Below are 1,005,024 nucleotides of genomic sequence, written 5' to 3'. Positions count from 1 at the left end.
TGGAAGTGTGCATGTTTTTCCAATTCCGCCGGTTTTTGCCATTTTCTATGGGCGAGACAGCGGATTTGCAAGCGGTATTCAAAAAAAAATTGACCCAAAATCGCGCTGGCGAAATTTTTTGAGCCAATTTGACGTTGCGCATGCGCACATTCGCGAGTTCGCAGCTCGCGGCTGGAGGAGCTGTTTAACCTTTCCACACTTTCGCAGATATCTCTCTTTCTAAGTCAGTTTTTGAGATTTTTTAAACGCAAGTCATCTCCAAATTGACTTCCACACCTTCCACAGTGATTTGGGATTTTTGGGGGTACAGGGGAAAATTTGGCTAAACTTTAGTCGAGCTTTTAGCTGGCGTGGTTTTAAGTCGCGCTCTGACCATATTGCATCTTAATGAATCTCACACTAGGCGCTATTTTCCGCCCGCCGTTCTTTGAATGCCAATTTCAGACTTAAATAATCGCCGCTTCGCAAAATCACGCCGAAACGCCAATTCGCCGTACTATGAATCAGGCCCACAGCTTTGATTTTGTATGAGGGTTTTAGATTTGGTTTTTATTTGCCCCCATATTCTGGTTCTGGATGTTTTGTCGTTGAAAATTTACCTTCTGTACGTGAATTCCCAGAGTTGGTTCGTGAAAAACTTTTTAAAGAAATTGATGCTGGTAGGATGGCTGGCCCTTTTTCTTCTCCCCCTTTTCCAGATTTCCGCATTTCCCCATTGGGGCTTATCCCAAAGAAGGAGGTCGGCGAGTTTCGCCTTATCCATCACTTGTCCTACCCTGACGGGCTGTCTCTTAATGATGACATTGACCCTTCTCTTTGTTCTGTATCCTATTCCACATTTGAAGATGCATTGAAGAAGATTAGGGGTGTTGGGGCCTCTGCTTTGTTAGCCAAGTCTGATGTGAAGTCTGCGTTTAGACTCTTGCCTATAAACCCTTCTGCGTTCAACTCCTTAGGAATTTTTTTTTGTGATCAGTTTTTCTACGACAAATGTTTGCCTATGGGGTGTTCGCTGTCCTGCTCTTATTTTGAGCTCTTTTCTTGTTTTATTGAATGGGTAGTATCCAGTAGGGCGTCTTCTGGTGATGTTTTACATTACCTTGATGATTTCTTGTTCATTGGGGGTGCTGATTCTCTGGATTGTCTGAGAATCTTTACTGAATTCAAATTTATTTGTTATGAGTTTGGGATCCCCTTGGCTAATGAGAAGACTGTATTCCCTACCACCAGGCTTGAATTTTTGGGTATTGAAATAGACACTGTATTGATGGAATTTCGCCTCCCAGCTGCCAAGATCTCAAAGATAAAATTTTTGTTGCAATTCATTTTGTGTAAGAAAAAAGTTCAGTTGAGGACTATTCAGTCTCTTCTGGGACTTTTAAATTTTGCCTGTCGTGTGCTGCCTATGGGCAGGGTTTTTTGTAAACGTTTGTATAGAGCCATTTCTGGTTTTTCATCCCCTTTTCATTTTGTGAGAATTTCTTCTGCTATATCTGAGGATTTGCGGATGTGGTTAAGGTTTTTGGATGACTTTAATGGATCTTCTGTTTGGCAGGATGATTTTTGTTCTGCTTCTGCTCTTAATTTATTCACAGATGCCTCTGCAGCACACGGTTTTGGGGCTTATTGGGATGGCAATTGGTCTGCTGCTTCTTGGCATCCTGATTGGATTAGTAGGGGTTTGACTTCTAGTATAGTGCTTTTGGAGTTGTTTCCTGTGCTTGTTGCATTGGAATTGTGGGGACAGCAATTTAGGAATAAGAGGATTATTTTACATTCTGACAACCAAGGAGTTGTATTTGCTGTCAACTGTTTGTCCTCTCGTTCCTTACCTGTCATTTCTCTATTACGTTTCTTAGTTTTGCAGTGTCTTCGATTGAATGTTTGGTTAAAAGCGAAGTATATCCCAGGTTTTTCGAATGATATAGCTGATTCTTTATCCCGCCTGCAGTTCCACAGGTTTCGGATGTTGGCGCCCCAGGCTGCTCCAATTGGCCTGTCTTGCCCCAGCCACTTGTGGACCCTTGTTTGACTGACGTTGCATCGGCTATTCGGAATTCATTGGCTCCTTCTACTTGGTCGTCTTATCTGTCCTCGTGGGGGTTATGGTCCTCTTTCTGGTTATCGAGAGGGAGGGCTGTACTTCCTGTGGATGAGGGGTCTGTTATGTTGTTTTTGAATGACTTATGTAGTAAAAATTTTTCTTTTGCTTATGTAAATAAAACTTTGGCTGGAATTTCATTTTTTGCACGTTTGAGTGGTTATCCATCATGTGCTAGTTATTTTTCTGTGAAAGTTGTTTTGCGTGGTTATCGTAAGGCTCATGTTGTTTCTGATAAGAGGTTTGCCATATCATTGTCCATTTTGAAAAGTCTTTGTGGTGCTACATCTTCAGTTTGTTTTTCAAATTTTGAATCTTTATTGTTTCAGACTGCTTTTTGTGTCTGTTATTTTGGAGCCTTTAGAGTATCCGAGTTATTTGCTTCGTCTTCTACAGCATGTAATGGTTTGCTGTTTCAAGATGTATCTTTGGTTGACGGGTCCTTGAGGATTTGCTTGAGGCAATGTAAAACTGACCAATCTGGACAAGGTTTTTTGATTTCCTTGAATAAACAGGTTGATACTACCATTTGTGTTGTGTTGCTGGTGGAACAGTATTTGAAAGTTAGGCCTCTGTTTTTTGGTCAATTTTTCATTCACCAAAATGGTCTTCCTGTTACTGTCTTTCAATTTAGTGCTATTCTTAAAAAATGTTTGGCTAACTTGCATTTGGACCATTTGCCAATCACGTCTCATTCGTTTAGAATTGGGGCTGCCACTTCTGCTTCTGTTGCAGGTTTTTCCAGTGGCTCTATTCAAAATATTGGCAGGTGGAGATCAAATGCTTTCAGATCTTATGTTAGACCTAACCTTTCATTTTGAAATTGCAGGTAGTGCTAAAATTGTATGGATTTTCGGGCATTCCTATATTTTTTGGGCCCACAGAAGAGCTGTTTTAAGGACTTATGGCAGTAATCTAGGATTTCCTTCTACATAAGTGAAAATATATTGGTGTGGTGTTCGTGGTCTTCTATGGACTGATATGCGTTCTATGTTTTCTGCTCTTTGCATGAAGTGGCCCGTTCCTGATATTATTATTCTACATGCAGGTGGTAATGATTTGGGGAATCGCAAGAATATTGATATTATTTTGCAAGTCAGGTCTGATTTCGTGTATTTTAATTCTATTTTTCCTTCCTGTAGGTTGGTGTTTTCAGAGATGGTTTCGCGTTTGCTTTGGTTCTCTGAAGGTAAATTGTTTTTGGAGAGAAATCGCAAACGTGTAAATCGATCCGTGGCTAAATTTATGCCCTCTGTAGGTGGACTGTCTTATAGACACTCTGACCTGGAGGGGGTATTAGGCGGTTTTTATAGAAGTGATTTGGTTCATTTTTCAGATGTGGCGAATTATATTTTTAATGTAGGCCTACAATCTTGCATTGAGTTGGCCTTAGGCCTTGTGGTGGTGCCATCCCCTTAATGGGTTTGGCGTGTGGGATGTTTAATTTTATTTTGTGGTATAGGCTGTGCTTTTTGGCTAGCCTACAGTATATATATGTATTATTTGTTTATTTTTCAGTGGTGGTTAGTTTGGGCTTTAGGGCCAAGCTATACCTTTGTTTAAATCCCACATAGTATTTTAAAAATATTTAATAAAGGCCGTGGCCGTTTGTACCAATGCAAGTCTGTAGTGTCATAATTTTATATATTTAAAGCTAATGTATGGGTTATTTTAATTATTCATTCCTTATTGAAAGAGTTCTGCTTACGGCACCAAAAAGATGAAGGACAGGTCATAAAATGTACCTGTCATTCATTTGTGGGGACGTAGCATGACAGTTGGTATAAAAAAAAAAAAAAAAAAGATTTAATTACATGTTATTAAAGACAGTCTATTGGTTGATAAGACAGAATATATGATTGGTCATTTAACTCTATTATTGATTGGACAATGACAATGTAATATTACTGGTTACTTTTTTATTACCTGTTGTTGGTTGGTCCAAAAGTGACAGAATTTTCACCTTGAGCCGTTTGGACTCCCCTATATAAAGAGGAAATCTAACGGTTAAAATTCATTCAGCAGCGGGAGCAACAGACAATAGCTTCAGGACTTTTTGTCCCTCCCGCCCGCCCTGTTTTTCTGTTTTTGTCACGGCTTAGTGGTTGTGGGATGTTTAATTTTATTTTGTGGTATAGGCTGTGCTTTTTGGCTAGCCTACAGTATATATATGTATTATTTGTTTATTTTTCAGTGGTGGTTAGTTTGGGCTTTAGGGCCAAGCTATACCTTTGTTTAAATCCCACATAGTATTTTAAAAATATTTAATAAAGGCCGTGGCCGTTTGTACCAATGCAAGTCTGTAGTGTCATAATTTTATATATTTAAAGCTAATGTATGGGTTATTTTAATTATTCATTCCTTATTGAAAGAGTTCTGCTTACGGCACCATAACTCTGTACAGAGCTTCCTATTCATTCATAAACTGAAGCATAGGAAGCACAGTTTACTATGCCCCAGCTATGAATGAAAAAACACAACATAGAGTAAGTGATCGCTACCGATCACTGACAATGTCATTTCAGACAAGGAAGGGACTGGGAAGGGGCTGGTAAATTAGAAGTTTACTGGCCCCTTCTTGTTCTCCATCCTGACAGACCCACGCAAGAGCAGATGGGAGAGGAGGGAAGCTGGCAGAGCTTGAGGATGGAGGTGGGGGGGGGGGCAGGAGAGAGCACAGCAGGGCCAGGAGAGATGAAAATATCAGGGCAGCAGGACTTGATTAGGAGGGGCAACATATAGAGAAACCAATCCCCCTCCATTTCCCTCCTGCAGCTATTGTTGAGAGGCATGTTGAGTATTTTACAGATCTCACTTTTTTGTCACAAAGTTTTGAAAATTAAAAAAATAAAACAAAATACATTTTGCTTACCTTTCTTCATTTTCCACAACAAATGAGAACTGCAAATACCTTGGGGTGTCTATTTTCCGAAAAGGGGTAATTTGGGGGGTTTTGTGCTTATCTTGGAATTTCATGGCCTCTGAAACTGTGATAGGTAGTGTGGAGTGAAATCAACAATTTACGCCCATAGAAAGCCTGAAGGCAGTGATTGGTTTTTGGGGTCCTGTACACAGCTAGACTACCAAAAAAGTCTCACATATGGGGTATCCCCATACTCAGGAGAAGCAGCAGAATATATTTTGGGGTGTAATTTCACATATACCCATAGCATGTTTGAGCAATAAATCATTTAAGTGACAACTTTGTGTAAAAGAAAAAAAAAATTAAAAAAATGTTTTTGTCATTTTCCTAAAACTTGTGGCAAAATATAAAATATTCCATAGACTTAAAACAGAGTTCCACCCTAAAAAAAAAAATTTCACCATCCGCTAGCTTACACAAACCTGAAAAATAATTGGATAATGAAAATTTTTTTTTGTTTCACTTACCTTGTTTTTAATGAAAATATACTTACCTTCCTTCCTCTTCCTCCCTGAGCGTCATCGATCCCAGGAGTCAATGCGCCTGCACCGGCCCTGCTCGTCACTTCCGGTGCAGGCGCGTCATTCCCTGCTGAACAGCTATTGGGCATGCCCAGAAGCTGTGCAGGGATGATGTGCCTGCACCGGAAGTGGCGAGCAGGGCATTCTGGGACTCCAACGTCCGGCTCCGGCTTCAGTTGCCCACACCTGAGATGGCAGCGCTGTACAAGACATTTTCAAGGTAAGTATTTCTTCTAAAAGGTAAGTGAAACAGGGGACAGTTCAGAGGCTATCGTTGCTTAAATGCACTAGCCCTGACTGTCCCGGGGGTATTTTTAGGTAAAGTTTTTTTTTTTTTTTTTGCCCGGAACTCTGCTTTAACATGCCTCTCAGCAAATATCTTGGAGTGCCTACTTTCCAAAATGGGGTAATTTGGGGAGGTTTTATGCTCTCTTGACATTTCAGGGCCTCCGAAACTGTGATAGGTAGTGAAGAAGTAAAGTGCAATTTACTCCCTTAGAAAGCCTGAAGGCGGTGATTGGTTTTCGGGGGCTGTACACGGCTAGGGTCCCAAAAAGTCTCACACATGGGGTATCCTTGTACTCAGGAGAAGCAGCAGAATGTATTTTGGGGTGTAATTCCACATAATTCCATGGCATGTGTGAGAAAAATATCATTCAGTGACAACTTTGTGTAAAAAAAAAAAAAAAAATGTGTTTTTTTAAATTTTTCCCGAAACTTGTAGCAAAATATAAAATATTCCATGGACTCAGCATGCCTCTCTGAAAATAGCATGGGGTGTCTACTTTCCAAAAATGGGTCTATTGGGGGGGGGTTTGAAATCTCCTGACATTTTATGCCAAATATTAGAAGTTTATGCCACACATCACCCACTCTTCTAACCACTTGAACACCAAGCCCTTTTTGACACTTTTGTTTACATGAAAAAAAAAAAAAATTTTGCTAGAAAATGACTTTGAACCCCCAAACATTTATATATTTTTTTAAAACAGAGGCCCTACAGATTAAAATTGTGGGTGTTGAAATTTTTTTTTTTGCACGCAGTATTTGCACAGCGATTTTTCCAAACGCAATTTTTTTAATTTTTAATGCACAAAAATGCACTATATTGCTCAAATGTTTGGTAAAATATAAATTATGATCTTATGCCGAGTACATAACATATGAAAACATAAAATTGTTCACGCCCGTGCAGCAGCAACAAACTAAGTACATTTTTAAAAGTCTTTCAAAGCCTTTACCGGTTACCACTTTAGATTTACAGAGGAGTTTGCGGTGATACCTCACATGCATGGTGCAACTGCTGTTTACATATGTCACAAGACTGATGCTTGCGTTTCCCTTTGTACGCAAGCACGGGGGGACAGAAGTGTTCTAATTTTTTTTTTTAGCATTTTTTTGCCTTTTTATTTTATTTTTACACGGTCCCTTTAATTTTTTTATTTTTTAATCATTTTTATTGTTATCACAGGGAATATAAACATCCCCTATGATAGCAATAGGTAATGACAGGTACTCTTTTTTGAAAAATTTGGGGTCTATTAGACTCTAGATCTCTGTGCCCCTAAAGCATCTGACCACATCAAGATTGGTGTGATAAGATGCTTTCCCAATTTCCCAATGGCGCTGTTTACAGTGCCTTGCGAAAGTATTCGGCCCCCTTGAACTTTTCGACCTTTTGCCACATTTCAGGCTTCAAACCTAAAGATATAAAACTGTAATTTTTTGTGAAGAATCAACAACAAGTGGGACACAATCATGAAGTGGAACGAAATATATTGGATATATCAAACTTTTTTAACAAATAAAAAACTGAAAAATTGGGCGTGCAAAATTATTCAGCCCCTTTACTTTCAATGCAGCAAACTCTCTCCAGAAGTTCAGTGAGGATCTCTAAATGATCCAATGTTGACCTAAATGACTAATGATGATAAATAAAATACACCTGTGTGTAATCAAGTCTCCGTATAAATGCACCCTCACTGTGATAGTCTCAGAGGTCCGTTTAAAGCGCAGAGAGCATCATGAAGAACAAGGAACACACTAGGCAGGTCCAAGATGCGGTTGTGGAGAAGTTTAAAGCCGGATTTGGATACAAAAAGATTTCCCAAGCTTTAAACATCCCAAGCAGCACTCTGCAAGCGATAATATTGAAATGGAAGGATTATCAGACCACTGCAAATCTACGAAGACCTGGCCGTCCCTCTAAACTTTCAGTGATGCAGCCAAGAGGCCCATGATCACTCTGGATGAACTGCAGAGATCTACAGCTGAGGTGGGAGACTCTGTCCATAGGACAACAATCAGTCGTATACTGCACAAATCTGGCCTTTATGGAAGAGTGGCAAGAAGACAGATATCCATAAAAAGTGTAGTTTAAAGTTTGCCACAAGCCACCTGGGAGACACACCAAACATGTGGAAGAAGGTGCTCTGGTCAGATGAAACCAAAATCGAACTTTTTGGCAACAATGCAAAACGTTATGTTTGGCATAAAGCAACACAGCTCATCACCCTGAACACAACATCCCCACTCTCAAACATGGTGGTGGCAGCATCATGGTTTGGGCCTGCTTTTCTTCAGCAGGGACAGGGAAGATGGTTAAAATTGATGGGAAGATGGATGGAGCCAAATACAGGACCATTCTGGAAGAAAGCCTAATGGAGTCTGCAAAAGACCTGAGACTGGGACGAAGATTTGTCTTCCAACAAGACAATAATCCAAAACACAAAATCTACAATGGAATGGTTCACAAATAAACATATCCAAGTGTTAGAATGGCCAAGTCTTGGAGTCAGGAGCTTTGTGTGATAGGCGGCTCCCCTTGTCACAGGGCTCTGCCTCCACCCACATGACATCATCAGTCAGCTTCTTCAGGCAGCGTTCAGTGGTGGATGGATGTACTGCAGCAACGGTCGACGGAAGGCCTGGCTGGCTGGCTTCTCAGGTACCAGAAGAACTAGAAGAAATCTTTTTAAAATTAAAAGTTGACCAGTGTATTAGCTGTCTTTTTCACTTAGTTGCTGACTGCAGTGCTGCTGCTCCCATAATGTTAAAGAAAGGTCAAGTAATCCTGTACATTCTGCATACTGATGGGTTCTCATACCTGGAATCAGGGGCGTAGCAAGGGAATGGCGAGACCGGCGCCCGCCAGGGGCGCAGGCCAGGAGGGTGCAAAAATCATTTGGCAGGGTTAGTGATTTTTGCGCCCTCCGCTCAGCCTGCGCCTCCAGGCAGCATGCAGCTCCATCCAGGGCTGAAACACAGTGAGCGGGCAGCCCAGGAGACTGAGATGGCGGGGAAGGAGAGCGGTGAGGGCGGGTCAAGCAGCGATAGCCTCGGCGGCCGGCGGAAGAAGATCTCCGAAGATGCGGGCATAGAAACATATAGAAACATAGAATGTGTCGGCAGATAAGAACCATTTGGCCCATCTAGTCTGCCCAATATATCTGAATCCTATGAATAGTCCCTGGCCCTATCTTATATGAAGGATAGCCTTATGCCTATCCCATGCATGCTTAAACTCCTTCACTGTATTTGCAGCTACCACTTCTGCAGGAAGGTTATTCCATGCATCCACTACTCTCTCAGTAAAGTAATACTTCCTCATATTACTTTTAAACCTTTGCCCCTCTAATTTAAAACTGTGTCCTCTTGTGGTAGTTTTTCTTCTTTTAAATATGCTCTCCTCCTTTACCGAGTTGATACCCTTTATGTATTTAAAAGTTTCTATCATATCCCCTCTGTCTCTTCTTTCTTCCAAGCTATACATGTTAAGGTCCTTTAACCTTTCCTGGTAAGTTTTTTCCTGCAATCCATGTACTAGTTTAGTAGCTCTTCTCTGAACTCTCTCTAGAGTATCTATATCCTTCTGGAGATATGGCCTCAGGAACTGCGCACAATACTCCAAGTGAGGTCTCACCAGTGTTCTGTACAGCGGCATAAGCACTTCTCTCTTTCTACTGCTTATACCTCTCCCTATACATCCAAGCATTCTGCTGGCATTTCGTGCTGCTCTATTACATTGTCTTCCCACCTTTAAGTCTTCTGAAATAATTACTCCTAAATCCCTTTCCTCAGATACTGAGGTCAGGACTGTGTCAAATATTCTATATTCTGCCCTTGGGTTTTTACGCCCCAGGTGCATTATCTTGCACTTATCCACATTAAATTTCAGTTGCCAGAGTTCTGACCATTCTTCTAGTTTTCCTAAATCCTTTTCCATTTGGCATTTCCCTCCAGGAACATCAACCCTGTTACATATCTTTGTGTCATCAGCAAAAAGACAAACCTTACCATCGAGGCCTTTTGCAATATCACTTATGAAGATATTAAACAAAATTGGTCCCAGTACAGATCCCTGAGGTACCCCACTGGTAACATGACCTTGTTCTGAATGTTCTCCATTGACTACAACCCTCTGTTGTCTGTCACTCAGCCACTGCCTAATCCACTCAACAATATGGGAGTCCATGCTCAATGACTGCAGTTTATTGATAAGTCTTCTATGTGGGACAGTGTCAAAAGCCTTACTAAAATCTAGATATGTAATGTCTACTGCACCTCCACCGTCTATTATTTTAGTCACCCAGTCAAAAAAATCTATAAGATTTGTTTGACATGATCTCCCTGAAGTAAACCCATGTTGTTTTTCATCTTGCAATCCATGGGATTTAAGATGTTCCACAATCCTATCCTTTAATAGGGTTTCCATTAATTTGCCTACTATTGATGTCAGACTCACTGGTCTATAGTTGCTTGATTCCTCCCTACTACCTTTCTTGTGAATGGGCACGACATTTGCCAATTTCCAATCTTCCGGGACGACTCCTGTTACTAATGATTGGTTAAATAAATCTGTTAATGGTTTTGCCAGCTCACCACTAACCTCTTTTAATAATTTTGGGTGTATCTCATCAGGACCCTGTGACTTATTTGTCTTCACTTTAGACAGCAATCTTAGAACGTCTTCCTCTGTAAAGACACATGCATCAAACGATTCATTAGTCATCCTTTCAAGTGGAGGTCCTTCTCCTTCTTTTTCTTCTGTAAAAACTGAACAGAAGTATTCATTAAGGCAGTCGGCTAGCCCTTTATTCTCTTCTACATACCTTCTGTCCTTTGTTTTTAATTTAGTTATTCCTTGTTTTAATTTCCTTTTTTCATTTATATATCTGAAGAATGTCTTATCCCCCTTTTTCATAGACTGAGCTAGTTTTTCTTCTGCCTGCGCTTTAGAAGTTCTTATAACTTGCTTGGCCTCTTTCTGCCTAATCTTGTAGATTTCCTTATCTTCATTGCTCTGGGTTTTTTTTATAATTACAAAATGCTAGCTTTTTATTTTTAATGATTTGGGCCACTTCTGCTGAGTACCACAGTGGTCTCTTCCTTTTTTTGCTTTTACTGACAAGTCTAATGCAATTTTCTGTTGCCTTCAATAATGCACCTTTTAAGTAGTCCCATTTCTCCTGGACTCCATGTAATCCGTTCCAGTCTGATAAGGACTCATTTATGACTAATTTCATTTTTGAAAAGACTGTTTTTCTAAAATCTAAAACTTTTGTTTTTGTGTGGTGTGACTCTTTCACAGTTCTTATATTAAACCACACTGACTGGTGATCACTAGATCCCAAGGTTTCGCCTACAATGACATCATATACCGAATCCCCATTTGTGAATACCAAATCCAAAATGGCCTCCCTCCGGGTTGGCTCCTCAACCACTTGTTGCAGAGACAACCCCAGTAGGGAATTTAGAATATCTGTACTCCTGGTAGAACTTGCTATTTTGGTTTTCCAGTTTATATCTGGAAGATTGAAATCTCCCATAATGATAACTTCTCCTTTCATTGTCATTTTAGCTATTTCTTCAACTAGTAGATCATCTAGTTCTTTAACTTGACCAGGTGGTCTATATATCACACCTACACGAGTTACTGCATGATTAGCAAACTGCAACATAACCCAAACTGACTCTATGTTGGCCTCACCAACTCCTTTCTTGCCTTCTCTGTCTCTTCTGTATAAAGAGTACCCTGGTATGGTTATGTCCCAGTCATTTCTTTCATTAAACCATGTCTCCGTAACAGCCACTAAATCTACATTCTCAGATGCCATTATTGACCCAAGTTCATTGATTTTTTTACCTAAACTGCGAGCATTTGTAGACAGGACTCTGAGCTTATAATTTCTTAACCTCTGTGCTTCTGACCTGTTCTGGCATTGTTTCGGGGGGCAATTGGACTCTTGTATTTCCACTCTTTTGCCCCCCCTTCCTAGTTTAAATACTCTTTTGCAAATTCTTGGAGTTGTTCACTAAGTACATTTGTTCCTTTGAGAGAAAAATGCAAACCATCTTTTTTGTACAGTTCCTTTCTATTCCAAGTAGAGCTATCATGAGAAACAAAGCCAAATTCTTGCTCTTGACACCATTTACTAAGCCATATGTTGAACTCCTTTATGCGCCTCTGCCTATCATTCTGAACATTATGCACAGGCAGAACTTCAGAAAATGAAATGGTGGATGCAAAATCCTGTACGTCATTACCAAGTGTGATAAAATATTTTTTCACCTCTGACACTTCATTGCAAGCCAGGTCATTTGTCCCTAGATGGACAAGAACATCCACGTCCCCTTCCTGCTTTGCTTGCTTAACAATATTAATAATACGTCTTCTATCTCGTCTAGCAGTAGCACCAGGGAGACATCTCACAAAACCATTTTCTTTAAGCTCCACACTTCTTATGATTGAATCACCCAGCAACAGCTGCTTCCTTTGAGACTTCACTTTATCTTTTTTGTCCTTGGCTGCAGTCTTGCATACATTACACCTAGGAGTCGATGGTTTCTCACCCTCTGTGCTTGAGTCCATATCCATGTTGTCCTTACATTCTGAGAGTGCTGCAAATGAATTTTGGAGAACCACTGACTGTGGGACATGCCTTCTATCCACCACTCTAAGTCTTCCAGAACCTACAGTAACCCATCTGCCATTTCTGGGGGTCCTCTGTGGCAGTGGCATTGCAGCAGTCCCAGCTGGAGTTTGTTTAACAGATAATTTAAATATCTCTGATTTCAAAAATGCAATTTCCTGCTGCAGTAAGGAGAATTGTCTACAGATCTGACAGCATCCGAATCTCCAAAGAGTGGAACATGAAATAAATGCACAACAATTCCTGCACTGAACCAAGTCTGCCATTTTAAAGAGGAGAAAAAAAAATTGTAAATTTAAGTCAAACAAATCTTACTTTTTTTTTTCGTTTTTCCACCTTCCAGCCTACCTCCTGACTATCTCCTGCAATATCTCTTCACTGTACTTAAAATGTTGTACTTGAATGGAGTACTTGCAGCTAATGAATTAGGCCAGCTAATGAGTATGTCTATATATATATACACTCACTCCTTCACAGCTCCTCCCCCAGCAACAAATGTAACACCTTAATGAGCTGGTCTCATTAGCAAATGCACAATAGCAAACACCTGACCAAATTCCTTTCCTCTTCTCAAGCAATGGTCAGCAAAAAAAAAAACAGATGAGTCAGTTGCAAACTCCAAGCCAATCTCTTTCAGTATCTCTTCAATCTCTTCAGTCTCCTGCAATATCTCTTCACTGTACTTAAAATGTTGTACTTGAATGGAGTACTTGCAGCTAATGAATTAGGCCAGCTAATAAGTATGTCTATATATATATATATATATACACTCACTCCTTCACAGCTCCTCCCCCAGCAACAAATGTAACACCTTAATGAGCTGGTCTCATTAGCAAATGCACAATAGCAAACACCTGACCAAATTCCTTTCCTCTTCTCAAGCAATGGTCAGCAAAAAAAAAAACAGATGAGTCAGTTGCAAACTCCAAGCCAATCTCTTTCAGTATCTCTTCAGTCTCCTGCAATATCTCTTCACTGTACTTAAAATGTTGTACTTGAATGGAGTACTTGCAGCTAATGAATTAGGCCAGCTAATGAGTATGTCTCTATATATTCACTCACTCCTTCACAGCTCCTCCCCCAGCAACAAATGTAACACCTTAATGAGCTGGTCTCATTAGCAAATGCACAATAGCAAACACCTGACCAAATTCCTTTCCTCTTCTCAAGCAATGGTCAGAAAAAAAAAAAAAAACAGATGAGTCAGCTGCAAACTCCAAGCCAATCTCTTTCAGTATCTCTTCAATCTCTTCAGTCTTCTGCAATATCTCTTCACTGTACTTAAAATGTTGTACTTGAATGGAGTATTTGCAGCTAATGAATTAGGCCAGCTAATGAGTATGTCTATATATATATACACTCACTCCTTCACAGCTCCTCCCCCAGCAACAAATGTAACACCTTAATGAGCTGGTCTCATTAGCAAATGCACAATAGCAAACACCTGACCAAATTCCTTTCCTCTTCTCAAGCAATGGTCAGCAAAAAAAAAAAAAACAGATGAGTCAGTTGCAAGCTCCAAGCCAATCTCTTTCAGTATCTCTTCAATCTCTTCAGTCTCCTGCAATATCTCTTCACTGTACTTAAAATGTTGTACTTGAATGGAGTACTTGCAGCTAATGAATTAGGCCAGCTAATGAGTATGTCTATATATATATATACACTCACTCCTTCACAGCTCCTCCCCCAGCAACAAATGTAACACCTTAATGAGCTGGTCTCATTAGCAAATGCACAATAGCAAACACCTGACCAAATTCCTTTCCTCTTCTCAAGCAATGGTCAGCAAAAAAAAAAAACAGATGAGTCAGTTGCAAATTCCAAGCCAATCTCTTTCAGTATCTCTTCAATCTCTTCAGTCTCCTGCAATATCTCTTCATTGTACTTAAAATGTTGTACTTGAATGGAGTACTTGCAGCTAATGAATTAGGCCAGCTAATGAGTATGTCTATATATATATATACACTCACTCCTTCACAGCTCCTCCCCCAGCAACAAATGTAACACCTTAATGAGCTGGTCTCATTATTAAATGCACAATAGCAAACACCTGACCAAATTCCTTTCCTCTTCTCAAGCAATGGTCAGCAAAAAACAAAACAGATGAGTCAGTTGCAAACTCCAAGCCAATCTCTTTCAGTATCTCTTCAATTTCTTCAGTCTCCTGCAATATCTCTTCACTGTACTTAAAATGTTGTACTTGAATGGAGTACTTGCAGCTAATGAATTAGGCCAGCTAATGAGTATGTCTATATATATATATACACTCACTCCTTCACAGCTCCTCCCCCAGCAACAAATGTAACACCTTAATGAGCTGGTCTCATTAGCAAATGCACAATAGCAAACACCTGACCAAATTCCTTTCCTCTTCTCAAGCAATGGTCAGCAAAAAAAAAAAAAACAGATGAGTCAGTTGCAAACTCCAAGCCAATCTCTTTCAGTATCTCTTCAATCTCTTCAGTCTCCTGCAATATCTCTTCACTGTACTTAAAATGTTGTACTTGAATGGAGTACTTGCAGCTAATGAATTAGGCCAGCTAATGAGTATGTCTATATATATATATATATATATACACTCACTCCTTCACAGCTCCTCCCCCAGCAACAAATGTAACACCTTAATGAGCTGGTCTCATTAGCAAATGCACAATAGCAAACACCTGACCAAATTCCTTTCCTCTTCTCAAGCAATGGTCAGCAAAAAAATAAAACAGATGAGTCAGTTGCAAACTCCAAGCCAATCTCTTTCAGTATCTCTTCAGTCTCCTGCAATATCTCTTCACTGTACTTAAAATGTTGTACTTGAATGGAGTACTTGCAGCTAATGAATTAGGCCAGCTAATGAGTATGTCTCTATATATTCACTCACTCCTTCACAGCTCCTCCCCCAGCAACAAATGTAACACCTTAATGAGCTGGTCTCATTAGCAAATGCACAATAGCAAACACCTGACCAAATTCCTTTCCTCTTCTCAAGCAATGGTCAGAAAAAAAAAAAAAAAACAGATGAGTCAGTTGCAAACTCCAAGCCAATCTCTTTCAGTATCTCTTCAATCTCTTCAGTCTTCTGCAATATCTCTTCACTGTACTTAAAATGTTGTACTTGAATGGAGTATTTGCAGCTAATGAATTAGGCCAGCTAATGAGTATGTCTATATATATATACACTCACTCCTTCACAGCTCCTCCCCCAGCAACAAATGTAACACCTTAATGAGCTGGTCTCATTAGCAAATGCACAATAGCAAACACCTGACCAAATTCCTTTCCTCTTCTCAAGCAATGGTCAGCAAAAAAAAAAAAAAACAGATGAGTCAGTTGCAAGCTCCAAGCCAATCTCTTTCAGTATCTCTTCAATCTCTTCAGTCTCCTGCAATATCTCTTCACTGTACTTAAAATGTTGTACTTGAATGGAGTACTTGCAGCTAATGAATTAGGCCAGCTAATGAGTATGTCTATATATATATATACACTCACTCCTTCACAGCTCCTCCCCCAGCAACAAATGTAACACCTTAATGAGCTGGTCTCATTAGCAAATGCACAATAGCAAACACCTGACCAAATTCCTTTCCTCTTCTCAAGCAATGGTCAGCAAAAAAAAAAACAGATGAGTCAGTTGCAAATTCCAAGCCAATCTCTTTCAGTATCTCTTCAATCTCTTCAGTCTCCTGCAATATCTCTTCATTGTACTTAAAATGTTGTACTTGAATGGAGTACTTGCAGCTAATGAATTAGGCCAGCTAATGAGTATGTCTATATATATATATATACACTCACTCCTTCACAGCTCCTCCCCCAGCAACAAATGTAACACCTTAATGAGCTGGTCTCATTATTAAATGCACAATAGCAAACACCTGACCAAATTCCTTTCCTCTTCTCAAGCAATGGTCAGCAAAAAACAAAACAGATGAGTCAGTTGCAAACTCCAAGCCAATCTCTTTCAGTATCTCTTCAATTTCTTCAGTCTCCTGCAATATCTCTTCACTGTACTTAAAATGTTGTACTTGAATGGAGTACTTGCAGCTAACGAATTAGGCCAGCTAATGAGTATGTCTATATATATACACTCACTCCTTCACAGCTCCTCCCCCAGCAACAAATGTAACACCTTAATGAGCTGGTCTCATTAGCAAATGCACAATAGCAAACACCTGACCAAATTCCTTTCCTCTTCTCAAGCAATGGTCAGCAAAAAAAAAAACAGATGAGTCAGTTGCAAACTCCAAGCCAATCTCTTTCAGTATCTCTTCAATCTCTTCAGTCTCCTGCAATATCTCTTCACTGTACTTAAAATGTTGTACTTGAATGGAGTACTTGCAGCTAATGAATTAGGCCAGCTAATGAGTATGTCTATATATATACACTCACTCCTTCACAGCTCCTCCCCCAGCAACAAATGTAACATCTTAATGAGCTGGTCTTATTAGCAAATACACAATAGCAAACACCTGACCAAATTCCTTTCCTCTTCTCAAGCAATGGTCAGCAAAAAAAAAAACAGATGAGTCAGTTGCAAACTCCAAGCCAATCTCTTTCAGTATCTCTTCAATCTCTTCAGTATCCTACAATATCTCTTCACTGTACTTAAAATGTTGTACTTGAATGGAGTACTTGCAGCTAATGAATTTGGCCAGCTAATGAGTATGTCTATATATATACACTCACTCCTTCACAGCTCCTCCCCCAGCAACAAATGTAACACCTTAATGAGCTGGTCTCATTAGCAAATGCACAATAGCAAACGCCTGACCAAATCCCTTTCCTCTTCTCAAGCAATGGTCAGCAAAAAACAAAACAGATGAGTCAGTTGCAAACTCCAAGCCAATCTCTTTCAGTATCTCTTCAATCTCTTCAGTCTCCTGCAATATCTCTTCACTGTACTTAAAATGTTGTACTTGAATGGAGTACTTGCAGCTAATGAATTAGGCCAGCTAATGAGTATGTCTATATATATACACTCACTCCTTCACAGCTCCTCCCCCAGCAACAAATGTAACACCTTAATGAGCTGGTCTTATTAGCAAATACACAATAGCAAACACCTGACCAAATTCCTTTCCTCTTCTTAAGCAATGGTCAGCAAAAAAAAAAACAGATGAGTCAGTTGCAAACTCCAAGCCAATCTCTTTCAGTATCTCTTCAATCTCTTCAGTATCCTACAATATCTCTTCACTGTACTTAAAATGTTGTACTTGAATGGAGTACTTGCAGCTAATGAATTTGGCCAGCTAATGAGTATGTCTATATATATACACTCACTCCTTCACAGCTCCTCCCCCAGCAACAAATGTAACACCTTAATGAGCTGGTCTCATTAGCAAATGCACAATAGCAAACGCCTGACCAAATCCCTTCCTCTTCTCAAGCAATGGTCAGCAAAAAACAAAACAGATGAGTCAGTTGCAAACTCCAAGCCAATCTCTTTCAGTATCTCTTCAATCTCTTCAGTCTCCTGCAATATCTCTTCACTGTACTTAAAATGTTGTACTTGAATGGAGTACTTGCAGCTAATGAATTAGGCCAGCTAATGAGTATGTCTCTATATATTCACTCACTCCTTCACAGCTCCTCCCCCAGCAACAAATGTAACACCTTAATGAGCTGGTCTCATTAGCAAATGCACAATAGCAAACACCTGACCAAATTCCTTTCCTCTTCTCAAGCAATGGTCAGAAAAAAAAAAAAAAACAGATGAGTCAGTTGCAAACTCCAAGCCAATCTCTTTCAGTATCTCTTCAATCTCTTCAGTCTTCTGCAATATCTCTTCACTGTACTTAAAATGTTGTACTTGAATGGAGTATTTGCAGCTAATGAATTAGGCCAGCTAATGAGTATGTCTATATATATATACACTCACTCCTTCACAGCTCCTCCCCCAGCAACAAATGTAACACCTTAATGAGCTGGTCTCATTAGCAAATGCACAATAGCAAACACCTGACCAAATTCCTTTCCTCTTCTCAAGCAATGGTCAGCAAAAAAAAAAAAAACAGATGAGTCAGTTGCAAGCTCCAAGCCAATCTCTTTCAGTATCTCTTCAATCTCTTCAGTCTCCTGCAATATCTCTTCACTGTACTTAAAATGTTGTACTTGAATGGAGTACTTGCAGCTAATGAATTAGGCCAGCTAATGAGTATGTCTATATATATATATACACTCACTCCTTCACAGCTCCTCCCCCAGCAACAAATGTAACACCTTAATGAGCTGGTCTCATTAGCAAATGCACAATAGCAAACACCTGACCAAATTCCTTTCCTCTTCTCAAGCAATGGTCAGCAAAAAAAAAAAAAAAAAACAGATGAGTCAGTTGCAAACTCCAAGCCAATCTCTTTCAGTATCTCTTCAATCTCTTCAGTCTCATGCAATATCTCTTCACTGTACTTAAAATGTTGTACTTGAATGGAGTACTTGCAGCTAATGAATTAGGCCAGCTAATGAGTATGTCTATATATATACACTCACTATATATATACACTCACTCCTTCACAGCTCCTCCCCCAGCAACAAATGTAACACCTTAATGAGCTGGTCTCATTAGCAAATGCACAATAGCAAACACCTGACCAAATTCCTTTCCTCTTCTCAAGCAATGGTCAGCAAAAAAAAAAAAACAGATGAGTCAGTTGCAAACTCCAAGCCAATCTCTTTCAGTATCTCTTCAATCTCTTCAGTCTCCTGCAATATCTCTTCACTGTACTTAAAATGTTGTACTTGAATGGAGTACTTGCAGCTAATGAATTAGGCCAGCTAATGAGTATGTCTATATATATATACACTCACTCCTTCACAGCTCCTCCCCCAGCAACAAATGTAACACCTTAATGAGCTGGTCTCATTAGCAAATGCACAATAGCAAACACCTGACCAAATTCCTTTCCTCTTCTCAAGCAATGGTCAGCAAAAAAAAAAAAACAGATGAGTCAGTTGCAAACCCCAAGCCAATCTCCTTTAGTATCTCTTCAATCTCTTCAGTCTCCTGCAATATCTCTTCACTGTACTTAAAATGTTGTACTTGAATGGAGTACTTGCAGCTAATGAATTAGGCCAGCTAATGAGTATGTCTATATATTGTGGGGATTTGCTCTGGTAGGTAGGATTTGCGGGTGCAGTATAGAAGCAAAACAGATGGTTCTTCAAAGTAAATCAGGAGTGTTTTATTTACACTTCAGGAACACAAAAGTAACAGTCTTTCTTGGTGTTAACTCACACCCAACAAAAAGGAAAACTGACAGTCTTAAAGGCAGGTTTAAGCACAGCAACCAGTCCATTCACCTGTGTCTCTTTGGTGCTGTTCACACACAGCAATGGGTCAGTTCATCTGCTTGTAAGCTTTCCAGCCTCAACACTCACTTCCACAGCCTTCTGGTGCCTGGAGACAAATCTCAAACACCTGTTAGGCTGTCTGCCTTATAAACCCCAGGCAAGACCTGGCCTGGAGCGTGGGGAGCAGCCACCCACCCATACCTTAACTGCTCCCAATAAGAGCCGGCCCGGATTCGGCTTTGCAGCCACACTAAAATAGAAAAATGTCAAACAGCACTAGCTGCTGCTGACACAGAATTACCGGCTCTTATCTCACCGAGGCCAGGAACCTCGGTGACACGTATCTTCCGTCGACCACGGATCCATGTGCCCTGCCACATACCTCCCTCCTTTGTTCAACCCTCAGGGGGTGAACACATGTCATACAGTGTGCGCGAGACAGGGCATCCGCATTTCCCTGTAGGCGGCCTGCCCTGTGTTCCACTGAGAACTTGAAGTTCTGAAGGGACAGGAACCATCTGGTGACCCGAGCATTTCTCTCCTTGGCCTGGCTCATCCATTGGAGAGGGGAATGGTCGGTCACCAGACGAAATTTCCTCCCCAACAGATAATAGCGAAGAGACTCGAGTGCCCATTTGATAGCCAGGCACTCTCTCTCCACTATACTGTATCGGGTCTCTGCTGGGGTGAGCTTCCGGCTGAGGTACACGACAGGATGCTCCTCCCCATTGACCTCCTGTGATAGTACAGCCCCTAGACCTACTTCCGAGGCATCGGTCTGTACTATAAATCCCTTCTTGAAGTCTGGGGTGACCAAGACTGGGGACCCACATAGTGCCGACTTCAAAGCGGAAAAGGCCTCTTCCGCCTTATCATTCCAGTGAACCATGACGGACTTTCGTCCTTTTAGTAGCCCTGTCAGTGGAGCAGCTAAGGTGGCAAAATGGGGAATGAACCTCATATAATATCCCAGCATTCCCAGGAATGATCTGACCTGCTTAGTGGTGACTGGTAGGGGCCAACTACGTATGGCTTCTATTTTGTTTATTTAGGGTTTGATGACTCCTCGCCCAACCACATACCCCAGGTATTTAGTCTCTTCTAATCCTATTGAACACTTTTTTGGATTAGCGGTCAGCCCGGCCTTCCTAAGGGCATCCACTACCGCCTGCACTTTGGGCAGATGACTTTCCCAATCCCGGCTGTGGATGACGACATCGTCCAGGTAAGCCGAGGCGTACTGACGATGAGGTCGCAACACTATGTCCATTAGTCTTTGGAAGGTGGCAGGGGCGCCATGCAGGCCAAAGGGTAACACCTTATAATGATATAGGCCCTGAGGAGTAACAAAAGCCGTTTTTTCCTTGGCAGACTCCGTTAAGGGTACTTGCCAGTACCCTTTGGTGAGGTATAGCACTGAAAAATATCGGGCTTGGCCTAATTTCTCAATCAGCTCGTCTACTCGGGGCATAGGGTACGCGTCAAACTTGGAGACCTCGTTTAGCTTACGAAAATCGTTGCAGAACCGCAACGTCCCGTCTGGTTTGGGTACTAAGACTATAGGACTGGCCCACTCACTTTTAGACTCTTCAATAACATCGAGTTTTAACATGAGTTGTACTTCTTCCTCAATAGCATGTCGCCGAGCCTCGGGTACCCGATATGGCTTTACCCGGACCTTGACCCGGGGCTCAGTGACGATATCATGTAGGATTAGAGACGTACGTCCAGGGAGGTCAGAGAACACATCTGTGTTCCGACTAATGAACTCCCTGACTTCCTGGACCTGTTTGGAGGACAGGCTATCTGCAGCTTTTACCGAGGTTACTGCTTCACAGGCTTCAAGAGGAGGGGCTGGATCCTTTTCACCTAGAAACCCTGGCTGGGGGCTGTCGTTCTCGGACAAGTCCCTATCTTTCCACGGCTTTAGTAAATTTACGTGGTACACCTGCTCCGGCTTCCGCCGCCCTGGCTGGTGTACTTTGTAATTTACTTCTCCTATCTTTTCGAGCACCTCATAGGGACCTTGCCACCTAGCTAGGAACTTGCTATCTACTGTTGGTACTAGTACCACTACCCGATCACCCGGGTTAAAGTTCCGGACCCTAGCCTGTCGATTGTAGATCCTACTCTGGGCTCATTGGGCTGCCTCCATGTGTTCCCGGACCAAGGGCATCACCTTTTCCATCCGTTCCTGCATCTGGGTGACATAGTCAACAACACTTTTGTAGGGGGTGGGTTGTTGTTCCCAGGCCTCTTTGGCTATATCCAACAACCCGCGAGGATGCCTACCATATAACAGTTTGAAGGGCGAGAACCCCGTGGAAGCCTGAGGTACTTCTCGCACTGCAAACATCAGATAGGGTAGAAGCAGGTCCCAGTCCTTACCATCCCTGGAAACTACTCTTTTTAACATGTTTTTTAATGTTTGGTTAAATCTCTCGACCAGGCCATCCGTCTGGGGATGGTAGACGGATGTACGTAATTGTTTTATGTGGAGCAGCTTACAGAGTTCTCTCATAACCTTGGACATAAACGGTGTCCCTTGGTCAGTCAGGAGCTCTTTAGGCAGTCCCACCCGGGAAAACATTTCCATTAACTCCTTAGCTATAAGTTTGGCGGATGTATGTCGCAGGGGTATCGCCTCCGGGTAGCGAGTGGCGTAGTCAAGGATGACTAGAATATGTTGGTGACCCCTGGCAGATTTTGGAACAGGGCCGATTAGATCCATAGCGATTCGTTCAAATGGGACCTCAATTATCGGGAGAGGTATCAGGGGACTACGGAAATGGGGCTGGGGGCTAGTTATCTGACAGACCGGACATGACTTACAATACTCTTCCACTTCTCTGAACACACCGGGCCAATAAAACCTCTGTAGTATGCGGTCCTGTGTTTTCTGCCACCCCAAGTGTCCCCCAAGAACATGTTGGTGGGCAAGCTCCATAACAAGCTTGCGGTACGCTGTGGGCACCACCAACTGTTCAACCAGTTCACCCCGGATTTGATTCACTCGATATAACATTTCCTGTTGAACAATAAAACGTGGAAACATCAATTCAGCCCCAGGGTTTTTTGGTTTACCATTAATGATTACAACATTTTCCCAGGCCCTGCTTAGGGACGTATCCCGGTGTTGTGCGGTCCCAAAATTTTCCCCGGAGACATTGAGGTCTGCCAACTCAGGGCCGGATGGCAAGTCCTCCACGTCTCCCACCATTACATTTAGTGGGGTGGTGTCCCCCTCTATCACAGAAGCTGTGGTCACCCCTACCGAGGGCCCTTCGGACTCAGGCTCCCAGGGCTCTGGCCTCACACTGGAACCAGGCCATTCTGCTAGGGTTGTCCCTGTCTCAGGCTTGTCAGACCCTTTAACCGTAGGCCACAGTGCCGGAAAACCTGGAAAGTCCCTTCCGATTATTAGTTCATGTGGCAACTTGGTAGCGACAGCCACCTCATGGGTCCATTTGCCAGCCGCTGTAGACAAAGTTACCAGCGCTGTGGTATAGTCCTTTAAGTCTCCATGAATACATACAACCCCGACTCTGCGGCCGGTATATTCAGCAGGCCGTATTAACGCCGTTCTCACCAGGGACACCAAACTTCCTGAGTCCAGCAGAGCCACCGCCAAAGTGTCTCCCACTTCCACCTGACACAGATGGTTACTGTCTATCACCTCACCAGTGCCTGTGGCGCATAGCTTTCGTGCATACAACGAGTGGCTGTGTCCATAGTTAGTCTCCATAGGCTCGTCCTGTTGGGGACACTCAGCCCTCACGTGACCTGGCTCCTGACACCGCCAGCAGACTATTGGGGCCGGGCGTACAGGGAGTACGTCTTGAGTGTGTCTCATTGCCACCAAGCGTTGGGTCTGTGGCGGAGATTTCCGGGGTTTGACTGGCCCCCTCCCCCCTGTACATCCCTGCAAGTTCTTGGTGGCCTCATAGCGCTCCACCAGGTCAACCATATCCAGAGCATTGTCAGGAGAAGCCTGGCCGATCCAGTGCTGGAGGGGATAAGGCAAGGCCCTCCAAAACATGTCAGCCAATAAGCGGTCCAGCATATCAGTGGGCTTTAACAGATCAGGCTGCAGCCATTTTTGCAGTCTGTGCAGTAAATCGTAATATTGTGGCCTGGCCGGTTCGGCCGCTTTGTAGCCCCACTGATGCACTCGCTGAGCGCGGACTAAGACATTTACGCCCAGTCTCGCCAGGATCTCACCTTTTACGGTCGGGTAGTTGGCAGCTTGGTCATCTGTCAAATCGAAAAACACCTGCTGGGGTCCGGATGCCAGGAACGGAGCGACCACCTCAGCCCACTGGTCACGGGGTAGCTTCTCCCGGACCGCCACTTTTTCAAATATGGCAAGGTACGTCTCGACGTCATCCGTGGGAGCCATCTTGGGTATCGCTGCACGGACCGCTTTCCGGGCATCATGCACTCCCCGAGACACCCCAGACTTTTCCAACGCCAACACATGTTGCAGCAGCCGTTGATTAGTCTCCTGCTGTGCATGCATAGCCTCCATCTTTTCCGTGGCTGCAGCTTAGCAGGCTTAATATACGACATGTACAGTCACATTCAGCAGAACAAAAATATTTTGGCATTTTACGCCAGCCTCACTGCGCATGCCCGCATCCGAGCACCAAATGTGGGGATTTGCTCTGGTAGGTAGGATTTGCGGGTGCAGTATAGAGGCAAAACAGATGGTTCTTCAAAGTAAATCAGGAGTGTTTTATTTACACTTCAGGAACACAAAAGTAACAGTCTTTCTTGGTGTTAACTCACACCCAACAAAAAGGAAAACTGACAGTCTTAAAGGCAGGTTTAAGCACAGCAACCAGTCCATTCACCTGTGTCTCTTTGGTGCTGTTCAAACACAGCAATGGGTCAGTTCATCTGCTTGTAAGCTTTCCAGCCTCAACACTCACTTCCACAGCCTTCTGGTGCCTGCAGACAAATCTCAAACACCTGTTAGGCTGTCTGCCTTATAAACCCCAGGCAAGACCTGGCCTGGAGCGTGGGGAGCAGCCACCCACCCATACCTTAACTGCTCCCAATAAGAGCCGGCCCGGATTCGGCTTTGCAGCCACACTAAAATAGAAAAATGTCAAACAGCACTAGCTGCTGCTGACACAGAATTACCGGCTCTTATCTCACCGAGGCCAGGAACCTCAGTGACACGTATCTTCCGTCGACCACGGATCCATGTGCCCTGCCACAATATATACACTCACTCCTTCACAGCTCCTCCCCCAGCAACAAATGTAACACCTTAATGAGCTGGTCTCATTAGCAAATGCACAATAGCAAACACCTGACCAAATTCCTTTCCTCTTCTCAAGCAATGGTCAGCAAAAAAAACAGATGAGTCAGTTGCAAACTCCAAGCCAATCTCTTTCAGTATTTCTTCAATCTCTTCAGTCTCCTGCAATATCTCTTTACTGTACTTAAAATGTTGTACTTGAATGGAGTACTTGCAGCTAATGAATTAGGCCAGCTAATGAGTATGTCTATATATATATACACTCACTCCTTCACAGCTCCTCCCCCAGCAACAAATGTAACACCTTAATGAGCTGGTCTCATTAGCAAATGCACAATAGCAAACACCTGACCAAATTCCTTTCCTCTTCTCAAGCAATGGTCAGCAAAAAAAAAAAAACAGATGAGTCAGTTGCAAACTCCAAGCCAATCTCTTTCAGTATCTCTTCAATCTCTTCAGTCTCCTGCAATATCTCTTCACTGTACTTAAAATGTTGTACTTGAATGGAGTACTTGCAGCTAATGAATTAGGCCAGCTAATGAGTATGTCTATATATATATATACACTCACTCCTTCGCAGCTCCTCCCCCAGCAACAAATGTAACACCTTAATGAGCTGGTCTCATTAGCAAATGCACAATAGCAAACACCTGACCAAATTCCTTTCCTCTTCTCAAGCAATGGTCAGCAAAAAAAAAACAGATGAGTCAGTTGCAAACTCCAAGCCAATCTCCTTTAGTATCTCTTCAATCTCTTCAGTCTCCTGCAATATCTCCTCACTGTACTTAAAATGTTGTACTTGAATGGAGTACTTGCAGCTAATGAATTAGGCCAGCTAATGAGTATGTCTATATATATACACTCACTCCTTCACAACTCCTCCCCCAGCAACAATTGTAACACCTTAATGAGCTGGTCTCATTAGCAAATGCACAATAGCAAACACCTGACCAAATTCCTTTCCTCTTCTCAAGCAATGGTCAGCAAAAAAAACAGATGAGTCAGTTGCAAACTCCAAGCCAATCTCTTTCAGTATCTCTTCAATCTCTTCAGTCTCCTGCAATATCTCTTTACTGTACTTAAAATGTTGTACTTGAATGGAGTACTTGCAGCTAATGAATTAGGCCAGCTAATGAGCATGTCTATATATATATATACACACTCACTCCTTCACAACTCCTCCCCCAGCAACAAATGTAACACCTTAATGAGCTGGTCTCATTAGCAAATGCACAATAGCAAACACCTGACCAAATTCCTTTCCTCTTCTCAAGCAATGGTCAGCAAAAAAAACAGATGAGTCAGTTGCAAACTCCAAGCCAATCTCTTTCAGTATCTCTTCAATCTCTTCAGTCTCCTGCAATATCTCTTTACTGTACTTAAAATGTTGTACTTGAATGGAGTACTTGCAGCTAATGAATTAGGCCAGCTAATGAGTATGTCTATATATATATATACACACTCACTCCTTCACAACTCCTCCCCCAGCAACAAATGTAACACCTTAATGAGCTGGTCTCATTAGCAAATGCACAATAGCAAACACCTGACCAAATTCCTTTCCTCTTCTCAAGCAATGGTCAGCAAAAAAAAAAACAGATGAGTCAGTTGCAAACTCCAAGCCAATCTCCTTTAGTATCTCTTCAATCTCTTCAGTCTCCTGCAATATCTCTTCACTGTACTTAAAATGTTGTACTTGAATGGAGTACTTGCAGCTAATGAATTAGGCCAGCTAATGAGTATGTCTATACAGGGACCGCTCCACATCACAGATTCGCTGAAGGAGCAGAGAACCTCCATGACCAAGAGAACGGCTCCTGCCTGCTGCTGGTCATCCTGCTGAAAGGTAATGTACAGGGACTGGTAAATGGGGGCACAAGAGGGAGTGCAGACAGGGCTAGGGATCTGTCACCCCCCTCTCTCTCTCTCTCTCTCTCTCTCTCACACCCCCCTCTCTCTCTATCTCTGTCAAACCCCCCCCCCTCTCTGTCCAAACCCCCCCCTCTCATCCCTCTCTTTCTTGTTGTTCACACTTGACACAATGTTTGCCCACTAGAGAGCTCTACACTGGGCCAACAAGGGAGACCTCAGAAACGTTCAATTCCCTTTAATACATTATTTAAGTTACATTTTTTTACTTTTTCATGGGGGGGGGTGCCGATACAGCTCCTCGCCAAGGGCGCTGGAGACCCTAGATACGCCCAGTGATGGTAGTAACTGCGTTTAAGTAAATGGCGTTACTTAACGCAGTTACTTTTGAGGGTAACTGATTACCCGTCCCCTCTCTGTAACGCCGTTGCCGCTACTTTCAGCTGCGTTACCGCAGTTACATCTATCGCCACTAGATGGCGGTAGATGTAATTGTAATTCCCCCTCTCCTCTATGACCGCTTTCCGCGGAACTGGAGAGAGAAGAGGAGGAGGAGACTCGGACGAGAGACTGTGAGAGAGGCAGAGAGCACAGCGCTATCTAAGAAAAAGAGTGTGGCAGTGAAGGAGTTGCCCGGATCCGCCCTGCCCCGCCCCGTTGCTCATGGTTGAGGCCGGACGGGGCAGTGATCAGTGTGTCCCAGAGGCAATGTGCTGTATGCCGTGTGCTGTGTGTGGAGAGACGGCCAGCCAGGGGCAGGTTTAATGGCCTATCATTTCACCCTGAAGACTGAGGACATCTTGTGGCAGAAAGTACTTACTACTGGGGACAGAGGAGATTGGTGCCTTTGATATACATCTGCACAGCGGAGGACCCACATTCGCCTGGACAGTGGAGGATGGAGCCAGACGGACCCGGACAGTGTGCCAGTGCCTGCCAGGCCACACCACCACCAGCAGCCAGCCCAGCACAGCAGGTATGAAAAAAAACCTCACAGTCAGTCACAGACTCAGTCACAGACAGTCAGGACTCAGACCCCCACAACCGCCACCACCACCACCAGTGTACCACATCATCAGTGTGCCACACCACCACCAGTGTGTCACACCGCCACCACCAGTGTGCCACACCACCAGTGTTCCACACCACCACCACCGGTGTGCCACACCACCACCACCAGTGTGCCACACCACCAGTGTGCCACACTGCCACCAGCAGTGTGCCACACCGTCACCACCAGTGTGCCCCACCACCACCAGTGTGCCACACCGCCACCACCACCACCAGTGTGCCACACCACCAGTGTTCCACACTGCCACCACCAGTGTGCCACACCGCCACCACCAGTGTGCCACACTGCCACCACCAGTGTGCCACACCACCACCACCAACAGCCAGCCACTCCAAGTAGCAGGTACCAAAAAACAAAAAAAAAATACAGTTACTCAAACAATCAGGAGGATTCAGGACTCAGACCCCCACAGTGTGCCACACCGCCACCACTATTAAAGATCTTATAGAACGTAATTGCATTATAGAATAGTAAAAAAAAAGTCGCATTTACTTTGCTGAGTAACTAATTACTTTTTCAATGTGGTAACTGAATCACTAACTCAATTACTTTTTGGGAGAAGTAATTTGTAACTGTAACTAATTACTTTTATAAAGTAAGATGACCAACACTGGATACGCCTCTGGCTACTTCCTCACAGCTCAAAAGCCCTTTAGGGTCCTTTCACACGGACCGCCTTCGTAGGCGGATCCATGCTGCTCAGCGGGGGATTGTGAACACAGATCCCCGCTGAGCAGGAAGGTGACAGCTCCCTCTCCACTCTGTGAGTGGAGAGGGAGGTGTCAGAGCCCCATGCATCTCTATGGGGGAATCGGATGAGAGCGGACCGCCTGTCCGCTCTCATCCGATCTGATCTGATCCGATCCGCTGAACGATGGAACATAGGATTTCCATCCGTCCAGATTTCACGGACAGGATCAGATGCGGATGGCAGCGGGTGTCAGCGGACATGTCTCCACTGACATCCGCTGCCCCATAGGGAGGAATGGGGCATCCGATCAGATCCGCCAAAAAAAAACCGACAGGCGGATCTGATCGGAGCAGTCATGTGAAAGGACCATTACACTGCTCCCTGTAGTCTTCACTGACTGAGGTAGCCACTTGCAATGCTGCTGCAACACTTGACACTTTACACTTCAGGGCCCAACTGCTGACACCCCCTTTACTCTTTAGGGTTATCACTGGCACCCCCTTTACTATAATTTCTGCACCGGCTAGCTAGCTCCTGGATCCCTCTGACCTTCTCCGGAGTGGTCCCCTCTGCTAGGCAGACCCCCAGGGGCAGTTTGCAGCACTCACGACTCAGAATGCTTTCCTGAAACTCGACCCAATGCTCCGCTGGTCCTCAGCACACTTGGATCCTCACTACAGCTCAGCTCAGCCCTGTGTCCACTCAGGGCAGCCGCCTGAGACACCAGATTCTTCCTGACAGAAGGAGAGACAGCTGTCACCTCCCTCCTGGGACTCTGCTTCCCACCAAAGACACTGCGTCATGTGCTCCCCTCAGACTTATACTCTCTCCCAGAATGCTGTGCGGCAGAATCTGCCGTCCTGGGATAGATACAAGCCTGGGAGTGCCATTGGCTGGGTTTCCTCCACTGCCCAATGAGAGCCCTCATTAAGCACAGTAAGGAGACTCCCCAGTCTCAACAGCCACACCTGGGAACCATGACAACCTAGCTGAAAAACATGATAAGCAGACAAGGCCCCACTATATTTTACCTAGCACCTACCTTAAAAGGGTGCTACATCTGACATTTATGTTTTACAAATAAGGGTTTAATACAGGGTGCTTTCATGACAGCATTTTTCTAAATATGCTGGGCTTTCCAAAAAGAAAATCTAGCTAGGACCTGTTAATACTATAGTGCTACCCCTGCAGGGGCTGTTGGTTTACATGTTCCTGTATCCCCACTTAGAGCTTACACAGCCAGTCATACAGCATTTTTTCCTATAACTCTGGCTCAATAAAACCAATAAAACAGTATAGGGGTAGCTTTTGTATTTTTATTGCTGAACAGAACTGGTATAGGTATAAGGGGGTATAGGATACCCCAAAGGAACTGAAGTAAATGAGGGGTCTTCTCACTACCCTGGCACAGGACTTCCACAAATTCTCTACTTGCTAGGTGAAAGCTAATGCTTGCTTCTATGTAAGCTGAAGGTTGCGTACAGTCTCTGGGGCATAGAACATAGGTCAGTATTCACAGGCCTCAGGATTATCTGTTGCCACCTTCCGATATACCGAGTGTTTCTTAGTGAGATAGACAGACTTATGATACCACCAGCCTCTAGCCCTTCTTCATTTTATCCTTCACCCGGTTGTCCACCAGAGTGCTTCTGGCAGGGGCCTCCTCAAGGAGGACAACCCAGGATACCAAGAGCCCCCTGCCCTGATGTTTCAGGCTATTTTTTGGGCTCTCCCACTACATTTCGTTCAAACCCATCCAGGGATTGGCTGGGTCCCCATAAATATTCAAGATGCTCTTCCATTCTACTTCCCACTGTAATTCTAGAACCTTCCAGAATGCAGGAAGCAATAGACAAGCAATTTGTGTAGCACTGAACAGGCTAAAGTAATCAGCCCCTGTCCCACAGATTGCACATGAGCTTCATAGCTCTGCCCCCTTGTGTAGGGCTATAAATACAAGGGAAGGCATTCTCTCGGCTCTCCCCCTTCCACATGGAAAAAGATAAGAAGGGATGCTGCAAGATGTAACTCTGCCAGGAACACATGGCCTCCCTTTGGGGTTCCTAGTAGGGCTACTGAAAGTCGGATAAGAACTCTGATAAAAGGACTCTCTTTTAGAGATATGATATGAGTAGCCTTTGTTAGCATCAGGGCTTTTTTTCTCTGAGAAAAGGTGCAGGAACTCACCCCCCTCATCTAGGTCATGCCTGTCTTCACCCCATACCTACCCCTACAACCGCCCCTAGGACCACCCCTACACACCTCCTAGCACCGCTCCCTTTTGAGAACAGGGAAGCAAGTATCATTTGGGGGGGTGGGCTATACAAGGTCATTTGTATGGAATTTGTTAATAAAAAGCAATTCAGTAAAATGTACAAAACATTAGAAATATCCAGTGCTTACCGAAGTAAGCTCAGATGCACTTCCAGATACTCCCATATCCAACAAGAGACAGTCCCCAATGATCAGCAAGAGACAGGCCCCATATACAGCAGGAGACAATCCTCATATACAGCAGGAGACAGTCCCCATATACAGCAAGAGACAATTCCCCATATACAGCAAGAGACAGGCCCCATATACGACATGAGACAGGCCCATGTACAGCAGGAGACAGCCCATGTACAGCAAAAGAGACAGGCCCATGTACAGCAAGAGACAGGCACGTATACAGCAAGAGACAGGCACTTATACAGCAAGAGACAGGCACTTATACAGCAAGAGACAGCCCCCATATACAGCAAGAGACAGGCCCATATACAGCAAGAGGCAGGCCACTATACAGGCAGCATTATTAGACAGCCAGATAGCCCCTATATTCATCCAGCAGCAACACTAAATTTTGAAAATTGATTTTGACAGGTACCTATTCCCACTTTCGTTCCGGTCGCCTTGGGTGATCAGAAGCGTAAGTTCTCCTTCCCAAAGTCTTCTGGGACACATGACAGGCCCTAGAAGACTTTTGGACCATTTACAGAGCGCAGCATAGCTCGCGCATGCGCAGTGGGCACGTGAAGCCGCAAGCTGTCACAGCCAGGTGCCTATAGTAAAGATGCGAATGCGGCTGGGGTGGGTTCACCACTGGATCGTGGGACAGGTGAATGGCTGTTTATTAAAAGTCAGCAGCTACACTTTTTGTAACTGCTGACTTTTAATGAACAAAAAAACTACTAAAACTCCAATTTTAGTCTTGTGCTGGTGCAGGTCAGAGCTAGCTACCAGTAACTAGATCTGCAATAATATCCCCTTCTCCTGCTGACTAGTGTGTGGCAATTTTTACCCCAAACCACTTCTCATACCCAAAAACTCTTCCAAAATCACCAATGCATGCTGTCCAGGGATAAAGAGGTGTGTCGTACTGCAATTCATCCTGCATGAGGGTGCTTTTTCAATAATGCAAGGGCCATCTTGCTTGCTCTTTCTGCTCCAAAGAGGTATGTGTGGTGGAAATGCAGGGATTGCAAGCATGGCTGCTGTTAGAAATCACGGGGCCCTGTACAGCGTTACTGGTAGGGCCCCCCTTGAATATATCAAAACAACATTTTCACTAAAAATATACTAAAATCAATCCTAGAGGACACAAAGATAACAGAGAAGCTGTGTGATTTAGTCCTTTTTTTAAATTGGTATTTACATTTTTGAAACAAACATTTTAAAATGTAAAAAAAATAAAATGTTTAAATTTTTTAATTATTTTACTTTTTTTTTTTTTTACAATTTGTTATTTTTTACATGACAGGGAAGCCGGCAGATTCCTCAGGGGGCCTTGTGTCTGTGTCTCTCCCTGCAGCAGCTGAAAGTTGGCGGGAGGGAGAGAAACCGGTTTTCAGCAGCTGCAAAGAGCCACACAGGGCATCCTGTAATTGCCCTTCCGTCCAACCACATTGATTACCCCCTGTGTGCCTGGGCCCCATACAGGAGGTCCCCGCTATCAGCGGCCCTGTTTCCAATCAGCCTTTAACAAGGTCTTATGTGTCTTTCTCTGACATAAAGCCATAACCAACCTACAGCCATATAGCTGTTAACCAGAACCATAGTGCCAGCATGTATGGTTCTGGTTGACATGGCTTACTCTCAGGTTTCCTAACCCTGGGAAGTTCAGCTGGATGGAGCAGCAGGAAAGTGACAGACTGCTGTCACTGCTGAAAAGTAAATATAAACTGCTGAGAAGAGGACATGTGACCATATTACTTTGCCCTACAGGGGCAAAGTAAAGGGTCACTTTAAATCACTAAATATTAAGATAAACCTGGAATGGATGGGAGGGCACTATTTTTATTAGCAGAATGCAAAAGCTTTATGACCACCATCTAACAAGCATTTCCTAAGATACATGCACTTTTATTTGGAAGAAAAAAAAAAAAAAAGCTTCAACGATTATTTACTCAGGTGCAGAATTTCTTCTAAAAGGCATTTTTCCATATGCAGTAGTTGAAGCATGCCAATAACTCAAGCTCATAAAACAAAGAAAAGATACTGTCCCAGACACAACTGTGTATGTATGTTCTTCCCACACAGCTGTAAATTCCCTAGATCGACATTTGTTTTCTCTATTTTATTAAGATCAACAGAACTTAGTAAAAGGGGGAGGCAACATGAAAATTGTTGAGTGCTGCACATTTTGTAATCGAAAGAAACCTTTGTCAAACAAGCTGTGAAAATATTACAGTAGTAAAATATATGATAAACTGTTATAGAGGGAAGGAAAAGAAAATATTGAGCAATGCAGATCACCATAATTAAAAACACATGTTCATATATTTAGTGAAAGTGTAAAGTTCAGAGTTCTGTGATGCACCTCCCAGGCATAAAACTATGAGGACATGCATAAGAAATACCTGAAAGTTAGTAGCCATGTCATGTATATTATATTATTCTTTTTCTGGAATATAATTGTGATTTATCACATTTCTGTATATATTCACATGAAATAGTATTTTTTGTATTTATTTATTTATTTGAATTTGCATTGCATTTTATTATATACAGTAGGTATAATAATTTTTATGTTAGGAAGCACACAATATTTTGTATGTATATCATGTACAGTATATTAAGGGGGCAGTCAACCCAAAATAGTTTGGACTATGGATTATATCTGGCTGAACCTCTCACTGGCCAACTGATATTTCTTGGAAACTGCAGTTTTTATTGTAAAGTACAATTAAAGTGTAATCTTTAAGAGACAAAGGCCAGAAATATTATACAGACTCCATAGTCAGCATTGAAGCACTTGAAGGAGGATGCATATTTGAAAGGGACATACAACATTAAAAAATAAATAAATCATTTTATATGTATGCATGTCACAGAAAAAAGGAAGAAATGTTGTACAGACTACATAGACAGCATTTCAGCTGTTGGTGTATGACACATTTCAAAAATGACACAATGCAGGCAGCTGTTGACACAACAATATATACTTTTTTACACTATAAAAAAAAAAAAAAAAAAAGGAAGGAATATTGTGACCACACCTTATTGACTAAACCACATCCTCGTGATTTATATTTCAATATTTTTATTGAATTAATAAGACAATGTTAAATAAGGCACAAATTTTAAACATTAGTACAAACAAATGTAAAATTGAATACAAGTACAGAAATGTGTGTCCCTCAAAACATTCATAAAAATAGGATCTCCTAACATTAACCAGGGAAATCTCAACATTAAAAAATCTCGGTAGAAGTATCAGTAGGGATAACAAGACAGTATATAAGAATATGAATTATTATCGATATGGACAAAGCGTACATGTCTAATCCACGAGGGATAGCCTATATGATATCTTATCGAACCATTTCGTTATGTGGTACTGGTAATGGTTATGTTACAGGGAAAAAAAAATAGGGGGTGGGGAAAGGGAAAAAAAAGGGACCAGGAAAAGGAACCCCACTGTACTTCCTATGAGTATCATCAGTGTAGAACTATATGTTCAATCAGAGTATGTTGCAATTATTGAGGAAATCAGACAAAGCAAAAAAGTTATAAAAAAGAGGAAGAAGGAAAGAAAAGGGGAGTAGATCAAGGAAAAGCAAAGGAAAGGAAAGAAAAAAAAGAGGGGAAAAAAGGAAAGGAAGGAATTCATTAGGTTACAGATAAGTATATCGTATCCATGGATCCGATGTCGCATCAGATTTCTTAATCGAGTTGCAGAGAATACAGGTCTATCATCAACAAGTCTAAACATGATCCAGTTAAGTTTAGGCTTCATGTATTCAAGGGGAACCGTCAATTGCTTCTAGTATTTAGCAATAGTTATTCTTGCTGCTAAAAATATAAAGTATATGATCTACGAATATTAACCCCTGCCACTGAATGTATCAAATTAAAAAAGCAAATCCAGAATCTGGTGACTACCAGGCACTGCCGGCAAACATGATACATATTGTACCCATCTGGCCACAACGCCTAAAGCAAATGGGGGGTGCAGATGGATGCATCTTCGCAACTCTGGTCGGGACTAAATACCAACGTAGGAGCGTTTTCGAATTTGCTTCAATCAATGTTGTATAAATGGATATTTTGGATAATGCATAGGCAATATCTTGTCAGTCAGATAATTCAAAAGTGGTATTCAAATCCCAGTCCCATTGATACATGTAAGGGAGTTTAGTAGTCCGATCAGTATGAGTGGCATATACCATAGATATCCGACCCCGTAGGAGGCCTTTCGTTTGACAAGATAGTTCAAAATCTGTAAGTGTAAAGGGGTAAAATCTAGATCGTATAAAAGAGATAAGCTGATTATATCAGAATATTTCACTAGAGGGCATTTGTAAGGGGTCTTTAAAATATTGTAAAGAGTGTGGTTGGTCGCCATTGAGGTAGTCCCCTATTCTAAAAAGCCCCTCATTAGGCCACCGTAGAAATGGCATTGGAGTTAATCCGGGAGAGAATTCAGGATTGCAAAACAAGGGGGCCAGTGGGGTATGTGAAAATGACAGGGGTTTACGATGTTTTACTCCATCCCAAACCGCTAGGGAATGGGACAGGGTAGGACAAAAAAAAAAGGGGAAAGACAGCTAGGAAGCCACATTAGAGAAACAATGGCAAAAGGGTGGCAAGCGAGAGCTTCAATAGAGAACCAAAGGGGTGTGGATCCCTTGGATGTTGTATAGGAAACCTGAGTTATTTGAGCAGCTTGATAATGAGCCCTGTAAATTAAGGAGGCCAAGCCCACAACTTGGTTTCGAGACATAGAACGTCAATTTATACATTCTGGGTTTTTTATTGCCCCAAATAAAGCGAAAAACATCAGATTGTAAACGCTTTAGATCTCCCTTTGGGACAGCAATCAGTGGGGTTCTAAAATAATAAAGTATTCTGGGTAGAAATGTCATTTTAATAGAATTGATTCTGCCACACCAAGATAAATGATAGTCTACCCACTGTCTAAGATCTTCCTGAAGTCCACGAAAAAGGCATTTAAGTGCTCGTTCCACTAGCTACACGGCACTTTCAGAAGCATCGAGGCACCGGCTGTACCCCCGAACCTTCCGGGCACCCCCCTATGTCAGGGGCTTCGGTCAGGCGGAATCTTGAGTGGTCTCTGACCCCGGACCTCCGGCGGCCTACATACGCCATGATGGCGGCGTCCTCACCTCCACCCGGACCCCGCGGCGGGAACGCAGAATCGGAGGACATAGCGGACCCTCCAGCTACCCCACAGCTATCCAGGGACCACCTTAACCCTCCCATGAGTACCTCACCTGCCCCCCCCCCCTGCTCCACGGCCTCTACGGAATCCTATATAGGCCGCACCTTGGAAGACCTTCTCCTCTCTCCTATGGCGGACATTTCCTCCAGCCCAGGCCTCACACCTGGTCTACAACTAGAAGACCCTAATTGCCCCTCTAATTTACAAGGAATGATGGCTATGTTCTCTAAAATGCTGGCTAGGGGCCTCTCCCACACGGCTGCCCAGATAACATCCACTATTCAGGGGGATCTGCAGAACTTTGGGTCCTGCATAGAAGCCATAGAACAGAAAGCTGATCATACTATCGCCAGGACCAACCAGAACACGACTAGAATTCAGGACATTCAGGACCAACTTGAGATGGCGCTATCTAAGATTGATGATTTGGAGAATAGGTCCCGTCGTTACAACTTTAGGATCCGGGGGCTTCCGAAATCCATCACGGATGTCACGGCTGCAGTGCAGTCCTTTATCTCCGGTTTGCTTCCTGGCATATCAGCACACCGTCTGGAATTGGACCGTGCCCACAGGTCTCTGCAGCCCCCTCGCAAGGATGGCCTTCCCAGAGACATTATTGTCAAGCCCCACTACTATTCAGTGAAAGAGGAAATTATGAAACTCTCCAGGTCTACCCCTCAACTCACCGTCATGGGACATACGGTTCAAATATTTGCGGACATTTCTCCGTTTACTATACAACGGAGGCGATCCCTCAAGCCACTTCTCACGGTCCTCACACGAACGTTAAATACTGGTGGTCGTTCCCCTTCCGCCTTAGCTTCTCATTTCATCAAAAGACCTACAGCTTTTCTTCCATGGCGGAGGGCGAGAAATTGCTCTTCCATTTGGGCATTCTCTCTCAAGACACACCGCTCCCTGCCTCACAGAGATCTTCGTCCTCCAAGCGCCCCACGCCATCCAGCCCCCTGGTTCCCCTGTGGCAAAAGCAGCAACACAAGCGGTCAAAGGAATCTAGACCTCCCTGAGACTCCCTCATCGTGGTCCCATGTGCCTTACTCTTTTTTCTTCCCCCACTGGGAAGGTCTGCTCTTCTTACCATGCCACCCCCATTTTTGGCTGGCTGGTCCCACTAACTTTTTTTTCTTTGGGGTTTTTGGACTCAGACTCTGACGTTGCCGTTTTTCTACCTTTTACTATTTTTATATGTACTCTTGGTGCCCTTTTGAGCTTAATATATGCTTTGTGCCTTTTATTCACATGGAGGGCATGGTGGGGGGCTCCTTTCCCCACTGTGTTGGCTCCGTTTTTTTTTTCTTTTCTTTCTTGAGCCTTTGCCGGAGTGGCTGACATGCCACTCCACTTGCCCCAGCGGTTGCACGAGATGCTCTTCTTCTGGTCCTTTAACCAGGCTCCCGGTGTGTTTATCCGGTCTCACCCCCGGGCACTGTTTGCCCGGTCGCGATTCCGGATGTGACTTGTTGTCACGGTTTAGTAATTTTGTTGATGTAGATGCAAGAGTATGGTTTTTACTATGGTCTTCACTAACAGGTGTTTTTCTCCTTGTGCTTTCCCCTTCCCTCCTCCCTCTTCCCGTTTTCCTTCTCTCCTCCTTCTCTTCTGCCTCCTCTCTCTCCCCTTTTGCCCTAGGTCGGCAAACTACCGAGATCCTTCGGCTCTGGCTCCATCCTCTGGGGTTTCCTCTGGCCTCTCCTACAGCAAGCCCCTCATCCGAGTGGCCCACCAACTTTTTCCATGGCCTCCTCTGACCTTCGAACTCCACCGCTAAGGCTGGCTTCTCATAACGTCCAGGGCCTTAATTCCCCGCTCAAGAGGCGTAAGTTATTTCAATATTACCACACCTTACACTATGACATTTTGTTCCTACAAGAAACCCACTTTCCTCCCTCATACAACCCCTCCTTTGTGCACGCTAAATACCCACTGTTCTATTTGGCGAACTCTGACTCTAAAACTAGGGGGGTGGCCATATTTTTTTTGGCCAGAGTGAAGTTCTCCCCCACCAAGACAGTCTGCGACCCTAATGGGCGCTATCTTCTCCTGATTGGCGACATCGCAGGTCAGACATTTACATTCTTATCCTATTATGCTCCCAACAAGGGACAAGCTAAATTTTTCTGCACTTTGGCCGACCTGGTCTCTCAACATGCAGTGGGATCCTTGGGGATGACTCCAATTTAGCGTTTGACCGCAGCCTGGATAAATCCAGGCCTCTGTCTTCCCCTTACAAGCAGCCCCCCAGGCAGAGCTTTAGGGTCGCCAAGACAATTTCCTCCATGGGCCTAGTCGACATTTGGCGGGAGCTACACCCAACCTCTAAGGACTACACCCACTATTCTGCCCCTCATCTGACCTATGCACGGATTGACCATATCTTCGTCCCTGCTCCCTTTATCCCCAACGCCCTTAAATCTGAGATTCGCGATACCCCTTTATCTGACCATTCCATAGTGTCTGTCTCATTCCTTATACTGTCTCGCTCTAGTTCGCCTAGTTCTCTAGTTCATTCTACTGGAGACTCAACAAATCACTCCTCTCCAACCCAGTACATTGCACTATGATCGATAAAGGGATTAGAGAAAACTTCCTGCTGAACGATGTGGATGATATCTCCCTGGTCTCTCTTTGGGCGGCCCATAAGGCCGTTACCCACGGACATATCATTCAATTGGCATCCAAAATTAAGCGTGAAAGGCGGCTTGATGTGCTTAACCTCGAAAGCTCCTTCCAGTTGTTACGCAAAAGTCATAAACGGAACCCCATGGCGGACTCTTTAAGTCGTCTCTTACTACGGCTGCAGAGAAGCATCTGTGCTGGACTGGAGCCCGCTTCTATGCGGAACGGGACAAAATTGCCTCCCGCTTGGCCTCCAAGTTGACCCCTAGGACCCGATCCTGGGCCTTCCCTAAGATTAGACTTCCTACTGGTGTTTTGTCTCAAAATCCAGCCCCAGTTATGGCAGCTTTTCAGAATTTCTTTTCTAGGTTGTACGAAAAGAGTTCGGACGCCCAAGGGGCGACCGAACATTTCCTCGAAGCGATCCCCCTCCCTACGCTCTCCTCAACCCATAGGAAGAGCCTAGAGGACCCGATTTCTGAAGCCGAAGTCCTCGAAACTTGAAAACTTCTTCGACTCCGGGCCCTGACTGTTTTTCGCCGATATATTACAAAACGTTTTCTGACACCTTGGCCCCTCACTTAACGAAATGATTTAACTCCCTTACTTCCGGCGATCCCCTACACCCGGAACTTAATGCAGCTCTCATCTCGGTAATCCCCAAACCCTCTAAAGATCCCTGCGATGTCTCCAATTATAGACCTATTTCCCTTAGCAACGACATTAATATTCTTACTAAGCTCCTCACGAACAGACTGAATGCTTTTATCTCGCAATATGTCCATAAGGACCAGGCAGGGTTTATTCGTGGCAGACAGGGCACAGATCAAATCCGTCGAGCTGTTGATCTGTTTACGGTCCTAGTCTCAGCTTGGGACGGTGGGCCTCCACAGAAAGGATTTCTCCTTTCTCTTGACATCCAAAAGGCCTTTGACACGGTAGCTTGGCTGTACATTTTCGGGGTGCTTGAGAAGTGGGGTTTTGGACCCCGCTTCATAAACATTCTATAATCCCTGTACTCTACTCCCTCTGCCAGGGTGCGTCTTCATGGCTGCTACTCTGAACCATTCCCTATAACCAGAGGCACCCGCCAAGGCTGTCCTCTCTCGCCACTGTTATTTGTGATTGCGATTGAATCGTTAGCAATTGCCCTTCGGCACAATAGCGAAGTTTCTGGGGTGCGCTGTGGGGACAGGGAAAATAAATGCGCATTGTTTGCGGACGACATACTACTCTTTGTAACTAATCCTGTGATCTCTATACCAGCTATACTTGATCAACTTAAAGTTTTCGGCGCTGCTTTGGGCCTTCAGGTCAATTTGTCGAAATCTTGGGCCATGAATGTCTCCCTCGATTCATCGCAAATAGCGATCGCACAAGCTACCTTCCCCTTCTCCTGGAAAGCGGATTCTATCCCGTACTTGGGCACTCAACTTACACCCTCTATAACTTCTCTCTACTTTGCTAATTAACCCCCCTTATTTAAAAAACTTAAAGCCGATCTTTCTAACTGGTCCACACACTCACTGTCGGTGTTGGTTGGGTAGAATTCATGCTGTAAAAATGAGACTGCTCCCCAGGATACTGTATCTTTTCCGTTCGCTCCCGATCCCGGTTAACTTTGCGCATCTGGTGAAGCTCCAAAGGGCCGTCACCAAATTTATATGGGGTTCTAAGGATCATAGGTTCGCCAAATCTGTACTTTATCGCTCGAGGGAGAAGGGGGGACAAGCCCTCCCTAATCTCCGCTGGTACTACCAAGCAGCCCAGCTTGCCCAGTTCTCAGCTATTTACAGACATACTGCCAAACCTGACTGGGTCCACATAGAAAGACAAGCAACGCCTCACCACACGCTGGATTTTCTGGCCTGGCGGCCCCCTAAAACTAGACCCCCGATCCTTTCCCCTACCTTGTCGCATTCATTCTTCATCCACGACACCCTATCTAAACACCCCAATCTCGTATCTCCCATGAAACCTCTTATGCACCTTTTTCACAACCCGGACTTTCCCCCTGGTCTCAATATTAGAACCTTTGGCTGGTGGCTCAACAAGGGTCTTTTTCGCATTGGTCATTTCTTTAATTCTATGGGCCCTCTGTCCTTCCCACACTGTGTCAGCTCCCTTAAAATGCCTTTGACAGAGAGATTCCGCCACACGCAGATTTCCCATTTTCTTCACTCAATTTGGCTTACGAAGTCTGACCCTCCCCGGGTCACCTCCTACGAGCGGTGGTGTTCTGAAGCTGGTGACCCTAAAGGGAGTATCTCCCTGATTTACAGTGCCCTCTCTGACGCTAATGACAAACTGCAATATATGCTGGATTGGGAGAGGGACCTTGGAATGGAGCTGGAGCTGGACGATTGGAGTACCCGGTTTCACCGCGCCTTTAAAGGTATTGTTAATGTTTCATTGATTGAAGCCAATGTTAAGTTGCTCACTCGCTGGTATTTGGTTCCTACCCGTTTAGCTTGTATGTACCCATTGTAAGATTCTGGTACCTCCGGTACCCTTAATAACCACTTTCCTCTGTAATGCGTCCCACCTTTCTCTTCAGGTGGTACGCATATACCTTTAAGAACGATGATGTCACTGCTGAGCGCCGCAGAGCTGCTATTTCAACCGCCGGCGGTCTCACTCACATTGTTCGTTCAACCTGCCTTGTTACCCACATGCTTTCAAGCCTGTCTCTCGATCGGAACCTCCAGCCATTCCCTTTACCTGGAGCAGACCGGAACCTCGCTACTGATCCCTGTATCTCGCTACCGGATCATTCCTCATCTACTGGACCTCTCTAAACTACTGACATTACAAGTGATAAGTACCCCGCAGGGGAACCCTCCATAACCTTATTGCACTATCTACCTATGCACATTAAGGACTGTTACTACCTATCTATACTATCCTATCATCTGCACTGTTACATAGATTGCTATCTCTTCAGCCTACTACCATCTATCATCTGCACTGCTGCATAGATTGCTAGCTCTCCTGTCTACTACTATCTATCCTTGCACTGGGTTAGTCTATCCTGTATTTGTCATCTGCTGTCCTCACCACCTGTTAGCATACTCGATACTAACCTATCTGCATTCCTAAATACCATCTTGAACTCTCCTATACAAAACCTATCAAGTGATTACCATCCTTGTCACTGTTCACACCTGTCCCTTCAGCACATCACCTTCATACTATCATATACATCCTATCACTCCAGGAACATCTCATTGAGTGTGTATATATCTGTATGTTGAAGCTGACAGGCCCACGGTGATGAGTCCTGGAGAGTTGGATCTGGTATTCAACACATCTCTACATGATTACTGAGTGGAGATTTTGCAGCTGCAAATCCAGCCTATAATAAAAACGCAGGAGCGTTACAGATTGAACGAACCTTAAAAATGGATTCAGCAGAATTACCCACTCAAGTGACACAATTAACACAACAAGTAAAAGCGTTAATACTTGCTCTGACTGACGTACAAGAAAAGAATCAGACTCTGACACAGCAGGTAACCCAGCTCTCACGGCTTACTGCTATTCAGCCTCCTGAACCTAAAATAAACCCTCCTCTAGTGTTTACAGGTGATCGGAAAAAATTTTGTGAATTCAAAAACGCATGTCAAATGCTTTTTTTGTTAAAACCTCGTACATACCCCACTGATCAAATAAAAGTCTGTACCGTTATTTCATACCTGACGGGTGATCCACGGGCCTGGGCAGACTCTCTCTTTGAGAGTAATGATCAGATTCTCAACACCTATTCCTTATTCCTAGCGGAACTCGCTAGTTTATACGATGACCCCAATAGGCAGAGTACTGCTGATATTCAGTTGAGGGCCTTAAAACAAGGAAGGAGACCTGTAGAAGACTTTGTATCTGAGTTCAAAAGATGGACCCTTGATTCAAGGTGGAATGACACATCTTTGCGAACTCAATTCAGACTCGGGTTATCGGAAGCTGTTAAAGACGAGCTCGCCCGAGCGGATTTACCTGGCACCTTGGAGGCCTTGATACAACTTAGTATCACCATCGACAGACGACTGCGAGAAAGAAGGGCTGAAAAGATGGGAATGCCATTGTCTAGTCCTTCTCAGATTTCGGCCGTTGACCCTACTCCCATGGATGTAGGAACCATACGCCCACCTTTAACGACTACTGAACGAGCTAGAAGAACATCCAGAAATCTCTGCATGTACTGCGCATCCTCGGATCATTTGATAAACACCTGTCCCCTTGTCCGCAAAAAAGAGGGTGAGTGTTCACATGTCTTGCTGGGAGGATTAACGACTTCCTTCTCTAACCCCTATCTTTTTGTTCATTTAATATTACAGTGGGACCAAACTAGGATCACCACCAAGGCCATGGTCGACACTGGATCTTGTGGAAACTATATTGATACACGCTTTGTTACCTTAAATAAAATACCTATTATTTCAAAATCTAAGCCTGTTTCTGTTAGTTTCATTAATGGTATTCCACTGTCTTCTGGTCCAATCACCAACCAGACTCAGGCACTCCTTGCCACTACCAACGAATCACATGTGGAGACCATCACCTTTGACATACTATCCTCACCCCATTTTCCTATTATTTTGGGACTTCCCTGGTTACACACACACCAACCAATCATAGATTGGAAAAAACGGACTTTGGTTTTCCCTTCTCACTATTGTGAGAATACGTGTAACCTCCCATCTTATGGGAAGATTCTGTCTGTGGTGTCTGATGAAATTGCACCACTATGCTATCAGGATCTGTCCGAAGTGTTCCTTGAGAAAAATGCTCAAGTGTTGCCTCCCCATAGGGATTACGATTGCACTATCGATCTACTCCCTAACAGCAAATTGCCTTTCGGTCATGTTTATCCCCTTTCACAGGATGAACTTTCTCATCTCAAGGAATACTTGGATGAGAATTTGACAAAAGGGTTCATTAGACCCTCTACTTCTTCCACAGCTGCAGGACTTTTCTTTGTCCGCAATAAGGATTCCAGTCTCAGGCCTATTATCGATTATAGGCAATTAAACACGATTATGATAAAGGATCGCTATCCTTTGCCGCTCATCCCTGAACTTATTGAACAGGTGCGTGGGGCTACTTATTTCACCAAATTAGACCTGAAAGGGGCATACAACCTAATCCGAATCCGTGACGGGGATGAGTGGAAAACAGCATTCAGAACCAGATACGGACTATTCAAATACCTTGTGATGCCATTCGGGCTATGTAATTCTCCCGCAGCTTTCCAAAGATTCATAAACGACATCTTTAGAGACTTACTTGATGTCTGTGTTGTAGTATACCTAGACGATATACTTATTTATTCTCGATCTATGCCTGAACACATAAAACATGTAAGACTTGTGTTGTCCAGACTGCTCTCACACAGACTATATGTGAAATTAAAAAAATGTCTATTTCATAAAGAAGAAATATTATTTCTAGGATACTTCATATCCAAAACTGGAATTAAGATGGATATGAGTAAGATATCCTGTATTCAAGACTGGCCTATACCAACAACTCGTAAGGCCCTACAGCGATTCCTTGGATTCTCGAACTTCTATAGGAAGTTCATCAAGAACTTTTCCGCTATTGTTAGACCTCTCACACAACTGACAAGTATAAAAAAACCATTCAAATGGTCAGAAGAAGCAAATCAAGCTTTCTGCTTGTTGAAATCAAGCTTTACTTCTGCTCCCATACTACACCATCCAGACCCATCCCTCCAATATATTCTAGAGGTAGATGCGTCAAATATGGCAGTAGGAGCAGTTCTCTCCCAACGACCAACAAACACTTCATCACTCCACCCAGTTGCTTTCTTTTCAAAATCACTAAGCAGCCCAGAGGTGAATTACCCAGTGGGTGAAAAGGAGTTGCTTGCCATAAAACTGGCACTGGAGAATTGGCGACATCTGCTCGAAGGTACCCAGTTACCAATACTCATATATACAGATCATAAAAACCTTCAATACCTCCAGACTAACAAGACTCTCTCCCACCGGCAGGTACGATGGTCATTATTCTTTTTAAGATTTAATTTCCTAGTGACCTACACGCCTGCAGACAAAAATAAAAAAGCGGATGCGCTATCACGATTAACCGAAGATAACTGCGCCGAAATCCCTTCCATTCCCATAATACCCTATGAACGCATTATTGGTGTTGTCCGTTCCTTGAAGGAAGAGATTTTGCACAGTATAAGAATGGATTCACCTCCACCACAACTAAGTACTGATGCAGAAGGCTTCCTCTATTACAATGACAAACTCTATATACCCCCTACTATGGGCACCAAGATTTTGGAGTTATCGCATGATGTGCCCATGGCAGGACATATGGGTATAACGAAAACCTTTAATTTGCTCACCAGGCAGTTTTGGTGGCCTGATATGAAGACGTCTGTACAAAAATTTGTTTCTTCATGTGACATCTGTGCAAGGTCCAAAATTGACACTACAAAACCATCTGGACTACTTTGTAGTCTACCAATACCCCAGGTTCCATGGGAAGTTGTATCCTTAGATTTCATAGTAGAACTACCACCCTCTAAAGGATTTAATACCATCCTAGTGTCAGTGGACCACTTGACAAAGATGGCACATTTCATTGCTATCCGTAGACTACCTTCATCTAAACAAACAGCAGAACTACTGATGAAACATGTGTTTAAGTTGCATGGAATTCCAAAAACTCTTTTGTCCGACCGTGGTTCACAATTCATCTCAAAATTTTGGCAAGCACTTTGTCAAATTTTACGCATTGAGCGAAAGCTCACTTCTCCCTACCATCCTCAGACCAACGGACAGACTGAAAGAGTCAACCAGTGCATTGAGCAATATCTACGTTGCTACACATCATACTTGCAGGATGATTGGGTGGATCTCCTTCCTCTAGCAGAATTTGCTTACAACAACGCAACCCACAGTACCACGAAGCAAAGTCCGTTCTACTTGAACTATGGGTTTCATCCCACTCTTCTTCCACCACGCATCCTGCCATCGAGTAACCCAGTAGCCTCGGATTACCTTACCCAAATAAAAGACTCTTTGGGTTTACTCAATACCACTATATCACACGCTCACAGTCAACAAAAAAAGTACTACGACCTTCGTAGAAGACCTTCTCCTCAGTATGCTATTGGGGACCTTGTTTGGCTATCGACAAAGAACTTAAGATTAAAAATCCCTAGCAAGAAGCTTGGACCTTTATTTTTGGGACCCTTCCCAATTAAAAAACTTATCGCAAAAGCTGCAGTACAGCTCACCCTACCAGCAGATCTCAAGATCCATCCCATCTTCCATGTGTCGCTACTGAAGCCCCATGTTCCTAACCAAGGAATAAGGCCTACCATCTTGCCTCCATCTCCAATACAAGTTGAAGGCGGAGAAGAGTATGAGATCAAGGAAATTTTGGATTCTCGCATCCATAGAGGAAGACTACAGTATCTCATAAGATGGAAGAACTATGGACCCCAAGACGACACCTGGCTAGATACCTCTGATATTCATGCGCCTAGACTTATACGGAACTTTCACTCGAAACACCCAGAGAAACCTGTCCTATAGGCCTTCCGGAGCCTTAAGGGGGGGGGGGGGTACTGTAAGATTCTGGTACCTCCGGTACCCTTAATCACCACTTTCCTCTGTAATGCGCCCCACCTTTCTCTTCAGGTGGTACGCATATACCTTTAAGAATGATGATGTCACTGCTGAGCGCCGCAGAGCAGCTATTTCAACCGCCGGCGGTCTCACTCACATTGTTCGTTCAACCTGCCTTGTTACCCACATGCTTTCAAGCCTGTCTCTCGATCGGAACCTCCAGCCATTCCCTTTACCTGGAGCAGACTGGAACCTCGCTACTGATCCCTGTATCTCGCTACCGGATCATTCCTCATCTACTGGACCTCTCTAAACTACTGACATTACAAGTGATAAGTACCCCGCAGGGGAACCCTCCATAACCTTATTGCACTATCTACCTATGCACATTAAGGACTGTTACTACCTATCTATACTATCCTATCATCTGCACTGTTACATAGATTGCTAGCTCTTCAGCCTACTACCATCTATCATCTGCACTGCTGCATAGATTGCTAGCTCTCCTGTCTACTACTATCTATCCTTGCACTGGGTTAGTCTATCCTGTATTTGTCATCTGCTGTCCTCACCACCTGTTAGCATACTCGATACTAACCTATCTGCATTCCTAAATACCATCTTGAACTCTCCTATACAAAACCTATCAAGTGATTACCATCCTTGTCACTGTTCACACCTGTCCCTTCAGCACATCACCTTCATACTATCGTATACATCCTATCACTCCAGGAACATCTCATTGAGTGTGTATATATCTGTATGTTGAAGCTGACAGGCCCACGGTGATGAGTCCTGGAGAGTTGGATCTGGTATTCAACACATCTCTACATGACTACTGAGTGGAGATTTTGCAGCTGCAAATCCAGCCTATAATAAAAACGCAGGAGCGTTACACCCATATGCCTCTGCTTTATGTTTTCGAGGTTGTGGAATGACAGGAGACTTCCTTCTTACCTGGTGGTCTTGTCCGAGGATCCGCTCCTTCTGGTCGTCTATTTTTCGTATCGCCCGGAAGGTTCTTGATCATCTGATAGTGATAGACCAGTCTCCCCAATTAGCCCTGCTCAATGGTAGAGTATCTGGTATTTCTAAATTATCCCAAAAACTCTTTCATTTTATCCTTCTGGGGGCTAAACTTAGCATAGCCAGGGCATGGAAGAAACCGCGCGTTTCGGTTAGAGAGGCCAAACTGAAAATATCATGGATCATGTCCCAAGAGAAACTATCTAGCATCCTCTCTGACCGCGTAGCCCAGTTTGAATCCACATGGGAGCCATGGGCTAAATATGTTCACATTACTATCTGACGTTAGCTATTACACTTCTGACCTAGGACTCTCTATCTTTTCTCTTTCTTTCCCTTCCCTTCCTTTCCTTCTATTGCTACTCCTACCCTTTATTTTGTTATGGTATCAGCCATGTATTCCAGACGGGGGCTCCATCACTGGCTTCCCGCTCAGGGGACGAATGTGTCGCCACCTTTTAGGGGCTTGTCCTCTGTTGTGGTTGGCCGGCTGGGGGTTGCTCTGTCTGGACTGGTTCCTCTTCCCTTCCCCCCAATTTTGCTTACATCCTCTCAGGTTGCGGCGAGTTGCCGCTTCAAGAATTCCCCATTCCCTTAACTCCCCATTTTGCATATGTTGGTTCTCGCAATGTTGTTCTTTTTCACCCATGTCTCGCATGGCAGCCAGTTGTACAATTGCTCTCTTTTCCTGTTTTACCAGACTGTACCTTTGCATTGCTACGGATATTTTATTGTTATTGTTTTTCTTCCTATCTGAAAATTCAATAAAAATTATTGAAAGTAAAAACCGCAGCGATGACCAAATACCACCAAAAGAAAGCTCAATTTTATTTGGGTACAGCATCGCACTACCGCACAATTTTCAGTTAAAGTAACGCAGTGCCGTATCGCAAAAATGTGGCCTGGTCATTAAGGGGGGTAAAACCTTCCTGTCCATATGTGGTTAGAAAAAAGTAAAAGTTGTACCTTTAAACTTGCTTTAAGCCCCAACAATTAACCCATTGTCTTTGCTCACTTAAGGACTGTTCAATATACTATTGATAATGCTTTGTATCTGTTTGAAAAATTCAAATATAGAAAAGATCTGTTGATCCTGCCAGAAATCCAGTGAGCTTCTGTGGACTCTCCCTGTTGCTGTGATCTCAAGCAGTGTTATCATCCTTGCCTAGTTTTTCTCTGAGAACAACAGAACATCTTCCCCATGTGTTATGCCCCATACACACGTGCAGATTATCTGCAGACTTTTGTCTGCAGACTTACCTTTTCTATGTAGTGCAAGGGCCTGCCGGATTGCATACAAATTGAAAGTGTTTAGGTTTGACCTCATATTATATGGTTTTGGTAAGTCTGCAGATAATCTGCAGGTGTGTATGGGGCATAATAGAAATGAGAATAGAGGGATGTGTTCTGTTTTCTGTAGTTGAATTTAAGAGAACAGGCTATGGAGACAATGCAGCTCCTCAATAGTTACTTTACGGTGAAAAAGGAAGCGGTGTCACCGTACCGCAGAACGTGAGTTATTGGTAGGATCACCATGTAAAAATAAAGGGAGAAAAAAAACTAAAATTAGGAGAAATAATGCAGCCACCCAATTAGAGGACTGAGAATCTTCAATATATCAGGTTTTGTTCTTTGGTTTAGATACACTTTGTTTGTAGTTGGCCTGCGGTTATTCCCTGGCTGCAGCTGGAAGTTATTATCATGTAATGACCTTCTCCTCCTCCAGCTTGTTTGCTGCGCACAACAAAAACAAGTTTGGATGTAACAACGTGGCAGAAAAACCGCTCAGAGTTCGGTTTAATGTTTTACTGCAAAATCTATATGGTCATAATTCATAATCAACTTGTTTATGAGTTTATGCTAATCCCCTGTCTGAACTGATCCTGTACACTTTCTTACACTGCGAAAAATAAATTGTAAAAGAGTTCTCATGGAATCCTTTAGTCATCTCAGAAAATGGTGAATGTGGCTGAATCTGCGCTGTGCTAAAAACTAACATGTAAAATAAAGCTGCTAACACAAAGAATAGGATCTCTTGCTCACAAATCTCAAATGTAAAACAATAGTGCAGTGCAAATATGAAAATATACATATAAAAGTGCAGTCATATGAAACCATGCAACCAAACAAATATAAGAAATGCAAAGTCCATATGTGTGAAGGAAAAGTCTGCAGTATATTCAATGGTGATGAAGAAAATTAATAATGCTATTAATCATGATAATCATGTTCAAACGGTACGCAGTCTATCACCAGCTTCATGTGAATTCAAGGCTTACCAGAATGAATGGCTACCATTATAGTAGCATAAACTCCTGGGTGAAAAGCAATCAAAACGGTGCTCAAGTGACCAATCACCAACGACAAGTGGATTCTAAACTCACCAGAACAACAGGCTACCATTACAGCAGTATATACGCCTGGGTATGTATGGAGTCCAACAGGGATCAGTTTGGTAATTCACTGCCAATGATACTTGCTCTGCCCCACACCGCTGTGGGGTGACATCATTATTGGGGCTATGCACTTTCTGTCGGGCAGGAGATCACTTTAGCCAGCAGTGCTAATGTTGAACAGAACCAAGTAAAAGACATTCTTGCGGTCAACAGTGGGACATAGCTCCGGACCCGCAAGACTAGGTTTACATTTTGAGACTGTTCCGCATATGGGTCCTGGGTCCAGTCCTGCAAGAGGAGTTCTCTGTCTAGGGACTTTTTCCCCAAGGGCAGGCTACTGGAAACATTGCTTGGAGGTTATCAAGATCTCAGCTGGAACTAACGCTGGGGGGCCTATTTCTAAAGTCTGATCTGGAGGATTATGATCTGGAGAGCTCACTGAAGAGTACCCTGTGGAAGTTGGGGGGGGGGGAGAGGGTCCAGCTGTCCTGTGGTATTGTGAGTCTGTGTCTCCCTTACTGAAGAGTACCTAGTGGAAGTTGGGGGGGGAGGGTCCAGCTATCCTGTGGTATTGTGAGTCTGTGCCTCCCTTACTGAAGAGTACCCTGTGGAAGTTGGGGGGGGGGGAGGGTCCAGCTGTCCTGTGGTATTGTTAGTCTGTGCCTCCCTTACTGAAGAGTACCCAGTGGAAGTTGGGGGGGGGGGGAGAGGGTCCAGCTGTCCTGTGGTATTGTGAGTCTGTGCCTCCCTTACTGAAAAGTACCCAGTGGAAGTTTTGTGGGGGGGGGGGGGGGGAATGGGTCCAGATGTCCTGTGATATTGTCAGTCTGCGCCTCCCTTACTGAAGAGTACCCTGTGGAAGTTGGGGGGGGGGAGGGTCCAGCTGTCCAGTGATATTGTGAGTCTGTGCCTCCCTTACTGAAAAGTACCCAGTGGAAGTTGGGGGGGGGAGGAATGGGTCCAGCTGTCCTGTGGTATTGTGAGTCTGTGCCTCCCTTACTGAAGAGTACCCTGTGGAAGGTGTTGGAGGGGGGGGGAGGGAGAGGGTCCAGCTTTCCAGTGGTATTGTGAGTCTTTGCCTCCTTGTCTGAATAGTACCCGGGGGAAGTTGGGGGGGGAGGGTCCAGCTGTCCTGTGGTATTGTTAGTCTGTGCCCCCCTTACTGAATAGTACTCAGTGGAAGTTGGGGGGGGGGGTCCAGCTGTCCTGTGGTATTATGAGTCTGTTCTTCCCTTACAGAAGAGTACCCGGTGGAAGGTGGGTGGAAGAGGGTCCAGCTGTCCTGTGGTATTGTGAGTCTGTGCCTCTCCTACTGAAGAGCACCCAGTGGATATGTAACCTAGGTTTTTGCCCCAGTGACTGTGTGTAGTTCTCAGCTCTTCAAAAGGAGTACCTAGGCACTTCTCAGCCTGTGGAGAATTCTGTGGAAATTTTTTGTTGTCAGATCAGTGCGGAGAGTCTTCAAAGATGTAAGTTCAGTTTTTTGGGTTATCCCATGCTCCCGTTATTCCATCCAAGTTTAATTCAGCAATGAAAACATAAGAAGACACCCCTAGATTGTTTATTTGAGCCAGCAAGGAGGAAAATGCTGTATGCCTGGCTGCGTGTGCACTAAATTTGGGGAAAGAGAGTCATAGCCAGGGGCTACTTTAAGGGTGCGCTATAAAAGTACTGGTAACCTTGTAATTTTCTATACATAGCTTGTGCAGAGAGTAGAGCTGTGGGAGGGGCCTAGCAGGCTCCACCCACTACAGGCTGCCTTGAAAAAACTATAGGAGGAGGTGAAGACAAGACCATTCACCCTGCACAGGGAAGGAGAGCAGCAGTGACCAGTCTTTATTACAGGAAGCTCCTGCACAGAGGCAACGTTTCACACTGGATTACTACATAGATATGGAAGAAAGTTTAGGTCAGGACTCTGTGCAGGCCAGTCAAGTTCCTACACCACATAACTCGCTCATCCATGTCTTTGTGCACCTTGCTAAGGAGGTCGCTGTACTAGCTATGCGCCAGAACACACCAGTCGCAACCATTGGCTGAGAGTGCTGCTTATCAGGGGCCAATTGGCTGCTGGTTGTCCAGCATGCTTGTTCGACAGAAATCGGTTGCGAGATCGCTTCTGTCGGACAAGGACCTATACACATGGACCGAATGTTGGCCGGTTTCTACTGTACCTGCTGATTTTTTACGCTATTCGTACGGGGCTTTAGAGGTTGATTTACTTTGGCTCGGTTCACACTAGTGTGACTCCATAGGTGCGTGATTTTAAACGTGTGACTTTAATGCGACGTTCGGCAACTTTACACTCTCTGGCACTCAAGTTGGAAGAAATTTGCATCAAAGTAGTGCAGGAACCATTTTAAAGTCTCTGCAACTTTAAGTCACGTAGATTGGAATGAATGGGTGCCATTTAAATCAATGGGCTGCGATGTGTCATGCAACTTTGTGCCCAAAGGCGTGTTCACTAGTGTGAACAGAGCCTTAAGCCTCGTACACATGCATCGAAATTCGGCAGGGAATTTTCGTCCGACGACCGATCTGCCGATTTTCGGCTTGTTAGTATGATGCTTCCGACAACCGACTCCGACTTTTTGGCCGAAAAAAATCTGGTGTACAGGCTATAAAATTTTTGTTGGCCGTCAAAACACGGCCGATTTTCATGCTCTCAGTACAGATTTTGACAGGCAAGTCTGGGCATGCTCAGAGAAGAAAGAATACAAAGAAAGCAAACCAACACATGACATCACTTCTGAAGTAGAATTTTGTCGGTCGACAAAAGTCCAGTGCAGTCTAGGCACATTCCAACCAACAAAACACCACTCTGGACAAAAGACGGACGACCGGTCGGCCGATAATCGTTGCGTGTGTACAAGGCTTAAAACTAGAGAATTCAAAATCTGGTACAGCTGTGCATAGAAACTAATCAGCTTCCAGTTTTTTTTCTGGCAAAGCTTAACTGAACAAGATGAAGTAAGAAGCTGATTGGCTACCATGAACAACTGCACCAGATTTTGCACTCTCCAGTTTTAGTAAATTAACCCCTTGGTGCTCTTAATTGAGACAAGTACACACTAGAGGGATATCTTATGTTCATATTCCATGTCAGAGGTTTACCTCTACTTTAAGGCTCCATTCACACTTGTGATGCGACTTTGGACATCATATTTTTCAATGAGTACCGTTCATATCTATGTGACCTAAAAGTAGTTCATGCACTACTTTGGTCTGACTTTTATGTGACCTAAGGGCCATTTCTGTATATATATATATATATATATATATATATACACACACACACACCAGTGTTGGGGGTAACTTGTTACAAAGTAACTGATTACATTTTACTTTTTGGTAACGAAGTAATGTAACTAGTTACAATACTAATATTGGTAACTACACTACTTTACTAGGCTATAGGAAGTAACTACACTACTTTACTAGGCTATAGGAAGTAACTACACTACTTTACTAGGCTATAGGAAGTAACTACACTACTTTACTAGGCTATAGGAACACGCTTTGCTGCGTTACCCAAGCCATGCGATACAATCGTTATTTCGAAGAATAGAGAGGGATGAAGTTTATGACTTTTTGTTGCACTTAATGTTTTATTCTGTTTTTTTCAGGTTTTGTTCTCATGTTTCCCAAAGCCTGTGTTTATACAATAAACTCTATGCAGAAAGAGTGTCATGTATCTTCTTCTACACGGTCAATTAAGAAAGAGTACAGTAAAGTAATAAGTAGTGAAGTTACTTTTCAAATGCAGTAACTAGTAAAGTAATCACGTTACAATCACGGGGGGGGGGGGGGGGGAGGTCTCAGAAGTAGAGTCAGTCAGGAGGGAGCAGAGGACTGAACGCAGTTGTAGGGTCAGCAGTGACAGTAGGTCCACAACGTCAATCGGTAGGTCTGTGCGGGAGAACCTCATACCAAACAGGAATAAACATAACCAATCACGTTTAACTTCCGTAAAACTAAGAGGGGTATATGCTAATGCCAGGAGCCTAGCTAATAAAATGGATGAGTTGGAAATGTTAGTTCATGAGGAGGACATAGACCTTGTGGGAATAGCGGAGACTTGGTTCGACCCCTCACATGACTGGCTGGCAAATATCCAAGGGTATTCGGTGTACCGGAAGGACATGGTAGGAAAAAGAGGGGGAGGGGTATGTCTCTACATCAAGAACAATGTAAGGGTGATAGAGAGGAGTGACATTACGGAAGGGATGAGTATGGAGTTAGAATCCGTGTGGGTAGAACTCCTTAGGGAAGGAGAAAAGGGAAAAGTAATTGCGGGGGTTTGCTATAGGCCACCTAAACAAGGGGAGGAGGTAGAGCTGGAATTTTTAGCACTTTTGGGTAAAGTGGTGTAACGCTCCTGCATTTTTATAGTAAGCTGGATTTGCAGCTGCAGAATCTCCACTCAGTAGTCATGTAGAGATGTGTTGAAATACCAGATCCAACTCTCCAGACTCATCACTGTGGGCCTGTCTGATACGGATCAGCGGCGAGGTTCCGGCGTCAGTTCAGCAAAGGAAATGTCAGTAGCTCCGACTTCACAGGAGAAGGTGCGGTGAACATGTGGTTTGAACGAGCGATGAGTGAGAGAAAGCCGGCGATTGAAATAGCCGCTCATAGCGGCGCTCGGCAATGATGTCATCCGGTCTTAAAGGTATATGCGTCTCTTGTTACACAAGATGGGACGCAATTAGCAAAGGAGAAATATGGAACAAGGGTACCAGAGGTACCAGAACATTACAGTACCCCCCCCCCTTAAGGCCGGCTCCGGAAGGCCTCTAGAACTGGTTTTTCTGGATATTTCGAGTGGAAATTGCGAATCAGTCTAAGGGCATGTATATCGGAGGTATCCAGCCAGGTGTCATCTTGGGGCCCATAGTTCTTCCATCGTACAAGATACTGGAGTCTTCTTCTATTGAAACGGGAATCCAAAATTTCTTTTATCTCAAATTCTTCTCCACCTTCCACTTGTACAGGAGGTGGAGGTGAGATAGTAGGCCTTATTCCTTGGTTAGGAACATGGGGCTTCAGTAGAGACACATGAAAGATAGGATGTATCTTGAGGTCTGCTGGTAATGTGAGTTGTACTGCAGCTTTTCCAATAAGCTTCTCTATTGGGAAAGGTCCCAGAAATAGAGGTCCAAGTTTTTTACTAGGGATTTTTAATCTCAGATTTTTTGTAGAAAGCCAAACAAGATCCCCAATGGCATATTGGGGAGAGGGTTTCCTACGGAGGTCGTAGTACCTCTTTTGTTGGCTATGAGCATGTGATATGGTATTGTTGAGTAATCCCAGAGAATCCTTTATCTGGGCAAGATAATCAGATGCCACTGGATTACTTGATGGCAAGATACGTGGTGGAAGGAGTGTGGGATGAAACCCGTAATTTAGATAAAATGGACTTTGTTTAGTAGTGCTATGAGTCGCGCTGTTATAGGCGAATTCCGCCAGCGGGAGGAGATCTGCCCAATCGTCCTGTAGATACGAAGTATAGCAACGCAGATACTGTTCAATGCACTGGTTAACTCTCTCTGTCTGTCCGTTGGTCTGAGGGTGGTATGGAGAAGTAAGTTTACGCTCTATTCGTAGTATCTGACATAGAGCTAGCCAAAACTTTGAGATGAATTGTGAACCACGGTCAGACAGCAGTGTTTTTGGAATACCATGTAACTTAAAGACATGTTTCACAAGTAATTCCGCTGTTTGTTTGGACGAAGGTAGTCTTCGGATAGGAGTAAAATGTGCCATCTTGGTCAGATGGTCCACTGATACCAAGATGGTGTTGAATCCTTTGGAAGGTGGTAGTTCCACTATGAAGTCTAAGGATACCACTTCCCACGGAACCTGGGGTATCGGTAAACTACAAAGTAACCCCGATGGTTTCGTGTTGTCGATTTTAGACCTTGCACAGATATCACAAGATGAAACAAACTTTTTTACGGTTGTCTTCATGTCTGGCCACCAAAACTGCCTAGTAAGTAGATTTAAAGTTTTAGTCATACCCATATGTCCTGCCATAGGTACATCATGCGACAATTCCAAGATCTTGGTTCGCATAGTAGGGGGTATGTATAATTTATCGTTGTAATAGAGGAAGCCTTCTGCGTCAGTAGTTAGTTGTGGTGGAGGTGAGTCCAGTCCTATGCTGTGCAAAATCTCTTCCTTCAGGGAGCGAATTACACCGATAATACGTTCAAGTGGTATTATAGGAACTGAGGGAACCTCGGTAGAATCTTTCTCGGCTAGTCGTGAAAGTGCATCCGCTTTTTTATTTTTGTCTGCGGGCGTATAAGTCACTAAAAAATTAAACCTCAGAAAGAATAACGACCACCGAACCTGCCGGTGGGAAAGAGTTCTATTAGTCTGAAGGTATTGAAGGTTTTTGTGATCAGTATATATCAGGATTGGCAATTGAGTGCCCTCAAGTAGATGTCGCCAATTCTCTAATGCCAGTTTTATGGCTAGTAACTCCTTCTCACCTACTGGGTAGTTCACCTCGGGGCTGCTTAATGACTTTGAGAAGAAAGCAACTGGGTGAAGAGGTGAGGTGTTTGTTGGTCGTTGTGAGAGAACTGCTCCTACTGCCATATTTGACGCATCTACCTCCAAGATGTATTGAAGGGATGGGTCTGGATGGCATAGTATGGGGGCGGTAGTGAAGCTTGATTTCAGCAGACAGAATGCTCCATCTGCTTCTTTTGACCAATTAAATGGTTTCTTCGTGCTTGTGAGTTGTGTGAGAGGTTTCACAATCGCAGAGAAGTTCTTAATGAATTTCCTATAGTAGTTAGAGAATCCTAGGAACCTTTGCAATGCTTTGCGAGTGGTTGGCACAGGCCAATCTAGAATGCAGGATATTTTGCTCATGTCCATCTTGATTCCATTTTTTTATATAATATATCCTAGGAATAGTACTTCCTCTTTATGAAACAAACATTTTTTTGATTTAACATATAAGTTATGTGCAAGTAGTCTTGACAACACAAGTCTCACATGTTTTATGTGCTCAGGTAAGGAATGAGAATAGATAAGTATATCGTCCAAATATACTACAACACAAACGTCAAGCAAGTCTCTGAATATCTCATTTATAAACCGTTGGAAGGCTGCGGGAGCATTACATAGCCCAAATGGTATTACAAGGTACTCAAACAGTCCGTATCTGGTTCTGAATGCCGTCTTCCATTCATCCCCTTTACAGGTTCGAATTAAATTGTATGCCCCTTTTAGGTCCAATTTTGAAAAGAGAGAAGCTCCACGCACCTGTTCGATAAGTTCAGGAATAAGAGGTAAAGGATAACGATCCTTTATTGTTATGGCATTTAATTGTCTGAAATCAATGATAGGCCTAAGGCTAGAATCCTTATTGCGGACAAAGAAGAGTCCAGCAGCAGTGGAGGAAGTAGAAGGTCGGATGAATCCTTTTGTCAAGTTCTCATCCAGATACTCCTTAAGATGAGAGAGTTCATCCTGTGAGAGAGGATAAACATGTCCGAAGGGCAACTTGCTATTAGGGAGTAGATCGATACAACAATCATAGTCCCTATGAGGAGGTAGCATTTGAGCGTTTTTTTCAAGGAAAACCTCTGATAAGTCCTGATAACACTTGGGTATAATGTCATCCGGCACTACAGACAGGATCCTATCATATGTGGGGAGATTACATGTCGTTTCACAATAGTGAGAAGAGAACGCTAGCGTTCTTGTTTTCCAATCGATGATTGGTTGATGTATGTGTAACCAGGGAAGTCCCAAAATGATTGGGAAATGTGGTGATGTTAACACATCAAAGGTGGTGGTCTCCACATGAGACTCGTCAGCAGTTACAAGAAGTGCCTGTGTCTGACTGGTGATAGGACCAGAGGATAGGGGGGTACCGTTAATAAAACTAATGGAGACAGGTTTGGGTTTTGAAACAATAGGTATTTTATTAAGGGAGACAAAACAAATGTCAATGTAGTTTCCACAAGATCCTGTGTCGATCATAGCCTTGGTGGTGATCCTAGTTTGGTCCCACTGTAATGTTAAATGAACAAAAAGATAAGGATTAGAAAAGGAAGTTGTGAGTCCGCCTAGCAAGACATTTGAACACTCACCCTCTTTTCTGCGGACAAGGGGACAGCCGCTTATCAAATGATTCGGGGATGCGCAGTACATGCAGAGATGTTCGGTCTTCCTTCTGGCACGTTCAGAAAGGGTCAGAGGTGGGCGTATCATTCCTACCTCCATAGGAGTAGGGTCAGCAGGCAACATCCGAGAAGGACTGGAAAATGGTGAGCCCATCTTCTCAGCCTTTCTTTCTCGTAGTCGTCTGTCAATATTGATACTGGTCTGTATCAGTCCCTCCAGAGTGCCAGGTAAATCCGCTCGGGCGAGCTCGTCTTTAACGGCCTCAGATAGGCCGAGTCTAAACTGCGTTCTCAAAGATGTGTCGTTCCACCCTGAATCAGGGGACCATCTTTTAAAATTCGCCACAAAATCTTCAACAGGTCTCCTTCCTTGTTTCAAGGCCCGTAACTGGGTATCAGCGGTACTCTGCTTATTGGGGTCTTCATATAAACTAGCGAGTTGTGCTAGGAATAGAGGGTAAGAATTAAGGAGTGGATCATCCTTTTCAAAGAGAGCATCTGCCCAGGCCCGGGGTTCACCCGTTAAATAGGAGATGATGGTACAAACTTTAATTTGGTCAGTGGTGTAGGTTAGAGGTTTTAACAAAAAAAGCAAACGACATGCGTTTTTAAATTCACGAAATTTGCTCCGATCACCAGAAAACACTAGAGGAGGGTTTATCTTAGGCTCACGGGGCTGAGCAGCAGAAAGCTGTGTGAGACGGCCAACCTGCTGTCTCAAGGTCTGATTTTCGTTTTGTACCTCTGTAAGCGCAAGGATCAATGCATCTACTTGCTGTTTTAATTGTAGTACATGAGTGGGTAATTCTGCTGAATCCATATTTTTTTTTTAAGGCTCGTTCAATCCGTAACGTTCATGCGTTTTTGTTAATGGATGGATTTTCAGCTGCAGAATTATCACACTCAGTAGCCTTGTAGAGATACTGTTGAATAAACCTATCCAACTCTCAGGACTTCATCACGGTGTACAGCCTGTTATGCAATATACATATACTCAATCAGATGTTTTAGTGGAGGGATAGAACATATGAGAATGTATAGATGAGAGACAGGTTGTATGGTGATTACTAGGAGTAATATTAGGAGAGTTGCAGGTGATGGTAAAGCAGATAGGTTCTGATGTCTAGTATAGTGCAGATGGTAAGAGGACACAGATGGAGTATACTTAGACAGAGTAACCTAGTGCAAGGATAGTTGAAGGTAGTCCCAAGAGCTAACAGTCTATGCAGATGGTATGGAATAGATAGATAGATAGTCCTGGTAATTGCAGTAGATGACAGTAGGAGATTGGTTAGTAAGGAATCCCCTGTGGGGTACTTATCACTTAGATAGGTTAGTAGTAACAATGTCCATAGATAGAGAGGTGATCCCGTAGCGAGATACGGATCAGCGGCGAGGTTCCGGCGTCAGTTCAGCAAAGGAAATGTCAATAGCTCCGACTTCACAGGAGAAGGTGCGGTGAACATGTGGTTTGAACGAGCGATGAGTGAGAGAAAGCCGGCGATTGAAATAGCCGCTCATAGCGGCGCTCGGCAATGATGTCATCCGGTCTTAAAGGTATATGCGTCTCTTGTTACACAAGATGGGACGCAATTAGCAAAGGAGAAATATGGAACAAGGGTACCAGAGGTACCAGAACATTACACTCAGCTTAGAAAAAAAGCTGTTTAGTCGAAGGGATTGCATGAGGACTCGGGGGCATACAATGCAATTAGAGGAGAAGTGTTTTAACCTCAGGCAACGTGGGGGGTTCTTTACTGTTAGGGCTACAAGATTGTGGAATTCTCTACCACAAGAGGTGGTTTCTGCGGGTAGTATGGTGGCTTTCAAAAGACAATTGGACGTGCATCTCAAGGATCAGAACATTCAGGGGTATGTGAGATGATTACAGCCACACGCACCTACACAGGTTGAACTGGATGGACTATTGTCTTTATTCAACCTCACCTACTATGTAACTATATGTAACTATGTAACAATTTATAGAAGTAACTAGTAACTAGTTAAATTTTTTGAGTAACTACCCCAACACTGATATACACACACACACACACACATACACACATATATTTTGTTGCTTTTCACTATTGTACCGTCCTTGCAGCTTGTATTTATATAGGGAGCAAGGTTCTGTTACATTTTATGCTTTTTTAAATTTTTTTACTAGAAATAAGTGTGTGTTCCCAAAGAGAACAAGAACGAAAGGGGAACATTCAAATACTGAGGCACCTCACCTGCAACTAGTTGCTGATAGGGTTGAGCGGACACCTAGATGTCCGTGTTCGACGGGTTCGGCCGAACTTTAAAAAAAAGTCCGGGTCCGTGTCCCGGACTTTTACCGAACTTTTCCCGGACACCGAACCCCATTGAAGTCAATGGGGACCCGAACTTTAAGGCACTAAAATGGCTCTAAAACACCAAAGGAAAGGGCTAGAGTGCTGCAAATGGCAGCAAAACGTAATTAAGAGCATGGCAAGTGCTCTGCAAACAAATGTGGATAGGGAAATAACTTAAAACAACAAAAAAAAACAGAAAAATAAAACAATGTTCTTCTTCATCTCTGAAGGACGAGGCCCATATGGAGTAGGAGGGAGGTTGAGGTGGTGGTGGATGTGGCGGTGACATAGGCATGCGCACAGGGTGTGCCGGGTGTGCCTGGGCACACCCTAATCACCTAGGGCACATAGCATTGCCAGTGAGGAGATGTGAAAGATTTCCCTCGGACCTGCTCTGCTCTATTTCTCTTTGCCTACAGGTACATGGCCCCGATACATTACTCTCCCTGCTGGCAAACACATGCATGTGTATTTCAACTTTGGGGTGCACACCTTAATGCAATAGGCTGCGCACACCTATGGGCGGTGTAGGTGGAAGCGGCGGTGGAGGAGGACCAGGGCCGGATTAAGAGCATCATGGGCTTGGTGCTGAGGATTTTGAAGGGCCTTAAGGGCCGTGCCTTGCCATGCACCCAGAGGAGGAAGGGTGCAGCCATGCATGCCTAATTCAACATGGGATGCTGTCTCTGAAGCCCATAAACACATCCATGCATCGGCAACTGTCCCTCCTTGTCCGGCCTTCGCGCTGTGTGGGGAGGTTCTGAGGGTGCTGCCTGGGGAAGCGAGCATAGAAGCCAGACTTCTGTGTTTACAAGTGACAGAAGAGCGGTAACAGTGAATATGGCCAACCCGGGGCCTATATAAAAGGTAGGGGCCTGGAGCTGCAGCTGGAGACCCAGAAGTTGAAGGGGGCAGACCCCTCATTCACTACATGTAGGTGTGTGCACACATACTGCTCCACCATGTTGGTAAAATGCTGCCTCCTGCTAAGACGTTCCATCTGAGCTGCTGGTGCTGCTGTTTGTTGTGGCGTGCTGACAAAGCTTTTCCACATTTCGGCCATGCTAACCCTGCCTTCTGAGGTGCTGGCGGTGCCCTGGTTGCGTTGGCGACCTCCTCCTCCTCCTCCTCTGCCTTGTGCTTCCACTGCGGCCCCGCTGTCAGATGGGAATGCCAGCAGCAAGGCGTCTACCAGCGTGCGCTTGTACTCGCGCATCTTGCGATCGCGCTCCAGTGAGTGAATTAAGGACGGTACGTTGTCCTTGTAACGGGGATCCAGCAGCGTGGCCACCCAGTAATCAGCACAAGTTAGAATGTGGGCAACTCGGCGGTCATTGTGGAGACACTGCAGCATGTAATCGCTCATGTGTGCCAGGCTGCCCAGAGGCAACGAAAGGCTGTCCTCTGTGGGAGGTGTATCGTCCGTGTCCTCTGTATCCCCCCAGCCACGCACCAGTGATGGCCATGAGCTGGCCTGGGTGCCACCCTGCTGTGAACATGGTTCCATCTCCTCCTCCAGCTCCTCCTCCTCCTCATCCTCCTCATCCTCCAGAACTGTGCCCCTGCTGGACAATTGTGTCCCTGGCATTTGTGTGTGCAGGAACCCACCCTCGGAGCCCCTTGCGAATGACTGCCCTGAAAGCCTTGGAAATGTTACCTCTTCATCCTCCTCCTCCTCCTCATCCTGTGCCACATCCTCTTCCATCATCGCCCGAATTGTTTTTTCAAGGAGGCATAGAATTGGGATAGTTAAGCTGAGAACGGCGTCATTGCCACTGGCCATGTTGGTGGAGTACTCAAAACAGCGCAACAAGACACACAGGTCTCGCATGGAGGCCCAGTTATTGGTGGTGAAGTGGTGCTGTTCCACAGAGCGACTCACGCGTGCGTGCTGCAGCTGAAACTCCACTATGGCCTGCTGCTGCTCGCACAGTCTTTCCAGCATGTGCAAGGTGGAGTTCCACCTTGTGGGCACGTCACATATGAGGCGGTGAGCGGGAAGGCCGAAGTTACGCTGCAGCGCTGCCAGGCGAGCAGCAGCAGGGTGAGAACGCCGAAAGTGCGCACAAACGGCCCGCACTTTCTGCAGCAGCTCTGACATATCGGGGTAGTTTTTAAGGAACCTCTGCACCACCAAATTCAGCACATGCGCCAGGCAAGGGATGTGCGTCAAACCGGCTAGGCCCAGAGCTGCTATGAGATTTCGCCCATTATCGCACACCACCAGGCCGGGCTTGAGGCTCGCTGGCAGCAACCACTCATTTGTCTGCTGTTCCATGCTCCTCCACAACTCCTGCGCGGTGTGTGGTTTGTCCCCCAAACAGGCAAGTTGTAAAACTGCCTGCTGTCGTTTACCCCTGGCCGTGCTGAAGTTGGTGGTGAAGGTGTTACGCTGTCCGGATGAGGAGGCGGTAGAGGATGAGGAAGCGGAGTAGGAGGAGTTAGGAACAGGAGGCAAACTGAAGCGCCCTGCAATCCTCGGTGGTGGAAGGACATGCGCCAAATTGCTATCCGCCTCAGGCCCATCCGCCACTGCATTTACCCAGTGTGCCGTTAGGGAGATATAACGCCCCTGACCGTGCTTACTGGTCCACGTATCGGTAGTTAGGTGGACCTTGGCACAGATGGCGTTGCGCAGTGCACACCTGATTTTTTCCCCCACTTGGTTGTGCAGGGAAGGGATGGCTTGCCTGGAAAAGTAGTGGTGGCTGGGCACGACGTACTGTGGGACAGCCACCGACATAAGGTTTTTAAAACTGTGCGTCTCCACCAGACGGAATGACAGCATTTCAAAGGCCAATAATTTTGAAATGCTGGCATTCAGGGCCAGGGATCGTGGGTGGGTAGGGGGGTACTTCCTCTTCCTCTCAAGTGTTTGGGAGATGGAAAGCTGAACGCTTCCACGGGACATTGTGGAGATGGTTGTTGGTGACCCAGGTGGTGGTGTTGCTGACAGATCGTCTGATTGCGGGGTGGCAGGTGCCGGTATCACTACAGATGTGGCTGGAGCGGCCGAGACTGCAGCAGAAGAGGAAGCAGGATGAGCCAGAGACGTTTCTTGGTTTTGAAGGTGTGTACTCCACTGCAGCTCGTGCTTTGCACTTAGATGCCTGATCATGCAGGTTGTGCTCAGGTTGAGAAGGTTTATGCCTCGCTTCAAGCTCTGATTGCACAGGGTGCAATCCACTCGTGTCCTGTCATCAGCACATTTTCTAAAGAACTTCCACGCTAGAGAACTCCTTTGAGCTGACTTTGGTGCGCTCGTTCCCTTGCTGCGTTGGGCAGTAGCGGGCGTAGTGTCTAGGGCACGGCCGCTCCGCTTCTGCACCCTGCTCCCTCTTCTGCTGTGCTGGTGGCTCTGTGCGACCACCGCCTCTTCCTCCAAACTACTCAGGTCACCTGCATGACGTTCATTCCATGTGGGGTCGAGGACCTCATCGTCCTCCACATCATCTTCCACCCAGTCTTCACCCCTGCCCTCCTTGTCGGTCTCCACAATGCTGAACGCCGCAGCAGTTGGCACCTGCATTTCGTCATCATCGGAGACGTGCTGCGATGATCCTTGCATGTACTCATCTTGAGAAATAAGTGGTTGGGCATCGCTGCACTCAATCTCTTCCACTTCTGGGGCAGGGCTAGGTGGATGGCCCTGGGAAACCCTGCTGACAGAGTCATCAAAAAGAAGAAGAGACTGCTGTATGGCTTGGGGCTCAGACTGCTTGCCTGATTTGCAAGGGGGCGAGGTGAAAGACGGTTGGACATCGGCTGCAGGTGCCAACTGTGACCTTTCTGCAGTAGACTGGGTGGGAGACAATGTGAAGGAACTGGAGGCACTGTCAGCAGCAAACCAATCTACTATCGCCTCCACTTGTTCTGGCCTCATCACTTCTAGGGGCGTATGATGCCCTACCAAATACTGATGCAGGTTCTGTCGCCTACTCACACTTGAGGAAGGTGTTTCACTTGTGCGTGTAGCTGGCACAGATCGACCACGTCCTCTCCTTGCAACAGGAGCTCTACCAGCAGCACCACGACCCAGGCCACGGCCCTTATTTGACGGTCTCCTCATATTTCTGTAATTTAAGATCTTGCCCTAGAAAGGTTTTTATTGAATAGCGGAATAGGAAATATGATCCAAAAAAGTGTATGTATCTCGCACGTACAAAACCACACTAGGCCCCAATTACTATTGTTTCTACCCCTAAAAGGATGGATGAGGAGTAGGAGGAGTATGGAACAGACAGCACCCTCAAATCTTCAGAAGTATGAGATGAACCTCAAAAACTTGGAAAGGTGGATCTCACACGTACCGACACAGACTATCCCCCAATTCAATTGATCCTCAAAGGTTTTTATTGAATAGCGGAATAGGAAATATGATCAAAAAAAGTGTATGTATCTCGCACGTACACCACCACACTAGGCTCCAATTACTATTGTTTGTACCCCTAAAAGGATGGTTGAGCAGTAGGAGGAGGAGTATGGAACAGGCAGCACCCTCAAATCTTCAGAAGTATGAGATGAACCCCAAAAACTTGGAAAGGTGGATCTCACACGTACCGACACAGACTATCACGCAATTTAATTGATCCCCAAAGGTTTTAATTGAATAGCGGAATAGAAAATATGATCAAAAAGAAAGTGTATGTATCTCACACGCACACCACCACACTAGGCCCCAATTACTATTGTTTGTACCCCTAAAAGGATGGTTGAGCAGTAGGAGGAGGAGTATGGAACAGGCAGCACCCTCAAATCTTCAGAAGTATGAGATGAACCCCAAAAACTTGGAAAGGTGGATCTCACACGTACCGACACAGACTATCACGCAATTTAATTGATCCCCAAAGGATTTAATTGAATAGCGGAATAGAAAATATGATCAAAAAGAAAGTGTATGTATCTCACACGTACACCACCACACTAGGCCCCAATTACTATTGTTTGTACCCCTAAAAGGATGGTTGAGCAGTAGGAGGAGGAGTATGGAACAGGCAGCACCCTCAAATCTTCAGAAGTATGAGATGAACCCCAAAAACTTGGAAAGGTGGATCTCACACGTACCGACACAGACTATCACGCAATTTAATTGATCCCCAAAGGTTTTAATTGAATAGCGAAATAGAAAATATGATCAAAAAGAAAGTGTATGTATCTCACACGTACACCACCACACTAGGCCCCAATTACTATTGTTTGTACCCCTAAAAGGATGGTTGAGCAGTAGGAGGAGGAGTATGGAACAGGCAGCACCCTCAAATCTTCAGAAGTATGAGATGAACCCCAAAAACTTGGAAAGGTGGATCTCACACGTACCGACACAGACTATCACGCAATTTAATTGATCCCCAAAGGTTTTAATTGAATAGCGGAATAGAAAATATGATCAAAAAGAAAGTGTATGTATCTCACACGTACACCACCACACTAGGCCCCAATTACTATTGTTTGTACCCCTAAAAGGATGGTTGAGCAGTAGGAGGAGGAGTATGGAACAGGCAGCACCCTCAAATCTTCAGAAGTATGAGATGAACCCCAAAAACTTGGAAAGGTGGATCTCACACGTACCGACACAGACTATCACGCAATTTAATTGATCCCCAAAGGATTTAATTGAATAGCGGAATAGAAAATATGATCAAAAAGAAAGTGTATGTATGTATCTCACACGTACACCACCACACTAGGCCCCAATTACTATTGTTTGTACCCCTAAAAGGATGGTTGAGCAGTAGGAGGAGGAGTATGGAACAGGCAGCACCCTCAAATCTTCAGAAGTATGAGATGAACCCCAAAAACTTGGAAAGGTGGATCTCACACGTACCGACACAGACTATCACGCAATTTAATTGATCCCCAAAGGTTTTAATTGAATAGCGGAATAGAAAATATGATCAAAAAGAAAGTGTATGTATCTCACACGTACACCACCACACTAGGCCCCAATTACTATTGTTTGTACCCCTAAAAGGATGGTTGAGCAGTAGGAGGAGGAGTATGGAACAGGCAGCACCCTCAAATCTTCAGAAGTATGAGATGAACCCCAAAAACTTGGAAAGGTGGATCTCACACGTACCGACACAGACTATCACGCAATTTAATTGATCCCCAAAGGATTTAATTGAATAGCAGAATAGAAAATATGATCAAAAAGAAAGTATATGTATCTCACACGTACACTACCACACTAGGCCCCAATTACTATTGTTTGTACCCCTAAAAGGATGGTTGAGCAGTAGGAGGAGGAGTATGGAACAGGCAGCACCCTCAAATCTTCAGAAGTATGAGATTGTGTTCACTGTACCCCACAAAGATTGTGTTCACTGCACCCCACAAAGATTGTGTTCACTGCACCTCAAAAAGGATTTTGTTCACTGCACCCCACAAAGATTGTGTTCACTGCACCCTAAAAGGATTTTGTTCACTGCACCCCAAAAAGATTGTGTTCGCTGCACCCCAAAAAGGATGTTGTTCACTGCACCCCAAAAAGGATTTTGTTCACTGCACCCCAAAAAGATTGTGTTCACTGCAACCCACAAAGATTGTGTTCACTGCACCCCACAAAGGATTTTGTTCACTGCACCCCAAAAAGATTGTGTTCACTGTACCCCCCAAAGATTGTGTTCACTGCACCCCACAAAGGATTTTGTTCACTGCACCCCAAAAAGATTGTGTTCACTGTACCCCCCAAAGATTGTGTTCACTGCACCCCACAAAGATTCTGTTCACTGTACCCCACAAAGATTGTGTTCACTGCACCCCACAAAGGATTTTGTTCACTGCACCCCAAAAAGATTGTGTTCACTGCACCCCAAAAAGGATTTTGTTCACTGCACCCCAAAAAGGATGTTGTTCACTGCACCCCAAAAAGGATTTTGTTCACTCCACCCCAAAAAGATTGTGTTCACTGCACCCCACAAAGATTGTGTTCACTGCACCCCAAAAAGGATTTTGTTCACTGCACCCCAAAAAGATTGTGTTCACTGCACCCCACAAAGATTGTGTTCACTGCACCCCACAAAGGATTTTGTTCACTGCACCCCAAAAAGATTGTGTTCACTGCACCCCACAAAGATTGTGTTCACTGCACCCCACAAAGGATTTTGTTCACTGCACCCCAAAAAGATTGTGTTCACTGTACCCCCCAAAGATTGTGTTCACTGCACCCCACAAAGATTCTGTTCACTGTACCCCACAAAGATTGTGTTCACTGCACCCTAAAAGGATTTTGTTCACTGCACCCCAAAAAGGATGTTGTTCACTGCACCCCAAAAAGGATTTTGTTCACTGCACCCCAAAAAGGATGTTGTTCACTGCACCCCAAAAAGGATTTTGTTCACTGCACCCCAAAAAGGATGTTGTTCACTGCACCCCAAAAAGGATTTTGTTCACTGCACCCCAAAAAGATTGTGTTCACTGCACCCCACAAAGATTGTGTTCACTGCACCCCACAAAGGATTTTGTTCACTGCACCCCAAAAAGATTGTGTTCACTGCACCCCAAAAAGGATGTTGTTCACTGCACCCCAAAAAGGATTTTGTTCACTGCACCCCAAAAAGATTTTGTTCACTGCACCCCAAAAAGGACGTTGTTCACTGCACCCCAAAAAGATTGTGTTCACTGCAGCCCAAAAAGATTGTGTTCACTGCAGCTCACACACAGAAAAATGGATGTGGATCACTGACACCTGCCTATCTCCTATCCCACACCACACAGCAATATCGATTGTAGTTTGTAGAACACAGTTTCCCTAAAATTAAGCAGCAGCAGCCTCTCCCTAACAGGATTGAGAAGAGATCGTAGATCAGGATTGAGTGCAGAGTCACCCCACCCCCCACACAGCAATATCGATTGTACTTTGTAGAAGACACTGACCCTATAATTCAGCAGACTCTATCCCTAAAATGCCTACAACTCGCCCTGCCTAAACACTCCGACCTGTCCCTCAATTCTATCCGGACACAAATGGTTTTTTACTGCCTGTCTTTCCCTAATCAGCAGCCAGCACGTTGATGTGTGCTCTGTCCCTGATCTAAGCAGCAGAATGAAGACGCTGCGGCTGCCTGGAACTTATAAAGACTTGGTCACATGCTTCAGACGGCCAATCACAGCTACTGAGACATTTGCAGGCATGGCTGGGATGGCTTAAGGCACACCAGTTAAACGATTGTTGATTGGCTGTTGAAAGCCCGCCATGAAAAGAGCGCCAAAGCATGCAAAACCCGGAAATAAAACGACCGAACACGGATTTTTACCCGAACATACAGTAAAGTGTCCGTGTCCGTGTTCGGGTACAAAAAATCCAATTATTCGGTACGAACACGAATAATACAGTCCGTGTTCGCTCAACACTAGTTGCTGATAATTGGATAATTATGATATGTGAACTCTATATAATTTTTCCTTCAGTTTGAATCTTTATGGTTTTGACAAAGCACACATAGTCGTGTGAAACGCATCATCCTTTTGTCCCCTGCATTTTGCCTGTGACATCCTGTGCTCATGTTTTTTACATTTCTTCAATAAATCAATAAATCATTTGACTATGGTGTCTGCAGCAGTGTCAGGACGTGCACCCCAACAGGAGTTCGTTTACTTTCAGCCCTATAGACCCACCTGGAGCAGCAATATTTGGCACGGCACTCCGTTACTTTAACTGACAATTGCGCAGTCGTGCGACACTGTGCTTTTTTTCCCCACAAATAGAGCTTTCTTTTGGTATTTGATCACCTCTGCAATTTTTATGTTTTGCACTATCAACATAAAAAGAGCGACAATTCTAAAAAAAAATTTATATATATATTTTTTACTTTCTGCTATATAACATTCCCAATAAATAAAACATTAAAAAATCTAAATGTTTCATCAGTTTTAGGCCAAAATGTATTCTGCTACATATTTTTATTAAAAAAATCCCAATAAGTGTATATTGATTGGTATGCACAAAAGTTATCGCATCTACAAACTAGGGGAAAGATTTATGTCAGGGAAAAACAAAAAGAAGGGTATGGGACTTTGGTTGAGGTCAAATGGACATGAGCGTTTATTCAATAAATACATGTGTTATAAAAACAATGTTACATAAGCAACAGCCAGAGATGACACACACAATAGAAAAAACCATACATAATAAATACAATATTTCTAGGACCAAAAATGGATCACTCAAGAATGTAATGAATACAATATGACATTAATTGTAGTGTGCTCACCATCTTTTACATATATATAACAATTTACTGAAACATCTGAGTAGTTATAGGCTCGACGCGTTTCATGGACCTCCGTCCATTCATCAGGAGCTTGAATGTAGGTTATATGTCTAAAAATAAGAATATGGGTTATTGTGAATATACTGATAAAAATATTAACTATATTGGGGGATAAGTTGGAATGAACACTACCTTAAGCAGTGTCATAGCTCCACGAGCAATCCAGAGAGATTGTAGCATGTAGAGAGGAGAGGCCAAAGCCGATGCAGGGAATGCCTAACCCGGGGCTGAGGCATGAATCACATCCAGCACAAAGGGGCCACAGAGAGGAAAGGACCCCAGACAGGGTAGAAGACAGATTGAGAAGTTCCAAGGATGTCACTCTAGGAGGTGATGGTAAGGGCATATGGGGACCAAAAGCAGTCTGGAAGTGTATATTGAAGTTAAATTAATATACTGAGAAAATCTATTTTGAAATACATATAAATAAAAAATGTGTATATAATCAGACGTATAGGCCCAGGGGCAGTGCCTACAGAGAGACCACCAAGAAAAATGTATCCGAAGGAGATAACCAATGAAGTGCATGGAGAAAATATATGTGAAGCCTAGAATGGGTCGGAAAAAGAAAAAGTAGGCTAGGAGTGGGAGAAGAAGGAGAAGAATAAAAGGGGGGGCACCCCCTAAAAGGGGGGGGTCCTGGAATGGGGGTAAGGATAGGTCCATCAAAGGTATATTAATTTAACTTCAATATAAACTTCCAGACTGCTTTTGGTCCCCATATGCCCTTACCATCACCTCCTAGAGTGAAATCCTTGGAACTTCTCAATCTGTCTTCTACTCTGTCTGGGGTCCTCTCCTCTCTGTGGCCCGTTGTGCTGGATGTGGTCCATGCCTCAGCCCCGGGTTAGGCATTCCCTGGATCGGCTTTGGCCTCTCCTCTCTACACTGGATTGCTCGTGGAGCTATGACACTGCTTAAGGTAATGTTCATTCCAACTTATCCCCCATTATAGTTCATATTTTTATCAGTATATTCACAATAACCCATATTCTTATTTTTAGACATATAACCTACATTCAAGCTCCTGATGAATGGACGGATGTCCATGAAACGCGTCGAGCCTATAACTACTCAGATGTTTCAGTAAATTGTTATATATGTAAAAGATTGTGAGCACACTACAATTAATTTGTATATTGTATTCATTATATTCTTGAGTGATCCATTTTTGGTCCTAGAAATATTGTATTTATTTTGGATTTATTATATATGGTTTATCTATTGTGTTTGTCATCTCTGGCTGTTGCTTATGTAACATTGTTTTTATAACACATGTATTTATTGAATAAACTCTCATGTCCATTTGACCTCAACCAAAGTCTCATACCCTTCTTTTTGTTTTTCCATATATACTAAGGGATGGAGGCAACTGGACATTATGTGGTTAACCATATACATTGTTCTCTCGAAAGATTTATGTCATTTTTATTTTTTTTTACTAGTAATGGTGGCGATCAGCGATTTTTAGCGGGACTGCGACATTGCGGCCAACAGATCAGACACCTAACTGACACTTTTGATACTTTTGAGGGGACCAGTGACATTACTACAGTAATCAGTGCTAAAAAATATGCACTGTTGCTGTACTAATGACACTGGCAGGGAAGGGGTTAACACAAGGGGCGATCAAAGGCTTAAATGTGTGCCTAGGGGATGCTTCCTAACTGTGTGGGGGATGTACTTACTGGATGAACACAGAGACCGGTGTTCCTAAATAGGAAGAACACAGGATCCCTGTGTTCATTACTAAATGAACAGCGGTCTGCCGTGTTTACTTCAGCAGACCGCCGTTCTGTCTCTGGCGGCGCGTGCGCGTGCCCCCACTAACTGCTACATGAAACTTGCTAGTCGGCAAGTGGGTAAAAAGAGAGATCAGAAATGGCAACTTTCTTCTGTGCCCCAATTAGGGGGATTCACTATCTCTAATTATCTAGGTCAGGGGTCAGCAACCTTTTTCCACTTAAGGGACAGGTTCATGTATGTGAATGCATGGAGGGCCACATTCACCTGCTAATACATGAAGAAAATAATAATCCTAACATAATAACAGTACAGGTTTACCTCACCTTAAGGTGCTACACTAATACAAAGCCAGTTAACCTTGAGGGAGCATGCTGGTTCACTCCGTCGAGGCTCTGGCATCACTGCATGGTCTCCCACCCCTTCCCTGCAGCGATTAGTTTGTTCAACTTATACTCACCCTCTCCATTGCTGTCATGGAGTTCCAGCATGTCTCCTCTGGACCCCTGTACATTACGCAGCCCACCCTCCACATCACACAGCCCCCTTACACACACACCCTGCATATTACACAGCCCCCCTCATCTCTGCCCTTTCCTAACTTGTCCCATGCAGAGAGGGAGACAGAGCAGAGCAGGAAGCTGAATGAAAACACGGGAGAGACACACAGCAGCGCTGATAAGACAGCAGGAGCTGGCTTTTCATATTAACAAGCTTGTGATTGGTTGCTAGGACCACCTAGAAACCAATCACCTGGAAAGTTAAGTCTGGAAGCTCCCGCTGTCTTATCAGCGCTGCTGTGTGTCTCTCCCGTGTTCTCATTCAGCTTCCTGCTCCCTGCTCTGCTCTTACTTAATATGTGAATTCATCCCAGGCACTGACTGGCAAGACATTTAGCGGTGGCGGGCAAATTGAAGCAGGACGGGAATAGAGGGGAACTGTCTAAGAATGGATTTCCCTCATATGTGGAAATACACTGCTCAAAAAAATTAAAGGAACACTTTTTAATCATAGTCTAACACAGTGGCGGCTGGTGCTCCATGGGCCGGGGGGGGCGCAGATGGACCACACCATACCCCCTCCCCCAGGCCACACCATACCCCCCCCCCCCCCGGTTGCTGGCTCACTCACCCTCTCACCCTGGACATGAGGAGGGCAATCTCGGCAGGGAGCAGCAGCGGCGGCTTCCCCATCGGTCTCCTGCATCTCCTCCCTCCTACTCCTCTGCCAATGGCATGGCTTCTCCTTACGGCCAATCGGGAAACGGGTCTCAGGACCTGCTTCCTGATTGGCCAGAAGAAGAATATTCATTCGCTATTGTCACACAACTGGGTGGGCTCAGGGCACAGTGCTCTGCGCCCTGAGCCCACCCTTTTTTGAAGCCTATTAGAGCCTCTGGCTCTAATCACGTGCTTTAAAAAAAAAAACCCCCATTGGAATCCATGCGTCCAGCACCCTGCATGTAGATTAGGGGGGCGGACAAATGGATGGGGGGGCGGCGCCCCTGCACCCCCAATGGACAGGCTGCCCCTGGTCTAACATCAAGTCAGTTAAAATCCTGGGATATTGATCTGATCAATTAAGTAGTAAGAGGGGGTTGTTAATCAGTTTCAGCTACTTTGGTGTAAATTAAATTAACAACAGGTGCACTAGATGGGCAACAATGAGACAACCTCCAAAAGAGGAATGGTTTTACAGGTGGGGGCCACTGACAAGTTTTTTCCCTACTCATCTTTTCTGACAGTTTTTTTACTAGTTTTGCATTTGGCTGGGGTCAGTGTCACTACTGGTAGCATGGGGCGATACCTGGACCCTTTAGAAGTTGTACAGGCAGTCCAACTCCTCCATCATGGCATATCAATATGTGCCATTGCCAGAAGGTTGCTGTGTCTCCCAGCACAGTCTCAAGAGCATGAAGGAGATTCCAGGAGACAGGCAGTTACTCTAGGAGAACTGGACAGGGCCGTAGAAGGTCCTTAACCCATCAGCAAGATTGTATCTGCTCCTTTGTGTAAGGAGGAACAGGATGAGCACTGCCAGAGCCCTACAAAATGACCTCCAGCAGGCCACTCGTGTGGATGTCTCTGATCAATCAGAAACAAACTTCATGGGGGTGGCCTGAGGGATCGATGTCCTTTAGTAGGCCCTGTGCTCACTGCCCGGTGTTCTATCAAAATACCGCTACCTATCAGAAAATGCAACGGAAGTGACATTGCCAACAAAATTGTCTATTGCACACACGCTATGTGTTCCGTGGCCGCTATGCGTTTCAATAGGTTTCCTAATCTGACAGAATAGGAAGGCGGCAGCGGACATCTTCTTACACCCAAGCAAGTCTTCAATTTCACACTTATTTTAGCAGGTAACTCGAGTGAAATAGTCTATTTCATTATATAATCAATTTGGCGCTGAGCAGTGTGGGGTGTACCAACATGGCCATCGCCACCTTCTGCCTGCAGGCTTGTTGCTGCATTTACTATAATAAAAAAAAAGTAATACTGTGTTTCAGTATATAAGGTGAGTGTACTTCTAAAATAAGTGTGAAATTGAAGACTTTGCTGGGTGTAAGAAGATGTCCGCTACTGCCTTCGTGTTCTGTCAGATTAGGAAACCTATTGGAATGCATAGCGGCCATGTTGGAATGCATATATTTTCTGACGGATAGCGGTATTCTGACAGGACACTGGCACCACGGAGCTTGATTGCCATTTGCCATTGAACACCAGAATTGACAGGTCCGTCACTGGCACCCTGTGCTTTTCACATATGAGAGCAGGTTCACCCTGAGCAAATGTGACAGACGTAAAAGGGTCTGGAGAAGCCATGGAGAACGTTATGCTGCTTGTAACATCGTTCAGCATGACCAGTTTGATGGTGGGTCAGTGATGGTCTGGGGAGGCATATCCATGGAGGGACACACAAACCTCTACAGGCTGGACAATGGCACCCTGACTGCTATTAGGTATCAGAATGAAATTCTTGGACCCATTGTCAGACCCTACGCTGGTGCAGTGGGTCCTGGGTTCCTCCTGGTGCACGGCAATGCCCGGCATCATATACTGTAGTGAGAGTATGCCGCCAGCTCCTGAAGGATGAAGGAATTGATACCCATGAATGGCCCCACGCTCACCTGACCTAAATCCAATAGAACACCTCTTGGATATTATCATATGTTTCAGTCCATCAGACGCCACCAGGTTGCACCTCAGTCTGTTCAGGAGCTCAGGGATGCCCTGGTCCAGATCTGGGAGGAAATACCCCAGGACACCATCCATCGCCTCATAAGGAGCATGCCCCGACATTGTCAGGCATGCATACAAGCATGTGAGGGGCCATACTAAGTACTGAGTACCAGCCTGCTGAATCATTTTTTCACTTTGATTTTCAAGTGTCTTTGAATTCAGCCCTCTGTAGGTTGATCATTTCCATCAAACGATGTGGCATTCTTCCATTCCTAACACATTTCCCAGTCCGTATTGGAAATCCAGCATGATATTTTTCCCCATTGAAATCTAATGTGTTTTCAAAGTGTTCCTTTAATTTTTTTTGAGCAGTGTATATTCTCTGTTGAATCCACAGACAGTAAGTGGATGGAAATCTCTCTAAGACAGAGATGGGCAAAAAAAAAAAAAAAAAAACCTATTGCCCAAAAAAGTTGTTGCTTTAGATATACTTTACAGTAGAACTACAGGCAGAGCGTATTTTTTGTTAATTTTGGATAGAGCAATGGAGGGTTATAACCCCTGTCAGATTATTTTTTTTGCCATCTGTGTCCCCTTAGGGAACTATACCTTCACTTCCTGTCCCATAGACAAACCGGAAGTGAGAAGAACTCCATGCAAAATAAAGAAATTCCTTGGGGACACCCAGGTCACCATTGGAAGATTTCCTATTACTTTTCTGGGGACAACCCAAAATGTGGGATTTTCTTTTACTTTCAGTTTCAATGATAATGGTAAACAGACCAAATAGAGAGGGTTATTCACCTTAATGGGGGCACAGACAGCAATAAAAACCTGACAGGGGTTCTAATTTCTCTCCACTCTATCCAAAACTTACAAAAAAAGTTGTGGCTTTAGTTATACTTTAAGTCAGTCATGTCCAACCTGCGGCCCGCGGGCCTCATGTGGCCTGGAACCACAGGCAATGCGGCCCACTACCCCCTGACAATTTATTTATTTTTTGCTGGGGAGGAAGGAAGTCAAATCAGGGGCACGGCCACAGTGGCTTCCAACTAACTGTAGGCAGAGGCTGCCTCGGAGGGGAGGGGAGGGGGGGACGAGCGCCACTGGATTAGAAACAGAGCGGGGATCTCCTGCTTACCCAGCGGCCGCTGTCATACGAATCCCCAACATTATTTATGATAATGAATGTTCATGTTACTGACGCTTTTTTGTTTAATCCATGACTATAGTATATATATATTTCTTTACACAACAAACTTCTGAAGAAGCGGCTCTAATACCGCAAAACATGTAAAGTCTCTCGGATGGACATGGATCTTCTTTGCTACCAGCCTACCGGATTCTCTGGTTTTATGAAATATCCACTTCTCCATGATCCATCCTTTGTAATGTTTCTTATTTTTTGCACTAATGTATTCTCTGTATAGACCTTGGGACTCCTTTGTGAGTGTTTTTAAATGTCTATTGTAATTAAATTATACATTTCTATTTCTTTTATATGATTGTCTTTGTAAACTGATATTTACGGCACCATTAAAATCCCACTAGCCCCCAATTTTCTATTCCTTGGAGGTGGTTTGGCGTTATCACCGCCTGGTCTCGGGGTTATCCCGAATCTGCTTAGTGGAGACCCCCTGGAATTTTGTTTCTAAGTAGAAAAGGTATGTGCATTAGCGTGTGTAAATTGTTGCAAAATGTTTTTAATAACTAGTTGTGTTTTGTCATAATATGTCATGTCTTTGTTCATACATGTTTGAATAAGGACATGACATTTTCTGGCTGCTTAAGTCATATGTGCTAGAGGTGCAACTAATCCCAAGCAGATAACTGTAAATATCCCAGCATGAGCAGGGTTTCTGACTCCTACCATCATGACCACTTCAAATCACTGGTTGTGTTAAATTAGTGCGGGGGGGGGGGGGGGGGGCGGCGTTTTATTACTTATATACCTTAACTATAGTATATATTTTATATGCCGCCCGGGGAAATTTCTCTACACTCAATGTGGCCCAAAGAAGCCAGAAGGTTGGACACCCATAATTTAAATCTAATCCCTCTTGGCTGAATACTCATACTGTGGATACTGAACTGATACTGTCACACACTGTAAACGCCGTGAAGCGGTAAAATCCAGACACATATTGTGAAAAGGCATGACCTATGTAAGCACAGACTTTACAAGGAAGTTGTACCACTTCTTGTACAACCACTGGAACCACAGGCAATGCGGCCCACTACCCCCTGACATTCCAGTTCATGGGGAGTGAAAAAAAGAAGAACTTATTATTTGTACAAACAGAGCATAGACAATGATTTACTGTTTTTTTTTCTTTTTTATAACATGTGGTCGTGCATCCACACACTGCCAGGAAGCTCCAATGCTTTGGAATGTGCTTGTCCAGTATGGCTCTTCTAGACAGCTAAAGGCCCGTACACACGTACCGATCGTCGGCATACAAACGTCGGTGGACGAAGGATCTGCCGATTGTACGCGTGTTAGTATGGTGCCTCCGACAGATGTCTGCGCACAATCCGCGGACAAAAGTCTTTCTTGCAAACATGAAAATTTTTGTATGCCGACACCAGAACGGACGATTGTTCGACTGTCAGTACACAATTCGGCCGACAGACCGCAGATTTGCAAGACTGGGCATGCTCAGAAAATAGAAAACACAGGGAAAGTTAACCATTACATGACATCACTTCTGCAGTCGGCGGACAAAATTCTTGTGCTGTCCTTGTGCTGTCTTTGCACTTTTCAGCAGACACCGACATCCCGGGGAGAAAAGAGGAACATTTGTAAGCCGACCATCGGTACGTGTGTACGGGGCTTTACTGAAGATCTCACTCTGGAGTACACATCCCAGAACAAGAAGTAGAGCCCTGATCAGCCCTGATCGGGGGGGGGGAATCCAAGGATCAATGTAAATGTAGCACTACCCATGCAGCAGCAGCAGGTGAATATTAATATCTCCCACCCTGCACAGTGAGACACACTAATTTTCCACACACGCTGGAGTCAAAGATCAGTACTTGCAGCTTTGTGTTTGTATTTTATTAGGGGGGTGGAACTTGGATGGGGATAGGCATATTATGGGATGCCCACTTGATTAACAAGGAATTCTTCAGGGACATAACTATATACAGTGCCTTAAAAAAGTATTCATACCCCTTGAAATGTTCCACATTGTGTCATGTTACAATGAAAAACGTAAACTTATTTTATTGGGATTTTATGTGATAGACCAACACAAAGTGGCACATAATTGTGAAGTGGAAGGAAAATGATAAATGGTTTTCAAATTTTTTTACAAATACTGTAAAAATCTGAAAAGTGTGGCATGCATTTGTATTCAGCCCCCAAGTCAATACTTTGTAGAACCACCTTTTCCCTGCAATTACAGCTGCAAGTCCTTTTGGGGATGTCTCTACCAGGGTTGCACATCTAGAGAGTGCCATTTTTTTCTTTGCAAAATAGCGCAAGCTCTGTCAGATTGGATGGAGAGCGTCGGTGAAAGGCAATTTTCAAGTCTTGCCACAGATTTTCGATTGGATTTAGGTCTGGACTTTGACTGGGCCATTCTAACACATGAATATTCTTTGATCTAAACCATTCTATTGTAGCTCTGGCTGTATGTTTAGGGTCGTTGTCCTGCCGGAAGGTGAATCTCCACCCCAGTCTCAAGTCTTTTGCAGACTTTAATAGGTTTTCTTCTAATGGGCCATACACACTATAAGATTTTCCGAAGACTTTTTCCTTTAGACTTACCAAAACCATATAATATGAGGTCAAACCTAAACACTTTCAATTTGTATGCAATCTGGCAGGCCCTTGCACTACATAGAAAAGGTAAATCTGAAGGAAATCTAACCACAAAAGTTGGATAGTGTGTATCCAGCTTAAGATTGCCCTGTATTTGGCTCCATCCATCTTCTCATCAGCTCTGACCAGCTTTCCTGTCCCTGCAGAACAAAAGAATCCCCAACACCATGATGCTGCCACCACGTCTCACGGTGGGGATGGTGTGTTCTGGGTTGTGTGCAGTTCGTTTTCTGCCATATATAGCATTTTGCTTTTTTCGACCAAAAACCTTTTCAGTTTGCTCTCATTTGACCAGAACCCCTTCTTCCACATGTTTGCTGTGTCCCCCAAGTGGCTTCTTGCAAACTTCTATGGGACTTCCTAAAGGGCCATACACACTATAAGATTTTCTGAAGACTTTTTCCTTCAGATTTACCTTTTCTATGTAGTGCAAGGGCCTGCCAGATTGCATACAAATTGAAAGTGTTTAGGTCTGACCTCATATTATATGGTTTTGGTAAATCTAAAGGAAAAAGTCTTCAGAAAATCTTATAGTGTGTATGGCCCATAAGGCTTTCTTTCAACAATGGCTTTCTTCTTGCCATTCTTCCATAAAGACCAGATTTTTGGAGTGCACGACTAATAGTTGTCCTGTGGACAGATTCTCCCACCTGAGCTGTGGATCTATGCAGCTCCTCCAGAGTTACCATGGGCCTCTCCACTGATTAATGCTCTTCTTGCCTGGCCTGTCAGTTTAGGTGGATGGTCATGTCTTGGTAGGTTTGCAGGCAGTGGCGGCTGGTGCTCAAAATTTTTGGGGGGGCGCAAAAAGAAAAAATGTAATAGGTATTGCTTTGCGGCAAAAAACGCGGTAAAAAAAGTGTGACTTTAAGGTCACACAAGTGTGAAAGGGGCCTTCAGTAATGAAGGAACAGTGCCTTGAAAAAGTATTCATAGTCACCCCTTGAAATAAGTCCCCGTTCACACTAAGGCGACCTGTGAGGCAACCTGGTCACCTCACAGGTCGCCGTAGGTCGCCTCCCATAGGGAAGCTGCGGACCCGTTCTAATAGGAGCGACACAAGTCGCTCCGACTTAGAAAAAGGGTCTGGAGCTTCTTTGGGGCGACCCGGAGCGACCGTCATAGACTTCAATGTTATGAAGTCCGTGGCGGCCGCTCCGAGGTCGCGGCGCGCTGCTCGCACCGCGACCTCGGAGGTCACGGTGCGAAGTAGCGTCGCTTGTATGTGAACGGGGCCTAATCCACATTTTGTCATGTTATTTACAACTAAAAATATAAATGTATTTTGTGTTATAGACTGGCACAAAATTGTGAAGTGGAAGGAAAATGGAAGAAAAATGACAATGCAGATCTCTAGAGGGGGTCAGTGATTAGATAATCTGCAGACCATAAATCTAGATGGGACAGATAGATAGAAGAGAACTATATTGTGCCTATCTATTTATATGTTCGGCAGATTATCCCCATCACTTACCCCTCTACAGATCTGCAGAACATTCCTCTGTCCCATCTAGATTTATGGTCTGCAGATTATATAATCACACAGACTCTTCTACAGATAGGCACAATATAGTGCTCTTCTATCTGTAGGAGGGTCTGTGTGATTAGATAATCTGCAGACCATAAATCTAGATGGGACAGAGGAATGTTCTGCAGATCTGTAGAGGGGATATTCTGCCAAAATATAAATGGAAGAATTATATTCTGCAGATCTCTAGAGGAGTAATTTGATGGGTAATCTGCAGAACAGAGATATAGATTGGTCTGAGCAATGTTCTGCAGATTTAAAAAAAAAATGGTTCAGTTGTGGTATAGGCTGCAGAACATATATTTAGGTGGGACAGAGCAATGCTCATGCAGGGGTCATTGATGAAGAGAGTGTAATACACAGAGTGCTGGGCTAGGAGAGCGTAATACACAGAGCGCTGGGTTAGGAGAGCGTAATACACAGAACGCTAGGTTAGGAGAGCGTAATACACAGAACGCTAGGTTAGGAGAGCGTAATACACAGAGTGCTGGGTTAGGAGAGCGTAATACACAGAGTGCTGGGCTAGGAGAGCGTAATACACAGAGCGCTGGGTTAGGAGAGCGTAATACACAGAACGCTAGGTTAGGAGAGCGTAATACACAGAGTGCTGGGTTAGGAGAGCGTAATACACAGAACGCTGGGCTAGGAGAGCGTAATACACAGAACGCTGGGTTAGGAGAGCATAATACACAGAGCGCTGGGTTAGGAGAGCGTAATACACAGAACGCTAGGTTAGGAGAGCGTAATACACAGAGTGCTGGGTTAGGAGAGCGTAATACACAGAACGCTGGGCTAGGAGAGCGTAATACACAGAACGCTGGGTTAGGAGAGCGTAATACACAGAACGCTGGGTTAGGAGAGCGTAATACACAGAACGCTAGGTTAGGAGAGCGTAATACACAGAGTGCTGGGTTAGGAGAGCGTAATACACAGAACGCTGGGCTAGGAGAGCGTAATACACAGAACGCTGGGTTAGGAGAGCGTAATACACAGAACGCTAGGTTAGGAGAGCGTAATACACAGAGTGCTGGGTTAGGAGAGCGTAATACACAGAACGCTGGGTTAGGAGAGCATAATACACAGAGCGCTGGGTTAGGAGAGCGTAATACACAGAACGCTAGGTTAGGAGAGCGTAATACACAGAGTGCTGGGTTAGGAGAGCGTAATACACAGAACGCTGGGCTAGGAGAGCGTAATACACAGAACGCTGGGTTAGGAGAGCATAATACACAGAGCGCTGGGTTAGGAGAGCGTAATACACAGAACGCTAGGTTAGGAGAGCGTAATACACAGAGTGCTGGGTTAGGAGAGCGTAATACACAGAACGCTGGGCTAGGAGAGCGTAATACACAGAACGCTGGGTTAGGAGAGCGTAATACACAGAACGCTGGGTTAGGAGAGCGTAATACACAGAACGCTAGGTTAGGAGAGCGTAATACACAGAGTGCTGGGTTAGGAGAGCGTAATACACAGAACGCTGGGCTAGGAGAGCGTAATACACAGAACGCTGGGTTAGGAGAGCGTAATACACAGAACGCTAGGTTAGGAGAGCGTAATACACAGAGTGCTGGGTTAGGAGAGCGTAATACACAGAACGCTGGGTTAGGAGAGCATAATACACAGAGCGCTGGGTTAGGAGAGCGTAATACACAGAACGCTAGGTTAGGAGAGCGTAATACACAGAACGCTGGGTTAGGAGAGCGTAATACACAGAGCGCTGGGTTAGGAGAGCGTAATACACAGAACGCTGGGTTAGGAGAGCATAATACACAGAGCGCTGGGTTAGGAGAGCGTAATACACAGAACGCTAGGTTAGGAGAGCGTAATACACAGAGTGCTGGGTTAGGAGAGCGTAATACACAGAGCGCTGGGTTAGGAGAGCATAATACACAGAGTGCTGGGTTAGGAGAGCGTAATACACAGAGCGCTGGGTTCAATACAGGATAATACACAGGAGGGCTATGCAAAGAGTGCACTTCTGCCCCCACATCCAAAGCTTAATCTGCACCCTTCTCTCACACATCTCTGTAGTCTTCAACCACTTCCTAACCCTCCCTCAACAGCTAAACTCTGCATTCTGCTGCTCTAGCTTTGAGCCCTGCTTTCCCACTGCCCTCACCTTTGCACAAACAGACACCCCCCTTCCCCCCTTACCTCGGAAGCAGCCAGTCTCAGCCTCCCACTGGAATATCTAGCTACCAATATAGAGCTGATACAAGGACTCACTGCCCCCTCAGCCAGCGACCCCCTCCTGAGCACACAGTTCAAGCTAATGACAGACAGCACTTTTACCATTCAGTTCTACAGTATAGACTAGAGCATCTGAGTCTGAGATAAGACAGCGCTGGCTGCAGAAGTCCCCCAGGCATAATAATGACCACCTTATCAGTATAATGATGACCTCCATGTAGTGTAATGACCCTCCCTGAGCAGTGTGTTGATGATGATGATGAGGTCGGATTACCTGTAGTACTGTATGTTGCCCCGTAGTCAGATCGCAGCACTCTCCTCTCAGCAGCCGGCAGGCACTGTGTACATAGCAATCAGTAGCACAGCAGTAAAGTTTTCAGGCTGGCTGAGCAGCTCGCAGGTGACAGCGACTAAGTCAGGAGTCAGGAAGATCCCCGGAGGACGGGGACAGGCTGTGCTGGGCTATGCGGTGTCTGCACTTCCTCATGTTGCTTTGCATGTTCAGTACTTCAACCACATCCTCCGAGCCTGGCTTCCCCTATCTCCTCCACTCCGGAGAACTGCACACTTCACTCCCAATCAATGGAGACTGCTGGGGGGAGACAACTTGCGGTACAGGATGGGCGATCAGAGGATAGGCCGGTGACGGTGCGTGACTGACGCACGCGACGTCAGCATCGGATGTCCTGGTTGATGATTGGTCCAGGCTGGAGACTGGACCAATCACAGCCAGGAAATAACGAAAGTGGGGGTGTCCTAGCGCTGTGCCCTGCGCCCAGGTTGCGCCCCCAGAAGGCAGCCAATCGGCGCTTCTTCTGGGTCGTAACCCCACCCCCCCCCACGGCCTCCACATAGGCCGGCGAACAAGATTTTTTTTTTTTTTAAACTTTATTGCTCTTTTTGAAAAATTTTTTTTTTCCTTTTTTTAGGGGGGCGGCGCCCTGGCGCCCTCTATGCACAGGCCGCCACTGTTTGCAGGTGTGCCATAATACTCTTCCATTTTCGGATGATGGATTGAACAGTGCTCTGTGAGATGTTCAAAGCTTGGGAATTTTTTTTATAATCTAAAGGGCCATACACACTAAAAGATTTTCTGAAGACTTTTTCTTTCAGATTTACCTTTTCTTTGTAGTGCAAGGGCCTGCCAGATTGCATACAAATTGAAAGTGTTTAGGTTTGACCTCATATTATATGGTTTTGGTAAATCCCTGCTTCAAACATCTCCACAACTTTTTCCCTTTTCCCTGACCTGTCTGGTGTGTTCCTTGGCCTTTGTGATGCTTTTTGTTCACTAAGGTTCTCTAACAAACCTCTGAGGGCTTCACAGAACAGCTGTATTTATACTGAGATTAAATTACACACAGGCGGACTCTACTAATTAGGTGACTTCTGAAGGCAATTGGTTCCACTAGATTTTAGTTAGGGGTATCAGAGTGAAGGGGGCTGAATACAAATGCACGCCACAATTTCCAAATGTTTATTTGTAACAAAAATGTGAAAACCATTTATTATTTTCCTTCCACTTCACAATTATGTGCCAGTTTGTGTTGGTCAAACACCTAAAATCACAATAAAATACATTTATGTTCTTGGTTGTAACATGACAACGTGGAAAATATCAAGGGGTATGAATACTTTTTCAAGGCGCTGTATATTATACAGCTCTGTATACTGTATGTAGCTGATGGTTCATATTTCATATTCTCATTTACATCTGTGTGACGTGTAGATTTTCCGTGTGTGATTTTTGCTGCGTTTTCCATGGGATGGCATAGGAAGACCATTCACTTGAATTATCTTCCCTAAGGCTCCATTCACATTTGGCGTTTTGGGATCTTGGACAGAATTGCTGCGATTCTGCTCTCTAACTCACATCGCACTTCAATTAGAGATTCAGGTGCCATTTGTTTTCAATGGCACCTAAACACGGTGTGGTTTTGCCACAATGAATGGTGCTGCAATTGCGGGAAATGACAACGTGTGAAGCTTGTCGCCTAGAAGAAGTTCATGCTCCTTTCTGGGTCATAGGCATTGTGTGTTGGTATTGCAGTGAGATTTGCGGTCGCAGGCAGTGTTTATGACTGATGTGAATGTGCAATGTATATGTAAAGCGCTGCGTAAATTGACAGAGCTATATAAGAACCTGAAATAATAATAATTATACGGGATTAATATCGCACCAACAGTTTGTGCAGCACTTTACAATGTAAAGGGAGACAGTACAGGTAAAATGAGATAGAAGAGAGTGAGAGAGCCAAGCTCACAAGAGCTGACACTCTAATGGGGGAAGTTTGGTGCAGTGATAGAATGAAGACGTTCCTGTGAGAAGGATGATGGTTCGGGGTGGGGATGGAGAATGGGGATCACACTGTGCGGATACAGAGGATAGGAGGGAGGGGGGCAGTCTATGGGGTCACGTGCTCCTCATCCTCCTCTGTAACACGCTGTCTCCCCCCCAGACTGGCTCTGGCCCTTTAAGTCAAGGGGCAGGTCCTGGAGGAAGTGACGGCTCCGAGAGCCACCGCCTGGGGGAGAACATCCCGAGTCCGCCGAGTCCGGCCCGGAGACAGGAGAGAGAGGAGAGGAGCGGAGGGTGACCGACCGGCCGGAGAGCGGAGGAGAGTCCTGGAGTGAGTTCACCCCTCCCCCCCCTTCACCTCCATCCATCACACTTCTTCTACTCATCCATCCATCTCCTTTATTTACTTCTCTCTTCACCTTCCATCTATTCCCTCTATGAATCATCACCCTCCATGTATCCCTGATACTGCTGATCACCCTCCATGTATCCCTGACACTACTGATCACCCTCCATGTATCCCTGATACTACTGATCACCCTCCATGTATCCCTGACACTACTGATCACCCTCCATGTATCCCAGATACTACTGATCACCCTCCATGCATCCCTGACACTACTGATCACCCTCCATGTATCCCTGACACTACTGATCACCCTCCATGTATCCCTGATACTACTGATCACCCTCCATGTATCCCTGATACTACTGATCACCCTCCATGTATCCCTGACACTACTGATCACCCTCCATGTATCCCTGACACTACTGATCACCCTCCATGTATCCCTGATACTACTGATCACCCTCCATGTATCCCTGACACTACTGATCACCCTCCATGTATCCCTGACACTACTGATCACCCTCCATGTATCCCTGACACTACTGATCACCCTCCATGTATCCCTGACACTACTGATCACCCTCCATGTATCCCTGACACTACTGATCACCCTCCATGTATCCCTGATACTACTGATCACCCTCCATGTAGTCCCTGATACTAGTGATCACCCTCCATGTAGTCCCTGATACTAGTGATCACCCTCCATGTAGTCCCTGATACTAGTGATCACCCTCTATATAGTCCCTGATACTACTGATCACCCTCCATGTAGTCCCTGATACTACTGATCACCCTCCATGTAGTCCCTGATACTAGTGATCACCCTCCATGTAGTCCCTGATACTAGTGATCACCCTCCATGTAGTCCCTGATACTAGTGATCACCCTCTATATAGTCCCTGATACTAGTGATCACCCTCCATGTAGTCTCTGATACTACCGATCACCCTCCATGTAGTCCCTGATACAGATAATTCCCCACTCTTGTGTGTTGTCTATGGTGAAGCTGTATTCCAGATGTGTGTGTTATGACATATGTAGATTGGATGGATGTTCCCTAGCTGTGGGCTTCCTGTGGAAGGTGGAAGTCCCTGGGGTCACGGCTGCTCCAGTGCTGGTTACTGATTTCCAGCCCTCAGCTGAGTGCCTGTGCCAAGCTAGAGCCCCCCTGTGGTTATGGGACCCAGAAGATAGCAGAGATTCTCCGCTTCCACAGGGATCTAACAGCTACAATATATACTTACTCTTCTCCACACTGGATCTATGCAATCAAATTCATACCGGGAGCTCTTCTGTAAATGGCATTTATCAAGGCTTTGTTTTCCCTATTCCGAGTAACTACCCACCTCCAGAGCACTGTCCCTTGTCTCTACCCCCTACCCACCTCCAGAGCACTGTCCCTTGTCTCCACCTCCAGAGCACTGTCCCTTGTCTCCACCTCCAGAGCACTGTCCCTTGTCTCCACCTCCAGAGCACTGTCCCTTGTCTCCACCTCCAGAGCACTGTCCCTTGTCTCCACCTCCAGAGCACTGTCCCTTGTCTCCACCTCCAGAGCACTGTCCCTTGTCTCCACCTCCAGAGCACTGTCCCTTGTCTCCACCTCCAGAGCACTGTCCCTTGTCTCCACCTCCAGAGCACTGTCCCTTGTCTCCACCCCCTACCCACCTCCAGAGCACTGTCCCTTGTCTCCACCCCCTACCCACCTCCAGAGCACTGTCCCTTGTCTCCACCCCCTACCCACCTCCAGTGCACTGTCCCTTGTCTCCACCCCCTACCCACCACAGAGCAATGTTCCTTGTATCCACCCTCTACCCACCACAAAGCACTGTCCCTTGTCCCCACCCCCTACCCACCTCCATTGCACTGTCCCTTGTCTCCACCCCCTACCCACCTCCAGAGCACTGTCCCTTGTCTCCACTTCCTACCCACCTCAGAGCACTGTCCCTTGTCTCCACTCCCCACCCACCTCAGAGCACTGTCCCTTGTCCCCACCCCCTACCCATCACAGAGCACTGTCCCTTGTCTCCACCCCTACTCACCTCAGAGCACTGTCCCTTGGTCCCACTCCCAATCCACCTCCCAGTACTGCCATTTTCAGAGAATACAGAACCAAGTATCGTTTTGTTGTGATTCGTAATTTGTTAATGAAAACGTGAAAAGCAGTAAAATAGATCCCCTGCAGCAAGCAACAACAGAACCCACCAGCAACAATAGATCTTCTAGCAGCCTGCATCAGGAGACCCTTCCCTCAACAATAGATCTCTCCAAACAATGACCCCCCTCGCAACAAAGTACCTCACCAGCAACAAAAGAACCCCCATGAAACAATAATCCCCGCCAGCAACGATAGATCCCCAAGTAGCCACCATCAATGCATGCCAGCCCAGTACATACAGTCAGTGCCAGAATTACATTCCCTTGCATTCCCCCTGAGATCTGCCCGGCCTTTCCTTTTATACTGTGGCTGTCCCTGTACTTCCATCTCTTCTCTTTGGGGTCATTATCATGTGGCAATGCTGTCCTGCAGCCCTGTGTCTGAAGGGAGGGGATCATGCTCTGCTTCAGAATGTCACAGTACATGTTGGCATTCATGGTTCCCTCAATGAACTGTTGCTCCCCAGTGCTGGCAGCACTCATGCAGCCACAGACCATGACACTCCCACCACCATGCTTTACTGTAGGCAAGACACACTTGTCTTTGTACTCCTCACCTGGTTGTCACCACACACGCTTAACACCATCTGGACCAAAGAAGTTTATCTTGGTCTCATCAGACCACCGGACATGGTTCCAGTAATCCATGCCCTTAGTCTGCTTGTCTTCAGCTAACGGTTTGCGTGCTTTTTTGTGCATCATCTTTAGAAGAGGCTTCCTTCTTGGATGACAGCCGGGCAGACTAATTTGATGCAGGGTGTGGCGTATGGTCTGAACACTGACAGGCTGACCCCCCCACCCCCCCCCACCCCTTCAACCTCTGCAGCAATGCTGGCAGCAGTCATACGTCTATTTCCCAAAGACATCCTCTGGATATGACGCTGAGCACATGCACTCAACTTCCTTGGTTGAACATGGTGAGACTTGTTCTCAGTGGAATCTGTCCTGTTAAATCGCTGTATGGTCTTGGCCACTGTGCTGCAGCTCAATTTCCGGGTCTTCGCAATCTTCTCATAGCCTAGGCCATCTTTATGTAGAGCAACAATTCATTTTTTTTTTTTCAGACCCTGCCATGTTGAACTTCCAGTGACCAGTATGAGAGAGTGAGAGTGATAACACCAAATTTAACACACCTGCTCCCCATTCACATCTGACACCTTGTAACACTAACGAGTCACATGACACCGGGGAGGGAAAATGGCCAATTTGACCCAATTTGGACTTTTACAGTTGGGGTCCTTTCACATGAGCGCTCCGATCAGATCCGCCTATCAGTTTTTTAGGCGGATCTGATCGGAGGCTTCATGCATCCCTATGGGGCAGTGGATGTCAGCGGAGACATGTCCGCTGACACCCGCTGCCATCCGCATCTGATCCTGTCCGTGAAATCCGGACAGATGGAAACCATATTTTCCATCCGTCCTGGGGATCGGATGGGAGCGGACAGGCGGTCCGTTCTCATCCGATTCCCCCGTAGAGATGCATGGGGCTCTGACACCTCCCTCTCCGCGCAGAGAGCGGAGAGGGAGCTGTCACCTCCCTGCTCAGTGGGGATCTGTGTTTACGATCCCCTGCTGAGCAGCACGGATCTGCCTACGGAGGCGGACTGTGTGAAAGAGCCCGAATGGGATTTATTTTTTTCCTTTTTGAGGGAGGAAAGAGGGAGGGGATATCAGTGTACAAGCGTATATGTAGTATTTTTATAAGAATTTTTTTTTTTTCCTGTATAATGATGTTTTATATGCAAAAGAAAACTTGAATAAAATGTTAATGTGTGCGTGTGTGTGTGTGTGTGTGTGTGTATATATATATATATATATATATATATATATATATATCGGACGATAATCTCATCGTGTGTACCAGGCTTCAATGACTATTGTGGGGAGACAATGACCAATCACACACCTGGAGCTATTTTGGTATGTGAAGTGAAGGTGATCATGTGACTCAGTAATGAGCACAGTGTGACTGGTAGAGTTTAGAGCTGACCCTTATTTGTATGCACGTCTTTCATCTCCCGGGATCTCACAGGTTCAGACACTATAGACTCTCAGCCCGCATTCCGTGGCTCTTTCTCCTCGCTGTGTTTACTGTCAGCACTGATCCTGACTCTGTATGTCTTATCTCTACTTTCACTGTGCCGGAATTCTCTCCACCCTGGGGTGAACTTCCATTTCTCATTTCCTTTTTTTTTTCTTTCCCTCCTAGGTTTTCCTGTTTACATTACACCTCCTGCCCCGGTACTCTCTGCCTGGTGATGTTTCTTCTGGTGCTGCCCAGAAAGTTGTGGCTACTCCTTCCTATGCTGTGGTGCTGCCAGCCGAGCCTCAGTGAGCTGAAAGTCCGCGTTCGCCTTGAAGACGGGCAAGTGACAGAAGAGAGCCTGCAGGCGGATAGCGATAGAGACTGTATTGCTTTGGAGTTCCGGAAAGCGGATGGAACGTTTATTACTTACTTGGCTGACTTCAAACAGGTGAGCCTAGAGGGTTACAACACGGGTGGGAGCTCTGCACCTACAGGTTGTGCAGGCATGCAATTCATTGGTCGTGTTCTACAATAAGCCCCAGTTCACACACATGCGGATCAGGTGCGATCCAAAAAAGCAGAGATTCGCATGTCCTCTAAAAAAACATTATATCCAATAAAGGCTCTTCACATATATGTGGTGCAAATTTGATCCGGTTCAAGAAAAGGATCCTGTGCAAGTTTAGTGTGGTCCGGCACGAATTTCTGCTCCTTAGACTTCTATGGGACTGGATTGAATTTCCAATCCAGTGTTCAAACTGTGATTTTCCCCCCTAAATTTTATTGAAAATAAAATCACAGATGTGAGCGTCGCAATGCAAATTTGCACCGCATATTGCTTTAAATCTGAACCGCATCAGTGTAACCGGGGCTAAAAGATTCATAGAAATTATAAAATGTACTTAAATCCCGGTACACACAAAGAGAATATATATATATTTTTTTTTTCCATGCTAGTCTCATCTTGAAAATATAATAGGTAACTAGAGTTACGAATATTCCTGCAAGGCAGAATACAATTTTGGAGTGATGTATTCTTCTTTTTCCAAGCATGCGCGGTCTAGGTCACTCCTAAATTTTTATTTTTATATATATATATGTATATATTTTTTTTTTTTACGGAGGAATACTGTCGTTATTGAATGAAAATTGTTCATTCTGTTATCCTAGGAGAAAAATTTTCGAGTTTGTCCATTCAGATAATTTTGTCGTGATCACCTCTCCAAAACTGTGTGCTAACAATCAGATTATCGGACGATCATTTTAAAAGCGGTATTTTCCGTCTGATTTTCTGATCGTGTATACTAGGCATTTAATTATTGCTGATTAGACAGGCGTTTCACAAAATTTTCCTTTCCCATTGTAATTCCCATGTGCCCAACACATTGCTTAAATTGTTCACGCTTACCCGTTACCATTTCCAACACTAAGCTGTGTAGCAGTTGTGTGTGTTTGTGTTGGTTTTTTTTCTTGGGTTGGAACATTTGGGACTGTGTTTGTTGAAATTGTTAAAACCTGTTGTGGTTTTTTTTTTTCTTTTTTTTTCTTTTTTTTTTTTTTTTTTCTTTTTCTCCCAGTGGAATAAGAAAAAAGAAACTGTCATTTGTATAAATTGTTGTTGGGTATTTTTTTTTTTTTAGGCTTTTCCTTTTATTTTCTCCTAGGGATCCGGAGAGGAATCCGGATTTGTGGAGACAAACCAAACCCCATCAAAGCTTTTATTCATTTATGAAAATCTTAAGGCTCTGGTCACACTTGTGCGACTTGTCATGCGACTTTGGATACATAAATTCACAAAAGTAGCAGCCTATTGATTTCAATGGAACCCCATTCAAATGCTATGAGAATATATAATATATATATATAATGTATAATATATAAAAGTCGCAGCATTTTTGAAAAGGTTCCCACGCTACTTTGATGCGACTTTCTTGCCACTTGAGTACCAAAGTTGCATTTGAAATCCAGGACTTTGGAGTCGCGCTAGTGTGAACAAAGCTTTACTCTAAAGCGTAAAAACAAAAACCCCATTTCTGTAACTGCTTATAAAATGTTAGCTGGATTTTAGCTTCAATTAAGCAAGTCAATTTAGCCCCCGTTCATCCTGAATGTGGCTTTGAAATTGTGCTACTTCACTTGAAGTAGTACAATTTCAAAGCCGCAGGTCAGTGCGATTTCAGGTGCGACTTGCTTGACATCTGTGCAACTTCATACATGGATGTCTATGCAAGTCCTACCTGAATTTGCAAAAAATAGTGCAGAAGTCTTCTTTTTTTTTTTTTTTTTTTTTTTTTTTCAAATCGGTGCAGCACTGCAAAGTTGAAATGGCACTGATTGAAAAGTTCCATTGCTGACAATAGGGTGAGAACAGGTCAAATCGCATGAAAAGTCGCACTGGTGTGACTGCGGGCTTCAGGTTGGGTCCGCATATATTCATAAACATTCCTAATTAAATCACATGCGATGTTTGTGCGGTGCAATTTGAGCTTTTCATTTGCATGGCTCAAATCGCACCGCATTCGCATCAAAAAGGTGTAGAACCCTTTTTACTGGCACTGGAATCGGATCGCATGGGTGTTCACATCTATGTGATCCGATTCTGTCAATTGCACTGAGTTTTGTTAACCATTTTGTGATGTCAACTTAACATTGACTCTCTAACACTACCCTCCCCTAGAGCTGCACGATTCTGGATAAAATAAGAATCCCGATTTTTTTTTTTTTTTTTTTGAATAAAGATCATGATTCTCAGCGTAACATCATCTTTTACATTATATAGGGCTAACTTAACTGAACTGTTTTGTTTTTTTGTTTTTCCTCAAAAAACTGCTTTTGAAAGACTTCTGCACCAATACAGTGAGACATAAAAAATTGCAACGATTGTCATTTTAATCTTGAGGTTTCTGCTAAAAAGAAAAAAAAATTGATATATAATGTTTGGGGGTTCTGAGTTAATTTTCTTGCAAAAAATATAAATTTTAACTTGCAAGCAACAAGTGTCACAAAAAAGCTTAGTCCTTAAGAGGTTAAACTGCCTTCCTGTACAGACGGAAGTTCATTCATTTGATCTAAGAGTGAAATGATACATTGTAAAACATTGTGTTTATAGTTATCTAGCAGCCTTAACAATGATGATAAACATTTAGAGGCTTTTTTTTTTTTTTTTTTTTTTTATGAGTAAGCGGAGAACAGCTCTGTAAGGGCCCTTGCACACGGGCGATCCGATCAGATCTGCCTGTCAGTTTTTTAGGCGGATCTGATCGGATCCTCCATGCAGCTCTATGGGGCAGCGGATGTCAGCAGAGACGCCTCCGCTGACACCCGCTGCCATCCGTGTCCGATCCTGTCTGTGAAACCTGGACGGATGGAAACCCTATTTTTCCATCCGTTCAGTGATCGGATGAGAGCGGACAGGCGGTCTGCTCTCATCCGATCCCCCATAGAGGGCAGCGGGGGCTGAGACACCTCCCTCTCCGCACTGCAAGCGGAGACAGAGCTGTCATCCGCCGGCTCAGCGGGGATCGGCGGATCGATCCCCGCTGAGCAACACGGATCCGCCTACGGAGGCGGACCGTGTGAAAGAGGCCTAAGGGCCGGCGGATGACAGCTCCGTCTCCCCTTGCAGTGCGGAGAGGGAGGTGTCTCAGCCCCCGCTGCTCTCTATGGGGAATCGGATGAGAGCGGACCGCCTGTCCGCTCTCATCCGATCCGATCCCCAGGACGGATGGAAAATAGGGTTTCCATCCGTCTGGATTTTACGGACAGGATGGGATGCGGATGGCAGCGGGTGTCAGCGAACATGTCTCTGCTGACATCCGCTGCTCCATAGGGCTGAATGGGGCATCCTATCAGATCTGCCTAAAAAACTGACAGGCGGATCTGATCGGACCGCCCGTGTGAAAGAGCCCTAACAATCGAGGACATGCTGTTTTAAGATCCTGAGGGAGGACGAATCGAGATCACATGTTCTTTTTTTGTTTTTAACGAATAATCGTGCAGCTCTATCCTCCTCCCAGACTGACAGTGCTGCTGTTCAAAGGTGTCTCCTCCATCCGGAGAGGACGTATCCTAAGGCGGGAAGTGTTTTACTGGTGAAAACAAAAAGGGCGGGATATATATATATATATATATATATATATATATTTGAAAAGCTGCAATATATTAAAGTATAGTTTCACCTTCAGGAAGATTTTTCAAAAAATTCCCCATGGCAGTTCTATATCCAATGAATAGTATGTCTATTGCAAAGAGTAAAGGCCCTTCCATTACAGATACAGGTGTTTTTTGGGGGGGGGGGGGGGAACACTAGCCCCTTTTTCCCATCTATGTGCTGTTTGCAGGATGGGCTGAACATCACAATCCGGCAGCTGCAGGACGCCAGGACGTTCAAACTTTGCACATGTGCGCACAGCGTCCTCTTCCCTACTTCAGCTGAGCTCTGCAGGAACTGCACTGGGCCATGCAAACTGCGTGCATGTTCGGTCTCCTTCTCACATGATTACAAAAATAAAATAAAAGTGTATCTAATATTTTCCATCTCACCAAGAATTTTGGATTATCTAGGTGTTTTTCCATCCAGTACAGCTTTGTATAGTATGCATAGTGTTCCCTTTTGTCTGCTGGCGGACACATTGTGCTTATTACAGAAGTGTCCCATTATAGAGACTGCTTTTTATTCTTCACACGTTAGATTGCAGTTGAATAATAATCATAATTGTCTTTTAGCCCACGTTCACATTGGGCTGATTTGACATGCCAAATCGGAGCCTATTGCCGGCAATGGCAACGTCTGAATCTGTGCGACGCCCCACGATTCCCAAAAAAGTAGTTTCTGTACTACTATTGGCGACTTCAGGAGGCGATTTCAATAAACATCTGTGCAGGAACCCGCACAGATGTCTGTCAAATCACCCCCGAAGTCAGACTGAAATTCTGGTTTGAAATGACCCGCATGATTTCAAACCCGCCCTCAGTGTGAACCTAGGCTTAAAGTGTTACTAAACCTAAAAACTTTTTCAATTTCCCTGTGCCCCCCCTACCCTGTGTGAAGGGGAAGAGAGGGGAGAAGAGATATATTCTCCCCTTACTTCCTCTTTACACTTTATTCAAGAAGTAGCAGGAGCCATTGGCTCTTGCTGCTGTCAATCAAATGCAGTGAAGAGGAAGTAGGCTAAGTCTTGCAATGTAAGTCTATGGAGCGTGGCTCCAAATACGCACAGGTTGGGAGCGCGCAGACCACGCTTCTCCCCGTAGCAAGCGGCTAGCTATGGTGGATGGAAGAAGAGGAGGAGCCAAGATTATATTTAATAAAGCGGAGTTCCACCCAAAAGGGTGGAACCCAAAGGCTTTCTCTCCGCCCCACCCCGCCTACCCCTCCGCTGCCACATTTGGCACTTCTCGAGGGGGAGCAGATACTTGTCAAAACCAGGTACTTGCTCCTACTTCCGGGTAAGATTGCCGCAATCGTGGCAAACTTCGAAATTTCTGGCCCCTCCTCCTTCCCCCCCCCCCCCCGCTGCCTTCTTGGAGACACACACAGGTCCCAGAAGACCGCGGGACCATTAAGTAAGTGCAGCGCAGTAGGAAACAGGCTGTGAAGGCGCAAGTGAAGATCCTGATGCCGGCACCCGGAGCCGATGGATGGATCAGCTTGGGGTGCCGACTTCGCAAGATCCCTGGACAGGTAAGTGTCCTAATATTAAAAGTCAGCAGCTACAGTATTTGCTTTATTTATTTATTTTTTTGACAGACTGGAGCTCCTCTTTAATAACTGTGTGTTTTCAGGGCCCTCCTCTTCCATCAGTGATCTTTTATTTATGGACCCCCTAAACATTGATTTGAAAATGCACTGTCTGTTCTTTGCACCTTTTATGGAGGCAGTTTCTGGCTCCTACTTGTTGCATGGTATAGTCAGGGAAGGTTCTGTTCTACAACAGCAGATCTATCAGACATACAATATAATAAGGCGGTGCACAGGGCAGTGACGGTGTGCAGAGTTCGGTAAATCACATCAACCAGTCACATTTCACGTATCAAAGTTCAGAGAGGCAATAATTCTCTCTGGCTGCTGTGGATTGTTACTGAAGTGAAATAAGCTGATTGCTACATTTGTAAAGCAAATTGTGGGGGAAATTATTGTGCAATTTTATTATCAGTTTGGCGGAAGATGAATTTCGGCTGTCTCTTACACACAACAAAAAAAACCTGTCAGCTTTGGTCACAGCTGTTGTACTAACTATCCAATATTAGTACAGCGATCTCCCCTGCTTACCTTTGGTGTTCTGACAGTGGGGCGGCCTTCCCACCAGAACGCTCCAGTCAGCGCTTTGCGTTTTTGTTTCCATGGACTTCGATGGAAATGCATAAAAAAAATGCAGGGTTTGCACTTTTGATGCATTTTGGCTTCAACCACAAGACAGACCCCTCCAAAAAAAAAACATTACCTGGTGCGTTTTTTCACGTGCGTTTAACGCATAAACTGCAACCTGCTTGGGTGTGCACTGCATAGGTGTGAACCAAACCTTAGCCCTTAGCCCAGACTTGTATTTGACAGTTTAAATCAGATGACAGGTTGTACCACTTGCCCTTGCCCCACCCTATTAGATTGTTAGCTCTTATGGGCAGGGCCCTCTTGAATTGTAAGTCTACTGTCTGCCTTTATATTGTTAGGCGTTGTGCAAACTGTTGTCGCTATAAATCCTGTATAATACCTACTAGCGCTCCCGCTAAAAAACTCATAAATAGCCCTGTGATAGATCTGCAAAAGGATTTTTCTTAGAGATCAGGAGTGGATATGTCATGCTGTCATTACCAATCATAACCAGTTCAAGGATGGCAACATAACACTGGGAGTGATAACTAGTGATGCACCGAAAATTGGATTTACAGCATGGTGCCAAAAACGCCTGGGATTTTGCCGCAATTTTACCGTTCTTATGGTGTGCTTTTCATGGATCATGTAACTCAAAAAATGCATCAAAAATGCAACACGGTTGAATTTTTGCTGCATTTTCAATGCATTTCAATAGGGAGGTGCATTTGGTGCAGTGTTTTAACTAACCAAAAATACAGAAAGCAGGATTTTTAAGTGTTTCAGAAGGTGCCGATAATGGCCAACAATACATTTTAAATTCGTGATATTAATTAAAAAGTCTAATATAATTTATATAATTGTATTTTTTAAAAAACCTGTCAATTTCCAATTTTTCGGCCAGGGAAAATGCAGAATTTTCGGGTTTTGGCACCAGCGTTTTTATTTGGGTCCACCACTATAACATCATCAGGCGGGTGTTTGTTGTTTGTTCCTTATCCAATGACAGGTGGTAAGGTTCTTAGGGGTACATTCACACCAGCGATTCTTGCTATGGCTAAGTGTGACTGATGACTCTGATCACTATAATGACAGATCGCTGGCGGGCGCAGCTATTTGCGGCTCTCTTTAAAGCCATTGATTACCAACGGTGATCGCTGGCTGAGTGGTCAGCCATGGATACCTATGGCTGCCGGCGACCTGTAGCATTCTAGTCTAGCATCTCTAGACTCCAGGTGCTGCAGTCAGGCCGCCCCATTAGTCGATAAGGATGCAGCAGCTGCATGGACACAGTCGCTCGTACCAATGTGACAGACGTGTAGGTGCAGATAAGTGGATCTGAACGCACCCTGTCTATGTTCAGGTCTGTGTACCCCCACGCATGTCATGTTGGGGATGAGCGGCTGTGTCTAGAGATGCCGAAGACAACTGGCTTGTTCACAATAAGGCCCAGTTTCAGTGCCCATGTAAACTAAGCCCAACAGTGGGATTTTAACTCCACTTTTGTTGAGAAAAAAACATTCCCCTCTGGATGATCTCTGTACATTGCAGGGATTTTAACACACTTTGTTGCAGATTCCTACCTTTTTGTTGTTCTGAAGAAATCATTGTTTGTTCCTCTGTGCTGAGTGGGTCAAATGAGAGTGGTTTCATAATGGTCTGTAAGCAGTGGCAGCTGCAGGGCTCTAATGAGGAAATCTGCAGGGCCTGCATCCCTTTAGACGTGTTTCTATTGGGAGTATCTCACCAAAAATGACATTTTTGTTGCAGGGGATGCCAGAAATCTGACTTGTATCTTAGTGCAGACTTCTGGGAAAATTGGTGAGCCAATCACACAAGCAGGAAATGATGTTTCTGGGGTGTGGTCAGTATACATTCTGTGTACAGAACAGCTCCAGGTAGCCATATTGCATTGCATTTCCAGAAAATTACAACAGCTGCAGATTGAAAATGAAATGTAATTTTTAATAACCTTTCATTACAATATGGTTTGTGTCGCAGTTGTATACGCTATATTGTTTTTCTTTATTTGCTGATTTCCCCCCCCCCCCCCCCCAACGAAAGTGGGGTTTAGCCTTTAAAGCGGAGCTCCACCAAAAAGGGGAAGCGCCACTTGTTTGCACGCTTCACTGCCACATTTGGCAATTTTTTGGGGGGGGAGTGGGTACCTGTTCCCACTTCGGCGATCTGAGCCGGAAGTTTGGGCCATTCTCCTTTCACCACAGTCTTCTGGGACATATCACAGGTCTCAGAAGATTACAGAACCATTCACAACTCGCAGCACGGCTCAGACTGGCTGTGAAGCCACAAGGCTTCACTTCCCGTTTCCCTTACTTGCTATGTCGGCGCCTGCACCCGAAGCCAATTGCAGAATCGACTCAGGTGAGTAAATCACTGGGTCCCTGGCAGGGGAGGGCTGGCAGCCTTAGGCCTAGGGGACAAGTCCAGTCAAGTGGCCCATTGAATCATCAAATCGGCTCACCATCCATGCCCACCTGGTTTTATAATTGAGATTGATGTTATGAAGTAAGACAAACATGATGCAATGTGGTAACTTAATTTAATGTTATTAGCGACAAAGGAGGTTTAACAAAAATACATGACATCACGCCAGGCGGGGCCTAGGAAGCTCCTGTCAGGCAGAGATCACTCTGCCTGACAGGGAAGGGACTGTTAGTATTGTGCCAGCCGGGTGCAGGAGCGTACTCTGCACATTCATACCGCTCCACTGCAGCTCTGCAAATATAACATTGTGTAGTGGCAACCAGCAGCTGTTTACAGTGTCTGGCCCCTACATTAACCCAGCCCTGAGTGCAGCCTTTTTACCCAGCATCAGAGCGGCCCAGGGGGCAATAGCCACCCTGCCCCCCTTCCCAGTCCTCCCCTGGTCCCTGGACAGGTAAGTGTCCTTATATTAAAAGTGAGCTGCTGACTTAATTTTTTGGGGGGAGCCTGGAGCTCCACTTTATACTGCGTAAGGGGTTTTTTTTACTGTTAAGAGTGGTAAGGATCTGGAACTCACTTCCGCAATCAGTGGCTGCAGCGGGACTGATGTCTTTATTCAACGTATGTAATCATGCAGTTGATCCAGAGAAAAGCACATTTTACAAAGTGTGGTCCATATTTTAAGATCCAAAAAGTGCTTTCCAGTGCTCAAGTGGTATGCTTGGAAGCTGATTAATGTCGACTCCTTACTAGCACCAATAGGCCTTGCTGCCCCCTTAGAACCATGGCTATCATATGTACTGCAAAACAACAAGAAAGAGAGGGTGCACCGACCTAGCGCATTACCTAAATAAATGTATTGAAAAAATATATCGAGCAACAAATGTTCTATGCACAAACAAATGACATAAGTAAGCTCATCCTGAAAAGCAAGAGGAGTGCTACCAGATCTCCTGCAATAAACCAGTGTGGGAGGACCAGGGAGCCTCCGTGGTGGCTGATGCGTTTCAAGGGAGAACCTGCTTGATCAGAGTCAAAGGGCTCTGATCAAGAAGGTTCTCCAGTGAAAGGCGCTTATTGGTCTTCCACACTGGTTTATTGCAGATCTGGAAGTGATCCTCTTGCTTTTTATGACCGGCTTACTTTTGCCATATTTTAAGATGCTGTCACCAGTGCATAGTATAAGGAAAAGGCAGCATCTCACTTCTGAGTCTCTGCTTCTTTTAAAATTCAAGATACTATTGTATTTCCTCTAGAAGCTGCACATTGACATCACAGATTGCTACTAATTCTGTGAACTCCCAGCGCTGGATATACCCTCCTTTGATCCTATTGATTGTCTGTCTGACGCTTACTTGTTTTTAGCCCCCTACAATCATCACCTAAAATGTATCTGCATGGAACTTAAAGCAGTATTAAACCCAAAAGGCAAGTTGTAGCTTACTAGTTCTTAGATGTGATGGCTACATTAGTTTTCTTTTTTAGACTTTCTTCTAGTTTAATCTGGAGATCCAGCCAAGTAAGCCGTAAGGATGTTTTTCAAAAGAACAATCTCTCTTCCAGATAGTATATATTTACAGGGATGAGACAAACCATTTAAACACAGATACTTACAACGATCAGCTTTTATTTATGTAAAACCTTTATCCAAAAAGGAAGGAAAAAAAAGGTTTGTTGTAACTGATTATAAAGTGTGAGCTGGAGTTTGGATTCAGTTTGTTAGTATATTTAAATTTGCTAGTACATCAGGTTGACAATCCTGCAATCCAAAAGTGCCCCTTGTGCTCCTTCATCCAGAGTGGGGGCACTCTCTACAAAGGAGGTGTGGTAATGGCCGAGTAACTAGGTGAAAACGGAGCCTAAAAAAAAAAAAAAACGAATGCAGCTGCCACATCTAATGATTGGTAAGCTGCAATATATTACATTATTGGTTTTGGTATATTACAACTTAATGCAGTTGCCCAATCAAATAGTGAATGTGTGTGTGCTTATACATCATAGAGGCATCTTTTAAGGACTGTATACCACTACATACATGTGTGACCTTTGCAAACCTGGAAATAATACTTTAACCACTTAAGCCCCGGAAGATTTTACCCCTTTCCTGACCAGGGGGTATTTTGCGATTCGGCACTGCGTGACTTTAACGGACAATTGCGCGGTCGTGCGACGCTGTACCTAAACAAATTTGACGTCCTTTTTTTCCCACAAACAGAGCTTTCTTTTGGTGGTATTTGATCACCTGTGCGATTTTTTGATCACGCGCTATAAACAAAAAAAGAGCGTCAATTTTGCAAAAATAACAATATTTTTCACATTTTTTTTTATATGAAATTCCCCCCAAAAAAAAGTAAAAATCAAAATTTTTTAAAATTTTCGGCCAATTTGTTTTATGCTACATATGTTTGGTAAAAAAAATCGCAAAAAGCGTATTTTGATTGGTTTGCGCAAAAGTTATCGCGTTTACTAACAAAGGGAAAGATTTTTGTCATTTTTGGTGTTTTTTTTTTTTTTTTAACGCGTAATGGCGGCGATCTGCGATTTTTTTTTTTTTTTTTGCGGTACTGCGACATTGGGGCGGACAGATCGGACCCTTGACTGACATTTGTGACACTTTTGGGGTTACCAGTGACATTTCTACAGTAATCAGTGCTATACATATGCACTGTTACTGTAAAAATACACTGGTTGTGAAGGGGTTAACTTTATTTGGAAGGGAGGGGCTGTGTGTATCCCTAGGGGCGTGCTTTCTACTGTGATTGGCTGTGGCTTGAGCTGTAAGGACACTGATCAACGGATCTACATACTAGATCCGTTTGATCAGTGTCTTTACAGCGAGGAGAATGACAGGCAGCTTGTTTACACAAGCTGCCTGACATTCTCCCTCTCCCCCGCCGATCGCCGAGTGACCGGCGGACATCGGGTCCGCTGGTCACACGCGCGGGGGGGGTCCGTGACCACGCGGGAGCGCGCCTCCTGGGGCGCGCGCTTGCTCCCTAGACCCTCACACGCTAGTGACGTAGCCCTACGTCACTTTGCCTGTGAGGGGCTGACTGCCGACGTAGATCGGCGTTAGGCAGTCGGCAAGTGGTTAATACCAGACTCCATATCCCTTCTAATCCATAAAAAAAAAAATCCTGTTTTACAATAATTGGATTTGTGAGAAGTGATGTAGATGGTGAAAGTACGCTGTCCAGGCAAGGCATTCATTTTTACATCTGCTGTATTGTAGCTGCAACATGTTGTAACGTTTTAGCCAGTTAAACAAGAGTAAAGTGAGATCAAACTAAGTGAGTGAAGTGAAATTTATAACTGTGCCTAAAGCCCCTTTCACACATAGCGTCCGTTCAGTTCATCAGTTCAGTCACGTTTTTTGTCTTCAGTCAACGTCCGTTTTCATCTCAGTTCATATCCATTTTTCATCCGTTTTTCATCTGTTGTCATCCGTTTTTCGTCCGATCCGTTTTTTTGACGGATGAAAAATAGGGCATTCATATGTTCAAAAAAACGGACATTGACGGAAGTGGATGAAAACGGATGTTAACTGATGATCATCCGTTTTTACATAGAGATGAATTGATGTCCGTTTTTCATCCGTCAATGGATAGATGAAAATGGACAAACGGACAGCGTGTGTGAAAGGGGCCTTAAGGCCCGTACACACGTACCGATCGTCGGCATACAAACGTCGGTGGACGAAGGATCTGCCGATTGTACGCGTGTTAGTATGGTGCCTCCGACAGATGTCTGCGCACAATCCGCGGACAAAAGTCTTTCTTGCAAACATGAAAATATTTGTATGCCGACACCAGAACGGACGATTGTTCGCCTGTCAGTACACAATTCTGCCGACACACAGCTACAAATCCCAACACGCATGATCAAACCAAATGAGTTCCCGGAAGAATTTTCTCTAGTAAACTCAACATTTTATTCAGAAAGAACTTTCGGCTCGCGGAAGTCCAAGAAATATGTGAAATGCGGAGCACATGCTCATCTTGATAAATGTGAGAAGAAGGAAGATGCTGCTCATAATGCCATACTTTTCTAATAAAAAGGCATGTGTTCTGTTATGATGAAGATAATGTTTGTCTATTCTATCTGTTCTATCAAATTTTAGAATTAAATAATTTGAACTCTTCACCATTATTTTTGTATTTTCACACCAAAGATCTAACTATTGATATGACCCTTTATTCTTGTATGAATTAATGTCTAAAACATATTTTTCAGGTTATGCACAATATTAAACATGTTAACAAATTCAGATAGGCCATTTTTTATTTTCAATTTTCTTTATTTTTTGGATCTCAGCAAAAAAAAAACAAAGCAAACATCAATACTTTCCGTATAACTAAACATAAAAAAGGTCCATTTGGACAAAATTAAACTAGAAACTGGCAAACAGGGGTAAAATAAATAATAGGGGGTTACAAAAATTAAAGTTGCTGGTAACTGTAATCAGGTTGCCATGAGGGCAGGTTTGGATCCTGCTGGCCATATTGCCACTGGCCATGTGGCATTTGGCGAGGTGGTGGGTGTTGTGGAGGTGGAGGTGGAGGTGGAGGGCACGGGTGCTCCTGGCATGCATGGCTGTGCTCAGTAAGTATGCCGTTTTCAGCCTTTTGCAGCACATCAAGAATAATTTTTCTGGCATACTGACACTGCCTGAGGTCCACCTTATCTAAAATTTTTGCCGTCATGTTGCCGAAGGACTCATTGGCCTCCGGTTTCCGACGTAGGGCTATGGTGGCCTCCTGGATAAACTCGTCGGTGATGTCATCCACGTGCTTCCTCTTTTGCCTCCGTTTGGCAGGAGGAGGTGGTGGTGGAAATAGTTCCACAGGCTCCTCAGGCTCCGCAGGCTCCCCAGGCTCCTGGCTGCAACCTGGCTCCTCCTCAGTGACACTTCCCTGTTGATGAAATGAACAATTGATTAGAATGTTATAGTGTATATAAAAAGTCATGTTTGTTATATTATTGTGAACAAATAGCAGACTTTACATACAGTGGCATATCTAGGGTCTCCAGTGCCCTTGTTGAGGAGCTGTATTTGGCAACAACCCCCCCCCCCCCAAGATCAATGTAAAACTGTAACCCACCCCCCCAAAAAAAAATTAAAGGGCATTAAAAGTTTCTAATTTGCCCCTTGTTTGCCCAGTGTAGAGCTCTCTAGTGGGCAATCATTGTCTCAGGTGTGAAAAAGAAAGAGAGGGTTGAGAGATAGAGAGAGGGAGAGAAAGAGGGGGTGTGAGAGAGAGAGGAGGGGGTTGCAGAGAGAGAGGGGCCTGAACTTGCAGAGGACTTGATGTAGGGCATTGAGGGTGAAGCAGTGCAGGGAAACATGAATAAGGAAGCCACCTGCCTTGCTGACCCAGAGTGAGAGACCAGAGACATGGAAGCAAGGATGGATGGATCATTTGCAGGAGCTGTTAGTTTTGTATTAAAAAAGGTTGAGCCAGAGGAATGCTGAGGCTACAGCAGTGTTTGTTAGGACCAGAGGTGTGCTGGGGATGCAGCAGTGTTTGTAAGACCAGAGGTGTGCTGGGGATGCAGTGAGAGGCAGTCTCAGTCTCCTGGTCTTTTGGCTCAGCTGCTCTCAATGTTTTACACCTGCATGAAGCTGCTCTCAATGTTTTACACCTGCATGAAGCAGCTCTCAATGTTTTACACCTGCATGAAGCTGCTCTCAATGTTTTACACCTGCATGAATCCGCCTGCAAACTGGGGGTTCTGGGGTGTGCAGGCTGAGTGGATTGTTAAAATAAACAATAAAACAATGCCAATGTTTTTGTGACCCACCCCCCTTGGCCTGCGCCCCTGGCGGTTGCCTGTCATGCCAACCCCTTGCTATGCCCGTTTACCTAAAGGGTCAATTATGGTTTAGCTTATAATTTTGTTACATGATTACATTTTAACAGACAATATATTGTGAAATGCCATACCTGAGTAAAACTCTCCTCCAGGAAATCCTCATCCTGGCTTGGATCTACAGACACTGAGCCCTCTGCCGAAGTCGAAGGCAGCGTAGAAATTGACGGCCTGGATTCCATGGTGTCTGCCAGGAACCGCATGTTATCAAAGTACCACAGCCGTGGTACATATACATTCCGTGCCCCTGCTCCAGACTGGGTGGAATCTTCTATTTTTTTTAACTCCCGCCTGTAGGCAGTGCGAATACTGTTTATTTTTTTGCGGATATAATCAAAATTTGCCCCAGGACAGACGGGCTTGTAGAAGGCCACCAAATGTTCCATGGCCTGTTTTCTGAGTTTTCTATTTTTATAATCTGCGGACTTGACTTGCCACAAACAGGGCAGTTGCCTGAATTCATCAATGAAACTGATGAGAGAGTTGTGGGTGGTGAAATTGTCCACCATATTGCAGGACAGTATATGCCTGCAAGACACAAAACAACACAAAACATATTAAAAGAGCATGTATTTTGGCACATAATAAAGATATTCCTAATAAAAGCTGTATAGGGCCCAAAACACACACTTTCTATTAAAAGAGTCGTACCTTTGTTTGTGGGGAAAAGTCGTGATTCGCCGCTCGATCGTGCTCCAACTCTCGATATGTCCGCTAGCGAATCGTCGGCCGAACGATCTGGCGTCCTTTAAATACAGCGCAGGCGTCAACTCCTCCTCCAGTGGCGGGCTTCTGCAGGGGTGTGTACGTGCCGAAGATCAGGCCTACATGCGACACTCACACCTGAAGCAGAGGAACAATCTTGTAATCAAGAATAATGTCTCAACAATCTGGGAGCTCAATTAGTGGGGGCCGAAGTGATTGGGCCACCAGAAAATCAAGGGCTACACCCATGTCAAAGCCAGAAATGGTGGAGATGGTCTCCATTTTAGAAAAAATGGATTATGATGGCAAGTTGGCAAATTACGAGCGGCCCAATGCCAGGAAAGATGGCATCATGGACAAGGTGGTGGCCTGTTTGGTCAAAAAATTCGGTGTCGAGCGATCGAAAGATCAGATTCGGAAACGGTGGTCTGACCTGAAACACCGTGAGCAGGATCAGCTTTCCCAAATCCATTGGATTTTGAAAAAAAGTAAGTTTTATTTTTTCTTTATTTTTTTAATCATGCAATATGTTTTTTATAATTTTGTGTATGTTGTATTAACATGTCTAGATTATAATGTCTATGTAAAAAGTTAGATTACTCATTTTAGTTGTCATGTCGTGATTTGATCGATCTATTGTTGATGTTTTAGTATATGACATTAAAAGTCAGGAAGCCATAGTTAAAAATATATGTATTGTGTTGCAACGAACGTTCTTTCCTGCACGAATCTTCTCAGCAAACATTCCTATTAATCACAGATTATTATTCAAACCTTTAAATAGGAGAAAAACGTAAACTCCGTGCCAAACTATGGGAAAGGAGGAGGAGAGGTCTGGCAGCTCCATCGGCAGTTGCCGAACAAGATGAGGACATGGGCACAGAAGGTGGCACAGATTCCACTAAAGGTAATTGGTTCCTATGCACTGTCAAACATTAATGTACCATATTTTTCGTAGATAACCATGTACATGTCTTCATATTTGTTACTAAAAGAGCTATCAAGCAGGGCACCATGTCCTAACAAATGTACCTCTTGTGACTTTTATGATACGGCCAATGTTTTGTATTATGTAGATGAAGACATTATTCCTGAACTTATTCTGGTGGAGCCAACAAGTGATGAGACACCAGAGCAACATGAAGGTTTGTAGGCACAGATTTTTGTGTAGTGGGATCATAGAAATATGTGTATTTGCAATGATTGTTTAACCTTATATTCTTGTATTCCCTTACAAATTTACATTGCAGATGTTGCATCATGCCAGGATGTGGCATCCCCAGCCATGTCAGAACCCCGATCTCCTGGCAACTTGGCAAGCAGCATGGAAGCCACTTCCGAAAATGTGGAGGATCCAGGACCAAGTGTCCAAGAGCCAATTGTGTGCCCACGTAGGTTTTTTCATAATGATTTTTATCAGTGTTTTTTTAGCCTCCAATTGTCAACACTAGTTCCCTATGGGAGCCTCTTTATTTGAATGGAAGTGGCACCGTAAGTCGGATCAGGATGCTCTGACTTGCGGGGCCACTTGCGCTGTGAAGATTTTTTAGGGGGAAGTACACAGACAAATTGAAGAACCCACCGTGGGTGTCCACCCCAAGTTTACAACCAGGCCTTTTGTGTGTGGTATTGAGTTTGAGGGTATGCCCACAACAAAAAGACAGCGTGGGTTACCCCCAAAACCCCTACCAGACCCTTATCCAAGCATGCAGCTTGTCAGGCCAGGAAAGAGAACGAGCAAGCGGACCAAACACCCCCTGGACCACAGCAGGACACATGCCCTCAACATGGGGGGGTTTTGTTGCTTTGGGCCAGGGGGCCTCTGCACCGCACACACAAAAGCACCTTGCTCCCATGTAGAGGAGGACAAGGGCCTCATCCCCACAACCCTGTCTGGTGGTTTTGGGGGGTCATGCGGCCAGGGGGTTCCTAGGACTTTGGAAGCAACCTTTAACAAAGGGTGGCCCCCAGATCCCAGACCCCAATCCCTATGTGAATGGGTATGGGGTACATAGTACCCCTACACATTAACCACATAAATGGAAGTGTATGTGAATAACGACAGGAGACGTTTATGAAATGTTCTTAAATATCTTCATCCGGTCTTCTCCACTCTGCTCTTTGGATCTTCTCCTCTCCACTCTTCTGCTGTCCAATCTTCTGCTCTTATGTTGTCTGCTCTTTTGCCCTAGGCTCTTCTTCTTCCTCCTGTCCTCCTCCGATGCTGTTGCCGTGCATTCTGCCCTTCTCTGGTCTCTGCATCTTAATATATATACATTACGACCATGCCCTCACAATGACGTCATCATGCGTTCACACCCCTAATAAATCTATAGTAAGCTCAGGAGACCGGCAGAATCATCAGCAACAGCATCGGAGGAGGACAGGAGGAAGAAGAAGAGCCTAGGGCAAAAGAGCATAAGAACAGGGTAGGTATTAACTCGAGAGGAATTTAAGATTACCTGGACACCAAATGTTTCTCTATTATTATGACCTCATGTAGGTGATTCACATTGACTCATTTTTTTTTATTTTTTACAGACCATGTTTTACATAGTTGCACATTAGCCAAATTGACCCGTGAGGCTCTCCAATGCTGCGCAGACCTGGAACAAATAAAGGAGACTGCAACGGCATTACAAATCAAAATGCGCAATTTTGTGGACCTGATTGGCAAATTTTAAGCCACAATTTTACTACGTTTTTAATGTTTGTATTGGGATGTTCCTGATGTTACAAATTTTTTATAATGTTTTATGGCATTTTAATTACACTCAGATGTTAAAGAGTGTACCCAAGTTTGGGAAAAGCACTTTACAACACCCTAACCCTAACCCTAACCCTAACCCTAACCCTGTGAATGTTTGATACTAAAACGTTTTTACATTCAACAATGTGTGTTCAATTCTTTATTAGACTTTCGTTGGGGGGTCGAGGTCTAAAGCTGTGTAAAGAAGCACTAAATGTATGATGGCTGTCCTATTCCCATATTTACATGTTAATGAAAGCATTTTGGACACTGCCATATGCGAGTTGCTGGAGGTGTCAAATGTTAAAGATACCCCCAGTTTTAACGCATATCACAGTGCGATCTGACATTTCACACAGGATCGGATCACACAAGTTTGAACGATTGTGCGATCCTATCCTGATGCGGCTGAATAAATGCATCATGTGCGACTTTTGTGCGAGTGCAGTGCGAATTGAGCCATACAAACTGTATAGCTGATTTTCGCATGAACATCTGATCGCATGTAATAAAGGAGCAGTGCGCTACGATATTACATGCCATCAGATGTGCAGTGTGAATTGAGACATACACTTTGTATGGCTACATTCGCACTGAACACGCATACAAGTCGCACATGACCCTTTATTTCTGATGTATCTGGATTGGATCGCACAGTGCTTAACACTTGTGGAATACAATCCTGTGCAAAAAGTAAGTGGCGGGTCACCCTTATGCAATGCTGGAAGGCTGCAAAGTCGCAGACTTCCCGCATCGCATAAGTGTGACTCAACACTCAAGGTACTAGCAGTCCTAGGATAGTGTAGGGAGATCAGTGTAATCTATAGTGTATTGCTTGTTCGTTGCTCTAGTTCACTTTCCATTACCTATATATATAACACTTTGAGATGAACAATGATCAAGTTTCACATAACACTGACATATCCTAACATTGGTGGGCAGTGAGAAGGATGTCATAAATGAACACAACATAACAGGTGTAGGTACTTTGTTAATACCCTAATGTATTATATGAAATATATAGTATGGGCAACTTCTGGACAATGAACACCAATGTAAGGTGACATTAGATGAACCTTGGGTGTGACCTAGTTCTCAATGTGACAGGGTTTGTGTACATTTTGTGGGGTGCAGAAGGCCCTTGTATTTACACCACTGGCTAAAAAATAACACATGGCCATCATCACTTTGGATCAGCTGGTGAGAGACTACAGTCAAGAAACACACTGATGAATGTATTAACCCTTCCAAAGTCACACATATATAACACATGATTAACCCAAATAATTGTGTTTGGCATATGTGCCCAAATGATTATAATCCACAATACAGAATCATTGCAATTTTTGTTTAATGTGTTGAAAAATAATATATCTCTGACATTTATCTTGTGTGTCCAATCTTTAACAAGATTAATGGGTGTGTGACAGTGATTGCTGCCAGGACACAGCTCCTCTCCCCACGAAATAGTCCAGATATTCCTGGCGGATCTGACGGGCCCTGTGTGATGCCAATGCTGACCGTCCAACTTCCATTGACGGCATGGACTCCACTTGGTTAGAAGGTTGGGCCTCTCCACTTGTACCTGGCATAGCAGGGTCAGTATCCAGTTGCTGCAATACATAATTTTGTGCATTCCTGCGTAGGAAGTTGTGCAAAATGCAGCAACACAAGACCACATTATCCACTTTGTACAGTGCCAGGTTTATGGACGTCAGGAATATCCGGAACCGGTTGGCCATTATCCCGAAGGCATTCTCCACAACTCTGCGAGCTCTGGACAACCGGTAGTTGTAAATCCTTTGGTCTGGGGTGAGGTTCCTCTGAGGGTAGGGCTTCATGAGATGCTCCCCAAGCGCAAAAGCCTCATCTGCGATAAACACAAAGCTCATACCCTCAACAGTTTGCTCCCTGGATGGCAGGTTCAGAGTGCCGTTCTTTAGACGACGAGCGAACTCCGTCTGATCAATAACTCCCCCATCCGAAATTGCGGCCATTTTTGCCAATATCCAAAAAAATAAACTCATAGTTTGCATTAACTATAGCTAGCATGACTATACTAAAAAAACCTTTATAATTATAAAAAAATGTGCCGGAATTCGGAGGGGGGACAATGCGAACGTGCTTCCCATCAATAGCACCCCCACAATTGGGAAAATTCCACTTCTCCAGAAATTGATCAGAAATCTCCAGCCATTGCTCTGCGTTTGAAGGAAACTGTGGGGAAAAAATAAAAAAAATAAAATTAGTGCTTGAGCACATCACATTATTAATTACACACACAGTTGTCTGTTAAATGCTTATGCAACTTGCTAAAAAAATATACAACAGGAAGGCAAAGGTTTGGATATGGGGATGTAACATCTACATACATTTATTTTCAACCTCCTATTGTTCTTATATTGTAAAGGGCCATACACACTAGAAGATTCTCTGAAGACTTTTTCGTGCAGATTTACCTTTTCTATGTAGTGCAAGGGCCTACCAGATTGCATAGGATTTGAAAGTGTTTGTTGGACCTTATATTATTTGGTTTTGGTAAATCGGAAGGATAAATTGTTCTGACAATCTTCTAGTGTGTATGGCCCATTATACTCACCAGCTAGAGCTGAGATTTACAAACTACGGCCATCCAGCTGTTGCAGAACTACACATCCCATGAGGCCTTGTAATTCTCTGACATTCACAGACATGACTAGGCATGATGGAAATTGAAGTTCGTGAACAACTGGTGGGCCATAGTTTGAAGACCTCTGAACTTGAGCTTTGGTATATGCTGACTTTGAGATTTAGCATGTGGGTGGGGCATGGGTAAGTAAAACTGGGCATTTATACATCAATAAGGGCTTGTGGTCAGTGAAGGTTTTAACATCATTACATAAACATACAGAATCATAGGTGGGAATGGATGGACTGATGTATTTTAGATAAATCATTAACTAGGTACTAAAACATTGGCCAAGGAATAATTGTTTGAGGGAAAGCAATAAAATTAGATAAATTCGACATACTGTTAACAGGCAATGCGTTTAGGGACACATAGGAGAGAATGGTGGGGTGGTTAGTGGGTAATTTTACAAATGGTTAAAGATAATCTACATCTTTACTACTATGTGCATGCGGACAGAGGGTAGTTTACAAATAATGGCCTGTGTCAATTGCTGTACATCCAAAAACATCATAATTCGGGTGAAACTAGTAATACATGTAATGTAATGTAAAAAATCAAACATACCTTGATATAGTCCTTCTGCAAGACCTTGATGATGGCAGAGCAGGTCTCAGGGATGATGACTCCAAGTGCTTGGGGGGAGATGCCTGTGGTGAACTTCAGATCCTGCAGGCTTCTCCCTGTTGCAAGATACCTCAACGTCGCAATTAACCTTTGCTCAGGAGTAATTGCAAGCCGCATACAAGTATCCTGCTTCAGAATATAGGGGGACACCAGGGCAAGAAGACGGTAAAAGATGGGATCCGTCATCCTCAAATAATTCCTGAAGTCATCAGGATTATTTTCCTGGAGCTCCCTCAGCAAGGACATATGAGAAAATTGATCACGGTTAAGCAACCAATTTTTCGTCCAGGAGGTCCGCTTCTTCTTCCTATTGCTCGTACGTCGTCTCAGAGCCAAAACTCCAACACTAACGACAGCAACGGACGAATTCACGGTCGCCATAATAAATTCTCGAACGATGTCTCGGAAAATAGCGAAATGTCGTCAACCAAACAAATGCTACCGAAATCAGCGCGAGATGCCCAGAAGGGTCACGGCCAAACACTCACTTCCTCTTTTGTAGCGGCGAACGTGCGTGGAACGTAGTGACGTCATTTTCTGTCGGAAGACAAATGTCCTGGGCAAGTTTAGAGCACTTTTCAACAGACAAACAACAAACACACCAGCCGCGAACATTTGTAGGACGTTCCGTCGGCCGACGATCGGTACGTGTGTACGGGGCTTCAGGCTCCATTCACACCTGAGCGTATCAATTTCAGGCTTTTTTTAGGCATTTTTTGCAGGTGTTTGGAGGCAGGCATTGACATCCAACAAAAAAAATGCCTGTAATCTGCCAAAACAGAAGCTCATGTACTTTTTTGAGCGTCAGGTGACTAAACGTTCAGATGTCAACAGGGGCCATTGAAATTAATAGGATTTTAATTGTTGGGCGTTTTGAGACTTCAGAGATGAGCATTCATCAGAGATGAAATACGCTCAGGTGTGAACAGGGCCTTTAAGATAATGCATTGAATTGGATAAATAGACCCATGAAGCATAAAAAATATATCTAAAGGCAAAACTTATTTTATACCACAAATAAAAGGAAAGGTTTTAAATAAATATTTTATTATTAATATTATTACTTATTGGTTGGCATACAGGCTTCAATTAATGATTGAGTTATTTTCTAATCAATCTCTTCCAATGAGTTGACAACCCATTTGATTTTGATATGGAAGTGGATTTCAATGAGTAGTTTTACCCTGCAATCATAAATTATCAATCACAGCTGTTTCCACCATATAATCTCATTATTTGCTTGAAATAAGATTGTATTCATGAACATAGTATTTCAGTGCTGCCGATCAATACAAACAGTCCAATATGTTTCTGCCTTGGCTGAAGAACTCAGCTTGAATCATTCCTAAATCAATCAGAAGGGGAGTTATTATTATTTGCTTGTTTTGTAGATTTGGTCGTTTTGATTGGATAATGAAAAGGAAGTGTGAAGCCACCGTTGGGCTCCTTTTGCACTGACAGGCTGATCAGGTTCGCTTGTCAGTTTTTCAAGTGGACCTGATCTGACCATCCATACCTCTCCTATGGAGAGGGAGATGTCAGGGGGCATGTGACTGCTTACATCCGCCGGCATCAGATCCTGTCTGCGAAATACAGACAGATGGGGATCGGATGACAGTCAGATAGACAGGCCGTCTGTTTCCATTCAACTGCCCCATAGAGGACAGTGGTCTGTGTCTGTGCAGGCAGGCAGATCCACTTGATGTAGTCCACCCTATGTGAAAGGGGCCTTAGGTTTGTGTTTTGAAAATATTGAGAAAGCTGATACAATCAGTGACGTTTCTCTTTTAGGCCCCTTTCTTACGGGCGATCCAATTCGATCCATCTGTCAGTTTTTAAGGCGAACCTGATCGGATTCTTCCCTATAGGGCAGCGGGTGTCAGCAGAGACATCTCCGCTGACACCCACTGCTATCCGATCTGATCCTGTCCGTGAAATCTGGATGGTTGGAAACCCTATTTTCCATCTGTCTGGAGGATCGGATCGGATGAGAATGGACAGGCGGTCCGTTCTCATCCGATCTCCCCATGGAGGACAGTGGGGATCTGACAGATCTGTCTCTGCACACATTGGAGAATATTTACTACCACTTTAACTCTAAATCAGAATGCCAGACAACACTTTTTAAGCCATTACAACAACATATATTTTTTTTATAAAGGCTTTATATAAATGAATACAAGATAACTATAGTAAGCACCCCAGTCAGTGGTAAACTATTTGTCTCAACCCTCTAACTGCCACTTTGCAGAAGAACTTGGTCGGTTAAAAGTTGTTGAAAAACAAGGTATGGCAACCCCATTAACACTTGTCATACCTACGTAATGCATTATAAGGGTTGTGGGGCAGGTAGACCACTGCCCCTTTATTAGGTTTAAATAGTAATTCTACCAGTCACTGTCCTGGGAAGAGGATCAGAGGGATGCCTTCTGTTTGGTGTTCTTTCAGGCTGCCTGCACATTGGCGTAAGCAGTTTTCTCACATAAGGCTGTAATCCTCTTCACAGGAGCACACATGTAAGGCCTCTTTCACACGGGCGTATGTCCGTATATCACCACATCTGTTTGCGGGTGATATACAGACATAATGCATGTCAATGGGATTATGGATGTCGGCTGATGACCATTCGCTGACATCCGATTTGCGTCCTTTCAGTTCTATTCCGTTTTTTGGAACAGAACCCTATTTTTCTTCAGTTTAAAGAACGGAAAGGACGCAAAATCGGATGTCAGCGGTGTCATCCGCTGACATCCGCAATCCCATAGACATACATTATGTCCGTATATCATCCGCAAACGGATGGGATGATATGCAGACATATGGACTGGATGACACAAGTGTCATCTGTGTCCGTAAAAAAAAAAAAAAAAGTGCCGGAGCGGATCGAAATACGTTCCGCTCCGTGTGAAAGAGGCCTAAGGGTGGCTCTAGTAGAACCCTGCAAATCAAGGAGTCACCCTTACAATGTAAACAAGAGGCCAGCGATGAAAGAATCTGCAAGGATAGACCAGCAGAGGCATCCCACAATGTACATTAGGTTTTAACATCAGCACCTTCCATACTATATAAAATACCAGAGCTTAATACTACTTTAGGTTGCACCTTCTAGCCATAGATGGGCCCAAACTTGTTAGGCAGTTAAGGTTTCCTTCCAGTTTATTGTTTGATTACTGCACAAGAAAAAAAAAAGTTCTTTTGTGGATTATTTCATGCTCCAATAATGTCTGCTGTTTATAAATGGTTGTTTTGTTCTATCACGTACAATAGCAGTGGGTTGGTTTCACACTGTGATGTTCCTGAGCTCAGTACCTCTACTGTGTCCTTGTCCTGTGATCAGATTCCAGTCTTCTATGAGCTGACTGGGGCACCTGCCCAATGCACTCTATTATGTCCCTATGTTTGTATAGGTGAACAGACCTCCCTTCTCTCCAAACCCTCTTTCCGATTTCTGCACTTTCGTTTTGATAAAACGTTTTGGGCTCTGAGCTTTCATTTGAAGGAACATAGTTCTATCCTGAAATGACAAGCAATAAATATAGTGATTGCAGTACAAAGTGTCTTGTTGGCTTTCTGCACTGATTTGTTTTATTACTTTGTTATCTACCTGTCCTACAAAGGTTGTATGTCTATTACATAAGGTCTGGTTGGCAGCATGCAGTAGCTGGTTATTTGTTACATAATCTGCATTGTGAGTAGAATTTATCACATTATTTTAGAATTATAAGTTACCTTTTACTTTTCCTTTTATCTTTTGGTTTTGTTGCCCTGGGATGCCGAATTTTATTTTGATGCTGTGTATGTTACGCTCAAAAAGTTCTATCTCCCATATACAGCAGGTCTGGTATATCATTGTTTGGGCTAAATCTAGCCTCTTAGGAGATACTTTGGTATCTTATATATTATATACACTCACCGCTACTTTATTAGGTACACCTGTTCAATTACTATGTAACACAAATTGCTAATCAGCCAATCACATGGCAGCAACTCAATGCATTTAGGCATCTAGACGTCGTGAAGATGATTTGCTGAAGTTCAAAAAGAGCATCAGAATGGGGAAGAAAGGGGATTTAAGTGGCTTTGAACGTGGCATGGTTGTTGGTGCCATACAAGCTGGTCTGAGTATTTCAAAACTGCTGATCTACTGGGATATTCTTGGCACACTTTGGGCCCTTTTAGTACTTACTGAGCATCATTTAACCACTTGCCGACCGCCGCACGACTATTTACTGCGGCGGTCAGCCCCGTACAGGCAAAGTGACGTAGGACTACGTCGCTAGCCTGTGAGCCTCTAGGGGGCGAGCGCGCACCGCCGGAGGCGCGCTCCCGCCCCCGTCCGTTCCCTAAGAAGTCCGCGCGTGTGACCGGCGGACCCGATGTCCGCCGGCCACTCGTGATCTCCCGGTGGAGAGGGAGAAAGGCTAGCGGCTGATGTAAACAAAGCCGCTTGTCATTCTCCCTGATGTAAGAACAGAGATCATACGATCCAGCTATGTAGGATCGTATGTCTCTGTGCTTACATCACTAGCCACACCCCTTTACAGTTAGAATCACGCCCCTAGGGACACACTTAAGCCCTGCATCACCAAAGATAACCCCTTCCCTGCCAGTGTAATTTTTACAGTAACAGTGCATATGTATAGCACTGATTACTGTAGTAATGTCACTGGTAACCCCAAAAGTGTCAAAAATGTCAGTCAAGGGTCTGATCTGTCTGCAAAAAAAATTGCAGATCACCGCCATTACTTGTAAAAAAAACAAAAAAATTTACAGAAATCTTTCCCTTAGTTATTAGTAAACGCAATAACTTTCGTGCAAACCAATCAAAATGTGCTTATTGCGATTTTTTTTTTTTTAAACATATGTAGCAGAAAACAAATTGGCCTAAAATGTTAATAAATGTTGATTTTTTTTTTAAATTTTTTTTTTTTTTTTGTTTTGGGAATTTCATATAAAAAAAAAATGTGACAATATAATTTTTTTCAAAATTGTCGCTCTTTTTTGTTTATAGCGCAAAAAGTAAAAATCGCACAGGTGATAAAATACCACCAAAAGAAAGCTCTATTTGTGGGAAAAAAAGACGTCCATTTCATTTGAGTACAGCTTTGCACAACCGCACAATTGTCCGTTAAAGTCACGCAGTGCCGAATCGCAAAATAGGGCCTGGTCAGGAAGGGGGTAAAATCTTCCGGGGCTTAAGTGGTTAAACGACACAGCCTACCTGAGTATTGTTGCTGACCATGTCCATCCCTTTATGACTACAGTGTACCCATCTTCTGATGGCTCCTTCCAGCAGGATAATGCACCATGTCACAAAGCTCAAATCATCTCACCACTGGTTTCTTGAACATGAAAAAGAGGTCACTGTACTCCAATGGCCTCCACACTCACCAGATCTCAATCCAATAGAGCACCTTTGGGATGTGGTGGAATGGGAGATTTGCATCATGGATGTGCAGCCGACAAATCTGCAGCAACTGTGTGATGCTATCATGTCAATATGGACCAAAATCTCTGAGGAATGTTTTCAACACCTTGTTGAATCTATGACCGGAAGAATTAAAGAAGTATAGCCAAAGCTGTCTTCATTACAAAAACATAATAAAAGACCAAAATGGGTAAAAAAACAGTGCTTTGGTTATGTTTCGCTCAACCAAAGCTCTGTTTTAGCCCCGTTTCACACTGGGGCGACCTGTGAGGCGACCTGGTCGCCTCACAGGTCGCCGTAGGTCGCCTTCCATAGGGAAGCTGCGGACCCGTTCTAATAGGAGCGACACCAGTCGCTCCGACTTAGAAAAAGGGTCCGGAGCTTCTTTGGGGCGACCCGGAGGCGACCGCCATAGACTTAAATGTTATGAAGTCCGTGGCGGCCGCTCCGAGGTCGCGGCGCGCTGCTCGCACCGCGACCTCGGAGGTCGCCCCTGGAAGTAGCGTCGCTCGTATGTGAAAGGGCACTTAGTGATCCATTTTGGTCTTTTATCATGTTTTGGTTTTGCTGGCAGTTCTCTCTCTCTGGCGTATCACAGATTATTAGAGTATTTGTATTGTCATATTGTACAACATTATTACAAATACTCTAATAATCTGCAATACACCAGAGTGAAAACTGCCAGCAAAACCATGGCTTGGTCAGTGTTGGTGGTCGGCAGATAAATTTTGATGCGTTTCTGAACAAATGTTTCCTTCTTCAGGCAAAAATAAGGGTATATTGGGTCTAAAATGTAACCATGAGGCCTCATACATACTGGATATTTTTACAGCGGCTGTTTTTGGCGTCAGACATTTTTTTTTTTCTACAGCCAGTTAACTCCCCAGCATGTTATCCTATGTCCATGCACACACAGCTTGTTATCAGCAGTTTCAGGGGCGTTTTCTGGCTGGGAAAAAACCCCCAGAACTAGTAGGTTTTAAAAGGCGTTTTTCAGCTGTAAAAACGCTCTAACTCTGATAAAAGCTTAACGCCAAAAAACACGGCTATTCTGCGTTTATTGTTTTTGACCCATTTTGTAGGAGTATACTTTTGCAAAAAAAAAAAAAAAAGTTAAAAAACGCTACTGCAAAAAAGCTGAAAAACTCCTTCTACAGCTACAGCTTTCAACTGGCATTATGATAATGTCCAGTGTACATGAGGCCTGACAGTAAATCCTATAGAAATGTCCCATGTAGAAAAAAATGAACAAATACACAAGGCTGATATCAAATGGCATTTACGTTGTATGGTAGAGAGAGAGAGAGAAAAAAATCAAAGACTCATTTCAAAGGGCTGTCTACTATTGCCCCCCAGGTGTCGCGCTGGGAGGGGCACCCAATAGCATACCCACTAGTGGCGAGCAAATAGGGAAAGTCTATGTTGAAAAATTGCATATGATCCAATTAAGGGCTTTAGTTACAGACTCTCCAGTAGGAAGTCCATCACTGTAGGGTACACTTTAGAGACGGGAAACCTGCTCTACACTACAGTAAGCATGATTAATCGTTAAAAAAAATCACAATCTCGACTCCACCCCCCCCCCCCCCCCCCACAATCTTTTTTTGTTTTTTTGTTTTTTTTTTATTTAAATCAGGAAAAAGTTTTATTGGGAGAAACACACAGCACCACAGTAATCATCAAAACAGTATACAGGTACCGTAACACAGAAAGAAATCACCATCCCCACATAAAGCAACGTGCCTAACAAGTGCGACATATACCTGTTCAGAGTAATTATCCCATCACCAGAAATGCCATACATGGTAATAAATCTCCCCTGCCCGCCCCCAATGCAGCAAACATTTTACAGCAAGCCCAACCTTCATACATACGTTTCCCCTCACAATCCTAATCCAGCATTTCCATGATTCATGTAACAGCGCAGAGCAGTTCTGTGCTCACAGCTGTCAAAAAAGAAAAAACAGTCGGCAAAGTTTATCACAACATTGCTCAGCGCCGATAGATAAAGAGAAACATTGTAACAATTGGTTCTTTTAGATTAAATGAATGAACTTCCATTTTTGTAAATGAAGTCAGCTTAACCAATTAGTGCCTGTTCACACTTCAGCAATGTCAGACATCGCATGTGATTCGCACCGCAGTGCTATGCAAATCACATGCGATGTCTGTGCGATCCAAATTCAGACATACAGATTGTATGGCTGAATTTGCATCGCATTCAGACCAAAGTCGTGCAGGACCCTTTATTTGGTCCGCACCAGAATCTGAATGCGTTTTCACACCTGTGCAATGCGATTCTTGTCCAAATTGACGGTTCGCAATACCATATACAAACTAATCTGGGGGTGTCATTACCTTATATTGACACTCCCAGCAGTTTGCATATGGCAGTGTGAACTGCCTGCAAGTCGGGTGCGATGTGGGAACCCGCAGTGGATTTGCAGGGTTCCACTGGCTTTTGTTTTTATTAAAAGTCAGCAGCTACAAAAAGTGTAGCTGCTGACTTTTAATAAACACATAATGGGCCCTTTCACATGGGCGTTCCGCATGTCCGTATATCATCCTATTTTTTTGCGGATGATATACGGACATAATGTATGTCAATGGCATTGCGGATGACCACCTTCCAGTTCTGTTCCATTTTTTGGAACGGAACAGAACCCTATTTTAAAAAACGGAACGGATGCAAAATCGGATGTCAGCGGTGTCATCCGCTGACATCCGCAATGCCCATAGACATACATTATGTCCGTATATCATCCGCAAACGGATGGGATGATATGCGGACATACGGAGCGGATGACACAAGTGTTATCCGCTCCGTGAAAAAAAAAAAAATGCCGGAGCGGACCGCTCCGTGTGAAAGAGCCCAATCACATGTCTCACGGTTGCGCGATGTGCGGCCAAGAGGAGCCTCGGTTCTCTCCGTCTTCTCCCCGCAGCGCCGGCATCTCCAGTGTGGGCAACCAGGTGGCTTGAGCGGAAGTGGGAGCAGCGGGTACCTGTCAAATCTAGGTACCTGCTCCCACCCCCCCCCCAAAAAAAATGACATGCCAAATGTGGCATGTCAGGGGGTCGGGACCACTTTTGAGTGGAACTTTGCTTTAAGGACTAAGCTTTTTTCTGACACCTGTTGCTTACAAGTTAAAATTAGTATTTTTTGCTAGAAAATTACTTAGAACCCCCAATATATATTTATTTCTTTTTTAGCAGAGACCCTAGAGAATAAAATGGCGTTTGTTTTGTATTTTATGTCACACTATATTTGCGCAGAAGTCTTTCAAATGCAAATTTTGGGTAAAAAATACACTTCAATGAATAAAAAAAAGAGTAAAGTTAGCCCAGTTTTTTTGTATAATGTGAAAGATGATGTTACACCGAGAATGGTGAGAAAACCCTGATCTTTATTGTAAGCAAAAAAATTGTGATTCTCATTTTATCCAGAATTGTGGCAACTTGTCTACAAGTAGCAGATTTTCAGAGTATTGGTGGATGGGCTCCGACTCAGGAGGCTGCAGGTGGTATTGCTGCTAAAAAAAAAAAAAAAACCTTTAAATCAAATCTTTGACTTGCCTACTATAATTTACCATGTTGATTCACCGAAGCCAGCTCATGAAATTCTAGTACTTACTTACAGACAGGTGTGAGGAAGCAGGTACCTTTTCTTATGCTCTCCCACCCTGAACATTAGTCTGAACATCCAATCCAATATATATTTTAAATTGCACAGATTACATTTTTTGCTTGGGCTAAAAGAGATATCGGGAAGTGCGGCAGTGATGATTGGAGCTCTGGTGGTCGGGCCTTGCTACAAGACAATTTCAGGGGTTGGGGGGCAATTTTTTTGCAACTGCAAAAGGAAGCCGTTTTAAAGTCCAACTTTGGGATTTACGAAAAAAAAAAATGAAATGCAGGTTAAGTCTGACGGTAGAGTAATAAGGTGTAATGCTTGCCTTATACTTTGCTCTGGCAGGCTTCCTCCCTCTTTGCAATCAATCTCCCAAAGCCTCTTCTCTAGCTGGCAGTAGATATAAAAACCTGGTGATGAGCCTCTCAGCATTCTTTCTCACTATAAATATAGTTATTGGAACAATTTCTATTCGAGCATAGCAGTGATCAGCCTCACCAGAAGAGCTTCACCATATACGGGAATCTGTAAATAACTGTAGAAAGCAAGTTTATATAGAAAACCATCTTTCAGCCCTCGTGATGGCAGCCAAGGTAAAGCACCTGTCCCTGGGACAGCAGAAGTGACAGATGTCTATGTGGTGCACCTAGTCCACATTGCAAATTGCAGAAGGGATAGATGGCTTACAGAGTTAAAACAGCCCTCAGTCAGACCGATATCCCAGCCTGTGTTTGTCTGTCTTTTGTTTGGCTAGTCGCGGGTCGAAGTCCTGGTCACCAGGGGATGTTTCTCAGTTGCTTTGGTGATGTGTAAGCAGTCTACCTTTTTATATTAACTAGTCTAGATCACTGTAGGGCCAAAAATTGAGTACACCTATTTTAAAAGCATATACCGGTATGTTGCCTTAAAAATCCAACCAAGTAAACCTTTTGTAAATCAAAAAATATATAAAACCCCTAACCCCACCCTTGTCTCTAGTGCTCCTGCCTCTACAAATATATCCCTGCCATCTACCGCCAAAATCCAGTGTTGTTAATACTTAGGCATCCTTAGCCCCCATATGACCACGCAAGGCCCTGCATTTAGTTGAAGTGGTTGTAAAGACTCCAGGTTTTTTACCTTCATGTTTTCTATGCATGAAGGTACAGAACCATCAGCAGCGCCCACAGCACCCCCATAATACTTGAGTCCCATCTCGTTCTAGTAGTGTGCATGAGAGCCTCGGCTCTTTCAGGTCTCTCCCTCCTCATTGGCAAAAACAGCAGAGAGAGCCATTGGTGGGAGAGGGGGCCGAGCCATGCTCAGTGTGTGAATGGACACACAGAGCAGCAGCAATTTTGTTTTGAATTTTTTCATTTTCTGAACATTTGTTAAATTTCCTGTTAGACCCCGTTCACACTGGGGCGACGCTACTTGCCGGGGGCGACCTCACAGGTCGCGGTGCACAGCTTGCACCGCGACCTCGGAGCGGCCGGCACAGACTTCATATCATTGAAGTCAATGTAAGTCGCCCCAAAGAAGCTCCGGACCCTTTTTCTAAGTCGGAGCGACTTGTGTCGCTCCTATTAGAACGGGTCCACAGCTTCTCTATGGCAGGCGACCTGTCAGGCGACCAGGTCGCCCGACAGGTCGCCCCAGTGTGAACGGAGTCTTAGTTGAGTCAAATTAATGGAAAAACTTGAAAAGGTGGGATTTTGTTCATATACAGTGGGTACGGAAAGTATTGAGACCCCCTTAAATTTTTCACTCTTTGTTATATTGCAGCCATTTGCTAAAATCATTTAAGTTCATTCTTCTTCCTCATGAATGTACACATAGCACCCCTTACTGACAGAAAAACACAGAATTGTTGACATTGTTGCAGATTTATTAAAAAAGAAAAACTGAAATATCACATGGTCCTAAGTATTCAGACCCTTTGCTGTGACACTCATATATTTAACTCAGGCGCTTTCCATTTCTTCTGATCATCCTTGAGATGGTTCTACACCTTCATTTGAGTCCAGCTGTGTTTGATTATACTGATTGGACTTGATTAGGAAAGCCACACACCTGTCTATATAAGACCTTCCAGATCACAATGCATGTCAGAGCAAATGAGAATCATGAGGTCAAAGGAACTGCCTGAAGAGCTCAGAGACAGAATTGTGGCAAGGCACAGATCTGGCCAAGGTTACAAAAAGATTTCTGCTGCACTTAAGGTTCCTAAGAGCACAGTGGCCTCCATAATCCTCAAATGGAAGACGTTTGGGACGACCAGAACCCTTCCTAGAGCTGGCCGTCCGGCCAAACTGAGCTATCAGGGGAGAAGAGCCTTGGTGAGAGAGGTAAAGAAGAACCCAAAGATCACTGTGGCTGAGCTCCAGAGATGCAGTCAGGAGATGGGAGAAAGTTGTAGAAAGTCAACCATCACTGCAGCCCTCCACCAGTCGGGGCTTTATGGCAGAGTGGCCCGACAGAAGCCTCTCCTCAGTGTAAGACACATGAAAGCCCGCATGGAGTTTGCTAAAAAACACCTGAAGGACTCCAAGATGGTGAGAAATAAGATTCTCTGGTCTGATGAGACCAAAATAGAACTTTTTGGCCTTAATTCTAAGCGGTATGTGTGGAGAAAACCAGGCACTGCTCATCACCTGTCCAATACAGTCCCAACAGTGAAGCATGGTGGTGGCAGCATCATGCTGTGGGGGTGTTTTTCAGCTGCAGGGACAGGACGACTGGTTGCAATCGAGGGAAAGATGAATGCGGCCAAGTACAGGGATATCCTGGACAAAAACCTTCTCCAGAGTGCTCTGGACCTCAGACTGGGCCGAAGGTTTACCTTCCAACAAGACAATGACCCTAAGCACACAGCTAAAATAACGAAGGAGTGGCTTCACAACAACTCCGTGACTGTTCTTGAATGGCCCAGCCAGAGCCCTGACTTAAACCCAATTGAGCATCTCTGGAGAGACCTAAAAATGGCTGTCCACCAACGTTTACCATCCAACCTGACAGAACTGGAGAGGATCTGCAAGGAGGAATGGCAGAGGATCCCCAAATCCAGGTGTGAAAGACTTGTTGCATCTTTCCCAAAAAGACTCCTGGATGTATTAGATCAAAAGGGGGCATCTACTAAATACTGAGCAAAGGGTCTGAATACTTAGGACCATGTGATATTTCAGTTTTTCTTTTTTAATAAATCTGCAACAATGTCAACAATTCTGTGTTTTTCTGTCAGTATGGGGTGCTATGTGTACATTCATGAGGAAGAAGAATGAACTTAAATGATTTTAGCAAATGGCTGCAATATAACAAAGAGTGAAAAATTTAAGGGGGTCTGAATACTTTCCGTACCCACTGTATATTGTAATGAAATTTGTTTTATACATCCTGGAATTCGATTCAAATTGCAGGTGTGGATAGATTTATAATGGATTTTGAATGAAATGAGTTTACTCAGTGTCAAGAAAGCATGTTCTATTGGATGATCTCGCTATAAAAGTTTGAATGAAAATCTAACTGTTTCATATGCTATCTACGCTTGCTGGGGTAACCCTCATGCCTGACCCTACCACAGCCCTCCTGAATAAATGCCCACCTGATCTAACTATGACACAATTTAAACTTTTGGTAAAGGTTACAACTGCCTCAAAACAATCGCCAAGGCCTGGATAATACCCGATCTTTGTTTTCTGGAGACGAAACATAGAATATCACAATTTATGATCCATAGCAAAATCAAGGCCACATTACCCGATCACACACCTAGACACTAGCAGCCATGGGTAGTGAATTACCTGCCATTAGACTTCAACCCATCGCTACTGGAACCTTGATTGTACCCCCCTAGAACTACCAACTGATATTCAAAAATTGGCTGTTGCTTAGTCACTGCACCTACCGGACCCCTGGTTTCCCTCTTCTTCCCCTACTTTTTCTTTTGCTTTCTTCTTTTCTTGACTATTTATTCGAACTGTGTAAGTTAGATAGGCTGCCTTATATTCCTGGTACAGTGTAGCTCTTAAGCGTGATTGTTCCAAGTCAGGGTTGTCCATTTGCAATTGTTCTGTTTTATGATTTTGCTCCAATTTGTATATTTCTTTGTACTATTGTTGATCTTACACACATTGTGCACTATTTATTGCATTTTGATTGCATGGCAGCATATACAAAACTAAAAATTGTACAATGATGTATTTGGCTCTCAATAAAAAATATTGAACAAGAAAATCTGTGTACAGCCATCTCTAGACAAAAGTTGTTGCATGCTCCTGCATACCCAGTGGTTGCTTAGCACAGGTTAGAGGGATGTTTTGTTTTATATTGTTTTATATGTGCGCTTTGAACTATCTTGAGTAGTGTGTTTTTTTTTTTTTGTATTGTGTGGGATGGGGGGGGGGGGATTGAATAGCATTTGTTAGCCTGAATAAACATTGCTTCCATTACAATGTCTATAGGTTGTTGGTTTAAGATTACTGTCTGGAATGTATGGCCTGATGAACTGTCAACTCTGTCATAAAGAATACATGATTGTGATTAAAATCAACAAGCCCCTTCTGCCTAATCTCTTCCAACAAAACATGAAAACTGCAGTCGTTCATGTTGCTAGTACTATAGGAAACTATTTATTTGGGTTTTTTTTCTTTGTGTCTGGTTTTTAGAGTCCTTTGTTTGTCTGGATCGCCCTCTGTGATTTGTAGTGTGACCTCATTTCTCAGCATTTCTGACTGTTCCCAATGAGGAAATAAAGTCCCTCTTTATGTGTGGATTGTCCAATATGCCCCCCACCAAAATGTTTCTTCTGATGTCGTCGTCTTTTCCATTCCCACATCATCCCACGTTATAACCTATTACACTACAGGGACGTTTCCTTTTGATAACCAGGAAAAAGATAATGTCTATGATGACCGTAGCATCGTGTTCCTTCTCCTCCTCCCCTTTTTTTTATTTATTTTTTTTTTTATTTATTTTCCCCCAGTACAGATGATAGGATGAAAGCTTTTTTTTTTTTTTTTTTTTTTTTTTTTTAATTTAAATTTATAATACATGAAGTGGTGCAATAGCATGATCTGATAACCTGCATGTCCTTATGTAATTTGGAGTGACGTGGTATCATTGGTTGTATCATTGTGCTGCTGTCATTAGAAAACACATGGAAGTGAATGTAGAAGATGATTTAGTTCATGCATGTATTCCGTCAACAGTCATGGGATTTTACACCCCATTAACCCCCATCATACCATAAAAACATACCTAAAATATACAATAAACACCCAAAGATTGTAGAAAAGTTTAGGCCGCTGCCCCTTTATTGGGTTTAAAACCATTTTAATTATAAAATGAACTTCAACCTTTAATACCAAATAGAACCGCTGTTAACCATTACCAGACCAACATGCTTAGTCAGCAATATCTTCTACCAATCAAATTACAGTTTACCAACCACTGTCCACAGACAAAGTTGGCGACATTACCCAAAAAGATGGACCTTCAATATCAAACAGAACTGTTGTTACCCAATAACAGACCAACATGCTTATGGCACTTTTCCACTGCAAGTACCGGCTCGGCTCGGCTCTACTCGGCCCGGTTTGCTTTTCCACTGCTGGTACCGCATGGTACGGTGTTGGAACGGTTCGGTAAGGTACGGTATGGTTTGCTTTTCCACTAAAGTAGTACTAAAGTTAAGTGGATGGGAAAACAATGGGGTGGGTGGGATTCTCTGACCAATCAGTGGCTAGTAGTGACTGCATGCAAAGGATTGTGGGATATGGTACCTCTTGGAACCACAATCGAGGTGGTACTGTTTTTGAGAGCCGTACCGTTCGGTTCCATGCAGTGCAAAAGCGCCGCCATACCGTACCATACTGAACCGTTCCTACACTATACCATGCGGTACCAGCAGTGGAAAAGCACAAAAGCGAGCCGAACCGTTCGGTTCCATGCAGTGGAAAAGTGCCATTAGTCACCTAAGACTCAAGCAGCAATATCTTATACCAACCAAATAACCATTTACCAACCACTGTCTGTCCATCCACAAAATGGGCAACATTACCCAAAAGCCAGGTTACCAACATGGCCCCACCCTACCACCGCAGCCTAAAAAATCACTCTTTACAATCCAGCATTGAAAATGCCCTTACCAATATCTGAGAAAATGTTCCAAAAAACACACCTCCCAAATTTCTGAAATTCTAAAGAGGGACACCCTTTTACACAGGAAGTAGCAAAGGACATGTCCCCTTTTTTTTTTTTTTATAACGGCTGTTCAAAATAACAAATGCAGTAATCTAGAGGATGGATAAAAAGTGTAGTGCAGCATAACACGTTTTTGGCAGTAAAATAGTACATTTTGTATAGAGATTAACTGAAGCTGCATGAAGGACAGAGGGATTTGCTCCCAAAGGAGGGACGGTTGGGCTCTATGGCAAACACTGCTAGACCTCTAATGAAACTCCAGTCCACAATAGCGAAAAATGAAGTCACTGATAATGAGTATACAGGAAATCAGCATATCAATCAATTTACATTCTATGGTAACTTCACCACATAACGACCAGCCGCCGCAGATGTACTGAGGCAGGCTGGCTTTCCCAGGCAAAGTCCCGTACATGTACGGTGCTCGCCTGGGAGGAGCTAGGGGGCGAGCACGCGCCGCTGGCAGTGTGCTCCCGCCCCTGCTCGTCAGCTGGGGAGCCAGTGCATGTGACAGGCAGCTCCGATGGCCCCCGGCCACTCGCGATCTCCAACCACTGACAGAGAAGGACGGACGACTGTTGTAAACACAGCCATCCGCCCTTCTCCCTGAGATGATCAGAGACCATGCGATCCTGCTATATAGGATCGCATGTCTCTATGGTCATCTCACCAGCCCCCCCCCCCCCCCCCCAGTTAGAATCACTCCTCTAGGCTTACATTTAACCCATTGATCACCCATAGTATTAACCCCTTCCCTGCCAATGGCATTATTACAGTAACAGTGCATATTTATAGCACTGATTACTGTAGTAATGTCACTGGTACCCCCAAAAGTGTCAAAAATGTCAGTTAAGTGTCCGATCTGTCCACAGCAATCTTGCAGTCATGCAAAAAATCACAGATCGCCGCCATTGCTAGTAAAATAAAAAAAAAACAATAAAAATAACAACTCTTTCCCGGAGTTAGTAAACGCAATAACTTCTGCGCAAACCAATCAAAATACGCTTATTGCAATATTTATTTATTTTTTTTACCAACAATATGTGGCAGAAAACAAATTGGCCTAAAATGTTAAAATTTAGATTTTTTTTTTTTTTTTTCAAAATTGTCGCTATTTTTTTGTTTATAGCGCAAGAAATAAAACGTGCACAGGTGATCAAATACCACCAAAAGAAAGCTCTATTTGTGGGGAAAAAAGAAAATCAATTTCGATAGGGTACAGCTTTAAATAACTTTGATCTATAGGTAAGCCTATAATAAGGCTTTCCTATAGGTACTGTAAATATCTCCTAAAACTTGCACCATTTAGGAGATATTTACATTGCATGCAGCCGATGATGTCATCGGCGCATGCGCTCTGAAGAAACGGCCGCCGGTGCCATTTCTTCAGAGCCCTGTGCCGTAACCGGCCGCTCACTCCCGTGCACATGCGTGGGAGTAATGTCACATGGCTCTGGCCTGAATAACCTGGAGTCCACAGACCCAGAAGGAAGACGGGTGAAGATGGATGCGGACAACGTGGGCTTCGTTTGCAGGCGAGTGTCACCTAATGTGCTAGTAGGCATTTACTTTGCAGGGAAGAAAAAAACTGAAGAAATACGGAAGAGTTTACTTCCTCTTTAACAATGAAGCCCAGGCCTAGAAAACCATTAATTGTAGCCGAAACCATTCCAATTTTATTTAAAAGTTCTAATATTTTGAATCCACCTAAATCATTCCCTTCCATGTGAACAACCAGGATATCCAACACAGCTCACACTTACCAATAGGGAATATGAGTATCCAACTATTCAAAATGTATATCCCATATACCAGTGATGGTGACCCTTGGCACCCCAGATGTTTTGGAACTACATTTCCCATGATGCTCATGCACTCTGCATCCAATGTTTCCCATCACTGCCATATACCCTGCAAGAGAGCTGGAATTTTAACAGGAGGAGAAATAAAATCCTCTGAATAGTTGACATGCATATGCTTTCTGGTGCAAACTATTTAATTAAAAAAAAAAAATATTATAAAAGTTGGAGAAATGCGTAATGAATATAAAGAGCGGGATGGCCATAAAGAGCAGGGCGCCCATCTACATCCTGATGCTGTCCCTATGTAGCAGTTGCATTTCCTGCACCATCAGCATCCTTTAGACAAATTTAAATTATGATTCTGATCAAGGAGAGCTATTCACATGCTACAGAAAAAGAAAGGAAAGCCTTCCAAATAGTTAAAATTGCTGAATCAGCTCTTTTGGGCAATGCGAATGGCCTAAGGGCATTAACTGATAATTGCCTATCTTTTGCCTTTCTGTTCCAATTCTACAAATGCTTCTGTCCAGAATAAACTGAGTGGGAAAGCAGTTCTAAACTGTTTTATATGCATAACAGATTGATTCTAAACAGTAGTGAAGTTACATGACATGTTAAATGCAAATTGTGACCCAATAGCAACATATAACCATAGCTTCTAAAGTCCTTTTCGGAACTCCTTACCAAAAGTGAGAATTATATGCAAAGTCTTTGTGTCTCAAACTCCTCCTAACAGTTTTGATAGAGTGTGGAAACAAACACTTTGATATATATAAAGGCCAAAGGAGTTCTGAAGAGTCCTCCAAAGGTAAAGCAACCAGTGGCATAGAATAGATAATGCAGGTTGTTTCAGCAAGGGAACTAAATATCATACCGGATATAACTGCAAGCAATAAAAGGGTGTTAGGGAAATTGTAGGCCTTTGCTCACTGCTGGGGTAACTGGTGTACTGGAAACTAGGCAAAACAAAGCATCTGATGTTAAATGCTTTGTTACCCTAAACATTTCTCAGTTTAACCAGTTTCCGACTGCGCACAGTATATTTACTGCGGCAGTCAGCCCCGGCCAGGCAGAGTGACGTAGGCCTACGTCGCTCGCCTGTCACCGGGTTTTGAGCCAATAGCGGGCGAGCGCGCGCCCGCTGAGGTGCGCGCCAGCCTCGGCTCGTTCACGGAGGAGTGCGGGCGTGTGACATCGGGTCCGCCGGTCACACTACAATCGTCGGTAGAACGGGAGAAAGGCGGAGCAGCTTATGTAAACAAGCCGCCTGTCATTCTCCCTGTGTAAAAATGGGAGATCAGACGGTTCTACTATGTAGAACCGTTGATCTCTGTTTTTACACTTGTAGCCATGTCCCACTACAGTTAGAATCACGCCCCTAGGACACACTTAACCCCTCCCTGTCCAATACAGTTAACCCCTTCCCTGCCAGTGTCATTTTTGCAGTAACAGTGCATATGTATAGCACTGATTACTGCAGTAATGTCACTGGTACCCCAAAAAATGTTTGTCAAGGGTCCGATCTGTCCGCTGCAATGTTGCAGTACCACAAAAAAAAACGCAGATCGCCGCCATTACTCGTTAAAAAGCTCTGTTTGTGGGAAAAAAAGGACGTGACATTCGTTTAGGTACAGCGTCGCACGACCACGCAATTGTCCGTTAAAGTCACGCAGTAAAAAATCGCAAAAAAAACACTGGTCAGGAAGGGGGTAAAATCTTCCGGGGCTTGAGTGGTTAACCTAAATATAAAAAGAAAAGCAAGAAGTACCAGATATCTTCGTGAATTGCATAAAAATGCTATTCTAACATTCATCAATAAGGCTCTGGCGGCTAAATTGCTTGATCCAAAGTGCCATAGCCAATATTCCTAGCGATACGGTGTAAGTACAGTATTCTGGTCCAAACACTTCTGCAGCACTGTAGTAGAATTGCACTGTGATTTACTAAAGGAAAAGCCGAACACTGTACTGAATTGTGAGGAGGAGGAGCATTGGCGAACACAGATCTCTGTGACTGATCATATAGGTACACCAAAAGCCTTCCAATGCTTCACTATTGAATCTTCATGCTGCTTATCCAGAAAATAAATTTGAGATGAAGCAAGAAGAAAATGACGAGTGAGTTACCAGCTCCCGACCAAAAGCAGAACATAGATTTAATGTCAGATTTGACTAAAAGGGACATCTGGGCAAAATGGTCTAATCACAAAGAGCTTGATATACTGTAGATTTAGGTATATCAATGAGCAAAGGCTATCAACAAGTAGATCAAAAAAGAACAATAAACCTTAGGAACTGACAAATGGTTTAACTCATTGGACTCTTCAGGAATCACAGCTAGAGGTGATAACTTTAAATAAACAATTGGAGGAACTAAATGAGGAAGGATCCTCCCCTTTTTATAAATTTGTTTTAAAATTCTAAAACACTATCATGCCTACATGTAATTTTCGGTGACACATTGTATGTGTACTGCTCCTTAACCTTTCCTAATAAAACCAAGTAGGGGGGAAAAAAAAAAAAAATTATATATATATATATATATAATATTACAGTATCTCACAAAAGTGACTACACTCCTCACATTTTTGTAAATATTTTATATCTTTTCATGTGACAATTACACTTTACTACAATGTAAAGTAGTGAGTGTACAGCTTGTATAACAGTGTAAATTTGCCATCCCCCTCAAAATAACTCAACACACAGCCATTAATGTCTAAACCACTGGCAAAAAAAAGTGAGTACACCCCTAAGTCAAAATGTCCAAATTGGGCTCAATTCTCTCCCCGGTGTCATGTGACTCGTTAGTGTTACAAGGTCTCAAGTGTTTTGAATTTGGTGTGATCGCTCTCACTCTCTCATACTGGTCATTAGAAGTTCAACATGGCACCTCATGGCAAAGAACTCTGAGGATCTGAAAAAAAGATTTGTTACTCTACATGAAGATGGCCTAGCCTATAAGAAGATTGCCAAGCCATCAAAACAGAGCTGCAGCACAGTGGCCAAGACCATGCAGCGGTTTAATAGGACAGGTTTCACTCAGAACAGGCCTCGCCATGGTCGACCAAAGAAGTTGAGTGCACAAGCTCAGCGTCATATCCAGAGGTTGTCTTTGGGAAATAGACGTACAAGTGCTGCCAGCGTTGCTGCAGAGGTTGAAGGGGTGGGGGGTCAGCCTATCAATGCTCAGACCATACGCCACACACTGCATCAAATTGGGCTGCATGGCTGTTGTTTCAGAAGGAAGCCTCTTCTAAAGATGATGCACAAGAAAGCCCGCAAACCGTTTGCTGAAGACAAGCAAACTAAAGACATGGATTACTAGAACCATGACTTGGTCTGATGAGACCAAGATAAACTTACAGTATTTGATTCAGAAGATGTCAAGCGTGTGTGGCGGCAACCAGGCTAGGAGTACAAAGACAATTGTGTCTTGCCTACAGTCAAGCATGGTGGTGGGAGTGTCATGGTCTGGGGCTGCATGAGTGCTGCCGGGACTGGGGAGCTACAGTTCATGGAGGAAACCATGAATGCCAACATGTACTGTGACATACTGAAGCAGAGCATGATCCCCTCCTTTCTTATACTGGGCTTCAGGTCACTATTCCAAAATAACGACCCCCCCAAACACACCTCCAAGACGACCACTGCCTTACTAAAGAAGCTGAGGGTAATGGACTGGCCAAGCATGTCTCCAGACCTAAAATCTATTGAACTTCCGTGGGGCATCCTCAAACGGAAGGTGGAGGATCGCAAGGTCTCTAACATCCACCAGCCCCCTAATGTCATCATGGAGGAGTGGAAGAGGACTCCAGTGGCAACCTATGAAGTTCTGGTGAACTCCATGCCCAAGAGGGTTAAGGCAGAGCTGCCAAATAATGGTGGCCACACAAAATATTGGCACTTTGGGCCCAGTTTGGGCATTTTTACTTAGGGGTGTACTCACTTTTGTTGCCAGCGGTTTAGACATTAATGGCTGTGTGTTGAGTTATTTTGAGGGGACAGCAAATTTACCGTTCTACAAGCTGTACACTCACTACTTTACATTGTAGCAAAGTATAATTTCTTCAGTGTTGTCACATGATGGTTGTACTCACTTTTCAAAGATACTGTGTGTGTGTGTATGTGTGTGTGTATATGTATGTGTGTGTGTGTGTGTGTGTGTGTGTGTGTGTATATATATATATATATATATATATAAACACAACATCCGGCAACTCATTCACAGATTTAAAACTGACAAGGCTTAAACACCTAAATTCTTGTAAAGGAAGTAAAAAAAAAACCCCTCAGAAATGCCAATGATGATAAATCGACTGATGAGCCTGTTTGGCATACATGCAATCGCACAATCTCCCCTATCATTGATATAATAACAATGACTGCCTTGAATCCTGACATGCTGTATACTGGACAGGAGCACTAACCATTCTAGCACATTACCTGCAATAACTGCAGCAAATGAAAATATTTCACAGATCAGAAGTGTCATAAGTGAAATATAAATGAAAGCACTAGAGACAGGAGAGTGATGAGGAAGGGATGGAAAAAGGCTGACAGAGCACACTGAGCAGGGAAGACATCCTGACACAGAGGAGACTTAAGCAGGCAGAAAAGAGTGAAATCTGTGTACATTCCTGGCCCTCAGAGCCTTCACTCACCCCTAGCCTGTGATGATGATGATGATGATGATGATGAGGGTCCTGTTGAAGAGGTATTGATCATGATGTCAGGTCATTGTAGCAGCTTCAGACCCACTGCCTTACCTACTCCTGGTAGCAGGAAGAGTTTCTCTGTGGGATCATGAAGAAGAGTAGGGCCTCCTTGTCATGCGTATTCTTTCACGGTAGCTTCTGCTCTGTAGGCCTGTGCGCTGACACTTCCAGTTAGCGGTCCTCTTCTTCTGGTCCCTGCAAAGTCCCAATGGCCACCCGTTCCCAGTGGTGATGTGATGCTCCTATGGTCTGGCCTCAGGTCCTGGTCTGCCTACAGGTGGATGAAAAGTTCCCTGGCTGACCTCAGGTAACCTATTACCATCAGTATACAGGGCAGCCCTGCACTTCAGGAATGAGAGGTACAATGCAGGCCCAGGGCCCATGGATATAAGTGATGATACAGCTGTCACTAGTAAAAACTGAGTGGGGAAAAGTAAAAAGGAAAAAAAACAAAAAATTAAATGACTGAGGCAAGTCTTCTTCCAGGGGAATTAGTCCTTTAACCACCTCCAATACAGAGCACTTTTCACCCCCTTCCTTCCCAGACTAATTTTCAGCTTTCAGTGCTTTCGCATTTTGAATGACAATTACTCAGTCATGGTTCACTATACCCAAATTAAATTTTAATCTTTTTGTTTACACAAATAGAGCTTTCTTTTGGTGGTATTTATTCACCACTGGGTTTTAAATTTTTTTGCGAAACAAAAAGAGCAACATTTTGAAAAAAAAGCCAACATTTTCTACTTTCTGTTTTAAAAGAAATCCAATAAAATCAAATTCCGTCATAAATTTAGGCCAGAATGTATTCTGCTACATGTCTTTGGTATAAAAAAAAAAGCAAATCCTAATAAGTGCACGATAATAGGTTTGTGTGAAAGTTATAGAGTCTCCAAGCTAGGCTACGTATCATTGACCATTGATCAATCCTGATGCACTGACTACCGATTTAATTTCTTGAGGCCCTAAAATGTCAGGACAGTACAAATACCCCCCCCCCCCCCCCAAATGACCCCTTTTTGTAAAGATGACAGTCCAAAGTATTTAGTGAGAGGCATAGTAAGTTTTTTTTATTTTTTTGAAGTTGCACCTTTTTGCCCACAATAATTTGGGTAATAAAGAACTTTTTTCCCCACAAAATTGTCATATTAACAAGGTATTTCTTACACATAGCATAGATAAACTTGCAATTTCACCTCAAAATATATTCTGTTACTCCTCTGAGTATGGCAATACCACATATGAGAGACTTTCCACAGCCTGGCCACATACAGAGGTCAAACATCCAAGTAGCACCATCAGGTGTTCTAAAGGCATAAATTACACATTTCATTTCCTGAGTACCTATCACATTTTTGAAGGCAGATGTATGCAGATGATTCCTAGGACAGATTTGTGACAGATGTTGATCATTGTGATGTGGCAGATGTTCCCTGGGACGGATTTGGCAGATGTTCCCTGGGACGGATGTGGCAGATGTTCCCTGGGACAGATTATTTTACTGGGACAAATGTGTGACAGGTGTTTTTTCATTGTATCGGGGACACTAGCTGGGTGATCAGTGTGTAAAAAGCAGTAAAATTGCTGTAAACTGATCCCTGGCTGGCAGCACAGATCCGCTCTCCTCCTCACTGACAGGCTCTGTGTGAGAAAAAGCAGAGCCAATCACAATAACAACGGCTGTGTTTACATTACATGATGGCTGTGATTGGACACAGCCATCATGTGATCAGGAGGGCCAATCGCAGAGCCCTCCTGCCGAGTGGTGTTGCTCTGTGTCTGGGGGACACAGGCACACAGGGATCGCGGAGTGGCCAGGTGGGAGGAGGTTTAAGTAGTTCATGAAGTAGAATATCCGTTCTGGGCTGAGAGCAGGTCAAAAGATCCAGAGGAGAGGCTGAGAAGAACCAAGAGGGGAGTCCAGCTGACAGACCTGGGGTAAATGCTGACTCTGCCCAGTGACAAGAGAGGATAGAAATAAAATGTTACACTCATTCACAAGATGTATCCCGCCAAGAGTTGTCACCAATCCAGTGCTCAGCTGCAGAGGTAAATCTTCCTAGCAACAGCATGCAGCTTGTCACCTGAAATACAAAACAGAAAAACCTGCAAGGCAGCCATAGAGAGACATGTACTTCACAATCATCATAGCTCTCTATTAAAGAGGAACTACAGTCTGCTCACATATAAAAACATCTTTGCCATTCTGAAGCTTCCCTCCAACCAATTTGCATATTATTTTATATATACTGTGATTCTGTACTTGCCAAATATGCTGCAGAAATCTCCCTCCACAAAGCCTGGCTGCAGCCATTTTAACTGTGGGCAGCTGAAACTGCTGACCACTTCCTGGATTTACACAGATGTATACACTGCTCAAAAAAAATTTAAGGAACACTTTGAAAACACATCAGATCTCAATGGGAAAAAATCTTATCCTGGATATCAATACGGATATGGACTGGGTAATGAGTTAGGAATGAAAAGATGCCACATTGTTTGATTGTAATGAAAATGATCACCCTACAGAGGGTTGAATTCAAAGACACCCAAAAAATCAAAGTGAAAAATGATGCAGCAGACTAGTCCATTTTGCTGAAAATTTCATTGCAGAAGCTCAATATGGTCCTCCGTAGTAGTTTGTATGGCCTGCAAAATGCTTGTATGCATGCCTGACAATAAGGAGGCATGCTCCTAATGAGACGACGGATGGTGTCCTGGAGTATTTTCAACCAGATCTGGATCAGGACATCACTGAGCTACTGAACAGACTCAGGTGCAACCTGGCAGCGTTTGATGGACCGAAATGTAATGTCTCAGAGGTGTTCTATTGGATTTAGGTCAGGCCGCATACTCTCGCCACATGAGACCGGGCATTGTCATGCACCAGGAGGGACCCAGGTCCCACTTCACCAGCGTAGGGTCTGACAATGGGTCCAAAGATTTAATCCCGATACCTAATAGTAGTCAGGGTGCCATTGTCTAGCTTGTAGAGGTCTGTGCATCCCTCCATGGTTATGCCTCCCCAGACCATCACTGTCCCACCGCCAAATTGGTCATGCTGAATGATTTTACAGGCAGCAAATTGTTCTCCATGGCTTCTCCAGACCCTTCACATCTGTCACATGTGCTCAGGGTAAACCTGCTCTCCTCTGTGAAATGCACTGGGTGCCAGTGGTGGACCTACCAATTCTGGTGTTCAATGGCAAATGCTAATCAAGCTCCATGGTGCTGGGCAGTGAGCACAGGGCCCACTAGAAGACGTCGGGCCCTCAGTCCACCCTCATGAAGTCTGTTACTGATTGTTTGGTCAAAGGCATTCACACCAGTGGCCTGCTGGAGGTCATTTTGTAGGGCTCTGGTAGTGCTGATCCTGTTCCTCCTTGCAAAAAGGTGCAGATACCAGTCCTTCTAATGGGTCAAGGGCCTTCTACGGGCCCTGTCCAGCTCTCCTAGAGTAAGTGCCTGTCCCCTGGAATTTCCTCCCATGCTCTTGAGACTGTGCTGGGAGACAAAGCAAACCTGGCAATGGCACTTCTTGATGTGCCATCCTGGAGGAGTTGGACTGCCTGTGCAACCTCTATAGCAGGGGTACTGAATTAAAATTCATGGAGGTCCGCTTAGTAAAATCTTTTTCCAGCGGAGGTCCGAATCATGTTTGTGATTTGATTCAGATCCTTTACATTACAGCACCCTCTCCTAGGCGTTCCCATCTCTGCAGCTGGGGAATGCAGGTGAAACTGCACATGTTCCCGGCCCACAGAGGAACACGCCACACTTCAGCACAGCTTGGTGCTGCGCAATTTAAAAAAAGGGCCAGGGACTCGTTTTCCTGCATTTCTCATGGGTAGTGCAGCCCATTAAAATGAATGGGCTGACCTACCTGTGACACTGAGCCCCATATCACAATCCCATCCTTGCATCCGTTCCACATTGTCCACTGCACATCACAGTTCCCTCCCCCCTTTGTGTTATCATACCCCCTTAACATCAACACCCTTCTTATCCCCTCATTACAGTACCCAACTCCCCTACATTACTATCCTCAGCCCCCCATCACAGTACTCAGCCTACCAAATACAGTACTCAGCTCCCCCACATTGTCCTCAGCTCCCCATTAACGTATTCAGTCCCCCCCCCCCTGACATTATAGTACTCAGCCTTAACCCCCATTCCCCCCACATCAAAGTCCTCAGTCCCCCACACATATCAGACTCCTCAGCCCCCCACACATATCACAGTCCTCAGCCCCCCACACATATCACAGTCCTCAGCCCCCCACACATATCACAGTCCTCAGCCCCCCACACATATCACAGTCCTCAGCCCCCCACACATATCACAGTCCTCAGCCCCCCACACACATTAGAGTAGATAGCCCCCATACACATTAGAGTACATAGCCCCCCATACACATTAGAGTACATAGCCCCCACACACATTAGAGTACATAGCCCCCATACACATTAGAGTACATAGCCCCCATACACATTAGAGTACATAGCCCCCATACACATTAGATTACATAGCCCCCATACACATTAGATTACATAGCCCCCATACACATTAGAGTACATAGCCCCCATACACATTAGAGTACATAGCCCCCATACACATTAGAGTACATAGCCCCCATACACATTAGAGTACATAGCCCCCATACACATTAGAGTACATAGCCCCCATACACATTAGATTACATAGCCCCCATACACATTAGATTACATAGCCCCCATACACATTAGATTACATAGCCCCCATACACATTAGAGTACATAGCCCCCATACACATTAGAGTACATAGCCCCCATACACATTAGAGTACATAGCCCCCATACACATTAGATTACATAGCCCCCATACACATTAGATTACATAGCCCCCATACACATTAGAGTACATAGCCCCCATACACATTAGAGTACATAGCCCCCACACACATTAGAGTACATAGCCCCCATACACATTAGAGTACATAGCCCCCATACACATTAGAGTACATAGCCCCCATACACATTAGAGTACATAGCCCCCATACACATTAGATTACATAGCCCCCATACACATTAGATTACATAGCCCCCATACACATTAGAGTACATAGCCCCCATACACATTAGATTACATAGCCCCCATACACATTAGAGTACATAGCCCCCATACACATTAGAGTACATAGCCCCCATACACATTAGATTACATAGCCCCGATACACATTAGAGTACTCTTCTTTGCTGTACTCAGTGTCTCTCCCCCTTCCTACATTACGTCTCCCCTACCTTACACAGCCAGGAGAACTCGAGGCATAGCAGGTCTGGAGGAAGGAAGCTGCAAGATGGTGATTGGTTGCTTAGACTGCCATTCATCTTGGCAACCAATCACTGACTGTTCACCTCGGGCAGTTACCGCCCTCCCTTCAGAACTGTCCCGCCCTCCCTACAGAACTCACGCTGTCGGCCCTGCAAGTCTGCAAAGAAATCACAGCTGAAAGGAGAGCAGGCTGATAAATGGCATGACAGCTGCGGTCCTGGAGGGGGAAGGATGGGGGCCGGGAACGGACCGCGGGCCGCCATTTAGTGATGCCTGCTCTATAGGGTCCAGGTATCGCCTCCTGCTACCAATAGTGACACTGACCCTGGCCAAATGCAAAACTAATGAAAACGGTCAGAAAAGAGGAGTAGGGGAAAAAAAAATTTCAGTGGCCTCCACTTGTAAAACCATTTCAGTTTTGGAGGTTTTCTCACTGTTGCCCATCTAGCGCACCTGTTAATTTCATTAACACCAAAGCAGCTAAAACTGATTAACAACCCCCTTTACTACTTAACTGACCAGATCAATATCCCAGGAGTTTGACTTGATATACTCTGATTAAAAAAGTGTTCCTTCCATTTTTGTGAGCAGTGTGCATGTATATATAATATATACAGGCGCGCACACACACACATATATATATATATATATATATATATATATATATATATATATATATATATATATATATATATATTATGAGAGAGTTGCTGAAATAAGGCTTACAATGAAAACAAATGTGGTGTAGGCTGATGAAGAGATGTGAATGCTTTGGAAGGCCTGAGGCGGATCTAGCCCCATGTTATTTTCATGTTTAGAGCAAATGACAATGTGTAAAGCCCATCTCCAAAACTACAGCTTTGCCCCTCCAGATCTTCCATGCCACTGTGTCTTCCATCACAGCCACCATCAAAATACTGGTGATGGAGGAAACCTCACCTCTCCATTGTTTAACACAACGAATGTCCTTTATCGGGGTTTGGTGGTTACATGCTTTCCCATACTCTAAAGCACTAAGCATTTTTTAATGGTGGCCACAGATTGGAGAGAGTTGTGAAATAAGTGGTTGTGGGCTGGAAGGGGGGTATTTTCTGTTGGGATTAATTAAATCTCCTGCATATACATCGGAGTTAAGCCATCCTGGGCTGGTTGGTCAAGATGACTGAAGACCAGGAGAAGATGTTTGCACCAGCAAGAAAGTTCAGACGTAGCACTGGTAAGTTTTTTTTTTTTTTTTTTTTTTTTTTTACCCTAAAAATGCTTACATATTCAGTATATTTTAGGTGTGACAAGTATTTACCACTCACACTGATTACAGTACTACCCCTAACACCAATGCCTTCCTCTTTCTCTCCAGAAGGACATTGCCATCTTTGAAGCATCATCCAGGATTGTCCTCTATTTTTTAGACGAAGATGATGGCTCATAGATCTCACACTTATGAAAATCCTGCAGATTGTGCACTATATTTATTCCATACATATAAGTTTGTATACAGGTAGTCTTTTAAAAATCAGACCCTTGCTTCCACTTCACTTGTACACAGTCTGGCTGATAACTAGGACAGGGGAGACCTAGGGATCCATTTATAAAGCAGTGGTATGGCCTAACCATTCCTATGGAAAAACAAGAAACTTGTCTGGTCCTTTTTAAAAAGGCTTTCTCTGTGACCTTATGCAGCGAAAATTCCAAAGGATACTATAAACTCCACACCACACTCTACATATAATAAATGATGAACAAAATATAGATTTAGTATGATGGAATCACTATGATGTCCCATGGAGGGCCCTATCCATTATAAATCCTCTCCTAGAAATGCTTTCCATTTTCTTGCACCACATTGATACCTCATTCTCCACAGTTCTCTGTTCTAGGCACAGTCACTTGAGTAGAATTTAGGGACTGGTTGTGACAAAAGTACTGTACAGCATTTTTTGGAAATGTTATACTATTATATTTTGTGACACATACTTTCTCAACTAGGGTTCCTCTAGGGCAGGGGTCTTAAAACTATGGCCCTCCAGTTGTTCAGGAACTACAATTCCCATCATGCCTAGTCATGTCTGTGAATGTCAGAGTTTTACCATGCCTCATGGGACATGTAGTTCCCCAACAGCTGGAGGGCCGTAGTTTGAGGATTCCTGCTCTAGGGGTTTCTAGGGGTTCCTTGAGCAAAGTTTACCCACTGTCCACCAAAAAAAGGAGCATCCTTTCCACTGATTACCAATGTAATAGGCTCTTTTTTCCTACTGACTCGACATAAGGGAGTATTTCAGTGACCACATGTTTGAGAGATTGCTACAATTTCACTGTCTGCCTTTTTTTTGCCCATTGTTATTATGTTTATTACTATGATTATCCAGGCACTGGGCAAGGGGTGGGTGTGTATGTGTTTTTTATTTTTTTTTTTTCTCCCAGGCAAGCAGCGGAGTTTAGGGTCGACAGTTGACTCTCTTGTAAAAGCAATCCGAGCGGCTAACTAGCTGCTCGATCGCTTTTACAAGCAGCAGAAGGGGAAGTCCCACCAGGAAGTCCAATTGACCAGTCTCAGCTTCTTTCGGCTGGTCATACAGGCGGACAAAGGCCTCTATCCGCCTAGAAAACAGGAAGCAATAAGCATACATCACTTCCGGTTTCCACTGTCCCATTTTTAAAAATGGAAAGCTTGTGATCACACCAATCTTAGTGTGAATCTCGGCGTTATCAAATGCTTTTAAGGGCAGAGGAGGGATCTGGGGTCTTATTGACCCTGGATTTCTCCACAGAGACTATCTGTCACTGCCTATTGCTGTTACAAGGGGTGTTTACATTCCTTGTGACCCCAATAAAAGTGATTAAAAAAAAAAGTAAAGCGACCGGTGCAAAATAATAAGTAATAATAAAATCCCCCCTCATGCTCATGTGCAAAGGTGAATGCGCGTGTCTATCGTGCACGCAGATAGTAATTGTCCCACATGTGCGGTATCGCCACAAATGTCAGATCGTGGGCAGTAATTTTAGCATTAAAGCGGAGTTCCACCCAAAAGTTGAACTTCCGCTTTTGGTATTCTAACCCCCTGACATGCCACATTTGGCATGTCATTTTTTTTGGGGGGGAGCGGGTACCTAGTTTTGACAGGTACCCGCTCCCACTTCTGCTCGGAGCGCCGCGGCGCCCTGAACGGAAGTTCTCCTCTCCCCCTCCCTCCCTGCAATCTTCTGGGACATGTCGGAGGTCCCAGAAGATTGCAGGCCAATCAAGACGCGCAGCGCGACTCGCGCATGCGCAGTGGGTACCCGGCTGTGAAGCCGCAAACTGTCACAGCCGGGTGCCCACAGCAGTGATGCCGAGGGAGAGGATCGAGGCTTCGGGCGGCCGCATCGCTGGACCGTTGGACAGGTGAGTGAAATGGCTGGAACTCCGCTTTAACATTTGAAAAAGTGTATTTTTCCCCAAAAAATTGTGTTTTGAAAAACCGCTGTGCAAATACCGTGTAACATATAAAAAATTGCAACACCCACCAATTAATTCTCTTGGGGCCTCTGCTTTAAAAAAAAAAAAAATATATCATATTTTTGAGTGTTTTTTTGTTTTTTTTTTTTTAAAACCTTTTTCTAGCCCCTTTTGTTTGAAGAGCCCCAGACATTCCTAAAAGCACCTCTGCCAAAAAAAAACATCAACCCTTTAATATTTTCCATCCTGAGAAAAAATCTATCAGGACAAGTAGATTGGGACCCTGATTAAGCCTCTTGGACAAGTTGTTTTCTTTTTAAAAAAAATGTGTGCTACATTTCTAATCTATAGAGCGAGTAATTTAAATTATATCCCCAAGATGAAAAAGGCATTTCAAAGGTTCCTCTGCTTTTTTTGTTTGTTTTTTTAACCCAGGGTTGTTGACATGTCGGGGATTTATTCATACAGATTTTAAAAGTTACAGATGGGCCTGCCTAAGTCCACGTTCACACTGGGGCGACCTGTGAGGCGACCTGGTCGCCTCACAGGTCGCCGTAGGTCGCCTTCCATAGAGAAGCTGCGGACCCGTTCTAATAGGAGCGACACAAGTGGGTCCGGAGCTTCTTTGGGGCGACTGTCATAGACTTCAATGTTATGAAGTCCGTGCCGGCCGCTCCAAGGTCGCGGCGCGCTGCTCGCACCGCGACCTCGGAGGTCGCCCCGAGAAGTCGGATCGCCCCAGTGTGAACGGGGCCTTAGAGGAAAGCATTTGTGTTGTTGCCAGCGTAGCAGTGACCAGGAGTTGGCAACAGGATGGGTTGTGGCATGCAGGAGCTGATAATACTCTTGAGAAAATTCTTTCATACCAAAATACCGTAACATGCTAGTGGCAAATCACAAACAGGAAATTACAAACAGAAAATCCCATATTGTGCTAGTGGCAAATAACAAACAGAATTGGAATCAGAGGATCGTCAAGAGCATCAGGATGTGGACGATGGAGGCCCTGTATGAACACATGGGTTTATACATGCATTGTGTGTGCTTCTAATGTTTGTGTGTAATTTGATCAGGTCTGTTCTTTTTCCTGCAAATTCTATTGATCGTGAATAGGATTAAGGTGTGGTTAATTGGGTGTGTCGACTTTGAGCCACACTACTAAAAACACATAGCTGTGGGTTTTCACGGTTAAAAAAGAGGTAAACATAAGGTTTTTATATTCTTAAGAAGACTGACTAAACCTTCCCAGCTAGGCAAACATACAAATCCCATTTTACTTGCGTGCATCTATTTCGATTTATGTTGAACCTGTGTATCGCTTTCCTCTGTGTTTAGTCTGGGAATTACTGACATGTTAGCACTGTACTGGCTTTATTTTCCCTGCAGCTTGTCTGTTTCTGACTTTTGGTTACTACACGGAGTGGGCAAAACAACAGACACCCCCACTTTAAGAACAGAATTTTTCTGGCACTTTTGTTTACAAATTTAAATCAGTATTTTTTGCTAGAAAATTACTTATAACCCTCAAAACATTATATACTTTTTTTTTTTTTTTTATGTATTTATTTATTTTTTATTTATTTTTTTAACAGAGACCCTGGAGAAAAAAATGGCAATCGTTGCAATTTTTTGTCACACGGCACTTGGGCTGCAGTTTTGCAAACGCATTTTTTGGGATAAAGTTCATGTTAATGAATTAAAAAACAAACAATATTTACCCCAATATTTTTATAAAATGTGAAAGCCAAAACGCCGAGTAAATACATACCTAACATGTCACACTTTGAAAACTGCGCACGCACGTGGAATGAAGACCAACTATGGGACTTTAAAAATCTCCATAGGCAACGCCTTAAACGCAAGTTTAGAGGAGGTCTAGCACTAAAATTATTGCTTTCGCTCTTAACGTTCGGGGCAATACGTCACATGAGTGCGCAACATATGTAAGCGCACGCTTCTACTCATGAGCATGTAGGGATGGGGGCGCTTGGAGAAAAAGAATTCTTATTTATTATACTTTTTATTTTTACACTGTCCCTTTTTTTATTTATTTATTTTTTTAATCACTTTTATTCCTATTGCAATGAATGTAAACATTCAATGTAATAGAAATAAGGATGACAGGTTCTTTTTATGGAGAGAACTTGGGTTAAAAAGACCCCAAATCTGTCCTTTTTTTTAAAAGCAAAAGATAAAAAAAAAAACTTCTAGCCTAGACCGAAAGTGATCGGGTCACTCCAGTTAACCAAGGCCATAGAGATGATCAAAGAGGAGAGGGGGGGTGGGGAGAGAGTCCCCTCCCGCCATTTTGGAAAGGGCTGCAGCGGCTCATGAGCTGTTCAGACCTCGGTTTCATAAGAAAGCCAGCCGCAGGCTGTAAAAATGTTTTTAAAAAAATGATACGGAGGTTATGGCTGATGTCTTCAGTCATAATTGCGGTAAACCACTTTGAAAACGGCAACTTTCTAGTCCATGAACACATCCCCTCCTAAATTGGAGCTGCATGGTACAGAGGTCCCTTCTGTAACAGACGTGCCCGTTCAGTCTTTTGTCCACATTTTAACAATGGACACTGGTGGACCTGTGATGGCCTTATAGGTATAGTGTTTGATTTTGCACTTTTATTTTCCATCACAACTGCGCACTTACTCTGGTCAAAGAAATGGCACCTTACAAGTCCTAGATGGATGCGCTCAGTATAAAAGGTTAAAAAAAAGAAGGGACCACCATAGTGCAGAATCTTCCAAAACATCATTTTTATAGCAATAACCCTTACATGGTGGTAGTAGTAAAACAACAGCATTAAATAAAACAAAGAACACCGGCAAGCATGATGACGTCACGTGTGCGGAGGCCGTAGCTGGCCAGATCTTAAATGTGGTGGCTACATTCGTTTTCTGTGTTCAGGTGTTGTTGTTTTTATACATTATAGTCCTGCAAGTAATACACTTCCTGTATCTTCATGTATACACTTATGCACCCCATAGATGAGTCCCCCCATTTTTTTTTTTTTTTTTCGCTTAACCAGCGGGCTGAACGAAAAAAAAAAAACTGACTTGATACAATAGCTCAACGGGGAAGATTCACACACATTAGTTGTGGATGCGGGAATCTTACCCTCTGAGGTATTGTATTCTGATGTGGGGAAGCTTGCATGCCATCAGAATACACTGATGAGCTATAGCCTGCGGCACTGATTGAGTGGTGAAAACCTGAGAGAGCTTGTACAGAAGTTGATCGGCAGACCTCCCTTGCCATACATGGATCAATTAATGTATGGCCAGCTTTACATTTCCACTGTATCTGTAGAAGGATCCATGGTTGTCACATAAGCTGGACTTCAACAATGATTGCACTTTTTCCTCTCCATTACATGGTGGATTGATGCGACTAGTCGTTTACACAATGAGCTGCTTCCAGGACAGCTCAAAGGAATTGACAAAGACCCTGCATTTCTGGCAAGATCAAACCAATAATATGCTTGCCTTTTGGAGTAGAGTTGGCCAGTCAATGGTTTTGCCAGAACTCTGATCATCTTCTTCAGCTAATATTAAATGTCCTGTGCTGGTAGGCTTAGTATTTGATAGGGATGCACCGAATATTCGGCGGCCGAACATTATTCGGCCGAAAATAGAAAAAATAGCACTTTCGGTGTTCGGCCGAATAAGTCAAAAGGCCGAATAATTTTGTGCCGAACAATAGGGCTGAACGGTAGTCGATATGATATCGACTATCGTTCTGTGGCCGTAGGCGATATTCATATCGCCGAGGTCACGATATTTACAGGGGGAAGGGACTCGGAGGAGGACAGGAGGACTCACAGACTTCCGTGTTAGGCAGGGGAAGCCGGGACACTTCAGCGGTGAGCATACATACATTACTCACTCGTGCACTGCAGCCCGCCCCACACATTCAGTGAGTCTTAGTCTCCTCCCTAGTTTTTTCAATGGCACATTCAGGAAGCCAATCACGCCGTGATTAGCTGCACAGCGAACCAATCACGCGTGCCTGCACACCTGATTGGTTCCGCTGTGCCGCTACTCACGGCGTGATTGGCTTCCTGAATGTGCCATTGAAAAAACTAGGGAGGAGAGTAAGACTCACTGAATGTGTGGGGCGGGCTGCAGTGCACGAGTGAGTAATGTATGTATGCGGCTGTGCTCCTTTCCAGGCTCCTACTAGTCCACCTCCAGCCTCCTACTACCACCACTATGAGAGACTGTCTGTCATAATCTGATCGAGTCCACACTGACACTGACTGACTGTCACTGAGTAATTGATGTTACCACATTAACCCTGACCTGCCCAGTGCCCTGTATCTGCAATTAAAATTTACAAGGCTGCCTGCATGCTTCCTGATTTCCATTCCCAGCATCCTTCCCAATCCCTACAGTGTCACTAACATTAACCCTATGGTACAAGGCTGCAGTGTGCACTGAATCCCATTCCCTACAGTAACATTTAGGGAGAGCGACATGAGAGGACAAGAGAGAGAGAGAGAGAGACATGAGAGGACAAGAGAGAGAGAGACATGAGAGGACAAGAGAGAGGACAAAAAAATGGCAAAATAAATGGAAAAAATGCGAAAACACTGCGTTCGGTATTCGGCCTTCGGCCAAACATTTCATTATTATTCGGCTTCGGCCAAGAATTTCATTTCGGTGCATCCCTAGTATTTGAGTGGCTGCTCTGGGAGCCAGTAGTAGCTCTTTCTACATGATGCAAGCTGCTTTTGGGGATCAAGATCCCTGTGGAAGTGGACTTGGGCTTGGTGTAGATAGGACTATGTGGAATGTGAAAGACTTCTGGTCTAAATCAATGGTCTCCTAACTGTTGTCCAGGGGCCAGATGAGGCCCTTTGCTTGCCTTTATCAGGCCCTTGAGACCCTATTCCTCCCGCTTATACAAGGCACTATTCCTTCTACACCAACAATGGAGCTTAATTCCTGTCACTGACACCAACAAAAACAGCAACTTATATATGCGTATTGCGGTTGGCAAGTGATTAAAAAAGTAGTTCCACATTTGCTGAGAAGTCACATACAATATATGTCCTGCCAACTATTTGTATTGGAACTTATCCATAATTAGAATGTGCATTTGTTTACATTATTCTACCTCTGTGTCTGTCTAGGTCTGGAAAAACAAAATGAAAAAGGACTGCATATTTTTTTGTTATTCCGGACCTAAACGTGACAGATCAGAGGTAGTCTGATGGAAGTCCATAAGGCCATCACGGCTTCACCAACGTGTGCTGTCTAAATGCAGATGTAAATGGGACGCCAACCTATAAGGCCATCACAGGTCCACCAGTGTCCATTGTTAAAATGTGGACAAAAGAATGAATGGGTACGTCTGTTACAGAAGGGACCTCTGTACCATGCAGCTCCAATTTAGCAGGGGATGTGTTCATGGACTAGAAAGCTGCTTTAACAACCTGCCTATTATCAGAACATTTGAAAAGGGGACAGTTTTTGTCCATTTTCTGCAAATAAGGAGAACTAAGAATATAATAAGTTTGCTGTATAGCGTAAAGCAGGGTTCTTCAAACTATGGCCCTCCAGTTGTTGAGGAACTACAATTCCCATCATGCCTAGTCATGTCTGTGAATGTCAGAGTTTTACAATGCCTCATGGGATGTGTAGTTCCGCAACGGCTAGAGGGCCGTAGTTTGAGGATCCCTGGCGTAAAGGGAATCTAAACTCAAAAACAGATATTTTATTTATTGTAGCTGAGTAACATTTTCTAATAAAAATTCTTAATCCTGCGCTCAGCGAAATAAACTTTGAACAAGATTGCTGCTCCACAGTATCGATCCAAATACAAGATGCGTAACCAATATGTAATAAACCTGGGTGCGCTATCACTTTTAAATGAATATACATAAATACATATACAGGCTTCAATCCTAAATTCAAATAATCAAAGTGCAGAAGTTCATGAAGTGCAATACAAATTAAATAAAAAATGGCAATCATTTCATCAATATACACTGGAAATTCATGCCATAAACAAAAGTAAAAGTCAAAATCCAGATCTACGTGAAAAAGTCCCTGGAAATGACCATCTTCAGGAAAAGGTACACACAAAGGTATCGCGCAGGAAAGTATGCCTCAAAATCATTCCACCCAAAGGATTAATAGGCGGCTTACCAGAATGGGGGATCCCGTATAGAGATAATTTAAAGTGGATGTAAACCTGATTCATGAAATTTGACCTAGGCACATATATCTGCAGTGTTTTCTTATATCTCTCCAAAGCCCTTAAATCCAGTGGCGTTCTCCTTCTCCGTTCTTCTGTTATCAGCATGATTACTTCTGACAAGTTCTCTGTCAACTGAGAAAACCAGGCTGAGTTTTGTGTCAGGTGGGTGCTATAAATTAGCAGAGAGCTGGTCTATTCTCAGCACATTCTTTTCTTCCTCTGCCTATGTGGAGAGGGGATGTGTGCCTTTCCTCCAATCAGCTATCACACAGTGTATGCCAAGACTACACTCCCAGTGATGCAGAGTAAGAGAAAATTTCTAACACAATATGCATTTTCTAAAGAATTTAGCAAACTGAAGACAGCAGATATGCATGTAAAACTTATGTAGGGAGATTGTTTCATCCCTGTGTATCATCTGAGACACGCACGGACCACACTGCAGGCAGCTGTGCCTTCGCAAAAATCATGCTACATCCCAGAGTCTTGTTTTTAACCTAATAAATATGACCTTATAAGGAATAATGCACTATTAGTCCTTCTTTTTCTACTCTATCTATCCACCTGTGACCCTGGAGACGCTGTTCATTCTTTGGTCCATGGATCCATCCCTTACCAGCATACATGTTTATTGACCCTTTTGGGTCTGATAAGAAGCCAATCCAACCCTTTTTTTTTTTTGCACATTGGTGATGCATGCAGCACTCAAACGATCAAGTTGTCACCGGTTGAGCTTATTATCTTATATGGACTTTACGTTTATTTTATTTTTATTTATATTTAAATTCTATTGCACGTTTAGCTACATATGTGGGCACATATTGGCAATGTTAAGTGTTTGATTTTGCACTTCTATTTTCCATCACAACTGCGCACTTACTCTGGTCAAAGAAATGGCACCTTACAAGTCCTAGATGGATGCGCTCAGTATAAAAGGTTAAAAAAAGAAGGGACCACCATAGTGCAGAATCTTCCAAAACCACATTTATATAGCAATAACTCATACATGGTGGTAGTAGTAAAACAACCGCATTAAATAAAACAAATGACACCAGCAAGCATGATGACGTCACGTGTGCGGAGGCCGTAGCTGGCCAGATCTTAAATGTGGTGGCTGCATTTGTTTTCTGTGTTCAGTTGTTGTTTTTTCACATTATAGTCCTGCAAGTAACACACTTCCTGTACCTTCATGTATACACTTATGCACCCCATAGATGAGTCCCCCCATTTGTTTTGGCCAGCTTTACATTTCCACTGTATCTATAGAAGGATCCATGGTTGTCACATAAGCTGGACTTCAACAATGATTGCACTTTTTCCTCTCCATTACATGGTGGATTGATGAGACTAGTCGTTTACACAATGAGCTGCTTCCAGGACAGCTCAAAGCAATTGACAAAGACACTGCATTTCTGGCAAGATCAAACCAATCATATGCTTGCCTTTTTGAGTAGAGTTGGCCAGTCAATGGTTTTGCCAGAACTCTGATCATCTTCCAGCTAATATTAAATGTCCTGTGCTGGTAGGCTTAGTATTTGAATGACTGCTCTGGGAGCTAGTAGTAGCTCTTTCTACATGATGCAAGCTGCTTTTGGGGATCAAGATCCCTGTGGAAGTGGACTTGGGCTTGGTGTAGATAGGACTATGTGGAATGTGAAAGACTTCTGGTCTAAATCAATGGTCTCCTAACTGTTTTCCAGGGGCCAGATGAGGCCCTTTGCTTGCCTTTATCAGGCCCTTGAGACCCTATTCCTCCCGCTTATACAAGGCAAAAAAAATGGGGCACTATTCCTCCCAATGACACCCATGATGGGGCACAATGTCTTCCCTAATACCAACATTGGGGCACTATTCCTCCCACTAATACCAATGATGGGGCATTCTTTACTCCCATTGACACCAGGGCATGTTCTACTCACACTGGCCACAGTCCAGGCCCCCTCAAAGTCTTAAGGACAGTAAACTGGCGCTTTGTTCAGGAAGTGTGGAGACCATTGGGCTAACTGATACAGCTGGGTAACTTGTGAGGAAAATTTCTGCAGGTGCCACTTTGATCACTGATGTGCAGATGGATGCTGGGATGTTTATGACCAAAACAGTGTGTAATGCTCCTCATTCAGGATGTTGGGTTCCAGAATTGATTGTGTTCACTGTCACGTTGGTGAACTGAAAAGGGCCTGTCATGTAGAAGTGTGTTTATACAGAAGCAGAGTGGAGTATGGCCTGTGGCCTGTTCTATGACGTGTCTATGCAGCACCATTGTATTTATTGTTAGTTGATTTGCAGCACTTATCATTTTGCTCTGTAAAGGTTGGATAATGTAAAACATGTGGTGATTTAGTGGAGCTGTCTTCATTATTACCTCCAATAAGCCATCATTAATTTCACATTGAGCTGATAAAGTGTGGTGTATAGTGTTCTGGCAGCAAAACTTTGGAAATGTACAGTATGATTCTAATGAGGCTTCACGCCCTGGGTCGTAAAAAATGCTGTCTACTGATAGTTATGCCTCCCACAATACTAATCTTCTCCCTAATGCTTATCTCTGCTGTGTATACTCGCCTTCTGTCCTGGCACCAGAACAAAGTACTACCTTGTAAAAAGTGGTACATAGGACAACTTACTAGAAGTCCTCATGCACACAGGGCATTAAAAAAAAAAAACGACCTGCAAAGCCAGTACCGAAAAAGCAGCTGGAAAAAAGTACAGGACACACTTTTAATATCTTTTTGCATTGGTGTTAATGCGTGTTTAGCAGAGTTTCTTTACCTCTTTCCTTTTCCACTCCCAAATACAATTACTACAGAGCACAAGTCACAAGACATGTCAAAATCAATGGTTCCTTGTGAGAGCCGTCTTAACTGATCCGACTTTCAGCCCATTGATTTGAATTTAAGTCGAATCATCATGATCTAACTTGTGGCATGCAACTTGTGCTCTGAAGATCACAAGTTGAAGGGGAATCCCATGCCAAAATTTAAAAAAACACGGTGTGGGGTCCCTCCCCCCACCCCAATGCACCTTGTCCCCATTCACCCCCCCCCCCCCAAAATAAAAGCAGTTTAGTGTAAATAAAAACAAGAGGTTTTTTTTTTTTTGACAAGTTCTTTGTTATTCAAATGTTTTGCCATCGTAGCCTCAATGTGTCTTCTTCCTCTGGTCTATTCTCCCTCTGGTGGTTTCTTTTCCATCCGCTTTCTTCCTCCTTTTGGTCTTCTTCCTCTTGGTCGTCGTCTTTTTTTTTTTTTTTTCCCCCTTGGTCGTCGTCTTCTTCCCCTTGGTCTTCTCTGTGGCTGCTGTCATCTCCGCCGCCAACCCAGTCCTCCTCCGACACTGGCTCCCGTGGTTGTGCCAGATCCGTTCTCTGCCGGTTCTTATATAGCCATGGGGTGTGGCCATCTGATGAGATCACCATGAGACTCCGCCCCTTATTTATGATGTACCCCCATATTCATTCCCATGGGGGGGCAGATCTCGTGCTCCCCTTTGTTAAAAGGGGCTTCCAGATTCCGATAAGCCCCCTGCCTGCAAGCCCCCACAACCACCACCCAGGGTTGTTGGGAAGAGGCCCTTGTCCCCATCACCACTAATGAGTATTCTTCACACTGGCTACCAATGTAAACCAAAGAAAGTTAAAGCTGTGTGCTGAAAGCACAAAACAGACACTCACAATAAATTGTCCAACCCAAAAGAAATCACATAATGTGATGGTGGGTAGATCCACAGCTGACATCAACTGACCAGCCAGAGAGGGGAACCAGGTGTCGGATAGATCTTAATGGGGAAGTAGCACAAGAAAACGAAAATCTGCAGCTTTGGGAGAAATCGGATCCAAGGGAGATCCAAAAGCTTGCAAGAAAACAAAGGTGCCAAGGCGCTAGGACAGTAAAAAAGTGTCAGACTGTATTGTACACAGAATATCCAAACCATACATTTAGCCAAATGGAGAGCAACACCGAGGTAAAGGGTGGTAATCCATAAAACAGCAACACCTAGCAAGAGAGGGATCAATACGCTGGATGATGGTGAGTTGGGAATGCCCCTTTCTCAAAACAGCCCTGAAATGTGCATGCCCCCCACTTCCTCCTTACCATAGGTTGCTGTCTTAATTGTTTGAGGAAGGCCGGTACAGATGCTGTTTGTAGTCCTATTCTGAAGGTCCTTGCTCACTATCCTCCAGCTCAACGATCCCTCTCTTGGTCTGTGTTGCTGTGCTATGGATTACCACCCTCTCCCGCGATGCTACTCTCCGTTTTGCCTAAATATAAGCTTGGGTGTTTTGTGTCCTATAAATTCTGACACTATTTACTGATCTAGTGCCTTGGCATCCTTGTTTTCTGGATACCAATGTAAGTTCCTTTCCCCACTGACCCCCAATGAAGTGTGTTTTTGCAGGGGTTCCATGGGACCTGAAAAATATTTTAAAGGTCGCTATGTGTGATAAAGTTTGAGAAAGGCTGGGCTAGTAACAAACCGATTATTTTACTTTCTGCTCTGTCCCTGAATTCTTTGGCTGGTCTATTTTTCATATCATGAAGATAACATTTGATAGGATCCCATGGGATTTTGTGCATGTTCTGCAATGATGCCTCCCCTGTCGCAGACTTAAAGTGGTTGTTAAACCAATACTATAAAATAATCGAAATCCCCTCTGTAATAAAACAGTAATTAAAATCACTCACTAAACTACCCTTCCATAGCCCTGTGATCCTTAACTTGACACACTCCAGACCTGGGGGACCTCACCAGGGTCCTAAACTGCAAACGCATTTTGAGTTGAAGGACTTGTACAGTTAGGCCTGAAGAAGGGGTAGGCTTCGAAATGTGCTAGCTGTTTAGGACCCCGGTGAGGTCCTCCAGGTCTTAAGAGTGTGCTGAGTTAAGGATCACAGGGCTACAGAAGGGTAGCTTGATGAGCAATTTTAACTACTTGTTGACCGCCCTATAGCAGTTTTACTGCTACATGGTGGCAGCTGTGCTCTGGATGACATGTACATTTACGTGATCAAGCACTTCTAAAACAAGGCATAATTTAGTGCTGACAGGGAGGAAAGTGATGGATTCTGTGTTCCTGCAAAGCAGGGACCCAAACTTCTCTCTTCCCCCTATTAAAAGCACTACACACAGTAAATGGCAAACACTGGCTAGGCACACAGTTAACCCTTTGATTGCCCTAGATGTTTAATCCCTTCCCAGCCAGCGTCATTAGTACCGTGACAGTGCATGTTTTTAGCACTGATCACTATATTGGCGTCACTGGTTCCCGCAGTCAGTATCAGTGTCCGATTGTCCACCGCACTATCACAGTCCTGCTATAAGTCGCTGATCGCCACCATTACTAGTATAAAAAAAATCAACTATATATCCCAGTGTTTGTAGATGCTATAATGCATAAACCAATCAATATACGCTTATTGGGATTTTTTTTTTTTTTTTTTTTTAAAAAAACATAGCAGAATACATATTCGCATGCATTTTTGAAGAAATTTGATTTTCTTTCAATTTTTTTATTGGCCAGGTTTTATAGCACAAAGTAAAAAAATTTGTGTTTTGTTTTTTTTTTTGTTTTTATAGCGCAAAATAAAAGAACTCTGAGGTGATCAAATACCACCAAAATAAATCTATATTTGTGGGGAAAAAAATTACAAATTTTATTTGGGTACAGCTTTTTATGCCCTACGCAATTGTCAGTTAAATGAATGCAGTGCCATATCGCAAAAAGTGGCCTGGTGATGAAAGGGGGTAAATCTTCCGGAGATCAAGTGGTTAATTCACATGTTTGTGAGTATAACCCACTTATGCTGGTTTTAAATTTGATAAAACACTGTGGAATAATGCACTAGGCTGGTGCGCCATTTTTTATTTGATTTTTTTGTAGTACACACATGCGAATGAGGCCGAAGAGTCAACCTATGTAGGGTATACTTTTACTTTATTTGTAAAACACATATTAGATGTATATAGTGTAGTTAAAAACAGATTTAAACTTCCAAAACTCCCAAAAAAAAATCAAAACCATTGTAGTATCCCTTTTTTCAAGTAAGGTCTGCTAGAAGTGAAGAATATGGCTACACTCTCCTGTAACCCCAAGGCAGTTCTTGACAGCATAGAAGTAACAAATAATTAACAGGTACCACTGGTCCAGCAACATTCTAATAACAATGTAGAGTTTCATGTTGGGCCTGAATTATTTTCTTCACAATAACGACAAATGTAATACACAGTGTGGGAGGTATAGTAGGTAGGCATGGAATCTTTCCCTTGCATTGTGTGAATGCTGCCAGTGATGACGAGGCAAATCTACAATGATTGATTTTATAACCTCCCTCATCGCAGCCAATTTATTGAGTATTTCACAGCAGTATGATTTATGATTTATGTGTGACTTACAAAGTTAAGATTTACTTTTACTTGCTTGGCATGAGGTTCTAGAAGTTTATATGTGTTGCTGTGGTAAAAACTCCCGTTAGCGCACCATGTCACCTAATGTTCACTATAGGTTTCTGGGCTTCTTGCTGGTGACAATAGTGGACCATGCCTGCATAGTGTGGTTTTGAAACCACCATAGGGTGACAGCAAAAGGGCACAATTCAGGGACGGGAACAGAACATTGTCACCCTATAAGAGCCTGAGCAAGGACCTTCAAGATGGAATCACCAGGTATTTTAATAAAAGCTGCAGATTTAGAAATATTGAAATTTTACTAGTGGTGCACCGTAAAGAAAATTCCAGTGCCGCAACCGAAAATTCAGGATGCACTTGGTCCAAACCAAAATTGACAGTTTTTTTTAAAAATGTATATATTTTTATAAATTGTATTCTAGTCAACTTTTTAGTTTAATCTCATGAATTTAAATGATTATGAATTTATTGTCGGCCATTATCGGTACCTTTCGAAGCGGCGTTGCTTGCTTTATTTTTGGTGCATATTTGGTCAGTAAAGAAAAAAAACCCCACCCCATTGAAATGCATTGAAAACGCAGCAAGAACGCATTAAACATGCACTTTTGATGCATTTTTTAAGTCACATGGCGTTTTAGGCAGCCAATATCAGCACTTTTTTTTTCTTTCTACACAATGCAGGAAACCCTATTTCTCTTTCGTTCATTGACGGAGACAGCGCCATATCTTCTTTGATTCTTGGGTTACAGGACAGGAGTAGAACACTAGGCAGAAAATAATTGGCTACGCCTATAGGGCAGTCCTAGGGGGTATAATCCCACCTCTTGCTATAGGACTTCAGTTTTTTTCTGCCTAGTCGGGATTAAGGACCTAGTTCCTTGCTGGGATCTCTGATCCTAGTATTTTTTTCCTTTTTTAAACTGTATTTTTTTTCTTTTATTATGATGATGATTTTCGGTGCATCACTAAAATTTACTTTTGAAGTTACATCAAAATGTTAGAGAATATATGAGATTTCAGCGATTAGCTTTAAATATTCTTTAGAGATGTCTTTATCAACAATCTGACATTTGCGGGTTATGTTACCTCTTAAAGGGTAAGTTCAGCTTAAAAAGAAATTGAACAAACATCCCATACCCTATGACCTCCAGCCCCTCCCACACGCACCCCTTCATCCCTGGTTCCATGCAGTTAACCTCTGTGGGTGATGGTTTCGCTGTTCACGCAGTCTGATGCAACGGTTCTGGGGTAACTACAGCGGGATGGGGTGGGAAGGGCGTAGTTCACGTTCTTCAGAAGAAATGAAAAGGTGAACTAACCCTTCAACAAAACTTTTTCACGTCCAGATTTTTTTAGGGGTTGGAAGTTGTCGTGCATTACCCTAAATATTTAACATGCCAATATAACTTTTGTTATATTTAGGGCTGCACTGATACGGATACCAGTATCTGTGCCGATACTGAGCATTTTCATGAGTATGTGCTCTGATACCTTTGCAGTGTGATGTGAGCCCATACAAAATGAATGGGTTCAAATTGCACTGCAACGAATCGCATGCAATTTAAATAGGAATGTGGTGCAATTCCTGTCTGAATTGCATGTGGTTCCCCTGCCGCTACTGTGTGAACTCAGGCTTGTCATAGTGACTCCTGCTTGGGTTTACAAAGGAGTGCTGTGGGAAACTGCATGCAATTCAGACAGGAATCGTACCACATTCCTGTTCAAATCGCATGTGATTCTTTGCAGTGCGATTTAAGCCCATTCATTTTGTATGGGCTTAAATCGCACCACAAAAGTATCGGTACTTGCTATTGGCGAGTACCTAAAGAAAAAAATACCTGTTGATACTTTCCAAAATCATGTGAGCTGATACCTTCCTGTGACTGTTCTCAGTTTAGCATTGTTCACAGCTGTCTTTTTATGAACTACAGGACAACTCCATTTGGGAAGAGGAGGGGGGAGGTGTTTTGTAGCCCTGCCCTAGGGTAATAACGCTCCTTCTTCATAGATGCTGTACAGTTACATGGTTTCTGGCAGGATTTCTATTTGAAAACCAAGAGGAAAAAGTCTGAAAAGGAGAAAACCAATGTAGCAACTACATCTAAGGACCAGTAAGGTGCAGCATGTTCTTGGGTTTAGATCAAATTTAAACATTGAGACTTTTTCAAGTCGGGTTTTTTTTCTTCTCCTATTTCTGAACATAGCGTGGGTGGACTATGATGCTGGATTTCATTGTTTAAGTGTATGATGTGGCAGGAACCTTTCCTAGGAATTTGTTCTAGTGACTCACTTTGAACTTTGCCTGAAAATCTGATGTGGTTTCTTTTTTCTGATTTCTCCTCCTCACTCTGTGTACTCAGTGGTGATTTTCTTCCCCCCCCCCCCCCCCTGTATTTCCCTCTGACCCATACTTTGTATAAATCTTCTTCCACTCAGTTTTTCCAGATCTGCAATTTTCATTTTGTCATTTTTCCTGGACAGTAGACTTTCCCTTCCCCTCTTTGTTCATTTTATCTAGCTGATCCCTGCTAAACTCATTATATGAATGGCTTTTGTGTCTGCTCCCTTGTAGAGGTTGAAAAATAAAAAACGATTTAATATCTTGTTTGTTCCCTCTTGAAGTGATTTGTAGACAATGGCAGCTGACCCTTGGAGTGACCAATAATAGGCTTTAGGTTAGTAAGGGCTCCTCTGGAAGTTTATCTGCTCATGTATGCCATATTTCAATTCATATTACAACCCGGGAAATGTATTTTGCAAGTAAAGCGGAAAAACACTGCATGTGAGCACCACAAACAAAAAAAACACTATTAATATATTTATATTAATAGTGTGTGTGTGTGTGTGTATGAAATATATATATATATATATATATATATATATATATATATATATATATATATTCAAAGCAAACTCCCCGATTCATGTCTAGTTTTTACTTTTGGTTCTACTTTAACTGTAATCTTAGAAACACTTTCTGCTATTTTTTTACACAAAAACAAATAAACTAACACCAAATGTGATGTTGGGTATTGCTGGTTGTTTCATTCTGTTCCTTCCTTCCTTCCTTCTTTCCTCTTTTTTTTTTTTTTTTTTTCCACATGGGAATTTTCTCTTCATTTTAGTTTTTGGGTCTGCTTTGGGTTTATTATACAAGCCAGAACATATCAATTTGTTAATCCAGTTGTCTTTTTGTTCCGTCTTTTCACAATCAAGCCCCTGTAATGAAGGTGTGTGGTGACCCCAGACCATCTGATTTCATTTACTGAAGTCTGAGCCACAGTACAAGTTTCCACTTCTCTGTCTTCAGCAAAGAAAAGCTGATTGGTTACTTATGTCCGTTTTATATTTCTATATCATGTTATTGAACCATCTTGTATGTTCAGTGAGGTGAAATTGCTGGAAGTGTGATTGTAGTGCTACGGTGCTATAGAGTTTGTGTGTATAATAAAAAAAAAACATATATATATATATATATATATATATATATATATTATCTATCTCTCTTTCTCCTCTCTATCTATCTATCTATCTATCTATCTATATATATATATATATATATATATATATATATATATATATATATATATATATTTTATCTAAAGGAGGGGGCACAAGAAGGGGGCAGGACCTTAAATATGCTTCTGAGAACACACCATACAAGTCATGTACAAAAATAGGGGCATAAAAACCTACAGTTTATGCCATACAGTGCAAAATTCATATCATGAAGGCATAAGAGTTCATGTGTATATTCAATAGAAGCTTGGTGTGGTTGATGCGTTGCGTGGGGACCCCCGCTTCCTCAGCACCATGCAAACATGTACAATATATATTTTAATATATATAATATTAACTTTGAGGATATGTTGCTCTTGTTTGCGCCATCCGATCAAAACAAAATGCCAAGAAAAAAGGTCTCCAGGCGAGAGTTTTGCCTGCCTAGCCCATGGAAGAAGCCCACCACAGATGAGCCTGAAATGATGTAATATCTAAAGGTGTAAAGGAGGTGTCCCAATGGAAGGGCCATTGATCATCATGATCTTATGTATGTGGAGAACGGGTAATAAATGTACTCAAACTGCTTGCTGCACCTCAATTGACCAAAAAGACCATCCCAGGTACTCCAGTGAATGAATTGATAACCTCCTACAGCACACGCTGAGAGCATGTAGACTAATATATATATATATATATAGAGACTAATCTATATATTTACTCATAAGTTTACATACCCTGGCCGAATTTATGATTTCTTGGCCATTTTTCAGAGAATATGAATGATAACACAAAAATGTAAGGTCCTTCTTTATAGTGAGCTTGTTTGCATAGTATGGACAAGGTACTGGTTTGATTTGAGTTCTTTTTGCTGTGGTGCAATTGATGAGAATGTATGGTATATACTAAAAAAAAAGAAAAATGATTTTGCTAATGCTCAAAGTCATTCTAAAGCTGAAACAACAGGAAATCTCCCCAAAGTGAGGTGTAATCCACTCTTGGATGTCAGCCAGAACACCTGTTCTGGTACATTTTGGGTTTTGCTTCACTTTTTATCCTGGTAACATAGTGTGATGTGAGGAAAAAATGCATTTTGATGATCTGCCAGGTATTGGATCACTAGTTACCGCCACCTGAGCTCTTTTACTGATCTATTGCATACGCTGACATTTGTTGTGTTGTCTAGAAAATATCTTCTTTAACCACTTGCCGACCGCCGCACGACTATCTACGTCGGCGGTCAGCCCCTCACAGGCAAACTAACGTAGGGCTACGTTGCTTGCTTGTGAGGGTCTAGGGAGCGAGCGCGCGCCCCCCGGGGCGCGCTCCCGCTCCCGCGTGGTCACGGACCCCCCCGCGCGTGTGACCAGCGGACCCGATGTCCGCCGGTCACTCGGCGATCGGCGGGGGAGAGGGAGAATGTCAGGCAGCTTGTGTAAACAAACTGCCTGTCATTCTCTTCGCTGCAAAGACACTGATAAAACGGATCTGGTATGTAGATCCGTTGATCAGTGTCTTTACAGCTAGAGCCACAGCCAATCACAGTAGAAACCACGCCCCTAGGGACACACACAGCCCCTCCCTTCCAAATAAAGTTAACCCCTTCACTACCAGTGTATTTTTACAGTAACAGTGCATATATATAGCACTGATTACTGTAGAAATGTCACTGGTAACCCCAAAAGTGTCAAAAATGTCAGTCAAGGGTCCGATCTGTCCGCCGCAATGTCGCAGTACCGCAAAAAAAATCGCAGATCGCCGCCATTACGCGTTAAAAAAAAAAACAACAAAAATGACAAAAATCTTTCCCTTTGTTAGTAAACGCGATAACTTTTGCGCAAACCAATCAAAATACGCTTTTTGCGATTTTTTTTACCAAACATAGGTAGCATAAAATAAATTGGCCGAAAATTTTTAAAAATTTTGATTTTTACATTTTTTTTTGGGGGAATTTCATATAAAAAAATGTGAAAAATATTGCTATTTTTGCAAAATTGACGCTCTTTTTTTGTTTATAGCGCGTGATCAAAAAATCGCACAGGTGATCAAATACCACCAAAAGAAAGCTCTGTTTGTGGGAAAAAAAGGACGTCAAATTCGTTTAGGTACAGCGTCGCACGACCGCGCAATTGTGCGTTAAATTCACGCAGTGCCGAATCGCAAAATACCCCCTGGTCGGAATGGGGGTAAAATCTTCCGGGGCTTAAGTGGTTAAAATAGCATATATTACTTTCAAGAACCATAGACCTGTTTTTGTAATGTGGTATTGTATTTTTTTTATTTTTTTTTGGATTGGAAAATTGGATCAAGTCTCAATACTTTTTTCCCCTTCTTCAGGATGTGAAGATTTTCCGGATCTTGATATTGGGAGAGCTGGAGAGAGGACAGAGCCAGTTTCAGGGTCTGTGTTTTATCACCCAACTACAAAGCAATGAAATTATCCCCAGCGAATCTATGGCCAAGCTGAGACAGGTAATACAACACGAAAAACTAAAAAGATAAATGTCCTTGTGATTTCATTTGACGCACCAAATTTCCTATCTCATAAGCACAGCCTACTGTATATCATTCCCAAAATGAACTAGAGCTGTACAGGAAGAGTATGGTACTTACTCTGTTCAGCTAAAACAGTCCAAACTTTTGACCTTTCTGGGCCACATTGGAAGAAGAGTAATTGTCTTGGGCCACACATAAAAAGCACTAACCATAAGGAAAGCTGATAAGCAGAAGTCTGGCAGATTACAAGGTAATGATCATTGATCTAAAACAAAAAAAGGGTGCTTCTCAAGGCTCCAGCTGGGTCCTCTCCTGTACTACACTTGCTTGAAAGGACAAAGCTTATCCCAGCTCCAATGATACAAGAGACCAAAAATGGTCCCATGCGCCACACATCACTTCAAGACCAGCCTCAGCCCGAGCTCCAACCAAGCCATGCCTCCAACACATTTCACTCCACCCCCAGAGCTTAAAGGGGTTGTAAACCCTTATTTTTTAAAAAAATAACAAACATGCCTATACTTACCAGCTCTGTGCAACCGTTCTCAGTTTCAGGTGCGAATAGGTCCGAATTTTTGCCTGAATTCGGACCTGAAACTGAGCCAAAAATACACAGGATCCTTTTCCAGTGCGGCCCGCTGCCGACCCAGAGCTGTGTAAACCAGCTTCATTGAGAGCCGGTCACACTCTCATGTCATGCGAATTGGATGCGGGGAAAACCCACATCCAATTTGCATAAGTGTGAACCCCCGCTTAATGAAGCGACCAGTGTAAAGGCGCCGTTAGAGGCATTTTGCCTTTTTTGTCCATGAAAATGTTTGCTTTTCAGGGTTGTTTTTTTAATCCAACATTAGCATTAGAGTTAAAAATGCCGAATGGTACTGATTCACTTGGGGAAGTATCTTACTAAAAAAAAAAAAAAAGTATTTTGCACTCTGCTGTTCATAAGGAAGTAGAGAATCCCATGTCTGCATACCTAAGAACAAAAGGTTAAGGTTGACCTCGAGGCAAACGGCTACATACAATTTTTTTCATGTACACTTAAGCTGCAAAGCGCCGTTCTGTGGCTGTTCAAGGCCCAACACTTAATGAACTTGATATTCATATATTATTAGATGTTGAACAACATCTGACCCTCACCTTTCACCACTGTCAGAGCACAGTTAATGTTAAACATGTATATTGAGTTTTTAGTTGTCAAAGCTATTTATGGTAAAACTATAAATACATCAAACAAGCAAAATAATCAACAGCTTCCTGACAGCCCTATAGCAGATTTACTGCTACAGGGTGGCCGCTTTGGGCAGAATTGCGTATATACATGACTCTGCACTTCCGGGTAGGGGTTAGTCACAGCAGAACCAATCAGCGGATGCTGGCGAACTGATTTCTCACTGCACCCGTTGATTGCCAAGGAGAAGGCTGGATAGAGCTCTGCATATGTAAACAATACAGAGCTCCATCCTGACAGAGGGGGGGGGGGGGAGGGGTGACTGATTTTTAGATTCAGATTTTTTTGTGATCTTTTTTATCAGAAATTCAAAAAAAATTAAATTGTTTTCAAAATTGTCGTTTTTTTTTTTTATTTACAACGCCAAAAAGAAAAAAAAAAAACCTGCAGTGGTGATCAAATCTCACCAAAAGAAAGCCATATTTGTGGGGAAAAAAATACTTTATTTTGGGTACAGCGTTGCATGACCAGGCACTTGTCAGTTAAAGTAACACAGTGCCGTATCGCAAAAAAAAAAGGCCTGGTATTGAAAGGGGGGCAAATCTACCGAAGGTCAAGTGGTTAATCAAATCCATATACTAAACGGCGTATAACCTGATCAATTAATTTTTGTTTTTTGGATCGAGTGGAAAAGTTGTGAAATCCTGGGGAAATCTGTTTTGTCCTGATAACCATTGTTACTGGAACAAAGTGGTGACAAGTCCAAAACGTTACATTTTGTTGCTAGAACAGTAATGATGGAAAAATCTTAGTGGGTACACTTGTTCCTGTGTTAACTGTCTGGAAGGATTTCCCTTCATTTAGGAGAGATTTCCTCTCACTTCCTGTTCCCTAGACAGAAATGAAAGGGGATTTTTCACTTATGGGACAGTGACTACAAACAAACCTGTCAGGTTTAACCCTATCCTACTCTATCCAAAACAGTAGACTTTTTTTTTTTATTGAACTGTACACCTAAATTGTAAATATTCAATGAACAGCTAAATTGGATTAAAATTAATCCTAATTTACGAGCAAGAATAAAAGCATAATCAACAATTAAAGCATCTAAACAGCTGTACATGTACATACATACACGTGTGTGTGTGTGTGTGTGTGTGTATACCCAAGCCTGATTCCAAAAAAGTTGGGACCCTGTACACATTGTAAATAAAAACAGAATGCAATGATGTGGAAGTTTCAAATTTCAAAATTGTATTCAGAATATAACATTGATCACATATCAAATGTTTAAACTGAGAAAATGTATAATTTTAAGGTAAAAATAGGTTGATTTTAAATTTCATGGCATCAACACATCTCAACAAAGTTGGGACAAGGCCATATTTACCACTGTGGCATTCCCTCTTCTTTTTATAACAGTCTGCAAACGTCTGGGGACTGAGGAGACAAGTTACTCAAGTTTAGGAATAGGAATGTTGCCCCAGTTGAGCAACTAATACAGGCTTCTAGTTGCTCAACTGTCTTAGGTCTTCTTTGTCGCATCTTCCTCTTTATGATGCGCCAAATGTTTTCTATGGGTGAAAGATCTGGACTGCAGGCTGGCCATTTCAGTACCCGGATCCTTCTTCTACGCAGCCATGATGTTGTAATTGATGCAGTATGTGGTCTGGCATTGTCATGTTAGAAAATGCAAGGTCTTCCCTGAAAGAGACGACGCCTGGATGGGAGCATATGTTGTTCTAGAACTTGGATATACCTTTCAGCATTGATGGTGCCTTTCCAGATGTGTAAGAAGCCCATGCCACACGCACTCATGCAACCCCATACCATCAGAGATGCAGGCTTTTGAACTGAGTGCTGAAAACAACTTGAGTTGTCCTTATCCTCTTTAGTCCGGATGACATGGCGTCCCAGTTTTCCAAAAAGCGCTTCAAATTTTGATTCGTCTGACCACAGAACAATTTTCCACTTTGCCACAGTCCATTTTAAATGAGCCTTGCCCCAGAGAAAACGCCTGCGCTTCTGGATCATGTTTAGATATGGCTTCTTTTTTGGCCTATAGAATTTTAGCTGGCAACGGCCAATGGCACAGTGGATTGTGTTCATCGACAATGTTTTCTAGAAGTATTCCTGAGCCCATGTTGTGATTTCCATTACAGTAGCATTCCTGTATGTGATGCAGTGGCGGCTAAGGGCCCGAATATCATGGGCATCCAGTATGGTTTTCTGGCCTTGACCCTTACGCAGAGAGATTGTTCCAGATTCTTCAAATCTTTGGATGATATTATGCACTGTAGATGATGATAACTTCAAACTCTTTGCAATGTTTCTCTGAGAAACTCCTTTCTGATATTGCTCCACTATTTTTTCACCGCAGCATTGAGGGAATTGTTGATCCTCTGCCCATCTTGACTTCTGAGAGACACTGCCACTCTGAGAGGCTCTTTTTATACTGCATGTTGCCAATTGACCTAATAAGTTGCAAATTGGTCCTCCAGCTGTTCCTTATATGTACATTTAACTTTTCCGGCCTCTTATTACTACCTGTCCCAACTTTTTTTGGAATGTGAAGCTCTCATGAAATCCAAAATGAGCCAATATTTGGCATGACATTTCAAAATGACTCACTACTTACAACATTTGATATGTTATCTATATTCTATTGTGAATTAAATATAAGTTTATGTGATTTGTAAATTAGTCCATTCCTTTTTTACTCACAAGTTGTACAGTGTCCCAACAATTTTGGAATTGGGGGGTGTGTGTGTGTGTATATATGTGTGTGTATATATATATATATATAAAAGGGATGGACCGATTTTATCAAGGCCGATATATCGGGGGCCGATATGCACTTTCCCCGATATATCGGTATCGGCCCCGGAACTGGCCGATATTTTTGTGAGGTCATTCTACACTCGGAGTGTATCACAGCCATACACCCACACACAGCAGCCCGGTGCCAGCCAGCCACCCACATCCACAGGCCCTGTACCAGCCAGCCACCCACATCCATAGGCCCTGTACCAGCCAGCCACCCACAGCCCCTGTACCAGCCACCCACCACAGGGTGCCAGCCACCCACAGGCCCTGTACCAGTCAGCCACAGGCACTGTACCAGCCAGCTGCCCACAGGCCCTGCACCAGCTAGCCACCCACAGACCCTGTGCCAGCCACCCACCCACCACAGGGTGCCAGCCAGCCACCCACCCACCACAGGGTGCCAGCCAGCCACCACAGGGTGCCAGCCATTAAGCATTAAACAGAAATGAACATGTTCAGTACCAGATCTGTGTCAAAAATTGTCTTTATTTTGCAAAACTTTAAATGTACAAAATATCGGCCCATAATGTCCGATACGTTATACAAAATATCGGTATTGGCCCTGAAAAAAAACATATCGGTCTATATATATATATATATATATATATATATATATAGATAGATAGATCTATACAGTATCTCACAAAAACTAGTACACCCCTCACATTTTTGTAAATATTTTATTACCGTATTTATCGGCGTTTAACACACACTTTTTCCTCCTAAAAATGGAAGAAAAGCAACCGTCCGATATAAAAAAAAAAAGGCCAGGAAGTCGGGAGGTAGAAGGGGGCGGGCCGGGCCGAGGAGAAGGAAAGTCGAGCTGTCATCGGAAGTCCCACCTCCTATGCCGACGTCTTATCATAGGCGCCGGGACTTCCGATGACAGCGATAGCTTGTCCTCCCTTCTCCTCGGCCCGGCCCGCCCCTTCTATCTCTTGGTGCTGCTTTCTGGCCTTTTTTAAAATTGATTTGGATAGTGTCACTGACGCTGGCGAGGCTGCATTGATGGACACTGCGCTGGCGAGGCTGCATTGATGGACACTGCGCTGGCGAGGCTGCATTGATGGACACTGCGCTGGCGAGGCTGCATTGATGGACACTGCGCTGGCGAGGCTGCATTGATGGACACTGCGCTGGCGATGCTGCATTGATGGCCACTTCGCGGGCGAGGCTGCATTCATGGACACTGCGCTGGCGAGGCTGCATTCATGGACACTGCGCTGGCGAGGCTGCATTCATGGACACTGAGCTGGCGAGGCTGCATTCGTGGCACTGCGCTGATGAGGCTGCATTCATGGGCACTGGTGAGACTGCATTTGATTTAAAAAAAAAAAATGTTCTGAGTTCAAAGCGGTTTATTTTAAATTTGAGCTTTTTTCCTGAAATTTTTCTCCTAAAATTTAGGTGCGTGTTATACACTGATAAATACGGTATATCTTTTCATGTGACAACATTTAAGAAATGCACTTTGCTACAATGTAAAGTAGCGAGTGTACAGCTTGTATAACGGTGTACATTTGCTGTCCCCTCAAAAATAACTCCAGACACAGCCATTAATGTCTAAACCGCTGGCAACAAAAGTGAGGGCCCATTTACCTATTTTCCCTCCCCAGTGTCATATGACCCGTTAGTGTTACAAGGTCTCAGGTATGAATGGGGAGCAGGTGTGTTAAATTTGGTGTTATCGCTCTCTCTCTTACTGGTCACTGGAAATTCAACATGGCACCTCAAAGCAAAGAACTCTTTGAGGATCTGAAAAAAAGAAATGTCGCTCTACTTAAAGATGGCCTAGGCTATAGGAAGATTGCCGAAGACCCTGAAACTGCACGGTAGCCAAGACCATACAACGGTTTAACAGGACAGGTTCCACTCAGGACAGGCCTCGTCATGGTCGACCAAAGAAGTTGAGTGCACATGCTCAGCATCATATCCAGAGGTTGTCTTTTGGAAATAGACATATAAGTGCTGCCAGCATTGTTGCAGAGGTTGAAGGGGTGTGGGGTCAGCCTGTCAGTGCCCAGACCATACGCCACACACTGCATCAAGTTGGTTTGCATGGATGTCGTCCAAGAAGGAAGCCTCATCAAAAGATGATACACAAAGCTCAAAAACTGTTTGCTGAGGACAAGCAGACTAAGGACATGGATTACTGCAACCGTGTCCTGTGGTCTTAGGAGACCAAGATAAACTCATTTGGTTCAGATGGTGTCAAACGTGTGTGGTGGCAACCAGGTGAGGAGTACAAACACAAGTGTGTCTTGCCTACAGTCAAGCATGGTGGTGGGAGTGTCATGGTCTTGGGCAGCATGAGTGCTGCCGCCACTGGGGAGCTACAGTTCATTGAGGGAACCATGAATGCCAACATGTACTGTGACATACTGAAGCAGAGCATGATCCCCCTCCCTTTGGAGACTGGGCCGCAAGGCAGTATTCCAACATATCGACCCCAAACACACCTCCAAGACGACCACTGCCTTGCTAAAGAAACTGGGGGTAAAGGTGATGGACTGGCCAAACATGTTTTCAGACCTAAACCCTATTGAGCATCTGTGGGGCATACTCAAATGGAAGGTGAAGGAGCACCAGGTCTCTTCCACCAGCTCTGTGATGTTTTCATGGAGGAGTGGAAGAGGGTTCCAGTGGCAACCTGTGAAGGTCTAATGAACTCTATGCCCAAGAGGGTTAAGGCAGTGCTGGAAAATAATGGCGGCCACACAAAATATTAACACTTTGGGCCAAATTTGGACATTTTTACTTAGAGGTGTACTCACTTTTGTTGCCAACGGTTTAGACAATAATGGCTGTGTGTTGAGTTATTTTGAGGGGAAAGCAAGTTTACACTGTTATACAAGCTGTACACTCACTAATTTACATTGTGGCAAAGTGTCATTTCTTCAGTGTTGTCCCATGAAAAGATATAATAAAATATCTACATAAATGTGAGGGGTGTTCTCACTTTTGTGAGATACTGTATATGTGTTTATACTATACTCAATCAAAGTGGGTTTAGGCCTTTTTTTTTTTTTTTTTTCCTGGATGAGATTGACGTGTCCCTGTCAGTTTCTTGGCGTTCAACCTCACATACCCCAAAAGGGTGCAGGAGTAATAAAATAAAAAACATCATGGCACATAGAAAAAGCCTGCATACAAAGGTAACCTTCTGTGGGATAGCCGTTCTCCAATTACAATCTGCATGACACCAGGGTAGTGAAAGCCATTCATTTATGTTTAGCAAAGATAAAACGGTTAATGCAGAGCTGTCTGAGAACTGCGGTGCTTCACATGGAATACACAAGAGTCCTCCAATATTGGAACATTCTTAAGCTGAATAAAGAATTACAGGCATTTCCTGTGTTGGCTAAAAGAGAAATACTTACTGTGCTATTGTTACTCAGAAATAGAGTGTTGTTCTTTAGTAAATTTCAAGTCTTAAGACAATATGTCCTAGCAATGATCTAGTTATTTAACATATAGGGGTCTACTTACTAATTTGTTCACCAGAGATTCACCCTCAATTCACACTTTTAGGAACTAGTTCTTATATTTAACATTGAACGTTTTAGAACAATAGAGTTGTCATGAAAGGCTAACGAAATCGTCATTTTGTTTTGCTACCATGTTATTATTTTATTCATTTTATGCGTTTTCTGTTGAAAACTTGTTCTATGAAACCTTTGGTTTAAAAAAGTTTTTTGTTTTCAGTTATAATAATGTTGTTTAAAATGGCCAAAGATTTATTGTGTTTTTTGTCAATGTAAGGGCTGGTTCACACTAGGCTGCATTGGAGCCCCACACAGCCGAGCTGATTTCAAAAAGTGACAGCTAGTACAGGAAACTTCTCCCCATGCTGTTTTGGGGGGGTGGTGGGGGAGAGCGGCTGCAGTGTTGGGAACATGGTAAATGTTCCACCCTAAAAATAGGTGAATCATGTAACATGTTCCTAAAGGCGAAGTTATCCTTTAAAACAGGGCTTGACAAATTTTCCTGAAATCTAGGAGCCAGCTAAAAAAGTTAGGAGCCAGTTTTTTTTTTTAAACTAACAACCAAGCTTTATTTAATAAAACGGATACTAAATTTACACATAAATACGACTAGAACCCCACTCTCCTCTAGCGCAATTGGATGAAAACAGACTGTCTGTCTCTTTCCATCCGATGCCATCTGATCCGATCCACGGGATGGATAGAAAATAGAACCACCATCCGTCTGCTTTTGGCGGACAGGATCAGATGGCGGCAGATTACTGCTCCATAGAGGAGAATGAAGGGTCCGATCAGGTCTGCCTGAAAAACTGACAGGCGGACCTGATCAGACAGCCCGTGTGAAAGGGGCCTTCGGCTGTGGCATGGCGATGAGAAAAAAAAAAAAAAAAGATTAATATATATAACATTTTTTTATAATAATAATTGGAAAAAATATATATATATTTTTTTAATAATTAAAAAAAAAAAAGAAAAAAATATTATTTAGTTTTTACATTAAAAAAAAAATTTAAATTAATAATAACCACACTCCCTGTCAAAGGTAACAAACTGGACAGGGAGATGGTAATGCATTGTGAACAAACAGTGGAAACAGTAATTACAACAGTCATTACTCCCGGTCACCACAAGAGGGCGCCAGTTCCCCATTGGAAGCCTCATCTCAAGTAGGCCGAAAAGCCGGGGCCTCAATTTTCGGACGGCCCGGAAGTCCGTGCACTCCGTGCGCGGAAGTCCATACAAAAATGACAGGACACCCTCTGCAGGGCACCCCCAGGCGCCAGGTCGCTAATTCTAGTCGCAAATGCGACCTGGCGCCCGGGTTTTGTCGAGGCCTGCTTTAAAAGACAATAGATGTGTGGTGTAAATGGCAATTGGAACACAAAGTAACATATAATATTCTAAAAATCTGAAGAAACTGTTGTTCTTGTCATCAAGAGCAACCAATAAAAACCCCTTTTGCAGTATAAAAACCTTATGGACATTTGTAGGTACCTGAGCATCAAAATCAATTCTGAAAATCACTTCAAAGCTAAAATCTGGGCTTAACAAGTGTTTAAAGTATTTGGATAGAGTGAGAGAGGGTTATAACCCCTGTCAGATTTTTTTTTTTTTTTTTTTTTGCCATCTGTGTCCCATTGGGGAGATTGTCCTTCACTTCCTATCCCTTAGCGAAAACAGGAAGTGAGTGGAAATCACTCCAAAGTGAGGGAATTCCTGGTTATCGGGGGCACTAGAACAAGTGTCCCCATTGGAAGATTTCCCCCCTAGTCCTGTTCTAGTGACACCCCAAATGCGGGATTTTATTTCACTTTCAGTGGTAATGGTAAACACAACAAATAAAGAGGCTGAATCTCCCGAACAGGGACATAGACCACAGTAAATGATTGGTGTTCTAATCTCTCTATCCAAACATTTAAAAAAAAGTTCTGCCTTTAAATATACTTTAAACAGAAGTGGCTGTGAATTCCTACTTGAATATTCGGTCTGTTTCCAACAGATCTGTGCTTAATCAACTCTTGTAGTTTGCCTTTTGTGCAATATTTTCGTTATAAAGACCTGTCGCTCCCGTTTCTCTCTCCTTGTGCAGGGTGACTGGTCTTGTACCCACCCCCTCCTGTAGTTGTCTACAGCCAGCATGTAATGGATTGGGCTTCCTGGGTCCCTCCCACAGCTCTGCTGTCTGTACAGGCCATATACAGCACAAAGATATATCTGGGTTTACAAAAGCATTTGGTGCTCAGAGTGGATTTATATCCTTTGCAGCTTTAGAAAAATGTATTTAAATTCTCTTTTTGCCTGGGTTCAACTTTAAATTGTGAAGCCCAAAGTGTGAAATTTTAAATTTAGGAAATTACCTGTTTATTAATTCTCAGCTGCTAGGTTATGTTTAAGATTTTCACAAATCTGTAGAAAAGCAGTTCAGGGATTAATACGTTTTGAGGCTTTTTGTTAATAAAATCATCATGCAATATATTGAAAAAACCTTTAAAATTGCCTTATGATTGAATTGAACTTAACGTGTCATTAAACCCACTTCATAAAAAAAAAAAACGATCAACAAATGATGTATTACATGGTGTTCAGTCATTATGAGGAGATTTATTTTCTGTATTCTGCAAAAAACCTGGTTGAATCTGCTGCTCAGTATGTCCCCCTTCTGTTCATGTACCCAATTGAGTTGGATTTTGCAGCTGTGGTGGCAACTCTGCACATGCTCAGTTTCTAGTGCTATGCTGAGCATTTCCTTCCTGTAACATCTGAGCTGCCCATGTGACTATGGAGTCACACATGTGAGTGTATACGCAGTGGTAAATGAGCGCTCACTCCCTCGCTGCTCCTCTATGCCCACCAACCAGCTAAACACAATTGAGGTGGGATATTGCTTATAGGCTAATGGTGGCTTCACCTCCCTCTTATTCTAAAACACAGGCTTGAAGGGCGTGACCCAGCCTGTGGCTGGCATAAATCTGCCCACACCATGTTCTTTCCACAAAATAATAAATATTTGATTTCAAATATATATTTGTATGCCAACTTAAAACCATTTATTGATATTATTTATTTTTTCTTTATATTCCAAAGGCTTTTTTTTAATTTTTATTCTGAACATGTGACCAGCAGCAGAGGACTAGAAGCTCCTCCTGCTTATGTTTCCCTGCAGACAGCCTGGGAAAGATCTGGATCATGTATTAGCTGTATATCAATTAGGAAAAAGGTACTTGAAAGTTATTTAATGAAAATTTTTACAGTGCCATCAGCCACATACAGAAATAGAAGGGACAATGTATATTAAACAGCGTGTGTTTAGTTTAACTTTAAAGGTTAATGCAGGGCTTGACAAATTTGCTTGAAATCTAGGAGCCAGCTAAAAAAGTTAGAAGCCAGTTCTTTTTCACGCATGCCGAATGGCCAGCTTCTGTAGGTCTGGCTGCCATGCACACGGCCCAATGGCGGCCAGTTTTTAATGAATCGGTTGATGTTGCCCAGCATTTGACCCGTGTATACTTGGTTTACTACTTCTGAGAGATATTAAAGTAACACTCCAGCCGCCATGACCTCTTCAGTGATTTTAAGTGGTCATGGTGGTAGGAGTTGGAAGCACTGCACATGCTTGGATATTTATAATTTTGTGCTGGGGGTTAGTTGCACCCCTAGCACATGTGACTTACTGCTGGCTGGTACTGCTGGTGGGTACTGCTGGCTGGTACTGCTGGTGGGTACTGCTGGCTGGTACTGCTGGCGGGTACTGCTGGCTGGTACTTCTGTGGGTACTGCTCGCTGGAAATTCTGGCTCCTGAGACTCATGACAGACAACAGAGCGTAAGGTGAGGCACTGGAGGAAGCATACAGATCCGATGCTTCCTGTATCTGCTTCCTGTATCTCTTCTCTCACAGGTGGAGTGCATTCAATATCACTCCGCCTGTGACGGGACAGAGCCGGAACTACACAGGAAGCATCAGCTCCATTCTGTTACAGCTGACAGAAACCATTCTGCCGCCAGACATCCCAAGTCTCTTAGAAGGTTCAGGAGTCTCCCGCATGCAGGCGTGGCACTTGCGGTTGTCAGGAAGCCGCCGCCTGCATGCGGTAGACTCTTGCACCTCGCAGGAGACTGCACATCACAGGAGATTTAGGATGTCTGGCGATAAGACACCTGCCGCAGGGTAACCCAGGCGCCAGGCCACTAATTCTAGTCACCAATGCGACCTGGCGCCTGGAGTTTGTCGAGCCCTGGGTTAATGAAACTTACAAAGTGTTTCCTCAGTTTTTCTATGATTCAGCAGTTCTGGTACAGAGTTCACCAGTGTTCTTCCACAATGTTTACCTAAAGACAGTGCATCAACTTTTTCTCACTTCATGCACATGTACAGTATAAGCCTTCGACTTCTATAGGGCCTGGACACTGATCTCTCTCCTGGTGCCATAGAGCTTTATTGGGTTCTACTGTACATGCATAGGAAGCAATACACACAACCACACTAAGCAGGAAAACACACCGTTCTCTAGCTATGCAGGAAACTTGTTGTTCTCTCCTCCAATGCTCAGACTTGTCCTGATACGCCCCCACTTCACAGCCATTCACTGGGAAGCTCAGGGTGCTGCTGCTTCTCCTCCTCCACAGCTGTTATTCAGCTGAGAGCAAAGGGAATGTGATCACTTTTAAGAAAAAAGGTATTTATAATGTGTTTTTTTTTTTTTTTTTTATATCTATACAAAAATGTTTTTGACTTTCATTTCAATTTTAAACTGAATGGGTTGTTTATACAAGGTGATCATTTACAATCACTTTAATGACCGGATTGATGATCTCCTCTAGTATCCAGGGATCCTTGCACTTACCAACAGTTGACTTCCGGCACAGAGTCTCCCATCACTAATAACTTATTTGCAGTTTTCACCAGTAGATAGGTCATATGATGGGAATGCTGCAGATTAGAGGAGATCAGCAGGCCTGCCACTAAATGACAGGTCCACTCTGGGGGAGTGTAGATGCTTGGGATAAGCCAAAGTGATGCCAATATCTAGTGCATGCGCAGTAGTGGCAAAAAGGTAATAGCACTGTATCACTACTATGAATGCATGGTAGAATCAAGGTGTAAATGTAGACCAAATGGCATCCAGGACAATGCCAAGCAGGAAGCACATCCAGATGAGTTTGCTATGAGACATGGACCTGTCAGTTCACACCACCTTCCTGCTGTGCTACTTCTCCTCTTACTGTCCAGACTGGGGAAGAAACCAGATCTGTAAGGCCCCTTTCACGTTCGTGCGACCTTAAAAGTCGTGCAACTTTGACTGGACTTAAAGCAATGCCCATGTAATCTTGAGATCTATGGACCTGAAGTCGCATCAAAGTTGGACCAAAGTAGTATAGGGACTACTTTGAAGTCGCTGTGACTTGAAGTGGCACATATATGAACGGTACTCATTGGAAATCATGGAGTACGACTTGTCATGCGACTTTGCAGTCCCAAGTCGCAGGACAAGTCATACAAGTGTGAAAAGGGCCTAAGTGTTACATAAAAGCAGCAGAGAAAAGTCAGGTCTTATGCCATGTCAGGCAGGACTAGGCTGTGTGGCAAAGCTGTGTAAATTAGAGGATAAAACAAATATACATGTCTATTGACAGGTAAAATGCCTCCTTTTTATATGTACTGTGTCATCTATATGTATTTAGCCCTTTGCCTGGAGTTCAGCTTTAAAATAAGTCAGTTACCATATTTTTGTCCTCGCTGGTTTACTTTGGTTCAGTGTTGCAAATCGCTCATTGGAACTGATGTTTGTTTCACAGAAAAATCCCAACACGGTCCGTCAGGCAGAGGAGATGAGAGGGACTGAGATTTTGCAGATGGAGGTAGCAGTAAACTTTACAAAAGGTATCCAGCTGAGCTCCCATCTTCACAACATCTGCTCTGAAGCCAGGGAGGCAATCTACACGCGGCAAGAAGATGTGAGAGCATGGCTAAAGAAAGGTAAGCCAGAATTGGGCATGTTGTATATAATTGATCCTCTTCTTTTCCCCAGCTTGGTTTGTTCCAAGGATTTGATCAAATAAAATGTCACCCTTGTAATTAATTTAAAGGTTCAAAACCAGCAATTTTTTCAAAACTGTACAATGGCTGTAGTACATGTGTAGTATGGTATACTTGCACCCTACAGATGCCAGAAATGGAGCCGGATACTGACATGTAACTCCATTGGGCATGCACAGGAATAACATCCTCTGTGCCCAATGGGCAAGGCAAAAAAGTGCCAGTGGCCATTTTTCGGTTGTTTGGCATTGAAAATAGCGGGGGCCATGACAGTGGAGCCCTCTTCGCAGTGATTCCGGCAGTGGGAGCCCCTCCTCATCCCCTGGTGCTGACTCCTGGATCTTTTCATTTCCTAATCGCCATTCGTATATTGCAGATTCTCCTGGTAGCTACGGTGCCTGGTTTCTGTGGGGTGGTGAGTCTGGTGGGGTCCTCTCCCTCTATACTGTGGATTGGTGCTCTGTGGCTGGCAGCCGGGATGGGCTGCCAGAGTGGTAGGGATTGTTCCTTAGCAGTGTTTTACACTTTTTTGTGGTATCCCCTGGTGACTCATGAAGTCTTTGGAGCACATCTCTCCACCTGATCCCCTCTCTGAGGCTGCATGGCCCTCCGTGTCCCATTCATCCATGAATGCACTGACTCTGGTACTTGGTGTCCCAGGTAAGACTGACTGAATGGGCTAGACTTTTGCGCTGTGACCTGGAGGGGGAGTAGCTCCCCCCTGCCTTTGCTAAGCTGGCAGACCAGCAAGTCCAGGGACTGCAGTTTATCTGTGATGTCTCTTTGGATGTGGCTCGGCTCTCTTTTTCGGCAGTGGTCTGGAAGATCCAAGAGAACTTGTTCTGACCAGTCAAGAGCGGGCTTCTCCAGACCCACGGACAAGGCTCCTTCAGCATGGAGGTGCGCCCTCACCCGTATCTGGGGCGGGGAGACGTCTTCCCTGGTTCCCGGACCCGTGGACTCCCCTGGTTGTATACAAGTCAGGTGGGTCCACAAGGTCATTCGGTCTGGCTACAAGATCGAGTTTCGTTCTTACCCTCCGGTAAGGTTCTTCCTTTCAACATGCGACTTTTCCCTGGTCCACTTACAGGCTCTTTTTGGGGCGGTGCAAGACCTTTTACTTTAAAGGGTGATGGTCCTGGTTCCCTCTTCTGAAAATTTTCAGGAGTTTTATTCAAACCTGTTTACAGTCCCCAGGAAGAAAGGCAAGGTGCGTCAAATTCTGGACCTCAAGGCGCTGAACTGCTTTGTGCGGGTACAGAAGTTCAGAATGGAGTCCGTTCCCTGGATCAGGGGGATTTTCTTGCCTCCATCGACATCAAGGACGCTTACCTTCTATGTTGGTCTCCAGCACTTCCTCCACTTTGCCATGGGAGAAGAGCATTATCAGTTTGGGGCGTTACCCTTTGGTCTCGCTTCTCGAGTCTTCACGAAAGTGTTGGTCCCAGTGCTAGCATTATTACGCAATGGGGGATCGTGGTATTGGGCTTCTTGGCCGGCCTCTTTCTCTGAGCATTCTCTGAGCAGAGTCTCCTACTGCTCTGGTGGAAAACCTGGAAATCCCCATACGAGCTTGAGGATGTTTGGCTGGATTCTGGATTTTCAGAAGTCTGCTCTGCTCTGGTTTCGTCCACAAAGCTGAACTATCTGGATATGATTCTGGACTCGGCCTTAGCCAGAGTGCTCCTTCCTCTGGACAAAGTCCAGAAACTGATGGTTGTAATTTGTCTCCTGCTGTCCAGCAGATGGTAATCCCTCTGGACTTGCATGCGGGTGCTGGGCCTAATGGTGTCTACCTTTTTTGAGGCGGTTCAGTTTGCACAGTTCCATAAGAGGTACCTGCAGAGGGAGATTCTGGCCAAATGGGAAAAGAATCCGCAGTCTCTGGACAATCCAGATCCGGCTGACCAGGGGAACGAAAGAGTCTCCGATATGGTGGCTTCATTCTCCCGCGCTTTGGCTTGGCAAATCCTTGCTCCCCTTGTATTAGACAGTGGTTACCCTGGATGCCAGCCTGTCCGGCTGGGGGGGCGTTCTCGGCATAAATTCTGCTCAGGGGATCTGGACAATAGAGTCCAGACTACCGATCATGGTCTTGGAACTCTGAGCGATCAGACTGTGCCTGGAACATTGGACCGATCGTCTTCAAGGATGTCCAGTGTGCATTCAATTGGACAATGCCACGGCCTTATGTCAATCACAGTAGGGCACAAGAAGTGTCCTGGCAGCTCTGGAGGTAACCGGGATTCTAAGGTGGGCAGAAAAGTTTGTTCCAGCCCTCTCCGCCGTACAAATTCCCGGGGTGGAAAACTGGCAAGCGGATTACCTCAGTCAGCAGGCGTTGAACCAAGGGGAGTGATCCCTTCATCCGGAGACGTTTCATCAGTTGTCTCCGGGTGGCATCCTAGAGGTGGATCTGTTGGCGTCCTGGCTCAACAGAAAGGTGCAGAGCTTTGTGGCTCGGTCACGGAATCCTCTGGCGGACGCCACAGACGCGCTGGTGGCCCAGTGGGGTCAGTATTGTCTGATTTACGCCTCCCCCCCCCCCTCTCAAGCTTCTGCCAAGACTTCTACACAGGATAGAGGCAGAAGGGATTCCGGTCATCTTGGTGGCCCTGGACTGGCCTCGCCGGGCTTGGTAGGCCGATCTGGTGCGGCTGGACATCAACATTTCTTGGAAACTTCCTCTCAGGGAGGATCTGTTGTCCCAAGGACCATTCTTCCATCCTGCTTAACAGTCACTGGCTTTGACAGCTTGGCTGTTGAACGCCAGGTGCTGATGGATAAAAGTTTGCCTGAGTTGGTGATTCCAACGTGGTTAAAAGCTGAGATATCTACTTCTAGAAAGATCTACCATTGTACATAGAAGACGTACATTGCGTGGTGTGAGTCTCTTATGGTTCATCCATGCCTTGACCTTGCTTCAACGGGGGGTTGAGCAGAAACTGGCCTTAAGTTCTATCAAGGGCCAGGTGTCAGCTTTAGCGGTCTTCTTTCAATGGTCCTTGGCCACGCACTCCCTGGTGCGTATTTTTCTTCAGGGAGTTCGGCACTTGGCTCCTCCTGTGCGGTCTCTGTTACCGCCTTCGTACCTCAATTTGGTGCTCTGTCCTCCAGACACCTCCTTTTTTGAGAATTTTCAGGAGATTCCCCGCTTACGCTGTCCCAGAAGGTGGCCTTTTTGGTGGGGCTTCTTCTCTTTGCGCACAGGGTGTTGGAATTGGTGGCGATATCCTGTCGTTCACCTTACTTGGTGGTGGTTCTTTGCCCCGTCCATTGTTCCTTCCAAAGGTTGTCTCTGATTTTTTTTTTTTTTTTCAATGAAGACATTGTGTTGCCTTCCCTGTGTCCCAGGCCAAACCATCCAAAGGAAATTGCCTTGCGTGCCTTGAATGTGGTCTGGGAAATGAGGGTGTACCTGGCAGCTACAGAGTCTTTTAGGAGGTCATTCCCTATTTGTGCTCAAGGATGGACCTCGGAAATGGTTGTCCGCTTCCTCTGTGACTATTTCCAGATGGATCAGATAGATGCTGATCCAGGCCTATTCCATCAGGGGTCAGGTTCCTCCTTTCCTTGTCAAAGCGCACTCTACTCGGTCACTCACTGCCTCCTGGGCCTTCCGTCATCATGCGTCAGTGACACAGGTTTGCAAGGCGGCCACCTGATTGTCGGTGTACACTTTTACAAAGTTCTATTAAGTGGATGTGTTGGCATCTGCGGACGCTTCCTTTGGCCGCAAGGTTTTGCAGGCTGCTGTTTAGAGGACCTGGTCCTCTTTGAGGGTGTATTGTTCAGCTCCTGTTTACCTGGTTGGCTATAGTTAGCCTTGGGAATTTCTTTTTGCTGTTCCCTCCCCTCATGTTTAACACTGCTTTTGGGACGTCCCAATGGTAATGAAGATCAGGAGCTGTGTCCGTCAATGAACGAAAGAGAGAGAGAAAATGGGATTTTTGACTTGGCGTAAAATACATTTCTCATTGACGGACACATCACCCACCCCTCTGTGGAGTTGTAATTCTTCTGACACTGCTTTTAGTACCTAATAGCAGAGAGAGGGAGTATACCCCCTGGGACTGCCCATAGGCATAGCCAGACTTTTTTTTCTGCCTAGTGTCCTACTCCTTTAGGGGGCAGTATAACCCAATGGTTAAGAAGATCAGTAGCTGTGTCCATCAATGAACATCAAAGAAATGGATTTTACGGTAAGTCAAAAATCCCATTTCATTGACAGACACAGCTTCTCATCTTCTTGACCGTTGGGTTATGCTGCCCCCTACATGAGTAGGACACTAGGCAGGAAAAAGCTTGACTATGCCTATGGGGCAGTCCCAGGGGGTATACTCCCACTCTCCGCTATAGGCATTCCATTTTTTTTCTGCCTAGTCAGGAGTAAGGACCTAGTTCCTTGCTGGGATTTCTGGTCATGGCAATTTTTTCCTTTTTAAATTAAATTTTTTTCCTAGCTTTGTTATTTTGTTCCTGTGAGAATCTACGATCAACTGCCGAACTGGGTGATGGACTGGATAATCTAGATCCAGAGGGTCCCCCCAGTCGAGCCAGCAAGCGCGCGCAGGCCTCAGCGAGCACTAGGTCGGCTGCGACATAGCCTCACTGGACGGGGGGCTGGCCTGCAAGTTAAACGCCTCACGAGGGCGGATATGACCTGGCCTTGGCATGAGTGGCAGCGATCCTTCTGGCCGACAGCCCATCCCCCCCCTCCATTCCGATGGAGCTGTGGTTTGTCAGGAGCGATGCCCACCCTGTTCCTGGTATGGTAAGTAGCTGTCCCCGTATAACCCTGGAGGTTTTTGGGGTGGATGTAGGAACCTCCCTGGGATGGTCGAACTCTCAGGGTTCCCCCTCCTTACCATGCAGCACCCCCCTTCTCTTTCCGGGGTCCTATGCGGATTGTTACCCCCATCTTCCCACACCCCCCCCTCCCTTTCCCCCTCCCATGGGGTGACCATAACTTTTAGGTCAGTCTGGGGTGTTGATTTTGCCATGGGGGTTGGGGAGGGAGGCATGCCACCGGTGACCGGACAATCAACCTTTAAGGGGGGGCTGTGCCCCGGGAGCTGCGTGGTGTCACCATTTTATTGTAGCCTTATGGCACTGCTGATCGGCAGTAGCCTCGGCAGTAATTTTCTTGAAGTTTCTCATTGAAATTAGTGGTGGCCATGTTTTTGGAGCTGTATGGGCGGTGATTCAGCGGTAGGAGCCCCACCTCATGCCCTAATGCTGACTCCTGGATCTTTCTCTTCCCGATCGCCACATGGTGTGTATTTACTTTGGGGCTGTAAGTGCCTGATCGGTGGTGGTGAGTCTTTTGTAGGGTTCTCTCTCCCTGCTATGCAGCGGTAGTGCTCTGTGCTGGGCCCTGTGGTGCTGCCAGCGCGGTGGGGGTATCCCTAGCAGTGTTAAACACTACTTTCTCTAGCGCTCATTGACAGACGTAGTCCTCGGTGATACACCACCTTCGGGTTATGTTGCCTCCACAGGAGCAGGACTAGACAGGAAATTAAAAAGCTCTGGCCACACCCCAGGGGCAGTCCCAGAGGGTATATCCTCTCTCTCTCTCTGCCTCAGCAAATCAGTTATTTTCTGTCTAGTTAGGAGTAAGGACCTAGACACCTTGCTGGGATCTTAGGTCCTGGCAAGAATTTTTTCTTAAAGGATTTTTTTAGACAGCTTTTTTCTCCAGTGTTCCTGTGAGATCTTCAAGCAAGAAAGCTGAACTGGGCGACGGGCTGGATGTTGAGATCCGGTGGTCACCCCAGTTCAGCCTACGAGCGCGTGCAGGCCATAGCTCCGCGCTGGGTCGGCCGCGACAAAGTCCCATTAAAGGACTGTCCACGCGAGTTAAACGTCTCGCTGAAACGCCAAAGACCATGAGTCACGGCGTCCGTATCGGTCGACAGCCCTCCCGCCCCGGTGGAGAGGGGTACTGTCAGGAGTTGGTGCCCGCCTGGTTCCGGTATGGTGAGTAGTATGTTCCCCCTTTCCCCCTGACGGGTTTTGTGGTGAACGCGGGCCCCTCTCTGTATGGTAAGATAGAGTCCCTTTCTATCCTACAACATGACACAGATCCTCCTACTTTGAGTGTGATTTTATGTGTGCAAAAAGCCAGGAGGCTTGGTTTGGGAGCTGACAATCTAATTGTATACATGTTTTAAAGATGTAATCTGTGGCATTCTGGGAATCTTATGGGTTAAGAATAAGCTACCTACCAGTCAGAAGCCACGGACATGTAGACTGCCTTCCTAATCAGATCTCCAGCTATTAGCAGGCCTCCCGAACGGCCATGCGGTCCGCCAGGGCCGGTACCGCCAACCACGCCATATCCCCATGCAGTGAGAGTGTTGTGTGCCCTGCAGCACACCGCTATTCAGTACGGGCCGCCGCCATTTTTTTTGCTGGATCGCACGAGCCGCCATTTTGGCGTAGCCTCGTGTCTCCAGCATGGGGGCGGCCATGTTTGAGGTGATCCAAACACCTCGTGGAGCTTGGGGGAGGCGCCGGAAGGCGTACAGAGGGGCGGAGCCGCCTCCTTTCTTCCTGGGCAGCCAGCCAAAAGACTTCCTGTTTGTTAAGACAGCGCTGTAACCTGTTGCAGTTAAACTCTGAGCATCAAGTGGTGAGCCTGGGGGTCTATCTCTCTCTCTCTCGATCGATAGGGATCCCTAGCAGGTAACACTAAGGGGCTTTTGTGGCGCTGGGGGTCGAAAAAAAAAAAAAAAAAAAAAAAAAGAAAAGTTTTATTTTTGAATTATATTATCCAGGAAGTAACTGGAGTTATCATGGACCCTGCCACACATATTCCCCCACCTGTTTCCCTTGAGGGGGCCACGGGACCCGCCGGTGCACAGAGTATAGAGTCATTTACAGCAATTTTGGAGTCTATGGTGGCTCGGGTGGAGGCGGCCTGTCAGGGACGGGGGTCAAGGAAGCGACCCCCGCCTACCCCTATACCATCTGACACCTCTGACTCAGATTCAGAGGGGGTCACGGCAGTTGCAGGTTCCTCTGCAAGGGCTGTTATCCCAGGTAAAGCCCCCTCAGACAGTGAGGAGGACGCTTCTTCTCCTGCTATTATTCAGGAAGAAGCATTGGTGGACGCACTAGTTGTGGCAGTGCAGGAAACCTTAAAACTTGAGGCTTTACCGGCAGAGGCAACTGAAACAGAGATTCCTTTTGGTACTAATAAGCCCATCAAGACGATGAAGGCTTTTCCTGTACCTAAATGTTTCGGATTCCAGTGGAGGACACTTCGTCCTTTAAGGATCCGGTGGATCGAAAGATGGAAGCAGAGTCCCGCACCATCTTCTCTCTGATAGGGTCAGCTTTTAGACCAGTAATTGTTATTGGTCTAGTTTCCCAGACACTTACGGAATGGGCGAAAATGGTACGCCAAGATCTTAGGGGAAAAGATATTCCCCAGGAGACATCTGATTTGATGGAACAGATTATACAAGGGCTACAGTTTATCTGTGACGCAGCCTTGGACACTACTCCCTTATTAGGGCATGCATCTAAGACAGCGGTGATCCTCAGACGTGTGCTATGGTTAAAATGCTGGTCAGCTGACCTAGGTTCCAAGAAGACCTTGACAAATCTCCCCTTTCAGGGGAATCGTCTATTTGGGGCCAACCTAGATGAAATCATTAAGGATGCCACTGGGGGCAAGAGCACTTTTTTGCCACAGGCTGCTAAAGCTAAGGGACCTCGCAACAAGCGAGGACCTTTCTTTACCGCCCATAAAGGGCGCCCGGCTGGTACTAGCGGGAAAGGCAAGACTCCTCCAGGAGGGTTCAAGAAGGGCTGGTCGGACAAGCAAAGGACCAACCCAGCCAAACCCGAAGCAGAGTACACAGCCTGAAGGTGCGCCCCCACCCGGTTTCAGGGTGGGGGGACGTTTTCACCGGTATTCAGGACATTAGATCGAGCATCAACCACTACTACCGGTGCGATTCTTCCCTTCCAACATTTAAGTACTACAGGAAGCGGTAATTACCGTTCCCGGAATAGATCTTTTCCTTTACCTTTTCCTAAGATTAGTCCCGATACCTCACAGGAATCCGATCTGGTTGACCAGATAGGCCAAGTAGCCTCTAGTCGGGTGACTTCGGTCCCTGAGGTTCAACCAGAAAAGATCACCTTTCCTGATAACTATCAGGTATCTGATAAATGTGTGGGAACAGAAAACGACCAGACTTTCTCGGATGGTCGGTGCCAGATACCTCTAGGGACGCCTGGTTCAGATCCAATCAGCGCCAGTGGTCCTAGAAATTCTAGGCTGGCCTCCTCAAGCCGGCCTGGCCGACTTGGACATGTTAGTCGTAGACGTTCCGTGGGAACTTCGTCTCAGGGAGTGTCTGTGGTCTCAAGGACCAATTTACCATCATGCTTTACAGTCGCTGGGTTTAATGGCCTGGCCATTGAGACCCAAGTACTGAAGGACAGAGGTTTGTCAGCTTCAGTCATTCCTACCCTTATTAAAGCAAGGAAAGCGACTTCCAGCAAAGTCTATTATCACACATGGAAAACTTATATTGCGTGGTGCGAATCTTTAGGATTTCCTCCACGTACCTATTCGGTGTCTCGAATATTGGCCTTTTTGCAACAGGGGGTTGAGCAGAAGCTAGCCTTGAGCACCATCAAGGGTCAAGTTTCAGCATTAGCAATCTTCTTTCAGAAGCCTTTAGCTACCAAATCCTTGGTGCGGAATTTCATCCAGGGGGTGCGGCACCTGGCTCCTCCAGTCCGCGCGCCCTTACCGCCTTGGGATCTTAATTTGGTTTTGTCGGTTCTACAGAAACCTCCCTTTGAAAACATCAGGGAGATTCCCTTGCTTACTTTATCCCAGAAGGTGGCCTTCTTGGTGGCTATTACTTCTGCTCGCAGGGTGTCAGAACTGGCTGCATTATCATACCAGTCCCCATACCTAGTGATTCATAGGGATAAGGTAGTACTTCATCCTAAGCCATCTTTTCTTCCCAAGGTGGTTTCAGATTTTCATCTGAATGAAGATATTGTACTACCTTCCTTGTGTCCTCAGCCCAAGCATCATCGGGAACATGCGTTGCATTCCTTAGATGTGGTTCGGGCAATCAGGGTATACCTGAAAGCTACGGAATCATTCAGTAAGACGGATTCACTTTTTGTGATCACGGATGGCCCCAGAAAGGGTTTGCCTGCATCTGCCGCGACCATTGCCAAATGGATTAGACAAACGGTGGTACAGGCTTATTCTATTAAGGGTCAGAGTCCTCCGTTCCCTGTTAGGGCGCACTCCACTCGAGCGCTCAGTACTTCCTGGGCCTTTCGCCATCAGGCGTCAGTGGTCCAGGTATGTAAGGCGGCCACCTGGTCGTCAGTACATACCTTTACAAAATTCTATAAAATTGATGTGACGGCATCGGCGGATGCCTCATTTGGCCGCAAGGTTTTGCAGGCCGCAATTTGAGGAGACCGGTGGTCTACCTCGAGGGTTTTTTTCTGTTTGAAAAAAAAAAAAATTGTTTTCTCTTTTTTTGTTGAGTCTCATCATTAAGGATGAGCATTGTAAACTTCTAGTTGGCACCGGTTGGGCCTTCTAGATTGGGATTTGATTTCCATTTTCCCACCCCTCAGTTGTGATACTGCTCTGGGACGTCCCGAAGGTGGTGTATCACCGAGGACTACGTCTGTCAATGAGCGCTAGAGAAAAATGGATTTTTGTAAAATCTTACCGTAAAATCCTTTTCTCTTAGCTCATTGACGGACGTAGTCCCCGCCCCTCTGTTTTTTTGAGTTGGGTTAAAATCTCTAAAGACTGCTTTTTCACATAACTGATTTGCTGAGGCAGAGAGAGAGAGGATATACCCTCTGGGACTGCCCCTGGGGTGTGGCCAGAGCTTTTTAATTTTCTGTCTAGTCCTGCTCCTGTGGAGGCAACATAACCCGAAGGTGGTGTATCACCGAGGACTACGTCTGTCAATGAGCTAAGAGAAAAGGATTTTACGGTAAGATTTTACAAAAATCCATTTTTTTTTTTTTTTTTTTGTGGGTCCCCCTCTTCACTGATGGAGTCCCTAGAGCACATTTTCCCACCTGATCCTCTCGCAGAGGCTGCCGGGCCCTCTGGGTCCCAACAATCCCTGACTGCACTGACGGCGGCCCTGGATTCCTTGGTGTCTAAGGTTGATTCTGTCCTGGGAAAGCAGGCTAGCAAAAAGCATCCCCCGGCTTCACCTTCTTCATCTGTTTCATCGGATCCTGAATCTGATTCGGCCGCCACGGATGCGTTTCACCCTACTGGGTCTGCGTCCACGGACCCTGCATGCGCAGATAGTGAGGATGATTCCTCTGCTCCTCTGGCCGCGCTTGAAAAGGCGCTGGTGGATGCGCTGGTTGTGTCAGTTTGTGAACCTTTAAAGATTGAGGATGCGGCTGATGCTGCGTCGGAGTCGCTGGTCCCTTTTGGCACACACAAGCCCTCCAAGGCGGCGAGGGTGTTCCCCTTTCCTGCTTACTTTGATAATATTGTCACTAAACAGTGGGATTGTCCAAAACGCACTTTTCCAATCCCTAAGCGTTTTTCTATACGGTATCCGTATAAGGATTCCCTGCTTAAAAAGTGGACGGTCCCACCTGTAGTGGACTCACCGGTTTCCAGGTTAAATAAAGCCACCTTAATTCCAATTGAGGAGCCCCCAGTCTTTTAAGGATCCGACTGATAGGAGGTCAGAGGTTCTGGCCCGCCATATGTTCGTTGTGGCTGGTTCAGCTTTTAGGCCCATGTTTACTATTGCCCTGGTGTTGCAAACTCTGACCAAGTGGGCTAAACTTTTACTCCGGGAACCTGGAGGGGGGGGGACAGCTTGCTTTTGCTTTTTGTGGAGCTGGCGGATCAGTTGGTCCAGGGGCTACAGTTTGTCTGTGATGCCTCTTTGGATGCGACTTTGTTGATTTCTAGACTGTCTGTCTGTCACAGCAGTGGTCCTTCGGCGTATTATCTGGCTGAAATGCTGGTCTGTGGACCAGACTTCTAAGAAGGCCTTATCTGATCTCCCATTTGTGGGGGGGTCGCCTGTTTGGATCTTCCTTGGATGACATAATTAAGGGCCTCACAGTTGGGAAAGAGTACTCCTTCTTCCACAGGCTTCCAAGGGCAAGGAGCCCTGTCATAGATGGGGACCATTCTTCTCATCTCAGAGGCTTTTTCGTCCCTCGGGGTCTCAAGACAAGGGATCTAAGCCCTTCAGGGCATCCACCGGAGGTTCCAAGCGGACCTGGTCTGGCGAGCGATGAGCGGGCTCTTCCAGACCTGCGGACAAGTCTTTCTCTGCATGAAGGTGCGCCCTCACCCGTGTCTGGGGTGGGGGGTTATCTTTGCTGGTTTCCGGATCCTTAGACCTCCCTGGTACAGGACAAGTGGGTCCACAAAGTAATTTGGTCTGGTTTCAAGATCAAGTTTCGGTCTTATCCTCCGAAAAGGTTCTTCCCTTCCAACCTGCGCTTGTCCCCAGATCGCTTACGGAGTCTCTTTGGGGCAGTGCAAGACTTGTTACTTCAAGGAGTGATTTGTCCTGGTTCGGACTTCAGAACGTTTTCAGGGATTTTATCTCAAACCTGTTGATGTTTCCCCAGGAAGAAAGGCAAGGTACGTCCAAATTCTGGACCTCAAGGCGCTAAACTGCTTTGTGCGGGTGCAAAAGTTCAGAATGGAGTCCGCTCGCATGGTGGTGGGTTCCCTGGATCAGGGGGATTTTCTTGCCTCTATCGACATCAAAAACGCTTATCTTCACATTCCAATATGTGCCAGTCATTACTCTACTCTTTCAACCATGAAAAATAGGGTTTCCCTCCGTCTGGATTTCATGGACCGGATCGGATAGCAGCGAGTGTCAGCTGAGATGTCACTGCTGACATCGGCTGCTCCTTAGGGGTGCATGAAACATGTGATCGGGTCCGCCTCTCTCCGCAGTCCACATTCCAGGTGTGGAAAATTGGCAAGCGGATTACCTAAGTCGTCAGGTGTTGGATCAAGGGGAATGGTCCCTTCCTCCAGAGGTGTTCCACCTTCTTGTGCCCACTGGGGGACTCCAGAGGTGGCTCTGTTTGCTGCTCGCCTCAACAGGAAAGTCCAGCGGTTTGTGGCCAGGTCTCGGGATCCTCTGGCCGATGCCACAGATGCTCTGGTGGCTCCTTGGATCCAGTATCACCTGATTTATGCCTTCCCTCCGCTCTTCCTCCTGCCGAGGTGTCTTCGCTGGGTGGCGGTGGAAGGCATTCCGGTCGTTCTGGTGGCACCAGACTGGCCTCGGCGGTCTTGGTACGCAGACCTGGTAAGAATGGTCGCGGATCCTCCATGGCGACTTCCTCTATGGGAAGATCTGCTGTCTCAGGGACCGATCTTCCATCCTGCTTTACGGTCGCTGGCTTTAACGGCTTTGCTGTTGAAAGCAAGGTATTGAGGGATAGAGGTCTTTCTGATTCCTACCCTTTGAAGGCCAGAAAGTCGACATCTAGGAAGAGCTATCATCATACGTGGAAATCGTACATTTCGTTGTGTGAATCGCTGCAGCTGCACCCTCGCTTGTTTTCTATAGCTAGTGTTTTGGCTTTTTGCAAAAAGGGGTTGAGCAGCACTGGGCGTTGGGCACTATCAAAGGTCAGGTGTCGGCCTTGGCTATTTACTTCCAATGTCCGTTGGCTACTAATAGCTTGATTCACACTTTGATTCAAGGGGTGCGTCATCTGGCTCCTCCGAGGAGATCCCCGTTGCCTCCAAGATCTCAATCTGGTTTTGTCTTTTCTTCAAAATCCTCCTTCAGAGAATATTAGGGAAATTCCTTGTGGCAGAAGATTGCCTTTCTAGTGGCTATTACTTCTGCTCGCAGAGTATCGGAGTTGGCGGCGCTGGCCTGTCCGCTTTATTTGGTGGTCCACAGGGATAAAGTGGTCCTCTGACCTAATTTGTCTTTTCTCCCTAAGGTGGTGTAGGATTTTCATCTTAATGAAGACATCATGTTGGCTTCCTTATGTCCCAAGCCTGAGCATCCCAAGGAAATTAATTTTGCATTCTTTTAGATGTGGTTCGGGCGATAAGAGTTTATACTGAGTCCTTTAGAAAATCGGACTCTCTTTGTCCTTACCGACGGTCCTCGAAAAGGTTTGGCTGCGGCTGCTGCGACCATATACAGATGGATTAGGCAGACAGTTGTTCAGGCTTATTCGATCAACGGTCAGGTTCCTCCTTTCCCTGTGAAGGCGCATTCTACTAGAGCACTGAGTGCCTCTTGGGCTTTATGCCATCAGGCCTCTGTTGTACAAGTTTGTAAGGCAGCAATTTGATCGTCTGTGCACATCTTTACCAAGTTCTACAAGGTGGATTTTCTGGCATCTTCGGATGCCTCTTTTGGCCACAAGGTTTTGCAGGCTGCTGTTTCGTAAGAGAATGTTTTTTTTTGTTTCTCTCAGGGGTCTTTTATTGAGTGAGCTTCTGTTGTTTGGTTGAGCTTCATGTTACCCAGTTGACTAAGTTTAGCCTTTGGAGTTTACCTTACTTCTGGTTGCGTTCTTCCCACCCCTCATGCCTACACTGCTTTGGGACGTCCCATTCAGCTGATGGAGATGAGGCTGTGTCTGTCAATGGACGATAGAAAAAATAAGATTTTTGTAAGCTCTTACTGTAAAATCTTTTTCTCTAAAGTCCATTGACAAACGCAGCACCCGCCCCTCTGATTTGGGGATGTTTTTTTCTTCACTGCTTGCAACTAAACTGGTTTGCTGAGCTGAGTGTGTGTGGGTTATGCCTGTGGGGACAGCCCTGTGGGGCGTGTACATGTAAATGTTTTCCTGCCTAGACTACTCCTGCAGGGGGCAGCATAACCCATTCAGCTGATGAAGATGAGGCTGTGTCTGTCAATGAACTTCAGAGAAAAAGATTTTAACGGTAAGATCTTACAAAAATCCTATTTTTTTTTTTTTTTTTTGTTTACACAAGAAAGGTGAAGGCTACAGGAAGATCAGCAAAGCTTTACTTATCAGTCAGAATACTGTAGCAAAAGTAATAACAACAATTTAACAAAGTTGGAACTGCAACCATCTCCCAGAGACGTCCAGGCCATTCATGGAAGTTAACACCTCGACAGAAGCGTCTTCTGATGAGAAGGGTTGAAGAAAATCTCCATGCAATTTCACTGCAGTTAGCTAAAGAAGTTGAAAGCCAAACTTGGGTGATTGTTTCCCATATCACAACATGGTGTACACTGCAGAGGAATGGTATGCATGGGTGTTGTCCATGAAGGAAGCCTCTCCTAAAGCCCATGCACAGAAAAGCCCATCTAGAATTTGCCAGGGCTCATACTGGGATTCTGTTTTCTGGGGTGATGAGACCAAGATACATATTTTTGGAACTGATGGCATCAAAACTGTATGGCGTTGCAAAGGTGAGGAGTACAAAGAAAAATGGATGGTGCCTACAGTGAAACATGGTAGCAGTGTCCTTCTGTGGGGCTGCATGAGTGCTGCTGGTGTCAGGGAGCTACATTTCATTGATAGTATCATGAATTCACAGATGTACAGCTTTATATTAAAAGAGAAAATGCTACCATCAGTCAGTGCCCTTTGTCGTTGTCCACTTTTCCAAAACACACATGTAAAGCCACTGTTGCATTTCTGAAGAACAGGATGAAAGTGATTCAGTGGCCAAGTACTGTATGTCTCCAGATCTGAACCCAATAGAACACCTATGGGGAATTCTGAAGAGACAAGTTGAGCATCACTCTCCATCCAGCATCCAGGCTTTAAAAGAGGTCATTCTTGAACAATGGGGAAAAAAATAGATGTTGAGATATGTCGCCAACTTGTTCATTCCATGCCTAGAAGACTTGGTGCTGTCCTTACAAATCATGGAGGTCATACAAAATACTAGATGTAGTAGTTTTTGTTGTGGGGTGTATTCATTTTTGCATCAACTAATTTGAGTAAAACTGCAAATTTTGTAATCTAAGTTATATAGATCCCCCTATTATATTGTTTTTGTAAGTCTAAAATCTACAAGGATTGGATAGTCAGTAGGGCTGAAACAACTAATCAACTAAATCGATAATAATCAATAATTACAATCGTTGTCAACGATTGTCATTATCGATTAGTTGCTCCGTCGATTAGTTGTGCTGCTTTCTGAACTTTCCCGCCTGTCAGCAAGCTCTGTCTCCTCTGTGAAGCCGCCGCCTGCATTCACTGTCTCTCTCACAGCTCTGCACTTCCGTGACCTCCCTCCTCCCCCCTCCCTCCTCCTTTCCTCTCTGCCTTTCCTCCCCGCCCTCTTGCTGATGTCAGTGAGGGAGTGAGTCAGATCGAGGTGAGGGAGAAAAGAGCACAGAAACAGTAGAACGTGAGTGCCGAGCTTAGAGCTACAGTGTCCTGTCCATGCAATGCAGCCCGCCAAAAAATATAATAAAAGCTTCTCCAGATAAGAGTTAATATTCCTATAAAGTGCAATAATCTAATAGAAAAATAAGTGATTAAAAACGTCCATATAGCACATATAGGGGGTCTTTCTATGCTCCCTATTTCACATCTATGGCTGACAGGGATGTTTTTATTCACCTATTTTTCTATTATAATATTGCACCTTATAAGGAATATTAACTCTTTTATCTAGATAAGCATTTATTATATTATTTACAGTATATAGCAGCTTAATTTAAAAAAAAAAAAAGTTTTGGTATAAGGCTCGGTTCACACTTCTGCGATGCGGGAAGGCTGCGAATATGCAGCGTGTTCCCGAATCGCATCCGCACATCTGGCAGTTCACACTGCCATATGCGATATGCAGGGGGTGTCAATTAAATGTTAACGACACCCCCGGTTTGATCGCACATCGCAGTGCGATCTGACAGTTCGCACAGGATCGGATCGCACAAGTGTGAACCACTGTGCGATCCGATCCTGATGCGGCTGAAAAAAAGGGTCCTGTGCATCTTTTGTGTGGGTGCAGTGTGAATCGGCGCACCCGCAGTAGTGTGAACCAGCACTTAGTGCCGGTTCATACTTGTGCGGTTTGCGAGATCGCATGTAATTCGGAGCGCACTGCTCCTTCATTACATGCGATCTCATGTGCGGATGCAAGTTCAGCCATACACTTTGTATGGCTGAATTCGCAGCGCATCCGCAGAAAACTCGCACATGAGGCATTTTTTGAGCAGCCTCAGAATCGGATCGCACAGTGGTTCACACTTGTGCGATCTGATTCTGTGCAAACTTGCAGATCGCACTGCGATATGCGATCAAACTGGGGGTGTCGTTAACATTTAATTGACACCCCCTGCGTATCGCATATGGCAGTGTGAACTGCCTCTTGTGCGGATGCGATGCGGGAACACGCTGCATATTTGCAGCCTTCCCGCATCGCACAAATGTGAACCGAGCCTTATACCAAAAAAATTTTTTTTTTCTTTAAATTAAGCTCCTATATACTGTAAATAATATAATAAACGCTTATCTAGATAAAGAGTTAATATTATTTACAGTATATAGCAGCTTAATAAAAAAAAAAAGAAAATAAAGTTTTTTGGTATAAGGCTCGGTTCACATTGGTGTGATGCGGGAAGGCTGCAAAATATGCAGCGTGTTTCCGCATCGCATCCGCACAAGAGGCAGTTCACACTGCCATATGCGATACGCAGGGGGTGTCAATTAAATGTTAACAACACCCCCAGTTTGATCGCTCATCGCAGTGTGATCTGCAAGTTTGCACAGAATCGGATCGCACAAGTGTGAACCACTGTGCGATCCGATTCTGAGGCGGCTCAAAAAATGCCTCCTGTGCGAGTTTGCTGCGGATGCGCTGCAAATTCAGCCATACAAAGTGTATGGCTGAACTTGCATCCGCACATGAGATCGCATGTAATGAAGGAGCAGTGCGCTCCGAATTACATGCGATCTTGCAAACTTCACAAGTGTGAACCGGCACTAAGTGCTGGTTCACACTACTGCGGGTGCGCTGATTCACACTGCACCCACACAAAAGATGCACAGGACCCTTTTTTTCAGCCGCATCAGGATCGGATCGCACAGTGGTTCACACTTGTGCGATCCGATCCTGTGCGAACTGTCAGATCGCACTGTGATATGCAATCAAACTGGGGGTGTCGTTAACATTTAATGGACACCCCGGCGTATCGCATATGGCAGTGTGAACTGCCTCTTGTGCGGATGCGATGCGGGAACAGGCTGCATATTTGCAGCCTTCCCACATCGCAGAAGTGTGAACCAGCACTTACACTCTGTTTGCTCATTATTATTTTAAATAAATGAAAAAAAAAAGGCATATTGAGTTTTTTTATGATTTTATCCGATTAATCGAAAAAATAATCGGCAACTAATCGATTATTAAAATAATCGTTAGTTGCAGCCCTAATAGTCAGATTGCACCATGTATGGTGACCCTAAATCTTTTGGCTGGGAAAACCTGTCTGCTTTTTTGTTTAGCATTTGCATCACTAAAATTTTGAGGTTATAGGACAACAAAATGTTTCAGGAGGTAAAGTATTGCACCCATAATTTTGGTCTGGTACTGTTTGTAATATGATTGATTTTTATTCATGTTTTTTAAGCTTGTGTGTCTTTAATATTTAACCGTTTAACTGGAATAACAACTTGCATTTATCAATTTTATCTGTGCTTAGTAAAAGGGATTTGGTCACCTCTTAAGGCCATGTCATCTCTTTTTACATGTGGGTATCTGGGCATTTGTTCCAAGGTCTTATGTCCAGCGTGGCCATCAAGTGAATGAGTAGGCTGAAATGAGTGGAATTATTCTTCAAAGGACTGCCGAGGCCCACACCTATTTAATTCCAGAAAAATATTATAGCACCTTGATGATGAACAGTATATAATAATTGCAGTTTACAACAGATTATCTCAGAAAAGTGCTTTAAAGCAAAGACTGAAGAGATCAGTAAATGTTCAGCTATAGAATTATGTAGTGAGACCAATTCATCAACTAGAAAAGCTGAGCACTCATTCAATTTAAAGAATATTATTCCGTGAGGGTCAAAACGGTTAAAAAAATCACTGATTTGGCATACCTACCTTTATACTATTAAAATCCTTTATAGCTAGAGATGTCTGTAGAATGAATGGCTGGAACAGAGAAAGCAGAGTGTTTGGAGTGGAAGTGATGCCATCTACTGGCTAACTGACAGACTGGAAATGCAAACTTTCAGAAAACATTGGGTTTCTCATAAGCCGTAAAGCCTACCAAAATGGAGAACCTAAACATACACAAAACTACAAAGATCTACAATTGCCCTAGTCCTGACATACAGTTTGAACGAGAATTTGCTGTGATACATTTTTAGGATATGCAGATTGCGATCAGGATTTAGGAGCCGTACAATAGGGTTAAGTGTTGTTTCTTTTTTTTTATTTTTGGCTTTTTTTGTGCATTCCTTTTTAAAGAGTATTTCTATTTGTGTAACCAAATTGGGTTGACACTTTTAAATTTGTTACATTCCCCATTCACATATCCTAAATTACAAAAAAAAATGTTTTTAGGTGCTCTATTGTGATCCATCCAGCAAGGACAAATCCTACTATTTTGTCTTTGTTTATAAGGGGGCTGGACAGCTGCATTTACCATAAATTACTTTTCCAATTATAACTAGATTTGAATACGGTCTATTCTAACAAAGGGCTAAAAGTGTGGAGGCTTTGTTTCTTGTATTGTTTGTTAAAAAAAGACATACTTGGGACAGACTCACTTGTTCAAAAAACTTTGCAGTCAGCCATGGCACCTCCAGCAGAGAAACATCTAAAAGGTAAAAAAAATAAAAATAAAATGTAGGCATGCTGTGCAAATTAGAACACAAAACAAACATATAGTAGAATTTCTGAGATTCTAAGTAATGTTGACTGCTGATTTTTACTTGTAAACAAAAAGTGTCAGAAAAGGCCTGGTCTTCAAGTGGCAATACTTGAAGACCAGCACTGGATCGCAAATCCGCGAGTCTGGAGTCTGGTGGGGGGGGGAGCACTGGAGAATAGGATAGTGAGAGCTGGTCTGGTTTTACAACAGGTCCATTATCTATTCTTTTCCTATTTTTAAAGTTTGTGCATAGTAAAATATTATAGCAAATACCCTACAGAAAAATAGTTAGGCCAGCCAGTTAGGAGTGTGTCTATGGAAATGTTTGACAGTTCTTCCAGAAGCACCTTTGTGAGGTCAGGCAGTGATTTTGGACGAAAAGGCCTGGCTCACAGTCTCCGCTCTAATTCATCCAAAAGGTGTTCTATGGGGTTGAGGTCAGGACTCAGTGCAGGCCAGTCAAGGTTCCTCCACCCCAAACTCGCTCATCCATGTCTTTTAGGGCCTTGCTTTGTGCGCTGGTGCACAGTCATGTTGGAAAAGGAAGGGGGCTATCCCCAAACTGTTCCCACAAAGTTGGAACTTTGAAAATTGAAATTGTCCAAAATGTCTTGGTATGCTGACACCTTAAGAGTTCTCTTCACTGGATCTAAGGGGCAAAGCCCAACACCTGAAAAACAACCCCACACTATAACCCCCCCCCCCCTCCACCAAATGATTTGGACCAGTGCACAAAGCAAGGTCCATAAAGACATAGATGAGCAAGTTTTGGGTGGAGGAACTTGACTGGCCTGCACAGAGTTCCGACCTCAACCCAATAGAACACCTTTGGGATGAATTAGAGCTGAGATTGCGAGATAGGCTTTCTTGTCTACATCAGTGCCTGACCTCACAAATGCACTTCTGGAAGAATGGTCAAAAATATCCATAGACACTCCTAAACCTTGTGGACAGCCTTCTCAGAAGAGTTGAAGCTGTTAAAGCTGCAAAGGGTGAGCCAACTAAATATTGAACCCTACGGCCTAAGACTGGGAGGCCATTAAAGTTAATGTGCATCTAAAGGCAGACTTTCTGATTTTGATTAATGTATGGGCAGGGATGTTGTACAGAACTCAGTCTACCAATCAACATCTGTACAACTGCCCTGTCTGGTTTACCCTGCTCAACCAGCACAACAGGCTATAGCTGGCAAAGCTGATCAGTGTATTGTGACAGGGGGGCAATCTCTCCGCTGTCAGAATACAACCCTTCAGCAGGAGTCACCCTCATCCACATGGAATGTGTGTATGGGAGAATCAGGTCATTTTTTTTTTGTTGTTTGTTCAACCCACTGGCATTCTGCCACTGATGATTTCAACAAAAATTTCCAGTGGCAGGGTTACTACTGTGTTTCCCAGGAAAATAAGACCTACTGTGATTTTTGGGGAGGGCTGCAATATAAGCCCTACCCCAAAAATAAGCCCTAGTTTAAAGTGTTTGTAAAATCCTAGAATCCACTCTATTACTGTTTTATATAATGTCCAATGTGTGTGTTTCTGTAATATAATTGTGCCAAATACCTTCGATACAGTGGCGCTCAGCTGACCTCCTGCTGCTCTCCTCCCAGCTATCAGTGGGGGATCTCAGACCCTCCGTCTGCAGTGCTCGGAGCATGAAAGAGTGTGTCGGTCACTGAAGCACCGAGCGGCGCTGTAACAAAGGTATTTGGCACAATTATAATACAGGAACACACACATTGGTCATAATATAGTACTAATAATGGAGTGGGATCTAGGATTTTACAAACCTTTTCACTCGGTTCACACTGGGGATTTCTGACAGACAGGGAGGGAGAGGGGGAGAGAAGACCACACATTACATGATAAGACCTACCCCGAAAATAAGCCTTTCTGTGTCTTTTGTTGCCAAAATTAATATGACTGGTTTTATTTTCAGGGAAACACGGTAATGGCAGAATCCCCTATTTGGCAGTCGTTGATCTATTTTTTTTTTTTCTTTCTTGTAAGGTGTCGACGGATCAATGTTTGAAATTCTTCCTCAGTCAAACTCCCTTCCAGTTTTGCACCCCTGCAAGCTTTGCTCTCATGATTGGAAACCCTGCATCTGCTCATATCGTCTAAGCTTGGAATGGATACCATGCAGCCTGAAATATTGCAGAAGCCGGGATTCATCTGGCAAGACCACTTCTTACAAGTGTGGCATCCGCAGCTGCCAAAAAGGCTACAGCTTCCACTTCTATGTGCCGCAGAAACAGCTATGCCTGTGGGACGAAGAGACATAGCAATGTCCTTTTTGTAGCTTTTATCTATACCATTGTGCCCATAAATGAAAGAGGACCACAACTTCTTGAGATCCAACAAGTGCATTTCCCTAAAGTTACTTCTGTACTGTGAAACTTTAGGATCTGATAAGAAGTAGACTCTGCACATTCACCTTACTTTTGTTGAGAAGAAACAGGCTTATCTATTTTTAATTGCACAATGACTGAACCTTCTCAGCACTCTTAATGTGCCTTATCACAAATATGAATTTTCTTAAACTCCAATAAGTATCTTATTAAATGTAGGTACCGACCTCAAGTAGGACTTTACTGAAACAACCAGTATTAAAAGAATAAAAACTGTGAATATCTGGGAATAAACCATTTTCTTGTTAACAGGACCAGTACTTCATGCCACAATGCCTTTTTCTGGTCTCTGTGGCAACAAGGGGTTAAATACTTCCTGTGCCTTCATTTAATATGACGTATTTTGATATAGTTCAGATATTTTTTTCTATGAAGATGCCTTTTTTTATAAAAGGAAGGTGAAAAGAAACCTTTTGAACAAAATATTTATCATTTGTAAAATAAATGAAATGATTTTTAAAGTACTTTGTGTGCCATCAGCTTGCTTTAAAGTTTATTTTTCTCCTTTATTTTCTATACATTGTATGTCTTTGGAATGCTAGACATTATGTGTAAAAAAAAAATAATAATAAAATACACTGCCTGGCCAAAAAAGAGTCGCCAACTGGAATTAACTAAGCAAATAACTAAACTAAGCATGCAGTAACTATCCTGTTGGATAGTTACTGTATGTGCCCAAAGAATGAGGTCAGCTGACTTCCTGAATATACTGAATGACCAGGTTATTCCATCAATAGATTTTTTTTTCTTCCCTGAGGGCACAGGCATATTCCAAGATGACAATGCCAGGATTCATTGGGCTCTAATTGTGAAAGAGTGGTTTAGGGCGCATGAGACATCATTTTCACACATGGATTGGCCACCACAGAGTCCAGAACTTAACCCCATTGAGAATCTTTGGGATGTGCTGGAGAAGACTTTGCGCAGTGGTCCGACTCTCCCATCAGTACAAGATCTTAGTGAAAAATTAATGCAACACTGGACGGAAATAAATCTTGGGACATTGCAGAAGTTTATCGACACAATACTACAGTGAATGCATGCCATAATCAAAGCCAACAAAATATTAGAGTGTGTGACCTTTTTTTTTGGTGGCAACTTTTCTTTTGGCCAGGCAGTGTATATATGCCATTTCTAGACCTCAACGGACGACTTACATAAAGTACTATAACATAAATATTAATATATTAAAAAGAAAACTAACCAATAACACAACAATAGCTATGTCCCCATTCTAATGTTGTATTAAGCATAAAAACCAAAATGTATAATATGGCAGCTCACCAATTCTTAGATGTGGCTACCTAAAAGGAGAAACATCTTAGGATTTTTTTTATTTTCATTTGTTGATTCGAGCAATACATCTGGTATTTTTTAACTTCCATTAACAGACCGAGCTGTCCAGCAAATGTGGCAGTTAGAGAGTTGAAACAAAGAATTTAACATTGACAGGGGTGTTGACTATAGTCAGCTTTTATTCATTTATGTGAAACCTTTGTCCCAAATGAAAAAAGAACGGTTTGCTGTGACTGCTTAAAAAGTGATAGCTTGAGCTTAAATTTAAAGTGGTTCTTTACCCTTAAAACAAATGAAAAGTGAGCGGCTTAATTTGTTGGTAAAGTCCATCTAAATCTGATAATCTAAACAGGGTATACATTAGTAGATTTTCAAATGAAATTTAGTACAAAATTTGTCGGTACATTCGAATTGTGATCATTTCTAGATTTAATTTACTTTTAACATTCAATTTTGGAATGAATGGACTTTGCCAAACGAAAACCACATACATTGTTAGAAATATTGTACATTCGAGAAACATTTTCTATCCTGAACCTTTACATTTTTCCCTCCACTGTGCTCAAAAACGAACGATGATTTGACCCCTCTAATGATTAGAAAGATGAATAAATATTCTTACAACAAAAAATGTTGAATGACATTCTGCTAGTGTATACCCAGCTTACCTTACCACACCCCCCCCCCCCCTCTCCCTGGGCTGATAATGCAGCTTCCCGAAGGCATCTCCCCCAACCACAGTGGAGACACCCTTAAGCCTTGTACACACGATGAGATTATCGGACAAATGATCGTTTTTGCATTCTAGTCTACATATCAAAAACAAATAGGTTACTAAAGTACAAAAATTCTCTTACGACAGAAAAAAAATTCAGAAGTGATATACGCTATATTGTCAAAAGTAATGGGACGCCTGCCTTTACACGCACATGAACTTCAATGGCATCCCAGTCTCTATTCTAATTCATCCCAAAGGTGTTCTATCGGGTTCAGGTCAGTACTCTGTGCAGGCCAGTTAAGTTCCTCTACCCCAAACTCGCTCATATATGTCTTTATGGACCTTGCTTTAAGCACTGATGTGCACTCCTGTTAAAACAGGAAGGGTCCATCCCCAAACTGTTCCCACAAAGTTGGGAGCATGATATTGTCCAAAATGTCTTGGTATGCTGACTCCTTAAGAGTTCCCTTCACTGGAACTAAGGGACCAAGCCCAACCCCTGAAAAACAACCCCACACCCTAATCCCCCCCCCCCCTCCTGCACAGAATTCTGACCCTAAACCACTAAAACACCTTTGGGATGAATTGGAGCGGAGCCTGCAAGCCAGACCTTCTCTCCAACCTCCTGACCTCACAAATGTGCTTCTGGAAAAATGGTCAAACATTCTCATAGACACACTCCTAAACCTTGTGGACAGGCTTCCCAGAAGAGATGAAGCTGTTAATGCTGCAAAGGGTGGGCCAACTCAATATTGAACCCTACAGACTAATACTGGGATGCCATTAAAGTTCATGTGTGTGTAAAGGCAGGCATTTTTTGATAATATAGTGTATTTGTATTGTATTTTCTGACGAAAGCTGTATACTAATGATCAGATTATCGTACAATCGCTTCAAAAGCGGTATTTTTTGTACTGTATTCTAATCATGTGTACTAGGCTTAAGACTGAAAGTGTGTTACTAGCTGGTTCTCCAGGTAAAAATAAAGAGGAAGGTGGGAGGGGGGGAACCTTACGAAAGTAAATGCAGCCACCATATCGAAGGACTGGTAAGCTGCAATACATTACATTTTTGTTTTTAGGGTTTTTTTTTATGAATTTTTGTTTATTTTGTATCCTTAGATACTATAGGACAATTTATTTTACAAAACCTAAAATGCCAAGGTATAACCACCCTCGATAAACCCCACCATATCCTCTCTCCTGAGTGCAGTTTTGATTAAACTGTCAATACAAATTTCCCCGAACAATCAGTATATTTTGTCCAGATAAAAGGGGGCATGTGCACAAATATGAGCGAACAAAGATATAAGCCAATACAGCCAAAAATGTTAATGCATCATAATTACATGGCAAACAAAGAAACAAATACTTTACAAGTCTTAAAAGACCTACATTTAAGCAAATCCTTTTTTCTCTTATGTCCTCCGACAGTCGCCGCCGCCTCTAAGTCATCACTGTTGGGTATTGACTTCCGCTCCGCAGGAGTAGCTAGGCATATAGACTTAGTCAAAAGACAAAAGGCATTAGCATATACACACCCATGGGGGCTGTCCCATCTGGTCAATACCCCCCTGCAGTGACCACTCCCAACTCAGTTTTTAATCTGCCTAGCGTCAGGAGTAGTCAGGCTTCCCTGTGCTGGGGCTTCAGTCTCAGCCTTCCTAATCTTTTATTTGATTTTCTTTGAAAATATCAGTTTTTTCTTACTTTAATAGCTGTTTATTTTGTCAGCTTCTAGTTGTTAGTCGTTTTCTTCGGATGAAGATGGATCATGCGGTGCTGGGATTCGGACTGACCGCCCTGGTTCTCCAGGGCAGAAGGGTCAGATGGACCCCCAGCCCGCCATCGAGCGTTCAGCTTATGGTTCGCCCTGGCATTATGAACGACCCATCCCTGCTCGCTGCAGGGATGCAGCCGTGAGGTGGCTACCTCACAGGACACATCTGCGATGCTGCAGTGTCATGTCCCTGGCTTACGGCACTCCCTGTCAGATGAGGACAGCGGTTTTCCGTTCATAGAGGCATCCCACGCCATCTGGTACAGGTAAGTGCTACTGTGTGGGGCCTCTGTCTGGGGTGGCAGTCTGTGTTGCTGTGTGTTCCCCATGTCTGTGCCTGTGTGACTCCCTGATGCGGCCCCTGCGGGTATCGCTTGTGCAGATACTGTATGTGTGGGGGTCCCCTTCCCTGTGTCACTTCGGTGCATTGTTGGGGGTGCAGACGTTGTGTGGCGACCGCAGCGGAGTGAATTTGCGCGTTCCGCCATCTTTGATTTGGGCAGGCATGTTAAGCTTCTCTGTGGGCGATACTGCATGCTGTTTTGGCGCCATCCGCCGCCATTTTGTGGGAGAAGGACGATCGGTCCGACCGCATGTTCGGCGGCCATTTTGGTGAAGCCTCCAATGCAATCCTATGGGGCAGCCATTTTCCCTAAGTCTGGCAGTCTATAAGTTCAGCCTACTTCAGCAGCACTTCCTTTTCCTCTGCAGCAGGACATCGGTGGCAACACTCTGCGGGCTCTGCAGGTTATCGCTCTCAATATTCCTCTGTGTTATCGCTTCTGGCTCAGTTTTCTCTTCTCCTTTTGGGGGTCTTGTCACTGTTAGCTGTAGCGGTGGGCTGCGCACTCCGCAGCGATCTTAAAGGGGCAGTACACATTTTCTTGCACTGTTTTTTTCTGTAACCTTGAGCAATGGATTCTCAGGACAGCAAATTCTCCCCAGCTCTGGTGGGGGCTCCCAGTTCTCCTGTGGCCCCGCTGAGACCTGATTTGGCCGCTGTAGTAGCAACCTTAGTGTCTAATATGGAAATGCTGATGGCTGAACGTGCTGCAAAAAAGAGGGCCAGATTGTCTCTCTCCTCTGATTCAGATGGTGATATGGCTGCTGCTGTGAGCGTGCCCTTTTCAGGGTCCAGCTCATCCTTGGACCCGCTGGGGTCTGAGGGGGAGGCAGAGGTGGGGAGGGGGTTGATACCTCCTCCCCGAGGTCGCCTGTAGAACGAGCGACCATGGATGAGTTAATTGTTTCTGCTAAGGAAACTTTACATTTGGAGGATGAGCCCAGTCCTCCGGGTGTTGTGTCCTCGTTTGGGACCCACAGGACCCGCAAGTCGGCGCAGGTTTTTCCCTGTCCCGCTGAGTTTCATTTCACTGTTAATGAAATGTGGCGCACGTTAAAACGTCCATTCCTGGTACCTAGTCGGTTCAAATTGCTTTATCCTTTCGCACCGGCTACGGAATCACGATGTTGTGTGCCTCCACAGGTGGATCACACAGTGGCCGTGTTGAACAAGGCTACCTTGGTTCCCTCTGAGGATACTCCGGTGTTCCGGGACCCTACGGACCGGCGTTTGGAGTCTCTAGCCCGCCATTCCTACACGGTGGTGGGTTCATTGCTCAAACCTGTTTTCGCATCAGTTTTGATGGCTCAGGCGGTGGCTGATTGGACCAAGATGCTTGGGAGCAACCTCGTGTCTGATGGTGTTCCGCCTGCCCAGCTGGAAATGGTGGATCAGATCCACCAAGGAGTCATGTATCTGTGTGATGCGGCCTTGAATGAGGCCCCATTAGTGGCACGCCTCTCTAGTGTCGCGGTGCTTAACCGGCGACTGATATGGCTAAAGAGCTGGTCGCTGACCAGTCCTCACGGAAAACAGTTGCTGATTTTCCCTATGCTGGTTCTCGCCTGTTTGGCGAGGCATTGGATACCCTGGTGAAGGGCGTCACGGGGGGCAAGAGCACCATGCTGCCCCAGAACCCGAAGAACAAGTCCTTTCGAGGCAAGCGGGGTTCGGCGTCTCGATCCGGTCAGGGGTCCTTTCGTGCCTTTCGGAACCAATCCAAGGGGAAGCCCTGGGCGGGTAAGCAGAAGTCGGGCAATGCCGGCTCGGCGGGTCAGTCCGCCTCTGCCTGAAGGGGTGTCCTCACCCATTTCAGGGGTGGGGGGACGTTTGCGCGGTTTCCTCCAACCTTGGCTGATCCGGATATCGGACAGGTGGGTTCAGGAAATCATTCGATCAGGGTACAAGATTGAATTCCTTTCCAGGCCGGCAGACAGATTTTTTCCCGCAAATCTTCACTTGCCTCCGGGGCGTCTGCAGGACCTGCACCAAGCGGTGCAGGACCTTCTGGCTCAGGTGGTGATTGTCCCGGTGCCTCATCGGGACAGGTTTCGGGGGTTTTATTCGAATCTGTTCACTGTGCCCAGAAAGGAGGGCAAAGTGCGTCCTATTCTGGACCTGAAAGCGCTGAACCGCTTCGTGCGTGTTTGGAAGTTCCGTATGGAGTCTCTCCATTCGGTGGTGGCATCCTTGAGCCCAGGAGAATTCCTGGCCTCGATAGATCTGAAGGATGCGTACCTGTACATCCCCATTTTCGAGGGTCATCAGCGGTACCTTTGGTTTGCTATCGCAGAGGACCACAACCAGTTTGTGGCGTTACTTTTCGGTCTCGCTTCGGCACCCAGGGCTTTTACCAAAGTGCTGGCACCGGTTCTGGGCCTGCTGAGGACGCAGGGCATTGCGGTCTTGGGTTACCTGGACGACCTGCTTCTGAGAGCATGTGCCAGCCAGGACCTGGTGCGCAATCTGTCCACCACGGTACAGACGCTCCAGGAGTTCGGGTGGACCATCAACGTTCGAAAATCGACGTCTCCATCGGTTCGTCTTCCCTATCTGGGGATGATTCTGGACTCTGCTCGGGCAAAGGTTTTCTTGCCGGAAGAACAAGCCCCGGATCTTGCAGGACGAGATAAGGTCCCTCAGGGACAACCCGTCCTCGTCACTCAGGACCTGTATGAGGTCTCTGGGATTGATGGTGGCAGCCTTCGAGGCGATACCCTTTGCTCAGTTTCACACGCGGGCTCTCCAACGGAGGTCCTGGCCAGGTGGGACAGACTGCCTCAGTCCCTGGATCTGAGTGTCTCCTTGAGTCGTCAGACCAGATTGGCTCTTCTGTGGTGGCTCCAGTCCCCGTCGGTGGCGGAAGGCAAGTCCTTCCGTCCGTTAGTGTGGACAGTGATCACCACGGATGCCAGCCTGTCGGGCTGGGGTGGTGTCCTGGGAAACCTGTCTGCCCAGGGCACTTGGTCGGAGGAGGAGTCCTCTCTCCCGATCAATGTGTTGGAATTGCGAGCGATAAAACTCTGCCTCTTCCAGTGGTCGGACCGTCTTCAGGGCCATCCTGTCCGGGTACAAACGTACAATGCTACCGCGGTGGCTTACATCAACCACCAAGGGGGTACCAGGAGTGCTCGTGTGGCCCAGGAGGTGACCGACATTCTATTGTGGGCCGAGACTCATGTCCCGGCGATCTCAGCTGTTCACCTTCCGGGTGTGGAAAATTGGCAGGCCGACTATCTGAGCTGCCAGACCCTGGACCAGGGAGAATGGTCCCTGCACCCGGAGGTCTTCCAAATGCTGTGTGCGAGGTGGGAATCCCCGGACGTGGATCTGTTCGCATCTCGACTAAACCAAAAGGTGGAAAGGTTCGTGGCAAGAACACGCGATCCTCTGGCAGTCGCCTCGGATGCGTTGGTGGCTCCTTGGCATCAGTATCGTCTGATGTATGCCTTTCCTCCGATTCAGTTGCTATCCAGGTTCCTCCGCAGGCTAGCCTCGGAACCGCACCTGGTGATTCTGGTGGCTCCGGACTGGCCACGCCGGTCCTGGTACGCTGATGTTGTTCATCTGGCAGTGGCGGCTGCCCATGCGGGAGGATCTCCTGTCTCAGGGTCCGATCCTGCTTTACAGTCGCTGGCTTTAACGGCCTGGCTGTTGAGACCCAGGTCCTGAGGGACAGGGGTCTCTCCTCTGAGGTCATCCCTACTCTTGTCAAGGCTAGGAAGACCTCCTCTGGAAAGATCTATTACCGTACCTGGAAGGCTTACCCTCACTCGTACTCGGTGTTGAGAGTGTTGGCTTTTCTCCAGGCGGAAGTGGACCAGTGCCTGGCGCTGGCCACGATCAAGGGCCAGGTGTCCGCCCTGGCTATTCTTTTCCAACGCCCTGTGGCGTCTGATTCTCTGGTTCGCACCTTCATTCAAGGTGTGCGACATTTGGCTCCTCCCAGGAAGGAGCCCTTACCTCCGTGGGACTTGAACTTGGTTCTGTCCGTGTTACAACGTGCTCCCTTTGAAAACATTCGGGATATCTCATTGCCTCTGCTGTCTAGGAAGGTTGCCTTTTTGGTGGCGATCACTTCGGCTCGCAGAGTGTCGAAACTGGCAGCGTTATCTTGCCGTTCTCCATACTTGGTGATTCACCGGGATAAGGTGGTTTTGCGTCCGCAGCCCTCCTTTCTTCCTAAGGTGGTCTCTGAGTTCCACATTAATGAGGACATTGTTCTGCCTTCGCTTTGTACGAAGCCTAAGCATCCTAAGGAGGTTGCTCTGCACTCCTTGGATGTTGTCAGGGTGATCAGGGTTTACCTGTCTACGGAATCTTTTCGTAAAACGGATTCCCTCTTTGTCCTTCCTAAAGGGACCTTGGAAGGGCATGGCTGCATCCGCAGCTACTATTGCCAAATGGATCAGACAGACCATTGAATAGGCTTACGCCTTGAAGGAACGGGTTCCACCCTTCCCTGTTAAGGCGCACTCCACCAGATCTGTGAGTGCGTCCTGGGCCAATTGGCATAGGGCCTCGGTGGCCCAGGTGTGCAAGGCTGCGACTTGGTCGTCGGTGCACACTTTTTCAAAATTCTACAAAGTAGACGTTCTGGCAAAAGCTGATGCCTCCTTTGGCCGCAAGGTTCTCAGTGCGGCAGTGCCATGATGGACCCTTGAGTTTTTTTCTGGGTCCCTGGCTGTTGGCATTTGCTTTCCTGGGCTGTTGCTCCTGTTGAGCATTGTTTTTTTTTCCTGTTGCCCAGTTGTTTCTCTTACGGTGCATGTAAGATTCCTTTCTCTGATGTGGGTACTGCGTTGCCTTTTCTACGGTTGCGTCTCCCATCCCTCATGTCTATACTGCTTTGGGACATCCCAACAGTGATGACTTAGAGGCGGCGGCGACTGTCGGAGGACGTAAGAGAAAACTGAATTTTTGTAAAATCTTACCTGTAAAATTCCTTTCTCTGAGTCCTCCGACAGTCGCCGCCCCCACCCCTCTTTTGGGGTTCTTGTTACCTACTGCTATGCTACCAAACTGAGTGGGGAGTGGTCACTGCAGGGGGGTATTGACCAGATGGGACAGCCCCCAAGGGTGTGTATACGCTAATGCCTTTTGTCTTTTGACTAAGTCTATATGCCTAGCTACTCCTGCGGAGCGGAAGTCAATACCCAACAGTGATGACTTAGAGGCGTCGGCGACTGTCGGAGGACTCAGAGAAAGGAATTTTACAGGTAAGATTTTACAAAAATTCCGTTATTTCAGCAGATCATGGCACTCAAAAGTGGGGTTGGCAATTTTACCATGCCAAAAATAATCTTTTGTGGCTAGGTGGAAAGGTGGTCTTTATTGTTGCTCTACATATTTAAAGCAGTGGAAGAAGTCATATCTACAACTGTCCTGCAAAGTCTAAACCTGCTTAACAGTCATGTCTGCTCTCTGTTTTCTTTCATATAGTCCCCTATTATTGTGAACTGCAGATCCTGCAATATGTTCAACTTTAATTATTCCCCAAACCATAAGCTAATGGCCCTCTGCTATAGCCAGGCTTTGTCATCCAAAGTAGATCTTAGATGTCTTATATTTTTTATTATGAATTCAGTCAGCACCTGTCAAAAAATATAAAAAATTATCAACAAAGTATAGCATTGTTACCTTATCCGTAACAAAATGTATTTTATTCAAACAATTAGTATAACAAGATCCTAGCGTGGAGCATTTACCAGGGTTCAAAAATGATAGCATGCACTTACTAGTCCATCTGTGTATGACATCCTGCTAATAGGTATCCAATGAACAAGTCTGATCACAATGTATTTTATATTTTTAGTTTGCTTGATGCCTTTTCCCACATACAGTTTAATTTTACTTAAAGAGTAAGTACACCGTTATCATACACAATTGTTCTGATGACCTTAATACCTAATTGATTTAAAGAGTAACTCCACTTTTGTTGAAAAACAAAACATTCCCCTCTGGGTGATCTACTATACTGTATGTACATTGCAAGGATTTTAACAACTTTGTTGCAGATTGCTACCTTTTTGTTGTTCTCAAGAAATCATGGTTTGTGTCCATGTGCTAAGTGAATGTGCTTGGAAGGGATTTCATATGATCAATCAGCTGGGCCCAAAATTGTAGGTTCTTCATCCCTTTACATGTGATTTCCCTTTGGGAGTAGCTCACCAAAAATGTAATTTTTCTCTTTTGTTTATTGACGGACACAGCTTTCCAGTATTCAGAACCATAGAGTTATATTGCCCCCTACAGGAGTAGGACACTAGGCAGAAAAAAGACTTGGCTACACCTATGGGCAGTCTTAGGTGGTATACTCCCCCCTCACTGCTATAGGCTTTCAGTTTTTTTCCTAGTCAGGAGTAAGGACCTATTTCTCTCCTGGGATCTCTGGTCCTGGCAACTTTTTTCTTCCAAATGGCTTTTTTTTTCTTCTGTTTTTTTTTCCTGCGAGGTCTACAATCAACTGCTGGACTGGGCAATGGGCTGGATAACCTAGATCCAGGGGTCATCCCAGTCTGGCCAGCGAGCGCACGCAGACCACAGCTCCGCGCTAGGTTGGCTGCGACATAGCCCCACTGGACGGGGGCTGACCTGCGAGTTAAAACGCCTCGCGAGGTCGCATATGACCAGGTCTCGGCCTAAGTGCCAGCGTTCCTGTTGGCCGACAGCCCCCGGTTTCCATGGAAAGGAGGTTCTGTCTGGAGCCGTGCCCGTCTGGTTCCTGGTATGGTGAGTAGCTATCCCCCTGGAGGGTTTTGGGGTGGACGCGGTCAGCTCCCTGGGACAGCTGGTCCCTGTGGGTCATCTGCCCCCCCTACATCTGCATTAGCATGGTAGGTTGGGGTAGTGACTGGGGCAGGTGTGCTTTACTCTACCAGTGGGGGGGGTGTGCAGGGGGGGCTAGGCTTCTCAGCTGGGGGGGCACTGGCTGCTCTGGGGGCCCTGTGCCTGATCCCCCCCCCCCTTTCCTTGCTATTACACTCAGGGCTAAAGGGATCCCTCCTTGGTCCCTAAGAGCCTAGTGGGGCTGCGTGCGGTGGCCATTTTGGCATGGCCCATGAGTTTCAATTGCGGGCGGCCACGTTTGTGTAGTCCAGCGGCCATTTCTTTTTCATTCATTGACGGACACAATTCCATATCATCTTGACCCTTAGGTTTATGCTGCCCCATACAGGAGTAGGACACTAGGCAGAAAAAAGTTTGACCACGCCTATAGGGCAGTCCCAGGGGGTATACTCCCACTTCCTGCTATAGGTCTTCAGTTTTTTTCTGCCTAGTCAGGAGTAAGGACCTAGTTCCTTGCTGGGATCTCCGGTCCTAGCATTTTTTTCCTTTTTAAACTGAATTTTTTCTTCTTTTATTATTTTCTGTTCCTGTGAGAACTACAATCAATTCGGTTCATGTGAGAACCACAATCCACTACCAGACTGGATATCCTAGATTGTTATGGTCTTCCCAGTTTGGCCAGTGAGCGCAACCCGATCTTAGCTCCACGCTAGGTTGGCCACGACATAGCCCCACTGGACGGGGGCTGGCCGGCGAGTTAAATGCCTCGTGAGGACGCATAGCCCTGGTCTGGTCCACAGCACCCCCATTCTAAGATGGTGCGGTGGTCTGCCTGGAGTGGTGCCCACCCGGTTTCATGGTGTGGTAAGTAGTGTCTCCCCTCTCCCTTTGTGGTCTTTTGGGATGGATGTGGGCCCCTCCCTGGGATGGTCGGACCCCCGGGTTCCCCTCCATCCCCCCAGTCCCTCTAAAAAGTAATGGTGGGTCTTTTGTGCCAGGATCTGGAGGGGATACAGCTTCCTCCTGCCTTTGCGGAGCAAACAGTGGGTAGGCTGGTGCTCAGGATGGTTACTAGAGATCAGTGTGACCAACATGTGATAAAATTGTCATAACTTAGTTGACAATGGTGCAAATGTGCATAGGACATAATGTGAGAGTATGGAAGTCTATCAAGGATAAAGAGGCAGTCCGCAGCAGAGGGCATGCTCCACAACACAGGGAAGTCACCCCTTTGAGGAGCCCCTCCTTTAAGAAGTGGACTGTTCCACCCGTGGTGGACCCCCCACAGGGGGGAAGAGTACTTTTCTTCCACAATCTGGGAAGGGTAAAGAACCTTATTGCAGATGTGGCCCATCTTTTTTTTGGCTCACAAGAAGTTTTTTTTTGTCCATCAGGGTCCACTGACAAGGGCTCAAAATCTTTCAAATTCTCCTTGGGAGGTTCCAAGAGGCCCTGGTCTCGCGAGCCGAGAGCGGGATTCTCTAGACCCGTGGTCAAGGCACTATACTGCTATGTGCGGGTGCAAAAGTTCTGAATAGAGTCCATTCGCACAATGGCGGCATTTCTACATCAGGGGGATTTTCTTGCCTCTATCGCTAGTTTACCTGCATATTCCAATATGTGCCTAAAAATTTAGGCAGGTGAAATGCTGTAAAGTAAGAATGCTTTTGAAAATCTAAATTTAATTTTTTTTTATCAATTTGCAAAATGAGCGAACAGAAGAAAAATCTAAATCAAATCAATATTTGGTGTGACCACTCTGTCCTCAAACCAGCATCAATTCTTCTACGTACACTTGCACACAGTTGTAAAGGTAGGTTGTTCCAAACATCTTGGAGACCCAATCACAGAAGTTATGCGGCTGTTGGCTGCCTCAGATCCTTCTTTCTCTTTGTGTAATCCTAGACGGAATTATTGGCTGGACATGCCTTCAGACAGCAGCATTCAGGGCATGTAGACAATACAAAATTTGGTGCCCCTATCCTTTATAAATTGTTAGATTGGAAGGATTGGGAAGATAAGGATTTCGGGCACAAGAATGAATAAAATTTACTTTTTATTTGAATTCAAAGATAAAAACACCACATAAAGTGAACATATACTGCTTTTTTAAAAGAAAGAAAAGGGCCTATACAGGGCCTTAGTGTAATGTGTAACGGTTCACAGTTCGTAAGATCACAGTTTATATACAGAAGTCAATATAAGGTACATAAGATACTTCACATCAAGGAGTGCCCGCGGATGGATACCCAAATAAATAAGGTGCCGTCCAGCCGGGTCAAGTGATGTTTAGTCATACATTCGCCATATTTGGTTAGCGTTAGCTCGACATGTTTCGCTTTACTTGAGAAAGCTTCGTCCGGAGCTATTACTAAGGCATTCAATATATTCTGTATAATGTGTGATGTAACACACGTTTGGAAATTTCTTAGAGTATAACGAGGTAGCTCACCGCCTATAATCAATATCAATCATCAGCCAGGTATACATACACCACATGGCTGTGAAGCCGTAAGATGTAAGCATAGAGGAGCATAAGCTTGTGTTGAACTCCTGCAGCCACGTCAAGAACACCCCCCCGGATGGGGAACCACCGGCATGACGGACTCGATGTTGGGATCAGGGCTCTGTGTGGCCCAACCATCACTTCCAGGACTCCTCCTCCTTCTTCTGAAGACTGTTCCTATGGACATTGACTGTATGTTTGGGGTTGTTGTTCTTCAACAGAATAAACTTGGAGCCAATCACATACCTCCCTGGTTGTATCGCATGATGGATAAATATCTGCCTCTATTTCTCAGCATTGAGGACACCAATGATTGGGCAACATTGAGAACTGTAGATGCAAAGAGCAATGAAAGAAGCCAAATGCAGCAGATGAAAGAAACATCATGCTTACTTCCCTTTGACATCAGAAGATGTCCAGCAGTAACATCAACACAGAACTGGCGTAAACTAGTGGGACCCAGTTACACCCTTTTACTGTCTATCAGAAATGCCAGGGGTTGTCAGATGTTGTACATAAACATATTGCCCTCTTTCTGCATTTAGACTGCTTTCCTACTGCTCTTGAAGTTCGCTTCTGCCAGCAGCCCACAACGAGAATTGGACACTGTGGGGCTGATTGTAAAATCTGGTGCAACTCTGCATAGAAACCAATCAGCTTCCAGGTTTTATTGATAAAGCTTAACCGAACAAGCTGAAGTTAGAAGCTAATTGGCTACCATGCACAGCTGCACCAGTATTTACAAACTCCAGTTTTAGTAAATCAATACTTGTGTTCTGACCTGGCAAGTATGTGCATGGCTAATTTGGCTAAGAGCAGTGGTTTTGCAAGAAACTTACCTCACGTCCTTATATCCAAATTTCGCCATACAAAACAGAATTACCCAAGATATTTAAAAGTATAAGGTGTGCCAAATCCTCTTCTTCACAAGATAAATGCTCCAGCTTCAAGCAAAATAATTTTTTTCCAGCCTGGTGCTAAGTGCTAATAGCAGTGTGAGGACAATATAATATAATTCCGTACTGGGCTGGGACTAAGGCAGGGTATACACCCTGAATTTCTTTCATTCAACCAACGGGTTGAATGGAAAAAAAAAAAAAAACAGATCCCTGCATCCACACAAGCAATTTTGACACAGGGATCTCTCCTGCTGCGCTATTGTATTCTGACAGCAGGAACTCCTCAGCACCCCGCCCTCCCTGCCAGATTTCATAGATCAACACTGCAGGTTTTCCAATAGGACCAACTTCTGTTGAATAAACAGGGGCCTGGGCTGGAGAAACAAGAGAGGCCAACATCATCTCAGTATCCTATCAGGTATGTGACACATTCATATTTTCTGCACGGAATGTAAATAGTTATTATCAGAGGCAATTCAAGATGAAGAGAGCAGGCAGGCTTTGTCTATAAATCCAAAAATTACCGTATATACTCGAGTATAAGCCGACCCGAATATAAGCCGAGGCCCCTAATTTTAGCACAAAAAAATGGGAAAAATTATTGACTGGAGTATAAGCCTAGGGTGGGAAATGCAGCAGCTACCGGGCCCAACTGGACCACCACGAGACCCAAAACGGGCTGCGGGCATGGTACAGGAGAATGCAGTGCTGCGGGCATGGTACAGGAGAATGCAGGGCTGAGGGCAAGGTACAGGAGAACGCAGGGCTGTGGGCATGGTACAGGAGAATGCAGGGCTGTGGGCATAGTACAAGAGAATGCGGGGCTGCGGGCATACTACAGGAGATGCAGTGCTGCGGGCATGGTAGAGGTCTACCATGCCCGCAGCACTGCATCTCTTGTAGTATGCCCGCAGCCCCGCATCATGGCAGGTAGTGCGGCTGTGGAGGAGTCTCACTTACCTGTTCCTAAAGGCGCCTTAGATTTAAAAATGGCACCAACACGTCATTGCGTCAACGTGTCACGCGTTTCTGCTATTCCCGGGAATAGCCAAATGTTTACAGCCTTTTCCAAGCGGCGCATGTGCGGTGACATGTTCGTGCCAGGCTGTGCCATTTTTATGACTCGAGTATAAGCCGAGGGGGACATTTTCAGCAAAAAAAAATGTGCTGAAAAACTCGGCTTATACTCCAGTATATATGGTACATTTTATTCTCCCTGTGAAAAAGGAGTAAAATGTTTTGTGTTTTTCTTCACAAGATAAATGCTCCAGCTTCAAGCAAAATAATTTTTTTCCAGCCTGGTGCTAAGTGCTAATAGCAGTGTGAGGACAATATAATATAATTCCGTACTGGGCTGGGACTAAGGCAGGGTATACACCCTGAATTTCTTTCATTCAACCAACGGGTTGAATGAAAAAAAAAAAAGACAGATCCCTGCATCCACACAAGCAATTTTGACACAGGGATCTCTCCTGCTGCGCTATTGTATTCTGACAGCAGGAACTCCTCAGCACCCCGCCCTCCCTGCCAGATTTCATAGATCAACACTGCAGGTTTTCCAATAGGACCAACTTCTGTTGAATAAACAGGGGCCTGGGCTGGAGAAACAAGAGAGGCCAACCTCATCATCTCAGTATCCTATCAGGTATGTGACACATTCATATTTTCTGCACGGAATGTAAATAGTTATTATCAGAGGCAATTCAAGATGAAGAGAGCAGGCAGGCTTCGTCTATAAATCCAAAAATTACCGTATATACTCGAGTATAAGCCGACCCGAATATAAGCCGAGGCCCCTAATTTTAGCACAAAAAAATGGGAAAAATTATTGACTGGAGTATAAGCCTAGGGTGGGAAATGCAGCAGCTACCGGGCCCAACTGGACCACCACGAGACCCAAAACGGGCTGTGGGCATGGTACAGGAGAATGCAGTGCTGCGGGCATGGTACAGGAGAATGCAGGGCTGAGGGCAAGGTACAGGAGAACGCAGGGCTGTGGGCATGGTACAGGAGAATGCAGGGCTGTGGGCATAGTACAAGAGAATGCGGGGCTGCGGGCATACTACAGGAGTTGCAGTGCTGCGGGCATGGTAGAGGTCTACCATGCCCGCAGCACTGCATCTCTTGTAGTATGCCCGCAGCCCCGCATCATGGCAGGTAGTGCGGCTGTGGAGGAGTCTCACTTACCTGTTCCTAAAGGCGCCTTAGATTTAAAAATGGCTCCAACACGTCATTGCGTCAACGTGTCACGCGTTTCTGCTATTCCCGGGAATAGCCAAATGTTTACAGCCTTTTCCAAGCGGCGCATGTGCGGTGACATGTTCGTGCCAGGCTGTGCCATTTTTATGACATTTTGATGAGTATAAGCCGAGGGGGACATTTTCAGCAAAAAAAAATGTGCTGAAAAACTCGGCTTATACTCCAGTATATATGGTACATTTTATTCTCCCTGTGAAAAAGGAGTAAAATGTTTTGCGAAATTATCCACACATTTCAAGGCCATTCCTGGCACAAGTTGCAAGGAAGGCAACGAAAACAAGAGAAGGGCGCACCGAACTAGTGCAATTCCGTTAAAACATGTAGTAAAGGATAAAAAAAGGTATCATACTCACAAACGCATGTAGAAAATATACGCATGTCAAATCACTATACAGACAGGTAACCTCCAGGACATGGATTTTTCCAATGCTGCAGGAGGGCTGGATGGTGTCCGTATTGGTTAGGCTGACGCATTTCAAAGGAGAACCCTCTTCCAAAAATCCAAAGATACAAATGACCCACTACACATATATAGCTACAGACCAGGCCTATATTATTAGTCGGTCCCACCCTCAGACATCATTAATGGTGTATATTATTAAGATTGCAAAGCAACAATCATCAAACACTACTTGTACCAGGGTGCATTATGCAATATGCCCTCACCATAATAGTTGACAGTTCCATGTACATGTACCATATTATATTAGTTTGCATAAGAATTGTCTATTAAAAAAGCATACACCTGATTGCATTAGGACAAAAAAGGTTCCCATCAGTGTACCCACTGTTTTTTTCCTGGGCAGTGCCTCAATTCTCCTAGAAAAAGGTGGGTTCATGAGAGAGAGTCCCATTACTGCCACCAGTGTAAACTTAGTGGCAGTGGATTCGCTTCAGCTGCTATCTCGGGCAGTGCCAATTGTTGGAACACACGCTATGCCCGCGAAGCCGGCAGTGCAGGCGAGCGTGCGCTCCACCGGTCAGTGGAGCCGGCATAGCGTGTAACGTAAGTTCGACTCGAACATTGGCTGTTCGCTTGTTCGTCGAATGATGAACAAATGGGCTTCTTCGCGGGAACTTCAAGTTCCTGCATTGTCATGGACTCTGACTTCTGAATTCCAATAAATAAATCACTGGCTGGCAGGGGGAATTGAACTCACAGCTCTTATCATTACAAGCTTGGTATTCTACCACCTATGCCACCATTTTATCTCCTCTACTGTGTGTAGGGTGAGATAGGAGTTTGTTAGGTAGGGAAAGTGTATTCACCTTAACTGTACTTGAGGGAGACGTAGCTGGTAGAATACCAGACTTGCAATGGTTGTGAGATCAAATCTCTTTGCCAACAGGTGATTTATAAGTGAAATATTATATTTTATAATTAATAATACATTGCTAGCAGGGATAGAGATTTTTGCTTTTTAGTTTGTTGAGATCAAAGTAATTTATATGTATATATATAATATATATATCTATATATATGTGTATGTAGGCACTTCAGTTTATATCAGTTTATGTCAGTATTGCTGAAAAAAACGGTGTGCCCCCCCCCCCCCCCCAGTCCATACCAGGCCCCTCGGGTCTGGTATGGATTTTAAGGGGACCCCGCGCGAAAATTAAAAATAAAAACGGTGTGGGGTCCCCCCTACAATCCATACCAGGCCCTTATCCGAGCACACAGCCTGGCTGGCCAGGATGAGGGTGGGGGCGAGCCAGCGCCCCCCCCCCCCTCCTGAACCATACCAGGCCACATGCCCTCAACATGGGGGGTGGGTACTTTAGGGCAGGGGGGCTCTGCCCCCCCCACCCCAAAGCACTTTGCCCCCATGTTGATGGGGACAGGGGTCTCTTCCCCACAACCCTGGGCTGAGAGAGACAACACAGCTAAAGCACTCAACCTACTTCATGTAGCCAATAAGTCCCAACTACCATGTGTCTTTTAGGGGACAGACACGGAAAAGGCGTTCAACAGTGTAAACTGGGAATTCATGTTTTCTGTTCTTAGACACGTCGGACTGGGGAAGATCATGTTACAATGGATTTCCTCTATATATTCCACTCCAACAGCCCTCCGACAGCCCAAGTCAAAGCCAAAGGGTTCCTTTCTGATCCTTTTCCCATTGCGAACGGGATGAGACAGGGTTGCTTCCCCCCCCCCCTCCTTTTTGCCCTTTACCTAGAACCATTCCTCTGTAAAATCCGACAATACCCAGACATCAAAGGAATACCGGTCAGGAAAGCCCAATATAAAATGTGTCCCTGGTTGTGGGTCGGGCTTTCCCAAAGCTGTCTAAGTTCTGAGGCCTTCTGGTAGGGACGGGGCTGCATTGGTCTTGCCAGGGACCTGGATTCAGAAAAGCCTGTGGTGTATGTGCCCCTGGAGTGGCAGTCCAGGGGTGCCATAATTCACGGTGGATGGCAACACTATGAGTATGGCACCAAGGACACTGCACTTCCTACACACATTTTTCACACCTGCCTCTAGGGCTGGGCCTTTTGGTCAGGAGTCAGGACCAGAGGAATTTTTTATTCCTGGCCGAAGGGCCTGCCATAGTATTGCAACGTGGCACTAACCTTGCACTTCTCCATTATCCCTTTCCCCATTTTTATGTGTTGTGTGTCTCACGTTTTGTGTTTTTTATTGTGGCGGTACACTTTATTTTGCACAGCGTGATTAGTAGGGTGTAGGTCCTTGGGCCTGTCCCTGAAAGTCTTGGGAGGGGGTGGATATGGCCTTCTGGCTTGGTTCGCCCTCTCTCACGGGGTCTCTCTTCGGGAGAGCCCCACCTAGTACTTGGGGTGGTCTGTTTCAGCAGATCTCCTAAAGAACGGGGCTGCCTGGTTTCGGCCAGGTTAGCCAGTGTAAGTACCCCAGTCCCTGTCAGGAACCTTGCGCCCCGGGGGATCAGGGTCAAGGACCGTGTGTATACCCTGTGCACTTTTTGTGTTTCACTTTTTTAGTGTGCACTTTTTTATGCACCCACCGGGTGTTAGTCTGAGTGTGTTCACACACCACGGGCTTAAAAAAAACAAAACAGCTGGTGGTCCTGGTTGTTGTGGCATGCCGACAAAGCTTTTCCACATTTCATACATGCTAACCCTGCCTTATGAGGTGCTGGTGGTGCCCTGGCTGCATTGGCGACCTCCTCCTCTGCCTTCGCCTTGTGCTTCCACTGTGCCCCCGTTGTCAGGTGGGAATGCCACCAGCATTGCTTCTCGACCTTTTGGCTAAGATCAAGTGTAGTATCTGTTGTTATTAGTTATCTGGGTGCCACCCTGCTATGAACATGGTTCCTCCTCCTTCATCTCCTCCTCCTCCTCATCCTCCACCTCGTCATCCTCCAGAACTGTGCCCTTGCTGGACAATTGTGTACCTGGCGTTTGTGGGTGCAGGAACCCACCCTCGGAGCCACTTGTGAATGACTGCCCTGAAAGCCTTGGAAATGATCACTGCTCCGGATGCGGAGGCAGTAGAGGATGAGGAAGCGGAGTAGGAGGAGTTAGCAACAGGAGGCAAACTGAAGCGCCAAACAAATTTAAAGGGTGTATCTCACAGTAACATAATCAGCAAATGCTGTAAAATTATTAATTTTCCCCTAAATGGGTGTTTATTGAATAGCAGAATAGAACAACAGTATCCAAAGGGTGTATCTCGCACGTACAGATACAGACTAAGCTGCAATTTAATATCTTTCTGTCCCCTAAATGGGTGTTTATTGAATAGCAGAACAGAACAACAGTATCCAAAGGGTGTATCTCACAGTAACATATGCAGACTAGGCTGCAATTTAATATTTTTTCCCTATATGGGCGTTTATTGAATAGCGGAATAGAACAACAGTATACAAAGGGTGTATCTCACACATACAGATACAGACTAAGCCGCAATTTAATATCTTTCTTTCCCCTACATGGGTGTTTATTGAATAGCAGAATAGAACAACAGTATCTAAAAGGGTGTATCTCACACGTACAGATGCAGACTAGGCCGCAATTTAATAATTTTTCCCTAAATGGGTGTTTATTGAATAGCGGAATAGAACAACAGTATACAACGAGTGTATCTCACACGTACAGATACAGACTAGGCCGCAATTTAATTTTTTTTCCCTAAATGGGTGTTTATTGAATAGCGTAATAGAACAACAGTATGCAGTGGGTGTATCTCACAGTAACATATGCAGACTAGGCCGCAATTAACTTTTTTTTCCCCTAAATGGGTTTTTATTGCAATGTGCAATACAACAGTATGCAATGGGTGTATCTCACTGTAACATATGCAGACTAGGCCGCAATTAACCTTTTATCCCCTAAATGGGTTTTTACTGCAAAGCGGGATACAACAGTATGCAATGGGTGTATCTCACTCTGTGCAGCCCATGCAGACTCTTTTCCCCAGTGGAGGAGAACACCAATGCCCCCCCTTAATAAAACGTCATCCCTAAGCTGCTGAGAGGGAATCATGTATAGTGTGGGTAGAGTTGGAAAGGAGGCCCAGCCCCCCCCCCCCCATGAAGAAATTAAAAGTCAGCAGCGACAAATACTGTAGCTGCTGACTTTTAATATTAGGGCACTTACCTGTTGGCACCCCAGCCGATGTTTCCATCGGCTCTCGGGTGCTACTGCCGTCATTGCCTGTAAGGGATACCGGCAGTGAAGCCTTGCGACTTCACAGCCAGTTCACTACTGCACATGTGCGAAGCGCGCATGAATGGCCCAGCGGCGGGGGAAGGAGGAGGGGGGCTGAACTGCCAGGGGACTTTGCGGCAGCCAGGTCTCCCGGGAGTGTGGATGGGTACCTGTCAAAAGCAGGTACCCGTTCTCCCCTCTGAAGGGTGCCAAATGTGGCACTGGAGGGATGAGAAGGCAGATAACCAGAGTTTCCACTTGCATTAAACATATAAAGCATAATACAAACTCAAATAGACAAAAACGCATCCAGCCCTGACCGCTGAGCCAGGGCTGATATTAGTAACAAACCCTGGTCGTGTCCTGCAGCAGAGTTGGAATAGAGTGGTGTTATAGATGTTTGCGATGTGTGTCATGCTTCTTCAGGAGCTTGTTTTACATTTTCTAGATAAATGAAAATAAATCAACAAATATGTACACATCAGAAAAACATTTTAGATATATACTTTACACTTAATATAGGGTGTCTTGGCAGCTGTGGTAGTCTGTATCTGGGTGACAGAGGAGGAGGACAATGAAAGCTTGGTTAGCCACTCCATCACCTTCTCCACATGCTTTGGCTTTATAAAACAACCAGCACCCGAAAAAAGGACAAACATGACCTTTCTGTAGATGATGCACCATGCCTAAGACTACTACTTTGGCCTATGGGCACCAGACATGATGCCGATATTGTGGGGCATATTTCCTACTTTTTTGCAGCTATTGCAAACGCTGCATGGGGGGGGGGGATAGTGGTGTTTGGGTGCACTGTAAACTGTGGTGCTTTGGTGGACTATTTTCAAGACACCAACAGATTCAGATTGCTGACTCCGTTAAAAAAATAAATAAATAAATAAATAAATAAAACCCAAAAAATATAGCTCCATGTCACGTTCTCTCAAGGTTGAGTCTGAAGGAATGGGTCGTCAGCTGCAGATACCACTCAGAAGTATGTGTAGAGATGGTATTAAGTCAATTGGCTTAGAATCTCTTAACTCATTACAGTGACAAACTCACCAGTCTCTGTACACCCATGATACACACATACAGTGGACGCACAGCAGAGATGCAATAGCGTGGGTAAGCAGGTGGCAATGGACTGACTCTACACAGTACTAGTAGCAGTGCACATAGAAGAAGCAAGCAAGTAGGCAAGGATATGTACTGTCCTCACTTGATTGTAGGAACATGCATAAGAGTAAGTAGGAAGCCAACAGTTAATAAACTTGTAACTTGCAGTAATGGAAATAGCTAGAGAACAATCAGACTCCCCTATGGGGTACTTATCAGATCAGTAACAACTACAGGAACTGAGGGAGTGTAGACATCTGCGGTCAGAGGAAGTAGCAGGCAAGGCAGGGTTCCGATCTGGTGATGAGAGGAAGAGTTGTAGCGTCTCCAGAGGGCTCTGGTATTGCAAGAGGGAACAAGGAAGCAGGTAAGGGTTCAGGTGAGTATGTGGTTGCACGAACAACGGTATCCCCCATACCACTGTTTTAAATAGCCGCTCGGAACGGCGCTGGGAAATGACGTCACACGTGACGTTCAGTGCCAGCACGTATGCGTTCCACTGGACCAAGTGGTGGAACGCAAGCGGGAAGTACGGTATTCTTACAATACTCCCCCCCCCCCCCCCATAAGGCCGGCTCCGGAAGGCCTATGATCTTGGTTTTGCAGGATGAGTGGCATGGAATCTTTGAATGCACCTAGGTGCATGAACATCTGGAGCATCCACCCAGGTGTCATCTTGGGGACCATAGTTCTTCCACCTTAGCAAATATTGTAGTTTCCCTCTATAAATTCGGGAGGTGTGGCTGTACCTCTGAGACCCTGATTTGGAACATGGGGCTTTAGTAATGACACATGGAATACGGGATGTATCTTTAAGTCTGTTGGTAAGGTAAGACGAACTGCAGATGTACCAATGAGCCTCTCGATAGGAAAGGGTCCTATATATAAAAGGTCCAAGTTTTCTACTCGGGATTCGTAACCGTAAATTTTTGGTGGATAACCAAACAAGGTCACCGGTGGTATAATGGGGAGCAGGTCTCCTTCGGAGATCGTAGTAGCGTTTTTGCTGGTTATGAGCCTGGGTAATGACGGAATTAGGGCGATCTAGAGAACTTTTGATTTGCGATAGGTAATCAGTGGCTACTGGATTACTAGAGGGTAGGCTACGAGGAGGAAGAAGTGTTGGGTGAAACCCATGATTGAGGAAGAAAGGGCTTTGCTTGGTGGTACTATGAACTGCATTGTTGTAGGCAAATTCTGCCAGAAGAAGTAAACCTGCCCAGTCATCCTGTAAATATGAGGTATAGCAACGTAGGTATTGTTAAATACTCTGATTAACCCGTTCAGTCTGTCCATTCGTTTGCAGATGATATGGTGAAGTCAATCTACAGTCAATGCGAAGGATACCACACAAGGATTGCCAGAACCGTGAAATGAATTGGGTCCCTCTCTCTGAAATGAGAGTCTTAGGAATACCGTGTAGTTTAACTACCTCAATACTGGGCACTTAAACCCCCTTCCTTCCCAGGCCAATTTTCAGCTTTTAGCGCTGTTGCATTTTGAATGACAATTGCGCGGTCATGCAACACTGTACCTAAACCAAATTTATGCCGTTTTTTCCCCACAAATAGAGCTTTCTTTTGGTGGTATTTGATCACCGCCAGGTTTTTTCTTTTTTGGTGCACAAATAAAAAAAGACCGAAAAGTTTGAAAAAAAAAAAAGTTTTTTTGTTTAGGTTATAAAATTTTGTCAATAGATACATTTTTTCCTGCACTGATGAGCACTGATGACGCCGCACTGACAAGCACTGATGAGGAGACACTGATGGGGTGGCACTGATATGCAGCACTGATGGGCACTGATAGGTAGCACTGATATGCAGCACTGATGGGCACTGATATGTGGCACTGATAGATAGCACTGATATGCAGCATTGGTGGGCACTGATAGGCAGCGCTGATGGGCACTGATAGGCAGCACTGATGGGCACTGATGGGTGGCACTGACGGGCACTGATGGGCACTGATAGGCGGCACTGATGGGTGGCACTGATCGGCACTGATGGGGGGCACTGATGGGCACTGATAGGCAGCACTGGTGGGCAATAATGGGCACTGGTGGGCAGCACTGATAGATGGCAATAACGGGCACTGGTGGGCAGCACTGATAGATGGCATTGGTGGGCAGCACTGATAGGGGGGCACCACTGGAAGGCTCTCTGAGCCCTGTTTGCCATCCCTGGTGGCCATGGTGGGCATCCCTGGTGGTCATGGGTGGGCATCCCCTCCCCCCAGGGCTGCACTGGTAATCAATCATCTGATTACCAGCACAGACCCCCCCCCTGTGATCAGTGAGTAATTAGAAATACTCACTGATCACCCCGGCTGCAGAATCGATCCTCTGATCTTCTCCTCACTGACAGGATCTGTCAGGAGGAGAAGAGATCGAAGCCGTTACAACGGCTGTATTGACATTACATGACGGCTGTGATTGGTCACAGCCCTCATGTGATCAGGAGGGCCAATCACAGGGCCCTCCTGCCGAGTCTTGATGCTCTGTGTCCTAGGGACACAGGCACATCGAGATCGCGCCGCTGCGCGTGCCCGCTGCGGCGTGCCCGCTGCGGCGTGATCTCTCTCCTTCTGAAGGACGTTCCGGAACGTCCATTCAGAAGGACGAGACTCCCACCCGGCCGTATATCTACAATGGCCCGGGTGGGAGGTGGTTAAATACATGGCTTACAAGCAACTCAGCTGTCTCCTTGGAAGAGGGTAGTTTCTGAACAGGAATGAAATGGGCCATTTTGGTAAGATGGTCCACGGTTACCAAAATGGGGATATACCCCTTGGAAGGGGGTAGTTCAACTATGAAATAAAGGGACAATACCTCCCATGGACCCGAAGGTATAGGTAAGCTGCAGAGTAATCCGAACGGTTTTGCAGTATCAGACTTGGATCTGGCACAAGTCTCACAGGACGAGACAAATTGCTGAACAGATGTTCGCATGGCAGGCCACCAAAATTGTCTAGCAAGAAGGTTTAAAGTCTTGGTCATACCCATATGTCCTGCCATGGGTACATCATGTGCTAGCTGCAAAATTCTAGTACGAACAGGGGGGGGGGGGGTATATAAAGTTTAGTGCCGAAGTAAAGGAACCCCTCTGCATCAGGTTTCACTTGAGGAGGTGGTGAGTCAGATTTTAAACTGTCTAAGATTTCATCCTTGAAGGATCTAATAACCCCAACTATACGGTCTGGAGGTAGAATAGGTCGGGGAAAGGAATCTGTGAAGTTATTTTCAGCTAGACGGGATAATGCATCCGCTTTTTTGTTTTTTGAGGCTGGTTTGTAGGTTACTAAAAAATTAAAGCGCAGGAAGAATAGGAATTTAATAGTGGGTCATCACATTCAAGGAAGGAATCTGCCCAGGCCCGTGGTTCACCAGACATATAGGAAATAGTAGTACAGATCTTAATACGGTTTGTGCTATAGGTACGGGGCTTTAGGCCATACATTAATCGACATGCGTTTATAAATTCACGGAATTTCTTGCGATCTCCAATAAACACTTGTGGAGGATTTATTTAGTTGCTGCCGTAAAGCCTGGTTCTCTCTCTGTACTTCAGAAACTGTCTGCACTAGTGTATCCATCTTCTGAGAGAGATGCATAATATGAATGGCCATATCTGCTGGATCCATTATCTGGGCTCGTGCAAACTGTCACGTTCTCTCAAGGTTGAGTCTGAAGGAATGGGTCGTCAGCTGCAGATACCACTCAGAAGTATGTGTAGAGATGATATTAAGTCAATTGCCTTAGAATCTCTTAACTCATCACAGTGGCAGACTCACCAGTCTCTGCACACCCATGATACACACATACAGTGGACGCACAACAGAGATGCAATAGCGTGGGTAAGCAGCTGGCAATGGACTGACTCTACACAGTACTAGTAGCAGTGCACATAGAAGAAACAAGCAAGTAGGCAAGGATATGTACTGTCCTCACTTGATTGTAGGAACATGCATAAGAGTAAGCAGGAAGCCAACAGTTAATGAACTTGTAACTTGCAGTAATGGAAATAGCTGGAGAACAATCAGACTCCCCTATGGGGTACTTATCAGATCAGTAACAACTACAGGAACTGAGGGAGTGTAGACATCTGCGGTCAGAGGAAGTAGCAGGCAAGGCAGGGTTACGATCTGGTGAGGAGAGGAAGAGGTGCAGCATCTCCAGAGGGCTCCGGTATTGCAAGAGGGAACAAGGAAGCAGGTAAGGGTTCAGGTGAGTATGTGGTTGCACGAACAATGGTATCCCCCATACCGCTGTTTTAAATAGCTGTTCGGAACGGCGCTGGGAAATGACATCACGCGTGATGTTCAGCATCAGCATGCGACGTATGCGTTCCACTGGACCAAGTGGTGGAACGCAAGTGGGAAGTACGGTATTCTTACACTCCAGCACAAGAAAATTTGACAGAAAGTCAAATAAATAAATGTAACTCCAAACACCTATCCAATTGCACTACAAGCAAAAATATAACTTTTACTATTCAGAAAAGAAAATAAAACTATTAAAACAAAAAAAAAGCAAAGAAATTACCCAAAATACCAAGGAAGGGGTGGACAAAAATAACACATCAATGAAACCTGCCGTCAATAAGAACAAAAAAAGTTGTCCTAAAAATGACTGTTGGGTATCAGTTGCAAATACTGTAGATATCACTAAATAAAGTATATAATACTGTATAAATCCAAAAGCAGCAGTTGCTCACTACACTGCACTAATCAACTCTCTCTTCCTAAGAGCACTGTCAGCTGTCCTTCACTCACTGATTCTATTTACACTTAGTAATTTTCTGTAAAATGCAATATGGCTACCTGGAGGTGTTCTGTACAGTACACAGATGGTGTACAGAACAACCCCAGACATGTCATTTCCTGCTTGTGTGATATCTATTTTCCCAGAAGTCTGCACTAAGATACAAATCGGATTTTGAGCCTCCCCTGCAACAAAAATGTAATTTTTGCTGTGATACTCTCAAGGGGAAATCACACCTAAAGGGATAAAGACCCTGCAACTTCCTTCATTAGAGCCCTGCAGGTTCAGCAGCTGATTGGTAATTATAAAACCACTTCTATACAGATTCGCACATTGACACAGACAGCTATTTCTTCCCAATAACAAAAGGTAGTAATCTGCAACAAAGTTTGTTAAATCCTTGTAATATACATAGATCATCCAGAGGGGAATGTTTTCTTCTCAACAAAAGTGAAGTTAGACTTTAAAGCAGAATTAAACCCAATATCTTTAGTTTCTCTTTAATTTAAGCACTTAAAGTGATAGTAAAGCCTTGTTTTTTTTTTTTTTTCTTTAAAATAACAAACATGTTCTACACACCTGCTCTGTGCAGTGGTTTTGCACAGGACAGCCCAGATCCTCCTCTTCTCTGGTCCCTCGCCAGGCTCGTACCCCAAATAATAATATTGCTCCCAAAAAACGAAAACTCTACATGTTTTGCTTAGTAAATAGGCTTCATCGGGAGTGAAAAATAAATCCACCAAAGTAAAAGTGTCAAAAGATAAAGAAAGAAAATGGAGGGGACCAAACTATCCCCCCATGGTTGGAGTCAAAATGGGGGCCTCCCCCTTCTTCCCTCTATTTATAGGGTTTTCCCATGTTATTTCCGCATTTGCGTCATCATGCACGTCCCGTCATGATGTAATATGACGTCATGACGTTACCGCGGAATCACATCATGAAATATACATCCAGACGCAATTTTGGTGGGGAATGTCACCATCTAGTGGAAAGGTAACCAGAAAGCGGTCTCCCAATCTGGGGAAACCTAAAAAATTCACCCAAATCCCCAAGAGACCTCTTTAAAAGTCCATATAAGAAGGCATAGAGACAATTGAGTAAGGACATAATAATATTCCTATATCTATCTCTAAATACCCCTTCTTTCTATTCCCAGTCCTCTCTAACCATTTTTAACAGTCCAGAACATTATAGGCATATATTCAATTCAAAGGGGAACTCAGAATGCACACTGCAAAACCTGATAATTTCTTGATAAAGGATGGATAAGTAAAACCTTCATTTAAGCCTGATGGCGCACGTGAGTTTAACTGGAAAATTCATAGGCTAGAGAAAAACTTGACGAGAGAGCTAGTGAGAGAGAGAGATTTCCTATGAGGCAGGTTTGAACCGCTTTTCTAGCTTTCAGATTCAGACCAGGCAGGTAATATTTGCCGCTTCAAATGTCAGACAGCCATTAAGCTTTGTGAGCAGTAAGCATACAGATACTAGCTCCAGTGGATAGCTTTACTACAAGAGAAGATATTTAGGATAGATATGAGCCAGAGAGATGGAGCCTTACAACTTTTAAATTGACTTGATGTGTAAGAGGAGCAAGCATAACTAGTGGTGTGCAGCTACCTAGATTTTTATAGACCATCTTGTCTGGACAGGCACAATTCGAGACTCCATAGGAGAGAGTATTTGTCTTCTCTTTTTTCATTATCTTCTCTTTTGGCTTTATTATTCATCATTGTTCACACTCAATCATCAGCACACTATTGGCCAATCAATAATCCCACCCTCCCTTTTTGTAAATATATACAGTCCAGACAATGTTTTATATGAATGAATAAAAGTTATATTTTAAACACCTATGGTTTATGGTGCGTAAGGGAACACACCCTTCGTTCAGTGTAGCTTCAGTTTGTTGCCAGTCTAGTATTTTTTGCTAAACTTCAGGTTATATTCTGTGTTGGCCTTAATGAGGTTATCCTTTCAGCTCCGACTGATGATGTCACTTATGCATACACAGTTAACTCTGCATTCAGAGCACACTGCCTGTGCCGTGAATGCAGAGAGCCACATGTCATGATGGTGAGTTCCATGTGCATGCAAGAGAGTGACGTCATAGCAGCCCAGCCATTCATGCGGTCAGAGAGTACAAACCCGGAAGGAAGATTGAGCAAAGATAGAAGTTTCAAGAGCGGTGACAACTCAGGCACTGGAAAGCTTTGTTTCACAGGTAGTAGGTCTGTCATAAATATGCGGTGCATACTAGCACATTATGACAGATATCATAAAAATAGAGGAGAATGTGAGCTTAAAAACAAGACAGCTTTTGCCAAAAAAAAGTCTTTGCTGAGCAATTAGAAAGATGTAACTTTGTAGAATGCTAGAGTTTTAGAAAGGTAGATCTCGTCTGAAAAAAGTTAAGCCATAAACATAGATAGAACTAATGATAGTAGTCTGCTGACCTCTTAGAGGCAGGGGTCACAGGTGAAAGACCTATTCAAATAGTGTGCACAACTGGATGAAAAAAGAAAGTCCTGTAATAAGCTTACAAAAACAGCTGGAAAGCTTTCAGTGATTTTGTTGGTCTGAAGAGGCTTGATCTGTTTTCCTCTCCTTAGAGGATTTCTGCCAATCCTTCTCCCAACATTGATGAATAAAAAAGGTAGCTTCTCTTGCCAACTAGGTAAGTGTGGTGGTTCAATGCCAAGAGTCAGCAATAACCGTGTAGAGAAAAAAAATCCCTGATCACCCAACCCCCCCCCCCTCCCCCCAAAAGTAGTACAGTGTCTTCATGGTGAATACATTTATTTTTTTTTTTGCGTACTGTCACTAGTCAGAATTTCTGACCACCCTCACACCGGTCATATGATGACGCTGCACTGCAGTGGTGACAGTATGTATAAAAATAAAAAATAATTTTTAAAAAAGTACATTTTATCTCATTTCTTCATTTACAAAATTGTGTCGCGATAATCTTCTAAAACAATATATGATTAAAGTGATAAATATAAATAACTTTTGTGAAGAAATAACTAAATTATCTTGCATAACATGCCTCCATTGAACATCCTTTGTCATGCCAGAAAAAAAGTGTATATATTAATAAACAAAATACAATGCTAGAATTTAAGTCCTTGATATTTGGGTGAAATCTGAATGTTAAGTGATCAAAATAGTCTTTAAATTGGTGTTTGCTCTTCATGTAATCCTCTTCCTTATGTAGGATTGCATGAAGAGCAAACACCAATTTAAAGAATATAGAGGGCTTTAATTCTAGCATTGCACTATTTTGTTTATTAATATATACACTTAGTTATTTCTTCATATAAATAACAGTAGTTATTTATATGAATCACTTCAATTATATATTGTTTTATAAGATTTTGTGTTTTATTAGGATTGCACATGTGTATGGGAATGTGTTAGGTGTCAGCAGCTCTCATTCGTTTTGAACAGGTATATATAGATGCTCGCAAGGTTTTGTGTGCATTTGATATTCAAAAAATGACAACATCAGAAAACTCTGCATGCTTCTTAAGGTATTTAAATCTAAATACCTTGGACTGTCTACTTTATGAAAAGAAGTACTTTTGGGGGTATTTGTAATGTTACTTTCCTGTCATTATAGGGCCTCATGAAATGAAATAGGCTGTCAGTACACCAGGATTGATACATTTTCAAATATGTATACCATAGTTTGTACTATGGTATAACTTTCACACAAACCAGTGGTGAACAAATACCACCAAAAGAAATTATATAAATGTAATTTGTGTACAGTGTTGCATGACCGTGGAATTCACAGTTAAAGTGTTTTGCTCTGGCCATGAAGGGGGTAAAACCTTTCGGAGCTCAAGTGGTTAAACTGCATGGGTTGCTTTACAAGGTGAGGGTTTGCATATATTTTAATTTTGGATAATATACTGCAAATAATAAAGTGTCCTCTAGATGGCAGTGTTTGATGTAAGTGTCACAGAGCATCCAGCACAGGTGACAGGTAAAGCAAAGATTAGACAGGTGTCTGCCTTACAAATGGGCTAGAAAGGTGTGCCAACTGCCAGCTGCTCCCATCCCTTTTTCCTGCTCTCCTGGCCCATCACGCTATGCAAATAAATGTTTTGCATGGGCTGATAGCCAAGGGCGCAGGATGTTGCCTTGTGCAGGAGAGGTGTGGTGGTTTTTCTAAACTGGAATTCTGTGTGCCCTCCTAGTGCCAGCATCTGCCCCCCTGCCTCCAGCACCTCCATGCCATCCACAGCAGGCAGCAGGGTACACAGCACAGATCCCTCAGCAGGATGGTGAATGTGGACTATTGTCACCCAGGTATGCTGCATTGTCAGGACAGTGATTGAACTTGCTGGGATAGTGGCATCATTTGGATACTCTGTCATGTGTGTACTCGTCTCTGTTATCATAGGCTCCACTTTAAGCTCGTGCTGGGAAAACGACATATCAGATCACCTGTTGGCATGAAGCATCACTGTCCATTGCACACATCGCTGTGATCTGTACAAGCCATGTGATGATGACACAAAATAACATCAGTTTACTATATTAGGATAGTTTGTTAAAGTAGATCTAAACCCTGATTAGCATTTGCTTTGCTAAAGCATACACTCCTATGGTTTTTCTTTTAGAAAATATTGTTTTTGCCCTCTTTTTCATCCTTTTTTTTCTCCAATGCATCCTCTTTCTGTCTGCATTCCTTGACTACAGCAGGGGCTGCAAAGTGTTGCTCAGGTTGGGCTTCCTAATGATTGCAATTACAGAACATGCCTGCACAGTGTCCATTGGCATGGTCATAATAGTCCTCCCAGAAGTGAATGTGGCAGTGTGACAACGCTTAAGAGCTATTAGGAGACAGGGATGAAGTGTTGTCACTCCATAACAAGTGCCTGAACAAGAACCAGGCATTGTGTTTAACTCTGTGTGATCTTTAACAACACATTTATTTTTTAATTGCTCCCTTTTGGTCTGTTAAATATACCTTTGAAATAGTTTCATTATATCTGTTAGACAAGAGCAATAAATCCATAAATAAAAAGCTGTTCATTTAGCCAGAAATTTTGTGAGCTTTCTGCCTCTGGATTGATCTGTTAGCAGTGTTCCCTGCTATCCCTGCGGACTACAAAACACCTCCACCTGTTTTGGAGAAGAGATGGATGTGTTATGTATTTCTCACACAGTGTTATGTAGTGCTAACACACTCACTGTCCTGGGGTGACAAGGCTGCTCAGTAAAGTTGTTACCCTAGAAAATGAAGTGTGTTAATGGTGGGATTCGCAGGCTAAAATAAAGAATAAAAAAAGAAAAGAAAACTAGTGCAGCCACCACACCTAAGGACTAATAAACTGCAATATTATCATTTCTTTCCATTGGGATAGATATGCATTAGAAAAACATTACATTTTAAAATATTAAAAATGATTTCTGAAATTACAATGACATGTTAAACATTATATGTAGATTTTTTTTTTGGGTTAAGATATAATTTAACATTTGAAGATTTCAATTCTGTAGTCACAAATATTTTTTCAATCTGTGATATTGATGATGATTGGTTATGCAGAATGTGTATGTGTAATATGCATATCAATGTGCAGATATATTAACATACTACCAATATATAATATATATACAGTGCCTTGAAAAAGTATTCATACCCCTTGACATTGTCCACATTTTGTCATGTTACAACCAAAAAAGTAAATGTATTTTATTAGGATTTTATGTGATAGACCGACACAAAGTGGCACATAATTGTGTAGTGGAAGGGAAATGATAAATGGTTTTCAAATTGTTTTACAAATAAATATCTGAAAACTGTGGCGTGCATTTGTATTTGACCCCCTTTACTCTGATACCCCTAATTAAAATCTAGTGGAACCAATTGCCTTCAGAAGTCACCTAATTAGTAAATAGAGTCCACCTGTGTGTGTAATTTACTCTCAGTAGAAATACAGCTGTTCTGTGAAGCCCTCAGAGGTTTGTTAGAGAACCTTAGTGAGCCAAAAACATCATGAAGGCCAAGGAACACACCAGACAGGTCAGGAATAAAGTTGTGGAGAAGTATAAAGTAGGGTTAGGCTATAAGAAAAAATGCTAAGCTTTGAACATCTCACGGAGCACTGTTCAATCCACTATCGGAAAATGGAAAGAGTATGGCACAACTGCAAACTTACCAAGACATGGCAGTCCACCTAAACTGACAGGCTGGGCAATGAGAGCATTATTCAAAGAAGCAGCCAAGAGGTCCATGGTAACTCTGGAGGAGCTGCAGAGATCCACAGCTCAGGTGGGAAAATCTGTCCAGAGGACAACTATTGGTTGTGCACTCCACAAATCTGACCATTATGGAAGAGTGACAAGAAGAAAGCCATTGTTGAAAGAAAGCCATTAGAAGTCCCATTCGGAGTTTGCGAGAAGCAGGGCTGGACTGGCCTACAAGGATATTGGGAAATTTTTCTGTAGGCCAGCTAGTCCCTCTACCTTGGGGCTGCTTGAAGAGCAGTAGCACCTGTAAAAAAAATGGCTGCGGCCGGCCTGACATGTCAACTGCGCGATGACACCGGGCGGCGCAATTTTTAAATTTAAGGCGCCACACAGTAACTAAGACACCTAAGTAAGGCACATAAGTAAGACACCTCTGCAGCCCCTGCATCTCCTGTACCATGCTTGCAGCCTATGCATCCCCTGTACCATGTCCGCAGCCCCTGAATCTCCTTTACTATTACAGTAGGGTTGCCACCTCATCCCTTTAAACCAGGCCACACTAATATATAATGCAGAAAAGGCACTAAGTGAGTTTAATTACCACCTTAATCAGCCACAGAACCTGTGTAATTAATGTGTGTCCTGAATTAAAGGGATTAGGTGGCAACCCTCCCTATGTACCATGCCCGCACCCTCTGCATCTCCTGTACCATGCCCACATCCCCTGCATCTCCTGTACCATGTCTGCAGCCTCTGCAGCTCCTGTACAATATCCACAGCCTCTGCATCTCCTGTACCATGCCTGCAACCTCTGACATATCCTGTACCATGCCTGCAGCCTCTGACATCTCCTGTACCATGTCCGCAGCCTCTGACATCTCCTGAACCATGTCCGCAGCCTCTGCATCTCCTGTACCATGTCCACAGCCTCTGCATCTCCTGTACCATGTATGCAACATCTGCATCTCCTGTACCATGCCCACAGCCTCTGCATCTCCTGTACCATGCCTGCAGCCTCTGACATCTCCAGTACCATGTCCGCAGCCTCTGCATCTCCTGTACCATGCCCGCTGCCTCTGCATCTCCTGTACTATGTCCGCACAGCCTATGACATCTTCTGTACCATGTCCGCAGTCCCTGCATCTCCTGTACCATGCTCGCAGCCTCTGACATCTCCTGCACCATATCTGCAGTCCCTTCATCTCCTGTAGCCTGTCAGCAGCCTCTACATCTCCTGTACCATGTCCGCAGCCTCTGACATCTCTTGTACCATGCTCGCAGCCCCGCATCTCCTGTACCATTCCCGCAGCCTCTGCATCTCCTGTACCATGCTGGCACAGTCTCTGACATCTCCTGTACCATGATAAAAAGTTGGTAAAAAGGCGCTGGTGATCTTGGATGTTTAAATAACTATATCAGACCTAGTTCTGTTTGTCTGATGTAAAAAATTGTATAAATTATTATATTAACATTAGATACAAAATCGCATAAAATGGTAAAGATGCTGATGGCACATATATATGCTGTGTTCTGTACACATAAAATGACCAATAAAAAATATCTGTAGTACCAATATCGATTTAAAGTGCAGGTGACACACAAATGTGTTGTGCAAAATTAAATTAAGTGCTTAATAGTGCCAAAAATTATATATATATACCATATACTTCTTGATATGGACTAAATACAATGAATATATAGAAAATTTAATAAATTATTTGAGTGCATATAAAGTGCTTAAATAGTGGGCTATAGTCCATGCTAGAAAAACAGTTCATGCAAAGAAAATTGTTGCTTGAATATCAAGTGCTCCAGCACTTGGAGCACTTGATATCCAAGCAACAATGTTCTTTGCATGAACTGCCCTTTTGTACCATGCCCGCAGCCCCTGCATCTCCTGTACCATGCCCACAGCCCCTTCATCTCCTGTACCATGTCTGCTTCTCCTCCCTCAACAATAAACCCCCTCCCTACTTCTCTACCCTCAACAATAAAACCCCCTTCCTGCTTCTCCACCCTGAAAAATAACCCCCCCCCCCCCACTGCTTTTCCACCTTCAGCAACTAGCCCCCTCCCTGCTTCTCCACCCACAACAATAATACCCACCCACCCTCAGCTGTAACTTCCCTCCCCACTTCTCCACCCTCAACAATAACCCCCTCCCTGATTCTCCCTCCTCAAGAATAACCCCCCTCCCTGCCTCTCCACCCTGAGCAATAACCCCCCTCCCCGCTTCTCCACCCTCAACAATAACCCCCTCCCTGCCTCTCCACCCTCAGCAATAACTCCCCTTCTGGCTTTTCCCTCCTCAACCATAACCCCCCTCCCCGCTTCTTTACCCTCAACAATAACCCCCTTCCTGCCTCTCCGCCCTCAACATTAAACTCCCCTCCCTGCTTCTCTATTCTCAACAATAATCCCCCTCCTTCCTTCACTAGCCTCAACAATAAACCCACTCCCTGCTTCTCCACCCACAACAATAACCCCCCTCCCACCTCTCCACCCTCAGCTGTAACCTCCCCGCTTTTCAACCCTCAGCAATAACCCTCCTCCCGCCTCTCCACCCTCAACAATAACCATCCTCCCTGCTTTTCCACTCTCAGCACAAACCCCCTTCCTGCTTCCCCACCCTCAACAGCTACCTCCCTCGCACCTCTCCACCCTCAACAATAACCCCCTTTCCTGCTTCTCCATACTTTTCTGAAGAAACAGCAGTGGGTAGACTGTTCATGAGTAGCAACGTAGTATGGAGGGGAGGGGGGCTGTGTAAGGGTGAGGGTAGTATGGGGGAGGGGTCCTGTGTAATAATGGGGGTAGTATGGGGGAGGGGGTCCTTTGTTGTGATAGGGGTAGTATGGGGGGGAAAGAGGTCCTGTGTAATTATGGGGGTATTATGGGGAATGGGGGTCCCGTGTATTGATGGGGATAGTATGGGGAAAGGGAGTCCTGTGTAATGATGGGGGTAGTATGGGGAAGGGAGACCTGTGTAATGATTGGGGGGGCAAAATTGTATGGGGGGGCCCAAGAAAATGTTTGCCCAGGGTCCAATCAATATTAAAGACAGCCCTGCGTTTACCACTGACTGAGGTGCTTACATTGTTCAGTGCAAAACTTCTGCTGTAACTGCTTGTGTAATTGCAGTTTGAGCTGGGGTTTGGCTTCAATTTGTTAGTGTATTTAAATCTACTAGTGCATTTAACACTCACCTCCTCCTTGACTGACAAAGCTGCTGTCCAAAGGTGCCCCTGTGCTCCTTCATCCAGAGTGGAGGCCCTCTAATACAGATGGTGTGTTGCTGGCCAGATCAACAGGAAAAATCGCACAGATCAGAGAGGGTGAAAAAACGAAAAAAGGAAACTAATGCAGCCACCATATTTTATGATTGGTAAGCTGCAATACATTATATTTTTGGTTTTGGGTTTACCACCACTCTAAAACAGTTGGGAAAGTCTACCTTAAAAGGTGTGCATTTATTACCATCTAAGTGGGTTTTTTTTTGGAAGTCACTAATGCTTTTATAATGAATATCCTTATTTGTTTGATAGAAGAGTATGTAAATTATGTAAATATCAACATAGAAAGCTTGTTTATTTTTCTAGGAAGGAGAACTCAAAAAAAGCTGTCAGAAGTAGATTATACAGGTCCTTTTCAAAAAATTAGCATATTGTGATAAAGTTCATTATTTTCTGTAATGTACTGATAAACATTAGACTTTCATATATTTTAGATTCATTACACAAAACTGAAGTAGTGCAAGCCTTTTATTGTTTTAATATTGATGATTTTGGCATCCAGCTCATGAAAACCCAAAATTCCTATCTCAAAAAATTAGCATATCATGAAAAGGTTCTCTAAACGAGCTATTAACCTAATCATCTGAATCAACGAATTACTGTAACTCTAAACACCTGCAAAAGATTCCTGAGGCTTTTAAAAACTCCCAGCCTGGTTCATTACTCAAAACCGCAATCATGGGTAAGACTGCCGACCTGACTGCTGTCCAGAAGGCCATCATTGACACCCTCAAGCAAGAGGGTAAGACACAGAAAGAAATTTCTGAACGAATAGGCTGTTCCCAGAGTGCTGTATCAAGGCACCTCAGTGGGAAGTCTGTGGGAAGGAAAAAGTGTGGCAGAAAACAGTGCACAACGAGAAGAGGTGACCGGACCCTGAGGAAGATTGTGGAGAAGGACCGATTCCAGACCTTGGGGGACCTGCGGAAGCAGTGGACAGAGTCTGGAGTAGAAACATCTAGAGCCACCGTGTACAGGCGTGTGCAGGAAATGGGCTACAGGTGCCGCATTCCCCAGGTCAAGCCACTTTTGAACCAGAAACAGCGGCAGAAGCGCTTGACCTGGGCTACAGAGAAGCAGCAGTGGACTGTTGCTCAGTGGTCCAAAGTACTTTTTTCGGATGAAAGCAAATTTTGCATGTCATTCAGGAATCAAGGTGCCAGAGTCTGGAGGAAGACTGGGGAGAGGGAAGTGCCAAAATGCCTGAAGTCCAGTGTCAAGTACCCACAGTCAGTGATGGTCTGGGGTGCCATGTCAGCTGCTGGTGTTGGTCCACTGTGTTTTATCAAGGGCAGGGTCAATGCAGCTAGCTATCAGGAGATTTTGGAGCACTTCATGCTTCCATCTGCTGAAAAGCTTTATGGAGATGAAGATTTCATTTTTCAGCACGACCTGGCACCTGCTCACAGTGCCAAAACCACTGGTAAATGGTTTACTGACCATGGTATTACTGTGCTCAATTGGCCTGCCAACTCTCCTGACCTGAACCCCATAGAGAATCTGTGGGATGTTGTGAAGAGAAAGTTGAGAGACGCAAGACCTAACACTCTGGATGAGTTCAAGGCCGCTATCGAAGCATCCTGGGCCTCCATAACACCTCAGCAGTGCCACAGGCTGATTGCCTCCATGCCACGCCGCATTGAAGCAGTCATTTCTGCAAAAGGATTCCCGACCAAGTATTGAGTGCATAACTGAACATAATTATTTGAAGGTTGACTTTTTTTGTATTAAAAACACTTTTCTTTTATTGGTCGGATGAAATATGCAAATTTTTTGAGATAGGAATTTTGGGTTTTCATGAGCTGTATGCCAAAATCATCAATATTAAAACAATAAAAGGCTTGCACTACTTCAGTTGTGTATAATGAATCTAAAATATATGAAAGTCTAATGTTTATCAGTACAATACAGAAAATAATGAACTTTATCAAAATATTGGCGCTTTTCCACTGCATGGAACCGTACCGGTTAGGCACGCTTTTGTGCTTTTCCACTGCTGGTACCGCATGGTATAGGGTCGGAACGGTTCGGTACGGTATAGGTTTGCTTTTCCACTGCATGGAACCGAACGGTACGGTACGGTACGGCTCTGAAAAAACAGTACCTACTCGATTGTGGTTCCAACAGGTACCAAACTGGTACCATATCCCACAATCCTTTGCATGCAGTCACTACTAGCCACTGATTGGTCAGAGAATCCCACCCACCCCGTTGTTATCCCACCCACTTAACTTTTGTACTACTTTAGTGGAAAAGCAAACCTATACCGTACCGAACCGTTCCGACACTATACCATGCGGTACCAGCAGTGGAAAAGCAAACCGGGCCAAGCAGGGCCGAGTAGAGCTGAGCCGGTACGAGCCGGTACTTGCAGTGGAAAAGTGCCATATGCTATTTTTTTTAAAAGGACCTGTATATACCACATGTTGAAAAATCTAGAACGTACTGTACTGTATGTGTGTTTTTTTCAATATGGTTGCATTAACTTAGAATGTGGGGGGGGGGGGGGAGCAAGTTTATGCAATACATTACAGTAGATCTTATATAACTGAACTTAATCATTATATTACATTACAGAGGTGCCGGTTTGGTGTAAAAGTAATTGATTTAGTTGCTTTATGAAAGAATTCTGTTTTTTTATGATGCAGTCCTTTTGCAAATGATTTTGCTCTGGTGCAATGGACAATTTTTAGTTAATATCTGCAGTCCACGTAATAGATTTTTGTCTTTTGGAAAACCAAACTTTTGGATCATCATCTGCACACACTTGTGCTACTTTATTACTGCAACAGGCTCTTGTGTGTTCCTCAGATTGGTAAAATTGGTCTTTAAATGGCCAGAAAAAATTTAGAGCTAGTACGTGAACCTCTTCTCAGTTGCGTATCTACAACTTTTGCTGGACCTCCCACTTAAAAGAACAGATCCAGCCAATGGAACACCACTAGGAATGGTGTCGGGGGTTATCAAATTAAGGAAGTGAAGCCAAGATCCCAGGAGGATTTCTTCTACATGAGCTTTGAAGTTTGTACCAACCAACCTAATGACTGATTGAACTTGCAGCAGTGGCCTAACTGGAACCTTCAGGGCCCCAGTGCAAGAAACAATGAAAGGCCGCTTTCCCTCCAAGACCGGTGGCGGAATGACAGGCCTGGTCACTAGTTCAACCTTTGTGACCCTGGCAGTTCTTCCACTGGTACCAGTAGTTTTTTTTTTTTTTTACTGGTGTTATTTTATTTTTTTACCATTTTTTTTTTTTTTACAATATATTTTTATTTTTTTTACTTTTTTTAGGAGCCCCATTGGGGGGCTTTAGTGAGATATCAGGGGTCTAAACACATCTCTGATATTACACCTTTGAGAAAGAGAAAGGAGATTGAGGACACAGCCCTCAATCTCTATCTCTGCAGCCTCAGCAGAGTAGAATGAATGGATAGAAATAGCTCTGTATAGTGCTTCCCCTCCATTCACAAACTGGAACATAGTAAACACAGTTTACTGTTTCAGTTATGAATGGACAGAGTCAGTGATCTCTGAATCTTCATTCAGAAAAGTAAGGGGCTGGTAAATTACACATTTACCAGCCCCTTCCCTGAGCTATCCTGACAGAGAGATCCCTCACAGCAGCTGGCGAGAGAGGGGAGGGGAACCCAGCAGAGCTGCGGGTGACAGGGGGGAGGAGGCCTGCAGGGGGGATAAATAGTGAATTGGGGGCAGCAGAAAAAAGCTGGACAGGAGGGAAACAGCAGCATGTAGAGGAACCCAATCTCTATTTTCATCCTACAGCCATTGAATGCCCGCTTCTCCTCCTCTCCCTTTCACAGGCATTCCGCCGCTCCTCCTATCCAGGTGTACAGAGGGGGCACACGGGCCCCCTGCATCATGGGGTTGGGGTTTGCAATTGCAACCCCTGTGACCCCTGTAGTTACGCCCCTGACATGCAGTATTCATACATAACTGTTGTCTGAATGTTCAGCATAATTGAAATCTAAACAAAAGATGTTAGAGGTGAACAAGATCCTCCAAGCTGATACTAAACCACAAGAGACATACGACGTAAATATTTGTGATTCTAGGAATGATCTGATATTTGATCACACTGCACAATGTAGACACAATCTGTGAAATTTACAAAGAAGTCCACAGATATTACCTAGAAATCGTAGTAGTGTGACAAATGCCACCACTTTTGATAAATCTGTACCTGTTGGTAAGGTATTGAATCTGTCACAGCATTGTCCCAGACACCTTTGTCTGTGACACAATACTTACATACAGTATCTCACAAAAGTGAGTACACCCCTCACATTTTTGTAAATATTTTATTATATCTTTTCATGTGACAACACTAAAGAAATGACACTTGTATAACAGTGCAAATTTGCTGTCCCCTCAAAAAGTGTCATTGACACTTTTTGAGGGGACAGCAAATTTGCACTGTTATACAAGTGTCATTTCTTCAGTGTTGTCACATGAAAAGATATAGTAAAATATTTACAAAAATGTGAGGGGTGTACTCACTTTTGTGAGATACTGTATGTAACACAATTTATTCCAACAAGAAAAGGAACTTTTTTATCTCCACTTCCCTTTTTACTGACTTGGTGGTATTTCCTATCGTATTTATCACAACAATAGTGAAAGAGTAGCAAAAAAAAAAAAAAAAGTACATGAATGTGTAGCACATGTTGGTATTTAAATAAAAAAGGTTTCACAGGTTTCATAAATTCAGCTCAAGGCTTCTGACTACAGCCACACTGCTAAAAATTTGTCGCAAATGCCTTTTGGAATCGATTCCAGTGTCACTCCCTATTGCTTTTTTATCATTATCAATTTATTTCTATAAATTACTGTCAAACACTAATGCCCCGTACACACGTGCAGATTATCTGAAGACTTTTGTCTGTAGACTTACCAAAACCATATAATATGAGGTCAAACCTAAACACTTTCAATTTGTATGCAATCCGGCAGGCCCTTGCACTACATAGAAAAGGTAAATCTGAAGACAAAAGTCTTCAGATAATCTGCACGTGTGTACGGGGCATTAGGCTCCATTCACACTTGTGCAACTTGTCATGCAACTTTGGACATCAGAGCTGCATGACAAGTCATTCCCCATGTTTTCCAATAATAAACATTCATATATGCGCAACTTAAAGTTGCAGAAGCTTCAATGTAGTTTGTGTACTACTTTGGTCTGATTTCATGCAACTTGAGGGCCATTGACTTTAATCTTAACCCTCAGAAGTTGCATGAAAGTTGTACCTGAATGTTATGCAATGCAACTTGGGCACAACAGTTGTCCATTATCACTGGTTGTCAAGTTGCACCCATCCAAAGCTGCGTCAAAGTTGCACTCCAAAGTCGGTGCAAATTTGGAGTCGTACAAGTGTGAATGGAGCCTTAAAGTAGAGCATTTATATTTTGGATAGAGTAGGGGAGGGTTATACCCCTATCAATTTTTTCTCATCATCTGTGTCCCATTATGGAGATTTCCTTTTAATTCGTGGGCAAAACAGGAAGTGCAAGGAAATTCCTTTCAAACCAAGGGAAATCTCTGGTTATCATCAGGGTCGCCAGAACTAGTGTACCCATTGGAAGATTTCCCCTTTAGTCCTGTTGTGGAGACAACCCAAAATTTGGGTTGTCTTCTTTTACTTTCACTTTCAGTGATAATGGTAAACAGGAGAAAAAGAGAGAGTGAATCTCCCAAACAGGGGCACAGACAGCAATAACAACCTGACAGGGGCTCTAATCTCTCTCCACACTATTTAAAACTTAAAAAAAAAAAAGGTTTTGCCTTTATCAGGGATTCTCAACACCGGGTCTACCACAAATAGAGCTTTATTTTGGGTGTATTTGATCACCTCTATGGTTTTTAGATTTTGCGCTATAAACAAAAAAGTGCAACAATTTTGAAAAAACACAATATGTTTTACTTTCTGCTTTAACCACTTAAGCCCTGGAAGATTTTACCCCTTCCTGAGCAGGGTTTTTTTTGTGATTTTTTACTGCGTGACTTTAATGGACAATTGCGCGGTCGTGCGACGCTGTACCTAAATGAATTTCACGTCCTTTTTTTCCCACAAACAGAGCTTTCTTTTGGTGGTATTTGATCACCTGTGCAAATTTTTGATCATGCGCTATAAAAGAAAAAAGAGCGTAAATTTTGCAAAAGTAACAATATTTTTCACATTTTTTTATATGAAATTCCCCAAAAAAAATGTAAAAATCAAAATTGTTTAACATTTTCGGCCAATTTGTTTTATGCTACATATGTTTGGTAAAAAAAAATCGCAAAAAGCGTATTTTGATTAGTTTGTGCAAAAGTTATCGCGTTTACTAACAAAGGGAAAGATTTTTGTAATTTTTGGTGTTTTTTTTTTTTTTAAAGAGTAATGGCGGCGATCTGCGATTTTTTTGCGGGACTGCGACATTGCGGCGGACAGATCGGATCCTTGACTGACATTTTTTACACTTTTGGGGTTACCAGTGACATTACTGCAGTAATCAGTGCTATACATATGCACTGTTACTGTAAAAATGACACTGGCAGGACAGGGGTTAACTGTATTGGAGAGGGAGGGGTTAAGTGTGTCCTAGGGGCGTGTTTGTAACTGTGATGGGACATGGCTACTAGTTTAAAAACAGAGATCAACGGTCCTACATAGTAGAACCGTCTGATCTCCATTTTTACACAGGGCAGAAGGACAGGCGGCTTGTTTACATTAGCCGCCTGCCTTTCTCCCTTCCCGGCGAACGATCGCGAGTGACCGGCAGACATCGGGTCCGCCGGTCACACGCACTGACTTGTTAGGGAATGAGCCGGGGCGGGCGCGTGCCTCAGCGGGCGCGCGCTCGCCTGCTATTGGCTCACAAGCCAGTGACAGGCTAGGGACGTACCGGTACGTCACTTTGCCTGGCCGGGGCTGACCGCTGCAGTATATGTACTTGCGGCGGTCGGCAAGTGGTTAAAACATTCCCAATGAAAAATTTTTAAAAATCTAATTTTTTTGATCAGTTTAGGCAAATTTGTATTCTGCTACATATTTTTGGTAAAAAAAACCCCCCAAAAAGTGTAAATTGCTTATCCTCTAATCGCATTGTACGGCCTCGTATCCTCATGCATTAGTTGCGACTTAACTGTTTTTTTCTATGCTGAGATCACCATTGAGGTATTTGTAAATCGCTATCATGTCCCCTCTCAGACGTCTCCTTTCCAGGGAGAATAAATCAAGTGCTTGTAAGCACTCTTCATAATTAAGGTCCTCCAATTCCCTAATTAGTTTAGTTGTTCTTCTCTGGACTCTCTTCACCCCAACACATCCCACCTGAGGACTGGCGACCAGAACTGGACAGAATACTTCAGATGTGGTCAGACCATGGTTTTATAAAGTGGTAGGAATATAGTTTTATCTCTGGAATACGTCCCCTTCTTTATGCATGCTAATATTATGCCGGCTTTGGCAGCTGCAGCTTGACATTGCATGCTATTGCTAAGTCTATCTTTTACTAAGACTCCCAGATCTTTTCTCCATTATTGATTCCCCCAGAGGTTCCCCCCCCCCCCCCCGACAAAGTGTATTGGGCGTTTATCTTTTTAGTCCCCAAGTTCAAGTGCAGTTATTGCGTTTACAAACTACGGGATAGATTTTTGGACTTTTTATTTCATTTTTTTGTTTTTATTACTAATGGCAGTGATCAGCGGGACTGTGACATTGTAGCGGACAGATCGGATCCCTAACTGACATTTTTGACCAGTGACAATACAGTAATCAGTGCTAAATAATATGCACTGTTACTGTATAAATGACACTGGCAGGGAAGGGGTTAATACTGGGGGTGATCAAAGGATTAAATGTATGCCTATTTGTGCTTACTAACTGTGGGGGGGGGGCTCTGTGACAGGCACAGAGAGATTGGTGTTTAAGCTTAGCTGAAATACATGATCTCTCTGTACCTGTGTGACAGAAGAGCCACCTGTATGTGTAAACAGACTTCTGTCAGTTTCTGTGAAGATTGTGGGAGGCCGGCGGCGATCGTGCCCGCTCCTCCTGCGGTCTGGCTCCCGCTGTGTCTAATCACGGTGTGAGCGCGGCTCCGACGGCACGCACACGCTGCCGAGACCGCTTGCACATAATCACATAGCTATACGTGATTATGCGCAGCCGAGCCGCCAGTAAATCTGCCTGGGGCGGTCGGCAAGTGGTTAAAAAGGTGTCCCTTTGGCCATAGCAGAGTAGTTTTAGGCCCCACTTCCACTTGTGATTAATTTGCGTTCAAGTTGCAAGAATCAGAGACTTCCAGCACCAGAATGACAGGTGCTTGTAAATAGCTGTGGCTGTAGGCTGGTTTTCTACAGTGAGGGTTTTTGATTAGCAAGATAGTTAGCCTGCCCTAAGGGGGAAGGCCGGGTCCCGGGGCTCTTGAGCCACCGCCACACTTGGGATAATAAGAAGGGGCTTCTGCGCCATGTAGTCCCATGGAGACCTGAACACTGAAGTATCTGCCAAGCTGTTGGAGGACACCAATCATGAACGTATAACTTCTAAAATACACCTGGGCAGTTACAGCTAGTTAGAGATGGATTGGCATTTCAGTTGTTTAGGAATTACTACTAGAAGAGTTTCAGTAAAAGCCTTTAAAATATTTTAAGCCTGATCTGGAGTTATTCAAGGGGTGCATGGTAACATAAGGCACATCAGAAAAGCAGGGTATGTAAAGCACACAGGGGGTATGTAGTAAGGCCACTTGACTTAGCAGGAGAGTTGGAGCTGGAAAGCAGCTGCCACGGGTAACAAAGAACTGGTGGAGTGTCTATAAGCAGTCGGTCAATAAGCCAGGTACCTGCATGGGTGACAAGGCCTCCGGTAAGGAGGGGGGTCGGTGACCTGGCTCCCTCCCTAGCAGTCAGTTCCCCAAAGGAACTGGGACCAAACCTACAGTACGGCGACCTCATGTATCTGGCCACATGGTACGAAAGAGAGAGAAGGACTGAAGAAAGAGCAAACACGAGGCCAACGCTATGTGCTCGGTGGGACCCTATTCTGTCACTAGGAGAGAGGTGGAAGAGGTACGCTGGACTGATGGAGAAGGCATAGGCTCAGCAGTGTCCCTCCTAAATGCAACATACACAAGGATGGTGTGCAGTGACACGAGACAGTATACGTCAAAGAGGTACATATAACTACTGTACACAGTGTGTAGCTCATCTCTAAGCCTTAATGTTGACTATTACATGAATGCGGCCCCACCTGGTCAAAGGCATTGATCAGCATTCACACGCAAGAAAGGTACCATCACATGCAAAGCAAATAGACCCTGCCCACATGGACAGCCAATAAAAAGCAAGCACTGGGTGATGGCAACTGCAGCTGTCCATGACCGTTCAGATACAGTATATTACCAAAAGTAAAGGGACGCCTACCTTTACACACACATGAACTTTAATAGCATCCCAGTCTTAGTCCATGGGGTTCAGTATTGAGTTGGTCCACCCTTACAGCTATAACAGCTTCAACTCTTCTGGGAAAGCTGTCCACAAAGTTTAGGAGTGTGTCTATGGGAATGTTTGACCATTCTTCCAGAAGCACATTTGTGAGGTCAGGCACTCATGTGGAAAAGAAGGCCTGGTTTACAGTCTCAGCACTAATTCATCCTAAAGGAATTTTATTGGGTTGAGGTCAGGACTCTGAGCAGGCCAGTCAAGTTCCTCCACCCCAAGCTCATCTATGTCTTTATTGACTTTGTTTTTGCACTGGTGTGCAGTCAGGTTGGAACAGGAAGGGGCCATCCTCAAACTGTTCCCACAAAGTTGGGAGCACGAAATTGTCCAAAATGTCTTAGTATGCTGACGCCTTAAGCATTCCCCTCACTGGAACTAAGGGGCCAAACCTAACCCCTGAAAAACAACCCTACACCATAATCCCACCTCCACCAAATGATTTGGACCAGTGCACCAAGCAAGGTTCATAAAGAACAACCCAAATTAAATTCTCATGCTCCTGATGATCTCCGCAATACCATAATATGTGTATGTTAGTTGTTGTATGTACCTGTAGTACAGCCCAAAAAAACATTTTGCTTTTTTCTGTCCTACATAAAACACTGACACTAACTCATACTAATTAAAAAAGAAATAATTCTGCCAAAAAAATACTGCCTCTGACCCTTAAACCTTGATCTTGACTAAAACACTAACCCTGGCACTAACCTAGTTTAAACCCTAATCTAGGAATTTTTTTGTATATTATTTTTTAATTATTATTAATATTTCCTTTTTTTTATGCAACCTTTTTTTCCCCTGCAAGGAGATAGAGAGAGAGATAGAGAGAGATAGAGAGAGAGAGAGTGAGAGAGAGAGAGAGAGAGAGAGATATACCATGTATCTCTCTCCTCCATTCACAGAGAAAGAAAACATGGGGATGGGATTCGCAGTGACCGATCACTGTGATAGCAAATCAGAGGCTATTACAGCGATCAGGTGACCTGGAATCAGGAATTCCGTGTCCTTAACGTAAGAACTGGGCCCGGGGCTTACTGTGGGACCTCAGTCTCTGTGCTAGGAGGGTGCTGTGCAGCACACTTCCAGGACAAAGGGAGATACGCAGATAGATGGCCACACAGAAAAAAAGCCCAGTATAGTGGGGCTGCATAATTGTGTTGCGTTGGCTTAAAGAGGTTAAGGGACACTGCATTTTTATTAAGGATAAAAGGTTAATGTATGTGACCCATTGTCAGCTGACGTCACTCAGCCAGTCCAGACTCTGGAGAGATCCCGAATTTAATGCCAGGATCCACCTAGATGCAGACTGGCAGCAAGTTTAGCGTCTCCACCACTTCAACAGTCTGGTGCTACAGAGAGCACTGGAGGGGCAGAGCAGAGAGCCAGTGACTGACAGTCACCGTCTCTCTACTCAGTGAAGACCGAGAACAATGTGATCAGTAGTCTTTGATCGTTCGGTGTAGAGGCAGAGGGGGACCGATGCTGCATCCACCTAGGCAAGTGTGGCTTGTTTGTTTTTTTTTAATCCTGAACTTCTCTGTCAGGGAGGGAAAGGCTGTGTGACTTTAAATAGCATTAGTTAAGAAATTATGCCCTTGGTAAGAATAAAAGTCAGTGTTGAAAAATGAAATACTAAGGGGTCTATTTACCAATGATTTGGCCCAAGATCTGGATACGACACTACCTGCCTGGAGTTTGCATGTTGTCCCTGTGCTTGCATGGGTTTCCTCTGGGTACTCCAGTTTCCTCCCGCACTCCAAAGATATGCTCATAGGTAATTGGCTCCTGTCTAAATTGGTCCGTGTATGCATGAATGTGAGTAAGAGACCTTAGATTGTAAGCTCCTTGAGGGCAAGGACTGATGTGAATGTACAATACACTAAGATTCTCTAACAAACCTCTGAGGGCTTCACAGAACAGCTGTATTTATACTGAGATTAAATTACACACAGGTGGACTCTATTTACCAATAAGGTGACTTCTGAAGGCAATTGGTTCCACTAGATTTTAGTTAGGAGTATCAGAGTAAAGGGGGGGTAATAGAAATGCACGTGTAGCCCTGCTCCCAGGGGAGTGGCTTAATGCAGGTGTATCCTCTTCACTTCTTTCACCTTGAGACTGCTCCGACCCAACTGACACTATTTGTTCTGTCATATTAAATGATTAAGACTTCAAGTATTGCAGTGAAAGAACAAATTTACTGCTTTCAGTTCTGAAGTAAAACAAGAGCATACAAACAGAATCAGAGATAATGCCAATGAGGTTGATCCTGAGTTCCCAACCAAGGATTTAAATAGAGTTCAGCAATCAGGATATGGAACACAGACCACACATATATATGTGAATAAGCACATATATATGCTAGAGGACTGTGTTCAGCAACAATAATGACACACTGAATATTTTCGTTTATATAGAGAGTGAACGCAAATTAAGATTGACTACAATAGAATAAACAGTAAAACAATACTAAACTAAACAAAGGGAGCAAGAGAAAGGGAAAGGAAGGACCATAAAAACCTTGCTCACCTGGCGCTCAAACTAATCAAACCTAAAAACTAAGCTGCTGCTATACAATAAACAATATGCAGAAAGGTGTATACATTAAGTATTAAAGCATATAGCTCTAAACTATGACACACTAGCAGCGCTATATAGTCCACAGAACGAACTTCAAATAAATATATGTTGTGACAGTGGAAAAAAACACAATAATATCCAAATAAAGTTGAACAGTGAACAAATGGTCCCATAAAATTCAACCTATATGTGAATCAAACAAATAATGCATGAAAAATAAAGTCCCTTTGTAACGGATCCAGTCCAGCCATTCCGCAGAGAACTTGGATATTTCTTCCCTTGAGATAGCTATCAGTTCTTCTATTTCTTCAATTCTATTTAGTCTGCGGAACCATTCTTTGAGTGAGGGTATATCAGATGTGCGCCAGTGGAACGGAACACAAAGTTTGGCAGCATTCATCATGTGTCGCGCCAATACTGTTTGAGGGTAGTTGGAGGTTCTAGGGGAGTAGTTAAGAAGAAATTTTTCCGGGGTGAATGGAATTTCACTGGATGTGACTTTTTTTATGGTTTCCTGCACTTTTTCCCAGAAGGGTTGCAATATTGGGCATGCCCACCATATGTGAAGATGGTACCCGGAGACTCAGTGCATCTCCAACAGGTGTTGTCAACTGTTGGGGCAAATCTGTGGATTTTGTCTGGCGTCCTGTACCAACGGGTAAGGATTTTATATCCATTTTCTTGTGCAGTGACATTAATCGAGGTGCGATGGGGTGAGCGACAGATCGTTTCCCAGTCTTTTTCGGAAAGGGATAATTGTAGGTCTTTCGACCAAGCAAGGGCAAAAGTGGCAGAGGATGCAGATGGGGCATCAAGAATGTGACCATATAATTCTGAAATTATATGTCTTTGAGGAAGGGTGCGTTCACATATGGTTTCCAATGGTGACCGGGGTCTCGACCATAATGTTGGGGTGCCTTTGGAGGAGAGGAAGTGGCGTACTTGAAAGAATATCCACAGTGGTATGCCTGGGGGGGGGGGTAATGAGGAGTTAAGTCTTTCCCATGAGATGGGTGCTCCATCTTTGTTAAAATGTTTGGCTAGAACTTCCTGGTGCTGCCATAGGGAGCGCAAAAAGCCGGTAGACATGCCTGGCGGAAAGGCAGGATTTAACCTAAGGGAGGTCAATGGACCACAACGGGGATCAATTTTCATCTTCTTACGCCAAGCATCATGAATGAGTAGCGGGGGCCCAATAAAAGGGTGTATTTTGAGAGGTGGAGGTATGTCTGACAGAGGAAGCCACGGTAGAAGATGTAGCGGAGTAGTTGTCCAGACATTTTCCATCTAAACCACCTCTTTTTGGTCGGCACGGAGGGTCCAATCAACTATTCTGGTGAGAAGACAAGCTTTATAATAACTGGTCACATCTGGCAGGTTGAGACCTCCTCTATGTTTAGGGGCTGTAAGGCGGGAAAATTTAATCCTCGGTGGTTTATCTTGCCAGATAAAAGTCCGCCATGAAGTGCGTAGAGAAGAAAAAAAGGCTGAGGGTATATGTATGGGAATTGTTTGGAAAAGGTATAATAGTTTGGGGAGAATGGTCATTTTAAGAATAGCAGCCCTTCCGAACCATGATACCTGAATGTTTCTCCATAATTTCAAATCTGTATTGATAGATGACAAAAGGGGTTGAAAGTTGGAAGCATACAGATGTGACAGGTCGCGAGGGATATGTATGCCTAAGTATGGGAGTGTTGTGTTTGCCCAAAGAAAAGGGAAATTAGATTGACACCGACTAACCTCAGCAGAAGGAAGGGAGATGTTTAGGGCCATTGATTTTGAATGGTTAACTTTAAGGTTGGATAGAGAACCATAGTATTCCAGGTCTTTCATTAGGTTCGGGATAGAACTGTGCGGTTGTGACAGAAAAAGGAGCATGTCGTCCGCAAACGCAGCTACTTTATGGGTGGTATTACTTATCTGTATACCATGAATGTTAGGGTTTTGGCGAAGCATGTTCAGAAAGGGTTCGAGGGACAAAACAAAAAGGATGGGGGAAAGTGGGCATCCCTGTCTTGTGCCGTTGGATAGGCGGAAGGCGTCCGACAGGTGGCCATTGACCCTGACCCTAGCAGTTTGATCTGTGTAAAGCACCTGAATGTTTGATAGCATCCTAGTTCGGAATCCAATGGACTCCAGGGTCTTCATTAAGTAGTCCCAGGCCACCCTGTCGAATGCCTTCTCTGCATCCAAGGAGAGAAAGAACCCAGGGGCTTGTTTTGTGGTCAACCAGTGGTGAATGTTGAGGGCCTTTGTGGTATTATCTCTCGCCTCCCTACCAGGAATAAATCCAACCTGGTCTAAGGAGACGAGAGACGGCAGAAAGGGGAGTATCCTATTAGCCAAAATTTTGGCATATAGCTTGGCGTCAACATTTAGAAGGGAGATTGGTCTATAGCTTGTAACCAGGGAAGGATCTTTTCCTGACTTCGGGATAACAGAAATATGTGCCTCCAGGAGTGAGGGTGGGTGGTTAGGGGATGTGGCTAAGCTCCCAAACGCACGGAGAAAATGTGGTGTGAGAGTATCAGCAAAGGAACGGTAGTACTGAAGTGTAAGCCCATCCGGGCCCGGGCATTTCCCCGGCTTCATTTCTTTAAGAGCGCGGTGCAGTTCTTCTCCAGTTATGGGGGACAGACGAATACAAATCCTTCATCAGCTCTCCTTAATTTGAATCCATAGATTTTAATATTACTATGGAGCCGGTTTCCCTGGAGGAATAAGAGCAGGGAAATTATGCTCATATTCACCATTAGATTCACTCCCTCCTGATCTCCTTTCCTGATCCTCATACCCACAAACCCCTCCAATCCCCCTCACCCCCCCCCCCCTTTTATACCTACATTTTTTTTTTTTTTTTTTCTCTCACCTCTCCCACCTTCCCAACATTTTCTTCTCTATTTTTCTCTCTTTTCTATTCCTCTATACCTACCTTTTCCTATCTCTTTGACAAGCTGTATTTCTGCACTCCCACAGATGGTTACCAAGAAGCCAGCTCCCTTGTTTCAGACACATGAAGGAAGCAGACTCATGAACCATTGCGGCAACCCCTCTGTCCGCAATAAAACTTGCCCATCAAACTTACTTACTGTACAACAAACGAGATCACCCACCCTATCAGATGGACACTAATCCCCAATAATTTTTTCTCAACACATCTCTCTGCCAGAATATTTGAAGCTTCATCCCTTTCTTTAATAGAGTGCTTCAACCTTATAAGTTTTTTGTTTTGATTATGTCTTCTTGTGTCTGTAACCACGTGATCTCATAAGTTTTTTGTGCTATTATGTATCTTGATATTATGTGGGTTCATTATCTTCCAATTTACTGTATTGTGTACATTTCTTGTTACATCTTGCTTTTAACAAAATAAAAATTTGTTTATGGAAAAAAAAAAAAGAAAAATAAAGTCCATTATAAGTAAAGTGATGATAACAAAAGTATAAGTGGAGAGTCCAATAATAAATCTTTCAAGTGATTGTGGTGTTCCCTCCACCTGGTGAAATGCCTCCTTACCCGGCGGAAAAGAAGGTAAGTGCCTGATTGAAACAATTCCTGTGAAAGTGATGTCGATATCCTAATATCCACCTACCACACGTGCACGGTCACACAGGTGATAAAATTGATGCAAGCCTCTTACCAGATAATAGAGAAAAGACAGCCTATATGGCAACTGAATATGGAAATAGAAGACGAGTCAGAAGAAATGGAAAGTGCCACAGGCGATAATACTGTGGGAAAAAGCACTGTTCCTATGGGTTTCAGAGAAATCAAAGGGACAACTAAAAAAGAATCGGATAACCAAGAAGCTTCAACCTCAAAAAATACTACAGAGGTGAAAACTTCTAATTATCCCCAAAAATTCAAACCTTTAAAGGAGAATTCATCCAGTAATAAAGGTAAGAAGAAAGTAGAGAAAAAAGGGGACAACTCACGTCAGGTGGGTAAAGAACCACATAGGAGAGAACAAGATTATGGACATTATTCCAGAGAAAGACAATCAAGACGCTCTCGATCTAGATCCCCCAGACAGGTCCCAATGGATTATATGGGAAATTATTCAGATTCTCCACATACCCCAAGGTTTTATCCCCAATATTCTCATAATAGGTTTGAACCTTTGAGAAACGAAAGGTACGAAGTAAGAGAAGACATTTTCGAAACTCCACAAAGTGAAAAACCAATTAAAGCTAACAAGAAGAATTTTTTAGGACAAGGCCACAAGAAAGGCAAAAAAAGAAAATAAATAAAAGAGGAAATAGAGGTGGCTCCAAACGGAGTAAAAGCGATAAAAATATACAGGGAATATTCAATTTGAGTGGCATCGAACTAACTAAGTCTGAACAACACACTTTAAGCAAAGGGCTAAAATACGCCCCCCAAAAAAGCCCTAAACAAATTCGAAACCTTTGTGGATATCCACAAGTTTGTGAGGAAATTGAATGTGAAGAGACATTTTTTGTCAAAAGCTGGCGAAAGAAATTACGTTTCATACCAGCCATCCTCTTCAATTCCCTCAGGATTAAGGAATGCTTCTTTATTCAACCCCCCAGGCTTACATAGTCAACAAGTGACTATTTTTAGAGACCTGGTATTTAAGGAATTAGAAGCAAAACAGGTGGAGAATAAATCACAAACGGATTTGAACAAAGGCATAAAGGAGTTGTGTGAAAACAAAGAGCTTATAGTCAGGCCAGCGGATAAAGGGGGAGGAATCGTTCTTTTGCACAAGAATGATTATCTAAAAGAAATGGACAACCTTTTATCCGACAACCAAACTTACGAAGTATTAAAAAAAGATCCCACCGCGAAATTCAAAAAGAAACTCCAAAAACTCGTTGAAGAAGGTCACAATAAAGGTATTTTAAAGAAGGAGAGAGAATTTTTGGTCCTCCTGTGTCCAAGAATCCCCACTATTTATTACCTCCCAAAAATTCACAAAAGCTTAACCCAACCTCCGGGAAGACCTATAGTGAGTGGGATCGCCGCAGTCACTTCAAGAATTGGTAAATATGTGGACTATTTTTTACAGCCATTTGTACAGGAAACTCCCGCGTACTTGAAAGACACATCCCAGTGTATCAAAGAAATAACAGAATTAGAAAAACCAGGGGAAGTACTGCTAGTTACAGCAGATGTAACTTCCCTCTATACTGTGATACCGCATGACATGGGATACGAAGCGGTGAGTATGTTTTTAGATGCCAATCATGAAATTCCTTTTAATCAAAAAAGATTTATTCTTGACTTACTTGTCTTCGGGATGGAGCACAACTATTTTTATTATAATCAGAAACTTTACCTTCAAAGAACGGGCGTTGCAATGGGGGCTAAGTTTGCTCCAACCTTAGCCAACTTATTTATGGCCTTATGGGAAGATCGCAATATTTTTTCTAACAAAATGAAAGAACTAGTGATATGGAGAAGATATATTGATGACACGTTACTGGTCTGGCAGGGGGATGAAGAATCCCTTGAAAAGTTCATGGAAAACGTCAACTGTAATAGTTGGGGAATCAGATTCTCATATCAATACAGCAAGAGTTCTATCAACTTTTTAGATCTAACCATTTTTAGAAAAGGCACAAGTTTTGCTACCCGTTCTTATTTTAAACCGACAGACAAAAACGGCTTCATTGCCCTAGACAGCTGCCACCATCCCACATGGCTGAATTCAGTTCCTAAAGGACAATTTAGAAGAGTAAGAAGAAATTGTACAGAAAACAATGATTTCCAGGAACAAGCACTGATATTAAAAGAAAGATTTGTGGAAAAAGGGTACGATCCACAGGAGTTGGATCAGGAAATACAAAAAATTAGCCTCATTAAGCAATCTGCGTTGACAGAACCAGTTAAGAAAAAGAATCCAGAAAAGACTCGGTCTTACTCTGAATTTGCTTTTGTCACACAATTTTCTACTAGCTACAAATGGCTCAATCATGTATTTCGTAAATATTGGGGGGTGCTACAGAGTGACAAGGTACCTGTAATACCCGAGCAACCGAAAATCATCTTTAAAAAAGCGGCCAATATTAAAAACTTAGTAGCCCAAAATCCAGTCGAAAAACCGACAATAACGAGAATCTTTCCAGACATGAAAGGGTTTTACCCATGTGGTAACTGTAGGATTTGCAAAGAAGCCAACACGGTGAGAACAAAGAAATTTTCGTCTATTGTTACCGGCAAAGAATATCCTATCAAAGAGTTCATATCCTGTCATACTAAAGGAGTCATCTATTTGTTACAGTGTGAGTGTAACAAACAATACGTAGGAAGAACCATATGTACAGCCAGTGTATGGATAGGAGAACACTTGACGAATATCTACAAAGCCTTTCCAGGACATAGTGTACCTCAACACTATGCCAAATGCCACCATAAAAATCCTAAAAAAATGAAAATTATCGTTATAGAGAAATATACTCCACATTGGAGGGGGAGTAATTTAAAAAGAACCATCTCTAGAAGAGAAACCATCTGGATTTTCGAATTAAAGTGTTTTCAACCTAGAGGACACAATATTGAATGGGACATTAATTCCCACATCAACAACAGCTAATAATATATTTCCCAGAATCCTGATATATTAATACCTACCCCTACATAATTTTATGCAATTTTAACAATATTTTAAAAATATTTTTAATACATTTTTAATAAGAAGTTTTAACCTTTTTAATGATCACATAATAACATTTTTAGTCCGTTAGGATAATCATGGAAAATTAAATTTTATTTTTAACCTTTAATTTACAAATTTTTATGCATTTTAGATAAATATGTTATGTGTGACAAAAATATATTGTTAATATGTAAAAGATTGTCAAAGTTTGAGCGAAAGAAATCAAAAATCAGCAAAATATGTAGAAGGTTTAGTGTATTGTAAACAGGAAGTAGTAAAGAATCCCCCTTCCGGTGTCATGTTCACCAAAATTCTAAACCTATTGGTTTATATGAACATAGCACATTTAAATACTGCAATATCAATCACCTTCATATATCACTGATCCTGCGAATAACACTAAAGTCGCAAATCGGTAGTGGTAAAAGTGATTTTTCCATAATACGAAGTGAATTGTCAATAGAAAGGATACTTCCGGTCTCGGAACATCCTCTGCAGACACCGGAAGAAGGAGGATACTTCTAACCTGTATAAAAAGGCGGAAATGATGGCACGCACCTATCTCCCATCTCAGTCGAAGCCCTATTGGAGGAAACGCGTCAGTAGGGAGGCGTGCCGTCATTGCGTCACTCTGAGTCCGTGCTGCAGCCGGACCCGAGGCGAAATAGAGATCCTCTGCCTGTAATTCAAATCATTTCCTGCTCGCAAATACTCAACGAATTGTAAGTGCAATCTTGTTTTTCAATAAAACCACACCAAAGGTAATGCACTATTAGTCCTCTTTATGCCTTATATGTATACTGGAATATTGTGGGAAGCATTTATGCTCACCTTAAGGGACCAAGAGGCTACCTTTGTTTGAGTAATGGGAACAAGTGTGAGCCATCCATTCACATCATAAAGGGATAAATAGAGTGCCTACAACGTCATCTACCAATTTAGAGGCTGTCTTTTCTCTATTATCTGGTAAGAGGCTTGCATCAATTTTATCACCTGTGTGACCGTGCACGTGTGGTAGGTGGATATTAGGATATCGACATCACTTTCACAGGAATTGTTTCAATCAGGCACTTACCTTCTTCTCCGCCGGGTAAGGAGGCATTTCACCAGGTGGAGGGAACACCACAATCACTTGAAAGATTTATTATTGGACTCTCCACTTATACTTTTGTTATCATCACTTTACTTATAATGGACTTTATTTTTCATGCATTATTTGTTTGATTCACATATAGGTTGAATTTTATGGGGCCATTTGTTCACTGTTCAACTTTATTTGGATATTATTGTGGTTTTTTCCACTGTCACAACATTTATACGTTTACTGTGTATAATATATTTTGGATATATTTAGATGTCTTTGGGACTTTATGCATGAACTTTTTCTCCCTTGCATATATTTATTTGAAGTTCGTTCTGTGGACTATATAGCGCTGCTAGTGTGTCATAGTTTAGAGCTATATGCTTTAATGCTTAATGTATACACCTTTCTGCATAGTATAAGAATACTAGCTCATTTATCAGAGTGCACTCTGTGTACTAACGGGGGCCCCCTTTATATTGGATTTCCAAAGTCTAATGGAGAGTGAGGCATCACTAGTCTTCACCGGCAAGGAATCCTCAATGAATCCAAGGAAAGTAATTGTAATCCAAATAAAGGCGATGATGAACTGTAATCCCCAAAGTAGTCAATAATTTTAATCCACAGAGATGAATGTAAAATAGTTCTGGATGCTTCTTTACAGGCTAACAACCTAGGACTGGACAGAGGGCTTAAGGCCTAATTCACCCACCTCGCACTATATGAAACTGCAGTGTCTAGAGGTATCTCTATAACTCAGTATGGTCTTCTTTTTCAAACAGTTTGGCAGTCCTGCCCTGACTCAGTCTAGGTCTGTGATTGATGTAGACGTAGATACTGGATGTCTCTCACCCAATCCGAGAACTCCGCTTTCCGCTGCAACAAGGCCGCGCTCTGCTCAGCGACTCCCTCGGCCTGTCAAACGACCTTCCGCTTGGTCAAACTACCGAGTCTCCTCTGCGCACACACAGACACCGCTCGCCTCACCTCAGGTGTCCGCCACTAGGCCTCCGGCCTGCTTCTCTGCGAACCACAGCAGCTCTTCTCCTTCTTTACAGTGCGCTTTCCTCGAGGCAAGAGAGCGAAATTGGATCCCGTCCCCCTTTATAAAGACACCCCCAGCAGGCTCTGTGAGTCACATTGCTCCCTGAGAGAAGTCTCCTTACATAGCAGTCTATGGTCCTGGCTCCACCTGACACTATATCTCCTATAATTCAAAGTCACTGTCTTTGTAGAACTTTAATAACAAACAACAGTTTAAACAACACCAGCCGTGCGACCAGGCTACACACGCCACACTTTTCAGATATTTTTTTTTAAAAACTTTTGAAAACCATTTATCATTTTCCTTCTACTTCACAATTACTGTATTATCGACGTATAACACGCGCCGGCGTATAACACGCAGCTAAATTTTAGGGCAGAAATTTCCTGAAAAAAGCTGAAATTTAAAATAAACAGCTTTGAACTCAGACCATTTAAATTAAATGTAGTCTTACCAGTGCCCACGAATGCAGCCTCATCAGCGCAGTGTCCTTAAATGCAGCCTCGCCAGTGCAGTGCCCATACATGCAGCCACGAGTGCAGTACCCATACATGCAGCCTTGCCAGTGCCCATACATGCAGCCTCGCCAGCGCCAGTGCCCATACATGCAGCCTCGCCAGCGTCAGTGCCCATACATGCAGCCTCGCCAGCACCAGTGCCCATACATGCAGCCTCGCCAGCGCAGTGCCCATACATACAGCCTCGCCAGCGCCAGTGCCCATAATTGCAACCTCACCAGCGCCAGTGCCCATAATTTCAGCCTCGCCAGCGCCAGTGCCCATAATTGCAGCCTCCCCAGCGCCACTGCCCATACATGCAGCCTCGCCAGTGCCCATAATTGCAGCCTCGCCAGCGCCAGTGCCCACAATTGCAGCCTCGCCAGCGCCAGTGCCACTATACAAATGACTTTTAAAAATGTCCAGAAAGCAGCGCCAAGAAGTAGAAGGGGGCGGGCGGTGCCGAGGAGAAGGAAGGACGCGCTGTCATCGGAAGTCCCGGCGCCTATGATTGACGTCGGCATAGGAGGCGGGACTTCCGATGACAGCGCGTCCTTCCTTCTCCTCGGCGCCGCCCGCCCCCTTCTACCTCTCGGCGCTGCTTTCTGGACATTTTTTTTTATATCGGCGTATAACAAGCACTGCTACTTTTTCCTCCATTTTTAGGAGGAAAAAGTGTGTGCCACTATGTGTGCCATGGTATGTGCCACTTTGTGTTGGTCTATCACATAAAATCCCAATAAAACACATCTACAGTTTTGGCTGTAACATGACAAAATGTGGATAACGTCAAGGGGTAGGAATACTTTTTCAAGACACTGTATATGTAAAGCACTGTGTAAATTGATGGCGGTATATAAGGGCCTGAAATAAATAAATGTGGCCCTGGAGATCCCAGAAGAGTTGAGCCAGTAGTTTCTGTAGAAAGGGGGTAGATACCCCTGAAGAGAGTAGGCAAAAGAGGGAGAGAGTGCTCTAAATGTTTGGTGTACTGTATTCTAATGCTTGCCTACACCCCATAAAAAGTCAATGAACATAAACTCAAAATATATATACTAACTGCCTGGTTGTTGTGCTGTGAGACTGTGGGAGCTGCTGAGTGACAGTTTTAAACACAGCCATGAATAAGTAATGGTACAAAAACATCCTCTGACTCCAACTTCTCCTAACCATCCAAGAACAGTTTGGGGATGAACAATGCCTTTTCCAGCATGATGGAGCACCTTGGCATAAGGCAAAGGTGATAACTAAGTGGCTTGGGGCTTGGGTCCATGGCCAGGAAGCTCCCTAGACCTTAATCCCATTGAGAACTTGTGGTCAATCCTCAAGAGGAGTTTGAACAGAAAACCCACCACAAATTCTGACAAACTTCAAGCATTGATTATGCAAGAATGGGATGCCATCAGTCAGGATGTAGACCAGAAGCTGATTGACAGCATGCCAAGGCAAATTGCAGAGGTCTTGAAAAAGAAGGGGTAACACTGCAAATATTTTATATCAAAAAACACTTATGAAATGCTTGTAATTATACTTCAGTAAACCATAGTAACATCTGAGAAAAAGATCTAAAAACACTGAAGCAGCAGACTTTGAAAAAATTGTGAAAAATAATATTTGTGTCATTCTCAAAACTTTTGGCTACGGTTGTACATTGACTATAGTGATAAATGAGCAGAGGGGAATGTTTTGGACAAAAATGCTTGTAAAAACAAATGTTCATAAAAATGCTCATAAACTCTTGCAATATGAGCCACGATAAGCATTTTTTATGATGCTTTTTCTGCCAGAGGTTCTGGCATTTTTAATGCCTCTAGTGTGCATGGACCCTTAAAGTGGTGCTTTTTGATGCCCAATGCACAAAAGGGCTTATATTATATAGCTTTGCTCTTTAGCTACTTGAATCTCAGCCATAGAGAATAGATGAGTATGTCTGTACGATATACTATATGTCTGCTGTAAGATATATTGTATGTCGTCTCTATATGTACATATTGCACATTTACTGTAGTGCATTAGCATGTAAAGGGCAGATGCCTTGTGTGACATCCAGGTGTTACATACTGTTGGCCTATTCACCGTCCAGCTTTTAGACAAACATATAATTCTGTTTGACTAAGAAAGGTATGTCTGAAAAGCTTGGCTCCACTCCAATTCTCACCGTAATAGCTCTGCATATGCTTTGCAGTTTAAACTGCATGGACAGATGTAAAGGTGACAAAATGACATATTCAAAGATAAAGAAGACCAAACATTTCATGTGACTATGTAATTACTTTTAGCATCATTTGATAAAACTGACAAAAAAGGGATGTATTTATTTGATAAACTGAGCCAAAAGTAGAAGTGTCCATAGAAAACACTCAACTTTCAGTTTTATTTTTCTAGTAGGATGCTACGTGGCATCTAGTTGTTAGGGGCAATGGTCCTACTTTAGCTCCAGTGAGACAGCGTTAAATCGGGCATGTTCAGCACAGTATCTCTGGAGGCATATTTTGAAGGGGACAGGGCCCTACATAAGTTGTTGGTTCACCTTATGATTTACTACTGACCCCTGACCTCTGGATCACTTACTACTAACCGGGAAGGACTGGGCCAGGGGGCAGAGAAGGAGAAGAGAAGTAAAAAGTCCCTGCCACTAACCTACTGAGTGTGGGTTGAAGACAAGGACAGAGCGCCGCCCCCCCCAACATGGATGGTGCTGTTTCTGAGCAGAGGCTGGTTTATTGCCCCACTGGAGACTCTCTCCCCCCAGCCAGCCCCAATCAAATCTTCCCAGCTCCCCCCAACTGCCCCCTGCTGACCAGGTCTGGAACCATGATTCAGCCGGTGAGTAGAAAGCACTGGGAGCGGAGCTTCAGCCTGGAATGAGGGTCAGGAGGAGGACAGGAAGAGGGAGAGTGGAAGTGGGGCCAAGGCGCTGCACCATGGGCCTCTGGTTTGTACTTGCCCCTTGGGCTGAAAGTTGCCAGTCTGCCCCTGCTACTGAGCTCTGAACTCTGCATCATTTACTACTGACCTCTGACCTCTGCATCATTTATTACTCACGTCTGAGTCCTTACTGATCACTGAACCCTGCATCACCTTCTACTGAAACCTGAGCTCTGAATCACCTACTACTGACCCATTAACTCTGCATCCATTACTACTGACCCCTGAGCCATTACTGACCTCTGAACCCTGCATCACCTTCTACTGACACCTGAGCTCTGAATCACCTACTACTGACCCATTAACTCTGCATCCGTTACTACTGACCCCTGAGCCATTACTGACCTCTGAACCCTGCATCACCTTCTACTGACACCTGAACTCTGAATCACCTACTACTGACCCATTAACTCTGCATCCCTTACTACTGACTTCTGAGTCATTACTGAACTCTGAACTCTATGTCACTTTCTACTGACCCCTGACCTCTGTGTCACTTTATACTGACCTCTGTGTCACTTACTACTGATACCTGAACTGTGTCACTTACTACTGATCCCTGAACTCTTTGCCACTTACTACTGACAAAGGTCAATGGTAAATGGCATAGCATTCAGAGGACGGTAGTAAGTACTACTGACTTACTATTGATCCCTGAACTCTGCATCCCTTACTAATGACCCCTGACCTCTAGGTCATTATTTTCCCCTGACCTCAGGGTCACTACTGACCCCTGAACTCTGCATCACTTACTTCTGACCTCTGAACCCTGCATTACTTACTCCTGACCCCTGAACTTTACACTACTTACTCCTGACCCTTGAACTCTGCATTACTTACTCCTGATCCCTTAACTTTGTTTTGCTTACTATTGACCTCTGAAATCTGCACCACTTACTACTAACCCCTGAGCTCTGTATCATTTACTACTGACCTCTGAAAGCTTTGTTGTTTATCACTGACCTCTACATCACTACTGACCTCTGAACTCTGAGTCACTTACTGCTGGCTCCTGAAATCTGTGTCATTTACTACTGACCTCTGCATCACTTACTACTGACAACTGAACTCTGCATCACTTACCACTGACCCCAGAGCTCTGCATCCCGTACCACTGACCCCTGAGCCATTACTGAACTCTGAACTCTATGTCACTTTCCACTGACCCCTGGCCTTTGTGTCACTTACTATTGACCCCTAAACTGCTTTACATACTACTGACTTCTGAACTCTATGTCACTTACTACTGATCTCTGAGTCATTACTGACCCCTGAACCCTGTGTCACTACTGACCCTTGAACTCTTTGTCACTTAATACTGACCCCTGACCTTTGTGTAACTTACTAGTGATCCCTGAACTCCGCATCCCTTACTAATGACCCCTGACCTCTGAGTCATTACTGAACCCTGACCTCTGAGTCTTTACTAAACCCTAAAATCTGCACCACTCATTACTGACCTCTGCATCACTTGCTACTGACCTCTAAATTACTAATGTCTTCTGAAGTCTGCATACCTTACTACTGACCACTGAAATCTGCCTCATATATTCCTGGCCCCTGAACTCTGCATAACTTACTCCTGATCCCTTATCTCTGTGTTATTTACTACTGACATCTGAATGCTGTGTCATTTACTACTGACGTCTAAACTGTGCATAGCTTACCCCTGAACTCTACACCAGTTACCACTGACCTCTGTGTCACTTACTACTGACCCCTAAACTCTGTGTCACTTACTACTGACCCCTAAATTCTGTGTCACTTACTCATAGCCCCTGGACTCTCTGTCACTTACCACTGACCCCTGAACTCTACATCACATACACCTGCCCCCTGAACTTTGCATCACTTACTACTGACCCCTAAATTCTGCATCACCTACTACTGACCCCTGAACTCTGTGTCACTTACTCCTGACCCCTAAATTCTGCATCACTTACTACTGACCCCTGAACTCTGTGTCACTTACTCTTGACCCCTGAGCTCTGCATTACTTACTCCTGACCCCTGAACTTTGCATTACATAGTGCTGACCCCCTGCAAATTTATATTTTTTCTTTGTAAATGTCACGTTTGCATACAGGCAGATAAATTCTGCTTTTATAGGCATGCAGCATATTTTTTTATACCTCTAACCTTTATGTCCTATGTTAGCTGAGATCACCGTTGAGGTATTTGTAAATGGCTATCATGTCCCCTCTCAGGCGTCTTTTTTCTAGTGAGAATAAATCAAGTGCTTGTAAACGCTCCTCATAATTTAGGTCCTCCATTCCCCTAACTAGCTTAGTTGCCCTTCTTTGGACTCTTTCCAGTTCCAGCACATCCTTTCTGAGGATCGGTGACCAAAACTGGACAGAGTACTCCAGATGTGGACAGACCAGTGTTTTATAAAGTGGTAGGATTATAGTTTTATCTCTGGTATATATCCCCTTCCTTATGCCTGCTAATATTCTGCCTGCTTTGGCAGCTGCAGTTTGACATTGCATGCTATTGCTGAAGCCCCGTACACACATGCAGATTGTCGGCCGAACGATCGGCCGTCTTTTGTCCCCGGGCTGTCGTGTCTGCTGAAAAATGCAAAAGACTGCACACGAATTTTGTCCGCCAACAACAGCCGACTGCAGAAGTGATGTCATGTGATGGTTAACTTTCCCTGTGTTTTTTCTTTTCTGAGCATGCCCAGTCTTGCAAATCTGCTGTCTGTCGGCCGAAATCTGTACTGACTGGCGAACAATCGGCCGTTCTGGTGTCGGCATACAAAAATTTTAATGCTTGCACGACAGATTCTGTTCGGCCGAAAGTGCGCTGTCGGCTGTCGGAAGCATCATACTAACAAGCCGAAAATCGGCCGATCAGTCGTCGGCCGAATCTTTTCGGCCGACAATCTGCACGTGTGTACGGGCCTTTAGTCTATCTTCTACCAAGACTCCCAGATCTTTCACCATTCTTGATTCCCCCAGAACAGGGCCGTAGATGCATTTTTGTTCTGGGGGGGTTCAGCAGTAGGTACTAAGTAAAAGTCTTTTTAAAAAAAAAACAAATTGCGCCAAATTAAATAAACCTGGAAAAGGGAAAAAACTATGTGTTGCTCATAGTAAGCAATCACATTCTTAATTCTATTTTCTCAGATCCTCTTGAAAATTGAGCCCGATTTCAGTTTTGCCTTCTTCCAGTTCTTATGAACATTGCCCAGTTTGGCTAGCTATTGTCCAGCCTAAAGCTGGGTACTGGCTGAAGGAAAAAAACTGACAGATCACTGTACTAAAACTCGCTGTGTTAGTACAGCGATCTCCCCAGCTGTGCTATTGTGTCCCCCCCTCACCAGAACACAGTGTACAGTGCCCTCAGCCATTGGACTGCCCACATGGTGGTGCACTGTAATAGACAATCTTACTGGGCAGGTGCAAGGGGCACCATCTTGTGGAAGGAAGCACTCACTGATTTTTTTGTTAATCTGGCATACCAGACAAGAGAAGCGGCACTGTACATTGTTCATACATACAGAACATACCTCACAACTTCCGTCCTTCTGAGAATGGGGGAAATGACAGGGAGGAAGTGACTTGCGGCACGCTACGCATGTCGCCACAAAAAAATGGGTGTGGCAAAACATTAGAGTGGGAGGGTCTAAGAGACATGGTTAAACAAAACCTGAGCTTCCTTGTACCTATAAAATACATTGAGGCCGGGGCTGTTGTGTTAGCATGTTAGGCCCTGACTTTTCACATGTAGCAATTTGGGATCTTTACTAGGCAGATGCAAAGGGCACCATCTTGTGGAAGCAAGCAGCAAAGCACACACTGATTTTTTGTTAAACAGGCATACAGGACAAGAGAAGTGGTACTTTGCAGACACCGCAGAGTCCTCAGCAGGACTACAATGTGGCAGACTAGCAGCATAAATTTAAATAGGGATTAAAAACCTTCAGGGCAGCATTCAAATGTAGTACCACAGCAGTCTATACAGCTAAGGGTAAATCTCAGAATGTTCCCACTGTTTTGTGAATGTGCAGATAGCACACACATGGGGAGAGAGAGCCTGTTCTTTTTTTCTCAGAGCCAATCTTTGTCATAAAATAGATAACACAAGAGCAAAAAAAAAATCCATCCTGCCCACTGTGCTTACATTCAGAATGGCAGGATTGGCTTTTGTAAGAGATCATCAACCTTACACCTTTTTTTTACTCACTAATGTTGAGACTTAGGTATGCATTGCAAGCATGAAATAAGAGGAGGATAAGAAGAGATATTATGAAAGAGTTTATAAAAACAGAAGAAAAAAACTGAACTCCAACTGTTCTAGCAGTCCTGAACTTGATCCATGGTTGAAGTTCAGATCTAGAACACAGCACACAGAGAGAGACACACCTGGTGGTTGTTGGTGACCTGCCCTCCTGGACAGTGGCGGCTGGTGCTCAAAATTTCATTTTGGGGGGGGGGGGCGCAAACAGAAAAATGTAATAGGCATTGCTTTGCGGCAAGAAACGCTGTAAAAAATTGCGTGACTTTGAGGTCACAAAAGTGTGAAAGGGGCCTTCAGTAATTAGGGTATAGCGTGCCCCCCTTTCAATGCAGAGATGCCAGCATGCCCCCTTTCAATGCAGAGATACCAGCATGCCCCCTTTCAATGCAGAGATGACAACATGCCCTCTTTCAATGCAGAAATGCCCCCTTTCAATGCAGAGATGCCAGCATGCCCCCTTTCAATGCAGCGCTATCAGCATGCCCCCTTTCAATGCAGAGATACCAGCATGCCCCCTTTCGATGCAGAGATGCCAGCATGCCCTCTTTCAATGCAGAGATGCCAGCATGCCCCCTTTCAATGCAGAGATGCCAGCATGCCCCCCTTCAATGCAGAGATGCCAGCATGCCCCCTTTCAATGCAGAGATGCCAGCATGCCCCCTTTCAATGCAGAGATACAAGCATGCCCCCTTTCAATGCAGAGATGCCATTGTGCCCCCTTTCAATGCAGAGATGCCAGCATGCCCCCTTTCAATGCAGAGTGACCAGCGTAAGCAAATTTCCAGTTTGCAAGGCTTACACAAAAAATCATTAGCTCAGTCGGTGGCTGTGAAACTTCGGTTAGAGAGAAAAATTGTCCTCTATGCTTTTACACAACACTAAAGCCCAGTTATGTCCACCATGCCTATTACAAACATGGCAAAAAGCAAGGCCAACTCCTGGCTCTTTCTCTTTGGGAGCTCTTTCTTTAAAGTTATTTTCCTTTTATCCATTCTGGTGCAAGAAAGCTTTACCATACTTCGAGGGCCATTGCCATGGCATTCCATTAGCATTATTCTGCTCTATATAAACTTTCTACTCCTTTAACTCTCTCCCAGCAGCAAAGTAAGCAGCGACAAATACATGAATATCTTACGGCTTCTGGACTACCATCAATCCTGTAAGAAGCTTTGGAATCCCTGAATGCACCGATTTCCACAGATGAATTCCTGGTAGCGGTCAAATTTCAATGCAGAGATGTCAGCATGCCCCCTTTCAAGGCAGAGTGACCAGCGTAAGCGTGTCCCCCTCCCCCCCCCGCAAGACCAGTGCACTTACCCCAGCCTTGCTGACAGTGTTCAGTCTCTGCTCCGGTGACTCTGGGCAGCCTCACAGCCTCAGTGGTCAGCGCTCAGCGCTCAGTGGTCAGCGCTCAGTGTCCAGTGGCAGGACATGTATTCTGCTACATATTTTTGGTAAAAAAAAATCCCAATAAGTGTATATTGATTGGTTTGGGAAAAAGTTATCTAGTCTACAAACTAGGGGAAAGATTTATGTCATTTTTATTTATTTATTTATTTTACTAGTAATGGTGGTGATCAGCAATATTTATCGGGACTCCGATATTGCGGCAGACAGATCGGACACCTAACTGACACTTTTGACACTTTTGGGGGGACCAGTGGCATTACTACAGTAATCAGTGCTAAAAAATATGCACTGTTACTGTACTAATGACACTGGCAGGGAAGGGGTTAACACCAGGGGCAATCAAAGGGTTAAAACTGTGGATAGAAAGGTTAAGAGTGGTGAAAGAGTAGGATAATAACTGTTCTATTGTTGGAAATTAGATATTTCGTTATGCATAATTGTGTAACGTATGAATCTCTGCATGTACCACTTGGTTTATTTCAATATACCAGATTGTTGAAGTGAATATTAAAGTGATATTTGAAAAAAAAATGTGTGCCTAGGGGATGCTCTCTAACTGTGTGGGGGATGGGCCCACTGGATAAACACAGAGACCTGTGTTCGTAAATATGAGGAACACAGGATCCCTGTGTTCATCACTGACAGAACAGCGGTCTGCCGTGTTTACATCAACAGACCGCTGTTCTGTCTCCATGGGGAGTGATTGTGGGTGCCCGGCAGACACTGCGGCCGGTGGACCCGCTGATTGGCTTCCCCTCTAACACGCGCCCAAAACTAACTGCTACACGAAGCGACATATATGTAGGTCGTTTTGCGTAACAGAGCCGACCTGCTGCAGTATAACTACAGGGGCAGGTCGGCAAGTGGTTAAAGAAGTCGTTTGCAAGGTATCCTGAAGTCGCACTGTGCTGGGTGGCTTCAAAGTCGGGCGACTTTGAAGCCGCCCCAGTGTGAGCCGAGCCTTAGACTTCAGGTGAACATAATGGGATAGAAATAACAAGATATAAATACAAACATATAAGAACATCACTGCGTTGGCAGTGGCTCTACAGGCAATTTAGGCATAACAGACATAACCTGATTTTGGTTGCATGTTAACAAATACTGTACAGAATTATAAATAATTTCCACATATATCATTCTAATATTAATTTGTAGCATTGACATCATAATATGTGAATGAATGAGCCGTGGGACTAGAAATTACATAGTTACATAGTTGGTAAGGTTTAATAAAGACTCCAGTCCATCCATTTTAACTAGAACGTGTGCATGTTTGTCACTACCATTTTCCATAGCCCTGTACATTACGCTCGCTAAGAAATACATCTCAACTTTTTTTAAATGTATCCACTCCTCGCTGATACACCAACTGTGGAAGGGAGTTCCACATCCTTATCGCTCTAACAGTAAAGAACCCCTTACACAGTTTAAAACGGAGTTCCACCCAAAAGTGGAACTTTAACTTTAAGCACTCCTCACCCCCTTACATGCAAGATTTGGCATGTAATATATTTTGGGGGGGGGGGAAGGGATACCTACATTTGACAGGTAGCCGCTCCAAACTTTCGCTCGGGCCACCTAGGCGGCTTGAGCGGAAGTTCTCCTCTCCCCCCTCCCTCCCCGCAATCTTCTGGGACACGTCACAGGTCCCAGAAGATTGCCTGGCCATTGAGGAAGTGCAGCGCGACACGCACATGCGCAGTGCCCACCTGGCTATGAAGCCACAAGCTGTCACAGCCGAGTGCCCACACTTGTGATGCCGGCACCGGGGAGAGGCAAAAGTGAGAAGCGAGGCTGCATCGCTGGATCGTGGGACAGGTGAGTATGTGTTTATTAAAAGTCAGCACCTACACTTTTTGTAGCTGCTGACTTTGAATAAACCTAATAACAACTGGAACTCAACTTTACAATTAAACTACTTCTTGTCCAACTTCATTGTGTGGCCATGTGTCTTCTTTAGATACCTTGGGTTAAATACTGTAGTCACCATATAAAGATTTGTATTTTGCTTTTATATCCCTTCTCAAAGAGATTGTAAAGTCTCATTTTGTTTTTTTTTTTAATAACGGACAGACACGGATCTGCCATTCGTGCCTTTCTCTCCTGATTGGATAAGTAACTCTGACAGCTGCGGGAGCCAATGGCGCCACAGCTGTGTCTCAACCAATCAGGATTGAGATGGCCGAGGGACTCGTGGACATCGCTGGATAGAGGTAGAGCTCAGGTAAGTATTAGGGAGTGCTGGGGAGGCTGCTTCACACAGATGGTTTTTAATCTTAATGCATAGAATGCATTAAGATAAAAAAAAACTTCCGACTTTACATCTCCTTTATGTGCCTCTTTTCCAGGGAGAATAGGTTCATTACTTATAGGTGTTCCTCTATACTGAGGTGCTCCAGCCCCCTTATTAGCTTTATTGTACTTCTCTGGACTCTCTCCAGTTCAAAGGCATTCTTTCTGAGGATTGGCAACCAGAAATAGATGGCATACTAAAGATGTGGCCGAAACACAATTTTGAACAGTGGTAAATAAATTGAATAAAGAGCTTCTTTGATCTTAATTTGGTTCCAACTGTATGATGGGGGTCTGAGCCCTTGTGGCATTAGGCAATACTGGGCTGAGGCCCTAGGTGTGTATAGAGTGGGCTTAAGCTTCAAAGGTTCCTCAGACCCACAGAAAACTAGTTGAGGATCAAGAGACGTAGTTGAAGTACTGATGAACAGGCACATCACCAAAAATACTTTAGTCTGCAGAATTGTAATTGCAACAAATCTATTAAGCTTTGAAAAAAAGAAAAAGAAAAAGGATGATAAGATGACTTGTACTAGTACTGCCAATTACTGTTACTAAATCTAGGTGATTATTCATTTGTCTAATATCATTGTCTTGTCATGGCAGCCTCTTGCTATGACAGGTTTTTCATGTGAGACAAGAAGTGATCATAGGCTATACCAGTTTCAGATGAATAGGGATACTTCTCAGGAAGTGATCCAGCATCATCCAATCACATGCTATTGATAGTGGTCCTTTAAAGTGAATCTATCACAGCATTGTAGGTGCATGGGTAAACAAAACCTGGGCTTCCTTGCACCCCTTTAAAATTCAAATAAACCTAAGCACAATCCGTTCAAAAATACCTATTCCATTACATATGATTTTGTGCACTGAAAATAGACAAAGAGCTAATATTTTTTTTCAATGCCTACCTTAAAGAAGAACTTAAAATATTCCGTGACTGCTTAGCAACCAGCAACTGTTGAGATAATAAACACTTTTTTCAGATGTATTTATATAATGAAGTGCAGGAGTCTGTAATGTACAATATAGCGTATATAGTGCAGGAGTTTGTATTGTACAATATAGTGTATATAGTGCAGGATCTGTAATATACAATATAGTGTATATAGTGCAGGAGCGTGTAATGTACAATATAGTGTATATAGTGCAGAAGTCTGTAATATACAATATAGTGTATATAGTGCAGGATCTGTAATATACAATATAGTGTATATAGTGCAGGAGTCTGTAATGTACAATATAGCGTGTAGTGTGCAGAAGTCTTTAATATACAATATAGTGTATATAGTGCAGGAGTGTGTAATGTACAATATAGTGTATATAGTGCAGGAGTGTGTAATATACAATATAGTGTATATAGTGCAGAAGTCTGTAATATACAATATAGTGTATATAGTGCAGAAGTCTGTAATATACAATATAGTGTATATAGTGCAGGAGTGTGTAATGTACAATATAGTGTATATAGTGCAGGAGTGTGTAATATACAATATAGTGTATATAGTGCAGAAGTCTGTAATATACAATATAGTGTATATAGTGCAGAAGTCTGTAATATACAATATAGTGTATATAGTGCAGGAGTGTGTAATGTACAATATAGTGTATATAGTGCAGGAGTGTGTAATGTGGAATATAGTGTATATATATATATGCACAATCTCCTTATCAGTACAAATCCACCCTCCCCCAATCCCCCCTCCTAGAACAAATCCTCCCCTCCCCCTAGGACAAACTCTTCACACACCCCCAATTTCCTCCTAGCTCAAATCTTCCTTCCTCCTAAGCCCTTCCCAGCACAATTCCCCCCAATTCCTCCTCCCAGGAAAACTTCTCCCCTCCCTTCTAGCACAAATCCCTAGCCCATTATTCTCTCTCCACATCTAGCACAAATCCTATCCCTCAAATCCCCCCTCCCAGCAATATGCCCCCCTCCAAATCCCATCCAGCACAAATCCTCCTCCTCCCAATCGCCCTCTCATTATAACTCCCCCCCAATCCCCCTACAGAAATCGTCCACCCATTTGTAGCACCCCCACTCCCAGCACATCTTCCTCCAAATCTTTCTTCTAGTACAAATGCTCCCCACAAATCCCAACCCCACCTTCTACCAAAAGTAATCTCCCTTCCCGAATTGCCCTATACTCAACCCCCTCCATATCCCTCCTCTCAGCATAAATCCTTGGTACCTGGCTCCCCCTCCCTACCCAGGTCACAGTGATATCCTCCACCTCAAAACTTACAGACCTCAGATCAGCACAGGTCAATGCCTGGGGAAGTCCCCCCTCTTGGGCTCCTTCTCCTCCTCCTACTGCTGTGCATAATCATGTCAGAGCAAAGAGAGAGTCTAGAGGAAAGTTCCCTTTGTGCTGTCCCTGTATATTATTGTGACAGGCAGCCGAAAATTCTCTCTGCCTCTCAGCAGGGCTGCTGTTAAAAAATTTACAACCTGACCCCCCCCCCCCCCCCCCCGAAGATATCAACATTATATTTTCGCAAAAAATATACTAAAATTATATGAGGACTTGGGGCTCATTTGAATGGACACTGTGGCCAGTACAGTGTAAATAAGCCATTTATTTATGTGCAGGAAGCCTATTTTATACTAAGGACTCCGTCAGACAGGTACTCTGGCTGTTTGAATGAGTGTTTTGTTCATGTGACTGTAACTTCCTGTTACCCTATGGGTCCCAATTTGACAGGCGTGTGGGTACAGGTTTAGGCTCACAACACAGACAGTGTGCATTCAAGGCCACTCACCCACACCTGTATACCTGGTAAATTATTACCTGTGGCTGTGTTTGTACAGCCCCTGCATCCCCATAGGGTAACAGGCAGCTCCAGCCACATGAAGAAACAACTCATTTACTCGGTCAGAGTACCTGTCTGAATGAGTCCTTAGGGCTCTTGTTCACATGTGAGGTTGGAGTGCAGTAAAACCCCACAGTTGCCCTGCACTTTTACCGCCACTTTTACTTGCTCTCCATCCTAAACCCGATCCTCCTGTGCCCCGCAGCAGCTGCAGCCAGCTGGACTTGGGAGGGGAAGGAGGAGAGACGGCAGAGCTGCAGGGGAATCGAAGCTCTAGATCAAAACAAGGGGATTAGTGGATCCCATTGCTGACACTTTTTCAGGCACTGAGCTCCAGGCTTCAGGCTGGACAGAGGGATTTGAATGCAATCCTGAGATAGTTCCACCCATTTCCGGATGCTTGGGAGGTATAAGTTAACAGTTTTTTTTTTTTCATAATTGAAATTCTTAAAGTGTATCTGAAGCCAAAACTAGTTTTGGATAGAATAGGGAAATGGTAAAACTCCTGTCAGGTTTTTATTGGTCTGTGTGCCCACTTTGGTGACAGGGCTTCTCTATTTGTCCTGCTGATCTTTGTCAGGAAGATAGAAAGTACTAGGAAATTCCAAATATTATAGTTGTCTCTCAAACAGAAAGTGAGGGCAAATCTTCCAATGGAAAGAGTGAAACAGCTGTCCCTACTGAAAGAATTCCCCTTACTTTCTGTTTTGGAGACTAAAACATTTAGAATTGTTTTGGGATATTTATTTGGTATTAAATAGTAATAGCCATCTCCTGATTTTTTTGGTTTGTTTATTTATCAAAGAAAAATGGGCCTAACATAGTCAAAAAAATGTATATATTTTTTAGTTTAGCTGTATACTGTATGTCTTGCCATGATCACCAAACAAATCCTTGAAATGAATTCTACTACTCCTGATGTTTGCAGTGATACAAAATGTGTGTACTATGTAGTGTTATTTGTTGTTTGTAGGGAAAATAAACAATAGTGTGCATTTGCTACTTTTTTTTTTTATTCTACCTAAACACACTGAGAGCCGGTTCACACTTCCGCGTTTGCGGCGATCGCATGTAATTCGGAGCGCACTGCTCCTAATTACATGCGATCTGATATGCGGATGCAAGTTCAGCCATACACTTTGTATGGCTGAATTCGCACTGTATCCGCACCAAACACGCACATGAGGCTTTTTTTGAGCCGCAGTAGAATCGGATCGCACAGTGTTTCAAACTGGGGGTGTCGTTAACTTTTTATTGACACCCCTGCGTATTGCATATGGCAGTGTGAACTGCCAGATGTGCGGATGCGATGCGGGAACACGCTGCATATTCGCAGCGTTCCCGCATCGCACAAGTGTGAACTGAGCCTGACACTGACACTTGTCGGCAGTGACCTTTGACCTTGACACATGACCTTCACCTAGATCGAGCCCTGAAATAGCCATTTTCGTTTTATTTATTTATTTTTACACACTATTTTTCTTTACGCTCTTCTGACTAGGACAGCTCGGCTTCCCTACTCTATCCAAGACAAAACAAAACATTTGATTAATGATACCATGCCAGAAACGGATGTATACAGGTTAGATAAATAGCTCTGGATTTAGGCAGAACATATACTATAGTGGCCCCCAGGGCAAAAAGAATATATTTGGGTACCTCAAGCAAAAACATTTTTAAACTAAAAATAACTGTTATCTCTGTAGTTTGTACAGAAATGGTGATGCTTTTATTAACAAAACCAATGATATTATTTTTGTTAAAGCTTAAATTATAGGTAGATATACAGTAAAGGCAAAAATAATGCAGCTCTGTATTCTTTAATACATCAATAAATGTCTATTTTCATTCAAATAAGGTTTTATTATTACTTAAATGGGTATAAAGTAGGGATCGACTGATTATCGGCAAAGCCGATATATGGGGGGCCAATATGCACTTCCCCCGATATATCGGAATCGGCCCCTGAGGTTACCGATATAGCCGATATTTCGGGAAATTGCTTGTACCGGAAGTGATGCCTGCAGCTAGAGGCATCAACCCGGTACCGGCGTCCATAGCCGACGGTCAGCTGTCTTGTAATAACAACCGATGCAGCTGAGAAGCCGCTCCGCTGTCATTACAAGGAGCGGGAGGGGACGTCCCCCCCACCTCCCTCCTGCCGCCTTCCGCGGGTCGCCCGAGTCTACCGTCCCACCAGGAGACCCAGGCCGCAGAACACCTGATCAAAGCTGCATTCGGCTCTGATTGGGTCTTCATGTAGAAACCCGGAAGTGATGTCATGACATCACTTCCAGGTACTTGGCGCCAGATATAAAAAAAATAACAACATTCAAAACAGCCAAACTTGGTGTTTTGAATGCTTTTAAGTGCAGAGGAGGGGTTTGGGGTCTTTTAGACCCCCAGATCCCTCCACAACAGTACCTGTCAAGTGCTAAAAATGAAAAAATAAAAAAAAAATTTAATGTACGAAAATATCGGGCAATATCGGCTGATACGGATATTTAATGGCCAAAATATCAGTATCGGTATTGGCAATGAAAAATATATATCGGTTGATCACTAGTATAAAGTAACAACCTCAATGATGACAAATGTATCTGGAATATAGCACACGAAGAAGGAATAAGTGTTATGGATGTTATGTTTGTTTATATGGAACTCTTTGATGCATCTCTGTTGTACTTGCTTCCTGTGCTGTGTTTCCTATTCCTGCTGGGTGTTATTCAGTAAAAATGGCCTCTGTGCAGTAATGGCTTGTGTTGCCTTTACTTACATTACATGAAACGTGGCATCAGTAGTACATTTCTTGCTGGCCTGCTAGTCTTGATGTGAGAGTTCTTAGAATTGATTGTACCTCCTCTAGCAATTGCAGTCCTGTCCTGGAAGTCGAGGATTTGAAGCAAGGAAAACAGCATCATGGCAGCTAACAGCATTCCCCTGCCTGAGGTGATGAGGGTGGGTGGAGATATCAGCAGTAACTGGGACAATTTCAGAGCTGAGTTAGGGGACTACTCCCTAGCCGTGGGGTAAATCAGAAGCCTGCAGTGGTGCAAGCAGCCATACTAAGGAGGGTGATGGGCAGTGAACGCCTCCATGTTTACAAACAAACTTAAACCTCACAGAGGAGCAAAAGAGCGACACCAAAGCCATTCTGGATGCATTAGAAGCTTTCTTCAGGCCTTCTAAAAATGTCATATATGAAAGATATATATGCTGCAAGTAAGAAGACTGTGAATCAATAAAGTTTGTCGCACGGCTAAGAGAAAAAGCTGCCGGCTGTGACTATGGCTCTCTGAGAGATAAACTTATCGGGGGATAAAATAGTTTTGAGTGTCAGAACTATAGGCCAACTGAGCCAATAGGTGATGACATTCTTATAGTTGGCTGCGTTAATACAGACGAGGAGGCTAAGCATGACCATGTTGAAAAGTTGATAGTGCTACTGGATCATTGTAGGCAGGTGAAGCAGAGGCTTAGCGTAAAGAAATTGCAGTTCAAGGTGAAAGAAGCCTATTTCCATAGACATAAGGCATGGATAGTAGTCTGGCACAAAGACTGATGTCAAGGAGATTAAAGACCTCCTTACAAATAGGCTTCTTGAACCCTCTGTCATACAAGGTTATACAGAAAAGTTAAGGCTTAAGAGACAAGTATCAACGGCATGATATGACACATTTGCCGGAATTGAATATTGGGGAGCTAATCTGTATAAAATCACTACTCGGACAGGCCATTGGAGAATGGGTACTTGTCTGCAAAAGGTTGCACCACGCTCCTATCTTGTGGACATTAAAGGAACTCTCTATCACCGCAATCGAGTGGATTTAGGAGTGGCAGAGCAGCCTGAATCACAATATCCCATTGATAGATCAAACTCGCCCAGTATCACAAGGACACACTTATCTATTGACAGTGAGAAATGTACAGAGGCGATGCCCCATACCAATGGTAATAACAGTTCTGAGCAAGCAAGTATACCTGACAGCTGTCAAATGCAGAGCATGCCAGTAATTTCAGAGAGGGCTAAAGAAATCTCTGTACAATAGCCAGTCTTTACCCTTAGTGGTAGATGTTCAAAACCACCTTTCAGACCTAACCTATGGAATGTTTTATTTCTGTGTCTTATCTGAATTTCACAATGCTCATTTATTAACACTAAAAGGGGGAGATGTTATGAATGTTATGTTTGTTTATATGCAACTCTATGATGCATCTCTGTTGTACATGCTTCCTGTGTTGAGTTTCCTGTTCTTGCTGGGTATTATTCAATGAACATGGTTTCTATGCCGTAATGGCTTGTGTTGTCTTTACCTACATCACATAAAACAATAAGCTTCTAACTTCAGGTTGTTTTAAACAAGCTTTGACAAAAAACAAAAATCCCGGAAGCTGATTGGCTTCTATGCACAGCTGCATCAGATTTTTAACACACCAGTAAATCAACCCAAGTATCTATCTATCTATCTATCTATCTATCTATCTATCTATCTATCTATCTATCTATCTATCTATCTATCTATCTATCTATCTATCTATCTATCTATCTATCTATCTATCTATCACATCCTTTTCAACCAGAGTGCCTTCAGGTTTCTTCAGGGGTGCCTTGGCAAAATGCCATAAAATTGCCCAAAAATTGTATGCAAGTCAGTGGGTGGATCAAACCTCCCTTTTAGTTACACAAAGCCACGGGTTTTCATTGTGCACCATTACAACCTTCTAGCCGCCGGTGTCCTAACAATCAATGACGTCATTGATTAATAAGGAGGACGTCAGGCCCCTGCACAGCATCCTTGTTTTCCCCTCTCCGTCAGCGCCGGGGTCACATTAGCTGAGTGGATGGGGGGGGGGGGGGGAGATTGGGGAGCTGAGAAAGAAGAAAAACACTAAAATACCAGTCAGTACCAGTGTGCGAAGATGTATTTGCTTTGGGAGAATAAATCATGTGTGGATGTTGCTGATTTATGTAAAAACTATTCTAAAGGGTGCCTTGACTGAAAAAAGGTTGAGAAACATCTATCTATCTATCTATCTATCTATCTATCTATCTATCTATCTATCTATCTATCTATCTATCTATCTATCTATCTATCTATCTATCTATCTATCTATCTATCTATCTATCTATCTATCTATCTATCTATCTATCTATCTATCTATCTATCTATCTATCTCCCAGTTAGTTCTCAGTCCAGCACATCCCTGTTTGAGTTGCAGATTTTATAAAGGGTCTATAATGGCAGTGATCTGTAGCATTCTCATTTAACCTGTTTCCAGTCTCTGACTACAGCATGGGTGCTCAACCTGTGCTCCCTCCAGCTGTTGCACTACTACAAGTCCTATGAAGCATTGCATTCTGCTGGCAGTTACAAGAATTATTCCCAAAGGCAGATTCATGATAGGACTTTCTAGTTCCGCAACAGCTGGAGGGCCACAGGTTGAGCACCATGACCTACAGTATAACTCCAACCATACTTTTGGTGGTGTCAAGGACCACAATTGAGATACCCTATGTTTCGCAAGTTGACTACCACTGTAGCACACACTTGTTCTGAAGATGACTGTAGCAAAACATTGTTGACCCAACTGTATCTCTAAGGTTTTAGTAGTGACCTATGTGCACTTATTTTTCTGTTTCAGTCTTTTTATTCAGTTTTTAAAGAACAATAAAAACATTATAATGTAACAAAAGCGAGTGCACAATGGCACTGAAATCACAATCAGTAAACAAAAAGATGGCGACAATAGCATATTTTAAAGATAAGGAGTTTAGACAGAAACCCATGGAAAGTCTATCAGTAGGTACCAGGAACTGCGCCAATGTGGTACACCATGGAGAGTCCCATATAGCAATACATGTTTGGCTATATTCCAAGAATATGCCAAACAGCCGATGGGCCTTAAATCAGTCCCACATTGTAGGTTCTTCGGAGGGGTCAAGCAAGACTACACCCGCCCACCCTACCACCAGGGCAGGCGATGATTATGATGATGTAACTATGGTGCCTAACACTAGACTTATTTATCTTTCCCTGAGAACATCTAAAAATTTTAAAAATCAAGTGTATGAGTATCATATCCTTTAAGATAAATTTTCATATATAAAACCTAGACAATAAGCCATAAGTTGGGACAAAGGGTTAGATTAGAGGACCAATATTGCACCAGAGTAAAGAGATAGAAAAAGTTGTGCACTTATTTTTAACTAGAAATGTGCATGTGCACGTGTAAAGTGTGTATGATTTTGATTGGATACATTGGACTTTTACATATTTTGTAATAGTTTGATGTCTTTTAACAAGGCTGGCTCTTTGTTTCTGCTTGTACTTTATTTCATTTTAGAATGTGGAAAAAAAGTTTAAATGCCCTGAAAGCAGCACATTGTTATCTTATTCAAATTTGCAGTGACTGACTGCCTAAGGCCTATGCAAATTCTCTGCTTTATCTGTTTGGTTTACCTGTGTGCTAAGGGTTAAAGAGCTCCCAGGAAGGGGGTGGAGGGGGGTCAGTGTCATTTGTATAAAATATTCCTTTTCTCCAACTGACTTCTGTCTCACCTGGGAAAGAGAAATTGTGCCCTGAATGAAGACGCAGCTACAGGTCTCATCTGGAGCTGCCAAGTTTAGGTAAATCTTGGAGGTTGTAAAGGTGAGGAAGTAGATGTGAAGGAGGCTGTGATGGAAATAGGGGATCATGTGTTTGTGGGAAAAATTGAGTGTGAGTGGGTGAATTTGCAAGGAAGGTAGATTGAGTTCCTTTTAATATTGACAGCCAATATTAAAAACCCATTGCATGAATGTAGTGAGTATTATGTATTACATTAAAAGCTACTCTTCATTGGCTGATTGCAATAAGGGCTCTCATAACTGACAGCTATTTTTAAGGGTCTGCTATTAGTATTCATAGTATTTAAAACAATATGTATTTACTAACTGGTCAGAATATGACAGGTCATTGGTACTGCCAATACTATTTGGAACAGATGATGCTTAGAAGACAAGATTCAAATTTTATAGGAAAAAAAAAAGGTTTCCTCTGTGTTATTTTCTACACCGAAGCAAACATTGGAGAGCCTGCAGTCTGCAGAGAAGGGAACAAACTCAAACAAATTTAAAGAAATTCTAAAGGTTCCGCCACTCCCTACATGATGAATATGATAATATCATATGTACTCTTGAATTTGAAAGTCGAATGCATTTTATTATAATACCATGGTTTTGTTTAGAAATAAATTATATGCATTATTAAAATCAGTTTTTTTCCCTTTGACTTCTCTCAGATATTAACATGAGCCGTGAACCTGATTCCACAGAGGAACAACAAAACGGAGAGGCACACTTACAGAATGGTGAGTGTCTGAGACAATAGCTAGTAGAGAGATTACTAAATCAAGTTTTGGCTACCTATAGTCACTGAATGGGTTTTTTGTACCTGCTTTGAACTTTATATATAGTTTTTTGTCAACATTTTTGACAAATTGTTTTTTTTCCAGGGTATATTATGAAAGATAAAATCAAATGTTGGCTTTGGTGTACTTGTAGAGAAGATCAAGCTAGATTTAGTAGTTATTTCAAAGCTCCTGAATTAAATAACCACTTGTTGGCAATCAGCACATCTGCATCATTTTGGTCTCTGTTCCGAAAGAGCTGATTGCCAACAAACAGTTACATCAGTAACATTACAATTAAAACCTCTTTTCGATTGTGTTGGTAGATAAATAGAAGCAGCTAGGATTTCATACCTAAAATACAAACACATTCTTTGTGCTTTGTTGAATGAATGAAAGAAAAGGAAAAAACAGAGATATTCAAAATAATAAAGTCTCAGCTTGTGTTAAATTGCAGTAATAGACATTTTTTTGTACAACTTAGGGTTCGAAGAAAAAGATATTATTTATTCACATTACCCAAGAAATAATATATGGGAAAATATGACAGTAAGTATAAGCAAATACATTTTGGTACCTTAATTAAAACATTTAAAATTGATAGCTTTGATTGCAATATGCCCAGATGGAAGTGGATCTGTAGCTTTCAGTACCAGTAGACCGGCACTACCATATTTTAGCACAGTATTGTGAGAATATAGTGTAGTGGCTCCAGGCAGAGGGAGAGAACTATGATACAAAAGGGTTACCAAATTTTAGGAATAAGTGTACAATAAGTTTAGGTTAATGTTAAGGTCTGGCATTAAGAAGGTAGTTTAAATGGTAGAGTTAAGGTTAGGGTTAGACTTTAGTTGGATGAACTTTTGAGGGTTAAGAGTTAAGGGGTCACTTTAGGGGTGATATAAGTAATAGGAAGCAATAATTGCTTATACTTGGGTACCAGGTTAAGTGTAGTGGAGGTAATCGATCATGGCAATAGTATAGGAGTTAAGTATTAAAAGAGGCAGTATAGAGGCTTTCATTACCGACCTTCCTCTTGAAACTTTTACTTTTCTGGCTGTCATGCTGATCCAATAGTTTTATTGCTTTTTGAATCATTGGGGTTGATAACCTAAAGGAAAATAGGCTGTTTACTTTAATTTTCACTTCACAAGGGAATTTTTCCTTAGTTTAGTGAATGAGGTGAATCTATGCTGACCTCCATCATCCAACCACGTGCAAACAAAGTGAATTTTCACCACATTCACTAAGAAAAGTCCTTTGCAAAGTGAGTATTACCTTGCAAAGTCAACACCATTGACTCCATTGACTCCAAACAAATGTTCAGAATGATAGTTCATTGAGGTTCTGGAATGTAACAGGAGGCAGCAATGGTAGTATTGATATTTCTTTTGGTTACAATTTTTTCTTTAAAGCCCAGCTGAACTTTCAATTTAAATTGGCTAAATACATTACAGCTTTATTAAAACACCCCAGAATGGGATGTACATGCAGCATGCTGCTCTTTTCGGCTTTCTTCCCAGCACCCCCTCTAATATCCCTTCCTATCACCCTCTCCCCATGCCCCCTTCATTTTCAAGTCACCCCAGGTGAATTGTAATTATCCTATAATAATGATTGGAAAACTGACCCAAAATAGCAAAAAATAAAATAAAATAAGATTTTTTAATGTAGCTGTATATTTATTTTCACTTCCATGACTGACCACCAACTACCATGACCGACCACCCAAAAAAAAATATTCTCCCACTCCTGACATGTATGGGGGATACTACATATATGTTTTTTGGTTTGTACCTGTAGTAGCGCCGAGAAACAATAGTGTGCATTTTGCTTTTTCTTTTTTTTTTTTACACCAACACTGACACCAATACTGACACTAGCACTGGCATTAAAATTAAACTACATCAAGCCATGATTCAACTATTTTATCTCTAATAAAGCAGGGAGAGCAGGGAGCATGGGCTTTGCTGATTACAGAGGAGAAAGGTCTACAAACATAAGAACATTTTCCAATGCAATTATAAATGGCTAGATTAGACAGCTTCCAACCTCTCTAGACACCTTTAGGGACAATTTTACATGCTGTCAATCCATGTGTTTTAATACTGAAAGTCCTCCACCAAACATTTCCAGCTCCAGGCTCCAGTGCTAAAAACTCATGTGATGCTACAAATGTTTAGTTTGCTATATGTGTGTTATCCAAAATATCATTTAGCATATAATATTTTAAAGCGGTATTAAACCCAAAATCAAACATTTATTACATTGCAGTTTACCTATTCTTAGTTATGGTGGCTGCATTAGTTTTCTTTTTTTAGTCTTTCTTTCCCTTATTTTCACCTGTGATCTGGCCAGTAGGTCTGTTGTTTTTTAAAAGAACAAGCTGTCATGCAGATGTTGCAGTTACAGGGGTGAGACAAACCATTTACCCCTGACAGGGGTGCTAACAATGATCAGCTATTATTTATTTATGTAAAACCATTATCCAAAAAGGAAAAAAAAACGGTTTGCTGTAACTGCTTATTAAGTGTTAGCCTAAAAAAGAAAACTAATACAGCCACCAGATCAAAGGATTGGTAAGCTGTAATTTATTACAATTTTTGGTTTTGGATTTATTACAGCTTATTTTTGATAAAAGTAGTTGCTTTTAAGTAGTCGTTATTAAAAAAATACACACACACAGCATAATATATTTGCAAATCATATTATTTCCATTCTTCTGGTGCTATCTTTATATAATGTGATCTATTGCTCTCTTTTGTCATTTTTTTATTTTATTTTTTTTGCGTCTGTTAGCTACAGTATCTGGCCACTTTAAGCTGGATATGCTGATGTACAAATATTCTGTTTTGACTATAAGTGTGATACTGAGTTTTCCGGCTTCTGCTTGCCATAGGCTCTGCTTGTTCATAGTGAGGAACAACTGTTGGCTTTATATACATATAGATCAGTTTTTCCTGAATTTCTTCTCTTTTCTTCTGCATTTAAAACCCTGAAAGAATGCCTATCTTATACATTATACAGTTGTATAAAGACCCTGAAATAATTTCTGTTTAACAAAAGAAAAGCACAGGATACGCTGTGACAACTCAAAGTCCTTGAAGCATATTTTCAATATGTCTAATCAGATTATTTATGGTAAAAAAATATATATTCTAGGCTGTGTTCAATGCAATACATTTTATTAGCAGTACATTATTTTATTTAATTAGTAATCTTTACCTGGTCCGTTATACATTTTAGGCTGAACATTTTGTATTACCGTATATACTCGAGTATAAGTCGACCCGAATATAAGCCGAGGCCCTTAATTTTACCACAAAAAAGTGGGAAAACTTATTGACTCGAGTATAAGCCTAGGGTGGATAATGCAGCAGCTACTGGACCCAACTGGACCACCACGAGACACAAAACAGGGGCTGCGGGCATGGTAAAGGAGATGGTGCAGGTCATGGTATAGGCATGGCACAGGTCATGGTAAGGGCATGGCACAGGTCATGGTACAGGTCATGGTACAGGCATGGCACAGGTGATGGTATAGGCATGGCACAGGTCATGGTACAGGCATGGCACAGGTCATGGTACAGGAGATGGTATAGGCATAGCACAGGTGTTGGTATAGGCATGGCACAGTATGTACAGGCATGGCACAGTATGTACAGGCATGGCACAGGAGATGCAGTGCTGCGGGCATGGTACAGGAGAATGTCCTGTACCATGCCCGCAGCACTGCATGAGGAAATGCAGGGGTGGGGAGGAGTCTCACTTACCTTTCGTTGAGGCGCCTTCGATTTAAAAATTGCGCCGCCCGGCGCCAATACGTCACCGCGAATGCGCCGCCGATGCTCGGGAAAGCCCGTACACGTTCGGCTATTCCCGGGCATGCGGCAAATGCGCAGTGACACAACGGTGCCGGGCAGCGCCATTTTTAAAAAGACAGTGACTCGAGTATAAGCTGAGGGGGGCATTTTCAGCATGAAAAAACATGCTGAAAATCTCGGCTTATACTCGAGTATATATGGTATTTTATTTAAATATATTTGACTTTTGCAACAAAGTTCTGACATCTGCTGTTTTGTAGTGAAGCTTAACGGACTATTCATTTTTTTGCTATTGCTATGTTTGTTCTGAAATAGTTATGTTTTAGATGTCTCTATTATATTGGATACCAAAAGAAGGGTTTGTCCTTAAAACTGTTTTCCGCGTTTTTAACAACACTCTTCAATGTCATTTTTTTTTACGACTTTTACATTTTTACTTGATTGCTTTTCTATATCTTTATTTTAGTATTTTATAAATAGAGGTTTGTAGAAACATCTACTAGTGGTTAACTGTACATCAGGGAATGTGATTAGTATCCTAGACTAACAGGCAGCCAAGATAAGTTATTCTAGCCTAAAACTGGCCATACATCAATCAAAATTCAGGGACTGGCTGAATTTCGATCAGTGTGTGGCCATCACTGCTTGACAGAGGTTGATAATTTGAATGAGTTCGCTCAAAGGGACATGTTGGAAAATTGTTATTGATCAGCGACTGCTGCTGTTAATCGGTGTATTCTGACAGCAGCGGGTGCCACTTTCAGAATACAGTGTCCCAGAGGGGAGGATTCCTCCCTCCACCTCTATTGTGTGGATGGGGGAATCTGTTAATTTTTTTCCGTTCAGTCTGAAGGCTGATACCAGGTTTACCACACGTTGATAAGACTATTTTCATTACAATAAGCTGATAATATCCTATCTCCTTTATAAATTGGCCCTTAAAGCTGGGTACACACAATCAAAATATTATAGAAAAAATATCACTTTCGAAGCGATCGTTCTATAATCTGATCATTAGTACACAACTTTCATCCGAAATTTTCCAAAGAGGCAAACACGAAAATTTTTCTCGTACGATACCAGACTGTACTATTTTCGTTTAATCAGTACAGTTTATATCCAAAAATACAATAGAAATACATTACATCCCTTTTCTTTCATATGAGAATTTTCATACTTTAGTAACCTATTCGTTTTTGATAGGGACTGGCATGCAAAAAAAAAAAAAACAGATGATTATTCGTCCGATAATCTCATCGTGTGTACTAGGCTTAAGTATTAAATAAAATTTTAACTAGAATTAGCAGAACCACAGAGCTGCAGTGGTGTGACAAAACGCATTAGTGGCATGGCCGTATTACATCATCGCACAGGAGCGGACCTGAAGTGAGATATCCTGTACATGTAACCAATGCTAATGTATCCCTTAAAGGGGCAATGTGGATATTAAAGAGGAAGTAAACTTCCATCTTTAAGTTTTACCTATAGGTAAGCCTATATTAAGGCTTACCTATAGGTAGTGTAAATATCTCCTAAACTTGCACCGTTTAGGATATTTTTACTGTCCTAGCAGCCAGTTATGTCACTGGCACATGCACTCTGAAGGAATGGCTGCCTGTGCCGTTTCTTCAGAGCAGTGTGCCATGACTGGCAGCTCCTGCGCGTATGCGTGGGAGTGATGTCATCGCGGCTCCGGCCAGTCACAGAGCCGGAGCCGCGAACACGGAAGGAAGACCAGGTATAGATGGACGCCGCCTCCAGCGATAACATTGCAACGCTGGAACGCTTCATTTTCAGGTAAATTTATCATAATGTGCTAATATGCGATGCATACTAGCAAATTATGCCTTTGCCTTGCAGGTAAGGCAACAAAATAAAAAGTGCAGCGGTTTATAACTGCTTTAAGGAGGTGATTGCTCTGTGTGCATCGGGATGCAGTGACCTTTTTTTGTGAGTGTGTTTTTGCTTTGGTTTTTAAAAATGATAATTGATTTCACTATATAGTGCATAATAAGAGCTAATTTAGATCTCTGAGCTAACACTGCTGGAGAAGCTAGTGGAGGTAAAAATTGTGGAGGAGAGTGTTATTCATGGTACTGGAGGAGCAAGTGACAACATAAGAAGATTGGTATACCTGGTGCAACAGGGAAAAGTGGCCCCATTTAAAGTTTGATCTTACTGCAAAGTGGGTCAACCCTTCTGATAAGCAGTTTGTTTGAATAGTGGAGAAGCATAGCACCAGTGGTGAACATTATTATTGGTGGCACAGTCACAGTCAAGATTATTATTGGTGGCACAGTCACAGTCAAGATTATTATTGGTGGCACAGTAACAAGTATGATTATTATTGGTGGCACAGTCACAGTCAAGATTATTATTGGTGGCACAGTCTTAGTCAAGATTATTATTGGTGGCACAGTCACAGTCAAGATTATTATTGGTGGCACAGTAACAGTCACAATTATTATTGGTGGCACAGTCACAGTCAAGATTATTACTTGGGGCACAGTGACAGTCAAGATTATTATTGGTGGCACAGTAACAGTCACAATTATTATTGGTGGCACAGTCACAGTCAAGATTATTACTGGTGGCACAGTGACAGTCAAGATTATTATTGGTGGCACAGTAACAGTCACGATTATTATTGGTGGCACAGTCACAGTCAAGATTATTATTTGTGGCACAGTTTAATAGTAAGTAAATAGACTGAAGACACGTGATTCTTGGGACTTTTATTGATTATTAAAAGCAACACAGACATTTGGAATTAAATGTTTATTTATGCAGTTATAATTTATGTAATTATGAAACAAACGTATGTGTTTAGAAAAAGTAGGTGGAGGAAAGTGGCTGCGCTATTTATTTTTGGGATATTTGCTCAATGTGGAAACACATAACAGTTATATAGCTGCAACACGTGTGCATTTATCTTTATTTGCTCAAATTAAAGGAGTTGTAAAGTCAGAAGGTTTTTTATCTTAATGCATTCTATGCATTAGGATAAAAACCTTCTGTGTGTAGCAGCCCCTCTCATAATACTTACCTGAGCCCCCTCTCGATCCAGCGATGTCCACCACTGTCTCAGCCTTCTGAGACTTCCTCCTCATTGGCTAAAACACAGCCACGTGATTGGCTCCGGCTGCTGTCAATCAACATCAGTTAGCCAATGAGGAGAGAGAGGGGGCGAGGCCGAACTTCAGCTCCGTGTCTAAATGGACACAGGGAGTTGTGACTCAGCTCGGGTGCCTCCATAGCAAGTTGCTTGCTGTGGGGACAGTCAAAGGGAGGAAGGGGCCAGGAAAGCCAAAGAGGGACTCGAGAAGAGGAGGAACCAGGCCACTCTGTGCAAAATCAACTGCACAGAGGAGGTAAGTATACCATGTTTGTTTGTTTTTTTTATTGAAAAAAAAACAAGACTTTACAATCACTTTAAGTTTGGTAAGGGGCGCAGGACCCTGTGTTTTATTTCTAGAAATGCTAGTTGCCTGGCTGTCTGCGCTGGCATCAGTACTTTCTGAGACACTGACCCTGGACAAGGATGCTGATCAGGAAAGTAAGAGTGAAAAGCAGAATGCATTTTTCGCATACTTGTGGGCTATACCATGAAGTTATTGCCCGTTCTATGCATTAACCACTTTACCACTAGAGGATTTTGCTGTCTTACGTCTGGGCCACTTTTTGCGATTCGGCACTGTGCGACTTTAATGGACGATTGCGCGGTCGTGCGACGCTGTACCCAAACGAAACTTACGTCCTTTTTTTCCCACAAACAGAGCTTTCTTTTGGTTGTATTTGATCACCTGTGCGATTTTTACTTTTTGCGCTATAAACAAAAAAAGAGCGTTTATTTTGAAAAAATAACAATATTTTTCACATTTTTTATATGAAATTCCCCCCCAAAAAAATGAAAATTTAATTTTTTTTACATTTTTGGCCAATTTGTTTTATGCTACATATGTTTGGTAAAAAAAATCACAATAAGCGTATTTTGATTGGTTTGCGCAAAAGTTATCGCGTTTACTAACAAAGGGAAAGATTTCTGTCATTTTTGGTGGGTTTTTTTTTAACGAGTAATGGCGGCGATCTGCGATTTTTTTTGCGGGACTGCGACATTGCGGCGGACAGATCGGACCCTTGACTGACATTTTTTACACTTTTGGGGGTACCAGTGACATTACTGCAGTAATCAGTGCTATATATATGCACTGTTACTGTAAAAATGACACTGGCAGGGAAGGGGTTAATTTTATTGGAGAGGGAGGGGTTAATGTATGCCTGGTGCTTACTGACGTGTGGGGGGGAGGTGACTGTGTGACACAAGGACAGATCAAGGGTTCAACTATGCTGAACCCTGCAATCTGACCCTGCCTGTCACTTCAGAGATCCGCCCGCTTGTGTTTACACAGACGGGCGGATCTCCACACTCGATTCCCCGACGATCGGGGAAGAACCGCTGCTCCTCCCCTGGCCCGACTCCCGCTGTGACTGAATACAGTGGGAGCGAGCCTCCGGCAGCGCGCGCGCACCGCCGAAAAAGGGGAGTGTCTGACGACGTAGGTCTACGTCGTCAGACGATAACGAACCACTTTGCCGCAGTAGGCTCAACGTTAGCAGACGGCAAGTGGTTAAAGTTATTGTGAAGTCTCATTTTTTTTTTTAAATAACAAACATTTTATACTCACCTCCTCTGTGCAGTTGGTTTTGCACAGAGCAACCTGGATCCTCCTCTTCTCGGGCTCCTCGTTGCTGCTCCTGGCCCCTCCCTCCTATCGAGTGCCCCCACAGCAAGCAGCTTGCCATGGGGGCACCTGAGCTGAGCTGCAGCTTCGGGTGTCCATTCAGACAAGGAGCTGCCGTTCGTCCCTGCCCCTCTCTCTCCTGATTTGCTCCATAACTTTAATTGACGGCCGCGGGAGCCAAAGGCACAGTAGCTGTATCTTAGCCAATCAGGAGGGAGAGTCCCAGGATGGCCGAGGGACTCGTGGACATCGCTGGACAGAGATGGGGCACAGGTAAGTATCAGTGGTTGCTGGGGGGGGGGGGCTACTACACACAGAAGGCTTTTAGTTTAAACATAGAATGCATTAACATAAAAAACCTGGCTTTACAACTCCTTTAAGGTAAAAAAAAAAAACCTTCTGTGTAACAGAATCCCCCCAGCCCCCCTTCCTCCCTCCCCCGTAGTTATCTGAGCCCATTCCCGATCCTGCACTGTGCATGAGAGCAAAGGCTCTCCCAGCTTGGTCCCTCCTCTCTTGGCAGATTGATAGCAGGGGGGCTATTTGCACATTTGGCATTGTTTATTGTTGTAAGAATTGTGTTCTTGCAAGTGCCATAAACCAGCCATTCAGTTACATTCATGATTACAGCCAGCGGCGGCCAGTCCATAAGGGATGCAGGGGCGCCGCCCCCCTAATCTTCATGTGCCGGCCCCTAATCTCCATGTGGGGGCGCCAGATGCATAGATTTCTACAAATCTTTTTTTTTAAGCACACAAGGCTCTAATTGGCTTCAAAAAGATTGGGCTCAGGACGCAGAGCACTGCGCTCCAAGCCAACCCACTTGTGACACAGGCGAATCAACATTCACTGTTGTCTTCCTGCTTCTCCTCCCTGCCAATCTTAAGACCTGATTGGCCAGGAGCAGAAGACGGGGAGGCCGCCTGCGGCCTAGATGGGGTGAGTGCAGACCTGGCGGGGGGAGGGGGGTTTGTTTGCCACTCCCCCCCAAAAAAAAATTGAGCACAAGCCGCCACTGATGGCAGCTAAAAGAACCCATAAGTTGAACCTGTTTTTGCTACAAATACCAAATCGTGTGCATGTGATATTCCTGTTGTTTTTTGTTTATTTGTTTTTTAGTTCTTGTGCACATGATTGTTTCGTTTCACCAACAGAAATATTATCCTTCATTGAACCTACAATTAATCCTACTGTGCTAAATATATAGCTGTACACTACACAGGCAATGTAGTACCATGGTTAGCATTTTAGCAGTTTACTATTAAAGAAACATATCCCAATGTTTATGAAAAATGTAGCAATTTTATTTTGCTCTGTAGACTATTGTTTGCGTTATGTTTACCAGCACTATTTGATTATGAAAACCACATGTTTCCAATGTGTATTTTGGCTGCATAACATTACAATCACCTGCTTCCCACTGTTTACGCTTCCCGTGAAAATGAGTATTATGTTTTTTGCAGTGCCACGATATTTTATCTTTCTTCATATGAGCCTATTTTATCTATTTTTGTAAAAAAAATAAAAACTTGGTTGGAATTTGACTTATTAGTAATAATATTAATAATAATAATTATTGTCTGAAAATAGGAATAGTGAATAACTTTTATAAACAACCTTGAGAATATCTGACCTGTTTATATTGCTCTTTTAATACTAGAAAGTGTATTTTTCCCATAAATAACTATATAAATGGGAATAAGAACGTTTTATCCCTCTCCATGTGAAAGAACAACATTTGTTTGACTTAATTCAACTTACAGCACAGAAAGAGCACTGATGATACGTATGTGAGAATAAGCATAATGCAGAAATAAGTGAAATGATTCATTCCATATACAGTATATATTGGCTGACACCGACACCATTAGGCTGGCCATTAACCACTTCTGGACTAGAAGGCTTTACCCCCTTAATGACCCGGCCATTTTTTGCAATTTAACTGGTTTATCTGTGTGACTTTAACTGGTAATTGCGCAGTCATGCAATGCTGTACCCAAACAAAATTGATGTCCTTTCTTTTGTTGGTATATGATCACCTCTGCGTTTTTTTTTTTTTTTGCAATATAAACGAAAAAAAAAAAAGTTTGAGAAAAAATTACATTTTCTACTCTTTCTTATAAAAAATATTCAATAAACTCCTCTTTTGTCATACATTTAGGCCAAAATGTATTTGGCTACATGTCTTTGATTAAAAAAAAAATCTCAATAACATATATTTATTGGTTTGTGCAAAAGTAATAACATCTACGCCGCTTTTACAGTACTCTCTGACTGCCTATCTCAATTCTTGAAGGGCTAAAATGGCAGGGCAGTACAAAACCCACCCAAATTACACCTTTTCGGAAAGTAGACACCCCAAGGAATTTCCTGAGAGGCATATTGAGCCCATTGAATATTCAAATTTTTTGTCACAGGTGTTTGTGTAAAAAAAACTTTTTTATTTTTTGTCATTTTTCAAAGTTGTCTTTGAAATTATATATTGCTCACGCATGCCATAAGTATGTGTGGAGTTATACCCCAAAATACATTCTGGTGCTTCTCCTGAGTATGGGGATACCGCTTTTTGTCACAAAATGTTGAAAATTAAAAAAAAAAAAAATTCCTTTTCTTTCTTTCCTTTTCTTTCTTCATTTTCCAAACAAATGAGAGCTGCAGAATACTCACCATACCTCTTAGCAAATACCTTGGGGTGTCTACTTTCCGAAAAGGGGTCATTTGGGGGGATTTTGTACTATCTTGGCATTTCAAAGCCTCCAAAACTGTGATAGGTAGTGAGGAGTGAAATTAAAAATGTATGCCCTTAGAAAGCCTGAAGGCAATGATTGGTTTTCTGGGTCCTGTACAGCTAGACTGCCAAAAAGTCTCACACATGTGGTATCCCCGTATTCAGGAGTAGGGATGATCGAACCATCAGTTCGACCCGAACATTGACTGTTCGAAATTCGGCCGAATTCCGAACTTTTTGCTGAAAAAGTTCTGAATTCCGCAACCAGAACCGACCAAAATGCAACGGGACAGGAACTGGGCTTTAAAAGCCCGTGATTGGACCAGAACCATCAGTAAAAGCCAATTGAGGGGGCAGGAGGATGCTAGGAATGTGATTGGAGTGACTAGGGGGTCCAGAGGCCAATCAGTAGTGAATACGCCCCCCAGTATATAAGATAGCCCCGCCAAATCGTTAGCATTGTAATACAGGGATGTGGAAGAGAGTGGAAGCAGTTCTGTTACTCCTGCTTCAAAAGTGTCATTTAGCAATTATTAGTGTGAGGAAAGGGATATCTAGTGTAGTTAGGGTACTATTTTCCACTATAGTTAGATTCAAAATTCTAGTTTCTGTAGGGAAAGTGTTAAGTGCCAGGGTGACCGTAGTGTAGTGTAGGGTGAACTGACTCTGACTGCTATGCCAGGGTGACCAAACCCTTCCATGTCAGGGTGACCGCAATAGAAAAAAGATAGTTTGTATTAGAATTTTACACCTGGCCGTTTTTGTTGCAGGCGTTTATTGGGCTTTTTTGTGGATGTTTTTGGAGGCAGGCATGACATCTGAACTTCTGTGTAGGGGTATATATACACACACACATATATGTATATATACACATACACACATATAGGTGTGAAAGTAGCAGAACCCTATGGCTGCGCTAATGAAATTATTTGCAGGCATAGGGTTTCGCTCCTATCACACCTATATGTGTGTATGTGTATAAATACATATGTGTGTGTGTATATATACCCCTATACAGAAGTTCAGATGTTATGCCTGCCTCCAAAGACGCCCAAAAAATGCCCAAAAAAAACGCCTGCAACAAAAACGCCCAGGTGTGCGACGCTGTACCTAAACGAATTTGACGTCCTTTTTTTCCCACAAACAGAGCTTTCTTTTGGTGGTATTTGATCACCTGTGTGATTTTTTGATCATGCGCTATAAACAAAAAAAGAGCGTCAATTTTGCAAAAATAACAATATTTTTCACATTTTTTTATATGAAATTCCCCAAAAAAATGTAAAAATCAACATTTTTTAACAAAAATTTTAACAATTTGTTTTATGCTACATATGTTTGGTAAAAAAAAAATCGCAAAAAGCGTTTTTTGATTGGTTTGCGCAAAAGTTATTGCGTTTACTAACTAAAGGGAAAGATTTTTTTCATTTTTGTTGTTTTTTTTTTAACGAGTAATGGCGGTGATCTGCGATTTTTTTTGCGGGACTGCGACATTGCGGCGGACAGATCGGGCCCTTGACTGACATTTTTGACACTTTTGGGGTTACCAGTAACATTACTACAGTAATCAGTGCTATACATATGCACTGTTACTGTAAAAATGACACTGGCAGTGAAGGGGTTAACTTTTTTTGAGAGGGAGGGGTTAAGTGTGTCCCTAGGGGCGTGATGCTAACTGTGATTGGATGTGGCTACTGGTGTAAGAACAGAGATCAACGGTCCTACATAGCAGAACCGTGTGATCTCCATTCTTACACAGGGGAGAATGACAGGCGGCTTTGTTTACATTAGCCGCCTGCCTTTCTCCCGGTGTAACGGACGATCACGAGTGCCCGGCGGACATCGGGTCCGCCGGGCACACGCGCATGGAGGGGGGGGTCCGTGACTGAGCTGGAGCTCCCTAGAGCCTCACAGGCTAGCAACGTAGCCCTATGTTGCTTTGCCTGTGAGGGGCTGACCGCCGCCGTAAATAGTCGTGCGGCGGTCGGCAAGTGGTTAATATTCTTGAATATCTATATGCAGTGGCAAATATAACTATCCAGCTATATAGTTGGATATTTAATCCACTCTGAGACAGATATATGTATTATTGGAGGTTTAAATGTGGTACATATCAGACTCGGAGATCAATATTTTTAAAAGACCTAAAACACAGTTTTGCAAATTTTCAGACCAGATGGGTATACAATATTTATGATAGACTCCCTTATTAATAGGCAGGTAGCTTGATACATGATCCCTGTGCCTGCTGTCACTTATGCTGGACATACACAAACTACATTTTTTTTAGAAAATTTTTAAAAACATTAATTTGATTTTTCTAACCATTAATGGGGTCTATTCGGTGTTCGTTGTCAACCACAGTGACAGGAAAATTTGAAGGAGCATATATATAGAAAACTTGTCAATCAAACAAATAGTGTATGTGGTTTTTGCTCAGAAGTTATATTCATTTTAAAATGTATTGTTAAAGTAAGTGGAATTTTCAAACACTCGTCCATTCAACGAATATACAAATAATTTTTGAACAAATATAGATGCAAATATTTCTGTCCAAAAATCCAATACATGTATGGGCAGCAGAAGACATTTAGTAGCAGCAGCATGCTTTCTTTTTTTTTTTTTTTTTTTATCACCTGTCATGATGGGAGTTAAAAAAAAAAAAAAAATAGCCCTTTATAGTAGAAAAACAGCAAATATCGCTACTGTAATATATAATTATAATTTCTACTGTGAAACAGTGAAAGTATTATATCTTGTGTTTGTATATAAAAAAAAATAGGCCCAGAAGTCGGATATGCAGGATATTTTAACTGGGAGTCAGACATGAAGGTATATGAAGGGTGGAGGGGGGGGGAAATAACATTTATATATTAAAGTAGTACTAAAAGCTGAGACTTTTTTTTTTTCATGGATATAATAATTTTAAATATAATGCACAATACTAGTAAACTTTTACTTTAAATGCTGTAATGCCTTATATCACCTCTAGTCTATTGGCCTCCACCTTCTCTGGGTTCAGATGCTCATCTTCCCAGCACAGAGCCCTTAAAGTGATTGTAAACGTTGGATTTTTTTTTCTTTTTAACAACAATCTTGTCATACTTACCCTCTCTGTGTAATGATTTTTCACAGAGCAGCACTGATTCTCCTCTTCTGCGCCCCCCCCCCCCCCCTTCCCACTGCACTTCTGGCCTAGCAAAGTATAGTACTGTATAGAGTGTCCCTATAGCAAGGTTAAAAAAACCTCTGCCTTTAGAATTACTTGGGTCCTTCTCTTGCCCAGGACTACATTTCCCATGAGGCATTGCTCCTCACACATTCACAAGTTCTCTGTCATCTACATACATGTATGGATGGTGTAATGAGCTGTATGTGCGTTGCACTGTATTTTCTGATATGTAAACAAATAATGCATTCTGTATGCAGGACAACTAATCGGCTGACCGATTAATCGATTACGAAAATAGTTGACAACTATTTTCATAATCGATTAGTTGACGATTAATCGATTAATTGTTTCAGCCCTAATTGACAACTTTGTGAAAATATATATATATATATATATATATATATATATATCATTTAGTGACAAATTTGTGTAAAAAAAAATAAATACAAAAAATTGTAATTTTCCTGAAAATTGTGTCAAAATATCAAATATTCCATGGACTCAACATACCTCTCATAGCTTGGAGTGTCTACTTTCCAAAAAGGGGTCATTTGGGGGTGTTTGAACCGTCCTGGCATTTTATGCCCAATATTAGTAGCTTATGCCACACATCACCCACTCTTCTAACCACGTGGAGACCAAGCCTTTTCTGACACTTTTTGTTTACATGAAAAAAACATTTTTTGTACTGGAAAATTACTTTGAACCCCTAAACATTATTTTTTTTTTTTTAAAAGCAGAGGTCCTACAGAACAAAATGGTGGGTGTTACAGTTTTTTTTGATTTGCAAAAAAGCAATATTTTGATAAACAAAACACTTTTTTTAATTTAATGCACAAATACACTATATATTGTTTGGTAAAATATAAAAGATGATTTTATGCCGAGTACCTAGATACCAAACACGACATGCTTTAAAATTGCGCACTCCCGCTGTGCAGCGGCAACAAACTATGTACATTTTTAAAAGCATTTAAAAGCCTTTACAGGTTCCCATTTTAGATTTACAGAGGAGGTCTACTGCAGTGTTGCCAACCTACCAGATTGAAATTTACTGACAAGACACTTAAAATTTATTGGCACAGCCATGTTTTTACTGGCATTTTACAAAAGTTACAAAACTACAGTTAAAATTGCAAATTTCAGTATTTAAGCTGCAAACAAGTACAATATGCAAACAGCAATGTGATTTAAAATGAATGTTAAGAAAAAAAACATATTGCTGTTATTTTCGATATAATAAGGGCGGATTATTTAGCCCATCACTTTTTGTCACCTGTCCAACTGGAGAGATTTCCCTATAATTTGTGTTCCATAGCCACCACAGAAAGTGAGGGAAAATCCCAGGTAGGTGCTAGGATCACTAGAAATGATGTCCCCGAGTCTAAAGACCTCCTGTCTCCATCACACCATCCCTTCATCACCTCCTGTCTCGATCCCTCCACCACTTCCTGTCTCCATCACACCATCCCTCCATCACCTCCTGTCTCCATCCCTTCAGTCTCTATCCTCCATCACCTCCTGCCTCCATCTCTCCATCACCTCCTGCCTCCAACACCTCCTGTCTCCATCCCTTTATCACCTCCTGCCTCCATCCATTTATCACCTCCAGTCTCCATCCCTCCATCCCCTCCAGTCTCCATCCCTCCATCACCTCCAGTCTCCATCCCTCCATCACCTCCTATCTCCATCCATCCACCCCCCGCCGCCTCCATCCACTCCTGCTTCCATTACTTTATCAACTCCAGTCTCGATCCCCTCTTATCTCCATCACCTCCTGCCTCCATCTCTCTATCACCTCCTGTCTCCACCCCTCCATCACCTCCTGCCTCCATCCCTCCAGTCTCCATCCCCTCCTGCCTCCATCCCTTTATCACCTCCAGTCTCCATCCCTCCATCACCTCCTGCCTCCATCACCTCCTGTCTCCATCCCTCCATCACCTCCTGTCTCCATCTATCCATCACCTCCTGTCTCGATCCCTCCACCACTTCCTGTCTCCATCACACCATCCCTCCATCACCTCCTGTCTCCATCCCTTCAATCTCTATCCCCCATCACCTCCTGCCTCCATCTCTCCATCACCTCCTGCCTCCAACACCTCCTGTCTCCATCACCTCCTGTCTCCATCACCTTCTGCCTCCATCCCTTTATCACCTCCTGCCTCCATCCATTTATCACCTCCAGTCTCCATCCCCTCCAGTCTCCATCCCTCCATCACCTCCAGTCTCCATCCCTCCATCACCTCCTATCTTCATCCCTCCATCCCCTCCTGCCTCCATCCACTCCTGCTTCCATCCCTTTATCAACTCCAGTCTCCATCCCCTCTTATCTCCATCCCTTTATCCCCTCCAGTCTCCATCCCTCCATCACCTCCTGCCTCCATCACCTCCTGTCCCCATCCCTCCATCACCTCCTGCCTCCATCCCTCCAGTCTCCATCCCCTCCTGCCTCCATCCCTTTATCCCCTCCAGTCTCCATCCCTCCATCACCTCCTTCCTCCATCACCTCCTGTCTCCATCCCTCCATCACCTCCTGTCTCCATCTATCCATCACCTCCTGCCTCCAAACATTTATCAACTCCTGTCTCTATCCCTCCATCCCCTCCTGTCTCCATTCCTCCCGTTTTCATCACCTCCTGCCTCTATCCCTCTAGTCTCTATCACAGTGGCGGCTGGTGAAGTTTTAAGATGGGGGGGCGCAAGACCCCGCCCTTCTATTTTGGCCCCTCCCATTTCTCAGAAGCCACACCCCTTATAGACCCCACCCATTTTGTCCCCTGTATTTTGCTTGCGTGAACCAATTCTCCCAATATATCACATATTAAGGGGTCCATCAGTACTAGTATATCCCATAATAGGGAGCAGGGGCCCTATTATGGGATACACTGACAGAGTGGCACAAACCCCACAGTACAGGCCCCTTGTACAAACCCCACAGTACAGACCCCCTAGCACAGACCACACAGTACATGCCCCCTTTCAATGTAGTGACCAGTGTGCATGCCCCCTTTCAATGTAGTGACCAGCGTACATGCCCCCTTTCAATGTAGTGACCAGCGTACATGCCCCCTTTCAATGCAGTGACCAGCGTACATGCCCCCTTTCAATGTAGTGACCAGCGTACATGCCCCCTTTCAATGCAGTGACCAGCATACATGCCCCCTTTCAATGCAGTGACCAGTATACATGCCCCCTTTCAATGCAGTGACCAGCGTACATGCCCCCTTTCAATGCAGTGACCAGCGTACATGCCCCCTTTCAATGTAGTGACCAGTATACAGGCCCCCTTTCAATGTAGTGACCAGTATACATGCCCCCTTTCAATGCAGTGACCAGCGTACATGCCCCCTTTCAATGCAGTGACCAGCATACATGCCCCCTTTCAATGTAGTGACCAGTATACATGCCCCCTTTCAATGTAGTGACCAGCGTACATGCCCCCTTTCAATGTAGTGACCAGTATACAGGCCCCCTTTCAATGTAGTGACCAGCGTACATGCCCCCATTCAATGTAGTGACCAGCGTACATGCCCCCTTTCAATGTAGTGACCAGCGTACATGCCCCCTTTCAATACAGTGACCAGCGTACATGCCCCCTTTCAATGTAGTGACCAGCGTACATGCCCCCTTTCAATGTAGTGACCAGTATACAGGCCCCCTTTCAATGTAGTGACCAGCGTACATGCCCCCTTTCAATGTAGTGACCAGCGTACATGCCCCCTTTCAATGTAGTGACCAGCATACATGCCCCCTTTCAATACAGTGACCAGCGTACATGCCCCCTTTAAATGTAGTGACCAGCGTACATGCCCCCTTTCAATGTAGTGACCAGTATACAGGCCCCCTTTCAATGTAGTGACCAGCGTACATGCCCCCTTTCAATGTAGTGACCAGCGTACATGCCCCCTTTCAATGTAGTGACCAGCGTACATGCCCCCTTTCAATGTAGTGACCAGTATACATGCCCCCTTTCAATGTAGTGACCAGCATACATGCCCCCTTTCAATGTAGTGACCAGCGTGCATGCCCCCTTTCAATGTAGTGACCAGCGTACATGCCCCCTTTCAATGTAGTGACCAGTATACATGCCCCCTTTCAATGTAGTGACCAGCGTACATGCCCCCTTTCAATGTAGTGACCAGCGTACATGCCCCCTTTCAATGTAGTGACCAGCGTACATGCCCCCTTTCAATGTAGTGACCAGCGTACATGCCCCCTTTCAATGTAGTGACCAGCGTACATGCCCCCTTTCAATGTAGTGACCAGCGTACATGCCCCCTTTCAATGTAGTGACCAGCGTACATGCCCCCTTTCAATGCAGTGACCAGCATACATGCCCCCTTTCAATGCAGTGACCAGCATACATGCCCCCTTTCAATGTAGTGACCAGCGTACATGCCCCCTTTCAATGCAGTGACCAGCGTACATGCCCCCTTTCAATGTAGTGACCAGTATACAGGCCCCCTTTCAATGTAGTGACCAGCGTACATGCCCCCTTTAAATGTAGTGACCAGCGTACATGCCCCCTTTCAATGTAGTGACCAGTATACAGGCCCCCTTTCAATGTAGTGACCAGCGTACATGCCCCCTTTAAATGTAGTGACCAGCGTACATGCCCCCTTTCAATGTAGTGACCAGTATACATGCCCCCTTTCAATGTAGTGACCAGCGTACATGCCCCCTTTCAATACAGTGACCAGCGTACATGCCCCCTGCAGAGGTATGGCAGTGGGAGAGATGGGATCAGGCAAAGGGATGGCGGTGGGAGGGATGGTCATGGGATGAGGCAGAGCAGAGGGGGATGGCGGTGGAAAGGCTGGATGGATGGATGGATGGATGGTCATGGCCCATGATGACCATCCATACAGCCTTTCCACCGCCATCCCCCTCTGCTCTGCCTCATCCCATGACCATCCATCCATCCAGCCTTTCCACCGCCATCCCCCTCTGCTCTGCCTCATCCCATGACTCATGGGATGAGGCAGAGCATAGGGGGATGGCGGTGGAAAAGCTGGATGGATGGTCATGGACGACTGACAGGACAGGAGGACTCACCGGTGGTGATGTCTTCTTCCAGCAGATGACCTCCGGTGGTCTGGTCTCCTCTCCGGTGCCGCCGTCACTCCCGTCCGGTGTCCACCCGACTCCATCGCCCGCGGTCCGGTCCACTGCTGCGAGTGACGTCAGCGGGGTCAGCGTTGGATGTCCTGGATGCTGTGATTGGTCCAGGCTGGAGGCTGGACCAATCACAGCCAGGAATCCACGAAGTGGGGGTTTCCAAGGAATCTGCCTTGCGCCCAGGTTACGCCCCCCACGCCCCCCAGAAGGCAGCCAATCGGCGCCTCTTCTGGGTGGTAACCCCACCCCCCCACCCCCTCCACATCGGCTGGCGGCGGCGGCGGCGAACGCAATTTTTTTTTTTTTTTCAAACTTTATTGCTCGTTTTGCAATCTTTTTTTTTTTTTTTATCTTTTTTTTTTTTCTTCCTTTTTTCAGGGGGGGCGGCGCCCTAGCGCCCCCTATGCACCGGCCGCCACTGCTCTATCACCTCCTGCCTCCATCCTTCCTGTCTCCATCTTTCCATCACCTCTAGCCTCCAGCTCTCCATCACCCCTTGCCTCTATCACCTTCTGCCTCCATGCCTCCTGCCTCCATCCTCTTCTGTCTCCATCCCTCCATCACCTCCTTCCTCCATTCCCTCCTGTCTCTATCCCCTCCTGTCTTCATCCCCTCCTGCCTCCATCCCTCCTGCCACCATCCCTCTATTCTCTCTCACCTCCTGCCTCCATCCCTCCTATCTCCATTCCTCCTGTCTCCATCTCTCCATCACCTCTAGCCTCCATCCCTCCATCATCTCCTGCCTCCATCCCTCTAGTCTCTATCACCTCCTGTCTCCATCTCTCTATCCCTCCATCCCCTCCTGCCACCATCCCTCCATCCCCTCCTGCATCCATCGCTCCACCCCCTCCTGTCTCCATCCCTCCGCCCCCTCCTGTCCCCATCCCTCCATCAACTCCTGCCTCCATCCCTCCATCACCTCTTGCCTTCATCCCTCCGTCACCTCCTGCCTCCATCACCTCCAGTCTCTATTACCTCCTGCCTCCATCCCTCTAGTCTCCATCTCTCCATCACCTCCAGTCTCCATCACCTCCTGTCTCAATTACCTTCTGTCTCCTTCTGTCCTTTGGTGCTCCTTCATTCCTTCATCTACTTCATCCAAAACTCTATCCCCTCCTCCATTTACTACCTCATACCTTCATCACTTTCTCCCGCCATCTCTCCATAACTCCATGATGCCATCCTTCTATCTGAAAAGGTGATTGCAAGCAAAACTGCATGTACATATGTGGGAAGGTAAGGAAGTCTGAGAACGCAGGCTTTTGCCTTGCTTATGTGCCCTCCCTGGTTTGGTCTGTTCGTGTTGTGGATGCCTAGGCAGCTGCTAGGCTGGTGCATGACCCTTTCCCTAACTCTCTGTGGAATCTGGATGGCCTGGGTACTCCACAGGACAACAATGAGGGCTCACCCATTTCGGCTGCTCAGGTCCGGTTTTTTTTAAAGGCTGATGGGCCTGGTGGGATGCGCCATTACATCACTCATCTTGCCTCACCAGTAACGCGCCGCATAACCTCTGGCAGATTCGCCCCCTGAGCTCGAGCAGCTCCATCCATCAGCACCAGTCAAATACAGGATCGGATCATCTCTGGCAGCCCTGGAACTGTGTCTTTTTTATTATTAATATTATTTATTTTGCTTTTTTATTCTATATTTTACCACTTCCCTTTCATTTTTTTTTTTTTTTATCATTTTTATTGTTATCACAGGGAATTTAAATACCCCCTATGATAGCAAAGAGTAGTGACAGGTACTCTTTTTTAAAAATATTGGGGTCTATTAGACTCTAGATCTCTCCTCTGCCTTAAAGCATCTGACCATACCAAGATTGCTATCATAAGATGCTTTCCTTGTTGAGCATATATTATAAGGTTCTTTTTTTTTCATGCAACCTGTGGGCTGAACGAAAAAAGAGACCCTAACAGATTCCGCCATTCACATGGATTGATGTGGATGAAGAAATCTCTGCCAGAAAGTGTGTGGTATGCCAACATTAGACCTCGCAGCATCCACCCAATTCTAATTACGGGCATACATGCAATCCCAAGAAAAGTGTTAAAAATATATGGCGAAGCATAGAGGAGATCCACTCTCTGTGTCCACCCCATCCCCTATGCAGGGCTGCTGTTAGAAATTACGGGGCGCCCTACAGCCTATCTGATAGGGCCCCCAAAAAAAAAATATCAAATTGAATTTCTGCTAAAATGCCATGGTCACAATGTGGTTTTGTTATACCTTTTTAAAATTGCTGAATGGTAATTTTACATTGCGAGACCATGCTGCAACTGTGAGTCAAGTGTTTGGCTTGCAGTTGCAGATCAGCCCTTTTAACTAAAAAGGGGGGGGGGGGGGTTAGGCTGGGTTCACAATGGTGCGGATTGGACGTGGGTTTTTTTTGTATCCAATTTGTATGTCAGGAGAGTGTGATTGGCTCTTAATGGAGCCAGTTCACAAAGCTCAGAGGCAGCTGCAGAGCGGTTTGCAGAAGAGTCCTGTGCGTTTTCTGGTCTGTTTCAGGTCTGAATTGAGCCAAGAATTTGGGCCTGATTCATTCCTGAAATGGAGAACAGGGACGCACTAGATCCCCTATTGTGAGCAGCTCCACACAACAGTGTGAACCCAGCGTGATAGGTGGTGCTACCTGTCCAACTTTGCAGCATGCGTTAAAAATGCTGCGACAAAACAAAAACATTTCAGCCACAGCATGTGTACAGCCCTATCTGCCTGCATTGTTAGGATTCGGATGCACAGCCAGGGGTGGCAGTAAATCCATTGCTCAGCCGCCCATGTAAAAGAGTCCTTAGGCTGCATTAACACTTTGCGTTTCCTGAACATGTGAAAAAGTGCATGGGAAACTCACATACTGCTTGTGCGGCCATTAATTGTTAATGGCACTGCAAAAAAAAGTTAGCAGACCCACGTTTTGTCATGTGGCAAACTTGCAAAGCTGCATGCCTGAAAATGTTCTAGCCCTTCTATGGTGTGTTTGTCAAATGTAGGGCAGCCAATTCAAGTGAATGGGCTTCCCTATGTGTAAAAAAAACAAGCTAAAAAAAAAAAAAAATGTGAGCAGGAATATGCATTCCTGCAATGCTTAGTGTGAATGGGACCTCGGGGTGGCTTATAGAAATGGCTTGGTGAAGATGTGCATCAGCTGGAATTCTGAACTTTATTCACCCCCTTCCCCACTCACCCCGTTTCAGCAGAAGCACTACAACATTCAAACTCTGCAGCCACTGCAGGTTAAAGTGCTCACAGAGCATGGTGAGGTCAGGAGAGCAGAGCTCGGGATTCAGGGAGGAGGAGGAGCAGGCAAAAAACTTCTTACCTTAATCTTTCTTCTTTGCAGAAGAACACTACCGATCACAGAGGGAGGGGAGGAGGAGTTTCAGGACCCAGCAGTGTAATGATTTCAAGGCAAAAGAAGAGAGAGATGGTCTACAGCTGTCCCTGCTGCTCCAAAATCGGGATGCAGCCCGAGAACAAAGGCAGCATGGGACAGCTTGTTAAATAAAGTGACTGGAGAATGGAGGGAGAAAGCTAGCAGCAGTGCCCGGGATTTCACAGGAGTCACAAGACAGTACAGCCAGCTCTCCTCTCCTGCAGGTGCCCGGGCCCCATTTTGGACTGATGAGGCCCGGGCCCCCTACAGGAGGGCTGGCTGTACTGCCTTATCAGCGGCCCTGCCCCTATGCTTCGCCATATATGCTATTTTTTTTACTGCAGTGGTGAAATCATCTCCTACAGCACTGCAACCATTGATTTACGTATATGCTGAGAGCAAACACTGTTGCTGTCAGAATAAACAAATTTTTCTTTTTTTTTTTTTTTGGAACTTTTTTTACAACTGTAAAAAAACTTTAAACGTTCTAGGCTAGGGCCTCTCAAAAAAAAGCCATCTAACGTCTTTCCACACCCTGTGTGAAAGTGTGCCCTAGACTGTGCAATGCTGTACCCTATACTAATACTCTACTAGTGTGTGATAGTGACGGAAACAGTCCCCAATGCAGTGACCAGGTTGGCCAGAACAGGAGGGACAAAAAAAGCGAGTGTCACGCCTATATCAGTGTTTTCTACAGACACGACATCTTCTTTGGGGTGCTCTTTGGGTAGGGGTACTAGGGAGGACATCCAGAAAATGCCTCCCATGCAGCCGGCTCACTGCATCCGGATTGTGAATTTGGGCCACAGCACCTTCTGGATACAGAAGGGCTGTGATGATCTCTTCCTGGAATTTTGGGAAGGATCCACTTCTTCCTGATGCTTTGTATAGCACATACGTAAGCGTTCAGCAGAGCCAATTGGAGTAAGTATACAGACACTTTTTTGTACCAGCGTCTGGCCTTAACGGCAATTGAGTACGGCGCCATCACCTGGTCGTTGAAGTCCACCCTTCCCATGTTAAGGTGTGAACACAGAGGGGCTTCTCAACAACACCAGTCGCCATTGCAATTTCGTATCTGCGTGAATGGAGGACAGTACGAAACATTCCGTGTGTCCTTCTACTTCACTGCAAGCAATTTATTACACTTCAAGCAGGCTCTCTCCATCTAAGTCAGGAATCTACAAGCTGTTGGGGGAAACTTAGTATGAAAATTTAATCAGGGACTCACACAGACAGCTTGTTGGGGCGTATACAAGGCTGCAAACTTCTGGTTGAAGTGATTTATGAGGGGCCAAATTTTGTGGAGCCAGTCATATCCAGAGTGACCCCGAGGACGACAGAGTTCATTGTCACTGAAGTGCATGAATCGCAAGATTTGCTTGTATCTAGTCCTGGAAATGGCAGCAGAGAATACGGTCTTTTGATGAATTGGGTCAGTGGACCAATATGACCGCAGCTGACTCTTTTTAGTAATGCCCATGAGGAGGGATAGGCCCAGAAAGGTTTTAAATTCAGAAACAGTGATACGATTCCATGCAAATTCTATAGCAAGTGTCAAATTTGGATTTGCGGCAATGAAATGATCGGTATATAAATTGCTTTGGTCCACAATAGATCTTCCATGAAAAACAGCTCATAAAAACAAAGAGGATTAAAATTGGCTGTTTCCACCTGAATTCTGGATTGGCCAGTGAGTTGGGGGAAGTACGGGCGCTGAAGAAGTGGTGGGCTCCCAATTAGGATTTGCAAGTGCATCAGGAAGGACACTATGGGCTCTACGGGCCTGTCTTCGAATTATTGGTGGCTGCGGGACACTACTTGTGCTAGCCACCGCACCAGCTTGAACTACACTTAGGGACTCACCACATCACTAAATGTTACTGCAGTGCTGGTTTGTCTATGACCGGGATGTACTAGGCCGCTGGTGCTTGCCAGTTCACCAGAAGGTTGAGCGGCACTAGTACCGCTACCATACGAGAATCCTGTGATTGTTGCACCTCAGCAACAGAAGAACAGGGTCAGGTATGCCTGACCTTAGCAGGGACCACTACTCCATTGTCAAAGCTATCTGTCAGGGTGCCATTGCTCTCTACAGGTTTGAATACTGAGCCTGATTCTGACAGTGAGGCTTCCCCTTCACTCTCATCTGTCATGCTCAGCATTGTGTAGGCCTCTCCACTAGTGTACCTCTGTTTAGACATTTTGGCTATTAAATTTATAGGTACCTAGTGTGACTCATAGGTAAAAAAGCACCTGGTTGTCAAGGACTGTTTGAACTGCTACCAAAAAATGTAACTGCTAGTGCCAGCAGCATATTTGTGGATCTCCATCTAACCTGGCCACTTTGGTCAGGTGATCTTCCATCTGTAAACTCCTGGAATAGTGCACTTAGAGAGTCATTAGTTGGAAACTCTGAAAAGGCAAGAAAAGAGCCATTAGAAGAGAGTCATTAGTTGGAAACTCTGAAAAGGCAAGAAAAGAGCCCAAGATAGATAGATCTGACAGGATAATTTAAATGTGTTTATTTACTCACATCAAGTTAAGTGTAACCAGCATCACAAAATAGCAATCTCGATCCAGGGTTTGCCTGATTGACTTCCTTAGTTAATATCATATTGTATGCTAGCATTTAAACATATACACCTTTAGATCACCATTAACAATTAGAATGGAGCAAACTGCAGTTACCTAAAATGCTTCTTATCCAGTCACATAAAATATATAAAAATGAGCTAAACTACAACAATTATATCCAATTGAAACAGGACAAACACACATAACACAACATGATGGACAACTGGATTAAGACCAATTCAAACGCTATTGGTTCTTTGGGGATTTCCCTTTAGCACCAACAGATATCAGAGACAAGTTTGCCCATTAGTGTAATTTGCAGTCAAGTTTTAGAATGTCTGTAGGCTTTCTCCAAAGACCACATATATTTCCTTACCAATCCTTCTTGGGGAAATTGATCTTCTAAGATGGTTCTTCTCTGCCGAATTGCTATTTTGTACCCATCCCTAGAGTGCATTGTTCCCCTTTGTATAGAGGAAGATATGCACATTCAAGCTTCAGAAAAAATTATTTTCTTGCACCATTAAATGCACAGTGATGTTCTTTTGCCCTAATATACACTTCCTTATACTGTGTTTTTTTGAAGAACTAAAAACCTTAAAAGCCTTGTCTATTTCTAGCTGAGAAGCCTTTAGATTTTTTTTTAATATGTTTTACAGTATCAGGACTGTTAGGCATATAGGGTTAATTCTGCAGTTCTGGCTGGGCTGCAGCAAAAGCTGAGGGTAGAAAATCTACTCCAAGATGCGGAGGAGAACAGGGCTGTAATAAAAAAACTCAAAATGATTTACAGCAGCTTTATAGTGATACCTTCTATCCATTTTTTTATAGTGAATCACTGAACATCTGAGATGTTCTTGCACCGATGGGCTTGCCCTGATATTCATTTTACTCTTACCCCTACCTGCCCTTTCTCTCCATAGTTTAGGTTCTACAGGCTTTAAATCAAGATAAGATGGACCAAACTAATATCCCAATATTTCCTCACCTCTCCCTTTCTTCTTTTCTTCTCCTTCTTTTCTTTTCCTGCTTTTCCCCATTCTCTTAGTTAACCATTAAACTCTTCAGACTCCAGGACACATCCATAATGAGTTTATTGCGTTTTATAGTTCCTTTTCTCCTTATCCCATGTGTGGGGTGCAGCTGGCCTTTGGGCCTATATCTACTATGTTAATTCTTGCATTTTGTGTATGTTATTCATATGTCTCATTTTAAATAAGGGTTTCGACAGAATACACGTGATACACTGGAGTTGTTATTTGATGCTTTGGAATCTTACGCATTTTACTGTTTCTTTGTTAAAACTCAATAAACATATATTCAACCTAAAATAATTTACAGCAGCTATACTAGAGCACCCGAATTGTGCACACACTCTCTGGTGGGAGATCAATACATTCTGCACAATGCATCCTTCTATTCTACCCCCCCCCCCCCCCAAGGTAAACTACTTCCTATGCCCCCTTGACCACCTTAGTATTCTTGATAGTTAGGCTCCTTTAACAGGGAAAGGACTCTGATTAGATTAGCTCAGGATCTGTCCGCTGATCCCCTGAAGATCAGAGCAGAGTGGGCAGGTGACTGCTCTATTGACCAGCAGGTGTAAATTAACTCCACTGTCAGTCAGTTTACATCTGACTGCCCTCTGATACAATCCCCCTAGATGGAGGGGGACAGATCCTCTTCTGTTTTTTTTTTTAGTGAGCTGTGCGCTGTGTTTTTTAGTGAGCTGGATCAGATTGGAGGTAAGCGGGGGGGTAAATGGACAAATGTTCTTTTACAACCCCCCGGTATATAGGGGTGAACGGAGGGTCTGATCAGATCTGGCTGAAAAACTGACAGGTGGACCTGATCAGACTCTTCGTGTGAAAGCAGCCTAAGGACCCTTTTACACAGGGCAAATCTGCTTTAGGATCTGTCCACTGGTCTCCTCCTGAGCAGAGCAGAGCGAGCAGAGGACAGGTCCGTGTCACTCAGTTTATGCAGAGTGGACATCAACTGAGCCTGCTCTATGGGTGGTTGGATTGTAAAGGGACTGGCAGTGCCCTCTTAAGAGCATTAAAGGGCCCTGGGCAATGCAGTGCAAATAAAAGTAAAAATGCAAATTGTCGATAAGGCAATATTTAATGGTACAGCTGTGCCAGGCTAATGACAGCTTCCAAGTTCGGCGGCTGGGTCTGGTGAACACACAGATGGGAGTCAGACTCGGCTGTCCTGTGTGTGCCTGTTTCTGTGGAGGTGGACAGGCATTCCTGCAGTTGTGGGCTCCCCCTCCATGGCCCAGGTGGCCTGACAGCAGGGCAGGGCCGGCAGGCGCTTGCCACCTGCTAAGTTCGGCAGTGGGATGCACACAGGAATCAGGACTAATGCTTGGATAGGGCTGGGTTGCTGGGCAAGTGGGCCCCCGGGCAAGTGGGGCCCCCGGGCAACTGCCCAGCATGCCCATTCAGTAAGATGGCCATGGGGACTGGCTGTCAGTTTACACCTGACTACCTCCGATCCATCTACACAGAAGAGGACAGATCCTCTTCTGTTTGCTTTTAGTGAATCAGAGGTAGGCAGGTGTAAATAGACACAAGTCCATTTACTGGCAGGCAAAGAGAGATGATGGGGCGCCCAAACAACCAGTGAATAGAGAGGCCTGTATAAAAACTTAACAGCTCCTTTGGGGACTTCTGGGTTCAGAGTCTGGTCAATAGGAAGGCTGGAATAAGGGAGCACTTCTGGTTATGGCTGTAACAAATTGATCAGTCAAGTAAAAGCAAAAAGCATGGTTGTATATCGTAGAAGAAACTTAAATAAGGCTCTACTCTGAAATAGAAAGTCCAATTCCAAACAGTTTATTAGATTAAAACCAATAACCAATAAAAGATTAAATGGTCACTGATAGGATTTCGGGCTGAGCCTGTGTACTTGCCCCACTGCTGATATCCTACTCGCTGGGTCTCTGGCCAGACGACATGGCAAGCAATCGTCCGTGCTGTCACTTGAATGGGTGAGCAGTAGCCATCCATTCGCGCGTGCTCCCAATCGTTAGCGGGGAAGCCGATGCGGGTGTATCTCTCCCCGCTGAGAGAGAAGGACAGTCGGCTGATGTAAACACTGCTGACTGTCCTTCTCCCTGCATTGATCACAGAGCTCATGTGATCCTGCTATATAGGATCGCATGTCTCTATGATCATTTCACAAGTCCAACCCTGCCACAGTTAGAATAACTCCCCTAGGGTCCATTTAACCCCTTGATCACCTATACTGTTAACCCCTTTCCTGTCAGTGTCATTATTACAGTAACAGTGCATATTTTTAGCACTGATTACTGTAGTAATGTCACTGGTACCCCCAAAAGTGTCAAAAATGTCAGTTAGAGGTCCGATCTGTCCACGGCAATGTCACAGTCCCGCAAAAAAATGCAGATCGCCGCCATTACTAGTAAAAAAAAAAAAAACAATAAAAATGGCATAAATCTTTCCCGTAGTTAGTGGACGCAATAACTTTTGCGCAAACCAGTCAAAATACGCTTATTGCGATTTTTTTTACCAAAAATGTGTAGCAGAAAACAAATTGGCCTAAAATGTTAAAAAATTCTGATTTTTACATTTTCTTTTCTGAGAATGTCATATAGCAGAATGTGAAAAATATTATTTTTTTTCAAAATTGTCGCTCTTTTTTTGTTTATAGCGCAAAAAATATAAATCGCAGAGGTGATCAAATACCACCAAATGAAAGCTCTATTTGTGGGAAAAAAACTATGTAAATTTCATTTAGGTACAGCGTTGCACAACTGCGCAATTGTCCGTTAAAGTAACGCAGTGCCGAATCGCAAAATAGGGCCTGGTCATTAAGGGGGCAAATCTTCCGGTCCAGAACTGGTAAGTTTCTTCTACGGTATACAACTATGCTTTTTGCTTTTACTTTACTATGACTGATCAATTTGTTACAGCCATAATCAGAAGTGTTCCCTTATTTCCAGCCTTCCTACAAGTCCATTTACATCCACCAGTCCACTAGGAATGCAAGGTCCATCCGATCAGGTCTGCCTGAAGAACTGACAGGTGGACCTGATCGGTTTGCCTGTTTAAAGGGGCCTTATTTTCCAGGCCCCCCTTACCTGCTGGGCCATAGGTTCCTGTATAGCTTGTCTTGCCAATAATCCATCTCTGCATTGATGTACTTAGTAATACTCACTGTTTTCTCAAAACGAAAATGTAACACCAATAATATTTTTCTCCCACTTCACAGTCTGTAACCTATTGTATGTGCTAGGGCTGAGCGCTACTAAATCCAATATTGTCTGTACATTTATTAGAGGATCCTGCTGGATAAACTCACCCCTTATAGTGAACAGAAGGGCAGCAGTAGCATTGCCTCCTGCTTATTTTTCCTGGAAACCTTCAAAACTGTATTTGAAATGTTCTATATTAAGAAGCTCTTATACATAAGACAATAAAATTCAGTGAAATCCCAGTTTCGTACTTAAAAGGAAACAATCCTTTTCTAATTACTGTGTGTCACCTATGGGACCTCTTGAAATAGTCCATAAAATTTTCAATCATTTATTAAAAAAAAAAAAAAAGTATAAAGAAAAATCAATAATATTATATTATCTCACTCTTGGAGTGAGCTGGATAAGAAAACAAGCACCCAAAAGTGGAACTTCCGCTTACATGCTTCCTCCTCCTCTTCAGTGCCACATTTGGCACCTTTCATGGGGGAGGGGGGGAACGGGTACCTGTTTTTGACAGGTACCCTTCCCCACTTCCGGGAGACAGCACCGTGGCGCTGTCCCTCAGAAATTCGGCCCCCTACTTTTTTCAATACCGCCGGGCCGAAAGGCTTCACTGCCGGGTTCCTATACCCTAAATGGTGGCGGCACCCGAGAGCTGATACAAAAATCGGCTTTGAGTGCCGACATCGCGGGAACCTGGACAGGTAAGTTCCAATATTTAAAAGTCAGCAGCTACAGTATTTGTAGCTGCTGACTTTTAATTTTTTTAATGGGGGGTGGAACTCCTCTTTAATGACCACTCTGTAGAATTTAGTAGGCTTCTCACCATGTTTAAAGAAATTTAAAACCAGAAAAAAATAGAAACACTTGTGAGCAGAAGGAGAAAAGGTGAGTGTTAGCAAGTGTCAGTGTGAGCTAGGTCAATACTAATTATTATTATGAGGGGTGTGGCTTGGCACATGGATCTGTAGGACGTGTTCCTCTACAGTTCCCAGTCCAAGCAGATTCCACGGGCCTTTACTCTTCTGCCCCGGACCCCCCGCACCACATAAATGGACAGGAATCAACCCAAGGACCCTAAGAAGACTAGAAGGGGCCACCCCGGTACCGATCTGGGCCATTTCTTCACCCGATCCTCAGTGTCAGGCAGACAGCAGTTGACATCCAAGATAGCGCCGGCGCCTTCCTCTCCGGCCCGCTCTGACTCAGCAGCCACACTACTGGTGAGCACCCCTGCCGTTCCCCATCTTCAGGGGGCACAACAGGGCTCACTTGCAGATCCCAGAGCCTATCCCAGACCTCACTATGCTCCGGGGATAGATGGGACATAGAATCACACATGTGGTCCCTCCAGGCCTACATGAAGTCTCTACCCTCAAAAGATGATTTTGAACACTATGTTAAACGCATAGAAAAGACATATAAGAAAGAGATCAGTGAGCTTAAAAAAGACCTGGGGGTCTGCATGGAGAATATTGAGATTACCACTGATGGTCTTTGTAATGCCATCCAATCACATGAGGAGACTCTAAATTCTCATAAAGATAAAAGTCATATTACAACAACTCATGTACCAACAAGATGACATTGAGAATAGGAATCGCCACAATAACATTAGGATCTGAGGTATTCCAGAATCCATTGAGCACAAACATCTTACTGCGGCTGTTACAGCCATTTTTAACCAACTAATACAGCAACCCAAAGAGGCTCCCATTGAATTAGATCGACTGCATAGGACCTCAGGCCCGAGGAATCCAGACTCCTCCTTTGTATGTGACACCCTGTGCAGGGTGTCCTTCTACAAAATCAAGGAAAATATCATACGTGCAGCTAGCACCCAAGTCACCACTATGCTAAATGACATCCCTGTCATGCTCTTGCCGGATCTTTCACGCCAAACACTGGCAATGCAATGAGCTTTGAAACTGTTTACAAAGATATTACAGGAACGACACATTAAATACCAGCGGAGGTTCCCCTTTCAATTGCGGGTCCACCATAAAGGGAAGACTGCAATATTCTGCACACTAGGCAACCTGTCAAATTTCCTTGGTGCAGTGGAGTTACCCCAAGTGTACCTGCCAGATTGGCTCTTCACACTGACGACCCCGAGTTTACCACTACTACCTCAGTGGCAATGCCAAGGCAAAAAGAATTGTTCCAGATCCTCCTCTCAGAGATCTCCGAATGATGGACTACCCCATACCCCACTTTCTTGTTTAACCATATTCCTTTGTTGGGACAGGAACCCTCCTTGCCCTTAACTGGGGCTTGTGCCCCTTTAATGTTACCCTCTGGGGTCTCTACACCCGGTTTTTGATGCTGATATAATTATTTTCTTTATTATTGCCAAATGACAGTTCATACTTATTGTTAAGTTTATTGCTTACCCTTCTACCAGTGTAGGCTATGATTTTTAGGTCAGTTACTTGACCACCAGCATTGCTCATTAGTCAACCATTGTATTATCATTCTTACTACAGAGATTTTATTTTCCTTCTTTCTGATGATCTGATTTTTTTAAAAGGTTTTTCCTCTTTTTTTTTTTTACCAGGGTGACCTTTATCTATAGCCTATTGTGGTTTAAGGAGTTGTCCCTACCTTGTTTGCTGTTCTCTGTTTGAACTCCCGTGGATGGCCTGGAATGGGGGCTGTCCTATGTGCCTTTCACGACACCCCACCTAGGCCCCTCAGTGCTTTCTTATGCACTGTTTTATATGTAGACAGTTTAGTAACCTCTGGATAGACACATTTTTTTGGTATTGCACTACTGCCACCTAGTGGTCTAACTTTTTTTATTTTAGGGTGGATCACCTCCTCCATGACTGTGCTATCTTAATTCCCCAGTGCATGGAGAGGGTGGCTCTACCTCATTGTCTTCTTATTGCTTCTCCCTTTCTCTTTCTACTTCTATACTTGATCCCCATCTCTCATTTTTCTTCTCTCTTCTTTATACACTCCTAACTTGAGTACCTCTATAAATAAACGTTGTGTAGCTTGGACTAACAACATATATTACCCTTTGCTCCTTTTTTATTCTCATGATGATATCTGTCCCAATAACACTATCCTCCTTTAATTGTAGTGGCTTCAATACACCAGAAAAGGGGAGTCAGATACTCAGACTAAAATTTTGCTCTTACAGGAAACCCACTTCTGCAGTGGCAATGTCCCTGCTATCCATAATCAATACTACTGCTCCTGGTTTCATAGTACAAACCCACAGGCTAATGCCCCATACACACGTGCAGATTATCTGCAGACTTTTGTCTGCAGACTTACCTTTTCTATGTAGTGCAAGAGCCTGCAGGATTGCATACAAATTGAAAGTGTTTAGGTTTGACCTCATATTATATGGTTTTGGTAAGTCTGCAGACAAAAGTCTGCAGATAATCTGCACGTGTGTATGGGGCATAAGTCTAGAAGGGTGTCTGTAGCATTTCACAAATTCTTTGACCTGGAGGTCTTGGATACATTGATTGATCCATTGGTCATTTCATTTTTTTAAATTGGAAAATTAAATCCTCTTTTTTTACAGTAGCGAACGTTTATGGCCCTAATAAAGACCAAGGCAGTTTTCCATTTACAGTCCTCGACAGATTGACTTTTTTTGGTGACCCCTGTATCATCTTGGGTGGCGACTTCAATATTGCTTTGACCCCATCCGCAGGCACATTGTCCAGTAAGTCCTCTGTTCCACACTCCCCCCTAACAAAAATCAAAACACTTTTACACTTTACTCAACTAGTGGATGCCTTGCAGACACTACACTCCACAGAGAGAGACTATAGCTGTTATTTAGTTGCCCATACCTCTTACAGCAGCACTGGTATTTTTTTTATATACCAATCCTTTTTGGTTTTGCCTATCCAGTCTTCTTTGGGTAATCTGTTATGGTCGAATCATGCCCTGGTACACCTAAGTCTTGCTCGTTTGCCCATACCCCATAAGGGCTTCTCTTGGCAACTGAATGATAACTTCTTCAAGGATTCTCCCTGCACCCCTGACATCAAACAAGCCATTCAGAACTTTATCCTGGGCCATTGACCCAATGGGAGGCTTTGAAATGCGTGATACGCGGGATTTTCATTAATCACGGTTCCTGCCTAAAGAAAGCCTGCAGCTTAGAAATTAATAAGCTACTTTCTACCATAGTCGCTCTTTTAACCACACACAAACAAAGTCTAAACCCTTTTACTTATGTATATCTCTTAACACAAGACGTGACTTACTTCAGTTTCTTCACCCACGCCCACCCCTATCGCCCCATCCAACTCATTCATGGCCCACAGAACAATCAGATTTGTAACACCCAAGGCATCTCAGTAGCCTTGCGGCAGTACTATTCCCAATTATATAACCTACCTTCACCCCCCAACGGCACCTCAGACTCTGTCTCCACCATCAGAAATGGCGACCTATATTTCGGAAACAGCGTTACCAACTCTTGAGACACAAGAGGTTTAGATCTAGATAAGCCCCTCTCTGAACTGGAGTTTCTAGGTGCCATTAAAAACTTAAAATTAGGTAAATGCCCCGGCCCATATGGCTTCACACCTATATTCTATAAGACCTTTGCTCCACTTTTCGCTCCCTTACTGAGTTCAGCTTTCAATTCGGTCGACGACTCCCACTTCCCCTCTACAGACCAATTATCCGCCAATATCTCCATCATCCCAAAACCAGGGAAAGATCCCTCCCAATGTGGGAGCGCCCACTCACAAGGGGGTGCACAGTGATTTTAGGATCCGTGACACTCTGGTCACTCACTATCTTGGGGAACACCTGCCACCTACAGGTGGTTTTGAGCACAGCAAGTATTTGTTATTTGCACAAGGACTTGTATTTTTGGACACTAATTTTTTATCAATATATTTTTTTCACTCATCTATTTTTCACATTATTATAAGATTAATATATGTTGTAATTTATTATTATTTATTTTCCACTGTGGTTGGCATATTGATGTATATCGCACAGTTTTTGCACTACGCACTTTTATAAGGATTTTATTGGATTTATTGAGAGTTTATCAGTTTTCATTATATCATATATGATACTAAATTATTCACCGGTCACTTTGCACATTTTATATTGATTAATATTTTATATACCAGACTTTTTATTGAGGAGGATTATCAGGGATTCATCTAACTGTATTTATATATGCATCAGTTTATTTATTCAGGATATTCATTATTTTATATAGATTTTTATTCTGCGCAACACTTTTTTATATAATTCTAAGCCCTTCCATGGTTTTGCAAACGAGATTTCCGAAAACCTACCTCAGTTTCCCCTCTAACCCACGCTGCATTACATCTATGGTATGAACGAAGACTAGGTGCCCTATTGTCCTCTGATCCATCACTCCTCACCGCCTTGTTTGACAACCCTTCCTTCCCACAGGGTATGGGATCTCCATCAGTGGGTCCTTTTTCCCAAAATACTTGGCCTGTGGCACGCACTTTCATACATCCTCATGATGGGAGGCCTGCTGTCCCTGTGGGTGGGAGTGACTGGCTTACTTTGCTTCACCTGTCTTCTTTTTGTACCAGCTTATTTACCTCTTCTCAAGCTCACAGACCCTTAACTGAATATGAATGGCTATGCTCTCTCTCTGAGACACCCAGAAATTTACTCTCCTCAATTTATAAATCACTACACGTTTTATTACACACTCAGCTACCTACATACACCAGGTAGTGGTCCGCGGATTTGGGTAAAGAACTTACAATTACCAACTGGCAGACATCTTTCCAATTTATCCACAAATTTATTTCCTGTTATGCACAGGAAAATAATTTCAAACTCCTTTCCAGATGGTACAGGGACCCCACTCCTTACATAATATATTCCTGGCGGTACCACCCACCTGTTGGAGATGTGACACTGCTGAGGGCACTTACATCCATATCTGGTGGGAATGCAGTGGAATATGACCTTTTTTGTCTCAAGTCTTTTCCATTTTATAATAAATTATATGATGAATCTTTGACACCTTCTCCAGAGATTGCACTACTGTCCATGCTCTCAGATTCAGTGGCTTTTCAGAAGCAGAGGCTGCTACGTTTCCTTCTTTCAGCAGCAAGGCAGATGATCATAATGTTCTGGAAGACCAAAACCACCCCTCCCTCATCCTTGTGGGTTTCTGCTGTTAATGATATTATGCGTATGGAAGAAATGCTAGCATGAGACAATGGTACCTTTGAGAAATATACACTCTTGTGGTTTATCTAGCTTGACTTTTCTAATTCTGATGTTTTGAAGACCATGTTATCCTCAGGATAGAATATTCCAATACGCTAACGTAGCTCATTACCAACGAGGCTCAAAGGTTGACTCAAGTTTTCCTCCTCTATTTCTATGACTTTCCTTTTCCTTACCCCCTATCTTTTTTCTTTCTCCCTTCTTTTCTCTCCTTCCTCTCTGTTGTTTCCATATATGCACAAATATCTTATACACTCTACACCTTGAGTGATAATGTTTAAACCAGTGTTTCTCAACCTTTTTTCAGTCGAGGCACACCCCCAAATTGTGGACAGTCTCGAGGCACCCTTTAAAATTATGGACAGTCTTGAGGCCTCCCATCCTAAAATGTAAAAACTATTCTAATAGTTTTACATAATGCAGCAACATACACACACGTACGACGCCCAATATTAGAGGTACAAGTTGGTACTGACTAGTATTCCAATGTTTCTCTTTTCCCCAATTTTTTCTCTTTCGCTCAGCTAATGTAACCCCAAAACTTATGTAGAGAAGCAGGGGAGGGTCAAACAAGCATGCTACGCAGGCAACTGACATCCTCCTTATCAACTGATGATGTCATTAGTCGTTCGCAGGTCGACAGCTAAAGGGTCATAATGGTGCACAATGAAAACCTGTGACTTTAAGTAAATAAAAGGCAAGCTTCATCCACCCGCTGACTTGTATACAATTTTTGGGAGATTTTTCGGGCATTTTGCTGAGGCACCCCTGAAGAAACCTCAAGGCACACCAGGGTGCCTGGGCACCAGTGGCGGCCCGTGCATAGCGGGCGCCAGGGCGCCGCCCCCCTACCCCTAAAAAAAAAGAAAAAAAAAAGAAAAAAAAAATGACAGCGAACAAATAAAGTTTAAAAAAAAAAAATTGGGTTCGCCGGCCTTTGTAAGGGAAGTGGTGGCTAGGGGGGGGGGGGTGGGGTTACGTCCCAGAAGAGGCGCCGATCGGCAGCCTTCTGGGGGCGTAACCCAATCGCAAGTCCTTGCGATTGGACACCCCCACTTTCGGATATCCTGGCTGTGATTGGTCCAGTCTCCAGCCTGGACCAATCATCATCCAGGACATCCGATCCCTGACGTCACAATGGGGGCGGTGCCGGTGCGTGAGTCAGTCACTCACCGTCACCGCCGCTCGGAGGACGAGGGAGAAGCCGCTCTCCTTCCCGCCGCCGCCGCTGCAGAGAGGACAGACTGGATCGAGGAGGGAAGAACCCGCCGCCGCCGCCGCCGCCAAGCAAGTGCATTAAATTGAAGGGAGCACGCACGCTGCACTCTGCATTGATTGGGGGACAATGCTGTGGGCACTCCACATTTATTGGGGTACATTGCTGTGGCACTCTGCATTTATTGGGGTACATTGCTGTGGCACTCTGCATTTATTGGGGTACAATGCTGTGGGCACTCTGCATTGATTGGGGGACAATGCTGTGGGCACTCTGCATTTATTGGGGGACAATGCTGTGGGCACTCTGCATTTATTGGGGGACAATGCTGTGGGCACTCTGCATTTATTGGGGTACAATGCTGTGGCGCTCTGCATTTATTGGGATACAATGCTGTGGCACTCTGCAATCATTGGGGTACAATGCTGTGGGCACTCTGCATTTATTGGGGTACAATGCTGTGGCGCTCTGCAATCATTGGGGTACAATGCTGTGGCACTCTGCAATCATTGGGGTACAATTCTGTGGCACTCTGCAATCATTGGGGTACAATTCTGTGGCGCTCTGCATTTATTGGGGTACAATGCTGAGGCGCTCTGTATTTATTGGGGTACAATGCTGTGGCGCTCTGCATTTATTGGGGTACAATGCTGTGGCGCTCTGCAATCATTGGGGTACAATGCTGTGGCACTCTGCAATCATTGGGGTACAATGCTGTGGGCACTCTGCAATCATTGGGGTACAATGCTGTGGGCACTCTGCATTTATTGGGGTACAATGCTGTGGCACTCTGCAATCATTGGGGTACAATGCTGTGGCACTCTGCAATCATTGGGGTACAATTCTGTGGCACTCTGCAATCATTGGGGTACAATTCTGTGGCGCTCTGCATTTATTGGGGTACAATGCTGAGGCGCTCTGTATTTATTGGGGTACAATGCTGTGGCGCTCTGCATTTATTGGGGTACAATGCTGTGGGCATTCTGCAATCATTGGGGTACAATGCTGTGGGCACTCTGCATTTATTGGGGTACAATGCTGTGGGCACTCTGCAATCATTGGGGTACAATGCTGTGGCACTCTGCAATCATTGGGGTACAATTCTGTGGCACTCTGTAATCATTGGGGTACAATTCTGTGGCACTCTGCAATCATTGGGGTACAATGCTGAGGGAACTCTGCAATCATTGGGGTACAATGCTGTGGGCACTCTGCATTTATTGGGGTACAATGCTGTGGCACTCTGCAATCATTGGGGGACAATGCTGTGGGCACTCTGCAATCATTGGGGACAATGCTGTGGCGCTCTGAATTGAAAGGGGCATGCACGCTGAGCTCTGCATTGTGGGGGCACAGCACAGTGTTTATTGCATTGAAGGGGGCACAGCACAGTGTTTATTGCATTGAAGGGGGCACAGCACAGTGTTCATTGCATTGAAGGGGGCACAGCACAGTGTTCATTGCATTGAAGGGGGCACAGCTTCAAAGTCACGCAATTTTTTTACTGCGTTTTTTGGCGCGAAGCAATACCTATTACATTTTTCTTTTTGCGCCCCCCCAAAAATTTTGAGCACCAGCCGCCACTGCTGGGCACCCTGGTTGAAAAAGGCTGGTTTAAACTACAGCACCCCCCGATGTCTTCTTCAGTTATGCATATGTTACACCTAATGTTTGTGTTATGCTTTATGTATATTATGGGGAGTGCCCCCTTTATTGTTCTTCCTGTTTATAAAAATATATTTGTCTCTAATTATTATTATGATGTGTTTTATAGTCCATACGCACATTCCAAAAATCGTACGAAAAATACTGCTTTCTGATCATTCATACAGAGGTTTTGATAGCCGATCCCGACAGTTCATCTGATATTATATGATTGTTCAAGCATGAAAATTTACCTCGTATGATACCAGATCGTATGATTTTCGTTTAGTCAGTACAGTTGTTGTCTGAAAATACAATACAAATACAATACAACACATTACATTCGTCGTATGAGAATTTTCGTAACTTTAGTTATCTGTTCAAATTCTACTTGCAACTTGCAAGCAAAAAATGTAGGACAATCTGTTGTCCGATTTTCAGATTGTGTGTACAGGCCTTTACTGGGTCATGAATCACTGTGTGATTTAAAAGGCAAAGATATCAGGGGCAGAGCTGGATTAACCACTTTACCACCGGAGGATTTTGCTGTCTTACGTCCAGGCCACTATTTGCGATTCGGCGCTGTGCGACTTTAACTGACAATTGCGCAGTCGTGCAATGCCGTACCCAAACGAAATTTAGGTCCTTTTTTTTTTACAACAAATAGAGCTTTATTTTGGTGGTATTTGATCACCTGTGCGATTTTTACTTTTTGCGCTATAAACAAAAAAAGAGCGTTTATTCTGAAAAAATAACAATATTTTTAACATTTTTTTATATGAAATTCCTCCCAAAAAATATGTAAAAATCAAATTTTTTTTAAATTTTTGGCCAATTTGTTTTCTGCTACATATGTTTGGTAAAAATTTTGATATGGCATATTTTGATTGGTTTGCGCAAAAGTTATTGCGTTTACTAACTAAGGGAAAGATTTCTGTCATTTTTGGTGTTTTTTTTTTAACGAGTAATGGCGGCGATCTGCGATTTTTTTTGCGGGACTGCGACATTGCGGCGGACAGATCGGACCCTTGACTGACATTTTTTACACTTTTGGGGGTACCAGTGACATTACTGCAGTAATCAGTGCTATATATATGCACTGTTACTGACACTGGCAGGGAAGGGGTTAATTTTATTGGAGAGGGAGGGGTTAATGTATGCCTGGTGCTTACTAACGTGTGGGGGGGGAGGTGACTGAGTGAGCCAGGGACAGATCGGATGTTCAGCTATGCTGAACACTCCGATCTGTCACTCCCTGTCACTTAGGAGATCCGCCCGCTCTGTTTACACAGGCGGGCGGATCTCCAAACTAGATTCCCCAACGATCGGGGAAGAGCGGCGGCGATTGCCGCCGCTCCTTCCCTGGCCCGACTCCCGCTGTGAATGAAAACAGTGGGAGCGCGCCTCCGGCAGCGCGCGAGCGCCGCCTACAGGGGGAGGAGTCCAGCGACGTAGGTCTACGTCGCTGGACGATAACGAGCCACTGTGCCGCAGTAGCAGCACAGTGGCCGGAGGTAAAGTGGTTAAAGTTTTTGGAGTTAAAAATTGTAGTTTAAAAGTAAATTTAGCCAGAAGTCGGAATGCTGACTTGTTGGACCACTTATGTTAAAAATAGACTTAAGGGCCATACACACTATAAGATTTTCTATGTAGTGCAAGGGCCTGCCAGATTGCATACAAATTGAAAGTGTTTAGGTTTGACCTCATATTATATGGTTTTGGTAAATCTAAAGGAAAAAGTCTTCAGAAAATCTTATAGTGTGTATGGCCCATTAAGCTGGTCATACATGGATAAAAAGTTGATCAAGAAATCAAGTCGGCACACCAATTGTTCAATTTTTGTACAATTAGTTTGCTCACTGCTGCAGTGGATTTCTGTTTCAGGATTGAAACGGAACGAACAAAAGCGTTGGAATTTTTCAAACAATTTTCTAAATGTTTGTAGGTCATTAAAAAAAAAAAAAATGTTACATGCATATGAGTAGTAGGGGTAGTAGTAGAAATTGATTGGAAAAAAATGATGTTTAATGTTAAAAAAGATCAGAAAAATTTTGAAATTCGCTGAGAAATTTCAGATACAATAATTTGGGCTATCGAATGTTAGATCAAATGTACATTTTGAATTTTGCTTTTTGAATTTACGTTTGATTTTTTACTCATCTATGGCCAGCCTTAGTTTAGACCAAATTGTGTCCTAATATGACATATCTGAGGTCGTAGACCTTTACACTTTGTAGGACATCAAGTGACAGGTATTCAGTCACATCTTTATGTCTGTGCAAGTTCTTTGTGATTTGGCATTTGTTACTGCCTCTACTGTGCAACATGGTGGCCCTGAAAACACTCAAACCTGAAAATCCTCACCCGTCTCCTGCAATGCACTGCTGGATTCCTTTGCATCCTATAGCCAGGCAATAGTTACATGGGCGCATGCCTAGCCATCCTCAAAGACCAATTTTAAAAAAGGTCCTCATTTGCATATGTCTAGTAGGGACTGTAGTGGTGCAAAAGGGAGGCAGCCAAAACTCTAAGGGCCCATTCACACGAAGGCCCCTTTCACACTAGCGGACTGTTCAGATCCACCTGTCAGTTTTTTCAGGCGGATCTGAACGGATGCCCCATGCATCTCTATGGGGCATCTGATGTCAGCGGAGGCATGTCCGCTGACATCCGATCCAGTCCGTCAAATCTGGACGGATGGAAACCCTATTTTCCATCCGTCCAGCGGATCGGATCGGATCGGATGAGAACGGACAAGCGGTCCGTTCTCATCCAATTCCCCCATAGAGAACATCGGGGACCTGACAGCTCTGTCTTTACACACAGCGCTGAGATAAACGGAGTCCGCCGATGGACTCCCTTGTGTTAAAGGGGCCTTAAAGTGATTGTAAAGTCTCGTTTTAAAAAAATAATAAATAAATAACAAACATGTTATACTTATCTCCTCTGTGCAGTTGGTTTTACACAGGGTAGCCCAGATCCTCCTCCTTCCCTCCTTGTCCCTCGTTGCTGCTCCTGGCCCCTCCCTCCTGTTTAGTGCCCCCACGGCAAGCAGCTTGCTATGGGGGCACCTGAGCCAAGCTGCAGCTTTGTGTGTCTATGCAGACATAGAGCTGCTGTTTGGCCCTGTCCCCTCTCTCTCCTGATTGGCTAACTGACTTTGATTGACAGCTGGGGGAGCCAATGGCTCCGCGGCTGTGTCTCAGCTAATCAGGAGAGAGAGTCTCGGACAAATGAGGGACTTGTGCACATCGATGGACAGAGATGGGGCTCAGGTAAGTATTAGGGGGTGCCGGGGTGGCTGCTTCACACAGAAGGCTTAATATCTTAATGCATAGAATGCATTAGGATAAAAAACCTTCTGACTTTACAACTCCTTTAGGCGATGTGTTGTTGCAGTACATTAACGCACATGTAACACACATGTAATACACGTGTTAATGAGTGTTTTTTTTTTTTTTTCAGGGCATGCATTTTTGTGCAATGCGTTAGAGAATCCTATTCATTATAAAAGGGCTACCAATGAACCACAACAGATGAAAGAAATGCACATGAGCCTTCTAACAATGCAGCCACACTACAACTCACATTGGGGTTGATTTACTAAAAAATAATAGGCAGTGCACTTTGCAAAAATGCAGTTGCATTTTACAAGTGCAGTTGCTTCAGAACTTAGTAAATGAAGTAAAGCTTCACTTTGCAAAGTATACCCAATCACGTGCAAGGAAAAAAAAAAAAACAATTTTTTTTATTTACTAAGCTCTGGAGCAACTGCACTTGCAGTGTGCAACTGCACTTTGCAAAGCACACTGTCTATTCGCCTTTAGTAAATCAACCCCATTATGTGCATCGTGGTGCAGTGTATCCTGCAACATTCTCTACTGTACTTTTAATATGTCATTCACAATGAATGGCATCACATCTTGCATAGAGAAAGTGCTATGCCATCTGTGGTCATGGCATTGTTAGCAATGATTAGCCAGATTCAACTGGACTCATTCTGTGTGTTGTTTTGTGTTCATTTTGGTGTTATTTTACTAAAGGCAAATAGGCGGTTTGCATTACAAGGGTATTTTCCCCCAACTTTAGTGACTGAGAAGAAAATTCACTTTGTAAAAATGTCTTCCCAATGCTCAGGTATTTTCATTTCTTGCTACACTGGATAGCATATACCAGGTTACTTTGCTTGTGTTTGGAGGTTGAGTCTTTTGGATGTACAAGCTCTTGTCTCACTGTGTTACTGGGCTTGAAAAACACAGGGGTTCAATGTTTGTTAAAAAATAACTACCTTGGCTACAGTGGAAACACTGGTGTTCCTTTTACACAGCCATTTTTTTTGTTTATAAAAAGTGTTCTTGTAACTGACACACTGTAGGTGTCGAAAAAAATGTCCAATAAAGAAAATACTTAAGCCGAGTACGCACAGGCTGAATGTCGGTCAACATCAGATTGTTAGTACAGTGACTCCGACCTGAGCTGTCAGTTTTTTTTACGTTTAAACAAAAAACCTGGTAGTGTGTACTAGGCTTTAGGCTAGTTTGAGTTCTGTTCAGTTGTCAATGATCTTTCCATAGTTTCAGATGTTCCCTTACTGTCTCAAAAGCCTTTACAGATGGAATTCAAATAGAAAGGGATTTGGCATCATAGGACATATTGTCTCATATTCCTCTAAATTTAGGTTGCAGACAAATTATTTAAAATTCCATATGGGGAATGCCATTTAAGAGCAATAGGATTGTGGCTAAATACTTAGTGATGTTATAGGTGACAAAGTTAGTGATACCTGAATCACTAAACAGGGGAAATACACACCTGCTCCCATCATGATTCACATACTGAGTCATCCAAAATTTCAAAGGAAAAAAATAAACAAATCCATGGTTGAAACAGATCTTGGACAAAGATAGGAAAAAGTCTTCCCATTTTATTAGATTATACACTGCTAAATATACTCTAGTTGTCCTAAGGGAAACTTTTCAGTACACATGCAAAGTTTCGGCTCAGTAGAATGCCACCCTGTAGATGCTCAATAACCTCTGAAGGCAACACAAAGCATTCAGTGACTGCATTATGCACCCACAAAGACAGCAAAATGGGGAAAATGTGCAAGAAACAGGCAGTGGTAGCTGATCTACTCTACTGAGGTTATTTGTGGAGGCAACGACGTTGTCAGTAGGGAGAAATAGAGCATACATTATGTTATTCCAATTATCTTTATATTAGAGGACTTTATGACCTTAACGCAGAAAAATAAGAACCATACCATAAGTACCATATGCAAAAAGGATCCCAAACAAAATTGACACTTATGGCAAGTGCCATTATCCTGTTTCTCCATGGAAAAGAGATGCTGAGGTATATAGTACATTTGGTGCAGATAACGTAATTGTATCATTTTATACCTAGAATAAATAACTGTACCTACATATGTGGCAAGAACATCTAACCACAACTCTTCTATCAAATCAGAGACTATATCAAACCACCTCTCACGAGCCGGATGACATTGCCAGCTTAATATGCTCCAGTTGTAACAGAAGAGCTTCCAATCTAGTATCTAGTATTAGTGGGAGTCACCTTCTCAGAACCGTACTAAGCCATTTCAGCATGTTTAAGTTAAGCATACTGAAAATACCATGAACCAGGTACACCCCATTATGACTTTTATTGTAAAAAGGGCTTAAGCTTACCATCCTCATAGATATGATGGAAATATTTGATACCAAACTGAGCCTACCGATGACTCCCTTCCAACCTATAAAACTCCCACATATTAAGGTTATTCCAAAGAGGGGCATTTGAAAATAATGATAAAGCCATATCAGAAATATGTTGTGCACATATGGTACAAATCTTTTTGGATACCGACAAGATTGCCATACCTCCTTTTGAGGGAACCTCTCCTTGATAAGAAAAAATTAGGAGAGCCTCATAGGATGTAGCCACTGCCACTTCCGCCACGGAGGTGGCATTGTTTATTTGAGGAAACATTCTCCAATGTGCATACATCAAACGTAAGTCAGTTAAGGCCAAATCCCCCATGAACAGAAAGTTGTAGTATTTCAAGTATTTTAAGTGATAGCCTGGGAGATTTAGAACCCCATAAAAAGGAAGTAGGGAGGTAATATACTTAAAAATCTTTTTTGGAATATAAACGGGAGCCTATAGAGAGAATATATAGAAACTTCGGCAGACAAATCATTTTGAACAAATTTATTCTCCCTAACAAAGTTAGTGGAAGGTCTGTCCATTTATGTATGTACAGTATAATTGGCTTTAGATTATTATCCAGAAACAAGGCTTGTAAAAGCTGTATAATAACCCCCAAGATATTTAAATTTATCCGAGATCTCAAGGGAGCACCAAAGGGCTGACACCATTGTCTGCTGCATGTCAGAATGAAATACTATAGATTTAGCCCAGTTTATTCTAAACCCTTAATAGTTCCCAAATTCCTGAATAAGTGAGAAGGCCATAGACAACGATGAATAAGAATCATTCCAGTGCAATAACATGTCGTCCACGTACAATGATATGCTCTCTTCCAACCCCCCTATACATAGGCCTTGCACACCTTTATCCTCTCCCGACTTTGCAGCCAGTTGCTCAATGGCCAGTATGAATAAGAGAGGTGATAAAGGGCAATTTTATTTAGTTCCCCTATGGATTGCAAAGGCTTCTGATATGAGCCTATTAATCCTAATACGAGCCCTAGGCTTGCAATATAAAAGCTTCACCTATGCAATAAACCTAGATCCAAAGCCAAACGTGGGCAATAATGGGAATAGATACACCCATTCTAACTAATCAAATGCCTTTTTTGTAACTAACGATACAATCACCCTACTGGCCCATTATCTTGAGTTATTGTAGATAAAAGGATAACCACCTAAGATTAATATGAGCGCACCTTTCTGGCATCCTGGCATGAAACCAGACTGGTCACTAGCTTTGTAATCACCTTTTGTAACTGCCTCGCTAACACTTTCGCCAATATTTTAACATAGATGTTGATCATGGAAATGGGGCGATAGATTCACATTCCAGGGGATCCTTCCCCGGTTTATGGAGTAGCACTATAAGAGCCTCCCACATAGACATTGGGGGTAGTTTTCATTTCACTCACCTCTAGCTCCTTTTGCTATAGGTATTATGGAAAAATTAATCTTCAAAGTTATTAATTGAGACTCTAAAATCTTATTTATTTTCTCATTACTTTCTATTACACCAGAATATTGATAGTCTGCCAGTGTAAACACACAGCAGGTATTTCTAAACTCATAGGACTTGCACACACAGATAACCACAAGGTCGGAAAAATGGGCTGTTGAACTGGTGTTTTACCAAATTGCCTACCTTGAGCTCCAATGGTGACTGGATGGGGTTGTTCACATGCAGCAGCCACAATTATATTCCATGTTAAGTTTGGCAGCCAGTACTGCCACCAAACATGACTCATTTAAGTGAACGGGGCCACAAACATTGGGCTTGCAGTTGTGGCATGGTATTCTAATTTAAAATTCCTGTTTGACAGCAAAAAAAAAGAGGGGTTCAGGAGGCAGTAGCAATCTTAAAGGATCTAAATTACTGCACATTAAAATCAGCTAGAGATGTGAAGGATGGCTGGATTCATACATGTCCAGTGCAAATTTCCAAAGCAGCTGTTCAACGGTTTAGCTGCGATTTAGATCTGGTTGAGATGCAAATTTTTGAAGCCAGCGGTGACCGGCGTCTTTAACATTAGCTGGTTGTTAAGGAGCGGCCAGGAAACCAGCCGCTGCGTCCTTAACAATGGATGACTAATCCGCTGTCAGAGAGGTTCCCCGGTGACAGCTGAATGTTAAAAAAAAAAACATTGCTGGCAATAAAAAAATTGTTTAAAAAAATTACGTTTTCGGGTCTGGTATGAATATTAAGCAGAACCCATGCCAAACTTTAAAGAAAAGACGGCATGGGCCCCCCCTAAATTCATATCGGACTCTTTGGTCTGGTACGGATTTTGAGGGAAACCCCCACACCAAAATGAAAAACAAAAATGGGGCGGGGTCCCCCCACAAATCCATACCAGACCCTTATCTGAGCATGCAGCCTGGCAGGCCAGGAAAGGGGGCAACAAGTGAGCACGTCAGGTATAGGCAAAAGTAGGAGCATCACGGTCCGCTCTGAGCACCAATACTGGACATTGGACATTTTAACTGTAAGTTGCTATATATTTAAATAAAACGCTTATCAAAAATACTATACCAGAAGAGGTTCTTTGTCTATCTACCCTTACTTGGAGCATCCAGTAAAATTGTGAAGAAACACAAGGGTAAACGCAGTAGTAGCTGCACTGTTGCAGCTGTAAGGAAACCACAGAGCCTTCTATTACACCAACCCCCCCCCCCCCCCCGGGATGATTGCAGGATCATTGGGGATCCCATCTCTAATGCTGTAACCTTACCTTTACTTACTGATTATCTCACCGCTCACCACCTGATGTTTAAATCACTCACCTGATATCAGCACGGGATTTCACACCACCGCCACGTTATTGCTATTTCATGCTGCTATTTATGTTTCATGCTGCTATTTTTTGATTTATGAGTTGTATGGACATTTTTTATTAAGTTTACCTTTTTTGTATTTATTTATTTGATCAAATGTTGTTGTCACACAGCCACCTTACACATTCAGTCACCTTTCACAATTGAGCGTTGGTGTTTTTATCACCGTTATCCATCCATTTATTTGCTATTTTTGATGTCACTGACTTATTATTCTTAACCTCCTAGGCGGTAATCCCGAGCGTGACTCGGGGTTGAATTTTCATATCAAGAGCGGTAACCCCGAGTCACGCTCGGGGTAGAGTTGCAGAGTGCCAGCGGAGCCCCCCTTGGCTCCCAGAGGCATTTCACTTACCTTGTCCCGGCGATCCAGCGATGTCCTTCGCTCCGATCGCCGGGTGACCGTCGTCTGACTTCCTGGTTCCGTTCCCTGCGAGCAGAGGCGGCGCACGGGAGCGGAACTGGGCGGGAAATTTGAAAAGTGAAACAAAATAAAAGAGGTGATACACTGTAATCTGATAGGATTACACTGTATCACCTCAGATAATCACACATCTGACAGTACAGTGCCCCTCTCTTCAGTAAACTTGTGATTTGTGCCCAAAAAAAATATATATATTATGGCATCAAAAAAGCGCCAGTCTAAACCGCTTTTGGACCAGCTGAGTGACAGCGGCAGCGACCCGGAGGTGCTCGCGGAAGTGAGCGATAGCGAGTCATGCGGTGATTTGTCGTCCGACACTGACACTGACACGGATCTGGCAAGTGAGAACGGCGATGACCCTGACCTCAGCGATGTGCGCACTTGGTGCGCTATTGATTGCGATGCGGACCAGGTAGCGCCCCCAAGATTCCCCTTCACCGGATCACCTGGGATGAAGGTAGATGTCGAGCGTGACAATCCTCTGGCCTACCTGCAATTATTCCTCACTGAGGAGGTCATTGAATTAATTGTCGCCGAGACGAATCGCTACCAACAGCAGCAATCCAGAACGCTGCAAGCCAGGCTTTCCCGAAGCAGAAGGTGGGAACCGGTAACGAAAGAGGACATGTGGCTGTTTTTGGGACTCCTCTTTCTTCAGGGGTTGGTGGGGAAACCGTTCCCCACGGTACTGGACCACCAACAGGTTACTGGCCACACCGTTCTTTGGGACCGTGATGTCTGAGTATCGCTTCTCCCTGATTATGAAGTATTTCCACTTCACAAACAATGAGGAATTTGATGAGGCCACGCATCCTGCACCCAAACTGAAAAAGATCTGGGAGGTATGGCAACTTATTGTGGGAAATTTCCAGCGGACCTACGTGCCAGAAAGGGACATCAGCGTGGATGAGAGTTTGATGGCCTACAAGGGTCGCCTAAGTTGGATTCAGTACATCGCATCAAAAAGAGCGCGGTTTGGCATCAAAACATATATGCTCTGCGAGTCATCCACGGGGTACATATGGAATTCCATAATTTACACCGGCAAAGGCACTAAATTCAACCCTAGGTACAGCGACTATGGGATTGCCACATCATCCGTCCTGACACTTCTGGACCCCTTGCTGAACCAGGGATATTGTTTGACGACGGACAACTTCTATACCTCCCCGGAACTATATGATGCTTTGCTACAAAATAGAACCGACGCATATGGTACCGTTCGGCCTAACCGTCGAGACATGCCATCTTTTTTTGCCAAAAAAAAACTAAAAACCGGAGAGATGGTTGCCTGGCAGAAGGGAAAGATGATGGCAATGAGATGGAGAGACAAGAAGGATGTGTGTCTTCTGAGCACTGTTCACACTACCTCCACTGCCACGGTCCATACAAAACGTGGGACTGATGTGCTGAAACCACAGGTCGTAATTGACTATAACAAAACAATGGGAGGTGTGGACAGAGCCGATCAGGCCATGACCTTCTATCCCGCTGTACGAAAACAGCAAAAAAAATACTATAAAAAAATATTTAGACACCTTCTGGAACAATGTCTATGGAACGCTTACATCCTGCACAAAGCCAACAGTGAAAACCCTCTTGCTCATTCCGAGTTTGTCTGGAAGGTGGCTGAGCAGATTTTTGCAAAGTACCAGACACCATCAGGAGTTGAAAATAGACCTGGACGTCGCGCTGTTGACGTGGTCAACCCACAGCGTCTGACCGGCCGTCACTTTGCAGACTATATTCCGCCAACTGCAAAAAAGGCAGCACCAACCAGGATGTGTGTTGTTTGCTGCTCGAAACGCGATAGAAATGGAAAGAAAGTCCGAAAGGAAACTAGGTTCCATTGTCCAGACTGTGACGTTGGACTTTGTGTAGTTCCTTGTTTCAAGATTTATCACACGCAGCATTTGTATTGAATTTTCTTTCTTTGACAAATTTCCTTATTTACTGCATTATTGAATAAAATTACATTATTTATGAGATTATAATTCATGATTTTGTGTTTCAAAATTTATCACATCTGGGATGTCTACTAGAGTCTTGCTTTGCTCAGGTTTAAGTCAGTAATTACTAAGAATTGTAGGCCTATAATACATAACACCAAATTTCCATGAAAATAATTGTACCGCTTTTGGTATGAACTTCCAGACATAATCATACCGCCAGGGAGGTTAATGATTGGGACTGAAGCCTCAGTTATTTATTGCACCTTTGTTGCACCTGCAGCACTTTGTTAGTGGTATTCCGTTCACAGCACAACAGTCACTTTTCATTTACGGACTTTATATTATTGATTTCTGCATAGCCAATTTCCTTTGTTGCACTAATAGTACCATATTGTCACTGTGCTTAGAGCATAAGAGTCTACGTACTGATTACAGTTTTATCATCTGATTTTGCATAGCCATATCAAATTTTTTTTGCACTATTAGCACCTTATACTGTCACTGTCCTTAGAGCTTAAGAGCCACGGTTTATCCACTTATGAATTACAGTTTTATCATCTGATTTATTATACCAAGGATAAGTGCGGTTTCATTACTGTAAAACAAGTGAGCATCCCCCTCTCCTGAACCATATCAGGCCACATGCCCCCAACATAGGGGGGCTGCTTTGGGGCAGAGGCGGGCTCTGCCCCTCCACCCCAAAGCACATTGTCCCCATGTTGATGGGGACAAGGGTCTCTTCCCAACAACCCTGGCCAGGGGTTTTGCAACACTGAACTTTAAAGACATTTTTATATTTTTTTTACACAAATAGAGCTATAATTTTGTGGTATTTAATCACCACTGGGTTTTTCTAATTTTGCTCAATAAATAAAAAAAAGAGTGAACATTTAAAAAAAAAATGTTTTTCTTAATTTCTGTTATAAAAGTTTGCAAATAAATAACCTTTCTTCATAAATGTATGTCAAATGTATTCTACTACATTTCCTCTGTGAAAATAACCCAAATCAGTATTTATTATTAAGTCGATAGGAAGGTTATAGTGTACACAAACTATGGCATATACTGTGTCTGAAAATTTATTAATTCTGATGCACTGACGGCCTCTCATTTCATGAGGCATAAATGCCAGTACAGTACAAATATCCCCCAAATTACCCCTTTTTGGAAAGTAAACAGTCCAAGGTATTTAGTAAGAGGCATGAAAATTTTTTAGATGTTGTAATTTTTTGTCACAATTTTTTTCGAATATGAAGATATTCTGAAGTATATATACAGTATCTCACAAAAGTAAGTACACCCCTCACATTTTTTGAAAATATTTTATTATATCTTTTCATGTCACAACACTGAAGAAATTACACTTTTCTACAATGAAAAGTAGTGAGTGTACAGCTTGTATAACAGTGTAAATTTGCTGTCCCCTCAAAATAACTCAACACAAAGCCATTCATGTCTAAAAAGCTGGCAACAAAAGTGAGTACACCCCTAATTGATAATGTCCAAATTGGGCCCAAAGTGTCAATATTTTGTGTGGCCACCATTATTTTTCCAGCACTGCCTTAACCCTCTTGGGCATGGAGTTCACCAGAGCTTCACAGGTTGTCACTGGAGTCCTCTTCCACTCCTCCATGACGACATCACGGAGCTGGTGGATGTTAGAGATCTTGCACTCCATCACCTTCAGTTTGAGGATGCCCCAAAGGGGCTCAATAGGGTTTAGGTCTGGAGACATGCTTGGCCAGTTCATCGCCTTTACCCCAGCTTCTTTAGCAAGGCAGTGGTCATCTTGGAGGTGTGTTAAGGGACACTATCATGTTGAAATACTGCCCTGCGGCCCAGGGAAGGGGTCAGGCTCTGCTTCAGTATGTCACAGTACACGTTTCCATTCATGGTTCCCTCAATGGAACTGTAGCTCCCCAGTGCCGGCTGCACGACTGCAACTTGACTGTAGGCAAGACACACTTGTTTTTGTACACCTCACCTGGTTGACACCACACACGCTTGACACCATCTGAACCAAATACGTTTATCTTGGCCTCATCAGACCACAGGACATAGCTCCAGTAATCCATGTCCTTAGTCTGCTTGTCTTCAGCAAACTGTTTGTGGGCTTTCTTGTGCATCATCTCAAGAAGAGGCTTTCTTTTGGGACAACAGTCATGCAGACCAATTTACTGCAGTGTGCAACGTATGGTCTGAGCACTGACAGGCTGACCCCCTAACCCTTCAACCTCTGCAGCAATGCTGGCAGCGCTCATACGACTATTTCCCAAAGACAACCTCTGTTAAACCACTGTATGGTCTTGGCCACTGTGCTGCAGCTTAGTTTCAGGATCTTGGCAATCTTCTTATAGCCTACACTACATGTGTCAAACTAACGACCCTCAGGCTGTTGCGGAACTACAAGTCCCATGAGGCATTGCAAGGCTGACACTTACAAGCATGACTCCCACAGGCAGAGGTATGATGGGACTTGCAGTTCTGCAACAGCCAAGGGGCCACCAGTTTGACACCCCTGGCCTGCGCCATCTTTATGTAGAGCAACAATTCTTTTTTCAGCTCCTCAGAGAGTTCTTTGCCATGAGGTGCCATGTTGAACTTCCATGACCAGTATGAGAGAGTGAGAGCGATAACACCAAATTTAACAACATCTGCTCCCCATTCACACACACACCTGAGACCTTGTAACAATAACGAGTCACATGACACAGAGGAGGAAAAATAGCTAATTGGGCCCTATTTGGACATTTTCACTTAGGAGTGTACTCACTTTTGTTGCCAGCGGTTTAGACATTAATGGCTGTGTGTTGAGTTATTTTGAGGGGACAGCAAATTTACACTGTTATACAAGCTGTACACTCACCACATTACATTGTGTAATTTCTTCGGTGTTGTCACATGAAAAGATAGAATAAAATATTTACAAAAATGTGGGGGTGTACTCACTTTGTGTATATATATATATATATATATATATATATATATATACATATACATATACTGTATATATATAATTTATCTTTTTTACATACTGTCACCAGTGCAGCACAGCGTTATCATATAACTGGTGTGGTGGTGATCAGGGATACTGACTGGTGACAGTATTAAAATAAAACATTTTAATTATTTTTCTTTTTTTATTAGATTTTTTTCCTTTTATTTACTTTTTTTTAAACACACTGTGACCAGAGCAATACAGTGTTACCATAGTAACAATCTACTCTGGGGAAGTTATGAGGATTTTTTTTTTTTTTTTTACATATTATGATTACTTGTATCAACGAATTTCATTGGTATTACAACCATTTTTACTGAATGAAACTGATTCATTCAGAGTCTTTTATTGTGGTTAGTTGGGATATGCCAGAGCTAATCACATGGTACAGATAGACTGTGATTGGCCCTGTCTGTACCATGTGATCACTGTGACCAATCACAGGTAGCAACACAATTGTATGCAATGGATTGCATGAAAAGTGTGTATTATATAGTCCTGTGCCCAGCGCTCTGTGTATTATGTAGTCCTGTAGCCAGTGCTCTGTGTATTATGTAGTCCTGTACCCAGCGCTCTGTGTATTATGTAGTCCTGTGCCCAGTGCTCTGTGTATTATGTAGTCATATGGCCAGTGCTCTGTGCATTTTGTAGTCCTATGCCCAGTGCTCTGTGTAGTATGTAGTCCTGTACCCAGTGCTCTGTGTAATATGCAGCCCTGTGCCCAGAGCTCAGTGTATTATGTAGTCATGTACCCAGCGCTCTGTGTATTATGCAGTCCTGTACCCAGCGCTCTGTGTATTATGCTGTCCTGTGCCCAGTGCGCTGTGTATTATGTAGTCCTGTGCCCAGCGCACTGTGTATTATGCAGTCCTGTGCCCAGCGCTCTGTGTAATATGCAGTCCTGTGCCATTTGCCAATAAAAAAAAAAAATGTGTCCGGATTTAATTTTAATAATCTGGTCACGGCTGTGTCCGATAAAGGTGTTAAACTATACCTAAAGACATTTTTCTTTTATTTTGGACAGAGTAGTAGGGAATAGATAGAAACCTATTGTAATTTTTATTTCATTTATGCTTGGGGAAATTTGACTCTACTTCCAAATTTGTAGACACAAAAGAAAGTGAGAGAAAAATTCTCCAAAGTGGGGGAAAACCCTTCTTAAAGCAGAGCTCCATCCAAAAAGGGAAGCTCCGCTTGTCTGCCTCCTCCCCTTCCCCTCCGCTGCCACATTTGGCATCTGCTGGGGTGGAGGGGGGAGCAGGTATCTGATTTTGACAAGTACCCGCTCTCACTGAAGTTCGGCGCCCCACTCCTCTTCCCCCGCAGCCAGCCCATTCACATAATGCAGTGCGCTTCACGCATGCACAGTATGCAACTGGCTGTAAAGCTGTAAGGCTTCCCTGCCAGGTGTCCCTTATTTAAGATGGCGGTGGCAGCTGATTGAAAAATCGGCTCCGGTGAAGAAACTGCTGGATTTATGGACAGGTAAGTGCACTAATATTAAAAAAGTCAGCAGCTACAGTATTTGTAGATGCTGACTTTAAATATTTTTCTAAAGGAGCCTGGAGCTCCTCTTCAAATAGTTATCACCAGAGGAAGTGACTTCATTAACAACTGTCAGTAGGATAATTGAGAAAGTGAATTTCACAAATCCGGACACAGCAAAAATATTCTGACAGAACTTCCAAACCCTCATCACTCAAACCAAAAATGTGAAAAATCAGCCTTGGATACACTTTAACTATTAATATTTCTTAAAAAATAAACATTAAAGAAGTTGTAAAGTCAGGAAAGTTTTTTATCTTAATGCATTCTGTGCATTAAGATAAAAGGCCTTCTGGGTATAGCAGCTTCCCCAGCACCCCTAATGCTCATCTGTCCAAGGATATCCATGAGAGCCTTGGCCGTTCTGGGACTCTCTCTCCTGATTGGCTGAGATACAGCCACAGTGCCATTGGCTCCTGCAGCTGTCAATCAAAGTTAGTGAGCCAATCAGAAAAAAGGGGACAGGGCCGAACAGCAGCTCTGTGTCTGAATGGATACGTGGAGCTGCAGCTTGGCTCGGGTGCCCCCATGGCAAGCTGCTTGCTGTGGGGACACTTGATAGGAGGAAGGGGCCAGGAGCAGAAACAAGGGACCCGAGAAAAGGAGGGTCTAGGCTGCTGTGTGAAAAACCAACTGCAAAGAGGAGGTAAGTATAACTTGTTTGTTTTTTTTTTAAACAAAAAAACAAGACTTTACAATCACTTGAATATTACAATAAAGTCAGAAAAGGCATGACCAAGCATTTTTTCTGATACTGAAATGATGAGTTGCATATAAAGACCCAGGGGATTTGGGCTCTACAAGGTCTGGCACCTTTGTTGTCTTGTTTACTTATCTACCTTAGGTTATGAGCTTTAAAAATAACACAAATTCATAAGTGAGGAAATGTTGTTCTTCCTTTGAACCTGTAAAGAACCCGTGATGTAACAGATCTTCTTTTTAATGTTATTGTGGCTAGAAGTTAGAGGCATGTGTTATTTTTCCTTTTGCAATTGTTTGTAAAAGATTTTGCCTGAAGTTATTCCAGCTCATCATAAATCCGCTTAAAGCAGATTTTTTACTTTAAAAAGGTTTGAGATTAGGGAATAGTTTTTTTTTTTGTTTTGAGTTGACATGAAGTGTGTTTAAGTGTTCCAATTTATTATTATAAGATTTTGGGATGTATGAGTAAGCACACACATTACTACAAGTTCATCAACTGTAAATCTGCGGTAGCCACGTAGAAAATGTTCTTTCAGTATTATATTAAATTGAACACAAGCCACATAATGGACTCAAATACAGAATTAACAGTGTTATTGCCTGACCCAAACTTACCTTTCAGAAGTGAACATAGGAAGCTGAATGGTTGATGAAGGAAAAATAATTTCAGTTTTCTTTTCTCTAATGTTTATGAATCCATTCCAGGGTCTATGCATGTATGGAGTTCCTGGTGGTATCTTAAGAAATATCCAGACTAGTGGCGTACCCAGAGAATTTGGCCCGGGCAGATCCTATATCAGGCACCCCCCCCCCTCCCCCCAACTTTGAAATGTAAAAACACACACAAAATTTGTAATGTTTTCAAGAATATTACTTTAATCACAATGCCCCATTTTACACTCTTTGTGCCTCCCCTGCTAGTCCTACCTTCGGCATAAACAGATAGCTAATACTATTAGCAATGTGTTTAGGTTTGAGTAAGAGATTGGAGACATGCTACAGGAGATGGTCAGAGACTGCGGGACGTGATACAGGAGATAGTCAGAGACCGCAGACATGATACAGGAGACGGTCAGAAACTGTGGACATCATACAGGAGATGGTCAGAGACTGCGGACATCATACAGGAGATAGTCAGAGACTGCTACATGATACAGAAGATGGTCAGAGACTGTGGACATGATACAGGAGGTGGTCAGAGACTGTGGACATGATACAGGAGATGGTCAGAGACTGCGGACATGATACAAGAGATGGTCAGAGACTGCAGACATGATACAGGAGATAGTCAGAGACTGCAGACATGATACAGAAGATGGTCAGAGACTGCGGACATGATACAAGTGATGGTCAGAGACTGCAGACATGATACAGGAGTTGGTCAGACACTGTGGACATGATACAGTAGATGGTCAGACACTGCAGTCATGATATTGGGGAGGTTCAGAGACTGCAAACATGATACAGGAGGTGGTCAGGGACTGCGGACATGATACAAGAGATGGTCAGAGAATGCGAACATGAAACAAGAGATGGTCAGAGACTGCAGACATGATACAGGAGATGGTTTGAAACTGAGGACATGATAGAAGAGATAGTCAGAGAATGTGAACGTGATACAAGAGATGGTCAGAGACTGCAGACATGATACAAGAGATGGTCAGAGACTGCGGACACGATACAAGAGATGGTCAGAGACTGTGGACAGGATACAAGAGATGATCAGAGACTGCAGACATGATACAAGAGATGGCCAGAGACTGCGGACATGATACAGGAGATGGTCAGAGACTGCAAACATGACACAGGAGATGGTCAGAGACCACAGACAAAGCACAGAGCACTGGGGGGGGGGGACTGTAGATCACTAAGGGGGAGGCAGGGAGCACAGGGGGGTGGAGAGCACTGGGGGAGCCAGAGAGCACGGGGGGAGCTTAAGAGCACTGAAAGGCATGGGCGGGACTGGAGACCATAGGGGGGATAGGAGAGCATGGGGGGATCTGGAAAGCATTGCAGGGAGGTTGTAGAGCAAGGGGGTGGAGAGCACTGGGGGGTAAGGAGCACTGGGGGGGGGCAGGTAGAACCAGGGGGATGGAGAGCACAGGGGAGGGGGATGGAGAATACAGGGGGGAGGGGGATGGAGAGCACTGGGGCAGCCAAAGATCACTGGGGAGCCAGAGAGCACTGGGGGGGGGACTGAGAGCATTAGGGGGGAGAGGAGAGCATTGGGGGGGGGGGGTCTGGAAAGCATTGCAGGGGGGTTGGAGAGTGCAGGGGGTGGAGAGCACTGGGGGGGTAGGGAGCACTGAGGGGGCAGATAGAACCAGGGTCATGGAGAGCACAGGGGAGGGGGACAGAGAGCACAGGGGGTAGGGGTGGAGAGCACCGGGGGAGCCAGAGAGCATGGGGGGAGCTTAAGAGCACTGAAGGAGCTGAAGAGCACGGGGGGGGTGGTCTGGAAAGCATTGCAGGGGGGTTGGAGAGCGCGGGGGTGGAGAGCACTGGGGGGTAGAGAGCACTGGGGGGGGCAGGTAGAACCAGGGGAACAGAGAGCACGGGGGAAGGGGGATGAAGAGTACAGGGGGCTGAACAGCACTGGGGGAGCCAAAGATCACTGGGGAGCCAGAGAGCATTGGGGGGGGGGACTGGAGAGCACGGGGGGGTACTGGAGAGCACTGGGGGGGTACTGGAGAGCACTGGGGGGGTACTGGAGATCACTGAGGGGGGCAGGGAGCACAGGGGGGTGGAGAGCACTGGGGGAGTCAGAGAACATGGGGGGAGCTGAAGAGCACTGAGGGGAGCTGAAGAGCACTGGGGGGGGGAGAAGAGCACTGGGGGGCTGGAGAGGGGGGGCTGAGGAGCACCGGGGGGGCTGGAGAGGACTGGGGGGCCAGCAAAAGAAATTGGATAGGAGGATTGATGGGGCAGCTCCATATAGAAGAATTGATCTCTCCATATTCCTCCTGCAGTCGCTAAGACACAATACAAGAGATGGTCAGAGACTGCGGATAGGATACAAGAGATGATCAGAGACTGCGGACATGATACAAGAGATGGCCAGAGACTGCGGACGTGATACAGGAGATGGTCATAGACCGCGTAAATGATACAGGAGGTGGTCAGAGACCGCAGACATGATACAGGAGATGGTCAGAGACAGCAAACATGATACAGGAGATGGTCAGAGACCACAAACATGATACAGGAGATGGTCAGAGACCGCAGACAAGATACAAGAGATGATCAGAGACTGGAGACATGATAAAAGAGATGGTCAAAGACTGTGGACATGATACAAGAGATGGCCAGAGACTGCGGACGTGATACAAGAGATGGTCAGAGACTGCAGACATGATACAGGCGATGGTTAGAGACTGCGGATATGATGCAAAAGATGGTCAGAGGCTGCAGACATAATAGAAGAGCACTAGAAGGGCACGGGGGGGAGGAGAGCATAGGGGGGACAGGAGAGCATTGGGGGGGGTCTGGAAAGCATTGCAGGGGGGTTGGAGAGTGCGGGGGGTGGAGAGCACTGGGGGGAGTAGGGAGCACTGGGGGGGTAGGTAGAACAAGGGAGATGGAGAGCACGGGGGAGCCAAAGATCACTGGGGAGCCAGAGAGCATGGAGGGGGGAACTAGAGATCACTAAGGGGGGGCAGGGAGCACAGGGGGGTGGAGAGCCCTGAGGGAGCCAGAGAGCATGGGGGGGGAGCTTAAGAGCACTGAGGGGAACTGAAAAGCACTGGGGGGCTGGAGAGGACTGGGGGGGGCAGCAAAAGAAATTGGATAGGAGGAGTGGTGGGGCAGCTGCATATAGAGGAATTGATGTTTCCATATTCCTCCTGCAGCCGCTGAATGCCTGATTCTTATCATCTCCTTTCTGCAGGCATTCAGCGGCTGCAGGAGGAATATGGAAAGATCAATTCCTCTATATGCAGCTGCTCCACAGCTCCTCCTATCCAGGCAAACAGGGAGGCTGCTCTGGCACTCATTTTCTCCCCCCCCCCCCCCCCCCCCCCATGAGCAGCACGGACTGAAGGAGCAGCTATTGCAGCCGATTTTACATGGACATGCGGGCTGATATGAATGATACAAGAGATGGTCAGAGACTGCGGACATGATACAAGAGATGGTCAGAGACTGGGGACATGATACAAGAGATGGTCAGAGACTGCAGACACGATAGAAGATAGAAGAGCACTAGGAGGGCCGGAGAGCACAGGAGGAGCAGAGAGCACTGGAGGAGCTGAAGAGCACGGGGGGGGGGGACTGGAGAGCATAGGGGGAGATAGGAGAGCATGTGGGTCTGGAAAGCATGGCAAGGGGGTTGGAGAGCACGGAGGTGGAGAGTACTGGGGGGGCAGGTAGAACCAGGGGGACGGAGAGCACAGGGGAGGGGGGACGGAGAGCACAGGGGGGGAGGGGGGTGGAGAGCACTGAGGGAGCCAAAGATCACTGGGGAGCCAGAGAGCATGGGGGGGGGAACTGGAGAGCACTGGGGAGGGGGGGAGGAGAGCACTGAGGGGAACTGGAGAGCACGGGGGGGACTGGAGAGCACTGGGGGGAACTGGAGATCACTTAGGGGAAGGGCCAGGGAGCACAGGGGGGTGGACGGCACTGGGGGAGCCAGAGAACATTGGGGGGGAGCTAAAGAGAACTGAAGGAGCTGAAGAGCACTAGAGGGGGGCTGAGGAGCACTGGGGGGAGCTGAAGAGCACTAGAGGGGGGCTGAAGAGCACTGGGGGGCTGGAGAGGGGGGCTGAAGAACACTGGGGGGGCTGGAGAAGGCTGGGGGGCCAGCAAAAGAAATTGGATAGGAGGAGGGGTGGGGCAGCTACATATAGAGGAATTGATCTCTCCATATTCCTCCTGCAGCCACTGAATGCCTGATTCTCCTCCTCTCCTTTCTGCAGGCATTCAGCGGCTGCAGGAGGAATATGGAAAGATCAATTCCTCTATCTGCAGCTGCTCCACAGCTCCTCCTATCCAGGCACACAGGGAGGCTGCTCGGGCACTCACTTTCTCCCCCCTCCCGTGAGCAGCGAGGACAGAAAGAGCAGCTACTGCAGCTGCTTTCACATGGACATGGCCCCCCCCCCCCCCCGTACACCCGTTGGTATGCAATGCAACTGATCCAGACTTGATTTGGTTACCGCCACTTAATATAAAGATGTAGCTCAGGGGTTCCATTATTTTTTTCAGTCACTTTGTTTACATTATTTTACAGACTATAGTGAATTACTTACTCATGAGTTAGAATATAAATTTCTTCCCATTTTGTTTTATTTCAAACACCTGGCTATGGTTTTCAGTGACAACAGGTGTTTGCCATAAATGCAGATTAACAGACAGTCCTCCTTTATGTTAACTCTTGTGGAGCGGACATAATAGGCCTTATTTGAATTTCAAACATTTGGATGACTGGTCATAAAAACTGTGGGCCTCAGTTAGGAAAATATGTCCCTTCTCACCAAGCAGCAATATGAAAATGAGCAGGTTATGCAAATAGGCTAAGCACAGTTCTCATAGTAAAGCACTATACACACACCATAAACAGTCACATCATGTAGGATATATATATGATATGTATATATATATATATATATATATATATATATATATATATATATATATTTATTTTTTACATTATTTCATTTTTATTAACGTTTCTTTTAACATACATTTTTCTCAGGACATACAGACTTGGAAGAATTTTTCCCCTATTTATTTGCATGTATTGTTATTATAGCACACCTAAGTCTCAAGTCAGCAAAAATGGCAGCTCTTTCATTAGACAGACATTCATTTTTTTTAATGGTGTATGATCACAGACCTTTGAAAAAGATAAACTGGTTTTCAATGGTACAGAACAGCCTGAACCCAAACAGGTGTTATACAAACATAGGCCTAGTTGGGAAATTACAATGAATATTATCTGTAAATGAGGAAACATACTCTGTAAAGAGAAAATGATGAGATAGTTTAGGACAGTGGTTCTTAACCTGGGTTCGATCGAACCCCAGGGGTTCGGTGGGTCAGTCTCGAGGGTTCGGCACACCCTCCGCTAGTACCACTTCGCTGTCAGGGACTATTTCTCCAGTTTCGGGCATGTCCTTCAGCTCCCGCTCCGCGCCGTCATCATGGAAATACATAACATCCAGTGGTGTAGCGTGGGGGGTGCAGGGGGGGGGGGGGGGGCGGCCGCACCGGGCGCAACATCTGGGGGGGCGCATCCGCTCCGCAGTGTCACGTCACTCACTCTGTCATGATATGCTGGACGCCGCTGCCCGCTGAGTCTGCTCGCACTCGCAGCTCTCTCTGCCCCTGGCTCACTCTCACTGCTGGCTGTGCAGCTCGGCTCCTGGCCAAATAAGATCCAGCCGGAGCCGGCGTCGTCCACTCTGAAGTGGGTTGGGCGGGGGAGACAGGCGAAGCGTGCGATGCGGAGAGGGACTGTCTGGGGGAGGGACTAACCCGTGCAGCGGCCGCTCCCAGCACAGCGCGGGAGAGAACCACCAGGCCAGGCAGCCGCAGCAGCAGAAGAAGCTGGCAGGTGAGAGGCCAGAGAGCCAGTGGTGACAGTGGTGCTGCAGCCTGCAGGAGGAAAACCTAGCCTGTGATCGGGAGTCGGGACACAGGTAAAAAAAAGGTAGGACTGGAGTAGTACTGGCTGTACTAGTCTTGTGACTGACTGTGTAAGAACACTGAGAAGACTATGTAAAGGGGATCTATTTTATGGGGAACCTGGCCTGCTGTAAGAGGGGAGATCTAAATGGGGGACGGGACCTCACCTCACCCTGGCCTGCTGTAAGGGGGGATCTATATGGGGGACCTCGGACCTCACCTCACCCTGGCCTGCTGTATGGGGGGATCTATATGGGGGACGGGACCTCACCTCACCCTGGACTGATGTAAGGGGGGAGATCTACAGGCCAGGGTGAGGTGAGGTAAGGTCCCGTCCCCCATATAGATTTCCCCCCTTACAGCAGGCCAGGGTGAGGTGAGGTCCCGTCCCCCATATAGATCCCCCCTTACAGCAGGCCAGGGTGAGGTGAGGTCCGAGGTCCCCCATATAGATCCCCCTTACAGCAGGCCAGGGTGAGGTGAGGTCCGAGGTCCCCCATATAGATCCCCCCTTACAGCAGGCCAGGGTGAGGAGAGGTCCCCTATATAGATCCCCCTTACAGAAGGCCAGGGTGAGGAGAGGTCCCGTCCCCATATAGAGGCCTACTGTAAAGGGGGTGATCTATATGGGGGACAGGACCTCACTTCACCCTGGCCTGCTGTAAGGGGGGATGCTGGACATAAAAACAAAGAAAAGTAACAGACTTTGTTGCGAAAATGACATGAGAGTGGCACTTGCCAAGATAAAGCCGCGCATTTCTGAACTGGTCTCTGAAAGACAACAGCAGAAGTCACACTAATTTGCAGTAAATATTCATTATTATGTTTTTGTTTTTGTGTGAAAATCATGTTTTAATGGTTTTGTTCTTTGTTCTTAATGGTTTTGTTCATTTTGTGCACCTATGTATAAATATATACCTAAAATAATATATACCTATGTTTTGAATTTGAAAAAATCATATTTTATTTTTCCAATTAAGAAGGGTTCGGTGAATGCGCATATGAAACTGGTGGGGTTCAGTACCTCCAAAAAGGTTAAGAACCACGGGTTTAGGAGCTCATTTCACATTTTAGCCTTAATTTGGCAATGACCTTCCTATTAACTATACAAAAGTGATGGACATTTTGTTTGTTATGTTTAATAGGTAAAGCGTCCCTTTGGTGTTTTTTTATTTTATACAGTATATAGTTTAAATGCAGCAATAACTTAAAAGCTATTTAACTACTTCCATACCAGGCCTATTTTGGCCTATCCTCTCCTACATGTAAAAAATCATAATTTCTTTGCTAGAAAATTACTCAGAACCCCCCAAACATTGTATATGTTTTTTTTAGTAGAGACCCTAGGGAATACAATGACGGTCATTGCAACTTTTTATGTCACACGGTAATTGTACAGTAATTTTTCAGAAGAGTACACTTTAAAAATTCTTATAGGTTACCAGTTTAGAGGTACAGAGGAGGTCTTAGTCTAGAATTGTTGCTATCGCTGTGACATTTGTGGCGATAAACCAAATGTGTGGTTTGAACACCGTTTACATATGTGGGTGCGATGTAAGTATGCGTTCCCTTCTGCGGGGGCGCTTTAAAAAAATTTTTTATTGTTTATTTATTTTTTTATTTTTACACTTTCCTTTCTATTTTTATTTTATTTTTTAAATCACTTTTATCCCTATCACAAGGATTATTGCTTGTAATAGGAATAGGGCATGACAGGTCCTCTTCATGGAGAGATGTGAGGTATATATATATATATATATATATATATATATATATAATTATTATTATTTTATTTTTTTTACTTTGACCAGTAATACATTTTGAAACAACTAAAGGCAGTCCCTTGGTTACGAACAAGATAGGTTCTGTAGGTTTGTTCTTAAGTTGAATTTGTTTGTAAGTTGAAACAAGAACATTTTTTAAGTGTAGCAAAAAAATATATATTTTTAACCACTTTAGCCCCAGCCCTATTTCGGACACTTTTTGTTCACAAGTTAAAACCAGTATTTTTTCCTAGAAAACTACTTAGAACCCCCAAACATTATATATATTTTTTTAGCAAAGACTCTGGAGAATAAAATGTCGGTCATTGCAAAATTTTTTGTCACGCGGTATTTGCGCAGCGGTCTTTAAAACGCCATTTTTTTGGAAAAAATTTGAAAAATCACATTTCACTGCATTTAAAAAATACTAAACAGTAAAGTTAGCCCATTTTTTTTGTATATTGTGAAAGATGATGTCACGCCGAGTAAATAGATACCAAACATGTTACGGTTTAAAATTGCGCCCCCCCGTGGGATGGCGACAAACTACGGTCAATAGAGATCTCAATCTGCGACGCTTTAAATTTATTTAACGGTTACCAGTTTAGAGTTAGAGTGTAGCTCTTTTTTTTTAATTATTGCCCACGCTCTGGCGATCGCGGCGATACCTCACATGTGTGGTTTGAACAGCGATTTCATTTGCGGCTCGACTTGCGTATACGTTTTTTTTTGTGCGCGAGCTAACGGTGACGGGGACGGCTAAATTTTTTTTTTTTTTTTTTTCCTATTTATTTTTTCTTTTTTTTTAAACTTTATTACAGGTTTTTAAAAAAAAAAAAATCTGATCACTTTTATTGCTGTCACAAGCAATGTAAACATCCCTGGTGACAGCAATATGTCGTGACAGGTACTCTTTATGGAGGGATCGAGGGTCTAAAAGACCCTAGACCCCTCCACTACACTTCCCTGTATGCAAAACGCCGAAAACGGCATTTTTGCATACAGCCGTTTTTCAAATCTGCCGCCTTTTGCAGCACAGTAACCCGGACGTGACGTCATGGACGCCGCCTCCGGGTTACGTCATCGGAGACCCGATCGATGCCGTTTCCGGCATTCATCGGGACTCCATCCAGCCGGCGGACATGCCGGCTGGGTGCTCGGGGCTCCCGGTGGGACGGTAGCCCCGAGCAAAGCCGCGGAAGGCGGCGGGAGGGGGGGGACGTCCCCTCCCGCCCCCCCGGGTAACGATCGAGCGGCTCCCGAGCCGCATCGATCGTTACCGACGGAAAGCCGACCGTCGGCTTCAAACAACGGTACCGGGATGATGCCTCTAGCTAGAGGCATCATCCCGGTATAACCACTCAAAGTCTGATCACGTAGAGGTTACGTGACTGGTAGTAAAGTGGTTAAGTTTTGGATAGCATAGGGAAGGGTTAGCACCCCTATAATGTTTGTTTTGCTGTCGATTCCTCTGTTCGGAAGATTTCACCACTTTCTATCCCTGTGAAAATCGGATTTTGAAAATTTTGAGTTGTCGTGGAAACAAGCATTGGCTTCAGTGGAGACACCTTCTCCTGTGATAACTCATAAAGGAGTGAATTTTCCTTCCTAGTTTGGATTTCCTCTTACTTTCTGTTGTCTCCCTCCGTTTGTAAGTATGAGTCATATGTAAGTCAGATGTTTGTAACTCAGGGACTGCCTGTAGTGTTACTATAGCTCTAAAACAGGGGTCCCAAATTTTCTATACTAAGGGCCGTTTACTGTCCTTCAGACTTTCGGAGGCCGGACTGTGGCCATTGTAGAAAAAGTACCAGCATCAGTTGGAGTAAACAATGGCCTATTGTTGGTGTCTTTGGTAGGCATTATGCCCAATCATTGGTGTCATCGGGCCCCATTGTTGATGTCATTGGGAGGAATAGTGTCCCACAGTTTGTGTCATTGGAAGGAATTGTGCCCCATCATTGGTGTCATTAGGAGGAATTGTGCCCTATTGTTGATTTCATTGAGAGGTATGGACCCCCATTATTGGGACCCATTGTTGGTATCATTGGGAGGAACTCTGCCCCGCATGTGTCCCCCGGGCCACAGTTTGGGGGCCACTTCTCTAAAGTAATCTTTTTTTTTGTCCTTTTTATCTTGGCACAATAATTATATTTCTAATAAGCGTCAGGTTATATACTTGCGAAATAATGCTTTTTGCATGTGCTATTTTACCACTTACTGTATGCTACATAAAGAAAAAATCAAACAAGATGAACAAAATCTTTTATTTACAAATAGGTTATCTTTTTTTAATCAGCAAAAATAGTAGCTAATGAAAGCAAGAAAAAAAAAGGCATTAATTAGGACTAGTCAGTGATAACAACAAGGAAGTAGTCAGGGAAAGTTTTTTTATGTAAGGTTTTCTTCAGCAACTCCTGGGAAAATACGTTATAATTAGCTGCTCCTGACAGTTGTACCTAATTACAATATATAAACTTTGTGTACATTTTAACAAGCGCAGAGGCTGAGATATCTGTGTATAGCAATCATTGGTAATGGCAGATCTGCTACAAGAATCTGGATCTTGACTGTCAAGCTTATACCTATTGGGGAAAAACTCTAGAATGTACCAGGTCCTCAACTAGTTAAACTGGTAAATTGAAGGGCCCATTCAAATGTGTTTTCATGCACTGAAGTGTGCTGCTACACACTATGTTAGGCAGTCCATTTAAAATAATTGAGTTACACGCACCTCGATGCATGAAAAAATAGATGCAGCCTGCATTTGTTCAGAGAAACGCAATGCAATGCATAGGACATAGTGTGTTGTGCTGTACTGCAGCCCACATGTGTATTAGAGGCACTTTGGGGTGCCTTTCACAAAGAAGGACCCTGCAGTACAGCAGCACACATAACGAGCATTCCCACACATTGTGGTAACTCATGTACCGTCCACAGATGGCTGGCACATTTCTCCTCCATGCCACAAGCCGTAGAAGATCAGTGATGCGCCCATCAGACAGTTCTTGGGGAGCAAGATTTTGTAACAGAATCCATACCCTCTAAATTGAATTTTAGTATATTATTTTTTGAGGGATTCCCTAATGCCCGCAGGCAGCTGCTTCTGCGAAAATATCTTTGCCTCTGGGTCTCCATCACACTGGATAATGAAATGAGTGTCTGTTTTCTTGCGTTGCAAAGAGTAACAGTAGTAACTGCTACAGAGAAAGGTTGTGCCACTCCTCTGCCCCCTTTGCACTACCCTGGACTTCAAGCATGAAAAATCTCTCTGATGTTATTTAAAGTTATTTTTTTAGTGTTGGATAGAGTGGAGAGGGAGTAGAACCTCTGTCAAATTTTTATTGCTACCTCTGCCTCCATTAGAAAGATTCACCCTCTCTAGCACCAATATCAGACAGCACTACCACAAACATGAAAGTTTGACCTAACGTTCAAGTGAATGAGGAAGGAACACTAAGATCGGAGCAATTCAGCTGGCAGTCATTTGCAGGACCTATAACATTGATATCAACATCTGATCTGGCCAAGAACACCCAGAGCTGTCATCCCAAGTCTATGAAAAGCTTAGATGCTGATCCTAAATTTCCTCATCTTTTGGTTGTCCTCGGATATGGTACATGAAACCTGACCATAGTTATGAATGTACCATGATTTATAATAAAAAGTGTTGTCCCAAGTATGCATTCTCCCTCATTAGGCTACTACAGTGCACCTGGAAATTATTCTCAGCGCTTTACTTCTTCCACATTTTGTTATGTTATAGCCTTATTCCAAAATGGATTAAATTCATTATTTTCCTCAAAGTTCTATAAAAATACCCCATAATGACAACGTAAGAGAAGTTTGTTTGAAATCTTTGCAAAGTTATTAAAAATAAAAAAGGAACAAAAAAAAATCACATGTACATACAGTATTTCACAAAAGTGAGTACACCCCTGACATTTTTGTAAATATTTTATTATATCTTTTCATCTGACAACACTGAAGAAATAACACTTTGCTACAATGTAAAGTAGTGAGTGTACAGCTTGTATAACAGTGTAAATTTGCTGTCCCCTCAAAATAACTCAACACACAGCCATTAATGTCTAAACCACTGTCAACAAAAGTGAGTATACCCCTGAGTGAAAATGTCCAAATTGGGCCCAATAAGCCATTTTCCTTCCCCGATGTCATGTGACTTGTTAGTGTTACAAGGTGTCAAGTGTGAATGGGGAACAGGTGGGTTAAATTTGGTGTTATCGCTCTCACTCTCTCATACTGGTCATTGAAAGTTCAACATGGCCCCTCTTAGCAAAGAACTCTGTGAGGATGTGAAAAAAAAAAAAAAAGATTGTTGCTCTACATAAAGATGGCCTAGGCTATAGGAAGATTGCCAAGACCCTGAAACTAAGCTGCAGCATGGTGGCCAAGACCATACAGCGATTTAACAGGACAGGTTCCACTCAGAACAGGGCTCACCATGGTCGACCAAAGGAGTTGAGTGCATGTGCTCAGCATCATATCCAGAGGTTTTCTTTGGGAAATAAATGTATGAGTGCTGTTAGCATTGCTGCAGAGGTTGAAGGGGTGGGGGGATCAGCATGTCAGTGCCCAGACCATACGCCGCACACTGCATCAAATTGGTCTGCATGGCTGTCATCCCAGAAGGAAGCCTCTTCTAAAGATAATGCACAAGAGAGTCCACAAATAGTTTGCTGAGGACAAGCAGACTAAGGACATGGATTACTGGAACCATGTCCTGTAGTCTGATCAGACCAAGATAAACTTATTTGGTTCAGATGGTGTCAAGCGTGTGTGGCGGCAACCAGGTGAGGAGTACAAAGACAAGTGTGTCTTGCCTACAGTCAAGCATGGTGGTGGGAGTGTCATTGTCTGGGGCTGCATAAGTGCTGCCGCCACTGGGGAGCTGCAGTTCATTGAGGTAACCATGAATGCAAACATGTACTATGACTTACTGAAGCAGAGCATGATCTTCTCCTTTCAGAGACTGGGCCTCAGGGCAGTATTCCAACTTGATAATGACCCCAAACACACCTCCAAGAGGACTACTGCCTTGCTAAAGAAGCTGAGGGTAAAGGTGATGAACTGTTCAAGCATGTCTCCAGACCTAAACCCTACTGAGCATCTGTGGGGCATCCTTAAATGGAAGGTGGAGGAGCACAATGTCTCTAACATCCATTAGTTCTGTGATGTCGTCATGGAGGAGTGGAAGAGGACTCCAGTGGCAACCATTTTCACTTAGGGGTGTACTCACTTTTGTTGCCAGCGGTGTAGACATTAATGGCTGTGTGTTGAGTTATATTGAGGGGACAGCAAATTTCCACTGTTATGCAAGCTGTACACTCACTACTTTACATTGTAGCACAGTGTCATTTCTTCAGTGTTGTCACATGAAAAGATATAAAAAAAAAAATATTTACAAAAATGTGAGGGGTGTACTCACTTTTGTGAGATACTGTAAGTACTCACAGCCTTTGCCATGACACTCAAAATTGAGCTCAGGTGCATTCTGTTTCCACTGATCACCCTTGAGATGTTTCTACAACTTGATTGGAGTCCACTTGTGGTAAATTTGGTTGAAGGGACATAATTTGGAAAGACACACACCTGTCCATATAAGGTCCCACAGTTAACCGTGTATGTCAGAGCACAAACCAAGCCATGAAGTCCATGGAATTGTCTGTAGACCTCTGAGACAGGATTGTATCAAGGCACAGATCTGGGGAAGGGTACAGAAATATTTCTGCAGCATTGAAGGTCCCAATGAGCACAGTGGCCTCCCTCCGTCATCTGTAAATGGAAAATGTTTGGAACTACCAGGACTCTTCCTAGAGCGGGTCGCCCAGCCAAACTGAGCGATCGGGGGAGAAGGGCTTTAGTCAGCGAGGTAACTAAGAACCCAGTGGTCACTGACAGAGCTCCAGCATTTCTCTGTGGAGACAGGAGAACCTTCCAGAAGAACAACCATCTCTACAGCACTCCACCAATCAGGCCCGTAGGGTAGAGTGGCCAGACAAAAGCCACTCCTCAGTAAAAGGCACATAACAGCCCGCTTGGAGTTTGCCAAAAGGCACCTGAAAGACTCTCAGACCATGAGAAACAAAATTTGCTAGTCTGACGAAACAAAGGTTGAACTCTTTGGCCTGAATGGCAAGCGCCATGTCTGGAGGAAACCAGGCACTGTTCATCACCTGGTCAATACAATCCCTACAGTGAAGCATGGTGGGGGTGTTTTTCAGCAGAAGGAACTGGGAGACCAGTCAGGATTGAGGGAAAGATGAATTAAGCAATGTACAGAGACATCCTTAATAAAAACCTGCTCCAGAGAGCTCTGGATCTCAGACTGGGCTGAAAGGTTAATCTTCCAACAGGAAACAACTCCCAGCAGTGGATGCAGAATATTCTACACATACACCCCACATTAACTGAGCTTGAGCGGCACACCAAGATACCATGGGTCACATCAGTGTTTTCGAATGCTTGTGATTTTTAAAATGACACCCTTGACATCCGGGTACACCCGAAGTGATGTCAGGTCATCACTTCTGGGTTATACATAAAGAAGAGAATGTTTTCACACATACTACCTGGTAGTGAACAAGCAGGTAGCAGTCGTGTGAAGCGCGTCTACTGTCCTACCCTGCTGTACCTTGTACCACTTATGTGAATAATGGAACTTTTCTTCATTGGATTCCGTGGTGGTGTGCGACCATTTTTTTCTTTTATGCTTCTCCTGGAGGCGAGCTGAGGTTCAGCACCCACCTTGAATCGTGGACTTTGACTAGCCTGAGCGGTGTTATCTCTCTCCATTGATCACTTCTAGGTTACCATAGCTGAGAACCGATCAGGACCAATCCTGGCTTTGCTCAGCTCTCTGACCAGGAGGCGGAAGCACCAACTGGTCGCTTGGGTCTCCTGATGGGATGGCAGAGCCCAAGAAAGCTTCGGAAAGCGGTGGGGGGGGGGGCATCCCCTCCCACTGCTTGTAAAAGCAATCCAGCAGCTAATTAGCCACTAGGATTGTTTTTAGAAGAGAACTGACAACCCACTCTAAAAAACGGTACCAGGATGATGCCTGCAGCTTCAGGCACCATCCCGTTATAACCACTTGAAGTCCAGCGATGTATGGATATGTCACTGGTCCAGAAGTGGTTAAGAGAACCTCAGTGTGGCAAGTATTTTTTAATCTATAGTGATCTGTAGTACCTGCCTATTTGGAATGTTACAAATCAGTTAGATCTATGTTTGATAAATATGCTGATGGAATGTTTTGCCAAAGGATTCTTATTTCTGTCCATCCAGTTCTAAGCACAGCCCTACCTTTGCTTTCCTTTACAGATCCCCTCCCCAACCTTCACCTCTCTGAGCTTGGCTATATAGTGGACAGCAAAATATTTATATCAAGTCAAATTCATGTAGTTATATTGCTTGCTTGCATTTAAAAATACATATGATGATGTATTCATGATTAAAGAGCTGCATTTTCACCAGGGGTATGTGCATTTATGTGCACTTTTGGCACACACTTTCTGTTTTAAACACTTTATCTTGTTATGTGTTGTACAACTTGAGGGGGGTAATTCAAGTATAGAAATTTGTTTCTTGATGTGAGATGTGAAGTGGCCATTTAGTAATATATTATAAAACAAAATTATGCAGCGCTAGCATTAATATTATTAGTTAGGTGAAAAAATAATAAATATACAATTAAATAAAATCAAATATTCTATGCTTAAAGTGCTCAAGTGCTATGAATTATCAAATATATCAAAGTGAACAATAAACAATAAATTGCGGACCAGACGGAACGTCACTTCCGGTCAGGAACTTCCTGCTCGTAGAACGCACGCCGAGAGCGGCGAAACACGAGTTGTATTGTACATGCCTTATCATTATTTATGCTTGTAAGTATTCACTTGACTTTTTTGGAGAAATAAACTAGTCCATACTTACTTCACCATGTACGGCCTTCTTTTCATTTAATGGTGGAAGCGGAAGCGGACCCATACAATATCGGAGGTCATATTGGAGGAGTTCCCTAAAGATCCTGGGCTATTGTGCAATATCATACAAAGGTCTTTATCAGTGGCGTCGGCAGGGGGGGGCTGACAGGGGCTATAGCCCCGAGTGTTCCTCAGAAAAGCCCCGGGTCTCCTTTTCATGTTATATAACTATTAACCCCCGAGCCTCCTCCACCCTGTGCTGGCTGCTGGGCGGCCCTCACCTGGCTGGCTGTACTTGTTCTTCCTGGCCTGCTGCAAGCCGCGGACACACTGGTTGCTACTGGGCCTGCCGCTTGGCGTCTAGCGACCAGTGATGTCACGTGACGTCAGCAGCGTCAGGTGACAGCAGGAGCACAGCAGCCATAGCGCGCGTCGGCCCCGAGAATTCCACCTCTGCGCCTAGAAGTCAGACTCCACCCACCGGCCACCTCCCTCTTCTGCAGGAACTGGTGGCGTTTGCAGTCAGACAGGACATGTGCTGATGTGATCACCAGGACCAGGTAGGCGGCAGGCCAAAGCTTCTATGAGCTGTTTACTAACAGTTTTTATCTACTCTGTACCTTGCTATTGAAATATTTGAATGCCCATGAGTGTAGGTGTCAATGGGGGGGGGGGGGGTCAGTGTAGGAGTGTCAGTGTGGGGGGTCAGTGTAGGTGTCAGTGTGGGGGTCAGTGTAGGAGTGTCAGTGTGGGGGGGGGTCAGTGTAGGAGTGTCAGTGTGGGGGGTCAGTGTAGGTGTCAGTGTGGGGGGGGGGGTCAGTGTAGGAGTGTCAGTGTGGGGGGTCAGTGTAGGTGTCAGTGTGGGCGGGGGGTCAGTGTAGGAGTGTCAGTGTGGGGGGTCAGTGTAGGAGTGTCAGTGTGGGGGGTCAGTGTAGGTGTCAGTGTGGGGGGGGGGGGTCAGTGTAGGAGTGTCAGTGTGGGGGGTCAGTGTAGGTGTCAGTGTGGGGGGGGGTCAGTGTAGGAGTGTCAGTGTGGGGGGTCAGTGTAGGTGTCAGTGTGAGTGTGAAGGGGGGGGGGGGGGTCAGTGTAGGAGTGTCAGTGTGGGGGGGGGTCAGTGTAGGAGTGTCAGTGTGGAGGGGTCAGTGTAGGTGTCAGTGTGGGGGGGGGGTCAGTGTAGGAGTGTCAGTGTGGAGGGGTCAGTGTAGGTGTCAGTGTGGGGGGGGGGGTCAGTGTAGGTGTCACTGTCAGTGTGGAGGGGTCAGTGTAGGTGTCAGTGTGGGGGGGGGCAGTGTAGCAGTGTCAGTGTCAGTGTGGAGGGGTCAGTGTAGGAGTGTCAGTGTGAAAGGGTCAGTGTAGGTGTCAGTGTGGGGAAGGGGGTCAGTGTAGGTGTCACTGTCAGTGTGGAGGGGTCAGTGTAGGTGTCAGTGTGGGGGGGGGGGTCAGTGTAGGAGTGTCAGTGTGGAGGGGTCAGTGTAGGTGTCAGTGTGGGGAAGGGGGTCAGTGTAGGTGTCACTGTCAGTGTGGAGGGGTCAGTGTAGGTGTCAATGTGGGGGGGCAGTGTAGGTGTCAGTGTGGGGGGGGGGTCAGTGTAGGTGTCAGTGTGGGGAAGGGGGTCAGTGTAGGTGTCAGTGTGGGGGGGTTCAGTGTCAGTGTGGAGGGGTCATTGTAGGTGTCAGTGTGGAGGGGTCAGTGCAGGTGTCAGTGTGGGGGGTCAGTGTCAGTGCGTGGGGGTCAGTGTAGGTGTCAGTGTGGGGGGGGGGTCAGTGTAGGAGTGTCAGTGTGGAGGGGTCAGTGTAGGTGTCAGTGTGGGGGGGGGGTCAGTGTAGGAGTGTCAGTGTGGGGGGGTCAGTGTCAGTGCGTGGGGGTCAGTGTAGGTGTCAGTGTGGGGGGGGGGTCAGTGTAGGAGTGTCAGTGTGGAGGGGTCAGTGTAGGTGTCAGTGTGGGGGGGGGTCAGTGTAGGAGTGTCAGTGTCAGTGTGGGGGGGTCAGTGTCAGTGCGTGGGGGTCAGTGTAGGTGTCAGTGTGGGGGGGGGTCAGTGTAGGAGTGTCAGTGTGGAGGGGTCAGTGTAGGTGTCAGTGTGGGGGGAGGGGTCAGTGTAGGAGTGTCAGTGTCAGTGTGGAGGGGTCAGTGTTAGGTGTCAATGTTGGGGGGTCAGTGTAGGTGTCAGTGTGGGGGGGGGGTCAGTGTTGGAGTGTCAGTGTGGAGGGGTCAGTGTAGGTGTCAGTGTGGGGAAGGGGGTCAGTGTAGGAGTGTCAGTGTGGGGGGGTCAGTGTCAGTGTGTGTGTGGGGGGGGGGGTCAGTGTAGGTGTCAGCGTCAGTGTGGAGGGGTCAGTGTAGGTGTCAGTGTGGGGGGTCAGTGTAGGAGTTTCAGTGTGGAGGGGTCAGTGTAGGTGTCAGTGTCAGTGTGGAGGGATCAGTGTAGGTGTCAGTGTCAGTGTGGAGGGGTCAGTGTAGGTGTCAGTGTCAGTGTGGAGGAGTCAGTGTAGGTGTCAGTGTCAGTGTGGAGGGGTCAGTGTAGGTGTCAGTGTCAGTGTGGAGGGGTCAGTGTAGGTGTCAGTGTCAGTGTGGAGGGGTCAGTGTAGGTGTCAGTGTCAGTGTGGAGGGGTCAGTGTAGGTGTCAGTGTGGGGAAGGGGGTCAGTGTAGGAGTGTCAGTGTGGGGGGGGGGGTCAGTGTAGGAGTGTCAGTGTCAGTGTGGAGGGATCAGTGTAGGTGTCAGTGTAGGAGGGGTCAGTGTAGGGGGGTCAGTGTCAGTGTGGAGGGGTCAGTGTAGGTGTCAGTGTGGGGAAGGGGGTCAGTGTAGGAGTGTCAGTGTGGGGGGGGGGGTCAGTGTAGGAGTGTCAGTGTCAGTATGGAGGGATCAGTGTAGGTGTCAGTGTGGGGAAGGGGGTCAGTGTAGGAGGGGTCAGTGTAGGGGGGTCAGTGTCAGTGTGGAGGGGTCAGTGTAGGTGTCAATGAAGGGGGATCAGTGTCAGTATGGGGGGGGTCAGTGTAGGTGTCAATGAAGGGGGATCAGTGTCAGTATGGGGGGGGTCAGTGTAGGTGTCAATGAAGGGGGATCAGTGTAGGGGAGTCAGTGTAGGTGTCAATGTGGGGGGGTCAATGTAGGGGGGTCAGTATAGGGGTGGTCATTTTGGGAGTCAATGTGTAGGGTGGTCAGTGAAGGGGTCAGTCTAGAGGAAGTCAGTGTAGGGGGGGCCAGTCTAGGGGTCAGTGAAGGTTTCGGGATCTAAGGGTCAGGGTAGGTGTTCTCTCCTCACCCCCTGTTCTCCTCTCCTCACCTCACCCCGTTCTCCTCTCCTCACCTCACCCCCTGTTCTCCTCTCCTCTCCTCCTGACCCCCTGTTCCCCTCTCCTCCTGACCCCCTGTTCTCCTCATCTCCTGACCCCCTGTTCTCCTCTCCCCTCCTCCTGACCACCTGTTTTCCCCTCCTCCTGACCACCTGTTCTCCTCTCCTCCTGACCCCCTGTTCTCCACTCCTCTCCTCCTGACCCCCTGTTCTCCTCACCTCACCCCCTGTTCTCCTCACCTCACCCCCTGTTCTCCTCTCCTCCTGACCCCCTGTTCTCCTCTCCTCCTGACCCCCTGTTCTCCTCATCTCCTGACCCCCTGTTCTCCTCTCCCCTCCTCCTGACCACCTGTTTTCCCCTCCTCCTGACCACCTGTTTTCCCCTCCTCCTGACCACCTGTTTTCCCCTCCTCCTGACCACCTGTTCTCCTCTCCTCCTGACCCCCTGTTCTCCACTCCTCTCCTCCTGACCCCCTGTTCTCCTCACCTCACCCCCTGTTCTCCTCTCCTCTTCTGACCCCCTATTCTCCTCTCCTGACCCCCTGTTCGCCTCTCCTCTCTTCCTAACCCCCTGTTCTTCTCACCTCACCCCCTGTTCTCCTCTCCTCTCCTGACCCCCTGTTCCCCTGTTCTCCTCTCCTCCTGATCCCCTCTCCTCTCCTGACCCCCTGTTCTCCTCTCCTGAACCCCTGTTCTCCACTCCTCTCCTGACCCCCTGTTCTCCTCTCCTCCTGACCCCCTGTTCTCCTCTCCTCCTGACCCCCTGTTCTCCTCTCCTCCTGATTCCCTGTTCTCCTCTCCTCTCCTCCTGACCCCCTGTTCACCTCTCCTCTACTCCTGACCCCCTGTTCTACTCTCCTCTCCTCCCCTCACCCCCTGTTCTCTCCTCTGTTCTCTCCTCTCCTCTGTTCTCCTCCCCTCTTTTCTCCTCTCCTCCTGACCCCCTGTTCTCCTCTCCTCTATTCTCCTCGCCTCCTGACCCCCTGTTCTCCTCTCCTCTGTTCTCCTTGTCTCCTGACCCCCTGTTCTCCTCTACTCTGTTCTCCTCTTCTCCTGACCCCTGTTCTCCTCTCCTCTCCTGACCCCCTGTTCTCCTCTTCTCTCCTGACCCCCTGTTCTCCTCTCCTCTCCTGACCCCCTGTTCTCCTCTCCTGACCCCCTGTTCTCCTCTCCTGACCCCCTGTTCTCCTCTCCTCCTGACCCCCTGTTCTCCTCTCCTCCTGACCCCATGTTCTCCTCTCCTCCTGGCCCCCTGTTCTCCTCTCCTCTCCTCCTGACCCCCTGTTCTCCTCGCCTCACCTCACCCCCTGTTCTCCTCTCCTCACCTCACCTCACCTCCTGTTCTCCTCTCCTCACCCCCTGTTCTCCTCTCCTCTCCTCACCCCCTGTTCTCCTCTTCTCTGTTCTCTCCTCTCCTCCTGACCCCCTGTTCTCCTCTCATCTGTTCTCTCCTCTCCTCTGTTCTCTCCTCTTGACCCCCTGTTCTCCTCTTCTCCTGACCCCCTGTTCTGCTCTCCTCCTGACCCCCTGTTCTCCTCTCCTCCTGACCCTCTGTTCTCTCTCCTCCTGACCTTCTGTTCTCCTCTCCTCTCCTGACCCCCTGTTCTCTCCTCTCCTGACCCCCTGTTCTCCTCTCCCCCTGACCCCCCGTTCTCCTCTTCTCCTGAACCCCTGTTCTCCTCTCCTCCTGAACCCCCTGTTCCCCTCTCCTCCTGACCCCCTGTTCTCCTCTCCTCCTGACCCCCTGTTCTCCTCTCCTCCTGACCCCCTGTTCTCTCCTCTCCCCTCTGTTCTCCTCTCCTCTCCTGACCCCCTGTTCTCCTCTGTTCTCTCCTCTCCTCCTGACCCCCTGTTCTCCTCTCCTCTCCTCCTGACCCCTGTTCTCCTCTCCTCTTCTCTCCTCCTGACCCCCTGTGCTCCTCTCCTCCTGACCCCCTGTGCTCCTCTCCTAACCCCCATTACTCCTCTCCATAGCACCCCATGTCTGACTCTTGACTGAGGGGGGCATTGGGTGGAGCTTGGGCGGTACTTTTAAATATGGGAGGAGCTTTGGCGGGACTTTTAAATGTGGGAGGGGTTATCAAATTTACCTTCGGGCTGAAGCCCCTGGTCTTTTTCCCACCTAGCAACGCCCCTGGTCTTTATACATTGGCAATTTGGTGAGTGGGGAACCGAGAGGGGCACCTTATCACTTTGAAAGCACCTTTATTTATCTTGGCACTTCGGCACCTTATCTGGATCACAATACAAGGACTTTTATATGCACCTGATATTTATTGTTTATTGTTCACTTGGATATTTTTGATAATTCATAGCACTTGAGCACTTTAAGCATAGAATATTTGAGTCTATTTAATTGTATATTTATTATTTTTTCACCTAACTAATAATATTAATGCTAGCGCTGCATAATTTTGTTTTATAATATCTTCCCTAAGATTTTCTTAGTGTTTGCAGCAGCTGCACACACCTACACTTTTAATTTTAATTTTTACACACATAAATAAACACGTTGTGTAGCGCGGGTTTAAATTTGCTATTCACATTTAGTAATATATGAGATTTCTATTTGAAATGCTTTTCTATGCATTTAAATGCATGAACCTAAGTGCAGGAAAACATACAAGTGCGAACAGGTCTTTAGGCTAGGGCACTATCAGCAATTTTAATCTCTTACTACTCAGAGGTTTAATACCTTGTTGGCAAGTCACCTCCTTTGTAGCACACTGAAATCAATATGCTGTTAAAGAGATGATTGTCAACTAAATTAGTGGGTACATCTCTTAACAGCAAGAGTTTAAAACTGCTCAGGTTGTCCTAGCCTCCAATCATCAGCGTAACTCTGGCCTAGAATAATGAAAAATCTCTTATACTCTTTCCATTCATGCCATGCTTAAAGTAGTAGTAAAGTTTTTTTTTTTTTTATTAAGAAACATGTTATACTTACCTGCTCTGTGCAGTGGTTTTGCACAGAGCAGCTCCGATCCTTTTTTTTTTCGGGTCCAACGGTGGCGCTCCTGGCTCTTCCCCCTTGAACAGTGCCTCCAGAGAAAGCTGCTTGCCCTGGGGCACCGCTAAATGCTTGCTCCCGAGCAGAGATGTATAGTAACGAAGTAGAACTACTTCACTACTGTACTTAAGTACTAAAAGGCGGTATCTGTACTTTGCTAGAGTATCATTTTTTTCTCCTACTTCCACTTTTACTTCAGTACATATTTTAGATGAGTTTAATACTTTTACTCCGATATTTTTTTTTATGTGCTGCATCGTTACTCGCTACAATTATAAAAATGTTACGAATCATTCCATTCCAAACCCGCACTGCCGCTAACTTTTTTTACTCGAGTCTCACTGTCTCTGAGACTCACAAGTCACGACCAATCCCCGACCCGATGCGATGGCTCAGGGGCAGAGCCTCGTCGCCTCTGCCCTCCCTCGGCTCGGCCCGAGTCCCGCCTCCCGCTCGGCTCTCAAGTGAAGTGGTGGTGGCGAGAGAGGAGAGACACCTGCCTGAGGAGTGATCTCTCTGGGCCCTGGCTGGGGGAGGGACTGTGAGTTACTAGAGTCTAGACTACTAGACTGTCTCTGGGCACTGTGCAGCGCGGCCGCCCAGTGCGGGAGAACTGGATGGAGGTAGGAATATATTCTTCTTTCAGCAGGGGGGACTGGACTGGGGACTGTGGAGAGAGAGGCTGGAGGACTCGAGACAGCCTAAGGTAGGAGAAGTAAGAACTGTCTTGAAGTCAAGTCACTCACTAAGGGGATCGGATCTATTCAAATGGGGGGAGGGACCTGCCCTGGCCTGCCCTACTCTAAGGGGGATCTATAATAAGAGGGGGACCCTGGCCTGCTCTAAGAGGGCTCTATAATGGGAGGGGGACCCTGGCCTGCTTTAAGGGGAATCTATAATGGGAGGGGGACACTGGCCTGCTCTAAGGGGAATCTATAATGGGAGGGGGACCCTGGCCTGCTCTAAAGGGGAATCTATAATGGGAGGGGGACCCTGGCCTGCTCTAAGGGGAATCTAAAATGGGAGGGGGGCCCTGGCCTTTTGATTACATTCTTTAATAACTACATAACACAAGAAGCTGTGCAGGGATGACGCTGCGGCACCTGAAGTGACGGCGGGGCCAGTGCAGTGCATCGTGGGACCGAAGTAGACGGAAGAGGACACAGAAGAGGATCGCGCTGGCTTCAAGCTGCCCACACCTGAGATGGCAGCGTGTAACGCTCCTGCGTTTTCTGTATAATGTGGATTTGCAGCTGCAGAAATATTCCACTTCAGTAGTCATGTAGAGAAACGCTGAGATACCAATCCCAACTCCCAAGACTCATGATATGTGGATAGTCTCAATTCAGCATACAAATATACACACTCAATAAGATGTTCCTGGAGTGATCTATGTATACAGTAGTATAGCAGTGATAGGCTGAAGAGACAGGTTTGAGTAGAGACGATAGGTGACAGACACTTGAGAGGAATGTTCTTGAGAATGAGATAGTAACAGGTGGGATGCAGATAGGTTAGCAATCATGTATGGTAGTAGATGATAGGATAGCAGATGACATACAGGAGAGACTAACCCAGTGCAAGAGCAGATGATAGTAGGCTCAAGAGCTAGCAATCTAGATAGTGCAGATGTAGTAACAGTCCGTAGTATGCAGAGCTAGATAGTGTAAGCTTTAGTATGAAGGTTATGGAGGATTCCCCTGTGGGGTACTTATCACTAGTAGCAAGTAGGAGAGGTTCGGTAAGAGCGGATGATCCGGTAGCAGGATACAGGGATCAGCAGCGAGGTTCCGACAGCGAGGTATGCTTGCAAGCATATGAGCTTCAAGACAGGTAAGCATCAAGGCACATTGAACAAACACATATGAGTGAAAGCTGGTGGTTTAAATAGCTGTTCAGTCCGGCGCCTCCTGATGATGTCAGCACTCTTAAAGGGAAACACACCTATATGTGCTTCATCTACCTAGGTAGATGGAACGCACCTGGAAATGATGTGATAGAAAGGCACTGAGAGTGCCAGAATCTTACACAGCGCTGGACAATACATTTTCAAGGTAAGTATTTCTTCTAAAAGGTAAGTGCAACCCGGGACAGATCAGAGGCTAGCCATTGTGGAATGCACTAGCCCTGACTGTCCCGGGGGTATTTTTATTTTAAAAAACATTCCCAGGGTGGAACTCCGCTTTAAGTGTGGTGCTTAACCGCTTGCCGACTGCGCACAGTATATTTACTGCGGCAGTCGGCCCCGGCCAGGCAGAGTGACGTAGGTCTACGTCGCTCGCCTGTCACTCCTTCCAGAGCCAATAGCGGGCGGGCGGGCGCGCGCCCGCCGAGGCGCGCGCCCGCCTCGGCTCGTTCACGGAGGAGTGCGGGAGTGTGACTGGCGGACCCGATGTCCGCCGGTCACACTACGATCGCCGCTACAGCGGGAGAAAGACAGAGCGGCTTGTGTAAACAAGCCACCTGTCAGTTCTCGCTGTGTAAAAGTGAAGATCAAACAGTTCTACTATGTAGAACTGTTGATCTTTGTTTTTACACTAGTAGACCTGTCCCTACACAGTTAGAATCACGCCCCTAGGACACACTTAACCCCTCCCTGTCCAATACTGTTAACCCCTTCCCTGCCAGTGTCATTTTTGCAGTAACAGTGCATATATATAGCACTGATTACTGCAGTAATGTCACTGGTACCCCCAAAAGTGTCAAAAATGTCAGTCAAGGGTCCGATCTGTCCGCCGCAATGTCGCAGTACCGCAAAAAAAATCGCAGATCGCCGCCATTACTCGTTAAAAAAAAAAACACCAAAAATGACAAAAATCTTTCCCTTTGTTAGTAAACGCGATAACTTTTGCGCAAACCAATCAAAATACGCTTTTTGCGATTTTTTTTACCAAACATAGGTAGCGTAAAACAAATTGGCCGAAAATTTTAAAAAATTTTGATTTTTACATTTTTTTTTGGGGGAATTTCATATAAAAAAAAGTGAAAAATATTGTTGTTTTTGCAAAAATTACGCTATTTTTTTGTTTATAGCGCGTGATCAAAAAATCGCACAGGTGATCAAATACCACCAAAAGAAAGCTCTGTTTGTGGGAAAAAAAGGACGTGAAATTCGTTTAGGTACAGCGTCGCACGTCCGCGCGATTGTCCGTTAAAGTCACGCAGTAAAAAATCGCAAAATTACCCCTGGTCTTTTAGCAGGAAAATCCTCCGGTGGTAAAGTGGTTAAAGAGCACTTCAACTTCTACTCAAGTCACTTTTTGATAGAGCACTTGTACTTTTACTCAAGTCTGGGTCTCTAGTACTTTATACATCTCTGCTCCCGAGCTGCTGCTTTATGCGTCCATAAGACGCCTCCCCCCGCTCTCTCCTTATTGGCTCACTGGCTGTGGTTGACAGAAGTAGTTGGGTTGGAGTTGGAGGTAACGCTGTATAGTGTTCTAAATAATGAGAAACTGCTTGTATGGCATGGTCGTGCGGAATGTTGGAATACAGGCTGTCCCCATTGGAAGATTTGCTCTCTATTACTTTTCTGGGGACAATCCAAAATGTGGGATTTTCTTTTACTTTCACTTTCAATGATAGTGGTAAGCAGGACAAATAGAGAGGGTGAATCTCCTTAAGGGGGGCAGAGAAAGCAATAAAAAACAACAGGCATTCTAATTCACCTCCCCTCTATCCAAAACAACAAAAAAAAGTTTTTAGTTATATTTTAGGTCTTAGCCTAATTTGTGTGTAGGCAGCTGCAGTCTGCTTTCTCCACTGTAGGCGGCGCTCAAAACTGCAGCAGCATTGGGTGAGCAGGGGGAGAGGAAGTCAAGAGGAACATGGTTTCTCCAAGGTTTCCTGGGTCACTGGATCAGCTATCTGGTGCTGAGGGAAAAATGGGCGTTGCTAGCTTTCGGGGCATCCATGCTCCTTCATTAAGAGGAGTTCCAGCCATTTCACTCACCTGTCCAACGGTCCAGCGATGCGGCCGCCCGAAGCCTCGATCCTCTCCCTCGGCGCCGGCATCACTGCTGTGGGCACCCGGCTGTGACAGTTTGCGGCTTCACAGCCGGGTACGCACTGCGCATGCGCGAGTTGCGCTACGCGCCGTGATTGGCCGGCAATCTTCTGGGACCTTTGACAGGTCCCAGAAGATTGCAGGGAGGGAGGGGGAGAGGAGAACTTCCGCTCAGGGCGCCGCGGCGCTCCGAGCGGAAGTGGGAGCGGGTACCTGTCAAAACTAGGTACCCGCTCCCCCCCCCCCCCCCCAAAAAAAATGACATGCCAAATGTGGCATGTCAGGGGGTTAGGACCACCTAAAGCAGAAGTTCCACTTTTGGGTGGAACTCCACTTTAGGCGGTCCTAATGAAGGAGCACGGATGCTCCGAAAGCTAGCAACTCCCATTTTCCCTCCGCCTCACAGGAAGTGATGTCGGGCTGACCGGAAGTAGGAAGTGGAGCCCCACTGAGAGTCCTCCACCACCACAGCACCATCAGACAGGCTGCCAGACAACAGCCTCCACGCACTACCGGCACCCCGCACCCCTCCTTTCTTCAACTGTATACAGGACAAGAAGATGGATGATCCCATTCACCTACCGTACCTGCCTTTACTTACCTAAGAGTAAGCTACTTGTTTTTTGTATTAATAAACCTTATGCTTCACTAAGCTGGCGCTGCTTTCTTTCTGTTTATTCTCCTCAGAGCCTCTCCTTGCTCCAGCTGGCAGCTGCTTTTTGTGGGCCCCCTCCCCCATCCACCTCATCCTTTTTTATATTTTTCTACCCATTTTTTACTTTCTATATTTTTACCTCTTTACCTCATGGTATGCCACCCACTAACATCAGAGAGCGCCATGTAATCATTGACAGTACAGCTGATGAACCTGGACCAATGATTATGTTTACTCTAAACACACTACACAACCTTGTTATGGCGCCAAATATCCCACAGAACTATCAATATTTTTATTAGCCTTTAAAACACTTTTAAAATATCTATTTTTTTTTTTAACATTTAAAAGTGTGTGTCTCTTTGATTTAGTTTTACATCTTTACCATTGCTCATGTTTTCTCTCCCTGGCCAATTATGGCACTTCACTTGCCATTAAAAGGTACCCTCACTGGCAGGCAGGTGGGTGGAAGTAGCCTAGAAGTCAAGAAACCCAGATCCCTGAAACTAAATCTGAGAGGTACACATAGGCAGCTAACAGATGTACCAGCAGGCACCTTCTGGTTGTTGCTCATATGTAGAATGTTTACCGTTAACAATTTAAAAGACTTGTGGGGACCTTCTTTCACTTACCCGTCCCGCACTCACCCTGGACCCCTTCCATATTTTAACCCTGACCAGCCTGCGTTCACCCTCTCCCTACCCCATTCTTTTTTTCTATTATATCTTTTTCTCTCTTCATCTTTTCTTTATACCCAAATCTCCAACACCCCAACCCTTCTTCATTCACCCCCAGCCCCTCCACACCATCAGCCCTAATTTCTGTTTTGCTCAGACCCAAAATAAATGAAAATACTGAATATCAGGGAGTGGATGCAATGCTGACAAGTATCTTAGGCTTTAAAAGTTGTAGATATTGCTAGTCAATAATAAATAGAAATGTAAGCACTAAACTGAACATGCTATGTGAGATTATATAACACCATGATGTCAAAGATAATATGTGTCACATGAGCTTTATTATACACCCGCCATTGTAACATTGTTGTGTTGCCCTGTAACTGACCTTTAACTATAAGGCCTCATGCACACTGGACATTTTTACAGCTGCTGTTTTTGGCATCATATGTTTTTTTTCTACAGCCAGTAAACTCCCCGACATGTTATCCTATGTGTTCCTGCACACATAGGCTGTTATCAGCTGTTTTTGGCAGGGGCAGTTTCTGGCTGGAAAAAAACCCCAGTACTAGTGGGTTTTAGGAGGCGTTTTTCAGCTGTAAAAACGCTCTAACTCTGATAAACGCTTAAAAATGCTAAAAAATGTAAAAAAAAAAAACGCTGAAAACGTGGCTATTCTGCGTTTATCTACGTTTTTGAGCCATACGCTTTTGTGGGAGTATAGTTTTGCTAAAACAAAGCTAAAAAAGGCTACAGCTGAAAAAGCTGAAAACTCCTTCTACAGCTACAGCTATCTACTGACATTTGATAACATCCAGTGTGCATGAGCCGTAAAGCAAATTTGAAAAATTAAAGCTCCAGAGGGAGTGACAGTGGCAGGAAAATCCTGATTCCTGCAGCTGTTTTTACCATTTTGTGTGCATCTAGCAGTGATCACCGCAGGTAATTGGTGGCTCTGTGGACAGCCACAGACAGTTGTAGCCACCGTCGAACTGTCATTGAGGTGTAAATGGCTCGGCAGTCACAGCTAGCTGCTCGCAGGTGAAAAAACAACTGCATAAATCAGCAGATTCATGCTACTGTCATTTGCACCAGGGCTAGCCGCCTGTGCAAATGTAGCCTAGGTTTAAAAATAAGAAATGTTGCTGCAGATAAAAAGTGCACATTTTACTCTTAGAGCCCATTCAGACTAGCGCGACTTGTCAGGCGACTTGTCAGCCTGACAAGTCGCGGTCGGTCACGGTCCATTGAGTAATACAGGACCCATTCTAATAGGAGCGACACAAGTCGCTCCGACTTAGAAAAAGGGTCCTGTACTACTTTGGGGCGACCTGGGAGCGACTTGCATAGACTTCCATTATGTGAAGTCCCTGCAAGTCGCGCCAAAGTCACGTTGCACGTGACTTAACAGGTCGCCCCCCGAAGTCGGATCGCCTCAGTGTGAACTGGCTCTTATGATTCTGGTACAATGCATTGCAAAGTTATTTACAAATCAAATAGTGTTTGTTTTTTTCAAATGTAAAATATGTAAATATATGTTAAGGGCCGGTTCACACTTGTGCGATGCGGGAGGGCTGTGAATTCTCAGCCTGTTCCCGCATCGCATCCGCACAAGAGGCAGTTCACACTGCCATGTGCGATACGCTGGGGGTGTCAATAAAATGTTAACGACTCCCCCAGTTTGATCGCATATCGCAGTGCGATCTGACAGTTCGCACAGAATCGGATCGCACAAGTGTGAACCACTGTGCGATCCGATCGTGATGCGGCTGAAAAAATGCCTCCCGCGCGTCTTTGGTGCGGATGCAGTGCGAATTTCAGCCATACAAAGTGTATGGCTGAATTCGCATCCGCACAGGAGTTCGCATGTAATGAAGGAGCAGTGCGCTCTGAATTACATGCGATCTCCGCAGCCGCACAAATGTGAACCGGGGCTTAATGTGTAAAAATGGTAATGACCAAAACAAATGAAAACAAAACAAGTCTATATATGAATGGTTAGTAAAATAGAAGAAAAAAAATCAGCAGGAAAATCAGGAAAATAATAATTGAAATGAGGAGACTAAGGGTTAATTAGGAATGATTAGAGTAAACTAAGGGTTAATAAGACGATAAACAGAGATACAGTTTATTAACCACTTGCCTATTGGACACTTTTACCCCCTACCTGCCCAGGCCAATTATCAGCTTTTATTGCTGTCGCACATTGAATGACAATTGCGCGGTCAAGCAACACTGTACCCATATTAAAATTGTTATCATTTCTTTTCACACAAATAGAGCTTTCTTTTGATGGTATTTAAACACCACAGTTTTTTTATTATTAATATAGACAGGTGTGCTGTCATTTTACCGCCCCTGACTGCCCTCCTTAACATGCAAAGACAGCCAGCTTGTACACATACCGTGGTCATGATGCTTTGCCTTTTGGTGTAGCAAAAATGTTACCTCCTGTTGCATTCAAAGGGTAATACCGTCACTAAAAGTGACCCATTCAAATTAATAGAACCATGCTACAACCACAAGCCAAATGCTAGGCTCACCTGTAGCATGGCAATCCCATTGAAAATCCCCATTTGGCTGTCATAAAAAAAATCATGCATTCAGGAGACAGCAGTATTGCAGATGCACCTGTACCTCTTTCTGAAAAGCAATACACTGCAGATCATTTTTCAGAGAGCAAGGCAAGTATAAACTCAGGCTTATTTATAGAAGTAGGAGAAACATATTGAACATTCATAACAGAGCAACAAACCAAAAAGATACACTTTGTTTCTTTTCACGTGATTTTACTGACAGATTACATGTCCATTCCTGGTCTTGATTTTTTACATCCTCCATATTGGCAGTTGTCTAATTGCAGTAACTTATGTTCATTCCAGGAATATTGCCAACCTCATCTTGGCATTGGTGCAAAATGTGAACCCATATTCCAAGGAATTTCCTCTTTACAAGTAACACCTACCATCTCCACAAATGACTTACTCAATATAGCAAACATACACTATATTATCAAAAGTATTGGGACACCTGCCTTTACACACACATTAACTTAAGCCCCGTACACACGTACCAATTGTCGGCCGCAAATATTCGGCCACCGAACGATCGGCCGATTATCGGCTTGTTAGTATGAAGCTTTCGACAGCCGACAGCGCATTTTTGGCCGAACGGAATCTGTCCTGCAGGCATTAAAATTTTTGTACGCCGACAACAGAACGGCCAATTGTGCGTCAGTCAGTACAGATTTCGGCGGACAATCAGCAGATTTGCAAGACTGGGCATGCTCAGAGAAGAAAAAAGACACGGAAAGTTAACCATCACATGACATCACTTCTGCAGTCGGCTGTTGTTGGCCGACAAAATTCGTGTGCAGTCTTTTGCACTTTTCAGCGGACAGGACAGCCCTGGACAAAAGACGGCCGATCGTTCGGCCGACGATCGGTACGTGTGTACGGGGCTTTAGTCTAATAATGGGTCATACACACTATAAGATTTTCTGAAGACTTTTTCCTTCAGATTTACCTTTTCTATGTAGTGCAAGGGCCTGCCAGATTGCATACAAATTGAAAGTGTTTAGGTTTGACCTCATATTATCTGGTTTTGGTAAATCTGAAGGAAAAAGTCTTCAGAAAATCTTATAGTGTGTATGGCCCGTTAGTCCGTAGGGTTCAATATTGAGTTGGCCCACCCTTTCCAGAAATAGCAGCTTCGACACTTCTAGTTATGTACTGCTGTGCAGTCATGTTAAAACAGGAAGGGGCCAAACCCAAACTATTCCCACAAAGTTGGGAGCATGAAATTGTCCAAAATATCTTGGTATACTGACACCTTAAGAGTTCCCTTTACTGGAACTAAGAGGCCAAGCCCAACCCCTGAAAAACAATCCCACATCTTATGGGCCATACACACTATAAGATTTTCTGAAGACTTTTTCCTTTAGACTTACCAAAACCATATAATATGAGGTCAAACCTAAACACTTTCAATTTGTATGCAATCTGGCAGGCCCTTGTACATAGAAAAGGTAAATATGAAGGAAATCTACCAACAAAAGTTGGATAGTGTGTATCCAGCTTAAAGCCCCTTTCTGTTCCAACATGACTGCTGACCAGTGCACAAAGAAAGGTTCATAAAGACATGGGTGAGTGAGTTTGGGGTGAAGGAAATTGACTGGCCTGCACAGAGTCCTGATCTCAACCTGACTGAACATCTTTGGGATGAATTTGAGTGGAGACTGCGAGCCAGGCCTTTTCGTCCAACATCAGTGCCTGACCTCACAAATGCCTTTCTGGAAGAATGGTCAAACATTCCTATAGGAAAAGATTTATGTGATTCCGCGCTTAGGATGGGGGGTATATATGTAAAAAATGACACCGCACCTGGCTGCTGCCCACTTCAAAAAATGCAACCCTAGAAGGGGAGCATTTAAATAGATAGGGGAAAAGGAAGGAAGTGATTGGCGGGTATGTAGGAGAAAAGGGAAGGAGCCTCCAATAGTGTAATATTGTTTTTTTAAAAAAGCTTTATTATTGTAAAAGACATGTACTCACATAGTACAAAAACACAATGTATGCCCGTCTGGCATAGGAGCCGCAACCTCCTCTCTCGTGGTGCACGCTTAGGGATAGCGTGTGTGCGTACCAAGCCTCGGGTTCGGTAGACGGAAATGACGTGGTCACGCTCTCGAACGGTTTCGTCTCACTGATGTCATCAGGCTTCTCCAGATGACGTCAGTGAGACGAAACCGTTCGAGAGCGTGACCACGTCATTTCCGTCTACCGAACCCAAGGCTTGGAACGCACATCCGGCGGTTGGCACACACGCTATCCCTAAGCGTGCACCGCGAGAGAGGAGGTTGCGGCTCCTATGCCAGACGGGCATACATTGTGTTTTTATACTATGTGAGTACATGTCTTTTACAATAATAAAGCTTTTTTAAAAAAACAATATTACACTATTGGAGGCTCCTTCCCTTTTCTCCTACATACCCGGGTACTGTACTGGATTTTAATACACCTACTGAGCTGACTTCTGAATACCACAAAGGAGAGAAATCGAGGTCTGGGGACATCCTGATTGCCAGTGTGTGGGAGCGATCCCCTAAAAATCGACCCGCTGTTTACCCCTGTAGGGGTAAGGGAATCTGGTAAGCGCAGGACCCCAGGCTCAGGGGAACACTTTTTCCTTCTGCCCACTCACCATACTTTGGGCATAGAGAAAAGAGCACTTTAACCACCATATACGGACTACACTTATTTAGGACTTTATCTGGATCTAAAATCACAGAGACAGCACATGTGTTTGGATTTATTTGTTTGATAATTTATACGGACACTTTTTTTACCTTTTATACTGCCGTTTTTTGCACAGCTATATATAAGAAGGAATTTTTCACCCTTGCACCTTTGCACTTATTTATTCATTGGCAGCTATATATATATATATTATTATTTTTGCACTCATATTTATCAGTACTTTTATGATTATATTTATTGATTGTTATTTCATGGTTGCTAATTTATTATTGGATATTATTTAATTGATATTTATCACCTATCACTTCACTCCTGATATTCACTACTGCACTTTTTTGCACATTGCACATATTATATGTATCTGCTGATCTAATTTATTAGGTTTTTACTTTATGTTTGGATTTTGCATATAGACCTACTCTGATTTTACACAGTTTTGCCATTTGGTACATGATTTTAGTATATTATACACAGGTCTTAATATAAATGATATTGTATAGACTTCCATATAATACCCTACTCAGGAGTGTAGCAACCATTAATTACATTCCCAAAATACCCCACTAGGCAGCGCCAATCACTTCCTTCCTTTTCCCCTAAACATTCCTATAGACACACTCCTAAACCTTGTGGACAGCCTTCCCAGAAGAGTTGAAGTTGTTATAGCTGCAAAGGGTGGGCCAACTCAATATTGAACACTACGGACAAACACTGGGATGCCATTAGGGTTCATGTGCATGTAAAGGCAGGCGCCCCAATACTTTTGGTAATATAGTGAAAAAGATAATCTCTTAGTTACAAATGGATCTTTTAGTGGCTATTACCTCTGCTATTGCTTTTGCTGAGCCATCAGTTCTTTTCATTAACAAACACCTAAAATCTGCATTGCTGTTAGGCCTCATGCACACTGGACATGTTTTCTGTTGCTGCATCTGGTGTTTTTTTTCCCCTGCCTCTAAACGCCCCTGCATGTTAGCCTATGTGTATAAGCACACATAGGCATTTAGAGGAGTTCAGACGCAGAAAAAAAACAATTGGCGCACCTAAACACGTGTTAATAGTAGCCGCGTTTAGCACTTGAGCGGTAATTCATTTCAATGGCCAGAATACATTTTTATTTTGGTCAGTGAAATTAATTAATGCCCAAGCTCTTGACACACCTAAAGGTGCCTAAATGTGTTACATGTGCTTACAAGCATCAGGCATTTTTTTTTTTTTCTGCCAAAATGCTGTTGCCTGGAGGAATTGAGTCTAGGAGAGTTAGAAAAACATGAGGCCCTAACATATGCAGATTTGCAGAACAAATTAGGAGTTTCTGACTGATTAGACTTTCTCGAGAATTCAGCTCATTTCATCACGTTAGGTAGATAAATACCTTCCCTATTTTGTATTCCTTCTTGCTCGTCAGCAAAAATCAAAACAGCATTAAATGCAGATGAAAACCTCTGGTGTCCACTGGAGAACATCACAGTTCAGGAAGAGAATAATTGCCTTAAAGTGGTTGTAAACTTCAGACATGGGGGAGTTTTCAAGATGGCGCTGTAAGAGGACACATGGTCCGGAGCTCTGCAGGCCTGTGATTTTAATCCGGCTCTCCTGTCTATCCTGCGCCGTGTAGGTGTACCCTGCTAGCTGCTTGATGCCTGGAGGAACCCCCGTTCCACACCGTAAGTGGAAAAAGCTCCGGTTGTCGCCACTTCCTGAGGCCGTAAAGCCTGATCCAGTTCTCCACTTGGCGTCTGCGCTTCACTCTGTCTCTACCATGGCCTCACAGACTGATGCTGAGGGGATGGATGAACCCACACACCTAGGCTTCCAGCAGATAATAGCCACCATTGCCACATTCCAGACAGCCCTTACAAACTAAATTGAAGCTGTGCAGCTGGATGTGGGACTTGTGAGGCAGGACATTGATAAAATAAGATCCCGGGTGTCAGAGGTGGAGCAGAGAACAGATCAGCTTGAGGACATTGTTACAGTGCACTCTGCTGCTTTCATTTCACTAAATTCCAGAATTTAGTGCCCTGGAGTATAAAGTGGATGACTCTGAAAACAGAAATCAGAGGAATAATCTGCGGATAGTGGGGTTGCCTGAGGGGGTGGAGAGGAAAGACCCCACTACGTTTGTGGAGGAACTACTGCGCTCAGTTCTCCCTGATGCCCAATTCTCCCCGTATTATACAGTGGAGAGGGCCCACCGAATCCCACCTACTCCGGGCCCCCTGGGATCCCCCCCGCGCACCCTGATATTCGGGTTTCTGAGCTTAAGGGACCTGGACGAAGTCCTCAGGTCTGCAAAGAAAGTTGGTGAAGTAAAGTACCAGAATGCAGGATTGATGTTCTTTCCTGACTATTCTATGGAGACACAGAAGCTCCGAAGATCATTTTACCAAATTAAAATTGCGTGCTGTAGGTATAGCATGCTATTTCTTCCTAAACTGAGGGTGCAAGATGGCGAAGTGGTCCAATTCTTCACATCACCTAAAGAGGCTGCCTTGTGGCTGGATACCTTACCACCCCATCATTAATCTCAGATGGATCTACCTGCACTGAGGAACGTTATACTCTTTTTAACTAATTATTTCAGCCCTGTTGGCTATGCTGTGCATTGATGCATATAGTTCTAAGATTTGCACGCCATATTGGAGGACAGGAGGAAAACTGCCTGCAGTATATTTTGTTGACTTTGCTTAATTCCTGGAGACCACGGGCCCCTCCTGACGCCGCACCTGGAACTGCATCTGCTATGTCCCTGCTCAGGATGCTGCACTTTATTTGTAACCCTGGATCTGGCATGGGCTCCATGCAGTTGTTGGCTGGAGGAGTGTCACTACCCGATCCTTATCGTTATATCGTTATACTGTGGGATAATACTGGGACTGTGCATGGTGCTGTTGGCGTGATGCACCTGTAGGGCTGAAGAATATGCCAACATGAAGGGGATATTTTCCTATTAAACTGCCAAGTTGTTGCTTAAGTTTGTGCCCCAGGGCCTCCCCTGGAGAAAAACATTTTGTCAATTGCGAGCATCTCCGTTGAGACCTGCTGGGTCATGGTTGATATTCAGGGACTTGCCCTCACGGATGTATTCTGTTCAGGTTCTGTTTGCTGTTTGGGGAAAAATGCATTACTTATTGTTGTGGGCAATGCGGGGAGGGGGATGGGGAATCTGCAGTTGCAGGTTTTAAGGGACGGTATGAAGTATGGCGAGGGGAATCTTCCTCATAGGGGGCTTTTTGCCCCTATCTATGACATGGTACACCTTGTTGCTGGTGATGGTGGTTGCTCTGGGGGGGGGGGGGGCTTTAGTGGGAGTGCCTACTCTGCAACTAGACCCAGTAGAAGAATTAATGTCGCAAGCTGACTTTAAAAACACTATTGGGGCTATATGGGATCCTAATAGGCAGGTAGGTGCCCAGAATCCAGAAACTGTGGGACCGATGGAAGAAGGATATTCCCTCCCTTGACAGAGAGGAATGGAAGGCTTTACTGGAGGATAGCCCAAAACTAGTAATCTCTTCCCGCAATAAGTTAATTCAAACCAAATTTTTACACCGAGTTTATTTCACCCCGGTTAAGCTGGGATCTGTGTACCCGGAAAGGAACACCCACTGCCCCTGATGCTACACTCAGGTGGGGACCTACATTCATATGTTCTGGGAATGCCCGGTGATACAAAAGTTCTGGTCCTCAATTTTTGAAACACTTAACCTAAAACTTGATTTGTGCATACCCACATCCCCGGAGCTGGCTCTACTGGGAATACATGGTGATGCCCAGAGACCCCACCATACGAAAATCCTGATATCAACCATGTTATATATACTATGCTAAGAAGGCTAAAAATGTGGTCCTCTTCTGCTCCACCTTTTGGTTTGGCCTGGGAGGCTATGGTTAATGCTGTATTGCCACTTTAAAGGCTGACTTATATAAGTCGTGGGTGCCCCTGGAAAATTTGAGAAGGTGTGGCAGCCCCGGATTTCACAGTAAAATTGTGACGGTCTTCCCTTTTACCACATTCTCTATTGTATAGCTCTGTTATGCTTTTTGTTAGGGTCATGGGGTGACAGAATCCAGGAGATTCAGGCCTTGGACAACTCTTGCTGTATAAGTCCCCTTTGGAGATCTATAATACTTGCACTGGGGTTCACATCCTGCCAGATAACCACTGGAACCAAGCTCTATGTTTCTACTATTTTACTTATTTAACATTGTATATCCATGTTATAATCATGTTTATTCAGGTTGCATTCTGTTTTCTAAATTTCTCAGTAACCTTAAATAAAGCAAAATCTCTCTATAGTGTATACTTTTGTCTGTTACTTGGTTCCTCTACTATACCCATGAGTCACTTCTGACAAATTTCCCTGACACCAAGAGAAAAAAGGTGACAGGGGAGGAACCTCCAGCTGATTGACAGCCTCAGCTCTGTTCCTGTGTGCTGTGTGAAGGAGGTGTGTGCCGTCCTTCCAATCAGCTTTCAGAGCTCTCCTCACTGAGCTCTGCAAAGTGTATCTTCAGCTTCCCCCCCCCCCCCTTTTTTTACAAACTCCCAGACAAGCTTAAAAATTCTGCACTTTGGACAGATGTAGAGAAGAGAAGACTGCATATAAATATGTACAACTTATGTAGGCGGATTTGTTTTATCTCTGTGTATTACCTGAGGGTTTAGAACCACTTTAATATCAGTAATTGCAAGGTGCCCAAACAGATCTACCATAACTCGAAACTGACTTTAAGTTTCTTAAATTAGTGAGTTAAAGTGTAGTAAATATTAAGTATGTGTCTTTAACAAATTGGAGAATTCCATAATTAGATGGGCATTGGAGATGGATAGGTTAGCATGATCTGTATGTGCTCTTAACAAATGATTGTTGGCATTTTGGTAACAGGTTGCATGGTAGACTGCAATCCATATTATTAATAACGTGACCTTCAAATCCTATCTGTGCAGTGTATCTTCCAGACAATTCGCTTTTATTATATTAGCAGCTTCTAAAAATGCAAATTTGCAATGCTAGATACTCAGTCTCCCTCTGTTTATAATACTTTATATTGAAATACATTCCTAAAGGTTTTACTGTAAAATATTAAATACAATGCTTCAAAACTTGGGCTTTGCATTCACCATTCAGTCCTATGGAGAGTTTTTAGTGCGACAAAACAGAGTATGAACTTTCCATAGGACTGAAGGGGGGATGCACAGCACACGTAGGATTTCGGCATTTAGAGAAGCACTTGGGACATAACTGACAGTCGGTAGAATGTGTCAGAAGAATGATTCTTCTTCTGTTAGTTGAAATCCTCCTCTGTCTATGCCCTTCCCACTCTTGTTGCCATAGACTTCTGGTGCAACAGGGGTTAATAGAACTAAGGGCCTCTCACAGACCTTCATCAAGAGAGCCTAACTATGCCTGCCCTTTGTGCAAAGCTTCTTCCCAGCTGTACTGCAGCTTCTGTGAGTGAAGCAGGATCAATGAATGGAGGACAGGGGGATGATTGAGAGGTTCACCCCCTCCATTCATAGATCATGTTTTATTTATAGAATCTATAGTATGGCTTCATTGAATGGAGGGGCTGGGAGGAAAGGGTGGGCATAGTCAGGCCCTCTTGATGAAGGACAAGGAACAAATCCTACTGACTGTAAGTCCCTTGTGCTGATTTTTCTGTTTTTTTTGGGATGGGTTTTTTTTAGCGGCACTTGTAACTTACTGAACAAATATGTTAAACAGTTTTTCTTTAAATCAAAAGAAAAAAAGTGATTTCATAATAAACTAATCTTCTTACATCCTACATGTACATTTGTATGAACTAGTTCCATATACATAAGATTTTGCCTGTGCTTCCATTTTAGGTGGTGAGAGAAGCAGCCTGGATTTTAGCAGACAGGTACGTACAACATCAACTAAGCAAAGAAAGGAAATCTGAATAAACTCTAGACCAGAGCCAGTTGACTATCCTTTAGACCTTAGTAGGTCAGACAGTGGCAATAAGGAGTAAAAAAGGTCTAGCACTTGTGGTTAGCAGGAGGAAGAAAAATACCTCATGGTAGCTGTCATTGGTGATATAATGCCCCCTCGTTGGTGTCATTGAAGAATAATTCCCCATTATTGGTGTCAGTGGGAGGCATAGTGCCCTATCTTAGGTGTCAGTGGGAGAAATACTGCTCCATAATTGGATAAAATATTGCCCCAAGGGCTAGTTAAAGGTAATCAAAGGATCTTGTCTTAAAAATGTGTCCTGCAGGCTGCAGTTTGGGGACCACTGCCCTAGGCTTAGAGGTAGTTAAGAGGTTTTTCTCACCATGAGCCGCGGATTCCATAGGTTGATTGAAAATGTATAAACACCAAGCACCAGCATTATCACATAGAGTGAATCATATGCTCCTCCAAACCCAGAGGTATTGTTTGTTCTCTTTCGCCCCAGCAGCTGAATGGAGCAGCAGGGGAGCCATAGGGGAATGTATACAACTGCAGAGGGGTGGTATTAAGGTACAGGTTTGCTTTAACCACTTCAGCTCTGGAAGGTTTACTCCCCTTCATGACCAGGCCAATTTTTGTGATACAACACTGCGTTATTTTAACTGACAATTGCACGGTCGTACGGCACGGTACCCAAATAAAATTGATGTCCTTTTTTCCACACAAAGAGAGCTATTATTTGGATGTACTTGATCACCTCTGCAGTTTTTATTTTATTTTATAAATCTATAACAACACCCAGGAGATATATGTGGAGCATGGCAGAACTGTAATTCAGCAGCCAAAGGGATATAATATGTTGCATTAACCATCAGACTAGGGGTTTACTTTTCCCATGCTCACTGGACTCTGGCTTTAAGAATAAACTTGCTACCAGGCAGCAGTGTTTTGCAAAGCAGATTTCTACAGCCCTGTAGTAGAATTGCACTGTGATGTACTAAAAGAAAAGCAAAACACTGTACTGAATTGAGAGGAGGAGGAGCATTGGAGAATGCAGATCTCTGTGGCTGATCATGCAGCTACACCAAAAGCCTTCCAATGCTTCACTATTGAATCTCCATGCTGCTTATCAAGAAATTACATTTGAGATGAAGCAAGATGTGAATGACCAATGAGTTGCAAGCTCCTGACCAAAAGCAGAGAATAAACAAAAAGATTTAATGTCAGATTTGACTAAAAGGGGAATCTGGACCAAATGGTCTAATCACTCTAATCACAAAAAGAGCTTGATTTTCTGTAGATTTTGGTAAATCAATGAGAATAGGGAATCAATAATTTGATCAATAAAGAACCCTTAGGAAATGACAAATGATTAAACTTATTGGACTCTTCAGGAATCACAGCTATATAAATAAATAATAAATAAATAAACAAATGGAGGAACTATATGAAGCAGGATCTGCTCATCATAATTTTTTTTTAAACATTATAAAACACTATCATGTCTACATGTCATTTTCTGTGACACATTGTGTACTTTATGTGCACTGCTCTTTAACTTTTCGGCTCCTTTCACACAGGCGGTGCGCCCGACGGAGTTCGTTCTGCTCAGCGGGGGTCAATCCGCTGATCCCCACTGAGCAGGTGGATGACACCTCCGTTTCCACTCTGTGTGCAGAGATGGAGCTGTCAGAGCCCTGCTCTCCTCTAAGGGAGATCGGATGATAACGGACCGCCTGTCTGTTTTCATCTGATCCTATCCGATCCGATCCTCCAGATGGATGGAAAATAGGGTTTTCATCCATCTGGATTTCATGGACAGGATTGGATTGGATAGCAGCGGGTGTCAGCGAAGAAGTCTCCAGTGACGTCCGCTGCTCCATAGGGCTGCATGGGACATTGAAAAACTGACAGGTGGACCGGATTGGAAAGCCCTTGTGAAAGGGACCTTCCTAATTAAAAAGTGGGAAAAAAATATGAATATATATAAAACACATCGACTCATTCACAGATTTAATACTGACAAGCGAGGGTGCCATCTAGTGGCTATTGAATGAAACAACGTTCAGGTACGTTGTTTTGCGCAAAGTGCCACTTTGCCGCAGTATATACATGGCAGCAGGTCCTTAAGTCGTTAAACAGCCTAATTCTTGTAGTCAAAGTAAATAAAACCCTCAGAAAAGCCAATGATGATAAACTGACTGATCAGCCTGTTAGGCAGACATGCAACCACACAATCTCCCCTAACAATCATTGATATAATAACAGGACAGGAGCACTAACCATTCTAGTACAGTATCTGCAATAACTGCAGCAAATGAAAACACAATGAAAACATTTCACAGATCAGAAGTGTGATAAGTGAAATATAAATGAAAGCACTAGAGACAGGAGAATGAAGAGGAAAGGATGGATAAAGGCTGACAGAGCACACTGAGCAGGGAAGACACGCTGACACAGAGGAGACTGAAGCAGGCAGAAAAGAGTGAAATCTGTGTACATTCACGGCCCTCAGAGCCTTCACTCACCCCTAGAAAAGAGGAGAGAAGACCGGGCGCCGATCTAAGTGTAGCAATGCAAAATTTAAATAACAATTAAAAGAATTTTACTCACAAGAGTAGGATAAAAACAGGCATCTCTAAGTAGTGGAGGATCTGGGCAGTGTTCATCCGGGGGGGGGGGGGGTCCTTCCGGAATCCTGACGGAGCTGGTGCTGTGGAGGATGAGCTGCAATCTCCTGTGGAATGGCAGGGGATGTGCTGATCACTCGGTGGTAGAGCAGCGTGGGTCCGCAGGTAGAAGGGCCATGATGTCACTTCCTGGAGACACAGTGTAATAGAACGGCGACGCATTGCGGAGCATGCGCTCCTTCTTCAGGCCGTGATGCTTCTATGGTCCGGCCTCAGGTCCTGGTTCGCCTACAGGTGGATGAAAAGTTCCCTGGCTGACCTCAGGTAACCTATCACCATCAGTATACAGGGCAGCCCTGCACTTCAGGAATGAGAGGTACAATACAGACCCAGGGCCCACAGATATAAGCAATGATACCGCTGTCACTAGTAAAAACTGAGGGGGGAAATATAAAAATAAAAATGATTTAAATGACTGAGGCAAGCCCTTTTCCCAGGGAATTAGTCCTTTAAAGTAGTTCATGAAGTAGAATATCCGTTCTGGGCTGAGAGAAGGTCAAAATATCCAGAAGGAAGGCTGAGGATTATCCCAAGGTGAGTCCAGCTGACAGACCTGAGGTAAATGCTGACTCCGCCCAGTGACAGGAGAGGACAGAAATAAAAGGTTACACTCATTGGCTAGATGTTTCCCACCAAAAAAGTTGTCACCAATCCTGTGCTCAGCAGCTGAGGTAAATCTTCCTAGCAGCAGCAGGCAGCTTGTCAAATGAAACAAGGCCATTTTTTGCGATACGGCACTGCGTTGCTTTAACTGACAATTGCGCGGTCGTGCGACGCTGTACCCAAATAAATTGACGTCCTTTTTTCCCATGGTGGTATTTGATCACCTCTGCTGTTTTTATTTTTTGCGCTATAAACAAAAAAAGACCGAAAATTTGGAAAAAAAAAAAAAAACAATATTTTTTATTTTCTGTTATAAAACATTCCCAATAAAAAAATAAAAAAAACAAAAAACAAATTTCTTTATCAGTTTTGTCCAATTTGTATTCTGCTACATATTTTTGGTAAAAAAAAAAATACCTAAAGGCGTATATTAGTTGGTTTGCGCAAAAGTTATAGCGTTTACAAACTATAGGATAGATTTATGGACTTTTTTTTTTATTATATTTATTAGTAATGGCGGCAGTCAGCGATTTTTAGCGGGACTGCGACATTGCGGTGGACAAATCTGACACCCCATGACAGTTTTTGGGGACCAGTGACACCAATACAGTGATCATTGCTAAATAATATGCACTGTTGCTGTCTAAATTACACTGGCAGGGAAGGGGTTAACATCAGGGGCGATCAAGGGGTTAACTGTGCTCCTAGGAGGTGCTTCCTAACTGTGGGGGGAGTGGACTGACTGCAGTAAGAGAGAGATCGGTGTTCCTTATTACTAGGAACACACAATCTCTCCCTTCCTGTCTGACAGAACAGCCGTCTGCCTTGTTTACATAGGCAGACGGCTGTTCTGTCAGTCTCCTTGACAATCGCGGCGTCTGGCGGCGATCACGGCCGCCTGTCACACGGACTGGCTCCTGCTGTTTCTAATAACAGCGGGAGAGCGGCTCCAGCGGCGCACTCGCGCCCCCTAGAGTCTTTAAGCAAAATCATGTACATGTTTGTAATTTTGCGGTATATGCACGGTGGGCAGTCCTTAGGTGGTCAAGAGTAAAATTTATATATAAAACAAATGGGTGTTTGGAGTGACAATCCCATGGGGCCACTTCTTTGTTTTATTCTTTCATGGCCTTGACATTCTGCTACATGTTTTCAGTAAAATAAATCCCAAAGGGCGTATATTGATTGGTTTGCATCTACAAACTTTGAGATATTTTTATGGATGTATGTATATTGTATTTATTTCTTTTTTTTTACTAGTAATGGCGGCGATCAGCGACTTTGAGTGGGACTGCGACATTGCGGACAAATCGGACACTAAGCGACACTTTTTGGGGACCAGTCACACTAATACATTGTTCAGTGCTAAAAAAACATGCACTGTCACTGTACTAATGACACTGGCAGGGAAGGGGTTAACACCAGGGGCAACCAAAAGGGTTAAATGGGTCCCTAGGTAGTGCTTTCTAACTGTGTGGGGGGTGCTTATACTGTGCTTATACTGTGGGAAGACAGAGATCCTGCGTTCCTGCTTAGTAGAAACACAAGATCTCTGTCTTCCCTTGTCACTTGTTTACATTGGCAGACCACCGTTCAGCTTCTCTTGGGAATGATTGGCGGGTCCCGGGTGACATCAAGTCCACTGGACCCGCTGATTGGACACAGCCGGAAATAACAGGTATGTGATTTTGCCTGTGGAAGCCGCCGCCCCTCAGTATATGTAGGTGAGATGGCCGGAAACTGGTTAAAGTGTATAATTAAAATACTATTTTATTCAATTGTGCCTGGGAAAATGCCCAAGTGATTTTTTTTCCCCTGGACATAGTTATTTTATTTTAATGTAATCTCCTTTGTATTTACATAATTTAAGCGTCCAGACAATGTAGATGTTTTTTTTTTTTTTAGATTGAGGTTTCAGTAAACTGATTATCTTTGGAGAGATTTGTATTTTTCTTTGGAAACTCCAGCAAGCCTGAACAGGCTGTTTGAGCGTAGAGTTTTTGTAGCTTCATCTCTGTCATGCAAATGAGGCTGAGAACAGAGAACTGTAGAAGCACATATAGGCTGTCACCTCTTTCAGCTCCACAACGTGTGCAGCTCCTTCGTATGTGTAATTTGTGTTTTGGGAGCAAAAAATGAAAGGCAAAAAAAAAACAAGTAATAGAAAAAAAATGTGTAACATTTGTATAAAAAGCAAGTACAGAAGCAGAGCATTTGTTTATAATAATGCTTATAAGGTAAACTATTGTATGTATATTTTATACAACTTACTTATTAACTGCTCAAGGCATTTTATGTGGCACACCTCCTTTCCTGTCCTGCCTTTTGGCTAAGAACAAGTGTAGTATCTGTTCTTATCAGTTGTTAGGGAAAGAACCCTGATCCCCTTGGCCAGCTTGGGGGTCGGTTAATACTTCTCTGATATAATTAGGTGGAAACAGTGGGGCGGTAGGAGGACCTTTTTCCTCCTGGGTTGAGTCTGGCCTTGTGCACAAGGCTTGTCCCCAGTTGTAGACAAGGCTCTCCCTAAGCTCTCTAAGTTCTGATACCTTGGGGGGCATGTCCAAGATGGCGAAGTGAGCAGTCGTGCTTTCCTGAGGTCTGCTAAAGTGAATCAATTCCTTTTCTCCTTACCTAGATTGCCCTTATCCTGCGCTGGGTGAATCGATCCCCTATGCCTAACAAATCATCCAGGAAGTCTAGGGGGGAAAGAAACGTAGTTTTCCCCCAGTGTGTGCCCGATCCAACCTGTCCTGTGCCGTGTATGGCGGGAAGCCCTGGGGGGGCGTTCCAGTATGGCTACCCAGACAGATCATGTGGATGACACTGCCGCTCCTTCTCTCCCAGGCATTCCTGAAGTTATGGCGGCGATAACGGCCTGCTAGTCTGTCCTGATGGGGAAAATAGTGCAGCTGGACACTGGCCTAATTAGACAGGACCTAGACAAGATCCGTACCAGGTTCACCAATGCCTAGCAACGTCTGCCACGTGGAGGACATCTCACAGGTGCATACCACAGCGATTTGAACTTTGCAAACCAAGGTGAGAGCCTTAGAATATATGGGGTTGAAGATGCCGAAAACCACAGTAGGAGGAATAACTTGTGCATAGTGGGCCTGACAGAGGGGGCTGAGGGCAAGAATCCCACTGTTTTTGTAGAGGATCTGCTGCGCTCTATACTACCTTTGGCTCTGCTCTTCCCTTATTTTACCATAGAGAGGGTTCACAGGGTGCTGCCACAACCAAGCCCAGAGGGCTCCCCCCCCCCCACACATTAATCTTCAGGTTGCTGAATTTCAGAGACCGAGATGAGATTCTACGGGCTTCACGGGCTAAGAGGAAATGCTCCTATAACAGAATAATAATTTGCTCCTCTGCCCAGATTACACTATGGAGATGCAGAAACAACGCAGATCATTTGATTTGATGCAGTCAAGGCAGCCATGCGGGCTAAAGGGATCAAATACAGTATCCTGTTCCCAGCGAAGTTGCGGGTAGTGGATGGGGAAACCACCAGATTCTTCACTAATCCCCTGGATGCTGCTTCTTGGCTGGAATCGCTGCCACCTTTGTGATGAGTGTGCTCCCTATTTATCCCCTCTCACTGACAGGAATGTTTATTCTGTTTTGAATAGAACCACTATTGGTAGAATCCGAGATAAGAGAGGGGTTCCCCTGGTTGGGCCTGACAAAATTAATCATCGATTTCTACAGTATTATAGCTCATTGTACTCTACTAGGGTAGACTATGAGGAATCAGACCTTAAATGTATTTGGATGCGGTGACCTTCCCTACTCTATCACAGGAGACCAGCAATAGGCTCGACCGGAAAAATTTGTTGGAGGAGGTGCAGATAGCTATAGCCCAACTGCAGCCAGGGAATGTTTCCGGTGTTGACGGGATTCTGGTTGAATTCTACTCCACCTATCAAGATCTACTGGCCCCCAGACTCTCCCCAGGGGTCTCTGCCTGCGTCTATGTAAGAGGCAGTGATTGTGTTGGTGCCCAAGCCTGGTAAGGCCCCTGAAAAATGTGCGTCCTACAGACCGATTTACTTACTTATTGTAGACGCAAAGATTCTAGCAAATATCCCTGCTAATCAGTTGTCAGTTGTGACTGGGTTTTTGCCTGGTAAGGGCAACAACATCAATCTAAAAACCTTTCTTAATTTGTCCACAACACATGACAACGGGGGCACTAGAGTCATTGACTCTTTGGAGGCCGAAAAGGCATTCAACTCCATTGAGTGGGGGTACCTCTGGGAGATATTAGGCATATATGGGTTTCGTCCCCCAGTTCCTAAGTTGGCTGCGTATGCTATATGATCCCACCGCTTGTATTCACACTAATGGCAAGATCTCCACGAGGTTTCCCCTTCAGCGGGGTACGCGCCAGGGGTGTCCCCTTTCTCCCTCCCTCTTAGCTCTAGCTTTGGAGCCACTGGCAATCTTCATACGGGCTTCCCAGCAGTTTGAGGGGCTGCGGGTTGGTCACCTGGAGGAAAAGGTGTTGCTTTATGCAGACGATACTCTCTTACATCTCCATGATGCAAACTCCTCCTTGTGGGCCGCCCAGGCACTCTTTGACGAGTTTGGGCGCTTCTCTGGGGTCCGTATTACCTGGTCCAAAGCTATACTTTTCCCCTTGGATCCCTTGTCACAAGTCACAGCTATGAACCCTCAGTTGGTATGGGTTGATAATTTTAAGTACTTGAGCATCCATGTCCAGCGTGACCTTGGTAAGTTCTATGACCCTAATGTTCATCCTGTGCTTGTACAATTGTGTGGCAAGTGTTTGTCATGGGAGTCCCTCCAATTAAACCTACTGGGGCATATTCATCTTATTAAAAATGGTCTTCCTCGCCCAAATATAATTATATTTTTCGTAATTTCCCCGTGTGGATTCTAGGTTCCTTCTTCCGAGACCTGGAACGCTGTATTGGTACCTTCATATGGGCTGGATCCTCCCCTCGGCTGGCAAAGTCTACTCTGTGTCTCCCTCTAAGAAGTGGAGTGTTGGCATTGCCTGGCTTTCTAGTATACTATTGGGGAGCAATACTGGTTTCTGTCTGTTGGTGGTTCGTCTGCTCTCAGGCAAATGCCGCTGTATGCCTGGAGGCAGCCCTCTTTGGCTCTCTCAATGAGCTCGGGAACCTATTATATAGGGTACTGATTAGTCTAGACTCCCCTAAGATGGAGAGGCTGTGGGAGGCTTGGAGGGCAGACGTTCCCTCACTGGACGGAGAAGATTGGGAGGACTGCATTGAAGACAGCTCCATGTTAGTTATCTCTTCCAGGGATAAACTTATACAAACTAAAGTCCTGCATAGGATTTATTATACTCCCCAAGGATTGAACAGAATATATCCACAGAGGGATTCTGCTTGTAGCCGATGTCACTCGGATACTGGTACATACTTCCACATGTTCTGGACTTGTCCCAGGTTGGCACGGTATTGGGCTCAAGTCTTTGAAGTCATAAATGGTCGCCTCCAGCTATCCCTGGTGCATTCTCCAAGGCTAGCACTACTAGGCATACAGGAAGATGATCCGATACCTTGATACACTAAGCTTTTGATTGCATATCTCTTGTATTATGCCAAGAAAGCTATTTTGCCTAAATGGAATACAGGTTCCCCCCCAAATGTTATCTTCTGGGAAAACTCTATTAATAGTGCCTTACCATTGTATAAATTGACATACTTGAACAGAAACTGCCCCAAAAAGTTTGACAGAATCTGGCAACCCTGGACAGCTTGTTGGGTTTGTTGTTCCTTACTAAGCTGTACCACTCATGTTTCTTGTTTGACAATTTAGGATGCATTACATATCCATTATGCGCTTACTGTTGCCTTAAACTGTACTGATGAAGTATTTGTATCATAGATATGAAAACACTAAACTGTTTTTATCTTGGTTGTCTGTTTACTTATTCTTAATACCTTCCTGTAATTGAATATGTCTGTACCACATTCTTTTTTTTTCTACAATAAAATAATATTCTGACCCTGAAATTCCTATACCTTCCTGTGGAATGGAGAGGCACTGGTCTGGCCAAAGGCTGTACTCCGAAAGAAGCCCGTGGTGCATGTGCCCCTGGGGTGGCAGTCCAGGGGTGCCATATACTTACTGTGTATTGGCTTCACTTTGAGTTTATTGGCACCAACGTCACTGCATCATACACATTTCTTTTGCACCTGCCTCTAGGGCCAGGTTTTTTGGCCGGGACCAGAGGAATTTTTTATTCCTGGCCAGAAGGCCTACCATGGTATTGCACTATAGCACTAATGCACTTCACCACCTCCCTTTCCTCACTTTTATGTGCATTTGTCAAATTCATTTTTTTTTTCCTTTGTTGGCGGTACACTTTATTTCTGGTTTGATTATTAGGGTGTAGGTCCTCGGTTTTGAGGGTGTAGAGCCGCCGTTTTTGGCACAGGACTCTGAAGGAGCGGCACAAGTATGCCGTTCCTTCAGAGTTCATGCGCCGGTGATGTCACCGGCTGCATCTACAGTAAATATCACCTAAAGAGTGCACGTTTATGAGATATTTACAGTACCTATAGGTAAAATTCACGCATGGTAGTTTACTTCTATTTTAACAGACACCTAGCGTATGTAGGTGATTTTGTTGCTTTTTTATGTGCATTTTTAGGCATGAGGTGCCATACAGGAGCTTCTATTAGGCAAGATTAAGCGTTTTGGGCCCCATAGACTTTTATTATGGGAATGCCTGAATAATGCACACAACATTGAAGTCAGTGGAGCAATTGAAAAACATGGGACTTATGCCTAGTACACACGGTTCTTCGAGCACTGGTAGTGACTGTGTTCACGGATCAATGGAAGCAGCCCTCTCCGCAAACTTCTCTCTCTTCCAGATCACTGTAGCTCCAGCCATTATGTTTCATCAGTGTGACGTCTTTAGGTGCCTCTGATGACATCAAACTGACACCCTGCATTGACTTTATTTGAAATTTCCCCATACATACCTTTTGTATTGCAGCTTGGATTGAGAGCTAGTGTGCAAATTCTTTATCATTGAACTGTATATATTAAATACAATATACATATCAATAAATAATATATGTAGTATGGCTGAATAAATAGCTAGATCGCTTATACCTTCAAATATTTCCTCTAAGTGTGATGTCTCTTTGACTATTTCACAAATGCAAGCCTATTTATTTTGGTATATTGACCTTCAACTTTAGGTACCAGCAGGGCTTTTTTTCTCAGAAAATAGGTACAGGAACTTCAACCCCTCTCCCCCTCCCCCCAAACGCATGCCCTCCAAACTGCATCAAATAGTGGGTGTGGTCAAATTTCACTAATGGTGGGAGGGTCTTAGAGGGGCTCTAGTACCTCCCTCCACAAAAGGTTCTGCCTCTCTTTCAGGGAGATCATCCAGTGGGGGCATCTGATCTGAACTGCACCCTGGGCATCTCCCATGTCCCCATCCTGCACTCTGTGGGAGCCGCTCAGGAGATTAGATCTGTGGGAGCCGTAGGGAGACAAGCTGTCAATTATAAACACAGAAGCTGGACTTCTGTGTTTACAAGTGATAGTGGGGAGCAGAGAGCAGAGAGCCTGAGCCAGAAGTGGTGGAACTGAGTTCCCCCAAGTTCCAGCTGAAAAAAAGCCCTGGGTACCAGGCAGCTTCAGGTCACAGGGTCATGATTAATTGCTGTACCTTTTGCTGGAGGTTGCTGTGGTTCTTCTTGAATTCTTGCACATATATTGATAAAGATTTTCTGTATTAAAGTGTTTATGAAATTAGTTGTGCACAGTCCTGTTGTCTAACTGCCTTGGCTAACTAGGATCCACATTTCCAACAAGTCTGGAATGAGGTGTTGCAGGTTTTAGTACAGGGCAGTAAAAGTATAGAAGAGGGCCATTGTCTACACTCTTGCTTCTTTTTTAGACAATTGTCTTCATGCTACATATCTACCACCCAGGGGCGTAACTACAGGGGTTGCAGGGGTTGCGGTTGCTACCGGGCCCCATGGTCAAGGGGGCCTGTGTGGCTCCCCTGCACACCTGGATAGGAGGGGCGGCGGGGGCAGCATGTAGAGAAATCACTGTCCTCCTTTTTCCTCCTGTAGCTGCAGGAGAAAATGGAGGAGATTGGTTCCTCTGTATGCTGCCCCCGCCACTCCTCCTATCCAGTTCACTTGTGTTCTGCTGTCTCTGGGCCCCTGTGTGCTCCCCTGGTCCCCCCACTGTGCTCCCCCCAGGCTTGAAGGGAAGGGCCCCGGCCAGGGGTCCGGGGGGCCCTTCATGGTTTCTTGCACCGGGGCCCTGAAGGTTCTAGTTACGCCTCTGCTACCACCTTTTCATTTTCCAGCTGAAAGCATTTTTCTATTTACTGCTGCAATGCCCTCAAAGCACACCAATGTGGCTCAAAACAGTTCTAATATAACCATCAGAAAATGTTACTGTGTCTAGTTATTTGCAGAAAACATGGACAGAAAGATAGATAGATAGATAGATAGATAGATAGATAGATAGATAGATAGATAGATAGATAGATAGATAGATAGATAGATAGATAGATAGATAGATAGATAGATAGATAGATAGATAGATAGATAGATAGATAGATAGATAGATAGATAGATAGATAGATAGATTCTTAAAACGCGAGTGGATATCTCTACCTGCTATGTATTGCAATGTTTGTCCACACTGTGGCTTTCATTTTACAGGGCCATCCATGAAATGCAGGCCGAGGCAGACACAGCAGACACAACTTTGTAACTAAACGAGAGCCATACAAATGTTTTTAATAGTTGTTATGATCAGGCTCTCCTAATGTTTTTTTTGTTTCAATCCAGAAGGCTGCGAAGCACAAAGCCCATTTGTAACACACATTACTGTGCAGACCTAGACACAAATAGACCCCACCACCGATTATTTGAAATTAGGGACTACCCCAGAAACCGAGGACATCTAGTCACCCTACTTTTATTATCAGTGGTGGGGGACTGTCTAGTGTTGGAAACAGCAAGTGTCATACTGACTGAATCCTGTTTACAGGTCTGTGATCAATATTCTTGTGACAGTATGATCACATGAATACAGGTACACATGACACTGTGCCAGATAGAAGACTTGGCTGCAGTTTCTAAAAACACAGACCTGGGAATTCAATAAAACCTTAACAACACTACATGCAACTAATTCAGGCAATCATTTGTGGCTGTTTCGGTAACATTACCACCACGGGTGACAAATTCAGGTAGTTATTACTACTGCCACTTTAAGAACCTGTCGCTATGGCAATGACAGATTCTTAAAGAATTACCACCAGTTCACAGATAAGGGAACTGGCAGTAATTAAGACCAGCTCTGAGCTGGCATACGAAGGAACACCAGTGCTCAGAGTGGGGCATGTCTGTGCTGGGAAGCTGTCATGAATTTGACAGCTTTCCACATACGGCTCTATCCCTGGCCCCATTTAACTTTAGTCAAACAAATACAAAGAGATTTCCAAGCTCAAACTTACCAACCAGCCAGCGATCAACTGAATCAACCTGTATAACAATATGCGTTAGGAATAGGGATTTAGTCTGCACACATTTGCAAATACATGCGTAAATTACAGGCCCCGTCAAGGCACCCTGTTTTCTGTAGTCCTTAACTCTAACTTCAGTGAGTCTCCACAATGAGAGCACATGCATTTGAATGGATAGGCAGAGGGCAGCTGGACCTGGAAGGAGTCCACCCCTTCCTAAAGGTACAGGGGCACACTGAACAGCCAGCACAAAGCACTATGGCAGCAAAGAGATTCCCCAACCAAAAGTGAAATGTATACAAAGGGAGTGGGGATAATGGGGATGTGATTACCAAAATATGGCAATGTTTATATTTCAGAAACCACTTAGCCACTGGGTATGGAGAGTCTGATGGAGAATTGAGTGACTAGTTCCCTATTAAGTTTGTCTTTTTTTTTTTATTGCCCTGGATGGTTACTGCACAGAATAGTGCCTATTGATCCGTTCACTGCCATAAGCTGTCAGTCAACTGCAACACATACCTGATGAAAAACAAGTCTATCAATTCACCATCAGACTCTGCTCACTGCACTCCAAAACTCCTTGCCCATGTACCTGTCATTGTGACGGGGTTGGGGAGGAAGGCGCATCCCAGCATGGACACTCTGATCTCAGTGCCAGACTCCGAAAGATTCATGTACCCGTTTCTGACAGGTGCACAAGCTCCGACAATATTGATGTAGCAACCTGATAGAACAGAATGTCAAAAGCAGGGGTCTTCAAACTATGGTCCTCCAGTTGTCCTGGAACTACAATTCCCATCATGCCTACTCATGTCTGTGAATGTCAGAGTTTTACAATGCCTCATGGGACTTGCAGTTCTGCAACAGCTGGAGGGCTGTAGTTTGAGGATCCCTGGTCAAAAGGGTGTTAAAAATTATAAATATTTGACCATTTTTTTATATGTATGTATACTTGCTGTTAATTTTGTTGTGTTTGGATTTATATTTTCTATCAACTGTATTTTGATTTGAGTGTCAATGATATGTTTGATACTAATCAATTCTCAATATTTTGAAGAGTTTAACGTGATTGTAAACTGTATTTTTTTTATAGCAACCTGGTCTATACTTACCTGCTCTATGCCATGGAATTGCACAGAGTGGCCCCAAACCCCCTCTTCCTGGGTCACATGCCGGCACTCCTGGCCCCTCCTCTTCTAGGGGTGCCACCATAGGAAGCCTTTTCCTATGCCTGCCCTCTGCTCCCTCGTCACAGGATTTCACTGACAACAGAAAGAGCCAATGGCTCCCACTGTCTCAGCAAAACCGGTGAGAGCTAAAAAAAACAGCTACAGATAGGCACAGCGCTGGATCGAGTAAGGGCTCAAGTAAGTATAAGGGTGGGGATGTTGAGGGGGCACACTGTTACCTAAACATTTTTTACCTTATTGCAAGGAATGCACTAAAGTAGAAAATGTTTAGGCTAATTAGAACCCCTTTAAGTAAGGCTTCGTTCATAGGAGAGTACTTAAAGTGGAAGTAAACACTCCTATCGTTTTCAGCCAAGGAAGCTGCCATCTTAGTCTCTGTTTAATGTACAACTGCCATGATGCTTCACGTGTGATTAGTTATGACACCAGCCATTGGATGGGTTGACAGTTTGGTTGAAAGCACAAACAATGCTGGAAATTTAACTGTTTAAATGGATGTAACTGTTAAATGGATGGGTTTACTTCCGCTTTAAAGGGGAACTAAAGGCACTTTACTTATCACCTCTCCAACGGTCCCGGCCCCTCATCTGCATCTTCTCGCCAGGTGCCAGTCTTTGGGCACCTCCATTGGCCAACGTGGGATGATGTAACCATTCATCCCAGCACACAGGGACCATGAGGTTGACTTACTAAAACTGGAGAGTGCAAAATCTGGGGCAGCTGTGCATGGCAGCCAATCAGCTTCTAACTTCAGCTTGTTAAATTAACATGTTCCCAACCGCCCGCCGCTGTCCCTCCTGCGCGAACCAACGTAGCTCTACGTTGGCCGCGTGAAGGAGCGCTCCCACCCCCACTAGGCAGCAGGGATGCCAATGCACGGAACCAGCACACCTATTGCCGCCGGCCACCTGCGATCGCTCCCCACTGAGAGAGAAGGATGGTCAGTTATTGTAAACACAGCTGACAGTTCTTCTCTCTGAAATAATCACAGAGGGCCTGTGATCCTGCTATATAGGATCACAGGTCTGTATGATCATTTCACAAGCCCCTCCCCCCACAGTTAGTAAACACTCCCCCTAGACTCACACTTAACCCTTTGATCACCCTTAGGTTAACCTCTTCCCTGCCAGTGTCATTATTACAGTAACAGTGCATATTTTTATCACTGATTACTGTAGTAATATCACTGGTCCCCCCCAAAAATGTAAAAAATGTCAGTTAGGGGTCTAATCTGTTCGCCGCAATGTCGTAGTCCCAGTAAAAAACGCAGATCGCCGCCATTACTAGCAAAAAAATAAATAAAAATGACATAAATCTTTTTGACTAGTTTGTAGACGCGATAAATTTTGCGCAAACCAATCAAAATACGCTTAGTGCGATTTTTTTTTACCAAAAATATGTAGCAGAATACAAATTGGCCTAAAAGGATGAAAAAATCAGATTTTTACATTTTTTTGGGAATGTTATATAGCAGAATATGAAAAATATTGTTTTTTTTTTTTTCAGAAATGTTTATAGCGCAAAAAACAAAAATCGCAGAGGTGATCGAATACCACCAAAAGAAAGCTCTATTTGTGAGAAAAAAAGGACATCAATTTTATTTCAGTAAAGAATAGCACGACCACGCAATTGTCTGTTAAAATAACGCAGTGCCGAATTGCAAAAGAATGGCCTGGTCATTAAGGGGGCAAATCCTTCCGGTCCAGAAGTGGTTAAGCTTTGACAAAAAATTGGAAACAGATTGGTTTCTATGCAGAGCTGCACCAGACTTTTTAGTAAATCAACCCCCATGCCAGTGATGTGTGCAGTTTACATGCCGCAGAAAAACGCAAGCAGGCAGGTAGGTGTATTTTTATCACAGACGAGACATTGCATTAATAGCATGCTTGCTTGCAGTCTGATGTTAAATGCCTTCAGTTCTAAGTACATCTGTGCATAGGGTTTGCCTGCACAGGATGCATAGGTGTATAGTGCATCCATGGCTATCAAACTCATGTCTATTGGGATGCAGCAGATGCATGGACACGGCCACCGGTCCCAATGCAGGCCCCTTCTACACATGTACGCTTAAGTATGTTTGTGTGAATGAGGTGTAAAGCAAACAATGTGCCTTTAATTCCTTTTTTTTTTATATTTGCAGTACATTTCTGTTACAATTTATATTTTTTGCCATGAAATCTGTACCTGATTTAAGTACTGTATATGAAAGACTTATTAGATGCCCGATGTCATTATTTTTATTATGGCAATATTAGTATATGAACAAATACAGGATTTTGCAGTGTTGTCAAACATGGCAATATCTTCTGCATTTGCTTGCCTTGGCCCTCTTTGTTTCCTGATATCTTCACTACCAGGAAATGTTGTAGGTGAGGAGCGGTCCCTGGAGGGAATTCAGTTCTCCAAGTTGGTTCCTGTCTCATTTCCTTGGGGAAATAGGTGGGGGAGCCAAAGATGTGGGTGGGGAAGCTGCAAGAACCTGGTTATTAGAAAACACTTGTGTCTGTTAGTAAACTTAGGTGAAAACAGGGCTTAACTCCTTCGGTGCTTTTAGGAACCATGTGCATACTTCCATTATCTTCATAACATCATTATATACAAGTGAAAAAATATTCATATTGTAAATTTATTGTGGATTTATGCATGCGCAAAATATTAAAAAGACTTAAGAACTTTACCCCTACCCCAATAAACATACTGCATATGCCACGGGATGGAAATAAAAATGGCAGTTATGCCAAAAGTGCTTTGTCTTTTCTAACAAATTATACATAAATCTATTTAATCGCCGATAGCTCTGTATATTTCATCTAAGGCAATCCAGAAAATACCATTATACAGCTTTAAAGCTGAACTCCAGGTACATATAAAACAGACATAATAATGCTGCTCTGCATTTAATAATACATCCTTACATTTACTTTTTTTAGTGTAAGTACTTGACTTGGTATCAGTCTCTTGCAGTCCTTGTACAGCAGAGCTCAGATTGGAAAGCTGATAGGAAGAGAGAGCAAAGTGACAGAGCTCATTAGAGTGCTGCTCCTGCTTTAACTGTCCAGCCATAGATATGGGAAAGGGCAAGACATCTATGTGCAGTGGAAAAAAATGGAGGCTCCTTGCCATGCTGGGCAGGATTGGGCTGTGTGGCGGAGCTATGCAGCTTTCTTTATTAAAATGACACAAGTACAAATGTTTTGGCAGGTAAAACAGCTCCCTATGTATTTCAAATGTGTATGTAGCTGTTTGCCTTGAATACAGTCTTAAGCACTTGAGGGTCTTTTTAAATGGTGCAGGGGAAACAGCTATTTGTCTCATTGCCACTTTAAAATGGCACCCAGATTCAGCACCTCCCGAGAGCCCCTGTTGGCATAAGTGCTGAAACCACCAATCCAATACCAAGCTTTGGAGCTAAAACAATCAGCTCCTGGTGTCCTGATGCTTGTACAGATTGCTCCATAGGAATGCACTGTAGAAAAAAATGCAAACACAATGTTTCCAGTGCAGCGACACCACGGAACTTCCAGTCAGTATGTAGGCTCAGGCAGAGATGTTGTAGCTTTGTTCAGCATCTCCTTATAGAAGTTGACCACTACTATAATGATCTATTCCTGGCAGCTAGCAAAAGATCAGTATTAGACCTCCTTCACAGGGGTGTACTTAAGTGCCCATGTGATGACCCTGTTTGCAAGCATGGGACGCAGTAGCTGGCAGTGCCATTAATGTCTATTGTAATGCAGCCGCAGCACAGACACAAGCGCTGCTCCAAATAGCCATGCGGGTGTACGGCCCCTAATGCACATTATCTGTATATGGGGCCATTTGGGCACCTGCACCCACACGGCTGTCGAATTGGGAGTAGGCACTGTATCCTAATTGACATGAATGGGATGGCCTGCATGGGATGAACAGAACACCTGTGCATTCACGTGCGGGGAAACACAGCCCTTGCATATGTATGCTGTAGTACGCCTCTGTGAATGAGGCATTAGAAATACGTGCAGCTTGGGAAGGGGTAGAAAGGGGGGGGGGGGTCAGTGGTATCCATTGATCAGATCCAGGCACCTCATGAAGAATAAAAAGTGTAAAAAAATAAATAAAAATAATTCCCTCCAACATAGGGTCACAACAATGATGTCAGAAGATATGAATGGCATTTACGTTTAAATACTCAGGTAAAGGAACACAATGAAATCGGAATATTTAGCAATTGCAAACCTGCGAAAAAATGGCCATCATGTTAATTTGTACTGCTGTCAATTCAACTGTATCTTATTGCAATATTACGCAAACAGTTTACTCAATCTGTTTTTCTTTCCCTTTGTGTTTCGCAATTTGGCATCAAAATTAAAATAAAGCTCTCCTAAAGTAAAACGCATAGGTTTACTTTGAGCTTTTTCATTCAGCTACATTACGTAAAAGTCACACTGTTGTGATATCATTTCAATTAGCAGACTTTGTTAATTATATTTTGCAATAAAAATAAGGGTACAAAAAAGGTGTAAGTGCACAGGGTAATATACAAAACAATACAAAAATTCCCCATCACACTTTCAAGCTACTGAGCAAAATCCAAACTAAAATTTTAAAAGGTTTTTGTTGCATACATCTACAAATACATGCAAAGCCATAGTGCTGTATCAAGGCACCACTGAAAGAGTTCCCAAATATGGGACACAGTGCCGGGACAAGGTAATCCACTGCCCAGGGCAAAGTTGCCAACCTGCACCCCCCCCCCTTCCTTTAGGGTTAGGGTCAAGGCGCCCCCGTCTCTGCAATAAACTATTGCGCCCAGGGAAGCCGTCCCTCCTGCCCACCACTTGCCCTGATGGAACATACAGTATATAGCAATGCACACACTAAGAGCAGACCTGGAGACCTTTCCTCCTTTAGATAGTTTTTAGCTGGCTAGCTTGAAACATTGCTGGCAGGCAAAAGAGAATCAGACGTGGAACTATATTCTTTCATCTTAAAGTGGTAGTAAACTCTGTTACACCACTTGAGAAATCCCCCTGAGGAAGACACGTGACACTGTGTCGACACGCGTAGGGGAGGGGCAAGTATGGTGAAGGCATCCGTATCCTTACATGGAGAGAGGAGTCCGAGTATTTACAGCGGTTGTGCAACTTTGGGGAAATTTTAATTCAACACTGTCTGATGTAGCCTGGTGCGCTGGAAGCACCAGTAGCATGTGAGTACCCAATTTTCTGGATGTGTTTTAATAACGGTCATGTGACAACGATATAAACACTATTGGAGCTTTTTTCCACATATATGTTGCCTTATTACAATCCACTGACTGGGAGATTACCATATGGAAGAGCAGTGGAACCAGGAGATCTAGATCTATCTGATTGAGCCCAGGGGAGGTTTACAAGGGCAGTTTGACCTAAATAATCGTGGGGGTCACACTCTTTGAGGTGAGGATACACCCAGGAGGGGGGGGGGAGCACGAGTGAGGTGGCACATAATTTTATTTTGGAGCACAACAGTGTCTTTGGAGCACATGTTTTTCGATTGCATTCATGGACTGTGATATGTTGAAGGAATCACATCGCAGGGGAAATATATGAACTGTGGACATTATTTTATACTTAGCATTACATGTTATTTTGTTTTGAAATTATTTATTTTATGTATTGACATTTTATTATTATTTATACTTTGTGTATGAATTGACACAATGTTTGTTAGATTGCATAAGATAGAAAAGGGATTGTAGCGCGGCACTTATATTGAATTGGTTGAACTTTGCACATAATTATGGTAACGTGATCAGTGTCAGCAGCTTGGGTTCTCTATTTTAATTTTTGGTGAACACACACAGTAGCTTGCGAGGTTCTCTGAATTTATTTTGTTACACCACTTATAACTACAGGTAAGCCTAAAATAAGGCTTACCTGTAGGTACTGTGAATATCGCCTAAACTTACACTGTTTAGGAGATATTCAGAGTGCATGCAGGTGATGACATCACTGGCCCAAGTGCTTTGAAGGTCCGGCATACACTGTCAGACCTTGAGAGCCCTTGCTGGAAATGACAGCTCCCGGTGATGTCATTGCGCCCCTGGCCACCAGTGTAGCTGGAAGCCTTGAACCTGGAAGGAAGACTGGGGGGAAGATGTCAGCCATCTCATCGGTGACGGCATGGCGTTGGAGGGCTTTGTTCTATGGAGAGTTTCTCATAATGTGGTAGTATGCGATGCAAACTAGCACATTATAACATTGCCTTGCAGGGATTTTTTTTTTTCACCAGCTGTGGTTTATTACCACTTTAAGGCTGTAGTTCCAATATAACCTAAAGCAAGAATATTCTGAATTTGGAAATCATGTTTATCTCTTTACAAGAAATATATGATGCTAGATACTGTATTATTTTTTTCATTTCATACATTTTATTGAGGAACAGTGGAATATATCCAAGTTGTGCTATTACATACATTTCAAATGTTATTGATATTTTGTTAGATGGTAGAAAATCATTTACTGCCAGTTCCTGCATTTTATTTCCAAAACAGTGACCCACTGAGCTGTAATTTTAGCCACCAGCATTTTCTCCAAAATCAATTATTGTGAAGTTGACTGTTAAATTTGTTTTGTTCATATCACACCTATCATATTTAAACCTGTGTATATACTTTACAGATTAAAACAGAAGATTTCAGTGAAGCACTCCAGCCTGGAATACCTCATCGACCATGTCATCTGTCTCAAGGATCTATAATGGGCGGAGGACAGATGAGTGGGGTATGACACTACTGTAATTTTAGCAATCTAATAGGTATAAATACATTGGGGTTGCTTTACTAAAGGCAAACAGACTGTGCGCTTTGCAAGTTTATCCCCAGAGCTTAGTGAATGTGGTGAAGCTCTGCCGATTTCCATAATTCAATCATGTGCAAGCAAAAATTATATATTTTTTTCCTTGCGCCTGATTAGGTAATCTTTACAAAGTGAAAATTTAGCAAATTCACTAAGCTTTGGGGAGTCTATTTAGTAAATCAACCCCATTGTTTTGGTATAAAATTCTAGGTTAAGCCTTCTGTCAAACACAGACCAATCATGTCATGTTAACCCCTTCTCAGTGTCATTAGTACAGTGACAGTGCATACTTTTTAGCACTATTCACTGTATTATTGTCACTGATCCCCAAAAAGTGTCAAAAGTGTCAGTTAGGTGTCTGATTTGTCCGCCACAATATCCCTGTCCCGCTATAAGTCACTGATCTCCGTCTTTACTAGTAAAAAATAAATAAATAAATAAAAATATCCCATGGTTTGTAGATGCTATAAAATGGTTAATGGTTTTCAACATTTTTTACAAATAAATATCTGAAAAGTGTGGCATGCATTTGTATTAAGCCCCTTTACCCTGATACCCCCAACTAAAATCTAGTGGAACCAATTGCCTTCAGAGGTCACCTAGTTAGTAAATAGAGTCCACCTGTGTGTAATTTAATCTCAGGATAAATACAGCTGTTCTGTGAAGCCCTCAGAGGTTTGTTAAGGAACCTTAGTGAACAAAAAGTATCATGAAGGCCAAGGAACACACCAGAAAGGCCAGGGACAAAGTTGTGGAGAAGATCAAAGGTAAGGTTATAAAAATAATATCCCAAGCATTGAACATCTCACGGAGCACTGTTCAATCCATCATCTGAAAATGGAAAGAGTATGGCACAACTGCAAACCTACCAAGAGATGGCCATCCACCTAAACTGACAGGCTGGGCAAGGAGAGCAGCCAAGAGGCCCATTGTAACTCTGGAGGAGCTGTAGAGATCCATAGCTCAGGTGGGAGAATCTGTCCACAGGACAAATATTAGTCGTGCACTCCACAAATCTGACCTTTATGGAAGAGTGGCAAGAAGAAAGTCATTGTTGAAAGAAAGCCATAAAAGTCCTGTTTGCAGTTTGCGAGAAGCCATGTGGGGGACACAGCAAACATGTGGAAGAAGGTGCTCTGGTCAGATGAGACCCAAATTTAACTTTTTAGCCTAAAAGCAAAACGCTATGTGTGGCGGAAAAATAACACTGCACATCGCCCTGAACACACCGCACAGTGAAACATGGTGCTGGCAGCATCAAGTTGTGGAGATGCTTTTCTTTAGCAGGGACAGGGAAGCTGGTCAGAGTTGATGGAAAAGATGGATAGAGCCAAATACAGGGCAATCTTAGAAGAAAACATGTTAGAGTCTGCAAAAGACTTGACATTGGGATGGAGGTTCACCTTCCATCAGGACAATGACTTTAATCATACAGCCAAAGCAAAAATATAATTGTTTAGATCAAAGCATAATTATGTGATAGAATGGTCCAGTAAGAGTCCTGACCTAAATCCAATTGAGAATCTGTGGCAAGACTTAAAAATTGCTGTTCACAGACGCTTTCATCCAATCTGACAGAGCTTGAGCTGTTTTGCCAAGAAGAATGGGCAAAAATGTTACTCTCTAGATGTGCAAAACTAGTGGAGACATACCCCAAAAGACTTGCAGCTGTGATTGCAGTGAAAGGTGGTTCTACAAAGTATTGACTCGGGGGGGCTGAATACAAATGCACGCCTCACTTTTCAGATATTTATTTGTAAAAAACATTGAAAATAATTTATCATTTTCCTTCTACTTCACAATTATGTGCCACTTTGTGTTGGTCTATCACATAAAATCCCAATAAAATACATTTACGTTTTTGGTTGTAACATGACAAACATGACTTTTATACAGGGCATATTTAAAAACCAGTGAATGTGATGGTTACCTAATACTCGATTGTGGTGAATCTTTTAATGCATTTTAAAAAAAAATCACCACTTTCACTGCTTTATAAATATTATAATAAATGTATTCATCATAAATATTATTGTATCTTGAATGTGTCACAGGGATCGTTAAATTTTAAAGCGTGCTTGGCAATCTCAGCAGGGGATGAACAGCATTTTCCAAATAGGCAGTTAATTTTTCTGAATAATATAAACAATGTTAAAGTTATTAATACTTAGAGAGATGACAACAGTTATAAGGATAAATCCATGCATGACTGGCCTGGGTTTTAAAATAGGGCCATTCATTTTACAGACAATTTTGTATATAAAAAATAAAGATCTCAGTTATATCAAGTGTATTCCAAACATTTCAAGACATCTATTAAAAGTTCATTTAAAGTTCTAAGAAGTTGAGCACCATAATCCAGCATGGACAGAATTTTAAAACAGTTATGTTATGATTTTTCAATATTACCGTAAGTACTTATACTTACACTTATATAGTTACACTTATATACTAATATTCTATCAATCACACCAATTATTTTAAAAGTATTCATGGAAATAAAATGTAAAAATCTTAATTACTCTAAAAAGTACAATCCCAAACATGAAAAAAATGTTTAAAATGTTAAGTTAGCTTGATACAAAATTAAACCAGTAAGGAAAATGTTTATGTTAAAAAGGATCAGTTGGTTATGTACTCCAGCCCTCCAGCAAGGTATAACAAAAGGCTTGCGTAAACCCTATGTGAAAAATAGATTTGTCCAGTTTCGCTGCTTCTCTAGTTAACTTCTTTAATTTTTCTTTTTTATATACTGTATTTCTATTTCTTACTCACAATTTTACTTTCACAATTTCCCATTTCAGTACATGATTATCATTTTCCAATCTCTACAGAAACAATAGATTTTAAATAATAGAGTTCAGGGCTAATTATCTCCCCATGATAACTCACCTTTCTGCCCTAATATCATGATTTGTTTCATGGAACATTATTTGTTTCATGGATGGCCAGAATAATAGCGTCCAAGGTGAACATATTTTGAATATATTATATGTTTTCAGAGTGTTACCTATTTTAGCCCCAGCCCATTACCTACGGATTATGCAACGGCGGTTGTCTGGTTACATGTGAGAATCTGTAAAACCAAGACTTCCTAAACTTACTCTGATGCATTCTAAATGTGAGAGAGGCCTAGGACTACCTAACTTCCAGAATGCTACTTCGCAGCTCAGTTAGCGCAACTCATAGGAAATATCCCATGGGTGGGTTTGGAGGCTTCAGACTGTGATCCCTTTACTCTTGATAATATCTTATGCCTTAAACCTTCTGACTGTAGTGCTGTGTCCAATCCAGTTCTATTACATTCTCTAGCCTTATGGGATGAGCTTCAGCATTCCCTCAGGTTGTCCTCTCACCACATCCCACTTCTCTCCTTTCTTAGAAATCCATCATTCTACCTGGCATTCACTGCTCCAAAGTCATTTCATGTATGTGTAAAATTTAATTTAGCTAAGCTACGTCATTTGGCCACATCCACTTCTGTAAAATCTTTTGCTATTCTACGTAAACAAAACAAATTGCCCAGCTCTGAAATGTAATGATATCTCCAAATCAAATTGCTCTGGATCAGGTGATGGTGTTTGAACACATGTGTGATTCTGCCCCCATGTCCTAGGGCCAAACTCAAAATGATATTAACATCCATTGACCTACCCTACCAAAAGTGCACCTTCCTACACAAAACGCTCAGAGGCTGATCTTGGTACCTTCTTAGAGGAAGAGAATCGGAAAGATATCTGATCGCTGACCAAATTGTTTTCAAGAAATGTGCTAGCACAGGATGCCAGGTATAAAGTATTGACCAGCTGGTACCTGGTCCCAAAACACATAGTTAAATAAGTATCTAATTATTCTCTGGCATGCTTCCATGGGTGTTCAGATCTGGGGACCCATCTACACATATGGTGTACATAGTAGTTCAGAAATACTGGTCTGAAATGTACGCAATGTTGTCTTATTTTGGATTACCATATTGCCTGATCCTCTTATTGCTCTACTAAATAAGTGTCCAGAGGAGCTCACTACATCTCAATTTAAATAGCTACTTCAGGTTACTATGGCCTCTAAGCAAATGATAGTTAGGGCCTGGTAAACTATATGCATAGTTAGGACCAAAAAAAAATATTGTGCAGGCCATGATACATGCCAAAGCAGAAGCTACTCTACAGGATAGGGTTTTCAAAAAACATGAAAATATTGCAACTTTGATTGGAAGACAGTTAGACCCAAATAAGATGTGGTCCATTTTTTACTTGCACATAGTGACCCCTTAGAAACTCCTACAACTTCCCCTCTTTCCGTGCCTTCCTTCTTCTCCATTTCTACACCTACTCTCTACTATTTCCTATCTCAATGGTTTTGATTAGCTTGTGACATCTATTATGCCCTGCTGGTCCTGAGGATATGTTGCACTACAAACTGCTTGGGACCATTAGAACCTTTTTATCTTGCAGATGATATTGTCACTTGTGTCGTTTTGATATCTCATTAAATCTGTTCATGTGTCATATTTCTTTGATGCATGTCATTGAGTGCATGTTTTTGTACTGACAGTTTTTATTAATATATATATATATATATAGAATGAGAAAGATAATCCAGCCTGGGTAGTATCATATCAAGCATATCATATGTTATCCATTGTATCATGATGATTACTATAGCACCATAGCACTGAAAATAACAGCCTCATATATTTATGATAGGGCTAGTTCACACCACATGCATTCCAGTGCTTTTTTTTCTGCATTAAAAATGCATAGAAAGTAGGTTACCAGTGCTTGCAATTCCAGTGCTTTCCAGTTCCAGGGAAAAAAGTAGATAATGCTGCATTTTTCCTGCACAGAACTGTACTGGGATGCAGTAAAACGCATCAAAATGCACCAGAACACACATACACACATCAAAAACACATTAAAAAAAGCACCAGACCCCAGTACAGTGAAAAAAAATGAAAAAAAGCACCTGGAATGCATCCAGAAGCTCATCAAAAACGCGCATGCAGAAACTCTTCTGGAACAGATCTGGAGGACGTTTTTGTGGTGTGAACTAGCCCTTAATTTGTATCTTGAGTTTGATGTTCTTTGTTTAGCTTCCATTTTCTAAGCAAAACAGCCTGAATATTTTGTTGTATTTATGTCTTCTTGCAGGATATGGCTTCTATACACTCTCTCCAGCAGCTAGTTCTGGTCCCCAGCCACCTACAGTCAGCTTCACAGTTCCTTCTTTCACAAGCACAGCCTGTCCAGCAAGGTAACATGCAAGACTAGAATTATTAAACACTTTTTTCCTTCCAAAACTGGGCATGAAATACATTATCATATCTAATAAAAAATACAACAAGGTACAAATCACACCATGAAATAATATATGGATGCGGAAGTAGAACACCTCTGACATTTATTTTATTGGATTTTGTTATGCTAATGTTATCATGATATCAAGAGGTGATAGAGTTTTGTGACCATCTGTAGTAAACCAACTGCACCCTTATATCCTAGGACTTTGACAAAGGACGAGCAGACTTTTACAACTATATATATATATATAAATATATATATATATATATATATATATATAGTGAAATCGCAACCCCTAATGTGCAAACACCAGCAGCGCAAGTGAAAAAAATATTAATTAAATATATAAATCAATCTAGTTCATTAATTAATTAGTAGAATCACACTCCTATCACTAGGAGTTTTTATTTAATAATCAAAAGATGTAAATAAATAAATAAATAAAAAAACATATTTGTGATAATAATATTGTCCAAAAATTGTGATGAATTCAAACAAAGTCCAAAAACTAGTAAAATAAGCGAGGTCCTTGTGCATGAAGATTGATGAATCACCACAGATCACCACCAGCGCTGTGCATGATAGCCTCCACTCCACAACCCAAAGGTGTCTGGATTGGAGAAACTGCTGATTTTAAGGTCAACACCAGGACTGCAGGAAGTGGTGACGTCCATGTTTCAGTGAAGGGGCCAAGTTGTTTGCGGAGGGATCATCAGAGGAAGAGATAAGGAGATGATCTAATCCATCTAAAGGATCCATATTACATTCTCTATACCAGCTGTTTGGCCCAACCATGAGAATGGGGGGCATCTATATTTGGTGAGTGTCCACCTGATGGGAGTGGAGGCTATCATGCAGAGCGGTGGTGGGGATCTGTGGTGATTTATCAATCTTCATGCACAGGGACCTCGCTTATTTTACTAGTTTTTGGACTTTGTTTAAATTCATCACACATATCTTTTTTGATTGATTTATTTACATTTTTTTGATTATTAATTTAAAACTCCTAGTGATAGGAGTGTGATTCTACTAATTAATTAATGAACTAGATTGATTTATATATTTAATTAATATTTTTTTCACTTGCGCTGCTGGTGTTTGCACTAAAAAGTTACTGTGGCTATGTGGAATGCCCGCATATAGCCACAGTAACTTTTTAGTTGGCCTAGGTCAGTGATCACTTCCATCGGGATCATTTATTGCTTATATAATCTGCTGGATGGAGTTATCTTGCTGATTTTGCTCATTTTATTTATTGAATGGACTTGTCATATATTAACACTAATTTATTTTCACTCCTGGTATGCACTGTTTTCACTTGCACTGAGTGATTTTGCACTATATTGAATTTTCAGATTGAAGTTCTTATATGGATTATTGTAGTGGATTTATTATTTGATATATTATTATTGTTACTACTGTTAAAATATTGTCAAGCACTTTATCAAGCACCTGCCATTTTATTTCAATAACTTTTTGGGCATTGGTATTTACATAGCAGGCACTTTATTAGCACCTAAAACCTTTTAGAACTTATTCACTTTAGTGCTGTACCCCCATTTGTTATTATTAATACCTACTTTTTAGTGAAAAAGTTTTTGGTATAGCAGCTTAGTGATTTTTTATTCCAATCATCGATTGCGCTGATTTTTCACTTTGCACAGATTGATTTATATAATATTTTTTTCACTTGCGCTGTCGGTGTTTGCACATTCGGGGTTGTGATTTCACTATATATATCAACATTTATCAAAAAACCTTTACCACTAATAACTCTACTCCTATGGCACCACTTCTACCCTGTACTGGTTTACCTCTGTCACTTTGGAGTCTGTCACAGAAGCGAGTGATTTTTTTTTTTTGCACTAGTGATTACTAGTAAAGGCAAATAATGAATAAGAAAGCTCATTAAATGCTGCTGGACATTGGGACCCTACTTGTATGAGTCTTGCTATTGATTAAAATTTGATTTTTTTTTAAAAGGCTAATTAATCCTAATAAAAAGTTAGTATACATCAGAACTGAGTGCTTTGACAGTAGAACTATAAGCAAAACTTTTTTTTTTTCATTTTGGATAGAGTAAGGGAAGGTTATAACCCCTGACAGAATTTTTTTCGCCATCTTTGTCCGATTGCCAAGATTCCCCTTCACTTCCTATCCCATAGCCAAGCAGGAAGTGAGAGGAATTTGTGCATTCTACAAATTAAGGGAATTCTTTGGAGACCCCCAAGTCACCAGAATTAGTGTCCCCATTGGAAGATTTCCCCTCTGTTACTTTTCTGGAGACAACCCAATATTTGGGATTTTTTTTACTTTCAATGATAATGATAAATAGGGCAAATAGAGAGGGTGAATCTTCCTAATGGGCGCACAGACAGCAATAATAAATGACAAGGGTTTTAATCCCTCTCCACTCTATCCAAAACTTAAAAAAAATTATTTTCCTTTAGTTATACTTTAATAATTATTCATAATACTTCAATAACAAAATTATCTTTATATGATCAATGGTTAATGTTCATCTCAAGGCTCTTGTCTGAGAATCTAAACAAATCCCAACTTTAGCTACTGTGATGCTCAAGTCTTATAAAGTGAACAAAAAAAGCATAATTTACCTTCTTTAGCTGAGCCAAATCTTCCCTAATTTGTATCTCACATGTTCCCCCTCCCAGACACTGCAGCTCACAGTGGGAGGGTTTCAGCAGCAAAGTCAGTTCTGCCAATCCAGAAAGCAGTGATCAGGACTAGGTGTGGCCAGGCGCTGGATGACAAGCTACAGGGTTCTGAATCAGCAGGGGTCCTCCTGGCCAGTTTTGGGTGCCTGACAGTCCCAACAAACTGATTTCCTATTTGTAAGGAGCAGAAATGGGAGCTGGCTGGAAGGAGACTTGTGACTTTGCCCTCCTTCTGGGAGTCAAAGGGAGTTCAGGATAGTTCAGATCTCAGGGTTATGGAGGGTCTCAACATTGATACTACTGAAGCCTGCCTTTGCAAGCCTGGGGTATGCACTCACTCTCCCAATCTCCTCCTTGGCTCTTATTATCCATTATTGGAGCTGTGCACTGCCATCATCCTGAAAACTTTGTCTGCTATCTGCGAGGCTCAATGCTTCCCAGTGATCACTTTTCTTTTATTGATGCCGAGTTTGAAATTGCTTGTTGTGAGTTTGCATTTATTTGTATTGCATTCTGGTCGGAGTGTGCATTAATTCTGATTTTGTTTTGTTATGGCTATAGTAGAGTAAGGAATTAGGTTCAAAATAGGGGCCAGCAACTGGTCAATCACGATCTACCCATCAGTCAGGATCATGTTTTGGCATGGAAGGTTTTGGGAGAATTTAGAGGGCCCTGGTCTCTCTATGGTTGAGAATCACTGGTCTAGGGGATTTACCTAACCGATCCTCCACTTCTGCATTCTCCTGGCATTGCTAGACCTGTCCCCACAACCTGTTCTTCCCTGCACTCCAAGGTCCTTTGACATCATTAGGACTGATGCAAGTTCTATGACCCTGTGTTTCACATGAGGATGCCAGGGGACAGCGTGCTACTGAAGCATCTTCTGCCAGGGGAGCAAAGGATCAGGTAAATAAAACGCTTTTAAGGTCCCCTAGACGGAAATAGGCATTTACCCTTGCAGCAGAAGAGGTGTTTTAGTTTTAGAGGAGTGGAGCTTTAAGTCCTGCAGCACATATTTTTTATGGGAGGCCATAGTGCCACTTTAAGTAAAGATCTTAATTACCACTGATGATGAAGATGAGAGAAACTAAAATGCTTCAAACAAACAACTGCTGTCAAGTTGTTACTCCATGAGGAGAGTTCAATACTGGTTCTAATTTAGATCTAGGAAGTCATTGTTTCTAAAGTCCATCCAAGCTTTATCCTGTGTAGAGTCCGGAGGAATGGGGGTGAATAGTGTTGCCCCCAAAACACCTTGGCAGTATTGATATGACTTTTTTTCACCAGTAGTTAAAATTATCTTGGACTCGTTCATCTGAATTTGGTCTGGCATTCCTTACCGTATTTCTTTGGTTCCATCCAGACCTTTTAATGTGTGAACAACAAAGAAAGGTTGTTTAAGACTCAATAGGATTTTACCCCTATTTTCTACTTTTGAATATAACCAGGCTTCAATTTAAAATACATTTGAATGCGGGGTCAGTTTGAAATCGAAGACACTATTTGACAGCCGCACTCTCCCTTTGAAGGATTGAGCTGTCAGCGTGACAGCCATCTCTTTCAGGAAGCCTGTGTGCCTCTGATGAGCAGAGTATAATGAACAGCTGCCAAGGTGCCAGGGGAGCTCCACTGATTACACAATAAGAGCCAAGTTCTCTCTATGTAATAGACAGGAGTGAGCTGTCATTGTGACAGCCCAGTTCTGCTCTAGATTTGCCTGTGAATAAACCACTACTAGAGACATTAGTGTTAAATTGTTATGTGCAAAGCATAAAAATATATACAATACGTTTTCAGACGCTTATCAGAGATAACCCTAGTTAGATTCCAGTAACTTATTCATCCACTTTGGATGTACCCGCTACATCTGTTTCAGGTAGGGGGTGTACCTTGGCATTATCACTTTGGGTGACAGAAGACCTTGTCCAGGCATTGTTTGCATTATAACCCCATCAAAATGCACTTTAGAATTTTTTTGGGGTGTACTAAGGACCAGACTTTATATATTTGGCCAGTTACTAAGTAAGGATTATCGAACTCTTGAAAAGTTCGGTTCAGCCAGAACATCCGAACTTCCCGAAAGTTCGGCCCGGATTTCAGAACCCCATTGAAATCAACGGGACCCGAACTTCGGTAATCAAAAAACACCATTTTGAAGCCCCAAAACCCAATAAATGACCCTAAAAAGTGCCTAGGGTTCTGGGTCATGCCCCATTAACTATTAATCACACAAAAAAAATTTCTTAAAATTTTCTAAAAATTGTCATTTTTGATAAAAAAGCCAATTATTGAAAAAATAAAAAAAGAGAGAGATTTTTTGATTTTGACTTTGGATTTAGTATCTGGGGGGTCTAAAAGGTGTGCATGTGAAGTTTCAGCTCTGTAGCATGTTCAGAACCATGAAAAAAAAAAGATAAATTTTCAGTAGAACAGGGATGTGGGTCGGGACCCTCCTTTAACTTTAACACCTATATGATCTTTTTTCTGGTTCTGGACATGCTACAGAGCTGAAACTTCACAGGTACACCCTTTAGACCCCCCAGACACAAAATCACACAAAAAAAGTTCTTAAAAATTGTCATTTTTGATAAAAAAAAGCCAATTATTGGAAAAAAAAAATAGATTTTTTGATTTTTGGATTTCAGATCTGGGGGGTCTAAAAAGTGTACATGTGAAGTTTCAGCTCTGTAGCATGTCCAGAACCACAAAAAAAAAGATTGTTTGTATTAGAAAACTTTCTGACAGGGGGTTGGCTTCGCTGCTGTAACACCTTGCCGGTTTAATAGAAGGCATGTGTACCTGTGTACCTGTGAAGTTTCAGCTCTGTAGCATGTCCAGAACCATAAAAAAAAGGATTGTTTGTATTAGAAAACTTTCTGACAGGGGGTTGGCTCCGCTCCTGTAACACCTTGCCGGTTTCAAAGCAGGCATTTTTTTGGGTTTTTTGCAGTCAGGAAAAACATCTGAACTTGTGTATAGTGGTACTGTGCACAAGTTCTGATGTTTTGCCTGCCTCCAAAACCCCCCAAAAAATGCCAGCAAAAATACACCTGGGCATTTTTTTTTTGGGTTCTTTTGAGGCAGGCAAAACATCTGAACATGTGTATAGGGGGTATATATAGACATATATGTCTGAATATATACCCCTAGACATATATAGGTGTGATAGTAGCAGAAATATATTACTGTAAATGATTTCATTAGCGCAAGCATTTATTTCTGCTACTATCACACCTATATATGTCTAGGGGTATATATTCAGACATATATGTCTATATATACCCCCTATACACATGTTCAGATGTCATGTCTGACATCAAACATGTCCTCAAAAAAGCACTGGCAGTGGCAGCCCCTGCAGCATAAAAAATGCTAGGCTGGTGAGAAGCCATATTCCAGTTCCGAAGCTATTCAGAGAAATGATCATTTCTCTATAGCGGTCACCCTGCTATGGAGGGGTTTTGTCACCCTGCCATAGCAGTCACTGCCAGTTAACCCTACACTACACTACGGTCCCCTGACACTTAACACTTTCCCTACAGAAACTAAATTTTTGAAGCTAACTAAAGTGTAAAGGAGCACTCTAACTACACTAGATATCCCTTTCCTCACACTAATAAATGCTAAATGACACTTTTAAAGTAAAATTAACAGAACTACTTCCACTCTCTTCCATGTCCAGTATAACAATGCTAGGAATATGGCGGGGGCGATCTTATATACTGGGGGGGCGTATTCACTAATGATTGGACTAGGGACCCCCTAGTCACTCCAATCACATTCCTAGCATTCTCCTGCCCCCTCAATTGGCTTTTGCTAATGGTTCTGGTGGAATCATGGGCTTTTAAAGCCCATTTCCTGAAGCATTGCATTTTGGGCGGTTCTGGTTGCCGAATTCCGAACTTTTTGGGCAAAAAGTTCTAAATTCGGCCGAACCTCGAACACCCAATGTTCGGGCCGAACCGATGGTGGACCCGAACCGTTTGATCATCCCTATTACTAAGGACCTGACTTTATATGTTTTGCCAGATGTATTAGTGACCATCTGTTAACTGCCATTTACATATTCTGCCTATTCATAGAAGTACAGCCATATGAAAGTTTGAGACCCCTGTCATAAAATATTTCACTTTTCTTTCACAACTCCTTCAGTCTTCACAGTTGCTGCTAAAATCGTCAATACCATCACTTGGCTGCTTGGCCCGTGCACTTTTAGAGGGGAGCAGGTCGCATGTGCCCCCTCAATCAGAAATGTTGAGTATTCCTGCTGGTTGTGGAGGAGTAAAGGTCTACAAGGTAGAGCACGTAAGGCAGGGGTGTCAAACTGAATTTCATCACGAGCCACATCAGCATTAAGTCTGCCCTCAAAGGACCGGTTGTATGTGTAAGACTGGATGTCCAGAGCACCCCAACCCCTCTTACATCAGATGTCAAGAGCCCCCCATCATCAGAAGTCAAGAGTCTCCCCACCCTAGCTTACATTACATTGCACCCCCTTAAAGCAGAGTTCCACCCATTTTTAATAGGTTGGAATACATAGATCTTTGTAATCCCCTTTAAAACGGCTTTTTTAACTTGAGCTGCTGCTGGGAAGAAACTGGGGGCAAAGCTGGAAAGCAGAAAGTGCAGGGGCTAGAGGACGACCAGAGGAGGGCTGGAATTAGTTGTCAGAGTCTGCTGAATGCTGAGACCAGGGGAAGAGTAGACAAGGGGGTGCTGTGGCTGCACAGAGAGGTGCAGGATCTGGTGGAGGAGTTCAGTCCTACTCTCTGCTGCTGACTGCTGAGACAAGGTGGAGGTAGAGATGAGGGGGGTGCTGCAGCTGGAGGAGAGGTGCGAGGCCACATAAAATGGCCTGGCAGGCCACATGCAGCCCGGTGGCCTTGTGTTTGATACATGTACAATCTAGAGTGAGCATTACCTGTAATAGGCAGAAACAAATATAGTGAACGTTGCTATCACAAGAAAAGGTACACAGGGTTCATTAAATATTTATTTAAACTAGCCAAACATTTAACAAGCATACAAGAATACATAAATTGTTTGAATCAAAGAAATACTGTGTTGTTTAGAAGGGAAAAAAGACAAAACTTGTTCACTAATTATACGATTGTCTAACTAGGATTACCAAGATTAGATGCAAACAGAAATTGTGCACTTGCAGTCGACAAAGATAACCAATCAAAATTTAGTTTAATATAGTCGAGTTCAAATTTCAAATTGTTTGCTGCTGTGCTTGATAACCTGGCTGATTACCCTTTAAAATATGATTACTTCTGTTAAAAGTGACGAGGAGTATGTCATTAAATACAGTTACCACTGCACCAAGGTAGTTGAAGTGTCAGAATTACAATGATTGTTCCAATGAAATCACAGAAATAGCAAAAATGGGGATTCCGGGATCTCGCTTTCAACATAACTGTCCCAACACATTTACTCTTAAATATATCCAGGGGCACTAAGCAACCATAACCCATCGCCTCTGCCTTTTTCCCTCCCTGGGCTTGCATAGGCTGGGAGCATGCTGCTTTCTACATTGTACAGTGCAGAATGCAGATCACAGACAGACTCAGCGCAGGGCCATCTTACCGAATGGGCATGCTAGGAAGTTGCCCGGGGGCCCTACTTGCCCGGGGGGCCCCACCTGCCCAGCGTCCCAGCCCCAGTCAAGCATTGGTCCCGATTCCTGTGTGCATTTCGCCCCCAAACTTAGCAGGTGGCAAGTGCCTGTCGGCCCTGCGCTGCTGTCAGACCACTTGGGCCATGGAGGGGGAGCCCACAAATGCAGGAATGCCTGTCTGCCTCCATGGGAATGGGCACACACAGAACAGTCGAGTCTGACTCCCGTCCATGTGTGTGTTCACTGGACCCAGCCACCGAACTTGGAAGCTGTCAGCCTGCCACTGCTGTACCAATAAATGTCGCCTTATCGATAATTTACATTTTTATTCTCGTGGGTGATTGTGTAGGCAGGGCCCCAGTGCACTGCATTGCCCGGGGCCCTTTAATGCTGTTAAGATGGCACTGACTCAGCGTAAATAAAGCAGCTCTATTAAGGAAGTTCTCAAGGACTGCACCTGCCCCACATCCCCATGAAGCACAAATAATGGAACTTTTGAGATGCAAATGTCAGGAATAGACAACACTCACAATATATATAATAAGCAATATTTATTGAGTATAAATATTGAAAGAAGAATATAAAAAAGGAGCAATACTGTCTCAAAACCTGCATAACCTTTATCAGACACCGTATAACATCCAATGATAGTTTATAGGTAAATACACTATATTACCAAAAGTATTGGGACCCTGCCTTTACACGCACATGAACTTTAACAGCTTCCTGATGGCCTACTGCATATATAATGTACGTGAATTTGCGCACAAGGTCTAGGGCGTGTGTGCGCGCCACCGGCAATCTGATCCTGCTGTGATGTAAGAAGGAACATTGCAGACTCTGGTGTGAAGGGAAACAGTGATAAGCAGTTCCCAGCATCCCCCTTTAACCACTTAAGGACCGCCCCACGTACATTTACTGTGGCAGGACGGCCTTTAAGCACAAAATCACGTACCTGTACATGATTCTCATTGTGGGTGCTGGGGCTTGTGCGCGCCGCCGCCAAAGCCATGCTCCCCCTGTGATTGGACACAGCGGGAGCCAATCAGCGGGTCCGGCAGCCACGATGGCCGCTGGGACCACGCCAATCATTCAGAGGAGAGGCAGAACGGTGGTCTGCCTATGTAAACAAGGCAGATCGCCATTCTGTGATGTAGAAAAATTGAGATCTTGTGTTTCTGCTAAGCAGAAACATGGATCTGTGCTTTCCTCCAGTCACAGCATTCCCCCTACAGTTAGAAAGCACTCCCTAGGAGCACACTTAATCCTTTGATCGACCCTGATGTTAACCCCTTCCCTGCTAGTGTCATTTATACAGTGACAGTTAGCACTAATCACTGTATTGGTGTCACTGGTCCCCTATAAGTGTCATGGGTAGAGTCAGATTTGTCCACCACAATGTCGCAGTCCCGCTAAAAAGTGCTTATTGCCACCTATACTAGTAAAAAAAATAAAAATTCCATAAATCTATCGCATAGTTTGTAGACGCAATAACTTTTGCACAGACCAATCAATATACGCTTATTGGGATTTTTTTACCAACAATATGTAGCAGAATACATATTGGCCTAAACTGATGAAGAAATTCGATTTTTAACAAATTTTTTTTGGATGTTTTATAGTATAAAGAAAAAAATACAGTTTTTTTTTTTTTTTTTTTTTTTTCAAATTTGTTGGCATTTTTTGTTTATAGTGCAAAAAATAAAAACCACAGAGGTGATCAAATGCCACCAAAAGAAAGCTATATTTGTGGGAAAAAAAAGATATCAATTGTATTTGGGTACAGCGTCGCACGACCACGCAATTGTCAAGTAAAGCAACGCAGTGAAGTATCACAAAAAATGGACTGGTCAGGAAGGGGGTAATGCCTTCTGGGGCTAAAGTGGTTAAGGGTATACCAGTCTTAGTCCATAGGGTTCAATATTGAGTTGGCCCACCTTTTGCAGCTATAACATCCTCAACTCTTCTGGGAAGGCTGTCCACAAGGTTTAGGAGTGTGTCTATGGGGATGTTTGACCATTCTTCCAGAAGCGCATTTGTGAGGTCAGGCACTGATGTTGGAAGGCCTGGCTCACAGTCTCTGCTCTCTAATTCATCCCAGAGGTGTTCTATCAGGTTGAGGTCAGGACTCTGTGCAGGCCAGTCAGGTTCTTCCACCCCAACCTCGCTCTTTGTGGTAACAGTTTGGGAACAGTTTGAGCTTTGTGGGAACAGTTTGGGGTTGGCCCTCCTCATTGCTTGCCAAGTGCCTCTAAAAAGCAATCCAACTGCAGATCACTTTTCAGAGGCAAGGAAGTGACAGCCCCATGTGCAAATTTAGACTTAGGCTAGGTTCACACCTGTCTGGCTGCGGTGGCTGCGGTCTGCAGTCAGGAGTCCAGTGCAGTTTTATTCACCAGTTCAGGTTTGCACCTAAACCAGGCCCAAAATCGCAAAGAACCCTTTTCAGAAATGGACCGTGGCCGCCCCAGACATGTGTGAACTGGCTCCATTGAATGCTGGTCCGAGTCACATTTTATGTGAATCGAATGTGGTTAAAAATGCATCCAATTCGCATATATGTGAACCGAGCCTTAAGCTGGATACACACTATACAATTGTCTTTAGATTTTTTCCTTTAGATTTACTAAAATCATATAATATGAGGTCAAACCTAAACACGTTCAATTTGTATGCAATCAGGCAGGCCCTTGCACTACATAGTTAAAGGTAATGGGCCATACACACTATAAGATTTTCTGAAGACTTTTTCCTTCAGACTTACCAAAACCATATAATATGAGGTCAGACCTAAACACTTTCAATTTGTATGCAATCTGGAAGGCCCTTGCACTACACAGAAAAGGTAAATCTGAAGGAAAAAGTCTTCAGAAAATCTTATAGTGTGTATGGCCCTTTAATCTAAAGCAAATCAAACAACAAAGTTGTATAGTGTGTATCCAGCTTCAAGCTGGATACACACTATACAACTTTTGTTGTTCAATTTCCTTTAGATTTACCTTCAACTATGCAGTCCTGAATAACTGCATACAAATTGAAAGTGTTTAGGTTTGACCTCATATTATATGGTTTTGGTAAGTCTAAAGGAAAAGGTCTTCAGAAAATCTTATAGTGTGTATGGCCCATAAAGGAAAAAATCTAAAGAAAAGTGTATAGTGTGTATCCAGCTTAACAGTGGCTTGAGCCTGTGAAATCTCAGATTTCTAAAATATTTTATGCTCCTGCCTATTTGAGTGGCTTAATGCTTGTCCTAAATACTAAAAAATGGTTAAAAAAGTATAGGCATACCCTGCAATAGATGGTTTTATAATTGGTCAAACACCTTGTCCACGCCTAAAGGGGTTACTGGGGCTATAGTCCTTATTACATAACTGGACTTGATCAGTTGGTTATAGTGAAAAAATTTCTGGGTTCAGTACATATGTGGACTCACACTTCTAAAGACACATGCTGCCTCTGCTAGAAAAAAATATATATATATTTTTTTTTTTTATTTAGTGTATCTAAAGCCAAAACTTTTTTTTGTGTTGGATAGATTGAGGAACGACTAACAACCTAGTCCAGTCTCTATTGCTGTTGGTCCCCTCACTGGGGAGATAGTTGTTCAATTATATTAACAAAACACTCAAGAAATCCCAATGAAATTGAGCAGCCATCATGAGAATCACCATAGTAACAGCAGTCACTTTCAAAATGTGCCTTTTCAAACAACAAAGCCTTTTCAGCACATACAAACACTGTTGTATGTCTAAACAATATGCCTATAAATCCTGATGACACCATGATCCGCTATAAGGAAAGTTCACATTCTCTGTAAAAACTTTTTCTGATCTTACAATAAACAGCAACAATTCCTCCATCAAATGTCAAAGAGTAAAACACAACACAAAGGATATAAGCGCATCATGGTAAAAAAAAAAAAAAAACACTATAGAGATTAACACTATAAAACATCAAATAGGAGTAGAACTAAAGGCGATTTTTAAAAATGTTAGATAGAGTGAGGGAAGGTTTTACCTCTGTAAGGTTTTTTGCCATACTGTACATATGTGTTCCATCAGGGAGATTTCCCCTGAACTTCCTATCTTAGGGTCACCAGAACTAATGTCTCCATTGGAAGATTTCCCTCTATGTCTGTTCTGGTGACAACTTCAAAATTTGGGATTTACTTTCACTTTCCCTCTTGGTGATAACAGTAAACAGGACAAATTTGGCACTTTTCCACTGCAAGTACCGGCTAGTACCGGCTCGGCTCTACTCGGCCCTGCTTGGCCCTGCTTGGGCCGGTTTGCTTTTCCACTGCTGGTACTGCATGGTATAGGGTCAGAACGGTTCGGTACGGTATAGGTTTGCTTTTCCACTAAAGTAGTACTAAAGGCACTTTTCCACTGCAAGTACCGGCTCGGCTCTACTCGGCCCTGCTTGGCCCGGTTTGCTTTTCCACTGCTGGTACCACATGGTACGGTGTTGGAACGGTTCGGTACGGTACGGTATGGTTTGATTTTCCACTAAAGTAGTACTAAAGGTAAGTGGGTGGGATAACAACGGGGTGGGTGGGATTCTCTGACCAATCAGTGGCTAGTGGTGACTGCATGCAAAGGATTGTGGGATATGGTACCAGTTTGGTACCTGTTGGAACCACAATCGAGTAGGTACTGTTTTTTCAGAGCCGTACCGTACCGTACCGTTCGGTTCCATGCAGTGGAAAAGCGCCGCCGTACCGTACCGTACCGAACCGTTCCTACACTATACCATGCGGTACCAGCAGTGGAAAAGCACAAAAGCGAGCCGAACCGTTCGGTTCCATGCAGTGGAAAAGCGCCATAAGTTAAGTGGGTGGGATAACAACGGGGTGGGTGGGATTCTCTGACCAATCAGTGGCTAGTAGTGACTGCATGCAAAGGATTGTGGGATATGGTACCAGTTTGGTACCTGTTGGAACCACAATCGAGTAGGTACTGTTTTTTCAGAGCCGTACCGTACCGTACTGTTCGGTTCCATGCAGTGGAAAAGCAAACCTATACCGTACCGTACCGAACCGTTCCGACCCTATACCATGCGGTACCAGCAGTGGAAAAGCACAAAAGGTTGCCGAACCAGTACGGTTCCATGCAGTGGAAAAGCGCCAATAGAGAGGGTGAATCTCTCTAACACGAGCACAGATAGCAATAAAACCTGACAGCTATTCTAATGCCTCTCGGTTTTATCCAAAACTAAAAAAAATAGTTGTTCCTTTAGGTATACTTTACCACTTCCCACCCATATGATGGCTAGAGTGAAGGCTTATTTTGCCGGGAGTCGGCCATATCAGGTCCCCTGTGATTGCACTGCCCGCACACCCCGTTTGGCACATGGGCTACCACCTCTGTGATAGGGGTAAAGGGCCAATCACAGCGGCCCTTTACCACGTGATCAGCTGTGTCCAATGACAGCTGATCACAGCTGATCACAAAGTAAACAAAAGCCCATTATCTTCTTTCCATAAGGAGGGGATTATCAGTGTCCTGATTATCAGTGCAGTCCCAACAGTGCCCGCCAGTGCTGCCTATTAGTGCCTACCAATGCTGCCAATCAGTGCCCACCAGTGCTGCCAATCAGTGCCCATCAGTGCTGCCAATCAGTGCCCATCAATGCCTCCTTATCAGTGTCACCTATCAGTGCTGCCTATCCGTACCCATCAGTGCTACCTCATCAGTGCCTCTTAATCAGTACCCACCAGTGCCACCTCATCAGTGCCCATCAGTGCCTCCTAATCAGTAACCACCAGTGCCACCTCATCAGTGCCCATCAGTTCCACCTATCAGTGCCCATCAGTGCAACCTATCAATGCCCATCAGTGCAGCCTCATCAGTGTCCATCAGTGCTACCAATCAGTGCCCATAATTGCCTCCTCATCAGTGTCACCTATCAGTGTTGCCTATCAGTGCCCATCAGTGCAGCCAATCAGTGTCCATCAGTGCTGCCAATCAGTGCCCATCAGTGCCTCCTCATCTGTGTCACCTATCAGTGCTGCCTATGGGTGCCGCTTACCAGTACCGCCTATCAGTGCCCATCAGTACCACCTATCAGTCCTACCCTCATCAGTGCCACCAGTGCCTCCTCATCAGTGCCAATCAATTCCACATATCAGTGCCCATCAGTGCAACCTATCAGTGCTGTCTCATCAGTACACATCAGTACAGCCTATCAGTGCACTTCAGTGAAGGAGAAAAATCACCTGTATGCAACATTTTATAATGTAGCAAGGTGGGTCTGCCATGGTTACCGGTTAACTTTCCAGCCCATGTGAGCTGCAGCCCTGGGTGTGAGAACTGACACATTGACAACTCCGGCATCTTTGTTTGGTTGTTTTATTGTAGTTTTAGGGGAATGGAGAAGGAAATGAGTGGGATACACCTTTGGCTCGACTATGTACAATTCTGGGACTTTTATAGAAAAATGCCCGTTAGCGCTGTCTTGACGCCAGCCGACGCTAGCCAATGCTTACTAACTCTTTGAACACACTGTATCTCTGAAAGCTGTGCTGGAACCCCAACTTAAGTCTAGCAGATCCAGGACTGTAGAACATTGAATATCTGACACTGCTTGCACTGCAAAGTCACTGACTACTCCCTCCAGCCTTGCCCTGGCTTGAGGTAGCTTGCTGTGTATTCCTGTATGGCTGCAACTCTCAATTGATGCACTCACACTGTGCATTAACTCTTCAGGGCCCAAACTGCAGACGCCCCCTTTACTGCTTCAGGGTCCTCAACCTAGGTACCCCTTTATCACTTCAGGGTCCTCTGACTAGGTACCCCCTTTAAAGCTAGCTGACTCTTGATTTCTAGAACCTTCTCCGGAGTGGTCCCCACTGACTCTAGGCACACCCCCAGGGGCAATCCTCAATGCTCACGACCTGTGTAGGCTTTCCCTACGTCACTTTGCCTGTAAGCTGCTGACTGCCGCAGTAAATAGTTGGTCGGCAAGTGGTTAAAGAAAGACCTTTTTTCCCCTTTATTAAAAAAATGCCTAAACAAACTGTGCATCTTTGACCAAAGTTGAATAATGACCTTGCTATAGGTGTAGGCCATTTACATAAATCCTGAAGGCTGTCTAAAAAAACTCCCTGGGATTGCATCTCCTCGTTCTGGGTTGTTGCTAGGATGTTGCTAAGAAACTCCCAGCTGTTACTGTTCACCCCCACCATCACAGGAGCAAACAATCAAATGGTGAGCTCAGAGCTACTGCGTCAGGGGAGAGAAAGCACATGTGTTGTGGTGGAATCAGAGAAAGAGCTCCCTCTTGTTATGGTGGAGGTTTATAATTGGAGCTAGGAGTCTCTAAGCAACGTCCTGGCAACAAAGCAGAATGGAATGATGCAATCTCTGGGAGTTTTTCAGTCAGATTCCAGGAGGTTGTAAATGGAAGTGCATTATCCAACTTTAGTCATAGCTGTAAAGTTTATTTTGATCTACAGGCACCCCTTACTGAATGGTAAAGGTATATTATGCCTTTAAAGTTATGGCTTACTGCTTCTGTGTTCCATAGCTTTCTGTTTGTGAGGGCGTCTTCATGTATTAGTCGACTTTGTAAAATTCTATTCGTTAAGGAATATTTATTGATGTTTATTGTGAAATACGCAACAATTTCCTCGGGGTTAAACATCCCTGTTGGCAGATTTGGGAGTTTCCTGGATTTAGGTGCCAAGTTGTGTGGCTGGGTTTGTACACTAATATCCCAATGTGTTGTGAGACCATGCTGTTTACAATTCAAAGTGTTCACAGCGTGTTCAGTTCTTAAAGCAGAGTCCCACCCAAAAGTGGAAGGTCCACTTATCTGTCTCCTCGCCCCCTCTGGTGCCGCATTTGGCACTATTCGGGGGGGTACCTGTTTTTGACAGCTACCCGTCATCGGTAGGGGGCTCCCATCTTAATTGTGGGCATGTGAAGCCCACATGTCACTACTTCCTCCAAGCGGTGCTGCTGGTTACCCAGAGAGAGAGAGAGACACACAGACAGAGGGGAGGAGAGAGAGAGACAGAGGGAGGGAGAGAGGGACAGGGACCTCACCTTGCACTCCCTTGCACACAGTACACTTTAGCCTCCTCCACCAGCCGCTGCCTCTTCTGTGTTATGTAAACACAACGTCCGTGCTTAGCAACGCCTACCACGCGTCATTTGGAAATAACGCAATGTTTCCTTCCCACGGGCTCCAAGGAATGATGACTCACATCTCCCATGAGCCCGTGCGGGCACAGGAAGTTACGTATCTCGCCGCGGCGCCGAAGGGGGCAGTGAATTGATTAACCCTTGCCACAGAGTAAGTGGAGGAAGAAAAAAAATAGCCGCCAATACTGTAATAATTTGGGGAATATTGTTTGAAAAACGGGTGGGACTCCACTTTAATAGAAGGAACAAAGTCGCTCTGTGATCATTTCAGAGAGAACAACTGTCAGCTATGTTTACAACAGCTGACCGTCCTTCTCTCTCAGCGGACAGCGATCGTGGGTGCCTGGCGGCAGTCGTGGCCGCCGGCCCCGTAGATCGGCATCTCCGCTGCCTAGCGGGGGAAGGAGCCGCCGCCGGAGGCACGCGTTTGCCCCCCCCCACAGCGCTCCCACAAACCGACATACCCATACTTCGATTCGTGCAGCCGAGCCAGCCTGCCGCAGTACATATGCAGCAGGCGATTGGAAAGCGGTTAACCACTCCCATACCGCTGGATGTCATATGACGTCTTGGGCTTTCAGTGGAGATATGTGGATGATGTGTGCAGCTGCAGGCATCATTAAGATATCTTTATTTCTGCCGGCGATTTCCTGCACAGTAAAAACAATCATAGTGGCAGTTCAGCTGCTCCCCTCTCCCTCCGGTGCGTCTGCAAGCTCGCCCGTGCGATCCGCGAGTATGAGTCAGTCGGCAGTGGCCGTTTACCATAGAACTGACTGAGGACCAGATGGTCCCTTGTCAACTGCCATTTTTTCAGCTGGGAAGCTGAGATCGTTTTCTTTTTTTTTTTGTCAGAGGCTTTCCAGCCTAAAGGTGAGATCTGGGGACTTATAGACCCCAGATCTCTCTGTTAAGAGGACCTGTAATGCCCTTTTATTATTACAAGGGATGTTTACATTCCTTGTAATAGGAATAAAAGTGATAAAAAAAATGAAAGGGAAAGTGTAAAAATTAAAATAAAATAAACAATTAAAAAGAGAACGCAGAAGAGCAGAAGAGAACGCATATGTAGGTCACGTCCACATATGTAAACGACACACGAACCACACATGTCAAGTATCACTGTGAACATTAGAGCAAGAGCAATAGTTCTGTTTCAAGACCTTCTCTGTAACTCTAAAGTGGTAACCTGTAAAAAATGTTAAAGCATTGCCTATAGAGATTTTTAAATTCCAAAATTTAGCGCCATTCCACAACTGTGCGCAATTTTAAAGCGTGACATATTACGTATCTATATACTTGGCATAACATCATCTTTCACAATATACAAAAAAATTGGGCTAACTTTACTGGGTTTTTTTTAATTCACGAAAGTGTTTTTTTTTTTTTTCCAAAAAACCCGTTTGAAAGATTGCTGCGCAAATACCGTGTGACATAAAAAGTTGTAATGACCGCCATTTTATTCCCTAGGGTCTCTGCAAAAAAAAAAATGATGCATAATGTTTGAAGGTTCTCAGTAATTTTCTAGCAAGAACATGATGATTTTTACATGTAGGAAAGGAATGCCAGAATTGGCCCGGTATGGAAGCGGTTAAAAACACAGATTAGTACAGTTGTGTGTTTTATTTTAAATGCAGGTGGTGTATCTTAATGTGGCTTGGTTTCAGCCTTTTTCAGTCCTTGTTCATCAGAGCTCAGACTGGGAGAAAAAGAAGCAGCACAAGTAGCCAATCAGTTTATCTGGGTTAAATCAGGGTGACCGAGATGAGCTTATCACTATTCTGCTTCTCTTCAAAATCCATATACAGCCAGAGGAGAGGTCCATAGTTGTCTGGGTTTAGAGGCAATGGGTTGAATGATGTTGGCCATGAGTCAGCCTGGAAGACTGAGGACATCTAGTGGCATAAAATAAGAATAGTGAGGAACAGCTTGAGTTAGTTGGGGCTTGAGTTAGTAATTAGAGGCGAGAACCCCAGTGGGGAGTTTGGGCAATTAGCTGTGGAAAACAATAGGAGGCTGCTGGCTCCCAAAGCTAATAGCAGAGTGATCAGCCCTGGACTCAGACAGGCTGCATGCGCAATCACATGGGAGCAGTCGTGATGAGCTACAGGAGCCATCGCCTCTCATTGCTTTCAATAGGGCTGCCTCCCCCAGCTAATCACCAGGAACCCCTTCTTCTTACATATAATTGTAGTTGGGTGAGTGTACCCTTGAAAGTAAAGAAAAAACATTGATGTAACTGTTTCTCAAAATAGTTACATTTAAAGCATGCTGTGAATTATAACTATCACAGTTGCTTGTGCTCTCAACTGAACTCTCAAGGCATTATGTGGCTGGTGCCATAACTGACCACATGTGCAGAACTATGTCAACTGCAGGTCAAACTGAGGCTAAAATGGTAGCTTTCTTGTCTGTAAAAGATAGGAGGGTTTAGTTCCACTTTAGGGTATTGAAGAAAAAATGTTTTTTAAATTGTTAAAAAAAAATTTAAATTGTTTAATTTTTAATTTTTAAATTGTTTAACCGCTTGCCGGCCACCCCAAGCAAATATACTGCGTCAGGGAGGTTCGGCGGCGCAAAATCACATTGATCTACATGATTTTGTGCACGCGGTCTCAGCGGTGTACGCACTCCGCCAGAGCCGCGCTCCCACTGTGTTTAGACACATCGGAAGGCGGGCCGCAGGAGGAGCGGTAGCGATTGCCGCCAGCCTCCCGGAATCGTCAGAGAAACTGACAGAAGATCCGCCTGCTTATGTAAACAAAGCAGGCAAGTCTTCTGTCACACTGTCACACAGGCAGGGAGAGATCAGGAGTTTCAGCTAAGCTGAAACCCCGATCTCTGTGTGCCTGTGACAGAACCCCCCCACACACACACACAGTGAGTAAGCACCAACAAGCATACATTAACCCCTTTGATCACCCCTAGTGTTAACCCCTTTCCTGCCAGTGTCATTTACACAGTAACAGTGCATATTATTTCGCACTGATTATTATTATTGTAGCACCCTACAGGTAGGTGCTAGGTAAAAGTATAGTGGGCCTTGTCTGCCTAACAGCATGGCCATGATTTCTATGGTTAGGGTGTCATGGTTTCCAGGTGTGCCTGCTGAAGGGGAAGTCTCCCCACTGGCTCCTGTGAGAGGCTTCTCATAGGGTAGTGGAAGAAGCCCAATCAGGGGACACATCCCAACTTGTAACTACCCCAGCAGATTATGCTGCAAAGGATTCTGGGAGTGGGTATAAGTTTGGGGGAAGCGCGTGACCCAGCGTTTTTGGCGAGAGCAGAGTCCCAGGAGAGAGAGAACGACTGTCTCTCCTAATGTCTGATGAAGAGGATATCTCGGGGTGTCGCTCGAGAATACAGAGAGTGCTGAGTTGTGCTGAGGGGATCTGGTGTGCCAAGAACTAGCAGAGAGCGAGAGAGGTTCAGTCCCAGGAAAGCCTACACAGGTCGAGAGTACTGAGGATTGCCCCTGGGGGTCTGCCTGGAGAGTTAGAGGAGACCACCCCAGAGGAGGTTCTGGGATCCAGTGTCAGCTAGCTGTAAAGGGGGTACCTAGTTTGAGGACCCTGAAGTAGCAAAGGGGGTACATAGTGAGCGGACCCTGAAGAGCTAAAAGTGTAAAGGGGGCGCCTGTGGTTTGGGCCCTGAATTGTGCGGAGTGCCAGTTGAGAGTTGCAGCTATACAGTAATTCACAGTAAGCTACCTCAAGCCAGTGCCAGGCTGGAGAGGGTGGTCAGTGACTTTGCAGTGCGGCAGTGTCAGTAGTTCTATGCTTCACAGTCCTGAGTCTTCTGGACCTAGAGTCGAGGATTCAGCACTTCTGTCAATATACACAGGGCCAGATTAACATAGGGGCTATTGGAGCTGCAGCTCCAGGCCCCTACCTTAATATAGGCCCCGGGTTTGCCATATTTAGTGTTACCGCTCTTCTGTCACTTGTAAACACAGAAGTCTGGCTTCTATGCTCGCTTCCCCAGGCAGCTCCCTCAGAACCTCCCCACACAGCACGATGGATGTGTTTATGGGCTTCAGAGACAGCATCCAATGTTGAATTAGGCATGCATGGCTGCACCCTTCCTCCTCTGGGTGCATGCCAAGGCACGGCCCTTAAGGCCCTTCAAAATCCTCAGCACCAAGCCCATGATGCTCTTAATCCGGCCCTGAATATACAGTGTGTTCTAAGCGTCAGTGAGCGTTGGTTAGCATCGGCTGGCATCAAGGCAGCGTTAACAGACATTTTCTGGATAAAGTCCCAAATTGTATCTAGTTAAGCCTAAAGGAGTATCCCACTCATTCCCTTCTCCCATCCCCTTTATCTACAATAAAACCACAAAAACCAAGGAGACGGAGTTGTCAATGTCTCAGTTCTCACACCCAGGGTCGCAGATCACATGGGCTGGAGAGGTAACCGGTAACAATGGCAGACCACATCAGGCCCAATGCCTGGAAAACCTGCTACATTATTATTAGTGTCACTGGTCCCCAAAAAGTGTAAAAAATGTCAGTTAGGGGTCCGATCTGTCCGCCGCAATGTCGCAGTCCCGCTAACAATCACTGATCGCCGCCATTACTAAAAGTAAAATAAAAAGTCCAAAAATCTTTTCCATAGTTTGTAAACGCTATAACTTTTGCGAAAAACCAATTAAAATACGTTTTTTGGGATTTTTTTTTTACCAAAAATATGTAGCAGAACACAAATTAGCCTAAACTGATAAAAAAAATTAGATTTTTTAATTTTTTTTATTAGGAATGTTTTATAGCAGAAAGTAAAAAATATTGTGTTTTTTTCAAAATTGTCGCTTTTTTTTTATTTATAGCGCAAAATCTAAAAACTGCAGAGGTAATCAAATACCACCAAATGAAAGGTCTATTTGTGGGGAAAAAAATACATCATCCGTATTTGGGTACAGCGTTGCACAACCGCGCAATTTTTCGTTTAAGTAATGCAGTGCCGAATCACAAAAAATGGCCTGGTCATTAAGTGGGTAAAACCCTTCGGAGCTGAAGTGGTTAAGTGATTTTTTTTTTGTTCTGGTCTTAAGATGTTTTACATGCTTTTTGCTAAAAGTTAAAAATGTTTTATAGATGCACAGAACAGATAGCGGAAGATAAAAACAATGGTTTTATGTAAGTCTATCCTCTTAATTTGTTAATAAATACATAAAAAATAAAATTAACATTGCCCCAAACTATGTTTACTATCAATTTTCTTTGCAAATGTGATGGAAACAATGATAGAAAACAAGGACAATGTTTGTAGGTTATACATGTTTATGTAACACCTATGACTAATGACAGTGATAATCAAGCACAACCAAGAGGAAGGAACAATCAAAAATAATAGGTATGCAAATTAAATCAATCTTTACTTTATAATCAAATTTAAAACACAATCCCAGCAATAAACAATGTATAAACAAAACCTGTTGCGTAGATTCACTTTTAGGGCTAGTTCACACTAGTGCGATGGCAGACATCGAATGTGATTCGCACCACATTTCTGTGCAGATCACATGCGATGTCTGTGCAATGCGAATTCTGACATACAACTGTATGGCTGCATTTGCATCACATTCGGACCAAATTCGTGCAGGACCCTTTTTTGTTCACACTGGAATCGGATTGTTCAATGGCTGTTCACACCCATGCGATCCGATTCTGCAAATCTTGCATTTTGCAAACTGATTTCGGTTTGTCGTTAACTTAAAGCGGAGTTCCACCCAAAAGTGGAACTTCTGCTTTAGGTAGTTCTAACCCCCTGACATGCCATATTTTGGCATGTCATTTTTGGGGGGGGGAGCAGGTACCTAGTTTTGACAGGTACCCGTTCCCAGTTCCGCTCGGAGCGCCGCGGCACCCTGAGCGGAAGTTCTCCTCTCCCCCTCCCTCCCTTCAATATTCTGGGACATGTCAGAGGTCCCAGAAGATTGCCGGCCAATCACGACGCGTAGCGCAACTTGCACATGCGCAGTGCGTACCCAGCTGTGAAACCGCAAACTGTCACAGCCGGGTGCCCACACCAGTGATGCCGGCGCCGCAGAGCAGAGAGGGAGAAGAGCGAGGCTTCGGGCGGTCGCATCGCTGGACCGTTGGACAGGTGAGTGTGTGTTTAGGCTGGAACTCCGCTTTAACATACACTTAGTACATGCAATCAGTTTGAATGAAAAGGTTGCAATTTTGATGAGGTGCGTATTTGCAGTGAATTCGCTATGAATTTGCACCACATCAAGTGTGAACCGGGCTTTAGAAAAGAAAAACAGTTAAAGCCCATCTCATCCTAAATCTTTTTTTTTTTTTTTGAAGGGTGTGGGTAGTGGAGATTAGAACCGTTGCTAGGGTTCCATTATCATCTTTGTCCAGTTGGGAGATTTTCCCCTCACTTCCTGTTCTGTCACATCCTGACAAACAAGGTGTCGCCAGAAGAGTAAGGGTAGATTTAGACATGCGTCTAAACCCCCCGCCTCTGAAGCCCAATCCACGTTCAGATCGCGCTCTAGAGGATCCTGACATGAGGACACAATCCGACACCCCCTCACCTCCTGTTTTAACCCCATTTTAGCTGCCAAATGTGCAGCATCTGCGTGCATTGCACGTGATTGTGGGGTGTTTGCGCTTCTCCATTTACTTAAATGTGTAGCGCCCAACAGGCTTGCCGCCCACTGATTGCTACAAGTGGGGTGAACTTTGTCCATCTGCTGCCTTTTGCAGCTCACGGGGGGGTTCAAAAATGTGGGTTAATAGTGCATTTTTATAGGAGGGTATAGGGAGAGGGGTTAGAGGTGGGGAAAAAAAGACTGTTTAACTTGTATAATTGAAGGAACTTTGCTTCTTTTTGAAGGTTTTGTAGAATTGATTGAAATTAATAAAAATCATAATAAAAAAACTAAGATATATATAGAAATATATAGATATAGAAAAAGGGCAACTGCAAGTCTAAACAAAGACTAGGAGAGCAATAAGGGATGTATTAAAAAAAAAAAATTGCAAAGCCATCTGTCCTGCAAAACTGTATGTACATTTGTTCTGTGGAAATGGAGCCAAATCGAACATTCTCAGACAGTTTTTCTCTGCAATTTGAATATTAATTATTGATTTAAAAAAACAGTATGAATGTGGAAAAGACAGCATTATGGCCACTCGATTGACCAAAGAGCATACTTGTTTTCTATGATACTCAGCGCTACCTAGTGGCCACAATGCTGTATTTTCTTCGTGCTCATTGGTTTTTCTTTAATGCTCAACGCTAAAATGAATCATTTAGCCTGAGAATATTTGATTTTGTTCAGCATTTGCACAGGACTAATGTATACGCAGTTTCACAGGATAAATTAGCTATGCAAATATTTTCTAAATACACCTCTCTCTGTTCCTTTGTGAGAAGTTTGTCCTTACCCCTCCCTGGGAGGGACACCAATAATATCTTGACAGACAGACAGCAATAATACCTTCACAGTTTTAACCTTTCCACATTCTATTCAGAACCTAAAATGTTTGGCACTAAATTAAACTTTAAGAAAAAAACAACCCAAAAGTTCAGAATAACTAAAGTAAAATGTTTTCTTATTTCGATTACTGAGGTGTTAGAACCCTTTAGGCCCCGTTCACATAGGGGCGATCCGACTTCGGGAGGCGACCTCCGAGGTCGCGGTGCGAGCAACGCGCCGCGACCTCGGAGCGGCCGCCACGGACTTCATAACATTGAAGTCTATGGCGGTCGCCTCCGGGTCGCCCCAAAGAAGCTCCGGACCCTTTTTCTAAGTCGGAGCGACTTGTGTCGCTCCTATTAGAACGGGTCCATAGCTTCTGTATGGGAGGCGACCTACGGCGACCTGTGAGGCGACCAGGTCGCCTCACAGGTCGCCTTAGTGTGAACGGGGCTTTAGTGTGGGTTCACACTATGGCGATCCGACTTCCTGGGCGACCTGTGAAGCCGCGTGCACCGGACTTGCACGGACTTCACATAATGGAAGTCAATGCAAGTCGCTCCGATGTCGCCCCGAAGTAGTACAGGAACTATTTTCTAAGTCGGAGCGACTTTGGTCGCTCCTATTAGAACGGTTCCCGTAACACAGAATAGACCGCAACTTGTCAGGCTGACCAGTCGCCTGACAAGTCGCGTTAGTGTGAACCGGGACTTATATTCTAGGTAAACATGAACTGTTATTAAGAAAATGTTCATACAAGGTCATACAAAGTATAACTAAAAAATCTCACTGGTGTATACATAAATTTAAAGAAAAATGGGTTTGTTCATCCCCTGTTAAGGTCAATAGTAACTAAGCAAGAACCCTTTATATTCTCTGAATGTTATTTTCTGCCACCTGCGCCATAAATGTGTGTCCTTTGGAAAACAGTGGTCTTAGCTCATCTGTACCTGTGCGCAGTGCCGGGACAAGGTCATCCCCAGTGCCCAGGGCGAAGATGGCAAACTGTGCCCCCCCCTTTCCCTTAGGGTTAGCATCAGGGCGCCCCTATCCCTGCAATAAACCATTGCGCCCAGGGCAGCCGCTCCCTTCTGCCCACCCCTTGTACCGGCCCTGCCCCTGCGCTACTACACTTAAAGTATATCTTTGTAAGTCAAAACTTTGTAGTACAGCAGTAAAGTATTAGAACTCATATTAGTTGTTTATTGTCTTTGTCCTAATTGGGGAGAAACGTTCTCTCTCTTTGCCCTGGTGGGCACTGTCACTGAGACTGAAATTAAAGTAAAGTTCAAAAGTTTGAGCTGTCACTAGAACAAGAATAGAGATCAAACCTTCCAATGGGGTCATTTGCTCAGAGGACAACTGTCTCAGACAGGGGTGTCCAACCTGCGGCCCATGGGCTGCATGTGGCCCAAGATGGCTATGAATTCAGTTCAACACAAAGTCTTAAACTTACTTAGCCACTTCTGGACCGGAACGATTTACCCCCCTTAATGACCAGGCCATTTTTTGCGATTCGGTATTTGTTATTTTAACTGACAATTGGGCTGTCGTGCGACGTTGTGCCCAAATAAAATGTAATTTTTTCCCACAAATAGAGCTTTCTTTTGGTGGTATTTGATTACTTGTGCAATTTTTATTTTTTGCACTATAAACAAAAAAAGAGTGACAATTCTTAAAAAAAAAAAAAAAAAAAAACATATTTTTTACTTTCTGCTATAACATTCCCAATAATTTTTTTTTTTAAAAAATCAAATTTTTTCATCATTTTAGGCCTATATGTATTCTGCTACATATTTTTGGTAAATGGTAAAAAAAAAATCCTAATAAGTGTACATTGATTGGTTTGAGCAAAAGTTATAGCGTCTACAAACTAGGGGAAAGATTTATGTCATTTTTAATTATTATTTTTTTTTTTACTCGTAATGGCGGCGATCAGTAATTTTTAGCGGGACTGCCCTATTGCGACAAACAGATCAGACACTTAACTGACATTTTTGACACTTTTGGGGGGACCAGTGACATGATTACTACAGTAATCAGTGCTAAAAATATGCACTGTTACTGTAATAAATCACAATGGCAGGGAAGGGGTTAACCCAGGGCGATCAAAGGGTTAAATGTGTGCCTAGATTATGCTTTCTAACTGTGTGGGGGTTGTATTTACTGGATGAAAACAGAGACCTGTGTTCCTAATTAGAAGAAACACAGGATCCCCGTGCCTATAATTGACAGAACAGCAGTATGCCGTGTGTACGCCGTTCTGTCTTTCTGGGGAGCGATCGCGGGTGCCCGGCGGACATTGCTGTGGTGAGCGGGCCCCCGCTTGTGGTCCCTCGAAGCGAGGTACAGGTACATAGTTTCGTGGGACAGAGTTGGTTAAAATTGTTGATTTTTTGGTGATTTTTTTGTAAATATGTGTTTATACTTAGCAAACACGTAGTTAAAGAAAAATTTAACAGTGTCTCTTTACTGGACTTTTATTATAAGTTTTATCTTCCCAAAGAAAAATCTCCCACTCTTCACAATCACACCTTGTTCATGTCATCAGTTTTTGGCAGCAACTATATTTGTGAGCAGCTATTTTCAAGGATGAAGTTTACATAGGGCAAAATTAGAATCAAAATATCTGATGAGCACCTTAAGAATTCATTGAGAATTGCTAGTCTGTCCATCAAGCTAGATATTAATGCGTTCGTTTATCAAAAACAGTGTCAAGTATCACACTAGTTTTAGTTTTAGGTTGCCCTCTTTTACTTCTATAATAAAAAATATAATAAAAAAAAATGAAGTTTTATTACTCAGATAGGTACAGCGAGGATCGAAAGTTTGGGCACCCCAGGTAAAAATTTGCATTAAAGTGCATAAAGAAGTCAAGGAAAGATGAAAAAAATCTCCAAAAGGCATCAAATTACAGATTAGACATTCTTATAATATGACAACAAAAGTTAGATTTTATTTCCATCATTTACACTTTCAAAATAACATAAAACAAAAAAATGGTGTCTGCAAAAGTTTGGGCACCCTGCAGAGTTAATATCTTGTACTGCCCCCTTTGGCAAGTATCACAGCTTGTAAACGCTTTTTGTCGCCAGCCAAGAGTCTTTCAATTCTTGTTTGAGGTATCTTTGCCCATACTTCCTTACAAAAGTCTTCCAGTTCTTTGAGATTTCTGGACTGTCTGTCACGCACTGCTCTTTTAAGGTCTATCCATAGATTTTCAATTATGTTGAGGTCAGGAGATTGTGAAGGCCATGGCAAAACCTTCAGTTTACGCCTCTTGATGTAATCCACCGTGGATTTCGAGGTGTGTTTAGGATCATTATGCATTTGTAGAAGCTATCCTCTCTTTAACTTCAGCTTTTTCACAGATGGCATCAAGTTACAATCCAAAATTTGCTGAAATTTTATAGAATCCATTTTTCCTTCTACTCGTGAGATGTTCCCTGTGCCACTGGCTGCAATACAACCCCAAAGCATGATTGATCCACCCCCATGCTTAACAGTTGGACAGAGGTTATTTTTATTAAATTCTGTACCCCTTCTTCTCCAAACGTACCTTTGCTCATTCCGGCCAAAAAGTTAAATTTTAACCTCGTCGGTCCACAGAACTTGTTTCCAAAATGCATCAGGCTTGTCTATATGTTCATTTGCAAAGTTCAAACGCTGATTTTTGTGGTGAGGACGTAGAAGAGGTTTTCTTCTGATGACTCTTCCATGAAGACCATATTTGTACAAGTATCTCTTTATAGTGGAATAGTGTACCACAACTCCAGTGTCTGCCAGATCTTTCTGGAGGGATCGTGCAGTCAAACGTGGGTTTTGAATTGTTTTTCTCACAATCGTGCGAGCTGTTCTGTCTGATATTTTTCTTGGTCTTCCAGATCTTGCTTTAACTTCCACTGTTCCTGATGACTGCCATTTCTTAATTACATTCCGAACAGATGATATTGACATCTGAAAACGCTTTGCTATCTTCTTATAGCCTTCTCCAGCTTTGTGAGCATCAACTATTTTCAGTTTCAGTTTTCTAGACAACTGCTTAGAAGATCCCATGGTGCTGATTGTTGGGGCAAGGTCAGATGAGTCTGGGCATTTAAAACCTTTGAGATTGACATCACCTGGTCTTCCCAGACGATGATTGAGAACAATCTATGACACTGGCAGGTCTCAGCCTTGCAAAGGGGGCAGTGCATGCTATAAATTCTGCAGGGTGCCCAAACTTTTGCAGACACCATTTTTTTGTTTTCTGTAATTTTGAAAGTGTCAATGATGGAAATAAAATCTAACTTTTGTTGACATATTATAAGAATGTCTAATCTGTAATGTGATGCCTATTGGAGATTTTTCCATCTTTACTTGGCTTTTTTATGCACATTGATACAAATTTTTACCTGGGGTGCCCAAACTTTCGATCCTCACTGTATATTATCTATATCAGTGATTGATAATTACTCAACTTTTTCTGCCAATCAGCTATCCTTATTGTTAGTGTATTTTATGTGCGGTCCAAGACAATTCAGCTAGCTAGCAGCACCACAGGGGGAAGACAGGGGGCACCAGGAAGCAGGGGGAATCGGCACAACACAGGGTGATTAGGATGTGCCCAGGCGCATCTGGCACACCCTGTGTGCACACCAATGACTGGCAGGGATTAGTGTATGTATTGGGTCTGCTCTTATAGAGGCCTAGAGTTACTGGCCATTCCCTATCATTTCCAAGCAAAGCTGCTGCTACAGGGTTTGTGCTAAGAAACTTGTCCTCTTCTTGATTTCTGATATTTTCTGATATATTTATCCTGAACCCTTATATCCCTAAATCCTCTCCTGGTCAAGTTTTTGCAACTAAAATACACAGAAGACATCCCCTAGACTGAGCCTGCATTGTCATTGTGCATGGAACTGTGTCTGTGGCAGGCAGCCTCTGTACCGTGCATCTTCTAAGCAGCCCCTCCGGGGGTGAACTCTACATAAACTTTAAGGCCTGATTCATATTATTGCGGGTGGGTGTGGGAATCGCAGCAATTCCCGCACCTGCAACCTTTCGCAGACAAAACATGCTGCTGTTTAAAAATGCACTGGGCTGCCATTCATTCTTAATGGCACCCCCCACACACCTAAAAACGCAGTGCGTTTGCGGGTGGGAGACCTGCAGGGAAATCGCATACAGCACAAGCACCATGCGATTACACTGCAGCTGCATTTTGAAGATGGTGCAGGCATCTTTTTTTTCTGCGGGAAATGCAGATTAGTGGGCTGTTAGGCCCAAGCAAACACGGGCCGCAAACATGCAATAGTTTGAACCAGGCCTAAAACCTACCACAAAATTAAAGAAAACCCTGCAAGTCCCATACAATTTACACTTGCGATTGGAGGCCTCCCAATCGCTACACCTTAAGCTGCATAGGCAGTGGAGAGGGATGAGCATATGCCTCAGCTGCAATGCTTCACATTACAATATAGCAAAAGCCAAAAAACATCCACCCTGCCTTGCTCAGCGGGCAGTACCACCTGCCAAACAAGTTCCATTCACCAAAAATGGGGCTGCACTGAAATCATCTAAAATGCACGTGATTACGGCATGGTGATTAGGGTTTCTAGGAGTTAAAAAAAGTGGGGATCCACCATGGATCTCTCTTCAGAGGTTACCACAAGTGTAAATGAGCCCTAAACGGGGGGGGGCAACACTTTAGGGGCCCTTAATATTTTCACAGTGCCCAGCAAAATTTGGACTTTACCCTTTTTCTCAGGCATAGCACAGTACAATGCACAGTAATAGGTTACCATGTGCACTGCAACGCAGGTCAGGTGCCTAAGTATATTCAGGTGCCATTTCTGCAGTCTATTCCAGTCCAATAAGACTAGTAGTATAGTAAAACGACAAATAATAAAGAACGGCCAGTACCAGAGATTTTGTGCCTTTATATACTAGCAATTTAGCATAACTCCGCAACCCTGTGGATTGAAAATGAAGGGCATCCATCCACCAGGAGCAAGTGAAGTCTTATGATGTTTTTTTTGTGTATTTATATTTATTAAGCTCTGTTGAGTAACTTGACAATTGCTTTTCTTCTGTATTTATTACTTCACATATTAGACCTATAGCTAAATTGACAGGTAGCTGAAAACTTTATTCATATAAAATGTGTATTACTTTTTCATGCTTATTGGGTAGAACCCTGATCAGCGACATTCCATTCTTTTCAATAATTTCAGAACCTAAGAAACAGCAAATATCAACCTGTACTACATAGAAAGACGGTGTTACAGTGCCACCATCTGGTGAACAACATCATAAACTAATTTGCTTTAAAAAAAAATATCCGAAATGCACATACACTATGCCAAGTTAAATAAATGGCAACATATAACTTGGTAGCAGATATAATTGCAGTGTGGTCAGTGGCGTAGCGTGGGTTGTCAGCACCCGGGGCAAGGCAAGTAATTTGCGCCCCCTAACCCGTGGGATTTTAGCACTCGAGTCTCTTCCACTAGATTAGTTAAGGAAACCCTTACCCCCTAAGCACATGTATTGATGTAATTAAAGTAAAATGCATCTAAATACAATAATTAAAGGAGTAGTGGTGCGCTTCAGGGATCAGCTCTCATGGATCTCTATTTGGGTTGGTGGCAGTGGTGTGTACAAATCTTGATTTGAAGGTGCTCAGCGTGATAAATATAACATTTATATTCCAAAATAATTAGGTGATGAAAGTGCAGGTGTGTCAATCAAATCAATAAATATCAAGGTTTTTCTTAAAATAAATAAATATATGAGTACGGTGTGTATCAATAGATGAATAAATAAATAAATAAATATCAGAATGCTACTTCTTTACCAGTGACATCAATAAATAAATTATATAAATCCAGTGTTGGTCTTCAATCTGATTCATAAACAGTAAAACAAATTTATATTGTGCTCCAAATAAAGTGCTACATGCGATTTTCTATTAAAACGGTGCTAGAAAAGATATCTGTGAATAGTTCGATTGCAATCCTTCAAATACCAATATTTAACTGAGATAGTCCAAAAGAAAAAAATATTATAGATATATATAGAGAACATCCAAAAAAGCTTGTGTGAATACGTTCCTCGCTTATATCCGTGCTTCACTCATGCAATTAAGTGACTATGATCTCCTTCACCTTGTGTGTCACCTCTGAGTGCTCTAGCCTCTCACCTTATAGGCAAGATCAATATGCCTTTGGTATCTATCCAAGCTCAACGATAGACTCAATTTCTCTCAATCCGGATCCTTTCTTACTTAATGGAGCTGCTTTCTTGGATTCCTATAAGTGTTTGTCTTGATCGTTTTTCTAGTACTATCCTCCTTGTCCGATCTTTAGTGTGCCTCAGAGACAAAGACTATTCATGGTGCAGTATATCCAACTCATTTATTAAAATATAAAGATTTACACTTACAATTTAGGCATGATACTTCAGCATGTAAACAAAAAACCAGCCGCCGCTGTGGAGATCGGGCTCCGTTGTAACGTCACTTCCGGCTCCTCCTACGCGTTACGTCACGAGGTCACGTGACTTCCTCAGGACCTTCAAATCAAGATTTGTACACACCACTGCCACCAACCCAAATAGAGATCCATGAGAGCTGATCCCTGAAGCGCACCACTACTCCTTTAATTATATCATTTACTGCTTTAGTATCAGTCCCAGTGGCGCTGCAGCAGGGATTCTCTTGCCACCTCAGATAGCGCAGGGATCACACACACCCCCTGATAGATTGCATCTAAATACAAGTTTGAATGACCAGCATGCCCCCTTTCAATGCAGAGAGACCAGCGTGCTCCCTTTCAATGCAGAGAGACCAGCGTGCCCCCTTTTAATGCAGAGAGACCAGCGTGCCTCCTTTCAATGCAGAGAGACCAGCGTGCCCCACTGCACCCTTGCAATGCAGAGAATCCAGCGTGCCCCCTTTCAATGCAGAGAGTCCAGCGTGCCCCCTTTCAATGCAGAGAGTCCAGCGTGCCCCCTTTCAATGCAGAGATGCCAGCATGCCCCCTTTCAATGCAGAGATGCCAGCATGCCCCCTTTCAATGCAGAGATACAAGCATGCCCCCTTTCAATGCAGAGATGCCATTGTGCCCCCTTTCAATGCAGAGATGCCAGCATGCCCCCTTTCAATGCAGAGTGACCAGCGTAAGCAAATTTCCAGTTTGCAAGGCTTACACAAAAAATCATTAGCTCAGTCGGTGGCTGTGAAACTTCGGTTAGAGAGAAAAATTGTCCTCTATGCTTTTACACAACACTAAAGCCCAGTTATGTCCACCATGCCTATTACAAACATGGCAAAAAGCAAGGCCAACTCCTGGCTCTTTCTCTTTGGGAGCTCTTTCTTAAAAGTTATTTTCCTTTTATCCATTCTGGTGCAAGAAAGCTTTACCATACTTCGAGGGGCCATTGCCATGGCATTCCATTAGCATTATTCTGCTCTATATAAACTTTCTACTCCTTTAACTCTCTCCCAGCAGCAAAGTAAGCAGCGACAAATACATGAATATTTTACGGCTTCTGGACTACCATCAATCCTGTAAGAAGTGTTGGAATCCCTGAATGCACCGATTTTCACAGATGAATTCCTGGTAGCGGTCAAATTTCAATGCAGAATGACCAGCGTGCCCCCTTTGAATGCAGAGATACCAGCGTGCCCCCTTTGAATGCAGAGAGACCAGCATGCTCCCTTTAAATGCAGAGAGACCAGCGTGCCCCCTTTAAATGCAGAGAGACCAGCATGCCCCCATTCAATGCAGAGAGACCAGCGTGCCCCCTTTCAATGCAGAGTGAGCAGCATGCCCCCTTTCAATGCAGAGAATCCAGCGTGCCCCCTTTCAATGCAGACAGACCAGCGTGCCCCCTTTCAATGCAGACAGACCAGCGTGCCCCCATTCAATGCAGAGAGAGTAGGGTGCCCCCATTCAATGCAGAATGTCCAGCGTGCCCCCACTCAATGCAGCGAGACCAGCATGCCCCCATTCAATGAAGAATGACCAGCGTGCCCCCTTTCAATGCAGAATGACCAGCGTGCCCCCTTTCAATGCAGACAGACCAGCGTGCCCGCATTCAATGCAGAGAGACCAGCGTGCTCCTTTCCAAAGCAGACAGACCAGCGTGCCCCCATTCAATGCAGAGAGACCAGCGTGCCCCCTTTCAATGCAGAATGACCAGCGTGCCCCCTTTCAATGCAGGGAGACAAGCGTGCCCCCATTCAATGCAGAATGACCAGCGTGCCCCCTTTCAATGCAGAATGACCAGCGTGCCCCCTTTCAATGCAGAATGACCAGCGTTCCCTCTTTCAATGTAGAATGACCAGCGTGCCCCCTTTCAATGCAGAATGAACAGCGTGCCCCCTTTCAATGCAGAATGACCAGCGTGCCCCCTTTCAATGCAGAATGACCAGCGTGCCCTCTTTCAATGCAGAATGACCAGCATGCCCCCTTTCAATGCAGAGTGTCCAGCGTGCCCCCTTCAATGCAGAGAGACTTAGGGAGGACTCGAGGCTTCTCCTCGAATCCTCCCGCCTCCTCCTTGGCCAATGGCATGCGTTCGCCTTTCGGCCAATCAGGAAGCAGGTCTCGGACCCGCTTCCTGATTGGCCAGGAGGAGGATGCCTGTGACAATAGCAAATTTTCATTCGCTATTGTCACACAATGGGTGGGCTTGGGGTGCTCTGCTCTGCGCCCTTTTTGAAGCCTATTAGAGCCTCTGACTCTAATCAGGTGATTTAAAAAAAAAAACCCACTCTGTGACAGCGCCAGGCTGCTGACTCACTTGCAACGCCACCCCACCATACACCAATGGACAGGTAAAGCACAGTCCAGCCCCGCTCTGACCCGCCATTTTCAGCCATAGGGCGGCCGCGCTGGACATCTCCCAGACTAAAGATGGAGGTAGCCGCAGACAGTGTGTGAACTGTGTATGTCAGAGTCAGACAGACAGAGTAACACCGCCGATGCGCCCCCCCCAGATGTTGCGCCCGGTGCGGCCGGCCCCCCCCCTGCACCCCCCACGCTACGCCACTGAGTGTGGTGGTTAAAGAGACCCTGTCAACAGACCATTCACTGGGCACAAAACAAATAAAAAAAAAAATCCCATATGAATAAATACAAATCAACAAATATATCAATTTAAATTAAATTAACTTTATCTAAATGTACGTATAGCTACATTTCAAGTGTAATAATGCAATCCCAAAAAAGCAAAAACTTCAACTTCTTTGTGTTAATAGTGCTGTCCTCGCAATAGCCTGTAGCACCCAAAATTGTTCAATGTCCTTCTATGTGAATTCAGCGAGTTGATAAAAAAAAATGACACTTAGCTGAAAACTTTCCCCCGCCACCTTGCTAACCCCTTTTCTTGATTGACTCACCAGATTCTTTGACCTTAAATAAATAAAAAGGTCATATTGCACTTTCCCACATTGAGAGACAAAACCATGTTCTGTTCTTATTCTTGATCTTTCCAATCCATTATACACTCAGCATCATAGGTTGAAAAGAGAGGAGTTCCCTTAGGGCCAGTTCCTACCACAAAAGAGTCCTCCAGATTCGTTCCAGATGCTTTTCTGCATGCGCTTTTTATTGCGTTTATGATGCATTTTTTATGCATTTCCGGATGCATTCCAGATGCTTAATTTCTTTTTTTTTTTTCCTGTTTTTTTTCACTGTACAGTACTGGGGTTTGGTGCTTTTTTGATGCTTTGCCGCATTCCAGTACAGTTCTGTGCAGGAAAAAAATCAGCATGTTATACTTTTTTTTTTTCTGGAACTGAGAAGCAGTGGAATGCACTGCGCTGGTGTGGACTATGCCATTGGAATTCATATAATTTACTTTCCATGCTTTTTTGATACAGGAAAAAAAAGCACTGCACTGCATGTGGTGTGAATCAGCCCTTATTGCGTGAAATCTTTTTATTACATGTAAAACAAATTGAAATCACACATACAATATGGAATGATTCATCCAGCACCAGCATGAAAGGGCACAGTCTGCTCACTCTTCCATTCTTTCAAGAGTTCAGTGCATTCCTCCCAAACATGATGACATCACTGGCTCCACCCTTTGCGCTTTATCACTACAGATTTCCTCAGGAGCCTGTGAAGTTTTTGTTTTTTAGGGACCTAAAAACACCTGCACAAAAGAAAGAGGCATGCATAGATTTTTTTTTATTGGAGGTAATTTATTTGTGAATACTGTATGTTTGCGTTGGATCAGGGGCGTAACTACAGGGGATGCAGGGGTTGCAATCGCTACCGGGCCCATTGCTCCAGGGGGCCCGGTAGCAAACCAGTGGGTGAACTTCCAGGATCGCAAAGGTCACACTTGCGACCGGACCCTGGCATTGCACCACTGTGGGGAGGCCCCAAGATTGCAGGAAGGGGGCCCACAAGATTGCAGGAAGGGGGCCCACTGCAGAACCTGTGAAAGAATCCTGCTGCGGGACCGTAATAAAAGGCCATGCAACGAGTGTAAAGAGCCCCAGGATTAGTGGGAAGAGCCCTGGGCTTGAAGGTAAGGGCCCCGGCCAGGGGTCTGGGGGGCCCTTCATGGTTTCTTGCATCAGGGCCCTGAAGGTTCTAGTTACGCCTCTGCGTTGGATCATAGGTATCTGCTTTCTGCATAGTATATTAATGACAAGAGATTGTTATAATGAAAGTTAGTTAATGTAATAATAGTTAAACAAAAGCCATTTTTATAACTTATAAGCATATTATATACTATATATACTTATAACTATGAACAATCACTATAACTTGTCTCCACCCAAACATCAGACATGCTGCAAACATATGTATGAGTTTTGGCCTAAAATTGGATGCAAGTTATTTTTGGACCAGGGACTGATGGGGATGGTGCATGAGGCTAGGTTTCCACTAGTGCGGCTACGAAGTCGTGCTACTTCTAGCACGACTTCGTAGCAAAAGTAAACCGCGGCTTCAGTTAGACTTGTCCCTCATATATAGAGGGAAGTCGCGCTCAAAAGTAGTGCACGATTTACTTTTGAGGTCGCGGCAACTGAAGCCGCGGCAGTGGAAACGTGCCCCATTGAAAACAATGGGTTTTGACTTGCTGTGCGACTTGACATGTGTCAAGTCGCACCGCAAGTCGCACTAGTGGAAACCGAGCCTGATGGTAGAGGTAATGCACATAATAAAAATACTCCAAGGGAAGGTTTGTTTTCATTTCAATCACAACAATTGTATTACATTTATTTTAATGACCCTAATTAAACTCCAAGTCTTTGCATTCAGTGACAGCACTAAATAGTTAGGACAATGCAGGGTTGCCTGCTGCAAAGGTGTTCCAATGTAGAAAGAAAAAACTATAGAGGGAAAACTATTTCCTCTACTGTATGTATTGCAGAGATGTAGAGCTGTACTGTGTGTGTTTGTGTTTGTTTGTTTTTTTGTTTTGTTTTTTGACTTTGCCCTGACATACACTTTAGTGCCGGTTCACACTAGGGCGACCTGTGAGGCGACCTGGTCGCCTCACAGGTCGCCGCAGGTCGCCTCCAATAGGGAAGCTACGGACCCGTTCTAATAGGAGCGACACAAGTCGCTCCGACCTAGAAAAAGGGTCCGGAGCTTCTTTGGGGCGACCAGGAGGCGACCGCCATAGACTTCAATGTTATGAAGTCTGTGGCGGCCGCTCCGAGGTCGCGGCGCGCTGCTCGCACCGCGACCTCGGAGGTCGCCACCCGAAGTAGCGTCGCGGTAGTGTGAACTGGCGCTTAAAGTGATTGTTAAGTCTTTTTTTTTTTCATTGAAATAAAAAGATGTTATACTTACCTACTCTGTGCAATGGTATGGCACAAAACGGTCCCTACCTCCTCTTCAGGATTGCTCTGCCTGCGCTCTCCTCCCTTCTGTAGATGCCCCCTTAGCAAGCTGTGTGCTGAAGAGGCACCCGTTCGGGAAAGTTTCTGATCCAGGCTATGAGTGTCTATAGACACACACATAGTGCTGATAAGCTCCACCCCTCACTTCTCACAGAGGTGTGATTTACTATGTGATTTACTATGACTCCCGCTGCTGTCTGTGTCTCCTGTGAGACCAGGAAGAGGGAAGAACGGTGTTGCAGCGGGGGCAATGTTGGATTGTGAAAGGAGTCAGGTGAGTGTTTGTAGATGGGGTGGAGAGTAAGTTGTGGAGAGATTTTTATCTTAATACAGAGAATGCATAAGGGAAAAAAAGAAAAAAAAAAAGGGTTTGAATTTAGAACAACTTTATTTATGGTGTACTAAGGTAAGATTTTCTGTTCTAATTTTAGGTCTTCTTCAACAAAATCTTATTGCTTTGCCTCATCAACAAGGCGGTACATTGCAGTCTCAAGCTGGAATGGGCCTAGTTAACCAGGTATGGCACCATTCTTGCATGGATTAGTTACATTTCTAGATTTTAAAAAAATTGATAAATATCATTAATCAATTTGTACTTTTGACATAGGCAGTTGGACGGCCCAGCCTTTCAGGGTCTTCTGTAGAACCGCATTTAGAATTAGGACAGCACTTGCATCCTCCAAAACACATATCTGTTGCTCCAGATGAACCCAGTGATTTAGAAGAACTGGAAAAGTTTGCTAAAACATTCAAGCAGAGGCGAATAAAACTAGGCTTTACACAGGTAAGGCTATACTTCTTCCTGTTGCTTACAATGTGTTAGTGGAATTATGTATAGGTTACAGGATAAAAAATACTGTGCATGAATATTAAATCTGCAAATCTTTTTATTCTGCATGGCAAACACACAATGATTTCTTGAAATTTTACTACTGTGCAATGTTTTAGAGCCAACTCAGAGCCTGTGCTTATTGTATATAGTGTGGTTATAATGCACACTTATATTTGTTGACTGCAAATACAGTTTTTTTTTTCTTGTAAGAAAGCCTAAGCTAAATATACATTGTATGGATCTACAGATCTTAGCTGTACCCCAGTGAACACATTTAAAGCAGGCCCACAGTTATAAAAAAAAAAAAAAAAAAGTATAAAGCAACATTGGCACCAAGGAGTAGACATCATAAGGCAACATTAACTACATAAAAAAAAAAAAAAAAGCATATCTGTGCTCAGACACATTTATGTAAATAAACAGATATTACATAATCAATAGTAGCAGCCAGTAAGCAAAGTCCATTTGATTTTGAACCTCATTAATTAGAAGCAGTTTTCCATCCAGAGTGAAAAGTTAGTGATCTTTAACCTTTCTGAGCCACTGCGGCTTTCAGAAGGTAATGCGTATAAACCACCTCCCAACACCTCGTGCCCTGGCATCCCATGTGGCAATAACTAGGCCTCTAAATATTCCATATAGGCACCAAGCATTGCATTGAGGAAATCAAAGTGGGGGGCCTGTCTGCCTGACTATGCTCCAATTCATGTCTCCAACATTGCTTGACTGCAATATTTCAGCTACACAATAATAATCACACGTTGAAAGAAAAATGTTACTCTTGTCCAGAAGGGATACTCACTGTATCCCTGTCACATGGTCCAGGTACATAGTCTCTCCTAAAGAAGGGGATCAGTTTTCAGGCAGAGTCTTAAATGGACTTTGCATTGACATGTCTCTGCTAAGTTCTTTTGGAGGAGATCAGAGCATGTAGGCAGGTTGCCCTACAGAATGTTCAATAAACAAGTAATTTTCTAGACTGTCTTCCTCAATTAGCTTTCTCTGTGGGTCCAATGCAAAGCCTAGACGACTTCCCTACAGCATTATCTCAGTGCTGCCTGCCACTGGTTCTTAAGAGTGCTTAACTGGCTGGCAGTTCCCTGGTCTAATCTGGAGGGACAGCAGTCTTCTCTACTGGCCAGGTTCAAATGCTGTGCCAGTGAAAGTGGGCAGGCCGATAAAGGGAGCAGGCCAGGGGTGTCACAGTGAGTGAGGTGCCTGTACTCAGAAGGAGGAGAGTTCTTAGTGAGCACCCGCCTCTCTTATGCCCACACTGAGCTGCTATTGTAGGAAGAAGTGAGCAGAATTCTCCTCCAGCAGCTATTAAGGCCCCTGCTCCTTCTGACACTCCTCTCAGTGAGATAGGGGCAAAATGCAATGGACTCAACCATCCAGCACGCTCTCCCACCCTCTACAATAAAACATTGAGCCCAGGGCACGTGTTCCTTCTGCCCCTTCCCCCTTGACCTGGCTTTGGTGTATGGCTCCAAAACTTTGCTAAATTATGAAAACATGATAGTTCAGATTTTAGGAACACCTCATTGTATTATATACAGGTTAGGTGATCTGGAACTGCCAAAAATCAGCAGCTTAGTATGACACAAAAAGAATCCTCATTGACAATATGTATTTTAATGATAGAACTCATTCATTAGATATCACGATGTAACCAATAGCTGGACCGCAGATTAGAGAATGTGTAATTATGAGTTTATGTATTACAAATATTAACACACTGTACGTATAAATGTATTTATTTGGTAACAGGGTGATGTTGGCCTGGCTATGGGGAAGTTGTATGGAAATGATTTTAGCCAAACGACAATATCTCGATTTGAAGCTCTAAACCTGAGTTTTAAAAACATGTGTAAGCTGAAACCTCTTTTGGAGAAATGGCTAAGTGATGCAGGTAATACTGATATGATTATGTACGAATGAAATGATGCGCACTACGTCATTATGTAAGATAAATCTTATGTTTGAAAAGGACAGATGCCAAATAGGGACAGATATAGTCATCTTTTTTTTGGCCTTTTAGAATCTGCCCCATCTGATTCCGCTATGACACAAAACAGCACATATCCACAATTAAGTGAGATGTTTGGGCGGAAAAGGAAAAAAAGGACAAGTATAGAGACTAACATACGCCTGACTTTGGAGAAACGGTTTCAAGATGTAAGTAATATTATATGAGGCTCTTATTATTTTCTACTACTACTCTCTGCACAATTACTGTCAGTTACCTATACAGACATTGTACATTTCCTCTTCTAGAACCCAAAACCAAGTTCAGAGGAAATCAGCATGATAGCTGAACAGTTGGCTATGGAGAAGGAAGTGGTACGAGTTTGGTTCTGCAATCGTCGCCAGAAGGAAAAAAGAATTAACTGTCCAATTAACTTGCCTCTGAAGTCTCCTATCTATAATTCAAGAATGGTAAGACCTAAAACTCTCTAGAATAGGGAACCTACTATATTTACTAAACCGTAGCATTCAAAGTTGGCTATTTTAGGTCTAGTCTTGTTCTTGCTATTAAAACCTACATCTTCAGTAAAAAAAAAAGAAAAAAAAAAGAAGAAGAAATATAAGGAAATCAACTAAATGAACACTGTAAGACTAAGCATGAACAAATACAAACAATTATGATAAATTGCAATTCTGAATTTTTCTTTTGGAAGAAATTGTCATCAAATTAAGAGATTGTTTACACAGGGTTTTGCTGGCCTCAGAACTGCCTTTCTTTCCATATAAATCAATGGGAATGCAAAAACAGCTTGACACAGCTTAATACAGCTTAGCCACATGCACACTAGCACTTACGCCCACGTACATATGTGGATGCCTGGGCAGGAAGCTTGAAGCCCAGCAGCCAGAAAGGGAAAGGTGCCGATAGCCAATGCCTCTCCATCCATTCACTGTGAGTGCAGTCTCCCCCCCCCCCCCCTCCTTCCCTTCTCTCTCCTGCCTCCCAGTGAGTACTCTAATGTAAGGGGAACGCTGATATAAGGGGTGCTCTGTGGACTCTGATGTAAGGGGAGCTTTGGTGAGCAGAGAGCATATATTGATTGCTTTGCGCAAGTTATAGTGTCTACAAACTATGGGATAGATTTACAAACTTTTTACTAGTTTTTACTAGTAATGGAACCAATTTTTAGCGGGACTATGACATTGGTGTGGACAAATCTGACACTAAGTGACACTTTTTGGGGACCAGGGACATTACAGCAATCAGTGGTACAAAAAAATGAACTGTCAATGTATAAATGACACTGGCAGGCAAGGGGTCAACATCAGGGGCAATCAAAGGGTTAACTGTGTTCCCTGGGTGTGCTTTCGTACTGCGTAGGGGATGGACTAACTGGAAGAAGAGAGACATCTCTGTTCCTGATTAGGAACACAAGATCTCTCTCTCCCTCTGTGACAGAACACTGGTCTGCCTTGTTTACATATGCAGACCGCCAATAGGTCTCTCCTATCGATCAGCGGATCCCATCGCAGCCTCTGGCCCCCTGATTGGCTCCCGCTGTGTCCAATCACAGGGAGAAAATGGCTCCGGCGGCGTGCTCGCAAGCCCCAGAGCCCACAATGAGAATCACGTACAAGTACATGATTTTGTGCTTAAGGGCCGCTCTGTCGCATTAAAAGTACATGGGGCGGTCCATAAGAGGTTAAAGGGGAATGCTGGGAACTCTCATGTAAGAGGGGTCTCTGGTTACCAGAGATCCCCTTATATCACAGTTCCCCTTTACACCAGAGTCTGCAACATTCCTTCTTACATCAGAGTTCCCTCCTTACATCAGAGTTCTCAGTGTTCCCCCTTTAATTAGAGTCCCCAGAGTTCTCCCTTACATTTGAGTCTGCAGAGTGGCCCCTTACAGTGTAAGGGAACTCTGCAACTTCAGATGTAAGGGGAAACTTTGTGGATTCAGATGTAAGGGGAAACTCTGTGAATTCATATGTAAAGGGAAATTCTGACGATTCAGATGTAAAGAGAAACTCTGAGGATTCAGATGTAAAGGGAAACTGCAGATTCAGATGTAAAGGGGAACACTGCAGATTCAGATGAAAAGAGGAACTCTGCGGACTCTAAAGTAAGGGGGGACTCTTGTGACTAAATCCATATGATTAGACATGTTATTTAATCCCAGAATATTGGGGATGCACCGATATGTCGGTCGCTGAAAATTATCGGTTAAAAATAGGGTTATCGGCGTGTTGCCGATAAAAAAAAAAAAAGTGTCAATAATGGCATGCTGTGTCCTATTGACTTCAATGCAAAATCGTGTGCTGTTGACTTCAATGCAAAATTGCGTCCCGTTGACTTCAATGCAAAAACGCCAGCCACATAACAAAATTTAAAAAAGAAAACTATCTGTTTAAATTTTGGTTTTTGGCCAAGTACATCCTGAGTTTTCATTTTATATATATCAAAATATATAAAAAGTGTGTACTTCAAAAAAATTTAAAATTGCTGTACGCCGCTGAAGTGTTTGGGTTTGACTTGAAGAAAAGGTGATAACTCTACCCATGACGGCAGGAAAGGGGCCTGCTGTGGGACTGTAATAAAGGGCCCCGCAATGGGAGTAAAGGGCCCCAGGATCAATGAGAAGGGCCCTGGGCTTGGACGGAAGAGGGGAGTCAGGGGGAGCCCTGCCTGGATTCTTGCACCAGGGCCCTGAAGGTTCTAGTTACGCCTCTGAAAATGCAGATTTATGAAAATAGTGCCTTTCAATAGTTAAATATTTATTTCATGCTATTAGATGCTGATTCCATAACAGTAGTCAATATTTGTTTGTAAATTGAAAATTTTGACAAGAAAATTGATGTGTATAAGTAGTACAGTAAAAATAATTCATCTATCAATCAAACTATACCATGCTAAAAACGTACCTAGGAAGCAAGAGGCTGTCTTCACATATCAATAATGAGCACATCAATGCTACAACATGGCATTGCGATCAGTAGATAATAATATGTATTACTAATACTGCCCATAAAGTCAGGTGGGAGAGGGTAATTGTAGAACTCGGGTGAATAAAAAATAGAACACAACATAGGAGATGTTTTGTACATGCTGGATGAAAATGATATATATATATATATATATATATATATATATATATATATATATATACTGTATATATATATATATATATATATATATATATATATATACACACACACACACACACACACACACTCTGTATAGTGTGCTGTTGCCATAATGATGTTGTTTTTCTGTGTCAGGTATCAACGTCTGGTTCTTTGGGGTCCTTAGCTATCGCTCCGCACAGCACAATGACCAGCACAGGTAAGATAACATTAGCAGAGGCAAAATTAACACATACACTGCAGATATCGAGCCTATTAAAGTGTAACTACTTTTTTTATTTTTTCATTTTAGATAGCGTAAAGGAGGGTTATAACCCCTGTTGGGGTTTTTATTTTTTTGCCATCTATGTCCCATTGGGGAGATGTTCCTTCACTTCCTGTCCCATAGCCAAAACAGGAAATGAGAGAAAATCCCTCCAAAGTGAGGGAGTCCCAGTGTGTCACCAGAACTAGTGTCCCTATTAATTTTAGTGTTCTGATGTTAACTTAAATTTGGGATTTTCTTTTACTTTTAATTTCAATGATAACGGTAAACAGGAGAGGATGAATGTCCTTAATGGGGGCACAAACAACCATAAAATCTGACAGGTGTTCCACTTCCTCTTTACTCTCTCTAAAACTATAAAAAAAAAATGTTTTGGCTCTTGTTACACTTTAACAAACCATGCAGAATATTTCAAGTTTTAAAATCCAATAGGTACTTAATTTACATGTTTGATATCTGAAACAGTAAATAAATATTATTTATGGATTTGCGTGCGTTGTTTTTTTTTTATTTACAGGAGTGAAAATGTTTATTTTTGTCAATAGCAGCATAAAACCTTTTACATGCACCGATACTGCTAATGCTATTATGGGCTGCAATTGCATTACTTTTCCCTGCACCTTTGGTGCTCCAAAGTGCATCTCTGCTAGCAGTCTTCTGTTCCTCTGTGTATGACTTGGCTTGGCTGAAAACTCTCCTGGCTCTCCACCCGGCATCGGCAGACTACCCGCTTCTGGACCTGACCCCGGCTTGTTCCTGCTCCCACTTCCTCACTCTTGCTGTGTGTTTATTGTTTTTTGCTCCAATAAACTGCTTTATTTTACCTGCATCCCTGTGTGGTCGGGTTTCCTGGCACCCTGACAGTACACAAGGGCCATGAATCCTGACGATGCAAGTGCTCCTATGCTCCCCATGCTGGTTACCAGGCTCGATTAACAAGATCACCTTTTGGGTCAGTTCGCTTAGGCGTTGCAGATGTTGCTTGCACGCACAGCGCACAACACTCCTGGTGCTGCAAGGCCAGTGATTCCTCCTGTTGTTGCACCTCCTGCTGCTCCTGTTCCCGCTCCTTCAGTTGCAGCTGGAGCCACTGTTACCAGAAGGATGACTGGTTCAGCCCCCCTCCCGCAGCACTATGGAGGTGAACCGAGTCTGTGTCATTGCTTCCTAAACCAAGTGGGCATTTATAATGAGATGGTTCCTCAGGCGATTCCTTCTGACAGGTACAAGGTGGGCTTCCTAATCTCATTGCTTCGGCATGGGCGAATCCCTTATGGGAGAAGGGTAATCCTGTGATACTCAATTAACCGAGTTTTGTTGCCTCCTTTTGTAGGGTGTTCGATGTGCCTGCTTGCTTTGCCTCTGCTGCTAAGCTGCTCCTATCCATTCAACAGGGTATACGAACCGTTGCCGAGTATGCCATCCAATTTCGTACCCTGGCAGCAGAGGTGGGCTGGAATAATGAGGCCCTGGTGGCTGTCTTCTCCCCTGGTTTCTCCGATGCATTGAAGGACAAGATTGCGGCCAAGGATCTCCATGACGAGCTCGAGACTCTCATTTCCTTCCTGATTTTGATCGATACCAGGTTCAGGGAGAGACTATCGTTTAAGGAGCGCCTGCGGAATTCTTCTACCAGATTGGCTCCTACATTTTCTTTCCCACCCATTCCTCCCTCACATTCCACGCCTCCTGGGGATGGTGCGTCTGGCTGTGAACCCATGCAGCTGGGGTTCACTCGCCTTTCCGAGGTTGAGTGGGCCTTTAGGAGGAGGGAGGGCCGGTGCCTGTAATGCGGTCTTGGTGGGCATTTCCTGAAATCTTGTCTGACCCGTCTGGGAAATGCTAGCACCTAATGTCCTGTTGGGGGCAGAACCTAGGTGGATTTTTCTCGTCCCCAGTTTCCTGTAAAGATAAACCGCTAATCACAGTTGTCCTCTCCTGGGCAGCGTGTTTGGTGGTTACTTGGGGGTTTGTAGACTCCGGTGCTGGCAGTTATTTTATTGACAGTACATTTGCTACTGCGAATTCCATACCCTTCCAGCCTCATGTTTCTCCACTAATTGTCAAGGTGATTGATGGCACACCCCTGCAACCAGCACAGGTTACCCGGTTGATATGGCGACAGGGGCTGATCACAGGGAGTCGACCTGTTTCCAGGTTATTTCGGCCCCACACTACTCCGTTGTTTTGAGGTACCCTTGGCTTCAGAAACACAATCCGACCTTTGATTGGCAGTCAGTCGAAATCCTCTCTTGGTCTCCACAGTGTGGCATTGTTTGTATCCTTGGGCTTGTTTAGGTACTTTGTACCTCCTCGGATTCAGTGTTGCCTACTGAATATTGTGAGAATCAAGATATATTTGATAAGATGTGTGCTGGTACTCTTCCTCCTCATCGTCCATACGATTGTGCCATAGAATTGCAACCTGGTGCCATTCCCCCTCGTGGCAGGGTTTATCCTCTCTCAGTTGCGGAGAATAAGGCCATGGAGGAGTACGGTGCGAATGCGCTTGCCCGGGGGCACATTCGCAAGTCAACTTCTCCAGCGGGTGCCGTTTTTTTCTTTGTAAAGAAAAAGGGGGGTGAGTTGAGACCTTGGATTGATTATAGGGGTCTCAATCACATCATGGTCACGAATGCATACCCTATAATGCCCTTTGGCTTGTGCAATGCGCAAGCTGTCTTCCAGGAGTTCATCAGTGATGTCTTTCGTAATATGTTGCAGCAATGTGTGGTAGTCTATTTGGAAGACATCTTGATTTACTCTGACTCAACTGAATCACACTACTTGGATGTCAGACGGGTGCTGCAATGGTTACGTGAGAATGAGCTTTTCCGTAAGCTTGAGAAGTGTGAATTCCACCTGTCTCAGGTTGCCATCTTGGGCTACATCATTTCTGCTAAAGGGTTCTCCATGGACCCTTAAAAGGTTTCGAAGCTCTACAATGGCCTCGTCCCAGTGGTCTCCGTTCCATTCAGCGCTTTCTTGGGTTTGCCAACTACTATTGGAAATGGATCAGGAACTTTTCCTCTTTGGCCAAACCTATCTCAGATCTGACCAACAAGGGCAGCTATTCCCACAATTGGACGTCTACTGCCATCCAAGCTTTCAAGGCCCTTAAGTCTGCTTTTGCTTCGGCTCCCATTCTGTCTCATCCCAATCCTGGTTTGCCCTTTGTCCTAGAAGTGAATGCGTCTGAGAGGGGTGTAGGCGCCCTCCTGTCCCAGTATAGGACACCTGATGGACCCTTACTTTCTTGTGGGTTCTACTCCAAAAAGCTGTCTCCAGCTGAATGCAATTACGAGATTGGAGACAAAGAGCTCTTGGCCATTATCCTGTCCTGGCTCTCAAACAGGGGAGACACTTGTTCAAAGGTTCTATGGTTCTAGTTCTCATTCTCACTGATCATAAGACTCTGACGCATCTCTCAGAGGCCAAGAGGCTCACACTCCGTCAGGCCAGATGTGCCTTATTCTTGTCTTGTTGTGGTCTCCTATTTGCCCGGGTCCAAGAATGTTAAGGCAGATGCCTTGTCTCACCAGTATTCTGAGTTGTCCAGGGAGGACTCCGCGCTGACACCGGTCATTTCTTCAGATCATATCCTGGCTGCCATCCACACCAACTTAATCTCTCCTCTTGGGGAACATATCTTGGCTGCCCAACCTGTTGCTCCCACTGAGAGACCTGCTGGCAAATGTTTTATACCTGAGGGGTTGTGCTTCAGACTGTTACGCACGTACCACAATTCCAAGAATGTCGGTCATTCTGGTAAGAATCAGATGTCATGGGCTGTTTCCTGTCAGTTCTGGTGGCCATCTCTCCACACTGATTATGCTGTGTATGTGGCTGCTTGTTCGGTCTGTGCCCAGAACAAATCTCCTCAGCACCTTCCCTTGGGCCTACTGCATCCCATTCCCAATGGGGAGCGTCCCTAGTCTTATCTGGCCATGGATTTTACTGTGGAACTTCCCGCATCTCAAGGTTACTCCTCTGATGTAAGGGGGCCTCTGATGTAAGGGGGGCTTTGGTGAGCAGAGAGCGTATATTGATTGCTTTGCGCAAGTTATAGTGTCTACAAACTATGGGATAGATTTACAAACTTTTTACTAGTTTTTACTAGTAATGGCACCAATTTTTAGCGGGACTATGACATTGCGGAGGACAAATCTGACACTTGGTGACACTTTTTGGGGACCAGGGACACCATTACAGTAATCAGTGGTAAAAAAAAATGAACTGTCAATGTATAAATGACACTGGCAGACAAGGGGTTAACATCGGGGGCAATCAAAGAGTTAACTGTGTTCCCTGGGTGTGCTTTCTTACTGCGTAGGGGATGGACTAACTGGAGGAAGAGAGACATCTGTGTTCCTGATTAGGAACACAAGATCTCTCTCTCTCTGTGACACAACACTGCTCTGCCTTCCTGTCGGCAGCCATATTGGACATGTGCAGACTGCTGCCTCTTAAAGATTCTGATTGGATCATCACTTGTCTGCTGCCTGGGCATCACCCAGTGATGATGCTGCACACCTGACTATATCTATTACCTGATGGGTTGCAGTACTTGCCCTTGTATTTGTGCTCCAAGGTGCATCTCTGCTAGAAGTCTTCTGTTCTCCGTGTTCCTCTGTGTATGACCTGGCTTGGCTGACCACTCTCCTGGCTCTCGACCCGGCATCAGCAGATGACCCGGCATCAGCAGACAACCCGGCATTGGGAGATTACCCACTTCTGGACTTGACCCCGGGTTGCAGTTCTAGAATGGGTAGACATTTTGGTGTATTTACCTAATTGCGTCTCTAATTGAGTCTTGGAATCAGGGGGAGCTATTAAAGGGTATAGATGAATTCTCAATATGTGCACTTACAATGTTTAATGGGTTCTTGTATTACAGTAACTTCATCTTGTTCTCCTGGGAGTTCCAGCAGACCATCCTCGCCAAGTTCGGGGCTTCATTCATGTAGTCCTGGAATCTCTCTAAACAGTTCAAAACCCAATGTGAATACCTCCAGCTACAGCTCAACTGGGTGAGGTTCTTTTTTTTGCCTATGACATATATACAGTCAGACTTACAGTGGTACATTTTATTTGGCATAGACAGATTTGTCTTGTCTTGTATGTATAATAAATTGTAAGCGTACCTTCTTTGGGAGTATAATAAGCAATTAAAAGCTGAGTTCTATGGAGAAACTAAATTTGAACTTTAACTTAAAAACTGATTTATAATGCGGAAGAGAAATGCCCAGCTCACTGTTGAAATTTGATAATGCCGAAGCTGACTGCACTCCCGCGCATTCGCAGGAGTGGCAGGACCCTGGCTGGCAATTGAACTGTAAAAATTGTGAGTAAAATCAGCGCAATCCAAAAAAAAATTACTAATAAATTAATCAGACCCCAATGGCAGCATGCATTCAGTGTTGTCCATAAACCACAGGCATCAAATGAATAATCAAAAAAATGCAGCGCCAAAGGAAACTACACAGTGTAGTGACAATAAGCAAGTGTAAGGCTCCATTCACACCTGGGTGTTTTCCGTTCCAAAAACACTCAAAAGAAAAGTTTCCAAAACGCCCAAAAGTAAAACCCCATTCATTTAAATAGCCCCTGTGCACATCTGAGCGTTTTAACGGCTGAAGCAAAACGCCCAACGCTCAAAAAAGTACATGAGCTTCTTTTTGGGCAGATTACAGGCGTTTTCCATTGGTCTCTAGTCAATCTAAAAACGCCTGCACAAAAAACGCCTGTAAAACGCCTGTAAAACGCCTGCAAAAACGCCCATAAAAACGCCTGAATAAAACGCCTGAAAAACACCTGAAACAAAAACGCCCAGGTGTGAATGGAGCCTAACAAGTGATTAAATAAATAAATATATAATATGTGACAGCGATTGTATCACAAACAATCATAAGACAAAATACTATAAAAATGTGCACCATAAAACCAATATATAAAAAACAAAATTATTATTGGTGTACCAAGTCCATAGTGAAAAATAAATAATATTTTCCTTTTGTGCCATGCAGATACAATATAAAGTGCTGGTGCTCCAATTCACACACAAGTGCCTCCGTGTGCTGATTAAGTGCTCAATAGCAGCTGACCCTTATGTTTCAATGAGCCAGATAAGCTGTTTGCACTACAATGGTGCTAAGGATATGTCAGGATCACCTCCTCCTCCTCCTCCTTTCAGACCATTTATATGTGAAGGTATAAAAAGAAAGGGCTCCTAGTGCTCTCTGAATAGTATTTTATTAGGTAAAAAACTGTAAATAAAAACACTTTGCAGTGCGGCCTTGACAGGCTTAAACGGATACCGGATACTAGATGTGGCGTGTGTACCCAGGCTCTGCCCCCCATACGAGTTGCGTCACTCAATCGACTTTGTCAGGAGGGGTGGGCTAGCAATTGAGACCCAGAATCTGGCCTCCGAAATATGTCAGCGGCCAGCGGGGAGTCCTGGGACTCTGCATTGCTGGATTCAATGTGAGTTTAGTTACACTTTAGGATGGAACTTAACCCTAGCAACTTCATATAATTTTCCTTTTGCACCCCCTTTAACAGAATTCGATTTTTTTTTTTCAGGGGGGTGGAATATCTTTTTTTTTTTTTTTGAGGATCCCTCCCTGAATATTCTTATTTCTGGCCTAAACCAAACAATTGTTTTCTATGTGCCCTTGTGTTGAGCCTGCGTTAATAACATATTATAAAATACAGTCAAGTCCATAAATATTGGGACATCGACACAATTCTAATACACCACCACAATGAATTTGAAAAGAAACAAACAAGATGTGCTTTAACTGAAGACTTTCAGCTTTAATTTGAGGGTATTTACATCCAAATCAGGTGAACGGTGTAGGAATTACAACAGTTTGTATATGTGCCTCCCACTTTTTAAGGGACCAAAAGTAATGGGACAGATTAACAATCATAAATCAAACTTTCACTTTTTAATACTTGGTTGCAAATCAGTCTGAAGTCTGGAATGCATAGACATCACCAGACGCTGGGTTTCATCCCTGGTGATGCTTTGCCAGGCCTCTACTGCAACTGTCTTCAGTTCCTGCTTGTTCTTGGGGCATTTTCCCTTCAGTTTTGTCTTCAGGAAGTGAAATGCATGCTCAATCGGATTTAGGTCAGGTGATTGACTTGGCCATTGCATAAAATTCCACTTCTTTCCCTTAAACTCTTTGGTTGCTTTCGCAGTATGCTTCGGGTCATTGTCCATCTGCACTGTGAAGCGCCGTCCAATGAGTTCTGAAGCATTTGGCTGAATATGAGCAGATAATATTGCCCAAAACACTTCAGAATTAATCCTGCTGTTTTTGTCAGCAGTCACATCATCAATCAATAAATACAAGAGAACCAGTTCCATTGGCAGCCATACATGCCCACGCCATGACACTACCACCACCATGCTTCACTGATGAGGTGGTATGCTTTGGATCATGAGCAGTTCCTTTCCTTCTCAATACTCTTCTCTTCCCATCACTCTGGTACAAGTTGATCTTGGTCTCATCTGTCCATAGGATGTTGTTCCAGAACTGTGAAGGCTTTTTTAGCTGGCTGTTTGGCAAACTCTAATCTGGCCTTCCTGTTTTTGAGGCTCACCCATGGTTTACATCTTGTGGTGAACCCTCTGTATTCACTCTGGTGAAGTCTTCTCTTGATTGTTGACTTTGGCACACATATATCTACCTCCTGGAGAGTGTTCTTGATCTGGCCAACTGTTGTGAAAGGTGTTTTCTTCACCAGGGAAAGAATTCTTTGGTCTTCCACCACAGTTGCTTTCCATGGTCTTTCGGGTGTTTTGGTGTTGCTAAGCTCACCGGTGCGTTCTTTCTTTTTAAGGATGTTCCAAACAGTTGATTTGGCCACACCTAATGTTTTTGCGATCTCTCTGATGGGTTTGTTTTGTTTTTTCAGCCTAATGATGGCTTGCTTCACTGATAGTGACAGCTCTTTGGATCTCATATTGAGAGTTGACAGCAACAGATTCCAAATGCAAATAGCACACTTGAAATTAACTCTGGACCTTTTATCTGCTCTTTGTAAATGGGATAATGAGGGAATAAGACACACCTGGACATGGAACAGTTGAGCAGCCAATTGTCCCATTACTTTTGTTCCCTTAAAAAGTGGGAGGCATATATACAAACTGTTGTAATTCCTATACCTTTCACCGGATTTGGATGTAAATACCCTCAAATTAAAGCTGGAAGTTTGCAGTTAAAGCACATCTTGTTTGTTTTATTTCAAATCCATTGTGGTGGTGTATAGAGCCAAAATGATTAGAATTGTGTCAATGTCCTAATATTTATGGACCTGACTGTATATTAATATATACAGTATCTCACAAAAGTGAGTAACCCCTCACATTTTTGTAAATATTTTTTTATATCTTTTCATGTGAACACTGAAGAAATTACACTTTGCTACAATGTAAAGTAGTGAGTGTACAGCTTGTATAACAGTGTACATTTTCTGTCCCCTCAAAATAACTTAACACCCAGCCATTATTGTTTAAACCATTGGCAAGAAAAATGAGTATACCCCTAAGTGAAAATGTCCAAATTGGGCCCAATTAGCCAGTTTCCCTCCCCGGTGTCCTGTGACTTGTTAGTGTTAAAAGGACTCAGGTGTGAATAGGGAGCAGGTGTGTTTAATTTGGTATTTTCGCTCTCACTCTCTCATACTGGTCACTGGAAGTTCAACATGGCACCTCACGGCAAATAACTCTCTGAGGATCTGAAAAAATAATTGTTGTTCTACATAAAGATGGCCTAGGCTATAAGAAGATTGCCAAGACCCTGAAACTGAGCTGCAGCACAGTGGCCAAGACCATACAGTGGTTTAACAGGACAGGTCCACTCAGAACAGGCCTCGCCATGGTCGACCAAAGAAGTTGAGTGCACGTGCTCAGCGGCATATGAGTGCTGCTAGCATTGCTGCAGAGGTTGAAGGGGTAGGGGGGTTAGCCTGTCAGAGCTTAGACCATAAGCTGCACACTGCATCAAATTGGTCTGCATGGCAGTTATTCCAGAAGGAAGCCTCTAAAGATGATGCACAAGAAAGCATGCAAACAGTTTGCTGAAGACAAGCAGGCTAAGAACATGAATTAAAGGAACCATGTCCTGTGGTCTGATGAGACCAAGATAAGCTTATTTGGTTCAGATGGTGTCAAGGGTGTATGGCGGCAACCAGGTGAGGAGTACAAAGACAAGTGTGTCTTGCCTACAGTCAAACATGGTGGTGGGAGTTTCATGGCCTGGGGCGGCATGAGTGCTGCCGGCACTGGGGAGCTACAGTTCATTGAGGGAACCATGAATGCCAACATGTACTGTGACATATTGAAGCAGAGCATGATCCCCTCCCTTTTCAGACTGGGCCACAGGGCAGTCTTCTAACATGATAACGACCCCAAAAACACCTCCAAGATGACCGCTGCCTTGCTAAAGAAGCTGAGGGTAAAGGTGATGGACTGGCCAAGCATGTCTCCAGACCTAAACACTATTGAGCATCTGTGGGGCATCCTCAAACGGAAGGTGGAGGAGTGCAATTTCTTTAACATCCACCAGCTACATGATGTCGTCATGGAGGAGTGGAAGAGGACTCCAGTGGCAACCTGTGAAGCTCTGGTGAACTCCATGCCCAAGAGGGTTAAGGCAGTGCCGGAAAATAATGGTGGTCACACAAAATATTGACACTTTATGCCCAATTTGGACATTTTAACTTAGGAGTGTACTCACTTTTGTTGCCAGTGGTTTACACATAAATGGCTGTGTGTTGAGTTATTTTGAGGGGACAGAAAATTTACACTGTTATACAAGCTGTACACTCACTACTTTACTTTACATTGTAGCAAAGTGTCATTTCTTTAGTGTTGTCACATTAAAAATGATATGATAAAATATTTACAAAAAGGTGAGGGGTGTACTCATTTTTGTGAGATACTGTACATAAAACATATTACTAAACCAAGTTGATATAGAAACCCCTTATAATTACATGTAGAACACAGTTCAGTTATATAAGGAGAAGGTACATATAATTATTTATTTCTCTTTAATTGAATCTGTTGTATTACCGAGTAATAATTTAATGACTTTCTTTATGTAGACCATGGTATCGATGGAATCCTCCAACATACCTTCATTGAAGAATTTATTTTGTCTTTAATAAAAAAGAAGATAAGTTAACCAAAATAATGAAAGTGCTTCAATTAATGCAGAATGATGGAGATGACCCACAAACTGAAATCTGAAGATCATGTTGGGAAGCTTTTAAAAAATTTTCTTTTAAAACGGCTTTTTGTCTCAGGATTCCACAGACTGTACTGTGTTTCTTAACAAGCTAGAGCCATCAATGTAACATATTTTAATCATGTTTAAAATGTTGATATTTTTTTTTCACTTAGTACTGCCAAACCTTATTCACATGATGTGATCCAGAAGTCCAAAGTGAAACTATCTTAACTGCTAAATTATTTAAATGTGTAAATATTTTTCTTAGTATTTTTACTTGATGTGTGACTTTAACTATTGCATTGTAATTCTAAGGAGATTTTTTTTTTTTTTTTTTTTTTTTTTATATAAATGCTGCATATGTTGATGTAGATTTGTCTAATATTTTACACATGGTACTTACCATTGTTGATGTATATACAGTATGAAGATGTGACGTACAAAGCGAATGCTACTTAAATAAAAAAAAAAGTCTAATATGCATTATCTCTGTTTATTATTTAGCTTAAGTTTACAGATTTTATGATATTTTTAAACTTTGAAAAAGGGCTACCTCTAGGTGAGCAAGCCATCTATGCATTGCTATTTAGGGACCACGCTTGCTGAATTTCAGAGGTGCCTTGACACGGTAATATGGCTTCTACATGTATTGGAAAATAAAAACAACAAAAACCTCTGGTTTTAGCCTGAGTAGCTGAAACATTTATTTTTGCTGGCTAGCTTTAACCCCTTCCTACCAATGTAACACATAACTGTATATGTGGCCCCACCACACTGGGCTTTTTCTGTGGGCTGCATATATGCAAATATCCCTTTGTGCTGGGAGAGAGCTGCACAACGTGCCCCAAGCACAAAGACCAAGGTCTCATACTAAGGATTTCACGGAGACCAAGGTCTCATACTAAGGATTTCACGGAGACCAAGGTCTCATACTAAGGATTTCACGGAGACCAAGGTCTCATACTAACGATCGGGACCTGTAACTCCCGATTCTGGGTCGCTGTGATATCCTCTGATTGGCTACCAAAGTGATCAATCACTTTGAAGCCCACCCCTGTGTTTCTCTCTCTGTCTCTTTCCTTGCAGAAGAAAAAAAAAAGTGTATGTAAAAAATAAAAAAAAACAAATAAATAATAAAAAAATAAAATAAGAAATAAAGAAAAAATATCTAGATCAAGGTTTAATCTAGGTTAGTGCCAGGGTTAGTGTTTAGGTCAAGTAAGTGTTAAATGTCAAGGCCACGGTCAAAGGTCATGGTCAGCATATTTTGGGCAGGACTTTTTTTTTTTAATTTTACTTTTTTTTTTTAAATCAGCATCAGTGTGTTAAAATAGGAAAAAAAAAGCAAAATGCGCACTATTGCTTCTGGGATGCAAAAACAACAAATAATATACACATATGTGGTAAAGCTGTGAGCATCAGGAGCAGGAGAACTTACTTTGGGTTGTTCTTTGGTGGTAGGTTATGGTACTAACAAGAAATATACAGCTAAATTTAAAAAATATATTTATTTTTATACTATTTTGTTCCAGTTTTCTTTTGATAATAAACAAAAATCAGGAGATATCCATTAACATTTACTACCAAATAAAAGCCCACTTTGTCCTGAAAAAACAAGGTATAATCCACCTGGATGCACAAAGTAGTTGCAATTATATAACAACAAAGAGAAAACACTGCGCTTGGGCTGCCCATACATGTTCAATTTTCTTGTACAATTTTCTGTTAGATTTACCACACACCACATAATATGAGGTCAAAGCTAAACAACACTTGTAATGTAAACAAGTGTAAATGAAGATATGAGGGTGACTCAAACTACTCTGCTTCACACCCAAGGTGATTGTAGGTCAAAATACGCTTACCAGACAGCCCGGACCACCAGATTATAAGTGGTCAAATGAGCCTTGATAGCAGAGTTCACTAGGGATAGGATGTCACTTGCAGCAGGCGTTAACCAATGATCAATGGGATAGAACAAAGAAAACTTCCATAGTGCATTAAAAGACTTCCAATTTATTGATATAAAACATAATGCACTAACAAGATCCCAGTAGCAACGAGCAATTCAAAATCAAGCATGTCCATAGACGAGCTGTGTTCCTGTGGGCTTCGTTTCCAGCTTCCAGCTCACAAAGGCAATCAGCCAGTCAGAGCGAGCAGAGCATAATGACGTAACCGCCGTGGACCCTCTATGCGTTTCATCATAGATAATGTTGCTTGGTCCGAGCTCTGCTTGCTCCGATTGGCTGATTGCCTTTGTGAGCTGGAAGCTTGAAAAGAAGCCCGCAGGAACACCGCTCGTCTATGGCCATGCTTGATTTGGAATTGCTCGTTGCTACTGGGATCTTGTTAGTGCATTACCTATGTTTTATATCAATAAATCGGAAGTCTTTTAATGCACTATGGAAGTTTTCTTTGTTCTATCCCATTGATCATTGGTTAACGCCTGCTGTAAGTGACATCCTATCCCTAGTGAACTCTGCTATCAAGGCTCATTTGACTACTTATAATCTGGTGGTCCAGGCTGTCTGGTAAGCGTAGTTGCAATTATATTTTACTAAAACATGTCAAAGTTGCAAAATTGTGCCTAGGCATTAAGATTTGTTTTACCTAGGGCTGTTTTTTTCAACTTGGGGGAACGCAGTTCCGGCACCTCCAGCACTGAATGTACTGTACAAAACGGCATGGGGTTGGAAAGTCTATTGATGCTGGTTACTAGGGGATTTACTGTTGCTGGAGGGGATATATTGTTGCCAGGGAGGTCTATTGTTGCTGGGTGATCAGTTGGTGGGAGGGATCTACTGTTAATGAAGAAGTATTTTTATACTGGCTGCTTGGAGATCTGTTGTCGCTGCTGGGGGTCTATTGTTGATGGGTGGATCTATTGTTGCTGGGGGGGTATTTTATTGTGGGGGGGCATTGTGGCTGGGGAGTCTATTGTTTTTGGGGAACTATTGCTGCTGAGGGCGTCTGTGGTTGCTGAGGGGGCATCTATTGTTGCTGGCTGCAGAGATCTATTTTAATGCTTTTCTTTTTATCATTATCATACTCCATATAAATTACTTACCACAACAAAATAATACTTGGTTCTTTATTCTAAAAGGGACGGTCCTGGAAGGTGGTTAGGAGGTGGAACCAAATGACAGTGATTGAAGGTGGGTAGGGGGAGGAGACAAGGGGTGACTTGGAGGGGGGAGTTCCTGCACCTATTTTCTGAGGAAAAAAGCTCTGGGTTTACCCTTAGGAGTGAAGGGATGAAAGTGTGCTGGTGGGAGCCTTCTGTGAAATTATAGTTTAGTTTGAAAACTTTTATTGTGCTGACACTTATGACTATAGATATTGTGACAGGAAGTCAGGTAAATCTGTGGATATAGTCACAGACAGGAGATACATTTCCACCTGGTTTAGAAAATTCACCAATTACTATAGGGTGTCGGCTGCAGAGGTAGCCAGGACGGCTTAAGGAAGTTGAAAGGCCTTCAGCTGTTCGGAGTGAGGAAGTTAAGGCCTCTATAATTTGTCCAAAGGAAGTCTATTGATTGCTGCCTCCTGATGCTGTGTGAGCTGGGGAGAGGAGGACAGTCAGATGTGTGCCTCCCGACGCTGTGTAAGCCTGGGAGAAGGATTGCTGCCTCCTGACACCGTGTGGGTAGAGGAGGACAGTCAGATGTGTGCCTCCCGACGCTGTGTAAGCATGGGAGAAGACCTCCTGAAGCGATGTGCGCTGAGGAGGGTAAAAAGGGTGAAGACTACTCAAGGTGAGGTCTGGGATTGTTTCTATGTGGAAGAAATAAATGAACTGTTTGCTATGTGAAGAGACAAGCAAAGGAATGGTTGCTATGTGAAGAGATAAACAAAGGAATGTGTTCTATGTAAAGAGAAAAGCAAAGGGACATGTTCAATGTGAAGAGGAAAAGGGACATGTTCAATGGACCTTTGTTGTGTGAAGAGAAAATAAATGGACTATTGAGTGTCTGCTGTAGGATCAGCAAAGTTTGCCCAACAGTAGGTTGGAGACAGACTCCGTAGGTAGGTTCCTGTGTGTGAGAAGGTAGCCACCCACAGTGGCAAGGATTTATTTTGTGTTTTATTTTTATTTTGATGTTTTGAGGCTTGCACTTGTGTGAAGTAAATTGCAAGAATAGACCAAACTGTTGTTTGCAACCACTTCTCGGCTATCTCACTGTGTAAACGCACCCCCCCAAGGGGTCATCCATACCCGCCACCGAGCTAATCTCCCACAATATGTACATAAATCATAAAGAAGTGGTGCTACAAGGCTGGATTTCTGGAGCAAACTATGGTGTTAAAAAAGTAATCTATAAACGAAAGTAAGAAGCCAGAAGACAGACTTTGTTATTTTTAGGTGGAGTAGGGATGGGATAGAAAAATATGGAAGGATCTGTTCACTCCTATGTGTTTTTATTTGTTGTCGGTGCAGTGTGCTTTAGGTGCTAGCTCAATTCAGAAGGTAGCATGCGTTTACCTAGAGACCATATCAAATATGCAGCAAGAAGGACTTTTTCAATGCACAGCACCTACAATGGACCTCAAATATACAGATCTAAGCAGGGCCTAAATAAAAATTTCTTCTTCTCAGTTGGTGAGATGTCCCCTCACTTCCAGTCCCATTGACAAAGGGAGATTTGGAGATTTCCCCAACAGGGACACAATAAGAAAAACTTTTAAGCTGGGTTTTAATCCACCTACCAGGTTATTATTTTATATGGGTATGTATATTCTAGCCTTACTGTTTTGTATACCAGGTATTTACTTTGTCTGAATCAAAATTGCTTGATTTGTAAAAGAATAAACTTGATGGACAAGTGTTTTTTGTTTCATCCTAGCTAAACATGTATCTTCGTAAATTACAATGAAAACAAGCCATAAAGGTATCATGTTATTAATTATATGTGATTTTTTTAATTAATAAAAAGGTTTTATCAAAAAGAAAAAAAAAACTGAAAATACAACAGTGTAGATATGAAATTTCTCCAAAATAACATCTGCAATTAACATGAATAGTAACAGATGACATCTTACAGGTCACTTACATAAAATAGTAGTGCAGGCAGCTATAACGAAAGAAGAACAATATCTCTGCTACTACTATAAGTTCAACTAGAAGGCACACTGACCTAAGCAGTAACAGACTACATTAGGTAACCCTAAATAAATCAGACTTAACCTATTAATAATCTATCCATCACCAACTCCAAAGGGAGTCGACCTGGTATGTCCAACCATGGGCCCCACAGGTTATCAAACTTATGGGGCCTGCCCCTATGCTGATATATAAATAATTATCCATTCTAAAAGTGTCTCCCATACATTGTAACCATTCTTTATGAGAAGGGGGGACTTTGAATGCCTATGCAACACTCTACACGCTTAGAAAAGAGCTCTAGCAACCGCGCCCCTCATGAGAGTCTGCAATTAAAGGTCACCCAAGATGCCCAAAAGGCAGGGCTTAGGGTCTAAAGGTATGGAGGTTTGGAATACCAAATTTATACTCCTCCATTCAGTATCGATGAAGTTTTGGGCATCTCCGGATTAAATTAATCAGGTCGCCATTATCCCTTAGGCCCTTAGTTTTTAGAGTCCAAAATTCCCATTTTATGTAGTCTGCCAGGGGTAAAATGAGCTTACAGTTGCATAAGTCTCTGAGACACATTCAGGGAGCATTGTGGTATTGCCTGCAAGACCTCTTCCTATTGGTCATCAACTAAAGGGCCCACATCCCTCTCCCAATGAAGTCAGGAAATTATTTAATAGCATTATATAGCATCTGGATATAAATCCCTTGGTAGAGACAGTTTCAGTCATCATATTAAACACAGAGGTTGAGGATTGCTGCCAGTCTACCGCCAGTTTGCCCAAATCGCCACCCAGTTACTGAGTGGCCATTCCACCCAAAAGATTCCCTCTCAAACCAAAGCTGACATCGACCCCTCTACTGGCGTATTCAGGATACTCAAAACCCTTCCGGGTGTATACAGGTGGGATCTTACAGGGACTGGGGGCTGTACTGGCCAACAGCAGAACAGGTGCAAGCCTACATAGACTGTGGCCCCCCCAAGAGGTATCCCCAGAACTATAGCTTCTTCAAACTCGATATGAAGGAAGGTCTTTCTATAGCCGCACATCTATGGATCTACATCCAATGGATCGATAGTTTGTGGCAATCTCAGCCTTGACTCCAACCAGGCCACACCCCCAACACATTTCACTCTACCCCTCGGAGATTAATCATGGGGATCTTCATCCATAAGAAACAGAAGGATGAAAGCCTTACCCACTTTGCAGTAGCACGCCAGAACTTGTAGAAGCACCTAGAGAGGAAAGATTTAACATGAATATATTCTTGTTACTGAACCTGGACTTTGTATGTTTTCTGCCACCGCATCACGCTGCACCTTCCCACACAATACCATTACATAGAGCAGGTAAAGTATAAGATATTTATTATTTTAATTTACAAAACAATATGCTTTATAAACACTTTAATGTGGTTGTAAAGGCTGCAGCTTTATTTTTTTAAACTTATTGCATTTTCTGCATTAATGTAAAAAACCTTCTATGGCAGGCCCCAAAATACTTGGAAGGTATGGTCTAATAAGCGCTAATACCAAAGTGAAAAATACTTACCTGAGCCTGATCTCGATCCAGTGCTGTGCCCTGGAGCAGCGGCGCGGCTCTCTCTCTCTCTCCCTTCTCACTGGACTCAGTGAGAGAAAATTCAGAATCAAATTCGGTGACTAGAGAGCAGGGGGGGGAAGCAAAGCCGAGCTGAGCCACACTTTGTGTGTCAATGGACCCAGAGAGAGCAGCTCGGGTTCGAGCTTGCACGTGTGGAACCATTGGAAGTGGCTTCCTATGGTGGCACATGGACAAGAGGAAGAGCCCAGCGCATCACCCGGTGACCCGAGAAGAGGAGGGTCAGGGTTGCTCTGTGCAAAACCAATGCACAGAGCAGGTAAATTTGTTACAATTACTTTAAAGCGGTTTTTAACCACTTCCATACCGCGTCATGTAAAATGACGTCGGCAAAGTGGTTGTGAGGATCCGGGCCGCCGTCATATGACGTCTCCCGGATTTCCCCTCTACTGCGCGCCCCCGGGGGCGCGCAGCGCGGCGATCGGGGGTGAGGCTCGTCCCTTGGACATAGCCCATCCCTGATCAAGGTAAACAGCCAATAGAAATTGGCTGTTTACCACGTGATCGGCTGTGTCAATCACAGCCGATCACATGAGCGGCTCCAGCACGAGCCGCTCGTTCTCTCTGCAATGCGCGCCCCCGGGGGCGCGAAGAGCAGCGATCGGGGACGAGGCTCGTCCCTTGGACAGAGTCGATCCCCGATCTAGGTAAAGAGCCAATGAAATTGGCTCTTTACCACGTGACCGGCTGTGTCCAATCACAGCCGGTCACAAATGTCAACAGAGAACACGGTAACTAGCTGTCACCGTGTTCTCCTCCTCACACACTGATCCTGTGTGAGGAAGAGAGTGTGGTAACAGCTAGTTACCAATCATAGTGCACCCCAAACACACTGATTGCCCCCCCCCCCAATAAAGAGCACCTGTCACTAGCCCATCAAAGTACCCGAGTACCTGTCACCAGCCCATCAGGTACTCAGATGACAAGTACTCGGGTACTCTGATGGGCTGGTGACAGGTATTTGGGTACTCTGATGACAGGTACTCGGGTACTCTGATGACGGGTACGCAGGTACTCTGATGACGGGTACTCGGGTACTCTGATGACGGGTACTCGGGTACTCTGATGACGGGTACTCGGGTACTCTGATGACAGGTACTCGGGTACTCTGATGACAGGTACTCGGGTACTCTGATGACAGGTACTCGGGAACTCTGATGACGGGTACTCGGGTACTCTGATGACAGGTACTCAGGTACTCTGATGACGGGTACTCGGGTACTTTGATGACAGGTACTCGGGTACTCTGATGACGGGTACTCAGGTACTCTGATGACAGGTACTCGGGTACTCTGATGACAGGTACTCGGGTACTTTGAGTACCTGTCAACGGAGTACCCATCATCAGAGTACCTGAGTACCTGTCACCTACCCATCAGAGTACCCGAGTACCTTCCACCTGCTCATCAGAGTACCTGACGCCTGAAGTACCCGAGTACTTGCCGCCTGCTCATCAGTACCCATCACTACTCATCAGTACTCATCAGTACCTATCACGTATCAGTACTGATCATCAGTACCCATCAGTACAGTATCACCTATCAGTATAAGTACTACTCATCAGTACTTATCATCTGCCTGTCACCTGCCCATCAGAGTATCCGAGTACCTGTCACCTGCCTATCGGAGTACTCGAGTACCTGCCACTTGCTCATCAGTACCAGAGTACCTGTCACCTGCCCAACAAAGTACCCGAGTACCTATCACCCTTCATACAGCCACCATGTCCAAGTCCAAAAAGGTTTATATACGTCCTCCGTTTAAACCTAAATACCGGTGTTATGGCAGCAGATAGCTGCCATAACCCTGGTATTTTTTTAAACGGTGGACGGTTGGCTTTCCGATAAGGGTGGTCCCAGCGGCGGATTCGCCGTGGGATCACCCTTCCGGGATGGCGGAAGAGGCGCGCCCCCCCCCCCCCCCCCCTCCCGCCACGTTCCTGTCCTTTTCCCCGCTTACTGGACCCGCCGGCAGCGGGGAAAACGATCCGGTCCCAGATCCTCACAGACAGGATGTCGAGTGAGGGCAAGCTTGCCTTCACTTGACTCTATGGTCTTGGAGGACCGGAGCTACGGAAAATGTTGTTGCCTAGCAACCGGTTTAAAGGTCCTTTTTTTTTTTTTCATTTTATATAATAATTTTTTTTTTTTTTTTTCTTTTTTCTATCTTTTAGTGTACTTGTGAGATCTGAGGACTTTTTGACCCCAGATCTCACAAAAAAGAGGTCCTGTCGTGCCTATTTCTATTACGAGGAATGTTTACATTCCTTTTAATAGAAGTAAAAATGATCAATTTTTTTTTTTTTTAAACGGTGTAAAAATAAAAAATAATAAATAAAATAAATAGTAAAAAAAAAAAAAATTAAAGCGCCCTGTCCCCGTGAGCTCGCGCGCAGAAGCGAACGCATACAGAAACCCCGCCCACATGTAAACGGTGTTCAAACCACACATGTGAGGTATTGCCGCGATCGTTAGAGCAAGGGGAATAATTTGAGCCCTAGACCTCCTCTGTAACTCAAAGATGGCAACCTGTAGAAATTTTTAAATTGTCGCCTATGGGGATTTTTAAGTACCAAAGTTTGTCGCCATTCCGTGAGCGTGCGCAATTTTGAAACATGACATGTTGGCTATCTATTTACTCGGCGTAACATTATCTTTCACATTATGGAAAAAAATTGGGCTAACTTTACTGGTTTCTTATTTTTTAATTAAAAAAAGTGAATTTTTTCCAAAAAAATTGCGTTTGGAAGACCGCTGCGCAAATACGGTGTGATAAAAAATATTGCAATAATCTCCATTTTATTCTCTAGGGTCTCTGCTAAAAAAAATATATAATGTTTGGGGGTTCTAAGCAGTTTTCTAGCAAAACAACTGATTTTAGCTTGTAAACACCAAATGTCAAAAATAGGCCTAGGCAAGTGGCTAGGATGCATGATGGTGCGCCTTGGATGTTGGGCCCCTCTATATGGCTAGGCTGTGAAAAAGTCTCACACATGTGGTATTGCCATACTCAGGAGGAGTGGCAGAATGAATTTTGGGGTGTCATTTTTGCTGTGTACATGCTATGTGTTAGGAATATCCTATAAATTGACAACTTTGTGTAAAAAAAAAAAGTTTTCATTTTTTTCCCACATATTCCAAAAACCTGTGGAAAAAAATGATATGTTCAAACGACCCATAATGCCTCATAGAATATACGTTGGAGTGTTTGCTTTCCAAAATGGGGTCATTTTGTGGACTTTTCCATTGTATTGGTGCTCTAGGGCCTTGAAAAGTGTGATAGGTAGTAAGAAAGTTTTATGTGTATTTATGCTCCTAGAACGCCTGAAGGTGCTTCTTGGACGTGGAGTCTCTTTTTGTGGCCAGGCTGTGTAAAAGTCTCACACATGTGGTATCGCCATACTCGGAAGGAGTAGCAGAATGTATTTTTGGGTGTAATTTTTGCTGTGTACATGCTATGTGTTAGAAATAGCTTATAAATTGACAACTTTGTGGGAAAAAAAAGAAAAAAATTTTTTTTTTCTTCATTTTCCCAAGAATTGTGGGAAAAAATTACAACTTCAAAAAACCCACCATGCCTCTTACTAAATACCTTGGACTGTCTACTTTACAAAAAGGGGTCATTTGGGCGGTATTTGTACTGTCCTGACATTTCAGGGCCTCAAGAAAGGAGATAGGCCGTCAGTACATCTGGTGTGATCAATTTTCAGTAATTGGTACCATAGCTTCTAGACTCAATAACTTTTACACAGACTAAACACCAATTTGGGTTAATTTTACCAGAGACATGTAGCAGTATACATTTTGGCCCAAATGTATGAAGAAAAATACATTTTTTGCAAAATTTTATAATTGAAACTAAAAAAAAGTGTTTTTTTTTCCAAAATTTTTGCTCTTTTTTTGCATATATCACGAAAAAAAAAAAAACCCCAGTTGTGATCAAATACCACCAAAAGAAAGCTCTATTTGTGTGAAAAAAATGATAAAAATTTTGTTTGGTTACAGTGTAGCATGACTGAGCAATTGTCATTCAAAGTGTGAGAGTGCTGAAAGCTGAAAATTGGTCTGGGCAGGAAGGGTGTCTAACTGCTCTGTATGGAAGTGGTTAAGGTAATTTTTTAAAGTAAAATAACAAACATGGTCTTGCACAGCAACCCCGAATGTCCTCTTCAGGGGTCCCCAGCTATCGATCTTGGCTCCTGCTCTTCTGTATCTGTTGCCATAGCAGACTTGCGTGTTTGATCCCAAGGTAATGACTCCTCATGTTCTCAGTCAAGCTTGTAAGAACAGAGAGGGCGGAGAGAAGACAGATGGATGGGCACAGCGCTGAATTGATACAAGACCCAGGTAAGTATTTGGGGGAAAGAGGGGGGCGGTGCACAGCAAGTGTAAAAATGTTTTTTTACTTTAATGCAGGGATTGCATAATGGTAGAAAAAAGTTTTACCCTTAGAACCACTTCAATGCTACCCATAGATGTGAAGGTAGCCTAAGGATAGGCTCACACCTGTGCCTTTTTAACCCCATTTTCAGAAACACAGGAATACATGACAATCAGTTTACCATGTTTTCCTATGGGTCCCGTTCACCTTTATGCAGTTTCCTACAGTTGGTTTTGAGAGGAGGTCTTTTTTTAAGCAAGAACATTCCAAAAAATCTCCAAGGACACCTTTTTTGCTGTGTGTCCAGAAAGCCATTGTAGCCAAAAAATGTTCTTCAATTATGGTTGGGGCATTCATCTCAAAAGGGTGTTGTTCTACAAGAAGCATATCGTTAACCTAATAATTTATTTACTACGGGCTTACAGTGTATATAGCACTGACAATTTATGCAGTGCCTTACATACTGTATGTAACATTTTTTTTTTTAAATACAGCATATACTGTATATAGGAATATATCTCACCATAAGGACAGAAACACAGCCAAGAAGGTCTTGTTTAGGAGGCCAAAGAATAGGGGGGCACCAGAGCACAGTACTGGGGGGTCAGGAGGGTAAAGTATAGGGGGCAGCAGGGCACAGTACTGGGGGGTCAAGAGAGGGCACAGTACAGGGGGCAGCAGGACACAGTACTGGGGGTCAGGAGGGTAAAGTATAGGTGGCAGCAGGGCACAGTACTGGGGGATCAAGAGAGGGCACAGTACAGGGGGCAGCAGGACACAGTACTGGGGGGTCAGGAGGGAAAAGTATAGGGAGCAGCAGGCCACAGTACTGGGGGGTCAGGAGGGAACAGTACAGGGGGCAGCAGGGCACAGTACTGCAGCGTCAGAAGGGAAATGTATAGGGGGCAGTAGGACACAGTACTGGTGGGTTAGGAGAGCAAAGTACTGGGGGCAGCATTCTCTGGTACAGAAGTGGTTTCTTCCACATGCAGAGTGGCACAAGGAGGTTGCTATGACAGATCTACCTGCTCTGGTGCGTTGATTCCCACTAGCCTTCCTCTCCAGCCCTTCTCACATGATGTCACACACAAATGCCTGGGATGTAAGGGAGAGGAGGGCTGGCGGGGATCAGTGCAGTACACTCCCTGTGCCACTCTGCAGGTGGGAGAGAAGCACTTTAGGCTGAGGGTTAGCAAGGCAGGGAAGCGAATGTGATCTACCTGTCACTTGCCCGTGATCGAAGGGGAGATCACAATTGATGGCTTGCAGACCTCCACTCTATACACGCATGTTATGCTGCAGAAGCTCAGCAGAGATTTAGCTTAGCATAGATATACCTTCAAAAAATCCCTGAAACCCCCCCAGTTTACCTCTGCAGACGTCCCTCAAAACAAAAACACAACCCCTTCCTCATGGGGTCTCTGAATACAAGATGAAGAAGGACGTGGGAAAAATTAACTCTTTCACTGCCAAGCCCTGTGCTACACCTTTAAACTCAACCATTTTTTGCACTTTTTCCATTGTTTTTTTATTTTTCACTTCCAGCTTACAGAGTTGGTTAAAGATGCCCGGGAAGCACATGACATAGAACAAAAGGGTGCTACAGATTTTTTAGGCCCCACAACAGTTACGCAAATGTTTATCCCAAAATGATATTTTGGCAAAAATACAATAATATGAATATTAGCATAGCAGGCACAAATACAGCAAAACTTACAACATTCCCACTAAGTATAAAATCTAAAACTGTATTGAGTTGAGTTAATGAATAATGAACACTTTAACCACTTGCCGACCGCTCACATGGATACTACTGCGGCAAAGTGGCAAGTTAACCCCTTCACTCCCCTGTCACAGTGTTCACTATATACAGTGATTACCGATCACTGTATTAGTGTCACTGGTGACGCTAGTTAGGCTAGTTAGCGTCAGGGTCCCACCACACCACCGTTATTTAGCATCAGTTAGAGTCAAGTACACTAACACACATACACACACACATACACACACCACCATTACTAGTATAGTGTTTGAACAGATCAATAGCTGATCTGATCAGAACTATACTAGCGCTCCCATAGTTTAGTGTTCCCAAAATGCGGTGTTTGCACAATCAGCACTGATTCCTGCCAGCACCTGCGTTTAGCCTCTCCGCCCAGCCCACCCTACCCAGGCAAGGGCAGTAATCAATAGATTACTGTCACTTCCAAAAAACACAAATCACACAAAACCGCTGCGTTAGCAGTCAGGCCTGATCTCTGCTAGCACTAGCAGTTTTTTTTTTGTAGCGACCAAATAGTCCTTGACAACCAGGTGCTTTTTTACCTGTTAGTCACACTACTGTACCGGTAAATTTAGTTGATAAAATGTCCAAACGGTGGTACAGTAGTGCAGAGGCCTACAGTATACTGACCATGTCAGATGAGAGCGATGGGGAAGCCTCACTGGCAGAATCAGGGTCAGTATATGAACCTGTAGACCGCAGCGGCTCCCTGACAGACAGCTCTGACTACAGATGGGTCCCTGGTAAGGTCAGGCGTACCCGACTCAATTTTGGAGTTGCTGAGATGCAAGAACGGGATGTTTCTCATATGCAGCAGAGTGCCAGTATTAGTGCCGCTCACACTTCTCGTGATCTGGCAAGCACGAGCGGCCCAGTACACCCTGGACCTAGTACAACCAGCACTGCAGTAAGACTTGGTGATGTGGCGAGTCCCATAAGAGCAGTTGAAGCTGGTGCGGTGGCTAGCATGAGTAGTGGCCCGCAGCCACCGCATATTCAAAGACAGGCCCGTATACCTCGAGCCACACCAGAGAGGCAGCGGGAGATTAGGGAAGTTAACAAGTGGCTGAGGAGCTGGTGTAGTAAGGAGGGTTTCGGGTTCCTGGAGAACTGGGCCGACTTCTCAGTCAGCCACCAGCTCTTTGGTAGGGACGGATTGCACCAAAATGGGGAGGGTGCAGCCATACTGGGTGAGAAGATGGCCATAAAGTTAGAGGGGCTTTTAAACTAGGTGATGGGGGGGTACAGATGTAGAATTAGCCAGTGGAAAGCAAGATTCAGAGGGCACAAATGGGGACATTAGCGGTAGGGTGTTCAGAGCTCCTAAACCAAGGGTGGGTATGGGGAAAAATCTTAAGAGCAGCCTAAAAACATCAAATGAGGATATATGCAACCGGTCAAAATTAAGAGGTTTATATACCAATGAATAAAGGTGAAGGGAGCGCTGGTAATAGTGAAAAATAAAGCTGCAACTAAACCTGATTACCCAGTGGGGATAAATATGTGTATAAATTAATAAATTGATAGTGCGCTAAATAAATAAAGTATATAAACTTTAGATAATGTGTGTAAATAGGTGTATACCAATCAACAAAAATAAGATGGGATCTTTAACAACAAAAAGTCCACAGAAAAGTCCATAAAAGTCCTTTAGTACAATAATCACACCAGTGCTTGAGTGAAGATCCCAATTCACAACAGGTGAACTTATAAAAAGAAATGCTTTGTTTTAGAACGTGCAGGTGTTCCCCTTACCAGACGGGTGAAAATAAGGTGCAATAAACTTTTCCAAAAAACATAGGTGCAGTGATGTAGATATACCAGCTCTGTTCATCTGTTCACCACAAGATGTAAACCATTGGTGAGCCTCAAAAACAGGAAGGCCAGATTAAAGTTTGCCAAACAACATCTAAAAAAGCCTTCACAGTTCTGGAACAACATCCTATGGACAGATGAGACAAAGATCAACTTGTACCAGAGTGATGGGAAGAGAAGAGTATTGAGAAGGAAAGGAACTGCTCATGATCCAAAGCATACCACATCATCAGTGAAGCATGGTGGTGGTATTGTCATGGCGTGGGCATGTATGGCTGCCAATGGAACTGGTTCTCTTGTATTTATTGATGATATGACTGCTGACAAAAACAGCAGGATGAATTCTGAAGTGTTTCGGGCAATATTATCTGCTCATATTCAGCCAAATGCTTCAGAACTCATTGGACAGCGCTTCACAGTGCAGATGGACAATGACCCGAAGCATACTGCAAAAGCAACCAAAGAGTTTTTTAAGGGAAAGAAGTGGAATGTTATGCAATGGCCAAGTCAATCACCTGACCTATATCTATATATATACATATGAGTGAAGATCCCAATTCACAACAGGTGAACTTATAAAAAGAAATGCTTTGTTTTAGAACGTGCAGGTGTTCCCCTTACCAGACGGGTGAAAATAAGGTGCAATAAACTTTTCCAAAAAACATAGGTGCAGTGATGTAGATATACCAGCTCTGCCCACCTCGTGAATGGTCAAGAGTAAATGGCCTCTTACCAGATGGAATTAAAATGACGGTGTATAGGTAACCCCTGGGTATCTCTCTCACCATCAGCAGCATGTATTATGGACGTTCCCCCAAATGTATGGCTTCCTGTTGTCCCGTGGAAGTAAAGCTCTGTCCCGGTGGTCACAGGTATTCCCCAAAATAAAGAAGGGGGGACCAATAGTGCATTATCCTTATAACTTTATTGTATAAAATCAAGATTGCACTTACATTTAGGGAGAAACAATAAGTTAAGCTGGAACCCTGGTGGTCCGTAGCCGCCTGCAGCGCGGTCCGCGGATTGGTTAGTGACGGCGCGCCTCCTCTCTGATGCGTTTCCTACGAGCAGACTTCTACCGAGATAGGAGGGATTATATACCAATGCCAGAAGCCTGGCCAATAAGATGGGAGAGCTGGAGCTACTGATGTTTGAGGAGGACTTAGATTTTGTGGGGATAACAGAGGCTTGGTTTGACAGCTCTCATGACAGGATGGCGACCATTCAGGGGTACTCCCTTTATCGCAGAGATAGAGAAGGTAAAAAAGGGGGAGGGGTATGTCTGTATATTAAGAACAGTGTACATGTAAGTATGAGGGATGATATTAATAATGGAGCTATGGATGAGGCAGAATCCCTATGGGTAGAACTTCAAAGGGAAGGCACTGAGGGGAAGGTAATATTGGGCGTATGCTATAGGCCCCCCAACCAGAGGGAGGAGGGGGAGGCGGACCTCCTTTTACAGATAGGATTGGCAGCAAGGATGGGAAATGTCATTACAATTGGGGACTTTAATTATCCAGATATAGACTGGGCAGAAGGAACCATGCATTCAGCCAAGGCTCGGCAGTTCCTAAATGTTTTGCAGGACAATTTCATGGGTCAGATGGTGAATGCAGAGACAAGAAACAATGCGGTACTTGACCTACTGATTATCAACAATACAGACCTGCTTACGGATATAGAAATACGGGGCAACTTAGGAAACAGTGACCATAGGTCAATTAGTTTCAGTATTAATCATAGTAATAGGAAACATAAGGGTAATATAAGAACACTGAATTTCAAATGAGCCAATTTCCCAAAACTGAGCTCTCTGCTAGAAAATATCAAATGGGATAGAACCCTGGGAACAAAGAGCATGCTCAACAAAGGGATTGGCCAGTGCATTCCAAAGGGAAATACATTTAAAAGAGCAAAACTAAACCCTGGGTGGCTAAACTCCAACATAAAAATTCATATTAATGCTAAAGAAAAGGCCTTCAAAAAATACAAGACTGAGGGGTCATTGGCAGCATTCAAGTATTACAAAGAGTGTAAAAAAAAATGCAAAGACGAAATCAAGGCGGCTAAAATAGAATACGAGAGACATATAGCGGAAGAGAGTAAAAAGAACCCCAAACAATTCTTTAAGTATATAAACAGTAAGAAAGCGAGGCCAGAACACATTGTCCCCATAAAAGATGACAAAGGAAATATGGCCACAGAGGACAGAGAAAAGGCGGAAGTGTTAAATCATTTCTTCTCTTCAGTCTTCACAAAAGAATTGGGGGGCTACACTAACCCAGCTTGTAAGGCCAAACAAAATAATACACCTCAGGAAGTACCGCCATGGCTAACAGAAGATAGACTTAGAACCAAACTAGAGAAACTTAACATAAATAAATCACCGGGACCGGATGGCTTGCACCCGAGGGTTCTTAAAGAGCTCAGCCAGGTGATTGCCAGACCATTATTCTTGATCTTTAACCATTTCAATACAGGGCACTTGCACCCCCTTCCTGCCCAGGCCAATTTTCAGCTTTTAGCGCTGTTGCATTTTGAATGACAATTGTGCGGTCATGCAACACTGTACCTAAACCAAATTTATGTCATTCCCCCCCCCCCACAAATAGAGCTTTCTTTTGAAGGTATTTGATCACCGCAAGGTTTTTTCTTTTTTGCTAAACAAATAAAAAAAAGGCCGAAAAGTTTGAAAAAAAAAAAGTTTTTCTGTTTATGTTATACAATTTTGTAAATAAATATGTTTTTCCTGCACTGATGAGCACTGATGAGCACTGATGAGACTGCACTGACAGGCACTGATGAGGAGGCACTGATGGGGTGGCACTGATGGGGTGGCACTGATGGGTGGCACTGATAGGCGGCACTGATAGGCGGCACTGATAGGCGGCACTGATAGGTAGCACTGATATGCAGCATTGGTGGGCACTGATATGTGGCATTGATGGGCACTGATAGGTGGCACTGATGGGCACTGATAGGTGGCACTGATGGGCACTAATGGGCACTGATACGCGGCACTGATGGGCACTGATAGGCGGCACGATCCGCACTGATGGGCGGCACTGATGGCCACTAATGGGCACTGATAGGCGGCACTGGTGGGCAATAATGGGCACTGGTGGGCGGCACCGATAGATGGCAATGATGGGCACTGGTGGGCAACACTGATGGGGAGGGCACTGGCCGGCAGCACTGATGGGGAGGGCAATGGGGGGCTCCCTGAGCCCTGATTGCCATCCCTGGTGGCCATAGTGGGCATCCCTGGGGTCATGGGTGGGCATCCCTGGGGTCATGGGTGGGCATCCCTGGTGGTTCTAGTGGCACCCCCCCGAGAGTCTGCACTGGTAATCAATGATCTGATTACCAGTGCCGACCCCCCCCTGTCAGAGGAGCCGCTGATCGGCGCTCCTTTACTCGTGCCTGTCAGGCACGTAATGAGGAAAGCCGATCAACGGCTCTCCCTGTTTACTATGTGACCAGCCGTGATTGGACACGGCTGGTCACATGGTAAAGAGCCTACGTCACCGATCGTCGCTCTGCGCACCCCCGGGGGGCGTGCAGAGCGCATTATCCTGCCGCCGTCATATGACGTCCGGTAAGGATAATACAACCACATTCCCGCCGTCATTCTGCTATAGGGCGGGCGGGATGTGGTTAAGGATAGTTTACAAACGGGTATGGTGCCAGCTGATTGGAAAAAAGCCAACGTGGTACCAATATTTAAAAAAGGGCAGAGATATATCCCGGGGAACTATATGCCGGTCAGCCTAACATCAGTAGTCTGCAAGATTTTGGAGGGGGTATTAAGGGACCACATACAAGACTTTAGTAATGAAAATGGTATTATAAGTAGTAATCAGCATGGATTCATGAAAACCGTTCTTGCCAAACCAATCTATTAACCTTCTATGATGAAGTGAGCTGCCACCTAGATAAAGGTAAGCCTGTGGATGTGATGTATCTGGACTTTGCAAAGGCCTTTGACACCGTTCCCCACAAACGCTTACTGTTCAAACTAAGGAAGGTAGGTATGGATCATAAGGTGAGTACCTGGATAAAGAACTGGCTCCAGGGGAGAGTGCAAAGGGTGTTGATTAATGGGGAGTACTCAGATTGGGCGGGTGTGGAAAGTGGGGTCCCCCAGGGTTCTGTCCTGGGACCAATCCTGTTTAATTTATTCATAAATGATCTAGAGGAGGGGATATCTAGTACAATCTCAGTATTTGCGGATGATACTAAACTAAGCATGGCAATATCTTCTATGCAGGATGTGGAAACCTTACAAGCAGACCTGAACAAAATAATGGGGTGGGCAACTACATGGCAGATGAGGTTTAATGTTGAGAAATGTAAAGTAATGCACTTGGGTGCCAGAAACCAGAAAGCAAACTACTCACTAGGGGGGAACCTCTGGGTGAGTCTAGGATGGAAAAGGACCTGGGGGTACTGGTAGACAACAGGCTTGGCAGTGGCATGCAATGCCAAGCCGCTGCAAGCAAAGCCAACAGAATACTGGGATGCATAAAAAAGGGGATTCACTCCAGAAATGAAGAGATTATTCTCCCTCTCTACAAGACTCTGGTCTGGCCACATCTGGAGTATGCTGTCCAGTTCTGGGTACCGGTCCTCAGGAAGGATGTGCTGGAACTGGAGAGAGTCCAGAGAAGGGCAACAAAAGTAAATAGGGGAATGGAGGACATCAGCTATGAGGAAAGACTACAAGCACTGAACTTATTCTCTCTGGAGAAGAGACGATTGAAGGGGGATATGATATCAATGTACAAATACTGTACTGGCGACCCTAGCATAAGGAACAAACTATTCAGAGAAAGGGAATACAATACGACACGTGGCCACTCACTAAAACTAGTGGAAAGGCGGTTTAACCTTAAAATACATAGGGGGTTCTTCACTGTAAGAGCAGTAAGGATGTGGAATTCTCTTCCACAAGCAGTCGTATCAGCAGGGAGCATCGATAGTTTCAAAAAACTATTAGATGGGCACCTTAACCACTTAAGCCCCAGCCCTATTTCGGACACTTTTTGTTTACAAGTTTAAATCAGTATTTTTTCCTAGAAAACTACTTAGAATCCCCAAACATTATATATATTTTTTTAGCAAAGACTCTGGAGAATAAAATGTCGGTCATTGTAATATTTTTTATCACGCGGTATTTGCGCAGCGGTCTTTAAAGCGCCATTTTTTTGGAAAATTTTTGAAAAATCACATTTCACTAATTTTAAAAAATACTAAACAGTAAAGTTAGCCCATTTTTTTTGTATATTGTGAAAGAACATGTCACGCCGAGTAAATAGATACCCAACATGTTACGGTTTAAAATTGCGCCCCCCCGTGGGATCGCGACAAACTACGGTCAATAGAGATCTCAATCTGCGACGCTTTAAATTTATTTAACGGTTACCAGTTTTGAGTTAGAGTGTAGCTCTTTTTTTTAAATTATTGCTCACGCTCTGGCGATCGCGGCGATACCTCACATGTGTGGTTTGAACAGCGATTTCATTTGCGGCTCGACTTCCGTATACGTTTTTTTTTGTGCGCGAGCTAACGGTGACGGGGGCGGCTAAATTTTATTTTTTTTTCCCATTTATTTTATTTATTTTTTTAACTTTATTAAAGTTTTTAAAAAAAAAAAAAATCTGATCACTTTTATTGCTGTCACAAGCAATGTAAACATCCCTTGTGACACCAATATGTAGTGACAGGTACACTTTATGGAGGGATCGAGGGTCTAAAAGACCCTCGACCCCTCCACTACACTTCCCTGTATGCAAAACGCCGAAGACGGCATTTTTGCATACAGCCGTTTTTCAAATTTGCCGCCTTTTGCAGCACAGTAACCCGGAAGTGACGTCATGGACGCCGCCTCTGGGTTACGTCATCGGAGACCCGATCGATGCCGTTTCCGGCATTCATCGGGACTCCATCCAGCCGGCGGACGTGCCGGCTGGGTGCTCGGGGCTCCCGGTGGAACGGGAGCCCCGGGCAAAGCCACGGAAGGCGGCGGGAGGGGGGGGGACGTCCCCTCCCGCCCCCCGGGTACCGATCGAGCGGATCCCGAGCCGCATCGGTCGGTACCGACGGAAAGCCAACCGTCGGCTCTAAACCACGGTACCGGGATGGTGCCTCTAGCTAGAGGCATCATCCCGGTACACTACCGCAAAGTTTACCGACGTAGACCTACGTTAGTATGCGGTAAGTGGTTAAAGATCACAACATACAGGGGTATACAATGTACGGTTAACAGCAAACACACACACATCAAAGGTTGAACTGGATGGACGGATGTCTTTTTTCAACCTCACTAACTATGTAACTATGTATAGCCCATAGTGTCCTTCCTGAAGCGCTGGCATATCCTAATTGGCAGCCCACAGATTCTACAGCGCCCAAACTTCCCCCATTCACTGCCCAACCCAGAATTTGAGTGGAAACAGCTGGTTTTAATCCCCTTAATTAATTTTTTTTAGCTGTTTTTCACTGAAGATCTTTACAGATCTATTGTGGATCAATCAAATTTATATGCACATCAATTCATCGTCGCCAAACCAAATTCACCCCTTGCCAGACCATTCGCCTGGAATCCTAACGTTTTCCGATTTTAAGACCTTTCTGGGCCTATCCTTTAACATGGGCATTACAAAAAAGAATGAATTGCGGTTATATTGGTCCACTGACCCAATTCATCAAATGCAGGTGTTTTCTGCTGCTATGTCCAGGTCTTGATATGAACAAATATTTCAGTTCATGCATTTCAACGACAATGAACTCTGTTGTCCTCGGGGAGACCCTGAATATGATCGGCTCCACAAAATTCGGCCCCTTGTAGACCACTTCAATCAGCGGTTTGCAGCCTTGTTTACCCCCGAACAAGATGTCTGCGTTGACGAGTCCCTGATAAAGTTTACTGGCCGCCTTGCTATGAAACAGTCTCTCCCCAGCAAGCGTGCCAGATACGGGGTCAAACTGTACAAGCTATATAGGGTCACAGGCTATACAGTTTGTTTCCGTGTCTACGAGGGAAAAGATAGCACTAAGGGAGCAGCGGTATGGTAGTTTGGGACTTGGTGTCACCCTTATTCGGAAAGGGGTACCACTTGTACGTGGTCAATTTTTATTCAAGCATGCCACTTTTTAGACACCTCTTTCAATTACAAATTGGCGCTTGTGGCACCGTGCAATCTAATCGCCGGGGCTTCCCCCAACGGCTAGTAAATACCCCACTGAGTCCGGAGGAGAGAACCTGCTTGAGGTGCGATGTATTGCTTGCAGTGAAGTGGAGGGACAAATGGAATGTTTTCGTTCTGTCCTCCATTTACCCAGGCACGGCAGTCTAAATTACTACGGTCACCGGTGTTGTTGTTGAGAAGCCCCTCTGTGTCCACGACTATAACCGTAAAATGGGAGGGGTGGACTTCAACGACCAGATGATGGGACCGTACTTAATTACCCAATAAGGCCAGAAGCTGGTACAAAAAAGTGTATCTGTATACCTATTTCAAATGGCTATTTACAACGCTTTTGTCTTATACAAAGCGTCTGCCGGAACATTATCCTTCTTTCACTACCAGGAAGAGATAATCAGAGCCCTTCTGTATTCAGCTGGTGCTCCTGCCCAACTTCCCCAACCAGATGCAGTGAGCCGGCTGCATGAGAGGCATTTTCCGGAAAAAAAAGATGCTGTGTCTGCAACAAGCACGGATTTAGGCGTGACACCCGTAATTATTGTCCCGACTGTCCTGACCGACCTGGTCTTTTCCACAGTGACTGTTTCCATCGCTACCACACAACAGTGGATTATTAGTGTAGGGTACAGCACGGCACAGTTTAGGGCACATTTACACAGGGTCTCAAAAGATGTTAGATGGCTATCCTCATTTTGAGAGACCCTAACCTGGAACCTGGAACTTAACCACTTAAGCCCCGGAAGATTTTACCCCCTTCCTGACCAGGGGGTATTTTGCGATTCGGCACTGCGTGACTTTAACGGACAATTGCGCGGTCGTGCGACGCTGTACCTAAACAAATTTGACGTCCTTTTTTTCCCACAAACAGAGCTTTCTTTTGGTGGTATTTGATCACCTGTGCGATTTTTTGATCACGCGCTATAAACAAAAAAAGAGCGTCAATTTTGCAAAAATAACAATATTTTTCACATTTTTTTATATGAAATTCCCCCAAAAAAAAAAGTAAAAATCTAAATTTTTTTAAATTTTCGGCCAATTTGTTTTATGCTACATATGTTTGGTAAAAAAAAATCGCAAAAAGCGTATTTTGATTGGTTTGCGCAAAAGTTATCGCGTTTACTAACAAAGGGAAAGATTTTTGTCATTTTTGTTGTTTTTTTTTTTAACGCGTAATGGCGGCGATCTGCGATTTTTTTTGCGGTACTGCGACATTGGGGCGGACAGATCGGACCCTTGACTGACATTTGTGACACTTTTGGGGTTACCAGTGACATTTCTACAGTAATCAGTGCTATATATATGCACTGTTACTGTAAAAATACACTGGTTGTGAAGGGGTTAACTTTATTTGGAAGGGAGGGGCTGTGTGTATCCCTAGGGGCGTGCTTTCTACTGTGATTGGCTGTGGCTTGAGCTGTAAGGACACTGATCAACGGATCTACATACTAGATCCGTTTTATCAGTGTCTTTACAGCGAGGAGAATGACAGGCAGCTTGTTTACACAAGCTGCCTGACATTCTCCCTCTCCCCCGCCGATCGCCGAGTGACCGGCGGACATCGGGTCCGCTGGTCACACGCGCGGGGGGGTCCGTGACCACGCGGGAGCGGGAGCGCGCCTCCGGGGGCGCGCGCTCGCTCCTTAGACCCTCACAAGCTAGTGACGTAGCCCTACGTCACTTTGCCTGTGAGGGGCTGACTGCCGACGTAGATCGGCGTTAGGCAGTCGGCAAGTGGTTAAATGTTCAAGAAGAAAAACGTGTAAAAAAAAATACATAAAAACATAAAATTAAAATTACAAAAAAAACATAAAATAAAAAAGCCAAAAATAGTTATTTTTATGTTCTTCTACTCTTCCTACTGTACTTTTACTGTACTTTGTTTGTTTTTCATTCTTTTGTTAACCTGTTTCTCTTGCAGGTACCCGTTGGCTGCCACACTGATTTTATATATTCTGACACAAACAGCGTTTGCGCTCAGCATATATGGATATCTCTGATGGCAGCGCTGTGGTAGGTTGATTTCACCACTGCAGTTAAAATATCTTTAGGTATATGTGGAATATTGTCATGTATACCCACCATTTTGCAAAGTAGACACTGCAAGCTATTTGCTGAGAGGCATGGCAAGTATATTGCAGCTCTCATTTATTTTGGAAAATGAAGAAAAAAAGGAAAATGCATTTTTTTTCCTCTTTTTTCAATTTCCAAAACTTTGTGACAAAAAGTGAGATCTGCAAAACATTCAAAATGCCTCTCAGCAAATAGCATGGAGTGTCTACTTTGCAAAATGGGGTCATTTTGGGGGGGGGGGGGCTTGTGCTATCTTGGCATTTCATGGCCTTCAAAACTGTGATAGGTAGTAAGGAGTGAAATCAAAAATTTACGCACTTGGAAAGCCTAAAGGTGGCGATTGGTTTTAGGGGTCCTGTACGTGGCTAGACTGCAAAAAAGTCTCACACATGGGGTATCCCCATACTCAGGACAAGCAGCAGAATGTATTTTGGGGTATCACATATTCCCATGGCATGTGTGAGCAATATATCATTTAGTGACAACTTTGTGTAAAAAAAAATAATAATAATAATTTTCCCAGAACTTGTGGCAAAATATAAAATATTCCATGGACTCACTATGCCTCTCAGCAAATAGCTTGGAGTATCTACTTTGCAAAATGGGGTCATTAGGGGGGGTTTTGTGCTATCTTGAAACTTTAGGGCCTCGAAACTGTGACAGGTTGTGCAGAGGTGAAATGCACAATTTACGCCATTGGAAAACCTGAAAGTGGTGGTTGGATTTTGGGGTCCCGTACACAGCTAGGCTCCCAAAAAGTCTCACACATGTGGTATCCCTGTACTCAGGAGAAGCAGCAGAATGTGTTTTGGGGTGTTGTTCCACATATACCCATGTCATGTGTGAGCTATTTATGTTTTAGTGACAACTTTGTGTTAAAAAAAATTTAAAAATAAAAATGTAATTTTTCCAAAACTTGTGGCAAAATTTAAAATATTCCATGGACTCACCATGCCTCTCAGCAAATAGCTTGGGGTGTCTACTTTCCAAAATGGGGTCATTTGGGGGGGTTTTGTTCTATCTTGACATTTCAGGGCCTCCGAAACCGTGATAGGCAGTGAGAAAGTGCAATGAGAAATTTACGCCCTTTGAAATTCTGAAGGTGGTGATTGGCTATAGGGGTTCCGTACACAGCTAGGCTCCCAAAAAGTCTCACACATGTGGTATCCCTGTACTCAGGAGAAGCAGCAGAATATATTTTAGGGTGTAATTACACATATTACACACAAAAATATTTTTTTTTATAGTAATTTTTTAAAACACCTGTGACAAAAAAATAAAATATTTAATGAGCTCAACACGCCTCTCACTACATTCCTTAGGATGTCTACTTTCCAAAAAGTGGTAATTTGGGTTTTTTTTTTTTTACTGCCCTGGCATTTTAGCACTTCAAGAATTGAGATAGGCAGTCAGAAATTAAAGCTGCGTAAATTCCAGTATTTACACCATAGTTTGTAGACGCTGTAACTTATGCGCAAACCAATAAAAATACACTCATTGAGAATTTTTTTGTTAAAGACATGTAGCTAAATACATTTTGGCCTAAATATATGACAAAAATTGAATATATTGGATATTTTTTAACTGTCAAAGTAGAAAATGACAATTTTTGACAAAAAATAAAAAGCGCAGAGGTGATCAAATATCACCAAAAGAAAGCTCTGTCTGTGGGAAAAAAGGACGTACATTTTGTTTGGGTACAGCATTGCATGACCGCGCAATTGTCAGTTAAAGTCGCGCAGTGGCCTGGTCATTAAGCATGAAAAAAGTGGCCTGGTCATTAAGCATGAAAATCCTCTGGTCCTAAAGTGGTTAAATTGCACATTTTTTGCAAAATGGTGAAAATCAGAGGTGCACACAACTGTAAATAAGCAAAGCTGCTAAAAAATTTGGAGGTTTTAATTTTTTACTTAAAGCTTTCAGGAAATTTTTTAGGACCCATACATTTTCTACAGCACATGACCTGTGGATCAAAAAGCATAATGCTACTGATTTCTTTAGGCCCCGCAGTAGTTGCACAAATGTTTGTCAAATCTTTATTTTCACCAAATATACACTAAAATCATTATTATTGGACACAACGGCCCCTTTAACACTGATGAACCGAACTGGTCCGCCTGTCAGTTTTTCAGGCAGACACCATTGGACCATCCATTGCCCTCTATGGAGTGGTAAATGTCAACAGACATGTGTCAGTTGACACCCGCTGACATCTGATCTGATCCTGTCTGCTAAAAAGAGACGGATGGGGATCCCCATTCGTTTGGAAGATTGGATCGGTTGACAGCCCATAGAGGACAGCGGGCTGTGTCTATGTTCACATGTTCACTTTGCATCAGCAGAGCAGACACAGACCTGTCACCTGCCTACTCAGTGGGGATCAGCAGAGAGATCCCCTGCTGAGCAGGTGGATTCGCTGGCGGACTAAGCCAGGGTGAAAAGGGCCAAACACATCATAGCTTACAAAATTCCTGCTAATTTCCTACTATGGTCTTTTCTCATGGGGTGTACTAAAGTGAATGCCCATAGAGGGCAGCATTTACCTACACAGGGATGCACATGTTTTACATGCGTCCCTGTACAGTCAGTCCCATTGGTTTCATTTGGGATGCAACGGCAGTACAGTCACAGCTGCTGCTTCCAATCTGACAGCTGTACAAGTGCGAGGGCATGGCCCTGAAAGCAGATATGAGTTTGGGTATGTGCCATGCACCCACTCTGATATCAGATTGGGAGCAGCAGCTGTGTCTGTGCAGCCGCTGCATCCCAATTGACACCAATGGGACTGCCTGCAGGGGGATGTAAGGAACACCTGTGCATCCCTGTGTGGGTAAACATGGCCTCTCACAGGATAACGCTGTAGTACACCCCATGTAAATGAGGCTTTACTATGTGTATTTATTTATTTATTTAAATTTTTTTTATATTATTTATTAATTTTTATTTTTTACAATTTTTTTACAGCCCTGTTAGGGGGCTTTGATGAGATATCAGGGGTCTTAACGCACCCCTGATGTCTCTTTTTTGAGACATAGAAAGGGACTCAGGGCAGAAAGAGTCCTCATTCCCTTTCTCTGCAGCCTCGGCTCCACTGTAGTTGAATAGAAGACTCCTATTCATTCATACTCTTAGGCATAGTAAAAGTAAACACAGTTTACTATACTTCAGTGATGAATTAACACAGGGAGCGATTAGTATCGATCACTCTCTGTGTTCATTCAGTAAAGGGCTACTGAACATGACATATTTAGCAGCCCTCACCCTTCATCCTAACACCGATTTGCCAACCCAGTAGCAGCTGGTGGGAGGGGGAGGAGGGGAAGCCAGCAAGCACTGAGGAATGGGGGACATGGTAGGGATCAGTGTCACTGGGGGTTAAAGTACGGGATGGGGAGGGAGTTGAACAACAGTAGGGACCATTTTTTACAATCCTCCTGCAGCTCCCCTGCAGCAGCTGAAGCACATACGATGGCAGAAGGGGAGAAGAAGGGAGCAGGGGAGCCAGAGGTAGATTGGTGCTGCAGCGGTGAGTACAGAGCCGGGACAGCAGAGAAGAGGGATGGGGCCAAGTCCTGAAAATTGTGACTGTCCTAGCAAATCTTGGACAGTTGGCAACTATGTTTTTGCATCCAGAGATTTCAAGGGAACCACAATAAAAATGCATGTACATGTTTTTGGTGGGGTTTTGTGTTAAAGCGGTTTGTATACCCCGCTTTCTTATTTTTGCCCTGATTTCTTATTTTCACCTACAGGTAAGCCTATGATAAGCCTTACCTGTAGGTAAAATGAATATCTCCTAAACCTGCATGGTTTGGGAGATATTCACCCTACATTCAGCTGCTGATGTCAGCGGCCCATGTGCTCTGAAGGTCCAGGGGCCACTGACAGTGCCGTAGCTGGCGAAACCGGCAGAAAGGATGGGAGAAGATGTCAGCCCTTTCAGCTGTGACTGGGTGCTGCTGAGAGGGTATGATGGGAGGGTGCTTGTGGAACCCAGCTTCCCTTGAGAGGTGGTGAAACCCTTGTTTCAGCTCCCCATGCCCCTCCTATGTGTAAGTCACCCTGTCTCTTTTAGGGGCACAGGGTGACCGAGAAAACGATGGACAGCTACCTAATGGACACTGAGAATATGGTTTGGATTACTTCAAATGAACATTGTATGAACTTTGCCATATAACCTGTTGTAGACCGATGTCATGCTGTCTGCAATTCCTGATTAATCAAAGCATTGCTTAGATGTGGATACCATAATTAATTGTTAATTGGAACACCTATTGTCTCTGCTAGTAGTGTGTGCACGCCACCTAGGCTGGTTTAAGTGACTAGTTACTTAGCTTAAGTTAATTAAATCACTGTCAGCTATTAGTTGCTGGAGGGGAAGTAGTATGCTGTTTGTGTTGGTTATTCCTTAGTTATGTCAATTATATTTCTGTATACAATTTAATCTGCATACAATAATGTAATCAGGCACCTGACCTGGTAGGGTATACTGTATATTCTGTGTGAGTTTGTTCAATAAAGGAGTTCCAGATCTCATAAAAGCTATTGTCCGCTAGTCTTGTATGTTATGCAGCTATAATATTTGATATCTGTGTTCAGACGGGAGGAAGTGGTATACTGATGGAAGCACTCAAGCGGAGTCTGGGTCGGTTTCTTCACATTGGTGGCAAGTGGTGGAATGCTTCCTGCAGTCTGGGACATTTAAACGTCTACTAGGATCCTGTCATGGTCTTACCTTCTTGCTGTTCTCCTTCGTTTGACATATGCTGGCGGCCATCTTGGTTTCTGGGTTTCTTGTAGCCTCCCACCCTGTGGCTCCTCCTTCCCACTGGGAGGAGCTGGATGCCTAGCTCATATATATAGGAGGTCCGTGGCTTCAGTTCCCTGCTTGGTCCTCCTGTGTTCACATGCTCCTAAGACTGCTGCTGCTGCTGGTTCCTGATTCTGGCTTCGTCTGACTACCCTGCTGGTTCCTGATCCTGGCTTCGTCTGACTACCCTGCTGGTTCCTGATCCTGGCTTCGTCTGACTACCCTGCTGGTTCCTGACCTCTGGCTTCGCAAGGACTCTGCTTCGGTTTCGCCATCCGTTTGGACTTTTGCTTTACAGCTTGATTTTCAATAAAGCCTTCTTATTTTCACTTATCTGTTGTTGTACGTCTGGTTCATGGTTCCGTGACATTAGGACCAAGCCATGAATTCTGACGGTACAGGGCCATCCTCGCTACCCACGCTGGTTGCCAGACTTGATCAGCAGGATCACCTGTTGGATCGGTTCGCCGTGGCGTTGCAAACCCTGCTTGAACGCACGGTCCCACAGGCCATGAATTCTGACGGTACAGGGCCATCCTCGCTACCCACGCTGGTTGCCAGACTTGATCAGCAGGATCACCTGTTGGGTCAGTTCGCCGTGGCGTTGCAAACCCTGCTTGAACGCACGGCTCATTTCGCTCCCGTTGCCGATGGGTCGGTTGTCGCTCCTGGGCCCGCTCCTACTGCCGCTCCGGTTGTTGCGCCAGAGTCTACACCGACACCTGTTGTTGCGCCTGCGGTGTTTCGGGGTATGTCCGGTTCTGCCCCCCTTCCACAGCGCTTTGGGGGAGAGCCAACTCAGTGCCGAGGTTTCCTTAACCAGGTGGGCATTTATTTCGAGTTGCTGCCACATGCCTTTCCTACTGAGAGATCAAAGGTGGGCTTCTTAATCTCGCTGCTCTCGGACAAGGCCTTGGCCTGGGCCAGCCCTTTATGGGAGAACAACAATCCGGTGGTTGCCAAGTTTTCCGGTTTTGTTGCTTCTCTTCGGAAGGTATTCGATGTGCCGGCTCGTGCTGCCTCTGCTGCGAAGCTCCTTATGTCCATCAGACAGGGTTCACGATCCGTAGCTGAATACGCCATTGAGTTTCGTACCCTGGCAGCAGAGGTGGGCTGGAATAATGAGGCTCTGGTCGCTGCTTTCTCTCATGGTCTCTCGGATGCCTTGAAGGATGAGGTTGCAGCTAAGGACCTACCAGTGGAGCTCGAGTCTCTTATTTCTTTCCTGATTTTGATTGACACCAGACTCAGGGAGAGACCTTCCTTTAAGGAGAGTCTGCGGAGGCCTCCTAACAGATTGGCGCCTACCTTTGCTGTCCCACCCGTGCCTCCCTCTCCTCCCACGCCTCCTGGGGATGACTTGTCTGGGGGTGAACCCATGCAGCTGGGGTTTGCTCGCCTGTCCGAGGGGGAGAGGGTACTCCGGAGACGCGAGGGCCGATGCATGTACTGTGGTCTCGGTGGGCATTTTCGGTTGGCATGTCCGAACCGTCCGGGAAACGCTCGCACCTGAGATCCTGTCGGGGGCAGATCTTGGGTGGAGTCTCCTCGTCCCCGGTTTCCCGTGTTGACAAACCACTGATCACTGTTGTCCTCTCCTGGGTCGGGGGCTCGGTGACGACCCAGGCGTTGGTGGACTCTGGTGCTGGTGGTTTGTTCATTGATAGTGTGTTCGCTGCCGCCAATTCCATTCCTCTGCAGGCTCGAGGTTCTCCTCTGGCTCTTGAGGCGATAGACGGCAGACCCCTTCTGCCGCCACACGTGACTCATGAGACCCTTCCAGTGGGGTTAGCCATTGGTGCCGTCCACAGAGAGTCGGTCTGCTTCCAGGTTATTTCGTCTCCACACTACTCGGTGGTCTTGGGGTACCCCTGGCTCCAGAAGCATAATCCGATTTTCGATTGGAGATCGGCCGAGATCCTCTCGTGGTCACCGCAGTGTGGGGCTAGTTGCATCCATGGGCCTGTCAAGTTGCTGTGTACTTCCTCGGACTCTCTGTTGCCTCCTGAATACGAGGAGTACCGGGATGTATTCGATAAGGTGCGCGCGGTTGCCCTACCTCCGCACCGCCCATACGATTGTGCCATCGAGTTACAATCTGGTGCCGTTCCTCCTCGTGGCAAAGTCTATCCACTGTCGGTAGCGGAGAATGAGGCCATGGAGGAGTACGTGAGGGAGGCGCTTTCACGCGGACACATTCGCAAATCCTCGTCCCCGGCAGGGGCTGGATTTTTCTTTGTAAAAAAGAAGGGCGGTGAGTTGAGGCCTTGCATCGATTACAGGGGTCTCAATCGCATCACGATCAAGAACGCTTACCCGATACCCTTGATTTCCGAGCTGTTCGATCGCCTTAAAGGGGCCACGGTCTTTACCAAACTCGACCTGAGGGCGGCATATAACCTCGTAAGGATCAAGGCGGGCGATGAGTGGAAGACCGCGTTTAACACCAGGACCGGTCATTATGAATCCTTGGTTATGCCCTTTGGGCTGTGCAATGCGCCCGCAGTCTTTCAGGAATTCATCAACGATGTTTTCCGTGACCTGTTGCAGCAGTGTGTGGTGGTCTATTTGGATGACATCTTGGTATATTCTGAGTCCATGGAGACCCACATTCTGGATGTCAGACGAGTGTTGCAACGGTTACGAGAGAACAAGCTGTTCGGTAAGCTTGAGAAATGCGAATTTCACCGATCCCAGGTAACCTTCTTAGGTTACATCATTTCCGCTGAGGGGTTCTCCATGGATCCTGAGAAGGTTTCGGCTGTCTTACAGTGGCCCCAGCCCAGTGGTCTTCGCTCCCTGCAGCGCTTCTTGGGCTTCGCCAATTATTATCGGAAGTTCATCAGGGACTTTTCCATGCTAGCCAAGCCTCTCACGGATCTGACCAGGAAGGGCAGTAATTCCCAGGTCTGGCCGCCCGAGGCCATCCGAGCTTTTGAGGCTCTAAAGTCCGCCTTTGTGTCGGCTCCGATTCTGTCGCATCCCAACCCTGGGTTGCCCTTTGTCCTCGAGGTGGACGCGTCTGGGAGTAGGCGCCCTTCTGTCTCAGCGTAGAACACCAGAGGGTCCTCTGCTTCCTTGTGGGTTTTACTCCCGGAAACTGTCTTCCGCGGAGTGCAACTACCAGATTGGTGACAGGGAGTTATTGGCCATCGTGCAGGCTCTTAAAGAATGGAGGCACTTGCTCGAGGGTTCGGTGGTTCCGGTCCTCATCCTGACGGACCACAAGAATCTGACCTACCTTTCTGAGGCCAGGAGATTGACACCACGTCAGGCCAGATGGGCTCTGTTCTTGTCACGTTTTAATTACGTGGTCTCCTACCTACCCGGTTCCAAGAACATCAGGGCAGATGCCTTATCACGGCAGTACTCCGACCTGTCCAGGGAGGAGTCGGTTCCGACTTCGGTCATACCTCCGAATCAGATCCTGGCCGCCATTCGCACCAGCCTGACCTCTCCCCTGGGTGAGCAGATTTTGGCGGCTCAATCTGGTGCTCCCTCTGGGAGACCCAACGGCAGATGTTTTGTGCCTGAGGAGTTGCGCACTCGGTTGTTGCGAACCTACCATAACTCCAAGACCGCGGGGCATCCTGGAAAGAATCAGCTGTCCTGGGCTGTTTCACGTCTGTTCTGGTGGCCTTCCCTACGTTCCGACATCGCCGCATATGTAGCGGCATGCTCCGTTTGTGCCCAGAGTAAGTCCCCTCGGCACCTTCCGTTGGGCCTTCTGCAACCCTTAGCCACCGGGGAGCGCCCATGGTCACACCTGGGGATGGATTTCATTGTGGACCTCCCTGCATCCCGAGGCCATACGGTCATTCTCATGATTGTGGATCGGTTTTCCAAAATGTGCTACTGTGTTCCTCTCAAGAAGTTACCATCTGCACAGGAGTTGGCCACGATTTTTGCCAGGGAGGTCTTCCGGTTGCACGGTTTGCCCAAGGAGATTGTGTCGGATCGGGGGAGTCAGTTTGTGTCCAGGTTCTGGCGCGCCTTTTGCTCCCAGTTGGGGATTCATCTCTCCTTCTCCTCGGCCTACCACCCTCAGTCCAATGGGGCCGCAGAACGATCCAATCAGGCCTTGGAGCAATTCCTTCGTTGCTATGTCTCCGATCACCAAGACAATTGGGTTGACCTCCTGCCTTGGGCTGAGTTTGCCAGGAACACGGCGGTGAACTCTTCCTCTGGGACGTCTCCCTTCATGGCCAACTATGGGTTCCAACCTGCCGTGTTACCGGAGGTATTCTCTCCCCAGGATATTCCGGCTGTGGAGGATCACCTTTCCGTCCTACGTGCTTCTTGGGTACAGATCCAGAAGTCTCTTGAGGTCTCTGCACAGCGCCAGAGACTCCAGGCTGATCGCAGACGAGCGCCTGCTCCTTCCTACCAGGTCGGAGACCGTGTATGGTTGTCCACCCGCAACCTCAACCTTCGAGTGCCCACTCCCAAGCTGGCGCCTCGCTTTGTTGGTCCCTTCCCTGCTTCGCAGGGTAAACCCGGTAGCCTATGCCCTTGCGCTTCCTTCTGGCATGCGGATCTCCAACGTGTTTCATGTCTCCCTGTTGAAGCCACTGGTGTGTAATCGTTTCACTTCCTCGGTTCCTCGGCCTCGTCCGGTCCAAGTGGGCAATCATGAGGAGTATGAGGTGAGCAATATCCTGGACTCACGCCTGGTCCGCGGTCGGGTGCAGTTTTTGGTTCATTGGCGTGGTTATGGTCCAGAGGAGCGTTCCTGGGTTCCCTCCGCAGATGTCCATGCTCCTGCCTTGCTCCGAGCCTTCCACGCACGCTTCCCTCAGAAACCGTTCTTTACTCCGCGGAGGAGGGGCCCTTGAGGGGGAGGTACTGTCATGGTCTTACCTTCTTGCTGTTCTCCTTCGTTTGACATGTGCTGGCGGCCATCTTGGTTTCTGGGTTTCTTGTAGCCTCCCACCCTGCGGCTCCTCCTTCCCACTGGGAGGAGCTGGATGCCTAGCTCATATATATAGGATGTCCGTGGCTTCAGTTCCCTGCTTGGTCCTCCTGTGTTCACATGCTCCTAAGACTGCTGCTGCTGCTGGTTCCTGATTCTGGCTTCGTCTGACTACCCTGCTGATTCCTGATCCTGGCTTCGTCTGACTACCCTGCTGGTTCCTGATCCTGGCTTCGTCTGACTACCCTGCTGGTTCCTGACCTCTGGCTTTGCAAGGACTCTGCTTCGGTTTCGCCATCCGTTTGGACTTTTGCTTTACAGCTTGATTTTCAATAAAGCCTTCTTATTTTCACTTATCTGTTGTTGTACGTCTGGTTCATGGTTCCGTGACAGATCCGAGGTCTGGATAGCAGAAGAGGAGAGGTACAGATACCAGCCCACATGAAAGAAGAATTTGGAAGGAGGTTGCGAGAAATGTGGATACAGCACAGGGGACCAGTGTCAAAGCAGGTCCTGCTGGGATGATATGATGCTAACTGCTGGAAAACTCTGGAAGGAAATGCTAGCCAGTGAGCAGCGCCACCAGGGAAAAATTCTCCCCTCCATCCAGGAAAGGTACTGGTCACAGTATGGATTGCAAGGATGTTTTTGGTAAAAAAAAAAATGCACAAGGAGCAGACAGTTGAGTTAAGCAGGCTGGTCTGGGTAGAGATGTGGTTGGAAGAGAGCTATATGGCATGTATCCCAAGCACGCCCTTGGATATTGGATGACAGACCAGGGGAAGACTTTGGCTATGGCGGCCTGGGAATGTTGTACAAGAAGCTGTCAGGGGACCCTATCCCTTTGGGAGTGATTTGGAGTGGTGGATGGAGGAAATTATGGATTACAGAGAAGAGAACCTGAACATCTCAGAAGTGCTCTGGGAAATGGAAGATATAGAGTTTCTGGCCATTCTGGAATGGGAACTGGAGATTGCCTACAGACGGCTGCTAGACCCTGATCAGCGCCAGTCCTGGGTTCCCTTTGCCTGGGACTATCCAGAAATACCAGCCGACAGTCCGGAAATCCTGGCTGAAGAGTCGGCAATGTGGCACAGTAACAGTGTATTTCGCTGACCTGCACCCGCTGCTATGGAAGCGGAGCTCTTATGGCCAATGCAGCAAGTGTGCTGACTGACCTTGGCAAACCTGTTTCTGCACAGGATGAGCTTAGATGGAGGAATGAGTCTGTCCAGCAGCTGGATAAAGGTACAGCAGATGGAGCAGCCAGTTCATCTTCCCAGCTCCAGTTCAAGGGCTCGGGAGAAGAGGAAGCTGTCCTCATTCCCCAGCCGCAGATCACAGAAAAGAGGGATTTAATTGATTTTTCATCAGAGTATGTTATGGATGATGAATCACCCGCCAATATGTTGGCACTGGTCCCGAGTGCCACCAGCCTGTACCCTAGACTTTTAACAATTCCAGAGACTGGGGATTTAATAGACATTTCTGCTGAGGAAGAACAACCTGGTGAGCCTCCAGCAGAAGAACTGGCATCAGGGCCAAACATCACTGAGCTCTGCCCAACACCAACAGCAGGTTCAGCCTCCCTGAGAAGAGGCAGCCGGCCTTTCTCCTACACCACTGGCAGGGACATGAGATTTCCTGCCAGCAGCATCTGTGGAGTTACAAGAAACTTCTCAAGCCCTGACAACTGGACAGAGGGTCCAAGACCTCTGCCCCAAACCTGCGGCATTTCCAGAGGCCCAGGGTAAGAAGGTGGCAGTCACTCCTCATCATCTGATCAGGAATCAGGGGGGGGGGAGGGAGAGGAGATGGTCCTCTTTCCTCCCCAACAGTCAGCCAGACCGGAGGAAACTGTCTTCCCTCCCCAGCCAGGGTCTGTGCACCTGGGAGACAGTACCAGAGAAAGGTTGTCCCAACAGCCAGGTGAGGGTAAGGAAGATGAAGCAGCCTACTCCCCTTCCCAGCAGCAGAGGGTGCCCCAGAATGATGACACCAACCCTGGCAACAGAGCAGAGTGCTGTTGGCCTCTGCCCTACACTAACAAAGGACAGATTTCCTGGGGGAGTGGACGGGACTACAGTCCTCACCTGTATATCCCAGGGATGCTGGGCAGTTGGCCCAGATCCCCAACAGCATGACAGAGTGAGCCCAGCCACCCTGTCTTCTTCCCAGCGGCTGACAGGACTTCAGGGAGAAGGGCCCGTCCGCACGTCTCCCCAGCGGCGGGTATGTTCTATGAGAAAGGCAGAGGTTGGCTGGGTGACTAATGATCTTTTGGAGACAATTTGTTTGGGGTACTGTGTGGTACAGGCTTTGGGGGACTGGAACTACAGACTAACTTCAAAGTCAACCCGTCTGGGGTCTTCTCCTGTGTTAGTCTCCTGTTAAAAGGTAAGAGATGTAGTCACTTTGGTTGGGGGGCCGTGCAGCCCAGTTTACCTTGGAGAGGTAGTATAACCCTTTTTTCAGCTTCCCATGCCCCTCTTATGTGTAAGTCATCCTGTGTCTATTAGGGGCACAGAGTGACTGGGAAAATGATGGACAGCTACTTAATGGACACTAAGAATGTGGTTTTGATTAATTCAAATGGGACATTGTATGACCTTTGCCATATAGCCTGTTGTAGACCATTGCCATGCTGTCTGCAATTCCTTATTAACCACTTGCCTACAGTGCACTTTCACCCCTTCCTGCCCAGACCGATTTTCAGCTTTCAGCGCTCTCACACTTTGACTGAGAATTACTCAGTCATGCAACACTGTACCCATACAAAAATTGTGTCCTTTTTTTCACACAAATAGAGCTTTCTTTTGATGGTATTTGATCAATACTGGGTTTTTTATTTTTTGTGCTATAAATAAAAAAAGACTGAAAATATCGTGAAAAAACACATTTTTCTTTGTTTCTGTCATAAAATTTTGCAAATTAGTCATTTTTCTTCACAAATTTTGGCCAAAATTTATACTGCTACTTATCTTTGATAAAAATAACCTAAGTAAGTGTATATTATTTGGTCTTTGTGAAAGTTATAGAGTCCACAAGCTATGGTGCGAATCATTGAAAATTGATCACACTTGCTCACACCTGATGTACTGAAGGCCTATCTCATTTCTTGAGACACTAAAAAGTCAGGAAAGTACAAATACCCCCCAAATGACCCCTTTTTGGAAAGTAGACATTCCAAGGTATTTAATAAGGGGCATGGTGAGTTTTTTGAAGTTGTAATTTTTTCCCACAACTCTTTGCAAAATGAAGATTTTTTTTTTTTTTTTTTTTACAAATTGCCATATTAACAGGTTATTTCTCTCACACAGCACATGTATACTTGCAACTACACCCCAAAACACATTCTACTACTCCTCCTGAGTATGGCGATACCACATGTGTGAGACTTTTTCACAGCCTGGCCACATACAGAGGCCTAACATTCAAGTAGCCCCGTCCGGCATTCTAGGAGCACAAATTACACATATAATTTCCTGACAACCTATCGCACTTTTGAAGGCCCTGGAGCACCAAGACAATGGAAACCCCCATAAAATGACCCCATTTTGGAAAGCAAACAGCCCAACGTATAATTTTTGAGGCATAATGAGTCTTTTGAATATGTCATTTTTTTCCACAAGTTTTTGGAAAATGTGGAAAGAAAATGAAAACACATTTTTTTTACACAAAGCTGTCCATTTATGCAATATTTCTAACACATAGCATGTACATAGCAAAAATTGCACCCCAAAATACATTCTGCTATTCCTCCTGAGTATGGCGATACCACATGTGTAACACTTTTTCACAGCCTGGCCACACACATAGGCCTAACATCCAAGTAGCGCTTTACACAAAGTTGTCCATTTATCCACTTTAAGACTGGGCCTATTTTTGACACTTGGTGTTTACAAGCTAAAATCATTTTTTTTGCTAGAAAATTACTTGGAACCCCCAAACATTATATATTTTTTTTTAGCAGAGACCCTAGAGAATAAAATGGAGATCGTTGCAATATTTTTTATCACACCATATTTGCGCAGAAGTCTTCCAGATGCGATTTTTTTGAAAAAAAATCACTTTTTTGAACTAAAAAATAAGAAAACAGTAAATTTAGCACAATTTTTTTCCATAATGTGAAAGATAATGTTACGCCGAGTAATTAGATACCCAACATGTCATGCTTCAAAATTGTGCATGCTCACAGAATGGCGCCAAACATTGGTACTTAAAAATCCCCATAGGCAACATTTTAAAAATTTCTGCAGGTTACTAGCTTAGAGTTACAGAGGAGGTCTAGGGCTCAAATTATTGCTCTCGCTCTAACGATCGCGGCGATACCTCACATGTATGGTTTGAACACCGTTTACATATGTGGGCGGGACTTGCGTATGCGTTTGCTTCTGCGCGCGAGCTAACGGGGACAGGGCGGTTTAATTTTTTTTTTTTTTTTTTCCTATTTATTTTATTTATTATTTTTTTATTTTTACACAGTTTAAAAAAAAAAATGTTTTGATCATTTTTATTCCTATTACAAGGAATGTAAACATCCCTTGTAATAGAAATAGGCATGACAGGTCCTCTTTATTGTGAGATCTGGGGTCAAAAAGACCTCACACCTCACAACTACACTAAAAAAGAAAAGAAAAAAAAAAAAATTGTTGAAAGAGGAAAAAAAAAAAGAAAAAAAAAAGCGGCCCTTTAAACCGGTTGCTAGGCAACGTCTTTTGACGTAGCTCCGGTCCTCCAAGACCATAGAGTTGAGTGAGGGCCATCTTGCCCTCACTCGACTTCCTGTCTCTGAGGATCCGGGACCGGATAGTTTTCCCCGCTGCCGGCGGGTCCGGTAAGCTGGGAAAACGTCTGGGACGCGGCAGGAGGGGGGGGGGGCACCTCTTCCCCTGCACCGTAAGGGTAATTCCGCGGCGAATCCGCCACTGGGACCACCCTTATCTGAAAGCCGACCGCCCGCCGTTTCAAAAAATACCGGGGTTATGGGGGCTATCTCTTGCCATAACCCCAGTATTTAGCTTTTAATGGCCGACGCATATAGTCGTTAGGCGGTCAGTAAGTGATTGCATGCATATGGAAAACAGGTGACGATGACTGATGGGGTGACAGGTGACGATGACTGATGGGGTGACAGGTGACGATGACTGATGGGGTGACAGGTGACGATGACTGATGGGGTGACAGGTGACGATGATTGATGAGGTGACAAGTGACGATGATTGATGGGGTGACAGATGACAATCACTGACGGGGTGACATGTGACGATGATTGATGGGGTGACAAGTGACGATCACTGATGGGGTGTCAAGTGACGATGATTGATAGGGTGACAGATGACGATGACTGATGGGGTGACAGGTGACGATGACTGATGGGGTGACAGGTGACGGTGATTGATGGGGTGACAGGTGACGGGCGATGGTCACTGATGGGTGACAGGTGACGGGCGATGGTGCACGGCGGTACTGATGGCAGTCTCTGGTGACCGGTGAATTTTAGGCTACGTTCACATGTGAGCGTAGCGATCATGGGCAGAATCACTGCGATTCTGCCCGTGATCCAGAAATCATTGCAAATTGCGGGACGCCTGTGCGTTGCCCGTGATTTGCAATAGCACCCCAAACGCTGTGCGATGTTGCTGCGATTTCCGCCTGCCGAATCGCGGTAACATCACGCAAACAACGCATGACGCCCCAAAGAAACTCTTGTACCTTTTTTGGGCGTCATGCGTTGTTTGCGCGATGTTACCGCGATTCGGCAGGCGGAAATGGTGGCAACATCGCACAGCGTTTGGGGTGCTATTGCAAAAAACGGGCAACGCACAGGCGTCCCGCAATTTGCAATGATTTCCGGATTGCGGGCAGAATCGCGGTGATTCTGCCCGCGATCGCTGCGCTCACATGTGAATGTTATGGGTGTCAATTTCTGGGCACTGATGAGGTGACTGTTGGGTGACAGGTGACATTGAGGGGGGCTGAGGACTGTGTGGGGGGACCTTTATTAGTGTGATTTTACTTTTGCAGGTACACAGAGCAGTAACTCACTGTTTCTAGTTCTTCTCCCCTCATACTGGAAACTGTAGGAGGGGAGAAGAGCTAGTAACACTGAGTTACTGCTCTTTGTTTACATTTTCTGATCGGCTGTGAATGGATTCACAGCCGATCACATAGTAAACAGTCACTATCAGTGACTGTTTACTACTGCCGGTGACAGCTGTGTTCCTACGGAACACAGTGCCACCGACATGACCGCGCTGCGCGCTCCCGATCGCGCATGCGCGGTCATCTCCCGGCCGCCTCCATTGTGATCGGCTGTGTCATTGGAACACAGCCGATCACGTGGGAAACAGCCACGCCCGCCCAGTGGCTGTTTCCCCCCTGCCGGTGACGGGGGTGTCCCGGGGACACCCCGACACCGGCAGTGCACGGCGGCGCGCCCGCGATCGCGTGCCTGCCGTGCATTTCCTGGGTCACGTCATATGACGTCCGCCCAGGATAATAGCCGCACCGTCCCGCCGTCATATGACGGCGGGCGGGCGGCAAGTGGTTAATCAAAGCATTGCTTAGATGTGGATGCCATAATTAATTGTTATTTGGAACACCTATTGTCTCTGCTAGTAGTGTGTGCACTCCACCTGGGCAGGTTTAAGTGACTAGTTAATTAGCTTAAGTTAACTAAATCACTGTCAGCTATTAGTTGCATCTGCATATGATAATGTAATCAGGCACCTGACATGGTGGGGTATATATTCTGTGTGAGTTTATTCAATAAAGGAGTTCCAGATCTCATACAAGCGATTGTCGGCTATGCAGTGATAATATCTGATATCTATGTTCAGACTGCAGGAAGTGATATACTGACGGAAGCACTCAAGCGGAGTCTGGGTCGGTTTGGTCACAGAGGGCTTCGTTGTAAGGTGAGTATTTCATAATGTGCTAGTACCTGGACACGGAACTGAGTCTGCCCCTGCAGTTTCCTCGATGGTAGAGGCCACAACGCCACTGGCAGTTACAAACCCATCGGACAGCCGAATCATCCTTCATCTGCGTCTGCCTGCCCTGACTGTGACCTAAGTGCGGAGCACGCTACCTCCATCCCTGTTATCTTGGATGAGCACGGGTGATATCTGGTAAGACCAACACTTCCTTTAATACACATCCAACTTTGGATCATCAGTTAAACATGGTCGCTACACCTCATCCCCGAAACCTTTAGCAGCTCCAGCCAATGGTCTGACCGGGACTTCTCTCATGCAGACTTTAGACGTCTGAGCTGTCCGGGTACTGCCTACTTGTGGATCAGCCAACCAGTGAACTAGTATCTCTGGCGATAAGCCATTATTTGGGACTATAATACAGCCCTCCCTCTACTTACACGGGAGATCCTTTTTAGGAGACAAACATTCACCCAGACTGCTGTTTTAGCAAAGTGGCTGGTTAAGCCCGGATCCCCCCAACATATCCCACCTTTTTTGGTACTTGCTGATTAAGCAAAACGGCTGGTTAAGCCACGATCCCTCCAAGCACCACCATTCCGTGCACTGCCCCGTTGGGCTAGGTTTCCTTGGAGGCTCTCAGCCAGGAAATGAGACTTACATCATAGGGAGCAGGCCCGTGTTGTCTGTTACTACATGAGACAATGATGCTTTATTTTGTCCAATTTTTGTGATGCACTGATGATACTTTTTGACATGACGTCATATTAATACTTATAGTATTTTTTTCAGGTGCCTCCCCACACTTTCTTGGCATCCCCATGTACTTTCCCTCTACGGGCTCACCATAGTTCCCTCCTGGCCACAGCACTGTTGCTCGGGCTTCCAGAGTGATTTTCAGGTCGTGTTTCCTCGACTAATCACACTAAGCCCGCTAACAACAGTGCATACTGGGACTGGGTGGGTGGGGACCTCAATGTGTTTTATTGCTGTCTGTACCATTCTGACCCCCAAGGGGTCCACGGAGTCAAACAGTTCACCTGATGAGCTTCCACACCTCTTTTATTGATTAGATTTACCTGTTTATATTTTTCATGTGTGTTTATCTTCACCATTAAAGCCTTTTTGTCTGCACCTATATCCCTGTGAGCCCCTCATTGCAACCATTCACGGAGGGAAAATCTTGTCCCTCCACCTCCTAACCTTTTTTGTCCTCATATCTTAGGTTGCGCTGGGTTCCCGGTCCCATCTGACCGTGTGGTACGTACCCAAGTGCTTTCTCGCCGACATACTCAGTCTGGCTTGAGAGTACCACCTTAGCTACTCAGTTTTTTATCAATATTTTTTCTACTATACACATTATGCCTTTATCTTGCAGGTTTTTTTCAACGGGTTTACAACCACTTTAAACAACCAGTCTCCTCCTACAAAAAAAAAAGGAAGCATGAAAATGTATCACAAAAGCTGCAAAAACGCATCAAAAAAACACTGTCCTGGGCCTCTGCCACATACTAAACCTTAGCGGTTTAAGCCTCGTACACACGCAACGATTGTTGGCCGTGAATTTTCGGCCAACGTCCGATCGGCCGATTGTCGGCTTGTTAGTATGATGTTTCCGACAACCGACTGCGACTTTTCAGCCGAATAAAATCTGGTGTGCATGCTATAAAATTTTTGTTGGCCGTCACCACAACGGCGATTTTTCCTCAGTCAGTACAAAAATCTGATGCGCAAGACTGGGCATGCTCAGAGAAAAAAAAACACACGGAAAGTAAACCATCACATGACATCACTTCTGAAGTTGGTTTTTGTTGGCCAACAAAAGTACAGTGCAAGTCTAGAGCACATTTCAACCAACACAACAACACTGGACAAAAGACGGCCGATAATCATTGCGTGTGTACGAGGCTTTAGTGTACGGCAGCTGTCTATTCTGGCTACAGTGAGCTGGCAGTAGGGGGCGGTGTGATGTGTGTTACAGTGCATCACAGTTCTTTTTTTGACTCAACTTTATTTGTAATTTGTGTACAAAGTGACACTTCATTGATGTCACTGTACAGCAGACATGTGATCCTGTTCTGTGTGCTGCAACAATGTGCAGCATGTCTGCATTTTACCATAGCTCACTTTACTGAACTTCTAGGGTGTCTTGCAGTGGAATGGGACACAATTGTTTTCTGTGTGTCGTAGCAGTGACTGACATTCTCCCAGTGTGGAAAAACGCCGGTCACCACACATATACAGGAAATGTCCCTAAGGCTTTATAAAGGAGCCTTTTGTGTTACAATGTGTCTCCATGTCAGGAAGTAGATATGTTTATCATAGGGTTGCCACCTCATCTCTTTAAACCAGGACACACATTACACAGGTTCTGTGGCTGATTAAGATGGTATTTAAACTCACTCGGTGCCTTATGTGCATTATATTAGCCTCAGAGCCTGTGTAATAATTATGTGTTGGATTAAAGGGATGAGGTGGCATCCCTAGTTTAACAGCTTTTATGTAACAATAGCAGTCCAAACTTCCCCTCAGACTCATGTGCACCAAAACCCCCCTCCTCAATATCAGCACCTACATTTATTTGTAACCAACAAGAAGCAAGCGAGCACAACACAAAATGGAGCCAAAGCTGTAGCCCTCAGCGAGCTCACATATTCCACACTCTGCTGGCTGCTGCTAAAGTATCGCGAGACTTGCCCTAGCCTCTCTCGCTCACTACGCACGCGCCGGAAAACCCCAGCCGCCCCTGCTGACGTAAACATTGTGCGCAGGCGCCGCTCGCTGCGGTTGTCCACCTGAAGTTTTCCCGAGCCCAGGAGCAAAGAGCGCACGCGCCGCCAACTCTCGCGTCCCCCGGCCGCTCGTAAGCTGCGCGAGATTTACCTACGCCTGCGCAGTGAGCAGGATGAGTCTTGGAGAGGTGCTGGTACTTAGTACCCTTGAGTACCGGCAGAGGAAAGCCCTTGTTTTGATGGCTTTAAAAGTTTCCTGCCGCAGCCTGTAATTAGTACTGGAGCTTATGAGCCGCGGCCTGGAGCGGAGATCCCCCCGCGGGGCCGGCGCACCGTGTCCGAGCTCTCACGTCTAGCTGGAGATAAAGTACCATGCGAGTGAAGTGAGGTGAGGACTATCCCAGAGGAGCCCAATGAGCGGAACACAGTCTGCGGCCTCGGACAGGTGAGTGAGGACACACTGTGCATGCTTCTCTATGACTCCTGTGTGTGTCTATGGGGGGAGACTACTCATGTCCATCCACTCCAAACGTTTACACAGCTCTGCATGTCAGGAGAGGAGACCTGACTTTTTACACAGAGCTTTACTTCACTTTTATTCCAGAACTCACCACATATATGGCACACTTACCTAGAAAGCATTCCTTTCCAGCACTGCGCTGTCCGTGCTCCTCCTGGTCACGGGGCCTCCATCTTCCTTCCCTTCCGCGATGATGTCACTTCCAGGCATGTGACATCATCGTACCATAAATGTATGCTGATCTGCACATGTGTGGCGTAGTGTACATTACTGCTGACCGGCGGGGAGAAGCAATTATTCTGTCATAAATAATCTGTCTGTCAGCAGTTTTCTTTTTAGTTCAGTAAAAAAAAAGGGCTTGTTTACACTTCACCACACATTAACCTTCTTAGCGGTATTCCCGAGTGTGGCTCGGGGTTAAATTTCAGTGCCAAAAGTGGTAACCCTGACCCACACTCGGGGTACCGCTAGGGAGATCGCTGGATCCTGTAAGAGAGGGTTCTTACCTTGTCCCCGGGATCCAGCGATGTATCCCGGCGGTGTGCAGCGGCCGGATCTTCCTCCCTCCCGAGGGTCTGTGCCCTGACTTCCGTCTCCTGCGACGTGACGTTTGCAGGGGGTGGAACCGGCTGCAAATTCAAACAGTAAAACACACCAAACACACTGATACATTGCAAAATAAAATAAATTCACATTAGTTTGCCCCCCAGTGCCCTTTCCTGCAGTTTTAGGGCTCTTTCACACGGTCCGCCTCCGCAGGCGGATCCGTGTTGCTCAGCGGGGATCGATCCGTGATCCCCGCTGAGCCGGCGGATGACAGCTCCGTCTCCGCTTGCAGAGAGGAGAGGGAGGTGTCACAGCCCCCGCTGCTCTCTATGGGGGATCGGATGAGAGCGGACCGCCTGTCCGCTCTCATCAGATCCGATCCGATTACTGAACGGATGGAAAAATAGGGTTTCCATCCGTCCAGATTTCACGGACAGGATGGGATGCGGATGGCAGCGGGTGTCAGCGGCGGTGTCTCCGCTGACATCCGCTGCCCCATAGAGCTGCATGGAGGATCCGATCAGATCCGCCTAAAAAACGGACAGGCGGATCTGATCGGCGGATCGCCCGTGTGAAAGAGCCCTTACTGTACATATATATATATATATATATATATATATATATATATATATATATATATATATATATATATATATATATATATATATATATATATACACACACACACACATACTTTACCTTATAGTTAATTATATTATAATTTTGTGTTTCAAATTTTATCATACCCGAGATGTTATAAAGAAGAAAGCACAGTAAAAAAATCATATGTAAATAGTTGGTTTGGGCTGCTCATTCTTAAGAATTACATGCAAAATAATGGTACCGCTTTCAGCACCTAAAATCGGAAAGAATCATACCGCCAGGGAGGTTAACTGCTTCAGCTCCGGAGGATTTTATGTAGATCACCGTGTGGAGATCTTGCCAGGAAGTGGGAATAGGTACCTGTCAAAACTAGGTACCCCCCCCCCAAAAAAAGTGCCAAATGTGGCAGAGGATGGGGGGTGGTGCGAACAAGTGGAGCCTCCCCTTTTGGGAGGAGGTCTGCTTTGCAGCTTTATTAAAGCTTAGCAAATGCCTTGTGTGTGTTGATTTTCTATTTTTTAAAGGGTCCAGTAGAACCCCACCTCATTAGTATTCCCACTCAGCAGATCCCCTGCCTCTGCCTATTTGTACCCTCATTAAGCAGACCCTTGCTCAATAGCACTCCAGCTCTGCCAATGCTCCACTCAGTAAAATCCCCAGCTCTGCTGATTCCCCCCCAGTAGTAACCCCTAGCTCTGCTGATCCTCCTCTCTCTCTGGTCCCCACTCGTCTTCTTCTATAGTGCTCCTGTGTTGCACATCTGTCTGCTTGTTGCTGCTCTCCGGTCCAAACTCAGCTCACCTTCCTGCTGCTCCACACCAGATGTGTCATCTGCACCAGACACTCCCAGAATATATACACGTGAACTGGAAATGACTGCTGATGACGTTTTTCTGTTTACTAGTTGGTTTCCAGTGCATTCTGGGATATCTTATACCTGCAATATCGCCAAAACAAGGCAAAGCTAACGCTGAATAAAAGCTCCACGAAAGCTTCAGGTGCTGTAAGCAAGATTTGTCATAGACTTTGGAGACGCATTGAAGCACCAAGAAAGCAACATGGGATACAGTGCCTTGCGAAAGTATTCGGCCCCCTTGAACTTTGCGACCTTTTGCCACATTTTAGGCTTCAAACATAAAGATATAAAACTGTCATTTTTTGTGAAGAATCAACAACAAGTGGGACACAATCATGAAGTGGAACAAAATTTATTGGATATTTCAAACTTTTTTAACATATAAAAAACTGAAAAATTGGGCGTGCATAATTCAGCCCCTTTACTTTCAGTGCAGCAAACTCTCTCCAGAAGTTCAGTGTGTTCCTTGTTCTTCATGATGCTCTCTGCGCTTTAAACGGACCTCTGAGACTATCACAGTGCAGGTACATTTATACGGAGACTTGATTACACACAGGTGGATTCTATTTATCATCATTAGTCATTTAGGTCAATATTGGATCATTCAGAGATCCTCACTGAACTTCTGGAGAGAGTTTGCTGCACTGAAAGTAAAGGGGCTGAATAATTTTGCACGCCCAATTTTTCAGTTTTTTATTTGTTAACAAAGTTTGAAATATCCAATAAATTTCGTTCCACTTCATGATTTTGTTCCACTTGTTGATTCTTCACAAAAAATTACAGTTTTATATCTTTGTTTGAAGCCTGAAATGTGGCAAAAGGTTGCAAAGTTTAAGGGGGCCGAATACTTTCGCAAGGCACTGTATAATTTTTGAAGCAAAGCAAGCACAATGTGTAAACAGGACTGTAGAGTAACCATTCTATTTAGTTAAAAAGTGCTTTGATTGGGATTCAAAACGCTTTAAAAAAACAGCGTTTCCAATGCCACGTTTAGAAGCAAAAAAAGCAAACCTCTATCCCCTACTTTCCTCCTCACTGGATTTGAGCAGCAAGAGCCAATGGCTTCTGCTGCTGCCTCCATGTCTTGTGAGGAGAAAGAAAAGCGCTGCTGCTCTAGGGCACCGTGCTGCATCAAGATGGGGTTCAGGCAAGTAATGGGGGGGTCCATGCAAGTACTAGGTGAGTCTTCCCATGGGAGTGGGGGAGAACCTGGTACAGACAATGAGATTATTAGACAAATGATCAATCGTTTTTATTTAATTTAATTTATTTAATTTAATTTATTTTTGCATGCTAATTACCATATCGAAAATTAAGAGGTTACTAAAGTTATGAAAATTCCCATACGCCAAAATAAAAATTTGGAAGTGATGTCATGCATTGTATTTTTGGATGAAAACTGTACTGATTAGAGAAAATTGTTCGATCTGGTATTGTTTCAGAAAAATGTTCATGTTTGTTCCTAATTTTGGATGAACTGTCGTGATTGGCTCTCGAAAGCTGTGCACTAATGACCATATTATCGCTTTTGAAAGTGGATATTTTTTTTCGTCTGACTGTGTACTAGGCTTAATGGCACATGCCCTCCTCCCTCAAGACTTTCAGGGCAAGTCTGAGGACCTATACCCTATTTCCTGTCCCGTAGCCAAAACAGGAAGTGGGGGACAATCCCTCCAAGGTGAGGGAATACTGGGGTTTCACCAGAACTGGTGTCCCCATTGAAAAATTCCCCCTCTATTAGCCTAGGTTCACGCTAGAATGCAGTGCAGGAAACCTACGACCCATGCGGGCTTCCTGCACTGAATTAAAATTGCAAATCGTACCACACTGAATTGCATGTGAATTGAACAGCAATGCAGGGTGGTTCCTGTGAAATTCATATGTGCTTCATAGTGTGAACTGAGGTTTACTTTTCTGATGTCAACCCAAAATTTGGGATTTTCTTTTACTTTCAATGATAAAGGTACACAGAACAATTAAAAAGGGTTAATCTAGGTACATACCACAACAAAACCTGACAGAGATGATGCCTCTCCAATATATATTTTTTTCTTTTAGTGTGACTCTCATAATCTTGGAACTCACATACTGTATTACATAGTATTTGAGGTTGAATAAAGACAATAGCCCATCCAGTTCAACCTGTGTAGGTGTGTATGGCCATAATCATTTCTCATACCCCTTAATGTTCTGATCCTTGAGATGTACGTCCAAGAGTCTTTTGAAAGTAGTCATACTTCCCGCAGAAACCACCTCTTGTGATAGAGAATTCCACAATCTTGTTGCCCTAACAGTAAAGAACCCCCCACGTTGCCTGAGGTTAAAACGCTTCTCCTCTAATCGCATTATAAGTTCTCGCGTCCTCATGCAATCCTTGCGACTGAATAGCTTTTTTTCTATGCTGAGATCACCATTGAGGTATTTGTAAATTGCTATCATGTGCCCTCTCAGGCGTCTCTTCTCTAGGGAGAATAAATTAAGCGATTTTAGATGCTCTTCATAATTAAGGTCCTCCAATCCCCTAATTAGTTTAGTTGCCCTTCTCTGGACTCTCTCCAGCTCCAACACATCCCTCCTGAGGACTGGCGACCAGAACTGGAAAGAATACTCCAGATGTGGTCGGACCAGAGTTTTACAAAGTGGTAGAATTATAGTTTTATCTCTGCAAAATATCCCCTTTATGCATGCTAATATCCTGGTAGCTTTGGCAGCTGCCGCTTGACTATTGCTTAGTCTATGCTCTACCAAGACTCCAAGATCTTTCTCCATTTTTGATTCCCCCCCCTAAAGTGTATTGTGCTTTTATGATTTTAGTCCCCAAGTGCAAAACCTTACACTTCTCCACATTAAACCTCATTTGCCATGCCGATGCCCACTCTGTTATTTTGTTCAGGTCATTCTGTAGGATATCTGCTTCATGCTGTGCAGTTATTGCCCTGCCCAATTTTGTGTCCTCTGCAAAAACTGATATAGAACTACTGATCCCGTCCTCAATGCTGTTTATGGATAAATTGAACAATGTTAGTCCCAGGACTGAGCCTTGGGGGACCCCACTTACCACCCCAGACCAGTCTGAGTATTGCACTTCACTTTGGCTATATCCATCCCCCTGAACATGTAGGAACAAAATTGTCTACATTCATTTCACTACAGGTGCTGTATATGCAGGGGCTCCCAAACATAAACAAAAAAAAAAAAATCACTGGCGCATTCAGAAGTGGGGGCTTTGAGCAGACAAAATAATTGACGTGCATAAACATACTTAAATGCTAGATGCTTTTAACACTTGAGTGTTAATGGATTCCATTGGCCAGAATGTGAGTTTATTCTGACCACTGGAATGAATGAACGCTCAAGCGCTTGACAAGCCTAAACGCGTGTGGAATATGCGGCTTTAGGCACGTTTTTTAAACCCATTTTTCCTGCCAGAAGTAAAACGCATTCAGAAGAGAAAATCGAATGCCTCCTGTGCATTAGCCTTTACTGATGTTATTCTTTCTAGAAATTGCAAAATTTATAGGTTTACATTGTAGAGCAGGGGCATTGAATTAAAATTCACCAGGGTCCGGTCATTAAAATTTTCTTCTAGCAGACTTCAGAATATCATGTTGGTACCCGTGGCGTCTTCTCGCATGTGCCAAACAGCATGCTGCCGCAGCGCCATGCGGCTTGGTTCTGCGCGATTTTGGAAAAGAAAGGTCAAGGACTTCTTTGTTTCTCGTGAGTAGTTCAGCCCAATAAAATGGGCTGAGCTACCCACGATGTGTGCCCCTATTTACATCATCCCCCCCCCCACATTACTGTCCTCGGTCCCCCAATCCCACCCCACAATACAGTCCTCAGCCACCCCGCATTACTGTGCTTATTGCCCCCCCCCCCCACATTACAGTCCTCAGTCCCCCACTTTAATGTCCTCAGCTCCCTCCACATTACAATCATCAGTACCCCGGCATTACAGTCCTCAGCCCCCCACTTTAGTGAAGGCGGGGGAAGAAAAGGCTGCTAAATAGCGGTACCATGGCGGTCCGAATGGAAACGTGATGCGGTCCGCATTTGGCCCGCGGTCCGCCATTTAGTGATACCTGTTGTAGAGGGATAATAATGCATAGTTATTGTTTTTTTTTTTTTTTTTTTTTTTTTAATACGTACGGTAATATGTAATTGGTGTCTGCAGTGCTACCAATTATTAATTATTACCAATTGTTTGCTTTTTTTTTTTTTCCTGGGCAGTATATGGGGTGGTTATATCAGTTTGTTACAGGTATAGTATGTAAAGTGTATGGGCATTATTAGGTTTGGTTTCTGCATGACTTAAAATTAGTGCTGCACTCACAGCTGGTTTTGATGTTTTATTGTGAGTTTTCAGCTTCTATGTAGTAATATCTCACTGGCTGTTTTATATAAGATAGATGATCTCCATTTCTCACTATCTATTATATTCAGGACCCCATCTGTAACAAAATTTTCGATAGGGACTTGGGGCCCTTTCACACAGGCTTTTTGATCAGCTCTGTTTGTCAGTTTTTTAGGCAGAACTGATCAGACCCTCCATTCACCCCTATGGAGCGGCGGATGTGAGCGGTGACATCTCTGCTGACACCTGCCGCTATCTGATCTGATTATGTCCACCATATCCAGATGGATGGTGACCCTTTTCCATCCGTCTGAAGGATCGAATGGGATTGGATGAAAACAGGTGGTCAATTTTCATCCAATCTCTCCATAGAGGAGAGCGGGACTCTGACGGGTCCGTGTGGTCTTCTGCTGCTGTCGCCCATCTACTTCAGTGGTTCGATGTGTTGTACGTTCAGAGATGGTATTCTGCATACCTTGGTTGTAATGAGTGGTTATTTGAGTTACTGTTGCCATTCTATTACAGCAAGGCCGATATATTGAGGGCCGATATGCACTTTCCCTAATATATCCGATATCGCCGATTTTTTTATTTTTGTGACATCATTCTGCCTTCTTAGGCCGCCTCTCTCACCTTGGACAGCCTCGTCCGGAGTTGGGACTAGACTCGTGGGAGTGTATCGCAGCCATACACCCACACACAGCAGCCTGGTGCCAGCCACCCACATCCACAGGCCCTATGCCAGCCAGTCACCCATCCACCACAGGGGGCCAGCCACCCACAAACAGGGTGCTTGCCAGCCAGCCGCCCATGACAGGGTGCCAGCAAGCCAGCCATTAAGCATTAAACTAAAATTAACATGTTCAGTACCAGATTTGTGTCAAAAACTGTCTTTTTTATTTTTTAAAACTTTAAATGTACAAGATATCGGCCGATACGTTGTGACCAAAATATTGGTATCGGCCCTGGAAAAAAACATATCGGTCTATCCTTACTTACTATCCTCTCGAACCAGTCTGCCCATTCTCCTATGACAACAACCAGGCATTTTCGTCCAAGCAACTGCTGCTAACTGGATATTTTCTCTTTTTCGGACTAGTCTCTGTAAACCCTAGAGATTGTTGTGCGTGATAATCCCAGCTGATCATCAGTTTTTTTGAAATACTCGACCAGCCCTTCTGGCACAAACAACCATGCCACGTTCAAAGTCACTTAAATCCCCTTTATGCCCCATTCTAATGCTCGGTTTGAACTTCAGCAAGTCGTCTTCACCACATCTAGATGCCTAAATGCAATGAGTTTCTGCCAGGTGATTTGGCTGATTGACAGTTGTTTGTGTTACCAAGCAGTTGAAAAGGTGCACCTAATAAGGCTATCTTTGCTATCTCGTCTTATCTTTGCTATCTCGTCTTATCTTTGCTATCTCGTCTTATCTTTGCTATCCATACTGTGTGTGTGTGTGTGTATATGTATGTATGTATGTATGTATGTGTGTGTGTGTATGTATATGTGTGTGTGTGTATATATATATATATATATATATATATATATATATATATATATATATATATATATAATATATATATATATAATATATAATATATATATATATATATATATATATATATATATATATATATACAGACATGGGAGTAAGTCACAGACAAGTCTTAACCTTAAAGTCCCAAGTTACTGTGGCGAAAAGCAAGCAAGTCGAGTCCCTGCTAGAAGTCAAGCAAGTCATTTATTTTGGTCAAGTCACAAATCAAATCAAAATACTGTCTACCCCAATTTTCACCTTTTAAATCAGTTTAAAGTCCATGGTCACAAAAGGTTTTGTTTTAGTTTCAACATTAACAAAACTGCTTAGTGCTTTTTTCTTGGCATATTAAAGAAACACTTTGAATGCCCAAACAGCTCAAAATCCTTCATCCGGTCATGTTTCAACACCACAGTCACTAAAACATGTTAAGTATTTCCATTCCTAAACAGCCAGTGTCCTAAAAATCAGAAAACACTGAGGTGTTTTAAGTGACTGTGGTGTCAGAAACATAACAGGCACATTTTGCTTTAACACATCTTGAGAAAATGCAAATAATTTAATAACTTAAAGTAAAGTCATTTCGAGTCATATGTCTCAAGTCAAAGTCAAGTCTCAAGTCATGAATACCAAGCCAAAGTCAAGTCGAGTCTTTTATTAATTTTAGTCAAGCAAGTCTCAAGTCCTCAAACTGGTGACTTAAGTCTGACTTCAGCCAAGTCACGTGACTTGAGTCCCCCACCTGTGTGTTTGTGTATGTATGTATGTGTGTATAATATATATATGGTGTGTGTGTGTGTATAATAAATATATTTAAATGTGATAGAATATAATAGAAAAAGCTCTCGCGCTTCAAGTGAATAAACAAACTGTATATTAATGTGATCCAATAAATAATCACACAAAATATATCTGTATATGCTGCGGCTTAACAAATTAAACCAAAATATCATAAAGTGAAAATATATCTCAACTAGCCGCACAAAACACCCATAAATATGTGAGTGAATAAATAAATGAATCAATAAGAGGTGACAATAAATAAACAGGGATTGATCAAATCGTGCACAAAAGCAGAAAGTGCAAAAAAGAGTCCACATTCAATCCACTGTAATCAAATAGTGACTGGTGATAAGATAGTAAGAGTCTCGTGCTGAATATTGGGTCACAGTCGGATGTGATGAAACGTGAAAAAACCTAAAATTAGCCCTCAATAGAACAAAAAAAGCAGATAATTGCTACGATAGGGGGTTAATTTATACTGTGAAACAAGTGAAGAATAGAATTGAACAAGTAATGAAAGTAATATACACTGCTCGAAAAAATGAAAGGAACACTTATTAATCAAAGTATAACATCAAGTCAGTTTAAACTCTTGGGATATTGATCTGGTCAGGTAAGTAGCAGAGGGGGTTGTTAATCAGTTTCTTATAGTGTTAATGAAATTAACAGGTGCACTAGAGGGACAACAATGAGATGACCCCCAAAATAGGAATGGTTTTACGGGTGGAGACCAATAAAAAAAAAAAAAAAAATTTTCCTTACTCTTTTCTGACTTTTTTTTTTTTTTTACTAGTTTTGCATTTGGCTAGGGTTAGTGTCACTACTGGTAGCATGAGGCGATACCTGGACCCTATAGAGGTTGCACAGGCAGTCCAACTCCTCCAGGATGGCACATCAATAAGTGCCATTGCCAAAAGGTTGCTGTGTCTCCCAGCACAGTCTCCTAAGCATGGAGGAGATTCCAGGAGACAGGCAGTTACTCTAGGAGAGCTGGACAGGGCCATAGCAGGTTTTTAACCAATCACCAGGACCGGTATTTGCTCCTTTGGAGGAACAGGATGAGCAATGCCAGAGCCCTACAAAATGACCTCCAGCAGGACACTGGTGTGAATATCTCTGACCAAACAATCAGACTTCATGAAGGTGGCCTGAGGGCCTGACATCCTCTACAGGGCCCTGTGTTCGTTGCCTGTCACCATGGAGCTTGATTAGCATTTGCCATTGAACACCAGAATTGGCAGGTCCGTCACTGGCACCCTGTGCTTTTCACAGATGAGAGCAGGTTCACCCTGAGCACATGTGACAGATGTGAAAGGGTCTGGAAAAGCCGTGGAGAATGTTATGCTGCCTGTAACATCATTCAGCATGACCGGTTTGGTGGTGGGTCAGTGATGGTCTGGGGATGCATATCCATGGAGGAACGCACAGACCTCTACAGGCTGGACAATGGCACCCTGACTGCCATTAGATATCAGGATGAAATCCTTGGACCCATTGCCAGACCCTACGCTGGTGCAGTGGGTCCTAGGTTCCTCCTGGTGCATGACGATGCCCGGCCTCATGTGGTGAGAGTATGCAGCCAGCCATTTCATGGAGGATGAAGGAATTGATACCATTGAATGGCCACCATGCTCGCCTGGATATGTTGCCACTGGTAAAACAGACATCTGCAGGGGTACACACATTATACAGCTACAAACAGAGCATATGTCTATCTAGATTGGGGTTTTCCACATGTTTAAGCTTTTCTATGCTAAGCATTATCTAAGCAACCAGACAGCGTATAGCTCAGATATGGTTAAAAACCGCTGCTTTTTGCTAGGCAGTTTTTCTATTGAGTTTTCACAGAGCTGAATCACAAAACTGAGCCATTGGGGTATTCCCCTGACTCAAGGGATACACAGTATCAGTAGAACGATAAAAACAATAACATTTCTACGACCACAACAGAAGTTCCGCTTTGTTTCACTCAAAACATGCACAATCTCTCAAGGGAGGAATGTATGGGACCCAAAGTTTAGAATATTTGAAACAAAGTATTGAATGACATAAAGAAAATGTTACATAATACTGTATATGAAAAATTTAAAAAAAAAATAAATAGTTGTAACTATTTTCACAATCGATTAGTTGGCCTGCATGCAGAATGCATTATTTGTTTACATATCTGGAAATACAGTGAAGCATACAGTTTAGTAAACTGTCCATACATGTCAGAAGACACAGTGCAGCACACATAAAGCTCAGTACACTATCCATACATGTCAGTAAGTGCCTGAGAACATGTGAATGTGTGAGGAGCAATGCCTCATGGGACATGTAGTCCTGGGCAAGAAATGAGTGTTCCTAAAGGCAGAAGTTTTTTTTTTTTTTGTTTACCTTGCTGTAAGGGCACTCTATACAATACTTTGCAGCTTGCTATTGGGGCACACTGGTGCGATGGGTCCTGGGTTCCTCCTGGTGCATGACAATGCCTGGCCTCGTGTGGCAAGAGTATGCAGCCAGTTCCTGGAGGATGAAGGAATTGATACCATTGAATGGCCCCCACGCTCGCCTGACCTAAATCCAATAGAAAACCTCTGGGACATTGTGTTTCGGTCCATCCGCCGCTGCCAGGTAGCACCTCAGTCTGTTCAGGAGCTCAGTGATGCCCTGATCCAGATCTGGGAGGAAATCCCCCAGGAAACCATCCGTTGTCTCATTAGGAGCATGCCCTGATGTTGTCAGGCATGCATACAAGCTTTTGGGGGCAATACAAAATACTGCGTACCATTTTGAGTTGCTGCATGCAATGAAATTTCAGCAACATTAACTAGCCTGCTGCATAGTTTTTTCACTTTTGATTTTCAGGGTGTCTTTGAATTCAGCCCTGTGTGTGTATACAATCCCCCCCCCCCCCCCCCCATTGTGAGGTTTTTAGCTTCTATGTAGAAATAGCTCCCTGACGTGCATATGAAATTATTTCTATCTTCATGTCTATCTAGTAGTAGGGATGCACTGATACCAGTTTAAGACTAGTAAGAATACTTTCTATCAAATACTCACTGATACCTATTTTTAGTGTCACGTGAAAGTATTTTTAGGGCTCTCGCTCACACCATACATGCATGAAATCTGTGTGGTTTTCCCGTCAGACATCCGTTTTACCATGGTTTTCATGTGCAATTTCAGTGAGTTTGTATAGCCTGTTTGCAGTGTGATTTGAAAAAAAGACTGTTTTGATTTCAGTCTGACTCAGGTGCGAATTCTAATCTTTTTGACCCCAGATCTCACATTAAAGAGGACCTGTCCTGCTTATTTCTATTACAAGGGATGTTTACATATAAAAGTGATAAAAAAAAAGTTTTTTTTTTTTTTAAAGAGACAATGTAAAATGAAAGCGCCCCATCCTTCCGAGCTTGTGCGCAGAAGCGAAAGCATACGCAAGCCACGCCCACATATGTAAACTATGTTCAAACCACACATGTGAGGTATCGCCTCGATCATTAAGTGAGAGCAATAATTCTAGCCCTTGACCTCCTCTGTAACTCTAAACTGGTAACCTGTAGAAATTTTAGTGTGTTTTACTATGGAGCTTTTTTAAGTACAAAATTTTGTCGCCATTTCACAAGCGTGCGCAATTTTGAAGCATGACATGTTAGGAATCAATTTTTTTCGGCGTAACATTCTTTCACAATATAGAAAAAAAATTGGGCTAACTTTACTGTTTTCTTATTTTTTAATTAAAAAAATTACATTTTGTAAGACTGCCGCGCAAATACTGTGTGACATAAAGTATTGCAACGCTCTCCATTTTATTCTCTAGTGTCTCTGCTAAAAAAAAAAAAAATTAATGTTTTGGGGGTTCTAAATAATTTTCTAGCAAAAAGTACAAATTTTAACTTGTAAACAACAATTGTCAGAGAAAGGCCTGGTCCTTAACCACTTTACAACCGCCCACATCAGATATACTGCGGCAGGCAGCGGCTCCTGGGCAAAGCGACCTAGGTATACGTCGCTCGCTCTCAGGAGGCTAGGGGGTGAGCGCACGCTGGCGCACTCCCGCCCCCGCTCGTCAGCGGGGAAGCAGATGCGTGTGTCAGGCGGCTGCCATAGCCACCTGACACCTGCGAACGTTCCCTGCTGAGAGAGAAGAACAGTCAGCTGTTGTAAACACAGCTGACTGTTCTTTTCCCTGCAATGATCATAGAGCCCATGTGATCCTTCTATATAGGATCACATGTCTCTATGTTCAGTTTTGAAGCCCCGCCCCCCCACAGTTAGAACCACTCCACTAGGCCCACATTTAACCCCTTGATCACCCATAATGTTAACCCCTTCCCTGCCAGTGTCATTACAGTAACAGTGCATATTTTTAGCACTGATTCCTGTAGTAATGTCACTGGTCCCCCCAAAAGTGTCAAATATCAGTCAGGGGTCTGATCTGTCCGCCCTGTCCGCTGCAGTGTCGCAGTCCTGCAAAAAATCGCAGATTGCCGCCATTACTAGTAAAAAAACAAACATTCATTATATGAAGTCCGTGCAAGTCGTTCGAAGTCGTGATGCACGCGACTTCACAGGTCGCCCCCAAAGTCGTGCTGCTTCAGTGTGAACCAGCACTTAATAGTTTTATATTTATCAATTACCTAAATTAAAAATAAATTAACAGAAGAGAAATCCAAATAGAAATCAATATTTGGTGTGGACACCCCTTTTGCCTTCAAAACAGCATCAATTCTTCTAGGTACACTTGCACACAGTTTTGAAGGGACTCAGCAGGTAGGTTGTCCCAAACATCTTGGAGAACTAAACACAGATATCAGTGGATTTAGGCTGCCTCAATTCCTTCTCTCTTTATGTAATCCCAGACAGACTTGATGAAGTTGAGATCAGAGCTCTGTTGGAGCCGAATCCTCACTTCCAGGACTCCTTGTTCTTCTTTACACTCTGAGGCACTCTCACATTAAACTTTCCAACAATGTGTCCCCTCCAGGATCTCAAATAAATGCTCCCCTCAGACAGTGTATAGACAGACTCCTAATGTAGTAATCTAGATTAAATTTTTTTTAAGCGTAAAATATTGCACTTGTGTGTTTAAAAAGCCGATATGCATATCGAAAACCACAGATCGAATCCGACTAACCACTCTACATCGCTCTGCGTGATGATGTCACGTAGACCCCGTCCTACGCGTTTTTTCATAGTGACATTTGGTGCAGCTCAACATAGCAACCAATCAGCTTCCAAGTTTTTTTTTTTTTTTGAAAGCTTAATCGAGTAAGCTAAAATGAGCTGATTTGTCTACAATGCATAGCTACATCAGATATTTCACCCTCCAGTTTTAGTAAATCAACTCAATTGTTGGAAAAAATCATGCTAGAGTGCCTCGGACATCATGCCGGATATCTATTACTCCAGTGATTGTTGTTTAAAAAGCACTGTTTGATCAGCTTTTGAGGGTCTACTTTATCTGGTAAGAAGCCTTTAATATGTACAGTACCATTGGTGCCTTTTTGAAGGAATATTTCTTTACAGGGCATTATTTTGGGGACTTTCTCTTGCTTTGGAGTCTATTTATTTTTAATCTCTATAATCTTTATTGGGACTTGCTGAACCGTTTTTTTTATCATTTTCACCTACACCGGACTGATTTTTCTCGAATTTGAGTGGCATGTGGTGGTTGGTTTTTTTTTTTTTTTTGCTCGAGACAGCAGTGGGTGACGTCACAGGAAACGACTCCATCTCCCGTACGCGGCGTTACATCCTACGGGAAGTCCCGCTGCTGTCTCGAGCGTCTCTTGGGCTGGCTGTATGCATGCAGAGCCCACGGTGCTGCTTCACCCAATGGATGTACAACTGTGCTTTTATGCCTTCTAGCTTGTAAGTGAGATTCTTTATTAAAATGTTACTTTAGTATACAGTGTGCACTTAAGAGGCTTCGTTTATTTCTCTCATACACTGCATATGGAGTCTTTACCTCAAGTGACCGGAGTATAGAAGGCAAGCTGTTCCCTGGGCTCATTGGAGGAGTTTGGTATACTGCTTTATTTGACCCGCTGGTGAAACGGGTCAAATTTTGAGGTGAGCGCACTTGTGTGCTTCCTGGTGAAGGGATTCACTGATTGGATTCTGTGTGATCTGCCTCTTCCAGCACCTTAAACGGATCTATATACCTCTGATGATTCTTTGGGACTTTTTAATTATTATTTATGGACATTTTTATCATGTTATTGTCATATCAATGTTCTAAGTATCTGCCATTTACATATATTTTTTGATTTGCGCTGTACCATTTTTTGCAACAATTGCTTAGAACCCCCAAACATTATACAGCAGGTAAAATAAGTATTGAACACTGGGGGCCCCTTGTCAGTGCAAATTAATATCAGCTGGTTCAGTCTCAACTGCAGGTCCATAAAGAGGTGTCTCATTACCAAGGTGTCACACAAACCTCTCATGATGGGTAAAAGCAAAGAGCTCTCTCAAGACCTTCACAAGCTTATTTCATGCCAATAGCGCCTTTTATAAATATCTTTACTTAGAAAAATGGTTACTTGTTTAATACTTATTTTACCTTCTGTGTGTATGTACAGTATCTCACAAGTGAGTACACCCCTCACATTTTTGTAAATATTTTATTATATCTTTTTTTTTATGTGACAACACTGAAGAAATGACACTTTGCTACAATGTAAAGTAGTGAGTGTACAGATTGTATAACTGTAAATTTGCTGTCCCCTCAAAATAACTCAACACAGCCATTATTGTCGAAACTACTGGCAACAAAAGTGAGCGCACCCCTAAGTGAAAATGTTCAAATTGGGCCCAAAGTGCCAATATTTTCCAGCACTGGCTTAACACTCTTGGGCATGGAGATCACCAGAGCTTGAAAAGTTGCTCTTCCACTCCTCCATGACATCACGGAGCTGGTGGATGTTGGAGACCTTGCACTCCTCCAGCTTCCGTTTGAGGATGCCCCACAGATGCTCAATAGGGTTCAGGTCTGGAGACAAGCTTGGCCAGTCCATCACCTTTTGTGTTTGGGGTCGTTATGTTGAAATACTGCCCTGCGGCCCAGTCTCTGAAGAGAGGGGTCATGCTACCTATATTCAAAATGTAGAATCAAATATTCATTTTCACAATGACGTTCAATTACTTCTAGCTTTCTACTATTAATCTGAACAATCTTGAAGCCTGTAAACTTACTGTGTGAAGAATCTCACACTTTTACTTTGAATTGGAGTATGTTTTTTTACATTTTTTTTAAAATTCATTAAAGTGTATTTCTTTATATTCACGCAAAAACCGTGTGAAGTAAAAAGGTCAATGACAGCCATTTTATTCTTTAGGCTCTCTGCTAATCATACACACTTACTCACACACACACACACACACACACACACACACACACACACACACACTAATTACACCCCTCACATTTTCGTACATATTTTATTATATCTTTTCATGTGACAACAATGAAGAAATAACACTTTGCTACAATGTAAAGTAGTGAGTGTACAGCTTGTATAACAGTGTAAATTTGCTGTCCCCTCAAAATAACTCAACACACAGCCATTAATGTCTAAACCGCTGGCAACAAAGACCCTAAAACTGAGCTGCAGCACGGTGGCCAAGACCATACAGTGGTTTAACAGGACAGGTTCTACTCAGAACAGGCCTCGCCATGGTCGACCAAAAAAGTCGAGTGCACGTGCTCAGCATCATATCCAGAGGATGTTTTTGGGAAACAGACGTATGAGTGCTGCCTGCTTTGCTGCAGAGGTTGAAGGGGTGGGGGGAGGGTCAGCCTGTCAGTGCTCAGAATACCCTGCACACTGCATCAAATTGGTCTGCATGGCTGTCATCCCAAAAGGAAGCCTCTTCTAATGATGCACAAGAAAGCCTGCAAACAGTTTGCTGAAGACAAGCAGACTAAGGACATGGATTACTGGAACCATGTCCTGTGGTCTAATGAGACCAAGATAAACTTATTTGGTTCAGATGGTGTCAAGCGTGTGGGGCGGCAACCAGGTGAGGAGTACAAAGACAAGCATGTCTTGCCTACAGTCAAGCATGGTGGGGGGGGGGGGGGTAGTGTAAATGGTCTGGGGCTGCCGGCACTGGGGAGCTACAGTTCCTTGAGGGAACCATGAATCATTAGTGGCTCCCAAACTGGATTCATGTTATACCCCACTTAGACCAATTGGAGTTTAAACCAGTATCTGAATGCAATAACTAAAAGCATTTTTGGATTTATATTGGATAGAGTGGTTGGAACCACTTTTAGGTTTTCACTGATGAAAAATAAATAGCATAGTTGTTTGAACTTTCCATTACTCGCCCCAAAATGAAAATAAGATTTGGCGTTGGATATAGTTTATGCCAGTTACAGGTTGAATATTCTAAAACTAATACCATTTTTTTAATTCTACATTAGTTGTTTGTGAGGAAGTGTGTAAATTACTTTAGAGAACTACATACAGGGCCACTTCTTTTTGTAAGTTTCTGCTTACTTCCTTATAATGAAAGTAGACTTCTTCATAAAGCAATCTTTCTTAACCACCTCCTTCCCAAGCCTATCCTATTAGTCCCCACATCTCTCCTCTGGTCTCCCATGCAGCCAATCCGACGCATATTCGTCTGATCGACTACTTTCCTGCCCGCCGGTGGCCAGCTAAACAAAGGGGCGGTACCGGAAGTGACAAACTACTCGTTGCTTCCAGTTTCTAGGGTTACAGAGAGAGAACGATGCAAGTTCCTATCTCTCTCTCTCTCTACAGGGCAGCCATTGCTGCCGGCCGCACTGCTCCCGGGCACCGCAATGGGACCAGAGAGGCAGGAGGGGGTGGGACCCCCCTTCCGCCACCTGCAGAAGTGATCGAGTGGCTAGTTAGCCACTCGGATCACTTCTGCATTAAACTGAATCACTGGCTGAAAAGAATGGTACCAGGATGTTGCCTGTAGGTGCAGGCATCATCCTGGTATAACCACTGAAACCTAAGGATGTAGAAGAATGTCCTTGGGTGGAAAGTGGTTAAAGTAGAACTATAGTACAATATAAAGTAAAATTACAATACAGTTCAATACAGAAGGAATTAAAGGGCCCTGCTCATGGAGCTTTCCAACCAAAGGAAATCCCTGCCAATTAAGAGAATTGCTTGGGGACCCCAGGTCACCAGAACTAGTGTTCCCACTGGAAGATTTGTCCACAGTTACTTTTTCTGAGGAGAACCCTAAATTTTAGGATTTTTTTTTTTTTTTTACTGTCAATTTCAGTGATAATGGTAAACAAGACAAATAGAGCGTGAATCACCTTAAAGGGTACAGATGGCAATAGCTGACCCGGTGTTCTATTCCTCCTCCACTCTATCCAAAACTTAAAAAAAATTAAAAAAAAGTGTGCCTTTAGTTGCACGTTAAATGCATGCCAGCTATCGCGTACGATTTGTTCTAGCATATACTTTTGTATGTGGTTTCTTGCTAGTTCCTCAGATATCTTCCTGATCTTTGTTATAGAAGTAGTTACTAGGTAAAAACCTTCATCCTTCAACCTTCATCATTTTTAAATGTATTTTCCTAATATAACCAGCTTTGCCGTAGTCTATTGGTGTCAAGCCATTCATTAACCATTCTCCTAAAATTAGAAAAAATTGAACTAGGAACAAACTGAGCCTAATTCTTTGCATACTCTTGAAAAAGCTGGGTGCTCAAATCCTAGGAGAATGTGCTGAAGCCTTTTGCAGGGGTACATTCCCATAAGATTTCGAGTGCTTGCTTTTTCTGCTGTGCTGCAGCTCCCCTTAGACCCCCCCCCTTACATGATCCTAATAGGATCCAGCGATGTGCACGAGCCGTTGTCGCTCTCATTGGACAGATTGATAGCAGGACTTGACTGCTGTCAATCAAAAGCTGTGACACGAGCAGGGCGCTGGGCTGAGTGAGTCCAGCTGTCTGTGTCAATGGATGCAGCAGTGGCACTCGGGAACCAGCCCGCATGAGTGCCCTCATGGAAAGCGGTTTTCGGTGGGGGCACCTAATGAAGAGGATGGGCCTGGAGCGCTGGTGGGGGACTCCAAAAGAAGAGGATTGGAGCTGATCTGTGCAAAACTATTGCGTGTGTGTTTTTGTTTTTTTTATTTTTATTTATTTTTTTTATTTTTATTTTTTTACGTTTACAACCACTTTGACTGCATTAGTATGTAGCCATGTAACTTGCAATAACTTTGATTAATTTTGCATACCTAAATGATTAATATCTTACATTGTTTGGAAGAACTGTTAAGGCTTTTAATTGGTACACTGTTTTAATACTTTTTTGCTTGTGTTCAAATGGTAATTTTTAATATTGTGTATTAATGCACCTAAGCACTACAAGCACATTTAATTCCTGACGAAGTCCCAATAGTGGCAAAAACCTGTTTTTAAATCCTTCCTTTTTTTTTCTTTTAATTTTCGTTTGAAGATATGAATTTTCAGTTAGAAGAAAATGTCAAAAAGTAAAATGTAATAAAAAAAAAATATCAGAAAAAGGGAACCTATGGAGATTTGCAAGAATAAAGTTAAAGGTTGCAAAGGAGAGAGAGAAAAATTAAATGGAACCAGGGAAGCTTGAAAGAGAAAGAATGTGGAAATATGAAAATAAAAGACCAAAACTAGCTAGGTTCTATAAAGGAGGAAGCTGATGAAAAGGGAATTGAAATGTGCTATCTTGTGCTAAATAGGAGTGAGGTGCACATAGGAAAAATAAGACGCCTGATAAAAATGGAAAAAATAATTAAAAAAAAAAAGTTCCCTTTGGTGGGCTGGATATGCAAATTGTTAACAATTGTAATATGAAAACCTATTACGCCTTGTATGAAATTATTTGAAACTCCAATTACATCTGATTATAAAAATCTAATTTATTTAAAAATATTTGTAGGACATTTAACAATCCCATCAAGCATAATTTTTTATTTAGAGCTTTTATAAACCATTTAAATGTCCTGCCTTTTAAGCTTAAAAAATTTTCAAACGTCATGTGCTGCACCAGCAGTGTCATTATACCAGTTTCTTCCAAATTAGTTAAACTCTTTCCATTGGTATCAATGCATCTACCAGCTAAATATGGACAAAAGGAGAGACTAACTAAAATTTGTTACCTTTTTAAAAGCAAGACTAGGCTTGAGCAGATTCTGGGTTGACTGACAAATACTGAGTGGTTAACATTTTGTTCAAATAAAGCCATAATGTAAAGTAAATAGGCCTTCATGTTTTAAGTCCATAATGTTCTGTAAACTAACCAGAAAATGTTTTCATTTATAACCAATTTAAGACCGGGCCTATTTTTGACACTTGGTGTTTACAACCTAAAATCTATTTTTTTTTTTGCTAGAAAACTACTTCCCCAAACATAATATATTTTAGCAGAGACTCTAGAGAATAAAATGGAGATTGTTGCAATATTTTTTACCACACCGTATTTGTGCAGTGGTCTTCCAAACACAATTTTGGAAAAAATTCACTTTTTGATTTAAAAAATAAGAAAACAGTAAAGTTAGCCCAATTTTTTTTTTTGCATAATGGGTATCTATTTACTTGGCGTAACATTATCTTTCACAACATGTCATGTTTCAAAATTGCGCACGCTCGCTGAATGGAGACAAACATTGGTACTTAAAAATCCCCATAGGCGACACTTTAAACATTTTTACAGGTTACCATCTTAGAATTATAGAGGAGGTCTACGGCACAAATTATTGCTCTCATTCTAATGATCGCGGTGATGCCTCACATGTGTGGTTTGAACACTGTTTACGTATATGGGCGGGACTTGCATATGCGTTCGCTTCTGCGCGCAAGCTAACGGGGACAGGACGCTTTGGATTTTTTTTTTCTCCTATTTATTTTATTATTTTTACACAGTTTTTTTAAAAAAAAATTTTGATAATTTTTATTTACATTACAAGGAATGTAAACATCCCTTGTAATAGAAATAGGCATGCCAGTACCAATTTATTGTGAGATCTGGGGTCAAAAAGACCTCAGACCTCACAACTACCCAAAAAAAAAAGAGAAATTGCTGAAGAAAAATTGGCCCTTTTTAAACCGGTTGCTAGGCAACGACGTTTGATGTCACTCTGGTCCTTCAAGACCATAGAGTCAAGTCGGGGCCATCTTGCCCTCACTCCATTTCCTTTCTGCCGGTGGGTCCGGTAAGCGGGGAAACCGGCCGAGACGCGGCGGGAGGGGGGCACCTCTTCCGCCGCACCATAAGGGTGATCCCGCAGCGAATCCGCCGCTGGGGCCACCCTTATCTGAAAGCCGTCCGCCCGGCATTTAAAAAAATACCTGGGTTATGGCAGCTATCTGCTGCCATAATCCCGGTATTTAGCGTCAAACAAGCGACGTATGTAGTCGTTGGGTGGTCGGTAAGTTGGGACAATGTGTAAAAACTACATAAAAACAGAATGCAATGGTTTGCAAATCTCTCAAACCCATATTTTATTCACAATAAGAAAAATAATACCTATCAGATGTTTAAACTGAGAAAATGTTCCATTTTAAGAAAAAAAATGTCATTTTGAATTTGGTGGCAGCAACATGTCTCAAAGTTGGGGCAGGGCAACGCAAGTGGTACGAACAAGGAAAAGCTGGAACAACATTTTGTAGGTTAATTGGCAACAGGTCAGTAACATGATTGGGTATAAAAAGGGGCATCTTAGAGAATCTTCGGCCAGCCAGGGGACGTACTGGCTGGTGGCTCGATTGTCCCGTTGGGACGCAAGACCCGGGCAGAGCACTGGGAGGGGGGTGTCACCTCCCGCTGCTTGTAATTACAGCTGAGCGGCCGATTAGCCGCATCGGTTGTTACCACAAGAAAGCCGTCCGTCGGCTTTAAAAAACGGTGTCGGGGTGATGCCTGTAGCTGCAGGCATCACTCCGGTACATCCACTTGAAGTAATATCAGCCAGATCTGCAAGTCTGCGACGGATACTGATACTTTAAGAAACTGAATATCAGCCCCACCGATAATCGGTCAATCCCTAAAAAAAAAAAAAAAAAAAAAAAAAAAAAAAAAAAAATGTTTTGCCTTTACAACCACTTTAATTACGTCCTCATCAACAGCAGTGGTTGCCGACCTTTCGGACCTCATAGACAATTAAGCTCACAATTTTAAAATTACGTTGACCACTAACATGAATTTTACATGCCTCATGCACACAATGCTCCGACTGTCCCCTGCACTCTGCATCACATTGCTGCCTTACACAGACTCCTCATTGGATCTTCCCTCCTAATTCAGCCATGTGTTGGAGCTCCTGTGCATCCCCTGTCCCTCCATAGTCTGTGATCAGCATTGCCATTTGAAGTGCCCTCATTCACCTTCCACTTTCTGCACTACTTCTGGCATCTCCCTCCTAAGTTCACTAGAGAACATCTACAAAGTAGGTATCCATGCGTGCTGGCAGTATTGAATGCCAGTGTGCATTGAGAACACCACTGAACACCACAGACAACATTAGACTCTATACACCTGCAATAATGTTGATTTGCAGCAGAACCCCAGTGGACCCAAAATTTTTTTTTCGTATACCATCAGTCAGGCCTCGACAAATCCCGGGCGCCAGGTCGCATTTGCGACTAGAATTAGCGACCTGGCGCCTGGGGTGCCCTGCAGGATGTGTCCTGTCCCTTTTGCGCCCCCCACCTCCTCTTCGAGTTCACTGACTTCCGCGGCGTCCAAAAATTTAGTCCCCGGCTTTTCGGCCTTCTTCTGTGAGATGAGAAGCTAGGGGAACTGGCGCCCTCTTGTGGTGGCCGGGAGTAATGCATGTTCTCAATGCCAAAGAGGAGAAGAGAGGGAATTTTTTTAAGGCTTCATCTCTCTGTCCAGTTACCTTTGCTTAAAGGTAAGTGGACAGGGAGTGTGGTTATTATTATTTTATTTTTTAAATGTAAAAAAAATAAATAATAATTTTTTCTTTTTTTTTTAATTATTAAAAAAAATAAAAAAATGTTTTTTTTTTTTTTTCAATTCTTATTATATATATATATATATATATATATATATATATATATATATATATATATATATATATATATATATATATATATATATATATATATATATATATATATATATATATATATATATCTTTTTTTTTTTTTTTTTTCCTCATCGCCGTGCCACAGCCGAAGGCCCCTTTCACACGGGCTGTCTGATCAGGTCCGCCTGTCAGTTTTTCAGGCAGACCTGATCGGACCGTTCAGTCTCCTCTATGGAGCAGTAATCTGCCGCCATCTGACCCTGCCCGCCAAAAACAGACGGATGGTGGTTCTATTTTCTATCCATCCCGTGGATCGGATCAGATGGCATCGGATGGAAAGAGACAGACAGTCTGTTTCCATCCAATTGCACTATAGAGGAGAGTGGGGTTCTAGTCCTATTTATGTGTAAATTTAGTATCCGTTTTATTAAATAAAGCTTGGTTGTTAGTTTAAAAAAAAAACAAAAAAAAAACTGGCTCCTAACTTTTTTAGCTGGCTCCTAGATTTCAGGCAAATTTGTCAAGCCCTGCCATCAGTGGTCCATGGATCACTGGTTGGCGACTGCTGATCTACAGTACATAGCATAGCCAAAGATTAAGGGAATCTGGGGAAGTCCCTGTGCGCAGGGGGCAAGACTCAAAACATAGAATTGGATTACTGTAATCTTCAGGCCCTCAGACCGCTCTGCATTACTATAGGCATGATTTGACACATCTTGAAACAAATAATACAACAATGAAGTCTACATGCCTCTTTCAAAACTCCAGCAACTGGTTTCTTAAGTCCCCAGACATTTATATAATGCTGTTAAAAGAGGAGGTGCTACACCGTGGTGAACATGGCCCTGTCCCAACTTTTTTTATAACTTATTGCTGCCATCGGTTTCAAGGTGACCTTATTTACGTTTCTTAAAATGGTAAATTTTTCTCAGTTTAAAGTATAGGTTCACATTTTGTTACATGTGATACCCATATTCAGGGAGTAACCTGCTATGAATGCACCTGCCCCCGAGTCTCTGTTTTGACAGCAAGTGAGGGATCTTTGCGGATGTCAGCTTGTACTTCTCAATGAACTACCAGGGCGCTGTTGATCGATCTAGGTAGTTGATTGAGCTTCCTATCAGCATCTACCATGTCACAGCTACACAGACAGTCTGCAGGACTGTGGCATTACACCCACGATCTGCTGATTGTGAGTGCAGTGCTTTACGGGTATGGAAAAAGAAAAACTGCGCTAAATATCAAAACCCTGATAGCTGCAACTTAAATGTGACAAACATATGTATAACAAATAATAAGAAAAAGCTGCGCTTTACGGGTCCCTAACAAAAAAAAATAATGCATATTTTTTTTTATCTGCAAAAAATTTGCATTTTTTTTTTTTTTTGTAAAAGGGAACTTAGCCTTTAATCACTTCGCCTCTTACACTTGTTCTACCCGTGGACCAGAGCAATCTGCCATTGCCCTGTTTATTCTGCAATAACTTTTATCAAGATACCAAGGTATGTTTACATATGTTGTTTTTTTAAAGAACAAACAGGACGTTCTTTTCATGATATTGTCTTGCAACAATAATTTTTTTTCACAATCCTTAGTCAACATAACAAAAAAAAAACTAAACAAAATGCACTTATTAATTTTAGGCTAAAACCGAGAATATGTTTTTGCATCTAAAAATTGTGCATTTTATTTGGTTATTTGTCCAGTTTAACATTACACTAAAATTGTTTGTTGCACATAAACTAAAGTAGGTTTTCTTTGTGTGTTTTTTTTCTTTTTCAGATTTGTGCTTAAAAGAAAATGTGTAAATATGTTATGCTTAAAATATTAAACCTTAAACAAAAAGGTGTAAATATTAATAGTTAAAAAAAAAACAAAAAAACAACCAGAATCATATAAAGGTAACACACTTACTTTGTATCTTTCTCTCTGTGTCTGAGCAAATGTCCTTTATAAACACTGATTCAGACTGATTTTTTGGCAGCTGCCACTGCTGACACCTCTGGGTATACAGTGATATGTTGTTTTTGAATAATCAAAGCTGATAATTGCTGTATACTAGGAGGGAGGGGGGACAGAGATTGGATGTACTGCACATGTCCTGTGTACAATGATGGAGTTTTTTTCGGAGCATGTGTAGCTCATGTAGAGTCTGAAATTAGTGAAATATTTGATATATTTTTATATTGTGAATGCAATCTGGCATTGAGATTTGTAAATCCTTGCATTCTGTTTTGTCACATTTTACAGTGTCCTAACTTTTTTGTAATTGGGGTTGTATGATTGCGCTAAACTGTTAAAAGTTAGCTTATGTTGTTTGCATTCTTAGATCATTTCTTTTGCACCAAGAATTGGTATGTTTTCATGTACCCATATGATCCATACCAGAACTTGGTGACTTTTATTGGATTAGGCAATTCTCATCGTATGTCTGGATAACAGACATCTCCAGCCAATTGGGAACTAGCGGTTGGCTGGATTAAAATGTTTGACTGACATCTCAATAGACCAACGCAAGTGGGGTTTAGTGGATCTCTTCTGTCTCCTGTATCTGTAGATTTGAACATGTGCTCTTAAATTGGCCTTACATTATACAATTTTCTTATTAAAGAGGTTGTAAACCCTCTTGTATAACTTTTACCTATAGGTAAGCCTATATTAAGGCTTACCTATAGGTGCTATAAATATCTCCCAAACTTGCACCGTTTAGGAGATATTTACAGCGCAAACTGCCGATGACGTCATCGGCGCAGGCGCTCTGAGGGAACGGCCACCCTTGCCGTTCCTTCAGAGCTCAGTGCCGTGAACGGCGGCTCCCGCGCGCATGCGCGGGAGTGATGTAATCGCGCCTCCGGCCAATCAGATGGCCGGAGGACGCGAACCCGGAAGCGGGACGGCAGGACATGTCGCCGTGCTGTCGCTGAGGTGGTGGCACGGCGGGGGCTTCGTTTTAAGGTAAGTACTACATAATGAGCTAGTATGCGATGCATACTAGCTCATTATGCCTTTCTCTTTACAGGGCTTTTTTTTCTCGGTTTTTTTTTTTTTTTTACTTTACTTCCTCTTTAAATTTCCTTTAGATTTACCTTCAACTATTTGATGCAGGGGCATGGCTGATTTGATTGCATACAAATGAAAAGTGTTTAGGTTTGACCTCGTATTAGGGCTGCAACTAACGATTATTTTCATAATTAGTCGGCCAATTATGGTTTTCGATTATTTGCATAATAACCTTAAAGTGTGGTATTTCCACTCCTGGGCATACATGCACCCCTTTGTTCTCCCTCACCCCCTTTTTTTTTTTTTTTCCTTCTTTATTACTACTGTTCTCCCCCACATGATATGATCCTACATTCTACATACCAGATACAGTAAAAGCCACCTTAAATAAAATACCTTTTTAATCCAAGACGTCGGATTGATAAAGCTTCTGCTATACTGTTACCAGACTGATTCTTGCTGGATGCTTCTCCTGATTGCCCCATCAACTGGTGACCTTGGAGGCCTTGTACATTGGAGCCAGCCCCCTGATGATTTCCATCCCACTGTTGGAGGCGCACCCACCAACAACCCAACCCCTAGTTGAAAGGGGGACACTCTGTTTTTCATGTTGTAATGTTCTGGTACCTCTGGTACCCTTATTTCCACATTTCTCTCTTAACATTGCGTCCCATCTTGCTATCCAAATGGGACGCATACACCTTTAAGGGCAATGACATCATCGCCGAGCGCCGCTATGAGCGGCTATTTCAATCGCCGGCTTTCTCTCACTCATTGCTCGTTCAAACCGCATGTTCACCGCACCTTCTCTTGTGAAGCTGGAGCTGCTGGCTATTCCCTTTGCCTGAACTGAACCGGAACCTCGCTGCCGATCCGTATCTCGCTACTGGATCACCTCTCACTACTGAACTTTGTTACTACTACCTCTAGTGATAAGTACCCCACAGGGGATTCCTTACTAACCTGCACTTCTACTGTCATCTACTGCATATACCAGGACTATCTCTATCTAAGCTATTTCCTATCATCTGCATAGACTGTTCGCTCTTGGGACTACCATCAACTATCCTTGCACTAGGTTACTCTGTCTTGTATACTCCATCTGCTGTCCCCTACCATCTGCACTATACTTGACATTAGAACCTATCTGCTTACTACCATCACCTAAACACTCTCCTAATACTACTCCTAGGTGCTCACCATACTATAGCCTGTCTCTCACCTATATACTCTCACATATTCTATCCCTCCATTAACTTCAGATTGAGTGCAAGCATATTGCATAAACAGGCTGTGCACAGTGATGAAGTCCTGAGAGTTGGATATGTTTGTTCAACAGAATCTCTACACGACTACTGAGTGTGACAATTCTGCAGCTGCAAATCCATCAACTAACAAAAACGCATGAGCGTTATACATGTTCAGAATGCTTAGTACGTACCTGTGGCTATCATTTGAATAATGGAGCTTTGTGCCATTTGTTGTGACCAACGTTTGTTGTAAATCCTGTACCCTATGTTACCTTTGTTATCTTATTGTATGAAAATTGATGCTTTCAGCTTATTAATAAAATAAAGATTACAAAAAAAGCGTGGTATATAATATATTTAAAGTTAAAAAAAAATAAAAAAAAACAATTTATTCTTAAATATCTATATGCAGTGATTAATATAAGTAACCAGCTATTTGGTTAGGGAGCAAAATCTCTAGTCCACTCGGAGAAGAACAGACAGAAGAGATATACTGTATATACCAGGGCTCAACAAACCCCAGGCACCAGGTTGCATTGGTGACTAGAATTAGCAGCCTGGGGCCTGGGCTACACTGCGGTGGGTGTCTTGTCGCCAGACATCCAAAGTCTCCCGCGAGGTGCGGGTGTCTCCCGAAGTCCCGGCTGCCTGATTCAGCTGTGACAGAACGGAGCCGATGATGCTTCCTGTATAGTTTCGGCTCCGTCCTGTCACAGGCGGAGTGACCTCAAATGCACTGCGCCTGGGAGGAGAGATACAGGAAGCATCGGCTCTGCATGCTTCCTCCAGCACCGCACCCCTCACTCTCTGCCAGCATTTCTCACCAGCAGTACCAGTCAGCAGTAAGTCACATGTGCTAGGGGTGCAACTAGCCCTCAGCACATAATTGTAAATATCCCAGCATGTGCAGTGTTTCTGACTCCTACCACCATGATCACTTCAAATCACTGGAGTGATCATGGTGGTTGGAATTTTCCTTTATTACCTCTCAGAAGAAGTAAACCAAGTACAAACGGGTCGAATGCTGGGCAACATCAGCCTGTTAATTAAAAACTAGTCGCCATTGGACCCGTGTGTATGGCAGCCGGTCCGACAAAAGCCGGCTAGTCGGCATTAACGAAAAAAATCTGGCTCCTAACTTTTTTAGCTGGCTCCTAGATTTCAAGCTAATTTGTCAAGCCCTGGTATAAACTATTGAGGTTCATTTGGGTAAATATCATCAGACTCAGGGATCCAATCTTACTAAAAAAAAAAAAAACTTTTCAGATTTTCAGACAGAACTGTGATAGATTATGTATGACAGACTCCCTTGTCGTAGGCAGGTGGCTTGATAAAAGCTCCCTGTGCCTGCTATTGCTTATGCTGCCCAAACAAAAACAATGTCTTCCTTCAAAAAAAATGTTCGATTGATTTTCTAATCATTAGTGGGGTCAAATTGATGTTCGTTTTTGACCACAGTGACAGGAAAATAGAAGGAGCAGAAGAGAACTTCTTGGTCAAAGGAATTTTCAGACTGTGTATGTGGTTTTTGTTAAATTACATTTTAGAACTGAATGTTAAAAGGAAGTGAAATTTTCAAACGACATTCTTTCATTCAGGGAATGTACAAATATTTTTCGTATGAATATTCTCGTCCAAAAATCGATACGCGTATGGCAAGCATAAAGCTCGGTTCACACCTATACAGTTTGTTTTTGATCCCTTTCTGCTGTGCATTTTGCATTTTTGCACACGCAATTTTGCTGCGATTTGCATTTTATTATTTTTTTTTTTTTGGGTTAAATTGTGGTTGGGCAGATTAAAAAGCACAATCGCTGCAAAAACGTACCACATGCTTTTCTGCAGCTTCTCCATTGAAATCTGTTGAACCAAAAAAGCACCGTTTTTCATTGAAAAAGTCCTTGGCCCTTTCCAAATACATAGCGGCTGACAAAAAGCATAGATGTGAACGTGTCCCATAGGAAATCATGTTAATTGAACTGTAGTGCGTTTCCTGCAAAAAGCACCAACACATCGGTGTGAACCAGGTCTAAGACGTTTTTTGTATTACCTGTCATAATGGGGTTAAAAAAATTAAGCAAAATTACCCCATTATAGTACACAAAAAGCAGATAATCGCTACTATAAGGAGTTCATTTATCATGTGAAAGTAATAATATATAATATATATCTATATATTAAATACACCCAGAAGTAGGATATATGGGCATTTTAGCTAGGAGTCAGACATGAAGCTCTATGAAGGGTGGAAAGGAGATCTAAAGTTTACTTTTAAATGCAATTGTAATGACTTAAATTACATCAATTGTATTTGGGTACAGCGTTGCACGACCGCGCAATTGTCCGTTAAAGTAACGCAGTGCTGCATCGCAAAAAATGGCCTGGTCATTAAGGGGGTAAAACCTTCCGGGGCTGAAGTGGTTAAACAACAAACATGTTATACTTCCCTGCTCTGTGTCATGGTTTTGCGCAGAGCAGCCCTGATTCTCCTCTTCTGGGGTCCCCCACCGACACTTTGGTGTGCGCCAATAGCAAGATGCAATGAATAGTATAGAGTGCCCCTATAGCAAGGTAAAAAAAAACTTCTCTTTAGTAGGGATCGACCGATATCATTTTTTTTAGTGCCAATACCGATATTTTGGTCATCGGATATCGGTAAAGTTTGGCTATTTTGAATGCTGTAATTTTTTTGAATCTGGTGCCAAATACCCGGAAGTGATGTCATGACATCACTTCCGGGTTTTACATGGAGACCCCATCAGAGCCGAATGCGACTTTGATTGGGTCTTCTCTTCGGCGGCCGTGGAGGTAGGATGCCCGGGTCTCCCGGTGGGACAGGAGACCCAGGCGAGCTGCGGGAGGTGGGGGGGACGTCCCCTCCTACTCCTTCTAATGACAGCCGAGTGGCTTCTCAGCCACATCGATTGTCATTACAAGACAGCTGACTGTTGGCTATGGACGCTGGTAGCGGGGTGATGCCTATAGCTGCAGGCATCACTCTGGTACAGCACTTTCCTGCAATATCGGTAACCTCAGAAGCCGATTCTGATCGGGGAAAGTGCATATCGGCCCCCGATATATCGGCATTGCCGATAATCGGTCGATCTCTACTGTTTAGAAACACACACTTCCTGCTTAGGACTACATGTCCCATGATGCATTGCTCCTCACACATTCACAAGTTCTCAGGCCCTTACTGACATGTATGGATGGTGTACTAAGCTATATGTGTGCTTCATTGTATTTCCTGATATGTAAAGAAATAATGCATTTTGTATGTAGGCCAACTAATCTATTATGATAATAGTTGTCCACTATTTTCATAATCGATTAGTTGTCGATTAGTTCTTTTGGCCCTACCTCAAATTGATATGGTTTGGTAAATCTAAAGAAAAATTGTATAATGTGTGGCCAGCCTAAAGTGGGGTACACACTGAGAAAATCTGGCAAACGATCGTTTGATTTTTTCCTCCCTTGTTTCACAGCAAATCGCAACTGATGAACGAAAATTCATAAGAAAATCCTTATACAACAAAGGCTTTTTTTAATTGTTTCGGATCATGCAGTCTTTAGCGCTTTTTCTTGTATGAAGACGGTACACCTTAATCGAAAATTGTCATTCTGTTCCTGTACCGTACGGGAAAGATTTTGGCTTTTTTTTTTTTTTTTTCCTTTGGGGATTTTCGTACGAAAAGTTGGAAAAGGCAGTCGATAGCTGTGTACACACTATACGAAAATCGTACGAACGTTCCTCGGATGAATATGTTCGCCCGATTTTCTTATGGTGTGTACAGATTTCATTTTTAGCTTGTTCAGTTGGATTTTTTTGTATGCCACTGTCTTTATCTGTGGCTGGCTTCTTGATTTATTAAAAGCATTTGCAGCAGATAAATCTTGTCCTTTCTTTCTGATCTCCTGATCTAAGCTGGTGTTCTTCAAACTTTGTGCACTTAAAGCGGTTGTAAACCCAAAATCGCGAAGAAAAAAAAAAACAAAAACCTGCAAGACAAAGCCATAATGAGCTAGTATGCATCACATACTAGCTCATTATGTATTACTTACCTTAGAACGAAGCCTCGACACGGACCCCCGGACATCGCTGCGGGCGCTGCCATGATCCCTCGCCATCTCTTCCGGGTTCGGCAGCTCCGGCGCGGTGACTGGCCGGAGCCGCGATGACGTCACTCCCGCGCATGCGCGCGGGAGTGATTTTCCGGCAGGCTCCCGGCAAGGAAAACTGAAGGTCCCCCGGACCTTCAGAACGCATGCGCCGCTCGCGTGAGCGGCTGCATGCACTGGAAATATCTCCTAAACGGTGCCGGTTTAGGAGATATTAATTGTACCTACAGGTAAGCCTTATTATAGGCTTACCTGTAGGTAAAAGTGTCAAAAAGCGGGATAGTACCGCTTTAAGTGTAACATACTTCCCTGACACCACCCAAAACCTGCTTACAAACTATGAAATAACTCGTTCACAATATCCGTAACAAGACACATTCTGTTTATACATAATTCTTTCTGAGACTGGAATTTGTACATTTTTGTCATGTGCACAACATGGGTGATGAGATATCTTACAGTTTTGGAAAGCTGGAAGTGATTTTCTGGTCTATGAAGGATGAATTGTAATAAATTGTTTGGTTATGCAGAGATGTTATCTGGCTTGGTGTGTATTCTGTAAAGAATATTGATATGGCATTTATTTCACACTTCTTGGTTCTAAGTAACACTCTACCTAAATTGATCCATACATAAGTATGTAAGGTCTGCTTATTGCCTAGCCCTCCCACTCTCCAATTAAATGAACACAAAAATCTTAAAAGAGAAGTATAGCCAAAGCTTTTTTTGCCATACTTCTATGTAATGCAGGAGAAGCAGGTTGTTCTGCACTCCTGTGACCCGTTTTTAGCCGACAGCGGGCTAAACTCCACTGTCGTCTGATGTCGCGTAGCCAAATGATCGGGATCCACCCAGATGCCTGGAGTGGCAGCTGGCTCAGCCTCTCAACAATCTGCAGAGAGACTGAGCCAGCCCCTCCCACCCCCTCCACAGCTTGGCAATCCAGTGAGCGCTGAAGGGGCTGAGCAGAAAACTGGTGACTGACGGTCACGGCTCTGCTCAGAGCAGATGCGGAGAACTGAGCGATCAGCAGTGTTTGCTTAGTTCTCGGTGTAGAGGCAGCAGGGCACAGATGCAGCTGACATTGGTGCTGCAGCCTTCTAGGCAAATATTATTTTATTATTTTTTCTTTCCCATTCCTGCACTTCTTATAAACAAATGAAACTTTAGAGAAAAAAAATCACAACTTCCATCCTGGTTTTGGGCGGCGTTGTTTTTTCGCCTTCTACCAATATATCATGAAAAATTTGGTTATTTCAATGTTGTGAGAATCTAGTCATGCACAGTTTTGGAGCGTCTTCTCATGGTTCTTGGCTTTCCCAGGATCATGCGATTTAGGCCAAGTGATGTCATCCCCTCCTTTTTAGAGCACCAAAACCTAGGGTTGTAAAGTGTGTGTGTGTGTGTGTGTGTGTGTGTTGTGTTTTTTTTTTTCTCATAATGTTACATTTTTCAATTGTTTAATTTAAAAAAAATAGTATATGAGGGAAGGTGCAAGGCACCTTGCAGTTTCATGCTTTAAAAGCTGACACTGCAGTGCTGGGTTGAATTCTGGTTAAACACTCTGCTTGTAAAAATTTGTGTCCTTATCAAAACATTTGGCCACGGCTGTAAGTTCACCCCATATTTGTTTTTACGCTTGGCTCTTCGGTTTTTAGAGAAAACCATATGTTGGTAAATTTTGGATAATCTAGCCGGTATTCACTTTTTGTGCGAAATATGCTTACATGACTGTTTTAGGGACATTCGATTCTAAGTTCCTTTGGGGCAGGTGCTGGTTGTAACGGGTACTCTGTAAAACACTATGCAATATATTACTGCTATGTAGGAAGAAGAAAATAGAATATATGAATACATATTTTTGAGAGGTAGTTATATAATTCCCAGCACAGTTATTTTTGTGCCAGACAAACCGTGCATAAAGCCACTTTTTGCTTTTTAGACAGCATTTTATACTAATAGGCTGCTGTATTTTTTTTTTTTTGTAGAATATTTTAACAGTATACAATAGATTATCCAAGAATAGGAAATGCAAAATCAGACAGCAAGCACTGGGTTTTTGTTTTCTTCTTGTACAAAAATAGAGAGATGCCCTATCTGGCACTTGGCCAGTGTACTTTGTAGTTCTAATCTATCTTGGGAAGTAGCCAGAGCAGGTTTTTCTGCTATTAGCAGTGCATATCGTTAGTAAATGCCATTTTCTAGGCCTTGCAAAATGCTTCTCCTGTATTTGCTTGTAGACGCAGGAAATGAAAACTTCCTGCTTTTTAGAGTGCTACAGGGCCTGTAAACCTAAACTACAAATTGCTGCATGTAAATGACTGCAAAAATATTGAAATAAAGATTTTGGAAGAGTGATCTTTTTTTACAAATAGCTGACTCTTGTCCAGTGATTGCAAAGTAGACAGCCTCCTAAGATCAAATAGAGTGAAAAATCTGGTGCAGCTGTGCATGGTAGCCAATCGGCTTCTAACTTCAGCTTGTTCATTTAAGCTTTGACAAAAAAAGATTGAAGGCCCGTACACACGTACCGATTGTCGGCCATAAATATTCGGCCAACTGTCGGCTTGTTAGTATGATGCTTCCGACTACCGACTGCGACTTTTCGGCCAAACAAAATCTGGTGTGCATGCTATAACATTTTTGTTGGCCAACACCAGAACGGCCGACTGTTCGTCAGTCAGTACAGATTTCGGCTGACAAAAGCCAGATGAGCAAGACTGGGCATGCTCAGAGAAGAAAAAACACACGGAAAGTTAACCATCACATGACATCACTTCTGAAGTTGGTTGTTGTTGGCCGACAAAATTCGTGTGCAGTCTTGAGCATTTTTCAACCAACACGACAGCACCGGACAAAAGACGGCCGATCGTTCGGCCGACAATCGGTACGTGTGTACGGGGCTTGAAGCTGATTGTTTTCTATGCAGAGCTGCACCAGCTTTTGCACTCTCCAATATTAGTAAATCGGCTCCACAAGGCTGTGTGCCTTGTTTCTTCTTTAGTTGTGATTATCATCACTTATCAAAAAAGAGAAGAGCACAAGGATGCTTGTTTTCAGATAACCTAGTTTGAAACCTCTGGTAGCTTACAGAGAGGTTTCCCATGCATATATAGCATTTTCGCTTCCAAAAAAAAAGGAAGCTTGTGGTTTTTAGATTAACTAACTGGTACTTTTGTAATTCTAGTCCTTTAGTGACCATATTTGCATAAAAATCTAACCATTTATTTTCCCAGTCATGTTATTGGTATCTAATTCACTTTGGGGAAGGAGGGGTTGGTTATTGTAATATATTGTAGTAATAATCTGGTGATTTGACTGGTTTTACAGTGTATACAATCCTTCCTTTACAAAATCAACATGACAAAGGATTGGCAGAGGTAGCACTGTTTTTTTTTTATTTTTTTTTATTTAAACTGTTAACTACACCACCCAATAAATGGAACAATCGCTGTAATGAATATCGTTGCACCGATACTGGTGCCAATACACAGCATTTGCCCAAGTGATATTAAAGCTTGTTTAAAAAAAGAAAATAAAAAATAACAAACATGTTATACTTGCCTGCTGTGTGCAGTGGTTTTGCACAGAGTAGCCCCAATCCTCTTCTTTTCGGTTCCCTCGTCGGCGCTCCAGCCCCCCCCCCCCCAAGCAGTGCCCCCTAGAGAGGCTATTTCCCCTGGGGGCACCCCTACATGCTAGCTTCCTAGCTGCTGCTCTATAGGTCCAAAAGACAGAGCCCCTGGATCAACATCCCCCCCCCCCTCCACTCTCTCCTCATTGGCTGTGATTGACAGCAGTGGGAGCCAGTGGGTGCCTGCTGCTGTCTCAGCCCTCGAGGAGAGGGAGTCTTGGGACAGCTGAGTGTCCTGTGCACATCGCTGGATCATGATGGGGCTCAGGTGAGTATTAGGGAGAGCTGTAGGGGGAGACGCACACAGGTTTTTTTACCTTCATGTATAGAATACAAGAAGGTAAAAAACCTTCAGCCTTTACAACCACTTTTAGTTTTGGTTATTGAGGTCTGATAACAGGCAGTTGACAGTAGGTGGTAAAGAATTGGCTGACTTGTTGATTAGCACCTATGTAAGCAGCAATGGGGTTCATCTGTTAGCCTGTGCTCCTTGTGCTTGCATGTGTTTTTCTCTGGGTACTCCTAGCTCCTCCCACACTCCTAATGCATGCTGGTCCTAATGTGTGTGTGTGTGTGTGTGTGTGTGTTTTTTTTTTTTTTATGTGTGAAGTCTAAAACACCAACTGCAGCCTCCTATGGCACAACCTGATAACACTTTTGTTCTGTTGAGTGGCTAGTGCAGCTCTGGTAGACATTTCAGTCATGGGGCCACAGTAGAGTAAGGTTCCAAGGTCCAGGAAGTACACGCAAGTGGTCCGGGATGGGGGAGGATGTACAAAATTGCTATACATTCTCTTTAGTTGTTTAGCTCCCCAATGATGTTTTGAGGTTCTTAATGACCAAAGAGCTCTGCAAACCTAATTTGTCTATAGAGTCATTTGCTGAAATTGTCATGGCAAGAGATAAGCAGTATGATTGCGAACAGAGTTGGTGTAGCCTTTAAAGAGGAAGTAAACCCTCTGCAAGTTGTACCTATAGGTAAGCCTATGATGAGGCTTACCTATAGGTACTGTAAATATCTCCTAAACATGTACCGTTTAGGAGATATTTACCTTACATGCAGCCAGTGACGTCACTGGCGCATGCGCTCTAAAGGAACGGCTGCTCGTGCCGTTCCTTCAGAGCCCCATGCCGTGACTGTTGGCTCCCGCGCGTGACGTCACCGCGGCTCCGGCTAATTAGATGGCCGGATGCCGCGATCCCAGACAGGCGACTGGACATGTCGCCCGTCATAGAGATAAGCGGGCGGCACGGCGGGGGCTCGTTCTAAGGTATTCATAAGTATTTCATAATGAGCTAGTATGCGATGCATACTAGCTCATTATGTGTTTCTCTTGCAGGGTGAAAAAAAAAAAAAATGTGGGTTTACAACCTCTTTAACCAGAAGTCTTTAAAATTCCAGTGAAGTCATTATCGATAAAGTTCCTTATAAAAATGCCTCTACCTCCCCCCCATCTCCAATTATATCCCTATGTTGTCATCCGTACAGTTCATATCCCTAATTTTATTTAGAAATATATATCCAGTCTTTAAAATATTAGCGCTTCCAATTAAAAAAAGCAGAAAACCTTATTATAAAAATGTCCAAAAAAAAGAATGGCTTGCTTCGTATTGCCAAAAGTTTGAATCTGATTACAAATGGTTGACATTGTTGATGTACAGAAACCCATAGCAGCTGTTTACAAAACTCTTCTTTTTATATTCGCGTCTCGGCCACTTTAATATCATCTCCATTTCATGCATCCCCCCCACCTATTCATATTTTTTTTTTTTACTTCCATAACTCCACTGTCCCTACCCCACAGCCAATGGAAAGTGTCCGCATCACCCAGGTAATGTGGGCACCTGAAGACTAATCCTCCTCCTGCAGGTAAGAAGATTGAAGACTTAGGTGAGTATTTTGGGCTTTTAGCTTTAATTTTTTTTTTTTCTTTGTTTTTTTGTCTTTTTCCTTTTTAAGTTAACCCAGCGTTTAGGTGGGAAAGAGACTAGAGTTCAGCTTTAAGAAATGAAAAGCTGCTGTCGGGTATGAAAAGCGGCCAAACCAGCTGCTGACAAGACCTGTGCTTGTAATCACACTGGAAGGAATAGAATTTCACATTTAGTGCGTTTACATTGTTTTCACTCTCCAGCCTTAAAGTGCTACCAAAGCTTTATAAATTTACAATAAAAAATGTTATACTTTGTGCTCTGTACTTGCCTGCTACAGATATTCTGACTGCTATTTTCTACCTGTTAGAAGAGTAATTCTTTTTTAAAAAAGTATAACCAATATCTGATAGTGAGGAAGGAGGGGGGTAGTGGTAAAATGATGAATAATAGGAAGGTCTGCTTTAAAGTGTTCACTTTTACAGAAAAAAAAATGTCAATGTGACCTAAAAAACTAAAATAAAAAAAGCCAGCGCTAACAACAATGTGTTTAAAAGAGCTGCTAGCAGTAGAAGTGGATGTACAAATAACCTCTGTGTAGTAATACAATAATAATTGCAGCACTTCAAGCTATAAAAAGTTCCCTTCCCTTACTACCAAATGTGGTGATGTTTTGCCCACTGATGCCAGGAAAGATTTTATTCCTGATGGCCCCTCGAAAGTCTGAAGGACAAACTGTTTTGTAGTCCCCTGCACTATATAATTGAACCATATACAGTGTTACATTTTAGATTGAAGAGCTGCAATTATTATTATTGTGTAAATGTGACCTAACACCAGACATTTCTCCCCCCCCCCCAGTTATCGCTGTACTTGCCACCAGCGATCCTCAGCTGTCAGGGCTCCCGCAGTCACTCCACCAGCTCTCTCTTCTGTCGTCACGACAGAAGACTGGATGGATTCTGATTGGTCAGTGCTAGAGGTGCACCAAATGGAAATGTTGTCACTGCAAATGCAGGATGCACATGGCCAAAAACCGAAAATTACATTTTTTAAAAAATATTTATAATTGTATTATATTCAACTTTTTAAATAATACCATGAATTTAGGGGTGTTTAAATTTGACGGTCAGTATTTTTTTTTTTTTTTTAGCGCAAGAAAAGTGTGTCCCTTCAAAATCTATGTTTGTCTTCACACACTGATCTGTTCTTTCATTTTGGTGGTAAAAAATCCTGCTTACTGCATTTTTGTTCATTTAAAAAAAAAAAAAAAACACAAAAAACACAAAAAACGCACCTCCCTGTTGAAATGCAGCTGGAACGCACCAATAATGCACCTGTTACATTTTTGATGTGGTTTTTGAATTACATCACCACAACTTTGCTGCAAAATCACATGCAGTGTCTGTGCCATTATCGGCACCTTTTTCTCTTCTCTGCAAAATACCAATAACACCATTTTAATGTTTCAGAGGCCGCCATTTTGGTGCATTTCAGTTTTTCTGTAAATATGAACACTTTAGGCATGCAGTTTTGAAAACGAAAAAGGTTGGACCCTAGAGTTGCTGAACAATATTACTTTTAAAAAGGTTGAGGTAAACGGTGTTATGTTTATTGGTTATAGTTTGAGAGCACTTTGAGCGCCAGAGTCCATAGTTAGTTTTGCTTTGTTCATGTACTGCAACTCATGCTTGAAATCATATGAGGAAGCATTCAAAGAAAGAGAATGTTATCTATTAAAGTACATATTTCCTACAATGTTGTCAGCTCTGGTATGTGTGCGTGCGTCTAGCAATGCCAGACAACAGTTTAAAATTCTTATACTAATATTTGAAGAACTGGTATGTACAGAAGGTGGACAAAATAACAGGGACACCATATGGAACAGAAGTTTAACTTTTAAGTCCCTAAGCACAACAGCAAAAGGGTGAGCCCCAGAATATTGATTGACCATATTGGCTTATTGCTTTGAAAGGTCTACAACTAAAGTTCCACAGACGTTAATCATGTGACACTGATATTGCAGGTGCATTTGTCTGAGAAACTACTAAGGACTCTATTTGAAGTAGAGCCATCTTGGATATTGACCGCTTATGCTGAAAATGGGCAAATATGCATCAGAGGAGGAAGCTTTCTTTTCTCAAAAAGGACGCCAGTATGGCAGCAGCAACAATAGTTCCTGAAATGTTTTTTGTACATTTTGACTTTTACAATTTGCTGTCCTAGTCAAACAGCCAGTGGGAGTGGGCAAATAGCTCTTTGACCCCCTTTGACTAACTCTGGGAGGTCCTATGCACAGTTTTAGTCTCCAGTACAATGTACATTATTTTAGTTGTCTCAAGTTTTATCTGGATGTGGCGGGAATATTGGACTCCTAACGACCAGGCCATTTTTGGTCCTTCAGTATTGTTTTTTTTTTTTTAAGCAGAGACCCTAGAGAATAAAATGGGGATCATTTTCAAATTTTTATGTCACGCAATATTTGTGCAGCAGTTTTTCAAATGCAATTATTGTTTTTTTTTTTCGGAAAAAATACCCTTTAATGAATTTTAATGCAAAAAAAACACAATAAATAAACACAATTTTTTTTTTTTTTTTAGTGAAATATAAAAGCTTTTGCGCCAAGTAAATAGATACCGCACATGTCATGCTTTTAAAACTGCATACTTGTGGAATGGCAACAAACTACAATATTAAAAAATCTTCCTAGATGACGCTTTACATTTTTTTACATGTTTCCTTTTTAGAGCTATGGAGGCAGTCTAGTGCTAGATTTATTTTTCTTGCTCGAACATTCGCAGCGATACCTCATGTGTGATGTGAACACCGTTTTACGTATGCTCGTGCAACTTGCGTATACATTTTCTTCTGCATGCAAGCACTTTCGTTCGTTCGTTTCTTTCCATCCCTTGTAATAGAAATAAGGGATGACCAATCCTCTTTATGGAGAGATCTATAGAAGACCCCAAATCTCTCCGCCCTAGACCGGAAGTGACGTCATGTCGTCACGCCGAATTATCAGAGACAATCTGGTCTGTTCACCTCTGTTATGCCCCGTACACACTATCAGATTATCTGAAGACTTTTGTCTTCAGATTTACCTACCTTTTCTATGTAGTGCAAGGGCCTGCCGGATTGCATACAAATTGAAAGTGTTTAGGTTTGACCTCATATTATATGGTTTTGGTAAGTCTGTAGACAAAAGTCTTCAGATAATCTGATAGTGTGTACAGGGCTTTACCGACTGCGTACCCGTCAGATTGTTTTCTGGGCTTGCTGCTTTTACAACAAGACCTCCTGCTGCTTCTGAAAATGACCGCTTTCATAAGAAAGAGAATTGCCATTGTTCTATTAGATTACCGCTACCTATCAGCTACTTATTGCCCATGCGCTATGCGTTCCAAACACGTCATGATCTGACGGGTAGCTGTTATCTGATAGAATACCCTGCTACATCTTGAATTTCAGAGTAGTTTTAGCACTAAAGTGAGCGTATATAAATATAGTATATTGACTTCTGTGATGTTTTGGATGTTAAATTTTGAAAGCATACAAGTTTAGCGCTGAGCAGTGCGGGGTGTACCAACATGACCTCTGCCACCTTCCTACTGCTGGCGCATTCAGCTTCATTCAAAATGTAACATCAAAACAGCATCACAGATGTCAATGTACTATGTTTATATACACTCACTTTATTGCTGAAATTACTCTGAAATAGCAAGACGTAGCTGGGTGTAGTAAGGTGTCCACATGATGTTCTATCAGATTACCGCTACTTTGAAACTAGGGCTGCAACTAACGATTATTTTCACAATCAGTTGGCCGACTTTTATTATTATTTCGATTAATCGGATAATAACCTTAAAAAAAAAAAAGTGTGGTTGGTATAACATTTAGTTAATATGTAAAGTTTTTTTTTTTTTTTTTTAAAAAAAGGCAATTTATTTTTAAAGATCTATATGCAGTGGTAAATATAAATAACCAACTATACGGTTAGGGAGCAAAATCTCTAATCCACTCTCAGAATAACAGACAGAAGATGTGTGTGTGTGTGTGTGTGTGTATGTATGTATATGTATATGTATATATATATATATATATATATATATATATATATATATATATATATATATATATAATTAGAAGTTGAATCTGACTATTTAAAGAAAAAAAAAATGTAAGACGGTTTGGCCGTTTTTCAGACAGAACTATATTGTAAGCTCTTCTGAGCAGGGCCTTCTTAATCCTCTTGTATTTTATTGTATTGTAAATGTACTGTCACCCTCTAATATTGTAAAGCGCTGCATAAACTGCTGGTGCTATAGAAATCCTTAATAATAATATATTATGTATGACGGACTCCTTTGTCATAGGCAGGTGGATTGATAAAAGCTTCCTGCGCCTGCTGTCACTTATGCTGGCCATACAAAAACCATGTCTTCCTTCAAAAAAAATTTTAATTTTAAGAATGTTCATTTGATTTTCTAATCATTACTGGGGTCAAATCGATGTTCGTTTTCAACCACAGTGACGGGAAAATTCGAAGGAGAAGAACCGAAAACTTGGTCAAAGGGATTTTCAGACTGTCACTGTGGTTCAGAAATTACATTCATTTTAAAATGAGTTAAAATTAAGTTACATTTTCAAATGACATGCTTTCATTCAGCGAATGTACAAATATTTTTCGTACGTGTATGGCCAGTATTAGGCTTGGTTCACACCTATGCAGCTTGCTTTTTATTTGTTTCTGCATTGCTTTTTGCTGTGTGTTTTGCGCACGCAATTTTGCTTAGATTTACGTTTTGCATTTTTTCATGCTTTTTTTTTTTTTGGCCAATTTGTTGTTGGGTGGAATAAAAAAAACTCAACAAACCTGTTATTCTTACCATCTCTGTTTAATGGTTTTGCACAAAGCAGTCCTGATCCTCCTTTTCTGGGGTCCCCTACCGACGCTTCTGGCTCCTCCTGCCTTCAGAGTGCCCCAATAGCAAGCTGAAAAGTATAGTATAGAGTGCCCCTATAGCAAGGTAAAAAAAATTCTGCCTTTAGAACCACATACTTCCTGCTCAGGACTACATGTCCCATGAGGCATTGCTCCTAACACATTCACAAGTTCTAAGACACTTACTGTGACATGTATGGATGGTGGTACTGTGTGCTTCAAGCCTCATGCACACAGGGCGTTAGAAAAAAATGAGCTGCAGAGCCACCGTTAACGCCAGCAAAAAAGCAGCTGTAAAAACGTGCTTTTAGTAGCACGTTTAGCGACGTTAGCTTTTAGTAGCGGTTTTTCTTTCTCTATTTAAAACCAATGGTTGCCTATGAGCTGTCTTTGATACGGCTTTCAGCCCATTGATTTAAATAGAAGTTGCATCCAAGTAGGATCAGGATGATCCGACTTGTGGTGCGACTTGCGCTCTGAGGATCTTAAGAGGGAACTCCACGCCAAAATGGGGAAAAACCCTTAGAGTCTGGTATGCAAAAAAGAACTGTGGGGTCCCTCCAAAATCCATACCGGACCCTTATCCAAGCATGCAGCCCGGAAGGTCAGGAAAGGGACGAGCGAGCGGCATGGGGGGGGGGGGGGTGGATGTATTCTTTGGAACAGGGGGGGCTCTGTACCCCCCCACCCCAAAGCACCTTGTCCCCATGTTGATGAGGACAAGGGCCTCTTCCCGACAACCCTGGGCTATGTTTGTTGGGGTCTGTGGGCAGGGGGCTTATCGGAATCTGGAGGCCTCCTGTAACAAGGGGGGCCCCCAGATCCTGGATCCCCTTCCTATGTGAATGAGTATAGGGTACATTGTACCCCTACCCATTCACCCCAAAAAAAGCAGTGCAGTGTAAATGACTAAACCGTTTTTGAAAAGTCCTCTAATAAAAATCTTCCTCTGGACTTCTCCCCTCCGGTCATCTTCCGAGGATGTCTCGAGTGATAATGCCGGCTCCGCTCTTTGCAGCTTCTTATATAGCCATGGGAGCATGGCCACCCGGTGATGTCACCTGGAGACCCCGCCTCTTGTGTCGTTACGACACAAGGGGCGGGGTCCCCGGGTGGCCACGCCCCATGGCTCTATAAGAAGCGGCAAAGAGCAGGGCCGGCATAAACAAGGGAGAAGATTGCAGGAAGATTTTTAATAAAGGACTTATCAAAACCGTGTCTTTTCATTATTTACACACTACCTTTTTTTGGGCAGTACCCCATACTCATTCACATAGGGAGGGGGGTCCGGGATCCGGGGGGGACCCCCTTGTTACAGGGGGCGTCCAGATTCCGATAAGCTCTTGCCCGCAGACCCCCACAACCATCGCCCAGGGTTGTCGGGAAGAGGCCCTTGTCCTCATCAACATGGGAACAAGGTGCTTTGGGGTGGGGGGTTGCAGAGCCCCCCCTGCTCCAAACCACCCCACGCCTTTTTTTTTTTTTTTTGCGTCGGGCTCCCCTCAAAATCCATACCAGACGCGAAGCGCCTGGTTTGGAACCCCCATAACGTTTTTTTGTATTTTTTTTTTTTTCCCCATTTTTCGCTTGGAGTTCCCCCTCAAGATCCTCAGAGTGCAAGTCGCACCACAAGTCTGATCATCCTGATCTGACTTGGATGCAACTTCGATTTAAATCAATGGGCTTCCATAGGGAACCATTGTTTTTCACATAAAAAAAAAAAAGGGGGCTAACGTGGCTTAACGCTGTATAAGTAACGTTAAGCAGCCTTTAGCAACATCAGATGTTTTTAAGGCTCGAACGCTGGTCCCCAGAATGCACTGGCCCTGGGTTTTATTTGCAGCTAAACACGTCTATGCTACTTACAGCTGCAAAACATGTGTGTGCCTGAGGCCTCACTGTGTCTTCTGATATTTAAACAAATCATGCATTCTGTATGCAGGCTGACCAACTAATCGATTATGAAAATAGTTGACAACTTTTTTCATAATCGATTAGTTTCGGCCCTAGTTGAAACACAGAGCGCATGAACAGTAAGTGTTTTTTGTCGGAACATCACTTCCGTTACACAATCTGATGGGTAGCGGTAATCTGACAGAACACCGGCAAAGGGAAAAAAAAATACCGGGTTTATGGCTGATAGCTTCAGCCATAAACCTGGTGTGTGTGTGTGTGTGTGTGTGTGTGTGTGTGTGTGTGTGTGTGTGTGTGTGTGTGTGTGTGTATATGTATAGATATATAGATATACAGATATATAGATATACAGATATAGATATACATATTTATAGATAGATAGATATAGATTTAATAATATACACACACGAATTGTGAGTACGTATCTCCAAGTACACAGTATCAGCAAGAGGTTAAAGCAGTGTTTACCAAAAACCAAAAATGTATTAAATTGCAGCTCCCCAATGAGAACCTAAATTAAGTATGCACAAAAGTAGGAGAATAACGGAATTATTCGGGGTCTAACACTAGTCCAAATACCAAAGGATAGATTTGAAGTGGATGTAGTAGCGCAGTGTTAAAATTAACCACAAGATGTCACTCTGTCAGCAGATGGAACAAGTGAATTATAGGGGATGCATTGTTTTTGTGAGCTGATTGGTTTCTCCCATCTTGTTTGTCACTTTCACACTTTCCCATCGTCTGAGTACTTTTATAGCTATCCAGATGTTTTCATTTAGTGCAGAATGTGCTTTCTGCTAAATGTGTCATAGTTTAATTGCAGCATTACATAGTTTGTGTTGTAGAAAAACACAGTAGTGTTACATCTGCTCAGTTATATTACTTTAGTAGAAAAAAAACACTGATTTATGTAAATATTCACAGAATGTTCTATAACCTTCTCATTCTGGCTGTCACTTCTCTACAGCTGCAGGCCTGTAGTAGCAAACATTGTCTGATGGTGACAGAGGCTTGGCACACTGTTGAGCCTGTCACTGTGATGTGTGGCCCCTTATGCTTGTGTTTGTGATTTCTTATGCATCTTACTCCTAAATCAGCTTAAGGTGAGCTTGTACTTCTCCCAATGTGGGTAAATTAAAAGGTTCTCATTACTGGAGGTATTATCAGCAGCATTTACTTTAATCTGTAATGTTCCCTAACACCCTAATTTGTTTCTAGGGAACCCAAAGTCAGTGTAAGATTCTATTTTTATGTTTAGCGTGGTCAGCTTTTAGTAGGAAAGCAGAGAGACTGGCTGGAACACCAGGTATTTCACACAAAGGAAACAATACAAAGAAAACCAGGATATTTTCTCATACAAGTACATGGTACAGCAGGCACATATCAGGAATATGAAATGTTGGGTTTACAAACACTTTAATGTTTTTTTACTCTAAGGCTCGGTTCACACATCTGCGATGGCAGACATCGCATGTGATTTGGAGCGCACTGCTCTGAAAGTCACATGCATTTTCTGTGCAATGCGAATTCAGCCATACAGATAGTATTGCTGAATTTGCATCTGATTCGGGCACAAACACGCACAGGACCCTTTTTTGAGTCCGCAGCAGAATCTGATCGCATGGCGGTTCACACCTACGTGATCCGATTCATGTCCGAATGTTAGATCGCACTACGATATGTGAACTGATCTGGGGGTGTCGTTCACTTTGAATTGACGATTTCCAGGGATTGGCATATGGCAGTGTTCTGGCAATGCGATGCCGAAACCCGCTGTAGATTTGCAGGGCTCCCGCATCGCATAAGTGTGAACCAGGACTAAAGGAATTGTAAAGGAAGAAGGTATGTGTTTTTTTTTTTTTTTTTTTTTTTATCCTAAGGCATTCAATGCAATAGGAGGAAAAAAAAAAAACCTGTGTGCAGCAGCCCCCCTCAGCTCTCCCATACTTACCTGAGTCCATCTTTATCCAGTGATGTTGCAGGGGTTTCTCAGTTGCCTGGGACTCCCCTCCTCATTGGCTGAGACAGCAGCACGGCGTGATTGGCTCCCGCTGGTGTCAAAGTCAGTCAGCTAATCAGGAGAGAGACGAGGGGGCCGGGTCCCTGCTCCGTGTCTGAATGGACACAGGGAGCTGTGATTCAGTTCGGGTGCCCCCATAGCAAACTCAACAGGAGGGAGGGGGCAGGAGCACAGATGAGGGTCCCGAGAAGAGGAGGATCTGGGCCACTCTGCAAAACCACCTGCACAGAGCAGGTAAGTATAACATGTTGTTAAAAAAAAAAAAAAAGACTTAACAATCAATTTATTGCATACACTGCATTAACCCTTTTGCTTCCAGAGCCATTTTTTTGCACACGTGTATAAGAACAAAAAATCATTTTAGGCCTGAAAAAAAAAAACGGAAACATATATTTTCTGAAAGCAGACACCTTCGAGAACTGTGGTAGTTCCAATTTTTTTTGTCAATTGATATTACTGCAGAGGTCTAGTAAACACAACATTTCAGTAAAACGAATTTTAGGGCAAACAAACGCAATAAACAACTCAAATGTGTGGTAAAATATAAAAGACGTGGTTGCACTGAGTAAGTAGATACCAAATATGTCAAAACCGAAATTTGTGTGCGTCTGTTAATTTGCTATAGGCGACGGTTAAAAAGCCCCTTTTTAGGTTATCAATTTAGTGTTACGGAGGAAGTCTTGTGCTAGAAGCCATACTCAGGCATGCGTGGCAATATGTAACGTGTATCGCAATTGACGTTTTCACGTGGAGGTCCCTGGACGCGTGCATTTACGTTCACATATGTGGAGGGGGGGGGGGGGTGCAAATAGTTTTATGGGGAGGATTTAGTGCTTGGGTGTGTTTTTTGGCAAAAAGAAAAAGTAAAACCTCTTTATTTTTTTCATCACAGAGGACAAAGTCTCCTATTGATGCAAAGACCCTGCATGTCTCCTCTTGGCTCCACTGAATGTATTGCAATGCAGACCGTGGTGGGTGCGTCTGGTACCAGGTGTATGTGAAGTTAATAATCGGCTCACCCAATCCTTACCTGAGCCCGATCTCAATCCAGCAATGTGCACAAGATCTCTGCTTTCTGCCTCCTCACAGGGCAGATTGATAGCAGTGGGCAACATTGGCTCCACTTTTGTCAGTCGAATTCTGTGAGGAGGTGACTGGACTGAGCAGTGCTGTCTGTGTGTATAGATGAAGACAATGCGGCCCCGGATTAAGCCTGCACAAGTGTCTTTGTAGAAAGAGGGTTTCTATGGGTGCACTCGGTGAAGAGGTGAAGCCTGGAGCACCGGCAAGGGACCTCAGAATAGGAGGATCGGGCTGCTCTGTAAAAAATAAAATGATTTACATTCTCTTTAATGCATTAGGCCCATTTTATTTGTGGATGTCATTTATTATATATTAAAATGTTTTGTTTGCTTTTTTTGCAGGTTTCATGCAAGAAAACCAACCAGGTAATTAAAAAGTGTTATTGGTTAATGTGTTTTTCTTTTGAAAAATGTTGATTCGTGATTTTATCTCTGGAATTTGATGCTATTATATGAAAAGTTGAAGGTAAAATCAGAAGGGACAGTGAGCCCTCCCTAGCTTGTTTTAGGCACCATTTTTTTCCTCATTTTTTTTGCTGAAAGAAATAGGATGCTTACAGTTGCAATAATTTGAGCCACGAGCATGCATGCATAAATTCCTATATTCCTCTGTATGGCACATGCCTGTTCCAGATCATTGACTCAATGTATTGGAAGCTCTTATTTGTCATTGCTTTTTTTTTAAACACTATTCCAGTGTGTCTCAACAATTGCTCCAAGCACAATATCATCGTATGGAACCTGCAAATTCTGGTCTAGGACACATAAGAGCCAGATGCAAGGGGAGAACAGAACAAACCAGACTTGTCATCTCTGTGACGTGATTCACTTTGGTTGGGGGGCTTGTGGAACCCCAATTGCTTTTGGGAGGTTGGGAGACTCCTTGTCCAGCATCCCCGGTGCCTCTTATGTGTAAGTCGCCCTGTGTCTATAAGGGGCACAGGGTGACCAAAAACCCCAGTCAGGCCGCTCTGCACTAATCACACTCTTGCTAGTGGGGGTGGGGGTTTGTTGTTGTTGAATACCTGCATTCCATTGTTATATTGTTATGGGATGGGTATGTTGAGTGGATTGACTAAGGGGGGAGGGGTTGTCCCTGAAGTGTTCATCTCCATGTGCTTTGTGTTTGAATAAACAGTTTGATTCTGGATGACTCTAAAGCTTGTACTGTCGAGTTCTTGGGGTAACTATAGCCAGAATCACAGATCCCGTGTTCCAGAGCTTAGGAAGCAGGTTACTGGCGGAGATACCCAGTCGGTGGTGTCTGGATTTTGTCACAATCTCAATGACCTCAAATACGCTCAATGGCTACATTTTTTTCCTAGAAATGAGCTCCTAAAGGAAAACGCCACCGAGAAGGAATTCTTCAGTGTTGGATAGAGTTGTGAGGGTTTAGAAGCCCTGTTAGGTTATTATTGCTGCCTATTGCTCCTTTAGGGAGCATCTCCCTCTCTCTTTGCTTTGGGACTGAAAGGGAGAGAAAAATCAAACACAGGGCTTAACAAATCCCAGGTGCCAGGTCGCTATAGTGACTAGAAATTGTATCCTAGCACCTGGATTCTGAATTTGGCAAATTCAGCGTAGCAGCCAGTTCAGAGTCTAGAGTATCTGGGTTTCCTTGTAGACACAGTACAGGCAAAGGTGTTTTTGCCACCAAGAAAGGTCGTAGCCCCTAAAGATTCTGGTTCGGATCGTAAGAGGGGAAAAAGTATCCTACCGTATGTCTTTGTATGAGGTTGCTAGGGAAAATGGTGTCCTAATTCGAAACAGTTCCTTATGCTAAATTCCATGCCAAACAGTTACCTAACCACATTGCCAGCCTGGAGCAAAAAGATCCAGGCCATAGATTGTTGCATGTCTCTAGTATCGAGGTTACGTCAGAGTCTAGGTTGGTGGTTGGTAGCCAGGAATTTGGAAAGTGGGAAATCTTTTCTTCCAGTCGTCTGGAAGGCGGTGACTACAGATGCTAGTCTCTCCAGCTGGGGAGCCGTTCTGGAGGAAGCCACTGTCCAAGGAAAATGATCCTGGTTAGAACGGAGCTGGTACCAGACTCTGAATGTTCAGGGTTGCCCACGTAAGGGTACAATCCGACAATGCCATGTCTGTGGCCTATATCAACCATCAGGGGGGCACCAAGAGTCAGTAAGCCCAGAGGGAGGTGGGTCACATTCTATCCTGGGCGGAGAAATTTGTTCCATGCCTGCAGTTTTCATTCCAGGAATAGAGAACTAGTAGGCAGACTTTGAGTCAGCAGAAGATGTTTACTGGGGAAATGGTCCTTGCATCCTGAGATCTTTTGCAATATTTTTTTTTCTTATGTATGTAGTAGCAAAAAGTAAAAAACCCACCAAAAGAAATCTTTTTGTGTGGAAAAAAATGATAAAAATTGAATATGGGTACAGTGTTACATGGCCACTCAATTGTCATTGAAATTGGGACAGCGCTGGAAGCTGTAACTTGGCCTGGCTGGAAGGGGGTGAAAGTAACTAGTAGGCAAAAAAAAACTGGCTTCTAACTTTTTTTAGCTGGCTACTAGATTCAAAGCAAATTTGTTAAGCCCTGATGTAACATTTTCAATTGTCACCAGAACAGGAATAGGAGAGCCATGTTAGTGACTGACCTAAGAGTGGATTTTTCATCACTTTAGACAAATGTGTCACTTCCTATTGTGTTTTCACGGCATGAAGTGAAGAGAATGCTCCCTAATAGTTGGCAAAAAAAACCCTCTCAAAAAACCTAATGGGGTTTTAACCCTTTCCTACAGTACCTAAATAAGGTAGTGTTAGGAAGCATTTGTATGGCTCTGTTAGTCAAGACAATGGGTGTTAGGATTATACTTGCAAAGATATTATTCATGTGCTGTAAGTTCATATAGTAATGCAAAGTGGATTCTTTTCAGGCAGGGGAGCATTTTGAGCAGCGACACATCAGCAGACAAGAAACAAAAGTTTGAGAAAAGTGTCAGCTCAACCCATGATGTTTTATCACATGACTTTGATCCTACAGGTAGGACCTCTCTTTTCACTACCATTTACTTTTAAAGCAATTCTGCCTCTGCTAAAATCTGACAGTGTAATATGATGATAAAAGCATGTTAAAAAATATAATTTCTCTATTGTTCTTTGACGGATGCAGTCTCTGTTCTTCATAACAGTAGGGTTATACTGCTTCCTACAGGAGTAGGACACTAGGCAGAAAAAAAGTTCTGGCTACGCCTATGGGCAGTCCCAGGAGGTATACTCCTCCTCTCTGCTATAGGATGTCAGTTTTAATCTGCCTAGTCAGGAGTAAGGACCTAGTTACTTGCTGGGATCTGTGGTCCTGGCAAAACGTTTTTTTTTTTTTTTTTCTCGAGATTTTTTTCCTGTGAGATATACAAGCATTTAAGCCAGATCTGGGTGATGGGCTGCATATATAGATCCAGTGGTCACCCTAGCCGGCCAGCGCGCGCAGACCCCAGCTCCGCGCTAAGTCGGCCGCGACATAGTCCCACCAGACAGGTGCAAGTTAAACATCTAGCCAGGTCGCACACAACCGGGTCTAGGCCCGAGTCGCAGCATTCCTATTGGCCGACAGCTCCCCCACTTCTGTGGAGAGGGTTTCTGTCAGGAGATGGCGCCCGCCTGTTCCAGGTATGGTGAGTAATTGTTCACCCCCTCTCCCCCTTTTGGGGTGGACGCGGGCCCCTTCCTAGGACAGTTGGACACCAGCATCCCCCTCTGTCCGTTCACACACCCTTCCTTGCCTGTCCCCCCCTCCTCCCCTCACCTACTTGGTATATGGGACGCATTTAGCTAACCCTGGGAGCTGGGACTGGGCATCATGCCGATGATGGGGGGGGGTGCACCACCTATGACCCGGACGATTGATCGTGCAGCGGAGACTCACCTGTTACTACCAACATCTCCTCCCCCCCCCCCCCCTGCCTTTGTGCAGCTGGCAGACCAGTTGATTCAGGGGCTGCAATTTCTTTGCAATGCCTCGCTGGATGTGGCTCCACTATTGGCGCGACTGTTGGTGTCGACAGTGGTCGTTCGGCGTATACTTTGGCTAAAATGCTGGTCTGCGGATCAGACTTCCAAGAAGGCCTTGTCTGATCTACCTTTGCAAGGTGATCGCCTGTTTGGGGCTACCCTTTTTTGACATTATCAAAGGTCTCGTTGTAGACAGGGTCCCTCCTTTTCAGCACACACAAAGTTTTTTTCGTCCCTCAGGCTCAAGTGATAAGGGATCAAAGGCCTTCAAGGCCCCCTCGGGTGGCTCCAAGCGACCCTGGTCTGGATAGGTTTTCTCCAGACCTGCGGATAAGACCCCTTCTGCCTGAAGGTGTGCCCTTACCCGCATCTGGGTTGGGGAGACATCTTTGCCAGTTCCCGGATCTGTGGCTATCCTGGATACAAGACAAGTGGGTGCACGAGGTCATACAGTCGGGTTACAAGAGTTTTTTGATCCGTCCCTCTGGTAAGGTTCTTCCCTTCCAATGTGTAACTGTCCCCAGATCACTTACAGGCTCTCTTTGGGTCGGTGCAGGACCTGTTACAACAAGGAGTAATAGTTGTGGTTCCAAATTCGGAACGTTTTCAGGGCTTTTTCATCAAACCTGTTTACGGTCCCCAAGAAAGAAGGCAAGGTGCGTCCAATTCTGGACCTAAAAGCACTGAATTGCTTTGTGCGAGTTCAAAAATTCAAGATTGAATCCGTTCGCACGGTGGTGGCTTCGCTACATTAGGGGGATTTCCTGGCCTCCATAGACATCAGAATGCCTACCTTCAAATCCCAATATGTGCAGGACATCAACGGTTTCTGCGTTTTGCCGTGGGAGAGGATCAGTTTGTGGCGTTTACCCTTTGGTCTCGCCTCTGCTCCTCCTTGTGTCCTAAACCCAAACATCCTAAGGAATTTGCACTGCATACTTTGGATGTGGTTCGGGCAATCAGGGTGTACTTGGCGACTACTAAGTCTTTTCAAAAGTCAAATTCGCTCTTTGTACTTACAGATTGACCAAAGAAAGGGCTGCCTGCGTCTGCTGCGACTATTTCCAGATGGATTAGACAGACAGTTGTGCAGGCTTTTTCAATTAAGGGTCAGGTTCCACCTTTCCCTGTTAGGGCGCATTCCATTTGGGCGCTTAGTGCTTCCTGGGCCTTTCGCCATCAGGCATCTGTGGTTCAGGTTTGCAAGGGGGCTACCTGGTTGTCTGTTCATACCTTCACAAAGTTTTTTACAAGGTGGATGTGCTGGCATCTGCAGATGCCATCTTTTGGCCACTGTTTTGCAGGCTGCTGTTTGAGGATGTTTTTTAGTGTCCCTTGAGGGTGTTTTAATGTTTTTTCAGGCGGGTCTCATCTTGTTGCTCTGAGTCCTATGTTGCCTGGTTGGCTATGTTTAGCCTTGGGGACTTGTGTTTTTATTCTGCTGTTCCCACCCCTCATTTTATTGCACTGCTTGCGGACGTCCCTACTGATATGCATCAGAAACTGCGTCTGTCAATGAACGACAGAGAAAACTGGATTTTTGACTTACCGTAAAAAACATTTCTCTTAAGTTCATTGACAGACGCAGAACCCGCCCCTCTAATTTGAGTTGGGTTGGTATTACTTCTCTGACACTGCTTTGATACAAAACTGACATCTTATGCAGGAAGAGAGAGGGTGTACCCTCCGGGACTGCCCATAGCCGTAGCCAGAACTTTTTTTTCTGCCCAGTGTCCTATTCCTGTAGGGGCAGTATAACCCTACTGATATGCATCAGGAACTTGAACTTAAGAGAAAAGGATTTTACGGTAAGTCAAAAATCCAGTTTTTCCATGCTAATCTTGTGTATATCCAGAGTTACTTATACTGTGTGCTGCTATATTTTAAAATCTGCTGAAAAATGTTAGATTCATATTACTGAAGGATGTTCTAAAGGGTGCCCTACAGAAAAGTGTTGACTTCTCCCAAGTACCAATACCTGGTTTAATGATCATGCTTGATTGGCCAGCAAACTCGCCTGACCTAAACCCCATAGAGAATCTGTGGGGTGTTGTCAAGAGGAAGATGAGACACCAGACCCAACAATGCAGACGAGCTGAAGGCCACTATTTAAAGAAACCTGGGCTTCCATAACACCTCAGCAGTACCACAGGCTGATCGCCTCCTTGCCGCACCAGCCATGCCACCTCCAGGCCAACGTTTCTGTATTAAAAATGTTGTTTTTTTTTTTTTTTTTTGGTCTTGTGAAATCTAATTTTTCGAGATACTGAATTTTGGGTTTTCACTAGCTGTAAGCCCTGATCGTCAAAATTAAAAAAAACAAATACTTGGAATAGATCACTCAAAAAAAGAATTCACTTTTTGAATAAAATTACTGAAATAAACTTTTTGATGACCTTCTAATTTTAAAAGATGCGCCTGTACAGTGGCAGGGCAAGGTATTTCAGTGCCCAGGGCGAGGATGCCAAAATGTGTGCCCCCCCCCCCCCCCCAGAGCAGGGGGCGGAGCTTGTAGAAGCATTTGCAAAACATACGGTGATGGTTGCTGAGTTCACCAGTATTACTATTTTTACATTTGTCATTGGTTCGTGATCATCACAAGGCACACAGCTAATTAGATTGCTTTGATGACATGACGGATTGGTTCTCAGACAATAAATCACCTGGCTGCCCAAGGGTGATTTCTAAAGATTGTAAATGGTGCTCTAGAACTAGCTGAAGCTGATCTTGGATCTGCTTGAAAACCTCCTATATGCGGGCTGCAGCACTGATCTTTGTAGTCTGACAGTGAAGTCCTGCTGTCAGTTCAAAAGCACATAGGGGGGATTCCTCCATCCACCTTGTTTGAGTGGATGCAGGGATCTGGTTAGTCTGCTGGAGGAAAAAAAATGATAGCGTGTACTAGAGTTGCACTGATACTGGTATGGTTGCTGATACTAAGCATTTGCATGAGTACTTGTATTTGTGCAAATGCTCCGATACCTAAAATCAATACTTTGTGGTGCGATTTTAGCTCATACAAAATGATTGGGCTCAAAACGCAACGGAAAGAATCACATGCGATTTTAATAGGAATATGGTGCGATTCCTGGCTGAATCATGTGCTGTTTCCCACACAGCTCCTGTGTGAACCCAGGCCTGTCAGTGAATTCAGCCTGGGTTCACACAGGAGTGGTGGGCGAAACCGCATGTGCTTTGGACAGGAGTCGCACCCCATTCCTGTTCAAACCACATGAGATTCTTTGCAGTGCAATTTGAGTCTTTTCATTATGTATGGGCTCAAATCGCACCACAAAGGTATCGGCGACTGTTATTAGCGAGTACTTGAGCACAAGTATCGGTACTCCTAATTGCTGGTACAAAATGGGTATTGGTGCAACCCTAGTGTGTGGCCAGCTTTAGACAATGTGTCTGGGTGTTTAATGGACTCCAAGGCCAAAGCTCCTGGGCAAACAAATCTGCATAGATGAGAATAAACCTAACAGAGAAACCATTTGTCATTGTTAGTACTCATGCACAAGAAGACTATAGGTGAGCATAGACTATACAATCTGTTTGTTTTATCTCTGCACAACCTCCTTTAGATTTACCAAAACTTTGTAATATGTGAACAAACCTAAACAATTAATTTAAGTAGTTCTCAATCAGGCAGGCCTTTGTACTACATAGTGGGTAGTAGAGCCAAATGATATTGTACAATCCAGATTGTATAATGTATGGTAAGCTGGAGGCTGGCCATAGATAGATAGATAGATAGATAGATAGATTTTTTTTTTTTATCAGTCAGTGTCTGATCGAAAAAAACTGAGTGGATCCCCCCAGCCACACAACTAAGGTGGACAAGGAAATCCTTTCTACTGAGACATCTAGGTCAGCGCTGCAGATGGAAGAAAAACATTTCTGCTGGTTTGGGAGAAGTTGCTCATAAAATTAACATCTCTTTAGCAAGAATGGCCATAGATGGATTGGAATTCACCCGGTCCTTGTAGGAGGAGTTACATTTCCATCCATCTATGGTCATAGCTCCTATGTAAAATCACTGTTTTCTTATATCTGTGGAGCTCACTAAGCCTCCGTGTACAAGGGTTCTTTGTGGCCCATTCACATACAGCGCAGACGTGTGTCCTGTGCAGGGCTCTCTTTTATCAGCCGGGGATGCTCGGCACTGTGTGCATCCCTGTGCTAGCATCCATTTCACTTCTATGGGAACCCACACCTGCGTGTCATATTAGGATACAGAGGCTGTGTCCATGCAGTCTCATGTCCCAATAGATGTGAATGGGGTGCTGGCATGGGAATGTGCATACCACCTATGTACCCTCGTGCTGATAAGACCGCCCTGCATGGGAGACATTGTTTGCACCCCTTGTGAATGGGCGCTTAGTAAAAATAGAATCTGAAAGAAAAGTTGTCTCCACAGCTATGACAGTGATATGAAGCCTGAAATTGTTACCTGTCAGCTGAGTAGTTAGTGGCAGACTCAGCAGCAGAGACAGAGGAGAGAGCACCACTCAGCTTGGCTGTGCAGTTGGAGAGGAGGGGGTCCGAGGGGAAGGGCACTGAAGGAGGGGTCGCTACACAGAGGAGGAGTGGGCTCTGACATCGTCCAGAGCAGGGGGAGACCTCAAACAGGAGGCTGAGGTGATGATGGCCCACAGGCATCAGGACATTGAAAGAGAAAGCAGGAGTGATAGAAATGACTGGAGAGGGGAGGGAGAAGCCGCTGTTCTGGAGCAGGAAAGTTGTATGCATCTATTCTAGAGTCAATCAGGAAAGCACCGATAGCCGATACCTGCCCAACCTCACTTGCCCTGCCTGCTCTACTCTACTGTCCCTCTGGGAATAGTACAGTGCACTGTGCAGGCAGGGGGACGGGTGCTACTATCTAGCCTACATGCAGGAACAAAGCCGCTCTCTGCTTGTTACATCCAGCAGCATATTCTGTGCTGGGCATTGTTGTACCTGGAAAACTGCGGTCTCTTCCTACATTAAATCATTCCGCCCAGGGCAGCTTCCCCTCTTGCCCTACCCCCCCCCCCCCCCACACACACACACTCTGAACGGTCCGCTAGTGTGAAAGGGGCCAAAAGTGTTGCTAAACAAACAACATTAAAATCTGTCTATATGCAGTAAAGCATGTTTGTTATACTCCCTGTGGAACCCAAGGGGTTAATCCACTGCATTATATAAAAAGACTGTTTGATACTGTCTTCACTCCCCATCTTCCAGTGTCCCCAGTCCATCACCTGATAGAACAGAGCCTTTGGAGTCACTCTGCACATCATGCTCAGCTTGATGTGTATTGCTAGAGCATTTTTTTTTTTTTCTTGTAAGGGGGCATGTGATCAGCACAGGGCCAATCAGCACTGTCAAGACAGAGTCAGGAGTCATGCAGCCTCATAGGACAGTCAGAGAGGAGAATGAAAACTCCTATAAGCTTTAACCAGTGCTCCGCCAGATAAGTCAGAAGACTGCTATATACTGCTCATGGGAAAAGGTATTAAAAGGGAGCTCCACCCAAAAGGGGAAGCTCCGCTTTAAGGTCTCCTGTTTGTGAAACTGAGCTTTTGGGGAAGCATTTTGCTGTGGTCTCTGAGGCAGGAATGTTTTTACATATAGATTTTCTTCAATAAAGCTGCTGTATTTCCTATTTAAATAGCATGCGGTCACCTACGTCATGTTGTCTGCTGTACCAACACTCGGAATATGTCACTGTGTGTGGGAGCATTGGTCCAGATCTCCAATGTGTTGTTGGCACAGGGCATCTTCATATAGTTGTAATCAAGAACACAGAATATACCTGACTACATAACAGAAAAAAATGTTAAGTAGGAATAAACCTATGTAGGTCCTCTCATGGCATCACAAAAGCTACTGGTGCGGGTAATTGAATGCTTAGAGAAAAATCTTACTACTACTGCATCCATTTTAGCCTTTTATATCCTTAACCATTTGCCGACCGCAATATGTATATATACGTTGCCATTTGCAATTGGTTCATCAGGATTGTGGCTGAAGATGGCTTTCTCTTGAAAGTTTTCTAAGTGGCTCATGAGCTGCTGGAACACTTCCAGAAGCGGCAGGAGGGGACGTCCCCCCCGCCTCCTGCTGCTCGACTGTGTTTCTTGATTTTACCGCTTCTGACAGCTCGCCCGAGAAATGGATCGAACAGTGCCGCTTGTTGGTCATGAGTAGATCATCTCTATGGCTTTCTTTTTTTCTTTTTTTTTTTTTTAAACGTAAAGAAGAGATTTGGGGACTTTTTGACCCCAGATCTCTTCATAAAGCGGACCGGTCATCCTTATTTCTATTACATGGGATGTTTACATTCCTTATAGTAGGAATAAAAGTAAAAAAAATAAAAATCAAAGTGTCCCATCCTCAGTGCTCGGGTACAGAAACAAATGCATATGTAAGTCGCGCAGGCATATGTAAATGGTGTTCACACCACACGTGCGGTATCGCCGCAAATGTTTGAGCGAGTGCAATTATTCTAGCACTAGACGACCTCTGTAACTCTAAACCGGTAACCTGTAAAGATGTCTAAAGCGTCGCCCATGAAGATTTCTAAGTACTGTAGTTTTTTCGTCAGTCCACCAGTTTACGCAGTTATATAGTGTGACATGTTGGGTATCTCTTTACTTGGTGTAACATCCTTTTTCCTATTTTTTTTTTAAAAAATTATCTATAGTTTTTTTTTTTTTTTAATTCATTAAAATGTATTTTTTCCAAAAAAAGTTTGTTTGACAAACCGCTGCGCAAATGCCGTGTGACATAAAAAATTTCAACAATCGCCATTTTTGTATTTATTAAAAAAAAATGTGTGTACACACCCACACTGCATCAGGAAAGTATTCACAGCTTCACTTTTTCCACATTTTATGTTACAGCCTTATTCCAAAATGGATTAAATTTATTATTTTCCTCAAAGTTCTGCAAACAGTACCCCATAATGACAGCGTGAAAGAAGTTTGTTTGAAATCTTTGCAAATTTATTAAAAATAAAAAATCACATGTGCATAATTAAAAATAGGGCTCAGATGCACAGCGAACCAATCACGCGTGCTTGCACACCTGATTGGTTCCGCTGTGCCGCTACTCACGGCGTGATTGGCTTCCTGAATGTGCCATTGAAAAAACTAGGGAGGAGAGTAAGACTCACTGAATGTGTGGGGCGGGCTGCAGTGCACGAGTGAGTAATGTATGTATGCGGCTATGCTCCTTTCCAGGCTCCTACTAGTCAACCTCCAGCCTCCTACTACCACCACTATGAGAGACTGTCACTATAATCTGATCGAGTCCACACTGACACTGACTGACTGTCACTGAGTAATTGATGTTACCACATTAACCCTGACCTGCCCAGTGCCCTGTATCTGCAATTAAAATTTACAAGGCTGCCTGCATGCTTCCTGATTTCCATTCCCAGCATCCTTCCCAATCCCTACAGTGTCACTAACATTAACCCTATGGTACAAGGCTGCAGTGTGCACTGAATCCCATTCCCTACAGTAACATTTAGGGAGAGAGAGAGAGACATGAGAGGACAAGAGAGAGAGAGTGAGAGGACAAGAGAGAGAGACACGAGAGGACAAGAGAGAGGACAAAAAATTGGCAAAATAAATGGAAAAAATGCGAAACACCGCGTTCGGTATTTGGCCTTCGGCCAAACATTTCATTATTATTCGGCTTCGGCCAAGAATTTCATTTCGGTGCATCCCTACTTTGAAGGCTCAGCTGAGCTGGTCAAAAGACTTGAATGCCACACGGTAATAATTAAAAATAAATTTTATTAAGTATCAATAAAAAGGCATGAAACAATGCCTAAAGACACAAATATGTATATGATAGACACATATGTTAAGATTCGGAACACTACGTAGGTAACAAGATGGTACAAGTCTCAAAGTTGGATATGGTCCCTGTGATGCCAACGCGTTTCGCTTGACTTCGCTTCTTCAGGGCTTAGGGCAGAGACCAGAGAACCAGCTAGTGTTCCAAGTTAACGCAGATCAATGATCCGGACACGATATGTAGGGAGTTATGATATATCTGAGTAGACATGGACCATATATCCAAATTATACTGTGAGACGTATTGGTACATCTACTATGTAGTAGGCGGTACACTCATTTTTATTTCATTATCAAGGTAATTCATGTAGGTCCCAAAGCATACTTCGTATCTGATGATTCGGACACCACTATGGAAGGATATCAATATTATTTCCTTCACATTAGTGCTAAATAGTTTGGGCAGGCAATCCTGTATGGATGGTACACGATGTACCCAGGTGTCCAAGTCTTCCGTATTATTGTATAGACTAAGGACGCTATATACGACAGTCCTGGGTGTCCATGTCTATATGTAGGGGACTTGTTGCCCCTTTGTACATCCTCTCGTAGCGTAGCCTGCCTATTGAAGGTCCCAATGAGCACAGTGGCCTCCATTATCTGTAAATGGAAGAAGTTTGGAACCACCAGGACTCTTCCTAGAGCGGGCCGCCTAGGCAAACTGAGGGATCAGGGGGGGAAAGGGCCTTAGTCATGGAGGTGACCAAGAACCCGATGGTCACTCTGACAGAGCTCCAGTGTTTCTCTGTGGAGAGAGGAGAACCTTCCAGAAGAACAACATTTCTGCAGCATTCCAGGAATCAGGCCTGTATGGTAGAGTGGCCAGATGGAAGCAAGGCACATGACAGCCTGCCTGGAGTTTGCCAAAAGGCACCTGAAGGACTCTGACCATGAGAAACAAAATTCTCTAGTCTGATTAAACAAAGATTGAACTCTTTGGCCTGCTCATCACCTGGTAAATATCTCTACAGTGAAGCATGGTGGTAGCAGCATCATGCTGTGGGGATGTTATTTTTTTTTCAGCGGCAGGAACTGGGAGACTGGTCAGGATCGAGGGAAAGATGTATGCAGCAATGTACAGAGACATCCTTAATAAAAACCTGCTCCAGAGCACTCCGCACCTCAGACTGGGGCGAAGGTTCATCTTCCAACAGGACAATGACTCTAAGCACACAGCCAAGATAACAAAGAAGTGGCTACAGGACAACTCTGTGTGTTCTTGAGTGGCCTAGACTTGAACTCGATTGAAAATCTCTGGAGGGATCTGAAAATGGCTGAAAACTAAACCGAAACTTGAGAGGTCCTGCAAAGAATGGGAGAAACTGCCCAAAAATAGGTGTGTCAAGCTTGTAGCATCATACTCAAAAAGACTTAAGGCTGTATTCAGTGCCAAAGGTGCTTCAAAAGATTACAGGCAGTCCCCGAGTTACAAACAAGATAGGGTCTGTAGGTTTGTTCTTAAGTCGAATTTGTTTGTAAGTTGGAACAGGTTCATTTTTTAAGTTTTTAGCTCCAACCAAAATAATAATTTTTAAGTTTTTTAAATAGCTTAGGGAAGGGCTAACACCCCTGTACCATTTGTTTTGCTGTCTATTCCCCTGTTCAGAAGATGTCCCCTCACTTTCTGTCCCTATGACAATTGGATTTTGAAAATTTTGGGTTGTTGGGAAAACAGGAATGGTGATAAAGCTTCAGTGGAGACACCTTTTTCCCATGAGAACTCTTACAGGAGTGAATTTCCCTTCCTAGTGCTAGATTTCTCCTCACTTCCTGTTTCTCTCCGTTTGTAAGTAGGGAGTCGTTTGTAAGTCAGATGTTTGTAACCCGGGGACCGCCTGTATTGAGCAAAGGCTGTGAGATTTTTTTCTAGTTTTTATTAAACATTAAAAAAAGAAAAAAAAAATGTGCTAAGATTTCAATCAAACTTCTTTCACGTTGTCATTATGGGGCATTGTTTGTAGAATTTTGAGGAAAATTATGAATTTTAATACATTTTGGAATAAGGCTGTAACATAACAAAATGTGGAAAAAGTGAAGCACTGTGAATACTTTCCAGATGCACTGTATATTAAAGTGCCAGAAAAAGCTTGGTCTTTAAGTGATTAATGTGCATTATTAATGGTAAGCAGGGTTTATGCAGCACTTTACAATGTAGAGGGGGACAGTAAGATTACAATACAGCAGTAATATCGTAACATACTGTACGTATGGAGTGCATTGCCAGCCCTGCACTCCAACACACATATATAGTAAAAGGCCCACACCTACACTATAGCACACCGCAATATGTATAGTGTGTTACTCTCGCGCTATCAAAATGTATATATTAGAATGAATCAATGGTAAGGCTGTTGCTAGCACGCCTATAGCCTATCCATAGCCATTGAACAAGATAAGTAAATAGTGCTGCACTGCCAATTCAATTGTGCAGTATCCTGTATGTATTATGCATGGTGATCCAACAGAAGAAAACATTTAAATATCTGTACAAATTTCACAAAGCCGCCCTGCTTTTCTAAAGGAATGAGATTTTCAGCTCATCTACAAGATCTTTGCTGCTGCATCATATTAAAATTCAAGTGAATGAATAACTTGCAGATCGGCAAACCTAACATTGTTTTGAATAAAAAGTATATACTGCTTATGACTGTTTGTTTGTCTGATCTGTATTAAATACATTCTACTTATTTTGCTGCTTGGTTTGGCAATCTCTGTTCCCTATTACTACGCTCCCTTCACTATTTACCATACGATTTGTAGATTTAATTCTCTTAAACTCTTGCAGTTTCAGGGTTGCATAGGACAAACCTACAGAAACAATTGAGATTCTTGCTTTTAGATTATTACAGTATTTGTGTCCTATAGTAATCTTCCAGGTTGGCAATTTGAGAGATGTTTTGGTTCCTCTTCGGGGGGGGGAAAAAAAAATCTGAAATGGCTCTAGGCCCCACTTTGTAACAATTTTGCACCATCTCCTTCACTGTTAAGAGAAGCTGTGGTATTTTTGGTTTGATTTTTGAGGACCTAGGTCTCTTGTGTAAAACAGTCAACCACAACTGTAACCAAGGCTCTTGGGTCACTCAGAGAGATTAGCTTTCCAACCCCTCCAAATTCTTCAATAATTCATTGAACAGTAAAGCCCCTGGTGTTTTTAGGGTTCTATTAATGCTTTCTTAATGAATGCATTTTACCCTTCTTTAGGCATTGGCGATGTAAAAGGAGCCTTTAGTTGAATTAATGGTGGATTGGGCATTACTTGATGTAAATGCCAAGAATCTCTGGTAAAAATGTAGTAGTAACCTTTTCTTTTATCAATCTAAAACAAAGGCATGCTAGAGGAAGCCAGCCTTCTAGTAAATGTTAAGAATAGTTCTCTTGAATACCGGCAAAAATTACAATGAAGCCACTTGCTGAGTGGGCGAAGACTGAAATTGTTTCTACCACAGTGGCAGCAGATATTTTTCAGTCTTTATTCATCAGGTCATAAGAGATGAAGGCAGGTTGGAATTTTTATCTTGTCACAGAATATTTTTTGACTCGGGACGCCAAGGGAGTTGGAAAGTTCTCCATCTACTTTATCACTACTTATTTCTTGAGCAATAGGCAAGCACTGTGGAGCAGAAAGGGATGGAATAACCTGATCATGGTTATATAATTTTTCTGCTGTCCAGCACTGATACATTCCTCTTATCCTAAGAGAACCCCTGCTCAACCTTTTGAAGCGCAAGGGCTACTTAAATGATTTGGTAACTGTTCGTGTGCCACAATGAACTAATGCGGTTTTACTGCCCCCCAAATCTGAAATGAAAGCAAGAGCTTTCTGTCCTGAGTCCCCTATAAGGCTTCTTTCACACTGATGCACAAAGTTTTACATGCACCATGGGTGCTGCGCTGTGTCATAGACTTCTACTACACCTTGCTAGTGTGGTAAACTTTCTAAAAGCACGCCAAAAGTCCTGCATTCAGGAGTTTTGGTGCACTTTCAGAAAGCGCACCAAACCCGCAGGATTGAATAGAAGTCTGTGACTCAGTGAAGCTAACCCGCATGTAAGCCACTGGTGCACTAAGCTGCACCTGAGAATCAGTGTGAAAGCAGCCTAATAACCCTTTTTGGAAAGTGCTAATATGCTCATTGCAAAACTATGTGGTGAATGATGATTTTCTCTTCCTGCTTCAGTTGGCATCGCTAAGCTGCTAGAGAGGTTCCAGGTGAAGTGCACTTGGTATCACTCTGCCTGGGACGGGTGCTGGCAGTACAGAGGGCATTGGCTTTTGTGGCTCCTGCTCCCTCCATGAACATTTGCTTCCTCTGCATCAATGCAGATGCTCTGGGATGATGGGTCGGCAGCCTTTGATCTGGGCTTGCTGACCCGTCATCCCAGAGCATGTTGCGTGCCACAGGTTAGGACCCCTGTCCTAAGCGCATTTATTATCGGCCTAGATCCTAAAATAAATGTAAATTGAATAACATTTATTTGGTAAAGCGCTGTAATATATAAACCATTGCAATTGTTAGTAAACACTCGTTTTCTCTTTATTTTCATCCTTTTTTTCCTTCATCTCGGTGCTGCCGATCTTCTGCAACCTCATTGCAACAATTTCCTGTCTTAGTGAATTCTCATTACTGTATGCTAATTAACTTAGTCTGCACACCCTACGTTTGCTCCATAAGTGTAGAAGATGTTACAGGATTTGTTAAAACAGTGACCATTAGCAACTCGGATGAGGATAAAAGTAAAATGCTTGTCATCACAGGAAGAAAGGGGTCCCATACAGAAGGGTTATCGGTGAACAGATGGAGTAGGAACGCTGGCAGGAGAGACACCTGTAGTAACTGGAAAGATAGCAAGAAGACACCAATCATAGTGCAGCGGATAAGGGAAGAAAAACCACACAAAGCAATTCTCTCGGATAGTGAAAAGATCTCTTTGTATGTAGTCCTATAAAGGTTTTGTCCCGGGTCAGTCTGCCACTGTCGTTTCTGAATCCAGGGGTTAACACCGCCACTGGGAAGTGGTGGTATAGTGGCCTTGGGCATGAACTGGGAAGCAGCACGCTGAGATCGGTGAAGTGTACCCAAAACCAAAAGTGACTAAACCAGCTTTCTTGAGAAGGGCAGGAAACCCCTCAAAACATGTAGCCACGCCCACAGCTGGCACTTCTGGTTTCATTATTTTTGATGACAAGCATTTTACATTCATCCTTATGTGAGTTGCTAATTCTTTTTGTTTAGAGGAGATTTACTAATAGGGGTGCAAACAGAATGTGGGCAAACAGAGCCGATGCAGACAGGCATGGTGCTGGATCAAAATCAGGCTTGGGTATGTATAGGGGAGTGAGAGGACAATACAGGGACATTTTTTACCCTAATGCAGGGAAATGCATTAAAGTGAAATTAAAGGTAGAACCTCTCTGTGTAATGGTTTTGCTTAGATCAGCCCAATTTTCCTTCTCTCAAGTCTCCCAGTGGCACTACTGGCTCCTCCCGTTTTCTGAGCGCCCCATAGCAAGCCACTTGATATGGGGGGCACTCGTATGCTTGTTCCGAGCCCCGGTCTGTGTGTCCATAAAACACACACACCAAGGCCCCCCCCCCACACTCTCTTCTGACTGGCTTTGATTAACCACTTGACCACCGGCCACTGTGCTGCTACTGCGGCACAGTGGCTCGTTCCCGTCCAGCGACGTAGACCTACGTCGCTGGACTCCTCCCCCTGTAGGCGGCGCTCGCGCGCCGCCGGAGGCGCGCTCCCGCTGTTTTCATTCACAGCGGGAGTCGGGCCAGGGGAGGAGCAGCGGCGATCGCCGCTGCTCTTACCCGATCGTCGGGGATCGAGTCTGGAGATCCGCCCGCTGTGTGTAAACACAGCGGGCGGATCTCCATAGTGACAGGGAGTGACAGATCGGAGTGTTCAGCATAGCTGGACATCCGATCTGTCCTTCTGTCACACAGTCACCTCCCCCCCAACACGTCAGTAAGCATTAGGCATACATTAACCCCTCCCTCTCCAATAAAATTAACCCCTTCACTGCCAGTGTCATTTTTACAGTAACAGTGCATATATATAGCACTGATTACTGCAGTAATGTCACTGGTACCCCCAAAAGTTTTAAAAATGTCAGTCAGGGGTCCGATCTGTCCGCCGCAATGTCGCAGTCCCGCAAAAAAAATCGCAGATCACCGCCATTACGCGTTAAAAAAAAAAAAAACACCAAAAATGACAGAAATCTTTCCCTTAGTTTGTAAACGCAATAACTTTTGCGCAAACCAATCAAAATACGCTTATTGCGATTTTTTTTTTACCAAACATAGGTAGCAGAAAACAAATTGGCCAAAAATTTTTTAAAAAAATTGATTTTTACATATTTTTTGGGGGGAATTTCATATAAAAAAATGTTAAAAATATTGTTATTTTTTCAAAATAAACGCTCTTTTTTTGTTTATAGCGCAAAAAGTAAAAATCGCACAGGTGATCAAATACCACCAAAAGAAAGCTCTGTTTGTGGGAAAAAAAGGACGTAAATTTCGTTTGGGTACGGCATCGCGCGACCGCGCAATTGTCAGTTAAAGTCGCACAGCGCCGAATCGCAAAAAGTGGCCTGGACGGAAGACAGCAAAATCCTCCGGTGGTAAAGTGGTTAACAGCCGTGGGAGCCAAAAGCGCCTGCTGCTTTCTCTCAGCCAGTGAGGAGGCAGAGAACTGGGAGAGCAGCCGGTCTTTTTTGCACATTGTTGGATCAAGCTCAGGTAATTATTAACGGAGGCTGAGGGGACGCTGCATACTGAAGGTTTTTTACCTTCATGCAAAGAACATGATAAACATCCCCCCCGGGGTGATCTATGTACATTGCAAGGATTTTAACAAACTTTGTTTTTTTTGGATTACTACCTTTTTGTTATGCAGAAGAAATCCCTGTGTGTTTCCCTGTATCCATGTGGGAAAGTGAGTCTAATGGCAGTGGTTTAATTATCAATCAGCTGCGGCACCTGCAAAGCTCTGAGGAAAGCTGCTGGGCCTGCATCCCTTTTAGACCTGTTCCTATTGACAGTATCTCACCAAAAATGACATTTTCGTTGCAGGGGATACTTGAAATCGGACTTATCTTAGTGCAGACTTCTGGGAAAATCAGTGAACCAATCACACAAGCAAGACATGGTGTTTCTGGGGTATGTTCCGTACACCATCTGTGTATAGAAGGACTCCAGGTAGCCATATTGCATTGCATTTTCATAAAATTACAGCAGACTAAAAAGGAAAGGTCATTTTTAATAACTTTCAATTACAATATGACTTGTCTCATTTGTATACGCTATATTATTTTTCTTTGCTATTTTTTTTTTTTCCCACGAAAGTAGTTACCATTTTTAAGGTAAAAAAAAAAAAAAATACAGTCTTTACATTTATTTTAAAGGGTAACCCCACTTTTATGGGGGGGGGGGGGGAGAGAGAAATCGCAAAAAAAAAGCGTGTGTGTATATATATTTTACACAATTGCGACAAGTCATATGAGCTGATTGATATTTATGAAACCACTCCCATTAGATTCACTTACCACTTGGACACAGCCAAAAGCACAGGGATTGCTTCAGAATAACAAATAGTAGGAATCTGCAACAAGGTTTGTTGCAATGTAAATGGATCACCCTGAGGGGAATGCTTTTTTTCCTCAACAAAAGTGGAGTTACTCTTTAACACACTTTGTTGCAGATTCCTACCTGTTTCTGCTCTGAAGGAATAGCTCTTTGTTATACTCAGTCCTGTGCACAGTGATTCTGAATGGGAGTGACCATTTCATTGCAAGCATTGCAAAAATTACATTTCTCTTACGTCCTCCGACAGTCGCCGCCATCTTCATATTCGTCACAATGGGGTATTAGACTTTGCTCCGTAGGAGTAGCTAGGCAACAGAATATGTCAATATTAAAGCTTTTAACATATCCCCACCCCAGGGGGTGGTCCCCTCAGTCTATACCCTCCTGCTTCCTGTTTCATACCTCAGTTTCAATGTCTAGCTTGTCAGGAGTAGCTGGATGTCTCTATGCTGGGGCATTTTGTCTCAGCCTTTCTCTTCTTTTTTTTTTTTGATTTTTGTTTGAGTTTTTTCTCTCTCTTTACTTAGCTGTTATTTTTGTCAGCATTAGTTCTTCTGATGAAGAGGATCATGCGGGCTGGGTCTCGGGCTGATCCCCCTGGTCGCAGGTTGTGGGTCAGTGGCTTCCCAGCCTGCCTTCGAGCGTTCAGTCAGGTAATGCTCCTGGCACAATGAACGACCCATCCCTGTTCGGTGCAGGGATGCTATGGTGAGGTGGCTACCTCACTGGACGCTGTGCGGTTTCTCAACCCTAGTTTTTTTTTCTGCGTCCTGGCTGCGACTCTCCCTGTCACATGTGCAGTGGCTTGTTCGCCTGTGCAGGTTCCCCACGCCATCTAGGAGGTAAGTGTATCTGTGTGGGGACCTGTCTGTTTGGGGGGTGTCAGTCTGGGACTGTGTAACCCTGCCTCTGTTCACACTGTTAAGCTCCCTATCTCTCTGGCTGCATTCTGTGGGCTGCAGGGGGGGGGGGGGCTGTGCTGCACTATCTGTGTCAGACTGTGAATGTGTGACAGGCTGTGTGCTGTGGGGCATGATTGTATCCTGTTTGGGCACATTACAGCGACTGCTGTGGCGGTCTGCCATGTTTTACTGTACTGTAGTGTTTTTCAGCTGTCCTCACTGTGGTGGAGGAGCGGCGTTTTCGGCGCCAAACGGCGCCATTTTGTCAGCGCTCGCTCCGGCCGAATGTTAACACTGCAGGCGGCCATTTTCTTGTAGCCTTCCATAGGCTTTGATAGAGCGCCCTGAGTTACATCACTCCTTTTCCCTGGGCGCACCGATCGAGGCAGCAGCAGCAGTGGTCTCATCAGATTTTTAACCTCTCTATCCCTATATCCTTGCCTGAGTTGAGCTTTTATCCCTGTGGGGGTCTTCTGGTGCTAGTGTGTGTGTGCGGTGGGCTGCGCTCGCCGCGCTTGTTAAAGGGGCAGTTAACCCTTTATTCTCCAGCATATTGTTTGGGGGCAATGGATTCTCAGGGAAGCAAATCTCCTACCACTTGGTGGGAGGCCAAGGGACTGCTGTTTCCCCCCCAGGGGGGGATTTGGCTAAGGTTGTGGCTAAACTTGCTGCTCAGGTGCAAATGCTTGTGGCTGCTCAATTCACAATACGGCCCAGAGTTTCAATTCCCTCTGGTTCAGAGGGTGATGTTGATGGGGCTACTATGGCTGGGGTCTCCTTCTCGGGGTCCCGTTCCTCCCTGGATCTTGTGGAGGCTGAGGTTGAAGGGGTTGATAATTCTCCCCCTGACTCGCCTGAAGAGCTTACACTCATGGATGACTTGTTGGCTTCTATCAAACAAACACTGCGTTTGCAGGATGAACCATGTCCTCCCGCTGCCCTGGCAGCTTATGGGACGCAGAAAAGACGCAAGACATCGCAGGTCTTTCCCTGCACTGATGATTTTCAGCGCGCTGTTAAGGAACTATGGCGCAATATACGCAAGCCTTTTGCTGTGCCAAGTAGGTTCAAGCTGCGTTATCCTTTCACGCCCGCTACTGATGAGCGGTGGTGTGTACCGCCTCCGGTGGATCACGCGATAGCGGTTTTGAATAAGTCCACTGCGATTCCTGCAGGGGATGCCACGGACAGGAGGCTGGAACTCTTGCCCGTCATACTTATTCTATTACGGGTTCTATGCTAAAAGCTCTATTTGCTTCTCTTATGGCATCCCAGGCTGTCGCAAGTTGGACGCAGGTGCTTAGACGCGTCCTGGTGGCTGATTCGGCCTCACCGGCGACATTGGATATGGTGGATCAAATCCATCAGGGTGTCATGTATTTGTATGATGCGGACTTGGATATAGTACCGTTGGCTGCACGTGTACACAGTGTGGCGGTTGTCTCGCCGCCTGGTTTGGTTGAAGTGTTGGTCTGTGGACCAATCTTCGCGCAAGACCTTAGCCAATCTGCCCTATGATGGATCTCGCCTTTTTGGCGAATCCTTGGATACACTGATAAAGGGGATCACGGGTGGTAAGAGCACGCTCTTGCCCCAATCCCACAAGGCTAAGGACGGCTCCTGGTAAGAAGCATGCTTCTTTTCGGCCCTCTCAGGGGTCCTTTCGTGCCTTTCGGTCGCATTATAAGGGCAAGCCATTCAAAAGTCAAGGCTCCCAAAAGAAGCCGTGGACAGGTAAGCAGAAGTCCGGCCAGTCCGGATCCGCTGCCCATAACAATGCGGCCTGAAGGGGGCCCTCACCCAGTTCTGGGGTGGGGGAATGCTTGCTCGGTTTTCTTCAACCCTGGCTTGCCCGTGTTCGGGACATGTGGGTTCAGGAAATCGTTCGGTCTGGCTACAAAATCGAGTGTCTCTCTCGGCCGGAGAGCAGATTTTTTTCCCTCAAATCTTCAACTGGCTCCGGAGCGTTTGCGTCATCGGGACAGATTTCGGGGGTTCTATTCCAATCTGTTCACCGTGCCCAGGAAGGAGGGCAAGGTACGTCCAATTCTGGACTTAAAGGCTCTGAACCGCTTTGTGCGGGTTCGCAAGTTCCGCATGGAATCCCTGCGGTCGGTGGTGGCTGCCCTGGTTCAGGGGGAATTCATGGCTTCCATCGACTTTGAGGATGCGTACCTTCACATCCCGATTTTCGAGGGTCACCAGAGGTACCTTCGATTCGCCATTGCGGAGGATCACTACCAATTCGTGGCGTTGCCTTTTGGTCTCGCTTCGGCTCCACGGGTTTTCACCAAGGTGCTTGCACCGGTTCTGGCTTTGTTGAGAGTCCAGGGCATCTCTGTCCTGGGGTATCTGGACGATATTCTGGTTCGGTCTGCGACCAGCCAGGGTCTGGAGAAGGACCTGTCCATCACGTTGCAGACTCTACAGGAGTTTGGTTGGACGATGAATTTTCCAAACATCAATCACCAAGGGGGCACCAGGGGTGCCCGAGCGGCTCGGGAAGTGGCCGACATTCTGTCTTGGGCCGAGACACACGTCCCGGCGATATCGGCGGTTCACGTTCCGGGGGTGGAGAACTGGCAGGCGGATTATCTGAGCCGCCAGACCCTGGACCAGGGGGAATGGTCCCTCCACCCGGATGTCTTCCAGATGTTGTGCGCGAAGTGGGGTCTTCCGGAGGTAGACCTGTTCGCGTCTCGTCTGAACAACAAGGTGAAAAGGTTCATGGCAAGGACACGCGATCCTCGGGCAGACGCGTCAGACGCGTTGGTAGCTCCGTGGCATCAGTACCGACTGATGTATGCGTTTCCACCGATTCAATTGCTGTCCATGTTCCTTCGCAGGTTGAACTCGGAACCAAACACAGTGATTCTTGTGGCACCGGACTGGCCTCGCCGGTCCTGGTACGCTGACCTCGTGAATCTGGCGGTCGACGCTCCGTGGCATCTGCCTCTTCGAGAAGATCTCCGGTCTCGAGGGCCGATATTCCATCCTGCTTTATAGTCGCTGGCTTTGACGGCCTGGCTGTTGAAACCGAGGTCCTGAAGGATAGGGGTCTCTCCCCTGAGGTCATTCACACTTTGATCAACGCAAGGAAATTTTCCTCGGGGAAGGTCCATTACCGTACCTGGAAGGCCTATTTTGCCTGGTGTGAGTCCAGGGGGTTTTCACCTCGCACGTACTCGGTGTCTAGGGTGTTGTCCTTCCTTCGAACGGGTGTTGCCCAGCGTTTGGCGCTGGCTACGATCAAGGGTCAGGTGTCTGCGATGGCCGTTCTTTTTCAACGTCCTATGGCATCTTACTCCTTGGTTGGCATTTTTGTTCAAGGGGCATCTGGTCCCTCCTAGGAGGGTACCTCTGCCTCCTTGGGACTGGAATCTTGTTCTGTCCGTGTTACAACATGGTCCGTTTGAACGGATCAGGTAGATCTCGTTGTCTATGTTGTCCAAGAAGGTCACCTTTTTTGGTGGCGATCACTTCGGCTCGCAGAGTGTCGGAGCTGGCAGCTTGTCCTGCAAGTCTCCGTATCTGGTCATTCACTTAGATAAGGTGGTCTTGCGACCTAACCCTTCTTTTTTTCCGAAGAGGGTTTCGGAATTTCACCTCAATGAGGACATTGTCTTGCCTTCGTCTTGCGCGAAGTCTAAACATCTGAAGGAGGTGGAGTTGCACTCCTTGGATGTTGTTCGGGCGATTAGGGTTTCCCTAAAATCGTCTGAATCATTTCGCAAGTCGGATTCTTTGTTTGTCCTTCCGGGGGTCCTCGGAAGGGCATAGCGGCGTCGGCTTCTGTCGTCGCCAATTGGTTCAGACAGACCATTGAACAGGCTTATGCTTTGCAGGGAAAAGCTTCCCCTATGCCTGTGAAGGCGCACTCTACCAGATCTCTGAGTACGTCTTGGGCCTGTCGTCATGGGGCTTCTGTGGCCCAGGTGTGTAGGGCGGCGACTTGGTCGACCGTGCACACCTTCACACGATTCTACAGAGTGGATGTTCAAGCATCGGCAGATGCTTCCTTTGGCCGCAAGGTTCTTAGTGCGGCGGTTCCTTAGGGTCCCTTGTTTTGGACCTTTGGCTGTTTGGGATTTCTTTTTATCCCTGGGTTATTTGTTTTTTCCTGGGTTATTGCTCCCGTTGAGCAAGTTTTTTCTCATGTTGCCCAGCTGGTTTCCTTCCTTTGGTAAGGTTCCTTTCTTTGATGTGGAGACTGCGTTGCCTTTAGGCGCGGCTGCGTTTCCCACCCCTCATTTTTGCACTGCTTTGGGACGTCCCCATTGTGACGAATATGAAGATGGCGGCGACTGTCGGAGGACGTAAGAGAAAACGGAATTTTTGGAAAATCTTACCTGTAAAATTCCTTTCTCTGAGTCCTCCGACAGTCGCCGCCCCCGCCCCTCTTTTGGGGTTTAGGTACTCTACTGCTATTCTACTGAAACTGAGGTATGAAACGGGAAGCAGGAGGGTATAGACTGAGGGGACCACCCCCTGGGGTGGGGATATGTTAAAAGCTTTAATATTGACATATTCTGTTGCCTAGCTACTCCTACGGAGAAAAGTCTAATACCCCATTGTGACGAATATGAAGATGGCGGCGACTGTCGGAGGACTCAGAGAAAGGAATTTTACAGGTAAGATTTTACAAAAATTCCGTTTTTTGTTGTAGAGGATGCCTAAGGACAAGTTCACTTTTGCAGCGGTGCCATTAAATTTTAACCCTTTAATGGCTCCCCCATGCAGCTGCAAACACGCTTGCCAAAATGCAAAATTCCACAGCACCATGTGTTTTTACATGCAGCACGATTTCTCAAAAGGCTCAGGAACGTCTTTGGCTTCTCGTGACACACAAAATCGTACACGTACTCTGATGATATGAACGGAGCCCAAAAACTAACTTGAATCCTAGTCCAGAGTTATTCACACAAGCAAGAAATTACAGTTCTGGGTTATGTTCTGCAAAGAGGACCCATGACACTAAAAAGGGCTGTGCACCAAAAAAAAAAAAAAATTGGTTCTCCTTCTCATTACACTACTTCTGTTTTTTTTCAGTATTTCAAAAACCACATTGAAAGTACCAATCTCTATCCCAATCTCATATACGACGGGTACAATTCTCCCGTGTCCCCTGATGTCCTTAGTCTCATAATGCCTTGTGCCCTTTCTCTGCCCTCCCTGCGTGCACTCTGCACCTTTTGAGAAAGGTGCATGGCAGCCCTAGGGTTCTCAGTTCGAATACCAACCATAACACTACTTGCGCAGAGTTTACATTTTTTCTCTGTGCCTGCGTGGGCTTCCTCCATGTACTCCGATTTCCTCCCACACTCCAAAGACATGCTGGTAGGTTAATTGTGTCTGTTTTAGACTGGCCCTAGTATGTTTACGTATAATGGGAGTTGGGGACCTTAGATTGTAAGCTCCTTGAGGGCAGGGAGTAGAGCTTTCTTTTAATAGTATCACCTTGTGCTAGAAATCACCTAGTGCGATAAAAAAAAAAAAAAAATACCGTACACTTTGAAAAAAATGGATTTTTGTAAAATCTTACCGTAAAATCCTTTTCTCTTAGCTCATTGACAGACGTAGTCCTCGGTGATACAGCACCTTCGGGTTATGTTGCCTCCACAGGAGTAGGACTAGACAGGAAATAAAATGCTCTGGCCACACCCTAGGGGCAGTCCCAGAGGGTATATCCTCTCTCTCTGCCTCAGCAAATCAGTTATGTCATAAAAGCAGTCTTTAGAGAATTTAACCCAACCCAACTCAAAAAAACAGAGGGGCGGGTACTACGTCTGTCAATGAGCTAAGAGAAAAGGATTTTACGGTAAGATTTTACAAAAATCCATTTTTCTCTATCGCTCATTGACAGACGTAGTCCTCGGTGATACAGCACCTTCGGGAAGTCCCAGAGCAGTATCACAAATGGGGGGTGGGAAAATGGAAATCAAATCCAAATCTAGAAGGCCCAACCGGTGCCAACTAGAAGTTTACAATGCTCATCCTTAATGATGAGACTCAACAAAAAAATTTTCAAACAGAAAAAAACCCTCAAGGTAGACCACCGGTCTCCTCAAATTGCGGCCTGCAAAACCTTGCGGCCAAATGAGGCATCCGCCGATGCCATCACATCAATTTTATAAAATTTTGTGAAGGTATGTACCGACGAGCAGGTGGCCGCTTTACATACCTGGACCACTGACGCCTGATGGCGAAAGGCCCAGGAAGTACTGAGCGCTCGAGTGAAGTGCGCCCTAACAGGGAACGGAGGATTCCGACCCTTAATAGAATAAGCCTGTACCACCGTCTGACTGATCCATGTAGATATGGTCGCGGCAGACACAGGCAACCCCCTTCAAGGGCTTCCGTGATCACAAAAAGTGAGTCCGTCTTACGAAAACCACTTTAGGAAGGAAGGATGGATTCGGAAGAAGAACCACCTTATCCCTATGAACCACCAGATCTGGGGAACGACAGGATAATGCGGCCAGTTCTGACACCCTGCGTAGAGAAGTAATGGCCACCAAGAAGACCACCTTCTGGGAATGTAAGCAAGGGAATCTCCCTAATATCTTCAAAGAGAAGTTTCTGAAGAACCGACCACACTAAATTAAGATACCAGGCGGTAAGGGTGCGCGCACTGGCGGAGCCAGATGTCGCACCCCCTGGATGAAATTCCACACCAAGGAATGATTAGCCAAAGGTTTCTTGAAAGAAGATTGCTAACGCCGAAAACCTGACCCTTGATCGTGCTCAAGGATAGTTTCTGCTCAACCCCTTGTTGCAGACAGACCAAAATTCGGGTCACCGAATAGGTCTGTGGGGGAAATCCAATAGATTCACACCATGCAATATAAGACTTCCATGTGCTGGAAGTCGCTTTCCTTGCTTTAACTGGAGGTAGGAATAACTGAAGCTGACACTCCCTTGTCCTTCAGTACCTGGGTCTCAATGGCCAGGCCATTAAGCCAGCGACTGTAAAGCAAGATGGAAGATCGGTCCCTGAGACCGCAAATCCTCCCTGAGAGGAAGTCTCCAAGGAGCGTCCGCGACTAGCCTCGCCAAGTCGGCGTACCAGGCTTGACGAGGTCAATCCAGAATTTCCAGAATAACTGGAATTCCCTCCACCTCTATCCTGCGAAGAAGTTCCCGCAGCAACTTGAGAGGATGGAAGGCATGCCATAGCTGATACTGCCCCCACGGGGCGATCAGCGTTTCTGCTGCGTCCGCTAGAGGATCGTGGCGCGAGCTACAAACCTCCGCACCTTCCTGTTAGGCCAAGGTGCCAACAGATCCACATCCGGGATGTCCCAATGAAGGGACAGCTAGGGAAAAAACCTCTGGATGAAGAGGCCATATGCGATTGGATACGAATCGGGCTGCTCTAGAGCTGCTCGATCCAGTAAATCAGACAAAATCTGATCGCTCTCAGTTCCGATACCCTTATTGGTAATCTGGATACTATCGGAAGAAAATGACTTCCCCTGGTTGAGCATCGGAGACTTCCTGGTCCGCTCGCTCAACCGGATCCGATTGTCCAGGGAATCGGAATTCTGATTCCATTAAAAAAGAATCTTTCAGGAGAATTCGGGTATGAGACTGGGTATACGGTACTGCCTCTAAGAAGGCCACCATCAGTCCCAGCCAATTGACGGACAGCAACATCCGAATCGTTGACTGAACCTTCTGGAGTTTCCCAGCAAGGAGAAACTCTCTTGCCCAGGATGTATCCAACCTTAGGCCCAGATAGTTCAGTCTCCTGGTGGGAACCAGGGATGATCTTTGGGAAAGCGAAAAAACGCTGATGTCCTGCGATGATGGGGATATAAAGATAGGCATCCTATATGTCTATGGACGCCAGGAAATCTCTTTTATGCAGGGAGGCCACCACTGTACGGATGGACTCTATTTCTTCCCAAGTCCAGATTTGGACGCACCTTGCCCTCTTTCCTGGGCATTGTATAGGTTCGAATAGAACCCCTGAAACCGTTCAATGTTAGAAGGGCAGAATCGCACCGGTGGAAGTGATCGAAACTCGATCCTGTGTCCTCCAGAAACCGGTGAAGACATCCCCCCACCCCAGAGATGGGTAGGGGCGCATCAGGCTATATTCTTCAGGCTTGGCTGAGCCGGACTCTTTGTTTACCCGACCAGCGCCCTTTGAAACCCCTCTAAAGGGGCTTTGGAGGGTTTCGCCTTATCGCCCGCCCTCGTGGAACGAACAACTCTATATGAGCAGAAAAGGAAGGTCCTCGTTAGTTACGAGGTCTTTTTATCCTAACAGTCTGTGGCAAGACAGCAGGTGGTACCGTCTATCCTGTAAAGAGGAATTCCTCAAACGGATAGCACCTAGCCATGCGTTTGGAAATAACAGGGGTTCGTTTCAAAACGACCCCATTTGGGTAAAGGAAAATCCTTCGCCCTTTTGGTAGGCTAACAAGTACCAAAAAGGAATCTCAGTCTCAGCTACCTCTGCTGGTGTAACCTCAAGACAATGGGTTTCCCGGACGGACACAACTAGTGCATCCACCACTCTTGTGCTATGGCGGAGGCAGAAACGTGCTCCTCACTGCTGAGGAGATATTACCTGAGACAACAGCCCCCTAAGAGGGACCCACAACTGCATTGACCAGTTCCGAATCCGTATCTGATAAACAATAGGGGTAGGCGGGGGTCGCTACTTGACCCCCGTCCCTGACAGGCCACCTCCACCCGGGATACCAAAGACTCCAAAATTGCCGATAATGCATTAAAAACAAGTGGGGTACTGGAGGGTCCTGCGGCCACCTTGAGGGGATCAGGTGGGGATACCTATGCGGCAGGGTCAATGATTATACAAGACACTTGCCAGCGACAAAAAATGACAAAGTAAAAAGAAAAAAAACCTTTTTTTTTTTTTTTTTTCCTTTTTTTTTTGTGTCCCCCAGTCGCAAAAGCGCCCCTCAGTGTTACCTGCCTTTTTGGACCCCACAGAGAGACAGACAGACCCCAAGGCTCATCCCTGATGCACAGAAGTTTTCATCAGCTTGCTCAGTGCTTGTCTTGTTACAGACAGGAAGTCTTTGGCCCTATTTCCTGGGTAAAAGAGGCGGCTCCGCCCCTTAACACGCCTGCCGGCTCCTCCCCCTGGCTCCATGAGGTGTTTGAGTCACCTCAAACATGGCCGCCCCCATGCTGGAGACACGAGGCTACACCAAAATGGCGGCCTCGTGCGATCTACCAGACAATGGCGGCGGCCTGCACAGAATAGCGGCATGTCTGCAGAAGGATCTCGGCCTCACAACCCTTCACCCTCATGGTGGTCAGCGTGGTCGGAGGTACCGGACCCTAGCGGGCCTCATGCGGTCCGCTGCTTAGCTGGAGGAATGATCTGGAATGCAGTATACATGTATAGACCTCGCCCTGTGGCTACTGACAGGTAGGATACCTTATACTATCACAGTAAAGTTCTAGTACTGCCACTGACTACAATCATTTACACATCTTTACAATTAGATTGTCAGCTCCCAAACCAAGCCTCCTGGCTTCTTGTACACAAAAATCACACTCAATTAGGGGGATCTGTGACATGTTGTAGGATAGAGGGGAACCCATCCTTACCATTACAGAGAGGGGCCCGCGTTCACCACAAGACCCGTCAGGGGGAAAGGGGGAACACACTACTCACCATACCGGAACCAGGCGGGCGCCAACTCCTGACAGTACCCCTCTCCACCGAGGTAGGAGGGCTGTCGACCAATACGGGCGCCGTGACTCATGGTCTTTGGCGTTTCAGCGAGACGTTTAACTCGCAGGGTCAGTCCCCGTCCAGTGGGACTATGTCGCGGCCGACCCAGCGCGGAGCTATGGCCTGCACGCGCTCGTAGGCTGAACTGGGGTGACCACTGGATCTCAACATCCAGCCCGTCGCCCAGTTCAGCTTTCTTGCTTGAAGATCTCACAGGAACACTGGAGAAAAAAAGCTGTCTAAAAAATCTTTTCTAAGAAAAAAATCCTGCCAGGACCGAAGATCCCAGCAAGGTATCTAGGTCCTTACTCCTGACTAGACAGAAAAAAACTGATTTGCTAAAGCAGAGAGAGAGAGGATATACCCTCTGGGACTGCCCCTAGGGTGTGGCCAGAGCATTTTATTTCCTGTCTAGTCCTACTCCTGTGGAGGCAACATAACCCGAAGGTGCTGTATCACCGAGGACTACGTCTGTCAATGAGCGATAGAGAAATACAAATTTGGTAAAAAAGATCCCAGTAAGTGTATATTGATTGGTTTGCACAAACGTTTATAGCGCCTACAAACTATGGTATATATACTGGAATATGATTATTATTTTTTTTATACTGGTAATGGCGGCAATCAGCGACTTATAGCGGGACTGCGATATTGCGGCGGACAATCAACACGAACTGACACTTTGAGAGAGCCAGTGCCCTAATACAGTGATCAGTGCTAAAAATATGCACTGTCACTGTACTAATGACACTGGCTTGGTAGGGGTTAAACATCTAGGGCAATCAAAGGGTTAACTGTTCAACTAGCCAGTGTATTTGTGTGCTATTTGGTGCTTTTACTAAGGGAAGTGATGGATTTTATTCCCTGGTTTGTAGGGAGAGACAATCCATCACTCCCCCCGTCAGAGTGCAGCTCTGCCTTGTTTACATAGGGCAGAGCTCCATTCTATATCTCTGCCTGACGATCGGTGGGTGTCGGTGGGCATCAATTGCCCAGCACCCACGGATCAACTTTTGCTGTGAGGGCTGTCCTTAAGTGGTTAAAAGCATGCGAATGCATTAAGGTAAAAAAAAAAAGGTCTTTCCTTTGCAGCCATGTTAAGATTAGGTGGAGTTGGTGTTCCTTGTTTTCCACTAATGGGCCATACACACTATACAATTTTCTTTAGATTTTTTTCCTTTACATTTACCAAAACCATATAATATGAGGTCAGATCTAAACCTTTTTAATTTGTATGCAATCAGGCAGGCCCTTGCACTACATAGTTGAAGGTAAATCTAAAGGAAATCTAACCAGATCAGTGATGGAGGAGAGATCCTTGCATTATCCATCTCACACTGGCACTATAGCCGAAAGAAAGCTAATATTACAAGTTCACTTTAAAGCGACCACCCAAAGATATAACTGCGGTAACCAGGTTGGGGCTTTACTATTGATCGGTGTATCTGTAAAGACTGAGAAAATTAAATGTTCAGACAAAGATGATTCCCCACTGGCAACAGATTTACCTTGTCATTGTTCAACAAATAACTGCTTTGGGTAGACTAATCCTTTTAATGCTTTTAAACTGTGACCAAGGATACGTTTTCTCAAATATATTTGAAGATAAATGACTCATCAGAGAGGCCTTGCAGATATTTGTCTTTTTTGAGCCTTTATGTGCTATTTTATGTTGCCTGCTGTTTGTGAGCATGTGTGTTTATGAGCTTTGTTTTAACTGAGCGTTCAGATGCATTAACTCAAGAGCTGTGCAATGTCTAAGGCTCCATGTACACGGGACATTGTAAATGGCCGTTTAGGAGCAGTTGGGTGTTTTTTTTTAGAAGCCCCTGAACCCATCTACATTTTATCTTATCTGTCCATGTACACAGGGTCGTTTACAGTCATTTGCAGGCAGTTAAGTTCAGGGACGTTTTTTGGAACGCAATTATTTGCGTTCGAACGTGTGTTTCCCCGGCGTTTCAAACGCAGAAACGTGGCCGAATGTGACCGAACGTGATGAATGTACGTTCAGCCACGTTATACGTTTTTTTTTCTTCCATTCAAAATCAATGGTTCCCTATGGGAGCCTATTGATTTGAATGGAAGTCGCACAGCAAGTCGGATCAGGATGATCCGACTTGCGGCGCGACTTGCACTGTGAGAATCTTGAGGGGGAACTCCACGCCAAAAATGGGGAAAAAAACTGCGTGGGGGTCCCCCCCAGGTTCCAAACCAGGCCCTTTGGGTCTGGTATGGAATTTGAGGTTAGCCCCAAGCCGAAAAAACGGTGTGGGGTCCCCCCCCCAAAATCCATACCAGACCCTTATCCGAGCATGCAGCCCGGTAGGGCAGGAAGGGGGAGGGGGACGAGCAGTGGCCCCACCCCCTGGACCATACCAGGCCACATGCCCTCAACATGGGGGGGGGTGTTGGTGCTTTGGGGCAGGGGGAGCTCTGCACCCCCACCCCATGCACCTTGCCCCCATGTTGATGAGGACAAGGGCCTCATCCCCACAACCCTGGCCGGTGGTTGTGGGGGTCTGCGGGCAGGGGGCTCATTGGAATCTGGAAGCCCCCTTTAACAAGGGGTCCTCCCAGATCCCCGGACCCCCTCCCTATGTGAATAGGTTTGGGGTACACTGTACCCCTACCCATTCACCCCATAAAAGGCAGTGTATTTAAAAAACGACAGATGTTTTGGAAAGTTAATTAAAAATCTTCATCCGGTCTTCTCTGCTCTGGTCTTCTCCCTCTCCTGGTCTTCTGCTCTTTTGCTCTTATGCTGTCCGCTCTTCTGCTCTTTCGCTGTCCACTCTTCTGCACTTTTGCCCTCTGTTCTTCTCTTGTTCTTCCTCCGGTCCTCCTCCGACGATGTCTCTGGTGATTATGCCGGTCTCCGGTCTCTGCAGCTTGTTATATAGCCATATAACAAGCTGCAGAGACCGGAGACCGGCATAATCACCGGAGACATCGTCGGAGGAGGACCGGAGGAAGAAGAAAAGAGCCCGAGGGCAAAAGAGCAGAAGACCAGGAGAGGGAGAAGACCAGAGCATAGAAGACCGGATGAAGATTTTTAATAAACTTTCCAAAACGTCTCCTGTCGTTCTTTACATACACTGCCTTTTATGGGGTGAATGGGTAGGGGTACAGTGTACCCCAGACCCATTCACATAGGGAGGGGGTCCGGGATCTGGGGGGCCCCCTTGTTAAAGGGGGCTTCCAGATTCCGAAGAGCCCCCTGCCCGCAGACCCCCACAACCACCGGCCAGGGTTGTGGGGATGAGGCCCTTGTCCTCATCAACATGGGGGCAAGGTGCTTTGGGGTGGGGGGTGCAGAGCTCCCCCTGCCCCAAAGCACCAACACCCCCCCCATGTTGAGGGCATGTGGCCTGGTATGGTCCAGGGGGGGGGTGTGGGGCCGCTCGCTCGTCCCCTCCCCCTTCCTGCCCTACCGGGCTGCATGCTCGGATAAGGGTCTGGTATGGATTTTGGGGGGGACCCCACGCCGTTTTTTCGGCTTGGGGCTAACCTCAAATTCCATACCAGACCCGAAGGGCCTAGTTTGGAACCTTTGGGGGGACCCCCACGCAGTTTTTTTCCCATTTTTGGCGTGGAGTTCCCCCTCAAGATTCTCACAGTGCAAGTCGCGACTTCCATTCAAATCAATAGGCTCCCATAGGGAACCATTGATTTTGAATGGAGGCTGAAAAAACGCTGCTAAAAGCAACGTGGCCAAACGTGCAATAACGCAAATGGAAAAAGCTACTGAAAGCACGTTTAACAGCTGCTTTTTCCCGGCGTCAGAACTAGCTTTGCAGCACGTTTTTTTTCTAACATCCCGTGTACATGGAGCCTTAGGCTGGCCATACATGGATCGAAATTCAGCTGGCTCAGCAGAGACCGGCCGAATTTCAGTCCATGTTTGGGCAGTCTGCTTGTTCCAAAGTCAGTCCATTGATCGACTTGGGTACAATCAGGCAGTTGCCACCGGAACAGTTGTCCCCTTTGGAAGATTTTTGCTCTCTTCCTGCTCTGGTGACAACTCAGTATTTCAGATTTCCCTTTATTTTTATTTCCTGTGACAGTGGTCACCAGGAGGAATAAAGAAGAGTGAATCTCCCTCGTGGGGACAAAGACCTGGAACGTGACAGGGGTTTTCACCCCCTAATAACTCTATAGGGAAAAAATAATAGTTGTAACACGGGCCTCCTATATTTAAAGCTACACTCCAGGCAGACATACTGTAAACAAACTCATGATTTACAGCGGTATAAAACCCAAAACCAAAAATGTAATATATTGCACAATCTCACACTTTATAAGCAGTTCTCGTTTGGGATAAAGATTCTACATGAATAAATAAAAACTGATCATTTTAAAATTGTGGTTAGGGCTCAAGGTTTTTTTTTTTTCCCTTGTGCATTCTATGCATGAAGGTAAAAAAAAAAAAACACCTGTGTGCAGCAACCCTACCCAATACTTACCTGAGCCCCATCTCAAGCAAATGTGTGTGAGAGCCTCTGCTCTCATAAGTCTCTCCCTCCTCATTGGCTGAGACCGCAGTAGCAGCCATTGGCTCCCACTACTGTCATTCACAGCCAGTGAGCCAATGAGAAGAGAGCGGGGCTGAGCCATGCTCTTTATGAATGGAAATATGGAGCAGCGGCTATTGGGGCACTAGGCTGGAGGGAGGGGCCAGGGAGGAGGATTGGGGCTGCGATGTGCAGGTAAGTATGACATGTTTGTTTTTTTTTTAATAACAATTAAAAAAAAACCCTTTAATATCACTTTAAGCACCCCTGCCAGTGTTAAATAATTTGTCTCTACCCTGTAACTGTGAGAGAAAGTGTTCTTTTGAAAAAACACTGGATCACCACATGAAAATAGAAGAGAGCCTAAAAAAAAAAAAAAAAAAACAGTTACAGCCATCCCATCTAAGAATTTTTTTAGCTACAATATAACAATTGATAGCTTTTGGGTTTAATACACTTTTAGCCTCCATTCACCCCTGAGAGTATTGTTTACAGTCGGTTTTTTAGGCTTTTTTTGGGCGTTTTTTCTGGCTTTTTTTAGGCGTTTTTTGCAGGGGTTTGCAGGCAGGCATTGACCTCTAATAAAAACGCTTGTGATCTGCCAAAACAGAAGCTCATGTACTTTTTTGAGCTTTAGGCGACAAAACGCTCATATGTGAACGGGCCATTGAAATGAATGTTTGTTTTTTTGCATGTTGGTCGTTTTGAGACTTTAGAGATGAGCGTTTTACGAGCTGAAAAAAAAACGCTCAGGTGTGAACAGAGCCTTAATTAAGCAATGCACTTATCATTTTTTTTTTTTTTTTTTTTTTTTCCCACTGTTACATCCTTTTTTTTTTTTTTTTTTTTGGAAAGATTGTCACATTGTGTAGTTGTATTTTATTACTACTAACATTTTTTTCACTGGTTTAGATGTTTGTCTTGTGATCTTGCTAAAATGATTGTGCCATCTGTGACGTGCTATTTAATGGTACCTAATTTATGTTGTGATTGCTGTTACCATTTTGTTTACATTTTACCTGTGTTGTCTCCACATCTTCATCTTTCATTCTCTCTCCCGCTATCGTGCAGAGAATTCGTCCAGGAAGACAAAATCTGCTTGGGATGAGAGTAGGCACGAGACCTATGGTAAGATCTAGGTGGCAGTGTGGAACTTTGCCACCTGAACATGCATTGCTGTGTCTATACCTGTGTGCATTTGCATGGCATCCTTTGTCTTGGAGTAAGGGACTGTGCGGCTTTGAGTTCTCCTGCTGTCGCTTTAAAGCATGCTCTTTTTTTAATATGCTTTTCTGTGGCAATCACTTTGATAGCTTTACAAACTGTGCATGTGCACTGAAATTATCTGAAACCTAATTGATTTTAAAGTGATTGTAAACTCTTCCATATACTTTGTAAAGTGACTAGCCTCAAATGGTATACAGAGATTAAACAAATCCTCCTACATAGGCTGTACCTGTTTATCTGCAGTCTTCTCTTCTTTACAGCTGTTTAAAATCCAGAATTTATAAACTTGCCTGAGCGGTCAGAAAACAATAGAGCAGAGAGCTGAAGTTACACTTTACAGACCTCAGTGAGGAGAGCTGGTTGGAGGGAAGGGACACACCCCCCTCCACACAACTCACCTGGACAGAACTGAGACTGTCAATCTGCTGGAGATCCCTCCCCTGTCACCATTTTTCCTCTTCATGTCAAGAAAACTTTTCAGAAGTGATTCATTCTAATAGCAGAGGAACAAAGCAGCAGACAGAAATGACACATAGAGCCAGCTCACACCATAGAAACGCAGTCCAGGTGCGTCCCAGATGCATTTCTGTATGTGCGTTTTTGATGCAATCCAGTGCGTTTTGGATGCTGTCAAGTGCATTTTTCCTTTTTTTTTTTAAAATAACCTTAAATAAGGACGTGTTCCAATGCGTTTTGGTGTATTTAGGTGCGTTTTGATGCGTTTTACAGCGGTTCAGTGCAGAAAAATGCAGCATGTTATACTTTTTTTTTCTGGAACTGCAAGCACTGGTGTGAACTATGCCATTGGAAACCATTGAAACTACTTTCCATGCAGAAAAAAAGGCACTGGACCGCATGTGGTGTGAACTGGCCCTAAAGTGCTTTAACCACTTAAGCCCCGGAAGATTTTACCCCCTTCTTGACCAGGGGGTATTTTGCGATTCGGCACTGCGTGACTTTAACGGACAATTGCGCGGTTGTGCGACGCTGTACCTAAATGAATTTGACGTCCTTTTTTTTCCCACAAACAGAGCTTTCTTTTGGCGGTATTTGATCACCTGTGCGATTTTTATTTATTTATTTTTTTTTTGATCATGCGCTATAAACAAAAAGAGCGACAATTTTGCAAAAATAACAATATTTTTCAAATTTTTTTTATATGAAATTCCCAAAAAAAAAATGTAAAAATTTAACATTTTTGGCCAGTTTGTTTTATGCTACATATATTTGGTAAAAAAAAAAATTGCAAAAAGTGTATTTTGATTGGTTTGCGCAAAAGTTTTATCGCGTTTGCTAACAAAGGGAAAGATTTTTGTCATTTTTTGTTTTTTTTTTAACGCGTAATGGCGGCGATCTGCGATTTTTGCGGGACTGCGACATTGGGGCGGACAGATCGGACCCTTGACTGACATTTTTGACACTTTTGGGGTTACCAGTGACATTACTGCAGTAATCAGTGCTATATATATGCACTGTTACTGTAAAATGACACTGGTAGTGAAGGGGTTAACTTTTTTTGAGAGGGAGGTGTGTCCCTAGGGGCGTGATTTTTACTGTGATTGGCTGTGGCTTGAGCTGTAGGAACAGTAATCAACGGTCCTACATAGTAGAACCGTATGATCACTGTTTCTACACAGGGGAGAATGACAGGCGGCTTGTTTACATCAGCCGCCTGCCTTTCTCCCTCTCCACCCGACGATCGCAAGTGACCGGCGGACATCGGGTCCGCCGGTCACACGCGCGGGGGAGTCCGTGACGGAGCGGGAGTGCGCCCGCTCCCCAGAGCCTCACAGGCTAGTGACGTACCCATACGTCACTTTGCCTGTGAGGGGCTGACCGCCGCAGTATATGTACTTGCGGCGGTCGGCTAGTGGTTAATTGAGACAAGTACACACTATAGAGGGGTATGCTTTGTTCATATTTCATATCTGAGGTTTATATCCACTTTAAAAAAAAATATATATATATATATATATATATATATATATATATATATATATATATATAAGGGATGCACCGAAATGAAAATTCTGGGCCGAAACCGAAAATGCAGGATGCCCTTGACCGAAAATGACTTTTTCCCCCCAAATGATTTTAAAATAGATAGAACAGGGGCATACGACAGAAACAGGCAGCGATGTACACCTGTAGCTAGTATGTAGTATATGTACTGTGATGGGTTGGCAAGTGGTTAATTTAATTACCAATTATATTTGTATTATGCAGCATGAGGGGGTTAATGTATTGCCACTGCTGGTCACTGATGCATTAGTGACCGACCAGTGGTACTTAATTAACCCCTTTGTGCTGCATTAGTGCAACTAGTATCAGTGTTAATTAACACTGGTTGCACTAATGCAGCACAAAGGGGTTAACTGCCACTGGTCAGTCAATAATGCATCAGTGACCAGCAGTGGCAATACATTAACCACCTCATGCTGCATAATACTAATATCATTGGTAGAGTATCATCAGTATAGTATCGCAGGGCTGCTCCACTCTATTTAAACCAGCTGTGCAAGATCAAGTCAGTAAAAGTGACAGAAGACAGCAGCATATTTCCAATAAAAATTGCCTTACAGTTAACTGCTCAAGATTAGTGGAGTTCAGTAAACAGGTAATGGGTTTGTGAAACTTCTAACCTGAACCAACAGTAAATCCTCCAAAAATAAAATAAAAACCCATGCAGCATACACACAGCTCAAACTAGCTGAATGGAGGCTGAAATGGTTAGAAGCCATGTGTTCCTGCAGAGTCTTTCTTATCAGTGTTATCAGGCAATGTACAGCTCAGGGAGATAAAACCATAAGCAGTGAGGGGAGAGGAGGCTGATTGGTAACCTGCACAATGCCTGAATACACAGCTATCTGGAACACACTGCAGTCCACCAGCATTCCAATGTGACATTGCTCTAATTCTAGTCATACCTTCTTCTTGCCGTGCAGCTATCTGCTGGGGCTCTCAGTCAAATGTGGCGGGCTGGAGAGGGGCGGGGGAGGAGTGTTTTACTGCATGCTGACTGGCTGTGGATGGAAGGGAGGAGAAGCTGCACATTTCAGCCTGCCCATCCCCGACATCAGAGCTCCGATCTGACAGCTCTGCTCTCTCACTGACTCACTGACTCTCACTGTGCTGGAAGGAGTCACACTGCAGAATGTAGTGCTATAATGTCAGCACACCGCCCCTGAATCCGGGGATAGCAGTGATAGTGGACCTGGCCGGCCAATATCAGCGGCCATACATTTTCGGCATCCTTAACCCCTTATCGGCCGAAATTGGATACTCACATTTTTGGCCGAAATTATCGGTGGCCGAAATTTCGGTGCACCTCTAATAAATATATATAGTATAGTATATTTTTTTTTTTTTTGTTCCGAATCCTGAAACCCTGGCTAAAAGCCTGTATATTACCTTGAAAATCCTAATCTTAAAGTGTGATGAAAGGCAAAGCCTTTTAGTTTGTTTTTTAAGTTTTGAATATAGTCGAGTGGATTAGAACACCTGTCAGTTTTTAATTAGAAATTGAATCAAATTAACCCCAGCACAATCACCAAATCTCACTAGCAAATATCTAGGTGTATCTATGCTGCTGCTACACTGTTATGTATTCCTGCACCTCAAATATATATTAGCTATATAAATGCAGCACAGCTTATGCAAACTTGCAATTCACTTCCACCTTATATCTAAGTGACAACATAATATAATCCTTAAATACTTAAAAAGGTGGTCAGAAAAAAAAAGTTCCTGCATGCTTGCTGGCAGTTGTATCACTTATCAAAAATAAAGTGAACAAAATACAGTGCATATATACATACAGTATGTGTTATACATCTCGTACGTAAGTGAAAAACCAACCTTTAAAGTCTCACATAAATGAATAGAATAGAATCCTCGTTATCTTTCGTGTTTTATTGTGCAATATGACATGGAAGATAACGAGGAATTCATTAATCAGTTTTTATTGCTGTCTGTGCCCCCTTTGGGGAGATTCACCCTCTTTGTCCTGTTTAAGGTTATCAAAAGTAAAAGTAAAAGAAAATCCCAAATTTGGGCTGGCATCAGAACCCTAATAGAGGGAAAATCTTCCAATGGGGACACCAGTTCTGGGGATCCTTGTGACGAATTGGCATTTCCTCTCCCAATTCTTGTTTTTGCTATGGGATAGGAATTGCAGGAAAATCTCCCTAATGGCAAAAAAAAAAAAAAAAAAACTGACGGTTATAACCTACCTCTACTCTTTCCAAAAAAAAATAGTTTAGTTACGCTTTAGCTGTCTTACACTGATCAGCCATAACATCACGACCACCCACCTAATATTGGGTATGTCCACTTTTTGCCGCCAAAACATCCCTGACCCATCGAGGCATGAACTCCAAGTTACATCCACATAAATGGCGGGATCCAAAGTTTCCCAGCAGAACATTCCCCAATGCATCACACTGCCTCCTCCAGCTTGCATTCTTGCCTTCTTCTCATATTGCATACTTGTGCCATCTCTTCCCCAGGTAAGCAGTGCAAATGTACCCAGCCATTCGTATTATGTAAAAGAAAATGAGATTCATCAGACCAGGCCAGCTTCTTCAATTGCTCCGTTGTCCGGTTCTAATGCTCACGTGCCCATTGTAGGTGCTTTTGGCTGTGGACCTGGGTCAGCATGAGAACCTTGACTGGTCTGTGGCTACACAGCCCCTATGCATAACAAGCTGCGGTTACTGTCAGAACTGTGTTCTTTCAGAACCAGCATTACCGTTTTCAGCTATTTGAGCTACAGTAGCGCTTCTATTGAATCGGACTACACAGGCCAGCCAACAAACCTCCTCCACGCCCCTACGTGCGTCAATGAGCCTTGGCTACCCATGACTCTGTTGATGATTTTCCTTCCTCGTACTACTTTTGGTAGGTTCTGACCACTGCAGAATGGGAACATCCCACAAGAGCTGCAGTTTTGGCCTTCCTCAGTACACTCAAATCCTAACGCTTTCCCAATTTTTCTGCTTTCAACACATCCGCTTCATGGATAACATGTTCACTTGCTGCCTAATATATCCCCCCCCCCCCCCCCCACACTTTTCAGGTACCATTGTAATGAGATATACATTGTAAGTTACTTTACCTGTCAGTGGTCCTAATGGTATGGCCGATTTGGTGCATATTTATTTTGATTTGTTAAAGTTTACTTGATTTTTTTGTAGCAATATGTTTGTTTTACACATGATTGTCCAGGTTTAATGTTGATAAATGTAAAGTTGTGCGCTTGGGGGAAAAGAATATGCATGCATCATACATAGTGGGGGGGGGGGGGGGGTACAACTGGGGGGATGAATGCTGGAGAAGGATCTGGAGGTTCTGGTAGATCATAGGCTCAATAATAGCTTGCGATGCCAAGCTGCGGTTTCCAAAGCAAGGATAAAGTCCTTTCTTGTGTAAGGAGAGGCATGGACTCCAGAGAGAGAGAGAGAGAGAGAGAGAATTTTCCCCCTGTACAAATCATTAGTAAGACCTCATCTGGAATATGAAGTTCAGTTTTGGGCACCAGTTCTCAAAAGGGATATTGGGGAACTTGAGAGAGTGCAGAGAAGAGCAACCAAACTGATAAGTGACATGGAGGTGCTCAACTAGAAGGAAAGATTAGAGGAACTGCGTTCTCTCTTGAGAAGAGGAGATAAAGGGAGGATATGATCAACATGTATAAATACATAAGGGGTCCATATAGTAAACTTGGTGAAGAGTTATTCTATTTAAGGTCTTCACAGAGGACAAGAAGGCACTCTTTACTAAAGTCTGGAGGAAAAAAGATTTAATCTTCAAATACGCAGTTGTCTTTCCTAAATGTACATAATATAACTGATACTAACATTTTATAGGTAAAGTTGATCCAGGGAATATCCAATTGCCTCTATAGAGATCATGAAGTATTTATTTTTTCTTCTGTTGTAGTAAATTTGAACATACTTTGCTGGGGTTTTTCGCCTTTCTCTAGATCAGCTGTCGGTATAGGATTGTGTATATGGAATTCTATGATCTTTTTTTTTTCTTTTCTCTCTTTTATTGGTTGAACTAGATGAACTTGTGTCTTTTTTTCAACCTGACTAACTATGTAACTATGTCCTTCAATCATTTAGTAACTGTTGCGTGGAGTCAGAGGTTTCAGTCAGTTTACCTTAAGGCCTCATGCACACTGGACGTTTTTGGAGCTGCTGTTAGCGTCAGACGTTTTTTTTTTGCAGCTGCAGAACGCCCATCCATGTTATTCTATGGCCTCATGCACACATGGAGCTTTTAGGAGCTCCAAGTGGCATAGGCGTTTTACAGCTCCAAAAAAAAAAACAGGAACTGTGCGTTCTGGAGCTGCAACGTCAAGCTGTAAAAACGTCTGACGCTTCTAAAGGCTGAATAACGTGGTTTAACGTGTGTTAAGCCACGTTATACGTTTTTTTTTCTTCCATTCAAAATCAATGGTTCCCTATGGGAGCCTATTGATTTGAATGGAAATCGCACCGCAAGTCGGATTAGGATGATCCGACTTGCGGCACGACTTGCGCTGTGAGAATCTTGAGGGGGAACTCCACGCCAAAATGGGGGAAAAAAACGGCGTGGGGTTCCCCCCAGGTTCCAAACCAGGCCCTTCGGGTCTGGTATGGAATTTGAGGGTAGCCCCACGCGGAAAAAACGGCGTGGGGTCCCCCCCGAAATCCATACCAGACCCTTATCCGAGCATGCAGCCCGGCATGCCAGGAAAGGGGAGGGGATGAGCGAGCGGCCCCACCCCCCCTGGATCATACCAGGCCACACGTCCTCAACATGGGGGGTATGGGTGCTTTGGGGCAGGGGGGGCTCTGCACCCCCCACCTCAAAGCACCTTGCCCCCATGTTGATGAGGACAAGGGCCTCATCTCCACAACCCTGGCTGGTGATTGTGGGGGTCTGCGGGCAGGGGGCTAATCGGAATCTGGAAGCCCCCTTTAAAAAGGGGGCCCCCCAGATCCCGGACCCCCTCCCTATGTGAATGGGTATGGGGTACATTGTACCCCTACCCATTCACCCCATAAAAGACAGTGTGTGTAAATAACGACAGGAGACGTTTTAGAAAGTTTATTAAAAATCTTCATCCCGTCTTCTCCCTCTCCGGTCTTCTGCTCTTTAGCTGTCCTCACTTCTTGTCTTCTCCTCTCTTCTGCTGTCCGCTCTTGTCTTGTCTTCTCCTCTCCTGTCTTCTGGTCTTCTGCTCTTTTGCTGTCGGCTCTTCTTCTTCCTCTGGTCCTCCTCCAACGACGTCTCCGGCGATTATGCCGGTCTCTGCAGCTTATTATATAGCCATTAGGGGCGTGGCCGCCAGATGACGTCATCTGTGATATAAGGGGGGGGTCTCCCAATGACGTCATCTGGCGGCCACGCCCCTAATGGCTATATAATAAGCTGCAGAGACCAGAGACCGGCATAATCGCCGGAGACGACGTCGTCGGAGGACCGGAGGAAGAAGAGGAGCCGACAGCAAAAGAGCAGAAGACAGGAGAGGAGAAGACAAGACAAGAGCGGACAGCAGAAGAGAGGAGAAGACAAGAAGTGAGGACAGCAAAAGAGCAGAAGACCGGAGAGGGAGAAGACGGGATGACGATTTTTAATAAACTTTCTAAAACGTCTCCTGTCGTTATTTACACACACTGTCTTTTTTATGGGGTGAATTCACATAGGGAGGGGGTCCGGGATCTGGGGGGGCCCCCTTGTTAAAGGGGGCTTCCAGATTCCAAAGAGCCCCCTGCCCGCAGACCCCCACAACCACCGGCCAGGGTTGTGGGGATGAGGCCCTTGTCCTCATCAACATGGGGGCAAGGTGCTTTGAGGTGGGGGGTGCAGAGCCCCCCCTGCCCCAAAGCACCCATACCCCCCCATGTTGAGGGCGTGTGGCCTGGTATGATCCAGGGGGGTGGGGCCGCTCGCTGGTCCCCTCCCCTTTCCTGGCATGCCGGGCTGCATGCTCGGATAAGGGTCTGGTATGGATTTCGGGGGGGACCCCACGCCATTTTTTCTGCGTGGGGCTACCCTCAAATTCCATACCAGACCCGAAGTGCCTGGTTTGGAACCTGGGGGGGAACCCCACGCCGTTTTTTCCCCATTTTGGCGTGGAGTTCCCCCTCAAGATTCTCACAGTGCAGGTCGCGCCGCAAGTCGGATCACCCTGATCCGACCTGCAGTGCGACTTCCATTCAAATCAATAGGCTCCCATAGGGAACCATTGATTTTGAATGGAGGCAGAAAAAACGCTGCTAACAGCTACTGTGGCCAAATGTGCAATAACGCTAGTGGAAAAAGCTACTGAAAGCACGTTTTTACAGCTGCTGTTTCCCGGCGTCAAGTAAACAGCTTTGGAGCACGTTTTTATGACGCCCTGTGTGCATGGAGCATAAAGGGAAAGTCCACCCTAAAACTAAAATCCCTGCATCTATAGACATCCACAATCTAACACTAACCTATCTAGCCCTGTAAAGAAGAAATCAGTATACAGGTCCTTCTCAAAAAATTAGCATATTTTGATAAAGTTCATTATTTTCTGTAATGTACTGATAAACATTAGACTTTCATATATTTTAGATTCATTACACACAACTGAAGTAGTGCAAGCCTTTTATTGTTTTAATATTGATGATTTTGGCATACAGCTCATGAAAAACCAAAATTCCTATCTCAAAAAATTAGCATATCATGAAAAGGTTCTCTAAACGAGCTATTAACCTAATCATCTGAATCAACTAATTTACTCTAAACACCTGCAAAAGATTCCTGAGGCTTTTAAAAACTCCCAGCCTGGTTCATTACTCAAAACCGCAATCATGGGTAAGACTGCCGACCTGACTGCTGTCCAGAAGGCCATCATTGACACCCTGAAGCAAGAGGGTAAGACACAGAAAAAATTTCTGAACGAATAGGCTGTTCCCAGAGTGCTGTATCAAGGCACCTCAGTGGGAAGTCTGTGGGAAGGAAAAAGTGTGGCAGAAAACGCTGCACAACGAGAAGAGGTGACCGGACCCTGAGGAAGATTGTGGAGAAGGACCGATTCCAGACCTTGGGGGGACCTGCGGAAGCAGTGGACTGAGTCTGGAGTAGAAACATCTAGAGACACCGTGTACAGGCGTGTGCAGGAAATGGGCTACAGGTGCCACATTCTCCAGGTCAAGCCACTTTTGAACCAGAAACAGCGGCAGAAGCGCCTGACCTGGGCTACAGAGAAGCAGCACTGGACTGTTGCTCAGTGGTCCAAAGTACTTTTTGGATGAAAGCAAATTTTGCATGCCATTCGGAAATCAAGGTGCCAGAGTCTGGAGGAAGACTGGGGAGAGGGAAATGCCAAAATGCCTGAAGTCCAGTGTCAAGTACCCACAGTCATCTTCAGTCAGCTGCTGGTGTTGGTCCACTGTGTTTTATCAAGGGCAGGGTCAATGCAGCTAGCTATCAGGAGATTTTGGAGCACTTCATGCTTCCATCTGCTGAAAAGCTTTATGGAGATGATTTCATTTTTCAGCACGACCTGGCACCTGCTCACAGTGCCAAAACCACTGGTAAATGGTTTACTGACCATGGTATTACTGTGCTCAATTGGCCTGCCAACTCTCCTGACCTGAACCCCATAGAGAATCTGTGGGATGTTGTGAAGAGAAAGTTGAGAGACGCAAGACCCAACACTTTGGATAAGCTCAAGGCCGCTATCGAAGCATCCTGGGCCTCCATAACACCTCAGCAGTGCCACAGGCTGATTGCCTCCATGCCACGCCGAATTGAAGCAGTCATTTCTGCAAAAGGATTCCCAACCAAGTATTGAGTGCATAACTGAACATCATTTTTTGAAGGTTGACTTTTTTTGTATTAAAAACACTTTTCTTTTATTGGTCGGATGAAATATGCTAATTTTTTGAGATAGGAATTTTGAGTTTTCATGAGCTGTATGCCAAAATCATCAATATTAAAACAATAAAAGGCTTGCACTACTTCAGTTGTGTGTAATGAATCTAAAATATATGAAAGTCTAATGTTTATCAGTACATTACAGAAAATAATGAACTTTATCACAATATGCTAATTTTTTGAGAAGGACCTGTACATACCTTTTTTTGAAGCCGATCTGATCTGATTTTCACCGGATAGGTTAGTGTTTAGATTGTGGATATCTGTAGATGCAGGGAATTTAAGTGTTAAGGTGGATTTCTACCTTGAACTTTTAGAGTTGTGTTCAATTTTTGTACACTTGTTACTAACCTAGGTAATTGACACTGAACATACTAATGAATCTTATTAAAATAAGTTCCACCTCAGGTCAAGAGTATCAGTAGATCAGAGATATAGTTATCTACATGCAAAATGTTTTTTGAATAATTGCAGTGTAAATAAGCATGTGTTTGCATAAAGGCTCATTTATACACGCCATGGCATAAATGATTCCCCTTGTTGTGTTTGGCAGTGCTGCCTTGAGTAATTGGGGCTGTGCCACAACCACCTTGCAACCATGAGCATTAAACGTGGTTGCAGGATGGGGGTGTGGGGATGGAGTCTGCTCGACGCATGCGTAGATGAAGTTTGTACAAGATAGAAATTGTTGACCAAGTGATCATGTGATACAATGAATCACTGTTTGCTTCGTTTATAGAGACTCTGCTCCTAGACAGACATACTCAAAAACAGACTCACTTGTTAGTTCAAACCTAGGTAATTAATTTGCCTTTTCAATTTTCCATTACTTCATTAATGTTACCATTTCTGCATGGTGCTGTGTATCCTTTGGGGGAAAAGCCTCACAAATGATACAACTTCCCTAGTGGATATGTCCTGTCTGAAATACTTTGTGACCATTTTCAACAGCTGAAAGAACAGTGTGTCTTCGACAGTGTTTACAGCTGTAAACTTCTGTGCAGAGTCATAGCTAAATGGTCAAAAAACAAGTTTATTATTTGGAAATGCACATTTTGCATGTTCTGTGTAAAGAACTTTATTAAAACGTTATTTGCCTTAAAAATTGCAGCACAACCTTACTCCAGTTGAGAGAAATCACCAGCCTTTTCTCTGCTTATGGTGTGCTGATATGCCTGTAAAAGTGATAAGTATACGAAGAGAAAAACAAAAAAGTAACTTGGCTAGAGAAATGTTTCCACATGTTTTGGGTTTTTTTTTTCCTCAGTTAACTCTTTCCCAGTGAAACAGCCTGTACCCAAGGCAATGGTTAACTTGATGACTAGCCAGAAATGTGTGTTAGTTTTAGTAACACTGTTACAAATAACATTTTTAATCTTATAATTAACTTTTAACGCATTCATGACTATGCTATAGCTGAATGACGGCTACAGCACGGCCGTACTTTGCCGGGAGGCCGTCATGACGTCCTCCCGTGCTCACACTGCCTGCGTGCCACCCCTGTGGTTTGCATCAGCAATGGTCTGTGATTGCTGCATCCTTCAGATGCAGCTGATCACAGGTCGGGGTAAAGAGGCAATCACAGTGACTCACAGGTCGGGGTAAAGAGGCAATCACAACGGCTCACAGGTCAGGGTAAAGAGGCAATCACAGTGGCTCACAGGTCGGGGTAAAGAGCCAACCAAAGCTGATCACAGATGTAAACGGGATTTGCCGGTTATCGGGAATCCTTCCTTCATGCTGACAGGGCGTGAAGAGAGGAGAGCCGAAAACTGGCAAATCCACACAGGGGACATCTGCACTGATTATCAGTCTCCTAATTATCAGTGCAGCCCCAACCGTACTCACCAGTGCAGCCTCAACAGTGCACATCAGTGAAATTTTATAGCGAAAACAAAGAAAATGTATTTTTTATTTTTTTTTAACCTCCCTGGCGGTATGATTCTTTCGAATTTTAGGTGCTGAAAGCGGTACCATTATTTTGCTTGTAATTCTTGAGAATGAGCAGCCCAAACCAACTATTTATATATGATTTCTTTTTACCGTGTGTTCTTCTTTATAACATCCCGAGTATGATAAAGTTTGAAACACAAAATCCTAAATTATAATACAGGGAGTGCAGAATTATTAGGCAAATGAGTATTTTGACCACATCATCCTCTTTATGCATGTTGTCTTACTCCAAGCTGTATAGGCTCGCAAGCCTACTACCAATTAAGCATATTAGGTGATGTGCATCTCTGTAATGAGAAGGGGTGTGGTCTAATGACATCAACACCCTATATCAGGTGTGCATAATTATTAGGCAACTTCCTTTCCTTGGGCAAAATGGGTCAAAAGAAGGACTTGACAGGCTCAGAAAAGTCAAAAATAGTGAGATATCTTGCAGAGGGATGCAGCACTCTTAAAATTGCAAAGCTTCTGAAGCGTGATCATCGAACAATCAAGTATTTCATTCAAAATAGTCAACAGGGTCGCAAGAAGCGTGTGGAAAAACCAAGGCGCAAAATAACAGCCCATGAACTGAGAAAAGTCAAGCGTGCAGCTGCCAAGATGCCACTTGCCACCAGTTTGGCCATATTTCAGAGCTGCAACATCACTGGAGTGCCCAAAAGCACAAGGTGTGCAATACTCAGAGACATGGCCAAGGTAAGAGGCTGAAAGACGACCACCACTGAACAAGACACACAAGCTGAAACGTCAAGACTGGGCCAAGAAATATCTCAAGACTGATTTTTCAAAGGTTTTATGGACTGATGAAATGAGAGTGAGTCTTGGTGGGCCAGATGGATGGGCCCGTGGCTGTATTGGTAAAGGGCAGAGAGCTCCAGTCCGACTCAGACGCCAGCAAGGTGGAGGTGGAGTACTGGTTTGGGCTGGTATCATCAAAGATGAGCTTGTGGGGCCTTATCGGGTTGAGGATGGAGTCAAGCTCAACTCCCAGTCCTACTGCCAGTTTCTGGAAGACACCTTCTTCAAGCAGTGGTACAGGAAGAAGTCTGCATCCTTCAAGAAAAACATGATTTTCATGCAGGACAATGCTCCATCACACGCGTCCAAGTACTCCACAGCGTGGCTGGCAAGAAAGGGTATAAAAGAAAAGCTAATGACATGGCCTCCTTGTTTACCTGATCTGAACCCCATTGAGAACCTGTGGTCCATCATCAAATGTGAGATTTACAAGGAGGGAAAACAGTAAACCTCTCTGAACAGTGTCTGGGAGGCTGTGGTTGCTGCTGCACGCAATGTTGATGGTGAACAGATCAAAACACTGACAGAATCCATGGATGGCAGGCTTTTGAGTGTCCTTGCAAAGAAAGGTGGCTATATTGGTCACTGATTTGTTTTTGTTTACTTTTTGAATGTCACAAATGTATATTTGTGAATGTTGAGATGTTCTATTGGTTTCACTGGTAAAAATAAATAATTGAAATGGGTATACTGTATATTTGATTTTTGTTAAGTTGCCTAATAATTATGCACAGTAATAGTCACCTGCACACACAGATATCCCCCTAAAATAGCTAAAACTAAAAACAAACTAAAAACTTCTTCCAAAAATAGTCAGCTTCGATATTAATGAGTTTTTTGGGTTCATTGAGAACATGGTTGTTGTTCAATAATAAAATTCTCAAAAATACTAATTTGCCTAATAATTCTGCACTCCCTGTATAATAACTAAAATAATAATATAATAACACTTTTTTTTTCCCCAAAAACTAACACTTTTTATTCAATAAATTATAGTAAATCATGTAATCAAAAACACTGCCATTTTTTTTTTTTTTGTCAAACAAGGATGCAATATATATTTTTTTTTTTCCCAAAAAGGATGCAATATTACTCGTCATACTGCTTCAATAAACGTCCCGGGTGTGGAAAATTTTGAAACGGTACACCGCAAAGTCCAACATTACAGTCTGGACAGTAGTACAGCGTTTCCTTTCTGATTTGCCGTCCGGTGTCGTCGCGCTTGGAACAGCAAACCACACACATCCTTGTGGGTGCAGCCTTCTTCTCCGTCGGTGGAATGTGGTCCATAAAATGACCACCGGTCAGTCGTTCGGGGTTCACAACACCAGCAGCACGGCGTCCGGATCTAATTACTGTTGGTGTCTGGTGCCTGAGAAATATGAGCTCAGCAATTTTCCACACAAAGTCCGCATGGATCACAGGCTTGTCACTTTTTTCTTTTTTAGGAGAATGAAGGCATTCCACAAACACTGCTCCAGGAGGTGCCTGAATATTTTTTTATAATATTTTTTCTGCTGTTTCCGCATTGCCGGATAGAAAGTCATGGCCTGGTCAGGTCTGTCCACACCTCCCATGGTGTTGTTATAATCCAGGACCAGTTGCGGTTTCAGAACATCTTTTCCCCCTTTTGTATGGACCATGACAGTGGCGGTGTTATGGATGGTACTCATCAGGCAGACATCTTTTTTGTCATGCCATCTAAGTGCCAACATTTTTCCTTTCTGCCAGGCAACTAATTCTCCGGGCTTCAGCTTTTTGTTGGCAAAGCTGGGGGGCATGTCACGCCGGCTTGCTCTGACGGTCCCATACGCATCTGTCTTATGTTGTAGGAGGAACTCAAACAGTTCTGGGGACGTATCAATCAGCGTCAGAACAGAAGCAGTTGCCATCCCATAGCTGCTGAACCTTTGGTTGAACTTGGGTTCCTCTCCCGGTATATAGGACCGAGTTCCAAATATATCCAGAGCTGGATTCACACAGCATAAATGATTTTATTCCAAAGCGTGCTCGCTTGGACGCAATATATTGTATCCAGCTAAGTCTCCCTTTATATGCCATTAGACTTTCGTCTATGCAAATGTCTCTTTCTGGGACATAGGACTTCAAAATTAATTGGTAAATGTCCCAGATCTTTTTGAGCTTCGGAGCCGGATGAGAAGTCTCATCAAAATCGTCATTGTTGGTAAAATGCAAATACCTCATAATAAGGGAAAATTTGTACTCCGACATAATGGTGCCAAAAAAAGGAGTGGCCAATAATTTTTGTGGTCCAATACCACTTCTGCAGGTGTTTCCCCACCGCTCCCTGCAGAATAATTAGGGCCAGGAATTTCCAGATATCCGCACTGGTAACGGGTTCCCACATCCTGCTCCTTGAAAACCGCCGATGTGCTGCGGCTTGTTGCTCCTGGTACCGATTGGTCTCCACAATAATTTTTTCGATAACCTCATCGGTCAAAAAAAGTTGCAGGTATGCCAAGGGGTTGTCATCCTCAACATCCACTTTGATACCAGGCGCTCTGGTAAACGGGAACCTTGGGGGCGCTACGTGCTCCGTACCGTAGTCGATCACGCACCAAGTACGCACATCGCTCGGCACAGTCAGAGCATCATCACTGAACTCACTTTCAGCGTCGGATGACGAGCTTCCCCTTGAATCGCTGTCACTCCACTCTGCATGCAATTCAGGATCGCTGTCACTCTCGCCCAGCAGGTCATATACCGATTTTGATGTTGCGGCGCACTTGTTTGAGGCCATGGTCGCTCTGCAATGTCCAGATACAGTGTATAGGAATAATGCAGGAAGTGCAATGGAGAAAGCACTGGGGGGCAATCAAAGGTCAATTTATTTTATTTAGGGAATGTAATCCAATAGGATTACAGTGTATCAGTGTGTTTGTGTGTTATACATTTTGAATTTGCCGCCGGTTCCACCCCCCCTGCGGACGTCACGTCGCAGGAGACGGAAGTCGGGGCTCACAGACGATCGGGAGGAAGCTCTGCCGCCGCATACCGCCCGCATTCTTCGCTAGATCCCGGAGAAAAGGTAAGTAAAACCTCTAACGGGATCCAGCGATCTTCCTAGCGGTACCCCGAGTGTGGCTCGGGGTTACCGCTTTTGGCTCTAAAATGTAACCCCGAGTCACGCTCGGGAATAGCGCTAGGAAGGTTAATGTTTGGTCTTTTTACATTTGTTTAACAAAAAAAAAAAAAACCCCAATGTTAAACAATTAGTTTGTGTGCAGTGTTGCATGACTGCACAATTGTCATTAAAAGTGCGACAGCACTGAAAGCTGAAAATTGGCCAGGCGGGAAGGGGGTGAAAGTGCCCAGTAGGCAAGGTGATTTAAATACATAGCCCTTGTCATAGGTAGAATAATGTGCAAAAATAAATACGGTATTATGGAGTTTTATCTGCCATTCGCAATACCTGAAATGCACCTGCAAGTTCAAGTGCATTTCAGATGATGGATTATTTTGGTTTCACTTGTTTGGATGGTGGTACGTTGTAGTATGTACTACTTTAGTAATACCTGCATAGATATAGTCTTGAATAGAGCAGGGAAAGATAATTTCGAGACACAGCTGGAAGTGACAGAATATCTCTCCTAATTGAGGTGAGATCCCCTATTAGGTGTTTCTGTCGGAAGATATATTCTCACGTCCCATTCAGATGGATATGGTAACATTTTGTACTTTCGTTCACTTTCTGCCCTGTACCCAGTGAGGACACAGATTATGGCGGCAGAGATCCGAAACAAAGAACCAGCTCAGGAGAAGACTGCATTGGGACTCCTGGGCTGGTGAGTGTTTATTACGTCAGTAGCTACAGTAGTTGTAGCCCTTGACTTTTAGACCCGGTTCACACTACTCCGACTTGTCAGGCAACTATTCTGTGCAATTGAACCGTTCTAATCAGAGCGACTCAAGTTGGTTTGACTTAGAAAAAGGTTCCTGCACTACTTCTGGGCGAAGTCGGAAGCGACTTGCATTGACTTCTATTATGAGAAGTCGTTTGCAAGCCACGATTAAGTCGTGCTGCACGGGCGACTTTGAGTCGCCCCGTGTGAACCGACTCTTAGAGGTGAAAATGTTTTTGTTTCACACGTGTAAAAAAAAAAAAAAAAGATACAATAGTCAAGGATCATAAAATCGGAAAAAGAGGCTATTGCCAAAAACATATCACATATATAATATATAATCTAAACTATGAGGTTACATCACGGTGAAGGGACCAGGCTCATACATACCTGGCGTTTTTTCCAGCTGCTCCTAGCTGCTCTGGCATTTTAATTTTTTTATTTGTTTATTTTTTTTCCTTTCTCTCCCCCTGCCTGTAAACCCACCCGCATGGTAGCCTGTGTGTCCATGCACATTTTAGCAGCATTTAGTCCTAGCTTCTAAGAGCGTTAAAAAAAAAAAAAATGTCCTGTGTGCAAGAGGCCTTTAGGCTCCTTTCACACGAACGATCCAATCAGATCCGCCTGTCAGTTTTTTAGGCAGGTCTAATCCGAGCCTCTATGCATCCCTATGGGGCAGTGGATGTCAGCAGAGACATGTCCACTGACACCCGCTGCCATCCGCATCCGATCCTGTCCATGATATCCGGACGAATGGAAACCCTATTTTCCATTAGTCCAGGGGATCGGATCAGAAGTGATCGGATGAGAGCGGACAGGCGGACAGTGGTTGGCACGTTATCAATATACTAAAAAAAAAAAAAAAAAAAAAATGTTCTTTTAGTTAATACTTTAATTTCCAGTAAGGGTCTTCTATTGCTGATCAGCTTCTACTTTTGTCTTGTGTTTTTGTGTTTTTTGAGATCTCTCTGCCCAATTTGCAATTCTCATCCTGCCCTCCTTGAAAGCCTCCTTCCCATTGGGAACTTTAATCTCTGGCATAAAGTCTCTGGGAAATATAAAAAAAATATTAAAAAAACATGGATTTAAAATGGAACTATACTCTTCTCCACTCCAGCAGTGCAGTGACCACAAGCACATCCACTGGAAATCGTTCTGGCAGGGCATGTAAACGTATAGGCACAACTGTGTGTGTGTGTGTGTGTGTGTATGTATGTATGTATGTATGTATGTATGTATGTATCTATCTGCAAGTCCTAAGTTTTTTTTTTTTTTTTTTTTTTTTTTTTTTCTTTTGCAGGTAAGGTTTTTCTGTTTTCAGAAATTGGGCAGACATGTTTATTTATATGAGCCAATTTATGAATTTAAAGTGATTGTAAAGTCAGAAGGTTTTTTATCTTCATGCATTTTATACATTAAGATAAAAAAGCCTTCTGTGTGCAGCAGCCTCCCCCAATACTCTTACCTGAGCCCCCTCTCTATCCAGCGATGTCCAGGAATGCCTCAGCCGCCCAGGACTCTCTCTCCTGATTGGCTGAGGCACCGCAGAGGCACCATGTGCTCCCACTGCTGTCAATCAAACTCAGCCAAGCATGAGAGAGAGGGGACGGGGCCGAACAGCAGCCCTGTGTCTGAATGGATACACAGAGCTGTGAATTGGCTCGGGTGCCCCTATAGCAAGCTGCTTGCTGTGGGGGGAACTCAACAGGAGGGAGGGTCCAGGAGCACCGATGAGGGGCCTGAGAAGAGAAGGATCGGGGCTGCTCTGTGCAAAAGCAGCTGCTCAGAGGAGGTAAGTATAACATGTTTTTTTATTTTAATAGAAAAAAAGTCTTTACAATCACTTTAAATTGCTGTGTAAATCCTAGAGGGCATATTCGAAATGTTTCTTACGCCAAATTAGTCCCGGGCAGAGGAAAGAGCACTTTGCAGTGGTTGGTTAGTAAAGCCTGGAGCGTTGATGTCATCCATAGGCTTTCTACAGCCCATCCATACTCTGTCCCCTTCCCTGCAGCCACCACTGACTGACACAGGGAAGCCAGATCATGTGATCGGACTGCAGTGGGCTGAAAATAGGTAACTATATGCATCTTTCTTACAACGGTAAGTCAGCATAGGTGTTAAAAAAAAAGTATGCTGCCCCTCCATCCTTAAGATTTATTAGTGTTTGCCTGGAATTCTACTTTAAAGTACCGTATATACTCGAGTATAAGCCGACTTTTTCAGCATGTTTTTTTTTATGCTGAAAAAGCCCCCCTCGGCTTATACTTGAGTCACGGTCTCACTTACCTTTTCCCCGGTCAGTGCGCATGCGCCACCACCGCTCGGGAAAGCCCATACACGTCCGGCTATTCCCGGACAGTGGGCACATGCGCAGTGACATGTTGGCGCCGGGCGGCACCATTTTTAAATGTAAGGCGGATATTCTCCTGTACCATGCCTGCAGCACTGCATCTCCTGTACCATCTCCTGTGCCATGCCTATACAATCTCCTGTACCATGCCCACAGCCCTGCATCTCCTGCTTTCTTAACTGAGACACACTATAGAGGGCTATGCTTTGTTCATATTTCATGTCTGAGGTTTACAACCCCTTTAGTTCTAGCTTAATACCTGGTTTAGGAACTGGCAAAGGGTTTTCTGATAAGTGATCAGGCGACTCTAGAAAAATATTGCTGAATGTAATTGCCACACTTATAGGCCTTTTGCATTTTCACTCTTGTAAAGCTGGGTATCGAGTCCTCAACAGTGTGTCTTGGCACAGACATTGGAAATTAAAACAATGGAGGTGTTTTTCGGCCAGGCTTCCAAGTGCTGCATGCAGTATGGCAGTTACATTAGGCAATATTTTTCAGAACTACACGATATGCGAGGGTTCTTCAAAAAGTTTCTGCCCTTTTTTTTTTAGCTCTATTAAATATAAAAAGTGCGGAAACTTTTTGAAGAACCCTTGTATTTTAACCTACCAGGGATCTTTGACTACATAGTAAATTTCCTTTAAAAGTTTAACTTGGCCTTTATGTCCCATCATTCAGCATCTCCAACTGGCTGCACTCAAGTGATTTACCTGTAGGGGTTTTAAAAATGTAAAATATAGGCATAAGCAACTACAAGATACCAGACTTGAGAAATTCTTAGACTGACTGTACACCACGGGTTTTTACCGTGTTTTCGGTGCGGTTTTTAAAGGACTTGCGACCTAGAAAACAGCACCAAAAACGTATCGGGCATTTTTGGTGTGGTTTTTGAGTCGCATGTCCTTTAAAAACTGCACCTAAAACGCGGTAAATCGCGGCAAGATTGCATATGCGTTTTTTGCAGCCGATCAGTGTGAAAGCAGCCTATCAGTTACCTAGGGTAAGTGGGGTTTGAGTAACCCTTATGTGGCATAAGTGTGAGAAGTTGATAAACAAATATGCAGGAGGTAATTTGTCTGCATAAAAATGACATTACTAGAAGAAAGTGCTCTCTTCTCTGCTTTGTCACTGCTGTATTTTTAAAAAAAATAGTTTCTTCACACCGAAAAGGCCTCTTATATGGGCATGCACTAGGAATTTCTTTACTAAAAACAGTGCTTCTCTTTTAATAGTCTTTACTCTGTTTCCAGACCTTGCTGAGATCATACTGTAGATTATCATTCTAATTTTCACATTAAAGAAATACATTACGTTATCTAGTTTGAGCATTTTTGTGACTGTTGCCCAGGTAAAGGCCCTCATCCAAGCTGGGTGTTTGTGGATGGGTTTCCAGCAGGCTGGAACGTCTCCTGTGATTGGTCCTTGATCTTTCTTTTTTTTTTATAGCCAGAAATTTCAAGATATGTCTGTCTTTAAAGACATTACCATGCTATCTATCTATCTATCTATCTATCTATCTATCTATCTATCTATCTATCTATCTATCTATCTATCTATCTATCTATCTATCTATCTATCTATCTATCTATCTATCTATCTATCTATCTATCTATCTATCTATCTATCTATCTATCTATCTATCTACCTTGCGAAAGTATTCGGCCCCCTTGAACTTTGCGACCTTTTGCCACATTTCAGGCTTCAAACATAAAGATCTAAAACTGTAATTTTTTGTGAAGAATCAACAAGTGGGACACAATCATGAAGTGGAACGAAATTTATTGGATATTTCAAACTTTTTTAACAAATAAACTGAAAAATTGGGCGTGCAAAATTATTCAGCCCCCTTAAGTTAATACTTTGTAGCGCCACCTTTTGCTGCGATTACAGCTGTAAGTCACTTGGGGTATGTCTCTATCAGTTTTGCACATCGAGAGACTGAAATTTTTGCCCATTCCTCCTTGAAAAACAGCTTGAGCTCAGTGAGGTTGGATGGAGAGCGTTTGTGAACAGCAGTTTTCAGTTCTTTCCACAGATTCTCGATTGGATTCAGGTCTGGACTTTGACTTGGCCATTCTAATACCTGGATATGTTTATTTGTGAACCATTCCATTGTAGATTTTGCTTTATGTTTTGGATCATTGTCTTGTTGGAAGACAAATCTCCGTCCCAGTCTCAGGTCTTTTGCAGACTCCATCAGGTTTTCTTCCAGAATGGTCCTGTATTTGGCTCCATCCATCTTCCCATCAATTTTAACCATCTTCCCTGTCCCTGCTGAAGAAAAGCGGGCCCAAACCATGATGCTGCCACCACCATGTTTGACAGTGGGGATGGTGTGTTCAGGGTGATGAGCTGTGTTGCTTTTAGGCCAAACATAACGTTTTGCATTGTTGCCAAAAAGTTTTGATTTTGGTTTCATCTGACCAGAGCACCTTCTTCCAAATGTTTGGTGCGTCTCCCATGTGGCTTGTGGCAAACTTTAAACTACACTTTTTATGGATATCTTTAAGAAATGGCTTTCTTCTTGCCACTCTTCCATAAAGGCCAGATTTGTGCAGTATACGACTGATTGTTGTCCTATGGACAGAGTCTCCCACCTCAGCTGTAGATCTCTGCAGTTCATCCAGAGTGATCATGGGCCTCTTGGCTGCATCTCTGATTAGTCTTCTCCTTGTATGAGCTGAAAGTTTAGAGGGACGGCCAGGTCTTCGTAGATTTGCAGTGGTGTGATACTCCTTCCATTTCAATATTATCGCTTGCACAGTGCTCCTTGGGATGTTTAAAGCTTGGGAAATCTTTTTGTATCCAAATCCGGCTTTAAACTTCTCCAACAGTATCTCGGACCTGCCTGGTGTGTTCCTTGTTCTTCATGATGCTCTCTGCGCTTTAAACGGACCTCTGAGACTATCACAGTACAGGTGCATTTATATGGAGACTTTATTACACACAGGTGGATTCTATTTATCATCATTAGTCATTTAGGTCAACATTGGATCATTCAGATATCCTCACTGAACTTCTGAAGAGAGTTTGCTGCACTGAAAGTAAAGGGGCTGAATAATTTAGCACGCCCAATTTTTCAGTTTTTTATTTGTTAACAACGTTTGAAATATCCAATAAATTTCCCACTTGTCCCACTTGTTGTTGATTCTTCACAAAAAATTACAGTTTTATATCTTTGTTTGAAGCCTTAAATGTGGCAAAAGGTCGCAAAGTTCAAAGGGGCCGAATACTTTCGCAAGGCACTCTCCTGTATAATGTTTGTATAGTGAAATAATTGTTCCCTTTGTGTCAAATTAAACCTACGTTTTTTTTTTCTGTATTAGTATTTTAAAACATCAATTGAATATAATCTTGTATCCTGTTTCCTGTTAATGCCTAATAATTATTTTTCAACTTTAACATTTTAACAGTCCATACACACTAGGGACAGAAAAAAAATGGCAGAACCCCTGGCAATAAAGCGCCATAAAAAATGCCCATTGTGATGGGTTTTTTTTTCTGCCTGAAAATGCTCCTCTGAAAATATACCTCAATGCCGAGATATGAATGGACTCATAGGCACATAGAGTTGCCTCTATAGACTGAAAAAAAATAAAAGCCTGTATTAACAGCATTTTTTTACGCCCAGTGTGTATGAACCCGTATAGTGCTAATTTATTTTCCATATTTTACCATTTTAAGTATATTGAATATATTTGTTGTCCCCTCTGTAATCTTTTTTTTTTTTTTTTGGTTTCTGCTCCTCAGGTTTAGTACAGCGGTGTGTGATAATTCAACGGGATGAGAATGGCTTTGGGTTAACCGTTAGTGGAGATAACCCGGTCTTTGTTCAGTCTGTTAAAGAAGGTAAGTGTCCACTTTATTGACCCTGAAAGGCACTGCTTCCACTGACAGTTACCAAATGTTCCAGGATTCTTTGCTTGCTTACCATTAGGAACAGGCAGCAAAATTAGCAGCTTGAATAGCATTAAGGTAGAACATGTTCAGTTAGTATTTATTTTTTTTGAACTGCTATAGATATTTTTGAGTTGGTGTTTATCAGAGCAAAATAAAAAACCGGAAAACATCTATGCAGTACCATTTTTTTTTTTTTTTTCATGCTTTATGCCTTTAAAAACTCTTTTAATTACAGAAAAATTCCTGTTGATCTGTAATACATGAAATCCGCTCCTAACACTTGTGGGCCGACAACATGCATAATTTTGTTGACTGCTTGGTGATGGCCCTGCTTAGTTTTGCGTTGCTAAACCACTCAAAACATTTCCCCTCTCCCATCTCTACAAAATCTCCCAAAATAAGAACTAGGAGAGCTTATTACTCCCCTTGAGAGAACACTGAAAGTGTGGACAAGACACAGGCCAGCTCTACATTACTGATTTTATCAACAGATTTTTCTTTATCATCCTTTCCGGTATGCAGGAATTGAGAGTTATATTGCTGTCTTCAGGAGTTTTAGGAGCCCAGTACAACCCTGTGTCCAACTAACATTTTTGCTGGTGTCCTACGCAGTTCTTCAGCTCTGCCAAAAAATAACTCTAACCCCGCTGGCCTGAAGATTGCAGGGCTAACTCAGAATGGAATCTTCGGGCATGGGGGCCCTGTATTGTGGATCTTTACAGACCTCTATCTTCTGTGTTAGTTACATAGTTAGTGAGGTTGAAAAAAGCTATCAGTCTATCCAGTTCAACCTATGGTGTGTGTGTCTACTGTTAACCACACATTGTATACCCCTGTATGTGTTAGCCACAGGGTACGCTCAAGGTCCAGAGCTGTGTCCCAACCTATGACCAATTCTATGTCTCACTGGAAGCTACCGCTATTTTAAAATTCCTGTCTAGATTTTCTCGGTTTCTGCAACACCATGGATCCTATTCACCACACCCTTTGAGTATAACAGATCACTCCTACTTACCCTTTTGGGAAATTGTTGGATTGTGGGGGAGTTCATCCACATAGTTCCGCTTCCCAACTTGTGTTAGTACCCCCAGCTATTACTTCTGATTACTTCCACAGCAGTACAGTTTCACCAGACCAGTGCTGCCAGTCAGTATCCCTAATCACTGCCCCACCAATCAGTGTCTCTAATCGCTTCCATCCAGTCAGGATCCCCAATTGCAGCGAACCACTCGGTGTCCCCAATTACTGCCACACTGGTCTTGGTGTCCCTGATCGTGAGCCACGCCAGTCTCAATGTGATCACATCAGTGTACGTCTTTAAAAAATACCCTGGAGCATTTGCTTTCCAAAATGTGGTCACTTTGTGGGCGTTTCCTCTTTCCTGGTTCTCCAGGGCCCTCAGAAATGTGGTAGGTAATCAGGAAATTAGATGCACAATTTAGAACAGGACAGGGATATGCAAACTGTGGCCCTCCAGATGTTGCAGAACTTCAAGTCCCATGAGGCATAGAAAGACTCTGACAGCCACAAGCATGACACCCAGAGGCATGCTAGGACTTGTAGTTTTGCAACAGCTAGAGGGCCGCAGTTTGCATATCCCTGCCCTAGCACATCTGAAAGGACTGTTTGGATTCCGGACCCCTCTTTGTGGCTATACGGTAAAAAAGCCTCACATGTGGTATCGTCGCATTTCCTGCATTTTCCAAAAACTTGTAGCAAAAAATGACATTTTCAAAAGGCTCACTATGCATTTCAGAAATTACCTTGGAGTGTTTGCTTTCCAAATTGGGGTCATTTTGTAGAGGTTTTCACTTTCCTGGTATTCCAGGGCCTCCAAAAATGTGATAGGTAATCCAGAAACTAGATGCTGAATTTATGCTTCTTGAAAGCCCAAAGGTGCTCCTTGGATTTCAGGGTCTTTGGATCTAGGCTGTGAAGAATTCTCACATGTTAAGGGGACAATAAGTTGATTTTAAATTTCATGGCATCAACACGTCTCAAAAAAGTTGGGACAAGGCCATGTTTACCACTGTGTGGCATCCCCTCTTCTTTTTACAACCGTCTGCAAACGTCTGGGGATTGAGGAGACAAGTTGCTCAAGTTTAGGAATAGGAATGTTGTCCCATTCTTGTCTAATACAGGCTTCTAGTTGCTCAACTGTCTTAGGTTTTCTTTGTCGCATCTTCCTCTTTATCATGCGCCAAATGTTTTCTATGGGTGAAAGATCTCGACTGCAGGCTGCCCTTTCAGTACCTGGATCCATCTTCTATGCAGCCATGATGTTGTAATTGATGCAGTATGTGGTCTGGCATTGTCATGTTGGAAAATGCAAGGTCTTCCTTGAAAGAGTCGACGTCTGGATGGGAGCATATGTTGTTCTAGAACTTGGATTTACCTTTCAGCATTGATGGTGCCTTTCCAGATGTGTAAGCTGCCCATGCCACACGCACTCATGCAACCCCATACCATCAGAGATGCAGGCTCCTGAACTGAACGCTGATAACAACTTGGGTTGCCCTTGTCCTCTTTAGCCTGGGTGACATGGCATCCCAGTTTTCCAAAAAGAACTTCAAATTTTGATTAGTTTGACCACAGAACAGTTTTCCACTTTGGCACAGTCCATTTTAAATGAGTCTTGGCCCAGAGAAAATGCCTGCGCTTCCGGATCATGTTTAGATATGGCTTCTTTTTTTGCCTATAGAGTTTTAGCTGGCAACGGCGAATGGCACGGTAGATTGTGTTCACCGACAATGTTTTCTGGATGTATTCCTGAGCCCATGTTGTGATTTTCATTACAGTAGCATTCCTGTATGTGATGCAGTGCCATCTAAGGGCCCGAAGATCACGGGCATCCAGTATAGTTTTCCGGCCTTGACCAGATTCTCTGAATCTTTGGATGATGATATGCACTGTAGATGATGATAACTTCAAACTCTTTGCAATTTTTCTCTGAGAAACTCCTTTCTGATATTTCTCCACTATTTTTGCCGCAACATTGGGGGAATTGGTGATCCTCTGCCCATCTTGACTTCTGAGAGACACTGCCACTCTGAGAGGCTCTTTTTATACTCCATCATGTTGCCAATTGACCCAATAAGTTGCAAATTGGTCCTCCAGTAAGGACCTAGTTTCTTGCTGGGATCTCTGGCCCTGGTAAAACATTTTTTTTCCTTTTTAAATGGAATTTTTTCCTATCTTTGTTTTTGTTCCTGTGAGACTCTACAATCAATTGCTGGACTGGATAATCTAGATCCAGAGGGTTCCCACCAGTCTGCCCAGCGAGTGCGCACAGGTCCCAGCTATGCACTCGATCGGCCGTGACATAGCCCCACTGGACGGAGGCTGGCCTGCAAGTTAAACCTCTCGCTAAGGCACAAACGCCCTGCTATTAAAAGTGCTTAACCAGTGCATAAATGTGATTCCAAAGGGGTAAGTATCAATTTGGATGAATAAGCCTGAGTTGCTGTTGATGTAGATTTTAAAGGTGCTAGTAGTGCATAAATAAATAAAGGTAGAATAGTTGATGTAAGGTGCTTGATGTGCTAACAGTGAAACAATTTAATAAATTGATGCAGGCAGTGTCAAATGACATGGGTACACCTGAAGAATTATATTAAATTCTGAAGTGCCAGCAGTGCATATACAATAAATAATAAATGCAAAATTTTATGAATACACACATGATGCTTGATAAGATATTAAGTAATTGATAAAGGCACGGTGCTCAATACGACATACAAAAGCAAATAAATACAGTAAATAAGGCTGAGTTAAATATCAGTGCACTATTATAGTGATTTAATAATCAATAAGTTCATAAAAAATCCTCATAAAAATCAAAAAAGCAAAGTTCATGGGTGACTTGTAGTGCAAATTATACAGGTATTTCTTGGGTGCAGTAAAGTGCAGATGCTCTGTGCTCAGCTTGCAAACGTTCAAGTGATGATTCTTGTTTCCACCGTGGAGGGTAGTAAGAAAACACACTCACCAGAAAGAATAGGTCTTATATACTAAGACCGGGTAACGCTTGTTTGGCCACCTGGACCAGGATAGGTTCCGCTGAGGGATGTAGTGCCCCAATCCTCAGGACTGTCCGCTCCTAGTTCACCTCCATCTGTATGTCCGACCTTTTAATTTTATAACCTTTTATAGCCTTTATCCTTTAGAGTTATCTCTATTAGTTGTCCGCTGAATTTTTTATTTCACTTCAGAAAGATTTATAAGCGGACAACTAATAGAGATAACTCTAAAGGTTAAAGGCTATAAATGGTTATATATATGGTCGCAATCTTGCCCGAGCCTGGACCGGCTCTGTGACCTTAGCCGACAGCGGGCTTCAGCTGTCTGCTTAAAAGCAGACACAGGAGTGCAGAACCAACTGCACTCCTGTGATTCACAGGAGAAGTACAGCCAAATGAGCTTTGGCTGTATTTCTCCTTTAAAGAGGAAGTCTCATTAGCGTTGAAAAATTAAACTCTGATCTATGGATTGATTTAGACATATTTGTGCTTGATGAAAGGAATGCTGACTGATTATATAAATAAACCATTCTTTACTCTCCAGTCCAACTGTTGACCATGCTATGCTAGCTCTCGTTCTTCTGCACTAATTGAAATGGGAAAAATGCTATGTTCTCTTTGTGCCATGGGGGCAGGATAAATAAACATATAGGGTGAGAATTTTTCCTTAACTGTACATCATAGCCATTGTAGAGCAGACCGCATGCTGCCCATAATAGATTAATCTGGTTTTACAGGTGCATACACAGTCGATTAGCACACCCTGCGATTTCCAGTAGCAGAATTCTGACCGGTTCACTGGGTATCTGCTGCACTTTTCATGGGTACTAGATTAATGGGAGTCCATAGTTCCACTTAAGTCCCAGAGCCTTTTTTCTCCAAACCCTGAGAGTTTTTTTTCAGGAATGTCTGCCCTAATATGATTCAATATGGGTATTCGTTTGGTGGGTGATCTTTTGGGGGGGGGGGGGGGGAGCAGAAGGGTTGTGGAGAGCATCGGGTGGTATTCTCTTTTCAGACTTAATAGCACACTCGCGTGTCTGCCTAAAGAACAGCGTATTTTGCCTGTAGTTGCAGGAAGGCGTGCGATTTTACATGCATATCCCCATTAAACCCTGGTTCAGATTGATGCTACTTTCAAGTGAAGTAGCACAATTTCAAGTAGCATGATTTCAAAGAATCAGGCCAGTGCGATTTCAGGCGCTACATCTGTGCGCCTTCATGCACAGATGTCTAATAAAGTCGTACCTGAAATTGGCAATGGTAGTGCAGGAACTACTTTTGCAAATTGGTGCAGCGCTGCAAAGTCGGCGTTGCACCGATTGGAGCGGTGCCAATGCCGGCAATAGGCTGCGATTTAGACCTTTCCAATGTGAACGAGGGCTAAGCTGGCTACACACTGTACAATTTTTATACAATTCTCTTGTACAACTTTCCTTTAGATTTACAAAAACCATATGAGGTCAAACCAGAACACTTTCAAATTGTATGCAATCAGGCAGGCCCTTGTACTGCATAGTTGAAGGAAATGGAACATCAAAATTTGTATGTGTATCCAGCTTGAAATAATCGCCAATTTGCAGAGTTTTACAATACAGCAAGGGATAACTCATGGCTGAAAACGCTGCTTGAAGTTTTAGTGCAGCAGAGGCAGTGTTGTCAACAAACTGCAGTAAATTAGAAACTCATTCAATATTTTGCACAATCAAAAAGTTGTCATTTTTTAGCATGTTAGCATAGCTAATTGATTAAAAAAATAAAATATGTGTTAGAGATGTACTGCATGTGTTTTTTTTTTTTCTCTTTTTCATTTTGCCTAATTAAGCGGCTTCACCGTTTAGGCGACAACCAGGTTTTTGGTGCATACATTCTCAAATGCAGGTGAAGCCACACTGCCATTATAAGGCACCGTTACAAAGTGTGGTTTCTGACTCAAAACGATCTGACCTTCCAACCCGAGGCCCATATATAGCAATATCCAAATAAAAAAAAAAGGCAGCCACTTTACCACAATATAGAATTTGCATGGGAATGGGGTACATGGGCAGGGCAGTACAAAATCCTAAACTACGCCAACATTACCAGCACTTCCGCTAGTTGGCAAAAATACACCTAATAACATTTTTCATGTTTAGTTAAAAACAGGGATTTGTGCTGCATACAGACAGGTGTCAGACAGAACAGGAAACAAGGGAAGTTTCCGCAATTGAAATGTTGACAGTGATAAAAATCAAACAGCGTTTCTAACCTTTTCCTAAACTGGAAAATAAATATTCTGGAGATGCGGTTTTAATACCAGGATGTGGCTCATCATGGACAATATTTTATTTGCCTACAAGTTACAAACTATTGGGGTGGGATTTGGATATTATTTGTTATAGAACAAGATGACTATGGGTGTAAGTTACACGTAAAAGGCCATAGTACTGTGTATTACGACAGGAAATATTAAGGTGCATGTTTGCTTTTACTGCTATTAATGTGCTTCTCTTTATATTAGATGGGGCTGCTATGCGTGCCGGAGTACAGACAGGAGACCGCATCATCAAGGTACTGCAGCTAAAAAATTTATTTCTGCCAATATGTATAGATTTGTATCCTTATGACGATAATGATTATTCTTTTTTTCTGCATTAAAGTGACGTTGGTTGTGAAGAAAAAAACTTTTTTATGTATTTTAAAAGAACAAAAAAAAAACGCCTTCTATTGCTCTCAACCACCTCCAAATCTCGATTTCTCTTTCATTCATCGACGGACACAGCACTCCATAAATCATAACTACTGGGTTATATTGCCTCCTCCAGGAGTAGGACTAGGCAGAACAAAAATACACCTGACAATGCCCATGGGCTTGATCTATAAACCCCCTCTCTGTTCTTGGTAATCAGTTTTAATCTGTAGTCAGGAGTGAGGACCTAGGCTCCTGACTGAAATCTATGGTCCTAGCAATTATTTCCCCTTCCTTAAATCTTTTTTTTTTGTTTTTTTTCCTCTCAGGAGATCTACAATCAACTGCTGGGCTGGGTGACTCGCTGGATAATCAAGATCCAGTGGCCCCCCCAGCCCAGCCAGCGAGCGCGCGCAGACCGCACCTACGTGCTAGGTCAGCTGCGTCATAGCTTCACGGACAGAGGCTGGCCTGTGAGTTAAGCGTCTCGCAGTGTCTCATACGACCCGGCTTGGGTCTGAGTCACAGATGTCCCTTGGCTGACAGTTCCCCTTCTTCGGTTGCGAAGATTCTGTCTGGAGCGTTACCCGCACCATGGAAGGATATGTACAGCCCCCCCCCCCCCCCTTTTGGCGGCTTTTTTGGGTGGACGCAGGTAACCTCAAGGGACACCCCCCCCCCCCCTCAATCTTAAATCCCCTCAGTGATCTGGGCTTCCCCCACTCCCTTTTGCCCCTGTCTGGACCTGGAGTCTGGTTGGGGTCCCAGGGCAGAGAATGCAGCTGAGACCCTTGCCCCCCACTATTCCCACTCTGTAAGGGTCCTGGGATAGTGTGTGTCCCACCCTGGTAGTCTGGAGGGGTCCCAGTGTTGGAAAATAGTGCAGAGTGCGCAGCAGAGTCTCCACTAACGTGTGTCCTACCTTCGGAGGGGGGTCCCTTTTGCAGAGGGTGCAGCATTGCAGAGGGCGCAGGAAAGATCCTGGAAGCATGTTTCAGTGTTTGTAGCTGATCTTGGCCATTTTCCCTTTAGTCTGGCTGGTCTCTGGTGGGTGGCCAGGTTTGTGTAGCCCGATGTCACGGGGGCCATTTTCCCTTAGTCCAGGAGACGCTGGGATGACCAAAGCCTCGGGAGATGCCGAAGCTTCTTCTCTTCTTCCTCAGTTTCCTCTTCCTGTGTCCGGGACCTATGAACAGGGATGGTGTCCATGATGATGCTGGGTTCTAATTCTCGGCGCTCCTCCGGTCGGTAGGTTGAGTCCTTGGGGGTCCCTAATTATCTCTCTCTCTCTGCTAATGGGTGCCCTGAGCCTTAAGGGGATCCCTTAGTGGTGCCAAAAGATAGTTTTTGTACTGCAAGGTCTTCCTTTCCTTATGGAGCCTCAGGGTCACATTTCCTTACTGACCCCCTCATGGATGGCAGGTCCCTCGAAACCCCCAGCTTCCTATGGTTGCACTGACGGCGGTCCTGCAGTCATTAATGTCCTGGGTGGAAGTGGGGTGTGGGCAAAGGCCCAGAAGGAAGCATCCCCTTCTTAGTCTGTCTCATCTGATTTTGAGCCTTTTGCTGCCGTAGATGCGGCCCATCCAGGGGGACTTAATATCACCCCCCAGATCCATCTGATAGTGAGGATGATTCCTCCATGGTCACAGTAGTGAATGAAAAAGCGCTGGTAGACGCACTTATCACTGTAGTGCGTGAGACTTTAAAAATGGAGGATGTGGCTGATGTAGCCACAGATGTGGCTGTGTCGTTTGGTACGCATAAGTCACCTCGTGCTCCAAAGATGTTTCCTTTATGTGCCTTATTTTGAAAGCTATTCCTGTAAGGAATGGGAACAACCAAAATTACCCTTTATAGTCCCCAAACGTTTTGCTGTACGTTGCCCTTTTGAGGAGTCACTTTTAAAAAAGTGGACCAGTCCACCAGTGTTGGACCCTCCTGTTTGTCCCCTACCATGATCCAAGTAGAGGAATCCCCATCCTTTAAGGACCCAGCTGACAGGAAAGCGGAGGCTGTGGCATGCAGCATGTTTACTATGGCTGGTTCGGCATTGCGGCCAGTCTTTGCCTCATCCCTAGTGTCTCAGACCCTAACCGAATGGGCCAAGCTTTTGTACCAAGGCATGCGGGGTGAGCAGGTACCGGCTGCTTATGTTGATTTAGCAGACCATCAAAGCTCTGATGAAGGGGGGACACCCCGAAACGTGTAAGCGGGTCTTTGGAGGTCCACATCCCACCACGGCCTACATCAGCAGAGGAAGCCCAGTGGAGAGTCTTGGTGGTCCTTGATTGCACATGTTTGCCCGTGTTCCAACTTGTTTTGTGAGTACAATGTGTATGCTATTTTATGCGCTAGGCTGGTGCGCCCTTTGTCCGTTCCTTTTTTGATCCTTCCTGGTTCCTAGGGCCACGGTAAGGCCAGGATCATACTCGGCTGAGGCTTCTTACGCAATTCCTGCAAGGAATCAAGGGTGAGGATCTTCCAATCAGTCTGGAGGCCATTAACGTCCCTTGGGGGCTTCCTCTCAGAGAAGACCAGATGTCCCAAGGGCTAATCTACCATACTGCTTTACAGTCGCTGGTTTTAATGGCTTGGCTATTGAAAGCTGGTACTGAGGTGTAGAGGTTTGTCTGAATCAGTGATCCCTACTATGGTGAAGGCAAAGAAGTCGCCTTCCAGCAAGATATACCATTGTATGTGGAAAGCGTACAGTTCTTGGTGTGAGTCGACTGGTGCTCATCTTCAATCCTTTTCTGTGGCTCGGATCTTAACCTTCAACAGGGTGTGGTTCAGAAGTTGGCCTTGAGTATCTTCATGGGCCAGGTGTCTGCCTTGGCAATCTTCTTTCAGCGACCTCTAGCCACACACTCTTTAGTTCATTCAGGGGGTTTGACATGTGACTCCACCTTTACGGTCTCTTTTGTCGCCATGGGATTTACATTTAGTGTTTTTGGTTCTCCAGAAACCTCAATTTTAAAAATATTTGGGAGATTACCTTGCCTACGTTATCCTAGAAGGGGACATTCTTGGTGGCTATTTCCTTGGCCCGCAGGGTATCGGAATTGGCGGCATTATCCTGTCGCAGTCCCTTCTTAGTGGCCCATAGGGATAAAGTGGTTCTTCGTCGCTGTCCATCATTCCTGCCCAAAGTTGTCCCTGACTTCCATTTGAATGAGGGCATTGTGTTGCCTTCCTTGTGTCCTAAGCTAGCTCATCCCAAGGAATTTGCTTTGCATACCTTGGATGTGGTTCGTGCTTTTCGGGTGTATCTGGCAGCTACTGAGTCCTTTCGGAGGTCAGACTCGCTTTTTGTGGCTATGGACGGACCAAGAAAATGGCTGGCTGCTTCGGCTACCATCTCCAGATGGATCAGACAGACAGTGTCACAGGCCTAGTCCATTAAAGGTAAGGTTCCACCTTTCCTTTTCACGTCGCATTCTACTTGGGCGCTTAGTGCTTCTTGGGCCTTCTGCCATCAGGCTTCAATGTCGCAAGGCGGCCACTTGGTCATTGGTGCATACCTTCACAAAATTCTATAAGGTAGAATACAGTACTTTGGCTTCTGCAGATGCTTCTTTTGGCCGCAAAATTTTGCAGGCTGCTGTTTAAGAGGGGGTGTTCCTTCTTGAGGTGTGTTTTTCTTTAAACTTGAATTTTTTTCAGACGGGGCTTCTGTGTCCTGGTTAAGGGCTCTTATGTTTAGCTTTGGGTTATTTTCCCCACCCATCATTTTCCTTTTGCACTGCTTTCGGGCATCCCAGTAGTTATGATTTATGGAGCGCTGTGTCCATCGATGAACGAAAGAGAAAATGGGATTTTTGTACTTTCATCGACAGACACAGCATCCATCCCTCTATGGTGTTCTGATACTACTAAACTGATTACCTAGAGCAGAGAGGGGGGGTTATATACCAAGCTGAGGATGGCCCATGGGCGTAGCCAGGTGTTTTGTTCTGCCTAGTCCTACTCCTGGAGGAGGCAATATAACCCAGTAGTTATGATTTATGGAGCACTGTGTCCGTCGATGAATAAAAGAGAAATGGATTTTACAGTAAGTAGAAAAATCCCATTATTTTTTCGTTACTTTGATCCTACTTCCTGATAGAGGGTGGGTATGTCCATTTCCATGGTCCCACTGTATGTAGGAATGTAGGCACCATCGCTTGCTTCCAAAATGGACTGGGGATCTTTAGTGTGCATTGAGCAGTGCACTGCCCATCCCAAACAAATGGTAGGGAGAATGAAAAAAATAGCTTGGGAGTTTACCTACTTAACTTCAAGGAGGCAAAAAACACACTAAGAAACATTTTCATTATGAATATATTACAGGGCTAATAAGTAGTGAATGTGTGTGGATTCTTTTTAGTGAATAAGGATATTTAGTGTCATGGTAATGTTCACTGTTTCATGGTTAACATTTTTGTGCCATTATGCCTTTCTCTGTAAGTAAGAGATGCATCTCACCTCCATCTGTTGTATTTTTTTCAGGTTAATGGAACACTGGTCACACACTCTAACCATCTGGAAGTGGTAAAGCTTATAAAGTGTGAGTACCTTGATTTTCATTAATTTAAATCATTGTCGCAACCAAGGTAGTTTCTACAATGGGGGAACATGGACTGTTACACTTTTCCATGCTATATACGCAAGTAGGTAAAGAGAGGCCATTAAGAAGGTATTAACCACTTGCCGACCGCCGCCCGACTATATACGGCGGCAGTCAGCCCCTCCCAGGCAAAGTGAAGTACCGGTACATCACTAGCCTGGGAGCCAATAGGGGGCGAGCGCGCGCTGCCGGAGGCGCGCTCCCGTCCCCGCTCGTTCACTAGGAAGCCCGCGTGTGTGACCGGCGGACCCGATGTCCGCCGGTCACTCGTGATCGTCGGGTGGAGAGGGAGAAATGTAAACAAAGCCGCCTGTCATTCTTCCTTGTGTAAAAGCACAGATCATACGGTCCTGCTATGTAGGACCGTTGATCTGTGCTGTTACACACACAGCCACATCCAATCAGCTAGAAGCACACCCCTAGGGACTCACTTAACCCCTCCCTCTCCAATAAAGTTAACCCCTTCCCTCCCAGTGTAATTTTTACAGTAACAGTGCATATGTACCCCCAAAAGTGTCAAAAATGGCAGTCAAGGGTCCGATCTGTCCGCCGCAATGTCGCAGTCCCACAAAAAAAATCGCAGATCGCCGCCATTACTCGTTAAAAAAAAAATAAAAATGACAAAAATCTTTCTCTTAGTAAACGCAATAACTTTTGCGCAAACCAATCAAAATACGCTTTTTGCGTTTTTTTTTTTTTTTTTTACCAAACATATGTAGCAGAAAACAAATTGGCCTAAAATGTAAAAAAATTTAGATTTTTACATTTTTTTGGGGGGGAATTTCATATAAAAAAAATGTGAAAAATATTGTTATTTTTGCAAAATTGCCGCTTTTTTTTGTTAATAGCGCATGATCAAAAAATCGCACAGGTGATCAAATACCACCAAAAGAAAGCTGTTTGTGGGGAAAAAAAGGACGTCAATTTAATTTGGCTACAGCGTCGCACGACCGCGCAATTGTCCGTTAAAATCACGCAGTGCCGAATCGCAAAATAGGCCCTGGTCAGGAAGGGGGTAAAATCTTCCGGGGCTTAAGTGGTCAAATTGTTAGTCCACCCTAAAACTAAAATCCCTGCATCTATAGACCTCCATGATCTAACACTAACCTATCTAGCCCTGTAAAGAAGAAATCCATATACATACCTTTTCTCCAGCTGCAGAGGACACAGCCGACAACGACTGTGAAATTAATGGGGAGTGACATCATCCATAGACTTACTATGGGGCTTCCGTTGTTGGATGTGTCCTCCACAGTGAAGCCGCAGCTGACAGCTCTGCGTGGGATCGGATTGGATCGGCTTTAAAAAAAAGGTATGTATGCTAATTTCTTTTTTAGAGGGGTATATAGGTTAGTGTTAGATTGTGGAGGTCTATAAATGGAGGGATTTTAGTGTTAGGGAGGACTTCTACTTTAACCACTTGCCACCCAGGCCAATTCTGACACGTCTCTCCTACTTCATTATTTTTTTGCTAGAAAATTATTATTATTATATATGTTAAACAAAAGAACAAACGTCCTCCCTGCGCTACGTAAATTATGCCAAACTGATGCAGCTGTTCATCACCATGTGACCAATTTAGGAAAAAACAGAATACAGCGCAAAACAGTGAAATGGTATGTGTTCACTCTATATAAACCTTTAGTGCTCCAAAGCACTTGTGTGTTTTTTTTTTTTTTTTTTTCTAAAGCAATCCTAGGGAATAAAATGGTGGTCGTTGCAACATTTTATCTCGCACAGTATTTGCACAGCAATTTTCAAATGCTTTTATTTTTTTTTTGAAAAAAAAAAAAAAAGCTGTTTCATGCTGTTTCATCAAAAAACACTAAAGTTAGCCCTATTTTTTTGCATAATGTGAAAGATGTTACACCAAGTAAACAGATACCTAACCGGCCACGCTTTAAAATTGCGCACACTCGTGGAATGGCGCCAAACTTTGGTATTTAAAAATCTCCATAAGCAACACGTTAAAAACTTTTTTAGAGTTAGAGAAGGTCTAGCGCTAGAATTATTGCTCTTGCTCTAACGTTTGTGGTGATACCACACACGTGTGGTTTAAATGCCGTTTACATATGTTGGCGCGACCTATGTATGCGTTCGCTTCTGTGAGTGAGCATGCGGGGACGGGGGCGCTTTAAACTTTTAAAGTGTTTTTTTTTTTTTTTTTATTGGTTATTCTACTTTTTATTTTCCTACTGTATTTTGATTCTTTCATTTTACATTTTTATTCCTATAACAAGTAATGTAAACATTCCTTGTAATAGGAATAGGATACGACCGGTCCTCTTTACGGCAAGATCTGGGGTCTATAAGTCCCTAGCTCTCACCTCTAGGATGGAAAGCCTGAGATTAATATTAAAAAAAAACAAACAATCTCGGCTTTCTTGCCGGGGCAACGGCAGTGTTTATAACGGCAGAGGCCGGGCGTGATGTTATGACCTCTGAAAGGTCATAGGGACTGCTGGGGACCATCTGGTCTGCGGTATTCTCTATGGTGAACTTCCAGCATAGGCAGATTCCTTCTCAAGCTTGCCGATCTCACAGGCAAGCCGCTAGAAGCATCAGGGATGGGGGGAGGGGTGTCTGTCTTCTGCCTGTAAAAACAAGCAAGCGTCTGAACAGCTGCTATGATTGTTTTTACGGTGCAGGGAATCGCCTGCTATAAAAGAAGATATCTGAATGATGCCTGTAACTGCAGGTATTCAGATATCCCCACTCAAAATCTGCAACGTCATATGACGTTGTGCGAGCAGGAAGTGGTTAGGGAAACGTGTCAGGTATACAGTATAAAAAAAGTGGCTGTAAAGCCTTACATATAGCCAGTGAAGTGACGAGCCTCATGTGATGCACAGAGATTAAAATGATCCTCCTACAGAAGTTGTGCCTGTTTATCTGCAGCCATCTATTCTCCAGAGCCAAAGTACACAGATCAAAGGCTATTTCGAAGCTCCAGTAGGCAGGGATCTAATGTCACGTACTGCACAGCATCGAGTTGAGAGTAATCTGAGATTTAGGTGGAGGGAATGAACACACCCCCTCTAAACAGTCCCATAAGGAAACCTACACAGCTGAGGCTGTCAGTTGCTTACTGTGTGTTGCGGGTGATTCAGGGTGTTGCATTGAGGCTAGCACACACTATAGAAGGACATGCTTTGTTCATTTCGGAGAGGACTGCACTTAGGCACAGTTCCTTTTTGCTGAGAGACCAACAGTCTATGTTGCCATTGTGGACTTGCAGCCTAGACCTTTGCACACTGCTAGATGACAGGCTGTGCTGTCACTGCCATCTTCCAAGTCTCAAACTGATTAAACTTGATATGTTTTCAAAATAATTAAAAAATCATATAGACAAGCAAACTAGAGGTTTTGACAGGTCGAGACTCTAGCACGGTGAAAATGGTAATTTAAAGGGCACAGAGTGTGCACATTGGCTCCCTGCAGAACTACAGAGCATAGATGTGCAGTGGAGTAAACTGCTTTTGCAGCTTTCTCCAGGTTTTGGTATACCTGGATGGGGCTCTGTAGTTTGGCGATTCCATAGTGTCTTGGGCGGGACAGAATCTCCAACCATGTGTCCATGTTTTTTGAATGACCAGCAGGGTGTGTGCTCATGTGCACACAGCGCTTATAATGGAGGTGAAGGAATACCTCAGAGCTCCCAGTTGGAAACGGCTCCACGCAAGAAAGACAGGTCGTCTCTGAGTCAGAGGCTGCAGGTGGCAGCCAGAGACCGTGGGTGTCTGCAAGAGCCAGGTGACTGCGGAGGACTAAGGTCAGAGTGAAGGGGTCCACTTCGGAGAATTCATGGTCTGGGGACCAGCATAAAGAGGAAAGGTATTGCAACTGAAAAGCTGAGTGAGAGTTTAAGAGCCAGATGGGCTAGCATTTTTTGTTATATATTCACTGGAGAAGAACCCCTGTGTGAAAAACCCTATATGTTATGGACTTTCCTTAATTTTTTTTATAAAAATGGGCTTCCATGCCCTAAAAAAACCAAACTGCTGACTGACATGAATGCCTTGAAAAACAAATCTACCACTAGAGCTAACGGCCCCTGTGTTACAAGGTGAATTGATTAACCTCCCTGGCAGTCTGATTATGTCCACATTTCTGTGCTAAAAGCAGTACATTATTTTGCATGGAAATCTGTTGTTTTATATTTAAAATCTCCACTTCCCCTGCGATTCCCCTGCTGTCCTCCCAGCCCAGTCTTCCGGTTCCCTTGCCTGTGAGCGTTGTGATGCAGGGGGGTGAAACCGGCGGCAATTTAAAAAATGTAAATACACTAAATGACATGATACAAAGTTGTGATCTTAACGGATTACACTGTATCATGCCATTTCACCATGATTTCACCTGGTGACTTTCCCAGTGCCCTGCCGGTTCTTTTCCAGTTCTTTGTGCCTGAGAACGACCATGGCGTCCAAAAAGCGTTCTTTTTGCCAAAAGCGCTTTTAGCTGTCGCGGTTTTCCAGTTCGTCTAAAAGCGCTTTTGCGCAAGAACGCTTTTTGGATGCCATGGTCGATCAAAATTTTCCATGCACAAAGCACTGGAAAAGCACAGGCAGGGCACTGGAAAGGTCACCAGGTGCGATCACAGCTTTGTATCATGTCATTTTTTGTATTTACACTTCCACCCCCATGCGTCGCAATGCTTGCAGGGAGGGAACCGGAAGGCAAGTGCCGGCAATCAGTCGCGCACAAAGCGGGGAGAGAGTGTGAGGAGGACGAAGGGGGAGCGCAGGGAAGGTGAATAACATTGCGGGGTAATCCGAGTGTGGCTCGGGGTTACCGCTTTTGGTACTAAAAGTTAATCCCGAGCCACACTTGGGAATACAGCTAAGGAGGTTAAAACGGGAGCAGCCAGAATCTAAAGCCGATGTGCATGGCAACCACTCAGCGTCTATCTCCAGTTTGTTCAGTTGAACAATAAAAAATAAAGATAAATGCTGATTGGTTGTAATGCACTGCTGCTCCAGATTCTGTCTGCTCCAATGTTAATTAATTCCCCCCATGGAGTTTGTCCAGGTAACTGTATCATGCTGACACCACTAAATTTGGTTTGAGCATCTACAATGCTGTGAAAAAGTATTTGCCCCTTTTTTCTTTTTTGCATATTTTTCACACTTTTAAATGATTCAGATCAAACTAATTTTAATATTACACAAAGATAACCAGAGTAAATCCAAAATGCAGTTTTTAAATTATTTAATTTATTAGGGAACTCCCTGACTCCCCACCCTCCCCTTGCTAAATAATAAATTAACTGTGATTAATCTGTGGAATCAATAAATCACTTAAATAGAAGCTGTATCACAAAATGAAACATGCTAAAAGATCTCAAAAAGCAACAAATCAAGAAAAGATGAGAATCACCGTAGTTGACATGCATCGGTCTGGAAAGGGATACAAAGCCATTTCTAAAGCCTTGGGACTCCAGCGAATCATTGTTAATTTTGGCAGCAAATTTCAATTTATTTTTAGTCTTAGGACTAAAATGGCATTTTAGTTTTAGTGCCATTTTAATCTTCTGCAAGTGTTTCAGTTTGTCCAGTACATTTTAGTCGACTAAAACATCTTACATTTTAGTCGACTAAAACATCTTACATTTTAGTCGACTAAAACTCATTTTAGTCATCTAAATGGTCATGGTCAGAGAGGAGGCCTGTAATGCTGCTGCCTGCAGTCAGTGCAGTGAGTGCACACAGTGCTGCTCAGAGTGCTGGATGGGGGTCTCAGGTTTAAGGGTGGTCTCTGGTCTGACTCTGAACTGAAGTTGTTGAACAGGATGGGCCGAGCGGGCCTCAGCGGCCTATATGCACGCACACAGTCCTGGATGGATGGCGGAATCGGATGCCAGTGGTGACTGGTGAGTGGTCTGAAGGGACTCAGGGAGGCTCTGGATGTGGTGGTAGCTGGGTGCCAGTGCCATGTGATGAGTCGGGCCTGGCGCGTCTGGCTGTAGTGCTGCAGTGCTCTGGTGAGGTCAGGTGACTGGTCTCGAGTCGACTCTCTTGTAGTAGTCCACTCCTCACGTCGGACGTCACGGGGCACGCCACGCCAGACGCCACACAGGCGGAGCTCCGTGAAAACCGGAAGTTGAGTAAACGTCCCTGCCTCACATTCTCGTTTAGTTTTCGTTTGTTAACGAACATGGATTTGATTTTCGTCATAGTTGTCGTCATTTGACGAAAATGTGCTATACTTTGCGTCTCGTTTTCGTCAGTTGAAAAATGCTGGTGACGAAAGCGGTGACAAACGTTTTCGTTGACTAAATTAACACTGCTGTAAACTCCATTGGCTGTAATGTTATTGCACAGATTACCTGAATATATTACCAACATTAAATATTAGGGAAAAATATAAGAAAAGTCTTTTTCTTAATTGTTTAGTTTTCAGCAGCTTAGTACATGCTCCTTACTTAGCGTATGCGGTGGTACAATACATCTTTAAACTTTAATGTGCTATTACATGCTTTGGATGAAATTGTGTTGCCGATATAGAAATGGCCAGCAGAGGAGTGTTAATTTTGATGATGTCAATTATTTATTTAGTTTTAGTTCTAGTCTTATGACTAAAATGCCATTTTAGTTTTAGTCGTATTTTAGTCATTTGAATTGTTTTAGTTTTAGTCGCATTTTAGTCGAATAAAATTGTGTTAATTTAGTCGACGAAATTAACACTGCAGCGAACCATGGTGAGAGCCATTATCCACAAAGGGAGAAAACTTGGAATGGTGGCGAACCTTCTCAGGAGTGGCCGGCTTACCAAAAATAACTGCAAGAGCACAACAAAGACTCATCCAGGCGGTCATAATAGAACCCAGAACAACATCTAAAGGACTTCAGGTCTCACTTGGATAGTTAAGGTCAGTGTTCATTATTCAACAATAAGAAAGAGACTGGACAAAAATATCATCTATGGGAGAGTCCCAGGGTGAAAGGCACTGCTGACCAAAAAGAATACAAAGGCTCGTCTCACATTTGCCAAAACACATCTGGACTATCCCCAAGACTTTCGGGCCAATATTCTGTGTACTGAGGAGACAAAAGTTGAGCTTTTTGGAAGGTGTGCATCCAATTACATCTGGTGTAAAACTTAACACAGCATTTCATAAAAAGAACATCATACCAACAGTCAAACATGGTGGTAGTGTGATGGTCTGGGGCTGCTTTGCAGCTTCAGGAACTTGGACGACTTGCTATAATTGATGGAGCCATGAAAAAAAATTCTGAAAGATAATGTCCAGCTATTAGTTCGTGACCTCAAGCTCAAGCACAATTTGGTTATGCAGCAGGACAATGATCCAAAACACACCAGCAAGTCCACCTCTGAATGGTTAAAAAAAATAAAAAATTAAGGTTTTAGAGTGGCCTAGCCGAAGTCCAGACTTAAATCCGATTAGGCTCATGCCACAGCATCTCAAACAGGCCGTTCATGCTCAAAAACCCTCCAATGTGGCTAAATTAAACAAATCTGCAAAGAGTGTGCCAAAATTCCTGAAGAGTGTGAAAGTCTTACTGCCAGTTATTGTATACGCTTGATAGCAGTTGTTGCCACCAAGGGTGGCACAACCATTTATTAGGTTTAGGGGGCAACTACTTTTTCACATAGGGTCAGGTAGGTTTGGACAGCAAATTAAATTATTTAAAAAATGCTTTATAGTTTACTTGTGTTATCTTTGTAAAATATTACAATTTGTTTGATGATCTTAATCATTTAAGTGTGACAAATATGCAAAAAAATAATAAAAATTCAGGAAGGGGCAAATACTTTTCACTTTTGTTCATCAACGGATGCAGAGCTCCATAAAACATAACTAGTGGGTTATATTCCTTCTTCCAGGAGTAGGTCTAGGCAGAACAAAAAACACCTGGCTACGCCCTCTGGCCGTCCTCAGCTGGGATCCACCCCCCTCCCCCCTCTTCTCTAGGTAATCAGTTTTAATCTGTCCAGTCAGGGGTAAGGACCTAGACTCCCGGCTGGGATCTCTGGTCCTAGCAATTTTCTCCTTCCTTACAACTTTTTTTTGTTTTTTCTTTCGAAAGATCTACAATCAACTGCCGGGCTGGGCAACAGGCTGGATAATCTAGATCCAGTGGTCCCCCCTAGCCCAGCTAGCGAGCACGTGCAGACCGCAGCTACGCGCTAGGTTTGCCTGTGACATAGCCTCACGCACAGAGGCTGGCCCGCGAGTTAAACGTCTCACAGGGTCACATGCGACTTGGCTTGGATCTGAGCTGCAGCGGTTCCTTGGCCGACCGCTCCCCTTACATCGGTGGCGAAGAGTTCTGTCTGGAGTGTTACCTGCACCATGGAAGGGTGTGACAGTCCCCCCCCTCTCCCCTTTTTGGTGGTTTTCTTTTCGGTGGATGCAGGTAACCACCAGGGACGGTCGGACCTGCCTACAGGTTCCTTCCTCCCAGCCTTAAATCCCTCTCTGTGCTGGGCTCCCCCCACTACCACCCCCCCCCCCGTCTGGATCTAGAGTCTGGTGGAAGGTCCCAGGACAGTGAATGCAGCAGACACCCCTGAGGTCTCCCCCCCACTATCCTCACTCTGTAAGGGTCCTGGGATAGGTTGTGTCCCGCCCTGGTAGTCTTGAGGGGTCCCAATGTAGGAGACCCCTAGGTGCATGCCCTGCTGTTTAAAGTGTGCGTATAGTGCAGGGGGGTCCCAGTGTAGAGACCGGAGCAGAGTGCACAGCAGAGTCTCCCCTAAGCATGTGTCCTACCTTCAGTGGGGGTCCCCTTGTAGAGGGTGCAGGAAAGATCCTGGTAGCATGCTTCAGTGTTTGTAGCTGATGGTGGCCAATTTTTCCTTAGTCTCGCTAGTCTCCAGTTGGCGGCTGTGTTTGTGTAGCCGGATGATTTCACGGGGCCATTTTCCCTTAGTCTGGGAGATGCTGGAGACAACTGAAGCCCGGGACATATGAACAGGGATAGCGTCCATGATGATGCTGGGTTTGAATTCTCGCGCTCTTCCAGTCGGTAGGGTGAGTCTTTGGGGATCCCTGTTGGCTCTCTCTCTCTCTCTGCTGCTCTCTCCCTGAGCCTTGAGGAGATCCTTTAAGTGGTGCCAAAAGACATTTTTCTCTTTTGGTCATTGACAGACACAGCTCCATATCTTCTTTGACCCTTGGGTTATGCTGCTCTCCTTAGGAGTTGGACACTAGGCAGAAAAGAGTTGTTAGACTACGCCCAAAGGGCAGTCCCAAGGGGTATACTCCCACTTCCTGCTCTAGCTCTTCAGTTTTTTTTTCTGCCTAGTCAGGAGTAAGGACCTAGGTTCCTGCCTGGATCTTTGGTCCTGGCATGAAGGAGGATGTTCACGCTTCACAAGAGGGGGAGGGAAGTGGATGTGGTTGTTGCTTACCGGGCTGTCTGTGTTGCACACGGGGGGTGGTTTGACCAGGTTCCCCTGGGGTTTAGTGACTGGGGCAGTGATGTCCTCCCTGTGGCGATTATTGGGCTGGAGGGAGCTGATGTTTCATCATCCGCTGGTCCGCGCCTCATGTGGCCTGGATGGGGCCGAAAATTTAGGTCGAGGCTTTGCGGCCTACTTACAGCTGTCCGGGGTCCTGGCCAAGCTGTCCGGAGTCCTGGCCAAGCTGTCCGGGGTCCTGGCAAAGCTGTCCGAGGGACCGAGCAAGCTGTCGTTACTGCTGATCAAGCTAATGGAGCTTCTGGCGGACAAGCGATTCACATAGCCAGATTGGGCCAAAAATTTAGGCCGTGGCTTTGCGGCCTACTCGCAGCTGACGGAACTAGCTGTCCGAGTGCATGACCAAGCTGTCCGGGCTCCTATTCAAGCTGTCTGAACTGCTGATCAAGCTAACAGCTTCTGGCGGACACACGGCTGGATCGGGCCCCAAATTTAGGCTGCGGCTTTTGCGGCCTACTCGCAGCTGGCTGGCCAAGCTGCTGTCCGAGCTGTTGACCAGGTTATCTGAGCTGCTGACCGGGTTGATAGAGCTGCAGATGGACATCCACCTTGGGGGGGCATATGGTCAACCTGGCGCCTCCCTTGAACCGGGGGGTGCCGTGGGGGCGCTTAATTTTTTAGTGAAGTGTTGCAGCCATTATTGTGTGGGTGAGGGTACTCTGCCTGCGTGTCTGCGTCAGGGCAGGCCCCCCTCCCTCAAGGGGGCTATGTCCTATTACACCCTCTATGGAGGGTGACCCTTTTTTTTTTGGCAGGTCTAATAGGCGGTCCTTTTTGTGCACCTTTGGTCGGCGTCTCCATGTGGGACCGTGGTCGGCGACCTCCCCTGCTGGTTATGTTCTCAGGGTGAGCTTAGTATAAAGCGACTCTACTGGGTCTGCGTCCACGCACTTCGGGTGCTCTGACGGTGAGGATGATTCCTCTTTTACTGCACAGGCCCATGCAGAGGCGCTGGCCGATAAACTGATTGTATCGGTGCAGGTAATTTAAATATTTGGCTGCAGCCCCGGCTGCGTCAGAGGCGCCGGTCCCCTTGGGGCATGCAGTTTCTCAAAAGCGACAAAGGTATTCCCCTTTTCCTGCCTACAGTGACAAAATTGTCGCGAATCAGTGGACTTTTTCTAAACGCAACATGGCGTTGCCTGAGCGTTTCGCTAGACAGTATCCCTTGGGGAGTCTGTTTGGTTCGTGGGCAGTCCCACCTGTGGGGGACTCTCAGGATTCCAGGCTGAATAAATCCACCATCATTCCGGTGGAGGAGTCTCCGGTATTTAATATAGCATTGGTGTCCCTGGCTTTCCCAAATGGGCACAGCTTTTGAGCTGGGATGTGGAAGGGGGAACAGCCTCCACGTGCCCTTGCGGAGCTGGCACGCTTTTTGTTCCAGTGGTTGCAGTTCGTCTGTGATGCCTCTCTGGATGTGGCTCCCTTAGTCCCTGGGCTGTCCGTGACAGCATTATCCTTCAGCGCATGATATGGCTAATATACTTGTCTGTGGATGAGGCTGTCTAGAAGGCATTGTGTGATCTTCCATTTGGGCGAATTGCCTGTTCAGAGTCTCCCTGGAAGGATCTGGTATGCTGAGAGCGGGTCCTTCCAGACCTGCCGACAAGATCTCTTCTGCCTGAAGGGGCGCCATCACCCATGACCTCTGGCCGTCGCCACGGACGCACTGGGGGGTTGCTTCGGGGCTGGTGTTGTCTGAAATACAGCTTTCCTCCTGGAACTTCTGCCAAAACTCCTGCATAGGCTCGAGGCAGAAGGAATTACGGCCATCCTATTGGCTCCAGACTGGCTTTGCCAGTCTTGGTATGCAGATCAGTTGCGGTTGGTCGTCGATGTTCCTTGGTAACTGCCTCTTAGAGGAGATCTGTTGGCTCAAGGGCCAATCTTCCATCTTGCTTTATAGTCCCTGGCCTTAAAGGCTTGGCTTTTGAAGCCAGGTGCTGAAGGCTAGAGGAAAATCTGAATCTGTGATTCCCACTCTGCTGCAAGCTAGCAAATCTACTTTTAGATAGTTTCACCATTGCCTTTGAGGAGCATACTTTGCGGATGTGAATCCCCTATGGCTGACTCCCGCTCTTTTTCGGTGATTCAGAGTTGGTTTCCTCCAACGAGGTGTTGAGCAGCACCTGGCCTCGGGTACCGTCAAGGGCCAGGTTTTGGTCATTGCCGGTTTGCTTTCTTCATCCTTTGGCTTCTCTTTCTGTGATTCGCTCCTTTGTTCAGTTGGTTCACCACTTGGCTCCCCCAGTACGGTATCTGCTGCCCTTGTGGGATCTCAACTTGGAGCTGTCAGTTTTCAGTAGCCCCCGTTTGAAAATATATGCAAGATTCCTCTGCGTACATTGTCCCAGAAGGGAACCTTCTTGGTGGCTTTTTCTTTGCTGGCAGCTGTCTTGTTGTTCACCTTACTTGGGAGTTCACCGAAATAGAGTGGTGCTTCGTCTTTGCCAGTTTCCTTCCTAAGGTCGTCTCTGGTTTCCGTTTAAAATAAAAGCATTGTGTTGCTTTCATTGTGTTCTAGACTTAAGCATCCTAAAGAGATTGCCTGAACCACATCCAAAGAATGTAAGGCAATCAGGGTGTACCTGGTGGTGACTGAGTCGTTCCAAAAAATTGGATTCCCTGTTTGTCCTTACGGCTGGTTCCCGTAAGGGGCTCGCCGCGTCTGCTGTGACTATTTCCAATGGATCAGGCAGACGGTGGTGTAGGCCTATTGTATTAAAGGTCAGGATCCTCCGTTTTCCTGCATTCTACGAGGGTGCTTAGTGCCTTTTGGGCATTTCGTCATCTGGCGTCGGTGGTCCAGGTTTTCAGGCGGCCACATGGTCATCCGCGCACACTTTCACAAAGTTTTATAGGGTAGATATGTTGGCGTGTGTTGGTGCCACCTTTGGCCTTGTTGTGGAATTTTTCCTCAGGTACAAAATACCTGTTACCTGTTAGTCAGTGATACCAAATCAGACAATATATAGCTATATATATAATGAGATCAGACAAGACTCAAGATGGCTGAATCATAGTGACCTGATTTATTACAACATGCTGGAGTTTAAATATACTCCAATATGGGTTTGTCATTACTATCTGACGTACAAGAAATGGGTTGTTATTAACATCTTTTATCCAATCAAAGTTAACAACTAATTATAGTAAGCATTATGTCAATCTAGATCGTGATTCTCTGTCATAAAGGGAAATTTCTTGGTGACACACAATAAAAGTTCCAAAGGGGCTTTTTAGAAGATATTATTGGCTTTGTGGTCAGCTGTCCAGACAGAGTTGATATTCTGAGAGATAGGGAATTTCCACTGTTTCGATCATCTGATATATTCTTAGCCTTTGCAAGCTCAGTGACACATGTAAAGAAATCAAAGTAAAATGAGATTAACTCGAAAGACATTTTGTTTAAGATAACCATTCTAAATGCCAGTCAATGCATCCTGTAAAGGCCAATAAGGTAAACATTGAATGCGAGATAGGTATGCCACGACATCTCTCCCCTCTTGAGAATTTATTGATCAGGCTAACTAACTACCTATTCCGCTTATCAGATCCCTCCAAGGGAGCAGCCCCTTACGCTTGGAACACTGGCCCAGAGGGCAAACCTCAGTGGGGGGTGTCCGAGTCTTGGTAAGGTTCTGAGGCGGAGATTACTTCATACATGGGGGTTTGAGGTGACAGATTTCTCATTACAGCATACTCAGCATCATCAATCCCTTCTTATTTCCGTATAGAGTTGAAATAGGTTGTCTCCTTGGCCTTGGTAATCTTATCAACCAAACACATAATTATTTTAATTCAACAGATAACTAGAGATCATAATTATCATAAACATCAATATGAATACACCACTTTCATTATTTTAGGAGATAAAGCAAAACCTCCAAAAGACTGTGTTCATTAAGATGGGCGGACACTATTGGAAATAAAGAGGCTATAGTACCTGTTCCTGTGACACACTGAGAAAGTCAACTATGGGCCTTATTGCCACAGAAACAATAGATTCCCAACCCTGAATGTGACCACCCTGGGGTGAAAATGGGTATTAATAACTTTTCTGCATAATACCCCAGTTTCTGTCTGAACAACAGAAACCTGAGGGCTTCCCCTAGGTGAGAAATGTCCATATTGTCATTCAATATGGCTCATATTTTATGTTTAACAGTTTCATTTCTGTAATGCATGCAAGTTTCATGTCATGGGCTGTTCAGTCAGCTGTAGGCAGGATATGTTTATCAGTGCTTGTGAACAGTCCACCCTCCCCACATCAGTTTTATTTCCATAGAACTCTATACACACTGTAGGATTCTTGAAACCTGCGACTTTTGGGGGAATTAACATGTCCTTTTGTGCACTGGTAATGTTTCTATAGGATTTTGAAAACTCTGTCTGATTTAGATCCTCTAATGCAAGTGGGTTTACTAGCACTGGCATAGTCTGGGACTCTGGGTGTAATTGTGGACATATCTAGCACCCTGACTTCCTGGCTACCTGGTATTTAAACTTAACAGTACATTGGGCCTTAGGTTGTCTGTCTCTTTTATACCCAACATTCCCATACATATTAAAAATTAAAAGAAAATCATTGTACCACCTTTTTTCAATGACTGGCGTGAATCCATGTATCCCTTCTACCTTGAGGGATGTTGGTGTAACCAATTGCACTCTTAGTAGCCTTACTTTATGACTTAGTATCCTCATTTGGATCTGGTAGGAATGAAAACACACTATTATGCATTTTTTGTCAATTGCTTTTAAAGCGCTGCAACACATCTAGTGAGATCTGAGTGTGCAGCTTGCAATTGCTGTGATAAATAGAGACCTGCTTCAGGTACCCACACCTCTCTTGGGAGTGTTCCTGACAAAGGAAAAAACATAAAACAATCTACTTGTTTCTGCTATTATTTTACTCAACTTGTGTTTTTTTTTTTTTTTTCATACAACCTTTTGTACCTTTCCGCTACTCTGTGAGTGATATGGAGTGTGAAAGGCTTTCTCAATATTTAGTGCGGATAGGATCTCTTGTAGAACCCTTCCTTTAAAGTGAGTACCCCTGTCACTTTCCATAGGTTTTGGGATTCTATACCTGCACATTAACCTAGGGCAAAGGCCTTTTTCCTGTGGTTTGTACTTTACCCCTAGAGACTGGCCAGGCCTCAGGCCATCCTGAAAAATGTCTATACAAACTAAAACATGTGCATAGGGACCAGACTGTGGGAAATCAATGTAATCTATTTGAACTCCTTGGAAAGGACAGTCTGACTTAGGCGGTGCTTTTATGGGGTGCTTACAGCTCTACCAACATTGTACCTAGCACAGGTAAGACAAGAAGCAGTATATTTTGCAGCTACTCCAGGAAAACCTGGTGCTAACCAGTGTTGTATTACCAAGGTGGTCATTAGAGTCTTTGAGATATGACACGATCCGTGAGCTGCAGGTGCCACCCTCGGGTATAGGGCCGGAGATCAGACAGAAATGCTCCTCCATCCTCCAGCAACCAGTTACATCCTGTGTTGCACCTTTCTTCTGCCACTTCTCACGCTCCTGTGAGGGGGCTTTTTCTGCAATGATATCAAGATTGCCATACTTACAGGAGTTGGTTGCTTTCCTACGAGTGTCAGTACCCGGATAGGGACCTGTTCCAGTGCAGCCTCCTTCGCTGCTCTGTCGGCCCTTGCGTTTCCTGCAGCTTCTTCTGTGTCCTCTCTTGCATGTGCCTTGGTTTTTTAATAAATGGCCACCTTGGTGAAACACTGGAAGACTAAGAACAGTCTCTATTATATCTGCATGCTTTTTCTTGGCTTATCAGCTGAGGTCAAAAAGCTACAAGCTTTCAAGAATATGACCAAAATCATGTCAATGTGAATGTTAACTCTTTAAAATTCACAGGCCTTTGCCAAAACCATCAGCTGCTTGTGCTTAGAATTTTAGATTTAATGCCTCTGCATTCCTTTTGTTTATTTATTGCTGTTACTACTGCATACCCAGTTACAGGCTTACCCTCCTCTGTTTATAAACATGATACATCTACATAAAGGGTCTCATCAGGGCTCCAGAGAGGAGCCTTTTTGGCAGGGCTCAACAATTCAGATTCTGCCATCATCAGCTCAAAAACAGTCATGGGGGATATTTAACAAACATTTTTTCCCCTCCCCCTCTAATGCCTGCTCCTGTACTGGAAGTAAACTGGCTTAAAAACATTGCACCTGTTTTATCCAGCAGCTCTTTTGCAGGCTGTGGCCCGCACACAGCTGAGGATCCTTTTATCACTGGGTCAAGCTGGCAAGAGACATATGCTACATACTGGATTAATGGGCACTTCATCTGAAACTGAACATTGAAATTTTAACTCAACACAAACATTACTTTTTTTTTTTTTTTAAATGACTTCCCCTTTTCCTTTGAAGCCAGGCAGGAAACCACTCTCACCCCTGCTACTGTTATTCCTACTGTAAACCTTTCGGACGCTTCTGATGGGGACATGCTGACACAGGTTAGCTGAATACCTTATCTACTGTCCATCTTCTGGGGTAGAGGGGGTGGTTGCAATTCTTTGCTCTAATGTCCTGTCTTTACACTATTTGTAGTAGGTCACTTTTTATACACCCATAATGACAGCAAGTAATGTACTTTTATCTTTCAAACAAAAAAACCTCTAAGAACTTTGTCCCGAATTTCAAAAAATCTTATCAGAGGTTCCTCTTTGGTTACGGAGGGTGCCCCTGAAATACCACTTAATATACCATAATAATATAAAACGTTATTCTATTTTAAAACTTTTGGCTCAGTGCCAATAGGGTTCAATGGTCATGTTAATTGCAGTAACCCTTAATGTCTAAACAAAGATTCCTAGTTTAAAGGGCAACCTATTATTTTTCATCTTAGTTTAATTTAATACAAAATAACCCCAAAAATATCATATGCCGTTCATTTATCATATAAAGAAACAACCTTTTTTTTTTTCCTCTTTCTCCGAACTCACGGAGAAGGAACCTCTTCGGCTACTTCCTCTTTTTATATTAAAGACACAGCTTCATACAATCTGTCTCAAAATAAACAACAGGCTTTTGAATTCAAGGGCAACGATCATCCTTACATTCTTCTTATGAATACAAGATTTGCTGTGTTTTCTCATGAAACAATTCAACACACACCAACTCATTTATAATATATCAATACTCATTCAACTTCATACTCTCCTGCTTCCATATTTCTGCAACTGATTTTAGGTTTGTTCTTGCCAAATCTGTTTCATACACTTTACAAAAATCTGCCATATCCTATCTTATCTTATTCTACAACTAGGATTATTAGCTGTCCAACTACAGAACACTTTAATTGGCTGTGTAGCCCAAAGACTATGCTCCCAGAGCATTTAATCTTCGAATGCAAACTCCCTGGTCTGTCCCATTTATCTGGTAACCCTGTTACCCATACACTCTAAGGCCATGGTCCTAATGACCTTTCCCATCGACCCCTGGTCGGTATCTACAGAAACCCAGTTTCCCATTTCACTGTTATCCAAGAAATAGAATAACTACCTATAACTCCCAAGTACCCTGACCTGGACTTCGGCCCTTGCTCAGCCGATACACAATGTCAGGTTAACTCCCAAGTACCCTGACCTGGACTTCGGCCCTTGCTCAGCCGATACACAATGTCAGGTTAACCCCCAAGTACCCTGACCTGGACTTCGGCCCTTGCCAGCCGATACACAATGTCAGGTTAACTCCCAAGTACCCTGACCTGGACTTCGGCCCTTGCCAGCCGATACACAATGTCAGGCTAACTTCTAACTCCCAAGTTCCCTGACCTGGACTTCGGCCTCAAACAGCCGATACACAATGTCAGGATAACTCCCAAGTTCCCTGACCTGGACTTCGGCCCTTGCACAGCCGATACACAATGTCAGGATAACTTCTAACTTAAAATCAGCCTATTACCATATGCATATGTTTACATATATACTATAACATAGAGATAGAAACCTTTACATGTATATGAAATGTCAGGCTAAAACAGTCATATACATTCAATGCTTGCTACGTCTCAAATGGACACTCCGAAATGAGACCGCTTTACCAGAACACAACTGGGGGTCACGTTCCTGCGTGTCCAAGACACCCACAGTGGTGAGGGTTGACCCAACCTCACCTTTCGCAACAAACAACAAATGTTATTAGCAATATATACACCGACTAAGGGTTTAGGTTCTTTAAGAGGGTATTACGTCAAAAATAAAACAGAGTTACCTGGACGTCATTGGATGGACTGAAAAACATTGTAAGCAGACAATGGGCTTACCTGGCCAGATATTTTCAGTGTATCCAATGCAGTTCAGATGTCTCACTCCGTCCGCAGATGACGTCACCTCTCCTGGGCTCAAGCTCGCCAAATTGTTGTGGAATTTTTCCTCAGGTACAAAATACCTGTTACCTGTTAGTCAGTGATACCAAATCAGACAATATATAGCTATATATTTATATATAATGAGATCAGACAAGACTCAAGATGGCTGAATCATAGTGACCTGATTTATTACAACATTGCTGGAGTTTAAATATACTCAAATATGGGTTTGTCATTACAATCTGACGTACAAGAAATGGGTTGTTATTAACATCTTTTATCCAATCAAAGTTAACAACTAATTATAGTAAGCATTATGTCAATCTAGATCGTGATTCTCTGTCATAAAGGGAAATTTCTTGGTGACACACAATAAAAGTTCCAAAGGGGCTTTTTAGAAGATATTATTGGCTTTGTGGTCAGCTGACCAGACAGTTGATATTCTGAGAGATAGGGAATTTCCACTGTTTCGATCACCTGATATATTCTTAGACTTTGCAAGCTCAGTGACACATGTAAAGAAATCAAAGTAAAATGAGATTAACTCGAAAGACATTTTGTTTAAGATAACCATTCTAAATGCCAGTCAATGCATCCTGTAAAGGCCAATAAGGTAAACATTGACTGCGAGATAGGTATGCCACGACAGCCTCAAGGTTTTGCAGGCCGCTGTTGGAGAGGATTAGTCCTCTTTGAGGGTGTACGTTTTTGCCAGTTGAGCTCAAGTTGTTTTCTTGTTGAGCTCTTGTTTTACGTTGTTGGCTATGTTTTAGCCTTTGGGAAGTATGTTTATTGCTGTGTTCTTCCCACCCCTCATATTGACGCTGCTTTGGGACATCCCAAGGGTCAAAGACGAAATGGAGCTGTGTGTGTCAAAAATCCTTTTCTCTGATGTTTGACGGACACAGCACCCGCCCCTCAAATGAAATGGAGTTTGGTCTTCTGACACTGTTACAGAACTGAAGAGCTAGAGCAGGAAGTGGGAATATACCCCCTGGGATGGCCCTATGGGTGTAGTCAAACTCTTTTCCACCTAGTGTCCTACTTCTAAGGAGAGCAGCATAACCCAAGGGTCAAAGAAGATATGGAGCTGTGTCCGTCAATGAACATCAGAGAAAAGGATTTTACGATAAGACAAAAATCCAGTTTTTCTACTGCAGGGTCTTCCTTTCCTTATGGAGCCTCAGGGTCACATCTCTCCCATTGACCCCTTCATGGAGGTGGCAGGTCTCTCGGTTCCCCATTTTCCCATGGTTGCACTGACGGCGGTCCTGCAGTCCTCAGTGTCCCGCTTGTGGACAAAGGCCCAGGAGGAAGTGTCTCCTGCTCAGTCTGTCTCCTCTGATTCTAAGCTGGATGCGGCCTTGGACGGGGCCCGTCCAGGGGGACTTAAAATCACACACTCTGTCCAGGGAATTGATTTACCTAGGTCTGATTCTATTTTCAACCAGGGTGGCCCTTCCTCTGCACAATCTTAAGAGATCACAGGCCGTGATTCACCGGCTGCTGTCACACAGATAGTTCTCTCTCTCCCATTTTGCATTCAGGTTCTGAGTCTGGTGGTATCCACCTTCAAGACTGTTCTGTTTGCACAATCTATGCAGCTCCTTTAGCAGGTTCGGCTCCACAGGAGGATACAAAAATTAGTGACGAGGTCACAGGGTCCTCTGACTGACTCCGCAGGCGTCCAAGGGCCATGGTAAGGCCAGTATCATCCTTGGCTAAGATTTCTTCTGAAATTCCTGCTAGGAATTGAGAGCAAGGATCTTCCAAACATCCTGGTGACTGTAAACGTCCCTTGGGGGCTTCATCAGAGAAGACCAGTTGTCCCAAGGGCTGATCTTCCATCCTGCTTTACAGTCGCTGGTTTTAATGGCTTAGCTATTAAAAGCCAGGTACCGAGGGATAGAGGTCTGTCTGGATCAGTGATCCCCACTATGGAGAAGGCGAGCAGGTCATTTTCCAGCAAGGTATACCATCGTACATGAAAAGCATAAGTTTCTTGGCGTGAGTCGATTGGCGCTCATCCTCTATCCTTTTCTGTGGCTCGAATCTTAACCTTTCTTCAACAGGCGTTGATCAGAAGTTGGTACCATCAAGGGCCAGGTGTCTGCCTTGGCAATCTTCTTTCAGCGACCCTTAGCCACGCACTCTTTGGTTTGTACCTTCATTTAGGGGGTTCGACATGTGGCTTCACCTGTACGGTCTCTTTTGCAGCCGTGGGATTTAAATTTAGTACTTTCGGTTCTCCAGAAACCTCCATTTGAGAATATTCGGGAGAGTCCCTTGCCTAAGTTATCCCAGAAGGTGACCATCTTGGTGGCTATTACCTTGGCCCACAGGGTATCCAAATTGGCGGCATTATCCTGTCGCAGTCCCTATTTAGTGGTCCATAGGGATAAAGTGGTTCTTTGCCCCTGTCCATCATTCCTGCCCATGGTTGTCTCTGAATTCCTTTTGAATGAGGGCATTGTGTTGCCTTCCTTGTGTCCCGAGCCAGGTCATCCCAAGGAATTTGCCTTGCATACCTTGGATGTGGTTTGTGCGATTCGGGTGTATCTGGCAGCTACTGAGTCTTTTCAAAGGTCAGACTCGTTTTTTGTGGCTACGGACGGACCAAGAAAAGGATTGGCCGCTTCTTCAGCTACCATCTCCAGATGGATCAGACAGACGTTGACTCAGGCCTATTCCATTAAATGTCAGGTTCCACCTTTCCCTGTCATTGCGCATTCTACTCGGGCGCTGAGTGCTTCTTGGGGCCTTCCGTCATCAGGCTTTAATATGGCAAGTTTGCAAGATGGCCACTTGGTCGTCGGCGCATACCTTCACAAAATTCTAGAAGGTAGATACAGTACTATGGCAGATGCTTCTTTTGGCTGCAAAATTTTGCAGGCTGCTTTTTAAGAGGGGGTGTTTTTCATAATTTTTTTCAGATGGGGCTCCTGTGGCTCGGTTAAGGCTCCTGTGTCCTGGTTAAGGGCTCTTTTGTTTAGCCTTGGGTTATTTTCCCCACACCTCATTTTTTTTGGCACTGCTTTGGACGTTCCACTAGTTATGATTTATGGCTTGTTGTGCCTGTCGAAGAATGAAAGAGAAAATTTGATTTTTGTACTTTTCTCTGAGTTAATCGACGGATACAGCACCCACCCCTCTATAGACTTCAGATACTTCTTGCTACTAAACCGATTACTAAACTGATTACCTAGAGTAGAGCGGGGGGGGGGGGGGTTATATCAGCTGAGGACGACCCATGGGTGTAGCCAGGTGTTTTTTGTTTTGCCTAGTCCTACTCCTGGAGGAGGCAAAATCACCCACTAGTTATGATCTATGGAGCACTGTGTCCGTCAAACTCAGGAATAGATTTTTCACTGCACTGTATGTGTCATTAACCTCTGGTCATCAAAAAGTAAAAGTTAATTTGATCCTTCAGTGCTGATTATCTGGCCTTATCTAAAAAGCAGGCAGGCTTCAATAAGCATGTAACGTCCAAGTAGTGCTCATAAGTTAGTTTTTGTTCTGATAATTATAAAAGTATAATGTACTCCCTACATGTAAGGTTATGGAAACTCCCCACAAAGTTTTCTCACCCTTTACCCCCCCCCCCCGCCCCCCTTTGCCCCGACAAAAGAAAAAAAAAAACACTAATTTAGTGCTGAACACATTGCAATCAAGATCATACATTTTAATTTTCATTATTATAACTCTCCAGAACTGATTTTTTGAAAAGCAGTTGTCATGCTTGCTGGAAACGATTGCATGTAAGCACTTGAATCTTGTATTACAGTGCTAGACTGTGTGCGTGTCATCTCCAGCTTTTGTTTAATAACAATATGGTCTTAGTTTCCTCTGGGCAGGGCTGCTTGATACAGGTGTGGATTACAAATCTGCTTTTGTCATTTTACTGTACATACAGATATGTTCATAATTTTTATTTTTTTTCATGATTCTTGGTAATGTGTTCTGCTGTAGGCATATTAACATAGAACTACACCCACCCGTGGTTATTAGTGCAACCTTATCCTTTCCCACAGCATTCTGGCTTTCTATGCAGCTGTGAGTGCACTGATTCTTTTGATAAATTCAAAGAAAAGCCTTCCATGGTTACTGATGGTAACAAACCTAATTTCAAATTTCTCAGCAGTTTATTTTAGAGCCTGTTTACACCATAGAAATGCAGTGTGCAAATGTTTGATACACTTTTCTGCATGCATGCTTTTGATGCATTTTTTATGCATTCCTGTTTGTTTGATGCGTTTTGTTGCAGTCTAGTGCATTCTTTCCCCCCTCTTTTTTTCTTAAACTTAAATAAGGATATGTGCGTTCCAGATCGTTTTTGATGCGTTTTACAGCGTTCCAGTGCAGGAAAAATGCAGCATGTTAAACTTTTTTTTTTTTTTTTTTCCTGGAAATGCAAGCACTGGTGTGAACTATGTTATTGAAAATCATATAACCTACTTTCCATGTGATTTTGATGCAGAAAAAAACACACTGGACTGCATGTGGTGTGAACTGACCCTTAGTGAAGAAAACAAGATCAGTTTTTCTTCATTCATTGAGAGATACAAGAAACCTGCTTGATTTACTGCTGCCTACATGAAGATTGGACATTGGCAAGCAAAGCTGTAGGCCAGCTCAGGGTGTAACACCTCTTACTGCCAACATACCTCCATTTTTAGCTAGTGTCCCTAGGAGGATGGATCTCTATATTTTCAGGTCCGCTGTTTTAAAGACAAACTTATTTTTCTGCCATTTTCTTTTCTTCTTTAATCAAGGCTCTACTCTGCACTGCTGCTGGTGTTTTCCCACCTTGAGGTGGTCGTCCTCAGCCTGACTTTTTAGACCATACTGCATTGGACCTTGGGCAATTGTCCCTGATTTTTTCTCATTACTTGGCCTATCTGGGGTTGATCTTTGATACTTTCGAGGGAAGTTCATGTTCTTCAATCTAGAAGTTGCATGAACTTTTTTTTTTTTTGTATTAGTTATGGCGCTTTTCCACTGCATGGAACCGTACCGGTTCGGCATGCTTTTGTGCTTTTCCACTGCGGTACCGCATGGTATAGGGTCGGAACGGTTCGGTACGGTACGGTATAGGTTTGCTTTTCCACTGCATGGAACCGAACGGTACGGCTCTGAAAAAACAGTACCTACTCGATTGGGGTTCCAACAGGTACCAAACTGGTACCATATCCCACAATCCTTTGCATGCAGTCACTACTAGCCACTGATTGGTCAGAGAATTCCACCCACCCCGTTGTTATCCCACCCACTTAACTTTAGTGGAAAAGCAAACCTATACCGTACCGTACTGAACCGTTCCGACACTATACCATGCGGTACCGCAGTGGAAAAGCAAGCAGGGCCGAGTAGAGCCCAGCCGGTACTTGCAGTGGAAAAGTGCCATTATACTAAACACACATGGTTTAATTTACATTGCCCCTTCTATTTCTGTATGTGGATGATGGCACTGTATTTATTTATAATTAAAAAAAAAATAAAAAATCTAAGTACCTTTTCCTAATCAAGTATTCTAACAGGTGAAGGCTACAAAATCCGCAAAGCTTTACTTTTCTTGTGTAAAGATATTTACTTTCTCAGAAAAGGAATGTCACAAGACCTATGTGGTGCCATTGCTGACAGCATGAAATGGGGAAGGGGTTTTCTTTCGCTCTGGACACAGCTGCAGCAAGGGCCCGGGGCTGAGTCTGCATTCCTTGATGTTGCAGGTGACAAGTAACGGTGAAGGCTGGGCGGCTTAGATGTCGCACCTCGACCCTGTTTTGCATATTTTCGCCCCCCCCCCCCCCAACTAGGCTGTTCCGTCTCCTTTTGGGATGTGGAGGGAACTTAAAATATAATTATTTTTTCTCCTTTTGCTTCTCCTTTTATATCTTCCAATGCACGTGGTGGGCCCTGTCCAAAGGGCCTCGGTCCAGAAACGCCATATGAAATGTACTTTTAACGTGAAGGGACTTAATATAGCATAAAAAAGATCAAGACTTCTCACAGGTATGGCCAAGATGGGGAGTAATATTGCATTTACACAAGAAACCCATTTTAAAAAAGAGAGGGTGCCCAAATTGATAAGTAATTCTCAATTGTTTATCACTGCTCCTCACCTTTATCAAAGGCTAAAGTCACCATACTTATTGATCATACATTTTCCTGGAAAATGTTTTCCCTCTTTTTTGATGGTAATAGAAGATATATTTTGGTTAAAGGTTTTATAGGTGATACCCAGGTGAGGCTACTAAATGTATACCTCCCATATACAGATCAATTACAAATTCTTAAACAACTGGCCTCCGTAGTGCTGGAACACATTGAGGGAGTTTTGATCTTAGGAGGAGATTTTAACTTTACATATGACCCTGAGATCGATGTTTCTAGAGGGGCCTCACATCTTGCCTTCTCCTATCTTATTAACCGGGACCGGAAGGTTTTACCCCCTTAATGATCAGGCCATTTTTTGCGATACGGCACTGCATTACTTCAACTGACGATTGCGTGGTTGTGCAACGCTGTACCCAAATAAAATTGATGTCCTTTTCCCCCACAAATGGAGCTTTCTTTTGGGGGTATTTGATCATCTCTGAGATTTTTTTTTTTTTTTTTTTTGCGCTATAAAAAAAAAAGAGCGACTATTCTGAAAAAAGTGTATTTTTTACTTTCTGCAATAAAACATGCCCAATAAAAAATGTATTCATCATTTTAGGCCAATATGTATTCTGCCACATACTTTTGGTAAAAAAAAAAAAGAAAATCCCAATAAGTATACATTGATTGGTTTGCGCAAAAGTTATCGCGTCTACAAACTAGGAGAGAGATTTGTCATTTTTATTTTTTTTACTAGTAATGGTGGTGATCAGCGATTTTTAGCAGGACTGCGACATTGTGGCAGACAGATCAGACACCTAACTGACATTTTTGACACGTTGGGGGGGGGGGGACCAGTGACATTATTACAGTAATCAGTGCTAAAAATATGCACTGTTTTAATGAAACCGGCAGGGAAGGGGTTAACACCAGGGTCGATCAAAGGGTTAAATGTGTCCCTAGAGGGTGCTTTCTAACTGTGGGGGGGATGGGCTTTCTGAACGAACACAGAGATCTGTATTTCTAAATAAGAGGAACACAGGATCCCTGTGTTTATTACTGACTGAACAGTGGTCTGCCGTGTTTACAATGACAGACCGCCGTTCTGTCTCCACGGGGAGTGATCACAGGAGCCCGGCGGACATCGCGGCCGCCGAACCCCCTGGTTGGCTCCACTTGTAGCCAATCGGCACATTCGCGCGCCCCCACTAGCGGTTCTGCAAAACTGTTGCTGTCGAAGTATGGTGGCTGGTCGGCAAGTGGTTAAACTAAAAAGGAACTACTTGGGTTACAAATGGTGGATGCATGGCGCTTTATGCATCCATCAGCCTGAGGCTACAATTTTTACTCGTCTGTGCACGGAACATATTCTCGTCTGGACTATTGCTTTATCCTGCATGAAGACCTAATGCGATTCGAGTCTTCTGAGATTGATTCGATCGTATTCTCTGATCATGCTCCTGTACATCTAAAGCTGCATCTGGGTATGGTATCACATATTTCATCCTGAAGGCTTAATGAGTCCCTCTTGCAGGATAACACAACGTAAGAGGTTACCTCTGAATTGGCTGCCTATTTTACAGCCAATGATTCCCCAGAGGTGAGCCCCACAATATTATGGGAAGCTCATAAATGTGTAGGGAGGGGGCTATTGTTGAAACATGGTGCTAGAATTAAGAAGGATCGCGTTCAGCTTTGCTCTACGCTTTACACACAAATCAAGGCACTTGAACAAGCTCACAAAAAATCGTTGGCCATATCAAGATCTAAACAACTGCAAGTGCTCTTGGAACAATTAAACCTGCTCCTAAACCAGAATATCACTTGTAAATTAATGAGGTACAAACGCTCCATCTTTGTTATATAGCAATAGACCAGGTGCCCTAATGGCTAGGTCCTTGAGAGGTTCCCAGGAGAGGTACTTTATCTATTTAGCGTAACGCACTCAAAATCACTGTTTTCCTTCAGTTTCTGTTTCTCATACAGACACTCCCGATCTTTGTCCTTCAAGTTTTTTTTTTTTTTTGCTCATCTGAGGGCCTTGATGATGTCCTATATATGGGGAAAAGAGTATCCGCGTTTAGGCTACTCTTTTGTATCTCTACCTAAGGCAAAGGGGGATATAGGTCTCCCAGATATCGACATGTATTTTAAAGCCTCCCATTTTACCAGAGTAATAACTTGGAGTGTACACTCATCATCAAAACAGTAGGTTCCAGCCAAACAGGAAGGTACTCCTATTCCTCGCTCCTATTTTGGCTTGGGTTCCTTCAGTTGCATGGAAGAATATTAAAATGCATTCGACAATTGGGCCAGCCTTGAGGGTTATACGTATCACATTTTAAGTCGACTAGGATATCTCCTGACCCCTCACCTCCTCTCCCTGTATTAGGGCACCCAGATTTCCCAGTTAGCAGGGATAGTAAACAACTAAGATGTCTCTTAGCTGCAGAAAAGGGCAGAATTCAACATGTCATATTAAATCAACATTGGATGGACCTTACAGAGATCCAAATGCTGCTCTCCCCTCCACTGGACTCTCTAGCGGCATTTCAAGTTAAATGTTTTCTTATATCTTTATTACCTCTTGAAAACTACGTGAGGCTATTATCTCCTTTTGAGTCTGTGTTGCAATATCCCACCTACTCCGCATTTGCTATCGGCAGTTTACAGATTCTTTACCGCACCTTTAGAGGACTTCGTTCCACTCTAGTGGAAGTGGGAAGCTGAGTTGCATCTCACCTTCACCAAACTCCAGATAAGGAGAGCTATTTCACTTGCCCGTCAGGCGTCCCTGGCCAACATAGTTACAAGCTTCTGACCAGTTACCGGTGCTGCTACATAAACAGTCCCCCTAGTTTTCCTCACTTGTTGGCAGTGTCAGCAAGGCGTGGGATCGTTGATATACAGCTGCAAGAAAAAGTATGTGAACCCTTTGGAATGATATGGATTTCTGCACGAATTGGTCATTTAAAATGTGATCTTATCATCATCTAAGTCACAACAATAGACAATCCCAGTCTGCTTAAACTAATAACACACAAAGAATGAAATGTTGCCATGTTTTTATTGAACACACCTTGTAAACATTCACAGTGCAGGTGGAAAAAGTATGTGAACCCTTGGATTTAATAACTGGTTGCACCTCCTTTGGCAGCAATAACATCAACCAAACGTTTCCTGTAGTTGCAGATCAGACGTGCACAACGATCAGGAGTAATTCTTGACCATTACTCTTTACAGAACAGTTTCAGCTCAGCAATATTCTTGGGATGTCTGGTGTGAATCGCTTTCTTGAGGTCATGCCACAGCATCTCAATCGGGTTGAGGTCAGGACTCTGACTGGGCCACTTCAGAAGGCATATTTTCTTCTGTTTAAACCATTATGTTGTTGATTTACTAATATGCTTTGGGCCATTGTCCTGTTGCAACACCCATCTTCTGTTGAGCTTCAGCAGGTAGACAAATGGCCTTAAGTTCTCCTGCAAAATGTCTTGATAAACTTGGGAATTCATTTTTCCTTTGATGATAGCAATCCGTCCAGGCCCGGACGCAGCAAAACAGCCCCAAACCATGATGCCCCCACCACCATACTTCACAGTTGGGATAAGGTTTTCATGTTGGTGTGCTGTGCCTCTTTTTCGCCACACATAGTGTTGTGTTTCTTCCAAACAACTCAACTTTGGTTTCATCTGTCAACAGAATATTTTGCCAGTACTGCTGTGGAACATCCAGGTGCTCTTGTGCAAACTGTAAATGTGCAGCAATGTTTTGTTTGGACAGCAGTGGCTTCCTCTGTGGTATCCTCCCATGAAATCCATTCTTGTTTAGTGTTTTACGTATTGTAGATTCGCTGACAGGGATGTTAGCATTTGCCAGTGACTTTTGTAAGTCTTCTTCACCTCATTGAGCAGTGCTCTTGCAGTCATCTTTACAGGGCGGCCACTCCTAGGGAGAGTAGCAACAGTGCTGAACTTTCTCCATTTATAGACAATTTGTCTTACCATGGACTGATGAACAGCAAGGCTTTTGGAGATACTTTTATAACCCTTTCCAGCTTTATGCAAGTCAACAATTCTTAACCACTTAAGCCCCGGAAGATTTTACCCCCTTCCTGACCAGGGGGTATTTTACGACTCGGCACTGCTTGACTTTAACTGACAATTGCGCGGTCATGCAATGTGGTACCCAAACAAAATTTACGTCCTTTTTTTCCCACAAACAGAGCTTTCTTTTGGTGGTATTTGATCACCTCTGCGCTTTTTATTTTTTGCGATTATTAATAAAAAAAGAGCGAAAATTTTGCAAAAAAATGACATTTTCAACTTTGTCTTTTAAAAAATATCCAATATACTCAATTTATGTATTTTTTTTTTGGCCAAAATATATTTAACTACATGTCTTTGACAAAAAAAAATTCAATGAGCGTATTTTTATTGGTTTGCGCAAAAGTTAGAGCGTCTACAAACTATGGTGTAAATACTGAAATTTACGCAGCTTTAATTTCTGACTGCCTATCTCATTTCATGAAGTGCTAAAATGGCGGGGCAGTACAAAACCCCCCCCCCCAAACTACCACTTTTTGGAAAGTAGACATCCTAAGGAATGTTCTGAGAGGCATGTTGAGCTCATTGAATATTTCATTTTTTTGTCACAGGTGTTTGAAAAATGACTAAAATTTTTTTTTTTTTTTTTTTTACACAAAGTCGTCATTGAAATGATATATTGCTCACACATGCCATGGGTATATGTGTAATTACACCCCAAAATATATTCTGCTGCTTCTCCTGAGTACAGGGATACCACATATGTGGGACTTTTTGGGAGCCTAGCTGTGTACGGGTCCCCAAAATCAAATCACCACCATCAGAATTTCAAAGGGCATACATTTTTCATTGCATTTTCTCACTACCTCTAACGGTTTAGGAGGCCCTGAAATGTCAAGATACCACAAACCCCCCCCCCCCAAATGACCCCATTTTGGAAAGTAGACACCCCAAGCTGTTTGCTGAGAGGCATGGTGAGTCCATGGAATATTTTATATTTTACCACAAGTTTTGGGAAAATTACTATTTTTTTTTTTTTAATTTATTTTTTTTACACAACGTTGTCACTAAAAGATAAAATTCTCACACATGACATGGGTATAAGTGGAATGACACCCCAAAATACATTCTGCCACTTCTCCTGAGTATGGGGATGCCCCATGTGTGAGACTTTTTGGGAGCCTAGCTGTGTACAGGACCACGAAAACCAATCAACACTCTCAGGTTTTCTAATGGCGTAAATTGTGCATGTCACCTCTGCACTACCTGTCACAGTTTCGGAGGCCCTAAAATTCCAAGATAGCACAAACCCCCCCCAAATGACCCCATTTTGGAAAGTAGACACCCCAAGCTATTTGCTGAGAGGCATGGTGAGTCCATGGAATATTTTATATTTTGCCACAAGTTCTGGGAAATATATATATATTTTTTTTTTTCCACAAAGTTGTCAGTAAATGAAATATTGCTCACACATGCCATGGGTATATGTGAAATGACACCCCAAAATACATTCTGCTGCTTCTCCTGAGTACAGGGATACCCCATGTGTGAGACTTTTTTGCAGTCTAGCCGAGTACAGGTCCCCGAAAACCAGTCCCCGCTTTCAGGCTTTCCAAGGGCGTAAATTGTTGATTTCACTCCTGACTACCTATCACAGTTTCGGAGGCCCTAAAATTCCAAGATAGCACAAAACCCCCCCAAATGACCCCATTTTGGAAAGTAGGCACCCCAAGCTATTTGCCGAGAGGCATGGTGAGTCCATGGAATATTTTATATTTTGCCACAAGTTCCGGGAATATATATATATATATATATATATATATATATATATATAATATATAATATATATTTTTTTTTTTTTACACAAAGTTGTCAGTAAATGATATATTGCTCACACATGCCATGGGTATATGTGAACTGACACCCCAAAATACATTCTGCTGCTTCTCCTGAGTACAGGGATACCCCATGTGTGAGACTTTTTTTTTCAGTCTAGCCGAGTACAGGACCCCGAAAACCAATCATCGCCTTCAGGCTTTCCAAGGGCGTAAATTGTTGATTTCACTCCTGACTACCTATCACAGTTTTGGAGGCCATGAAATGCCAAGACAGCACAACCCCCCCCCCCCCCCCAAATGACCCCTTTTCGGAAAGTAGACACCCTGAGCTATTTGCAGAGAGGCATGTTGAGTGTTTTGCAGATCTCACTTTTTGTCACACAGTTTTGGAAATTGAAAAAAGAGGGAAAAAAATGCATTTTCCTGTTTTTTCTTCATTTTCCAAAAAAAATGAGAGCTGCAAAATACTCACCATGCCTCTTAGCAAATAGATTGGAGTGTCTACTTTGCAAAATGGGGTCATTTGGGGGGGGTTTGTGCCATCTTGGCTTTTTATGGACTTCAAAAGTGTGATAGGTAGTAAGGAGTGAGATCGACAATTTACACCCTTAGAAAGCCAAAAGGTGCGCATTGGTTTTCCGGGTCCTGTACGCGGCTAGACTGGCAAAAAGTCTCACACATGGGGTATCATTGTACTCAGGAGAAGCAGCAGAATGTATTTTGGGGTGTCATTTCACATATACCCATGGCCTGTGTGAGCAATATATCATTTACTGACAACTTTGTGTAAAAAAATTAAAAAAAAAAATTTTTCCCCGAAACTTGTGGCAAAATATAAACTATTCCATGGACTCACCATGCTTCTCAGCCAGTAGATTGGAGTGTCTACTTTGCAAAATGGGGTCATTTGGGGGGGTTTTGTGCTATCTTGAAATTTCAGGGCCTCTGAAATTGTGACAGGTAGTCAGGGGTAAAATCAGCAATTTACGCCATTAGAAAACCTGAAGATGTGGACTGGTTGTCGGGGTCGCGTACACAGCTAGGCTCCCAAAAAGTCTCACACATGTGGTATCCCTGTACTCAGAAGCAAAAGAATGTATTTTGGGGTGTCATTTCACATATTCCCATGGCATGCAGGAGCAATATATCATTTAGTGACAACTTTCTGTAAAAAAACAAAAAATAAAAAAATAATAATAATTTTCCCGAAACTTGTGGCAAAATATAAAATACTCCATAGACTCACCATGCCTCTCAGAAAAAAGCTTTGGGTGTCTACTTTTCAAAAAGGGGTCATTTGGGGGGTGTTTGAACAGTCCCAGCATTTTATGCTCAATCTTAGCCACACATCACCCACTCTTCTAACCACTTGAAAACCAAGCCTTTTCTGTGCCTTTTTGTTTACATGAAAAAATATTTTTTTTTTTACTAGAAAATTACTTTGAACCCCCAAACATTATATATTTTTTTAAAGCAGAGGCCCTATAGAATAAAATGGTGGATGTTGCAAATTTTTTTGAAACACGGTATTTGCGCACAGATTTTCCAAACGCAATTTTTGCGAAAAAAATACATTTTTTTTAATTTATTGCACAAATACACTATATAATTCCAATTATTTTGATAAAATTTAAAAGATGATCTTATGCCGAGTTCATAGACACCTAACATGACAGTCTTTAAAAATTGCGCATGCCTGTGCAGCGGCAAAAACATACGTACATTTTTAAAAACCTTTAAAAGTCTCTACAGGTTACCACTTTAGACTTACAGAGGAGGTCTACTGCAAGAATTACTGCACTCGATCTGGCGATCGCGGCGATACCTCACATGCATGCTGCAATTGCGGTTTACATATGACACTAGACCACCGCTTGCGTGCGCCATTGCGCGCAAGCACCGGGGGAAAGGGGGGGCTCAATTTTTTTTTTTTCTTTTGCTTTTTTATGTTATTTTGACACCTTTCCTTTAATTTTTTTTTTTTTTTAAATCATTTTTATTGTTATCATAGTGAATTTAAATATCCCCTATGATAGCAATCTGTGGTGACAGGTACTCTTTTTTTTAAAAAATTGGGGTCTTTTAGACTCTAGATCTCTCCTCTGACCTTAACGCATCTGACCACACCAAAATTGGTGTGATAAAATACTTTCCCAATTTCCCAATGGCCCTGTTTATTTCTGGCGAAACAGAAGTCATAAAATGCTCGTAGCCTCCGGCATCTTGGGCCATAGAGATGATTGGAGCCATTCTCATCTCCAATTAGCTCTATGGTTAGATAACTGAACCACCGGCTGCACTCTCGGGTTAACCGGTGGGACAGGAGAGCCCGAGAAAAACCACGGAAGGCTGCGGAAGGCGGCGGTGGGGGGGGGGAGGCCCCTCCCACTGCATGTAAAAGCAGTCTAGCGGCTAATTACCTGCTAGGATTGCTTTTACATGTAAGCCGACCGCTGGCTGTAAAAAACGATACCAAGATGATGCCTAAATCGACAGGCATCATCCTGGTATAACCACTCAACGTCCAGCAATGCACCAGTACATTGCTGGTCCTTGTTTGGCATATAGGTTTTTTTTTTTTTTTTTCATGCAGCCTGTGGGCTGAACGAAAAAAAAGAGAACCTATCAGAAATCAGCACAGGATTAATGCGTAGTATTACTCATCATTAACCGCCCAAACAACCACCCACTGAATTTAATGATGGGTATACACGACACTATCCACGTATACCAAAATAGGATTTTAACTGCAGTGCTGAAATCAGAAAATCACCACAGCTGCTATCAGCAAAGGTATCCATATATGCTGAGCGCAAACACTGTTTGTGTCAGAATATATAAAATCAATGCGTGGTAGCCGACGAGTACCTGCAAGAGAAACAGGTCACAAAAGAATGAAAAAACAAACAAAGGACAATAAAAAAAAAGTACAGTAGGAAGAGTAGAAGGACATATAAAATTACTGATACAACAACAGTTTTTGGATCCTTTTATTTTTCTTTCTAACTGTTTCTTGATTTGGGAGGGACTGCGATCTTCTGCGATCTTCTCTTCCAGCTTGGGTCTCTCAAAATGTCGATGGACATCCAACATCCTTCGAGACCCTGTGTTTGTGTGCCCTACACTGTGTCGTGCTGTACCCTACGCTAATACTCCACTAGTGTATGGTAGCGCTCGAAACATTCCCCGATGCAGAGACCAGGTTGGTCAGGACATTTGGGACAATAATAGCGGGTGTCACGCCTAAATCCGCGCCTGCTACAGACACTACATCTTCTTTGGGGCCATCTTTGGGTAGGGGTACTCGGGAGGACATGTGAAAAATGCCTCTCATGCAGCCGGCTCACTGCATCTGGAAGGGGAAGTTGGGCAGGCATGCCTCCTGGGTACAGGTAGGCAAGGATGATCTCTTCCTGGAATTCCCGGAAAGATCCAGTTCGTCCTGACGCCCTGTATAGGACAAAGGCGTTCAGCATCGCCAATTGAAATAAATAAACAGACACTTTTTTGTACCAGCGTCTGGCTTTACGGGCAACTAAATACGGCGCCAAAAGCTGGTCGTTAAGGTCCACCCCTCCCATATTAAGGTTATATTCGTGGACACAGAGGGGTTTCTCCATAACGCCAGTTGCCGTAGGGATTTGGACTGTCGTGTCTGGGTGAAGGGAGGACAGAACATAAACATCCCGTGTACCCTTCCACTTCACCGCAAGCAATTTGTCCGTTTTCAAGCAGGCTCTCGCCCCCCGACTAAGACGGGAATCTACAAGCCGTTGGGGGAAGCCCCGGCGATTAGGTCGCACGGTGCCACATGCGCCAATTTGTAATTCGAGCAGGTGACTAAATAGTGGCACGCTTGTGTAAAAGTTGTCCACGTACAAATGGTACCCCTTTCCGGATAAGGGTGACACCAAGTCCCAAACAATCTTACCGCTGCTCCCTATGTAGTCTGGGCAGTTGGGGGGCTCCACACAGCTATCTTTTCCCTCATAGACCCGGAAACTAACTGTATAGCCTGTGGCCCTGTCACAGAGCTTGTACAGTTTGACCCCGTACTTGGCACGCTTGCTGGGGAGGTACTGTTTCATAGCAAGGCGGCCAGTAAATTTAATCAGGGACTCGTCAACGCAGACAACTTGTTCAGGGGTAAACAAGGCTGCAACCGCTGATTGAAGTGGTCTATGAGGGGCCGAATTTTGTGGAGCCGATCGTATGCAGGGTCTCCCCGAGGACGACAGATTTCATTGCCGCGGAAATGCATAAATCGCAGAATTTGCTCATTTCTCGCCCTGGACATGGATTCAGAGTACATGCACATATGGTGAAGTGGGCTAGTGGACCAATATAGCCGCACTTCACTCTGTTTAGTTATGCCCATGTTGAGGGAAAGGCCCAGAAAGATCTTAAATTCGGAAACCGTTATAGGATTCCAGCCGAATCGTCTGGCAAGGTGCGAATTTGGGTTGGCGGCGATAAATTGTTGAGCATATAAATTTGATTGGTCCACAATAGAGCTGAAAAGATCTTCCGTGAAGAACAGCTCAAAAAAGTTCAGGGGCGTAAAACCAGCTGTCTCCACGTGGATTCCAGGTTGGGCGGTGAATGGGGGAAGTACTGGCGCTGTAGAATCAGTGGGTTGCCAATTAGGAAATGCCAGCGCATCAGGGAGGGCACTATGGGCTCTACGGGCCTGTCTTCGAATACGCGGTGGCTGCGGGCCACTACTCGTGCTAGCCACCGCACCAGCTTCAACTGCACTTAGGGGACTCGCCACGTCACCAGGTGATACTGCAGTGCTGGTTGTACTAGGTCCAGGGTGTACTAGGCCGCTGGCGCTTGCCAGGTCGCCAGAAAAATGAGCGGCACTAGTAACCACACTCTGCTCCATACGAGCACCCTGCGATTCCTGCATCTCAACAACTTCAGAATGGGGTCGGGTACGCCTGGGTCTAACAGGGACCCATCTGTCGTCGGAGCTATCTGTCAGGGAGCCGCTGCCGTCATCTGGTTCGTATACTGACCCTGATTCTGCCGGTGAGGCTTCCCCATCGCTCTCACCTGGCATGGTCATTATACTGTAAATAGCTTCATCACTGTACGAACGTTTAGACATTTTGGTAACTAAATTTACCCGTACAGTGATGCGACTCACAGGTAATAAAAGCACCTGGTTGTCGAAGACTATTTCAAGCGCTACCAAAAAAACTGCTAATGCTAGCAGGGATCAGGCCTGACTCTGCTAACACAGCGGTTTTGTGTCTTGTGTTTTTTTGCAAGTGACAGTAATCTATTGATTACTACACTTGCCTGGGTGAAAGGGTTAAACGCAGGTGCTGGCAGGAATCCGTACTGATCGTGCAAACACCGCGTTTTGGGAACCTTAAACTATGGGGGCGCTAGTATAGTTCTGATCAGATATTGATCTGTTCAAACACTATACTAGAAATGGAAGTGTATGTGCGTGCGTGTGTGTGTGGCAATCAAGGGGTTATTTCTAAACTATGCGCCGGGGATCTGGGGGGGTGGCGGGGACCCTAAACCTCCTTTGGGAAAGAAACTAGCTAGCTAGAGCAACCTCAAGTCACAATGACACTAATACAAAATACAGTAAAAACAGTATATTATGTGTGTATTAGTGCTAATGTGACAGAGGGTGTAGGGGTTAACGGGATGTGATCAGGGGGGATCAGGGGTTTAAATCTTTATTGGAAGGGGCTGGCGGGTATCCTACGGATAAAAGAAACGGTGGCAAGCGCTAAACCTGGTCACATGTCACACTTATACGGGTATATAGAAAATGCTATATACTGTATACAGTGTGTTGTGGCAGGGGATGTAGGGGTGATCAGGGGGGGATCAGGGGATTAAATCTTTATTGGGCGGGTGGGGGGGACCCTAAACCTCCTTGGGACACAAACTTAGTCGCCTGCGCTAATTCTGATCACACTAATACAAAAATACAAAAACACAGTATATTACGTTTGTATTAGTGCTGATGTGACAGAGGGTGTAGGGGTTAACTAGCGGTGATCAGGGGGGGATCAGGTGGGATCAGGGGCTTAAATCTTTATTAGGGGGGGTGGCGGGTAATTCAAGTGGAAAAGGGGGGGTCACAAGCGCTAGACCTGACCACAAATCACACTTATACGGGTATATAGCAAAATGCTATATACTGTATACGGTGTGTGTTATGACAGGGGGTGTAGGGGTGATCAGGGGGGGGGTCAGGGGCTTAAATCTTTATTGGGCGGGTGGCGGGGACCCTAAACCTTCTTGGGACAGAAACTTAGTCGCCTGCGCTAATTCTGATCACAATGACACTAATACAAAAATACTGTATATTGCGTTTGTATTAGTGCTGATGTGACAGAGGGTGTAGGGGTTAACGGCGGTGATCAGGGGGGGGTCAGCGGCGATCAGTGGGTTAAATCTTTATTAGGGGGGGTGGGGGGTAATTTGAGTGGAAAAGGGGGGGTCGCAAGTGCTACACCTGTTCACAAATCACACTTATACAGGTATATAGGTAACTGCTATATGCTGTATATAGTGTGTGTTGTGTCAGGTGCTGTAGGGGTTAATTGGGGGGGCGATCGGGGGTGAAATGTGCCTATCTAACTGTGTGTGGGTGTGCTTGGTGCAATACTCACAGTAAAATGTGCTCTCCTCTCACGCTGGATCCAAAAAGACCGTTGGGAGGGGAGGGCACATCTCCTCTAAGCCTGTGTTTACATTTCACAGGCTTAGAGTGACATTTGATTGGGTAGGACCGATCAACAGGTCCAGACCAAAAATGATTGGCCTGGACCTGATGACTGATCGGTTCTGAACCCAATCGAGTCATCGGCGGCGGCGGCGCGCGGGAGCGCGCACAGGGCCGGCAAAAAGTGCTGACGTAGGCCTACGTCAGTTTGCCTGGCCGGGGCTGAGCGCCGACGTAGATCGTCGTGCGCCGGTCGGGAAGTGGTTAATCGTAGGTCTTCTGAGAGCTCTTTTGTGTGATGCGTCATTCACATCAGGCAATGCTTTTTGTGAAAAGCAAACCCAGAACTGGTGTGTTTTTTTTATAGGGCAGGGCAGCTGTAACCAACACCTCCAATCTCATCTCATTGATTGGACTCCAGTTGGCTGACAAAGTATATTGCTGAACTGAAACAGTTCTGTAAAGAGGAATGGTCAAGAATTAATCCTGACCATTGTCCACGTCTGATCTGCAACTACAGGAAACATTTGGTTGAAGTTTTTGCTGCCAAAGGAGGTTCAACCAGTTATTAAATCCAAGGGTTCACATACTTTTTCCACCTGCACTGTGAATGTTTACATGGTGGGCAATAAAAACATGGCAACATTTCATTCTTGGTGTGCTATTAGTTTAAGCAGACTGTGATTGTCTATTGTTGTGCCTTAGATGATGATCAGATCACATTTTATGACCAATTTGTGCAGAAATCCATATCATTCCAAACGATTCACATACTTTTTCTTGCAGCTGTATAGCATACATTCTGGGAATGCCCGCTACTTTGCCAATTCTGGGAGGAGATACGTAAAACAATCCATCAACTTACAACAGTGGATCTAGGGAGTAACCCGATTGGCTATTTGTTGCATGTTAATGAGGTTCCACTGAGTAAACGCAGCTGACCGTTCTTCTCTGGAATGATCAGAGGGCCTGTGATCCTTCTATAGAGGATCACAGGTCTCTGTGATGATTTCAAAAGCCCATCCCCCTACAGTTAGAAACACCCCCTAGGCTCACATTTAACCCCTTGATCACCCACTGTTAACCCCTTCTCTGCCAGTGTTATTATTACAGTAACAGTGCATATTTTTAGCACTGATTACTGTAGTAATGTCACTCGTCCCCCCAAAAGTGTCAAAAATGTCAGTTAGGGATCCGATTTGTCCGCCGTAATTTTGCAGTCCTGCTAAAAATTGCAGCTTGCTGCCATTACTAGTAAAAAAAAAAAAAAAACAATAAAAATGTCATAAATCTTTCCCCTAGTTTGTAGACGCGATAACTTTTGTGCAAACCAATCACCATACGCTTATTGCGATATTTTTGGGGAGCAAAAAAATGTAGCAGAAAACAAATTGGCCTAAAATGATGACCAAATTGGATTTTTACATTTGGGGGCGGGGGGGATGTTATATAGCAGAATGTGAAAAATACTGTTTTTTTTTTTTTTTCTTCAGAATTCTCTCCTTTTTTTTGTTTATAGCGCAAAAAATTTAAATTGCAGAGGTGATCAAATACCACCAAAAGAAAGCTCTTATTTCTGGGTAAAAAAGGACATCAATTTTATTTGGGTACAGCGTCACACGAGCACACAATTTTCTGTTAAATTTACGCAGTGCCGAATCGCAAAAAATGGCCTGGTCATTAAAGGGGGCAAATCCTTCCGGTCCACAACTGGTTCAAGCTGATTTCTTTGGGTGGTAGTTGGCCTGTCAGGGAATTATACCAATTTGCATTGGGGGAACAGAATTAAGACTTCCTGTTGATTCACAAAAGGCTTCAGTATATGTTAAAGTTGGTAATTCACGCCTCCTCTAAAGCTGCTTCTATTTTTTTCTACTTGATTAGGAAGGTTACACTGTCAATTTGGTGCCCAGGAGTTGGCTTTTTATTAGAACATGGATCAATAAATCAATACTCTTAGGGGTTTTACTAGAGAATGTCCTTTTTATTATATGAATTGAAGGTAACGAGCTAAAAATGGTAACTGTAAACTTCTGCTATTGATGCAACCTTTTGTTTGGGTTCAATTATCGTCTATTCTAGCTTGCAGGCTGTTAAAAAAGAACTCTAGATTTAACTAAACTGCAGCATAGATTGTGTTGACATGCAGTAAACATGTGCAATATACTGTATATTGCATTATAAATGTGCGGTATCTGCTAGATGTCATAGCTTCTCCCTAGGGAGAAAGGGAGTTATGCAAGTTCTGGAAGTCTTGATGTCTCTTGTATTTAATGTTTTCCTTTTGGTGCTGAAGTTCATATTCTTTCCACTACTAGCCCTGCAAGCTCCCTTGCTTGGGAAAGGTGCCTTTTGGGTATGTCATTTTGAAGGTGAGCTCTTTGGTAAATCCCTTGAGGCAGTTACATAGGGGAGGGGGTTCCTTCCCCCACTATCCATATTCACACTTCCCTATTGAATTGTCCTTCTCTTCTATTTGTACAGTCTGTTCGCCTCTTCCATGCTTCTTGATCTACTTGCAGGTTCACCTCTTGTAGCAAGCCTTTCACCAAGCCTAGTGAGCCTGCTTTATTGCTGTCATCTGTGTTCCTTTCTACTATACGTTTCTACTTGCTTTCTTGCTATCCACTTCACAAAAAGCAGACCTCCTTGCAGATTCAGTCACTAAAGATGATGATCTCTTTCCCTGTTTGAGAAGAAGTACAAGCACTTTCTAAATGCTAAACAGGGACACTTGTCTGTTTTTAGGGATGTATGTCCCATCATGCCTTTAAATATTCTTTCCTATTACAGCAGTAGCAGGGCTCCTGCATGGTCTCCTGTAGCTCAAAAACGACTGCAGTAGCTAGGCTTCTGCCTTGTCTCCAGTATACATGCCATTATATCTCTCATATGAGAGTTTTTTTTTTAACTTCAATAGCAAACACAGCATGATGGGTTATACTCCCGATTTGTTCACACCAACGTAGTACACATTGAGCTGCTAATTTATTGGAGCCTTAAACTCACCCTAAACATTGTTATCCCAGTTTACCTTGCAGACCATTTCCTACAATTCTCCTGAGCAAAATTATTTAAACCATATGCCTTAATGCTGATGCACACACATCTCTTCTTCGAATGATTTCACATCCTTCTAAGGCTTCTCCCTGCCTGAGCCCCTTCTCCCAAAGATTTTGGGGTTCTTGTGCTTTTTACAGCATCTAGCATCTGTTCCTCACAAAATGCATGGCCATCCTTTTTCTCCATTCACATTTAAAAAAAATGTTTTCTCTTTTGTTCACTGACAGACACAGCTTCAAGTCTTCAGAGCATTGGACTTATGCTCTCTAGTATTAGGACTTGGCGGAAACCTTTTTGGTTAGGCCCCTGGGGCAGTCTCAGAGGGTATACAGTCACTTCCTGCTGTAGGACTCCAGTTTTTTTCTGCCTAGTCAGGAATAAGGACCTGGCTCTCTGCTGGGATCTGCGGTCCTGGCATTTTTTCCTATTTAAATGGAATTTTTAACTTTTTTTTATTTTTTTCCTGTGTGAACTGCAATAAACAGCCGACTGGGTGATGCACTGGATAGCCTAGATCCTTACGGTCTTCCCAGTCTGGCCTACGAGCACAACCCAACTATTTGCTCCGCACTAGGTTGGCCGCGGCGTAGCACCACTGGACGGGGGCTGACCGGGGAGTGAAACATCTTGCAAAGTCACACAGCCCTGGTCATGACAACAGTCATGACCAAAGCCACAGTGTACCTCAGGCTGCAGCACCCCCATTCCTAGATGGTGTGGTGGACTGCTGGGAGTGGCGCCCGCCTGGTGACCGTGATATGGTGAGTAGTGTTTTACCCCCTCCTTTTCTGCGGAATTGCTGGGGTGGTCGCCCCCCCCCCCCGGGGGGGATGGTATGCTTCCCCCTTCTCCTGGGTTTCCCCCTTAAGTGTGTGCCCTCATCTGTTCTGTGTCCCCCCCACCCCCTTTTGTGGCACGGGTGAAATTGGGTAGGGGAGCTGCATTGTGCTAGGTTGGAGGAGAGGTGGGTGATGCCGCTGTCAGCCCCCTGGAGGGGGTGTCCGTACCTAGGTGCTGCGGGGGGGTCCCCTCCTGGGGTCTGGGAACTTTTCTCTGGGGTCCAGGGTCCCATGCAACGCCGCATGGTGCCGCCATTTTGCAGTGGTCACTATATTCCCTGCTTTGGTGGCCATGTTTGTGTAGTCCAGCGGCCATGTTTTTTTGGTTCCCCATAGAGTTCCAATATCGGCCATTTTACTGTAGTCTGATTTAGTGCTGAGGCTGCGGTGGCCTCTAGTGTCAGGTCAGGTTTTCCTCTTCCTGCTGTGTGGCAGACTGTTTTGGGCCTCTCCAGCTCGGGTGGTGAGTCTCTGGGGGTATTTAACCTTCCGGATGCACTGATTCTTGTGGTGCAAGGGGGGAAGAGGCCTCCAGTGTTTTTTTTTTTTTTTTGTTTTTATCCTTTATGGTCCTGGAGCCTATGGCGCAGGTTTCACCACCCGATCCACACCTGGAAGCTGCGGGACCCTCTGGGTCTCAGTCTGCCCTGGCGGCCATGACGGCAGACCTGCAGTCGCTAGTAGCCAAAGTGGATATGGCCCTGCAAAGGAGACCGGGAAAGAAGCACCCTCCTGCCTTCACCTTTAGCCTCTGCTTCCTCAGATTCTGAGGTGGGTTTGGCCGCCACGGACAGTTCAGCCCACTGGGTCTGCGTCCACGCACACTGAGTGTTCTAATAGTGAGAATGAGTCGTCCTTCTCTGCAGCTGCGCATGAAAAAGTGCTGGTGGAAGCCCTGATTGTGTCAGTGCGTGAAACTTTACATTTGGAGGACTTAGCTACTGCTGAGTCGGCGACGCCGGTGCAAGTTGGCACCCGCAAATCTTTCAAGGTGATTAAGGGGTTTCGCTTTCCTGCCTATTTTGATGAGATTGCCAGTAGTCAGTGGGGTTCCCCGGAAAGCATGGTTGGTATACCTAAGCCTTTTGCCAGAAGATATCCCTTTGAGGAATCTCTTCTGAAGAAACTAATGTTTCCACCGTCGGTGGATTCTCATGTTTCTAGGCTAAATAAGGCAACACTTTTGCCGGTGGAAGATTCCCTGTCTTTTAAGGACCCCGTGGACAAAAGAGCTAAGGCTCCGGTACCACCTCACCATGACTGGGTCAAATTGAAGACCGGTGTTAGCTATCACCTTGGTAGCTATCACCTTGGTATCCCATACCTAATGTAATTAGCTAAGATTTTGCGCCAGAATCTGGAGGGGAGTCAACACCCTTCTGAGCTGGTGAAACTGGCGAATCAGTTGATCCAAGGGTTACAGTATATTTGTGATGCATCTCTGGATGTGGCCCCCTTGGCCGGCAGGGTTCGCGAGCATGATCTGGTTGAAGTACTGGTGAGCTGACCAGGCTTCTAAAAAGGTGCTGAGTGATCTTCCTTTTTTTAGGTGACCATCTGTTTGGTGCCTCTATAGAAGGAATCATTAAGAGTCTAACAGGGGGTAAGAGTACATTACTTAGAGGGTGCTAAGGGCAACAAAACGTGCCCTAAGCGAGGTCCCTTCTTTTCGGCTCACAAGCTCTCTTTCGTCCGGCTGGCTCGCAGGAAAAGGGCTCGAGATCCACCCCTAACTTTGCAGGAGGCTCCAAGAGACCCTTTAATGGTAAGTCCAAAGCTGGCACTTCTGGTTCTGCAGACAAGCCTTCCCCAGCCCGCGTCTGGGGTGGGGGGGATGTCTTTGCTTCTTTTGAGTCTGTGGACCTTGCTCATTCAGGACAAACGGGTCCTTGCCTCCAGCAAGGTTCTTTCCTTTCACCTTACGCCTGTCTCTAGAGCAGCTACAGGGCCTCTACGGGGCAGTGCAGGACCTGTTGGCACAAGGAGTTAATGTGCCGGTTCCGGAACGTTTCCAAGGTTTTTATTCAAATCTGCATACAGTTCCCAGGAAGGAAGGCAAGGTTCGTCCGATCTTGGATCTCAAGGCTCTGAACCACTTTGTACGTGTTCAGAAATTTCGGATAGAGTCCATCCGCACTGTAGTAGCTTTCCTGCATGAAGGAGATCTGCTGGCCTCTATGAATCTCAAGGAGGCTTACCTTCATATTCCAATATTTGTCGGGCATCAGTGTGTTCTTCGTTTTGCTGTGGGCGAGGAGCACTTTCAATTCGTGCCGTTACCCTTTGGTCTCGATTCAGCTCCTCGAGTTTTCACAAAGGTTTTGGCCCCAGTGTTGGCCTTTTTACGGCCAGGGTTCGTACAGTCATGAAAAACCTGGAAGAGTTATGGAATTTTACAATGGCAATTTCCAGGCCTGGATAAATTTTGAAAAATACTTTTGAAAGTAATGAAATGAAAGTTTTGGAAAAGTCATGGAAATTTGAGAGAAAGGCACCACTCCAGTATAGCAGATGTAAATAATTTTATTGACACATATTAAGAAATTACATGGAGGTGTAAGCGTCTATCTTCATAGCTCGCCGTCCTTCCGGGTCCGCATTGTTTCAGTCCCTGAGGCTGACCAGCAGCCCGGAGATGACACTAGGGGAGAACCAATCAGAGGACTCAGTCAGATCGAGGCAGCGGTGAAGCGTATACCTCACTGGAGGGCCCGCACAAACTTGACGCGGGGTGGGGGGGGGTCGTTAACCAGTTTCGGAGCATACGTGAAATGCTCCTTGTTTAGCCGCCGACAGCCTAGAGGAGTTAAGCGGACGGGGTGAGCGGAGCAGTGTCCGGTACACACAACGCTATATGCATGCCTTATTTGTAATGGGAGTTGTTTTTATAAGGGGTAGGGGAGTGTACTATTTGTGATATAATAAAATCATTTAAAACGATACTGCACTATCGGCACCCTTTATTTGTTTTCATTCCCCTCCTATATATTGGTCACATGATATGGCTGAGAACTGACGGATGTATATCCACTATCCATGTGAATGTCATCTTGTGTGGGAGATTCCAGCCATTTACAGGAATAGAGGACAAGGATTTTGAAGTGGAGAGGAGAGAAAAGCAGATATAATTAAGCGATATAATTAAATGCAGAATCCTGGTAACATTCGGTGTCCATTGTCACGGGGAGAGTACAGACGGTGTGGTGAAGGTGTTTTGCAGTCCATTAGGAGCAATCACTTTGAGCACTGGGAATTCTTGGCTTAACCGTTTATTGTGCAACGATTACCCCAAGGACACACTAAAAGTTTTTTATACCAAATATTGTATATTGGTGTGGACAGATACTATCAGGATTTATGCACTGAAATTATCTTCTCAGGTTGCAAAAAGAGATTATGCAGTTTGTTTTGGGACTTTAAACACTGCTGAATGTTATTAATACTGAGGTGTATCTTTGAGCACAATAGTGTTGATTACATTTTATTACATGTTTGAATTTGCACAGCAGCTGTTCAATTTTTGAAACCGTATTAATAGGTATTTTTATGACTTATTAATTTTGAGAGTTGGTCATAATTTGCGAAACATATATTGGAATTTAAGCGCTGGGTGAGTGGTTGCCGGATTTTCAGTCTAGCAACCACCTCACATATATTCGAATATAGTTGATAATATTGGTTAAATTACAATAGTTAACTTTTGTGCGATCCATCACGTGACGTTCTCTGCGTAGGCTAACCTTTTTTACAGTCTATGGGGGTAACGGCTTCAGTTTCAGTTACTGTACACTACAAAGATTGTCATTTTAGTAAAAAATATGCTGGGTGTAACATGGATGGATGATGGATTTTCTTCTTATTTAACATGTATACATAGACATTTCATGAAACATTAGGTCATGAATATTTACTTGAAGTCATGGAAAAGACATGGAATTTTATTAGTAAAAATGTGTATGAACCCTGTACGGCAGAAGGGGATTGCGGTACTAGGTTACCTGGATTTGCTTTTGCGTGCAGTCTTCCTTGGCTCTAGAAGTTGACTTGGATGTTACGGTGCAAACTCTACAGGAGTTTTGGTGGACACTGAATTTTCAGAAATGTGATAGCTAATTGACGCAGAAAACTGCGTAGGTAACCCTCGTGGACTGTAAACAACAGACCAGGATAGTAGATAAAAATATTTTTTTATTACATATGCATGATAAAAAATATATGAAGTACAATACAAAAAAACAATTACAATCACAAATTCCCTGTGTGGGGCTATAAGATCAAAGTAGTACCCATTCAATATTATACAAGATAGTCCCAGTTGTGCCACAGCATAACAGGTCATGTAGGCAGACTGAGATGGGTAGATAGCCTATACATCTGACATGTTTCGAACTAATAATTGTCAAGTCCTTGGTCAGAGATGTTATATTTCAAAGGATACTGATTGTATTCTGGAATATAAGTATCAACTATTAGTAATCATACAATAATGTCTATAGAACATTTGTATTCTATAGCAAAATAACTTAATAGTCTAATAAATACATTATATAGCAAACTATTGTTGTACTCACCAAATTGATCACCACTGAGCACTTGGATAATTAGAAGAAATTGAATGAAAATTGGGTTGGATTGGGATCTTCGTGTGTGCAGGACAAATCAACGCTCCTCCAGAAGTGGGGGCTGGATCACAAGAACCCCAGGAGATGAGTGCACACCCCTATAGCCAACCGCCAGGTGACATATCTACAAACCAATACATGTAATAAAGTGCAGGCTAATAGATTGGAGGTACAGACTTACACTCTGCAATAAAAAGTACTTTGGGGGGAATCCCTAAGTATAAATATACAAGGGAGTTCTAGACCCATAGACAGTTGGCTATTTTTTTCCAAAGGCCGTTGGCGGCAAAGTCCTTGGTTCACACTTTTGTGCAGGGAGTTCGTCATCTGGCTCCTTCGGTGCGATCCCTGGTAACTCCATGGGATCTCAATTTGGTTCTGTCGGTGCTTCAAACGCCTCCCTTTTGAATATATTGGAGAAATTCCTCTGCTCACTTTGTCGCAGAGGGTGGCTTTTTTAGTAGCTATTCCACACGTTGTGTGTCGGAGATTGCTGCATTGTCCTGTCGGCCACCTTACTTGGTGATTCATAGAGACAAAGTTGTTTTGCGAACCTGTCAGGCGTTCCTTCCTAAGGGCTCTTTCACACGGGCGATCCGATCAGATCCGCCTGTCAGTTTTTTAGGCGGATCTGATCGGATCCTCCATGCAGCTCTATGGGGCAGCGGGTGTCAGCGGAGATGCCTCCGCTGACACCCGCTGCCATCCGTATCCGATCCTGTCCGTGAAATCTGGATGGATGGAAACCCTATTTTTCCATCCGTTCAGTAAACTGATCGGATCTGATGAGAGCGGACAGACGGTCCGCTCTCATCCGATCCCCCATAGAGGGCACCGGGGGCTGAGACACCTCCCTCTCCGCTCTGCAAGCGGAGACGGAGCTGTCATCCGCCTGCTCAGCGGGGATCGCGGATCGATCCCCGCTGAGCAACACGGATCCGCCTACGGAGGCGGACCGTGTGAAAGAGCCCTTAGGGTGTCTCGGGGTTTCATTTGAATGAAGACATTGTGCTACCATCCCTATGTCCTAAGCCTAACCATCCTAAGAAAATTGCCTTGCATTCTTTAGAGGTGGTTAGGGCGATTCGGGTGTACCTGGCGCATTCTATGAGGGCACTTAGTGCCTCCCTGGGCCTTCCGTCATCAGGCGTCAGTGGTTCAGGTGTGCAAGGTGGCTACGTGGTCGTCTGTACACACATTCATAAAATGTTATAAGGTGGATATACTTGCATCGGATGCGACAATTGGGCGCAAAGTTTTGCAGGCTGCGGTTGTGGAGGCTTCTGCTTCTTGAGGGTGAAAATGTTTCCTGGTGGTGAGCTCCAGTTGTTCCTAGTTGAGCTCCTGTTACCTGATTGGTTATGTTTAGCCTTGTTGGGAATTCTGCGTTTTTTTTTCCCCACCCCTCATGTTTGCACTGCTTTGGGACATCCAAATGGTCTGAAGACTTGAAGCTGTGTCTGTCAGTGAATGAAAGAGAACTGGATTTTTGTCTTACCATAAAATCATTTTCTCTGAGGTTTACTGACAGACACAGCACCCGCCCCTGCCCCTCTGTTGGGGTTATTTATTCTTCTGACACTACTTGTTACAAACTGGAGTCCTACAGCAGGAAGTGATGGTATACCCCCTGGGACTGCCCCAGGGGCTTAACCAAAAAGGTTTCTGCCTAGTCCTACTCCTAGAGAGAGAGAGCATAAGCCCAATGGTCTGAAGACTTGAAGCTGTGTCTGTCAGTGAACCTCAGAGAAAAGGATTTTACAGTAAGACAAAAATCCAGTTTTTTGACCATCTTAGATTATAATCTATAATGATCAGGGCCCTCTGATGCCCTCGGATTCCTCCTGTATTAAATTGTATAGTAATTGTGCTGTCTGCCCTTGTTGTAATCTGCTTTGTAAACTGTTAGCTCTATAAATCTTGTAATCTGCTGATTCGTGGGTCTGACCTGGCATGTCTTTACTGCACATTTGCACACATGGCCCCCTCTACAAAATTACTTTGCTGGAACCACTAGTGGGATCACGCAAGCGTGAAAATCCCTATGGCATATCTGCACCATGAATAGTGATGAGGGAAGTGGGTATTGAGGCAGAACTGGAGTTTTGATAGGATGACGTGACATTCCTTCCTAATGCAAATTTAAAATAGAACTAAAGGCAAAACTTTTTTTGTTTTTTTTGTTTTGGGTAGAGTGGAGGTGGATCACACCTCCTGTCAGTTTTTATTGTGATCTGTGCCTCGGTTAGAGAGACTCATCCTCTCGATTTGTCCTGTTTTCCGTCATCATTGAAAGTAAAAGAAAATCCCAAATTTTGGGTTGTCCTCAGTAAGTTATTAGAGGGGAAATCTTTTCAATAGGGTAATTTGTTCTGATGACCTGGGGGGCCCCAAGGAATTCCCTTTATTTGCAGGAATTTCCTCACTTCCGTTTTGGCTATGGGACAGGAAGTGAAGGGAAATCTCTCCAATGAGACACAGATGGCGAAAAATATCTGACAGAGGTTAGAACTCTCCCTTACTCTATCCAAGAAAAAAAAAATGACCTATAGTTCTACTTTAACAGTATTTTGTTATTTTTTTTTTTTAATTTGTGTTAATGTAGAGCAAGAGACGAGCGCTTTGTTTGCATTCCCAAGTTCTATAAGAAGCCAGTGAATGATTCTACTTATCACAAACCACCCATAAGATCAGGATTTTGGGCTGGTCCCTTTTAAAAACCTCAGTTTCCTATCCATCATGCTAAATATTGGCATGACCACTTAGGAACCAGCATTTCCAGAAGGTTGCCAGGAGTGTCTACAGTTGTGAATGTTTTTCTTTTATATTTAGATTTGCTACAAAAAGTGTGTATTTGCAATGTAGAGAATGGATATTTCATGGGGGAATATAAAAGCTAAACCTCTCCGCAGCTGCACTGAGAACCGAAGGATCTGGCAGAGGTGGTCTTGTGTTTTGACATGTGTCTTGTGTTTTGACATATGTGCCTTATGTTTGACACGTGCTGTAGACCATTATAAAGTTACAGTAAAATCTGAGGCTATGATCTGGAAGCTGTAACTTTCTGCAGAACACAAGCAAGACATTGCAGTGGTATATAGCTAAATATATTAGCATTTCACTGCTACTTTTTATCCAGTCTGGAGTGTTTTTTCAATTTTTTCCAATATTAATATACATAATTTTAGGCAACTGTTATCACCTTTACTTAAAAAAGTAGTCGTGTTGGTTAATGAAGATTGTTTTTATTTTCTTGTTTCAGCTGGCTCATATGTGGCCCTTACAGTTCAAGGTCGACCTCCGGGGTCTCCTCATATCCCCCTCTCAGAGGGTGATCCATTCTCTCCAGCACCTTTACCTCCTTACTCGCCAATCGGTCATGGGCACCTTGAAAGAATTACTAGCCCTGTACTCATGGGGGTAAGTACTTCAGGTTTTTATTAGTTTAGCTACAAGAAAGCTAAAATGTCAGATATTTTTCTTTGTCTAACTGAATATATTTTATTTGTAACCTTTTGAAAAAAATACTTTTTTCTTTCTCTTCCGTTGAGGGATTGAGTCTTTATGGTTATACTGCTGCCTACAGGAGGACTGGACACTGGCAAACAGAAAAAAAGGACTGTATGCCAGCACAGGATAACCTCCCTACTATCATCATACCTTAACTTTTCTGCTAGTATAGGATTTTTTTTTTTTTTCCCCCCCCTCTGATTTTGTTAAGTAAAAAAGCTCTTCATTGCTGCTGTAGCTTTGTCTCTTTGATTGCAGCTATCTAAAAGGGTTATCCTCAGCCTGGCTTTTGGAGTACCCCCATCCTGGACTGGACATTGAAGGGATAGCCTGGAAGTGACCCTCAGACACTAGGTTCCACGTGTAACATTTTGCAGACTAAATTCTTGTAAAAGTTTACTGCAGAGTGCTTTTTAGGTCCGGAGCCACTGGCATTGGCTTGTCTCTGTGAAGATAGGACAGCTGTTTTAAAGACTATTCTGTGTTATTTCTAGTATTTTTTTCTTTTTCAATCAAGGCTCTTCTCCACAGTGCTGCTGGTGTTTCCACCAACCTGCAGCTATTTTGTGCAGTCGTCCTCAGCCTGGCTTTAGACCAGAAGAGGTTAACGCTCTGGAACGGAGAGCTGATTTCATTGGCTGGGTTGAGTGACATGCCCTTTCCTGTCAGTATAGCATCAACGAAGCATCTCCCCACTGCTTTTTCTACTTGCAAGGAACTGCGTGGAGTTTTTACTACATTCCTGCTGCCCGCCTTCAGTGACTTTGGTCAGCTCCAGTCATCGGACCCTCACCTGCTACATGCTTTCCTGGTTTTGTAAGTACCCAAGGCCTTGCCTCTTACGTTAAGCCTATACATTTCCTTACTGCCATGTGGTCACGACATGTCTGATTCTAGACATGAGTTCAGTCCCACGGTATAGGGCTCACTTTTTACTAACAACTCCTGGGCTTCTTGCAGTGTGTCCAGTAATGCTGCCAACGTCTGCAGCCTGGAGTTATGTTGCCCTCTGCATTTGGCATCTATCCCATCCTTGCCCTGCTTTTCCACTCCATCAGGTGCTACCTGCATAATCTGCCCTATCATGCAAGGCCTTTACAAGGGTCATGCAAAACTTTATGGTCAAATCACTTGGAAATTTTGCCGACTGCGATTGCACTCCCACACCTTCCCTGTAAATTGTATATTTGAAAAAAAGAGCAAGGGAATAAAAGCCAGACTGAGCTCAGTCTCAATGTGAAACAAATGTGCAGTGTATCCCTAGATACACCTAAAGGGCCTAGAAAAGTATTCTGACACATGTAACAATATAGAAAATGACATTATTACACACTAGTAATCGAGAAAATACAAAACCCACCATCCAACTAATAAAATCAAATCCTAATTGGCTAATTAATAAAAACACAACCATGGCAGCTGCAAAGAAATTGTGTAAGCATTACCCCCTCCCCAAAAAAGGGGGAATAAAAAAAAAAAAAGAAAAAAATATGATATCATGTGTTTGAGTGTGTGTTTGCCCCAGTGGGAGGCACAGTCCTACATAAACTGGATTAAAAACATAAACAAATCATCTTCCCGATAAAAATATATAACTTATAATTTGATGTCCTTTAGGATCCCTAAAAGGGATCACTTGGTAGAATATAATCCAGGACTAGTATATAGGTAAATATTATTCGAAGTCTATTAAAGGATCTTTTCATGGATTGTAACTGAATCCATTCCACATAAAGGCAATATTATTAGGTCACTCCATATAGCCAGTGGTATTTAAATTCCTTTGGGCTGTAGCCCAAACTGTAGTTTTTTGTCTATGGCTAATGGTGGCTTTCAAGCTATTGGCTGCAGAAGCTCTTGTCTAATTCTAAGTTGCTCCAGTCCTAATTAGCTATAAAGGAGATTGGTTTGGCTCCTATTGATAGTGGGCACCACCCTGGAACTAGAGGATCAGCCTGTTTTTTCTACCAGTTCTCAGCCTTGGGTCAAATTTCTCTTTGCGCCTGCTTTTCCAACAATTTTTCTACGGAGATTGTTAGCATCCTGATAAGTTTATTTGCTTCTCCCAATTATTTTAAGCCTTGTATCTGTTCAGTGAGGATTTTGTACCAAAGTGACTAATTCCCACTAAGAATCCAGCCAGGTCCTACCTTAACAAGATGCTTAGTATTTCAATAGGGTATATGACTGTGTTCAAGTACCCAACAAAAAAGTGGCTAAGCCTGATTCCCAGTATTTGTGGAACGGCTCGCAGCAGGGGGTCAGGGGCATCCCTGTTCACCATTTAAGGGGCTAATCGGGTCTGAATTTTTACCTGAATTTGGACTTGAAACAGAACCAAAGGCACACAGGACCCTTCTGCAGTGTGCTCCGCGGCCACCCCGGACATGTATCCTGACTCCATTGAGAGCTGGTCACCCACATCCAATTCCCAGAAGTGTAAACCCAGCCTAAAAGCCTTTTCTAAAGTGCAGTTCTCTGACGTATCCTGCTCTTCACCTGATCCTGGCTGTGATTTTATTGCATCAATGGTCAGAATTCCTTAGAAGAAATCTTACTACTGCTGCAGCCGATCCCTTAGTTATTAAATCTATTGAGCAGCCTGGCTGTTGCATTAAACTTCAGCTATGGTTTACTGGAATTCCCTTCTCTAGTTTCCTACATGTGTGTCTCTCATGTTAGTATTTATGCATAGGCACTTAAGTGCTGGAGTGGGGAATCTTTGCAAGAAGCACTTGATCCGCAGGGCCTTCAAGGCAAAATGTCTCTTTGGATCAGATCTTTATATTACCATGCACGCTCCTGGTGGCAAGACTCTTCAATATTCCTCTACCGATAAGCTTAAGGGACAGACAAAGTCCTCTCCCTCTCCTATTGTTAAAAGTTGCCCATTTTGTTTCTCTATTGCCTCGACCTCTACATCGAGGCACACCAACTTTGTTGCTTCCAGTCCACCCACAATCCTCCTACTGCCCTTTCTTGGAATTTAGGTGGTCCCCACTTTCCAGAGTAGAGGGAGGTTTGTTAAACTTTGGGGCCACTTAAGCAGTTTTCATCCCGGATGCTGGGGGTAGTATTCCAGTGCTACAAATGGGAGTTTCACTCCCTGCCCCTCTCGTTTCTCACATCTAACCATCATTGCACAGATCTCAATCAAGCCCACTTGTATCTTCTGTTTTAAGGTGTCCTTTCCCTATTTTCTCTGGCAGAACAGATTCAGGGTTGTGGTTCCAACCTGTTCACTGTTGCCAAATAAGTGTTATTTGCTCCATCTTGGATCTCAAAGTTCTATATTTCTTCATTTGGGTCCCAAAATCTATCATCGACTCCCTTATTCAGGGAGGCTTTCTAGCTTCTGTGTGTTTTTAGAAATGCTTGCTTTTACCTTCCAATCTTTCCAGCTCATCAGTGATTCCTATGCTTTGCTGTGAGGACCTTTCATTACCAATTTATGCCTCCCTGCCTTGGCCTCTCTTCTGCTCTTTGGTTATTCACTAAGGTGCTTGCCCCAGTATTAGATCTGCAGCACCCTCATCTCTGTTGTGGAACACGTAGACTTCCTGTTGAGGGAATAGTTGGCTCTGGCACTGACGGATGTGTCTTTGACTGTCCAGTCGTCATAACTGTTCAGATTGATTGGGAACCTTCAGAAATCATTACTGTAACACACATCATTTGGAGTAACTGGGTCTAGTCCTGTATCCCTTCCACAAGAGAAACTTTAGTCTCTCCAGTCTCCGATTCCAACTCTTTAGTCCAGGAATCATCTGACTCTCCACTTTTGCATGGGAGCCCTAGGCTTAATAGTACCTTTTGAGGCAGTTCCATTTGCTCAGTTTCTCGCTTGACCTTTGCAATGCAACATTCTGTCATCCTGGGACAAGTCAATCTGGTCTCTGGACAGATGGATTTGTTTACCAACCAAATATCCGGTTATTCCTTGCTTGATGGCTCAAGAATTTGGCTCTGGCGTTGGAAGTCCTTCCTTCCTTTCTTTTGGAGGATCCTCTTGACGGATGCCATTCTGTCAGGCTGGGGACAAGTCTTGGGCATTTAACCTCCAGTCCTTACCAGCATCATGGAACTTCAGATGACTTGACTGTGTCTGCAGCATTAGTGGCAGTATAACCTGAAGGTTTAGGACTTCTGTGTCCCTCATTTGACTATAGAATAGGTTTTACAGTGAGCATACAAATATTTTCTTTGGCCATTGTATTATACATTTAGCTAAAAATTATATGTTCCTTACACAAGTACAGTGAACCTCAAAGAACACAAGTTAAATTTGTGTGTCTGGGCAAAAAGAAAGGAAACATATTCAGGACATCTCTGCAAATCATGGACATTTCGCTAGAAGTATACTTTGAAAAAGGCTCTTGGGAGATGTAGTCCTGGCGAAGTGTCTACGTCTATAGCAACTTACCTCACAAATGCTGCCACTGTAGGAATTTTACAAGCCTGGTGATGTCACAGGGAGTAATGAAAGCAGTTTTTCATTGCAGGAACATGGTAAAAAGAAAAATACTGGGGCATGCACTAGAGGGGAAGGTATGAAGGTACATGCGGGTAATTTCCAGACCATGCATTTAATTTTACTTACAAAAAATGAGATCTGGATGAGGGAACAAAGATGCAGAACATTGGGGCATGGAAATATTTGTTTAGCAAGTCGCATATTTTCACATATTTTTATCCCTCAAATTTTTATACATGTTTGGAGGTTCCCGAAAAAAGGCATATATTCTTTTAGTTCCTTCCTGTCCCAGATAGCCTATTACACATTTGGAATGCCCAGGAAGGATGAGTCTATGTGCACACAACATACTTGGCTTCTCAGTTAGCTGCCCCTACAACCATGACTGTAATAGGTAGTTTGCAGCGATGCCAAGTTTTTTTGTTTTTTTTAGGTTTTTGTATGTTTCAGAAGTTGACAAAATAATGTATTTTATGTAAACCTTTTTTAAATAAAGTCATGAATCCGTAAAATAATGTTAAAAAAAATGTTTATTTATTTTAAGAAGTCCCCCCAATACCAAATGGTAAACAGTAAAGTTGTAATCTGTCATTTGTAATGTTCTCAGATCTATCACATTGTGTCAGTGACCGTAAAGCAGGAGTTAAACTAGTTATATAGCATATAAGCAACAAAATAGTGCAGCGCTTCTCTAAGTGCCTGAACCAAATCAACAGTATAATGTACTCCCCAAAACCCCAAGTCGTGCTAAACCATATAATCCATCTGAAAAACATGCATTTAAAATGTGCATTTTTATACACGCATGAATGGGCACAACATACATCAACTCGTGCACACCCAGTTCTCGTGCAAAACAAGTTCAACAAAACTTCCAATATATTAACTGTGTGTCACACTGGAACTCTGTGAAACAGCAGTTGTGATTCCATCCACATCAAACGTAACACCGCGTCACCCAGGTGCACTTTTTGACATGGCCTCACCTGTTTTGGCTGACCTGCAGGGCTTCAGCGATACCAGCTTGTTTCAGCCTGGTAACTGTGGACTCATGACCACAAAAACGCATGTGTGTATGTATATAAATGCGAGTGGAATATTTAAAGGTGTGTTTTAATAAACCGTAAGCACTGGGAAGTCTTTTTATGTTCCCTTGTAATTGTATAAGCTCTCAAACGACATTAGGAGGAGCATCCAATACAAGAGGGAGACTGTGGTGGGGGCTAGTTTTTTAGAGCTGTATGTGACCTTCTGTTTAATACGGAGGTCCACATAAATAGGTGAGGGTTCTTCATTTAAAAGTGCACCTGGATGACGCGGTGTGTTAAGATTAAGGCTGCAACTAATGATTATTTTCGTAATCAATTAGTTGCCTGATAATTCTTTTTGATCGACTAATCTGATAAAAGCCATCAGAAAAAGTGTGGTGTATAATTCAATCAATATGCAAAGTTTAAAACAATATTATTCTTGAATGTCTCTATGCAGTGGTAAATATCAATTGCTATATGGTTGGGGAACAAAATAACGAATCTACGAGAATAACAGACAGAAAGGATGTATGTATTATTAGAGGTTAAATCTGGTACATATTATCAGACTCTGAGGTCAAAATTTTTTTTTGAAAGAAAAAAAAAAAAAAAAATTGTGAAAAGACCTAAAACGCCGTTTGACAGATTTTCAGACAAGATTGTAATATAATATTATGCATGACAAACTCCCTTTTCATAGGCAGATAGCTTTATTCAAGCTACCTGCGCTGGCTCTCACTTATGCTGGCCATACCCAAACATATTTTTTCCTTTGAACAATTTTTGTTTTAATAACATTTGTTCGATTTTTCTAATCATCAGTGGGGTCAACTTTGTGTTTTTCAGCCATAGTGACTGGAAAATTTGAAAGCATAATAAAAATTTATCTTGATCTAATGATTTTTCGGATACTGTGGTTTTCATTCTGAAGTTACATGCTTTTAAAATGTGGAATAGTGTAAGGAGTACGGCACCTCCCTTTATGTAAAACACTGTATTATGTAGAGCTGCCTTCAATTTAAGTAGTGATACTTAATGAGGCACTGCTACTGGTATATGAGCACATAAAGGTACATACAAATACAGGGTAAGCACTTCTTAAAATCTCTAATAGGTGACTCCACCTTCTGTGATGGGGTGGATGTGATTTGTCAATCAAGAGTGACAACAAATAAATAGCAACAACTGTTAAAAGTACAGTGCCTGTGACAGACCGTGCTATTTTCTCAATGCGTGCTGAATGTAAATAAGTGCAATAAAAAAACAAGTAAACCAGTTTAAATAAATTGTCATGCACAAACCAGGTGCCAAAAAGGTCACAACTTGCAATGGTATTGCATGTATATGAAGTGTATAAAAACTGGACATACAAAATCAGACCGTGACATAAAAGTGCTCAGTGCAATATCGAAAATATCCTAAAAAGAAATACATTCCTTATAATTGGTACAAAGTCGCAAAACACATATTAAAAAATGTGTAACACATAGTGTCCATAAAGGTAGTGCTAGATATAGTGTTATCCTTCTTCCTTTGGTGCAATTCAGTTGTGCAATAAAATTTGTGATCCTCCACCTAGTAAGTAGTGGCCACTCACCAGAAGCACTCAGGCCTCTGGGACCTAAAGTGTCTGTAGAACTCCTCTGTCTTTGGGAACCACTTCCTTCTAGGTATTGGTCAGGGTCACATCTATCCAATGTAAATCTCAAGAAAACGCGGATGAATATCTCATGGTGTAGTAAGTTTTATTATAAAATAAATGCAGAGATAAAAGTAATAAGCTCACATTAGAAGGTGCCTCGAATGGCACCAAAAAACAAGCAGATTTCCAGGAACCGCCGCTCTGTATGTAGCGTGCGTTCCACTATGCGTGTCACCCCGCTCCGACCAGCCACAAACCGGAAGTGATGTCATACTGGAACCTCAATGCATTTCACCAGGAAGAGGCGTCATCAGAAAGTATCCAACACACAACAGTGGCGACTATATGAAGACCAAATGGTGCTCTGATTGGCTAATCGAGATGAATCATTTTTGCTAATTCCCAAATAGACTGGATGGTGCTCTGATTGGTTAATCAGAATACATCATTAATGCTAATTCCCATATATAATTTCAGTTCCAAACATGCCCGGTTTATTGCGGATCGGTCGCGCGTTGGTATACACATAAATAGCAACAATAAAATATGTGCAAATAAACAAACTGACATTTTGTTTTCCTCCTAAGTATTCACTAAAAGTCAATAATACTCATAAAGTGTTTAAAAGATCAGAGGAGGCAATTATCGGGGTACATAATATCTGATATACACGTTCCTCTGGGGTCCTTTCACACTATTGGACACCAGTATGCTAATCATCTAAATATATAACTTAATTTAAACAAAATTTTCTTTTTATTATATCTTAATATATATCTATACTACATATGTCATTTTATATCATATATTTGCAATCACCAGCCCTTCTCACGCCATCCACATTTGTTTGTCTTTTTATTCCTCCTTTATGAAACCATTAGTTTCTCTATCGCTCATTGACAGACGTAGTCTTCTTGATTCTCAAGAGCTGGGTTATGTTGTCTCCGCAGGAGTAGGACTAGGCAGAATGACAAAACGTTCTGGCTCCACCCTAGGGGCAGTCCCTGAGGGTATATCCTCCCTCTCTCTGCTACAGGGAATCAGTTTTTTTTTTTTGTCTAGTCAGGAGTAAGGACCTAAGTTCCTTGCTGGGATCTTTTGGTCCTGGCAAGACTTTTTTTCTTTAAGAAAAAGACATTTTTTAGGTAGTTTTCTCCAGTGTTTTTTTCCTGTGAGATCTTCAAGCAAAAATGCCGGACTGGGCGACACTTGTGGTCACCCCAGCCGGCCTACGAGCGCGTGCAGACCATGGCATTGCGCTTGGTCGGCCGCGACATATTCAAGTAAGTATGCGGGGCCGGGCGACGGGCTGGATGTTGAAATCCAGTGGTCACCCCGGTTTCTGCCTAAAAGCGCGTGCAGACCAGTGCGCTGAGTCGGCCGCGACGGAGTCCCAGTAAAGGGACTGACTTTGCGAGTTAAAAGTCTCGCTTGGACGCCAGGTACCAGAGAGTCGAGGCGTCCACAAACCCCCACCCCGGTGGAGAGGGTATTGTGAAGAGAGGGTGCCTGTCGGTTCGGTATGGTGAGTAAACGTTCCCTTTTTTCCTCATTATGAGGCAGTATATATTATGGGCCCCTCCATATATGGTCAGTATATATCTGATACTTACAAGTCCCCCTTGTAATACAGCAGGTGTTTGTGGGAAGTGGACTTGGTTCAAGAGCTAACACTCTACCCAGCAGACTGTAACATTACAGCAAGACATAGGAGGTATAATCCTACCTTATGTGCAGTGTATTTCTGTAGATCCATATGTCACCTCTTAGCAGAGTGCAGGTGGATGTGCTGGGAAGACGATATCGGCGGTCCGCCGCCATTTTGCCGTAGACCGAATGCCTGTATGTCCTCAGGTCACGCCGGCCGCCATGTTTTTGGAGTCTTATGTCTCTTCTATGGGGGCGGCCATGTTTTGTGAGCCCAGCTACCTCGTGGAGGGCTGGGAACGCCGGAAGGCGTACACAGGGGGCGGAGCCACGCCTTCTGCCCGGGAAAAAGCAAACGGCTCCTTCCAGTCTGTGTAAGACAGACGCTGACTGCAGTTTGTTGGAAACTGCACTGCATCGGTTGGTGAGCCTTGGGGGTCCCTCTCTCTCTCTCTGGGATCGAGAAGCAGGTACTCTGAGGGGCGCTATTGCGCTAGGGGGAGACACACAAAAAAAAAAAAAAAAGAAAGAAAAGTTTTTTTGTTTTTGCTGGCAAAGGTGTCCTGTATTAACATGGACCCTGCCACTCATGTATCTCCTCCGGATTCCCTCGAGGGGTCTGCGGGATCCTCCAGCACCCCATTGACAATTGAATCTTTGTCAGCTATTATGGAAACTTTTGTGTCCCGGGTGGAAGTGGCTTGTCAGGGACAGGGCGCAAGAAAGCGACCCCCGCCTAACCCCTTATTATCTGAAACTTCGGATTCAGACTCTGAGCCTATTTCTGCAGTTGCAGGTACTTCATCTGGTATTGGTGTCTCGGGTCCTGTCTCTTCAGACAGTGAGGAGGATGTTTCGGCATCCGCCATAGCCCGAGAGGAAGCGTTGGTAAACGCACTCATTGTATCTGTTCAAGAGACCTTAAGGTTACAGGGTATTCCATCAGAAATAGCTGAAACTGAGATCCCTTTTGGGACTAAAAAACGCATCAAAGTGGCGAAGGTTTTTCCATTGCCCAAATGTTTTGGCAATCCAATCGAAGAAGAATGGCGTCTGCCAAAACGCACCTTTAATATTTCTAAACGCATTGACAGGCGTTATCCGTTTGAGGAAACCCTGATTAAGAAATGGACAGAACCACCTGTGGTGGATTCACCTATTGCTAGATTGAATAAAGCCACGGTTATTCCTTTAGAAGACGCTCCGTCTTTTAAAGATCCAGTGGATCGCAAGATAGAAGCTATGTCTCGCACCATGTTTTCCTTGATTGGATCAGCTTTCAGACCTATAATAGCTATTGGTCTGGTTTCGCAGGCTGTAACTGAATGGACCAAGTGGTTACGCCGGGACTTAGAAGAAGTCCCTCAGGCGGTATCAGATTTGTTGGAACAAATGATACAGGGGCTACAGTTTGTATGTGATGCGGCGTTAGACGCCACTCCATTAATGGCGCGAGCATCAGTCTCAGCAGTGGTTCTCAGGCGTACACTGTGGCTAAAAGGTTGGTTAGCCGACCAAGGTTCCAAAAAAGCATTGGCTAATATCCCCTTTTTAGGAGAGCGTCTATTTGGAGCCAACTTAGATGAGATCATTAAGGATCTCACCGGTGGAAAAAGCACCTTTTTACCACAAAATTTTAAAGGTAGAGGAACTCGTCAAAGACGAGGGCCTTCTTTTTCTGCTCACAAGAGGTTTTTTTCGTCCAGCGGGTGAAAAAACTAAGTCCACCAAAGCTCCTACAGGAGGCGTCAGGGGTCGTTGGTCGGGCAAGCAAAAGCCCGCCCCCTCCAGACCTGAAGATAAACCATCCAAAGCCTGAAGGTGCGCCCCCACCCGTAACTGGGGTGGGGGGACGTCTTCGCCGGTTCCCGGATCCATGGCTTTCCAGAATCCCGGACAAATGGGTTTGCGAAGTCATAAGGTCAGGGTACAAGATCGAGTTTCGATCTCTCCCACCGGCGCGATTCTTCCCTTCCAATATCCGTCTATCCGCAGATCGTTTAGAAGATCTGCGGAGAGCAGTCACAGATTTACTACAACAAGGAGTGGTAGTCCACGTTCCTTGGACAGAACGGTTTCAAGGGTTTTATTCAAACCTGTTTACAATACCCAGGAAAGAGGGCAAAGTGCGTCCAATTCTGGACTTAAGAGCACTCAATTCTTTCGTCAACATAAGAAGATTCAGAATGGAGTCCATTCGCACGGTAGCAGCCTTCCTGCATCCAGGGGATGTCCTAGCGTCCATAGACATCAAGGACGCCTATCTTCACATTCCCATTTTCGCAGGACATCAGCGTTTTCTACGCTTTTCCGTAGAGGAGAACCACTATCAGTTTGTGGCGTTACCTTTCGGTCTCGCCACGGCTCCGCGGGTCTTCACAAAGGTGTTGGCCCCAATGTTGGCACTTCTGCGCCAAAGAGGTATATCGATTCTAGGTTACCTAGACGATCTTCTGCTTCATGCAGAGTCTCCTCAGACCTTGCTACAAAACATAGAAATTACTATGATTTCTTTACAGGAATTCGGGTGGCTGGTGAACCAGCAAAAGTCATTTCTGGTTCCCACCCAGAGGCTCGAATATCTGGGTCTAATTCTAGACACAGTCAGGACGAGAGTTTTCCTTCCGGTAGGGAAACTTCGAAAGATTCAATCAGCAGTCCAGTTGTTACTGTCCAACAGCTGGTCTTCCCTTCGGACGTGCATGAGGGTTCTGGGGTTGATGGTGGCTTCATTCGAAGCAGTCCCATTTGCCCAGTCCCATACCCGAATTCTTCAGCAAGAGATTCTTCTCAGATGGAATCGGAATCCGGAATCCCTGGACAATCAGATACGATTGAGCAAACAGACCAGAGAGTCTCTGGTTTGGTGGCTTCGGTCTCCAATGCTCAGCCAGGGAAAGTCATTTCTGCCAATATATTGGACGATAGTGACCACGGATGCCAGTCTATCCGGATGGGGAGGAATTCTTGGTCAGTTATCTGTCCAGGGACTTTGGTCCCCGGAAGAATCCAGGTTACCGATAAATGTATTGGAACTGAGAGCGATCAGACTTTGTCTGATTCACTGGACCGAGCAGCTCCAGGGCAGCCCGGTTCGGATCCAGTCGGACAATGCCACGGCCGTGGCTTATGTCAATCATCAGGGGGGCACCAAGAGTGTCCGAGCGGCCAAAGAAGTGGCCTGCATTCTTCGCTGGGCGGAACGATTTGTTCCAGCAATCTCTGCGGTGTTCATTCCGGGGGTGGAGAATTGGCAGGCAGATTATCTCAGCCGTCAGACCCTGGATCAGGGGGAATGGTCCCTCCATCCAGACGTTTTCCACCAGTTGTGCCTACGGTGGGGCACCCCGGATGTGGATCTGTTGGCATCACGATTCAACAGGAAAGTTCAGAGATTCGTGACTCGCTCCCGCGATCCTCTAGCAGAAACCGCAGACGCACTGATCGCCCCGTGGGGGCAATACCAGCTAATATATGCCTTCCCTCCTCTCGCGTTACTGCCAAGACTTCTTCGCAGGGTAGAGGAGGAAGGAATCCCAGTAATCCTGGTAGCTCCGGACTGGCCTCGTCGAGCTTGGTACGCCGACATGGTCAGACTGGTGGCGGACGTCCCATGGAGACTTCCTCTCAGGGAGGATCTACTGTCTCAGGGACCGATCTTCCATCCTGCTTTACGATCGCTGGCTTTAACGGCCTGGCTATTGAGACCCAGGTGCTGAAGGACAAAGGTTTGTCAGCTTCAGTTATTCCTACTCTAGTTGAAGCAAGGAAAGCGACTTCCAGAAAGATTTATCATCGCACATGGAAGTCCTACATTGCATGGTGTGAACCTTTGGGGTTCCGTCCTCGGTCTTATTCGATTAGTCGAATATTGGCTTTTCTGCAACAAGGGGTTGAGCAGAAACTGGCCTTGAGTACTATCAAGGGTCAGGTCTCAGCATTAGCCATCTTCTTTCAGAAGCCTTTGGCTACTCATTCCTTGGTGCGGAATTTCATCCAGGGGGTGCGACATCTGGCTCCGCCAGTGCACGCGCCGTTACCCCCCTGGGATCTTAATTTAGTGTTGTCGGTTCTTCAGAAACCTCCCTTTGAAGATATTAGGGAGATTCCTCTACCCACGTTGTCCCAGAAGGTGGCCTTCTTGGTGGCTATTACTTCTGCACGCAGGATGTCAGAACTGGCCGCATTATCTTGTCGTTCACCATATCTGGTGGTTCATAGAGATAAGGTGGTTCTTCTTCCGAATCCATCCTTCCTACCAAAAGTGGTTTCAGAATTTCATCTGAATGAAGAAGTTGTATTACCTTCCCTGTGTCCTAAGCCCAGTCATCCTCGGGAATTTGCTTTGCACTCCTTGGATGTGGTCCGGGCGATCAGGGTATACTTGAAAACGACAGACTCGTTTCGCAAGACGGATTCACTTTTTGTGATCCCAGATGGACCCAAAAAGGGGTTGCCTGCATCTGCCGCGACCATTTCCAGATGGATCAGACAGACGGTAGTGCAGGCTTATTCTATTAAGGGTCGGGAGCCCCCGTTCCCTGTTAAGGCGCACTCCACTCGGGCACTTAGTGCGTCATGGGCCTTTCGCCATCAGGCGTCAGTGGTCCAGGTGTGCAAGGCGGCTACCTGGTCGTCGGTGCATACCTTCTCTAAACATTATAAAGTTGATGTAATGGCATCGTCTGATGCCTCATTTGGCCGCAAGGTTTTGCAGGCCGCAATTTGAGGAGACCAGTGGTCTACCTCGAGGGTTTTTTTCCGTTGGAAAATTTTTTTCTTTAGCCTCATTCTTTGTTTATAATGAGCCTTTAAAACTTCTAGTTTGGCACCGGTTGGGCCTTCTAGATTGGATTTGATTTTGTCAATCCCACCCCTCATTTGTGGCACTGCTTCTGGATGTCCCAGCTCTTGAGAATCAAGAAGACTACGTCTGTCAATGAGCGATAGAGAAAAATGGATTTTTGTAAGAACTTACCGTAAAATCCTTTTCTCTTAAGCTCATTGACAGACGTAGTACCCGCCCCTCTATCATTGAGTTGGGTTGGGTTAAATTCTCTGTACTGCTTTAAACAGAACTGATTCCCTGTAGCAGAGAGAGGGAGGATATACCCTCAGGGACTGCCCCTAGGGTGGAGCCAGAACGTTTTGTCATTCTGCCTAGTCCTACTCCTGCGGAGACAACATAACCCAGCTCTTGAGAATCAAGAAGACTACGTCTGTCAATGAGCTTAAGAGAAAAGGATTTTACGGTAAGTTCTTACAAAAATCCATTTTTTTTTAATTCCCACCAGAGGACGTTTTGTTATTTACAGCGTCCAAAAAAGGAACTATGCTGGAGGGTTCTAATTAGAATCCCATTACTATTTAATTGTGGATACCCAACACCACTTTTCCCTTTTTACTGCCTCTCCCTATGTTTTAAGATACTTCACCATGTAGGAAACTAGTAGTTTTCCCAATTATGTCCACCAGAGGGTGTTTGTTATACACCGCACATTGTTAAATATATACGGAGGGTATTTTAGTTTGTTTTTTATTTTAAACGTGGACATCCGATATTATGTACCCTGATAATTGCCTCCTTTTGATCTTTTAAACACTTTATATGAGTATCAATATAGAAGAAATGGCTGCACTCCAGGTATCATCACAATTCTGGTTTATTAACCGAACATCCCAATAGGGCAAACAGGTAGACGCGTTTCACACAGTAGCAAGTGTGCTTAATCATTACAAAGAAAGGTCAGCAACACATCTCTATTTATACACAAATGTCTAAATTAACAGGTGATACAATAAAGAGGCGGACCATTCTCTAAAGTGCAGGTGATGCACGTGCACCAAGAATACATCCAAATATCGGTAAACAAAATCTTAACACATATATTCAAATAATCTTGTGTAAATAATCACAATATGTGAAATGTGACAATATAATGAATCAATATTACAAAAAATATGTATTATCCTTGAAAATAAAGGTAAATGTAAAAGAAGACTAAAACATGTGAAGGAAAGATTGTACGATTTTTTTCACCTCCATACACCATACAATCAAATAAAAACAAGATAAGTTATACACATACAAAACAAAAAGGGATATGTGCCATATATAAATTGTAAAATATTCTGACACCCCTATATATCCACAGGGCCAACCATACCCACTAAAAAAAAAAAAAAAAAGTAAAGATCGAAAATCTATGGGGTGATTGGAAATTGCCTCCTTTTGATCTTTTAAATACTTTATATGAGTATTATTGAGTTTTGATGAGGAGGAAACTATATCCTGCATATCCAGGAGGCACTACAAGGGCACCTACCGTGGCCCTGAGGGCCTACAAGCGTGATTGGTCTCAATATCATATGATATATGAGACCCATTACATCTGGTAAGTCACCCATCTTTTAACACACCACAGGATAACGGAAACCAGCACCTGCACTTTTTTAAAAGTCACAAAATTGAGGAAAGTATCACTGAGCACCTTCACTTATTAATCCATTTGGAAGAAATCTTTTTTGCACTGAAGGAAACCTAATTGGAACTTTCACTGTCACCTGTTGATTTTATTATCACGTGATGAACTTTTAATATTTTTACTTTTATTGTTATATGCAATTTATGTCACAATATTGATTTATATGTCACATTTATTTCAATCTAATTATTTATACAATATTGATTAATCATTGGGATCACCTTATTTATTTTACACTGCTTGCACAGTATCTTGCACATCTTATTTGACGTTTATTTATAAACATTAGCACGCGCTGTAGATGGCCCTAAAATTAGGACTATTTTTTTTACACAACCCGTTTTTTTACTACTGCTGCTGCTTCCTTTTTAACCTTTATATTTTACCATTTATTACAATCTAAACGCCAGGCGCGGGGAGTACACTTCCTTAAGTGTTACTTCACATTCATTATTGAGTTTTAGTGAATACTTAGGAGGAAAGCAAAATGTCAGTTTGTTTATTTGCACATATTTAATTGTTGCTATTTAAATGTATACCACCGCGCGACCGGTCAGCAATAAACAGGGCATGATTGGAACTGAAATTATATTTGGGAATTAGCATTAATGATGTATTCCGATTAACCAATCAGAGCACCATCCGGTCTATTTGGGAATTAGCAAAAATGATTTATCCCAATTAGCCAATCAGAGCACCATCTGGTCTTAATATAGCCGCCGCTGTTGTGTGCTGGATACTTTCTGATGGCGCCACTTCCTGGTGAAATGCATTGAGGTTCCAGTACGACATTATATCCGGTTTGCGGCTGTTCGGAGTGGGGTGACACGCACAGTGGAACGCACGTTACATACAGAGCGGCGGTTCCTGAATATCTGCTAGTTTTTTGGCTTTCAGCAAGTGCCATTCGAAGGCACCTTATGATGTGAGTTCATTACTTTTATCTCTGCATTTATTTTATAATAAAACTTACTACACCATGAGATATTCATCCGCATTTTCTTGAGTTTTACATTGGATAGATGTGACCCTGACCAATACCTAGAAGGAAGTGGTTCCCAAAGACAGAGGAGTTCTACAGGCACTTTAGGTCCCAGAGGTCTGAGTGCTTCTGGTGAGTGGCCACTACTTACCTTTATGGACACTATTTGTTATATATATTTTTTTAAAAAAAAATTAATATGTGTTTTGTGACTTTGCACTATAAGGAATGTATTTCTTTTTAGGATCTTTTCGATATTGCACTGAGCACTTTTATGTCACAGTCTGATTTTGTATGTCCAGTTTTTATATACTTCATATACAGCACCATTGCAAGCTGTGACCTTTTTTTGCACCTGGTTTGTGCATGACACAATTTATTTATTTAAACCGGTTTACTTATTTATAGAAAATAGCACGGTCTGTCACAGGCATTGTATTTTTAACATTTGTTGCTATTTATTTGTTGTCACTCTTGATTGACAAACCACATCCACCCCATCACAGAAGGTGGAGTCACCTATTAGAGATTTTAAGAAGTGCTTACCCTTATTTGTATGTACCTTTTATGTATGTGCTCAAATACCAGTAGCAGTGCCTCATTACACACCCCAACATGCTTTTAAAAATTGAATGTTAAAAGCAAGTGGAGTTTTTAAACGACACTTGTCCAGCATTCATCAAAAAAAAAAAAAAGTACAAATATTTTTGGCAAAAATTGAGAGCTGTATGACCAGCATAAGAACTTTAGTAGCAGCAGTATGCGTTTTTTTTAAAATCACTTGTCATGATGGGGTTAAAAAAAATGCTCTTTAAAAAAACAAAACCTCGCATAATCATGATTATAAGGGGTTAATTTTTACTCTGAAACTGTGAAAGTAATATACACCGTAAATTTTATTTAGATTTATATATGTATGTGTGTGTATATATGTATATGTGTGTGTGTGTGTGTGTGTGTGTGTATATATATATATATATATATATATATATATATATATATATATATATATATATATACACAGTGGGTACGGAAAGTATTCAGACCCCCTTACATTTTTCACTCTTTGTTATATTGCAGCCATTTGCTAAAATCATTTAAGTTCATTCTTCTTCCTCATGAATGTACACATAGCACCCCATACTGACAGAAAAACACAGAATTGTTGACATTGTTGCAGATTTATTAAAAAAGAAAAACTGAAATATCACATTGTCCTAAGTATTCAGACCCTTTGCTGTGACACTCATATATTTAACTCAGGTGCTTTCCATTTCTTCTGATCATCCTTGAGATGGTTCTACACCTTCATTTGAGTCCAGCTGTGTTTGATTATACTGATTGAACTTGATTAGGAAAGCCACACACCTGTCTATATAAGACCTTCCAGATCACAATGCATGTCAGAGCAAATGAGAATCATGAGGTCAAAGGAACTGCCTGAAGAGCTCAGAGACAGAATTGTGGCAAGGCACAGATCTGGCCAAGGTTACAAAAAGATTTCTGCTGCACTTAAGGTTCCTAAGAGCACAGTGGTCTCCATAATCCTCAAATGGAAGACATTTGGGACGACCAGAACCCTTCCTAGAGCTGGCCGTCCGGCCAAACTGAGCTATCGGGGGAGAAGAGCCTTGGTGAGAGAGGTAAAGAAGAACCCAAAGATCACTGTGGCTGAGCTCCAGAGATGCAGTCAGGAGATGGGAGAAAGTTGTAGAAAGTCAACCATCACTGCAGCCCTCCACCAGTTGGGGCTTTATGGCAGAGTGGCCCGACGGAAGCCTCTCCTCAGTGTAAGACACATGAAAGCCCGCATGGAGTTTGCTAAAAAACACCTGAAGGACTCCAAGATGGTGAGAAATAAGATTCTCTGGTCTGATGAGACCAAAATAGAACTTTTTGGCCTTAATTCTAAGCGGTATGTGTGGAGAAAACCAGGCACTGCTCATCACCTGTCCAATACAGTCCCAACAGTGAAGCATGGTGGTGGCAGTATCATGCTGTGGGGGTGTTTTTCAGCTGCAGGGACAGGACGACTGGTTGCAATGGAGGGAAAGATGAATGCGGCCAAGTACAGGGATATCCTGGACAAAAACCTTCTCCAGAGTGCTCTGGACCTCAGACTGGGCCGAAGGTTTACCTTCCAACAAGACAATGACCCTAAGCACACAGCTAAAATAACGAAGGAGTGGCTTCACAACAACTCCGTGACTGTTCTTGAATGGCCCAGCCAGAGCCCTGACTTAAACCCAATTGAGCATCTCTGGAGAGACCTAAAAATGGCTGTCCACCAACGTTTACCATCCAACCTGACAGAACTGGAGAGGATCTGCAAGGAGGAATTTGGATCCCCAAATCCAGGTGTGAAAGACTTGTTGCATCTTTCCCAAAAAGACTCCTGGCTGTATTAGATCAAAAGGGGGCTTCTACTAAATACTGAGCAAAGGGTCTGAATACTTAGGACCATGTGATATTTCAGTTTTTCTTTTTTAATAAATCTGCAACAATGTCAACAATTCTGTGTTTTTCTGTCAGTATGGGGTGCTATGTGTACATTCATGCGGAAGAAGAACGAACCTAAATGATTTTAGCAAATTGCTGCAATATAACAAAGAGTGAAAAATTTAAGGGGGTCTGAATACTTTCCGTACCCACTGTATATGTGTGTGTGTATATGTATGTGTGTATATGTGTGTATATGTATATGTATATATATATATATATAATGTGTATATAAAATATACGTATCTTACAAAAGTGAGTACATCCCTCACATTTTTGTAAATCTTTTATTATATCTTTTCATGTAACACTGAAGAAATGACACTTTGCTACAATGAAAAGTAGTGAGTGTACAGCTTGAATAACAGTGTAAATTTGCTGTCCCCTCAGAATAACTCAACACACAGCCATTAGTGTCTATACCGCTGGCAACAAATGGGAGTACACCTCTAGGTGGGAATGTTTAAATTGGGCCCAAAGTGTCAATATTTTGTGTGGCTACCATTATTTTACAGCACTGCCTTAACTCTCTTGGGCATGGGGTTCACCAGAGCTTCACAGGTTGCCACTGGAGTCCTTTTCTACTCCAACATGATGACATCACAGAGCTGGTGGATGTTAGAGACCTTGCGCACCTCTACCTTCCGTTTGAGGATGCCCCACAGATGCTCAAAAGGGTTTAGGTCTGGAGACATGGTTGGCCAGTCCATCGCCTTTACCCTCAGCTTCTTTAGCAAGGCAGTGGTCATCTTGGAGGTTTGTTTGGGGTCGTTATGTTGGAATACTGCCCTGCGGCCCAGTCTCTGAAGGGAGGGGATCATGCTCTGCTTCAGTATGTCACAGAGGTGGATGTTAGAGACTGTGCTCCTCCACCTTCCGTTTGGGGATGCCCCACAGATGCCACGTAGAGGAGATCATGCTCTGCTTCAGTATGTCACAGCACATGGTTCCCTCAATGAACTGTAGCTCCCCAGTGTTGGCAGCACCCATGCAGCCCCAGACCATGACACTCCCACCGCCTTGCTTGACTGTAGGCAAGACACTTGTCTTTGTACTCTTCACCTGGTTGCCCCCACACATGCTTGACACTATCTGAACCAAATAGGTTTACCTTGGTCTCATCAGACCACAGGACATGGTTCCAATAATCCATGTCCTTAGTAAACTTGTCTTCAGCAAGCTGTTTGCAGGATTTCTTGTGCATCATCTTTAGATGAGGCTTCCTTCCTGGACAACAGCCATGCAGAGCAATTTGATGCAGTGTGCTGCGTATGGTCTGAGCACTGACAGGCTGACCTTGCACCCTTTTAACCTCTGCAGCAATGCTGGCAACACTCATACGTCTTATTTCCCAAAGAAAACCTCTGGATATCCCGCTGAGCACATGCACTGACTCAACTTCTATGGTGGACCATGGCAAGGCCTGTCCTTAGTGAAACCTGTCCTGTTAAACCCTTTTATGGTCTTGGCCATCGTGCTTCAGCACAGTTTCAGGGTCTTGACAATCTTCTTATAGCCTAGGCCAGCGATGGCGAACCTTGGCACCCAAGATGTTTTGGAACTACATTTCCCATGATGCTGAACTACACTGCAGAGTGCGTGAGCATCATGGGAAATGTAGTTCCAAAACATCTGGGGTGCCAAGGTTCGCCATCACTGGCCTAAGCCATCTTTATGTGGAGCCACAATTCTTTTTTTCAGATCCTCAGAGAGTTCTTTGCCATGAGGTGCCATGTTAAACTTCCAGTGACCAGTATGAGAGAGTGAGAGCAATAACCCCAAATTTAACACACCTGCTCCCCATTCACACCTGAGACCTCTTAACACTAATGAGTCACATGACACCAGGAAGGGAAAATGGCTAACTGGGCCCAGTTTGAACATTTACACTTAGGGGTGTACTCACATTTGTTGCCAGCGGTTTAGACATTAATGGCTGTGTTGTTATTTTGAGGGGACAGCAAATTTACATTGTTATACAAGCTGTACACACACTATTTTACGTTTTAGCAAAGTGTCATTTCTTCAGTGTTGTCACATGAAAGGATATAATAAAATATTTACAAAAAATGTGAGGGGAATACTCACTTTTGTGAGATACTGTGTGTGTGTGTATATTTGTGTGTGTATATATATATATATATATATACACACACACACACACACACACACACACACCGCGCGCACACACACACTCTCTCACAAAATTGAGTACACCCCTCACATTTTCGAAAATATTTTATGTTTTCATGTGACAACATTGGAGAAATTACTGTTTGCTACAATATAAAGTAGTGAGTGTACAGCTTGTATAACAGTGTAAATTTGCTGTCCCCTCAGAATAACTCAGCACACAGCCATTCATTTCTAAACCACTGGCAATAAAGGGGAGTACACCCCTAAATGAAAATGTCCAAATTGGGCCCAAAGTGTCAATATTTTGTGTGGCCACTATTATTTTCCAGCACTGTCTTAACTCTCTTGGGCATGGAGTTCACCAGAGCTTCACAGGTTACCACTGGAGTCCTCTTCCACTCCTCCATGACGACATCACGGAGCTGGTGGATGTTAGAGCCCTTCACCTTCTGTTTCAGGATGTCCCACAGAAGCTCAATAGGGTTTAGGTGTGGAGACATGCTTGGCCAGTCCACCACCTTTACCCTCAGCTTCTTTAGCAAGGCCTTGGTTGTCTTGGAGGTGTGGTTGGGGTCGTTATCATGATGGAATACTGCCTAAGCCCTGTCCCTGAAGGGGATCATACTCTGCTTCAGTATGTCATAGTAGATGTTGGCATTCATGGTTCGCTCAAGTGAACTGTAGCTCCCCAGTGCCAGCAGCACATGCAGACCATGACACTCCTACCACCATTGCCTACAGCAAGACACACTTGTCTTTGTACTCCTCACCTGGTTGCCCCCACACACGCTTGACACTATCTGAACCAATGTAAAAAATAAGGTAGCGCCAAATGCTGTACAGAATTTTATAGATAATAAGTCCATCATCCTATTAAGAACACAGGTAATGACTGAACCTAAATGATAGGTATCAATAATAAAAGTCTATAGTGGAAATGGTAAGGAGACCTCCAACTCCAGTGAGGGGAGGTGAAAAACACACAGCAGTCACCCTGTGGAAGTTCAATCAGCTTACTGGACATACATGACCCTCAAGCAGAGTGGTCATATAAAGCAGTAGTGACAGGTACTCAAAAGCAGCAATAGTGGGCAAGCAGAAGAATCCCAACTTATATTGCAGATGGATTACCTCAGAGTAAATAAGAAAGCCCAATGGTGTAGTACGTCTCAACAATCATAAAGGTTTATTAATACAAATTCACTCACATGATTACAGAGAGAGGCCGGCATGTATAAAATCCAAGAAACCGCTGTGTGGGCGTGCTAGCGTCCGAAGGAGGTAACGCCTTACGTGTTTCGTCAACAAAATTGCCGTCATCAGAGGTGTGATTCGTCAGACGCACACTATAAATAGGACTACCTCCGCACCCACTGCGTTCCGGAAGAGGCGATGACACTCTCATCCGCCGGATATGAACAACCGCATATCCGGCAACAAGAACATACATTCTAAGCCATTAGTCACAATTCCGGAAGAGCAGCGCACCCTTGTGATCAAAAATGACCACACAGAAAAGCAACTACATAATTTATTCAATACTGTGATCAGGAAGACAGATCGTATAAAAACAAAAATGAATAACGATGATAAAAATCCATACAAAATAATGTACAACTAAACACAATTATCAAAGCAACCAAACACTTGCAAAAATATACACAAATAAATAATTATGTATGCATATAAGTGATATATAGTTGAATGAGCTCAAATAAATAATTATGTATTCATATAAATTATATATAGTTGAATGAGCTCAACAATACAGTTATAATCCAAAAAAAGGGGAGAATAAATAGGCAGGAAAAATACTTATGTTAATCTGGGTTAACTATTGTTAATGACACAATTAACGTCCCATTCAATGTTCAGACCCCATGGAGTGTAGGATTTTAAGTCATAAATCCAGCGGGTCTCTAATCTTGAGATCTCCTGCCAGATATGGCTACCCCCTCCAATGAGGCGGACACCGATCAATGCCCCAAATTATGGTTCCCTTAGGGTCTTTATTATGATGTTGAGCGTAATGTTTAGAAATGCTATGTTTTGGGAAACCCTTCCTGATGTTAGCCAGATGTTAGTTAACCCTAACCGTTAATGTCCTAATAGTGCGGCCCACGCCACTATTGGATAAGGGTATTGATTTCTGAAGTATCATAACCCCTGTTTAGAAACCTATCCCTCAACATAAGACACTGATTAAAATGGTCATCTGAGGTTGTGTAATTACGCCTCAGTTGCAGGAATTGACTCTTAGGTACTGATTTGAGCCAAGAAGGGTGATGACTGCTTCCCTGCCCTATGAAGCTATTGCGATCGGTTGGTTTTGAAGAAGGTGCTGGTGACCAGAGCACCATCCCTAACTTCAACCGTCAAGTCCAGAAAGCTAATCGTTGTAGAACTAACCTCATGTTGCAATACAATTCTCAAGGAATTAGTATTGGGATCACAAATATATTGATCAAGAGATCCTCTATCACCATAGCAGGAGGACATCATCTTTGTACCTCCGCCAAATAACCAGCTCGGGTCTACGGTCACCATAGATGATGTCCTCCTCCCATTTGGCCATAAACAGGTTGGCCATGCTTGGGGCAAATTTGGCACCCATAGAAACCCCCCTATTTTGCAAAAAATACAAGCCATTAAATAAAAAATAGTTATGCTTGATAGCATACAGCAACAATGACAAAATGAATTGTCTTCGTGCTGTCAGCAATGTAGCATCCCGGTTTAAAAAGGACTCCGCTGCACTGTAGCCATGCTCATGTGATATGATGGTGTATAATGAAGATACATCCACAGTGGCTAACTGATAACCTTCTTTCCAGTCAATATTTCCTAAGATGTTCAAGACCTGGGTAGAATCCTTCAAATAAGAGAGTGTTTTCACTACTATCGGTTGCAAATAGTTATCTATATATCTCCCAATCCTAGAACTAAGAGTCTATTCCACTAATTATAGGATGACCCGGAGGTTGAATAAGGTCTTTATACATTTTTGGGAGATAATAAATAACCGGAATACGGGGTGCAACTGGTACCAAAAAGATTTTTCTTTTTTGTTTATGATGTGATTCTGAAAACCTTGGTTTATCAGTCTGGATAGCTCCTTTTTGTATTTCGTAGTAGGGTTACACGGAAGAGGGATATACGTGTCCTGATTGTTTAATAACCTGTTCATTTCTGTAACATATGCATTTCTATCAAGAACAACAATGCCCCCACCCCCCCACCTTGTCAGCAGGTCTGACAATAATATCTTTTCTCTTCGTAAGAGATTCCATCCCCTGTTTAAATTTATATTCATTACCATCCTTTCAAATTTCTCATGGCTTCAATATCCTTAAGCACTAGGTCTTTGAAGACACTAATGGAAGGGGCCAAGGGACAAGGGGGGTTGAACAAAGAGGCCTTTGACAAACCTGAATGTCTACTCCCGTTTCCCGTCAGTTTTTGATCCCTAATGGGGTTGGACATTACATACCGTTTTAATATGCATCTTCCGAATATACCTATGCACATCCATAAATAAGCCAAACCTATCAATTGGCTTAGTAGGGGCGTGGTTAAGAACAAATTTTTCATTGTCTGATGTAGTAGCAGAACTTGAATTGAAGATCCCAGCATCTCTTATGTCCTTTTTTCTTTTTCTGTCTCCTCCTCCCCCCCTCTTGAACCTCTCTTGGATCTAGGTTTTGTGCATTGGTGTTCCTGTCCCTGTGAAAATCCAAGGGTCTACCCTGTTGGGATTATATCCCTGACCTGACCACCCCTGTTGCCTCCAAGAGTTATGACCTCCCCTAGATGGAGTGTCATAGGGATGATTGGTGATATATCTATCATCCTGATCATATGACTCATCCAATTATATGGATATCCCAATTATCCCTAGAAAGAGGTTCAAACCTATTGTAGGATGCTTCCCTATTTCTCCAAAGGGAAATTAGGACCAGGATACCCAGTCTGATAGGAATTCTGGTTATAATTAGTAACCCCATATCCCCTAGGGGCGTTGGTTGGACCAAAATATGGCTTCCGTCCTTTGCCTCTTTGGGGTGGTTTATGATACTGATTTCTGCCTTGAACAGGTACCCAATTATTTCTTGATAGTGTGGAAAGCTGTCTTTGAGGGGCAGCACAGGGGATAGGGCTTGCAGTTGCTGGATTATTAAGCTAGTTGCTTGAACTATGTGGAGTCTCCCGTTGGAGACGTGAACTAGTCATCTGGAACTGCCGAACTGTTGTGATCAATGGTTAGGTTTTTGGGATGAAGCTGCATACCAGATGTTTTTTTTGTTTTATTTTGTTAGTGTATCTCCACTATATGCTGATGACCTACTTCTATTCCTCAAAGACCCAGGTCCCTCCTTACAAGTAGCGCTATCCATTCTGAATGAGTTTGCTATGTATTCTGGACTTAAGAAGACTGGGGGAAATCATCCATATTGCCCTTAGATTACAATGCAAAATCGATGGCTGACTCCAACCTCCCACCACAGTCGGTTACCTCCCTCACTTATCTGGGTATCCAGATTACTGCTAGGGTTCAAGACTATATCACTTTAAATCTTATCCCACTGATAACACAACTTCACCAAAATATACAGGCTTGAAAAAACCTTGTCATTGTTGGGGAGTATCAGTTTTCTCAAAATGAAGGTATTGCCAGTCATATTGTACTTCCTGCGACGCTCCCCAACTTGGGTACCCAAATCATTCTTCAGGAAGCTAGATGGCATTATTGAATCTTTCTTCTGGTCTCCTGTAACACCTCGCATAGGACATAGGGTTCTGCAAGAGCCCTGGTGCCAGGGCGGATTGGCATTGCCGGATTGGCAGAAATATTACCTGGCGGGAAAGATGGTATTTACAAGACGCTGGCTAAGGTCAGATGTTGGGGTACTGGAAGCGGTACAGCTCGGGTTATATGAGAGATTGAGGCTGGCATTATACAGAGGCCTAAGGTCTGATCTTCCCTTAACCCTGACTGTGAATGCTGCCATTGGAGCATGGGCAATGGTGACCAAACTGGCATGCCCGAGCTTTAATGGCATGTCGCCACCCCCCCTGGATGAATCCTAATCTGTCACACTTTTACTCTATGCCCTGACCCTGTGATCTGGGCGACCAGAGGCATTAAGACCTTGGGAAACATTACTAGGGAAGGGGAGCTCTTCACATTTGACCAACTAAAGGCAAGACATGACTTACCCAACTCCCACCTGTTTAGATTTTTACAACTAAGACATGCTTTTAATAGCCAATTCTGTGAGATGAAGGTGGAGATCCTGCCATTGAATCTTGAGGGCTTGGCCAAAACTCTCTCGGTTGTTTATAAAGAATGAATCAAAAGGACCCCGACTGCTTTGACGAAATGTAGGGAAAGGTGGGCAGCAGAGGTGCCAGCTGTTCAGGGAGGAGACTGGAGCGACCTTTGGGAAAAACCTTTTAGTCACCTAGTAGCATTCAGGGACAGGCTAATTAGATTCAAATTTCTCCACAGAAATTATTATACCCCAACTAGATCAGCAAAAATCTATCCTACCTCTTTGGCGGAGTGCTGGCATTGTTCTACTTCTCCTGCCAATGCAGACCATGTTTCTCTGTCGCTCATTGACAGACGCAGTCCTGTTTGATTAATATCAAATTGGGTTATACTGCCCTCTACAGGAGTAGGACACTAGGGAGAAGAAAACGTTCTGGCCACACCCTAGGGGCAGTCCCAGAGGGTATATCCTCTCACTTCCTGCTACAGGATGTCAGTTTTTTTTCTGTCTAGTCAGGAGTAAGTACCTAAGTTCCTTGCTGGGATCTTTGGTCCTGGCAAGATTTTTTAGATCCTTTTTTAGTTAGCTTTTTTCTCCAGTTTCCTGTGAGATCTTCAAGCAAATTATTCCGGATCTGGGCGACGGGCTGAATGTTGAGATCCAGTGGTCACCCCAGCCGGCCTACAAGCGCATGCAGACTCCAGCTCCGCGCTGGATCGGCCGCGACACACTCAAACAATTATGCTGGAGCTGGGCGACGGGCTGGATGTTGAGATTCAGTGGTCACCCCAGCCGGCTTACAAGCGCGTGCAGGCCCTAGCTCCGCGCTGGGTCGGCCTGCGACATAGTCCCTCTGGACGAGGACTGGCCCTGCGAGTTAAACATCTCGCCAGGACGCCTACGACCAGTCGGAAACTGAGTCATGGCGTCTGCATTGGTCGACAGCCCCCCCCACTTCGGTGGAGAGGGGTTCTGTTAGGAGTGGGTGCCCGTCGGTTCCGGCATGGTGAGTAGATGTTCCCCCTCCCCCCCTGTCGGGTTTTTGGGATGGATACGGGCCCCTCTGTGGATGGTCGGACCCTTTGATCTTAAGGTTCCCCCTCTATCCTATGACATGTTTCACAGATCTCCCTCTTGATAGTGTGATTTGGTGAATAGGAGATACACTCCAGGAGGCTTGGTTTGGGAGCTGACTATCTAATAGTCCCTATAAAGAACTGGCGATGGAAGAGGCATGACTGGGGTCAAGGATGGAGACAGGGGCTGGCGTTACTAGTAGTCATGTAAAAGAGGTGATATAATACAACGCACCTACCCAATGCATAGTGAACGTGAAAATCTTAATTTAAAAGAATTTTCAAAAAATAAAAAATAAAGTGCTCCTTTAACTTTTTTTGAGCAGTGTGTATGTATATACATTATACAGCTACGGTGTCTCCCAAACCTGAGTAAACCCCTCACATTTTTGTAAATATTTTAATATATCTTTTTTCATGTAACAACACTGGAGATATTACACTTTGCTACAATGTAAAGTAGTGAGTGTACAGCTTATATAACAGTGTAAATTTGCTGTTCCCTCAAAATAACTCAACTCACAGCCAATAATGACTAAACCACTGGTAACAAAAGGTAAGTAGGAGTACACCCAAATGAACATGTCCAAATTGGGCCCAATCAGCCATTTTCCCTCTCCAGTGTCATGTGACTCATTAGTGTTACAAGGTCTCAGGTGTGAATGGGGGAGCAGGTGTTTTAAATTTGGTGTTATTGCTCTCAATCTCTCATTCTGGTCACTGGAAGTTCAACATGGCACCTCATGGCAAAGAACTCTCTGAGGATATGAAAAAAAGAATAGTTTCTTTACATAAAGATGGCCTAGGCTAAAACAAGATTGCCAATACACTGAAACTGAGCTGCAGCACGGTGGCCAAGACCATACTGCTGTTTAACAGGACAGGTTCCACTCAGAACAGGTCTCGCCATGGTCGACCAAAGAAGTTGAGTGCACGTGCTCAGCGTCCTATCCAGAGGTTGTCTTTGGGAAATAGACGTATGAGTGTTGCCAGCATTGCTGCAGAGGTTGAAGGGGTCGGGGGGGTCAGCCTGTCAGTGCTCAGACCATATGCTGCACACTGCATCAAATTGGTCTGCATGGCTGTCATGCCAGAAGGAAGCCTCTTCTAAAGATGATGCACAAGAAAGCCCGCAAACAGTTTGCTGAAGACACACAGACTAAGGACATAGATTACTGGACCCATGTCCTGTGGTCTGATGAGACCAAGCTAAACTTATTTGGGCCAGATGGTGTCAAGAGTGTGTGGCGGCATCCAGGTGAAGAGTACAAATACAAGTGTGTCTTGCCTAAAGCCCAAGCATGGGGGGGGGGGGGGGGATGAAGTGTCATGATCTGGTGCTGCATAAGTGCTGCCGGCACTGCTGGGGAGCTACAGTTGATTGAGGGAACAATGAATGCCAACATGTGCTATGACATACTGAAGCAGAGCATGATCTCCTCTCTACGTAGCATCTGAGGGGCATCCCCAAACGGAAGGGGGAGGAGCGCAGTCTCTAACATCCACCAGCTCTGTGATGTCATGAAGGAGTGGAAGAGGAAACCTTTGAAGTTCTGGTGAACTTCATGCCCAAGAGGATTAGGCCAGTGCTGGAAAATAATGGTGGCCACACAAAATATTGATACTTTGGGCCCAATTTGGAAATTTCCACTTAGGGGTGTACTCACTTTTGTTGCCAGCGATTTAGACATTAATGGCTGTGTTGAGTTATTTTGAGGGGACAACAAATTTACACTGTTATACAGGCTGTACACTCAATACTTTACATTGTTGCAAAGTGTAATATCTTCAGTGTTGTCACATGAAAATTTATAATAAAATATTTACAAAAATGTGAGGTGTGTGTAATTTTTTATATATATATATATATATATATATACCCAGAAGTCAGTCAGATATACAGGGTATTTTAACTAGGAGTCAGACATGAAGGGTATAATGGATATAATAATTTTAAATATAATGCACAATACTGGTAAACTTTTCCTTTAAATGTAATTGCAATGCCTTATATTGCCTCCAGTCTATCAGCCTCCACTCTCTCTGGGTTTGGATGCTGATCTTTCTGCACAGAGCCCTTAAAGTGATTGTAAATAAAATCATTTTTGTTTTTTTTTAACCACAAACTTGTCCTACTTACCTGCTCTGTGCAATGGTTCTGCACAGAGCTGCCCGGATTCTCCCCTTCTGCGCCCCCCCCCCCCCCCCAAGCACTTCTGGATATTTCTGCCTTCAGAATGCCCCTATAGCAAGCTGCTAAGTATAGCATAGAGTGCCCTTATAGCAAGGTAAAGAAACTTTAGAATCACTCACTACTTACTCTTGCCCAGGACTACATGACCCATGAGGCATTGCTCCTCACACATTCACATGTTCTTACTAACTTGTATGGGTGGTGTACTGAGCTGCAGGTCTGCTGCACTGTATTTTCTGATATGTAAACAAATAGTGCAGTCCAACTGATCTGCTAACCAACTTATCGATTATGAAAATAGTTGATATGGATGGAATCACAACACTGTTGATATAGAGTTTTTTTTTTTGGAATACACTACTGTTTGACAGAGTTCCTATGTGATTCATGATTAAGATGTTGAGACTTTGTTCTACTTTTTGTCTACATACTGCATGGGTACAGGAGTTGATTTATGTTGTGCCCACAATATAGTTATGCGTGCTTGGATGCACCTTTTAAATGCATGTTTTTGAGATGTATTATTTTGTTTAGCGCAATGATTTTTTTTTTTTTTTTATATTGTATTGTTTTGGTTCAGGCACTTAAAGGAGCGCTGCACTATTTGGTTTATTATTTGTATTTTAGTGATTGCATATTAGTGTTCTCTTCAATGATTTATTATTTACTTTTAAAGAAACGAGAAGTGCAGGAACATTTACTGATAGATTTAGTTAGTCAGGTCCATAAATATTGGGACATCGACACAATTCTAATCTTTTTGGTTCTATACACCACAATGGATTTGAAATGAAACAAACAACATGTGCTTTAACTGCAGACGTTCAGCTTTAATTTGAGGGTATTTACATCCAAATCAGGTGAACGGTGTAGGAATTACAACAGTTTGTATATGTGCCTTCCACTTTTTTAGGGACCAAAAGTAATGGGACAGATTAACAATCATAAATCAAACTTTCATTTTTAATACTTGGTTGCAAATCCTTTGCGGTCAATTACAGCCTGAAGTCTGGAACGCATAGACATCACCAGATGCTGGGTTTCATCCCTGGTGATGCTCTGCCAGGCCTCTACTGCAACTGTCTTCAGTTCCTGCTTGTTCTTGGGGTATTTTGCCTTCATTTTTCTCTTCAGCAAGTGAAATGCATGCTCAATCAGATTCAGGTCAGGTGATTGACTTGGCCATTGCATAACATTCCACTTCTTTCTCTTAAACTCTTTGGTTGCTTTTGCAGTATGCTTCGGGTCATTGTCCATCTGCCCTGTGAAGCGCCATCCAATGAGTTCTGAAGCATTTGGCTGAATATTAGCAGATAATATTGCCCGAAACACTTCAGAATTCATCCTGCTGCTTTTGTGAGTAGTCACATTATCAATAAATACAACCAGTTCCATTGGCAGCCATACATGCCCACGCCATGACACTACCACCACCATGCTTCAACTGATGAGGTGGTATGCTTTGGCTCATGAGCAGTTCCTTTCCTTCTCCATACTCTTCTCTTCCCATCACTCTGGTACAAGTTGATCTTGGTCTCATCTGTCCATAGGATGTTGTTTCAGAACTGTGAAGGCTTTTTTAGATGTTGTTTGGCAAACTCTAATCTGGCCTTCCTGTTTTTGAGGCTCACCAATGGTTTACATCTTGTGGTGAACCCTCTGTATTCACTCTGGTGAAGTCTTCTCTTGATTGTTGACTTTGACACACATACACCTACCTCCTTGAGAGTGTTCTTGATTTGGCCAACTGTTGTGAAGGGTGTTTGCTTCACCAGGGAAAGAATTTTTCGGTCATCCACCACAGTTGTTTTCTGTGGTCTTCCAGGTCTTTTGGTGTTGCTGAGCTCACTGGTGCATTCTTTCTTTTTAAGAATGTTCCACACAGTTGATTTGGCAACACCTAATGTTTTTGCTATCTGTCTGAAGGGTTTGTGTTGTTTTTTCACCCTTATGATGACTTGCGTCACTGATAGTGACCGCTCTTTGGATCTCATATTGAGAGTTGACAGCAACAGATTCCAAATGCAAATAGCACACTTGAAATTAACTCTGGACCTTTTATCTGCTCCTTGTAAATGGGATATTGAGGGAATAACACACACCTGGCCATGGAACAGCTGAGCAGCCAATTGTCCCATTACTTTTGGTCCCTTAAAAACTGGGAGGCACATATACAAACTGTTGTAATCCCTACACCTTTCACCTGATTTGGATGTAAATACCCTTAAATTAAAGCTGAAAGTCTGCAGTTAAAGCACATCCTGTTTGTTTCATTTCAAATCCATTGTGGTGGTGTATAGAGCCAAAAAGATTAGAATTGTGTCAATGTCCCAATATTTATGGACCTGACTGTATATAGGTAAATTATAGCACGTCAGTCATTATAACTCTTTCATTTTTCTTTATAAGGAGGAAAACAATATTGTGCACAACCAGAAATTAATGATACTAAAGAAAATGTTACAACAGGAAAAAGAACAATTACAGGTCAGTATAGACATTAAAATATAAACATGCTTTGCCCATGCAGGCAGAACAACCAGTTTCATTTAATGTTACCCTTCCCAGGAGTACATGCTAACGTTTCCTTCACTTCATTCAGCTGCTGGAAGTGTAGAGAAATTATCCAGTGCTTGAGGTAGGTGATTCACTTCCTTTCCTCTCATGTGACAACCCTGGATCCTGATAATTGGCTCATGATTGACCCTGACCTATAGGTGCAGGGAGACAACAGTGATCCCTGTGTAAGTCCCAAGACATTTTAGTCAGAACTTACAAAGTACTGACTGTCAGCCTAAGCCATGTGTTTGTTCTAGGCCAACTACCACTTCTTCAATTTTTCTCACTCTCTATGGCTGAACCATAGTGATAGTGAAGAAAAATCCAGTATGTGCTGCTATGGAAGGGCAGACTGAAGTGAACCTGTTGCTTTGACCTCCATGGACTTTGTCCACATGGGCTTCAGCTTGTATAAGTGTGTACAGCGAGCATTTGGCAGACTTAATGGGAGTGCTGTCGCTTTAAACAAGCAGCTATCAGGCTTTAGCAGGCTTTCAACAAGTTTTAGGTGGTGTTAAAGTTTACTGAAGCCTGCTAGCAACTTGATTAAATGTCAGTCAGTAGTCCCATTAAGATCTGTGTTTTATGAGTCTTAAACTGAAACTTTGGGTCTGGTTTCACATATATGCGGTGCAGGACACTGCATGTGATTTGGATAGGAATTGCACCACATTCCTATTCAAATCACATGCGATGCTTTGCAGTGTGATTTGAGCCCATTCATTGTGTAGGCTCAATTCGTACAGCACTGCACAAAAAAGGTGCCGGCATCTTTTTTTTTTTTTTTTTTTTTTTGGCTCTTTGGAATCGGATCACATGGGTGTTCACACCCATGCCATTGGATTCTTGCAATCACACTGTGTTTTACAATCTGTTTTGGGTTGTCATTATTTAACATTGACACCGGTGGCAGAGCGCATGAACGGAGTGCAATTTCAGTGCAGTGTGGGAAACGCTCAGGGCTCGCTGCACAAATATGTGAACCGAGCCTTACAGGCTAAAGCTCATGAGTAAGGCCTTCAAATTTTTTTGCATCTTGCATTTTTTTAATTATGCCTTTATATATCTTCAATAATCCCGCTTTTTCATTTTAAATAAGTCATGCAAAATAATTTCTGAACATAAAAATACTGTTGCTCCATGTTTCGTAACTGATATAATTATGAATATTAGCTATCCTAAATTTTTATAAATCGGAGAACATTCCCTGATCTGAGCGGTCAGTGTGCATAATGTAGGACAGTAGGGCAAAGTTTTAATGGTGACATTTTCCTGATTTTTTTGTGCTTTCCTACTTTAAATAAAAAAGGTATTGTGTGTGTGTGTGTGTATGTGTGTGTGTGTGTGTGTGTGTGTGTGTGTTTTTTTTTTTTTTAAAACTCTTCTGTTAGAGAAAAATGAATTTTGTATTTTATCTGTTTTTTCTACTCCTGTAGTCTTCCCAGGAGGAGTACAACAACTCCCCATCCACACGGCTTTACAAGGAGATCCAAGACACAAAGAAACACATACAGCAGCTTCAGGAGCAGCTGGATAAAACCAAGTCTCCAATGCAGGTGAGCGATAGAGGGAGTGATCATGGTAATTTATGATTATGCTGATATTCACAGTTACATAGTTACATAGTTACATAGTTGGTGAGGTTGAATAAAGACAAAAGTCCATCCAGTTCAACCTGTGTAGATGTGTGTGGCTGTAATCATCTTGCATACCCCTGAATGTTCTGATCCTTGAGATGTACGTCTAAGAGTCTTTTGAAAGCCACCATACTACCCGCAGAAACCACCTCATGTGGTAGAGAATTCCACAATCTTGTAGCCCTAACAGTAAAGAACCCCCCACGTTGCCTGAGGTTAAAACGCTTCTCCTCTAATCGCATTGTATGCCCCCGAGTTCTCATGCAATCCCTTCGACTGAACAGCTTTTTTTCTAAGCCTAGATCCCCATTTAGATATTTAAAAATTGCTATCATGTCCCCCCTCAGGCGTCTCTTCTCCAGGGAGAATAAATCAAGCGATTGCAGACGCTCCTCATAATCAAGGTCCTCCAATCCCCTAATTAGTTTAGTTGCCCTTCTCTGGACTCTCTCCAGCTCCAACACATCCCTTCTGAGGACTGGTGACCAGAACTGGACCGAATACTCCAGATGAGGTCGGACCAGAGTTTTATAAAGTGGAAGGATTATAGTTTTATCTCTGGAATACATCCCTTTCTTTATGCATGCTAATATTCTGCTAGCCTTGGCAGCTGCCGCTTGACATTGCATGCTGTTGCCTAGTCTATCATCAACCAAGACTCCCAGATCCTTCTCCATTTTTGATTCTCCCAAGGGTTCCCCTCCTAACGTGTATTGTGCTTTTATGTTTCTAGTCCCCAAGTGTAAAACCTTACATTTCTCCACGTTAAACCTCATTTGCCATGTCTTTGCCCACTCCCTTATTTTGTCCAGGTCATTCTGTAGGATATCTGCTTCATGCTGTGCTGTTATTGTCCTGCCTAATTTTGTGTCATCTGCAAAAACTGATATTGAACTACTGATCCCGTCCTCAATGCTGTTTATGAATAAATTGAACAAGGTTGGTCCTAGGACTGAGCCTTGGGGGACCCAGCTTACTACCTCAGACCAGTCTGAGTATGTGCTGTTTATTACCACCCTTTGGATACGCCCTTAACAGTGGTTACATTATTTTTTTTTTTTCTCTTTCGTTAATTGACTGACACAGCAACTTATCTTCATTAGTCAAATGGGTTATGCTGCGCTTCCTAGGAGTAGGACACTAGGCGGAAAAGGGTTAACAAAGTTAACAGAACTTTAACTTACGCCCATGGGGCAGGCCCAGGTGGTAAACTCCCACTTCCTGCTCTAAGATTGTTTTTTTCTGTCTAGTCAGGAGTAAGGACCTAGTTCCTTGCTGGGATCTCTGATCCTGGCATTTTTTACTTTTAAACTGAATTTCTCTTACGTCCTCTGACAGTCGCCGCCGCCTCTTCATATTCGTCACTAATGGGGTTATTGACCTTTGCTCCGTAGGAGTAGCTAGGCAACAGAATATATTAATATCAAAGCTTTTAGCATATCCCACCCCCAGGGGGTGGTCCCCACAGTCAATACCTCCTTGCTTCCTGCTTACCAACTCAGTTTCACATGCCTAGCTCAGGAGTACGCAGGCTGTTCCTGTGCTGGGGCTCTTAGTCTCAGCCACTTTTCTCTTTTTTGATTTTATTTGAAGTTTTTTCTCTTTCTTTTACTTAGCTGTTTATTTCCAGCATTAGTTAGCTCTTCTGATGAAGATGATCGTGCGGCGCTGGGTCTCAGTCTGGCCACCCTGGATCCCAGGGCTCAGGGCCAGGGGCTTCCCAGGCTGCCATCGAGCGTTCAGCTTAGGTTTTGCCCTGGCACATTGAACGACCCATCCCTGTTGACGCCATTGCGGTTTCGCACCGCAACTCCACTGCGTCATGCTTGCGACACTCCCTGTCCTCAGTACTGCGGTTTGGTCGCTGGAGCAGGCTCCCCACGCCATCCGGACTGGTAAGTGTATCTCTATGTGGGGACCTGTCTTTTTTGGGTGTCAGTCTGGGACTGTGTGACCCTGCATGTCTGTGTGGCTGCTGTGCTCCCTGTCAGCTCCTGTGTGCACTTGCTGCCTGTGTGTGGGCTGTGAGGGGGGGGGGGCTCTCCCGCTCTGCTGGGTGTCATATGAAGCAGTAAGATTTTAGACATGCTGTGCGGCGATCCGCCATTTTTTCTGGGGCAAAAATTATGGTGGCAGGTCCTGTGAGGTACTGCACACGTTTTTGGCGCCAAACACCGCCATTTTGAGCGGCGATCGATCCCACATGTCAGCGCCAAGTTCTCTTTGCCCAGGGTTTTGTCATCAGCCAGCGGCCATGTTTGTGTAGCCTTGCAGAGGCTTCATAGGGGCGGTCAGTCTTGCATCACTTCCTTTTCCTCTGGGACAGCGATCGGTGCAGCAGCCTGTGTGAGCTCTCCGGGTTTTATATCTCCTTTTTTCCTGTATTCCTTGCCCAGTTTCTTATCCCTGTGGGGGTCAGTGTGTTCAGTGGGTGCGGGGGGCAGCGCTCGCCGCGATCCTAAAGGGGCAGTACCCTTTATTAATTTTTTGCTGGGGCATGGATTCTCAGGATTGCAAGTTTCCTCCCACCCTGGTGGGGGGCCAAGGGGCTGCTGCTTCCCCCGAGGGGGCTGATCTGGCCACTATTGTGGCAAACTTGGCTGCTCAGGTGCAGATGCTGGTGGCTGATCGATCCACAAAACGGCCCAGGGTGTCTATTTCCTCTGATTCAGAGGGCGACGGGGCTGCTATGGCTGGAGTGCCCTTCTCAGGGTCTCACTCATCCCTGGACCTTGTGGGGTCTGACGGGGAGGCTGAGGTGGAAGGGGTTGATAATTCTCCCACTGGCTCGTCTGAAGAGCTTGCACTCATGGATGAGTTGGTTGCTTCTATCAAGCAAACGCTGCATTTGCAGGATGAACCATTTCGTCCTGCTTTGTTGTCCTCTTATGGGACGCAGAGGAAACGCAAAACATCGCTGGTTTTTCCTTGCTCTACGGAATTTCAGCGCGCGGTGGATGAGCAATGGCGCAATTTAAAAAAGCCTTTTGCTGTGCCGAGTATGTTCAAGCTGCGTTATCCCTTTACACCGGCTACTGATGAGCATTGGTGTGTACCGCCTCAGGTGGATCACGCGGTGGCGATTTTGAATAAATCAACTGCGATACCTGCTGAGGATACCACGGTGTTCCGGGACCCTACGGACAGGAGATTGGAATCTCTGGCCCGTCATGCCTATACGGTTGCTGGTTCTATGCTGAAGCCTATTTTTGCTTCCATTATGGCAGCCCAGGTTATTGCGGATTGGACGCAGGTGCTCAGGCGCACTCTGGTGGCTGATTCTGCCCCGCCGACAACTTTGGCTATGGTGGATCAGATTCATCAGGGTGTCATGTATTTGTGTGATGCGGACTTGGATTTAGTCCCTTTGGCGGCGCGCCTTTCTAGTGTGGCGGTCTTGAACCGTCGCCTGATATAGTTGAAATGTTGGTCGGTTGACCAATCTTCTCGCAAGACTCTGGCAAATTTGCCCTACGCGGGATCCCGCCTTTTTGGCGAATCTTTGGATACTCTGATAAAGGATATTTCTGGGGGTAAGAGCACTCTCTTGCCCCAATCTCACAAGAATAAGTTTGTTCGTGGTAAGAAGAATGCTTCGTTTAGGCCCTCTCAGGGGTCCTTTCGTGCCTTTCGGTCGCACTATAAGGGCAAGCCCTTCAAAGGCCAAGGCTCCCAGAAGAAGCCGTGGGCGGGTAAGCAGAAGTCCGGCCAGTCCGGATCCGCTGCCCATAACAATGCGGCCTGAAGGGGCGCCCTCACCCGTTTCTGGGGTGGGGGGACGTTTGCTCGGTTTTCTTCAACCCTGGCTGGACCGCGTTCGGGACAGGTGGGTTCAGGAAATCGTTCGATCTGGATACAAGATCGAGTTTCTCTCTCGGCCGGCGGGCAGATTTTTCCCCTCAAACCTTCAGCTGACTCCGGAGCGCTTGCAGGATCTGCACCTGGCGGTGCGGGACCTGCGGGCCCAGAGAGTGGTGGTTCCTGTGCCTCATCGGGACAGATTTCGGGGGTTCTATTCCAATCTGTTCACTGTGCCCAGAAAGGAGGGCAAAGTACTTCCGATTCTGGACTTGAAAGCTCTGAACCGCTTTGTGCGGGTTTGCAAGTTTCGAATGGAATCCCTGCGCTCGGTGGTGGCTGCCCTGGTTCCGGGGGAATTCATGGCCTCCATCGACTTGAAGGATGCGTACCTACACATCCCCATTTTCGAGGGTCACCAGAGGTACCTTCGATTTTGCCATTGCGGAGGATCATTATCAATTCGTGGCGTTGCCCTTCGGTCTCGCTTCGGCTCCTCGGGTTTTCACCAAGGTGCTTGCGCCGGTTCTGGCTTTACTGAGGGCCCAGGGCATTTCTGTCCTGGGGTATCTGGACGATATCCTGATTCGGTCCGCGACCAATCAGGGTCTGGTGAACGACCTGTCCATCACGATGCAGACTCTGCAGGAATTCGGCTGGACGATAAATTTTCCAAAAAACGACGTTGTGTCCGTCGGTTCATCTTCCCTACCTGGGGATGATTCTGGACTCTGTTCAGGCGAAGGTCTTCCTGCCGGAAGGCAAGCTTCGGACACTTCAGTGCGAAGTCAGGTCCCTCAGGGACGATCAGTGCTCGTCCCTCCGGACGTGTATGAGGTGTCTGGGATTGATGGTTTCGGCCTTCGAGGCAATTCCCTTTGCCCAGTTTCACACACGAGAGCTTCAGGCGGAGGTCCTGGCCGTGTGGGACGGGTGTCCGCTATCTCTGGATCTGCGGATTTCGTTGAGCCGCCACACCCGAAGGGGTCTTTTGTGGTGGCTCCAGTCCCCGGCGGTGTCGGGGGGCAAGTCCTTTCGTCCCTTGTCGTGGACGGTGATCACCACGGAGGCCAGCCTGTTGGGCTGGGGTGGTGTTCTGGGCGTTTTGTCCGCCCAGGGAAATTGGTCGGAGGAGGAAGCTTCCCTTCCGATCAACGTTCTGGAATTGCGAGCGATAAATCTCTGTCTTCTGCTTTGGACGGACAGGCTTCAGGGCCGTCCGGTTCGGTTGCAGACGGACAATGCCACAGCGGTGGCCTACATCAACCACCAAGGGGGCACCAGGAGTGCCCGGACGGCTCGGGAAGTAGCCGACATTCTGTCTTGGGCCGAGACGCACGTCCCGGCGATCTCTGCAGTTCACATTCCGGGGGTGGAAAACTGGCAGGCGGATTATCTGAGCCGCCAGACCCTGGACCAGGGGGAATGGTCCCTTCACCCGGATGTCTTCCAGATGTTGTACGCGAAGTGGGGGTCCCCAGATGTGGACCTGTTCGCGTCTCGTCTAAATCACAAGGTGGAAAGGTTCGTGGCAAGGACGTGCGATCCTCGGGCAGACGCCTCGGACGCGTTAGTGACGCCCTGGCATCAGTATCGTCTGATGTATGCCTTTCCACCGATTCAGCTGCTGTCCAGGTTCCTTCGCAGGTTGGCCTCGGACCCGAAATCGGTGATTCTGGTGGCACCGGACTGGCCTCGCCGGTCTTGGTACGCAGACCTCGTGAATCTGGCGGTCGACGCTCTGTGGCGTCTGCCTCTTCGAGCAGACCTTTTGTCTCAAGGACCGATATTCCATCCTGCTTTACAGTCGCTGGCTTTAACGGCCTGGCTGTTGAAAGCCAGGTCTTGAAGGATAGGGGTCTCTCCCCTGAGGTCATTCCCACTTTGATCAAGGCCAGGAAGGCCTCTTCAGGGAAGATTTACTAAGGTACTTGGAAGGCGTATTTTGCCTGGTGTGAGTCCAGGGGGTATTCCCCTCGCTCATACTCGGTATCGAGAGTGTTGGCTTTCCTTCAAACGGGCGGGGACCAGCGTTTGGCGTTGGCCACGATTAAGGGTCAGATTTCTGCGCTGGCCGTTTTTTCAACGTCCTGTGGCGTCTAACTCTTTGGTTAGCACCTTTTGTTTAAGGGGTACGACATTTGGTCCCTCCTAGGAGGGAGCCTTTGCCTCCATGGGATTTGAACCTTGTTCTGTCCGTGTTGCAACATGCTCCTTTTGAAAATATCAGGGAGATCTCGTTGTCTTTGTTGTCCAAGAAGGTTGCCTTCTTAGTGGCGATTACTTCGGCTCGCAGGGTGTCCGAGCTGGCGGCCTTGTCCTGCAAGTCTCCGTATTTGGTGCTTCACTTGGATAAGGTGGTCTTGCGACCTAACCCATCTTTTCTTCCGAAGAGAATTTCTGAATTTCACCTCAATGAGGACATTGTCTTGCCTTCGCTTTACGCAAAGCCTAAGCATCCGAAGGAGGTGGCTTTACATTCCTTGGATGTTGGGCGATCAGGGTTTACCTGTCATCGACAACATCCTTTCGCAAGTCGGATTCTCTCTTTGTCCTTCCTGAGGGACCTCGGAAGGGCATGGCGGCGTCGGCTTCTACCATCGCCAAATGGATCAGACAGACCATTGAGCAGGCCTATGCTTTGAGGGGAAAGGTTCCTCCCATGCCTGTGAAGGCGCACTCTACCAGATCTCTGAGTACGTCTTGGGCCTGTCATCATCAGGCTTCTGTGGCCCAGGTGTGTAAGGCGGCGACTTGGTCGTCCGTTCACACCTTCTCCAAATTTTACAAAGTGGATGTTCAGGCATCGGCAGATGCTTCTTTTGGCCGCAAAGTCCTTAGTGCGGCGGTGCTTTAGGGTCCCTTATTTGGGCCCTTGGCTGTTGGGGTGTTTTTTACCCCTGAGTTACTTGTTTTTTCCTGGGTTGTTGCTCCTGTTGAGCACGTTTTCCTGTTGCCCAGTTGGTTCTCTTACTTTGGTAAGGTTCCTTTCTCTGATGTGGGTATTGCGTTGCTTTAGGCGCGGCTGCTGTTTTCCCACCCCTCATGTCTACACTGCTTTGGGACGTCCCCATTAGTGACGAATATGAAGAGGCGGCGACTGTCGGAGGACGTAAGAGAAAACTGAATTTTTGTAAAATCTTACCTGTAAAATTCCTTTCTCTGAGTCCTCCGACAGTCGCCGCCCCTCTTTTGGGGGTTTGTTTATGTACTCTACTGCTATTCTACTGAAACTGAGTTGGTAAGCAGGAAGCAAGGAGGTATTGACTGAGGGGACCACCCCCTGGGGGTGGGATATACTAAAAGCTTTGATATTAATATATTCTGTTGCCTAGCTACTCCTACGGAGCAAAGGTCAATAACCCCATTAGTGACGAATATGAAGAGGCGGCGACTGTCGGAGGACTCAGAGAAAGGAATTTTACAGGTAAGATATTTTACAAAAATTCTGTTTTTTTTCTTTTATTATTTTCTGTTTCTGTGGGAACTACAATCAATTTGGTTCCTGTGAGAACTACAACCATTCTAACCAGCGAGTGCATGCTGGCCTCAGCTCCGCGCTAGGTCGGCCGCGACATAGTTCCACTGCACAGGGACTGTTGCAAGTGAAACACCTTGCGAGGACGTACACGATGGTCGTGGCTTGAGTCGCAGCGTACCTCTAGCCCTCAACACCCCATTCCAGGATGAGGAGGTGGTTTGCCCGGAGTGGTGCCCACTTGGTTCCATGGTGTGGTAAGTAGTGTTCCCCCCCTCTCCCTTTGTGATACCTCGGGGTGGACATGGGCCTTCCCTTGGGATGTTCGGACCTCCGGGTTCCCTTCCATTCCCCCCAACCCCTCTAACAGTCGCGGTGGTCTTTTTGCCCCAACCTACCCCCATGTCCTCCCACCCCCTTTTCTGGGTGAGGTAGAAGCTTGCTTTGCCACTTGCTCTCCAGTAAGGGGGGGTTGATGTGGTTGTTGCTGACCCGGCTGTCTGGATTGCACACGAGGGCCTTTGAGACAGTTCCCGGCACCCTTCGGGTTTGTGACATGGACAGGGATGTCTTTTGGTCTCTCTGCCGTGGTGATAGGCTGGGGGGGGCGTATGTCTCATCATCGGCTGGATCGGGCCGTAAATTTAGTCTGGGGCTTTGCGGCCTACTTGCGGCGGCCCGGGCTGACAGTGCTGCCGATGGAGCGCCTCATGGCCAGATCGGGCTGAAAATCGAGGCCGCGGCTTTGCAGCCTACTGGCGGCTGACAGAGCTGGCTGTCCGTGTGACTGACCAAGCTCTCTGAGCGACTGACCGGGCTGTCTGAGCTCCTAACAGAGCTGTTCAAGCTGTGGATCAATCCAACAGAGCTGACGTAGGACTCGCGTCTGGATCAGGCCCTAAATTTAGGCCGCGGCTTTGCGGCCTAATTGCGGCTGGCTGTCTGAACTGTTGACAGGCTGTTCGAGCTTCTGACCTGGGTGATAGAGCAGTGGATTAGCTTCTGCCTCCCCCCTCTCAGGGGTTTGGACATATGGACTACCTGGCGCCCCCTTGATCCGCGGGGGCTGCATTTTTTTTTTCTTTAAGAAAAGTGAAGCATCCATTATTGTGTGGGGGTACTCTGGCAGCACGTCTGCGTCACAGCGGGTCCCCTCCTTCCCCTTTTTAGGGGGCTATGTCCTTTATGGTGGGTGCAAAAAGGTAAATCAGCGCAATTAAATATAAAGTGGTATAGTGTTAAGACCCAATAATTTGGGACACATAAAGAAAATACAGCAGCTATATAGAACCTCCTTCACTAACGGGAGAAATGAACTATAGACAAATATTTATACAGCGCTATAAAAACAAAGTGACAATGTGCATCATATAAATCAATAAACTCGCTTACAGTGCAATATATATTCCTCTTAGGTGCAATATATAATGTCCATAAAGTGCATTCAAAGTAAAGAGCATAAGAGTCCACTAAAATATAAATATAACCGTGGTTTAAAATTCAATAAAGAGCTTGATAGATGTTTCCATATAAAAGTGCAAGTGACACCACCACCGTTTAGCCACCAGATGGCCTCTCACCTCACTGAAGCATTAAACCAGCATTGAATCCTCAATAAAAAATGCCACTTCCTGGATCGATCTCACTGAAGCATTAAACCAGCATTGAATCCTCAATAAAAAATGCCACTTCCTGGATCGATCTCTCACCATCCCATGGACATGATATGTGAATAAAGATAATGAGGCATCTAAGTGTACACTGCTATTATCCTTTAATTGATTCACATTCAGAGTAGAATTGCACTCACATGAATCAGCACAATGGGCTTGTGCGGACCGTACACGCCAAAAACAGTAGCTGTCGGGAGCCATGCTGGTGGGTCGCCGCTCGACTTCCACCCCCTACTGAGGAAGTCGTTATGCGAAAGCATAAGACGCCACGCATATAGGGGACGGAGACCTGGACGGACGAGCGGCGACCCACCAACACGGCTCCCGACAGCTACTGTTTTTGGCGTGTACTGTCCACACAACCCCATTGTGCTGATTCATGTGAGTGCAATTCTACTTTGAATGCGGACTCTCAGGTTTCAAGGCTGACTAATTCGGTCTTCTTTCCTGTGGAGGAGTCTCTGTTTTAAAAGATCCTTTTGACGGGAGAGCCGAGACTTTGGTCCGTCGTATGTCTCCTGTGGCCGCTTCAGTCCTTCAGCCGGTGTTCACCAGTGCATGGTGTCCCTGACTTTCCCGAGTGGGCAAGCTTTTGCACCAGGATCTGGAGGGGGAACAGATATCTCCTGCTTTTACGGAGCTGGTTGACTAGTTGGTCCAGGAGTTGTAGTTAGTCTGTGATGCCTCCTCTGGATGCCGCTCCCTTAATCTCTCGGCTGTCTGTGACATCAATGATCCTTCGACGCACAATATGGCTAAAATGCTGATCTGCGGACCAGACTTTCCAGATGGCCTTATGTGACCTTCCCTTGGTGGAATTGTCTGTTCGGAACCTCCCTGAAAGGATCTTCTCCGGAGGTTCCATGAGAGCCTGGTCTGCTGTGCCGTCTGGGCCTTCCAGACCTGCAGGCAAACACCCCTTCGGCCTGAAGGGGCGCTCTCACCTGTATCTAGGGTGGGTCCACAAGCTGTTTCGGTCCGGCTACAAGATCGAGTTTTCGGTGTTCTCCTCCAGAGAAGTTCTTTCCTTTCAACCAGCCTTCTTTCCCAGACTGCCTGCAAGGTCTTTTCGTGGTGGTGCAAGCCTTGCTACTATGAAGGGTGATTGTCTCAGAGTCGGAACGTTTGTTTCATGTTTGCAGGTCCCAGGAGCCTACGCCCATGCCACTCTAAATGCTCCCGATCTTGTCTGATCTCAGAAGCTAAGCAGGGACGGGACTGGTTAGTACTTGGATGGGAGACCGCCTGGGAATACCAGGTGCTGTAGACCTAAAGAAAAGTGAGGTTCGTCCAATTTTGGACCTCAAGCTTTGAACTGCCTTGTGCGGGTACAGATGTTTTAAATGGAGTCTATTCGTTCAATAGTGGCATCCCTACATCAGGGGGATTTTCTTTCCTCTATTGCTATTAAGGATGTTTACCTTCATGTTCCGAGATATGTTGGTCTTCCGCTTTTCCTCCACTTCCCGTGGGCGATGAGTACTATCAAGATGACTCGCCTCAACCCCTCGGGTTTTTCGTTAGTGTTGGCGCTGGTGTTGGCATTGTGGTGCCAGTGGGGGATTACGATACTGGAGTATTTGAATGATCATGTTCTGCGAGCAGAGTCTCTGACTGCTCTGAAGGACAACCGGGTGATTACTGTGGGGACTTTGCATGAGTTTGGTTGGAAAATAAAATTCCAGGTATTGGCTCTGGTTCATTCCACCTAGTTGGGACTATCTGGGTCTGTTCTGAACTCGGCCTCAGCCAAGGTGTTCCTCCCATGGGACGAGTTCCAAACTCTGTCCATGCGAGACATCTGCAAGGGAGATTCTTGTCATGTGGGGCAAGAATCCACAGTGTCTAGACACTCTGATCCTGTTGAGCTGGGATACGAGAGGGTCCTTGACATGGTGGCTTCACTCTCCGGCGCTTTCGATAGGTAAATCTTTCTTCTCCTGTACGGGAGAGTGGTTACTACGCATGCCAGCCTGTCCGAGTGGGGTGGCGTTTTTTGGCACGCTTTGGTCTCAGGGGGTCTGGACTCTGGAAGAATCTAGACTACCGATCGATGTACTGGTCACTTCTTCTGGAGGTATTTCATCAGTTGTCTCCGGTGGGGTACTCCCGAGGTGGTCCTGTTGGCCTCTCGTTTCAACAGGAAGGTCCTTAGGTTTGTGACACAGTCTTGGGATCCTCTGGCCAATGCCACAAACGCACTGGTGGCTCTTTTGGGACCATCATCGTTTTGATATACGTCTTTTCTCTTCTAGAACTTCTGCCAAGTCTCCAGCGTAGACTCGAGGCAGAAGGGATTACGGCCATCCTGGTGGCTCCAGACTGGCCTAGGCGGTTTTGGTACGTAGATCTGGTACGGTTGGTCGCTGATGCTCCCTGGAGACTTCCTTTTTAGAGGATATCTGTTGGCTCAAGGACCAATCTTCCATCTTGCCTTACGGTCACTGGCTTTTACGGCTTGGCTTTCGGAAGCCAGGTGTTGAAAGCTAGAGGGTGGTCTGAATCAGTGTTTCCACACGCTGCTGTAAGCTAGTAAATCTACTTCTAGGTAGTTTTATTATTGGGTACCACTGAGGGCCAGGTTCAGCCTTGGTGGTTTCTTTCATCGTCCTTTTGGTTACGTTTTTTTTCTGTGGTTCCCGCCTTTGTTCGAGGGGTTCGCCACTTGGCTTTCCTAGTGCTTTTCCATTGCCCTCGTGGGATCTTATCTTGGTGCTGTCGGTTCTTCAGGAACCGCTGTTGGAAAATATTCACGAGACTCCTCTGCTCACATGTCCCAGAAGGTGGTCTTCTGGGTGACTTTTTCTTCTGCACGTAGGGTGTGGGGGCTGGCAGCTTGTCTTGTCGTTCACCTTACTTGGTGGTTCACGGAGATAAAGTGGTGCCCCGGCCCTGCCAGTCGTTACTTCCAGAAGTCGTCTCTGGTTTTCATTTAACTAAGACATGTTGCCTTGTGTCCTAGCCTAAGTACCCTAAAGAGCTTGCCGTACACTCTTTAGATGTGGCTTGGGCAATCAGGATGTACCTGGCGAAGACTGATTCGATTCCCTATTTGTTCTTACGGATGGATTCCGTTTGGGGCTTAATGCATCTGCTGCCACCATTTCCAGATGGATAGGCAGACGGTGGTGCAGGCCTATTACATTAAGGGTCAGGATCCTCCTTCCCTGTTATGGTGCATTTTATATGGGCGCTTAGTGCCTCTTGGGACTTTCTTCATCAGTGGTTAGTGGTGCAGGTTTGCAAGGCGGCCACTTGGTCGTTCGCGCACATTTTCACAAAATGTTTATAAGGTGGATGTGTTGGCATCTGTGGATGCCTTCTTTTGGCTGGAAGGGTTTGCAGGCCGCTGTTGGAGAGGATTAGTTCTCTTTGAGGTTGCGTTTTTTTTTTTGTCAGATCAGCTCCTGGGTTACCTTTTTGGCTTTGCTTAGCCTGTTGGGAATTGTTATTGCTGTGTTCGTTTCCAGCCCCTCGTGTTATTACTGATTTGGGACGTCCTATTCGACTAATGCAGATATGTCACTGTGTCCATCATTGAACGAAAGAGAGAACTGGATTTTTTCTTACCGTAAAATCCTTTTCTCTGATGTTCATTGACGGACACAGCACCCACCCCTCTGTGGAGTTGGGTTATTTGTATTCTTTTGACACTGCTTGTTACAAAACTGAATCCTACAGCAGGAAATGGGAGTTTACCACCTGAGACTGCCCCATGGGCGTAGCTAAAAGTTCTGCTAACTTTAACCCTTTTCCGCCTAGTGTCCTACTCCTAGGAAGCACGGCATAACCCTTTCGACTAAGGAAGATATTTTGTCCATCAATGAACATCAGAGAAAAGGTTTTTTACTGTAAGACAAAAATCCATTTTTTTTTTTTTTATTAGGACCCTAACTCAGTGTTGTCATTTTAACTTTCAATGTGTTAATAAAAAAAAGTGTGTAGAAAAGAAAATTAATTAGGGGTCTAGTTATATTTATCAGTGTTCTTTTCTGTCTGCAAACTGCGGGACATTGCTTTAAACCCTTGATGCTACACCTGCATTTTGCTTTAAACCCTTGATGCTACACCTGCATTTTACATTATATTTTAAACAAGCAGGATGCATGATAGCGATGTCCTGCGTCACGGTCTTTGCATACCCCAGCAGTGAATACTTGCCGAGGGAGAACAGCGCCGTGTGACCGGAGTAGGTCAATATGCTGCCTTTCCTTGAACCATAGCAGCAAAATCTGTGTCAACAGTTGAAGTATGAAACATTGTGTGTATTAGGGTTCTTTAGGGCAGCTGAATTTTTGCACTGCTGGAATATGCTGTAATCTTCCCTGTAATCCTGCATCAGTGCAATAAAGACCTATTCCTTTTAATCCAAAGAAAATTAAACAATCTACAACCATTCGCAGTGATTTTTAGCAAGTTTGAAATGGTGTGGGGCAATTTCCAGTTATTGCACTCAGTATCGCCCCCATGTATGGGCACCCATTTATAAGTTTGTATATACTGCTCAGCATTGTATGACATGTACTTTTTAGAATTATGCTTAATCCTCAGAAAATAGTAATTTGCTTGACCAGTTTAAGATTACAAACACAAGGCCGTTTCAGTCTGAGACTTCTATCACAAGGCCATTTCAGTGTGATTGAATTTCCCATCACTGAGAACTTGGTTTTACCAGCACGCTACATGCTGCGCAGTAATAAGAGTTGATTTTTTTTTTTCCATAGAAATGCTTTAACAAAGCATGTTGCTGAAGCCACAACATTTATTTAGGGACTGGGATAGTGTGTGCATGTACTTATGTATGTTTTGACAAATGGATGAAAATGACTTGTCATGAATGGGGTTTACTTGACACCCAGTCTATGGCTGTTTATAAGATAAAGGTATTAGATAGCAGTATAGGCCTCATGCACACTGTGCTGTTAATTTACTAAAGCCGGAGAGTGCAAAATCAGACTCACTTCTGCAAAGAAACCAGAAATAGAAATCCGCTCCCAGGTTTTATTGCCAAAGCTTATTTGAATAAGCTGAGGTTAGAAGCTGATGGCTACCATGCACAGCTGCACCAGATTCTGAGTGCATCAGTTTTAGTAAATCTTCCCCTATATGCTCTTGAAGTATAGCAGCATCAAAATGCAGTAAAAAGCCACAGTTTGCATGGATATTAATACATGTTTCTAGGGTTGGCAATAAAACATTTTATTGCACAGCATTCTGGCCATTCGAATGAATTAACAGGGGAACGTGCCTAACGTTAAGTAGCTTTTGAGCGTTTTTATGCTTTAAAGCTCCTCTCCTGGATGTGCAAGTGATTTTTCTCTCTTGTCCACTGATGGACGTAGCTGCTGCTTTAAATCATAGACGAATGGGTAATAAGCCTCTCCCACTAGGAGTGACCAGGTAGAGCCAAAGGCTTTGACGTGCCCAGGGGGGCAGGGTCCCTGGGTTATTACCCCTGGCCTCACCGTTGCATCTTCAGTTTTAGCTGCCTGGTCTTAGGAGTGGCCAAACAGCTCCCTGCTGGGACCTTTTTGTCCTAGCTCTGTTTTAAACATCCTAAAGGGACCACCACCCTCCACTATGAGCGGTCACCTGGAACCTTCCTCTCCTTCTCCCTCCCCTGGGCTCCGGACCCCCAGGACACTTTTAGTGGGGGGTCCCCTATGCAAGTCGCCTCAGGTGCTATAACGGGTTATGGATGGTGGGGGGGCCTCGGAGGGGGGTACATGGTTGCGCCTCATACCGCTACCTTTTGAGGAGGGGGGATTTCATCCGCCGGGATGACCCCCACCAGGGCCCCCAGGCCTGTTACTACGGTAGGCCTGATCTGCGGGAAGCTGCCATTTTGCCATGGCCTGCAGCCTTAACAGGCCTCAGCGGCCTGCCTGGGTATCCCTATCACTTTAATGCCGGTGGTCATTTTGCTGGAGCCGGAGACAAAACAGCACAGGAGCTTTTGGCTCTTGTGGGCGGGGGAGTTTCCTTCTACCTTCTTTTCCATGTTGCTGATGGACTTTGCTGTGTTCTCCATGTTTTAACTACTCTAGAGGAGTTTAATTACCCTGGCCTTCACCTTTTCATCTTTAGAGGGGTTTCAGGCCTTGAGCCCCCGTTCACACTGGGGCGACCTGTCAGGCGACCTGGTCGCCTGACAGGTCGCCGTAGGTCGCCTTCCACAGAGAAGCTGTGGACCCGTTCTAATAGGAGCGACACAAGTCGCTCCGACTTAGAAAAAGGGTCCGGAGCTTCTTTGGGGCGACCCGGAGCGACCTGCATAGACTTCAATGTTATGAAGTCCGTGCCGGCAGCTCCGAGGTGGCGGTGCGAGCAGCGTGCCGCAACCTCTGAGGTCACCCCGGGAAGTAGCGTCGCCCCAGTGTGAACGGGGCCTTAGGGGGCTTAGGATTATCCCCAGGAGTAACGCTGCGTGCATCGCGATCGCCTCTTAAAGGTGCAGTGCACGCCGATAGCGGCGGACTTGCTGGGACCTGTGGTGCCTTTGTAACCTCACTTCGCCTCAGGGGCGTTAATATTTGGCGATTGGGCGTGGATTGCTCCCTCTTAGGCCATTGCTCCTTTTTTAGGAGAAGCTTCTGTTTAACCCCTTGCGGTGCAGGTTTTCGGTGTTTCCCCATTTCCATATTTGCTCTTTACATTCTTACTGCGCAATCCTACTGTTTGGCCATATGTCTACCATGGATTCCTCAAGTTTGTCTGCGACCCACGTTATATCGTTGGGGCCCGCTTCTGATGCTCATGATGTGACTTTATTGTCTGTGATGCAAGAAATGTCCAGCAAAATGGACAAAGTTATTGCGGCAGCATTTACTAAGAAACGCCCTCGGCCCTTGCCTGTCATCTCAGACCTCAGATTCTGGGGCTGATATGGTCGCCGGCAACGCAGACCCCCCCTTTTGGAGGATACGTCCCCGCATTCAGACTTTTCTGACGCGGAAGAGGACATTTCCACACCGGCCTTAGCACAGGAAAAGGCGCTGGTAGATGCTTTAATATCCTCAGTGAGGGACACCCTAAAAATCACGGATGCAATTTCTAAATCACAAGGAGCCTTGGTATCCTTTGGATCCCTCAGTTCAAAGAAATTGGCCAAGGTTTTCCCTTGTCCCGGGGGTCTTGTCCGCCTTGATGGAGGAACAGTGGCGGCAACCTAATCGCATGCTTGCAATTCCCAAACGTTTGGCTAGACACTACCCGTTTGAGGAAGAGATCTTACTTAAAATGGATGTCCCCTCCCCCCTCAGGTGGACCCCCAGATATGCAGTATTCAATAGGCCACGGTTTTACCGGTGACAGAATCCTCATCTTTCCCTGATCCAGTTGACAGACGTATCAAGGTATTATCCCGACACCTGTATACGATAGTGGGATCTATTCTCAGGCCTGCCCTGACTACCATTCTAGTCTCTGACTATGTTTGAATGGGTAAGAGGCACTGACGGTAACCCCATTACTGTCATCTGCCCTGGAACTCGCTGACCAATTATCGCAGACTCTGCAATTTGTATGCGATGCTAACCTGGACGTTCTTCCGCTCGTGGCCAGAGCGTCCGTGGTAAGTGTGCTCATCAGACGTGCGATCTGGCTAAAGTCCTGGTCGCCCGACCAAGCTTCTAAAAAGCTTTTGGCGGATCTTCCCTTTCAAAGTGATCGCCTTTTTGGTTCCTCCTTGGATGACTTGATCAAGTCGGTCACTGGGGGAAAGAGCACACTCCTTCCTCACTCGAGAGGTGGGTCCACAAGGTAATTCAGTTCGGGTACAAGATAGTTTCGTTCCCGTCTGCCAGACAGATTTCTCTTATGTCCTCTGACAGTCGCCGCCCACTCATTCAGTCTGCACGTCTGGGTATTGGCCTTCTCCACAGGAGTAAGCTAGGAAGAAGATTTTGTTAGAAATAATCACAAAAACTTTGTATAGACACACCTACAGGGGGCTGTCCTTCTGGTCAATACTCCCAGCTAGCCTCATTCCCAATTCAGTTTTCTGCTGCCTAGCTTAGGTGTAGGCTGGGTTTCCCTGGCTGTGACTTCGGTCTCAGCTTTTTTCTTCTTTTTTATGTTTTCTCTCTAAAAAAGTGTTTTTTTTTTCTTTTAAAAGATAGCTTTTTATTTTCTCCTTCGCTTAGTCAGACTTTAGAAGACTACAGCGTTTGCAGAGCTTGGCCTCGCACTGGTTATCCTAGAACCTTACGGACTCTCAGCCTGCCATCGAGTGTTAGCAGGTTATTGGTACGCCCAGGCCTCGCAAACGCAATGTCCCTGGCATCAGGGATGAGCCTGCAAAGTTACTATCTTCGCTGGGATGTCTCAACTGCGGTACGCCCACGCGTTGCTAGCGTCCCCTTCGGCCGACGGCACCCCCCCTCCGGGTGGGAGGTTTCCCGTCGCAGAGCGGTGCCCACGTTTCACTGGACCGGTTAGTACCATGACTACCCCTCTGTCTTTGAAACATGTTTGTCGGGGTGTGTATGTGGGCACTCTGTTTGGGGATGACAGTTCAGGTAAGGGTTCTGGGATATCCCCCCCCCATGGCTGTAGGTGCGGCTCCTGTGTGTTCCTTCCCGGTCCCTGCGGGGGCGCTGTCGCGGTTTGGCCGTGGTGTGGGGGTCTCCTACGTCCCTGGGGTGCTTGTGGTGCTCTGTGGGGGCCAGTGCATGGTGTTTTGGGGCTGCAAATAGCGCTATTCCGCGCGGCCGCCATTTTGGGTGTGGGCAGGCTGTTCGGCCTCAGTGTGGGCAGCAGCCATTTTCTGTCATCCTTTTGGCGCCGACCGGGCGCCATCTTTAGTGTGGGCTTGATGTCCTTTGTGGGCAGCGGCCATTTTCCCAGGACTTTTCTCCCATAGACTTCTATTGGCAACCATTTTCTTGTGGCTCAGGGCTGGCTTTACCTCTAGGGGCGTGAGGTCACTTCCTCCTTCTTCCCTTCAGATCTTCAGCAGCGTGGGCAAGTATAACACACTGGGGGGGGGGGGGCGGCATTTTACTGTTTTCTCTGGCCTGGATTCCTGCTAGCACTCATTTTTATAGCTTCCTGTAGCAATGGACTAGGTCTCCATTTGCGGTGGGGGCCGCGGGAATCACCGTTTTTAAAGGACCAGCGTCACTTAAATTGTGTATTGCTATTATGGAGTCCCAGGATAGCAAATTCCCCACAGACCTGGTGGGTGGTTCAGGTACCCCTGAATCCACTTCTATGGCCTCTGTCTGCTGCACTTGCGACTTTAGCGTCAAAAGTGGATTTACTGATGTCTGACCAGGTTTCTAAAAAACTGCCAATGCCCTCTGTCTTCTGATTCAGAGCCAGATTTGGTTGCCACGGACAACGTCCCCACTGAGGGGGCCCCGGTCCTCTCAGTCGGATGTGGAGGAGGAGGATTCGTCCTCTGGGTCGGCGCGGGACCGCGCTGCAGTGGACGCGCTTATCAGCTCTGTTAACGACACGTTAAATTTGGATGATGAGCCCCCCCTGTCGGGTAAGAAGGTTTCCTTTGGGACCCACAAAGCCCAAAAATCGGGTCAGGTTTTTCCTTGTCCCGGGGAGTTTTATGAGACCGTGAATGACCAATAGCGCCGTATCAAACATAATTTTGTGCTGCCCAAGAGGTTTTAGTACCGTTATCCCTTTGCGGATCCGGTGGACTCTCGCTGGACTGTGGCTCCTAAGATGGACCACACTGTGTCCAGATTAAATAAAGCCACTTTAATGCCCGTAGAGGATTCCCCGGTGTTTAAAGACAGGCGGGTGGAGACGCTTTCCCGCCACATCTATCTGGTTGCGGGTTTCTTGCTGAAGCCCGTATTCGCTTCGGTAATGGTATCCCAGGCTATTGTAGAATGCGCCTAGGTTAGGCGCACTTTAATTGCTGACTCCGCCTCTCCTGCTGCCCTGGAGATGGTGGATCAAATGGGCCAGGCCGTGCTGTACTTATGTGACGCGGCCTTGGATGAGACCCCTTTAGTCGCACGGCTGTCGGCGGTTGTGATCCGCCGCATCACTTGGTTAAAAAGCTGGTCGGCCGACCTGCTTCCAAAAAGACAGTGACTGAGATCCCTTATGCAGGGAGTCGTCTTTTCGGGGACTCTCTGGATGAACTGACCAAAGGGCTCACTGGGGGCAAGAGCACTCTTTTGCCCCAGGTGGCTAGGGGTAAATCGTCCCGCTCCAAGCGGGGTCCCTCCTTTAAACCTAACCAGGGGTCCTTTCGTGCCTTCAGGGCACAGGACAAAGGGAAGTTCTTCAAGGCCTCTAGTGGCCAAAAGAAGCCTTGGGCGGTTAAGTCCAAAGCCGGCCATATTGGCACAGCAACTCAGTCCGCCTCGTCCTGAAGGGATGCCCTCACCCGTCTCAGGGGTGGGGGGACGTCTGCGTTGTTTTCCCGAGCCCTGGCTGTCCAAGATTCAGGACAGGTGGTTCAAGAACTCATTCGTTCGGGGTACAAGATCGAATTTTGGTCTCGCCCCGCAGACAGGTTCCTTCCCTCAAATCTTCATTTGACTCCCGATCGGTTCCCGGATCTCCGCCGGGCGGTTCCGGATCTCCTTGCCCAAGGGGTAGTGGTCCCAATTCCACAGCGGGACAGGTTTCAGGGTTTTTACTCCAACGCAGTGCCCAGAAAGGAGGGCAAGGTGCGTCCCATCCTGGACTTGAAGTTTCTAAACCACTTTGTCCGGGTTCAGAGGTTTCGGATGGAGTCTCTCTGGTCGGTGGTGGTATCCCTGAGTCCAGGGGATTTCTTGGCTTCCATCGACCTCAAGGATGCGTATCTACACATCCCTATCTACGAGGGTCATCAGAGGTACCTCCGCTTCGCAATCGCGGAGGAGCATAATCAGTTTGGGGCGTTGCCTTTCGGCCTCGCTTCGGCTCCAAGGGTTTTTACCAAAGTGTTGGCTCCTGTTCTAGCCCTGTTAAGGTTGCAGGGGATTGCCATCCTCGGTTACCTGGACGATCTCCTATGAAGGTCGAGTTCCAGTGCCACTCTGTTGCGCGATCTGTCGATCACGGTTCACACGCTCCAGGATTTCGGGTGGACCATCAATTTTCAGAGGTCGACTTTGTCTCCTTTACCTGGGGATGATTCTGGACTCCGCTCAGGCGAAGGTCTTTCTTCCGGAGGACAAGCTCCGGATCCTGCAGAACGATGTCCGGTCCCTCAGGGACAACGAGTGCTCCTCGCTTCAAACCTGCATGCGGTCCCTAGACTTGATGGTGTCGGCTTTCGAGGCGATCCCATTTGCGCAGTTTCACACGCGATCTCTTCAAGCTGAGATTCTGGTCAAGTGGGACAGACATCCTCAGTCCATGCAAAGGAGGATTTCTTTGAGCCCCCAAGTGAGATTGGATCTCCTGTGGTGGCTCCAGTCTCCGGTTCTGACGGAAGGCAAGTCCTTCCGACCGTTGCTGTGGACTGTGGTCACCACGGATGCCAGCCTGTCGGGCTGGGGTGGCGTTCTGGGCAAGTTGTGTGCCCAGGGCACTTGGTCGGAGGGGGAATCCTCCCTGCCGATAAATGTCTTGGAACTGTGGGCAATCAGGCTCTGTTTGCTCCGTGGGTTGGATCGACTTCGGGGCTGCCCAGAGTGTGTACAGACGGACAACGCAACTGCGGTGGCTTACATCAATCACCAAGGGGGCACCAGGAGTGCCCAGGTCGGTCAAAGAAGTGGCCGAGATTCTGTCCTGGGCCGATATGCAGGTCCCTGCGATTTCGGCAGTTCACATTCCAGGCGTGGAGAACTGGCAGGCGGACTATCTGAGTCGCCAGACCCTGGACCAAGGGGAATGGTCCCTCCACCCGGAGGTTTTTTCAGATGCTGTGTGCGCGGTGGGGATCCCCGGATGTGGATCTGTTCACGTCTCGTCTCAACAACAAGGTGGAAAGGTTCATGGCACGAACGCGCGACCCTCTGGCGGATGCCTCCATCGGTACCGACTGATTTATGCCTTTCCCCCCCGATTCATTTGTTGTCCAGATTCCTCCACAGGTTGGTCTTGGAACCGAGATTGGGGATTCTGGTGGCCCCAGACTGGCCGCGTCGGTCTTGGTACGCAGACATCGTGCAAATGGTCGTCAAGCCCCCCTGGCGGCTTCCGCTAAGACGATCTTCTGTCTCAAGGGCCGATCTTCCATCCTTCTTTGCGGTCGCTGGCTTTGATGGCGTGGCTGTTGAAAGCCAAGTCTTGAGAGAGAGAGGTCCTACTCTGGTAAGATTTATCATCGCACCTGGAAGGCTTATTTCACCTGGTTAGTTGCAGGGGTTCCATCCCTGTTCTTTTTCGGTGGTGAGGGGGTTGGCTTTCCTGAAAACCGGTGTGGACCAGCACCTGGCGTTGACCACGATTAAGAGCCAGTTGTCCGCGCTGGTCATTCTGTTTCAGCGTCCCTTGGCGTCAAATTCCTTGATCCGCACTTTTATTCAAGGGGTGCGTCATTTGGCTTCCCCGAGGAGGGCACCCTTGCCCCTTTGGGACCTGAATTTGTTTCTGTCCATTTTACAACGTCGTCCCTTTGAGAACATCCGGGAGGTTCCTCTGCCTGTGCTGTCACGGAAAGTTGCCTTTCTGGTGGCGATCACATCTGCTCGCAGGGTTTCGGAGTTGGCGGCTCTGTCCTGCCGCTCCCCCTACCTGGTTGTTCATAGGGATAAAGTGGTCTTGCGACCTCATCAGTCCTTCTTCCCAAAGGTGGTTTCAGACTTCCCCCTGAATGAGGACATTGTGTTGCCTTCGCTGTGTGTGAAGCCTAAGCATCCTAAGGAGTTTGCTCTGCATTCCTTGGATGTGGTGATCAGGGTCTACCTGTCGTCTACTGAATCATTCCGGAAGTCGCATTGTCTTTTTGTCCTTCCCGAGGGACCTTGGAAGGGTACGGCTACGTCTGCGCAACCATTTCAAAATGGATCAGACAGACGATTGTGCAGGCCTATTCAATTAGGGATCAGGTTCCACCTTTCCCTGTCACAGCGCACTCTACCAGAGCGATTAGTGCGTCTTGGGCCTTCCACCTTTAGGCGTCGGTGACTCAGGTGTGCAAAGCGGCGACCTGGTCGTCCGTGCATAGCTTTACAAGGTTTTACAAACTTGATGTATTGGCATCTGCGGATGCCTCTTTTGGCCGCAAAGTTTTGAGTGTGGCAGTGCCTTAGGGGAGACGGGGTAGTTTTTTGCCTGTCTCCTCCTGTTGGGGCTTCTTTCTTGTTTTGTTTTCCTGGGTTTGCTCCTGTTGAGCTTTTTTGTTGCCTAGTTTTCTCTGGATCAGAAAAGATTCTTTTCTCTGACCTGGGTGCTGCGTTGCCTCTTTGACATTTGCATTTTTCCCACCCCTCACATCTACACTGCTTTGGGACGTGCAGACTGAATGAGTGGGCGGCGACTGTCAGAGGACGTAAGAGAAAATAGAATTTTTGTAAGAACTTACCATAAAATTATTTTCTCTGAGTCCTCTGACAGTCGCTCCCCCCCGCCCTTCTTTTGGGGTTCATGGATCTCTGTACTGCTTGCTACCAAACTGAATTGGGAATGAGGCTAGCTGGGGGTATTGACCAGAAGGACAGCCCCCTGTAGGTGTGTCCATACAAAGGTTTTGTGATTATTTCTAACAAAATCTTCTGCCTAGCTTACTCCTGTGGAGAAGGCTAATACCCAGACATGCAAACTGAATGAGTGGGCGGCGACTGTCAGAGGACGGTAAGTTCTTACAAAAATTCCTTTTTCTCTTACGTCCTCCGACAGTCGCCGCCTCTTCATATTCGTCACATATGGGGTATTAGACTTTGCTCCGAAGGAGTAGCTAGGCAACAGAATATGTTAACATTAAAGCTTTTAACATATCCCACCCTCAAGGGGTGGTCCCCTCAGTCAATACCCTCCTACTTCCTGCAACCATATCTCAGTTTTAATGTCTAGCTTGTCAGGAGTGGCTGGCTTTCTCTGTGCTAGGGCTTTCTGCCCCAGACTCTTTCTTCTTTTTTGAATTTTTGTTTGAGTTTTCTCTCAAACTTTACTTAGCTGTTCTTTTTGTCAGCGTTAGTTAGTTCTTCGGATGAAGAGGATCATGCGGGCTGGGTCTCGGGCTGATCCCCCTGGTCGCAGGTCGTGGGTCAGTGGCTTCCCAGCCTGCCATCGAGCGTTCAGCCAGGTAACGCTCCTGGCACAGTGAACGACCCATCCCTGTTCGGTGCAGGGATGATTGGTGAGGTGGCTACCTCACTGGACGCTGTGCGGTTTCTTAACCCCCATTCTGTGCGTCTTGTATGCGACTCTCCCTGCCTCATGTGCAGCGGCTTGTTCGCCTGTGCGGGTCCCCCACGCCATGTGAGGTAAGTGTATTTATGTGGGGACCTGTCTGTCTGGGGGGGGTGTCAGTCTGGGACTGTGTAACCTGCCTCTATTCACACTGTTTGTCTCCCTATCTCTCGGCTGCACTCGTCTCTAAGGACGTGCATGAGATGTCTGGGATTGATGGTCTCGGCTTTCGAGGCGATTCCCTTCGCCCAGTTTCACACGCGGGGTCTCCAAGCGGAGATCCTGTCCATGTGGGACGGGCGACCTCAGTCTCTGGATCTTCCAATCTCGTTGAGTCATCGCACCAGAAGAGCCCTTCTGTGGTGGCTCCAGTCCCCGATGGTGTCCGGGGGCAAGTCGTTTCGTCCTGTCTCGTGGACGGTAATCACCACGGATGCCAGCCTGTCGGGCTGGGGTGGTGTTCTGGGCGTTCTGTTCGCCCAGGGGACTTGGTCGGAGGGGGAGTCCTCCCTTCCGATCAACATTCTGGAATTGCGTGCGATCAATCTCTGTCTTCATCGCTGGACGGACCGGCTGCGGGGCTGCCCGGTTCGGGTGCAGACGGACAATGCCACGGCGGTGGCCTACATCAACCACCAGGGGGGCACCAGGAGTGCCCGAGCGGCTCGAGAAGTGGCCGACATTCTGACTTGGGCCGAGACTCATGTCCCGGCGATAACGGCGGTTCACATTCCGGGGGTGGAGAACTGGCAGGCGGACTATCTGAGTCGCCAGACCCTGGATCAGGGGGAGTGGTCTCCCCACCCGACTGTCTTCCAGATGTTGTGTGCGAAGTGGGGTCTTCCAGATGTGGACCTGTTCGCGTCTCGTCTCAACAACAAGGTGAGAAGGTTCGTGGCAAGGACGCGCGACCCTCGGGCAGACGCGTCGGACGCGTTAGTGGCCCCGTGGCATCAGTACAGGCTGATGTACGCGTTTCCACCGATTCAGTTGCTGTCCAGGTTCCTTCGCAGGTTACACTCGGAACGCAGCACGGTGATTCTTGTGGCACCGGACTGGCCTCGCCGGTCCTGGTACGCAGACCTCGTGAATCTGGCGGTCGACGCCCCGTGGCGTCTGCCTCTTCGAGACGATCTCCTGTCTCAAGGACCGATATACCATCCTGCTTTACAGTCGCTGGCTTTGACGGCCTGGCTGTTGAGACCGAGGTCCTGAGGGAGAAGGGTCTCTCCCCAGAGGTCGTTCATACCTTGATCAACGCGAGGAAGTCTTCCTCAGGGAAGGTTTATTACCGTACTTGGAAGGCCTATTTTGCTTGGTGTGAGTCCAGGGGATTTTCTCCCCGCACTTACTCGGTTTCCCGAGTGCTGTCCTTCCTTCAAACGGGTGTCGATCAGCGTTTGGCGCTGGCTACGATCAAGGGTCAGGTGTCTGCGCTGGCCGTTCTGTTTCAACGTCCCGTGGCTTCCAACTCCTTGGTTGGCACTTTTGTTCAGGGTGTGCGGCATCTGGTTCCTCCTAGGAGGGATCCTTTGCCCCCTTGGGACTTGAATCTCGTTCTGTCTGTGTTGCAACGTGCTCCTTTTGAACAGATCAGGGAGATCTCGTTGTCTATGTTGTCCAAAAAGGTCGCCTTTTTGGTGGCGATCACTTCGGCTCGCAGAGTGTCGGAGCTGGCAGCTTTGTCCTGCAAGTCTCCGTATCTGGTTGTTCATTTGGATAAGGTGGTCTTGCGACCTAATCCTTCTTTTCTTCCGAAAAGAGTTTCGGAATTCCATCTTAATGAGGATATTGTCTTGCCTTCGTTGTGCACGAAGCCTAAACATCCAAAGGAGGTGAGATTACACTCTCTGGATGTTGTTCGGGCGATAAGGGTTTACCTTAAATCGACTGAGTCTTTTCGAAAGACGGATTCCTTGTTTGTTCTTCCAGAGGGTCCTCGGAAGGGCATGGCGGCGTCGGCCTCTACCATCGCCAAATGGATCAGGCAGACAATTGAACAGGCCTATGCCTTGCAGGGGAAGGTTCCCCCTGTGCCTGTGAAGGCGCACTCTACTAGATCTCTGAGTACGTCTTGGGCCTGTCGTCATGGGGCTTCTGTAGCCCAGGTGTGTAAGGCGGCGACTTGGTCGACCGTACACACTTTTACAAAATTCTACAAAGTAGATGTTCAGGCATCGGCGGATGCTTCCTTTGGCCGCAAGGTTCTTAGTGCGGCTATTCCCTAGGGTCCCTTGTTGGGGACCTTTGGCTGTTGGGATAAGTTTTTTTATCCCATGGTTATTTGTCTTTTCCTGGGTTGTTGCTCCTGTTGAGCACTTGTTTTTTCCTGTTGCCCAGCTGGTTTCCTTCCTTTGGTAAGGTTCCTTTCTTTGATGCGAAGACTGCGTTGCCTTTTCGGCGCGGATGCGTTTCCCACCCCTCATGTTTGCACTGCTTTGGGACGTCCCCATATGTGACGAATATGAAGAGGCGGCGACTGTCGGAGGACGCAAGAGAAAACGGAATTTTTGTAAAATCTTACCTGTAAAATTCCTTTCTCTGAGTCCTCCGACAGTCGCCGCCCCCGCCCCTCTTTTGGGGTTTGGTTGTATACTCTACTGCTATTCCACTAAAACTGAGATATGGTTGCAGGAAGTAGGAGGTTATTGACTGAGGGGACCACCCCTTGAGGGTGGGATATGTTAAAAGCTTTAATGTTAACATATTCTGTTGCCTAGCTACTCCTTCGGAGCAAAGTCTAATACCCCATATGTGACGAATATGAAGAGGCGGCGACTGTCGGAGGACTCAGAGAAAGGAATTTTACAGGTAAGATTTTACAAGAATTCCGTTTTTCTCCCTCCAATCTTCAGCTGTCCCCAGACTGCCTTGCGGGGCTGCAGAAAGCGATTCAGGATATGCTGTCACAAGGCGTGATTGTACCAGTTCCTCATCAGGAACGCTTTCGAGGATTCTATTTGAACCTGTTTACCGTTCCACGGAAGGAGGGCAAATTGCATCCGATCTTGGATCTCAAAACTCTGATCCGCTTTGTGTGCATCCAGAAATTTTCGTATGGAGTCCCTGCGGTCAGTGGTGGCGTTCTTGCATCAGGGGCACCTGCTGGCCTTGATCAATATCAAGGATGCCTATCTCCATGTCCCTATTTACCAGGGTCATCAACAATTCCTCCGCTTCGTGGTGGGCAAGGACCATTTTAGATTTGTGGTGTTACCATTTGGTCTCGCCTCTGCTCCCAGGGTTTTCACCAAGGGGTTAGCCCCTATCCTGGCTCTGCTACGACAGAGAGGAGTAGCGATTCTGGGGTACCTGGACGATCTTCTCCGAGCGGTCTCGTCTGTGATATTGGAATGGGATTTGGAGGTGACCATTCACACTCTGAAGCAGTTTGGTTGGAATCTCAACCTTTAGAAATCTGCCCTGGTTCCAACAACCAGACTGGACGGAGTATCTAGGGATGATCCCAGATTCAGCTTTGGCAAAGGTATTTTATTTCTACCTCCTGTGAAGTTACAGAAGTTAAGGGAAGTGATTCTGTTGCTGTTGGCTTACGACCTGGTGTCTCTCAGGTCATCTATGCAGGTGCTGTTGGTGTCCTTCTTCAAGGCCGTACCATATCCTCAGGCCCACACGAGACTTTTGCAACAGGAGATTCTTGTCAAATGGGGCAAGGATCCTTTTATCCGTGTAAAAAAGTGTCTAGAAAGCGCTAGTACCAAATCAAGTCAAGCTGCCAGCACAACAGAATTGATAAACAAATTATAAAATAACAAGTGGAAGAAAAAAGTGCAGCGCTAATGAGTGTACATAATATACAAGTGTACAATTGAACATATAAAATATATAGGATATTGTGAAATAAAGTCCAATACTGAAATAGGGCTTAAATAAAAGTCCCAAAGAAGTGATCCATCATGTTGGTATACATATATAAATCCAAACGTGATGAAAAGAATCCCAACACCAAGTGAACAGTAAAAGTGGGCTCTCACCAGATCAAATGGGTCTGAATTGCCATATAGCAAACAGACCTGTTCAGGCTTTACAAGGTGATCCTGATTCCTCCTACGATCATTACCATGGAAGTAGTTTTCAGCTCATAAGGTGGTAGGCAGAGGGATGGAAGTCTCAAGACCAGATGACATAAAAACCAGAAAAAGGAGTGCACATAGCGTAATGTTGCGAAAAACCTTTAATGAAATAAAAGGAATCGCACTTACAAGAATCGCATGGTAACAGGCAATGTATTAAAATTAAGTTCTACTGCGAGCTCGTGACGCATATCGTCCGCACAGACATCATCAGAGGATATTGCTCGTCACAAGCAATATCCTCTGATGATGTCTGTGCGGACGATACGCGTCAGGAGCTCGCAGTAGAACTTCATTTTAATACATTGCCTGTTACCATGCGATTTAATACATTGCCTGGCCAGCGAGCGCATGCAGACCTTAGCTCTGCGTTAGGTCAGCCGCGACATAGTCCCACTGGACAGAGACTGGTCCCGCGAGTTAAACGTCTAGGCCTAGGTCTCAGCGTTCCTATTGGCCAACAGCCCCCCCCACTTCTGCGGAGAGGAGCCCTGTCAGGAGATGGCACCCGCCTGTGTTCCCAGTACCCCCCCCCCCATTCCCTGGCGTATTTTGGTGTGGACATGGGCCCCTTTCTGGGATGGTCGAAAGCTTACACTCCTGGGTTCCCCTCTGTCCTGCTGTGCAACCCCCCTCCCCTTCCCAGGTGGGGGGGGGGGGGGGCACATATCGTTCGGTTCCTCCAGGGCTTCCTACTGCAGGATGGTGTAGGAGGGCTGGTGGGGGGGGGGGTGTCTCCCTGTGGGCCTTGTTGACGCACTGGCCCCCATTTTCTTGCAGCCTTTATCTGCTATTATGACGGTGGCCATCTTGCTACACCTGTTTTTGGCCATTTTGATTCTCTGCTGGAGAAGCTAGGTGGGAGTGCCTGGAGGGGTTTCCTGTGGGGTGGAGCCCCTCCCTCCACCCTAGGCAGTTTCCTTTGCTCACTCCCTTATGGGAGATCTTGCTTGTTACACGTGCAGCCCTGGGAATGCATGTTGGGACAGTGGGTTCTGGGGTGTCTCTCTCTCTCTCTCTCATTCGGGTTTTCAGGGCTTGCCTGACCTTTGGGGGGGGGGGGCGTTGTAGCGTGGTGGGACTGTTTTTTGCACCCTGCATGGACCCTGCAGACCATATGTCCCCACCTGACCCCCTCACGGGGGCCACAGGGCCTTCCGGATCTCCACTGTCTATCAATGCATTTTCGGCGGTTCTGGAAGCGTTTGGGTCCCAGGTGGAGGTGACCTTGAGAGAGCGAGGTGCGCTGAAACGTTTCTCTACCTACCCCTGCCTCATCTGATGTCTCGGATTCTGAGTCTGACTCAGCCGTCGCAGACATTGGCCTCTTTGCTGGGTCTGTTACCTCCCGCCCTGTCTCCTCGGATAATGAGGATGACATTTCTACCTCCCCTGCCGCGCATGATACAGGAGCTGGTGGGTGCACGGGTTGTTTCACTGCTATTTGTAGGACGCGCCGGGGGTGCAGGTGTCATCTGGCATTCACATGCCATCCTGAGCGGCTTAATTTGCTAGCATGCTCATGAAGGATGGGACCGTCTGCGACGTTTCCCTGGGGTGCCTACGCAGCTGCTAGACATTGCCCTTTTGAGAAGTCTCTGTTAAAGTGGACTGTACTGCCTAATGTGGACCCAACAGTCTCCAGGCTGCGTAGGACTACCGTTGTTGCAGTGGAGGAATTCCTGTCCTTAAGGACCTGGGAGATAGGATGGCACGGACTGTGGCCCGCAATCTGTACTCCCTGGCGGGGTCTGCACTGGGAACCGTGTTTGATTGCCCTTGCCACGCAGACTCTGCCTGATGGGTGGAGTTCCAACGCCGTGACTTGGTGAGGAGCAAGTTCCTCCTGCCCTGGGGGAGCTGTTGGACCAGCTGGTGCAGGAGCTGAACTTTGTGTGCGATGCCGGGCTCCTTTGTTGGCTCACCTGTCGGTTTTCGGCGGTGGTTGTCCAGCGTATACTTGACTGAAGTGTTGGTCTGCGGATCAAACTTCTACGACGGCCTTAACGGATCTCCCTTTTCAGGGGGATCGCCTGTTTGGCGCTGCCCTGGATGACATTATATGAGGGTCTCCCAAGGGGAAGAGTGCTTTTCTTCCACAGGTTGACAAGGGTAAGGGCCTTCGTCGCGGACGGGGTCCCTCCCTTTCGGCTCCCAAACAGTTTCTTCGTCCCTCAGGGACAGTTGATGTGGCAAAGTCCTTTGAGACTTCCTCGGGTGGTTCCAAACAACCCTGATCTGGCGAACATGAGATCGTTTTTTTTCAGACCAGCGGACAAGGCCTACTCGGCCTGAAGGTGCGTCCTCACCCATGCATGGGGTAGGGGGACGTCTTTGCCGGTTCTTGAATCTGCGGCTGGCCTGGATCCCAGGCAGCTGGGTTCAGGAGGTCATGCCATCCAGTTGCTAGATCGAGTTTCGATCCGCTTTTTCCGGTAAGATTTTCCCTTCCAATGTACGGCTGTCCCCGGATCGCTTGCAGGCGCTCTTTGTGGCAGTTCAGGCTATTGTTCAACAAGGCTTGACCTACTGGCCCTTGATGGTTCCGTGCTGTTCAAAAAAAATCAAGGGGGTATTGATTCGCGCGATGGTGGTTTCCCTACATCAGGGGGATTTCTGGCCTCCATAGACATCAAAGATGCCTACCTTCACATCCCGTTATTTGCAGGACACCAACGGGTTCTCCGTTTTATGCCATGGGGAAGGATCTCTATCAGTTTGTGGCATTACTCTTGGTCTCGCTTCTGCTCCTCGGGTCTTCACAACGGCGTTGGCTCTGGTTCTGGCACTGTTGCGGCAGCAGGGTGTATTGGTCTTGGGGTTCCTGGCCGATCTGCTTCTCCATGTGGAGTCCCCTACGGTGCTGACGATGAATTTGGAAGTCACCATGTGAACTCTGAAGTTCGGGTGGGTTCTGAACCTTCCAAAGTCATCCCTGGTCTCTTCCATGTGACTGGACTATCTGGGCCTGACTTTGGACTCGTCCTCAGTCAGGGTGCTTCTCCCTCCAGGGAAACAACTCTTGGAACTTCAGACTGCATTCAACTGTTACTGTCCAGCACATGGTTGTCCTTTCGGACCTGCATGCAAGTGCTGGGATTGATGGTGTCGTCTTTCAAGACGGTCCCTTTCGCTCAAGGATCCCCCAGAAGGCAATCCTTCTCAGATGGGACTGGAATCCAAACCCTCTGGACATTCGGTTACGGCTGAGTCGGTTGACCAGAGAGTCTTGATCTGGAATCCATCCTCCCCTTTTTACTGTACAATTGTCAATGCGGATGCAAGCCTGTCCGGGTGGGGAGGAGTCTTCGGCAGGTTCTCTGCTTAGGGTGTATGGTCCCTGGAGGATCCCAGTTACTGATCAATGTCCTGGAGCTGAGAGCAATCCGGCCTTGCCTAGTTCACTGGACCGGGCAACTGCAGTTGTCCAGCGCGCATTCAATCGGACTATGCCATGACCGTGGCTTATGTGATTCACTACGGAAGCACTAAGGGTGTCCTTGCGGTCTTGGAGGTAACGGGCATTCTTCGTTGGGCTGAGTGCCTTTTTTTCATCTCTCTCCGCTGTTCCCTTCCAGGTGTGAAAAATTGGCAGGCGGATTGCCTCAGAATGCCTTGAATGAGGACATTGTATTACCGTTTTTGTGTCCTAAGCCCAAATATCCTGTGGACTGTGCATTGCATAGTCTGGATATAGTTCAGGCACTCAAGGTGTACTTGGCGACTGAGTCTTTTCGTGAATCAGGTTCGTTCTCTGTACTCACGGATGCCCCTGGAACAGGGCTGCCTGCGTGTGCTGTTTCCAGATGGATGGGACAGACAGTGGTGCATGCTTATTCAATTAAGGGTCAGGTCCTACCTTTCCCTTTTTTGGCGCCTTCTACTCAGGCGCCTAGTGTTTCCTGGGCTTTTCGTCATACAGGCGTCTGTGCTTCAGGTTGCAAGATGGTTACCTGGTCATCTGTTCACACCTTTACCAAATTTTATAAGGTGGATGTGCTGGCATCTGCAGATGCCTCTTTTGGCCGCAGAGGTTTGCTGGCTGCTGTCTGGAGGGCTTTTGGCCTTCCTTGAGGGTGTTTTCTGTTTGTTTCAGGTGGGCCTCATCTTTTGTTCTGATGAGTCCTATGATGCCTGGTTGGCTATGTTTAGCCTTGGGGACTTGTTGTTTTCTGCTGTTCCCACCCCTCATTTTATGGCATGGCTTTGGGATGTCCCTACTGATATGGATCAGAGGACTGCGTCCGTCAATGAACGATAGAGAAAACTGGGTTTTTGACTTACTGTAAAATCATTTTCTCAAGTTAATTGACGGACGCAGTACCCGCCCTTCTTTTTTTGAGTTGGGTTGGTGTTACTTTTCTGACACTGCTTTGATACAAAACTGGCATCCTATGCAGAAAGAGACGGGGTGTACCCTCCGGGACTGCCCATAGGCATAGCCAGAACTTTTTTTCTGCCTAGTGTCCTAGTATAACCCTACAGATATGGATCAGATGACTGCATCCATCAATGAACTTAAGAGAAAAGGATTTTACGATAAGTAAAAAATAAATTATTTTTTTTGTCAGGTAAAGTAACGCAGTGCCATATCGCAAAAAATGGCCTGGTCGTGAAGGGGGGAAAAAAACCTTCCAAAGCTGAAGTGGTTAATCAGTTTAATCAGTTTCCACCCGGCCTAAAAATAAATGACGCTACAGGGCGATCTGTCATCGGCACACAGCCAGTGACCAGTGTACCAGCTCGCTGGCGGTACTATGTGACTGCTGTGACGAAATTTCAGCAGGTCACATGACAGTTGTAAACAATGGATGGCTTCCTTTCATGCCATCAATTGTGTACAATTGTGGTGTTGGCTGTGACTGATCATTGTGATCACATGGTACAGACAGCGCCAATCACAGCCCATCTGTACTATGTAAATAGCGCTGGCCAATCACAGCTAATCACAACAACAATAATAATAATAATAAACAATAATTGCTTTCTGTGGCATTGCTATTGCTTCCTGTGGCCACTAGAGGCAGAGGAGAGCACCAGGTGGAGAGGAGAGGGGGAACCGCTGAGGGAGACTCGGACAGAAGCCAGTGACTTAAGGGGGACTGCAGACGCAACGTTACAGACACCATGCGGCGGGAACAGTACTGGAGGCGTGCGGGGACTGACTGACTGACCAGACAGGAGACAGCAGAAACGTTAGTGTGCGAGGTTTGTATACCAATGCCAGAAGCCTGGCCAACAAGATGGGAGAGCTGGAGCTACTGATGTTTGAGGAGGACTTAGATTTTGTGGGGATAACAGAGACTTGGTTCGACAGCTCTCATGATTGGATGGCGACCATTCAGGGGTATTCCTTTTATCGCAGGGATAGAGAAGGTAAAAAAGGGGGAGGGGTCTGTCTGTATATTAAGAACAGTGTACAGGTAAATATGAGGGATGATATTTATAATGGAGCTATGGACGAGGCAGAATCCCTATGGGTAGAACTTAAAGAGGAAGGTAATATTGGGCGTATGCTATAGGCCCCCCAACCATAGGGAGGAGGGGGAGGTGGATCTCCTTTTACAGATAGGATTGGCAGCAAGGATGGGAAATGTCATTATAATGGGGGACTTTAATTATCCAGATATAGACTGGGCAGAAGGAACCGTGCATTCAGCCAAGGCTCGGCAGTTCCTAAATGTTTTGCAGGACAATTTTATGGGTCAGTTGGTGAACGCACCGACAAGAAACAATGCGGTACTTGACCTACTGATTACCAACAATACAGACCTGCTCATGGATATAAAAATATGGGGCAACTTAGGAAACAGTGACCATAGGTCAATTAGATTCAGTATTTATCATAGTAATGGGAACCACAAGGGTAATATAAGGACACTGAATTTAAAAAGAGCCAATTTCCCAAAACTGCGCTCTCTGCTAGAAAATATCAAATGGGATAGAACCCTGGGAACAAAGAACAAGGAGGAAAAATGGGAGTGCTTCAAGAGCATACTAAACAAAGGGATTGGCCAGTGCATTCCAAAGGGAAATACATTTAAAAGAGCAAAACTAAACCCTGGGTGGCTAAACTCCAACATAAAAATGCATATTAACCTTCCTAGCTGTATTCCCGAGCGTGACTCTGGGTTAGATTTTAGAGCCAAAAGCAGTAACCCCGACCCAGACTCGGGGTACCGCTAGGAAGATCGCTGGATCCTGGTAGAGGTTTTACTTACCTTTTCTCCGGGATCCAGCGAAGAATGCGGGCGGTATGCGGCGGCGGAGCTTCCTCCCGATCTTCTCCAAGCCCCGGCTTCCGTCTCCGGCGACGTGACGTCCGCCGGGGGATGGAACCGGCGGCAAATTCAAATGTAAAACACACCAAACACACTGATACCATTCAAAATAAAAAAAATGCACATTACATTGCCCCCCAGTGCCCTTTCCTGCGGTTTTACTGTACTTTTTATGTAAATATGTGTGTGTGTGTGTCTGTGTGTGTGTGTGTGTATATGTATATATATATATATATATATATATATATATATATATATATACATATATACATATATACATACAGTATATGTGTGTATGTAATTCTTGTGAATGAGCAGCCCAAACCAACTGTATACAATATATATGTATATATATATATATATATATATATATATATATATATATATACACACACACACACACACTATATATATATATATATATATATATATATATATATATATATATATATATATAATGTATACAGTTGGTTTGCGCTGCTCATTCACAAGAATTACATGCAAAATAATGGTACTGCTTTCAGCACCTAAAATCCAAAGGAATCATACCGCCAGGGAGGTTAATACTAAAGAAAAAGCCTTCAAAAAATACGAAACTGAGGGGTCATTGGCAGCATTCAAGCATTACAAAGAGTGTAATAAGATATGTAAAGACGAAATCAAGGTGGCTAAAATAGAACACGAGAGACATATAGCGGAAGAGAGTAAAAAGAACCCCAAGAAATTCATTAAGTATATAAACAGTAAGAAAGCAAGGCCAGAACACATTGGCCCCATAAAAAATGACAAGGGAAATATGGCCACAGAGGACAGAGAAAAGGCGGAAGTGTTAAATCATTTCTTCTCTTCAGTCTTCACAAAAGAATCAGGGGACTACACCAACCCAGCTTGTAAGGCTAAACTAAATAATACACCTGAGGAAGTACCACCATGGCTAACCGAAGATACTTAGAACTAAACTAGAGAAACTTAACATAAATAAATCACCGGGACCGGATGCCTTTCACCCGAGGGTTCTTAAAGAGCTCAGCCAGGTGATTGCTAGACCATTATTCTTGATCTTTAAGGATAGTCTACAGACAGGTATGGTGCCAGCTGATTGGAAAAAAGCCAACCTGGTACCAATATTTAAAAAAGGGCCGAGATATATCCCAGGTAACTATAGGCCGGTCAGCCTAAAATCAGTAGTCTGCAAGATTTTGGAGGGGATGTTAAGGGACCATATACAAGACTTTAGTAATGAAAACAGTATTATTAGTAGTAATCAGCATGGATTCATGAAAAATCGTTCTTGCCAAACCAATCTATTAACCTTCTACGATGAAGTGAGCTGCCACCTAGATAAAGGTAAGCCTATGGATGTGGTGTATCTGGACTTTGCAAAGGCCTTTGACACTGTTCCCCACCAACGCTTACTGTACAAACTAAGGAATGTAGGTATGGACCATAGGGTGAGTACCTGGATAGAGAACTGTCTCCAGGGGAGAGTCCAGAGGGTGGTGATTAATGGGGAGCACTCGGATTTGGCGGGTGTGGAAAGTGGGGTCCCCCAAGGTTCTGTCCTGGGACCAATCTTGTTTAATTTATTCATAAATGATCTAGAGGAGGGGATATCTAGCACAATCTCGGTATTTGCGGATGATACTAAACTAAGCATGCCAATATCTTCTATGCAGGATGTGGAAATCTTACAAGCGGACCTGAACAAAATAATGGGGTGGGCAACTACATGGCAGATGAGGTTTAATGTTGAAAAATGTAAAGTAATGCACTTGGGCGTCAGAAACACGAAAGCAAGCTACTCACTGGGGGGGGGAAACCTCTGGGTGAATCTTTGATGGAAAAGGACCTGGGGGTCCTAGTGGACAACAGGCGTGGCATGCAATGCCAAGCCGCTGCAAGCAAAGCCAACAGAATACTGGGATGTATAAAAAAGGGGATTCACTCCAGAAATAGAGATTATTCTCCCACTCTACAAGACTCTGGTCCGGCCACATCTGGAGTATGCTGTCCAGTTCTGGGCACCGGTCCTCAGGAAGGATGTGCTGGAACTGGAGAGTGTCCAGAGAAGGGCAGCAAAAATAATTAGGGGTATGGAGGGCATCGGCTATGAGGAAAGACTACAAGCATTGAACTTATTCTCTCTGGAGAAGAGGCGCTTGAGGGGGGATATGATATCAATGTACAAATACTGTACTGGTGAGGACCCTAGCATAAGGAACAAACTTTTTAGAGAAAGGGAATACAATAAGACACGGGGCCACTCACTAAAACTAGAGGAAAAACGGTTTAACCTTAAAATATGTAGGGGGTTCTTCACTGTCAGAGCAGTAAGGATGTGGAATTCGCTTCCACAAGCAGTCGTATAAGCAGGGAGCATCAATAGTTTAAAAAACTATTAGATGGGCACCTTAAAGACCACAACATACAGGGGTATACAATGTACTAACACACACACATATTGTTGCCTTATTAGTTTATGTGTAATCTCCATTAGACTGTTGCCCGATGAGTTTATGTATAAATCTCCATTTTGTAATTGTAAATATTAATGTAAATATAAATGTACACATTTTTGATTTCAAAACTCATATTTGCTTTATGATGGGTAGATTTGTAAGTTGTGTAACACAGACAAACAGTCAGTAGTATGAATACAGTTTAACAAGTCCATTTGAAAGGCCAGCCTGCTATTCACATTTAAACACATAAAATGAATCCCATTCAACAAGTCTGTTCGCCAGGAGGGGGCCTGTTGATATGCCAAATAGTATCAACCTGTAAGCCAGACTTCCTGGGGCCAGTGAAACAAGGTGAATAGATCACGTCACGTCCGCCCTTATTTCAATCCTCCATATCAAAGAACTCTCATTAAGATATGCAATGAGGATTGACTATCGGTTGAAGGGTTGGACAATGGGCCCCGGAGATGAACCTTGTATCTTAATTTTCAATTTCAAAGTAAATTAACAGGTTCTCCCCCCAACAGAGAGGAGGGTTAGCAAGGGGCTGAATTATGCTAAGCTAGGCGAGGAGGAAGTTGTCCAATCCTGAATGAGATACGCCCAGAGGGAGGAACAGGGCAGGGTAGCTGAACCAATCAGAATAGCCCTATACAAGTCTATGCGATATGGTTCTATATTAGTGTAGGTGAGGGGAGAGGGACTTCCTCTCTTGCATGGCAGACCAGGATGAAACACTTAAGGGAAGGGTAATTATGAACGTTTAAGGTATACATTGCTTGTCCTCTTTGTGTCAGTCGTATTGTGTTGGTATATGAGTATATACACTCTATAGTTGTTCAATTAAAATAGGAATATATAGTCAAAGAACTCTCATTTTTAACCCAAATATTGTCTGAGGTAAATTAAATCTCATATCTTCCGGGTAACACACATCATAGGTTGAACTGGATGCACTGATGTCTTTTTTCAACCTCAAACTATGTAACAACTGAATCAGTTTCATTCAGTAAAATGATTGCTTATAGCAGTTAAGTTCTTTTCTATAAGCAATCATAATGTGTTAAAAAAAAAATCCTAAACGCTTCCCCAGAGTAGCACAATGTTACAATGCTAACATTTTATCACACTGTGACCAGTGAACAATATCAGGTGGTTAAAGGCCCCCCTTTACACCATGATTACACGTGTGTTGTATTGGGGACAGTGCACCCAAAACCAGGCAACACCCCCCCCCCCCTCTTTATTTTTATTTATTTTTTAAAGCATGCACCACACTTCAGCACAAAGATGTTTTCTAATTGTGCATTTTGTTCACTGCTACATATTTTTGTGCATTTGGCAAGATGCCTTAGGATGCTATTCAGAATGAATCAGTTTTGCCGATTGTGCATTGCTACAATGTGTAGGTGTGAAGCTGGCCTGTTGTGTGTGGGTATGTATCTTTTTCCTATTTAGGTATTGTTGCATTATATCTGTCAACTTTTTTTTTTTTCCCTTAACAGATAAATGAACTTGATGCAGATTCCTATGACCAAGAACGTTCTGATTATATCATTGGGGATGGATCATGTCCAAGCAGTAATGTTATGGATGTACGTATAGTTACTAATTTGTGTTTATATCCATGTTTCTAGGTCAGATATAAATTTTATGGCATTGCATATATCACTGCCTGTTTACCATTTAGAGCTTGTACTTTCACAGAACATTTCCTCCATCTGATTAGTGCTTAAAGTGGTTGTGCATTTTTAGGTAGTGAAAGCAGTGGCTTTGTTGAGCGTTCCTGTGGTGTTATTAGTTAAAGTGATTGTAAAGTCTCGTTTTTTTTTTTTTTCCCTATAAAAATAACAAACATGTTATACTTGCCTGCCCTGTGCAGCTGGGTTTTCACAGAGGAGCCTGGATCCTCCTCTTCTCAGGGTCCTTCCTTGGTGCTCCTGGCCCCTCCCTCCTCTTGAGTGCCCCCACAGCAAGCAGATTGCTATGGGGGCACCTGAGCCGAGTCACAGCTCCCTGTGTCCATTTAGATGCGGAGCCCGGCCCCGCCCTGCTATCTCTCTCTCCCTGCTGTCTCAGCCAATCATTAGGGAGAGTCTCGGATGGCTGGACAGAGAAGGGACCTCAGGTAAGTTTTAGGGGGTGCTGGGGAGGCTGCTGCACACAGAATGCTTTTTATCTTAATGCATTGAATGCACTAACATGAAAAACCTTCTGCTTTTACAACTCCTTTAAGAATAAATGGACAAAGTCAACAGGACAGAGGAGCTTTATTCCTCAATTATGGTAATACTCTTATTTCATACTGGCTGCATTTTAAAAGAATCATTTATTAAGAAACATATGGGGGCTACCCTTGCCAATTCCCTTCTGAAGATGCTACTTGTCTTGCTAATACTCTGACCCAACTGTATTAGGTAATGTGTGAGTCACTGTCCTGGAACAAGTATTGATATCTATAAAATTAGACCTCTTATCTGCATATTTGTTCCAGATAAAGGACACAAAGTACTGAAGCAAGAAGGTAAACATTACATCTAGGATACTAGCCTTTGTAGAAAATTACTTGGCAGTGATTACCTTGTGTCTCTGTCAGGAAAGGGTTTATCTTTATCACACAGGAATTGGTTCACATACCATGGGTTATATGCTGTATATTGCTGCAGTGTATTCATATAATCCCACTTTATGAAGTTACTGTATTTTTGCTAGTGTCCCTATGTAATTGGAGAAGAATTTTTTTTTTTTTAACCAGAATTATTTTCCCCTTTTGACTGACACGTCATGAATTATTAGCAGTCTTTGGTTTGGTTACCCTTGATCATACCTTGGGAACCACGTTTCATTTTGACACTGGATCCTGTGTTCAGCACTTACTTTGATGTGGTGCAATGAGTTTAGTTAGCCACAGGATGCTCTACAGGTCCATACGTGGTCCATTCCTATGTCACTAACACCCTGAAGACCCCTTCGAGGGTGTGCCCACCGTGATGGGCAGAGCCTAGACGAGGACAGGGTAAGATGGGGTTTCCCAGCTATTTGGACAAGGTATGACAGAACATCCTTGTACCCTTATACATGCTGGTTCCTGGCTTACCTGTCCGTATGGCTGCTAGCAGTTCACTTCTGTCGGCCATTTTCCATTGACAAACCTAAGCTGATCATTTGCCACCCCACCTGTTGCTGAATTAAGCATAGACACCGATATTGGAACTCGGTTAGTGCCTGGGTTGACTCAATACCCTCATATTGGAAAGTCAACGTTGATTCTGTGAGTAGCCAGCAAGAGAAGACCCACACTTGGCAAAGGAGGATTACAGGCGCTTGAAAACAGGAGAACGCATTAAATACACCAGCAAAGAGTCTGCTGCAGGCCTTAAGGAAATTCCCAAGTTTACCCTCAAGTTGATAGTGGTCCCCTATTTCGGAGCTATGTCTTAACACAGACACTGCTCAGGGTTTCCTTACAGGTGTGCAACATGTGACTTGTCTTAGTAAAAATTAACTTCCACTATGTATGTTTATGGGCCAAAACCATTATAACCTGACAAACTTGCTTTGCCAAAAAAACAAGACAGATGCAGACATTCTTGCAGAGAAGGCTTAAGACTTTACACCACCACAATGTAGAAGTTACTTTGCAGGCCTCTCGCCATATGCAGTCTACTGTGGACTTATTGATCGAGGCAGTCAGTACTAGTCTTTGGATGGAAATGCTTCGCACCGCACAGCCCCCCACATGTTCAAAATGTGCCTTTTGTAGAAAGTCCTTTGATACTCAGAATCAGGCAAGTTGGGTATTCTACAACAATTGGCCAAACTCAGAAATTAATTCCCCCCCCTTCTGAACACTTCCAAGCCTTAAATCTGATACAGAATTTATTTAAAAAATGGTCTGTCCCCACTGTGGACTTGGCCATTTTTGCACATTCTTGTCCAAGTCTGCAGTTGGCACCATAATCCAGTGTCTCAGAATTCCTTCAGACTCTGTCTCTTAATGAAATACAAGAAAACTATTTTACAGTATGTCAAAAATCCTGTTTTAATGGATTGGTTCCTGTGCCCTGGGAAGCACAGTGGTATCTGAGGCATAAGCTATGTTATCTCATCAGCTATTAAATATGAACGTTGCAGTCAAAGAGCTCTCTCTGGTGGCTAATCTACAAATATATACATTTATCACTATGTTAAAAACAAGAGTGAAAAATATGCTTGTACTAAGAATACACAATCATTTCATTTGAAGCATTTCATAATGTAAGATTCTTCAAATATGTACTATCAGTAAGTCTAATATGATATTTTGTAAATGCTTAATTAGACCCAAATTTTGTCTCCACAGAGTCCATGCAGCAGAGAAAAGAATTCCGTAGAAGAAAGCCCAGAAAAAAGTGAATATCAGGACACGGTATGTGTGAAGACTTTATAATCTAAAACAGTAGTGACTAGATATTGTAATATGTGAGCCACATTAAATAATTTACAAATAATGTTTATAAATGCATAAAATGTAAATGAATGAATAAGTCCCCCCTTGCATACAGAGGTGCCTAGCAGAGTTCCAGTCTTACAGCCAGGAGTGCCTAGCAGAGTCCTCCATTACCTCAGACAGCAGAGCAGAGGAGGAAGGCCGCTCCTCCTGTAAATACTAGATGCAGGTCCATCGTATCTGTGGTTGCTAGAGCGATCCAAGCAACCAACCACGGCATAGGGGAGAAGCTGCACTGGGGACTTGGCACTGGGCGAGAATCACTGCTGGCGAGCAGTGGATGCATCGTCTCTTTAATATTATATGCAGACTAGTGACCACTAACAGCCAGCCTGAATTTCTGCAATCTAAAATTTATGCTTGAAAATTAAAAGTTAATAGTCACCTTCCTGCTTTTATACAATGCAATATGGTAATCCCTAGCCAGGATTCTTCCTGGATGCCGCCTATTGACTGGAGGATGAATTCCAGGGAATTTTGGAAACCCATTTTATTTATATATTTTGTTTAGAACCAAATAATAAAAACCTGACTGCTTCCCTTACAACGGAACTGGGCCCAATTCTAACACCGGTTTATTCAGTTGTTTTCTAGCTCTGTTTCAGGCAGGCAACAAGTGGCCTACTTGACTAAGGCAGATTTTTCTGCAACTGTGTCACAATTTCTCGGGCAGCTAACCGATTTTTTTTATGGCTATCACTGCCTAGGCCTCAAAAATGCTAGACTCCTTCTCCAGCTCCCGTATCTCCACCTGAGTCGGAATCTGATATGCCTGCCCTGGAAGAGACATACATAGAAGGGAATAAATAGGACCCAGAGATGGTGCTAGAGGAAGCTTCAGAAGAAAGCCTTTGCATAGTCGCACTTGAATCTCCTCCATTTAGCCAGGCACTTTTGGTTACAAGAAAAAAAGTTAAAAAATGCTCTATTACGGTGGTAGACTCTGCCATCTGTGTCTTCAACTCACTGTACAAATTGGATATGTTCCTTCTTTCAAAGATTGCCTTTTCTCTGGTGTTCATTGATTGACACAGCACCCACCCCTCTGTCGAGTTGGGTTATGTATTCTTCTGACATTGCCTGTTACAAAACTGAAGTTCTATAGCAGGAAGTGGGAGTATACCCCCTAAAACTACCGTATAGGCGTAGTCAATTTTTTTCCGCCTACTATCCTACTTCTGTAGGGGGCAGCATAACTCAGCGGTCAAGAAGATATGGAGCAGTGTCCATCAATGTACATCAGAGAAAAGGATTTTACGGTAAGACAAAAATCCAGTTATTTGCACACGTGATTATGAATGTATTGATATTTGCTAAATATTTTTTATTTGATTTTTTTTTTTTTTGGGAGTCATGCTCGAATATTAATACAGCGGTTATTTAATAAAGTACCCATGACTATTAGAGGCCTGGGCATCTTGTTGGTGCAGAGGACTTGGTTGTCGAAGGCATCTCATCTCCCAATAAACATCTTAGCATTTAAGGCAAGGTGCCTGTCCCTTATACATAACCTATAAGAGGGCCATCTGATCTGGATTCTGCCAGAATGCCTCTAGTAGCATGAATGCCTCTAGTAGTAGCAGAAGCCATATGAGGACCTCCTGGCCTTCAGGTTCAGAAATAAACTGCGCATGTTTGTACTGAAGTTCAGGGTATTCTAGCAGAAGCAGTGGATGCTCTTGATGGCTCTGTGTTATCACTATGCCTTGATCTTCTTCCCCTGTAGCTGCTTCCTCATTTTCTCTGCAGGATTGCATTGAAGGGCTTTCCAGTGATCCTCATTGCTCTGGACTATTCCAAGTGGTTGTGGTAGTCTTTCCATTGTTTCTAAGGAGAAGGCATCATGGTTGATCCTAAGAATTTATGGAGAGTATCACAGTGGCTCTGTCCCCACACAACTCTAGCTTTGTCTTCATAACATACAATGCAGGAGGGTGGTTCTGGATTTCAACCCTTTGCTAGGACAAAGTGTTCAAATCTACTTTACAGCTAATAATGAAGAACTGCATACACAGTATAGACAGGGTTAATTATGTTAAACATTACTCCATAGCCCCATCCTAAAAATCACATCGCAGGGAGAGAGCATTTAAGGATTTTTCAGTAAGCAGATTGCTTAAAAGGTAACCGGTGATTTTTAAATTTTTTTAAAAGTTGTGCTATGTTAATGGAAACCTGTAACAAACACACAGTGGGTGTTATCCTAGTTTATCTGCAAAAGTGGAAGTATTCTTTAACCTCTTCAGCTCCTGAAGATTTACCCCCCTTCATAACCAGGCCATTTTTTGCGAAACGACACTGCGTTACTTTACCTGACAGTTGCACGGACGCGCAATGCAGTACACAGTTTGATGTGCTTTTTACCCACAAATAGAGCTTTCTTTTGCTGTTATTTGGATCACCTTTGCTGTCCTTATTTTTTGCTCTATAAACAAAAAAAGACAGACAATTTTGAAACACAAAAAAATATATATATTTTTTTACTTTCTGCTATAAAACAAATCCAATAAAAAAAATGTAAAAAATCTAATTTCTTCTTCAATTTTGGCCAATATGTTTTATGCTACATATTTTTGGTAAAAAAAAGTCCCAGCTAGTGTATATTGAATGGTTTGTGCAAAAGTTATAGCGTCTAAAATCTATGGGATATGGCGCTGATCGGTGACTTGTAGCAGGACTGCAGCATTGTGGTGGACAAATAGGACAATAAATGGCAAGTTTGACACTTTTTTTTGGTACCAGTGACCCTAATACAGTGATCAGTGCTAAATAATATGCACTTCAACTGTACTAATGACAATGGCAGTAATGGGGTTCACATCAGGGGCAATTAAAGTGTTAAATGTTTTCCCTGGGGCTACTTTCCAACTGTTGGGGGGTGCTTGTACTGTAAGAAGACAGAGATCAGTGTTCCTGCCTAGCAGAAATGCAAGATCTCTATCTTCTCCTGTCACAGAATGGTGATCTGCCTTGTTTACATAGGCAGACCGCTGTTCTGTCTGCCTCGGGAACGATCGGCAGGTCCCGGCGGACATTGGGTCCACCTGACCCGCTGATTGGCTCCTGCTGTGTCCAATTGCAGCGGGAGCTGATCGGCGGCTGCGCACGCCCCAGACCCAGGAAACAAAATTACATACAGTCACGTAATTTTATCGCTGATTGGGTGCCCTGCCACAGTATATATGCATGGGGTTGTTCGTAAGCAGTTAAAGCAAGGAAGTTCACTTCCCGCAAGATCTATCAGACATGGAAGGCATGCAAGTCTTAGGGGCTTAAAGTATCACTAAATCAACATCATAAAAGATATCAATAAATGCTGTATTACATGCTGCTCACACTCACTATATTCGTTTTCTGTATTCTGCAAAAAAAACTGGTTGAACCCGCTGTAATCTATTTTCGCCTTCTGTTCATGTCCCCAATTCAGCTAGGGATTATGCAGCTGTGGTGGCAACTCTGCACATGCTCATTTTTCAGTAAGTTTTTTATGCTGAGCATTTCCTCCTTGTCACATCTGAGCAGCCCACGTGAATATAGAGTCACACGTGGGTGCATAAACTGTGGCAAATGACAGCCCACTCACTCCCTCCTCCTCCATGTCCACTAATCAGCTTAACGCAATGGGGACAGTATATTTTATGTCGAATAATGGTAGCTTTACCTTCCTGTTGTTCTAAAACACAAGCTGGAGGGGTGTGACACAGCATGTGACTGATAGAAATCCGCCCACACCATGTTATTTCCACAAAATAAAGATGGGATTTCAAATAAATATTCGCATGCTGGCGTGTGCCAACCACAAGTGTGGATGGTCGCATTCTGAGGAGGTTCTGACAGGCCCTCAAGTTAATCCAGTAACATCCGAGCCAATCTTAGCCCCTCAATCCTCCATATACCTGTGCAGGAGACCAAGCGAGAAGACCTGCCGATACCATGCGAAGTGGATGCCTTTTTTAAGCCTGTAGGCCGCGGTCTCCAATAAAATGGCGGCGGCCTGGAGACGAGACCACCACATGCAGCGGCATACGATTCTCATTAGGGATTCAGCACAGCGCCCAACACCAGGTGAGCCCCTCAGGCAGTGGGGGGGGGGGGGGTCTTCTGGATGCTCCCTGTGAAGTCCAAGCCCTGCACAGGCCTCTCCACCAAGGCCTGCCCAGGTCTTCAACATGGAGGTGAGGTCTGCAAACCAACTACAGGCCTCAGACATGGCACCACACGCAGACCCCTTCTCAAACCTCCCCACACAAGGGCAGGCCTTCTCAACCACATTCCCTTAAAGAGATGCTCATCTCCTTAAGATCCTCACTGCAGTCTAACATTCTGGCATGTGTCCATCAATTCAAGGCTAAAACACTTCAACTAGGAGAGAGTGGAATATTCACTGGGAGAATATACTGCCCCCTTTAATATTATGGTGGATGCTTATGCTGCTGGTTCAGATGCAATTGCATGGCTGAAAGATAAAGTGGCAGACCTGGAAGATAGGTCCAGGAGGAATAACCTCAAAATATGTGGCATTCCTGAGATCGTCACAGCATCTCAACTCCCACAATATGTACAACAGTTATTCTCTGCTTTAGCTCCAACTCTGTCATTCCTTGATCTCTCCATAGATAGGATTTATAGACTGCCTAAACCCTCGATCATCTCAGCGGATGCTCCCAGAGATGTCCTACTATGAGTGCACTTCTACCAGGCAAAATGGGGAATTATGACAGCCTTTTGCCAGATTGACAGTCTCCTGGAGCACTATTCTGCCTTATAACTGCTCCCAGATCTGTCACGCCATACCCTGCAAAGACGAAGAAACCTGGCCACAATAACGAAGGCCCTAAATAACCATACGATCACTCATAAATGGAGTCGCCCTACCAACCTATCAATCGCCCACAATAGAGTATCCTCCAACGTGTCTACTATAGAAGACGGCCTATCCCTTTTCTGCCAGTGGGGTATAATTCCTGACTCCCTGCCACAGTCCTCTCTCCAAGTTCGCCTGGAACCTTTGGAACAAGAGTAGCAAACGGTCTCACGTAAGAGGTCTTCCAAGAAGTCATCTTCTTCTTCTGGAGGCTTGGGACACAATCTAAAAGTGTCTACCTAACCTTGGGGCCTAGATATGGCTTCCTTGCCATTTTTCAGCATCTCCGCGAATTCTTTACAACTAATACAGATTCAGTATCTGATCCCTTTCCACTCTGGAAGTTCTACAAAGCCTTTATTAGAGGCATTTGCATTCAACAAGGAGCCAGGCGTAAAAAGGCCTACACCTTGAAACTCAATAACCTGCTGTCAGAAATCCACTCATTAGAATCTAAGAACAAAATGGACCCGTCTTCCTGTATCTCTAACGCCATCTTAAAATTGAGAGGAGAGCTGAGATCCTACCTCATTGACCAGTACGACAAACACTTGAGACGTGTCACGCATCAAACTCAATCATTATGCAGGAGCCAGTAAGATAGGGAAATATTTGACAAACAACCCTAAATCCATCCAGGCAAGATCTTGGATATCACACCTCATTCACCCCACTCTCAATCACTGCATTACCAACCCAAAGGAGATAGCAGATGAGTTTGCCAATTATTACGGTGCTTTATTCAATCCCTGGGATGACCCGAACACCCCTCAACCCATCCCCCCCCCCCCCCAGATATTCAAGAAATGTTAACCTCTGTTGACCTCCCTGACCTTTCGGAAGCCCAGCTCAGGGATCAGAAATAGCAAAAAGAATGAAGTCATTTCCCAACAGCAGGTAACCCGGTCCTGATGGTCTGCCTAAGGAATATTATAAGATCTTTGGTCCCACCTTAACACACCACCTACGAGGATGTCTTTAACATGGCCGTCAATAAATCTTTATTTCCCTCTGAGAGCTCTTGTGGTCACCTTACCGAAACCTGGGAAGGATCCTGTTTCCCTGGCTAACTTTCGTCCAATTTCGTTGCTAAACTCTGATACCATAATGTATACAAAACTTCTGGCTAAGTGCCTGATGCAGGTACTTCCTAAACTCATAAAAAAATATCAAACAGATTTATATCCGGAAGACAAGCATCAGATGCAACCAGGAGAGTCATCAACATCATACATCATGCAGAAAAGACTTAGACGCCTTCTCTGCTGCTAGCAATTGACGCAGAGAAGGTATTCGACAGAGTAAACTGGTTATATATGAAAATGGTATTGCAGAAATTTGGCTTCCAAGGTCCAATTCTAACAGCTATTCTTGCTCTATTCTCTAGTCCATCTGCTCAGATTATTGCTTATTCTATTATCCAAACAATTTGAAATTTCCAAAGGTACTTGACAAGGATGCCCATTGTCACCTACTAGCTTCAATCTAATGATTGAGCCCTTAGCGTAGACAATAAGGTCTAATCCAGCTTTAACTGGCTTTAAGCTCCAGAACACCACACATAAAATAAATCTGTTTGCCAATGACATCATCCTCTTCCTAACTAACCCCCAGTCATCGCTCCCAACTGCTTTCCAAATCTGAACTCAGTTTGGTAAAATTTCCTATTACAAGGTGAACGCCTCAAAGTCCCCAGAAAGGACATTAAATTTTCCCTCCAAAAAATCATACCCTTCTCCTGGAGCACTGAGGGGATTCAGTACCTGGGTATTTCCCTTACTGCCTCCTCTCACTCACTAGCCTCGGCTAACTTCAAACCTCTCCTCTCCAAGATTACTAAGGATCTAGACCAGCTGACCCGTCATGACATATCTTGGTATGGCAAACTTGCTGCTATTAGGATGTTCATCCTTCCACAAATCCTGTATATCTTTAGATCCATGCCCATCCCCATAACAATTATTATTATTTAGCACCTTGTCGAGTAGCCTTAAGAAATTCCTATGGAAAGGCAAAAAATCTAGATGTTCCCACTCCATTCTTTTGAAGCACAGGTGCAAGCGTACCAGACTTAAAAGACTACTATTGGGAAGCACACCTGGACCAAATTAAGCACTGGTTCTCAGATGAGATTGCTCTATGGGTAAGCTTGGAAGAAGCCCTGATCCCAGGCAGAGACCTAAAAACCCTTAAACCCGTACACCCTGGTAGAATTGTCCATCACATACCTACTATCCACCAAAATGCAATTCTCCTGCATAAGAGTGCTGCACTTGTTGATGAAACCCCACATACCCAAATTTGAGTTACACCCTAAAGCATGTTCTACTTTTCACCAAATCTTAAACCCAAACCCAAAGGTATCTTCTTGTTTTACAACTTGCTGCAGGACAAAATCTATTTTAGTAAATCAGACCCTATGCTCAAGTGGGGAAATGGACCTCATAGAATCCTTCTCACCTGAATAATAGGCAGCCTTCAGCTCGGTAGCTCTGGCTTTTAACTGCTCAGGGCATCGATAATAGTCTATGAAAATGACCAATCGCTGGTACTACACCCCTTATAGAATTGCAAAAATGTCCACCTCCAATCACCACTTTGCTGGCGTAATTGTAGGATAGTTGGAAACCTCCTTCACTCCCTATGGTCCTGCCCCAACCGTACTAATTTCTGGAACCAGGTATTCCAAATAATCTCCACACACTGATGCACCAGAATCATATCTTAACCCAATCCCGCCCTAGCAATCTTAAATCTAGGCATAGATATCTTCCCATCCTGGCAAAGGACAGTTGTCTCTCATATACTACTAGCAGCACAATTATCACTTTGATTGCATGTTAGCACTAATAGGTATGACAAGTGAAGTGAAAAAAAGCTTGGAGTATATAAAAAAAAATAGAAATTATCCCTCACCAAGTTAAGTTTACCCTAGCGGAAAAGATCCATAATGATATTTTGGATATCGGATAGCTCATCCATATATGTTGGTGTACTGTACTGCATTGTATATACTACGGTATACTAAGGTTATATTTACGTAGCTATGTTTCACTACTACTGCTACTCCTAGCAAAGTCGTTAAGAATTGGAATGGGTAGTTTTTTATAGTAGAGTAGGAGGGTGTACTCCCCAGGCACAGTTTGCTCCCATTTGGGGTGTCTGGGAACACAGACAAATCCTCTGACCTACTATCAGTGGTGGGATTCAAAAATTTTAGTAACCAGTTCCGACTTTCCCAGCAGAATGACCAGCGTGCCCCCTTTCAATGCACAGAGACCAGCGTGCCCCCCTTTCAATGCACAGTGACCAGCGTGCCCCCTTTCAATGCACAGTGACCAGCGTGCCCCCCTTTCAATGCACAGTGACCAGCGTGCCCCCCTTTCAATGCACAGTGACCAGCGTGCCCCCCTTTCAATGCACAGTGACCAGCGTGCCCCCCTTTCAATGCACAGTGACCAGCGTGCCCCCCTTTTGACGCACAGTGACCAGCGTGCCCCCCTTTTGACGCACAGTGACCAGCGTGCCCCCCTTTTGACGCACAGTGACCAGCGTGCCCCCCTTTTGACGCACAGTGACCAGCGTGCCCCCCTTTTGACGCACAGTGACCAGCGTGCCCCCCTTTTGACGCACAGTGACCAGCGTGCCCCCCTTTTGACGCACAGTGACCAGCGTGCCCCCCTTTTGACGCACAGTGACCAGCGTGCCCCCCTTTTGACGCACAGTGACCAGCGTGCCCCCCTTTTGACGCACAGTGACCAGCGTGCCCCCCTTTTGACGCACAGTGACCAGCGTGCCCCCCTTTTGACGCACAGTGACCAGCGTGCCCCCCTTTTGACGCACAGTGACCAGCGTGCCCCCCTTTTGACGCACAGTGACCAGCGTGCCCCCCTTTTGACGCACAGTGACCAGCGTGCCCCCCTTTTGACGCACAGTGACCAGCGTGCCCCCCTTTTGACGCACAGTGACCAGCGTGCCCCCCTTTTGACGCACAGTGACCAGCGTGCCCCCCTTTTGACGCACAGTGACCAGCGTGCCCCCCTTTTGACGCACAGTGACCAGCGTGCCCCCCTTTTGACGCACAGTGACCAGCGTGCCCCCCTTTTGACGCACAGTGACCAGCGTGCCCCCCTTTTGACGCACAGTGACCAGCGTGCCCCCCTTTTGACGCACAGTGACCAGCGTGCCCCCCTTTCGACGCACAGAGACAACGTGCCCCCTTTCGATGCAGAGACCAGCGTGCGGCGTCATGGCGTGCCCCCTTCAATGCAGAGAGAGACGACCATGCTGCGTGCCACCTTCAATGCAGAGATCATCATTCATGCCCCTTTCAATGCAGAGACCACCATGCTACGTGCCCCCTTTCAATGCAGAGACCAGGCCAGCGTGCTTCGTGCGTGCCCCCTTCAATGCAGACATCATCGTGCCCCCTTCAAAGCAGAGTGAACAGCGAGCCAACTTTCCAAGCCCCCAGACCAGGCCACTGTGCTGCGTGCGTGCCCCTTCCAATGAAGACATCGTGCCCCCTTCAATGCAGAGTGAACAGCGTGCCAACTTGCCAAGCCCCCAGACAAGGCCAGAGTGCTGCATGCGTGCCCCCTTCAATGCAGACATCGTGCCCCCTTCATTGCAGTGTGAACAACTTGCCAAGCCCCAAGACCAGACCAGGCCAGGCTGCTGCGTGCATGCCCCCTTCAATGCAGACATCATCGTGCCCCCTTCAATGTGCTGCGTGCTTGCGCCCCCTTCAATGCAGACCTCATTGTGCGTGCCCCCTTCAATGCAGACATCATCGTGCCCCCTTCAATGCAGAGTGAACAGCGTGCCAACTTGCCAAGCCCCCAGACCAGTGACTGTCACTTACCTGACTTGTAGACTTGTATAGGCAGCGGCTTCTGCTCTTCAGTCCCCGCGTCTCCTCGAGTCCTCCCGCGTCCCGACTCCCGCCTCCTCTTGGCCAATGGCATTGGCTGAGGAGGGGGATCCGTGTGACAATAGCGAGTTTTCATTCGCTATTGTCACACAATGGGTGGGCTCAGGGTGCACACTGCTCTGCGCCCCGGGTCCACCCTTTCCTTTTTTACTAGAGCCAATAGGCGGGGAGTCGGGGACTGTCTGGGAGGCGGCGGCCTGCAGGAGAAATGGGTGACGTCACTGGTTGCTAGACGCTAAGCGGCTCTAGCCTAGCAACCAGTGACTGTGTGTGGGCTCCGGCCGCCTCCCTGCAGAGAGACAGTGCCGACAAGGGAGGGAGCAGCAGAGGCAGAGCGGTCATCCACTCAAACGGTTCTGCGAACTTGAAAAAAAGGTAGTAACCGTTTCTGTGGAACCGGTGCGAACCGGCTGAATCCCACCACTGCCTACTATGTACCTAAAAATAGACCGCATTCAAAATTATTATACTACCCTCCCTTGATACCGCTTCCCTATGTTTTTTGTAATCACTGATTTGAGTTCCTTTCTTTTATGTCTGATCTTTATACACTGGTTAACATATGTTCTAATTATAATTTCTAAATTCTAATAAAATTATATACACACACAGTGGGTACGGAAAGTATTCAGACCCCCTTAAATTTTTCACTCTTAGTTATATTGCAGCCATTTGCTAAAATCATTTAAGTTCATTCTTCTTCCTCATGAATGTACACATAGCACCCCATACTGACAGAAAAACACAGAATTGTTGACATTGTTGCAGATTTATTAAAAAGAAAAACTGAAATATCACATGGTCCTAAGTATTCAGACCCTTTGCTCAGTATTTAGTAGAAGCTCCCTTTTGATCTAATACAGCCAGGAGTCTTTTTGGGAAAGATGCAACAAGTCTTTCACACCTGGATTTGGGGATCCTCTGCCATTCCTCCTTGCAGATCCTCTCCAGTTCTATCAGGTTGGATGGTAAACGTTGGTGGGCAGCCATTTTTAGGTCTCTCCAGAGATGCTCAATTGGGTTTAAGTCAGGGCTCTGGCTGGGCCATTCAAGAACAGTCACGGAGTTGTTGTGAAGCCACTCCTTCGTTATTTTAGCTGTGTGCTTAGGGTCATTGTCTTGTTGGAAGGTAAACCTTCGGCCCAGTCTGAGGTCCAGAGCACTCTGGAGAAGGTTTTTGTCCAGGATATCCCTGTACTTGGCCGCATTCATCTTTCCCTCGATTGCAACCAGTCGTCCTGTCCCTGCAGCTGAAAAACACCCCCAAAGCATGATGCTGCCACCACCATGCTTCACTGTTGGGACTGTATTGGACAGGTGATGAGCAGTGCCTTGTTTTCTCCACACATACCGCTTAGAATTAAGGCCAAAAAGTTCTATTTTGGTCTCATCAGACCAGAGAATCTTATTTCTCACCATCTTGGAGTCCTTCAGGTGTTTTTTTAGCAAACTCCATGCGGGCTTTCATGTGTCTTACACTGAGGAGAGGCTTCCGTCGGGCCACTCTGCCATAAAGCCCCGACTGGTGGAGGGCTGCAGTGATGGTTGACTTTCTACAACTTTCTCCCATCTCCTGGCTGCATCTCTGGAGCTTTGGGTTCTTCTTTACCTCTCTCACCAAGGCTCTTCTCCCCCGATAGCTCAGTTTGGCCGGACGGCCAGCTCTAGGAAGGGTTCTGGTCGTCCCAAACGTCTTCCATTTGAGTATTATGGAGGCCACTGTGCTCTTAGGAAATCTTTTTGTAACCTTGGCCAGATCTGTGCCTTGCCACAATTCTGTCTCTGAGCTCTTCAGGCAGTTCCTTTGACCTCATGATTCTCATTTGCTCTGACATGCATTGTGATCTGGAAGGTCTTATATAGACAGGTGTGTGGCTTTCCTAATCAAGTCCAATCAGTATAATCAAACACAGCTGGACTCAAATGAAGGTGTAGAACCATCTCAAGGATGAACAGAAGAAATGGAAAGCACCTGAGTTAAATATGAGTGTCACAGCAAAGGGTCTGAATACTAAGGACCATGTGATATTTTTCTTTTTTAATAAATCTGCAACAATGTCAACAATTCTGTGTTTTTCTGTCAGTATGGGGTGCTATGTGTACATTCATGAGGAAGAAGAATGAACTTAAATGATTTTAGCAAATGGCTGCAATATAACAAAGAGTGAAAAATTTAATAGCCCTTACACAGCCTGGAGGTGTGTTTGGGGTCATTGTCCTGTTGAAAAATAGATGGTCCAACTAAACGCAAACCGGATGTAATAGCATGTTGCTGCAAGATTCTGTGGTAGCCATGCTGGTTCAGTATGCCTTCAATTTTGAATAAATCCCCAACAGTGTCACCAGCAAAGCACCATCACACCTCCTCCTCCATGCTTCACGGTGGGAACCAGGCATGTAGAGTCCATCCATTCACCTTTTCTGCGTCGCACAAAGACACGGTGGTTGGAACCAAAAATCTCAAATTTGGACTCATCAGACCAAAGCACAGATTTCCACTGGTCTAATGTCCATTCCTTGTGTTTTTTAGCCCAAACAAGTCTCTTCTGCTTGTTGCCTTTCTTTAGCAGTGGTTTCCTAGCAGATATTCTACCATGAAGGCCTGATTCACACAGTCTCCTCTTAACAGTTGTTCTAGAGATGTGTCTGCTGCTAAAACTCCGTGTGCCATTGACCTGGTCTCTAATCTGAGCTGCTGTTAACCTGCGATTTCTGAGGCTGGTGACTCGGATGAACTTACCCTCCGCAGCAGAGGTGACTCTTGGTCTTCATTTCCTGGGGCGGTCCGCATGTGAGCCAGTTTCTATGTAGCGCTTGATGGTTGTTGTGACTGCACTTGGGGACACTTTCAAAGTTTTCCCAATTTTTCGGACTGACTGACCTTCATTTCTTAGGCCCCTTTCACACATATGGTCCGTTCAGTTTATCAGTTCAGTCACGTCAAAATGTATCAGCTTTCCATCCGCTTTTCATCCGTTTTTCATCAGTTGTCATCCGTTTTTCATTCGCTTTTCGTCAGTTGTTATCCGTTTTTCATCCATTTTTCGTCAGTTATCTGTTTTTCATCCATTGTCATCCGTTTTTCATCCGTTGTCATCCGTTTTTCATCCGTTGTCATCCGTTTTTCATCCGAATCAGTTTTTTTGACGGATGAAAAATGGGGCATTCATACGTTCAAAAAAACGGACATTGACGGAAGCGGATGAAAACGGATGTTAACTGATGATCATCAGTTGTCGTCCGTTTTTTACATAGAGATACATTGATGTCCGTTTTTCATCCGTCAACGGATGGATGAAAAACTGACAAACAGACAGCATGTGTGAAAGGGGCCTTAAAGTAATGATGGCCACTCGTTTTCCTGTACTTAGCTGCTTTTTTCTTGCCATAATACAAATTCTAACAGTCTATTCAGTAGGACTATCAGCTGTGTATCCACCTGACTTCTGCACAACACAACTGATGGCCCCAACCCCATTTATAAGGCAAGAAATCACACTTATTAAACCTGACAGGGCACACCTGTGAAGTGAAAACCATTTCATGTGACTACCTCTTGAAGTGTGACTCTACAATGTTCATAGTAATGAAAATAAAGAAAACTCTTTGAATGAGAAGGTATGTCCAAACTTTTGGTCTGTACTGTATGTGTGTATATATATATATATATATATATATATATATATATATATATATACATACACATATACATGCATGCTAATTTAAAACAGTTTGATCATTATTTTTACTCTGTTTTTGAACTTGTGACCAGCAGCAGAGGACTAGAAGCTCATCCTGCTTATGTTTCCCTGTAGATAGGCTGGGAAAGATCTGGGTAATGTGTCAGCTATATATGTACTTGTTTTTTTTTTTTTTTTTTATTAAAATAATTAGTGCTGTATATGTACTTGTTTTTTTTTTAATTAAAATAATTAGTGCCATCATCCATATACAGAAATGGAAGGGACAATGTAAATAGTGTGTTTAGTATCACTTTAAACCCCAGGAGCAACTCTGTGAAACAAATCTCTTTTCTTTAAGACCTTTGTCTTTCGCTTTGGTTCTTCAGAGGAAAATTTCCCATTATACTTGGATGTGGTTTCGATTGAGTGAGTCTCTCAGCCACTACTTCTTTCCAGAAAGACAGATTCTGTTTTTTCATGCTGGTGCATCCCTGGAAGGACACCCTGGCTTCTTATTCCTTCATTACTGGGTGGCTCCTTCAGACCATCCAGGGTTATGGTCTCAAGGATCAAATTCATCCATTTCGTGTGAAGACTTCTAGATCTGTAAACTTTTATCAGGCTTTTCAACCCTAGGCAACTGTTTCCCAGATTTGTAAGGCTTCTACCTGGACTTCTGTTCACACTTTCTCCAAGTTCTTCAAGGCCTCATCTGATAGGGCTCACATCATAAGGTCCTTTGGCAGCTATTTGATCTGCAGGCAGTCCCCATTTTTTCACTGTAAAACATCCTACTATTGGAATTCCCAAAAGATATGGGAAGCCAGTGGGCCTTTTCAATCCACCAGCATCTGTCTATAACCAGTCCCTGGTCTGACTTTTAGGGCTGAGAGTATAACTCACTCCTAACTGCTTTGATGAGTGTCAGAACTGGAAAATACTAGTGTGTCCATGTGTGATTGTTATTGCATGCAAGGACTCTACAAAGACTGCCAGCATATTTAAAACAATGCCTAGAATACTGCAAATCTTGCCCATCATATAGTTTTGTTGCGACGGACTTTACATATTTTTTTAACATTGTGTGTAATTGCATGTATTCATGACTTGTAATTTTTGTTTTGTAGGATTCACAATCTAGCAGCATGGGAAGTCCATCGACTCGGATTTCACACAGCATTATTGGAGCGGAAGATGAGGAATTTGATGCTGAACCAGAACAGGTAAATGTGTAGTACCAAGAATATAGACAACTGGGCAATGGAAAACTGTGGTCTTCGTTAGAGGTTCTATGGCCTAAACATTTTTTTACCTGAATGCAAGAAGATGAGGTTTGTGGCCGCAGGTTAGTAAATACCGGTTTGTTTAAATTTAGAAACAAAAAGAGAGAATTTACAATCATTTTAATGCATTTCAGGCTTACAAGTGCTTTTTTCAGAGGACAGAGCAGGTGACAACTTTTGGTGATTATGTATCTTCAGTTCAGAGCTTAAAAAAAAAAGTTTATATTTTGCTTTAATTTCTGGTTAATCAGGGGAAATGTATGAGTGTGTGTGTATGTTTGTGTAGAATATAATAGTATATATAATATATATATATGTGTGTGTGTATATATATTGTAACATGGGGGACCATTAGCTCAGTGGCAGATGCGTTTTTTCAGTGACTCACTGCAGGCAGGTATTATATTTTAAGGGCCTGGTAGCCCATTTTTATTAAAAGGCAAAAATAAATAGTCCGTAACTAGGTTTTCCCACACAGGGGGTTCTTCTCCAGTAAGTACAGAACTGAAAATACCAGCCCACCTTGCTCTCTCGCTCTCGTGCAGTTTTTCCTCAGCAGTGCCTCTGCACTTTATGCTGGTCCCCAGACCATGGACTCTCTGAAGCTGACAGCTTCACTATGTCCTTGGTCCTCAGACCAACTCCTGTCTCTTCAGACATGCACACAATGTGCTCTGGCTCCACTTGCAGCCACTGACTCCCAGAGAGTATTAGAGTCCACCTGACTCCCCAACTGGGAGCCCTGAGGTCTTCCTAGATCTTCCTAGATCTTCATTATAAGGGCTGTGTGCACCTGAGCACACACCCTGCTGGTCATCCACAAAACATGGACACAGGCTTGGAGATTCCGTCCCTCCCAAGACACTATGAAATCTCCAAACTACAGAGCCCCATCCAGGAATACCAAAACCTGGAGAAAGCTGCAAAAGCAGTTTTCTCCACTGCACATCTATGCTCTGTAGTCCTGCTCAGAGCCAATGTGCGCATTCTGTGTCTTTTAAATTACCACTTTCCCCATGAGAGTCTTGACCTGTCACTATATATATATATATATATATATATATATATATATATATATATATATATATATATATATATATATATAGTGAGTATCGACAGTTTGGGCACCCCAGGTTAAAAATTTGTATTAATGTGCATAAAGAAGCCAAGGAAAGATGGAAAAATCTCCAAAAGGCATCAACTTACAGATTAGACATTCTTATAATATGTCAACAAAAGTTATATTTTATTTCTATCATTTACACTTTCAAAATAACAGAAAACAAAAAAATGGCAACTGCAAAAGTTTGGGCACCCTGGAGAGTTAATATCTTGTACTGCCCCCTTTGGCAAGTATCACAGCTTGTAAACGCTTTTTGTAGCCAGCCAAGAGTCTTTCAATTCTTGTTTGAGGTATCTTTGCCCATTCTTCCTTACAAAATTCTTCCAGTTCTTTGAGATTTCTGGGCTGTCTGTCACGCTATCCATAGATTTTCAATTATATTGAGGTCGGAAGATTGTGAAGGCCATGGCAAAACCTTCAGTTCGAGGTGTGTTTAGGATCATTATCCATTTGTAGAAGCCATCCTCTTTTTAACTTCCGCTTTTTCACAGATGGCATCAAGTTACCATCCAAAGTTTGCTGAAATTTTATTGAATCCATTTTTCCTTCTACTCGTGAGATGTTCCCTGTGCCACTGGCTGCAATACAACCCCAAAGCATGACTGATCCACCTCCATGCGTAACAGTTGGACAGAGGTTCTTTTCATTAAATTCTGTGCCCCTTCTTCTCCAAACGTACCTTTGCTCATTCCGGCCGAAAAAAGTTAAATTTTAACCTCATCGGTCCACAGAACTTGTTTCCAAAATGCATCAGGCTTGTCTATATGTTCATTTGCAAAGTTCAAACGCTGATTTTTGTGGTGAGGACGTAGAAGAGGTTTTCTTCTGATGATTCTTCCATGAAGACCATATTTGTACAAGTATCTCTTTATAGTGAAATAGTGTACCACAACTCCAGTGTCTGCCAGATCTTTCTGGAGGGATTGTGCAGTCAAACGTGGGTTTTGAATAGTTTTTCTCACAATCCTGCGCGCTGTTTTTCTCTTACGTCCTCCGACAGTCGCCGCCTCTCCAGATTCGTCACAATGGGGTAATTGACCTTTGCTCCGTAGGAGTAGCTAGGCAACAGAATATGTCAATATTAAAGCTTTTAGCATATCCCACCCCCAGGGGGTGGTCCCCTCAGTCAATACCCTCCTGCTTCCTGTATCCATACCTCAGTTTCATTGTCTAGCTATCAGGAGTAGCAGGCTGTTTCTGTGCTGGGGCTTTTTGTCTCAGCCTTTATCTTCTTTTTGATTTTATTTGAGTGTTTTTCTCTATCTTTACTTAGCTGTTTATTTTTTCAGCATTAGTTCTTCTGATGAAGAGGATCGTGCGGGCTGGGTCTCGGGCTGGCCCCCCTGGTCGCAGGTTGTGGGCCAGTGGCTTCCCAGCCTGCCATCGAGCGTTCAGTCAGGTTTTTTCCTGGCATGTGTGAACGACCCATCCCTGTTCGCTGCAGGGATGCTGCGGTGAGGTGGCTACCTCACTGGACGCCATGCGGTTTTGCACCGCAGTTCTGCTGCATCCTGGCTGCGACTCTCCCTGTCCTCTGTGCAGCGGCTTGATCGCTTGTGCGGGCTCCCCACACCATTCAGAAGGTAAGTGTACTCTGTGTGGGGACCTGTCTGTTTAGTGGGTGTCAGTCTGGGACTGTGTAACCCTGCATTCTGTACACACTATTGGGCTCCCTGTCTGTTTTGCTGCCTCTGTGGGCTGCAAGGAGGGGGGCCATCCTACACTGTGCTGTGTTGCAAGTGGTGTATTTTCTCTGTGTGACAGGCTGTATGCCGTGGGGCATGGTGTGACACATGTTATGCATACTTGCGGCGGCCGCTGCTGCGGTCCGCCATTTTTTTATTATTAGCTTATGCTGGCCATTCCTGTGTGAGGAGAGCGGCGCTTTTGGCGGCGATCGCTCAGACCGCATGTCAGCGCTGCATGCTCTGCCTTTGCAGTCCCCCACCGGCGGCCATGTTTGTGGAGCCTTCCATAGGCTTTATAGGAGCGGTCTGTATTACATCACTTCCTTTGCCCTGAGACCAGCGATCGATGCAGCAGCCTGAGGGATCTCTCCAGGTTTATCTTCCTTATTCCTGTATTCATTGCCTAAGTTTGTTGTACTTCTCCCTGTGGGGGTCGGTGTGCTGTGTGTGTGCGGTGGGCTGCGCTGCCGCGCTCTTAAAGGGACAGTACCCCTTTTTTCCTGCAAACTTTTGGGGCATGGATTCTCAGGAAAGCAAATTTCCTCCCACTTTAGTGGGGGGCCAAGGGTCTGCTGCTTCCCCCGAAGGGGGCGATTTGGCTACCATTGTGGCTAACCTAGCTGCTCAGGTGCAGATGCTTGTGGCTGCTCAATCCACAAAACGGCCCAGAGTTTCAATTTCCTCTGATTCAGAGGGCGATGGTGATGGGGCTGCTATGGCTGGGGTCCCCTTATCGGGGTCCCGTTCATCCCTGGACCTTGATGGGTCGGAAGGGGAGGCAGAGGTTGAAGGGGTTGATGATTCTCCCCCTGGCTCGTCTGAAGAGCTTGCAATCATGGATGAATTGGTTGCTTCTATCAAACAAACACTGCATTTGCAGGATGAACCATGTCCTCCTGCCGTCCTGGCCTCTTATGGGACGCAGCGGAGACGCAAATCATCGCAGGTTTTTCCTTGCACTGAGGATTTTCAGCGCGCTGTTAGTGAACAATGGCGCAATATAAAGAAGCCTTTTGCTGTGCCAAGTAGGTTCAAGCTGCGTTATCCCTTCACACCCGCCACTGATGAACGTTGGTGTGTGCCGCCTCCGGTGGATCACCCGGTGGCGGTTTTGAATAAATCTACTGCGATTCCGGCGGAGGATACCCCGGTGTTCCGGGATCCCACGGACAGGAGACTATAGTCTCTTGCCCGCCATACTTACTCGGTTACCGGTTCCATGCTAAAAGCTATTTTTGCTTCCCTTATGGCAGCTCAGGCTGTCGCGGATTGGACTCAGGTGCTCAGGCGTGTCCTGGTGGCTGATTCTGCCCCTCCGACAACGTTGGCTATGGTAGATCAAATTCATCAGGGTGTCATGTATTTGTGTGATGCGGACTTAGATTTAGTCCCTTTGGCTGCACGTGTGCACAGCGTGGCGGTCTTGACACGCCGCTTGATTTGGCTGAAATGTTGGTCTGTGGACCAATCTTCTCGCAAAACTCTGGCTAATCTACCTTATACGGGATCTCGCCTTTTTGGCGACTCCTTGGATACGCTGATAAAGGGGATCACTGGGGGTAAGAGCACGCTCTTGCCCCAGTCCCACAAGGCTAAGGTTGCTCAAGGTAAGAAGCATGCTTCGTTTAGGCCCGCTCAGGGGTCCTTTCGTGCCTTTCGGTCGCACTATAAGGGCAAACCCTTCAAAGGCCAAGGCTCCCAAAATAAGCCATGGACAGGTAAGCAAAAGTCCAGCCTGTCCGGATCCGCTGCCCATAACAATGCGGCCTGAAGGGGCGCCCTCACCCAGTTCTGGGGTGGGGGGACGTTTGCTTGGTTTTCTTCAACCCTGGCTGGCTCGCGTTCGGGACAGGTGGGTTCAGGAGATCGTTCGGTCCAGTTACAAGATCGAGTTTCTCTCTCTCGGCCGGCGAGCAGATTTTTTCCCTCAAATCTTCAACTGTCTCCGGAGCCTTTGCGGGATCTGCACCTGGCGGTGCGGGACCTGCGGGCTCAGGGAGTGGTGGTTCCGGTGCCTCATCGGGACAGATTTGGGGGGTTTTACTCCAATCTGTTCACTGTGCCCAGAAAGGAGGGCAAAGTACGTCCGATTCTGGACTTGAAAGCTCTGAACCACTTTGTGCGGGTTCGCAAGTTCCGCATTGAATCCCTGCGCTCGGTGGTGGCTGCTCTAGTTCCGGGAGAATTCATGGCCTCCATCGATTTGAAGGATGCGTACCTTCACATCCCCATTTTCGAGGGTCACCAGAGGTACCTTCGATTCGCCATAGCGGAGGATCATTACCAATTCGTGGCGCTTCGTTTTGGTCTCGCTTCGGCTCTGCGGTTGTTCACCAAGGTGCTTGCACCGGTTCTGGCCTTATTGAGGGCCCAGGGCATCTCGGTCCTGGGGTATCTGGACGACATTCTGGTTCGGTCTGCGACCAGTCAGGGTCTGGGGAAAGACCTGTCCGTCACGATGCAAACTCTGCAGGAGTTTGGTTGGACGATAAACTTTCCAAAATCGACGCTGTGTCCGTCGGTTCGTCTTCCCTACCTGGGAATGATTCTGGACTCTGTTCAGGCGAAGGTCTTCCTGCCGGAAGACAAGCTCAGGACACTTCAGGAAGAAGTCAGGTCCCTCAGGGACGTTCCGTGCTCGTCCCTCCGGACGAGCATGCGGTGTCTGGGATTGATGGTCTCGGCCTTCGAGGCGATTCCCTTTGCACAGTTTCACACGAGGGGTCTCCAAGCGGAGATCCTGTCCAGGTGGGACGGGCGACCTCAATCTCTGGATCTTCAGATCTCGTTGAGTCCTCGCACCAGAAGGGATCTTGTGTGGTGGCTACAATCCCCGGCGGTGTCGGGGGGCAAGTCTTTTCGCCCTCTTTCGTGGACGGTGATCGCCACTGATGCCAGCCTGTCGGGCTGGGGTGGTGTCCTGGGCGTTCTGTCCGCCCAGGGTACTTGGTCGGAGGGGGAATCCTCCCTTCCGATCAACATTCTGGAATTGCGGGCGATAAATCTCTGCCTTCGGCGTTGGACGGACAGGCTTCAGGGCCGTCCGGTTCGGGTGCAGACGGACAATGCCACAGCGGTGGCCTACATCAACCACCAAGGGGGCACCGGGAGGTGGCCGACATTCTATCTTGGGCCGAGACGCACGTCCCGGCGATATCGGCAGTTCACATTCCGGGGGTGGAGAACTGGCAGGCGGATTATCTGAGTCGCCAGACCCTGGACCAGGGGGAATGGTCACTGCACCCGGATGTCTTCCAGATGTTGTGCGCGAAGTGGGGTCTTCCGGATGTGGACCTGTTCGCGTCTCGTTTGAACAACAAGGTGGGAAGGTTCGTGGCAAGGACGCACGATCCTTGGGCAGACGCGTTGGTGGCTCCGTGGCATCAATATTGCCTGATGTATGCATTCCCACCGATTCAGCTGCTATCCAGGTTCCTTCGCAGGTTGTCCTCGGAACCGCTCACGGTGATTCTGGTGGCGCCAGACTGGCCTCGCTGGTCTTGGTACGCAGACCTCGTGAATCTGGCGGTCGACGCTCCATGGCGTCTGCCTCTTCAAGAAGATCTTCTGTCTCAAGGACCGGTATTCCATCCTGCTTTACAGTCGCTGGCTTTGACGGCCTGGCTGTTGAAACCGAGGTCCTGAGGGATAGGGGTCTCTCCCCTGAGGTCATTCACACTTTGATCAACGCTAGAAAGACCTCCTCGGGGAAGGTTTACTACCGTACTTGGAAGGCCTATTTTGCCTGGTGTGAGTCCAGGGGGTTTTCCCCTCGCTCATACTCGGTGTCTAGAGTGTTGTCTTTCCTTCAAACGGGTGTGGACCAGCGTTTGGCGTTGGCCACGATTAAGGGTCAGATTTCTGCGCTGGCCGTTCTTTTTCAACGTCCTGTGGCGTCTAACTCCTTGGTTAGCACGTTTGTTCAAGGGGTGCGACACCTGGTCCCTCCTAGGAGGGAGCCTTTGCCTCCATGGGACTTGAACCTCGTTCTGTCCGTGTTGCAACATGCTCCTTTTGAAAAGATCAGGGAGATCTCGTTGCCCATGTTGTCTAAGAAGGTCGCTTTTTTGGTGGCGATCACTTCGGCTCGCAGAGTGTCGGAGCTGGCGGCCTTGTCCTGCAGGTCTCCGTATTTGGTGATTCACTTGGATAAGGTGGTCTTGCGACCTAACCCTTCTTTTCTTCCGAAGAGGATCTCGGAATTTCACCTCAATGAGGACATTGTCTTGCCTTCACTTTGCGCGAAGCCCAAACATCCTAAGGAGGTGGATTTACACTCGGATGTTGTTCGGGCGATCAGGGTTTACCTGTCATCGACAAAATCCTTTCGCAAGACGGATTCTCTTTGTCCTTCCAGAGGGGCCTCGGAAGGGCATGGCGGCGTCGGCTTCTACCATCGCCAAATGGATCAGACAGACTATTGAGCAGGCATATGCTTTGAAGGGAAAAGTTCCCCCTATGCCTGTGAAGGCGCACTCTACCAGATCGCTGAGTGCGTCTTGGGCCTGTCATCATCGGGCCTCGGTGGCCCAGGTGTGTAAGGCGGCGACTTGGTCGTCCGTTCACACTTTCTCAAAGTTCTACAAAGTGGATGTTCAGGCATCGGCAGATGCTTCCTTTGGCCGCAAGGTTCTTAGTGCGGCAGTACCTCAGGGTCCCTTGTTTTTGGGCCCTTGGCTGTTTGGGATGTTTTTATCCCTGGGTTATTTGTTTTTCCTGGGTTGTTGCTCCTGTTGAGCAAAGTTTTTTTTCATGCTGCCCAGCTGGTTTCCTTCCTTTGGTAAGGTTCCTTTCTCTGATGTGGGTCCGGCGTTGCCTTAGGCGCGGCTGCGTTTCCCACCCCTCATGTATGCACTGCTTTGGGACGTCCCCATTGTGACGAATATGGAGAGGCGGCGACTGTCGGAGGACGTAAGAGAAAACTGAATTTTTGTAAAATCTTACCTGTAAAATTCCTTTCTCTGAGTCCTCCGACAGTCGCCGCCCCCACCCCTCTTTTGGGGTTTGCTTATGTACTCTACTGCTATTCTACTGAAACTGAGGTATGGATACAGGAAGCAGGAGGGTATCGACTGAGGGGACCACCCCCTGGGGGTGGGATATGCTAAAAGCTTTAATATTGACATATTCTGTTGCCTAGCTACTCCTACGGAGCAAAGGTCAATTACCCCATTGTGACGAATATGGAGAGGCGGCGACTGTCGGAGGACTCAGAGAAAGGAATTTTACAGGTAAGATTTTACAAAAATTCAGTTTTTCTGATATTTTTCTTGGTCTTCCAGATCTTGCTTTAACTTCCACTGTTCCTGATGACTGCCATTTCTTACATTCCGAACAGAGGATATTGACATCTGAAAACACTTTAATATCTTCTTATAGCCTTCTCCAGCTTTGTGAGCATCAACTATTTTCAGTTTCAGTTTTCTAGACAACTGCTTAGAAGATCCCATGGTTCTGATTGTTGGGGCAAGGTCAGATGAGTCTGGGCATTTAAAACCTTTGAGATTGACATCACCGGGTCTTCCCAGACGATGATTGCGAACAATCCATGACACTGGCAGGTCTCAGCCTTGCAAAGGGGGCAGTGCATGCTATAAATTCTGCAGGGTGCCCAAACTTTTGCAGACGCCATTTTTTTGTTTTGTGTAATTTTGAAAGTGTCAATGATGGAAATAAAATCTAACTTTTGTTGACATATTATAAGAGTTTCACTTGACGCCCCTTCTAGATTGTAATCTCTAACGAGCAGGGCCCCCTAAATCCTCCTGTATTGAATTGTATTGTAACTGTATTCCCTCATATTGTAAAGCGCTGCGCAAACTGTCGGTGCTATATAAATCCTGTATAATAATAATGTCTAATCTGTAATTTGATGCCTTTTGGAGATTTTTCCATCTTTCCTTGGCTTCTTTATGCACATTAATACAAATTTTTACCTGGGGTGCCAAAACTTTCGATCCCCACTGTATGTATGTATGTATGTATGTATGTGTATATATATATATATATATATATATATATATATATATTGCACACACACAAAGTGTATAAATATGTATGTATAAATTCACATTTTACAGTTTCCAGCAAACTGCTATGCTAAACAGTTCTGAGAGCTCATAGGGTCTCATTATAAATGTTTTCATGCAAGAGTCACCACCGTTTCGCACAGGTTTCACATATTAGAATCCTATTAGAAAATGTGTGAATCTTGAGGGAAAACATTTTAAATAGACCCTATGTTGTGCCTGTTCCCAAATAACAGGAAATCAGATTACACTTATATAGTTGGAGAAAGCATACGACCTTACTAGGGAATTTCATTTAGTAAGAAACCGTCAAAAAGTTCTGACTTTATTATAAAGCTCAGCATGCTCTGTCATAAAAGCACTTGGTAATGTTTTTTTCTAGAAATAAAGATATAATTTATATAAAGGTAACTTTTTAAAGTGTGTTAAGATCGAAGGGTTGCAGTAACATGTGTAGCAACATGTTTGACTGCAACACAAGTAATGCACATTAGTGTATTGCAACATCCCAACATTGTAAGGCAAAGCAGCTCCAGTGCACATGCAGAAAATGGTGCCTGTCCATTTTTTTTTACGTTTTTGTGCATTGCAATTTGATTCATGTTAATGAACTTAATGCAGTGTGCAAAAAACACACATTAATGCAAATCATGAGGATGTCAAGGTCAGAATGGGCCCTTAATGGTATTATAAAGTTTCTTATTTTCTTTCAGCAGGTGAACGATCAGTGTAGTTGCTTCCTAAGTTTGGATATGTTGAAGACTCATCCTGCTCACCTTGCGGTCTTTATGTTCCATGTGGTTTCACAGTTTGACCCTGCTCCATTGGTATGTTAAAAAAAAATATTTATAATTGTGATTAATTTCTTTGTTTGTGAATGTCACGCCATAGTGATATGCTATGCTCTTCTCTTATTGCCCAGCTCTGCTACTTGTATGGAGACCTTTATAAGCAAACAAACCCAAAGGAGACACGCAGAGTATTCCTGGAAATCTACCAGTTCTTCCTAGAGAGAACAGCTGTGAGACATTTTTTCTTTAATTTCTCTGTATTTTATGTCTTTTTTGTGATATGTCCTGATCATTTATTGGTGTGCAAGCTATGAAATGTCTCTTAAAAGAACAAAGGGGTAAAAAAAAAAAAAAAAAAAATTGGAAGTTTTGAACAAATCCAGCTTGTTACGGTATTCACAATCACTGGAATTTAAAGACAGATAAGTAATGGTTTGGATTGCTTCATATTTTCCAGCAATATCTCCATATAGAAATATTAAGATTTATTCCCATTTGCCATTAAATCTGTAATTCCTAAATGCTGTGTATATTAGATATCTTTCAATGCCAGACAGGTATTCCTTTTGTTGTGTATTGGGAGGGAATGTGGATTGCCCTTTTGCATTGCTAAGTGCTAATAACCTCCCATTGTTCTGTGTCTGGCTATTGTGTACATTGATTGCCCCCCTGGGGGCTTCTGTCTCATTGCACATAGCAGTCCTTCTGGTCAAGCTATTGGACCAATCCCTGCTGACTCATTTTCAAGTCCTCATTTGCATGGCTAAAGAGGACCTGAAGGAGGACCACAGGTACTTTACAATTGACCAATAGGAAAGCGGTTGTAGGGGGCGGGATGTTCCAAATTCTGTATATAAGTCTTGTTCAATAAAGTTGTTCTTGAGTTCCTTCACCCTCAATCTAGAGTTCTGTCTCTTATTGGGGGAATCTGCTGCAAGGGATTGCTATGTCCTCCATACTCCCTTGGATAATCACTGAGCTCTTGTAAGAGCTTGTTCGTGCTGCACTCTCTGGGGAAAGAGCGGTTCACCCACAGGAACCTGGAGCCTTGTCGTAGGTCCAGGGTGGGTAGGAGATGCCAAGACCCTAACCAAGCTGCGGCGGTTCGTGGAGTCTGAAGTGCTTACGGTGTCTGGTGGAGTGCTTGGAGCCCTCAGGAAGCACTAGGAGCATCTGTCAACGGAGGTACCCGCTCAGGGGTGCCCTGTTCCGTTACACAGCTTTTTAAGGGGTTTTAACTGGAAACCTCCATCTTGCACTCTTTTCAAGGTGTCCCCTCAGACTGCATGTTTTGTGTGTTAGAACCTACCAGGCAAGCTCTGGGTTCTGATCAACTGGGTAACAGCTTGCCCAGTCAAATAAACTGCTGTTGTGTGAAGGCACCAGTATATGTGGCCTTACTCTACAGAGCAGTGTACGCATTATTGAAAGAAGGTTTTCATTGCTGCTTGCACATGGGGTGCACCATACTATAGTTTTTAAGTATAACTAAAGGCGAAAGGTTTTTTTTTTTTTTTTTAAGCTTTGGATTGAGGGGAAATAGATTATAACTCTCGTCAGGCTTTTATTGCAGTCTGCGTGCCCATTAGCGGTTCAAGTGGTTAGTTCATTAATCTTCCCCTCTATTCATCCTGGTTACCATTATGGCCAAGCAGCATCTTTTGAGCATGTTTGGAGAGCTAAAAAAAAAAGCACCTCAAAAACGCTCCTTTCAAATGAAATGAATGAGAAAGCACTTCAAAATGGTTCTTAAAGCAGTTCTTGAGTCAAGTGTCTTTAAGAAAAAAAGTGCATGATAACTGCTTAAAAGCGCCTAAAAAACTCAGCAAAGGTGCTCAGTGTTTTTATGGGCAGTTTTTAAGCGCCTCAGTGTGAAAGGGCTCTAATTGTTGTTTTTCTATCATGGTTGAGATTACGACACCTGAAACAACCCAGTTTGCTTAATTTTTTTAACCAGGTTTGTGCAATAAGCTTGTGTGGTTGAACCTAAAAAGTGCTTGTTATCTGTATATGATCCGAACTAAGCTGGTCATACAGAGCTAAATTTTTCTTTCATTCATGCCACAGGCTGAGCAAAAGAAAATTGATCAGTTCCCTTATCCACAGTAACAGTGAGACAGGAGGAACCTTTACTGCCAGCTATTCTATTCAGGCATCTCCCTGAATACAGTGGTGCTGCTGAACAGTGACTGCATCTATAATGATGCAGGTATTGTTTGGCTGATGTTTTCTTTCCAGTTCTGACAATATTTGAACCCACTTGTTGAACTTGGTGGTACTTGCTGGGCATTTTGTTCTATTGCACCGTCTATGGGGCCTTTAACATGCATCCTTTGCCTGTATTGACTGAACTAGCTTACAGTATCTTTTGTAACCAGCTTCAGTCTTTCATCTTTAGGCTAAAGGGAGTACCCAAAGCTCCCCCCTTTTATTGTATGTGGATGATTTCCAATGTGACTGCAAAGAGACATACGTGGGAAAACACGCAAATTAAACTTCATGTTTGGCTGTATCCTAGCATTACAATGCAGGAAATTACAGTTTTAGAATTGTTATGTTTTGGTGTTTTCAATTATTTTAAAGTAAATATTTCAAACTTGAGAATATGTGAAATGTAGAAGCAGGCACCGAAAGTTACATGGATTTACTTGGAACTTTTCATAAACCTTGTGTTCTGAAATTTAGTGGTTCTCCTTATACACGAGCGTCTGCTGGCATTCCTATAATTACATGGTACAATGACAGCGAAGTTGATGCTAGCACTTTGACTTGGAGCTGGAGTGGATGATTGCAGGTAGCGTACTGCCAGATTAAGTTAACTATGCAGGAGCACATAAGAAGCCAGGCAATCAAATAATCACACATACAGAAATCTAGTAGCTGTTTTTATGAGCTTATATTAGTTATATGGACTTTCTAATGTGTTCAGTTTACTATAGAAAAGGAAAGGTCCTCATGGCAAGTTTACATCTTTAAAGGAGGAAAATACTGTATGTGGTGTTGTCCCTTGTACACTTTCTTTTTTAAATATGTGATTTTCAGATTTTTGTGTATTTAATTTTTTTGTTGTAGAATCTTCGGGTTTCCGTCCCAGAAGATCTTGCACTGGAGTTGGGTAAGTGTCAGTGATTCTGTTAACTCTTCCATAAATTACTTCAGTGGCTTTGATCTCTGGAAGCACACTGCTTAAAGCATGCTAAAAGTTTTTTCTTCACCAATGTAGAAGAAGTTTTTGTCCGTACAGTTAGCTTCTTATGTCACCTAGTGAAGCAAAGGAGATGGTGTTTTGGTTTTTACACAGGCACTTGATCTATATTTATCCCACAACTGAGTATCTTTATAACCTTAAGAGATCCCTTAGAACTAACCTACGCTATTTGCATGATTACGGCTTTAAGCTAGGTTCACATATGTGCAGGTGCAGAATGCATGTAAATCTCACACCTTCCTGCACCCACAGGGAAAAATCGCTGCTTTAAGGCAGACACGTGTGAGTACCATTAATTCCTAATGGCACCCCCACACATCTGAAAATACAGTGCATTTTTGGGCACCGGAAACTGCATGGCGCTTTTACTTAGTTGTGATTTTAAAAGGTGCAAAGGACCTTTTTCCTGCCTTTCCTGTAGGTACAGCAGCCCATTCAAATTAATGAGCTGCTATGCCAGCGCAAACACGGCAAGAACCAACATGTGTATACCTAGATTTACAGTGACCAAGTCACTAAATTTTAAGAACTCGCCAGCTACTAATACAGTAGCTAACAATTTTTTGGTGGACACAGAACAAAAATAATCAAGTTTTTATTGTCTGATGTCCTGTAGAGGTACAGAATTTACCCTACTTTCATGTACCAAATACGAGTATAATGCTTCATTCACATGGCCATAAAAAAACACATATACAAGTGTTTTTTATTTACGGATCTGAATGCAGCTGCACTATTTTCAGTGGAGCCAGTCACACAGTTGTGTAAACGTCAGCTGCTTTCAGATCCATAACGCAGAATCTGCCTCTAGGAACATGCGCTATACCCGCTCACATGTATAAACGCATATGTATGTGTATATATATATATATATATATATATATGTGTGTGTGTAAATATATATATATATATAAATATGTGTGTGTGTGTATGTGTATGTGCATTTGTAATCACGTAAATTTAGTCTACACAGAAGGGCAAAATAATTTATCATATTAAATTATGTATGCATATGCTTCAATACATTTTTAAACGCATCTGTACGCATGTATTTTACTTATTTACACAGGAACATTTTCCCTGGGAAATACGTGTAATAATATCAGTAAAAAATTTTACGGCTGTGTGAATGGGACCTAAAACTGAGTAAAGGGAAATCATTTAATAGGAAAATAGTTGGGCCATGATTCCCAACATGCTTTTTGAAAATGCTAGTCCCCTGAGAGAGTTTCCTCTTCTTTTAATACTGTTTGAGTCACAGACACCCACATACTGGTTGAGTCACTGCTATGGCCACTTGGAGTGAGCGAGAGAAAATATTGAAGATGGCATGGGGTATAGCAATAGACATAAGCATGATAGAAATGAATTCTAAATGCATATCAAGATGGTATATAACACCTACCAAGGTACACACATATCAACTGGAGAAATCATCTTGTTGGAGAGGTTGTGGGGAAAGTGGAACAATGACCCGTATATGGTGGGAATGCCCAAAAATACCGAAATTTTGGCAGGAAATTTATACAACAGATACAGAAAAATACAGAAATGAGTATGCCTAAAGACCCAGGAACTTATTTAGGAGGAAGCAACTTCCACCTTTGTTTTAGCTATAGATAAGCCTATAATAAGGCTTATCTATAGATAGTGTAAACATGCACTGTTTAGGAGATACTTACAGATCTAGCAGCCAGTTGCGTCATTGGCGCATGCGCTCTGAAGGAATGGCTGCCTGTGCCTTTTCTACAGAGCAATGTGCCCGTCATCGTGGCCCCGGCCAGTCACAGAGCCAGAGCCGCGAACCCAGGAGGAAGACTGGGTATAGATGTACGCTGTCTCCAGCGATCACATGGCTGGAACGCTTTGTTTTCAGGTAAGTTTACCATAATGAGCTAGTATGTGATGCATACTAGCACATTATGCCTTTGCCTTGCAGGTAACAAAAAAAAATGCAGCGGTTTAAAACCGCTTTTAGTTCACAACACTAAACGTACAGCAAAGCAATATAAGAAATCAGTGATACCTCACCTAATGCAGCAAGATATTTGATTCTTCAGAAAGCCTAATGATAAGAGACTGGGTTAAAAGGAAAGAGGAAAAGAAAACAAATATATCATATGTGAAAGGAGAAAGAGTGATGATGGGGGGAGGGGGGTAGAGGATAAGGGAAGATAATGAATAAAGTATTTTGTTTGTATAATTGGAAAATTAATAGAAATTGTATTAATAAAAAAAAGTCACTGCTTTGGGACCGTTAAAAAGCTGGTGAAGTAAAATTTCCCAATCTGCATATTTATCTCAGGTCTCTCTGCATGACTAACAACTAGCAGTTTATAAGGCGGTCCACAATAGCCACCTATATCTTTCAACACATTTCCTTTCAAAGGAATAAACATAAGCAGGAATGGGCTCTTGGTATGGTTACCATGGGAGGGCAGCTGAATATGATGCACTGCTCTGGTGTTTAAACTGAGCACAAAAGAAATTTAAACATCTTCTGTCAGGGCTATAAAGATGGATTGGGGGCACCTGAAGCAGAGGACAGCAATAAAAAAGGGAAAGCTTTATTACCTGCTGATTAATGGATTTGTGAGATCCTTGGTCACATCCCCACATTCTGATGAACATACAGTATAAGACAGACTAAGGATTTATAGAGAAGATGATTGGAAATGAGAGCTTAATTAGTCTGAGAATAAAAATACGAGGTGCAGAATGCATCACTCTTATTTCAGTGCTCATACCTGTTGTAAAACAAAACAGTATCTTTCATGTAATAAAATATATATAATATGAATAATTGGTGGACATAAAAAAGCTTGGAGTACATTACGTTTCAAAATGGTACTGTTCACTAAAAAGATAGTCTGTTCACGTATAATAATAGAGGGCAGGAGGGGGACTATATCTGAAATATCTGTGCACTGAATTGTATGTTTCCTTTCACAGAAAAAAGGCGACCAGAATTAATACCCGAAGATTTGCTTCGACAGTATGTCCACACTGTGCAGGATAAAGTGTTCCCAGAAGTACAGAAACTCTTAGAAGACTTCAGGTAACATTCATTTTTTGTGTGTTGACCAGACGCAATAAAAAATATAATGTGGAAATAACAAAACTCAGCTCTAAATTCACTTTGTCTGACAGACAGAAACGTAGCATGGGACTGACCTTAGCAGAGAGTGAACTTGCAAAACTTGATGCCGAACGCTCCAGAGAACGCCAGACACTTGAAAAAGAAAGACTCTGCGCTGAACCAATTTTGCAGAAAATTGATGACATTTTGTAAGTTTATCTCTGTTTTGAGTTTAAGTAAACCATTGATTTTCTTAAAGGTTTGACTAAAGTTGAATAATACCCTTACTATAGATGTAAGCCATTTACATACCTCCTAACGTTTGGCTGGAATAATCACAGGAGGTTGCTAAGTGAGACCTAGTCATTACTTCTCACCTTCACAATCGCAGGAGCAAGCTTTTTCTCTGATTCAAACCCCCTAACTTGCTCTCTTTCTCTCCTCGTGCAGTAGCTCTAAGCTCAGCATTTGCTAGCTCACTCCTGTGATATTGGAGGTGAGCAGTAAGGACTAGGCCTCACTTAGGAACGTGTTAGCAATTTCTTGGCAGTATTCCATTCAGAAAACAACCATCAAAGGAATATACAAAATGTTAGAATTTATTGGACATACAGAAGTAAAAAAACAATGGCAAAGATGAGGAACCCCTCCTCACAAAACCACTTGGGGTATATCTCCTCAACCTCACTGGGCACCCTTGAAACTCCCCCCCCCCCCCCCTCCTGTACACCCAAAACAGCCCTCCCCACTCTGGTCATCCCGGGAACAATCCCACTCTACTTGAAGCCCCCCCTTGTAACCCACTACAGTAAAAACAGGGCTCCCCTCGATGGTTTGGTGGTCTGGTTTGTGTCAATGATCTGTGTGTGGATGATCTAATTGTGACTGATTTGGCTGAAAGCCTGTGTTCAATGTGATATCTGCCTGCTGGTTCACTTTGCCTGTGGAGTCAATTGTGTCCAATTCACTCTGTTACACACTGACACAAAGTAGCATTAAAAAGACTACAATGTAGCAGCGGTGTACTCCAAAGGTGATGTTTGCAGGACTATAGACTGATATGTGTGATGAACGAAATCAGAACTATTAATGCATGGACGTGTAACAATGCAGGTTGGAATATTGTGAGGAAAAGAGAAAATATTTCCCCAAAGACTCCCTTTTGTTACTAAGGGACCTGTCATTACTATGTTGGTCTGTGATTTAATAGACTTTTATCTCGCGTGCATCCTGTAAACTCCTGTTGGGTCCAGCCTGCTATATACTAAAAGCTGGTGTCCACAGAACACTCAGCAGCTGAATTGACCTCTGCCGGAGGTGGTGCTCATGAGAGATCTATAATCAACCAACCTTCTGCATGTGTGTCTATTGTGTATGACTCAAAGTTGTTAACTCGACAGTTCGAGTGGCATATAAATTAAAGAGTTTGTGTACATCACATTTTTTTTTTTTTTTTAAAGTACACCTGAAAGACAAACACATAATGAGCTAGTATGCATTGCATACTAGCACATTATGAAATACCGAAGAACGAGGTGCCGACCGCTCACCTCTCTCGTGGGTGACATGTTCTATCACCCTTCTTCTGGGTTCGCGGCATTCGGCCATCTGATTGGCTGGACCCGCGATTACGTCACTCCCACGCGTACGGTCACGGCACGGGGCTCTGAAGGCACGGCACCAGGGGCCGTTCCTTCAGAGCGCATGCGCCAGTGATGTCACTGGCTGCATTTAAGGTAAATATCTCCTAAACGGTGCATGTTTAGGAGATATTTACAGTACCTATAGGTAATCATAGCTTATCATAGGCTTACCTATAGGTACAACTTGCAGAGGAGGGTTTACTTCCTCTTTAATGTCCTCAAGATGATCACTCCTACTCAAGGTAAATCAACATATCATTCTAGCCCATTGGTCTCAAAAAATCATATCTCTCAAATGGCTCCTACGCCATCCTGTTTGGTCCAGCCTGCTATGCAATTGTAGCTTCTGCTGTTAGAGACACTCAGTGGCTGATTGACCTCAACTAGGGGGGTGGTGCTTGTGAGGGATTGAAGTGTGTCGGCTTTCTGCATGTGTATGTGCAACCTTGGTTCTATACTGCATGTGCAAATGAACTAGATGGAACACCGTTTTTGTATTGGCCAAGTCCAGGTATACAGAAAGTTTAGATCCGGCCGTCTCTAGTCAATCAAGACAATAGTATAGTATTTCTTCCTGTAACACTCTGTGACCAGCCAACATTAAGCAGGAATGATGTCTATCTTGACGTAACACCGCAAGGTGAACATCCTGTCAGATATTAGGCACTGCTCATGCAAAAAAATAGATATTAGTTGCCCGCTCACCACTCCAGTCTATCGATCACGACTCCAGCTGAGCCTCCATAATGATAGAAATGTCCAGTCTTTGGTGCTAGATACTTTTGAAGTTAAAGTTTATATATCCTTCAGAGTGCCTGCTCTCCTGTACTGTATGCTGCTGGTTGCAATGCATGGACCTTCTCTTTGATGTATGCCTTCATGGATTTCACGAATACCGTCAATTTGGCCAGCGTAGCCGGTACAGACACAAACTGTGGACCACGAGACGGGGGGGGGGGGCATGTATACCCCTCTTCCTATGCGTTTCGCCCCTCTGACTGACTGGGGCTTTGTGAAAGGAGAGTTGTTTATTTGCCTATGTTGGGGACTCTCCTTTTACATAGCACTCATATAAAGTTCTCTAACCCCCTTAACACAACCTCAATATACAGTACCCCTCTGCCTGTGGTTGTTACACATACCCTGTCCTCTATCCCCACAGCAGTTTCCCCACCATTACAGCACCATATATACTGCTTGCTCCCCACAGAAATTAAATATATTCCCTTGCTTTCTACTGCAACCATACTGTATTCTAACCCCTCCCAGTAATACCTAGCTCTAGTGAGCATCTTGGTGGTATGATGTTTGATTACCCCAGTACTATCACTGACCGAGCATAGTAGTGGTCATCAATCACAAAGCTTCCCTTCACAGGCATATCTATCAAGTGGGCAACTGCTGGTTTCAGGGAGAGGAATCTGGCTTACCCTACACTTCTGTCATGAAAGAGGAAGCTAACCATGGGGGACTCATGTTTTTTTAATCAATCGGTTTACCTGGGTTTTGTCCAGCCTTGTAGTTTGTTCATTCAGCTACAGTGTATATACCTGGAAGTAAAAGAATTAATGATCTGGTCTAGCATATCCATGTGTCAGGGCTTAGGCAGGAAGGCCCCCTGGCTTAGAGGAGGTCTGGTGGATCAGATGACAAGGACAAACACATGATTCATGTAAGGCAATCTCTTTCCTGCCTTACCTACATCACTGCCTTAATATACGAAGAAAGGGGTCCGGAGGAATGAGCTTCTCTCTTCCTCCATGGTTCTTCCTCGCATTGCTTGCACATAATGTTCAGTTGCCTTGCAAAAACGTATCAAGACTGGTTCCCCCCCCCAGATACGGTCCAGTGCATTTTTATTCTGCATCAAAAACGAATGCACAGTGTTTTCCATGTATTCCAATGGCTCTAGTTCACACCAGTGCAGTCAAAAGTAGAACATGCTGCTTTTTTTTCTGTATAAAAGGCTGCTGGAACACAGCAAAATGCATAAAAAATGCACTGGAAAGCACATCTTTAATTGAGACGATGAAAAAAAAAGAGTAAAAAATACACTGGAATGCATCAAAAATACAAACACAGAAATGCACTAGAATGAATCATGTGAACCTTGAAAGTGGGAAATTACGGGTAGGACATCCTATTTGCCAGGGGACTTTTTCTAGTGGCCACAACAACCTTGTTACTGGAATTTGTCCAGCCTTTTAATTATTATTAAAATGGCTTCTGTTGTAAGATGTTTTTTTTTTGTGTGTGTATTTAGCTACAGAGCAAATGTTAAAAGAAACAGACAAATAGCTTGGCAGTCCCATATTATTCTCTTAATCTGCATGAATTTGCTTTCACTTCCTGTTTTGGCTAGGGGACAGGAAGTGAAGGGAAATCTCCCCATTGGGCGAAAAAAAAAAAACTGCCAGGGGTTATAGCCCTCCCTTATTAAAATACTGTAGTTCTACTTTAGGTGAACCTTTTCATTTGCTTTAAATAGGCAAAACGGGGTTCACTTTAAGTATGTTTATGTAGAATCCAATAGAGTTTGATTTATGTTTAGTGGCTAGTTGGCTGCTATTGGTATGTAGAAACAAGTTCTTAACATTTCGGAAGTCTGCATCAAATCAAAAATGTTAAAACTAGTTATTTGCTGTGTGGCAGTCCATTTTTCTTCTTAACACCTCTTCATTTCGTATTACAGACTCTCATCACAGCCACCAGAGGAAGAAAAATGGTAAGAACTGACATCTGCACAAAATAAATTCTAAAATGATTTGCTTTATTATCAGTAGCACTTGAGAACTCTTCTGCTTGTTAGTCTGTAGTTGCAAAACCTCACCCTCCTCATTTGTTGTCTTTTACTTTTTTAATCACGAAAGAAGAAATTGTATAAGCTAATCTTTGGTCTATTTAGGAACCAGAAATAAAAAAACATGTTGGCTTAGGAAACCTCAATTATTTAATCTCATTAAACAAACTGCACCCTGAGCAAAACAAAGGGAACAGAACTACAGCTGCAAGAAAAAGTATGTGAACCCTTTGGAATGATATGTATTTCTGCACAAATTGATCATAAAATGTGATCTGATCATCATCTAAGTCAAAACAATAGACAATCACAGTCTGCTTAAACTAATAACACACAAAGAATGAAATGCTGCCATATTTTTATTGAACACACCATGTAAACATTCACAGTGCAGGTGGAAAAAGTATGTGAACCCTTGGATTTAATAACTGGTTGAACCTCCTTTGGCAGCAATAACTTCAACCAAACATTTCCTGTAGTTGCAGATCAGACGTGCACAACGATCAGGAGTAATGCTTGACCATTCCTCTTTACAGAACTGTTTCAGTTCAGCAATAATCTTGGGATGTCTGGTGTGAATCGCTTTCTTGAGGTCACGCCACAGCATTTCAATCGGGTTGAGGTCAGGACTCTGACTGGGCCACTTCAGAAGGCGTATTTTCTTCTGTTTAAGCCATTCTGTTGTTGATTTACTTGTTTGGGCCATTGTCCTGTTCCAACACCCATCTTCTATTGAGCTTCAGCTGGTAGACAGATGGCCTTAAGTTGTCCTGCAAAATGTCTTGATAAACTTGGTAATTAATTTTTCCTTTGATGATCGCAATCCGTTCAGGCCCTGACACAGCAAAGCAGCCCCAAACCACGATGCCCCCACCACCATACTTCACAGTTGGGATGATGTTTTGATGTTGGTGTGCTGTGCCTCTTTTTCGCCACACAGTGTTGTGTGTTTCTTCCAAACAATTCAACTTTGGTTTCATCTGTCCACAGAATATTTTGCAAGTACTGCTGTGGAACATTCAGGTGCTCTTGTGCAAACTGTAAACGTGCAGCAATGTTTTGTTTGGACAGCAGTGGCTTCCTCTGTGGTATCCTCCCATGAAATCCATTCTTGTTTAGTGTTTTACGTATTGTAGATTCGCTAACAGGGATGTTAGAATCTGCCAGTAACTTTTGTAAGTCTTTAGCTGACACTCTAGGATTCTTCTTCACCTCATTGAGCAGTCTGCGCTGTGCTCTTGCAGTCATCTTTACAGGACGGCCACTCCTAGGGAGAGTAGCAGCAGTGCTGAACTTTCTCCATTTATAGACAATTTGTCTTACCGTGGACTGATGAACAGCAAGGCTTTTGGAGATACTTTTATAACCCTTTCCAGCTTTATGCAAGTCAACAATTCTTAATCGTAGGTCTTCTGAGAGCTCTTTTGTGCGAGGCATCATTCACATCAAGCAATGCTTCTTGTGAAAAGCAAACCCAGAACTGGTGTGTGTTTTTTTTTTTTTTTTTTATAGGGCAGGGCAGCTGTAACCAACACCTCCAATCTCATCTCATTGATTGGACTCCAGTTGGCTGACATCTCACTCCAATTAGCTCTTGGAGATGTCATTAGTCTAGGGGTTCACATACTTTTTCCACCTACACTGTGAATGTTTATATGGTGTGTTCAATAAAAACATGGCAACATTTCATTCTTTGTGTGTTATTAGTTTAAGCAGACTGTTATTGTCTATTGTTGTGACTTAGATGATGATCAGATGACATTTTATGACCAATTTGTGCAGAAATCCATTCCAAAGGGTTCACATACTTTTTCTTAGCAGCTGGACATAGAAATGTTTGCTGCCCACAAGGGTAATTACTCTCACAATTCAGGAATATTTATATTGCTACCATTAGGCTAGGTCTTCTGCCAGGCTTCCCAATGGCTCTCAGACGACAATAAAAAAATATTTCTCTATCATTCATTGACGAATGCAGTCCTCTGATGCATACCAGTAGGGTTATACTGCCTTCTACAGGAGTAGGACACTAGGTATAAAAAAAGTTCTGGCTACGCCTATGGGCAGTCCCAGGGGGGTATACCCTCTCTCTTCCTGCATAGGATGTCAGTTTTAATCTGCCTAGTCAGGAGTAAGGACCTAGTTCACTGCTGGGATCTCTGGTCCTGGTGGAAATTTTTTTTTTTTTTTTTTCTATGTAGATAATTTTTTAGCTAGCTTTCTCTGGATTTTTTCCTGTGAGTTCTACGAGCAACTATGCCGCATCTGGGCTACGGGCTGGATGTATAGATCCATTGGTCACCCCAGCCGGCCAGCGAGCATGCACACACCTTAGCTCCGCGCTGGGTCGGCCGCGACATAGTCCCAATGGACAGTGACTGGCCCCGTGAGTTAGGAGTCTCGCCAGGTCGCACACGACTGGGTCTAGGCCTGAGTCCCAGCCTACCTATTTGGCTGCCAGCCCCCCTCCCCACTTCGACGGAGAGGGTTCTGTCAGGAGGTGGTGCCCGTCTGTGTTCCTGGTAAATGTTCCCCCCTTTTTCCCCCCTGGCGGATTTTGGGTGTGGACGCGGGCCTCTCCTTTAGGACGGTCCAACCCTCAATCCCGGGTTCCCCTCTGTCCTGTTATGCACACCCTAGTCTATCCTTCCCCACCCCCACCACACGGGGGGCTGTTTTGGGCCTGCTCCCGGGGGCTAGGACCACATTCTCAGGTTGAATAGGGCCGAACAATCATGCCGGGGGGGGGGGGGTGGTCGCAGTCTGTACTTACAGGGCCCACTGCAGCTCGATTACATTGTGGCGTCTTGGGATGCTCCGCTCGCCGTGCGGGGCCGCCATTTTCTTGTAGTCACGTGTGCTGCGGAGATCGGCGCCATCTTGATACACGCAGTTCAGCCATTTTGCGGTGGATTTTTCTGCTAGGAATCTGTATGGTAGTTCCTGGAGGTGTTGTTCTGTGGGTGGAGCCCCTCCCTTTACCCTGGGCAGTTTCCGAGCTCATTTCCTTTTGGAGAGCTACTGCTGACACGTGCAGACGTTCTGGGCCTACTGCTGCATTTTGGGACAGTTCTGGGGGTCTCTTTCTCTCTGCTGGGGGTTTTCAGCGTGTTGCCTGACATTCGGGGTGAGCTGTAGCACATTGGGACTTGACTTGAATTCTGTCATTTTCTCAACTTTTGCTGATGGGTTCCCCTGGTGCAACATGGACCCTGCAGAACATGTGTCCCCATCTGACCCCATCTCAGAGGCAGCAGGGCCCTCCAGATCTCAGCTGTCTACCGATGCAATTTTGCTGATTCTGGAAGCATTAGTGTCCTGGGTGGAGGTGGCCTTTAAAGGGCGAGGTGCTAAGAAACGCCCTCCGCCCACCCCTGCCTCATCTGATGTCTCAGATTCTGAGTCTGACTTAGCCACCGCAGATGCGGGTCTGCTACCTCGTGCCCTGTCTCCTCTGATAGTGAGGATGACATCTCTACCTCCACTTCCGCGCAAGATAAGGCGCTGGTAGACGCACTGGTTGTTTCTGTGCGTGAGACCCTGAAATTGGAGGACACGGCTGCATCTGTGGCGCAGGTTATGTTTGGCACTAAGCAGGCAAAAATTTTTTGGGGGAGCATACCCATGTATTTCTAAAGCTGCTGCAGCTATGAACCAAAAGACATGTATATTAAAAAAGAATAGCGCGCAAATGCAAAAGAAATTACTACCAAATCTGAAGACAATCCATAAATAAAAATGGGGGTGTTTGGCACTCACAAGCCATCCAGGGCTGAAAAGATTTTTCCCTTTCCCGCCTAGTTTGCCAACATGCTCACGAAAGAATGGGACCGTCCAAGACGTTCCCCTGGGGTGTCTAAGCGGATTGCTAGACGCTACTCCTTTGAGGAGTCTCTGGTAGTGGACTGTGCCACCTAAGGTCTCCAGACTGAATATTGCTACCGTTATTCCAGTGGAGGAATTCCCGTACTTTAAGGACCCAGAGGATAGCAAGGTGGAGGCTGTGGCCCGCAATATGTACTCCCTGGCAGGGACTGCACTGAGGCAAGTGTTTACGATTGCCCTTGTCACGCAGACATTGACTGAATGGTCGAAGTTACTATGCTGCGACTTGGAGGGAAAACAAGTCCCTCGTGCCTTTGGGGAGCTGTTGGACCAGCTGGTGCAGGGGCTGCAATTTGTTTGCGATGCCACGCTAGACACTGCTCCCTTATTGGGCCAACTGTCAGTTTCGGCAGTGGTTATCTGGCGTATACTTTGGCTGAAGTGTTGATCTGCGGATCAAACTTCTAAGAAGGCTTTGACGGATCTCCCATTTCAAGTAGATTGCCTGTTTGGCGCTGCCCTGGATGACATCATTAAGGGTCTCACAGGGGGGAAGAGTTCCTTTTTTCCACAGATTAACAAGGGTAAGGACCCTCGTCGCAGATGGGGTCCCTCCTTTTCGGCTCATAAAATGTTTGACTGACCTCAGGGTCAGTCAATAAGGCAAAGACTCCCTCGGGTGATCGACCCTGGTCGTCTGGCAAACAAAAGTCTGGTTTCTCCAGACCTGCGGACAAAGCCTCCTCGGCCTGAAGGTGTGTCCTCACCCGTATCTGTGGTGGACATCTTCGCTGGTTCTTGGACCTGTGGCTGGCCCGGATCCCAGACAGGTGGGTTCAAGAGGTCATACGGTCAGGTTACAAGATTGAGTGTCGATCTGTCCCTCCGGTAAGGTTTTTCCCCTCCAATGTACGGCTGTCCCCGTATCGCTTGCTGGCACTCTATGGGGCAGTACAGGACCTGGTACAAGGGGTGATGATTCCGGTTCCGCGTGCGGAACGATTTCAGGGTTTTTATTCTAACCTGTTCACGGTTCCCAGGAAGGAAGGCAAGTTGCATCCAATCCTGAACCTAAAGGCACTGAATGGTTCCGTGCAAATTCAGAAATGCAAGATGGAATCGGTTTGCACTGTGGTGGCTTCCCTACATCAGGGGGATTTCCTGGCCTCCATTGACATCAAAGATGCCTACCTTCACATCCCAATCTGTGCGGGTCACCAACGGTTTCTCTGTTTTGACATGGGAGAGGATCACTATCAGTTCGTGGCATTACCCTTTGGTCTCTCCTCCGCTCCTCGAGTTTTCACGAAGGTGTTGGCTCTGATTCTGGCGCTGCTACAGCAGCGGGGGATATCGGTCCTGGGTTACCTAGACGATCTGCTTCTCCGTGCCGAGTCCCCTACGGTGCTGACAACTAATTTGGAAATCACCATGAGAACTCTGCAGGAGTTCAGGTGGATTCTGAACCTTCAGAAGTTGTCCCTGATCCCTTCCATGAGACTGGACTATCTGGGCCTGACTTTGGACTCAGCCAGGGTGTGTTTTCTTCCGGCTAACCGCTTGAAACTTCAGACTGCGGCTGAGCTGTTGCTGTCCAGCAAATGGTCGTCCCTTCGAAACCTGCATGCGAGTTCTGGGACTGATAGTGGCGTCTTTTGAAGATCCTCCAGGGACCAGGGAGTCCCTAAACTGGTGGCTTTGGTCCCTGATGCTCAAGCAAGGAAAATCCTTCCTCCCAATATACTGAACAATTGTCACCACGGATGCAAGCCTGTCCAGGTGGGAAGGAGTCCTCAGCAGGTTCTCTGCTCAGGGAGTCTGGTCCCTGGAGGAATCCAGGTTACCGATCAATGTCTTGGAGCTCAGAGCAATCCAGCTTTGCCTAGTCCACTGGACCAAGCACCTGAGGGGTTGTCCAGTGCGCATTTAATCGGATAATGCCATGGCCGTGGCCTATATTAATCACCAAGGGGGCACCAAGAGTGTCCTTGCAGCCTTGGAAGTGGCAGGCATTCTTCATGGAGCAGGGAGCCTTGTTCCAGCTCTCTCGGTGTTCACATTCCAAGGAGTGGAAAATTGGCAGGCAGATTACCTCAATCGACAGGCCTTGGATGCATGGGAATGGTCCCTACATCCGGAGGTGTTCCAGCAGTTGTCTTGATTGGGGCACTCCAGACGTGAATCTGTTGGCGTCTCAAATCAACAGAAAAGTGCAGAGGTTTGTGGCCCGCTCCCAGGACCCTCTGGCAGACGCCACATACGCGCCGGTGGCCCCATTGGGTCAGTATAAACTGATGTATGCCTTTCCTCCTCTCAAGTTACTGACAAGACTTCTTCGCAGGATTGAGGCAGAAGGGAATTCCGGTCATTCTTGTTGCTCCGGACTGGCCTCCCCGAGCTTGGTACGCCGACCTGGTTAGGCTAGTCGCAGATGCTCCTTGGAGACTTCCTCTCAGGGAGTTTCTACTGTCTCAAGGGCCAATCTTCCATCCTGCTTTATGGTTGCTGGCTTTGACGGCTTGGCTGTTGAAAGCCAGGTGCTGAAGGACAGGGGATTGTCTTCTTCCATGATTTCCACTTTGCTTAAAGTGAGGAAAGCGACTTCTAGGAAGATTTATCATCTTACGGAAGATTTATCTTATGGAAGATTTATCATCTTACGTGGAAGTCGTGTATTGCGTGGTGTGAGTCTATTGGGGTTCCTCCTCGCTCTTACTCGGATCTTGGCTTTCCTTCAACGGGGAGTTGATCAAAAGTTGGCCTTGAGTACCATCAAGGGTCAGGTCTTGGCTTTGGCAATTTTCTTCCAAAGGCCATTGGCCACCCATTCCCTGGTGCGTAACTTCATCCAGGGGGTGCGACACTTGGTACTTCCGGTGCAACCTCAGTTACCACCTTGGGACGTTAATTTGGTGCTGTCGGTTTTCCAGAAACCTTTCAAAAGTATTCGGGAGATTTCTTGCTTACCTTATCCCAGAAGGTGGTCTTGGTGGTTATAACTTCTGCGTGCAGAGTGTCGGAACTGGCGGCTTTGTCCTGTCCTCTCTATGGTGGTTCATAGAGACAAAGTGGTACTTCGTCCAGATCCGTCCTTCCTTCCGAAGGTGGTTTCTAGTTTCACTTAAACAAAGACATTGTATTGCCATCTTTGTGTCCTAAGCGCAAACATCCTAAGGAATATGCTCTGCATACTCTGGATGTAGTTTGGGCAATCAAGGTGTACTTGACGACTACGGAGTCTTTTCGTAAGTCAGATTCGCTCTTTGTACTCACGGATGGCCCAAAGAAAGGGCTGCCTGCCTCTGCTGTGACTATTTCCAGATGGATCAGACAGACGGTGGTGCAGGCTCATTCAATTAATGGTCAGATTCCACCTTTCCCTGTTAAGGCGCATTCTACTCGGGTGCGTATTGCTTCCTGGGCTTTTCGCCATTAGGCATCTGTGCTTCAGGTTTGCAAGGCAGCTACCTGGTCGTCTGTTCACACCTTTACCAAATTTTATAAGGTGGATGTGTTGGCATCGGCTGATGCCTCTTTTGGCTGCAAAGTCTTGCAGGCGGCTGTTTAGGGGGCTTTTTGGCCTTCCTTGAGGGCGTTTACTGTTTGTTTTAGGTGGACCTCATCTTACTGTTCTGATGAGTCCTGTGTGGCCTGCTTGGCTGTGTCTAGCCTTGGGGTCTTGTTTTTTTCTGCTGTTCCCACCACTCTTTTTTATGTGGTAGTGCTTTGGGACGTCCCTACTGATATGCATCAGAGGACTGCGTCCATCAATGAACGATAGAGAAAACTGGATTTTTGACTTACCGTAAAATCCTTTTCTCTTAAGTTCATTGACGGACGCAGTACCTTCCCCTCTATTTTGAGTTGGGTTGGTATTGTTTTCTCTGACACTGCATTGATTTGACAAAACTGACATCCTATGCAGGAAGAGAGAGGGTCTACCCCCTAGGACTGCCCATAGGTGTAGCCAGAACTTAAAAAAAAAAAAAAAAAAATATATATATATATATATATATATATATATATATATATATATATATATATATATATATATATATATATATATATGTATGTGTGTGTGTTTTAAGCGAGTTGCACTTTGTCAGTTTTAATGAGCAGGTATGTAACATTGTAACATAATACAGTATATACAATTTCTCCAGACACTATATCCCAGCTGTACATTATTGAGTTAACAATATAAAACCATCCTCCGACACCATAGGGGATTTTTTTAATCATGCATATATAACTTAATAATCACTACAGACTTAAATTCTAAATCACCAATTAAAATTGCTGTACATTTCATAACCTATATTCATGAGTGCATATATAATTGAGTGTTAAAATAATTGTATCCCTCTGGCACAGCAGATGTCCCTCCTGTTTGAATTTAAAAAACCTGCTAGGAAGTGCTTTTGCTAGTTTGACCCTGTGCTGTTTTTGTGATTTGCACTTGTTATCAAGTGTTTCTTGCTAAAAGTGATCGTAAAGGCTTAATTTTTTCCCCTAAAATAAAGAGGTTGATACAACAGAGCGGCCCCTTACCTCTGTGGGTTTATACCCATATATTTTTTTCTGTTTTAATCATTTTAATTAATATTTTAAAAGAATAAAAGTAACAGAGGAGCACTGTGTAGAGCAGCGAACAATCCTTGCATGCTCTGTTTAGATAATAAGAAATAGTACATAAGTGGGGGTGGAAATAGAACGACAGAGAATCCTGGCAATCCAGTTAGGTATTCTCTAATGTTACAGGTGAGCATCTGGCCACCAAAGAAAGTAAACAGGATTAACCTGTTTTGTGTGATAACATGGATATAGAACAAGAAGAACATTATAAACACTGGGAGGTGGTCATCCATCTGATCATCTCTTGAATCATCATGGGGGACAGTAAAACCCAAGACTTTGAGATCGAGACCATCCCAAACCATAAGCACCGGAAGTAGGTCACCAGGTTGGAAAGCCCACATCCAGTGAACATGGTTCACAACAAGTTCTACTAATTTTCAAACGTTGTAACAGTACCACATATGGGACTCTGGGCCCCCAATGTAACATTGAAAACTTAAATAAGGAGAAAGAAAGCGAATGGAGCGTGATGCCAAGGCTGGCAGGAGTCAGGGAAACAATGAAAGAGATAAGAAAAGGAGAAGAGATGAAAAAAGGAGATGGATTTGTTTGGGTATCCTGTATCGACTTATGTGTATGATTAGATATGTTCTTCTGGGACCTGTAAGTAGGCAAGCCAAGGGGACCGTATTTTGTCAAAAATAGGTTGTTTAGCTTGTAGGACACTCAATCTTTGTATTCAACATGACCCATGTTGGTTTTAGTTTTACTATCGCAATTTCAAAGACTGGGCTTTTCCACGCTGTCGCCATAGCGATTTTGGCTGCTAGAAACATGAAGTAAATTAATGTTTGAGTATGTCTCAGGTTATTTTCAACAGGCTTATTTAGTAGGGCAATACTCACATCTTTGGTGATATTGACCATCGTGAAGGATAAAATAAATGAGTGAACCCTCATCCAAAAACGACGAACCTTGGGGCACGATCTCCCTGCATGCAATGGTGTACTTATCTGTCCACAACCCCTGAAACAGGTAGCTGAGATGACTGGGAACATTTTTGACAGGTGCTTTGGCACTAAATACCATCTGGCGTGAACTTTGTAGCCTGCCTCAATCAAGGCAACATTAGGGATACCTTTATGAATTTGCGTGCTCCATTTTCGCTAATCCTCCACCTCAAGGGTTATGGACAGATCCCTATCCCACGCTACCTGGTAAGATAATCTAGCAGTAGAGTTGAAAAACAGTTTGTATAAAATGGAAACGCCCCCTCGCAGAGCAGCATTTTGCGTGCATCTGTTTTCAAACACTGTTTGAACTGCTAAGTCAGAGTTTTCCTTCTGCAAAGATTTGAGAAAGTGGTAAGTGGAAAGTGGTCACCTATACAGTACAATCCCTTGTTCAACCACCAGCTGAACCTTTTAGGTTGCATGACTGGTGGAAACCGGGCAAAGGCCATCTTCTACGGCTCGTGTCCTGAACATGTATTGAGTGGGAGAGTACAGGGCACAGTATAACCTTAGGATGTTTCAGTGGAACCCAAAGAACAATATCAATTATAAGTGGGCATGCCTGGGCCTCTATGGAAACCCAATCTTGTCGATCGTGTCGGCTATGAAGTTGGCAATAGTTGGGCGAGCTGTGCAGCCACATATTATTTCCTAAAATCAGGCCCGCCTTGTCCGCCTGAATCCGTAGGAGCATACATTGTGGCCCGAGCTATTCTGGAGCCTTTGGTTCCCAAAATGTAATGGAAGATTTTGGTTTGAAACTGTGCCGTGGCATAAATAGGGACCTGAATAAGCAAAGTGCGAAAATAATGTAATAACGTAGGTAGGACTGTCCTTTTCACTGAGGTTCACATCAGACCATGCCTGCACATCCTCTAATAGCTTAGTGAACAACGTTGGATAATTAGCTTTGTAAAGAGAAGAGCTGTTGGGGGGGGTCAGTCGGATTCCTAAATAGGGAAGGGATGCCTGCTTTCACTGAAAAGAGTATTGAGTCTAAATACTCCTCAAAGTCGAGGTTGTCAAATTGATATTCAGCGTCTCTGATTTATCGTGATTGACCATGAGCCAAAAAATGTTCTCAATACGATTTAGTAGAGACAACAGATTTGGTAGAGTAGTGTGAGGGGAGGTGATGAACAGCCACAGGTCATCTACAAATAAAATGCACTTATGGCTCCTTCCTCCCACTCTCTATTCCCAAAATATCTGGATTTTGACGTATTGTTATTGCGAGCATTTCGATAGCTATGCCGAACAATATGGGAGATAATGGGTATCCCTGATGAGTACCCAATGAGATTTGTATCAGACTTGATCTATGGCCACGCATAACTATCTGGGCTTTGGTTGTGCTGTATAGTGAGTGCATGGAGGCCAAGAACTTGGGACCGAAATTCCATCTTGACCACACCCGGAAAAGAAAGGGCCACGATAGGGAGTCAAAAGCTTTGCGGGTGTTAAGGGACAGCAGCATCCCTGTCCTATTCATACCCATATATGTTTTTTTAACCATTTAAATGCCAACATGTACTGTAATATAACTTGTTTATATTACTACATAATTTCTCTATTAACTAGTCTCAACCTTACTTAAATTCTGTATCAACCTTCAGTTCAGCATTCTCCGAGACCGCGCAGAGAGTGCTGTACACACAGATTACATTACAATCAAGGTCGGTACAACACTCAACTTTTATTTCCAGGTTTACGCTGTTTTATAGGGTCCATAACAATGGCACAATGCAGGATATGATGATGCACAGTATAGGTTATCACATGATCAGACATAATACGCTTTTCATGGGTGAGTGCATTTACCCCGTGAGGTACCTCCCCATCTGTGTTCATCTTACCAGACCCATCTGTGTTCATCTTACCAGAAGTATAAGTTCTAAGTTCTGGCAAACAATATTGCTTACTAAAGGCATTGTATAAGTCTGTACATGTGTGGCCAGCTAGGATATGAAGACACTTCCTCTTTCTTAGGCAAGCCATTTCCTGACTTCATTCTGTTACTAAAATGTAAGCTTTAAAGTAGTTCTCCAGCCTTCGTTTGATAAAGCATTGCAAATACATGTACATTTTTAACTTCTGCATAAAATACATATTCAGAGTCAATATCCTTCAATCTTCTCTTTGTTCCTTTGAAGAAGATACACTAATACAAATCTAACTAACATTCTTCATACCTTCCTCGACCTGCTTCATTTCCTTCATTTCATTTTGAAATCCTACACATAACAAATTTGATTGCAACATATACCAAAATTAGTAGATGACAAGATCTTGTCTAGCAAAGTGTCCAAGAAAGATACAAAGGGGAAGGGGACATGACAGTCTTTAGCAGTGGCGGCTGGTGCTCAAATTTTTTTGGGGGGGGCGCAAACAGAATAATGTAATAGGCATTGTTTTGCGGCAAAAAACGCTGTAAAAAATTGTGTGACTTTGAGGTTGCAAAAGTGTGAAAGGGGCCTTCAGTAATTAAAGTACAGCGTGCCCCCTTTCAGTGCAGAGAGACCAGCGTGCCCCCTTTCAGTGCAGAGAGACCAGCGTGCCCCCTTTCAGTGCAGAGAGACCAGCGTGCCCCCTTTTCAATGCGGAGAGACCAGCGTGCCCCCTTTCAATGCGGAGAGACCAGCGTGTCCCCTTTCAATGCGGAGAGACCAGCGTGCCCCCTTTCAATGCGGAGAGACCAGCGTGCCCCCTTTCAATGCGGAGAGACCAGCGTGCCCCCTTTCAATGCGGAGAGACCAGCGTGCCCCCTTTCAATGCGGAGAGACCAGCGTGCCCCCTTTCAATGCGGAGAGACCAGCGTGCCCCCTTTCAGTGCAGAGAGACCAGCGTGCCCCCTTTTCAATGCGGAGAGACCAGCGTGCCCCCTTTTCAATGCGGAGAGACCAGCGTGCCCCCTTTCAATGCGGAGAGACCAGCGTGCCCCCTTTCAGTGCAGAGAGACCAGCGTGCCCCCTTTTCAATGCGGAGAGACCAGCGTGCCCCCTTTCAATGCGGAGAGACCAGCGTGCCCCCTTTCAATGCGGAGAGACCAGCGTGCCCCCTTTCAATGCGGAGAGACCAGCGTGCCCCCTTTCAATGCGGAGAGACCAGCGTGCCCCCTTTCAATGCGGAGAGACCAGCGTGCCCCCTTTCAATGCGGAGAGACCAGCGTGCCCCCTTTCAATGCGGAGAGACCAGCGTGCCCCCTTTCAATGCGGAGAGACCAGCGTGCCCCCTTTCAATGCGGAGAGACCAGCGTGCCCCCTTCAATGCACAGTGACCAGCGTGCGTGCCCCCCTTCAATGCAGTGACCAGCGTACATGCCCCCTTCAATGCAGTGACCAGCGTACAGTCCCCGAGAGGTGGTGACAGGAAGGACCGTTCATATCAGTGCACACAGACTCCGCCAGTATACACCGCAGTAGATGGGACCAAAGTCCGGGGGAGGGAGAGGGGGGGGAGGGCAACCGCTGGATCTCCACCTCACACCAGGAAGGCAGGTAGTAGGGTGGGGGGAGGCAATGTGTCCATATGGTCAGAGGCATCCGTGGAACAGCAGGGGAAGTGACCTTAACATATAGTGCCCAGCTCAACAAAACAAGATCTCAGCATAGTGTCCAGGGGGGGGCGAGCTGGCAGGGGGCAGCCTCGAGCACAGTGCTATCTCATCGTCCAGGCTAGGAAAGGGCGGCAACTGCTTTGCACGGGTGACTATGCTATACACAGAATAGGCAAACGGTGTCCAGAAAAGCTTGGGGCAAACCAGGGCAGATTGACACTGGGGCAACAGGTACTCACACTGGAGAAGTATAGCGTTCAAGGCGTGCATCTCGCCCGGCGGTGGTCAGGGGACGCCGTTGGACTGCCATTGCGGTGTGGACCAGCTCTCTCAGCCGGCGGAGAAGAAGGCAGGTAAGCTCTGCGTCTGCTGATGCCGAAGTTGCCCGAGAGCTGTATGCCTTCCATAGGAGCGTCACGTTGCAGAGGCGAGAGACTGAACTCACTATACCAGTCGGGTAAGTGGACATAGGGGATAGCCAATGTGGAGCAGAAGTGTTCCAAATCCTCGAACACGAAGAAGAGCAGTGCGGCCTTGGGAGGTGACCGAGAGGCCAAAGGGGAACTTCCAGCGATAAACGATGGCTCTAGAGCGGAGCTCATCCAGCAGGGGGCGCAGTTCTCTCCGTCTTTGCAAAGTGATATTAGAGAGGTCCTGAAACATTTTAATTTCGGCGCCCTGGTAGGTAAGGTGTTGCCGGATTCTAGCATTCCGTAAAACATCTTCTTTCACTTGGAAATTCGCTAGGCAACAGACCACATCCCTAGGCGGATCATTATCCCTGCCACGAGGGCGCAGGGCGCGGTGAATCCGTTCCAGGACGACCGGTGTGTCAGGGGGTCTGCCCAGCAGGTCATTGCAAATGGCCGATACTGCTTGCGGGAGGTTCTGGTGTTCTACACTCTCAGGGATGCCACGTACCCGCAAGTTCTTTCGCCGATCCCTATTATCCAGGTCCTCCACATGGCGATTCAGATCCCGTAAGAGGGCCGCGTGGGATTCTGTGACCTGTTGGACATGGCACAGCGAGGCGTCATGACGAGCAGTAGTAGATTCCACTTCTTCCACACGCATCGCCATAGCCTGGAAGTCACTCCGGAGTTCCGCTATGGCCGCAGAGAGAGTGGCTTTAATGTCCAGTTTGATGTCAGTGGCCACCAACTGCAGATCCGCAAATGATAAAGATGCCGCTGGTCTGGGAACAAGCACATCAGACGAGGAGGCTCCATCACCCGGGGGGGGGCCCTACTCGGTGAGCGGGAACGAGACTGGCTGGATGGAGAGGGAGTAGGCCGCTGTGTTTCTCTAGGCTGGGTGCGGAAGATTTCGGGTATATGCCGGCTAATCTGGGTCTCCAGTTTCCGCGCGGAACGGGATCGGGTAGCCGAGGTACTCCGTGAGGTACTCCCCATGGTGGAGTATCTGATGAGGGGTGATTTCGGGCAGCAGTAGAAAAGGATCAGGCCGTGAGGTGCAGGCATCTTGGATCGGGACCAAGCCACACCCCCCATATACAACTCTTAAATGATGGTCTCTGCTTTGTCACCTCTTAGTGGCCTGGGCACCTTTTTCAATGTTTTGCACAATCTATAACCTATCTTGTTTTACTAATGGGATAATGGCGCAAAACAGATCTCCAGTAATCCTCAGACAGCCCCAACTTTCCCCCTTGTGTATCTTGTTTTACAGCTGTGGCACAACCTGTAAATGTTACCACCCTTTTCCTTATAAATGTTTTCCCTGGTCTACCACTAGAGGCAGTGTTGTGCGCACACACACTTTTTTTTTGCCCTTTCCCAATCCACATCTTAAAGTATTTTCCTGCTGCTGTCTCTGTTTGGCACGCTTGTGAATCATCCAGTCTCTCAGGATTTTCTCCACTGTCTATTTTCTGTGTTCTAGTCACCTACAGCCAATTACAGCTCTCACCAGCACCTTCTTTTTGGTTTCCCCTGTCCGGTGCCCCATAACTCGTAAAAAAATAAAATAAAATAATAATCTTTTGAGGATAGTCCTGTTGGAACAAGAAGTATTGTCTCTTACCCCCCTACTGTTTCAAGGAGCAGATCACTGGTATCCCTAGAAGAATCCAATGGCTGTTTTTTGTGCTTCTGGGACCTCTATTTCCATAGTATAATCCTCATAACCACTTCTAAAGCTACACAGTCTGTGTCTGAGACCTGCGCTGTCTAACAGGCCTTCTGTATTTACTTCTGACATATGTCTGTTTTTGTAACCTCACAGGCCTTCTGTATCTACTTCTGACTTATGTCAGTTTTTGTAACCTTTGTGACAGTGGCGGGTATCAGATCCCTGCCCTTCTCACTAACTTGTGACCAAGGACCAGCCAATCTCACACCCTGCCGTCACTTACGTAACAATGCCACTCTCAGCTGCACCCGGCACAAAGATTTTCCAGCTTGCGGGACCACAATCTAGATGCCAGCAGGCTGAAAGCGATTGTCACCTGGCTAATTAAGCAATTAACCCTTTCACTGCCACCACTGCTACGTTATGAGCCCAGCGAACGCTCGTAATTTTAGAAATACCAATTATGACTTTAGAATAATCATCTGTAACATGCACTGTCACCACAGACAGGAATGTTCAGAGGATTTATTCTATACAGTAGCACTCTTCAAGAGACAGGTTCTTAGTTTGCATTAAGAGCTTATGGACAAGATTAACACTTTTCAAAATAAGGTTTAATAATAAAAAGGTTAAAATTGGTGCAAATAAAAATATTTACAGAAAAAGGTGTTTCAAAGAAATAGAGACACAATTCAGCAATTAGAAAAATAAGGTAGAATTGAGAAACAAGAATACTTGCATTCAATGTCCTGAGTATTATCAGAGTTCAGAAGCTGAGCCAGTTGAGATCGGTCCTCAAACTTGATAGATGTTCCTTCTTGATGTTACCATGAGAACTCTAACCCTGTCTGCTTCTCTCCTTTTTCTCTGAGACCGCAGGGCGTGTTAACAGATGCCCCTGACCAATAAACACAGTGGCCATGGGCTGCCCTAAGATTTACGACAATACCAAGGAACCTCCCGTATAGAGAGACTTATAACATAATTCGTATCTTCCAATATCTACCAGTTGCCATCTTTTTTTTTGCAAATCATTTTTATTCAATTTTTAAAGCATAACAGAGAAAATAAGAAGAAAGTAATATAGAATCATTTCTCAACATTGTAAACAATGAACAGTAACATCCGCTATAATCACGTATGACAAGTAAAGCGAGCAAGTATGTCACATCCAACAGTAAGACAACATTAACTCAAGGTGGCTTCATGGCCCAAAAGTCCCAGCAAGCATTAAAGGATTGCAGTTGTAGCCTATTTATTGCCAGAGCTCTTTCAAGTAAAACATGGGTAATCCAGGGCCTATATTGGGCCGGTAAATCATTAATTCCCAGGTTTAGTAATGCTAGTGCCGGGGTCGGTTTTAATATGCACTCGGTATGGGAGGACATATATCTAAATATCTGGTGCCAGTAGCTCGTCAATGAAGGACAGGACCACAAAACGTGGAGTAGAGTCCCTACTTGAGAGCATTCCCTCCAGCAAAATTGAGAGTAGGATTGAGAGAAGCCCGCCAGGCGATAAGGTGTATAATACCACCTATTCATTCGTTTTTGGGACATCTCCCAATGATTTGCGCAGTGCGAATATTTATATATGGTTGCGAGGGCAGACTTCCACTGAAGAATAGAGAACGTAGTACCAAGGTCTTTATCCCATCGGAACATGTGAGTAGTTTTGTAGAACGCAGAATTATCCAACAGAACATCATAGTAGTGTGATAGTTTGGGGGTTTTCGGTAGTGTGTTCATGAGGAGGTCCCATATCCTGCCATCGACCAAGATCGACCGCAGGGGGTGGTCCTTCAGAAAGTGAAATATGCGAAGAAGGTGATAGTGCATGTATTGGGGGAGGTTGTATTTTTGAGTTAGATCCTTAAAGAGGTTGTAAACTCGTTTTAAAAAAAAATTTTTTTTTTACAACCTGCAAGAGAAAGACATAATGAGCTAGTATGCATCGCATACTAGCTCATTATGAAATACTTACCTTAGAACGAGCCCCCGCCGTGCCGCTCTCTTACCTGTATGACGGGCGACATGACATGTCGCCCGTCTTCCGGGATCGCGGCATCCGGCCATCTGATTGGCCGGAGCCGCGGTGACGTCACTCCCGCGCACGCGCGCGGGAGCCGACGGTCACGGCACGGGGCTCTGAAGGAACGGCACGATCAGCCGTTCCTTCAGAGCGCATGCGCCAGTGACGTCACTGGCTCCATTAAAGGTAAATATCTCCTAAACGGTGCAAGTTTAGGAGATATTTACAGTACCTATAGGTAAGCCTTATCATAGGCTTACCTATAGGTACAACTTCCTGAGGAGGGTTTACTTCCTCTTTAATGGGGGTGAGGGAGCCACAGGCATATAGTGAGTTAATAGTGGAGATATTCCACTGAGCTAGCAGGTGCGTGGGAAGGTCAGATATGTATCGGGCAAGAATATCGATTGGCAGTGTACACGAGGCAGTAATATCCCGTACGTCCGGAGACGGGCGCCACACCCTTAAGGCTGCCTGCATTGTGGGCGGTAGGTCTACGAGCCTCCATTCCCTCCACCTGTCACTCAGGAGCAAGATTCTCAGGTCTCTCGTCGGCGACACATCTCGCTCAAGTTCCACCCACATAGGCGGTTCCGGGGTCGTGAGCCATTGTCGCAGTTGGACCAATATCGTGGCTCTGTAGTAGGTAGCTATGTCAGGGACGGATGCTCCCCCAAACTGCTTTTTCTTAACCAAAATTGAGGCTGCGCATCTGGGGCGCTTACCTCCCCAAATGTAAGCCATCAGCCTAGACAACTTGAGAAGATGTGTCGCCGGAAAGTGAATGGGAAGTGCTCTGAAGAGGTACAATATTTGGGGCAGTATAAACATTTTATAGGCCGCAACTCTTCCACTTCAGGAGAGGTAGGGAGTATGCATACGAGAGATGTCCGCATTAATCTTGGTCACCAATCTGTTGATATTTACAGGTCAATCTAAGGGGGTTGGCCGTTAGCATCCATTATTTGGGTATTGACCTATCTGAGGACCAGGGGATAGGAATGGAAGCCTGCAGTTTAGATTGGAGCATAGCGGGGACCCCTAAGTTGAGAACTGTAGACTTAGAGGCGTTGAGCTTATAGAACGAGACCCTGCTATAAGAGAGAAGTGTGGTGTAAGCCGCTGGAAGCGAAACTTCTGGGTGGGTGAGCATCATAATAATATCATCTGCAAATAAATTAATCTTATGATGGTATGAATGCAGTTTGAAACCTGTGATGAGGGGGTTGGATCGAATCGTTTCGGCCAAAGGCTCTATAATCAGATTAAAGATTGTGGGAGATAAGGGACAACCCTGTCTTGTGCCGTTCGTTATGTTGAAGTTCTTAGATAGCGTGCCCGAGGAGTAGAGGGCCATAATGGCGGACAGAATGGGACCGGAAAACCCGAATTTTTGGAGTGTAGCTCGCATGTAACCCCAATGAACTCTGTCGGCGTCTAGGGTTAGTAGTACAGAGGGAAGTTTGGAGGAGTGTGCCTGATGCATGATACCCAGGAGTCTCCTTGTAGCGTCAGAGGTCTGCCTACCTGGTGTGAATCCCATCTGATCCCTATGTATAAGCGTGGGGAGAATAGTTTGAATGCGTTTGGACAGGATACGGGCGTACATTTTTGCATCAGAATTCAATAGGGAAATTTGCAGGTGTGGTGGGGTCTTTACCTGGCTTGGGCAACGTAACAATATGGGCACTTAGGATATCCGAGGGTAATGAGGAAACTTCCATTGCTTTGTTGTAGATTTCCGCCATAGTAGGGCTTAAGTGATGACTAAAGAGTTGATAAAATTCTTTGGAAAACCCGTCGGGGCCAGGTGATTTGCCCTGTTGAGAAACCAGTAAACGGAAACAAAAAAAAGAACCAGAGAAGAGCATAAAAAAAGAGCCGTCTCAGCTAGGGATGCACCGAAATGAAATTCTTGGCCGAAGCCGAAGCCGAATAATAATAAAATGTTTGGCCGAAGGCCGAAGGCCGAATACCGAACGCGGTGTTTTGCATTTTTTCCATTTATTTTGCCAATTTTTTGTCCTCTCTCTTGTCCTCTCGTGTCTCTCTCTCTCTCTCTTGTCCTCTCACTCTCTCTCTCTCTTGTCCTCTCATGTCTCTCTCTCTCTCTCTCTCTCTCTCTCGTCCTCTCATGTCTCTCTCTCTCCCTAAATGTTACTGTAGGGAATGGGATTCAGTGCACACTGCAGCCTTGTACCATAGGGTTAATGTTAGTGACACTGTAGGGATTGGGAAGGATGCTGGGAATGGAAATCAGGAAGCATGCAGGCAGCCTTGTAAATTTTAATTGCAGATACAGGGCACTGGGCAGGTCAGGGTTAATGTGGTAACATCAATTACTCAGTGACAGTCAGTCAGTGTGGACTCGATCAGATTATACAGTGACAGACAGTCTCTCATAGTGGTGGTAGTAGGAGGCTGGAGGTGGACTAGTAGTAGCCTGGAAAGGAGCACAGCCCCATACATACATTACTCACTCGTGCACTGCAGCCCGCCCCACACATTCAGTGAGTCTTACTCTCCTCCCTAGTTTTTTCAATGGCACATTCAGGAAGCCAATCACGCCGTGAGTAGCGGCACAGCGGAACCAATCAGGTGTGCAGGCACGCGTGATTGGTTCGCTGTGCAGCTAATCACGGCGTGATTAGCTTCCTGAATGTGCCATTGAAAAAACTAGGGAGGAGAGTAAGACTCACTGAATGTGTGGGGCGGGCTGCAGTGCACGAGTGAGTAATGTATGTATGCTCACCGCTGAAGTGTCCCGGCTTCCCCTGCCTAACACGGAAGTCTGTGAGTCCTTCTGTCCTCCTCCGAGTCCCTTCCCCCTGTAAATATCGCCTACGGCCACAGAACGATAGTCAATATCATATCGACTATCGTTCAGCCCTATTATTCGGCACAAAATTATTCGGCCTTTTGACTTATTCGGCCGAACACCGAAAGTGCTATTTTTTCTATTTTCGGCCGAATAATGTTCGGCCGCCGATTATTCGGTGCATCCCTAGTCTCAGCAGCTGGAGAGCGAGAAGCTCACAAAAGAAACCAAAAGAGGGCCATAAGAGAGAACATCTTTCAAAGGCCGTAGACACATCGTAGATCATCAGCGGTGGTTAGGGCTAGCCTGAGTGGAGGGAGGCCTGGAAGACCGTTTTCGGGACGTTACATGCCATTCACTGTCCAGTGGGCGCAGAGGTGATGAGACTGGAGCAGAGGCTTGATCAGCAGGGAGGATGTTCCATTTCCTGAGCATAGTGATGCCCTCCTCTAAGGATTTGATCACTGCTGTGGAGCCTCCATGTGTCACCAGAAGAGTTGCTGGGTACCGCTACTTATGCTGGATTTGGTGGTTATGGTAGAGAGGTTGCGTCTAGCCATCAGCGTGTGCTTGGATAGATCGGGCAGCAATTGCACATTGCAATAAGGTTCAGGTAACTGACCACTCTGTCTGGATGCAAGCATTATTTCTCTATCGCTCATTGACAGACGTAGTCCTCGGTGATACAGCACCTTCGGGTTATGTTGCCTCCACAGGAGTAGGACTAGACAGGAAATAAAATGCTCTGGCCACACCCTAGGGGCAGTCCCAGAGGGTATATCCTCTCTCTCTCTGCCTCAGCAAATCAGTTTTTTTCTGTCTAGTCAGGAGTAAGGACCTAGATACCTTGCTGGGATCTTCGGTCCTGGCAGGATTTTTTTCTTAGAAAATAATTTTTTAAGACCGCTTTTTTTTCTCCAGTGTTCCTGTGAGATCTTCAAGCAAGAAAGCTGAACTGGGCGACGGGCTGGATGTTGAGATCCAGTGGTCACCCCAGTTCAGCCTACGAGCGCGTGCAGGCCATAGCTCCGCGCTGGGTCGGCCGCGACATAGTCCCACTGGACGGGGACTGACCCTGCGAGTTAAACGTCTCGCTGAAACGCCAAAGACCATGAGTCACGGCGCCCGTATTGGTCGACAGCCCTCCTACCTCGGTGGAGAGGGGTACTGTCAGGAGTTGGCGCCCGCCTGGTTCCGGTATGGTGAGTAGTGTGTTCCCCCTTTCCCCCTGACGGGTCTTGTGGTGAACGCGGTCCCCTCTCTGTAATGGTAAGGATGGGTTCCCCTCTATCCTACAACATGTCACAGATCCCCCTAATTGAGTATGATTTTTGTGTACAAGAAGCCAGGAGGCTTGGTTTGGGAGCTGACAATCTAATTGTAAAGATGTGTAAATGATTGTAGTCAGTGGCAGTACTAGAACTTTACTGTGATAGTATAAGGTATCCTACCTGTCAGTAGCCACAGGGCGATGTCTATACATGTATACTGCATTCCAGATCATTCCTCCAGCTAAGCAGCGGACCGCATACGGCCCGCTGGGGTCCGGTACCTCCGACCACGCTGACCACCATGAGGGTGAAGGGTTGTGAGGCCGAGATCCTTCTGCAGACATGCCGCTATTCTGTGCAGGCCGCCGCCATTGTCTGGTAGATCGCACGAGGCCGCCATTTTGGTGTAGCCTCGTGTCTCCAGCATGGGGGCGGCCATGTTTGAGGTGACTCAAACACCTCATGGAGCCAGGGGGAGGAGCCGGCAGGCATGTTAAGGGGCGGAGCCGCCTCTTTTACCCAGGAAATAGGGCCAAAGACTTCCTGTCTGTAACAAGACAAGCACTGAGCAAGCTGATGAAAACTTCTGTGCATCAGGGATGAGCCTTGGGGTCTGTCTGTCTCTCTGTGGGGTCCAAAAAGGCAGGTAACACTGAGGGGCGCTGTTGCGACTGGGGGACACAAAAAAAAAAAAAAAGTCATTTTTTGTCGCTGGCAAGTGTCTAATCATTGACCCTGCCGCATAGGTATCCCCACCTGATCCCCTCAAGGTGGCCGCAGGACCCTCCAGTACCCCACTTGTTTTTAATGCATTATCGGCAATTTTGGAGTCTTTGGTATCCCGGGTGGAGGTGGCCTGTCAGGGACGGGGGTCAAGTAGCGACCCCCGCCTACCCCTATTGTTTATCAGATACTTCAGATACTTCAGATACGGATTCGGAACTGGTCAATGCAGTTGCAGGTCCCTCTTAGGGGGCTGTTGTCTCAGGTAATATCTCCTCAGCAGTGAGGAGCACGTTTCTGCCTCCGCCATAGCACAAGAGTGGTGGATGCACTAGTTGTGTCCGTCCGGGAAACCTTTAGTCTTGAGGTTACACCGGCAGAGGTAGCTGAGACTGAGATTCCTTTTTGGTACTTGTTAGCCTACCAAAAGGGCAAAGGATTTTCCTTTACCCAAATGGGGTCGTTTTGAAACTAACCCCTGTTATTTCCAAACGCATGGCTAGGTGCTATCCGTTTAAAGAATTTCTCTTTATAGGATAGACGGTACCACCTGCTGTCTTGCCACAGACTGTTAGGAGAAAAAGACCTCGTAACTAACGAGGACCTTCCTTTTCTGCTCATATAGAGTTGTTCGTTCCGCGAGGGCGGGCGATAAGGCGAAACCCTCCAAAGCCCCTTTAGAGGGGTTTCAAAGGGCGCTGGTCGGGTAAACAAAGAGTCCGGCTCAGCCAAGCCTGAAGAATATAGCCTGATGCGCCCCTACCCATCTCTGGGGTGGGGGGGGGGATGTCTTCACCGGTTTCTGGAGGACACAGGATCGAGTTTCGATCACTTCCACCGGTGCGATTCTGCCCTTCTAACATTGAACGGTTTCAGGGGTTCTATTCGAACCTATTCACAATGCCCAGGAAAGAGGGCAAGGTGCGTCCAAATCTGGACTTGGGAAGAAATAGAGTCCATCCGTACAGTGGTGGCCTCCCTGCATAAAAGAGATTTCCTGGCGTCCATAGACATATAGGATGCCTATCTTTATATCCCCATCATCGCAGGACATCAGCGTTTTTTCGCTTTCCCAAAGATCATCCCTGGTTCCCACTAGGAGACTGAACTATCTGGGCCTAAGGTTGGATACATCCTGGGCAAGAGAGTTTCTCCTTGCTGGGAAACTCCAGAAGGTTCAGTCAACGATTCGGATGTTGCTGTCCGTCAATTGGCTGGGACTGATGGTGGCCTTCTTAGAGGCAGTACCGTATACCCAGTCTCATACCCGAATTCTCCTGAAGGAGATTCTTTTTTAATGGAATCAGAATTCCGATTCCCTGGACAATCGGATCCGGTTGAGCGAGCGGACCAGGAAGTCTCCGATGCTCAACCAGGGGAAGTCATTTCTTCCGATAGTATCCAGATTACCAATAAGGGTATCGGAACTGAGAGCGATCAGATTTTGTCTGATTTACTGGATCGAGCAGCTCTAGAGCAGCCCGATTCGTATCCAATCGCATATGGCCTCTTCATCCAGAGGTTTTTTCCCTAGCTGTCCCTTCATTGGGACATCCCGGATGTGGATCTTTTGGCACCTTGGCCTAACAGGAAGGTGCGGAGGTTTGTAGCTCGCGCCACGATCCTCTAGCGGACGCAGCAGAAACGCTGATCGCCCCGTGGGGGCAGTATCAGCTACGGCATGCCTTCCATCCTCTCAAGTTGCTGCGGGAACTTCTTCGCAGGATAGAGGTGGAGGGAATTCCAGTTATTCTGGAAATTCTGGATTGACCTCGTCAAGCCTGGTACGCCGACTTGGCGAGGCTAGTCGCGGACGTTCCTTGGAGACTTCCTCTCAGGGAGGATTTGCAGTCTCGGGGACCGATCTTCCATCTTGCTTTACAGTCGCTGGCTTAATGGCCTGGCCATTGAGACCCAGGCACTGAAGGACAAGGGAGTGTCAGCTTCAGTTATTCCTACCTCCAGTTAAAGCAAGGAAAGCGACTTCCAGCACATGGAAGTCTTATATTGCATGGTGTGAATCTATTGGATTTCCCCCACAGACCTATTCGGTGACCCGAATTTTGGTCTGTCTGCAACAAGGGGTTGAGCAGAAACTATCCTTGAGCACGATCAAGGGTCAGGTTTTCGGCGTTAGCAATCTTCTTTCAAGAAACCTTTGGCTAATCATTCCTTGGTGCGGAATTTCATCCAGGGGGTGCGACATCTGGCTCCGCCAGTGCGCGCACCCTTACCGCCTGGTATCTTAATTTAGTGTGGTCAGTTCTTCAGAAACTTCTCTTTGAAGATATTAGGGAGATTCCCTTGCTTACATTCCCAGAAGGTGGCCTTCTTGGTGGCCATTACTTCTCTACGCAGGGTGTCAGAACTGGCCGCATTATCCTGTCGTTCCCCAGATCTGGTGGTTCATAGGGATAAGGTGGTTCTTCTACCGAATCCATCCTTCCTTCCTAAAGTGGTTTTCGTAAGACGGACTCACTTTTTGTGATCACGGATAGCCCTTGAAGGGGGTTGCCTGTGTCTGCCGCGACCATATCTACATGGATCAGTCAGACGGTGGTACAGGCTTATTCTATTAAGGGTCGGAATCCTCCGTTCCCTGTTAGGGCGCACTTCACTCGAGCGCTCAGTACTTCCTGGGCCTTTCGCCATCAGGCGTCAGTGGTCCAGGTATGTAAAGCGGCCACCTGCTCGTCGGTACATACCTTTACAAAATTTTATAAAATTGATGTGATGGCATCGGCGGATGCCTCATTTGGCCGCAAGATTTTGCAGGCCGCAATTTGAGGAGACCGGTGGTCTACCTCGAGGGTTTTTTTCTGTTTGAAAATGTTTTTGTTGAGTCTCATCATTAAGGATGAGCATTGTAAACTTCTAGTTGGCACCGGTTGGGCCTTCTAGATTTGGATTTGATTTCCATTTTTCCACCCCTCATTTGTGATACTGCTCTGGGACTTCCCGAAGGTGCTGTATCACCGAGGACTACGTCTGTCAATGAGCGATAGAGAAAAATGGATTTTTGTAAAATCTTACCGTAAAATCCTTTTCTCTTAGCTCATTGACAGACGTAGTACCCGCCCCTCTGTTTTTTTGAGTGGGGTTGGGTTAAATTCTCTAAAGACTGCTTTTATGACATAACTGATTTGCTGAGGCAGAGAGAGAGAGAGGATATACCCTCTGGGACTGCCCCTAGGGTGTGGCCAGAGCATTTTATTTCCTGTCTAGTCCTACTCCTGTGGAGGCAACATAACCCGAAGGTGCTGTATCACAGAGGACTACGTCTGTCAATGAGCTAAGAGAAAAGGATTTTACGGTAAGATTTTACAAAAATCCATTTTTTGTCCTTAGCAGTGAAAAAATGGACTCTAAGCAGAACATCCCGTGGAACATTGCCCTCCAGGAACGCTGGTTTGGGCAGCCTTTGGATCCGGTCAATAAGAAGTTCCGATTCATGCAGAGTAGGAACCAGCATTTTGAATAGAAAGGTAACATGCTGCAGCAATTGCTCAGAGGAGATCGCTTCAGATATGCCTCGCAGCTTTATGTTGTTGCGTCTGGAGCGATCCTCCAGATCCGCCACTTTATTCTTCAACCAGGAGATTTCTTCTGTTTGAGTATTCAGGCGGTCTATGACCGAGTTGATGGTTTCAGCATGAGTATGCACAGACTGTTCTACTGAGCCAATTCTGGACCCCAAGGCAGAAATCTCTGCAGTGATTTGTTGTGTCTGTTGTCTCATATCAGCCTGCATGGAAGACTGCAAGGAGAACAGCATGGCTCTCTCTGCTGATTCTGATATGGGGTTTCCCCCAGTGGATTGCTGAGCAGGCTGGGCTGTGACTGAGGGTAGCTGCAGTGCCAGAATAGAAGGGGGGATAGTAGTGTCCATACCTGAACCTTCGTTTACTCCAGGGGGCGATTCCCTCCTCTGCCTTCTTTTGGCTGGGCTCCTGGAGGTCGGTGATGGAGGGGAGGGTGATCCCGAGGAAGGACCGCTGTCCGGGTTCCCTATCACCCTGTGCTGCGGGTGTAGCGGTTTCAGTGGAGGGAGTTTATTAATTGGTCCCGCTCCCTGCTTGTCGCTCCGAGCGGGTCCTGGTCCGCCGCCACCACCATTTTGGTGCAGCCCATGTGCCTGAGAGATGAAGAAGCCAGACAGCTTGTTAAGCTGATCGGTCTCCTCCTTGTTGCGGGTCATATCGGCGGCTTCAGCGGGCACTCACCGAGCGGTACGGCGGGTCGTAGGAGCAGAAGCAGCCCTGAATGCGGCGTGTGTCTTAGGGTGGCTGGCGGAGCAGACTCAAAGGACGTCCATCTTCCGCGCCGGTAGCCACGCCCCCTCCCACCAGTTGCCTTCTTGAAACTGATAGTTTATTGTGCAGCATTGGATTTTATATCCATAGATACCAAACACAGGCTAGCTCAAAGTAACCTCTGACCCGTAAGGCATCTGACAGCTAGCTTGCCTTACATAGGAGCTAAAGTGGTCATGTATGATCTCGTTCTGTTCAGTATTTTATTTTGCATTTAGCTATACACTTTCTAGAGACATATCTTGTTTGTGTTTAAAGTTATGAATTTGTGTGTGAATGTGTTCAATTAACAGAGTTCTTGAATGGCTCTGTTTTACGACCCATCAGCCGTTATCCTTCTTTGCCCGGTTATGGCTTTACAACCGGCCTGAGTATCAGAACAGATATCCGTCCAGACATCTGTTTAGATAGCGGCTTGTTTGAAGTCGAAACTCTCTGCATTCCAGGAATTATTTAGCTCGGGGAGGGGGCTGTGTGAGTGAGGGTCTTTTGTAAACTGTCATGGCGTCCTATAAGCAAATCGAACAACATGTCCGCCTCGTTCTGTGTCTAATACAGGTGATCACTACAACCTTATCTAGCAGAATGTCAAAAAGCACTCAGTAGAGCCATTTAGGGCAGATTCTAGTTTCTACCTTTGTCTGACTAGCCTACTGTGCTATTCTTCCAGCCAGTGGACTAAACAGGAAAAACAATCTAGCATACAAGTGATGTGGATGCAGAAATTACCCCACTGGGACAATGTTTTCTGAAAGCATAGACTGTCCACTGTAAGTGTACATTGACACACAGGCTGAGTAGTCATAGACCCGGAGTTGTAGGCTGGTGCCTCCAGGTGATTGGACACTGACAAGCTTTTGAGGACATGACCCCTGGGCGTCCCCCTGTAATTTTGAGAGAGTCCTTAATTTTTTGCTAGTGTCCTAAGGTGACAGACATCTTATTCCTTATGAAGAAACCACTCTTGGCCTAACAAGTTTATTATTTTCTCCTCAGACTCTTCACTGTCATCTTCTGCAACAGCAGAAGCAGTGCATACGATCCTGTTGCTGTTCAGAGTCTGCCTCTCCCTTGAACCTCTCGAAGTCAATAGTCTTCTGTTGGAAGATAAACCCAGATTTTTATTTGTGGACATTGTTTCTTCATGTTTTGGATAGTTACTGCTTGGATGCCTGACGGCTAACTGTAGCTCTCACCTTAAGCCTTAAAATTGGGCATGTTTTTAATTTATCCTTCCTTTCCTTTCTGTTGTTACTGCACCTCGTTGTGTGCTTAGCCCCAGATTGTTAAGGTTCCTCACACCCTGGGACCTTTGTTTCCTGTGTTCATAGGACCTTGTTTTTGGGAGTTCTTTTCCCTTTTTTTTTTCTTTTTCTTTCAAGGAGCCTAAGAAGATGGATTTTTACGGTAAATACAAATCATGTTTTTAATTTTTTAATGTTCTGTCTTTTAGCGAGTGATTTCCCCATCAGATACCCATGAAATGGACAGAAGATTAGAAGAAAATTTGTGTAGACAAAAATATTTGACAGTGGTTTGAGTGTGGACACAGCAATAAAGGTTTGCTGGTTCCAATCTTCCTACTATCCAAAGACTAGCCAATTTTTTATGTTTTTTTTTTTATTTTTAATGTGCAATGAAACTATGTTACCACAAGTACTACATTATCTTGAACCGCCATACACCACCAATTCTGCCACACCTGCCTGGAGTAATGCTTAGTAAAATGTATGCAGTGCTTCTTTAGCATGAGATGCAAAAGCTAAAAGTTAAATCTTACAAAATTATATTTTTTCTGTGGTCCCACATTCATGTGGGTTGTCCCGCATTCATGGTGGCTGGTTGTGTAGCAATGCCATGAATAAAACTAGGTTAATGTTGCTATAATGTTTGGTGCTAGGTTTTATCTATGTTGTTTATTCTGATATAACAAATCCTGCTGATAGAGAAGGGTACAAACTTATGCATCTGGAATCCTTGATATTTCCAAAGCAGACTGTCCAGTATAAAGTGAAAACCCCCTTGCTGCCAAAAGTGTAAATGAGCCCAAAATATTTTTCTGTTTTGTTATCTGTGTTAAATATATTTTTCTCTTACGTCCTCAGACAGTCGCCGCCTCCTCTAAGTCATCCCTGTTGGGTATTGTCTTCCCATCCGCAGGAATACAGGAATAGCTAGGCATATAGACTTAGTCCAAAGACAAAAGGCATTAGCATATACACACCCATGGGGGCTGTCCCATCTGGTCAATACCCCCCCTGCATCACCACTCCCAACTCAGTTTTAATCTGCCTAGCGTCAGGAATAGTCAGGCTTCCCTTGTGCTGGGGCTTCAGTCTCAGCCTTCCTAATCTTTTATTTGATTTTCTTTGAAATTGTCAGTTTTTTTTCCTTTACTGTACTAGCTGTTTATTTTGTCAGCTTCTAGTGTTAGTCTTCTCTTCGGGTGAAGATGGATCATGCGGTGCTGAGATTCGGACTGACCGCCCTGGTTCTCCAGAGCAAAAGGGTCAGATGGACCCCCCAGCCCGCCATCGAGCGTTCAGCTATGGTTCGCCCTGGCATTACGAACGACCCATCCCTGTTCGCTACAGGGATGCAGCCGTGAGGTGGATACCTCACAGGACTCATCTGCAGTGCTGCAGCGTCATGTCCCTGGCTCACGGCACTCCCTGTCAGATGAGGACAGAGGTTTTCCGTGCATGGAGGCTCCCTACGCCATCTGGTACAGGTAAGTACTTTTCTGTGTGGGGCCTCTGTTTGGGGTGGCAGTCTGTGTTGCTGTGTGTTCCCCGTGTCTGTGCCTGTGTGACTCCCTGTGCGATCCCTGCGGGGATCGCTTGTGCAGATCTGTATGTTGACTGGGGGTCCCTGTCCCACCTAGGTGCACTGTTGGGGGTGCAGACGTTTGTGCGGCGACCGCAGCGGTGCATTTTCGCGCGGTCCGCCATCTTTACTATGGGCACACATGTATAGCTCCTCTGGGGCGATCAAGCATGTAATTTTGGTGCCATCCGCCGCCATTTTGTGGGTGGTGGAACGATCGGTCCGGCCGCATGTCGGTGGCCATTTTGGCGTAGCCTCCAATGCATTCCTATGGGGCAGCCATTTTCCCGGGGTCTGGCATATAGTCCAGCCCTCTCCAGCAGCACTTCCTTTCCATCAGCAGCAAGGACACTGGTAGCAACGCTCTGCGGGCTCTGCAGGTTATCACTCTCAATTTCCCTCTGTATATCGCTTCTGGCTCAGTTTCTTTTCTCCTTTGGGGGTCTTTCATCACTGTAGCTGTAGCGGTGGGCTGCGCACACCGCAGCGCTCTTAAAGGGGACAGTACACCGTTTTTTGCACTGTAGTTTGTTCTGATAACTTGAGTCATGGATTCTCAGGAAAGCAAGTTTCCTCCAGCTTTAGTGGGGGGCCCCAGTTCTCCTGTGGCTCCGCTGCGACCCGATCTGGCTGCTGTAGTAGCGACTTTGGTGGCAAATATGGAAATGCTGATGTCTGAACGGGCTGCGAGAAAGAGGCCCAGGTTGTCTCTCTCTTCTGATTCAGATGGGGATATGGCTGCTGCGAGCGTGCCCTTTTCAGGGTCCCGCTCATCCTTGGACCCCCCGGGGTCTGAGGGGGAGGCTGAAATGGAGGGTGTTGACACATCCTCCCCAGGGTCACCTGAAGAACGGGCGACCATGGATGAGTTAATTGTTTCTGTTAAGGAAACCTTGCATTTAGAGGATGAGCCCTGTCCTCCGGGCGTTGTGTCCTCATTTGGGACGCACAGGACCCGCAAGTCTGCGCAGGTTTTTCCCTGCCCAGCGGAATTCCATTACACTGTTAATGAAATGTGGCACACGTTGAAACGTCCATTCCTGGTACCTAGTCGGTTCAAATTGCTTTATCCTTTTGCGCCGGCTACGGAATCACGATGGTGTGTGCCTCCACAGGTGGATCACACTGTGGCCGTGTTGAACAAGGCTACCTTGGTTCCTACTGAGGATACCCCTGTTTTCCGGGATCCCACGGACCGGCGGTTAGTCTCTTGCTCGCCATTCCTATACGGTGGCGGGTTCATTGCTCAAACCCGTTTTCGCGTCCGTTCTGGTGGCTCAGGCGGTGGCTGATTGGACTAAGATGCTTAGGAGCAATCTCGTGTCTGATGACGTGCCGCCTGCCCGACTGGAAATGGTGGATCAGATCCACCAAGGAGTCATGTACTTGTGTGATGCAGCCTTAAATGAGGCTCCCTTGGTGGCTCGCCTCTCTAGTGTCGTGGTACTTAACCGGCGACTGATATGGCTGAAGAGCTGGTTGGCCGACCAGTCCTCGAGGAAAACTGTTGCTGTTTTCCCCTATGCCGGCTCTCGCCTTTTTGGCGAGGCGTTGGACACCCTGGTGAAAGGCGTCACGGGGGGGCAAGAGCACTATGCTGCCCCAGAACTCGAAGAACAAGTCTTTCCGAGGCAAGCGGGGTTCTGCGCCTAGATCCAATCAGGGTTCCTTTCGTGCCTTTCGGAACCAATCCAAGGGCAAGCCCTTCAAGACTCAGGGCAACCAGAAGAAGCCCTGGGCGGGTAAGCAGAAGGCCGGCAATGCCGGCTCGGCGGGTCAATCCGCCTCTGCCTGAAGGGGCGCCCTCACCCGTTTCAGGGGTGGGGGGACGTTTGCGTGGTTTCCTCCAACCTTGGCTGCTCCGGATATCGGACAGGTGGGTTCAGGAAATCGTTCGATCAGGTTACAAGATCAAATTCCTTTCCCGGCCGGCGGACAGATTCTTTCCCTCCAGTCTCCATCTGCGTCCGGGGCGTCTGCAGGACTTGCATCAAGCGATGCAGGACCTGCTTGCTCAGGGAGTGATTGTCCCGCTGCCTCATCGGGACAGGTTTCGGGGGTTTTATTCGAATCTGTTCACTGTGCCCAGGAAGGAGGGCAAAGTGCGTCCTATTCTGGACCTGAAAGCGCTGAACCGCTTCGCGCGTGTTCGGAAGTTTCGAATGGAGTCTCTCCGTTTCGGTTGTGGCCTCCTTGAGTCCAGGAGAATTCCTGGCTTCGATAGATCTGAAGGATGCGTACCTGCACATCCCCATTTTCGAGGGTCATCAGCGGTACCTTCGGTTTGCTATCGCAGAGGACCACTACCAGTTTGTGGCGTTACCTTTCGGTCTCGCTTCGGCACCAAGGGTGTTTACCAAGGTGTTGGCGCCGGTTCTAGGCCTGCTGCGGGCCCAGGGCATTGCGGTCCTGGGATACCTGGACGATCTGCTTCTGAGATCACGTGCCAGCCAGGACCTTGTGCTCGATCTGCCCATCACGGTACAGACGCTCCAGGAGTTCGGATGGACCATCAACGTTCAAAAATCAGCGTTGTCTCCATCGCTTCGCCTTCCCTATCTGGGGATGGTTCTGGACTCTGCTCGGGCAAAGGTGTTCTTGCCGGAGGACAAGCTCCGGACTTTGCGGGACAAACTCAGGTCCCTCGGGGACAATCCTTCCTCGTCACTCAGGACCTGCATGCGGGGCCTGGGGTTGATGGTGTCGGCCTTCGAGGCGATTCCCTTTGCCCAGTTCCACACGTGGGCTCTCCAGACGGAGATCCTGGCCAGGTGGGACAGACTACCTCAGTCCTTGGATGTCTCCTTGAGTCGCCAGACCAGATTGGCTCTTCTATGGTGGATCCAGTCCCCGTCGGTGGCGTAAGGCAAGTCCTTCTGTCCGTTGGTGTGGACAGTGGTTACCACGGACGCCAGCCTGTTGGGCTGGGGTGGAGACCTGGGCAACCTGTCTGCCCAGGGCACTTGGTCTGAGGAGCAGTCCTCCCTCCCGATAAATGTGCTGGAATTACGAGCGATAAAACTCTCTCTTCCAGTGGTCGGACTGTCTCCGGGGCCTGCCTGTTCGCATACAGACGGACAATGATACCGCGGTGGCTTACATCAACCACCAGGGAGGCACCAAGAGTGCTCGAGCGGCCCGGGAGGTGACCGACATTCTGTCTTGGGCCGAGACTCATGTCCCGGCGATCTCAGCAGTTCACATTCCGGGTGTGGAAAATTGGCAGGCCGACTATCTGAGCCGCCAGACCCTGGACCAGGGGGAACGGTCCCTACACCCGGAGGTCTTTCAGATGCTGTGTGGGAGGTGGGGATCCCCAGACGTGGATCTGTTCGCATCCCAGCTAAATCGAAAGGTGGAAAGGTTCGTGGCAAGAACGGATGCCTCGGATGCGTTGGTGGCCCCTTGGCATCAGTATCGTCTGATGTACGCCTTTCTTCCGATTCAGTTACTATCCCGGTTCCTTTGCAGATTGGTCTCGGAACCGCACATGGTGCTTCTGGTGGCGCCGGACTGGCCTCGCCGGTCCTGGTACGCAGACGTTCACCTGGCAGTGGCGCCTCCGTGGCGTCTGTCTCTGCGGGAAAATCTCCTGTCTCAAGGTCCAATCTTCCATCCTGCTTTACAGTCGCTGGCTTTAACGGCCTGGCTGTTGAGGCCCATGTCTTGAAGGACAAGGGTCTATCCCCTGAGGTTATCCCTACCCTAATCAAGGCTAGGAAATCCTCCTCTGGTAAGATCTATTACCGTACCTGGAAAGCCTATTTCGCCTGGTGTGAGTCCAGGGGGTTCTCCCCTCGTTCTTACTCGGTGTCGAGAATCTTGACTTTCCTCCAGTCTGGAGTGGATCAGCGCCTGGCGCTGGCCACGATAAAGGGCCAGGTGTCTGCACTGGCTGTCCTTTTCCAACGCCCTGTGGCGTCTCATTCCTTGGTGCGCACCTTCATTCAAGGTGTGCGACATTTGGCTCCTCCCAGGAAGGAGCCTTTACCTCCATGGGACTTGAACTTGGTTCTGTCCGCGTTACAGCGTGCTCCCTTTGAAAACATCAGGGAGATATAGTTGCCTCTGCTGTCGAAAAAGGTTGCTTTTCTGGTGGTGATTACTTCGGCTTGCAGAGTGTCGGAGCTGGCGGGGTTGTCTTGCCGCTCCCCTTACTTGATAATTCACAAGGATAAGGTGGTTTTGCGACCACCCCCATCCTTCCTTCCCAAGGTGATCTCTGAATTTCACCTTAATGAGGACATTGTCCTGCCTTCGCTTTGTACGAAGCCTAAACTTCCAAAGGAGATTGCCTTGCATTCCTTGGATGTTGTCAGGGCGATCAGGGTTTACCTGTCTACGGAATCCTTTCGGAAGAAGGATTCCCTCTTTGTCCTTCCTGAGGGATCTCGGAAGGGCATGGCTGTGTCCGCAGCAACTATTGCCAAATGGATCAGACAGACCATTGAGCAGGCTTACGCCTTGAAGGAACGGGTTCCGCCCTTCCCTGTTAAGGTGCACTCTACCAGGTCTTTGAGTGCATCCTGGGCCTATTGGCATCGGGCCTCGGTGGCCCAGGTGTGCAAGGCGGCGACTTGGTCGTCGGTGCACACTTTTTCCAAGTTCTACAAAGTAGACGTTCTGGCATCAGCTGATGCTTCTTTTGGCCGCAAAGTTCTCAGTGCGGCAGTGCCATGATGGACCCTTGAATTTTTCTCTGGGTCCCTGGCTGTTGTCATTTGCTTTCCTGGGCTGTTGCTCCTGTTGAGCATTGTTTTTTTCTGTTGCCCATTTGGTTCTATTACGGTGCATATAAGATTCCTTTCTCTGATGTGGGTACTGCGTTGCCTTTTCTACGGTTGCGTCTCCCACCCCTCATGTCTATACTGCTTTGGGACATCCCAACAGTGATGACTTAGAGGAGGCGGTGACTGTCGGAGAACGTAAGAGAAAACGGAATTTTTGTAAAATCTTACCTGTAAAATTCCTTTCTCTGAGTCCTCCGACAGTCGCCGCCCCCGCCCCTCTTTTGGGATACTTATTACCTACTGCTATGCTACCAAACTGAGTTGGGAGTGGTGATGCAGGGGGGGTATTGACCAGATGGGACAGCCCCCATGGGTGTGTATATGCTAATGTCTTTTGTCTTTGGACTAAGTCTATATGCCTAGCTATTCCTGTATTCCTGCGGATGGGAAGACAGTACCCAACAGTGATGACTTAGAGGAGGCGGCGACTGTCGGAGGACTTGGAGAAAGGAATTTTACAGGTAAGATTTTACAAAAATTCTGTTATTCTTTATCACATTGCAAAATTTTTAGCATGGTGAGTACCAACTTAGAAGTGTTAAATGCTGTCAGATTTTTAGGGTTTCTAGAGAACATGGGAACTACACTTCTTCAGGCGGGACATCATTCCGTGTTTGCAAATACAGAGCTTAAAGCGGTATTAAACCCAAAAACAATATTTATAATATTGCAGCCTACCAATTTTTAGATGTGATGACTGCATTCTTTTTTAGGCCTTCTTTCTTCTATTTTCATCTGGTGATCCGGCCAGAAAGTCTGTTTTTTTTTTAAAGGAAAAAGCACTCTCCCAGAGGTATGAGTTTATAGGGGATACCCATTCAACACTGACAGGGGTGCTTGCAACGATCAACTTTATGTAAAACCTTTATCCCAAATGGAAAAAGTTTGCTATAACTTCTTGTGAAACTTGAGTTTGTCTTCAATGTGCGAGTTTATTTAAATCTGCTAATACATCTTACACTCCCCCCAGACTGACAATTTTTCTTTCTGCTATGCCCCTGTGCTTCTTTATCCAGAGTGGGGGCACTTTAATACAGGAGGTGTGTTAATGGCCAGATCACCAGGTGAAAACACAGGGGAAAAAGCCTAAAAAAATTAAATGAATGTACCCACCACCTTTGATTGGTAAGCTGCAGTATATAACGGTTTTTGTTTTGGGTTTAACACAGCTGTGTTTTGTAAAGGCTCAAGGTTTTTCACCTTCATCCATTCTATGCATGAGGGTAAAAAACCACCTGTGTGCAGGGCCCCCCCCCCCGAATACTCACCTGAGCCCAATCTTGATCCAGTGATGTGCAGCTCTCTTGAGTTTCGTCCCCCCTCATTGGCTGAGACAGCTGCTGTCAATCACAGCCAGTGAGTCAATGGGGAATGGGCGGGGGTGAGCCGTGCTTGGTGTGTAAATGGACACACAGAGCAGCAGCTTGGGAGACCCCATTGCAAGCAGCAGATATGGAGGCAGGAGAGAGGGGCCAAGAATGCCAGCAGAGGACCCTAGAAGAGGAGGATTGGGGCTGCTCTGTGCATAACAACTGCACATAGCAGGTAAGTATAACATGTTTGGTATTAAAAAAATAAAACTGCCTGTAATATCACTTTAAAGTGTCCATAAACAAACATTTTTAGGGGTCATTGGAATTAATAGCTCTTGCTGTGACCTCATTGTTTTTGTGAATTAGTATGATCTAAAAAAAGGTCTTCCCGTTTCAGAATTAGAGCCCATTCACACTAGCGCGACTTGTGAGGCAACTTGTGTTGCCCCAGGTAGCTTGACATAACAAAAGCAATGTTAATCAATCAGTGCCATCTTAATTGGCACTACTGAAGTTGCTCCGACTTCAGAAAAGGGTCCTGTACTACTTTGAGGCGACCTGTGATCCGACTGTCCCATATACTTCAATGGGAGTTGCCTCCTTATCTTAATTGACACGACTTGTTATCAGACTTTCCAGGAAGAAGAGAGAGATTAGCCAGGTATTCCCCTCAGACAAAGTCGCCTGTCTCTTCAAAGTAGTGCACAAGTCTCTTCCAAGTCTCTTCCAAGTCTCTTCCAAGTCTCTTCCAAGTCTCTTCCAAGTCTCTTCCAAGTCTCTTCCAAGTCTCTTCCAAGTCTCTTCCAAGTCTCTTCCAAGTCTCTTCCAAGTCTCTTCCAAGTCTCTTCCAAGTCTCTTCCAAGTCTCTAAACAAGTCTCTTCCAAGTCTCTAAACAAGTTTCTTCAAGTCACGGGGCGACTTTCTGGTAGTGGTAGTGTGAACCAGCTCTTACAGTGTTATTTATTCTGAGCTATGGTCTTCTGTATTGCAACTCTCACTATAAATGCCTCCGTTCTTCCCGTGGAGGCTTATTTAAAAGTTATTTAATGCTAATATTCACAACGTTGTTCAAATAAATTTACATTTATTTAAAGTACATCTCTAGCTTAAACTTTTTTTTGTTTTACATAGACTAGGGATAAAACCCATGTCAGTTTTATATTTTGCTTATTTTGAGTTTATCCTAATAGGGTGCTTTGCCTTTACTTCCTTTTACAGAGAGACAACAGGAAGTGAAAGGAAATCCCCTACATTTGTCACAAAAACAGTTCCCATTGGAAGATTTCCCTTTAAATTCATAGACAACCCTATTATGTGCTTCCTACCACTTATTGGAGGGGGTTTCAAACACTTTAATGTTCTAACCAGATCTTTCAAAAAAAGTTGTTAAAGAGGCACTTTTTTTTTTTTTTTTTTTTCACTACAACCCCAATTCCAAAAATGTTTGGGACGCTGTGTAAAATCTTCATTAAAAACAGAATGCTATGATTTGCAAATCTCATAAACCCATATTATATTCACAATCGAAAACACATAGAATGTCAAAACTGCGAAAAAGTAAAATTTTAAGAAACAAGGTAATTTTAAAATTGATGGCAGCAACCCCTCTCAAAAAAGTTGGGACAGGGCTATTTTTAACACTGTGTAGCACCCCCTTTTCTTTGCAAGTACTCTGTAAATGTCTGGGGACTGAGGAGACCAGTTGCTGGAGTTTTGGGAGAGGAATGTTCCATTCTTGCCTGATATAGTATTCTATCTCCTCAACAGTCCTTGGTCTCCATTGTATTTTTGTTTAAAGAAGTGCTAAATAGCCTAGACATCCAAAAGCCCTTTGATAGCGTTACTTGCAAATACTTATCCACCCTTTTGCATCATTATGGATTTCAACATGGATTTTTTTCATATATTTCAAATTCTTTATACTACTCAGACAAAGATTTGCTTACCAGGTTCTAATTCAGAGTTCTTTAGAGTAGGCAGGGGCACTTATCAGGTTGTCCCCTGTCCCCTCTTTTGTTTGCCTTAGCCATGAAACCGATGGCTACAGTTATCTTACTAAGCCTTGGCAATAAAGACTATCTTAATTCAAACTCAAAACAAACTCAGTATGTAGGCAGATGACATGTTACGGTTTTTTACACAACCTACAATCTCACTGCCCAATTTACTAAAAACTTTACAAGAATTTTCAATGCTGTCTGGCCTTTATATTTCTACATCCATTGGAATGCCTCAGATTCTCAATTTAGAGTTTTACATGATTTGTTTAAATTTACTTGGTCGTTGGAGTCTCTCTCGTATATCGGGATCCGTCTTGCTCTTGATTTACAGTCTGTTCTCGAATAATTATTCACCCTTGGATTGTACACTTAGGAATATGCTTAAAATGTAGTTATTTACCATATTTCTTTTGTAGGTAGGGTCACAGGCACTAAAATGACGATTCTTCCAAAATTGTTATATCTCTTTAGAGCTCTTCCCATTAGATTGGACAAAGCCTAACTTTTAAAACAAAGTTAATAAATTTATAAGGGGCAGTTCCCACGCTTTCTTATATTAACATGATTTTATGTAGGTTGCAACAAAGGGGGTCTCCGACCTAATTTTTGGCTCTAATACTTAGCCTCCTGGTTTTCACAAATTGCCCAATTTATCAGTCTAAAGTCCCCTGGTTTAAGTTTTTACAGTAGTTCTATTCACCCATGTTTTCTCCCAGGTTTTTTTTTTATCTAAAGGGTCTCACTGCAGGACCTAGCTCCTTTGAATAACTCAGTCCCACAATCCTTTCAGCTTTGGCACTGTTACAAGCAGAAATTCTCATTGCTTTCTTTAGCGCCACCCCAAGCATCCTTCCTAAGTTACCTGACCTTTCCCCCTGGTTTTCTGGGCGCATTAGACTATTCCTGGTGGAAAACCAACTGATTATTACTTTTGCCTAACTTTCTACAAAACTCCACATTTTATCTCTTTCTCATCTCTTTAGACATCGCCCCATGTCCCCCATAGGGAACAGTTCCAGTTTTTTTTCAAATCAGACATTTTTACTCTACTCACAATACATTGACCGATGTCACACATCCAACATTTTATGAACATCTACTGTATATCATAAACCCCTAGGGTGGAGGGGTCTTATCTTAGAGATTTACAACTGATTAGCAAGTACAGACCCCCAAGCTACGCTTTTTTACATGAATAAATGGGAATCTGATTGTTAAATAGTATTCCCTATGGAAGAATGTATTGGAAACCTTCCGAAATGTATCAGTTCCCTCACAATCCGTGAGACTACGATCAAACTTTTTACCAGATGGTACTTTACCCCTGTTAAGTTGGATACAATTTTTTCATTAACCTGTTTTTGGGGATCCCCATTGCCTGGCTTTTTCCCACATTTTTTGGGAGTGCGAGAGAGTTACTCCTGTTTTGCATAAATTGGAGGATTTTTCTTTGAGTATAGTTGGTAGCCCCATTCACCTCACAATAGCTGCTTACTCTTTGCTTCCATTCCATAGATTAATGTCCCTCATACTAGACTTATAGATACTATTTGTTTTTGTATTCATTGTATTCATATAGCCTTACATTGGAAAACTTTCTCTGTCCCTTTCGCACAAATTAAAACAAGAGTAAACTCCATGAACTACTATAATAGCAAATGGGATCCCTGGTTTGAACATTGTAACGTATTTCACTTATTTCCTGAGTATTTAGGTAGCTTTCTTCATTACACTTTTTTGATATGTTGATTACTGTATAACTTGGCTATATCACCTTATGTTGGCATTGGTACTATGGTTTGACTGTAATGTCTTTATCTATTTCACCTACCTTATTTTTTATACTTAATGTGATGGTTGTCAATTATTTTGTGGATTCAGCAATCTTATCTGTTGTTTGTACTATATTTTTGTGATTGTATTTTTTTGTGTACCACCATTTTATACGCAATACAAGTTTGTAAACAAAAAAGATGTGCCAAATATTTTCAATTGGTGAAATATCAGGACTGTAGGCAGGCCAGTTAAGCACCCAGACTCTTCTGCTATGAAGCAATAGTGTTTTTTATGGATGCAGCATGCAGTGTAGCATTGTCCTGCTGAAATATGCAAAGCCTTCCCTGAAAAAGACATTGGATGGGCGCATATGCTGCTGTAAAAACTGGATATATCTTTCAGCAATAATGGTACCTTTCCAGATGTGCAGGTTGCCCTTTCCATGTGCACTAATGCATGCCTATACCTCCAGAGATGCATTCTTTTGAACTGAGCACTAACTACAAGCCAGAAGAACCCTCTCTTTAGTCTGGAAGACACATGCCCTTGGTTGTCAAAAAGAGTGTCAGATTTTGATTTGTCTGACCATGGAATAGTTTTCCACTTTGCAACAGACCATTTTAAATGAGTTTTAACTCAGAAGATGACAGCGTTTCTGGATCATGTTTAGATATGGCTTTGCATGCAAAAGCTTTACCTTGTAGTTTTGGATGGGATGACAAACGGTGTACAGACAATGATTTTTGGAAGTATTCCTGAGCCTGTGCAGTGATGTCCATCACAGAATCATGCCTGTTTTATTGCCGTCTGAGGGCTCAAAGATCACAGGCATCCAATATTGCGTTTCGACCTTGTCCCTTGCGCACAAAGATTTCTCCAGAATCTTGATGATAAATACTGTAGTTGATGATATATTTAGAGTCTTAGCAGTTTTACATTGAGGAACATTGACAAGTTTTAGACCCAGCTTTTCACAGATTGGTGAACCTCTCTCTCTTCCTAGCTATACTTCTGAGACTTTTTAAGATGCCCTTTTTATACCCGGTCATGTTACTGAGCACTTTTCCAGCTTGATGTTGCCCTCTCCCAACTTTTTTGAGACGTGTCGCTGCCATCGGTTTCAAAATGACCTTGTTCTTTCCTAAAATGGTACATTTTCACAGTTTAAATATTTAATATGTTTTCTGTTTTCTGGTGTGTATAAAATATGGTTTTATGAGATTTGTAAATCATTGCATTTTCTTTATATGTAGATTTTACACAGTGTCCCAACTTCTTGAAATTGGGTTTGTACTTATATTTTTAAAAATCACCGTTTAACAGGTTTAAAATTACATGTCCTGAAAAGGAAACGTTCTTAAAAAAAAATCTGTTTTCTCAGAGGTCAATACATTGTATTTCTTTGTATGATTTACTTTTTGACAATTTTTTATTTCTTCATGTCTCAAAAGTGGCACCATACAGTATGTGATCCTGACCTACATGAAACATCTTGGCGTGAAAGTGAAGGAACCTAGGATACTTGAACACAGAAGGGGCCGTATTGGTTTCTTACCAAAAATTAAGGTATTAATTGGTTTAGAGGAAATGTTGCCTGTCTTATGAAATTACTTACTGCTTATAGTCTTTATATCTACATTTAAATTACCTGTGCTTTGTTTAGTATTAAGAGAAGCTGGGAAACACAAAATCTATCCCATTTTAAAATGAGACCATTAATTCTGCCATGTCATCAGGCAGCTGCAAATTCTTACATTAAATCGCTCCACCTTTAAACATCCAGTTTGAAAACATGTAAAAAGTAAGAATGCCTGTATTGAAAAATGTTGAACAATTCTCTAAAACAGATTAATATTGTCACTTTATACAGTCAAGCTAACAAAAAAAAATGGTTGAGTAGGTTGTGCTGCAGATGCTCATTGCTTTCTATATATGTTATTTACCGATTAGCCATAACTTTACGACTATCCTCCAAAACAGTCCATGTTGCTATGCTATCAAAACAGCCTTGGCCTGTCAAGACATGGACTCCACTAGACTGAAGGTATGCTGTTATATCTAGTACAAGCCGTCAGTAGCAAATCCTTTAAGTCCTAAAGGTTGTGAGGTGGGTCTCCCATGGATCAGGCTGGTTTTTCCAGCACATTCCACAAATGCTCGATTGGATTGAGATCTGGAGAATTTGGAGGACAAGTCAGCAGCTTGAACTCATTGTTCTGTTCCTCATATCATTCTTGAACCATTTTTGAAATGTGCATTATCCTGCTGAAAGAGGCCACTGCCATCAGGGAATATGGTTTCCATAAAGAAGTGTACTTGGTAAACATCAATTTTTATGTAGGTGATACATGTCAATTAACATTTACATAAATGGCAGGACCCAAGGTTTCCCAGCAGTCTTCTGTTGAAAGCATCAAGTTGCCTTCTGCCCATACTGTATCCGGAGAAGCACACCCACCCAACCAGCTATCCACATGTTGTAAAAGAAAATGTGATCTATCAGACCAGACCACCTGTTCAGATGTGCACTGGTCCATTGTAGGTGCTTTTGGCTGTGGATATTAGTCAGCATGGGCACCATGACTGGTCTGCAGCTAAGCAGCCCCATACACCACAAACGGCAATGCCCTTTTTTCTGCTTTAAACACTACTTCAGGGGCAACAAGTTAACTTGCTGCCTAATATATCCCACGCAGTTTCAGATGAAAAAGGTATGAGTATACCTGTGCTAAGGTGCTATAAAAAAAAAAGTGCTTGATATCTGTTGCCTAGGTTATGTGTAAAGGTGCATACACCCCAATCATTGTAGTAGTATGCACTTATACACATCTAGATCCTGAGAGATCTTACACAAGAGGTAGTTTCATCCGCAATACACTTTTTTTGAAAGGGTTACATAATATATAAAAATTACACACTAAACAGTATTTCCAACACATTAACCGTATAAGTCCCTTGGCTTATATGATATTTACAAATTACCCAAAATAGCCACATTTACAATACAATGCATGTACAAGCAGGGAGTAAGAGCCGGTTCACACTGCCGCGACCATCGGTCGCCCCATGTCGGAGCGACTTTTTACGGCAATTTTACTGCGACTTCAGCGCGACTTGTGAATTATTTTGCGCGACTTGTCTGACAGACGACTTTGTATTTGGCCAATCAGAATATGATGTGTTGTGACCTAATTCCCCTTTTCTGTTTTTTTTTTTTTTTTTTTTTTTACTCATTTCCTCATTGCCCACCAGTGCCACGTATCAGTGTCCACCAGTGCCACTGCCCACCAGTGCCACGTATGTGTCCACCAGTGCCACATATCAGTGTCACAAATCGGTGTCCACCAGTGCCATGTTTCAGTGCCACGAATCGGTGTCCACCAGTGCCACATATCAGTGCCACGTATCAGTGTCCACCAGTGCCACATATCAGTGCCACGAATCAGTGTCCACCAGTGCCACGTATCAATGTCCACCAGTGCCACTAATCAGTGTCCACCAGTGCCACATATCAGTGCCACTAATCAGTGTCCACCAGTGCCACATATCAGTGCCACTAATCAGTGTCCACCAGTGCCACGTATCAGTGCCCACCAGTGCCACGTATTAGTGCCACTAATCAGTGTCCACCAGTGCCACATATCAGTGCCACGTATTAGTGCCACTAATCAGTGTCCACCAGTGCCACATATCAGTGCCACTAATCAGTGTCCACCAGTGCCACATATCAGTGCCACTAATCAGTGTCCACCAGTGCCACATATCAGTGTCCACCAGTGCCACAAATCAGTGTCCACCAGTGCCACGTATCAGTGCCCACCAGTGCCACGTATCAGTGCCACTAATCAGTCTCCACCAGTGCCACGTATCAGTGCCACGAATCAGTGTCCACCAGTATATATATTAGGGCTGGGCGATATATCTGAAAACTGTATCACGATATCAGTGTTTCATATCGGTCGATATCGATAATTATTGATATTTTTTATTACCCATTTAAAATAAGGACCAGGAGTAAAATGTTACATTTAAACATTTTTATTTTAAACTTAACCTTCCTCTTTTGGTAACCTAGCAACTAGGGCTGGGCGGGGAGGGAGGAGAGCTCACTGTGTGGAGGGAGGACTGAGGAGGAGAAGCGCTGTATATGTGTGTCTGACACTCTGACGGACCAGGACCAATGCCGCGCCTGGATGTGACGTCAGCTGCGGGCTGTACAGGGGCTGCGCTGTGATAGGTACAGAGAACAGAACTCCCCAGTAACCGGCCACCTTTTTTAGTTCAAATTGAAAGTACTATTTTTTTTTTTTCAAACTCGTTTTTTGTACAATTGTTTTTTTCGCCTTTTTCTGCTTGTGCAGCCAGCCCCCGCGTAACTACACACACCCTGGGGCTCCAGCCAGCTCGTAGTCCGCCGCACAGGAACCGAACTCCCCAGTAACGGACCCACCGCCCGCAGCTGACGTCACATCCAGGCGCTGCGGCGCGCTGTGATAGGTACAGAGAACTCCCCGGCCTGGATGTGACGTCAGCTGCCGGGAGAGGAAACGGGCGGTGCATCTGTACAGGCCAGGGGCTGTGATAGGATAGTACCTATCCTATCACAGCCCCTGGCCTGTACAGACGCACTGCCCGCTTCCTCTCCCGGCAGCTGACTGAGTGAAGTTACGCGGGGTGTGGCTGCACAAGCGGAAAAGTGTGTAGTTACGCGGGGGCTGGCTGCACAAGCGGAAAAAGGCGAAAAAAACATAGTACTTTCAAGTTCTAATATCGAACGTTTTATCGTTCAATTTTTTTATTGCTATCGATCACGTGACTATCGCGATACATATCGGTATCGTTTTATCGCCCAGCCCTAATATATATATATATATATATATATATATATATATATATATACCATATAGGCATGGCTGCAATGTGGGGAATGCCTGGCTAATCTTTCTTCTTCCTGGAAAGTCTGATAACAAGTCGCTTCAATTAAGATAAGGAGGCGACTCCCATTGAAGTATATGGGACAAGTCGGATCACAAGTCGCCTCAAAGTAGTACAGGACCCTTTTCTGAAGTCGGAGCTACTTCAGTAGTGCCAATTAAGACTGCACTGATTGATTAACATTGCTTTTGTTATGTCAAGCGACCTGGGGCGACACAAGTCGCCTCATAAGTCGTGCTAGTGTGAATTGGCTCTTAGTTTACCTTTCCACTTCAGGTCGAGGCATGGTGCCTGCCGTGTGTTCCCACACAAAAGAGGGACATAGCTTGGTGAGAAAGCATTATATCCCCCCTCCTTTCTGTACTGTGGCTCATATAACTCACCCTAATTGGTCACTGTACCTAGCAAATGTATATTGGGCAGAGCCTGATTGGATGAGTCAAAGAAGGCTGCTGTTTACTACATGTAGTGATCAGGGTAAACAAAGGGCCAACCTTTGAACTGGAACTAATTACAGTAACACCACCACTCCGTGCTTTTCATCCATTTCCTTTTAACTGAAATATATTTCTAATTACAATAATATTTATAGCTTTTAACCACTTTCCGACCGGCCATTGTAAAAATACGTCCGCAAAGTGGTTGTATAGTTCTGAGTGGGCGTTCCTGAACGTCCTCCCAGAATCGCGCTGCTAGCGCACGGGAGTGTCCGTGCTCGCCGGGTCCCGGGGACCCGACGCATCACGGATCGTGGTAAAGGGCCAATGAGAGCGGTCCTTTACCACGTGATTGCTCCGTTCAATGACGGAGCGATCACGTCACAACAAACCGGCGCATGTCCGGTTCATTTCTCTCCTCTCCTCAGATGCTGTACACAGCAATCGGTACAACGTGAGAGGAGAGAAACTGCAGCTGCACGCCTCCTCTGCCTCAACTGTGCCCCATTAGTGCACCATCAGTGCCTCAGCCGTGCCCCATCCATGCATCATCCGTGTCACATCTGTGCTCATCAATGCCACCTCAGTGCTCATCAATGCCACATCCATGCCCACCCATGCCACCTCAGTGCTCATCCATCCCACATCTGTGCTCATCCATCCCACATCTGTGCTCATCCGTGCCACGTCACTGCTCATCCGTGCCACGTCACTGCTCATCCGTTCCACGTCACTGCTCATCCGTTCCACGTCACTGCTCATCCGTGCCACGTCGCTGCTCATCCGTGCCACGTCGCTGCTCATCCGTGCCACGTCGCTGCTCATCCGTGCCACGTCAGTGCTCATCCGTGCCACATCCATGCTCATCCGTGCCACATCCATGCCACGTCAGTGCTCATCCGTGCCACATTCATGCCACGTCAGTGCTCATCCGTGCCACATCCATGCCACGTCAGTGCTCATCCGTGCCACATCCATGCCACGTCAGTGCTCATCCGTGCCACATCCATGCCACGTCAGTGCTCATCCGTGCCACGTCAGTGCTCATTCGTGCCACATCCATGCCATGTCAGTGCTCATCCGTGCCACATCCATGCCATGTTACTGCTCATCTGTGTCAGATCCATGCCACGTCAGGGTGCTCATCTGTGCCTCATCCATGCCACGTCAGTGCTCATCCGTGCCACATCAATGCCACGTCAGGGCTAATCCATGCCATATTAGTGCTCATCAGTGCCACATCAGTGCTCATCAGTGCCACGTCAGTGCTCATCAGTGCCACATCCGTGCCACGTCAGTGCTCATCAGTGCCACGTCAGTGCTCATCAGTGCCACATCCGTGCTCATCAGTGCCACATCCATGCCAAGTCAGTGCTCATCAGTGCCACATTCATGCCATGTCAGTGCTCATCAGTGCCACATCCATGCCACGTCAGTGCTCATCCGTGCCACATCCATGCCACGTCAGTGCTCATCGGTGCCACATCCATGCCACGTCAGTGCTCATCAGTGCCACATCCATGCCACGTCGGTGCTCATCCGGGCCACATCCATGTCACATCAGTGCCACTACAATTCTTATCAGTGCCCTACAGTGTCTCACAAAATTGTAATGGGAAGTCAGGAAATGACAGTGCTCCCTGCATGTTGGGCCTCTGTATGTGGTCAGGCTGTGGAAAAGTGTCACATATGTGGTATCGCCATACTCAGGAGGAGTGGCAGAATGTATTTTGGGGTGTCATTTTTGCTATGTACATCTTATGTGTTAGAAATATCTTATAAATTGACAACTTTGTGTAAAAAAAAAAAAAAAAAATGCATTTTGGTTTTCTTTCCACATTTTCCATAAACTTGTGATCATGTGTTTGGGTGTTTTATTTCCAAAATGGGGTCATTTTGTGGGTAATTCCATTGTCCAGGTGCTCCAGGACTTTCAAAAGTGTGATAGGTCGTCAGAAAATTATATGTGTAATTTTTGCTTCTAGAACGCCTGACGGTGCTCCTTGGATGTTGGGCCTCTGTATGTGGTCAGGCTGTGGAAAAGTGTCACACATGGGGTATCGCCATACTCAGGAGGAGTAGCAGAATGTATTTTGGGGTGTAGAGTATGCCTATACAGTGTGTAAGAAATAACTTCGTAATATGACCATTTTGTGAAAAATATATATTTTTTTTAAAAATCTTCATTTTGCAAAGAATTGTGGGAAAAAATTACAACTTCAAAAAACTCTCCATGCCTCTTACTAAATACTTTGGAATGTCTACTTTCCAAAAAGGGGTCATTTGGGGGGTATTTGTACTGTCCTGACTTGTTAGGGTCTCAAGAAATGAGATAGGCCGTCAGTACTTTAGGTGTGATCAATTTTCAATGATTGGCACCTTAGCTTGTAGACTCTATAACCTTCACAAAGACCAAAAAATGTATACTTATTTGGGTTATTTTTTACTAAAGATATGTAGCAGTATAAATTTTAGTCAAAATTTATGAAGAAAAATGACTAAATTTGCAAAATTTAAAACCAAAACGAAGAAAAATGCATTTTTTTACAAAATTTTCGGTCATTTTTCATTTATAGCGCAAAAAATAAAAAACCCAATTATGATTAAATACCACCAAAAGAAAGCTCTGTTTGTGTAAAAAAAAGGATGAAAATTTAATATGGGGACAGTGTTGCATGACTGAGTAATTGTCATTCAAAATGTGAGAGCACTGAAAACTGAAAATTGGTCTAGTTAGGAAGGGGGTTTAAGTGCCCAGTGGGTAAGTGGTTAATGGAGATTTCACATAAACCTATTATGTAACACTGTGCTCGTTATATAAACCCAAAATGTGAATATTTTTTTAAGCTGCTGCTACAATATAAAAGGTATAATACCTTATGTGGTAATAAAAGTTAAACTAGCGCTGCTTCCACATTTGAATAACATATAGCAAGTATTGCATAAACAGTGCTGAATAAAAAGTGCCAGTGCATTAAATAAAGTCCATAGGTGCCATAAAAGTGTCAGTGTTGTATGACTACTTCTGGTGAGTTCAAAATGCCACTCCGTGCTCCCCTCCTGAACTCCCCACTCACCAACAGTGTGATTCAAGCTGGCATATAATGCTTTCTAAAGGAAAATGTATGGATATGACTCCCCTCCTTCTCCTTCCATCACAAGGCTCTCAGCAAGGCTGTATTGGAAAACGAGAGAGAGATTTCCATAGCTTAATATTGTCTTATTTATTGAAACTTAAAGGCAAGACTACATCTGTTGAATCCATCTCTTTGGAGTGTTGGAGATGTGGTGATCCTGGGGGAAATTTTATACACATCTTTTGGTCATGCCCTTGGATTTTCAGTTACTGGGAGGAAGTTACTGCGGTACTCAAGGTTTATACAACAGTACAGATTCCAAGAGCTATTGAAACTTGCTTACTGGGTCTGGTGGGTACTTTGTTACATACCAGGGCCGAAATTTTTTTTTGTTAATCTCCTTCTGTTTTATGCTCAAAAGGCTATTACCCTACACTGGAAGAAAACGGCTCCTCCTACTGTCTTTTTGGCGGGGCCTTGTCAACAGTAATCTACCAATGTACAAAGAAACGTACATAAATAGGGGTTGCCCGAAAAAATATGATAGGATATGGTCTGGATGGCTGGCAGATCCTGCTACGGCCTCCTAGGTCCATGGATATATGTGCTGCATTCTCAAAATTGGGCTGGAATTGAGTATTGGTTACATAAGTCCTTTGTGGCGAATGCACCAAAATATTTTAGCTTTATTGCATATAGTTGGGTTTTCTTTTTTTTTTTTTTTTTTTTCCATGTGAAGTTTATAAGTTAATGTTCTGTTGTATGTATCTCAATTCAATAAACAGATTTATTAAAATAAAAAAATTGAAAGTTAAAGGCAAGCACACTTACTAACCATTCCAAGCAATAATAGGTGTTGTGATCGCTGCCTTGGCGTGCGTTCCAACCACCGGATATGCTTAGGAAGAATTCTATGCCTGAATGTCATGTGAATGACCTTGGAAATTTATTCTGAAAAAAACCTGCACAAATAGAAGGGCTGTATGATGCTGATCTATGCAGAAATAAATGGGCAATCTCTTAACTCACAGTGCATATACAATATACGACCAGAAGTTTGTGACCTGACCACCACAATTGTTGGACATTACTATACCAATAGACATTAGTACAGAACTCCCCTTAACTTTTGGGACTATGACAGTCTTCGTGTTTCTAGGAAGGCTCTCTACAATATTTTGAAGCATGTCTGTAGGTATTTGTGCTAATTTAGCCAAAGAGCATTTTTGAGGTTAGTTTAGGCAAAGAAGCATGTGCAGCCCAAGCTGGCCAACTGCATAGCCATGATGCTTAAAGAATATAAAAAAAACACAAACCAGTAAAGTGAACTACAAGGTCCAGCCAAACAGACAGCAGTCTTTGGTATCCGCATAGTGAGGACAAAGGTTCATTCCAACACACAAGGGTCCTGCAACTTGCCAGGTAAAGATCCGGGAAGAATAGTACACTTGCATATTAAATTCTTGGTAATTAGCCTGGATGGCAGATGAAAAACACCACAGGGTTGTACGCAGTATGATGGATGAAGAAACTGCAAGCCTTTCAATGCATGAGAACATGTTAGACCACCCCTGACATTATCCCCCACTTCTTACCAACATGAAGGGGTTGCCACGAGGTAGACTGCGCTTGGGCAGGATGCTGAGGAATGGTGGGTTTCTCTTACGTCCTCCGACAGTCGCCGCCTCCTCCAAGTCATCACTGTTGGGTATTGTCTTCCTATCCGTAGGAATAGCTAGGCATATAGACTTAGTCCAAAGACAAAAAGCATTAGCATATACACACCCATGGGGGCTGTCCCACCCGGTCAATACCCCCCCTGCATCACCACTCCCAACTCAGTTTTAATCTGCCTAGCGTCAGGAATAGTCAGGCTTACCTTGTGCTGGGGCTTCAGTCTCAGCCTTCCTAATCTTTTATTTGATTTTCTTTGAAAATGTCAGTTTTTTTCTCTCACTTTACTAGCTGTTTATTTTGTCAGCTCTAGTGTTAGTCTTCTCTTCGGATGAAGATGGATCATGCGGTGCTGGGATTCCGACTGACCGCCCTGGTTCTCCAGGGCACAGAGGGTCAGATGGACCCCCAGCACGCCATCGAGCGTTCAGCTATGGTTCGCCCTGGCATTACGAACGACCCATCCCTGTTCGCTGCAGGGATGCAGCCGTGAGGTGGCTACCTCACAGGACTCGTCTGCGATGCTGCAGCGTCATGTCCCTGGCTCACGGCACTCCCTGTCTGATGAGGACAGAGGTTTTCCGTGCATAGAGGCTCCCCCACGCCATCTGGTACAGGTAAGTACTTTTCTGTGTGGGGCCTCTGTTTGGGGTGACAGTCTGTGTTGCTGTATGTTTCCCAGTGTCTGTGCCTGTGTGACTCCCTGTGCGATCCCTGCGGGGTTCGCTTGTGCACTTCTGTATGATGCCTTGGGTGTCCCTGTCCCTGTGTCACCTTAGGTGCATGTTGGGGGTGCAGACGTTTGTGCTTGTGCGGCGACAGCAACGCTACATTTTCGTGCGGTCCGCCATCTTTACTGTGGGCACACATGTATAGCTCCTCTGGGGCGATCATGCAGGTCATTTTGGCACCATCCGCCGCCATTTTGTGGTGCGGTGGAACAATCGGTCCGGCCGCATGTCGGTGGCCATTTTGGCGTAGCCTCCAATGCATCCCTATGGGGCAACCATTTTCCCGGGGTCTGGCTTATAGTCCAGCCCTCTCCAGCAGCACTTCCTTTTCCATCAGCAGCAAGGACATTGGCAGCAACGCTCTGCGGGCTCTGCAGGCTCTGCAGGTTATTCCTCTCAATTTCCCTCTGTATATTGCTTCTGGCTCAGTTTCTTTTCTCCTTTGGGGGTCTTTCATAGCTGTGACAGTAGCGGTGGGCTGCGCACACCGCAGGGCTTTTTAAAGGGGACAGTACACTTTTTTGCACTGTAGTTGTTTTAGATAACTTGAGCCATGAATTCTCAGGAAAGCAAGTTTCCTCCAGCTTTAGTGGGGGGTCCCAGTTCTCCTGTGGCCCCGCTGCGACCTGATCTGGCTGCTGTAGTTGCGACTTTGGTGGCAAATATGGAAATGCTGATGTCTGAACGGGCTGCGAGAAAGAGGCCCAGGTTGTCTCTCTTTTCTGATTCAGATGGGGATGTGGCTGCTGCGAGCGTGCCCTTTTCAGGGTCCCGCTCATCTTAAGACCCCCCGGGGTCTGAGGGGGAGGCTGACATGGAGGGTGTTGACACATCCTCCCCAGGGTCACCTGAAGAATGGGCGACCATGGATGAGTTAATTGTTTCTGTTAAAGAAACCTTACATTTAAAGGATGAGCCCTGTCCTCCGGGCGTTGTGTCCTCATTTGGGACGCACAGGACCCGCAAGTCTGCGCAGGTTTTTCCCTGCCCAGCTGAATTTCATTACACTGTTAATGAAATGTGGCGCACGTGAAAACGTCCATTCCTGGTACCTAGTCAGTTCAAATTGCTTTATCCTTTTGCGCCGGCTACGGAATCACGATGGGGTGTGCCTCCACAGGTAGACCACACTGTGGCCGTGTTGAACAAGGCTACCTTGGTTCCTACTGAGGATACCCCGGTTTTCCGGGATCCCACGGACCGGCGGTTGGAGTCTCTAGCCCGCCATTCCTATACGGTGGCGGGTTCGTTGCGCAAACCCGTTTTCGCGTCCGTTCTGGTGGCTCAGGCGGTGGCTGATTGGACTAAGATTCTTAAAAGCAATCTCGTGTCTGATGACGTGCCGCCTGCCCGACTGGAAATGGTGGATCAGATCCACCAAGGAGTCATGTATCTGTGTGATGCAGCCTTAAATGAGGCTCCCTTGGTGGCTCGCCTCTCTAGTGTCGCGGTACTTAACTGGCTGAAGAGCTGGTCGGCCGACCAGTCCTCACGGAAAACAGTTGCTGATTTTCCCTATGCTGGCTCTCGCCTTTTTGGCGAGGCATTGGATACCCTAGTGAAGGGCGTCACGGGGGGCAAGAGCACTATGCTGCCCCAGAACCCGAAGAACAAGTCTTTCCGAGGCAAGCGGGGTTCTGCGCCTAGATCCAATCAGGGGTCCTTTCGTGCCTTTCGGAACCAATCCAAGGGCAAGCCCTTCAAGGCCCAGGGCAACCAGAAGAAACCCTGGGCGGGTAAGCAGAAGGCCGGTAATGCCGGCTCGGCGGGACTATCCGCTTCTGCCTGAAGGGGCGCCCTCACCCATTTCAGCTGGGGGGACGTTTGCGCGGTTTCCTCCAACCTTGGCTGCTCCGGATATCGGACAGGAAGTTTCGAATGGAGTCTCTCCGTTCGGTTGTGGCCTCCTTGAGTCCAGGAGAATTCCTGGCTTCGATAGATCTGAAGGATGCGTACCTGCACATCCCCATTTTCGAGGGTCATCAGCGGTACCTTCGGTTTGCTATCGCAGAGGACCACTACCAGTTTGTGGCGTTACCTTTCGGTCTCGCTTCGGCACCAAGGGTGTTTACCAAGGTGTTGGCACTGGTCCTGGGCCTGCTGCGGGCCCAGGGCATTGCGGTCCTGGGGTACCTGGACGATCTGCTTCTGAGATCGCATGCCAGCCAGGACCTTGTGCGCGATCTGTCCATCACGGTACAGACGCTCCAGGAGTTCGGATGGACCATCAACGTTCAAAAGTCAGCGTTGTCCCCGTCGCTTCGCCTTCCCTATCTGGGAATGGTTCTGGACTCTGCTCAGGCAAAAGTTTTCTTGCCAGAGGACAAGCTCCGGACTTTACGAGACAAACTCAGGTCCCTCAGGGACAATCCGTCCTAGTCACTCAGGACCTGCATGCGGGGCCTGGGGTTGATGGTGTCGGCCTTGGAGGCGATACCTTTTGCCCAGTTCCACACGCGGGCTCTCCAGACGGAGATCCTGGCCAGGTGGGACAGACTACCTCAGTCCTTGGATCTGGATGTCTCCTTGAGTCGCCAGACCAGATTGGCTCTTCTGTGGTGGATCCAGTCCCCGTCGGTGGCGGACGGCAAGTCCTTCCGCCTGTTGGTATGGACATTGGTTACCATGGACGCCAGCCTGTCGGGCTGGGGTGGAGTCCTGGGCAACCTGTCTGCCCAGGGCACTTGGTCGGAGGAGGAGTCCTCCCTCCCGATAAATGTGCTGGAACTACGAGCGATAAAACTCTCTTCCAGTGGTCGGACCGTCTCCAGGGCCAGCCTGTTCGCGTACAGACGGACAATGCTACCGCGGTGGCTTACATCAACCACCAGGGGGGCACCAGGAGTGCTCGAGCGGCCCGGGAGGTGACCGACATTCTGTCTTGGGCCGAGACTCATGTCCCGGCGATCTCGGCAGTTCACATTCCGGGTTTGGACAATTGGCAGGCCGACTATCTGAGCCGCCAGACCCTGGACCAAGGGGAATGGTCCCTACAACCGGAGGTCTTTCAGATGCTGTGTGCGAGGTGGGGATCCCCAGACGTGGATCTGTTCGCATCCCGGCTAAATCGAAAGGTGGAAAGGTTCGTGGCAAGAACGCGTGACCCGTTGGCGGACGCCTCGGATGCGTTGGTGGCCCCTTGGCATCAGTATCGTCTGATGTACGCCTTTCCTCCGATTCAGTTACCATCCCGGTTCCTTCGCTGATTGGTCTCGGAACCGCACATGGTGATTCTGGTGGCACCGGACTGGCCTCGCCGGTCCTGGTACGCCGACGTTGTTCACCTGGCAGTGGCGCCTCCGTGGCGTCTGCCTCTGCGGGAAGATCTCATGTCTCAAGGTCCGATCTTCCATCCTGCTTTACAGTCGCTGGCTTTAACGGCCTGGCTGTTGAGACCCAGGTCTTGAAGGACAAGGGTCTATCCCCTGAGGTTATCCCTACCCTAGTCAAGGAAATCCTCCTCTGGTAAGATTTATTACCGTACCTGGAAAGCCTATTTCACCTGGTATGAGTCCAGGGGGTTCTCCCCTCGTTCTTACTCGGTGTCGCGAATCTTGGCTTTTCTCCAGTCTGGAGTGGACCAGCGCCTGGCGCTGGCCACGATAAAGGGCCAGGTGTCTGCACTGGCTGTCCTTTTCCAGCGCCCTGTGGCGTCTCATTCCTTGGTGCGCACTTTCATTCAAGGTGTGCGACATCTGGCTCCTCCCAGGAAGAAGCCTTTGCCTCCATGGGACTTGAACTTGGTTCTGTCCGCGTTACAGCGTGCTCCCTTTGAGAACATCAGGGAGATATCGTTACCTCTGCTGTCTAAAAAGGTTGCCTTTTTAGTGTCGATCACTTCGGCTCGCAGAGTGTCGGAGCTGGCGGCGTGGTCTTGCCGCTCCCCTTACTTGATCATTCACAAGGATAAGGTGGTTTTGCGACCACCCCCATCCTTCCTTCCCAAGGTGATCTCTGAATTTCACCTTAATGAGGACATTGTCCTGCCTTCGCTTTGTACGAAGCCTAAACATCCAAAGGAGATTGCCTTGCATTCCTTGGATGTTGTCAGGGCGATCAGGGTTTACCTGTCGTCTACGGAATCCTTTCGGAAGACGGATTCCCTCTTTGTCCTTCCTGAGGGATCTCGGAAGGGCACGGCTGCATCCGCAGCCACTATTGCCAAATGGATCAGACAGACCATTGAGCAGGCTTATGCCTTGAAGGAACGGCTTCCGCCTTTCCCTGTTAAGGCGCACTCTACCAGGTCTTTGAGTGCATCCTGGGCCTATTGGCATCGGGCCTCGGTGGCCCAGGTGTGCAAGGCGGCGACTTGGTCGTCGGTGCACACTTTTTCCAAGTTCTACAAAGTAGATGTTCTGGCATCAGGTGATGCTTCTTTTGGCCGCAAAGTTCTCAGTGCGGCAGTGCCATGATGGACCCTTGAATTTTTCTCTGGGTCCCTGGCTGTTGGCATTTGCTTTCCTGGGCTGTTGCTCCTGTTGAGCATTGTTGTTTTCTGTTGCCCAGTTGGTTATCTTACGGTGCATGTAAGATTCCTTTCTCTGATGTGGGTACTGCGTTGTCTTTTCTACGGTTGCGTCTCCCACCCCTCATGTCTATACTGCTTTGGGACATCCCAACAGTGATGACTTAGAGGAGGCGGCGACTGTCAGAGGACGTAAGAGAAAACGGAATTTTTGTAAAATCTTACCTGTAAAATTCCTTTCTCTGAGTCCTCCGACAGTCGCCGCCCCCGCCTCTCTTTTTTTGGGGTTCTTATTACCTACTGCTATGCTACCAAACTGAGTTGGGAGTGGTGATGCAGGGGGGGTATTGACCGGATGGGACAGCCCCCATGGGTGTGTATATGCTAATGCTTTTTGTCTTTGGACTAAGTCTATATGCCTAGCTATTCCTACGGATAGGAAGACCATACCCAACAGTGATGACTTAGAGGAGGCGGCGACTGTCTGAGGACTCAGAGAAAGGAATTTTACAGGTAAGATTTTACAAAAATTCAGTTTTTCTGACAGCAGTCATGATCTCACCTTGACAGCATTGCAGTTTCTTCATCATACTGCGTACAACCCTGTGGTGTTTTTCATTTGCCATCCATGCTGATTACCAAGAATTTAAAGTGTAAACGTACTATTTGTTTTTATGGAATACATTTATTTATCCTAAATCTCGCGCTGCCATTTCTTTGTTGTTTATTGCTTAAAGAATGAGTACACTTTTGCTTTTTGTCCCTGTGCCTTCACTTAAATCCTCTGTCTCTGAGTCAGTATCTTGGACTGATTTATGGCCCCATAGAAGTCTAGGGCCCCTTTCACACATACGGTCTGTTTATCCATTTTTCATACATCCGTTGACGGATGAAAAACGGACATCAATGCATCTCTATGTAAAAAGCGATGACAACGGATGATCATCCGTTTTCATCCGCTTCCGTCAATGTCCGTTTTTTTTGAACAGACGAATGCCCTATTTTTCATCCGTCAAAAAAAAAACGGATCGGACAAAAAACGGATGTAAATGGACAAACGGTCCGTTTTTCATCCGTTTTTGCATTAGTAGTGGATGTAAAAAAGACGGATGAAAAACTGATAAATTTTGACGTGACTGAACTGATGAACTGAACGGACCATATGTGTGAAAGGGGCCTAAAGGAGTGTAATGCACTGGTGCAGCCAGCAGAGTGAGTCTTGCAGGGTAATCAATCCTCAAAGGCCACAGGCAATGGATTTTGGTAAAGACAGATCTATGGATGGGAAGGCTGGAACGGTTTTGGTTAGGGCACTGGGCAAAAAAGAGTGCATATTCTTTAATCTTTTTGTTTTGGGGTTTTGTTTCCTGACAAACCCTGGAAAGGGTAACCCTTAAAAGTGCCTTTGTTAATAAGAGTGGGCAGGAGCCCTTAATCCTACTTTTCTGAGTTGTGAGCTGCTAGAAATCTCTCCATTTGAAGCTAAATTCACATTGCCAATAAATTAGATATAAGTTATGCTTGGAGTGACCCTCTATAAAAAAAATAAATAAATACATTCTTACAATTATTTTAGACAGCGGCTTTAAAAGCATAGTCCAGTTAAAAAAAAAAATCAATGCACTATAGTTTAATTTTTTTTTTCTTTGGTTTTAACCATTACACTGGAAGTAGTGCACACTGAAAAAATGAAACAGAAAACTGCGCTTGGGTCTATTAAATAAAAAACAGCTGCTGCACATATGCTGGATAAAACATAAAAACAGTATAAAATTGAAAAGCAGCGCTATATAAAAAGTCCAGGTATAGGTAGGGTCCAGCTGATTGGTCTCCTGGAAGTGCCACCACCAGAGAGAGAGAGAGCAACCCCAATCACACTGCCGCTTACTGTCCCACTAATAAAAGAAGGCTCAAAGGTTCCACCAAACTGCTCCTCCAGAAATCCTCCGCAATTCCAGGATCAAGCCAATTTAGGTGTGACTCCATACAGATGTACAAGACAGACTGATCACTCGTATATACCAGAAAAAAGCAAAAAAGAAAACCATAGTGCAACACCTAATGAACCATCATTTAATTTCCTTATGCCAAATAAATGCTTACAGGTAATAAGAGTAAAAAGAGCTTATCTGCCAGAAATGTTTGACCCGCCAACGAGATGACTGCTGCTTCACTCCGTAGTGATGTCCCGCGTCACAGGTCTCGCCCCAACGCGGTGTTTTATCCAATGTTAGACTTCTTCCGGGGCTGTTGTGCTGCCCATTGGATAAAGCGTTTTGGATTTCCAGGTTGTATCTATCCGGGTTCCATATTTTAAAGGCGCTATAGATCACCCTTTTGGTGGTGATTCACAGCTTCTTGTAAGAGGCCTATTATCTATGTGGTGGAGGTGTAGGATACTCTCATTCACTGAGTGTCAAGTTTTGGTTCACACACTAAAGGGTGGAAGACTGCAACATCATTCATATATGATTAGTAAATAACATATGGACTTCGTATTGACGGACTAAAATCATATGTTGTTTCATATTGCCATCATATTATGTTCAGTTACTAGCGCTGCATTTTACAATTTATTCCTTTTATCACTTGTTGATTGATGCTGGCTGCTAATCAGGATCTCTAAGCGCGGTTTTCTTTCTTTTTACATTTCCGAAGAAAGGGCTGCCTGCGTCTGCTGCGACTGTTTCCAGATGGATCAGACAGACAATGGTGCAGGCTTATTCCATTAAGGGTTAGGTTCCACCTTTCCCTGTCAAGGCGCATTCTACTCAGGCGCTTAGTGCTTCCTGGGCTTTTCGCCATCAGGCATCTGTGCTTCAGGTGTGCAAGGCGGCAACCTGATCATCCGTTTACACCTTTACAACATTTTATAAGGTGGATGTGATCGCATCTGCTCACCTCTTTTGGCCGCAAGGTTTTGCAGGCTGCAGTTTAGGGGGCCCCTTGGCCTTCCTTGAGGGTGTTTTTCTGTTTCTTTTCAGGTGGACCTCATCTGGTTGTTCTGATGAGTCCTGTGTTACCTGGTTGGCCTTGGGGACTGTATTTTCTTTGTTCTGCTGTTCCCACCCTTCATTTGGGTACTGATTTGTGACGTCCCTACTTATATGCCTCAGAGGACTGCGTCCGCCAATGAACGATAGAGAAAACTGGATTTTTTACTTACTGTAAAATCCTTTTCTCTTAGGTTCATTGATGGACGCACTACCCGCCCCTCTAATTGGGTTGGTGTACTTTTCTCTGACACTGCTTTGATACAAAACTGACATCCTATGCAGGAAGATAGAGGGTATACTCCCAGGGACTGCCCATAGGCGTAGCCAGAAATTCTTTCTGCCTAGTGTCCTACTCTTGTAGATGGCGGTATTACCCTACTGATATGCATCAGAGGACTGCGTCCGTCAATGAACCTAAAAGGATTTTACGGTGGGTCAAAAATCCAGTTCTTTGAGATGCCTACAGTTGCAGCACACCATTAGAACCCAATTTACTCAAGCACCTATCCTGCAATAAAACTCCTGAGAATCTCTTCTAGAAGCTTCTAAACTTGATTAGCCCCTTTCTTCAATTTATGCCTTCCTCATTAACTCATCATAGGGCTGGGGCCTCTCTATTGTTACAGAAGTAGAAAAGGAATATTCCTGCCCCCTCTGAAGAGGAGTGGGAAGATGTGGTAGCTTTGTATACTAAACTGATTATATCTGCTAGGGATAAATTCATTCAGTTGAAAATTTGACATGGGATACCGTTTATTATGCTCCTCTGGCACTTTTAATCATATGGTGTGGAGCTGCTCTTTGTTTTTGGATTGCTCAAAGCAAGTTACATGTACCCTGTTTGCTATGGCACTAAAATAATTTCTAGATCTGCATCCCATTGTTTTTTTGTTGGGCATGTGATTCCCTCTCTATTTCAAAACATGCTAAACTGCTGCTGTTCCACACATCCTTCTATGCCAGAAAATAAAATTCTCCTTAAACAGGAACTCTCCACCCCACCCTCCTACAATGATTGGTGCTAAACCATTAGATCTGCACTACCCTTATACTATATGAATTTGGTTTGACCTCCCCTCTTCTCTTCCCCCACCCCCCTTTTTTTATGTGCATTAAAGATCTTTTTATGATGGTATACGCTAGCACTTTCTTATTTTCACTGAATTGTACTTTCTGTGAAGTTCATACTTATACTTTTCTGTTTGACACTGGGCAGGGCAGACAGCACTGCTATGTTGTCAGCCCAAATCAGAGCTTAAGAGTTAAATGCACTTCTGGCAGATTGACATGTCATTTTTTTCAGGGATGTCTTATCGAGCGAGCACCCCTGAGCACTGCCCAGGGGCCCCATCAATACCAGTCAGATCTTGAGGGTTGCTGCTGGCAGTGCAGAGATGGCATGGTAAACTACACTGTCTACACACAGTAACTTTAAGTGTATTTTTTCGTTAGCAGTGGCGCGGCGCACATGATTTTCTGCCTGCCATCTCTAACTCAAAATTTTATTATTGCCAGTCTAGGTGGTGTCCGCTCTGCCTCCGCTTACCGCCCAGCTGGGAGTCCGTGGCTAGGAGCAGGTGCACTGTCACTGTGTTGGCTGTACCGATCCTTATACTCAATATCTCACTCACACAAATCCTGAGAGTGAGATATTGAGAGACAGGATTTAAAGGGAAAAGCACAGTGTGCTGAAGAAGCTGATGGTGTTACCCTCCGCCTTATGAACTATTCAAACCCTGCAGCCCTGCCCATACTCCACCCCTGATGTGAATACACACACACAGTACTCTGCTTTCTGTGTGTATGCAAAGGTGTGCAAAAAACACACGCTGCCTGCGGGAAATTTTGTGAGTGTCCACCTTGACAATTGCAGACGTCCTTTCATCTACTGCTCTGGATTTCTCATTTAAACAGACTGCCACTCCTCTGAAAAGCAGTCCGCACATGGATATCTTTTCAGAGGCAACTGACAGGCTGGGAGGAGGCGATATGTCCCCTCCTCACCACCTGTTTTAGTCCCCCCCCACAACCACATGCATTACACACGGTTGCAGGGAAGTTGCAGCGTGGACCCATGGCTGCAGCATGTGTACACCCCCAGCCACTGCCTTGTCAGCTAAGGATTTATTCACCCCAGCTGCTGCATTACAATGCCCCGAAATGCGTAAGCGTTTTTTTGGAGGTCCACATCCTTCCATGGCCGGCGGCAGCAGATGTTGCCCAGTGGATATTGCTCATATTTGCCCATGTTTCACTATTGCCTTCAATGCCTAGTGAGTATAATGTGTACGTATGTTTACAATAAATTGTTTTAAAGGTAATGCGCTTGGCTGGTGCGCCTTCTGTCCATTCCTTTTGCAGGACCTTTGCAGCGTCAGACCCAAATCACATTATTTTTGGGATACTAGCCGCAAGGCCACCCCTTAAGTGCAGGAGTCAATTGCTCTTTGTACATAAAGGTATATCAGAGTTTGCTCCGAACAAGTTTGCCCACACAGATGCCTTGCCAGTTTATTTGCTGCCGGGTGCTTCCTTCTAGTTGAAAGCCAGTACATAGATACATAATAAGCGATGTTGGCATAACTACTACTGTGACTCCAATGAGTGCAAAAATAGGTTGTAAATGGTCTATCCCCACATTTCCACTGTTCTTTTGACAGCATTGTTATCCTTTTTTAGATACACTATGTGCTGACACATTCTTTGTCTGCTGTAAGCAGTTGTCATGTGCCTACCTATAGTTCGCCCACCAGCCACTTGAATGGCAAGATCGTTTGCCTAGTAATCTAAGAGGGAGCTTTGTCAGTTTTTTATTTAAAAAAAAAAAAAAAAAAAAATATATATATATATATATATATATATATATATATATATATATATATATATTATTCTGGGCTTGAGTCTTTGCTGAATGAAATAAACTGGTCTGCGGTTGTGATATTGCTAATGATCATTGTAATCTAGCTTCTGCTACTTGGTAGTGAAGACGTTGCAGACTTGGGTACCTGGGGTAAAAATGACTTTCATAGTAAACGAGCTCTTCTCCCAGCTCCATCACATCATTTGTTATTAATTCATTTGATCATTTTTACTATGAACAGATGTGAAGCTTCATGTAACCTTTTATTACGCGTGGCGTTTATTCAACTTGAATCCCGAAACACACCCATCTGCATGGCTTTGCCTCATCCTATTCACAGCTCTGTGTTAGATCTAAAGTGAAGTCGTTTTTTGTTCATTTTATTAAGTCGTTTGCGGAAGGGGTCTGCAAACTCCTTGCTTTAAGGAAAGCAGCCAAACTATTTTTATATATAACACACACTCTTACAGAATCTACCTATACCCATAGTATCTGTATTTTTGCTGTGTCTGAAGATTCTCCTTTATCCAGGTCATTGCTGCCTATCCAAGCCATTCCTTTATTTCTAATAAGTGTTAGGAACATACAATACACAATTATTATTAGCCACACAGGATACTCAGTTTATTTACTATAGAAAATGGCGGGGCATAGAACAGCAAAAGGAAATCCTGGCTGCACCTTCATGCCCGTGGGCTGTACAGAGACTTCACACAGTACACTTTGGTGCTTCCATCCATACACAAGTGCCTGTGTAGGCAATGTAAGTGATATTTCCTCTGGTGTGGAAGCATGTACAGGTCTAGGCTAAAAAATCAACCAGAAATAAACATGGGGAACATTTTTTAACTAAGTTATGGTAGCAAATAACACTTTTCTCGGAGTCCTCTGACAGTCGTCGTCTCTCTTAATTCATTACGATTGGGTAATGGCTGTGCACTCTAGGAGTAAGCTAGGCAGTTATTAAACAGTTAATAACAAAGGTTTACTTAACCAGACACACCTCTAGGGGGCTGTCCCTCAGACATTATCCCTCAGCTACTTCCTGTATCTTATCAGTTTCTTCCTGCCTAGCGTAGGAGTAGGCTAGCTTCCCTGATCGGGGCTTAGTCCTGATGTCTTTTTCTACTCTATTGTTTTTTCCTTTTCTCTCACCCTCACTCTCACCAGTTAGTCAGAATCCTGTTCCTGGAGGACTACGGGAGATGCGGAACTGTGTTCACACTGGATATCCTAGATTCAGAAGGAGTTGACTTTTCAGCCAATGGTCGTTTGCGGGTCATTTGGTTCAGCCCTGGCTTTGCAATTACGACAGTGCCCCTCCCACATGGGGGCGAGCCCGCGAAGCTTCGCTCTTCGCCGGGGGTGTCTCAACGCCGGAACGCCCGCTGTTGCTAGCTCCCTCCTTTGGCTGCCGGGACCTCCACGGGGAGGTGAGAGGTCATCCGTGCGATAGTGTGATCCCACGACCGACTGGACGGGTGAGTGTTTAGTCTAATACCACCCCCTGTTCCTGGGACCCCTGAGGGGATTATGTAGTGGGCGCACTTTTTACGTGGGATGGGCAGAGAGTGAGCTCTGCGGGACCCCCGTACGGCTGGTTTCCGGCCCCCCTTCCCTACCCTCCCCCCTAATTTTGGTGGGCTTTGTGTGGCTTGTGTGTGTATGTGTGGGGGCTTAGTGAGGCCTAAACGAGAGTCCTCTGTAGTAACCAGGCCTCAAGTAGTATCGTGGTTGGCGCCGTTTTTTTTTTTTAATGAACGAGAGCCATCTTGGATGTGGGCAACGAGCTGCAGCATCAGCTACGATCGTTGCTACGAGGTTTATGTAGGCACCGTTCGTGGCTCGAGGCATAGGCCGCTGGGGGCGTGCGCTCACTCTGTGTCCACAGTGCCTTAAACGGCGGCATGTAACAGATACGGAACCCCTTGTCGGGGGTTTTGTTTTTTAGACCTTTGCTCCCGCTAACCCGCTGATATTGAGGGGTTTTGGCTATCAAGGGGTCCCATTGAGAGTTTTGCACGTGGCGGAGGGCGCTAGTCGCCATTTTGAGTGACAGTGTTCTCCTTTGCTGAAATGCTTAAGGGCTGCATAGATTCCCTTATAAATTCCCCGCAGTCCTAGTGGAGGCTCCGAGTAAAATCTGGAGCCCCCCACCCAGGGTTTTTTTATCTATTTTATTCACTTCTTTGTTAGTCGCACCTGCGACTTTAACGCTAAGCATGAATCGTTCGATATCCAAACGTTTTCCCCGATTAATCGCCTTGCCCTCCCAGTCTTCTGACTCTGAGCCTGAACGGGTTGCCACAGACAATGTCCCCCCTGAGGGGTCCCTGTCTCCAGCTTTCTGAGGATGAGGATGAAATTCCCTCCCTGGTGGCGCATGCGTGCCGTAATAAATACCCTCATAAGCACCATTACAGAACACCAATAACCTTGGCGAGGAGTTATCTCCAAGGTCAAGCAAGAGATCCACCTTCGGTTCCCGAAGACCACGGTAGCCGGGTCAGGTTTTTTCCCTGCCCAGGGGAGCTCCACGATACGTTTACCGGCCAGTGGGTCGTATGTAACATATGCTGGTGCGCATAGGTCTGGTCCCCTAAGGTGGACCAGACAGTCCTTAGTCTAAATAATTACACAGTGATACCAGGGGCGGATTCCCTGGTGCTCAAAGATCCAGCGGATAGACGCATGGAAGCTTGGTCCCGCCATATTGACTTGTTGGCGGGCTCCATGTTTATAACCTGTTTGTTTCAGTGATGCCATTTCAGTCTCTCACGACATGGCCAAAAGCGCCTCACAGCATTCTGGAAGCGGAATTGTTTTCTCCGGCTATCCTTGGTATGGTGGACCGGGATACAATACCAGCATGTACCTGTGGCGGCCCTAGATAAGGGCCCGATCATTGCCTGGCTGTCGGCAGTTGGTATTGTGATTCGTCGCACCATTTTGGGTAAACCACTCTTGGTACCGTATGTTGCAGATCGTCTCTTGGAGACACTCTAGATGACATGATTAAGGGGTAAGAGTACTCTTCTATCCCAGGCCGCGAAGGATAAAACCTCCCCGTAACAATGGGGGTCCTTTAGCGCCGTCGGGGCGCTGCATAATGGGACCGTTGAACCCCAGGTGGTCAGTCTAGCTCGTATGGCCTAACTGACAAGGTGCCTGACTTTGGAGCAGATTATGCTGTTCAAAGCACTGTGGTCAGGCAAACCCAAGACCACACTTGGTTCGGCGACCGAATCCACCTCTTCATGAAGGGACACCCTCACCCATAGCAGGGGTGAGGGGGCGTCTGAGTGGTCCCAGGAATCTTGGTTGTCCAAGATTCAGGATAGGTGGGTTCACGAGCTGATTCTCGGGATACAAGATCGAGTTTTCGATTCTTCCCTGCAGACAGGTTCTTTCTATCAAACCTCAGCTTGTCTCCAGACTGCCTCGACGGTCTTCGGGGGGCGGTGCAAGACATGCTCACCCAGGAAGTCATTATACCAGTACCTGTGCAGGACAGATTTCGGGGTTTTTACTCCGACCTATTCACTGTCCCCAGATAAGAGGGGAAAGTGTGTCCTATTCTGGATCTGAAGTCACTAAAACGCTATGTGCGGGTGCAGAAGTTCCGCATGGATTCTTTCAGATCTGTAGTGGCGTCTGAGTCCAGGGGACTTTCTAGCCTGCATCGACTTGCAGGATGGATATCTCCACATCCTTATTTTCGAGGGTAACTGCAATATCTCCGCTTCACAGTAGCGCGGGAGCATTTTCAGTTTGTGGCGTTGCCCTTCGGCCTCGCTTCAGCTCCCAGAGTCTTCACCAATGTTTTGGCCCCTGTTTTAGCTTTAATGCGTTTTAAGGGGATTTCTGTCCTTGGTTACCTGGATGACGACCTGTTGAGGTCCAGCACAGCTGCAACCCTGTCGCAGGATCTGTCGTTGACAATCCAGATGCTCCAGGGGTTTGGGTGGACCGTAAACTTCCAACGATCGACATTGACTCCGTCAGTGCGCGTATTCACTATCTGTGTATGGTCCTGGACTGTGCCCAGGCTCGAGTGTTTCTTCCAGAGGACAACTTTGGGTTCTACAGGTAGAGATCAAGTCCCTTAGGGACAAGGATTTCTCCTCCCTGCGGACCTGTATGCGGTCGCTGGGTCTGATGGTGTCGGCTTTCGAAGCCGTTCCGTTTGCCCGTTAGCTCAATTTCACAACGGATCTCTACAAGCGTAGATCCTGGCCAGGTGGGACAGAACTCCTCGGTCCTTGGACCGGAGAATTTCTCTCCGTCATCGAGTGAGACTAAATCTCTTGTGGTGGCTCCAATCGCCAGCCTTGACTCAGGGCCGGTTATTCCAGCCTCTGTTATGGACAGTGATAACCATGGATGCCAGCCTTTTGGGCTGGGGTGGAGTACTGGGCCAGTTGTCTGCCCAAGGTCGGTGGTCCATGGAGGAGACCTTACTTCCAATAAACGTGTTGGAACTTCGTGCGATAAGCTTTGCTTATTCTGGTGGACATCCCAACTTCAGGGCTGTCCAGACCAAGTACGGACGGACAACGCCACGGCAGTGGCTTACATCAATCACCGAGGGGGCACCAGAAGTGCCCGGGCAACCTCAGAGGTGATAGAAATTCTAAATTGGGCCGAAACGCATGTCCCGGCAATTTCCGGGAGTGGAGAATTGGCAGGCGGACTATCTGAGCCGCCAGACCCTGGACCAGGGGGAATGGTCCCTACATCCAGAGGCGTTTCAAATCCTGTGTACCCGGTGGGGGACTCCGGACGTGGACCTGTTTGCATCCTGTCTGAACAACAAACTAAAAAGGTTTGTGTCCAGAACACACGATCCTATGGCAGACGCCACGGGTGCGTTGGTAATTCCTTGGCATCAGTATCGACTGATGTATGCCTTTACTCCGATTCAACTGTTATCCAGGTTCCTTCGCAGAGTGGCGTCGGAACAAGTCTCGGTGGTTCTGGTGGCACCAGACTGGCCACGCCGGTCATGGTATGTAGACATTGCACAAATGGCCGTCGAACCTCCTTGCCGGCTACCATTGAGAGACGATCTTCTGTCTCAAGGGCCGATCTTCTATGCGGCATTACAGTCATTGGGCTTTAACGGCGTGGCTGTTAAAAGCCAACTCTTAAGAGATAGGGGTCTTCCTGATGCGGTCATCCCTACATTACTGATGGCTCGGAAAGCTGTTGTCAGGAAGATTTATTATCGTACCTGGAAAGACTATTTTATTTGGTGGGAATCGCAGGGTTTTTCCCCCGCGTGCCTTCACGGTAGCGAAGGTCTTGGCCATCCTACAGTTAGGGGTAGATCAGCGTTTAGCGCTGACCACGATTAAGGGCCAGTTGTTGGCATTGGCTGTCCTTTTCCAGCGCCCCCTGGCGACCAATCCTTTTATTCGCACCTTCATTCAGGGGGTGCGCCATTTGGCCCCCCAAGGAAGGCTCCGGTGCCTCCTTGGGACTTGATTTTAGTATTGTCAGTTTTACAACGATCTCTTTTTTGAGGACATCAGAGATATTTCTCTGCTGGTTTTATCCAGCAGGTTGTCTTCTTAATGGCTATCACATTGACTCGCGGAGTGTCTGAGATAGCAGTCTTGTCTTGTCGTTCACCCTACCTGGTGCTACATGGGGACAAGGTAGTCTTGTGACTAAATCAGGCGTTTTTACCCAAGGTGGTCTTTTCCTTCCACCTTTAGTGAAGATATTGTTCTGCCTTCGCTCTGTGCAAAGCCTAAGCATCCTAAAGAAGTGGCCTTGCATTCTTTAGATGTGGTATGGGCTATTAGGTTTTACCTATCTGCCACGGAGTCTATCCGGAAATCTGATTCCTTGTTTGTTCTTCCTGAGGGACCTCGGAAGGGCTTAGCTGCGTCCGCAGCGACCATTTCAAAATGGGTCAGACAGACTGTGGCTAAGGCCTATTCTGTTAATGGTCAGGTGCATCCTTTCCCTGTAAAGACTCATTCCCCTCGAGCCATCTGTGCCTCTTGGGCTTTTCGCCATCAGGCTTCTGTGGCTCAGGTGTGTAAGGCGGCGACTTGGTCGTCTGTGCACGCCTTTTTCAAAGTTTTACAAACTTGATGTTTTGGCATCCTCGGATGCTTCTTTTGGCCGCACAGTTTTTAGTGCGGCAGTTGTTTGAAGAGTTTTTTGGCTCTTTGTTTTTTTGTTGTCCTGTTTTTTTTTTTTCCAGTTTCTTTACAGGCAATGTTTTGCCTAGGGTGGCCTTCGTCACCTCTTTATGGTTGCGTTTTTTCCCCACCCCTCACACCTTTGTACTGCTTTGGGACATCCCAATCGTAATGAATTAAGAGAGTCGACGACTGTCAGAGGACGTAAGAGAAAATAGAATTTTTGTAAAGTCTTACCGTAAAATTATTTTCTCGGAGTCCTCTGACTGTCATCGCCCCCGCCCCCGCCCCTCTGGTTTCTATTTTTTTTTTTTTTTTATAGATATGGGGTTGTTTGCCTTGCTACGAAACTGATAAGATACAGGAAGTAGCTGAGGGATAATGTCTGAGGGACAGCCCCCTAGAGGTGTGTCTGGTTAAGTAAACCTTTGTTATTAACTGTTTAATAACTGCCTAGCTTACTCCTAGAGTGCACAGCCATTACCCAATCGTAATGAATTAAGAGAGGCGACGACTGTCAGAGGACTCAGAGAAAATAATTTTACGGTAAGACTTTACAAAATTTTTTTTTTTTCCCCTTTTTTTGTGCTATTTTAGTATAAAGACGTGGGTGAGGATTTAGCTTAGATGTCAGAGAAATTAGTGTGCCTTGTTTAATTTTCATGTTTACAGCGCGGAGAGACTGCCATCAAGAACAATTAGCCCAGACTTCCCCCCACCAAAAAACGAATCTACTGTCCTTAAAATATAGATATCCTTAAGTAAAATGTCCATAAAAATTATTTTAAAATGTCATTTATGTCAATCCTTTTGCAGTAGAGTAGCAACTGAATAATAAAATTTCAAATAAATTTAAAAAATGTTACATTGGTGCCCAAATGCCAGCCTCTGTCCTCTTTGGGCCAGTGCACACCACATGCAGTCCAGTGTGTTTTTTTTCGGCATTAGAAACGCATAGAGAGTAGGTTATATGTTTTTCATGTGTGTTTTCATGCAAGTAGAACATGCTGCATTTTTTCTGCACTGAATTGTACAAACTACAAATTGTAGTAAAACACACTGAATACACATATCCTTATTTAAGATGAAGAAAAAATGCACCGTATCACTTCAAAAACGTGCATGCAAAAAAGCATCTGGAACGCATCCAGACTACGTTTCTTTGGTGTGAACTGGCCCTTAGACAATTGCTTAGCTCACTTAAAGCTGACAAATCGCAGGCAAATATGAAAGACACTAATGCAGTTCTCTAATAATTAATGTATTCATTTGTTTTTTAAATGCAGGCAGTGTATAGTAAGTACCTGAATTTGACTTGATATTAGCCTCTACAGCAGGCTGGAGTGTGAGGAAGAAGTGGTACAAATGGCCAGTTTGTGCTGACAAGAAACTTGCTGATGGGAGGAGAAAGCAGAGTGGCAGAGAGATACCCTTATCTCTGCTTCTCCTTTCACTGTCTGGGAACAGGCTTGGGTGGGTCCAGGATGACCGTGGCAGTGGTGGCTGCATTCATTTTCAGAAGTACAGAAAATACCGGTTGATCATGCCAGAAATGCAGTTTTCTAATCTCCGCACCCAATATTTAATGAACAAGGGCAGACATGTTTGCAGTTCAGCCTGCATGACAACCATGGCTTCCTCCATTGATACAGTAAGGGAAGGAAGTCCTAAAAGTCGCACATCACAGCAAAACCCTGGAAGGAGGTGTATACCAACCTCAGCCTGGGATCCAACCAGGCCACACCCCATTTCACTCCGCCTCTGGAGCTTAATCATGGGCAACCAACTATTCCTCTATAACAGTGGTCTCCAAACTATGGCCCTCCAGTTGTTCAGGAACTACAACTCCCATCATGCCTAGTCATGTCTGTGAATGTCAGAGTTTTACAATGTCTCATGGGATGTGTAGTTATGCACCAGCTGGAGGGCCGTAGTTTGGAGATCCCTGCTCTATAGATATGATGCAAATTGAGGGAAAGAGCATGTGTGGTTTACAAGATTACCAAGTTAAAAAAAAAGAAAAACCCACATGCAGCCACCTTATTTAAAAGAAGTATAGGTTTGATTATTTTTTTAGATTCATACTTACCTCGGTGAATGCAGCATTGGTCTGATCCTACATCTGTCCCCGCCAGCTCTAAGACAGACTGTGAACCGAGCGATCAAACACCGCCAATCACTCGGTTCTCTGGGCTCCCTGCGCAGAGAGCTGGTGACGATCAGATGGTCTGTGGAGGGGGCGGAAGCGGATGGCTCAGCCTCTCAGCGACTTCCTGAGAGGCTGAGCCGGGTGCTTGTCCAGGTATGTGGGTGGATCCCAACCATATATTCACAATCTTTCCAGAGCCTAGACCGATTCTGCAATGTCAGCCAACAGCAGGTCTCAGCCCGCTGTCTGCTGAAAATGGGTCACAGAAGTGCAGAGCGAACTGCACTCCTGTGATCCACAGAAGTAATGCTAAACGAGCTTTAACCAGTTCTGGACCGGAAGGATTTGCCCCCTTAATGACCTGGCCGTTTTTTTCAATTCGGCACTGCGTTAATTTAACGGACAATTGCGTTGTCGTGCGACGCTGTACTGAAATAATAAAATTGATGTGCTTTTTTTCCCCACAAATAGAGCTTTCTTTTGGTGGTATTTGATCACCAGTGGGATTTTTATTTTTTGCGCTATAAACAAAAAAAGAGCAACAATTCTGGAAAAAAAAAAATATATTTTTTTTCCATTCTGCTATATAACATTCCCCTGCGTCTACAAACTAGGGGAAAGATTTGTCATTTTTATTTATTTTTACTAATAATGGCGGCGATCTGCAATTTTTAGAGGGACTGCGACATTACGGCTGGCAGATCTGCCCCTAACTGACATTTTTGACACTTTTGGGGGGACCAGTGACATTACTACAGTAATCAGTGCTAAAAATATGCACAGTTACTGTAATAATGACATTGGCAGGGAAGGGGTTAACACAGTTGTGATCAATGGGTTGAGTGTGAGCCTAGGGGAGTGTTTTCTAACTGTATGGGGGATGGGCTTGTGAAATGACCACAGAAACGTGATCTTGTATAGAAGGATCACAGACTGTTATTTCACAGAGAAGAACGGTTAGCCGTGTTTACAACAACTGACCGTCCTTCTCTCTCAGCGGGGAGCAATTGCGGGTGCCCGACCCCATGGATCAGCATCCCCGCTTGCCCCCCAGCACTACTCCTGCGAACCGATGTACCCATACGTTGATTCGTGCAGCTCAGCCAGCCTGCCGCAGTATATATGCAGCGGGCGGTCAGCAAGTGGTTAGACTGATGCGATGTATTAAATTGCTTTTCTTGAGATTGGCTTAAGTTAAGCTACAATGTAGTTGCTTTAGTCGGTTTAAAAAAAAATAATCCAAAATGTAAACTAAGGCTTCTTTCACATGGTCCGCTTCCATCGGCAGACTCCGTGCTGCTCAGAGGGGGATCGATACACTGATCCCCACTGAGCAGGCAGGGGAGAGCTCCCTCCTTCAAACTGTGTGCAGAGAGGGAGGCTTCAGAGCCCCACTGCTCTTTATGGGGGAATTGGATGAGAGCAGACCACCTGTCAGCTCTCATCTGATCCCCTGGATGGATGGAAAATAGGGTTTCCATCCGTCCGGATTTCACAGACGGGATCGGATTCGGGTGTCAGCGGACATGTCTCCTCTGACACCCGCTGCCCCATAGGGATGCATGGAGGATCTGATCTGATCCGCCTAAAAAACTGAAACGCAGAACTGATTGGATCGTTCATGTGAAAGAGGCCTAAGTGTTTTTGTTTTTGTTTTTTTGCATGTGTACCCTTATTTACATTTTTTTGTGACTGCATTTCTACACAATTATGCAATATGGTCAAACTTTATTTTTCCCCAGTAAAACATTTATTTGTGCATCTATTCTGTCTACATTTGTCACAGCGTTTCGCAATTGGCATCAGACCACCCACATCAAGCATGCATGGCCTCTAAAGATTTTTCAATATATCCTACAGAAACATGGGCACTCGCTAGTGTCAGTTTGGACAGAATAATTTCTTTATATGACACTAAAACTGGCCATAGATGGTCATTTTTTTTTTTAAATTAAAAGATGGACAAGATGGATGGAAACGCCGCAGGAACCGCCATTGTTGAAACACACTGACCTGCAGACGCTGATCTAGAAAAGTCTTCAAGCACGTTTCTTCGACAGAAGTCAATCAGACCCTAGACTTCTATCGAGCAGAGACGGCCTAACACAATCAAAATTCATTCCGTTTCTGCTGAACCAGTCAAATTTCTCTGTGTAGGACTAGCTTAACACATATCACTAGTTAGATCAGTCATATCTCTAATTAGGCCTACTGTCTTCCCCGCCACAGTCATACAGGCAACCTTCTCACCACACATTAGGATCAGTTTAGGCAAAAGCCAGGTACTCTACCAGCATGCTTTTGGCCACAAGCAATGGAATATCTAAGCTCTATACATATAGAAACCTGCTGGCGTTTAAAGTGTGTCAGGGCAAAATATAAAAAAATAATATATTAGGTACATATCTGCAACACATGCACATTTTGCCCATGTTTTATCCCGATAAAAATTCTGCAAGTACAGAAAAATACCCATTGATCTGCCATTGTCTGATTCTGAACAACATAGAGACTAAAGCCGACCAAAGACTGTTCGAATCTCAGCCAGTTCATCAGGGACCGGCTGAAATTCCAATCATGTATGGGCAGGCCAATTTCACCCAAGTTGACCAATTGGTCAACTTGGGTACAACCAGCCTGTCTGATCTTTAATGCGATTATTGCCAGCGGCTATAGCCGCTAGGAATAATCACTGTGTTCTCCAGGCCGAGACAGCTTTTCCTCCCGGGAGAACACAAGAGCTCTCTGGGAGGAATTGCTTCATCAACACTGACTGAGTTGATGGGAGAATGGAGCAATTTTCTTTCCTGCAACCAAAAATCGCAACATTTATGGCCAGCTTAATCATTCTGTAGTCCCAAGATAATAGCCAGGAGGGATAATTACTAGATATAACAAAACTCTTTCAATTGTATATTTAACAGACCAAAGGGTAGCAAGTAAGCTATGTTCATTGTTTGTGTTTGCATACACTTTAAATTCAAAACCTGAGAGCTGAAAGATAGCAGTACTAAGCAACTTAGCTGCTCTGTATCATTTGACAAGTTATGCTTGAAAGCAGGAATTTACAAATGTTTTTGTCTATGAAGGCCTAGTAAAATTTCAACATGCTAATTTAGATTAGGATACTACTGTCATTTTATAAAAGTTTAAAATATTCCTAATGCTGTGCAGAGCTTGGAATGTTTGACATTTTATGTACATTCAGTATGCAGCTTAATTGGCTATTTTAGGTGAAGGTTTCTTAGGCTTTGGTGGAATTCATAACCTGAATATTTATTGCTCATATATTCTGCCCTCTTGAATGCTGTGCGTATAGATTCATCTTATTAATGGATGTTCTCGATAAGATCAGTTATTATTCGGCTTCTAAAAAAAATATATGAATTTGGTATCTTTATAATGATTGTAGCTGAAAAGTTTGTAACTGAATCTCTTTGTCCTCATGCATCTGACGTATTTCTTGTGCGGTGGTTTTGTCTTTTTTAGCAGAGCATGAAGAAAGAAAAAGAAGGAGAGGAAAAGTGGAAACGTAGAGGATTTTCCAGCATTTTGGGACCTCCAAGGAGACCCAGCCGGCAAGATAGTAATGCAAGTATGTATGATTTAGATCAGCTCTCTTCAAGAGTGTGTGCGATTTGTGCAAAAATAAACATTCAAATAGGGACAGTTGCAGAAATAATTGATGAAGTTTGGAATGAGTATTTTTTCAGTCTGAATGAGAAGATTACAAAATAAAATGGTAAGTGTATACAAATTAGATTTTTATTTGCAGATACTACAAAGCTGAATGGACCATTGACTAATGTCATCTCTGGACTTCCCAAATCTAGCCACCTGTTGTGACCATTACTAGGCTGGCATGCCCCGACAGTAGCAGAGCTTGTAACAGCAGATGTACGGAGACAGCCACTTAACCGTTGCATATCTGTAGCTCTAAGAGGAAACATTTGCTGCTTCTTACAACTTTTGCGGGTTTTCGCATACCCTGACAGATTTAATTAATACACAGGCTTCAAAACATTTACACGTGAGGGACAAGCTTGAAATGATCCTTGAAAACAGCTTCTTGCAAAGAGTTTTCAACAATTTTGACTGTCATGTATTAGTTTATCTGACATCCGTGATCAGTTTATCTGACATCCGTGATCAATTTGTATGTGGCGAAGGCATTCAGAATAATTGAATGTTCAGGAAATCAGTCATAGTGTGACCTGGCTCTTGGCCTTCAGTTTGCATTTTATGGTCTTATGACAATCCCTTTTTTTGTTTACCCCTTTGCCCTTGTTGGGTGGTGGGGCAGTTGCCCAGGAGTAAGTACGTTGTAATCTCTAGACCTATTATCAAGGTTAAAGCATAAGTTCACCTTCCTCCCCATGTTTGAGGTGTGATATGAAGCATTGGAGCATACTTTACCACAGAAATCAGCTTACATTACACTCTTACCAGAATCCTAGGGTAGTTTACCTTCTGTTTCATCTGTTTTTGTTTTTCAAAACTAGTGTGGCAGTGCATCTCTGTGCCTCGCACAGCAGCATGAGTCGTATCTGCCATCAGTCCCACGCAAAAACTACACTTCATCTGCCATCTCGGCAGATGAATGTTAAAGCGCATTTTCCCTCCTCCTTCCCAGGCACAATCACAGACTATGCACGCTCCCTGGCTCCCACACTGTGAGTTTTCCCAAATGCATTCTTCTGGAACACTTTCAGCTGCCTGTTTTAGTTTGCAGGAGGACTGGCTGGGTGTAGTATCGTGGTAACATCATATCATTTGTGGATCAGCCATACTTCCTAAACTCTTCTAACTGAAAGTCTGTACTTCAAGTATTGACCTCAGCTTAGAAGTACAGTCTGCAGAAGCCTCAGCATTACACCTGCGGCGCATTAAACATTATTGCAAAGCTTTGTGTACATTTTTTTCATACATTAGTGAATTATAAATATTAATAAAAAGGTGAACTTAGTTTTTAAAGAGACCAGGTCGCCAGACCATACATTTTAATGGAAATTCTTTCCATATGATTACATTTGTAACAAATGCTATGCATGTTATCTACCTGTAAAATCCTCCCTTGTGTAGGCATCCAAAAGCCCTGAGAGGGATGCTAGGTGTCACCATCTTGGATATGATAGCAACTCCAGCAGAACAGAATTGTCACTCTATAGGTTTCCCCTTTGCTCCTGCTTCAACAGCTGTATAAAAGATTATGTTGGGAGAAAAGAGCTAGGTCAGCATAGAGAGTAATGAGATCCTCCTAGAAGAGGAAAGGGCTATGAAGTTGTAGTAGAGAGAAGGAACTAGGGCTGTGCTAGGGAATTACAAAAATGAAAAAATTTCTGCGCTTGGAATAACGGTATATAGGCAGCCAGCAGAGTTGGTTAGATTACACACCATACAATTAAATAACAGATAAGAGGCAGCCCCAGTAGAAAAAGTCTCTACAGCACAATAAACAGTCCATATAATGAGAGAATCGGAAGAATCACCACAAACCAGTGGCTAACAGATGGAAATATTCGTGTCACACAGCACCACATGAGTATAAGGTAATCTGCTTACCAGACGGTGTTGATTCTCACATTATAGAGAAGTCAACACCAGCTTGAAAATGCAAGGAACAACACAAGGAGGCAGCTCCAGTGGAAAGTGAGTATAGTTCCACTTTTGTTATAAATAAAAGCGGAACAATACTCACCTGTTCTCCAGCGCTGTAATCCCCCACAAGCCCTCTGGCCACTAACATCTTCAGCCCAACAGCTTCCCGGTGATCCTGCACTTTAGCGGACGCACAAAGGTTTTCATTAGATCTTCGTTGGTTGTGACAGACAACATAGTGAGAACATGTGAATACCATCTTTCCTTAATTTTCAAGCTTCTCTATAATGTGAGAGTCAACACCGTCTGGTAAGCAGATTACCTTATACGCACCTGGTGCTGTGTGACACTAATATTTCCATCTGTTAGCCACTGGTGTGCAGTGTTTCCTCTTGATCACTCATTATATGGACTCTTTATTGTGCTGTAGAGACTTTCCACTGGCGCTGCCTCTTTTGTGTTGTTTAATTGTGCTAGGAAATTCATTCTTCTTAGAGTGGTCACATTTTCTGGCAAATTTAAAAGCACATAGGAAATGGAAAAAAATAATTAAATTTATAACATGGCAAAACACAGCAGATAAGCTTTTCATATTTGACTTTTTTTTTGTGCTTTTAGTTGCAATTTTTAGTAACAGGATTTCTTTTTGCCCACTGCACTCACTAATGTTAATAATTTCTGCTACTGTATGTGAGGATAAATTATCCAGCTATAATTTAAAAGTTTAAAATTTGCTGCAGTTTCCAGGGCTATGCAAATGCAAAAGCACCCCAAGCACTTATCAACATCCTCATCCGGCAGTCCTGAGCCTGCAGAGGGCAGATTGCGAACCAGTGGAGGCTCTATGGATGGACCTGACGGGTCTTTGAACCTGTTTTCTCCACCACCTAGTACTGGTCCAGGCTTTAGCTCACCTGATGGTAGCCGGGAACAGGAGGGAGGTAAGAGATTCTCTCTGCTACATTTTGCCTTTTCTTTATTAGAATCTCTGTTGCTCATATGTTATGTACTGCATCTGTTTTAGGTCCAAAATTTACTACAGAAGGAGTTAATTCCATCGATTCTTGTGACGGAAGTTCAAGAACATCTGGTTCTCTCTTTGACTTCCCTTCCTCTCCACTGGACCTTTTACAGGAAGAGAATAAAGACACAGATCGGTAAGAGTGGATGCTGGTTTGCAATAGCTGTCTGGCTTTTTACTACTTGCCTACCTTTTTTTAAATGTTTACCTGTTTTTTTTTTTTTTGTCTGATAGCCAGCTTAGAGGTTGTAAACCTCAGAATTTATTTTTTTTTTTTAAAGTACACCTGAAAGACAAACACATAATGAGCTAGTATGCATCACATACTAGCTCATTATGATATACTTACCTTAGAACAAAGCGCTGAGCGCTCACCTCTCCCATGGGTGACATGTTCTGTCACCCTTCTTCCGGGTTCGCAGCATCCGGCCATCTGATTGGCTGGACCTGCGATTACGTCACTCCCGCGCATGCGCACGTTAGCCGATGGTCACAGCACGGGGCTCTGAAGGAACGGCACCAGCGGCTGTTCCTGCAGAGCGCATGTGCCAGTGATGTCACTGGCTTAATTTAAGGTAAATATCTCCTAAACGGTACATGTTTAGGAGATATTTACAGTACCTATAGGTAAGCCTTATCATAGGCTTACCTATAGGTACAAGTTGCAGAGGAGGGTTTACTTCCTCTGTAAAATTTCTCCTTTCAGCTGCTATTTCAATACATGTCCTCCTTTGAAAAAACATTTAAATATTGCAATACTTTTTATAATCTCATCACTACTTCAAGTGTTCATACATGGTACAGTTTAGTGATGAAGCACCGCATGGTAATATAATTTGAATCATCTTTGACTGACACCATCTAGATACTTTATCGGAATATACTTTAAGATTAGGACATGCATGACAACATCATGGTGATAATAGTGTGTTTGAAAGAGAGTGACCCGATTTCAAATCAATATATATATTTTTAAATCCGAAAAGGTTTATTGAAAGAAACCGAATTGTGTCCACAACAACAACAAACTGTTTCCAGGTCAGAAATGACATAGCATCATACAAAATAGCAATACCAACAACATCCAAATAACTACAAGTTGGCGGCAATAACACACGTGTGGTTTGAACACCGTTTACATATGTGGGTGCGACTTGCTTCTGTGCGTGAGCTCAGAGGGATGGGGCTCTTTAAATTTTTTATTTTTTTTTCTTATTTATTTTACTTTTTATTTTTACACGGTCACTTTTGTTATTTTTTTTTTTTTCACTTTTATTCCAATTACAAGGAATGTAAACCTCTCTTGTATTAGAAATAAGCATGACTGGTCCTCTTTATTGTGATATCGGAGGTCAAAAAAACCTCAGATCTCACATTTACACTTAAGAGCAAAAGAAATGTAATTTTACATTTGCCTATTTAAAAAAATTGGCCACTTTAAGGCCGTTAGGCGAAAGTGACGTCTGACATCGCTCCGGTCCTCCAAGGGTGTAGAGCCGAGTGGGTGGCCATCACTACACCAGATCTGATCATGTCTGCCCCTCCTGCTGGCTCCAGGAAGTGGGGAAAACGACTGAGAATCAGCTGCCGGGACTGCTTTTATCAGATTCCGGATCGCCATCTGTATAAAAAAAAAAAAAAAAATACAGAGGATATGGCAGCTAACTGCTGGCATAACTCTGGTATTTAGTGCCAAAGTACCGTCGTATTTACACGATGGGCCGTCCGGAATTGGTTAATAGATATATCTCTGCAGCCTGAGTGTTTCACCCATTTGTTTAACCCATTCAGAATGCGAGGGAGGCTCTGCAGATTTCCACCTCAGCAGAATCAATCTATGGACATGGAACAACGCCCAGGCTAGTGCCTCACTTTGTCGGTCCTGTACCTGCAAGTCACCAAGTCCTCCAAGTAAAAATTGTTTGGTATCCTCCCTAACCGTGACTTGAATTACACTGTTTATAGTGGCAATAACCCCTTTCCAGTAAAGGTGCAGTTTAGGGCAGCCCCATAGCATGTGAACTAAGTCAACATGGTCTCTCTTACATATTGGCTCAGATAAGACACTCATTTTATACAGTTTGGAAGGTGTATGGTGGACTCGAAGGAGAATATACAATTGGGACAATTGTTGCATCGCAATAAATGAGGAAAGACGGCCTGCATTGCATCCTCCCATTGCTCTCACTCAAAGGAACCTACATCTTTTTCCCAGAGAGTCTCGGCACACAATAGAAAACTCTTAATCAAACACAGGGTTAAAAGAGGGGCCAGGGAAAGCTGGAAGGAGGCCATTAAAAATGGTAAATTAATGAAAATGTCTTAGTTACAGAACAAATTACAAACAAGGAAGTCTAAGTTTCACTCACCATGTTACGGACGTGCTGCAGCAGCTCCATTTGCCGTATTTTTGGGAAAAATTCCTGGGGGGGTCCCTTGCTAGGCCCAAGTACCTGAAGGGTCCCGGGAGTCACGTGCCTGCCACGTGGTTCTGCAGTTTTCCCATGGCTGACTGCATGGGAGCTCGGCGGCCATGTTTGTGTAGTCCTGCGGTCCATATTTTAGTGGTTTCCCACTTAAATCAATGCGGTGGTCATTTTCTTGTAGCCGAATGGAGCGGCGCTCGGCGATGGGCCTCTAGTTGGGGATATATCCTTTAGCTCTTCCTTTCTGATCGGCGTGCAGCAGACAGCTTGGCGCTCTCTGTCCCTCCTAAGTCAGTGGTGGTGAGTCCCTGGGGCTGTACATACTCCCTCTTCTGCAATAGCAGCGCTGCTTGGTGTGCTGGGACCTGTGTTGCCATCCGTGCAGCGGTGGGGGGGTTTTACAGCGTTTTTACAGCTTTTTTTGTACAGTTATTGCTGGCGATCCCCAGGTTTCTTTGGAGTCCCTAGAGCACGTGTCAACACCTGACCTACTCCCGCAAGCTGGGGGACCCTCTGTGTCTCAGTCTGCCCTGGCGGCCATGACGGCGGTCCTGCAGTCCCTGGTGTCCAACGTGGATATGGCTCTACAAAAAAGACCTAGCAAAAAGCGCCCCCCACCTTCACCTGCATCCTCAGATTCTGAGGCTGATTTGGCCGCAGCGGACGCTAGTCACCCCACGGTGTCTGTCTGCGTCCACTCAGTTTGAGTGCTCTGACAGTGAGGATGATTACTCTTCCACTAATTCTGCGCAAAAAAAAGGCGCTGGTGGAGGCACTGATTTCAAAAACTCTGTAGACAGGAAGGCAGAATCTCTGGTTCGCTGCCTTTTTTACTGTGGCAAGTTCAATTTTGAGACCTGTATTTGCCATAACCTTGGTCTTCCAGACTTTGACGGAATAGGCAAAGCTTCTACAACATGATTTGGAAGAGGGTCAGCATCCCCCTGAGCTGGCGGATCAGTTGATATAGGGGTTACAGTATAGCTGTGATGCCTCTCTGGATGCAACCCCCTTTGACCTGCGGGGTGTCTGTGACAGCGGTGACTCTTCGCTGCATGATTTGGCTGAAATGTTGGTCTGCGGACAAGGCGTCCAAAAAGGTTCTGACAGATCTCCCCTTTGTGGGGGACTGCTTGCTCTGAGTTTCTATGGAGGAGATCATTAAAGGTCTTACGGGAGGTAAGAGCACCCTTCTTTTGCAGGTGACTAAAAGCAGAGAGCCTCATCGCAAACGTGTTCCTGTCTTCTCAGCCCCTGGGGTCACAGGACAAGGGTTCTAAATTTTCTGGTATATTCTCGGGAGGTTCCAAAGAGACCCTGGGTTGGTAAATCAAAAGTGGGCTCCGCTGGCCTCAGACATGTCCTCTGCCTGAAGGGGCGCCCTCGCCTGTACATGGGGTGGGGGGTCGTCTTTGCTTCTTTCCGGACCCGTGGACCTCCTTGATTAAAGACAAATGAGTCTACGAGTTGATCCAGTCCGGTTACAAGATTGAGTTTCGGTCCTTGCAAGGTTTTTTCCTTTCAACTTGCGCCTGTCCCCGGATCAGCTGCAGGTCCTTCGCTGGGCGGTTCAGGATTTGCTCTCACGAGGAGTCCTTGTACCAGTTCCAGAGTCTGAACATTTTCATGGGTTTTATTCAAACCTGTTGACTGTCCCCAGGAAGGAGGGAAAGGTCCGTCCAATCTTGGACTTCAAGACACTGAACTGCTTTTATGCAGGTTCAGAAATTCAGAATGGAGTCCATTTGCACGGTAGTGGCATCGCTTCATCAAGGGGATTTTTTGGCCTCTTATCGATTTCAAGGACGCTTACCTTCATATTATAATATATGTCGGGCATCTGCGTTTTCTTGTGGCGTTACCCTTTGGTCTCGCCTCAGCTCCTCTGGTGTTCACAAAAGGGTTGGCCTTGCAGAGGGGGATTGCGGTACTGGGGTACCTGGAATATCTCCTGCAAGCAGAGTCTCCGTCTGTCCTACAGAACGATTTGGACATCAATGTGCGACCTCTGCAAGAGTTCGGCTGGACGCTGACTTTTCAAAAATCCGCTCTGGCTGCATCCAAATTGGGCCTGACTCTGGGTTCAGCCTCCGCTCAAATGTTTCTTCCAGAAACAAAGCTGCTGAAGTTTCAGCATGCGATTCAGCTCCTGTTATCCAACCGCAGGTCATCTCTCAGGACTCGCATGCAAGTGTTGGGTTTTATGGTTTCCACCTTCGAGGCGTTTCAGTTTGCTCAGTTTTTCATACCAGGAATCTGCAAAAGGAGATCGTGGCCAAATGGGACAAGAATCCTCGGTCCCTGGACAATCTGGTCCTATTGTGCCGGAGTACGAGGGGATCCTTGCTGTGGTGACACTGTTCCCCGGCGCTCTAGCAGGGGGAAAATCCTTTCTTCCCCTGTACTGGACAGTGGTTTTCATGGACGCCAGCCTGTCCGGTTTGGAGGGTGTCTTAGGCACAGAATCGTCCCAGGGAATTTGGTCTCGGGAGGAGTCAAGCCAGCCGATCAATATCCTTGAAATTCGGTCAATCAGGCTTTGCCTGTCCCAAGGGATGGATCGTCTGCAGGGGTGTGCGGTAAGGATTCAATTGGACAATGCCATGGCTGTGGCATATGTCAATAATCAAGTGAGCACCAAAAGTTCCCTAGCAGCCAAAGAAGTGGGCAGATTGCTTTGGTCCAGCCCTCTCTGCTGGGCACATTCCAGGGGTGAAAAATTTGGCATGCGGACTATCTCAGTCAGCAGGCCCTGAGTCTGGGCGAATGTCCCTTCACCTGGAGGTGTTTCAACAACTGTGTCTACGGTGGGGGACCCTCGATGCAGCCCCAAATTCAGGCCGCGGCTTTTCGGCCTATTCGCGGCTGGCTGTCAGAGCTGATGGCCAAGCTCCCTGAGCTGTTGACCAGGCTGTTTGAGCTGCTGACCGGGGTGATGCAGCGGACGGGCATCCGCCCTCCAATCCTCCCCTCCCCCCCCCCCCCCCAATGCACCATAGATTAACATAGCGGGCCAGGCTAGCTTAAATGTCGGGCACAGGAATGCTATATGATCCCCTAGGGGCCACATTCATTTTTTTGGGGACAATGCAAAATTTTCATAGGGACCTGGATTGGGGTAGATTTTGGCCTACCACCGCAGAACATGGGAACTGCGGAGCCCCGCTCTGCAGGTACCGTTGAATAGCTAAGAGAGTCAAGGGATTCCTCCAGTACCCAGCACTCCCTGCTGCGCCATACAGCCCGGGGGCCCTAGAAAGGGTTGACCAGGAAATTTTGGGCTACCAACCCCAAATGTTTGGGGTAGTGAAAGAAAGGCTCCCCTACCTTTATGCCAAATATGACCCCCCCGGGGTCCAAGCTGTAGTCCCTCAAATTTCCATACTACGACCCTGCCATAGATCAACATAGCAGGCCAAGCTACTGTAAAGATGATAAGGAATATAAGTTAAGTTTATATGCTGATGACGTTTTATTTTTAACGGAGCCTCACTTATCCCTACCTCAGTTGTTGATAGAATTGGAGGATTTTCACTCTATTTCAGGTTTGGGGGTTAATATTTCTAAATGTTCCCTGATTCCCATAAATATGCCAAACATCTATTAAGGAAAGTTTCTCCTTTTCATGGTGCACAAAATCCTTTAAATATTTAGGTGTACAGATTGCCCCCCACTATGAATCGCTCTACATATCCAACTTCCCTCCTACTTTTAAGAAACTGAGTGCCCTCCTTCAGTCTTGGTCTTCGAACTATATTGCATTCCTGGGTAGGGTTGTGGCGGTTAAAATGGTCATCCTCCCCAAGTTACTATTTTTTTCAGAGCTCTTCCCATAAACGTACCAAAAACTCACATATTTAATCAACTATCAAAGTTTATTTGGAATGGAAGGAGGCCTCGATATAACAAACAGGTCCTATACTCCCCCCAATCATTGGGTGGTCTAGGCCTCCCGGATCTATGGTCCTACTACTTGGCTGCCAAATATATGCAAATTGCCCAATGGTATTCGGAGGAGAAAGATATACCGTGGCTAACATTTGAGAGATCCTCAGTTGCACCCTGCTTTTTACAAGCAGCTATTTGGAACAAATCAACCACCTCGAGATACTCATTTCAGTCCAACAAAATTATTAACCACCTACTACAGCTTTGGTCAAAGTGTAGCGAGTCACGCAATCTGACTTCCCAGGTTTCCCCCCTAGCCACTTTTCTGACCGATGTTGACACTCACACCTTCCCATTGGATAGAGTACAATTACAGCCCTGGCTCTCTAGGAATCTTGTCTCTCTCAAAGCCCTTTCCGTCTTCAACTCCTTTTGCACCTTTGATCAACTTAAAACCATACACAAACTCCCTACGACGGAACTCCACCACTATGATATTATTAAGGATTTCTTTAAGTCACAACATTCCCTGACACTGCACCCACCATATACTCCCTTTGAAAACATTTGCTGTTCCCTTCCCAGGGGTAAAGGTTTAATTTCATTACTATATAATCACCTAAACAGCTCTCCCCTACCCGATAAACATAAGTATATGTCTAATTGGGAAGAGGACCTGGGATGCTCTTTCTCTGTTCTGGAGTTGAGGGGCATGATGAATAATCTGCGCAAATGCACGCGCTCCAACGCCAGTAGAATCTCCCCTTAAGTTATTCACCAGTTGGTACCTGACTCCATCCTTGATCCATTCATATATATTATGACTCAGTGTCCCCCCTGTGCTTCCGGGGTTGCACAGAGGAAGGCACCCTTCTTCACCTTTTTTTGGAAGTGTGACCACTTAGTCTATTTGGAACAAGGTTAGTCAAACGCTACCATTTTAGCTGATCAAGGTATTGCTCTTACCCCAACCATTTGCCTTCTATACTCGTGTATCCCCGGGGTTCCCATCCATAACTCTAAACTTTTTCATACATTAATGTCCTCCATACATTGGATGATAGCATTAAATTGGAGATCGAACACTTTGTCCTGGCCCCAAGTCCTATCTAGAATGGAAAGCATCAGACTTTCAGAGAAAGTGTTTCACTCCCTACAGGGATCTATGCCAACTTTCCATGCCAAATGGGGCTTATGCGACACTCTAGGCTGTTGATAGCCTGTCTAACCCGGTACTTTGTTTTCGGAATAGTTGATAATTCTGATAGACAAGTCTTTCTCACATTGTTTAACCTTTGTATCTGGTTTAAAGACGTATATTGATGCTCTACTGTATTTTCAATTTATGCTTGTGACACCCTAACCCATTTTGTCTCTCTCTTTCCACAGTCCTAAATATCTGTTTCTGTTTACAGCAGTGTAATTGTCATGATCTGGTTTTGTTAACTTTTGTATGACTTTCTAATAAATCTTTTGTAAACAAAACATAGCAGGCCAAGCTACTATAAATGTAGTGCCCAAACCACAGGGGTTCAGGGCACCATACTTGGCAAACTTATACTAGAGGACCTCCAGTAGCCACACAAATATTTGGGGGGCAATGCTTAATTTTCACAGGGACTGGCATGGGGAATGACTTTGGCCAAACACTGCGGAACGTAGGTAATGCAAAGCCCTGCTTCACGGGTACTATCAGATAGCCAAGACTGTGGGGATTAACCACTTGCTGACCGGGGCATAGGCCAATGACCGCTACAGCACGGTCGGCTTATTCTGGGAGAGCGTACAGGGACGTCCTCCCAGAATCTCGCTTCCCGCAGATTGCGGTAAAGGGCCAATGACAGCGGCCCTTTACCACGTGATCGCTCCATCCAATGACGGAGCGATCATTTGTCAACCTGTGTCGCCCTGTCACCCAGCCTGTGCCCCTCCCCCGAATCACCCAGCCTGTGCCCCTCCCCCCCCAATCACCCAGCCTGTGCCCCTCCCCCCCAATCACCCAGCCTGTGCCCCTCCCCCCCCAATCACCCAGCCTGTGCCCCTCCCCCCCAATCACCCAGCCTGTGCCCCTCCCCCCCCAATCACCCAGCCTGTGCCCCTCCCCCCCCAATCACCCAGCCTGTGTTCCCTCCTCCTCATCACCCAGCCTGTGTTCCCTCCTCCTCATCACCCAGCCTGTGTTCCCTCCTCCTCATCACCCAGCCTGTGTTCCCTCCTCCTCATCACCCAGCCTGTGTTCCCTCCTCCTCATCACCCAGCCTGTGTTCCCTCCTCCTCATCACCCAGCCTGTGTTCCCTCCTCCTCATCACCCAGCCTGTGTTCCCTCCTCCTCATCACCCAGCCTGTGTTCCCTCCTCCTCATCACCCAGCCTGTGTTCCCTCCTCCTCATCACCCAGCCTGTGTTCCCTCCTCCTCATCACCCAGCCTGTGTTCCCTCCTCCTCATCACCCAGCCTGTGTTCCCTCCTCCTCATCACCCAGCCTGTGTTCCCTCCTCCTCATCACCCAGCCTGTGTTCCCTCCCCCTCATCACCCAGCCTGTGTTCCCTCCCCCTCATCACCCAGCCTGTGTTCCCTCCCCCTCATCACCCAGCCTGTGTTCCCTCCCCCTCATCACCCAGCCTGTGTTCCCTCCCCCTCATCACCCAGCCTGTGTTCCCTCCCCCTCATCACCCAGCCTGTGTTCCCTCCCCCTCATCACCCAGCCTGTGTTCCCTCCCCCTCATCACCCAGCCTGTGTTCCCTCCCCCTCATCACCCAGCCTGTGTTCCCTCCCCCTCATCACCCAGCCTGTGTTCCCTCCCCCTCATCACCCAGCCTGTGTTCCCTCCCCCTCATCACCCAGCCTGTGTCCCCACCCTTCATCACCCAGCCTGTGTCCCCACCCTTCATCACCCAGCCTGTGTCCCCACCCTTCATCATCCAGCCTGTGTCCCCACCCTTCATCATCCAGCCTGTGTCCCCACCCTTCATCATCCAGCCTATGTCCCCACCCCCCCCATCATCCAGCCTGTGTCCCCACCCCCCCCATCATCCAGCCTGTGTCCCCACCCCCCCATCATCCAGCCTGTGTCCCCACCCCCCATCATCCAGCCTGTGTCCCCACCCCCCCATCATCCAGCCTATGCCCCCCCCTATCATCCAGCCTGTGTTCCCCCCCCCCCCCCCAATCATCCAGCCTGTGTTCCCCCCCCCCCCCAATCATCCAGCCTGTGTCCCCCCCCCCCCAATCATCCAGCCTGTGTCCCGCTGTCATCCAGATCCAGCCGATCGCTCGGCATGTAAAGGGTTAATTCACTTGAGTTGTGTTCGGCAAGTCTGCAGCCTTAGGGCTGCGGGGGAAACTGATTGGAGGAGACGATCCTGCCCCCCAGCACTTGAAAAAGATCCGATTTTTCTTCGACCTTGACCCAAGAATATCCTCTGCGCATGCGCATTGGTGACGCGACAGTAGCTGTTATGTGACGCAATCAAGGATTTTCATGGGTCAAGGTAAATTGTACCCTGCCATTATGTTCTGGGCATTACTGGGATAGGAAAGCAGGGAAAATCTCACTGTAGGGTTCCAAAAGTGCTTCATTCCTGTTTGTATCTCTTCTTGGGTTAACAATGACGAAGCAAAATCTCCCCAACACTAAGACAAAGCAAGGACAAACCCTGTCTGGATGTTCTAACCCTCTCAGTTCTGTCCTGAAAAAAAAAAAAAAAGATTGGTTTTTGCAATATATGTTCTTTATGGAACAAAGTAAAATAAGTTTATTGATGTGCTTGTAAACTCTCTTCTCATTACTAGGGTTAGTGAACTGGGCACCCCGAAAGCTTCCCGAAAGTGAGTACCTTGTCTGTTTATTAGGATCTGACATAGTTGCACGATAATGAACATCAACCTAAATTTTACAGCAGTGCTGGGTGGGAGTTAGGACTTGTTCACACCATATGCATTGAGCTATATTTATCTGCACACACCACAATGCTACGGTTGTGGCATGTAGCATAAAAATACAGACATGCTGCTTCTCACCGCACCTCGCTGATATAGATACCAGTGTCATCTTGTGACTATTCAATTTCTTTTAAAAAGGTGAAGAGTGCTTGCATTGTATCAGTGTTGTGTACTGCGGCTACAAAATAGACACCAGCCCACTCGCTAAAACAGCCCTTTTTAGTGTATGGGATGTAAACTAAGCCTTTAGTTCATTGCTTCTAGTTCTAGGATTCTCTAGTTATCTGGTTACATGTTTTTCGCTGCGCTATATTTTTTGCAATGTGACTGAATGCAGTGAAATTGATGCAAGCAATTTGAACTTAATTTGCGATTTAGGAGGCAGTTTTTGGGCCATGTGTAGGTTCCTATCAGAGGGTGATAACAAAAAGTTACTTCAGGCATTGTAAGAGCTTGTTATTGAACACAAACTGTCTCTGTGCAGTTGACTGACAATTATTACCTTTCTGTGATACAAAGTGTTCCTAGCCTGTAAAGTACATTTATTGTGTCACCTTTGGCAAAAAGATCTCTGTGGATCCTAGTGCCTAGTTCTCTTATTAATATTTGCCTGTACTGAACCTAAGTTGCTATGCAGTTTATTTATGTCCTTAAAAGGCGCTTGCTTAATGATCACCTCCACCCATTGTAGGTTAGAAAGTCTGACTCCTGGTGAAACTCAAAGTGAAGATGAACTGTACGATTTGGACAGGGAGATGGATCCTCCCAGCTGGCAACAGCTTGTTAGCAGAGACATTCTACAGGGTCTGAAACCGCATGAGATTAAACAGCAAGAAGTCATACATGGTAAGGAGAAATTCTAAGCAACATGGCACACAATTGGGGACACACTGCGAAGTGTTGAGTGTCTGTGAATAAAAGGGCTCCCCTTGATATTAAGATTGTAGTCTTGAACTTAATTGTTATGTAGATATATTTTTCTACAGTGAGTTTGTAAATGCAAAGCTAGGCTCTAACATTCTAAGACAAAGGGTTTGATCTACTGTAGGAAAATAGGCTGTTCACCTTGCAAGGTGCATTTCCCTTAAAGAGGAAGTAAACCCTCCTCTGCAACTTGTACCTATAGGTAAGCCTATGATAAGGCTTACCTATAGGTACTGTAAATATCTCCTAAACATGTACCGTTTAGGAGATATTTACCTTACATGCTGCCAGTGACGTCACTGGGCGCATGCGCTCCGAAGGAACGGCCGCTCCTGCCGTTCCTTCAGAGTCCCGTGCCGTGACTGTCGGCTCTCGTGCGCGGGAGTGATGTCACCGCGGCTCCGGCCAATCAGATGGCCGGATGCCGCGATCCCGGAAGACGGGCGACTGGACATGTCGCCCGTCATAGAGGTGAGTGAGCGGCATGGCGGGGGCTCGTTCTAAGGTAAGTATTGCATAATGAGCTAGTATGCAGTGCATACTAGCTCATTATGGCTTTCTCTTGCAGGGTGAAAAAAAATAAATAAAATGCACGGGTTTACAACCTCTTTAACTTAGAAAATGTGGTTCATAATGAAATATCCAGTCATGTGCAAGGTAAAACATTTTGCTTGCTTATGATTGTCAGCAGAGGAACACTTTTTTTCACTAAGCTAAGGAAAATTCCTCTGTAAAGTGAAAATTCCCTTGAAAAGTGAACAGCCTACTTGCCTTTAGTAATTCAACGCTAAAATGCAAGGCAGAAAGCTGCTGTAAACACCTGTCCTTTTTTATCATCCCACACTGCATGTCTAAACTGTAAACCTTAAAACCTCCAACAAGTAATTTCATAATACAAATGCTTTTATCTGTGTCTGAAGCTGCCAAAATAGATATTTTGAAGGCCAGATAGTGGCTGCACTTGTTGGAAAGGAGTGTACACAAGAAAAACTGTTTATCATCCATTGAGGGACACAGGAAGTCTTAAACCCTCAGGTTATACTCCCACCTTCAGGAAGACTGGACATTGGCAAACAAACCCTGCCTAGGGTATTACCCTTCCTATTACCATTGTGCCTTAGTTTTTTGCTTGTGTCCTAGAAGGATGGACATCTTTACTTCAGCTTTGATGTTATAACAAATCACCTGTGCTTTTTAGAAGCTTTTTCCCCTCTTCAATTTTTTCCTCCATCAAGACTCTTCTCTACATTGCTGTGTGAGTTTTCCCTTTTGAATTGGCAGATATTCAGCACAGTGGTCTTCTCTCTGGAATTTTGACCATATTCTATCTGGACACTGCTATACTGGACATTCCAGGGCTAGTGCCTTTAGGCATTGGGTTCTTTATATGATGCTTTTCAGACTTCTTTCAGGTTAGGTTAGCTGTGGAGTGTTTTCCAGGTCCAGAGCCGCTGGCATTGCCTATACTCTCTTCCCCATTTTCTGTGGACTTGCCTAATGAGTAGGCCTTTTGGGCAGAACACCTGTAGCTCCCTCATTTTCATTGGACACTTGGCACCATTATTCCCCATTTTCTTTTGGCCTTGCCTTAAAAATGGTTAATCCTTTATTACTGAGTGCTGATATCATCATCCGCTGGGTAGAGTGAAACATGTTCTTTGCTCTCCCTGTTGTTGCTACTCTTGCAGAAATCCACATGGAATTTCAAACTTCGATCCGTTCCTACTGCCCGCCTACGGTGATTGGTCATCTCCAACCATCTGACCTTCCAGTCACTGAACCTTACTTGCTACCATTTGTCTGTGGTTTGTGAGCATTTCAGGCCTTGCCTCTTATCTTGAGATATTACATCGCTTAATGTCTTTGTGGTCTGATTCTAGAAAAAGGGGATTGGGATGGAGGATAGTTCCACTGTACCTTGTGCGACCAGCTAATGGGACAGGCACTGATATCTTCAGCTTGATATCTTGTTGCCCCCAGTTGTTAGTTTATACCATGTTCGGAGTTTACTTTTTCACTTTTTGGGTGTAACTGGGTATTAACAATTTAGGACCTATCTTCCTGCTCCTGTTTAGCTCCAACCCTCTACATATTCTAATATAAAACCATCTGAGCTGCTACCTCACTGATGACCTTCTCTCAACCCTTTAATGTCTAGTATTCACCCACAGCTCTGCACAGACAACGCTGTACTAAAACTCACTAATGACTTACTAACTGCTAAAACTAATGACCGATTTTACATTCTCCTACTGTTAGACCTTTCTGCTGCCCTTGATACAGTTAATACAGAAGACTTTTATTATTGCTCGTTGCAAAATACTATATTCCTTCTTATAGGCTTTTAAAATTAAAAGCAAAGTACGTCACTTCTGGTACCAGAAAAAGATTTTTATTATACATCTGAGTTTGCATAGATTATATTTCTCTATCGCTCATTGACAGACGTAGTCTTCTTGATTCTCAAGAGCTGGGTTATGTTGTCTCCGCAGGAGTAGGACTAGGCAGAATGACAAAACGTTCTGGCTCCACCCTAGGGGGCAGTCCCTGAGGGTATATCCTCCCTCTCTCTGCTACAGGGAATCAGTTTTTTTCTGTCTAGTCAGGAGTAAGGACCTAAGCTCCTTGCTGGGATCTTTTGGTCCTGGCAAGACTTTTTTTCTTTAAGAAAAAGACATTTTTTAGGTAGTTTTCTCCAGTGTTTTTTTCCTGTGAGATCTTCAAGCAAAAATGCCGGACTGGGCGACACTTGTGGTCACCCCAGCCGGCCTACGAGCGTGTGCAGACCAGGCATTGCGCTTGGTCGGCCGCGACATATTCAAGTAAGTATGCGGGGCCGGGCGACGGGCTGGATGTGAGATCCAGTGGTCACCCCGGTTTCTGCCTAAAAGGCGCGTGCAGACCAGTGCGCTGAGTCGGCCGCGACGGAGTCCCAGTAAAGGGACTGACTTTGCGAGTTAAAGCTCGCTTGGACGCCAGGACCAGGGAGTCGAGGCGTCCACAAACCCCCACCCCGGTGGAGAGGGTATTATGAAGAGAGGGTGCCTGTCGGTTCGGTATGGTGAGTAAAACGTTCCCTTTTTTTCCTCATTTATGAGGCAGTATATATTATGGGCCCCTCCATATATGGTCAGTATATATCTGACACTTACAAGTCCCCCTTGTAATACAGCATGTGTTTGTGGGAAGTGGACTTGGTTCAAGAGCTAACACTCTACCCAGCAGACTGTAACATTACAGCAGACATAGGAGGTATAATCCTACCTTATGTGCAGTGTATCTCTGTAGATCCATATGTCACCTCTCAGGTAGAGGAGAACCAGAGTGCAGGTGGATGTGCTGGGAAGACGATATCGGCGGTCCGCCGCCATTTTGCCGTAGACCGAATACATATATGTCCTCAGGTCATGTCGGCCGCCATTTTTTTGGAGTCTTATGTCTCTTCTATGGGGGCGGCCATGTTTTGTGAGCCCAGCTTCCTCGTGGAGGGCTGGGAACGCCGGAAGGCGTACACAGGGGGCGGAGCCACGCCTTCTGCCCGGGAAAAAGCAAACAGCTCCTTCCAGTCTGTGTAAGACAGACGCTGGCTGCAGTTTGTTGGAAACTGCACTGCATCGGTTGGTGAGCCTTGGGGGTCCCTCTCTCTCTCTCTCTGGGATCGAGAAGCAGGTACTCTGAGGGGCGCTATTGCGCTAGGGGGAGACACACAAAAAAAAAAAAAGTTTTTTTGTTTATTGCTGGCAAAGTGTCCTGTATTAACATGGACCCTGCCACTCATGTATCTCCTCCGGATCCCCTCGAGGGGTCTGCGGGATCCTCCAGCACCCCATTGACAATTGAATCTTTGTCAGCTATTATGGAAACTTTTGTGTCCCGGGTGGAAGTGGCTTGTCAGGGACAGGGCGCAAGAAAGCGACCCCCGCCTAACCCCTTATTATCTGAAACCTCGGATTCAGACTCTGAGCCTATTTCTGCAGTTGCAGGTACTTCATCTGGGATTGGTGTCTCGGGTCCTGTCTCTTCAGACAGTGAGGAGGATGTTTCGGCATCTGCCATAGCCCGAGAGGAAGCGTTGGTAAACGCACTCATTGTATCTGTTCAAGAGACTTTAAGGTTACAGGGTATTCCATCAGAAATAGCTGAAACTGAGATCCCTTTTGGGACTAAAAAGCGCATCAAAGTGGCAAAGGTTTTTCCATTGCCCAAATGTTTTGGCAATCCAATCGATGAAGAATGGCGTCTGCCAAAACGCACTTTTAATATTTCCAAACGCATTGACAGGCGTTATCCGTTTGAGGAAACCCTTATTAAGAAATGGACAGAACCACCTGTGGTGGATTCACCTATTGCTAGATTGAATAAAGCCACGGTTATTCCTTTAGAAGACGCTCCGTCTTTTAAAGATCCAGTGGATCGCAAGATAGAAGCTATGTCTCGCACCATGTTTTCCTTGATTGGATCAGCTTTCAGGCCAATAATTGCTATTGGTCTGGTTTCGCAGGCTGTAACTGAATGGACCAAGTGGTTACGCCGGGACTTAGAAGAAGTCCCTCAGGCGGTATCAGATTTGTTGGAACAAATGATACAGGGGTTACAGTTTGTATGTGATGCGGCATTAGACGCCACTCCATTAATGGCGCGAGCATCAGTCTCAGCAGTGGTTCTCAGGCGTACACTGTGGCTAAAAGGTTGGATAGCCGACCAAGGTTCCAAAAAAGCATTGGCTAATATCCCCTTTTCAGGAGAGCGTCTATTTGGAGCCAACTTAGATGAGATCATTAAGGATCTCACCGGTGGAAAAAGCACCTTTTTACCGCAAAATTTTAAAGGTAAAGGAACTCGTCAAAGACGAGGGCCTTCTTTTTCTGCTCACAAGAGGTTTTTTCGTCCAGCGGGTGAAAAAACTAAGTCCTCCAAAGCTCCTGCAGGAGGCGTCAGGGGTCGGTGGTCGGGCAAGCAAAAGCCCGCCCCCTCCAGACCCGAAGATAAACCATCCAAAGCCTGAAGGTGCGCCCCCACCCATAACTGGGGTGGGGGGACGTCTTCGCCGGTTCCCGGATCCATGGCTTTCCAGAATCCCGGACAAATGGGTTTGCGAAGTCATAAGGTCAGGGTACAAGATCGAGTTTCGATCTCTCCCACCGGCGCGATTCTTCCCTTCCAATATCCGTCTATCCGCAGATCGTTTAGAAGATCTGCGGAGAGCAGTCACAGATTTACTACAACAAGGAGTGGTAGTCCACGTTCCTTGGACAGAACGGTTTCAAGGGTTTTATTCAAACCTGTTTACAATACCCAGGAAAGAGGGCAAAGTGCGTCCAATTCTGGACTTAAGAGCACTCAATTCTTTCGTCAACATAAGAAGATTCAGAATGGAGTCCATTCGCACGGTAGCAGCCTTCCTGCATCCAGGGGATGTCCTAGCGTCCATAGACATCAAGGACGCCTATCTTCACATTCCCATTTTCGCAGGACATCAGCGTTTTCTACGCTTTTCCGTAGAGGAGAACCACTATCAGTTTGTGGCGTTACCTTTCGGTCTCGCCACGGCTCCGCGGGTCTTCACAAAGGTGTTGGCCCCAATGTTGGCACTTCTGCGCCAAAGAGGTATATCGATTCTAGGTTACCTAGACGATCTTCTGCTTCATGCAGAATCTCCTCAGACCTTGCTACAAAACATAGAAATTACTATGATTTCTTTACAGGAATTCGGGTGGCTGGTGAACCAGCAAAAGTCATTTCTGGTTCCCACCCAGAGGCTCGAATATCTGGGTCTAATTCTAGACACAGTCAGGACGAGAGTTTTCCTTCCGGTAGGGAAACTTCGAAAGATTCAATCAGCAGTCCAGTTGTTACTGTCCAACAGCTGGTCTTCCCTTCGGACGTGCATGAGGGTTCTGGGGTTGATGGTGGCTTCATTCGAAGCAGTCCCATTTGCCCAGTCCCATACCCGAATTCTTCAGCAAGAGATTCTTCTCAGATGGAATCGGAATCCGGAATCCCTGGACAATCAGATACGATTGAGCAAACAGACCAGAGAGTCTCTGGTTTGGTGGCTTCGGTCTCCAATGCTCAGCCAGGGAAAGTCATTTCTGCCAATATATTGGACGATAGTGACCACGGATGCCAGTCTATCCGGATGGGGAGGAATTCTTGGTCAGTTATCTGTCCAGGGACTTTGGTCCCCGGAAGAATCCAGATTACCGATAAATGTATTGGAACTGAGAGCGATCAGACTTTGTCTGATTCACTGGACCGAGCAGCTCCAGGGCAGCCCGGTTCGGATCCAGTCGGACAATGCCACGGCCGTGGCTTATGTCAATCATCAGGGGGGCACCAAGAGTGTCCGAGCGGCCAAAGAAGTGGCTTGCATTCTTCGCTGGGCGGAACGATTTGTTCCAGCAATCTCTGCGGTGTTCATTCCGGGGGTGGAGAATTGGCAGGCAGATTATCTCAGCCGTCAGACCCTGGATCAGGGGGAATGGTCCCTCCATCCAGACGTTTTCCACCAGTTGTGCCTACGGTGGGGCACACCGGATGTGGATCTGTTGGCATCACGATTCAACAGGAAAGTTCAGAGATTCGTGGCTCGCTCCCGCGATCCTCTAGCAGAAACCGCAGACGCACTGATCGCCCCGTGGGGGCAATACCAGCTAATATATGCCTTCCCTCCTCTCGCGTTACTGCCAAGACTTCTTCGCAGGGTAGAGGAGGAAGGAATCCCAGTAATCCTGGTAGCTCCGGACTGGCCTCGTCGAGCTTGGTACGCTGACATGGTCAGACTGGTGGCGGACGTCCCATGGAGACTTCCTCTCAGGGAGGATCTACTGTCTCAGGGACCGATCTTCCATCCTGCTTTACGATCGCTGGCTTTAACGGCCTGGCTATTGAGACCCAGGTGCTGAAGGACAAAGGTTTGTCAGCTTCAGTTATTCCTACTCTAGTTGAAGCAAGGAAAGCGACTTCCAGAAAGATTTATCATCGCACATGGAAGTCCTACATTGCATGGTGTGAACCTTTAGGGTTCCGTCCTCGGTCTTATTCGATTAGTCGAATATTGGCTTTTCTGCAACAAGGGGTTGAGCAGAAACTGGCCTTGAGTACTATCAAGGGTCAGGTCTCAGCATTAGCCATCTTCTTTCAGAAGCCTTTGGCTACTCATTCCTTGGTGTGGAATTTCATCCAGGGGGTGCGACATCTGGCTCCGCCAGTGCACGCGCCGTTACCCCCCTGGGATCTTAATTTAGTGTTGTCGGTTCTTCAGAAACCTCCCTTTGAAGATATTAGGGAGATTCCTCTACCCACGTTGTCCCAGAAGGTGGCCTTCTTGGTGGCTATTACTTCTGCACGCAGGGTGTCAGAACTGGCCGCATTATCTTGTCGTTCACCATATCTGGTGGTTCATAGAGATAAGGTGGTTCTTCGTCTGAATCCATCCTTCCTACCAAAAGTAGTTTCAGAATTTCATCTGAATGAAGAAATTGTATTACCTTCCCTGTGTCCTAAGCCCAGTCATCCTCGGGAATTTGCTTTGCACTCCTTGGATGTGGTCCGGGCGATCAGGGTATACTTGAAAACGACAGACTCGTTTCGCAAGACGGATTCACTTTTTGTGATCCCAGATGGACCCAAAAAGGGGTTGCCTGCATCTGCCGCGACCATTTCCAAATGGATCAGACAGACGGTAGTACAGGCTTATTCTATTAAGGGTCGGGAGCCCCCGTTCCCTGTTAAGGCGCACTCCACTCGGGCACTTAGTGCGTCATGGGCCTTTCGCCATCAGGCGTCAGTGGTCCAGGTGTGCAAGGCGGCTACCTGGTCGTCGGTGCATACCTTCTCTAAACATTATAAAGTTGATGTAATGGCATCGTCTGATGCCTCATTTGGCCGCAAGGTTTTGCAGGCCGCAATTTGAGGAGACCAGTGGTCTACCTCGAGGGTTTTTTTCCGTTGGAAAATTTTTTCTTTTAGTCTCATTCTTTGTTTATAATGAGCCTTTAAAACTTCTAGTTTGGCACCGGTTGGGCCTACTAGATTGGATTTGATTTTGTCAATCCCACCCCTCATTTGTGGCACTGCTTCTGGATGTCCCAGCTCTTGAGAATCAAGAAGACTACGTCTGTCAATGAGCGATAGAGAAAAATGGATTTTTGTAAGAACTTACCGTAAAATCCTTTTCTCTTAAGCTCATTGACAGACGTAGTACCCGCCCCTCTATCATTGAGTTGGGTTGGGTTAATTTCTCTGTACTGCTTTAAACAGAACTGATTCCCTGTAGCAGAGAGAGGGAGGATATACCCTCAGGGACTGCCCCCTAGGGTGGAGCCAGAACGTTTTGTCATTCTGCCTAGTCCTACTCCTGCGGAGACAACATAACCCAGCTCTTGAGAATCAAGAAGACTACGTCTGTCAATGAGCTTAAGAGAAAAGGATTTTACGGTAAGTTCTTACAAAAATCCATTTTTTTTAAACTTAAGAGAAAAACTGGATAGAAAATTGGATTTCAGTCTACACATCCATTTACTTTCCATTCGCTAAAGCTTCTTCTTAACCACTTTGAGATTTGACCTTTTCTGACACACAGTATATTTCTTGCTGTAGAATTTTGTAGAACCCCCAAACATTATCTATATATTTTTTTAAAGCAGAGAACCTAGAGAATAAATTTGTGGGTGGTACAATTTTTTTATATCACACGGTATTTGTACGGTGTTTTTTTCAAACACAATTTTTTTTTAAAAATACACTTTTTTTAATTGTAATGCACAAAAAAACAATATAATACCCAATTGTTTGGTGTAATTTACAAAATGTTACGCTGACTAAATAGATAATAAACATGCCATGCTCACGGCGATAAATGACATATAATTTACTATCCATATGCGATGCTTTAAAAGCTTTTACAGGTTACCACTTTAGATTTACACAGGAGATCTGGTGCTGGAAATACTGCTCATAATTGGACGTTCGCGGTGATGCCTCACATGAGTGGGATGATCATTGTTTGCGTGCGTGTGGGACCGACGCACGCATTCATCTTTGCACTGGGGATGGGGGACATTTCATTTTTAAAAATGTTTTATTTTTACCCTGTCGCTTCTATCTATCTATCTATATTTATTTATGTTTTTTTTTTTTTTTTGTTCTTTTTTCATTATCACAGGGAATATAGATATCCCCTGTGATCACAATAGGCAGTGACAGGTACTCATTATGGAGGTATCTATGATCTACTACACCCCAGATGCCCTTAAAAGCATCTGATCACACCAAGATCATTGTGGTCAGATGCTTTGCCTATTTAAAAATGGCACTGTTTACATCTGGGGCAACTGGAAGTGATGTATGCTCATCACTTCCGATTTCCTATATCATAATGGTGATCAGAGCCATTCCGGTCTCTGATTGCCTCTGATCACCCAGCAACAGAAGAGCCCAAGAAAGCTGCAGAAGGCGGTAGGAGGGGAGGGATGTCCCTTCCCACTGCTTGTAAAAGCAATCTAGCTAGTTAGCCGTTAGGATCGCTTTGACAAGAAAGCCATCTGTCTGCTCTAAACAACACTCCAGCGACCTATGGGTACGTTGCTGGTTGTCCAATGGTTAAACTCCCACACCTCTCCCTTTTATGGACCCTACCAAGCACCAAAAAATGTAGATTTTTATGATTTCTTTATGTTGGGAAAAGAGCGTTTTGAGCTATTGGGGACCTTAAATTGCCAGAAGCAATGTCTGATATATGGTCCAACGATTTAAACAGTCACTTTGTTTGCCAGCATAAAAACTCTGGCAATCACAGAAAAGAGGAGAACTTCCTCTGTGTGGTATTTGCAAGTGTGTAAAATATAGAGTCCTATCAAAGTTAATTTTGATGTATAAAAATCACAAAGTATAAGCATCATTTTGCTGGCTTCATGATTCTAAATTATTTTCCCATTTTTGTTTCAATTCATCAATTATAGCTGTAATGTAGGGAAAAATTGGAATTATTTATTCTATCTTTCAAAAAACCTACGTTCTTCAACAGTTTATACTTCTTTCATAGAGTTTATGTAAATTATTATAAAAGAGTTGGCTGATTGTTAAGCATTTTTGTTATCTTTATCTTCAGTTTGGGTAGCCTGAATTTTTTTTAAACTGTTCCATCCCAATCTAATATCAGATGTGTTATCTGGGGGGGGGGGGGGGGGGAGGGGGTCACTGGAAACCTATGGGGACATTGGACTGGATAAATCAGAGAAAGAACTGGAAGACATAAAACTGAACATTTAGAGCCATGTATCCTAAATTGACAGTCTATTTCTGTGTATATTTCCTTACAAAAAATATTATATATGGGGCCAATTGTTTATTGGCTCACCTCTACACAGCAATATAAATCCACAAAGAAACTGTCAAAAATTCTATTGCAAAAGTATTTTTTGAGGAAAAATAAGGCTTTATTTTGATGCTATTGTCTTCAGACAGTGATTTTTATTTTTTATTTTTTTTTACAATCCTTTGACAATAAAACATAACAATACTAAACAAAATACACTTTTTTCTCTTTTTGATCAGTGTTAGTTTAAAAATGAATAATGTTACTGCAGATAAAGATCCTGTAATTTGTCCTGTTTAAAATTACACTAAAATTACGATTCAGGTACAAAGTATTTCAGAATTATTTACAAATGAATAAAGTGTTTTTTTTTGCCCTGTTTTAAATGTAAAATGTATACCGGTAAATATATGTTAAATGTGTAAAAATATTATTGAACAAAACCAAGATAAACCTAGTTGAAATCTTAATGAGTAGTATTAATAAACACAAATCAGAAGGAAAAGGAGAATAAGGAGTTAATTGGGACTAACTAGAATTATCTAAGGGTTAAACAAAGGTACATTTTATAAAAAAAATAAATAAATAATATTTGCTATGTTGCTTTAACAGGTTACCACTTCGTTGCTTTAACTGATATCATCTGCAGATCGGCATTCATAATTTTGATCTGCAGAAAAATGAATTGAAAGTAACCATGTTACTCTATCTTTCTATTTTCATCTGAACAGTGTTGATAAACTGAATCAGACTCTTTTTTTTTTTTTCTTTTGACAGCTTAAGCTGCCGAGTGCTGCTCCGTGTACACAGCAACTACAGCTTTGAATAATTATAGCCAAGAATTGCTGTGTGTGTGTTGGGGGGGGGGGGGGTGGTCTCGGTAGCAGGGCAGAAGGACTGGATGTGTCATACATGTCCTGTGTACAATTATGTTTTTTTGAATGTGCGTATTACGACTAAAGTCTGGAACTAGTTAGAGGAACTTCAGTCAAACTTTAAAAGTTGTAGAAAAAAATATACTCAGCATGTAAAAACCTCAAAAATGTGATTTCTCTTTCGTTGCTTGACGGACACCGCTCCATATCTTCTTTGACTCTGAGTTTGGGCTGCTCTCCATAGGAGTAGGACTAGGTGGAAACAAAACTTGACTACGCCCCTAGGGCAGTCCTAGGGGGTATACTTCCCACTTCCTGCTATAGGACTTCATAATAGAAAGTGTTAAGTGCCGACACTAAATGCCAGTAAGCCAAGAAAGATCCTGCCACATCCCTAAAGACATATAAGAAAAAAAAATATATAAATATATATATATATATATATATATATATATAAAAGTGGTATTGGTGCTCCAGCACACCAGACACCAGACCCTGAGTAAGTCCCACAGGGAACTGTGTTTTCTGAGGACACACCCAACCTGGGACTTTGTAGGCAGGAGTTAGTTGGCGTGAATAGCTAAATAGAAAATCAATTTAAAATATAATAATTTTATTAATGCATGTGTACAAAAATGTTAAAAAAGACACAGATGCAAATGCATCAAGAGACAAACAATGTACAAAATATGTGATACATAAAATTATGAACCATGTCCTAGAGTAGAGAGATCACCCAGGTCCAACATGTTTTGCCGACTCTGCAGGCTTCTTCGGGGATCATGAGTACTGGTGACCTCTATACAGGTTCACTATTTTGGAATTTGGAGCATAATCATGAATCGACAATTGATGGCGTGGTCTGCAGATCCAGCCGGGAAAACACTCCCAATCCCGGACAACAATCCAGACAAAAGAGTCCTCAAAAGATAGTGAGTGCCGGACCGGGTTAGACCAGATAACGGTTCCAATATGGCAACCAAGAAAGAAGGAATTATATCTGCTTCCGAAGTAGCAGCGTGTCCAGAGATATATTATCAGCGCGGCGGGTTACACCAGTCAGTAGTCGTGTAGTTGATGTTTTCGGCATCGGCAGATGCCTCCTTTGGCTGCAAAGTTCTGAGTGCGGCAGTACTTTGGGGGAGACATGGCGTTTTTAGCCTGTCCCCTCCTGTGGGTGTTTTTTTTCCCCCTTGGTTATTTTACCTTCCTGGGTTTGTTCGCTCCTGTTGAGCTTTCCTTTTACCCAGTGGGTTACCTTTCTGGTTCAGATAAGGTTCTTTTATCTGACCTTGGGTGCTTCGTTACCTTGAGACGGTTGCGTTTCCCACCCCTCATGTCTACACTGCTTTGGGACATCCCATAAGTGAAGACTGAATGAGTGGGCGGCGACTGTCAGAGAACGTAAGAGAAAACTGAATTTTTGTAAAATCTTACCGTAAAATTCCTTTCTCTGAGTCCTCTGACAGTCGCCGCCCCCACCCCTTCTTCGGGGTTCATGGACTATCTACTGCTTGCTACCAAACTGAATTGGAATTGAGGCTAGCCGGGGGTATTGGACCAGAGGGACAGCCCCCTGTAGGTGTGTCTATGCAAAGTTTTGTTTTTTTAACAATCTTCTGCCTAGCTTACTCCTGTGGATTAGAGGTCAATACCCATAAGTGAAGACTGTGTGAGTGGGCGGCGACTGTCAGAGGACTCAGAGAAAGGAATTTTACGGTAAGATTTTACAAAAATTTGGTGTTTTGCCTTACCGTAAAATCCTTTTCTCTGATGATCATTGACGGACACAGCACCCGCCCCTCTGTTGAGCTGGGTTTTATGTTCTTCTGACACGGCTTGTTACAAAACTGAAGTCCTTTAGCAGGAAGTGGGAGTATACCCCCTGGGACTGCCCTATAGGCGTGGTCAAAATGTTTTTCTGCCTAGTGTCCTGCTCCTATGGAGAGCAGTATAAACCCATCGGTCCAGAAGATATGGAGCTGTGTCTGTCAATGAAAAGGATTGTACAGTAGGACAAAAATCAATTTTTTATTTTTTTTTACACTTTATTTTTTAATTTTATTGCGGTCACGAGGTGAACAAAGACCTGCTTTGGACAGTGACTCTTTATGGAAACATCAGGGGTCTATTAAACCTCTGCTGTCTCCTCTGCCCTACTAAACATCTGATAAAACACAGATTTGTTTTAAAAGATACTTCCATGGAAAAACGGCTCTGAAAACGGAAGTGACAAAATACTTGTCGCTTCTGGCTTCATTCATCACAGAGAAGATGGGAGAAAGTATGTTCCTCCCAGCTCCTCTGGGGCCAGCCTACCAGACCGTTTACAGAGGTCCCCAGCTCCCTAGTGGAACAGGGAGCCTGAGAACAGGGGCATGGCGGGGGGAGGCTTTACAGCTCTGTAAAAGTGATGGGGCAGCTGTACAGATCACTTGTACATGAAAGCCGATTACTGCCTCTAAAAAAAAATGATACTGGGATCATAGCTGCAGCCATGATCCTGGTCAACCTCTTGCTGTCCAGGATGAGTATATAATACAGTACATAAACTGAACAGCAAATAGGAAATGGAAACTATGATCACAGCATACACTTTTATTTCATAACATCAGCATTGTAATAGCAATGCAAACAATAGTAATATTTGACAATCCAATATAAAGTTGACAAATCTCTTTTTCTGTTGTGGGAGCTTCCTGTCTGCTGGCCTTCTCTTTCCACAACTTCCTAGATTACCTGCCTGCTCTTCAGTTTCTTCTCTGCTGTAATCTTTAAATTTATAAAGACTATATATCCCATAGTACCAGGCTGCAAGCATTGATTCCTGTAGTCACCGTGCCTCCTGAAAATTCTCTCAGCATCTGTGCAAGCATAAAAGGCAGTCTTTGTGGATTTACAAACTTCAAGGTCATTAGGATTAAAAGGAATAGGCTCCAAATATATGATTTTAATTTTTGACTGAAAATACAATTTAAAAATGTTTTTACTTCTCTGTGTTGCTGTGGGAGAGCTTCCTTCACTACCCGCCTAGTACAAAGGTTGTCCTAGAGACAGTGAGTAAGGGAAAATCGCTATAGTTACACCACTGCATCAACCATCAGGGAGGAACTGGAGGTCTTGCTGTGATGGGAGGTACACCACTGCATCAACCATCAGGGAGGACCTGGAGGTCTTGCTGTGACAAGAGAGGTAGAGTGAATCCTGTCTTGAGCGAAATTGCACATTCCAGCCTCATCATCCTTATGCATTTTTGCCGTAACTATTGCCAGGCAGATTTCCTCAGCCAGCAGTGTTTGACCTGAAGCTCCAGTACCCGTGTCACAGGTGAGGGGGGGGGGATGCTAGATGTGGACCTCCTGGCATCTAGGTTCAACAACCAACTGGGCAGGTTTCTATCAGGATCAAGATGGAGGGCATTTTGGGGATCCTAATTGCTCTGTTTTCTAATCACACTACCAATACCCCTTGGGACTTTGAGGCAGCATCCAAACATTAAATATCTTTAAAAGAATATAATTTTATTTATACATGATTAACAGTAATTAGCGTGGGACACCCTAATAAATGTGGTTCCAGTGTGATATATTTAGAATGTAGTATCCATCCTTAAGAAATTTTGTTAATCATGGGTTCAGAAATAATTCTCATACAATATCCAGGTAAAAGCTCCAGCGCATTTCAAGAGTCTAGATCTTCTTCAGGGGACATAGCCAGATATCATAATCTATATAAATAATGAATGAACATGATCTGAACCATTAAAACAGAGACTCCCTCTGAACCACTGAGTGCCAAAGCAGACCAGAATATCCAACAAGGAACCCTCAAAGTCATGCGGACCCAAGATTCTAATGGGGGAACAACAAAAAGAGCCACCATCCCCATGCAAAAAAAACAGAAGATAAGCACAGTGAGGGCATCAGGTAGTTGGACCGCCATGTTGAAAGGATTTAATCCTCTTGGAAATCCCCAGTACACTAGTCCAAATGTGTCTGTATGTACATTTTTGGACTTTTAACCATGTATAAATAAAATAATATTCTTTTAAAGATGTTTAAAGATTGGTTGCTGCCTCAAAGTCCCATGGGGTATTATAAGTGTGCTTTGAGTTTAGGGGGTCCTATTTTCAGTTCTTTGTCATTGCTCTGTATTGGCTTGGATGTATTATGCATACCTGGTAAGACATATATGCTGTTTGGCCCCTGCCAAACTGTCTGGATCTACTATGTCAAGGGCTGCTTTTCTGCCATTCTGGCTATTTGTTTTAACAATGTAGCTGATAAAGCCCATGTTATAAGGGGCAGAGGCATTTGTGATTACTATGATGCTCAAGGTTAGCATTTATACTTGCTGCATGGTCTATCATTCGATTCGGGAAGGCTTTCACCCAGAGATTTTCTTTGTGGGACAAGTGCTCTCCATTCTGTGGTTGGGTCTGAACTAGCATTTGGCTTTTAGGACTATCAAAGTACAAGACTCTGCTTTGCTTTTGTTTCGAAGACCATTGTCTCCTGACTCTGTTTAGGACCATTGTGCAATTTGGTTCCCCAGTGTATTTGTGATGTCTGTATCTGGTTCTCTCTGCTCATCAGAAGACTGATGCGCAGAGTGTTCAGATTGTTTCAACCCATTAGACATTCTTTTCTCTTCTTTCTCTACTCACCCACAAGGTTGCTTTCCTTGTAGAATTCCCTTTGAGAAACAAGTATCAGAACTGGTAGCCCTATCTCCCAAAGAGCCCTTTTTGGGCTTGCATAGGGACAAGGTCGTATTGAGGCCCAAGACGTTCTCTGCATTAAGGTAAAAAAAACCTTCTGTGCACAGGATCCCCCACCTAAATGCAGCGGTTCTCACTCTCCTCACTGGACATGGAGCCATTGGCTCCTGCTGCTGTTAATCACAGCCTGTTAGGAGATAGCGGAGGGGTGGGCCAAGCTTCAAGATTGAGCCTGCAGGAGTTCCCCATAGCAAGCAGGAGGGTGGAACCAAGGGGGGTAATCTGCCATTTGCCCTAACTAGTCATTTTCCTTCCCATCCCTTTTGTGGCTTAAAAGCAAATTTCTCTCCATTTTCTTGTTGCGGTTCAGGTTGTGCAAATCTGCCTTCCAACCACTGTTTCTGTCAGAGAAACTGACTCCCTTTTTATCATTTTGGATGGGCCAAGAAAGGCCTTCTCCTTCCACCAACTCTAGGTGATTTAGACAGACCACCATTCAAAGAAAATAAACACTGTTCCTCAAGCTGTAGGGCAAACAAGGAGATTGGGCTCATCCAGAGCAAGTGCAGCTGACCGTTCACATGTGAAAAATGTAGCATAGATATATTGTGCATCATGGTCACATGGTGCAGGTTACAGTTTCTCTACCTTGATTATTCAGGATATTGAGAGCTGTCCACTGGTTTTGTTTTATTTAGACCACCATTCAAGCTTATGGTCTCAATAACTGGGTTTCCATCTATTCTTGTGTTTTTTTTTTTTTTTTTTAATCCAACCAATCATCTATTCTTGTTTAGTGCACTAGTTCTGTGAAGGCCTCTTAGGCTTTTCGGCAGAAGACAACTGTTGCCTACATTTGTAAGGCTGCCACCTGGCCTTTTGTTCACTTTCCCTGAGTTCTACCAGCTTCTGGCATAAGTCCCCTTAGGCAGCTCTTTGAGCTGCAGCCAGTGCCCCATTTTCTGTTATTTAGCAGTTGTTTTGCTGTGTTGCCCACCTCTTAGGCCCCTTCCACACTAGTGCGACTTGTCCCGCGGTTTTGGACCGCAAAATCGCATGACAAGTCGTTTTCCATTATTTTCAATGAGCCCTATTCATATCAGTGCGTTTTGAAGTCGCACCGACTTCAAAGTAGTTCCTGCACTATTTTGCCACGATTTGATTGCGTTTTGAGCCATAGCCATTGCTTTCAAAATCGCGGCAAAGTCGTATCGCAATCGTGCCGAAATCGTGCCGTAAAATCGCGTTGCATAAGTGTGAAAGGGGCCTTAGTTTGGCCTTCTTTTGTACTTTAACGTTAAAGACCTCCGGTGTCCCTAAATAGATGAAAATGGGAATAGTTTTCTTGTTTGTAGCATAAAATCCTTTTTCTTTGGAGCCTACTAAGAAATACAGGTCACAGTTTATTTTTGTTTGCCAATATCCGAAGCTCCTGTAAGGCTTCAGGTATTAGTGGAAAGGGATTGTACAGTAAGTGCAAAAATCCTATTTTTACAATGGAAAATGGGGTTATTCGCCCTTAAAGCGGAGTTCCGGGCTCGGGAACTTGTTTTCAATAAAAATACCCCCGGGACAGTCAGGGCTAGTACATTTCATAATGGATAGCCTCTAAACTGTCCCAAGTCGCACTTACCTTTTAGAAGAAATACATACCTTGAAAATTTCTTGTCCAGCGCTGCCATCTCAGGTGTGGGCAGCTGAAGCCAGGGCATCCTCTTCGGTGTCCTCTTCCGTGTCCTCTTCATCCTAGAATGCCCTGCACCGGCCCCGCTCATCAGTTCCGGTGCAGGCGCGTCATTCTTGCAAGCTCAGAAGCTGTTTAGCAGGGAATAACGCGCCTGCACCGGAACTGACAAGCGGGGCCGGTGCAGGCACATTGACTCCTGGGAGCGATGACGTTCAGCTCCAAGGAGTCAACACAAGCAGGAAGTGTCGACGCGGGCCGCGGCCGCAGAGGGAGAAAGTAGAAGGAAGGTAAGTATACTTTCTTCAAAAGTAAAGAAAAAAATCGGGACTATCCATTTCTTTTGCAGGTGAATGTTAGCAAGCAGATGGCCCAAAGTCGTTTTTGAGGCAGGAACTCCGCTTTAAAGTGACCCCTCACTTAAAAGTGTGAGTGCCGCTCATTCGCTTCTCTCCCTCCTCTTCTAACATTTTTTTTTTTCCTTCTGGGAGTGGTTACCTTTCTTTTTATGTCCCTAAATGCCACTTCTGGCTAATCAACCCAATTGTTGATGTAGACCTCTGATTTCACACTAAAAGTTACATCAGTGAGTAAAATGCATACTTTTTATTCATTCAGGTAGGCAATGACTTTCTGGTCCTTGCCATGCATTAACATTAATGCCTATTGAGTGCAAAGGTTTCATTTTTTTATGATACTTTGAGTGGTCTGGGGCTAATTGCAGAGAGTTAAACAGAAAAGGAAGGTAACCAGGACACATTTTCTGCATAATACTTCCCTAGAGCACATTATATGCAGCATTATGACTCAAAAGCATTCCAAGTCATTCTGCTGCAGCAAATCACCAAAATAACCAAAAAGACGACTCCCTTCTCTGGAGATTAGAGTTTGTGTAGGGGCATCCTTTTTGAGGGTTTGTTGATTTCACGGTCTCTGCTTGAAGAGGAGAAACTGTAATGACAGGAAATGTCCCTTTTTGCAGAAATTTTAAAAACAAATGACTATTGGTAGCCTGATTTTGTAATGCTAAAACTAATAGAAAAATAACCCAAACAAGGCACACTTAGGTAATGCCCTTATCAATTTAGATTTGTATCCCATAAAAAGCTCAGTTGTACTTACAAATGGGAGGAGTGAATGTCCTTTATCAGCAGAATCCCAGCAGGAGTTGAAGGTGATTTATAGCAAATCTCAGACTTTAGGGCCGGCTGTAGACTGTTCGAACCATGTGTGTGCAGACTGGTTGTACCCAAGTTCATCGATCAACTTGGTACGTTCAGACTGCCGGACTCGCTTACGATTATCGCTAGCGGCTGCTAAAGGGGCGCGAACAATAATCACTGTCTTCTCCCCGCCAGGAGCAGACAATTGCTTCGGCAGGAGGGATTCCCCTGTCAGCACTGTCTGTGTTGATGGGGGAATTGTGCAAATTTCTTTCTTGAAGCCCCGTGATTGCAGAAAAGATAGTCGCACTGTCTGTGACCTGCCTTACATGTATCTTTTTATTTTATTTTTTTCTTGCATTTTTTTAAATATATCTTTCTTTATCGTTCATTGACAGACGCAGCTCCCTATAATTCTTGACCATTGGGTTATGCTGCCCCCTACAGGAATAGCAGCAAAAGGGCAGCAAAAAGCTTTACCACACCTATGGGGCCATCCCTGCAGGCATACACCCACACACTCTGTGATAGGCTTCAGTTTGTTCCTGCCTAGTTTAGGAGTGGGACCTAGTTGCCTGCTGGGACTTCGGTCTTAGCTGTTTTTTTCTTTTTTTTTTTTCTGGGAACTTTTTAGAAGACTTTACTTTTTAGTTAGTTTTTAAGAACTAACGCAACATCCGGCTGGGTTTTGGACTGGATATGCTAGATACTTAAGGTCATTTAGCCAGCGAGCGTGCACAGGTTATAGTCCAGCACTAGGCCTCGCCACAACAGAGCCGTGATGGGCGGGGGCTGGCCCGCGAGTGAAACACCTCGCCGGGATGCATACGACCTGGGTCGCCCTGAGTCTCAGCGTACCCCCTGGCCGTCAGCACCCCCACCCCTGGTGGAGAGGTAGTCTGTTCGGAGTGTTGCCTGCCTGATGCCGTTGGTATGGTGAGTGAGTGTCCCCCCAATACTCTGGCGGTCTCGGGGTGGACGTGTGCCCATCCCTGGGAATGTCCGACCCTCGGATATCCCTCGGCTCCCCAGGCCCTCCTTAGGTTACCCCCCCTTTGCAAACAGGTTCCTACCTCAGGGGGGCATCTGTATTGTGGGGGGGGGGGGGTTTCCTGGGTGGGGGCCCTTCCTGGGGACCTCCCGATGCCACTGTCTGATGACCCCGCTAGGGGGTTCTAGAGACCGCATGGTGCACTGTTTTTGTTCTGCAATCAACACATTTTCCCATTGAAATGCATGAGCAGCCATGTTTTGGTAGTTCTCCCATAGGAATGCATTGGGCAGCCATTTTCCTGGAGTCCACGATTGTTGGACAGCAGGGAGAAGCTAGGGTGATTCTAGCACATGACCCAGATATCTCCTGTTACAGTATCAGATCGTTTTTTCTCTCTGCACAGAACGTTCCTACATCCCTCCAGATCGTTTTGGTGGTATGTTACTGGGATCCCTGTAGGTATTTCTCATTCACCCTGCTGCAGGCTGTGCTAGGGACTGTGCTGTGGGACTTGTGGTGCCGCTCGTGCAGCGGTGCGGATTGCATTTTTTTGCAGTTTCTCTTAAAGTGACCCTGCCTTATTTTTGTATTAAGTATGGAGTCCCAGGACCAACTTTCACCCACAGACATTCTCAGTGCAGTTGCGGGACCCTCCGGGTCGCAGCCCCTGTCTGCATTTACAGCAGTTTTGGAAAACCTGGTGTCAAAAGTGGATTTCATTTTAAAAAAAATGCCACTAGTAGAAAGTGCCCTATGCCTTCTCCTCCCTCTTTAGTTATGTAGATATGGCCGCCACAGACGCTTGCCACCCTGGTGGTTCTGCATCTTTACATTCTGATGACGAGGAAGATGTATCCTCGTCAGCAGCCGCGCGGGAAAGCTCACTGGTGGAGGCACTTATAGTGTCAGTGCGGGGAACCTTAAAAATGGCAGAGGATTCTACTGCGGTAGGGACGCAGGTGTCTTTTGGCACCTGCAAATCCCAGAAGTCGGGCAAGTTTTTCCCTGTCCATACTTTTTGACAACATTGTCAATGAACAGTGGGGGCGCATCAAACAAATGTTAGTGGTGCCTAAGCGCTTTAAAAGGCGCTACCCCTTAGCAGATGCAGTATCCGCTAGATGGACCGTACCACCAAAGGTGGATCATCCGGTTGCCAGACAGATGGATTCTCTGTCCCGCCATTTGTATGTGATTGCGGGCTCAATACTGAAACCTGTCTTTGTGATCACTCTTGTGTCACAGACCATAGCGGAATGGGCAAAGTTACTGAAAGGTGACTTGGAAACGGAGCAGCTCCCGTCGGGAGTGACAGAGCTAATGGATCAAATAATCAAAGCCCTTCTGTATATATGTGATGCGTCCCTGGATGCAGATCCACTGGTGGTCAGAGTTTCTGCGATTAGACGCATGGTGTGGCTAAATAGCTTGTCTGCGGACCAGGCTTCCAAAAAGGCTCTTCCTGACCTCCCCTTTATGGGGGGGGGGGGGCAAACTGGCTCCTCCTTGGATGAGTTGATCAAAGGCCTTACAGGTGGGAAGAGTACTCTTCTTCCCCAATCCACCAAGAGCAAGGCACCGCGTAACAGACAGGGGTTTGGATAGGATTTTTATTTACTAGTGCCTCCGGGGCACAGGAGAAGGGAGCTAAGCCATTCAGGTCTTCTGGGGGTTCCAAGAGGACATGGTTGGGTAAGCCAAGAACTTGCCAATCTGGATCTGCGGGCAAATCCTCGTCTGCATGAAGGGACGCCCTCACCCGTTTCTGGGGTGGGGGATGTCTTTGCTTCTTTCCGGAACCATGGACTTCCTTGATTCAGAACAAATGGGTCCACAAACTAATTCTATCGGGTTACAAGATCGAATTCAGATCCCGCCTGTCGGACAGGTTCTTCCCGTGCAACCTCCGCCTATCTCCAGATCGGTTAATGGACCTACGAGAGGCGGTGCAAGATTTGCTGTCACAGGGATTGATTGTGCCGGTTCCCTCTCAAGAATCTTTTTCAAGCGTTTTATTCAAACTTCTCACTGTGCCCAGGAAGGGCTTCAAAGTGCATCCAGTCCTGGATCTCAAAGCTCTGAACCGCTTTGTGTGGGTTCAGAAGTTTCGAATGGAATCTATTCGCACGGTGGTGGGGTCCCTACACCAGGGATACCTGTTGGCCTCCATCGATATCAAGGATGCATATCTACACATCCCTATCTACGCTGGACACCAAAGTTTTCTTCGCTTCGCTGTGGGAGAGAAGCACTTTAAATTGGTGGCGTAACCCTTTGGTCTCGCCTCTGCTTCCAGGGTCCTCACAAAAGGGGGGGGATTGCGGTCCTGTAATACCTGGATGATCTGATCTGTGGTTGTTCAGGCTTATTCACTGAAGGGTCAGGTTCCATCTTTCCCTGTGAAGGCGCATTCTACTAGGGTGCTGAGTGCTCCTTGGGCGTTTTTCGCCATCAGGCGTCAGTGATACAAGTTTGCAAGGCTGCAGCTTGGTCGTCTGCACACGTTCACAAAATTCTACAAAGACTCGGCCTCAGCCAGGGTGTTGCTTCCGGGGGAAAAACTCCAGAAGTTGCAGGTTGCGATTCGGCTTCTGTTGTCCAACAGACGGTTATCTCTCTGGACTTGTATGCAAGTGCTGGGCCTGATGGTCTCCACCTTTTTTAAGGCGGTTCCGCTTTGCACAGTTCCATACGAGACCTCTGCAAAAAGAGATTCTTGCCTAGTGGGACAAGAATCCACAGTCTCTAGGCAATGTGATCCTGTTGAGCCGGGGTGCGAGAGGGGCCCTGATCTGGTGGATTCGCTCTCTGGCTCTTCGACAGGGAAAATCCTTTCTTCCCATGTGCTGGACAGTGGTCACTATGGATGCCAGTCTGTCCTGAAGGAGAGGCCGTGGCATATGTCAATCACCAAGGGGGTACAAAAAGTGTCCTAGCGGCTCGAAGTAGCTGGCATTCTAAGGTGGGCAGAACGTTTCGCTCTAGCTCTTTGCTGTGCATATTCCAGGGTGGAAAATTGGCAGACGGATTACCTCAGTAAACAGGCCTTGGACCAATGAGAATGGTCACTTCTTCTGGAGGTGTTTCATAAGCTGTGTCTTTGGTGGGGAACTCCCAAGGTGGATCTGTTGGCCTCTCGTCTCAACAGGAAGGTTTGTTGCAAGGTGTGTAGGGATCCTCTAGCCGACGCCACGGACGCACTGGTGGGTCTTTGGGGGCAGTGCCGTCTGATATATGCCTTTCCCCCTCTCAAGCTTCTGCCAAGACTTTTGCGAAGGATCGAGGCAGAAAGAATTCAGGTCATCCTTTTGGCCCCAGACTGGCCTCGCCGGTCTTGGTACACGGATCTAGTATGGCTGGTTGTCGATGTCCCTTGGTGACTCCCTCTCAGGGAAGATCTGTTGACCCAAGGGCCGATCTTCCATCTTGATTTACAGTCGCCTGTTGAAAGCCAGGTGCTGAAGGATAGGGGGTTATCTGACTCAGTGATTTCCATGCTATTGAAGGCTAGAAAATCTACCTCTAGAAAGATTTACCATCGCGTCTGGAAGTCGTATATTGCGTGGTGTGAGTCTTGGGTGGGGAGGGGGGGGGGGGGGATTCTCCCTGTTCCTTTTTAGTGGCTTGAATTTTGGCATTCTTCCCTGTACCTCAAACGGTGTGGAACAGTGCATGGCCTTGGGTACCATCAAGTACCAGGTTTCGGCCTTGGCAATTTTCTTTCAACGTCCTTTGCCTGCGCATTCCTTGTTTTGCACCTTTTGTTCAAGGGGTTCGCCACTTGGCTCCCCCTGTGCGGTCTCCGTTGCCTGAGTTGTGGTAACTGTTTGGTACTGTCGCTTCTTCAGAAACCGCCTTTTGAAAATATTAGTGGGATTCCTCTGCCTACATTGTCCCAGAAGGTTGCCTTCTTGGTGGTGATTACTTCCGCATGCAGGGTGTCTGAGCTGGCAGCTTTGTCTTTGTGTAAAATAGAAATAGGTGCACAGAAGTCCATAGAAAATGGGTGATATCTTCTAAGCTGTGTTAGTATCAAAAGACCAAGTGTTGGTGCTTGAATAACTAGAAAGTACCTTGGTGCATAAATGGTAATGCTGGTCGCTCACCTCCTGGTTTGGCTCACAAATTATAATGAGCCAAACCCACTTTTTGCACACACAAGTGCTAGTAGGTGTGGATAGGTAACTTCCTCCTGTCCTCCCTCTGTATAAAGGTGCTTCAGGTAAAAAATGGCCAGATCCGCAGTGTCGCTGACACACTGAAGGGGATAGGGTGGTCGCCTCCTCACACTCCTCTCTCCACCGTCATAGTACAATACATGTGTGAAATAAATACAGCGATCTAGTGCTCTCTGTAACGTATACTTTATTGGGGTAAAATAAAACAGAAAACCACTCACATAAACTGGCACTCAGCCAGTGCGGGCATGGACAGCGATATGGGTGCTACAGCGTGTGCAGGATCCTGCTCACAGCCGTGACCCGCAATCGTATGACGCCACGCGTAAGGGGGGCGGAGACTCCGACGGACGAGCAGCGACTACACAGCACGGCTTCTCACAGCTCATTTGAAACTGCCTGTACGGTCCACACAAGCCTGATTGTGCTTTGTATGTGAGTGATTTTTTACATTCTTCAATAAAGGGTTATGTAGCAGTGAGCACTTAGATCTATTGCATTTTTTCATGTCTTACCTGCATACTGAGCCCAAGAGAGTATCAGTCCAGCAAGTGGTATTCATTGACCCGGATTCACCTATATTGAGGATTCATTGCCTCATTATTATTATTATACAGGGTTTATATAGCGCCAACAGTTTGCGCAGCGCTTAACAAAATGAAGGCAGACATTACAGTTACAGTACAATTTGGAACAAAAGGAATCAGAGTGCCCTGCTCGTTAGAGCTTACAATCTAAAAGGGAGGGTCAATTGATAGAAAAGGCAATAGCTGTGGGGGATGAGCTGATGGAGCAAGTGAAACAGTGTTATTAGTTAGTAGCCGGGTAGGCTTCTTTAAAGAGAAGGGTTTTCAGGGATCGTCTAAAGATGGATAGGTTAGGGGACAGTCGGACAGATTGGGGTAGAGAGTTCCAAAGAATGGGAGAAGCTCTGGAGAAATCCTGGAGGCGAGCATGGGAAGAGGTGACAAGGGAGCTAGAGAGCAGGAGGTCTTGGGAGGACCGAAGGGAGCGGCTTGGTTGATATTTTGAGATCAGCTTAGTGATGTAGCTGGGGGGAGAGTTGTAGATGGCTTTGTAGCTGGGGGCAGAGTTGTGGATGGCTTTGTAAACTATTGTTAGTACTTTGAATTTTATTCATTGGGTGAGTGGAAGCCAGTGAGGGGTGGAGGACACTGAACAGTTGGTAAGGTGGATAAGTCTTGCAGCAGCATTCATTATGGATTGAAGGGGGGGATAATCTTTGTAAAGGTAATCCAATGAGGAGGGAGTTGCAATAGTCGAGGCGAGAGATAACCAGGGCGTGAATTAAAAGCTTGGTGGTGTCATTGGTTTAAAAAGGGCCGTATTCTAGCGATGTTGCGGAGGTTAAGGCGGCAGGGATTGGATGTGAGCCTGAAAGGAAAGTGCAGAGTCCAGGGTTACCCCTAGCACCCTAGCATGTGTGGAAGGACTGATAGTTGTTCCATTGATCTTGACAGAGAATTCCGGGGAAGGGGCACGTGGAGGAGGATATATTATGAGCTCGGTTTTAGATAGATTCAGTTTGAGGAAGTGGTGAGACATCCAGGCTGATATGTCTGTTAGTAGATCAGTGATGAGGGAGGAGACTGATGGGGTGAGCTGAGGGGTAGAGAGATAGATTTGGGTGTCATCAACATAGAAATGGTAGTGGAAGCAATGGGAGGCTATTAGCTGATCCAGGGAGGAGGTATAGATTGAGAATAGTAGTGGTCCAAGGACAGAACCTTGGGGGACCCCAACAGTAAGAGGAGTTGCAGGGGAGTAAGTGGAATTGTAAGTGACACTGAAGGTGCAGTGAGGTAGGTAAGATTCGAACCAATGGAGAGCACAGCCACGGAGACCGAGCAAACTGAGTTTTTTTGAGGTGAGAGGCCATCTTGTGGCTAGTCGGTGGTGGTGTTTTGAGCACGTTGTTTATTGAAACGCCTAGCAAGCACTGTTTATATTAGCCTCACACCTGGCTATTTTCTGGATTGGATTTCAGTTTTTTAACTGCACCTTATTGATTGGTAGAATGCACTTTATGGACACTATTCATATACACCTTTAAGATATGTTGTATATTTTATATATTTTAATAAGCACATTCTCACGTTATTGTTTACGAAGAACCTTTCATGATTGTTTTATATAGCGCTGTATTTCTTACATCTTTTAACATTTTTATATGTATTTATTCATTCCCAGACATATATATTTTTGTTAATTGACACCTTTTGTGTATATTGAATGTATATATCCTTTGGCGCTACATAATTTATATATTTTTGGATCATTTAGAAAACCAGACTCGCTTTTTCTCCTTATGGATGGACCTTGCAAGGGGTTGGCCGCGTCTGCTGTGACCATTTCCAGATGGATCAGACAGACGGTAGTGCAGGCCTATTCAATCAAGGGTCAGGTTCCTCCTTTCCCTGTTAAGGTCGCCTTCTAAACGGGCGCTTAGGGCCTTCTGCCGTCAGGCATCAGTGATGCACGTTTGCAAGATGGCCACTTGGTCGTTTGTGCACACTTTTATAAAATTATACAAAGTATGCTGCTTTTGGTCGCAAAGTTTTGCAGGCCGCTGTTTGAAAGGACCTGGTCCTCTTTGAGGGTGTATTGTTTTCAGGTGAGCTCCAGTTGTTCCTTGTTGAGCTTCAGGTTACCTGGTTGGCTAGGTTTAGCCTTTAGGAATTTTTTCTAACGTGTTTTTTCCCTCCCCTCATGTTTGACACTGCTTTGGGAAGTCCCAATGGTCAAGAAGACAAGATTCTGGAGCTATGTTAGTCAATGAACGAAAGAGAAAATTGGATTTTTGTCTTACTTTAAAATCCTTTTCTCTGATGTTCATTGATGGACACAGCACCCACCCCTCTATTGAGTTGGGTTATTTATCTTCTGATACTGCTTGCAACAGAGCTAAATGCCTATAGCAGGAAGTGGGAGTATAGGCGTGGTAAAGCTTTTTCTTGCCTAGTGTCCTACTCCTGTAGGGGGCAGCATAACACTATGGTCAAGAAGATTCTGGAACTGTGTCCTTCAATGAACATCAGCATTTTACAGTAAGACAAAAATCCATTGTTTTCAGTCTTATGTATGTTAAAAGTTGTCTATAGAAATATATTGGCTTACTGGGATACAGCAGTCAGCAGTTCTTATTTTATAATTGTCTTTATTATTTACACTGTGTGCACAATTATAAGGCAAGTTGTATTTTTGAGGCTTAATTTCATTATTGAACAACTACAGTGCTCTTGATCAATCCAAAATGGTAATAAACCTCAATCCTAAGGCCTCATACACACAGGGCGTATGAAAAACGGGCTGCAAAGCCGTTTAGAAGCCTTTTCTGCCCTCTTCTATTTTCCAACCTCAAATCCAACTACTACAGCTTAAAAACATCTGGTCTAACGCTGTAGGCGCTGCTGCTCCAGAACACGATGGCCCTGGGTTTTTTTTTTTTTTTTTTTTAGAGCTTAAAAATGCTTATGCCTCTTATAGCTCCTAAAAACCTGTGTGTGCATGAGGCTGTAGAATAACTTAGAGGGGCGTTTTTAAGCTGCAAAATACAACGCCTGACGCTCCTAAAAGCAGCTGTAAAAATGCCCTGTGTACATGAGGCCTAAATGTTTAGGAAAGTATAAGGTGATGTTTCGGCTTTCTTAGGAGAATATCTGTGTGCACAATTATTAGACAGCTATTAGGATCCGTTCTCATCTAGGGGTTGCTATTTTAACAGGCGTTTTTCTGGCATTTTTGTAGCATTTTTGTGCAGACGTTTTGAGGTGACAAATGAAAAACCATAAAGTGCTTGTAATATGCCAAAAAAGAAGCTCATGTACTTTTTTGAGCGACGGACATATTGCTTAAGGCCACAGAATGCTCGGATGTGAACAGGGGCCTTTGAAATAAATTAGATTTGCCTTGTTGGGTAACTTTAGAGCTGGGGCCTAGGCTCTGTTCACATATTGGCACGATTTTCCTGCAATTGTCACCCAACGAATCGCTGTAAAATCGGGCAAATAGGATCGGGGGACGTCTATCGCCCAAAAGAAGTACAAGAACTTCTTTTGGGTGACAGGCGTCCCACGATTCTGTTTGCAAGATTTTACCATGATTCATTGGGCGGCAAAATTGCACCGCATTTAGGGTGCTATTGAAAGTATTGTGGCGATTCTGCCCGCGATCCGAGACGCCAAGATGTGAACGGAGCCTTAGAGCAGAAAATCGCCCAAAAATGCCTCAATTGAACAGAATTATTATAATTATATTATTAAATTGTGCAGAATTATTATGCAACTAAATGAAAAAAGAAAATTTTCTCATCACACTTATTTATTTTCATCTGTTAAAGTGAGAAAAATTACATACAACTTAACATTTCTGTGACCAGTTACCAATATAGCCACCCTTTTCAATAACTGTCATAAGCCTTCCATTCGTGCGGTCTGTCAGTTTCTTGATCTGCTGACGATCAACTTTCTTTGTGCAGCCGCAACCATAGCCTCCCAGACACCTTCACCTTGCTGGTGTCTGAGTCCAAGTGGAGCTATTACTGATCCAGCCAAAGACTCATCTATCTTGACCGTCAAGAGTCACTCTCATCAGTTCATAAAACCTTTGATAAAATCTGTCTTCCGTTATTTCTTTGCCCAGTCTAGACGTTTGTACTTATGTGTCTTCTTCAGTGGTGGATGGGTTTCAGCCTTCCTTACCCTGGTGATGTCTCTTAGCACTGAACACCTTGTACTTCTGGGCACTCCAGGTAGGTTGCAGTTCTGGAATATGACAACACTGGAGGATAATGGGTTCCTGGTAGCTACACGTTTTGTTCTTCTCAAATCTGTGGCAGTTAATGTCCGTCATTTTTTTTTTTTTTCTTGTCTCAACACATTTCTTGCGACCCTGTTGACTATTTGCAACAAATGGTTCTGTGATCACGCCCCAATATCTTCGCGATTTTAAGAGTGCTGCATACAGTATGTCACAAAAGTGAGTACACCCCTCACATTTTTGTAAATATTTTATTATATCTTTTCATGTGACAACACTGAAGCAATGATATTTTGCTACAATGTAAAGTAGTGAGCGTACAGCTTGTACAACAGTGTGAATTTGCTGTCCCCTCAAAATAACTCAACACACAGCCATTAATGTCTAAACCGCTGGCAACAAAAATGAGTACACCCCTAAGTGAAAATGTCCAAATTGGGCCCAATTAGCCATTTTCCCTCCCCGGTGTTATGCGACTCATTACTGTTACAATATCTCAGGTGTGAATGGGGAACAGGTGTGTTAAATTTGGTGTTATCGCTCTCACTCTCTCTCATACTGGTCAGTGGAAGTTCAACATGACCCCTCATGGCATGGAACTCTCTGAGGACCTGAAAAAAAGAATTGTTGCTCTACATAAAGATGGCCTAGGCTATAAGAAGATTGCCAAGACTCTGAAACTGAGCTGCAGCGCGGTGGCCAAGACCATACAGCGGTTTAACAGGACAGGTTCCAGTCAGAACTGGCCTCTCTATGGTCGACCAAAGAAGTGGAGTACACGTGCTCAGCGTCATATCCAGAGGTTGTCTTTGGGAAATGGGCGTATGAGTACTGCCAGCATTGCTGCAGAGGTTGATGGAGTGGGGAGGTCAGCCTGTCAGTGCTCAGACCACACACCCCACACTGCATCAAATTGGTCTGCATGGCTGTCATCCCAGAATGAAGCCTCTTCTAAAGATGATGCACAAGAAAGCCCACAAACAGTTTGCTGAAGACAAGTAGACTAAGGACATGGCTTACTGGAAACATGCCCTGTGGTCTGATGAGACCACAATAAACTTATTTGGTTCAGATGGTGTCGAGCATGTGTGGGGGCAACCAGGTAAGGAGTACAAAGACAAGTGTGTCTTGCCTACAGTCAAGCATGGTGGTGGGAGTGTCATGGTCTGGGGCTGCATGAGTGCTGCCGACACTGGGGAGCTACAGTTCATTGAGGGAACTATGAATGCCCACATGTACTGTGACATAACAAAACAGAGCATGATCCCCTCCCTTCAGAGACTGGGCCGCAGGGCAGTATTCCAACATAACGACCCCAAACACACCTCCAAGACGACCACTGCCTTGCTAAAGAAGCTGAGGGTAAAGGTGACTGGCCAAGCATGTCTCCAGACCTAAACTCTATTGAGCATCTGTGGGGCATCCTCAAACGGAAGGTGGAGGAGTGCAAGGTTCACCAGCTCCATGATGTCGTCATGAAGGAGTGGAAGAGGACTCCAGTGGCAACCTGTGAAGCTCTGGTGAACTCCATGCCCAAGAAGGTTAAGGCAGTGCTGGAAAATAATGGTGGCCACACACAATTTTAAAACTTTAGGCCCAATTTGGACAAGTTCACTTAGGGGTGTACTCACTTTTTTGCCAGCGGTTTAGACATTAATGACTGTGTTGTTATTTTGAGGGGACAGCAAATTTACACTGTTTTACAAAAATGTGAGGGGGTGTACTCTTGTGAGATACTGTACCTCTGAAAGACTTTTTACAATTTGTGACTTTTCATCAGCTAAATCTCTTTTTTGGCCCATTTTGCCGAAGGAAAAATAATCTGCCTAATAATTATGCACACCTTGCTAAAGGGTGTTTATCTCCTCACACCAAACCCTCACTCATCACGCAAACATCACCTGATCTGCCTAAATCCAATAAGCATTCAAGTTTACATAGTTGTAGAGTTAGAGTTGGACAATATGCATAAAAATTATTTGGTCAAAAAATGAATTTGCCTAATAATTGTGCGCACAGTGTACATTCTCTTAAGCTTTGTTCTAATGCACCTCACTTAAACATAAGCTGATAAAAATGACAACACATTGTGCACCATTATATAGATTCACACATTGATCTAGGTTAAAGCGGAGTTTCCGGCCACAAAATCGACATAATCGATTTTGTGGCTATCCGCTTGCTTTTTCGGCACCTGAAAAGGAAATGGATAGTTACTATTTGTTTCTTTTTTTTACTTGTAATTGCAGAAAAATATACTCACCTTTCTTCCACTTCCTCCCTCAGCGGCCGTGGCCCGTGCCGTCACTTCCAGTTTGCAATGATTCCTGGGAGCTGAACATCATCGCTCCCAGGAATCAATGCGCCGGCACCGGCCCCACTCGTCACTTCCGGTGCGACACTGCATTCCCTGTTAAACAGCTTCTGGGCATGCCCAGAAGCTGTGGAGGAATGCGGCGCCGCACCGGAAGTGACGAGCGGGGCTGGTGCAGGCGCATTCTGGGAGAAGAGGACACGGAAGAGGACGCAGAAGAGCATCGTGCTGGCTTCAGCTGCCCACATCAGAGATGGCAACGCTGGAGAAGAAATTTTAAAGGTGAGTATTTCTTCTTGCAGGTAAGTGCGAACCAGGACAGATCAGAGGCTATCCATTGTGGAATGTACTAGCCCTGACTGTCCCGGGGGTATTTTTAGTGAAAAAATTTTTCATGGCCGGAACTCCGCTTTAAACTATGCTTTTTTGCATCCAGTATATATCTCTTTAAAAAAAGTTATTCCATTAGGCATGCTGTTAATGTATTGTGGAATGAGCTGTATATTTTTTTTTTTTTTTTTATAACTATTGAACAGTAATGAGTGGCTTAAGTCTACGTGAAAAACAGGAATTTGTTTTTAAACACTTATTTAATAAAATAAATTAAACTAATGCTGAAATCACTAATTGTAAGCAACTGATGTTGTTCAGAGGGTACACCAGCTGTTACTGATACCCTTAGAAAATGTTTCGTTCATGCTTTCTGTTTGTACAGTATCATACTAATTGATTAGTATTAGTGTGGTGTAAGAATGGATAGCTCAATCACTCTTTTTTTTTTTCCCCTTGCACAGACTTTTTCAGCCTTAATAAGCTGAAGTAAATAAGTGATGAGGACATATTTGCATTTTTGGCAGGATAATCAAGTTTTTCGTAATCATACATTAGTAGTGTTAAAAGCAAATATTTATTATATTGCAGCCTACCAATTCTTAGATGTGGTGGCTACATTAAATTTATTTTTTAGTTTTTTTTTTTTTAAGGCTTTTTTCCTTTCCTTTTCACCTGTGATCCTGCCAGTATGTCTGTTTTGTTCTGCAGATGAATCAATCAAAGGTTTCAGCAAAGCCATTTACTACTCAGAGGCTTGCTTACAATAATCAACTTTTTATCCCAAAAGGAAGAACTGTTGCTGAAACTGCTTAAAAGTGTTACCTGGAGTTTGTCTTCAAGTCAGTTCAGACTGACCATGCTTCTGTCCAAAGATGTCTCTGATGCTTTTTCATACAGAGTGTAGGCAGGCACCCTAATATAGGAAGTGTGTTACTGGCCAGATAACCAGGTGAAAATGGAGAAAAAAGCCTAAAGAAAACAAAAACGCCATCACACCTAATGATTGATATTTTTTTTGCAATTTATGACATTTTTGGGTTTAATACCGCTTTAAGGGAACACAGTAAAGTGGAGTATACACTACAAGAAAATTGGGCGTGTGAACATGTATGATCATGCGCAGTCTTTCTTTTCTAAATTTTTCTTGTACGAAATTGGTACAAATTATACGAAAATCTTTTTTTTTTTTTTTTCTGTTCCTGTACAAGAAAAATTTTAGAGTTTGACCCTTCAGGAATTTTCATACGAAAAGTCAGAATCCACTGTCAAAATTTGTGTACACATTATACGAAAATGGTATGAAAGTACTTTGGACAAAAATTCTTGCGCGATTTTCTTATAGTGTGTATGAGCATAAGGTATTTCAGGTACTTTGGATTATGCTGTTGCCTTTAGGTGATTGGACACTGGCAAACAAAGCTGTAAGGTCAGCCTAGTATAACCCCTCCCCACCTGCCTCAGTTTTTATTGCTAGTGTCCTAGAAGAATGGACATTTTCCCTTGTCTGAGAGTGTAAAAACCCTTTCTGAATTCTTATCAAGAAGATTCTTCTTCATCTAACAAGTTTCTTCAGCTGCTGCTAAGCCAGAAGGGCTTATTTTGCAGCTTTCCAGATCAGCTGAATCTTATCGTTGCTGCAAACAGCATACAGGATGCTGCTGAGAAGAAGAAGCAGGTCTGGCCTGCTTTTTGCCCTTTGGCCCTGGACTCTGCTGAAGCATTGGCCTGAGTAGATATGTACAAAGTGTGAGGCAGCCAAAGAGTGCTTTGGAGGTCCAGGACCATAGTGCACCCGTCTGGCGGAACCCTGTCTCTGAAGACCCCTTGGGGAAATTGCCCACTGTTGGTGCAAAGGCTAGGAGAGCAACATATTCCCTTGATCCTGCCCCTCTATTCCTATGTGTGCCTTTTGGGAACCTAAGGGCCTTCTGAGGAGCTCAGTTGCAGTGAGTAAGACTCGTTCTTATTTACAGGGAACCTGCTTGTGGCTGTTTGTCCTCCCTAAAGGGTTTATTTACTATGCTTGGCATATAGCTGCAGGATGGGGGAGCTGTGCCAATTTTGAATTTGGTGCTCAAGTAGCCCTCACTGTGCCTCATGGGGTCTTTGCCCCCACTGGTTCTGTGTGAGTTCCCCTTCTGGTGGTCTTAACTGCACTGGCAAGTACATGAACATTTATTCCTCCAGTCATCTTCTCCATGTTTGCATCAGATCCATGATCCTCTGGATATTACCTTTGCTCCCTGCTGCCCTACAGTGACCTACGTGTCCCCAGGAAGACGTCAGCTGTGACGAAATGCGTCGGGATTGGCGTGCTGACGTCACCACGTGGAACCCCCGAAGTCGGGCGACAGTGCATCTTGCCGGCTCTTTTTGTTTTTACAGCGCTGATTTATTCTTCTAAATGTGAGTTTTATACTTTGTACAAATAAATATTGTTTTATATACATACTTCACTATGGAAGCTTTTACTTTTTATATATGTTGAACCCGTGGTGGAAGCCGTTTGTGTCCAATATTAGTGCTTTGAAGGTTGCATTCATCTAGTATAGATTTGCAACTTGCATTGTGGTGGTCTAATATCTGGATCTATTGAGAATAAAAATGAAAGGCACATTCTCTGGTAAGCATATGGGCTTGTTTTTCTAACGGATGCACCATGGAGGAAGATTTAATACAGTTGTGGTGGAGGATCTCACGTTTTTTTTTTCTACACTGATCATTTCTTATTGGTTGGGACTTCAATATATATGTTTCCATATATTTTTCTATTCTTTTTGTATTGTGCATCTGCACTGATATTATTTTTTTGCTGAGCTATTTTCATTATAGCTGTGAACACACTCAATCGTTGTGTGCACTGTATTATTTATTGTTGCACCCTTCTATGTATCTAATTTATCTCACTTGTATTTGAATTTGTTTGTGTTTACTTATTATGCACTTGTATACATTTGGGTGCATTATTTGAACACTTTAAGTCCCCGTTCACACTAAGGCGACCTGTAGGTCGCCTTCCATAGGGAAGCTGCGGACCCGTTCTAATAGGAGCGACACAAGTCGCTCCGACTTAGAAAAAGGGTCCGGAGCTTCTTTGGGGCGACCCGGCGCGACCGTCATTGACTTAAATGTTATGAAGTCCATGGCGGCCGCTCCGAGGTCGCGGCGCGCTGCTCGCACCGCGACCTTGGAGGTCGCCCCCCCAAGTCGGATCGCCCCTGTGTGAACGGGGCTTTATAATGCTTCATTGACATATTTATTTATCATATTTAGCTCCTGGCTTGTATACTTTATAGATGTTGGAGGATCCACATGCAGCCAATTCCAGAGAGCTTTATTCAAAACATCAGCATATGACCGTACTTATCCACAAGGGGGCTTGATGCATTTTACCAGAGGTTCTTACTCATGAGTATACATTAAGATTTTTTTTTTCTTTTACCAGTGTTTTGCTGTGGTCTGATAAGGCTTAGGTCTTCAGAATTCATCTCTAGATTAACTTCTTTACAACTTCTGTACAACCAGCTTGTTAGAAAATTTACACTCAATTAGTGCAACTGACTATAGCCAAGGTGCTGATGAGTGGGAAGCCCTCCAGCTGTTAGAATACAATAGCTATACAGGAAGGATTCTCCAATCCACCTAGAGTGTGTGGATGGGGAATCCATTAATTCATTCATGTTCAACCCGCCTGCCTTAAGTTATGTGCCAGTGTGCATTTTAAATATGCTTGATTGTGTCCCATAAGAATGTTTTAAAAGTGTAAAAAAAATTTTCTTCCTTTTTACCTTACAGAACTGTTCTATACTGAGACTGCACATGTGCGGACACTTAACGTCCTTGACCAGGTCTTCCACCAGCGAGTAAAACGTGAAAACCTATTAACACCTGCTGAAACGAGAAGTGTATTTTCCAACCTAGAAGAGATCCTACAACTTCACGGTGAGTTCAGTAGAACTTGGTATTTGATGCTGAGATCCAACTCTAACTTCTCAAGTCTTTATTGAAACCACCCATTAATCATTACAGTGCTGGAGGAAAAAGTAAACCCTTGGAGTTAATAGCTGGTCAAGCTTCCTTTTGGCAGCAATGATTTCAAGCAAGTACTTTCTGTAGCTCTGGCTCAGGCTTGCACAACATTCAGGAATTTCTCTATCGTTCATCAACAGACGCAGCTCCATCTAGTCAGACTATAAGATTATACTCCTCCTATCCGGAATAGGCACTAGGCAGGAAAAAAGCTTAACCACACCTATGGGGGTTGTCCCTGCCGACATAACCCCACACACCCTGCTATCCTCAAACAGTCTGTTTCTGCCTAGTTTAAGGTATAGGACCTAGCTTCCTGCTGGGACTTCGGTCTTCCCAATTATAGGAAAGTTTTAGTTTGTGATTTTTCATTTTCACTAGTTAGTTCCTGAGGACCAAGATCCAGAAGAACCACAAGCAACAGCCGGCTGAGGTTTGGCACTGGATAATCTAGATCCTTAGGGTCTCCCAGCCTGGCCAGCGAGCGTGAGCAGGTTATAGTCCAGCACTTAGGCCTCACCACCACAGTGCCCCAATGGATGGGACGAGCCTGCGAGTGGACCGTCTCGCTGAGACACACACAACCTGGAAGTCGCAGCTACCCCTTGGCTAACAGCACCCCCATCCCAGGTGGGAGGTTTTGTGTTTCAGAATGGCGCCCACCAGGTAACATGGTATGGTGAGTAAATTGTCCCCCCAAACACCCCTGGCAGTGTCGGGTCAGACGTGGGCCCTTTCCCTGAAATAGTCGGACCTTAGGGACTCCCTCGGTTCCCCTGGCATCTCGGAGGACTAGTCCTGTGTACCCTTTGGCATTCCCCCTACCCCTGGCAGATTTTTACCTTTGGGGGGGGGGGTTTAATTTGGCCGTTGTGACGCTTATTTGAGGGGGGTGACTTGTCCTGTGTGGGCCCCTGGGCAGGGACCTTCCGATGCCTATTGTTCTGGGCCCCCTTTTGGGGGTCCTGGAGACCACATGGCGTGCCGTAGGGGCTGCCATTTTGCTGTGGATCATGATTTTTATATTCCCATTAGTTTATATGGGCAGCGATTTTCTATAATTCCCCATTAAGAATGCATGAGCGGCCGTTTTCCTGAGGTCCATAGGCTATGCAGGCATGCGGCATGTTTTTTTTTAAATATAGAGGCTACGTTTTAACTTCCTCTTCCTGTACAGTCAGTTTCCTTTTTCGTTTTTGCGCAGATCATGCTGGAAGTCTCCTCTGTGGTCTGGTAACGTTTTCCTGGGGTTCTCTGTGTGTTTTTCTTCATTCACTCTATTATCTTATAATAACCAGGAATTGTGAGCCTGCACTTGTAGCGGTGGGGCCGCGTTTTTGGCAATCTTAAAGAGACAATGCACAATTATTTTAAAAAGTGTAACATAGAGTCCCAGGATAATATTTCACCTGCAGACTCCGTGGGAGCGATTGTGGGACCTTCTGGTTCTCCGTCTCAGCAAGAGATTGCAGCTTTTTTGGCAAAATTTGATGTCTAGGGTGTATTCTGTCATTGCTTGTGCTGCCAGCTGCAAACGCCCTCCGCCCTCACTTCCATCTGCAGGGTCTTCGGATTTTAAAATAGACATGGCTGCCGTAGACGCAGACCACCCTGAAGGGTCGTATCATCGCATTCTGATGGTGAAGAGGACCTGTCCTCATCAGCCACCGCGCCGGAACGCGCTTGGTGGAAGCTCTGATAGTTTCAGTGCGGGAAACTTTAAAATTGGCTGATGAACCCACAGCGCAGGTTACGCAGGTGTCTTTTGGCTCCCGCAAATCCCGTAAATCGGGCAAGGTGTTCCCTTGGCCAGAATTGCTTCATACTATTGTGGATGAACAATGGTGGCGCATTAGGCACATGTTAGTGGTGCCTAAGCGTTTTACACACCATTAACCCTTTGCGGAGGCAGTGTCCACTAGGTGAACTTTACCACCAAAAGTGGATCCCCCGGTGTCCAGGTTGAATAAAGCGACTCTGGTTCTGGTGGAAGAGTCTCCAACTTTTGCCGACCCCGTGGATAGATGGGTGGAATCCTTGTCCCGCCATTTACACGTGGTAGCAGGTCACATATTAAAGACTACCTTTGTGAATGTTTTGGTAGCGCAGACTGCTGCGGAATGGGTGAAGTTACTTAAAAGTAACTTGGAAGCTGAACGGCTCCCCCCATGTGGTGTTGGAACTACTGGACCAGTTGGCTCAAGCCCTGGTGTTCATGTGTGATAAGTCCCTGAAATCAGCCCCGTTGGTGGCCAGGGCATTGGCAGTGGGGGTTACTATTAGGCACATGGTGTGGCTGAAAAGCTGGTCGGCGAAACAGGCTTGTAAAAAGGCCTTGACTGATCTTCCCTTCTTAGGGGAGAGGCTGTTTGTATCCTCTCTGGATGAGTTGATCAAAGGTATCACGGGGGATAAGAGCACTCATCTTCCCCAATCCGTCTAAGACCAGGCACCGCATCCTAGGCAGGGGCCTTCCTTTAATGCTCATAAATGTCTTTTCTCTTATGTCCTCCGACAGTCGCCGCCCACTCATACAGTCTTCACCAATGGGTATTGACTTCCTCTCCACAGGAGTAGCTAGGCATAAGACATGTTAAAAACAAAAGCATTTAACATACACACCCATGGGGGCAGTCCCACTGGTCAATACCCCCCTGCAGTAGCCATCCCAACTCAGTTTGTCTTCTGCCTAGCGTTAGGAGTAGATAGGCTTCCCTGTGCTGGGGCTACAGTCTCAGCCTTCTAATCTTTTCTTATGATTTTTATTTGCAAGAATGTCAGTTTTTTCTTTGCTTTACTAGCGGTTTATTTTGTCAGCTTTAGTTTAGTCGGATCTTCGGATGAAGATGGATCTTGTGGAGCTGGGAATTGGACTGGCCGTCCTGGCTCTCCAGGGCTGACGGTCAGATGGATCCCCAGCCCGCCATCGAGCGTTCAGCTATGGTTCGCCCTGGCACTAAGAACGACCCATCCCTGTTTGCAGCAGGGATAAAGCCTGTGAGGTGGCTACCTCACTGCGGTTCAGTGCTGCAGTGTCCTGCGTTTTGGCTGACGGCATTCCCTGTCATCTGAGGACAGAGGCTTTCCATTTAATAGAGGCACCCCACGCCATCCGGTACAGGTAAGTACTTTCTGTGTGGGGCCTCTGTCTGGGGTGGCAGTCCTGTGTGCTGTGTTTGTCTGTGCGTTTGTGGGGCTCCCTGATGCGATCCCTGCGGGGTTCTTTTTTATTGCACTGCTGGCTCTGTGTGGTTTTGGGGGCCCCTCTCCTGTGTCACTTCTGTGTTTTGGAGGTGCAGACTATGTATGCGGCGGCCGCTGCGGGTAAAAACCGCGCGGTCCGCCCTTTTGGGTGTGGGCAGCATGTCTGGCTTCACTGTGGGCTTTTTTTAACAGCTTGCTATGTAGTGGTTTTGGCGCCATCCGTCACCATCTTGTGTGTGGCAGAACGATCGTTCCGAGCACATGTCTGCGGCCATCTTGCCGAAGCCTCCCATTACTTCCTATAGGCAGCCATTTTCCCTTAGCCTTGCAGCATATAGTTCAGCCTCTGGTGACCTCACTTCCTTTTCCTCTGGAGCAGTGATCGGTGTGGTAACACTCTGTGGGGCTCTGCAGACTGTCCTTTCCGTATTTACTCTGTTTTATCCCTTCTGGCTCAGTTTTGTCCCTTTTTGGGGGTCTGTGTACACAGTATGTATAGCCAGTACCTTTCACATTGTGTTTTTTCTGCAATGGAATCTAAGGACAGCAAATTCCCCCCAGCCTTGGTGGGGGACCCCAGTTCTGCTGAACCCCCCGTTCTACCTAATTTGGCCGCTGTGGTGGCGACTTTAGTGTCCAAAATGGAGGTGCTGATGGCTGAATGGGCTGCTAGAAAAAGCCCTAGGATATCTTTCTCTTCTGATTCAGATGGTGATGTGGCTGCTGTGGGTGGCATGCCCTTTTCGGGGTCTCGCTCGTCCCTGAACCCGCTGGGGTCTGAGGGGGGGGCGGCGGTGGACGGGGTAGATGATTCTCCCCCGGGGTCGCCTGAAGAACATGCAGCTATGGATGCGTTGATTTCTTCTGTAAAAGAAACACTACATTTGGAGGATGAGCCCAATCCTCCAGGCATTGTGTCCTCTTTTGGTACACATAGGACCCGCAAGTCGGCGCAGGTTTTTCCCTGCCCCGCTGAGTTTCATCACACAGTGAATGAACAATGGCGCAGTTTGAAACGCCCCTTCACGGTGCCTAAACGGTTTCAACTGCTCTACCCCTTTGCGCCTTCTACGGATTTGCGCTGGTGTGTGGCTCCCCAGGTGGATCACACTGAGGCCGTGTTGAACAAGGCTACTTTGGTTCCCACTGAGGATACCCCGGTGTAACGGGATCCTGCGGACAGGAGGTTGGAGTCTCTTGCCCGCCATGCCTACATGGTGGCGGGTTCCATGCTCAAACCTATTTTCGCTTCTGTCATGGTGGCTCAGGCGGTGGCGGATTGGACCAAGGTGCTTAGACGCACATTAGTGTCTGAGTCTGCCCCACCTGCTACGCTGGACATGGTGGACCAAATTCATCAAGGGGTCATGTATTTGTGCGATGCGGCCTTGAATGAAGCCCCTTTGGCTGCGCGCCTGTCTAGTGTCGCGATACTTAACCGTCAGCTGATTTGGCTGAAGAGCTGGTTGGCTGACCAGATGTCACGGAAAACGGTGGCTGATTTTCCCTATGCAGGGTCTCGCCTTTTTGGCGAGGCTTTAGATACTTTGGTGAAAGGAGTCACTGGGGGAAAAAAGCACTCTGCTGCCCCAGAATCCAAAGAACAAGCCTTTTCACGGCAAGCGGAGTCCCGCCTTTAGACCCAATCAGGGGTCCTTTCGTGCCTTTAAGACACAAAACAAGGGCAAGCCCTTCAAAGGCCAAGGTGGCCAGAAAAGGCCCTGGGCGGGCAAGCAAAAGTCCGGCCATGCCGGTGCAGCGGCTCAATCTGCCTGAAGGGACGCCCTCACCCGTTTCAGGGGTGGGGGGACGTTTGCGTGGTTTCCTTAACCTTGGCTGCTCCGAATTTCGGACAGGTGGGTTCAGGAAATCATTCGATCAGGATACAAGATCGAATTCCTTATGCGGGGCCTCGCCTGTTTGGGGAATCCCTGGATGAATTGGTTAAAGAGGTCACTGGGGGCAAGAGCACACTGCTGCCCCAGAATCCTAAAGGCAAGTTTTTCCGCGGTAAACGGGGCCCCTCCTTTAAAACCAAATCAGGTGTCCTTTTGTACCTTCAAGGCACAGAACAAGGGGAAACCCTTCAAGGGCCAGGGTGGCCAGAGAAAGCCCTGGGCGGGCAAGCCAAAATCCGGCCAGGCTGGGGCGGCGGCCCAGTTCGCCTCTACCTGATGGGATGCCCTCACCCGTTTCCAGGGTGGGGGGACGTTTGCGCGGTTTCCTCCAACCTTGGCTGCTCCGAATTCCGGACAGATGGGTTCAGGAAATAATTCAATCGGGTAACAAGATCGAATTCCTTTCGCGGCCGGCGGACAGATTCTTTCCCTCAAATCTCAAATCCCTCAAATCTTTCCCTCAAAGGAAAAATGGCCACTGAGGACAGAGAAAAGGCGGAAGTGTTAAATAATTTCTTTTCTTCAGTCTTCACAAAGGAATCGGGGGGCTACATGAACCCCGCTTGTAAGGCCGAACTAAATAATACACCTCAGGAAGTGCCGCCATGGCTAACAGAGGATAGACTTAGAGCTAAACTAGAGAAACTTAACATAAATAAATCCCCGGGACCGGATGGCTTGCACCCAAGGGTTCTAAATGAGCTCAGTCAGGTGATTGCCAGACCATTATTCTTGATCTTTAACCACTTAAGCCCCGGAGGATTTGGCTGCTAAACGACCAGAGGGCATTTTGCGATTCGGCACTGCGTGACTTTAACGGACAATTGCGCGGTCGTGCGACGCTGTACCGAAACGAATTTGGCGTCCTTTTTTTCCCACAAACAGAGCTTTCTTTTGGTGGTATTTGATCACCTGTGCGATTTTTTGATCACGCGCTATAAACAAAAAAAGAGCGTAAATTTTGCAAAAATAGCAATATTTTTCCCTTTTTTTTTATATGAAATTCCCCCAAAAAAAAATGTAAAAATCAAAATTTTTTAATATTTTCGGCCAATTTGTTTTATGCTACCTATGTTTGGTAAAAAAAATCGCAAAAAGCGTATTTTGATTGGTTTGCGCAAAAGTTATTGCGTTTACTAACAAAGGGAAAGATTTTTGTCATTTTTGTTGTTTTTTTTTTTAACGCGTAATGGCGGCGATCTGCGATTTTTTTTGCGGTACTGCGACATTGCGGCGGACAGATCGGACCCTTGACTGACATTTTTGACACTTTTGGGGTTACCAGTGACATTTCTACAGTAATCAGTGCTATACATATGCACTGTTACTGTAAAAATGCACTGGTAGTGAAGGGGTTAACTTTATTTGAGAGGGAGGGGCTGTGTGTGTCCCTAGGGGCGTGATTCTAACTGTGATTGGCTGTGGCTTCAACTGTATGCAGAGTGATCAATGGATCTACATAGTAGATCCATGTGATCAGCTCTCATACAGAGAGGAGAATGACAGGCAGCTTGTTTACACAAGCTGCCTGACTATCTCCCTCTCCCCCGCCGATCGCAGAGTGGCCGGCGGCGATCGGGTCCGCCGGTCACGCGCGCGGGGGGGTCCGTGACCACGCGGGAGCGGGAGCGCACCTCCGGCGGCGCGCGCTCGCTCCCTAAACCCTCACAGGCGAGCGACGTAGACCTACGTCACTTTGCCTGTGAGGGGCTGACCGCCCACGTAGATAGTCGTGCGGCGGTCGGCAAGTGGTTAAGGATAGTTTACAGACAGGTATGGTGCCAGCTGATTGGAAAAAAGCCAACGTGGTACCAATATTTAAGAAGGGGCCGAGATATATCCCGGGTAACTATAGGCCGGTCAGCCTAACATCTGTAGTCTGCAAAATTTTGGAGGGGATGATAAGGGACCACATACAAGACTTTAGTAATGAAAACGGTATTATAAGTAGTAATCAGCATGGATTCATGAAAAATCGTTCATGCCAAACCAATCTATTAACCTTCTACGATGAAGTGAGCTGCCACTTAGATAAAGGTAAGCCTGTGGATGTGGTGTATCTGGACTTTGCAAAGGCCTTTGACACCGTTCCCCACAAACGCTTACTGTACAAACTAAGGAAGATAGGTATGGACCATAAGGTGAGTACCTGGATAGAGAACTGGCTCCAGGGGAGAGTACAGAGGGTGGTGATTAATGGGGAGTACTCGGATTGGGCGGGTGTGGAAAGTGGGGTCCCCCAGGGTTCTGTCCTGGGACCAATCCTGTTTAATTTATTCATAAATGATCTAGAGGAGGGGATATCTAGTACAATCTCAGTATTTGCAGATGATACTAAATTAGGCATGCCAATATCTTCTATGCAGGATGTGGAAATCTTGCAAGCAGACCTGAACAAAATAACGGGGTGGGCAACTACATGGCAGATGAGATTTAATGTAGAAAAATGTAAAGTAATGCACTTGGGGGCCAGAAACCAGAAAGCAAGCTACTCACTAGAGGGGGAACCTCTGGGTGAGTCTAGGATGGAAAGGGACCTGGGGGTACTGGTAGACAACAGGCTTGGAAGTGGCATGCAATGCCAAGCCGCTGCAAGCAAAGCCAACAGAATACTGGGTTGTATAAAAAAGGGGATTCACTCCAGAAATAAAGAGATTATTCTTCCACTCTACAAGACTCTGGTCCGGCCACATCTGGAGTATGCTGTCCAGTTCTGGGCACCGGTCCTCAGGAAGGATGTGCTGGAACTGGAGAAAGTCCAGAGAAGGGCAACAAAAATAATTAGGGGAATGGAGGACATCGGCTATGAGGAAAGACTACAAGCACTGAACCTATTCTCTCTGGAGAAGAGACGCTTGAGGGGGGATATGATATCAATGTACAAATACTGTACTGGCGACCCGAGCATAAGGAACAAACTATTTAGAGTAAGGGAATACAATAAGACACGTGGCCACTCACTAAAACTAGAGGAAAGGCGGTTTAACCTTAAAGTGCGTAAGGGGTTCTTCACTGTAAGAGCGGTAAGGATGTGGAATTCTCTTCCGCAAGCAGTCGTATCAGCGGGGAGCATTGATAGTTTCAAAAAACTATTGGATGGACACCTTAAAGACCACAACATACAGGGGTATACAATGTACGGTTAAAAGCAAACACACACACATAGGTTGAACTGGATGGACTTGTGTCTTTTTTCAGCCTCACTAACTATGTAACTATGTAACTATGACCCCAGGGCGGTTACAGGACCTGCATCAAGCGGTGCAGGATCTCTTTGCCCAGGGGGTGATCGTCCCGGCGCATCACCGGGACAGGTTTCGGTGGGTTTTACTCGAATCTGTTCACTGTGCCCAGGAAGGAGGGCAAGGTACGTCCGATCCTGGACTTAAAAGCTCTGAACCGCTTTGTGCGAGTTCGAAAAGTTCCGTATGGAATCCCTCCGCTCGGTGGTGGCCTCCCTGAGTCCAGGGTAATTCCTGGCCTCTATCGACCTAAATGATGCGTATCTGCACATCCCCATTTTCGAGGGTCATCAGAGGTACCTCCGATTCGCCATAGCGGAGGACCACTATCAGTTTGTAGCGTTACCTTTGGGTCTCACTTCGGCTCCAAGGGTCTTTATCAAAGTGCTGGCGCCTGTTCTGGGCCTGTTGAGGGCACAGGGCATTGCGGTCTTGGGATATCTGGATATCAGGAATAGATAACTGGTAGGCAGACTTTGGGTCGCCAGCATTTGTCTCCGAGGGAATGGTCCTTTCACTCCAAAATCTTTGCATGGATCTGCCAACGCTGGGGGGGTCCTGGACGTAGATCTGTTGGCATCCAGGTTCAACAACAAGTTAAAATAATTTGTGTCCAGAACCAGGGATCCACTCACAGTTGGAGTAGATGCCTCGATGACTCCTTGGGAGGAGTTTTCTCTGATCTATACCTTTCCTCCGGTTCAGTTGCTGCCGCGTCTTCTATGCAGGGTTCAGGAAGAGGGAAATCAGTAATCCTGGTGGCTCCAGCCTGGCCCAGGAGGATTTGGTACGCACAAATTCTAAAGTTGGCAGTGGCAAGGCCTTGGGTTCTTCCACTGCGTCCGGACCTGCTTTCTCAAGTTTTTTGCCCATGGTGATGTCCGCTTTTAAATCGGGACATTATACAGCCTTCCTTCTTTCCAAATCCTCAAACAGCAGAGGAAAAGTTGTTACATTCTCTCAATGTAGCACATGCACTTAAGGTGTATTTGAATAGGTCAGCTCAGATTCGTAAGACCGACCTTTTGTTCGTGCTGCCAGAAGGGCCCAGTAAAGGGCAGGCAGAATCTTAAGTCTACAATTTCTCAATGGATTCCCAGGTTATAATCCAAGCGTATGGTTTTAAAGGGAAGTTTCCACCTTTTATGGTAAAGGCACACTCTACCAGAAGAGTGGGTGCCTCTTGGGCAGTTTGCCATCAAGCTTCTATGGCTCAGATTTGCAAGTCCTCTACTTGGTTTTCAGTACATATGTTCACTAGATTCCATCAAGTGGGTGTTAGGACCCAGGAGGAGTCTGCGTTTAGCTGCAGTGAGCTATGTAGATCTTTTGCGGTTTGATGGTGGTGTTTTCATATAGTGTCCCCCTCCCCTTAAAGTGGAGTTCCACCCTCATTTTATACTTACCTCCATCTTCTCGCTCTGGGTCACCTGAAAAACAAATGGCTAATCGCATTTTTTTTTTTTTACTTACCTCGTAGCGAAGAAAATATACTTACCTTACTTCCTTCTTCCTCCTTCCTCGGCCGCGGCCCGTCATCACTTCCTGGCTCTGCAATGATTCCTGGGAGCTGAACGTCATCGCTCCCAGGAATCATTGCACCGGCCCCGACGTCAGTTCCGGGGCGCGCGCGTCATCCCCTTCTAAACAGCTTCTGGGCATGCCCAGAAGCTGTGGAGGGATGACGCGAGCGCCCCGGAAGTGACGGCGGGGCCGGCGCAGGGCATCGTGGGACCGAAGAAGGCGGAAGAGGACGCAGAAGAGGACGCGCGGGCTTCAAGCTGCCCACATCTGATGTCCCGTGATGTACGATAAAGAAAAACTGATTTCTCTGTCTCTCATTGACAGACGTAGTCCTCTTGATTAATATCAGATTGGTTATGCTGCCCTCTACAGGAGTAGGACTAGGCAGAAGGAAAAACGTTCTGGCCACACCTTAGGGGCAGTCCAAGAGGGTATATCCTCTTCCTGTCTGCTGCAGGAAATCAGTTTTTTTCTGTCTAGTCAGGAGTAAGGACCTAAGCTCCTTGCTGGGATCTTTTGGTCCTGGCAAGATTTTTTTAGAAAAACTTTTTTCTTTTTTTTTTAGGTAGTTGTTTTCTCCAGTTTTCCTGTGAGATCTTCAAGCAAATCATGCCGGATCTGGGCGACGGGCTGGATGTTGAGATCCAGTGGTCACCCCAGCCGGCCTACGAGCGTGCGCAGGCCATAGCTCCGCGCTGGGTCGGCCGCGACACATGCAAGTAAGTATGCGGGACCGGGCGACGGGCTGGATATTGAGATCCAGTGGTCACCCCGGCTCAGTCTACGAGCGTGTGCAGACCATAGCTCCGCGCTGGGTCGGCCGCGACATAGTCCCATTGGACGGGGACTGACCCTGCGAGTTGAACGTTTCGCTTGAACGCCAGGAACCAGCAGAGTCACGGCGTCCGTATTGGTCGACAGCCCCCCATCTCGGTGGAGAGGGTACTGTGAAGAGAGGGTGCCCGTCCGTTCCGGTATGGTGAGTAAATTTCTCTTACGTCCTCCGACAGTCGCCGCCTCTTCATATTCGTCACATATGGGGTATTAGACTTTGCTCCGAAGGAGTAGCTAGGCAACAGAATATGTTAACAATAAAGCTTTAACATATCCCACCCTCAAGGGGTGGTCCCCTCAGTCAATACCCTCCTACTTCCTGCAACCATATCTCAGTTTTAATGTCTAGCTTGTCAGGAGTGGCTGGCTCTCTCTGTGCTGGGACTTTCTGTCCCAGACTCTTTCTTCTTTTTAATATTTTGTTTGAGTTTTTCTCTCTACCTTTATTTAGCTGTTATTTTGTCAGCGTTAGTTAGTTCTTCGGACGAAGAGGATCATGCGGACTGGGTCTCGGGCTGATCCCCCTGGTCGCAGGTCGTGGGTCAGTGGCTTCCCAGTCTGCCATCGAGCGTTCAGCCAGGTAACGCTCCTGGCATAGGAACGACCCATCCCTGTTCGGTGCAGGGATGATTGGTGAGGTGGCTACCTCACTGGACGCTGTGCGGTTTCTTAACCCCCATTTTGTGCGTCTTGAATTGCGACTCTCCCTGCCTCATGTGCAGCGGCTTGTTCGCCTGTGCGGGTCCCCCACGCCATGTGAGGTAAGTGTATTTATGTGGGGACCTGTCTGTCTGGGGGGGTGTCAGTCTGGGACTGTGTAACCTGCCTCTATTCACACTGCTTGTCTCCCTATCTCTCGGCTGCATGCTGTGGGCTGCAAGGGGGGGGGGGAGCTGTATGACACTGTGTGTGTCAGACTGGTCAGTGTGAGAAGCTGTGTGCTGTGGGGCATGTTTTTTTTTTTTTGGCATGTTTGGGCATATACAGCGATCGCTGCGGCGATCTGACATGTATTCTTATATTGGAATGTAATGTGTGTTTTAATGCACTGTGGAGCGGCGGTTTCGGCGCCAAACGACGCCATTTTGCCTACACCCGCTCCGGCCGCATGGTTTACATGCATGGCGGCCATTTTCTTGTAGCCTCCATAGGCTTACATAGAGCGCCCTGGCAGCATCACTTCCTCTTTCCAGGAACACCGATCGAGGCAGCAGCAGCGGCGAGGAAATTTCCTACAGTATTGGTGGAAAGCCAGGGGACCGCTGTTTCCCCCCCAGGGGGGGATTTAGCCACTATTGTGGCTGGCCTTGCTGCTCAGGTGCAAATGCTGGTGGCTGCTCAATCTACTAAAAGGCCCAGAGTTGCTCTTTCCTCTGATTCTGAGGGTGAAGGTGATGGGGCTGTTCTGGCAGGGGCCTCCTTATCGGGGTCCCGCTCCTCTCTTGATCTAGTGGGGTCTGAGGTGGAGGCTGAAGTTGAGGGGGTTGATAATTCTCCCCCTGGCTCGCCTGAAGAGCTTGCAATCATGGATGAGTTGATTGCTTCCATTAAGCAAACGCTGCGTTTGCAGGACGAAGTGTGTCCCCCCGCTGCCTTGGCGGCTTATGGGACGCAGAGAAAACGCAGGACGCCGCAGGTTTTTCCCTGCAATGCTGATTTTCAGCGCGCTGTTAAGGATCAATGGCGCGATCTGCGCAAACCTTTTGCGGTACCAAGTAAATTCAAGCTGTGTTCTCCTTTTTCGCCTGCCACTGATGAAAGGTGGTGTGTGCCTCCACCAGTGGATCATGCAATTGCGGTTTTGAACAAAGCCACTGCGATTCCTGCAGAGGGTTCCCCTGTTTTCCGTGATGCCACGGATAGGAGACTGGAGTCTCTTGCCCGTCATACTTATTCTGTTACGGGTTCTATGCTTAAGGCTCTGTTTGCTTCTCTCATGGCGGCCCAGGCGATCGCAAGTTGGACGCAGATGCTTAGGCGCGTCCTAGTGGCCGACTCGGCCTCGCCGGCGACCCTGGATATGGTGGATCAGATCCACCAGGGTGTCATGTATCTGTGTGATGCAGACCTGGACCTGATTCCGTTGGCTGCACGTGTGCACAGCGTGGCGGTGTTGTCTCGCCGCCTGGTTTGGTTAAAATGTTGGTCGGTGGACCAATCTTCACGTAAGACCTTAGCCAATCTGCCTTATGATGGGTCTTGCCTTTTTGGGGAGTCCCTGGATGTGTTGATTAAGGGGATCACCGGGGGTAAGAGCACTCTCTTGCCCCATTTCCCCAAGGCTAAGGGGGCTTGTGGGAAGAAGTATGCTAATTTTCGGCCCCCTCAGGGGTCCTTTCGTGCCTTTCGGCCGCACTACAAGGGCAAACCGTTCAAAGGTCAAGGCTCTCGGAAGAAGCCCTGGTCTGGTAAACAGAAGTCCGGCCAATCCGGACCTGCAGCCCATAACAGTTCGGCCTGAAGGGGCGCCCTCACCCAGTTTTGGGGTGGGGGGACGCTTGCTCGGTTTTCTTCAGCCCTGGTTGGCCCGTGTGCGGGTCAGATGGGTTCTGGAAATCGTTCGATCTGGTTACAAGATCGAGTTTCTCTCTCGGCCGGAGAGCAGATTTTTTCCCTCAAATCTTCAACTGTCTCCAGAGCGCTTGCGGGACCTGCACCTGGCGGTGCGGGACCTGAGGGCTCAGGGAGTGGTGGTTCCGGTGCCTCATCGGGACAGGTTTCGGGGGTTTTATTCCAATCTGTTCACCGTGCCCAGAAAGGAGGGCAAGGTTCGTCCGATTCTGGACTTGAAGGCTCTGAACCGCTCTGTGCGGGTTCGCAAGTTCCGCATGGAATCCCTGCGGTCGGTGGTGGCTGCCCTGGTTCCGGGGGAATTCATGGCCTCCATCGATTTGAAGGATGCGTACCTTCACATCCCCATATTCGAGGGTCATCAGAGGTACCTTCGATTTGCCATTGCGGAGGATCACTACCAGTTCGTGGCGTTGCCCTTTGGTCTCGCCTCGGCTCTGCGGGTCTTCACCAAGGTGCTTGCACCGGTTCTGGCATTATTGAGGGCCCAGGGCGTTTCTGTCCTGGGGTATCTGGACGACATTCTGGTTCGGTCTGCGACCAGCCAGGGTCTGGAGGAGGACCTGTCTGTCACGATGCAAACTCTGCAGGAGTTTGGTTGGACGATAAATTTTCCAAAGTCGACACTGAGTCCGTCGGTTCGTCTCCCCTATCTGGGAATGATACTGGACTCGGTGCAGGCGAAGGTCTTCCTGCCGGAAGACAAACTCAGGACTCTCCGGGAGGAAGTCAGGTCCCTCAGGGACGTTCCGAACTCGTCTCTGCGGACGTGTATGAGATGTCTGGGATTGATGGTCTCGGCCTTCGAGGCGATTCCTTTCGCACAGTTTCACACGCGGGGTCTCCAAGCGGAGATCCTGTCCAGGTGGGACGGGCGACCTCAATCTCTGGATCTTCAAATCTCGTTGAGTCTTCGCACCAGGGAAAACCTTCTGTGGTGGCTCCAGTCCCCGTTGGTGTCCGGGGGCAAGTCGTTTCGTCCGATCTCGTGGACGGTAATCACCACGGATGCCAGCCTGTCGGGCTGGGGTGGAGTTCTAAGGTCGGAGGGGGAGTCTTCCCTTCCGATCAACATTCTGGAATTGCGTGCGATAAGTCTCTGTCTTCATCGCTGGACGGACCGGCTGCAGGGTTGCCCGGTTCGGGTGCAGACGGACAATGCCACGGCGGTGGCCTACATCAACCACCAAGGGGGCACCAGGAGTGCCCGAGCGGCTCGAGAAGTGGCCGACATTCTGTCTTGGGCCGAGACTCATGTCCCGGCGATAACGGCGGTTCACATTCCGGGAGTGGAGAACTGGCAGGCGGACTATCTGAGTCGCCAGACCCGGGATCAGGGGGAATGGTCTCTCCATCCGGCTGTCTTCCAGACGTTGTGCGCGAAGTGGGGTCTTCCAGATGTGGACCTGTTCGCGTCTCGCCTCAACAACAAGGTGAAGAGGTTCGTGGCAAGGACGCGCGACCCTCGGGCAGACGCGTCGGACGCGTTAGTGGCCCCGTGGCATCAGTACAGGCTGATGTACGCGTTTCCACCGATTCAGTTGCTGTCCAGGTTCCTTCGCAGGTTACACTCGGAACGCAACACGGTGATTCTTGTGGCACCGGACTGGCCTCGCCGGTCCTGGTACGCAGACCTCGTGAATCTGGCGGTCGACGCCCCGTGGCGTCTGCCTCTTCGAGACGATCTACTGTCTCAAGGACCGATATACCATCCTGCTTTACAGTCGCTGGCTTTGACGGCCTGGCTGTTGAGACCGAGGTCCTGAAGGAGAGGGGTCTCTCTCCAGAGGTCGTTCATACTTTGATCAACGCAAGGAAATCTTCCTCGGGGAAGGTTTATTACCGTACTTGGAAGGCCTATTTTGCCTGGTGTGAGTCCAGGGGGTTTTCACCCCGCACGTACTCGGTGTCCCGTGTGCTGTCTTTCCTTCAAACGGGTGTTGATCAGCGTTTGGCGCTGGCTACGATAAAGGGTCAGGTGTCTGCTCTGGCCGTTCTGTTTCAACGTCCCGTGGCTTCCAACCCATTGGTTGGCACCTTTGTTCAGGGTGTGCGGCATCTGGTTCCCCCGAGGCGGGATCCTCTGCCCCCTTGGGACTTGAATCTCGTTCTATCTGTGTTACAACGTGCTCCTTTTGAACAGATCAGGGAGATCTCGTTGTCTATGTTGTCCAAAAAGGTCGCCTTTTTGGTGGCGATCACTTCGGCTCGCAGAGTGTCGGAGCTGGCGGCTTTGTCCTGCAAGTCTCCGTACCTGGTTATTCATTTGGATAAGGTGGTCTTGCGACCTAATCCTTCTTTTCTTCCGAAACGAGTTTCGGAATTCCATCTTAATGAGGATATTGTCTTGCCTTCGTTGTGCACGAAGCCTAAACATCCAAAGGAGGTGAGATTGCACTCTCTGGATGTTGTTCGGGCGATAAGGGTTTACCTTAAATCGACTGCGTCTTTTCGAAAGACGGACTCCTTGTTTGTTCTTCCAGAGGGTCCTCGGAAGGGCATGGCGGCTTCGGCCTCTACCATCGCCAAATGGATCAGGCAGCCCATTGAACAGGCCTATGCTTTGCAGGGGAAGGTTCCCCCTGTGCCTGTGAAGGCGCACTCTACTAGATCTCTGAGTACGTCTTGGGCCTGTCGTCATGGGGCTTCTGTAGCCCAGGTGTGTAAGGCGGCGACTTGGTCGACCGTGCACACTTTCACAAAATTCTACAAAGTAGATGTTCAGGCATCGGCGGATGCTTCCTTTGGCCGCAAGGTTCTTAGTGCGGCTGTTCCCTAGGGTCCCTTGTTGGGGACTCCTGGCTGTTGGGATAAGTTTTGTATCCCCTGGTTTTTTTGTCTTTTCCTGGGTTGTTGCTCCTGTTGAGCACTTGTTTTTTGCTGTTGCCCAGCTGGTTTCCTTCCTTTGGTAAGGTTCCTTCTTTGATGCGGAGACTGCGTTGCCTTTCGGCGCGGATGCGTTTCCCACCCCTCATGTTTGCACTGCTTTGGGACGTCCCCATATGTGACGAATATGAAGAGGCGGCGACTGTCGGAGGACGTAAGAGAAAACGGAATTTTTGTAAAATCTTACCTGTAAAATTCCTTTCTCTGAGTCCTCCGACAGTCGCCGCCCCCGCCCCTCTTTTGGGGTTTGATTGTATACTCTACTGCTATTCCACTAAAACTGAGATATGGTTGCAGGAAGTAGGAGGGTATTGACTGAGGGGACCACCCCTTGAGGGTGGGATATGTTAAAGCTTTATTGTTAACATATTCTGTTGCCTAGCTACTCCTTCGGAGCAAAGTCTAATACCCCATATGTGACGAATATGAAGAGGCGGCGACTGTCGGAGGACTCAGAGAAAGGAATTTTACAGGTAAGATTTTACAAAAATTCCGTTATTCCCCCCTGTGGGGTTTTTGGGATACGGGCCCCTCTGTGTATGGTCGGATCCTTTCTGACATTAAGGTTCCCCCTTTAGCCTATGACAAATTCACCTATCCCCTGGATAGTGTGATCTGGTTTGGGAGCTGATACTCCAGCAGGCTTGGTTTGGGAACTAACACTCTAAGCAAACCTTGGTTTAGGAGCTGACCCTCTAGCAACCTTGGTTTAGGAGCTGACACTTCAGCTGGCTTGGTTTGGGAGCTAACACTCTAAGCAAACCTTGGTTTAGGAGCTGACACTCCAGCAGGCTTGATTTAGGAGCTGACACTTCAGCTTGCTTGGTTTGGGAGCTAACACTCTAAAAGCAACCTTGGTTTGGGAGCTAACACTCTAACAACCTGGGTTTGGGAGCTGACACTTCAGCAGCCTTGGTTTCTCCAGCAGATTGATACAAAGAAGCCTGTTTCGATTTACCATAGTAAACATATAAGCATCCAGAGCAAAGGAGGTATAGCCTACCTTAGACTGTAGCTATCGCCAGGCTCCCGCAGGCCGACAGGCCGCCATCAGCCGTTCCAGAGCCGGTCACAGGCCGCTGCACTGGAGGAGCCACGCTAGATCGGCAGTCCGCCCCCATTTTGTTGTAGACCGCATGTCTGCATTGCCTACACAGGCCGCCCGCAGGTCACGCAGGCCGCCATTTTTTCTAAGTCTATTGTCTTCTACATGGGGGCGGCCATGTTTGATGTGCCCAGCCGACCTCGAGGAGTAGCTGGGAACGCCGGAAGGCGTGCACAGGGGGCGGAGCCACTTCCTTTCACCCGGGAAACCTAGTACAGGACTTCCCAGTCTGCATAGGACAACGCTGACAACAGTTTGATAAGGAAACTTCTCTGCATCAGGTGGTAAGCCCTTGGGGTCTCTCTCTCTCTCTGTGGGGGTCCAAAGCAGGTACACTGAGGGGTGCTATTGCGCTGGTGGATTTCAGATTTAAAAAAAAAGGTATTTTTTATTTTTTAAAATTTTTTCACTGGCAAAGTGTCCTGGATTAACATGGACCCTGCCACACATGTATCGCCACCTGATCCCCTCGAGGTGGCTGCAGGACCCTCCAGTTCCCCACTGACTATTGAGTCATTGTCAGCAGTTTTGGAAACTTTTGTATCCCGGGTGGAAGTGGCTTGTCAGGGACAGGGCGCAAGGAAGCGACCGCCGCCTACCCCCATTTCATCTGAAACTTCAGATTCAGAGTCTGAGCCTATCCCTGCAGTTGCAGGTACCTCATCTGGGGTTTGTGTCTCGGGTACTGTCTCTTCAGACAGTGAGGAGGATGTTTCAACATCTACCATAGCCCGAGAGGAAGCGTTGGTAAACGCATTAATTGTAGCCGTTCGGGAAACCTTAGGACTACAGGTTACACCATCAGAAGTAGCTGATACTGAGATTCCATTTGGTACTAATAAACGCGCCAAAATGGCGAAAGTATTTCCCTTACCCAAGTGTTTCGGTAATGTAATTAAGGAAGAATGGGGTCATCCAAAACGAGCCCCTACTATTTCCAAACGCATTAATAGGCGTTATCCGTTCGAGGAATCCCTCCTCAAGAAGTGGACAGTACCATCTATGGTGGATTCTCCAATCTCCAGATTGAACAAATCTACGGTTATCCCATTGGAGGATGCTCCGTCCTTTAAGGATCCAGTGGATCGTAAGGTGGAAGCCGTGTCTCGCGCCATCTTTTCCCTGATTGGGTCAGCTTTCAGACCAGTAATTGCTATTGGTCTGGTTTCTCAAACTGTAACAGTATGGACCAATTGGTTACACCGGGACTTAGAAGGGAGTGATATCCCTCAGGCGGTATCAGATCTGTTAGAACAGATGATACAAGGGTTACAGTTTATCTGCGATGCTGCGCTAGACGCCACTCTATTATTGGGGCGAGCATCAGTCTCAGCAGTGGTTCTCAGGCGTACACTGTGGCTAAAATGTTGGTCGGCACACCAAGGTTCCAAGAAGGCTTTGGCTAATCTCCCTTTTCAGGGTGAGCGCCTATTTGGGGCCAACTTAGATGAGATTATCAAGGATCTCACTGGAGGCAAGAGCACTTTCTTGCCACAAAGTACTAAGGGTAAAGGACCTCGTCAGAGACGGGGGGCCTTCCTTTTCCGCCCATAAGAAGTTTTTTCGCCCCATGGGCGAAAAAGCAAAGCCCTCCAAAACTCCTTTGGGAGGTTTTAAGGGGCGCTGGTCGGGCAAGCAAAAGCCCGGCTCCTCCAGACCTGAAGATAAGACTACTAAAGCCTGAAGGTGCGCCCCCACCCATAGCTGGGGTGGGGGGACGTCTTCGCCGGTTTCCGGATCCATGGCTTTCCAGAATCCCGGACAAGTGGGTTCGCAAAGTCATAAGGTCAGGTTACAAGATCGAGTTTCGATCTCTCCCACCGGTGCGATTCTTCCCTTCCAATATCCGACTGTCCCCGGATCGCTTAGAAGCTCTGCGGGGAGCGGTCACGGATTTACTGCAACAAGGAGTGGTAGTCCACGTTCCTTGGACAGAGCGTTTTCAAGGGTTTTATTCAAACCTGTTTACAATACCCAGGAAAGAGGGTAAGGTGCGTCCAATTCTGGACTTAAGAGCACTCAAATCTTTTTTGTCAAGATACAAAAATTCAAAATGGAATCCATTCGCACAGTAGCAGCCTCCCTGCATCAAGGGGATTTTCTAGCGTCCATAGACATCAAGGATGCCTATCTTCACATTCCCATTTACGCAGGACATCAGCGTTTCCTGCGTTTTTCCGTAGAAGAGAACCATTATCAGTTTTCGGCGTTACCCTTTGGTCTCGCCTCAGCTCCTCGTGTATTCCCAAAGGTGTTGGCCCCAGTGTTGGCGCTGTTGCGTCAACGAGGCATATCGATTCTAGGTTACCTAGACGATCTTCTGCGGAGTCTCCGCAGATCTTGTTACAAAACTTAGAGATCACCATGATCTCTTTGCAAGAGTTCGGGTGGCTGGTGAACCAGCAGAAGTCTTCTCTGTTTCCCACCAGGAGGCTCGAATATCTGGGTCTAATTCTAGACACATCCTGGGCAAAGTATTCCTTCCGGCAGGGAAACTCCGGAAGATTCAATCAGCAATTCAGTTGTTACTATCCGACAACTGGCCTTCTCTTCGGACTTGCATGAGGGTCCTGGGTGATCACGGATGGCCCTAAGAAGGGGTTGCCTGTTTTTCTGCCGCGACCATCTCTAGATGGATCCGACAGACGGTGGTATAGGCTTATTCTATTTAAGGGTCGGGATCCCCCGTTCCCTGTTAAGGCGCACTCTACGCGGGCGCTTAGTGTTTCCTGGACCTTCCGCCATCAGGCGTCAGTGGTTCAGGTTTTCAAGGTGACTACTTGGTCGTCGGTTCATACCTTTACAATATTGTATAAGGTTTATGTGATGGCATCGTCAGATGCCTCTTTTGGCCGCAAGGTTCCTGCAGGCCGCTGTTTGAGGAGACTGTTGGTCTACCTCGAGGGTTTGTTGGGTAGGTCTCATCTGTTTGCTCGATGAGTCCCTTGATACTTCTGGTTGGCTCCGGTTGGGCCTTCTGGATTTTGATTTCTGTTCCCACCCCTCATTTGTGGCAATGCTTTGGGACGTCCCAATCTGATATTAATCAAGAGGACTACGTCTGTCAATGAGCGACAGAGAAAAATGGATTTTTGTAAGATCTTACCGTAAAATCCTTTTCTCTTAGCTCATTGACAGACGTAGTACCCGCCCCTCTACTGTTGAGTTGGGTTGGGTTAAATTCTCTGACACTGCTTTGTGACAGAACTGATTTCCTGCAGCAGACAGGAAGAGGATATACCCTCTGGGACTGCCCCTAAGGTGTGGCCAGAACGTTTTTCCTTCTGCCTAGTCCTACTCCTGTAGAGGGCAGCATAACCAATCTGATATTAATCAAGAGGACTACGTCTGTCAATGAGCTAAGAGAAAAGGATTTTACGGTAAGATCTTACAAAAATCAATTTTTTTTCCTACGGCTTACCTGTAAAATCTTTCTTGGAGTACATCACAGAACAAAGGTCCCTCCCCTCTTGTCTGGGATGTTTATTGCTAGCTACAAAACAGAGGTACTTCCTGTATAGGAGGGGTTATATAGAGGGGGACTTCCTGTCTTAATTGGTTGCGAGTGTCCATTTACCTATAGGTGGCGTATAACCCAGATAGTAATGAATATGGCTGCTCCATGTCTCATGATGTACTCCAAGAAAAGGATTTTACAGGTAAGTTATAGAAAAAAAATGTCTTCACTACTTTGCCTGACACTTCTATTGGGTTCCAACTATTATTGCCTCAGAGCTCACTACCAGTTTCTGGATCAGTGACCTTCGATGTACATCCTGGGAACCATACCTAGATCCTGCAACAGCGGAGCTTGCCTGTAATGTTTCCTTCAGGCACTAGATCTTGCATTTAGTGCTCATCTTGTAGTTAGTACCAATGTAGTTAGTCACAGGGTGCTATATAGAGCCACGGCAATGGTCCATTCTTATTTCACCCAGATCATGAAGACCCCTTTGGGGCTATCGCCAGTGTAATGGGTGACGTTTGGTCTGGTCCCCTCAGGAACATACAGCGTGGATAGGGTAAGACAGGTTTTCCCTGTATATGTAACTGGGAGCTGTAGTTATATGTGGGGTGTTATTAACTTTATCGCCTTCTGTAAATGTCTACACTACCCTGGTGGTAGGTAACATTACTACAATTTACCTTTTTAGATATTATGGGTTTTTCCCACTCCGCATTGCTGCTTGATTGGTGAAGTCATTGCACTATGCCAATGCACTTGCACCCGCCATTTATGCCGAGAATGCTAGAAGCATATCTGCTGGTCTTCAGGCTGCTTGCTGTTCCAGAAACACACCCACAGGACATTGGTCAGCTCCTGGGTTATTGCTATTCCCTTCCTGGACAGGCTAATAACCTCTCATGGGCCTCCAGTCACTTAGTAATGGTGGAGACAAGGCACCGACCAGCTACCCTAATATCACTTGGGACTTGGGCTTTTCTTATCTTATGTAGGGACAACATGGTTGTGAGACCCAGGCCCTTCTTTCTTCCCCTAGGTAGCCTCTTCTTTCACCTCAATGAGGATTTTGTAGTCGTCGTCCTTCTGACACTGCCTGAATGTGGTCAGAGTGGTAAGGGTCCATCTAGCTGCAACCTTCAGAAAAAGGTAATCCCTTTTTCTATTACGTCCTCCGACAGTCGCCGCCCACTCATACAGTCTTCACCAATGGGGTATTGACTTCATCTTCACAGGAGTAACTAGGCATAAGACTTGTTAAAAAAACAAAGCATTTACATAGACACACCTATGGGGGCTGTCCCACTGGTCCAATACCCCCCTGCAATCAGCCATCCTAACTTAGTTTGTCTTCTGCCTAGTTAAGGAGTAAGATAGGCTTCCCTGTGCTGGGGCTTCAGTCTCAGCCTTCTTCTATTTTATGATTTTATTTACTGCAAATGTGATTTTTTTCTTTGCACTACTAGCTGTTTATTTTGTCAGCGTTAGTTACCGTATTTTTCGCCGTATAAGACGCACTTTTTCTTCCCCAAAACTGGGGGGGAAAAGTTGGTGCATCTTATACGACAAATACACATTTTGCTTGCATTAAAACTGCCCCTAACTTTGTGTGGTGCTTGCTCGCAGTCCTCTTGTATGCTGTGTGTGCTTCAGGCTGGATTTGTTGCATGTACTGCGGGCTGTGGAGACTGCTCTGACCCTCCCTGCACGGCCAGCCTGTGTGTGTTCGGGCTTCCCTCTCCCTCCTATAGCTCGCCTTGTCCCCCCCTCCCTACAGTCTACCCGGGCACCATGTCAACGCTGAGCTTACCGGTATCCATCAGTGCGGGCTGTGCCTCCTCATGTCTCCCCGGGCCATACGTCTGCCCCTCCTGCTCCATACGTTCCCGCTTGATTTGATGCCCATGATTGATGGGCAGAAGAATTGATCCGCCTAAGCTCCGCCCCCCGAATCCCGGGGAGAAGACACTGTCCTCCCTACCTCATACTGCTGCTCCTGCTCCGCCCCCACATCGCCTACTAATTGGATGCCCATGATTGATGGGCAGAAGAATGGCTCCACAAGCTCCGTCCCAGAATCCCGGGGAGAAGACACCGTCCTCCCTACCTCATACTGCTGCTCCTGCTCCTCCCCCACTTTGCCTACTAATTGGATGCCCATGATTGATGGGCAGAAGAATGGCTCCACAAGCTCCGCCCCCGAATCACAGGGAGAACACACACCGCCCTCCCTACGTCATACTGTTGCTTCTGGATAGATGACAGGCAGCATGTGGTGTGTGTGAGAAAGTGTTCAGGCGGACCAACTACAGGGTAAATGAAATGTAAAATGTGCATACACACCCACACACACCTAGGGTCTAAGAGAGCTTAGAGAATAATGAACATTTAAAGCCAAGTATTGGCTGATTTTACTGATGACAAAAGTTGCAGTATGGCTGTTCCTGTGCCCCCATATGATGATAAATTTGCCATTGGCAATCTCCCCATATGTTGTCAGTGTGATGAATAGCTGTTCCCATGACACCTGCCTTTTTGGTCAGTGTAACAGTCTGTAAACCAAGGCTGCAGACTATCCCACAACATTCTCTCCAGCAGCATTCACTCAAACCAGATGGCATATGAGGGGGTTATGAGACCACCAGATGAAATATGGGGGTTAGAGAGCACCAGATAAAATATGAGGGGGTATGAGACCACCAGATGAAATATGGGGGGTATGAGACCACCAGATGAAATATGGGGGGTATGAGACCACCAGATGAAATATGGGGGGGTATGAGACCACCAGATGAAATATGAGGGGGGTATGAGACCACCAGATGAAATATAAGGGGGGAGGGGAAATGAAGAACATACCGGTATTGGTAATATTGGCAGTTCTTTCATTTCTGGATTTCTTGCAGAAAATTACCGTTGCCTCCTTTTCAAGATGTCTACGCAGAAGAGACTGGCATATAAAGTTGCTTTCAAGCTGGAAGTAATCAAATTTGCTAAGGAGCATGGGAACCGAGCAGCAGAGAGACACTTCGGGCCACCTCCAACCGAGAAAATGATAAGAGAGTGGAGGAAACAGGAGGATGAGCTCCAAAAGTTTGATAAAAGCAAGCACACCTTACGTGGACCAACTGCAAAGTGGCCAGAGTTAGAGGTAGAAGTGAATGAGTGGATCACACGTCACCGGCAAAATGGACTTTCTGTCTCAACTAAAATGATCATTTTTGAGGCCAAACGCATTGCTGTGGAGAAAGGCCTTCGGGATTTCACCGGATCACCATCGTGGTACTATCGATTCATGAAGAGATCTGGCCTTTCTATGCGCACAAAAACCAGAATTGCACAAAAAATGCCAAAGGAATACGAATCAAAGATTCTGTCATTTCATAAGTTTGTTATTGATGCGAGGAAGAAGAATCACTTTGAAATTAGCCAGATTGGGAACATGGACGAAGTCCCACTAATGTTTGATGTGCCATCTAACAGAACCGTAGATAACAAAGGAGCCAAAACCATAACCATAAAAACCTCAGGGCATGAGAAAACCCACTACACGGTTGTGCTATCCTGCTGAGCAGATGGTACCAAACTGCCTCCGATGTTGATCTTTAAAAGGTAAACATTCCCAAAAGAAACAATTCCACGGGGAGTCGTCGTGCACGTTCTTGATAAAGGGTGGATGGACGAAAATGGCATGAGGCTGTGGATTGACAAAGTGTGGTCCAAACGTCCTGGCGGGCTTCTGAAGAAATCTTCCTTGTTGGTGCTTGACCAGTTCAGAGCACACATTACGGAAACTACTAAAAAGAACTTTAAGGAAGTTAAGACCCAAATAGCTGTGATTCCTGGTGGTCTTACCAGCCAGCTGCAACCTCTGGACGTCTCCATAAACAAACCGTTCAAAGTTCTGATGCGAGAGGAGTGGAACACCTGGATGGCAGCTGGGAACCATGACTTGGTGTCTACTGGGCGGATGAAGAGGCCCACTATCACACAAGTGTGTGAATGGGTTAAAAGGTCATGGGACTCCGTGAAGGAGGACATTGTTGTAAAATCCTTCAAGAAGTGTGGCATTAGTAATGCCTTGGATGGAACAGAAGACGAAGTCTTATTTGACACCAGTGAGGAAGAAAGTGATGACAGTGACTGCTTGGATCTGTCCTTCATCATTTCTGATAGCAGCGAAGAAGAGGAATTCTTGGGGTTTGAATAAAAACATTACAGCCTTATTTTTGTTACTTTCACTGTTTACTGACTGTTAATGAGAGTAAAGATAGTTCTTAATGTTACATGGTTGACATAAAATTGTTCTTAAACTGCTGTTAACTTCATACAGTTGATATAAAATATTTTACTGCAGTATTTGGTTCAGAATCTTTTTTTTCTAGATTTTTCTCCTTTAAAATTGGGTGCGTCTTATATGCCGGTGCGTCTTATACGGCGAAAAATACGGTAGTCGGATCTTCGGATGAAGACGGCGTTTGCGGAGCTGGGAGTCGGACTGGTCGTCCTGGTTTTCCAGGACAAAGGGCCTGATGGAATCCCAGCCCGCCATTGAGCGTTTAGCAGGTTATGTGTTCGCCCTGGCCTCACAAACGACCCATCCCTGTCCTCAGGGATGCAGCCTGCAAGGTGGCTTGGCTACCTCGCCTGGACGTCTCATCCACGGTTCTCCGTGCACGGTTAGCGTCCTGCGTTTTTTGGCTGACGGCACCCCTGCCATCTGAGGGTGGGCGGTTTCCCGTCGATGAGAGGCACCCCACACCATCCAGTACAGGTAAGGACATTCTGTGTGGCGCCTCTGTCTGGGGCTGGCAGTCCTGTGTGTCTGTGTTATCCCCTCATGTCTGTGCGTTTTTGGGCTCCCTGATCCCGGTCCCTGCGGGGGTTTTCTCTCACAGCCTGTGCGCTGTGTGGGTTTGTGGGGGTCCCTCTCCTGTGTCACCTTAGGGTGCTTTTTGGAGGTACAGACACGTGTGGCGACCGATGCGGTGTTAAAAACCGCTGGTCCGCTATTTTAGTAGTGGGCAGCATGTCTGGCTTCACTGTGGGCGCTTATACAGCATTGTATGTGGTGTTTTTTGGCGCCTTACAGCGCCATCTTGTGTGTGGCAAAACGTTTGTTCCGAGCACATGTCGGCTGCCATTTTACCGAAGCCTCCCATTACTTTCTATTGGCAACCATTTTTCCTTAGCCTGCAGCCTCAGTTCAGGATCCTGCGGTGACATCACTTCCTCCTTTTACTCTGGAGAGTTCGACTGCTGTGGTAATACTTGTGGGGGTCTGTCTGCTGTCTTTTTCCTTGTGCAATCCTTCTGGCTATCAGTTATCCTGATTGAGGGTCTGTGTGTTCACAGTCTTTGTATCGGTGTGCTGCGGGGGTCCGCGGCGCGCTTAAAGGGCCAGTACCATAAAATAAAAAAAAAGTATTTTGTATTTTAACATGGATTCTCAGGACAGCAAATTTCCCACAGCCCTGGTGGGGGATTCAGGTTCATCTGAATCCTCTGCTCTGTCTACTTTGTCTGCTGCAGTGGCGACTTTGGTGTCCAAAGTGGAGATTCTGATGTCTGAACGTGCTGCCAGGAATAGGCCTCGTTTGTCCTTGTCTTCTGATTCTGAATCTGATATGGTTGCCATAGGTGCCGTACCCCTTGAAGGGTCTCGCTCTTCTCAGTCTGAGGGGGAGGCCGAGGTTGCAGGGGTGGATGATTCCCCCCCTGGGACGGCCGAGGACCGCGCAGCTATGGATGCGCTGATTCTTGCCATTAAAGAAACACGACATTTAGAGGATGAGCCCAATCCTCCGGGCATTGTGTCCTCTTTTGGCACACACAGGACCCGCAAGGCGGCGCAGGTGTTTCCTTGCCCCGCTGAGTTTCACGCTACTGTGAATGATCAATGGCGTCATTTAAAATGCACCTTTGTGGTGCCAAAAAGGTTTCAACTCCTTTATCCCTTTGTGTCTCCTACGGATTCGCGCTGGTTTGTGGATCACACTGTAGCCAGATCGAACAAGGTTACTCTAGTACCCGCCGAGGATTCTCCGGTGTTTAGGGATCCTACGGATAGGAGGATGGAATCCCTTGCCCGCCATGCCTACATGGTGGCAGGTTCCCTGCTAAAGCCCATTTTCGCCTCTGCCATGGCGGCTCAGGCTGTGGCGGACTGGACCAAGGTGCTAAAACGCACCCTCGTGGCTGATTCCGCTCCTACTACCGTGACGATGGTGGACCAGATCCATCAAGGAGTCATGTATTTGTGTAATGCGGCTTTGAATGAGGCCCCATTGGCTGCGCGCCTGTCCAGTGTCACGGTGATTAACCGTCGCCTGATATGGTTAAAGAGCTGGTCGGCTGACCAGACTTCGAGAAAAACGGTGGCTGACATCCCTTATGTGGGGTCTCGCCTGTTTGGGGAATCCCTGGATGAATTGGTTAAAGAGGTCACTGGGGGCAAGAGCACACTGCTGCCCCAGAATCCTAAAGGCAAGTTTTTCCGCGGTAAACGGGGCCCCTCCTTTAAACCAAATCAGGTGTCCTTTCGTACCTTCAAGGCACAGAACAAGGGGAAACCCTTCAAGGGCCAGGGTGGCCAGAGAAAGCCCTGGGCGGGCAAGCCAAAATCCAGCCTGGCTGGGGCGGCGGCCCAGTCCGCCTCTAACAGATGGGACGCCCTCACCGGTTTCCGGGGTGCGGGGACGTTTGCGCGGTTTCCTCCAACCTTGGCTGCTCCGAATTCCGGACAGATGGGTTCAGGAAATAATTTGATCGGGTTACAAGATCGAATTCCTTTCGCGGCCGGCGGACAGATTCTTTCCCTCAAATCTTCATTTGACCCCAGGGTGGTTACAGGACCTGCATCAGGCGGTGCAAGATCTCCTCGCCCAGGGAGTGATCGTCCCTGTGCCTCATCGGGACAGGTTTCAGGGGTTTTACTCTAATCTGTTTACCTTGCCCAGGAAGGAGGGCAAGGTGCGTCCGATTCTGGACTTAAAAGCTCTGAACCGCTTTGTACGCGTTCGGAAGTTCCGCATGGAATCACTCCGCTCGTTGGTAGCCTCCCTGAGTCCAGGCGAGTTCCTGGTCTCTATCGACCTGAAGGATGCATATCTGCACATCCCCATTTTCGAAGGTCATCAGAGGTACCTCCGATTCGCCATCGCGGAGGAACACTATCAGTTTGTGGCGTTACCTTTCGGTCTCGCTTCGGCTCCAAAGGTCTTTACCAAAGTGCTGGCTCCAGTTCTGGGCCTGGTGCGGGCTCAGGGCATTGCGGTCTTGGGATATCTGGATGATCTCCTGTTAAGGTTGAGTGCCAGCCAGTGCCTGCTGCGCGATCTGTCTACTACGGTGCAGACGCTTCAGGAGTTCGAATGGACCATCAACGTACAGAAGTCGACTTTGTCTCCTTCGGTTCGTCTCCCATATTTGGGAATGGTTCTGGACTCTGCTCAAGCGAAGGTGTTTCTGCCGAAGGACAAGCTCCGGACCCTACAGAACGAGGTCAGAGCCCTCCAGGACAACGAATCCTCGTCACTCAGGACCTGTATGCGGGCCCTGGGGTTGATGGTGTCAGCCTTCGAGGCGATACCGTTCGCACAGTTTCACACAAGGTCTTTCCAAGCGGAGATCCTGAACAGATGGGACAGACTCCCGCAGTCCTTGGATCTGAGAGTGTCTCTGTGTCACCAAACCAGAGTGGATCTTCTGTGGTGGCTTCAGGCGGTGGCGGTGGGAAAATCCTTCCGGCCGTTGCTGTGGACAGTACTTACCACGGATGCCAGCCTGTCAGGCTGGGGTGGAGTCCTGGGCAACCTGTCTGCCCAGGACACTTGGTCGGTGGAGGAATCCTCCCTCCCCATAAACATATTGGAATTGAGAGCGATCAGGCTGTGCCTACTCCATTGGTCGAACGCGCGGTCCTCTGGCAGACGCCTCGGATGCGCTGGTGGTGCCTTGGCATCAGTATCATCTGATATATGCCTTTCCTCCGATTCAGTTGTTGTCCAGGTTCCTTCGCAGGTTGGTCTCGGAACCAACACTGGTGATTCTGGTGGCGCCGGACTGGCCACGCCGGTCCTGGTACGTGGACATCGTTCACCTGCCGGTCGAGCCTCCATGGCGGCTGCCAATGCGAGAAGATCTACTGTCTCAGGGACCGATCTTCCATCCTGCTTTACAGTCGCTGGCTTTAACGGCATGGCTGTTGAAAACCAGGTCCTGAGGGACAAGGGTCTCTCCTCAGGGGTCATTCCTACCTTAATCGAGGCTAGGAAAGCATCATCTGGTAAGATTTATTACCTTACATGGAAAGCTTATTTTGCCTGGTGTGAGTCCAGGGGCTTCTCTCCTCATTCATACTCGGTTGTGAGAGTGTTGGCTTTCCTTCAGACTGGTGTGGACCAGCGCCTTGCGTTGGCCATGATTAAGGGCCAGGTATCTGCACTGGCAGTCCTTTTCCAGCGCCCCGTGGCGTCTGATTCTTTGATTCGCACCTTCATTCAAATTGTGCGTCACTTGGCCCCTCCTCGTAGAGAGCCCTTACCTCCATGGGACTTGAACTTGGTCCTGTCCGTATTGCAATGTTTCCCGTTTGAAAACATCAGGGAAATCTTGTTACCTCTGCTGTCTAGAAAGGTTGCATTTCTTGTGGCAATCACTTCTGCTCGCAGAGTGTCGGGGTTGGCGGCCTTGTCTTGCCGCTCCCCTTACCTGGTGGTTCATAGGGATAAGGTGGTCTTGCGACCTAACCCGTCCTTTCTTTCAAACGTGGTTTCTGATTTTCACCTTAATGAGGACATTGTTTTGCCTTCGCTCTGTGCGAAGCCTCAGCATCCTAAGGAGGTTGCTTTGCATTCCTTGGATGTTGTCAGGGTGATCAGGGTTTACCTGTCGCCGACTGAATCCTTTCGGAAATCGGATTCTCTTTGTCCTTCCTGAGGGACCTCGGAAGGGTATGGCTGCGTCTGCGGCGACCATTTCAAAATGGATCAGACAGACAATTGTACAGGCCTATTCGTTGAAGGAACGGGTACCTCCGTTCCCTGTCAAGGCGCACTCTACCAGAGCGGTGAGTGCGTCCTGGGCTTTCCGACATCAGGCTTCGGTGGCCCAGGTGTGTAAGGCTGCGACTTGGTCGTCAGTACACACCTTTTCAAAATTTTACAAAATGATGTTCTGGCATCGGCTGATGCCTCCTTTGGCCGCAAAGTTCTCTGTGCGGCAGTACCGTAAGGGGACCCTGGTTTTATTGCGGGTCCCTGGCTGTTGGGGTTGTTTATCCCCTTGGTTATTTGCTTTCCTGGGTTGTTGTTCCTGTTGAGCCTTTTTTATTACCCAGAAGGTTACCTTTCTGTTCACGTAAGGTCACTTTCTCTGTTGTGGGTACTGCGTTGCCTTTCTGACGGTTGCGTTGCCCACCCGTCATGTCTACACTGCTTTGGGACATCCCCATTGGTGAAGACTGTATGAATGGGCGGCGACTGTCGGAGGACGTAAGCGAAAACTGAATTTTTGTAAAATCTTACCGTAAAATTCCTTTCTCTGAGTCCTCCGACAGTCGCCACCCCTGCCCCTCTATTGGGGTTCTTATACACTTAACTGCTTGCTACCAAACTGAGTTGTGATGGCTGATTGCAGGGGGGGTATTGGACCAGTGGGACAGCCCCCATAGGTGTGTCTATGTAAATGCTTTGTTTTTAACAAGTCTTATGCCTAGTTACTCCTGTGGAGATGAAGTCAATACCCCATTGGTGAAGACTGTATGAGTGGGCGGCAGCTGTCGGAGGACTCAGAGAAAGGAATTTTACGGTAAGATTTTACAAAAATTCAGTTTTGTCCTCTCTGAAGGTCCTAAGAAAAGACATCCTACTTCCTCTTCTAGCATTGCTAGATTGTTCTGCCAGCTCATTTCCAGGTCTCACACCTTCAAAGAGCGTGTTTTTCGCTTTCCTATCAGGGCCCATTCCACCCTTTTTTTTTTTTTTGGGGGGGGTGGGGGGGCTTTTCACCAAGCATCTTGTTTCTGAGTTTTCCAAGGCCGCCACCTATTAATTTGTTCATATTTCTCAAAAGTTTGTGAGCTTAAGTTGAAAGGTGCTTCAAGCGGTCATCTAAGTGTTTAGGGGGTCTGTTAATCCTTGCTGTTTGTTGGCCTGTTTGCTATGTTTTTGCTCATCCTTCAATTCATTTCTTGGAGAAGCCCAATGGTCTCTGACTTCCTCTCCTGTGCTGTACAATTCAGGATACTGGGCTTCCTAATCTTGGAGTAGAGTACAAGCAACTGGTCTGTTTTTCCTTATTGCTTGCTACAAAACTAGAGTCTCATGAGGTGGGTGGGGTTATATGAGGGTGCACTGGATGCATTCCCAGTAAAGCTTTTGCCATTGCCCCATCATCTGAAGGTCGCAGCATATAACCTATGGTCTTTGACTTCCTGCCCTGTGTCCTGTACTGTACTCCAATATATACAGTTTACTGGTAAGTCAAAATTCAATTTTTTTTTTAAAGCAGATCATATAAGTATCTGAGTTTGCATAATTGACCTCTTGTAATCTCTTCCACAGCAGCTCTTAGGGAAAGAGAGGAAAAAATCTAGAAATTGACTTGATGGTAGTGTCCTTGTGAGTACAGTGAACATGTTAACAGAAGGAGAGAGCAGAGAGATGGCCTCATCAGAGTGCTTCTGCTCTTTCACTACTAAGCTGCAAACTGGAGGTGTGTTTTTAACCAAGCTATTCCAAGCACTGCAGTAGAGGCAGAGGATCTACATAGCTGTGTTGTCTTGCAGGAATGTCTGGATAACAAAACTAGATGCATAGAATTACAAATCTTTGGCAGCTGAAACACTTCCCAAATATTTTTTTAAAGCTTTATTTAGCATGTTGCCTGGAGTTGCATTTTTATGAAAATGCATGTTGTAGGACTTAAAATATAAGGTTTTGCATTTTAGACTAAGCTTGTCCATTCATGTTTTTTGACAAAACTGATCATTGTCTCTTGTTTGAAGCCACCCTATGCGCAATGACGTCCCTTCTCTTTTCTTTCAGTTGGGCTTAAAGAGCAGATGAAAGCAGTCAGAAAGCATTACGGGACCTCTGTCATTGAACAGATTGGCGATGATGTTCTAAACTGGGTAAGCCATCTCTTCAGTGCCACCCTCCTCGTCTTCTCATTTCTATGCATGTCAATACAATGGGAAACGTTCTTACAAAGTGTCTTTGTGTCTACAGTTCTGCGGACCAGAGGAAGAGAGGTTAAAGCAAGCAGTCGCCACGTTTTGTAGCAATCAGCCCTTTGCCTTGGAGATGATAAAGTCCCGGCAGAAGAAAGACCCTAAATTTTTAATGTTTGTTCAGGTCATTACAATTGATTTTTTTTTTGTTGTTTTTTTTTTTACTTTTTTGGATTGTTTTCATTGCACCCTGGCCTGTAGTTTAAAATTATGCTGCATCCTATTTTATTAAAGTTAAGAAAACCAAATTCTTCCCAACACACTTCCACTCTCACTACATCTCACTGTTTTTAATGTAAATAAACAAGTGTATATATAAAAGTTATGAACAAATAACACTAGTTTAGTGATATGTGGTTGCACTACCCTACTTCAGGGCTTGTGTATTTGTTCCAACCCCTCCACCTCATCATGCTGGTGCTAACATAGCTCATGTAGTAAAAAAAACAATGAAAGTGCTCTTGTTTACATGGCCTGTTTAGGGTCCTTTCACATGGGCTTTCCAATCAGGTCCGCCTTTCAGTTTTTCAGGCCGACCTGATCGGATTTTCCATTCACCTCTGTTGGGTAGTGGATGTCAGCGGTGACATATCCTCTGACACCCGCTGCTATCCGATCCGGTTTGTGAAATCCAGACTGATGGAAACCCTATTTTCCATCCGTCTGGAGGATTGGATGAAAGCGGACAGGTGGTCCGTTTTCCTCCAATCTCCCATAGAGGTCTGTCTCAGCAGTGAGCGGAGACGGACCTGTCATCCGCCTGATCAGCGGGGATTGGCCTTCAGCAGGAATCGATCCGCCAATCCCAGCTGAGCAGGCGGATGACAGGTCCATCTCCGCTCACTGTGTTGAGACGGACCTGTCAAAGTCCCGCTCTCCTCTATGGGAGAACGAATGAAAATAGACCACTTGTCCATTTTTATCTGATCCTTTGGACCGATGGAAAATAGGGTTTTCACGGAACGTATTGGATAGCTGACATTCGCTGCTCCATAGGGGTGCATGGGAGCGTCTGATCAGGTCCGCCTGAAAGACTGACCTGATCGGAAAGCCTGCGTGAAAGTGATCACATTCAAGATGTGTGGGAAATTTCGCATGTATTTGGCAGTTAAGAGGCTTGACATCATTTTACAGAGAAGTTGTGTTTTTTTTGTTTTTTTTTTTAAATGACTGATTTTATTTGATATTAAATACTGCTAAGTGTAGTTCATTTAATATTTTTACCACTTTTATATAGAAATTAGAAAACCTCCACGTTTCCTTCCTGCTGGTGATTGGAAGGTGTGTTTTAACCAGGGCTACTGCCAATCAGCTTTAACGATTGAACTCTGATGCAGCTCCAAAAACCATCATTGTATGGACCTGCCTGCCTTCGCCTGCTGTTTTTTTAATGGGGTTCTAAGACTTGACATCCCTGGTGATCAGCAGCATGTGTGGTGGAGGGTGCTTTGAAGGTGGAAAACCGCTATAGGGGAAATTAATTCAACATGGCATTAGAATAGTACACGTAAGCCATCTAAATATGTGGTCGTGCTGCGTAAGATTGCATGACCTGTGTATCCTCGGTAACATGAGTGATATGCTGCTCATGAAGTGTAACTGCAGTAACATGAGTTGTTCTTGTTGTGCGCTTTCTCACAGAAGTAGTTTGTAATGATGTTTGAAATAAATTGATGGTGCATGTAATCAGTCTTGTTAACAATGATAAATGTGTGCTTGCAGGATGCGGAGAGTAATCCTCTGTGCCGGCGCTTACAGCTAAAGGACATTATCCCCACTGAGATGCAGAGGCTGACTAAATATCCCTTACTTTTGGATAATATTGCCAAGTATTCCGGTAGGTTCCCATATCTATATTCAGTTATGTATTTTAATGCATATTTTAGAAATGTGTTTCAAGAAGCAATTCTTGCCTATGCAAGTAACTTCAATTTGGTATTTTTTGTATGCTTGTTTCTATATTTGTGTGTGCTTATATGTATGCTTAGGGCAGGGGCTCGACAAACCTCGGGCGTCAGTCGCATTGGCGACTAGAATAAATGGCCTGGCGCCTGGTTTACACTGCCGGAGGGGTCTTGTCGCCAGACATCCCAACACTCCTGCAAGGTGCAGCAGTCTCCCACATGCAGGCTGCGGCTCCCTGACACCGGCAAGTGCCGTGCCCCCATGCGGGAGACTCGCAGGAGATTTGGGAGGTCTGGCAAAAGAACTGTGTCTATCAGCTATGACAGAATGGAGCCGATGCTTCCTGTTTAGTTTCGGCTTCGTCCTGTCACAGGCTGAGTGATATCAAATGCACTCAGCCTGTGAAAGGAGAGCTACAGGCATTGGCCCTGTATGCTTCCTCCAGCGCCGCTCTGTGATTTCCGCCAGTAGCGAAAAAAAAAACTGGCTCCTATCTTTTTTAGCTGGCTCCTAGATTTCAAGCAAATTTGTTAATCCCTGGCTTAAGGTTAAACTATTTGACTCAGTTTAATTTTGTTCAGCCACTCTTCAGCTTGTATAAGAGCATTTGTATAAAGGGAGCTTTTACAAAACATTTGCAGAGCTTTCAGCAGTCCAGCTCCAGTTTGGGCTTGTCAAAGTAATATTACCACTTAACCACTTAAGCCCCGGAAGATTTTACCCCCTTCCTGACCAGGGGGTATTTTGCGATTCGGCACTGCGTGACTTTAACGGACAATTGCGCGGTCGTGCGACGCTGTACCCAAACAAATTTGATGTCCTTTTTTCCCACAAACAGAGCTTTCTTTTGGTGGTATTTGATCATGCTCTATAAACAAAAAAAGAGCGACAATTTTGCACAAATAACAATATTTTTCACATTTTTTTTATATATGAAATTCCCCCCCAAAAAAATGTAAAAATCTAATTTTTTTTAAATTTTTGGCCAATTTGTTTTCTGCTACCTATGTTTGGTAAAAAAAAATCACAATACGCGTATTTTGATTGGTTTGCGCAAAAGTTATTGCGTTTACTAAGGGAAAGATTTTTGTCATTTTTGTTGTTTTTTTTTTTTTTAACGCGTAATGGCGGCGATCTGCGTTTTTTTTTTTTTTTTTTTGCGGTACTGCGACATTGCGGCAGACAGATCGGACCCTTGACTGACATTTTTGACACTTTTGGGGGTACCAGTGACATTACTACAGTAATCAGTGCTATACCTATACACTGTTACTGTAAAAATGACACTGGGAGGGAAGGGGTTAACTTTATTGGAGAGGGAGGGGTTAAGTGTGTCCCTAGGGGCGTGTTTCTAACTGTCATTGGATGTGGCTAGTGGTGTAATAGCACAGATCAACGGTCCTACGCAGCAGGACCGAGTGATCTGTGTTTTTACACAGGGGAGAATGACAGGCAGCTTTGTTTACACTAGCCGCCTGCCTTTCTCCCTCTCTGCCCGACGATCGTGAGTGATCGGCGGACATCGGGTCTGCCGGTCACACGCGCCGGCTTTGTCGGGTACGAGCGGGGGCGGGAGCGCGCCTCTGGCGGCGCGCGCCCGCCCCCTATTCGCTCCCAGGCTAGTGATGTACCGGTACGCCACTTTGCCTGGGAGGGGCTGACCGCCGCCGTATATAGTCGGGCGGCGGTCGGCAAGTGGTTAAGAACCAGGCCTATTTCTGACACATGTTGTTTACAAGTTAAAAACAGTATTTCTCTTACGTCCTCCGACAGTCGCCGCCCATTCACACAGTCTTCACTTATGGGGTATTGACTTCATCTCCACAGGAGTTTCTAGGCATAAGACTTGTAAAAGAACAATAAATCTACATAGTCACACCCATGGGGGCTGTCCTTCTAGTCCATTATCCCCCTGCAATAGCCATCCCAATTCAGTTTGTCTTCTGCCTAGCTTCAGGAGTGGATAGGCTTCCCTGTGCTGAGGCTACAGTCTCAGCCTTTCTCTTTTTCTTTTATGCTTTATTTTCAAAAGATGTCATTTTTTTCTTTACATTGCTAGCTGTTTATTTTATCAGCACTAGTTAGTGGATCTTCGGATGAAGACGAGGTTTGCGGAGCTGGGAATTGGACTGACCGTCCTGGTTCTCCAGGACAGAGGGTCAGATGGAATCCCTGCCCGCCATCGAGCATTTCGCAGGCTATGTGTTCGCCCTGGCCTCGCAAACGACCCATCCCTGTCCATCAGGGATGCAGCCTTGTGAGGCTACACTGGACACAGCATAGGTTCGTCCGTGCACTGCTAGTGTCCTGCATTTTGGCTAGCGGCACTCCCCTGTCATCTGAGGGTGGGCGGTTCCCCGCTTGATATGAGGCACCCCACCCCATCGGGTACAGGTAAGTACATTCTGTGTGGGGCCTCTGTCTGGGGTCGGCAGTCCTATGTGTCTGTGGTCTCCCCTGTGTCTGTGCGTTTTGGGCTCCCTGGTCCCCGTCCCTGCGGGGGTTTTTATTCTCTCACAGCAGCGCTGTGTGGGGCTTTGGGGGTCACTCTCCTGTCACTTTAGGGTGCTTGGGGATGCAAAAGCATGTGGCGACCGCTGCGGGGTTAAAAACCGCCAGTCCGCCATTTTTAGTGTGGGCAGCATGTCTGGCTTCACTGTGGGCGCTCATACAGCATGCTATGTAGTGTATTTCGCGCCTTACGGCGCCATCTTGTGTGTGGCAAATGATCGCTCAGAGCACATGTCGGCGGCCATCTTGCCGAAGCCTCCCATTAGTTTTTATAGGCATCCATTTTCCCTTGGCCTGCAGCCTAGTTCAGCCTCCAGCGGTGACATCACTTCCTTCTCACAGAGCCGACCGAAGGAGCTGGTAACACATTGTGGGGTGCTGTCCTGCTGTTCCTTTCCTATCCTGCCTTGTGCAATCTTCCTGGTCAGTTCTTGTCCCTGCGGGGGGTCTGTGTCTCACAGTCTCGATAGCGGTGTGCTGTGGGAGTCCGCAGCGCTCTTAAAGGGCCAGTTCAAAAAAAAAAAAATACATTTTTATTTCTGTTATTGAATCCCAGGACAGCAAATTCCCTCCAGCCTTGGTGGGGGATTCAGGGTCCTCTGAATCCTCTAACCAGACTAATTTGGCGGCTATTGTGGCAACTTTGGTGACAAAAATGGATGTGCTGATGTCTGAACGTGCTGCTAGGAAAAGGCCTAGGATTTCCTTTTCTTCTGATTCTGAGTGTGACATGGTTGCTGTAGGTAGCGTGGCCCTTTCGGGGTCTCACTCTTCTCAGGACCCGCAAGAGTCTGAGGGGGAGGCGGAGGTCGCAGGGGTGGATAACCCCCCCCCCCCCCCCGGGTCACCCGAGGAACGCGCAGCTAGGGATGAGTTGATCCTAGCAGTGAAGGAAACACTACATTTGGAGGATGAGCCCACTCCTCCGGGCGTTGTGTCCTCTTTTGGTGCACACAGGACCCGCAAGACGGCGCAGGTTTTTCCTTGCCCCGCAGAGTTTCACCATAAGGTGAATGAGCTATGGTGTCATTTAAAACACACCTTCGTGGTGCCTAAGAAGTTTCAACTTCTCTACCCTTTTGCGGCTACTACGGCTGCGCGCTGGTGTGTGCCTCCTCAAGTGGATCACACGGTGGCCAAGTTGAACAAAGCTACCCTGCTCCCTGCCGAGGACTCCCCGGTGTTTAGGGATCCTACTGATAGGAAACTGGAGTCTCTTGCCCGACATTCCTACATGGTGGCGGGTTCCATGCTCAAGCCTATTTTTGCCTCTGTTATGGTGGCTCAGGCTGTGGCGGATTGGACCAAGGTTAAAGGTTAACCAATTGGTTAAAGGAGTCACTGGGGGTAAGAGCACTTTGCTGCCCCAGAATCCTAAGGGCAAATTTTTCCACGGTGAGCGGGGCCCATCCTTTAAACCTGCTCAAGGGTCCTTTCGTGCCTTTAAGGCGCAGAACAAGGATAAAAACCCTTCAAGGGCCAAGGTAGTCAGAAGAAGCCCTGGATTGGCAAGCAAAAATCCGGCCAGGCCGGTGCGCCGGCTCAGTCCGCCTCTGCCTGAAGTGGTGCCCTCACCCGTTACAGGGGTGGGGGGACGTTTCCTACAACCTTGGCTGCTCCGAATCACGGACAGGTGGGTTCAGGAAATCATTCGGTCAGGGTACAAGATCAAATTTCTTTCACGGCTGGCAGACAGATTCTTCCCCACAAATCTTCATTTGACCCCAGGGAGGTTACAGGACCTACATCAGGTGGTGCAGGATCTTCTCGTTCAGGGGGTGATTGTCCCGGTGCCTCGTCGGGACAGGTTTTGGGGTTTTTATTCAAATCTGTTCACTGTGCCCAGAAAGGAGGGCAAAGTGCGTCCGATTCTGGACTTAAAAGCGCTAAACCGCTTTGTGCGCGTTCGAAAGTTCCGCATGGAATCACTCCTTTCGGTGGTGGTCTCCCTGAATCCGGGGGAGTTCCTGGCCTCTATAGACCTGAAGGATGCGTATCTACACATCCCCATTTTCGAGGGTCATCGGAGGTATCCCCGATTCGCTATCGCGGAGGAACATTACCAGTTTGTGGCGTTTCCTTTCGGTCTCGCTTCGGCTCCAAGGGTCTTTACCAAAATCTTGGCGCCTGTTGCGGGCACAGGGCATTGCGGTCTTGGGATATCTGGACGATCTCCTGTTAAGATCGAGTGCCAGTCAGAGCCTGCTGCGCGATCTGTCCACTACGGTCCAGACGCTTCAGGAGTTCGGTTGGACAATCAACATTCAGAAGTCGATCTTGTCGCCTTCGGTTCGTCTCCCGTATCTGGGAATGGTTCTGGACTCTGCTTTAGCAAAGGTGTTCTTGCCGGAGCACAAGCTCCGGACCCTACAGAACGAGGTCAGGACCCTCGGGGACAACAAATCCTTGTCGCTCAGGACCTGTTTGCGGTCCCTGTGGTTAATGGTGTCGGCCTTCGAGGCGATACCGTTTGCACAATTTCACATGCGCTCTCTTCAAGCGGAAATCCTCGCCAGGTAGGACAGGCCACCTCAGTCTTTGGACCTGAGAGTGTCTCTGAGTCGCCAAACCAGGATGGATCTCTTGTGGTGGCTTCAGTCCCCGGCGGTGTCAGACGGAAAATCCTTCCGGCCAATTCTGTGGACGGTAATGACCACGGATGCCAGCCTGTCGGCCTGTGGTGGCGTTCTGGGCAACCTATCTGCCCAGGGCACTTGGTCGGAGGAGGAATCCTCCCTTCCGATAAACATCTTGGAATTGAAAGCGATCAGGCTATGCCTAATCCATTGGTCGGATCGTCTTTAGTGCCGTCCAGACGGTGCAGACGGACAATGACACTGCGGTGGCTTACATCAACCACCAAGGGGGCACCAGGAGTGCCCAGGCGGCCCAGGAAGTGACCAGTATTCTTTCTTGGGCCGAGACTCATGTCCGGGGGATATCGGCGGTTCACATTCCGGGTGTGGAGAATTGGCAGGCCTACTATCTGAGCCGCCAGACCCTGGACCAGGGGGAATGGTCCCTACACCCGGAGGTGTTTCAGATGCTGTGTGCGAAGTGGGGATCCCCAGATGTGGATCTGTTCGCGTCTCGGCTAAACCACTGGAAATGTTTGTGGCAAGAACGCGCAATCCTCTGGCAGACGCCTCGGCGTCAGTATCCACTGATCTATGCCTTTCCTCCGATGCAATTGTTGTCCAGATTCTTTGGCAGGTTGGCCTCGGAACAATCACTGGTGATTCTGGTGGCGCCGGTCTGGCCTCGCCGGTCCTGGTGTGCGGACATCGTTCACCTGGCCGTAGAGCCTCCGTGGCGGCTGCCAATGCGAGAAGATCTGCTGTCCCATGGACCGATCTTCCATCCTGCTTTACTGTCGCTGGCTTTAACGGCCTGGCTGTTGAGAGCCAGGTCCTGAGAGACAGGGGTCTCTCCTCAGAGGTCATTCCTACTTTGATCAAGGCTAGAAAAGCCTCTAATGGTAAGATTTATTACCGTACATTGAAAGCGTATTTTGCCTGGTGTGAGTCAAGGGGTTTCTCTCCTCGTGTCTATTCGGTGCCGAAGGTGTTGGCTTTCCTCCAGACTGGTGTGGACCAGCGTCTTGCGTTGGCCACGAATTTGGGCCAGGTCTCTGCACTGGCTGTTCTTTTCCAGCGCCCTGTGGCGTCTTATTCCTTGATTCGCACCTTTATTCAAGGTGAGCGTCACCTGGCTCCCCCTAGAAGGGAGCCCTTACCTCCATGGGACTTGAACTTGGTTCTGTCCGTGTTGCAGCGTTCCCCTTTTGAAAACATCAGGGAACTTTCGTTGCCCATGCTATCTAAGAAGGTTGCGTTCCTGGTAGCGATCACTTCTGCTCGCAGAGTGTCAGAGTTGGCGGCATTGTCTTGCCGCTCCCCTTACCTGGTGGTTCATAGGGATAAGGTGGTCTTGCAACCCAATCCTTCCTTTTTGCCAAAGGTGGTTTCGGAATTCCACCTGAGTGAGGACATTGTTTTGCCTTCGCTTTGTGCGAATCCTAAGCATGCAAAGGAGGTTGCCTTGCATTCCTTAGATGTTGTCCGGGCGATCAGAGTTTACCTGTCGTCGACTGAATCCTTTCGAAAATCGGATTCTCTTTTTGTCCTTCCTGAGGGACCTCGGAAGGGTATGGCTGCGTCTGCAGCAACCATTGCCAAATGGATCAGACAGACCATTGTACAGGCCTATTCGTTGATGGAACGGGTTCCTCCCTTCCCTGTCAAGGTGCACTCTACCAGGTCGATGAGTACGTCCTGGGCCTATCGGCATCAGGCTTTGGTGGCCCAGGTGTGCAGGGCTGCGACTTAATCGTCGGTGCACACTTTCTCAAAATACTACAAAATTGATGTTCTGGCATCAGCTGATGCATCCTTTGGCCGCAAAGTTCTCTGTGCGGCTGTTCCATAGGGAACCCTGGTTTTGTACGGGTTCCTAGCTGTTGGGGTTGTTTTCCCCTTGGTTATTTGTTTTCCTGGGTTGTTGCTCATGTTGAGCCCTTTTTTGTTACCCAGAGGGTTACCTTCTTGTACATGTAAAGTTCCTTTCTCTGATGTGGGTATTGCGTTGCTTTTCTGGCAGTTGCGTTGTCCACCCTCATGTCTACACTGCTTTGGGACATCCCCATAAGTGAAGACTGTGTGAATGGGCGGCGACTGTCGGAGGACGTAAGAGAAAACGGAATTTTTGTAAAATCTTACTGTAAAATTCCTTTCTCTGAGTCCCCCGACAGTCGCCGCCCCCGCCCCTCTTTTTGGGGTCTTTTTATACACTTTCACTGCTTGCGACCAAACTGAATTGGGATGGCTATTGCAGGGGGGTATTGGACTAGAAGGACAGCCCCCATGGGTATGACTATGTAGATTTATTCTTCTTTTACAAGTCTTATGCCTAGAAACTCCTGTGGAGATGAAGTCAATACCCCATAAGTGAAGACTGTGTGAATGGGCGGTGACTGTCGGAGGACTCGGAGAAAGGAATTTTACGGTAAGATTTTACAAAAATTCATTTTTTTTTGCTAAAAAAAAATACTTGGAACCCCCAAATATTATAGATTTCTTTTTTCTTTTTTTTTTTTTAGCAGAGACCATAGAAAATAAAATGGAGATCGTTGCAATACTTTGTCATACTGTATTTAAGCAGCTATCTTACAAGCGCAATTTTTTTGGGGAAAAGAATACCCTTTTTTTAAAGTTAGCCCAGTTTTTTTTCTATAATGTCAGCCACGATAACAAGGAAGTGGCTACGGGACAACTATGTGAAAGTTCTTGAGTGGCCCAGCCAGAGCCCAGACTTGAATCTATATCCAGTAACACAGGCTAGCCACTCCTTTGTTATCTTGGCTGTGTGCTTAGGGGCGTTGTCCTGTTGGAAGATGAACCTTCGCCCCAGTCCAAGGTCCAGAGTGCTCTGGAGCAGATTTTCATCAAGGATGTCTCTGTACATTGCCACATTCATCTTTTCCTCGATCCTGACTAGTCTCTCAGTTCCTGTCACTGAAAAACATCCCCACAGCATGATGATGCCCCCCCCCCCCCCCCAATGCTTCATTGTAGGGATGGTGTTGGCCAAGTGATGAGGGGTGCCTGGTTTCCTCCAGACGTGATGCTTGCCATTCAGCCCAGAGACTTCAATCTTTCTTTCATCAGACCAGAGAATTTTGTTTCTCATGGGCTTAGAGTCCTTCAGGTGCCTTTTGGCAATCTCCAGGTGGGCTGTCGTGTGTCTTTTACTGAGAAGTGGCTCCTGTCTGGCCACTCTACCATACAGGCCTGATTGGTGGAGTGCTGCAGAGATGGTTGTTATGGAAGGTTCTCTCCACAGAAAAAAGGCTTGAACTCTGTCAGAATGACCATCGGGTTCTTGGTCACCTTTCTGACTAAGGCCATTCTCCTCCGAATGCTCAGTTTGCCCAGGCGGCCTACTCTAGAAAGAGTCCTGGTGGTTCCAAACTTCTTCTATTTACGGATGATGGAGGCCACTGAGCTCTTTGGGATCTTCAAAGCTGCAGAAATGTATTTGTACCTTGCCCCAGATCTGTGTCTTGATACAATCCTGTCTCAGAGGTCTACAGACAATTCCTTGGACTTCATGGCTTGGTTTGTGCTCTGAAATGTACTGTTAACTGTGGGACCTTGAATAGACAGGTGTGTGTCTATCCAAATCATGTCCATTCAACTAAATTTACCACAGGTGGACTCAAAGTTGTAGAAACATCTCCAGGATGATCAGTGGAAACAGGATGCACCTGAGCTCAAATTTAAGTGTCATGGAAAAGGCTGTGAATACTTATGTACATAGGATTTTTTCCTTTTTTTAGTTTAATAAATTTGCAAAGATTTCAAACAAACTTCTTTAACGTTGTCATTATGGAGTATTGTGTGTAGAATTTTAAGGAAAATAATGAATTTAATCCATTTGGGGAAAAAGTGAAGCACTGTACATTTGGGGTTGCCGTATGTGTTTGATGTTTTAGAATGGCAAATTTATTTTGAAGCAAACTTTTTTGAAGACTTTTTATTGTAAGTGGTTTCTTTATAATATGCTCACTTTTTTATTTTTAGCTACCTAAAATACACACTTTTAAATGTATAGGTTTTGTGTTCTGTAATAAATTAATGACATCTGTCTATATATTGTTAACCTTTTACAATTAAATGCTTTTAAATGTAGTTACCGGTTCTACTGTATAATTGTTTCAATTTCTAAGTGAACCTCCAAATTTTTAATAAAAACAGCCCTAATTGTATTATTTGAGGTCATCAGGTAGTAGTGTTATAATATAATGCAAGAATATGCTGAAATTAGTCCTATTTTATTTCAAGAGTCCTATAAAAGTTGGGACACTAAATGAAAATTAAACTTTAATGTTTGGTTACAGTTTTTATTTGCATGGCAGAGTTTAATTTGTGAAACACAAAATGCATCTCTTTCTCACTGATGACTCATTTGTCTAGTACAGGAAAATGAAAACTAGGTTTTTAATTTTTTTTTTTTTTTTAAGCTTCCCATTAGTTGTAATGTAAAATGTAAAAAAAATGTATGTTTGGTGACTTATTCAGAACCCAGTTGTGATACTTTTGATTTTGAATAGACCAACCAGAAGAAAAGCAAAAGGTAATAAAGGCTGCAGAGCATTGTCGGACGATTTTGAATCATGTCAATCAAGCTGTACAAGAAGCTGAGAACAAGCAGGTAAGCCGCTTAACCTGACCATACGTGAAATCAAAATTCAGCCAGTTCAGCAGGGACTGGGCAAATTTCAATCCATGTATGGGCACTGAGATTGTACAGAAGTCTATCTACCTCTCAATTTCTGTACAACTTCCTTGTCAGATTTTCCACACAGCCTGCAACACTGATCAGTGTAGCCGAACAGTGGGTAAATCTCCCCGCTGTCAAAATACAATAACTCGGCATGAAAAATTCCCCCATACTTATCGAGTGTATGGATGGGAAAATTAAGTCAGAATTTTTTATTCTTTTTTATTTAACCCACTGGGGCCAAAAGTGTATTCAGCTGCACCAAAAGAAGAACCTGAGTTTTTCAAAAAAAATTGCACTGCACCATGTTGCTTCAATGTGAATGGGCACGGCACCATAGAGAATAATTTGGTTTATATCGTGGTGCATTGCGGAGTGCTCTCAGGAGAAATTACACTAGTGTGAATGGGGCCTTAGGCTTCATGTACACGGGACGTTTGAAAACCTCTCCTGAAAGCTGTAACTTTACAGATAGTAACCACGTTTATGAGCCGTGATTATGCGTGTTTAGCAGCGTTTCGTTTAGAAGCATTTTTACGCTGGAAAATGGTCAGGAATGTATCTCCATTGAAAACACTGCGTTTAGACGCGTTTGTGTCATTACAAGCATTTGGTGTTTCAAATGCCAATACACTTCCCTCTTAAAGCATTTTTTTGCTTTCAGAAAAATGCCACTAAATTCAACTGCCTCTAAACGACTATAAACGGCTTAGTGTACATGTACATCTAAGATGACATAGAGGAGAATTCAGCGGCTACTTAAAAAAATGCCCAACTGCTCCTAAGCATCAGTTTATCAGCAGCAGTGTACATGAGGCCTTACTCTGACTTGCAGTTATTTTTTATCGACTCCTATATTTTTTTTAATCATTTTGCCATTTATGCCAAATTTTGTTAATATTGTTTGTTTTCTCTGCCGTTAAATATAAACCGTAGAAGCACGGAAAGGATCTAACTAGACCTTCATATTGTGTTTTCATGATTGCAGAGGTTAGAAGACTACCAACGAAGACTTGACTTGTCCTACTTGAAGCCAGGAGAGTACCCTATGATTGATGAGCTGAGAGTAAGCTGAATAATGAAACTATATTTCTGTATATCTAGATCTTTAGCTTTATCCATATCAGTTCAAGCGGACTGATAACCTACTGCCTTAAATTAGATGATTGTTGCCCAATACTTATTCTTACATCATTAACCAACCGCTGTTCAGATTCAATATGAAATACCTTTGAATGAAGCCCTCCAACTCTAGGCTGTCGCCGCTGACAGGGCTGACATGTTCCACCGGCCTTTCTTCCGGGTTTCCACTCTCTGGCTATGTAATTGGCCGCAGCCGCGATGACATTATCCTTGGTTCCTGCATGAAGCTCTGAAGGTCCAGCAAGGTATGCCGGACCTTCAGAGCGCATGCACTGGTGACGTAACTGGCTGCATTCATTGTGAATATCTCCTAAACAGTGCGTGTTTAGAAGCTATTCGTTTTACCTACTTGTAAGCCTTACCTGTAGGTAAAAATGACCAAGCAGGGTTTACTACTGCTTTTAGGAAAATCCTTTTAGCGTAAAAATGCTATTTAATAATAAGCTGAAATATTTGACTGATAGCTTGTTGTTTCTCCTAAATACAAACATGCCTAATCGTATACTCTTGTTATAAAAAGGAGAGTTGCAGGCTATTTTTAGGGTTCAGAAAGTTTGTAGTGTATTTCACTACCCAGATATTTCCTCATTCCAGTGCTAATAACACCCTATGGTGGTTTTTGGACCCCCCCCCCCCCCAAAATTGTATTTGGCTTTTAATGAATTCTACAGATAATAAAGATCTGTCTTCACCTATAGGAATAGTCTGGTGCCGTGCTTTCTGTGGTTTTAAGAATCTTACCCAAGGATCTAACCATGGCCCCCTTGTACAATAGAATGTTGCCTGCAAACAAATCTATGCATCAGAGAATTTTTTTTAATCTGAGCTCTTGAACAGACCTTTTAAGCAAAACACAATATTGAATATAAATATACATTTTTACTAATAAATTCAGTGACACATACAGTACTTTCTTTATCATACATCCCCTAGTACACAGGGTGTGGTGTTCTACATTATGATAGGGTTATGCTGCCACCTTCAGGTGATACACAGGGTGTGGTGTTCTACATTATGATAGGGTTATGCTGCCACCTTCAGGTGATTGGACACTGGCCAAAAAAAGACCGGAAATCCCTTCCCAGATATAACCTCTCCCTGTTAGGCAAGGCTTCAGTTTTTTTTGCTAGTATCTTGATGGGTAATGTATGTGTATCCTCTGCACGAAAAAAAAAAAATTTGGATTCCCAATAGTTCCTTTTGGGATTAGGAGACTAGCTTTTTACAGATCCATTTTCCTACAGCTTTTTTCAGGGTGCTCTTGGCTGTTCCCAGCAGGCTTCCTATATATTGCAATGTATCCCCTAGGGCTCATTGTGTTCCATGCATCTCTGACTCCCTCCACCTGTTATCTCTGCAACTTCTGGGTCACTTTTCTCGAGTTTCTTTGTGACAGTTGAGGAATTCTCATCTTCTATCATCTGTTCACAGCAGCAGTTTTCCAGAATACTTGCTGGATTAAATCACCTTGGTCACAAGCAGAAGTGTTCCCTCTTTTCTCACCCCTCCTTATTAATGGAGGAAGAACCAGTGGAGGAAGAGGTGGAGGAATACTAGAATGTAAAAGGGGATGCAGACAAATTTCTCATCCGAGGAATCTTCTAAAGAACCCGAGGGTCTGGGTTTATCTCTGACCCAAAAGGCCTTTTGTGAGTTTTCTCACAAAAATTTTCTGGAATTATTTGAAGTTGCCACTTCCCAAGTCCTCAACTCCAAAGACTACAGGATTTGGATCATGGTATCTACTGCAATACCTTCAGTCTTTTCATATACAGTACATCCTCATGTAAAGGATGTTCTGTATGCAGAGTGGGTTTACCCTGGCAAGGGGTTTGTTCTGCCGAAAATTGCTCTCTGAGAACACGCTAAGCATTGAGAATATGTAAAAGGTATATAAAATAAATATCCACAAATGATAAATATATTATCCCCTGCGCACAAGTAAAAATTGTTAAATGAGTCTGATTCCAGACCTATCGCAGCTACTTTAGATTTGTAGATATGTTAAAATTACCAGAAAAAAGTCACAAATGATGAACCAAGAACTAGTAAGAGTAGCGCAGATAGAAAAATTTGTAATCCTCCACACAAAAAATAAATAAAGTCTCTTTAAATCATATGCAGAGTCTCTTAAAGTGTTCTCCACTACTTTGGGAATATTTGTGATTTTAGAGGGTCACCACACCACACATCCTTCACCCTGGTGCTCAATAGGGGGGGTGGCAACTCACCAGATGGTATGGCCCACCTATTCTCATAGGATAGGCTGCAAGGCACAAAACACAAATCTCCTCCAATCAGATATCGGCAAAACGACAGTGTCTTTCCCTGCAGAGATTTCCTTCTCCTCACAATGATTCTCCCATTCACCACAGTTGAAGAGGTAAAAAGAAAGGGGGAAACCACACTAGCGTAATATTGTTTACAATCCACACGTTTATTCACCAAATCAAAAACAAATGTACTCAAAAACAAAGCGAATATAAAAGCCTCCAATAAATTGCAATCTCATGCGGGAAGTGTCACGGTTGCACCGATCGGCGCTGCAGGACTGGCTCACCCTCTCCACGCTGATGAACCGGACCTCACTGACCTCCGTGGGTATCACCCGATCACTTCCGGACGCCGTGACGGAAGTGACGCCGTCCGGAAGTGATCGGGTGATACCCACGGAGGTCAGCGAGGTCCGGTTCATCAGTGTGGAGAGGGTGAGCCAGTCCTGCAGCGCCGATCGGTGCAACCGTGACACTTCCCGCATGAGATTGCAATTTATTGGAGGCTTTTATATTCGCTTTGTTTTTGAGTACATTTGTTTTTGATTTGGTGAATAAACATGTGGAGTGTAAACAATATTACGCTAGTGTGGTTTCCCCCTTTCTTTTTACCTTTTCAACTGTGGTGAATGGGAGAATCATTGTGAGGAGAAGGAAATCTCTGCAGGGAAAGACACTGTCGTTTTGCCGATATCTGATTGGAGGAGATTTGTGTTTTGTGCCTTGCAGCCTATCCTATGAGAATAGGTGGGCCATACCATCTGGTGAGTTGCCACCCCCCCTATTGAGCACCAGGGTGAAGGATGTGTGGTGTGGTGACCCTCTAAAATCACAAATATTCCCAAAGTAGTGGAGAACACTTTAAGAGACTCTGCATATGATTTAAAGAGACTTTATTTTTTGTGTGGAGGATTATAAATTTTTCTATCTGCGCTACTCTTACTAGTTCTTGGTTCGTCATTTGTGACTTTTTTCTGGTAATTTTAACGTTGAGAATATGCCTTCAAAGGATCCAGCATTTTTCTGGTCTTAAAAAGACCCTTGGGTGTCCTGTGGATAAAGTCCCAGTATTTAACTCTTTGGACAAATGCCTTGAGACCTTATTTGTTTTGGTAGGAGCAGTGTTTCAGCTGACAATTGCGGTTATAAGCGTGCGCCTAGGCCCCCAACACATGATGAGAGAGAGGGATCCTACTAGTGGAGATACTCAAACAAGCAGAAATCTGAAGGATTTCACCCCTTACTCATTTTCAATAAGTACCAAAAAATCTATTTTCTCTTACGTCCTCCGACAGTCGCCGCCCACTCATACAGTCTTCACTTATGGGGTATTGACTTCATCTCCACAGGAGTTTCTAGGCATAAGACTTGTAAAAGAACAATTAATCTACATGGTCACACCCATGGGGGCTGTCCATCTAGTCCAATACCCCCTGCAATAGCCATTCCAATTCAGTTTGTCTTCTGCCTAGCTTCAGGAGTGGATAGGCTTCCCTGTGCTGGGGCTACAGTCTCAGGCTTTCTTCTTTTTCTTTTATGATTTATTTTCAAAAGCTGTCAGTTTTTCTTTACATTGCTTGCTGTTTATTTTATCAGCACTAGTTAGTGGATCTTCGGATGAAGACGGCGTCTGCGGAGCCGGGAATCGAACTGACCGTCCTGGTTCTCCAGGACAGAGGGTCAGATGGAATCCCTGCCCGCCATTGAGCGTTTCGCAGGCTATGTGTTCGCCCTGGCCTCACAAATGACCCATCCCTGTCCATCAGGGATGCAGCCATGTGAGGTGGCTACCTCACTGGACACAGCATAGGTTCGTCCATGCACTCCTAGTGTCCTGCGTTTTTGGCTGGCGGCACTCCCCTGCCATCTGAGGGTGGGCGGTTTCCCGCTTGATATGAGGCACCCCACGCCATCGGGTACAGGTAAGTACATTCTGTGTGGGGCCTCTGTCTGGGGGCGGCAGTCCATGTGTGTCTGTGGTGTCCCCTGTGTCTGTGCTTTTTGGGCTCCCTGGTCGCGGTCCCTGCGGGGGTTTTTTATTCTCTCACAGCAGCGCTGTGTGGGGTTTTTGGGGGTCCCTCTCCTAAGGTCACTTTAGGGTGCTTGGGGAGGCAGACACGTGTGGCGACCTCTGCGGGGTTAAAAACCGACGGTCCGCCATTTTAAGTGTGGGCAGCATGTCTGGCTTCACTGTGGGCGCTCCTACAGCATGCTATGTAGTGTATTTTCGCGCCTTGCGGCGCCAACTTGTGTGTGGCAAAAGATCGTTCCGAGGACATATCGGTGGCCATCTTGCCGAAGCCTCCCATTAGTTTCCTTAGGCATCCATTTTCCCTTGGCCTGCAGCCTAGTTCAGCCTCCAGTGGTGACATCACTTCCTCCTTTCTCACAGGAGCGACCGAAGGAGCTGGTAACACTTTGTGGGGTTCTGTCCTGCTGTCCTTTTTCCTGTCCTGCCTTGTGCAATCTTCCTGGTCAGTTTTGTCCCTATAGCGGTGTGCTGTGGGGGGGGGGGGGGGGTGTCTTCTGAAGGGTCCTCTGAATCCCCCGCCGCCACTAATTTGGCTGCTTTTGTGGCAACGTTGGTGTAAAAAATGGATGTGCTGATGTCAGAACGTGCTGCTAGAAAAAGGCCTAGGATTTCCTTATCTTCTGATTCTGAATGTGATATGGTTGCTGTAGGTAGCGTGGCCCTTTCGGGGTCTCGCTCTTCTCAGGACCCGCAAGAGTCTGAGGGGGAGGTGGAGGTCGCAGGGGTGGACGACTTGCCCGTCATGCCTATATGGTGGCGGGTTCCATGCTCAAGCCTATTTTTGCCTCTGTGATGGTGGCTCAGGCTGTGGCGGATTGGACCAAGGTGCTCAAACGCACCCTTGTGGCCGACTCTGCCCCTTCCACTACAGTGGAAATGGTGGAGCAGATTCATCGTGGGGTTATGTATTTGTGCGATGCGACTCTGAATGAGGCCCCCTTGGCGATCCGCCTGTCCAGTGTCGCTGTGGTTAACCGTCGCTTAATCTGATTAAAATACTGGTCGGCTGACCAAAAATCCAGGAAGACGGTGGCTAACATCCCCTATGCGGGATCTCGCCTTTTTGGGGAATCCTTGGACGAATTGGTTAAAGGAGTCACGGGGGGTAAGAGCACTCTGCTGCCCCAGAATCCTAAGGGCAAGTTTTTCCGCGGTAAGCGGGGCTCATCCTTTAAACCTACTCAAGGGTCCTTTCATGCCTTCAAAGCGCAGAACAAGGGCAAACCCTTCAAGGGCCAAGGTGGCCAGAAAAAGCCCTGGTTCAGCAAACAAAAATCCGGCCAGGCCGGTGCGGCGGCTCAGTCCGCCTCTGCCTGATAGAGTGCCCTCAACCGTTACAGGGGTGGGGGGTGGATGTTTGCGCGGTTTCCTCCAACCTTGGCTGTTCTGAATCTCGGACAGGTGGGTTCAGGAAATCATTCAGTCAGGGTACAAGATCGAATTTCTTTCACGGCCGGCGAACAGATTCTTTCCTTCAAATCTTCATTTGACCCCAGGGCGGTTACAGGACCTACATCAGGTGGTGCAGGATCTTCTCGCTCAGGGGGTGATTGTCCCGGTGCCTCATTGGGACAGGTTTTGGGGGTTTCTATTCAAATCTGTTCACTGTTCCCAGAAAGGAGGGCAAAGTGCGTCTGATTCTGGACTTAAAAGCGCTGAACCGCTTCGTGCGCGTTCGAAAGTTTCGCATGGAATCACTCCGCTCAGTGGTGGCCTCCCTGAATCCTGGAGAGTTCCTGGCCTCCATAGACCTGAAGGACCTGAGTATCTGCACATCCCCATTTTCGTGGGTCATCAGAGGTACCTCCGATTCGCTATCGCGGAGGATCATTACCAGTTTGTGGCGTTACCTTTCGGTCTCGCTTCGGCTCCAAGGGTCTTTACCAAAGTCTTGGCGCCTGTTCTGGGCCTGTTGCGAGCACAGGGCATTGCGGTCTTGGGATATCTGGACGATCGAGTGCCAGTCAGAGCCTGCTGCGCGATCTGTCCACTACGGTCCAGACACTTCACGAGTTCGGTTGGACGATCAACATTCAGAAGTCGACCTTGTCGCCTTCGGTTCGTCTCCAGTATCTGGGAATGGTTCTGGACTCTGCTCAAGCAAAGGTGTTCTTGCTGGAGGACAAGCTCCGAACCCTGCAGTCCAAGGTCAGGTCCCTCAGGGACAATGAATCCTCGTCACTCAGGACCTGTATGCGGTCCCTGGGGTTGATGGTGTCGGCCTTCGAGGCGATACCGTTCGCACAGTTCCACACGCGATCTCTCCAGGCGGAGATCCTGGCCAGGTGGGACAGACTACCTCAGTCTTTGGACCTGAGAGTGTCTCTGAGTCGCCAAACCAGAATGGATCTCTTGTGGTGGCTTCAGTCCCCGGCTGTGTCGGAAGGAAAATCCTTCCGGCCGTTACTGTGGATGGTGATTACCACGGATGCCAGCCTGTTGGGCTGGGGTGGCGTCCTGGGCAACCTGTCTGCCCAGGGCACTTGGTCGGAGGAATCCTCCCTTCCAATCAACATATTGGAATTGAGAGCGATCAGGCTGTGCCTGCTCCGTTGGTCGGATCATCTTCTGGGCTGTCCTTTACGGTTGCAGATGGACAGCGCAACTGCAGTGGCTTACATCAACCACCAAGGGGGCACCAGGAGTGCCCGGGTGGCCCAGGAAGTGACCAGAATTCTGTCTTGGGCCGAGACTCATGTCCCAGCGATTTCGGCAGTTCACATTCTGGGTGTAGAGAATTGGCAGGCCGATTATCTGAGCCGCCAGACCCTGGACCAGGGGGAATGGTCCCTGCACCCGGAGGTGTTTCAAATGCTGTGTGCAAAATGGGGATCCCCGGATGTGGATCTGTTCGCGTCTCGGCTAAACAAAAAAGTGTAAAGGTTCGTGGCAAGAACGCGCGATCCTCTGGCAGACGCCTCGGATGCGCTGGTGGTGCCTTGGCATCAGTATCATCTGATATATGCCTTTCCTCCAATTCAGTTGTTGTCCAGGTTCCTTCGCAGGTTGGTCTCGGAACCAACATTGGTGATTCTGGTGGCGCCGGACTGGCTGCGCCGGTCCTGGTACGGGGACATCGTTCATCTGGCCGTCGAGCCTCCATGGCGGCTTCCAATAAGGGAAGATCTTCTGTCTCAGGGACCGATCTTCCATCCTGCTTTACAGTCGCTGGCTTTAACGGCATGGCTGTTGAAAGCCAGGTCCTGAGAGACAGGGGTCTCTCCTCAGAGGTCATTCCTACTTTAATCAAGGCTAGAAAAGCCTCGTCTGGTAAGATTTATTACCGTACTTGGAAAGCTTATTTTGCCTGGTGTGAGTCCAGGGGCTTCTCTCCTCGTTCATACTCGGTGGCGAGAGTGTTGGCTTTCCTTCAGTCTGGTGTGGACCAGCGCCTTGCGTTGGCCATGATTAAGGGCCAGGTATCTGCACTCGCTGTCCTTTTCCAGCGCCCTGTGGCGTCTAATTCTTTGATTCGCACCTTCATTCAAGGTGTGTCATTTGGCCCCTCCTAAAAGGGAGCCCTTACCTCCATGGGACTTGAACTTGGTTCTGTCCGTGTTACAGCGTTCCCCGTTTGAAAACATCAGGGAGATCTCATTACCTCTGCTGTCAAAAAAGGTTTCCTTTCTTGTGGCGATCACTTCTGCTCGCAGAGTGTCGGAGTTGGCAGCGTGGTCTTGCCGCTCCCCTTACCTGGTGGTTCATAGGGATAAGGTGGTCTTGCGACCTAACCCTTCCTTTCTTCCAAAGGTGGTTTCTGATTTTCACCTTAATGTGGACATTGTTTTACCTTCGCTCTGTGCGAATCCTAAGGAGGTTGCTTTGCATTACTTGGATGTTATCAGGGCGATCAGGGTTTACCTGTCGTCGACTGAATCCTTTCGAAAATCGGATTCTCTTTGTCCTTCCTGAGGGACCTCGGAAGGGTATGGCTGCGTCTGCGGCGACCATTTCAAAATGGATCAGACAGACAATTGTACAGGCCTTTTCGTTGAAGGAACGGGTACCGCCCTTCCCTGTTAGGGCGCACTCTACCAGAGTGGTGAGTGGGTCCTGGGCTTTCCGGCATCAGGCCTCGTGGCCCAGGTGTGCAAGGCTGCGACTTGGTCGTCAGTGCACACCTTTTCCAATTTCTACAGTATTGATCTTCTGGCATCAGCGGATGCCTCCTTTGGCCGCAAAGTTCTCTGTGCGGCAGTACCGTAGGGGACCCTGGTTTTGCTGCGGGTTCCTGGCTTTTGGGGTTGTTTACCCCCTTGGTTATTTGCTTTCCTGGGTTGTTGCTCCTGTTGAGCCTTTTTGTTACCCAGAAGGTTTCCTTGCTGTTCATGTAAGGTTCCTTTCTCTGATGTGGGTACTGTTGCCTTTTCTGACGGTTGCGTTTCCAATCCCTCATGTCTAAACTGCTTTGGGACATTCCTATTGGTGAAGACTGTATGAGTGGGCGGCGACTGTCGGAGGACGTAAGAGAAAACTGAATTTTTATAAAATCTTACCGTAAAATTTCTTTCTCTGAGTCCTCCGACAGTCGCCGCCCCCACCCCTCTTTTGGGGTTCTTATACACTTAACTGCTTGCTACCAAACTGAGTTGGGATGGCTGATTGCAGGGGGGGTATTGGACCAGTGGGACAGTTGTGAGCCTTGAGTCTGTCTTTGAAAACATCCAAACAAGTGCAGTCGAAGATGATTGCTTTTGACAGACACTGCAACATTAACAATTGAAGATCCTTAAGCCTCCCCTTTTCCAGCTCAAGTTAAAGAAAAAAATATCCAGATGACTGTAATTGGGTATTACCAATGATTTTTGCAACCAGGTTCTTCTTGAAATGTTAGCTTTTTGTCATTCCCTGAATATTATTCTGGTGTACTTTACAGTATTACTGTGTATCATAACATGCATGCACATACAAGCAATCCATCAAATCTGTTTATGGTAATAATACAGTCTCAAACTAGTATGTGCGTTCCTTCTGTCTAACAGTCAAATAATTCCACATTTGGAATCTTGTTGTTTTTGTTGCTCATGCACTGTAATACTGACAGCGTGTTTGTTTGCAGAATCTAGATTTGTCAAAAAGGAAGATGTTTCATGAGGGGCCTTTGGCTTGGAAGGTGAACCGAGACAAGATCATCGGTGGGTAGAATCTTTCAAAACTTGAAGTTTATGTGCAGAAACGGACACTGAAATATACAAAGTGCATATAGCAGAGAATATTCGGTATACTAAAGCAGATACTATCCTGCATAATAAACAAATGTGATGACAAAAGAGATAATCACAACATTATGTATTATGCAAAATTGCTTAAACTCTCTCTGCAATACCTGAAAAGACCGTGTTTGTCGCTGCTTGTGTCTTTTTGGCTACAACCAATTGGCCCATCACAACCAATCAGAATTTGTCCTTCACTAGAGTGCCAAGTTTATTAGGTTTACATTATATGGGTGGTGAATTCAGCAGTAATTTACACTGTCCAAATACTAAAAAAGGGGACCTGAAGAAGGAGGCTCCGCCTCCGAAACGCGTTGTCTTGGCAACCTAATTGCATCGCAGTGTTCCTTCATACCCCTGCCTGTCATCCCCCGCTGTTTCGGCCGAGACTGTGGTTAAGACTGTGGCGCACTTGCGCAGTTGAGACTAGACGGCGGGCCTGTGCACAGGCGCACTTTGGACCCGCACGCAGGCACTCGGCGGTGAGACCGGAGACAGACGGAGATGGACGGGCTAGGAGTAGCGGTGTCCCGAGCTGGATGGTAGCTGCAGGGCGGACCGTAGACCATCCGAGAGGGAGAGGGGGAGAAGGCTTGAGAATTGTAAAGTTTTGTGGTATGTGTTCTTAATAAACGTTATTACGCGAGGTCGGCTGTGCGCTGTTTGTCTCCTGTCTGCAACTGTATTACTGTCCAAATACTGCCAAGGTTCCTTTAAGACCTCGTATGACGATAAATCTTTCAACTCCACATCATACATGTAAAGAGTTATAGTTAAGCGGCTTTCTCTCCTAATACAAGTGCCTCTCTCCTCTTTACAGATCTCTATACATTGTTGTTAGAGGACATTCTGGTTTTGCTGCAGAAACAGGATGACAAATTGATCCTTCGATGTCACAGTAAGATTCTGGCAACCACCTCAGACAGCAAACACATTTTCAGTCCCGTCATCAAACTTAACACCGTGCTAGTACGACAAGTGGCAACAGGTCAGTCAAGTTATTCATCTGATTCTGTTGTAATGGTAGAATAACAGTGATGACTGTATAACTGCAATCATAGAGAGCTAAAAGGGTACCATTGGATTCAGTATTATCTTTTTCACCATCTGTGTTTTTCTGCACAAGCCTATGAAACACAACTGCTTTGTGACGGTAATCACGTTTTTAATGACTATAATGTATTTAATCGCATCATGTTTCTGACATAATGCATGAGTTCAGCAGGCCTAAGGGCAAGTTTACACTAGTGTTGCTCTCTGTAGAGCAATCCATATTTGGAGAAGCAATGTAATGGAGGCATTGTATCACTTCCTCGCCATCTCCTCCCCTTGAAACTCACACAATTGCACCACAACCATGTGCATCACGGTTGAGTGGTGCCCCCATTCATTTGAATGGGTCACTTTCAGCAGACCGTACCGCCTGCTGAACGTGACAGCGGGGATATTTTGGGTTGCGCCGTGATAATTGTTGCAATGCTTATTGCATATGTACTTTTCCCTCTGCTGCTTTTGCAGCATAAGGGGAAGTGGCTGGGGTTAAAAACGTTCAGCCCCCCCCAAGCACAAGTGTAAATAGGGCCTAAAAGTGATTTTCTGCTGATTTATGTTTGTACTTGGTGTCAGTTACATCTTGCTGCAGTGGCCAACAATAGTTGGCCAGTATCTATGGATTTCAGCTGTCCTAAAAATTATTTTTCTGTTGTGGCAATGTATTGGTGGATCCTTTCACTATATTCGTCAGTGACTGAACCTAGATTTTTAGGAAAGAAGAAATGTGAATGCAGAAAATCTTCACTGACATGTTGCACTACACCTTATAATCTTGTATGCTAGAAGAAGTTTGTCAACAAGCTAAATCTAGTGGTTTGTTCTGTCGTTGTCAAGACAATTCTCAGTGACATCCTTTCAATGCTTTCCAGGCGATTCTCTCTGGCCCCACTAACAGATCTCCCAGTCGCTTGTCATTGAGGCCCGTATCTGATCTGCAGGCGAACGAGCGATGTTGCAGGAGTGTGTCAGCTGTCCGAGACTCCCCTCCTCATTGACTGAGACAGCAGCGCGGGGCGACTGGCTCCCTCTGCTGTCAATCAAAGTCAGTCAGCAAATAAGGAGAGAGAGGGGCTGGGTCGCAGCTCTGTGTCTGAATGGACACAGGGAGCTCTGACTCCACTCGAGTGCCCCTATAGAAAGCTGCTTGCTGTGGGGGGCTTTCAACAGGAGCACAGAAGAGGGACCCGAGAATTGGAGGATCCAGGCCACTCTGTGCAAGACCAACTGCACGGAGCAGGTAAGTATAACATGTTTGTTTTGGATTTTAAAAAAATAAAAAATTAGTCCAAATTTTAAGTGAAGGCAGAAATATCTTTGTTTAGACAACAAATTGTTCATGTGCCGTTTTCTTCTGTCCTGAGACCAACTTATTTCAGAATGTCCATTTCTTTTTAATGTAATGAGACTATCATGCATGGCTGTTCCTTTTGCATACATATTGGGGCCACTACTAACCACTTGGTGCAACTGTACCTTGCAGTTCGGTGTAGCACATTTTTGGAACAGAGTCTGGGAGTTTTTCTCACATTTTTCCTACGTAGGGCAGCCTATTAAAATGGAATACAATGCGCAAAAAAGACGCTCACTCGCACTACTGTGACCGCTGAGCTAGCTGCTGTTGGGGGAAATCACATGTGCAGGGCAGCTGTCAGATGCAGCATGGCCACAGGTTGGTAAATTATTATTCGCAGTGAGGTTGATTGACTAAAACTGGAGAGTGCAGAATCTGCATAGAAACCAATCCGCTTCCAGTTTTTTTTGTCAAAGCTTAATTGAACAAGCTGAAGTTTGAAGCCGATTGGCTATCGTGCACAGCTACACCAGATTTTGCACTCTCCAGTTTTAGTAAATCATCTTCCATGGGACATGTGCTAAATAACATTCATATACAGATTGCAGGCAGGAAGGGGTTAAATCATACTACAATAATTTGGTTTGTTTAGAATTGAGTAATTCATCTTTTGTTTTGGATTTATAATTCTGTAACCTTTAGTAAAAGTGTAGCCCTCCTTAGATGATGAGGACATTACAATACAAGATGTTGGTTCAAAATGCAGAAACAGAGGACAAAAATATAAAACCAATTTTTACTTCTATCAGGAATTTGAATTTTGCCTGACTTTTTTGATCTTCTGTATTTTGATGACTGGATGGTCCAAACCCCTAGAATTCAGCTTTCACTCAAGTTATGTGCTTCCACCTGCATTGGTGAAAGCTCAGATTATAATTGGCATGAATTCCTTGGAGAGTTTGCAAGTAACTGGAGTGTTAAGTGGCTACAGTAGCAAAGCTTATCAATTACTTACTAGGACCATGCTAGTTTTCTCATGTAGTACAAATGATTATAAAAACAAGATGTATAAATATCACTAAAGTACATAATGTTGCATAGCTTTATAGTAGTGTATCTGTATAAGGGCATATCCATTGTTTGTATTTGCTTTTCATCTGTGCATATTTTTGGGGGTTCATTTTTATTTTTTTTCCTGTACCTTCAGTGTGCTTTTCTTCTTTCATAGATCACAAGGCACTCTTCGTAATTTCAATGTCTAAGAACGGGGCACAAATTTATGAGCTCGTCGCCAGCACAGTCTCTGAGAAAAATGTGTATGTGTTAACAATTCTTAATTGCTAGTGATCTTTATTAAGCAAAGCTGAATCTCCTGTGTAATGGATCCACTTAAAATAGAATTGTGTGTAGACATTTCTTTGATTCCTTTTGGATAATCTTTTTAGGTAACATCGAAAAGTATGTAAGAACACAGGTTTGGCAATGTTGTATCATTTATGATGTGATTGTAGTGATGTGCAGTTCAGTTTGAGTGGTTCACACTGTTAAATCATAAATGAAAGCAGATGAAACTGATATGCAATATTCTTTGCAGCTCCAATATTACAAACCTTACACTCAGCAGACTTGGGCCCATCTGCACATGGGGTGTCTAGCTCCTGTGCATGTAATCCTAGTATTTGTTTACCTGGTACAGGTACAGTAGCCTGTAAAGTCTATGGTAGGTTGAAATGCATTGTCTAGGCAAAGCTGAACACTGTAACGAGTGTTACTTATTTAGGGCTCTGTGCTAGATGCCCTGTGTGCAAGGGGCCTTGTAAGGTCACCGCTTAGATAACTTTTGTAGGCACACTTGAAATGTTAATGATGTGGTCTAGCATGCTATCTGCTGGATGGATAGATGACTATGTAATGTAAATATGCAAATTTTCAATAAGTACCAGACTATAAAAGGAAAACGTATTTTAAACCTTGTATTTTTTTTTTAGTACTGTTTATAATAAAGAAAAAAAATGATAGTACAAAACCACTACAAATTCCATTTAACACACAGATTTGAGATTTAACCTTGATATTTAGTTTGTTCACATATCCCCATGTAACTATGGTACAAATCTGATTGATGCAAATGATGTGTTATGCATCTTTAAAAGAACCTACATTTTAGGATGGGGAATAATCTTTTGATGTTTGGGACCAGAACCCCTGTGAAATATTTTTCCTTTTTTGTTTCCTAAACAGTTGGCATGACTTAATTACCAGAATGGCGGCTTCATGTAAAGGAGGGGAGGGTGACAGACCTGCCATTCCTCTAGATCAACCAGGAATTGCACACGAGTAAGTATGAGCAAGAGAAACAAGGAAAGTAAAAAGTCACTTTTCAAAGAATTAATTTAACCACTTAAGCCCCGTAAGATTTTACCCCCTTCCTGACCAGGCCCTATTTTGCGATTCGGCACTGCGTGACTTTTAACGGACAATTGCGCGGTCGTGCGACACTGTACCTAAATGAATTTGACGTCCTTTTTTTCCCACAAATAGAGCTTTCTTCTGGTGGTATTTGATCACCTGTGCGATTTTTTGATCATGCGCTATAAACAAAAAAAGAGCGACAATTTTGCAAAAATAACAATATTTTTCACATTTTTTTTATATGAAATTCCCCCCCACAAAAATTAAAAAATCCACATTTTTTAACATTTTTGGCCAATTTGTTTTCTGCTACTACATATGTTTGGTAAAAAAAAATCACAATAAGCGTATTTTGATTGGTTTGCGCAAAAGTTATTGCGTTTACTAAGAGAAAGATTTTTGTCGTTCTTGTTTTTTTTTTTTTTGTAATGGCAGCGATCTGCGATTTTTTTTTTTTTTTTTTTTTTGCAGTACTGCGACATTGCGGCGGACAGATTGGACCCTTGACTGACATTTTTGACACTTTTGGGGGTACCAGTGACATTACTACAGTAATCAGTGTTATACATATGCACTGTTACTGTAAAAATGAGACTGGCAGGGAAGGGTTTAACTTTATTGGGGAAGGAGGGGTTAAGTGTGTGCCTAGGGGCTTGTTTCTAACTGTGCAGGGATGTGGCTTTACATGTAACAGCAGAGATCTACGGTCCTACATAGCAGGACCATTAGATCTCTGCTACTACAGGGAAGAATGACAGGCGGCTTTGTTTACATTAGCTGCCTGCCTTTCTCCCTTCACAGCGGACGATCGCGAGTGACACACGCGCGGACTTGTTAGGAAACGAGCCGGGCCGGGAGCGCGCCTCCGGGCGGCGCGCGCTCGCCCGCCATTGGTTCCCAGGCTAGTGACGTACCGGTATGTCACTTTGCCTGGCCGGGACTGACCGCCACAGTATATGTACTTGCGGCGGTCGGCAAGTGGTTAAAGGTTAAAGTCCGAGTTTACCTTTTTTGGGAGAAGGGAAGGGGGATCAAAATAATGCTGTCCAGTTTGTGTTGCTCTCTGTGAAAATGTTGAGGTGATTTTTACCTCATTTCTTGTCCCTGTGACAGCAGGATAAGAAATAAGAAAAGCAATTGTGACCAGGAAAAGAAATTGGACAGTAATAATATCACAAAGCTTTCTATCCTTACCAGAAAAAAGGGTTTTCTTGTAGTGTGACACCACTAGAAAGATTCCAGTAGAGACACAGGCAGTTAATAAAATCTAGTGAGAGGTGATGTCCCTTCTATATATATATATATATATATCCCTATATAATGTTTATTAATGTGACTTGCAAAAGAAAAAGTGAGTAGTGTCATGTAATGAAAGTGTAGGTAAACCGCAACAATGAACTTATTTACTCCTGTTTTGGTAACAATTCAATTGGAAACATTTTATATCTGTTTGACAAGCGCAAAAACTACCAGCAAATCCTGCCAGAAATCCAGTGCTTGTTTTTTTTTAAAGTTAAGTTTTTATTTCGTACTTCAGCAAGGCAGTAAATCTTACAGAAGAGACAAAGAAATACCAAAAAATTAGAGGTACATCCATTATCCCAACAATTGTAGAACAGGATGGATCACAGCATATTTCAAGTACCAAACGATAAAATTAATATAAGGCATACCTGGCACCCAATAAAAGGTGGCATTCAGAGTAATGGCATTTACCTAGTGGGGAGAATTCCGTTAATCAACTCGACAAAGACGTATAGTATGTGCAGAGATCATGAGATTATGCTACCTCTTGAGCAAGGTCTTGCCTGCGTACTTTTACATTTTTCCTAAGACAGAACTTCAAACAAAAGAAAAAAACAGGAACAAAAAATCAAGAGAGTAAATGGAGTGCACTTCTATGGTCTCCCTCTGTATATTGCCCTCTCACATGCACCAAGTAGCATTGCCTATGGTATAGGCATAAAAACCTATAAAGAATATATAGAGAAAGACTAATAAAGCGCCAGAAAGAAAGGAGGGAAAAGGGGGGGGGGGGGAGAAATAGGGGTTGATGGAAGGAAAAGGAAGTAACAATAATTATACATAATACAATAGCTGAGACCCCGAGGTTGAGCCACCACCCTTCAGCCTGCGTTTTCCACCCTAGCTCCGACAGAATGAGCCCGCTTAATCTAAGAAAGCGAAGATGACACGTAGTTGTTGTAGTCACTGGAATATTTAAAATCGTGCCAATAGTATCGTTTTTTGGTATTGCTCCACTTTCATTCTCATAACCACCATCAAATGCTCCATTTCGGCATTTTCGTTCCCCACAGGGATCCATTGATTCACCAGTGTGGGGTCTGAGCATTTCTATTTTTGACGCGATGTACAATGATATTAGAAAGTGTGTTAAATCTACAGAACACCAAACCCTATGGAGAAGAGGGGGAAGTATTCCACACTGATCCTCCCTAGATGCAATACAATAAGTGAGCACCAAAGTGTTTTACTAGCATTATTACAAGGTGAAAATAATGTAAAAAATCCCCCCCAAAAAATAAAAAAAACTGAATGTAGGCACCACACCTAATGACGGTTGTCTGCAGTTTATACATTTGTTCTTGGGATTATATACAGTATCTCACAAAAGTGAGTAAACCCCTCACATTTTTTAAAATATTTTATTAAATCTTTTCATGTGACCACACTGAAGAAATGACATTTTGTTACAATGTAAAGCAGTGAGTGTACAGTTTGTATAAAAGTGTAAATTTGCTGTCCACCCCAAAATAACCCAACTCACAGCCATTATTGTCTAAACCGCTGGCAACAAAAGTGAGTACACCCCTAAGTGACAATGTCCAAAGTGTCAATATTTTGTGTGGCCACCATTATTTTACAGCACTGCCTTAACCCTCTTGGTCATGGAGTTCACCAGAGCTTTACAGGTTGCCACTGGAGTCCTCTTTCACTCCTCCATGAGCTAGTGGATGTTAGAGACCTTGAGCTCCTTCACCTTACGTTTGAGGATGCCCCACAGATGCTCAGTAGGGTTTAGGTCTGGAGACATGCTTGGCCAGTCCATCACCTTTACCCTCCGCTTCTTTAGCAAGGCAGTGGTCGTCTTGGAGGTGTGTTTGGGGTCATTATCATGTTGGAATACTGCCCTGCGGCCCAGTCTCCGAAGGGAGGGCATCATGCTCTACTTCAGTATGTCACAGTACATGTTGGCGTTCATGGTTCCCTCAATGAACTGTAGTTACCCACTTCCCGTAGCACTCATGCAGCCCCAGCCCATGACACTCCCACCATCATGCTTGACTGTAGGCAAGTCACACTTGTCTTTGTACTCCTCACCTGCTTGCCACCACACACACTTGACACCATCTGAACCAAATAAGTTGTGCATCATCTTTAGAAGAAGCTTCCTTCTGGGACGACAGCCATGCAGACCAATTTGATGCAGTGTGCGGCGTATGGTCTGATCACTGACAGGCTGCTCACCCCTTCAACCTCTGCAGCAATGCTGAAAATACTCATACATCCATTTCACAAAGACAACCTCTGGATATGACGCTAAGCACGTTCACGCAACTACTTTGGTTGACCATGGCGAGGCCTGTTCTGAGTGGAAACTGTCCTGGTAAACCGCTGTATGGTCTTGGGCACCGTGCTGCAGCTCAGTTTCAGGGTCTTGACAAATTTCTTATAGCCTAGGCCATCTTTATGTAGAGCAACAATACTTTTTTTTTCAGATCCTCAGTTATTTGCCATGAGGTGCCATGTTGAACTTCCAGTGACCAGTATGAGAGAGTGAGAGCGATAGCACCAAATTTAACACACTTGCTCCCCATTCACACCTGAGACCTTGTAACACTAACGAGTCACTTGACACTGGGGTGGGAAAATGGCTGATTGGGCCCAATTTGGACATGTTCACTTAGGAGTGTACTCACTTTTGTTGTCAGCGGTTTAGACATTAATGGCTAGGTGTTAAATTATTTTGAGGGGACAGCAAATTTACATTGTTATACAAGCTGTACACTCACTACTTTACATTGTAGCAAAGTGTAATTTCTTCAGTTTTGTCACATGAAAAGATATAATAAAATATTTACAAAAATGTGAGGGGTGTACTCACTTCTATGAGATACTGTTTATCTAATGCGACCTTTCTTAACCATTTCCTGTTTATATTGTAAGGCACAGGAGAAGACTTTGAAAAAAAAAAAAAGATAGCGAGAAGCTCATTTCCTGATTCTCACTGGTTAGACTGTTTTTTCATTAACCTAAATGATCATTTCTCTATAGGCAGAGACCAAGTCAAACTTGGCTTATTAGGAAGCCCACACAGTGCCTAAAACAGATTGCCTTTTCTTTCTGCGTGTTTGTTGCTTATGGTTTGGCACATTGTGGGCTGGCACAAAGATTGATAGAATAATTAAATTTTTTCATGTGTAAATTTCTTTGTTTTTGGATGTCCCTTCACCCAATTTATCTTGACAAAAATAATCTTACTGCTCATGTTTCCACCATGTAAGCGTGCCCTCTTGCCATATTATCCACTAGCCAAAGCCTTCTTCAGTCGTGGCTACACAGAAAATTGCAGACATGGGGCCAGAGTTTGCAGCTGCTCATTTTGTTACTGTTTTTGTTTTGTTTTGTCACCGGTCTGTTACACAGACTCACATTCACTTCTCTATTCATTTTTGTTGAACCCTCACCACTAGCATCAATTTTTTTATATTACAGTTGACTAAATTCTCAATTAGAATTCTCACTTGGAATGCTACAATTGATTATTTTTTAACACTATTTATTATTTTATCTCTTAATAATTATTTCTCTATCGCTCATTGACAGACGTAGTCCTCGGTGATACAGCACCTTCGGGTTATGTTGCCTCCACAGGAGCAGGACTAGACAGGAAATTAAAAAGCTCTGGCCACACCCTAGGGGCAGTCCCAGAGGGCATATCCTCTCTCTCTCTGCCTCAGCAAATCAGTTATTTTCTGTCTAGTTAGGAGTAAGGACCTAGATACCTTGCTGGGATCTTCGGTCCTGGCAAGATTTTTTTCTTAAAAGATTTTTTAGACAGCTTTTTTTCTCCAGTGTTCCTGTGAGATCTTCAAGCAAGAAAGCTGAACTGGGCGACGGGCTGGATGTTGAGATCCGGTGGTCACCCCAGTTCAGCCTACGAGCGCGTGCAGGCCATAGCTCCGCGCTGGGTCGGCCGCGACAAAGTCCCATTAAGGGACTGACCCCGCGAGTTGAACGTCTCGCTGAAACGCCAAAGACCATGAGTCACGGCGTCCATATCGGTCGACAGCCCTCCCGCCCCGGTGGAGAGGGGTACTGTCAGGAGTTGGTGCCCGCCTGGTTCCGGTATGGTGAGTAGTATGTTCCCCCTTTTCCCCTGACGGGTCTTGTGGTGAACGCGGGCCCCTCTCTGTATGGTAAGATAGAGTCCCCCTCTATCCTATAACATGACACAGATCCCCCTACTTTGAGTGTGATTTTATGTGCAAAAAGCCAGGAGGCTTGGTTTGGGAGCTAACAATCTAATTGTATACATGTTTAAAAGATTGTAATCAGTGGCATTCTGGGAATCTTACTGTGATAAGAATAAGGTACCTACCAGTCAGAAGCCACGGACATGTAGACTGCCTTCCTAAATCAGATCTCCAGCTATAAGCAGGCCTCCCGAACGGCCATGCGGTCCGCCAGGGCCGGTACCGCCAACCACGCCAAATCCCCATGCAGAGAGAGTGTTGTGTGCCCTGCAGCACACCGCTATTCAGTACAGGCCGCCGCCATTTTTTTTGCTGGATTGCACGAGCCGCCATTTTGGCGTAGCCTCGTGTCTCCAGCATGGGGGCGGCTATGTTTGAGGTGATCCAAACACCTCGTGGAGCTAGGGGAGGCGCCGGAAGGCGTGCAGAGGGGCGGAGCCGCCTCCTTTCTTCCTGGGCAGCCAGCCAAAAGACTTCCTGTTTGTCAAGACAGCGCTGTAACCTGTTGCAGTTAAACTCTGAGCATCAAATGGTGAGCCTGGGGGTCTATCTCTCTCTCTCTCGATCGATAGAGATCCCTAGCAGGTAACACTAAGGGGCTTTTGTGGCGCTGGGGGTCGGAAAAAAAAAAAAAAAAAGTTTTTTATTTTTGAATTATATTATCCAGGAAGTGACTGGAATTATCATGGACCCTGCCACACATATTCCCCCACCTGTTTCCCTCGAGGGGGCCACGGGACCCGCCGGTGCACAGAGTGTAGAGGCATTTACAGCAATTTTGGAGTCTATGGTGGCTCGGGTGGAGGCGGCCTGTCAGGGACGAGGGTCAAGGAAGCGACCCCCGCCTACCCCTATATTATCTGACACCTCTGACTCAGATTCAGAGATGGTCACTGCAGTTGCAGGTCCCTCTGCAAGGGCTGTTACCTCAGGTAAAGCTCCCTCAGACAGTGAGGAGGACGTTTCTTCTCCCGCTATAATTCAGGAAGAAGCATTGGTGGACGCACTAGTTGTGGCAGTGCAGGAAACCTTAAAACTTGAGGTTTTACCGGCAGAGGCAACTGAAACAGAGATTCCTTTTGGTACTAACAAGCCCATCAAAACGGTGAAGGTTTTTCCTGTACCCAAGTGTTTTGGTAATAAGATTAAAGGAGAATGGGAGCATTCTAAACGTACCTTTACTATTTCCAAGCGTATTGCTAGACGCTATCCGTTTGAGGAATCCATCATTAAGAAATGGACGGTACCACCAGTGGTGGATCCACCTATTTCCAGGCTGAATAAAGCCACGGTTATCCCAGTGGAGGACACTTCGTCCTTTAAGGATCCGGTGGATCGAAAGATGGAAGCAGAGTCCCGCACCATCTTCTCTCTGATAGGGTCAGCATTTAGACCAGTAATTGTTATTGGTCTAGTTTCCCAGACACTTACGGAATGGGCGAGAATGGTACGCCAAGACCTTAGGGGAAAAGATATTCCCCAGGAGACATCTGATTTGATGGAACAGATTATACAAGGGCTACAGTTTATCTGTGACGCAGCCTTGGACACTACTCCCCTATTAGGGCATGCATCTATGTCAGCGGTTATCCTCAGACGTGTGCTGTGGTTAAAATGCTGGTCAGCTGACCTAGGTTCCAAAAAGACCTTGACAAATCTCCCCTTTCAGGGGAATCGTCTATTTGGGGCCACCCTAGATGAAATCATCAAGGATGCCACTGGGGGCAAGAGCACTTTTTTGCCACAGGCTGCTAAAGCTAAGGGACCTCGCAACAAGCGAGGACCTTTCTTTACCGCCCATAAAGGGCGCCCGGCTGGAATAAGCGGGAAAGGCAAGACTCCTCCAGGAGGGTTCAAGAAGGGCTGGTCGGACAAACAGAGGACCAACCCAGCCAAACCCGAAGCAAAGGAGTACACAGCCTGAAGGTGCGCCCCCACCCGGTTTCAGGGTGGGGGGACGTTTTCACCGGTATTCAGGACATTAGATCGAGCATCAACCACTACTACCGGTGCGATTCTTCCCTTCCAACATTTAAGTACTACAGGAAGCGGTAGTTACCGTTCCCTGAATAGATCTTTTCCTTTACCTTTTCCTAAGATTAGTCCCTATGCCTCACAGGAATCGGATCTGGTTGACCAGACAGGCCAAGAAGCCTCTAGTCGGGTGACTTCGGTCCCTGAGGTTCAACCAGAAAAGATCACCCTTCCTGATAACAATCAGGTATCTGATAAATGTGTGGGAACAGAAAACGACCAGACTTTCTCGGATGGTCGGGGCCAGATACCTCTAGGGACGCCTGGTTCAGATCCAATCAGCACCAGTGGTCCTAGAAATTCTAGGCTGGCCTCGTCAAGCCGGCCTGGCCGACTTGGACATGCTAGTCGCAGACGTTCCGTGGGAACTTCGTCTCAGGGAGTGTCTGTGGTCTCAAGGACCAATTTACCATCGTGCTTTACAGTCGCTGGTTTTAATGGCCTGGCCATTGAGACCCAAGTACTGAAGGACAGAGGGTTGTCTACTTAAGTCATTCCTACCCTTATTAAAGCAAGGAAAGCGACTTCCAGCAAGGTCTATTATCACACTTGGAAGACTTATATTGCGTGGTGCGAATCTTTAGGATTTCCTCCACGTACCTATTCGGTGACTCGAATATTGGCTTTTTTGCAACAAGGGGTTGAGCAGAAGCTAGCCTTGAGCACCATCAAGGGTCAAGTTTCAGCATTAGCAATCTTCTTTCAGAAACCTTTAGCTACCAAGTCCTTGGTGCGGAATTTCATCCAGGGGGTGCGGCACCTGGCTCCACCAGTCCGCGCGCCCTTACCGCCCTGGGATCTTAATTTGGTTTTGTCGGTTCTACAGAAACCTCCTTTTGAAAACATCAGGGAGATTCCCTTGCTTACTTTATCCCAGAAGGTGGCCTTCTTGGTGGCTATCACTTCTGCTCGCAGGGTGTCAGAACTGGCTGCATTATCATGCCAGTCCCCATACCTAGTGATTCATAGGGATAAGGTAGTACTTCATCCTAAGCCATCTTTTCTTCCTAAGGTGGTTTCAGATTTTCATCTGAATGAAGATATTGTACTACCTTCCTTGTGTCCTCAGCCCAAGCATCATCGGGAACATACGTTGCATTCCTTAGATGTGGTTCGGGCAATCAGGGTATACCTGAAAGCTACGGAATCATTCCGTAAGACGGATTCACTTTTTGTGATCACGGATGGCCCCAGAAAGGGTTTGCCTGCATCTGCCGCGACCATTGCCAAATGGATTAGACAGACGGTGGTACAGGCTTATTCTATTAAGGGTCAGAGTCCTCCGTTCCCTGTTAAGGCGCACTCCACTCGAGCGCTCAGTACTTCCTGGGCCTTTCGCCATCAGGCGTCAGTGGTCCAGGTATGTAAGGCGGCCACCTGGTCGTCGGTACATACCTTTACAAAATTCTATAAAATTGATGTGACGGCATCGGCGGATGCCTCATTTGGCCGCAAGGTTTTGCAGGCCGCAATTTGAGGAGACCGGTGGTCTACCTCGAGGGTTTTTTTCTGTTTGAAAAAAAAAAAAAAAAATTTCTCTTTTTTGTTGAGTCTCATCATTAAGGATGAGCATTGTAAACTTCTAGTTGGCACCGGTTGGGCCTTCTAGATTGGGATTTGATTTCATTTTCCCACCCCTCATTTGTGATACTGCTCTGGGACGTCCCGAAGGTGCTGTATCACCGAGGACTACGTCTGTCAATGAGCGATAGAGAAAAATGGATTTTTGTAAAATCTTACCGTAAAATCCTTTTCTCTTAGCTCATTGACAGACGTAGTCCCCGCCCCTCTGTTTTTTGAGTTGGGTTGGGTTAAAATCTCTAAAGACTGCTTTTTGACATAACTGATTTGCTGAGGCAGAGAGAGAGAGGATATGCCCTCTGGGACTGCCCCTAGGGTGTGGCCAGAGCTTTTTAATTTCCTGTCTAGTCCTGCTCCTGTGGAGGCAACATAACCCGAAGGTGCTGTATCACCGAGGACTACGTCTGTCAATGAGCTAAGAGAAAAGGATTTTACGGTAAGATTTTACAAAAATCCATTTTTTCTAAAAAATGTTCAGTTTGCTTGATAAAATAGCATGCATATTGTATTTCTGTCTAAATTATGTGGTAATATATATATATTGAAATGAAAAGAAAATCGATAGAAAACCATTTTACGTTTCCTAGTAGGGTAAAAGAGAGAAATGCATGACTTGTCATTGCTGACCTCTGTGAGTCGGCTCTGTTGTGTCACACATTTCACAGAGCCTGCCTTCTGAACTACAGAAGTGCTGAGAGGAGGCATTTCAGGAGGCGTGGTCAGTGCAGGAATCACAGCATGCAGGCAGCAAGCTACCATGGGATAAGTAGTCCTTAGAAATCAAAAGTAAACAGCAGAGGAGAAGCTGCAAAGCATGCAGGAAATCCAGGAAGTTGTGGAACGAGATGGCCAGCAGACGGGCAAAACTCACAACATATTAGGTTTTTCAAGTAAGCTCAATTTGGATTGTAAAACAACTATTTTCCAAAAAGTAAAGTGCAATAGTGTACATATAATATGTAACTCAGTCCATATGCAAAAAACAAAAGAATTGTGAAGATCAGCAATGCATTCAATAATAATCAAATAGTGTACATCCACAGGAATGTGTGGAATCGGATAACTTCAACTGTGATATAAAGTAGAAAATGGGAGTTTGTGGGGAATCTTGGGCTGGAAAACCAAAACCCAAATTGGTTCATCACAAAAACAGAAGACTGGACTTTCTAAGGCACATCATGAAATGAATCATAGCAACTCACAAATTCTTTGAAAACATAATTTTATTACAAAATAGTTACAATAAAATTGGTTGGAAGGACAAAGTGTCCAAACAAAACATGTACGACATGTGTGAAGACAGTGAGTGTGTTTAAAAACGAATAACCCAAAACTATTTTTACCCATATAGTCTCCTATTGACAAATGGTAAAATAGTGTGGGTTATTATAAGTTCACAAAGTTATTTTTGAAATAACATCATAAGTTACATATTCAAATCTGATTTTTAGGTCTACGCGTTTCGCAGCGTGCTTCTTCAGGACCTTATTTATACATCAGAAGTTTCTGTGATAGGGTGTAGCCAACATCTCCCAGGCGAGCATAGAGGACGCCAAAGGAACAAGGGTCTTGATTTGTGTCTATATAATATAGACCTTTTTAGATTATTACAATCTCAAAAATCTCGAGGGCTTGTTTTGACCCCAGGAATTACCAATCCGGAGTCCACCCTACCTGTATATCTCTACATGGTTTAGGGTTTAATCTAAAAAGGTCTATATTATATAGACACAAATCAAGACCCTTGTTCCTTTGGCATCCTCTATGCTTGCCTGGGAGACGTTGGCTACACCCTATCACAGAAACTTCTGATGTATAAATACGGTCCTGAAGAAGCACGCTGCGAAACGCGTAGACCTAAAAATCAGATGTGAATATGTAACTTATGATGTTATTTCAAAAATAACTTTGTGAACTTATAATAACCCACACTATTTTCCAATTTGTCAATAGGAGACTATATGGGTAAAAATAGTTTTGAGTTATTCCTTTTTAAACAAACTCACTGTCTTCACACATGTCGTACATGTTTTGTTTGGACACTTTGTCCTTCCAACCAATTTTATTGTAACTCTATTTTGTAATAAAATTATGTTTTAAAAGAATTTGTGAGTCGCTATGATTCATTTCATGATGTGCCTTAGAAAGTCCAGTCTTCTTTTTTTTTTTGATGAACCAATTTGGGTTTTGGTTTTCCAGCCCAAGATTCCCCACAAACTCCCATTCTCTATATATTTTGGATGATGGCACAAGTTGGGTAGTTCATTTTCTCCAATATGTGATATAAAGTAGGTACTCTGTTCAAAAAAGATGACAGCACAGATTTCACAAACCGGAGATCAGCAGGGTATGTGTATATTAAATGGTTCCCCCAATCGACTCTAAGCACTGTTACCTTCCTGTAGATCATAAACATGGGACTTTATTCCCTCAGCACAGCTCAAGATGACTGGTTAAAACATGAGACAAGAGAGAACTTTGTAGTGCAATAAATCTCCAACAAGAATTTTTTTTAAAAAACCAATGCACTTACAGTTCCACAGTCAAATGTCAGCAGTACAATCACAAAAAGCAGACCCTTCTGCGGCAGTGTCTGCTTTTTGTAATAAGAAGGGGACGTTAGACAGCAGATGGCCCTAATACGTTGCTTTTTTCAGGAAATGTTGTGCTTTGCCTGGAGTTTACTTCAAGCCTACATAAAAATTGACCCTTACAATGAGAACATTAATTAACCTTGCAACCTTAATATTGGGCCTGTGAACTAGGGATGCACGTTCCTAGTTCACAGGCCCAATATTAAACATATTATATAGTCATTGATTTATTTAAAAAAAAATATGTTCACAAAAGGGTTGAACTGCATCTTCATCAAGGTCTGGTTTTTGTAAAAATGGACCTTGGTGATTAATAGTTATAGCAGTACCCCCCTTTATCCTGTGCTCTGGCACCTTACCCCTTATTTGGTTTTTACTCTGTTTGCTGATAGGCCCCTGTGCAAAACCACTTGCAATAGATCTGCACATTGAAGCATGCAAGTATTCTCCAGGTTTTTTTTTTTTTTTTACAGAAACTTATTTGAAAAGCAAAATAACATGGTTGCAAAAAGAACAGGCAAACACATAAGGCAAAAAATATTTATAAAGTTGCAAGGATGGGTGGGTCATGTAGGGCTAGCCGTCAACAGAACAAGTGCTCTATATCAAAAGAATCATAAATGAATGAACAACAGGCAATATTTGCAATTATTTTTTGCAGCTCTTATGATATTGAACATGGATATCTTGTAGATTGTAACAGCTTTGTGTGCTAAAGATTGTTTGTACTGATAAGGTTTCTCTTAAACTAGAAAAGCTAGGAAATCATTGTGATAAATAACTATAGTTTTATCGGTTGTCACTGATTGTTTTTGTCCCTAGAATACTACAGTTTAGTTTGTGTTTGAATATTCATTGAATCCTCCTGAAACTTTCTGCAAGGCAGGCCATGCATTAAGCAATTTTCTTTCCCATAACCACAGTTTGAAGGAAAGATAATCGCTAGATTTTCCATCAACACAGTCTGTGATAATAGGGGAAAGCCTCCCGCTGCGATAGCCGGTGGCAGAAATCAGATGAGAAACCCCAACAGGCTGGTTGTACTAAATTTGGTCAGTAGATAAAATTCAGTACAACCAGCTTGCCCATAGATGGATCGCAATTTGTCCAGTTCCTGCTTAACTGGCTGAATTTAGGTCTATGACCAGTTTGAATTTGCTTGTCCTGTTTCCTCGCCTTTTTGTTTTTTTTTTTTTCTTTTTATTCTTTAATAAAGAAAAACTGCCAAGGAAATGTTCTTGAAAAATACAATGATATGGGATGTGATTTTGCACACTGAGAATATTTAGTTGCCTTTTGTTTTTCACCTTTGCAGAGAGGAACACGAAAATGGAGAAAAACAGAAGGGGGACCATGAACAACAAGGACAAGATTTGCCAAGTTCAGGTAAATTTAGTGAGTGTAACAATTCAGTTCAACAGCCCATGATAATTCAGGATACAATTTTATCACCAATACATGCAATCCATTTCTTTGCATGTGGGAAGTCTTAGGGAACGTGGCAAAATTATGATATTGGTTTCTGCATTAGTAAATACTTTTTACACCACATTTTGGGGAATGCTGAGAATACCAAATCTCACAAGAAGATGCTCTAGCATGGCATACAAGCTGCTTTCTATGACATTTGGGAGCCTCTGAATCACTTCCAATTGTACTGGAAAGTGTGTGACATCATTCCCACCTAGGGTTCCAAAAGTATATTTCTCTTACGTCATCCGACAGTCGCCACCGCCTCTAAGTCATCACTATTGGGTATTGACTTCCGCTCCGCAGGAGTAGCTAGGCATAAGACTTAGTCAAAAAGAACAAAGGCATTTGCATATACACACCCATGGGGGCTGTCCCACTAGGTCAATACCCCCCTGCAGTGACCACTCCCAACTCAGTTTCTTTCTGCCTAGCGTCAGGAGTAGTTAGGCTTCCCTGTGCTGGGGCTACAGTCTCAGCCTATCTAATCTTTTTTCTTTGATTTTCTTTGAAAATGTCAGTTCTTTCTTACTTTACTAGCTGTTTATTTTGTCAGCTTAGTTTTAGTCGACTCTTCGGAAGAAGATGGATTCATGCGGTGCTGGGATTCGGACTGACCGCCCTGGTTCTCCAGGGCAGAGGGTCAGATGGACCCCCAGCCCGCCATCGAGCGTTCAGCCGTGGTTCGTCCTGGCATTATGAAGGACCCATCCCTGCTCGCAGCAGGGATGCAGCCGTGAGGTGGCTACCTCACTGGACACATCTGCGATGCTGCAGTGTAATGTCCCTGGCAGATAAGGACAGCGGCTTTCCGTTCTGAGAGGCTCCCCACGCCGTCTGGTACAGGTAAGTACTTCTGTGTGGGACCTCTGTCTGGGGTGGCAGTCCTGTGTTGCTGTGTGTTCCCCATGTCTGTGCCTGTGTGGCTCCCTGATGCGATCCCTGCGGGGCTCGCTTGTACATGCGGTGCTGTGTGTTTTTGGGGGCCCCCTTCCCCTGTGTCACTTCGGTGTTTGTGGGGATACAGACTGTGTGTGTGGCGACCGCAGCGAGGTAAAACCGCGCGGTACGCCATTTTAGGTATGGGCAAGCATGTTTGGCTTCACTATGGGCATTACTACATGCTGTTTTGGCGTCATCCGGCGCCATCTTGCGGTGGCAGAACGATCGTTCCGACCGCATGTTCGGCTGCCATTTTGCCGGAGCCTTCCATTCAGTCCTATGGGCAGCCATTTTCCCTGAGTCAATGCAGCTTTATAGTTCAGCCTTTTCTGACCTCACTTCCTTTTCCTCTGAGGCAGCGACATCGGTGGTAACACTCTGCGGGGCTCTGCAGACTATCTCTCTCACCCTTCTGTATTGTCATTTCTGGCTCAGTTTTCTTCTCCTGTTAGGGGGTCTTTTGTCACTGTACCTGTAGCGGTGGGCTGCGCACTCCGCAGCGGTTTTAAAGGGGCAGTACCAAATTTATTGCACTGTTGTTTCATCTTGGTCAATGGATTCTCAGGACAGCAAATTCCCCCCAGCTCTGGTGGGGGGCCCCGGTTCTCCTGTGGCCCCTCTGAAACCTGATTTGGCCACTGTAGTGGCGACCTTGGTTTCCAATATGGAGGTGCTGATGGCTGAACGTGCTGCTAGGAAGAGGCCCAGATTGTCTCTCTCCTCTGATTCAGATGGCGATATGGCTGCTGCGGCGAGCGTGCCCTTTTCAGGGTCTCGCTCATCCTTAGACCCGCTGGGGTCTGAGGGGGAGGCAGAGGTGGACGGGGTTGATACTTCCTCCCCGGGATAGCCTGAAGAGCGTGCGACCATGCATGAATTGATTGTTTCTGTAAAGGAAACACTACATTTGGAGGATGAGCCCAGTCCTGCGGGCATTGTGTCCTCATTTGGGACACACAGGACCCGCAAGTCGGTGCAGGTCTTTCCCTGTCCCGCTGAGTTTCATTACACTGTTAATGAACTGTGGCGCACTTTAAAACGTCCATTCCTGGTACCTAGTCGGTTCAAATTGCTTTATCCCTTTGCGCCGGCTACGGAATCACGATGGTGTGTGCCTCCACAGGTGGATCACACTGTGGCCGTATTGAACAAGGCTACCTTGGTTCCTTCAGATGATACCCCGGTTTTTCGGGATCCCACGGACCGGCGGTTGGAGTCTCTAGCCCGCCATTCCTATACGGTGGCGGGCTCGTTGCTCAAACCCATTTTCGCGTCCGTTTTGGTGGCTCAGGCGGTGGCTGATTGGACTAAGGTGCTTAGGAGCAACCTCGTGTCTGATGCTGTTCCACATGCCCGGCTGGATATGGTGGATCAAATTCACCAAGGAATCATGTATTTGTGTGATGCGGCCTTAAATGAGGCCCCTTTGGTAGCACGCCTATCTAGTGTCTCGGTGCTTAACCGTCGACTGATCTGGCTGAAGAGCTGGTCGGCTGACCAGTCCTCGCGGGAAACAGTTGCTGATTTTCCCTATGCTGGTTCTCGCCTTTTTGGCGAGGCTTTGGATACCCTGGTAAAAGGCGTCACAGGGGGCAAGAGCACTTTGCTGCCCCAGAACCCGAAGAACAAGTCCTTTCGTGGCAAGCGGGGTTCTGCGTCTCCATCTACTCAGGGGTCCTTTCGTGCCTTTCGAAACCAAGCGAAGGGCAAGCCCTTCAAGGGCCAGGGTAGCCAGAAGAAGCCCTGGGCGGGCAAGCAGAAGTCGGGCAATGCCGGCTAGGCGGGTCAATCCGCCTCCGCCTGAAGGGGCGCCCTCACCCAATTCCGGGGTGGGGGGACGTTTGCGCGGTTTCTTCCAACCTTGGCTGCTCCGGATTTCGGACAGGTGGGTTCAGGAAATCGTTCGATCAGGGTAAAAGATCGAATTCCTTTCTGGGCCGGCGGACAGATTTTTTCCCTCAAATCTTCATTTGACCCCAGGACTCCTGCAGAACCTGCATCAAGTATGTGACTGTATGAGTGGGCGGCGACTGTCGGAGGACTCAGAGAAAGGAATTTTACGGTAAGATTTTACAAAAATTCAGTTTTTTCACTGCCTAGTCTACTCCTGGTAACCATTAAAAAATTTGAAAGCGCTGCCTATGGAGATTTGTATTGACCGTAGTTTGTCGCCATTCCACGGGTGTGCGGAATTTTAAACCGTAACATGTTGGGTATCTATTTACTCTGCGTGACATCATCTTTCACAATATACAAAAAATGGGCTAACTTAACTGTTTAGTTTTTTTTAAATGCAGTGAAATGTGATTTTTTTCATAATTTTTCCAAAAAAATTACGTTTGAAAGACCGCTGCACAAATACCGCGAGACAAAAAATATTGCAATGACCGCCATTTTATTCTCCAGAGTTCTTGCTAAAAATATATTTATAATGTTTGGGGGTTCTAAGTAGTTTTCTAGCAAAAAATACAGATTTTAACTTATAAACATAAAGTGTCAAAAATATACTCAGTCTTCACATGGTTTAATAACCCCTTGTGATAGCAATCATGTAAAAATAAAGAAAAAAAAGTAAAAAAAAAAATTATGAAAAAACAAAATTGCCAAAACCCCAGTTGCCCCACACACCTGTGCAAATGCACTCCCAGGGTGCATAAGTGTAAGTAAACCATGGTCGCAACACACGTGATATATCGCTGCGAACGTCAGAGTGAGAACAATAATTCTACCACAAGAGCTCCTAGTTAACTCTAAATTGATGAGCTGAAACGTCTTTTAACGCATCGTCTGAGGATTTATGGGCTTCATCGTTTGTGGCTATATCGCGGGCGCACACAATTTTAAAACTTGAAATTTTTTCTTCTATATATTTACTCGATGCAACCTTATCTTTTACATTTAACCAAAAATGGGTATTATGTGATGTGGTTTTGCACTAAAATTATTTTATTATTTTTCATCTGAACTATTTGCGTTTAACCACTTCAATACAGGGCACTTTCACCCTTTTCCTGCCCAGGCCAATTTTCAGCTTTTAGCGCTGTTGCAATTTGAATGACAACTGCGCGGTCATGCAACACTGTACCTAAACCAAATTTGTCATTTTTTTCACACAAATAGAGCTTTCTTTTGGTGGTGTTTGATCACCGCAAGGTTTTTTCTTTTTTGCTAAACAAAAAAAAAAAAAAGTTTGTTTGTTATAAAATTTTATAAATAAGTTTTTTCCTGCACTGAGGCCGCGCTGACGGGCACTGATGGGCTGCACTGACGGGCACTGATAGGCAGCACTGGTGGTTAATAATGGGCACTGGTGAGCGGCACTGATAGATTGCAATGATGGGCACTGGTGGGCGGCACTGATAGATGGCAATCATGAGCAGCTCTGATGGGGAGGGCACTGAAAGGGTCCCTGAGCCCTGATTGCCATCCCTGGTGGCCATGGGTGGGCATTCCTGGTGGCCATGGGTGGGCATTCCTGGTGGCCATGGGTGGGCATTCCTGGTGGCCATGGGTGGGCATTCCTGGTGGCCATGGGTGGGGCAATCCCTGGTGGCTCTAGTGGCACCCCCCCAAGGGTGTGCACTGGTGATCAATGCTCTGATTACCAGCACAGTCCCCCCCGTCAGGAGAGCCGCAGATCGGCTCTCCTTTACTCGTCCCTGTCAGTCGCGAACTGAGGAAAGCTGATCAACGGCACTTCCTATTTACTATGTGAGCAGCTGTGATTGGACACAGCTGGTCACATGCTAAAGAGCCTACGTCATTAGGCTCTTTACGGAGATCAGAGATGCGGTGTGTCAGAGTGACACACCGCAGCACCGATCGCCGCTCTGCGTGGGGGGGGAGTGCTCTATCCTGCTGGACGTCATATGACGCCCAGTCAGGATAGACAACCACTTTTGCCGCCGTCAATCTGTTATAGGGCGGGTGGCAAGTGGTTGATAAACAGTTGCGCAAATATCACATGAAACAAAAATTTGCAATTATCCCCTTTTTATTTTACATGGCCTCTGCTTTCAGAAAATATAGAATGTTCTGGGGTTTATGTAATTTTATTGCCAAAAATTTGTATTTTTACATGCATGCGACAAAGAAAAGAAAATTGCTCTGGAGCTGAACTGGTTATAACATTTTTGGAATTTTGCATACATGCATTTTTCCTCACATTTCTGAGCTTTCAATATTTCTGTGCCTTCTTCCACAGGCAAGGACCCAGAAACTGAAGGCACAGCTTTGCCAATGTCTGTTCCCCATGTTGGTGATGATGGCATCCTGCAGCCTCAACAAGGGACTTTTCACCATCCAATTTCCACATCACCTTCCAGCCACATCTCTTATGACACACCTCTGGAGCACACGTGGGCCCTGGATGCGCTCAGAAACGGTAAGAATCAAAAATAGATCCTTGTCATATACGACATGAAGATGCATATTTCACTATTTTCAGTATAAGTGTGTAATAGCTGTGAGAAATCATCAATATGCATTGCATATATGGACTCAAAAATGGAGCTGGGCTTTGTATATTTACTATGTACATGTGAGGTGCTATTTCCAATCATGTTTTGATTTTGGTTTTGACTAGCATGAAAATGTGTGTAGAACTATGCACGAATGATGCAATACTATCCCCAAAAGAATTTTGATTTTAGTGTATTATTCATTTCTTTTAGTGGAATTACTTAAGCAGATACTATTGCAACAAGTAAAGCTGCAACAAGTAAAGCTCCTTCAGAAAGAAGAGTCTGAAAACTTCCAGCGTTTCTGCAGTCGGAGTTCCAGGGAGCACACTGCAGACAGTGACCAGCAGCTGGTGCCTTTGGGCCTTAACCACCAGCGAAAGAAAAGCAGAGAGAGCTATTCTAATAGACAATCCTCCTTAAGACAGAAATCTGAAGAACGATGCTCTGATCGTGGAAGACTAAGCTCGGAGATGACTGATGAATCTGTGGAAGAGAACATAGAACAGTACTTTGATGCTCAGGAGCTTCACAGCAAGCAACATTCTAAGGAAAACAGTAAAGCGAGAGGCTTGGATGAGATGCAATATCGGATATCAGGTGACAGGCTTGTTTATCTTAGGGAAATGGGCAATACTGTTTGGTTTGGATAAAGATCTCTTACTTGATATCCTTTATGTAGGGCGATACTTGATCCTGGATGGGTATGAGAGCATACAGGAAAGTTCCACGGATGAAGATTACATCTGTCCTGAGTCTTCTACCCAGTGCACATTTTCTGACCAGCCAGCAAAGAGCTCCTCCTCTGCAACAGAGAGGCTGAGTGCGCCAATCACTGAGCTTGTTGAGCCTACGCCACCTTTTGAGACATATAAACGGATGTTACATTATATTGAAAATATTGAGACTGACTTACTACAGCTCAAGGTGAGCACTGAAACTTGACTTCTGCCTACTCAAGGTGAACTGAAGAAATAGCACTGCTAGTAAAGTACCACATTTATGGTGAAATAAAATGAACTTATAGGTTTACAGGTTTTCCTTTTTTTTTTTTTAAAGGGCCAGGGGCTGATGTGTTTAATCTTTTTGAAATGATGACCAGAATAATATACCTGCTCCCAGCCTGCATGACTTCAAAAGGAAGTAGCTGATTGCCCCCCCCCCCCCCTTCCTCTTCCTGTATTGCAGATTGATTTTTTTTTTTTTTAAGGGAGCAGGTTTCTATTTCTTACTCCCACTTTTGCTTAAACACCTCTACGCAGAACCTCCTGCCTCCTGGGACACGTGACCTGTCCTAGGAGACATCAGGTTCATACACAGAGTGCAGTGCGTTTTGCGCATGCACAGTGGGGAGCCAACTGAAGCATCAGGAAGTCACAGAAGACTTCCTGCAGTCACGATGGCACCGCTTGGGACTCAAAGACCAGCAAAGAAATGGCCCAAGTTAAGACAGGGCTGAAAAACTGGGCTGGTAAGTGTCTGTATATTTAAAGTCAGCAGCTACAGTATTTGTGGCTGTAGACTTTCAATTTTTGCTTTTAGTGCTGTCGCACTTTGAATGACAATTACTCATATTACTCATAAATTTCATAGTCAGGTAACACTGTACCCATATGAAGTTTTTAATCATTTTTTTCACACAAATAGAGCCTTCTTTTGGTGGTATTTACACACCACTGGGTTTTTTTTTTGGCTAAAGAAATATTAAAAAGACTGTTTTTTTTTTTTTTGGTTTTTTTTTTTTTTTAGTTTCTGTTATAAAGTTTTGAAAATCTAATTTCTTGAGGCCTCAAAAAACGCCAGGATAGTACAAATATCTCCCAAATTACCTGTTTTTGGAAAGTAGACAGTTCAAGGTATTTAGTAAGAGGTATGGCAAGTTTTTTTTAACCACTTTAAGACCGGAAGGATTTGCCCCCTTAATGACCAGGCACTATTTTGGGATTCGGCACTGCGTTACTTTAACGGACAATTGCGCGGTTGTGCGACGCCGTACCCAAATAAAATTGATGTCCTATTTTTCCCACAAATAGAGCTTTCTTTTGGTGGTATTTGATCACCTGTGCTATTTTTTTTTTTTTGCGCTATAAACAAAAAAAAGTGACAATTTTGGAAAAAAAATAAAAAAAACAATATTTTTCACATTCTGTTGTATAACATTCCCCAAAAAAATTAAAAATCCAATTTTTTAAATATTTTAGGGCAATTTTTCTGCTACATATTTTTGGTAAAAAAAATCACAATAAGTGTATTTTGATTGGTTTGCGCAAAAGTTATTGTGTCTACTAACTACGGCAAAGATTTGTCATTTTTATTTTTTTTTTTTCTATTAGTAATGGCAGCGATCTGCAATTTTTTGCGGAACTGCGACAATGCGGCGGACAGGTCGGACCCCTAACTGACATTTTTTACACTTTTGGGGGTACCAGTGACATTACTACAGTAATCAGTGCTAACAATACTGTTACTGTAATAATGACACTGGCAGGGAGAAGGGGTTAACCCTGTGGGTGATCGAGGGGTTAAATGTGAGCCTAGAGGAGTGATTCTAACTGGGGGGGGGGGGGGGGGGCGTAGCTTGTGAAATGATCACAGAGACATGTGCTCCTATATAGAAGGATCACATGAGCTCTGTTTTTTTCAGGGAGAAAGACGGTTGGCTGTGATTACAACAGCCGACCGTTCTTCTCTCTCAGCGGAGAGCGATCGCGGGTGTCAGGAGGCTATCAGAGCCGCCTGACACGCATCGGCTTCCCCGCTGACGATCGGGGGCGGGAGCGCACACTCGCTCCCCTAGCGCCTCCCAGGCAAATGACGTACCCATACGTGGTTTTGCCTGGGAGAGCCACTCTGCCATCTTATATATATACAGTATGCGGTTGGCAAGTGGTTAAAGTTGTAATTTGTTTAGTCACAATGTTTTGAAAAAAAATTAAGAAATTTATGAAAAATGAAGAAAACCTTTTTGTCAATTTTTTTTTTTTTTACATATTGACACCTGTGCAGTACAGCGTTATCGTAACTGGTGAATCAAAGATGTTACATTTTTTTCTTTTCTTTTTTTTTTTTTATCATGCTGTGACCAGAGCAATGCAGTTTTACCATAGAAACATTGTACTATTCTGGGAATTGGTCAGGGTTTTATTTTTACACATTCCGATTGCTTAGACCAGTGAATTTTACTGTTATAAGCAACCGTTTTTACTGAATGAAATATATTAATTCAGTGTTAATGTGGTTAGCTGTGATTGGCCACAGCTAATAACATGGTACAGATGGGCTGTGATTGGCCCAAGTAATCACTGTGAGCAATCACAGAGATTAACACAATAGATTACAATGGATGGCATGACTGAAAGCTATCCATAGTGTATAATTGTTATGTGATCTGATTGTTCAAAACGATCACATGGTACCAGCAGCGGCCAGTACACTGATCAGTCATCCACTTTGTCCGGTGGACACGGGGTGACAGATTGCACAGCAATGCGGCTTGTTTCTGAGAGGACGTCATATGACATCCACCCAGAATGGTGAATATTCCGCCTGGCCTTCATTTGTCTATAGGCCGGATGGGGACCTGGGTAAACTAAAGTTCCTCTTTAAAGGAGATGTATAGCCAAAGCTTGTTTGGCTGTACATCTCCTATGGATCACAGGAGTGCACCCGTTTTCAGCAGAGAGCAGGCTGAAGTCCACTTTCGGCAGACGTCTTGCAGAAGTCAGTCTAGGCACTGCATCATCACGACCACGGAGTCAGGATCCTCTAGGTGCCTGGACCGACACCCGGCTCAGCCTCCCAGCAAGCCACTGAGAGCCTGAGCCAGCCGCTCCCCACCCCTCTACAGCCCAGCGCTTCAATGAGCGAGGAGGGGGCAGAGCAGAGAGCTGGTAACTGACAGGCACCAGCTCTCTGCTCGGGCAGCTGTCAGAACTGAGCAATCCACAGTTTTTGATCGCTCGGTTCTCAGTGTAGAGGCGGCTGGGGACAGATGCAGCATCGGACCGATGCTACATCCACTTAGGTAAGTGTAATTGGGAGGAAAAAAGAATCCCATACTTCTCTTTTAAAGCATGTCAGTTACTCTACCTATCTTAAAGCAAACCTTTGCCTTTCTATTCTACTTTTGAGTCTTTTAGGTATGTAATTTCCAAGTTGTATACAGTAAGAATGAAATCATAAGGTTTTATTCTCTAAAGTACATAGACCTTTAAATATATAAGCAAATACATATAAATAAATTATATTTCTCTTTCGTTCACTGACGGACACAGCTCCATGTCTTCTAGACCCTTGGGCTTATGCTGCTCTCTCTTCAGAAGTAGGACTAGGCCCCTGAGGCAGTCCCAGGGGGTATACCGTCACTTCCTGCTATAGGACTTCAGTTTTTTCTGCCTAGTCAGGAGTAAGGACTTGGCTCCCTTGCTTTTTAAATGGAATTGGCGGCAAAGTCTTTGGTTCACACTTTTGTGCAGGGAGTTCGCCATCTGGATCCTCCGGTGCGATTCCTGGTACCTCCGTGGCATCTCAATTTGGTACTCTCAGCACTTCTAAAGCCTTCTTTTGAAAACATTTGTTAACTTCCTTTGCTCTCTCTGTCACAGAAGGTGGCCTGTCTGTCACCTTACCTGGTAGTTCACAGGGACAAAGTGGTGTAACAACCTTGTCAGGCATTCCTAAGGTTGTCTCGGGGTTTCATTTGAATGAAGATAATGTATTGCTGTCCTTATGTCCTAACCCAAAACATCCTAAAGAAATTGCTCTACATTCCTTGAATGTAGTCAGGGTGATTCGAGAGTACCTAGAAGTGACAGTCGATTCGGAAATCTGAATCTTTGTTCTTACCGATGGACCTCGTAAAGGGTGGATCAGGCAGACAGTGGTGCAGGCCTATGCTATTAAGGGTCTGGTTCCTCCTCTCCCCTGTCAAGGTGCATTCCAAGAGGGCGCTTAGTGCCTCCTGGGCCTTCCGTCATCAGGCATCCATGGTTCAGATGTGCAAGTTTTATAAGGTGGATGTGCTTGCATCTTCGGATGCTGCTTTTGGCCGCAAAGTTTTGCAGGCTGCAGTTGCAGAGGCTCCCGCCTCTTGAGGGTGTATTTTCTTCCTGGTGGTGAGCTCTAGTTCCTGGTTGAGCTCCTGTTTTACTGGGTTGGCTTTGTTTAGCCTTGTTGGGAAATCTATGTATTGCTGTGTTTTTCCCACCCCTCATGTTAATACTGCTTTGGGACTTTCCAAGGGTCTAGAAGACATGGAGCTGTGTCAGTCAGTGAAAGAAGGAAAACTGGATTTTTGTCTTACTGTAAAATATTTTTTCTCTGAGGTTCACTGATGGACACAGCACCCACCCCTCTGTTGGGTTGAGTTATGTATTCTTCTGACGCTGCTTATTACAAACTGAAGTCCTATCGCAGGAAGTATTGGTATACCCCCTGGGACTGCCTCAGGGGCGTAGCCAAAATTGTTTCCGCCTAGTCCTATTTCTGAAGAGAGAGCAGCATAAGCCCAAGGGTCTAGAAGACATGGAGCTGTGTCCACAGTAAACCTCAGAGAAAAGGTTTTTACAATAAGAAAAAAATCCAGTTTTCTCTCACATCCTCTGACAGTCGCAGCACGTTCAATTAGCCTTCACGAGTGGGTAATGCGCATCCCCGCAGGAGCAGGCTAGGCAGTGAAAAGGTTAACAGAAGCTTTTACACATAACACAGCTCTAGGGGGCTGTTCCCCAGCTTATTACCCATCAGCCATGAGGTGCTGCTCTTCAGTTTTCATGCTGCCTAGTGTAGGAGTAGGACATAGGCTTACCTGCTGCGACCTGTCTTAGTTTTTTTTTGTCTTTTTCTTTGAAAGAAGTTTTTTCTTTTAATTTTTTTCCTCACTCACTATCACTAGTTAGTCAGAAGGATCTCTGGAGGACTACAAGCGACAGCAGAGCTGGGCATTGCACTGGATAATATAGATCCTTACGGAATCCCAGCCTGCCAACGAGCGCCGCAGGTCATTGGTACGCCCAGGCCCCGCAACGACAGTGCCCCTGGGGACGGGGACGAGCCTGCAGAGATCCATCTTCGCCGGGATGTCTCCACTTCGGAATGCCCGTGTGTTGCTAGCATCCCTTCCTGGCTGTCGGCACCCCCACTCAGGGTGGGAGGTGTTCCGTATCGGAGAGGAGCCTGCGATCCGTTGAATGGCGAGTGATGCTACCCCCCTGTCCCTCGGACAGTTTTGTTTATGGGGGTGTTATTTGGGCCCACTCCTGGGGGGTGGCAGAACACAGGTGGTCTCTGTAGTGTCCCCCCTCCTGGCCTTTTTATGCGGCCCCTACCTCCCTGCCCCCACTGGGGGTGCACTGCGGTGTACTCTGTTATGGATGGGGGTGTGGGGGCTTACTGCATGTTTGGGGGGTATTTTCTGATCCCCGTGGTGGCCAGCTCCTGGGTCTGATTTGGCGCAGATCGATCGGCCGCCATTTTGGGTGAGAGCAGGCTGTTCTGGCCTCTTTTTGTGGGCAGCAGCCATTTTTTTTCTATCATTTTGGCACCGGTTCAGCCGCCATCTTTGATGTGGGCGGCCGCCTAGTAAGGGCGGCAGCCATTTTGCGAGTGCCTTCCTCCCCTTGCTTTCTATTAGGCACCATTATGCTGTGGCTCAGGGCGTGCATCGGCCTCTAGTGCATGAGGTCACTTACCTTTTTCACTTCTCACTGCAGCAGCGTGTGGCAGTCCGGCAAGTACTCTGTGACACTGTGGGGCTGATTTTAGGTGGTTTTTCGGGCATTTTCCTGCAAAACTGCACTTTTTCTGTGGCAAAAGCTATTTTTAAGGGGTCTCCATCAGCGGTGCAGGTTTGCGGTGTGGACCGCAGGAACTTCCGATTAAAAAATGTTTTTATTGCAATATGGAGTCCCAGGATAGCATATTCCCCGCATACCTGTTTGGTGCTTCAGGAACCCCTGAATCCTCCTACATGGCCTCCTTTTCTTCTGCACTTGCGACTTTGGCATCCGAAGGTTGCTCTGCTGGTAATTCTGGTGGCCCTAGGCTGGCCTCGTCGGTCTTGGTACGCAGACCTCATGCAGATGGTTGTCAAGCCGCCCTGGCGGCTTCCGCTGAGAGACGATTTACAGTCTCTGGCTTTAACGGCATGACTGTTGAAAGCCAATTTTTTGAGAGACAAGGGTGTCTTGGATGCTGTCACTCCTACCTTACTGGAGGCTCGGAAAGCTACCTTCAGGGGGATTTACTATCGTACCTGGGATGCGTATATTGCCTGGTGTGAGTCGCAAGGGTATCCTCCACGCTCCTTTTCGGTGGGGAGGGTCTTGGCCTTTCTGCAGGAAGGTGTGGATCAGCGCTTGGCGCTGGGCACGATCAATGGTCAGTTGTCGGCCCTAGGCATTTTTTCTTCCAGCGTCCCTTGGCGACGAATTCCTTGATTGGCACCTTTGTTCAAGGGTTGCGTCATCTAGCTCTCCCGCAGACGGCTCCTTTGCCTCCGTGGGGACGGAATCAATTATGTTTTGTCCGTTTTTACTACGGCCTCTCTTTGAGAATATCAGAGTGATAGCTCTGCCTGTGTTGTCCCAGAAAGTTGCCTTTCTGGTGGCTTTCACCTCTGCTCGCAGTGTGTCGGTATTGGCGCCTCGGCCTTGCCGGTCACCTTATTTGGTTGTTTATAGGGGTATTGTGGTCCTGTGACCCACTCAGTCTTTTCTTCCTGAGGTGATGTCTGCTTTCCACCTCAACGTAGTTCTTACGTTGCCTCCGCCTTGGGCGCAACCCAAGCATCCCAAGGACTTTGTCTTGTGTTCCTTGCTGTTGGTCCGGGCGATCTAGTTTTTGCCTGTCTGCCGCTGAGTCTTTTGAGAAGTCTGTTTCCGTGTTTGTCCTTCTGAGGGCCCTCGGAATGGTTTGGCTCTGACCGCTGCAACCCCTTCCGGTTTGGATCAGACAGACTTTGGTTTAGGCCTATTCACTATAGGCTCAGGTGCCTCCTTTTTTTCTTGGGAGGGCACGTTCTACTAGAGCCGTCATGGCCTCTTGGCCTTTCCTCCATCAGGCTTCAGGTGGCTAAGGTGTGCGTAGTGGCGACGTGGTCGTCTGTGCGCACTTTCACAAAATTCTACTGACTTTTTGTACGGGCATCCTTGGATGCTTCCTTTGGCCACGAGGTTTTGAGCGCAGCGGTTGTTTTGCAGAGGCGGGTTGTTCTGTCTCTTCTTGGGGAGTATTTGCTCAGGTTTGGCTCCTGTTGAGCGTCTGTTGCCCTGTTGGCCCAGTTTTTTAGTCTCTGGCCTGGTTGACACATTGCCTTTTCTTTGGTTACGTCTTCCCACCCCTCACACCTGCACTGCTTTGGGCTATGCCACTCGTGAAGGCTAACTGAACGGGCTGCGACTGTCAGAGGACGTAAGAGAAAATAGAATTTTTGTAAGAATTTACCGTAAAATTATTTTTCTCCAAGTCCTCTGACAGTCGCAGCCCCCACCCTCTATTTTTTGGGGTTGATAGCCTGTAATGCTTGCTATGAAACTGAAGAGCAGCACCTAGTGGCATAGCCTGTAATGCTTGCTACGAAACTGAAGAGCAGCACCTAGTGGCTGATGGGTAATAGCTGGGGAACAGCCCCCTAGAGGTGTGTTATGTGTAAAAGCTTCTGTTAACCTTTTCACTGCCTAGCCTGCTCCTGCGGAGATGTGCATTACCCACTTGTGAAGGCTAACTGAACGGGCTGCGACTGTCAGAGGACTCTGAGAAAATAATTTTACGGTAAGTTCTTACAAAAATTCGATTTTTTCATCATGACCTGTGCCGGTATTTTGGCGTTTACAGTAAGTAATTAGAATCAAAAGGTATTCTGTGTATCACATTATTTTTATCAGGGATCAATTAAAGAACCTTTTACCTATAAATTAATGGTTAATTAAAGCTAAATTTTATTAATCATGTGAGGCCATACAGTGACAAGTGAGCTCTACTTAATAGTCCCACTGGTACCAGACCAGGGAAATTGAACCAGTCAGTTCAAATTCAATTGTAATAATTGTCCCCTGTAGGTAAGGCTTGTTAACATTTCCAACGTGTGGCAAAGTTCACCCATTTTTGCCTCCATGGATAGGAGGGCAGTACTTTTCTGGCCAATATTAGTGTTTTATGTAAACCTATGGATAGATCGGTCTCTCTTACTAAGTTTGATAGATACTGCAGCCCAAAATGCAGGTCACAGGATGCCAAGTAAGGTTAGCCCTAAAGACTATATTAAATTTTGAATTTTTGCTCTCCAATATCAGTTTGGGACATCTCAAGCGAAGGTGGACAGGGAAAGCCTGGGTCCTGCCCTCAGTGATTCCAGCACAGGTTTTCTCTGATACTTGCTTAAAAGGGAGAGATTAGGTCACAACAAAAGTAGTACATGATATTGATAATATATGCTGTTGGGTGACAAATATGGCCAAATTTACAGAATTACATATGCAAAAGCTGAGAATTTTGGTTGAATAATGTAACTGTGTAGTATATAGGTGGGAATATCTTTACTCATTATTTTGTTCCTATAGCAACCATTTATTCACAGTATTATAATGTTTAGAGACAATTAATTTCTTCTAGATGCTTTCTAACACATGCAGGTAATGATTACATTTGGAATCAAGCAGCTGCTGTGTAATAAACACCTTTTTCTCAATACCATAGTTATTACATTTCCTCGTCTCATTTCTTGCACGTCTGCTTTCTTGCACTTAGGAAGGTTTGGGGACAACATATTTATATGCTTTTGGCCAAAGTACGAAATTTATTGAAGTGCTAGAATCTTTTCTTCTTAAACCTGATCTCCTTACATTGTTCTGTTATCTCTTCCAGGGACTTGAAAATTATTATCATGCACTCCGAAACAAACTGGCTGCATCAGGCCTTCTGGAGGAAGATCCAGGTATGATAACGACAGAAGTTAACAGCACCTTTTTCTTTTTGCTTTTTTTTAATCTTCTACATCAAGGATAACACATTTTTCATAAAAAGGTTTCATAACGTTGATAGAACAATACAGTTTTGCATCAGCTTATTAAATAAAAAAACATTATCTAGGTCATAAAATGTTTGGATTTCTGTAGTATTTATTAACCCTTATCTCGAAGCAGTGTATGGTTTATTGTTTATTTGTATACATATTATTGGGTATTTGAAATATTGGCAGGAAAGCTAATAAGGGGGTCCTTCCTTCCACCAGCAAATTGAGGCTTTTAGTAGAGTGGATCTCTATTGCAGTGTGTTTGGGCCTGCACTGACATTTCCCTGGTGAACAGTGCAGTCTATTCGCATTGACGAAAAGCAGGCAGCAAGGTGGTGTAGTGAATGATCACGTGACCCGCTATGGTCATCTGATCAGCTACTTGAAAATCAGTTTGTGGTGTTACCCTTTTGTTTAGCTTCCGCTCCTCGGTTCCACATGAAAGTGTTGGCCCCGATCTTAGCGTTGCTACGTCAGCGGGGGATTGCTGTGCTGGGGTACCTGGAGGACCACCTCTTGCGAGCAGTCTCCATCGGCTCAGATGGCCGATGTGGAAATTACTCTCCAGACTTTGCAGGAGATCGGGTGGCTTCTGAATTTCAGAAGTCTGCCCTGGTTCCGACCAGGAGATTGGATTATCTGGGTGGCTCTGGATTCAGCTCTAGCCAGAGTGTTTCTTGTTGTAGAAGTTGCATTCTGCGATTCAAATATTAGCCCACAAGTGGCGTCCCTTTGTATACGAGTGTTGGGCCTGAAGGTGTCCACCTTTTTGAGGCAATTCCGTTTTCACATTTCTACAGGAGACGCCTTCAAAAGGAGATTCTGGTCAAATGGGATAAGTGGCTCAAGTCGCTGGACAATGTGATTTTGTCTGAGTCAGGCGACAAAGAGTTCTCTGGTCTGTTGGCTGCACTCCCCAACCTTGCTACAGGGAAAGTCCTTTCTCCCCTTGTACTGGACAGTGGTCACGGCAGATGCCAGCCTGTCCGGGTGGAGAGGGGTCCTGGGGCTGAATTTGACCTAGGGCCGCTTGACTTTGGAAGAGTCCAGATTGCCCGTCAATGTCTTGGAACTTTGAGCGATCATGCTTTGCCTGGATCATTAGGAGGAGCAGCTCCGGGGGCTCCTGGTGCAGATTCAGTCAGACAACGCCACGGCCGTGGTTTTTGTAATTCACCAGGGCGGCACAAGGAGTGTGTTGGCAGCCCTGGAGGTGTCCGGCATTCTCCAGTGGACAGATCATTCTTGCCCTCTCCGCCGTGCACATTTCCGGCATGGAAAATTTTCAGGCGGTCTACCTCAGTCGCCAGGCGTTGGACCAGGGGAAACGGTCCCTTCATTCGGACGTGTTTCATCAGATATGTCTGCGGTGCGGCACCCCCAAGGTGGTTCTGTTGGTGTACTAGCGCAACAGAAAGGTGCCAAGGTTCATGGCCAGGTCTTGAGATCCTCTGGCAGACACCACTGATGCTCTGGTGGCTCCATGGAACCGGTACCATCAGATTTACGCCTTTCCATCGTTCCAGCTTCTACAACTTCTACGCAAGATCAAGGACAAAGAGATTCCAGTCTTCTGGTGGCTCTGGACTGGCCTTATCAGCCTGGTGCGACTGGTTGTTGACATCTGCAGGCGTCCTCTCAGGGATGATCTGTTGTCTCAAGGGCCGATCTTCCATCCTGTTCTACAGTCACTGATTTTGACAGCCTGGCTGTTGAGAGACAGGTGCTGAAGGACAGGGGCTGGTCTGGCTCGGTTATTCCAACCACGTTGAAGGCAAGGAAATGTATATCTGGAAACCTTTATTATCGGATGTGGAAGACATACATTTTCTGGTGTGAGATTCGAGGAGTCCATCCTCATTCCTTTTCGGGGGCTCAGAATCTGGCCTTTCTTCAACGGGGTTGAATCAGAAACTGGCTTAGAGCGCCGTGAAAGGCTAAGTGTCTGCCTTGGCAATCTTTTTTCAAAGACCTTTGGCGTCCCATTTATTGGGGCATACATACCTTCAGGGGGTCATGGCACATTCTACTTGGGCACTTAGTGCTTCTGTCATCAATCGTCAGTGGCGCAGGTGTGCATGGCGGCCACTTGGTCGTCGGTTCGTACCTTTTCGAAGTTTTGGCATCTGCGGTTGCCTCCTTTTGGCCGCAAAGTTTTTGAGGGCTGTGATTTAGAGAATGTTTTTTTCCTTCTTGAGGGTGTATTTCAGGTTGGCCTCCTGATGTTCTAGTTGAGCTACTATTACCTTGATTGGCTTGTTTAGCCTTGGGTTTGTTATTCAAACCCCTCATGTTTGGCACTGCTTTGGGACGTCCCTATACTGAAGAATATGGAGCTGTGTCTGTCAATGAATGGAAGAGAAAATGGGATTTCTTTAGTCACCGTAAAATCCTTTTCTCGCAGTTCATTGACAGACACGGCACCCATCCCTCTGAGGAGTTTTTTGCTTCTGTTACTGCTTGTTACAAAACCGAGTATCGCTAAGCAGAGAGAGGGGTTATGCCAGCTGAGGACGGCCCACAGGGTGTAGCCAAGATTTTGTGTTGTCTGCCTAGTCCTACTCCTGTACAGGGCAGCATAACCCTATGGTGAAGAATATGGAGCGGTGTCTGTCAGTGAACTCAGAGAAGGATTTTACGGAGAGTACAAAAATCCTAATTTTATTGGGATTTTATATGCTAGACCAACACAAAGTGACACATAATTGTGAAGTTGAAGGGAAATGATAAATGGTTTATATAATATTTTACAAATATCTGAAAAGTGTGGCATGCGTTTATATTCAGCCCCCCTGAGTCAATACTTTGTAGAACCACCTTTCCCTGCAATTACAGGGTATGTCTTTAGCAGCTTTGCACATCTAGAGATTGAAATTGTTGCTCATTCTTCTTCGCAAAATAGCTTATGCTCTGTCAGATTGGATGGAGAGCATCTGTGAACAGCAATTTTCAAGTCTTGCCACAGATTCTCAATTGGATTTAGGTCTTGACTTTGACTGGGCCATTCTAACACATGAATATGCTTTGATCTAAACCATTTCATTGTAGCTCTGGCTGTATGTTTGGGGTTGTTGTTCTGCTGGTCATTGTAGGTAAACCTCCGCCCCAGTCTCAAGTCTTTTGCAGGCTCTTAACAGGTTTTCTTCTGAGATTGCCCTGTTTTTTGCTCTATCCATCTTTCCATCAACAATTCAATTTTTACCAGCTCCCCTGTCCCTGCTGAAGAAAAGCATCCCCACAGCATGATGCTACCGCCACCATGTTTCACAGTGGTGATGGAGTTTTCAGGGTGATGTGCAGTGTTAGTTTTCCGCCACACAAAGCGTTTTTTTTTTTTTTTTTTTTTTTTTTTTTTAGGCCAAAAAGTTCAATTTTGGTATCATCTGACCAGAGCATCAGCTTCCACATGTTTTCTGTGTCACCCACATGGCTTCTGGCAAACTGCAAACAGGACTTCTTATGGCTTTCTTCTTGCCACTCTTCCATAAAGGCCACATTTTTAGAGTGTACAACTAATAGTGGTCCTGTGGATGGATTCCCCTATCTGAGCTGTGGATCTCTGCAGCTCCTCTAGAGTTACCATGGCCTCTTTGCTGGTTCTCTGAATAATGCTCTCCTTGCCCGGCCTGTCAGGTTAGGTAGAATGCCATGTTTTGGTAGGTTTGCAGTTGAGCCACACTCTTTCAATTTTCAGATGATGGATTGAACAGTGATCCGCGAGATGTTCAAAGCTTGGGGTATTTTTTTTTATAACCTAACCCTGCTTTAAAACTTCTCCACAACGTTATCCCTGACCTGTCTGGAGTGTTGCTTGGCCTTCATGATGTGGTTTGTTCACTAAGGTTCTCTAACAAACCTCTGAGGGCTTCACAGAACAGCTGTATTTATACTGAGATTAAATTACACACAGGTGGACTCTATTTATTACGTTTGAAGGCAATTGGTTCTACTAGATTTTAGTTGGGTATATCAGAGTAAAGAGAGCTGAATAAAAATGCACGACACGCTTTTCAGACATTTATTTGTTAATTTTGAAGAACATTTATCATTTTCCTTCCACTTAACAATTCTGTGCCACTTTGTGTTGGTCTATTACATAAAATGCCAATAAAATCCATTTACGTTTTTTGTTGTAACATGATAAAATGTGGAAAATATCAAGGGGTATGAATACTTTTTCAAGGCACTGTAAAACTACCTGGTGACTTCAAATGATTCGCTTCTATGCATATGGTTTAAACCTTTATTAAAGCCGCAAAGAAAAATAACAGTTGACGTAACTGTTGGGAAAGAGTTTGGCAATAATTGGTTTAGAGCCTTCGTAACCACTTCTGGACCGGAAGGATTTGCCCCCTTAATGACCAGGCCATTTTATGTGATTTGGCACTGCGTTAACTTTAACGGACAATTGCGCAGGCGTGCGACGCTATACCCAAATAAAAATTCATATCCTTTTTTTTCCCACAAACTGATTTTTCTTTTTGCGGTATTTGATCACCTGTGCAATTTTTTTTTTTTTTTTTTGCGCTATAAACCAAAAAAAGAGCGACAATTCTGGAAAAAAAAAAAAATTATTTTCACATTCTGCTATATAACTTTCTCCCCCAAAAAAAATGTAAGAAAATCAACATTTTTAACATTTTAGGCCAATTTGTTTTCTGCTACATATTCTTGGTAAAAAAAATCTCAATAAGCGTATTTTGATTGGTTTGCGCAAAAGTTATCACGCCTACAAACAACGGGAAAGATTTGTCATTTTTATTGCTTTTTTTTTTTTTTACTAGTAATGACGGCAATCTGCGATTTTTTGCGGGACTGCGACATTTTGGCAGACGGATCAGACCCCTAACTGACATTTTTGACACTTTTGGGGGGACCAGTGACATTACTACAGTAATCAGTGCTAAAAATATGCACTGTTACTGTACTAATGACACTGACAGGGACGGGATTAACACTGGGTGATCAAGGGGTTAAATGTGAGCCTAGGGGAGTGATTCTAACTGTATGGGGGCAGGGCTTGTGAAATGATCACAGAGACCTATGATCCTACATGAAAGGATCACATGAGCTATATGAACATTCCAGAGAGAACGGTCAGCTGTGTTTACAACAGCTGACTGTTTTCTCTCTCAGCGGGGAGCGATCGCGGGTGTCAGGCGGCAATCGGAGCCGCCTGCCCCGTGCATCGGAGTCCCCGCTGAAGAGTGGGGACAGGATTTCACTGCAGAATGAACAGCGTAGTCACCCTGCTGAGGGATGCTGAAAATGAAAATATCTACTAGCAGAATCAAAACCTAGTAAATTTTTGTTAGCGGGAACTCCAAAAAGAACAAAAACTGTTTGATTGTGAGTGTATGTTATACAGCGGGTAAAATATGTTTTGAGCACGTTAACATTTTTTTAGGTAAATATAAAGGTGTTATTGACATGACATTTTTACCACATTGGTAACAATCCATGCAATCCATACAAAACAAATACGCTCAGAAATTGTGTGTCATAACAACATGGAATGACACAGGTAAAAAGTATTGAATATGCGAACTAAAATGTATTTAATACTTCATACAATATCCTTTGTTGGCAATGACCGCTTCAAGACACTTCCTGTATGGAGAAACTAGTCACATGCATTGCTCAGGTGTTATTTTGGCCCATTCCTCCACACAGTCTTGAAATCTTGAAGGTTCTGCGGGCCTCTTCTATAAACTTTGATCTTTTAGTTCTTTCCATAGATTTTCTAATTGGATTCAAGTCAGGTGATTGGCTGGCCATTCTAGCAGCTTTATTTTCTTTCTTTGAAACTAATTGGGAGTTTCCTTGGCTTTGTGTTTGGGATCATTGTCTTGCTGAAATGTCCACCCTTGTTTCATCTTCATCATCCTGGTAGATGGCCGTAGATTCTCATCAAGAGTGTCTTGGTACATCTTTTTCCTTTAAAGATATGAAGTTTGCCAGTACTGTATACTAAAAAACAGCCCCACACCATGATGTTCCCACCTCAAAACTTCACTGTTGGTATGGTGTTTTTGGGGTGATGTGCAGTGCCATGTCATCCAGGTGTGTGTTATGGCATCCAAAGAGTTAAAGTTTGGTCTCGGCTGAACAGACTATATTCTCCCAGTATTTCACAGGCTTGTCTAAATGTTGTGCAGCAAACTTTAAACAAGCTTCAACATGCTTTCTCTGTCGTTCATTGACGGACGCAGTTATCTCGGATTCATATCAGTAGGGTTATACTGCCCCCTACAGGAGTAGGAGACTAGGCAGGAAAGAGTTCTGGCTACGCCTATTTTCAGTCCCGGAGGGTACACCCTCTCTCTTCCTGCATAGGATATCAGTTTTAATCTGCATAGTAAGGAGTAAGGACCTAGTTCCTTGCTGGGATCTCTGGTCCTGGCATATAAAGTATTTTTTTATGTAGAATTTTTTTAGCTAGCCTTTTTTTCTCCGGGAACTTTTTTTCCTGTGAGATCTTCAAGCAATTATGCCGGGCTGGGCGACAGACTGGACCCCCATATCCAGTGGTCACCCCAGTCTGGCCAGCGAGCGCGTGCAGGCTTTAGCTCCACGCTGGGTCGGCCGCGTCATAGTCCCACTGGACGGGGACTGGCCCTGCGAGTTAAATGTCTAGCCTGGACGCACACGACAGGGTCTAGGCTGATGTCGCAGCGTTCCTAATGGCAGGGGTCCTGTCAAGAGATGGCGCCCGTCTGTGTTCCCGGTATGGTGAGTAAATGTTCCCCCCTCCTTCCCTGGCGGATTTTGGGGTGGATGCGGGCCCTCTCCCTGGGATGGTCGGACCCTCGCACTCCTGGGTTTCCCTCTGTCCTTTTGTGACCCCCCCCCTGCCCCCCCCCCAATGCGGGGGACTATTTGGGCCTACCTGAGCCTGGGGCCTAGTGTGCAGGCCACATGGGGGGCCGGGCGAGTGTACGCTGTCCGCGGTACTCAATGATCGTGTGGGGGAGGGGGGTCTTTCTGGGGTTCTAATGAAGTGGATGGTGCGGATGGGCGTTTGGGGGGGTCCCCCAAAAGGGCCCCAAATGCCGTGATTTTCGGGCGGGCTGCCATTTTGTTGTAGCCTCTGTCTGCTTCTATGTAGGTGATCATCTTGGTACACCCGTTTTCGGCCATTTTGCTGGAGAATTTTTACAGTGAAGGCCGGTGGGAGTGCCTAAAGGACAGTGAGTCTTGAGGGTGGTCTCTCCCTCTCTGTGGGGGTCCGTTAGCGCGTGCCTGACCTCCGGGTGGCGCTGTAACGCTGTGGGGCCGTTTAAAAAAAATGTAATTTTTTTCATTTTTCTTTTTTTAAAGTTGCTGGTGGGTTCCTCAGGTTCAGGATGGACCCTGCGGGCTATTTTTTCCCACCTGACCCCCTCACGGAGGCCGCAGGGCCTTCCGGATCTCCACTGTCCGTCTATGCCTTTTCGTCAGTTCGGGGCGCATTTGGGTCTGGGGGATGGTGGTAGGTGCGCTAAAACGGTGGATGTACGGTCTCTAGCTGAATGGGACTACCGTTGTAACGGTGGAGGAATCCCCGTCCTTTAAGGACTTAGGGGATAGGATGGCGCGGGCTGTGGCCTGCGCTCTGTGCTCCCTGGCGTATCTGCACTGGGAACAGTGTTTGTTTGCCCTTGCCACGTAGACTCTTCCTGACGGGCGGAGTCCCAACACCGCAATTTGGTGTCGGGTATGTCCCTCTTGCTCTGGGGGAGCTGTTGGACCAGCTGGCGCAGGGGCTGCATTTTGTTTGCGATGCCGCTCTGGTGGAGGCTCCCTTGTATAACACCTTTGTCGTTTTTGGCAGTGGTTGACCGGAGTCTACTTGACCGGAGTGTTGGTCTGCGGATCAAACTTCTAAGAAGGTCTTAATGGATCTCCCTTTTCAGGGGGATCGCCTGTTTGGCGCTGCCCTGGATGACACAGGCTGTGAGGGGTTAAGGCCTTTGTCGCAGTCGGGGTTCCTCCCTTTCGGCTCTCAAACCGTTTCTTCGTCCCTCGGGGACAGTCGATGTGGCAAAGTCCTTCCAGACTTCCGCGTGGGTTCCAGGCGACCCTGGTCTGGCGTACCTGGGTTTGGTTTTTTCCAGACCTGCTGACAAGGCCTACATGGCCTGAAGGTGCTTCCTCTCCCATCTAGGGGGTCGAGGACCTGTGGCTGGCCCAGATCCCAGGCTGACTGGGTTCAGGAGGTCATGCGGTCCATTTGCAAGATCGAGTTTCGATCTGGTTATTTCCGGTAAGGTTTTTTCCCTTCCAATGTGCGACTGTCTCCGGATCACTTACAGGCGCTCTGTGGGGCAGTTCAGGCTCTGGTTCAACAAGCTGGACCTACTGGTTTTTTGTTGGTTCCGTGCAGATGACAAATTCAAGTTGGTATTGGTTCGCACGGTGGTGGCTTCTCTACATAAGGGGGCTTCCTGGCCTCCATAAACATCATGCTGCCTACCTTCACGTCCTGTTATGTTCTGGGCAGCTACGGGTTCTCCGTTTTTTGCAGTGGGGAAGGATCTCTTGGTTTGTGGCGTTACCCTTTGGTCTCGCTTATGCTGCTAGGATCTTCACGACGGTGTTGGCTCCGGTCCTGGCGCTGTTGCGGCAGCGGGGCGTATCTGCCCTGGTTTTCTGGCCGCTCTGCTTCTCTGGTTTGGAGTCCCCTACTGTGCTGACAACGAAGTTTGGTTGTCACCGTGGGAACTCTGGTGGAGATCAGGTGGGTCCTGAACCTTCAGAAATCATCCCTGGTCCTTTCCATGAGACTGGATTTTCTGAGTCTGGCTTTGGTCTTGTCCTCGGTCAGGGTTTTTCTCCCTCGGGGGTCAAAACTCTTGGCACTTTAGACTGTGGTCGACTGTTGCTGTTCCGCGCATGGTCTTCTCTTTGGACCTGCATGCGAGTTCTGGGACTGATGATGATGTTTTTCAAGACGGTCCCTTTCGCTCAATCCCACTGGGGATCCCCCATTAGGCGCTCCTTCTTGAAGGCGACTGGAATCCAAACTCTCTGGACTTGCGGATCCGGCTGGGCCGGTAGCCTGGGGAGTCTTGCTCTGGAACCCTTCCTCCAGTCTACTGGACTATTGTCAATATGGATGCAAGCTTGTCCGGGTGGGGAAAAGTCCTCGGCAGGTTTTCTGCTTTGGGAGTATGGTCCCTGGAGGATCCAGGTTACCGCTTATTGTCCTCGGGCTGAGAGCGTTCCAGCTTTGTCTAGTTCACTGGATCGAGCACCTGCAGCTGTCCGGTGCATTTTCAATTGAATACGCCGCGACCGTGGCTTGTGTCATTTACCATGGGGGCACCTTAAGTGTCCTTGCTGCTTTGGAAGTGATGTTTCTTCGTTGGGCAGAGCGCCTTGTTCCAGCTCTATCCGCTGTTCCCTTTCCAGGGGGGGAAACAACACGATTGGTAGGCGGTTTGCCTCAGTCGACTGGCCCTGGATGCAGGGCAATGGTCCCTTCCTCCGGATTGGTTCCAGCAGTTGTGCCTTCGTTTGGGGGCACTCCGGACGTGGGCCTGTTGGCATCGCATCTACAGGATAGTGCAGAGGTCGTGGCCCGCTCCCGGGACCCTCAGGCAGGTGCAATGGTGGCCTCATGGGTTCTGTCATGGGCAAGAACATTCGCTAGGTTCAACATGTTCAATGCTGAGATGTTTGGCGTGGTCACCTGTTCAAGGCTGACGCCGGCATGGTCGTGCGAGAGTGCTCGCGGATGGGCCGAGGTCAGTGTCAGCTGCTGTCTGCATTTCCTCCTCCTCCTGTTGCTGCCAAGAATCCTTCGCAGGATCGAGGCGGCAGAATTTCGGTCATTCTCGTGGCTCTGGCCTCCCCTCGCCGAGCTTTGTACGCCGACCTGGTCAGGCTTGCCGCTGACGCTCCTTGGGTTTTCTTCTCTCCGGGGCCGACCTCCCGTCCGGCATTACGTTCAACGGTTTGCGAGCTTGGCTGTTGTAAGCCAGGTGTCAAAGGACGGGGGTTGTCTGCTTCAGTGATTCCCACCCTGCGTAAAGCGTGGGAAGCCTCTTCTATGATGAAAAAAATCATCATATGTGAAAGTCTCGTATTGCGTGGTGTAAGTCTTCTGGGGCTCCCCCTCGCTCTTGCTCAGTGGCCGGATTTTGGCTTCCTTCAAGCCAAATCAATGATCAAAAGTTGGCCTTGAGTACTGTCAAGGGTCAGGTTTCAGCTTTGATCATTTTTATTCCACAGGCCGTTGGCCGCCCGTTCCCTGGTGCGTAACTTTTTCCAGGGGGTGCGACACTTTGTTCTTCCGGTGCGACCTCCGTCGCCAACTGGGGACCTTTGGTTGGTGCAGTCGGTTCTTCCAGACCCTCCTTTGCGAGTATCGTGGGTGTCCCCTGCTTACCTTATTGTAGAAGGTGGCCTTGGTTGCTGTGACTCTGCACACGGGGTGTCAGCACTGGCGACATTGTCCTGTCATTCTCCCTATCTGTTGGTTCATGGGGCCAGGTGGTACTTCGTCCGGGTCCGTCCTTCCCTCCGAAGGTGGTTTCTAGTGTTCATTTGCACGGGGGCCATTGTGTTGCCATCTTTTGTCCTGAGCCCCCTCATCCTACAGAATGTGCGCTACATACTCTGGATGGAGTTCGGCACTTGAGGGGTACTTGGCGACTTCTGAGTCTTCCCGTAGTCAGGTTCGCTCTCTGTGCTCACGGATGGCCCAAGGACAGGGCTGCCTGTGTCTGCTGCGACTATTTCCAGGTGAATCAGACAGTTAGTGGTGCAGGCTTCTTTATTTATGGGTCAGGTCCTACCTTTCCCTGTTGCGGCGCTTTCTACTTGGGCGCCTAGTGCTTCCTGGGCTTTTTGCCATACAGGCATCTGTGCTTCAGGTTGTAAGACGACTACCTGGTCGTTTGTTCACACCTTTGGTGCGTTTTATGAGGTGGATGTGCTGGCATCTGCAGATGCCTCTTTTCGGCCGCAAGGTTTTTTGCTGGCTGCTGTTTGGAGGGCTTTTGTCCTTCCATGAGGGTTTTTACTGTTTGTTTTCAGGTGGGCCTCATCTTTTGTTCTGATGAGTCCTATGTTGCCTGGTTGGCTATTTTTGGCCTTGGGGACTGGTTCTTTTGTGCTGTTCCCACCCCTCATTTTATGGCACTGCTTTGGGACGTCCCTACTGATATGAATCAGAGAGAACTGCGTCCGTCAATGAACGATAAAGAAAACTGGGTTTTTGACTTACCGTAAAATCCTTTTCTCTTAAGTTCATTGACTGACGCAGTACCCGCCCCTCTATTTTGAGTTGGTTTGGTGTTACTTTCTGACACTGCTTTGATACAAAACTGACATCCTTTGCAGGAAGAGAGAGGGTGTACCCTCCGGGACTGCCCATAGGCGTAGCCAGAACTTTTTCCTGCCTAGTGTCCTCCTGTAGGGGGCAGTATAACCCTACTGATATGAATCGGAGAGAACTGCGTCCGTCAATGAACTTAAGAGAAAAGGATTTTACGGTAAGTCAAAAATCCAGTTTTCTCTTTCGTTCATCGACAGACACAGCGCTCCATAAATCATAACTAGTGGGTTATATTGCTTCCTCCAGGAGTAGGACTAGGCAGAACAAAAAACACCTGGCTACGCCCATGGGGCATCCCCAGCTGGTATATATCCCCCCTCGCTGCTCTAGGTAATCCTTTTTTAATCTGTCTAGTCAGGAGTAAGGACCTAGGCTCCCAGCTGGAATCTCTGGTCCTAGCAATTATTTTTTCCTTCCTTACATCTTTTTAGTTTTTTTCTCTCGGGAGATCTACAATCAACTGCCAGGCTGGGCGACGGGCTGGATCAGGGATCCTCAAACTACGGCCCTCCAGCTGTTGCAGAACTAAACATCCCATGAGGCATTGTAAAACTCTGACAATCACAGACATGACTAGACATGATGGGAATTGTAGTTCTTGAACAGCTGGAGGGCCATAGTTTGAAGACCCCTGGGCTGGATAATCTAAATCCAGTGGTCCCCCCAGCCCAGCCAGCGAGCCTGGGACATATGAACAGGGGTATTGTCCATGATGATGCTGGGTTTGAATTCTCTGCACTCCAGTTGTTAGGGTGAGACTTTGGGGGCTCCTGTTATCTCTCTTTGCTGATAGGTACCCTGAGCCTTGAGGGGATCATTTAGTGGGGGAACCCTTGAAATAACTTTTTGATTTTAGGGAACCCCTGCTAATATATTTACAGCTCACAGTACTGTGCAGTACTATGCATTAGCGTGATGGTCAGTAGAAAGAATGCTCCCTACATTTGTGATCTTTGGGAAGAATTTTCCCCTTACAGATAATGCAATTGTTGGTGTCAGTGGTTACTCATCTGAGAGGCCGAAATCGCTTAATGCTGAAGGAACCCCTAGCAACCTTTGAAGGAATCCTTGGGAACCCTGATTGAGAAACCCTGCTCTACTCTATTGTCATTTTTGTGTGCTACTGGTCCTAAATTGTTTTTGCATGGGGAGAGGTGAGGGCGGGTACTGTCATTTTTCCCAATGGCTGTTCCATATCTTCATCCCAATAAATTAAGCTGTGTTAAGCAATGAAATTTGTTACTCATAGTGTGGCATTATAAAACAAATATTGACTCGAGGATTGCAAGGGGCATCCTTTCTGGGCAAAGCAGCAAGTTCGTTTAAGGCCCAATTAAAGTCACAGAATTAGATATGCTGTCTGAAATTTTGGTACTTTTCTTTTTTTTTTTTTTCTTATTTCAACAGTTGTGCAGGACGTCTAAACATTACAGCGCAGTACAATAGGCCAAGCGTTAAACTGGCCATATACTTTACAGTTTGATTATACAGTCTCTGTACAATCTGCTTTAGTTTTACCAAAACTGTGTAATTTGAGGACAGGCCTAAACAATCAGTTCAATTAGTAATAAATCAAGCATTGCCTTATACAACATTGTTCATGGTGGATCAAAAGAAGATTGTATAGTGTATGGCCACCCTTAGACCCACTGCATTTAGTAACAGATCTGGTCTGACATACCCCCACCCCTTCTTTGGAGTACAAATCTCTGTGAAGAAGCTTGTGCTGAGGGGTGTGGCTGTTACTCAGCTCTGCCAGTGTAGAGCATTGGAGAGAAGTGTAGGAAGCAGCAGTTTATTTTTTTTCAAATTATTTCTTTATTTCTTTAAGTTCAGTTACATATACATTGTATTGAATACATTCCAACTTTCACAATTACAAATTATACAATATTTAGTTCAACTCAAAAGAGCCATAACCTTCCTTTAAACATTCTATAGCCGAACATTTCAACTTTCACGATTACAAATTTCAAAATATTCAGTTCGACTCAAAAGTGACCAAAGTCTTCCTTAGGCATTCTATAACCGAACCCAAATCTCCCATTTCAATCCTTTTCCCTCTCTCCCCTCCTCCCCACCTCCAAAAAAAAAAAAAAAAAAAAAAACAAAATCCTTTTTCTTTTCCCTTCCCCCTCCCTCTCAAATCTCTCCTCCCCTCTCTCCTCCTCTCCCGAACCTCTTCCTTATACTTATTTATCCATTATATCTAATTCTTTCTCTGTGTTTTAAAGTTGTCCTTCTCCTGAGTTTACGTAATCTATCCATTGTTTCCATTTCTTCTCATATTTATCCGTTTGTTGGCGGGCGGAAGAGACCAAGCTTTCCAAGTTATTTATTTCCTCCACCTTCCTAAACCACGTAATTATATTAGGTGGCTCAGTCTCTTTCCACCTGAGAGGAATACATGTCCTGGCTGCATTTATTAAATGTGGTATAATAGATTTATTGTAATTTTGTATCGGTATGCTAGAGACGTGGAGCAGAAACAAAGCCGGTTCTTTGGGGATATAGCTTTTCGTAATTTTTTGTATTATCTTCAGAATCTGTTCCCAATACATTTCTAATTTAGGACATGCCCAGAATATATGAAGCATTGTGCCTCTCTCTGTCCCACATCTCCAGCATCGGTCTGTATTCGCTATAGAAATTTTATTCATTTTAACCGGAGTGTAATACCACCTGGAAAAAATTTTATAATTCATTTCTTGAATTCTAGCACACATTGAGGTAGCAAATACTGACTTAATTATTTGATTTTCTTGTTCTGGTGAGAAAGTAGTGCCCATTTCCCTTTCCCACTCCCTCAAGAAAGGGAATTTATGCTGTACCACTGATGTCATTAACAAGGAGTACATTTTGGATATAGTATGTTCCAGTATTCCATTTTGGGTGCATATTTTTTCATAGGGTGTTACCTCTTTATCCCCCTGAGGGGGGGCTTTCAATGTTCCCAGAAAGTGGCGTAACTGAAAAGCCCTCCATGAGTCCAGGCCGAAAGGGCCTGACCCATCTGTTAACTCATCTGTGGTCACCCATCCTGTGTCTGAGCGGAAATCAAGAATCTGAAAGATTCCCCTTTCTACTAAAGCCTTAAACTTCCTGTCTTGACACCCTGGCTCAAAGAGGGGGTTCCCCAGGACCGGGTATAGTAAGGAATTCTCCCGTATAAGATTGTCTTGTTTAAATATTTTTGCGCATATTTTAATCGTGTTTCCTATAACAGGGTGATTCTTAATAGCTGTTGGCAAGTTCTTATGACACCAGGGGGCTCTTTTCAGTGATACCTCACATTGTGCCTGCTCTATGTTTGGCCATAACTTATATTCTCTATGGCGACACCAATCAATCATTCTGCCTAATTGAACGGCATGATAATATCTCTTCATATTCGGAATCGCCAGCCCCCCATCTGTTTTGAATCTAAATAAATATTTCTTCCCTACCCTGGGGCGTTTTGATTTCCAAATAAAATCCATTATCATGGTTTCAATCTGGGACAAGTATCGAGGTGGAATGTGGATGGGAAGTGCCTGGAAAATATACAGAAATTTTGGTAAAACACTCATTTTAATTATATTGCACCTTCCCATCCATGAATACATTCCTCCTTTCCACTTTTGTAATAATACATTTATGGATTTTAATAGGGGGATAAAATTCATCTTAAACAATTGTGAGATTTTTGAAGTAATTGACGTCCCTAGATATTTTAAAGCCGTCTTTGTCCAATTCAACTTAAAATTTGCCCTTAATTGTTGTTGAAGTGTCCCTGCTAGTTCTATTCCCATTGTTTCGGATTTAATAAAGTTTATCTTCATATTAGATTGGGTTCCGTACTTCCCTAATTCGGTTAATAAATTAGGAAGTGATATAACTGGTTTTGTAATCGAGAATAGAACATCGTCGGCGTACGCTGATAATTTATATTGGTCCTTCCCCACTATGATACCCGAAATGTCTGGGTTCATTCGGATTCTACACAGGAACGGTTCTAATGATAATACGAACAGGAGCGGGGACAGGGGACAACCCTGTCTCGTTCCGTTTGTGATTAAAAACTCTGTAGAAAGAATTCCATTTACTTTTACTTTTGCTGAGGGGGTTGAGTAACTTTGTTTTATCCATCTTAACATTTTTTCCCCTATTCCTATGTAACGAAGGACTACGAACATATACTCCCACCTTACCCTATCGAACGCTTTCTCTGCGTCGGTGTTAAGTAGAACGGTTGGTATTTTATTTTGGTGGATTATATGTAATAGATTCAGCAACTTGGTCGTATTGTCCCTCGCCTCACGGCTTGGGACAAATCCCACCTGATCCAGATGGATCAATTTCGTCAAATATTTCTGTAGTCTAACTGCTAGGATCTTTGTAAAAATTTTAAAATCCGTGTTCAACAGGGAAATTGGTCTGTAACTTTTACACGAGGTGGGGTCTTTCCCCTCCTTGGGGATTACCGAAATATGTGCATGTATAGTTTCTTTAGGGATTGTTTTCCCTGCCCCCCACGCATTAAACATATCTTTCATGAATTCTTTCAGGTATGGAATTAGTTTCTTATAATAGTGAATCGTAAACCCGTCAGGTCCCGGCGCCTTCCCAACTTTCGTATTTTTTATAGTCTCCATTATCTCTGTTAATGTAATTGGTGACTCAAGTATCTTACTCTCCTCTTCAGACAGCTGGGGCATTTGTGAGATTTGTACATACTCCTCCATTTGAGATTGTGGGGTTATGGGGGTTTTTAAATTATATAATGTTTCATAATATTTTTTGAATTCCTGAGTTATCTGTTTAGGGTATGTGAGTTTCTGTCCTGCATCCGTTACTAAATGTGGAATATAAGTCGTCAAGTTTTGATCTCTAAGTGATTTTGCTAATAACTTCCCACATTTGTCCCCTGATTCATATGTGATCCTTTTCGTTTTTTGAATTGCTGCTTTAACTCTAAAGGCTAGAAGTTCGTTGATGTCCCTTCTTATCTTCAGAAGTTCTGCCTTTCCCTCCTCTGACGGTGCATGTTTATGTTTCGCTTCTACTTTATTTAGCAGTTGGAGTAACTGTTCTAGTTGTTTAGTTCGTTGTTTTTTGATCCTAGCCCCATGCTTAATAAAAATACCTCTTATAACTGCTTTATGCGTTTCCCATATTATCCCTGGGTCTGAATCTACAATAGTATTGGTTAAAAAAAAGAATTCCATTTCTGATTCAACTTCTGTCATTGTCGCCTGGTCTTGTAAAAGGTTTTCATTCAATCTCCACGTTGTTTCTCTCCTTTCTCTTTTGTCTGGTAAGTCGTAGGTTATTGTAATTGGGGCATGGTCTGACCAAGTTGCTGAGCCTATCACTATGTCTTTTATTGCATGTAGTTGATTATGCGGGATTAAAAAGTAATCTATGCGGGAATATTGTTGATGTAAAGAGGAATAGAATGAGTAATCTCTTTCTCTTGGGTGCATTATACGCCATGCGTCTATTAATTGTCCCTCCTGTAATGTCTTAGCGAACTGCTTTCTTACTCTAGGCGGAATTGATGATATGCCCCTTGATGTGTCTTCTGAAGGGATCAAGGGTATATTCATATCCCCACCTATTATTAAATGGCCCTCTCTGAAGTCATTAAGTGCATCCATGCTCTTCCTCAAGAAGCAATCCTGTTTTACATTTGGGACATACATGTTAACTAGTGTAACTATGGTCTCTCTTATAGTCCCTTTCACAAACAAATAGCGTCCATTTGGGTCGCTCATAATTTGGGTACATTTCCAAGGTATGTTCCTTGATAGAAGGATGGATACGCCCTTTGACTTTGCCTCCCAGTTGGTAGAGTGGTATACTATGGGGAAGGAATTATTACCAAGCTTTGGACATTTATCCTCCCTGAAGTGTGTCTCCTGCACCATTGCAATATCTACCCTAGATCTATTCAGATCGTCCAGCAAGATTCTCCTTTTCTCTGGAGTGTTCAGGCCTTTTGCATTAATGGATAAAATTTTTATGTTTTCCATTGCTCAATAGGAGAGGAGTGGAAGAGAGAGAGAGGATAAAGGCAAAAAAAAAAAAAAAAAAAGGGGGAAAAATTTCTCCCCTTTCTCTTTTCCTTTCCCTTCTCTTAAAAAAAAAAAAAAAAAAAAAAAAAAAAATTAAATTTATGGAGGGCAGGTGGGGAGAAGGGGAGATACCCTCTTGGCCTCTCAACTTTAGAGAGGTCGCTAAGTAGCTTTGCGCTGGGTAGCTCATCCAAACTATGTTGGTTCTATGAGCTAATTCCTAAATGGGGTTATGGTTGGATTGGATCAGAGAATACCACTCTCCCTTCCCTCTCCCAAACCCCGACACTGATCATTTCCATAATCTTCGGCATGTCTAAATTCATTCCTTTTTTCTGTCTACTTCTCCCGGCCTATTTTCCTCCCGACCTTCCTCTGTATCACAATAAAAGGAGGAGGGGGGAAATTGGAAATAAGCGTTACGTTGCGCCTATGCCCCCGGGGACAACAAAAAAAAAAAAAAAAAAAAAGGAAAACAAAACCCTTGATAGTAAAGAGAGAGAGAAATGGGAGCTACTAAGTTTAATATGAAAATGAAAGGGGTCTGTATGTTACCCCCATTCTACTCCGTTCCCCTTTTCCCTAATATGATGTCCCCTTCATTCCATATACTGTTTCCGATACCTACCACGCCCTCTATTGGCTTATCAGCATACTGGTCTCAAGGAGAAGGAGAAAAAAAAAAAAAAAAAAAAACCCCATGGGAAGGGGGCCCCATTTCTGTCCTCTCTTTAAAATCATTCAGTCAGTTAAATCTTGACTTAAGCAATTTAATGGCTATTCGCCTACGATCCCTAAAAAAAAAAAAAAAAAAAGGGAGAAAGGAGACAGAGCCCTCGATAGTAAAAAGAAAGAAAAAAAGGAGCCAAATAAATTTGATTTGTAAATGATAGAGGTCTGTATATTACCCCCATTCTGTACCGATCCCCTCTTCCCTAATACAATGTCCCCTAACTCCAGGTACTGTTTCCAGTCCCTGTCACGCCCTCTATTAGTTTATTACATGCTGGTAGCAGAAACAAACAAAAAGAAAAAAACAAAAAACAGAAAGGGTGAAGGGGAAGGTACGGAGAGGGGGCGAACTCCTCCGTCCCCTCTCCCCCCCCCCCTCCTCTCTCACAATGCTACAACTATCACTCCCTCTCCCCCCCTACAAGTTCTTCAGACCTACAGGTAATTAATTGACTCTTTCACCACCCTTCACACTTTCTGAAAAATATCTATAATATACTGCTATCCCCGGGGCAAAAAAAAAAAAAGGGAGGTAACCTTCCTTCTCTCTCCGTGATCTTCACCCTTCTTAGGGACCCAAAAAAAATGGTCCTTTAAGCATATGTATTCCATATGTATTCCAAAGGAAAACCCGTAGTGCTAATCGTGACTCAATTTTACAACACTTTGCCATATTATGAATGTGCAGGCAGCTCCCTGCTGTCTTACCCCACCTACTTCAATTAGAAGATCATCTACTAATTGTGTGCCCAAAAAAAAAAAAAAAAAAAAAAAAAAAATTTAATATATAGCTTCACACAACCTAAACCAATAAAACACCCTCAAAAGAGGGGGAGAAAAAAAAAAAAAAAAAAAAAGGGAAAGAATGTTATACAACAAACAAAAACACAGACCTTTCATAACCCATAAGGACCCCCTACACTCTCCACACTCGTGATTCGTGACTCTTGTGCTCTATTAAAGTAAGTACAAAAGAAAAAAACAAACAACACCCCAAAGAAGGAAGGGAAAAAAAAAAAAAAAAAACCCCTCTTTTCCAAGTGTTTAGAGAAAAATACGTATCAAGTTCACTGAGAATAAGTTTTATACGGGGGTGTGGAGGGGCGAGTGTCTCTTGGTTCCTGTCGTAGGAAGGAGTTTATATTGAAAATTAAAAAAAAAAAAAAAAAAAAAAAGGAAAAAAGGAGCCCAAAAAAAGAGTCCCTATGGTGACATTCCTACATCATTTTTCATTTCCGCTCTCTCCTTCAGCTTGATCCTCCAGTCTCTCGAGCCTCTTGGAACCATGCTTTCCTATTTCTGTTTCCATTCATCCCCCCTTTGAGGGGGTTCCAGTTTAAATACCCCGTTTTCCTAGGGTCAATTGCGCACCAATCCTCCACCCGGATAGGTTCAGTACCAAGAAATTCGAATAAACTGGGTAGATCTGTCGGGGTTCGCAGTACAAACATGTCTCTTTCTTTGAAAAAGGTTACCACCAGCGGGTAACCCCATCTATATCTAAAACCCAGCTGCTTGGCTCTGTCCAATACTGGCCGCAGTAGTGTTCTGCGATATAAAGTATTTTTAGACAAGTCCGGGAGTATTTTTATTTTAGACCCTGCGATTTCGATTATGCCTATATCCCAGGCTTTGCGAAGGATCTCCTCTTTTTGTGTATAGTGATGGATCTTGCATACAATATCACGAGGTCTGCTAGGGTCTATTTGTCTGTACCCTGCTACTCTGTGGACCCTGTCTATTTCCAAGGGGGCCGCAGGGTGGGAGGTAGGGGCAAGCACTTTTAAAAAAATGTCTCTCACCTTCTCCTGCAGGTTTTCCCCTTCCACTTCTGGTACACCTCTCAGCTTTAAATTTCCTCTGCGGCTCCGATCTTCTATATCCTCAATACGAAGCTGCATATTAATAGTGAGCTCTAGAAGTGTCTCTGTGGTTCTCTTTACATCAGCCACTTGATCTTTTACACGTATGGTTTCCGCTTCATTTGAGGTAACTTTGTTGGTCAGTTGGGTCATATCCTTGCGGAGCTCCTGTATGTCTCGCTGGTGTGTTTCCTCAATCCTTAAAATCAAAGCTTCAATCTCTGTTTTTGTCGGCAGAGCTTTCAGTAAGTCCTTAATTTCTGGGCTACTACTCTCTTGCTGGTTACCGAAGGCTGCTTCAGCTTCTCTCCCCATCACCACAAGGTTTGCTGGGCTCTCTTCCGACAGCTTTTCACCTTTCTCTGCTCGCTGCTGCACGCTCTGTTTGGGCTGTACACCCCCACGCGCGGCCGCCATCTTTGTTTCAGGTGCCCCGGGTAGACAATTTTGGAAGTATCGCTGAATACCGCCGTCCGACTTCCTCTGTGACTGGCGCCTGTCCGCCGCTGGTCGTTCGCTGGTCGAGCGGGTCACTGGGCGGTTCCTGGCCGTGTTAGTCGTTAGCATGCCGCTATAGCTGTGCCGTGTCGGGTAGGTCCGGGAGAGGGGTTAGCGGGAGCTCCTTCTCACACGTCCTCACATCTCGTCCTCTCTAGGCCACTCCCCCCAGGAAGCAGCAGTTTAAATAACTGGGAAAAAAAATCTGTTTTAGAGATTTTCAAGCAAAACCTTAAGCAAATCGTAACACAAGGAGGAATATATAGGATTATAAAGAGATCAAATGGCACAAGGTTTCAATTAGGCTTTAATGCCCCTCACTATTAGCACATACTTGCTTTTCCTTTGCTTCACTGCCAAAGATCTTCAGTTATTCTCTCAATCACTTTTTTTTGTAAGATCGTATAATAATTTAGGATTCATTCATACAGGAGTCCAGAAAAATTCTAATGGTTTGCATTTTTACAGCTGTATGAGTATGTGTTTAAATAGGTGTGCTGTTTAATGTATGCATTTTAATCTTTTAGGCAACCTATATAATTGTACCCATTTAAAAATTATGTTTTATACTTCTGTCCACAGATATCACAATGCTTCCTACAGATAAAGGTTGAACCTGAAGTCTCCCGAGCTCTGGTCCATGAGATTCCAGCTGAATGGAGGGATCTGCCTGCAGCCCACTAACATCTCTCAAAAACTTATAGCTTGGGCACCCCCTGCGGATAAAGACAGCCAGTCCTCCCCCCCCCATCTCATGATCATCACATATGCTAAACATACACATGTAGGTACACAGGGTACACATTATTGGGCTTATAAAATTCAACAGGAAAAAAAAAAGAATAGCTGACATCTTTATGCAAGGTAATTTGGATTACTTGCTGATAGTGTTATATAGCTACGAAGACAGACACGAGATTAAAGCATCCCCTTCTCAAGCCTTATCTGCTAAATTTGTACGTTGGATGTAAAGAAGGAAAATTTCTCATCTTTTATTAACCTGACAAATGGCCAACATCATGTCTGTAGTGGTCTTCTTCATGTTTCCTCATCTACATGAGGAAATAAGCCATAAATAAATGATAGTTATGCACCATATGGTGTTTAGATTCTTGTTCTCCAAAAACATTAATGCAGGTTGCCAAAAACACTACTGAGCTAGCAATGCACACTTGAGGCAGACACCAGTAAAACAAATAATATTTAGGGCCAGTAATAATGTTGCCTGTGTGTCTGCCTCTGTATTTGCACTGACAGTGCTGAGATCTTTATATATACACAAGCCCCTCTCCCCTATTTTCCCTTTTCCCTTGCATGTAAGGACCAGAGCTTCAGAACCTCAACTTGCTGTGTTTTCCAGCTGTACTGCCACCTTACTGAGACTGCCAGATTGTTCCTCTGAAAGCTCTCCTAAAACTTCCTGCATGACCAAAGTGTTGGAGATTGGGAAGCTTGCATCTTCTCGCTAGTGGAGGATGCTTTGTGCTGGTCTTCACTACTAATCAGTGTTCTGTGCCAATTACTGACAGATTTTTTGCTGCTCTAAACAAGACTTCCTAACATAGATCACAGATCAACCATACTTTACACCATGTGGACTATGTTTTATGTAGACAATCGTTTAAATCTGGTGCCAGCATGAACATGCAGCATGTTCAGACAGTAAATGCGAGCCTGCAATCACTACATTATTTTGCATTTGAATCCATTCACACAGCGCCAGCACAAATGAACAAAGCTTCATATGTATGTTTTTTTTTTTCTGGGCACGAAGATCGACTACGCCCCTTCATTACCAGCCCGTTGTATCGCAGTGGTGGTGCTTTTTTTGTCCACATACCATTGCCGTTTTACCATAACTCTGTAGAAAGCTCTGTTGTTGTTCCCCATTGACATTGCTGGATCAGGAAGCAGTCTAGGGATGCGCCTTTGCACTTTTAGGACAGGTTAATCACAGCTCTTTTTTTAAGCTGTGTTCCCATTAAAGGGAGTTTTCTGCATCCTTTTCTGTATGTATTTGTATTTAAAAAAAAAAAAAAAGAAAGAAAAAAAAAAAGAAAATTCTTCCAGATATATTCCTAACATTGGTTTAAGATAAGATTTGGGAGTATTATTTTCAAGTAAGGCCATATTAACATTCATACTCTGTGTTTTAATGATTGTGGATGGGTGTGTAAACTATATAATTATCCAAATGTATGTATTTGACTTAGTTATTTTATGAATTATAGCTCCTAAATTTTTATGATTCTGGATTGGAATATTTCTTGGACATCTCACATTGAGGATGTGTGATGGGAGCATGAGAAATATGGTAATATTCTGATAATAAACAAGCTTACAGAATCATGACTACAACTTTTTCATGTCTTTATTTCATGTCTGAATATGGTCGTCTTAGTGTACAGACAAACAGGGTAGAAGGGTTTTTTATTACTAAATATACCTTTTATTTAAATTGTATGCTTTTCTAATGAAAGATATGAAACAAAACATACGCCATAGCATTTTTTTAAATAAATGTATACTGTTTAAACCAACAATTTTAAAACAATTTATTATACAAAAAACTATCAAAAAGAGAGGTTATGTTAACAAAAAAAAAAAAGAAACTCTGTGTCTTGGTGGTTGTTTTATATGTGCTATTTAATGAGCTACTTAAGATTCTCAGAGGGTGATGATTAATGAGGACCCACAGTCTTTACAATGTACATTAAATCAGCTCAGTGGCTGGGGGAAATAATTTTTATTTAACTTTTATCCCCAGCCTTGGGAGAAAAGGGTATTTAATAATGCTGTAATGTGTCCTATTGATGCATATAATGTGTGATGTTAGAGACTCTGTCACTGTTGTGTCCTGTAGTGATGTGGGGGCTGGTGTATAGAACCACATGTGCAGTAGAGTACGAGACATTCAGCACATCCTGAAAGTTTACTGGATGCTAAAAATACCTTCGCCAGCTCCTTGAAAACAATGAAGATCTGAGGGACTACCCACCAAAGAGGTAAGTTCTTTTCAAAGGGGCTAGGTTTTTTTCAGCCCCATCAGTGTTTCTTTTTTTTCTGCCAGTAAACGCTGAGCTTAAAATACTGTATGCCTCTAAATGTCCCAATGTGCATAGACAGATAGGATAAACTTGAGCTGCTTCTACAGGCAAAACACAAAACTCCTCTAGAAGCAGTGTTTTTTTTTTTTAAGCTGTGGTTTTGTTCACTGATTCAGGTGCAATTTTTTACTTGCTTTCGCACCTAAACTGGACCCAAAATTGCAAAAGACCCTTTTCAAAAACATATTGCGGTTGCCCTGGGCATGTGTGAATCGGCTCCATTGAAAGCAGGTTCGATTCACATTGTATGCAAATTGAATGCAATTAAAAACACATCCAAATCGTATATTTGTGAACTAAGCCTTAAGACTAGGATCACCTTTTTTTCTTCTAAAGACCAGCTTCCATATTTACCAATATACCAATAATGTTCCTCAGTACAAGCTTTCTTACCTTAGCCCCTACTATATTTCTATATTTCTAAGCTTCAGAGACTCCCCGATATAAATATGAGACAGAGAAACTAGTAAAACAAAGGAATGTGTTTACCAGCTGACCTCAGCGCACACCCTTCACCCATTAACTATGTTTTCACAGTATCCCCGGCATTTCTCCATGCGTGCACTTGCCTGGCTTCTCGAACATCCCTTCAGACGGGATCCCCCTATGACTCAGCCCCGAGGAGTTGAGAGAAGCGTGTTAGGGGAACATAGCCTGGTCAGAGTCCAGGCTGAGGTTGCCATTCATACACTTAATATAGGGACAGCACAGATGTGCAGTTTCAGGGAGTCTTTTTTCTTTATGGTCAGTGATTGCAGGAGCTGGGATGAGTTCCCTCCCATGGTGGCACTTCCAGTGGTGGATGCTTGGCATTCATACCCTGTTCCAGCGTGCTTGAGCGGCACAAAAAGCTGTCCAGGGTCGCAGTCCCTTCAGACAGACTCAGGCTGCATGCTAAACTCCCTGGGGCTGCGTGCGACCCATGGGAGACCCCTGATGTAGTGCAGGGGCCTGCCTGATTGGATAGATGGTGTGTCCACCGATTATATAATTTTGGTAAATCTAAAGGAGATTGTACAATCCGATTGTATAATGTGAGGCCACATATATACACCTAAAATTATCTAGTTGCGCTTTTAGTGTCATTAATTAATGTCACACCAAACACAGAAGCGCAAACACATTTTCTCTTACGTCCTCCGACAGTCGCCGCCTCCTCTAAGTCATCACAATTGGGTATTGTCCACCTATCCGTAGGAATAGCTAGGCATATAGACTTAGTCAAAAGACAAAAGGCATTAGCATGTACACACCCACGGGGGCTGTCCCATCTGGTCAATACCCCCCCTGCATCACCACTCCCAACTCAGTTTTAATTTGCCTAACTTTCAGGAATAGTCAGGCTCCCTTGTGCTGGGGCTTCAGTCTCAGCCTTCCTATATCTTTTATTTGATTTTCCTTTGAAAAATGTCAGTTTTTTATCTCACTTTACTAGCTGTTTATTTTGTCAGCTTTAGTGTTAGTTTATTCTTCGGATGAAGATGGATCATGCGGTGCTGGGATTCGGACTGGCCGCCCTGGTTCTCCAGGGCACTGAGGGTCAGATGGACCCCCAGCCCGCCATCGAGCGTTCAGCTATGGTTCGCCCTGGCATTAAGAACGACCCATCCCTGTTCGCTGCAGGGATGCAGCCGTGAGGTGGCTACCTCACAGGACTCGTCTGCGCTGCAGCAGCTTCATGTCCCTGGCTCACGGCACTCCCTGTCAGGAGAGGACAGAGGTTTATCCGTGCATAGAGGCTCCCCCACGCCATCGGGTACAGGTAAGTACTTTTCTGTGTGGGGCCTCTGTTTGGGGTGACAGTCTGTGTTGCTGTGTGTCCCCATGTCTGTGCCTGTGTGACTCCCTGTGCGATCCCTGCGGGGTTCGTTTTGTGCATATTGTATGTTTTTTACTGGGGGTCCCTGTCCCTGTGTCACCTTAGGTGCATGTTGGGGGTGCAGACGTGCGTGTTGTGCGGCGACCGCTGCGTGGGTATGTTCGCGCGGTCCGCCATGTTTTTTACTGCACATGGATATGGCCCCTCTGGGGCGAGTATACTGATAGTTTTTGGCGCCCTCCGCCGCCATTTTGTGGGCTGTAGAACGATCGGGTCGGCCGCATGTCGGCGGCCATCTTGGTGAAGCCTCAATGCATTTCCTATGGGCAGCCTTTTTCCCTTAGGTCTGGCTTATAGCCAGCCCCTTCCAGCAGCATTTCCTTTTCCTCTCAGGCAGCACAGGACACAGGTAGCAACGATCTGCGGGCTCTGCACTGCATCTCTCGGTCTTCTAATGCATATTGCTTCTGGCTCAGTTTCTTTCTCCTTTTGGGGGTCTTCATATCTGTGACAGTAGCGGTGGGCTGCGCATTCCGCAGCGCTATTTAAGGGGACAGCTTATAGCCAGCCCCTTCCAGCAGCATTTCCTTTTCCTCTCAGGCAGCACAGGACACAGGTAGCAACGATCTGCGGGCTCTGCACTGCATCTCTCGGTCTTCTAATGCATATTGCTTCTGGCTCAGTTTCTTTCTCCTTTTGGGGGTCTTCATATCTGTGACAGTAGCGGTGGGCTGCGCATTCCGCAGCGCTATTTAAGGGGACAGTACATCATTTTTTGCACTGTAATTTTTTCTTGAGCCATGGATTCTCAGGAAAGCAAGTTTCCTCCAGCTTTAGTGGGGGAACCCAGTTCTCCTGTGGCTCCGCTGCGACCTGATTTAGCTGCTGTAGTTGCGACTTTAGTGGCAAATATGGAAATGCTGATGTCTGAACGGGCTGCGAGAAAACGGCCCAGGCTGTCTCTCTCTCCTGATTCAGATGGGGATATGGCTGCTGCTGCTGCTGCGAGCGTGCCCTTTTTCAGGGTCCTGCTCATCCTTAGACCCTCCGGGGTCTGAGGGGGAGGCTGAGGTGGAGGGTGTTGACACATCCTCCCCAGGGTCACCTGAAGAACGGGCGACCATGGATGAGTTGATTGTTTCTGTAAAAGAAACCTTGCATTTGGTGGATGAGCCCAATCCTCCGGGCGTGGTGTCCTCCTTTGGGACGCACAAGACACGCAAGTCTGCGCAGGTTTTTCCCTGCCCATCTGAATTTCATTACACTGTCAATGAAATGTGGCGCACGTTGAAACGTCCATTCGTGGTGCCTAGTCGGTTCAAATTGCTTTATCCTTTTGCGCCGGCTACGGAATCGCGATGGTGTGTGCCTCCAAAGGTAGATCACACTGTGGCTGTACTGAACAAGGCTACCTTGGTTCCTACTGAGGATACTCCGGTTTTCCGGGATCCCACGGACCGACGGTTGGAGTCTCTAGCCCGCCATTCCTATACGGTGGTGGGTTCGTTGCTCAAACCCGTTTTCGCGTCCGTTATGGTGGCTCAGGCGGTGGCTGATTGGATCAAGGTGTTTAGAAACAACCTAGTGTCTGACGACGTGCCGCCTGCCCGACTGGAAATGGTGGACCAGATCCACCAAGGAGTCATGTATTTGTGTGATGCGGCCTTAAATGAGGCCCCCTTGGTGGCTCGCCTCTCGAGTGTCGCGATGCTTAACCGGCGACTGATATGGCTGAAGAGCTGGTCGGCCGACCAGTCCTCACGGAAAATAGTTGCTGATTTTCCCTATGCTTGCTCTCGCTTTTTTGGCGAGGCGTTGGATACCCTGGTGAAAGGCGTCACGGGGGGCAAGAGCACTATGCTACCCCAGAACCCGAAGAACAAGTCCTTCCGAGGCAAGCGGGGTTCTGCGCCTAGATCCACTCAGGGGTCCTTTCGTGCCTTTCGGAACCAATCCAAGGGCAAGCCCTTCAAGGCCCAAGGCAACCAGAAAAAGCCCTGGACGGGTAAGCAGAAGACCGGCAACGCCGGCTCGGCGGGACAATCCGCCTCTGCCTGAAGGGGAGCCCTCACCTATTTCAGGGGTGGGGGGACGTTTGCGTGGTTTCCTTCAACCTTGGCTGCTCCGGGTATCGGACAGGTGGGTCCAGGAAATCGTTCGATCAGGTTACAAGATCGAATTCCTTTCCAGGCCGGTGGACAGATTCTTTCCCTCCAATCTTCATCTGCTTCCGGGACGTCTGCAGGATTTGCATCAGGCGGTGCAGGACCTGCTTGCTCAGGGAGTGATTGTACCGGTGCCTCACCGGGACAGGTTTCGGGGGTTTTATTCAAATCTGTTCACTGTGCCCAGGAAGGAGGGCAAAGTGCGTCCTATTCTGGACCTAAAAGCGCTGAACCGCTTCGTGCGTGTTCGAAAGTTTCGAATGGAGTCTCTCCGTTCGGTTGTGGCCTCCTTGAGTCCGGGAGAATTCCTGGCTTCGATAGATCTCATGCATATCTGCACATCCCCATTTTCGAGGGTCATCAGCGGTACCTTCGGTTTGCTATCGCAGAGGACCACTACCAGTTTGTGGCGTTACCTTTCGGTCTCGCTTCGGCTCCAAGGGTCTTCACCAAGGTGTTGGCACCGGTTCTGGGCCTGCTACGGGCCCAGGGCATTGCGGTCCTGGGGTACCTGGACGATCTGCTTCTGAGATCGAGCGCCAGCCAGGACCTTGTGCGCGACCTGTCCATTACGGTACAGACGCTTCAGGAATTCGGATGGACCATCAACGTTCAGAAATCAGCGTTGTCTCCGTCGCTTCGCCTTCCCTATCTGGGAATGGTTCTGGACTCTGCTCAGGCAAAGGTGTTCTTGCCGGAGGACAAGCTCCGGACTTTGCGGGACGAACTCAGGTCCCTCAGGGACAATCCGTCCTCGTCACTCAGGACCTGCATGCGGGGCCTGGGGTTGATGGTGTCGGCCTTCGAGGCGATTCCCTTTGCCCAGTTCCACACGCGGGCTCTCCAGACGGAGATCCTGGCCAGGTGGGACAGACTTCCTCAGTCCTTGGATCTGGAGGTGTCCTTGAGTCTCCAGACCAGATTGGCTCTTCTGTGGTGGATCCAGGTGGTGGCGGAAGGCAAGTCCTTCCGTCCCTTAGTGTGGACGGTGGTTACCACGGACGCCAGCCTGTCGGGTTGGGGTGGAGTCCTGGGCACCCTGTCTGCCCAGGGCACTTGGTCGGAGGAGGAATCCTCCCTCCCGATAAATGTGCTGGAACTAAGAGCAATAAAACTCTGTCTCTTCCAGTGGTCGGACCGTCTCCAGGGCCTGCCTGTTCGTGTACAGACGGACAATGCTACCGCGGTGGCTTACATCAACCACCAAGGGGGCACCAGGAGTGCTCGAGCGGCCCGGGAGGTGACCGACATTCTGTCTTGGGCCGAGGCTCATGTCCCGGCGATCTCGGCAGTTCACATTCCGGGTGTGGACAATTGGCAGGCCGACTATCTGAGCCGCCAGACCCTGGACCAAGGGGAATGGTCCCTGCACCCGGAGGTCTTTCAGATGCTGTGCGCGAAGTGGGGATCCCCAGATGTGGATCTGTTCGCGTCTCGGCTAAGCCGAAAGGTGGAGAGCTTCGTGGCAAGAACGTGCGATCCGTTGGCGGACGCCTCGGATGCGTTGGTGGCCCCTTGGCATCAGTATCGTCTGATGTACGCCTTTCCTCCGATTCAGTTACTATCCCAGTTCCTTCGCAGATTGGCCTTGGAACCGCACATGGTGATTCTGGTGGCACCGGACTGGCCTCGCCGGTCCTGGTACGCCGACGTTGTTCACATGACAGTGGCACCTTCGTGGCGCCTGCCTCTGCGGGAAGATCTTCTGTCTCAAGGTCCGATCTTCCACCCTGCTTTACGGTCGCTGGCTTTAACGGCTTGGCTGTTGAGACCCAGGTCTTGAAGGACAAGGGTCTATCTCCTGAGGTTATTCCTACCCTGATCAAGGCTAGGAAATCTTCCTCTGGTAAGATTTATTACCGTACCTGGAAGGCCTACTTCACCTGGTGTGAGTCCAGGGGGTTTTCCCCTCGTTCTTACTCGGTGTCGAGGATCTTGGCTTTACTCCAGTCTGGAGTGGATCAGCGCCTGGCGCTGGCCACAATAAAGGGCCAGGTGTCAGCACTGGCGGTCCTTTTCCAACGCCCTGTGGCATCTCATTCCTTGGTGCGCACCTTCATTCAAGGTGTGCGACATTTGGCTCCTCCTAGAAAGGAGCCTTTACCTCCATGGGACTTGAATTTGGTCCTGTCCGCTTTGCAGCGTGCTCCCTTCGAGAATATCAGGGAGATATCGTTGTCTCTGCTGTCGAAAAAGCTTTTCTTGTGGCGATCACTTCGGCTCGTAGAGTATCGGAACTGGCGGCGTTGTCTTGCCGTTCCCCTTACTTGATAATTCACAGGGATAAGGTGGTTTTGCGACCACCCCCATCCTTCCTTCCCAAGGTGATCTCTGATTATCACCTTAATGAGGACATTGTCCTGCCTTCGCTTTGTACGAAGCCTAAACATCCGAAGGAGATTGCCTTGCATTCCTTGGATGTTGTTAGGGCGATCAGGGTTTACCTGAAGTCTACGGAATCCTTTCGGAAGACGGATTCCCTCTTTGTCCTTCCTGAGGGACCTCGGAAGGGCATGGCTGCGTCCGCAGCAACTATTGCCAAATGGATCAGACAGACCATTGAGCAGGCTTACGCCTTGAAGGGACGGGTTCCGCCCTTCCCTGTTAAGGCGCATCCTACCAGGTCTTTGAGTACTTCCTGGGCCTATTGGCATCGGGCCTCGGTGGCCCAGGTGTGCAAGGCGGCGACTTGGTCGTCGGTGCACACTTTTTCCAAGTTCTACAAAGTAGACGTTCTGGCATCAGCTGATGCTTCCTTTGGCCGCAAAGTTCTCAGTGTGGCTGTGCCATGATGGACCCTTGGTTTTTTCCTGGGTCCCTGGCTGTTGGCATTTGCTTTCCTGGGCTGTTGCTCCTGTTGAGCATTGTTTTGTTGTTGCCCAGTTGGTTCTTACAGTGCGTGTAAGATTCTTTTCTCTGATGTGGGTACTGCGTTGCCTTTTCTACGGTTGCGTCTCCCACCCCTCATGTCTATACTGCTTTGGGACATCCCAATTGTGATGACTTAGAGGAGGCGGCGACTGTCGGAGGACGTAAGAGAAAACTGACTTTGTAAAACCTTACCTGTAAAATCCTCCGACAGTCGCCGCCCCCGCCCCTCTTTTGGGGTTCTTATTACCTACTGCTATGCTACCAAACGGAGTTGGGAGTGGTGATGCAGGGGGGGTATTGACCAGATGGGACAGCCCCCGTGGGTGTGTACATGCTAATGCCTTTTGTCTTTTGACTAAGTCTATATGCCTAGCTATTCCTACGGATAGGTGGACAATACCCAATTGTGATGACTTAGAGGAGGCGGCGACTGTCGGAGGACTCAGAGAAAGGAATTTTACAGGTAAGATTTTACAAAAATTAAGTTTTTTGCCAC

General features: G+C 44.7%; 3 protein-coding genes across 4 annotated transcripts; all 3 read left to right on the top strand.

Annotated features, from left to right (window-relative positions):
• The first annotated feature begins 84,692 nt into the window (after positions 1-84,692).
• On the top strand, positions 84,693-194,760 carry OAF (out at first homolog). Its single transcript, XM_082273890.1, has 5 exons — positions 84,693-84,833; positions 89,220-89,484; positions 159,354-159,488; positions 172,790-172,970; positions 193,896-194,760. The coding sequence occupies exons 2-5, from the start codon at positions 89,269-89,271 to the stop codon at positions 194,168-194,170; spliced, it is 807 nt and encodes a 268-aa protein (XP_082130016.1). The 5' UTR covers positions 84,693-84,833; positions 89,220-89,268; the 3' UTR covers positions 194,171-194,760.
• A 30,788-nt stretch (positions 194,761-225,548) lies between these two features.
• On the top strand, positions 225,549-446,752 carry POU2F3 (POU class 2 homeobox 3). Of its 2 annotated transcripts, none has more exons than XM_082273887.1 (13): positions 225,549-225,703; positions 273,197-273,265; positions 367,391-367,425; positions 388,102-388,203; positions 393,429-393,531; positions 430,739-430,824; positions 430,915-431,091; positions 432,907-433,048; positions 433,178-433,314; positions 433,414-433,575; positions 436,387-436,450; positions 441,414-441,546; positions 446,639-446,752. In XM_082273887.1, exons 1-13 carry the CDS (start codon positions 225,676-225,678, stop codon positions 446,676-446,678), a joined length of 1,278 nt encoding a protein of 425 aa, XP_082130013.1. In that variant the 5' UTR covers positions 225,549-225,675; the 3' UTR covers positions 446,679-446,752. The 2 variants fall into 2 exon arrangements, with proteins under 2 accessions (XP_082130013.1, XP_082130014.1); XM_082273888.1 differs by lacking the exon at positions 225,549-225,703 and adding an exon at positions 272,433-272,565.
• A 43,533-nt stretch (positions 446,753-490,285) lies between these two features.
• Positions 490,286-996,641, top strand: ARHGEF12 (Rho guanine nucleotide exchange factor 12). Its single transcript, XM_082273891.1, has 41 exons — positions 490,286-490,579; positions 537,521-537,544; positions 540,078-540,184; positions 572,805-572,861; positions 595,581-595,679; positions 602,250-602,299; positions 606,909-606,966; positions 655,292-655,449; positions 687,388-687,465; positions 688,974-689,093; positions 726,731-726,820; positions 729,568-729,633; positions 744,322-744,417; positions 754,031-754,144; positions 754,240-754,338; positions 757,181-757,223; positions 760,269-760,374; positions 760,467-760,604; positions 764,731-764,763; positions 805,215-805,329; positions 836,735-836,840; positions 839,584-839,784; positions 839,868-840,000; positions 849,973-850,008; positions 850,814-850,968; positions 886,200-886,346; positions 918,209-918,294; positions 918,392-918,517; positions 920,116-920,230; positions 929,921-930,021; positions 931,079-931,156; positions 940,598-940,673; positions 941,572-941,739; positions 944,324-944,411; positions 945,337-945,432; positions 958,530-958,600; positions 963,831-964,010; positions 964,300-964,686; positions 964,769-965,013; positions 973,948-974,017; positions 995,149-996,641. Exons 1-41 carry the CDS (start codon positions 490,548-490,550, stop codon positions 995,178-995,180), a joined length of 4,380 nt encoding a protein of 1,459 aa, XP_082130017.1. The 5' UTR covers positions 490,286-490,547; the 3' UTR covers positions 995,181-996,641.
• Positions 996,642-1,005,024: the final 8,383 nt, after the last annotated feature.

This window comes from Pelophylax lessonae (assembly GCF_965119305.1).
Source record: "Pelophylax lessonae genome assembly, chromosome: 12".
Classification (NCBI taxonomy): Eukaryota; Metazoa; Chordata; class Amphibia; order Anura; family Ranidae; genus Pelophylax; species Pelophylax lessonae.
Note: the sequence above shows the minus strand (reverse complement) of the source record. Positions and strands in the feature narration are given on the sequence as shown.

Bases quoted from the DNA above. Each gene is read 5' to 3' on its own strand.
- POU2F3 (XM_082273887.1), top strand. From the start codon at position 225,676: ATGGTGAATGTGGACTATTGTCACCCAG. The intron at 431,092-432,906 runs GTAAGGCTATAC...ATTTGGTAACAG, and splicing joins TAAAACTAGGCTTTACACAG to GGTGATGTTGGCCTGGCTAT. The intron at 433,049-433,177 runs GTAATACTGATA...TTGGCCTTTTAG, and splicing joins GAAATGGCTAAGTGATGCAG to AATCTGCCCCATCTGATTCC.
- OAF (XM_082273890.1), top strand. From the start codon at position 89,269: ATGTTTCTTCTGGTGCTGCCCAGAAAGTTGTGGCTACTCCTTCCTATG. The intron at 159,489-172,789 runs GTAATACAACAC...TTTGTTTCACAG, and splicing joins CTATGGCCAAGCTGAGACAG to AAAAATCCCAACACGGTCCG. The intron at 172,971-193,895 runs GTAAGCCAGAAT...CTTTCTTGTAAG, and splicing joins GAGAGCATGGCTAAAGAAAG to GTGTCGACGGATCAATGTTT.
- ARHGEF12 (XM_082273891.1), top strand. From the start codon at position 490,548: ATGAGCGGAACACAGTCTGCGGCCTCGGACAG. The intron at 754,339-757,180 runs GTGAGACATTTT...TTTTTGTTGTAG, and splicing joins TCTTCCTAGAGAGAACAGCT to AATCTTCGGGTTTCCGTCCC. The intron at 850,969-886,199 runs GTAAGGAGAAAT...TTTACCTTACAG, and splicing joins ACAGCAAGAAGTCATACATG to AACTGTTCTATACTGAGACT.